Below are 896,747 nucleotides of genomic sequence, written 5' to 3' on the forward strand. Positions count from 1 at the left end.
CCATTTGTAACATTTTTGTCTGCATCTATTCTGCGATCCTGCACATCTCTTCTGCTCAATCTCCCCACACCCACCTTTCCACCTTCCTAACATGGATCCAATGCGGCAAGCACACATTTAAAATAATCTACCCCACCCGCACTCACACAAAAAGCCGCTAAAACGCTTTAAACACAACCTCCTGAGGTCCCACCCTGAAAGACCCTTTGCCGACACACTACTTCTCTCCGGTAAATGGATCCCTGAACACTGATATCATCTTCCACACCGCACGCAGAGCTCAATGGAGAAAAACCTTCCAGCCTTACTCAACGTCTCCACCATCAGGAAATCCGCTCATGGACTATCACTCTCCATCGCTCCATCCAAACGCTTCCCTGGCAGTACAGCCATTACTAGTTACAATAACGGGATTGTTCTAATTCAAAGCCACAGACAGGAACTGGAACTACTCGACAACCTGTTCCCCACTTTCAAAGAGCACCTCTCCAATCGGCGGCCCTCCCACACATACCCCAATCCAACTGAACCAGAACTCCTCACTTCCAACTAACGTCTCAGAACGACTCACCGCCTCTGACCCTCACAACGCGACTCTATGCCATCCCCAATTACGCCCCCAATCTTTCCACCCCGCCACTCCCTACACCCGCGCCGCAACTAGCTCCCCCCCCAGCCGTGTCCTCTCTCCCCCCCCTCCTGGCCCCCACTCCGCCCCTCAACACCCCCCACCCTACTCTTTGCACTCAAAACAACTCCTGTCATTTCCACCCCTCCCTCAAACATCTCCCTTCTCACTCCTGCCACTCCTAGCCCTCATCCTCACTCAACAGCGCACCCTCCAATCTCGGCACTCAACCCATTCCAGACCTACACCCCTCCCTCAACATCTCCCCCCCCCACCCCCACTCAAAGAAAATTCTGACATACACCCCCCCCCTCGACATCTCCCCCCCCCACTCCCTGCACTCCCGCCATTCCTAGCCTTCACTCCGCCCTCATCAGCGGCCCCCCGTATTCTCGGCACTCAACCCATGCCAGACATACACCCCACCCTCACATCTCCCCCCCCCGCCACTCCAAGCCTCCACTCTTCCCTCAACAGTTCACTCCCCACCCTTAGCCCCCCTCCACGTCCCCACTCCCCCCCTCAACATCTCCCCCCCAACTCACTCCCCATTACTACACTTGCCCCCCCCGCAACGACCAGTCTCCACTCGTCCCGCATTTGCCTCACCCCTCCTGTCGCTGATTACCCTTCCAATAACTCTAACCCCACTCCCAACGGCACGCTGGATACAATCATGACTACCCTCCTCCAAGTGAAAGAAGAAGCTCCACTCGCTCAAAGAGTTACTCCTCCCGCACACCGAGCACCCCCCTTCACGACCACTTCTCAACGAATGAACAACTCCCCCCCACATCCTAGGCACCCCTTACATGGGACTTCTATCCCCTCTCGCAATACCTCCAACAGGCCTAAGCGCACCATCAAGACACATCCTAACCGCCCTTACATTGGACCTCTATCCCCTCTCGCAATACCGCCAACCGCCCCCCAGCGGCGCAATCAAGACTCTCTCGGACCGCGACATACACACCCTACTCAGCACATATGTCCCGGCAACCCAAAACAGCTTAACCACCACGCACATGTCCATTTCTACGATTCTCTCCAACCCTAGTAGGCACCCCACGCATAGCAACAGAGGCTCTGTTCCCAACAACCTCACTAAAGTCCCTCTTGCTACGGAACCCTCCACCTCCCCTTGCAACCCAGACTCAAATGCACACTTCTCAACTGTAGATCGCCCAAAAACACGCGACTGAGGTCGCTGACCTCATCTTGTCTAGGAACCTTGACCTGGCCATACTAACTGAAAACATGGTTAACTGAAGCCTCCAATCCTATCATGGATATCCTAGCCCCCCCCCCCCCCCCCCAAACTACTGCATCTCTAGACTTGACAGGTCCAACAACAAGACAGGTGGCAGAATCGCCTGCATTTACAAGAACAACCTCTCTATTAACAAAGTCACCGCTCCTTCTCTTACCTCCTGTGAATACTTCTGCCTTGATGTCACCAGTGAGAACAAACCTGTAAGTTCACCATCATGTACCACCCCCGGGGGACAACCTCGTCTTCTCCCAACAACTCATGGACACAATATCAATCAACGCAGGACGGCAAAACACACAAAATTTACCTTGGTGACTACAATCTCCATTGGAATGACTGCGGTGACGCAGTAGTTAATAGCCTCAAAAGTTTCCTTACCGCTTCGGACCTCACTCAAATTTGCAACACCCCGACACATGACAAAGGCTCTATCCTCGACCTGGTCATTTCCAAAGAAGGCACCACTCAACTTGACTCAATACAACCTTGTGACTGGTCAGACCACCACATTATCACATTCCTCATCAAGGAAAAAGTAAAAACTCATCCCGGGTGCAATACGCCATGCCCAAAGTCTGGAAAAGAGACATGAGGAAGCTCAATCCAAACTCTCTACCCCCCAACAGCTGCAATCTCCTACTCCCCCCTACCGACGCTACTGACGTTCAGGACCTAACTGACCACTATCTCAACTCCATGGCCTCAATCAATGAGGCCGCCAAATGGCAACTGAAAAGAGTATCCACTAAGATATCCAACCCCTGGTACAACGGGAGTCTCAATGAAGAGAGACGGGCTATGCGAACGGCAGAGCGCACCTGGAGAGCAGTTCCCTCGACATTGCATCTCAAAATCTGAGGAAAAAGAGAAATGCATACTTCAGGAAAATAAAAACGCTCAAAGTCAGAGTTCTTCAGAATGCAGCTAGACCAAGCAAAAAACTGTCCAAGTAAATTGTTCGAGCTAATCCGATCTCAATCTAAGGAACAACCCCCAGCTGTCCGACATCATGAGCACTACTCCTTCCTGTGAAGATTTCTCAGCTTTCTTTAACAAAAAAAACTGACAATATAAGGAGCGACCTCCTCATTGATGCAAGCCTCTACTCAATACCCAACTGCTCAACACCAAATAAACTAAAAAAACAATGCGACATGGGCATCTTTTGACACCTACTCTGAAGAAGAAATTGGCAGAATACTCAGCACCCTAAAAACCATCCAATCACCTTACTGACCCTCTTCCTGCTAACGCCGTAAAAGACTTCATCCCTTTGCTACTCCCACTCTGGACTAAAATTATCAATAGCTCACTACACAAGGAACCATCCCGGACTCCCTCAAAGTTGGACAAGTTACACCTTTATTGAAGAAACCAACAGCCGACCCCACGGACCTAAACAACTACCGTCCGATTACCAACATTCCCACTCTCGCCAAACTTTTAGAAAAATGCGTCCAACTACAAATGACAAAGCACAAAGAACAGTTTGATCTCCTCAACCCACACCATCAGGCTTCCGAGCAGGGCACAGTACTGAAAACCGCGATGCCTCACATAATTGACGACGCCATCCAAATCTTAGATCAAAATAATACCTACCTCCTCATCCTTCTTGATCTCTCTTCAGCATTCGACACAGTGAAACATGAGAACTTACTCGAACTCCTTAAGACCAGAATGGGCTTCTCTGGGTCTGTGCTTCGTTGGTTCACTTCCTTTCTACACAACAGGTCTCAAAAAATTGAAGAGCAAAAACCTGATGTCTTCCCCAGTACCGGTATCGTTAGGTGTCCCGCAAGGTTCCTGCCTATCCCCTACTTTGTTTAACCTTATGGAACCTCTCACCACTCCGTTACAAGCATCCAATGTACACTTTCACATGTACGCTGATGACACGCAAATATATCTCAAGTTACAATCCCCCAAGACATCCTGAGTCTGAATTCAACGATCAGAAGCACCCAATCTTGGTTGGCCGACAACCACCTCAAACTCAATGCTATGAAGACTGAGTTCCTCCTAATCTCACCTCCCACGAAAATATCTTCCGCACAAACATGGCTTAAGCACCTAACAGCACTCAATGTCCAACCGACCATCGTGGACTCAGCAAAATCCCTAGGCATAACACTCGACACCAACCTCAACATGCAGCAGCATATCAGCAAGGCTACTAAGGGGGCGAACTTCCAAATAAATACCTTGAGGAAACTGAAACCCTTCCTCCCAGCAAAAGACTTCCAAACAGCAGTACAAGCTCTAGTCATCCCTCGCATAGACTACGGCAGCGTGGCCCTCTGTGGCCTCCCCCTAACGACAACTGCACCCCTCAGAGCGTCACTAAATGCGGCTGCAAGACTCATCACTGGATCAAAAAAGCATTCGCATATCTCCCCTGACTTCAAATCCTTGAACTGGCTGCCTCTTGAAGCCAGAATACAGCTGAAAATTGCCTGCATGACGCACAAGGCTATACACCTGAAATCACCCAGCTACCTCCCTCATAAGTTGACAATGTCAGGTGGGTCCAGAGCTACCAGGAGCACAAACAATCTTCTGTTGAAACCGCGAAGATTCCGGAAGGAAAAAACTTACAAACGCTCCTTCTCTGGAATGGCGCCCAGGATCTGGAACGCACTTCCTCCTGAAACGAGACTCATCTCTTCCTCCCTTCTTTTTAAGAAAGTCAAAAGTATCCTTATGGCTAAATACACTTGAACAATTAGTTTGATTTACATTGCGAACAGTATTATCAGTATTCTGTTATGATATAGCCTATATATTCCTATGTACGTGTGTCTGGACTTATATTAGTCTAAAGTGCTTAGATCCTTGCTCCCTCATATCAGTTTTTTTATCGATTTCGGTATTATTCACAGCGTTTTGATGGCCTACGCTCCAACTAGGCCGTGCTACCTCATACCTGTACTATACGTATTTTTTTTTTTTTTGCTATGTACATGAAGTTGATGATCTACCTCCCTACTATGCCCCCTTGTTCCCCTACCCTTCCACCTGCCTGTGTAAAGCGCTCTGTTATCTGCAAAGATCTTGTTCGCGCTATATAAAACTCTCAAAATAAATAAATAAATCAGAAGACCTTCGTGTTCAGACACTTGCGACTACACATCGACCATTAACCTCGCGTGTATTCTTGTATATATGAATGTTATTGCTCAAATGTTTCCTCTCAAACTATTATACAATTCCTTATGACCTTGTAGCATAACTGTATCTAGCAACTGGATGTACACTGATTATTTTTACGAAATTTGCATAGCATTTGTTCTATACGAAGTTTAAAGATATTTAAATGTAAAGCACTCTGCTACCCATACTTGGGATCATGTTCGCTTTATATAAAACGTCAAATATGAATCCAGAAATTTCTTCAAGCTGCTAAACTACTCCTGGTAAGTAATCATTTTGTTCTCTTCCAGGGGATACTCATCAATAGTCATAAGCACTGAATAGTCCCGCCCACGTGCGGGACCCCGGAGCAATAGCCAATAATATGCATATATCTACCTATATATATAAATATGCATAAAATAACCATATATAGATAATAATAATAAATAATGAGCTTATAAAGCGCACAGTAACTCCATCACGGCGTGTCCCCGCGCTGGTGGAGCTAATAGCACACCCAGACCTCATTCATAACCCCTGTCCCTACAAAATGTACAGAAGGGTTTTGAGCCTAGACCGAAACGCCGACTCACTGCTTTCCAGTCTCATAGCAGGAGGAAGTTTGTTCCATTGCTGAGCGGCTTGAAGCGAGAAAGATCGCCCGCCCATTCTGGCCTTCCTTACCCTCGGAACTGTCAGCAGCCCAATGCCCTCTGAACGTAGGGCCCTTGACGGCTCATACCGGCTGACTAAGTCCCGGAGATAAGCGGGAGACCTGCCCCAGACAATACGGTGAACGAACAGAAGGCATTTGAACAACACGCGTTTCCTCACTGGCAACCAGTGAAGGGCATCCAACGCCTTCTGCGAGTTTGCTCTCCTCGGTCTCCTAAGCACCAGTCTGGCGGCGGCATTCTGGATGACTTGCAGGCGACCTAAGCATCCCTCGGTGGACCCAAGGAACAGAATGTTCCCATAGTCCAACCGAGAGGTCACCAGCGCCTGCGTCATCGTCCTTCTAGCCTCTGGAGGTAACAGATCTAGTGTTTTATTAAGGGTCTTCAGTACCCCGAAACACTTACCCACAAGGCGCCATGTGGCCCTCAAAGGAGAGAGTGGGGTTAACCCATACTCCCAGGTTCTTAGCTTCCTCACAAGGTGTGGAGGTGGGACCCAGACATGGAGGCCACCACTCTGCCGACCAGCTGTCGGTCTTCCCCCCCACTACCAGAACCTCTGTTTTTGAACCGTTGAGCTTAAGGCAGTGGGAGTCCATCCAGCCAGCTAAGGCCTGCATACAGGCCTTAAAGTTGGAGGAAGCAGTGGCTGGATTCTGCGATAAAGAGATCAGCAGCTGGGTGTCGTCGGCATAGGATACCAATTCCACCCCAAATGCCTGAACCACTTTAGCCAGGGAGGCCATATACAGATTAAAAAGAGTGGGGCTCAAGGCTGAGCCCTGAGGCACTCCCTGGTCTAGTGGCATCTCTACAGATCGACAGGCCCCTTGTTGTACTTGGAAGCATCGTCCTGTCAAGAACGACTGCAGCCAGTACAAAGCGGCACCTCCGACCCCAGCCTCGCTAAGACACTGTAGCAAGATGGAATGAGCTACAGTGTCAAACGCTGCGCTGAGGTAGAGCATGATCAAGGCCATCGTGTGCCCTGCGTCCGCTCCAGCTCTTAGGGTCTCCGTGGCCCGTAATAGAGCTGTCTCTGTCGAGAAGCCTGCTCTGAATCCGGATTGGGAGGGATAAACTATTCCCTCTCTCCAGGTGCTCTGTAAGTTGAACATTGACCACCTTCTCAGCCACTTTCGCCAGGTAAGGCAATAGTGAAATGGGCCTTAGGTTCTCCAGGACTTCTATGCTTACACTTGGCTTTTTCTTAATAGGTAATACTATTGCCTTCTTCCACTCATCTGGAACCCGCTGGGAGGAGAAGGAAGTCTGTAGGACATGTCTTATGTGCGGTTCCAGACCTACCAGACCCTCTGAAATAACCCTTGGAGGGGCCGGATCATTAGGGGAACCAGACTTCACACTTTGACAGATCTTAATTAAACTCTCAGCTGAGGGGACCTCAAAAATTTGCAAGGAAGTGCTAGGATCCAAAGGCAATACAGTGGCTCTAAAGTCTTTGCCCCTCCCTGGCTGTTTCGAAAAGGAGGCATAAATGGACTTCACTTTGTTGGAAAAAAAGTCAGCTACTCTATCGCACTCTGCCATGGAATCACATGCAGGGGAGTTAGAGCTGGAGTTCAAGGATATCTCCTTGTAGATTTTAAACAGTTCCCGTGAGGAGCTCTCGGCTTCTTCAATACGAGACTGGTAATATTTAGCTTTCGCTCTTCGTACTGCATACTGATAGCTTCTATGTGCTATGCTATAGCTGCTTTTGCCCTGTTCACTCGGATTCCGTCTCCAGCTCCTTTCAAGTTTTTTACAATTTGATTTAATGTGCTGGAGTTCCTGTGTGAACCAAGGGGCAGTGCGTTGTCTACCCTCCTTGGCCTTGCCTTTACTCAAAGGAGCGAGCTCATCCAAGATGGTCGCCACAAGCTGATTAAATTCCTTATTGGCCAAGTCACTGTTAGTGGCCAGCGGTGGCCTCGCTCTCTGAACGGCCAGAACAAAAGCTTCTTGAGAATAAAGTCTCCATTTACGACGCGGGAAATTGCTAGGCCCAGACCTAGTAGACTTATGTAACTGATACGAGAGAAGGAATGGGACCAAAAAATGGTCAGACCAAGGGAGCTGTAGGGGAGTAAGTGGCTTTATCATATCCCAGCTGGCGAACAGAGGGTCCAAACAATGACCCCGCTCATGGGTAGCGGCCACACTTAACAAGTCAAGCTGCAGCTCTTTTAGGACTAATCGAACGTCTGCTGCCTCCTTCTGTAGAGGATCCTCCAAGTGTAAATTCAAATCCCCCAGCACCAGTACTTTACTGTGTTTAATAGCAGTCTGAGTAATCCCTTCCATTAAGCTACTTCGAAAATTTCCCAAGGACCCCGGAGGCCTATAGATTAAAATTACCGAGATAGATTCCTGCTGACTCAGTTTAATGTTGAATTCGCCAGCTTCGCTATTGTCAATTTTTACCGGTCTCAGGGCGCACTCATTGGGGTGCTTGACAATAATGGCAATACCCCCACCCCTTCCCTTTTCTCTGTCAAGTCTATGGAGGGTAAATCCTGGAGGGACTGCATTCAGTATATCAGGATCAGAGTGCTCACCCAGCCAAGTTTCCGTTAGGAATAGTAAGTTCAAATCCTCATCAAGTAGGAGATCCCACAGTTGGAGACAGTGTTTGCTTAAAGATCTGCAATTTAATAGCCCACCTTTTACTGTAACCCTGTCAGTCACTCACCAGCATAGTCCTACCTTTAAATGGGCAGTGTGGACACGGGCGTATGTCCAACACATCCATCGAGTGCCTACAGGCAGTGTGTAGGGGAGGACAGAGTTCCATCAGTCTGTTCCTAGTATAGGAATACGAATGGCCCTCGGGAGAGGCAAGGGTCGTAGCCCCTGGCCGCGGACGGGCGCAGACGGGCTTGGCTTTGGCGCGCATCCGGCGCGCCCGCTGTGCCAGCCCGCTGTGCCGTCTGGTCCCTACACACATTATATAGATGGGAGGAGGGTGGGAGGAAGGCGCGACTAGAGCGCTCCCCCTGCCTCACCCAAGATGGCGCCCACCGCCGCCGATAGCGGTTCCAAGGCGGCTGGGCAGAAGAGAAGAAACAGGTGGGTAGGGTGTCACTGTACCTGACTAAAAAACAATTCTCCTTAAGCTACACTAAAAGCCCCCCAAGTAAAATCGCACTCCAAGTGCTCCGCAAGAATCCGTTTTAAAAGCAGTTAGTGAATTCTAGAAAACGAGGTCAGGGTAAGCGATCAGCTCAAAGCCCTAGAATCCCCCTCTAGGGAGAGCTCAGATAGGCATCGGGCGCAGTTCTCCTTGTGCCTAAATACCCTGGGAGGGCGGGAGGAAGGCGTGACTAGAGCGCTCCCCCTGCCTCACCCAAGATGGCGCCCACCGCCATATGCATATACATATACAGCCCAAAATAACCATACTAGGCTCATAAAACTGCCATAATAGCCTGTAAAATCTTTACATTTGCTAAATAAAGACATATAAAACACATTATATGATAATGTAAAGAAGAAAACACTGCCCTAGGTTTTCTTTGAAACACAAAACCTTTATTTTCAAAGGTAAAAACAGGCAGTATCATAGAGGCAGCTTTAGCCTAGATGGGCTGCATTGTAACAACAGAAAAATCTGGCGCCGTGCCTTTAAGACCTCTGTGAGCCTCCAGGCTCCCATCATGCACCACAGGTGACAGTTAGGTTAGTTCTTTTTTCCGGCTCCTTATGTGAGGATCCTGGAGCATTGAGCTCGCCAGTTGGTGATATATTTTCACTTTCTTCTGGTATTTCTCTAATTTTTTCGTCTTTACTCGACGTCTTTAGTCATTATCTGACTAATCCAACAATTTTTTACTGTTTTTTGGCTATCACAATGCCGGCCTTATTTGCTAAGTGTCCGGCCTGTGGTAAAAAAATGGCTAAGACAGACCCTCATTCGGTCTGTGTAGTTTGTCTAACTTCTTCTCACAAGCCAGAACTTTGCTACCACTGCAGCAAGCTTTCAGGTAGAACTTTGAGAGAGAGAGAGAAGAGCAGGCTTCAGTCCCTGTATGACAGAGGAGAAACTGTGAGTGGAAGAGAAGATGTTCACTCCAAGAAGCCTTCTTCTCAGCGTAAGGACAAAGGGGAGAAGAGAAAACATCGGTCTCCTTCAACTTCGAGGGACAGATCTTCTTCCAAGGTACCTGTGTGCTCAAAATCGGCATCGAAATTACCGTCGCGGCATACGTCGACGTCGAAGCATCTGTCGACGTCGAAGCATCCCTCGCCGTCGAAGAATAATTCGCCGTCGAAGCAAGGTGAGAAGCGACATGCGCGTAGGCGGTCCCGGTCTGGCTCGCCTACGACTGCAAAAGGACGGGACTCGACGTCGTCTCATAGACGGTCGCCGTCGAGAGGCTCGAAACATCAGTCAAGGTCTCCGTCGAGAGGTGCCATGACGTCGCCGTCGAACCGGGCAGTAGAGGTTTCGACGTCTAAGAGCCCCAGTCATGCGACGTCGAGGCACACGACGCCGAGAAAATCGCTGTCGAAACGCCTGACGTCGCCGCCGAGGAGGTCGCCGCCGAGGAGGTCGCCGCCGAGGAGGTCGCCGCCGAGGAGATCGCCGCCGAGGAGGTCGCCGTTGGAAAAATCGACGTCGAAGAGGATGTCGTCGACGTCTCCTGCTGCAAAAAGGCCTAGAACGGTGTCCAAAGACCGATCTAAGGTTTCTGGGTCTTCTGGGAGGTCCTCTTCCTCACCTGAGTTGCGGATTGTACAAATCTCTCCAGAGCCTTCGAGAGCGCCTTCACCTACAGGGGCTAACATCTCGCCGCGATGGCTGGGTGAGCTCAGAGACTGGAAGATAAGAAAAATTAACCTTCCAAGGTCTCGTTCCAAGTCTCCGGTGTCTGCTAGATCAAGGTCACCTCTGGTACGGGTGGTACACTCTGCAATACGACGTGAGCGTACTCCACCGAGAGTCTCCATCGGAGAGGAGGTGAGCTTCACCATCTCCTAGGTCTTCTCGTCGTCACTCTTCCAGAAGACGCGATACTAGATCTTCGACAAGGTCTACAAATTCAAAGAGGGACTACTCTCCAACGCTGTCATCAACTCCTCCGAGTAGGATTTCACCAATTGATGACGTGATTACTTTTAATGAGGTTCTCTGTCGTGGTGCAGCGAAACTGCATATCGAGATGCCGGTCTCTACTGCTAAGACAACGGTCATTTTCGAGACCTTACATCAGAAGTTGTCATCAAGACCTTTACTTCCTCTGGTTCCGGGTCTGTTGGAATCTGCGGAGCACAAATTCTTAAACCTGGCATCCTTAGGAGCAGTTCCTTCACGGATTGCAAAGAAATATAAAGCACCGGACAATGATCCTTTATTTCTGAGGTCTGAGCCACAACCTGATTCAGTCATCGTCTCAGCGGCTCGTAAGAATAAGACAGGAGCGGCATCATCCTCTGTGCCCCCTGATAAGGACAGCAAAGCTATGGACTCAGTAGGAAAGAAAATGTGTGCCACTTCTGCTTCCTACATGAAGGTTGCCAGCGCCTCCGCTTTACTGGGTCGCTATGACTGTTCTCTTTGGGATTCCTTATCTCGCTTTACAGAAAAACTTCCAAAAGAAGACAAGCAGGATTTTCTGGAAATCCTTCATGAAGGTGGGCTAGTGGCTAACCAGGTGATTAGCGCAGCTGCAGATGCTTCCGACTTGTCTACACATGGCTATGCCCATGGACTCTGTGCAAGACGCTCAGCTTGGCTAAGGCTTACGGGTCTTAAGCCTGAAGCTCAACACCGAATTCTGAATTTGCCGTTCAATGGTAAATCGCTCTTTGGGTCTCATGCTGACGATGAGATGTCAAGTATGAAGATGGAGCTCGATACTGTGAGAGCTGTTGGTCTTGAAAAGAGAAAGGACAGCTTTAAGAAAAAATACCGTCCTTATGATCGGAGACAGAGCCAGCAGAGGGTTCAAACCCCTCAATGGTCATCACCGCAGAATCAGGGAAGATCTCAGTTCTCCCAGTGTCTTCCTGGTAGAGGAAGAGGGGGCATTTCCAGACAGTCTGCACCTGGAAACAAGCAGCAGCAACAAAAACAGTGAGTGCTTGCTTCCCCTGAGCCCGTTACCCACTCCGGTGGGGGGGAAGTGTTCGCTTTTGTCTGGACGAGTGGAAAAACATCACAAACGACAAATGGGTGCTGAATATTGTGCAAAATGGATATGCAATCAGGTTCAAGTCTCCTCCACCTTCCATTCCTCCTCAAAAGTCTGTGTTCCATCGACTTCATCTTTTGAAGCAGGAGGTGTCTGCATTAATCTTAAAGAAAGCCATCGAGGAGGTCCCGAGGGCACATCGTCGACAAGGCATTTACTCCCGATACTTTCTAGTTCCAAAGAAAGGTCCAAACAGTTCAGGCCCATACTAGATCTCAGGCGCCTCAATCAATTCATTCGGCGAGAAAAGTTCAGAATGCTGGCGTTACATCAAATAATTCCACTTCTGCATCAAAGGGACTGGATGTGCTCCATAGATCTTCAGGATGCTTATTTTCACATCCCCATCGCCCCAAAGCATCGGAAATTTCTAAGGTTTTGCATACAAACCAGTCATTACCAGTACGCAGTCTTGCCCTTCGGGCTAAAGTCAGCTCCTCGCACCTTCTCAAAGTGCATGGCAGTCGTAGCGGCTTTCCTAAGGAAGAGACACATTTTCGTCTATCCCTATCTAGACTATTGGCTGCTAAAGAGTGCGTCCCCGAGTCTGCTTCAACAACATCTCACGTTCTGCATACATCAGCTGCGGAGGCTGGGCCTGCACGTGAACTTCAAAAAGTCTATCCTCAACCCCACACAGAGGATACACTATCTGGGCGCACTTCTAGATTCAAAGGACGCAAAAGCGTATCCTTCAGAGGAGAGACTATCCTCTATTCTCCTCAAATGTCAAACCTTACTAAAGAATCCTCGACCAACGGCCAGACAGATCTCGTCTCTGCTAGGATCCATGGCGTCTTGCATTTTCCTCGTTCCGAACGCCAGACTGCACATGAGACCTCTGCAGCAGTCTCTGGAGGATCACTGGTCCCAGTTTTCAAACCGTTGGGAAGACAAACTGTCACTACCTCTGTCAGTGCGGATCTCCATTCGATGGTGGATGCAGCGGAGTCATCTGATAGTGGGAGTGCCTTTTCAAGAGGACATGCCCAGACGATCGCTGGTGACGGATGCGTCCCTGCAGGGATGGGGCGCCCATCTGGGGCCCCTTCAAGTTCAAGGAGTGTGGTCAGAGAAAGAAAGACTGTATCACATAAACATGTTGGAACTCAGAGCGGTTCATCTGGCTCTCAAGGCTTTCTTTCCAGCCCTCACGTCCGCCTCTGCTTGTTCAGACGTACAATACAACAACGATGTACTATCTGAACAAGCAGGGCGGAACGAGATCCAGACCTATGTCGCTGGAAGCGCAAGCAATCTGGAAGTGGCTTCTGGCTCGGGGTATGACCATTTCAGCTGTCCATCTGCCCGGTGTCCTCCATGTCCAAGCGGACGACCTAAGCAGACACTTCGCAGAAGCACACGACTGGGTCTTAAAAGACGAAGTGATAAGAGATGTCTTCCGGGCCTGGGGGTCACCAGAAATCGATCTCTTCGCGGATGCCGACAACGCAAAATGCCGCGTCTTCGCGTCCAGGTACCCACAACGAGGGTCCAAGGGGAATGCTCTATGGATAGACTGGTCAGAGAAATTACTCTACGCATTTCCACCGATTCCACTCATTCCCTTGGTGATCAAGAAACTGTACAAGTCGAAGACAGACATGATTCTAGTGGCTCCGGATTGGCCTCGCCAATGGTGGTACCCGGATCTCCTGCATCTATCCAAAGTGCCGCACAGGAGGCTTCCTTGTTGTCCGGATCTGCTGACGAGAGAGAACGGCAGGGTGTTCCATCCCAACCTGCCCTCCCTGAAGCTAGCAGTATGGTTCCTGAGTTCGTCCAGTATGGACATCTAGGCCTCTCGCAGGACTGCATGCACATTTTACGAGAGGCAAGGAGAGCTTCTACAAGAAAGACGTATGCTTTCAAGTGGAAGCGTTTTTTCATGTGGTGTGCTGCTGAAGGACATGACCCGATTCGAGGTCAGGAACAGGTACTGTTACCATACTTACTTTCTTTGGCCAAAGCAGGTTTACAGTATTCCTCTATTAAGGTCCATCTGGCAGCAATAACAGCATATCGAAAGTCCCCTACCCAGGGGTCTTTCTTTCAAATGCCAGTTGTGAAGGATTTCCTGGAGGGTCTCAGGAAAGTGTATCCTCCCGTGAGGGCTCCGTCACCTCCTTGGGAACTTAATGTGGTTTTGTCTAAATTGATGGGTCCTCCATTTGAACCTATACATAAGGCTTCCCTTCAACATCTGTCATGGAAGGTGTCCTTTCTTGTAGCTATCACTTCTGCGCGCAGGGTGAGCGAGATTCAGGCCTTTTGTGCTACAGAACCCTATCTTGTTTTCCATGCGAATAGAGTGGTGCTTCGGACTCATCCCAGATTCCTTCCTAAGATAGTCTCTGATTTTCACATTAACCAGTCAGTGACACTACCTACATTTTTTGCTAATCCGAGCTCTTCAGCTGAAAAAGCTCTGCACTCTTTGGATTTGAAAAGAGTTTTGAAGTTTTACCTTGATAAAACTAAAAGTGTTCGAAAGACTGATCATCTTTTTGTGAACTATGGTCCTCTAAATACGGGCTTGCCTGCATCCAAGAGGTCTATTTCTAGATGGATTGTGTCATGCATGTTATGTTATCAGTTGGCACGAAAACAGCTCCCGGGTAGACCGAGAGCGCACTCCACTAGAGGAAAGGCTGATACTATAGCAATGCTTCAAATGTTCCTGTTCATGAAATTTGTAAGGCGGCTACATGGCGTTCGGTTCACACCTTTTCTCGCCATTACTGCCTTGATTCTAATGCTCAAGCGGATGCCCAAGTTGGTCAGGCATCCCTGAGGAATTTGATTGGGTAATATCTATACGAGTGTACTGTTTAGAGTCTGGTATTCGTCCGCAGTTTATGGGATGGGCTTGCTACTCTATTCAGTGCTTATGACTATTGATGAGTATCCCCTGGAAGAGAAGGATTACTTACTTACCTGTAATCCTAGTTCTCTTCCAGGGGTATACTCATCAAAGTCCTAAGCACACCCACCCACCTCCCCGGACGAATACCAGAACTGTCTCTTTTACATGTTACCCATGCAGTTATCACACTGTTATACGCCGTCCAAAAGAACTGACCTAACTGTCACCTGTGGTGCATGATGGGAGCCTGGAGGCTCACAGAGGTCTTAAAGGCACGGCGCCAGATTTTTCTGTTACAATGCAGCCTATCTAGGCTAAAGCTGCCTTTATGATCCTGCCTGTTTTTACCTTTGAAAATAAAGGTTTTGTGTTTCAAAGAAAACCTAGGGCAGTGTTTTCTTCTTGACATTATCATATAATGTGTTTTATATGTCTTTATTTAGCAAATGTAAAGATTTTACAGGCTATTATGGCAGTTTTTGGAGCCTAGTATGGTTATTTTGGGCTGCATATGTATATGTATATGCATATTATCTATATATATATGGTTGTTTTATGCGTATTTATATGTATTTATATATATATGTAGATATATGCATATTATTGGCTATTGCTCCGGGGTCCCGCACGTGGGCGGGACTATTCAGTGCTTATGACTTTAAGTATACCCCTGGAAGAGAACTAGGATTACAGGTAAGTAACTAATCCTTTCCCCTTCACCCAGGCAAAACTGCACCTATGGATCTCCAATTACAGCTGCCACTAATAGGTCATGATGACCTGGGTTCAAATTCCAACTTCATCTCAGTATGCTTTGAATAGACAGATTTCACTGTACCACCAAGGGAAATCTGGTGGTACAGGGAATTCCGACGTCGGCTGCACCCTTTGCACGGACCCCCCCACCCAACAGCGAGTGGTCCAGTAAGGTGAAATCCGACATCAAAAGACACACCTGCATCCAGCCGCTGTGCACCCCGGAGAAGAGAACCCAAGGTGCACCTATGTCCCGAGCCCTCCAACTTACAGGCCCAGCTGTTGGTTCCTCCCAGAAGTCTTCCTGGTCCGAGCCTGCAGAAAAAATCTCAAACCAGCAACTTCCATTGAAAACAGGGCACCCAACGCCAAAACAGCGCCCTGCACCCAACCTCCAGCCTCCACTGCGAGAGCACCTAGTGTGCCAACTCGGATCCCCCTTTGCCCTGAGCCGAAAACCAGGAGCTTTGCTCCCACAACCTTGTGGCCTGCTCGACAGCAGCCTCCTACCGGAGTCCCTCTATCCCCCATTGGAAAGCATTGAGCCTCCGCACTCTGCACCCAGCCGCGCTAGTTCCACTGAGGGTCTGAGAGTGCATCCTCGTCCCTGGGGGAACCCTGGTTCTAACCCCATAATACCACTCGCACAAATAACTTTTTACTCTAATCCGATAGGATTGCATTTACTGCTTTTCTTGACAATTGTTCTATGTGAGGAAATTAAGCTTACATACAAACCAACTCCACACTTAACTCAAACTGCAAAATGGACTAAAAGGGATTTACTTTCCTTTTGTCTAGGAAATGTCTATCTTGGCATATTACTCTGATTAGCAAAAGTATTCTAAAAAGTATTCTAAAAAGTAATATAAAACGTAACATGCACAGTAATCTGTAAAGTAACTGAAAAGTAATTTTGAACTGTTTACTTTCCTGTAATTCAACCAACAGCACTTGAACCTGCATTTAACTGTAAATCATTGCATACGATTTTATTTTGCAAAGTATTATTTCACTTACCTGCACCAGGCCTGGCTTGGTTCTAGAAATAAAATAACTAAATAATATTTCATACAAATAAATTGGTCTGAGTTCAGTCTTTGAGTCTGACATCTTTTCTTGCCTGAGCATGTACAACAAATGCTTAACACCACCCTCTAAAAAAAGAAAAGCCTTACGGCTAGCCAATCCTACCATAAATAGAGTAAGGTGCTAACTACGTTTACCTCTGCCTACCTTTGGGGTGCCACTGGAAGCTGTGCACACTATACTTCATTTTGGTGTAGTATATCCAGAGTCCGCTTCCTACAACAACACATGGGCCTTTTACACCTGGTTGGTGAGAAACCAGTCTGAGAAGCCTCACTCCTGAATTCAACAGTACTAGAAGTGGTTTTCTAGGTGCTTGACTGCACACAAGACTGTCCTCTACCAGGTCACCTGGCTGAGTAAAGTTAATGCTCACACTGTCTGCTTCTATTACTCAACTCATTCCGACTTGAGTTGGACTTGGGTTTGACCTTTCAGCTTCCTCCCAGTACAGATTATTAAACTGCTTTGTTTGGGCGGTAAGTTGCGCTATATATGCTTAAAAGTAAGAATTGAAAAAAAAAATTCTTTTAATTTGCTTAGAGGTAGGTTGGCTAACGATCTGTTACTAGTCACAGTACACTTTCATGCATGTTTAACTACAAATATTCCACTTCGCAAACAAATTATCAATAGAACATCAAAATGTACAACAGGAATTATATCGGCTCTATTAATAAAAGGAGCAATAGAGGCAGTCCAAAATAGCATTAAGAAACAGGGGTATATTCATTATACTTCCTCATTCCCAAAAAAGATGGTACTTTACGACCAATTCACGACCTCAGACCACTGTATCATTGCACCCTATCAGAACACTTCTTTATAGTCACCTTCAGGAACTCGTACAGTTATTACAAAATAGATCCAAAGGATGCCTACTTCTATATACCCATCCATCCAGTGCACTGAAGATAGCTAAGGTTTCTGTTTCAGGGAAATAATTATCAATTCAAAGTTCTTCCCTTCGATGAATACGCTTGATGCGGTGGTAACTCCAAATGTCTAGCAGTAGTGGTAGTACATCTACGCAGACAAAACTTCCATGTATTTCTGTATCTAGATGATTGGTTGAGAAACCCAAACCTCCTCAGTTGCAAACAGCTTACACAACAAACCCTAACCCTACTGCCTCAGTTGGGGGTTCACCATTAAAATACAAAGTCACATCTACAGCCTGCTACAGTACAACCATATCTAGGAGACCTGCTTAACACAATTGGCATTGGCTTATCCAAAAACAGACAGAATAAACAACATTGTAACATGAATCCACCAATTCAGAACTGGGACTAAATCTCAGTCAAAATATTCATGCGATAGCATCTCGTATTTCCACAGTTTCACATGCCAGATTACACATGAGACCTCTCCAAGAATGTGTGTCACATCAATGGAAACTGTCACAGGGTCATCTTCAGGATCTACTGTTGGTAGACAGCTGCACACATCACACTCTGCTGCGTGGAATCCATTAAACTTAATCAAAAGGGCGGCTAGTTCAAGATCCAGTTCCCTAAATTCTGACGGCGAATGCTTCCGAAGGGGTTGTGGAGCTCAACTCCAAAACCTGACCATTCGGGGAATATAGGACTCCAAACACAAGGGTCTCCATATCAGTTACCTACAGCTGCAAGCTGTTCACCTAGCAGTGAAAGCATTTCTGCCTCCCCTACAACACAAAGTAGTCTTAATTCAAACAGACTGTGACACTATGTATAACACACAAAAACGGGAGTGCGCACTCTCTACATTCATCACGTTTAGCACAGAAAAGATGGAGTTTAGCACTACATCACCACATTCACCTCTGGCAGAACATGTTCCAGGAACAAGCAATCAAGTTGTGGACCTTCTAAGCAAGACACAGCAACAACTCCACGAATGGGAACTCTATCCCAAAGCCTTCCTACCATACTTTCAAAGATGGGGATTGCCACAAATGGATCGGTTAGCAACCCCAGAAAACGCAAAATGCTCAAAAATACAAAGTACCCACTCTACCAATCCAAGAGCAATGCTCTATCGATGAACTGGTCATAGATATTTGCATACCCTTTTCCTCCTCTCCCACTGCTTCCATTATTGGTCAGTAAGCCCAGACAAACATCTCTTACAATATTTGTAGCACCAACAACCTTTACAACTTTTTTTTTTTTACCACGTTGTGACTTTACCTTGCCTTTTTAAGCAACGTTTTTACATGTATGTTTTTACCACACATTTAAGGTAAGTTAGGGTGTGTGGAGTGTTTCTCCCCACAAATACATTGTTTTATATACATAAACAATATGGGATAATGGCATACGGTTTAAAAACATACAGGAATGCGAGGGAAAAACATGCGTGGTTAAGGCATGCAAAGTATTTCCCTATATTCCGTCTTACAACCACATGGGCTCTCCAGCCATAGTTTTCAACACTATTGGAGCTCTCCCTAGTCACACATGAGAAGTTTCACCTCAACCTGGACCTTCTCGCTCAGAGCAAAGGTATACTAAGACACCCCAATCACAAGGAGATGAATCTTGCGAAATGGTTCCAGAAGTCTTAGAATTTGGGTACCTAAGTTTACCACAGCAATGTATGGATCTTCCTAAAGAAGTTTGCAAACCTACAACAAGATAATATTATGCAACTAAAAGGAAAAGATTTGTTATATACTTCCAGCAACAAGTTAAACCCCTAAATGCACAAGTATAGACAGTACTTACTTATTACATTTGCAGATCACAGGGTTCGCTTATACTTTAATACAATTACACTTTGCAGCTATTGCTGCATATTTGCAGAATAGACAGCACTTATCCGTATTTAAAATATCTTTATTAAAGCTTGTATGGAAGGACTTGAGACAATCCTACATCCAAAGCTTCCACTTGCACCAGCATGGAACTTTAAAGCATTGTACTAGCAAGACTTATGGGGCCTCAGTTTCAGCCATTGCACTCTTGCCAATTGCAATACTTGTCTTGGAAGGTTGCCTTTTTAATTGTGATCACTTCACTTCGATGGGTCAGTCAGATTCAGGCATTAACCTTAGAAGAGCCGTTCTTCTAGCTTCATAGACACATGGTAATGCTTAGAACAAACGAAACCATCTTCCAAAGGTTGTTTCTAATTTTGATATTCATCCATAGAATTACCTGTCTTCTTTCCACAGCCTGACTGAGTTGCAGAAAGCATTTTACATACTTTAGGTGTTGAAAGAGCTTTAATGTATTATATTGACAGGACTAAAACCTTCAGAAAGACTAAATTATTGCTTTCACGCTTCCACATATAAGAAATGCAATTTCCAAATGTGGAATATTTATATGGATAGTGAAATGTATCCAAACTTGTTAGGCTAAAGATAAAATGCTTCTACCTGTTCCTCCTAAAGCACACTCGACTTGCAAAATAGGAGCTTTTATGGCATTTTAAGGGAACATTCCAATTGCTGATATTTGCAAGGCAGCAACATGGTCTACTCCACACACATTTACCAAACATTGTGTGGATGTATTTTCCAGTCAACATGAAAATGTTGGCCAAGCTGTACTAAAAACATTTTGAAACGACTGCAACCCCCATGGGATAACCGCTACCTAGGGAAAGGGACTGCTTCACAGTCCATGCACAACATGTGTATCTACAGCACACATGCCTCAAATGGATGACTTGCCCTGTAAGTATCTGTTCTTGGCATTTAGTGCTGTAGATTCAAATGCGCCTCCCTCAACAAACTCTGTGTAGGCTGCAGTTTATATATTGTACATCACATTACTCACATGGACATCACATTACTGATTCATTCTGCAACTTCATTCTCGCCTATCTGCGGAAAAACAATCTTGCAATGGAGTCGGTGACCATGCGCAGTATTACCAAGAGGATTCACACAGCCTCGTGACTCGAAGAAAACGTCTTGGAATAAAAACAATTTGTAATCATCCGAGCCCAACACTAGATGGTGGAAGTATGCACAGCATATGAAATATATTTAAAAGCACATTAGGCCTTGGTTTAAAACAAAAATGGTTGAGGTCTTACCCCATACTCTACTGCAGGAAAGGGTTTCTCAAATTTGCTAAAATCACTGCTATCAAGATTTTTCAGTCTTGTTATTTTAATGAAGGAATGCCAGAACTCTGCACTCAACTTTGAAAAGTTTTTCAGCTGCAGACAGTAGTACAGTTTACTATCTGCCATTTTTATCGGGAGACCAGTATCTTGGCCACAGTTTGATATCAAAGGGAGTGCTCCAGGTTGGGACATTTACAAAGCTATTGTTACATTGAAAAAAATGCTCCACTTCATGTAGGAAAGTGCCCCCTTTTTGAATAGTTTCCCCCAATCTTTTCCTAATATTGATGCACTTTGAGTGTGCCCTGGGTTCCTGCCAACCAGGTACCCAGGGCCTACGTTCTTTCCCTGAAACTGTACTTTGTACTCCCAAATTGGCATTTTACTGGCCACATGTAAGCCCCTTGTAAAAGGTACCAAGGGCTCTGTGACCAGGGAAGGCCTATGAGGGCTGCAGCACATATTGTGCCACCCTTCGAGGCCCTGTACCCTAACACATACATCCATTGCAGGCTGCATGTTTAAGTGCAGAGAAAAGTGAAGTCTATATGGCACACATCCCTGTGTGCCATGCCTACAGCCACTGCCATAGGTAAGCCACCCCTCTAGCAGGCTGCACTGTACCATTGGTGAGGGTACAGTGGCATGATCCCTGTACCCCTACAGTGCTTAAGTCTATTCTTGGGCACTCTAAGTGCAGTACAGCCATAACGAGTATATGTTCTGGGAGTTTGCCATTACAAACTCCACAGCTCCATAATGACTTTACTGAAATCTGGGAAGTTTGGTATCAAACTTCTCAGCACATTAAACCCTCACTGATGCCAGTGTGGAATTTAATGTAAAAATGTACTCCGAGGGCATCTTAGAGATGCACCCTGAAAAATGACTCCACTCTAGTTTCCTGGCTGAGTGGCTGCACGCCAGCTGCCACCACCAGACATGTTTCTGGACCCCTGGGTCAAGAGGCTGGTGCTCTCTGGGGTTCTATAACAAAGCACATCCTGGGTTGAGGTGCCAAGCCTCTTCTCCCAGGATGGGTAGGGTCCACGAAGTAGAAGGTTCATAAGCTTGTCTCCTTTGTTAGCTGACCCAGGCCTTTTGCTGCTCCAAGCAATTGGTCCCCACCTGTTCTGACCCCCACTTTGGGTGGGAGAATTGCCTGGAAAACTAAGATAGGAGAGGTGTGCCCACATTTGCTAACCCCACCCCTCAGAGGGGCGAGGCGAAGCACAACTCCATCCATGCTGTGTTGAAGATGGTGGGACCCAACCAGAGGAAGATGAGGACACCAACTGATTTGGCCCCAGCCCTACCGGCCTTTCCCGACCTCGACCTGCTCCAGCGAAATTCCGGTGTGTCCTGCAGCTCCCTAGGACCTGGAGGACCTGCCCTGCCTTCCCCAACCAGACTTTGTCTCCTGTGAGCACCAGATTTTCTCACCAACAGACTCCGGCCAATTCCACAAGTCAGCACCCGATGCCCATGGCCCAAGTTTGAGAGGCCCAACACCATAAGGTGGTCTCCCTGGCAATCCTGATTTGGGATCCTGTGATCCCTGACCTGCCTATAGTCCCAGACTATGCCTTCAGCCCTTTCTGGAGGAGCCCCTTGACCGGAGCCGGTAAGAATCTGACACCAAAATTCCCCTGCACCCAATGCCCCACGGGCATGGGTGGCCCAACCAATCCTCTCTCTGCATCCCAGCCGTCCCAACTTACCTCCAACCTGTGGTCGTACCCTAGAAGATCTTCGAGCCAAGCCTGCAGTGCTTGTTCAAACGGAGGAATCCCCTTTGAAAGTAACAGGGCACCCAATGCCAAAACAGCACCCTCTGCCCTAGTGCCGCTGTGGGTGTACCTTGGGTGCTAACTTCAAACCCTCCTATGCCCGGAGCTTAGCTCCTTCAACCTTGTGGCCTGCTCATGAGCAGCAACCAACCGGAGGCTGGGCGTCAGCACTCTGCACCCAGCCACCCTAGTGCCGCTGAGGGTGCTTTACGAGTGCATGCTTGAACCTGGGGGGACCCTTGTCCTAACCCCAGAAATTCAACCCTCATGACAGTTTACTTGCCTGTAAAACGATAACCCTATTCTGCCATAGGATTGCATTGACTCTTTTCCTCTGAAAAACTTTCATGTATGGAGGAACCTAAGGAACTGCTTTACTTAACTTTTAACTAGGAAATGTCCCAGTGTGAAATCTAGGCATATCACTCTGAGTAAGAAAAGTAAACTGAAAAGTAATCAAAAAAGTAATCCTTTAGTACTTGCAAAGTAACTGAAAGGTCATCTCAACAGATTCTAAATAATTGAACTATCTGTATACAAAACCAGTACAAACAATTGTATTGTTTTTGTGAAGGGTTTCACCTACCTGTACCAGGGCTAGCTTAGTTCTAGAAATATAATACAACTCTAATAGTTTTATACAAACAAATTGGTCAAAGTATAATCTTAAGTGTGTGAAATCATTTCTTGCCCGAGAGTAAAATAAATGGTTAGCACTACCCTCTGATAAAGCCTTAGTGCTCGCCCTCACACTACCACGAAAAGAGAGTAAGGTATATACTTGTTCGAGGCATATGGGCTGCAGATGGTACATTTATGAATAGATCGCCATCTGGTGTTGGGATCGGATGATTGCACTTGTTTTTCTCTTGGAGAAGTCTTTTGTCGTCACGAGACCGATGACTCCTTTGGGTGCTAGTGCGCATGGGCATCAGCTCCATCCTTAGATTGTTTTTTTCCGCCATCGGGTTCGGATGAGGATCGAAGCGCTCCGGATCGACTTCGAGAAAAAAGCGATATTTGGGCGCGTATTCCCTTTCCCGCGCCAGCAAGCGCCGACCCGGAAAAAGTGATAACCTTTAGTCATTTTTTTACTAAACTTTTTTGATCCTTTTGATCTGTTTTCGAGTTGAATGACTCCGATGGTGCTGGTAGGGTTGCCTGGGTTCAAACCTTGTGCCGACTGATGTCTGTTACCGACCCCCATCGCCGGTGCCTGTATTGCTTAGGGGCCGACCACGATAAGTCGTGCCCCGACTACCGGGCCTTGACGTCGAAAGCTAGGCGGAAGCGGTCCCGTGAGTGCCTCAAGCTCCGGCAGTCTACCTAACTACCCCTCCGCCAGTGGCGACTCCTAGGGTGTCGCCCCTGATGCCGTCCCAGGACGACGTTTTCCCCGATCCCACCCTCTTATCTGGTTCCGGCATCGGAACGGCGTCGATCGACGCCGCATTCGACGTCGAGAGAAGTGCAATAATTGTATGACCCGGCCCCATCCTTTGAACCGGAGTACCAGGAGATAGAGGGTGTGAGGCGTATTGGGAGGGGTCTGAGGACCCTCTGGCACGGGAGTGCCAGTCTTTTCAGGACTGGGCATGTGAGCTATGGGAGGCTAGTGGTTTGGACACTTCGCCCAACACTGGATTTGTCTCCCCTCCTACCGTGGCTGCTGAGGGGGCTGCCTACAGTGTGGTGTTGGCAAGGGCAGCCATGGCCATGGCTCTTGAGCTCCCCGTCGCGGCCGTGAGGACTAAACTCCTCACTGAGGTCCTCAAACCGCAGGCAAGCTCGGCTGAGCCTCTGCTGCCGTTCAATGAGGCCTTAACTGACGTTCTGTTGGGCACTTGGTCCAGGCCCGCTACAGGTGCTCCTGTAGATAGGAACGTGGCCAGACGACCGCCACACCCCCCCCCCCCCCCCCCCCGGCCCGGGCGACCCTTGCTTCCTGTCCACCCACCCCTGAGAGCCTGGTTATCCAGGCCTCTAACTCCCAGACCGCATTCCCGACGGCTCCACCTGATCGGGAATCCAAAAGGTACGAACAGTATGGCAAAAATATGTTCTCACTTAGTTTGGGGTTGCGGTCGGTCAACACCGTTTGCCTTTTGGGCCGTTATACCCACTCTCTGGGACATGGTCGCAGACGTGCTGCCACAATGCCCGGAGGAGGCCCAGGTTAAACTCGCCCAAGCCCTTGCGGAAGGGCGAGATGCGGCACGGTATTCCATTTGATGTGGGCTGGATATCACGCACTCGCTAGGCAGGGCGATTGCAACGACGGTGGCGGTTTGCCGCCACGCCTGGCTGAGGTCCGTCAACTTTTCGGCTGATGTCCAGACACCCTTATGGACATGCCGTTTGATGGCTGTCGCGTTTGATGGCCGTCGCCTCTTTGGCAACAAGGCAGAAAGTGCGCTTGAGCGCTTTAAGGACTCCAGGGCTACGGCCAAGTCCTTGGGCCTGTCGGCCCGTGCCAGCAGACTGCTGCCTTTCATGGCCAAGGAAGGGGCACCCCCACACGTCCTGCCAGCCACGGGCCGCAAACTAACATCCAGCGTGGTGGCGGACGTGGTAACCGCCTTGGCGGTAACAGGGGACAACGGCGAGGCCAGTCCACATCCACCCCCACAGCATCCGCCTCAAAGCCTTCCTAGTCAGAGCTATCAGGCCCATTTGACGCTAGTGGGGAGCAGGGTTCGCCATCACATCGGACAGGTTGGTGCTACAAATCGTCCGAAGGGGCTACTCCCTCCCCTTCGAGACGACCCCTCCAGCCATGCCACCGCGTGTCTGGGGATCGCTTGAGACTTCTGCAAGAGAAAGTTACGGCCCTCTTGGCCAAGGGGGCCATCGAGCGCGTTCCTGGGCCAGAAGTAGGGTGTAGTTGTTACTCCCACTACTTTCTGGTTCCCAAGAAGGGCAAAGGGGGCCTACGCCCTATCTTGGACCTGCAGAAAGTCAACGTCTTCCTCCGGAAGGAGAAGTTCAAGATGCTGACTTTGGCTCAGGTCTTAGCTACCCTAGACCCTGGAGACTGGATGGTAGCGTTGGACTTGAAGGACGCATATTTTCACATCCCAGTCCTGCCGACTCACCGGCGCTACCTGCGGTTCACGGTAGGCCTCGAGCCCTTTCAGTTTACCGTGCTCCCCTTTGGTCTTACCAGCGCCCCACAGGTGTTCACGAAAGTGATGGCGGTGGTCGCAGCTCATCTGCGTAGATTAGGGGTGTCGGTCTTCCCCTATCTAGACGACTGGTTGTTGAAGGTGGGCTCGCCTCAGTCGTCAGCCACCTCAGACTACGGCCGACCTCCTGCACCTGCTGGGGTTCTCCATCAATGTGCCGAAGTCACCTCTGTGTCCCTCTCAGAAGCTCCTCTTCATCGGAGCAGTTCTAGACTTGGCACAGTTTTGGGTTTATCCTCCCGAACAGCGGGTTCGGGATATTCAGGCTCTGATTCCGATCTTTCCGCCTTTATCCCGAGTCTCGGTCAGGTTGACGCTGGGGCTGATGGCCTCCTGCATCCTTCTGGCGCATCACGCCAGGTGGCGGATGCGGGCTCTGCAGTGGGACCTGAAGTTTCAGTGGGCCCAGCATCAGGGCAAGTTGCCCGACCACGTCTTGATCTCGGAGGGCACTGCAAGACCGTTGCAATGGTGGCTCATGGACCGTGATTGGGTCAGCAGCAGATCCCTCTCCCTACCCCAACCGGAGCACATAGTTATGACCGATGCGTCCCTCCTGGGCTGGGGGGGACACATGGGAGAGGCAGAGATCAGAGGCCTCTGGTCTCCAGCGGAGTCCCGGCTCCATATCAACCTTTTGGAGTTGCGGGCGATTCGGCTTGCACTGAAAGCATTCCTCTCCTCTGACGGGGGAATGCAGTGCAGGTGTTCACGGACGAGACCATCACCCTGTGGTACTCCAACAAATAGGGCGGGGTGGGGTCGTGGACCCTATGCCAGGAGACTTTGGTCCTCTGCCAATGGCTGGAACATCAGGCCGGGACCCTGGTGGTTCAACACCTGGCAGTTTCCCTGAACTCCAGGGCGGACAAACTAAGCCGTAGGTGCATAATGAATCACAAATGGCGTCTGAACTCTGACGTGGCGCAAGGCCTCTTTCAGCAGTGGGGAGAGCCTTGGTTAAATCTATTCGCCACAGAAGAGAACGCGCAATGTCATCAGTTCTGCACGTTGGAATTTCCAAGGCGGCACTCGCTCGGAGACGCTTTTCATCGCAAGTGGAGTTACGGTCTGTTGTACGCCTTTCTGCCTATACCGCTTCAGCCCAGAGTGCTGAAGATCAGGTGCGACCGGGCACAAGTCATCCTTGCGGCTCCGGACTGGGCACGAAGATCCTGTTATCCCGAGCTACTCAGCATGTCAGTTGATCCCCCGATTCATCTGCCACTTCAGGAGGACCTTCGGTCGCAGCAGCAGGGGACGGTCCTCCACCCGAACCTGTCCAGTCTCCACCTCCATGCGTGGAGATTGAGCGGCGACAGTTGAGACCATTTGACTTGCCTCCTGAAGTCTGCGATGTAATTCTGGCAGCCAGGCGTCCCTCCACAAAATCTGTATACGCCTGCAGGTGGAACAAATTTGTGGCATGGTGCACAGCAAAGGCTGTGGATCCACTCTCTGCCCCCCTTTCTGAGGTTCTCCTCTTTTTTCTTTCTCTTGGCCAGCAGGGCTCTGCTCTGAGCAATATCAAGGGCTACCTCTCTGCCATTACTGCCTTCTTAAGGCTACCTGACCAGCCCTCTTTGTTCAAGTCCCCGGTTGTAAATAGGTTCTTGAAGGGCATCACTCGTATGTTTTTCCCCCTGTTCCTGTCGTGATGCCTCAGCGGGACTTGAACCTTGTTCTGACTTATCTGATGTGCGCTCCCTTCGAGCCACTTCATAACTGTCCTCTTCGTCTTCTCACGCTTAAGACTGCATTCCTGGTTGCCATCACCTCTGCCAGGAGAGTGAGTGAGCTACAGGCCCTTTCTTCACAACCTCCTTTCCTTTCTGTCCATCTGGACAGGGTATATTTTAACTATTCTTATGAGGGTTAAATCAGTCCTATGAAGAAAGTTGAACTGCACAAAACTGAAGCTTGCTTTTTGTGACAGTTCGCTTGGATATGCCAGTACTTTGCTCTATTCAGAATTCAACACCTCCTTATTTCATCTACCTGCTGGTTTCTGAGATTGAGCAGGTTGGTGCTATTGCTGCTTGTAAGGCCCCTGTAACATCAAGGTCCCACTCCTAGTGCCCTTCCTCTTAGATGCTCAAAGTTGTGCATTTATTGTACACGAAGTGTGCCTCCAGTATCTCCCATAGTGTCCTCATGGTAGTCCTATAGGTTAGCATTTGTCATGTCAGATATCCAAATTCTTAATCTAGTTCTCCAGACAAAACATGCACTCAGTCCTTCAATAAGGGCTTAATGGTAAACATAATTATAGTGATAAGAGTTAGGTTAGAATGTCTCCTAAATTAAGGTTGGCTTTGTGTCCTCCCAAACATTTCTCTGTAGGACATAATGCCATAGGTTGGTTTCTGGTTTCAATATGGCTGTTGCAGTGGTTACTATATTAGCAGCTGTATGATAGTACATGCTATTTTAGGATGGTGTAACCTACATGTTTTTTCTTTAACTTGTTAAATAATTTGGTTTTGTTTGCTATGTTTGTGCCCTCTTCGTTGCATCAGAAGTATACTGTAGTAGTTCTTGTAGCAGAGGGGATGTTCACCCCCTCAAAATAAGTTGCGTGAGTGAAGTTTCCCTGATGCCATGTGTTTCTCCTTACAGTTTATGCAGGATGCCTCTGACGTAATGCAATTGCTACTCAAGACTCAAACGGACTTTAGTGATCTGGAAGATGACGATCCTCAAGTGAGTCCTAGGCATTGTTTTAATAATTTCCTGATATATTCCTTCCTACTCTTATTCATTGTTGAAATAACCCAATGTAATACATTGTAGTGAAAAAGCGAACTAAACTATGTTTTCCAGTTACAAATGCACAGTTCAAGAAATTAAGCTAAATGTGAACCATCAATTAAGCATTTGAACTAAATGTGTGCCAAAAGTGTCCAATTGGCTCCGCCTTACTTGCTGTACTTTGTTTAGGTCTTGCCTCTCAGACAGTGCAAGGTCTACCAGACAGCACAAACTGTCTGGTTGAAAAGACCTATTATGGGCTTAGCAAGAACTACAGGGTGCTTTAGGATGCCCGTTGTTTACCATTGGTTGGCTTTGTTTCTCCTTTTCTTGCTTCCTATTGGATGAATTTTCTTGTTCACCTGGTTTGTCCCTCCCCTCTAGCATAGCCTCATTACCGCCTTGTTGGTTTTGCTGCTTTTAGGGAACTAAATTTTGATTAAGTACTCCATGAGTGCATGTTTTACAACTCTCTCCTCATGTGCTTTCCTGCAAATTACCACAACTTTGCTCTGCAATGTTTCTCGTGTACTTTTCCACCCATCCCACTATGCTACCTCTTCTCTCCCTCTTGTGCTTCTTTGTCCTTTCCCTGTGTTGCCTCCCACCAAACCCTTGTTGCTCTCTTCATGACCTGCCTTTCTTCACACCTCACCAGATACTCCACTCTGTTGCAAGTCGTTTTAGATTCTGAATGGATTTTCCCGATTTATACCCTTATATAGGTACAATTTGCGTTGCCCTTATATAGGCATAGAAATCAAGCCCTTAGTTAAGCATAGCATATGCTACCCAAATACAGGTATGGCTACTTCTCTCCGTTCACCAAACGTCACAACGATTTCTTGAAAACCAGCTTAAGCCGTTAGGGACTTCCCCTTGCTTGAATATTGATTTCTCCAAGAACTCAGTTAGTTTTACAATGAACAACTATTCCCCAGGGGTTCATTCATGATGTTCATATGCCCGACTTTACGTCAAACATGGCATTCCTAAACACCTTCAAGGTATAAATATTCCTTCACTTGCTATGGCAAGGCACGGTGGTTTGGAGCAGTTTGACGACCTACTTGCCCGACGCAGCTCACTACAGCAAGTGCCGAAGGAAGCGGACTCTCCAGTTGACGCACTGATCAGGAAGCTGCCCCCCTCTGCTGAGAAATCTAGCTCCAGTGTTTGACTCCCCTTGCGCGGTGTTGAGAAATCGAGTCCCGAGACAGATACCAGACCTCCTTCATTCTAAGGTATGGAGCGGATTAGAACCTAGAGAAACCATTGGTAGATTCTTGGCAAAACTAAACCTATGCAAAAGACCATATATACTTCCTCCCTCGTACTAGACTTAGGTTGGGTACATTGGGGTAGGTGTATTTTAGAAGCACCAGTTGAATATTTTAGCCTGTGTTTTTATGTATGTATTTTTATATGGCTTAGAAACCATACAATGCTCTTACAGTATTATTTTATAATACTATTCTCGCTGTACGCATTATACTTTGCATTCTGTCTAACGATTGTAGCAGTTCACCTCTCTTGCATGAGTAAGAAGACTGTTCAATAAACCTTTTATTGAAAACGCCCATCTCACTATTTCTCTGCAACTCTGTAGAAACGAAGCATACACAATTGACTGAGTGAAATACTTATCTATCGTTTCCACTACTCTGAAGATGGTTATTCCAGTCCTAGGTAAACAAAGTTCTCATGTTTCTGCGGTTGTCGGAAACTAATACCTTCTTGTGAACTCGAGAAACTTTCTAGTGACCTCTGAGCTAGCTGGCACTCACTATTAAGTTTAGTATATTCGATAGAGACCTACTGACCGAAGTCATACGTCATATCTATAGGATATACTATTCCAATGCGCAGAGCCTATTGGGTTGAACGCATGAAAGGCCCTCCAAAACCATGCTGCAGTGTTGCGTCATTGTTTTTTTTGTTTTTTTGCTCAGCAGAGGCAAATTCCGCACAGCTTGGAACATTAGCAGTGCACAAGCGAACAATTTCTGCACTTCATTGATCAAGTTTTGTTACCTTGCACACGAGTTAAGCCTAATGACAGTCTAGCACCTTCAAATATGCTTTCACACTGTGGCTCACACCATAGTAACCAGTCCGGAGCTTAGTGTATGCAGTCTATATGACAGGCTCAACGTTAAAGCAGTGAGATTTTGCCTGTGCTGTTTTGCGATCAGGCATTACTGATGATCCAGTGCCTGCCAGTGTTCAGTGATTAAGGTAGTCTGACAACAATACTTGAAACTTACTATGAGCCCGCCCCCTGGGCACATGAAGATTTCTACTCCTGTTGCCCTTTATCAAACAGAGAGGAACTTGGTATTGAATAAAAGTTCCTAGAGCACTGAAAGCAAAGGTGTTGAAAGTAGGTAAACCAAGTGCCCCCCCCCCAACTTTGTAGTTCCTGATACAGATAATTTTTGCTACCTCCAAACCAGTAAAGGGATGACTGGTATGTGCACTATGTATTAATAGATGCGCTGCACTGGCAGTCTACATTTAATTTGATACAGACCAAGCAAATGTTGAGTCGTGAGGAGCATGATATTATCTTCCCTGCATAAAACTAGGGCAGAACATGAGCAACATAATTCTCAGTTCAGCGCAGTACCGTGGAACAGGGAACTTAAAAATTAAGCGATAACAAACCATCTGGTTGAATGGACCAAAGTGATATTTTTTTCTAAAGCCTTTTGTTATCCAAGCATTTGTTGGACAGTTTTTTAGTGGACTTTAGACAGCACATTGATGGTCACATCGCTGATTCCAAGCGACTGGCTGTAGCTTTGGATAATTGTTGCTACAAATTTGATGAAACAGGACAGACATTGGGCTATGCTATGTGGGGATACAATCTAAACAACCATAAAAAAATTAAGGAATTGTAGTTCCGAGGGCTCTTGATTGTTACAGAAACCCAAGAAAAAATGGGCCATTTCATCTGAGCCTCAAGTGAAATTGGAAGCAAGATAACCTATTATCTCAGCATTGTGATGGCTTCAAATCTTGCATGTTGAGCCACATTGCAGGACTTTTAGGACACTACTATTTTTAAATCCTCCTGTTAGATTTAATCGTCCACTGAGTAGCACCTTAATGTTTTAGTTGCTCTGGTGTTTATTGCTATGTTTGCAGGTCTGGAAAGTCTCTCGAACACTCCTCTTAACACAAACCAGCATCTCTACATTGACTTTGTAGAAGGCCTGAGGACAAAACAAGGATGGCCATTAATTAAGTGTACCAACCATTGAGATGGCAGATGTGTTTAGAATGCCAAATAGAGTTAAAGAGTTGTGTGTATGTGTGAGGAATAACTTGGTCAGGAATCCTCTTTTGGAGGAAAACCATAAGGTTTGTTTGGTGGCAGTGCTGACTCACTCTGCCTTTATGACATCGAGATACACCCAACATTGTTGTGTAGTTCCTAATAGGATCTGCACGTTCCGACAACAAACTAAGGGGTTGGTGTCCAGACTGATTCCAGACACCCGCTAAGGATATGTCTGCCTTCAGACCAGCTAGCCCCCTAACTATACCAAGGAGCAAATAGATTCTGGCTAATATCGAACATGACAACTCTTGATCCTTCAGGGATCGTGGAAATAGTACAGTACTTTTCACTCAGTCACTCGTGCTCACTTCGTCTCGGAGAGATACACAGAATAAACGATGGAGACGTTTTCAATATACATTTATTGAACCATGTACTGCGACAACCATTAGAAACAGATGTGTAAGATTGCAAGCACCAACAGAGTACGTAATTGTACCTAGCACATGTATGTGGGTATAAAGCCAAGAATCCCATAGGGACGAGCCTACCCTATTACCTGATGGGAGAGAACAAAGGACCCCGTCTTGACCTCGAGTTGGACACCCCGCAGGGGTTGTCGGACCACTACGAGCTGGAGCTTCTGAAGGCCAGTAACTCAGCATCTAGTGTCAGCTTGAAGCTTCTCCTCTAACTAGTGTTGTGTCTAAAGATCGCCTCTGGGTTCCTTACATAATCCTTATATAATCCATGTGTTGTAGGTATGATTATGAAAATTAACCTAGAACAATAACTGCGACTATGCAAAGTAGTTCTTTTGCCCTAGGAGGAAGATGACCATGACTTTTTACATAGAATATGTTCATGCTGTTAATATGTTGCGTGCATGGACTTTTCTAAGAATCCTCATGCATAATTAATAAGGCTGGTTTCCAAGAAACGAATCGACATTTATTCAGCACATAACTAGGTAAAAGGTCAGTGCTAGAACCGTTATGCATAGCAAGGTAGGATAAATGTAGGTAAAAGGTTGTGTAGCTACTAGGCCTAGATTGGGGTACATTGGGGAACATCATCTACAGATTGAGAATTGACTACTCTAGTAGATTGGAGTTTTGTCACTTTGTGGTTGATCAGATGTTATGTTTTGGAGCCATGCAGAGCTGTAGGAATCGCCTGGAGGTGCACACTAACAATGACACAGGATATTTTATGGTGTCCATGGCAGATTTGATCTTTAAGGGATACCAGCTAATGCATTGGATCTTCGAGGTATCATCTGCAAAAATCATCTTATTGGCAAGAAAATGACACCTCAGTGATTGTATTGATATCGTGTGTGGACAATGGTTTTTCCAGGACTGCTTGACATGGCCAGTTGGTAGACCGTGTAGAGTGAAGTTACAGCCAGCCTTTGTGCCACCGCTAGTGGCTAAAGACCTTTTGGGAAGGTTGAAACTTGACATTGGATTTCTTTCTTCCTTGTTAAAACACCACGTTTTTGTATTTTAGACATCTGACATGAGGGAGAAAGCCAGTAGTAACCCTATATCTGTTACTACTTACGGCTGATGTCTCCCCTTTTGAATTCATCCAGGCGCCAGAGTGGATCTGGAGAAATTTGATTGCAGTTCCCTCTGGAGTCAGCAGGTGGCTTTGTGCAGCTCCGCATCGGATCAGTCCTGTTCTGAATGGGACATTGGGGCGCTTATATATGTGCCTCTTCTGCATGTCGTCAGTTCATTTGTTTCCATGCCTTCCTACAAGGATTCAGAGCTCCATCAAATCCTGTCTGACCGTTTTCGGGTTCTCAAATCTCCTCCAGTGCACAAGGGACATTTCCCCTCCTAAAACCACAGGGTTTACTATGTAAAGCCTACAGCTGTCATGTGATGGACACCCACAATATCTCTTTGGTGCCTCAGCTCCAGGCACAACTCGTTATTTTGTAGACTTTGCATGAAGGTGAACAAAAAGGTCTTTCGCAACGTCCAGCCACACTTGGTGTCACACATGAGATGCGCAGAAACTTCCCAATCTCCTGCCGATAACGATATTGATGAGGGTAAGTGTACCCTTTGACGCCCTTTTTCTGGATCTGCAAGATTCCAGTGACCTATACACATCACCATACATTGGCATTCCTTCTCCTAACCAAACTATGGCAACAGAACTCTGCCTGCCTAACAGTGTTTGGTTGCCCTTTCGGGCTGCAAGATTTTCAGGTTTGAGGCATCACACAGACCCACTATCATCAGATGTACTGCTTTGGTATGTATTCCCGAAGGTGAAGAGTCTGTGATTAGAAGCATTTATCAGAACAACAAGTTACTTACTGTCGGTAACTCTTTAGTGGATTCTTAAGCCTGTAAATTCTTTATCACCTTCCCTCCTCGTTCAGTGGAATGGACTCTTTGGGCTTATTAACGGATCAGTTTGGATTCTTCTTAAAGATGGTGCAGTGTCTGACAGCTTGGACAGAATTCAAAGAAACTGACACCAGCGAGCAGGGGTTGCATGCATATGTATCTCCAATGTCCCTTCTGGGGCGAGATGAACACAGCACAGAGCCGCATGGCGCCACATACCTCTGTGTGGGGGCAATGCTAGTAAAGATTTCTAGATCCAGTCTGGCACATGAGGATATTTACAAAGTAAGTGCTCTGCCATTACAGCATCTACCAGAAAGAATCTTAAGACTGTAAGTAGCTTGTTCTTATATAGTGATCTAACAACTTCATAGTCTTCGTGCTATCTGCTTTTTGTAGTTGCTTAGATAAGTGCAGATGATTGTGGATAGTCACTTGTACATGGTTTCTAACCTTAGATATCCTACATGATTTCTGCGTGGGCGAGAATGTGCAAGATCCTAGGGAAAGAGTTTCAGCAATACCTCCCTGTTGTCATGGGACCCTTGATGAAGACTGCCTCCATTAAGCCTGAAGTTGCACTGCTCGACAGTAGGTGCCAGTAACCATTTAAAAAAAACATCGTTGGCTGATGATAGTCCCTTACTTTTTATGAATGTCTTTTTACCCTTCTAATGCCTCTCAACAGCACAAGACATGGAGAGCATGAGTGATGATGATGGCTGGGAATTTGTAAACCTTGGTGATCAGCAGAGCTTTGGCATAAAAACTGCAGGCCTTGAAGAAAAAGCAACTGCTTGCCAAATGTTGGTAGGTATTCAACTGTGACTTGGCAACTTAATCTAGAATTCTGAGTAAAGGAAGCTTAAAGAGGGGTTATAGTGTTACATTCAAATATTACAGCTAGATTTGTTTTCCTTATGGTTGTAATGTGCAACTTTTACAATGAATGCCTTAGTTTTCCATTGCGGACCAAGTATAAAGAAATGAAACAGTGAGAGCCTATAACTATAAACTTGGTGAAGGTTACTGCTCCAGAAAGTTAATGTCCGATTAAGTAACACCAGAATTTGAAGCTTTTCCTTCCTATTAGGCAATTGATAATAAGGAACACAATAGCATGGAATTGTATATGACTGCACACTGACTTAGTAATGTATGTTGGATTTGTTATGTTTTAACAATTCCCCTAAATTGTCAGTACAACTTCAGGTCACCTATGCTCTTTATTTTATACTTCATTTCATGGCATTGTGGAACGTAGGAAAACTGGTAAAATGACAGAATTGCTGTGTTAAACGAGTAAAGGTAATCTGTTGACCTCGTACGTGTTGATTTGTATTGGTAGATTGCCCCACATGGGGATGGCTAGTTTTGCATCTTTAGAAGTATAAAAAGACATATTTGAATTGAAATGTAGTTAGTCACAGCTCTGAAGTTGGTTGAGATTTATTGTTCATAATACCACACTTTAATGTGCAAAATTAGTCTGTTTGTGTATATCGTCACTTGAGTGTACCTCGAATGCTTTTCTCCTTGCTGCTTTGTATAAAGTGTATGTCTCTTGTTGCGCTTTAAAATTGAAGGGCAAAGGTTAAAACGAAATCCTTTTGTTTGCAGGTTTGTTACGCCAAGGAACTGAAAGAAGGTTTTGTGGAGTATACAGAGCAAGTTGTGAAGCTTATGGTGCCGCTCCTTAAATTTTACTTTCATGATGATATCCTTGTTCATGTTTACAATTTGTTTTCCTACAGCATTTGCCACTCTGCTTTCTTGAACTTCATGGTTCACTAAAGTCATGCAACATTAAGAAGGAATTGTTCTTTTGATTCTTTATTACAAAAGTGAATCCTGTGCCCATGTTATGCTGATTTAATCTAGCATGACACAGGCTACCATCTAAGTTGTACTGATTACGCACATTTTTACTTTTTACTACAGCTTAGTTACAGGGTAGTAATAGTTTGTGTACGCTACAGTGCACTTACTGAGGACTAGTGCTGTTTCTAATGGCCTTTGTAATTTGCCAGTAATTAATGAATTTTCTTTGCATATTGTTTAAGCATGTGAAGTTGAGACCATTTCACTATTTCCTTAACTAAACAAAAGTGTCCGTGTTGCTGCTGCAGAATCAATGCCCTTGCTCCTTGAATGTGCAAGAGTGCGTGGTCCGGAATACTTGACACAAATGTGGCATTTCATGTGTGATGCTCTTATCAAGGCTATTGGAACAGAGCCAGATTCAGACGTTCTCTCAGAAGTGATGCACTCTTTTGCGAAGGTGAGTTGCTTTCACAGTGCAATACTTTGGTAATTTTTCATTCATTGTTCTGAATTCAGTTGGGTTTTCTGGTATCTATCGCAGTGGAAAGCTTCATCCTTCTGGTTTTTGATATAACACGCCCATGGACCAACAACTGCAGACTAGAAAGTACAACAGATTACCTCCTGTATACCAGTGCTGTAAAAGAAGGCCACAAGAAAAAACATGCCACACTGACTTAATGTTCACAATTTCTTTGAGTTCTCAGTCAGATCATGCTATGAACGTTTAGTACTGTCAGTACATTTTTGCAGATTCCTCGCAACAATGGCTTAGTTTTAGACCCCCTCTCACCAAACCTGTGTAGCTTTAGACAATGTTGAGCCAGGGAGTAAGGTGGACTGTAACCCACGTACCTCTCACCCCCTACTGGGGTGGTGCATACTTGGTAACTTAGTATTGTACGATTACAGGCTTATATGTTTTTGGAAGTCCTGAAACCCCCTTCCTCCATGGATGAACACACACAAGAAATGCATTCTAAGTTAAAAAGTTGACAATGCCCTACTGTAGAGCAGATTTTGAATAAATGTAACAACAAACCATGATTAAAAAAATAGTAATACGAAACATGAGTAGACTGAGTTGCAACATATTAGATGGTGTTCATGTAATCAAATTGATAGAATCGGTCTGTATTGAAATACCTCTCTTCCTAGCCACTAGCTACGCTTACTTCAGCACCATAGTGCCCATATGAGTTTCCTAGACTGCCTTAAACACACACCTCTGAAACACTACCAGATATTTTCCTGTCTACTACTGTCCTTTGCCTTGAATTGAAGTTGTAATCTGGTTCTTATGGTGTTCTGTGAAAGCATATGTAACTGGTCGCACCAGTGTTTGAGCTTCATCTGGAATCCCTGCCGCATGTAGTAGACTCAAATTTCCTAGGAAAATCTGTAGGTGTTCCATCCTCTGGTATGCTTTGGCATCAGGCTTAAATGCTATTTTCAGCATTACGAAAAAGTAAGTCATGCCTTGTGATTTGGGACTCTTGCCTAGCCCCGTTATACATTGCTGATAACCCTTATGAGCTGTAGATGCATTATAAAAGCAGTACTTGGCAGCCACTGAAATACTTAACTAAAGCATGCAGAAATATGTACATAAATGAATCCTAGGAGAGAGACAGAAACAGGAAAATCACACCTTGTATGTGTCTGTGCATTTCAATATTTGAAAAAGCTAGGTAAAAGCCTTATGCTTAATTCAACAATGCCGAATAGTAAAAAAATCAAATGAATCCAGAAGTGACTAGAAAGCAAAACACAGACTTCAGACTATGAAACGGAGACCAGCAGTAGCTTCAGGTCTCTCTTCACATGACTTGCGGAGTTAATTTAATTCCCAAACCAATGGCATCTAATATGAAACTTCCAAGTCTGCAGCATCAAAGAAAACATCTGTAGGAAGCTGGGTTCTTGTTGCAGTACCCTCCACCCCACTTTTTACCTGGCATTTGATGCAATGTCTGAAGTGGAATGGGTTCCTGCTAACCTGGTCCTCAGTACCAGTGTTCTTTTTCTAAAAATGTACAATTATTGCGCCCCCCCTCAATTGGCAAAACCTTTAGCACCCTCTGTAAGCCTCCAGTAAGTGGTACCCTGGTCCCTAGGGTCTGAGGTATTAAAGAGGGTCCCTAAGGGCAGCAGCACGAATTGCACCTCCCTAAGGCAACCCCTTACTGTGGTAGCAAGCCTCAGCCAGGCCTACTAGTGCAAGGGATTTACCCTTCTCTGCTTAGTCCTTAGACCAATAATAAGAAGTTGGCACAGAAACTGGAATAGAAAAGACAGAGTTTATTAAACCTCATGAGGTGGAACTACATTCACACAACACCCTTCGGTAGAGTATGAGGTAGCACACTGTCTGGAAGGAGCTTGGTCCTTTTATACCTACACAGGGGCTGAAATGAAGGCGGTACAAGGCACAGAGTGTTGGTTTCAAATACATATAAGGTCATACAGAGAGTGTGCCAGCAACAAGTGGGAAGGGCTGACAGCTAATTCTGGTGGACACATCTTGACAGTTACAAGTTGGAGACAGCTGCATGCTCAACTGAGCATGTGCAAAGCAGAAGAGGATAAATATATCTTGTCTCTAGGCAGATTTCAAGAGCAGTTAACCGGAAGGTAGGACAGAGCACATGGCAAACAAAATGGCCGACAAATACAAAATGGATTCCGTAAAACTGACAAGATAGTCTCTAAATACAAGATGTCTTCTGCTAATGCTTAACCTAATCATTGCTAAATTACCACAGACGACCCTTCAGCATTTGCTGAAGACATTAGTCTATCTGGGGTAATCTAGATCTGCATCCTGTATATTAATGTTCATCATTTCAGTAACTTCACTATTAAACATTTGTTGTTCTTTTGCAATATTTCTTTTGGCCGGTGTACAAGCAGTGAGGCACATGGAACAAATCATGGGTCCCTGCCAATCAGGTTCCTAGGGCCTGTGTTATTTCCTAACCTGTACCATTGTTTCACAATTGACACAACTCTGACCTACCTGTAAGTCACTTGTAAGCGGTACCTGTGGTACCAAGGGTATGGTAGCCAGAGAATGCCCTCTGAGGGCTACAACATGCATTATGCCTCACTTGGAGACCCTCACCACAAACCTGCACCACTGCCATTGCAGCCTATGTGTTTTGGGGTGGCTAAAAGTGGAGTCGAAATGGCTCTCATGCCTGTGCAGCACTGCATAAGGTCGAAGGTAAGTTGCCCTTTAATCAGGGTGCACTATAGCTCATGTGAGGACCTATCGGCGTGAGCAGACAGGCTCCTATATCATCTGAGGCCATTCTTGGGTATTAAGTGCCCAGTAAAGCCATATTGAGCATGTGGTCTAGAAACTGGTCATTAAGAGTTTCCTAGCACCATGATGGCTTTACTGAATCCTCAGAATAATAAACCTGCATTGATTCCAGTGTCAAATTTATTACCCCCTGCATTCAAAGGTCCCTTCTAGAGGGGACCTCTGAACCACACCAACCACTGGTGGGTTCCTTACTGGTGAACACTAGCCTGCTACCACAAAACTGGTTTCTGGACCCCTGGGGTGGGAGCCTTCGCTCCCTGTGCCCAGAAACCAAGCCTTTCCTAGGTAGAGGTGTTCACACCCCTCCGGTCAGGAAGAGCATTCTGTGGCAGGGGAAGCTTCAAAGGCATTGCCACCTTTGCCAAGCGACCCCAAGCCTCTCCTGCTCGTACCCCTCCCTTCAACAGAAAGACAGGCGGGAAACTCAGGACAGCCCAGAAGGTGTGCCCACCTCTTCCAACCCTACCCCTCAGTTGGGTGAGCTGAGGCCCACTCATCAGTCCCCATCATCTTGCAGATGGCAGGCACCCTCCAGTCAGGGATAGTGAGTATGCCCCCTTCTCCACGTCGGGTGAGCAAACTAAGGGTGTAGTCACCCGGAGGTCAGCAGCTCATTGGGTACTACCTTGCTACCCCAGCAATGCCCCTAAATACAATATTTGGGGGGCTCCCCTGAACCCAGCTCAGCAGTCCACTACGACCTAAGAACACTGGCGAAGAAGACGCAGCAAACGAAGATCCAGGTGACCCCTGCTTTGGCCCAGCCCTACCGGTCTGCCTGCATCTTTGCGAAACCCCTGCAGCATGACGACTTCGAGCCTGAAGACCATCGACCTCCAAAAACCCTGAGAGGACTGATCCACTTTGGGGGAAAAAACTCCAGATGGAAGACAGCGGCTCTGTCTCCAAAAATAACTCCAAGTTTCTGCGGAACCGCAAAGTCTCACCTTCCAGACCTACCTCTGCACCACCCGACGCCCACAGTCGGAGTCCAGGAGACCCACCGGTGCAGAAGAGGTTCCCCGGTGGCCTCGAGAACCCCTTGACTGGTAAGGAGAAACCAGACTTCTAAAGACACCCCAGCATCCTATGCCCTGATGACCAGACCCAATTGTCGTCGTCGTCCCCCCCCCCCCCCCCCCCCCCCTCCACCCCCCAACATCAGCTGCCATCTCATCTTCCTCCTCTGAATGTTTGTTCCATCGAAGAGACATCCTGGTCTGAGCCTGAAACCAGAACCAATGATCTCCATAGGCTAACATTGGCCATCCGACACTGTGCGCACCCTGCACCCGGCTGCCTCTGTGCCGTTGGTGAAATGGTTTTGATGTTTCTTGGGTCCCCCTTTGTACTCCTCTTAACTCTTGAAGATTGTCCTCCAAGGCCACTTAACCTGCCAGTGAGCAACCTCCCACCAATGTGCCCATAGTCCCCATTGACCAGCATTGGCGCCTCTGCACCCCGCCGCCTAGTGCAGCTGGTGGTGCACCTTGAGTGCATAATCGAATTTTGATTCTACCCTTCAAAGGACGACACCAAAAGTAGTTTTATTTACCTGCAACTGCTAACTTTCTTTTAACTTTCACTGGTGCCAAGAGGATTGGGCCTGTGGTGGTCACTGGTGAATGGAGCTCAATTGTGCCTACTATCCTATAAATGTAACTGTTCTGCTGAGCATTTGATCCCTGACAGACTAATCAATCATGTGAATTTATAATGGTTGTGTTGGTGGATAGCTATTGTTGCAAGTATTCACTTTTTCACATTGTGGGGTCACCTGCAGTATCTTCGATATTGACCACTGTTGACTGTCTTATAGCATGTCTAGCACAATGTCTTCATTGAATTCAATCATTTCAATTCAGATTTGCACGAAAGTGCAAATAGATGTCAGAAATGACACAATTCCATTCGTCTTTAAAGACCTTTGCAGAATAGTATTAAGCTGCATATAAGCTAGTAAATTTAGAAATTGAATACTTTTACTGCCCCACAAAGGTAGCTGATGTCTTTTTAACCTTTGTATATTAGTGCATTGAAGTAATGGGACCTGGGTGCCTTAACAACGAACACTTCGAAGAACTTGGAGGTATCTTGAAAGCCAAGCTGGAAGAGCATTTCAAAAATCAAGAACTGAGGCAGGGTAAGTTCACATTTCAGTTTCTGAAATGTTGCATCAGGTTGTTGTAATTGTGTGGTTCGTAATAAAGTTGGGTACCATTTATGGTGCCTTTTGTACAAACCCCAAGGTAGAAGAATTTTATAGCGGAGGTTCCAGTCATTTTGTTTACTTTCACCTTGAGGACAAAGGAATAAGTTCTGCATGCACTTACAATGGAATCAATCACTAACTAACCAAGGCTTATTCATGTGTATATAAGCAATGTTATAGTGCAGCATAAGTAAAATTGTATTTTCATTTGGTCCGCCTATATTCTGCAGCATTGGATCTTAGTGTATCCTGGCGCCTAGGGCCACGTCTTCAGAGTTTGGATTCCTAACCATGAGTGCAAGGACTTAGTTTAGTGCACCATCATTGAGTAAGGAAGTCTAGGTTGCCCCAGTATTGGAACTTTCATAGATTCCCATGCTTTGTATCATTCCCCGTCGTCAGCCTGGGAGCCTCGGTAAATAGAAAATACCTTAGCAGTATGTAGAAAAGAGAAAGAAAGGCCTAGGCCTCATCTCATTTTGTAGCATATCTTCCTCTGTTTGTAAAGGAGACCAAAATTTTGCAACAACCAATCCGATTAGCCTCACCCCATAGAACCTTTATGAGAGAGCCTCAGCGCCTTAGATTGTCTACCGCAGGTTGTGCTAAGGGAGTCTCCACTGAGCTCTACTCAGATTTCTCTTCAACTTTTGGATTTCAACTGTATTCTCTTCAGGAAGCTGTTTCCCCCTTTTTTTCATCATCAGACAAGAAAACAAGCATTTACAATGCAATAGGTCTCGCAGCATTAAAGTTTGAGTTATTGGCATTGTGTATGACAATGCGTTGCATAGCATTTTTAGCAAACTTTGAATTGGTGAGCAGTGAGTGTGTGCAAGAGTATGCTGTTGCTCACAGCTGTTATTATTCACACTGCTCTGATGATGCACCTCACGCATGGGGCTGACGCAGTTATTATTCACACAGCTCTGATGATGCACCTCAGGCACGGGCTCACAGCTGTTATTCACACAGCTCTTATAGGGCTCACAGCTGTTATTCACACAGCTCTTATGATGCATCTCAGGCACAGGGCTGACGCAGTTATTATTCATGTAGGAAGGTAGATCCCTGACTATGGTTGCCCCCAACTTTTTTTGCCTGGTGTTTTGCTGGTTTTCTGACTTAGTTGACCTGGGGCCCTGCTATTCAGGACCCCAGGCCTACTGCTCTCTCTGTAAAATGGATTCCATGTACCTTAGGTACATACCTAATTGGATACTGAGTCACCTTATCAGTCCCTGTTCAGTGTACCTTAGGTACCCAGGGCATAGGTGTACCCAGGGCCTACCAGGGGCTGCAGCATGTATTATGCCACCCCTGGCTGGCCATCCAAATCTGACACAACTGGCTGCACGACAGCTGGGGCAAGGTGGTGTAATCACCCTTTGCTTTAGATATAGTATACCTATATCTAACCTAAATGGACACACAGATCTCCTATCAGTCACTCCTATGGCAGGCCTCGACAATCCTGAAGGCAGAGTGCGTGGAATCTTGTGAGATGGTGCTCTGGCATGAGCTGAGCCTGTCTGCGGCTTTCGGGATCTATCCCTTAGCCGTTTCCATGATATCGCATACCATATACTCTTAAGTGCATTATAATCCTCGCGGTTATATGCCAACTCTGGTATCGCTTTATCAAAACATGTCGAGGAAGGTGTCATACGAATTGGAATACTAACCCCTCGCCAATTCTGGCGACGGGGTTAGCATTCCACCCTTCTAGAGGGACACGACATGTATGTAACCTATAACCGCGGTTAAAGTCAGACAGAGCCTTAGCTCCACAAAATGGATGCTGCCACCGAGACACAAGTCTGCCCTCCTGCTGCTGGGAGTCCTCCCAGAGCAGGAGGCAAGGACAAAGGGTTTCCTGCCAGGGGCGGTGCCAGCACCGTCCCAGACAGGGTTTTGTGTATTCTAGGTAGGCAGGGCTTTAGAGGAAGGTGACTGCAAGTGGCACCCCGGTGCTCACTGTGCATAGGCCGGCTTGAACCAGTTCCAGGGGCACACCAGACCCTGAGCTGGGGAAAGCCCGCCAAAGGAGAGGGGTGTAACCACCCCCCTCCTAGTCCCACCCATAGGGCAGGACTTAGTCGCGTGCCAGCCCCCTTTTTCAGGATAAAGGTAGGAGCAGGCCCCCTTCCAAATTAGATCATCTTTGAATCCTGAAACTACTTTCCACGAAAGGAACTCAAGACTTCTTCCCAAGATTCTCCCTTGTGACTAAGGAGTAGTCACCCTGCAGCAGCAGGCACCAACCAAGCATCGCGGTTTGTTGCCAGTCTCTCCTCCGGATCAAGACTGCCCAGCTCGACGAGAACCGGCTTCCCTGGCACCTCTGACCTCTACCTACATCATCAGTCACGCTGAGATTCGTGGGTGTGACGAGACCTCGAGGGACCGGCCATCTTCAAGACTGCACGACGCTTGCCCAGCACGACTCCCGAGTGACCCTCGACTGAGTGCTTTGGGGTAAGAGAAGCCCCGACCCTGAGCAGCTCCAGCACCGAAGTTCAGCCCCCCTGCATCCACGAGATCGGCGTGGGGCCCTTCTGCTTTTTGCTGCTCACCGCGTTGTCCAGGTCACTTGCCCGTTGGCTAGTGACCCCCTCACGACGCTCCACGACAACTAACACTGCTGGTCTGGTTGCTCCAGACTAGCCCGTGCTCCCCTCCACCAGAGGAGCACCCTGGACCCTCCTGGTCCACTCAAGATGCCATTTTAGGTCCACCGCGTGGGCCTTGCATTTGCCAAGACTTGTTGCCCCAATCCTGGGTCCAGCGACGTCTACAGCAAGTACCTTCGTGGGACAGCTCGCACCTCCATCCTGGTCGCCGACAACGCCTCCTGGTCCGAGAGACTGCAGAGCCCAGCAGCGCCCACTCACCTGGCTGAGGTGACTTCGTCCGGTGCCATCCTGGTGCCCACCTAAATCACTGGCTAGTGATTCAGAACTTGGTCCCCTCTGCTTACAGGTTTCTTCTTCCCTGATCCAGGCTTGGATCTCCACGAACTTTCTTCACTGGCCGCCTGCCAGCAACTTCTTTCTTCAGGCTCCTGGCTCTTCAACGTGGGTTTCCGACGCAACTTCAGCCCTATGCAGCCGCAGCCCCTGGGCTAGGTGAACTGAGTACTCCGGTGCTCCAGCATAGTCCAACACCCTAAGTGTTCGGATCCACTCCCGTTTTCGACCCACCTAGTCGGGTTCGCCCGAGAACAGTAACTTTGCAACTGCTAGCCTCCATAGACTTTTTCCCGCCTTACGCGTGAGAGTTCCCACTCTGCACACGACGTCCACAGGCCTCCTGCATCTATCCCCAGTGTTTAGAATTGTAGGCCTAGCGATTCCTGAGTCTAGAAAAGTATTACTTACCTGCTAGCAAGTTCGCATTCCACTTACTGAGTATATGGTTTTTCATGCCCCTAGGGCATTTGTGTAAACTGTGCGACTTAAAGTATTTTCGTAAGAGTTTTGTTGTGTGCTTAGCTCCCTGACTCATAAAGAGTTCAGGGTAGTCTTGTTATAAATAAATATCTGTTTATTTTCATAACAACTTGTGTGGTGTCCTTTCACTTGGTGTTCAAGGGGTAATGTGATGGTAAAACAGCTGGCTTAACACGCCCTCTAGAGTCTTAACCTTAGACTGCTCGTATCCATGCTACTAGGATAGCTGGTCTATAAGGTTGACTTACAACCAATCATCAATAAGGGTTGTTTGGACTGATACATAGTGATCACTAGAATAGTGAGCACTGCATATCAGGCCAACTTCTCACAATTCACACAGCTCTGATGCACCTCAGCACGGGGTTCACAGCTGTTATTATTCACACAGCTCTGATGATGCACCTTGCGCATAGGGCTGACGCCGTTATCCAGTATTTGGGTGTCTTTCATAGATTCACATGCCTAAATCATTCCCCGTCGTCGAGACGGGAGCCTCCGGTATATAAAAAAGTAATGTCCTATACACATACATAGAAAAGAATAGGCCTAAGGATCTCACCTTAGTGACCTATCCACGTTCTTTTGTAGGAAGGACCAAACAGAGCAGGCCCAAGGGTCCCACCTTGGTGGCCTATCTGAGTCCTTTTGTAAAAAGGACCAAAATAAAGAAAACCAACCAATCAGCTACTACCTCCTTCTAGAACCTTCCTGTCAGGAGCCCAAGTCTCTCAGATTTTCTACCGCACGTTGTGCTAGGGAGTCTCCACCAGAGTTCTCCTCAGGAATCTACTTCTTTCTTCAAAAACGACTTTATTCAACTTCTATAATTATGTCTGATAGCCAGAAAAAAGGTCTCTTTAGGGCCTGTTCCTCCTGCAGCAAGAAAAGACTTCATGTAGAGGATAAACATGAAACTTGTTTATATTGTCTTTATCCTCAACATCAAGCCAAGGACTGCAAGATATGTAGGACCTTCTCGAACAAGACCCTCAAGGACTGAGAAGGACGCCTACTACTCTGGCTCAACAGACTCAAGACCAAGATCGATGACTTGGTGTCGGAAGGTGAGTGTTTCTGGAACTTTACATTTTTCCTTGAAGAGGCCAAGGGTTACCTCCCCTAGCCCCTCAGACACCCCTCCTACGAAGACTTCCAAAAAGTCCTCAGAGGGCAAGACCTCGGTGTCTGGCAAGGAACTTCCTGTCACCAGGAAGCAGCCGCTGGTCCCGACGACGACGACCGCGTCGATGGCTTATTCAGCGCAAAAAACTGTCTCGACGACTGCATCGTCGGCTACCTCCTCGACGACGAGGACGACACCTTCGTCGGCGAGTAGACCTACGCCGTCGACCATCCCGGTCACTCCATCGACGACGAAGATATTACCGTCGACGACGAGATCGTCGTCGAAGACATCAACGACGATGCCGTCGACGAAAACCACACCGTTGACGAAGCCTATCTCGTCGACGAGGAGCATACCGTCGACGACAGGAAAACCGTCGACGAAGGGTAAACCGTCGACGGTGGAGAAATTGCCGTCGGCGAAGACTAGTCCATCAGACTTGGTGCTTAAGTGTCAAACCACAGACGAGGAGCCGGAGGAGGAGGACCATGTAGAGCAATCGGTCCACACTCCAATCCAGACACAGGTTACACCAATGGTGTGTCTCCCAGCATCCATCGTCTCGGATCTCCAATTCCTAATAAAGGATTATAAAGAAAGGTTTCCGGAGAAACCCACTACACCTACACTTCCAGCTGCACAGGTGCCAGCTCCTTTGTCTCGCCATAAACCACCTCCACTGGTGCTTGTGAAAGTACAGGAGCCAATACAAGACATTCTCTCATCTGACGAAGAGGAGAGAGAACAGGAAGAGGGTGAAGTCCATGACGACGAGTCAGACCCGGATGCAGACCAGGACTATGTGGCACATTCTCCGGCCTCTCCAGAACCACAGTCTTCGGAATCACCACCCGCAGACATCGGTGGATTCCACAATCTCATAGAGTGGGCTGCCAAAAGATTCCATATGTCTATGGAAACGCAGGAGACTGAATGCTTCCTTTACGATTTCAAGGAGCCCACTAAGAAGTCGACAAGGTCAATCCCAATCATTGACTTTATCTGGAAACAAGGCAAACAGCTCATGCAAACACCAGCTTCTATACAAGTGGTAGTGCCCAGACTAGATAAAAAATACAAGGCAACATCATCGGCGCCAGCATGCCTCACAGGTCACCCCAAGGCAGATTCTGTAGTGACTCAAGCGGCACAGAAAAACTCGCGTAATCCAGCATCGCCTCTGTCGACGCCACCTGACAAGGAAGGCAGAAAACTGGATGCGGTTGGCAAACGCTTCTCTACTACATCGGCCATGACTGTGAAAGTGGCGAATTCAATTGCACTCCTGGGCCGCAATCGTCAATTCTGGGCAGACATTGCACCCTATCTTTCTAATCTGCCGGAAGATCTCAGAGAGGAGGCTCATTCGCTCCTCTTAGAAGGCCAAACATCTGCTTCCGAACTCATCGACTGCGCGATTGACGTCGCCATGACTGGTTTCCGGCAGCTGGCAGGTGCTGCCGTACTAAGACGACAGGGTTGGCTCAAGGCCACCTCCTTCCGCCAGGAAGTGCAAACAAGAATCCTCGATATGCCTTATGATGGCCAGCACCTCTTTGGTGAACAAATTGACGCGGCCCTCACCACTATTAAAAAGGACACGGACACTGCCAAGGCTCTTGGAACTCTGCAATTCCGGACCCAGTCCTTTCGTGGCAACAGAGGAAGAGGACAACCTTCATATAGGGGTTCCTACCAGAATAGGTCTTCCTATTCGTACTCCCAAAGCAAACCGCAATTCCAACAGCGGCAAAACCAACAGGGGCGCCAGGCTTCCTACGGCAAGTCGAACTACAGAGGAAAAAAACAAAAACGACCTGCTGGCAACCGCCAATGACTCGTTTCTATGGCCAGCCCATCCACCATTGCATTCTTTACAACTTGGAGAAAAACTCACATACTTCCTAAAAAATTGGCAAAAGATAACAACGGATCGGTGGGTACTCCAACTCATTCAATTTGGACATTCCCTAGAATTTGTCTCAATTCCCCCAACGACACCACCTTACAAACGATCCCACAGGCACCTACGGTTGCTTCTTCAGGAAATAGCTTCCATGTTAAAAAAGGGGGCGATAGAGAGAGTTCCACAGGCCCACAAGGGGAAAGGTTTCTACTCTCACTTCTTCCTAATCCACAAAAAAGGAAAAAAGTGGTGGCCAATCCTAGACCTCAGGGCACTCAACGTGTTCCTAAAGAAACAATCGTTCCGTATGGTAACTCTACAGGAAATCCTGGGTCTCCTGGAGGAAGGGGACTACATGACATCCTTAGACCTTCAGGACGCCTACTACCATATTCCTATCCTCAAAGGGCACAGGAAGTACCTCAGGTTTGCGGTAGCAGGACAACACTACCAATTTCGTGTCCTTCCATTCGGCCTCAAATCTGCCCCACGGATATTTACCAAATGCCTCTCCCCTGTGGCAGCCTTCCTCCGTCAACAGGGCCACCAGGTGTTCCCATTCCTGGACGACTGGCTGGTAAAAGCACCATCCGCGACCGCCGCAGCCTCATCCTCCAGCGCCTGTCTGGATATTTTCCACCGACTGGGCTTGACCGCGAGAAGTCGGCACTGGAACCCACCAAAGTCATCACATTCCTTGGAGCGACTCTGGACACGGAACGCGTCAGAGCTTTCCCCTCTCAGGAGAGAAAGGTCAAACTCATCTCCCTGGCCAAGTCAGTGGCTTCACGGAAGACTCTACCGGTCCGCACCTTCAAGTCCCTCCTCGGCATAATGTCTTCATGCATAATGCTCATTCCCCACTGCCGCCTCAAAATGCGCCCTCTCCAAGAGGAACTAACAAAGCAATGGACACAAGCTACGGGATCTTTCGAGGACCGCATACGCGTCACTCGAACCATGGTCGACCACTTACAGTGGTGGAGATCGCTCGATCATCTGTCACAGGGACTACCGTTCCTGCTCCCAGCAGAACCACACGTAATAACGGACGCATCCCTGGAAGGGTGGGGAGCGGTACTCCAAGAACTCCAGATCAACGGCAAGTGGATGACACAGGAAACCAAGCTCCATATCAATCTGCTGGAGTTAAGAGCGGTCTTCCTGGCTCTCCAAGCGTTCCTACCACGCATTCGAAACTCCCCAGTGCTCGTCAGGACAGACAACACCACGACGATGCACTACCTGAACAAACAGGGGGGGGACGCGATCGCTCTCGCTATCTCGAGAATCGCAAAGAGTCTGGAACTGGCTTCTGGAACATGGAATAACGTTGAAAGCGGAGTACGTCCCGGGCAAGGACAATGTCTTGGCGGACGCCCTGAGCAGAGAGAGGTCTCCTTCCCACGAATGGGAACTAGACACGGAGGTGCTGGAGCATATCTTCGCGGAGTGGAGAACCCCGCGAATAGACCTCTTTGCCACCAGAGAGAACGCCAAATGCCCAAGCTTCGCAAGCAGGCATCACCACTCAGGAACCCTCGGGAATGCATTTTCCATCGCATGGCGCAACGTATTTGCGTACGCCTTTCCGCCATTCCCACTGATACCCAGGGTTCTCAGGAAGATGAAGTCCGAGCCCTGCACTCTGATCCTAATTGCTCCATCCTGGCCGAGGCAGCACTGGTTCACGGAAGTTCATCGCCTCTCTGCCCGGCCCCCTCTTCGCCTGCAGCATTTTCCAGCCCTGCTCACGATGTCCCAGCCCTGCTCACGATGTCCCAAGGGCAGGTTCTCCACCCGAATCTGAGCTCTCTGAAGTTGTCAGCCTGGCTCCTGAATACCGCGAATTCAGCCACCTGAACATCCCGCAGGAGTGCAGAGACGTCCTTGCGAAAGCTAGAGCTGACAGCACTAATAAAACCTACTCACTAAAATGGAAGCGATTCTGTTCCTGGTGTGTGGCTAATGGCTTGCACCCCTTCCACACCACTCCACAGCAACTGCTGCCATACTTATTGCGGTAACTGCAAACACAACAATGATGGACAGAATGTGGATCAATGTCACACATTCACCCCAGTCCAAAGATCTGGGCCCAAATCCATCGTTTTTCCACTCCACACCACCCTGGGTTAGACAATGGCGATATGCAAATCAGCGCTGACCCTGTGCCCCATGGGAACAGTCCAGTCCGAACTACAAAAGCCATGTCCTTCCCAGAACGGAAACAAGCATCCGAGGACCGGCCCAGTTTCGAGGTAACACCTCTCTTTAGCCCGGCTAGCTTGATTCCAGTGGTGTGGAGTGCCTGGGACTCACGTCTGAGCATCCCCAGTACACTTAGAGCGGTAACTGCAAACACAACAATGATGGACAGAATGTGGATCAATGTCACACATTCACCCCAGTCCAAAGATCTGGGCCCAAATCCATTGTTTCATTGTCAAGTCCATGGACATTTTAGGACTCAAGACCCCGCCGAGCCGGGAATTGAACCCTGGTCCCTGGCTGACCTCTGCTTCCAGGTCTGCCTCCTCTAACCAGTGAGCCACACTTCACCTTGGTAGTTCGGACTGGACTGTTCCCATGAGGCACAGGGTCAGAGCTGATTTGCATATAGCCAGTGTCTAACCCAGGGTGGTGTGGAGTGCAAAAAAACGATGGATTTAGGCCCAGATCCTTGTACTGGGATGAATGTATGACATTGTTCTACATTCTGTCCATCAACTGTGTTTTTTGCAATTTCACCCCGAGTGGGCTGGGGATGCTCAGACGTGAGTCCCAGGCTCTCCACACCACTGGAGTCAAGCTATCCAGGCTGATGAAGGCTGATAGCCAGAAACCGGTCCTTGGATGCTTGATTCCGGTCTGGGAAAGACATGGCTTGGTAGTTCGGACTGGACTGTTCCCATGAGGCACAGGGTCAGAGCTGATTTGCATATAGCCAGTGTCTAACCCAGGGTGGTGTGGAGTGCAAAAAAACGATGGATTTAGGCCCAGATCCTTGTACTGGGATGAATGTATGACATTGTTCTACATTCTGTCCATCAACTGTGTTTTTTGCCATACTTATTGCATCTTGCGCAATCAGGCCTTGCACATGCATCCATCAAAGTGCATCTAGCGGCGATTTCCAGATTCACAAGGACTGCTACGGGCCCATCCCTGTGGGCGGACAGACTTATAAAACAATTCCTCAAAGGCCTATTCAGGTCCTTTCCACGACCAAGACCAATTCCTCCATCGTGGCACCTCAATGGGGTACTTCATCAGTTAATGAAGCATCCCTTCGAACCCATCCATAAGGCGGAGATCAAATTCCTCTCCTGGAAAACGGCCCTCCTCCTGGCGTTAACCTCTGCCAGAAGGGTCAGTGAGTTGCAGGCTCTCTCCATCCAAGATCCCTTTATGCAATTCAGGGAAGACCGTCATTCTGCGGACTAACCCTCGGTTCATTCCAAAAGTCCCCTCGGACTTCCACCTTAACGAACCAGTGGTGCTTAGATCATTCTTCCCAAATCCTACCACTGCAGCCGAGAGAACACTGCATTCGCTAGATCTGAAGAGATGTCTTAAATTCTACATCGACAAGACACAACACTTCCGAAAGTCATCCCAACTCTTTATTGCCTTTAGTAGACCACGGAAAGGCATGCCCCTGACAAAACAGAGTATTTCAAGGTGGATTTCTTCTGCGATCCCCTTTTGTCACGACCAGGCCGGGCGGCCTTTGGACTCACGAGTCAAAGCTCATTCGACAAGAGCCATGTCTGCGGCGCTGTTCGCTGGAGTGCCGGTATTGGACATCTGCAGAGCGGCGACCTAGAAGTCCCTGCACACCTTCACCAGGCAATACTGCCTGGATACTGAGCTGATGAAGGATGCAGCAGTGGGCCGAGCAGTGCTTCGCCATCTATTCCAGTGAGGTGAGCCTTCCTACATCCCTCCATCCTTTACTGGTATGCACATTCTTTTACTAATATTTACATGACCATGCATTTTGGTGGTTTGCAGTCGCGTGATATGTATTATCTACAGACTCATATCTGATGTTCCATCACAAATGTGCATAATGTATTGCTTGCTACTCTGATTCAGGCATGTGAATCTATGAAAGACACCCAAATACTGGATAAGAAATGCGTTACTTACCTGTAACTGCAGTTATCCAGTATTCGTGTCTTTCATAGATTCACATGCACCCTCCCGTCTCCCCTGGCAGGGCTCACCTATCTCTCAAACAAGTTTACGCCTAACTAGCTTGGTGCGTACGAAAATCTGAGAGACTTGGGCTCCTGACAGGAAGGTTCTAGAAGGAGGTAGTAGCTGATTGGTTGGTTTTCTTTATTTTGGTCCTTTTTACAAAAGGACTCCGATAGGCCACCAAGGTGGGACCCTTGGGCCTGCTCGGTTTGGTCCTTCCTACAAAAGGACGTGGATAGGTCACTAAGGTGAGATCCTTAGGCCTATTCTTTTCTATGTATGTCTATAGGACATTACTTTTTTATATACCGGAGGCTCCCGTCTCGACGACGGGGAATGATTCAGGCATGTGAATCTATGAAAGACACTAATACTGGATAACTGCAGTTACAGGTAAGTAACGCATTTCTTATTATTCACACAGCTCTGATGATGCACCTCATGCACGTGCTCACAGCTGTTATTATTCACACAGCTCTGATGCACATCAGCACGGGGTTCACAGCTGTTATTATTCACACAGCTCTGATGATGCACCTCACGCATGGGGCTGACGCAGTTATTATTCACACAGCTCTGATGATGCACCTCAGGCACTTGCTCACAGCTGCTATTATTCACACAGCTCTGATGATGCATCTCACGCACGGGGCTGACCGTTATTATTCACACAGCTCTGATGATGCACCTCAGCACGGGGCTGACGCAGTTATTATTCACACAGCTCTGATGATGCACCTCAGCACAGGGCTGCCGGCAGTTATTATTCACACAGCCCTGATGATGCACCTCAGGCACGGGGCTCACAGCTGTTGTTATTCACACAGCTCTTATGATGCACCTCAGGCACAGGGCTGACACAGTTATTATTCACACAGCTCTGATGATGCACCTCAGCACGGGGCTCACAGCTGTTATTCACACAGCTCTGATGATGCACCTCATGCACGGGGCTGACGCAATTATTATTCACACAGCTCTGATGATGCACCTCAAGCACGGGGCTGGAAGAGGTGTGGCGCCGCGGCCAGGGCGACTGACGCTGGAATCTGGGGATCACGGTTCGATCCCCGGCTCCGGCGGCAGATTAGCCCAGCACCATGTGACTCTGGGCAATAGCTCGCTTAATCTTCCCGACGGCCCCCCAGCGCCTAGAGACCCTAACGGGTGATTGTGCGCTTTACAAATGTGGACTTTACTTTAACTTTATTATTCACACAGCTCTGATCTTCACACAGCTCTGATCTTCACACAGCTCTGATCTTCACACATACAAATCAGATACAGCAATAGTCACAGTTATACAAAACAGACATAGCCTGGGAAGCAGCTGCATCCGTTTTCCTGTCAAACGGAACACAGGCACCGGGAGTACAAGCTTCACTCACACACAGACACAAGTGCAACCTACAGAGCTCCAGCGTACTCTTGCACCCCAAAACGGCTACAGCAAGGGCAAGAGAAATGCAATCTGCTCTCAAGCAAATGCAGCAAACAGTGACTACGCTGCAACAGTGCCTGGTTTCCGCACAGAAGGGGCAGAGCATGTGCAGCAGTGGCGCAAGCCCATGATAAATGATGATGAGGACAATTAGAATTGGAATTGGTTATCTCAAGTACTTAACCCCTTGAGGAACCCAGTTCAACAATTGATCGTGAAACTTTGTCCCTAACACACCAACAATGGAAAGAATCTGACAAGAACCCTAACACAAGACAGATTCCTTATGTTTCGACTTGTGGAATGTTGCAGGCTTTCAAGCGTTAAAAGGTGATTGCAAAAAATGTGACGTGATAGGGTCAGGTGTATAATTCGCTCAGAAAATAGGGTGCTTGGACCACCAGCCAGTTACTGGCTTTTATATAGCTCACAACTTGCGGGGTAAGCTCGGGGGTAAAATGCCAGAACATGCAGGCGGTTAACAATATATAGACTGCAACAAAGATAGACCTTCATGTTAAAGAAATAGCCACTAATAATGCAATTTATATTGGCGGACAAGAAACCTGATAGTCCCGGTACACAAGAGTTACCAAGAATAGCGCAGTAGTTCTAAATTGCACTTTCGTAATCCTCTCAGTGTTTAAATATATAAAAGATCACACCATACTGAAATGTTTTGAAAGAGATCACTTCATTCAGGCAGCAAACCTGGAGGCTTGATTGAGGAAGACAGCCAGAGCATTGTTAATCGATTACTTTACTGGTACACACAAAGTCTTAAAAGACCAAAATGGAGTACAAAGCCTTAATGCAAAATAAAAACCTGGAAAGAGGAACAGAAGGCGGTCTAAATGGCAAGACGTACTGCAATTATACATTTTAAAAAAAATTGACAGAGTGGGCAAACCACAGTCAATGGCCAATAAAAAAAGCATTTACAATGCAATATATCTTGCATTTCTTGGAGTTGGAGCTATTGGCATTGTAAATGACTGCCTTTTATTTATGTGTTTAAAAAAACCTGCAATAATAGAAGGAATTGTCATTTACAATACCAATAGGTCAAAGTTTCTAAAATGCGAGACCTATTGCATTGCAAATTCTTGTTTAAATTGTCTTTACCGTCCTGTTTCCAAACCGCAAACTCACACGACCCCCCCCAAAATATACCTCCACCCCCCCATCATGCCAGCTACGACTGGTTGTTTCCGATTCGAAGTATTACTTGCAAGGTGGAGTTGGTGCACCTCTAGGATACGGAGTATGGAACACCCAAGTGGGGGTGTAATGAACACGCTTGATTTAAATACACAATGCAATCTTTTTTACTGTGGGGGCATGAGGAGGGCGATGGTGCCCGTTTTTGAGCCAGTCACATTGGGTGGCTTTGATTTGTTTGACATTGTACTTGAGGAAGGATAGGTACATTTTAACCACTAACACAGCTATATTCATCTTTCCTTACATTGGCCTTTTGGGAGTGTCACTAATGTTTAACTGATTCGCCTTCATGATGGAAAAAAAAAGCCTGCGAGAAGCTGCAGGCGGATTGGTTTGGTTCAAGAGGCAACAGAGTTTTCCTCGGATCTCGGTTGGGGTCTGCAGCCTCAGAGCGAGGTAGAAGTGCTGCTGGGCAATGCATCGTCGTTGGTAAGCAGGCAGCGCCGGTAAGTAGCCGTCGTGGTGCCCACGAGCTCCATGCACAGGGCACTGCTGTGCGGGGGCTTTATTGTATAGTACCGTGACACCAGGGCTCTGAGGGCCGGCCTTGGCTGTGCAGGGGTCTGTCGTTCTGCGACAAATCTCCGTGCATCAACTGTTTCCCTTCTCCCCCAAGCACTCTCCCAGCTGACCACTTGAAGTGCAAGCAAAGAGAGGGAGAAGCGATACTTAAAACTGAAGCACACTGCTCTCCAATATACACACAAACTGTAAACAAACAAAAATCCATAGACAGAATACCGCCATACAGTGGTAAACGCCAGAATATTAAATGCACACAAAATGCTCACAGCGTTTGCAGACAAAAAACGCATTGACACAGAAACAGAAGTATACAAATAAAGAGAAAACAGTCACAAAAGGTATGCACATAAATACAAATATACACAGAATCGGTAACACTAACAAAGGAACATACACAGAAGAGACTAAAAAAATTAGGAAGAAGAAACATACACGTAAGTAAATAGAACATACATGATAATGCACACAAACCGGTTAAGAGTAGAAAAATACATAGACACATACAATCATGCAAACACATGGACAGCATACAGAGAATAAGACGGTATCCACGTAATCCCTTCCCTCTTGGGCACTAAAATAAACACGCATATCTCACCCGACACACATACAAGCCAGTTCTGTCGTTGGAGCACTGTAAGCAGGCGCCTCCATAATAACACAATGGAAAATCATCCACTGCGGTGTACAGCACAACCTCATAAGAGCGCCATGTGCCAGGAGCATTGTGTTGTGATGGCCGGGGCTGACTTGTCCCTGTGACAACCAAGAAAGATGGAGGACAAGACTTATTCCCTGCCCAAGCACCATCTTTTATAATGACGGCACCCGCGCTTAGACTTTGAACATCTTAAGCTAAAGTGCGGGTGTCGAGATTGCTGTAGAAGTAACGATTTTTTTATTTCTTTACTTTTAAAGCTATTGTGACACCCGCACTTTAGCTTAAGATGTTCAAAGTCTAAGCGCTGGTGCCCTCGTTGTTAAAGAAAAGTTAATAAATAAAAATAAAAAATGCACGGCTTTTGTTTCTTGAAATATCACCTGCTATGTCAAACCAGTAAGGGCTCCGCGAGGAGGCGTGGGGGACGGGGCTCGGATCTGGAGGCCGACCCCAGCGCGAGAGCTGTGAGGTCTAGAGTGGTGATAGGCCAGAGAGTAGGATTTGGGCGGAGCTGGGTTTGTAAGAGTACTCCCGGCCTGCTGCTTTGATAGGCCCTTGGCTTGTTGGCGTCGGCCCAGTGAGGCGGGTCTCCTCTCTGATGGGAAGGTCCTGCAGGCCCTGGTATAGTTAGGCGCGGCACCCAGAGCTCACACCGAGGCGCACCTTTATCGAAACACGCACCGCCACCAACCCGCGAGGAGAGGAGGCAGATCCCGTTAATACCCCGAGGCACCCAGTCCGACCTAGAGGTGAGGGCTTCCCGTGGCCGCTAGTGTCATTACCACGCTGCCTTGAGTGACAGGCCCGAGCCCGACGTCTTCCAGTATCCAGCGCTAGGCTGCCTGGCGGGGGGCATGCGCGTGTGTATGTGTGCGGGGGGGATGTCTCTGTATGTATGCGTGCGTGCATGGGCGCTAGTGTGTGTGCGCATGCGTGTGTGTTGGAGCTTCCCAGGAGACAGACGGCCACAGCGCGCGCTTTGGCGAGCACGTGGCCCGCTCCGATTGCCATGCACGTGGCTTTCTCGCGGCTAACGCCACAAGACCTAAAAAAAGGGAGGCGTTGGGTAAATAACCCTCATAACATGGCATTTTTTACCTGTATCCGGACCACAAGTTCTAGGTAAGATAAACATAAGGGTCCGTGAGGGCCGTCTTTTACCTGGTTCCAGAAGCTAAAATCTAGAACAGATCCAGTCTCTAGTATGATAGTGATGAGGCCTCGTCTGCTGTGTCTTCGTGAAGATCTGAGAAGGAATACAATCTCACCCGGTTTCTGGTGAGCAGCGCACTCAAAACGCCTTCAAAAGACCTTCCAGGCGCAGTCCAACTAAATCTCCTCACTGAGGTGTAAAGGAGAGGATGGGACTTACAAAGGAAATTCCTCAAAAAGCCTCTAAAAAAGACCTCCCGGGGGTATGACAAGCGCAGTCCACCTGAATCTCCTCACCGAGGTGTAAAGGAGAGGAAGGGACTATAACAGGAGAAACTGGTGTGAGGAAGTCTAGCTGAAACCTCCTCTCTTCCTCGACACCGTCGACTGTGGCACCGTCGACTGCACAGTCGACGACGATGCAGTGTAGACGACTATGGCAGTGTCGACGACAGCGTCGACTACCATGGCTGTGTCGACGACAGTCTACGACGATGGCGGTGTAGACGACACTGTCTAATGATGGCGGTGTAGACGACACTGTCTAATGATGGCGGTGTAGACGAACCTGTCTAATGATGGCGGTGTAGACGAACCTGTCTTATGATGGCGGTGTAGACGACACCGTCTATGATGGCGGTGTAGACGACACCGTCTATGATGGCGGTGTAGACGACACCGTCTATGATGGCGGTGTAGACGACACCGTCTATGATGGCGGTGTAGACGACGATGTCTACATCGTCTACGACAACAGTCAACGACAGCGTTGACGGATATATTTTTTTTAAAAACAAAAAACTTCAGTGGCATCAACATCTCAAAGGCAGGGAGAACAGCCTGTGACAGAAGGGCATGATGTATTTACAGTGACGGATGAATCTGATGAGGACCAGAATGAGGGACATATCCAAAATCCTGACGCAGAATGGGACGATTGTTATCCCAGATCCGGCTTCACCATCCCCGGACCTTGTGCATTCGCCTCCAGCGGACATAGGAGGCTTCCATAATCTTATGGAAAGAGCATATAAAAGATTTGGCCTTTCTGTTCCTGTGATACAATCAGACTGTTTCCTCTATGATTTTAAAGAACCTTTCAAGAAATCTATTTGTTCCATTCCCATAGTCGAGCATGTTTTGAATGAAGGCAAGAAGGTGATGCAGTCTCCAGCTACTGTAACTCTGGTTCTACCGCGTCTGGAGAAAAAATATATATATTTATATGGCACCGGAGGACAGTCTGGCCTGTCTTATTGGTCAACCTAGACCGGACTCTGTTATTTCTCAGGCGACCCTAAGAAAGTCAAGAAACCTGACGGCGTCCCTGACTGCACCGCCAGACAGAGAAGGCCGGCACAGGGACAATGTAGGCAAGAGGTTTTCCTCTGTCTAGCCTCCTTGTTAGAGCCTCGAACGCACTAGCAATTTTGGGACGATATGATCGCCAAATGTGGTGCGATCCGATCTTCATCTGAGATGATAGATTGTGCAATGGACATTGCTACAGCGGCTTTTCGCGCCTTGGCAGGTTCAGTGGTCCTGAGGCATCAAGGTTGGCTGAGATGTACCTGGTTTTGCCTGGAGGTGCAGAATACTATTCTGGATCTGCCTTTCGATGGAGATGTGCTGTTTGGCAAGCATATAGATGATGCTTTACAAGACATAGAAAAAAAGGTACCGAGACAGCAAGATCTTTGGGCACACTTTAATATTGAAAAGTACCTTTCCGGTGTGCAAGAGGAGAAGGTTTTTCTAAATATAGGAGAGGTTATCCACATCCCTACGCCTCCTATTCACAATCCTCTCAATCATTCAAGCCTCAGCACTCTCAAAAGCAAAATCAATCGGCGTCTTTCTCTTGCCATTCTTCAAGAGGTAGACAAGGACGTCAAGGGAGAGATACTTCTAAACGCCAATAGCGGCTTCCTGGCTCTGCCTACTGGTCCTTCACCCCTTGTAACACCGATGGGGGTGGGGCCGCAGGATTACACATTTTCTCGATTGCTGGAAGTTCATAACAGATCGGTGGGTCCTGAATAACGTTCAATTTGGCCATACACTAGAACTTCAAAACCTTCCACCTCCCGGAGCTCCTCGTGCCACAGAATCAAAACACCTGCTTCCCCGTCTCGAACTTTGTCAACTGCTCACCAAGGGAGCGATAGAACCAGTGCCTCTTTCTCAAAGAGGAAGAGGGTTCTATTCCATGTTTTTCCTCATCCACAAGACGGAAGAAAAGTGGCGCCCAATCTTTGATCTGAGGAAGCTCAAAACCGATCTCATAAAACTCTTTTCAAATGGTCTTTCGTCAAGACGCCTTGCATCTTACGTCTTCTAAATCCAGGGGACTCTGGATCTTCCAATCCACCCAGCTCACAGAAAATATTTACTCTTCACAGTAGCCAAGAGCCACTTTCAGTTCAAAGTACTGCCGTTCGAGCTCAGATCCGCTCTGCGGATATTCACAAGGGTGTTGGCCCTGGTAGCAGAATTCCTAAAGAAACAATCGCTGGAAGTTTTCCCTTACCTTGACGATTGGGTGATAAAAGCTCCGTCTTCTCAAACATCGACAAGGGCAGTCGAAAGTTACATCCAACTTTTCAATCGCCTGGGTCTGCATCTCAACAAGGAAAAATCGGTCTTTATTCCATCCAGGAGGGTCAAGTTCCTGGGCTCCATTCTGGATACAAGAAGCTGCAAGGGTTTTCCTTCAGAAGAAAGACCGAAAAAGCTAATCTTCTCTGCCAACCATTTACAAAAGAGACGATCCCTGTCAGTTCGTCTATACAAGTTTTTCCTAGGATCAATCTCATCTTGCATACCATTAGTTACGCATTGCAGGCTGCGAATGTGCCCCTTGCAAGAACAACTGAACATGCGAGAGCGCCAAGTGGAAGGTTCTTTTGAGGACAAGATAAAGGTCACTCCTCTCATGAGAAGCAGCAGGCTGGTGGCCTATCAAGGAGAACATCTCGAGAGGTCTCGCTTTCATAATGACTCCATCCCCTCTGATTTTAACCACAGATGCCTCTATGGAAGGGAGGGGCGCTGTCTTACAGAACCTCCAAGTGAGCAGTCACTGGGACGCAGAAGAGCTTTTTCTTCATATCAATCTTTTAGATCTCATAGCGATTTGCCTAGCCTTGCAGGCTTTCAGGCTTTAAGTTCAAGACTCAACCGTGCTAGTCAGGACGGACAACACAACGGCCATGCATTACATAACCAAGCAGGGAGGTACGAGGTCTCATCTGCTCTCGAAAGAAGCCCAGGGAATATGGGAATGGGCAACTCTCCACAATGTTGTTCTTTCAGCGGGACATCTACCAGGCACTCAACACAACAGCAGACACCATGAGTCATCTGAAATCGGCCTGTCACGAGTGGGAATTCGATCAAGACATTCTGGAGGAAGTGTTTCAGCGCTGAGGAACGCCAACAATAGACCAGTTTGCAACTCCAGAAAATGCCGACTATGCAAGCGGGGATCACCATCGAGGGTCGCTGGCGAATGCTCTTTCGATGTCTTGGTTGGCGCATTTGTTTACGCCTTTCCTCCAAATCCCCTAATCCCACGGCTTCTCAGGATAATAAAGATGGAACCTTGCAGGATGATCTTAATAGCACCAGCGTGGCCTCGCCAATTCTGGTTCACGCAACTTCTCCTGCTTTCTCAGGTTCCATCCATTTCACCTATGTCCCATTCCATCTCTATTAACAATGTCCCAGGGACAGGTGGTACATCCAGATCCTAGTTCTCGCCATTTGAAGGTCTGGCTCCTGAGCACAGAGTTCCACAGCTTAGATATCCCTCAGGAATGTAGGGAGATATTAACTCAAGCTCGCGTACCAAGTACAAACAGAACCTATCTGCTAAATAAAAGTGCTTCTGCCTGTAGTGTCATTGTGAACACATTCATCTATTCTCTTCAGCTCCTCATCAAATACTGCCTTACATTCTATGGCTGGGTAAATCAGGCTTTTTCTCATTCTTCCATCCAAGTACATCTGGCAGCTATTTCAAGATTCAGAAGAACAGCTTCTGGTCCTTATCTCTGGTGTACTAGAAATATCAAACCGTTCCTGAAAGGTCTTTTCAGGGTTTTTTCCTCCAGTGCGGTCACCACCTCCAGCTTGCAATCTCAATCTGATTCTTGCTCATCTCATGAGACCTTCGTTCGAGCCTATCCACAGGGTAGACTTAAAATTTTTGTCTTGGAAATTAGCTCACCTTTTAGCCCTCACTTCAGCTAGGAGAGTTGCAAACTCTATCCATTTTAGAACCTTTTCTACAGTTGAAAAAGGACAGGGTTTTTTTAAGGACCAATCCAAAATTTAGTCCAAAGTTCCCTTCGGATTTCCATTTGAACGAACCAGTGGTTCTAAAGTCATTCTTCCCTCGACCAACATCCCCTGCAGGAAGGTCTCTACATTCTTTAGATGTCCAGAGAAGTCTCAAATTATATCTTGAACGCACAAAGGATCAACTTTTTGTGGCTTTTAGTGCACCTCAAAAAGGTCTTCCTCTCTCAAAACAAGGAATCGCACGCTGGATTTCAAGTGCAATTCATTATTGCCATCAAGCGGCAGGAAAGTCGCTGGAGAGACCTGTACAAGCTCACTCCACAAGATCAGTTTCATCTTCGGCAGCCGGAGACTTTGTCCTCGATGCTGCAAGCCCCCCTTGGAACCAGGCCTGGATCTGGATCGGCGCCGGTTGACCTTATTACACCTTCCCCGGCGCTGCTTCCGACTGCACCACTACCGTGCCCGATGCCGGTCACCCCACCCCGCACCCTGCGTTGACCCCAGCCTCCTTCCGGATGTGGACACAGAGCCGGACCGACGGAGACCGGTGCTGGGTGGGGTTTTCATACCCCTGTTCACTCCTGGGGCTTCTTTGCAACCACAGTGGCACCCAGAGGAAGATGAGGAGGACAGGGAGTGATCAGGTGACCCTTTAACTGACCAGCCTGAGCAGAGCTGGAGAGAGTAACTGGGGGATGCCAGTGGTCTTGACACTTCACCTGGCTTTGGCATGTTGTCTCCTCCGACCGTGGCTACGGAGAAGGGAGTGCCATACGCTGTAGTGTTGTGTAGGGCGGCCGAGGCTCTCAACCTCTAGCTTCCTACGATGGCGGTCAGGACTTTACCTCCTGACTGAGGTGTTTCAACCAGCGGCGAGCTCTTCGGAGCCCCTGCTTCCGTTTAATGAGGCCCTCACTGACGTCCTTTTGGGCACGTGGTCCAAGCCCAACACGGGGGCTCAGTGGACAGGATGATCACCCAATGCCACCGCCCAGCTCTGGGCGACCCCACTTTACTTTCCCAACACCCCACCCCGGAGAGCTTGGTGGTCCAAGTCTCCACCTCCAAAATCGCCTTCCCTGCTGCTCCTCCGGAAAGAGAATCCAAGAAGCTTGACTATCTGGGCAAGAAAACGTTCTCTTCCGCCAGCTTAGGACTGCGGTCCGTAAAAACAGCATGTCTCTTGGGCCGTTATTTACACTCTGTGTGGGATATGGTTTTGCAAGTGCTGCCTTAGTGTCAGAAGGAGGCCCGGACAGTGCTCTCCCAGGCTGTAGCTGCTGGGAGAGATGCAGCCAAGTTAACAATCTGTTGTGGGCTGGACACCGCCGACTCTCTGGGCAGGACCATTTCAGCAGCGCTTAGACGCTACGCCTGGATGAGGTCCACTGGCTTTTCAGGGTATTTACAGAACACCTTGATGGACATTCTCTTTGATGACCGTCACCTTTTTGGCAACAAAGCATACCACACCCTAAAGCGCTTCAAAAACTCACGGGCTAGGCCCACGTCCTTGGGCCTCTCCTCACGGCCAGCACAGTCTGCTTTTCACCCCTTTTGTGGCTACGGAAGGGGGGCCCCGCTACGTCTCACCCAGGGCCTCAGGCCGCAGCAAGTTACTCAACCTTCACGCGGCCATGGACTTGAAAACAACCGGAGAGGGTCCGGAGGCCAGCGGGCAGGCCAGTCCCCCAACCCTCCCACCCCCCCCCCCTCTGCAGCAGCCTTCAAACCTTCCTAGTCCGACCTTTCAGCCCCATCAAATACCAGTGGGCTGCAGGATTTGCCATCACCTTCCCCACTGGCGCATCATCACTTTGGACAGGTGGGTTTTGCAAATAGTTCGGAGGGGCTAATTCCTCCCCTTCGAGACTGCCCCTCTAGCCATGCCACCACGATACCACCACATGTTGAAGGATCATCTGGCCCTTCTCCAACAGGAAGTTACGGCTCTCTTGGCCAAGGGAGCCGTTGAGCGTGTTCCTGTCCCAGAAGTATGTCATGGTTGTTACCCCCCACTACTTTCTGTTTCAAAAGGACAAGGGCCTGCGTCCTATCTTGGACCTCAGGGACGACAGTGGCATCCTCCTGAAGGAGAAGTTAAAGATGTTGACGCTTGCTCAGGTCTACTCTGACCACGATCCGCAAGACTGGATGGTAGCGTTGGACTTGCAGGGCGCTTATTTTCACATGCCCTTCCTGCCCCCCGACCGGCGTTACCTGTGGTTCATGGTAGGCCACGAGTACTTTCAGTTAACCGTGCTCATCTTTGGCCTTACCAGCAACCCTCGGGTGTTCACGGAAGTGATGACGGTGGTCGCAGCTCATCTGCGCAGATCAAGAGTTTGTCTTCCCCTATCTCGACGACTGGCTGTTAAAGGCGTGCTCGCCCCAGGCAGTCATCTCTCACCTCCAGACTACGGCTGACCTCCTGCATATGCTGGGGTTCTACATCAATGTGCCATAATCGCACCTGATTCCCTCTCAGAAGCTCCTCTTCATCGGAGCGGTTCTGGACACGACGCAGTTTCGAATCTATACTCACGAACAGGCAGTCCGGGATAATCTGGCTTTGCTTCAGATCCTTCAGCCTCTGTCCTGGGTTTCGGTCCGAATGACCCTGAGGCTGCTGGGCCTCATGCATCCTGCTGATCAATCATGCCAGGTGGCATATGCTGGCTCCGCAGTGGGACCTGAAGTTCCAGTGGGCGCAGCATCAGTTGAATCTGTCAGACTCTGCGTGACAAACGCAGTGGTGGCTCACAAACCAGGGTTGGGTCAATGGCAGATCCCTCTCCCTTCCCCAACTAAATCACACTGTGGTGATGGATGCCTCTCTTCTGGGATGGGGCAGCCACATGGGAGAGGCGGAGATCAGAGGTATCTGGTCTCCGGCGGAGTCCGATCTTCACATCAACCTTCTGGAGCTGCTGGCGATTCGTCTTGCTCTGAAGGCATTCCTTCCCTCTGTTTGGAGAAGAGTGGTGCAGGTGTTCATGGACAACACCACCGCCATGTGGTATTGCAACAGAGGGCGGGGTGGGGTCGTGGACCCTATGTCAGGAGGCACTTCGCCTCTGGGATGGCTGGAACAAGGCGTTTCCTTGGTGGTTCAACCCCTGGAAGGTTCTCTGAACGCCAGGGAGGACAAACTCAGCCGCAGGTGCTTGATGGATCACTAATGGCTTCTTCACTCGGAGGTGGTGCAAGGTCTCTTTCGACAGTGGGGAGAGCCTTGGTTTGATCTATTCGCCACCGAATAGAACTCGCAATGGCCGCAGTTCTGCACGTTGGAATTTCCAAGGCTTCACTCGCTCGGTGACGCTTTTCGTTGCGAGTGGAGTTGCGGTCTGTTGTACGCCTTTCCGCCCATACCACTTCTGCCCAGAGTGCTGAAGATCTGGCGCGACCGGGCTCAAGTTATTCTTGTGGCTCCAGATTGGACACGAAGAGTCTGGCATCACGGGCTGCTCAACATGGCCATCGATCCTCTGATCTGACTGCCTCTTCGGAGAATCTTCTGTCGCAGCAGCAGGGGACGGTACTTCACCCAAACCTGTCCATCTCCTTTCGTGGAGATTGAGCGGCGGCAGTTGATGTCTTTCGACCTGCCTCATGAAGTTTGTGACGTAATCTTGGGAGCTAGGCGTTCCTCCACAAAGATGGTGTACGCCTGCAGGTGGAACAAATTTGTGGCATGGTGCACAGCAAAGGCTGTGGATGCCCTTTCTGCCCCTCTTTCCGAAGTATTCTTGTTCCTTCTCCCTTTAGCCCAGCAGGGCTCAGCTCTGGGCACTATCAAGCGCTACCTTTCTGCCATCTCTGCTTTCCTTCGGCTGCCAGATCAGCCTTCCCTTTAAGTCCCCGGTAGTTAACCATTTCTTGAAAGGCTTAACACATCTTTTTCCTCCAATTCCATTCGTTATACCTCTGTGAGACTTGAATCTTGTACTCACTTATTTAATGTGCGCTCCCTTTGAGCCTCTTCATAACTGTCCTATACGCCTCTTAACTCTTAAGACTGCTTTCCTGGTAGCCATCACTTCCACTAGATGAGTGAGTGAGCTTCAGGCTCTTTGTTCCAAATCTCCTTGTCTGTTCATCTGGACAAGGTGGTTTTCAGGACCCGTCCATCCTTTCTTCCCAAGGTGGTCACTGCCTTCCACATCTGGCAAACCATTACTTTGCCCACCTTCTTTCTGCCTCCGCATCCTTCAAAGGAGGAAGAGAGGCTCCACCGTCTGGACTCAAAGCGTGCGCTCTCCTGCTATCTGGATTGCACAAAACCGTTCTGGGTGGATGATCAACTTTTGTTGGCTACGTGGGTGCAAAGAAGGGTCGGGCCGTACATAAACTCACCATTTCTCGATGGTTCGTGTTGTGTATTAAGGCTTGTTACACTTTGCCTAAAAAGGAGCCTCTGGTTGGGTGGCGGACTCACTCTACCAGGGCGACTGCAGCCACTACTGCCTTGGAAAGAGGAGCGCCTCTGAATGACATCTGTTGGGCGGCTACGTAGGCATTGCTTCACACGTTCACCAAACGCTACTGCCTGGACAGCCAATTCCGGAGAACTGCTTCTTTGGCCATTCTGTTCTCCAGGGCTTTTTGGTGTGACCTTGGTTTGCAGACCCACCGCCCGGGTTGGTATTGCTGGGGTATCTCTTCTAATTTAAGGAATCTATAACTAATGTCTTTCTTTCAGATGCACAAGTTCTCATCCAGGGGATACTCATCAATAGTCATAATCTATGAATAATCCCCGCCCATGTGCGGGATCACGGAGCATATAGAAAATACATATAAATAAAAAAAAAATATATATATATATATATATATATAATTTGCCACCAATACGTTCTTTAGAAGGTGCACACCTTGTCAGTCGGTGCCAGACAGCAGGGATCAACGTATCCCTACATAAAATCTTTTCACCAAGAATAAATATGTCTGCACACGTCCAGTTGCTTATATTAAAGGGCTTTATTCAAGAGACTAAAGGAGCCCCATTCACCTACGCGTTTCGACCGCAGGTCTTGTTCAGTGTTTACCACTGGTCCATTTTCACTTTCCATTATTTATAATCTCACTCCCAATCAGCTCATAATGAAGCATCTTGGGATATGTAGTTTAACAATTTTGACACAAATAAAACGTTCCTAATATGCAAAAACATTACTTATATCTTTCTGTAAATGATACCTTCTCATAATATTGTAAAGAAAAAGTGGTTAAATCATAGAAGGTTTACTGTAAATACACCAAATTTCAGTTCTAAACGGAAAATTGTTTTTCCAAAGACAACACCATGTTGCTTAGACCGATAGTGCACTATTTTACAAGCAATTAGTTAAATGTCACTCGAGTACATTTTCATTCTAGGCTAAGTGCCATAATGCACCTTCCTTTGATATTCCCACATTTCGTAAGTTAGTATAACGGGCTCAGTGCCCATTTTGGAGTTATGAGAAAGTTATAGTACAAAAAGATTATTAAATTAGAAGGGATATTTTTCATAAAGTTTCAAAGGTTCAATTCTGAATTTCTCATATCTATTTAGTGTTCCCAATTGTCCATTCAAAGTTACTAGAGATGAACATACATCTCATCGTCCATGTTCAATCCTCTCGGTGCCTTAGTTTGAAACCGTATGATTAGACGTGACTCTAATCTCCTCAATTGCAATTTCCGATTTCCACCTCTTTCATGTGGGAGTATTGTTGCTATCCCACTATATCGTATGTCTTTCCAGGTTTTTCCACTATGCATCGCCATATGCTTCGCTATGGCATACGACATGTCCCCATTTTGGATGGCTCGGATGTGCTCCAAGATTCTCTTGTGTAGTGGGCAGGTCGTCATCCCAATATAGTTCTTACCACAAGCACAAGTGAGAATATAAACTACATAAGTTGTCTTGCAGGTTATAGTTTGTTCTATATTGAATCTCTTTCCTTGTGGATCCATTAAGGATTTGAGGGATGAGCCTACTGTACATGCTTTACATACTAAGCATTTCGTGAAGCCTTTTTGTTGAGTAGTCAACCAGTCCTCTTTTCTTCATTTTAAAGTGACTATTCACTAATTTATCTTGCAATGATGGTGGTTTTCGAAAGGTTATTAAGGGATATTCACTCATTTGTTCACCGATGTCAGGATCTTTTCTGATGATATGCCAATATTTGTTCAGGATTTTTCTTACGTTCTGGCTTTCCTTGCTGTATGTCATAATCATTCTGATCGGTTCTGGTTTGGAATCAGTTTTCAAAATTCTTTTATCAATCAGAGTTTGTGTTCTACTAAGTTGTCTCGCTTTTAGTTCTCCCTTTTTGACGTCTGCATAGTTATATCCTCGTTTCATGAATCTTTTGGTTGTCTCCTTATATTTTTGGTTCATTTCGTCTGGATTTGAGCAGTTCCTCTTCATACGTACGAATTCCCCGTATGGTATACTCTTTTTTAAAATCGTGGGATGAAAGCTTTCACCATGCAGGACACTGTTGGTTGCAGTCTTCTTCCTATGCACAGTTGTTTCCAGTTGTCCATTTTCAATGTATACCCTTGTGTCTAGGAACACCACTTCTTTTTCGTTGATCACTGAAGTGAATTTTAGTCCCAGATCGTTGGTATTCAATTCGGTTAGATATTGGTTGAATTCGATTTCCGTGCCATTCCAGATTAGGAACAAATCGTCAATAAAACGTAGCCAGATTACTATTTTTGACGTGAAGAATTCATTTTCTTCTTTCCATGCTACTGTTTTTTCCCAATAACCCATTGCTAGGTTCGCGTAGCTGGGAGAAAATGCCACGCCCATGGCAGTCCCACATTTTTGGATGTAATACGTTTTATTAAAAAGAAAGACATTGTTGTTTAAACATAGTTCCGTCATTTCTTTTATCATTTGCCAATGTTGGAACTCTTCCAATGGTTTCTGTTTCAGGAAGTAGTCCATTGCAGTAAGTCCCATCTCATGTGATATTGATGTATATAAGAAGACTACATCGATGGTAGCCAGTTTGTATTCGTCTACCCAGGAAATATTCATCAGATTACGCAAGAAGTCTCCTGTATCTTTGAGATACGATGATAAAGTTGGGACAATTGGTGCCAAAAAAGAATCAACATAGATGGAAAGATTCTCATATAGTGAGCCACAGCTTGCAATTATGGGTCTGCCCGGTGTTTTTTTTAGAGTCTTGTGCACTTTTGGCAAAAAGTACATAGTGGGCATCACAGGGTCTTCGTTTGTTAAAAATTGCACTTCCTGATTTGTCAGGAGCCCCATATTTTCCCATTTTGTCAACTTCAGATTAAATGTAGTTATTAGCTCATTGATCGGATTTTTTCTCAATTTTTCATAGTTCTTATTGTCGGTTAGTTGACGCATGGCTTCTTGTATATAGTCTATTTTGTCCATTAGGACTATATTCCCGCCCTTGTCTGCAGGTTTTATTTCGAGTAATTCATCTTCCATCAAAAGTCGTAGGGCATTTCTTTCTGGTATTGACATATTTTCCTTTTTGCCATTATGTTTGATTTTTTTCATTTTTTCTATGTCTGCATTCACCAAATCAAAAAAAGTATCAATTTTGTTTCCTGGGTGTAACGTAGGACAAAATCTCGTTTGTTTCTTGAAATTGGTTTTGAGGCGTTGATTCGTTGCCTGCCCCATGTCAGATAATATTTGACTATCTGTAAAAGTTGATTCCTCAATTTCATTTGCTAGTTCGAAGGCTGTTCGCATTGCAGGGATTTCACTAATTGCAATGTGGGTTGCATTGCCAACATTCTCATTGGAAATGGAGGTGCCAATTGGTTGATTTTGTTTTTTGAAGTATTTGGCTAACTTCAATTTTCGGGTGTACTTGTAGAGATCGATTTTAGTCTCTACTGGATCATAATGTTTTTCCGGACAGAACGTTAGTCCTTTGTTCAATAAACTTTCCTCTGCTCTTGTTAGCACATGTTTTGAAAGGTTTATTATCAGGTACGGGTCTGGTTCTTCATTAAGTTGTGTTAATTTGTGGTTCTGTTTCGTAGGGTATATCCCTTTGTTTTTGCCAGAGCCTCTTCTGGTTTTCCGTCGTCTTGCTTCTTTTGGCTTTGTTGGCCTCTTCCCTTTTGTTTTGTAGTAGTTTGTTTCTGGCCTCTTCCTCTCCCTCTCCCTCGTCCCCTTCCTCTTCCTCTCGCTTGTTGTTGTTCTAGATAAACCATTTTTACCTCTTCTAAAAAAGGGGTCCTTGTTCCAGTTGTATCTTGATCCTCACTTTCACTCCAATCTGTGTCTGATTCACTTAGAGTGGTATTTACAATTTCAGTTTGAGGTTGCGATTTGAGTTGGAGTTTTATCTGTTCAAATTTCTTTGCAAAGGTTAAAATTCTGCCGCATGAGTAGTCTTGTTCATCTCTCCTATATTTCCGTTCTTTTCGGTCTTCTACTTCATTTTCATGCTTATCTAAATTAGTTTCCATATCTTTTCTTAGCTTCTTGGTTTCCTCTTCTTTACCCTGGGAGGTGATTAAGGATTCTATTTCAGATATTTTCTCATGTAGTTCTTCTATGTCAATTTCTGCATGTTTCACTATGATTCTTAGCATGTTGGCAGAGCATTGCATATTGTTGTTGCCCCATTCAACGAGCATTTCAGGGCGTGTATCTGGGTGGTTCGGGAGGGTGTATATTCTTAAGCCTCTTGGGACCATTTTACATTCCAGGTATTTCCTTAATGTTAAAATTTCCCAACTTTTAGAGATTTCTTTCTTGAGCAGCCTTTCAAGTTTCACAAATAATTGTTTCAATGTCATTGAATTCAGATTAGTTTCCTCTGATTCTTTATTGGTATTATCAGCGGTATTTTCTGCTTTTTTCCCTTTTTGAAATACTGTTTCTGCGCGTAGCGCACGTTTATTTGCTCTTTCTTCCATTGTGATTTTGCTCTTTATTAATCTCTTGCAATAGGAACGTTTGCTTGTGTCAACCAATTGGATTTCCTGTGTGGCTGGGGAAAGCTCGTTTTTTATATATTGGTTCCTGAACCCTTCAGCAATGGACAAAAGATATTTTACACAAGCGCAAAACGGCAGGTCTTTCAATCAGTGTCCTGCTCACTCTCTGAGATGTCTTGTGCTGTGTAATTTTTACCGCGGCTATGCAGCAAACATCCGTTTGATTGTAAAGTAAACGCAACGCGCTCTCACCTTCTGTCTGCTTCGTGAGGCGCAGCGTTTGACACAAATCCTTCGTTTCACTACGTGTGACGGATGGTTTCCTGCAATTCCTTCGGGGAAGTTAGTGTTCGTTTCAGTTCAAAACCCCAGGCTTGGCGAAGGGCGTCTTCACTGTTACAACTCGAAAAGCCGACCTGCTTTTCGATGCCGCTGTCAGATCCAGCGCCGTGCGTTGTCAATCACGTACCGCAAGCCTGGAGCCTCCGAGCCTCCGAGGGTAGCCGGGTGCCGCCTTCTATCTTTGAATTTGCCACCAATACGTTCTTTAGAAGGTGCACACTTTGTCAGTTGGTGCCAGACAGCAGGGATGAACGTATCCCTACATAAAATCTTTTCACCAAGAATAAATGTCTGCACACGTCCAGTTGCTTATATTAAAGGGCTTTATTCAAGAGACTCAAGGAGCCCCATTCACCTACGCGTTTCGACCGCAGGTCTTGTTCAGTGTTTACCACTGGTCCATTTTCACTTTCCATTATTTATAATCTCACTCCCACTCAGCTCATAATGAAGCATCTTGGGATATGTAGTTTAACAATTTTGACACAAATAAAACGTTCCTAATATGCAAAAACATTACTTATATCTTTCTGTAAATGATACCTTCTCATAATATTGTAAAGAAAAAGTGGTTAAATCATAGGTTTACTGTAAATACACCAAATTTCGGTTCTAAACGGAAAATTGTTTTTCCAAAGACAACACCATGTTGCTTAGACCGATAGTGCACTATTTTACAAGCAATTAGTTAAATAATGTCACTCGAGTACATTTTCATTCTAGGCTAAGTGCCATAATGCACCTTCCTTTGATATTCCCACATTTCGTAAGTTAGTATAGCGCCTCTGAATGACATCTGTTGGGCGGCTACGTAGGCATTGCTTCACACGTTCACCAAACGCTACTGCCTGGACAGCCAATTCCGGAGAACTGCTTCTTTGGCCATTCTGTTCTCCAGGGCTTTTTGGTGTGACCTTGGTTTGCAGACCCACCGCCCGGGTTGGTATTGCTGGGGTATCTCTTCTAATTTAAGGAATCTATAACTAATGTCTTTCTTTCAGATGCACAAGTTCTCATCCAGGGGATACTCATCAATAGTCATAATCTATGAATAATCCCCGCCCATGTGCGGGATCACGGAGCATATAGAAAATACATATAAATAAAAAAAAAAAAAAAATATATATATATATATATATATATATATATATATATATATATATATATATATATTCAAGTCCACAATACGTAGCATAAGGATGAGGATGTGGATCTGAGTAATTAATATAAATATATATATATATATATATATATATATATATATATATATAAACATATATAAAAACATATATTTGCAGCCTAAAACATTTCCTAACTGGCAAAATTGCCGCAAAATTACATAAATTAGCATACATACAGTAGTACTCTTCCAAACCCTGAGGGAAGTACGAAGACTGCGCTCACAGGATATGACTTCGCCGTCAGAGAGGCCACTCAGTAAGAACCTAAACATAAGTGACCTGGAAAACGCGACCACCCCAGCAAGCGCCCCATGTACAAGTCAAAGGTCAAGTAGGAACACACAAAGTAGCCACCACCCAATACCGAAAGGGAGTCCACGTAAAAGAGCGTCTTCCTTACACATCCCACACAATAGAGACATGGCTAATGGAACCGGAGGCACCAAAGAAAGGAACCTGAGAAAAGGAACGGAACCTACACATGAGGAAACAAAAGATGAGCATCGAACAGAGAGGAGGAACACTATGAATACAGGACCGCAGTCTCAAAAAGAAATTAATAGAATACAGACACAAATTGAAAACATGTCAAAAGACTTACAAATCACACTGAAAAGAGTGGAAAACATCCTGGAACTCACGGTAGATACACACTCCAAAGTTGAGCACATGCAAGAACTACTGCAGATGTCGAGCAGACAAAATAGACCAAAGAGAACCCTCAGGTACTTAACAGAAGAAGAAACAAGGTCAATACTGAATAGTTACGAACCCGAAGAACACAGTAGAGGGGAGATAATTAAAACTGTGCCGATTGATGCTAACAGAATATCCAAACAAAATGGAAGGAAACTAGACTTCAACAACCTGCAGCAAGTCCATATATCCACGAACCTGAGTGAACAGGAATCTAATAATGCAAGAAAACCAGTGAAATGCATGTTGCTCAACTGCAGGTCAGCTGTAAAGCACGCATCAGACGTTGCTGCTCTTATCATTAATCAGGAAATCGATATAGCTATCCTAACTGAAACCTGGCTCTCGGAATCATCATCACCATGCATAGACCTGTTAGTGCCCCCCCAGTATAACATAGTAAGACTGGACAGACCAATAAAGATTGGGGGAGGGATAGCCTGCATCCACCGATCTGATATAGAAATCAACCAAATTCAATCCGACCCTATGGAAGGCTTTGAATACCTAGGCCTTAATGTTCGATCTACAGGCATTCAAAGTTGCATCCTGCATGTCATCTATCATCCCCCAGGAAATAATGCTACCTTTATAGACCAGTTAATGGAGATTATCACGGAAAATTCTAACATCCACTCGAACAACATATTCCTAGGTGATTTTAACTTACACTGGAACGACAATAAGGACAAACTGATCAACACTCTGAAGGACTTCCTGACTGAGTTAAACCTTACCCAAGCATGCACACAACCAACACACTTGAAAGGAGGAATTCTTGATTGGATACTTTCAAGAAGCAATATCATACAGTTACAATCTGTTATGCCATGCGACTGGTCGGATCACCACGTCATAACCTTCCTAATGCCAACGCTGAAAAGGGGAAAGACTAAGCAGCCTACTAAACTCAAGAAGTGGACACGGGAGACTAAAGAGTCGAATATCGAACGATTAGTAGAAGAATGTGAGAAAGATCTCAAGTTACCAAAGGACATGCAGAACGTGAATGACCTAATAGACCACTTCAACACAACAGTCACAAACTTAGTTAACACCACTATGCCACTAAAGTTAAAAAGAGTGTCGGAAAAGGACAAAAACCCATGGTTTAATGAAGATCTGAACGAGGATAGACGGAAACTGAGAATGGCCGAAAGGATATGGAGACAAAACCCGGCAACTCCAGAGCTGAAATCATTAAGGAAAATAAGGAAGGAATACAACAAAAAGATCCTGAAGTCTAAAAAGGAATATATTAGATCAGAATTGGATAACGCCAAAAACAGACCAAGGAAACTATTCGAGGTCCTAAAGCAACAATCCAACAAATCGGCAAAATCAGCCCAAGAATCCACTAAAACCCTTCTGAGCTGTGAAGTATTCGCTAAGTTTTTCACCGACAAGGCCATCACATTGGACACAGAGCTCAAAGCTGAAGCGGACAATCTACTCATCCAACCACACAGTCTACACAATAACATTCAGACAAACGACCTTGAGGAAACTAAAAACAAAGCACACTGGGACACCTTCAAAACGTATGATCAGAATACCATCGCCAAAACACTAGAGGACATCAAACCAAATAACCACTTCAATGATCCACTCCCCACCAAATGTTTACAAAATATCAATCACGTCATCATCCCAATATGGACAAAAATAATAAATGCATCGCTATCGCAAGGGGTCCTTCCTGAATGCCTGAAAGCAGGCCAAGTGACACCGATCATCAAGAAACCAACAGCGGACCCAGCCGATCCGAATAACTTTCGCCCAGTCACCAATATTCCATTACTGGCCAAGTTAATCGAAAAATGCGTACAAAATCAACTAAGCCAACACATCACAAACTTCAGACTATTGGACAACTGCCAATCAGGATTCAGAACAGGACACAGCACGGAAACAGCGATCCTACATATCGCGGATGACGCCTTACAGGCCCTAGATCTTAATAGAACATGTCTACTGGTCCTTCTAGACTTATCATCAGCGTTTGACACGGTAAATCATGAGAAACTACTAGACAGGCTACACAAGAGGATGGGAATATCAGGTCTGGTACTGAAATGGTTTGAATCCTTCCTTCAGAACAGATCACAAAGATTCCTGGTCAACCAATCCTTATCCCCCTCTTGTCCAAACTCGATCGGGGTCCCTCAAGGATCTACCTTATCTCCCTCACTCTTTAACCTTTACGTTGAACCTCTGACAGAAATCCTCCAAGACGCAAACATATCCTATCACATGTACGCGGATGACACGCAGATCTACATCAAAGTAGCATCTCTAGAAGACATCAAGTTAATCAATGAAGCGTTAAGAAAGACAATGTATTGGTTAACCAGTAATCACCTGAAACTGAATGCTCAAAAAACTGAATTCCTATTAATTTCACCACCTAAGATCAATTCAGAGACGATAGAGTGGACCAAAATGATCACAGCACTAAACTGCACCCCTACGCTGGTGGACTCAGCCAAATCGTTAGGAGTCACCTTGGACAAGAATCTAAACATGAAAGCACACATCAAAATAATGGCAAAAAGTGCGCGCTTTCACTTGAACTACTTAAGGAAAATGAAACCGTTCATCTCATCGGCAGACCTCAAACTAGCAATTCAATCCTTAGTTATCTCAAGGATTGAATACGGATGTACAACCTTGGCAGGTCTACCAAAAATGTCCACGGCACCGCTAAAAGCATGCCTCAATGCAGCGGCAAGGCTCATCACCGGATCGAGGAAGTTCGACCATATTTCACCTCACCTAAAAGCGTTAAACTGGCTTCCATATGAAGCGAGAATCCAATTTAAAATGGCATGTATCACACACAAAGCACTCCACTACAAAACACCGAGTTACCTGGCCCAGAAGATTAAGATATCGGGAGGTTGCAGACCGGCCAGAAGTGCCAAGGAGCTGCTGTTGAGGCCACCCATATTCAGGAAAAAGAAAACCTATGACAGAGCGTTCTCTGGGGCAGCCCCCAGAGTATGGAACTCACTCCCTCCGAAGATCAGGAAAATCACTAACATTATTACATTCAAAAAGGAAGCTAAGAGCTTCCTAATGAACAAGTTCCTTACATAGTCAAGTACGGACCTCAACGTCACTGCATCGGAAAGGGCCCGCACGGAGCATCGAATGGAAACTAGAAACAATGTCCAGTAAGCAGTAACGACCCAGAGGCTAGAGCACAGAGAGAACTAGATGAAATTGCATAATCAAAGCCAAGACAGTATGGTCTACTCAGGAACTCAGCATTGAATCTAACAGGATATTGGAGAAAAGTTATAAACTTTTTGTCAACTTGGGGTCAGACACAGGTTGAAAATTTTAGCATTATGCTATCCTGGTGTTAGTACTAACCGCATCTACCTCATTTCAATATGATACGCCTAGTTATGTAAAGTATAAATAACTTACCATACTCCAGTAAGACAATGCTAGGTGAATTGTAGCAGTAGGTTACACCTAATGTATGGAACTATAACTACCTACCTTCATTCCCTTTAGGTAACGCTATGTGAATGGTTTGTCTAATCTACCTCATGTTTATGTATTCTGTATTTCTAATATACCTCCTGTTCATATATGTTGTGAAGCGCTCTGATACCCAAGGGTCACGTTCGCGCTATATAAAACTTTCTAAATAAAATAAAAAATAAAAAAAAAAACCCCTAAGGAAGAAAGAGCAGAAAACATTTGTATACAACAATGCTTTATTGCCATAGGAAAAACCTGTAATTGCAGGCATTTGCCAGTAGGCAGCAGTAGAGTATAAAGCAAACAAAGAAAAAACTGACACCTTGCCTTTAAGGCATTAGAGTAGGGGTACCGTGCCTTTAAGACCTGAAGGCAACCCCCTGCTCCCATGATGCACCACAGGTGACAGTTGGGTCAGTTCTTTTTTCCGGCTCCTTCTGTGAGGATCCTGGAGCTTGAGCTCTTCAGTTTTCAACTGAAATTGTGTTTTTGAGAGAATTTTCTCTTAGATTCCGACATTGTTTGAATAAATAAGGCTTCTGATTTATTTTTCTGTGGTAACCCACAAGAATTTCCTGTCAGAATGCCTGCTCTGTTTCGGAAATGTCCTTCTTGTGACAAAGATGGCTCTGACTGACCCACATTCTGTGTGTATTGTGTGCCTTCCATCTACACACATTCCTGATCAGTGCCATCACTGTAAAAAAATTTAAAAGTCGGACTCTTCGCGACAGGGAGAAGATTCGACTTCATGCCATGCAGGAGATGGACAAAAGTCACCAGGTGGGTGCTTCCACGGTCCCTAGATCTTCTCCTACAAGCAAGCACGGCCAAAAACTGCGTCATTCCACTTCTCCTGTTCCCAGAAAGGGGAATGAAGGTCGAAGAACTCCGTCGAGGTCGCCGTCGAAAAGGCCCAGATCATCTTCACGACGTCGAAGATCTCCGCCGCAGTCAAGTAAGTCGGCGTCGAGGCGCCATACTTCGGGCTCGAAGTCCATGGCTGCTACTACATCTAAGTCTCTGTCGATGTCTAGGCTTCCGTCGACGTCGAGACACTCTCCGCCGCCCCGGAGGGGATCGGCGTCGAGAGCTAGGACGGCATCTAGGTCGCCGCTGACTAGCGGGCCGCCGTTGAGAGGGACTGCCAGATCCCATCCTTCGACGTCAAGGAGGTCGACGCCGAGGCGACGCCAGGAAAGGTCGCCGTTGACGCAACGTCGAGGAAGGTCATCGTCGACACGACATCGAGAGTCGTCGTCGATACGACGTCATGGAGCATCTCCATCTGATCGACGTCGAGGGAGATAGACGTTGAAGTCTCCTGATCGACGTCGAGGTTCTCATTCGAGTCCTGCTCGACGTGATCGATCGCCATCGAGAGCATCAGGACACCGCTCTACGCCACTAGTCACCCAAACGTCTTCGACGTCGAGGCTTTCGCCGTCGAGGGATAAAGTGCCGGTGGTGGAGTCCCCTGGTTCTGAGACTTCAGGAGGCAAATCATCATCTCCTGGCTTGAACATCGTGCAGGTCTCTCCAGAATCTTCGCCCAGATCTGCGGGCAGGTCACGCAGCTTGGTTCTCAACATCCTCAAGGGGCTGTGTCTGGAGATCAGAGTAGTCCGGGCTCGGATTACTCCCGTACATATTCTCCGTCTAAGGCAAAAACTCCGGCCAGACCATCTAGATCTCCTCGGAGTCCCAGGATTTCACCCAGGCCAAGATCTCGAGCCAGATCACGTTCTCCAGTGCGGCCAAGATCTCCAATCCGGCCAAGACCGAGGTCTCCATCAAGACATCGCTCTAGGTCCAGGGACAGTCACAGCAGGAATCGTGACAGGTCCCATAAGAGGCGGCGTACAAGATCTTCCACAAGGTCGTCCTCGTCTAGGTTGTCTTACCGAGATTACTCTCCGACCTTCTCCTCTACACCTCCTTCCCGAGTCTCTCCAATTGATGACCTCTCGACTTTCTCCGATGTTCCGGGCAGGGGAGCAAAAAAGCTGAATATTACGCTGCACACTCCAGTGGTTCCCACTTCTGTGATTTTTTATACCCTCCGTCATCGCACAGCGCCCAGGCCTCTACTGCCCCTGGTCCCCGGCCTCCTAGAACCGGCTATGGCTACTTTCCTCACACCAGCAGTGGTGGGATCTGTTCCATCTCGGATAGCCAAGAGGTACAAGGCCCCTGCAGAGGATCCCTTGTTCCTCAGATCGGATCCTCCTGCGGATTCCATTATTGTGGCGGCTGCCATGAAGTCCCATGCAGGCTCTACTTCTTCAGTACCACCTGATAAAGATAGTAAACTTATGGACTCGTTTGGTAGGAAGGTATGCAACACCTCTTCTTCCTTTATGAAGGTGGCTAGCGCCTCTGCCTTGCTTGGAAGGTACGACAGGTCCCTTTGGGACTCCATGACTCGCTTTACAGACCAGCTCCCCAAGATTTTCTGGAGACTATACAGGAGGGAGGCCTTGTAGCCAATCAAGTTATTAGCGCCGCAGTGGATGCCTCTGACCTTGCGGCCCATGGCTATTCAAGTGGTATTTGTTCCCGTCGTTCGGCCTGGCTCCGCCTGACAGGGCTCAAGCCAGACGCCCAGAAGAAGATTTTGAATTTTCCCTTCAATGGGAAATCTCTGTTTGGTCCACACGCGGACGACGAAATGTCCAAAATGAAAGCAGAAATGGACACCGTCAAGGCTGTGGGATTAGAAAAGCGCAAGGAGTTCAAGAAACGCTTTCGCCAAGTAGACAGGAGGTCTTTCCAACAGAGGGTTCAAACCCCTCAGTGGCAATCTGTCTCAGCAGAAGACGCAGTTCCAGCAGCGTCGTCCTGGCAGAGGAAGAGGTGGCAATAACAGACAGCAGCCTCCTCAAAGCAACCTCCTAAGCCCTGAGCCATTGCTTCCTCCACGTCTGTTCGCCACTCCGGTGGGAGGGAGTGTTTCTCATCATCTGGCAGAGTGGGAATCCATTACAAAAGACAGATGGGTGCTGAATATTGTGCAGCATGGTTACTTGCTGAGGTTCAAATCTCCTCCTCCGCAAGTCCTCCTCCAATCGCGACATCTTCCACGTTACAAGAGTCAATTGCTACAAGACGAAGTCTCCGTCCTTCTAGAGAAGATGGCCATAGAGGAGGTCCCCTCAATTCACAAAAATCAAGGAGTGTACTCCCGCTATTTCTTGGTTCAAAAACGAGGAACTGTCAAAGAATACAGGCCCATTCTAGATCTTCGAAGCATCGGAAGTTTCTAGGGTTTCAGATCGGACGTCGTCACTACCAATATCGAGTGCTGCCGTTTGGCCTGAAATCTGCACCTCGGACATTCTCCAAGTGCATGGCGGTGGTGGCTGCTTTTCTCCGCAAAAGAAAGATCTTCGTCTATCCATATCTAGACGATTGGCTGTTGAAGAGCTCCACCCCGTCGCTGCTTCAGAACAATCTGTCGTTCTGCCTCAAACTGTTGGACTCGTTGGGTCTTCACGTCAATCTGAAAAAATCAGTTCTCAACCCTTCTCAGCGGATCCACTACCTGGGTGCTTCTCTGGACTCACTACAGGCAAGCGTGTGTCCTTCGGAGGAGAGGTTGTCATCTATGCTCCTGAAGGGTCGCCTTCTTCTGGACAATCAGGCCTCCACAGCCAGACAAGTGTCCTCTCTTCTGGGATCGATGGCTTCATGCATTTACATCGTGCCCAATGCTCGCCTTCACATGAGACCTCTACAACAAGCCCTCGAAGATCAGTGGTCTCAGATCGGATCAGTGGGAAGACCGGGTCTTGCTTCCTCAAGAAGCCAGGGACTCGATCAGATGGTGGTTGAAACGATCCAATCTCCTCCGAGGAGTGCCGTTCCATCGTCCTCCTCCATCTCAGTCAATTGTCACGGATGCCTCCCTTCAAGGCTGGGGTGCTCACATGGACCGACTCCAAGTTCAAGGCCTCTGGTCCGAGGTAGAGCAAGGCTACCATATCAACTTCCTGGAGCATCGAGCAGTTCATCTGGCTCTCAAGTCTCTTTATCCTTCTCTGCGCACCAACCACCTCCAGGTTCAGACGGACAACACGACAACTATGTTCTATCTGAACAAACAGGGAGGCACGAGGTCAAGAGTCGTGTCCCTGGAAGCACAAGCCATCTGGCATTGGCTCCTAGCAAGAGGCCTGTCCATAGTGGCAGTTCATCTACCAGGAATTCAAAACGTCCAAGCTAAACGAATTCATACGAAAAGAAAAGTTCCGTATGCTCGCCCTGCATCAGATCTTCCCACATCTTCATCAGGGAGACTGGATGTGTGCCATCGACTTGCAGGACGCCTACTTCCACATACCAGTGTCCGTCAAGGCAGAATCTTCGTAGAAGCGCACGATTGGGTGCTCAACGAGGAAGTGGCTCAAGAGGTTTTTCGGTGTTGGGGCGTACCGGACGTAGACCTGTTCGCAGACGCGGCCAATACAAAATGCCCCATCTTCACGTCCAGGTTCCCTCAACAGGGATCACTGGGGAACGGTCTTTTGATCAGCTGGTCGCAGACATTACTCTACGCTTTTCCTCCCCTGCCTCTGATCCCGGCGGTGATCCAGAAGTTCTACCGGACCAACACCAGAATGATCCTAATAGCACCAGAGTGGCCACGCCAGTGGTGGTACCCCGATCTTCAGATGTCAGAGGTTCCTCACCGGCGCCTTCCATGCCGTCCAGACTTGTTGACCAAAGACCAGGGGAAGGTGTTTCACCCCAACCTTCCTTCCCTTTGCTTGACGGCATGGCTCCTGAGGTCATCCAGTATGGACATTTAGACCTCCCAGCAGACTGCATGACTATTCTTAAAGAATCAAAACGACCCTCCACTAGTAAGTCCTACGCTTTCAAGTGGAAGAGGTTCTTCTTGTGGTGTCATGAGCACTCTCTTGATCCGGTACATGGCCAAGAGCAGGTGATTCTTCCATATCTATTGCATTTAGCGAGATCAGGCCTGAAATACCCCTCCATCAGGGTTCATTTAGCTGCAATCGCAGCATATAGGAAGTCTCCTAATCAGACATCTTTCTTCCTTATGCCTGTAGTTAAAGATTTCCTAGAAGGTCTGAAAAAAGTCTTCCCACCGGTGAGGTCCCCCTCCCCTCCCTGGGAGCTTAATATTGTCCTGACTAAGCTGATGAGTGCTCCTTTCGATCCTATACATAAGGCTTCTTTGCAGCACTTGACCTGGAAAGCTGCCTTTCTAGTGGCGATTACCTCTGCCCGTAGGGTCAGTGAAATCCAGGCCTTGTGTTGCAAGGAACCTTACACAGTTTTTCATGTCAACAGGGTGGTCTTAAGAACGCACCCAAGTTTCCTGCCTAAGGTAGTTTCAGACTTTCATATCAACCAGTCTATTACCTTACCTACTTTTTTTCCTAATCCTTCCACTCCCCCGGAGAGGTCATTACACTCTCTAGATCTCCGGAGGGTCCTGAAATTCTACTTGTCAAAAACCCTGCCTCTTAGAAAGTCTGACCGGCTTTTTGTTAATTATGGTAGTACTAATACTGGCCTGTCAGCTTCCAAAAGGTCAATTTCTCGCTGGATTGTCTCCTGTATAGCTTTAGCTTATCAACTAGCTAACAAGTCCTTGCAGGGTAAACCACATGCACATTCTACTAGAGGGAAAGCGTCCACTACAGCTCTCCTTCGTAATGTTCCTATTTCTGAAATTTGTAAAGCGGCAACTTGGCGGTCTGTCCATACCTTTACCCGCCATTATTGCCTGGACTCAGATACTCAGGCCGATGCCAGAGTAGGGCAGGCCTTGTTAAGGAACTTGTTTGCATAAGATGTATTTGCAATATATGTCTTAGTCATTCTGTGAAGTTTTTATACTTCTTGCTCGTCCGCGAGACTTTGGGTATGAGCTTGCTAATCTATTCATAGATTATGACTATTGATGAGTATCCCCTGGATGAGAAGGATTAGTTACTTACCTGTAATCCTAGTTCTTATCCAGGGGTATACTCCTCAAAGTCATAAGCTCCCGCCCACCTCCCCGGACGAGCAGAGTTACACAGTTATGAGATGTTTTTTATTGTGGATCTCCACAGGTGTTATGCACCTCCAAAAAGAACTGACCCAACTGTCACCTGTGGTGCATCATGGGAGCAGGGGGTTGCCTTCAGGTCTTAAAGGCACGGTACCCCTACTCTAATGCCTTAAAGGCAAGGTGTCAGTTTTTTCTTTGTTTGCTTTATACTCTACTGCAGCCTACTGGCAAATGCCTGCAATTACAGGTTTTTCCTATGGCAATAAAGCATTGTTGTATACAAATGTTTTCTGCTCTCTTTCTTCCTTAGGGTTTGGAAGAGTACTACTGTATGTATGCTAATTTATGTAATTTTGCGGCAATTTTGCCAGTTAGGAAATGTTTTAGGCTGCAAATATGTTTTTTTATATATATATATATATATATATATATATATATATATATATGTATATGTGTGTATATATATATATATATATGTATATGTGTATATATATGTGTATATATATGTGTATATATATATATATATGTATATGTATATGTATATATATATAATATGTATATATATATATATATATATATATATATATAAATATAATATGTATTTTCTATATGCTCCGGGATCCCGCACATGGGCGGGGATTATTCATAGCTTATGACTTTGAGTATACCCCTGGATGAGAACTAGGATTACAGCTAAGTAACTAATCCTTGCTTACCTTCGGTGACTATACATCTGTAAAAGCTTAGTTAGTTATAAATTCCTTACCGCCCCACCCATCCTCCCCTTTCTGAGAACTGATTTCTAGGGTTAAGGATATCCTTTCAGGGCCCTAGTTTTGTGCACCAATGGTCAGTGTCTTGCATGGCTCTGCGTTTCTGGTGCGGAAAGTCGTGTACAGAATTGACTCCCACATGCGAGGGTCTGTGTCTAAGTAGCTGCTGCAACGTCATCCCGGCGACCACGACGACTGACGCGGAGCCGACCGACACCACCTTCCGACGCGCAGTGGTACTGCTGACACTTTCCTGATCCAGCGTGACGCCTGGGGGTAAGGAATCTAGAACTGTTTCTTACAGATATATCGTTACCGAAGGTAAGTAACTTGTGCATCTAGTATATGGACTACTTTTAGTATACATTGCAAAATCTATTGGGAACTATCCAAAATTAGAGATGCAATTGGTCTAAACCAGAAGATGAAAATATGTGAACTCTGCCTACATGTTCATCCTTCATGTCTACTGAGAAACCTTGAAACATAGATATTGCGTAGTTTGTGGCAGACGTTTGTCGCTTGATGTTGTAATAAAACATTTAGATGAAATGGTACTTTCACAGTTTCTACAAAAGATAATGACATGCTGAATGTGGACCAAAGGCAGACAGGCAAACTTAACGATTTCAAAATGGAGTCTGCCTTGGGAGTTCACAACATTCGATTTAAGTGCTGTGCTTTGTTTCTAGTTGTCTGGTTGAGAATCTTCAGGTCATTAAATTTAATTTGTTAAAACCTCCAAACTGTAGGCCAACATCCGTATTGAGACGTTCTCACCATATAAGTACATGACCTAAGCTTTTCCTTTTAGAGACCTTTTTCAAATTAATTTCACTACTTGTCAAGTAAGGAAATAACTCGTTTCTGTCTGTTTTTGAGTGCAAAACCATAACTTATTAAAGTTCTTAGTTGAAATGTTTAGTGTAACTAAAGTTGGTATGTGTTAAGACTGGTAGAAGGCGAAGCCTATTTCTTTTTAATTTTTGTTCACACATTCTGTCTTGATTAGTCTGCTTAAACTGTAGTGTTTTGACAGGTGTTAATCACAAATGTGATAAACATCAAAGCCAAATGTATTCAAGATTTGAGAAGTAAGGCTATTTAAAAGGTCTATGCTATTTGTTCATTATTATAACTGTTGTCCGAGTCATGTAACATTTTAAAATACTTTAAGCAGTATTTGAATGGTACTAGCCTAGTGCTCTAGCAACTACAGTGCCCAACATCAGCCCAATTCTAGTTTGCTTGTCCACAGACCATGTGCAATAATGTGCTGTTAGGCCAACTCCTCTCCCCCAGGAATGCTAACGGCTAGGGCGCTCGACCTCTGACCTGGGGATCTGGGTTAGAGTCTCGGTAACGACGCCAAAACCTCCTGTGATTCTGGGCAAATCACTTAATCTCCCCGTGCCTAAAATGAAAGTGTGTCCTCATGTAACGTAACTGGTGCTATGTAAAGCGCTCTGATACCTGATTCGGTTCGGGTCTTGTTCGCGCTATATAAAACTCTGCAACAACAAAAAAAAAAATTCATCTGCTGTAAAAATTGCCTAGATTTCTAACTGGATCTGTAGTGCACGCCAACATAAAGGTTTCCAATCCTATAATAGTGAAGTTGTTGTAGGTTGCTGTAGTGGGATTGTACCCTCCTACAGAAGTGGTTCCTTTGGAACACTAAAGCTGTGAGATGACTGCTTCCTACACAGGGAGCTACTGGTGTGGGTTACATGTGCCCATACTGTTCCAGAGATTGCAACTGTTGAAGAATAACACTAAATGTCTAGTGCCCACTTACTTGTTGACTCCATTGGGTGCCCCTGCCACTGTAGAATCCAGATGTTGACAATTAAATCACATTGGAAGGGTTATAGAGTTTATGTACCTCTGGATGTTTAGAATTCATGCAGGCCCACTACATTTGCCCTGTTAAACATAGGACCTGGTTGGTTACTTAGCTGTCTCTTGTACTCCTTGGACTGTATTTACATGATATTGGTGACTGGTTTCACTATTCACTTTAAACATCATTGATTCATGGCATTTCCATAGATGCCATTAGGGTGAAGGAGGTTGGATTGCGGGTTGTTTTTTTCTACATTTTTTGGCGTGGTCCTCTTAAACTGATTTCCGTGCATGCTCTGGGGGGGGTGTGGTAAATAAATAAATAATACCCTATTTTTGAATGCATAAATGAATAACAGATAGCTCAATAAATAAGAGTCAAGATTCGAGGTAGTAGGAGTTTGCAGGTTTATTACAGCATAAAGGACAGGAACAGGACCACCTGCACAGGAATAGGATGGCAGCGCTGCCGGGGGCAGAATCGGGACAAGGAGGGTGACCCTTTAATAACAGTGCACGATCATATATACATAACGCAAACACATAGCATTACATTGCAATAGGCGTAGCAGTGGGTGGAGCAATAGGCGTGATGCGTAGCAGTCGCGAAAGATAAGGGTGAAAATGGGTGTAACAGGGCGTATACATAGACATGTGATGCAAACGTAACAGAATATGTCATGAATGGGGCGGAAACCATGGAGGGGGCTACCTGAGGAGCCGGGACCTCTAACCTGATGGTGCGCGCAAGCTGGCAATGACGTATTACTAGGAGAAGCTGGGGGCTTCGAACTCTGTGCTAGGAGCAGAGACTGAAGTCTGGAGAGTCAGGGCGACATGTACCTAAGCAGTATCTAGTATCTGATGTTTAGAGAACATGTTGATATGAACTAAGAGTCAGGAGGGGAGAGGCTAACGGACTCTAAGACTGGAGCATGCATTATTCTATATGTAGTGCGTGATGAAGAATATTAAATGACCATTAAATGCAGTATTTCTCTTACATGGAGACGTAAAGGCTAGACAATGACGGAAACTATTGATGCAGTTCAGTAGCTTTAGGAATGCAGAGAAGGAGGACTGAACTGATAACTGGAATCATAACATACTCTTGGCAGACTCAGAGGCAGAGCCAGGCTGAACCGGGCACTGCGAGGCAGGAAGTAAGTGAAGGGTCGAGGATACAGGTGGGGGCTGTATCGCTCCTCAGCGAGGCTTCAGGAGACAGGAGCTGAATCTGATGTCCAGGTCCTTTTGAGGCCTAGAAACGGGGACTTTACAATGGAATAACGTGCACACTGAGAAACGTGGCAACGTAACTTTACATAGGCCTGATATTCGTAGTATTCACGAGAACTGGAAACTGGCATACTAGAGATGGACACAACTGTCATTGCGTCATTAATCGAACATAGGGAATGCATATGCATATTCAATCATGCTCACATAACATATGATGGAGGACGCGTAGGGACACAGAACATGGCAAAATTTACTTTTCCACATTCCCTCCTTGTCACTACGTTTCCATCAGGAAACATCAATATTCATGATACCATCTATCATTTCATACAGTATCATTTGCTCGTCTCGAATTATCCTGGAACGGGATTTAGAACGGGGCTTGGGACTAGGAATACATGATGTAGCACAAATGCCGCAAATCGCAGGGCCACATTGTATACAGAGGCAGCAGCTGAATATGATCGCTACTGCAATACCTAGAAAGGACAAGACTTTCCATCCCCAAGCGGAAATTATATTCCAGAACCAACCGGACCATGTCCAGGTGCCTGGATCTTGGTGTAACAGATGGGCAATTTTATGGAGTCTGGTTATAGCTGAATAAACAGACGGCGTGTTATTTGGAATGAAAATGCAGCAACTAGATCCGATGACTCTACAGGCCCCGCCCCTATCGGCCAATATGACGTCAAGGACGAGACGATTCTGTAAAACGACAAATCTCATAGCAGATTGCTCTTCGGTTAAGTTACCTAGAGCAGAGGCAGTCTCATTGACTACAGCTTCAAGGGTTCTGGTTAACCTACGGATTAGCTTACTATTCTGGATAGGTCCTATAAAGAAGAAGAAACCTCTATTGAAATCTGTATACTGTTCTAGAGCAGTTTCAGTATAATCGACAATTGGGGACTCGATCTCCCTTCTATGTCTAATGTGTACTAGATGTGTGTTTCTATGATAATCAGGTGGGGCTAGGAAAACTGGTGGCAGTAGGAAGGCAATGTAACAGGTTCCCTCCCAATCGAGGGGCAGACGAACATATGCGGTCTGACCACAAATAAAATAAGAATGGCGTGAAGCTTTGAAAATAGATTTCCCACTGTCACTATACTTGACAATAGTAGTACAATCACTATGTCCTACATGTACGGAACCATTATTTCGGACACATAATTCGCCTTTGACTGGTAGTACTGAAATAGCAGGTAAGTCTGGAGTAGTATCAGATTGAACATTCAGGACCATTGTGAGAAGTTGGCCTGATGTGCAGTGTTCACTATTCTAGTGATCACTATATATCAGTCCAAACAACCCTTATTGATGATTGGTTGTAAGTCAACCTTATAGACCAGCTATCCTAGTAGCATGGATACGAGCAGTCTAAGGCTAAGACTCTAGAGGGCGTGTTAAGCCAGCTGTTTTACCATCACATTACCCCTTGAACACCCAGTGAAAGGACACCACACAAGTGTTATGAAAATAAACAGTGTATTTATTAGAATCACAACAACCCTGTACTCTTTATGAGGACAGGGTGCTAGGCACACAACAAAACTCTTACGAAAATACTTAAGTTAGCACGTTATACACAAATGCCCGAGGGGCACGAAAAACCATATACTTTAAAAGTGGAATGCGAATTACTAGCAGGTAAGTAACAGTTCTAATAGGCTTTGGAATCGCTAGGACTGGACTAGGGAATCGTTAGATTACTACTAGGAGGCCCAGGGGACTCGGGTGCAGAGTGTGCACTCTCACGCGGGATGCGGGACAAAGTCTATGGAGGCTAGTAAAGGCAAAGTTAGTGTTCACGGGCGAACCCGACCTGGTAGGAAGAAAACGACAGTGGATCCTGACCCTAGGATAGTGAGGCTATGCTGGGACACCGAAGTGCCGAAGTTACCTAGCCCAGGGGCTGCAGCTGCATAGGTCTGAAAAGACGTCGGGGATCTCGTTGCCGGACCAGGAGCCTGGAAGGAAGAAGTTGCTGGCAGGCGACCAGTGAAGAAAAGTTCGATGGATCCAAGCCTGGATCAAGGAAGAAGGAAACCTGAAAGCAGAGGGGACCAAGTTCTTGACTCACTAGCCAGTGATTAAGTGGGCACCAGGATGGCACCGGGCGAAGTCACCGCAGTCAGGTGAGTGGGCGCTGCTGGGCTCTGCAGTCTCTCGGACCAGGAGGCGTTGTCGGCGACCAGGATGGAGGTGCGAGCTGTCCCACGAAGGTTCTTGCTGTCGACGTCGCTGGACCCAGGATTGGGCAACAAGTCTTGGCAAATGCAAGGCCCACGCGGTGGACCTAAAATGGCGTCTTGGGCGGACCAGGAGGGTCCAGGGTACTTCTCCGATGGAGGGAAGCAAGGGCCAGTCTGGAGCAACCAGACCAGCAGCAGAAATGTCGTCGGGCGTCGTCAGGAAGGCCACAAGCCAGCGGGCTAGTAGCCAAACAACGCGGTGAGCAGTAAAAAGCAGAAGGGCCCCACGCAGATCGTGGAGATGCTGGGGGGCTGCTCTTCGGTGCTGGAGCTGCTCAGGGTGGGGGCTTCTCGGACCCCAAAGCACTCACCAGGAATTCACTCGGCGGGCTTGCTGGAAAGAAGTCGTGCAGTCTTGCAGATGGCCGGTCCCTTGAGGTCTCGTCGCACCCACGGTTCTCAGCTGGGCTGTAGAGGTGGGTAGAGGTCAGAGGTGCCAGGGAAGCCGGTTCTCGTCGAGCTGGGCAGTCGGATTCCGGAGGAAGGACTTGCAGCAGACCGCAGTGTTCTTTAGATGGTGCCTGCGGATGCAGGGTGACTACTCCTTAGTCACAAGGGAGAAATCTTAGGAAGAAGTCTTGAGTTCCTTTCGCAGAAAGTAGTTTCAGGATTCAAAGATGATCTGATTTGGAAGGGGGCCAGTCTCTACCTTTATCCTGTAAAAGGGGGCTGGCACGCGACTAAGTCCTGCCCTATGGGTGGGACTAGGAGGGGGGTGGTTACACCCACTTCCTTGGCGGGCTTTTCCCCAGCACAGGGTCTGGAGTGACCCTGGAACTGGTTCCAGCCAGCCTATGCACAGTGAGCACCGGGGTGCCACGTGCAGTCACCTTCCTCTAAAGCCCTGCCTACCTACAATACACAAAACCCTGTCTGGGACGGTGCTGGCACCGCCCCTGGCAGGAAACCCTTTGTCCTTATCTCCTGCTCTGGGAGGACTCCCAGCAGCAGGAGGGCAGACTTGTGTCTCGGTGGCAGCATCCATTTTGTGGATGCTAAGGCTCTGTCTGACTTTAACCGGGGTTAGGGGTTACATACATGTCGTGTCCCTCTAGAAGGGTGGAATGCTAACCCCGTCGCCAGAATTGGCGAGGGGTTAGTATTCCAATTCGTATGACACCTTACTCGACATGTTTTGATAAAGCGATACCAGAGTTGGCACATAACCGCGAGGATTATAATGCACTTAAGAGTATATGGTATGCGATATCATGGAAACGGCTAAGGGATGGATCCCGAAAGCCGCAGACAGGCTCAGCTCATGCCAGAGCACCATCTCACACGATTCCAAGCACTCTGCCTTCAGGATTGTTAAGGCCTGCCATAGGAGTGACTGATAGGAGATCTGTGTGTCCATTTTAGGGTTAGATATAGGTATACTATATCTAAAGCAAAGGGTGTTTACACCACCTTGCCCCAGCTGTCGTGCAGCCAGTTGTGTCAGTTTTAGTTAGTCAATCCAGGGGTGGCACAATACATGCTTCAGCCCCTGGGAGACTTCTGGGTGCACCTCAGCCCTGGGTACAGGGACTTGGAGAGGGCCCAGGGCCAATTCAGTACCTGAGTACAATTTGGATAGAGAGAACAGCTAGGCTGTGGGTCTGATTAGCAGGCCCACAGCCAGGGAAAGTCGTAAACCAGTGCAGCAAAAAGCAAAAATCTGGGTGATCATAGGATTGCAGACCCTACTCTCCTACATGACCCCCCCCCCCAAACTTTGGGACAATAAACTAACCTTGACCAGGTGAGTCTTCTTGCTCTAAGTGGAAATACCTGGAGAGCCCATCAGCATTGCTGTGATCAGTCCCAGGTCTATGCTCCACTGTAAAATCCATCCCCTGTAGGGAAATGGACCACCTAAGCAGTTTGGGGTTTTCACCCTTCATCTGATTTAGCCACAAGAGGGGCTTATGGTCTGTCTGAATGGTGAAGTGAGTGCCAAACAAGTAGGCCCTCAGCTTCTTCAGGGCCCAGACCACAGCAAAGGCCTCCCTCTCAATAGCTGACCAATTTTTCTCTCTGGGTGTCAACCTCCTACTAATGAAAGCAATAGGCTGATCATTACCATCAAAATTCAGTTGAGACAGAACAGCTCCCACACCCAACTCAGAAGCATCTGTTTGGACAATGAATGGCTTGGAGTAATCTGGACTCTTGAGGATAGGTGCTGTGCACATGGCCTGCTTTAGGTCATTGAATGCTTTCTGACAGCTTGCTGTCCACTGAACTTTCTTTGGCATCTTCTTGCTTGTCAGGTCATTAAGGGGGGTCACTATGGACCCATAATTTCTGACAAACTTCCTATAGTACCCAGTCAGGCCCAAGAAAGCTCGAACCTGAGTCTGGGTGATTGGAGGAGTCCAGTCCTTGATGGCCTGTATCTTACTCTCCAGTGGCTGAACCTGGCCTCCACCTACAAGGTGGCCCAGGTATACAACCTGTGACTGCCCTATCTGGCACTTTGTGGCCTTGATAGTGAGGCCTGCCTTTTGCAGGGCCTCTAACACTTTCCTCAGGTGGACCAGGTGATCCTCCCAGGTGGAGCTAAAGACAGCAATATCGTCAAGATAAGCTGCACAGAAGTCATCCAGCCCAGTGAGGACTTGATTCACCAACCTTTGGAAGGTGGCAGGTGCATTTTTCAGTCCAAAGGGCATTACCACAAATTGATAATGCCCTCCAGGGGTAGAAAATGCTGTCTTAGGTTTGGCTTCCTCAGCTAACCTGATTTGCCAATACCCAGCTGTCAAATCAAATGTGCTTAAGAAGTTGGCAGAAGCCAATCTATCTATAAGCTCATCTGCTCTTGGTATTGGGTGGGCATCAGTCTTAGTGACTGCATTGAGGCCTCTGTAGTCTACGCAAAACCTCATCTCTCTCTTACCACCCTGGGTGTGAGGCTTTGGCACTAGAACTACTGGGCTAGCCCAAGGGCTATCTGAGGGCTCAATGACTCCCAGCTCCAACATTTTCTGCACTTCAGTTTTGATGCAGTCTCTAACATGATCAGGCTGTCTGTAGATTTTACTCTTGACAGGCAGACTGTCTCCAGTGTCAACATCATGGGTACACCAATCAGTTTGGCTGGGTGTCAGAGAGAACATATGTCTGAAGGATTGCAAGACTTGCCTGCAATCCTGTTGCTGATGTTCAGTGAGGCTGCCACAAAAGACAACACCATCTACTGATCCATCATCAGGATTCTGAGTGAGCAGGTCTGGGAGAGGGTCACTCTCTTCCTCCTGTCCCTCATCTGTGGCCATGAGCAAGCTCATGTCCTTCCTGTCAACATATGCTTTGAGCCTGTTAACATGGAGCACTCTGAGAGGGCTCCTGGGAGTTCCAAGGTCCACCAAGTAGGTAACCTCTCCCTTTTGCTCAATGATGGTGTGGGGCCCAGACCATTTGTCTTTCAGAGCTGCTGGGGCCACTGGCTCCAGCACCCACACCTTCTGTCCTGGCTGGTACACAGTCAGTACAGCCTTTTGGTCATGCCAAGCTTTTTGAAGTTCCTGGCTGGCCTCAAGGTTTTTAGATGCCTTCTCCATATACTCAGCCATCCTGGAGCGGAGACCAAGTACATAGTCCACTATGTTGGTTGCAGGCTTTTTGAGAGGTCTCTCCCATCCTTCCTTCACCAAACACAGGGGTCCTCTTACAGGATGCCCATACAGAAGCTCAAAAGGGCTGTAGCCAACCCCCTTCTGTGGGACCTCTCTGTAAGCAAACAAGAGGCAGGGGATCAGGACATCCCATCTTCTCCTAAGAGTTTCAGGTAGTCCATGAATCATCCCTTTCAGGGTCCTGTTGAATCTCTCAACAAGCCCATTGCATTGTGGATGATAGGGTGTGGTGAACTTGTAGTTCACACCACACTCTTTCCACATGGCAGTCAGATATCCTGACATGAAGTTTGTACCTCTGTCAGAAACGACCTCCTTAGGGAAACCCACTCTGGAGAACACTCCAACTAGGGCTCTTGCCACTACAGGGGCTGTAGTGGTCCTAAGGGGAATAGCCTCAGGATACCTGGTGGCATGGTCCACCACCACCAGTATAAACTTGTGTCCTGATGCTGTCTGGGGTTCCATTGGACCAACAATGTCAATCCCCACTCTTTCAAAGGGAACCCCCACCACAGGTAGTGGTATGAGGGGGGCCTTTGTTGTGCCACCTGACTTACCACTGGCTTGGCAAGTGACACATGAGCGACAAAACTCCTTGGTATTCTCATTCATGTGGGGCCAGTGAAAGTGTGAGACAAGCCTGTCCCAAGTCTTTGTCTGACCTAAATGACCTGCAAGGGGAATCTCATGGGCCAAGGTGAGAAGGAAACCTCTCAGAGACAAGGGGATGACCAGCCTCCTGGTTGCACCAGGCTTGGGGTCTCTTGACTCAGAGTACAGGAGTCCATCTTCCCAGTATACCCTGTGGGCACCTGTGGCATTCCCTGCAGCCTCAGCAGCAGCCTGCTGTCTGAGGGGTTCAAGGGAAGGGCAGCTCAACTGTTCCTTCCCCAGGTCTGCTCTGGAGGGTCCCCCTGAGCCCAGAAACTCAACTTGATCAAGTTCAAGCTCTTTAGGCTCAGTTTCCCTCAGCTCTTCTAGATCAGCCTCCTCAGAGACCTGATCCTCAACCTGGGGCAAGGGGGAAGGCAAAGCCTTACCCTTACTGCTCTTCTTCTTGGGAGGTGTCTGGTCCATAATTTCAGGATCCAGCACCTGTTCAGTGGGGCATCTTCTGGCCTGTGACCTAGTCACAGCAAGCACATGTGCTGGCAAGCCTAACATCTCCATGTGAGTCCTCTGCTCCACTTCTGACCATTGTGATGACTCCAAATCATTGCCCAACAAACAATCAACTGGGAGGTCTGAACTGACTACAACTTTCTTTTGTCCCTTCACTCCACCCCAGGAGAAAGCCACAATTGCCACACTATGACTAGTAGTGACATTGCTGGCATTGGTCACCAGGAAATCAGTACCTGGCATGATCTGTCCAGGGTCCACAAAGTTAGGTGTCACCATGGTGACACTGGCACAAGTGTCCCTATAGGCCTGAGCCATTTTGCCATTAATCAAAGGTGTCTGCCTGTATTTGCCCAAAGTATTGGGACTTATTTCAGGGGACATATCCATATCCCCTGTACAGACAAGGACAGCCTGAGTGAGTGTGCCAACTAAGTTGTCAGACCCCTCAGTACCCAAGGTTAACCCAACTAATGCCTTGGGAGTGACACTACCACTACTGACTGTACTAGGGGGTGCAGTTGCTTTAGGAGCTGTAGTGGCAGGAGTTTGTCCTCCTCTTTTGGTGCACTCACTAAACCAGTGAGATTTACTTTTGCAGTACTGGCACCACCTTTTTGACTGGCCTTCTTGAGTCTTCTTCTTCTGGGAAGCCTGACCCCCACCCTCTTTGGTTTGTTGGGGACCTGGTGAAGACTTCTGGTCATTTTGCTCATTCTTAACATTACCCTTCTGGTCTGCTTTCTTCTGACCACCCTGGTTCTGGTTCTGGTTCTGCTTGATCCTTGTCCTGACCCATTTGTCTGCCTTCTTTCCCAATTCTTGGGGAGAGGTCAGATCTGAATCAACAAGGTGCTGGTGCAGCAACTGGTTCTGACAATTGTTCAAAATTTGTTCTCTCATCATTAGATTATACAATCCTGTGTAATCTGTAACCTTGCTACCCAGCAACCAGCCCTCCAAAGCCTTAGTGGCACAATCCACAAAATCAGACCAGTCCTGAGACTGAGTTTTCTGGGTGTCTCTGAACAGCAACCTGTACTGCTCAGTGGTTAAACCAAACCCATCAACCAGTGTATTCTTCAGGACCTGGTAATTGTTAGCATCCTCCACTCTTGTAGTGAGGAGCTTATCTCTACCTTTACCATCAAAGGAGAGCCACAGTATAGCTGCCCACTGACTCTGGGGAATGCCCTGCACAGTGCAGGCCCTCTCCAGAGCAGCCATCCATTTCTGGATATCATCCCCTTGCTTAAAGGGGGGCACTATTTTAGTCAGGTGTTTAGTATCTAAACCCTTCTCTCTATCTCTTGGGAGATTGCTGCCACCAGTGGGAGCTAGCCCACTCATCTGCTGCTCTCTTGCCAGGGCAAGCTTCTCTTTGGCCAGGGCAATTTCTTCCCTTTCAATCCTCAGTTCAGCTTGTCTCATCCTAGCCTCATGCTCCCTTCTCTGAGGGGAAGTAACTCTCCTCTGTGGAGGATTCCTTCTCCCCTGAGAAGAGGCATTAGAGTGCAGAGATCTATTGGAGTCCCTAGAAAGAGATCTATCTCTCCTAACTCCAAGGTTAGGCCCACTTCTGGTTAGTACTGGGGGTCCCCCAGATCCTAGCCCAAGTAAGTCTAAGTTGGTCCTAGTTAGCCTTCTGACTACCTCAATACCCTTGTCTACCTCATCCCCAGAGAGTACCTCCTGATCCTCCTCCTCAACTGCTGAATCAGTGTTGTGGAGATCTGGATCCCCAAAGGTTCCCTCTAAGGCTGGCATGTTCTCATGTAACTGAGAAAGCTTTCTGGCATCATATGTCTCTAAGAGACCTATCAGAAAGGGAGTGGTGGGGTTAGACCCCTGCTTCAGTTTCCTGGAGACACAGATTTGTCTCATCTCCTGAAAACTGAGAGCTGCATATCTTGAAGTGACCTGTGGAGGGTCAACACTGACCAGGGGAGTCTCAGTAGAGTCCCCCTGAGTCGACATGCTTTTCTAGTGAGGTGTAAGTGGTGCACTTACCTACACTATATGTTTGCCTACTGATCCCTTGCTAGAGTTGTAGTTTAGGGTGTGCTAGGCCCTAGGAGCTACAACAGCTGGTTCAGTAGAACTCAGAGTATTCTAAGCTAAGTTATATGTACCTTTAGTACTTATGTGATCTTTCACAAGATATTCTTAGGGCATGTGTGGTAAAACAACAGCAATCTCAAATCCCAACCGCTGCTCACCAATGTGAGAAGTTGGCCTGATGTGCAGTGTTCACTATTCTAGTGATCACTATATATCAGTCCAAACAACCCTTATTGATGATTGGTTGTAAGTCAACCTTATAGACCAGCTATCCTAGTAGCATGGATACGAGCAGTCTAAGGCTAAGACTCTAGAGGGCGTGTTAAGCCAGCTGTTTTACCATCACATTACCCCTTGAACACCCAGTGAAAGGACACCACACAAGTGTTATGAAAATAAACAGTGTATTTATTAGAATCACAACAACCCTGTACTCTTTATGAGGACAGGGTGCTAGGCACACAACAAAACTCTTACGAAAATACTTAAGTTAGCACGTTATACACAAATGCCCGAGGGGCACGAAAAACCATATACTTTAAAAGTGGAATGCGAATTACTAGCAGGTAAGTAACAGTTCTAATAGGCTTTGGAATCGCTAGGACTGGACTAGGGAATCGTTAGATTACTACTAGGAGGCCCAGGGGACTCGGGTGCAGAGTGTGCACTCTCACGCGGGATGCGGGACAAAGTCTATGGAGGCTAGTAAAGGCAAAGTTAGTGTTCACGGGCGAACCCGACCTGGTAGGAAGAAAACGACAGTGGATCCTGACCCTAGGATAGTGAGGCTATGCTGGGACACCGAAGTGCCGAAGTTACCTAGCCCAGGGGCTGCAGCTGCATAGGTCTGAAAAGACGTCTGGGATCTCGTTGCCGGACCAGGAGCCTGGAAGGAAGAAGTTGCTGGCAGGCGACCAGTGAAGAAAAGTTCGATGGATCCAAGCCTGGATCAAGGAAGAAGGAAACCTGAAAGCAGAGGGGACCAAGTTCTTGACTCACTAGCCAGTGATTAAGTGGGCACCAGGATGGCACCGGGCGAAGTCACCGCAGTCAGGTGAGTGGGCGCTGCTGGGCTCTGCAGTCTCTCGGACCAGGAGGCGTTGTCGGCGACCAGGATGGAGGTGCGAGCTGTCCCACGAAGGTTCTTGCTGTCGACGTCGCTGGACCCAGGATTGGGCAACAAGTCTTGGCAAATGCAAGGCCCACGCGGTGGACCTAAAATGGCGTCTTGGGCGGACCAGGAGGGTCCAGGGTACTTCTCCGATGGAGGGAAGCAAGGGCCAGTCTGGAGCAACCAGACCAGCAGCAGAAATGTCGTCGGGCGTCGTCAGGAAGGCCACAAGCCAGCGGGCTAGTAGCCAAACAACGCGGTGAGCAGTAAAAAGCAGAAGGGCCCCACGCAGATCGTGGAGATGCTGGGGGGCTGCTCTTCGGTGCTGGAGCTGCTCAGGGTGGGGGCTTCTCGGACCCCAAAGCACTCACCAGGAATTCACTCGGCGGGCTTGCTGGAAAGAAGTCGTGCAGTCTTGCAGATGGCCGGTCCCTTGAGGTCTCGTCGCACCCACGGTTCTCAGCTGGGCTGTAGAGGTGGGTAGAGGTCAGAGGTGCCAGGGAAGCCGGTTCTCGTCGAGCTGGGCAGTCGGATTCCGGAGGAAGGACTTGCAGCAGACCGCAGTGTTCTTTAGATGGTGCCTGCGGATGCAGGGTGACTACTCCTTAGTCACAAGGGAGAAATCTTAGGAAGAAGTCTTGAGTTCCTTTCGCAGAAAGTAGTTTCAGGATTCAAAGATGATCTGATTTGGAAGGGGGCCAGTCTCTACTTTTATCCTGTAAAAGGGGGCTGGCACGCGACTAAGTCCTGCCCTATGGGTGGGACTAGGAGGGGGGTGGTTACACCCACTTCCTTGGCGGGCTTTTCCCCAGCACAGGGTCTGGAGTGACCCTGGAACTGGTTCCAGCCAGCCTATGCACAGTGAGCACCGGGGTGCCACGTGCAGTCACCTTCCTCTAAAGCCCTGCCTACCTACAATACACAAAACCCTGTCTGGGACGGTGCTGGCACCGCCCCTGGCAGGAAACCCTTTGTCCTTATCTCCTGCTCTGGGAGGACTCCCAGCAGCAGGAGGGCAGACTTGTGTCTCGGTGGCAGCATCCATTTTGTGGATGCTAAGGCTCTGTCTGACTTTAACCGGGGTTAGGGGTTACATACATGTCGTGTCCCTCTAGAAGGGTGGAATGCTAACCCCGTCGCCAGAATTGGCGAGGGGTTAGTATTCCAATTCGTATGACACCTTACTCGACATGTTTTGATAAAGCGATACCAGAGTTGGCACATAACCGCGAGGATTATAATGCACTTAAGAGTATATGGTATGCGATATCATGGAAACGGCTAAGGGATGGATCCCGAAAGCCGCAGACAGGCTCAGCTCATGCCAGAGCACCATCTCACACGATTCCAAGCACTCTGCCTTCAGGATTGTTAAGGCCTGCCATAGGAGTGACTGATAGGAGATCTGTGTGTCCATTTTAGGGTTAGATATAGGTATACTATATCTAAAGCAAAGGGTGTTTACACCACCTTGCCCCAGCTGTCGTGCAGCCAGTTGTGTCCGTTTTAGTTAGTCAATCCAGGGGTGGCACAATACATGCTTCAGCCCCTGGGAGACTTCTGGGTGCACCTCAGCCCTGGGTACAGAGACTTGGAGAGGGCCCAGGGCCAATTCAGTACCTGAGTACAATTTGGATAGAGAGAACAGCTAGGCTGTGGGTCTGATTAGCAGGCCCACAGCCAGGGAAAGTCGTAAACCAGTGCAGCAAAAAGCAAAAATCTGGGTGATCATAGGATTGCAGACCCTACTCTCCTACAACCATGAAATTCGAAGAATAATTACCTAAATTGTACACTTCATTTTCTAGATCTAACCCTGTTCTGTGGGGAAGACCTTGCTTGTCTGGAAAACATATACTGTTAAGAAAAGACAGATCTGTTGAGGATGACGTTAACGTGGACCATGCTCCACACGAACCATTATGTGAAAAGGGATAAGGAAAGAGTGGCAGAACTCCCTTCGGTGTCTGGAAAGGGGGGAGTCGACCACATACCCAACAATTAGTGGCATTGCTGGTCTGGTGTGAATAATGTAACATGCGGATGAAAGAATTATTTCGCATAGCGAGGCGGTAAGAGTTCATGAGGAGGCAGATCACTAAACGTGTGTTCTACTGTAGCATTAGCAGACTTATTTACATGAGAAACTGAAAAATACAGATAAAATGCATAACTGGTGCAGGAAATCATAATACTGAGAAATAATACGAAACATAGAAAAACGATACATCGGATTGAGTTTTGACTAACTCTCTCACTATGGGGGTCTATTTTATACATGTCAGAAACAGTCTAACCGTTTCACCTAGGGGAGGACTTAGACAATCAAACTGGCTGACTTATTTTACTAGACCGGAGTTTCAACTTATACTCCTGTTGCGGTGTTTTCTCTAACGGGGAGGGTGCAGTATCATTGTTCTTTGCGGGACAGTCCTTAAAAATAGTACTTTGGCAATCCTTCAAATCCTGGGAAATGTTCTTTGAGACGGGTTTCAGTCCATAAAATCTCTTTATATGTGAAAGGTGCACCCAGCCTTTGCGACCCTCCAACTTCACGGCTGTACGGGTGGCGAGGAGGACCTGTCGGGGCTCCTTCCAGCGTGGCTCCAACGGACTTGAGCGGTCAAAATTGCGAACCAAGACCATGGATCCTGGAACGATTTCATGCGGTGCCACCTCGGTATTGTCTGGAAATGCGGCGGCAACCTGTGAACGACAAGAGTTGAGGGCAGACATCAAGGAAGCTAGGTAATCTGTCAGCATATTACTTGAAACATCGGTAATACTTCGGGGTCTGGGTGTACCCCACATGTTAGGGGGGCGGCCGAATACGACCTCATACGGGGACAGACCTGATCTGGAATGTGCGACCATGCACATGTAGAACAGAGCAACTGGCAGAGCTACTAGCCAGTCTACACCTTTCTCTTGACAAACTTTTGCGATACGGATTTTCAAAGTCTGGTTATGTCTCTCTACGAGACCGGCTGCTTCAGGATGGCGTACACAATGGAACTTCCACTGGTACCCTAACAAAAGGGAAACATGCTTCATTAACTCTGAGGAGAATGGCTGGCCGTTATCAGAATATACGACCCTAGGGAGTCCATAACGGGGGAAGAACTCACGAACCAACTGCTTGGCAGTGGTCGCGGCTGTGTAATCTGGGACTGGATATGCTTCTGTCCACCTGGACAAAGCGCATACAACTACAAGGACATACTTGAAACCTCGACATCGCTCCATCTGAATATAATCCATCTGGAGGACTTCAAAAGGGTGGTCAGGAGGTTGGAATCCCCCTTGTTCCACCGGGACACTTTTACCTGGATTAAACTGACAACATATCATACAGGTACGGACTTTCTGCTTGGCTGCAGCTCGTAAATGCTTGTTGAACCAAATATTCTGGATACTGTCTAACATAGCTTTTTCTCCTAAATGTGCTGGACTATGTGCGGTATTGATAATGACTTGAACCATAGAGTCGGGGAGAAACCAAGTGGCTTTTCCTTTCGTTAACCATCCTTGATCTGTCTGTACCCCTCCTTGTTCAGACCATTTCTTGATTTCATCGGGAGTAGCATGTAACTGGATATCTATGACATCTTGAGTAGGGTCTTTAACTGTCATACATGTAGTCGGATCTGGAGTGTGTGTCAGTGTCTTATTTACTGGAATGTCTGGTGTCTGAGCTGTAAGCTTGGCTGTGCGATCTGCTAGATCGTTACCCTGGGAAATAATGTCAGTAACTTTCGTGTGTGCTTTGCATTTCATGATAGCAATAGATGTCGGTAAGTGTATGGCATCTAACAGAGCCTGAATAAGGAGACCATGCTGAATCTTGGTTCCATGAGAAGTCATGAAACCTCTCTCCTGCCAGAGCTCTCCAAAGTCGTGTACAACTCCGAATGCGTAGCGTGAATCTGTGTAAACATTAACTTTCAGGTTCTTGGCGTGTATGCAGGCTTGTGTCAGAGCAACTAGCTCTGCTGCTTGAGCGGACAGGGTGTCAATACGGTGTGTTTCAATAACTTCGGTGTCGGTAGTCACTGCATACGCGGCGACTAGTTCTCCTGTACTTGTTCTCATACATGAACCATCCACATAAAGTGTCAGGTCTGGATCTGGAAATGGAATATCTGTCAAATCTTGTCTTGGCTTTGTCATGATGTTAACTATTTCCACACAATCGTGTGTGGCGGAATTCGAAGTAACTGACGGTAACAGTGTAGCAGGATTTAAAATATTGCAGCGTCTGATTTCTATGTGTGGCTGAAACAGTGTCAATTCATAACCTGTTAAACGTGCAATTGTCAAGTGCTGAGTCTGTGTTCGGTTTAAAAGAACTTCCACGGAGTGTGGAACCTGTACTGTCAGGGAGTGTCCTAATACTATGGAATCACTTTGTCTGATAGCTAGTGCTGTGGCTGCAACTGACTTGAGGCACGCAGGCAGAGCCTGGGCTACAGGATCTAATGTGCTCGAAAAATAAGCACATGGCTTGTATTGTCCTGCTTGATCTTGTGTGAGAACAGATAATGCTGTACCTTCACGTTCTGTGACGAAAAGTGTAAAAGGCTTACTGTAGTTCGGTGTAGCTAGAACTGGAGCTTGACATAGGGCTTTCTTTAACTCATTGAAACTGAGTGTATGTTCAGATGACCAAGGGAGGACAGTCGATACGGCTGTCTCCTGTGTCGTTAACTGTATCAGTGGCTTGGCTAGAAATGCATACTGAGGAATCCATTGTCTGCAATAAGAAGTAAGGCCGATAAAAGCACGTACCTCCTTCTGGGTCTTGGGCTGAGGAAGACTCGCTATTAACTGGATACGGTCAGGTGTCAACTGCCTACCCCTCTTGGACAGTAAGTGTCCTAAGTAGACCACTTGCTGGACACAGAATTGGAGCTTCGAAGGGGACACCTTGTGTCCCATCTCGGCTAGGAAATACAAGACTGTAAGGGATGCTCGCTCGCAAGCACGTTCAGAACGGGCTGTGATCAGTAGATCATCGACATACTGGAGCAGGGCAGTGTCAGTTGGCATGTGAATGTTGTCTAGTTGTCTCTTAAGTGCTTGACTGTAAATACTAGGACTTTCTGTGAAACCTTGAGGAGCTCGTGTGAACATATAGCTCCTTCCATTTAAACAAAATCCGAAAAGAAACTGGCTGTCTGGATGAATGGGGACACTGAAAAATGCATTCTTGAGGTCTATGACAGTAAAGAATGAAGCTTCGGAATCAATGGCTGTCAATAGGGAAGAGATGTCTGGGACAACTGGGTACTGGGGAATAATACATTTATTAAGCTCTCGGAGATCAATCACTAATCGATATACTGGGGGTGCATTTGGATCAGTACGTTTCATGACTGGAATGATCGGAGAATTGCATACATTGGAGTCAGTTTCTACAACCACTCCTTGAGCGATGAGCTCGTCAATAATTTTGGATAAGGCTGCTACAGCCTCAGGTGGCAATCTGTACTGTCTGATTCGTGGTAACACTACACCTGGCTTGAGAGTCACACGATGGGGTGTGATTTGCATAAAGCCAACATCAGTTGGACCTTGCGCCCATAGATGCTGCGGAACATTGGACAATCTGGGATCAAAATCTCGTAATACATAGTGACCCTTGAAGTCACGTAGGAACAATCGTATTCCCTCTGGGGAACAGCATATAACTGCACCTAATTCTTTCAGTGTTTTAATGCCTAACAGATTTTCTGGACATGACTTAGTAAGTAACAGATCAGTAGTGCGGGACAATGGACCTACTTCTAGAGTAACTGGCTTTGATATCTCATTTACGATAGGTTTTCCTGAAAATCCAAGGGAAACATTTCTTGAGCCTGAGAGCGGAGCCCCTGGAACTTCGGCGTGGCTAATTGTGGTCCTACTTGCCCCTGTATCAATCAAAAACTTTCTGTCTTTCCCTAATACTTGACTGTGAACATAGGGACCTTCTTGATCTACAGGTATCTCGATGAGAGGCAAGCCTACCTCCCTCTCTAGGCTATTTCATGAATATGACTGATACTCTGGATACTCGGACTGTGCATACTGGTACATCTGCTGTGTAACATGCTGTGTTGCAGCGATGGGCTGCGGAGCTGTAACTGTCTGTGGTGCATTCTGTGACTGAAGAATCTGTGAAACTTGTTCTTGTCTAGGCGGACGTGGTCTTTCTTTAGTCTTACCGGTAGCTATGTTGTGTTTCAGAACTGCACACTCGTTTATAAAATGACCTGGCTGTTTGCAATAATTGCAGTTTCCTTTAACGGGAGCTGCAGGATGACTGGCTTGATTTGGACCCCTCTTCTGACTGTCTTGAGGAACAGATTGTGCAACTAGTACTTTCATTTTCGTGTCTTTCATACGTTTTCTCTCGTGTTCTTGCTCTTCTCTACTTCTATTCTGGTGGTATTGGAGCATCTGTAACATCTGGGACGGGGTATTAGCTTGCCAGGTACTTTCAACTTTCAACACTCGATTTTTAATTGGTGGACTTGAATTCTCGACTAATTTAGTAACAAAAAGATGAGGGTATGACTCACTACTTGTCTTGAGGCCACTGTTGATGCTAAAACATTTCTCAAATCTGGAATAAAAATCACTAATGTCTTCGTCTTGTTTCTGTTTACAGGATGAGATTGCATCCCAGTCTTCCTTTCTAGTTGTCAATAATCTAGGTAAAACTTGTATTAATAATTCTGGTAATTCTTTACATTTCGCTCCAAGGCCGGTACCTGGTACTCGTGCCTTGTCTTCAGCTTCTAGAACTGCCCAATCGATCTTTTTCTCTCCCACCTCCCATTCTTTTTCCTTGAGCTTTTCATACACCCCTGCGGGCAACAGAACCTTTAACATTTTAATTATATCTGGATACGTGTATTCTCCCATACGGAGCATGTCTTTTAATTCTCTATGGAACCCTGCTGGATCTTTGTCATGACAGGGAATTAATTTTTTCATCTCTAGGAGTTCCATCTTTGTAATCGGAGTGTAAACAAACACTCGTTCTAGTTCGCCACCCGTTCCTCTAACTGGGTGGACTTCTCGTAACGGATTCTGTCTGTCCATGTAAAATGGTTTACTTTCTGGGGGTGAGACATGAACAAAATGCGGGTTCAGAAACGTTCTATATTTGTGACGCTGTTCTAGAATGACACTAATTAAATCGGTACCTAAACCTTTCCATTTATACTGGAGTAACTCATTCAGGACATCGTGTAACGGACCTGGATCAGAATGTTGACCCTCATACAATGTATTGAGGTGCTGGATCATATACATACCCGCCAGTCGTTGCTCGGCTGGGGGCATTTTCAGAAACATTTGTGCCACTATTTCGTCTGGAAAAGTGGTAGAATCAGTAATCCATCGGACTGCTGATCGGACTAGTTCTTGTTCATGCATGGTACTTAACTCGCTGTAACCGATTCGTGATTTCAGAATGTGATCGGTAGCTTGAAATACTTGTTCTAGAGAACCTTGTTCTGGTGCTGGATGATGAAAAATAGACTTGTGTTCTAGGCGTAAATGGCGATCTGGAAATCTAGATTTTCCTACATACGCTATTCTGTCGGGATTCTCGTCGTCTACCTCTTCAGTATCAGAGTTACTTTCTTTCTCGCTTACTTGTGCTGCTTTACGTTGTTCGTGTATCCTTATTATTTCTTTACGAATCTTCTTATACATACTTTCCATAGCACTGATGGTTCTGTGCTTACCCTCGGCTATATTATCACTCCACTTTGTCAGGGTTCTCATTTCGGCTTGATCTTTGGTCGGATAATCTTGTTCTCGTATTAGACAATTAATCAGAAACTTTAATAGCATGAGCTGGACTTCAGCTTTTCTTTGAGACATGACTTCGCCAATGCTTTCTGGATCATCCCCTGTACGGATGAAACGATATATTCTGTCTAGATCTTCTTTCATATTCGGTAGGGTGACTAAATACTCGGCCACCCTTCTTACACGTAATGAATATAAAACCATATTATCCTCTCCTGGGACTGGATCATAGCCGCATTCATTAAGGGCTTTTCTTATTTCTGCTACCGACTGATGTCTGGGCGTACGCTGTGACGCTTGTGCATGTAATTCGGCTGACGTTAAACGCTTGTGTGGCGGCGGGGTTTGAGGAGTACCTCCTCCTGCGGCCCCTAAACTAGAATCATCGACTGATGCTCTTCGTCCTGGCAGAGTGGGAAATGGAAATGCAGGCTGGATTTGTATGGCGGGCTGGACCGGGGGTACCGTAACAGGTACTCCGGTGTCTGGAGGAGCGGGAAGTGCCTGATTTACAGGGACTGGCGGAGCGCGAACAGGATTTGCATATTCTGGGACTGTGTCGTCCAAATAGGACGAAATGAAAATATCAGCTGCGGTCGGTTTGTGACGTAGCTTAGTCGGAACTAATGGTGGCGGAAAGTTACTGGATGCCTCCGGGGTCGCTTTTGGCAGGCCCTCGGCAAGAAGAGGATACATACCCTTAATAAGAGCATGCCTCTGTCTGTCTGACTGTTCGGTTTTAACTCGTTCACCTATCTCGATTAGTTCTTTTTCTTGTGCTCGTTCTGAGGATTCTCTACTTAATTCTGACTTTCTGATTTCTTTTTCGGTTCTTTTATGAGCTTCTTTGCGCCATAACTCGATGGCATCTTTCTGTGACTGTCTGGCTTTCTTTTTCCATAATGCTTCTTCTCTCATGATGCACTCGGCATCCCATGTACCCGATACGGGCCATCTATACTTTTCTTCTAACTGTTTGGTATAATCTACCCATAAATCTAGATATAATATGGCACTTATGCCATGCTTCTGATACATAAAATGACCTGGACTGTCCCTAGGCGGAACTGGAACTGCTTCTTCTAACAAACCCTTTCTAGTTTTTAACTGACGTAATCTCAAAGAGAGACATTGTAAACTTGAATCGGAACACAATACAATAGACGAGGAACAATAACAATTGGGAGAACAATTCAGGCATACCACGACATTGGAAATACATTGAACAACATCATAACATAACAGTTCGGACAGAATATTACCTGGAATACTGAGAACAGAAACACAAAAATTTCTCGAGAACGGAACAGACTAGAGTTACTGGATGCACTGCTGAAACAGTACGGAACATACCGGTCCCATAAAGGGACGCATCAAGACCCGTATCCACCTAGGTGAACACTTCGTTTGTGGGTCTGTGTACCACCAACCCACAGACCAGAGTCAATTTAGATTGATCCTGTCTAGATACTACCCCAGCGACGGTACTCACCGGGCAGCAAGAACGGAAGGCCTCGGATCGGACTGGACTGCTACGACGACGGACGACGAACTTCGGACTTCAGTTACGGGTGGACCTCCGGATACCTCGGACCTTGGACTCTCGGCTTGGGCTCTGGTCGGGACTCGCCGCGTTCCTCCACCGCCTCGTCTGGATGCTGGACCGCCTCCTCAGTCTCCTCCGTGGGCCTGAGGGATACTTGAAGCAGAAATATCTGCACGTGCACGGTATGGTTCCGTCACGGCTGCAGAGGGTCAGGGGGCCGGCGTGGCTTCACCGGCGCGTGGGGAAAGGGCAAGTCCCTGTTCGGGCGCCATTATGTGGTAAATAAATAAATAATACCCTATTTTTGAATGCATAAATGAATAACAGATAGCTCAATAAATAAGAGTCAAGATTCGAGGTAGTAGGAGTTTGCAGGTTTATTACAGCATAAAGGACAGGAACAGGACCACCTGCACAGGAATAGGATGGCAGCGCTGCCGGGGGCAGAATCGGGACAAGGAGGGTGACCCTTTAATAACAGTGCACGATCATATATACATAACGCAAACACATAGCATTACATTGCAATAGGCGTAGCAGTGGGTGGAGCAATAGGCGTGATGCGTAGCAGTCGCGAAAGATAAGGGTGAAAATGGGTGTAACAGGGCGTATACATAGACATGTGATGCAAACGTAACAGAATATGTCATGAATGGGGCGGAAACCATGGAGGGGGCTACCTGAGGAGCCGGGACCTCTAACCTGATGGTGCGCGCAAGCTGGCAATGACTTATTACTAGGAGAAGCTGGGGGCTTCGAACTCTGTGCTAGGAGCAGAGACTGAAGTCTGGAGAGTCAGGGCGACATGTACCTAAGCAGTATCTAGTATCTGATGTTTAGAGAACATGTTGATATGAACTAAGAGTCAGGAGGGGAGAGGCTAACGGACTCTAAGACTGGAGCATGCATTATTCTATATGTAGTGCGTGATGAAGAATATTAAATGACCATTAAATGCAGTATTTCTCTTACATGGAGACGTAAAGGCTAGACAATGACGGAAACTATTGATGCAGTTCAGTAGCTTTAGGAATGCAGAGAAGGAGGACTGAACTGATAACTGGAATCATAACATACTCTTGGCAGACTCAGAGGCAGAGCCAGGCTGAACCGGGCACTGCGAGGCAGGAAGTAAGTGAAGGGTCGAGGATACAGGTGGGGGCTGTATCGCTCCTCAGCGAGGCTTCAGGAGACAGGAGCTGAATCTGATGTCCAGGTCCTTTTGAGGCCTAGAAACGGGGACTTTACAATGGAATAACGTGCACACTGAGAAACGTGGCAACGTAACTTTACATAGGCCTGATATTCGTAGTATTCACGAGAACTGGAAACTGGCATACTAGAGATGGACACAACTGTCATTGCGTCATTAATCGAACATAGGGAATGCATATGCATATTCAATCATGCTCACATAACATATGATGGAGGACGCGTAGGGACACAGAACATGGCAAAATTTACTTTTCCACAGGGGAAGTCTTTGAAACATTTTTGCGTTTAATTTTTTTAATGGACTTTTTTTCTGTATGCCATTTACATCTTGTTTCACTGTTGGAATTCAAACTAAAGACCCAAATAAATGTTCTGTATCTTTACTAAAATATGGGTTTGGGGCATGTGGGCTGCTGAATTCATATCTTGGCATAGATCGCCGCCTAGTGTTGGGTCCGGATGTTTGCACCTTGTGGTCTTGGAAGAGTCTTCGAAGTATCACAAGATAGGTGACTACTCCCCTGGACTACAGTGAGCATGGGCATCTTCTCCTTCCTCAGATTGTTTTTCTCCGCCATTGGGTTCTGATGCACTTCGACAACTCCAACTTCGGGATCGAAGTTTTCCTAATTTCTAAGGACAAAAACCTCATTTCGACAACTCTTTCCATCCATCTTTGGTAGTCGACGGGGCTGTTGTGCCTTTTCGACACCACGTGGGCCTCCCGCCGATGAAAAGAACCCTGTTTAAAAGATGCACACAATGTCGATCCAAGTTTCCACATAGCGATAAGCATACAGTATGCAACAAGTGCCTGTCTCCGGAGCACAGCGAGGAAGATTGTCCAGCTTGTGCTCAGTTCCGGTCGAAGAAAACTATCCGAAGAGCTGCTCGACCGGAGATACAGCGACAGGCACCTGAACCGGAAAACATTTTCGACGACGAACATGAACTTCCAGAGGCAGCGGACTCCGGCCTAGAGCTAGTCACGGTAGAAGACCAGTCGGACTCCGATGAAGGCCTCCCACCGGGGCAAACTGTGAGTACTAAAGCCCCCTACCCTGCCTCCACCTCCAGACAAGACTCTGGTCAAAGCATCGTCAAGTGGCCTTAGCCACGACCGAAACAGCTTCAGAAGCCCTGCCTTCCGGCTCGGTTCCGAAGACCATTACCAAGCCTTCCGGTACCCCGGGACCGAGCAAGACTCTTCCCCAAAAGGCCGTAGGCTCAAAGACTGTTCCACAGCCTAAAACGGGCCCTGACAGTAAAAGTCATTGATCCGAAAAACACTGGCCAACCACGAAAGGTCGTCGATCCGAAAGACTGTCGACCAGAAAAAGGGCGTCGATCCAAAGAGAATGGTAGATCCAAAAAAGGGCGTTGATCCAAAAAAGGCCGTCAACCCAAAAAAAGTCATCTAGTCGAAAAAAGAAGTCGACCCAAAAAGGTCGTCGATCCGAACACTGCCTCCGACCCGAAAAAGGCCGTCCAACCGAAAAGGGCAGTCGAACCGAAGAAAGCAGTCAACCCGAAAAAACACATCGAGCCGAAAAAGGCTGTCGACCCGAAAAAGACCGTCTAACATAAGGTCGTCGAGTCCAACAAGGCCGTCGACCCGAAAACAGCTGTCGAGCCGACAAGAGACGCCTGGCCGAAAAAAGCTCAAGGCAAAAAGAAAAACAAGCAAGCGACCGATCCAAAAACATCGGCGCCCGAAGCCACGGACAGTGGAAGAACTTTTTTCATCCTGATCCAGTGAGCCCAGACCAAAATAGACTGCATATAGACCCTGATACATGACATTAACAGTCTACAATAAGAACAAGAGAAAACTGGACATGAGGCTCCTTCTCCTGTTCCCTCTAAGAAAAAGGATTTTGGGACATCCCCTTCTAGACCTTTTTACACCTCCTCCTTTCACTCCTGACATGCATTATGTTCCATATTCTCCTACACCTCCACATTATGATGAGGGAGAGGACATGGTTGAAGACCCTCATCAGGACTTCATAGACCCTGATGATCAGGGAACGCAAGATCACACATGGGACGATAAGAATGACCCTAATGACCCATATGATGCACAACCCATACCAGATCCCTCCACATATCCCACAAAGCCATCCCCTACTGACGACACGGTTGCTTTTAACCAGCTAGTTGACAGGGCAGCTCAGTATCCTGGTGTAAGCAGGCACACTGACCCGGTAGAGGAGGATTTCCTATTTAATACCTTCCCAACATCAGAGAAGAGTATACGCACACTCCCTATGCTAAAGGGAGTACTTAAGAACGCACCAGACATCTTTAAAGACCCAGCCAGAGCGCGTGTCCTCAATCCAAGAATTGAAAAGAAATATAAACCAGCCCCTACAGACCCCTCTTGTATCACGTCTCAGTTACCACTAGACTCTCTTGTTGTTTCGAACGCCAGAAAGAGGGCGAATTCTCAAACCGGTGATGCCCCCTCCCCCTCCTCCTGACAAGGAGTCAAAAATCTTAGAAGCCTCAGGAAAGAGAGTGGCCTCTCAGGCAGCAAATACCTGGAGAATAGCCAATACACAAGCTCTTTTAGCACGCTATGACAGAGCACACTATGATGAACTGGAGGGATTATTACAACACCTACCAGAACCTTATAAGGCAAAAGCTAATGACCTAATTCAAGAAGGAAAATTCATCACTAACTCATCTATAAAATGGGCCCTTGATGCAGCCGATAGGTCTGCCAACACTAGTGTGTTGCTACGCCGCCATGCCTGGCTACGCATCTCAGGTTTTAAAAATGAAGTACAGTCTACCATACTTAATCAACCCATTAACCAGGATTTCTTGTTCAGCCTAGCAGTTGGTACCATCTTAGAAAAGATGAAAAAAGATACCGACACTGCAAAGTCTATAGGTGCACTTCAATTCCAACAGTCATGGGGCTCCTTTCGCCGCTCATCCTTTCGAGGCTCAGGCAGAGGCAACACATCACAAGCCTCTTCATCATTTAAAACAAATACCCAAGGCACCTTTAATAAATGCTCCAACAGAGGAGGTTATAGAGGAAATAATAACAAAGGCAGAGGACGTGGTAATGGCACCAGAGCCTCCGCCACCAACAAACAGTGACTTGTTCACACTCCCTCCAGACCACTAAACACCAGTCTGAGGCAGAATAACACAATTCCTACCAGTCTGGAATGCCATTACCACAGACAGGTGGGTGAGACAAATTATCCAGTATGGTTACTGCCTGGAACTCACTTCTACTCCACCCAACATACCACCCAAACACCGTCCAATGTCAAAAGAACACATCACGCTGTTACAAGAAGTGCTGTCCATGCTAGAAAAGGGAGCCATAGAGCCAGTCCCTTTTCAACACCAGGGCACAGGGGTATACTCTCTATACTTCCTCATTCCCAAAAAAGACTGGTCCCTCAGACCTCTGAACCAATATATACTTTCAGAGCATTTCCATATGATCACTCTACAACAAGTACTCCCGCTACTCCAACAAGGCGACTTCTTCGCTACGTTAGCCCTCAAGGATGCATACTTTCACATACCTATACATACAGCTCCCTAGAAATACCTCAGGTTCACAATAGAGGGTCGCCACTACCAATTCAAAGTTCCTCCCTTCGCGGTAACTACAGCACAAAGGGATTTTACAAAATGCGTAGCAGTAGTAGCAGTATACCTCAGAAGGCAACACATCCATGTGTTCCCCTACCTGGACGATTGGCTCATAAAAGCTAACTCATACGTACAGTGTGCAAACCATACGTCTCCAACAATCCAGCTTCTACACAGTCTAGGATTCTCCATAAATTACCCAAAATCACATCTGCAACCCTCCCACATACAACAATATCTGGGAGCAACAATAGATACCTCAGTGGCGAAAGCATATCCAAATCTAGCCAGGGTATCGAACACCTTAGCTGCTATGGAACGTCCAGCTCCAGTGCTGGACGTTCCATTGCGTAGGTGCAGTTCGAACGTTCAACGGCCGACGGCAGCACTACAGAGGTAGTGGTGCCGTCGGCCGTTGGTCGTGCGCAGCACCTAAGGTGCTAACATAATAAATAATAATAATAATAAGTTTTATAGAGCGCCTGGTTACACTGAGGCCAGTGTGTCCCCGCGCTATGTTGTGGCTAGCACCAGTTAGTCAGATAAATCATCCCCTCCAGCTTCTCCCATACTAACCTCCTCACTCTCTAACCGGAGGGAAGAGGTAGGTTTTCAGTTGTTTCCGGAAAATGCGTTCCGAAGTTTCTGAACGCATTTCGGATGGGAGTCTATTCCAGTGTTGAGCAGCTTGTACTCGGAAGGAGCGCCCACCCATCCGAGCTCTTCTAAACCTAGGAACCTTCACCAGCCCTTTCCCGGAGGATCTCAACTCGGGCCCAGGGATATATGGGCTCAACAGTTCCAGAAGATAGGATGGCCCCTTCCCCTGCATGATGCGATGGCTGATCAGCAGGGTTTTATAGAGCACCCGTTCTTTAATCTCAAGCCAGTGGAGGGATTCCAGGGCTTTCTTAGATGAAGCTCTTTTGGGCAACTTCAAAATCATGCGGGCAGCCGCATTCTGTATACGCTGGAGCCTCGTGATGCATCTAATATTGGCTCCTAGGTACAAGACGTTCCCATAATCCAATCTCGAGGTAACAAGAGCATGGACCAGGGTCTTCCTGGCCGCAGTGGGGAGTAAATCAAGTGATTTCCGCATGTTTCTCAGAATACCGAAGCATTGACCTGTCACGCGAGTAGTATGTTGCTCAAAGGAAATTTTGCTATCCAACCAGATACCCAAATTCCTGACTTGTTTGCTGGGCGAAGGTAAAGGCCCCAGCACCTGCGGCCACCATGCCGATGTCCACACAGATGGTGCCCTTCCCACCACCAGCACCTCTGTCTTGCTGCCATTTAACTTCAAGCAGTTATTGGCCATCCATGCCAGTGTAGCTTGAAGACACATCGAGAAGTTATTGGCTGCTACCCAGTCTGACTGAGCAAGAGACACCACAAGTTGGGTGTCATCTGCATAGGTTACTACTTGCACCCCAAACCTTTCAGTAATCTCTGCTATAGGTGTTACATAGAGATTAAAAAGGGTGGGGCTCAAGCTAGACCCTTGGGGCACTCCCTGATTCAGCCTGACACCCTGACATATAGTCTCTCATTCAAAGATTTTAACCACGACACTCCCTGCCAGCTCGAGTGCTCATGCAGCTTATAGGCATGATGGCCTCCTGCATATTCATTGTCCCACATACCCGACTCCGAATGAGTCCATTGCAAGAATGCCTAGCACAACAGTGGAACCAAGCTCAAGGACAACTAAAAGACCTAGTGTTAGACAGTTACACTTACAACTCTCTGCAGTGGTGGAACCCACAAAACCTTTCCAAGGGGCGACTGTTCTAAGAGCCAGTTCCACAAGTAGTATTAACAGCGGATGCATCACTGACCGGTTGGGGAGCCCACCTCCTTCAATACACATTCCAAGTTCTCTGGACAGTCAAACAAAAGACATTGCATATAAACCACTTAGTTACTAGCAGTATTTCTAGCAATGAAAGCCTTCCAGAAATGCTTGTACAACAAGGCTGTTAATCCGGACGGACAACATGACAGCCATGTACTACATCCAAAAACAGAGGGACACACTCCCCAAAGCTGTCTCACCTAGCACAGAGCATATGTAAGTGGGCAATTCCCAAAAACATCTTTCTCCTGACAGAACACCTCCCAGGAATAGACAATCAGATCGCAGATCTACTAAGCCGACACAGCCAACAAATTCACGAATGGGAGATTCACCCTCAAGTTCTCAAACCATTCTTCCAAAAATGGGGACAATCAGAGATAGATCTGTTTGCCACAAAAGAAAACTCAAAATGCCAGTCCTTTGCCGCCCGGTTCCCACACCCGTTGTCACAAGGCAATGCGATATGGATGAAGTGGTCAGGCAGATTTGCGTACGCTTTTCCGCCGACCCCACTGATTCCTTTAGTGGCACGCATACTAAAACAGTCATTCACAATGATCCTGGTTGCTCTCACATGGGCAAGACCGCCATGGTACACAACTCTCCTAGAACTCTCAGTAGTCCCGCACCAAAGACCGCGCCTGTCGCCACAATTGCTTACACAGAACCATGGCGAAATCAGGGACCCAGATCCCAATCGGATGAACCTAGCTATCTGGCTCCTGAGGTCTTAGTTCGGATACCTTAACTTGCCTCCAGATTGCATGAATATTATCAAGGAAGCAAGGCACCACACTACTAGAGCATGCTACGCAGCTAAATGGAAAAGATTTGTAATCTATTGTAACAATAACCAAATCAACCCATTAGATGCCTCCATCCAAAACATAATCTGTTACTTGCTACATCTTCCAAGATGTAATCTAGCATACTCCTCCATAAGGCTACACCTTGCTGCTATAGCAGCATATCTTCAAAACAGGCAACACGTGTCCCTGTTCAGAATACCACCTATTAAAGCTTTTATGGAAGGACTTAAAAGAATTATCCCTCCAAAGCATCCACCTTTGCCAGTCCGGAACTTAAACATAGTACTAACCAGACTCATGGGGCCTCCTTTCGAACCACTCCACTCATGTGAACTACAATTCTTAACATGGAAAGTGGCATTTTTAATTGTCATTACCTACCTCAGGCGAGTCAGTGAGCTACAGGCACTAACCATTCAGGAACCCTTCATGCAAATACACCAAAATAAGGTGGTGCTTCGTACTACCCCTAAATTCATGCAAAGGTTATATCCACTTTCCACATCAATCCGTCCATAGAATTGCCAGTTTTCTTTCAAAACCCGCAGTCGGTAGCTGAAAGAGCCCTACGCACACCAGATGTCAAAAGAGCGCTGCTATATTACGTTGCCAGAACTAAATCATTCAGAAAAACAAAGCAACTTTTTGTTGCTTTTTCTCCACAACATTAGGGTAATCCCATTTCAAAGACCGGAATAGCCAGATGGATAGTTAAATGCATTCAAATATGTTATCAAAAGGCAAAGCGCACTTTAACAGTTCCCCCAAAAGCCCACTTGACGCGCAAAATGGGGGCATCCATGGCTTTCCTAGGAAATATTCCCCTAGAAGACATGTGTAGGGCGGCTACATGGTCAACCATACACACTTTCACGAAACACTACTGTGTTGACGTGCAAGCTAAGCAACAAGCTGCTGTAGGCCAAGCGGTTCTAAAAACTCTTTTTCAAACAACTGCAGCTGGTACAGGCGACCACCGCTAGAGGAGAAACTGCTATACAGTCTATGCTAAGATATGAATTCAGCAGCCCACATGCCTTGAACGGAAAATGCTACTTACCAGTATGCATCTGTTCTTGGCATGTAGGGCTGCTGACATTCATATCGCCCACCCTCCTCCCCAGTGCCTGTCACAGCTGCAGGGTTTCCTTCTTAACATACATTTACATGGTCATCTCTTACTTTTCTATACTCCATCTTTGCCACAATGGCAAAAAACAATCTGAGGATGAAGACGATGCCCATGCGCACTGTAGTCCAGGGGAGGAGTCACCTATCTCGTGATACTTCGAAGACTCTTCCAAGACAACAAGGTGCAATCATCCGGAACCAACACTAGGCGGCGATCTATGCTAAGATATGGATGTCGGCAGCCCTACATGCTAAGAACAGATGCATACTGGTAAGTAGCATTTTCCTTATTCTTTTTCATAAGAATCTTAAAATGCACTCCAATTTAGTTCACTAAATGCTGTACCTCTAACTCGAAGCCTTTCTCTTAATATAGTTAAGAGGCAAGATGAGGACTATGATGAGCAAGTTGAAGAGTCTCTTCAAGATGAGGTACGTCAACTCTTGGTGGCTGATAATAGCTTAGTCATGAGTACAAACTAGAAAAATTAAAGTGCGCTGAGGTCTATACGTTTAATCATGTATAATACTTAAATACTGTTCTATTCAATTGATCTGTGTTTTAGCTTGGAAAGAATTGAGTGATTTTACTTTGCATGATATGCAGAAGGCACCAACGTGGGAACAATGGATAATTCGCCTGCTGATGATTGCACCAGGACAGGAGCTTAGGTCAGAGGAGTACTTTATAATATTTTGGAGAGCTTAGTGAGTCAGACTGCCCCAATTTGAAGATGATATAGAGGTTAGTGTCCCAGTATCCATCAGGGTATGGTAAAGGTACATGGTTGTACTACAGAAATAGTGTTGGGCTATTGATGTGGAGGGTACTGCGTCTGAAAGAAACAGGTTAGTGTTAGATTCCTTACCTTAGAAAACCCCAGACGTCAGACTAGATCCGGAAAGTTTTGCGTAGCAATACCCCTGCGCGTCGGTAAGCGTCATCTGCGGCTCTGCGTCAGTCGTTGGCGCAGGGATGACGTAAGGTAATGAATCTAACACGAACTACTGTTTCTTACAGATATATCGTTACCGAAGGTAAGTAACTTGTGCATCAAGAACGCTATTTAGAACGACTTCTCTGGCAGCAAGGGTATCCCTCTCAGCCCTGTTTCTGTACACTGGTACACTTTGAGTTGTTTACAAGTTGGAGTAGATTGTTTGAGCCTGAACATGCAGATGTGCGCAGAGGGATGGGAAGAATTTATTTCTGCAATGTTCTTCATAATCACTGAATTGTGACTCCACCCTTCTTCTGGAACCAGGACAGCAGCAGGCACTGATTTGGTTTGTGTCATTGGTCTCTACTCCTTTTTAGAGCATCACTACTCAAACCATGTTTTCCCTGGTTTAGTGGGCAGTCGTGCATGAGTGTCCTTGGTGTGCAGTTGTGTTCATACTAGTGAGGGACCAGTGCTGCTTTAGCACACTATTATTGCTAGCAAAGGATGTATGGAGAGCAGTCCATTGAGATTACTCTTTAACCATTACATAATTTAGTTTTGTTCAACACAAATTCAGCATGGTTTCCTTCAGTGATCCGTGTTGGAATGAAAGTCCTATGCATGTCTCTGCGTAGCTTAGTTAGCCTTGGCTAAACCCCCAGGCCTTCCCGTCATATGAAGGCTAGTATGCAGAATTCCTATTTACATGTTTGGAACTTAATGGTTTAAGAATGGATACATGGACTGCTGCTATATGCTTTTGTTAGGACTCATTGTGTTGTCTGTACTTCAGAGTTCTGGGGTTTGCCCTGTTTTTAGGGTTCCTGGGCAGTCCAACGTTGTTGGAAAACGAGGCAGCATCTGTGAGGCCTGCACAAATAACATGACACATTTGTCCTTCACTGGGAACCAAACACCCTAGGGCAGCGCCTGACTCTCGGAGGGTAGCGTTGCAGAGCAGTCTGAGGCTTACTCAAGGGAGGTGGTGTGGGCTAGTAATCACCATTTGCAGGTGCGCAAAAATAACACTCAATAATTGATTGTCCAGTCTGTACTTAGCTTTATAAAAGTAAGAGTACATTTATTAAACACACACACCAGTCAATACTATACACCAATTTACAAATATACATAAGCTGTTGGAATTACTTTGTGACATTGCATAACCTCTCCACCCCTCCCGCAGGGGGGGTGGGGTCTAGTACCACCACTACCATGTATGCACATCATCTTGCCCCCAATGCAATTAGTTGAACCTATCCTGGAGCGAGGGCCCTGCACACTGGCACCATCCCAGTGGCGTCCCCCTCCCAATACCTCAACAAGCATTAAACAGGGATACACCTGCCTTGGTGACACATGACCCTGACCAAGCATCTCCTACTGACCCTAAAGTATACACCTCTACATCTTAAGGGCTAACAGTCTGGGGTTTTCACCTAAGTGCAGCAGCAAGACTACATGTTTACGCACACTTTAGAATGACAGTACTCAGCACATTTGGATATCATTAAAAATGCATTGCAATTACAGCCCCTAAAGGCATCACAGATGATCACAGGATTAAGTTGTAAATACCGTCAGACACCCTAGCAGGAGTGTCTAGCCACTTAAATCCACTTTGCTTGTGACATCACCTTACACCAGTACTTCACATTGAACATCAGTCCCTCTAAAAGAAATAACCATTAATAAATGCATTTCAGTGCAATTACGCCATTTCACCTCCAGGGGATGCCCTTCTCGAGGCATCTCCAACTCAGCCCTTCAATCTTTGATGCACTTCTCAATGAACCCCCAGCTGTAGAACAACAGTTCCAGCCTAGGAGGTGATGCAATCTTCGCTGAGAGTTGAGGGGCTATTCTTTTTAAATACTCAAACTTAGGGTGGGACTTGGATTTGTGCTGGGTGCGAGACAGCACCTTTTCACACTCAAGGGTGACCCCTCTCCTCTGGGGGCCACAAACGCCAAAAACAATCCATTCCTCATGCCTGGCAAGGCATCATGGGGCGCTTCAAGCTCCTGCCGCTTTCTGGGGCCTCGGTGGGGGGCCCGGTCCCACCTGGACCCCCGGATAAGGGTATGTGACGCGGGGAGCCCAAACCTGGCCGCTCCGCGCTTTGGTCGGGGGCCCGGTCCCACCCGGGCCCCTGGCTCCTCCTTCCTTGTCCGGGGTCCCGGCCCCGGTCCTACCCGGGACCCCCACAGGCTCTGCACGTTGGAGGGCAGTCCCCGGGACCTGACTCACCCCGGGGGCCTTTCCTGGACCAGCGGCGGATCCTCACGCGCTTCGCCGTCAGGGGGCCACAGGTCCAAAGTCTCTCACCTTCTGGGGGCCATATCTCAGCCCCTGGAGGTCCGATTTGCCCCATTTTCGCATCTTCTTGCTCCTGGCGGCGCCCCCAGCCACTGGGAGCACTCTCCTTCACTCTCCGGGTCGCCAAGAGGGTGCACTGTGCAGGGAGCGGTCTGCACTGGCTCTCTGCGCCAGCCTTTCTCCTGGCTCTCCTCCTGCGCCTCTCTTCTCCCTGCGCAGAGGCCCCTGCTTCTGTGCACCGGTTCTGGGCGCTTCTCCTGGTGCTGTTAGGGGCCTGGGTGACATTCAGGGGGGATCTCCTTCCAACTGCCCATTGACCGGCTCCAGCACCTTCCACCTCAGCAGACCACACCCCAGAGAGAGCTTCTCTTCCTGGGCAAGTACTTTTTAAAAGTTGAGTAGTGGGCTGGCAGGAAGTCCCTGTGTGTCCTATCAAACAGCGACACATCACTTCCCTGACCCTGCTCCCTCCTCCTTGTCCAGCCTCTGGGTTGTTCAAACATGGCATCGTCCAGTGTCTCTGGCCACATGGCCTCTGAAACCCAACTCCTTCCCCCCCCCCCCTCACTGCCTTCACATGAGGCAACCTGGTGCCTGGCACCCAGCGACAGCAGTTGATGGATTGGCTTTTAGCTCCACCTATTTTTTCTCCTTGGAGGGAAGATCTTCGCTCTGGGAGGAAAGGTCATTAATCTAACCTGCCATGGCCAGACCCCAGCCAGGGAATATGACATTTCTGGACGACCCAAAAGCAGTACAAATATGACTTTGGACTTAGCAGAATACTCATTTTCACATCTGCTACACTGTACATTAGTGCATGTCTGGAATCTGTAGGCTTTGTGGAAGTTATTTTAGCCATGGGCCCCACATCCCCATAGGGGAATAATGAAGTGAAAACTCAGTAAACCACATTGACTTTCCCTGGCATGTTCCTTCCCAGGGTATAAAGCCTATTCCATGTCACCACCCAATTCTGCAGAAGTCCTGACACACCATTCACTCTGTAGCTGCTCCTGGACTGCGCACGCTAGGAATCTCCCCTGCGCAGCTCCTACACGTGTGCGCATGCATGTACACCCGTGTCTGCATGTAACCAGCACGGTGTCCCATACTCCAGCTGCTGCGCAGCGGCTTAGTCAAGCCAGGCGGACACCAGTACAATCTCCATGCAGTCTCCTTCATTATGAGTTCACTGTGGCTGAGTCCCAGATTATGAGGCTCCCCCACAGTGAAAGCTCAACAATTAGGTGCTCAAAAAGCGAAAAATCCGGGCAGCCCATAGTGTCAGAACCACCTTCTAACAAAGGTTAAGAAGTTTTTTGGGGGGGTTTATTATGGTGGGCAGTACTTGAGGAGTTTCACTCAATGAAATTCCGCGGAGTTGCATAAAATCTCCAAGATTCCGTGAAGTTTGACAAACTGGCAGAATTAGGCACGTTGCGCTGATGGGCACTATGCGGTGCGTCAGAGGGTACTGCTTGTGGACTGGATTGCCTGCTGCTAGAGTAGATTTTCTACTGGAGCGGCAGCTTTCTCACTGCGAATACCCGATTTGGCGAAATCTACCCAGGTGCCCTTGTGGCAACTAAAAATCATGGTAGTGGACAGAGCTTGCTCCAACTTACTGTTGGCAAACCGTGTGTGAGAAAAAAAACTCTGCCACTCTGCGGTTGGTTGTATTTGGCCAGAATGCTCCCTAACGAGGAGTGACCAAAACTGTCTGCAAAGCAGAATTTGCCAACTGCTAGTTTTTTTTGGTAGTGGCGGCGAAAGTGAGTTGTCTACAATTGTCTTACTCAACTGAATGGCGAAGTGCTCCCTTACAACACTTCTCTCTCAGTATACCTAGGACAAGCAGCCAAGGTTTGCTTCATGAGCTGCGTTGAAGGCTAGTAACAATGAATCTGAAATACAGTGATAGATTCCTTGCCTTCTAGATTCCTTGCCTTCTAGATTCCTTGCCTTCAAGGGCGCTAGAGGGCGCACAGCGGAATGACTGCCTCCTGAGACAGCTCCTCCGGCCAGAGACGAACAACGGAAACAAATGGCATGAAAACAGTGCTAAACTTACCGAAAACGGCATGGAAATAAATCGGAAGGTGTAGAGAGCACGATGACACGAGCGGATTGCTAAAACGCGTAGTACCCCTCCAGAAAACGACTTTTGAATCCAGCGAGGCGGGTAAACAACTGCGGCTAAAATGGCGGCGCAGTGACAACCAGAAGAGGTGAGCGCTCTCGAGCTATCCACCAGCGTTGAGTTATGTTATGTTATAGTTATTTATTGTGCGCACAGCTGCTCCAGCAAAGGAGCGTCCTGGTGCCCGACAAGGTAAAACATAACACTACTAAAAACAAGAACAGAAAAGAACAACTAAAGGGCAAAACTAAAACAAGAAGGTTTTAATGGCTTTTCGAAACTGCATGAGATCCTCCAACAAACGAATCTCCCTGGGAGAGAGTTCCAGATAGCCGCGGTTTTCACACGAAAGGATCGGCCACCGGCACGACAAAGCTTAAACCGGGGGACCACAGCGAGGGCCTGGCCCAAGGATCGGAGAGAGCGTGTCGGGACATAAAAGGACAAAAGATTGGACAGAATCTGAGGGGCAGTGCCTTTCAGGATTTTAAAGGCCAAACATAGGACCTTAAAATGAATTCTCATCCTCACCGGTAACCAATGCAAGGAGCGAAGAACGTTGGAAACGGGACAGAATCTGGGCAAGCCGACTATCGCTCTAGCTGCGGCATTTTGGACACGCTGCAGGCGGGTGATTTCTGCCTGGTTGGCCCCCACCAGGAGGGAGCTGGCGTAATCAAGCCGGGAGATTACCGTAGCCTGAATCACCAGCTGCCTGGTCGGGGGCATCAAAAAATTTAAGAACAGGTCTTAAGCCCCGAAGAACGCCAAAACAGCAAGCCGCGGTTTTCTTGGTATGGCCAACAAAGTTAAGGCTAGAGTCCAGCCAGACTCCAAAGTTTCTTAGTTCCGAGACCGGCGTCGGAGATGGTCCCAGCTCCGAGGGCCACCACCTGTCCCCCCCAAAGCTCCGCTCTCTTACCGACAATCATAATTTCTGTCTTTGTTGCGTTAAGCTGGAGACAATTCGCCATCATCCAGTTGGCCACCGCCTTCCGTCCATTCTGAAACCTAGGGGCATCAAGCTCCGCATCCCCACTGAGAGTAACCGCCAGCTGAGTGTCATCGGCATACGAGCCCATAATCAGGCCTCACTGCCTTGCGACCTCAGCCAGCGGTCTCACGTAAAGGTTAAATAACGTGGGACTCAGCGAGGATCCCTGCGGAACCCCCATGGCCAGAGGCTGGAATTTGGACTGAAAGGGTGGGATGGCCACGCAGAAAGAACGATTGTCGAGAAAGGAGTTGAACTGTACAGCGCCAGAAGACCGCAGCGGGAGGTGGTAAGCGCAATGTGGAACCTTGGTTGTCAATGAGACTGGCGTGTGGAAGGCGCTATAATTACTAACGGCGCGAAACAGTCTGGGAAGCTACGTTCGGCAATGCACGTGGCGGACGGCTATGTACTATACATAATTGCCGTAGGACTATAGGGCACACAGCGCTGCTATATTGGTCAACACTAACTGTGAAATAGCGTGAGATGTACATGGCCAAATACTGACAACCGGATGTTGTGTAAATCGGCGCGAGGCCAAGCGGAGACAATATATAGCCTGGTAGCACAAGATGGCGGCGCCTGCAGGCTGGTGAAATGCGAAGCGAATAGAGTGCCTAAAAGATAATTAACTTCGTTCTGTAGAGGAATACCCAATAAGTGCGACGCTACGGGAGGTGATACGGCGCTTATTAAGTGAGTCCCAGCTGAGGAGAAGCGAATGCGAGGCAAACTGTAGCGCTGTAGGCAAGAACCCTCCAAAACGGTGCGAAAAAGACTACACCTACACTCAGCCTCTCTTGTAACGGCCACCATTACGGAGGTGATTCCCGCGCAAGGCGCATTCAGGCTACGAAATATACAAACGTGCGGAGCAACGAGGGGAGTGAAAAGAAACACCTCAGACGGCGCAACTGTTACATAGTGCATTGGGGAAACGCGGAGATCACTCGTGTGCTGCATAGCAGTAAAAACAGAATGCGATTCACGAAGGGAAGCGTCAGTGGCGTACTGCTGCCCTGGTGGGGAGCGATAGCAGTTGGGTGTGTGAAACAGTACTCAGCGCACCCTTTCGATAAGGCCAAGCACAGAAGATAAGGTGGCGGCTGGGATTATTGCTCAAAGAAAATGGGTAAACCAGAGAAGGTACAATCGAAACTACCATTTGACAATAAAAAAGCCACCAAAGGAGCCACAGCACCATCAGACGTGGATATGGAAGCGGACGCAGAGACACAAAACACTATGGAAACGACACTCCGGGCCATCCATAAAAGCTTACAGGACGTACATAGTAAGCTAGACTCCATCACGCAAAGAGTCGATAACATGGCTGCGAAGCTCGACCAACACGGAGAGCGGCTGGAAGAAGCAGAGACAAGATTATCAGCAGTGGAAGATGAATCACACGCAACAACGCAGAAATGCACAGAGATGGACAGAGTGCTAGAGGTCATTAAAAACAAGTCAGAGGAGTTGGAGGCGAGGTCCCGAAGAAATAATATACGTATAGCAGGGGTTCCAGAGTCTACCAACACAGGGAAGATGGAGACCTATGTGGAAGAACTGCTGAAATCGATCTTTGGAACCGACCAGCTGTCCACAGTGTTTATCATTGAACGAGCGCACAGAACACTTGCGCCAAAACCGAAGCCGGGTGCCCCTCCACGCCCAATCGTGGCACGTCTGCTCAATTACAGAGATCGAGACATAATACTGAAAATGGCAAGAGATTGAACACCAGGGTAAAAAGCTGCAAGTTTACCCGGACTTCACCATCAATGTACAGTTGGCACGAAAAGAATTTGCATCGGCAAAACAGAAACTGAGAGAAATGGGCATAACCTATGCGATGCTTTACCCAGCGAGGTTAAAAATCACCAGCGACGGTAAATCAGTGATATGTCAAACTCCTAAAGAAGCGAATGAATATATTAAAAGATTGGGGTAACGGAGAAGGGAACAAAGACGTCAGGAGCAAAATCAAGACTCGGATTGAACCACTGAAGTCAATAATACTCGAACTATAACCCCAAAAGATCTCAATATGATGTGTAGAAGGGAATGGGCGAACATACGTACTACATCATACAGATGGCAGAAGACAAACTCAAGGATGTAAAACTGGACCACAGATAGCAAACCGATAAGTTGAAAACTGATTAACTGACAATGTGTAAAGAAGATGGTGCAAGGAACTATTGGATTGTTGGCGGTTGGGTGAGATATAGTTAATGTCTGCGGGGCTAGAGCGGTGAAATGTTACACAGCGCACAGACTATGGCAGGAACGCTGGAGTAGCAAGATAACGTACATTGCCCGTTGCTGTGTAAGTGGTCACAAACGAACTGTGTGATGTTGGAATACTAAAACTAATTGTTTGAGAACTAAAGGTGGCTAACTGGGAGAACTCTATGATGGTGCTAGATAGACTGCGGTGTATCACACGAGAGGTATGTAGGCGGAAATACGTGGCACTACTGAGGTGTACACCCAAGAGTGGGGGTGAACACGAATAGTGTGAACTGTTGCACCTGCACTATGCACACCACTCTGGCCACATCCACTATGTTGAATGAAGTCGTGTGACCCGAGCGGTCCGTCCCCCCCCCCCCCATTATGGTACAATGTTAGTTTTCGTTACACTCAGGGTATGGCTTTGGCATGATTGGGGTGCTGAAGTAGGTGGGGGGGAGTTGGGGTAAGTTGGATTACAGAACTGTATTTGAGAAACCCTGCCAAACTCCATGGGAATCATACATTGCTCACTGCATTCTATGGGCTAAATACGTCAAAAACTATGATCAAGACTGTTCTTAACATCATGCAAATGCTAATATTACTGTTAAGATATAATGATGGGTAGGCATGTAGAAAGATTAAGATTATTGTCCTGGAATATACGTGGCTTGAACAACCCCAAAAAAAAATCAGACAAGTATTGGCATATTTAACACGATTACATATAGACATAGCATGTCTCCAAGAGACGCACTTAGACCCGCATGCACAAACACGCATTGGACATCGCTGGGCGGAAGCCTCATATAGGGCTACTTACTCTTCCTACTCTTGAGGAGTAACTATATTGATACGTCGAGGATTACAGTTCAAAATGGAACAAACACATACAGATAGTGAAGGGAGATATGTTATTGTCACGGGCATACTAAGGAGACATAGGATTACTCTTCTGAACATTTATGCTCCAAATAGACGACCCAAAGCTCTATACAACAATCTGGACGAGGTTATCCGACCATCCTGATGTACCGATGATATGGGGCGGAGACTTTAACATGGCACTGAATGAGGAAGTTGATAGATCCAAAAATTCAACGGAGACACACAAAAGGGCGTTATGCACACTACAAGACATAATGATAGATAGGCGGCTGGTGGATTTGTGGCGAACAAAAAATCCACACAAACAAGAGGCTACACACACTCTGTCTAGAATAGATTACTGGATTGGGTCACAGGAAGTGTTACAATGGATGGATATGAGAGAACACCTCCCAAGGACACTATCCAACCATAACCCGGTGCTGCTAACGATCCATCTGCCTGACTATGTACCTCTTCCTTTCAGCTGACGCTTTAATGGGAAAGCCCTACAAGACGAATGTTAGAGACACAATAAGTAATGCAATATTGGAATATTTTGAAATTAATAAGGTCACAACGAAAGACGCTGGACTACTGTGGGAGGCTTTCAAAGCCACAATCAGAGGGGTCTGTATTAGCACTAACGCGGGCATATTAAAAGACCTGAGACAGCAGTTGGAGAAAAAAGAAGCTGAAATCAGGAACTTAGAATTAGAATATACTGAGACGCAAGATCCAGCCATTCTGGGTGAAATTAGGCTCGAGCTATCAGAAAATCAAAAACAAGCAGAAACTGAGCTAACATACGTGCACAAACGACAGGTAGCAAGAAAGTACGGAGAAGCGGGGAGGCCAGGTGCGACACTAGCGGCTAAAATATGTGGGCAGAAACCACCACAAGTGGTAGAGGCAGTAAAGGATACTTACGGGGAGCGGAGACATGACACTAAAGGTATATTAGAAGCATTCCGACATACATTTGGTAAACTATACGAAGCCGACAAGACCGCCCCAGCGGACGAAATAGATAGTTACTGTGATACGATAGCACTGGCATGGTTATCGGATACACAGAGACAATACCTATCCCAACCAGTGACAGTAGAAGAGGTGACAGATAATAAAGACACTACCAAATGGCAAAGCGCCGGGTCCGGACGGATTCACCAGGGAATTTTATAAAGCGTTTGTGGATTTGCTAGCCCAACACATAGTAGCTATGCTAGGAGATGCACACGAGAAAGGTGTGCTACCGGCCTCCCGGAGAGAAGCAATGATTATAGCACTATTGAAGCCGGACAAGGACCCGGAGACATGTGACTCTTACCGACCGCTTTCTCTCATCAATGTTGACTCAAAAATACTGTCTAAAATATTAGCAACAAGACTGCAAGTTTTAATGACGAGGCTGATCCTTCCAGATCAAGCAGGGTTTATACCCACCAGATCGACATCCCACAACACAAGAACCCTGTTTGCATTGGCACACTACTTATCCCCGGAGACGAAAGCAGCGGCGGTACTGTTAGACGCTGCAAAGGCGTTTGACACTATTGCCTGGACATACCTGCACGCTATATTGAGGAGAATGGGTTTCCCACAAATGTTCCTGCAATGGCTAGCACTCCTCTATACCACACCTATAGCGAGAATTAGTCAACATATATGTCTCAGAACCAATAAGAATAGGAAGAGGCACACGACAGTGGTGCCCACTATCGCCCCTGTTGTTTGCCATAGCCATAGAACCGCTAGCATGTAAAATAAGACAGGAATATAAACACTCGGCACTGCAATTCCCCCAAAGACCGCTTCACATATCGCTTTATGCCGATGATGTGTTACTATGTCAGAGACCCAAAAGACAATTTAAATCCGCTGCTAAGGGAATTCGTTAAATTTGGTTATCATTCAGGACTAAACATTAACTGGACGAAATTCACGATTATACCCCTCACTGACAGCACTCTACCCTTCCATCTAGATTACCCCTTAGACTGGCAAACCGACCCAGTGCGGTACCTGGGGGTCTGGTTCCACAGAGACCCAGAAGAGGTGATTCGCATGAATTATGGCAGAGTAATAGACTGGAAAAGAAAATAGATCGATGGATACAATTGCCATGGTCTATGGCAGACCGAATAGCCATAGTAAAAATGGTGCTGCTACCAAAGCTGCTTTATCTCTTCAATAATATTCCAATAAAACCACCGAAACCAGTGTTCCAGGAGATAAGATCGATTACTTTGAAATTGATTTGGGCGGGTAAAACAGCTAGAATAAATCTCCACACACTAACATTGCCATACGCAAAAGGAGGATTTAAAGTCCCTGATTTTTTACTATATTACCTATGTGCGCAGGCACAATATGCGCATTACTGGTTTCACCCTACTCCCTACATCACACATGTAGCAGTGGAAGGTGACGACCTCCCTATACCACTGAATGCAGTACTATCGCACAGGCGACCAGCTTTACATAAAAAAGACATCAATACAGTGGATGCTACATCGGCAGCATGGCAGGTAATAGCGAAAAAAGTGGGTAAGCAACCGATATACACACCAGAAATGCCACTTCATTATCACTCTGCTCTTTCGGTCACACAAGAAGCAGTGGGTATGGACTTAAACAAGTGGGATTAGACACCATAGGAGATCTGTATCAGGAGGGGTCTGTTAAGAAATTAGAAGACCTGGACTATATACAAAATCAATCATCGCTATTTTAAATTTACGTACTATAGACTACAGCGTGCATTGAAAACACACTACCACACCTACCCTGCAGACACTGCAGTTAATCATCACATCAGCTAACCCCAAACATCTAGTATCTAGGCTGTACACCTCATTGCAGGCTGAAATAGGACACTGCAGACACAGCGATTTAAAAAAAAAAAAAAAAAAAAAAAAAAAATGGGATACGTGTCTGGAAACACCTCTATCGGAGGAAGAATGGTGTGCGGCTGGCACGATTACTGGTATACTACCACCGAATGGTAACCTAAAGCTTATACACATTAGATACTTACATCAGACATACCACACGCCCCAAAGACTACACAAATATGGGCTGCGTGAAGACTCGAGATGCCAAAGATGCGGGATGGTTGATGCATATTTCGTACACATGGCATGGTACTGTGGGGAGGTAGCTCGGTTTTGGCTAGAGGTGACGGAGATGCTGAGTAAGATGGTGGGAATTGCGATTCACTGCACTATGCGGACATGTCTTCTTAATATACTACAGAATGTTAAAGCGAGAAAACGTAAATTCTGTGTACTGGCACTACTGCTGGCTAAGCGACTTATAGCGATATGTTGGGGGGGGGGTAAGAAAACACCACGTACAAAGCAATGGATACGTGATACGATATATTGTAAGGACAATCTCAAACTGTATGAAGAAGAGTTACCACCACGGGCACGACCGAAGGACTACTGGCACTACTTAGTGGACTATCTATCAGGAGAAGATGAACAGTCAGAGTAAAAACCGACGTAATATGTGTTGGATGAGGCGTAATATGTCTGTAATGTAATATTCTAGTGGATGTGGAGTGTTGTAATGCAGTTCAGTTGTATGGAGCATGACTGCCAAAATGTTGGGCATGGTATGTCCTATCTTGTTTCTCGTGAAATACCAATAAATAAAAAATAAAAAAAAGATTCCTTGCCTTCAAGATTCCTTGCCTTCAAGATTCCTTGCCTTCAAGATTCCTTGCCTTCAAGATTCCTTGCCTTATAATTACCCCCAGTCATCAGACTGGATCCGGAGAATTTTTTCTTAGTAGTACCCCTGTGCATTGGTAGGTGGCATTGGTAGACTCCGTGTCCAGGGGCGGGATGACATTGTGGTGTCTACTTAGATGCCACCCCTGCGCGCCGACGTCCACTCTTTCTTTTTCTGCGCCAGCCTAGCGCACATCCGGAGAAAGCTACCTCTTAAGTCACTTTTTGACTAAACTTTTTGACGTTTTGTCTACTGCTTTGAGTCTACGACTCCTGGTGCGCGAGGACCATCCCACCACCAGACCGGGCTCAAGCCTTGCTGGGCCTGTCACTGGCTGACGTCTGTGATCTCTGGCACCTCATGCGCCTTGGTGTCTGGCACGTGACCGCAACCCGAAGTCGTGCTCAGACTGCCGGGTCATGAATATAGTCATTGCGGGAGCAGTCCTGAAAGCTCTTGTAGCCCCGGCGGTCAGCTCTGCAGCACTCCCGGTCTTGTTCGAGAGAAAGGTCTCGAGGCTGCTCGCATAGCCCGCACACCTCTTCGCACTCAGTTTTCGGGTAAGTTGAAGCACAAGAAGTCGAAAAAGAACCGGCGCTCTACGCCTTCTCCCTGTTTATCGGCTGTCAGTGCGGGACCGGTAGCGTCATCGCTCTAAGGCTCCGTCTCCGGTGCCTCCTTCAGAAACGACACCCCCCCCCCATTTCCGGGAGCCGGAGCGTCCCCTGCCCACCTTTGTAAGTTCTACAAGGCCCTTCACCTCCTTGAGCAGCCAGACTACCACGGCTCACCTTCAAACACGCGGAGCCAGTCGGGGGTCCTGGGCCTACGGTGGCGGTGCCAGAGGGCCCCCGCGGATCCAGGTCTGGATCCATACAGACACCGGTTGATCTTACCCGACCTTCCCCGGCGTCTATCCAGGCGGCGACTGTGAGAAAGTGCCATCTATCTTGCATGGTGAATTGCTTTGATTAGTGTGCCCTAGGCTCCTGCCAATCGGGTCCATGTCCTGTGTTCCTTCCCTAAAACTGTGTTGAAACTAAAACCCAATTGGTATCGCTGGCAATATGTCAGCCCCTGGTAAATGGTACCCAGGGCATTGTGACCAGAGAAGAACCTAACTGCTGCAGCACCTATTGTACCACCCTTAGGGGCCCTGTACCTTGACACTCACACCCTGCCTTTGCAGGCTGAGTGACTTGGTGCAGAAATAAAGTCGACCTGGCACACATCCCTGTGTGCCATGCCCACAAACCCACTGCCCTGGCATACCGCAGTCACCCCTCTAGCTGGGAGCACTATGCCAGTGGTGTGGGCACAGGTGCATGAGCCCTGTGCCCCTACAGTACCCAGGGCCATGCCTGGGTACTGTAAGTGCAGTGTTGCTATTAAAGAGTATATGGTGCTGGAAGGTCGTCATAACTAACTCCACAGCTCCATAATGGCTACAGTGAAAACTGACAAGTTTGATATCAGACTTCTTAGCACATTAAACCCACACTGATGCCAGTGTGGGATTTAATGTAAAATGCACTACAGAGGGCATCTTACAGATGCCCCCTGAAACCTAACTTACAATCCACGTCTTGTCTGAGAGGCTGCCTAGGCTGCCACACAGCAGACATGTTGCTGTACCCCTGGGTAGAGAGCTCCTCGCTCTCCTGGGCCTGCAACAATGCACATTCTGGGCGAGGTGCTAGGTCTCCTCCCCCAGGATGGGCAGGGGGAAGCTTCAAAGGCATATACCGCCTTTGTGAGCTTCTCCAGGCCACTTGCTGTACTCAGCAACTGGCCCCCACTGGTTCTGACCCCCACTCTGGCGGGAACACTGGCGGGAAACCCTACGTGAGGAAAGGGGGTGTGCCAGCCTGTGCCAACTCCACCCCTCAGGTGGGAGAGGCGAGGTGAAGCACAACTCCAGGCTCCGGCCATCTTGAGGATGGGGAGCCCTGCCCAGTCAGAGATAGGCTCCTGCCCCCCTCCCACAGGAGAGGAGCAGGATAGGGGGTGTACTCACCCCAGGACAGGAACCTATTGGTCCCTGCCCTTCCCCTACCTGTAACACCCCTAAATTTAGTATTTAGGGGCACCCTGAACCTTCCTTCCTCCGATCCCGATTTCAAAACAAGAAAAAAGACCAAGAAGAATACTTGCCGTGCCGCTGCTAAAAAGAGGACAACACAACTGACTTGGGCCCTAGAGGCCTGTTTATCCTTGAACCTGCTCATGCTAAATCCCGGCGTCTCCTGCGGACAGCAACCTCTAGAACCCCAGAGGACCTGCCTGCCTTGACCCCCTTAGAGATTAGGACTCCCATGAGCAGTGATTCTGCTCAAACAGCAACATGCCTGGTGCTATCCAGGAACCGCGAATCCAGCACACTCTGCACCCGCCGAGCCCGTCCTGTGCCCGAGTGGACAAAGACCCTGAGGACGTGTTCCCCCCCCCCCGGCAATTCTGACCTGGAATCCGGTGCCCAAGGACCCTCCTCGATGACCACGACGACGCCTGCAGCCTCAGAACCAGGGACCCCTCCAACCTCGACCAGCAGAGGGTAAGATTTCCCGATGTCAAAAGACACCCCTGAACCCGGTGCCCACCGGCCCCCTGTGCCCAACTCCGGGCCTACCTATCCTCCAAGATCCCAACTGACCCCTTGAAGTGTTCGTCGCTCCTGAAGATCATCCGTCCCCGAGCCTGCAGCCTTTGTCAACTTTCTAAGATCTCCATTGAATAACATTGAGTGCCTGACTGCTCAAAAGCACCCTGCACCCAGCGTGCCCCTGGCAGTTCAACCTTTGTCCTCATCTACTTCCCAATTTGCCCTAAGCAAGTGACCAGGAGCCCAGCTCCCACAGCCGCGTGACCTACTGCCAGCAGCCACCAACCTCAGGCAGCCTGCCTCTCATTGGATAACATTGGGCCGAACTACCCCTGCACCCGGCTGCCCCTGTGCCGCTGAGGGTGTAACAACTGTACCTACCTGACCCTGGGAGACTCCCGAGTCTATGCCCAGAACCTTAACTCTGCTAGTCAAGTACTTACCCGGAACTGATAACTCTTTCCTTTCATAGGATAACATTGACTGGTTTCACTTGAAAATTCTTCTAAGTGTGGAGTTCTGGAACTTTAAAATATTTATCTAAAATCAGCCGAAAAAAGAATTCCAATTTACTCACGTGGTATCAGGAGAGAACCCAGTGCTGCATCTTTTAGCCCAGCACTGTCCCTGAAAAGTAATGTTAACCGCTGCCACCAATGTAAAAGTTGCTCTGTATATGCTGGACCAAAGTAAGGTACAGTGTGCACAGATTCCACAGTCCCCCAGAGGTTAAAGGTAGATATAACCTTACTCTCTAGTAGTAGCTTGGTCGAGCAGTAAAGCAGTACCAGTTCTTGTGTGAGACCATTTGCGGACTGTGTACAACAAATGCTTTACACTGTCCTCTTGCTACCTTTTCATAGTACCTCACGTAAGACTTTATATGTGCCCCTTACAAGAATGCTTAGCACATCCGTGGAATCAGCTCAAGGTCAACTTACTGATCTGGTATTGGTGGACAGCCGCACATATCGCTCTTTAGTGGTGGAACATACAAAACCATTCCAGAGGGCAGCAATTCCTAGAGCCAGTTTCACAGATAGTCTTAACAGCAGACAAATCACTCACCGGCTAGGGAGCCCATCTCCTAAACCACACAATTCAGGGCATGTGGGCCACTCAACAAAAACTGCTTCACATCAATCACCAGCAATATTTCTAGCGTTAAAGTCCTTCCATGCACATCTCAACAAGATGGTCCGGGTCCGCACTGACAATATGCAAAACAACAGTTGATGGACAGAATGCAGAACAATGTCATACATTCACCCCAGTACAGAGATCTGGGCCTAAATCCATTGTTTTTTTGCACTCCACACCACCCCAGTTCAGACATGGCCATAGGCAAATCAGCCTTGACCCTGTGCCTCATGGGAACAGTCCAGCCCGAACTGCCAAGCCATGTCTTTCCTGGACCGGAATCAAGCATCCTAGGACCGGTTTCTAGCTATCCGCCGTCTTCAGACAGGATATCTTGACTCCAGTGGTGTGGAGACATGGCTTGGCAGTTCGGGCTGGACTGTTCAAGGTTCAAGGTGGTTCTTGGAACAAATCCTGAATTCCTTCCCAAAGTAATCTCTGCTTTCCATCTTAATCAATCTGTAGAGTTACCAGTGTTTTTCCAAAACCCACATTCCGTAGCAGAGAGCTCTTCACATGCTTGACGTCAAAATAGCTTTACTTTATTACAATGACAGGACTAAACCTTTTAGAAAGACAAACCAACTGTATGTAGCTTTCTCATCACCTCATAAAGGAAACCGCATCTCCAAAGCTGGCATTGCCAGGTGAATAGTCAAATGCATTCAAATATGCTACCAGAAGGCAAAATGCACATTAACAATTCCCCCTAGAGCGCACTCAACATGCAAACTAGGGGCTTCCATGGCATTCTTAGGGAACATTTCCCTAGAAGACATTTGTAAAGCAGCGACATGGTCTACTACACCTACCTTCACCAAACACTGTTGTGTAGACGTGTAGGCGAAGCAACAGTCTTCCGTAGGCCAGGCTGTTCAGACACTTTTCCAAACCACTGCAACAAATGCAGATGTCCACCGCTAAGGGAGCCACTTCAGTACAGTCTGTGCAAAATTATGAATTCTGCAGCTCATATGCCTCGAAAGGAAAATGCTACTTACCAGTATGCATCTGTTCTTGGCATGTAGAGCTGCAGAATATCATACGCCCACCCACTTCCCCGAAACCTGTACCTGTTCCAATGATATCTTAATTAGATACATTCACATGGACATCTTTTCTGTTTCTTACAAACTCCAAGGGCGCCAAGAAAGGTCAGGCAGTGCAAAAACAGACCATCTCTCGATGGGTCATCCTTTGCATTAAGATTTGTTATTCCTTGGCGAAAAAGGAGCCTCCTGGAGGATTCTGCACCATTTACACTAGGGTGACTGCAGCCACTACTACTTTGGGACGTGGAGTCCCCCTTCAGTGACAACTGCCAGGCAGCCACTTGGGCATCACTGCACATGTTCACTAAACATTACTGCCTGGATAGTTCAGTCCAGAGAGACTGCTTCTTTATCTGTTCAGTTCTCCAGGACTTTCTGGTGTGAACTTAGTTCACAGACCCACCTCTGGGGTCGGTATTGCTGGGTTATATATTCTAAGGTTAGGAAATCTATAACTAATAGTCTCTTTCAGATGAACAAGTTACTAACCTTCGGTAACTATATATCTGTAAGAGACACACAAGTTATTGATTCCTTACCGCCCCACCCATCCTCCCTGTTCTGCTAACTGACCTCTAGAGTAAGGGACTCCCTTTCAGGGCCCTAGTTTTGTGCACCAGTGGTCTGTGCCTTGCATGATTCTGCGTTTCTGGCGTGAAATGTTGTGTAAAAGAACTGACGTCAGCGCACAGGGGCAGTGTCTTAAGAAGATACTGTGACCTCATCCCGGCGATACCAATCATTCTGTCTTGATTAGTCTGCTTAAACTGTACTGTTTTGACAGGTGTTAATCACAAATGTGATAAACATCAAAGCCAAATGTATTCAAGATTTGAGAAGTAAGGCTATTTAAAAGGTCTATGCTATTTGTTCATTATTATAACTGTTGTCAGAGTGTCATGTAACATTTTAAAATACATTAAGCAGTATTTGAATGGTACTAGCCTAGTGCTCTAGCAACTACAGTGCCCAACATCAGCCCAATTCTAGTTTGCTTGTCCACAGACAATGTGCAATAATGTGCTGTTAGGCCAACTCCTCTCCCCCAGGAATGCTAACGGCTAGGGCGCTCGACCTCGGACCTGGGGATCTGGGTTAGAGTCTCGGTAACGACGCCAACACCTCCTGTGATTCTGGGCAAATCACTTAATCTCCCCATGCCTAAAATGAAAGTGTGTCCTCATGTAACGTAACTGGTGCTATGTAAAGTGCTCTGATACCTGATTCGGTTCGGGTCTAGTTCGCGCTATATAAAACTCTGCAACAACAAACCAATGACTAACAGTCGACAGACTCGCAGGGTTACTGCTGAGACCAAATTCTCTGGATCCAGTCTGACGCTTGGGATTAATTCTAAGGTAAGGAATCTATAACTAGTATGTCTCTTACAGATATATAGTTACCGAAGGTAAGTACCTTGTTCCTCTACATTAACCTCTGCCTTCCTTTGGGGATCCACTGGACTATGTGCACCTATTCCTTACTTTGGTATAGGATTTACAGAGCCAGCTTTCTACAAATGTTTGCTTCCAGGTCCTCGTGTAGATGCCACTTGATGTCTCTTATTTTTTTTCTCCATACTTCCTGTACCCAGTGCCTTGCTTTCGTGTTTATATAATTGTGCCTCTACTGATGTATGTTTCCTCCTGTTAATTGACTATTCATCATTGTTCAGTTGTGCCCATGTTATGGGCTGTATGTCACTCTACTTTCTGCAAAATCATAAATAAAATGTTTAAAAACAAGTGACTCCAAGTGACCGTATTACAATTATTCCAAACTTTTTAAGTTTCTAAGTGTCAAATTTGTTTAATTTGCCTATGCTTGGTCGCAGTTAAGAGAGATGTTTTGTTTTATTATACCTATACTGTATTTTATATATCCGAAACCCTCTGGATCTTTGTCGTTGTGGTGTCTAAAAATAGTCTATTTTTATAATTTGATGTCCGATTTCTTGAGCGTCTTGTTTTCTTCTTCAGTTGTTTTGGGGCTATTTAAATGCTTTACACTTGCTCCTGTGTGTATACTTGCTACTTAGAGCGACAGCTACCCGGGGCTGAACTAAAGGTTTGGCAAAAAAAAAACATACTAGTCTTTAAGGGGTTGGTAAGTGTATTACACAGTGAAGTTGCACAACCACACCATATAATTAACTCCCATTTCCTCGCAACATTAAGGTTTCACGTCTGATTGAAGGTAGCATAGGTATAACAGTTGGTGGACTGAATTGAATGGTGTTCTTTTTCTGCCTTATTACCACAGAATATCTAATATGCTTGCAGTGATCTGATTTTTCAATACTTCTTTTAACAGGATGATAGTGATGTGTATGTCCTCACCAAGGTCTCTGATGTTTTACACTCCTTGTTCAGCAGCTACAAAGAAAAAGTTCTCCCGTGGTTTGAACAGCTGCTTCCTTTGATAGTAAATTTAATTGTAAGTATGAAAACATTTTGATTGTCTATTCATTCAGTAACCTCAGTTTTGTTCTTCTCACTCAAAGATTTGTGGCCATATTAATTAAATGACACAGGGTCACAGTGGGTGTTCGCATCTGTTTTTACACTCCATTTGCACCTTTGTGATCTCCAGTGCAAGCTCCCTAATGTTGGAGGACATCGCCCCAAGCACATGCAGGAACTTTATCGCTGTTTAAGAACTAGTTCTCAGAAGGCAGATCCCTATAGGACACATAGGGAGTACTTTACAATTAGTATACTGACTGAAAAATCATTGTGGTCCCAGAAACCCTGTGGTCTATCTCTAGTCTGGCAACCTGTACCCCTGAGTGTCAGACTAGATCAGGAGTATTTTCTTCAGCAATTCCCTTATATTTTGGTAGGTGCCACTGGCAGTAGTTAAGATAGGTGACTTCTAGTCTCCAGCAGAAACCTGCCTCCACATAAACTTGTTGGAGTTGCAGGCAAATCATTTGTAATTGAAAGCGTTACTCCCCTCCATCAAGGGGGAGTCGGTGCAGGTTCTACTGTTCAGCATCATTACCATGTGATTTTTCAGCAAACTAGGCAGGATGGGGCAGTTGTGGGTTCTCTGCCAGGAGGCTATTCTTCTCCAAAAATTGTTAGTCATCAGAGCATTTCCCTGGTCATATAACATGTGACAAGATCTTTAAACTAGATGGACAAATTCTGTATACTTTGCCCAGCATATCACAATTGGCGGGCAACATTTGGAAGAACCGTGGGTTTATTTGGTTTTCGCCACCACCGAGGACGTGGTGATGTCTTAGCTTTTCTGAGTTGTCGTTTCCAAAGCTGTTCTTCCTGGGAGACTGATTTTGCTCGTATTGGAGCTCTGGACTCCTGAAGGCCTTCCTGCCCCTCCAAAATGTCATAAACAACCAGGCCCAAGTCATCCTAGTGGCCCCAGACTGGACGAACAAAGTGTGCCACTCAGACCTCCTGGGCATGAGCACCTGTCCTCCAAACCAGCTGCCTCTTTGGGACGGCCTCCTGTTGCAGCAGCAAGGCTGGGTTCTGCACCCGAGCCTGCACAACCTCTGCTAACATGCTTTGAGGTTGAGTGGCGATAGTGAATTGCTTTTGATCTCCAGTCTGAAGTAGTATTATCTTGGCGGCCAGGCAGCCCTCGCGTAAAACAATATGCGAAATGCTTGGAGTAGTTTGGTGTTTTTCCCAAATTTTCCATTCTTTGCAGGCACAGTTGTCTGACCTATTACTTTTTTTGTTAATCCTTAACCAAACATTGCCTTGCTGTGGCAGCAGTTAAAGGTTCTCCATCTCCGCTCTTTCAGCCTTTTTACGTTTACCCAATCAGCTGCCTTTATTCAACTCAGTTGTTGTGATGCATTTTTTGAAAGGGCTCACCCTTAAGTTACTTTCCACTTTTGTGATGCCTTAGAGGGATTTCAATCTGGTGCTCACTCTTCTAATGTGCACTTCATTTGAGTCAATGCTCATCTTAAAGACAGGCTTCCTCAACAATAACTTCAGCTCGTCTACTATAAGCACTGTCTATCCAGCAACCATAAATCACCACTTTCCTGGACAAGCTAGTGCTCCAGTATAAAGCGACATTTCTCCCAAAAAGTTCCTTTGTGGAAAGGTGATCTGCCTTTCCACAAAGGACAGTCCACTACTCTGCAAGTTTTCTTCTCCCCGCCTCGTCCATCCAAAAGGAGAAGAAACTACATTGCCTAGACCCAAAGAGGGCTCTGAGCTTTTTCATTAATCATTCCGTGGATCAGGTGGACGATGCAGTCAGTGAGGTTCTCTGTGCAGAAGAGTACCGTCTCTAGATAGATTGTCTGGAGACTTCTACATGCAGATTCCTCACTTTTTGAATATTTGCCAGGCATCAGACTGGATCTGGAAACGTCTCAGCAGTACCCCTGTGTTCTGGCAGGCTATGCGGCTCGCCACTGACTATTCCGCTCTGCAAATTATGTGCAGGGTGTGTATGTGTATGTATATGTGTATGTGTATGTATATGTGTGTCTGTGTGTATGGATGTATATTTATGTGTATGTATATTTGTGTGTGTGTGTGTATATATATGTATGTATGTATATATATATATATATATGTATATGTGTATATATATATGTATGTATGTATATATATATATATATGTATATGTGTATGTGTATATATATATATATATATATGAATCGCTGCTCACACAGATGTTGCTTTCTTTCCACACCATCAGACGCAGATACAGAGCTGCCTCTGACACTTGCCTAGATTTAAGATATTATTCACAGTGTGCCAGGGAAGTGTCTCTTCCCAAAACCTGTTTTAGGCCCTGTAAGAACTGTCACTAGCAAATACCTCACAGATCCATAATGAGTATGAAATCGGGCAAGGCCCCCGGCTCGGACGGCCTACCTGTAGATTTTTACAAGGCTTACATCCATATTTTAGCTCCTATTCTGCAACAAGTGTACTTTACCGCCTTTGAGGAAGGTACGTTACCATTTAGCATGCGAGAGGCCCTCATCACCTCCCTCTTGAAGCCAGGCAAACCCCCCGAACGCTGTGATTCGTATAGACCCCTCTCCCTACTAAATACAGACGTTAAGATATTGGCTAAAGTGTTGGCTACCCGCCTCAACCTCCTTATGGAGCGACTAGTCCTCCCGGACCAGGCAGGCTTTGTCCCGAACCGTGCTACATCTCATAACTTACGCACGCTACAGACAATCTTACAGGACATCACTCCCAAATGTGAAGCCGCGGTAGTTTTCTTAGATGCTACCAAAGCTTTTGACTCCCTGGAATGGGATTACCTGTTTGCATTGCTAGAACGTATGGGTACTCCTTACAGCTTTATAGCCTGGATTAAACTTCTCTATAATAAACCCCACGCGGCGGTCCTGCTGAACGGTTCTAGATCCGACAACTTCGAAATACAAAGAGGCACCCGGCAAGGATGCCCATTATCCCCGGTCCTCTTTGCGATTGCTATCGAACCCCTAGTCGCCATACTCCGACAACACCACAACCAACGCTCTTTGATTTACCCCGAAAGGCAGATACTCGTCTCGCTATACGCTGACGACATGACCCTGTATATACATATGCCGAGAGACAATCTGAACCCTCTCCTACGGGAGATCACTAAGTACGGAGCTATTGCCGGGGTCCAAATCAACTGGTCAAAATCAGCCTTATTCCCCCTTACGGATAGAACCACGCAGTTCCCTCTCGATTACCCCCTTGTGTGGGAGGGTGACGAGATTAAGTACCTGGGCATTACAATCACCAGGAACCGTGAGACCCTCATTAGGGCGAATTATGGCACCGTCCTGGACAAATTAACGGACACCATCACAAAGTGGATTCATCTCCCACTCTCCATGGCGGGGCGTATCTCCCTGATCAAAATGGTCATACTCCCCAAACTACTATACCTATTCACTAACATCCCCTACAGCCCTGGGTCGCATTTTTTCCGCTCCCTAGATTCCCAACTATCCAGATTGATCTGGGGCGGTAAACAGGCCAGGATAGCTCTTTCGACGCTGAAACTGCCCTATCATCACGGCGGATTCGAAGTCCCTAACTTCAGCCTCTACTTCGATTGTGCGCAGGCTCACTTCGCAGCCTACTGGCTCCGACCTCCGCCCTTCATGGCACACCTAGCTGTGGAAGATGGGTATATGAGGCCTGCTAGGCCATCGGGATATCTTTACACGGAACCCCGAGTAACCGAGCGCGATCCCACCACCGTGGATTGTACGGTTTTGGCCTGGCGTAGGATTGCGACCCGGGCGAACATTGCCTTTCTCTACTCCCCGCTTATGCCAATCGCACACGACCCCAGATTGAGTATCGCTTGCGAGGAACTAGGTCGCAAAATGCTTATCAAGCTGGCACTTCATAAGTGGGGTGATCTGTATATGGAAGGGAAATTCCGCTCCCCTGCCCACCTATTCGGAGATCAGACCCCCTCTATCATGGACACGTTCCTTTGCGCGCGACTGCGACACAGCGTCAAAGCAGTCACTCCCGACTTCCCGAACGAACCCGAAATTATACAGCCGTTGCATGCACTGTTCCAAACTGCAGCCCCGACACATGTTGTCTCTATGTTATATAAGTATGCGTACTCAGCCGCACCACCCCCTACCCTCCGAGCGCGCGCAGAATGGGATGGGGACCTGGATGTACCACTAACGGATGATCAGTGGGAATCGAGCTGCTCCCATACCAACTCAGTGACAGGCAATGCCCGCCTCAGGATACTGCATTTTAAATTCCTACACCGCCTCTATCACACTCCCGCTAAACTACACCGCTTTGGCTTACGCGAGGATGACAGATGCCTCCGCTGCAACCGCCCGGGTGCCCACTTCATGCACCTAGCGTGGACTTGTTCATCAGTCGCTTCCTACTGGGAGGAGGTGTTTGAAGCTATGTCGGACATTGTGGATACTGCAATCCCACCGTGTCCGCGAATAGCCCTGCTGGGGCTCACTCCCCCCGAGCTGAAGAACAATCGGAAGTTGTTTGCACTGGGGCTTCTCTTAGCGAAACGTCAGCTCGCCTGCAGATGGGGTCGCGGCCGCGCCCCCAAGTTTAAAACATGGCTAACCTCTATGTCCTCCTGGCAGGATCACTTACATAATTATGCAGAACTGTTACCACACACATCACGTCCTAAGGACCTCTGGGGCCCGTTCACAGCGTACCTACTCAGACACCAGACCGGAGCAGATCCAGAATCGGACCCACGCATGATGCCCGTACACACGACCAACAACGCAACACAACAAGAACGGCCTGATACAAGTTCATAAACAAGGCGCGTCTCTATTCGTAAGCCAACACACTAGCTGCACCCTCTAACCGTTGCTGTACCCTTACATGACTACCAGCCACAATGTAGGATAGCCGCACTCCGCTAATAAACACAGACCCTATTCGACACGTTCCTCCGCTTTTCGCTTATCACCCCCCCACTCATTAACCACTTCCCAGTCGCCATCTAACTGATAAGTGACACTTCATGTTGGACATCTTCACAAACCATGACACAAACCAAGTTAGAACCTCCCGCCTCCATTAATCTCGATTCCTCACCCAACAACAGCAGGCACTCACCTGCGTTAGTTTGAACATATGCTAGACATGCTACGCAGATACTCTAAGGGCTGATTGATACTCTTCGCCTTACACTGCGTATGGTGGGACTGCTGATGGATGGGAGGGCTTCACTGATCCCCGAGTTATTGTTCAGTTTTGTGAGTTATTTTTAAATTGTGACCTCATAGGCCTCCTGTTTACTCTATCTACGCTATTGCAATAGCAATGACCGTCAGTCCTACCTGCTTGTGATACGTGTACACGCGGCCGGCCCTGCTGGGTTGTAGGCGACATGCTGTGTTACCTACACTCTCCTTTGATAAAAATCTTTTGCTCGAATGTGATACTCTTTGAAAATGCTGCCGGCCTGTACGCTACAGGTTGTAGGCACACAAGCTGTGTACCACTCCTATTGACACAATAAAGGTCTTGGAAAAAAAAAAAAAAAAAATACCTCACAGATCCTCCCCAGATGTGCCTGTGAGGTCTGGAGTCAAGCCACAACTCTTTTGGCCTACTGAGACTGTGCATCAAATAACCTGAAGGCCATACAATACCGTGAGGCAAAACTCCACATCACCAAGCACTGGAAGACTTCGTTATGAGACCGGTTGAAAGTTCAGTCCTGTTCCAGATCTAGAAATCGCCGGAGTAGTTCCAGTGGTCGGTTTTCATCTCAAACAAAATCTTTGAGTAAGTCAACGAAAAAGCGCAATAAATCTAAGCTGAACCTTGCCCCCTTCCTGTCACACTCCCCAGAAGACTGGAGCAGCACCATACATCTCAATGTCATTATACTTCTGAAACTGTACCACAACTTATTCCAGCACTACTGTATTTTCTGGGACCGTCTGCCAATCCAAAGCAGATATTTCTGCGAGGGCATTGTGTGCCATCTTTCTTGCATGGTATGCCCCCACTTTTTGCTGAATTGCTGGTGTACTTTGACTGAGTGTGCCCTGGTCTCCGGCCAATCAGGTGCCCAGGGTCTGTGTTCCTTCCCTAAAACTGTATTGAAACTTAACCCAATTGGCATCTCTGGCCACATGTCAACCCCTGGTAAATGGTACCCTGGGTACCCAGGGCACTGTGACCAAAGGCCCCTAAGGGCTGTAGCACATATTGTGCCACCCTTAGAGGCCCTGTACCCTGACACCCACACTGCCTTTGCAGGCTGAGTGTCTTGGTGCAGGAGAAAACAGAGTCGACATAGCACACATCCCTGTGTGCCATGCCCACAACCCACTGCCCTGGCATACCTCAGTCGCCCCTCTAGCTGGGTGCCTATGCCAGTGGTGTGGGTACAGGTGCATGAGCCCTGTACCCCTACAGTACCCATGCCCATTACTGGGCACTGGAAGTGCAGTGCTGCCATTAAGAGTGTATGGTGCTGGGAGGTCGTCATCACGAACTCCACAGCACCATGATGGCTACACAAGACTGAGTAGTTTGGTATCAAACTTCTCAGCACATTAAACCCACACTGATGCCAGTGTGGGATTTAATATAAAATGCACGACAGAGGGCAACTTAGGGTTGCCCCCTGAAACTAACCCACAAACTGCGTCCTGACTGAGAGGCTGCTTAGGCTGCCACCCAGCAGACATGTTGCTGGACCCCTGGGTAGAGACCATCTGCTCTCGTGGGCCTGCAACATTGCACATCCTGGGGCGAGGTGCTAGGCCTCCCCCCCAGGATGGGCAGGGGAAGCTTCAAAGGCAGCCTTTGTGAGCTTCTCCAGGCCACTTGCTGTACTCAGCAACTGGCCCCCACCGGTTCTGACCCCCACTCTGGTGGGAAAACCAAAGTGAGGGAAGCGGGTATGCCAGCCTCTGCCAACCCAACCCCTCAGGTGGGGGAGGCGAGGTGAAGCACAACTCTTGGCTCTCGTCATCTGGAGGATGGGGAGCCCTACCCAATCGGAGACAGGCTCCTGCCCCCCTCTCTCCCACTGGAGAGTGGCAGGATAGGAGGTGTACTCACCCCAGTGAAGGGACCCATTGGTTCCTGACCTTCCCCTGCCTCTAAGGCCCCTAAATTTGCTATTTAAGGGCACCCTGAACCTTCCTTCCTCAGATCCAGATTCTGAAACTACAAAGAACAAGAAGAAAGAAGACCTGCTGTTCAGCTGCTCACAAGAGGACAACACCAACTGACTAGGCCCCAGCCCTACCGGCCTGTTGACCCTCAAGCCTGCTAAACCCCGGCGTCTCCTGTGGTCAGCAACCTCAAACCCCAGAGGACCGGACTGCTTTGCTCATCCAAAGACTGGGACTCCCACGAGCAGTAGTTATGCTCAAAGATCTACAACCCCTGGTGCCAGCCAGGAACCACGAATCCAGCACACTCTGCACCCGCCCGGCCCGTGCCTGAGTGGACTGACAATGAGGACGTCCCGTCCCCGTCCCCCCATTCCCCCCGGCCCACTGTGACCAAGAATCCAGCACCCAAGGACCCTCCTTGATGCTCCTATGACGCCGGCAGCCTCACAACCAGGGACCACTCCAACCGCGATCAGCAGAGGGTAAGATTTCCTGATGCCAAAAGACACCCCTGCACCCCACGTCACCCTGTGCCCAACTCTTGGGTGTCTGCCTAACCCACGGCTTCACAACTTACCTCTCGAAGTGGTGGTCGTACCCGAAGAATCTCCATCCCCGAGCTTGCAGCCTTTGTTCATCTTGAAGCTTTCTCATTGAAATCCATTGGGTGCCCGACGGCTCCAAAGCACCCTGCACCCTGCACCCAGCTGCCCGAGTGCCACTGGAAGTGCAGCAACTGACCTAGTCTACTTCCCCAATTGCCCTGAGCAAGTGACCAGCAGCCCTGCTTCTACAGCCGGGGGCCTGCCTACTAGCAGCCACCAACCAAAGGCCCCCCCTACCCAACATAGGCTAACATTGGGCCTACTCTCTCTGCACCCGGATGCCCCTGTGCCGCTGAGGGTGTAACAACTGTACCTACCTGAACCTAGGAGACCCCTGAGTCTAACCCCAGAACCTTAACTCTGCCAGTCGACTATTTACCTGAAAACCGATAACTTAAATTTTCTCCATAGGGTAACATTGACTTGTTTTCACTTGGAAATTCTTCGAAGTGTCGAGTTTTGAAACTATATTCACTAAAAAAATCACCCGACCAACGAAAACGAAATTACTCACCTGATACCAGGAGAGATCCCAATGCTGGATATTTGTGCCCAGCACTGACCCTAAAAAGTAATTGAAACCGTGATTTTCCAATAACCTGATTTTCTCCCATAGAAGAATTTCTGGCACGAATCAGACAATGTTATCCTAAGTGTCGATTTTTGAAACATACAAATATTCCTTAAAAATCACCTGTGTAACAAAAACGATTTCTTTCAACTGGAGATGCACCGGGGCTGAATCCAGGATCCAGCCCGCAGTAAGAAAAACATACGCAAAGTAATTGATATTGCATTTTACTTAAAATTCCCATTGAGCTCAATGTTATTATTGTGTTAAGTTTATGTTGCATATTGCAACAACTTTATCTATTGCATTTAAAAGTCTATTGCTCATTGGAAGTATTCAATTGCAACATCTCGTACTGAGAAGCTCACAAAGGCGGCATGCTTTTGAAGCTTCCCCCTGCCCATCCTGGGGGAGGAGACCTAGCACCTCGCCCATGATGTGCATTGTTGCAGGCCCAGGAGAGCGGGGGCTCTCCACCCAGGGGTCCAGCAACATGTCTGCTGTGTGGCAGCCTAGGCTGCCTCTCAGACAAGACATGGATTGTAGGTTAGGTTTCAGGGGGCATCTCTAAGATGCCCTCTGTAGTCCATTTTACATTAAATCCCACACTGGCATCAATGTGGGTTTAATGTGCTGAGGAGTTTGATATCAAACTTGTCAGTCTTCAGTGTAGCCATTATGGTGCCGTGGAGTTCGTAATGACAACGTCCCAGCACCATATACTCTTAATGGCATCACTGCACTTAGTGCCCAGGAATGGCCCTGGGTACTGTAGGGGCACAGGGCTCATTCACATGTGCCCACATCACTGGCATAGGGCACCTAGCTAGAGGGGTGGCTGATGTATGCCAGGGCAGTGGGTTTGTGGGCATGGTACACAGGGATGTGTGCCATGTCGACACTTTTTAGTTCTGCACCAGGACACTCAGCCTGCAGAACAAAGGGTGTGTGTGTGTGTGTGTGTGTGTGTCAGGGTACAGGGCCCCTAACGGTGGCACAATAAGTGCTGCAGCCCTTAGGTCTTCTCTGGTCCGAATGCCCTGGGTACCATTTGCCAGGGGCTGATATGTGGCCAGGGATGCCAGTTGGGTTTCGGCTTTAGTACAGTTTTTAGGGAAGGAACACAAGCCCTGGGTACCTGATTGGCAGGGACCCAGGGCACACCAAGGAAAAGTGCATCAGGTATCGGGCAAAAAGTGGGGGGGTTACTGCAACAGAAACCCACTTCCTTACATAACCCAATTGAGTCTCTGGCCACAGGTCAGCCCCTGGTGAATGGTATCACAGGTACCCAGGGCATTGTGACCATGGAAGACCTCTAAGGGCTGCAGCACTTATTGTGCCACCCTTAGAGGCCCTGTGACTTTACAACCACACCTCCTTTTGCGGCAACGTGTTTTGGTGGAGAACAAAGTAGTCGACATAGCACACATTCCTGTGTGCCATGCCTACAACCCACTGCCCTGGCATAATCAGTCACCCCTCTAGCTGGGTGCGCTATGCCAGTGGTGAGGGTACAGGTGCATGAGCCCTGTACCCCCAACAGTGTCTGTCCATTCTTAAGCATTGTAAGTGCAGTGCTGCCATTAAGAGTATATGGTGCTGGGAGCTTGTCATTACGAACTCACCAACACCATCATGGCTACACTGAAATCTGAGAAGTTTGCTATCAAACTTCTCAGCCCATTAAACCCACACTGATGCCAGTGTGGGATTTAATTTAAAATAATTGCTCACAGAGGGCATCTCAGAGATGCCCCCTGAAAAATGACCAGCTTCTGGTGGGTTCCCAGACTGATGCGCACCAGCCTGCCACCACGAGACATGTTTCTGGACCCCTGGGGTGTGTGCCTGCGCTCCCTGAGCCCAGAAACAAAGCCTTTCCTGGGCGGAGGTGTTCACACCTCCCCCCAGGCCAGGAAGAGCCATCTGTGGCTGGGGAACTTCAAAGGCCTGGCAGCCTTTGTAATGCGGCCCCCAGCCTCTCCTGCTATCCGGAGCAGGCCCCCTTCCTATCTCCCCTCCCTTTCGGCGGGAAGACAGGTGGGAAAATCTAGCCAGCCCAGGAGGTGTCCCCACCTCTGCCAACTCCACCCCTCAGGTGGGAAAGAAGAGGTAAAGCCCACTCCAGTGCTCGCCATTTTGCAGGCACTCCCCAATCAGGACTAGGGTTTGTGCTCACTCCCCCATGTGGGGTCAGCACACAAAGGGTGTATTCCCCCTAAGGTCAGTAGCCCATTGACTACTGACTCAGGACCCCTAAAACGCCCCCTAAATACAGTCTTTACTCCAGTATTGGAACTTTCATAGATTCCCATTGCTTGTATCATTCCCCATCGTCGGGATGAGAGTTCCCTGTAAATAAAAAATACCATAAAAATAGGTACAAAAAAAGAAAAAAAGACCTAAGCATCATCTCATATTGTAGCATATCCACCTTTTTGTAAGAGACCAAATGAACAACCAATCAGAACAGCCTCACCCAATAGAACTTTCCTGAGAGCCTCAGATTTTCGTATCGGTTGTGTAACAGTATACCAGAAGATGCTGGCTGATTTTGTGGCTGATTTTGACCACTTTTAAAAACTTTAATAATGACCTTTGAAATATGCACATCTCACAGATGAGTGGAGAAGCTTAGGATTTTAGGAACTTAAGAAGCTACAGTGTTGATGCTACCAGGATACACAAGATGTTCTTTAATTCTGTTAATTTGTCCTGATGAAGTCCATGGCTTATAGCCAGATGGACGAAACACGTGCTGGCAAGGTCTGTGGCTTGAACTTACTCTGTTAAGAAGATGGATATCATGGAAAGATTCCTTGCAAACTCTGAATAAAAGCAAGAAGAATATATCCAGGATTGAAATTTGGACTTTATTTTGTTGCTTTAATTTATATGCTGTTTGCTTGTGTAGCCAACTGTTTAACTATGCTTCATAACTTCGGCGTCATGGTGAATCCCACCTCTAACCATCCAGCCCACAACAATATCTAGGTGCTAAAATAGACACTTCAAAAGCTCTAGCATACCCCAAACCAGTCAGGAAAAGCAACATGCAAGCTTTAATATCAAAATTTCAGCCTCAACACTTATTACAAGCTCAAGTGTTCATGCTGTTGTTCGGAATGATAGCCTCTTGCATTCTCATGTCCCTTATACAAGACTCCAAATGCGTCCCTTACAGGAGTGTTTAGCACATCAGTGGAACCAGGCTCAAGGTCAGCTAACAGATCTGGTGTTGGTGGACGGGGGCACACATCGCTTTGCAGTGGTGGAACACACACAACCTTTCCAAAGAGTGGCTGTTCCTCGACCCGGTTCCACAGATGGTGCTAACAGACGCATTGCTCACCGGCTGGGGAGCTCATCTTCAAAATCATACCATTGAGGGTATCTGGACTCCTCTGCAAAAACAACTCCACATAAATTACCTGGAATTGTTGGCAATTTTTCTAGTGTTAAAATCCTTTCAACTCCATCTGGTAGGCAAAGCTGTCCTGGTCCGTACAAATAACATGACCGCAATGTACTACATACAAAAACAGGGGGGGTGGGGGACCACTCTGCAGCTTTCACACCTAGCTCAAAGCATATGGAGATGGGCCATTCCACAAAAGTTATATCTCCTTGCTAAACACCTCCCAGGAGTACACAATCAAATTGCAGGTCTGCTCAGTCGTCAAAGACAGCAGATCCACGAATGGGAATTCCATCCTCAATCTTCTTCCATTCTTTCGCATGTGGGGCCACCCGGAATAGGTCTGTTTGCCACACACCAAAACGCAAAATGCCCACACTTTGTGTCCAGGCACCACAAAGGCAATGCGCTATGGATGAACTGGTCAGGCAAATTTGTTTACACTTTTCCGCCTCTCCCACTCATTCCGTTAGTGGTTCGGAAACTCGAACAGCTTTCCCTCACAATGATCCTGGTAGCTCCAACATGGGCCTGGCAACCATGGTTCACAACCCTCTTGGGAGTATCAGTAGTTTGACATCAAGCGATATACGCCCACCTGCCTCCCTGCATTCCTCTATCTGTTCCAGTACTATCTTACTTAGATACATCACACATGGACAACTTCTATTTCTTACTTACTCCATCATTACCCTTCATAGCAAAAACAATCTGGTGATGGAGTCGATGCCCATGCACACTATTACCCTCGGGAGGAGTCACCTATTTTGTTACTTCAAAGACTTCTCCAAGACAAAAACAAAGTGCAAACACTGAGCCCCACCAGATGGCGATCTAGGCACAAGTATATGAATCTACACCTCTACATGCAAGGAACAGATGCATTCTAGTAAGTAGCATTTTCCATTTTTTATGCTTAATTTGTCATTTGGATGTCTTTTCAGGCCCCTTGAACAACCTGTTTTCCCCTTCAGCTGATAGCTTTCCATAACCTTCCCCAGAGCCCCCAGTCATTTCGGCTGTTTGACAGGAGAGGGTGGGGGATATACCTACACCCCCACCATCTCCTCTTGTCAAACAGCCGAAATGCATGGAGCCTCATGTGTAGGTTAAGGAAAGCTATCGACTGAAGGGGAAAAAAAGTTTTAGTAACAAGGATGGTGCACCAAAGATAAGTCCAGAATACTTCCAATTTGGTCAAACTTAAGTCCTTTATTTTTCAATTTATAAAAAGCCTCAGCCAATGTGTTTAGTTCCTTTCGGAATTTTTTCAGGGCTCAATCTCTAAAGGTTCCAACACAGCAATCAGAGGGATAGAATAATACAAATGTTTTTCTCACGGAGAACACACAGTTCGAGGCATGTGTGTCAGATTGGCACTCCGCAGGATCCGTATGTAGTAACAATGCTCCACCTCCGGACCTTCCGAACACCCTGAAGTATAGACACAGGGTGTTCAGACGATACGGTGAGGGAAAAACCCCAAAAGGGGAAAAAACCCAAAAGAATAAAGGGGAGAAGGAAGGGGGCAGCAGGGAAAAAGAAACTGGAAGACAAATATACAAAGGTTAATACATTCGTTAACCCTACGCTCATTACATTCTTACTAAACAACAACCATTAGATTCACCTGTAGATAAACGTGTGCCTACTCCATGCTGCTGTATCTTCACACTTCCTTCTATCCTGCACAATACAAGCAAACGTATAAGATTGTTGCAATAGACACCATCTGCCTGAATCCTCAGTTCTCACTAATAACATACCCCATAGTGATTAGAATGAAAGCTCTGATGAATGGGTTCCATCTGATTCAAAGAAGCACAACGGAAAGTGCTGCACAGTATATGTTTTGTGCCCAAACCAATATAAAGGTATTCCAGCTGTAGTTGTAACCACACTCCTCCTTCGTTAGGATATAGTAACTGATTTCTTTACCAAGAAAACACCTTAAGAGAAACCAAACACGGCATGGCGTAGTTCCCTCACTACAGCCATCCGCTTTGGTATTTATATTCCACTCCGAGCTGTAACGAGCTCCGTCACAGATTCATGACGGTAGTCAGAGGTCCTCATCCCCCCCTGCACTCCGCCACATGCCATGTCACAAAATGTAAATCCTTTCTCCCCACAGCGCTGAGTCACTTGTCACAATGCGTGTGTACAGGAAATGCCAAACCCAAATATAGGAAAACTAATCCTCGCAGCCGCGAGGCAAAACAAAGGCTCCCAAAACTTGCTTCAATCCGAGTTGAGGGAAAATGAAAACAAACGCGCTAGCCAGCGCGTTACCAAATACCGATCTCAGACTTCTCCGAACGCATGGAAACGCCAAAGTCACTGTCGGTAAACACGGGTCACAGAGGAGCAGCCGCTCCCGCCGCCAAACAGAATCTCGAGCAAGGATCGCCCGGCTCCGCCCAGAGATATTCTGCTTCCCGTCGGGGATCATGGGAAATGTAGTTTTTTACCCTAGGATGCTGGGAATTGTAGTCTGGCAGGCGCGGGCAGTCCTACGACCTGACAATGTGGGCTGCTAAATTCATATCTATTGCATAGATCGCCGCCTAGTGTTGGGTCCGGATGATTGCACATTGTTGTCCTGGAAGAGTCTTCGAAGTATCACGAGAAAGGTGGCTCCTCCCCTGGACTACAGTGCGCATGGGCATCGACTCCATCCCCAGATTGTTTTTTTCCGCCATTGGGTTCGGATGTGATTTCGACGTCTCCTGTTCGGAATCGATAAAACAATTTCTTTAAGGCCAAAAGGCCTTCTTTACTTCGTCGGTATTGTTCGCGTACGGTCTCGTGTGTACTCCAACTCTTCGAGTCGGATATCTGAGGAGTCGGGTGACTCTTCGGTCATCGAGGCCCTGTCGACGCAGCAAGACCCCGACGACGCTACGATGGAACGGAGCCCGTTCAAGTACTGCCCCGTGTGTGGCTCGAAGTACCCACACATCGACGTGCATCCGGTATGCAACAAGTGCCTGTCGCCGGACCACAACGAGGCCAACTGTATGGCCTGCTCAAGATTCAGGTCGAAGACGCTCAAGATTAGGCGCGTGGCGCGCCTCGAGGCCCAGCGATCGGCGCCGGCAGACATCTTTGGCGACCCCGAAGCAGACGAGCAAGAGCTTCAACTGCAGATCTCACCTACATCGGCGGAGGTCGAGGCCGACTACGGAGTACCCGTTGAGGACCTGGACCTAGACGGATACGTCGAGGAGGTAGGGGACGACGAAGAGGTTTATGGGGCCGTGGAAGATAGCTCGGAGGAAGAGCTATGCCCCGTACGTACAATTACTAAGGCTCAGGTCACGGGATCGCCACACGGCCTTACCCACGACCCTACTCCTCAGTCCTCGGCCCCGCCTCCTGGCCCGGCTACAGACATACCAGCGGAGCCTCCACTATACAAATCGAAACCGAAACCATCGGAATCGAAAACAACAAAGATGGCCGACAAACCATCGACATCGAAGACGTCGGGGTCTACATCGAAACCATCGTCTTCAGAGCCCTCGAAGCCGAAGAAGGCTGTCGAACAGGCTAAGGCACAGAAAGGGACCAAGGAGGCCGGCTCGAAGAAGGTCGTCGAGCCAGTGTCGACTACGGTGGTCGAGTCTAAGTCGAAGAAGACGGTCGACACACCTTCAGCCAAGACTGCCGCACCGACAGGCAAACGTACAGTCGAAGCAAAGTCATCGAGGGGCACCGAGCCAAAGTCTGGAGCCTCGACGCAGTCGGATAAATCTGATGCTCCAAAGTCTGCGACGTCGACGACTAAGGCCGGGACGGTCAAGCAGAGCGCAGCTGTCGAAGGTGCGTCCGCGCCTCCGCCACCCAAGGAAAAATCATCGACGCTCGGCTCTTCCCCTGCGGGTGGACAGAGGTCGTCGGTCGGATCGACGAAGCCGTCCGCTTCTTTTACCAAGCAAGTCTCGGACTCCCTGAAACGGTTGAGAGACAAGGCGTCGGAGCCGACCACACCTTCGGTACCGAGGACCAGTGTTCCACTGAAGAAGCCTTCCATGCCGATCCTCTATACGCTACCACCAAAGGTGGCGCCGAAGGCTTTTGCACCTCGTACGCCACTGAGGCAGACTCAGCTTAGCGGAGGCTTTGGTCGACCACCTTTGTCTGACGAACAAGGGGAGCATTTTATCGACGCCGACACGGGTAGATTAACGCTCTACAAAAGGAAAATTACGTCCAGCCTGTGGAATCATATGTAATACCTCTAAAGAAGAAACAGCCTGCACCAGACACGCCAGAACTTGTTGAACACATTCCACAACGGCCTAGGCGGAGTCCTACCCCTTCACCCACTTGCTCACATGGAGATGAGGATGAACAAGATCAGGGGTATAACTTCCCAGACAATACTGACCCTGATGCGCAGCAGGACTCATGGGGAAACTCTGGTGATCAGGGGGACCAGCAGGGGGTCGGTGACCCACAGATGTATGGGGTGAAAACTTCTCCAACTGAAGACTCTGCGGCGTTTAATGCTTTAATTGAAAGGGCGGCTGCAAACCATAAGGTGGAGATGCATGCCGACCCTGTGGAAGTTGACTTTTTGTTTGATACTTTCTCAGCATCAGAAAAGACTGTGAAAACACTTCCAATGCTTAAGGGGGTTCTCAAGCATGCCACGGACATTTTTAAGGAACCCACCAGAGCGAGGGTTGTGAACCCACGCATTGAAAAAAAGTACAGGCCGGCACCTGGGGACCCTACTTATATACGTGGCCAGTTGCCTCTAGACTCTTTGGTGGTCTCAAATGCCTGCAAAAGGGCCAATTCGCAGACGACGGGTGAAGCTCCTCCCCCGGACAAAGAGTCAAAAGTGCTGGAGGCAGGGGGCAAAAGGGTGTCTGCGCAGGCAGCCAACATATGGCGCATATCTAACACACAAGCCCTATTAGCCAGGTATGATAGGGCGCACTATGACACCTTAGAGCGGCTCTTACAACACCTTCCAGACCAGTTTAAAGAAGGAGCGGAGTTGCTGATACAAGAGGGCAAGCTCATTTCTAACGCTGCAATTAAATGTGCGCTAGACGTGGCAGATACAGCAGCGAGAGCAGTCAACACAAGTGTTATGTTAAGGCGTCAGGCATGGCTCCGCATCTCAGGGTTCAAGCCAGAAATACAGACAACTATCCTCAACCAGCCCGTCAATCCGGACAGACTGTTTGGGCCGGAGGTTGACACCACCCTCGAGGATCAAAAAAGATACTGAGACGGCTAAGTCCATGGGGGCGCTTCAGTCTCAGCAATTCAGAGGAAACACTTTTCGTCGCTCAAGTGCGCGGGGTACTACCAGAGGACACTTGGCACAGCAGTCACATTTCGGCAGAGGAGGCACCCAAGCCTCGTACCCGAAACAGAATAGAGGTGGTTACAGAGGCAACAGCGCCAAAGGCAGAGGCAGAGGCAACAATAGTTCCCGTTCCTCTGCTGCCAACAAACAGTGACTCTCTGTCCCTACCCCCCGACCATCCAACACCTGTCGGGGGGGAGACTCCAGCAGTTCCTGCCAGTCTGGACGTCCATCACCACAGACAGGTGGGTGAGGAAACTTATCCAGTTCGGTTATTGTTTGGAGTTAACGTCCACTCCACCCAACATACCCCCAAGACAACGACCTATGTCAGCAGAGCACTTGCACTTATTGCAGCACGAGGTTCTTGTAATGCTGCAAAAAGGCGCAATAGAGCTCGTGCCGGTGGAGGAAGAAGGCACAGGGGTTTATTCCCTGTACTTCTTAATCCCAAAGAAGGACGGCTCGCTCAGACCCATTCTGGACCTACGCCCCCTCAACCTGTACATACTCTCAGAACATTTCCACATGTTAACACTGCAGCAGGTTCTTCCATTGTTAAACCAGGGAGACTTCCTCGCAACCTTGGACCTCAAGGATGCTTACTTTCACATACCACTTCACCCATCCCACAGAAAATACCTCAGGTTCACCATACAAAACAGGCATTACCAGTTCAAGGTCCTACCCTTCGGAGTGACCACTGCCCCCAGGGTGTTCACAAAGTGTCTGGCGACTGTGGCGGCGCACCTCAGGAGACAAAACATACATGTCTACCCTTACCTAGACGACTGGCTCGTTCAAGCAAAGTCGGAACAGCAGTGCGCTGCAGACATGTCCCACACAATTCACCTCCTTCACAGTCTGGGGTTCTCACTGAACTATCCAAAGTCGCACCTTCAGCCAGCCCATGTGCGGCAGTATCTAGGCGCGACAATAAATACTTTGACTGCTACAGCTCAGCCGAACCAGGTGAGGATCGACAACATCCAGTCGCTCATCCAAAGGTTCAGACCGCAACACTCGCTTCCAGCACGAGTGTTTATGCAGTTGATAGGCATGATGGCCTCCTGCATCTTCATAGCCCCGCACGCAAGGTTGCATATGCGTCCGCTCCAAGAATGCTTGGCCCATCAGTGGACACAGGCTCAAGGACAATTGAAAGACCTAGTGTTGGTGACCGGTCGGGCATACAGCTCTCTGCATTGGTGGAATCCACACAACCTTTGCAAGGGCCGACCGTTCCAAGAGCCTGTGCCGCAGATCATCATGACAACGGACGCTTCTCTCCAGGGATGGGGAGCTCATGTGCTCCACTACACGGTGCAGGGACTATGGACGACACAGCAAAAGAAGATGCACATCAACTATCTGGAGTCGATGGCAATCTTCATGGCACTCAAGTCCTTCAAGGTACATCTGTGCAACAAAGTCGTGTTGATCCGGACGGACAACATGACTGCCATGTACTATATCCAGAAGCAGGGGGGTACGCACTCTCCACAGCTGTCTCATCTGGCTCAGAGCATGTGGAAGTGGGCCATTCAGAGGAACATTTTCCTCATGGCGGAACACCTCCCGGGCAAGGACAATCAGATGGCGGATCTGCTCAGCAGGTACAGCCATCAAATGCACGAGTGGGAGATACATCCATCAGTACTCCGCCCGTACTTCCAGCAGTGGGGTCATCCAGAGATAGACCTGTTTGCCACAAGGGAAAACGCAAAATGCCAAAGCTTTGCCGCCAGGTTCCCTCACCCACAATCGCAGGGCAATGCGATATGGATGAACTGGTCAGGCAGATTTGCGTACGCTTTTCCCCCAGCACCTCTAATACCGCTGGTGGCAAGAAAGCTAAAGCAACACTCGATGACACTCATCCTGGTTGCTCCAACGTGGGCACGCCAACCATGGTACACCACGTTTCTAGAACTCTCCGTGGTACCGCATCAAAGGCTGCACCTCACACCCAGACTTTTGACGCAGAACCATGGCGACATTCAGCATCCAGATCCGCACCAGCTCAATCTGGCGATCTGGCTCCTGAGGTTTTAGAATTTGGCTACCTTGACTTGCCTCCTGAATGCATGGACATCATCCGGGAGGCGGGGAGGCCCACTACCAGAGCTTGCTATGCAGCAAAATGGAAGCAGTTTGTCATTTACTGTACAGAACACAATATAAACCCGCTAGATGCATCCATTCCGAACATCATCTGCTATTTGTTACATCTTTACAAATGCAATCTAGCGTACGCTTCCATTAGGATACACTTATCCGCCATGGCGGCTTATCTTCAAAACAGGCAGCATCTCTCTGTTTTCAGAGTGCCTGCCATTAAAGCTTTCCTAGAAGGGCTGAAGCGGGTCATTCCTCCCAGGACCCCACCCGCTCCAGTATGGAATCTCAACGTGGTCCTCACTAGGTTGATGGGCCCGCCTTTTGAGCCTCTACATTCGTGTGAGGTTCAGTTCTTGACATGGAAAGTGGCTTTCCTCATTGCTATCACGTCTCTAAGACGTGTTAGTGAGCTACAAGCGCTCACAATACATGAGCCATTTATTCAAGTCCATTCAAACAGGGTAGTGCTCCGCACTAACCCCAAGTTCCTTCCAAAGGTGGTGTCACAGTTTCATGTCAATTAGACGATTGAACTGCCCGCATTCTTTCCAAACCCAGAAACAGTAGCGGAAACAATGCTCCACACGCTGGACGTTAAAAGGGCATTAATGTACTACATTGACAGAACACAACACTTTAGAAAGACACCGCAACTTTTCGTTGCCTTCTCAGCACCACACAAAGGCAACCCTATTTCCAAAGCTGGAATAGCCAGGTGGATCGTTAAATGTATTCAGATTTGTTATCAGAAAGCTAAACGCACTTTAACGGTCCCCCCCAGGGCGCACTCCACACGCAAGTTGGGGGCCTCCATGGCATTCCTAGGTAATATTCCTTTGGAAGATATTTGTAGAGCAGCCACGTGGGCTACACCACATACATTTACCAAACATTACTGTGTAGATGTGCACTCCAAACAGCAGGCAGCTGTAGGACAGGCTGTTCTCAAAACTCTTTTTCAGACTTCTGCAGCTGGCACGGGCGGCCGCCGCTAATGAGGGGACTGCTATGTATTCTATGCAATAGATATGAATTTAGCAGCCCACATGCCTCGAACTGAATATGCTACTTACCAGTATGCATCTGTTCTTGGCATGTAGGGCTGCTAACATTCATATCGCCCACCCTCCTCCCCGGCGCCTGTAGCAGCTGCAGATTACTTCTTGCATTTCATCACTAGCATGGACATCGCTCACACTGTTACACTCCATCTTCGCCACAATGGCTAAAAAACAATCTGGGGATGCAGTCGATGCCCATGCGCACTGTAGTCCAGGGGAGGAGCCACCTATCTCGTGATACTTCGAAGACTCTTCCAGGACAACAATGTGCAATCATCCGGACCCAACACTAGGCGGCGATCTATGCAATAGATATGAATGTTAGCAGCCCTACATGCCAAGACCAGATGCATACTGGTAAGTAGCATATTCATTCTTCGTGCTTTAGTAGGCACTTGAAGATATTAGGAGGTTTGCCTCATAATTCAAGCAATTCTCCTCTCAGAAACGTAGTCAGCCCAATATTCTATTTGTTCACAAATAATGGGCCATACATAGCTCACTATCAGATAAAGGATGAGTCACAACTTGGAATGACAGTCGTTCAGCTCAATGGTTAACCGGGCATATATAACCCCCAAACTACGTTCATTAGTCAGCCTGCCCTTCTACATTCGTCCTCCCTTGTATGTCGGGAACGGCACCCGAATGTCAGCGAGCTATCAAGTGAAGGTAAAAAAGTTGTCAAGGGAAAAAAGGGGTGTCAAGGGCCTGAGAAGACATCCAAAGGACAAAGTAAGCATATAAAAAGTATAGATGGGTGGGGGTAGAGAGGTAAAGTTCTGAACCATGTGCTCTTCACTGTAATAAGTCGTATTGCAATGGGCTATAAATTAATCAAAAGTCCTGACCTCAAAATAACAAACAGAACAATTTACTGTCTGCCATTCCTAGTTTAATTTGCAAATTTCTGAATATACAGAAAGCTAATAATTTATGCAATTCAAAAATCTCAAACTACAAATACATTCACACCACACACTATTGGAAAGTAATTGTTTTATCATTAAACATGCCTGATACGGCTAATACGGACTTGAAAGTAATCTTGTTCTGTTTCTTTCAGTGTTCTCACAGACCCTGGCCAGACAGACAGTGGGGATTGTGTATATTTGATGACATTATAGAGCACTGCAGTCCTGCCTCCTTCAAATATGTAGAATACTTCTTAAGACCGATGATGCAGTCTATCTGTGATAGTAGCCCAGAAGTCAGGCAAGCATCCGCATATGGCATCGGAGTCATGGCCCAGTTTGGTGGCGAAAACTACCGGCCTTTCTGCACAGGTAAGCATTTTTTTTTAAATATGCATTTAAGACATCAAGAAATCAGTTGTGCTAGGACAAACAGCCCATGGAACGATGTTAACTAAAATCTTTATATTTCATCATGTGGTGCTTTCAAATGGCACACCGCAAGAGAATCTTTCTCCTGCCACAAGAAACATGCTGTACACAAGTTTCTTCTGCTCTTGGTACGGTTTATGAATTGGAGTTTTTTGTTAAATGCCTGAGACCTGCACTCCTCAGGGTTTATAAAAGAGATCCTCACATGGTCCCACTACTGCCAAGAGACACTACATATCTGATAGACTTCCAGCCTTTCCATGCCAGCAAGCGCAGATCCGGGAAGAGCATGTACCCTTAGTCACTTGTATAAGATGGAGGACTTGTATGTGATTGTCAAGAAGTTATGTAGTTGTGTTGCAGAGTTGGGAGTATTAAGAGATGTATGTGTAGTAGACAACTGGGTGTAGGTAGTCCTCTCCGCTTCTTTAAGTAAAAGGTACTTGTGAATGAAGGAGGTAGGTAAACTGAATAGTTGACTAAGTGATGAGAAAGGTATGAAACTTGACTGAAAATAATTGATGTATCCAAATTAACCCCTTCTGAAGCCAAGTCCTCCAATAGAAAGGTTTGTTTTTGATGAGTAAACGTTTGTTATGCCAAATGATGGAATTAGTAATCTACAGTATTATAAGTAGGGGAGGAGGAAGATAAAAGTAGTTTAGATGTTAATTTGATTATGGGTGTGGATAATGCTTGTGGTTTACGTGAAAGAGGTATTCAGCGAAGGTAAAAGGGGACAGAAGGAGACATTCAATTGTAGTCCATGAAGGACAGTAGTCTGTGGGATCTCGTAACCAAAAGGAGGCCTGACGTAAAAGGAATGTCTTCTGATAAGCCGGAAAATTAACGCCGCATTCCGATTTGGACGTATTAACCTAAGAGACATTCGGGACTTCTTATTATTCCATAAAAAGGAAGAAAGAGCGGAGTTAATCTTCTTAAAAAATGTAGTGGGAATGGGAACCGGGATATTAGAAATAGTATATATAATTCTAGGCAATAGCATCATCTTCATGGTGTCGAGGCGACCCCACCAAGATGAATAAAGAGGATGCCATCTGGCGGTCAGATCCGAAATCTTTTGAATGCACTTATTCATGCAAAGTGATACTGTGTTTGAAATGGAAGAGGTATCATGTAAACCCAGATATTTAATGTGAGTAGAACTCAAAGTGAAATTGGAGGCACTGAAATCTGATTTAAAAGTGTATTTAGTTAAAGGTAAAATCTCACATTTGTCATTCAATTTATACCCTGAAATTTTGGAGTATTCACGTACCTCAGCTAGAAAGGTGGGGATTGAGTCATTTGGTTTGGATAGGAAGAGTAAGATATCGTCCGCGTATGCTGCAAGTTTGACGTGAGAGTGCAGTGAGTGAAAACCGTGTATGTTAGGATTCTGACGTAATTTAGAAAGAAAAGGTTCCAAAGCCAGATTAAAAAGGAAGGGGGATAAAGGACATCCTTGGTGTACACCTCTTCCCAAGTCAAACAAGATGGACGCTGCACTTCGTTCGACCCAGCCAAATAATCGAATGCTGGGTTCCCCGCCGGAAGTGACGTAACGGTGGCCTGGCTGCACTGTCTGTGAGTGAGGCCGATGTTGCTAAGGGAAACATTGGTTGTTTAAGCTAAAGGAGAAAGGAGTGTGGGGCAGGACTGGGCTGGAAGAAGGCCCATTCGGTCTAACAGGGGGACCCAATAAAACGAGCCCCGTCCTTTTCAGACTGAGGGGCGTGTTTTTTGTTGAGTGGCTGATTACGTTACGGTGCGAGAGAACGCAAAAAACACGCCCCGAAACTGGAAAAGGGAGTGACGCCCCTCTCCTCCAATGGCTGGCCAGCATTTACGAGGCCAGCCAATGGAGAAGAGGGGCGGGTTCAAGCCCCCGTACTAAGAATCATTAAATCTCTGACCGAGACTGCGCAAGCGCAGCCTACGGTCCTCGACCTAAAAATGGAGACACTAAGCCATTGGCGCAAACTGCCACATGAGGGTTAGAATAAAGAAGGGAAATTAAGGAGATAAATTTAGGTCCGAAACCAAACCATTTGAGGACATAAAACAAATACAGCCATTCAACTCTATCAAACGCCTTTTCAGCGTCCAAAGCAATCGCTACAAGAGAACGATTTAAAGGGGAGGTTTTAGATAGAATGTTAAAAAGGAGTCATGTGTTATCGGTTCTAAATCGCCCTTTAACAAACCCAGATTGTTCCTTGCCCAACAAGTCTGGTAAATAGGAGTCCAATCGAATCGCTAATGCTTTGGCAAACATTTTGTAATCAATATTAACCAAGGAGATGGGCCTGTAATTTTTTCAGTGCTTAGGGTCCTTTCCTTCTTTGGGTGTAAGGCATATGTGTGCTTCGGAGAAGGAGCCCTAATGCGGTGAAAGAGTCTAGAAGGGAATATAACTTTGGCAAGATAAGTTTAGAAAAATGGAGGTAAAATTCGACCGTGAAACCGTCTGGTCCAGGTGCCTTGTCCTTTTTGAGATGTTTGAGAGCTGTAAGTAGTTCATGCTGTGTTAAGTCCAACTGCAGGGGAGAAAGATCAAGAGGAAAATGTTGGTGTTTATGAATGCTGGAGAAAAAATTTGACCAGATTGGGTAGTGGGTTGAGTTTCAGAGGTATGTAGGGTTTTATCTAAGAGAGAAAATTCATTCAAAATACCAGCATCTTTATATTGCAAGTCAGAATTCGCATTGTAAACAGACTCCATATTCAACTTATTATGTTTAACTTTTAAATAATTAGCCAACATTTTTCCAGCTTTATTTTTACCCCCATAGAATTTCGCACTGGATTTTAACAAAAATAAAGAAGAGTCTTCGGTAGATTTTTTGTTGAATTGCATTTTGGCATTAATGAGGGCTGTTATGCAGTCTTTAGAATGGGAGGTGTAATAAGAGTGCTCCAATCTCTTTTCTGAAGAAGGTCCCCAGTGAACTTAGGGGAATTTTTAGTTTTTTTGCAACAAAGCCAATTACAAAGTCCCTTGCTGCCGCCATAAAGGCATCCCATAAGGTGGAAGGGGGCATGGAGTGGGTATGATTTATCTCAAAGAACTCATTGAAGAAGCTAGTAAAGGAATCTGTAAACTTTGAATCCAGAAGATGAATATTATTAAAACGCCATCTTTTAGGACCAGTAACTTTAGGTAAAATATCAATGTTTATTGAGACCGGGGCATGATCCTATAAAAGTACCATATGCAAGACTTCAAATGCGTCCATTACAGGAATGTCTAGCACATCAGTGGAATCGGGCTCAAGGACAACTTACAGATCTGGTGTTGGTGGACAGCCGCACACATTGCTCGCTGCAGTGGTGGAACACCAAAAACTTGTCCAAAGGGCGGCCGGTCCTCAAACCTTTTCCACAGATAGTACTTACAACAGACTCATCACTCGCAGGATGGGGAGCCCATCTCATCGGACATACAACTCTGGGCAAATGGACCAATCGACAAAAAGGGCTCCACATCAATCACCTGGAGCTACTAGCAATATCCCTAGCACTAAAATCTTTCCATGTACAAGACAAAGCTGTCTTGATCCGGACGGACAACATGACAGCCATGTACTACATATAAAAACAAGGAGGCACACATTCCACATTCTCTGCAGCTGTCCCAGCTTGCACAGAACATTTGGAGATGGGCCATCCCACAAAATATACATCTATTTGCCGAACATCTTCCAGGAGTTGATTTAAAGGCAACTTCTTCAGGGCATGGGTCAGTACCACCACTCTGGTTTTCTTTCACAATTGTGTGTATTCTGCTTGGATGCTTATTCTGAGCATACCGGTGACCTCCTTTCTCTTTTGTGTCACTATTGCGGATCTCTCCCATGCTACTGTTAGCCCGGGATATGCTGGTGCCGCGCGGCATTGGCCGGCAATGAAACATGTTGGCCCTCCATGATCTAAGGAGGCAGCAGAGTGTCCTTTTAATGTGAGCAAACCCACAGCACAGAATAAAGGTGGCTAGCTAGTGTTGGTTGTAGCTAGTTTTTAAGAAACATAGTGGTCCCTACATGAGAGGATCTTCTTTATGGGGTCAGTTTTCTAGTGCTCATAGTATCACTTTAGTACACGCAACTAGTAAATTCACTACTGGTTTTACTGCACACGTGCACTTCACCATTACATATTGTTTGGTTTTCTTTATGGTATGGATGTGCTGATGATGAGAACCTGAGTCCACTGGTGAGTACCAACCTGTTAGACTCCCATGGTGTTGTTTCCGTGACGCACTCCATACCTTTTCACACATTCTTTTGCACTATTGGTATTCACTTGCATTAATAGTATTTTAGACCGTTCACACGGGGTTGCACAACCTGGGAACAACATTTTTTACATAGAACACGGACCTATAGAGATATACAGTGTAGGACTCACTGCCCTAGCAGCACACAAAATTGTGGCAGCTATTGACCGATTTCAGGTCCATGTGTATTGGTTCTAGTTTTTAGGCCAGGTCTCCATTGTGTTTTGTTCCAGTAAGTGGGGGGTTGACCTGGTCTATATAAATACCCCTGGGGCTCCCTAGTGAATGTAGTCTTCAGACACCCCCGTCCTCCCCAGAGGTTAGGCAAGTGATGGTTTCATCGTCTCCGGAGACGGGTCGCCGCGTCGTGGCTTTTTCCCCAGCGTCGTCTAAGGCCGGCTCGTCGCCGCGACCGAAGTCTTCGCCGGAGGCGCCTCAGGAACCCCATTCCTCTGTCCCTTTTCCCCCTTTCCGGGCTTGGCCTTTCCTTCCTCTGGTGGGACTGGAGGACGGCCGCCTTAGCTTGCAGATGTCGCCCACAGAGGAGCTGCTTTCCCCACTGCGTATCACTACGGAGGCGGGTGCTGCCTTCGCTCGGGCTGTTTCCACCACTGCGGGTATCTTGGCATGGGCGATCCAGCTGCCCATTTCCGCACGGATCACCTTCTGGAGGTCCTCCATCAGGCTTCTGGTGGTCGGTTCGCTCCACACTTCTCTTTTGGGGGCTGCCCGCCACAGGGGACCCGGTGCCCCAACAACTTCTGTGTCACATGACCCTGTCTGTCTTTGCCTTCACCCTTCTACCAGGGTCACTCTTTTACAGACTGCCTTCCCCTCCCTGCCATCGGTGTTGTCTACCCGTCACTTGAGGCCCGCTGGTTAGATTCCTGGTTGCACAATATCTTCGCCTCCATCAGCGCGGCCTTGCTGGCCCTTAACGCTCTGTGTCTTGTCTAGGGCCACTTCTTGCTTGTGGGACTAGGCTGAGTTCCTTCTGTTTACTGTTTCTCGGGAGGGTGCCTGTGTTGATCTGCGTCACCATGTGTTGGATGGCTTTGAGCTGGCGTCATTCATTCTTCGCTCCGGTCTGGACATTTCGGAGGTGCTTGGTCGTACCATGGCTTCTTCTGTGGCCCTTCGCCAACATGCCTGGCTACGGGATAGTGTGTTCCCGGAGAACGTTGGGGAACGGCTGGTGGACCTTCCTTTTGATGGCACTCTTGCTCCACGCCCCTGCCGAGACTGCCATTCAGAGGTTTCTGGAGGGGCTTCGTCATCCTCCTCCTCCTCCTCATCCTCCTCCCCCTCAGTGACCGGTGAGCAATTCTGTTTTTTGGGAGGTGTTGTTCCATTCTGTTCTGGGGCCTTGTTGCGAGTAGCCCCGGTTGTGTGTATTCTGTGTGATTGTTGTGCCTTCCGGTCCTTTTGTTAGGTGTTTGGTGCTGTTGGCTGCTGGTCCTGCCCCTTTTGGATTGTGGTTTTAGCTGTTGGTAAGTCGTGTTGACCCTGAGATTAGGCCTTCTGTGTATTCTTTTTGGCTGATTGGCAAGCCGTCTGCGGTACCTCCGCAGGTCTTTTTTGTTTGTCCTCTACTGCGTAAACTTTTTCCTAAGAGGGTTCCCATGTCTTGGGACGTAACATGCCCTACGTGGCGTATTGGTAGCTATTATATAGCTCTGTCATGTGCTGGGAGGTGTGGTCGTCCTTCTGGACTCTTCTCTCTGTGGCGTCACAGTATGTTGCAGGTGCGATCCTCTTATTAATGGTTTTGGAGTGGCTTGCGTTGCGCCACGGTCTGTCCTTCTGGATCGCTGTGTCGCTGGCCTGCTGTCTGCGTTTTTGCTTTGTACCTCTGCCTGGTTCCACTTCTTTCGTGGGCCTGTGTGTGACGGCCCCTTCCGAGGGGTGTGTCTGGGCCCTTCTTGGGCCTCCTGGCCTCTAAGTTCGACTGGCGTCTGGCTTGTCCCGGGTCCACCGTTCCGTGTTGCTGGCTGTACATGCCAGTGCGGATATGTTCTTCTGCACCATTGTGCCTTTGGTCCCTTCTTCTCTAGTCTGCACTTATTTTGCTGAGTTGCCGTTCAGTCTTGTCTGTTACCTTCCGGCGCAGACGGGCTTGGATGCCCTCTTCACTGGGTGCATTCCCGGTTGGGGGGGGGGGGGTGCCTTGGTTCTACCTTTTCTCCTTGGAGTCTCTGGGTAGCTCTTCTTTTTGGTGCTCCTCTGCGTTGCCTATGCCTCTGGGACTTCTGGTGGAGATGCTTGGTACTTTGGTGGGGCTCGGGGTGCTCTGGCCTCCCTCACCTTGTCCTAGTTTCCTCCTGCTGGGGGAGGGCGGGCAGCCTCTTTGCTCATTTTCCCGCATCCCCTCTGGGACTGGTGGTCTTCTGGATGAGGGCGTTCTATTTTGCCTGGGGGGACAGGGCTCTGTTCCCTGTCCGGTTGACTCATCCCCTCAGACCCGCTTTCCCTTTGGGTATGGCCAGGTATCTATTCTACGTTTAGGAATCTGCAGCTAGTAGTCTCTATCAGATGTAGAAGTTATTTACCTTCTGTAATAATGTATCTGGTAGAGACTATTCTAGCCGCAGAGTCCTTCACGACCCACCCTTCCTCCCAGTTTCTGCGAGGACCCTCTGCTTGGGTTTCTTCAGTTGCCTCCCTTTGGGTACCTTGTCTTCTACGGGTATCCTCTCAGTTTTCTTCCGGTCAGGCTCCCTCCAGCTGATTTCTGTTCAGCGTGGGGGCCGACCTTGCTCTTTCCCTCTGTTGGAGTTTCTGATCCCCCACATGCTCTTCGTCTTGAGGCGAACAAAGCGATACAAAAGGGGATGATGGACGGAGCGTTTGAGCAAATCAAACACTCACCCCCAGTCAACTGATCTGGGTTTAATCCATCACCATTCTTTAGCCCACTCAGCCACCCCATTTCAGACATGGCTATATGCAAATCAGTCTGACCCTGGGCCTCATGGGAACAGTCCAGCCCGAACTGCCAAGCCATGTCTTCCATGGACCGGAAACAAGCTTCCGAGGACCGGTTTCTGGCATTCCAGCCGTCTTCAGCCCGGCTTGCTTGAATCCAGTGGCAAAGTGAGCAAGGGACTCGCGTCTGAGCACACCCTGCCACACTTATGGTAGACAAAAGCGGTGCATGGCTTGGCAATTCGGGCTGGACTGTTCCAATGAGGCACAGGGTCAGACTGATTTGCATATAGCCATGTCTGAACTGGGGTGGCAGAGTGGGCTAAAGAACGGTGATGGATCAAACCCAGATCTATTGACTGGGTGTGAGTGTCTGATTGGTTCTGATGCTCCGTCCATCACCACCCCCTTTTGTACCGCTTTTGGCCACCATAAGTGTGGCAGGGTATGCTCAGACGTGAGTCCCTTGCTCACTTTGCCACTGGATTCAAGCAAGCCGGGCTGAAGACGGCTGGAATGCCAGAAACCGGTCCTCGGAAGCTTGTTTCCGGTCCAGGGAAGGCATGGCTTGGTAATTCGGGCTGGACTGTTCCAATGAGGCACAGGGTCGGACTGATTTGCATATAGCCATGTCTGAACTGGGGTGGCAGAGTGGGCTAAAGAACGGTGATGGATCAAACCCAGATCTATTGACTGGGTGGGATTGTCTGATTGGTTCTGATGCTCCGTCCATCACCACCCCCTTTTGTACCGCTTTTGGCCACCATAAGTGTGGCAGGGTATGCTCAGACGTGAGTCCCTTGCTCACTTTGCCACTGGATTCAAGCAAGCCGGGCTGAAGACGGCTGGAATGCCAGAAACCAGTCCTCGGAAGCTTGTTTCCGGTCCAGGGAAGGCATGGCTTGGCAATTCGGGCTGGACTGTTCCAATGAGGCACAGGGTCAGACTGATTTGCATATAGCCATGTCTGAACTGGGGTGGCAGAGTGGGCTAAAGAACGGTGATAGATCAAACCCAGATCTATTGACTGGGTGGGAGTGTCTGATTGGTTCTGATGCTCCGTCCACAACCACCCCCTTTTGTACCGCTTTTGGCCACCATAAGTGTGGCAGGGTATGCTCAGACGTGAGTCCCTTGCTCACTTTGCCACTGGATTCAAGCAAGCCGGGCTGAAGACGGCTGGATTGCCAGAAACGGGTCCTCGGAAGCTTGTTTCCGGTCCAGAGAAGGCATGGCTTGGCAGTTCGGGCTGGACTGTTCCCATGAGGCACAGGGTCAGACTGATTTGCATATAGCCATGTCTGAACTGGGGTGGCAGAGTGGGCTAAAGAACGGTGATGGATCAAACCCAGATCTATTGACTGGGTGTGAGTGTCTGATTGGTTCTGATGCTCCGTCCATCACCATCCCCTTTTGTACCGCTTCGTCTTGAGGGGTTCTTTTACCTGCCTTGGCCTACTGTTCCCTTCAGATGGGACTGTGGTCCGCGGATAGGTTCCCTGTCCTTGACTCCTCCTTTCAGGAGGTATGCCCTTCTTTGACAGGGTGTCTGGGGTTGGTTTACTTTTGCTCCTCTGTCCCGGAGTTGTGACCCTTCCCCTTGTGGTTGTAGTTGTCTGCTTTCTTCATCTTTTTCTCTCCCTTTCTGTTGAGGTGATTTCACATGCTTGTGCCTTCAGGATGGCTCTAGCCTTGGATTGCAGGGTGTTTCCACTGAGTGGTGCTTTGCGCTTTCTTGCTATGGCCTTGCTGCTCTAGCCTCTGGTGCCTTACTGCCACCCAGTATTTTCACCTTGGCTTGCACGAGTTGTTCCTTAGTGTGGTGCTCTGCTCCTTTTCTGCTCTGGCCCACTGTTGTCTTCTGGTGCCTTGGGGCTGTCGAGAGGTGTGATTCGCCTTTTATTTCTCTCCATTTGTTCTCTTGCTTTCGCACACTGTTCCCATGCTCTCCTCAGTTTTGTTGTGATGACTCCGCGTTGTGGCGCGGAAAAGTTCTCCGAAGCAAACTGAGGTCAGCGCGCCGGGTGGGGCTTTTGTGACCTCGCTGACCTCACGCCCGCGGAGGACGTCGGGCAGAGTTGCGTGGCAGGGCCCGCGGCGCGCAGAGATGCTGGGCAAGTAAGTTTTCCGGGTCCAGTCTCACGCCTGGGGGATATTCTACGTTAAGGAATCTGTGGCTAGAGTAGTCTCTCCCAGATACATTGTTACCGAAGGTAAGCAACTTGTACGACAGGCACATTGTGTGCTGGTCACAAAAATGCTGCAAATTTTGCTATTTTTAGCCTCTGTTTTATGGGGGGGTTTTGGCCACAAAATGTTGCAAACCAGTCTGCGATATCAGGGGTAGGGCGTCTGCTTGTGTATACAGCTTTTGCTTTCTGCCCGTTAACAGCAAGGGTGTTCAGTTTCTCACTTGCTGCGTAAGATTTGGCCGCCAAAGAAGATCCTATGAATTTGAAGAAATGGTTTTGTCCTGGTTGTGCATACTAGAAATATTTTTGAATTAAAAAATGACCCTCCCGCTCTGGGATCCACTAACCTAGGAGGGAATTATTCACTGAAGTTATAAAGGGTGTAACATTCTTGCAGTACAGAACCAGGACTAAAGAGAGCAATTTATCCTTCAGTGTTTGCTAGTCCTAGATTAGGAGACCCACCTAGCTCTGGCTGTTGATTTTTGTAATCTGTTTAGTGATTGTAGACATTGCAGCCTGTCTATTAGTAATGTTGTGGGGGGGCAACTAAAGCGACAGTGTGTTGACATTGGTAGCATATCTGGCCTATTTTAGTGTTTAAAAGCTTATGGTCCGGCCTGCACTGTTTTTTCATTGCCTGTAAATATTTTCTTCTGTATGTTTGAAGTGTTTGTTATGCTGTCATTAGTAACGGTCTTATTTAACCAAACTGTCTATTTGCATATTCTACAGAGGCCCTTCCACAAATGGTTAGTGTGATACAGGCTCCAGATTCCAAAACCAAAGAAAATATCAATGCCACAGAGAACTGCATTTCAGCAGTTGGGAAGATAATGAAGTTTAGGCCTGAATGTGTAAATGTGGATGAAGTCCTTCCTCATTGGTTATCCTGGCTACCACTACAAGAAGACAAAGAAGAAGCAATTCACACCTTTAATTACTTGTGTGACTTGATTGAAAGGTAAGGTTCTTCCTTAAAACAATTCAGGGAAGTTTGGCATTGATAGATTTGAACTGCAAGATGTCAAGTGATTTGAAGTTTGAAGCTTAAGAGATCGTTCTTTACAGGATAGATTCAGGAGATTTTACTAAAATTCTCCATAGTCCATTTCTCTGTATGCTTAAATTACTACATCTGGAGCAATATCTACCAAAAGACATGCCACCCACTTCCCAGGACCCTGTCCAGAAACATCCTTGTGGTAGAGGTATGACTGCTTCAAGAGGAAGAGCCTCGCCATCTTATAAAGGTTTGGTTTTGTGTATGTTGACTCCTGCAACAACAAAGGTAGTTTATGTTCTGTTCTGCATTCCCTAATCTTGAGAACTAGAATGGAGGCTCTTGAGGTAGAGTAATGTCATTCTCCCCAATGATGTGAGAATCACCAAGGTGAACCAAACAGTGTTTGTGCTTTAGGATTTCTTTCCATTATAGGAGAGAGCCTGACCCAGGTAAAATAGTAAATTGAAGCTAGGAATGTGATCTCTTGAGGTGCTGAAGAGGACATGTATCCTTAAAATAGTCATCGGAGGTGCCTGCCTCTTAGTAGAAAATTGATCAACCCTTTTGACACTGCTGGTGTAATGAAACCTTTGCGCTCTTTCAAAGAGCAGCCTGGTGGAAGATGAATCTGAAAGACACGTTCGAATTAGATTCCTTACCTTAGAATATCCCCAGGCGTCAGTGATAGTGTGCATGGGCATTGCCTCCTTTGTTTGTTTTTTCCCGCCATCGGGTTTGGATGTGTATTGCTGCGCTCTGGTTCGAAGCCGTTCTTCGGGTTTCCCTCAGTGCCCAATCCACTCTACCCACGTCGGTATGATTTCAAACTCGTATCCCACTTCTCCGCATATTATATGAGTCGAGTAAAACGACTATTTTGATCGAAGATCTTCGGGAAGGCCATCCGGCCTAACCATGTCAGTTCACTTCGCAGTCGATGGAACGGACTCCATTCAAATTCCGCCCTAGGTGCCATGCCAAGTATTCGTGCACCGACTCACATGAAGTGTGCAACTTGTGCTTGTGTCTTGAGCACAACAAACAGGACTGCGATGCGTGCAGAGCATTCTGATCAAAGAAAACACGCTGGGGTTGTCGGGCTCTGTAGGAAAGTGTTACTGTTGCAGTAAACCCCGCCCCCGCCCCCTCCCACTTTTTGCCAGACTACTGATGCACTTGTACTTGATGTGCCCAGGGTCCCTGCCAATCATGTTCCCAGGGCCTGTGTTCTTTCCCCAAAAGTAACCCAATTGGCATCTCTGGCCACAGGCCAGTCCCTGGTAAATGGTACCACAGGTACCCATGGCACTGTGACCAGAGGAGGCCTCTTAGGGCTGCAGCACTTATTGTGCCACCCTTAGAGGTCCTGTACCACTAAACTCACACGCTGCCTTTGCAGGCTGCATGTTTTGGTGCAGAACAAAGTGAAGTCGACATGGCTGTGCCATGTCTACTACCCATTGCCCTGGCATAGATTAGTCACCCCTCTAGTTGGGTGCACTATACCAGTGGCGAGGGTACAGGTGCATGATCCCTGTACCCCAACAGTGTCTTAAGTTCATTCTTAAACATTGTAAGTGCAGTGCTGCCATTGAGTATATGGTGCTGGGAGTTTGTCATTACAAACTTCGCAGCACCATAATGGCTACACTGAAAACTGAGAAGTTTGGTATCAAACTTCTCAGCACATTAAACCCACACTGATACCAGTGTGGGATTTTATGCAAAATGAACACACAGGGCATCAGATGCCCCCTGAAAACTAACCCACCTCATGTCCCAGCTGAGTGGCTGCTTTCAGCTGCCACCACCAGGCATGTTTCTGGACCTCTGAGTCAAGCCTGCTGCTCTCTGGGGCCTGAAACAATGCACATCCTGGGACGAGGTGCCAAGCCGCCTCCCCCAGGATGGGCAGGGTTCACGAAGAAGCTTCGAAAGCGTGCCCCCTTTGTGAGCTTCCCCAGGCCACTTGCTGCTTTCAGCAACTGGTCCCCATTGGTTCTGACCTCCACTTTGGGCGGGAGAACCGGCGGGAAAAACAAGTGAGGAAGAGAAGTGTGCCCACCTCTGCCAACTCCACCCTTCAGGTGGGTGAGGTGAGGTGAAGCACAACTCAGTCCATGCCATCGTGAAGATGGAGGACTCAGCCAACCAGGGACAGGCACATGCCCCCCCCCCCTCCCACTGGAGGGTGGCATAATAGGGGGTGTACCTACCCCAGGGGAGGGACCCATTGGTCCCTGCCTTTTACCTACCTGTAACGCCCCTGAATCTTTTATTTAGGGGCACCTTTGAACCTTGCTTCCTCAGATCCAGAAACGACTACAAAGAAGATAAGGACCGAAGAACCGTGCAGAGCTTACAAGAGGATGACGCCCACTGACTTGGCCCCACAAAGCGGTACAAAAGGGGGTGGTGATGGACTGAGCATCTGACCCAATCAAACACTCGCACCCAGTCAACAGATCTGGGTTTGACCCATCACCGTTCTTTAGCCCACTCTGCCACCCCAGTTCAGACATGGCCATATGCTAATCAGTCTGACCCTGTGCCTCATGGGAACAGTCCAGCCCGAACTGCCAAGACATGCCTTCCCTGGACCGGAAACCAGCTTCCTAGGACCGGTTTCTGGCATTTCAGCCGTCTTCAGCCACGCTTGCTTGAATCCAGTGGCAAAGTGAGCAAGGGACTCACGTCTGAGCATACCCTGCCAACTTATGGCGAACAAAGCGGTACAAAAGGGGGTGGTGATGGACGGAGCATCTGAACCAATCAAACACTCACACCCAGTCAACAGATTGGGTTTGATCCATCACTGTTCTTTAGCCCACTCTGCCACCCCAGTTCACTGCTTTGGGCCCAGCCCTACCGGCCTCTCTCCCCTCAAACCTGCTCCTGTGAAATCCTGGTGTGTCCTGCAGCCAGCAACCTCAAAAAACCCCGGAAGACCTGTGCGTCTTCACTTCCAAAGAAGACTGCTTCTCATGTGAACACCAGATTTAACTGCAACCTCTGGCTCCTGTTGGACACCGCAAATCCAGCCCACTCTGCACCCGCCGTACCCGGCCCGAGTGGGGAAAAAAACAAGGTCTCCCTGGCGATTGTGACCCAAGCTCCAGAGATCCTAGAACCAGCCTCAAGACCCCAGCCAACGCCTGCAGCCTCAATCCAGAGGATCCCCTCTACCGCTACCAAGAGTGGGTAAGTCTTTCCGATGCCAAACGGCACCCCTGCACCCGATGCCCCACGGCCTTGTGTGTCCCAACCAATGGTGCCTAGCCAACCCAAGACATCCCAACGTACCCCTCGAAGTGGTGGTCACACCCAGAAGATCTTCGTCCCCGAGCCTGCAGTATTTCTTTTAACCGGAGTCTCTCCATAGCAAACAGGGCGGCCAACAATAAATCGGCGCACTGCACCCGCCCGCCCCAGTGCCGCTGAGGGTGCACCTTTTGTGCTGACCTGCAACCCCAGTTTCCCTGAGCTAGACCCTAGCCCTAGGAGCTTTGCTCCCACAGCCGTGTGGCCTGCTTGCTAGCAGCCACCAACCCGAGACCCCCTATCCTCCATAGGATAACATTGGTCCTCAACACACTGCACCCGGCTGCCCTAGTGCCACTGAAGGTGTAACAAGAGTGCATCACTGACCCGGAGGGACCCCTGGGTCTAACCCCTGAACCTTAACTCCCACAGTCGACAACTTACATTTGAACCGATAACCTGTTTTTCCTCCATAGGATAACATTGACAATTTTCTCCCAAACCGTATCCAAGTGTAGAGTTTTGAAATCTAAAAATATTCTTTAAAAATCACACAAATGACCAAAACGGATTTACTTATCTATTTGCGGTAAATGTCGCAGTGCTGAATCTAGTTATCCGTATTTTGAAAGAACAAGGTGCCAACCCCACCACTTTTCAAATGCTCGTCAATCTGAGCAAACAAATCGAACTGGATTCCAGATTTGTTCGGTATATTTTATGTTCGAGGCATGTGGGCTGCTAAATTCATATCTTAGCATTAGATCGCCGCCTAGTGTTGGGTCCGGATGATCGCACATTGTTGTCCTGGAAGAGTCTTCGAAGTATCCTGAGATGGGTGGCTCCTCCCCTGGACTACAGTGCGCATGGGCATCGGCTCCATCCCCAGATTGTTTTTTTCCGCCATTGGGTTCGGATGTGGTCTCGACGTCTTTCTGTCGAAACCGAGAAAAACTTACTTTTAGCGGCCTAAAGGCCTCGATTTTTTGCGTCGGTATTGTTTGCGCACGGTCTCGGGTCTTCCGTCTCTTGGAGCCGGAATAAGCGGAGTTTTCATTCGCTTTCTGGACTTTGAAGCCTTCTCATCGCAACACGACTGCAAAACTTTTCGGACATGGAGCGGAGCCCGTTTAAGTACTGCCCGCTTTGTGGGTCCAAGTACCCACACATCGATCTACACCCCGTCTGTAACAAATGCCTTTCGCCGGACCACCACGACGACGGCAAGTGCAAGGCATGTGCACAGTTCCGCTCGAAGAAGACTCTCAAGCTTCGGCGCGCGGTGCGCATGGAAGCTAGACAAGCGGCCCCGGATCCGGAGAACATCTTCGGAGACCAGGAGGAAGTGGACCAGGGTCACCATCTTCAAATCTCCCCACCCGAGACGGAGGTCGAGGCGGATCCGGGAGACGACGACGGAGTCGTGGGTCAAGGCCTTGAATACGTCGACGAGGTAGGGGACGACGAGGAGATTTATGGGGCCGCGGCAGATAGCTCGGGGGACGAGCTCTGCCCCGAAGGTTACGAAGATACCGACCGGGTCACGGGATCGCCTATCGGCCTTCCCCAAGACCCGTTGCCGCAAGCCACGGCCCCGCCTTCTGGCCCGGCCACGGACTTACTTGCCGAGCAGACTGTTTCGAAACCGAAACCATCGGGATCGACAACACCTAAGATGGCCGACCCGAAAACGAAACTGAAACTTAAGGACTCGAGTGTCCCTAAGATGGCCGCCGTACCGGCAAAAACGACTGTGCCCGCTACTCCATCGACTCCGTCGACCTCCGGTCCGCAAAAGTCGAAAAAGGCCGTCGATTCCGCCGCTGCAAAATCGAAATCGACGCCAGTGGAGGGGGCCTCTAAGAACGATGGTCGGCACGGATCGACGGCTGCGCCGCCGCCCAAGCACGCCAAAGCCAGCACCAAAGACGCTACGCAAGCGCACGGATCGAAGACTGCCACGTCGACGCCCCGGTCCCAGGAATCAGGGTCGGTGACGACGGGATCCGCGCCTAAAGCGCACAAGGCCCACAAAGACGTCGGATCCGAGGGAAAGATCAGAACATCCTCGACGGCGCCAAAACAAACTGTGAGTGAGACGTCCCCCATCGCCGAATCACTACAGCGGATCAGGGAGAAGGCCTCTGCTCCGTCGGCTCCGATACCATCGCCGCAGCCGCAAAAGGACAATCCAGCAAAACCTTCTGGGAAACTCCTCTTTATTTTGCCGCAGAAGGAGGCGCCGAAAGCCTTTTCCACCAAATCGGCGCCGAAACATGTGATTTCTTCACCGGCTGGCCCTCTTCCACGTCGGGTACTCGAATCTGAGGATGATTCAGAGCATTTCATCGACGCAGACACAGGAAAACTGACCCTCTATAAGAGAAAAATCACTTCGGAGTCAGTGGACTCATATGTCATCCCACTGAAGAAGAAGAGGGTGCCCCTTGACGCTTCAGGCCTCATGGAACCAATCCAGCCTCCTCCGAGACGGAGCCCTACTCCCTCCCCAGAACACTCTGCGGGTGAGGGGTATGATGAGGACGAGCAATACAATTTCCCTGTCAATTAACCTGATGCACAACAGGATTCCTATGACGACACTGGTGACCAAGGCACCCAAAGTGTGGGACAGGACCCGCAGCTCTTTAATGCACGTGCATCCCCAACTGAGGATTCAGCAGGTTTTCATGCACTACTCGAAAGGGCAGCAGCCAATCATGATGTGGACATGCATGCTGACCCGGTTGAGGAAGACTTCCTTTTCGACACATTTTCAGTCTCTGAAAGGACAGTAAAGACACTGCCTATGCTTAAAGGAGTCCTCAAGCATGCTGGGGACATATTTAAGGAGCCTACAAGAGCAAGAGTGGTCAATCCACGTATTGAAAAAAAGTACAGACCTGCACCTGCAGACCCCGCATACATTCGGGGACAGTTGCCACTGGACTCTCTTGTGGTCGCCAATGCCAGGAAACGTGCCAACTCCCAAACGACGGGTGAAGCTCCTCCCCCGGATAAGGAGTCTAAAGTGCTAGAGGCAGGGGGCAAAAGAGTAGCTGCGCAGGCATCAAACTTTTGGCGCATTGCCAATACACAGGCACTCTTAGCGCGTTACGATAGGGCGCACTACGACACCCTAGACCAGATTATACAACACCTGCCTCCACAGTTCCAAGAAGGCACTAAACTGCTCATTGAGGAAGGGAAGCTAATCTCAAACGCAGCCATCAAGTGTGCACTCGACGCAGCAGACACAGCTGCTAGAGCTATCAACACTAGCGTTATGCTGAGACGACGGGCGTGGCTACGCATCTCAGGGTTTAAACAGGATATTCAGACAACAATTCTTAATCAGCCAGTCAATCCTGATAGTCTGTTTGGTCCAGATGTTGACACCACCCTAGAGAAAATAAAAAAGGACACAGACTGCTAAGTCTATGGGGGCCCTACAGTCACAACAGTTTCGTGGCAGCAATTTTCGTCGCTCAGGTGCACGTGGAGTCACCAGAGGACAAATGGGTCAACAATCTCAGTTCTCAAAAGGTGGAGCACAATCCTCGTTCACGAAACAGAACAAGGGAGGTTACAGAAACAACAGCAACAGAGGTCGCGGCAGAGGAAACAACAGCTCCCGCTCCTCTACCCCAAGCAAACAGTGACTCTCTGTCGCTGCCCCCCGACCACTTAACACCTGTCGGGGGGAGACTGCAGCAGTTCCTGCCCGTCTGGAGAAACATCACCACAGACAGGTGGGTGCGACAACTAATCCAGTATGGTTATTGCCTAGAGTTGAAATCCACTCCACCCAACATCCCACCAAGGCAAAGGCCTATGTCCGCAGAGCACTTGCTCTTATTGCAGCAGGAAGTAGTGGTGATGCTGCAAAAAGGCGCAATCGAGCTCGTGCCGGTGGGAGAGGAAGGCACAGGGGTGTATTCCCTGTACTTCCTTATTCCGAAGAAGGACGGATCTCTCAGACCCATTCTAGATCTACGTCCCCTCAACCTGTATATACTATCAGAACATTTCCACATGCTTACACTCCAACAGATTCTTCCCTTGCTAAACCAAGGGGACTTCTTAGCAACCTTAGATCTCAAGGATGCTTATTTCCACATTCCACTACACCCGTCCCACAGGAAATACCTCAGGTTCACTATTCAAGGCAAGCATTACCAGTTCAAGGTCCTACCCTTCGGAGTCACCACAGCCCCAAGGGTGTTTACCAAGTGTCTGGCGACAGTAGCAGCGCACCTCAGGAGGCAGAACATCCATGTCTACCCCTACCTGGACGACTGGCTCGTGCAAGCCAAGTCGGAACAACAGTGCGCCGCGGACATGTCAACTACAATTCACCTTCTTCAGAATCTGGGTTTCTCGCTGAACTACCCAAAGTCGCATCTACAACCAGCACATGTCCGGCAGTTCCTAGGTGCGACAATCAACACCCTGACGGCCATGGCTCAGCCAAACCAAGTCAGGATAGACAGCATGCAGTCTCTGATCCAAAAGTTCAGACCACAACACTCTCTTCCAGCGAGAGTGTTCATGCAGTTGATGGGCATGATGGCCTCCTGCATCTTCATAGTCCCTCACGCACGGTTACATATGCGCCCGCTCCAGGAGTGCTTAGCGAATCAGTGGACACAGGCTCACGGGCAATTGACAGACCTAGTGTTGGTTACCAGTCGGGCATACGACTCTCTGCATTGGTGGACTCCACACAACCTTTGCAAGGGCCGACTGTTCCAAGAGCCTGTGCCGCAGATTACCCTGACAACTGACGCATCTCTCCAGGGATGGGGAGCTCATCTGCTCAATTACACAGTGCAGGGACTATGGACGACGCAGCAACAGAAGATGCACATCAACTATCTGGAACTGATGGCAATCTTCATGGCGATCAAGTCCTTCATTGTACATCTGTGCAACAAGGTCGTGTTGGTCCGGACGGACAACATGACTGCAATGTACTACATTCAAAAGCAGGGAGGCACCCACTCGCCACAGCTGTCTCATCTGGCTCAGAGCATGTGGAAGTGGGCCATTCAGAGGAACATTTTCCTCATGGCAGAACACCTCCCAGGGAAGGACAACCAGATGGCGGATCTGCTCAGCAGGTACAGCCATCAAATGCACGAGTGGGAGATACACCCATCTGTCCTCCGCCCGTACTTCCAGCAGTGGGGTCATCCGGAGATAGACCTGTTTGCCACAAAAGACAACGCAAAATGCCAACACTTTGCCGCCAGGTTTCCTCACCCACAGTCGCAGGGGAATGCGATATGGATGAACTGGTCAGGCAAATTTGCGTACGCTTTTCCGCCAGCCCCTCTAATACCGCTGGTCGCAAGAAAGCTAAGGCAGCACGCGATGACTCTCATCCTAGTTGCTCCAACGTGGGCACGCCAGGCTTGGTACACCACGTTCCTCGAACTCTCAGTGGTGCCGCATCAAAGACTGCACCTCACGCCCAGTCTTTTGACGCAGAACCATGGAGAAATTCAGCATCCAGATCCGCAACAGCTCAACCTGGCGATCTGGCTCCTGAAGTCCTAGAGTTTGGATACCTTAACCTACCTCCGGAATGCATGAACATCATCAAGGAGGCAAGGAAGCCAACTACCAGGGCATGCTATGCTGCAAAATGGAAGCGTTTCGTCATTTACTGTACAGCCAATGACATCAACCCGCTAGATGCATCTATCCCTAACATCATTTGCTATCTGTTGCATCTTTACAAGTGCAATCTAGCGTACACTTCCATTCGGATACATCTATCCGCCATAGCGGCTTATCTTCAAAACAGGCAGCATCTCTCTGTTTTCAGAGTGCCCGCCATTAAAGCCTTCCTTGAAGGTCTGAAACGAGTCATTCCCCCAAGAACACCGCCAGCTCCGGTGTGGAACCTCAATGTCGTTCTCACCAGACTGATGGGACCACCATTTGAGCCACTGCACTCGTGTGAACTCCAGTTCCTTACGTGGAAAGTGGCTTTCCTAGTAGCTATTACGTCTCTCAGGCGTGTCAGTGAGCTGCAAGCGCTCACAATCCAAGAGCCATTCATTCAGATTCATCCAAATAGGGTAGTGCTACGCACTAACCCCAAATTCCTTCCGAAGGTGGTGTCACAGTTTCATCTCAACCAAACTATTGACTTACCAGCATTCTTTCAAAACCCGCAAACGGTGGCAGAAAGAATGCTCCACACCTTAGATGTACGGAGGGCGTTGATGTACTACATAGACAGAACACAACCCTTTAGAAAGACAAAACAACTTTTTGTTGCCTTCGCACCACAACACAAAGGCAACCCTATTTCCAAAGCAGGAATAGCCAGATGGATTGTTAAGTGCATCCAGATATGTTATCAAAAGGCCAAGGGCACTTTAACAATACCCCCAAGGGCGCACTCCACACGCAAACTGGGGGCATCCATGGCTTTCCTAGGGAACATTCCTTTGGAGGATATTTGCAGAGCAGCCACGTGGGTTACACCACATACCTTTACGAAACACTACTGTGTTGATGTACATTCCAAGCAGCAAGCTGCTGTAGGACAGGCTGTTCTAAAAACACTTTTTCAGGTTTCTGCAGCTGGCACGGGCAACCGCCGCTGATGGAGGGACTGCTATGTATTCTATGCTAAGATATGAATTTAGCAGCCCACATGCCTCGAACTGAATATGCTACTTACCAGTATGCATCTGTTCTTGGCATGTAGGGCTGCTAACATTCATATCGCCCACCCTCCTCCCCGGTGCCTGTCGCAGCTGCAGATATACTATTGTATTTAGTCATTAGCATGGACATCCTTTACACTTTTCACTCCATCTTCTGCCACAATGGCGAAAAACAATCTGGGGATGGAGCCGATGCCCATGCGCACTGTAGTCCAGGGGAGGAGCCACCCATCTCAGGATACTTCGAAGACTCTTCCAGGACAACAATGTGCGATCATCCGGACCCAACACTAGGCGGCGATCTAATGCTAAGATATGAATGTTAGCAGCCCTACATGCCAAGAACAGATGCATACTGGTAAGTAGCATATTCATTATACCCTTTACTTAGAAATTTTAGACACTTAAACCAAAGTGATCCTATGTTTGAGAGACACTCAACATATAACAATACTAAAATCACATATACATAACTATATTATTTAAACAAACAAAAATGATATTGTACACCTTTTCTTATTGAACAAATAGCAAACAGTAAATCTTTGCACATATTCAAGAAGAACAATATTTCAATTCAGTGATAGAGACACGTTCAAAGAAGAAATCGAAGAACACAAAACAATTCGGAACATTAATTAAAGTCAGAATTCAATCCTGTATGTTTCATGTTTCTTTCTATTCTGCCGACGCGTTTCGAATCCGTGGACAAAGTACACGGAATCTCATCAGGGCTCAATCAATGGGGTTCTGTAAGGTGTATTAAAAAAAAGAGAAAGAGAGCACTGTCACCAACCGTCATTAAATACTGGGTGACCGTACCACCTACCCCTCTGTTACTCTCCTGTACCTGTTAGTCAATCAGGAGCAGTTTTCACGATGATCTTCCCACACCAACACTTTAGTGAGACAGAGTTATCTGCAAGATAACAGTAAACTCAGAATATGCAATCATAGTGTAATTAGTGTGGTGCATACATGGGATAGAATCTAGTTATCAAGCACGGAGTTAGAAAAGAAACGTAAAAAGTAACTTACCTGTAAATTACTGAAAAAGCCTATTCATTTCAATGTAGTGTATTCCTATTCATTTCACTGTAGTTTATTTGCTAAGTATTGCAACCTACTGCATCCCCTGTATATCAAATATAGTACAATTCCAATTGCATTTTCAAACTGTTCTACATTCAGCACTTATTACTATAAAGTATTTAATGCTTACCTGTGTCAGCCTTGCTTGGTTCTAACAATAAAGCAGTATATTTTTTTATACAAAAACAATTGGCCTAGAGGTCAGTTGGAGAGTGTGAATTCATTTGCTGACTGAGGGTGTACATCAAATGCTGAACTGTCCTCCAATACTGCCTTACTGCTTGACCACTCTACCACAAATAAAGAGTAAGGTTCTATCTAACTTTAACCTCTGCCTACCTCTGGGGTCACCTGGACTCAATACACACTATACTTCATTTTGGTGTAGTATAAATAGAGCCAGTTTCCTACAGGCTCAAATTTGCAAGATGCAAACTCTCTCTCGGGGACTTGGGCTTCAACTTCTGACAGGCGTCGCAGTCCTTTGAGTCGTGGTGCACGCCGAGGCACCCCATACAGATGAGGTGCGGGTCAGTGCCAGACATCTGATGCGCACAGGCTTCACAAACTTTAAAGCCGGAAGGCATTGCACACTGTTCCCACGACACCAAGGGTGACGGCCCAAAACCAGGCCAAGGAACTGCTGGTTTTCCAGGATCTGCGTCCGCAAAAGAAAACTGATGTAAGCGCGCCGGGAGGGGCATATATGGCTCCGCTGATGTCTTGTCCGTGGATGATGTCAAGGCGGAGCCGCACCCCTGGCGCGCAATGATGCTGCAGCGGAAAATTTTCCAGGTCCAGTCTGACGCCTGAGGATATTCTAAGGTTCGAGGCATGTGGGCTGCTGAATTCATATCTATAGCATAGATCGCCGCCTAGTGTTGGGTCCGGATGATTGCACATTGTTGTCCTGGAAGAGTCTTCGAAGTAGCACGAGATAGGGGGCTCCTCCCCTGGACTACAGTGCGCATGGGTATCGACTCCATCCCCAGATTGTTTTTTTCCGAACCGTATGCATATTTGATCACTCAAGTTCGGATTCAATAGAAACTTTCTTTTCGGCCCAAAGGCCTTTCCTATATCGTCGGTATTGTCTTGCGATCGGTGCCCAGCTCTGTTCCAGCTCAGTTCCCGAGTCAGACATCCAGAGGAGTCGCGTGGCTCTTCGGTGCTCGAGGCCCGGTCGACGCAACAAGCCTTATTCCACGAAACATCATGGAACGGAGCCCGTTCAAAAGGTGCCCTGTGTGCAACTCTAAGTATCCCCACATCGAAGTCCACCCCGTGTGCAACAAGTGCCTGTCGCCGGATCACGATGAAGCCAACTGTATGGCTTGTTCTCGTTTCCGCTCCAAGAAGACGATTCGACTTCGGCGCATGGCGCGCCAGGAGGCCCAGCAGACGGCACCTGACCCGGTGAACATTTTCGATACCGAGGGAGAAGAGGCAGACGAGCAGGACGATCGAGAGCCGATTTCCAATCCAGCGGCAGAGATCGACTCCAACTACGACGCAGACGTTGAAATGCTCGATGCAGAAGACATCGTTGACGAGGTAGGAGACGACGATGGGGCCACAGAAGATAGCTCAAGCGAGGAGCTATGCCCCGTTCGGACAATAGCTACGGCTCAGGTCGAGGGATCGCCACATGGCCTTATCCAAGATCTTGCACCAAGTTCCACAGTCTCGCCTCCGGGCCCGGCTACGGACACTTCTACGGAGCCGCCATTGGTCAAACCGAAAGAGAAAGCTTCGGTCTGGACAAAACCGAAAGTGATAGAGGCGCAGTCGAAACAAAAAGCGCTTGTCGCCTTGGTCGGCTCCACGTCTTCTGACCTGTCGGTGCATGCAAAGCCAAAGAAGGTTGTCGAGCCGGTGAAGTCGCTCAAGAGCGTCGAGCCGAAGACTGGGACACCGAAAGCACTTGTCAAGGTCGTCGACACGAAGACTTCGGCGCCGAGAGCCGTCGACACAGACAAAGGACTCTGAGCTACAAAAGTTGTCGATCCTGCGCGTCGGCCGGAAAAGGCCAAAAGTACTACGACCCTCGAGTCTGCACATGGTGGTGGCTCGAAGGCACCTGTCGAGTCGACGCAGCCGTCCGCATCCTTCACAAAGCAGGTGTCGGACTCATTGAAACGCATTAAGGACAAGGCTTCCGCTGTCGATCCGAAGGATACTTCCACGCCGAAGCCTGCCGCCAAACCGCAAAAGTCGACGGCGCCGATTCAGTTCACGCTGCCGCCGAAAGTGGCGCTGAAGGCGTTCGCGCCCAGGAAGGTCGTCGAGGCGTCCATGAAGGTGACCACGGGGCCGAAGCCTACCCCTGCAGTTGTAGGCACAAAGCATCGACAACCCCTGCTGGAGGAGCAGTCGGAACAATTTATCGACGCCGACACCGGTAAACTTTCCATTTACAAGCGAAAGATCACACCAGCACGGCCTATGGAGTCCTACACAATTCCTTTAAAGAAGAAGGATTCCACGGATTCCCCCATTCTTGTTGAACTAATAACTCCACGTGGTCAGGACACTGCCCCAATCTCGCCCACTTACTCAGATGTGGAGGCTGGGGAAGGTGACTATGATGAGTACAACTACCCTGCCGACACTGATCCCGAAGATCAACATGACACATGGGCAGATGCTGCGGACCCAGGGGATCCACAAACTGCCCCAGACACTCAAGTGTATACTGTCAAAACCTCACCTACTGAGGACTCTGCTGCATTTAATGCGCTTATTGAGAGGGCAGCCAAAAATCATGACGTCCAGCTCCATGCTGACCCTATTGATCATCATTGAAGTGGACTTTCTGTTTGACACCTTTTCCACCTCTGAAAAGACCGTAAAGACTCTGCCAATGTTGAAGGGTGTTTTGAAACATGCTGCAGACATTTTTAAAGAACCCACACGTGCCAGGGTTATAAACCCCAGAATTTAAAATAAGTACAAGCCGGCGCCTGGCGACCCTACCTACATCAAGGGCCAGTTGCCGTTGGACTCTCTAGTTTCTAATGCCCGGAAGAGGGCAAATTCACAAACTACTGGTGATGCTCCTTCCCCTGACAAGGAATCTAAAGTGCTAGAAGCATCAGGTAAGAGGGTAGCGGCTCAAGCGGCCAATATCTGGCGCATTTCTAACACTCAGGCACTCTTGGCCAGATATGATAGGGCACATTACGATACACTTGAAACCCTGTTACAACACTTGCCAGATGAATATAAGGAGGCAGCAGAGATGCTCATTCAAGAAGGGAAACTCATCTCAAATGCTTCTATTAAGTGTGCACTGGACGCAGCAGACACCGCGGCCAGGGCCATTAACACAAGTGTAATGTTGCGGCGTCAGGCCTGGCTCAGAATCTCCGGGTTCAAGCCGGAGATAAAAACCACCATCTTAAATCAGCCTGTAAACCCGGATCACTTATTTGGACCTGAGGTGGACACCACCCTGGAAAAAATCAAAAAAGACACCGAGACTGCAAAGTCTATGGGGGCTCTCCAGTCCCAGCAGTTCAGGGGTAGTTCTTTTCGTCGCTCAATCAATAGAGGTGTTTCCAGAGGCCAGCTGTCCCAGCAAACACAGTACACTAAGAGTGGCGCACAAACCTCATACAACAAAGTAGAGGTGGCTATCGCGGAAACCGCGCCAAAGGCAGAGGTCGTGGAAACACCAGCTCCCGATCCTCTGCCGCCAACAAACAGTGACTCCTTGTCACTGCCCCCAGACCATGCAACGCCGGTCGGGGGAGACTCCAACAGTTCCTGCCAGTCTGGAAATCCATCACCACAGACAGGTGGGTCAGAAAGCTTATCCAGTACGGTTATTGTCTGGAGTTAACATCCACTCCACCCAACCTACCCCCCAAACACCGTCCTATGTCCACAGAGCATTTGCACTTATTGCAGCAAGAGGTGCTCGTCATGCTGCAAAAAGGGGCAATCGAGCTCGTACCAGTGGAACAAAGAGGCACAGGAGTGTACTCCCTGTACTTCTTGATCCCAAAGAAAGACGGGTCCCTCCGACCCATACTGGACCTCAGGCCCCTAAACCAGTACATTCTCTCAGAACACTTTCATATGCTCACGCTGCAGCAGGTTCTTCCGTTGCTCAATCAAGGGGACTTCCTCGCAACATTAGATCTAAAAGATGCATATTTTCACATTCCACTACATCCGTCACACAGAAAATACCTCCGATTCACCATTCAGAATCCGCATTACCAATTCAAAGTCCTCCCTTTCGGAGTGACCACAGCGCCCAGGGTGTTCACGAAGTGCCTGGCAACAGTGGCTGCGCACCTCAGGAGACAAAACGTTCACGTCTACCCTTATCTGGATGACTGGTTGTCCAAGCAAAGTCGGCCCAGCAGTGCGCTACCAACATGTCCCACACCATTCACCTTCTTCACGATCTGGGATTCTCACTGAATTATCCAAAGTCACACCTTCAGCCAGCCCATGTGCGGCAGTATCTGGGCGCGACCATAGCTACTCTGGCGGCCACAGCGCAGCCAAATTCTGTGAGGATCAACAGCATTCAATTGCTAATCCAGAAATTCAGACCGCAACACTCGCTTCCAGCACGAGTGTTCATGCAGTTGATAGGCATGATGGCCTCCTGCATCTTCATGGTCCCACACGCGAGACTACATATGCATCCGCTCCAAGAGTGCTTGGCACGTCAGTGGAATCAGGCTCACGGACAGTTAAAAGACCTAGTGTTGGTGACCGGTCGTGCATACAACTCTCTGCATTGGTGGAATCCACACAACCTTTGCAAGGGCCGACCGTTCCAGGAGCCTGTCCCACAAATCATCCTAACGACGGACGCTTCTCTCCAGGGTTGGGGAGCTCATGTGCTCCACTACACAGTGCAGGGGCTATGGACGACGCAGCAGAGGAAGATGCACATCAACCACCTAGAGCTGATGGCAATCTTCATGGCAATGAAGGCTTTCAAAGTACATCTGTGCAACAAAGTCGTGTTGATCCAGACTGCCAACATGACAGCCATGTACTACATTCAGAAGCAAGGAGGTACACACTCTCCACAGTTGTCTCATCTAGCTCAGAGCATGTGGAAGTGGGCCATTCAGAGGAACATCTTCCTCATGGCGGAACACCTCCCATGCAAGGACAATCAGATGGCGGATCTGCTCAGCAGGTACAGCCACCAAATGCACGAGTGGGAGATACATCCATCAGTACTCCACCCGTACTTCCAGCAGTGGGGTCATCCAGAGATAGACCTGTTCGCCACATGGGAAAACGCCAAATGCCAAAACTTTGCCGCCAGGTTCCCGCACCCACAGTCGCAGGGCAATGCGATATGGATGAACTGGTCAGGCAAATTTGCGTACGCTTTTCCCCCAGCACCTCTAATACCGCTGGTGGCACGAAAGCTAAAGCAACACTCGATGACGCTCATCCTGGTTGCTCCAACGTGGGCACGCCAACCATGGTACACCACGTTTCTAGACCTTTCCGTGGTACCGCATCAAAGGCTGCACCTCACACCCAGACTTTTGACGCAGAGCCATGGCGACATTCAGCACCCAGATCCGCAACAGCTCAACCTGGGGATCTGGCTCCTGAGGTCTTAGAGTTTGGCTACCTGAACTTGCCTCCTGACTGCATGGATATCATACGGGAAGCAAGAAAGCCCACCACCAGAGCATGCTATGCAGCAAAATGGAAGCGGTTTGTCATTTATTGCGTAGACCACAACATAGACCCGCTTGGCGTGTCCACGCACAACATCATTTGTTATCTGTTACATCTTTACAAATGCAATCTGGCATATGCTTCTATTCGAATACATTTATCCGCCATAGCGGCTTATCTCCAAAACAGGCAGCATCTCCCCCTTTTCAGAGTGCCTGCCATTAAAGCTTTTCTAGAGGGGCTCAAACGAGTCATTCCTCCCAGGACCCCACCTGCTCCTGAATGGAATCCTTATGTGGTCCTCACCCGACTGATGGGTCCACCGTTTGAGCCTCTGCATTCTTTCGAAATTCAGTTCTTAACATGGAAAGTGGCTTTCCTGATAGCCATTACGTCACTGCGACGTGTTAGTGAGCTCCAGGCGCTCACTGTACAGGAGCCATTCATACAAATTCACTCCAACCGGGTGGTGCTGCACACTAACCCTAAATTTCTTCCAAAAGTGGTTTCACAGTTCCATGTCAATCAGACTATTGAACTGCCTGTGTTCTTCCAAAATCCAGAGACTGTGGCAGAAAGAATGCTCCACACTCTTGACGTCATAAGGGCTTTGATGTACTACATTGATAGGACCAAGGTTTTTGGAAGACGAAATCACTCTTTGTTGCCTTTTCCGCACAACACAAGGGCAACCCCATTTCCAAGGCAGGTATAGCCAGGTGGATCGTTAAGTGTATTCAAATTTGCTATCAAAAGGCTAAGCGCACTTTAACGATCCCCCCCCCCCCCCAAGAGCCCACTCCACCCGCAAGTTGGGGGCCTCCATGGCTTTCCTTGGAAATATCCCTTTAGAAGACATTTGTCGAGCAGCCACATGGTCTACCCCACACACATTTATCAAACACTACTGTGTAGATGTGCACTCCAAGCAGCTGTAGGGCAGGCTGTTCTAAAAACACTTTTTCAAACGTCTGCAGCTGGCACAGGCGGCCGCTGCTAATGGAGGGACTGCTATATATTCTATGCTATAGATATGAATTCAGCAGCCCACATGCCTCGAACTGAATATGCTACTTACCAGTATGCATCTGTTCTTGGCATGTAGGGCTGCTGACATTCATATCGCCCACCATCCTCCCCGGCGCCTGTAGCGGCTGCAGATTTTACACTTACTCTTAGCATGGACATCGCTCACACTGTTACACTCCATCTTCGCCACAATGGCTAAAAACAATCTGGGGATGGAGTCGATGCCCATGCACACTGTAGTCCAGGGGAGGAGCCACCTATCTCGTGATACTTCGAAGACTCTTCCAGGACAACGATGAGCAATCATCCGGACCCAACACTAGGCGGCGATCTATGCTATAGATATGAATGTCCGCAGCCCTACATGCCAAGAACAGATGCATACTGGTAAGTAGCATATTCATTGCACAATTTACGGTCAGGCCCTAGGGGCGAAGCGAACCATATACTAAGTGGCATAAGTACCACTTCACGAGAAAAGGAAAGGCCTAGAGAATCGCTGGGGCTACACTGTCTGACCCTTGGGTAAGGGGTAGGAGGCCTTCAGGCAGCGCGTTCCGTGTCTTTACACACACACACACGAGAGTCCATGTTAAGTCAATGGGAACTTAGAGTTTAGAAACAGAAGGATTTCGGACACTTCCGGTTTAGCTAGGAGAAAACAACTAAAAACCTAGACACTTGGATAGTCCATACCCTTGGGAGCACCAAAGTACTCGTGTTATCTCACCCACAGAAAGCGGGTGCATAGGTGTGAAGATGTGTCTGGTTTCGCCGTTGAAGCCTATGGAGACCTGGAGGAAAGATGCTGCAGGCGACCAGGAGGAAGATGTCAGGGTGGATCGAGGATGAAGAAGACCTGAAAGCAGAGGGGACAGAGTCTTGGTCACTAGCCAGTGACCGGGTGGAACCAGACGACGTCGTGGAGCAATCAGGTGCTGTCGTGAAGCTTGTCCCTTCAGCCACGCGGACCAGGAGGCGTCGAGGACGACCAGATGCTGGAGAGGAGCTGTCCCACGAAGGTTCTCGCAGATGGAGGGGTTGACTGCAGGATTGGAGTCAAGAAGCCCTGGCAAAGGCAACCCACGCAGTATTCAAAGAAGGCTTCTGATGCAGACCAGCCAGGTCTGAGGTGCCTCACCTTTGCAGGAAGGCAAGGGCCAGTCTGGAGCAACCAGACCAGCGAGTTGATTCAAAAGGATTGTCGTTACAGAGGCTACTAGCCAACGGGCCAGCAACCGGACAACGCGTCGAGCAGAACACAAGCAGAAGGGCCCCACGCAGAACTCGTGGAGGGCTGAACTTCGGTGCAGGTGGAGCTCGTATTCGGGGCTTCTCAATCCCCAGTGCACAGCTGCGAGGATACCTCAGGAGCTGCAGTTAGCAAGTCGTGGACTTTTCAAGATGTCCGGTCCCACGTGTCTCGTTGCCTCCACGGATCTCAGCTATGCTGCAGACGTGACGAGAGGGTCAGAGAGGTCTGGAAGTCTGGGTCTTGTCAGGCTCTGTGCTCTGATCCCGGCAGGAGCGTCGACAAAGCAAGCTGTTGATTCGCTGGATGGTGCCTGGTTGCCCAGGGTGGTCACTCCTTGGCCACAAGGGAGGTTCTTCAGTCTTCAGCTTCAGCAGAATGTCGAAGGTCCAGAGTTTCGTTTCAAGTTTCAGTTCAGGATCAAATCTAAAGTCCTGGGGCTCAGCTCCTACCTTTATACAACTAAAAGGGGCTGGATTACTTTATAGCTCCCTCCTATGGGTGGGACCAGGAAGGGGGGGTGGTTACACCCCCTTTCCTTTGTCCAGTTTCGCGCCAGAGCTGGGGCTGGAGTGCCCCAGCAACCGGTTTGAACTGGGGTATGCATGGAGCACCTAGTGTGCCCCAGGCAGTCTCATTCTTTTCAGCCCTCCCTGTCCCAATACACAGTCCTGTCTGGGGTGATGCTCGCACCTCTCCAGGCAGGAAACCTATTGTCCAAACCTATAAATTCTTACACTGGGAAGGAAACAAGCTACCGGGGACCGGTTTCTGGCATTTCAGCCGTCGTCGGCCCGGCTTGCTTGAATCCTGATGGTGCAATGAGCAAGGGACTCGCATCTGAGTATACCCTTCCACGCTTAGGGTGGACAAAATATTTAACAACAAGGGGTGGTGATGGACCGAGTTTCTGAATTAAGCAGAATACTCTCACCCAGTCAAGAGATCAGGGCTAGATCCAACACCGTTTTTTAGCTCACTGCACCATCCCAGTTCAGAACCTGGCTATATGCAAATTAGTCTGTTCCTGTCCCAGTGCATGATGGGAACAGGGCAAACAGCAATTCCTTACAGTGTCAACCGCTTCTCCCATAATAATGTCCATAGCTGATATGTTGGGCATCCAGCTGTGGCACAGTGGTAGCCCCGGTTTAATGGTGGGCATTATTAGCATAACAGATGCATTAATAGATGCATTAATATTGTTATGGTGAGCAAGCATGGCCTATGATTCCAATTCCTGGGCATTTGGAGCAGAATTTGTCCATCCCTGGCATTTTTACATGGCGGTACTCATTGAGAAAGAAAAGCTGATGTTTAGGGACTGTGTATTTTCTAACAATGAAAACTGATTTATTTTTAAAGAAAAAAAATTATGCTTTTTCTGAAAAGGTTTTTCTTTTGGAAAATTGAGTTTGATTGCTGGGAAGTGGAAAGTGGTTTCTTAGGGTGGTCATAGTGTAATGTTAATACATATCATCAGCATTTTACAGTGATAAAATATGCTAGTATCTGAAATGAAAGAGACACGTTAGTATTAGATTCCTTACCTTAGAATATCCCCAGGCGTCAGACTGGATCCGGAAACTTTTGCGTAGCAGTACCCTTGCACGTCGGTAGGCGTCGCCTGCGGCTCTGCGTCCGTCGTGGGCGCCGTGATGACGTCGTCTGAGTACTTACACGCCGCCTCCGCGTGCTGAGGTCAGTTCTTCTTTTTTCCGCGCCAGCAAGTGCAGATCTGGAAAAAGCAGTGACCCTTAGTCAATTTTTGACTAACGTTTTGGATCATTTTGATCATTTCTCGAAGTCTTACGACTCCGATCGGTGCCGTAGAGATGCCTGGCTTTAAACACTGCGAGGATTGCGACCGCGCGTTGTCGGTCACGGATCCTCACCACCTGTGTCTAACTTGTCTAGGCGTCGACCACGACGACAAGGCCTGCTCTGACTGCCGGGCCCTCTCTTCGAAAGCCAGGCGGGAGCGGTCCCGCAGGCGACTCTAACTCCGGCAGTCGGTCCCGCGCCGCGAGAGGTCTCGGTCCCACGGGAGGTCGAGGGACAGGTCGCGGGCTCGGAGCCATCATAGTTCCGAGAGTAGGCCGCACTCCTCCAGGTCGAAGTCGTCGTCAAGTAAGAAGTCCAAGAGGCGTCATCGCTCTTTGGACTCCCCCCCGACGCTCGCGCGATGCGGCCGGGGGTTCGGGTGACACCACCCACGCGGCTCAGTCGGAGTCGCGGGCGCCCGTCCAGCTCCACACCCTCCGGTCCTTGGGCAAGACTCGACGCCGGAGGAGATCGAGCACTTTCTCGTGGCCATGAGAACTCTCTCCTCCGCGGCGCCTTCGGGCCCAGCGGACCCGTCTGGGGCCTCTAGCGGGTCGGGGGCTTCGACGCCACCGACGCCTTCGGGCCCGGTGCCGGTGCCGCAGGGCCCCACAATCCCGACGCCGCGGGTGCCTTCGGGCCCGGCGCCGCAGGTTCCAGCGGTCCCGGTGCCGCCGGCGCCGCAGGGTCCAGCGGTCCCGGCGCCTTCGGGCCCGGCGCTGCGAGACCCCGCTAGACCTTCTTCGGGATCTGGGTCTTCGCCGGTGGACCTTACGACCTCCCCGGCGTTGGACCATCAGGTGTCGCCTCCGGCGGCGCCCCGATTCCTCCTTCGTTCCTGTTCCGACGTCTGGACTGCCCCAATGGGCGCCACTTCAGACGTCGTTTGGAGAGTTTCACTTCTATGAACAGGCCCCATTGATTGAGAACCCTGAGTATCAGGAGATGGGTGATGAAGGGGATTGGGAGGGGTCTGAGGACCCTCTGACCCGAGAGTGTCAGTCCCTTGAGGACTGGGCAGGAGACCTTGGGGAGGCCAGTGGCCTGGACACCTCTCCAGACACTGGTTTTGTCTCCCCTCCAACCGTGGCTTCGGAGGAGGGGGCAACCTACAGTGTGGTGTTTATGAGGGCTGCCAAGGCCTTCGGCCTTGAGCTCCCTGTCGCGGCCGTGAGGATTAACCTCCTCACTGAGGTCCTTAAACCGCAGTCAAGCTCGGCCGAGCCTCTGCTGCCCTTTAATGAGGCCTTGACCGGCGTTCTTCTGGGCACTTGGTCCAAGCCCGCTACGGGTTCGCCCGTAGATAGGAACGTGGCCAGACGCCACCGCCCAGCCACGGGCGACCCATGTTTCCTGTCCACCCATCCCACCCCCGAGAGCCTGGTCATCCAGGCCTCCAATTCCCAGACCGCATTCCCGTCGGCGGCGCCGGACAGGGAATCCAAGAGGTACGAGCAGTACAGTAAAAAGATCTTCTCGTCTCTTAGTCTGGGTCTCCGGTCTTCAAATACCGCATGCCTCTTGGGCCGCTACACCCACTCTCTGTGGGATACAGTTGCGGAAGTGCTGCCAGAGTGTCCGTTGGAGGTACGGGCCAAACTCGGCCAAGCCCTTGTGGAGGGCAGGGATGCAGCCAAATATTCTATCCGGTGTGGGCTGGATACCACCGACTCACTAGGTAGATAGATGGCAACGACGGTGGCGGTCAGACGCCACGCCTGGTTGAGGTCTGCCAACTTTTCGGCCGATGTCCAAAACACTCTGATGGACATGCCGTTTGATGGCCATCGTCTCTTTGGCGACAAGGCAGACCATGCGCTCGAGCGCTTTAAGGACTCCAGGGCTACGGCCAAGTCCTTGGGCCTCTCGGCCGCGCGCCAGCAATCGGCTGCCTTTCACTCCTTTCGTGGCCACGGAAGGGGTGTACCCACACGTGCTACCAGCCACGCTCCGCAAGGTAATACCCAACGCGGTGGCGGCCGTGGGAACCGCAGTCCCGGCGGTCGGGGACAACGGCGAGGTCAGTCCACACCTTCCCCCGCAGCATCCGCCTCAAAACCCTCCTAGTCCGTGTTTTCAGGCCCATGTGACGCCAGTGGGGGGCAGGGTTCGCCATCACCACCTCCACTGGCGCACTGTCACTTCGGACAGGTGGGTGCTGCAAATCGTCCGAAGGGGCTACTCCCTCCCCTTCGAGGCGACTTCTCCAGCCATGCCACCGCAGAACCACCGTGTATCGGGGGATCATTTGCGACTTCTGCAGGAGGAAGTTACGGCCCTCTTGGCCAAGGGGGCCATCGAGCGTGTTCCTGGGCCAGAAGTAGGGTGTGGTTGCTACTCCCACTACTTTCTGGTACCCAAGAAGGGCAAAGGGGGCCTACGCCCTATCTTGGACCTAAGGAACGTCAACGGCTTCCTCCGGAAGGAAAAGTTCAAAATGCTGACACTGGCTCAGGTCCTAGCTGCCCTGGACCCAGGAGACTGGATGGTAGCGTTGGACTTGCAGGACGCTTATTTCCACATCCCCGTCCTGCCGGCCCACCGGCGCTACCTGCGGTTCACGGTTGGCCACAAGCACTTTCAGTATACCGTGCTCCCCTTCGGCCTTACCAGCGCCCCACGGGTATTCACAAAGGTGATGGCGGTGGTCGCAGCTCATCTGCGCAGGTTAGGGGTTTCAGTCTTCCCCTACCTCGACGATTGGTTGTTAAAGGCGGGCTCGCCCCAGACAGTCGTCAGCCACCTCCAGACTACGGCAGATCTCCTGCACCGACTGGGGTTCTCCATCAATGTGCCGAAGTCACACCTGTGCCCCTCTCAGAAGCTCCTTTTCATCGGAGCGGTTCTCGACTCGGCGCGGTTTCGGGTTTATCCGCCCGAACAGCGGGTCCGGGATATTCAGGCTCTGAATCCCATCTTGCAGCCATTATCCCGGGTCTCGGTCAGGTTGACGCTGCGGCTTCGGGGGCTGATGGCCTCCTGCATCCTACTGGTGGATCACTCCAGGTGGAGGATGCGGGCTCTGCAGTGGGACCTAAAGTTTCAGTGGGCCCAGCATCAGGGCAACCTGTCCGACCACGTCCTGATCTCGGAGGGCACTGCGAGACAGCTGCGGTGGTGGCTCACGGACGCGATTGGGTCAGCGACAGATCCCTCTCCCTTCCCCACCTGGAGCACGTAGTTGTGACGGACGTGTCCCTCCAGGGCTGGGGAGGCCACATGGGGAGGTGGAGATCAAAGGCCTCTGGTCTCCGGCGGAGGCCCGGCTCCACATCAACCTGTTGGAGTTACGGGCGATTCGTCTATCACTGAAGGCATTCCTCCCCTCTGTCCGGGGCAGTGTAGTGCAGGTGTTCACGGACAACACCACCTCCATGTGGTACTGCAACAAACAGGGCGGGGTGGGGTCGTGAACCCTTTGCCAGGAGGCTCTGCGCCTCTGGCAATGGCTGGAACGCCAGGGCGTGACCCTGGTGGCTCAACACCTGGCAGGTTCTCTGAACGCCAGGGCGGATGAGCTCAGCTGTCGGTGCATGATGGATCACGAATGGCGTCTGAACTCGGACGTGGCGCAAGGACTCTTTCAGCAATGGGGAGAGCCTTGGTTAGATCTGTTCGCCACCGAAGTGAACGCGCAATGTCATCTGTTCTGCGCGTTGGAATTTCCAAGGCGGCACTCGCTCGGAGACGCTTTTCGCCGCGATTGGAGTTGCGGTCTGTTGTACGCCTTTCCGCCTATACCACTTCTGCCCAGAGTGCTGAAGAAGATCAAGTGCGACCGGGCCCAAGTCATCCTTGTGGCTCCTGACTGGGCACGAAGGTACTGGTATCCAGAGCTACTCAGTATGTCAGTCGATCCCCCGGTTCGTCTGCCTCTTCAGGAGGACCTTCTGTCGCAGCAGCAGGGGACGGTCCTCCGCCCGAACCTGTCCAGTCTCCACCTCCATGCTTGGAGATTGAGCGGCGACAGTTGAGGCCATTTGACTTGCCTCCTGAAGTCTGTAACGTCATTCTGGCAGTCAGGCGTCCCTCCACAAAGTCTGTATACGCCTGCAGGTGGACCAGATTTGTGGCATGGTGCACAGCAAAGGCTGTGGATCCTCTTGCTGCCCCTCTCTCTGAGGTTCTTCTCTTCCTTCTTTCTCTTGCCCAGCAGGGCTCTGCTCTGGGCACTATCAAGGGCTACCTTTCTGCCCTTTCAGCCTTTCTGAGGCTGCCTGATCAACCTTCTTTGTTCAAGTCCCCTATTGTAAATAGATTTCTAAAAGGCATCACACACCCATTCCCTCCTGTTCCGTTTGTGATGCCTCAGTGGGACTTGAACCTGGTTCTTACGTTTCTGATGTGCGCTCCTTTTGAGCCACTTCACAACTGTCCTCTCCGCCTTATAACTCTGAAGACTGCTTTCCTGGTTGCCATCACCTCTGCCAGGAGAGTGAGTGAGCTCCAGGCCCTTTCTTGTACTCCACCTTTCTTTTCTGTCCATCCGGACAAAGTGGTGTTACGTACTAAGCCATCTTTCCTGCCCAAGGTTGTCACGGCCTTCCACATCGGGCAGTCTATCACCTTGCCAGCCTTCTTCCTGCCACCGCATCCCTCTAAAGAGAAAGAGTGGCTCCACCGTCTGGACCCAAAACGTGCGCTCTCATTTTACTTGGATCGCACACGCCAGTTCCGGGTGGATGACCAACTCTTTGTTGGTTACGTGAGCGCTAAGAAGGGGAAAGCGGTGCACAAGAGGACCATCTCCCGGTGGATCATCTTGTGTATCCAGGCATGCTACTCCTTGGCTAGAAAGGAGCCCCCTTTTGCATTACGGGCTCATTCTACCCGCTCCACGGCGACTACAACTGCCCTGGGCCGGGGTGTGCCCTTACAGGATATCTGTCAGGCAGCTACGTGGGCATCGCTGCACACGTTTGCAAGACACTACTGCCTGGACAGCCAAGTCCGGAGGTATGGCTTCTTTGGCCCTTCTGTCCTCCAGGTCTTTCTGGTGTGATTATTGGTTCGCAGACCCACCACCGGGGTTGGTATTGCTGGGGTATCTATTCTAAGGTAAGGAATCTAATACTAACGTGTCTCTTTCAGATACACAAGCTACTACTTGTGTAACGATACATCTGTAAGAGACATTAGTTAGTATTAGATTCCTTACCGACCCACCCATCCTCCCCGTTCTGCGAACCGATATCTAGGGTTAGGGTTACCCCCTTTCAGGGCCCTAGTTTCAATGGCACCAGTGTTGGTTTTTAACTTGGCTCTGCGTTTCTGGCGTGGAAAAGCTGTGTCTAAGAACTGACGTCAGCACGCGGAGGCGGCGTCTAAGTACTCCGACGATGTCATCACGACGACGGACGCGGAGCCACAGACGACGCCTACCGACGCGCAAGGGTACTGCTACGCAAAAGTTTCCGGATCCAGTCTGACGCCTGGGGATATTCTAAGGTAAGGAATTCTAAGGTAAGGAATCTAATACTAACTAATGTCTCTTACAGATATATCGTTACACAAGTAGTAACTTGTGCAGCTCGGCATGACTTTACTGGAGCAGAATTAGCTCTCACTACAGAAAAGGTTGGAGACCCCTGACCTAGGCCCTGAGTACCTAGGGTACACTTCTATTGGGGCTGATAAGGTGAACCAATTCCCAATTGTGGATGTACCTAGTGTACATGGTGTGAATTTAGAGAGAGTGCATCTGGGCTGTGGGTCTGATTAGCAGGCCCACAGCCACATCTAAGTCGAAAACCAGTAAAGCAAAAAGTGGGGGTGGCCATAGGAAGCAGACCCTACTCTCCTACACTCATCCACACCGCTAAATACCAAATGTTGGAAAGTGGGTTATTGGTAGGGGCAAATGTAGGTCTGCCACTGGCAATAAAGCCACTAACACATGATAGGACCCATATAGGTCTTAGAAAATTATTCCTATGTTCAACCCTTGGTAACGTGGCTGCGAGCAGACAGGTTTAACTTCAAAGACAGGTATGTAAAGCATTTAAAAATCACCATTTCAGTAAGTAATTAAGACACAACACAAAATAAAAATCCCACACCAATTTAAAAAATAGGTAATATTTTTATCTTTTAAATGACACCAAAACGGAAAAAAATTCACTGAGGGAACCAGAGAGATGAATTGTTAAAGATTAGTCACTTTCTAATCCTTAGAAACCAACAGTGCCCCTTTTAGTCATTTTGTTTTCTCTGAAGGGGACACCTTTATAAATTGTTCTGAAGAATTTTCTCACCACTGTATGAAGAATTTTCTCACCACTGTAGTGGGCCGTCTTCTTCAGCAAGCGGGGTCCAGTTAGAAAACCTTCCTGGAGTTCTGCTTGTGGGTCCCAAAGTATCCAACACACAATCCAAGGTTCTGGAATCTCCAAGAGGGTCCTTGAAAGTGTGAAACTTCAATTCCGCAATCCACTTGAACAAAACCCTTACAAAGTCACTGGTGCTCCAGACTTTGAATTATTTGTGGGGCTGTCCAGGTGAGCTCTGTTAACCTGTAGCTTGCAGGGAATTCAACTCTTGAGTCCTTTGGCAGCAAGGTAATCCACAGTTTCACTTGGTGCAGTCTTCAGAGGCTTAGAGTTCCTTGCACAGCAAAATCTTTTCAGCAGGGCACTTCTTGCTTCATTCAGTTTCAAGCAGCAGATCTGGAGAGCTCTGCCCCTCTCAGATACTTATTCAAAATTCTCTGGGTCAAGCACCAGGTTACTGCTGACCAATGAGAGCAGGGCAACTCCTCATAGTTATGACCACATCCTGTAGAGTGTGGCATTAGTTTGTCCCAGAGTGCATCTTTCTTCCAAATCCATAATGGCTGATTTTCCAGCAAGGAGGTAAGAGCTGGCTTAACACACCCCCTGGGATGGCTTATTTCCATGGACTCTCCCCCTACCATCTGCACATACCTTCCTTAAGCCTAGCCCTGACTCTGGGTCAAGATTGTCCGAGTGAAACTGGAACCCAGGCCTCCCCTCTGCTTTTGAAGAGGATGGTTTACAACTCCATCCCCTGGCCTGGCATTCCTATAGATCTGCACACTGCCCTCCCAGCAGAGTGATTAACCCGAGGGGTTCCTTATCAACTCTTCAAAGCAGCCTGGCTAATACACTTAACTCTGACCAATCAGGGCAGACCACTGGAGGGCTGAATTTGGACTTACAAACAAGAAAGTCTTAACTTCTTGTATGTACACTTTAGGAGAAATTCAACAATATAATATTGTTGGGTTTACTACTACCATTCTGGGAAGTCTTTGAATGGTCCGGCTATTCCTCTCCTATCAAAATGTATTCATCAATAACTTCCTACCATGTTAACCTATGGGCCATGGGGATTGCAATAGGGAAAATTACTTGGGCCAATTTTCTTGCACCAGGGCTTATAAAAACCTATTTTATAAGTATTTCCCTAATTTCTACAGGACCCCCACCCCCGTGCAACTAGAGGAGACTTCAGGGGGTCTGAATCTGCAGAAACATTGCAGATCGTCCTTACTCAATTCTTCTAGCATCAAAGTCGAATTTGAGCAGTTCTTTAATACAATGTGGGGAGTGAAATGTAAAATGTCACTTTACCCAGGCATATAAACTCATTTTATAAGGGCTCTCCTTATAGATAACTGACCCCCTAACCCCTGGGATACCTAGGGGTTACCCTGGGGGTCCCTAATATGCAAAATCATGGTAGGTCTCATTGTTAAGGGCCCCTACCCCCAAAGTCGAATTTGGGCACAATCTAAGGTTTAAAAGCTGTCCTGGCCACCAGTGCTGCTTTTAAACTGACCTCAGGTTTCAGCACTGCACACATGCTAGTGCAGAAAATCTGCTGGCCTCTAAACTGCCATGCCCCAGGATACTGGAGACTTCTAGCTAGTCTCAATCCCCTGCCCTATTACATACTAGGGGCTTATGGGGTAGGTGTCTGCAGGTGTTATGCCAGGATACATTTGCCTCGTGATTATTAGTTGGATTTTCTGGCTAGTAAAATCTGGTCTGAAGTTCTTGCACCCAAGAGATCTGGGTGGGGATAGACTTAGCCGGTTATGGTATTGGCTGGGTGTAAGGATCTCACAACGAGGAATACTGCTCCATCCAGCTTATAATCTGAGCCAATGTCTGCCTTTTCCATCTTAAGACCCACCATCAAATCATATGTTTAGACATAGAAATTGAATGCTTTCCACTTGAAATTGTTGTAATGTGGGGATGTTACAGTGTGATTGAAAGGAGGGCTGGTCTCTTTATACTTGGCATTGTCTAATGTGTGTTTCCCATGTCTTGGTTTGGAGTGGCTCATGGCCAGTGAGCCCTGCGTGCAGTGATAACTACATTATACTTAACCTGCATGCACCCCAAAGCTTCTAACCCCAGTTAATTTGTGCAAGTGATTTATGTATACTATTGTAATTGTATTGTTTCGTAATGTGTCTATTGTGTGCTGTTTCCATTAGTAATCACCCAACAGTCCTGGGACCCAATAACTCCAATCTGCCCAAAATTCTAAGAATAATCTCCGATGGCTTTGTTAATGATTCACTGAAGAACGACGATGCGTGTGGCAAACGGCTAGCCAATGTAGTTCGCCAAGTACAGGTATGTACGTTTTGATTGCCTGCAGATGTAACGCCTGCTTTACAATTAGAATTTCGTTTTGTTTTAAACTGCTTTACTGTAGCTGTCTCTATAATGTAGTAACCTATTGTGAAATCCCAGTGAACCTTTTTAGTTGTTTTAACTAAAAAAGCTATTCATTTAAATTCCTGTTGTAGCCCACAGCACACCACCTTTAGCGTTATCATTGCCATCTTTTTATGTGCACTAGATGTGGCAAAAGCTAATTCTGTCCTTTTGTAGGGCTCACATACAAGACAACACTAGCTGTGTAGTTGTGAAAGACCAATTACGATTGCTTGGCTTTGTCACTATTGTGTGTTTGCTTCTTATGCAATGACTTTCCTTATCCATAGTGTTTCATGGCCTCTTGACCATCCTTTTGTTTAGTTGACTTGTATTTTTAAAGTGCTCATTTTTAGGGGACTATTTTTCTTTTCAGCACATCATGACCATGCAGGTGTTTTCTAGCTCTCTCCTTTGTGTACTGCTTCCCTCTTCCAAACACATCCTCCTTTGCACTGCTTTTTGTGTGCTTCTCTCTCGTGTTTCCCACTGCTCTTACGCTTCCCTTCATATGTAGCTTACCCCCTTCTTTCCACTCCTGCTTAGATTCAGGACTGTAAGCAGCTCTTAGTAGAGCAGTAAACTTTTTTGACAGTCTCCTGGAGTCCAATCCCCTCTACCTGAATTAATTGTGACCTTTTGATATCATTTAATCTGCAGGCAAGGTTCAGTAAGCAGAGCAACAGACTTTAGCACAGGGATTTATTTAGTAGTCTTATAGAATTCTAGCTTGCTGCATCATGGACATTACAGATTTCTGTGGATAGCCTACCTACTGAAACATTAAGGTTCGAGGTATGTGTGCTGTAGATAAATAAACATGCTTTGCTTAAGTCTGCCATCCAGTATTGGGCTCGTATGATTACAAGTTTTAAAAAAAAAAGAAATTTCTTTGTCACGAGGTTGTGTGGATCCTTCTGTAGGTGATACTACGCACTGGCATTGACTCCATTGTTCGTTTTTTTCTGCCGACTGATTTGGATGTAATCTCTTGCACGCTGGTTTTAGACTTTCAGGCTCCTTTTCAGTTCGCCAGTAGATGCTTCAATCACCATTTTTTCTCAATTATATAGTTACTCTAGTGTTCTGGAAAAAAAAAAGATGTGCGCGTGGAGTTAGTCAACTCTCTTCCACTGCCTATGTGCTACGCCCAACTTGGCCTCTTTAACTTCGACGGATTTTATCAGAGAATGAGCTGTTAATGGAACACACTGTTCTGTTTCTGTCCGAAGTGCCATAGCAAATACTCTCACATCTGAAAGAAACAGGTTAGTATTATATTCCTTACCTTAGAATATCCCCAGGCGTCAGACTGGATCCTGAAAATTTTGAGTAGCAGTACCCCTGCGCGTCGGTAGGCGGCGTCTGCGGCTCCGCGTCTGTCGTTGGTGCTGGGGTGACGTGGGAGTACTTAGACGCCGCCCTCGCGCGCTGACGTCAGTTCTTCTGTTTTCCACCCCAGCAAGCGCAGGTCTGGAGAAAGTGGTACCCTTTAGTCACTTTTTGACTAAGCTTTTTCGATCCTTTTGAATCCACTTCGAGTCGTACGACTCATCGGTGCTGGTCGGGATGCCCGGGTTCAAGCCCTGTGCCGACAGCAACCAACTGATGTCAGTTACCGACCCCCATCGCCGGTGCCTACATTGCCTGGGGCCCGACCACGATGTGAAGTCGTGCCCAGACTGCTGGGCCTTAACGTCGAAGGCTAGGCGGGAGCGGTCCCGTAAGTGCCTTGAGCTCCGGCAGTCAGCCCCGCGCCGCTCGAGGTCCCGGTCTGGAAGGAGGTCGAGGGACCGGTCGCGGAGCCAGAGTCATCACTGCTCGGCGAGTCGACACCACTCGTCGGGCTCCAAGTCCTCAGGTAAGAGGCACAAGAAGTGGAAGAGGCCGGGGGTTCAGTTGACACCGCCCACGCGGCTCCACCGGAGCCCCAGGCGTCATACCTGCTCCATACCCGCCGGTCCCTGGGCAGAACGCGACGCCGCCGGAGATCGACTCCTTCCTCCATGGCCATGAGGTCGCTCTCTCCTCCGTCGGGTTCCGTGGCGCCGTCGGGTGCTTCGGCCGTCCGCGACTTCGGTCCCGGCGCCGGAAGGCCCCACTGGATCCGGATCCGGGTCGCCGCTGGTTGACCTTACAACCCCGCCGGCGTCGTCCCCGCATGACACCGTCCCTGGTCCACTCCTCGGTCCGGATCCAGCGTCGGAACGAAGAGGAATTCTTCGAGGATCTGGGTCCATCCTTTATCCCTGAATTTCAGGACATGGACGACGAGGGAGATTGGGGGACTGGACACAGGAACTAGGGGAAGCCAGTGGCCTGGATACCTCCCCAGACACTGGTTTTGTCTCCCCCACCCCTACCGTTGCTACGGAGGAGGGGGCTGCTTATAGTGTGATGCTGATGAGGGCAGCCAAGGCCTTGGCTCTTCAGCTCCCCATCGCAACAGTGAGGTCTAACATCCTCACAGAGGTCCTTAAACGGCAGGTAAGCTCCCCAGAGCCTCTACTGTCGTTTAATGAGGCTCTCACAGACGTCCTGTTGGGCACTTGGTCCAGGCCCACTACATGTCCCCCTGTAGATAGGAACGTCGCTAGGCGCCACCGCCCAGCCCCGGGTGACGCTAGTTTCTTGTCCCATCCACCCCACCCCCGAGAGCCTGGTTATCCAGGCCTCTACCTCCCAATCCGCATTCCCGACGGCACCACCAAATCGGGAATCCGAAAGGTATGAACAGTTCGGAAAGATGTTCTCCTCCCTTAGTTTGGGATTGCGGTCGGTCAACACCGCGTGCCTCTTGGGCCGTTACACCCACTCTCAATGGGATACGGTTGCGGCCGTGCTGCCTGAGTGCCCGAGGGGAGCCCGGGCGAAACTCGCTCAAGCCCTTGCGGAGGGAAGGAACGCAGTGCGGTACTCTATCAGATGTGGACTGCATACCACGTACTCGCTAGAAGAGCGATTTCCACGTCTGGCGGTTCGCCGCCATGCCTGGCTGAGGTCCGCCAACTTTTCGGCCGATGTCCAAAACACCCATATGGACATGCCATTCGATGGCAGCCACCTCTTCGGTCGCAAGGCAGATCATGCGCTGGAACGCTTTAAGGACTCCAAGGCTACGGCCAAGTCCTTGGGCTGGTCGGCCCCGCGGCAGCAGTCTTCTGCCCAGCGCTCCTTTCGTGGCCACGAAAGGGGTGCTCCCACATGTCCTGCCAGCCACAGGGCCGCAGACTAACATTCAGCACGGCGGCGGACGTAGTTACCGTCGCGGCGGTAAGAGGGGACAACGGCGCGGCCAGTTCATATCCACCCCCGCAGCATCCACCTCAAAGCCTTCCTAGTCAGCTTTCAGGCCCATTTCTCGCCAGTTGGGGGCAGGTTTGCCATCACCACCTCCACTGATGCACCATCACGTAGGACAGGTGGGTGCTGCAAATCGTCCGAAGGGGCTACTCCCTCCTGTTCGAAGCGACCCCTCCAGCCATGCCACTGAAGTACCACCGCGTGTCGGGGGATCACTTGCAACTTCTGCAAGAGGAAGTTTCGGCCCTCTTGGCCAAGGGGGCCATCGAGCGCGTTCCTGGGCCAGAAGTAGGACGTGGTTGTTACTCCCACTACTTTCTGGTTCCCAAGAAGGGCAAAGAGGGCCTACGCCCTATCTTGGACCTCAGGAACGTCAACGGCTTCCTCCGGAAGATGCTGACTTTGGCTCAGATCTTAGCTGCCCTGGACCCGGGAGACTGGATGGTAGCGTTGGACTTGCAGGACGCATATTTTCACATCCCCGTCCTGTCGGCTCTACCTGCTGTTCACGGTAGGCCACGAGCACTTTCAGTTTACCGTGCTCTCCTTCGGCCTTACCAGCTCCCCACGGGTTTTTTACGGAAGTGATGGCGGTGGTCGCAGCTAATCTGCGCAGGTTAGGGGTTTCAGTCTTCCCCTACCTCGTCGACTGGTTGTTGAAGGCAGGCTCACCCCAGACAGTAGTCAGCCACCTCCAGACCCTGGCCGACCTCTTGCACCTGCTGGGTTCTCCATCAATGTGCCGAAGTCACAAAGGTGTCCCTCTCAGAAGCTCCCCGTCATCGGAGCGGTTCTACACTCGGCGCAGTTTCGGGTTTATCCTCCCGAACAGCGGGTTTGGGATATTCAGGCTCTGATTCCGATCTTTCAGCCTTTATCCTGAGTCACGGTCATGTTGACGCTGCGGCTTCTGGGGCTGATGGCCTCCTGCATCCTTCTGGTGCATCACGCCAGGTGGTGGATGCGGGCTCTACAGTGGGACCTAAAGTTTCAGTGGGCCCAGCATCAGGGCAACTTGTCCGACCATGTCTTGATCTCAGAGGGCACTGCAAGACAGTTGCAGTGGTGGCTCACGGACCGCGATTGGGTCAGCGGCAGATCCAGCTCCCTTCGCCAACCAGAGCACGTAGTTGTGACGGACGCGTCCCTCCAGGGCTGGGGGGGGGGGGGGGGGCCACATGGGAGAGGCGGCGATCAGAGGCATCTGGTCTCCAGCGGAGTCCCGGCTCCACATCAACCTTCTGGAGCGGCGGGCGATCCGGCTTGCACTGAAGGCATTCCTCCCCTCGGTCCGGGGGAGTGTAGTGCAGGTGTTCACGGACAACACCACCGCCATGTGGTACTGCAACAAACAGGGTAGGGTGGGGTCGTGGACCCTTTGCCAGGAGGCTCTGCGCCTCTGGCAGTGGCTGGAACATCAGGGCGTGACCCTGGTGGTTCAACACCTGGCAGGTTTCCTGAACGCCAGGGCGGATGAACTCGGCCGTCGGTGCATGATGAATCACGAATGGCGTCTGAACTCTGATGTGGCGCAAGGCCTCTTTCAGCAGTGGGGAAAGCCTTGGTTAGATCTACTCGCCACAGAAGAGAACGCGCAATGTCATCAGTTCTGCGCGTTGGGATTTCCAAGGCGGCACTCGCTCGGAGACTCTTTTCGTCGTGAGTGGAGTTGCGGTCTGTTGCACGCCTTTCCGCCTATACCACTTCTGCCCAGAGTGCTGAAGATCAGGCGCGACCGGGCCCAAGTCATCCTCGTGGCTCCGGACTGGGCACAAAGATACTGGTATCCCGAGCTACTCAGCATGTCAGTCGATCGCCCGAATCGTCTGCCTCTTCAGGAGGACCTTCTGTCGCAGCAGCAGGGGACGGTCCTCCACCTGAACCTGTCCAGTCTCCACTTACATGCGTGGAGATTGAGCGGTGGCAGTTGAGGCCATTTGACTTGCCTCCTGAAGTCTGTAATGTGATTCTGGCAGCCAGGCGTCCCTCCACAATCTAATACAAACTACTGTTTCTTACAGATATATCGTTACTGAACGTAAGTAACTTGTGCACCACCAACATTCCGTCTGCAACCTAGGCCTCTCGCCCAATCAAGAGGACACCTGTGAGGCCTGCAAATAATTTTGACCCAAAAAGACAGTTCGAGGTCGATGTGCCCATCAGCAAGTAATACATCGCAGACAAGCCGACAACTCATCGGACACCTTCTGTCAACAGGAGGAGGAAGAGGAGAGTTCTGCAGCACAAGAGGAATCCTTATCCAGCCACAAAACCGGTTCAGACATGGAACAAGTTTCAGCCAGGTTAAATTCTGCCCTAAAACATTGGACCACAAGTACAATTATCTCTGTTCCAAAGATCAAAAAGTAGTCTCCGTCCGAAAACTGCTCACGGTCCGCCACTGCAGAAAAGCCATGGTGTGCACGCACACACTTGAAGCCCCACCCTCGGACTCGGCACCAAAGGTTCTGCCTACAGCATGGGCCTCCACCTCCAAGTCTAATTCAACAGTAACTCGACGAACGTCCAGTTCAGTTCCAAAAGACAAGTGCTACCGTGCTTCGGTTCAGAGCACACCAAAACATTCTTCCACTCCGCAATGTTACACCTTGGGACTGAAAACTCCACCCGAACGGCTTGATCAAAGACAAAAGTTGCAAATTTAACTCAGAACTAAAAATAGAATTCTTCAGCCGGAAAGGCCTCAATCTTCTAAAAGACAGCTGGCTTTGGCTTTTGAAGAGGCTATAGACATTCCTATACTGCCTCTCAAAAAGAACAGTGCTAGTAGCCCTCAACACATGCCCATATCTACCTCACCCACACCACCCCCAGCAGCCACTCCACCTCCTGATTCACTACAAGATTCTGAAGCAGGCAACATGTGTGAGAGTGGTATAAAAGGGGGTGGTGGGGGTGGTGATGGACGGAGCATCTGAACCAATCAAACACTCACACCCAGTCAACAGATCTGGGTTTAATCCATCACCGTTCTTTAGCCCACTCTGCCACCCCAGTTCAGACATGGCCATATGCAAATCAGTCTGACCCTGTGCCTCATGGGAACAGTCCTGCCCGAACTGCCAAGCCATGCCTTCCCTGGACCGGAAACAAGCTACCGAGGACCGGTTTCTGGCATTTCATCCGTCTTCAGCCCGGCTTGCTTGAATCCAGTGGCAAAGTGAGCAAGGGACTCACGTCTGAGCATACCCTGCCAACTTATGGCAAACAAAGTGGTACAAAAGGGGGTGGTGATGGACAGAGCATATGAACCAATCAAACACTCACACCCAGTCAACAGATCTGGGTTTAATCCATCACCACCCCCTTTTGTACCGCTTTCTTCGCCATAAGTTGGCAGGGTATGCTCAGACGTGAGTCCCTTGCTCACCATGCCGGGCTGAAGACGGCTGAAATGCCAGGAATCGGTCCTCTGAAGCTTGTTTCTGGTCCAGGGAAGGTATGGCTTGGCAGTTCAGGCTGGACTGTTCCCATGAGGCACAGGGTCAGACTGATTTGCTTATGGCCATGTCTGAACTGGGGTGGCAGAGTGGGCTAAAGAACGGTGATGGATTAAACCCAGATCTGTTGACTGGGTGTGAGTGTTTGATTGGTTCAGATGCTCCGTCCATCACCACCTCCTTTTGTACCGAACATGTGCAAGTGCCTTTTTTTCTTGCATGGTATGCCCCCACTTTTTGCTGAATTGCTGATGTTGTTTGACTGAGTGTGCCCTGGGTTCCTGCTAATCAGGTACCCAGGGCCTATGTTCCTTCCCTAAAACTGCATTGAAGTCTAAAACCCAATTAGCATCTCTGGCCACAAGTCATCCCCTGGTAAATGGTACCCAGGGCACTGTGACCAGAGAAGGCCTCTAAGGGCTGCAGCACTTATTGTGCCACTCTTAGAGTTCTCTTCCAGGGGATCCTCATCAAAGTCATAGGCATTAGAATATTCCTGCCCATGCGCGGGACCCCGTAAACACAATAATATATGTGGCCCACATATATAAATATATTATATATAAATATATATATACAACTGCAGCCTTGTACATATCCGAGCTGAATCCTGCTGTAAGGACTACCCATCATACCATGATAAAAACATGCATTAGAAAAAGGGTAAAAACACCAATAAAACATGTACTGAACTGTTTTAATGCACAGCAAACCATAGGAAATCCTATACAGGACAAAACGTATACAGCTCCCAGGCTGCATTGCAAATCAGTCTAAAAAGACTGAAAAGCTAACTCATAGCAACATAGAAATAAACTGACACCGTGCCTTTAAGGCACTCGTGACCCCCAGCTTCCCATCATGCCTCAGGGGTGACAGTTGGGTCAGTTGTTCTTTCCGGCTCCTTCTGGGAGGATCCTGGCAACACAGCTCCACTTCTTTCTGATTTTCATCAGAAATTATCTTCACTTTTCACAACTTTTAAACCTTACTTCGACGTTTTCATCTTTTACAGTAAGGTTCTGTCTTTTTTGACAGTTTTTGGGCATTTTTTTTTTAAAGACCTTTATTAAATGTTTATACAGAGAAATAGTTACATATCAGGGCCTACAACCCATCGGGCCGGCCGCTACATGTGTATGTAATGTTCAAATAGTACCTCGCCATAGGGCCGGCAACCCCGGGGTCTGGCTGCTCATCATCACAGTTACACATATCTATCCCCTTTGGAATTGTGGTTTTCTGGTAGTCGGTCTCATCATTTTTTATTTTACACTTCGTTAACTGGCTCCTTTGAACATAACTCAACACTTGGTTCAAATTGTTATTTGCACTCAACTGTCAGCGCCCAACCCACCACCTCCCACAGCTTGCTGTCTTTATACAGTGTGCCATGATCACTAGTCCATCTCAATCGTGGCCGGTCAACACAATCCACCATGTGGCGTGCCAATCCTCCTCCCCCTTTACACATCCACCTCGTCCTCATCCGAACTCAAATCGTCGGTTTCAGGAAGGGGCTCACATAGGTCTCCTCTATACTTATTCCAACCTGACCGCACCTTGTTCCACTTACGCGGGCAAGTCCTGAGCACAGACCGCTCTTTCCTTAAACATCAATAAGTCCATGTTTCTACTCCACAAGGCCTTCGTAGGTACGTCGGGGGGCCCCCCCATTTTTGAGCAATGACTCTCTTCGCTACCATGATGGCTAATGTGGCCCATATGAGTCCATATCTATTCAGATCATTTGGTTCCCAAATGTTTAATAGGCATTTGCGCGGCTCAGGAATAAGGGAGACATGCAGTGTCTGGGAGATGGTACGCATCACCTGTCGCCAAAATTCTAGTATGCGGGGACATTCCCAAAGTGTATGGTATAGTGTACCTTCCTCTCCGCAGCCGCGAAGACAGAAGGGGTGTGTCGCTCTATGTATCTTGTGTAGCATGCACCGTGTATAATACATGCGGTGTAGGATTTTGAGTTGCACCAATCTGAACTTCGCTGATATACCCACTTCCTTTGGGGACGCTAGCGCTTCATTCCATTCAGAATCATCTATCTCTCCCACGTCTCCTTCCCATTTTTCACGTAGCGCTATTGTAGGGTCTGCCAGATTATTAATTAGTTTCTTATATGTAAGTGAGGTAGCTCCTTGCTGCATGAATTCGGTAAGCAACCTATCTTCCAGTGGCGATGAGTCCGGCACATCTGTGCCTGACGGTATCGCTTGCAGTAGCGCGTGTCGTACTTGGATGTACCTATAAGTTTCTTTCCGTCCCAGTCCATATTGTTGTTGTAGTTGTGCGAATGGAATGACTGTGTCTCCTCCCCACATGTCCCCCACCGTGGAAATACCGATGTTGTCCCACTGTGTAAATCCTTTACTGTGTCTCAGTTGTCCGAGGGCTTTTGTGTCCCAAAGCGGGGTGAACTTGGTAAGTTTCCCCTTCCACCCCAGTTTCGCCTGTGCGACATGCCACGAAGTGGTCGTGTGTTTCGTGGGTCCTAGCAGTCGTGTGATTTGGCGTTTGTTGTACAGTGGCGATAGCATACCTTCAGTCCCCAACTGTATCCAGTCAGCTCTATATGCTGGGTCCGTCCTTGAGACGTGTAACCACTGGTTCACTACTTTGAGTTGTGCCGCCCAGTAGTATAGGTGCACATCCGGTAAGGCAATGCCCCCTTCGTACCAGCTTCTCGTCAATTTATCATGTGCAATGCGCGCCGGGCCATTGCTCCACAGCAGACTGGACACCAACGCCCGTATCTGTTTAAAGTAGCGCAGCGGGACTAGGTATGGCATATTCTCTAGGGCGTATAAAAATCTTGGCAGGGCCATCATTTTATACAGCGCTGCGCGTCCAAGGAGGGTCAACGGCAGGGATGCCCAGTGTTTGACGTCCGTACGGAGACGTTCCAGAGGGGGCTTTAGATTTTTGTCAAAGAAGTCCAAGGCATTATCTGTGATATGGATACCCAGATATTTGAAGGAGTCAGACGTTGTCGCCAGAGGGCAGGACTGCGGGAGCACTGGTTCTGGGCCCTTCAGTACATAAATCACTGACTTTGCCCAATTCAGTGTGTAGCCAGACGTCTTCCAGTGTGAGTCGCATAACTTCAAGAGCGCCGGGATGCTGTTCTCGGGATCAGTTAAGTAGATGAGCATGTCATCGGCATATAGAGACACTCGATCCTCCCAACCCTCTGCCCACCCTATCCCCTTCAGTAACGGTGTTGTTCTAATAAGTATTGCCATCGGTTCTAGCACTAAGGCAAAAAGCAAGGGGCATAGGGGACAACCCTGTCGGGTTCCCCTTGCAAGCGGGAAAGTACCTGAGATGTGCCCATTGGCTATCACCTGAGCAACTGGTTTGGTGTAGAGTAACCTGACCCAGGAGATGTACTTAGGGCCGATGCCCATGCGGGCCAGGACAGCAAATAGATATTCCCACTCCACCAGATCGAACGCCATCTTGGCATCCAGTGATCGTATCACTGCTGGGCACGGGCAATCGCTCCATGTACCCGTCGGAGATTTAGGGCCGTGCTCCGATGGGGCATAAATCCCGATTGATCCGGGTGGATCAGGAGTTGTAAATGGTTTAACAGTCTTTTAGCCAAGAGCTTTGCTAGAATCTTCACTTCCACGTTAAGTAGGGATATGGGGCGATATGTGGAGCATTCAGCCGGAGGTTTTCCGGGTTTTGGTATGGCGACGATCGTCGCCGTACGTTGATCTAGTGGGAGTTCTGCCTGTGCTAAACTGTCTCGATACATATCCAGTAATGGCTGACTAAGGGTCTCCGCCATATTTTTGTACCACTCGACGGGTATACCGTTTGGACCTAGTGCTTTCCCAGAGCGGATCTCCTGGATTGCTCCTTGTATCTCTTCTCTCGTCAGATCCGCCTCAAGGTCTTGTACTGCCTCTGGCGGCAGCGTGGGGATCTCTACATCGCCGAGGGAGTTTATGGCTGCCTGTGCAGTGATTTCCTGTTCCGGGGTGTATACATTCTGGAAATGGTCCGCTAGAGTGTTAACCACGTCCTCTGGGTGCGTCTGTAGCTGCCCCTCCCGATTATACAAATGTTGTATGTCTCTATTACCATTTCTCCCCTTGTCTAGCCAAGCTAGCATTTTCCTTGCTTTGTCCCCAATATCATAGATCCTGTGGGTGGTGTTGGAGATGCTGTCCCTGACCTTCGACTCTAGGTGAGTTCGATAATGTCGTTGTCGTATGGTCAGGGCATGTGCCGTCTCTGCTGTGGGGTTGTTAGTGTGTCATGTTAGCCTCGTGGAGTGCAAGCGCCAGTTCAGTGAGTTCTTGGTGGTATGCTCGTTTATAGCCGGTCACTGACGTGATCGCGCGCCCCCGCAGGACCGTTTTGTAAGCCTCCCACAGAATCGACGGGGAGGACACCGACGTTGTGTTTTCTTCAAAGTAGTATTTGGTCGTTGTTTTGAGGTCTTTCTTGATGTGGGGTATCGTGAGATAATTAGGATACAGGGGATAGAGTCTCGCACGTTTCTTCTCTTTAGTAGTGAGCGTTAGTAGCACCGGAGAGTAGTCCGAAATTCCACGTGCCAGTATGTTTGTCGTCCACTTCCCTCATCCCCTCCCCCAGAAGCAGCAAATAGTCAATACGTGACAGACTGTTATGTACCTGGGAGTGGGATGTGTATTGCCTTGCCGTGGGATGGATGCTTCTCCATGCATCCCGCAGCCCCATTGCCTCCATGAAACCCGGGAGGGCAGCGGAACCCGAGGCCCGCACCCTAGTAGGGAGTGTGTCCAGTGTGGGGTCAATAACGGCATTAAGGTCCCCCCCCTATGATTGTATTTCCCGCTGGGAGACCTAAGAGGAAGTCACCCAGCGCAGGCAGTGTGATGGAGTGTAGCGCCGGCGGGACATACACAGACACCACATTCCATAGTTTACCTTCCCATTGCCCGTGTATCGCCGCAAAGCGGCCCTGATCATCCGTCTTATGTTGCAGCACTATAAAGGGGGAAGAGGTTTTCACTAGTATGCCCGTCCCTCGGGACCCCGCCGTGAACTCGGCATGCGCCACCATTTTATAGCCCCACCTGTCAAGAGCCCGGCATGCTGTCCCCGTGAGATGCGTTTCCTGCAAAAGTATTAGTGCGGGGCCTTGACGCTTGATTGCTTGCAGGACCAGCCCTCTCTTAATTTTGTCCCCCAGCCCCCTAACATTCCATGTAAGTATTCGAAGTGGGGGCACCGCCCTGGAGTTCGTTACCTCAGCAGTGATTGTTGTGTGAATTTGGTGGGTCATTCTGTGGCCGAAGGATCACGACAGGGTATGGCCCCAGGAGCGGTGACCTGCACCTTTCGCCGCCTGTGCAGCCGCGGTGAGTGGGCGCGACACGGTGTACCATAGTGTTGATTCTGAGCCAATTCGAACAAAACTAACTTCCCCCCCGCCTCCCCTACCTGAACTTGAGTGGTTGCATCGTCAGTTACAACATGCACTTTGCGTTTAACCAGTAAACAACCCCCCCATGCCTCCCCCCCTCCCTGCCTCTCTGCTTAACGGACCTCGAACTGCCCGCCCCCCCAACTCAGCAGAGTGCTTTACCCATCCCATGAACAATTACTTGCTTGCTGGGGTGAAGTGTCCCCCGGAGCAGACGGTTCCCCATCCCTCTCCGGTTTCCCCCGGGTCAGTGTCCAAGCCTGGCCCCTCCGACTGAGTCACATCAATGTTCATCTTGCAGTGTGCCGTGAGTACATTATTCCACTCCTTCCAGTGCGTTGAGGTCATCTAGCACGTGTGAATGCGTTGATCCATCTCTGCCCGAAGCATGTGATCTCGGTTGGCTGTCTCCCCGTTGGTTCTGGTTATTCCTTCGAGAACGGCGCGGCAGTCCCACTTGCCGCCACCCGTCAAGCCAGTCACGGGCCGATTCCGGCGTGTCAAAAAAACAAATCTTACTGTCCGCAACTACCCTCAGCCGTGCTGGAAACCGCATAGAGTAGGGCAATTCTTTGGCTCTCCGTTCCTTCTTGATTTCAAGGAAGGTCTTCCTCCGGCGTGCCACCTCGGCAGTGTAGTCTGGGACGAAGGCGAGCTTGGAGTTCTGAATCTGTATAGGAGCGGCCACTCTCGCCGCCTGCAGGATTGTATCCCTGGCGCGAAAATTAAATAGTCTTGCGAGTACCGGCCTTGGGGGAGCTCCCGGCTTAGGTTTTCCCCCTGGAACTCTGTGAGCCCTTTCCACAGAGAAAAATTGCGACAGTCCCTTCAGTTTGAGCTGTCTTGATCAGGTCCTCCACATAAAAGTCCATGGCTCTGGTGCCCTCCGATTCCGGAACCCCAAGGATTCTCACGTTGTTTCGCCTGGAGCGCCCTTCCTGATCGTCCAGCTTCTCCTTTAGCGCCTTATTCTCCGCTGACATACGCTCCATCGCTATTTGTAAGTCTGACACGTCTTCTACCAGGGATTTTGTGACCACCTCGACCTGCTTCACCTTTTCGTTCATCTTTTGAAAGTCGGCCCGTAGCAGAGCGACTTCTGTGGCTGTGGATCCCACCGTCGCCTGTACTTGCGCCAACGCCTTCATCACATCTTCAAGCGTTGCTTTCTTCGTTACTTCACTCTCCGGCGTTTTCCCGGTGGACGTGCGATGGTCCAGCTGTGAGTGGGCCTGTTTCTCAAAGGCGAACTTATCCAACTTGGATTGCGACGCGCCGCCTCTCGCGCCTCTACCCGCCATGCCGTCTTCGGGTGTGCCCGCCGGTTGCTTCCTTCTCGATATGTTTCCCGGAGGGTCCCACAATAGTGGACGTCAGGCCGTGCCTCGTGGTGACTCCCACTCGGCCTTTGCTTCACGCCGGGAAGTCTTGGCACTGCCCTGCGTCTCGAGCGGTCAATCTCGCCCCCTCCACCTTATCGTTACTCCGGCAGCCTTCTTCCGTTACCTTCAGCGTTGTTAAAGGCCGCTCCCTCAGGTTATATATTCAACACCGCCCTCCGCTCTAACCGAGTGTGGCTGTGGGCACTTATCATGCCCGGTCGCTCATGGCCTCATTAAAGTCAGTCGCACCCTTCTGCGCCGCTTCCTCTCCGTTGCCTTCCGCGCCTTTTTCTGTAGCCGGCGTAAGGTTGCCTTGCTGTGCCCCCGTAGCGGTGCAAAACGGACCTCTCCGGTCGATGCCTGAGGGGGCGGGGCTAGCGGTGACCACTGTCTGGGGTGTCCCGGAGTCCGAGAGCTACCGAGTAGAGCCCTCCCCGGAGCAGGTGTTATATCCTTTGCCTCTCTCGATGTGCTCTGCCCGGGGGCGCTGGTCTCAACATGTCCCAGCCAGACGCTCCGACCGCACGCCCCCGTCGGTTGCCGGTAGTTGTCAGAAGGCACACGGAGGGCTCCGGATCCAATTCTGCCGCTGTGCCTCGGGGTTGTCCAAGGATCATGAACTTCCGGTCCCCCTCCGCCGGATCACCTGCACTTCCGGACGGCCACCAGAAGCACTGGAGCCCGGGGATTCGAGCTTGATGTAGGCCCACCGCCCACAGAGTTCACCACTGCGCCTCCCGGCACCCGATTTTGATCAGGGTTTCGTCGGAAGGTACCCGCTCGGTCCTAGACCCAGGTTCCTCCGGTTGGTGGTTTCAAAAAGGCGGATTAATATGCGGATTGCTGTGGGGAAATCGCCTCACTCACGGAGCCTTACGACTACGCAACCGCCATGCTCGGCTGCAAGCCACGCCCCTTTTGGGCATTTTTAACACCTTAAAATGCCTTCTGTTTTTGACTGCTGCCCTTCTTGTGGTAAAAAGAAGGCCAAGACAGACTCACATGAGGTCTGTATTCTTTGTCTCCCTGAGGATCATGATCCAAAAACCTGTTCTCACTGCCAAACCCTGTCCAGGAGGACTCTGAAGGACAGAGAAAGGATTCACCTGTATGGCCTGGTAGATAAATCATCTAGAGGATGGTCGCCGGTGAGGAAGGTCTCCGAGGTCGAGAACTCCCTCTAGAAGCAAGACTTCGCGTCCTTCCACTTCTGCGTCTGGCTCGGCGCTGGAAAAAGATCTACCGGTGGGTCATTTATCCAAGAAAAGACCATCGACAACGGGCTCGCCGTCTAGGAGAAAGTCATTCAGGTACGTCGTCGACGTCGAAGATTCTTGAGCCTCCGCCGGCGACGATCGGCGTCTAGGAGCATCACCCCTCCGCTGTCAACCCGGCGACGATCGGCGTCTAGAAGCATCACCTCTCCGCCGTTGTTGACTCGACGTTAGACTTCGAGAGCAGGTTCACCTCCGTCGTCGCGGATTCCGCGATCGACGTAGAGGGCCAAGACCCCTCCGCTGTCGTCAACTAGGCGACGATCGGCGTCGAGACGACAACAATCTCATCCTCGACACCGATCGTTGTCGTCTCGACGGCGTTCGGCGTCGAGGGTGCAAAATACCCCTCAGCCGTAGTCTCGCAGACTTTCGACGTTGATTGGACGCTGCTCCGACGTTCGGCGTTGAGAGAGAGGAATCCTCCGTCGTCTGCTTCTCACCGCGGTTTGACGTCGGACTCTACAGCCTTCACATACTTCTCACAGGTCGACGTCGAGCAGACGAGAAATGCATACAGCGTCGTCCCTGACGCCAAGAAGGCAGACATGTGAGAGATCGACGTCTAGGAGGCGTGCTGGTTCGACGTCGAGAGACATACCGACGTCAAGACCTGCCTCAGTGAGGTCTGGAGAGGGATCGGTAGTCCTAGTGACTGAGTCAGCCTCACACCATTCGTCGTCTCACTCTTCCAGGCGGGCTTCCTCTGGATCAGCCTCACCGGAAGCTAGAGGCCACCACAAGTCCCCTCCCCGACAAAAGGAGGCACCTTCTGCTGTTCGGTTGTCCCCAAGATGGCAACTGCCCTTACACCGCTGGCAGGATTCTGGGGCAACGAGGAGAATGCAGGAGTATGCCAGCTCTGCTCACAGATCTCCTCTTCAAAGGCTGGTGGACTAGGTGGACAGACAGAGCCCTCCCAGGCAGGGGACCCACAAGAGGCCTTCTGAGGGACGGCTCTATAGATCACGTTCCCCAAGACGAGAGGAACGCGCATTCAGATCTCTGGAAAGGAGGCACTGTACTCACCGCAGTAGACCGCCATCTACTTCCTCTACACGGTCATCAAAGAGGGATTATTCCCCTACGCTCTCGGACAGCCCTATCTCCAGGGTCTCTCCGATAGATGACATTAATACCTATCATGAGGTTCTGCAGAGAGGTGCTCAAAAACTAAATATCGAGATGTCTGTTCCTCAAGTCACTACGACAGTGATTTTAGAGACTCTTCATCAGAAGTCTTCATCTCGACCATTGCTCCCTTTGGTTCCAGGGATCCTAGACCCTGTCATGGACACTTTCCTGTCTCCAGCAACCATCAAAGCGGTGCCAGCTCGCATCCAAAAGAAATACATGCCGGCTACCTCGGACCCGGTCTTTGTTAAGACTGATCCACCTGCAGACTCTATGATAATAGCTGCGGCACGAAAGACACATGCGGTCACGGCTACCTCTTCGGTTCCACCGGACAAGGACAGCAGATCCCAGGACTCATGGGTTCGTAAGGTCTGCAGCTCAGCGGCTTCTACCCTGAAGGTCTCCAGCGCAGCGGCGCTGTTAGGCCGGTACGACAGAGCTTTGTGGGATTCTTTGGAGCGTTTTAAGACCAAGCTACCAAAGGAAGATCAAAAGGACTTTGGCGAGATAGTGACTGAAGGATCTCTGGTGGCAAACCAGATGATTAGCACAGCGGCCGACGGCTCAGTGTTATCAGCGATTTCCTACGCGCATGGAATATGCGCCAGGAGATCATCATGGTTGAGATTGACAGGACTCAAACCGGATGCGAAGCACAGAATCTTGAACCTCCCTTTTTCCAGTTCCTCTCTCTTCGGCACACATGCAGATGAAGAGATGAGTAGAATGAAAACCGAGCTGGACACAGTCAAGGCGGTCAGTTTGGAGAAGGAGTTCAAGCGCCGGTACAGACCCAACCAGCTCAAGGGGCCTCAACCGAGGGTTCAAACCCATCAGTGGTCCCAAAATAAGACCCAGGGCAAGCCCCAGTATCAGGGGAGAAAGTCCAACAGAGGTAGAGGTGGTTACCAGCAGCAATCCGCGACCACAGCGAGAGCAGGAGGGAAGTCATGAACGATGGCTTCCTCTGGCACAGTTGTCCACTCCAGTGGGAGGAAGTGCATCACAACATCTGGCAGAGTGGTGCAGCATGACAAAAGATCGTTGGGTGCTGAATATACTGCGCAATGGATACGCACTACGTTTCCGTGCGCTCCCAAAGGACATAACCCCGAAAAAATCTCGACCTCACCAGCTACAGCTGCTTCGGAAGGAGGTGAAGGCTCTTCTTCAAAAACAAGCTATAGAAGAAGTTCCTCCCTCTCAAAGAGCAAGAGGGGTTTACTCCAGGTACTTTCTTGTCCCCAAAAAAGATCGGGAGCACAAGTGTCGTCCTATCCTAGACCTTAGTCTCCTGAACAAGGTCATAGTCAAAGAGAAGTTTCGCATGCTGGCCCGACACCAAATATGTCCGCATCTAAAAGGAGATTGGATGTGTTCGGTGGACCTCCAAGATGCTTACTTCCATATTCCGATTGCACAACGTCATAAGTCCTTCCCTTCGGGCTCAAGTCAGCTCCTCGAGTCTTCACCAAGTGCATGGCAGTGGTGGCAGCCTTCCTGCACAGAGAAGGTCTCTTCGTCTATCCCTATTTGGACGACTGGCTTCTGAAGGGACCATCCTCGCTGCAAGTGTGAAACAACTTCCAAGTCTGTCTGCAGAACTTACACAATCTCGGCCTCCATGTCAACATGGAGAAGTCGGTGCCACAACCCACCCAGTCCATCCATTACCTGGGCTTGGTTCTGGACACAAGCTTGGGAGGAGCGTTTCCTTCGGAGGAGAGACTTTCTTCGATGCAGCAGAAGTGCAGAGCTCTTCTCCAAGCACGCAATGAAACGGTCCGAGAGGTGGCATCCCTGCTGGGATCCATGGCGTCCTGCATTTTTCTCATCCCCAACGCCAGGCTGAGAATGCGCCCGTTACAACAAGCGTTGGAGGATCAGTGGGATCAATCAACAGGTCGCTGGGAAGATCGGATCACTCTCTCCCAGACCGCGAGAAACTCCATCAAATGGTGGACTCCGCTTCGGAATCTGTTGGTGGGAGTTCCTTTTCACCAGCCCATTCCGGTGCAGTCGGTGGTGACGGACGCCTCTCTGCAAGGCTGGGGGGCACACATGGGGTGCCTCAAGATACAAGGGCAGTGGTCAGTAAAAGCACAATCCTACCACATAAATATGCTAGAGCTACGAGCAGTCCACCTGGCTCTGAAAGCTTTTGTACCTGCAATCGTATCCAGCTCGGTCTTGGTCCAGACCGACAACACGACCACCATGTTCTATCTCAACAAACAGGGTAGTACACGGTCGCGCCCTCTCTCCCTGCAAGCCCAAGCAATTTGGCCCTGGCTGCTTGCCCGGAACCTTTCAGTGGTGGCGGTGCACCTTCCAGGGGAGCAAAACGTCAAGGCAGATGCACTCCGCAGGATTTTCGAAGATCAGCCATACTGGGTGCTAAACGACGAGGTGGTGGCAGACATTTTCCATTGTTAGGGTCGTCCAACAATAGATTTGTTCGCAGACGACGAAAACAAAAAATGCCGTACCTTCGCGTCCAGATTCCACCGTCCTGGGACAAGGGGGAATGCTCTTTTGATGGATTAGTCAGGGACATTTGCCTACGCCTTGCCCCCTCTGCCTCTGATCCCGAAGGTGGTGTCCAAGCTGATCAGATCTAACATGCAGATGATCCTGATAGCTTCGGACTGGCCACGACAGTGGTGTTACCCGAACCTTCTTCATCTTTCGGTACTTCCACACAGGAGACTGCCTTGCAGACCGGACCTGCTGTCCAAGATGGGCGGGAAGATTCTCCATCCCAACCTTCCCTCGCTGAACTTGACAGCATGGCTCCTGAGGTCCTGCAATACGGACATTTAAAACTGCCACCTGATTGCATGCTCATTTTAAAAGAGGCTAAGCGACCCTCTACAAGAGCGTCATATGCGTTTAAGTGGAAGAGGTTCTTTCTTTGGTGTAGAGAGCATCACCTTGACCCTACGAATGGGCAGGAGGAAGTTATTCTTCCTTACCTTCTTTATTTGGCAAGATTTGGGTTGAAGTATGAGTATCAGAGTCCATTTGTCAGCCATTACGGCGTATAGGAAGTCCCCTATCCAGCCCTCATTTTTTCAAATGCAAGTGGTAAAGGACTTCTTACAGGGGTTTAAGAAAGTTTATCCCCCTGTGCGAAACACTTCTCCTCCATGGTAATTAAACCTAGTGTTAGCCAAGTTGATGAGCCTGCCTTTTGAGCCAATCCACAGAGCTTCTTTGCAGCATCTGTCGTGGAAGGCTGCTTTTCTGGTAGCCATAACATCAGCGCGCAGAGTAAGTGAGATCCAAGCGCTGTGTACAAAAGAGCCTTACACTGTCTTCCACCACAACAGAGTAGTCTTGAGGGCACATCCGTCTTTCCTCCTGAAGGTGGTGTCTGATTTTCACATTACTCAGTCCATCTCCCTTCCATCTTTTTTCCCAAACCCTACTGCCCCGGCTGAGTGGTCGTTGGATTCCTTGGACCTCCAAAGGGTGCTTAAAGTTTACTTAGAGAGTACCAAGGGTATAAGGAAAACAGACCAGTTATTCATCAATTATGGTGCCATGAGAACAGGCTTCCCGGCAGCTAAGAGATCCATTTCTAGATGGATTGTATCCTGCATTAACTTAGCTTATCAGCTGGTGAAAAGGCCCTTACTGGTGTTGCCTAAAGCACATTACACTAGGGGGAAAGCGGCCACAGTGGCGTTCTTACATGATGTCCCCATGTCAGAGATTTGCAAGGCTGCAACCTGGAGATCGGTTCATACTTTTACAAGGCACTACTGCCTAGACTCCGATTCCAGGGCTGATACTCAAGTAGGCCAGGCCTCCTTGAGGAATCTGTTTGGATAGACATCTATCTGACCAAGCTTAGTTCTTCTAAGCTTCTTGGTTTTATTACTGTTTTTCTCCTTTGCCCGCAGGGAGATGAGGTGAGGTTCGCTATTCTATTCTATTCTAATGCTTATGACTATTGATGAGGATCCCCTGGAAGAGAAGTATTAGTTACTTACCTGTAATCCTAGTTCTCTTCCAGGGGTATCCTCATCAAAGTCATAAGCAACCCTCCCGCCTCTCCGGGCAAAGGACTTTTCCTTTTTGGAAGTATTGTTCATTCTTTGTGCCATGGCTTTTTTCAGTCTCCGCAAAGAACTTATCCAACTGTCACTCCTGAGGCATGATGGGAAGCTGGGGGTCATGAGTGCCTTAAAGGCACAGTATCGGTTTATTTCTTATGTTGCTGTGAGTTAGCTTTTCAGTCTTTTTAGACTGTGATTTGCAATGCAGCCTGGGAGCTGTATATGCTTTCAGTCCTGTATAGGATTTCCTATGGTTTGCTGTGCATTAAAACAGTTCAAAACCTGTTATATTGGTGTGTTTTCCTTATTCTAATGCATGTTTCTATCATGGTATGTTGGGAATTCCTTACAGCATGATTCAGCTGATATGTACAAGGTTGCAGTTGCTTGTGTGTGTGTGTGTGTGTGTGTATGTATGTATGTGTGTATATATATATATATATATATATATGTGTGTGTGTGTATATGTATGTGTATATGTATGTGTGTGTGTGTATGTATGTGTGTGTATGTATGTATATATGTATATATGTATGAATGGCATTTTGCTGGCTGAATTATATGCACGGAATAAAGCACTGAAAATACTGCACGTATCTGTGGTTTCGTTCCGATGTTGTTTGCCCATGAGGTAATGGAGCGTGATGGATGGCGTCTGTTGAGCATATATATATATATATATATCACATATATTATTGTTTCCAGGGTCCAGCGCATGGGCGGGAATAATCTAATGCTTATGACTTTGATGAGGATACCCCTGGAAGAGAACTAGGAGTTCGAGGCATGTGGGCTGCTAAATTCATATCTTAGCATTAGATCGCCGCCTAGTGTTGGGTCCGGATGATCGCACATTGTTGTCCTGGAAGAGTCTTCGAAGTATCCTGAGATAGGTGGCTCCTCCCCTGGACTACAGTGCGCATGGGCATCGGCTCCATCCCCAGATTGTTTTTTTCCGCCATTGGGTTCGGATGTGGTCTCGACGTCTTTGTCGAAACCGAGAAAAACGAACTTTTAGCGGCCAAAAGGCCTCGCTTTTTTTGCGTCGGTATTGTCTGCGCACGGTCTCGAGTCTTCCGTCTCTTGGAGCCGGAATAAGCGGAGTTTTCTTTCGCTCTTCGGACTTTGAGGCCTTCTCATCGCGACACGACTGCAAAACTTTTCTGAACATGGAGCGGAGCCCGTTTAAGTACTGCCCGCTCTGTGGGTCCAAGTACCCACACATCGATCTACACCCCGTCTGTAACAAATGCCTTTCGCCTGACCACGACGACGGCAAGTGCAAGGCCTGTGCACAGTTCCGGTCTAAGAAGACTCTCAAGCTTCGGCGCGCTGTGCGCATGGAAGCTAGACAAGCGGCCCCGGATCCGGAAAACATCTTCGGCGACCAAGAAGAAGAGGACCAGGGTCATCATCTTCAAATCTCCCCACCCGAGACGGAGGTCGAGGCGGATCCGGTAGACGACGACGGAGTCGTGGGTCAAGGCCTTGAATACGTCGACGAGGTAGGAGACGACGAAGAGATTTATGGGGCCGCGGCAGATAGCTCAGGGGACGAGCTCTGCCCCAAAGGTTACGAGGATACCGACCGGGTCACGGGATCGCCTGTAGGCCTTACCCAAGACCCAGTGCCGCAAGCCACAGCCCCGCCTTCTGGCCCGGCCACGGACTTACTTGCTGAGCACACTGTATCGAAACCGAAACCATCGGGATCGACTACATCTAAGATGGCCGACCCGAAACCGAAACTTAAGGACTCGAGTGTCCCTAAGATGGCTGCCGTACCGGCGAAAACGACTGTACCCGCTACTCCATCGACTCCGTCGACCTCCGGTCCGCAGAAGTCGAAGAAGTCCGTCGATTCGGCTGCTGCAAAATCTAAATCGACGCCAGAGGAGGGGTCCTCTAAGAAAGATGGTCGGCACGGGTCAACAGCTGCGCCGCCGTCCAAGCACGCCAAAGCCAGCTCCACGGAGGCTACGCAGGCGCACGGATCGAAGACTGGCACGTCTGCGCACCGGTCCCAGGAATCGGGGTCGGTGACAGCGGGATCCGCGTCCAAAGCGCACAAGGCCCACAAAGACGTCGGATCCGAGGGAAAGGTCAAGACATCCTCGTCGGCGCCAAAACCCACTGTGAGTGAGACGACCCCCATCGCCGAATCACTACAGAGAATCAGGGAGAAGGCCTCTGCTGCGTCGGCTCCGATATCATCGCCGCAGGCGCAAAAGGACAATCCAGCAAAGCCTTCCAGCAAACTTCTCTTTATTTTGCCGCCGAAAGAGGCGCCGAAAGCCTTTTCCACCAAATCGGCACCAAAGAAGACGGTTTCTTCAACGGCTGGCCCACTCCCACGTCGGGTACTCGAATCAGAGGATGATTCAGAGCATTTCATCGACGCTGACACAGGCAAATTGACCCTCTATAAGAGAAAAATCACTTCAGAAGCAGTGGACTCATATGTCATCCCACTGAAAAAGAAAAGGGTGCCCCTTGACGCTTCAGGCCTCATGGAACCAATCCAGCCTCCTCCGAGACGGAGCCCCACTCCCTCACCAGAACACTCTGCGGGTGAGGGGTATGAGGAGGACGAGCAATACAATTTCCCTATCAATGAACCAGATGCACAACCGGATTCATTTGATGACACTGGTGACCAGGGCACCCAAAGTGTGGGGCATGACCCGCAGCTTTTTAATGCACGTGCATCCCCAACAGAGGATTCAGCAGGGTTTCATGCACTAATTGAGAGGGCGGCAGCCAATCATGATGTGGACATGCATGCTGACCCGGTAGAGGAAGACTTCCTTTTCGACACATTTTCAGTCTCTGAAAGGACAGTAAAGACGCTGCCTATGCTTAAAGGAGTCCTCAAGCATGCTGGGGACATATTTAAGGAGCCTACCAGAGCACGAGTGGTCAATCCACGTATTGAAAAAAAGTACAGACCTGCACCTGCAGACCCCGCATACATTCGGGGACAGTTGCCACTGGACTCTCTTGTGGTCGCCAATGCCAGGAAACGTGCCAACTCCCAGACGACGGGTGAAGCTCCTCCCCCGGATAAGGAGTCCAAAGTGCTAGAGGCAGGGGGCAAAAGAGTAGCTGCACAGGCCGCGAACTTTTGGCGCATTGCCAATACACAAGCACTCTTAGCACGTTACGATAGGGCGCATTACGACACCCTAGACCAGATTATACAACACCTGCCTCCACAGTTCCAAGAAGCCACCAAACTGCTTATTGAGGAAGGGAAGCTAATCTCAAATGCAGCCATCAAGTGTGCACTTGACGCCGCAGACACAGCTGCTAGAGCTATCAACACTAGCGTTATGCTGAGACGACAGGCGTGGCTCCGCATCTCGGGGTTTAAACCGGATATTCAGACAACCATTCTTAATCAGCCAGTCAATCCTGATAGTCTGTTTGGTCCAGATGTTGACACCACCCTAGAAAAAATAAAAAAAGACACAGAAACTGCTAAGTCCATGGGGGCCCTACAGTCACAACAGTTTCGTGGCAGCAATTTTCGTCGCTCAGGTGCACGTGGAGTCACCAGAGGACAAATGGGTCAACAATCTCAGTTCTCAAGAGGTGGAGCACAATCCTCGTTCACAAAACAGAACAAGGGAGGTTACAGAAATAACAGCAACAGAGGTCGCGGCAGAGGAAACAACAGCTCCCGCTCCTCTGCCCCAAGCAAACAGTGACTCTCTGTCGCTGCCCCCCGACCACTTAACACCTGTCGGGGGCGACTGCAGCAGTTCCTGCCCGTCTGGAGAAACATCACCACAGACAGGTGGGTGCGACAACTAGTCCAGTATGGTTATTGCCTAGAGTTGAAATCCACTCCACCCAACATCCCGCCAAGGCAAAGGCCTATGTCCGCAGAGCACTTGCACTTATTGCAGCAGGAAGTAGTGGTGATGCTGCAAAAAGGTGCAATCGAGCTCGTGCCGGTGGGAGAGGAAGGCAAAGGGGTATATTCCCTGTACTTCCTCATTCCAAAGAAGGACGGATCTCTCAGACCCATTCTAGATCTACGTCCCCTCAACCTGTACATACTATCAGAACACTTCCATATGCTTACACTGCAACAGATTCTTCCCTTGCTAAACCAAGGGGACTTCTTAGCAACCTTAGATCTCAAGGATGCTTATTTCCACATTCCACTACACCCGTCCCACAGGAAATACCTCAGGTTCACTATTCAAGGCAAGCATTACCAGTTCAAGGTCCTACCCTTCGGAGTCACCACAGCCCCAAGGGTGTTTACCAAGTGTCTGGCGACAGTAGCAGCGCACCTCAGGAGGCAGAACATCCATGTCTACCCCTACCTAGACGACTGGCTCGTTCAAGCCAAGTCGGAACAACAGTGCGCCACGGACATGTCGACTACCATTCACCTCCTTCACAATCTAGGTTTCTCGCTGAACTACCCAAAGTCGCATCTAAAGCCGGCACATGTCCGGCAGTTCCTAGGTGCGACAATCAATACCCTGACGGCCATGGCTCAGCCAAACCAAGTCAGGATAGACAGCATGCAGTCTCTAATCCAGAAGTTCAGACCACAACACTCGCTTCCAGCGAGAGTGTTCATGCAGTTGATAGGCATGATGGCCTCCTGCATCTTCATAGTCCCTCACGCACGGTTACATATGCGCCCGCTCCAGGAGTGCTTAGCGAATCAGTGGACACAGGCTCAGGGGCAATTAACAGACCTAGTGTTGGTTACCAGTCGGGCATACGACTCTGCATTGGTGGACTCCACACAACCTTTGCAAGGGCCGACTGTTCCAAGAGCCAGTGCCGCAGATTATCCTGACAACGGACGCATCTCTCCAGGGATGGGGAGCTCATCTGCTCACTTACACAGTGCAGGGACTATGGACGACGCAGCAACAGAAGATGCACATCAACTATTTGGAACTGATGGCAATCTTCATGGCGATCAAGTCCTTCATTGTACATCTGTGCAACAAGGTAGTGTTAGTCCGAACGGACAACATGACTGCGATGTACTACATTCAAAAGCAGGGAGGCACCCACTCGCCACAGCTGTCTCATCTGGCTCAGAGCATGTGGAAGTGGGCCATTCAGAGGAACATTTTCCTCATGGCAGAACACCTCCCAGGAAAGGACAACCAGATGGCGGATCTGCTCAGCAGGTACAGCCATCAAATGCACGAGTGGGAGATACACCCATCTGTCCTCCACCCGTACTTCCAGCGGTGGGGTCATCCGGAGATAGACCTGTTTGCCACAAAAGAAAACGCAAAATGCCAACACTTTGCCGCCAGGTTCCCTCACCCACAGTCGCAGGGGAATGCGATATGGATGAACTGGTCAGGCAAATTTGCGTACGCTTTTCCGCCAGCCCCTCTGATACCGCTGGTCGCAAGAAAGCTAAGGCAGCACGCGATGACTCTCATCCTAGTTGCTCCAACGTGGGCGCGCCAGGCTTGGTACACCACGTTCCTCGAACTCTCAGTGGTGCCGCATCAAAGACTGCGCCTCACGCCCAGTCTTTTGACGCAGAACCATGGAGAAATTCAGCATCCAGATCCGCAACAGCTCAACCTGGCGATCTGTCTCCTGAAGTCCTAGAGTTTGGATACCTTAACCTACCTCCAGAATGCATGAACATCAAGGAGGCAAGGAAGCCAACTACCAGGGCATGCTATGCTGCAAAATGGAAGCGTTTCGTCATTTACTGTACAGCCAATGACATCAACCCGCTAGATGCATCTATCCCTAACATCATTTGCTATCTGTTGCATCTTTACAAGTGCAATCTAGCGTACACTTCCATTCGGATACATCTATCCGCCATAGCGGCTTATCTTCAAAACAGGCAGCATCTCTCTGTCTTCCGAGTGCCTGCCATTAAAGCTTTCCTTGAAGGTCTGAAACGAGTCATTCCCCCAAGAACACCGCCAGCTCCGGTGTGGAACCTCAATGTCGTTCTCACCAGACTGATGGGACCACCATTTGAGCCACTGCACTCGTGTGAACTCCAGTTCCTTACGTGGAAAGTAGCTTTCCTAATAGCTATTACGTCTCTGAGGCGTGTTAGTGAGCTGCAAGCGCTCACAATCCAAGAGCCATTCATTCAAATTCATCCAAATAGGGTAGTGCTACGCACTAACCCCAAATTCCTTCCGAAGGTGGTGTCACAGTTTCATCTCAACCAAACTATTGACTTACCGGCATTCTTTCAAAACCCACAAACGGTGGCGGAAAGAATGCTCCATACCTTAGATGTACGGAGGGCGTTGATGTACTACATAGACAGGACACAACCCTTTAGAAAAACAAAACAACTTTTTGTTGCCTTCGCACCACAACACAAAGGCAACCCTATTTCCAAAGCAGGAATAGCCAGATGGATTGTTAAGTGCATCCAGATATGTTATCAAAAGGCCAAGCGCACTTTAACAATACCCCCAAGGGCGCACTCCACACGCAAAATGGGGGCATCCATGGCTTTCCTAGGGAACATCCCTTTAGAGGATATTTGCAGAGCAGCCACGTGGGTTACACCACATACCTTTACAAAACACTACTGTGTTGATGTGCATTCCAAGCAGCAAGCTGCTGTAGGACAGGCTGTTCTCAAAACACTTTTTCAGGTTTCTGCAGCTGGCACGGGCAACCGCCGCTGATGGAGGGACTGCTATGTATTCTATGCTAAGATATGAATTTAGCAGCCCACATGCCTCGAACTGAATATGCTACTTACCAGTATGCATCTGTTCTTGGCATGTAGGGCTGCTAACATTCATATCGCCCGCCCTCCTCCCCGGTGCCTGTCGCAGCTGCAGATATACTATTGTATTTATTCATTAGCATGGACATCCTTTACACTTTTCACTCCATCTTCTGCCACAATGGCGAAAAACAATCTGGGGATGGAGCCGATGCCCATGCGCACTGTAGTCCAGGGGAGGAGCCACCTATCTCAGGATACTTCGAAGACTCTTCCAGGACAACAATGTGCGATCATCCGGACCCAACACTAGGCGGCGATCTAATGCTAAGATATGAATGTTAGCAGCCCTACATGCCAAGAACAGATGCATACTGGTAAGTAGCATATTCATTACAGGTAAGTAACTAATCCGTCCTGTACCCTGACACACACACTGCCTTTGTTCTACACCAAGACACACAGCCTGCAAAGTGAGGAGTCGACATGGCACACATCCCTGTGTGACATGCCCACAAACCACTGCCCTGGCATTAATCAGTCACCCCTCTAGCTGGGTGCCCTATGCCAATGTTGAGGGTACAGGTGCATGAGCCCTGTACCCCTATAGTGCCTATGTCCATTCCTGGGCACTGTAAGTGAAGTGCTTCCATTAAGGGTATATGGTCCTGGGAGTTTTTCCTTACGAACTCCACAGCACCATAATGGCTACACTGAAGAATGGGAAGTTTAGTATCAAACTTCTCGGCACATTAAATCCCACACTGGCATCAGTGTAGCTTTAATGTAACATGCACAACCGAGAGCATCTTAGAGATTTCCCCTGAAGCTCGACCAACTTCTAGTGACCTGACTGAATGACTGCATAGGCTGAAACCACCAGACATATTTCTGGACCCCTGGGTCGAGAGCTGCTGCTCTCAGGGGCTTGAAACAATGCACATCCTGGGAAGAGGTGCCAAGCCTCCTACCCCAGGATGGGCAGGGTTCACGAAGGAGACGCTTCAAAGGCATGCCACCTTTGTGAGCCTCCCCAGACCGTTTGCTGCTTTCAGCAACTGGTCCCCACTGGTTCTACCTCCCACTTTGGGCCGGGAGAACTGACAGGAAACACAATTGAGGTAAAGGGGTGTGCCCACCTCTGCCAACTCCACCCTTCAGGTGGGGAGGCGAGGTGAAGCACAACTGAGTTCCCGCCATCTTGAGGATGGGGGACCCAGCCAACCAGGGAAAGGATCCTGCCACCCTCCCACTGGAGGGTGACCCATTGGTCGCTGCTCTTACCTACCTGTAATGCCCCTAAATCCAGTATTTAGAGGGCACCCTGAACCTTGCTTCCTCAGATCCTGCCTGACAAGAAAAGGGCCGAACAGCCGTGCAGCCAGCTAACAAGAGGAAGACGCCCACTGACTTGGCCCCAGCCCTACCAGCCTGTCTCCCCTTGAACCTGCTCCTTTGAAATCCCGGTGTGTCCTGCAGCCAGCAACCTCGAAAAAACCAGTGGACGGGCCTGCCTTCACTTCCAAGACTGCTTCTCCCGTGAACACCGGATTTGTTCAAACTGCAGATTCTGGCTGTGGCCGGATACACCAATCCAGCCCACTCCTCACCCTCCGAACCCGGCCCCTGCTTGAGTGGAAAAACACAACAAGGAGATCCCCTGACCTGTCTCAAGCCTCCAGCCGCGCCTGCAGCCTAAATCTAGAACCCCCCCCCCCCCCGTGACCCAGAGCTGCTAAGATCTGACCCCAAAAGCCACCCTTGCAGCCGACACCCCACGGCATTTAGCTCCAGAAGTGGTGGTCGCACCCAGAAGCACTTTGTCTCCCTTCCTAGAGTGCTTTTGAAAACCAGAGGTTCTCCTTTAAAAACAGGGCACCCGACCTCAAAACAGCACCATGCACCCTGCCGCCCTAGTGCCACTGAGGGTGCACCTTTGGTGCGAATTATGTTCCCTATTTGCCCAGACCTAAACCCTAGGAGCTTTGCTCCCGCAGCCATGTTGCCTGCTTCCCAGCAGCCACCAACCAGAGGCCCCCTATCCTCCATAGAATGACATTGGGCCTCAACACACTGGCCGCCCTAGTGCCGCTGAGGGTGCAACAGTGCATCACTGACTCTGGGGGACCCCCGAGTCTAACCCCAGAAACTTAACTCCCACAGACGATTACATACCTGTGAACCGATTACCTGTTTTTCTTCCATAGGATAGCATTGACTATTTTCTTCCAAGTAGTGTGGAGTTTTGAAATCTGATAATATTCTTTACAAGTTGCACAAATAACAAAAATGTATTTACTCACCTGTTTTCAGGAAATGTCCCAGTGCTGAATCCTGGCGTACAGCACTGAGTTAGAAAAATAAAGAGAAAAGTAACTTACCTGCAATTTACTGAAAATGCCTATTCATTCCAATGTAATGTATTTGCTAAGTGTTGCAACCTACTGTATTCCCTGTGCATGAAACAAAGTACAATTTCCATTGCATTTTCAAACTATTCTACAATCAACGTATTCCTGTAAAGTACTTTATGCTTACCTGTGCCAGGCTTGCTTGGTTCTAAAATCAAACAGTATTTTTTTTAATTTATTTATTTACTGATTTTATACAGCGCATAGCTGCCCCAACAACGGGGCATCCCAGCGCTACCCAGGTAAACCTAGTTAAAGCAGAACCGAGAAAGGTAACGTAGTTAGAGTTAAACAAAAGTAATTGGCCTAGAGTTCAGTTCTTGTGTGTGAATTAATTTGCTGACTGTGTACATCAAATGTTCAACACTGTCCTCTGATACTGCCTTACTGCTCAACCACACTACCACAAATCGAGAGTAAGGTTCTCTCGAACGTTAACCTCTACCTACCTCTAGGGTCACTTGGACTCTATGCACACTATACCTCATTTTGTTGTAGTATATATAGAGCCAGTTTCCTTTAGGTGCTAAAAGGTTGGGCTGTACACAAATGGACCATCTCTAGGTGGGTCATTTTGTGCATTAAGGCTTACTATTCCTTGGCAAAGAAGGAGCCTTGAGTGGGGCTGCGCACCCATTCCACCAGGGCGATGACCGCTACTACTGCTTTGGTCCCCCACAATGACATCTGTTTGGCAGCTACGTGGGCATTTCTGCACACGTTCACAAGACACTACTGCCTGGTGAGCCAAGACCAGAGATGGCTTGTTTGGCTGTCTGTTATCCAGGACTTTCTGCTGTGGACTTGGTTCGGAGACCCACCTCCGGGGTTGGTATTGCTGGGGTATCTATTCTAAGGTAAGGAATCTATAACTAATCGTCTTTCAGATGAACAAGTTACTTACCTTCGGTAACATATATATGTAAGAGACCTAGATTAGTTATAGATTTCCTTACCGCCCCACCCATCCTCCACATTCTGCAAACCGACTTCTAGGGTCAGGGAATCCCTTTTAAGGCCCTAGTTCTGTGCACCAGTGTTCAGTGTCTTGCATAGGTCTGGGCTTCTAGCGTGGAATGTTGTGTAAAAGAACTGACTCGGCACCCGAGGGCGGCGTCTAAGTAGCTACCGCAACCTCATCCCGAAGACCACGATGCCGACGAACGCGGAGCTGACCGATGCCAACTTTTGACGTGCATGAGTACTACTGACAAATTCTCTGGATCCAGTCTGACACCTTGGGGTAATTCTTAGGTGAGGAATCTATAACTAATCTGTCTCTTACAGATATATCGTTACCAAAGGTAAGTAACTTGTTCTATGCCCATGTAGCAAAAATGACCAGTCTCCCACCACCGGCCAAGGACCATGTCCAATCAAACCGCCTGGGACTTCTTGGGAGCTCTAAGGTATAATAATGGGTCATAGGCCTAGAGGGATATAAGGTGTCCAGTGTGACGTAGCTCTATTCCCCAGTCTTTTTTAGCAAACTTAAAACTTTCCTCCTCAGTGTGTTAAGGGTTGTCACCCTCCAAGAGAGCAGCTTTTAAATCCTGTAGGGACTGTTGCAAGGAGATCTGAGACAGATCCCCATCACGTATACTTGTGGTGTCTGGGTCGGACCTCAACTCCAAGATCTGAGGAGAGCGCATCGATCAATCCCAAGGCCATCAGGGAGCCAAGCACAAAAAAGTATTGTCATGGCCGTTCCAGGTCTCATTTCCAGAGCGGCTTGCAGGGCTGCTGTTCTTCCGTGCGAAGTAGTCTGGTAAGCTCAAGAAGGCCCAACTGAGTAAGACGCCTTCCCCCATTCTCTTTACCCTGACAATGCTCAGACAGTGCCAACCCTCATGTTAGCGCTCTTTAAGTCAGCAGACTTTAGAACCAATTCTACAGCTGGTCTCTGCACAGGCTATATTTCAGGGCAGATCGCCATTTCAAAGAATTCTGTTTGGCTATACCTCCCTCTTGTGCGTCCTGAGCCCCCACACTGTTGAGAGGCCATTGTGTGGTACGACCAGTGGGTTTGCCCTCTGCACCAGCTGGACCTTCCGAGCTTATTCCAACGTTGCACTCTGTGCCTATGCTGACTTATGGCTCCAACTGTACTTGAAGGCTAACATCTCCTTCCGCAAAGTTGGTCCTGATTTATCCTCTCAAACGTTGCGTCTATGCTGGGCCGAATCGTCCACAAGGCAGGCTCCATTCCTTACATTCACTTTTTGGCATGGATTTGGATAACAACTGCGACAAGAATGGACAAATTCGCTGAACCCTATACAGAGACTTGCAAGAGGGCACTTCACCCTAGACCTATCTAAACTACACCTTATGCCCAGCCACAGAAGAATCTGCCTTGTATGCTATGCTCATGCATTGAGTGGCTAAAACCCTCGATTTCCAGCTTCCCACCATAGAGGTGAAAAAAAAAAATTCTGATAGATACATCTGCCTTGTGGATTCCTCACCTTGTGAATATCCCCCTTGAGTCAGCAACGTTCGGAATTTTTCTTCGTAGCACACCGGCGTGGACGACGTCATAGGAGCACGGCATCGCGCGCGACTCCGTCTGACATCACCAACTCCTTATTAGACCCACGTCGGCATGATGACTTCAATTCCCTTTTTTCCGCGTCATCGACGCTAACGATTTCTGGCATCTCCTGCGACACATAGTATCTTCTTTCTATTTCGTGTTACTATTTCTCGGTTGAGTGTTTCTTCTTCATCGAAGATGTTGTCGAGGAAGACAGGATTCAAACAGTGTGGGTCATGCGCTCGCATGATGTCGATCACCGATCCAAGTTGTTATCCAAATATTGTTACAGAAGTCCTCCAGCATGGTCAGACCACCTATGTACCCCTTATGTCCTTTAGTGAGGCCCTCCCAGATGTTATTCTTGGGGTCTGGGCCAAACCTTGCACTGGTCCTCAAGTCAACTGGCAGATTGCTCAGCACCATCGCTCTGCTCCTGGCAACTTTATTTACTGGCTTAGCACCCTTCTCTAGAGAGCTTTGTGGTGCAGACTTCTATTAGCTGGTCCTTACCTAATAACTTCCCAACCACTCCTTCCGATAAGGAATCTATACATGTGGAGACTTTTAGAAAGCATCTCTTTACCTCTGGCAGTTTGGCCTACCATTCTATTAACTCCTCCATCCTGTCCTCTCGCAGGCAATCCAAGCTGGTTGTGATGGGGCCAGAGTTTACTCTTCGTAGTGGCTCCGACATCACTGACACTATTGGGAACACCTTGGGCACCATTGTTGCCATTTGTCGCCATTTGTCACCATGCATGGCTAAGATGAACTGGGCTCTCGGGCGACATCTGACATTCCCTTTGATGTGACTTCTCTTTTTGGGGAATAGGCTCACTCAGCTCTTGAATGGTTAAAGAGATTAGGGCTACTGCTGGCTCTCTGGGTCTTCTTACTCTGCTTGCCAGGGCAAACAGATCTATTGTTCCTTTTGAGGCTTTGGCCAAGACATTCCCTACCGTCAGCCAATCCAGTGCCAACATCAGCAAGCCGCACAGTGCTCCAACTTGCAGGCCCACCCTTTAGTGTGTCTCTGAGGTACTGATTGTATCAGAGTTGGAAAGAGATTACATCATATTGGTGGGTCTTGCAAATTGTCAAAGGTGCGACCTTTCATTTCTTTCCAGTTGCACCTTCCGCCACCTACCCAACATCTGTCAAAGGACAATCTGTCCATTTTGCAGCAGGAAGTGCGAGCCCGTTTGTCAGACCTGTCAAGTCCAGAGCCAAAATGAAGCACATTGTCTGTGCCTTGCAGAATGCCAGAAGTACACGAACTGTCGGAAGAAGAGCGTGGAACTGCAAATGGTCTCGAGCAGTTCACTTGCGGAATTCTAAGATGGCTGCCAACTCGGTAGAGGAGTTGGCGGTCTAGTGTTGTTCCCTAAGTACAGGTGCAAGCCTCTAGGTGAAGCGCGCGAGCAAATTCTGCTGCGCACTTCACCAGAGCTCTTGGAGTATTCAGACGTTCTTGGTCCAGTCACTATAGTTAGTTTATGCGTCGCGTTTATTATTTTGTCGTCAGGATTTCTGATCCTTTCCTGTCAGTTGAAGAATTAGTTGCAGTTTGAAGAGATACTTCAGCTCCGCTCACCAGCAACAAAGAAGAAAAGAAGTCTCTTCGCTCCGGTTGGTCTATCAGATGTGGTGCTCTTGAGAAGACAAAGACACAGATAAGTCACCGAACGATTATCAATTGTATTCTAGGCAATAACGAACATATTGAGAATAGCGTAATTAATATTAGTAACGGCTTATTCAATACTTACCAGAGAGTAGGAATTGCAGCATTACTGAGAGAGCAAACATCTACGAGAGTTATATTCATCTAGAAAAGGTCATACGAGTACAATAAATTACAAGGCGTCAGAGCTCAAAAAAGGAGGTAGGCAAGCAATTGGAATATCGCATTTAGTTTTGCCAATAATAGACAAGAAATAGAAAGTAATTCCATTTACAATTATTTGCAGAAAATTCCTGAAGGGCTTGAGAGCAGAGGAAACAAAATACGAAGAGAGAAGAAGAGTAGCCAAACCCTAGATCAAATACGTAGGAGAGGAGACAGTCTCAGAAAGAGTAAGGTGAATTAGAAGCTAGGAAGTTTCTGACCTATGTTTTCAATGTATTTGCATTAGGACTTCTGCAGTTTAAGGAATAAGACAAACTAAAAGAAGTCAAGAAGAAGACGATCTGAAAGACACGTTAGTATTGGATTCCTTACCTTAGAATATCCCCAGGCGTCAGACTGGATCCGGAAATTTTTGCGTAGCAGTACCCTTGCGCGTCGGTAGGCGTCGTCTGCGGCTCCGCGTCCGTTGTCGGCGTCGTGGGCGCCGTGATGATGTCGTCGGAGTACTTAGACGCCGCCTCCGCGTGCTGACGTCCGTTCTTCTTTTTTCCGCGCCAGCAAGCGCAGATCTGAAAAAAACAGTAACCCTAGTAATTTTTGACTAACTTTTTTGATCGATTTTGATCATTTCTCGAAGTCTTTCGACTCAGATCGGTGCCGTAGGGATGCCCGGCTTTAAGCACTGCGAGGATTGTGACCGCCTGATGTCGGTCACGGATCCTCACCACCTGTGTTTAACTTGTCTAGGCGTCGATCACGACGACAAGACCTGATCCGACTGCCGGGCCCTCTCTTCGAAAGCCAGGCGGGAGCGGTCCCGCAGGCGACTCGAACTCCGGCAGTCGGTCCCGCGCCGCGAGAGGTCTCGGTCCCATGGGAGGTCGAGGGACAGGTCGCGGGCTCAGAGCCACCACAGCTCCGAGAGTAGGCCGCACTCCTCCGGGTCGAAGTCGTCATCAGGTAAGAAGCACAAGAAGTCCAAGCGGCGTCATCGCTCTGCGGACTCCCCCCGACGCTCGCGCGATGCGGCCGGGGGTTCGGGTGACACCACCCATGCGGCTCCGTCGAAGCCCCTCACCCTCCGGTCCCTGGGCTCAACGCGACGCCGGAGGAGGTCGAGCGCTTCCTCATGGCCATGAGGAGACTCTCTCCTCCGACGGGCTCCGTGGCGCCTTCGGGCCCAGCGGACCCGTCTGGGACCCCTAGCGGGTCTGGGTCGGCCGCCGACTCCTTCGGGCCCGGCGCCGCAGGTTCCCGTTATCCCGACGCCGAGGGGTTCAGTTGTTCCGGCGCCTTCGGGCCCGATGCCGCTGGACCTCCTTCGGGTTCTGGTTCGTCGCCGGTGGACCTTACGACCTCCCCGGCGTCGGACCCTCCGGTGTCGCCGCAGGACGCTGCTGGACCTCCTTCGGGTTCTGGTTCGTCACCGGTGGACCTTACGACCTCCCCGGCGTCGGACCCTCAGGTGTTGCCTCCGGCGCCGTCCTCGGGCGGCGCCGTCCCCGGTTCCACCTTCGTTCCTGTTCAGGCGCCGGGACGGCCCCGATGGGCGCCGCTCCAGACGTCGTTTGGAGAGTTTCACTTCTATGAACAGGCCCCATTGGTTGAGAACCCTGAGTTTCAGGAGATGGGTGATGAAGAGGACTGGGAGGGGTCTGAGGACCCTCTGACCAGAGAGTGTCAGTCTCATGAGGACTGGGCAGGAGACCTTGGGGAGGCCAGTGGTCTGGACACCTCTCCAGACACTGGTTTTTTCTCCCCTCCTACCGTGGCTTCGGAGGAGGGGGCAACCTACAGTGTGGTGCTGATGAGGGCTGCCAAGGCCTTGGGCCTTGAGCTCCCCGTCGCGGCCGTGAGGACTAATCTCCTCACTGAGGTCCTTAAACCGCAGTCAAGCTCGGCCGAGCCTCTGCTGCCCTTTAATGAGGCCTTGACCGACGTTCTTCTGGGCACTTATTCCAAGCCCGCTACGGGTTCGCCCCTAGATAGGAACGTGGCCAGGCCCGGGCGACCCATGTTTCCTGTCCACCCACCCCACCCCGAGAGCCTGGTCATCCAGGCCTCCAATTCCCAGACTGCGTTCCTGTCGGCCCCGCCGGACAGGGAATCCAAGAGGTATGAGCAGTATGGTAAAAAGATCTTCTCATCCCTTAGTCTGGGTCTGCGGTCTTCCAACACCGCGTGCCTCTTGGGCCGTTAAACTCACTCTCTGTGGGATACGGTCGCGGAAGTGCTGCCAGAGTGTCCGTTGGAGGTACGGGCCAAACTCGGTCAAGCCCTTGTGGAGGGCCGGGATGCAGCCAAATATTCCATCCGGTGTGGGCTGAATACCACTGACTCGCTAGGTAGAGCGATGGCAACGACGGTGGCGGGCAGACGCCACGCCTGGCTGAGGTCCCCCAACTTTTCGGCAGATGTCCAGAACACATTGATGGACATGCCGTTCGATGGCCGTCGCCTCTTTGGCGACGAAGCAGACCATGCGCTTGAGCGCTTTAAGGACTCCAGGGCTACGGCCAAGTCCTTGGGCCTCTCGGCCCCACGCCGGCAATCGGCTGCTTTTCACTCCTTTCGTGGCCACGGAAGGGGTGTACCCACACGTGCTGCCAGCCACGCTCCGCAGGGTAATACCCAATGCGGTGGCGGCCGTGGGAACCGCCATCCTGGCGGTAGGGGTCAACGGCGAGGTAAGTCCACACCTTCCCCCGCAGCATCCGCCTCAAAACCCTCCTAGTTTGTGCTTTCAGGCCCATGTGACGCCAGTGGGGGGCAGGGTACGCCATCACCACCTCCACTGGCGCACCGTCACTTCAGGACAGGTGGGTGCTGCAAATCGTCCGAAGGGGCTACTCCCTCCCCTTCGAGGCGACTCCTCCAGCCATGCCACCGCAGAACCACCGTGTATCGGGGGATCATTTGCGACTTCTGCAGGAGGAAGTTACGGCCCTCTTGGCCAAGGGGGCCATCGAGCGCGTTCCTGGGCCAGAAGTAGGGTGTGGTTGCTACTCCCACTACTTTCTGGTACCCGAGAAGGGCAAGGGGGTCTTACGCCCTATGTTGGACCTACGGAACGTCAACGGCTTCCTCCGGAAGGAGAAGTTCAAAATGCTGACACTGGCTCATGTCTTGGCTGCCCTGGACCCAGGAGACTGGATGGTAGCGTTGGACTTGCAGGACGCTTATTTCCACATCCCCGTCCTGCCGGCCCACCGGCGCTACCTGCGGTTCATGGTTGGCCACGAGCACTTTCAGTTTACCGTGCTCCCCTTCGGCCTTACCAGCGCCCCACGGGTGTTCACAAAGGTGATGGCGGTGGTCGCAGCTCATCTGCGCAGGTTGGGGGTTTCAGTCTTCCCCTACCTCGACGACTGGTTGTTGAAGGCGGGCTCGCCCCAGACAGTCGTCAGCCACCTCCAGACTACGGCAGACCTCCTGCACCAGCTGGGGTTCTCCATCAATGTGCCAAAGTCACACCTGTGCCCCTCTCGAAGGCTCCCCTTCATCGGAGCGGTTCTGGACTCGGCGCGGTTTCGGGTTTCTCCACCCGAGCAGCGGGTCCGGGATATTCAGGCTCTGATTCCCATCTTTCAGCCGTTATCCCGGGTCTCGGTCAGGTTGACGCTGCGGCTTCTGGGGCTGATGGCCTCCTGCATCCTTCTGGTGCATCACGCCAGGTGGCGAATGCGGGCTCTGCAGTGGGACCTGAAGTTTCAGTGGGCCCAGCATCAGGGCAACCTGTCTGACCACGTCCTGATCTCGGAGGGCACTGCGAGACAGCTGCGGTGGTGGCTCATGGACTGCGATTGGGTCAGCGGCAGATCCCTTTCCCTTCCCCAACCGGAGCACGTAGTTGTGACGGACGCGTCCCTCCAGGGCTGGGGAGGCCACATGGGAGAGGCGGAGATCAGAGGCCTCTGGTCTCCCGCGCAGGCCCGGCTCCACATCAACCTGTTGGAGCTACGGGCGAATCGTCTAGCACTGAAGGCATTCATTGCCAAAAGGCTCTGCTCCTCTGGCAATGGCAGGAACGCCAGGGCGTGACCCTGGTGGCTCAACACCTGGCAGGTTCTTTGAACGCCAGGGCGGACGAGCTCAGCCGTCGGTGCATGATGGATCACGAATGGCGTCTGAACTCGGATGTGGCGCAAGGCCTCTTTCAGCGATGGGGAGAGCCTTGGTTAGATCTATTCGCCACTGAAGAGAACGCGCAATGTCATCAGTTCTGCGCGTTGGAATTTCCAAGGCGGCACTCGCTCGGAGACGCTTTTCGTTGCGAGTGGAGTTGCGGTCTACTGTACGCCTTTCCGCCTATACCATTTCTGCCCAGAGTGCTGAAGAAGATCAAGCGCGACCGGGCCCAAGTCATCCTTGTGGCTCCGGACTGGGCACGAAGGTACAGGTATCCAGAGCTACTCAGGTCAGTCGATCCCCCGGTTCGTCTGCCTCTTCAGGAGGACCTTCTGTCGCAGCAGCAGGGGACGGTCCTCCACCCGAACCTGTCCAGTCTCCACCTCCATGCTTGGAGATTGAGCGGCGACAGTTGAGGCCATTTGACTTGCCTCCTGAAGTCTGTAACGTCATTCTGGCAGCCAGGCGTCCCTCCACAAAGTCGGTATACGCCTGCAGGTGGAACAGATTTGTGGCATGGTGCACAGCAAAGGCTGTGGATCCTCTTGCTGCCCCTCTCTCTGAGGTTCTTCTCTTCCTTCTTTCTCTTGCCCAGCAGGGCTCTGCTCTGGGCACTATCAAGGGCTACCTTTCTGCCCTTTCAGCCTTTCTGAGGCTGCCTGATCAACCTTCTTTGTTCAAGTCCCCTATTGTAAATAGATTTCTAAAGGGCATCACTCACACGTTTCCTCCTGCTCCGTTTGTGATGCCTCAGTGGGACTTGAACCTGGTTCTTGCGTTTCTGATGTGCGCTCCCTTTGAGCCACTTCACAACTGTCCTCTTCGCCTTCTGACCTTGAAGACTGCTTTCCTGGTTGCCATCACCTCTGCCAGGAGAGTGAGTGAGCTCCAGGCCCTTTCTTGTACTTCACCTTTCCTTTCTGTCCATCCGGACAAAGTGGTGCTGCGTACCAAGCCATCTTTCCTGCCCAAGGTTGTCTCGGCCTTCCACATCGGGCAGTCTATCACCTTGCCAACCTTCTTCCCGCCACCGCATCCCTCTAAAGAGGAAGAGCGGCTCCACCGTCTGGACCCAAAACGTGCGCTCTCATTTTACTTGGATCGCACACGCCAGTTCCGGGTGGATGACCAACTCTTTGTTGGTTACGTGGGCGCTAAGAAGGGAAAAGCGGTGCACAAGAGGACCATCTCCCGGTGGATCATCTTGTGTATCTAGGCATGCTACTCCTTGGCTAGAAAGGAGCCCCCTGTTGGATTACGGGCTCATTCCACCCGAGCCACGGCGACTACAACTGCCCTGGGCCGGGGTGTGCCCTTACAGGATATCTGTCAGGCAGCTACGTGGGCATCGCTGCACACGTTTGCAAGACACTACTGCCTGGACAGTCAAGTCCGGAGGGATGGCTTCTTTGGCCGTTCCGTCCTCCAGGACTTTGTGGTGTGATTATTGGTTCGCAGACCCACCACCGGGGTTGGTATTGCTGGGGGTATCTATTCTAAGGTAAGGAATCTAATACTAACGTGTCTCTTTCAGATACACAAGCTACTACTTGTGTAACGATACATCTGTAAGAGACATTAGTTAGTATTAGATTCCTTACCGACCCACCCATCCTCCCCGTTCTGCGAACCAATATCTAGGGTTAGGGTTGTCCCCTTTCAGGGCCCTAGTTTCAATGGCACCAGTGTTGGTTTTTTAACATGGCTCTGCGTTTCTGGCGCGGAAAAGCTGTGTCTAAGAACTGACGTCAGCACGCGGAGGCGGCGTCTAAGTACTCCGACGACGTCATCACGACGCCGACGACTGACGCGGAGCCGCAGACGACGCCTACTGATGCGCAAGGGTACTGCTACGCAAACATTTCCGGATCCAGTCTGACGCCTGGGGATATTCTAAGGTAAGGAATCTAATACTAACTAATGTCTCTTACAGATATATCGTTACACAAGTAGTAACTTGTGCATCAAGGGTAGCCTCTTCTTGTTGTTTGTTATTTTATCCAATTCCCCCTTCCCCCCGAGGAGTCTTGAGGGTCTTGTTGAATAGAATAACGGACTCTGAGTAACTTTAGGGTGGAGTTGGGAAAAAGGCTTCAGACTGTTCCGGTGCAATTCGTGGTCAAGCACTGTATCCTTTGAGCAATATATATATGTGGATATCAGAGGAACTGTATCCTTTGCTAGTTGTTCTGACACCGTTTGGCCAGGGCCCGAAGCAGGGTGTGTTCTTTCCTGCTACTTTCTGATCCCCAAGAAGAATGGAGGCCTTTGGACGATTCTAGACTTGGCCCTCTCCACTCATCTCTCCAGAAGGGGAAATTTCAAATGCTCATGCTAGGTAATGTCTTATCTACCCCCAACCTTGGAGACTGGATGGTGGTGTTGGACTGACAGGACTCAAATTTCCCTATCCCTGTGTGCTGTTCTATCTGCACTACCTGATGTTCACGGTGTGTAAGGAGCATGTTCGAGGCATGTGAACTGTAGATCACATGCGTATGCATAGATAGTCATCTAGTGTTGGGCCCGGATGTTTGCACTTTATTTTTCTTTGAAGAAGTCTTCCTAGTCACGAGGTAGGCGACTTCTCCTTTCATGGATAGTGCGCCTTGTCGTGGACTCCAACTTCAGATTGTTTTTTCCCGCAATTGGGTTCGGCTGTTACTCGCTGCACTCCGGTTCTACGCCGATCCTTCGGTTTCTCTCTGTGCGTAGAACACTCACTCTCAACTGTATTGTTACCAATCGCTTTCTCCATTCTTCGCGTATCATGTTTGTTGATAAAAACGCCATTTCAATCGGAGAGCTTGTGGTAGGCCCTGTGGCCTGGCCCCGGTTTAATCTCAGTCGATAGAACAGACTCCGATAAAGTTGGCGACGCTATCAGAGCCAAGGAGGAACAGGAACAAATCTCCCTATCCTACGACTGCTCTCACCAGGATGAAGACATCCCGCATGGACAACCCACTGTAAGACAGTCCCTCCCTCTCCCTGAATCCCGAGTCAAAAAGAAAAAGAAGCCTCCGGACCAACCCGCGCCCTCGTGCCCCGGTTGTCACCGAGACCGTGCTTCCGACGCCCCACCTTCTTGCTCGGGACCGAAACCTACCAAAAAGCCTTCTGGCACCGAAAAACCCCACACCAAGTCAGGTACAGAGCCAAAGGGTTTAGGGTTGAAGACCAAGTCCGGCTCCGAACCTCACCACTGCACCGAAAACCACCTCGGACCTGAAAATAACCCCGAAACCTTCCGCACCGAAACCTAGTGTTGGTGGACAGTCTGACTCATCTCTCTCTGCAATGGTGGAGCACCAAAAACCTTTCAAAGGGCTGACCGTTCCTAGAGCCGGTTCCACGGATAGTCTTGACAGCAGACTCATCGCTCTCCTGCTGGGGAGATCACCTACTGCATCACACCATGCAAGACAGATGGACACCGCAACAAAAGTTTCTTCACATCAACCACTTGGAGTTACTAGCTGTTTTTCTAGCCCTAAAAGCATTCCAAAAACCAGTATCAGGCAAAGCGGTCTTAGTCCGCACAGACAATATGAGAGCCATGTACTACATAAACAAACGAGGGGGAACACACTCTCTGCAACTGTTAGCACACCATATATGGAAATGGGCTATACCCCTAAAAATCTTCCTCCTAGCCCAACACGTTCCAGAGTACAGAACACCATGGCAGATCTGCTAAATCGACAACACAGCAGATCCACGAGTGGGAACTTCATCCACAAGTTCTTCAACCATTCTTTCAAATGTGGGGACAAGCTCAGATAGACCTCTTCGCCACCCACGAAAAAACGGAATGCCCAAACTTCGCCGCCAGATATCCACAGCCGCTGTCCAAAGGCAATGCGGTATGGGTGAACTGGTCCAGAAAATGTGCGTACGCGTTTCCCCCTCTCCCACTACTTCCGTTAGTGGTACGCAAGCTACAGCAACATTCCCGAACACTCATTTTAGTTGCCCCAACTTGGGCCAGACAACCGTGGTACACCACGCTGCTGCAACTACATGTTACCACACCAAAAACTAAGCCTATCTCCACGCCTCTTGACACAGAACCATGGAGAGATCAGACACCCGGACCCAGCTCAGCTCAACCTAGCGATCTGGCTCCTGAAGTCAGTTTGGTTACCTCAACCGTCCTCCAGAATGAATGAACGTTATTAAAGCAGCCAGACGTCCCACTACTGGAGCATGTTATGCAACTAAGTGGAAACGATTTGTAATATACTTTCAAAACCATGACATAAATCCTTTAGATGTCTATTCAACACATCCTAGGATACCTATTACACCTTCAAAAGTGTAATTTAGCTTACACGTCTATCAGACTACACCTTGCTGCCATTGCGGCATACTTACAAAATAGACAACATCTATCTCTGTTTAGAGTACCTGCTATAAAAGCTTTCATGGAAGGACTCAAAAGAATAATCCCTCCCAGAACGCCACCTTCACCAGTGTGGAACTTAAATATTGTTTTTACACGGTTAATGGGACCTCCCTTTGAACCGTTACACAAATATGAATTGTAATTCCTAACTTGGAAAGTAGCTTTCCTAGTAGCTATTACTTCTCTGAGTCAGTGAACTACAAGCATTTACCATTCAAGAACCCTTTTTGCAAATGCATCATAACAAAGTGGTTCTAAGCACTAATCCTAAATTCCTTCCAAAAGTCATTTCACCGTTCCATCTAAATCAATCTGAGCTGCCCGTATTTTTCGCGCAGCCACAGACAGTCCTAGAAAGAGCTCTACACACCTTAGACGTCAAAAGAGCATTACTGTACTACATCGAAAGGACACAAACTTTTCGTAGCACTAAATAACTTAGTGTCCTTTTCACCACCACATAAAGGCAACCCCATTTCAAAATCGGGGATAGCTAGGTGGATTGTTAAATGCATACAAATGTTACCAAAAAGCCAAACGTACGTTAACAATTCCTCCAAAAGCCCATTCTACAAGGAAAATAGGGGGTTCAATGGCATTCTTAGGGAACATTCCCCTAGATGATATATGCAAAGCAGCTACATGGTCTACACCGCACACATTCACAAAACATTATTGTGTAGATGTGCAAACTAAAAAGCCACTGTGGGCCAGGCTGTACTAAAAACTTGGTTTCAAACAACTGCAACAGATACTGGTGGTCTCAGCTAGTTGTGGGTACTGCTATACAATCTATGCACAGTGTGTAATCTTCAGTTCATATTCTTCGAACGGAAAATGCTACTTACCAGTATGCATCTGTTCTTTGCATGTAGAGCTGCAGAGTTACACACGCCCACCTGCCTCCCCGGCTACCTTTATCTGTTCCAGTATTATCTTAATTAGATACAAATCACATGGCCATCACTACTTCTTGTACAGCTCCATCACTTTCCTAATGGCGAAAAACAATCTGGGGATGGAGCCGATGCCCATGCGCAATATCATCCAAAGGAGGAGTCGCCTATCCCGTGACTTCCAAAGACTTTTCTACAACAAAACAAACTGCAAACATCCGGGCCCAACACTAGGTGGCCATCTATGCACAGTGTGTAACTCTGCAGCTCTACATGCCAAGAACAGATGCATATAGGTAAATAGTAATTACTTTGCAAAGAGGCAATAAACTTAGTGAACACAATAGATGCAATGGTTGCAGTGGGCAACACCATTCTAAACACAATTTAACATTGAGCTCCACAGGTTTTTCTACATAAATGCAGCTGATTACTTTATAGATTACTTTTGTAACTTCAGGATTGGATCCTAGATGCAGTCCTGGGGTCTAAGCTGAAAACAGTGTAGTTAGAACGTTTTAGTTATTGCAATGATTTTTAAAGAATATAAAGGTATTTTAAAAGTTGACACGTAGAAACTTTTCAGTGAAAAACCAGCAATGTTATCCAAAGGAAGGAAATTTAAAGCACAGGTATAGTAGGTTCTCGTTACTTTTGTAATCTAGTACCGGACTCCTAGGTTCAGCACTGGGGTCTCTACCCAAGACAGGTAAGTAATTACGTTTTAGCAGTTGTACGATTTTTAAGAAATATTTGTACTTTTCAAAAGTAGAAGAAATTTCATAGAAAAACAGTCAATGGTTTCCTATGGACAAAATTTAGATTACTAGTAACCACGGTTGTGATTACTTTTGCGGTTCAGTACTGGGCTAAAAGATACAGCACTGGCTTATCCTTGTCCTTGTCCTTGGGCTCTGGATTCCAGGTCAGAATCACTGGGGAGGACGTCCTCAGGGTCTTGATTCACTCCGGCACAGGCCAGGCAGGTGCAGAGTGTGCATGGTTCGCGGTTCCGGGCTGATGCCAGGGCTTGTTACTTGCTTTGAGCAGTACCACTGCTCGTGGGAGACTCAGGTAGTCAGTCACAAGGCAGTCAGGTCCTCCGGGGTTTTTGAGGTTGCTGACCACTGGAAACGCCGGGGTTTAGCAGGAGCAGGTTCGAGGGTCGACCGGCTGGTAGGGCTGGGGCCAAGTCAGTCGGTGTCTTCCTCTTTTTAGCAGCTGCTCGGCAGGTCTTTGTTTTCCTTGTTCTTTCTTGTTTCAGAATCTGGATCAGTGGAAAAAGGTTCAAGGTGCCCCTAAATACTAAATTTAGGGGTGTTACAGGTAGGGCAAGGGCAGGGACCAATGGGTCCCTGTCCCTGGGTGGGTACACCCCCTAGCCTGCTCCTCTCCCGTGGGAGGGGGTCAGGAGCCTAGATGTGATTGGGCAGGGCTCCCCATCTTCAAGATGGCCGGAGCCCGGGATCGTGCTTCACCTCTTCTCCCCCACCTGAGGGGTGGGGTTGGCACAGGCTGGCACACCCCCATTCATGATGTAGCTTTTTGGGGGTCAGGACTGATGGGGGCCAGTTGCTGGGTACAGCAAATGCTCTGGAGAAGCTCAGAGGCGGCAGGCCTTTGAAGCTTCCCCCTGCCCTCCTGGGGGAAAAGCCCTAGCACTTCACCCAGGATGGGCAATGTTGCAGGCCCAGGAGAGCGGGGGGCTCTCCACCCAGGGGTCCAGCAACATGGCTGCTGCGTGGCAGCCTTGGCAGCCTCTCAGTCCAGACGTGGATTGTGGTTACGTTTCAGGGGTCATCTCTAAGATGCCCTCTGTGGTGCATTTTTCATTAAATCCCACTCTGGCATCAGTGTGGATTTAATGTGCTGAGAAGTTTGATACCAAACTTGTCAGTCTTCAGTGTAGTCATTATGGTGTTGTGGAGTTCGTAATGTCGACCTCCCAGCACCATATACTCTTAAGGGCATCGCGGCACTTACAGTGCCCAGGAATGGCCCTGGGTACTGTAGGGGCACAGGGCTCATGCACATGTGCCCACACCACTGGCATAGGGCACCCAGCTAGAGGGGTGACTGTATGGCAGGGCAGTGGGTTTGTGGGCATGGCACACAGGGTTGTGTGCCATGTCGACTCTTTGTTTAGTTCTGTACTGGGTACCTAGAGTACCATTTACTAGGGGCTGACAGGTGGCCAGAGAGGCCAATCGGGTTTTAGTTTGAACACAGTTTTAGGTAAGGAACACAGGCCCTGGGTACCTGATTGGTAGGCACCCAGGGCACACCAAGGAAAAAGTGCATCAGGCATCGGGCAAAAAGTGGGGGGTACTGCAACAGAAACTCACTTTCTTACGACCACCTTTAGACTACTGCAAACCTCCTGTCCTCTTTGGAGTTCACTATAAATATGCTTTAGTAACCTGACTCCTTAGACTCTCCCCTTCATTTCTGCTATTCTTGACACAGTGCAGTTTTGCACCGACCCCCCTGGAGCGGAGAGTCAAAGAAATTGGGCAATGTTCCTGATGTTTCAGCCTATGCCCTTAATCTCTGTGAGGATGACTGCGGCATCTGAGACTGTTGGCCTCTAGCATCCTGTTGGTAAAGCATATCAGGTGGCAAATACAGGCACTGCAGTTGTTTCTCAAGTCCTAGTGGGCACAGCAGCAGAGAGATTCGTTTGCAGCACTATGGCAGCTTTCTGCACCCGATCCTGCTCAAACTACATCTCCATGCTTGGTGATTGAGCTGCAACAGTTGAGTCCCTTTGACCTTTACTCAAATTCACTGTCATCCCAGCAACAGGAGTATACAGATTTGGTTGAACGTTGGCTGCCAAGATAAGTTGTTGTTCGGGTGGGCGTATAAAGAGATTGACCCATTCCGTTCCAAGCTCTCTGAAGTTTTGTGGTTTGTGTCCTTAGCCCAGCAAAGAATTACTTTGGGCACTGTCAAAGGGTACCTTTCAGCTCTTTAATATATTTTCCCCATTCTCCGTATGTTCTGCCCAAATGGGAGTTAAATTTAGTCCTTCTACTTCTCATGTGTGCACCCTTTGATCCTCTACACCCCTGCTTCCTCAGACTCCTTACCTTCAAGACAATCTCTCTTGTCGCCATAACGTTAGCTTGGCAGGTAAGGGATTTACAGTCAGTTGGTCAACCCACCTTACACCACCTTTTACCCCGACAAGTTGGTTCTGTAGACTGTCTCCCCTTTCTTCTGATAGTTGAGATGCCCTTTCATGTCAATTAGAATATTTCTTTGCTTTTCTGGCATTCTTTGCTCCTACTCACTGCTCTGAGGAAGGGAGACTCCAGTGGCTCTCTGCTTCTATACTGATTGTACCAGAGAAAACTGAGTGGAAGATCCGCTCTTTATCAGATTCACTGGACCAAAGAAGGGCTGTGCAAAAAAGGGAGTCTCTTGCTGGATTGTACTCTGCAAAAAGATCTGCTACACAATAGCAACAAATAAGCCCTGACAGGGTTGTGAGCTTAGCCTACAAGAGCTACCACTATGTTGGCATGCAAGGTGCCAGTCTTGGACATTTTCCAAGCGGTTATGTGGGTTTCACACCATACATTCATGAAACAGTTGTTTGGATAACCAGGTACTTCAATGTGAGCATCTTGCCTCTTGGTTCCTGCAGACATTTCGGTTTGAGCCAGTTCACAGACCCACTACTTGGGAAGTACTACTTTGGTATTTTTTCAAAAGATGAAGTTTCTATCAGTAGACTGTTACTTCCCTTTGGTAACGCTCTTTCTGCCAAAGTATCTTTGGCATGCCTGACAATACTTCCTTCACGCCTCAAATAACTTTCACACAAAATAGATTTTGTATTTCAGCGTTCAGTGCTTAGCTGATTTACTCATTGAAGGTTGACGAGTTTGGGAGTGAAAGCTGTTCTTCCAAGCATGAATAATTTGTTTGTTTGGTCAGAAGTCTCTGTCTAAAGAACAGGATACTTACCTTCAGAAATGCTCTTTCTGGTAGACCCTCTAACCATAGATTCTTCACTCTCTCTCCCATCCTTCCTGTTCTGTGAACAGGACTAGTTTCCACCAAAAGGTCCCAATTTAGATTTCTGCACACTCGTCTCAACCTTTCTGATTAAAGCTTCTCAACTGTGGCCCCGGAGAAGTCTGAGCGCAACTAATGCCAGTATACATAGTTGGCACTGTAAAGACCCATGCACGTCACTTCTAACACAACAGTATCTGAAAGAAACAGGTTAGTGTTAGATTCCTTATCTTAGAATATCCCCAGGCGTCAGACTGGATCCGGAAAGTTTTCGTCAGCAGTACCCCTATGCGTCGGTAGGCGTCTGCGGCTCCGAGTCCGGCGTCGTGATCACCGGGATGACATCATCGGAGTACTTAGACGCCGCCCTCGGGTGCTGACGTCAGTTCTTCTTTTTTCCGCGCCAGCAAGTGCAGATCCGAGAAGAGCAGTACTCTAGTCATTTTTTAAGTAACTTTTTGTTCGAGGCATATGGGCTGCAGATGGTACATTTATGAATAGATCGCCATCTGGTGTTGGGCTCGGATGATTGCACTTTGTTTTTCTTCTGGAGAAGTCTTTGTCGTCATAGGTGACTCCTCCTCTCGGTGTTAGTGCGCATGGGCATCGGCTCCATCCTTAGATTGTTTTTTTTCCGCCATCGGGTTCGGATGAGGATCGAAGCGCTCCGGACCGACTTCAACAAAGAAGATTATAACCGGCGCGTATTCCTTTCCAAATCGACGGTATCGTTATCGAACGCGACTTCACTCCATACCGACGCGGTTCGAAGGACGACGACTACGAGAAAATCGGCGTAGTCCAGCCCGGGGTCCATGGAAAGGACTCCATTCAAAAAATGTCCAACGTGTGGTGCTAAGTTCCCACACAAGGACCTACACGAGGTGTGCAACCTCTGCTTGTCCCCTGAACACGAATCCAGGGACTGTGAGGCCTGTGCAGCGTTCTCGTCTAAATCGACGATTAGAAACCGTCGAGCCCGAAGACACGAGGTATCGAGAATGCAGTCACAGGCAATCCCGGAGCTGTTTGAGGACCAGCAACCAGAGAACGAGGAAGAAGAGGCCGACGAGGCGGGGTCTGAAGCGGACGAGTCCGACGTCGAGGAAATCGACGTCCAACAAACCGTGAGTGACGACGTCCCTTTACCAAAAAACAGACCCCGCACGGTGTCGACCCCGCCCTCGAGCCCGGTCAGACAACCGAAAAAAGTTTCCAACGCCCCGCCTTCGAGCCCGGCAACGAAACAGAAACCGAAACACTCGGTCCCCCATCATAGTGGTTCCGGTTCCGATAAACCGACCACATCGACACCGAAGCACCAGGTCAAGGAAAGCTCGAAGTCGAAGCAGTCCATGTCGACACCGAAGCACGCTTCGGCGCCGAAAACACCCTCGACACCGGGGACATCTTCGATACCGAAGAAATCGGATCCGAACAAGACTTCGGCACCGAAAATACAAATGGACATTCCAAAGAAAAAACACCTTTCGGAACCGAAAACTACGGTACCGACACAGGAACACGGAACGGATCCTAAACAAAAGACTTTGTTTATTGACCCAAAGACTGGCAAGGTAGCCACAGAACTACCTAAAAAGAGGAAACATGAACATTCGGACGACAAGACTCATCCGAAGAAGAGAACAATGGGGACGAATACAACTCCTCCCCCTTCTCCCAAACCTCACACACCATCTTCACCTCTTCCTCACAATAGGCCAGATATTCCTCCCACACGCCCATCTACACCTACAACAGATGGAGAGAGTGACACAGGGGAGGGGGGACACCCTGGGGATGATGAGGACACAATCCCAGAGGAGGCAGACCCATGGGAAGAGTATAATGTGGGATCAGGTAATGATACCGACCTTGAGTCATATCCCTCAAAACCTTCACCTCCTGATGACAATACTGGGTTTGCACAGCTCATTACTAGAGCAGCAACATTTCATAAGGTAGACCTACATACAGAACCTCAAGTACAGGATTTCTTATTAGAAACACTACCTACTGCACAAAGAACATCAGGAACACTACCAATGCTTAAGGGCCTTCTCAGTCATACATCAGAGATATTCATAGACCCAGTGAGGGCTAGGGTATTGAACCCAAGAATTGATAAAAAATATAGGGCAGCTCCAAAAGACCCAATATACATTAAGGGGCAAATTCCTCTAGACTCACTAGTGGTCACAAACGCTCGCAAGAGAGCAAACTCTTTATCTACAGGAGAAGCTCCACCTCCTGACAAAGAGTCTAAACTAATAGATGCCTCTGGCAAGAGAGTAGCATCTCAAGCGGCAAACAGTTGGCGCATAGCTAATACACAAGCACTACTTGCAAGGTATGACAGAGCGCATTATGATGAGTTAGAAACACTCATCAAACATCTCCCTAAAGAACATCAAAAGAGGGCAGATCAACTTATACAAGAAGGGAAGTTAATTACTAACACTTCAATAAAGTGCGCCCTAGACGCGGCAGAAACTGCGGCAAGGTCGACAAACACAAGCATCATGTTAAGGAGACATGCATGGCTCAGAGTATCAGGGTTCAAACAAGAGGTACAAACATCGTTACTGAACCAACCTTTTGATGGGAAAACACTTTTCGGCACAGGGACAGATGAGGCCCTAGAAAAGATGAAGGATACAGAAACGGCTAAATCAATGGGAGCATTGCAACAGCCGACACAAAGAGGTTCCTTTCGTAGATCCACCTATAGAGGAGGATCCAAAAATACAGGTACAAACCAACAGCAAACCTCTTTTACACCTACATCACCCAGAGGTAATTCTAGAGGTGGATACAGGGGTAACAACAACAAGGGTAGAGGTCGCGGAAACAACAACAACCGCAACTCTCCAACCCCAAAACAGTGACTTCATAGAGCTTCCCCCAGACCATATAACACCGGTAGGGGGACGCCTATCACAGTTCCTACCTGTCTGGGAAAACATCACATCAGACAAGTGGGTAAGACAAATTATCCAACATGGTCATTGCCTAGAACTCACAGCTACCCCACCAAACATCCCCCCCAAACAGCGTCCAATGAAACAAGATCACCTGACGCTATTAAAACAGGAAGTAATATCACTGCTAGAAAAGCATGCCATAGAGAAGGTTCCACAGCACCAACAGGGAACAGGAGTATACTCCCTATACTTCCTAATTCCAAAAAAGGACGGGTCTCTAAGGCCAATACTGGACCTAAGACCTCTCAACGCATACATAAATTCGGAACATTTCCACATGGTCACGCTCCAACAAGTACTTCCTTTACTGAAGAAAGGGGACTTTCTTTCTACACTGGATCTAAAAGACGCTTACTTTCACATCCCTATTCACAAAGCCCACAGGAAATACCTCAGGTTTGTGGTAGAAGGACAACATTATCAGTTCAAAGTCCTTCCATTTGGTGTCACAACGGCACCAAGAGTGTTCACAAAATGCCTGGCAGTGGTAGCAGCTCACCTAAGAAGACAACAAATTCATGTCTTCCCATACTTGGACGACTGGCTAATAAAAGCCAGGTCGCAAGAGGAGTGTCTGCAAAACACACAAAAGACAATTCAGCTACTACACCAGCTAGGGTTCACGGTGAACTACACAAAGTCACACCTACAACCAAACAAGGTTCAACAATATCTGGGGGCTACTATAGACACAGAAAAAGCCAAAGTGTACCCCAACCCAGTCAGGGTCCAAACAATGCTTACAATCATTCAGAGATTTCAGCCACAACACTCACTAACAGCAAGAGTGTTCATGCAGCTATTAGGCATGATGTCATCCTGCATACTGCTAATACCATATGCCAAACTACAAATGCGTCCGCTACAAGAATGCTTAGCGACACAGTGGAATCAGGCTCAAGGGCAGATTACGGATCTGGTGTTGGTAGACGACCGCACACACCGCTCTCTGAAGTGGTGGAACAGAACAAACATTACCAAGGGGCGGTCGTTCCTAGAGCCAATTCCACAGGTGACAATAACAGCAGACGCATCGCTCACCGGATGGGGAGCACATATGGACAAGTACACAGTACAAGGAAGGTGGAGTGTGCAGGAAAGAACACTGCACATCAACTATCTAGAATTACTGGCAGTGTTTCTAGCATTGAAAGCCTTCCAGATACATGTTATCAACAAAGCAGTCCTGATCAGAACAGACAACATGACAGCAATGTATTATATTCAAAAACAGGGGGGGACGCACTCTCTCCAATTATCCAGACTAGCACAGGAAATTTGGAGATGGGCCGTTCCTCAAAACATCTATCTGTTAGCCGAACACCTACCAGGAGTCCAAAACCAGATAGCAGACATCTTAAGCAGACAGTCGGAACAAATACACGAATGGGAACTGCACCAACAAATACTGCACCCATTCTTCCAAAGATGGGGACAACCAGAGATAGACCTATTTGCCACTCATCAGAACGCAAAATGCCAAAGCTTCGCGTCCAGGTACCCACATCACCTGTCGCAGGGCAATGCGTTATGGATAAATTGGTCCAACAAATTTGCATACGCTTTTCCCCCTCTCCCACTAATCCCATTAGTGGTCAGGAAACTGCAACAACATTCAATGACCATGATACTAGTAGCACCCGGAAACTGCAACAACATTCAATGACCATGATACTAGTAGCACCCACGTGGGCAAGACAGCCGTGGTTCACCACGCTCTTGCAACTCTCACAAGTGCCACATCAAAAGCTACGAATTCTACCCATGCACCTTACACAGAACCATGGAGAAATAATGCACCCAGATCCAACTCAATTGAACTTAGCGATCTGGCTCCTGAAATCCTAGAATTTGGGTACTTAGATCTCCCCCCAAATTGCATGGAGATAATTAAACAAGCGAGACGTCCAACCACCAGAGCATGCTATGCAGCTAAGTGGAAGAGGTTTGCTATACACTGTACTAATAACAATATCAACCCTCTGGACGTATCAACAAGGGAGATTATTTGCTACTTACTACACTTACAGCAATGTAATCTAGCGTACACATCTATCAGAGTACATCTAGCAGCTATAGCAGCATACCTACAAAACAGGCAGCGTATATCACTGTTCAGAGTACCAGCGATAAAAGCATTCATGGAAGGTCTTAAAAGAGTCATTCCACCAAGATTACCACCTTCCCCAGTCTGGAACCTCAACGTAGTACTCACCAGACTAATGGGGCCACCCTTCGAACCTATGCATAGGTGCGAAATACAATTCCTGACATGGAAGGTGGCCTTCCTTATAGCCATTACCTCACTCAGAAGAGTAAGTGAATTACAGGCATTGACAATACAAGAACCATTCCTACAGGTGCACCAGAATAAAGTGGTTCTTAGAACAAACCCAAAGTTCTTGCCTAAAGTAATTTCAGCATTCCACATCAATCAGCCAGTGGAATTACCAGTCTTCTTTCCAAAGCCACAGACGGTGGCAGAAAGGGCTCTACATACACTAGATGTTAAAAGAGCCATTTTGTACTACATAGAAAGAACACAAGACTTCAGGAAAACTAAACAACTATTTGTAGCATTTTCCCCAACACATAAGGGCAATCCTATCTCTAAAGCAGGCATCGCAAGATGGATTGTAAGATGTATACAAATATGTTACATTAAAGCAAAGAGAACATTAACTGTTCCTCCTAGAGCTCATTCTACACGAAAACTAGGAGCATCTATGGCATTCTTAGGGAACATTCCCCTAGATGACATATGTAGAGCAGCAACTTGGTCTACACCACATACATTCACAAAGCACTACTGTGTTGATGTACAGGCTGCACAACAAGCCAGAGTGGGCCAAGCTGTATTAAAAACTCTATTTCAAACAGTTGCGACAGACACTGGTGACCACCGCTAGGGAGGTAACTGCTTTACAATCTATTCATAAATGTACCATCTGCAGCCCATATGCCTCGAACGGAATATGCTACTTACCAGTATGCATCTGTTCTTGGCATAGAGGGCTGCAGAGTGGTACATGCCCTCCCTGCCTCCCCGGAAACCTGTGTCTGTCCCAACATTATCTTATTTAGATACATTTACATGGGCATATCTTTATGTACTATACTACACTACTCCATCTAACCCTACTATGGCAAAACAATCTAAGGATGGAGCCGATGCCCATGCGCACTAACACCGAGAGGAGGAGTCACCTATGACGACAAAGACTTCTCCAGAAGAAAAACAAAGTGCAATCATCCGAGCCCAACACCAGATGGCGATCTATTCATAAATGTACCACTCTGCAGCCCTCTATGCCAAGAACAGATTCATACTGGTAAGTAGCATATTCCTTATATCTCTTGATCACTTTTCGAGGCTACCTTCGACTCGCGGTGCCGTAGGGATGCCTAGTTTTAAACCTTGAGGCCTGTCACTGCCTGATGTTGGTGACCGACTCCCACCGTCAGTGCCTTTACTGCCTCGGGGCCGACCATGATGACAAGTCGTGCCCCGATTGCTGGGCCTTGACCTCGAAGGCTAGACAGGATGGGTCCCGTAAGCTACTCGAGATCCGGAAGTCTGCTCCGTGCCGCTCGAGGGACCGGTCGCTGAGCCGCAGTCATCGCCTCTCGTTGAGTCATCGCCTCTCGTTGAGTCACCACCACTCGTCTGGCTCCAAGTCCTCCGGTAAGTCGAGGCATTCGAAAAAGAAGTCGAAGAGGCGTCATCGCTCTTCCGACTCCCCCTGACGCTTCCGCGGCTGGGAGGTTCGGGCGACACCGCCCGCGTGGCTCCGGAGTCGCAAGCGCTGTGTCCACCTCCATACCAGCCGGTCCCTGGGCTGTACGCGACGCCAGAGGAGATGAGTGCTTTCCTCACGGCCATGAGGTCGCACTTCCCTCCGTCGTAACCTGCCGAGGCGCCTTCGGGCCCCACGGGTCCGACTGGGGGCCCTAGCGTCGACTCCGGTCCTGACGCTGCAGGGCCCCACAGGATCCAGGCCTGGATCCGGGTCGTCACCAGTCGAACTCAAGACTCCTCTGCTGGCGCCGACCTCGAGGGTGTTGTTTCCTGTGCTGTCTTCGGACGACGCCGGCCCCGGTTTCAGTCCGGGTGCGACAGAGCGGCGCCGCTCAGCGCAGTCTCCGATGCCGATGGGTGAGTGTAGGAGAGTAGGGTCTGCAATCCTATGATCACCCAGATTTTTGCTTTTTGCTGCACTGGTTTACGACTTTCCCTGGCTGTGGGCCTGCTAATCAGACCCACAGCCTAGCTGTTCTCTCTATCCAAATTGTACTGAATTGGCACTGGGCCCTCCAAGTCCCTGTACCCAGGGCTGAGGTGCACCCAGAAGTCTCCCAGGGGCTGAAGCATGTATTATGCCACCCCTGGGCTGGCTAACTAAACTGACACAACTGGCTGCACGACAGCTGGGGCAAGGTGGTGTACTCACCCTTTGCTTTAGATATAGTATACCTATATCTAACCCTAAAATGGACACACAGATCTCCTATCAGTCACTCCTATGGCAGGCCTTGACAATCCTGAAGGCAGAGTGCTTGGAATCGTGTGAGATAGTGCTCTGGCATGAGCTGAGCCTGTCTGCGGCTTTCGGGATCTATCCCTTAGCCGTTTGCATGATATCGCATACCATATACTCTTAAGTGCATTATAATCCTCGCGGTTATGTGCCAACTCTGGTATCGCTTTATCAAAACATGTCGAGTAAGGTGTCATACGAATTGGAATACTAACCCCTCGCCAATTCTGGCGACGGGGTTAGCATTCCACCCTTCTAGAGGGACACGACATGTATGTAACCCCTAACCCCGGTTAAAGTCAAACAGAGCCTCAGCTCCACAAAATGGATGCTGCCACCGAGACACAAGTCTGCCCTCCTGCTGCTGGAAGTCCTCCCAGAGCAGGAGATAAGGACAAAGGGTTTCCTGCCAGGGGCGGTGCCAGCACCGTCCCAGACAGGATTTTGTGTATTGTAGGTAGGCAGGGCTACAGAGGAAGGTTACTGCACGTGGCACCCCGGTGCTCACTGTGCATAGGCTGGCTCAAACCAGTTCCAGGGACACTCCAGACCCTGTGCTGGGGAAAAGCCCGCCAAGGAAGTGGGTGTAACCACCCCCCTCCTGGTCCCACCCATAGGGCAGGACTTAGTCGCGTGCCAGCCCCCTTTTCCAAGATAAAGGTAGAGACTGGCCCCCTTCCAAATCAGATCATCTTTGAATCCTGAAACTACTTTCTACGAAAGGAACTCAAGACTTCTTCCTAAGATTTCTCCATTGTGGCTAAGGAGTAGTCACCCTGCATCCGCAGGCACCATCTAAGAACACTGCGGTCTGCTGCAAGTCCTTCCTCCGGAATCCGACTGCCCAGCTCGACGAGAACCGGCTTCCCTGGCACCTCTGACCTCTACCCACCTCTACAGCCAAGCTGAGAACTGTGGGTGCGACGAGACCTCGAGGGACCGGCCATCTTCAAGACTGCACGACTTCTGCACAGCAAGCCCGCCGAGTAATTTCCTGGTGAGTGCTTTGGGGTCCGAGAAGCCCCGACCCTGAGCAGCTCCAGCACCGAAGTGCAGCCTCCCAGCATCTCCACGATCTGCGTGGGGCCCTTCTGCTTTTTGCTGCTCACCGCGTTGTTTGGCTACTAGCCCGCTGGCTTGTGGCCTTCCTGACGACGCCCGACGACATCACTGCTGCTGGTCTGGTTGCTCCAGACTGGCCCTTGCTCCCTTCCCGAAGAGGAGCACCCCGGACCCTCCTGGTCCACCCAAGACGCCATTTTGAGTCCACCGCGTGGGCTTGAATTAGCCAAGGCTTGTTGCCCAATCCTGGGTCACTTCGACGCCGACAGCTTCATCCATCGTGGGACAGCTCGCCCCTCCATCCTGGTCGCCGACAACGCCTCCTGGTCCGTGAGATCTGCAGAGCCAGCGTCGCCCACTCACCTAGTCGAGGTGACTACCATCCGGTGCCCTCCTGGTGCCCACTGACTACTGGCTAGTAGTCACGAACTTGGTCCCCTCTGCTTTCAGGTGTCATCCTTCTTCGATCCAGGCTTGGATCCATCGAACTTTCTTCACTGGTCGCCTGCCAGCAACTCCTTTCTTCCAGGCTCCTGGTCCGGCAACGAGGATTCCCGACGTCTTTTGAGACCTATGCAGCTGCAGCCCCTGGGCTAGGTAACTTCGGTGTCCCAGCATAGCCTCACTATCCAAGGGTCAGGATCCACTGTCGTTTTCTCCCTACCAGGTCGGGTTCGCCCGTGAACACTAACTTTAACTTTACTAGCTTCCATAGACTTTGTCCCGCATCCCGCGTGAGAGTGCACACTCTGCACCCGAGTCCCCTAGGTCTCCTAGAAGTAATCTAACGATTCTATAGTCAAGTCCTAGCGATTCCAAAGCCTATTAGTACTGTTACTTACCTGCTAGTAATTCGCATTCCACTTTTAGAGTATATGGTTTTTCGTGCCCCTCGGGCATTTGTAAATACTGTGCTAACTTAAGTATTTTCGTAAGAGTTTTGTTGTGTGCCTAGCACCCTGTCCTCATAAAGAGTACAGGGTTGTTGTGATTCTAATAAATACATTGTTTATTTTCATAACACTTCTGTGGTGTCCTTTCACTGGGTGTTCAAGGGGTAATGTGATGGTAAAACAGCTGGCTTAACACGCCCTCTAGAGTCTTAGCCTTAGACTGCTCGTATCCATGCTACTAGGATAGCTGGTCTATAAGGTTGACTTACAACCAATCATCAATAAGGGTTGTTTGGACTGATATATAGTGATCACTAGAATAGTGAGCACTGCACATCAGGCCAACTTCTCACAGTGAGCAATTCACCTACAACTGGCTCCATCATGTTTGCCTGTTTACAAGGAGATGGGCGACGAGGAGGACTGGGAGGGGTCTGAGGACCCTCTGGCACAGCAGTGCCAGTTGAGCCAGGACTGGGCAGAAGAGCTGGGTGAGGCCAGTGGTCTGGACACTTCGCCCGACACTGGTTTCGTCTCTCCTCCCTCCGTGGCTTCGGAGGAGGGGGCTACTTATAGCGTGGTGTTGGACAGGGCGGCCAAGGCCTTGGCTCTTGAGCTCCCTGTCGCGGCCGTGAGGACTAACCTCCTCACTGAGGTGCTCAAACCGCAGGCAAGCTCCTCTGAGTCTAGTGCCGTTTAACGAGGCCCTCACTGATGTTCTGATGGGCACCTGGTCCAAGCCCTCTATAGGCCTCCCTGTGGATCGGAACATGGCCAGACGCCACCGCCCGGCTCAGACGACCCCTGCTTTCTGTCCGTTCACCCACCCCCCGAGAGCCTGGTGATCCAGGCCTCTACGTCCCAGACCGCATTCCCGACCGCTCCTCCGGATCGGGAATCCAAAAGGTATGATCAGTTTGGAAAGAAACTGTTCTCCTCTGAGTTTGGGGCTGCGGTCTGTCAACACCGCCTGCCTTTTGGGCCGTTACACCCACTCTCTGTGGGATACGGTTGCGGACGTGCTGCCAGAGTCTCCGGAGGAGGCCCGGGCACGGCTCGCCCAAGCCCTGGCGGAGGGGCAGGATGCAGCACGATACTCAATTAGATGTGGACTTTACACCACAGACTCACTGGGCAGAGTGATTTCCACGACGGTGGCGATTAGTCGCCACACCTGGCTGAGGTCTGCCAACTTCTCGGGGGATGTCCAGGCTACGCTCCTGGACATGCCCTTCGATATCAGTCGCCTTTTTGGCGACAAAGCGGACAGTGCACTAGAGCGTTTTAAGAACTCCAGGGCTATGGCCAAATCCTTGGGCCTTGGCCAGCGCCAGCAAACTTCCGCTTTTTCGCTCCTTTCGTGGCTAAGAAAGGGGCACCCCCACACGTCCAGCCAGCCACAGAACCAGTCTTGTTGTGGTTACCGCCATGGCAGTCCCGGGGGACAACGGCAGGGTCAGTCCACATCTGCTCCCACAGCATCTGCCTCTAAGCCTTCCTAGTCCAGCATTTCAGGCCCATTCGACGCCAGTGGGGGGGCAGGGTTCGCCATCACCTCCTCCACTGGCGCACCATCATGTCGGACGGGTGGGTGCTGCAAATCGTCTGAAGGGGCTGCTCCCTCCCCTTCGAGGCCACCCCCTCCAGCCATGCCACCGCAGTACCACCGCATGTCGGGGAATCACTTGCAACTTCTGCAGGAGGAAGTTACGGCCCTCTTGGCCATGGGGGCCGTCAAGCGTGTTCCTTGGCCAGAAGTAGGGCATGGTTGCTATTCCCACTACTTTCTGGTACCCAAGCAGGGCAAAGGAGGCCTAGGCCCTATCTTGGACCTACGGAGAGTCAACGGCTTCCTCCGGAAGAAGTTAAAGTTGCTGACTTTGGCTCCGGTCCTAGCTGCCCTGGACCCGGGAAACTGGATAGTGGCGATGGACTTGCAGGACGCATATTTCCACAGCCCCGTCCTGCTGGCCCACCGGCGCTACCTGCGGTTCACTGTAGGCCACAAGCACTTTCAGTTTCCTGTGCTCCCCTTCGGCCTTACCAGCGCCCCTTGGGTGTTCACGAAAGTGATGGGGGTGTTCGCAGCTCATCTATGCAGATCAGGGGTTTCAGTCTTTCCCCTATCTCGCCGATTGGTTGTTGAAGGCAGGCTTGCCCCAAACAGTAGTCTCCCACCTCCAGACTATGGCCGACCTCCTGCACTCGCTGGGGTTCTCCATCATGCCGAAGTCCCACCTATGCCCCTCTCAGAAGCTCCTTTTCATCGGAGCGGTTCTTTACTCTGCGCAGTTTCGGGTTTATCCCCCCGAACAGCGGGTTCGGGATATTCAGGCGCAGATTCCGATCTTTCAGCCTTTATCTGGAGTTTCGGTTAGGTTGACGCTGAGGCTCTTGGGGCTGATGGCCTCCTGCATCCTTCTGGTGCATCACGCCAGGTGCCGGATGCAAGCTCTTCAGTGGGACCTGAAGTTTCAGTGGGCACAGCATCAGGGCAACCTGTCTGACCACGTCCTGATCTCAGAGGGCACTGCGAGTCAGTTGCAGTGGTGGCTCACGAACCGCGATTGGGTCAGCGGCAAATCCCTCTCCCTACCCCAACCGGAGCACGTAGTGGTGACAGATGCGTCCCTCCTGGGATGGGTGGGCCACATGGGAGAGGTGAAAATCAGAGGCCTCTGGCGGAGTCCCGGCTCCATATCAACCTTCTGGAGCTGCGGGCGATCCTGCTTGCACTGAAGGCATAACTTCCATCTGTCCAGGGATGTGCAGTGCAGGTGTTCAGACAACACCACCGCCATGTGGTACTGCAACAAACAAGGCAGGGTGGGGTTGTGGACCCTTGTCAGGCGGCTCTGCGCCTCTGGCAATTGCTGGAACACCAGGGCGTCACCCTGGTGGTTCAACACCTGGCAGGTTCTCTGAACGCCAGGGCGGACAAACTCTGCCGCCGGTGCATGATGGATCACAAATGGCGTCTGAACTCTGGCGTGGTGCAAGGTCTCTTTCAGCAGTGGGGAGAGCCTTGGTTAGATCTATTCACCACCGAAGAGAACGTGCAATGTCCTCAGTTCTGCGCGTTGGAATTTTCAAGGCGGCACTCGCTCAGCGACGCTTTTAATCACTAGTAGAGCTGCGGTCTGTTGTACGCCTTTCTGCCTATACCACTTCTGCCCAGAGTGCTGCTGAAGAGCTGGTGAGACCGGGCCCTAGTCATCCTTGTGGCTCCGGACTGGGCACGAAGATACTGATATCCTGAGCTACTCAGCATGAGTCGATCCCCGATTCTTCTGCCTCTTCAGGGGGACCTTCTGTTGCAGCAGCAGGGGATGGTCCTCCACCCGAACCTGTCCAGTCTCCACCTACATGCGTGAAGATTGAGTGGCGGCAGTTGAGGCCATTTGACTTTCCTCTGTGATGTGATTCTGGCAGCCAGGCGTCCCTCCACAAAAACGGTATACGCCTGCAGGTGGAACAAATTTGTGGCATGGTGCACAGCAAGGCTGTGGATCCACTCTCTGCCTCCCTTTCAGAGGTTCTCCTCTTCCTTCTTTCTCTTGCCCAGCAGGTCTCTCCTCTGGACACTATCAAGGGCTACCTCTCGGCCATTTCAGCCTTCTTAAGGCTTCCTGATCAGCCTTCTTTTTTCAAGTCCCCCGTTGTAAATAGATTCTTAAAAGGCACCACACACGTTTCCTCCTGTTCCCTACGTGATGCCTCAGTTGGACTTACTTGAGTCTGGTTCTAACCTATCTGATGTGCACTCCCTTTGAGCCACTTCATAACTGTCCTCTTCGTCTTTTGACTCTTAAAACTGCATTCCCGGTTGCCATCACCTCTGCCAGGAGAGAGTGAGCTTCAGGCTCCATCTTCTAAACCTCCTTTCCTCTGTCCATCTGGACAAGGTTGTTCTGAGGACTCGTCCTTCTTTCCTGCCGAAGTTGGTCACAGCCTTTCATATCTGGCAGTCCATCACCTTGCCCACCTTCTTTCCGCCTCCGCATCCCTCGAAAGAGGAAGAGCGGCTCCACCGTCTGGACCCAAAACGTGCGCTCTCCTATCTAGATCGCACACGCCAGTTCCTGTTGGGTGACCAGCTCTTTGTTAGTTACGTGGGCACTAAGAAGGGACAGGCGGTGCACAAGCGGACCATCTCTCGGTGGGTCGTCTTGTGCATTAAGGTTTGCTGCTCTTAGGCAAAAAAGGAGCCTCCTGTTGGGCTGGCGCGCCCATTCAACTCTGGCCACGGCAGCTACTACTGCCCTGGGTCCGGGAGTCCCCTTGCAGGACTTCTGTCAGGCAGCTACGTGGGCCTCGCTGCACACGTTTGCTAGGCATTACTGCCTGGACAGCCAAGTCCGGAGAGATGGCTTTTTTCGGACGTTCCGTTCTCCAGGACTTTCTGGTGTGATCTTGGTTCGCAGACCCGCCACCGGGGTTGGTATTGCTGGGGTATCTATTCTAAGGTAAGGAATCTAACACTAACCTTTTTCTTTCAGATGCACAAGTTACTTGCCTTTGGTAACGATATATCTGGAAGAAACAGTAGTTCGTGTTAGATTCCTTACTGCCCCACCCATCCTCCCCATCTGCGAACCGATATCTACGGTTAAGGACATCCCTTTCAGGGCCCTAGTTTCATGGGACCAGTGTCTGTTTCTGTCATGGCTCTGCGTTCCTGTCCAGGAAAGCTATGTACAGAACTGATGTCAGCGTGCGAGGGCGGCGCCTAACTACTCGGACGTCATCCCGGCGATCACGACGATGGACGCAGAGCCGCAGACAACGCCTACCGACGCGCAGGGGTACTGCTGACGAAAACTTTCCGGCTCCTGTCTGACGCCTGAGGATAGTCTAAGGTAAGGAATCGAACACTAGCTACTGTTTCTTACCAGGTAAGTAACTTGTGCATTGATGCAAAGCAGGTGATGCCAGCTGTTGGCACACTAGGGTACTGCTGAAGACTTTTGGGATCCAGTGTGATGCCTGGGCGAACATTCAAACGGTGAGCAATCTGCGGGTAGATGGTCTACCAGGAATAGTGTTACTAAAGGCAATTCATTTGTTCAGTACTTCTAGAATTGTGACTAATGGCCTTGGTGTGATATCAGAGGGTAAGTCTGGTGGCATGCTGTAGTGTTTTTTATTTTTACTAAGTTGTGTACACCCGAAAAAATACAGTGCGTGGCAGTTTCACAGCATTTGAATAGTTCTCATCAGCCTACAAAACTCAGATGTGAGGTAAGCATTTACACTAGGTCCTTGAGTTGCTCATATTTAACCACCAGGCTTCTGGGAGGTGGAATAACAATGTCTCTTGCAATGGTTCCCATAGTCTTTCTTGCTTTACCAGTTAATGGCATTCAATAGTAATTCACATCTTAGTAATAGAAAATAAAAAGTGAGGGTGTTTTAATTTGTTTTAAGGTGCGGTCAGAATGAAGTCTGATTTCCTTTTTTCTCAGCATTATTAGTGGCTTATTTCTTTTTTCAGCATCATGAAAGTCAAACTGATTTCAGTACTGTGTAGTTGACTTGCTCTAGGCTCAGTTTAACTAAATGTGCTGTACAAAATGATGTTTGGTTAGATGTTTATGAAGTCTTTTTCTTTCTACCCCTAGGGTTCTGGCGGATTGTGGACAGAATGCATATCACAACTGGATACAACACAGCTGAAGGCTTTACAAGACCTCCTGTGCATTGCATGAAGACCCTTAATATCAGTACAAGATATCTAAGATAACTAACTCAATAAATCATACCCCTCTCGTTTAGGTTTCTTTGTTTCTTTTTTGAGCAAAAGAATTGTAGTGTTTGTAGGCCATTCTTATACAGACCACAAGTTGTCAGTAGCAAGAAGCAAATGAATTTTAAAGACTCGTGTTTAGGACTAAAGTTCATTGCAAAGCTCTACAAACCGCGCAGAGTATTTTTTTAAAATAAGTAATTCCCAGTATGACCTAAATGAGGAAAGTGTGGAAATTATGTCATTTGGCAAAGCTAGAAGTTCCTAAGAAGTGATGTGCGTTGTAGCAGAAAATCATATTGGTACATCTGGTGTTAAATGCATTCAATGGAGTGTGGAAATAGACTTTCTACCCAGCAAAATATTAAATCTAAAGTGAAGTTAAGGAAATAAACATGAAGATTTCTTATTGATGTCACATTGAGTTCTTTTCTGCAAAGGGCTTGTGTAGTGACTCAATGTAGAAAGCAATTCAGCTTCCAGTCCTTGAATGTGAAGTGTCTTTGGCATGTCTGACTATATGTCCTTCACCCCTCAATAAATAACGTTGAATTACAAAATGAATTTTGAGTGAAAGTTATGTGCTTTTCTGATTTACTCATTTACGTTTGATGCTCACAATTAATGTTGGGAGTAGGAGTCCATCTTCCATGCAGGAAGAATTTATTAGCACCAAGATGTTAAATGAATTTTAAGTTTGGGGTCTTTGATTAATGTTGTCCACGTTCCCTTACAATGCATTAGCCGTATTTATCTTTACACCCATTTTTGTTTCAAACTTGTTCAGTTAGTTAAACACTTATTTTAGTGGCATCTACATTTAATCCTAAGGTCACACATCTAAGTGTGTAAATGCTGCATTGCAAAGGAGATTCAGGACTATGAACTGTTGAAATTTTCTTTGAATTGTATGAACATTCTCATTTACATAGTCCCAGAGATTTTCAAGCGTGCTGTGATCGGTCTGTACGTTTGAGGGTCCATTTTATAATTTCCAACACTCAGTTTTCAAATGCGAGGTATTTACATTCAGTGTTTGTTGGTAAACCTGTCCTGCTGGTGACCCACTGAAAATCTAGTCTGTAGCAACTTTCTTTCAAAAACCTCAACATTTTAATGTTCAGTAGCTTGCGCTCGAACTGATCAAGCAGTCAGGTTGTTCTTGTTTGCCACGGAAAACAATTCGCTTTAAAATGTTTTTAATGAACTGATTTGCAGTGTTATATGGAACAATTTTATGTAGACACTTTGCTCATCGAAATTTGATTGCTGGTTTAAGTTTACATTTTTTTATTTAACAAGTAGACTGTGTACAGCTCTTGAAGGATTTCATCCTTTTAATGTTTTATTGTCATTCAAAATAACAGCCATCTATCAAATTAAATTTTTTGTATTTAAAATAAATATTTTCACATGTCAAACTTTTAATTTATGATGGGCTTATTGTCTACCTTACTGTGAAAGTCCACTATTTTGTTTGCTTCCAAACTGTTTGAATAAGGGAAAGCCATGTAATATTTGGGCAAAAGGTTGCTCGGACTTAGTACTACCACCTTTGGACAGTAATGCTTACTCAAGATATGATGGAACTCTAACAGCACATTTCCTATTTTAGAATCCTCCCTTTGGCGTGAGACTATCAAATGTCCAAACGCCGAGAGTGTCGCGTGACTCCATATCGGCGACGTCCACCAGGTGTGATGTCAACTGAGTCTGTATAACCCCCTTGCCAATGCCAGTTCCTTTTGTCCTGTTCTTGCAACGCGGATCCAAATTGGTTAAGGGCAGTTCTCGGGCACATCTAGACAACTTGTCAAGAAAACTGCGCTTTTTCAAGCAATGTTGTCTAAGTTCAAACCCTGCAGAGCCTCTGATGGACAAATGTTGATCATGGATCTGCCTACTGTTTGGGGTGCCTCTGAGAACATCACACCTCCGAGGACTGTGGTTCCTGTCAGCGTATTCGACCGAAGGCATTGGTAGAGCGCCATTTGAAACTCTTGGCAGTGCGTTTTTCTGAAACCCACGACGTCTTCAATCCCCACCAAAGTCTAGGGACCGGTCTAGTAGTAGTTTGGAAAGGGGTCATCTTCGTCAAGAAAAGCTTCAAGAACCCAACAGTCAAAAGGTAAGTCTGATGCAGTCTCCCAACTGTTGGCTGAGTTGCATTTAAGAGTCTGCCAAGTGCCTCCCTAAATATGCTGGAACCGGGGCGACAGTAGCCCAAATGTAGGAATATTTTGGGCATCAGTCTTCCTCTGATGCGCCCTCTGCCTCCAAGGAGGTAGGAAATAACTTGACTGAATCTGACCTCTGTGACAGAGGGTCCTGACTCTGCTATCGGATTCAAGGCTGTGTTTGTGCACAGTCTTTCGGGATTTACACCTTCGGTGTCTGTTCAGATGTTTAAGTCGGCTGTGGCAGTCTGCTTCGACCCTTGTGCTTTAGTCCATTCAGCCAGTGCTGTCAGCACTGCTGATTGACGCCGATCTCATTCCTATTTCTGCCGCCAGACAGCGCTGGGTGTGGCGCTGACAGTTCTGTCTTCTTTGGACGACTCTTCAGCTGGCGTATTCAGCGCTTGTCTGTTTTTCCTACAGCAATACGAACTGAAGGAGAGAATATTGAGGTTCAAAACCCTTTGCATGCTGTCCGGTCTCCTGTGGAGGACAATTGGCTTACTGAACTGGGGAGAGTTTGTGAATTAAAGTCCTCTCCAGCTTCAGATTTACATTCTCCACCTGGTATGGCAATGAAGGAAAGTTCACCCTTGACTGTAATATTTAAGAGAGCAAACACAAGATGATAGATGGAGTGCTGAAACATTTTAACCACTCTTCCCCCAGTCACAGATCTGGGTTTAATCCATTGTTTTGCTCAATATGCCACACCAGTGCAGACCCAGCCATATGCAAATCACTCTTGGCCTTGTTCCTCATTCGAACAGTGCAGCCCGAACTGCCAGGCCAGGTCCTCCCTGGACTGGAAACAAACAACCTATTGACGGCAGCTATGGTGCTGGATTGCCAATTTCCCTCAGTGGAATTGTCCACGGAACCTTTGATGAATTTTCTTCATCAAGGCGAGACAGGAGTGAAGCCTGTGCGCTCATTTAATGTGTCTGTGTGACCTGCTACCAAAACGAAAGGGTGGGTGGTTCAAGCTGCTACAGCTTGCTCTGACCCTAATGCCCTTCCTTTGGTTCAATCAGGCAAAGAATCCAGATGTTTGTAAAGGTGTGTGAGGAATAAATGTTCGAGGCATGTGGGCTGCTGAATTCATATCTGTGCATAGATCGCCGCCTTGTGTTGGGTCTGGATGATTGCACTTTGTTGTCTTGGAAGAGTCTTTGAAGTATCACGAGATAGGTGACTCCTCCCCTAGACTACAGTGCGTATGGGCATCTTCTCCATCCTCAGATGGTTTTTTCCGCCATTGGGTTCGGCTGCTAACTCCAAAACTCCAACTTCTGAATCGAAAACAAAACTTTCTAAAGGCCAAAAGGCCTTCGACTTCGACGGTATTGTTCTCGCTCGGTGCCTCTCTACTCGATCCAGCTTTCCATCTCCCATCGGTCGTCGACGCGGGCCGTTGGGCCTTTTCGACACCACATGAGCCGACCGTCGATGGAAAGAAGCCCTTTAAAAAGGTGCCCACAATGCCACTCCAAGTTCCCACATACTGACAAACACTTAGTAGGCAACAAGTACCTTACTCCAGATCATAGGGAAGAAACCTGCCCGGCCTGCGCCCAGTTTCGGTCGAGGAAAACCATACGGATCCGACGGGCCGCTAGGCAAGAAATACAGCGACGGGCACCGGAACCGGACAACATCTTCGATGATTACCAGGAACTACCGGACGCTCAAGACTCTGACCTAGAGATCGTCACCGTCGAGGACTACTCGGACTCCGATGACGAGATCCCACCGGGGCAAATCGTGAGTACACTGCCCCCGACACCAATAAGCCAGTTACCGAAGGCTCCGGTCGAGGCATCGCCAAAAGGCCTTAGCCAAGATCATAAAGTTTCGCCAGCCCCGCCATCAGGCTCGGCTTCGAAACCTTCAGAAACCCCATGGGCCAGTAAGATCATGCCGAAGAAGGTTCCAGAGCCAAAAAAGGTCGTCGACCCGAAGGGCGTCGGACCAAAAAAGGCTGTACAGCCAAAGAGCGTCGAGCCAAAAAAGACTGTCGACCACAAGAAGGCCGCTCAGCCAAAAAACGTCGACCCCCAAAGAGGTAGTCGAACCAAACAGGGGCACGCAGCCTAAGGGTGCCGAACCGAAGGTCGCAGACCCGAATAAGCCTACCGGTCCAAAATCCATTGACCCGTCAAAGGTCGCCGACAAAAAGGGGTCCGTACCGAAGCCCGTAGCACGGCCGGAAAAACCTGTCGACCCAAAGGAAAGTGCTCCGAAGACACCAGTCGATCCGAAGAAGGTCGACTCGGAAAAGGACACTCATCCCAAAAAGCCTACGGAGCACAAAAAACGTGTCGACCCGAAAGCTCCAGTCGACCCCGAACAAGGGCCCGAGCTGAAAAAAAGCAAAAAAACAGTCGTCGAAAAAGAAAGTGTTACCGACCCAAAGAAGTCTAACACTCAACCCAGGACTGTAGAGGAAGAACTCTTCTACCCAGATCCATCAGGCGACCAAGCTAAAATATACATCAATCCAGACACTGGTAAAGTTACCATCCTGCACAGAAAAGAGGCCTTTGGACTCTGGCTCACATTCCCCTATTCCATTAAAGAAAAAGGACTTTGGGACTTCTCCCTCTAGACCCTTCATTCCTTTCCAGCCTATCATGCCTACTACACCCTTTAATCCTTACATTCCTTACTCTCCTTCTCACCACGGGGACAATGAGGGTAACATGGGGGATGAGCCACAACCTCAATATGATTTCCCACAAGATCCTCAACAGGAACCATGGGAGGAGCCAACAGACCCTTACAACACCCACTCCATCCCTGATGTACCCTCTTATCCTACTAAACCGTCACCTACAGATGACACCGTAGTCTTCAATCAACTCATAGACAGGGCAGCACAATTCCACAATGTAGATATGCATAATGACCCTGTTGAGGAAGAATTCTTTTTAGACACCTTCCCCACTTCAGAAAAAAGTGTTAGAACACCTCCCATGTTAAAAGGAGTTCTAAAACATGCACCTGACCTATCTAAGGATACTGCCAGGGTACGGGTAATCAACCCCAGAATAGAATAGAAAAGTATAGGGCAGCTCCTACAGACCCTACTTACATCAGAGGACAGTTACAACTAGACTCACTGGTAGTGGCTAATGCACGTAAAAGGGCCAACTCCCAAACAGGGGAAGCACCTCCCCCTGATAGTCAAAAATACTGGAGGCATCAGGCAAAAGGGTAGCAGCACAAGCCTCCAACTCATGGAGGATTGCTAATACACAAGCCTACTGGCTCGTTACGACAGGGCACATTATGATCAACTCGAAAGCCTAATGCAACACCTGCCTGAGCCCTTTAAAGCACAAGCTGATGACCTCATACAAGAGGGAAAATTTATAACATGCCTCCATCAAATGCGCGCTTGACGCAGCAGACACAGCAGCTAGGTCAATTAACACTAGCGTCTTACTACGCAGACATGCAAGGCTGCGTATTTCCGGTTTAAAGAATGAGGTGCAGTCCACCATTCTTAACCAACCTGTCAATCAAGATTTTCTATTTTGCCCTGCTGTCGCCACCATTTTGGATAAAATGAAAAAAGACACAGAAACCGCAAAATCAATGGGGGCATTGCAATTTCAGCAACACGGAGGCTCCTTTCGGTGCTCCTCATACAGGGCAACTACACGAGGAAACACCTCGCAAACATCTGCCACATACAAAAGGAACACACAAGGTTCCTTCAACAAGAACACAAACAGAGGAGGTTATTGGGGCAACAGTAATAAGGGAAGAGGACGTGGAGGCAATAACACCTGAGCCTCCACTGCCACAAAACAGTGACTTCATTACGCTGCCTCCAGACCACATAACACCATTCGGAGGCAGACTCCAACAGTTCCTACCTGTCTGGCACGCAATTACCACGGACAGGTGGGTAAGAGGAATTATCCAGTTTGGTTATTGCCTACACCACCAAACATATCACCCAGACATCGTCCTATGTCCACGGAACATATCACCCTACTCCAACAAGAGGTGGATGCATGCTGGAAAAGGGGGCCATAGATTAAGTCCCTTTCCACCAGCAAGGGACAGGAGTATACTCCCTATACTTCCTTATTCACAAGAAGGACGGCTCCCTCAGACCAATATTCGACCTCAGACCCCTAAATCAATATATACTATCGGAACACTTCCATATGATCGCACTACAGCAAGTGCTCCCGTTACTCCAACAAGGAGATTTCCTAGCAACACTGGACCTCAAGGATGCGTATTTTCACATACCCATCCATCCCACAGAAAATACCTCAGGTTAACAATAGAAGGTCAACACTACCAATTCAAGGTTTTGCCCTTCGGGGTTACCACGGCTCCAAGAGTGTTTACAAAATGCTTAGCGACAGTGGCAGCACATCTCAGAAGGCAACACATTCATGTGTACCCCTATCTGGACGATTGGCTAATACAAGCAAAATCGTACCAACAGTGCGCAGCACACACACATCTCAAACACTTCAGTTGCTACACAGTTGCTTCCATCAACTACCCAAAATCGCATTTGCAACCATCCCACGCACAGCAGTACCTGGGAGCCACTATAAATACCTCAGTGGCAAAAGCATATCCAAACTCAGCAAGGATAGCCAGCATGCAGATACTCATTAGCAAATTCCTGCCACAACACTCTCTGCCAGCTCGAATCTTTATGCAGGCCATAGGCATGATGGCCTCCTGCATTTTCATTGTCCCCCCTGCCAGACTCCAGATGCGCCCATTACAAGAATGCCTAACACGGCAATGGAACCAAGCTCGAGGACAACTAAAAGACCTAGTGTTGGTAGACAGTTGCACTTACAACTCTCTGCAGTGGTGGAACCCACAAAACCTTTCCATGGGGCGACTGTTCCAAGAGCCGGTTCCACAACTAGTACTAACGGCGGACGCATCACTGACAGGCTGGGGAGCTCATCTCCTTCAATACACAGTACAAGGGCTCTGGACAAACAAAAAAAGCTGCATATCAACCAACTAGAATTGCTAGCGATATTCCTTGCCCTGAAAGCATTTCAGAAGTACTTGTTCAGCAAGACTGTGTTGATCCGGACGGACAACATGACCGCAATGTACTATATCCAGAAACAGGGACGAACGCACTCTCCACAGCTGTCCCATCTGGCACAAAGCATATGGAAGCGGGCGATTCCCAAAAATATTTTTCTCCTAGCAGAACACCTTCCAGGGTAGGACAATCAGATTGCCGACCTGCTCAGCAGGCACAGCCAACAACTACACGAATGGGAGATTCACCCCCAAGTTCTCCAGCCATTCTTCGAAGAGTGAGGTCACCCAGAGCTAGACCTGTTTACCACAAAAGAAAACTCTAAATGCCAGTACTTTGCCGCCAGGTTCCCACATCCGTTGTCACAAGGCAATGCGATATGGATGAACTGGTCAGGCAGATTTGCGTACGCTTTTCCCCCAGCACCGCTGCGGCAACACTCACTCACGCTAATCCTAGTTGCTCCCACATGGGCGAGAAAACCGTGGTACACAACGTTCCTAGAACTTTCAGTAGTTCCTCATCAAAGACTGTGCCTTGCTCCCCATCTTCTAACTCAGAACCATGGGGAAATCAGACACCCAGATCCTAATCGGATGAACCTAGCGATCTGGCTCCTGAGGTCTTAAAGTTCAGATACCTTAACTTGCCCCCAGACTGCATGAACATCGTTAGGGAGGCAAGACGACCCACCACACAAGCGTGCTATGCAGCTAAATGGAAGAGATTTGTTATTTACTGTAACAATAACCAAATCAACCCATTTGACGCTTCCATACAAAACATTATATGTTACCTGCTGCATTTACAAAGATGTAACTTAGCATACTCTTCTATACGACTACACCTCGCTGCTATAGCAGCATACCTTCAAAACAGGCAACACCTTTCACTGTTTAGAGTACCAGCATTCAAAGCCTTCATGGAGGGTCTGAAAAGGGTGACACCTCCAAAACACCCCCCCCCCCCCCCCCAGTCTGGAATCTAAATATAGTACTTACCAGACTTATTGGCCCTCCTTTCAAACCTCTACACTCATGCGAACTACAATTCTTAACGTAGAAGGTTGCGTTCTTGGTTGCCATTACCTCACTCAGAAGAGTGAGCGAATTACAAGCATTAACAATCCAAGAACCTTTCATGCAAGTACATGCCAACCCGAAGTTCATGCCTAAGGTTGTATCGAATTTCCATATCAACCAATCAATAGAACTGCCAGTATTCTTTCAAAATCCACAGTCAGTATCTGAGAGCCCTACACACATTAGATGTGAAAAGAGCCCTACTTTATTACATAGACAGAACTAAATTATTTAGGAAGACAAAACAACTATTAGTTGCTTTTGCACCACAACACAAAGGAAATGCTATTTCAAAGTCAGGAATAGCCAGAAGGATAGTTAAATGCATTCAAATATGTTATCAAAAGGCAAAACGCACTTTAACCTTCCCCCCCAAGATCTACAAGGAAAATGGGGGCATCCATGGCTTTCCTAGGAAATATTCCTCTTGAAGACCTCTGTAAGGCAGCCACATGGACCCCCATACACACTTTCACAAAACACTACTGTGTAGACGTGCAAGCAAAACAGCAAGCTGGTGTAGGCCAGGCTGTCCTCAAAACTCTTTTTCAAACTGCTGCAGCTGGCACAGGTAGCCACGGCTAGAGGAGATACTGCTATATAGTCTCTGCACAGATATGAATTCAGCAGCCCACATGCCTCGAACGGAATATGCTACTTACCAGTATGCATCTGTTCTTGGCATGTAGGGCTGCTGACATTCATATCGCCCGCCCTCCTCCCCGGTGCCGGTCGCAGCTGCAGCATTATCTTTGGCATGGCCATCTCTTACTTTCCTATCTCCACCTCTGCCACAATGGCGAAAAACAATCTGAGGATGGAGAAGATGCCCATGCGCACTGTAGTATAGGGGAGGAGTCATCTATCTCGTGATACTTCGAAGACTCTTCCAAGACAACAAAGTGCAATCATCCGGACCCAACACTAGGCGGCGATCTATGCACAGATATGAATGTCAGCAGCCCTACATGCCAAGAACAGATGCATACTGGTAAGTAGCATAGGATATGCGCTACGTTTCCGTGCGCTTCCAAAGGACATTCCACCAAAGAAGTCTTGTCCTCATCAGTTACAGCTACATCGAAAAGAGGTGAGAGCTCTTCTCCAAAAACAGAAGAGGTTCCACCCTCTCAAAGAGGAAAAGGAGTTTACACCAGATATTTTCTTGTCCCCAAAAAAGATCAGGAGAGCAAGTTTCGACCAATCCTAGACCTTCGACTTTTGAACAAATTCATAATCAAGGAGAAGTTTCGCATGGTGGCCCTTCACCAAATATATCCACATCTACAAGTAGGGGATTGGATGTGTTCGCTGGACCTCCAAGATGCGTACTTCCACATTTCCATCGCAAAACTTAATCGGAAGTACCTGCGGTTTGTGGTCGGCCACAAGCATCAGTACAAGCTCCTGCCCTTTGGACTGAAGTCCGCTCCTCGAGTCTTCACCAAATGCATGGCAGTGGTGGCGGCTTTTCTTCACAGAAAAGGTCTCTTCGTCTATCCATACTTGGACGACTGGCTGCTGAAAGGTCCATCCCCACTGCAAGTGAGGCACGACTTTCAGTTTTGTCTGCAACAGCTGCACAACCTCTGGCTGCATGTCAACATGGAAAAGTCCGTGCATCAGCCCACCCAGTCCATCCACTACCTCGGCTCCGTTCTGGACACAAGCGTGGGAAGAGCATATCCTTTGGAGGAGAGACTGTCTTCCATGAGACAGAGGTGCAAGCTTCTGCTTCAGTATCCGACAGCCCAGCAGGTGGCATCCCTGCTAGGATCGATGGCGTCCTGCATCTTTCTTATTCCCAACGCCAGGCTGAGGATGCGTCCTTTGCAACAGTCTCTGGAGGATCAGTCGACAGGTCGCTGGGAGGATCAGATTTCTCTTTCTCAGGCGGCGAAATCCTCCCTTTCATGGTGGACTCAGCAGCGGAATCTGATGGTGGGAGTACCTTTTCACCAGCCATTACCAATACAATAGGTGGTGACAGACGCGTCTCTGCAAGGCTGGGGGGCACACATGGGACGGTGGTCGGAAAAAGAACAATCCTACCACATCAACATGCTGGAACTAAGAGCAATCCATATGGCTCTAAAAGCTTTCCTGCCTGCAATCGAATCAGATTCAGTCCTTGTCCAGACCGACAACACGACGACCATGTTCTACCTGAAAAAGCAAGGGTGGAACTCGGTCGCGTCCTCTCTCCCTGGAGTCACAGGCGATCTGGCACTGGCTGCTTGCCCGAAACCTCTTGGTGGTGGCGGTGTATATTCCAGGAGAGCTAAATGTCAAGGCACACACACTCGAGGTGGTGGCGGACCTTTTCCATCGTTGGGGTCGTCCGGAAATAGATCTATTCGCAGACTACGAAAACGCAAAATGCGTTCGCGTCCAGATTCCACCGTCCAGGGACAAGAGGGAATGCTCTTTTGATTGACTGGTCAGGGACATTTGCCTATGCCTTTCCTCCTCTGCCCCTGATCCCGAAGGTGGTGTCCAAGCTACTCTGATCCAGCATGACCATGATTCTGATAGCTCCAGACTGGCCATGGCAGTGGTGGTACCCGGACCTTCTACATCTGTCTGTACTTCCACACAGGAGACTACCTTGCAGGCCGGACCTGCTGACCAAGATGGGAGGGAGGATTCTTCATCCCAACCTTCCCTCACTGACCTTGAAAGCATGGCTCCTGAGGTCCTGCAATACGGACATTTAAATCTGCCTCCTGATTTTATGCATATTTTAAAAGAAGCGAAAAGACCCTCCACAAGAACGTCATGTGTTTAAGTGGAAGAGGTTTTTTCTTTGGTGTAAGGAACATCACTTTGATCTTACGAAGGGGCAGGAGGATGTCATTCTCCCTTACCTTCTGTATCTAGCAAGATCTGGTCTTAAGTATGCTTCTGTCAGGGTGCATTTATCTGCCACTACGGCGTGCAGGAAGTCGCCTAACCAGTCCTCCTTTTTCCAGATGCAAGTGGTCAAGGATTTCTTGCAGGGGTTAAAGAAAGTGTATCCCCCTGTCCGAAACCCTTCTCCTCCGTGGGAGTTTAACCTGGTGTTATCAAAGTTGATGGGCCCTCCTTTTGAGCTAATCCACTAAGCTTCCTTGCAGCATTTGTCTTGGAAGGCCGCTTTTCTGGTAGCGATTACATCCGCATGCAGAGTAAGCGAGATCCAAGCGCTGTGCACCAATGAGCCGTACACTGTTTTCCACCACAACAGAGAAGTGTTAAGGGCACATCCTCCTTTTCTCCCTAAGGTGGTGTCTGATTTTCACATCAATCAGTCCATTTCCCTGCCATCTTTCTTCCCTGATCCAGCGACTCCAGCTGAGCGGTCGCTTCATTCCTTCAAGAGGGTGCTTAAGTTCCACTTACAAAGTACCAAGCAAATAAGGAAATCAGATCAATTGTTTGTTAATTATGGTGTCCTGAGAACGTGCTTCCCAGCCGCTAAGAGATCCATTTCGAGCTGGATTGTTTCATGCATTACCTTAGCTTACCAACTGGCGAAAAGGCCCTTACCTTTACCCCCAAGGCTCATTCCACCAGGGGGAAAGCTGCCACTGTTGCTTTCTTGCATGACGTCACTGTCGGAAATTTGCAAGGCCGCAACCTGGAAATCAGTTCATACCTTTACGAGGCATTACTGCCTAGAATCTGATAGCAGGGTTGATTCTCAAGTAGGCCAAGCCCCCTTGAGGAATCTGTATGGATAGTTTTTTTGAGCTATCCTGGCTTAGTTTTTTCTAAGCTTACTGATCACGTTTCTGTGTTCTCCTTTGCCCGCAGGGAGATGAGGTGAGGCTCGCTATTCTATTCTAATGCTTATGACTATTGATGAGGATCCCCTGGAAGAGAAGGATTATTTACTCACCTGTAATCCTATTTCTCTTCCAGGGGTATCCGCATCAAAGTCATAAGCAACCCTTCCCCCCCCCCCCCACCCCCCCCCCCCCCCGGGCAAAGGACTATTTTAATTTGGAGATATTGTTAACCTCTAAGTTTCATGGTTTTTCAGTCTCCGCAAAGAACAACTGACCTAACTGTCACCCCTGAGGCATGATGGGAAGCTGGGGGTCAGGAGTGCCTTAAAGGCACGGTGTCAGTTTATTGCATGCAGCTACAGGTTAGCTTTTCAGTCTTTTTAGACTGTTTACAATGCAGCCTGGGAGCTTTCTATGCTTTCAGTGTTTTATGAGAATTTCTACTGCTTTCTGAGCATTAAAACAGTTTCTAAACAAACTGTGTGTTTCTCATGTTTCTAATGCATGTTATTCATGTATGGTGGAAATTCTTCACAGCATAATTCAGCTCTAGTGTTTATTGGGCTGCAATTGCTTATATATATATATATATATATATATATATATATATATATATATATATATATATATGTGGGGCACATATAATATAGTGTTTCCGGGGTCCTGTGCATGGGCGGGAATATTCTAATGCTTATGACTTTGAGGAGGATACCCCTGGTAGAGAACTAGGATTACAGGTAAGTAACTAATCTTTATGGACAACACCACCACCGTGTGTTATTGCAACAAACGGTTTGGTAGTGGCATGTACCCTGTGCCAGTAGGCCTTGTGCCTTTTGAAATAGCTAGCCCACCAAGAGATTTTCTTGGTCGTGAACCACCTGGTGGGATCTTTGAACTCCAGGTCAGACTAAATCAGCTGTTGATGCGGAAAGGCTCACAAATGGTGTCTGCATCCAAAGGTGGTGAAAGGTCTTTTGAGACTGGAGAGCTCATTGGCTCAATTTCCTCACTAAGAAGGTGCAATGTCTACACTTCTGCATGCTGGAGTTTCGAAGGCTGCTTTCTCACAGATGCATTCGGTCTCATCTGGGAACTCCTGTTTGTCTTCCTGCAGATACCACTGCTGCCCTCAGTTCTCAAGATCCAGGCCAACTGTGAATCTGGATTGGGCTGGGCTTAGAAGATGTGGTCCTGAGCATGAGATTACTTTTCCATTCAGGATGCCCCTTCTGGAGGACTCCTGTCACAGCAGTAGGGCCCGGTGCTACATCCACATTTGTGCCCCCTCAGCCTTTATGCATGGAGATCTAGCGGTGGCAGTTGCAGTTTTGATCTGCCTCCTGGTCTGTGATGTCATCCTGGCAGCCAGGTGTCCTCGCTGCTCAATTTGTAAAAAAGTGCCAGGGCCCTTCTTGAGAGGCTACTGCAGCCTGCACACCTCATTGCCCCTGCCAGCGCAGTCAATGACCGGACCCACGCAAGTACTAACCATCGCACTGCTACAAGTGTGACCATTCAAACTAACCTAGGTCACCCAAAGCTATAACAATGATGTGAGCAACAGATGTTTGTTTTTAATGTATATTGACTTATCAAACATTGTGCTTATCACGCAATTTGATAGTGCCACCATGTGGTGGACTGTCACTAGAGCCAATGTCAATGAAGTGCCATTGCCAAGCACTGGAAACCACCTGTTAAAATTAAGCATTGGGTGCCCTACTAACACTGTATGCGTGCTATTGGGATAAGTTTGTGGTTTAGTGTTCATTATGCCAAGTGGAGCCCTTTTTGCCTCTATCAGCTGTTTTGGTGGTTCTTATTCTTCGGCCTGGGAAGGCCCTGGCTTGGCACTATTACAGGTCACTTAGCCATCTTGGCTTTTCTTGGACTGCCCGGTCAATCCTCCCTGTTTGTTACTCATTTTGCAAAGGGCTGGTAACACTGGTTTCTGCCCGCTTCCTTAGTTTTACCCTAATGTGACCTTAATTTGGTTCTTACTTACCTAATTTGTTTCCCCTTTGATTCCCTGCATGGTTGCTCTCTATGGCTCTTGGCCATAAAAAAACGTTTTTCTTGTGGCCATCACATCAGCCAGGAGGATCAGTGAGCTCAAGACTTTCCTAGATTCATTTCTTCCCAAACAAAATGGTCTTCTGGACACATACCTCTTTCCTACTAAAGGTGGTCTCTGCCTTCCATGTCCAGATTGTCACGCTGCCAGCTTTACACTCCTCACCTCATCTTTCCAGGGAGGAAAGACCCCATTGGACGCTAAGAGACCTTTCTCCTTCTATATTGATGTCACAAAACACCATTGGGTGAATGATCAGTTTCATTGGGTTCACCAGAGGGAAGGGCGAGGCTGTGCAGAAATGAACCATCTCCAGATGGATAGTACTGTGCATATAAATCTGCTATGAGCCTGGTGTGCTTTTTCTGGTAGAGACGCCACCAATGCCGCACCAGCCCTTTTTTTGTGGCTCTGTTTTTGGTGTGGAAATTGTCACAAAGGGAACATGGCAGTGCACCGGGGTGGTACCTATACAGGCAACCCAACACTTCCAATGTGGGTGATGCAGAGCTGAGCTATGCCACCTATTGGCGTGCAGAGGTACTGCTCAACATTTTCCAGATCCAGTCTGACTCCTGTGGAATATTCGAAGGTGAGGAATCTGCAGTTAGTCTCTACTGGTAAAAGCATTATCGAAGGTAAGTGTCTTGTTCATCTGTGACTGATCCCCATCGGGTGTGCCTAGGTCGAGATATGACCTCAAGGCTTGTGGAGACTCCATGTTGATGAACCCAAAGGCCATCCGGGAGCCCAAGGCGAAACCACATCGCCAAGCATAAGAAGACTCCACAAGGCATAGTTTCAGGTCCTGCTACTCATCGAAAGTTCAGTCTGTCCTGTTCCCGGAACAGTCTGAACTGCTCCAGAGGCTGTTTTTCACATCTGAAAGAAACGGTTAGGTTTGAGGCATATGAGCTGCAGATCACATACTAGTGCATAGATCGCCATCTGGTGGTGGGCCCGGATGATTACACTTTATTTGTTGTCCTGGAAGAGTCTTTGTATGGTAAGGTGACTCCTCCTCTGGAGCATAGTGTGCATGTGCATCGACTCCATATGCAGATTGTATTTTTTTGCCATCGGGCTCTGATGTGTCGCTCCCGCTCGGTTTCGTTACTGATCTCTTTTCGACGTGCATTCCTTGGTCCCTACCGTCGGTATTGTTTTCGATCGCGACTTTTATATACGCGTGTCGAACAACCTTCACTTCTCGATTCCGGTGATCGTCGGGGGCCGTCTGGCCCAACTGCGCCATTTGGCCTTCGGCTCATGGAAAGAACACCCTTCAAGAAGTGCCCTCAGTGTGGACACAAATTCCCCCACACCGATCTACAGGAGGTGTGCAATCTGTGCTTGTCCCCAGAGCACAAAAGCCGAGATTGCCAGGCCTGTTCTTCGTCCGGTCAAAAAAGACAGACCGTCGAGCTCGAAGAGTCATGGCACAATCTTCTTCATCGGCACCAGACACCCTCGTCGTGGAGACTCCAGTCCAACCAGAGTCCAAAGAAGAACAGATTGAAGCAGTCATTTCCAAAGCAGAGGATTCAGCTTCCAGAGCTGACTAGCAGGCAGAAGATGACGATTCGCTTTCAGCTGGTCAATGGGTCGTAAGTACAGACATCGACCCTCTTTATACCCCCACACCGGATGAGGCTTCGGTTCCACCTCCACCTTCCGGCCCAGGTGCACACCTATCACAAACTTCTGATGCCCCGCCTTCAAGCCCGGCAGCGAAGACTTCCAAAAAGCCTCTAGGCGACTCTGGCTTGAGTCAGCTTCCAGTCAGTCCTGATAAACAGAAGGTTCTAAAACCGAAAGTGAAACCTGTACAAACTCCGGCACCAAAGCAAACTTCGGCAACCTAAAACTGTTGTCCTGAAACACGCTTTGGAACCAACAACTCCAGATACGAAAAAAATCTCAGATCTGAAGAAAAAACTCAAACCGAAGAAAGCTTCCGACCACAAGTCTTTGGAACCGAAAACACAATCTACTCCTAAGACTGTACTAAACATTGCTAAACCCAGCAAACCGCTCGATCGCACACATGGCAAGCCGGTTCCGAGAAAGGATTCTCCGATTAAGCTTTTCTGTCCCGATCCTAAGCAAAAGACTTCTTAATCACCCAAAGACTGGACATGTTATCACTTGACCTGCTAAAAGGAAACAAACCTCCTCTCCCACCTCCCAGTCCCTCTCAACAAACTTGCTCAAACTTCTCCCATAAGAGTACCCTCACCACTTCCAGAAGTGCCAGACCCTTACATTTCCCCCATACACTCACCACTCATCCCACACAGCCCCGCACCAGCAGATAACGATGAGGATGATAATTCGGGGGGAGGGGGGGGAGACAGAATATGAACAACCCTTAGATGATCCAGATGATATTGCTGACCATCAAATGGTTCTTGGGAAGACTACAATGCACCAGATGCCCCAGATCTACCCCAAGATGAATCATACCCTTCTAGGCCATCTCCTCCAGATGACACCATAGGGTTCACACAACTTATTCACAGAGCAGCAGCCTTTCATGGGGTTGACCTCCATACTGATCCAGTGGATGAAGACTTCCTTATGGACACATTATTACCCTCTCATAAGACCACAACCATCTTACCAATACTTTAAAGATCCCGTCAGGGCCACGGTAAATAATCCCAGGTTGGAGAAAAGGTACAAAGCTGCTCCAACTGACCCAGCCGATATCAAGGGCCAACTACCATTAGACTCTTAAGTGGGCTCTAACGCACGGAAAAGAGCTAAGTCTGAGACAACAGGGGACGCTTCACCCCCTGATAGCCCAAACTCTTAGATGCTTCAGGCAAACGTATAACATCTAGAGCAGCCAACGTCTGGAGAATCGCCAACACCCAAGCTCTGTTGACAAGATAAGATAGGGCTCACTACGATTAACTTGAAACCCTTATACAGCATCTATCAGAACAATACAAGACCAGGGCTAATGATTTCATACAGAAAGGGAAGATCATTACTAACTGTAGGAGAGTAGGGTCTGCTTCCTATGGTCACCCCCACTTTTTGCTTTACTGGTTTTCGACTTCAATGTGGCTGTGGGCCTGCTAATCAGACCCACAGCCCAGATGCACTCTCTCTAAATTCACACTAGGTACATCCACAATTGGGAATTGGTTCACCTTATAAGCCCCTGTAGAAGTGTACCCTAGGTACTCGGGGCATAGGTGTAACCAAGGCCTACCAGGGGCTGCAGCATGTATTATGCCACCCCTGGCTGGCCACTCAAACTGACACAACTGGCTGATCACTCAGCTGGGACAAGGTCGTGTAATCACCCCTTGCTTAGGTATAGTATCTGAAAGAGACACGTTAGTATTAGATTCCTTACCTTAGAATATCCCCAGGCGTCAGACTGGATCCGGAAATTTTTGCGTAGCAGTACCCTTGCGCGTCGGTAGGTGTCGTCTGCGGCTCCGCGTCCGTCGTCTGCGTCGTGGGCGCCGTGATGACGTCGGAGTACTTAGACGCCGCCTCCGCGTGCTGACGTCAGTTCTTCTTTTTTCCGCGCCAGCAAGCGCAGATCTGGAAAAAGCAGTAACCCTAGTCAATTTTTGACTAACTTTTTTGATCACTTTTTGATTGTTCTCGAAGTCTCTCGACTCCGAACGGTGCCGTAGGGATGCCCGGGTTCAAGCCCTGTGATGATTACGACCGCCTGATGTCGGTCACGGATCCTCACCGCGTCTGTTTATCTTGTTTGGGTGTCGACCACGACGACAAGGCCTGCTCCGACTGCCGGGCCCTCTCTTCGAAAGCCAGGCGGGAGCGGTCCCGCAGGCGTCTCGAACTCCGGCAGTCGGTCCCGCGCCGTGAGAGGTCCCGATCCCATGGGAGGTCGAGGGACAGGTCGCGGGCTCGGAGCCACCACAGTTCCGAGGGTAGGCTGCACTCCTCCGGGTCGAAGTCGTCGTCAGGTAACAGGCACAAGAAGTCCAAGAGGCGTCATCGCTCTGCGGACTCCCCCCCCCGACGCTCGCGCGATGCGGCCGGGGGTTCGGGTGACACCACCCACGCGGCTCGGGCGCCGCGTGCAGCTCCGGCGCCGCGTGCAGCTCCACACCCTCCAGTCCCTGGGCTGAACGCGTCGCAGGAGGAGATCTAGCGCTTCCTCATGGCCATGAGGAAACTCTCTCCTCCGGCGGGCTCCGTGGCGCCTTCGGGCCCAGCGGACCCGTCTGGGACCCCTAGCGGGTCGGCGGTTCCGGCCCCGACGCCGCCGACGCCTTCGGGCCCGGCGCCGCAGGTCCCTACTATCCCGACGCCGCCGGCGCCTTCGGGCCCGGCGCCGAGGGGTTCAGTTGGCCCGGCGCCGCAGGACGCCGCTGGACCCCCTTCGGGATCTGGTTCATCGCCGGTGGATCTTACGACCTCCCCGGCGTCGGACCCGCAGGTGTCGCCTCCCGCTCTGTCCTCGGGCGGCGCCGTCCCCGGTTCCACCTTCGTTCCTGTTCTGCCGTCGGGACGGCCCCGGTGGGCGCCGCTCCAGACGTCGTTTGGTGAATTTCACTTTTATGAACAGGCCCCATTAGTTGAGAACCCTGAGTTTCAGGAGATGGGTGATGAAGAGGACTGGGAGGGGTCTGAGGACCCTCTGACCAGGGAGTGTCAGTCTCATGAGGACTGGACAGGAGACCATGGGGAGGCCAGTGGCCTGGACACCTCTCCAGACACTGGTTTTGTCTCCCCTCCTACCGTGGCTTCGGAGGAGGGGTCAACCTATAGTGTGGTGCTGATGAGGGCTGCCAAGGCCTGGGGCCTTGAGCTCCCTGTCGCGGCCGTGAGGACTAACCCTCCTCACTGAGGTCCTTAAACCGCAGTCCAGCTCGGCCGAGCCACTGCTGCCCTTTAATGAGGCCTTGACCGACGTTCTTCTGGGCACTTGGTCCAAGCCCGCTACGGGTTCGCCCGTAGATAGGAACGTGGCCAGACGCCACCGCCCAGCCCCGGGCGACCCATGTTTCCTGTCCTCCCACCCTACCCCCGAGAGCCTGGTCATCCAGGCCTCCAATTCCCAGACCGCTTTCCCGTCGGCCCCGCCGGACAGGGAATCCAAGAGGGTATGACCAGTATGGGAAGAAGATCTTCTCATCCCTTAGTCTAGGCCTGCGGTCTTCCAACACCGCCTGCCTCTTGGGACGTTACACCCACTCTGTGTTGGATAAGGTCGCGGAAGTGCTGCCAGAGTGTCCGTTGGAGGTATGGGCCAAACTCTGCCAAGCCCTTGTGGAGGGCCGGGATGCAGCCAAGTATTCCATCAGGTGTGGGCTGGATACCACCGACTCGCTAGGTAGAGCGATGGCAACGACGGTGGCGGTCAGACGCCATGCCTGGCTGAGGTCCGCCAACTTCTCGGCAGATGTCCAGAGCACACTCATGGACATGCCGTTCGATGGCCGTCGCCTCTTTGGCGACAAGGCAGACCATGCGCTTGAGCGCTTTAAGGACTCCAGGGCTACGGCCAAGTCCTTGGGCCTCTCGGGTCAGCGCCAGCAATCGGCTGCCTTTCACTCCTTTCGTGGCCACGGAAGTGGTGCGCCCACACGCGCCGCCAGCCACGCTCCGCAGGGCACTACCCAACGCGGTGGCGGCCGTGGGAACCGCCGTCCGGGCGGTCAGGGGCAGCGGCGAGGTCAGTCCACACCTTCCCCCGCAGCATCCGCCTCAAAACCCTCCTAGTCCGTGCTTTCAGGCCCATGTGACGCCAGTGGGGGGCAGGGTTCGCCATCACCACCTCCACTGGCGCACTGTCACATCAGACAGGTGGGTGCTGCAAATCGTCCGAAGGGGCTACTCCCTCCCCTTCGAGGCGACTCCTCCAGCCATGCCACCGCAGAACCATTGTGTATCGGGGGATCATTTGCGACTTCTGCAGGAGGAAGTTACGGCCCTCTTGGCCAAGGGGGCCATCGAGCGCGTTCCTGGGCCAGAAGTAGGGTGTGGTTGCTACTCCCACTACTTTCTGGTACCCAAGAAGGGCAAAGGGGGCCTACGCCCTATCTGGGACCTAAGGAACGTCAACGGCTTCCTCCGGAAGGAGAAGTTCAAGATGCTGACACTGGCTCAGGTCCTGGCTGCCCTGGACCCAGGAGACTGGATGGTAGCGTTGGACTTGCAGGACGCTTACTTTCATATCCCCGTCCTGCCCACCGGCGCTACCTGCGGTTCATGGTTGGCCACGAGCACTTTCAATTTACCGTGCTCCCCTTCGACCTTACCAGCGCCCCACGGGTGTTCACAAAGGTGATGGCGGTGGTCGCAGCTCATCTGCGCAGGTTAGGGGTTTCAGTCTTCCCCTACCTCGACGACTGGTTGTTGAAGGTGGGCTCGCCCCAGACAGTCGTCAGCCACCTCCAGACGACGGCAGACCTCCTGCACCAGCTGGGGTTCTCCATCAATGTGCCGAAGTCACACCTGTGCCCCTCTCAGAAGCTCCTCTTCATCGGAGCGGTTCTGGACTCGGCGCGGTTTCGGGTTTATCCACCCGAACAGCGGGTCTGGGATATTCAGGCTCTGATTCCCATCTTTCAGCCGTTATCCCGGGTTTCGGTCAGGTTGGCGCTGCGGCTTCTGTGGCTGATGGCCTCCTGCATCCTACTGGTGCATCACGCCAGGTGGCGAATGCGGGCTCTGCAGTGGGACCTGAAGTTTCAGTGGGCCCAGCATCAGGGCAACCTGTCCGACCACGTCCTGATCTCGGAGGGCACTGCGAGACAGCTGCAGTGGTGGCTTACGGACCGCGATTGAGTCAGCGGGAGATCCCTCTCCCTTCCCCAACCGGAGCACGTAGTTGTGACAGACGCGTCCCTCCAGGGCTGGGGAGGCCACATGGGAGAGGCGGAGATCAGAGGCCTCTGGTCTCCGGCAGAGACCCGGCTCCACATCAACCTGTTGGAGCTCAGGGCGATTCGTCTAGCACTGAAGGCATTCCTCCCCTCTGTCCGGGGGAGTGTAGTGCAGGTGTTCACGGACAACACCACCGCCATGTGGTACTGCAACAAACAAGGCGGGGTGGGGTCGTGGATCCTTTGTCAAGAGGCTCTTCGCCTTTGGCAATGGCTGGAACGCCAGGGCGTGACCCTGGTGGCTCAACAACTGGCAGGTTCTCTGAACGCCAGGGCGGACGAGCTCAGCCGTCGGTGCATGATGGATCACGAATGGCGTCTGAACTCGGACGTGGCGCAAGGCCTCTTTCAGCGATGTGGATAGCCTTGGTTAGATCTATTCGCCACCGACGAGAACGCGCAATGTCATCAGTTCTGCGCGTTGGAATTTCCAAGGCGGCACTCGCTCGGAGATGCTTTTCGTCGCGAGTGGAGTTGCGGTCTGTTGTACGCCTTTCCACCTATACCACTTCTGCCCAGAGTGCTGAAGAAGATCAAGCGCGACCGGGCCCAAGTCATCCTTGTGGCTCCGGACTGGGCGAGAAGGTACTGGTATCCAGAGCTACTCAGTATGTCAGTCGATCCCCCGGTACGTCTGCCTCTTCAGGAGGACCTTCTGTCGCAGCAGCAGGGGACGGTCCTCCACCCGAACCTGTCCAGTCTCCACCTCCATGCTTGGAGATTGAGTGGCGACAGTTGAGGCCATTTGACTTGCCTCCTGAAGTTTGTAACATCATTCTGGCTGCCAGGCGTCCCTCCACAAAGTCGGTATACGCCTGCAGGTGGAACAGATTTGTGGCATGGTGCACAGCAAAGGCTGTGGATCCCCTCAATGCCCCTCTTTCTGAGGTCCTTCTCTTCCTTCTTTCTCTTGCTCAGCAGGGCTCTGCTCTGGGCACTATCAAGGGCTACCTTTCGGCCTTTCTCAGGCTTCCTGATCAACCTTCTTTGTTAAAGTCCCCTATTGTTAATAGATTTCTTAAGGGCATCACACACACGTTTCCCCCTGTTCCGTTTGTGATGCCTCAGTGGGACTTGAACCTGGTTCTTACATTTCTGATGTGCGCTCCCTTTGAGCCACTTCACAACTGCCCTCTTCGCCTTCTGACTTTGAAGACTGCTTTCCTGGTTGCCATCACCTCTGCCAGGAGAGTGAGTGAGCTCCAGGGCCTTTCTTGTACTCCACCTTTCCTTTCTGTCCATCCGGACAAAGTGGTGCTGCGTACCAAACCTTCTTTCCTGCCCAAGGTTGTCACGGCCTTCCACATCGGGCAGTCTATCACCTTGCCAACCTTCTTCCCGCCACCGCATCCCTCTAAAGAGGAAGAGCGGCTCCACCGTCTGGACCCAAAACGTGCGCTCTCATTCTTCTTTGATCGCACACGCCAGTTCCGGGTGGATGACCAACTCTTTGTTGGTTACGTGGGCGCGAAGAAGGGGAAAGCGGTGCACAAGGGGACCATCTCCCGGTGGATCATCCTGTGTATCCAGGCATGCTACTCCTTGGATAGGAAGGAGCCTCCTGCTGGATTGCGGGCTCATTCTACCCGAGCGACGGCGGCTACCACTGCCCTGGGCAGGGGTGTGCCCTTACAAGACATCTGTCAGGCAGCTACGTGGGCATCGCTGCACACGTTTGCAAGACACTACTGCCTGGATAGCCAAGTCCGGAGGGATGGCTTTTTTGGCCGTTCTGTCCTCGAGGACTTTCTGGTGTGATTATTGGTTTGCAGACCCACCACCGGGGTTGGTATTGCTGGGGTATCTATTCTAAGGTAAGGAATCTAATACTAACGTGTCTCTTTCAGATGCACAAGTTACTACTTGTGTAACGATATATCTGTAAGAGACATTAGTTAGTATTAGATTCCTTACCGACCCACCCATCCTCCCCGTGCTGCGAACCAATATCTAGGGTTAGGGTTATCCCCTTTCAGGGCCCTAGTTTCAATGGCACCAGTGTTGGTTTTTAACATGGCTCTGCGTTTCTGGCGCGGAAAAGCTGTGTCTAAGAACTGACGTCAGCACGCGGAGGCGGCGTCTAAGTACTCCGACGACGTCATCACGGCGCCGACCATGGACGCGGAGCCGCAGACGACGCCTACCGACGCGCAAGGGTACTGCTACGCAAAAATTTCCGGATCCAGTCTGACGCCTGGGGATATTCTAAGGAAAGGAATCTAATACCAACTAATGTCTCTTACAGATATATCGTTACACAAGTAGAAACTTGTGCGTTACTAAATCTACCCTTCTATATAGACACACAGTAACCTATGAGTCACTACTATGGCAGGCCTTAACAATCCTGGAGGCAGCCTTGGTTATGTGTGAGATGGTGCTCTAGCATGAGCTGAGGCTGTCTGCAGCTTGCGGAACCATGTCCTTAAGGCTGGTCTATGATATCGCCATACCATATACTCTTCAGTGCATTATAATCCTCGCGGTTTAATGTTAACTTTGGTTTTGCTTTATCTAAACATGTCGTGTAAGGTGTCATATGCTTTGGAATACTACCCCCTCGTCAATTCTGGCGACGGGGGTAGCATTCCACCCTTCTAGAGGGAGAAGACATGTTGCTGACTATCCCGGTTAAAGTTAACCAGAGCCCCAGCGTCACAAAATGGACGCTGCTGCCACAGACACAAGTCTGACCTCCTGCTGCTGGGAGTCCTTCCAGACACGGAGATTTGGACAATAGGTTTCCTGGCTGGGGAGGTGCGAGCACAACCCCAGACAGGACTTTGTGTATTGGGACAGGGAGGGCTGAATAGAATGAGACACTGCCTGGGGCACACTAGGTGCTCCATGCTTAGTCCAGTTCAAACCGGTGCTGGGGCACTCCAGTCCCAGCTCTGGCGCAAAACTGGACAAAGGAAAGGGGGGTGTAACCACCCCCCTTCCTGGTCCCACCCATAGGAGGGAGCTATAAAGTAATCCAGCCCCTTTTAGTTGTATAAAGGTAGGAGCTGAGCCCCAGGACTTTAGATTTGATCCTGAATTGAAACTTGAAACGAAACTCTGGACCTTCGACGTTCTGCTGAAGCTGAAGACTGAAGAATCTCCCTTGTGGCCAAGGAGTGACCACCCTGTGCAACCAGGCACCATCCAGCAAATCAACGGCTTGCTTTGTCGACTCTCCCGCCGGGACCCGAGCACAGAACCGGACAAGACCCAGAATTCCAGACCTCTCTGACCCTCTCTTCACGTCTGCAGCATAGCTGAGATCCGTGGAGGCGACGAGACACGTGGGACTGGGCATCTTGAAAAGTCCACGACTTGATAACTGTGCAGCTCCTGAGGTATCCTCGAAGCTGTGCACTGGGGATTGAGAAGCCCCGAATCCGAGCGCCACCTGCACCGAAGATCAGCCCTCCACACTCCACGAGTTCTGCGTGGCGCCCTCCTGCTTGTGTTCTGCTCGACGCGTTGTCCGGTTGCTGGCCCGTTGGCTAGTAGCCTCTGTGACGACAATCCTTTTGAATCACCTCGCTGGTCTGGTTGCTCCAGACTGCCCTTGCCTCCCTGCAAAGGTGAGGCACCTCAGACCTTGCTCGTCTGCATCAGAAGCCTTCTTTCAATCCTGCGTGGGTTGACTTTGCCAAGGCTTGTTGACTCCAATCCGGCAGTCGACCCCTCCATTTGCAAGAACCTTCGTGGGACAGCTCCTCTCCAGCATCTGGTCGTCCTCGACGCTTCCTGGTCCGCGTGGCTGAAGAGATAAGCTTCACGACAGTACCTGATTGCTCCTCGACGTCACCTGGTTCCACCCGGTCACTGGCTAGTGACCCAGACTCTGTCCCCTCTGCTTTCAGGTCTTCTTCATCCTCGATACACCCAGACATCTTCCTCCTGGTCGCCTGCAGCCTCTTTCTTCACAGGCTCCATAGACTTCAACGGCAAAACCCGACACATCTTCACACCTATGCACCCGCTTCCTGTGGGTGAGGTAACGCGAGTACTCCGTTGCTCCCAAGGATATTGACTATCCAAGTGTCTAGGTTTTTTGTTGTTTCCTTCTAGCTAGACCGGAAGTGTCCTAAATCCTTCTTTTTCTAAACTGAGTTCCCATTGACTTGACTTTCGCATGTGTGTAAAGACACTGCACGCGCAGCCTGTGGGCCTCCTACTCCTAACCTAAGGGTCGGATAGTGTAGCCCCAGCGATTCTCTAGGCCCTAGGCCTTTCCTTTTCTCCAGTCGTGGTTCTTATACCACTTCCTTAGTATATGGTTTTATGCGCCCCTAGGGCCTAACTGTAAATTGTGCTATTTAAAGTATTTCTAAGAGTAACTTGTTATGTACTTTTGCCTCTGACCTCATAAAGAGTTCAGAGGAGTGTGTTAGTAAATAAATACATATATATTTTATATATCCTGAGTGGTGACCTTTCATTTGATATTCAAGGGGTTACATATGGTAAAACGGCTGGCTTTACACGCCCTCAAGAGTCTTTTAGCCTAAGACCGTTCTGTCCACGCTACCATTAGGATAGCTGGTCTATAAGGTTGACTTACAACCATCACCATAAGGGTTGTTTGGACTGGTGCAAGGTGTTGAACATAATATACCAGGCCAACTTCTCACACTAACACTTCCATTTGTTGCTTTCTAGATGCTGCTGACACAGCCTCAAGGGTAATAAATACTGGCATACTTTTATGCAGGCAGGCCTGGCTGCGTATTTCGGGTTTCAAACCAGAAGTACAACCCAGTATTCTCAATCAACCCTTTGACCAATAACATCGGTTTGGTCCCACGGTGGATGGCTCTCTCTAGAAAATGAAAAAGGACACTGACGCTGCAAAATCCATGGGAGCTTTACAAACTCGAACTCTCAGAACATCCTTTCGTCGCTCCTCGTACAGGGGCGCCTCAACAACTTTTCCTACCAATAATGCCTCCTTCTTACAAAACTCCCACCCAATCCTCGCCCAATAGAGGTTATTACAGAGGAGGATACAGAGGCAACAATGCTAAAGGCAGAGGTAACACCCGTACCGCCTCCGCCCCAAGCAGTGACTTACCTCCCCTCCCCCAGACCATTCCACTCCTTGCGGGGGGGGGGGGGGAGATATTACAACAGTTCCTACCTGTCGAACTCCATCACAACAGACAGGTGGGTGAGACAAATAATTCAGTCTGGTTATTGCCCGGAGCTCGCTGCCACTCCTCCAACAATACCACCCAGACAGCGTCCCATGAGCATCTCACACTCCTAAAACAGGAGGTTGTCGCTCTACTGCACAAACATGCAATAGAACCAGTTCCACTGCACCATCAAAACACAGGGGTTTACTCCCTATATTTACTTATTCCCAAAAAGGACGGCTCCCTCAGACCTATACTAGACCTGAGACCCCTAAATCTCTACATACAATCGGACCACTTCCATATGGTCACATTACAGCAGGTCCTTCCTCTGTTAAAACAAGGCGATTTCCTTGCTTCCCTAGATCTCAAGGACACCTACTTTCACATTCCCATTCACCAAGCTCACAGAAAGTACCTTCGGTTTGTAGTGGACAGTCCTCATTACCAATTCAAAGTCCTCCCCTTCGGAGTCACTACAGCACCCTGAACCTTCACAAAGTGTCTCATGGTAGTAGCAGCGCACTTGAGAAGGGAAAACATCCATGTCTTCCCATATCTGGACGACTGGCTAATAAAAGCCAAGTCATACCAGCAATGCGTCCAGCACACACTCACGACCATTCACCTCTTACACAAACTCTGTTTCACTATAAACAAAACAAAGTTGCATCTCCAACCATCCCGGTCTAGATGCCACAATAGATACCTCCAAATGACTTGCATCCCTCAATCCAGTAAGAATACAAATCATGTAAGCTCTTATATAAAAATTTCAACTGCAACACTCCCTACCAGCTCGAGTGTTCATGCAACTAATTGGAATGATGGCATCTTGCATTTTTGTGGTACCGCACTCAAAACTCCAGATGCACCCCTTGCAAGAGTACTTTGTAAGCCAGTGGAACCAGGCTCAGGGTCAATTAACAGATCTGGTGGTGGTCGACGGCTGAACACATCGCTCTCTGCTGTGGTGGAACACCAAAAACCTTTCCAAAGGATGGCCGTACCTCGAGCCAGTTCCACAGGTAGTACTAACCACAGACTCATCCCTCAACAGCTGGGGAGCTCATTTGTCAGAGCACACAGTACTGGGCAGGTAGACACCACAACAGAAGCTACTCAACATAAACCATCTGAAGTTGCTAGCCATTTTTCTAGCTCTAAAACCATTCAAAAATTACACATCAGGCAAGGCTGTCTTAGTCTGCACAGACAATATGACAGCCATGTACTACATTCAAAAACAAGGAGGAACACACTCCTTACAGCTCTCCCAGCGGGCGCAGAGCATATGGAGGTGGGCCATTCCTCAAAATATCTACCTACTAGCAGAACATCTGCCAGGAGTTCAAAATCAGGTTGCAGATCTGTTGAGTCGTCAGACAACAGATTCACAAGTGGGAACTTCATCCGCAAGTTCTTCAACCTTCCTTTTAACAATGTGGACAGCCACAAATCGATCTGTTCACCACACACCTAAACTCCAAATGCCCAAGCTTCTCCACCAGGTATCCACGCCCTTTGTCCCAAGGCAATGCAATATGAATGAGTTGGTCAGGCAGATTTGCGTAAGCTTTTCCGCCTCTCCCACTCATTCCGTTGGTGATGCGCAAGCTGCAGCAACACTCCCTCACACTGATTCTCATTGCACCAACATGGGCAAGGCAACCATGGTACACCACACTAGTGGAACTCTCCGTGGTACCACATCAAAAACTGCAACTCTCACCACACCTGCTAAAACAGCACCATGGAGAGATCATGCATCCGGACCTCATGCAGCTCAACATAGCGATTTGGCTCCTAAGGTCTTAAAATTTGGATATCTCAACCTCCCACCTGATTGCATGACCGTTATCAAAGAAGCTAGACATCCCATCACTAGAGCTTACTAAGTAGCTAAATGGAAAAGATTGGTTATATATTGCACCACTAACATCAACCAACTAGATGTTGCCATCCAGAACATCATATGCTACTTGCTGCAGTTCCACAAATGCAGTTTAGCATACTCCTCAATCAAGTTACATCTTGCTGCTATAGCAGCTTACCTTCAAAACAGACAGCATCTATCATTATTCAAATTTCCTGCCATCAAAGCCTTCATGGTAGGTCTCAAAAGAATAATTCCTCCTAGGGTACCATCCTCCCCTGTATGGAACCTGAACATTGTTCTCACCAGGCTCATGTGTCTTCCATTTGAACCTTTGCATAAGTGTGAATTACAATTTCTTTCATGGAAAGTTGATTTTCTTGTGGCTATTACTTCACTCAGAAGTGAGATCCAGGCACTAACCATTCAAGAACTATTCTTGCAATTCAATCACAATAAAGTGGTTCTAAGAACGAATCCAAAATTCCTTCCAAAAGTCATTTCGCCATTCCATCTCAATCAGTCTGAGTTTCCAGTATTCTTCTCCCAACCTCCAACAGTTGCTGAAAGAGCTCTACATACATTAATGTTAAGTGCTCTTCTCTGCTATATTGATAGGAGAAAGCCATTTCATAAAACAAAGCAGCTTTTTGTGTCCTTTTCTCCTCCACACAAAGGTAATCCCATTTCAAAAACTGGGATTGCAATGTGGATTGTTAAATGCATTCAAGTTTGCTGCCAAAAAGCATAACTCACCCTATCCATTCCCCCTAGAGCTCTTTCCACCCATAAACTAGGGGCATCTATGGCATATTTAGGCAACATTCCCTTAGATGATATCTGCAAAGCAGCTACATGGTCTACACCGCACACATTCACAAAGCACTACTGTGTAGATGTGCAAGCAAAACAACAAGCTAATGTGGGCCAGGCTGTACTCCAAACACTATTTCAAACCACTGCAATGGATACTGATACTCGCTGCTAAGGGAGAGAACTGCTATGCAATCAATGCACTAGTGTGTGATCTGCAGCCCATATGCCTCGAACGGAAAATGGTACTTACCAGTATGCATCTGTTCTTAGCATGTAGGGCTGCAGATTCGCACACGCCCACCCGCCTCCCCGGCTACCTATATCTGTTCCAGTAAGATCTTAAATACACTGTACATGGACATATTGCTGTTCTCACACAACTCCATCATTTCCCTTGATGGTGAAAAACAATCTGAAAATGGAGTCGATGCCCATGCGCACTATGCTCCAGAGGAGTCATTTACCATACAAAGACTCTTCCAGGACAGCAACAAAGTGTAATCATCCGGGCCCACCACCAGATGGCGATCTATGCACTAGTGTGTGAATCTGCAGCCCTATATGCCAAAAACAGATGCATACTGGTAATTAGCATTTTCCTTATAGATTCCTTACCTTAGAATTACCCCCAGGCGTCAGACTAGTTCCCAAAAAGTTATTCGTCAGCAGTACCCCTGCACATCGGAAGGTGGAGTTGGTTGATTCTGCATTCAGCATCTTGGTTGCCAGGATGATGTTGTGGTAGCTACATAGACGCTGACGTCGCGCATTGACATCAATTTTCTTTTTCCGCGCCAGCAAGCACAGATCCTGAGAGAGCGGTACCGGATAGAGCAGTACCCCCAGGTGCTTTTTGACTGACTTTTATCTTGACTTTGGTCGACAGTTTTTTTTAGTACGACTCCTGGTGCACAAGGGATGCCTGGCTTCACGGCTTGCAGTTCCTCTAGCTATGTCAGTGACGGATCCGCGCCACCTGTGCTTCTTCTGCCTGTAGCTCTCACTGCCGGACCATAAATCTTAAGTCTTTAAGTGAGGAGTCCCACAAGCTTCTCGAGGCCCAGCAGTCTGCTCCCCGCCATTCTAGGTCCCGGTTGTGTGGGAGGTCGAGGGACCAGTCTCAGAGCCACCACCATTCTTTGTCCAAGTCTTTAAACTCGGCGTTGGGTAAGTCTAATCACAAGACATCGTTGAAGAAGCATAGTCACTCTTTGACTTCTCCCTATTCGTCGGCTGACGCGACTAGGGATGTGGGTGGTGCCCCTCCTGCGGCTCCACGTGCGTAGTCCGAAGGGTCGGCTCCAGGTCCCCACCCCCCTCTTTCTGGGACCTGGAGCGAGCCCAGCTGTGAGAAGTTGGCCTGATGTGCAGTGCTCACTATTCTAGTGATCACTATATATCAGTCCAAACAACCCTTATTGATGATTGGTTGTAAGTCAACCTTATAGACCAGCTATCCTAGTAGCATGGATACGAGCAGTCTAAGGCTAAGACTCTAGAGGGCGTGTTAAGCCAGCTGTTTTACCATCACATTACCCCTTGAACACCCAGTGAAAGGACACCACACAAGTTGTTATGAAAATAAACAGTGTATTTATTTATAACAAGACTACCCTGGCTCTTTATGAGACAGGGAGCTAAGCACACAACAAAACTCTTACGAAAATACTTAAGTTAGCACGTTATACACAAATGCCCGAGGGGCACGAAAAACCATATACTTTAAAAGTGGAATGCGAATTACTAGCAGGTAAGTAACAGTTCTACTAGGCTTTGGAATCGCTAGGACTGGACTAGGGAATCGTTAGATTACTACTAGGAGACCCAGGGGACTCGGGTGCAGAGTGTGCACTCTCACGCGGGATGCGGGACAAAGTCTATGGAGGCTAGTAAAGGCAAAGTTAGTGTTCACGGGCGAACCCGACCTGGTAGGGAGAAAACGACAGTGGATCCTGACCCTTGGATAGTGAGGCTATGCTGGGACACCGGAGTGCCGAAGTTACCTAGCCCAGGGGCTGCAGCTGCATAGGTCTGAAAAGACGTCGGGGATCTCGTTGCCGGACCAGGAGCCTGGAAGGAAGAAGTTGCTGGCAGGCGACCAGTGAAGAAAAGTTCGATGGATCCAAGCCTGGATCAAGGAAGAAGAAAACCTGAAAGCAGAGGGGACCAAGTTCTTGAATCACTAGCCAGTGATTAAGTGGGCACCAGGATGGCACCGGGCGAAGTCACCGCAGTCAGGTGAGTGGGCACTGCTGGGCTCTGCAGTCTCTCGGACCAGGAGGCGTTGTCGGCGACCAGGATGGAGGTGCGAGCTGTCCCACGAAGGTTGAAGTCGTCGGCGTCGAAGTTACCCAGGAGTGGGCAACAAGCCTTGGCTAATTCAAGCCCACGCGGTGGACTCAAAATGGCGTCTTGAGTGGACCAGGAGGGTCCAGGGTGCTCCTCTTCTGGAAGGGAGCAAGGGCCAGTCTGGAGCAACCAGACCAGCAGCAGAAATGTCGTCGGGCGTCGTCAGGAAGGCCACAAGCCAACGGGCTAGTAGCCAAACAACGCGGTGAGCAGCAAAAAGCAGAAGGGCCCCACGCAGATCGTGGAGATGCTGGGGGGCTGCTCTTCGGTGCTGGAGCTGCTCAGGGTGGGGGCTTCTCGGACCCCAAAGCACTCACCAGGAATTCACTCGGCGGGCTTGCTGGAAAGAAGTCGTGCAGTCTTGCAGATGGCCGGTCCCTCGAGGTCTCGTCACACCCACGAATCTCAGCGTGACTGATGATGCAGGTAGAGGTCAGAGGTGCCAGGGAAGCCGGTTCTCGTCGAGCTGGGCAGTCTTGATCCGGAGGAGAGACTTGCAGCAGACCGCAGTGTTCTTAGATGGTGCCTGCGGATGCAGGGTGACTACTCCTTAGTCACAAGGGAGAAATCTTAGGAAGAAGTCTTGAGTTCCTTTCGTGGAAAGTAGTTTCAGGATTCAAAGATGATCTGATTTGGAAGGGGGCCAGTCTCTACCTTTATCCTGTAAAAAGGGGCTGGCACGCGACTAAGTCCTGCCCTATGGGTGGGACTAGGAGGGGGGTGGTTACACCCACTTCCTTGGCGGGCTTTTCCCCAGCACAGGGTCTGGAGTGACCCTGGAACTGGTTCCAGCCAGCCTATGCACAGTGAGCACCGGGGTGCCACGTGCAGTCACCTTCCTCTAAAGCCCTGCCTACCTACAATACACAAAACCCTGTCTGGGACGGTGCTGGCACCGCCCCTGGCAGGAAACCCTTTGTCCTTATCTCCTGCTCTGGGAGGACTCCCAGCAGCAGGAGGGCAGACTTGTGTCTCGGTGGCAGCATCCATTTTGTGGATGCTAAGGCTCTGTCTGACTTTTAACCGGGTTATAGGTTACAGGCATGTCGTGTCCCTCTAGAAGGGTGGAATGCTAACCCCGTCGCCAGAATTGGCGAGGGGTTAGTATTCCAATTCGTATGACACCTTACTCGACATGTTTTGATAAAGCGATACCAGAGTTGGCACATAACCGCGAGGATTATAATGCACTTAAGAGTATATGGTATGCGATATCATGGAAACGGCTAAGGGATGGATCCCGAAAGCCGCAGACAGGCTCAGCTCATGCTAGAGCACCACCTCACACGATTCCAAGCACTCTGCCTTCAGGATTGTTAAGGCCTGCTATAGGAGTGACTGATAGGAGATCTGTGTGTCCATTTTTAGGGTTAGATATAGGTATACTATATCTAAAGCAAAGGGTGAGTACACCACCTTGCCCCAGCTGTCGTGCAGCCAGTTGTGTCAGTTTTAGTTAGTCAATCCAGGGGTGGCATAATACATGCTTCAGCCCCTGGGAGACTTCTGGGTGCACCTCAGCCCTGGGTACAGGGACTTGGAGAGGGCCCAGTGCCAATTCAGTACCTGAGTACAATTTGGATAGAGAGAACAGCTAGGCTGTGGGTCTGATTAGCAGGCCCACAGCCAGGGAAAGTCGTAAACCAGTGCAGCAAAAAGCAAAAATCTGGGTGATCATAGGATTGCAGACCCTACTCTCCTACACCAGCTTTGTCAGTTTTACAAAGCGATTCATGCCATCTTTGGGCAGCCAGACTCCGCCGGTGCGCATTTGGGCCCCGCAGACTCGGCTGGGGCCCTGGGCTTTCGACGCCGCCGCTTCAGCCTCTGCACCACAGGGTCCCCTTGGATCCAGATCTGGATTGGTGCCGGTTGACCTTGTTACGCCTCCCCCGACTCTGATTCCACCGGCACCATGTCTGCAGTCGGCTGTGTCTCCAGACGACGTCGACCCCGGCCTCCATCTCGAGGTAGACACTGAGCCGCACCCGGTGCCGACTGCTACTTTTGTGCCCCTGTTCTACCCTGGCACTTTGGGACCGGATTGGCCGCCTGAGGAGGACTGGGAGGGGTCTGACCAATTAGTTTATGAACCAGACTGGAGAGAGGAACTGGGGGAAGCCAGTGGTCTGGATACCTCACCACACCTTGGCTTGTTGTCTCTTCCTACTGTGGCTACAGAGGAGGGAGCGTCGTACGCAGTGGCATTGCATAGGGCGACCGAGGCTCTCAACCTCTAGCTACCTACATTGGCAGTCAGGGCTAACCTGACAGGTGCTTCAACCGGCGGCGAGCTCTTTGGAGCCCCTGCTGCCGTCTAATGAAGCCCTGACGGACATCCTTTTAGATACCTGGTCCAGGCCCAACACAGGGGCTCCTGTGGACAGGATGATTGCTCAACACCACTGCCAGGCCCCGGGCGACCCCACTTTCCTCTCCTAACACCTCGCCCCTAAGAGCTTGGTGGTCAAAGCCGCTACCTCCAAGAGCGCATTCCCTACCGCTCCACCGGACAGAGAATCCAAAAAGCTGGATCATCTTGGGAACATGTTTTTCTTCCTCCAGCTGGGGACTGCGGTGGGAAAACACCGCATTTCTGTTGGGCCGTTACACCCACTCAGTATGGGACCACGGTTGCACAAGTGGTGCCTCAGTTCCCTGAGGAGGCCCGGGCCGTATTGTCTCAGATGGTTGCTGAAGGGAGAGACGCAGCAAAGTTTGCCATCCGCTGTGGGCTGGATACTGCCGACTCACTAGGCAGGAAGATTTCCACGTCGGTAGCCCATCGACGTTACACCTGGTTGAGGTCGACTGGTTTTTCCAGGGAAGTCTTATCCACTCTTATGGACATGCCCTTTGATGGCCCTGCCTTTTCGGCGACCTGGTAGACAACCCGTTGGAGCGCTTTAAGGACACTTGGGCTACGACCAGGTCCTTGGGCCTCTCTACCATCCGCCCTGAACAGTCTGCCTTATGACCCTTTCGTGGCCTCAGAAGGGATGCCCCGCCACGTCCTGCTAAGAGCCACAGGCCAGCGCAAGCTGTTCAGCCACTACGCACCCGGGGATGTTTGAACCAGCGCCGTGGTTCTGGAGGCCAGCGGGCAGGCCAGTCTACCACAGCCCTCTCGGCAGCAGCCTCCAAACCCTCTTAGTCCGACCTTTCAGGGCCATCCAATGCCAATGGGCGGCAGGATTCGCCATCTCCTCCCCCACTGGTGCACCATCATGTTGGACAGGTGGGTTTTGCAGATAGTCCGAAGGGGCTACTCCCTCCGCCCCCCACCCCCCTCGATACTACCCCTCCATCCATGCCACATCAGTTCCATCGCATATCGGAGGAACATCTGGCCCTTCTCCAACAGGAAGTTTCGGCACTCTTGGCTAAGGGAGCCATCTAGCGCGTTTCTGTCCCAGAAGTAGCTCATGGTTGCTATTCCCACTACTTTCTGGTGCCCAAGAAGGACAAAGGCCTGCGTCCTATTTTGGATCTCAGGAACGTCAAACTCTCCTTTGTAAGGAGCAGTTCAAAATGTTGACGCTCGCTCAGGTCTTTTCTGCTCTCGACCCTGGAGACTGGATGGTAGCGTTGGACTTGCAGGAAGCTTACTTTCACATCACATCCCGTTCAGTCAGCCCACCGGTGTTACCTGCGGTTCACAGTAGGCCACGAGCACTTTCAGTTTATCGTGCTCCCCTTTGGCCTTACCAGCGCCTCTCGTGTGTTCACGAAAGGGATGGCGGTGGTCGTAGCTCATCTACGCAGATCAAGGGTTCCAGCCTTCCCCTATCTTGACGACCCGCTGTTGAAGGCGGGCTCGCCCAGGCTGTCTCCTCCCACCTACAGACTACGGCTGACCTCCTGCATACGCTGGGGTTCTGTAGTAGGGGATCTCTGTGTATAGTCATAATCTAGTGAATAGTCCCGCCCATGTGCGTGGACCCCGGAGCAATCAAAAATAATCTTACAGTGTCAAAAAATGCAGAAATGCATAGACACTTAAGAGAGAATTTAAAGACCGATAATGCAGCCTAAAAAGGCTACACTGTCCAGTACTTCAACTAGAAATTCCACCATAAAAACCACAAAACAGCAAAGCCTGTACAGATTTCCCTTGCTTTACCAGCAAAATCCCTCAGGAATGATAGAGAGAAGAACCTGGACAGACAAGCCCCATAGGCTGCCATTATGTGGCTTAAATAGGATACTGTGCCTTTAAGGAACCTTCCAGAACCTTCTCCCAGTATCCCAGAATGCATAGCAGGTCCAACTTAGTTTCAGTTCTTTTTTCCGGCTCCTGCAAGCAGGACCCTGGAGCATTGAGCTCTCCCTTTTCAAGGGTTTTGTTGGTGTTTTTCACTAAATTCGATTTTTGTACTTTTAAAGTACTTTGGTGACTTTCTTCTTGGGTTTCTGCACTCTTTTGTTGTCCATAATGCCAGCATTATTTGACAAGTGCCCGGAGTGCTCCAGGAAGAAGGCCAAGTCAGACCCCCATGAGGTCTGTATCCTCTGCCTTCCCTCTTCCCACATCCCTGAGGATTGTGTGATATGTAGAGGCTTCTCTGGCAGGACCCTGAAGGACAGGAGGAAGATCAGACTTCAGGGACTTGAAGAAAGAAGATTGAAGGCTCAAGGTGGGTCTGGAGGGGCTTCTGCTGCCCATGCTGAGGCCTCTGGGGGGCTCCCCAGGGGCAGGAAGTCCAGCTCACGTCCGAGATCTCCGTCTGGGTCAGTTGCTATGACCACGACGTCGAGAGGAAGGTCCACGGCCAGTTCCCGGTCTCCCCAGGGCTCTGGGTTGAGCAAACGTCGCCCGACGACGTCGAGGGACGTTTTCAGGCCGCCGTCGAAGCCGGTGTCGGTTTCCTCGTCGTTGACGTCGGCGTCGAGTGGACGACATCGGAGGTCCCGGCGTCGGCGCTCGCCGTCGAGGCGACACCGCCGTTCGCCGTCGAAGACATCGTCGTCGAGGGGATCCTCGGCGTCACGGTCGCCGTCGAGACGGGAGAGGTCTCCGGCGCCGAAGAAGTCGACGTCGAGGCGATCAAAGAGATCGACGTCGAGGCGATCAAAGAGATCGACGTCGAGACAATCTAAGAGATCGACGTCGAGACAATCTAAGAGGTCGGCGTCGAGACGATCTAAGCGGTCGACGTCGAGACGAACGAAGAGGTCGAGGTCGCCGTCGAGGCGCCATTGCCCGTCGTCGAGATTTCGAGGTTCATCCATCTGGTCGGGGTCGACGTCGAGGCATAGACACCGATCGACGTCGAGGAGTGTGAAACGGTCGACGCCGAAGGGCCGATCGACGTTGAAGGAACCACGGTCGACGTCTGGACATCGTTCTTCGGCGTCAGGAGGTCGTAAGGACAGGCCCAGGACTGTGGGGGGCTCCCCACAGTCAGGACGGGATGATGGCTCGCCGGGAACGGCGTATTCCGAGGTGTATACCCCGAAGAAGCCTACTGTTCCTCCTCCTCTGCCTCCTTTACCTAGGGGTCCACCTCCGAGGGCTCCGACCCCTCCTCCATTGCCGGCTCCGCAGGCCCCGGTTCCGGTTACTCCTCCTCCCCCGGTTCCACCGAGGTCGGTGTCGATGCCCAAGTACCTGACGCCTCCGAAGAAGACTCCTAAGTCGAAGGTTCTTCCGAAGCCTAGGGCGTCCGAACCACGGAGGCCGACGGAGCGTCCCAGACCCAAGAGATCGAGGTCTCGCTCGGGGACAAGAGACAGATCTAGGAGCGGACGCGGATCTTCCTCGAGATCCAGGCATCGCCATAGGAGACATAGGTCCAGGTCCCGTTCTGCCTCCGGGACCCGTTCCTACTCACCTACGTTGTCAGATTCACCGGAGACTAGGGTGTCCCCGATAGATGACATTGGCACGTTCCAGGAGGTTCTCCTGCATGGGGCGGCGAAGTTGGGGATCAAGGTTACAGCTCCTACGCCTTCGACTTGTGATCTTTGAGACATTGCATAAGAAACACCTGTCTCGCCCCCTACTGCCTTTGGTGCCAGGACTCCTTGAGCCGGCTGAACAGCTCTTCCTTACGCCGGCGGTGGTGAAGTCTGCACCTTCCAGGCTCGTCTAGAAATACAGAGCTCCTGAGTCGGACCCGGCTTTCTTGAGAAAGGACCCGGCACCGGATTCGGTGATTGTGACGGCGGCTCGGAAGCTGCATGCCACCTCCCCTGCATCCACCGTGCCCCCGGATAAGGAGAGCCGCTGGATTGACTCTGCTGGACGGAAGGCATGTGGGACGTCCTCCACAACGATGAAGGCCTCCAGTGACTCGGCTTTGTTGGGTCGATACGACCGGGCACTGTGGGACTCCATGGAACAGTTTGCGGACCTCGTTCCGCGCGACCGCAGAGAGGACTTCATGGAGATCGTCCAGGAAGGGATGCTGGTCTCTAACCAGGCCATCAGCGCCGCGGCAGATATCTCCCTGCTGGCCGCGCATGGATACTGCCACGGTATTAACCAGAGACGCCATGCTTGGCTCCGGTTGACGTCGCTTAAGCCTGAAGCGCAACAACGTGTGGCGAATCTGCCGTTTTCCGGAGACCCTCTCTTCGGGAAACACGCGGATGATGAAATGGCCAGGATGAAGGCCGAGGCTGAGACCCTGATGGCGGTGGGCTTGGAGAAGCCCAAGGAGAAGAAACCCTACCGCCAGTTCCAACGGCGGTTCGGGTTGCAGGGTCGAGGAAGGGGACAGTCTTCTGGGCAACATCAGCAGCAGCCACAACAGCAGCAATACAGAAGACCCTTCCAGAAACGCCAGGGGGGTAGAGGTAGACAGCAGTCCTCTACCGCGACCAAGGGCCCGGCCGGGTCTTGACCCTGAGCGGTTACTTCCCCTTCGTCCGTTACCCGCTCCGGTGGGTGGAAGCGTTCAATTTTTTCTGGCAGAGTGGAGAAAAATTACTCAGGACAAGTGGGTGCTGAATATTGTTTGTAATGGATACAGTCTTTGGTTCATCAGCCCGCCTCCATCGATCCCTCCGGTCAGCTCGCGGTACCAACTGCGCGAGCTCCAGGCGGAGGCAGACATCCTGCTAAGGAAAAGGCCGATAGAAGACGTACCTCTGTCTCAAAGAGGAAGAGGTCTTTACTCTCGGTTCTTTCTGGTCCGCAAGAAGGACAAGAACGAGTTCAGGCCCATTCTGGACTTGCGACAGGCAAACAAGTGGATTCACAGAGAAAAGTTTCGCATGCTGTCGTTGCATCAGATCTATCCTCAGCTGCAACGAGGAGATTGGATGTGTGCCATAGATCTACAGGACGCATACTTCCATGTGCCAATTGCATGCAAACACAGGAAGTTTCTGCGCTTTCAAGTCGGCACCAATCACTATCCGTACACGGTGCTTCCCTTCGGGCTGAAGTCTGCTCCCAGGACATTCTCGAAATGCATGGCAGTGGTAGCGGCACACCTGAGGAAGAACAAGGTGTTTGTCTATCCGTACCTGGACGATTGGTTGATCAAGGCCTCCTCCTTCTCGGAAGCTCAAGCACACTTCCAGAAGACGTGCGTTCTCTTGAACAAGCTGGGGTTGCACATCAACATGTCCAAGTCTGTCCCGACTCCGGTCCAGTGCATCCAGTACTTGGGAGCCTCCATCGATACGCTGTCAGCAAGCGTGTCTCCTTCGGAAGAGCGACGTTTATCACTCCTTCGGAAGGCTCAGGCTCATGTCCACTCCATCCACGACAGTGAGGACGGTGTCTTCTCTGCTGGGATCGATGGCCTCTTGTATCTTCCTGACGCCACATGCGCGGCTGCACATGAGACCGCTGCAGGAGTGCTTGGAGGATCAGTGGGACCAGAGGAGAGGATCTTGGGACGACAAGATACGGCTGTCTCTACATGCTCTTCAGTCTCTGAAGTGGTGGTGCTCGAAGGAGAATCTCCTCAGAGGGGTTCCCTTCCACAAGGACATTCCCACACAGACTATCGTGACGGATGCGTCTCTCCAAGGCTGGGGAGCGCACTCCGGAGACCTGCAGATTCAAGGGACGTGGTCCCCGACGGAGTCCACGTACCACATCAATTTCCTGGAACTCAGAGGTGTCCACTTGGCGCTGAAGGCTTTTCACCCGTCCTTTCAGACCAACTCCCTGCTTGTTCAGACGGACAACACGACGACGATGTATTACCTCAACAAGCAGGGGGGCTCGAGGTCGCGCACTCTGTCGCAGGAGGCGCAGGCGATCTGGCACTGGCTTCTGGCTCGAGGACTGTCGATAACAGCCACCCATCTGCCAGGTGTGCAGAATGTTCAGGCAGACGAACTGAGCAGACTGATTCAGGAAAACCACGAATGGGTCATAAACGACGAAGTACTAGGAGAAGTCTTCGCAAGGTGGGGGACTCCAGACGTAGATCTGTTCGCCACCGCCGAAAACAGCAAATGCCGAGACTTCGCCTCCAGGTACTACCAACCAGGGACGCTGGGGAACGCGTTATGGATCAACTGGTCGAACAGCTTTCTGTACGCTTTTCCACCCATTCCCCTGATTCCGACGGTTCTCATCAAGCTGTCCCAGTCCAGGGCGCGGATGATACTGATTGCCCCGGAATGGCCCAGACAGTGGTGGTTCACGGACCTGCTTCACCGGTCTCTCCTTCCTCACATGAAGCTGCCGTGCAGGCCGGACCTTCTCACGAAGTTCGGGGGGCGGATGGTGCACCCCAACCTCTCGTCTTTGAGTTTGGCGGCATGGCTCCTGAAATAGTGCAATATGGCCATCTGAATCTCCCTGAGGATTGTATGGACATACTGAAGGAGGCTAAGCGACCTTCCACTAGGACTTCTTATGCTTACAAGTGGAAGAGGTTTTGCATCTGGTGCAAGTCTAAGAACTATGACCCTACTACATGCAAGGAGGATGTCATCCTACCATATCTGCTGTATCTGGCGCAGTCGGGCCTTAATGTCCATTCCATTAAGGTTCATCTGGCTGCTTTGACTGCCTACAGGAAATGCCCTTCACAGACTTCCTTCTTCCAGATCCCTGTGATCAAAGATTTTCTGGAAGGCTTGAAGAAAGTATTCCCTCCTGTCAGGCTTCCTTCGCCTTCGTGGGACTTGAATGTGGTGCTGTCCAGATTGATGAAGGAGCCTTTTGAACCCATTCATAAGGCTTCGTTGCAGCACCTGTCCTGGAAGGCGGCGTTCCTCGTGGCCATTACATCGGCCCGCAGGGTGAGTGAAATTCAGGCGTTGTGTTGCCAAGAACCTTATACTGTATTTCATGCTGCTAAGGTTGTTATGCGTACTCACCCTAAGTTTCTTCCCAAGGTTGTTTCTGATTTTCATATCAATCAGACTATCACTTTACCTACGTTCTTTCAGAACCCTTCATCTCCAGCGGAAAGATCTTTGCATTCCCTGGATGTTAGGAGGGTGCTGACATTTTATCTGGATAAAACCAAAGATATTCGTAGGTCAGACCAATTGTTTATCAACTATGGATTGGTCAGGACAGGTCTTGCTACCTCTAAACAGTCCATCTCTAGGTGGATTGTGTCCTGCATACAATTGTGTTACTGCAAAGCTAATAAGACCTTAGGGGGCAAACCTAAGGCTCATTCCACCAGGGGCAAGGCTGCCACGACAGCGTTGCTCCGTAATGTTCCCATTGCAGAAATCTGCAAGGCGGCCACTTGGAAGTCGGTCCATACCTTTGCTAAGCATTACTGCCTGGACACTGATGCCAGGGCAGACGCTCAGGTTGGGCAGGCTTCGCTGCGGAATCTGTTCGCACAATAGTGGTGTAATTTTTTATTCTCCACCGCCGCTTGGTGTGGGGATGGGCTTGCCATTCTATTCACTAGATTATGACTATACACAGAGATCCCCTACTACAGAAGGAGTAGTTTCTGTCCTGTAACTCCAGTTCTGTAGTAGGGGTATCTCTGTTCTAGTCATAAGCGCCCTCCCGCCTCCCCGGTGGAGACTCATTTATGTACGTAATGCTACAGGTCTGGCGTTTTTACGCCTTCAAAAATAACTGAAACTAAGTTGGACCTGCTATGCATTCTGGGATACTGGGAGAAGGTTCTGGAAGGTTCCTTAAAGGCACAGTATCCTATTTAAGCCACATAATGGCAGCCTATGGGGCTTGTCTGTCCAGGTTCTTCTCTCTATCATTCCTGAGGGATTTTGCTGGTAAAGCAAGGGAAATCTGTACAGGCTTTGCTGTTTTGTGGTTTTTATGGTGGAATTTCTAGTTGAAGTACTGGACAGTGTAGCCTTTTTAGGCTGCATTATCTGTCTTTAAATTCTCTCTTAAGTGTCTATGCATTTCTGCATTTTTTGACACTGTAAGAGATTATTTTTGATTGCTCCGGGGTCCACGCACATGGGCGGGACTATTCACTAGATTATGACTATAACAGAGATACCCCTACTACAGAACTGGAGTTACAGGACAGAAACTACTCCTTCTCAATCAACGTGCCGAAGGTACACCTGACCCCCTCTCAGAAGCTCCTCTTCATCAGAACGGTTCTGGACACAACGCAATTTCAGGTTTATCCTCCCGAACAGAGAGTCTGAGATACTTTGGCTATGATTCCGATCTTTCAGCCTCTATCCTGGGTTTCGGTCAGGATGACCCTCAGGCTGCTGGGTCTGATGGCCTCCTGCATCCTGCTGGTGGACCATGCCAGATGGCATATGCGGGCCCTGCAGTGGGACCTGAAGTTCCAGTGGGCGCAACATCAGGAGAATCTGTAAGATTGCGTCCAGATCTCGGAGGGCACTGCACACCATATGCAGTGGTGGCTAACAAACCAGGATTGGGTCGACAGCAGATCCCTCTCCCTCAACCAGGGTTCACAGTGGTGACCGATGTATCACTTCTGGGATGGGGTGGCCACATGGGGTAGGCGGACATAAGAGGCCTCTGGTCCTTCTGGAGCTTCAGGCGATTCATCTTGCACTCAAAGCATTCCTTCCCTCTCTCAGGGGAAGAGTAGTGCAGGTGTTCACAGACAACACCACTGCCATGTGGAACTGCAACAAACAAGGCGGGTGGACCCTATGTCAGGAGGCCCTCCGCCTCTGGTCATGGCTGGAACATCAGGACATATCCCTAGTGGTTCAACACCTGGCAGGTTCCCTGCTCACCAGAGCAGACCAACACAGCTGCAGGTGTGTGATGGATCACAAATGTAGTCTTCACTCGTAGGTGGTGTAATTTCTGTCTCAGAAGTGGTGGGAGCCTTGGTTAGATGTATTCTCCACCGAAGAGAATACGCAATGTCAGCAGTTCTGCGTGATGGAATTTCCAAGGCGGAACTCGCTGGGTGACGCTTTTCGACACAAGTGGAGTTGCGGTCTTCTAGACGCCTTTCCGCCTATACCACTTCTGCCCAGAGTGCTGAAGATCAAGCGCGACCAGGCCCAAGTCATTCTTGTGGCTCCAGATTGAGCACAAAGAATCTGGTATCCCGATCTGCTCAACATGGCCATTGATCCTCCGAGCAAAGTTCCTCTGCAGGAGGATTTGTCGCAGCAGCAGGGGACGGTCCTTCACCCGAACCTGTCCAGCCTTCGCCTCCTTGTGTGGAGATTGAGCGGCGGCAGTTGACATTATTCGACCTGCCTCCCGAAGTCTGACATGTTCTCTTGGCAGCCAGGCGTTCTCCTCTAAGACGGTATACGCCTACAGATGGAACAAATTTGTGGCATGGTGCACAGCAAAGGCTGTGGATCATCTTTTCGCCCCTCTTTCTGAGGTTCTTTTGTTTCTCCTTTCTTTGGCCCAGGGGGGCTCTGCTCTGGGCACTCTAAAAGGCTACCTCTCGACCATTACAGCCTTCCTTAGGCTTCCTGATCAGCCTTCTCTTTTCAAGTCCCCTGTTGTAAATAGATTCCTTAAGGGCATTACTCATTTTTTTCCTCCTGTTCCCTTCGTAATGCCCCAATGGGGACTTGAACTTGGTTCTTACCTATCCTATGTGCGCTCCCTTTGAGCCGCTACACAACTGTCCTCTCAGGCTTCTCACTTTGAAAACTGCCTTTCTGGTGGCCATCACCTCTGCACGCAGGGTGAGTGAGCTACAAGCTCTTGCTTCCCAGCCTCCCTTTCTGGCTGTCCATTCGGACAAGGGCGTCCTCAGAACTAGACCTTCCTTTCTTCCCAAGGTGGTTACTTTTTTCCACATTGGCCAAACCATCACTTTGCCAACCTTCTTTCTGCCTCCTTCAAAAGAAGAAGAGACTTCTCCGTCTAGATCCAAAACATGCGCTATCCTTCTACTTGGATCACACAAAGGAATTCCGGTTGGACAACCATCTTTGTTGTTTATGTGGGCGCTAAGAAAGGTTGGGCCGTGCACTAATGGACCATCTCCAGGTGGGTTGTTCTGTGCATCAAAGCTTGCTATTCTTTGGCAAAGAATGTGCCTCCAGTGGGACTGCTTGCCTATTCCACCATCGTGACGGTAGCCACCACTGCTTTGGGATGAGGAGTCCCCCTGAATGACATCTCAGGCAGCTACGTGCGCATCGCTGTACACATGCACCAAACAATACTGCCTGGACATCCATATCTGGAGAGACGGCTTCTTTGGCGATTCTATGCTCCAGTACTTTTTGGTGTTAACTTGGTTCGCCGACTCCCCTCCGTGGTTGGTATTGCTGGGGTATCTATTCTAAGGTAAGGTAACTATAACTGTTTCTTTCAGATGAGCAAGTTACTTACCTTCGGTAACGATATATCAGTAAGAAACATAGTTTAGTTATAGTTTCCTTAAAGCCCCACCCATCCTCCCCGTCTGCAAACTGACTTCTAGGGTTAAGGACTTCCTTTCAGGGCCTTAGTTTTGTGCACCAGTAGTCAGTGTCTTGCATGGCTCTGCGCTTCTGACGTGGAGTCGTGTACAGAACTGACGTCCTCGCGCCAGGGCAGAGTCTATGTAGCTATCGTGACATCATCCCAAAGACCACAACAAACGCAAAGTTGTCTGACGCGCAGGGATACTGCTGACGGAACAAGTTCTGGATCCAGTCTATCGTCTGGGGTAATTCTAAGGTATGGAATCTATAGCTAACCTATGTTTCTTACAGATTTATCGTTACTGAAGGTAAGTAACTTGTTCTGCACTTCAAGTCCTCGGGTAAGCATCCAAAAAAGCAAGAAGTTGAAGCGGAGTTCCTCTCCCTCGCACCACTCATTTGCCTGAACAGCAGCGTCGCCCGTCTCGATCTTTCGAAGTCATTCAACTTTGGAGCTGATTCCACAGCTGGTTCTGGCCCAACCAGGGCTTCCAGGGTCTTCAGCCATGTGTAAGATTGAAGAGTTCTGTGCAGTAATGCTTCGGCTCTTTGGATCCCTGCCAACTCCCCATGGTGCACCTTCAGGTCCTAAAGAGCTGAGAGGCCTTCCACTTGGTATGCTGCCAGTAGCTTCAGCCTCCGCACCAGTGGACCCTCCACTCTTAACTTGCCATTGGCTCTTGTTGATGCTTTGCTAACGGTGCCACAACCCACACCCGCCCTGTCAATGCAGACTTCACCACCTGAAGAAGTCACTCTATATAACCTTTCAGATGCCAGTCTGACCTATGCAGTCTCACCCAAATCCAGCAAGGGGCTTTTCCCCCAGCTTGACTTACCAGCAGCCTAGACAACATTCCCTTTTAGGGTCTCAATCTAATGATTGATCCGGGTGATGAAGTCTCTCAGCCCTACAAAGATGACAATTGATATGAGAACGTCTAAAAGACTAGTGGCCTCTATCTCCCGGAAGATTTTTTCTTCCACTGGAAGAGTGTTTCGAATGATGGGGATGCTGAGGGTGGCTGAAGAACTTGACCTGCAGCTCCCCACCTTTGAGGTTAAAACAAATGTCTTAAAAGAGGGCCTCCCTTTGGGTCAAACTTCTTCCAAGACCCTTCTTTCCTCTAACGAGGTACTGACTGATACCTATTAGGGGCATAGGCTGAACTTTGCCCTCTCAGTCAATAGAGAAATTGCCAGGCTTCATCGCCCCGTTCCAGGAGACAAACTTTTATTTTGCAGTACTCCTCACTGGAAAGTCTAGAGGTGCAAGCTTCCACCAGCTTCTGTAATCCCAGCACAATTCATACCACTCCCTTTGATGGGGAATCTAAGCGATTGGAAATGATTGGCAAACAATTCTTTTATTCTACCAGCTTGACCCTCCACTCTGTTCCCCACCTGTTTGTTGGTATGTCTGTGAAAATAGGGTGTGTTATATTGTGTGGTGTTGAGACCTACTCCTGTAATAATCTATCAAGGCTTTTTGTCAAACCTTTGCTCAAACCGGGTGTGAGAAGCTGGCTTGGTATATGGTGTACACTTATGTAAGTGGGCATCTCGCACCAATCCAGACAACCCTTATAGTGATTTTAGTGATCTTAGACAACCTTAGAAAGCTCTCTAAGTGGTAGCTGTGGAGAGCAGCCTTCAGGTTTAATCTTGAAGGAGTGTATAGCACCATGTTTTACCAGAATATTCTAAAATAGTGGTATGCAAACCACAACTTGAGGTTAGACTATACCCAGAAGACGTAGAATTGCGGGGGACCGAAGGCACAACTCTAGGTAACCAGGAGGCCGGGTGCAGAATGTGAACATGACCGCGCATCAGTGCAAGTCAATGGGTAAGTCGCAGTTCCAATTTTAAAGAATGACCCTTCCCAGTGGAACCTGAAGAAACCCAGTGGAAGACCAAGGGTTGGAGAGCCATCCCACCCGTGGATACCCTAGAAACAGGATACCTACACCAGGGAAACCTGGTGCATAGGTTTGAAGTGGTGTCGGAAACCGCTGTTGAACCTAATGGAGGACTTCAGAAAGATGTTGCTGCTGGAGAAGGTGAAAGTGTCCAGTGGAACCCAAAGGTGGATTCAAGATGGGAAGTACCTGTAAGCAGGGGGGGCAGTCTATGCCACTCAGGAGTGACCAGGAGGAACGGACGACGAATGCCCACGATGTCGAGTGCTGCAGGAGAGATGACCGTGACCTAGAAGCTGCAGCTGTGAGGACCAGCTGATGCTGTGGAAATCCAGGAGCTGTTCACAAGCTGTTTGATGTCGAGAGTTGGGTTGGTGTCTGTCAGGCGCCACTAACAAGCGTTGGCAACTGCAAATGTGGAAAGCGAAGATAATGCAGTGTCTGGACCAGCAAGGTTTAGGTGACTCTCCACAAGCAGTGGAGTCAGGACAGGCCCTGAATAATCTGGGGAGCCCAAGGAATTCAAAGATAACCCCCAAAATGACCCACAGGATGGAGGCACTGGAGTCGTGAGAGGACCTCGAGCAGCTCACCAAAGATGCAGGCCTATGGTGCAAGTGATGCGGTGAGAGCAAAGATCTTGGTCACTAGATGCTTGAGGTTGGGGCTACTTGGAGCCCGTAAATCTTGGTGGAAGGAAGCAAACAAGCCTTTGCAAGTCAACACAGTGCACAGGGGTTTGGCTCCTGCGGCTCCGCCAAGGGATACTGGCCTCAAACTTGGTGAGAGGACAGGGCAGGCATCGAGGGATGTGAAGAAACACCACCCGTGTTGCTGAGCCTTTTGGAGCGAGGGAGGCCAGGATCAGTAGACCGGTCAGCTTAGTTGCGGTGCCTGCATATGCTGGGAAGTGTCTTCACGTCAAGGGAGATTCCTCCAGGTTTCTTGGATACCCACAGGCCTTGGAAGGTTCCTTTATGGTGCTCAGCCACAGATGATGCCGCAAACTCGAAGGGAGACAAATTAGAGCCCAAACAAAGTACATCGAAGTCCAGAGTGCCCAGACGGTAGAAGTGATGTCTGATCTGAATCTTGTCCCACGATGAACCTAGGGGACCCTGCCCCCCCAGGTAAGCCCTTAAGTACCGTAAGGAAAGGGTTGGGACTAATCAGGAGAGCGTCCTAGGGAAGTGTCTGGACAGGGGGGAGGTTACTCATGTCCTTTGTCCAGTTTCGCGCCAGAGCAGGAGCCAATGGCTCCCAAGACTGGTTTGAAATGGATTATGCACGGAGGGGACCAAAAGTGCTCGAAACCGGTCCTAGGATGCTTGTTTCCAGTCCAGGGAGGACCTGGCTTGGCAGTTCGGGCTGGAATGTTCCCATGGGGCACAGGGTCAAGACTGATTTGCATATGGCTGGGTTTAAACTGGAATGGCATGGTGAGCAATAAAACGATGGATATAGGCCCAGATCTCTGTACTGGGGTGAATGTATGACATTGTTCTGCATTCTGTCCAACTGTTTTTTGCACTGGGTACCTTAGAACCATATACTAGGCGCTTATAAAGGTACCCCAGTATCCAATCTTGGATGTACCTAAGTACAACAGTTTAAGGGAGAAAGCAGATAGGCTTTGGTCCTGATTAGCAGGATTCCAGTCATACTCTTCAATAACAGCTTAGCACCAGGCATAACGTGGGGGTAACCATTCAGAACTATCCTAACTTCCTAGATAGTTGTAATGTGATCTTAATTTGACATCCCTAAAGTTCTCTTACAATTTTTACCCTGGACTCTACTGGTGTCAATGCCAATTGACTCCTTGTGTACTAAAGGACTGTGGTGAATAAACAAGTCTTCCTATTATTATGAGCCTCGTTTTGTGGCAGGACTAACTATCACACCATTCCTGTTATAAGTACTGGAAAAGATGCAGTTTGGGCCATACTTTCTATCATGGATTTGTTTGCTATATTTGGAACCAAAGCCAGGGTGAGGGTTAATAGAACAGCCCTGAATGTTTCCAATTGGACGACAAGCCAAGGCTGTCCCCAATGTATTCATCATTGAGCCATTGGCAGAATGGATTTGAAAGAATCCCTAAATAAGAAGGTGGGTTTGAGATGCTAACTCTCATGATAGTCTTGCTCTGGGTGAACGGTAAACTATTGTACGTAGCCAATTCAGAGAACATTTTAACTAGCTTGAATGCATATTTGATACATCTGAAAGATTTACGAGGCTTGCCATAAATTTGAGAGAAAATACTACTTTTCTCCATGGGGCATGAAATGCCAAGTGAATTGACCGCCCTACTCTGTAGAGGGGAATATAAGCATTTCAGGCATGTGAATTTCGAATGATGAAAAAACATACAACACATGACAACCTTGACCCGCTCTAAACCAACTTGGCAATGACACATCTCTCAGGGTCAGGCTTCCACTGTTAATCAAGTACAAGTTTATTTAGACTATGGTCCCCAAACGTTTTAAAACCACCAATAAAATTTACTAAAAATCACAATTCATTATTTGAGCTCATAAAACTTCATAAAATACGTTCCGCATACCTTTTGACATTTCTTGTCCCATAGACCACACAGAGCTATAGATAAGCGAATCTGATAGACTACTAGCCGCAAATTCCTTCACATAGAATCATCCCCAGGCGTGAGACTGGATCGGGGAACTTTTAGCCAAAGCATCCCTGCGTGCCGGCGGCGGGGCCACATCAGGCGACTCCGCCCAGGCGTCGTCGGTGCACGTGATGTCAGAGAGGTCACATAAGCCCCAACCCGGCGCGCCTACATCAGTTTTTTCCTTTTCCACGCGCAATGCGGATCCGATCTTGCTGCGGGCCTGTTTGGGGGCCCTTTTTTCTTCACCAAGCGTCTTCTGTCTGGTGGAACAGTGTGCAAATGCCTTCAGGCTTCAAAACTTGCACGTCATGTGCGCGTCTTATGTCGGCGACGGACCCTCATCTCATTTGTATGTGATGTTTGGGGGAGGATCACAGCACCACTGATTGTGAGGAGTGTCAACAGTTGACGCCGAAGTTGTGGCGGAAGCGCCGCATGAAACTTCTATCGGCGCGTCTCTCCAGGTCGATCTCCTCCCCTCGCTCAGCTTTGGCAGACTGCTTCAGATACGCCTGTGGTTGTCGTCCCTGTCCTTCTCCGATGTTGCTCCCCGGTGGGTACAGTTTGTCCCCGGGGGCTGGTGTTGGTGTTCGGCCTTCCGGGGGCATGGACTCTCCGCGGATGATTCGGCCCCGCGTGTTGTCCTCCTATCCACCATTTCCCGATGAGGGGCCGTCGAGAGTCCAGATGGAGACATACGCTGCGGCTTTGCATGCCTCGCTGGCGTCTCCTCCTTCCCTTCCTGGGGTGACGGTGGATCCCTCGCCTCGGCCGGGGCCCTCCGCGGCGCCGCCTCCGGCTGGTTTGGATCCAGGCTTGGAGAATGTGGTGCTGTTGGGGTGCCGCCCCTCTGGGGGTCCCTCCTTCGTGCCACGGCGCCTCTGCCTCGCCGCAAACTCGTGCGAGAGTCCCTGTGGTGTCGGGGGAGGTCGCCAGGGCAAGGGTCGCATCCCTGAGCCCTGCTCTGCCCTCTGGGCATGCGAAGGCCTCGTCCAAGGCTGAGCTGACGGTGTCTAGGCGCCAGTGTCTGCTTTGGGCAGCGCCACAAGGATCAGTTACCTCTTCTCCTCCCGCTCTGGGCCGAGGTGGGGTTGGGACTCATCGTCCCCCTCCGAGCCTTTCTCGTTCCTCCCCGCAGGCGGCTGCCTTGTCTGAGGGTCAGTGGGAGGTTGAGTATTCTCTGGCGCCACCACATGGGTCACCGGACCACCTCCGAAACATTCTTGGCCGAGGCTGGCGGAGAACTTCGGGTCACTCCCGCGGTCCCTCTCGTCCCTCCACACAGGCGGCTGCCTCGGCGGAGGGCGAGTCGGTGCCGTTCCGGCGCCGCCCTTTGGCCACTTCGGCTCCGGCCCCACTCCGTCTTAGTCTACAGCCGTCACCCATGGAGGAGCTGATTTCTTCTCCGCAGGGCCCTACGGAGGCGAGTGCGGCCTTCATGCACGCGGTGTCCACAGCTGTGGGCATTCTGCGCATGGGGGACCCGATTGCTCATTTTCCGGCGGACCATCTCTTGGAGGTTCTCCACCAGGGTTGTGGGAGGGAGATCTTACACCCCTTTGAGGGTTCGCTCCTTTCTTCCCTGGAGGGAGCTTGGAGGCGTCCAGCCTCGAGAGATCCGGTGCCTCAACACCTTCTGCACAGTCACCTTCCAGCGCCACGTGACCCAGCGTGCCTCTCCCTCCACCCCTCTGCTGCCAGTCCACTCTTGAGGACCGCTTTTCCCTCCCTGCTGCCACTGTTGACTCCGCTGTCCCGGGAGGCCCGCTGGTTCGACTCTTGGGTCGCAGCATGTTCGTCTCAACCAGTGCTGCCCTGCAGGCCCTTAACACCTTGTGTGTATTGGTGAGGGCCTCCTCTTGTTTGTGGGACTCAGCTGAGTCTCTGGGATCCGCGGCTTCCCAGGAGACTGTTCGGGTGGACTTACGACATCATGCTTTGGATGGCCGGGAGCTGGCGGCGTTTATTCTCTGCTCCACTCTGGACATCTCGGAGGTGTTGGGCCGGGCCATGGCTTCCTCAGTCGCCCTCCTTCGCCATGCTTGGCTTCGGGACGGCGTGTCCCCTGAGAATATTCGGGAGCGGCTCATTGATCATCCGTTTGATGGCAGTTTGTTGTACCATGCCCCGGCTGATTCTGCCATCCAGAGGTTCCTGGCGGGGCTCCGTCCTCCTCGGCCTATTACTCCGCCTCCTCCTTATTCTCCTCCTCTTCCTTCCCCTCCTCAGTGACTGCTGAGTTGAGCTGGCTTTGGGATTTTTGGATGCCCTGGCTGTAGATAGTGTTTACTGGCCATTGAGTCCTCCTTGCTGGGACTTTGGCATTGTTGGCTGCTGGACGGCCCTTGTTGCCTGTGTGTGTGTTTTTGCTGGAATAGTACACAGATTTGGCCCTGAGATTAGGCCTTCTGTTTTTCTTTGGGCTGATGTCCAGCCTTCCGTCAGGCTGTTTTTCCCCGTAACGCTTGCTTTCTCCTCAAGTTCTTCCAAAGAGGGTTCCAGTGTTTTGGGACTTAGCGTACCCTATGTGGGGTAGTGGTAGCTGTTATATAGTTATGATCTGTTGGGGAGTGCTGGTTGCCTTCGGGTGCCTGTCCTCCTTGGCTTTTCTGTATGTTGCTATTGCTTCTTGAAGTTGTGTGCACGGCCCTTGTAGTAGTAGGCCCGACCATTTCCTCTCCTTCCTGCTCTTGTGTTGAGAGCTGGGAAGCTTCAGTGTCCTTCATGCTTCTGGCGGCTTATGGTTATAGCTATTGTTCTGGCTGGCCTGTTGCCTTCCCTGTGGGTGGGCTCACCTCTTTCCTTGGTTTCCTTGGACCCTCTGGGCTTCTTCTTGTTCCTCTGCCTGTCCTGCCATAGGGTGGAAGCTCTGTAGCCCTGGGGGTGGAGTGGGGTGCTTCGGCCTCTCCGGCCTTGCCCTAGGTCTCTCTGTTGTGAGTGTGTGGGCCTCCACTCTTCCTTCTTCCTCCTACATCCCTTCTGAGGCTGCTGACGTTTGACTTGTGGGGGTCCTCTTGCCTGGTAGGGACGAGGTTACCTCCCTGGTCCTCTGTGGGCCTTATGTTCTGTCCAGTCTGGTGGGGTCCTTTCTCAGACCCTCCTTCCCCGTGGGTATTGCTAGGGTATCTATTCTACGTGAAGGAATCTGCGGCTAGTAGTCCCTATCAGATGTACGATTTACTTACCTTCGGTAACGATGTATCTGGTAGAGACTATTCTAGCCGCAGATTCCTTCACGGCCCGCCCTTCCTCCCCGTTCTGCGAGGACACCTGGGCTGGTTCTTGGTACTCACCTCCCTGTGGGGGGCCATGTCCTCTGTGAATACCTTCTTTTGCTCTTGGCGGTGGCTCCGTCTGGTTGCTGTTCTTCCCTCCTCTTGGTTCTGGGAAGGTAGGGTTCTGGTGCTCCTATGCCCCGCTGTTCTGGCGGCTCCAGGTCGGGGAGGTTTGCCTCCAATATCTCCCTTCCCTCCCTTCCTCTTGCTGCTATGGGCCTAGCCCCTCTACCTCCTCTGAGTTTGGGCCCTCTGGTCGTGCCTTACCCTTGTTTCTTGGGGGCTGGATGCCCTCTAGTCTGGGGTGGCTGAAGGTTGGTTGTTCCTGCCTGTTACGACTGTCTCCCCTTCCTTGTTTCGGGGTGTGATTGTAGGCCTGCTACATGTGTCATGCCTTTACGCAGGTTTCCTGTGTCCGTAGGTTAGGTGGGGGGTTGCTATCTAGGTATTGGCTGGGTGGCCGCTCAGGGCTCTGCTCTGTTCGTCTCTCTTTCTCTGCCCTTGGACACTGTGGTGTTGCACTGTTCTTATGGGGTTCCATTTTGTATACTCTTTCACACACTGTTCCCATGCTCCCACAGTTTTTTGTTTGGTGGTTCCACGTTCTGGTGCGGAAAAGTTCTCCGAAGAAAACCGACATAGGCGTGCCGGGGTGGAGCTTATGTGACCTCGCTGATGTCACATGCACGTACGACTCCTGGGCGGAGTCTCGTGATGTCGCCCCGCCCCTGGCGTGCAGGTATGCTATGGCAAAAATTTTCCTGATCCAGTCTCACGCCTGGGGATAATTCTATGTGAAGGAATCTTCGGCTAGAATAGTCTCTACCAGATACATTGTTACCGAAGGTAAGTAACTCATACATCAGTTCAGAATGCTATTGAGGGTTTCTTTAACTTTTTGAATATACTTCCCCAAGGCACACACCATGTCTAAATTACTCATTTCTGTTAAGAGGTTTACTGCTTGGGCCCTATTGTTAATATCCTAATTCTTAAAAATTGGACCTAGAAACTTTCCGTATATCTAAAAAATTCCAACAGTCCAGTAATAGATGTAGGGTATTGCATTTTGTTCCCAAATTGCATGTACATTGTACCATACTATCAATCTTACATCTTTTTACTCCATCATTCACATAACATGCGTTTACCCCAATCCTTAGCCTTAGCAGTTCTCAGCAGCTAGGCAGCCTATCAATATAGGGGTAGTGTTGTTCGTTTTGCCACGCTAGCGCCATGAACTGTACAGATTTTTTCCTTAAAAGGTAGTCTTGGTCCTGAGCTCGAGACATTTCTTTACCCAGGGCCCGAGTTCTCTTTTGTCGATCTTAATTTGGAGTGTCTTGGGGCACAGTGTAATCTTCATAGTGTAGCATGCTTTAGTGATGATAGTTTGTGTCCTTTTTGCCCACATTAACTCACTCTTTGCAATCTCATTTCTGCACCATTGTGAAATTTTTCTTCCCCCATACCCAGTCGCTGCCAGAAAAGCAAAAGGGCCATACAAGCCGTTATACCCCATGAGGTTATTCCCAATTCTAATCTTATCGCCTGAATCATAGACGATTTGGGCATAGAAAATACATTTTTCAGAGTGTTTCCTTCCTCTGAGACCCATCCGTTATTACCATTCAGATAAAGCACTTCTGTGCCATACAAAAATTGGGGTGGTATCATTGCTGAGTACTCTTTTAGGACTGGTCTATCGGACATATTGCCATATGCACAGTTGAATCTTTAGTCCCCTGACCGATGCTAGGGCCCTCAGTTTTAGTGCGTCGCAATGAGTATGCCATCACAATCTTCTCTCAAATCACATCCCTAGGTACCTATATTCAGCAACCGTTTCCAACTCTTCGGTGCCCAGGACCCAAGAAAACCAGATTCTCTTTTGCCCGAAGCATAAAATCTTAGTCTTATCCATATTGACCACAAGTTTTTTACTATGACGATATTCATTAAACCTGTTTAGTTTTCTTTGAAAGCCAAACTCCGTTTGGTCCATAATTACTAGATCGTCCGCGTAAAGTAGACGAGATGTTTCCCGTCTTGTTTTGGGATTGCCCCGCTCACATTGAGTCTGCAATAAACAGGGAAAATGACATGGGGGCCAATAAGCATCCCTGCCTCAACCCATTGCCAGTCTGAATTTTCTGAAACAAGCTTCCATCTCCATTTAAGATGATCTGGGCCCAGTTGTAGGAGTGAAGCGTTGGATCAGCCCTAGCAAATCCCTTGGTATGTTATATACAGCCAGAGTCTCCCACAGCTGCTCCCAGTCTACCAGATCAAATGCTGCATGGAAGTCCACGAAGCAGCAGAACAAACTTCCCCTCTGCTCTATCGACTGCCGTGCTATAGAACAGAGCGCAAAGCCATGATCTACAGTTGAATGACCCTCTTTGAACCCCCCCTGTTCTGGGGTCACAATTCGATTTACCTCTGCCCAGTCCTTTAGAATTCCTCCGATTACTTTAGCGAAGACCTTTTCCTCCTATTGCAAGGAGATTTATTAATCTATAATTCTTGGGCATTTAAATCTCCTTTTTTATGGATAGGTCTTATGATGGCCCCTCTCTAATTTTTTGGCACAATGCCTGTCTTAAGTATCCCCTGGAACATTTTTGCAAAAATCTTTGCCCACCAGTCATGCCTTGTTTTTATAATCACTGCCGGCATATTATCTGGGCGTGCTGCCCGAGTTAGATTTAAGCCAGATATTATTTTCCTTATAGAGGAGGGGGTAAAATGTTCCTTTATCTCCTCCCTCACACTAATCCATAAAGTTGTACATACTTTCTCTGCCAATGGCCAATTGCCACAAATTTCCCCCAAGTAATCCACCCAGTTATCTTCGGGGACCAGGCAGTGCAGGGATCCTGATGTTTTATCGGAGCTTTCTTGGACCAATTTCCAGAATCCTTTCACATCATTGGACTCAATTACAGCTAGCATATTTGCCCAGCATTTATCTTTATAGGTTCTTTTTTTATTCTTATTAATCATTCTGTAATTTATCCTTAATTTCTGATGGGTAAGTGAAAGCTCTGCGTTGTATCTTACTCTAAGTCTTCTTTCCATTTGTCTAATACGTTTTTTTGCTTGACGACATACCTCAACGAACCATGGGCTATCTATATTAAGGGATCTAATATTACTGGCTGTCCCAGGTTTATTAAGTTTCATTTGTACCCTTGGGCATTCCACTAGTTGTTTTATTGTTGTTTCATACCAGGCATCATCATATGTTCTAAAACTAGGGTCTGCTGAACAGCACTTAATTTTAAAATGTTCTCAGATATACGGGTTGTTAACCTCTTTTGGTAATCCATCTGTACCTGGAGTATCGTCTCTCTCCGATTGCCCCTTTCTACAAAAAGTTCAAGCTTCAAGGAGTAGTGATCACTTCCTTCCACCTTCATCTCTTCAAAATATTTAATTAGGTCAAAGGTCCATGCATGTGTAAATGCGAAATCTATAGAGCAGGGTTGCTGACCTATCTTAAATGTACGCTTGGCTGGCCGGTCAGCATCCATTCAGCCGTTTACACATAACAGGCTCATAGAGCCTAACATTTGCCCAAAAGCCAGGTCCTGGGTTGAGATTTCTCCCCTGGGAAATATTGCAGCCTCTATATAAGCGCTCAACAATTCCTTGGACCAAGGGTCTATTCTGCGGGGGTCTAATTTGTGATTAAAATCTTCCAGCATCAGGAGCACATCCTTCTGGTAGGTATCGCATACATTCATCATATCCTCTTTTAAAGTTCCCAGTTAACACTCTTTTCCCTTCTGTATATACAAATCTGATAGAGACTACTAGCTGCAGATTCCTTAACGTAGAATTATCCCCAGCCGTGAGACTGGATACGGAATTGTTTTGCCACAGCATCCCTGCGAGCCAGGGGGCGGCACCACGTGACTCCGCCCTAACGCTGTCCGCTGACGTGACGTCAGCAAGGTCACAAGTCCCACACCGGCGCGCTGACAACAGTTTCCTTCTTTTCAGCGTGCAATGCGGATCCGGAGTGATTTCCCTTGAACTGTTATCAGCCCTGTTAATGCCTTTGCGTTGGGAACAGTGTGCAATGCCTTCGTGTTTCAAGACGTGTGCTTCTTGTACGCGTCAGATGTCGGCGACGGACCCTCACCCTATTTGTATGTGGTGTTTGGGCGAGCACCTTGATTCTACAGACTGCGAAGCTTGTCAGCATCTCAAGCCGAAGTCCCGCGGGAGTGCCGGATAAAATTCCTTTCGGTCCGCTTGTACAGATCGGTCTTGTCACCGCGTTCATCCCCTACCTTGGAAGGGTCCAGAAACTGCTGATTCCGGCTGTGGCATCGTCCTTCACCGAGGCCCCACGGGCGTCGCTTGCCCCGGTAAGTCTTGCAGCTTGCCACTGAGGCCCTGTCCTCATTCTGCAGAGGGAGCGGGTTCCTCTCGGGACATGCGCCCTCGCCACCCTATCCGCCATTTCCTGGCATTGGGGCGACAAGGGCCCAAATGAAGGCCTACGCTACTGCTCTCCAGGCTTCTTTGGGGCCCCCCTCCTCTTCCTGAGACGTCCGTGGATCCTTCACCATGCGCGGGGCCTTCCGTGGACTCGCCGGCAACTTCTCCCCCAGCGCCGACGCGTTCGGCTTCAGGTTTTAGAGGTGTGGTGTCGTCGAGGTGCGGCCCTACGGGGTTCCCCTCTTCAACCCACTGCATCCCTGCCTCACCGCAAAACCCTGTAGGGTTCCCTGTGGTGTCACAGGAGCTCGCCGGGACTCACGGCTCGTCCCGAGTCCCCCTCGGTCCTCTGGGCAGGTGGCTTTCTTACCAGAGGCCGAGCCGATGCCTTTCCGGCAGCAACGTTTTTTCTCACCGGCCCTGGCGGCGCCGTGGGTGGAGGCCAGGACCCAGGGTGCCTCCCCAATTCACTCTCTGTTCTCTACGCAGGCGGCTGCCTCGTCAGAGGTCGAACCGGCGCCTTTTCGGCACTGTTCATTGGCCACTTCGGCTCCGACCCCACCCCTTTCTCCTATGAGGGACGTGGTGGTGGAGGTCGACTCTGCACCCCTGGTGGACTCTTCGGCACCGGTCGAGGACACACCGGTGCCCAGGGCGGACTCCCTGGTGCCATCCCGGCGTCGGATCGTTTACTCTTCTCCGGATGTCCCTTCTTCTCCAGAAGATTGTCATCTCCTTGTCTCTTCTTCTCCGGAGACTGGATGCCGCATCGTTGCCTTTTCCCCCGCGGCTTCCAGAGCGGGTTCTATGCCGTCTCCGCGTCCACAGCCCCGGGACATGCTCTTCCGCACCTTGCAGTTGATTGCCCCGCAGGATTCTCCTCCTTCTCTGGAGACCCCTCAGGCCCCTCACTCGTCCATGGGTCCGCCATCCTACAGGGGTTGGCCGTTTCTTCCTCAAGCAGGGCACGAGGATGGGCGGCTTAGTTTGCAGCCTTCACCCAGGGAGGAGTTGCTCTCCCCCCCCACGTCGCCTTACGGAGGTGAGTGGAGCCTTTGCCGGGCCAGCTACACGGCCACCGGCATCTTCCAAATGGGCAACCCTGTCGCTCCACTCCCAACGGACCACTTGTTGGAGGTTCTCCACTAGGGCTCTGGTGTGTGGGGAGCCGCTACTTCCATTTGAAGCTTCGCTCCACAACTCTCTTCTGGGGGCGCCCTGCTACGGGGGATCCGGTGCCTCAGCCGCCCCTCCACTGCCACCGTCCTGCTCTGCATGATCCAGTCTGCCTTTTTTCCCCACCCTTCTGCCCAGGGCCCTGTCCTGCAAACTGCTTTCCCTTCCTTGCCTTCAGAGTTGCTCCCTCCGTCACGGGAGGCCCGGTCGTTTGGACTCTTGGGGGCGCAACATTTTTGCTTTCACTAGCGCTGCTCTGCACGCTCTCAACTTACTTGGTGGGTTGGCCAGGGCTACCTCTGACCTATGGGATTCCGTGGAGTCCATTCTGTCTCGCACCTCCCACACAGGTGTCCACGGTGTTCTGCGGCACCATGTGCTGGATGGTCGGGAGTTAGCTGCATTTATTCTCCGTTCTGCCTTGGATGTCTCGGATTCTCTCGCCCGCGCTATGGTGAGTTCTGTGGCCCTGCACCGGCATGCTTGGTTGCGGGATAGCATCTTTCCCGAGAATATTTGTGAACTTCTTTTTGACCTGCCCTTTGATGGGATTCTTTTATTTAACACCCACGTGGACTCTGCTATTCAGCGACTCCTTGCGGAGCTCAGTCCTCCTCCCCCTCCGTAAGCTTCGACTTGTTGGCCCTCAAGTGTCTTATGGGAGGCGTTTATCCCACCTTTCTCTTTGGGCCTAGCGGTTGGCCTCTCTGTGGCTGGGAATGCCTTCAGGGTCCTTAAGTTGGCCCCTCTGTGATTTTGGCTGCTGGTACAGCCCTTCAGTTTTTGTAGTGTTTTTTGGCTGCTAGTGAAGAAACATGGGTCCTCGGGTTGGACCATCTGTGTATTTTTTATTTGGCCGATTGGTAAGCAGTCTGTGGTGATGCCCACAGGTCTTTTATGTTCTTGACTTCTGCTGTGGGTTTCCCGAAGAGGTGTTCCCCCTAGGTGGGGTACTTGATGGCTATATTATAGCTCTGTCTTAAGCTGGGCGAGTGTGGATTCCTTCTCGGGTTCCTCGTGTTTCCTGGCATCACTGAATGCCGCTTGGTGTGGTCTTTTTTCTTAAGCCATCGTGCAGCTTGCGCTGCTCCATGTTCTGTCCTGCTCAGTATTCAATGGTGTTTCTATCCTTCTTCTACAGGGCTTGCCTGTTGTACGTTTTGCCCTTTGGTTCTGCGGGATATCTGCTTCTGTACATTTTGCCTTCCCTCTTCAGCCTATGGATTGCTAGACTGACTTTTGTCATGCCTTCTACGGCATCGTGTCTTGGTGCTTCCACCTTATTATCCGATGTTTCGGCCTGATCCTCTACCTTGTGTTCCAGGGGGGCTAGGATTTTCCTGGTGTTTTCCTGTGTTCTGGTTGATGGCTTTAGGTCTGTACTACATTTTTCTCCTCGTTTTCATTTGGCCGGTCCCCTTTCTCTTTGTGGGCCGGGTTGTGTCACTGGGTACGGTCCTTCTCTCGGGAGCTTGTTCTGGGGCTCCCTTGCCTTTGTCCTAGTCTTGCTCTCGGCTTGTTCTGGGCACATTACTTCATAGTATGTACAAGCTGCCTGCTGCGCACGCACGGTCGATATAGTCCACCTCTGTGGCCTCTGCTAACCCGTGTGCTCCAGTCCCTTGCTCTGCTGGAGCTTGCGCGACTGTGTCTTCCTTCTCATGTATGTGCTTCTCGGCTGTGGGGCGGTTCCTGCCTTGTTTCCTGCCTCAGGCTGCTGCCTGTTCATCTATCTCCTTCTCTATGCGTGTTCTCCTGAGGCGGGTTCTGCTCCGTCTCCACCTCCTTTCCTTGGAATATGCGCGTGGTTCTTTTCTTCCTTGGTACTCTCTTGCTGCCGTCTGTCCCTCCCGGTTCTCTGGCGGATGCACTTTGCCCCTCGGGTAGGCTTATGGTATCCTGGCCTTCCCTTCTCCTTGTTCTTATTAACTTCTGCTTGGTGGGGCCTGGGCCCTCCTTCCTGTCCCCATGACACATCCCCTGTTGGGGCCCTGTGTTCTTCCAAGCTGGTGAGGTTCTCTCGCAGACCCTCCTCCCCTCTGGGTATGGTTAGGGCATCTATTCTACGTTAAGGAATCTGCGGCTTTTAGTCTCTATCAGATGTACAAGTTACTTACCTTCGGTAACTATGTATCTGGTAGAGATGATTCTAGCCGCAGATTCCTTCACGGCCCGCCCTTCCTCCCTGTTCTGCGAGGACCTTCAGCTTGGTCTTCTGCACTCTCCTCCCTCCGGGTGGCTTTGTCTTCTGCAAGTGTCCTCTTTCACTTCCTACCTGGCGGGATGCTTCGTTCTGTTTATTTGTTCCACCCCTTCCTTTATGGTACTTGGACGGTAGGTTTACGTGTACTTCTGTATCCCTACACCCTGGTTATTCCAGTGTGGGGCCTACTCATAATCTTCTCCCTTTTTCATTGCATGGGTTTCTGACTCCTCTTCAGTCTGGGTTGGGGTCTCTTGGTTGATGCTGGACGGGGACCCCTCTTCCTCCTCTGGGCCCCTCTCGTTCCTCCACGCAAGTGGCTGCTTTGTCAGAGGGAGAGTCGGAGGTTGAATCGGCCCTGGCGCCGCCGCATGGATCGGCGGGCCACCTCCGTCACATTCTGGGCCGAGGCTGGCGGAGGGCTTCGTGTCACTCCTCTGGTCCCCCTCATTCCTCCACGCAGGCGGCTGCCTCATTGGAGTTGGGGACTCCGCACCAGTCAATGTACTTGGGTTGTAGTAGGGATGTGCTAGATAGCTGTTGATTTTTAGTTTGAATGGGCATTATTATGACTACATTGACATCAGCCAGAGTTACATACTTGGGATGGGTAAAGATCTTAAAATCGTTACCTTCAATGTTAGGGGTTTGAATAACCCGGTGAAGAGGGGAGCTGTCTTGTCCCTCTTGGATAGTGTTGAGGGTGAAATGTGTATCTTGCAGGAGACCCATCTCCTCTCTAAAGATACACCACTGATGCATGACCGGTGCTTCCCTCAACAGTTTTGGTCTGCTGACTCATCTAAGCGGAATGGGGTAGCTATTTTATTTGGGGCCCGTATTTCTGGCAAGGTTTTAGCAACTGTTGCAGAAATAAAGGGGAGCTTATTGACGATTAGAATACTTTGGGGGGAACACTCCCCTTACTGTAGCGTCACTTTATGCTCCGAACACTTGGCAAGAGCCCTTCCTCCTCTCCGCTCTTGCGGAAGTCCTTACCTCTCCAGATGCAGCGCATTTAGTGGGGTGGGGGGCTTGAATCTTGTTATGGACTCTGCACTCGATAGATCTGGGCAGCGCATGCACCAAGCGGGGGCACTTTCCGCTAGGAGTATTGAATGGCTGAGGGACAATGGGTTAATTGATGTATGGCGCACTCACCACCCTGGGGAATGGGACTATACGTATTACTCTGCAGCAGACAAACCCTATGCGCGACTGGACCATTTTCTTTCATCGGCCTCCCCATTTCCTCACCTCCATACTACTACGATAGAACCTCGCTCTCTCTCTTATTATTATTATTATTATTATTATTATTATTATTATATTTAAATTTGTATGGCGCAACAGCTACCCGGAGGTTTCCCGGCGCCTATGGACACATGCTAAGAAAAGGAGTAGCCAATGGAGCTTACTGATTAAATAACCATGTCTTGATGCCTTTCCGAAATCTGACATAGTTATGCTCATGGCGGAGTGAGAGTGGTAATGAATTCCACAATGCAGGGCCCAATTGAGCAAAAGAACGACCACCCATCTGAGCCAGTTTGAACCTAGGGGTCATGAATTCGGCCTGCTTGGACGAGTGTAGATGACGAGTGGGAATGTGTTGTTTAACCAAAGCACTAAGATAGCTAGGTGCCGTCCCGGCATTGATTCTGTGCATGAAGCAGAGTGCTTTGAATTTAGATTGATTTTCGATTTTTAGCCAGTGTAAGTCGCGAAGGGACCTGGTGATGGGGGTCATTCTCTGCAGCGCCTCAAGCAGGTAATAAATGATTATCTAGTGATTAACTATGTGGGCTCCGCATCCCTGTCTTCTGTCTGGGAAACACTAAAATTAGTGGCCACAGGGGACCTTCATAGCCATCTCGGCAGCTCATAATAATCTCCGCAAGGAGAAGCGTGGGGCGTTAAAAAAAGAGGTCCTGGAGCTTGAGTCAATTCATAAACGCAAGGGGGCTCCAAGGTTTTGGAGGGAATTGGAAAAGCACCATTGCATGCTTAACCACTTGGAAGCTCATCATATTCTGCTGCTGCGCTGGGATTTACAAAAACCCATTATTCATGACGAGCTGGGCTCGTCATGAGCGTGCTGGGAGGCTACTGCATGACGAGCCCAGCTCGTCATGAGCGTCGAAGGGGTTAAACACCTAGATCTTGAGCGGGCTGAATATGCCCTTTTTAAGACTTCGGCAATGGTCCCTGGCAGCGAGACAAATAATTGAAAATAAATATAGACTCAGTCAGTTCTATATTATAGAAGACATGCCCAGCCGGGCAGAGGTCCTCAAAATTTATATTTAAATCAAGGTTTTACAAAACACAATAACACCTTCAACAATTCACGTGCGTGGGGCACAAGCCTGTACCCAACCACAACAATACACAAACAACAACATACATAAAGGGCTTGTAAGGCAAAATCAACAGACTCTGAAAAATTCAAGTTTAGACAGAGAATTTCCTATAGGTACCATTACACAATTTTTGTAGCAAATTATTTCACAAGTATATGGTACACAGTGGGTCGACGACGTTTCGGACCCCTTGCTAAATGATGGGGTCCATCATCAGGACAAAACAATGGTTGCCTTTTTAGTTTAAAAGCCTCTTTTGCCGGAGAGGTAAGGGAGCTGGAGCTCAAATAGACGCGGGATTACTACAGGTATAATTAGCAATCCGCTACAACCGGATTATCAATGATACAGTTTATATACTATTCGAGGGTCCAGAGCAATTGAATGGAGCGCGCAGACAAGGAGTTTTGAGCGGAACCAATTATGGAGGCATTATCCGCTTGGTTGGTTCATCAGTGAATCCAGGACGCTAAATCGAGGGTCCAGAGGCAGGCGAAGAGTGTTGTCTTGCATCCGCATATACCTTGTGCACCGGATGATACCGGAAGCGCCGCGTCGCGCTGGGATCCTGGAACCAGGGGGGCCGGGTCAGTCGGCAACCACGATTTCCTGGTTGCCGACTGACCCGGCCCCCCTGGTTCCAGGATCCCAGCGCGACGCGGCGCTTCCGGTATCATCCGGTGCACAAGGTATATGCGGATGCAAGACAATACTCTTCGCCTGCCTCTGGACCCTCGATTTAGCGTCCTGGATTCACTGATGAACCAACCAAGCGGATAATGCCTCCATAATTGGTTCCGCTCAAAACTCCTTGTCTGCGCGCTCCATTCAATTGCTCTGGACCCTCGAATAGTATATAAACTGTATCATTGATAATCCGGTTGTAGCGGATTGCTAATTATACCTGTAGTAATCCCGCGTCTATTTGAGCTCCAGCTCCCTTACCTCTCCGGCAAAAGAGGCTTTTAAACTAAAAAGGCAACCATTGTTTTGTCCTGATGATGGACCCCATCATTTAGCAAGGGGTCCGAAACGTCGTCGACCCACTGTGTACCATATACTTGTGAAATAATTTGCTACAAAAATTGTGTAATGGTACCTATAGGAAATTCTCTGTCTAAACTTGAATTTTTCAGAGTCTGTTGATTTTGCCTTACAAGCCCTTTATGTATGTTGTTGTTTGTGTATTGTTGTGGTTGGGTACAGGCTTGTGCCCCACGCACGTGAATTGTTGAAGGTGTTATTGTGTTTTGTAAAACCTTGATTTAAATATAAATTTTGAGGACCTCTGCCCGGCTGGGCATGTCTTCTATAATATAGAACTGACTGAGTCTATATTTATTTTCAATTATTTGTCTCGCTGCCAGGGACCATTGTTGTTTCCATATAACTAAGCTCCCCGAGGTCCCTCGCTGATACTAATTGGGGTCCCCTTGTTGTTTAAAAATAGCTTTTTAAGACTTCATCATAAGTTCTTCCTTAGTAGCGACAAGTGTGGCTGGATGTTGGCACATCGACTGAGTGCAAACACAGACCTCGCACATACAGTCCATTCGTGACCACAGGGGGGGAGCAGGCTTCGGATGCTCACATTTTGGAGGCCTTCCTTTCATTTTATAGCGCTCTATACTCTGAACAGGACCCCCCAGCGCTAGACCCGAGTGACTATTTAAGCAGCTGCGGGTTCACGCCTCTCCCTGAGGCCTCAGCTGAGGGACTTGATAGGGCTATTGGAATTGAGGAGGTGATCTCGGCGATTTCTAAGCTGAAGGTGGCGAAATCCCCAGGGCCCAATGGATTTTCGGCTTCCTTTTATAAGGCCTTCTGTGCGGAGCTGGCTCCTTTTTTAGAAAAATTGTTCAACTCTTTTTTTAGAGACGGGTAGGGTGACCCCCTCCATGTCAGAGGTGGCAATCACGGTCATTCTGAAGCCTGGCAAGGATGCGCTGGAGTGTGGTTCATATAGACCCATCCCTCTTCTTAATGTTGACGCGAAAAATTGTGCTGGTATATTGGTGGCTCGACTTAGCCCCCTCATGCCCAATCTCATAGAGCCCGATCAATCTGGTTTCATCCCTTCTCAGCAGGGGGGCGTTAATACTAAACGACTCCTCCACCTCCTTGATAGTACCCAACAAACAAAGAGTCAGGCCTTCTTGTTAGCGATTGATGCTGTGAAGGTGTTTGACAGAGTGGGGTGGGCCTTCCTCTTTGAAACCTTGCGTCGCTTCAGGTTTCGAGAGAATTTTATCAGTTGGAATTGTTGCATATATTAGGCTCCCACAGCCTTTGTGAGAGTCAATGGCACTAGGTCCCACTCATTTCCAATTGCTAGGGGACCCGGCAGGGGTGCCCCTTATCCCCATTTTCATGTACGCTCTATATGGAGCCTTTGCCTCAGCGGATTAAGGCAGACAATCGTATAGTAGGGATGAAATTCGGCGCAGACATATATAAAATTAGCCTTTACGCAGATCGTGTGATTCTCTCTCTTAAGAAGCCGCAAACCACCCTGCCGGCATTGTTGGAAGAGCTCACTTCTTTTGGCGCTATGTCAGGCTTTACGGTCAATCTGGCTAAGTCGGTTATCTTAAATCTTGGAATCCACCCTGACAACATAAGGGCGATGCAATTACAATTTCCATTTCTTTGGACGCTCCAGGATATACTATATTTTGGTATCCGGCTGGCTCCTACTATTGCCCGCACGATCACGCTTAATTTTACGAGGATGCTGGAGCAGACGACCACAGCGCTGAACGCTTGGTCTCGCCTGTGCCTAGCGTGGTTTGGTCGGATAGCAGCGGTAAAAATTACCATTCTACCGCGAATTCTCTTTTTATTTTAATTGCTTCCCGTATCTCCTTCACCTCACGCGATCCAGCAATTGCAGGTTCTCATCAATAAGTTTATATGGAGTGGGAAGAAGCCGCGCCTTTCACTTGCTCAGATGGCAGGTTCGAAAGCCCAGGTTGGAGTGGGCTCACCCTTGATTAGGGGCTACTATCAAGCTTCCTGCCTCCGCTACATAGTGGAGTGGAACAGGTCGATGTCTAGCAAGTACTGGAACTTTATGGTCCAGTCGGTTGCAGGAAGTAATATTTGGAAGGAACTATGATTACCCCGCAAACACAGGGCTTGGGGCCTTTACTCATTGCCGGTCACAGAGCTAACACTTCGGACCTGGGACAAAGTGGCGCTTAAGAGGGGCTGGACCTCTTTCCTCTCGCCAATGACGCCCATCGTCGATAACCCAGATTTCCCACCGTGTCAAGGCTCGGCGATCTTTCACCCATGGCGTGAAGCCGGTTATAAAAGAGTCGGATCCCTCTTTGACTCGGAGGGGCTGATCCCGTTTGCGCAGCTTCGACAAGATTATGGCCTTTTATCTACTGACAAATTCCCCCTATCGGCAGCTGTCTCACTGGGTTACGATGCCTTCTAACAATCCCCACATGTCCAGGCCTCTCGCCACATTTGAAAGATGGTTGGTCCGTAAAACGGATGACCTTTGCCTCATCTCTGAATTGTATACTATGATAACGTCAGACCCGACCCCAAAATGCAAAAATGCGCAGGTGGTGTGGGAGACGGAATTGGGTAGGCCACTCTCATTCAAGGAGTGGGAACGCATCTTACACCGCACTCTCCATACAGCGCACAATACAGCGGGGGTGGAATCTGTTTTTAAGCTTTTTTCCTACTGGTATTACACACCTGCCAGCATCCAGAGTTGGGATAAGAGTAAGACAGACCTCTGTTGGAGGGATTGTAGGATGTTGGGTACCTTAGCATACTTACTGTAGCATTGCCCTAAATTGCAGCGCTACTGGTCTGAGGTTCTTGATAACATAGACCCGGTTTTCGGCATTACACTGCCCAGAACTCCAGAGTATACACTTCTTGGTCTTTCACATCCTAAAGTTTTCCAATTAAAGTCCTTACGGGGTAGGCAGATTGCTCTCACACTATTGGCTGCTAGGCAGGTTATACTAGCTATGTGGGGTACAACCGCAGAACCTGAATTGTTGACCTGGATACATCGATTATGGCACCTGTTAGCAATGGAGCGTATGTCTATGAGAGTGGTGGGAGTAGGTAAAGACTTGGCTAAACTGTGGGCGCCCTTTTTAGGTCTCGCCTGTCGATGCGCATGCGCATCGAGCTTGCGAGACTATGGGGGCTTAACCACTCTTTAACTAACTTGCAAGGAATCGTGGCGATTCCTTGCAGTGCCCGTGACTTTTAAGCTCAATGCGCATGCGCATTGAGCTTAAAAGCGCGTGCACATGCCCCCAGCCGCCTGCCTTGCCCACTCTCTCTCACAGCCTCCCCCAGCTCCGCCCCCTCACTTCTTGATTGCACGGCCGCTAGGCCGTGCCTCCCCTACTCTCCTCCCCCCTCCTCCTCCTACTCTCCTCCCCCTCCTCCTCCTACTCTCCTCCCCTGCCTGCCGTCTCGCACCTCTCCCCGCTCCGCCCCCTCCCCTGACCCAGGGAGAAAGACACTAGCACGAGATGAGCGAACCCTAAGATACGCGCCTGCTACGGCCATCTTGTTATGATTGAAGCAACTGTATTTTAAGAGGTACTCGCTGGAGTTGTTGCACGCTCTTCCTAACCTCACCGTCTACAGAATGCACAGAATAGGGTCAACAAAACAAACTGCTAATTGCAAAAGGGGGGGTGGGTCTCGTGGATACATTGTTATAATGGTTCGACACGGTATTTTCAATCAACATCATAAAATTATCAAAAATAATAATAAGAGACAAATAAATCAAGATTAATTGGTTGTTTTGCCGCTTTATTTAAACACACGGCCGCTAGGCCGTGCCTCCCCTACTCTCCTCCCCCCTCCTCCTCCTACTCTCCTCCCCCTCCTCCTCCTACTCTCCTCCCCTGCCTGCCGTGTCGCACCTCTCCCCGCTCCGCCCCCTCCCCTGACCCAGGGAGAAAGACACTAGCGCGAGATGAGCGAACCCTAAGACACGCGCCTGCTACGGCCATCTTGTTATGATTGAAGCAACTGTATTTTAAGAGGTACTCGCTGGAGTTGTTGCACGCTCTTCCTAACCTCACCGTCTACAGAATGCACAAAATAGGGTCAACAAAACAAACTGCTAATTGCAAAAGGGGGGGTGGGTCTCGTGGATACATTGTTATAATGGTTCGACACGGTATTTTCAATCAACATCATAAAATTATCAAAAATAATAATAAGAGACAAATAAATCAAGATTAATTGGTTGTTTTGCCGCTTTATTTAAACACCTGCTCTCGGTTCTCCACAAAGAGCTTCTGCCGAGAACTTGCCTTTCTTCGTGGAACTGTAAACAACCGAAACGCGGTCGAGTTTGGCAAATCAGTGTAGGCAGTCCATTTTTTCAGCCTATCAAGTTTCAGCCCTGGGCGACACTTGGCTCACGTGCAATAAAGAGTGAAACGCTCGTGGGCGTGAGCCGGAAATCTCCAAAAGGGACACCAAAATAGGCTATGAGCATTGTTTTCTTTTAAATGCCGAAGGATTGTTATGGTGCTTGTACCATTGGTTTCAAATAAAGAGCGTAAAGTCCCAGCTCTTCACTGACACACTGTGTGCTCTTGGATTAATTCGTCTAATCTCTGACACACCTCAACCAAACAGAAATAACTATTTAGTATTAGGATATTTCCCTTTAAAAGAGATTTACTACTTTGGAAATCCAAGCTATTAAAGCGATAACAGAAAACACTAGAGCTTGTAAGATGAGTCACTTCTAGTCTAATTATTGCTCTTCATATCTGCCAGAGGACCCTTGCACGAGCAATTCCATGCACATGCCTGCCTCCTATGCGGTACTGCCGGGAGCTAACTGTCCTGCAGATCAAGGGGACACACTGTGCCATCGTGCAAGGTATTAAAAACACAGCAAATAAGCCTTTATTTCCAAAGAAATTCCATTCGGGATGACATTAAAGGTTGCGTAAACATCCTAGAAAAAAATGATAGTCCCACAGGTGCACTGCCTTTAAAGCCGAAATACTGCCATACACATAAACCAAACCTGAATTAACTTAATTCAAATTGTTATTTTTATTACACCATGTGATTCCAAGCCACTTGAGAGCGCCACTATAAACTGATTATTTAATTGTTGATAAGAACTGCCGAAATATAATTCATTCCTAATTCTAAATTCAATCCCCATTCCCCAATGCATTTCGGATGAAAATCCACCATCAGGGGGTTTGCTTTATTTTTTTAATCCAAATTGCAATAAACATGCTGAAAACTAAGAATAAGAAACGTATGCACGTAAAAATAAAATTGCGCGTTTGCCAACAGTTAACACGCTTTCAATGCCACCACAACCACCACCCCATCCACCACCACCACCACATCCACCATCACCTCCACATCCACCATGACATCCACCGCCACATCCACCACCACATTCACCACCACATTCACCACATCCACCACCATCACATCCACCACCGTCACATGCACCACCACCACCACATCCACCACCACTTCCACCACCACCGCATCCACCACCACCACTACATCCACCATCACAACCACCACCCCATCCACCACCACCACCGAATCCACCACCACCACCGCATCCACCACCACATCCACCGCATCCACCACCGCATCCACCACCACATCCACCATCACCACCACATCCACCACCACCACATTCACCATCACCTCCACCACCACCACCACATCCACCATGACATCCACCACCACCACCGCATCCACCACCACCGCATCCACCACCACCACTACATCCACCACCACATCCAATACAACCACCACCCCATCCACCACTACCACCACCACCGCATCCACCACCACCTCCACATCCACCGCATCCACCACCACATCCACCACCACCACATCCACCATCACCTCCACATCCACCATGACATCCACCACCACCACCGCATCCACCACCACTGCATCCACCACCACCGCATCCACCACCACCGCATCCACCACCACCACACCCACCACCACTACATCCACCACCACATCCACTACCACCACCACCACCACCCCACCACCACCACCACATCCACCACCACATCCACCACCACCATATCCCCCAGATCCACCACCACCACATCTATATGTGTGTGGCTCTGTGTGTGTTTAGGTGCAAATGCAATGTTCTTGGATTTTCGTCACAATAAAATACACTGAACATAATCTTCACAAAAGTTAATTACAAACATTTAAGCTATTGCCATTATAAATTACAATAACTTTTATTTAAGTATTAATTATTTACAAAATTAAAAGCCATTGTTATTTGTAATATCAATACATCTAAGTCACGTAAATACAACACACATTGCATTACAAATGCTATAGGTGTCACATTTGCGAAAGTTAAAACTATTGACATTGTAACTGACAAAGCTATTAATTTAGCTACTTTCAAAACCAACACATAAATAAAAAAAGTGTCATTTACAATACCAATAGCTCAAACTTTCCTAATGCGAGACCTATTGCATTTCCAATGCTTGTTGGACTTGCTGACGAGAGACATGAGGGAATTTACTTGCCCCAAGTATTTGCAAATTCTTCAACCAATACCATTGGACCAGGAGTCAGCGGCCCAGTCTTAGGCAGCATAATCTGTATGGCATCTCTTGTCATTTTGACAGTAAACTGTATTTTTGTAAGAAAACAACGGCTGGTGTGGAGAGGGTGGGCTTGGGTGGCGTGGGAGGGCTTTTGTGTTTTTCTTCTGTACTGTTTTTAGGTGATGTTATTCCTTATGTTTGAAAATCCGGAAGCTGTGATATGTTTCAGAAACAGCCCTGCTCAATACGCGGCCTGCCTCTGGGTTGTTGGCTTTGCACGCTGTGTAATTTACTATATGATCGCTCTGCCGGCGTGATGATGTAGGCAGGAAGCTGTGTCTACTAACTATATCTTCTGATAATAAAAACAATTGATTCACAAACGATCCACCTTCAATTAGTTTATGGGCATTACAGGACAGTGATAAAATGGTTAACATTTTGTGCTACTAAAAACTCTAACTTCCAGTGGCTTTAATTGTACCCCTTTATCAGGGTCTAGGGGTTTAGGACTTAAATTCGGGCAACTTAGAATGATAATCATGCGGTACCATGGCAAAATTAAATGAAGGTTGGAGTTTCTTAAACTGACCTACTATATCCATATCCAACTTCTGTCAATCGTATTCTCATCAGAGGACCATTCGAAAAGGAGGGGGGGGGTGGAGAATTTGAACATTTTGCACATTTTGAATATTCTTCCCAGTTTCTAAAAAAACGTTCATCCTCTAAGTTCATCCCTGGCCACCAAAATTGGTCTCTCACTAAACTCTTCAAGGCCGACATTCTCATGTGTTCTTGGTGACTAGCCGTGAGGATACAGACATGTACTCCTACACATTGTGGAGAAGTGTGGCTCAGGGGTTAGAGGCAGCAGACCCGGAAGCTGAGATCGGTCCTGGACCAGGGTTCAATTCCCTGCCTCGGCGGGTCTTGGGCTAAAAAATTCCACGGACTCGATAATTCTCGCTCCGGTGCCTCCTCGACTCACGGGTTCACACTCTGCGACTCTGGGCAATAGCTTGCTTAATCTCCACAACGGCCCCTCGCGGCGGGATGCCTGACTTTCACCTTGTGGATACCCTGCTATCTCACAGGGGAATACCAGGAAGGGTTCCCTAAGCAAGCACCGGGACACCCACTGCGGGTAGCTGTGCGCTATATAAGCTCAACTACATTTACATTTACATTTACATACTGATATGGAAGACTAATCCTTCCACCACACAGTTCCACCCCATAAAACCTCTCTCACACTCCATTACAGCATGTAAACGTGAAAGGCAATCTGCTGTAATATTCATCTTTCTTGCAACGTAAACTACATCGAAAGTGTATTCTTGCACCTTAGAACACAGATGTGCAACCCTTGCAGTGGCCGACACGCCATCTCCCGCGGACTCTATACATACAAGAGACTTCTGGTCAATTTGCAATATGAACCAGCTGCCATAAATAAAATGTCTGAAATAATTAATGACCCACCCACAAGCCAGCAGTTTCCTCTCAATCACTAAATAGCGTCTTTCTATTTCATTTAGGGTCGTGGAAGCATAAGCTGCGGTTTCAGGTCCAGTGCCTGATTTGATCTAGTGGTTTCCGGTGCTCGGCATCGGCACTTTATTGTCAGCACTGGAGCTTGTGACAGTCTGCCACAAGGTGGTGCTGTTCGACTAATTTGCCTGTGCCAAATGCGGAGTATAGACTCTATTTTTATTGAAATCCCCTCATTCAGAAAAACACTAGATCAATCCTTCTCCTAGAATGCTCCTAAGAGTTCGAATGTTGTCCCCTCTGCCCCCCCCCCTCCTGCCCCTTTCCGAACAGTGGCACAATATCTCCTTATTACTGTAGTCCTTGTCAGGAAATTCAACAAATCTGCACAAGTTGCAGAAGTTTATTCTTAGAGGCTGTTCTTTATATGCACCTTTTGTGTCCCAGGGATTGTTCTTGCTGCAAGGATTATGTGATTCAGCTGACTCTGTGTTCGTGTCAGATGTATGACTACAGGTTGAAAAAGTCATTCAAACTAATTGGGTTGTGAGAAAGTTGATAATTGACCTAGTGACCTTTGTGGTATATGGGAAACCAACAGGCCCGGCTTTAGCGCTGGTGGCGCCTGGTAAACAATGTTTGTTGGTGCCCCCAGTAAATGACCTCCTTGTCCTCAGATTCCCTCACTACCACCTTTTAACTGTGCCCCTCAAGTCTCCATAACTACTCTTTCTCTCATGCATTTCTTTTGTTTTATAGCACCACTCATACCAGTGTAAGGTGTTGGAGTACTTTACATCAAATACACATTACACAGAAATGAATCATAAGTGTGTAAATCAGTGTATAGGAAATGTTACATCAGACACAGGACTATAGGATGTAGGAGTCATAAGTCATCCTTACTGGTAGACAGTATAGTTTAAGAGTTTTTGGTCTGGAGAAGCACAAACTCAGAATTTAAAGCATAACTTCATGGTTAGGGGTTGGCTTTACAAATAAGAATTGAGCCCTTTTTGCAAAATTAGGATAATGAAAGACTGGGGGAAAATCATAATGCTCTAACTTATACCTTGCAGTTTGTATGCCGATCTTTGATGACCGTTCTTAGCTCACTCTTCTATATTAGGACTTAAACGTAGAATTTGCAAGGAACAAAAGGGGCTCTCTGACAGAAGCAATAACTCGCTGACCTATTTACATTGTACGCACTTTGTGATCTGCATGGTACTTTGCAGCAGGCATTGTAACCTCCTGCACTACTTTATGATGAGTCAAAACTTCCAGTACACAAAACTCCAATTTCTCTGCAGCAGGTCCATCAATCACCACAGTTATCTTGACATTTTTATGGTTGCCTTAAAAGTGCTGGAGGCAAGGAACGCAGCAGCAGCTTTTAACACCCTATTGTACTGGAAAACACTATGCACTCCCCCCTTCCCATCAAGTCAGCGCCCCGGGCGGTGGCACCGATTGCACTGACCTAGAGCCGTCCCAGGAAGCCAAGAACACACTTTGTTGAGCTACCGCTGGCCAGAGATGCACCTTGTGATTTTGCTGTTACAGCAGTTGACACTCCGAACAGACATACAAGCTACAGTACAAATAGAAAATTGTAAAACATCACAGGCCAGATGTACGAAACTTTCGGGTCGTTTGCGATCTGAAAAAAAAAAATTCAAATGTTCAAAGCCCTATTTACGATTCGGTAAGCAAAACATTTGCAGTTACTACCAACTTCAAGTTGGTGGTAACCCATTCGCAAACGGGAAGCGGTCCCTAAGGGTCCCCTTCCATTTGCAGTGTGGGCACCAACATTTTTTAATAGCAGGCAGTGGTCCCACGGACCACAGCCTACTCTTAAAAAATTAAAAGGAAACTTTTAATTTTTCTTTTTTACATGCATCGCATTTTCCTTTAAGGAAAATGGGCTGCGTTTCAAACTAAAAAAACTGCTTTATTTAAATAGAAAAACAACAGTTGATGGACAGAATGCAGAACAATGTCATACATTCACCCCAGTAGAGAGAGATCTGGGCCTAAATCCATCTTTTTTTTGCTCACCATGCCATTCCAGTTTGAACCCAGCCAGATGCAAATCAGTCTTGACCCTGTGCCCCATGGGAACAGTCCAGCCCGAACTGCCAAGCCAGGACCTCCCTGGACTGGAAACAAGCCTCCTTTGACTGGTTTCGGCGTTTCACCCATCTTCAGCCAGGATAGCTTGATTCCAGTGGCATGGAGAGCATGGGACCCACGTCTGGGCATACCTGTCCCACTCGGGGTGACAAATGCAAAAGCAACAGTTGATGGACAGCTTGCAGAACAATGTCATACATTCACCCCAGTACAGAGATCTGGGCCGAAATCCACCGTTTTTCACCCTTAGTGGGATGGATATGCCCAGACGTGGGTCCCTTGCTCACTGCCACTGGGTTCAAGCTAGCCTGGCTGAAGAAGGGTGACATACCCTGAAAACGGTCCCAGGATGCTTGTTTCCGGTCCAGGGAGGACCTGGCCTGGCGGTTCGGTCTTGACTGTTCCCATGAGGCACAAGTTCAAGACTGATTTGCATATGGCCGGGTCCGAACTGGGGTGACGTAGTGGGCAAAAGAATGATGGATTTAACCCAGCTCTTTTGACTGGGGGAGTATGTTTGCATTGTCAGCATTCCGTCCATCATTTGTTTGCTGTAACACTTTTTGCCCTAAGTGGGATGGGTACTCCCAGACATGGGTCCCTTGCTCATTGTGCCACTGGATTCAAGCTAACCTGGCTGAAGAAGGGTGAAATACCCTGATAACGGTCCCAGGATGCTTGTTTCCGGTCCAGGGAGGACCTGGCCTGGCAGTTCGGTCTGGACTGTTCCCATGAGGCAGGGGGTCAAGACTGAATTGCATTTGGCCGGGTCCATACTGGGGTGGCGTAGTTGGCAAAAGAACAATGGATTTAACCCAGATCTTTTGACTGGGGAAGAATGTTTGCATTGTCAGCATTTCGTCCCTCATTTGTTTGCAGTAACATTATTTAAATAGAAGTCACAGACATGGTGGTCTGCTGACCCCAACAGGCCACCATCCCTGTGAGTGCCAGCCATTTCTAATGGGTCGCAAATTGCGACCTACCTCACGAATAATATTGAGGCAGGTCCCTTGCGACGCATTGGGAATCACAAACAGTGTAAAACACACTGTTGTACATAGCTGTTTGCGATTTCCTAATAGCGAATCCCAAAAATGTGCTATTAGGAAACCGCAAATGGAAGTCTATGTACATCTAGCCCCACGTATTGCCTTATTGCCTTCACAGATGCTAGAGTCTTTGCACATGCTGGAGTCTATATTCTCATTCGATTCCATGTGGATCCGTAAAGTGATAGGCAATCTCTTCATACCTGATTTGAAGTTTGCCTGGATATCCCACTGAGGCATTTGAATATGACAAGAGAACTGGGAATAAAAGGAACAATCTGCACTACTATTGAAGTACCGTGCGTTATATAAGAACAGAAGGTGCTAGGTCCAGACACGTGATCCCCACACGGGCCTTAAGGAGGATAGACAAACTATCACCCAGTAAAACTGATTTTTGAGATTGGACAGCACCCTTCAAGAGTTATGCACCATTACAAAACAGTTGTTAAGAAAAAACATATAGATAAACAGAGTATTGGTTTTCCCAAACGTACACAAAATACACACAATCTTGTGACTTTGATTTTCTTTCTTTTATTCAGTTTTTATTCTTTCTTTGCTTTTTTTGATAGTTGCGAATAGCCGACGCGTTACGTATAGACAAAGGACTGACTGTTGCTAGGATTTGTAACCCTGTTTATGACCTTCAAATTAATAATAGAAATTCCCCGGAAAACCTGACCGGTACATATGTGAAAAACGAAATCAGAAAGATTGTTTTAAGCCCTGAAGAAGTCCGGCAACGGACGAAACGCGTCGGCTATTCGCAACTATCAAAAAAAGCAAAGAAAGAATAAAAACTGAATAAAAGAAAGAAAATCAAAGTCACAAGATTGTGTGTATTTTGTGTACGTTTGGGAAAACCAATACTCTGTTTATCTATATGTTTTTTCTTAACAACTGTTTTGTAATGGTGCATAACTCTTGAAGGGTGCTGTCCAATCTCAAAAAACACTGAGGCATTTGCCCTGCTGCCAGCAGTTATCTTTTTTATAGGCTGCATCTAACGCCGCCTCTTTTTTTGGTGGTTACGCTGAGGACAGTAAACACCAACATCTTGTTGTCTCGAGATTGTACGTATCTCTTTTTGGAGACTGCATGGACAACAACCTCACATTGAATTAGCAATCCCAGTTTATGTATAATAGTTCTGGATCCAGACGTTTCCCCTCAATCAGTGAGGATTACAAAATCAATTTCCTGATGTCTTGAGATTAGGGCAGAGGAAGCACACCAAGGATCTTCAGTTTCGTAGTTCGGCCTGCATCATCAAGCACATCCATTTGACACTACGCTTGGATCACTGATGGGACAGTGCACTCTCTGAATGCTCTCTGCAGCAGGAAGGTCTCGTCTTGTTTCGCCTCTCTTCCCTCCAACTTTGTTTGTTGCTTCTCAAGCCCATCCACTTTGGCCTTTGTTTGCACCATCCTGCCCTTCAATCCTCCAAGCTTTTTTCTATTTAGGATTCTTCCCTCTCACATTTTTGGTTGTGGCTGCCTATTCCAGCAGCACATCACATAGCAGAGATTCCCCTTGGGTCAGGCTGGCAATACCATGGTCTTCTGTTTCACACTTTTCCTTATGGCATTGGAATGCGGTGGTCCTCTGTAAGTTAAAGAAGTTTCATCTCCTTGGGTTGCATACTGGAGTACTGACTCTGAGCAGATGGGGTGCAGCAATCAGAGGCTCCCAGTGAGTGACTTCACAGACTGCAAGTATCTTAGGCATTCCAGCTACCCCAGTCCGCGGTCACACAACCGGGTTCTCTTGTGAAGACACTCTTCCCTTTCACAGCTCTGCACCTGAGAGCTCTGTTACTCCCTTATTTTGCATCGCCATCATACAGGCCAACAACACATTTTGAATTTCAACAGCTGGCGGGTCTGCAGAGGTCCTGGTGTGCAGGTGAAATGTGTATACACTTTTTAGGCTAAATAACTGCTGATTGTGAGTTTATCGAGGGTGTTAAGTCAGTGATACATAGTTTGACCAATTTTGAAGTTAGGACTTTTAGCTTCAAGATTTCATTAAAATATACGGTTTTCTTAAGCAAATTTTGCTTGTAGCTCAGCAAATTTTGTGAGGCTGAGGAACCTGTGACACCAAGGGCTACTATACGTTTATCGGCCCAGCAGGCCCAGAAGATGGATTGCCCTTCCATTCTGATTTGGGTATTGTACCAGATGGATGAGAGAGAGAGTTACATTGGGACATCCTATTTAGGAGATCCTTGTCTAATAGCAATAAAGTGTTTTTGGTATCTGCAAATGTATCTCCTGAGTGTGGTGACTTTGTGTTTGGTTGTGAGGAGAAGGATAGTTGGAGGGGATTGGCGAGAGACTGCTCAATTAATACCCATGGAGACGTCCAATGTGTCATATCGTTGAACCAGTATGTGCCTTGTCTGATTAGGACAGATTGATATATATAGAAATCAGCAAGACTCAGCTGTCTTTGTTCATTTTTTTGGTTTTAATTTTTAGAAATGAACTCTATGGATGGTTGGATACCTTAAATTTTAAAGTAATTTTAATGTCTGTATTTGAGTTGCATTCATAAATGCTTCTTAATTGGCGCTTCCCCCATGTCCCAATCCATTGGAGTGAAAATGCTTCTTATGAACTCGTAGCTGTACCGTTGAATATATAGCGTAAGGATGCTCAGAAATTATCAATGAAATTATGGATTGACTGGAAATATACCTTTTTAGATTAGTTTGAGAAGCCGCAAGTAAATATACAGTATTTTACTTTTTGTAAACATTGTTATGGTTTTAATTAACTGAAACAATAACATTTGACTTGACTAGTTTTAATTTATTAAAGGATATTCTGGCTGAATCCGACCATATGAATTTTTTGTCTCTCGATCTAGCATTACAAAATAATTCACTAAATAGTCTAATCTGTAGTTTGGGAGATATTCATTTGATTGTGGAAGTTAACATCATATTTAGAGTCTCTACTCTGCCCCACCAGGTAATGAATTTGGAGGACCACGAGACCAGTAGGTGTTTGATTTTTGTTGTTTTTTATTTCATGTTTTATTGAGTTTTACAAATATAGACAACTAGAGCAATAAAGATTGACGTCATACAGTATAAAGCGAACCATTACGATTCGCAGTTATGCAATGGTACCTCAGTAATATACAGTGTTATTCACCTTGCATATTTCATGTTAAAAAGAATTTGATGTGAGTGTCGTCATGCACCAGGGTATTCAGTCTAAATTCTGTCATTGTGTCGCTAACTTGGGGGAAAATAGGGACTCGGATAGGTGTTTGATTTTAGGTAGAGCGATAGTCTCATGGTGCCTCCCAGATTCTTTGAGATTATTGTTGAACCGGATATTTAAATATTTATTATGCTTTAGTCGCCATTTTCGATCATCAAGGCCCTCTATGCATGTAGAGTTGCATAGATTATTTTGGGGGTGTACTTCTGGTTTGTCAAATTTCTTTGAGTATCCAGAGACTTTAGCATATGCCTGGATAGTACCTAAGAGCTCTGTGATAGCAATATCAGCATCACAGGTAGGCACTAGCACATCATCAACATAAGTGGCTGCTTTCTAAGTGTTTGGCCCAAATGTTATGCCATGAATTCTTTGATTGTTCCTGCTGAGTAGTAAAATGGTTCTCTTATAAGTAAGAATGGGAGATCTTATAAGTGCGGCCCTATTGGGTGCCTTGACCCACATGGAAGAAGTCTGACAGGAGGTCATTTACTCTGACTCAAAGGGGATGGTGTGGCATACAGGACAAGGACCATTCAGATAAAGGAGTCACCCAATGGATGTTCTTGTAGCACTTAACTCACAAAAGACCAAGACACCTTGTCAAAGGCATTTTCTTCGTCCAGCACCACAACTGCAGTCGAGGTCACAAAATGTGTTTTGCTTTTTCTATGTGTGAGAAAGTGGCTCTATATATACTGGCCAATAATGAATGAAGTACAGTGTGTATAGAGTCCACAAACCCCAAAGGTATAACAGAGGTTAAAGTCAGGACTGACCCTACTCTCAAAAGTGGTAACTTGGTCTAGCAGTAAGGCAGTACCAGTGAGCAGTGCAAAGCATTTGTTGTACACACTCAGTCAGCAAAGGATTTCACACACTCAAAGACTGAACTCCAGGCCAATGGTTTTTATATCCAAAGATATAGTTGTTTTATTTTTAGAACCAACAGGCATAAAAATATACTTTGCTAGATATGAGAACTCTCATGTAATTACTTTGCAAGGAAGCAATATAGTTGGTGAACACAATAGGTACAGGAGTTGCTGAAGGCAACTCAAGTCTAGACACACTTTAGCATTGAGCTCAATGGATTGTTACCATAAAAGTAAAGTTGATTACAGTACAGATTACTTTAGTAGTTCCAGGACTAGATCCTAGATTCAGTCCTGGGGTCTAAACTGAAACCAGATTAGCAAAAACGGTTTAGTTACTGTGAATATAAAGCTGTTTTAAAAGTTCACACTTAGACACTTTCCAATGACAATCTGGCAATGTTATTCAATGGGAGAAAATTCAGGTTGCAGGTAAAGTATGATCGTGTTACTTTTGTAATCCAGTACTGGGCTTCTAGGGCCAGCTCTGGGGTCTGAACTTAAAACAGGTAGGTAATTGCGTTTCAGTATTTCGTATGATTTTTAAAGAATATTTCAAGTTTTCAAAAGTAGGCACTTAAAAGAAATACCATAGAAATGCCATAGAAAAGCAGACAATGGGTTCCTATGGAGAAAATACAGATTACTAGTAAACCCGGTAAGGATTACTTTTGCGGTTCAGTACTGGGCTGCAAGGTGCAGTACTGGCTTCTCGCCTGCTTGCAGGTGAGTACGTCGGAATTCGGACTTCGGTTGATTTTATATGACTATTTGCAGTTTTCAAAACTTCACACTTGAAAATTTTTCGAGTCAAAATGGGTCAATGTTATCCAATGGCAGGTAAGTGGGTTAACGGTTTCCAGGTGAGTACTTGGCTGGTGAAGTTAAGGTTCCGGGTAAAGACTCAGGGGTCCCCCAGGGTCAGGTAAGTACAGTCGATTCCGCCCCAGCAGCACAGGGTGCAGAGGTAGGTAGACCCAATGATATCCAATGAGGGAAAGGGGGCCTTCGGTTGGTGGCTGCTGGCTAGCGGGCCACGCGGCTGTGGGAGCTGGGCTCCTGGTCACTTGGTCAGAGCAAGGGGGAAAGTAGGATAGGACAAAGGTGGCACAGCCAGCGGCACTCGGGCAGCTGGGTGCAGGGTGCTCTTGAGCCGGCGGGCGCTCAATGTTATCCAAAGGGAAAGGTAAAAAATTAACAACGGCTGCAGGCTCGGGGACAGAGACTCTCCAGGGGCAACCAGCACTTCGAGAGGTAAGTTGGGATCTTGGAGCACAGGTAGGTACCCCAAAGGGAGGCACAGGGGGCTGTAGGGCGCCGGGGTGTCTTTGGGTGTCGGAAAAGCTTACCCTCGGCTGGTCGCGGTTGGGGTGGCCCATGGTTCTGAGTGTGCAGGCGTCGGCTGGTTCGTCGAGGAGGATCTTTAGGCACTCAACTTCGGGTCCCAGTTGCCGAGGGGATGTACTCATGGTCTTGGTTCGGTTGGCCCCGGCCCGGGCTCGGCGGGTGCAGAGTGGGCTGGTCCGGAGCTTCCTGCTTGGCACCAGGTGGGTTGTTGCAGCTGAGCCTCTGCTGATGGGAGTCCCAGTCTTTAAGAGGGTCAAGGCAGGCAGGTCCTCTGGGTGTCCCAAGGTTGCTGTCCGCAGGAGTCGCCGGGATTAGGCAGGAGCAGGTTCCAGGATCGACAGGGCGGTAGGGCTGGGGCCAAGTCAGTTGTTGAGGTCCTGTTGTTAGCAGCTGCACGGCGGGTCTTCTTTTTCTTGATCTTCTTTCTTCTTTTCGTGTCTGGATCTGAGGAAGGAAGGTTCAGGGAGCCCCTAAATACTGAATTTAGGGGCGTTACAGGTAGGGCAAGGACAGGGACCAATGGGTCCCTGTCCTGGGGTGAGTACACCCCCCAGCCTGCTCCTCTCCTGTGGGAGGGGGGCAAGAGCCTAGCTGGGATTGGGCAGGGCTCCCCATCTACAAGATGGCCGGAGCCCGGGGTCATGCTTCGCCTCGTCTCCCCCACCTGAGGGGTGGCGTTGGCACAGGCTGGCACACCCCCCTTCCTGACGTAGTTTTTCCCGCCAGAGTGGGGGTTAGAACTGGTGGGGGCAAGTTGCTGGGTACAGCAAATGGTCTGGAGAAGCTCACAGAAGTGGCATGCCTTTGAAGCTTCCCCCTGTTCATCCTGGGGGAGGAGACCTATCACCTCGCCCAGGATGTGCATTGTTGCAGGCCCAGGGAGCGGGGGGGCTCTCCACCCAGGGGTCCAGCAGCCAGAGTGGGGGTTAGAACTGGTGGGGGCAAGTTGCTGGGTACAGCAAATGGTCTGGAGAAGCTCACAGAAGTGGCATGCCTTTGAAGCTTCCCCCTGTTCATCCTGGGGGAGGAGACCTATCACCTCGCCCAGGATGTGCATTGTTGCAGGCCCAGGGAGCGGGGGGGCTCTCCACCCAGGGGTCCAGCAACATGTCTGCTGTGTGGCAGCCTCTGCAGCCACTCAGCCCAGACATGGATTGTAGGTTAGGGTTTCAGAGGGCATCTCTAAGATGCCCTCTGGTGTATTTTACATTAAATCTCACACTGGCATCAGTGCGGGTTTAATGTGCTGAGAAGTTTGCTACCAAACTTGTCAGTCTTCAGTGTAGCCATTATGGTACCATTTACTAGGGGCTGACAGGTGGCCAGAGATGCCAATTGGGTTTTTAGTTTCAGCACAGTTTTAGGGAAGGAACACAGGCCCTGGGTACCTGGTTGACAGGAGCCCAGGGCACACTCAGTCAAAGCACATCAGCAGTTCAGAAACAAGTGGGGGCATACCAAGGCAAGAAAGATGGCACTTTCTCACACAATGTCACAAAGAAGAGGCAGGCGATGCCAGTTATGAATCTGTCCTTCATGAACTCTGTTTGTAAGGGATGGATACTTTTTACAGTATTTGGTCCAAGCTAATAGCTAAGGGTTTGTATAAGGTTTACAGTCCATATTAGTAAGTGAGATTGGTCTGTAGTTTTTCGTGAGGAGTGGGTCCTAAATCTTTCCGATCTCTCCCATCAGTGAAAAGTGTGAAAGTTTTTCCACAGGTTTAATCAGTACCTTTTAAAATGTAAAGATTGTTCCTGAGAAGCAGTTGGGTCTGGGTGCTTTTCCTGATTTAAGTGAGTCAGTGATTTTTATAACTTCGGGCTCAGTTTGTTTTTATTTAGGCGCAATCTTTCTTCTTCACTCACTTGTGTCCAGTTTACACCAACTACAAATGTCCTACAGTCTCCTGGACTATTGGTGAGTTTGGATTGTATATCTCAGAATAGTAAGCATGGAATATTGATAATATTTCTTTTTCATTTTTTTGTGGACACTTTCTTCTCCAGTCATTACTGAAATAATACTTTTACTCTTTTTGTATTTGCAACTAGTATTTTACCTGCCTTGTTGCTCCGACAAATATTTTTTGTTTTTGTTTTATTACTGGAGCTAAGGATTTTGTTGTATTCATACCATCATTTTTTGATGTCCTCTTGTAGTGAGGAGACTTTTGTGTAATGCATGAGATTTTCTTAGTTTTAGATGTTGATTTCTACATCTCGTAGCTCATTTAGTCCCAAAGTACTTGTGTGCATGTAATCGAGTCCTCATTTCCTCTCATAACTCTATTAAACAAGTCATGATAGACTTGTTTAATAGAGTTGATAAAGATAGGATCATTTAGTAGTTCTTTGTTTAGTGTCCATGATTTCTTTGAGATATGTGTTGGCAATGCCTAGTGTTGTATTGTTATACACCCCTGGTCTGAAAAGATTATGGGTTATTTTGTTGGGACGTAAATTACTTGAAAGAGTGGGCCAAATGCTGTTATATAATACATTCTGGATAAGCTATGGTGGGTGCAGACTAGAATGTGAAATATTTTCCTGTTAGTTTAAAAAGTGTCCAAAAGTATTTAAGATTATGAGGAGAAGGGATCCTGCATCCGTCTCTGTTTATCTAAATTGACTTTTGGAGGGTTTATCTTGCATCCCATTCATAGAAATGTTAATGCCACCACCCAACATAAAGTATGAGCCATCAGGGAGATGCATTTTTGTTTGTTAACCGAGATCCAAAATGTTGGGTGATCTACTAATGGTGCATAGATATTGATTACATATGGATCTGTTGTATATCTTTGTCATCGTGTTATAAGCCACCTACCTTTGAAGTCAAACTCGGAAGAGAGTACATTTCATATTTATGTTTTTCGAGATAACAGTAATTTTAGAGGCAGGACTGCAGGTAAATTCTTCCATCCAATTAGTTCTTATCAGTACAGTCTCAGTCATTTCAATGTTGTTTTCCTCCAATATGTTGATATTGCCTTTGAGTCTAGCACAGTAATCAAGTATTTCATTTCTCCTGACTGGGTGACTGAGGCCTTTAGTGTTGAGTGGAAGGATTTTAAAATCAGCTATTCTGCAGTAAATACTGGTGGGCCTATCTGGGACTAGAATTATGTTTTGTACAACCAATAACATTGTTGAGCGATGGGTTAGACGTGGTTAAAGGTAGTAGCTGGTGTATATAATTTTGCAAGGCATGTCGAGTAGAATAGATGAATAAAGATTGTAGTAGAACAAAGCAGAGAAGAGAAGACAGTGAGGATAAGTAAAAATCACCGATCCCGCCCAAGATCGCAACCATCCCCACACTCCCCCCGCCCGCATCTCTCCAGTATGAGGAAGCAGAAGAATTGGAGGCTTTAGGAATCGGTCATCTCTAGTATCTCCTCTCTTATAATTGTAACAAGGGGAATACACCTTTGAAGCCAAACATTAACCATAAAAAAAGTAGTAACTGAAATTGTCGGTTGAGCACGGTCAGTCCAGAATAAGAAATAATGCCAGGGCAAGGTTATTTTACCTAAAAAATGTATGTCTTACCTGGTAACTAACATAAAGTCAAATGTTAGAATTTGGATATAATGCTTTGTTTATATTTCCAGTAAAATGGACAAGAGGTATCATCTAGTTGAGCTATCTTGCATTTCAGGTTGTATGTCCAATCGAGTACTTAATAATAAATATAGTAAAACACACAAATATATTATTTGGCAGGTTCAATAACTATCATATTATACTCCGTGTTGCTTGCATGTTGTCTGACTTGAGTTATGGACAGTTTCTAATTAATGTTGAGGCTACACCATGGGGAGTTCAATGGCCAGCTTTGCTTCAATGTTGTTTGTTATATAGATCTCTAGCTTAGCTGGTTCCATGAAGATGTATGATTTCCTTTTTCTCGCGATTTTAAATCTGGATGGTCCCATGAAAGAGCAAGGGATGTTATTTTCTTTTAGTTTGTTCCTTGGAACAAGTAGCCTTGTTAATTCATTATAGTATCCCTGGAGTTGTACTGCAAGATGTTTATTCTTGCACCTTCTCAAATGACATTTTGTACTTTCCTCATGTGAGCTAGAATTGTCTCAACATGATGCTATCTTGGTGGTTTCATCATTACTCTAGAGGGTATGGCTGTGTTTAGTTTCTGAGTTGTAATCTTATGTGCTTTTTCTATCTTAAAGTATTTTTCAAATGTAATTCATAATGTTCGTGGGATCCAGGCCTATTAGACTCCTGCACAGAAATTGGTGTTGTCTTCAGCCCTCTCCAGTAGTCTGGATTTGCATAAGTTCTCTTTCCTGATCCTCTAGACTGAAAAGTTCTCTTTGAAGTGATAGTGTTTGGTCTGCAGATGATTCAGACTGTTTTTCTAAAATGTTATTTTAGTATTAGTCCTTTGGTTGGCTGATTCTTGATTTTGTATGGGAGACTGAGCTTGGGAATTCCCTGAAATCTTCTTGAATACCAGTAATATATATTTGCATCAGTCACTGTTAATCTAAGTAAACACAATGAGATGATGGACGGAGCACTGAAACTTTTCAGACACTCACCCCCAGTCACAAATCTGGATTGAATCTATCATCGTTAATTAGGTCACTCGCCACCCCAGTTCAGACCCAGCCATGTGCAAATCAGTCTTGACCCTGTTCCTTATGGGAACAGTCCAGCCCGAACTGTCAAGCCAGGTCTGCCCTGGCCCGGCAACAAGCATCCTGGGACTGGTTTCTGGCTAACACCTCATCAGCCAGGCTAGCTTGAATCCAGTGGCAAAGTGAGCAAGGGACCCAAGTCTGGGCATACCCTGCTAACTTAGGGCGAACAAAGCAAACATAAGGAGTTGATCAGTGACTGGAGATGAGTGTCTGAAAAGTTTTAGCGCTCCGTCCATCCTCTCCTTGTGTTTTCTTTGTTTGCCCTAAGTTGGCAGGGTATACCCAAATGTGGGTCCTTTACTCACTTTGCCCCTGGATTCAAGCTAGCCTGGCTGAGGAGGGGTGTTACTCTGAAACTGGTCCCAGGATGCTTGTTTCCAGTCCACGGAAGGCCTGGCATAGCAGTTCGGGTTGGGCTGTTCCCGTGACGCACAGGGTCAAGAATGATTTGCATATGGCTGGGTCTGAACTGGCATGGCAAAGTGAGCTAAAGAACGATGGTGGATTCAACCCAGATCTTTCTTCAATACCCTTTCACCTTCTGCGTCCAACGCTCTTTTTCACAAAAATCCTAACAGGTCCCACCCCTGCTCTTAAATGTTATTCAAGCTGGGAGTGTGATCGTTCAGTGGTCTTTATTTGAATTCCACTGTAATAATCAATGCATAATTTGAGTAGTGCAGAGAGCTAAGAGGCACGTTGAAACCAAGCACCCATCTTTCCAGGCGCTGGCCATGCAATTGTAACTGTATCTATGGTTTGTTTCCTTTTGCCAAATGTGCTTTGGTATTTTATATGAATTTGCTCCTGAAACTAGTAACTTATTATTATATGAAGCACACTCCTGCACTATGGGTGTAGAATGCTCTGTAGAAAGCAGCCAATAACTAAAATAACGATTTGTTACAGGGATTAACCAGTTTCCCTTGAGTTCCTGAGGCAGGGAGAACAGGCTTAACATATATTCTTAAAAGTGGAATACTGAAATAGCGTACTGACAATACACCTCTATAAAATTGAATTAACTTTGGTCTTATGGAAAGGTTAGGGTTACTGAATTATGTTGTTTTGACATATTATTGGCAAATGGTGTGCTATACAAGTGCTTAATAACAATAACAAATTATATGTCATAAATGTAACCCTTTCAAACTTACGTAAGCCATTTTTCCCATTTGTGAGTTCTTACCAAAAAACAGATGTACCCAAACCATAATATGACACGTACATATGTTTAAGTTGGATCAAGCACATCTTTCCTGTTAAATTTGCTGTAATGTTGTGCAGAAGTTTTTGCTATGCGTCCGAGCAAAAATCTTTCCAATACATGGAATTTTCAAATGCAAATGTTAATAATTTTCCCATATACATATGCCCCTCTTGACGAATCTTCATGAAATTTGCCACAACAATTCAAAAGTTACCAAATAAGTTTTTTTTAATGGTTTATGCTGAGCTCAATGGTCAAACTGGGCCAGTGCTATTAGGCTTACAAAACACTTTTCATATATGTATCCTTTTATGAATTTTTGTTCAATTGCACAGTGTTCTAATGCCCTTGGGTCATGTTCGCACTCATAAAAATGGAAACTAAATACATTTGTAAATTAAACTCCATGATAAATCCATAATCCACTATCAATAGTGTAGCATGTGCAGTGGCACCAGGGTACATGATGTTTATTGCACCCAATTAAAGCTGTTTTACTACCAAGGGATGTCTGTAGGAAAGAGCCCCTTTTTGCATGTTTGCCCCCCACTTTGTGCCTGATGTCTAATGCACTTTGACTGAATGTACACTGGGCCCCTGCTAATCAGGTTCCCAGTGACCATGTTCTTCTCTTAAACTGTACCTTTGTTCCCACTATTGGCGCACCTCTGGCCCTTATATAAGTCCCTTGTAAATGGTACCACTGGTACCAAGGGCCTTGTGACCAGAGAAGGTCTCTAAGAGCTGCAGCATGTATTGTGCCACCCTCAGAGACCCCGCCTCCAAACACATACACGCTGCCATTGCAGATTGTGTGTTTTGGTGCAGACAACCCCTAAAAGGCAACATGGCACACATCATTGTGTATAAACTGACAAGGGCTTTTATAATCTAGGGCCAGCATACATGCCCTGTGTGCCTTGCCCACAAACACTGCCTGTGGCATATGTAAGTCACCCCTCTAGCAGGCCTCACAGCCCTAAGGCTGTGTGAACTATACCACATGTGGGGACATAGCTGCATGAACAATATGTCCCTACAGTGTCTAAGTCCATTCTTAGACATTGTAAGTACAGTAAAGCCATATTGAGTACATGTGCTGCGAGTTTGTCGTTAGGAACTCCACAGCTCCATGATGGCTTTACTGAATGCATAATAAACCAACACTGATGACAGTGCTGGATTTATTACAAAATGCACTCGGAGGGCATCTTAGAGATGCCCACCTGAAAAACTGACAACTCCCTTGTATCCTGCTCACTGGTCTTCCACACTCAGACATGTTTCTTACTTCCCTGAGGTGGGAGCCCTTGTGGCTCAGGAACAAAGCCTGCTTGAGGTGGAGGTGCTTCTCAATTACCCCAAACAGGAACATCATTTAGAGCGGTGAGCCTCAAAGGCTTCCTGCCCTTTGCTATATTATACAGGGCCTCTCCAGCCAGTGAAGATGCGCGCCCCCTTGACCAAGACCCACTTTTGTCTGCAAGGTCGGCAGGAAAATTAGTAGTCAGGAGAGGTGTGTCCCCTCTTAGCCAGAACCACGCCAAAGGTGCACCAAGCTGAAATGACTCCCTCCTTAGAAAATCCTTCATGTTGGTTAGAAGGATTTTAGTTAATAGGATCAATCAATCAGAGTACTTGTAAAGCGCACTACTTTACCCGTGAGGGTCTCAAGGCGCTGAGGGGAGGGGGTGCCGCTACTGCTCGAAGACCCAGGTCTTGAGGAATCTTCTGAAGGCGAGTAGGTCTTGGGTCTGCCGTAGGATGATGGAATGCCCCCTCCCCAGAGGGAGGGGACATATTAAGGGCATAGTCACCCTAAAGGCAAGTAGCCCATTGACTACTACCTGCCAGGACCAGTAATGCCTCTAAATTCATTATTTAGGGTCACCCCTGAACCGTGATCCTCCGATTCCTGCAACCTACGAAGAAGACGCAGTGCAGCAAAGCCTGAAGATGATGACTGACCAGCTTCGTATTCAGCTGGAACCGCGATCTCTGCCCACTCTGCACCTGACACCCACGGCCCGAGTCTGAGTGGCTCACCTGTCCAGAGAAGTCTCCCCAGCGATCCTGACCCTGACACCATCGATGGCAGACCTCTCCTGGAATCCATGAAGACGTCTGCAGCCGTATGACTGCGACCAGCTCTGGTAAAGACAATCCAACACCCAAGGACACACCTCCATCCTCAGCCTCCTGACTTTGGGGAACCAAGCCAACAGTGCCCAGGCATCCACTGACACGATCTACTTACCTGCCCAGCGGTTGGTCACCTTCATCCAGCCTCATGGTCCGAGCCTGCAGCGTCTTTGTGTGACCGAAATTCCCATTCACTTGCATTTGGCACCTATTGCTGATTTGCACCCTGCCGGCCCTGTGCCGCTGGAGGTGCATGGATGGTGCTGCCTGATGGCCCCCCATGCTTGCTTTAACCCCCGGGGGCCTGTGCCCTGAAACTGTGGGTATTTATCTGCAACCAGCAGCACTTGTGGGTGCTCCCAGTCTCCATTGACTCACAATAGGCCCAGTGACCTCTACACTGGGCCGCCTCAGTGCTGCTGGTGGTGCGATACCTACCTTGATCTGACCCTTGCACAGGGCTTGTCCGAACCCCCAAAGACTGGAAGAGTAAGTTGAGTACTTACCCGTTAATGTACATAACTGTTTTCCTCCTGTAGGATTGCATTGCCTTTCTTGCTATTTGCACTGTCTACCTTTCACTTTGCTAGGTTACTGCTTTTGTTAGTTGACGCCACAAAAGTATTTTCTGTATCACCGTAACTTACTTTACTGCCTTTACAAATACATTTTCACTGTACCTGAAAAGTATTGCTATTCTAAAACTAGTACTTACCTGCAACTAAGTTTCTCTTGGTTTCAAAAACAAAAGTAAGAAAGTAATATTTTAAAACAAAAACAATTGCTCTTGGATTCAGTATTTGAGTGTGTGGAATCATTTCTTGCCTGAGTGTGTACAACAGATACTTAACACATCCCTCCGATAAGCCTGACTGCTCAACCACACGACCGCAAAAGAGAATAAGGTATTATCTACTTTAACCTCTGTAAACCATCTGGGGATCCAGTGGACTCTGTGCACATTTACCCTAATTTGGTATAGTAAATACAGAGCCAGCCTCCTGCAATGGGTCCCCCATTTTCCTTGCTTTCAATTTAGGGCCCTTGGCACATTGCTACTCCAATCCACTGCATACAACTTTGGAATTAAAAAAAAAAAATATATATATATATATATATATTCCCCAAGATTCCTCGAACTCAAGGACGCCACTCCGCAGGTGAGTTGTTTGACAAAACTTTATTTTAGGAAGCTGTACATCACGCCTGCATTTTCAAAAGTCCCCGACGCGTTTCGAAGCCTCCCGCTTCTTCCTCATGGGGCAACAAAAGGCACATCACGGATTCAACTGCATCCTATCATTTAACCACTGCGCATGCACTCTCCAGTGAGTTGCATGCTGGTGAATGCAGTTCGCTATATCCCACAATTGGGGTCCGTTATAATGTCCTTCCAATTTTCCTGTTGCTTCAACTTTGCATTTTACAGCCCTCCAGTGGGCTCCAGGCGCAATGCTGAGCCTCCTTCCCTGACTAACTCGCGCTGCTAACCGGGTTGAAAAGTGCATCCCAGCAGCCCCGTTACCATACTTCCAACGGGCGGTGCATCCTTCACGGCTGAGGCTGCCGCTTGTTATCTTCCCCAAGATTCCTCGAACTCAAGGACGCCACTCCGCAGGTGAGTTGTTTGACAAAACTTTATTTTAGGAAGCTGTACATCACGCCTGCATTTTCAAAAGTCCCCGACGTGTTTCGAAGCCTCCCGCTTCTTCCTCATGGGGCAACAAAAGGCACATCACGGATTCAACTGCATCCTATCATTTAACCACTGCGCATGCACTCTCCAGTGAGTTGCATGCTGGTGAATGCAGTTCGCTATATCCCACATATATATATATTAATACATCAAGAGAAAGTAAGGATAGACGGTCAATGATTGTATTGGCTACTAACGCTTCGGGAATTTCCCATGGCAGCTCGGCAAGGTCAGAAAGAAGCCGCATCCCTCCGTAAACCGCCGCCTCCTGCGAGAGGATAATAGATCAGCCGGGTTAGCGGCAGAGTTTCAGTATAGGGGTGGATGGGGGAGGTGTGGGTCACACACATAGCAAGCTCAACAATATAGACAAAATCAGGACTTCTGCCTTTTAACATTGATACGCCTGAAGAGAAAATGTGCTCGCAAAATATATTCCACTGCTAGCCCTGCCGCTTGAACACCGCCTCTCCGGAGGAGGTGTGGTATGCTAACTAAGGAGGCCGGATCGCTGCTGAATAATACGACAGGGCGGATCGAAAGGCAGTCCCGCTGAATGGAGCGGGCGGCGCCACTGGCTGCGGGAGAGCAGGCTCTGAGGAGGCGGCGGCAGCTCAGCCCGGAGGCCCCGACGCTGCCCCCTTCCGCCGCTCCATGCGAGGGATATCACACTCCGCGACTCGTGAGGAGAGCTGCGCCGGGACTGAGGCGAGGGCTCGAGGCCGCCGAGCGACGCGCGGGACCCGCCGGGGAGGCTGGAGGGCGCCGCTCCGGAGGGTGAGGAGGACGAGGCGGAACAATGTGGCGGGGGAGGGGGGAGGGATGCGCGGCCGCACTGGAGCCTCAGACACCGGGAGGGCAGGCGCGTGGCCCCGTCCGGGTGCCAGGCGGGCAGAGTGGGCACAGGTGGGCACTTCAGAGGGCACCAGACTCCCGCATACGTCGTGTCGCCGCAGGACCACAGTGCGGCGCGTCCTTCACTGCAGTGTGCTCTTCATGACAGGAATCCAGGCGCATAGTTGTGACAAGGGGGGTGCACACTTCCAAGCCATATCTCATCATTCCCTGGCTGTGAATGTAGCGCCGGGGGGTCTAGGTGTGTGAGTGAAAATGATGCGTAATGTTTAGTCTGGTTCTTTTGTAAAGCGCCCTAATCCCATTGGCTAGGTTGGCGCTATAAAAGTGTACACAAAAACAGTGACTGTTAATGTGGTAGGTTTCATTGGGTGAATTTCGTGGAGCCTGAGATTTTTCGGCATATAATAATCAGCTGTCGTGAGCACAAAATCCCAGTTACAGCGCCAAGAGCCCGTGGAAAGGGCAGGGGTGTACTTTACTTTTACAGTCTTATGATATATGTGGGACTGTCTATTGGTGCACGTTAGTTGTAGATTGTGTTTTTTTAACAAGTCGAGCATACTCGCTTTTCTTGGTGAGCACATCTGTTCAGTGTCCCAAAATACATCCTGTGCAACTGGGTGGGACAGAACCCACTTGAAACCGTTAAAGTGTAATTTACACCAGAGTGGGAAAACTGGCCAGACTGCGACTTCTAGGTTTAACTGTTACTCAGCCCCCAACCTGCCAGGAGAACTGAGACCCTTGAATGCGAAGCCCCCCTTTCTAGTGTCATTCACACACTTTTAGTCCAAAAAAAAGTCACATCAATCAACTGTTATTTTACTACTTGTTTCCCTAACTAGCTCTTCCATCTAGGACAACTATTGCGATTTATATAGCGCACGTATCACCCGAAGGCATCAAGGCGCTTGCCTTGGGAACCCGTCCTGGTATTCCCCTGTGAGATAACCCCAGCAGGGTATCCACAAGGTGAAAGCCAGGCATCCCGCCGCGAGGGGCCATAGTGGAGATTAACAAGTCAAAGGGCAAATAAATACAATGGCCAGATGTCGGCATGTACGTTATACAGGGGAGACATAACTGGGTCCACTGTTGATGGCGCTATATTTACCATTGGTGACATGACAGGGTAGCTATTTTCTCAGCTGCGTGTTTTACATAAGCCCTGCGGTGGTATGTGCCATATGAGGTGGAGGGGGGCTTGGAGAGCGGGGATGAAAGCTATTTTGTAAAGCAGAAGGTGATTACGATGAATATATAGTTATTTAGTTACACTATGCTTCTACAAAGACAATGAAGTCGATTGACCACGCCCTTCTCTCAGATTCTGAAAAACTCGTGTTTTGGAATTTAATAATGTGTCCCTATGAACGGTTAACTGAGTTTTTTGATCGCATACCGAGGCATGAATAGTTCTGTTGTGCTGTGACAGCGCCTCGTGTCAGGTTTGTACACTAGGTGGCGCTTGTCATATTTGTGAAATTAAGGCTTTGTTTCTTGGAAGTTTTTGGTCATTCTCAGAGGGCTGCGGGGGTCTGTAAAACCCTTGGATGTTTTTGGTTTTATTTAATTTAAGGGGCAAAGACACGTTTGGAATGCTGCTGTGCAAGATGTACTTTTGTAATTTGTAGTCCTTCTACCAGATGTGCTGTGCTTAGTTTCGAATTTTGAATTTCTTAAATGAAAGGCTCTTGGTTACATCAGATGGGTGGGTAAGGATGTGTCAGTTTGAAGGTGCATCATTACGATTAGTGATCACACACAAAATATATGCTGCAAATTTAGGAATAACTCGGACGCTGACAAATGGGAAGAGGGTAATTAATATGTTATGGGTGACAATGGAGCAGGTATTTGCAAAGCGCAAACGTAACCAAAAGTAAGGTGAGCGCTATTTAGGGTCTGAGGTAAGGATACAGTCAATGAGTAATTGGAGATGAAGCAGGTTTGTGAAAGTGGAGGTGGTCTATCGGTCACTTCGTTAGGTGTAGTGTTCTTTAAATATGTGTCTGCGGCACGTTCCCAAAATGGGTAAGGGTTGGGGAAAATGTAAATCTGACAGTAAGCAATGTTTTCTGTTTACATGAAATGTGCTTTTAGGGCACATTTAAAGAGTTCAAGGTAGGGGTATCCACGGAGGGTTGTTACTGGGAAGACCACTGAACCTCAATGAGACGGAAGGGCATGGGGAACGGTCTGTAGGTTGGCAGAGCAAAAGCTGGTGCAAGACGAGCCCGGGGATGTCATAGAGGAGCTTCCATGTTGAGTTTTGCAGACTGATAGGAGTTTATTTACACCAGCCCTTTTCTAGGCTGAGAACCATCCGCCTTGGTATCTATGTAGAAAGGTGAGAGACAGTGGAGTTTCAGGAGGCCTACTGACTACATTACTGACTTTGTTAAGGGGGAGAGTGGTACTGGTAGAGTCTAACTAATACGTTACAAAAGATCCACTTGCCCATAACTAGTGCATTTATAAATTGTGCAGCAATTTGGAACAGGAAGGGCTGGCGAAGCTCTTTTAATAGTCAGTCCTTGGTACCAGGTGGAGATGATGGGCTCCATCTTCATGGAGTAATTGAACAGCACACAGTCATTCACAAATGATGAGGGAATATGAGCATCTGTGGAGAGACAGGAAAGTACTATCATCTACTTCGAGTTGGAAGATGCACCAAAGGAAGAGAGGAGGTCATCGTAGACGAGCGCCCAGGAGGGATCCCTAGGGAACACCTTCTGAGAGTCTGGCGGACAGTGAGAAGGAGCAGCACCAAGAGGCTGAGGCTGTGTGGTTGAAGTTGTGAGCAGTGTATCTTTTCAGTGTAGAGCCCATTGCATCTGTGGAGGTGAAAATCGTGAGCATAGTGTGGTGATAAACAGTGTGGAAAGCTGGTGAGATGTCCCTGAAGATGGTTATGGAAGAGTGGTGGTTGTGGTGGATTGAAGGAAGAAAGTTGGATAGGTGAGTGAGGGCCAACTCTTATATAGACATGACTGTTTTAGGATGGAGAAATTCCTGGCCCACCTTAAGGTCACATGGTAAAGTAGATTCTCGTGTCGCGTTGAGGAGCAAGGCAAGGCGACATGAGCGTTCAGGTTAACACACGAGGAACACCAAAGCCTCAAGTGTCTTCTAAACCCCTACTTCCATCTTACTTTCCAGCACCATACACATTTTTCACAGCATAAAAGATCCCCCATGGCTTGTGGCCCTCTTCAGCAAATCATTGCAGACAGACAGGCCTGTGGTTTTATATTCACCTACCAAACAATTTACTTCTCCTGACCTGGCACTTCAGTGTATATCCTCCACCACCACCACCATCCCAGATATTTCCAGGTCGTTTTGAAAAGTCCTGCTTGAGGCTGCAATACAAGGGGAAATATAGAATATTTTTGGACCTCGTTTTGTGGAGTGTGTATGGGTGTCTTCATCATTCGCTGCTCCACCCCTGCATGTACTGGTGCATACATGCAGATCAGTATGGAGCAGTAATGACACATTCCCTAATTTAATGTAATGCATCCCTAAGCTTTATTCCTCTGAACCATCTCAACCCCTCCCCCCACGCTATCTATCCTGTTGATGATTCTTTGAGGGGTGATTTGTGCACCTTGAACCCTTAGAAAAAGACCTACCACCATTCATTCAATCAATCATTCAAGGGGTGATAAAGCGCAACTACTCACCCATGAGGGTCTCAAGGCCCTGGGGGGAGGTGGGGAGCAGATCCGTTTAAGTGCTGGGGTCATTGGAAGAGCCAGGTCTTGAGTTCCTTCCTGAACTGGGGTAGCGTGATAGATAGTCTGAGGTGGAGGGGTAGGGTGTTCCAGGTCTTGATAGCGAGGAAGGAGTATGACTTTCCTCCAATTCTGGTCTTGCGGATCCATGGGACAGTGGCTAGGGTGAGCTAGGTAAAGCAGAGGTGTCTTTTGGGTGCGTGGAAGGAGTCGTCAGCTGTTCGGGTGTGGAGGGCCGTGCAAGCATGGGTGAGGAGTTTGAAGGTTATTCTTCTGTCTGCCGGGAGCCGGTGGAGTTCGCAGAGGTGTTGAGTGATGTGGCTGTGCTGGGGGAGGTTGTGGACCAGTCTGGCTGCGGCATTCTGAATATTCTGGAGCTTGCAGAGGTTTTTCTGGGTTAATTGGAGGGCTCCTCACCTTGAAGCCAGGCCCTGAGTGAGCTCCCTACATTATCTTATATTATTGTGTAAGCTCACGTTTTTCTTCCAAGCATATACTGATAACTGTAACTGATGTAACAATGTTCTGATGCAATGTCTTATCTCATGTAAAGCGCCCAGATACCTCCGGGTCTAGCCAGCGCTATATAAAACTTTTTCAAATAAACAAAATAGGTGTGCATCCTTTAGAAGATGACCACAGTTTGGGAATTGTTCCGGTACTTCCTGTGGGGGGGGACGACACACTGTTGGCGTTAGATACCTCTTGCACCCGTTGTCGGAGATTTCGCAGGGTCTGCGACCCCCAGATTTTTGGGATATCCCCATTGAGATGCATGTAGTTATTTTAAAAATCTGGCATGGATCCCGGTTTGGAGACCGAGTGGCCTGAGAAGTAGTTTTGCTGGCACCCTTCCCCCACCGCCTGACTGGAAGCAGTTCGAGTAGCCGGCGGCCTGTCTCGCGGGGGAGGGGCGGTCGTCCTACCTGCTCATGCTCCAGGCAGCAGACGGGCGGGCACTTGTTCGCCCCTCCAAAGACAGGTCACTGAGAGCTGAATGCACCCGGCCTTTCACTCCGCCAGGCTTGTGATCACAGAGCCGGGCCTCCCACATTCCTGACCCCAGACGGTCTTGCAGGGCATGCACGCGCTTTCCTGGTAATTACTCCTCTCTTCCGCGGCTTTGCTACACAGCTGTGCATGCTGTATATGTGTGCATTTAACACTGATTTAAGGCGGCTGCTTAATAATGGAGCTTTAGCAATCAGACTGAGAATGGGATTTTTTTGGGGGCCACGTACTGTAACAAGTTTGTGTCGTCATCGGTGTCAGTCAACTCGTTTCCAGCATTTTTTTGCAGTAGGGAACCAATTTTATTTCCTTACATTTTGATTATGATCTTTTTGTTTCCCGTATAACTTTATCTCTTCCCTTTCACTCGTTCTGTCTAAGCCCCCTGTTTTCTTCTGCCGTTCTATTTTAGATGTCTCTTCCGTGTCTTTTTATTTCCCACTTTTTTTTCCTCCCCCCCTTTATTCTCTTTCTTTGTCTCCTTCATTCTCTCCTCCCTTTCCTTTCCACACATCGCATTCTCATGGAATACCCTGGCCTCCTCTCCCTCGGGCACATTCCTCTCCTGTTAATGGCGAAAGAGAGGGCTGCTGTCGGTGTGTTTTATGTGCATCGAGTGCTTTCAGGCAGGTAGTCGGAATCCTCGCCTCTGCAGTCTGTCGTGATTATGTTGTTAGGACAAGTGCTTTGCATACATACTCCGTCAAATCGATGCCAGTGTCAGCAGTGGCCCACTTTGTGGAGATTTGTCGCACGTTCTCTCTTCACAAAACGTTAAGCGTCCTATTCTCCACGTGTCTCTTAGTGTAAAAAAAAAAGATTTTATACAACGCCAAGTTGCCCCCAGGGCTTTACAAGAGAACCTGACTGGGCTACAAATTGGGCCTCTTTGATAGGCGCGGGGAGATTAAGTGATGAGTTAAATCACAGGGCATGAGCCAAGGGTGGGATTCAAACCGGATTGCCCAGTTCCAAGGTCGGCAGCTCTAGCCGCTAGGCCTCCTCTTCTCTCCTACTTGTATTATATTCTCTGCTGTGTATTGTATTGTATTGTAATTGCATTTATATAGCGCTTACTACCTCTGACGAGGCGTCGAAGCGCTTTTTCGGCGGGTTGTACGCTACTCCGGGACCCATAGAGGATTAGTGTTGAATTAGTATAGTGAAACGTGCAAGTACATTTTATGTGGTGGATAGGTTAGTCAGTTATTTGGATATGAAATGATAGTAGAAGGATAGAGGAGGACAAAGGTTTGTATTTATATAGCGCTTGTTGAAGCACGCTATTCCGGAAGCCTATAAAGGATTAGTGGTGAATTAATATGGTGAAATATGAGGTAATTTCAGTGGTGGATATTAGTCTGTTACTTGGAGTGAGAAGGATAGCAGAGGGATAAAAGGGGAAGAAAGATTAACATTCATATAGCACTTGTTACCCCTGATGGGTGTTGAAGCACTTTTCTGGCGAGTAGCACACCACTCCGGAAATGAGCCAAGATTGAGCATGGCCTACTTAATGAATTCAGGACTTCTGCAAGAGTAAGTCATAGCAAACTCTATGTGACTCGAGAGTAAAGTATTTCGTTTATTTTGGTTTATTTCATTTGTGTCATGTGTTCACCATGGCACAAAGAAACTGGCAGAACTTAACTTAAAACATTAAACTGCTGGAAAAGATTTTCCCCTTCTTTGGAGCTAATAAGATTGTCCGGATGAAATCACCGAGCATGCATCATGTGGCTGCCCCATGTCTGTTGCGCATGCATCAAGCCAACAAATAGTGTGTAGCCCATTGTGAAATGTTCAAAGGGGTAAGAAGGCAGAATGGTGGATACAGAGAATGTGGTCCATTGCACCATGATAAAAGGAGCAAAGTATCTCGATGACTAGTCGTCCTTCCGGTTATCTGAAGCTAGACCTTTGCAGAAGAGGTGGACTTCAGGCTGTGACGTGGTGGGCTTTTCTATATTTAGTAGGGCTTCACATAAAGTTTGAACCTAGTGCCCATGTAAGGAAACTGAGACATGGTCTGCATTCACTAATGAAGGGAGGACGGTGAGTGCATGTAAACACAGAAGGGATTGGTAACACAGGCATGGGGAGATGACCTATGAAGTCTATAGTGGCAATCTTAGTTTTCCCTGTAAGATACTACATCTTCCAGGCGTAGGCTGACCTGCTCCGACACATCTGAACCCCTAGTAGACAATTTTGTGCATCAGCCAGACACACAAGAATCTGAGGGTGGGTGGTTGGGGGGGGAAGGTGAGGGGGGGAGCAGAAGAGAGATATATTAAATGACTACCATCACCAGTTCCATGTAACCCACCTTCTTGGGCTAGAACATACTTTGAGATACCCACCACCTGGTCTACCTTGTACTCTTATGTACACTACAAAGACAACTCTCTCTTTCTCTTTCTCTCTCTTTCTCTCTCTCTCTTCCTCTTTCTCTTCCTCTTTCTCTTTCTCTTTCTCTCCTCTCTCTTTCTCTCTCCTCTCTCTTTCTCTCCTCTCTCTCTTTCTCTCCTCTCTCTCTTTCTCTCCTCTCTCTCTTTCTCTCCTCTCTCTCTTTCTCTCCTCTCTCTCTTTCTCTCCTCTCTCTCTCTTTCTCTCCTCTCTCTCTCTTTCTCTCCTCTCTCTCTTTCTCTCCTCTCTCTCTCTTTCTCTCCTCTCTCTCTCTTTCTCTCCTCTCTCTCTTTCTCTCCTCTCTCTCTTTCTCTCCTCTCTCTCTCTTTCTCTCCTCTCTCTCTCTTTCTCTCCTCTCTCTTTCTCTCCTCTCTCTCTCTCTCTCTTTCTCTCTCTCTCTTTCTCTCTCTCTCTTTCTCTCTCTCTCTCTCTCCTCTCTCTCTCTCTCTCTCTTTTCTCTCTCTCTCTTTCTCTCCTCTCTCTCTCTTTCTCTCCTCTCTCTTTCTCTCCTCTCTCTCTCTCTCTCTCTCTCTCTCTTTCTCTCTCTCTCTCTCTCTTTCTCTCTTTCTCTCTCTCCCTCTCTCTTTCTCTCTGTCTCCTCTCGATCTCTTTCTCTGTCTCCTCTCTATCTCTTTCTCTTTCTCTCTCCTCTCTATCTCTTTCTCTCTCTCCTCTCTCTCTCTCTCTCTCTCTCGTCGTGGGTGAGTACACTGAGTTACAAGGCATCCACACTAATGTAGAGTGCAGATTGAAAGGCCTGCCAACAACATGACAACATGACAACATGACTCGTGTCATGGCCTGGACTTGAGGACATGTTAGAGAGAGCACCACTTTGGATGAACCCCATTTCCAGCAGAGTTGAGCACTCTGCTGGTGAGAAACTTGCTAACAAAATCTTGCAGACCCCCTACCAGGGACCTCCGGATATGAGTGTCCTGGGCAGGAAACATACAGGGCACCTTGGAAAATACTGAAAAAGTAGCAGTGCAGCACAGGGAGACTATGCCAGGGGCTCGTGACCGTACAACCTGGGAGATATGGCCTCTTGAGAGTTTAAGACAGGTGTCATTTGAGAAATACCACATCCTTCTAATAAGTGTATTAAAAAACGATTTTTAGAACGCTAAATATTCCAAGGTGCATACCGGATATGGTAATTCTGCCTAAGCTAGGCATATGTGCATTGAATGACTGGCATGTTTATGTAGCACTGGAATCTGTGGGCCTTTGTTCGACTACCAGCCTAAAGTACAGATTGAAGAATAACCTAGCTGTTCTGCTTCCACTTACAGCTGGCGCAGAGCCAACATACAATAATAAAAAAAATTGTGTTATACTAGGTGACTATTTAGAGTTAAGCATGTCTAAAACCCATTCCCGAAAATAAAATATTTCTGCAAGCAAATGCTATGTTTTAAATGACTACCGTTTTAAAAGTTTGATTGATCTCTGATCACGTTGTTTGCAATTTTGTTTTACATGTTTTACTTTTGGCGGTGCAGTGACGTCTCTTCTGCCAATAGTATGACCGCTAAAACCTGATTTCTTAATTTAATGCAACTAAACACTTAGGCTCTTGGGGGGTGGAGGCTATTTTAAAATTGATTGTAAACTTAGTTTATCTGTGCTTTCTTTTGGTCTTTATCTACTCTAAGCTATTGCCCCCCCCCCCTAAAAAGCATTGCCTCGGCTAGATATATCTGGAAGCAGTGTTATAGTATGTGTAGTTGTGGTGTGACCTAGAAGACGAGTGTTCTCAGGTGCCCGAGCTCTACTTTAAATTACCCGAGTCCTGAAGTGATACCTGGAAGACCAGTAAGCTTTCCTGTGCGCATGTGTTATTCATCTGTGAGCCATTTTCAATTCTGATTTGATTACGGTATACGTTCTTTAAGGATAGCACAGTTTCGATGCCCGGTAATGGGAGTTTTAATGTTTGTAGTGACGTGCCAATGACTACTGGCTAAAGTGCGTTAAAAATATGAAATAGTTTGATACCGCCTGGCAATATTCTTTCAAGATCTCTGCTTTGTTCCCAGGGTACTTACTAAACCCCACCTTCTCTTACGCTTTAATCTCCTCTGAAATTGGTTGCACCTTTAATCCAAATTTTAATGAGTTTCATGTTTTTAACTATTATCGTAAGCAAAGTCGAATTAGTTGAAGGCTAAGCAAAAATGTAGAGCCAGCGTATGATGTGGAGCGTGCGGGTAGTCCCTATGCAACAACAAAAGCCTATGTTGAACCTGCTGCATAAAGGTGTTTGATATATTGAGGATTTCACTATAGAAAAAGCTTTTGTGAGTGACTTGGTATAGCACATGCAATTAAGTACACATTACCTGTTCATCTTCTAGGTAAGTACACAATCATTCCATGAGGTGATCACTTCACATGGCTACACCATTGTTTAGAGAGTGCATGCTGACCATGCAGATCTGTGTAAGTACCAGATGCAGTATCTCTGGTTGCTGTGGATGTACTTTCAACTAGGTACAAAATACATATGAACTTATTAAGGTGTTTTATAATATTCTACATACAAGTGCTGGAGTGAGTCTGAATAATTCAGTTTTCTGGGGGTTTCTTCAGTGTGTGTGTGGGTGAATTTGATTAGACCTCAGGGTAAGGCTGAGGGTATGCCCTTGTCTAGAACCTTGTACTGTCTGAATTCCTGTGCTCTATGTTCATCCGCCTGAATGACTGTGACTGGATTGTGTTACACGCCGATAAGCTGAGTTTTGTGGCTTGGGTGTTGCCTGATACTAGGTTTTGCAACTTTTTGTTGCTTTTTCACAGAAGGCTTTGTGCATATTGCAGAGAACCTTGACTTTGGTCCTGGCTTCGACTGGTAGCCAGTGGAGTGCTATTGAAGGACCCTTGATATTGCCTCTCGCACATAGATTGAGGCATCTTCTGGCTGCCTGGATTTGTAGCCTGACAAAAGGCCATTTTAGAGAGGTTTTTGTAAATATGCCCAGTTGGGACAAAAAGGAGGTCTGGTCCATTCCACCCACAGGTCGGTTTTTGAGTAGTTGGGAGTATTTGAGTTGTAGAAAACACTGGTAATAAATCCCCTTTACTGCTGCCTTTAATTGTGGAACGAACAACTGTTCTGAGCCTGAATATATTATTATAATGATATATTTTGGATATTGACATTTGCAGCAGACTAAGATACATGTGTCTTACAGGGCTGGTGCATTAAGGTTATTTTTCCAGAAGAAACAGTGTTGGACAATCAATCCCAACTTCTGAATGTGTGGCATTTTTTTCATCCAGTGATCTATGTTGTGCTTGATCTGCCTTAGTCCCGCAGGTTGACCTACCAACAGGTTTATATACATGCAAAAAACTTTGATACTAAAAGAATGCAAAACAACTCTGGCTAGTAAATTTAAGAAAGTTCATATGTGGGATCACATGCTATCATACAACTATTCAGTTGACCGATAAAGTGTGTCATGGCGCATTGCCAGTTGAGAGAGAAAAAAAATCTTGCAGAAGTATGTAACTCAATCTGCTGATGCAGGTGTGCACATATTGATCATTCTTTCAGCGAGTCACTAAGTTGTTTTAAAGTTAACATGGATTCTGGAATAAATACTTGTTTGCAGTGGTATAATTTTCTGAAAGACATGAGCAGGTGAAGACATATTACAGGAACCGTGACAAACCACTTGGTTGGCTCCTGCCAGAAAAAATGGTTAAAAGACTTAAGTTTGGATCTAATGGATAGCCTGCGCGCACTAAGGGGTATGTACTAATAATGATCTAGCCGTTATAGGGTCTTCGTTGCTTGGTGCAGATGAAGGAAGTATTGTCAACGCCTGTTCAGTTTTGCTCTCGCCAGATTTTACTTTTGGCTGTCTTTTTTTTGGGACTGTACACCTTGAACAGGGCATTCATAGAGTGTTAGCCCCTCATTAAATGTGAGATGTGTGAAAAATGTACTTCGATTAGATGCTTTTCAAGTTCAAGACATTCGATTTGGATAACAAAGAAGCCTCTGATAGAAATGAGGACTTACATTTGCTAGCCCACTTTTTTTTAGGTCGAGGCTGGGCAGCGCATGCACTGCTCCGCGATCCATGCTGTGTGAGTTAGGGATGTGAAGCCCAGCCCACTTTCTGCCCATATTTTTCATTGGCTTGTGTCGTTGTCCTTTGTAAATGCTGACTTCTGATTCCTTAATCGCCTTGTTAGTCCCTCCTTAGTACCGCCTTGTCTTAATTTGAAACCTCCCATGGCGACTGGCCCTTTTACTTCTGTTGCGACACGTTATGTTTGAATTTGGCTGTAAGCACTATTTTCTTTAATGGGTTTTGCCCTACTGCAGGCACGACGTGCTTTCCTTACATTCAGTGCACTATGCGCGCTTTCACTTTCAAAGCTGCTGTTCCAGGGAAGAGGAGAAAACTAAAGTACTGATTTAACTGGCCTACTCTGTAAAGTGGCGCTATTGTGTTTGCGTGTGACTGAAAATAATCTGGTCAATTTGCAGCCACTATGTTTTGCTTTATTTATTTCCCCATATTTCGAACCGTTTTGTTTTCTTCTTTGATTTACCCCTTCCGTCCGGAGACTGCAGTTTGGAACAAAAATGCCAGAGAAAGATGACTTTTTAACAAAATTATTTCTTTCTTTTTTGAATCCATTTCACAGGGAAACAAATGAAGGGAGGAAAGCGAAGGTAAGTACCGCTTGCTGAAGTCACAGGTTTTCTTCAGCAAGCTTGAACAAGGGAGGACATACATGGGGATCCACGGACCACCTCACCCTGTCCCCTTCGCCCAAGCCAACCCCATCTCCCCTACCTTTGCAATGCAAGTGGCTGCCGACTCCATAACCAATGCGCCCCACTTCGACCGCCTCCCCACCCCGCCCCCCTTTTCAAGTGCTGCCTCATTCGGGTACTCCTTCACTTCTCCCTACCCCACAGCTGCTGGCTTATGGACTTTAACTGCTTTGGACGCCCAGGAAATTTAAGGTAACCAGCAGTTCACAAACCTAGCTCCTTCCTGGTCACGCATACCTCCTCACTAGTGCCCAGCAACTTTACCCGCCAACGACCCCACTGATGCAGATGCTTTTGCGGAAGAGAAAAGTGCGGAAGAGAAAAACTAGGCTAAGAACTCTGAAAGGGGATGATAACTTCCCCACATTCCAGCCATAATATTTATACAGTACCCCCAGCCATTCCTTATTACCTTCTTCCGGAGGGTGGGGGGGATTGTTTTTAGGTTGAGCCTAGTGGTAGCGCACATGCGCTACTCGCTCTACGAGGCAGGCTGTATTAGGGTATGCACTAGCAGGCCCGCCCACTGTCCGCCCATATTTGTCATTGGCTTTGTGTCATTGTCTTTCATAAAGGCTGGCTTCCGATTCATTCCTTGTCTCCATTTGTTACCGCCTATAAGGACTGGACCTTTTACTTGGATTGATACACGGTCGGCTTTATCTAGTGGGTGAGCACTATTTTGATAATGGACACTGATGGAGACAATGGCGGCGCCTTTGTTTAGTATAAGCATGCTGAGCACGGCGCCCGCTTTAGAGACACAGTGTATCTATTTATTTACTGTTAATTTTATACGGAGCGTGCGCCCGCTTCAGGAACACCGTGCTCTGTTCCATTTTTTTATTTTTTTACTTTAATACCGAGTGCGGCGCCCACTTTAGGGACAGCGCACTCTTTCTTATTTAATTTCTTTTTACTTTAACATTAAGCGCGTCGCCCTCTTCACAGATACTGCTCTCGGCAATGGAATAGGTGTTGCTTTTGCGAAGGCTTGAGCTGTTGGTATTGTAAATGACAGTGCCTTTTAATTTTTTATAAAAGGCATTGCCATTTACAGTGCCAATGGCTCGAAGACTCGTGATTGCGAGACCTATTGCATTGTAAATGCTCGTTTTTCCTCCCCGTCTGCCCCTCCAAGCACACCTTATCCATTCTGATCACACCCCACTTGAACACAGCATCCTTTATGTCTGCCGCCTCCCTTAATTGCAGTTGCCTGGCCAAGTCTCCATGTAGGCCCCGAGGTGCTACCTGCTTTGTAACGCAAACGGTTCGGTAGTTGTGAAAACACACAAGGACCCCCCCCGTGGAGAAGTGTGGCTCAATGGTTAGAGCGGCAGACCCTGATGCAGAGGTCTAGCCCGGGACCAGGGTTCAATTCCCCGCCTCGGCGGGTCTTGGGCTCAAAATTCCACGGACCTGATAATTCTCGCCTCGGTGCCTATTCTAATCATGGAGTCCCACTCTGCAACTCTGGGCAATAGCTTGCTTAATCTCCACAACGGCCCCCACAACGCTAAGGATGCCTGGCCTACACCTTGGGGGTGCCCAGGAGTGGACACCTCACAGGGAAAGCCAGGATGGGTTCCACAGCGGTATTCGTACAAGCGCCTTGAGACCCTTGCGGGTGAGTAGTGCGCTATACAAGTATCAATTTACATTTTTTTTTTTTTTACTTTGCAAAGTCTCTTTTCTCAAGCTCACTGCGTACAACCACCCACCCCATCGCAACGTTCCACATTGCAACAACTGTGCCAATCCACTCCTGCCTCATGTCCCCTCCAACCCAAGGCCTTACTGCTCCCTTAGACCTCCCTGCCTCCTCACCTTACACAATGCTGCAGCAACACCTATCTAAATGGAATTCCCAGGAGAAAGAGGGCCCCTTGTCAGGTGCCCGCTAAATACCTTCTACTTCAAGGCCGAATTCCTATTCCTAAATTTACGACTGGGCTGGTCTAGCATTTATGTTATGTTATGTTAGGGATTACTTGTATAGCGCCTATCACCGCCGGTCTCTAAGCGCTTACCAGAAAGAACATAACACACTAATGACCCTAGAACCTCAGTTGTTTCACCTCCTATGATGTCATGAAGGCCTTTCTGAAAAGATAAGTTTTTAGTTTCTTTCTGAAAGGTAGAAGCTGCGATTCCTCTTTCAAGGTAGGTGGAAGCTCGTTCCACAGTTGTGGAAGGAGCACAGACAAGGCCCTGCCTCCTTTGGTCTTTAATTTGAACCTAGGTTGAGACAGGTTGGAGGATGTTCCTGAGCGCAATAGCCTCCCGGGAATATACCTCTTTAGACGTTGCTTAATGTACTCTGGGGCTTTCCCAAAGAGTGCCTTATGGGCCACACAGAGACATTTGAACTGCACTCGGAATTTCACTGGGAGCCAGTGCAGCTTCTGAAGCAGTGGGGTTACATGCGAGTTTCTAGGCAAAGAATGGATCAGCCTGGCCGCATCGTTTTGAATTACCTGCAGCTTCCTCAGCAGCTTCTGTGATAGGCCTAGGTATAAGGCATTGCCATAATCAAGTCTCGAAATGACTGTGGCGGATACGATCGATTGCAGGGTGGAGGCAGATAAGATGGGAACTAGCTTTCGCAATTGCCTCAACACACCAACGCAGGATCCTACCACAGCAGAAACTTGAGGGGCCATTGAGAGGTCTGCATCGATCCTTAACCCCAAGCTTTTTACCACAGAGCCAGGAGACGGAGTGGTTCCTAGCTCGGGGGGCCAGTACAAGTCACTCCAGGGATCCTCTTTGTTGCTAATCACCAGCACTTCCGTCTTGTCAGCATTCACTTTCAACAGATTGTTAGTCATCCAGTTGACTGTGAATGAGAGCAGATTCCTCACTGATTCCTGGGCCTCTTTGGTGTTGTCCAACCGGACTAAGAGCTGAGTATCATCTGCGTAATTAAAAATTTCACAGTTCATATGCATAAGCTCCTCCACCAGTGGTTGTAGATAGATATTAAAAAGCAGGGGGGATAACGCCGACCCCTGGGGCACTCCCCAGGTCACGTCACGAATCTCAGACAGTTGGTCTCCTAGCTGCACTCTCTGGGTTCGACCAGACAGGAAGGATTCTAGCCACTTGAGCACCTGGCCTGTGATCCCCAATTTTGTGACACGGTCCAGCAAGATGGTATGGCTGACCGTGTCGAAAGCCGCCGATAAGTCTAATAGAATCAAGGCACAGGGCTGTTTGTTATCTGCCCTGACTCTCAACTCATCGGCGACCGAGGCCATGACTAATTCTGTGCTATGTTGGGGCCGGAACCCAGCCTGCCTGGTATGAAGGAGATGGTTTTCTTCCAGATGGCTGGCTAGAGTGCTGAGAACGTGTTTTTCTAAGATCTTGCTTAGAAAAGGCAACTGCGAAATGGGCCTATAATTTTTTAAGGCTGTCGTGTCTGTTCCTGCTTTCTTCAGAAGTGGGGAGACCCTGGCTTCTTTCATCTGAATCGGCAGATAGCCTGAATTAAGTGAGTTATTCAGTAGACTCAGTACCTGGGGCTGAATGCCTGGCAGAGCCATTTTAAAGGTTTTGGGGGGGCATGGGTCTATGCTAGAGCCAGATTTGGTTTGACCGACCAGTTGCGCTAAGCACTTGTCGTTAATGGGAGGGAAGCTATCCAAAGTCATGGATGGCACCTGAACACTCTGGCTAGGCAGCATGGTTGTGACTGGCCGTGCATTGATGTCAGTGATGATGTCCTGTACCTTCTGGAGGAAGAAGGATTGAAAGGAGTCACCGTCAGGTTGGTCACCCACTGAAATTTTCCCTTCACGTTGTGTGAGTTCCCTTAGAATGGTAAATGTCTCTCGCTGTATGTTAGTAGCCTCCCTAATTCTTCCCTCATAGAAAGCAGCCTTTCTTTCCAAGATTGCATTGTAAATGCCAATAGCTTACAACTCTTGCAAATGCGAGACCTTTGGCATTGCAAATATATATATATTTTTTTATTGTTGAAGGCCCCATGACGCACTTTTACGTGCATGAAGGCCGCGCCCCTTTCTTTAGAAGAGCCGTGTCTAAGGTGTGCGGCCCCTATTAAAGTGAAACCGAGGCATGGGGGCTTTTACCCCCCAAAAAAGCATTTGTTTGACACGCACCTTTTGTTAGACAGCTTACTTTAAAGAAAGGATCGCGGCCTTCATGCATGTGAAAGTGCAGCATGGGGGCTGTAACAACAAAAACATATTTGCAATGCCATAGGTCTCGCATTTGCGAGAATTTAAGCTGTTTCCATTTACAATGCCAATAGCTCAAACTCTCGTAAATGCGAGACCTATTGCATTGCAAATGCTTCTTCTAGAAAGAAAATTAATGCTTCTTCTAGAAAGAAAATTAAGAAAAATATTTGTTGTTTAGAGGATTACCCGCAGGCCCATTGTTTGAAGATCACTCATTTAACCCCTGGATTGGGCAGAGCCACATTAGCATGGACAGCTACAAATCTGAAGCTAGACTTGGTTTCAGTGCTGGCATCCTCGGTGCACTTGTATATTAGCTTCAGTCCGCTCATTAGGCTGCAATTACACCGATGGGAAGCTAAGATGAAACAGTTTTTTTTGGTCTAGGGTTTGGTAGCATAACTGCCAAACAGGCCTATATATTTTTAGAGGGGACTTCTGTTCTACCCCTTTCAGCTGTTGACTTTTTTTCAATCAGCCTCTTTTAGCCGTTGGCTTTGGACATTGTCAATCATGTCTTGGCTCAGCCCAGTAATAGTATTCAACTCTGACTTAATGATATTGGCAATTTATGTGTTCCCTTTCACCTCCACTCAAGTGCTTGCATTGAATTGCATGATGGACAACTTTGCACTTATAACCCTCTCTGAGCGTGATTTAGAGTTTGAGGGATAGGGTAAGCCACCACAAATCCAGTGGAATAACCTGTGATGCAAACCCTTGGTCCGCCGTCTTTATTTGAACGAGGGCGGACCACACATTTTATGTCAATTAACCCCCCTTTGACTTTGGGGTAGGAATTATTCCTCAGATGGCCTGACAGAGTAGGGGCTCGTCGGAGGAAGGGCTTTAAAAAAAATGCTTTACACCATCCACCCTAAATGAGGCTAATGTGTACAACCTCCCCCTTTCATTACTGCCAAGAAAAAACTGACGGTAAGGGACAGGAAAAAGCATCATAATGTGTGTGTCTCTCCCTCGCCCTCTTTCTTTCACGCTTTCAATTTTTTTCACTCTTTCTATTTTTCACATTCTTTTTTACTCTTTCTTTTTTCACCTTCTCTTTTTTCACTTTCTCTTTTTTCTCTCTTCTCTCTCAATCTCAATTTTTCTCTTTCTTTCTCTTTTTTTCTTATTTCTCTCTCTCTCTCTCTCTCTCTCTCTCTCTCTCTCTCTCTCTCTCTCTCTCTCTCTCTCTCTCTTTCTCTCTCTCTCTCTCTTTTCTCTCTCTCTCTTTTCTCTCACACACATAGTTCTCAGGGTATGGGGTCATTAGTTTTTTTTGTTTCTCAAAAACAAACTCCCACATTAGGAGTATGTTTTTGAAGAACAAAGAAAAGTTTTAAAAGTTTGACGGCCAGCTGTCATGGCTGATGGTATCGTTTGTCAGACTTCTCCTACATTGACAGGAATCGCCTTGATGGCGGTTCCTGTCAATGTGCCGAGTTGTCTACAAGCCGGTCGTAAACTATAAATTTAGCAGGCAAAGGTCCCTCGGGACAATGGAGGTATTGTCCTTCGCAATCCCAACGAGTAAACTCCGTCTGCCAAACTCTAAATCCGCTCGTGTCTGCTTCTGATGCCTCCCTCATTGTCTCTCACTCTAATGTGCCAATGCTGCATGAGTTAGACATTAATCCCAGACCTTTTGGCGTTGCCAATGCTAGTTATTTTTGTGTTTTTTTGGAAACCATTTGTATTTCTTTTTATTGCAATCATTACAATAAAGTGCTCGACTGGGATACATAAAACAAACAGTCTGATTCTTGCCCCTCCTCCCCTCACAGTAGCCATTGTTGGCCTAAGGTTGAGCCATATGTTCGTTTCAGCCCCAATGCTACTCAATTTAAGAAGTTACCTGCATTGGTTACTTGTGAATTAGATCAAATGTATTTTGTTTGACCTGCAGCAGTTTGTGGATAGATATGATCCAAGGATATCTTTCCCTAAACAAATCACTCTTTGTGCATTAATTTAGGACCAGGATGGATGTATCCGTTGAAAGTTCTGAAAATCAGTTTTCATGTATTAGGGAAAAGGAGTTGAACCTTGGCCTGGAATAAGCTGCCTACAATTACCCAACAATGAGCAGGCTACTTTATGCGTAGATGGGAGGACAATTAAGCCCCTACACTAGACCTCCTTAATATTTTCTTTGCTCATTTCTGTTTATTCATTTTTTCTAAGGGGTACAAGAATGTCATAAGTGGTAGCCTCAGCGTTTAGATCTATCTACATGGGAAAGCGTAGTGGCCCTTATGATTTAACATAGCTGAATAAACACATATGAAATTAACAGAATCTGATGTACATTGGCACAGCATTGCCAGTGTATAGTGCTGAGAGGTATCATTCCCCTGAACCAAAAGTAAGGACGTGAACTATTGTAGGAAACCAAGTGGTAGGGGAAGTGGGAAGTTCTTGCCCTCGTGTCTCTGATTAAGTCCCTCAACATGATGACTGAGAATGAAGGAGAAGAGGGAATGTTAGGTAGGAAGAGTTGTTTGGGGTAGTCCAACTTTAATCAAAGGCCTGTAGGACATGTAGGCGAGGAGGTGGCAAAAAGCAAAGGAGTTAAAATCTGGTTGTGTAGTTGAGGAGAGGGCGCCAGATAGTGCTAAACTTCAGTGAATGCTAGTTAGTGGGAGATGTGTTACATGCCACAATCTGTTGAACTATAGTGCTATTGGGAGGGTGAGGGGAGGGAGGCGCGTTTGCTTTTTTCTGCCAAAAAAGGGTGACCAGTTGTTAAGCCGATTTTGTCATATAGCTGAGGGTTGTCCCGTGAGGGCGTCTTACCTGCTGAATAGGTTGTAGGCCTGAGATTTGTATGACCGGGTCTGGTGGAATGGGATGGTAGAGGTAACCCTTAGGGCCAGATGTACGACACATTTTACTAGAGGGACGTTTGCGACTGCTTAAATGTATTTTTCTATGTACCAACCCTATTTTGCGAGTCGGTGACCTATTACCAAGTTGCAAAATAGCGTTTGCGAGCCCCTATTAGGAAGGGCCGTGTAAAGGGCATCCGTTCCTAATAGCGAGTCGCACTGGTATGTATGAATGTTTTATGACCGGGAATGCGGTTGCAAAACATTTGCAGATTACCACCAATTTCAATTGGTGGGTGGTAAGCCATTCGTGAACAGGAAGTGGTCCCCAAGGGACCCATTCCCCTTTGTGAATGGGGATGTCAACATATTTTCAGAGCAGGCAGTTGTCCCATAGACCACTGGCCACTGTAAAAAAAAAAAAAAAAAAAAAAAGAAGAAACTACTTTTTATTTTCATTTCTGAAATGCATTCTGTTTTTCCTTTTAAAGAAAACTGCATTTAAAAAAAAAAAAAAAAAAAACTTTTTATTTAAAAAGCAGTCACAGACATGGTGGTCTGCTGACCCCAGCAGGCCACCATTCGTGTGAGTGCAAGCCATTCTCAATGGGTCGAAAGTTGCGACCTGCCTCGTGAATATTAATGAGGCTGGTCCTTGCGACCCATTTAGGAATCACAAACAGTGTCTGAGATACAGTTGTACATCAGGTTTGCAACTCGCAAATTGCGTTTTGAAAAAAATTGCAATTTGCGAGTCGCAAACCGTGACGGTCATACACGTGGCCCTTAATGTGTTATGGTATATTGATTTGTATAGCACACTAATCACCTGAGTGGGTATCAAAGTGCTTGGGCAGGTGTGTGGTCCCCAAGGTGCTTATACGAAGAGCCAGGTTTTCAGCTTCTTGCGGAACTCAAGATGTTAGGAGGAGGCCCTGATGTGTAGGAAGGTTGTTCCAGGTCTTGGGCGCAATGTAGGAGGATGACCGACATCCAGTTTTGCTTTTGCGGATGTTGGGAATGTGTGACAGTGAGGCAGAGGATGGGTTTTTGGTGGGTTGAATGGAAGTGGATGGAGCTGTTCAGGTATTCTGGTCCTTTGTTCTGTAGTGCTTTATATTTGTGTGTGAGAAGTTTAAATTGACTGCACTTGTGAATGGGGAGCCATTGAAGCTTCTTGAGGTGCAATGTGATGCGAGTGTGGCGTGGGAGATCGAATATGAGTCTTGCAGTGGTGTCCTGAATGGTCTGAAGTCTGTGTCTGTGTAGGAGTTGTTTGTAGATTCTGGTGTAGAGGGTATTACCATAGTACAGCCTGCTGTCGATGAGTGCTTGCATGACAGTGTTCTGAGGCAACCATTTGAAGATCTTTTGTAGCATGCATAGAATTTTTAGATGTAGGAAGCGCACAGTCTCTTCACTTGGGCCATCATGTTCAGCTTATCATCTAGGGTGATCCCTAGATTTCTAGCGTGATTTGTGGGAATTGGTCCTAGCTCCGACGACCACCACGTGGAGTCCCATGAGGAGGGCTTGTTGCTGAAGACCAGTACTTCCGTCTTCTCCTATTTGGGATTCAGGTTCGCATCCAGTCTGCTACCATGGTCATGCAGTTAGTGAAGTTGGTTCTAGTGGCATTTTTCTTGTCCATCAGGGAGAGGATGAGTTGGTTGTCATCAGCGTAGGAGATGTTGGTGATGTCTTGTGATGATGTTGGAGAGTGGATTCATGTATATGTTAAAAAGGATGGAGTTGAGGTATGATCCCTATGGGACTCCACTTATCAATTTATTGGTCTCTGGTGTGAAGGGTGTCAACCTGACCCTTTGGGTTTTTCCTGTGAGAAATGAAAAGATCCCTATAAGAGCGGATCCTTGTATGCCAATCTTATGGAATGTTCTGTTGAGGGTGTTATGGGAGACAGTGTCAAAGACCACAGTGAGATCGAGCAGGATGAGAGTCTCTATTTCTCCTTGTTCCACGATGATTCAAATGTCGTCAATGGCCGCAATGAGTGCTGTTTTGGTCCTGTGATTCTTTCTGAATCCAGATTGAGTGTTGTCTAGAAGATGGTGAAGTTCGAGGGCGTTTATGAGTTGCTTGTTAATGGCCTTCTCAATCACTTTGGCTGGATAGAGGAGTAAGGAGATAGGTCAGAAGTTGCTCAGTTGATTTGGGTCAACTGTGGGCTTCTTGAGGAGTGGTTGATTTCTGCAAGTTTCTATTCATCTGGGAAAGTAGTGGATGTGATGGGTGATGCTGATTGGTAATGTTCTCAGCTTGTACATGTAGTGGGGTCATCAGTCTGTTGGGTGCTCCAGATTGGATGGTCCATGTGATTGCTGCAGTGTCGTTTCTGGTCAGGGTGGTACATTTGGTCAGGTGGCCATCTTGGTTGGTGGTGGATAGGTTAGCAACAAGTTATCTGGGGTTGGGTTGGTGTGCGAAGTTGCTGTAGATTGTTTGCAGTCTTGCTGTCGAAGAAGTTGGATAGGTTGTGGCAGAGTTGTTGGGAGGCAGCGATGTTGTTGACAGAGGCTGAATGCAAGTTGAAATCCTTAACGATCGAGAAGATCTCCTTACAGCTGTTGGAGTTTCCTTAAATGCAGTCTGCTAGTGCTTGATACTTTGTGTCTCCAATTTGCTGGTGCTAGCGTCGTAATGCAGTCTTGTAGTTAGTTGTGTTAGTGGCGTCGTGACTGGTTCTTCATTTTCTTTTTTAACTGTTTACAGTGTTGTTTTGTGTCTCAGAGATCTTCTGTGTATCAGCTGGCCTGCTTGTTTGATCTACTATGCTTGTTGGGTTTGATGGGTGCGAGTGAGTCCATGCAGTTCTTGATCCAGTTGTTGATGTCCTTGTCAAGATTGTCTGTGGGTCTAGGTTCATCTGAACTGATGGCGCTGAGCCAGTTTGCTTCTGTGATTGTGCCTCAGCTGCAGCTTGAAAAGCTGAACTTGATAGGTGTGTTGACTTGAGGTGTGTTGATTTGGAAGTGGATGATGGAGTAGTCGGTCAATGAGAGTGGTGTGTTGAAGTTGTATTTGATGCTGTCGCTTGTAGTGAAGATGGGGTCCAGTGTGTGTTCTACTGTGTCTGTTGGTTCTGGGATGAGCTGCATGAGTCCGATGTTGCTCAAGCTTTGGAGTAGTAGTATAGAGCAGGGGTCATTTCGATCCTCCAGGTGAAAGTTGAGGTCACTGAGAAGAATGTAGGCTCTGCAGTCGATACTGAGCGGAGCAATGAAGTTGGTTGTACCCCAGGATTTCTTTCCAGAATGTCTGGATCCTTATGCAGGACCACCAGATGTGTAGAAAATCACCCTCTGCCTGGGTGCAGCATCAGTATATGGGGGAGGCAGAAGGAAACATGTTGTTGAGCTGCAATGGCGTTAGATACCATTGGTACATTATCTTGTATGTGTTTTCTCTGTGTGGCATGCTTGTGTGGGTTTTGGGTAAGACTCTCTCTAGTCCCCCCCCCCCCCCCCCATTGTTTGATTGTTATGGGGCTGCCCAATGCAATTTACCAGCGAGCTTGATATGGGTGAGTCGTGTCTGATATTGCAGTGCTGAAGAGACAAATATGTGTTGGAGATCAGGCCTTTTATACCCTGATATGATCAGATCATTGTCTCGAAAGGCATGAGGGAGAAGCAGCCACAGCATTAGAGGGGTGTAGGGCCCAATGGCGTAATTGCAAATATAGGATGGGAGGATTCAGATGTTGAAATTCATTTTTGTAATGTTCAAATGACTTAATGGAGCCCCTTGTAAAGAGATCGCTTAGTGTCCTACATTCACTACACTCCCACTCGTGGAGCAAGGTTGGGGCGAGTGCAGGGGTGAATTCAGGGTTCCGAGTGATGGGGAGGGAAAGGTGGTAAGACCTTGCACAGCGATTTGGTCCCAGATTTCAAGTACTGTCTTGGTGGGCATGGCTAAATATGGGCTTTTAGGGTGAAGGTGCAGCAGGAGCCAAGCCAGGTCCATGTCGAGCCATGGTTTCTGCCTCTCCCTGACCACCCATTCCGAGAGCTACGTAAGTGTGCAGCTCTATAATAAGCCAGCAAGTTTAGGCATGCCAAACCTCCTTTGACCCTTAGTTACATTAAGAGTGTTGCTGAAATACATGGACTCCTGCAGCCCTATATGAAGGATAGCAGTCTATTTTGAAGTGAGAAGATGTCACAGTGTTGATGAGCGTGGGGGGCGACTTAAATAGGTTTAGGAGCCTTGGGAAGGCGTTCATCTTTACAACATTAGTGCATCCTGTTCAGAAAGGTAAAGAGGCTTCCATCTTCTGACATCTCCTAGGATCTGTCGGCCATATTTTGTTCTTTTGGCTTTAGTCCGGCCTTCAAGTTTGGGGTTGATGTTAAGACCGAAGTAACAGATGTGTGGGGGCCCAGTGAAATGGAGCTAGTGCCTGTAAGATAGGAACGTCTCCGGAAGGGATTGTCAGAATGAGTATGTGCGGTATCGTTAAATATTGATTTTGATACTCAAGACTTATTCAGATTCCTCCAAGACTGCTACTAAGGTGCGTAGTGATTCAGAAGGGATGGTAAGATTAAGGAGTAGGTCGTCTGGGCAGCGGCTGATTTTGTGAGATCTGCCACAGAAGGTGAACCTGCTAACTAGGACAGATTGCTGAATTTTAATAGCGAGAGGCCCCACCACTAGGGCAAAAAACAGGGGAGATAGAGGGCAGCCATGTCTAGTTCCCCATGCTGGTGTGACTGGTTGCCTTGGCCTCCTGTTAACTCTAATAACTGCTGTTGGATGGAATATACCACCATCATTCAGCCTTTCATCTTTTAGCCAAGATACATTTTCTCCAGTTCCCCATGATGGTGTGACTGGTTGCCTTGTCCTCCTGTTAACTCTAATAACTGCTGTTGGATGGAATATACCACCATCATTCAGTCTTTCATCTTTTAGCCAAGATACATTTTCTCCAGGAATGCCTCCAGGAAGGCCTAGCTTACTTGGTCCAATGCCTTTTTGGCATCTAGTGAAAGTATCATCGCTGGGATGTTCTGTTTGTGAACTTTATCCACTAGGAGGTCCAGTCGCCTGATGTTTGGCTTTGGCGCTGTCTCATAAATCCGACTTGGTTGGGATTGACCCTTTTGGGGAGCAGAGGATCTAATCTTAGGGCCAGTATTTAAGTGTATAGCTTGGCGTCTGTATTTAAGATGGCTACGGGCCAGAAAAACACATTCTGTCGTAGGCTTGCCCAGTTTTCGAATGATTCCAATGTCAGCCTCATATATCGTGGGAGCAAGGCTGGAGTGGAAGGTGAAAGAGTTCAAGCGCCCTAAGAGGTGGGTTTGAAAGAGTCTTGTAAAAGGAGTATAGAAGATGATTCGGCCCCTGGGCTTTACGCAGAGGCATGGATTGAGGGCAAATTCGAGCTCAGTAAGGTCCATGAATGTTTCCAGTATTTCCCTATGGTGGCCATTTGAGTGTCTTTGAAGGGACCTCAGGAGGCCAAAGCAGATGCTCGACACCTTCTTAGCTTGAGAGACCATTGTCCAGTCTTTGTCTAGGATGACGCTAAGGCTTTTTTACTTAGGACTTGGGAGGGGCATGCTCCCCCCAAGTACGGGAGCCAGAGGAATGGTCCCAGAGTGCCGGATTATTTGCAGTCACCATTATGACTTGTCCCCGTTTAACTTGAGGTAGCCAGAGGCCATCCAGTTAATTACCCGATCTAGGCAGAAGTTAAGTCTGTCGAAGATTGCGAGAGTATTGGGTGACAGCGAGACAACAATCTGGTTGTCGTCCACATAGGAGACCATTGTGAATCCCAGATCACAAATGATGTCTGATAACGGCCAAACATACACCTTAAACAGTGTAGGGTTCAACGAAGAGCCTTGCGGCACTCAGACTGGCGGAGCATGGCACTGTTGCACTATAGCAACATGAAACGATTAAAGGCAGACCTTTATGCTTAGACTGTGTTTGCTTTGGAAAGTGTCATTTGTTTTCTATTATATTTTTTGTTTCACCTGTTTCTAGTCCGGGTTTTCATCTGTTGGACTTTAATTGGTCTATTGAATCCAGATGTAACAAGCATTGGCCAGGACAGTATGTTTGTTTTCGACAGTGGTCCATTTTCTTTTTTTTATTACAAACATGAGCCACAAAAAATTAAAGCTGCCTAAGCATGGTGGCAATATGCTCGCAATTTAAAAGTTTGAATAAAAGGCACATAAAGTATCATTTTAACAGAACAGTACGGGTGATTCCTACCAGGCAGAAGTATTTTAAACAACCCTTTTTAATTCCAACCGGCATCACAGGAAAATGTGAATCTTATTGGCGCAAACAGGAAGTAGTTTAGGCTTTGAAATACTGCAGCACGAAGACATAGTTTTTAACACACAAGGGTAACTGAAACAATATGCAGAATGGAAAGAAAAGGTAACGGCAAAGTAAAGTATTGGCCAACCAGCCCAGGTACTGAAGTGCACTTGTTTTTAGTGGAGGTACAAATGAACAGGCAAAATAGCATCACTAACAGTGCAAGAGAGCAAATAACAGAAGTGGGTTCACCCATCGTCACATAGTGTATGCTGTGCCGGACGGAAGAAAAATTTAACAACGGTTGAGCAGACAAGTGAATGAAGACGATTTACCTTAGACAAGCCTATCTATGTATGTATTTTATATTTATGATGTTTTATTATTACATGAGGGTGGTGAGGCAACTAAAGCTGTTGCTAAGCTAGACCTAACTCAAAGGCCATAAGATACACCCATGTAGTCTCTTCATTAGTCCCTCTCCAGGGCATGAGACCCCTTTCACCCCTTTTTAGGTGTCACCTACCAGACAGGCTAGTTGTCTGGTTGGGAAAGACCTGACGTGGGCTTATCAAGAACTTACAGTGACCTATAGCCCACATATAGCTTACCATTGGTTGGCTTTATTGTCACTCGCATATGTGTGCTTCTTATTTGATGGCCTTCCTTGTTCATCCTCTTTTTGTTCTTCCCCTGACTTCTTTACCATCTCTCTGATTGTCTGACTTTCCTCTGCTCAATTATTAGGGGACTTTTGTCTTTTTGGTTACACACTGCATGAGAGTGCATGTGTTTTCCAGCTGTCTCTCTTGTGTGCTTCTCTTGCCCATGCACTCTGTCTTGCTCTCTCTTGCCCATGTGCTTCTGCCCTGCACTCTGTGTTGCGCTGTACCGCATATGCTTCTCCAATTGCCCCTACGTTTTTCTCTCTGCTGTAATTATCCTCCCACCCTCCATGTTGCCCCATCCTCGTCTACTGCTTTGGCATTCCTACCCCACTTGCCTTTATTTTTACTCTATCCCCCATCCACTCCCCCAAACAACTCCTCCTTTGCCCCCACCAACACACACTGTCTTAATTATTTATGATCCATGTGCAATTAGTAAATAAAAAAAGATCCTCACTTAATTTCTTCGGTGTGCACATGTGTGGCAACACACATGTGCATAAGTCATCACGCATATGCTTGTACCTACAAAATAATTCTGCCACAGGCAACTGTGTCATAGCGTCTCGTTCTTTTTTCTTTTTCTTCCACTTCTGGCCATGCTACACAGCATCTACAAGAAATTTTCTTTGCCAATGCTGTAGTATCGTCAACGGCATGAACAAAACCAATAGTAGACCCCAAAGTCTAGACCAATTGGTTTTGCCAATGCTTGTTTAAAACTGAATGTTGTTTAGATGTTTCACCTTATGGTTGAAAACCTTAGCCTTCAGTAGCAATAATCTCAGGGTTTCTCTTTGTATTTGGTTTGGGGGTCCAATCAGCAAATATTTGCCCACTGAACTGCTCCAATCAAAAATCTTGTTTACCCAGTCGCTGTTTTAGTTTACTTCAAGATTGCAAACTCCTTTGCAGTATTGTTCAGCAAGTTCACGTAGCCAGTCGAATGGTTAGGGATTGGCCATCTGCCCACTATTGACCTTTAGCATGCTTGCAACACGGATTGGGGAAAACACGACACTAATAGTTAAAAGGTGTGAATGATTTGCCTGCCACAGATATGGGGCTTAAGGTAAAAGACATGAGGACACCGTGCCATCTTCACACAGGTTCGCTGAGGTCATCCGCGAAACTAATGAAAAATACCAGTCGGTCCAAGCTGTGGATTAATAATAAAAACGGGCTATATTTTATCAAATTCTCAGACTGCAGGGTTGTTTGAGGCATCTGACACGTTAACAGGATTCGATTGGTCTGGGATGATAAAGCGTTATAAAAAATGAAAAAAATTAACTGAAGGGGCCTTGAATTTGAGCAAGAAAACCAAAAAGGGATCTGATTTCTAATCGTTATCGTTTCTCTATGGAGAAAAAAAATGCCGCTCACCATACCTGATGAATAGGGTTTGAGTGGGAAATAACGTGCCTTGATTGTGTTGGTTTGTAAACGTTTTACGAGATATAGAGTTTTGTCATGTTAAGCAGTCAAAGACAGTCTAGTTAATTTGATGGCAGACACCACAAGGCACCTTAAAGCATTGATATAACTTTGGAACCCGCTTAGAACCACGACCCAGCTGAAGCACAATAGTAACACATGTTCTTGGCTCTGGTTTATTTTATGTACCTCCACAAGTATAAAAGTCTGAGATTGCTTTGCGAGGACCTGGAAGGAGTCTCCATACTTTTGCATAAATACCCTCCTAGTTTTCAAGGTAGCTGAGCTCTTTCATCAGCCAGATTTGAGGGGCGTGATCTCATGATCGGGTCTTTTGGTAATCAGCTATGTGAATTGTAGGTATTGCTGGAGGAGACTTAAATGTAGACCATAATGCTTCATTGATATTCAAAATCTTTTAATCCTTTGAATCCTGCAACTTCTGTGGCCTGGTCAAAGGATACTAAAATGCACACATTGCAACATTCAGTTCTTCTTAAGAGAGAGGTTTGGTGACAAAGTCTGGGGAATTTCATTTCCCTTTTATCTTCTATTGAAGCGGAGGAAGGTTTAAGCAGAAGAAAAACAGAGCAGAGTCTTCCTTCTAGGTCAGGAGTGTTGGTGTGCCTGAAGACTTGCCCTTATGATTGCCTTGTTCTCCTATAGTCATTGCTGCCTCTTCTTCCAGTATGGATGTGACCTCCCTTGCATAGATGAAGTCACTCTTCCCTTACTAGAAGTTGATAACCATCATCTTGGTTTGCTTGAAGCCATCTTGTGGTTAGCATAAAGATGGATCCATGACCCCCGCAGGGAGGACCCATCCGTCTCTTTATGCCTTTAAGCTTATCACCTGCTGTCTTTAGAGTGAAGGGGTGTAATGCTGCTGGTTGAAGCTCTCTGATTTTTGCAATGCATGAAAGTGAGCAGGGATGTGGTGACTTGGAAGGTGCCTTTCTCATTGCAACAGCATATTAGCCGAGGGACCCTTTGCCTTTAAGATGGCTGTTCTGTGGCTGTATTTTGTGGTGTTGCCAAGTCAGTAGGAGAATTCAGCTGTGTGTTGGGCGAAGCTTCGAAGAAGGGCCTAAAAGGTTTATTTTAAGCTTCAGCCTTGCAGGTGGGAACTGTTGAGAGAACACATACATCATTAATAATCCCCCCCCTGTACTTCCTAACTTGTCTTCTTGAGTTTAGACTGCAATTTTTTCAGACTTTATTATTGCAATTGTTTATGTATTGGGTAGCGTTGATTTTAGGCAGTTTCAGGTAACTCGGTGTAATCCATAGCAGGGCCACTGCTCTTTACTCCCGCCTAGAGTGCTACTGAGCTTCTTCACAGTGCTAGAGGAGGATGTCCACAATTACAGGCACTGACACTGGAATTCCGGGTTGCAGTGCCTTCCCAATAGTGAGGGATTCCTTTAAGGAGCAGGGTCTGCTGAGACGAGCTTCATAGGTGCTCGGGTGCCAGTGTGCCACTTCTTAAATAGGCTGTAAACATGGGTATTGTGTTGGTAGAACACAGCATATCTCCCAAAACCGAAAAAAGCAAGAACAACGGGACCTAGGATGACCAAAGATCATGTCTCCATATTGACATGTGAAGTCACGTAGTCTTTGGCCTTTCATCACTTGCACAGTCTTTGAAAATACTATGCCATCAGGTCTCCAGACAATCCATGTGGGTTTCCATTCTGCTGTCACTGCTTATGCAGTCTGTAACTTCTCTTGGGGTTAGACATGGCTGATTAGTTTCCATGCCCTCGAGTGATGCCTGGCTGATCTCCTGATTGGTGTGTTCTCCGCTGTCCATGCCTGTGATGAGGCTTGCGTTTTCCTGTTTGCTAAGATTTCTTCATTTAAACTTCTTCACCGGAGATATGTTTGTTGGTGGCATTTCCTTGCATTGCCATCACCATGGCACCTTTTCTCTCTGTTAGTGTGACGCGTCATACTTCGATAGACATCTTGAACGTACCTCAAGGATGTCGATTCTTTGCCACTACTCAAGTAACCGGTTAATGTACCTCGATGATGAGACCTACACTTGGCTCTTCCCTTTCCATTCTTATTTCTCTTTTCACCCAACCACTGCATGTTTAGCCTATAAGGTGCTGATTGATGTCCCATGGTTTGGAATAATATCTCATGTTGGCCAACCCATCAAAAAGGGAGGCGTTTCCCTTGCATATGACATTGTATATTGTTCTGAATGGGGACCTGAATGCTGCTCGAAAGAGGTTGTCGATATGAGGCTGTAGACATGTAGAAAGCAGGTGCATGTTTTTGTAATAGGAGTGTTCTTATTGTCTGTTAAGAGGTGGCTTAATCTAGTGTTGGATCTGTGTGTCTCTCCTCTTGTGTGCAAGAGGAAATTGGTCGTTGGATTTAGATGATGGTGTTGGAGGAGAGAACTGTTGAGAGGAGCAACTGAGCTGAGACTACTCTGAGTCTGTTCCACTTCTGATGGTAGATCTACACTATGACTCTCTGTATTTTAAAGATTAAGGTCTCCTCTGTGGTTATCGGGGGAAGAGGCAGGCATGCCACTTTTGCTAGGAAGTGGAGGATGGAGTGTGTAAGAGGGAGCTACAGGTCACAGCGGTGGGGCCGGTTTGGGGGGGGGGGGATTTCGAGGTACGATGCTGAGGGAAAATCAAATAATTCCCGCTCTGCATCGTCTGTCGGAATCCGTCCCCACTGCTGTTACCTGCACGGACCGCAGCTGTCTAGTGCTTCAGGTGACTTAAAGCATTTTTTTTTTATCTCCGGGGTCATCGGGAAGACTGACTGGGGCTGAATCAAATGGTGATGGTTGAGTTGTGACAGCAGAATGTGCAATCTTTCCATGTCCGAACAGTAGCATAGTTCTTTACTCTGGCCATGCAATCTCCACAGGGCTTATAGAAGCATGATTGGAAAATCTTACAGAAGTAGTGGAGAAGGGTAAGGCTAGTGCAGCTATAATAAAAAATATTCGACTCACTGAGAAACATTTGTCTGGTTCTTCACCTGATTGAGGTTGTTAAGTAGATATTAGAATATTGGAATGAGGAGCACTCCATTGAATATAATGGAGTGTTACAAGCTTCTAACGGGCCGGTAAAGGCCCGCAGAGCAACATTCCAATGTTGCTTTTGTTCACAGCTGTTGCTGTGAACAAAGGCCTCTCGGACCTCGAGGGAATTTAAATCCCCTTGGGCTCCGAGACGCCTTTGTTTAATTTGTTAGAACATTCTGCCCTCTAGCCTTATAGCCCTTCTTAGCTGGGCTATACCAGCTATTAAAGTCCCGCTCCCTTGTTAAAGGCTCCCGTCCTTTGGCACGGCCCTTTAATGATGGAGCGGGCCTTTAATAGCTGGTATAGCCCGCTACGGCGGGCTATAAGGCTATTTTAAAGGCTCGCTCCCTTGTTAAAGGTGTGGGTCTTCCACGCTGGAGCAGACCTTTAATGGCTGGTGTAGCCCACTACCCCTGGCTATAAAGCTATATTACAACATTGGAATTTTGGGGGAGCCATTGAAAACCCTGTGGCAGTACTTCAGCATTCTAAAATGTGTCTTTTTGTTTCTCATTGTTTAAGAACATTTTCCCCGCAGTTGGTTGAATATTCTAATAGCCTAAAAGCCCTTTGCCTGTGGCTATACCAGTTTTAAAAGGCAGTCTCCAGAATTATAGGCCCACCCTTGCAGATTGGGACTATAGATTGCGCATAGCGTCTTTAACATCCAGTGTAGCCACCAGCAGCGGTTCTGTAATGCTACAGTAGTCTGATACTTTCTTCCAACCGTGCATTCTTTCTTTAGTGCTTTCTTTTTCATTTATATTCTTTTTGCTGTTGCTTTATTCACAGCTCTCTATCTTTTTATTACTCTCTTCTTAAACTATGTTTCCTTTGGTTTAGAGTTACTTTTCTTATACATTCGTAATCAACAGGTAGGAAGGAGGATTTCTGGTCCATTCAGTTTCCCAGTCTCAGTAATCAAATAATCATGTGGGAGAATGGACACTTGTAACTATATAACCATAAGTTAGCTTGAATCACCCTCATAAACGCTATGTTAATTGTTCGGTGTATATCTTTTTTCCGCCCCACATACGCGTTAAGGCATTATTATTGGGTGTCCAAATTTGTGCTGTATGCCAGCCTCAACCCGAGGCAACCTCTGGTTTAGATAGTAGTGTCCAGAAACAGAGGGGCACCCCCAAAGAAAAAGAGGTAAAGGGAGTTGTGTCTAAAAACAAAATTCCACCACAAAAGTGGACACTACTATCTAAACCAGAGGCTGCCTCGGGTTGAGGCTGGCATACAGCACAAATTTGGACACCCAATGATAATGCCTTAACGCGTATGTGGGGCGGAAAAAAAGATATACACCGCACAATTAACATAGCGTTTAGGAGGGTGATTCAAGCTAACTTATGGTTATATAGTTACAAGTGTCCATTCTCCCACATGATTATTTGATTACTTTTCTTATAAACTGGCCAGTTGCACATTTATTTGTTGTGAAGGTATTTCGGTCTTGCATTAGCCAATGCCTTCTTATTTCACTAATATTTATATATGTCTACTTTCACAACCATGCCAACATTTCGAAGCAGGAAAGAGGGAGATAATGAATAAAACGGGGTAATTCATTTTCCCAATTGACTAACATTGGAACCGAGGAAATTAAATTTTAGACGTGGGGGGTGGCTAAAATAAAGCCATTGAGGGTTTTAAAAATCACTCTAGTCTTCCACCTGAATTGGATCATTTGGTATGGATGCTTTCAGGGTCTTTCAGCTAGCCCTCTTCATCTATTAGTCTGCTGTGGTATCGTGGTCGGACTGGAACAGGAATATGCCTGGGCACCGAAATAAAAATGCCCCCAATTAGTGAACCACAAAGAAGTGGCCCATGTTTGCAAATTGAGATGTTTTGAACTTGTAAAGACACGCTGTAAGAGTGTTTTTCAAGGTATGGAAGACTGCATGGATTAGCTTGCTACAGGCATTTCTTATTTTACTATCCGAAAAATCAGCCGTAAATATGAGCCAAACTGACTATAAACCGGCCCCACACTAACCTTTCAGCACAGCCCGTCAGGCACTGCCAATTACCCTATAGGCCTGTCTGACTCCTATGTTGTTCACATTTCCTCAGGCAACAAGGGGGTTGTGTCAGCCCACTTCAGCCATTGGCTAACTTAATTGTGACTGACAGTAGTCTGCTCATTTACACACAAAGTCCTTTTAGCGTTAGTAACTATCATGGAATGTGTGCTTTTTTAGATTAAAAACAATGTTTATGCTTTTAGCTAATGTTTTATATCACTGAGGGCCTGCCCCCCCCCCAAAAAAAAAATCCCCCCAAAAACCAAACTATAACTTTTACGAAAACCATAACAAAACAAGCTACACCCCGAGACCCATTGCCAAAGCTTGTGTTTTGGTTCCCTGGGAATGTCTGTGAAGAGCAGCCGTGGCGCAGAAGGAGTTAAGAGGGAAGCTAATCCTTGCAGAGAGGGGGAGGGGGGTGCAGGGGGCGTGTCCATGAGATGACCTCAGAGGAATGGCAGCCAGGGACCGGGCACCTCACAGGGCTGTAGTGCATGTGCAGCTCAGAATGAGCGCCGGAGAGGAGTCCAGCGCCCCGGCATCCGTAGACTAGACTCTGAGGTGGGGTTATCATCCTCGGCGGGAGAATGGCGCCACAACAAGAGGGTTGTACCCAGCCGTTCTCGTAGGCTTTCGTGTGGGGGGTCACGAATTTCCTTTTTGAAACACTGCATCCTTGTCTACGATTCCGATCACTCTTCATCGAAGCCTTTCCAGCAAGCAGAACGGTAGGCGCCTTCCTTTTACACTGCGGTAGTCCAGTGCTGTGAATGAATGAATGAATGAATGTATGTAGGCAGCCGGGGCTGTACCATTTTCTGTATGGGGATGCTGGAATCACGGGTTTAAGCCTCGAAATGTAAACCAGCACCTGCTTTCATGTTCTGCGGGGCAGCCGTTAGGCTTGCCACATTTCTCCGGGAAAATGATCAGTCATTTGTTAATGTTTTGAGATCATGAAAGGACCAAGAGCAGGTACCTAATTAAAAAAAAAAGTGAAAACTATTCTATGTGCTTTACGGACATAGCTAGTGTGCACGGCTTTTCATTAATCATTTAGGATGACTTAAAAAGCTCAAAATACTTTTGCATTGATTTCTTCTTGTATTTGATGGTTCACGTTTATATTTCGAAAAGGACAAATTATAACTTTATTATTTTTAACCGGCCAAACATAAAAGTAATGTCCAAGTCGTTAAAATATTGGCCAGGTGGCCACCATATCTTGGGGTTTTGTAGCACAACGCAATCACAGCTGCACCAGGTTGTCGTTTTTAGCCATTTTAATGCCGAAATGGCAACGTAACTTTGTTCACAGGTGTGGGATTTCAGTTTATTTTGGGACAGATATATATTTGTTAACAGCAAGGGGTCTGTTCCCAGTCAGAGGTTTCACTAAAAGCAACGATGGTAGGTGGCTTACATCCAGTGAGCGTGGCCTTAGAAGAGTCTTGTTTTTTGTGTGAGTCACATAAGAACATCTCTGTAATAAGTTATTCTAGCCCCAGGCTACATCCGCTTAAAATTTAATTTGCAGTCCTAGCTGAAAAAACAAATGTATTTGTTCAGAATGAACGCTTATATACATGCAAAATGTTCTATTTAGTGTATGTCCTATTACAACAGCGATTGTTTCAATTGTGCTCAATGTTTGATGTGTATAGTGCTACTAGGCAGGATAAAACGTAGACATTTACTGTTCGACTGCTAATAATATAAGCTGTTGTGTATTTGTCATTGTAAACCCCACTGAAACAATTTTTTTTTGTAACTATAGTTTTTATTGGCATTTTTCATCAAAGGGAACATCTTGTACCACAGTACAGTTATGCTCATCAGTCCCATAATACAACATAATCTATGATAGTCATGCCTTTTATGCAACAATTTCTTCATACCCACCCCCCAACGACCCTCCCCACCCCTGTCAGTGCGCCCCGTTCAACTCGTACAAATGCAACAACCATGAGTACCCTCCTTCGAACAATGTGCTCCATCGTATCCAATAGTATTAGGGGGGCAACGTCTGTGTACGCCCACCAGTCCTGCGCTAAGAAACAGTCTGCTACAAAAGCGGGCTACCCATCCAGTCCCCAGCTCTACAGCACTTCCTCCTCTTCATCACTCGAACTATCCACCGGCCCCTGCAGCTCTGTCACCAACGCCTCACATGCCCTAGCCACCTCCATTGCCTTGTCGTTATCTAGATGCCTGGCCTGTTGCAGCCGGAGCGAGCTCTCAGCACGCGCCCTGCGCAGGAAGCCCGCCTTCCATCGCGCATAACTGGGGCCTCGGCACGAATCCCAATGTAAGGTGAGTTCTCGTTTGGCCAGAATTAAGCCCAAATCACAAAACTTACTAGTGACTTTCGTCCGGGGGGTGTGCGGACCCCAGAGCAACAAGCAAGCGCCCATGTGTACCTCTATCCGCCGATCCGTGACAACGTTCGAACAAGCTACCACCGCGATCCAATAGTCCGCCAGCGTTGCGCATGACCAGAACATGTGGGTGAAGTCAGCCCCGTCCGTACCGTATCTTGGGCAGAGGGACGTGACTCCCCCAAAGTATTGTGAAATCTTGACCGGCGTCAGATACGCTCTGTGAAGCGTGAAAACCTGGACCAATTGGAACCTGGCGTTCCACGTGCCCTTCCAGGCGCGCCGAACCAGTTGAGGCCACGTTGTCTCAGGGATTGGCCTCCCAAGATCCAGCTCCCATCTGCAACGCAGCCCGTCCAAAGGCAACATGGCCTCTGTCGAAAGCCTCTGGTAGAGACAAGTAACGGCTTTGAAAGTGCCAGCCGCCATGCCCACATACTGGCAACCCAGAGAGGTCGGCGGCTCGGCGAGACCCCCCACTCCAGTGCTTCTGGATACTGGCCACCAAGGCGGCGTGTAATAAGTAATCTCCCCGCGGGAGACCATAAGCGTCGAGTAGCTCCTGAAAGGTCAGCAGCGCCCCATCTCGATACAGGTCTCCAAGCATGTGCAACCCAAGGTCCTCCCAGGTGGCCAGCGCCGACCAATCCCCACTGTGTGGGAGGGCCGTGCACATCCCCAAAGGAATCTCCGGGGCATATGGGCGAGAGGTGCCCGCGCGCCTGTGACTCCGGAGCCAACAGAGGCGAATAGTGCGCTCCTCGAGGGTGAGGCGGCCCAGTTCGAGCTTCTGGCCCAGTACTATGAAAGAGATGACGTGTCTCGGAAATAACCTGCCCTGCGGCCCCTCCGGACCGCGAAATTCACGGGATACTGCTTGGGTAAGCATTGGAGTTGCGCCGCCAGATAGTACCACTCAAAATCCGGGACCGCCAACCCCCCATCAGCTCTGGGACGCATCAAAGTTGTTAGAGGGACCAGACGCCTGCCTGACCCCATATAAATCCCGTAGTCAAGGATCGAAGTTTGCGAAAGATCGACGCCGGCACCCACACTGGCAGGGTGCGAAACAAGTACAATAGACGAGGAAGAGCAATCCTCTTCAGCAACGCCACCCGACCTGCTACTGATAGCGGCAGAGCTCGCCAGAACCCCATGGAACCCTATAGATTCCTGATTGCTCTGTTGATGTTGCCTTCCAGCAGATCTAGGTGAGTGTGATAAATCAGAGTGCCCAGATAGGGGAGGCAACGGTGCTCCCAGCGAAGGTTCCCCTCCATCCGGGAATCACAGTCCCTCGGCGCCACCGGGAAGAGGCACGATTTCCCCCAATTGACCCGCAGCCCCGAGAGACCGCCAAAACGAAGGAGGAGGCGCTTGGCCCCACGAAGGAAGCCAGAGGTATCTGCCAAAAACATCAACAGATCATCCGCATACAGAGAGATGTAGTGAGTCTCCCCTCAGTGCCAGGCCCTCATAGGTCAGCCCCATCCGAGCATGAGCCGCTAGCGGCTCAAAGGCCAGCGCGAATAGCAATGGGGACAGAGAACAGCCCTGGCGCGTCCCCCGGCCAACCGGATATGCCGCCGATATCGTAGCTCCCGTCTTCACTCTAGCTGTAGCCACATTGTAGAGCAAAGCCGTCCACTTCACGAATCGCTCTCCCAACCCAAACACCTCTAAGACCCGGAACATGTACGGCCACTCCACACTGTCGAAGGCTTTTTCGATATCAATCGAAAGCACTGCGGCCTCCGGGAGCCCCCCGATATCGCCCCCCCCCATGACCCGCAGTAAGCGGCGCACACCGGTGGCCGTGGTGCGTTGGGGAATGAAGCCCGCCTGATCCGGGTGGACCAAAGTGCACATATGGGCAAGCAGACGCGTTGCAAGAACCCTGCTCAGGATTTTATAATCCGTCGTGAGCATAGACAGGGGTCGGTAGGACAGGCAAGAGCCCGCGTCCCCCCCCCTCCCCCGCTTTAAGAGGGGAATAACCCCACTGAAACAATAAGGCCTTTTGTGAGTTTGGAATTAGGACTCATTTCATACAAGTTTCTTGTTGCAGTTTGTGTGTTACCGCAGAACTCCATGAATGGGTTGCCGATGCACTCAATGTATTAGTATTTAGACAGTTAAGTAACACAGTAACAACAGTTCAGCACAACAAAAATGACAGAAGTATTTCGACAAAGCTCCAATGAAGGGTAAATCGAGGAGTCTTTAATTAAGTATACAGCCAGCCGACACGTGTTTCATCGCACTTGCGATTCCTCAGGGCTGAAACAAACAGATAAGTCACAATAGAGCATGTGCCTCAATATGTATATAGTTTACAGATAAGACCTTGGTATATGGTCTTTGTACAAACTTTAAAAGCTTCCTACTGCAGTGAACATACAGTGATTCACCTCGCACCTAATATGTGCCACCACAACACGTTCGTGTCGACAGTGTGTCCAATACCGATATTTCAAATGGCTGTGCTTGTAACTGGTGAGATCGTGATGACATAAGGTGAGGGAATCTGATTGTCGTTCCTGAGAAAACTGATGTACAGCGTATGTGACTGTTGCAGCGGAAAAAGTATACTATCCGTGTGCGACACATTCATACTACATGCATAGTGAATAGTGCACAGTGATGGAAACTGTGACTGAATGCACAGACGAACGCATACCTAGATGGCTGTGTCAACGTCAGAAGGTCTGTATAGTCAAATAACCAGTTCAAAAACACAACAAGGAGAAAAGGAAAAAAGAACCTCATCACTAAATATCATGAATTCAATCATGGGACAGGAAGGCATAACAGTGGTAAGGCTGTAGATAAAGTAAAATGGAGGCTCACCGCTCAGCTGGTGATAATTCCAACCCAGCCGGGCTCCTGACCGATGGTGCTCGGGATGAGTATATGCGATGAGAGCTAAAATTCTTGCGTCTGTAACTGGACCAAAACGGACGAGTTACTATTAAGTGGGATTTTAATTATCCCAATTTGTTCAAATAGACGTTTCACATATGGATCATGTCTCCTCAAAATGTATGCATGGTATGTTGATCAAGATATACAACGTAATAGACCGTTCACAATCATAATTTACTCATGGACACTTCTGTGTCAGAAGTTATAGGCCTGATGTGACAATGCCTCAATTCTCCCTCCCAAACAGAATTGAGTATTTAAAAGAAGGACTTACATGTCTGTGGTGAGACCGTATCACCCCAGATCGGAGGTCATCAAATATGATCTATATTGTAATCCAGTTATGTAGAAACCATCGAACAGGGTATAGTTCTGAAAAAGTTATTAGGGGCTCCGATGAAAACATATTCTATTTGTACCAATTGTCACAGTATCTCATATAAGGTGAGTGTTAGCACGAGCTTACCGATTTAGTGGTGCCAATCCGATTTGTAATGTCGGTTACGGCTCGAAAAGGACGAAAAGACCCCAAGCTGAAATAACAGCAATACACGAGTCAAGCGCATAATCTTATTAAACAGAAACAGTTCTTGCTACGAAATATCAATCACAGTATCTGTGTCAGTCTATTCTTACCCGTGTAAGGCAAAGAGGCGGCGTACAGCGTATCCTGACCTCCGAGCGGGTGTTCCTGTTTGGACACGTGACCCGCGTTACTGCTAACGTTATATACGTCACGCCGGTGCATCTTGGAAAGCTAGACTGTTTGTGTTAAAAACGATCGCGTCCATGTTGGGTTCCATGTTGGGCCCAGAAATTATCGTATCGAGTGTTTGCGTACAGAGTAATCAAAATATCATCGGTATTCTATTTGTGCCAGTGTGTATACATGATAGGATAACGAATCCTGTTACATGCATATCAAAATAGTGTTGCTCGTAAGAAAGGAGACGACGGACAAACTCGGCGAACCTCCATGACCGGGTTGTGAGCCCTGTGAATGGACATAATCGCAATCCCGGTGTACATCCCAATCATACGTGGAACTAAATTACAATTCATTCATCAATTACAAGTTCACAATAAAAAATTGTATGTCTTTTTAAACACAACAGTTAGTGTCCACAATATTATTGTTTGTAAAACATAAACAGTATAGTTGAGTACAGGAAAGTTTTCAAAGCATGAGGAATGCACTTATTTTGCCATAGATTATGTGAATAGTTGACAATAATAGATCTGCATTTAGTGCATATGGTGCGACTTTTTATAAATTAACATTGGTAATATACAAAGTAGCATGATTCAATCTCCCAGGAAATACTGCATTTCCTGGTCATAATTGAGTCCTTGTTCCACAGATTTCAAGCGCATAATCCAAGTTGCCTCAGTGCGCCTAAGTCTCAATTCCCGGTTACCCCCTCTGATGGCCTGGGGGACTGTTTCGACCCCAAAGAATTTAACAGTTTTGTTAGTCTTGTCTTTCTGGCATAAAGCTACGTGTAACGCCACAGGATACTTGGGATCACAGTTCAGTATTGCCCTTATGTGTTCCATCATTCTATCTTTGAGTTGCCTGATCGTGCTTCCCACGTAAAATTTGCCACATTCACATTCTATAATGTAAACCACAAACTTGGTTGTACAATTGATGTTGCTCTTAATAATGTATGTAACACCATCAGGACCAGTAAATTTAGTTGTACCATGTTTTGCCCATTTGCACATGCTGCAGAATCCACATTTGTAAAAACCAAGACTATGTTGTGTCATCCAATTAGTACGTGTTGTGTCCCGAGGTACAGTGGGACTCAATTTACTCCGAAGTGTGTTACCTCTTCTAAAGGAAATTTGAGGTCTGTCTGTAATGTGATCCGTTAAAGCTTTCTCTGATTTCAATAAACTCCAATGTTTAGTGAGACTCCTTCGTAATACCTCATGGAGTGAATTGAAGTCAGTCACCAATCTGATTAGTTCTTTACTTGTCGTAGTGGAATTATTAGTGGTAGTCAGAGTGTGTGATCTCTTGACTTTTCTGACTCTTTTTTCAGCTTTCTCAATTGTCTTAGTTGAGTAGCCTCTTGTGTAAAATCTATCCTTCATGCTTGTCAAACATTTCCCGAACTCGCAGTCCTCACTACAGTTCCTTCTCGCCCTTAAAAATTCGCCATAGGGTATGGCGTTTATTTGATGTGAGGGGTGTGAGCTTGAGGCATGCAAGATTGCATTGCATGCTGTGGACTTTCTGAAAAGTCTACTATGTAAGCGGTTAGAGGATATGTAAAACTCAATGTCCAGAAATTCAATTTTTGTCCTGCTCCAATTCATAGTGAATCGGATCTCCCAACTATTCTCATTGAGATGTCTGAAGAAATCATTTAAAAGCTCTTCTGAGCCTGACCAAATTAGGATGCAGTCATCAATATACCGACCCCAAAATATAATGGAGTCGATATATTGAGCACCCTTTTTGCCCCAAATTAAGTCGGCTTCCAATGCTCCCATGAAAAGGTTAGCAAACGAGGGTGATATCTTAGAGCCAATGGCCACTCCCTGTATCTGGCGAAACCAGTTTTTGTCAAATAGAAAATAGTTGTTCTTCAGAACCAGTTCAGTCATTGTGGACAACATTACCGTATGTTGCCAAAGCGTGGCTGGTCTATTGTGAAGAAATTTGTTCATAGCCTGTATACCCAGATCTATATTGATGCTGGTGTATAGTGACACCACGTCCATTGTTACAAGCAGAGAACCCTCTTGCCACTGGATATCTGCTAATGTGCTCAAGATATGTTTGGTGTCCTGTATGTAGGAAGGTAGGTTTCTGACAAGGGGACCCAAAAAGAGATCCACGTATTCAGCTATTTTTTCGGTAGGTCCCCCTATGCCGGAAACAATTGGTCTCCCTGGTGGAAAAGGGAGCTCTTTGTGTATTTTTGGAAGAGTGTACAGCCATGGATATGTAGGTTTAAACACTTTGAGGTATAGGTACTCCTCCTCGTTTAGTAACCCTAACTGTTTCCAAGTCGATAGATGTGAGTTTATTTTTAGTGTTAAGGGACCAATGGGGTTATACGTGAGGCGTTCGTAACAGGATTCATCTTGTAGTTGTTGTAGAATTTCTTGTTCATAATCTACACGGTCCATTATCACAACGTTGCCCCCCTTATCAGCCTCTCTGATGGTGATTGTGTTGTCATTCATAAGTGTGGTGAGTGCACGTCTCTCCCCATTGGTAAGGTTGTCTTTGTATTTGAACATCCTGTCCTTATGTAGACGATTCAGATTGTCTAGGTCCTCTACCACACGTTTGTAAAAATTATCTATGGCATTGCCACCAGGTAGTGTGGGAATCCATTTGGATTTAGATTTTAACCCACTGACAATGCTGAAGTCGGATTCTATGTCCAACTCCTCTAGTAATCTGTCCATGTCTAGAGGAGAATCCTCCATATCAGTCAATGACAAAAGAAGGTGAGTTGTATGCACATCTTTTATTGACAGTGAATCAGTAGTGGTTTGCACAGATGTATTTTTCATCCCTCTATCCCTTTTCTCCAACCCAAAGAAATGCTTTTTGAGTTTCAGGTTCCTAACAAATCTGAAGAGATCAACCTTTAATTTGCAGATGTCTCCCGTGGCGTATGGGTTAAAGTTCAAACCCTTACTTAACAGGGAGATCATGTCTGGAGTAAGGTGTAGTTTAGAGAGATTAATCACCTGAACATCCCTAGTGTCTACACTGTCTAGTTCCTGTTGGCTCCTGATCTCAACTTTCTTCTGTAATCCTCTGAACTTGCTTCCCCTGCCCCTCCTGGTTTTGGATCTGATTGGTTTCTTACTGGCACGTATCTGTTGCCTTTTCTTATCCGTAAAACCTCTTGGAAAAAAAGCTGGCATACCCTGTCTCTCTGCATTGTCCGAATCACCCCCGGTAGTGCCAGCAGAGTTTAAAGAGGCATTGCTTGATGATAAGGAGGCAGGTTCTGAGCTTACTGTGTTCTTGTTGGCAGGTTTAGAGCTACTAGGGATCAGAGAGTCATACTTTTTGTCAAAAGTAAAAATTCTGCCACGAGTATAGTCCAACTCATCCCTTCTTAATTGCCTGGCTTTCCTGTTTTTAATATCCGACTGGTGTTTTAATAAGATTTCATCCAAAATTGTATAATTCTTAATAGTAGGTTCAGGCATATTTAGATCTTTGATTTCCTGTTCTAGGGCTGCAATCTCTGCTTGCAGTTTGGTGACCTTGCGTTCAGCGCTAACAATCAGTATCTCCATAAGAGTAATGGAGTTATTAGTAAGAGATTCTTCCCACTTCACCATGAGGTCAGCATCTAGGTCATCGTAGGTGGGAAATATCTGTCCTCTTAAACCTCTGGGAATGCGTTTTAATCTCAAATACTGCTTTAATGTAACCCCATCCCACCATTTTGAATTTTCCAATTTCTTCAATCTCTCCAGTTTGAGAAATTTATCTTTTAAACCCTCTATGCGAGGGGGGGATTAGTGCTAGTGGAAGCAGATTGGGTGGACATCCCTTTCGCTAAATTTTCAAACAGCTCTTCTGCCACCCACGTGTCGGCTGGCTGTATACTTCATTAAAGACTCCTCGATTTACCCTTCATTGGAGCTTTGTCTAAATACTTCTGTCATTTTTGTTGTGCTGAACTGTTGTTACTGTGTTACTTAACTGTCTAAATACTAATACATTGAGTGCATCGGCAACCCATTCATTTAGATAAGTAGTAGTTGTTTCTACTCAATTGAGTGGTTTAACCGCATGCGTGCGGGCGGAATTCCGCCCGTACGCTGGGTTTTGCGGAATCGCACTTTACGTGACGAGCTGGGCTCGTCATGAGCGTGCGAGGAGGCTACGCCATGACGAGCCCAGCTCGTCATGAGCGTCGAAGGGGTTAAGGTTTGTCCACTCGCCGACTTGCACCTAGAACAAAAGTGTTTGAAAACTCATGTGTGTATGAACAGGCAGTGCACCCAGAGCTTATACTGATCAAAAGCCTTCAGAATCTATATCTTACCGCAGAACTCCCTTTCAGGGCTTCCCATTGTAAATTAAATTGTAACTTGTGTGTATTTTTGTCCTCCTCGAGTGACCATGACAATACAAAATGTCAAGTCCATGTCAACTTAAGCACGCCTGGTCACGACAGTGTGCCCATTTTTTGACTTGCTGATGCACAATTGTTAATAATTTCATATTTTTGTGGGGTCCAGGTCGGTTTCAGCTAAGAGAATCGGTCAATTGCGTTTAGGAACCCTAAATTGCAAATGAGTCTGTCAAGAGAAATCGTTTTGGTTTTCGTTTCACTTGGGGCAGCTCACTGAATAATATAATCCTCAATTAATTTGGATCTGCAGTGGTAATCACAGTAAGAAAGGTGTGAATTGCATACAAGTTTTGAGTACGTTCATTAAAGGCCTGCTTTAGCGTTTGTTGAGGTGAGCCTCCACCACAAACAAGAAGAATATCTTGTCCACCATTTTACATGTGTCAAGTTTATCGTGCGAACGGGGTATATATGTCACTTTTGTGACTTTGTAACCTGTCAATCAAACTCTAAATAAGGGTCTAAGTTTTATTTTTACATTCTATCTCTGGGAGGAAATTACTGAGGTCGAAGGTGACAGCATACTATTATGTCTTGGGGAAGTCACATGAATTGTGCTGTTTTACTTTCATCCACTAGCGGCATCTCCGAGTGTTGAATGGTTTCTTCCTGTGGCATAAGTGTATGAGCCAGCACATTAAATAAAGCTAGTTGGTTGAAATGTGCTGGATGGGTCTCTTCAGTTGTCAATCTCCATTTTCTTGATCAAACCGATTGCCTCGTCAGAGCTCCGTTTCAGGGCCTGTTATTTTTGGGAATATCTTGAGTGTCAGCCAGTACTGAGAGCAAGTGAACTAGTAATCACTCGAATAGCAGTGTAGAGAGTATGACTGTCGAGCCGCAGGAGGGAAGTAAAGATGCCCTAAGAGGGTTGGAATGTCTTGTCTACGTAATGAGTTTGGCAATATGGGACATGTTTGACTTTATATGTAAAGTTCATGGTGGGCAGTTTGAGCCCATCATTCCTGCCTTGGGATGCATAATCACCTGGGCCTAGATAAAGACTAAGTAGGTGCTAAAAGTAGTTCCTGGACTTCAGATTACTAGCAGGAGCTACCACCATTACACAAAGAGACCAGTCACTTGCACAAGAAGGGAAACCAGCTATGCATTTTCTGTATTATCTCTTACACAAAAAGTCTTACACATTTGACTTCTGAATCCCTCCTAGATGGATCTTCAAGTTTCCATGTGAAATGATGTGATAAACAAATTTGAGAACTAGCTGTATTTTGTATCTGCTTGTTAATACCACCTCATGTTGAGAAGCTAGAATAAACCTTGAAAGTAGGGAAACTGTTTGTATTTTTTTACATTATTTTACACGCTTGTTTAGTTTCTTACAAAAGAAAATCGGCCAACTGATATATTTTTATTCTTGGAGATCCGAATAAGAAATTCTAATATTTTAAAATGTAGATATTTTACAGGAGCTTATTAGCAATCATTTATTTCTTCAATCAAGCAAATATTGGAGGCTTGTGCTCTTCTCTGGACCACCTGCTCACCACCCCTTTCCCTACACTGTTCTGAACGCTGATGATTTTGCTTCCTAGTTCCCTTCCATAATTTACTTGAATTGTCCCTCATTACTTCAGTGCTTATTTCATCACCTGCCTCTTTTGTTGATCTTAACTTGTAATCCTCTGCATTAGATTCCTTGTGCCCTGTCACTGATGGATAAATCCCTACTTTCTTTCTTCTACTAATCTCACAAATTCTCTGTGACCATCCTCTTTCTGCTACTGGATGGGACTGTGCATCAGGTTATTAACCATTCTTTTCAGAAACTCCCCTCTAATGGTATCTTCTCTGAGTTATTATTGTTGCTTTACTGAAAAGATAAAAAAAAATATATATATATACATACACACACATATTTCCTTTATTTCGGTCAAATAAAATCGTAAAAGGTACAATGTAAACATTTAAAATAGTAATGTACTAAAACATACAATTTCAATGTGCAACACTATTTCTAGGTAAAACTTTGTTGTGAGGGATGATGATGAGATATATATATATATATATATATATATATATATTCATAATCATATTCACTGGAAAAGCCAGAGGGTAAAGATCTAGTTAGGTGAATTTGTCAGTGACAAAATTTAGTGTTTTGAACTAAAAAGAAAATATAGATATCCACCAGTTACTTACTTCCTCGCAATGCACTGCTAATGACCTCGCATATGCCATCACTCATGACATGTTCTATGACATCATCCAATGAGTGTGCCAGTTTGCCTTTCAGTTTACCTAGTGGAGGCTAAGTACCATGTTACTTTTCTATGTACTTTTGTACAGCTTGTGCTCAACTAATCGGTGCAAGTGTTTACAAAGTGCATGTGCTCCTAATGCACCATAACTGTGCACTGGGCACGTTATAAGTGTTTGTATTCAAAGTAACTCTGTGTGCAAGTGACAGTTGACTTGTATTCCTTATGCTCCACACAACCTTTTTGTTCTGCAGAAAATGTTTCCAATAAGATAAAGATTCTACATAGTAGATACTAACTTTTGTAAGCAGCATTAAGTTATTAGAAAGAATTGTGTCTGCATGATCATTTATAATTAACCTAGAAGAGCGTGTGCACCAGGTGCTAACCTATGCAATTGTGCTTGTTTGGCTTCAGAAGATTGGTTATCTGTAAAGTTTTCACCACAGCATAAAAGGTGCAGGTGGAATGATCTTTATCAGCTTCAGATCTTGGTTATTTTGAGCAGATTGTGGCTTTGTTTTCTTTTACCACATTTGCATAGAATGTACACTGTTCTTAGTAGCTTATTTTGAAAGTTTCAGTGTTTGCAAACCGTGTGGTATAGAATGAACTCTCTCCATAGAGTAAACAATGTTTACAGTACTCAATTCTCTACTGATGCCAATGTCCCTTCTTACTGTAGGTTCGGTGTGTGTCAGGAGTTATAGTAGGGCATTTGTTTTGGAATAGGCATTCATTATTTTGTCTTTCTCTGAGCAGATTGAACACTGTACTCAATGAGGGTTTCCCATATATCTGTGGTTGATAATGTGGACTATGCTACCTGTAAAGTGTATGCTATAGGGCCCGTGTTGCACATAATGCTTTTTTCCAAAACACAAGGGATTTGTTTCTGTGTTCGTAGTAATGATGCCTGATTCTTTCCTGGACTATTTTGTACTAACTGTTAGACCTCTAATGCCATAGAAATATGTACTACAATATGCTGGAAAACGAAGCTTGGGTGATGTTATCGATATCATTTGAGGTGTCATCAGTAATGTCATGAATTATGCCCTATTGTGTTCCTTTTACTTCTCACCCACATCTGGGTGAGAAGTAAAAGGAACACACTTTTTGCATTTGATTGTAAGCCTCCAGCCTCTATCTCCTAAAAACAAAAGTTGACCATTATTCAGTAATCCTTATGGATAAAAGCTGTTTTTTTTAAATTTTTGCACACTCTTTTTAAACTGGAGAGTACAACAACCTGTTGAGTTATTGTGCCTGATGGCACAGACCTTTGGCCGCAGTTCTCATAGCAAACAACAGACTTTTTAGAACGGCTGGAGAGGGAGCTTGCACTTTGTTTCAACATTTTTCACCCAGAGCTACACTGGAACACTCTTTATTGCCCCTCACTTGTGTGTCCTCTCGTGCAGCCTTGATTCCAGAGTTGAGTAACTTCCAATACCTAGTGCTGTTGAACGCCATTGAGGATCGTAATATCACAGTAAAAGTTGAGCCATGTTTGGCAGCTCTTGAATTTGCAGATTACCCAGGCCTCCTATCCTGGAAGTATGTGTCAAACGTCGGCTCCTAACTGCAGAGCTTCCCGAAAGGTGGGCTCTTCTTTAACCTGACAGAAGACATTCCAACTAGAAACAAGCATTTGCAATGCAATAGGTCTCGCATTACTGAAAGTTTGAGCTATTGGTTTTGCAAGTAATAAAGCCACGCCAATAGCTCAAACTTTCAGTAATGCGAGACCTATTGCATTGCAAATGCTTGTAATATGCCGGCATGAATGGATAATCTAACTCTGTAATGCCGATCTTTTTTAAATCAAAAGTATTTCAACTGATGATGAAAACAAATAATGCACCTCCTGGTATGGTTTTTGGACAGAAAAATATAACCAGCTTTATGTTGAGCCCCAAGAGTGTTGTAAAGTACGGAATCAAACGGGAAGTTAGTCAGTAGTTAAAGTGTAACAGAACTAGGACTAAAACTGTGCAAATCCATAGCATCATTTTAAACGTTGCAGGCATGTAATATTTAATTGGGGGTGGTGGCCCGAGGTGAATGACGGCAGGCAGCCGTGGGTCTCCCACCCTGGTATTCCTCCGCGATGGCGGTGGACTCCTACCATACACTTTAGACCCTGCACTTTCTTTGCCAATTTAAGGACCGTCTTATGCTCTCATCGGCGCCAAAGGTAGGAGAATTACAATGGAAACCGAGTCGGTGAAGGGCTGGCATAAGCTGACGTGACATTAGACAGCCGATAAAAGCGCAAGAGGAGTGAAAGTTAGTTTCAAAATTCAAGACCGAAACCCACCAAGCTCCCTCCCTGTGCTCCGGGACTGAGGCATACAAGAAACGAAACCTGCAGACAGTTCATGACTCGTACACGTTGTGCTGTACCAAGGGGTTCCATGGGCCCTCATAAAAGTGGCAGCCCCCCCCGCCGACCAATCTTCCGGTTAGTAAAAGGTGGCCATGACAATAGTGCAGTGGGTAACTCAAAATGAGCCCCCCCCTGCAGAATGTGACGAGGGGCCCCTGAGACTCACATATATTATAAATCAGATATTCATTGGCCATGATGGGCTGAACGGGGTCACCTTCAAGGGCTGGGGGTCCCCTGATGGGATGGGCCTCTGCACTGCAGGGGCCTGCTTTACATCCATGTAATTGTGTTGCTGGGGGGCCCTAGCACCCTAGAGGCCTCCCCCACACCCCTGCTGCCTTAATAAACGCTACAGTCGCCTGTGTTTCGAATGCTTTTTAGAAGAAGCCTTTTTAAAGCGGTTTGAATTGCCCCCTTCCCATATCAAGCTTAGGGACTAATTGTACTTCAAGAGAACCCCATGGGGGGGGGGGGTGTGTGTCAGCCTCCTGTGTTTCTGGTTGTTTCCCCTGGTCCTTGGTTCCAGGCCTGCCCTCCTCGTAACCTCAGTATGGTGTAAGGGCGCCGAGTGGATAAACATGAGCCCGCTGGCTTGTTTCGAGGTTGGTGGCAGCAGCACAGCACAGTGTGATCTTCGACCAATGGACCGCACCGCTTACGGCTGGGACCAGCTGCCAATGCCGGGCAAACGAGGAGATATGGAGATTCGTTTCTTCTCGCCTGGTTCTGTTCTTCAGCCCTGGCAGGACTGGTTGTTTTTATATTTCCATTTCACGCTAGCCCTCCTGGACGCTGGAACCGTCCTAGGCCCAATGCTCTGCGTTTCATCACTCCATACTTGGTAAACAAGTCTGATGGCACGCGGCCCTGGTACCCTTCGGCGGCCTTCAAGTGGGCAGCAAAGGGCAGGACGTAGAGAAAGACTTTAGGGGAAGAGAGCAAGGGAGAGTCGATGGCAAGACGGAAGAGAGAAATTGGGGCGAATCGGGTTGAAAGACGAAAGAAACTAAAAAGGAATTGCACGAAGAAGTGAAGGGAGGGAAAAAGAAACCGCAACGTGGCAGGAAAGGTGCAAGCTGCATATGAAAGAGAGGAAGATAAAAGACTGGGCTGGTGGATGGATGGCTGAAGGAAGGCATGAGAAATGTAAGGAATCATGGTAAAATTAGAGGAAGGAGGGTAAGATAATACAGCAAGGAAGAAAAAGGGATAATAGGGGGTATGGGGATAAATTAGAAGGACGCAGCAAGGTTTTTTTGTTTTGCTGCAGTTTCACATCGCGCGAACTCGACCCGAAGGCATTGGAGCACTTTAAATTAGCACCATTTACATTACACAAGAACACATTCATTTGTGAAAAACGGACGGAGATTAAGTGATTTGCCCAGAATCACAGGTTGTTGAGCAGCGTCGAGCCTCACACCTGGTTCCCCGATGTCTGCAACTCTGGCCGTTACGCCCCATCGTCTTCCGGTGTCACAGTTACCCAGGAGTGGCAGCTGCTTCCCTCGGTAGGTACCTACTCAATTGCTTCGCTGTAAAATGGATCCCAAAAAAAAAGCCCGCGAGTGGTGCGCGTGCCACAGCGAACCGTGGTTTCAATTATCACGTCTGTGTCTGGGCATGATAATTAAAACCACATGGCCTATTGGTGTTTATTACGTGCAGCAAGCGCGTAATAGACACCAATAGGCCGTGGGCGGAGCAACGCGCCCACCTTTGGCCTATTGCATGCCGTTTTACTAAAAAACACGCACACAAAGGCTAATGGCGGGACACAACAGGAAAAGCACTTGCACAAGCGTGTGCTTTTCCCAGGTCACTCTCCTAAACCCCGTTTTTGCCTACTAAATGTCTCGCGCTACGCACTGCACCGTTAGGCGCGAGACCTCAAAAAATACCTGTTGCGGTGAGGAGAGGGCACATTCTCTCCCACTGGAGGGCCGTTTGCAGTTGACCGTTTCACTTCGCTTTCTCAATCTGGACTGATGGTTGGTAGAGAGGAGGGTGCTCTTGTTGGTTGAGTTGGTGGCATGGAGCTTGTGTTTGATATCCATGGTTTGTATGTCTTGCCCGGTAGGTGTAAAACTCCCAAAGGATGGTATGTGTTGGTGGGGCGTTGTTTCTTTTTGGTTCTGATTAAGTTTCTCCTCAAGGAGAGTAGACTCTGAGTATTGGGTGATGGAAGAAACCCCTGTTGCAAATGCTAAGAATGAAAATGTAGTTGAGTCAGAGGCTGGTGCAGTTTTTTTTATTTGTTATTATTAGTTCATACCAGAGAGGCGAATTTACAACTAAGGTCTGGAGATGCTCATGGAAGGCTTGCAGTAATTTTAGATCTGCTGCTTGGGTTCCTCAGGATACTTCTTCTTGGGTTGTTGAACCTGGAAGGTGCCTTGTGTGTCTGTAGATGTTCAGAACTTGGGGAAGGTGTGTAGTGAAGGATAAGAGAGGACATGGCTATCCTCTTTCTTTTTCTTGTGGTAGACCTGCATTTCATGAAATGTTTTCATTTGGAAAAGTAAAAGTATGTGCTAAAATGCTACTTGGATGGTTGTGTGTGCTATATGTGGGATAAAGTTATCACAACCATTTAATCAGGATATGAGTTAAACAAATTTATAAAGGTATAAGAATGTAGGATGTTAGATGATGGGATGTACGACGTTACAACGCGTACTTTTACAACGCGGTACTGTTACCACGCAACTTTTACAACGCAAGTCTTTACAACGACTTGCGTTGGGGGGGGGGGGGGCGCTGGATAGTAAATATTTTAATTTACTATTCCAACTCCAGTCCCCGTGGATAGTAGGGAAGGAGTTGGATAGTAAATTAAACTATTTACTATCCTGGAGCGCCCCCCAGCGCAAGTCGTTGTAACGACTTGCGTTGTAAAAGTTGAGTGGTAACAGTACCGTGTTGTAAAACCTTCGTTGTAAAGGTTGTTCCCCTAGATGATGGTACTCCAACATGACTTGGCGTAAGCTGATTACGTTATAGTATCCCTTGAATAGTGTGCTATCCCACGTTTTTAGGCCATTCAAACACATAACCTGTCCCCAACCCTGACATACCACTGGTACTGTGCTCCCTATGCCCCAGATTTATAGCAGACATCTGGCTTCCCATCGCCAGCATTTCGAAGCCTGTCTAAGGCACTGCCACACCTCTTTTCCAACCCAAAAGGCATATTTGATATTAGATATTGAGCCTCGTGCCCAGAGCCCTAAAGAATGTGTAGTTTGATCCAGAGTAGAGGGTACTTTTCTTGTGCAGTCCTGTGCGTGAATTGAGTTGACGTGTTATCCAGGTAACTGTGCACTTTTGGGAACCGAGACTCACCCTCTTGGTGAAACGACTTGTCTCTCAGGAGTATCATATGGCAGGTTTAGAGTGTACTGCTTCCTGGTGTAAATATGTGAAAGGTAATACGTGGTTGTTAGTCAGTGATTCGTAATGGTAAACCTACAGTATTAGCTTTGATTCTGTTATGTGGTTCTTCAATGTGTAAATGGAGTGTTTGCTTATTCCTCTGTATGTGTGTGTATGGATGCATGTATATATGTGTATGTGTGTGTGTATGTATGTATGTGTATATATATATATGTGTGTGTGTGTGTATGTATATATGTGTGATGTGATGAATGTTTAAGAGTGAATTCATGAAGCAATTCATGAGATGGAAAGCCTGTAGAGCTAGCAAAGTACATCAAAATAATGGGAACTGTGATCCTGAGGGCAATGGCGTCAGGTCAAACGCATAACTGAAAAGAACAAGATATTTTATAATCATTGTACTTTCACCTAGCGTTAACTGCATATAAAATAATAAAACATACACCTTAAAGAAGAACCATAGGCAAATTAAACTAATCCTCACCATGCTGGAGACCCCTTCCTTTTCTTTCAACTTGAGATTGCTCAGGGTCGTCGTTAACCGAGCAGGAACTGTAGTTCTTTATCAAAAAGTATGGGAACTTTTTGAATAAAATTAAAAAAGCTTGGGGACACTCTCAATAAACCCCATTGTCTTCATTAAACTTAAGTGTAGGACATAAACGTGGCAATATAATATAGACTTGGAAATTGCTCAAAGACCCCTTTGAGTCCCGTGAACAAGTACCACAGACTCGAACAAAGCGCCCAGATTCCTTCTGGTTGTTTCTCAAGACCATTCACGTGTTGCTTTGTGGAAAGGGGAAAGTATTGTGACGCGAATAACAATATGGTCTGTGAGGCCCATTTGACTGTGCACAACAGTACAGTTATGAGTTAAATATTCTCAGACAGTTTAATTCACGAGCCTCAGTGCTCAAGGCCTCTATGTTGAAAAATAAACTCGGTACAAAAAAATAACATGAAATGATAGGCTTGGTAGAATTCTGAGAAATAAAGTTACAAGTGCAAGCTATTTTTAAGACGCTGGTGCCGCGGTTGCACACACTTAAGTGCCACGTTTGAGGAGATGAAAGGCTCGGGTGTGCTCGCTTCAAATCACTTTGCTCTTGGAGTGGCCCTTGTTAGAGGGTTTTCTGGCTGCATCTGGGAAACAATAACAGTCAGTTTGCATCGGGCCCCGCAGATTGTGGCCGGATTTCCAGCATAATGAAACGACGGTCATTCACTTACCAAGTGTGTAATTGTTTTCTATTGAACTGTCCATTTTCTACTATTAAATGGAGCGCAATGTAGAAAATGTATCGATTATGTGCCTGGAGAAGGCCTGATAACTCCCTGCCTGTCCTCGGTCCTCTTTGGCTAATTGACGGTTTCCGGTTTCGCTTGCGATCAATAGACGCGTCCTTTATAGCACACAAACACCACTTCATCTCGGCAGCTTTGGCAAATAACACCGTGTGCTTACCCCTTTGTTGTGGCAATAAAACCGAGATAATGTGCTATTACTGCTGGAATGTAGGCCAGAAAATGCACTTGCGTTTTCCAGATGCTGTGTTTGTATACCCTGTTTGAAGAGGTCAAATAATCAGCAGACGTCTTCTGACTGAAAGCAGTCTTGACAGAATATATTAGTTGCTGACCAAATAAATCCTAGACATAAATTGGGTGGGGATGGTAGTTTTGGTTAAGAACATTTTATGGGCGTTAAAAAAATTTAAAAAAGATTTTTTAATGAAAGGTTCGCAGTTGCGATGTATCCCTGCTATAACGTTTATGGTAGTGATTTATTCTGTGAAATGGTGATTTAGTTTACAAGTGCACGAGATGACTTAACCCCATGCATTACATTCTTCACCCTCGGTCCCTTCTTAGCGGAGTCTCCATATTTTCTGCCGCTCCATAAATACTGGGTAAGTCCGTCCGGTCCTTATACGTAGGCCCCAGGAATTATGTGATTTTGAGACGGAAACGTTCTGCTTTAATTGTCAGTAAGTGAGCAAAAAACTTTATTCAATCTATCTATCGGTGTTCTTGTAAAGCGCAACAACTTACCCGTAAGGCTCTCAAGGCGCTGGAGGGCGGGGTCTGCCGTTCAATCAAAGAGCAAGGCCTTGAGGTCCTTCCTGAATTGAGGCAGAGATGGATAATGCCTGAGATGCAGAGGTAGGGAGTTCCAGGTCTTTACAGCGTGGTAGGAGAATGATTTTCCTTTATTTCGGCTATAAGCCATAAAAGTACATAAAGCAAAAACACCAGGAAAATTATGTAATGTGAAATGTGCAATATAATAAACATTAAGACAACGGATACCTCCTTTGTACTAAACATTCTCCAGCAATGGTGTATTTTAAGCAGTGAATCAAGAAGTACCAGGCCGCTACCCTGACTGGTAGTCTTCATTTACAGAATTTCACAACCAGTCCTATAACTTCACATCAAGCTGTACATAAGTTAATACACAATAACATAAGTTGACCAGCAACTACAGATTAAAATATATAAATAGTGTAAAAGAGATTCCTGCATTAAATAAGTATTACAATCCTATTCTGTAGCAGTAATTGCAGTTACCGTTTTAAAGATCGCCACTGTAAAAATGTTCATGAGTAATGCTCATCTTGTGCCTTACGCTCCAGAAATCAAGAGGGGGCAAAAATCATTAACCTACTTGTCGGATCTCAAAATCCTAAAAGCTTCTTTGTACTCCCAAGATCCGACAAAGCGTAATAATCCAACTCCTCCTATAGGTCACATAGGTTGGGCAAAAGAACATTATATGCTCAGTAGTTTCTTTTGTGTCACTACAGGCCAGGCACTGCAGCTCATTGGCCCATGGTGTACCAACTTGGCAGTAAAGGCCTGGAGAGGCAGGGCTCCATACCGGAATTGCGAATAGTGTCACCTAGCTAACAGAGGTTCTTTTTCATCCAAAAAGTCCTCCTGTTTACAGGAGTCCTTAACTGTAAGAAAGGCATTTAAGGATCCATGCCTCAACTGACTGAGTATGGGAATATCTCTAGATTGCCAATATGCTTTTATGATAAATGATTTGGACATAGCCTCAGCCTGTTCCAGTGTACTCCATAAACCACGAAGGCCAATTTCTATCCGTGTACCCTTCAAATGCTTTAACCATGGGATTTTTGAAGAGCCCACTTGAGACACAATTTCCTCTAGCTCTTGATGATGGGCAGATAGCTCTGGGGTAGTCCAGATCCTCCTTCAGTAAAGTAGGGGGCGCAGTGCCAGTCTGACTGGGTTGACTCTAATCCCAAAGTCCTGCTTAAGTGGAAGCCGAGGATTGCTTAAAGGTACACCCACCAACTGGCGTATAAAGCACATTTTATTTCTCACCATTTCTGCACCATAAGCAGCTGTCCCCAAGGCCTTTAGGTTATAAATCTGTATGGCTGGCAGGATGGGCCGATACTCTGAGCTGTGTGATAATTTTATAATACCGCCTGCTACGTGCTCCAAATGTAATCGTCGCTGCATTATGTAAGCATGCTACCCCAGTTGCTCAATCACTGTGAAGCCTAAATACACAAATGTACGCACACTTTCCAGTGAGGCCCCTGCTAATGTAAGATGAGTCCTGGTCGCAAGCCCAGGATTCAATACCATGTACTTAGCTTTGGTCGCGTTAATCTCCAATCCCCTCATTTGGCAACAACATTCGTCCAAGAGCCTCTGGAGCCTCATTGGGTATTTGGAGAGTAGTAAAGTATCATCAGCAAACATGAGGACAGGAACCTTCTTGTTTGCTAATCTGGGTGTGTGATTATTGCACTGGTTCAGGAATTTGACTAGGCCAAGGGGCCAACAAGCACCCATGTCTGACTCCTCTGGTTACGGGGCAGGGATCAGTTAACTCACCTGCGCTACCATGCCTAACCTCTGCATAGTTGTTAATATGCAGACTAACTATGATATCTAGCAAATAACTGGGCACCCATCTCAGAAAGGACCTGCCAAAGCATTGATCATGGTATCAAATCAATAGCGAAGCACATGTCCACAAACACGACGTAAAGTCGTCCCCCTCCTAATGTGACTGTGTTCCAATACAATATTTGTAAACTGAGCACTTGATCAATTGTACTTGTGGACTTTCTAAAGCCCACCTGGATGAGTGTCAAAATCTCATTGGCAGTTATCTATTCTTGTAGTCTACCCTGGATTATTTTACCAAAAAGCTTTTGTGCAATTGTACTTGTGGACTTTCTAAAGCCCGCCTGGATGGGTGTCAAAATCTCATTGGCAGTTATCTATTCTTGTAGTCTACCCTGGATTATTTTACTAAAAAGCTTTTGTGTACTATCTATAGGACTTATTTGCCAATCGTTTGCAAGCAGTCGTGAGCCCTTTTTAAAAAATGGGGATTATTTTGGCCCTGCCCAAGTGTGAGGAATAGGTACCCCTTCCAAATGGCTGTGAATCGCATTGGAAAGTAAGCACTCCAGAGGTTTGTCTCACTCAAGAATAGGTCGCCAGGGATTTTGTCTAACATGGGGCTTTATTGGGTACTATCCTCCTTATTGCCACATTTATTTCCATCACTGTAATATCCTGGGGGCCTCTTCTTGTACATAAGTGGTGGACCCTGAAGAGACCATCTTAGTGCTTTTGGCCACCTCACCTTGATCACTATGTGGCAGATAGATCTCCCCAAAACCCAGCAGTCTTCCCGTGTCTTCCCGTGTTATCTTGCTGATCTCACATCTGCGTGTATAAAATGGAAAAGTGTTCCAGCCAATCTCTAGCTGCAGTTTTATTTTTGTTGTACATTATTCCTACCTCTGTTTTCATTATTTCCTTACCTCATTGTATTCCAGAATGTATGTGGCTTTAATGAACCAAGGTGTGTTCCCTGTTTTATGCTTTTTCACCATACCCTTCTTTTTGTTACTAGTAGGTATTTTCTTTTCTAATGGCATATAATTCTTTTGTTTTCAACGAGAGAAGATGTGTTGTACATTATTCCTACCTCTGTTTTCAATATTTCCTTACCTCATTGTATTCCAGAATGTATGTGGCTCTGAACTCTTCCTGGGATTCTAGGTTGAGTCAGTTTGTGCCTGGCCAGCTCCTTATGAAGATGTCTTGCTGTTTAACTGCACAATAAACCTGTTCCACTGTGCTGGAGTCTCTAAGGCATTTACTACAATTTTCTATGGTGTTGAGCCCATCCCTGCTACCCGTTGCTGCCAAGTTCCAGAGGATCGATGGTCCTTCAATTTGGCAGCTTCTAAGAGGGCCTGCCAGATTCCCAGCTTCTGTTCCACCTTGGCTCTGGATAGTAAGACTGTCTGGTGACCTGAATCCTCGGTCTGTTACTCTGTCTGATGGCGAGGATCAGAGCAGACTTGGATTCCCTTCATGCTTTATTAAACCAGTATTGAGGGCGCTTCCTCTCAACAAAGTTCCCAGTTTCAACTAGGAAAAAACTCCTCTGATTCATGTAAATCTCAGTGTGGGTCTCCGTTATCGTTTCAAGTAACTCAGGAGTATTTCCCGCACAAACCAGTGGTATCATGATGCCCTCCATGCCGGTGGCAACCATCCTATAAACCTCACTGATAGACTCCTGGGAATGTATTCATGTGATCTATTTGACTCTTAGTTTTCTACTAGTGTCTCTGTCTTCTATAAAAGTGCTCCCCTAGGGTGTTATGCTGGCAACTAATAGAGAAATTTAGCTTGAAAGCGGGGCATTATGGTCACTGTCCGAATGAGATAAGACTACCATATCAACGAAAAATGGCCACATTTTGACGTCCAACATTATATAATCGATTTGGCTGGTGTGGTTCACCCTATTGAACAAGCTTTAACCCCTTCCATGCTGATGACGGCCCAGCCGACATGCATCACGGTGGGCGTGTGCTGATGACGCTGGGGGCCGTCATGAACCCGCCCACTCATTAAAACGGCCGCACAGGCGCAGAATCGCGCCCGCGTCCAAGGGGTTAATTATGCATCTGCTGTGTATGCCACACAATCCATCGTTTTCTGCATAATCTGCAGATTCCAACCCAAAAAATGTTGTTTCTAGCTCAGACAGATTAACAGTTCGTAGCCACACATGTTGCCGGGCGCAGTGGAAGGCATGTTTTGATTTGAAAGAAGTCGTGTGCTTCCACAAAAAAAAGTACTTTCCCTCCACACAGCTGTGATCATTTTGTTTATTTATTCAGCTTCCTGCGCTTGAACTTTCAGGGGTAGTAGACACGTGACACTGTAATGCTATTAAAATGTCTGAGATAACTAAATAATTGATGTTGTTTTTCGCTGACCGCAGCACAGGTGGAAGTAGGCCAGTGATTAACCCACATGGATTTTTAGGCCTGCTTGGCAGGGCAACTGTCTCTACACCTTTTAACCTGCACCAGTATTATTCTACAATTCTTGGCTTCCTCACATATCTGTTCCCATGCTATTTACTTTTAATGCTTCACATTAAGATACCACATTCCTTTAAGTCCAGGCCTATTGGCGTTGCCAGTCCTTGTTAAATACATCTTGAAGTAAAAGTAGGATATACTTTTTGAAGTTTGAAGACTATTTCATTGTCGTGCAGAACCGTTTCACCTTAGCACACCCAATTATATAAGTGCACTGAGAAATATTTTTCCTAAGTGACAGATTTCAAACATGAATTTAGAAATATTCATTCTTACCCCTCACCTTGACAAAATGCCAATAGTGAGGCAAGTCAGTTGTGCGCACTCTTTGGGCGGCCTGGTTTCTTATTTTACATAAACTACATTATAGTTTAGTAAACCAACATACAGTAGAAGGTTTTGTACAGCGCCCATGCTGAAGTCATGCATTTCGAGGTCCTCTTATATGGGATAATGAAGGAAAGGGAGGGAAAGGGAAATATAACATTTGCCTAGGTTCACACAATTTGGTAAAGTGTTGAAGTTGTGATAAATCCCAGGTTTTCGGATTTCACTTTGTGCGATTCAGCCACTAGATGTATGTGGTCTGCTACCCCAAAACGCCCCGACCGCCCCCCTGCTGGCATTAATGTGGCCATCAGTCACGACACAGACCAAACTGTTTGTGAGTACCCATGCTGGAGCCGGTGACTAGCGCCTTCTGTTGGTGGCATGTGAGTAGCTGGAGTCCTCCATAGCTCATCCCTTTGGATTTACAGATTGAGTAGCCTGACTTGTTTGGAATTGGGTTACCTAGGGTCTTTGGTGCCTTCAGGGGAGTTTTGGTAGCTTACACTTAAGTATTAAATATTTCGAGTGTCTGTGTTTCACTCTGGGAGAGAGGGGCAGAATGAGTGCAGAAATTGGAGTGAAGCTAAGGGAAAGAAATCTACCTGCTTGTCTCCCCTCTCTCACTGGCTTTCCATAGCCCACTGGCTTTCCTGCCTCGACCTGCAAAATCTTTGAATGAGCTTACAGTTTGAGTGTGAACTAACTGGATGCAAGCTGGTGATCTCTGAGCCAGTCATCACTTTAAACGAAGGCTTAGTGGGGAGGCGGAATGGTCAGTGATATCCCAGCTGAAGAGTTGTAGTGTCCTAGTTAACCAGGGAGGCCCAGCGCCAGGCTGCTTTTTCCATCCCAAACATTACAAGTCTTCTGCAACATAGGTTTGTTACCATGATGCTCCATCATTATAGGATGGCATGTATCCTTTTACTGAGGTTTCAGTCAACAAATTGATGCATTCTGATAAGTGACTGATCCGTTAACTGATTTGCAGAATCCAGTCCCAAACCGGATACATGGTGTCCTCATATCATGGAAGGATACGGCCGCCCGAAATAGAGAGCGAGCCCTTGCTTAAGCTAGCAAGAAGGGTCTACATTTGATAAACATTAAAGCGCGAACTACTCACCCTTACGGGTCTCAAGGCGCTGGGGGCTGTTGTGGAAATTAAGTGAGCTATTGCCCAGAGTCTCATGGTGCTGGGCCGCCGCCGGGGATCGAACCGTGAACCTTGTGCTCCAAAGTCAGCTGCCCTGGCCTCTGCACCACACCTATCCACATTGCATCACATCCTCCCAGTGGGACAAGAGCTGAACGAAGGCCATCTCCTGCCCTCCTCATCATGGCCCCTTCTGTGGCAGGAAGCTAATCCTAAATAGAGGGGCGTGTCCTCTGCCCTGCCCAGGAGTGGTGGATGAGTTGGGTTTTACTTTTTGGCATCCCTGCCCTGGCCTTTTGGAACAAAGGACAAACAACCTTTGGTGCAAGACCACCTCCTGCCAATCGTTTAAACATATGCTGGTCTTGTGGCTGGTGAAGGGGCTCCCAGGGGCTGTGGAGCCTCCCTGCCATCAGGCTTTGACCTGGAAGCTGAGTGGGCACAAAAGGCGTCTTGCTGTGGCATCTTATGAAATGCCCTGTTGACAAAGGCCCTCTTGTGTGTTTCAGTGGGGTCTCTAGCCCACCCTTGAGGGTTGCAGCAGTTCCAGTTGGAGAGTGGGGAGAGCAGGTGCCAGCTGTCCCCTCCACTTCTGCTTCCTGGGGCGCTCACCTGGCCATTGCTGGAAATGGAAACCTTTACTCTGAAATCCCATGGACTTGGTTTAAGAGGTGACAGTAGAAAGGGGGGTGAGATCATGAGGGTTGAAATCTGACAGACAACTTATACTTTTATTTTTTTGTTTACTCTAATACCAAAGAATTTGGCAACAAAGACAAATGTGATCATAGGTTCTAGATTACTTTATTGGTCGCAAGTAAACTACATTTTAAAACCTCTTACGGGATTATGGAACCTGCTGTATAGATATTTGTGTCCCAGCGAGCTAGTGGGTATAATTGCAGTAAGAGAAGTATGGTCGCTAATGCTCTTGTCGGAGAGATCTAAGTGCATTTTAATCATAGGTTTGCCTTATAAAATAGCAGATGGGGTTAGTGTGCCTACTACAAAGTACAGCATGTAGGTCACAGATTTGTATTTTATGTCGATAGCTCAGTGGGTTACTAGTTTTGTTGCAGAGATCCTTGTGTTGCCTGCAGATAACATGAAACAGTTATTACTAATGATAGCTTTAAGAGTTATGAACTGCCACCAAATACCTTCATGCAAGTAAAAGCTCATGACTCTGCTGTTTATTTTCTTAATATTTATTTATTAGTTTTTTTTAAAAGGGTTATTTATTAAAAGTGCTATCTTCTAACCCTAGGCGAAGTACTACGCTACGCTCGCTTAGTTTGCACTACTTTGCACTACGCGATTTGCACGTAGCACAATGCAAACACGCGTAGAGTAGCGGTCATTTTGCACTTGCTCGCGGTCCTCAACGTCAAGTTGGCGACTGCGCAAAATAACATCCTGGCGAGACTTTTTTCCTTGCAACATCAAGTTGCCGATCAAGAGTGTGGAAAATAAACCTCCCGGCGAGATGCTCAACGCGGGTAGGTCATGTTTCTCATTGCGAGTGGTCGCGTATGCTCGCGACCGCTCGTGATGAGAAACAACCAGCCCACGTTGAGAAAGCTGCCGCTCGAGTAGAAATCTACTCGAGCGGCAGAAAACGACCACTTGCACTGTGCAAGATGCAGATTGCACAGTGCGGACAAACAACCAGCACTGTGCAATCGGTGCGAACAGCATTTAGCACAGTGCACTACGCAGTTCACGTAGCGACACATAGCTCGTGAAGTGCGCTTTGCGTAGCTACGTCTAGCGCTACGACGTGACCTACGCCCAGGGTTACTATCTACATGGTTATGGGTATAAATACCTTTATAGACTGGTGTATCTGATGTGCTTAGAGTGCATGTGTATTCTTTCATACAAAGTTTGGAAAGTAGTTTTAAAATGCCTCCAAATCATAGTTTATCTCTTAAGCACTTATGAGTGACAAGCTGAGTTTCTTAAATTGTACTGGATTAAAAGTGCTGCGCTCCAGCTAGCTCCTATACAGTATGGGACTCCAACAAAAAGAATGTTGTTGGCCATTTAAGTGAGGCATTTGTGTTGGGATCAGTTGGAACTGACAATACGAGGCTGCCCTCGCCCCCTACAAGTCCGGCTACATTTCCAAGACCTGGACCCTCTGTTGTGCAATAATATCTGCGGAGCTTGGATAGGACGAGTTACTTCAGCCCTGGCCGCTTATTAATGGCCTCCCTAAACATGTGGAAGGCCTGCAGAGTGCTGAGAAGCAAGATGGGTATGTGGTCAGGAATGTATACAGCCGATGTCACCCTTTCTACAAATACAGCCTTAAGGTAAGGGCCCTCAAGGCCTGTATGGACTGTATCAACTGGGCCATTAAGGAGTAAGTGGTACTCCAGCTGCTATGAGGCACCCATTAAAGATCGATGTTCTTACATAACAGAGGAACATATACTGCTAATAACAAGCATTTGTAATTCGATAGGTCTCGCATTTACGAGAGTTTGAGCTATTGCCATTGTAAATGACAATGCTTTTTATTTGAGTTGTTTTTAAAACAGGTAAAAAAAGCATTGTCATTTACACAATGCCAATAGCTTAAACTCTTGTAAATGCGAGACCTATTGCAAATGCGTTGGTGCTATAAAATATTTTTAAAAATCATTACGTGAGAGCGTATCCTGCCTGCAACAGCAGGCAGGCCAAAGCTATTTGAGAAAATAGTGCTCGGAGGCTGTAATTAAAGCCTACAGAGTAACAACACACGTAACCGGGGGTGTCACCATGGGAGGTTACAAAATGAGACGATGTGGTACTAAGGAGGGACTACTAAGCCTATTGACCAATGAACAGCCACAGTTTACAGTAGACAATAACAAAAGCCAATGAAAAATATGGGCGGAGAGTGGGCAGAACCTCAAGTACCTACCTGAATACAGCATGCCTCGCAGAGCAGCACATGTGCTGCCCAGGCTCGACCTAAAAATGGTGGTTTTTAAAATGTCAGTTCACCCATATCACCGTTCTTATGCAGGAACTAGATGTGCCGCACTCATAGGAGCTACAGCATGCAATAAATTTGATCAAGGTTGTGCCATATTAATTCATGCACAGAATATATAAATGACTTCATTTAAATTCGTTTGTGTATACATTTAGTTTACGGATAGCATGACAATGTGACCTGGAGTAATGGATTTACTGGTCCAGTAGTCTTTCAATACCGTTTTGCAGTCAATTTACTAATTGCAGCACTCTTTCTGTTGACAATACTGTGTTCTATTGAAAGAGGTAAACAGTTACCATCTCAAAAGCTGGGCATATTAAAAATGAACATTATCACGGAGGGACGTCATGCTTTTCCAAGGCTGTAATGCTGCCAAAATGGGCACTATTTTCAGACTGATCACACATGCTATTCTCCTTTTCAAGGACGAATTCATTTGAAATGTGTCTTTTAAGTTATGCAAAATCAGCTGCATCGTTTATTTTTCTCCCTGTTGATTTATTTGGCATCATATTTTTTCCATTTCAGACTTGACAGTTGTGCCTGTGACATCCATTGGCAGTCAACGTGTTCTTCGTCGTTTACTCACTTGCATTAATGAGTTCTTTGCACTTTAGTTACAATATTGAATTTACATTTATTTGCAGGTGCTTTTGACGATATGACATGCTTTGTGGGTGGATCATATTCTTGGACCAATATGTTACTCAACAATAATGCGTACAATGAGGTTCACGAGCACAGGATAAGAGAAGAAGCCAGTATGTGACGAATGAGGTTAGGCAAGACTCAGTATGGCGGTTTGAGTAATTGTTTTTTCTCACAGTCATGTTGGGAAGTGTTCAAATCTAAAAGGGTCTAACCAAGATGCAGGGCCAATCATCGTCCAACGATATCCCCAGTGATGGTTTACATCTATTTGGCACCTGCCTTTGACAACTTTAGACACATGCTGGTGTGAGGTCAGTCGTACGCTGATCCCATGCAAGTTAGCATGAGTGGGGGAAACTCACTGTGAGATTCTGATCCCTAGCAGCAGTACCTTGAAGGTAGCCAGGAGGCAGCAGACCGGTTTGAGGAGCAGTTGGAGTGATCTTAAGAGCACATAGAGAAGGTCTGCCAGACTCTGGGCTGGACTGAAAGTCTCAGAGTGTCTGTGTGGGCCTGCTGTAGAAAGGTCTGTGAGGGTCCGCTAAGCTTTTACTAAGGGAATTTGAGAGCCAACTAAAATCTTCTGCCCGTTAGGTATGGGTCTCTTGAGGTCTTTCAAGGATCTCTTATCTCTCTGGCCTTCTGTGGATCTCTCTGAGCCTTCTGTGGACTTCTCAGGGCCTTCTATTGATATCTTGGGGCCATCCATGAATATTTTGGGGCTTCTGAGGGCTAAGAGGGTGACCTAATACTGATTTGAGGGGAGGTTGAGTTTGTGGAAAGGCTGAGGATCAGTCAGGGAGGTTTGTGAGTGGGGTCTTAAGGTCAGTTCAGAGTGGCTGAGAGCTGTGGGAAGGTCAGAGTACCTGCAGAGCAGTTCTGATGGTCACTTTGTGTTCCCCCGATGGCTGTTTGATGGCTATCTAAGGTGCCTTAGGATTGGTGGTTGTTCTTTGAGTGTGACTGATGGTTGGCTGAAATCTTCTTGTCATCTCATACGACTGACTGTGAGTCTATTGAGGGTGAAATGAGTCCGACTGGGGTGGATGACGGCTGGTAAGGGGCTCTGAGAACCATCAGGCTCTCCGTGGTGGCAGACTGCAGTCCTACTAAACGGCTGCCAGAGTGTAAATGAGTCTAGTAGGTCCCTAATCCACTTTAGTATGCTATTGTGGACAGAAGGACCCCAGACATGGCACCTGTTTGCACCAGGTATACACTGCTGTGTAGAAGGGTCCAGCTGCAAGCCTGTTTTTCAAACAGACCAACTTGTTCTGAAAAGGTTGTAATGTAACTGCAGTTTTCTTCGAGTTCAAACTGATGATTATCTTTATTCAAATCAAGGTGAGAGAAAACCTTTGTAGCATTTAATTGTTATCATATCAGCAATGTGTGGACCTGGATGTCGATCTCGTTCAATTGCCAAAACAAACTCTCTGATATGGAGTCTGGGTTCTGTATCACCGGGTCAGAAGGAATCAAAGGCCTGCCATCCATGCAACGGCCTATCTACAAGAATTACTCCACACACCCTAAACATGTCTGAGCTCACAAAGCATGCATAGGAGAGAATAGCCATTGACTATTTTGGTCCACTCGACAATGGACTTCAACTGATGGTGATGGTGGATGAATACTTGCGATTTCCTTTAATTGTGGATCTCTGTTCCACCACTCGGGACAGAGTCATTGAGAGACTGGATGGCATCTTTGAGGCATGGGATGTTCCAGCCATACTAAAATCTGACTAGGCCTACCTTTTAATACTCGGGAGTTCAGACTTCTAAGAGCATCTGAATATAAGCGTCAAAAGAACACTTATCTGTGGCGACAGGCCAACTGACTCATTGAAGGTTTTATGAGCACACCAAACAAAGTTGTGCAGTGTGCTACCCTTGAAGTTCAATTTACAAACTGTGTTAAACTCTACATTGAAAGCCTACCATTTAACATTGGTGAAAGTCCAGCGACATTGATGTTCGGAAGAGCAATGACAACCAGATACCTCAGTGGACAAATTCGAGAGAAAGAGATGAGAATGCTACTCGTACGAGGGACTTGATTCAGAAACAAAATATAAAGACATATGCTGACTGAAGAGGACATGCAAAAAACATTGTCTTTCATAGAGAAGGCCAAGTGCTCTCATGCCAGATGCGGAAATGAAAATCTAATGCTCCCTTTGATGCAGAACCTTTTCAAGTGATGTCGACCAAAAGACACATGGTGACTGCCCGGTAAGTCAATTACCAGAGACTCTTCTCCCTTTCGGCATTTGATTAACCGTTCACCAGATCTCCATGGTGAAGGAGAGACTCATTCTGAAGCAGCAGTGACTGCTTTTGCCTTTTCACCATCACAGCAGATCTTGCATCATGATGATGGCAGGTCTCAACTTCACACAACCTGTTCAGGTAGAACTATTACAGTGCCACATGGATTATTTGAAGAGATTTAAATGTATATATGTGGCTATATTTTGTAAAATTGGTTAGTTTTAGTTCAGCAGAGGGGGAGATGAAGTGTTTTGAGCCTTAACAGCAATGGAACCCTTTTGGCTCCTGATGAACTCTGGAGAGCTATGACTTAATGGATAGAGTGTATTGCAGTGAAGGTTACTTTAGAATGTTCAGTTCGTGGTTACATGCAGAGGAATAAAGGCGCGTGATGCCAAGATCTGTGTGTGGCGTAGTCATTAACGGGTACTTTGGCTGGGAAGATGCTATACCTGCCTGCATATACAGGTGCGGTAAGGAGGCCCTCACAGTTCTATTCGGCCACAAAACAGGATTTCAGCTGCCTATGTTATACCTGTTGCCTGTGCTATGAGTTTGTATCTATGCGGTAATCGTGTTTTGTCCTTGTCCTTGATTTCAAAGGTAGACAACAGTACTGCTGGTCGTGCTTTACTGCGCCTTACTGTAATATGCCTGTTACTGTAATATGCCTGTTCTTTGTGAGTGAAGCATGTGCAGCAGCCACTGCCTGTGCTGGAAACCCTGTTCGGCACACATCATTCCTAATACATCATGGGCAGTTTGGGAGCATGCATCAGTGAATAAAATGTTTGGTTTTGCCAAACACTCCTAAATTCGAAAGCGCTATGGTGGTAGTGTTCACCAACTACCATTAAACACTTTACCGGTTTACATCGCATTACTTTAGTTTTACTCAAAGAGGAGGAGAGCGGGCTAGCATAAAAACATTTGAAGGAGACTGACGTACATCTTTTTTTTCTTTCTTTTTTTTTGAGATCCTTAAAATCCTTGCATATTTTTCAATAGCTTCTGCTGAACAGTTTTTCACCAAGCTTGGCAGGTAGACAGAGCATTTAGCCAAAGAGACACTTATGGGCTTGGTGTAAATCTGTTCAATAATTGAGTTGGAAAAGAAATTAATCATTATGATAATTCACTTATTTTATTATTTGGCCAAGATGACTTCTGATTTGCAAATTCTGAGTTGGTTCACAAAACAAATGTCATATGTTTGGTTGAAGTGGAATTAATGTTTTCTCTCTTTACCCAAGAGATTTGTAAGTTGCCACCATACCCCAAGAAAACTTTCAGGAGGTGGTCACCTAATCCTATAGAAACAGTATTTTGGCTTACTAGGCTGAGCTCATAAGAGTGGGGCTAAGGAGTCCTTATGCATACCTATAGAGCCATCAGGTAAAAAATAAACATTGGCAAAGTCAAGAGGACTCCTCTTTGGGACCTGTTGGCTTTGCCAGTTGCTTGTGGCTGTGCTGTACAGTGTAGGGACACTGTCCAGCGTGAGTAACACGGTGAAGAAGATAAGCACACGAACGAGAGAGAGCTGCAGCTAGTGTGAGGAGTAGCACATGAGGCAGACAGCTGAAAAACCCATGCGCTCTCTTGGAGTGCTTAAGCAAAAAGAAAATTAGTTCCCAAGAAGTGAGCAGTGGCATGACTTTAGTAAAAGGCTATACTCCTGGGGAGGAGTAGGCACAATATGCACCAGGAAAGCCATTGAATGAGAAGAAATCAGATGTGAGTGACAATAATGCCAAACAATGATAAGGATTCAGCAGGCTTTAAGCCCACTATAAGACCTTTGTAAGCTGACAATAGGTCTTTTCCCACCAGACAGCATATGCTGTTGGGTAGGGTTGACCTAATGAGCATTGGTAAAGCAGGTAGGTCGCATATTAGAGTGAGACACATGGGAGGGAACCATCGTGAGCATACAGAGAAAAGGCTATAGTTTTAAACTAGTTCCTCATGTAGTTCAGTCCAACCACACGGGTTGAGGTGGAAGGATGTACCCAACCACCCAAATAGCTCGAAGTGTAAGATGAACACTTTACTGAGCACATGTAAGATGTGATTGACAGTCTCAATTCGCTGGCAAAAAGAGACTGATCAAAAAAGGCCAGTGGTTGAAAGGGAGGAATGAAAGCCCACTCTATGTATATTGTTAGCAATAGGTCTGATAGACAGTTGGACTGCAATATTCCAGACCACAATACGTTTGGTAGCTGTTATTGGGGTGGCAATGAAGGGTGTAGGGAAGTGCATATGCCACGTTTGCGTGCATTGGTAGGTTCATGCTAATGGCGATGGTGCAAGGCACTTCACTTGTTCATTGTTACCTATGGCTATAGGCATGTTCTGTCAGAGTCCACCAAACACACACACACACGGACCGACAGTTTGTTAGCATACTAGGTTTCCGTTCATGGAGAGGGATGGCAAGACTGATTCCCATTCATCCTTCCTCCAGTGTCTGAACGAAGCACATGTGGATCTCCGTGTCTTATCTTGATCGTTGAGCTAATCACCAGTCTGAATAGTAATCGTGTTCTGCCTGTTGGTCTGTTACAAGCACTGGTGGTACACTCCATAGCATCTTCTTGGGAGAACCAGCAGATAACCCTATGCTAATTCTCTAGTGCAGCTGCAATTTTATTTTTAAGGCGCAGACCATATATTTGAGTATTTCTGGCAGGATCTGTTGTTGTCCTTGGTAATGTCTACTGCAATTAGAGATTTATGTATAAAGGACAAAGTTTGTGATTGTGAGGAGATCTAAAGTAGCCCCAAAAGAATTCTGGATCAAAGCTGATCATATTGAGACGGTCCCAACTTTCGAAAGCCTGAAGATGAGATTGAACCAAACATGAATATGGAATGTCCAGGGAGTTAAATTGCAGATGCTCCAAACCACCAGACCACCAGAGGCCTCCTACCTCATACGCAGCAATTTGGAGCGGTTCTTCTTTGATCAGTTCTTAACGGCTAGGCAACGAAGAGTGATGGATCACTTTATAGCAAAGGGTTATAGGATGGTATGTGGAATGTTGTAGTGCCTAAGTCAGTTGGTGGATAAGCTGAGCTGGTCCTGGTGGGGCTCTCTCCTATGTAACTAGTTGCCACTCAATAAACCTACATGGAAAACTACTTGGATCCGACTACCTTCATTTTGCTACAAGGATAATGGCTTAAACATCTTAAGTTGGAAGGAAAATGACACAATAAATATATTAGTGAGGCAAGAGAGAGCTGTATACATTTTACTTCGCATCAGTATAACCGTAGAGCATTTCCAAGATAAATTTGCAGTCAACAGTAATTCAATATGTAGAGAGACCAGCAGTACAATAGTATGGTGCTCAAGTTACCTACACTCTTAATAAGTAGCTGTTGTGGGAAACAGGATAAAGTGAGGGTGTGGACGGTACATAAACAAGTCATCACCCTCAGTTGATAGGAATGTAACATAATGTTTTCAGTTGTCACTGAAACAACCTGAAATTTCAGATGAAAGGAACATAGTTGTGGATTGTGATGCTATGCGATTGTCTAGTGAGTAATGACCCCCTTTACATCGTACCTTCTGAGAGCCAGTCCGTCACCTGGCTTATCTCACCCGTATTCCAAGAGTGTGGAAGAGCATGACTGCACTCAGCATTCTGCGATGAGCCATTTCCAGTTGATTCAAGTGCCAGGCATTCTAGCCGTAATCTCCTACGGTCCAGTTTCCAGGACCATCATCCAGTGGAGCCTTCCCTCTCTAATGCGACTTAATTTAATCACTGTGGCATTTCACCATCACCATCCCCTCCTCTTTCTACTCCCCTATGCTGAACACCCTACTCCTCCAAAACATATATGTTCTACTCCATGACACCAGAGCACCACGCTCCCCATTAGGTTCGCTTTTTTTCCAGCCGGCAGCTCGCCTGACCCCACCAGCTTGAAACGTCAGCGTTCACTTATGCACAAGCATGCATCTGCATCCCAGCTCTCCGCAGACATGGTGGCATGAAACCAGGCACTGAACATGTGGGTTATAGTCTCCTTCCCACAGCCAAGGCACTAATCAGTGCACAAGTAATGGTAAAAAATAAGTCTTTCAGGGGCCCTTGTATGCATTCTGTTCCACTGATAAAGTAGTAAACATTAACAGGCAAACCCTTTTCAATCCCTCTAGACAGACTACAAGCTCCTTTTATTGGCGCCAGGCTGGTTGGCAGGCGATATGCAAGTAAAAGGCCTGTTTAGAATACTGACCCTGGTATTCAAACTCCCTTTACCTTAATGAAACGCTTTACCGCCACATCCCTTAAAGTAACTTGCCATCTACCAATCGCATACTGCCTGGCTCTGTGACTGCCCCAAATCCACATTGTCCATCTGGACCCGATGGACTCCCTCCATCCACTAATCCTTCCTTTATCCCTCACCGGTACTGATAGCCTTCTAGCAGTTGCCTCTCTCTGGGTGTTTTAGATCGCTCTATAAAAGGATCTCCTTTGAGATGATCAACCGTTGCTGAACTCCAGTCAAAGTCCCTAAACCACAGAGACCTCCCCATGCTTTACTCTAGCAGGTCAGTGCACATAATCTACTGTGCGTCCCATTTCTTCGTGTAGACTTTTCACTCACTTATCAGTACTCACTTTGTTATGAGTACTTCCTGTACCCCGAGAACGAACCAACCCAAGCAGTGTTCTCATGTACGATGACCAGCGTTTCTGGAAGAAATTATGTTGTTGCCGTGAAATAAACACCAGAACCAATAAGAGGCAGTAGGAGAGGGTCTAGTGTTTAAATACCAGGGGTACCGCAGTGAAGGCGCTTTGCAATCCCATGATTGTTTTTTTAAGGCAAAGCACCATAGCTGCAATCTGCCTCACAGTCGGGCTCACAGCCGTACCCAAAGAATACCTCTCTGTAATCTCAGTGCCTTTTCTACGGCTGCACAGCTTTTTTTGAGCTTATCTTCGCACGTTGTCAAATATATGGCCAAAGTCTACCTGTCTGAGGGCCATGTTTTATGGCGGCGCACACGTGCACTGTGATGGAGTACTCATCCTCCATTGAAAAAGCTAACCAAGGATGTGAATGAATATGCTTAACCTTGACACCAACAAAACCAAACCGCCTCATTCCAACAGAAGGCATTTGTTTCTTTGCTCTCTTTTTTCTTGTTTTTCATTTGCCTGCTGCCAGCTCCGCTCCTCCCCATCTTTCAGTACATGTGTTAAACAAATTTATCTCTGTATTGTTATGATTCTTTTACATGGGCCGGTACCTGCAAAATGCTGTCGGGCCACACGCTTCCTTTTTTATGTGTCATGCATACTTATTTGTTTATTTCTTTTCTTTACATTTTAATTTTACTGTAATAAAATGGCATTCCACCATGTTAGAATGGTAATTTAGTCATGGGCGCATTGTTAGCCATTTTGTAATGGGTTTTGTGTAATACCAGACCCTTTTCAAAAGAACCAATGTTTGTGCGCAAGCATCTTGACCCATGTCATGCATACAATCGGCAAAAATCTTTGCCAAAGCCTGTAGCTTAGCCGAAACCTTATTCTAGTGCTACATTTTTGCTATTTTTCCCAAGCTTTCGTAAAGCCAATTGGATCATTCTTTAATGTGGCAAACAATATTTTCTTAGGCAAAGCGCGTAAACAACATTTGTGTGAATGCCGGTATTAATGTGCTCTGGCCCATTAAAGTCTGATCTGTTGGTTTTACCAATGCCTGTTTCTCAGCAGCAGCGAAATGAAAAGTGTTCCTCTGGTATTCTTTGTTATGCTCTGTTATTTTTAATCTCACATACTAGTTACCATCCAGTGTGGCTATCCACTTGAGTATATCAGTCATACGCAATCTACTTGTTTTCCTCGCATCATATAAGTGAAACCACAAAGCCAATGGGATTAAGAAAAGTCACTGTATTTTATTTCTTATAGTTAAAACAATGTTCTTTTAAAAACAGCTAGTCTCATTAGGAATTGCAAAAAATAGTTTTCTTTTATATCTCTTTCCCCATGAGTAACAGATTATTAATACAATGCCTAATGCTCATATTCTCAGCAGCACCATCATCACCGGAATTCATCCCATCGCGTCGGTAGTCGCCTCTCAAATTCCAGCTGCACGTCAGAATGTCCTGTGTTCTCCCCTCCCATCAGGCTGAGATTCAGATAAATAAACAAGGAAGCACAAACTGTCCTCCACTCTGTTTGAAAATACATTTCCCAAGGTGAATATGAATTTGCTCACAGCTGCATTTTCCAAAAAGATAAGGCCATTAAACAACGAGAATTTCTCCTAATTTAAAGTCGCCTATGGACTTGTCAAAAGGCAGCATGCCCTTACCATTGCGGTATTATTAGAATAAAGTAGCCATAATCAGCACATGCGAAGCATATGGTATGGAAACACTTTCTACATAGGCACAAACAAGGTCACCCTTCCAATCACAGACCCTACGCTTTGCGGATAAGCGCCTCAGAGCCCCACATGGGGTAGGTAGTAAGCGCTATATAGTAAATATTACAGCACAGTACAATTTAATGAACCACCTCGGAATTCTGTGCACATGTGAAGCGTTCGTCTCGCGGCCTTCTGATTTGCATGGCGCAGGGCTCTGGTGTGGTTTATTCCCATCATTGTTGTATTTGTAATATGGCGATATTTCTATCGTTATGGTACAGTACTGTACTGCATGTACCCATGTTGGTGGATCTGACTGTTTACTCAAGTTGGGGCGGTCCCAGTTTGCACAGGCTTTGTTCTCTGGTAAGAGCAAATGTTGATAGCTTGTGGTAAAATATTTGCATTCGACAGGGTCATGTTGATTAAAGATTAAACGACGCGCTGTTCGTTTGACCTGTTTGCGTTTTGAACGAATTGGTGAAGGAGGCACCCATTGGGGGTCGCCCCGCCTCAACTCTCGGTGCCTGCCAGTGTCGGGGCATTCACTGTAATTTGCACCTCATTCAGGCCGCACTCAGTCGCGATATGCTCCAGTGCCGTGATATATTTGCCCAGCTGGGCTCCATCATGGCTTCCTCTTGGCGTGCCGCTGATGAGTGAATCCTTCAGGGTGTGAAGTGCAGCTGCGCGGCGAGGCAAATGCCAGAAGGTTCCATGTAAACACAGGTCACGTGTTCGACAGAAGAAGAAAGCAAAGTCACATTCGAAAGCTTTGCGTCTTGGTAGACATGTGATCAAAGCGTTTCCAAAAGTGAAGGTTTTGCCAGATTAGTACTTAGTGTGTGTTTTTTTCTTCTTCAAGTTGGCAAAGGTGTAATTGGTCCAAAGTAAAAACTTGAAGTAATATCTAACCAATTAGCAGATCAACAGAAAAAATGGATTACAACTTGAGTATTCGCAAACTTTTACATTCATACATTTGAAATAACATGAGAATATTTTTTAAATAAAGTGATTATTTTAGAAATATATAATCACGTATACAGTTGCGCAGAGTGTAATATGCAAATTATTTATCACCATTGTTCGGTGTTGGGAGGACTCAAATCAAGACGAGAGGGAGTGAAAAGGAGTTGACATGGGTCACCCCTACATCCCAGGTGCAATTAATTAATCAAAACCACGAAGGCGACCCTACTGAAGTGCATATATACGATTCTAGCTCCAGACACAAGCGCAACCTATGACTCTTTAATGAAACACCCACCAGGTGTTATTTAAGGACTCACACCCTCTGTCAGAGGCATGCTTCTTCATAGAGTCCTCGTGCGTGGACCAGTTGTCACTGCATGGATCTACCTTGTTAAACAAGAGAACTCTTAGGTTTCATTGGAGGCACCCTAAGGTTAAATATACTGAAGAAGTCTTTATTATTTTTGATATAAAGCTGCAAAGATTCATAACGGATCCCTACTCTTCTGTGGGATTGTCTCACGCGTCAGTGGATCAACATGTTTCATCCACCTCATTGGCCAAGTCTTTTGGCTTTCATCAGGACCTTCTTAATTGGATCTTAGTTCTTAGCCTATGTGCCCTTATTTTGTTATTGTGTTGTACAATCATCCTTTGTGGAAATAAACAATAATACCATGCCAACAAGTCATACGGGCAGATACAGATATACAACCACACAATATGTATTCTATGTTGAGGTATCTGTAGATTGAGAGAGACCGGTTGACACACATAATTCCTAACTATTGTTTCTGTTGCTGTGTCAAAACGTGAACGCTGCACACCTTGACGATTAAATCGTGATCAGTGTTAATCAAACCTCATGATCAACAAAGTGTGAGATTAAAATTAAAAACGTGCCAAAGATTAAAAACGGTCACTCAAATCTGTAATTGTGGGCAAAGAACATATATCTCAGTGAGTGATTCAGGCAAGCTGTTTTGGTGTGATCACATTGTGCCAACGTGCCACCCTTATTCTCCAGACGAAACAGGGCCCCTCTTATTGGAATGGCTACTACGGAATTGCTCACTACGAACAAGAAAAGCCCCGCTGCATTGATCTTGCTAGACCTCTCAGCAGCATTCGACACGGTGAACCACGCGCTACTGGTAAACCGTGTTTGACAGCTGGGAGGATCCATGGAGAGAGTCCTCAAGTGGATTATCTCCTTCCTGGAGGATCGATCCCAAAAAGTTTGACGGGGTGACTGTACATCTAGGTATGGCGCTCTGCCTTGTGGGGTGCAGCAGGGTTCGGCACTATCACCACTGCTTTTTAATATCTACCTTCAGCCACTGGTAGAAGCACTGGCAAAATTGGATTGTCAGCTGTTTAATTACGCCGATGACACCCAGCTAATTGTGGGCATAGACAACTCTGTCCAGGCGCAGTTAAATGTAAAGAACATCCTCCGGTTTACTATGAACTGGATGACCCTCAATTCGCTCAGGGTAAACCCAGATAAGACTGAGGTAACCCAAGGTCCAGTCTTTTCTCACCACAAGAGCTCGGCTATACTCTATTATAGGTGCCAGTTGTGAAAAGCCTGGACATTAGGTTCAACACCAAGCTAACAATGAGCAATCAGGTAGCTGCGGTTGTGGAGAGCTGTGCAAATCTGATAAGACAACTTAGGAAACTGGTTCCTCTGCTGTCTTTTTCCACCATGCATACCATTGTGTCCGCGCTCATCTTTTCCCGTCTAGATTTTGGCAACGCAGTCTACATTGCGCTCCCTGAGATACTCCTGGGGAAACTTCAGGTGACACTAAATGATGCGGCAAGATTGATTTTTAAGATGCCAAGAAGAACTAGCGCCGGTCTGGTTTAAGGGCCTGTGTATTGCACACAACACCCAGTATGGAGCAGCTTTCAGTTATATAAAGGATCACCGGAAGCCGTACACTCCAAGACGTTGTCTTCGCTCATCCGGGAGAAATCTGTTGACTTGTCCACGTTTTAACAGAGCTACGCTAGGAAGGCGTCCTTTCTCTGCGGTAAATCCCCAGATCTGGAATAAGCTACCGGAGAACCTACGCGGCCAATCCTTGTTACTTCCTTTTAGGAAGAAGTTGAAGATATTCCTGTTTATTGAGGCATTTGGATAAGCTTCTCACCTTTGTCTGATCAGCTGGCATAGGCCCCGGATCCCCCAGCATGCTCCACACCCGCCTCCCCACCGAAACAAGCACTTGGGAACTGGTGGGTTTAAAAAGGCCATGTTTAATTACACTTCATAAACATGACATGTAAATCGTTTATACATTTCTCAAATTATGAGCAACATCCCTCCTTTATTATCAACTCTTCTTCATCAACTTTATTATACGTTTCAGCTTGCATTTATTTTGCTCATAACTTCTTGCTTCCCCCAGCACCAAGGGGCCTTCAGGTTCGCATCCCCCAAGTAAAGATGCCCGCGCCAGGTGCAACCCACCTGCGCCCCCCGAGCGATGGGCCCCAGCCCTCGGGTCCTTGTCCGCCATTTCCAGGGCCCCACCTCTCATCCACCACGCTGCTAGGAGGCTCGTACCTGACGCCCTTGCCTCCCCAGATTGTGGTCTCCATCCCCCTGCGGAGAGCTTACCCTCTCTCCCCTCAGTGCTGGCGTAGGGAGTGCGCAAGGCGGACTCCACTCCATTTTTCCAGTCTATCAGTGTTCAAATGTCTCTTTTCCGCCACAAGGGAGACTAGGGCCCTCAGGTCCGTCGCCCTTCCCCCCTGCCGCCAAGTTCAGCACAAATGACCAAATGCCTTGAATCCAAGCATCCATACCAATGTCCGACAAATGCACCCCATCCTGGTGAAACATTTCAGATCCCAAGATCATCCTGTGCGGGAGATGTAGCAAGCGGCCCTTTCCTGAGCACATCTTTGCCAATTCTCCGTTGAGACGCCTCACAGACACATTCACCGGGTACGGCCGGATCCCATTGCCCCACCATCGTCGCGGGATCATGCATGACCATGCTATCCTGGCATGGGGGAAGGTTCGCCCCAGCCAAGCAAATTCCGTAAGTAGTGCCTCCTTGACTGCGAGGCGGCCCCTGTCGACCATGTCGTTGCCGCCCAAGTGGATGATGACCAATGCGGGAGACTGCCTCTCGCGCCCCTTGATGTCTTCCACCAGCCGCCGCAGGTGCCGGATCCGCATTCCTCCCACACCATGCCACAAAAACTCCGTCCCTTCCAGCCCAGGTGGCTTCCGCACTCGCCGCTGCCGCAGTCGCACCGCTGCCCGTCGAACGAACGAGTGTCCCAATACCCACACCACCTTCCCTGGCATACTAGTAATCGGAGAGGAAATAGAAAAGTCAGACATGGGCATGGCAATACACGACGTCATAGCAATTCGGGCCTCACATATTGTTTAAAGCAGTCGGACGACCAACGGCCCACCTTCTTCACAGCCTTGGAAGAAAACCCTGCCCCTGCCGCCAATGTGGCAGCGCCTATCCTGAATGAATGGGACGAATAACCAGAATCCCCGAGGCCCAGGTCACCCAGAGCCACCCGAAGTACAGCCTTGAATTGGTATTGCGAGACACACTCACCCCCCTCATGAATGAACAAGGCCTGACTCTTCTCCCCAGGGCGGATGGCCAGGTATGCCTGCATACAGGCTACCGGGCACACAGGCGCATCTGGCGCTGGGCACAACTGGATCCAGGCCCCTTTTCCCATCTGGTCGGTCTTAGACTTTCTGAGGAATACCTCCATGGTCCCTGCTCTAAAAATGAGATCCCTGAACTGCAGCCCCCCATTATGATCATTGCGGGAGGACCCCACGATCTCCCCCAGACGAAACGCCCCATAAAAGGCTAACGAGAAGACTGCAGAGAATAAAGCGCTCTCAAAGGCAGAAGTGCACCGTCTAGGGAGGGCGTCTAGCATACTCTTCAAAGTCCCCACATCCAAGGGCCGTCTACTGTCTCGCTTAGGGCCTTCCCTCCTAGCCCACCCAGTTAATGCTCTCTTGACTACATAAGACATCCCTGGATCATACAAGCCCGCCAATCTGGCAAAGAATCCCACAGCAGTGACGTGTGTTCTGGCATAAGAGAGTGACCTGCCCTGATCACTGATGTGCTGAAGGAAGTGAAACATAGCTTGATCAGAATGCCAACATGAGAAACCCGCCTCTTGTACCAATGTCCTGTAATACAAAAAACTCTGCTGATACGTTCTCCGAGTGCGGTCACTCAATGAGGCACCTACCAGCCCCGCTAAAGCGGGGCTCCAATCCTCCACAGTGATGGTGGGAACACCGTCCTCTGATCCTCCGCTCCAGGATGGAACCTCCGAAATTCCTGCAGCTTAGAACGAGACAAAGCATCAGCAGCATGATTGTCGACCCCTGGAATGTGTGCTGCCTTAAACATCAAATTCAACCTCAAACATGCCAACACTAACTGTTTCAACAATCTCAGCACATTCTTACACGTGGCCCCCTGTCGGTTAATGGCTTCAACCACAGACATGTTGTCTGACCAAAATATCACTGATCTGTTCCTGAAGTGCTCTGCCCAGACGGACACCGCCACCAGTATGGGAAACAACTCCAAAAAGGCTACATTCCTTGTCAAACCTGATTTGTGCCACTCTTCCGGCCACTCCGCCCCGCACCACTTAGGCCCGAGGATAGCCCCAAAGCCGACGCTGCCTGCAGCATCTGTGAATAATCCCAACTCTGAGTTGGACACCGGGACGGACGGCCATACAACCGTGCCATTGAAATTCGCTAAGAAATCTCGCCACACCCTCAAATCTCGTTTCACCTCAGCCCGCTGGCGCACTCTGTGGTGCTTCTGAGTTAGGCCCACCATCGCCCTGGCAATAGATCTAGAAAAGGGACGACCCATGGGGATGATCCTGAGGGCGAAGTTTAGCTGCCCCACCACGACCTGGAGCTGGTGTAGAGTCACCTTTGTACAAGCCAAGGCCGCGTCAATGGCCTGGGAAAAAGCCTTCACTTTGTCGTGTGGTAATCTGCATTCCCCCGCCACCGTGTCAATCTCAATTCCCAGGAAAGTCATGCATGTATCGGGGCCCACTGTCTTGCCCGGCGCCAACGGAATATTAAATTCCCTGAACAAGGCCACCAGTTGGTCCAACGCCTGGTTACAAGCTGTTGAGGCGGCCGGTCCCATGACCATGAAGTCATCCAAATAATGCACGACATCCCTGCACCCTGTCTTATGCGAAAACAACCATTGGAGCATGCAACTAAACGTCTCGAAATACTTGCAGGAGACAGCGCAACCCATGGGCATACACTTATCATAGTAAAATTGTTGGTTCAGTTGGAATCCCAACAGGTGATAATCATCCGGGTGAACAGGCAACAGGCGAAAAGCGGATTCTATGTCTGTCTTGGCCATGATGGCGCCAGGCCCTAGTGACCTCACTTTATTCAAAGCTACGTCAAAAGACGAGTAAGACACTGAACACAAGGCTGGGTCGATAGCATCGTTCACAGACTCTCCCTTGGGGGCGGATAAGTTATGGATCATCCTGAATTGCCCCGGTTCCTTCTTCGGTACTACCCCCAGAGGTGAGCAGACAAAGCCCGGGAGTGGGGGGGCCTCAAACGGGCCCGCTACACGCCCCACACTAAGCTCCTTCCTTACCTTCAACTCAACCACCGCAGGCATCGCCCTTGCAGATAAAAGGTTATTGCAAAACCTAACCGGGGGGACCCCAAGCGCTGGAATGCGAAACCCCTCTGAAAACCCTGAGTACAAGAGTTTGGCTGCTGACCGGTCTGGATACTGATTCAGCCAAAAAACCAGTTTCCCAATGTCTACAGGGGTGGGCAGCTTATGGCTGAGAGGGCTTAACCTCTTTGCCCCCCCCTCCCCGTTCCTTGGATTTTTTAATGCACTTGAATTCGGGATGTGAGGGGTGCCCGCAAAAGGAGCATGCGTGCTTGAACTTGCACTTGTCCGCCGGCCAGGTGCACACCTTCCTATTAAATTGCCAACATGTCCCCCGCTTCTCCCCAGGTCCCCCCTGGGATGTCCGAAAGGGCTGTCTATTGTTTTGCGACCCACATGCCTTGGCATTCACACTTTCTAACCATACATTGACCTCCACCTGGTCCCAACCCATGTCAGGGTCCTGCACTTTTTCCCACCTGAAATCCCTATCATAATCCAGCCAGGCTGTCCCCCCATGCGTCGTGCACGCCTTCAAAATCCTATGCATATAGTACACCAGCGGCCCCGCCAACTCTGGCTTCTTCTCAATAACTACTGTTATAAACACCTGGAAACCAAAGAGCCAATTTGTGATAGATTCTTCCACCCTAGGTCTCCTATCCTTAGAGGAGTTATCCTTACCCTCCTTGTCCTTACTCTCCACTTCCATTCTCTTGGGCCTAATCAATGCAAATATATCCACGAATTCACCCTTCCAAATTTTTTCCCGCATTTCGGGAGATACGTGCGTGGCTAGGCGGCCTGGTTTAGACAAGACATATCCCTGGCCACCACCCTCCATCGCCCCCCCGCCGGGCTCCAGGCCCTTCATATCAGGCTTACCTCCTGAAGTACTAGGGGCGCAAGCAGGGGCCGCCACCACCGAGGGTGCAGCAGGGGCGTTCAAAGACTGCGCCCTAGCCAACAGCGCCAATTGTTCCTTGATCTCGCCCAGGGGGCCCTCATCCCTATTCCCAAGGGCCCAAGGCGTGACTGCCGGTGCCAAGGTCGGTGCTACGGCTACTGGCGGAGGAGGGGGCGCTGAACCCGGAGCTCGGGTGAGAGCCTTCAGGGCAGTTAAAATTTCCCCCAAAGCGCTACTAGTCCCAGTGCCCCTGGATTGGGGCGGGGCGGAAGGGCTTACCACCACAGGCGGGGGCACTGCCACCTTCTCAGGAAGCCCCGGGGCAGATCCTAACGCCGCTATTGCCCCCAAGATTTCTTTCAAGATGCCATCTGTAGGCTCAGAGGCCGGGGGTATCGCCGGAGCACCTGGTGCCGTTGGAGGAACCACTGGCGCTTGTGGCGCAGGTAGAGGGACCCCTGGCGCTTGTGGTGCAGGCGAAGGAGTTATAGGCGCTTGTGGCGCAGAAAAAGGAATTACTGGAGCTTGAGGTGCAGACAAAGGAGTTACTGGCGCTTGAGGCGCAGGCAGAGGAGCTACCGGTGCCTGCGGCGCCAATGTGGGGGCAATCGTCACCACCGGTTCTAAAGGAACCCTCGGAGGGGGGGGCGCCCCCGAGCCCCCACCGCTCCCTTTCTTTTTCTGCACGCGTTTGCCCCTAGGCTTCTGTGCTCTCGGTTTCTTGGGCAGGGGAGGGAACGCTGCCTTGGGCGGGACCCCCTGCCTGCGTGGGCGCTCAACAATGTTCGGGGGCTCCCCCTCCGGGTCGGAAGGGAGCCCATCGGCCTCTCCTTCGCTGCTCTCATCGTCCCTGTTAAACTTTTGTAGGAGCAAGGCCAGTAACTGCGCAATCTCAGGATCTTTGTCCTTGCGCTTATGACTCTGCCCCCTGGACGCCATGGTATCGCTTTTTACCGCCAACTACAGCTCCGGTTCACGCTACCCCTCTCCCTCGCCCCTCGCCTACCCCGCCGCCAGGCAACGGCGCCGGAGCTCTGCTGCCCCTCTCTAAGGCAGCTGCAGGCGAGCGCGGGCCCGCACCACGCTCTCTGCTCCCAACACCTTACAAAGGAGGTAGCAGGAGGAAGCGACAACCAGTCCCGGACCCGCGCCCGCCCCCAGCCTCGGCTAACCCCGGCACCTCACCTGGCGACCTGGTCGGCGCTCTCTCCTCCGCCGCCCGTCGAGATTCGTCAGCACTCCGTCTTCGTCTGTCTTCGAGGGTCAGACTATGGGGCGGGGAAGCTACTGGGCCACCTAAGTTTTCTAAGATTCTAAGATTAAAGCTAGTTGACTAACGGACAGGGAGTGGGCGAGCAGGTCCGGCGCAGGCGGGGAAAGAGGCCGAGTTGCCCGTGACCCAGACCTAAATAGGTCATGGCCTCTGCCCCACGCCCCCACCGGACGTGCGTCACCCCCCCCCCCCCCCCCTGACCCGGAAGTCCTCCCCAGGCTGGCTGCCCATAGGGCAGCCTCCTGGGACCTAAGGCCAATAGCGGCGCGGTGTGGGCCGGGGGGCCGGGCCCTAAAGGCGGGCTCGTCTAGCCTCGCCCTTGGTATTGGGGGGTATCTGGGTTCCGGGTCAATGTGTTGGCGCTTAGAGACCGTTGGTGATTTGGTGCTTTATAAATAAATATTACCAATGGTTCATTTTTTTTTTTTTTTTAAGCACAATGAGGAAGTGGGAGAAAGGGTGATTCCTGTTGTCATACTGGGGTTTATAAAATACGAGGAAAGAAGAATTAAAACCTGTTCCTGGCAAAAAGGAGGGAAACGCAAGAATGTCAAGAAGTGCCACTCATGTCAACATTGTCATGATAGACCACCAGGCATCTATACCTAGAGGAGAGGTGTTGCGCAGTGGCTAGAGAGGCTGACTCAGGAGCTCGGGCTCCTGTTTTGATCCCCTGAACCGGCCACAGCTCAGCACCATTTGACTCTGGGCAATAGCTCATTTAATCTCCCCGACGGCCCCCAGCGCCTTGAGACCCTTAGGGGTGATTAGTTCGCGCATTACAAATGCCAGATATATTTATTTATTATTTACCTAAATGTTCTCACGACCACTTTGCATCTTACTTTGCTTGTGGTATCCTTTCTAATTTAACAGGTCATTTTAATATTCCGTGTCACACGGCTGCTGATATGATGATGTGGTCATGACCTATGCATGTGGGTTTGCATTGGAATTTCCGATCGCTTTTTAGTTCGGGTACCTTTTGTGTACGTTTCATGTTTGGTAGTTCTGGGTTAATTTTGACATTGTCTCAGATCACTTTAAGGTGTGGCTGCTTTTTGCACTTGATTATAAATTCTTTGTTCTGACAATGTCACCTCCAGTTGTAGTCTACATAAGTATAAAAATATCTTAGTATCAGTATAAATGTTCTTTGTGTCTGGAACACTTCTAAATGTGGAGGTTAACATTAATACGTAGCTCAAAGTAAATAATGTGAAATTCCTTTGGGAACTGGCCATAATAGTCTTATTTCTTCCCAAAATATATTTTCTGATAATTAGAAGGGTAAATCATTCTGCATTATGTAGTGTGCAGAAGTAATAACATTACTGTTTCTTGCGGGAAGGTGGGATGTGGAAGCAAATTTGTCAGAGGTATTTTGCCTATATTAAGCTATAGGGATTTCGTAATTTAATTCATCTGTGTGGGTACCTAATCAATTGTTCCAGCTGTTCTTTTTCATAAAGAACCTTTTCAGCTTTTAGATCAAGCTGTTCAATGCCTACCCATCATAGGTCAATTATAGTGTGTGAGTGTCCTTTAGTAATGAAATGATTGTTCATTTTGTTTATGCTTCTGTTCCATCTCAAATTGCTGCATTGATCACAGATACGCGCATCTTTACTTTATGAATGGTCATATCAATATAGCTGAGATCGCACAGGCATGTGATTGCGTACACTACTTGTTTCGAGTGACTGTGTGCTTGTTTAGTTTCCATGGTATCCTCATCCTCATTTCCAGAGTTTGCATTGGTCCTGTAAGACTACACAAGCTACATTTGCCTCGGGGATAATTTCCCACTATTTTTGGCAAATTCCATGAGATAGTTAGTTGAACCTAGGCTTGTGAGTAAGTCTTTCTTTACATAGTTGGAGGCTACATTATAGATGGCCACACTTACGATGCAGAGTTTAATAGTTTTCTGTGTTGTCTCCAGTAGAGATTCTCTATTTTAATTTCTGAGTCTTTAGATCTTTCAATAACTCTTTCTGGATATCCCCTTGCTCTGCTCTTAATTATCTGTCAGTGAGTCAGATTGCCTCTTAAAGTCCCCACTTTACTGCGGCTTCTCCTTAACCACAAGAATTATCCATATGGGAGATTCGCCAGGGGATTTTGGGTAAAAACGACCATATTTTAGGAGATTGGTTTTTTTTCTTGAAGAATTTATTGCAGTGTAGGGTTGGAGCCATGACACATGAGACGTGAAACCTCAAGTGTGTCTGCATGCCCCTACCCTTCCAAATGATGGTAATAAATAGCATCAGACGTTCTGGGCATCTGTATACCATGGCCTTTTTTCATGTTTTAGGTGTATGTGTTCTTAATACAGGTGTTGAAAAGCAGAACACAAGAGGTTGAATTTGGCCTTTAAGATAAAATCACATTGTTGAGGGCTTCTGAAAATTAGTGCAGCTGGCTCGTGACCATCTTTGGAACATGCTGTGTGTGAGGCCTTAACCAATAGAGTAGTCAGGAAAATAAAATAACCCCCCTTTGAGCCCTATAAGGGTTAAAGACGGTAATCTCAAAGGTTCCTATGAAAGCCATTGAAATATTGTTCATCCAAGGATAATTTCTGAAAAGTGGTGCAAAATAATGCATGTTTCAGCATGATTTAAAGGATTTTGGAAAAACAAAAACTGTATTTACCTGCCTTGATATCTTTCTTTCATTCTTACCTTCTTTTTTTTTTTTACTTTTTCATACTGGCTTTAGTTTTATCCATCTTTCCTGCCTTCTATTCTGTTTACTTTCTCCCATTCTCCTCCATTACACTTTCCATCTCTTTCAGTATGTCTGTCCTTCTTTCGTCCCATCTGTTTTTGTCCTTTATGCTCCTACTTTATTTTTGTTTCTTTTTTCCACCCTTATATCAGTTCATTAATTATTTCTTGTTGCGCCCTTTCTTTTTATTATCCTCTTCACCTTCCTTCTCCCTTTCGAACTATCCGTCTTTTTGTATACACTCTACCGTAGAATGGCTCACGTTAAGCCCTAGATATGTGCTCCTTTCTTCCCCGATGATGATCATCGGGGAGGAAAGGAGCACACATCTAGGTGCAACTACGGGAGACTCACCTCGGGGCATGTTTGACTACAGGGGTCTTCCATTTTTCCTCCTCCCACGGGGCATATAGGTTCTTGTCCTAGGGCTTAACGTGAGCCATTCTACGGTGGAGTGTGATATAGGTCACCCCACAAAGTGGTAACTTCTCACCACAAGGTTAGTAAGAGCGGACCCCCCTTGCTTTAGGTCCTATTGAATACCATGGACCCAATTGGGCCAGAAGGCAGAAACATGTCTACCATATTCACCACGGTGAGGGGACAATAATTTCCCTATTTCACCGTTCACTTCGCTTATATTACCACATAGCTGCTGTTCATATTAATATTTAATTTGGTAACTATAATGTTTTTTTAAATCTCACTCACTCGTCACAGGCCCCCACTTAGTTTAGAAGTGCATCCCTGTCGTCGGGTGTATGCCTGCCCTCTACCAAACCGAGTTTCTAGAGGGTGAGTACTGCCGATGATGAAGCATGACACCTGGTAGTGTGTAAGGCTAGTCCTTCACTTTTTGTGAGAAGTTCACTCCGTATTTAATCTTTGAGCACCTTGGTCACTATACTGGGAGTGGCCCCTTTTTGTGTTGAACAAAACTTTTCCAGGACAGACAGCCCCCCACACCCCAAAGTTACAGAGACGTTCTAGTTAGGCTCAGGTTTCACTCGTATGAAACCAGAGAAATTCAGCAGTTCTAGTTAGCTGAGCTTATTATAACTCTCACCCCACAATGCACTGCTTATGACCTCACATATAACATCACTCATGACATCATCCAGTGTTTTAAAAATGTTTGAGTGTTAAATATATATGACGAATCTGTGGGTGTATCAGTGCCTGTTTGGATGTTTCAGTGGGTGCGTGTCTAAGTGAAAATATGGGTGAGGGACCAGGTTGTGTGAATGTCTGTATCAGTCTGTCATTTGGTGTCTAAGTGGCTGTATTGGTTGGTTAGTGGGTACATGAGTGGCTGTATGGGTTGGTTAGTGGGTACATGAGTGGCTGTATGGGGATTGGTTGTCTGAGCACCTGTATGGGTGTAGGAGTGTCTATCTGTGTGGGTGGGTGAGGGTGTGTGTGACTGCTTGCATGGATGCGTGAGTGGGTGAGTCAGTGGCTGTATGGGTTAGTGAGGGTATCTGTGAGGGGCTGTATTGGTGACTGAGTGTATGTATGGCGGTGTCGGTGAGTGAATGGATGTTTCAGTGGTATATGTGAGTAACTGCAAATGTGAAAGGCGCAGTATAGGTGAGTTTTGGAGTATATGAGTGACTGCATGAGTGATTTGTGAGTGGGTGTATGGGTAAGTGTGTGCTTGTGTCAGTATAAGTGAGTGAGTATTTGTTAGTATCTGTATGAATAAGTGAGGGTGTGTGTATACCTTTGTAGGTGAGTAAGTGGGTGTTTGATGAACTATGTGTGACTGAGTGTATGAGCGGCTGTATGGGTGTATGAGTGGAAATATCAGTGGCTGTATTAGTGAGTGAGTTGGTGTAGGGGTGACTGAGTGGATGTGTGTGTAGACCTATGAATCTGTGAGTGGGTGTGTGAGTGCTGGTATGGGTGTGTCAATGGTTTTTAGAATGGCAGTGTGGAAGTTGGAGTTGGTGTGTGAAAGGTTATATTGTGATGTGACCATGTGGATGCCATCAGTGATGTCATTTGAGATGCCTCCGTGATATCACTGACCATGTCATGAGTGATGTAAAATGGGAGGTCATAAACAGTGCATTGCGGGAGCGCGAGTTACAATTAGCTCAGCTAACTATAACTGCCGAATTACTCTGGTTTTGTACGAGTGAAAGCTGAGCCAAACTAGAACGTCTCTGTAAACTTTTTTTTTTCTCAATGAATTTCTAAGGTTTTTTAAATGCTGATTCCTAACTATAATGTCCCTGTAACCGTTTTTTTCAATGAATTTTAAAGGTTTTTTAAGTAGTAGTCTTGTTTGCAGAGTGGTGGAGAAAGCGGGCTGGGCCTTCGACCAGCTCTCAGGAATCCCGCTGTAGAGGACTTACAGGCGGTACCAGGAGGGCTTCTTGGTCCCCAAGGACCCTCAGGAGTAAAGTCGACTTGATCCACCAACCTGTAGTGCATCACGAGCCGCATTTGCAGAGTGGTGTAAAAAGGGGGGGCGCGGCCTCCGAAGACTCCTTAGCAATCCCACTGTGTGGAACTTATTCGAGATAACAGGAGGTAGTTGGGGCCCCCAAGAAAGTCTTTGGGGGCCAACTACCCCTCCTATTACCTCCAGTAATTCCCATACAGCAGGATTGCGGAGACCTTATAGCAGGCCACGTCCCCTTTCTCCACTACTCTGGAAACGTGCCTCTTGGTGCACTATTAGTTGGGGGATGAAGTCCCCTTTGCATGAGGGTCCTTGGGGGCCAACTAGCCCTCCTGTTCCCTCAAGTAAGACCCTCACAGGTAGATTGTTAAGCGGTTGTCAGAGGCCATGCCCCCTTTCTCCACCACTGTGCAAACTCGCTTCCTGGTGCACTACTTGTTGGCGGAAAAAGTCCGCTTTAGGCCTGAGTCCCTCAGGAGACAAGTGGACCTCACCCCCCCCCCTACCAGCCGTGCACTGAGAGGCAACGGACCCCCTTAATTATTGTATTTGTGCCCCGTGGGAGTGGCAAGTTCTGGGGCAGGCCTCAGGGCCTCCCCTGCTTTTGATTTTTTTTTTTTAAGTATGTGCTCCGGGAGGTGGAGGTCCAAGAGGCGGGGGACCCCCCACATATTTTGAATTAGTCCTGGGTAGATAGCGGTCCCCTGGCTGCTGGGCCTGCCCGCAGTCATAATTAAAAATGCCTTGGGGAGGTGATGGTCCCCGGGGCTTTGAGCCCTAAGAGGGTTGGGACCCGTATACCCCCTCCTATATTTAGGATATGCCCACGGGACCTGGCCCACCCGGGCGGTATTCCAAAGCAAGCACGGGAGCCTGCTCTTCTTTTCTAAATTATTTTGCTGTGGATTTTAAGATCACCTGCAAGTCTGCGTCGACATTTTAAAAAAAATGATTTTTATCCTTGCAGGATCCCTGAGGGACCCCCTTCCCCCATATGGGGGGGGGGGGCGGGGTCAGGGTATTCCTACCCCGTCCCCTCTTCTTTATTTTAACTTTTTTTCTGAGACTCTGGTTCAAGCTGAGTCCCTAGATGGCTGCCAAGACTGGTTGAAGTGTTGACAGCCAATCAAATTTTAGTAGGATCCACAAGTCCACTGCTACGGCAGCTATAAATTTGCCAGATAAGCTGTTTCGAAGTACTCACAATTTTCACAGATGAGGGATTTGAGACATTGGGGCATGATCTGATTCATTTTGGCGAACATATTTGGTCAAGTAGGGAAGCAAGCTTTAGAATACCATGGTTCCGAAGAAAAGGCAAAGACTAGAGCACCGTTGCGATAAAACTTTTGGCAAAACAAGGCGCTTGCCAATCATAATAACTTTTTTATGCAGTACTTCATACCTCACGTATGCTGTTTCTAAGCTCTGTAAATAAGCGGTATAGCAATTGCTGAATTTAAATGGATTCTATTTACTGACCTTGTGAGAAATGAGGACCGAGTTCATCTCAGTAGGATTCAAAGGCGCACTTTAATATCCCATGCATCTGATGTCAACTCACTGAGCCATCTTGCTAAATGCGTATATAATACTGACATGCTTAGGAACCAGTCGCATTTGGGAGTTTCTCCTGGTGAAGGCTAGTTGAAGTGAAGCCTTCAGTCTGACTTTTAGTGCTTGGAATATATTCGATGGCCATTGGTTTACTTAAATGCTATCGCAGATTTTTATAAATACTGAGTATGCATTCATTTGTTTAAGGTCCTCTCACAATTGCTGATTATTACAGAGTCGTCTTGTGGTGTAGACCTTTTCAGGGTGAGCTGAAACAGTACAGGCAAACTACCAAATCTCTGTAGGATTGAAAGCTCCAGGAAGGAAATTCCAGAGTTAGGTTAAACAAAACCAGAGTTGAATATTAAAAGGTTGGGTTGTGTGTCAAATTAGGTATGCTGACTTCATCTACACCCCAGGGTAAGAATGCACATGTATTGTTTTTACTTCAGTGGGGAACGCATATAAATCATAACGTTGAAGAAAAATGAACCATTGTTTTCGAGCCTCGGCCAAACGTGCTGTCGAAGATGCCTGAGCTTGTTTGTGAGGAGATGCAATGAGTGAGTTCACAAGGCAATATGGTTAACTATTGGAGAATGGCTGAAGATTGGTGTTCAGTCAAGCTGTTGTAGCTTCAGGCCTCTGAATTAACAACAGAGTAAGAAAGTAGGACATTTTCCAAAAGAAGTACATTTTTTTAAATCACCCATTCTGAACTTTGTTGTGCAAAAGCTAGGGAATCAGGCCATCCATGCATGTGATGGAAATGCCTTGATGAAAACGTTTCTGTTTCTGTTTGGATTATCATCTACACAGATATACTGTATAAATAAAGATAATAAGTGAAATGTTTCGCACCGGCCATTTGCCCTTGGCCATGACCAGTTCACCTTTGGTCACTGACTTTGGACAGCAGCTTAATGGTCCTGGTTTATGACCTTGGACATGGGGCTTAGCAACAGTTTGGTCTGTAATATTATATGACTGCCTAGTCCGAAACGCTTTGAGTAAGAGGCATGTGGGATATTCCCTAAACTTCACAGCATGGCCAGGAGCGACCGTCTTTGGGAAGCCACCCTTGTTCAGTGGCCTTTGACATAAATGGGATTCCAAGACATGGTATGTCGATGAATTGGACTAACTAGAGTTGTTCCACCGTTGGCCTTTAATGTTTGTTGGCCCACATAACCTAGTTACAACAAATTATAATTGCCCCTCCCATACTCCCCTCCTTATCATCTGTAAGGGAGTGGACTCCCTTGGCTGTCTTGTTGCTGGTTGATGCAGCCTCTTTCAGAATATTTCTGCTCCAGCTAGGAGATGCATCTGGCCTTCTGGGTAATGAGGATCAGTACCGTCAATCGCTGCATTTCATGAACAGCCCATGGCCAAAATAAAGAACCTCCTGGGGACTGCGGAAGGCAGCAACACCATTTAAAACCTTTTTGACTGTCCTATTTTATGGTATATTTTTCACTTGATAATTTTGTATTGTATTATAGTATTTGTAAAGCACTTTGGCCCCTATGTGGCGTTCCGAAGCACTTGTCCACGAAGGTAGCATGCTACACCATGCAAGTGTGTGGCTGAGCGAGTATTAGCTTTGCTGTGAGCATACATCATAAGTGTTTCCATATCTTGCGTGATCACCACAGAGGTGCAGTTATTGTCTTAGGGCACGCATTGCTTAGCTGTGCGATTGAGGAATTGTGAGAGATAAATGTGAATGTTATGTGTTATGTTTACAGCTCTAATTAGCTCTGCAGGCCCCTTCATTGTGTTGATAGTTTATCTTTTGTATTCTCAAATCGATTTCCTATGCTTGTTGTGGCAGGAGGAAAGCCGCTTTGTGATCATATAGATCTGTAAGAGGTAACGGGGTGGGGGGTTCAGAAAACAGCCCAGATAGACTGATTATTCCTCCTTTCTATCACTGCCATTATATAATGTCAAAGTTTTCAATGGATGGGATGTGTTTTTGTTATGTATGTGGACGGTCACAGTAGGTGATATTTGAGACCTGCAGGGTGAACTGTCCTTCATTGGCCATCAATGTGCAGCAGATATCTTTGGTATCAGCAGGCCTGTTTGGTTAGTATCAATCGGTTATGTACGCATGCTTGTGTAGCCTTTATCTGTGCCATCCAGTTGCCAGCAAGGTTCTTCAAGTCCTTTCACACATTATATGCCTTTCCGGTTGACTAGGAGGAATCCATTATTGAATTGGTATATGGTGTGAAAAGGCTTATCAAGTTGTGAGGGGGTAGGCCGCCATGCACACTTGATTAACTGTTCTCCACCTTATAATTATAGGTAGAAGGCAGGGTAGATATAGTTTAACATGTCCGTGAAGTGTGGGGGTGGGGAGGGTGGCTATAGGTAGAGTCCCATATGTAATTTGGCAAGCTGTGGATGTTAAGGTCCAGGGTGACAATGGGTACTTCTAATGTTGATTGGAAAGGCGCACTTATTATATTCCATCTGTAGGTCATGGTCATTGTGAGCTTTTGTTGGGTTTGGTTCCCCAATTTGGGTTCAGTGTCTGTCCTCTCGTTATGGTGTGCTGCAATTTGGGTTCTGTGAAAACCAATTTATTACTAGAGCGTGAGTTTAGTTTTTAAAAGTAGTAATCGTTTTCCTCAGAGCAAGTTGCACAGTAAGGGGCAGTGGAAGGCTAGACTTGTGATGCGAAGTGCTCTATATAAATCGCATGGACCTGGTTATTTACTGTTCCTCAGAACATATAAAGATTCCCCCGTGGTCAATACATACTTTCTTATGTGGTAAGACTCATCAGATTAATCAGTTAGTCTTCTTATTAATATAGGTACAACGCAGTTAGTATTTTGAGCCTGTTGATAATAATGGTATATCTCACTGTATTTTAAAATTGACTGAATTAGAACTAATAGCTATGAATTGGATGTACATGTAAGAAATGATCTAAAAAAAGGGAAAAAATATTTTTGATATACTACAGAAAAAGAAAAAAAAAGAAAATATATAAAATGAAAATACTGTGTTGTACCTATATTAATAAGAAGACTAACTGATTAATCTGATGAGTCTTACCACATAAGAAAGTATGTATTGACCACAGGGGAATCTTTATATGTTCTGTTGATATTGTCCTCTCTTTTCCCTGGTCAAAGAATAGAGGGGGTCCCATTCTTTACGCGACTATTTACTGTTCCTCTACACTGGTGCATTTAGGCCCATGCTTTACAAAGGCAACCAGGTCTGAAGAACCAGTGACAGCTTATATCAATTCATCCAGACCGCATACTGACCATACGGGACGCGACCTGTAACCCATACATAAGGGCAGAGTTGGGTGGAAACATTGCTTGTGTAATGTAGACTGTGAGAAGTTGGCCTGGTAGGGGATGTTTCCAATTCTGGAACCACCTACTACCTGACCAAACAATCCCTTATGGTGTCTGGTTGTAAGTCAACCTTATTAGACAAGCTATCCTAGGGGTAGCATGGACTAAGCAGCCTAAAGGCTTAACTTAAGAGGTCGTGTTAAGCGAGCTGTTTTACCACATACAATCCTGTAATACCAAATGAAAGGACACCACACAAGTATATATTATAAAAATATATGTGTTTATTACTAAAAACAATCCCCAGTATTCTTTATGAATAAAGGGGCACAAGCGTTAAATCAAAAGCACTGTTTAAACATACAAGTTGCACAATTATGGATGAGGGCGGGTGGCCACTCAAACCATATACTAAACAAGTGGTATAAGAAAGGCCACTCGAACAGTGGTTAGGCCTAGGGCCTAGGGAATCGCTGGGAGCAGTCAGGACAAGCAATGCTGAAGTCGGGAATGGCCCTCGGGATTCGGGAGATGTGCGGAAAGCGCACGCATGCACCAATGTTAACCAATGGTGCGTAAAAGTCATAGAGTTAAAGTTTAAGGACACTTCCGCTGAACCTAGAGGAACAAAACTTAACACACAGACCCTAGAGGTGTGCACCAGTGTGGGAACACCGGCGGAGCAAAGTTACCTCACCCACAGGAAGTGGGTGCCCAGGGTCGAAGTGGCGTCGGGTTTGGACACGCAGGCTCTTGGTGCTTGAAGCTGAAAGGGCTGCAGGCGGGTTAAAGATGAAGTGTCCGGTGGAGTCCAAGGGTGGACTCAAGTTGTAGAGTACCTGAAAGCAGAGGGGACAGAGTCTGGGTCACTCAGCAGTGACCAGGGTGGAACCAGGACGGAACCAGGCAATGTCGGGCGCAATCAGGTGGTCGTCGAGGAGCTTCTCTCCGCTGTCACGTGGGCTCTGGGGAATCTGCGACGTCCAGGAGCAGGTCACGATCTGTCCCACGCAGGCTCTCACCGTCGGTGCAGTCGGCTTCAGGTTTGGAGCAAACAAGCCTTGGCAAGAGCAATCCACGCGGGATCGGAAGATTGCTTCTCACTCGGACCAGGAAGGTCAGAGTCGGGGCTCCTTTTCAGGGGAGCTGGTGTGGATCTGGAGCAACCAGATTCACGAGTCTTCTTAGGTAGTTCGTCGGCACAGGGACCACTAGCCAGCTGGCAAGTGACCGGGCCAACGCGTTGAGCCAAATAGAGCCAAAGGGCCCCACGCAGCACTCGTCGAGTGTGGAGGGCTGAACTTCGGCTCAGGAGCAGCTCAGGGTGGGGGCTTCTCAAACCCCGGTGCACAGCTTCGAGGGTCACTCGTGGGCTGCACGGTCAGCGTCTCGTGGTCAATTCAAGATGGCGTGCCCCACGCTTCCGGTCGCCTCCACGGGTCTCAGCTCTGCAGGGACTGTGGATCGGGCTGTTGGAAGGCAGGCAAGCTTGATCTCGTCGATCTCAGTCGCTCGAGTTCCGGCGGGAACTGCAACTAAGTAGACGTCAAGGGCTGGATGGTGCCTGCTGCTGCAGGGTGGTCACTCCTTGACCACAAGGGAGATTCTTCGGGCTTCCACGATGAGATGGAGGGCGAAGGGTCCAGAATTGCGTTTCAAATGTTTCTTCCAGAAAATCTGATGTGCATTGGCACTGCTCCCACTCTTATTCCAATCTGGGGGGCGTGATTACCTGCTAGGTCCCTCCCTATGGGTGGGACCCAGGAAGGGGGTGGATACACCCCTTTCCTTTGATCCAGGCCGCCCTGGCACGAGGGCTGGAGTGCCCCAGAACCGGTTTGGCCGGATTATGCAAGGGGCAGCCTTGTGCGCCCCAGGCAGTGTCTGGTTTCTTTCAAACCTCCCTGCTACAATCCACTATCTCCTGTCTGGAGGGTGGTGACACCCTCCTGTGACAGGAAACCCTTTGTCCAGGCCCCATCTGCTGAGTTTCGGTCAACTGCAGGGGTCCAGACATTTGTCTGTGGCAGAGGCATCCATTTTGTGGATCTTAAGGTCTTTGGAGAAATTAACCGCATTTAGTAAAGGAACATGTCTTACCCCTCTAGAGGGGTGGAATGCCATCCCCGTCGCCAGAACTGGCGAGGGGATGGTATTCCAAATCGTATGACACCTTACACGACATGTTTTGATAAAGCCAAACCAAAGTTGCTATATAACCGCGAGGATTATAAGGCACTTAAGAGTATATGGTATGGCATTATCCTGAAACAGCTTAGGGAGTTGTTCCCGACAGCTGCAGACAGGCTCAGCTCATGCTAGAGCTCCATCTCACATGAAACCACGCACTCTGCCTCCAGGATTGATGAGGCCTTCCATAGGAGTGGCTCACAGGTTAATATGTGTCCAGATATAGGTTTAGATATAGGTATACTACATCTAAGCAAGGGGTGATTATACCACCTTACCCCAGCTGAGTGATCAGCCAGTTGTGTCAATTTAAGAACCAGCCAGGGGTGGCAAAAGATATGCTGCAGCCCCTGGTAGGCCTTGGTGGCCCCTATGCCCTGGGCACCTATAGTGCATTATACAGGGGCTGACAAGGGGTCCATTTCCAATTGGGGTATGTACCTAGGGTACATGGAATCCATTTTACAGAGAGAGCAGATGGCCTGGGGCCCTGATTAGCAGGGAACCAGGTCAACTAAGTCAAAAAACCAGCTAAACACAGGCAAAAAATCTGGGGTAACCATAGTCAGGTAGCCACCTTCCTACATAGACCATCTGGTGTTGAAAATTGGAATGAAGTCCTAACTTGTGATTTCTGGGAGGAACAGGTGGTGTGGAGCCTGGTTCTACTTTCCCAGTGTCCCTCCTCTTTCGAGAGCTTGCTTGATGGCATGCGGTGCAAGGACGATGGTAGATTGACACATTTTGTGTCAGTCATGAGGAGTGTGACCTATAAAAGGAATAGTTTGTCCCTGATGTCCATTGTGCAGCAGTTGTGGCAGAATAGTTTAATATTTGGCTTCCATGTGTTTTCTCAGTTACATAATTGCCTTTAAACTTTTCAGGTTGTGACCTCTTGTGCTGAACTAACTAAAAAGAAGTTGCAGCAGAGGTGCAATGCATGAACTTTAGGATTCACAGAGATCCCTGCTTCAGAAGGCAAGTGTTGCAATGTGCTGTCCATGTCCGAATGAAAAGAAGGGATTATGCAGTTGGTGAGACTGTTGGTATAGCCCCGCCGTTCCCTTCGTAAATAGACCAGGGCTTTTATCTGGTAAGGGAGTACAGAGATGTCTTCTTCCGTAAGAGAGGGCAGCTCCTTGTGAGCCAAGGAAAGTGTTGATAGGGTGATAGCTCAAAGCTTATGGATTTCAGTAGGATGCCTCTGCTTTCTGAACCCCACATTCGCTAAGGGTTTTCACCTTGATCTTTGGATCCATTAAATGATTGATGTTTTGAAGAATGCCTGTCTTTTTAGAAGAGGGAACCTGTACTCCAGGTTCCCCACTGTTGCAGGCGTAGACGCACTAGCATCCGGCATGCTGATCATCTGTAGTATGTGTACTTCCACCTGTTGTATCATTCTCGTCACTAATTCTTTTACTCCTTTAATTCTCCAGCCACAGTAAGAAAAGGGCTTTGCCAAAATGGGGGAATCTGAGCCAACACCCGGCTCGCGACTAGGAGTACAGGAGAGCGGAGGAATAAGCACGTTGGAACATGGACAGAAGCCACCCACGTCTCCTCCCGGGAGACTCATTCCTTTCAAGGTCCTGATGCTGGATGACACCCAGGAGATCATCGAAGTTCCAGTAAGTTTGGATAGTTCCATTCTCTGTATAGCACTTGTTTTTAATGGCAACTGTTTGAATGTCTGTGCCTGGTCTGAGTCGTAATGAGGCCTGTTCTCCTGGCGGTACATGGTAAGTAAGCAAGCAAGAGGTCTGGGCGCCAAGCACTCTGTGATAGCTATACTTTGTAAACCAGGAAATTACTACTTTTGTACCGCTTTTTAAAAATAAATGAAGTGGGCATGGAAATGACTATGACTTGATTTACATTTTGGAAGCTACCTAACAACAAAAAGAAAAGGCAAATCATCTGTAATATATATATATGTCTCCATGGGCTTTATGTGAAAATGAAGAAACCCAAACCTATTGGAACACATTTTTTTTGATTGTCAGACATGCTCCCTTTTTTTAGGAGGAGACCTAATGAACACCCTTCTCATTACAGCCCCTCTTACCTGATGGTCACATCTTGTCCATCTCCCTCTCAAAAAAGTATGTGGTTAATGCGAGAGCCTGGCTTGCGAAGAGCGGCCTCGCTGCTTGAGTTAAGGTTTTCATATGCATTTTTTGAGGCAATGGATTTCTTGGTTATGTGGTAGAGAGTTTCACATAATGCTTTGTGCATGGTCCTCTTGTATGTCCTTTCTGAAGTGAAATTGTGGTTGCAGGCTTGCATGTTTTCCACCTTCTGTTAGTCTTTTTGTGGTACCTGCTTAAAACTTGATTGCAGCCTCTTGTATTGGGGGGGCTGGAGGAGGGCATGGTTGCTCTCCAAACCGCCTTCTCATGCAAGGGAAGGGCCACTCTCACCAGCTGCTGGTGCCTCTGTGTACTGCTTGCTGACCACAAAGGGCACCCATTGGGCAGGTACCAAGGACAGTTTGAAATAAACAAACACATGCCTTGCTGTAAAGGAGCTCTTCCTGCCAGTCTCATATGATGCACAAATGAAGGGATTTAGCCGGGTACTTGTGGTGTTTTTGGTAGGGATAATCGTGTCCCAACATTTTATCAAGAGGACCAGTACAATGCCATGTTTTCAGGATGTCAACATGAGATAAATTCACGTTATCAAACTGCAATCAGTATGTATTTAAGGGTGATCCCGGAAATCCGGTTTGCGTCCCGCCTCGTTCACAGCATATCAAGTTTTTTATTGGTTTCTGTTGATATGAAATCCCTCCCATCTGCTGGATGGATTCAGTGGGTTTGCACATTTGGTTATTGCGACGGTTGTTTGCTTTGCACAGCTGTACATTTTTGTGCGCCAGGCCTTATGTCCTGCATAATGGGCCGCTCATTCAGAAGTACATTTTTTTTCTTGTTTGGGACGAGGTCCTGCCGTGCCTGTGGTCAGTGACACCTTAAGGATTTTGGGGTCCCTGGACCAAGCATATTTTGGGGGCCCCTGTTCAGAGCAACTTTGAATTTATGATTCACTTCCAGCTCTTTCATTCCCTCTTTTTCCAAGTCACTGACAGTGCACAGGCACACTCGTACAAATTCTAAACATATTTAAATCTCATATACAGGGATAGTGATGTGTTTTCAATACTGTAACAAAGCAGCAGCTGACTGATATTACTGCAAATAATCTCTGTGACACCTTCCCATTTCTCATATGTGAGGTCCTGTTTTGGTTTAAAATAAACTTTTTTTTATGGATGTTGTATGAAACAAACACAAGATTTCTCTGCAAATGTCTGTAATAGACTCTCACACATCTCCCACATTAAATATAAATGAAAGGAAAACGGTATTTAAAACAATACGTTTAAGAATCATTAAAGGCCATCCGGGCAAGACTCTTTGCACACCCGAGCTGGCTCTTAGGGGGCCCCTTGAATGTCTGGGGCCCTGGGCCAGAGCCCACTTTGCCCATGCTTTGAAACGTCTCTGCCTGTGGTGTTTGTTTTATATATGTTTTTGTTACCTTTGACAGGCCAGGCATGCTGCACGTCCCCTGGTGTTTTGGAGTTTGTTACATGTAGTTTTTAGGTCGAGGTACTATCCGGTTCGTCAGAACCGGAAGTAGCGAGATCTTATGTTTCTTAGAGGGGCTCTTAATCCCGCCTCTAATTTTGGCTCTCTCCCATTGGCTGGCTTCCTAAATGGAGGCCAGCCATTGCAGGAGAGAGCCGTCACTCCAAATAGGCTCCGTCCTTTTCGGATTTGGAGGTGTGTTCGGCGTTCTTCTTTCCACTTTTTAGCCACGCCCACCGAACACGCCCCCAAATACGAAAAAAAGACGGAGCTTGCCTCCGTGTTATTAGGCTGCTCTTTCCTCGACCCCCCCTCTCCTGCGCATGCGCAGTGTCCCTGCCACCTCACTGGCTGGCTCAGCGGTGCGCTTGATTTGTGCCCTAGCGCAGGGAGCGGTTTATTTTTCACGAGGGCTTTGGGAGCGCTTAATTTATCTTTACCGCCGGTGCCCACCCGGCATTGCCAGGTGAAATTGTCCCCGTTGCCGCCCGGCCACGACCAGGAAGTCAGGCAGGCCGGGGGCGGGACTGCTGGACATCCCATGACATCATCCCCCGGGCCGCGCTCTGATTGGCTGCCGGCCCGGGACAGGAAAGAGGAAGTCGGGAGCTGCCTGCCGGGGCTCCCATGCCTCTCGTCTAAAATTATCTCCGTTTCAATGTTAGTCTCTATACGATTTTAAACGTTCGTTTTGTTCTTACCTCGTTCCTGTTTCTAAATGTTGACATGTACCGTCGCCCCAGCACTGCGAATGCTAGTGCCTCGAGGAATAGATCAGCTAACAGTCGGTTCTGAGGAGCTACCTAGGTCATAGTGGACTAGGTCTGGGATGTTGGTGCTAATGCTCCGGGTACGAATGAGATTATTATACTGGGAAACCGTTTTCTTGGTGTTTGTGAATATCAATGATGGGGGTAGACGTGGTTGCAGTCAAATATAGCGCGAATCTGGTCCAGTGCATTTACAAGAGCATCGGATTGCATTCCACGATTATTTTGTATGCACTGGGAGAATTAGACTATTAGCGCACGATGAGCCGGTGTACGACTCACACCTGGTTCCCCAGTTCCAAAGTCGGCAGCTCTGACCATTAGGCCACATAACGAGTCCTAGTGTCGCTGAGTGTGAAATGCTAAACTAATACTGGAAGTGGTGTCTGCGCTTAATGCGATTACTACTGGTACAGATGCCTTTGATTCAATCAATGCTGGGTTCTCGTTTACAGACTACAGTGCTCTATACCGGCACTGGCATGTTAGGACAGATGCCGCGATAATGCGAGTACCAGTACTATCCTAGGGCACTGGGCTGCAGTTCTGAGGTATTAATGTGGCTTTTGGAGTATCGCCTATTGCACGAGAGCGTTGATAGTGGGGTTAAGATGAAGCAGTCAGCACAGGTGTTGAGTACTAGTAAAAAGACAGTGGTAGTGTGTATATAGAACTGCACTTAGCTTAAACACAGGAGTTAGGGCAGATTAACGCTTGCGCTGTAACGTCTCTAGGTACTGGTCATTACTACACTTTTCTAGCAGCGTGTAGTGTACGGCTGTTTTCTGTTAATAGTCTCCTTGGTTCCGGTCCACCTCTCACTCATTTTCATTTTCGACATCTGAAGTAGGCACTCCAACTTCAGTGGCATTTAAGTGTATCGGACCTTTTGTCCCCACTTGCAACCAAGTCACTGCTGTTAGTGATGTACGTGAAAACAGATGTCCCACTGTAGGCTGTTGTACGTAACGTTGTATTAAAAACTGTCCACAGCCTCACCCTGATGACCTCAGAGCGTGGGCGTTCACATTTGCATCAGGTGATGCGCAATCGTGTTGGCTCGTGAGGGCGCAGCAGTTCAAAACATTAAGAAGGAGGACTTGTGAGAAGCAAGGGGAAGTTCTGGCCGCTGGGGAGGGTTGTAACAGCTCCGGCGATGAAAGGAGAAACTTGACGACAAGGTGAGAAGGGCTAGGGAAGGAGTGAGGGGTGTGTACGGGGCGGGAGAGGGGATCCAGAGTCCGCTAAAGCGCCAACGTCGTGCAGAGAGGGAGACGAGGCGCAGGCACTCGTTCACTGCACTCTGCATTTTCTGGTCAGCAGGAGTGAAAGAGGGTTACTATAACAAGAGGGGCAGGGACGGAGTGTGGCTCGCAGGGAGCGGACACAAGCGCGCTCTCACCAGAGACATCTGTGTGTCCCCAGCAGGGTCCGTGCGCTCCTGCATCTGACCGCTCTCCCGACCTCCGGACACCAGTGTGCATCGCGCCACCGTACTCTACAGGGGCAGCATTTCCGCACAGGCCGGCCCTGGGAAATTAAACTCAGTGAGTAGGCGCATTATCTGGGGTGATCAGCTCCAATAGTAAACCCAGCCTCCACTTCAAGGCGCTAGGAACTGGGCAGTGCTGTAGTAGCCTTCACAACCACAAGCTCCGGCGCACCACAGCTAGACGGTCCCTCCTCGTCACTCTGTCACCCTGTTGTCACTGTCCCATCTTTCCTGTCCGCTTTGTCCATTCATCACAGGCAGTTCCCTTAAGTGCCAGGGTCTCTTGTGGCAATGTGTGCTTTTCGGAACCAAATCATATTTTGTTTTTAGCCAATGTGTTTTAGATGGGCGAGGTCCAGCATCTTCCCCCAACAAAAACGTTTTGCAAAAACAAAAGCAAACAAAACCAGCACCAACAAAGCTAATAGTCTGACAGCTAATTTCAGCCCCATTGACTTTGCCAATGCTTGTTTCCATCATGGACTCTTAAGCCTTTCCTTTGATCCTGGTTCTCTCCATACCTTGTTCTCTTTCTCATACTTGTCTTTCCATCACAGAAACTATGCCTGCCCACTTTCTGTGACCCTCAGAGCTCCGCCCAAAGGAGGGCCGTTTAAAGTCAGTCAGGAATTTTTTTAAAAAAATCAACAATCCACATGCAACAGTTTTCCTAAAATACATTTCGGAAACCGAGTTTCAATCCGGTGTTGGACAACTTCTCATTTAAAAACACACTAATTTAAATGTACTTCACACTGTGGGCTAGATAACTGTACAGGAAGAATTCTTAAGAAGTGCTACTTAATCTATCTTGCATATTTGCGTACATCAGCGAATATATGTATTTGTGCACGTTGCTGTAATAGCGCATCATCCAGGATGTGCACGAATTCAATAGTTTTTCACACAAGTGCAGGAACAAATTATGCCAAAGCTTGTTGCTCGTGGCCATTGTAATCGTTCAACGTTGAATATATATATTTTAGCAGCACTTGGGAAAATGAATTGATATGTTAGAAACCTTTGTTCTTTATTTTTTATTTATTTAATGTGATTTTATATAGCCCGAACATTACCCGAAGGTGTCAGCGCTTTACATAAGAACCAGTTGCAACACATAAGGATTTAGGATTACATGCATTACATAAAAGATACAAACAGAAAAAAATGCAAATGTACAAGATGTAAAGTCACTCAAGGAAGAGATAAGAATGGATATACTCTAAGAGTCAAATAAGAATGGTAGAGAGTACAAAGGTCTGCTGCATACACTAGTGATTAGAGTTATCTCTATATACATAGATATACACATAGTAGATTTTCTCAGGTCAAGACCCAAAACAAGCATTTTACAATGCAATGGTCTCTGCATTATTAAAGGTAGAGCTATTGCCATTGCTCATGACAATTGTTTTCATCTTTTTTTTAAACATAAATACATGGTATTGTCATTTACAATGGCAATAGGTGAGCATTAGAGAGTAGCAGAGCGTATTCGCAGACAGAGAGCCGCGCACACACCCACACAGAGCCGCGCACACACCCACACACAGACAGAGCCACGCACACACCCACACACAGACAGAGCCACGCACACACCCACACAGACAGAGCCACGCACACACACACACACAGACAGAGCCACGCACACACGGAGCCGTTTGTGTGTGTGTGCGTGGCTCTGTGTCCGGGAATACTCTACTACTGTCTAATGCTCACCTATTGCCATTGTAAATGACAATACCATTTATTTATGTTTTAAAGAAAAAGAAATTGAAAAAAAATGTCATGAGCAATGCCAATAGCTCTACCTTTAATAATGCCGAGACCATTGCATTGTAAATGCTTGTTTCCTTTGGGAGTTGTCTACGCTTATTCTTTGAATCGGCTGAAGCTAACACGTAGGCGTTTTACCTGAAAAAAACGCATTTTCCAGAAACTAGTGACGATTTTGAAGAGAAATACAGCTATAAAACACCAAGGGGGCGCGTGTTGAATAGATTAACACTGTGTATATGTATTGTTATGGTACACAGTACATAATATGCTGCAGTTTATTTATGCAGGGCAGGGGGCGAACATAAATTCACTCTGCAGGTCCCAGAGAACCGCTTATTCTGAACCTAACCACCTGATGCGCTGAAGTGAAAGGATATGTTGTGTGTGGGGCAGAGGCTGCTTTTCCGGCAGCAAACCTGCTTGGCGCTTTTGTTGGCTTTTTCCTTTGTCCTCTTTGCAGCCAGACCAGTTAGTCGAGGTATTTTATTTCAGCATTCATCGTGGATAAAAGAAACCCGCAGGCCTCTGCCAGATTAGGAGCGGGTTATGAGCTTTGCGTTGGTTCTGCAGCCTATAATATGCCGTTGTTTTGCTTTGGATCTGACCTTCTTGGCCTGGAGTTGTGCGCCTGACAGAGAGAATGCAAGAGGGCTTTGCGCCTCCTCTGCCCGCAGCAATCTACTCTGCAGTTTTTTAGGTCTCGTCTTCCAATACACTTTGTTAACTTAACTCTTTCGATGCGGATGACGGAACCGCTCCGTCATCAGCTGCGGTGGCGCTGTGCTGATGACGGAGCGGTTCCATCATGGCCCGGCCACCGCGCCTGCGTGGCTCGGATTCCGCGCCTGCGCTGGGCGTACTATTGAGCGGGCGGGGCCATGACGGAACTGCTCCGTCATTAGCACAGCCCAACCGCGGCTGGTGACGGAGCGGTTCCATCACCAGCATGCGCCCGCCGTACGGCCACCCCACCCCCTTAGCGCTGCGGCGGAATAGCCGCCGCAGCGATGTAGTTAAAGGGGGGTAGCATTGGTTGGCTTCATTGTCACTCTTATTTCAGCACTTGTTATTGGTTACCAAGCGCTGGTTTAATTTCCTTTGTGTGTTTGTCTCTCCTGTGGTACATGGCCAAAGTTCTGCTTTTTTTCCCACCGAGTGTCCTTCCGGCTGCCCCTCTATTTTTCCCTAGTGTAGGAAGTACTCCATAATACTGCAGCTGTTCACACTGTGTCTATTTCCAACTTGCTTCCTCTTGTGCTTCAGACATGCCTCGCAGATGCAGAAAAAGTTTATTTTCATGTCTTTCTGTGTTGTCTTTGCACCCTCCCTCTTTAAGTGTAACCTTTGATTCCCCCTCCCCCCGCTCCTTCGTGTGGCATTTGACCCCTCTCTCCATACGTGTCCTTTTTACTGTTTCAAAGATACTACACCATAGTTTAGAAAGTTTATTTTCAGTGTGTGTAGCACTTACACTAATGGTATGCGTGGTAAAAACCGCGTTGTAGAGGAATGCGTGGTAAAAGTATGCGTTGTAACGTCATACATCATTCGTGGTAAAAGTATGCGTTGTAACGTCATACATCCTTTGTTCGGTATGTAACGTTTACAACAAAATTTTTACAACGCACTACCATTACAACGCAGGTATTACCACGCATACCATTACAACGCATTGCGCTGGGGGACGCTCTAGGATAGGGAATAAGTTAAATTTTCTATCCAACACCTTCCCTAGTGTCCACGGGGACTGGAGTTGGAATAGAAAATTATACTTACCACTATCCAGCACCTCTAAGCGCTATGCGTTGTAATGGTATGCGTGGGAAAAACCGCGTTGTAAAGGTATGCGTGGTAAAAGTATGCGTTGTAACGTCATACATCCCATTTGTTCTCTTAGTTGTATTGAAGGCATGTTATTTTTTTGTATTGCCCTCCCTCCCACTACACAATGACAGGCCATACCATGCAATACAATGGCAAGCCATACAATTCTATACTATATAATGACCGAATAGACCATACCATACCATACCATACCGTACCATACAATAATATACAATGCACTGCAGCTGCACTGTTGTACAGCTGGCTAAAAAAATATTAATAGGCGAAACCTATTGTTTTTGCCACTATTTGTTTTTTAAAGAGATCACTGTTGTGGTAAAATCTTTATAGAGCAGATCTAATATTTCTTTTATTAAGTTTGTTTAATGAATAAAAAAATATAACAGTGTGGTAAAATTGACTGTCCTTTGAGGCTTTCTGAAAATCAATATTCCAGCATTGACAGTTGAATTATGTATGCTTAAACTGAACGCATTGGCCTGTTCAGCTCCCGTGTTCATGCCCTGGAATGAGTGCTTGTGTTTTTAAAGCATATGGCAAAATCGCCTTCAAAAGTTGCAGATTTACTCTTTTACGAGCAAAATGTTCATCGGCTGCTCGCTGAATTTTGGTGCTATGTTACATTGTATTGTATTGTAATTTCATTTATATAGCACTTACTGCCCCTGACGAGGCGTTGAAGCGCTTTTTCTGCGAGTATAAACATGAAAGCACACTTGGTTACATTTTGCAGCAGGGCAGTATGGGAGACAACAGCCCTGGTGCCACAAAATGCAAAACTGAAATATTAATTGCTGTCGTTATTTTCCTGTCACCCCTAAAAGCGTCTCTGGCTTTACTCTGCCTTCCTTCTCAGCTGGAGGCAGTAGTGATGCTTCTTCATACTGCGCCCTGGCCCTTGCAAACAGGATTTAATTGTACCGAACAGAAAATCCGGTTATGAGAAAACATCACCTGTTTTTTTAAGTTAAATTTAAAACTATACAATTGTTGGAAAAGGTGGCGTAGATTCTGGCTTTATTGGGCACCTGGCGTTGTGTGTAATTGTAGTATGTTTGGAGCACAAAAATTCAAGTCTCTGCTTGAAAATGCAATACAGCGAGGAAAGTACTAGTTAACAAAAAAAGAAAGAAAAGCATAAGAGAATAAGTTTGAAAGTGCTGATTTTAGCACTTAAACTGTGCCACAAATCTTTTTGCTCTCATTTTCACTCTGAATTTTAGCTTTATGCAGAAGAAGACTCAAACGTTTTGCACAACAGGTTTTCCAGACTTTCCTGTTGCATAATGCACACCCTTGCAATGTTGTAATGTTGTGGCTGTCTGCCACGTTACCTTTTTGCTTTTCTTGGAGCTAAATATAATACACCTTAGCACAGCGTTTCTTTATTCCTGGGCCTTCCTGAGATCCAAAAAATAACATTGGCCTAATAAAATAAAAATTGCCAAATTAGTCTGGCTTTGTCTGTGCTTGTTTTGCTGTGGTTTTATTAAACATTGTTGTGGGAGCAGCCAGGTCCTCGGCAATATTAAAAAATAAACATTGGTAAGGAGCCAAAAATAAAGTTTTGGTCTAAGGCACATGTTGGCACAATAATCTCTGGAAATGAAGGGCAGTACTTTGTTTGTGGATGTGCACTTTCTGAATGAGCTGTATGCCATCGCTCGTAGTGAAAATAGCCAATGACTGAGGAGGGTGGACCCATTGTCCCATGCGGGGTGCAATAGGGTATGGAAGAAAAATGTAAATGACACAATAATAGGCCAATAGACGAAGCCGGCTAGATGAAAACCCCTGTATGTAAGTATATTATGCAAATAAAAGCAAAAGGTCTTCGCCAACGCCAGACCTAAAAATGTGCACATTAGTCTTGCCAGCACACTCATCTTGAAGCAGAAGAGTTATGAAATAAAATGAGCTTTTTTCCAAAAGCCGCGGTGGCTAAATTCAACAGTTTATACAACTCTTTTCAGCACTTACTCAACTTGAGGCAGACTATGCGTCCAAGATCTATTAAATAAAATGCGCACTTGTTAAAAGAAGTTGTGGTACACGCACTCCAACAGACTGAAATCCTTGAAACAAATTAGAAAACCTTTTATAAATGTCACTCCTGATTTCACATCATTTTTGCTAAATAAAAAGTACCTTTATCATTGGGCTTCTATGGCCTCCTGGCCCTTCTGTGGACTACCCTATCTGAGAAATGAGTACAGACAGGAGAGGAGAACAGGAGGCCAGTTTAGGAACCTACCATAGTTTTGGGCGGCAAGAATCTATCCGGGATATTCAACATCTGCAAGACATGATGAACTCGTAGCATACTTTGCTTTAAAAAAATACCCTCTCACACTCTGAAATGTCTGAAGCTCTGCAAAGATCATTACAGAGGTCCAGGGAGGTTTCCTAGAAATACATCTAAAAAGTGTCCGAGCTTTTTCGGCGAGTAGCACGCTACTTCGGAACCCAAGAAGGATTAGTGTTGAATTAGTATAGTGAAACATGAAAGTAATTTGAGTGGTTGGTAGGTTAGTCAGTTATGTAATGTAAGTATGTATTTAGCTCCAGTCCAAAACTGAATTAATATCCCACCTCTAGTATGTATGGGTCATAAATATGTAGGCACCAAACATTTTTATTTTCTTCATAGTCCATTGAGAATTTTCACTGTGTCTAGCTGTTCTGGGCAGTGTATGTACATTTACCACAAGAATCACTGCGTCAGGCAGAATAATTTGGAAGAAGGCGTTATTCCCCTTGTTCCAAATGATTGTTCCCCGTAGCCGCTGTGCTGCTTCTTGTCCCTCACGTAGGCCCTCTATGAAAGTACGGTGGGGGTGATGGGAACCGGGCCGACCCCGGCAGGGCAACGCCGCTCTCCCGCCAAGCCTGGTTCCGGTGGCGGAAGCTGGGCCGGGGGAATCCGCGCCCTGGACTCAAAGGAGCGCATTGAGGCCCGGAGTGCCGCGGCGAACCCTTCAGTGTTTGTACACCCCCAGTGAGCAGACGCAGGAAAGCTGGCCCGGTTTGTTTTCTCTCCACCGAGCCGCACAAAGCGGCCACAGTGCTGAAGGGTCATTAGTGCGCCGCTCACCCGCGGCCTTTGTGGTCCGACCTGGCCTCTTCCCCCTCACCGTTCAAGAAGTGAATCCCGGCCCAGGATGTGTGAATCGCGCCTTGTTCTGAAAGGCAGTCAGGCTTTGAACGCGCCATTACAGAGTGTGCCAGCAGTCGGTTTCCCGCCAGTTTATATATTTTGCTTCGTAGTAGCTAGCACTTCCTCACAATTCTTAATGTTCGAGACACAGTCCTTGCTTTCTGTTGGTTTTACGTTTCTCTGGTCATATTTGTTCACGCTTTTGTATAGAATTTTTTCCTTTTACTTGAAAATGTCTAAATTTGCCTCATGAGTTTTTATATTATGCACTTATTGTCTACTGTAAGTGTTCTTCGGTCTGTTGCAAACTCACTAATTGTAGTGATGGGCACGATAAATGTTTATTTGTCGCTATTGAAACAAAAAATAAAATATGCAACATATAAACAATTTAGCAAGGCGGACGTGCTTACATGGACGCTTTAACATATTGGAAGGTTCAGTGAATCAAACTGATACACCATAGCCATAGGTGAAGAACGATGGTTGTAGACGTCCGGAGAGACTCTTGCAGTTGTTTTTGTAGGGCAATTTTATAATGTATTCCAGTGAAACTGCATGGTATGTTTGTTCTCTTTTGCTGAGAATGCATTTTGTTAGACATATTTCCTTATAGTGTAGAGAAAGGTGTTAATTTTTCTCTCAGATAGGTGTGAATTTATAAATTACATGTTTGTGTGGGCGGGTGAAATATGCACCTGAAGCAGTCATCAGAGCGATTTGCCACAGCTACTGAATCGAACAGCTTCGGTGAGAAAGCCGCACTTACTGTACCTGCAGCCGAGAGAAGCCTACTGTAGAATTAAGCGCTGTTGGTTTGTATTGCTGGGGTTTCTGAGTATAACCTTGGGTAGAAAAGCCCGTGGGGAGGCACTGAATGACCATTGATGCATCCTAGCAACAATCTGAGCTGCAAAACCGACGCAAAATCAGTAAAACAGAATGCCGACTTGGCCAATCCCATTTTCTAACCTAAGGGGGTTGGGTAGGACATATCGTCAAATGAAGAATGTGTTTGCAGATAGTAGGTGTTGGGATGGGAATGTCCCTAGAGGGTGAATGGGCGTGCATTCCTGTTATGCTTTATACAGCTGCAGGTGAATCTGGTAACCTGGCTTTCTTTTGGCCGAGTACACGTGCAAGCCTTCATGCCTACAGAGGTCTTGGCTCGAGTTGACTACGAGAACCAGAGCGTGGCGCTTGTGTCATGGAGGGATGCCAAAAGCATACTCTGTAGTTGACACAAGGTCATATCCTCGAAGTTTCTGGGACATATTTAGGGAGCAGTGGTGGGAGCATTTAGTTTTGAATCCACAGTGTTTGGTCCAGCCTTTTCATCTGTTCCAAGCAGGGCTCAAGTCGGGGTACCACGCGGGTGGACGGCATCCCCCCACTTATTTTACTGGGGGGACGCCGTCCCTCCTGCCAAACAGCTGGACTTCACTCTTTGGCTTTTCTGGGACGACGAGCGCTGCACCTTTCGTGTCGTCACTTCCTGTCGTGACGTCACTTTCAGTGACAGCGTCCACCCACTTCTTTTTTTAGGACTTGTGCCCTGGTTCCAAGTGAGAGCTCGTAGGCTGCAGGCTTGCTTGTGTAATGTTCTGCTTGTGAGTCTTACCCAGACCCTGTGCCGACGTCCCTGCGTGTATGGCAAGTGCGTTTTGTGTGTCTGGTGCCTAGAAGCGGGACTCTAGGCATATATGTGCATGCTGTAGCCAGTGGAGTCCATTTCAGATTACTCCTGGTTTGGGCATCGCACAAGAGCAAAGTTGTGATACAGCCTTCCCAGACAGTGGGAAGCTATTGCCCGCATACCTCGGCTGAAGGGTGCATCCTTAGTGACACAGACACACGCATGGAGGTATGCTCACAGAGTTGCCTTTCTTTAAAAAGTTTATGCCACTTGTTTAGAAGGGGGTTGCGGAATAATACTTCTTGAGCCCTGCCAATTGGTTGCTGGTCGGAGAATGGGGTGAGTTGGCAGATTCAGGAAGCCAAGAATGGAACCAACACTCGTCAAGAATACAGTTGGAATGTAATCTTGTCTTTTAAAAGCAATTAAATAAGCACTGGCAATGCAAGTGTGTCTTGTTTGACTTGACTGTAAAACTTACAAGAGGTGTACGGTGGTGCCATTATTACAGGTTTTCCAGATTGTGCCACTTTACCTATGACATCATGGGATCAGTCACAATATATACATCTGCGATATACCTTGGGTTGGTATTATGGATCTCAATACTTTGCAACAGATAGATAAAGCCGTCTGTAGCCTTACGTTAGAAACATTTGGTTATCTAGTAGCGAGGCAAGTTGAGTTACCATTATTTATTATAGCACTTTTCAGAAGTAGACTTTGGTAAATAAAAAATGCTGAGGTTTATTATTCCAGTAGACACTTTTGCTTGCTGAGCCCACAAGGTTCCTTCCTAATGGGTTTTATTGTAACTTGGAAGCAGATATTTCTTTTCATAGCATTGCATTTTGCAACTGTACACAGTAAATGTTACAGTCACATTTTTAAGGACATCTGGAACAGTGGGGAACATTTTATTTCTGAGTTTTGTTGTCCTGCGCTTGAAAGTTCTGCTCTGCTTGAAAGTTTGATTGAAATGATCATTGTCTTACTGCAAGCACGCGCGCATTACAATTGACGTGCCACTAATATTTGTCGGCTTAGGGTTGGGAGGGGAGTGAAGGCCTAATGCAGAATTCAGCACATGAGATTGTCGCGACTCAGTTTAGCTTTTACCATGCGAAGCAAAAGAGGTTAACTAGCCCATTCTTGTTTGTTCAACACTTTTTGTGGCCAGTCAGATGCTTGGATGTGTAGGGAAAGAGGACCTTCATCTGAGTAGTAAGACAAAGATACTTCTCTATTCAGATCCGTCTCCATTCAGCCAAAAGTCTGCTCCATTTTAATTCATGATGATGCTGGAATGATTTTTCGTTGTTTTCAGTCCGGAATAGGACTAGTAGGGCTGCGGAAGAACCTTAAGCCAGCGTGCCCTCCGATTGTCCTGCAAAAAAAGAAAAAAGCGCTTTCTTACCTTAACCACGTACCTAACCTTAACCACAGCTTGCTTTTCAATAGCAGGCTGGGTACTAGTCTTCCTTGCAGTTAAACCACACAATTCAGTTAATTAAGAGATTAAAATAAAGGCTTTCTAGACATAACTGTGAAGAAAAACAAGAATGTATTAAGCCTAAATTAGATGCATTAGAATTGCTGTTACGAGGACATAGAAATGGACACCGCATTCTTTATAATCGGAGTGAAACATGGCAGTGAAAGAATGTGTCATGAGAAGGTGCAGTGCGGATCCTGCCCAAACAGCAACTGTGTTAGTTTTTGATTTTTCTATGATCTGAAGGAGTTGAGCTTATGTGTAGCTATCTGTACCATGTGTTAAGAGGGTTAATAAAAACGTGTACCTCCTCTGCCATAAATTAAACATTAGCTTTGATCAGAGAACTAGATTAAATATCTTTTTGCGAGCCTGATGCTCTCATGTATTTCACACATGATAATATCTTGGCTTGAAAGTAGGGCAAAGGTTTGAATAGAATCCACAGAGAACTCCCTGTCTCCCATTACTGTCTTGTGTTAGACATCTTGGCTATTCCGAACAAAACTAAAAAACCTACCAAGGAACTGCACAGAAATAGGTTTCCAAATGGAAACCTATTCTCTTACCAGTCCCTTTGTGGGATAATGGTGTAGAGAGGTAGTTTTATTGGTTAGATCTCTTTTAAATGGATACCCAGTTGTTCCTACAAAGGACCAGGCAATCTTCGACAGTGGGAGTCGGGCACATAAAGATTCTGATCCAGATAGATGCCACCCAGGACTTAAATGGTACATCTCGTGTTGCATCTTGAACAATAATTTGTAAGAGCAGAAAAAGGTGCGATGGAGGGTCTTGTGCTGAGGCCCATTGGTTCACCCAGCCTAGCCTAGGTGTCCAGTTCCTGTAGAGTCTACCTAGCAAAGGGATAACAAGAGGATCTCTAATTACTGTGGTTAGGCCCATATGGACAGCACTTATTACTCACATTGAGAAATGTACCCTTATTCATACAGACAATGAGGCGGGACAAAGTGATCACGTAAGTCAAGCCAACCTTCCAGGTAGATTCGAGCAAATATGAAGAGTGGAATAGGGGTAGATAGACTTCTTGCATACAGGTTCTCTTTTTGCTCTGTGTTTTGATGTTCATGTTTGGGATTTGAATTCCTTTCTTCGGTGCTTTTCCATGAACTGATGAAATGTTGACTGACTGGTTTTACCCGTTTGCATCGACAAACACAGTCACTGTGTAAGAATATCAGGTACCTAAATACAGTTGTTCAGGATTGGGGAAAGTTGCAAGGGCGGGTTTGATAGAAGAAAACATGTGGGATCCCAAGAATAAGTAGTATATGGAGTCAGTGAATTACTCAAGAAAGCACCCAGGATATTGTGATTTTAATTACATTTTATTTAGAAACAATCTAAAAATCGGCACTTTGTGAAAATCCTGCGATTTTAACAAAGTTGCCTGCAATATTATATATACATATATATTTTTTTTTAATGAGGCTGAGTCTCTTTTTATTGGCTATGTGCTGCACTGGACCATAAAAGGAGGGTAAACAGGCTAATCTTAAACTCACCCCCCTGCCACCACTCCCTCACACCTGGTCCTGAAATCTCCTCCCTTAATATTTTCTAAATACTCCCTTAATTTCTCTCAGCCCATCTCCGGTGTCGCAACAAGTATTAATTTTAGTCTAAGTGTCCAGAGCTCTTAGTCTCTGTCTGCAGGTCATTCCGCTATATTTATGGGTGAGGTACAAAACAACTAGACCCCAAAGCTTCCCCTAAATACAATCCTCGCCTTGAGCACCATATTCTAGCTTCTCGTGACTCAACAATGACCACAACCTCTGTAGCCAGAGATCCACTGTCGGGACCTGTTCCTTTCCTCATTAGGACTGTATTAAGTGTTTGACTGCTAGCAAGAGGTGGGAGACTGCACCACAGCAGACTGACCACTGGACATTGCTCGATCTCGCTACTCATGGTCTGCACAATCTCCTATAGTACTTAGGACCAAAAGCCAGTCCGCTTTGGGCACCACCATGGAATATTCAGTGCCCTTCCCTCCATCGGATGTCTGACTCAGCCTGATCTAGTGCATGCAACCTAGTATGTGTTAATTACCATCTAAAGAGAATCTTGTGTAGCTTCTCTCTCCTCTGGGCATATCTGGGGAAATTCTTCACTCTATAAAATCTGCTCCAATGATACAACCGGCTCATTTTCTCATTGATGTTGGAATGTTTTTTTGCTGGGCCTTTAGGGGCTGGTAGAGTTTAGCAACCATATGAGTCGATCAAATAGAACGAGCTCTCCACCTCCCCTGCACCCCTCCCACGCTTACTTTAATCTTTATCTTCCAATAATGCACTTGTAGATATTAGAATCGTTCCATCTCAGGAGTGCAAAGTCCCTTTAATGACGTCCGAAGGTTTAATCAACCTTTTGCCACAGGGTTTTTGCAGTTTGAAGCTGCCACCCTCTTTCCATACTTTGAATTTTGCCCTCTCTAATCCTAGGGTTAAGTTAGAAATCCCAAACAGCAGAATGAATGGAAATGAGAAGGTGGTGTGTGGTTTCACCATGCTACATGGAAATCGTGCCTGGAGTAAATCCGGTGCTACATTCATGCAGTGGTTATGGGAAATGGTTCAATTTGTATAACGTTTTTTAGATAATGTATGAATGTACAAGTCCTGCCTATGCAAGGGTTTTATTTAGGTTGCCTTGCATACATGATATTTATGGGTTTACTTTTTCTAATTTTTAAAACTTATCGGGGTATATAAATATGATCACTTTTCTTGTCCTTTTATTGTTATGCATAATTATTTTACCGATTATGCCAAACTGTTGTTGTGGTCTTAAAGTAGTAATGTTCATGATTTCTGGCTGCCAGCGCGATTTTATCAAAAGGAGGCTATATCTTTCTAGTTTGTAATGCCTTTATGTGGATTTGGCTACTCTTTGTTCTGAGGTTGCAGCAATGATGTGAAAATTATCTCTAGATGAGGTAGTGCTTAGCTTTTGTGTCCGAGTATCCCAAACTGTAAATCTTTTCTTCGCTGTCAACAGTGGCTTGTTTCTATTGTTTAGGATGAAAGCGTGCACCCTGGTGATAGCTGGGGTGGTCTGTGGGTTTTGAAAGTTGCAGGTCTCCCTTTCTAAAGTCCTTTATGCTGATCAGTATAGGAAGATGGTGATTGGTCCAAATGTATTAATCTCGAAAGGACCTGTTAACTGTCTGACAGCCTCGATAATGTTATGAAGGATAATGATTTGTTGGGAAGATGGACGACGCGTCCAGCCTACAGGCCTGTTAGTGAACTTTAGTTCAGAAGAAAGCCTTTTCCATCAGTAATTGTGACCAACTTCTGAAAGTTCTTGAATAAGTCCTGCCCACCACAGAAAAAACATTTTGAATGTTACCTTTCATGCCTACATAGGTTCACTGACCCACAGAGTGAGGGATTTTCCCATGGTCCCTCGGTTCTTCAGATGGTAGGACCTGAGCTTTTGATTACCTGAATCCAAACCCAGTTTTATTAAGTCTTTCTAGTGTGTTCCATTTATCACTTCCTATTTTCTGGTGGTCATGTTTTTCTTTTTGTGGCTTTTGTTTCTCACATTCATGTATTTTTGTTTTCTAACAGGTTTACTCTTGAATGGTCAGGATTTGTTTTTTTTTCACTGTCTTTGACGCAGGCAAGTGGATTTTACCAAAATTCTGTCCTGTTGTTTCTCGACCCGCAGAACCATTTCAGGCATGATGGTGGCTTGCAATAAAATGCCTCTATGACTGCTCCACACCTCATGCATTAGGGGGAAATCAATCCATGCAAGAAGATTAAGATAATCTTTGGTACCTGGAGACCTGGCTTCTAATCTTGACTCTGGTATCTTTTCGCTAAACATGGCTGATTTTCCCTCTGCTGGATTGTACTCATCAGGTAGCACTACTCTTCTTAGCGTTTGCACGCCTCAGGGCAGCTATCTGCGCTCTATAAAACTCCTTTTCATTTCATTCATTTCATCTGTTCAATCAAATATTGTGTGCTTCTTCACAAATCACTTCATCCGCCTATATTTGAGCCTAGAGCCCTAGTCATGCTGCCAGATGTACCCATCCAAAATTGTAGAATCATTAAGATAAAGATGTAATCAAAAAATAGGAAAGTTGAATTTCCTCATTGACTTCTATTGGTGTGAAGGAAATTTTAAGTTGAAGAAAGCTTACATTTTTTTGTATTTTTTTTCTTTGCTTGAAATCAGGAGTCTTCTGCCTAAACCAGGAAGGTTTCCAAGTCTTTTCCACTTTACACTGCCCACTTCCAACCCCCTTTTGTCAAAAAGCATCATTATCAAGACCGGTATGTACATACACAGAGTAGGTCAGGGTCCTTGAGAGGGAAAAGAGTGCAACGATCCTAATTATTAGTGTTGGTGCCAAACATTCATCAACACAAGACTTAAAGTAACACAAATGCACCTAGCCTCGCCATTGTGAGCAAGTTTAGGTACACACAGCTCTATTTAATCCCGGCGCCTTAAAGGGATGCTCGGAGGTGATGTAAACACTGATCCCCTTGCTGCTTCAAGCTATAAATACCGCGGCTTAGAAAGATTATTCTTGGAAACTTTCTGCAAAGGGAGCAATGCCTGATGGCAAAGTGGCTTTGAGCTTCAGCCTTTCATCTCTGACCGAGATCTGTCTGCCTTTGATCGAGAAATTCAAGTTTAAATGACATTGCCTTCAGATTTTCGTTTTGTTTTGTGCTTTTTGCTGGAAATTTGCACCCCGACACCATTATATGCTGACTATCTTATTTATTAAAGAGGAACAGGAAAATGTCTAGTTTCTAGGTTGACCTCATAGGCGGCAAACCCGTGGCTGATTTTCAGGCTAACCCACACCACGTGAATTGCTTCCTTGTATTATCATGGGGTGTCTCTGTCTTTCTGGCCCACTTTACAGTGTTTGTGTTATGCTCCTTTCATTCATTAGCCAGTACATTGACAGGTTTGGAATTCGGAATTTGAAAGTGAACATTTCAAATTAGTAAAAGAGGAAGAACGTAAAAAATTAGAAAAACATCAAATATTCAGTGTAAAAGGGCGAATTGTGACTGACTTGTCGGGTAATGCTAACACAGTTATTGCTCTTGACTGCATTTATTCCAATTAATTTTGCCAAAGTTGATGTGTGACGGTTATTTGTTTAGCGTAGGTTTCAAAATGTGACATTCCGAATAATGTGTTCTAGCTTACAGGAAAAAAACAGTTATGATGAAGGAGGCATGAATGGAAGGGACAGGGGACCCCCCTGGTATTTTTCAAAGACTGTCTCTTTTGAGTGTCATTTTGCTGCATGTTTTTGTGAATATTTTATGGCAAGGCCGTGCCAAATTAGCCATTTATCGCTATTTCCAGCCTTGGAAGATTCCTTTGGGACTGGATTACAGTCTTTGCATTTGCTGAACATGCACAGCCGCTTTGTCTGGCACATGTGTTGAATATTGTTTTCTATTTTCACATGCTTGGCTGTGCGTACATTCATCTAGGGGGGGCAATACAAATAAATGCGTTCTGGTTGGGTATTCACACTTTCGGGCATGTCCCATCTTTGCACAGACATTTTCCAATTAAAGAAGGTGGAACATTTAAAATAAATGCATAAAAGGAAATATCGATTAAGCTGGTTTAGTTGGGGGCTTGAATCGCCCAATAAAGTGCAGATGCTGTAGAGTTAGCGCAACTGGGTAGCAGCTTTAGCAGTTTGCAACAGTGATGGAAAGTGCCTTGGTACCGGCTAATAATAATGATGGCTGGCGGACTAGCACATTTCTAACAGATGTAAGAAGACACATTTGTGGAGGAAGATGTCTTTTTAGGTTTCTGTCCCCCAGACTGTTTTGAGGTTGGCACACCATCAACCACATACTGAATGAAAAAAAAAAATACATTTGAGACACCCTTGGCATCTCCACAAAGACCACTTGCTTTCGGCCCACCACAAGCAAAACGTAGTGAAGAAAACATGAACTGGTTGGTACTGGTTCTCTCAGCTAAAGAAAGGGAAACACTTTCTCCCAGAAAAATGACTTTAGAATAGCCTTGCATTCTCACATCTGGATGATGGCAATACCCTGCTGCCTCCCAGGCTCCTATTGCCCCCACAGACTCCTATTGCCCCCACAGACTCCTATTGCCCCCACAGACTCCTACTGCCCACCCCACCCCAGATTCCTACTGCACACAGACTCTTACTGCCCCCATAAAAGGCCTTCTAAAAGCCCCAGCAATCCTCATGAAGGACATTTAGTGACGTCACCACCCACTGATGGAACCCTACAGGCTCTTTTTGCCCATCTGCACAGCTTCCATGACCAGCAGCATTATCTCAAAGAATCACAGCCATTACACTGGTATATCTGACTGACCCGCTCACAAATCACTGACCCTGTCTGTACACGTGCTGCAGGGTACTGTTGGACTGCAGATGAAGGGGTGCAATGGAGAGCAAGCATTGGTAAAGCCAATAGGTCTCGCCCTGGGACCTATTGTCTTCGCCAAGGATTTCAACCATGCTGTACAGCTTCCAAGATGTTGTTCAATATGGCTGAAAAAAGCTCATTTTGGTGACCTGCGCACCAAGCATGTGCCTGCTTACAAAGTAACGCGACTGCTTTTTTCTTTTTTGTTTACTGATTTTTTGGTGAACAAAAAGGAAAAAATAAAGGAGCAAGTGGGGAGAAGCAAAATGAGGGGGTAGAATACATGGGCTTGGGAAGCAGCAAGAGAGCAAAAGAAGCAACACAAGGGATGGAGTGGAAGCAACACGGGTGGGGACCTGAGTGGAGGAAGCAACATGGAGAGAGCAGGGAGAGAAGCAATGCAGAGAGAGTAACTCGGTGTGGCGGAAGCAAATGGATGAGGGAGGGCAATGTGGAGCAGAGGCCGAGAAAAACAAATGGGTGAGATAGCAGCGTTGAGGTGGATAAGCACACATGGACGGCCACACGAAGATGGCGTAGCACACGGGTAGAGAATGAGCGAGACGAGGGTGGTGGTGGCGGGAGGGTGAGAAGTACATAAGAGAGACCACTGGAAAACACATTCACTATCATGGAGTGCATAAACAAAAAGAACAAGCATTTACAATGCAACGGTCTCGGCATTGCAAAAGTTAGAGCTATTAGCATTGTTAATGAACGCGAGTTTAAGGTCTTGACATTGCAAATGACAAGGTCTTTTATTTATGTTTTAAAAACAGAAACATAAATAAAAGTCATTGTCATTTACAATGCCAATAGCTCAAAGTCGCGTAATGTGTATGGCTAACTACAGTAGCCTCCTGACGAGTGCCCTTTCACTTAATTTTTTACAAATGAAAGCCCTGGCAGTTTTTTTTTATACAAATTAAGCACGGGTGGAGTCCGTGTCTGTGCATGGGAGTGGTGGTGTCCGTGTGTGCATGGCAGTGGTGGTGTCTGTGTGTGTATGGCAGTGGTGGTGTCCGTGTGTGTACGGCAGTGGTGGTGTCTGTGTGTGCATGGCAGTGGTGGTATCCGTGTGTGTATGCCAGTGGTGGTATCCGTGTGTGTATGGCAGTGATGGTGTCCGTGTGTGCATGGCAGTGGTGGTGTCCGTGTGTACATGGGAGTGGTGGTGTCCGTGTGTGCATGGCAGTGGTGGTGTCCGTGTGTGCATGGCAGTGGTGGTGTCTGTGTGTGCATGGCAGTGGTGGTGTCCGTGTGTGCATGGCAGTGGTGGTGTCCGTGTGTGCATGGCAGTGGTGGTGTCCGTGTGTGCATGGGAGTGGTGGTGTCCGTGTGTGCATGGGAGTGGTGGTGTCTGTGTGTGCATGGCAGTGGTGCTTACGCTGAAGCATTAGTGTACATGTTCACCTCCAGTTATCACTTTCTTGTGTATGTTACATGCTCCTCGATCATCTGTGCTGACTGCCGAGGAGCTGCAAAAGAGTTACACGCACTCAAAAACGTGCTTTTAAGCTGCTGGACTGCACCGTTATATACCTTCCTTTTGTTGGGTCGGATGTTATGAACTCTGGGATTGCCTGCTCCCAGAATAATTGATCAAACCAGAAGACGTGAAGGAAGCCGCTGCATCTCCTAAGATTATTTCTCGTGGAAGCACTTACTTTAGACGGCAGGAAAAAAAACCCAAAAAAAAAAACCCATGGCTGATTATCAGCGCCGCGCGCCTCTCTGCAGACTCCCCCTGCATTCCACAGAGGCGCGCGACGCGATCCGGCCTGCCATGCATGCCGTGGAGACAAGACCTGGCCGCGCGCACAACGTTATCCTATGGAAAAACGCTGCGCGCGGCCAGGTCTTGTCTCCCTTCATTGGCCGAGACCGTTGCATTGTAAATGCTTGTTTTTTATTTCAGCGGAAGAATGTATCTCTTTTCTTCAGCATCGGCCTGCTTACTGTCTGGGGTGCCACCTTGCTGGGTGCCCGCTTGTACTGGATGGGCAACAAGCCACCAAGCTTCTCAAACTCTGACAACCCAGTTGCAGACGCGGACAGCCTTCTCGCGCGTATGCTGACTTTCCTGCACTTGCCAGGGAAGAATCTGTGGTTGTTGCTTTGTCCAGACACCCTCAGCTTCGATTGGTCCATGGATGCAGTGCCTCTCCTCAGAACACTCGGTGACTTGAGGAACCTTCACACTGTGGCCTTCTATGCTGGACTCCTCCTCCTCGTCTACATGAGCCTGAAGAGATCCGGTCCAGAGACAGCATGCAATGGGAAAGCCTTCACAAATGGCAAGCAGCATACTAATGGGCACAGCTGCCACTCAGACCTGGAGCAGAAGAGCCAGGAGCTCAAACTAAGCTTTGTTGCAAATGTAGAAAATGGCACAAAAAACCATGTGACCCACAGACCACAGCTTCCCTCATCGGAGCATATTGTTGTTTTTTTCCTTGTCCTAGTTAATAGTCCCTTTTGTACCCGCCACAAACCTATTTTTCTACGTCGGCTTTGTGATAGCAGAGCGTGTGCTATATATTCCCAGTATGGGGTTCTGCCTTCTTATCACTGTGGTTATTTGAGCCCTCTACGTTAAAGCCCAGAAGCACTTTCTCAAGCACTTCATTTTGTACGCCACAGCTGCTTTAATTTTTTTCTATGGGCTGAAGACTGTTGTCCGCAATGGTGACTGGCAGAATGAAGAAATGCTGTACCGGTCAGGAATAAAAGTGAATCCAGCTAAAGGTAAAATCAAGCTTTATAAACATTCTCAATGTTTATTCTTCATATGCATGCACTGCTGACGTAATACGAACGCAGGCCAGAACTCCGTGTGTAGTTTTTATGAAAAATGCTTGGTCCTAATGGCTACAGTTTCCTTCATTTACCCGATTAATAAGAGTCTACCGCTTAACACAGCCTCCATTGCTTGAATATGCAGTATTTGTAGAGGTGCTTAGGACCTGGGTGGTCACCAGGACTGCCGCCACTGCCCTCCCAGCTCTTGCATTTCACCAAGAAGCAGCCACCAGTGTGTATTCTATTGTAGAAAAACTCTGATTACTTGATAAGAATTCTTTTCATGAGCGACTGACTTGCCCTGAACGTGAATGCTGGTTTAGCAGGGGGTTGGAGTGACGGCTTTTTATATATTTACATAAAAAGTCACAATTTGATTTTGCTAATTGGGGAGGGACAGCTGGCTTAAGCATCTCCTAAGATTATTTCTCGAGGAAGCACTTACTTTAGACAGCAGGAAAAAAAAACACAAAAAAAAACCATGGCTGATTATCAGCGCCGCGCGCCTCTCTGCAGACTCCCCCTGCATTCCACAGAGGCGCGCGACGCGATCCGGCCTGCCATGCATGCCGTGGAGACAAGACCTGGCCGCGCGCACAACGTTATCCTATGGAAAAACGCTGCACGCGGCCATGTCTGGTCTCCCTTCGGCGTCTCAGACTGCTGAGACGCCGACAATAGTTCTCGGCGAGAACGCGCTTGCGCGTTATAGCCGAGCCCTAAAAATGAGTGTCAGAACACAGGGCTCGACGAATCCACTTGCCCGCTCGCATTTGCGAGTGAGAATGGATGAGGAGAGGCTATTTTTAGGTCCTACTCGCCCTTTCTGGCGAGTAGGAAGTCAAACTAACTTTTGTCCTTTGTCTTTGAAAACAGAGCAAAAGTGACAAGATAACATGATTTAAAAGCATTTTTATTGCTCACAAAGGGAATGAGCAATAAAGATGCCTTTAAATCTTGTTATCTTGTCACTTTTGCTCCGTTTTCAGAGACGGAGGTCAAGTGGGTTGTAGTCAGGTCGAGGGGATTTTCCATGGTACCAGACCTGCAGGACTAGTACCATTTTTCGGATTTGTCGAGCCCTGAAACAGTGATTAGCTGGAAGCTACAAGTACAGCATTCCTTCTCCAGGAGAGGGACAAACGTACAAAGAGGAAATAAAGCCCAAACAAGCTAACCAATAAGAAGCAAGCAAATGAGTGACATTGAATGAAACCAATGGTAAGCAATGGGTGGACTCTAGTCCACTGTAAGCTGGCAATAAGTCTCACAACTGACAACTAAACACCCAAGTAACTAGAAAGACAGAACAGCATGCATCTGATGACCCTAACCTTCTTCAGTTTAGGAGAGAGCCGAAGACCCATCGCTTGAAATAGCACAATATAATGACAGTGTGAAGATGCCACATTCCCATTCAGAACCCAGCATCCCTGCCTAGATTCACTCGCTGGTGGTAGCTCTGCCTTCGACTCTCTAAAGCGCTCCCGTGCCATTCAGCTCGTTTTGTGCTATGCAAATACTACTTACATATACATATGCATGATGTGTGTGCAGCTGTAGGATAATAAAGGTCCTGCTTACAATACCAGGCCCTGAAATTCTTGATTGTTTTGAGTTTCTCTCAGAATCATCTTGAAAGCTGTTATATTTGGAGAAATGAGCTGTAAAATGAGTAGGTTGCCCTCTAAAAAAAATGGGAATAAGTCCATTCAATCTAGAAAATACATAACTATTACAATATTTTTAGTGTTGCTTTTAGCTCCAAGCTACAGACTCAGAAATTCAAGTTTTGGAAAATTGATCTGAGAGAGTTTTAAAGGATTATAGCTTCTTATTCTGGGAAAGCTCGTACATAAACTGACCTCCTAGTTTGCTCTTGTCAATTTTACAAGTTTCTGGAGGATTTAGGGTTAGTTCAGTGAAATGTGTTAACAATTTTTACCTGAGAGGTTTCAAGACAAGATGATATTCAAATCCTGATAGACTTGGGCTTTTGCAAAACATGGGGTTGCCTCTTAGTTGGTTTTTTATTTCTTCGGTTTCACTGAGGGTCTGACTTCTCTGTTTAGCCAGATCCACCCTTTCTGCGTGAACTACTTCTACCCATTTAGCCAGACTCTCCCTCAATCCCTTCTAGACAGTTTCCTTTCTATCCCTCGTTCTTTTAACACTGCCCACACGTGCAATAAATGTATTTCATACTGTAGATCTTTTAGATCTGCGAAACCACTGAATATCTGTATCATGGTATTACAGCGCTGATGTGAGTTACTGCTCTAAACACACATGGTGATATAATTAACAAGCAGTTCCTTTTAAGAGCTGTTATTTCTTTGTCCACTACATGCCTCCTGCAAAGTCAACATCTCATAAAGTCCTTGGCATGCAGGGGAGAGTACTGCTTTTGTAGACAGATGCAGAGGGCCTTTATTGTTTTTCTTACCCTTTTTAACATCATGCTGCAGTAGTACCATTGGAAATAAAGGATGCTAAAGGGAGTTGTTTCTCAATTCAACCCTATTAAAGTGGGGCTAAATGGTTGTGCTTGAAAAAAAAAAGATGTACGATTACTAAATGGTGGAGCAGTGATGAAAATCTTTGTTATTCTAGTTTGCCTAATAAGTTTCCCACCGTGGTGAGTAGCATCTGTATATTTACTGGGTAGTGCCTGACTTACAAATGGGGCTGATTAACAGTCAACCTGTCCACACTCAGGCCTCTTCATTAAATACTGAACTTGCCATCTGTTTATATAGTCCTAACTCGATCTAGCTGGGTTTTGTGGCATAGCAGTGATGGATCATTGTAATTCGAAAATCTGTTTGAGCAGTCTTTTAGCCTGATGGAAGTCTGTGTGCACGGGGTGGATGGATTAAATAACCCTGGCAGGTCTTGGCTGTCAATCGTGAAGTTTCTGATTGTGACTCTAAATATATGTCAGATGAGCCGCTCAGGCTCTTTTCTAATTTTTTTATTTTTTAGACCCGTTGGAAGGCTTCAGAATGAAAAATTCCTTGGATCAATCACTAAATAATGCAATCATGTTTTATCTCTCTTCCTGCTTCGCATGCTGTAGTGTACACCAATCACCGTCCTACATGAACTGCACTTACGAATGTGTGCAATACAGACAGCTCTCATCTTAATGGAAAACCGAGAATCAAAAGAAAGCAAATAGCTCAATGGGAGGCAAAAAAAGATGCAAGGTAGCCAGCTGCCAGAAGGACAACATCCAAGAATTATCTGACTTTTCCCCTGTAGTTTATGCATTTTTAGGTAAGAAGTTACAATCTATGGATGCTTTCCTACTAGTGCTCCGGACAGCAGCCCGCTTGATCTTCGGCAAGCAATGAGTTTACCTCATTCCCATTGATACCAGATGCATGTTCAAATTCGCACTTCTACTCTGCAAAATTCCCCACATTCTACTCCTCACCACCTGACTGAGAAGCTGACAATTTGCAGACATCAGAATTTCCTGTGTAGCATTAATTTGATGTCACATACTCTATTCTTCCCAGGAGCTGCTCCTAGAATATGGAACTCTTCACACAGAAGCACTACCTCACTACTTCAAGTGGCCAATCCGTGCTTCTTGCCGGTCTTTGTTTCTCCTATGTGTGAGATACCTCTCTTCTGTCCCTATGTCCAGCTGGTTCTTCTCAGTCTAACCGCTAGACAGGGGTTCCATGTTTATATACCAGTAAGTCGGAAACACTCCCATTTTCTCTTCGGCGTGGTATGGTTACAACAGGACATGTCTCAACGGAGGTCTGTGGCTAAGTGAACCTGAACTCTACGAATACGCGATGGTTACAGAAGTGTATAATGATACCAGGGTAACAGTCTTCAAATTATGAACTATCAAATATGTTACCTTGACTTTCCCTAACCTGAAACCGTATTTGTTTAGCCGCTTGTTGATTCTATTCCCAACTGGGTAAAATCTCATGGCTGAACGTAAAGAGTACCGAGCTAGAAAGTAAACTTTTGCCCTCGCCATTTTAATTTTCTTTGGGTGAAAAGTTTGTTGACCCTAGTACACTAGGAGTTTACGTAAACTCTGAAGGTGATATATGTGCGTGACTTTTTTGTTCGTCTTTGTTATAATTCCTACTGTACATTGTTCTGATGCCTGTTGGAGCTGCCGGCAGTATCCAGAATTAGATGTACTTTGCCAGGTCATACTTTCCGAGTGGTACATGATCTTTGCACACTGCCCTAGATTTTAGCAGCAGCCAGAGCAGATCCGTGCCTTCAAGGATCGTTGGGGGTCTGAGCAGCCAGACCAATCTGAATGCCGGAAACCAGTGCAGATCTCTGCAAAGTGCCATCGCTTTTTGCCTTTTTGAAGGTATCTGAAATCAATCTATCAACATTATTCCACATAATCTAAAGTCCTGTAATCGTTGTTTGTTGGTCAGGATCAAACACGGGGATGTTAGCAAATTTTGTGCAAGGAGAAATAGACCTCTGCAGTAATTTGGAAATTGACCAAGAGAGGTGTGGTTCTTTCCAAGAAACATTCACCCGTGCATACTCCATGAACCAGCCATCTACACAAGAAATATATTTTTCGCACAAGAGGCCTTCATTAAAGCCAGCCTGCATTTACTGGCTGCAATTCAAATTAACTTCTTTAAGGAAGGACATAAAAATGTGCTCCTGTGTCACAGCATTGCTGCATAATGACTAGCATTTGTGATGCCGTGAAGCTAAGTACTGTGTTTTTGTTGACATTCGGTGAAGGAGCAAGTAGAGGTATGTAGATGCGGAGAACAGCGTTTACAACGCAACTTTTACCACGCAGTATCTTTACCACGCAACTTTTACAACGCAAGTCGTTACAACGACTTGCGCTGGGGGGCGCTGTAGGATAGGGAATAGTTTAATTTACTATCCAAAACCTTCCCTACTATCCACGGGGACTGGAGTTGGAATAGTAAATTAAACTATTCACAGCCGGCCAAACCATCATGCACACTTAAGTGCTGACCACTCCTCCCCTTGCTGGCTGTGATGACAACCAAGCCCCGCACCGCCCCGTAAACCTGCTGGACAACGGAAGAATAATATAACGTATCCACATGAACGTGCTAGCTGTATGGTGTAGTGTCAGTTACACCCACCCGCACTCAAGACTCATTCTCAAAAGTGGAGGGAGCACATTACTGGGGGGGTTGTGACAAGGATCAGAAGCAACTCTCAGTCTGTCACTAGGTGATCATGCGAGGCGTTACATATGCTCCCTGTTAGGTGTGGATGAATGGTTATCCCGACATTCGGAGCACCTGGTATCATACGAAGGACGTGGAGAGGAATGTTCTTGCACAAGAAGAAATGTTCACCGCCCCTCTGGCTTTTAGGGGGATAATGACGCTTGGAATCAGAACAGAAGTAGGAATGCTCTGGATACCCCATTTGTAGGTAGAGGGCATTGCAAGTTAAATTCATCAGTCCCTCAACTGTTCTTTGTTTTGGCTTACATCCTTTTCTGGCAAAATCATTAAGCGTTGGCGTAGCCAAGTAGAAACCACTCCTACCCAGAAAGTGTCATAAGCATTAAACATTCTAGGCAATGTGTTGCTGCCTTTGGATCAGTAAATCACCATCCAAGCCACCTGGAAGCGCAACTGGCACATTTACTCTTCTGACGGGTCATTCAAGGGTAGACGTTTCAAAGATGCAGGTGCTCCTGAGTCTTTTGTATTTTTTGTGGCTATACAAGTGGTGATATGGAGGGCGTTCTTCAAGTAAGTACCCTAATTTCTTACATTGTTGATGTGAGGCTCGGGCAAAGGAAGGGTAGCAGTAACTAAGCTATATGCCCCCTGCAGAAGGCGGGCGGGTCCCCCCCAGTTATGAGCTCCGTTACGCTGCAGCGCAACTGCAGTGGCCGATACACTGGTTAAATGTCCGGATCCAGAAGATGGAATGGAAAGGTGAAAGGGGCACACCATATTGGGTTGGCTATTGGGGGCAAATCTAAATGTGTCAGTAGATAACATGCTCATGAAGGTGGCCCAATGGTACTGGAATACCTACGTCAAGAGAAACCAGGTTGAGCGATCTCAAAGCATGGTGGGAACCTCGCCTGGGGCTCAAGCTACCTGATGACAAGTGGGTGAGGTGTGTCATCAGAGTGAAATTGATCTCCAGAAAGGCTAGATGTAGTATACCGATTTTAATTACTTGCACCACCCTTACTTGACCCCTAAGCAGATTGGGCGCATATTTCCTGGAGCTTCAGATGTCTGCCCCAGATGTGCAGAGTGGGGCAGATGTCTACCACATGGTATGGCAGATACCCTGTGGTGTTTCAGTTCTGAGAGGGTGTTTTGGGATGTGACGGGGAGGCTGGTGCCAAGGGACCCACTGAACTGTGTTTTGGATTTGATGTTACGCACAAAGAAAATCAAATGTGTAAATTTGTAGACCTAGCTATAGTGTTGGCGAAACCGCGTATTCCCATGCAGTAGAGATCTCCCTCTGCTCAGGCAATGTCGAAGTGCCTGCGGGATTTGAAAGAGTGGATTCATGCAGAGATAAATATGCTATCTGAGGCTCATGCAGACAGGCGAGAATATATACAGTACCAGAAATGGGTGAATACTCAAATGCCAGAAACGATAAATGATGAACAACCTCCTTGTACTGCATCATATGAGCAATGCTGATGTGGGTGGGTGGTGGTGGGGGGGGGGGGGGTGCTGTCCCCGGTGATGATATGGAAGTCCTGCATGCGTGTCCATGCATTGAACTATGACTGGCAGCTGCCACTCGAGTACTAGAAGAAAGTAGTCGAGTTGCTAAAGGATACATGACTGTCATGGCTCACATGCACTGTGTAAAAGAAAAGGCATTGAACTGGCCTTGTTGGTTATGGTTATTATCTTCGAATATATTTATATTTTTGTTTAAAACATATTTTTACTATAGCGAAGATAGTAAAAAGGCACAAGGCAATCAATCATCAACCCTGTTGATAAGTAAACGGTAGGAACAAGCAGTCCCAATGTCAATACACAGCCATGTATGGCCCACATCCCGGAGGCTGGGCGGCGCAGGAGTAAAGCATGTATGTTAGTAGGGAAAAGTGCATTTGTGCTCCAAGTATTATTAAAAACTTATCAGCGTCTTCGCCAGTTTTCTTATGTTGCACTTCTTTAATACATAACAGTTTAACAATAACGAAGTACCCCATGAATGGCATTTCTAGTGCTGATCCGAATAAAGTAGGAGATTCGTGTGAGGGCCAGCTAGGTCGCAGACATTACAATGCAGTTTGGACTTATGGGAATCGCAGCTAAATACAGGCATAACTATCAAGGAATATCGGCGTGACCACAAGGGACCCCTACACTGCCTCCAAACACCCCACACCAGTCCCCCTCCCCTCACAGCCAGACTCCAAGGACGCAGAAGAAAACAACTCAGCGCTGGTGGCGTCCGAATCATCCTCCTCCAGCCCCTCCATGCACATTGTCCTCCAGGCGAGCAAGTCATCCTGGAGCTTCTCATCTTTGCGAGTGCGTTGCATGTGTGTCTCCTCCGCTAAGGCCCATTCCTTTGCGTCCCTCAACCAGTGAGAAATCTCAGGCGCCCTCTGACCCATCCAAGTAATAGCCACCCGTCTCCTCGCCAGAACCAGTAAGAGTTGCAGAAATTTATAAGATAGACCTTTCTTTTTTGGCTTAGGCACTAACGCCAGCAGACAGTGGAGTGGGTCCAGAAGAAGCATAAGGTGTGTGGCTCGGGCAATGTACACTACCACCCTTCGCCAGAAATCTTGAACCAAAGGACATTCCCACGCCAAATGTAGGAAACCCGCTCTCTCCACCCCACATCTAGGGCAATTATGACGTCTATCTGTCAATATACGATGAAGGGAGACAGGTGTCATGTAGGTGCGGTGGACAAAATTAAAGTGTATACGTTTAAAACGCGCATTGCAGGAGACCTTGCGAGTCAACAGTCCAAACCGCCTTCGCTGGGCAGGTTCCAGCTCCATCCCCAGATCCGCCTCCCAAGCCACCCAGGCCGGTGCTAACGGGGGGGGGGGTCGAGTCTCTGCGCATGGCAGAGTAAAGGAGGGAGATCAGGCGCTTACCTCTCCCACAGAATATAATGATGTCAAGGGTGTTAGTGAGCGGGGGCGCCCCTGGGAATTGGGGCCATGTCGTCCTGACCACCTCTCGAAGACCTCCGTAGTGTAGGTATTGGCCCTCGCCTAGGTCAAAGGACTCCACGGCACCCTCAAATTCGAATATTTTTTTTTAATGTTTTATTGAAATATCGCCAAGTGGCCTGAGAGGTTACGAGAAACGATTGTTTCGCTGACTAGATAGAAGCACCGTGGGCACTGGCTCGTTCTGTAAAGGCTTATCTGACATCGTTTTGCCATTAATTGTTACTGATACATTTTTCAAAACGAATAAAGGACTGCCGTGGGGAAAAATGATGGGTCATTCAAGAAGTGTAGTATATGAGATTGCCACCTAGTATAAGTGAACCCAAATTGCTAAAAAAAAACTTAGCTGCATGCATAGAGTTTGCAAAGCAGAAGATCCATTTCTGGGTGAGCTGTAATACTTTAAATCAAATGGTGAATGCAAATCTCTTTTTTTGGCTCCACACCTAACAGGGAGCATATGTAACGCTTTGCATGATCACCAAGTGACAGACTGAGAGTTGCTTCTGATCCTTTCAGAAATCTAATGCTTAAAGACTAAGTAAGACACAATCTAAATATTGGAGCAGGCTAACATGGAGTGCTGTTAATGGACTGATGTTTTTCACTGATTAAATAAGAGCCAGAACTTGTCTTCTGTTTTGCATAATCCTTGCATTTCTAATCGGTTTTGTTTTCATCACTTGGAAGCAGGTATATAGGAAGAAATCCTTGTTGCGGCCCGACCTGACCTTTGACCCCTCTACCCACACCTGTGCCCTGGGTTGGTTGTGGATCGCTTTGGTAGCACCAGTACAGTGGAACTGTTGTGGTGAAAACAGCCCTAAGACAAAGTAGATGAATTTTGTGAACATGTTCTCTCCTTTTCAGCTAATTTCTTCTTTTTCGTGGGAAAATCTCAAAACTAGCACTAAACGTATATTCAGATACTGACTTACGTGCAGTGCAGGTATCTGAAAAGTTTTAGTTGACCATACCAACAAAAATCTATTTTATTGGACAACCAGCATTGGCAAAGCCAATACATCCGGCATTGAGTGCCAACCTTTTGGCTTTTTCAGTGAATGTTTTGTTTTCTCATGGTTTTGTAAGACTTTGTCCAGCTGCTGCTCCATCGGCAATATAGTAATTAAGTGTGAAGTTCAGTAGTGGCTGAAGGGGGCGGTCCATTTGCCCCATGTTGTCTGTTGTAGTGGAAGAAAAATGTGACTGACACAGCAACAGACCAATTGATGAAGAGGGCTGTCTGAAAGCCCTTATATTTATTATGTAACAAAAATATTTTTGATCAAATCTATAGGTCTTTGCTAACGCTAGGATTTTTTTTTTGTTTAAGTGTTCCTCCTGAACGAGACTGTCCTGTGATACCTGTTCTCTATTTTCACTGTTACTCTTGGAGGATAGACATTTGCTGCCACCTTGAAGCCAGCATTTCATGCCGCTCTTTAGGTGAATGATTTTCTTGAGAATGCAAAGGTGTTAAACAGTGATGTGTACATTCCATATCAGCTTCCGTACGATATTCCAGTACTACATAAGAATATAGTGAGGTGTACATTGATATGTTAAACAAAAACACAATTGCGTACACTGGATCATATCAGAGAGCTAATTGTCTTTCAGTATTTCTGTTCAAACATTACTTTGGCTCGTGAACTTGTCTTACTACATTTCGAAAAGTGTGTCTCAATCACACACGGTATGCTCCATGTCTGGCCAGAGCTATGTCTTTGAATGCGTAGTCTACGTTAATATGTTAGGCAGTTAACATAAAGACCCAAAATGCACTAGTGCCTGATTGGGCAAAACTAGGGGTCTGCGAAATTTACGTAATTTGCTTTGGTGTAGTGACACAAATTTTTGGAGAAATTATGAAAAAGACAAGCTTTTTTGTCATAATTTGTGCCCAAAATGCGTCCTTGCTTCAATTTTTGCTACAAGAATTAATTTCTCACCCAAAAAACAGCAGTAAAAACGTAATTGCCACGACCAACAGCCGAGCACGTTCTAGTTGTTCATATTCCACCTGTGCTATATTTTTACCCTGAACGGTGCTATAATTACGGAACTAGCATAATCGCATAATTTTGTGATTTTTGCATAGCAAGCTTAATGTAAAATTCTTTAAATTATGCAAACTAAGCTGGTGTGATTTTTAACTTTTGCCTGGGGCTAGGCAAAACCGAAGCAAACCGATCTTTAAAAAAAAAAAAAAAAAAAAAAAAACTTAGGTGGTAAGATGCTAAGATTAAAATAAAATGGGTGATTTTGGGTCATGTTATCCAACGGGAGAGGATCTCGGGTTCTATATTGTCCTTCTAGCCTCAGTCCTGTCACTAGGACTCTGGTTAAATTCTCCATTTAACGGTACAAATGTACCAGGCAGAATGGTAAAATGTATCAATACTTCTGCGCTGTGTCCTAGATTTGTAAGTGCAAGTGCTCTTCAGCCAAAGCTGCTAAGAAGCTGGTGTAACAAATTACAAAAATACCTAGGATAAAAGGGAAACATTTCCATATTCCTTTTGGGCTGGAGGATTCTATAAGCCGCATATTGTACCTGCGGGGAGATCTCTTCCCTCCCTATGCAAGGGAGGTTGGGCCTGCAGTGAAAGCCAGTCTGTCTTTCACTGATGCTCTTCCCAGGGCAACGAGGGTTGGAGCCTAGACTGGCAACAGGACATTCACTGTAATGGGGTGCTCTGTCCCTGCCTATGGCCCTGGCCCACTCTGTTAAAGGTGCTCGTGACCCAGACCAGGGAGGTGCCGTCTAAAGCTAATACAGACCCTGATGAGGTATCCATCAGGCCTCCCAAACCCATCTCTAAATTTTACATTTTCAATCTCCATTTTGACATTATGAGCGTGGCTCACTTTAAACCAGGATAAGCCATCCGTGTGCTTGAAACCGGTTTTGCTCAAACATTTTGCTAAGAACAAACAAATAGCAATTGCAGTGTCTCCAGACAGATGTTGGCTTCAATTATTTTTCGTAATTTCTAAGTATCAAAACCAAATGTTCATTATAGGTTTATGAATCTGCGTTAATTGTGAACAGTCAACTAGAAGAGATGTCCTCAGTAATTGGTAGTATTGTCGTATGTCTAATCATTTCAGCCGACACAGGTTTCATCGCATCCTTCCTGCTTTTTGAAGGCTGAAATGTAAAAAGGCCGCCTCTTACTGTCTCTTTTACATATATTACACCCAACGAATCTTTACACATTCTTTCTAGTTGTAAATACTTTCACATAGCTGTCCTCCTGGCTTGGTGCATAGGCCGAGGTTCTGCCTCATTTCTCCATTGCCTTCCGGAGCAGTGTCACCCCGAGGCAGACCACCATGTAGCGCTTTGTCTCTTGTCCGGGACCCTTGTTCGGTCTAGAATATCTATATTTTCCAAGCATTTGTTTTGTCAGGATGAGGACATCATTGGTTTCCATCCTGAATTAGAAAGAAAGAATCCTTAAATCATCTAGCTGGCGAAATTTAGCAGTGTACATTTGTAACCAGCATTGCAGAATAACAGGCAACCAGCTGCAGTTCCTTGGGTGCTAGACACTTTGTAGCAAGCCCCAGGGCATCTTTTGTAAACCTAACCCCGTTGCATTGTGATTGGTGTAGAGCCTCAGTGGCCTTCTAACGAGGCCTTTTCCCAGCCACATTCAAAGCTGCTAATATGTGAACTTATGTAGAGTAGAAACCATCATGTCCGCTTTCCCCCATGATGTACTTCGCAGTCTGCCAGCGATTTATCTTGAAGGGATCGACCCAGCTTTTGCTCCCTGATTTCTGGTCTTTGAAGCACTGTTCTCTGGCACCGGACAATGGTAAACTTACCAATACTGTGTGAGAGAAAAGTTGGAAATCCAGAGCTCCCAAGATCCCAGATTCCATGCATGAATAGCTCATCCAGTCCTAGTTTTTCCTTTGTGTTCTCCACTTGTAATTCTGAATTTATGCGATTGTTAACAGGACTTCAAGTACCAGAATGCAAAGGGTAAGTCCTGGAATGATTGGGCTACCCACGTATGGATCTGAGTTAATCTCTTAGAACCGCTTGCTCATTGCAGGTTTACTTCTCATACATGTGTATTTCCTTAGGCAAATGCCTCCCTTCCAGGCACTTGCTTCAGTTGTTTTCCCTTTCCTTTCTCATTTAAACATTACATGATGGATCTTAAGTTTGTTTCATTTGTACACTCCACTAAGAGGCCTCACACTTGCCATACGCTCCCAAGGAAGGTGCACACCCTTTGTGCAGCTTTAATGAGAGCTGAAGTAAATCTGTTTCTGACCAAGATGGTGGGCTTGGCATGCCGTTCTTGGTCTCCAGGCGGTAGTTCCCACGTCAGTTCCCTGGATATAAAAGTTTGGCATAAGAATGAAGGGAATGTGGTATTATGCAGCTGTGATGGTGGTTGTGCAGCTGCAGTGCTGCGGTCCAGCCTTGTTTTTGTTCCAGTTATTCAAGGTCAGGCAATTTCTTGAAGGAGTCAGCAGTCCTGGTCTGATCTCAACCCCTTCATTACCCTCCTTCGTTCAGAGAAATGGCGCTCAATCTCCATCAGACGCACTTCAAACCCATCAAAGAGTGTAAATGCTAAAGGCGGAAGTCTATCCTCCGGATCAGCGGCTAATTCTCTTGGAGTGTGGCCTTTTCTTGGGATAGTCCAGTACAGTCCAGAAGGGCCTGCCCGTGCCCATACATTCAGGATATTTTCTTGAGGCACTTTTACGTACTGTCATTCCAGTGTTGGCTGCTGCCTTGATCCTTACTAAATTAATGTCATGTGGTCGATGTGTCAATTACTGTAAGTCTTGGTGTACGCTCAAAGCTTTTCTTTGGGGTTTTCTCCAGCAGGGCAAGTCACAGTGAACGGAGAGCTCCCATAATCTACATACAACCTCCACCAGCAGCCCACATCAGACACAACCCATTGCACCATTGGACGCTTGGAACGTTTCCAAACCTTTGCCACTGTGGCACCATAACCATAAGTAAATATCAAACGTCCAGAAGAAAAGCGTTACTCAACCCCCTGAGGATAGCGGCGCAAGGAATCACGCACAATGAGCAAAGAAGCCTCAAAACTAAAGCTGAGCAATGGACATCCGTTCACCCCAGACGCATAGAACAAACATCAAAGTCCTTTGGTGCACAGGCTCTGCTCTAATACTCCACGAAGAACCATACCATGATGTATCCGCTCATTAGCCAGTATAATCCATTGCTACACAATACAGTAGTCTCTTCACAGCCGCCATCTGTCCATCACTAAGCAGTATGAAACACACCAAATCTAGTGTCGTCCGACCACAACGAGTGCATGAAAACCATACATTGTGCCCAGAGGATGAGAGCACTAGGTATACATATGTTATGTTATGTTATATAGTCTTATATAGCGCACAGCTGCTCCAGCAAAGGAGCGTCCCGGTGCTAGCAACTAAAAGGTACCGAAACACAACAACCTACTACAACATACTGTAGTAGAGCACTATACAACTGCACATAGCCTAACATTATATATAGGCTGCTCATTTAAATGGTCAGTGGTTGTCCTGAGGCCACCAAAGAGAATTTGCAAACTCCTTTCTGGTTTGAAATCTCTTGAACGATGTCTGTATGATGGGCCATGGCATAAGTACATTGGCACGTTAAATGCTGGTTTTCTACCACCCATAGCTATGTAAATGGAATGCATGTTTGTGTGTTCTAATAGTGGTGTAGAAACGTGTGCACTATCATCTACTTGTGATGTGCATTCGATCTGGGTACCTCCAAGTCCCTCCCCACTAAATGTTTCCTGATGACCAGAGCTCTGTATTAGGATTTGCAGGTGGAGAATGAAGGTATAGTACTTCTTGATCTGGTGACACATCATACATGTGTTCATTCTCCATGAACATACAGCGGAACATATTTGTGCAGTAGAAAATGTTCTTTTTAGAGTTCAAGAAGAAATTAGGCCATGGCAACCTGCAATCCAGACTTCTCAAGCTCTTTTCAGTGACTGAGAGAGTAATATTAAACTAACGAGAGCAAAGAATTACAATGCATACCTGGCTGGCCTTCGGTGTAATCAAACTTATCCGATCACTCATGCACATACTCCAAACCTCATTTGTGCAGTTTGTCCTGTACCGTCCCTTCCTCATGGGTCCAAAACGCCTTTTTAATAGGGCACATTTATGTCCCTGTCTTGTGTGTGCAGGAAGCTTGCATAGCAGTTGGACATTCTATACCTCTCCTCTACGTTTAACTGAGTTAATGTGAATATAGATGTGTGGAAGCGCCCGCTGCAGCTACTATGGTCAAGTTTTTGGTGAGTGGTAGTTAGGGAAGTGTAGGGAGAGGCAGGATTGAAGCGTGCACTGCTGCTAAGCTGAACCTGGTATTTGTGTCATTTAAGCTTGATGGAGCATTTTACTATACACAAGCCCAAACTATTTAATTTGTCGCTTCTCATTTTCTATCTCAGGAATAACACTTTTTAGTCATAAGGGAGCCATTGTTGCCTCAAGGTTAAAATTCTAAGTTTCTGTAAAACTCAAACCGCAAAATAAATTTTATTTGTTTTCCTCCTCCGCGGGTAGTGGTGCAGCTTTCATTACCGTTCCTGCTTTGTACACTTTCTCCAGATAGATAGTTACAATAGGTTAAAATAAACTTTGACGTCTGATTTTGTACAGGCAAGCCATGCTTCTAAACATGGACAATAAACATTGATGTGGAATGTTTGGTGAAAAGTATTTCAGTGCAACGTCCTCCCACCCCTCGTTTATTAGTGACTAATATAGTTTACTTTAACAGGTCTCAAAATATAAGAATTCAAGGACCGCCTCTGTCTGAAAAATCTAAGTTTTGGATCAAAGCCTGCTGGTTTTTTTTTTTTGTGGTTTGGGGGTGGGACGCGAGTGTTGGGTTCTTAACAGTATTCTGTGAAATGTATTGAAATATTTTGGCAGTAAATACTCTTGGATACTTGTCGACTAACAAAAGCAGGATATGGTGCTATTTAATGGACACATCAAGTTAAACTGGCCAAAATTGATTATTACATGACATATACACACAACTCCTATTGATCTGTCACACCCTTAGGACAACATCATCATTTATGTCCCTGCAGAGTGTCTCTTCGGAGCATAATGATGGGGTCAAATATAAGTTAGTTTCAGAGCAACCCGCCATATGACCCACTCCAGACATTGATAAATTAAGGACTCTAAGTCTGTGGGACCATTGGGGAAACTTGATGTGGCAATAGTCGTGAGGTTTTGAAGCGTTGTGAACCAATGCATCTTTGTGGTTTATTGGATGGACAAGCAGATATTTATAGCCACATGGCAATATAACCTCCCTTTGCAGTGAGTAGTGAAAGAGATGCCCGTTTAATAAACTGATCCTGGCTTGTTCTATCAACCGTATTGCTACACTGAGAACTTATCTTGACATTTTGGCATTTGTGTCTTCAATTGACATATGTATCCTATGTGCTGGTATCTTCCAAACCATCTTCCAAGAAGCATTGTCTAAACCTGGACAATTGTTGGTAAAAATAGTAAAATGTAAGGTTTAATGCTGTGTCGATTATAGATTCCATGGGAAACTCACAGGATCTCCACTACATTTCACTGGCGTATTGGGCAGTAAAAACGAGGGACAGAAGGTGCAGGCTTTCTCCTGGAAGAAATATTTTCTCAACCATAGGGTCACAACCATTGGATTACGTTTGTGGTCTCCTTGTGCCTAGAAGTCCAAGGAAAACCGATTTTGCACTTTCAGCACATGATCTGTTTAATTATGCCATCAGTACACCAAAAAATTGGGGTGACCACACAAAAAGGGGCATTATCTCAGAACACTTGTGTCATATATTTAGCATATATTTAAAGATATTTCGTTTTTAACCAGATCTGCTCAATTGATTTTCATCAAACTAACTTCTGGGCGAAGAAAGCGGTAATGAATTTATCAGCTCTCTTTGCTGTTGGGTAAGCTTTAAAGTCCTATGGAATTACAACTTCTGTCATAACCAGTCTGCTTGACACAAAACATATTAGGATCAATATTGTCTTTTGGGGGGGGGGGTGGATTAGTGGGAGTAAGGTTTCTTGTACATTCATCGAACAAGGATAACGTTTTTGTTCTCATCTCACCCTTCACCACACAATCTCTGTGAAATCTGATGTGTATTTGGGAAATCCGGTGTATGCAGCCCACATATAGCCACAGGTTTAGTGGTAGAGAGTTTCAATTACCCTTGACCACTAAGCGATAGCAACATCGCTGCAAAAAAACTTCGATGACGTTTTTAAGACAATGGAGGATTTCTGTCCTCCATGGAGGTACGGTGGGGGTTGGCCACCTTCATCATTGCTCTCAAGAAACCTTAAGATATTTCGCTCATTTTCGCCTTTTACCTTTTCTTGTTGAGTTGACTTGACTGCATATAATTCGTTTTCTCTCTCATGTGCCAAGTGTGGAGAGGCCTCGAGCCTGTTGCTCAGCAAAAAATGTTTAATGTATTTCAGGAAAAAATGAATGTTTTCGAGAAGTGTCGTACCTCATGTTTGTGCAGATGCTTGGTGTGGTGCTGTATTCTACTGACGGTAGAGCATTCTTATGACACTTTTTTTTAGGGCAGCTTTGGAATAACGGCGTATGGATTTCTTACCAGGTGCGCACAGTTGTATATTATTTACCCAGTTACTGGAACTGGGAATATTTTAGCTTTGTACTTTAATTTCTCACTGAGTGCGTTTTTCCGACTGACTCTTCTGTTTCAGTCTAGACTTTAACCCCTAGACTCCTGCCATGCACGACCTGCTCACACCTCATGTCTGTGTTCATTCTGTTGCGGCTCTTTAACCGCCTTTGTTCATCTCGCCCTTAACATGTTCATGTGTGTAGTGTTGTGTCTTTTCTCTTCGCTCAGGACGTTGTGTTAGGGTGACCAGAATTTTAAAGCCAAAACCCGGTACATTTCACAAAAATAGAAGAAGGACTACAATTTTACTTCAAGCGATGAGAGCGCTCCTCAGCAGAGAATTACAGAACAGGCAGTAAGAACATACATAAAATGCAATTTTTAAGCCCAGTAGCTTGCCTGGCAATTAAATTGCATTCTTGAAACAACTGCTAACTATACCTGCTTTGTAAAACATAAAAAACACCTCTCACCGTTTTCAGTCGACCCTCTCCAAAAACGGGGACATGAGCTAAATTTCGTAAAATATGCTGCGACAGCTGGTTAAAAACAGGGTCCGTCCTGGCAAAACGGAGACGCCTGGTCACCCTACGTTGTGTGTGTGGAGGGGGTGGGGCAGACTGCTGCGTAATCATGCATCCCACTCAGTAAGCCACCATACTTAATTAAATACATTCCAGGCCCTGAATAGAGCCTCGTCGGCAGGTGCACAAAATTAAGCCGTTCATGCCTCAGTGTCGGTTTCCATCAATACTCGGCTTGCGTAGACGTCACGAGGTCACGCTGGGATGAATGCTGACCTCTCAGCCATCATTGGCGGGCTCGGGGGAATGCAAAGGAATGGATGAATATTTGCTTTAATGACATATGCTGTGTTGCCAGCACTTGCATAGCGCCTTGACTATCAGCATGGCACTACTGCGCTTTCTTGATCTGGGTGCCATTTTCACATTGTTCGGGGATTTCCTTTGATTGGTTGAGTTTAGTATGTTATGCTAAATTAGCCGTGCGGACATTGTTCTGAATAGCGTGTCTGTTTTCGGAAAGGCACATTATAAGCGCCTGTGCTGGGTCTGGTGGCTCAGTGAGCTAATGTATCCACATCACGCTTAAAAGTTAGAATCCTGGCACGGCTACTCTGCCTTTCACCCTCGTGAGGTCAATAAAATGAATACCATTTAGTTAGGAAAAAATCGATATGCTATTCTGTGCCAAGATGCCCCGGGCGGCGAATGTGCCCTTCGCGAATGCAGATAAGAAAATCAATGCAAAGCACTCATTTGTGGGGATTGGGACTTCATTTTCCTCTTGAGACTTAATTCAGAGCAAGAGAGCAAGGCAGAAAAGGAGAAGAAACAGGAAGCAAAGAAGTGGGATGCAAAGGATAAAAGCGAGGATGAAAAAGAACCTGAAAGACAGAGAAAGAAACGGGAAACGTAAGGAGGTGGAAAAGGAGGCATTACATGGAATTAGGACTAGCCTTGGCAGTTGGCAATCTAGGATTTTTGCTGCACTCTCAAAGGGCCCCTAACAAAAAACCTGGGGCCCTTGCACTTAGTTTATATTCAAATTAAGAATTGCCTGCACAGAAGCTCAGAGCGGCAGGATGGACCGTGCCAACTCACGGGCGAGTTACAGAAAGGGACTCTGCTGCTAGTCTTAAAGCTGAAACCAAAGCAACTAATTATTTTTCTCTATTGTGATGGACATTTTCACTTTGAGAATCCAGAAGTTAAGGTTGAGATTCTGGTGCAGATAACCAGTGCGGCTGCTGCAAAGTCCTCAGTTTATGGGTAGAGATGTGTCCTGGTGGCTGGAGTTGCTGGGTTTGGAACCTAGGGACCTAGGTTCGAAACGGTGCCTCCACGCTTGACTCGACATTGTGTGACTCTAGGCAAACCATTTATACTCCCTGTGCATAAGAATACAAGTTTGAGATGGTATATAACGGTGCATTGGTCTTCCAACTAGGCCTAGGCGGTGAACTCCGCTCTGTTCGCTGAGTTTTCTGCACTGTGCGAAGCTCACAGGGTGCAGAAAACCCCGCTCTGTGTAGCGCAGCAGAGTTTTTTTTCTGCTCGCGCTCGCCAACGGTAAGACAGCGAGCGCAAGTTGCTGCTCGGGTAGAATTTATACCTGAGCGCCAGTAAGATCAGCAGAAATGGCAGTTCGTGCTGCACTCCCGCTCACGGAACTCCTGAGTTTTTTGTCACTTCGCGGAGTTCTGCGTAACTCTGCAAACTCCAGCCAGGCCTACTTCCAACACCCCACTTAAGTTGCAGCGCTCCATTGTGTTTTTTTTTGCGGTTTTACATAGCGCTAACTCGAACCAAAAGTATTGGAGCGCTTTACACGATCACCAGTTACGCTACACATCCTGTGATTTGCCCAGAATCACAAGATGTTGAGCCGGGGCCAAGATTTGAACCCGGTTCGCCAGCTCCAAAGTCGGTAGCTCTTCCTAGGTTTTTGCTATATAAATACTAACACATGCATACAAGCAAGTCTGATTCAGAGCATTTGGCTGAACCATGCAAAACATGGGAGACCAGAGCACGGCTGTCAAATGTGAAATATTAGTTTCTGGTAGCAGCCCGATTACAATAAAAAGGACCAGAAATCTTTTTAGCTGTGTTTACACTAATCTGTGGCAATTAGATGGCGACAATTCTAACAACTGGAGCTATGTATTTTCTTTGCAGAAAGTTGTCCAGAAGGCAGTCATTAGTCTGGAATTGCGTCATTTCCGTTTGCATGGCGTGGGTGAGAAAACATCATTTTGGGTTGGTGGTGGTAAAATGGAGCAGCCCCCTCGTTGCAATACATTGGGTGACACATGTAAAAGTGTGCTGGGTTCAGTTTGATGTGTACAATAGGTGTACTGTGAGAGAAGTGTCATCATTAGGTTAGTAGTTTGTAGCTGGAGGCATTGTGTTTTAAAGTTTCATTATAGTGTACACCGAATGTACAGTTAATGTAGTTCATTCATTTTATACCACAAGTAGGGCACTTTTTCGCCACTTCTGTGCTCTTTGTGCACAATACCGGCATTGCATTCTACAAGTACTTACGACGGAAGCAGCATTAAGTGGATAGCAAGTGCAGTGCGGGCCGTCAACACTGTGAGCTTGAGTGCAGGACACAGGCTGGTTATTGAGGATGTAGCTCATGACACATGACTGTCTGACGAGGGATGCTTTCAAGTTGGTCCCTCAAAAGGCAGTGTTTCTTTAGGTTTTTGGACCGTGATATTGGGAGTAGAGGCCCGGCAACTGGCTCTTTCATTCGTGTATTGTTTGATGTTTTGGGTGGTTGCCTTCAACTCTGGTTTCTAGGAGGCGGGCGAGCCTACGTACGCAGAGAGGCCTTTGTGTCTTGGAGTCCTGCATTCAGTCCCCAGGACTATGACTTTGATCCTCTGTTCCATTGGGAGTCACTGTAATGAGTTTCGTTTGGGTTTGAAGTTGCCTCGCTTGGTGCCACATGCTATGGACCGATGTGTGGAATCGTTAACACAGAAGTGACTACACAACCCAGGGTGGTGACCCAATCCAGCGGAAATTCTACTGACTGGGAAATAGCCTCACGAATAAAGAGCGTGATCCCGAAAGTTAATTAGATTTATTCTTCTGTAAGTCAGGAACAGCATGTTAGCTATACCAGGCCTGGTGCTGGTTTTCCTACTTCTTTGTTCACTCTTACTATAGTGTACCAGTTTCTCTGCATCGTCTGGGACTACATATTATTGTGATCTGTGAATTGGTATTTCAGGATTGGCGTGGGTGGTTCCTGGTGGCATGGAGGTGATCATCCACTCGATCACGATGAGTAGCGGACGATGGTCTGCCGAAGCAACAAGCAAAGCAAAACAAGCGTTGGCAAACTAGGTTACCAGGGATTTTTAGGATGCGCCGATCTTTCTTACACTAGAATGGGGAGCTAGGATATATTTATAACCTGGATCCTGCATCACACCCTAATGGTGGTATAGATTGCCTGATCATGGAAACAGTAATTGGGGACAAAAAACACGTTCGACCTTTAGAACCGATAAAGTTTTGCAGAATTTGAAGGAAACGTGTTTTAATTATTTCCTCCGCGGAGGTTTTAATGGCCATATAAGCATACGGGTATTTCAGATTAGGATTATGTGATCTCATTTAGGATGATCTGTCCATGGCTTCAGAGCCAATGATCATCGAGCCCCTGTCAACAAAGGTATTGCAAAGCACAGGGCTGATCCTCTGCCTCAAAGCCGAACCACAGTGTCCTAGCTGGCACGGGGAATCTTCAACGCTTATCCTGGATTTGAGTGATGGAAAAATGTATAGAGCAGAAAGAGCGAATCCCTCTGCATTTGAGACTAGTGCGCCGCGGACAGCATACTCCGTGGTACCTGACTTCTGGACTCCTGCATAGCAGCTTGCTAACCTCCTTGGTATGTCCATTCTGGGCCATGATGGGCAGGGCAACGCTGCAAATGTTTTTAGACAAACTTTTAGACTGTCACACAAGAACTTATCATTATTTTACATTGTACCACAGTGTGCATATATTTTAATATAGTGTTTTGCCAACTACTCTAAAGCTACTCATGGCGTCCGAGACATTGTTCAGTGTTCAATCAGAATCTGCCTTTGTACGGGTGCCCTCTGTGTTACCTGTTGATTTCGGGTAGGCTAGTAAACACATTTCTAAAGCTGTGAACAGGTGTTTATCCACCATGTTTTTGTGTTGTGCTTTAGGCGAAAGGTAGACGGAATTTGATTACAGCCATCTGATAGTTATGGGACTTGGTAAAGCTTTCAGCACGGAGACACCACCCACGTGCACTTATTTGGAAGGTTCCCAAAGCGAAGATTCTAGTGAAAAATAGAAACTAGTTTTATCTAGGACACTGCAAGGTTGAATGTGTGTTCTGAATAATTTAAAGCAGCTATGTCCAATTTAGGCCAGACATGCCGGATCTATGTCAGATTTTAATATTAACCACTATGTATGGGTTGTATTTCCTTCCTTTGTATATAAAGGCACTTTATGTGGATATCCAGATTGCCTTGCATGGATCTGCCCTTCATGCTCCTTTGTTGGACACCACTGGTCCAAAGTCTAGACACTTGATTGGCGTTTCCCTTTAATGACTATTTTTTCGCAGATAGTTACACTTTAAATTGCTATGTAGATAGCAGAGCATGCACACAGTGTAATAGAAGTGGACAAGTCACTGAGGGCTGTGGCCCGGCTCAAGACAGATGCCAGCCTCTGGCTCAGCTCAAGGCCCTCTTTTACCCTTTACCCCCCAAACAAGTCAAGTTTTTTGTGGCTTCTGTCTACCACCCACGATCTACCCTCCGGTGCCAATAATTAATGAGAAAGCATTAACATTTGATGTAAAACAGGAGAGAGAAAGAGGTACCCCTCTAGTGGCTGAATTGCACTATGTGAAACCTGAATATTTTGGCTCAGTCTCGCAGGTGGGGGACTGCATCGAGACCAGTCATATCACAATCAAAACAGACAATATCCTTGCTACATCATGCAGCTGATCTTCAAAAATGACCGTACCCTCACTACCATTCTAGTGTTAAATAATATAAACCATTGGTGGTCAGTATTTATTGCACATCATAAACCCAGCATAGCAATAAGGAACAATGTCTTATAATGTTTTACATGTGCAGCATTGTGGTAGATGGTTTGGAAACAACTAATACATGATAATCTCCGACCACATTCTCAAATTTCTCAAAAGAAGTCGGAGTCGTGAATGACCACTCCTCAAGTCCCTTGTGGCATCGGCATCGCCTAGTTCAGTTGACTTGGGCATGGGGGGAAAAAACGTGTCCCTCCAAAAGTTTTCCTTTACAAGGCAAAGCCACCTTGCTCCTGCAAGATAGAGGGACTTTGGGCCAGCATGAAAGCTGGTACCCCAAGAGCAGAGGTGCCAGAGCCATCCTACTAAAGGGATCCCCCTGGCACACAGTGAAAGATGGGCCTCTGTAACCAGACCATGCATTGGTCCCATGGCTTAGCCACCATCCCCCCAACATCCTCTGGGATGTGTAATTGAGTATCCTGTAAGACTGTGGACAATCGCGGAGGTGAATATCCCCAGGCCTTCATTGGAGACCGTAGTACCCCTGCAGCTGGTTGAGCCAACAGATTACTACCAATGCCATCTTGAATTTGCCTGCATTTTATGTTACTGATGCCAAGGTAACCCACCTGTTTTGTGGTCAAACCCGACTGACCAGGACTCTGACCACGCTCCGTTGCTTAGTGTTGTAAGAAATGTTGTATTGCGAAAGCCACCAAGTTTTCCACAAACAACTTGTTGCCCCGGGCTGACAGATGCGTTAATCATTCTGATATTTAAATGCTTAACCGATTAATTGAGGCCTTTTGGAGGACTAGTTTTCAAACCCCCGCGGAGTAATGTGAGACCATGCGAAGACAGAGCACGGACATCTAGGCAACCAAGAGATTTCAACCATTAATTTCGCCCAGGGTCACTAAATCATTACCACTGATGTGGAGTATGAGGAGCACCAGAGGCTGTAGCCCCCTGCATGTAACCCCATCAACTATTAGGTGTAGACCGTCCAAATGGAGACCACCCTCTACCGACTTAGTAGGACTGAGCACCCACTTCTGCTGCCTGCTAAACCAACTCTGTTGGTAAGCAAAACTTTGGCTGTCGTACAAAGGAGTGACAGATGATCCACACACTGGCTGTCCCCATGTCCCCGAATGCAAAAACTGACAGGAGATAAAATGTGTTGCATTACTTCACAAGTCACAGTGAGTCGATAGTACCTTCATCGTGTTGAGATGTACCTTCATCATGTTGAGGTACACATATTACTTGTATCACAAGGTACCAGTACCTATAACCAGTGTTGCTACCAGAAAACCCCTGCCTTCCAAAGAATCTTCTCTCCAGGTACATGACCTGCTGTTAAACTTGGTGTGCCCCAAGTTTTTACCATGCTGTCATTTTTTTTAGCCTGCCTCGTTTGCTCGAACAATTTTTGGTCCTTCTGTGACGTAAATATCTGCTGCCGCTGCATTGCAGACCACCAGTTTGGTGATGCCACTTAGCAGAAAGATTTCCGTGCTCTTAGTGTTTACTTCACCACCTTCCTGTGCTACATGCGTGTTGGACCCACGTCCTCTTACTCAGTCGGAGCCCCAATCAAACATGGTCATGATAGCTGCCATCCTTTGGAGCTCTTTCTTGATTCAAAGTATCTTGATTTAACTTTTTCTGGCCTAATAAGGGTACATCATCAATTGGCGTGAGCGAGGCCTCTTTGCAGCAATACCCCTTGAACCTTGAGAAGTAATAGAAACATATTTTCTAGATCATAAAACCCTGAAACTCCATACAATTCAATTCGCCTTTAAGTAGACACCACTGGACCTCTGAACCCTTTCCCTTCAGACTGCGAGTCTCAAACCTTAGCAATTAGGCCACAAATGCATCAGTGACAAGATCATTCAGACAGATGTGTGTGCTGGGGTTCGTTGCATCAGAAACATTTTCCTATAAACACAGTAACTATTGTCATATGTAAGAAGTATTGTCCCAATGCAGAACCTGTGTTGTCACCCTAATGAAAACTAGTTTCTAATGCATCACGGGTGGCAATAAGGCACAATTGGCACTTTTTTAAACTGCCTGACGTCCATCCAGGTGACCCTGTTTGCCCCCAGGCAACCAATGGTTGCCATTCGCGGGCAGGCCCCTAAAAAGGTCAAACACGCTATTCCAATCCGTCCCACACCTGTAACCGGGGTGGTCAAGCCTCCTCGTATGTCCCAATTGTGTGCTTCTAGGCAAATATTGAATTTCAGTGTGCCTCATTTTTCTTCATTATTGCACGAGAGCATGTTCTAAAACGTCCATTCAGGACGTCTGGTGTTCAAAGACCTCTCCTGTTCGGTTTAATTTATTTTCGTGTTGCATATACATATGATTGAAATACCTGACTGTTTTTCGTTCTCTCCTTTTTGGTCGGTTCTTCTTCAAATGTATCATTTGATATTTTTAGGGCTCGGACTCCTCCCCCTGGGGGAGGAGTTTCGAGATCCTAATGTTATAAGAAACAAGCATTGGAAATGCAATAGGTCTCGCAGCATTAGAGTTAGTGCTTTTAGAATTGTTTATGGGTTTTTTTTTTAAATCTTTAGCATTTTTGTTTCCTGTAGGCAATGCTAAAGAATTACAAAGAAAAAAAGCCATAAACAAATCTAAAAGCTCTAACTCAAATGCTCCGAGACCTATTGCACTGTGTGAGGGTGAGGGGTTGAGGGTGAGTGAGGGTGAGGGTGAGTGAGGGTGAGTGAGAGTGAGGGTGAGTGAGGGTGAGGGTGGGTGAGGGTGGGTGAGGGTGAGTGAGGGTGAGTGAGTGAGGGTGAGTGAGGGGTTGAGGGTGAGTGAGAGTGAGGGTGAGTGAGGGTGAGTGAGAGTGAGGGTGAGTGAGGGTGAGTGAGGGTGAGGGTGAGTGAGGGTGAGTGTGAGTTAGGGCAATGCAATAGGTCTCGCATTAGGAAAGTTTGAGCTATTGGTCTTGTAAATGACAATTTTTTTATTTATGTGTTGTTTTTGAAAATAGCTAAATTATTAGCTTTGTCATTTACAATGCCAATAGTTATAACTTTCGCAAATGTGACACCTATAGAATTTGTAATGCAACATGTTTTGTATTTACGTGACTTAGATGTATTGATATTACAAATAACGATGGCTTTTAATTTTTTTAATAATTAATACTTAAATAAAAGTCATTGTAATTTATAATGGCAATAGCTTAAACTTTTGTAAATAACATTTGTGAAGATTATGTTCAGTGTATTTTATTGTGACGAAAATCCAAGAACATATGTCAAATATTAACTTTTTTTGTTACATTTGTAATAAAGCTTGAAACATTGAGATAACATATTTGAACCAGTTGTTGTTGAATGGTTGAACAGATTGATGCTGTGGTGGAGCTCAGTGATGTTGTGGTGCCACAGAGTGATGCTGTGTTGGTGCTGAGTGATGCTGTATGCTATGCTATGTTTTGTTTTGCTATCCTATGTTTTGTTTTGTTATGCTATGCTATGCTGTTTTGTTATTCTATGCTATGTTTTGTTATGCTATGCTATGTTTTGCTATGCTATGCTATGTTATGCTATGCTATGTTTTGTTATGCAATGCTATGCTTTGTTATGCTATGCTATGTTTTGCTCTGCTATGCTTTGTTATGCTATGCTATGCTTTGTTGTGTTTTATTATGCTATGCTTTGTTTTGCTATGCTATGTTTTGTTATGCTATGCTATGTTTTGTTGTGTTGGTATGCTATGCTGTGTTTTGCTATGCTATTATGTTTTGTTATGTTTTGTTCAGCCATGCTATGTTTTGTTTTGTTCAGCTATGCTGTTTTGTTGTGTTTTGTTATGCTATGTTTTGTTATGTTATGCTATGTTTTGTTATGCTATGCTTTGTTATGAGATGTTTTGTTATGCTATGCTTTGTTATGCTCTGCTTTGTTTTGGTATGCTATGCTTTGTTATGCTATGCTTTGTTATGCTATGTTTTGTTATGCTATGTTTTGGTATGCTATTCTAAGCTTTGTTTTGTTATGCTATGCTGTGTTTTGTTATGCTATGCTATGTTTTGTTATGTATGCTATGGTTTGTTGTGTTTTTCTATGTTTTGTTTTGCTATGTTTTGTTATGCTATGCTTTGTTATGGTATGCTTTGTTATGCTATGCTTTGTTGTGTTTTGCTATGTTTTGTTTTGCTATGCTATGCTTTGTTATACTATTCTATGTTTTGTTTTGCTATGCTTTGTTTTGTTATGCTATGTTTTGTTATGCTATGGTATGTTGTGTTGTGTTTTGTTATGCTATGCTTTGTTATGCTATGCTATGTTTTCCTATCATATGCTTTGTTTTGTTATGCTATGCTATGTTTTGTTATGCTATGCTGGTGAGGGTGAGTGAGGGTGGGTGAGTGAGGGTGGGTGAGTGAGGGTGGGTGAGGGTGGGTGGGTGAGTGAGTGAGGGTGAGTGTTAGAGCAAGGGTGAGGGTGAAAGGGTTGTGAGTTTGTGTATCCTATGCTTTTTTTGCTATACCATGCTATGTTTTGTTATGCTATGCTGATGAGGGTGTATGAGGGTGAGTGAGTGAGGGTGAGAGGGTGAGTGAGGGTGTGTGAGGGTGTATGAGGGTGAGTGAGTGAGGGTGAGAGGGGGTGTGAGGGTGAGGGCGCCATGGGGCCAAACGGGGAACGCTGTGATTTGCAAACCTAGACCTAATAGCAAATGTTCACATTAAGTATACATTGAGTGGCAGACAACATCCATCGTACTCTAAGCCTTGCTAGTTTGCTTGGCAGCCTCTAGCAGATACATCTAAACACTTGTAGTAGGGAGGCTCAGCTCTTCCCTCCCCACAGTCACCGTGTGTGGGCAGGCGAGCCATTCCAGGTGCTCTTCAAACAGCTATAACATTGCTATCGTCTTCAATGAGCACGATTACTCAATGTCCTCACAGAACAACAAAGCCCCTAACAGGAAAGGTCTACACCACGGAAGAAATAAGTAATATTGCCTTAAGTAAAACAAAAACTAGCCATTGACTAGCAGTAGGAAATGCGAAGGAATCCGGCGCGTGACTTCTATGTGCAGTGTTTGCTAACAGAGCACGGCAGAGGCAGGGGCAAGCGAAAACTCCATTCCCTATTCTAAAACAAGTTTTCGTGTCAGGAAAAATAAACCGAGAACACAATGCGTTCTTCCCCGTGGAGGAGTTAAAATATTTCACTGCACCACTTGGAGTTACATACGCATTATATAGATCCATGTATGCACTTACCGGTCTCAGAGGAGCCTCTCTCAAACGTGAATGCAAAGAACGCTGGGAGAAGCAGTGTGAGAACAGTGGGCCCTTACATGAAAAAAAATTTGCAAACATTTCTTTTTAAAAAATTTACACCTTTAATTAACAAAATATGGGTTTAGGAAAATAAAAAGTCAAGAAAAGGCGGGTTTAGTATAATAGGGCTGCCTTAAGACGAACGTCACGGATGCATTGTTTGTGTCCATTAGTACGTGGCTCAGAATGGGCCCAGAGAGCTGCTCTGTGTGTACTCTCCCATCTGATCTTCATTAACTGTGGTAAACACTGTAGTGAGGTCAACCCTTCCCCTACCCACACAAAACGAGGCACTACAAGCTGCAGAGCCTGCAGCCTGTCCTTGGCATGTTTCAGAGAGAGACATACATGACGCCAGGAGAACCAGCACGGAGTGGCATTGGGCCCCAAACCTGAAGAGCTCCAAATATTCCCACGCTATCTTACTCTCTTGAAGGGGAACAAATGGCAGAAAGAGGGCCCTGGGGCCCCGCACAACAGGAAGCACACAATCCAGGCATCGGGCACCTTCTGGGGATATGTAAATGGATTATGCAAAGGCACGGGATGACTTCCTCTCAAACGGGCAATTGATTAGCACGTCCACTCTAATCTGCAGCACCGAGGCCAGTCCCAAACACAGCGCAGCGGCGGCTGCATTTCAGACAAACATCATTATTTTTAATGCGCACACTGGTAAAAACTGCATGGGACAAAGTGAACAGCAGAAAGAGCATCAGATGAGAAAACCTGCCCGCAAACTAAAACTATGCCGTGCACTTTTAGCCAACGCACTTAAAATGCATGAAGGCAACTCTTCTGAAACAAGCTGGAGGAGCGGCGGCAGTTCAGCCGAACTACATAAAATGTGCTTCTGTCATACCAGAGAGTGCTCGGAGTCTAAACAGGCCGGGGCAGGAATTCCTGGAGTCAAATAATTTGAATGTTTACAGCGTGACAGAAAAGAGCTGCATGCGCCATTGTTGACTGGCCGCCGTGTTAAAAGTGAAAGCGGGTGCCGCGCTGAAACCTAAGCGGCGCCCGGGATAGGGAGGGGGCGGGCGCCCTTGTTGACTGCTATTAATGTAAAAGGGTGCATTTTCGTAGGTCTGCGCGTAATTTAAATTAAAAAAATAACCAACAGGCAAGCATAGGGTCAGATTGACAACATGCAATATTATCAAGTGTCAGAAAGACAGCTATTTCAAAGAAAACAAGCTCTCGGCATTGCGTGGCGGGAGGGGGCGGGGGGGAACGTCGAGGGCAGGCAGGATGACTCAGGGGAGGGGGCGGAGCGGGGCAGAGCGGCATGTGGGTGTGAAGAAGCCGGGCCTTTGAAGTGAAGCTAAGCTTCACTTCAAAGGTGTCGGAGGAATGCGGGCGGCTGTGCACGCGCTTTTAAGCTCAATGCACATGCGCATTGAGCTTAAAAGTCACGGGCACTGCAAGGAATCGCCACGATTCCTTGCAAGTTAGATAAAGAGTCGATGAGCCCCTATAGTCTCGCTTGCTCGATGCGCATGCGCATCGACAGGCGAGACCTAAAAAAAGAAGAAGAAGAAGAAGGGCCTTGGTGAGAGGAATTCCACACATTCCTTTGCGTTTTCTGGCATCTGGTCAGTGATTCGTCTTCCCTGTGCTGTGTATGTAGTAGCCTTGAAGTGATAGGCTGTAAGTAATGTACGCGTGCCCGATGTGGCATTTTGTGTGCGAGAACGAGCATGGCAGAGTGATTAATCTTAATTACGAGCTGTCAGAGTGCCCGTGTAATGCAAGCCAGATGATGCGAACGCGTTCACAGCGGTGAGCGCGTTCAATGTTAAATGACGAGAGGCAGCAGGCGAGGCTCACAGAAGATGACTCATACATGCTCGTCCACACTGTAGTTCTTGTTTTACAATACGATCGCTTTCGCGATCGGTTGAAGTGCCACTTGTTTTTTAATAGAACGAACCTTTCCGAAGAAGGGACAGACCGCAATAGTGCATTACGAGGGTGAGTGATGATTACGAAGAGAATTTGGATTTGTGGGAGTCACTTGGAATAATGCAACATCGTGTTTGTCACAAAAAAAAAACACTTGCACGTCTTAGCACTGCACTCTTAAGCATTCATTGGTACGTTTAGTATATCAAGTGACACCGGTTAAAATGTCCAGTGGAGGTACCCTTTGTAGACTCGCATCTGTTTGTCATAGCGCGATTATCCCAAGAATGGAGCGATGCGGGGAAGTTAGCGAGTGAAGGTGGTTACCTCCTTCTTACAGTGTAATTCATACTGCGCAGCACTTCGGATATAGCCTCAGCCAAGACCCAACAAATCAGGCATATAAATATTGATGGGTCCTCAGTGATCCGGGGGGTGGCTCAGGACCGATGTATGCCCCATATAGGTAGGAGGCTGGGCGCAGAGATAGGCAGTCAAACGTTTTCCTCTCCAGCTTGATCTAGCATCCGCAGCAATCTTACCCAGCTACAGATAGATGTCAGCGCGGCCGGTGGTGGCCTAACATCCAGACTCTCTCCCAACAGCGCCGCCGAGCCAGACGCTACATGCCCCTTGTGGTGTCAGTCGTGTGGAGAGGGCAATTATGTGTAGAGGGCTGTTATGTGCTGTGTGCTGTTGAGTGCTGTGTGCTGTTGAGTGCTGTGTGCTGTTGAGTGCAGAGTGCTGTGTGCTGTTGAGTGCTGTGTGCTGTTGAGTGCTGTGTGCTGTTGAGTGCTGTGTGCTGCTGAGGGCAGAGTGCTGCTGAGGGCAGAGTGCTGCTGAGGGCAGAGTGCTGCTGAGGGCATAGGGCAGTTGAGTGCTGTTGAGTGCTGAGTGCAGTTGAGTGCAGAGTGATGTGTGCTGTTGATAGTGTGTGCTGTGTGCTGGTGAGTGCTGTGTGCTGGTGAGTGCTGTGTGATGTTGAGGGCAGACTGCTGTTGGGGGCAGAGTGCTGTTGGGGGCAGAGTGATGTTGGGGGCAGAGTGCTGTTGGGGGCAGAGTGCTGTTGGGGGCAGAGTGCTGTTGGGGGCAGAGTGTTGTTGGGGGCAGAGTGTTGTTGGGGGCAGAGTGTTGTTGGGGGCAGAGTGTTGTTGGGGGCAGAGTGTTGTTGGGGGCAGAGTGCAGTTGGGGGCAGAGTGCAGTTGGGGGCAGAGTGCAGTTGGGGGCAGAGTGCAGTTGGGGGCAGAGTGCAGTTGGGGGCAGAGTGCAGTTGGGGGCAGAGTGCAGTTGGGGGCAGAGTGCAGTTGGGGGCAGAGTGCAGTTGGGGGCAGAGTGCAGTTGGGGGCAGAGTGCAGTTGGGGGCAGAGTGCAGTTGGGGGTTGAGTGCAGAGTGCTGTTGAGTGCTGTGGAGTGCTGTGTGCTGTTGAGGGCTGTGTGCTGTTGAGGGCTGTGTGCTGTTGAGGGCTGTGTGCTGTTGAGGGCTGTGTGCTGTTGAGTGCTGTGTGCTGTTGAGTGTTATGTGCTGGGTGCTGATGATTGCTGTGTGCTGTTGAGGGCAGAGTGCTGTGTGCTGTTGAGTGCTGTGTGCTGTTGAGTGCTGTGTGCTGTTGAGTGCTGTGTGCTGTTGAGTGCTGTGTGCTGTTGAGTGCTGTGTGCTGTTGAGTGCTGTGTGCTGTTGAGTGCTGTGTGCTGTTGAGTGCTGTGTGCTGTTGAGTGCTGTTATGTGCTGGGTGCTGATGAGTGCTGTGTGCTGTTGAGGGCAGAGTGCTGATGAGTGCTGTGTGCTGTTGAGGGCAGAGTGCTGTTGAGGGCAGAGTGCTGTTGAGGGCAGAGTGCTGTTGAGGGCAGAGTGCTGTTGAGGGCAGAGTGCTGTTGAGGGCAGAGTGCTGTTGAGGGCAGAGTGCTGTTAAGTGCTGTTGAGGGCAGAGTGCTGTTAAGTGCTGTTGAGGGCAGAGGGCTGTTAAGTGCTGTTGAGGGCAGAGGGCTGTTAAGTGCTGTTGAGGGCAGAGGGCTGTTAAGTGCTGTTGCGGACAGAGGGCTGTTGCGGACAGAGGGCTGTTGCGGACAGAGGGCTGTTGCGGACAGAGGGCTGTTGCGGACAGAGGGCTGTTGCGGACAGAGGGCTGTTGCGGACAGAGGGCTGTTGCGGACAGAGGGCTGTTGCGGACAGAGGGCTGTTGCGGACAGAGGGCTGTTGCGGACAGAGGGCTGTTGCGGACAGAGGGCTGTTGCGGACAGAGGGCTGTTGCGGACAGAGGGCTGTTGTGGACAGAGTGCTGTTGAGGGCAGAGTGCTGTTGAGTGCAGTGCTGTGTGTTGTTGAGGGCAGAGTGCTGCTGAGGGCAGAGTGCTGTGTGCTTTTGAGGGCAGAGTGCTGTGTGCTTTTGAGGGCAGAGTGCTGTGTGCTTTTGAGGGCAGAGTGTTGTGTGCTGTTGAGGGCAGAGTGCTGTGTACTGTTGAGGGCAGAGTGCTGTTGAGGGCAGAGTGCTGTTGAGGGCAGAGTGCTGTTGAGGGCAGAGTGCTGTTGAGGGCAGAGTGCTGTTGAGGGCAGAGTGCTGTTGAGGGCAGAGTGCTGTTGAGGGCAGAGTGCTGTTGAGGGCAGAGTGCTGTTGAGGGCAGAGTGCTGTTGGGGGCAGAGTGCTGTTGGGGGCAGAGTGCTGTTGGGGGCAGAGTGCTGTTGGGGGCAGATTGCTGTTGGGGGCAGATTGCTGTTGGGGGCAGATTGCTGTTGGGGGCAGATTGCTGTTGGGGGCAGATTGCTGTTGGGGGCAGATTGCTGTTGGGGGCAGATTGCTGTTGGGGGCAGATTGCTGTTGGGGGCAGATTGCTGTTGGGGGCAGATTGCTGTTGGGGGCAGAGTGCTGTTGGGGGCAGAGTGCTGTTGGGGGCAGAGTGCTGTTGGGGGCAGAGTGCTGTTGGGGGCAGAGTGCTGTTGGGGGCAGAGTGCTGTTGGGGGCAGAGTGCTGTTGGGGGCAGAGTGCTGTTGGGGGCAGAGTGCTGTTGGGGGCAGAGTGCTGTTGGGGGCAGAGTGCTGTTGAGTGCTGTGTGCTGTTTGAGTGCTGTGTGCTGTTTGAGTGCTGTTATGTGCTGGGTGCTGATGAGTGCTGTGTGCAGTTGAGGGCAGAGTGCTGTAGAGTGCTGTTGAGTGCAGAGTGCTGTTGAGTGCAGAGTGCTGTTGAGTGCAGAGTGCTGTTGAGTGCAGAGTGCTGTTGAGTGCAGAGTGCTGTTGAGTGCAGAGTGCTGTTGAGTGCAGAGTGCTGTTGAGTGCAGAGTGCTGTTGAGTGCAGAGTGCTGTTGAGTGCAGAGTGCTGTTGAGTGCAGAGTGCTGTTGAGTGCAGAGTGCTGTTGAGTGCAGAGTGCTGTTGAGTGCAGAGTGCTGTTGAGTGCAGAATGCTGTTGAGTGCAGAATGCTGCTGAGTGCAGAGTGCAGAATGCTGCTGAGTGCAGAGTGCAGAATGCTGCTGAGTGCAGAGTGCAGAATGCTGCTGAGTGCAGAGTGCAGAATGCTGCTGAGTGCAGAGTGCAGAATGCTGCTGAGTGCAGAGTGCAGAATGCTGCTGAGTGCAGAGTGCAGAATGCTGCTGAGTGCAGAGTGCAGAATGCTGCTGAGTGCAGAGTGCAGAATGCTGCTGAGGGCAGAGTGCTGTTAAGTGCTGTTGAGGGCAGAGTGCTGTTAAGTGCTGTTGAGGGCAGAGTGCTGTTAAGTGCTGTTGAGGGCAGAGTGCTGTTAAGTGCTGTTGAGGGCAGAGGGCTGTTAAGTGCTGTTGAGGGCAGAGGGCTGTTAAGTGCTGTTGAGGGCAGAGGGCTGTTGCGGACAGAGGGCTGTTGCGGACAGAGGGCTGTTGCGGACAGAGGGCTGTTGCGGACAGAGGGCTGTTGCGGACAGAGGGCTGTTGCGGACAGAGGGCTGTTGCGGACAGAGGGCTGTTGCGGACAGAGGGCTGTTGCGGACAGAGGGCTGTTGCGGACAGAGGGCTGTTGCGGACAGAGGGCTGTTGCGGACAGAGGGCTGTTGCGGACAGAGGGCTGTTGCGGACAGAGGGCTGTTGCGGACAGAGGGCTGTTGCGGACAGAGGGCTGTTGCGGACAGAGTGCTGTTGAGTGCAGTGCTGTGTGTTGTTGAGGGCAGAGTGCTGCTGAGGGCAGAGTGCTGTGTGCTTTTGAGGGCAGAGTGCTGTGTGCTTTTGAGGGCAGAGTGCTGTGTGCTTTTGAGGGCAGAGTGTTGTGTGCTGTTGAGGGCAGAGTGCTGTGTACTGTTGAGGGCAGAGTGCTGTTGAGGGCAGAGTGCTGTTGAGGGCAGAGTGCTGTTGAGGGCAGAGTGCTGTTGAGGGCAGAGTGCTGTTGAGGGCAGAGTGCTGTTGAGGGCAGAGTGCTGTTGAGGGCAGAGTGCTGTTGAGGGCAGAGTGCTGTTGAGGGCAGAGTGCTGTTGAGTGTGTGACTATGTGACAGTGTGTGACTATGCAGGGTGACATTGGGAGTGTGCGGGTGAGCAGTGTGTGAATGTTACGGGGCAGTGTGTGAGTGTGCAGAAAACACCACACACACATACACCACACACACATAATGCACACACAAACCACACACCTCAGTCTCTCAACACCACACACTTGTCACCACTCAACACAACACACTCACCACCACACTCACTCCCCAGGCTCACCCCCACAGACTCACCAGCACACACTCACCAGCACACAGAAAACAACACACACAACAACACACCCCCAGCCGTCAATGAATGCTTTCACCATGCACAAACACCAACAGCCATCATCCATCTGTGCACGCTTTTACCAAGCACACACCCACCAGCCGTCAGTGCACCCTTCCACCAGGCACACACACCTCCAGCCGGCAGTGCACTTTTCCACCAAGCAATCGCAGTATGGTACACTTTACTTTTATACATATTCATATAAAGCACAGCATGCCACCATTGGTAAAATTACAATTCAACCAACATACTTCCACTACACACCACATGCACACACTCCATAACACATGGCAAAAAGACATTGGCATTTACAATGCCATTAGCTCAAACTCAAATAAATCCGAGCCCGATTGCATTTCTAATGCTTGTTTTTTCTTCGTATGACATGTATATGCTGAACATATCCTGTATATATTTCCAATGTCGAAAAAAAATGATCTGGGTCACATATCCAGTCAGCATAACAACTAACTTCTTAGTTCACTAATGTCACTGTCGCCAGGACAAAGTTCCTGAGTGTTTCGAACTTCATGTTAAAGTGTAACCTTTTTGATTAATGCTTCTCAGAGCTTGTGATATAATATAACGTGATGCGCTTCCTCGTGTAAACGGAATACGTTTCTGAGTTTGGAAGAGACTTTAAAAGATGTTTAAATGGTGTTCGTTGCACGATTTATATGCCGGGGATGTTCATGCCTCGGCTCGTGTACGGGCTGTAGATACTGGCGTGATTGGATGTGGAGTGAGGGCCAGAGCTGCCGACCTTGGAGCTGTGGAACCAGTTTCGAGACTCCGGATTGGCTCAACATCCTGTGATTATGGGCAAAAATGACTGTGTAAGATAAACTGGTGCTAACGTAAAGCGCTCCAATAATTTCGGGTCGAGTTTGCGCTATATAAAACTGCCCCCCAAACAATCGTCTCGTTTGGCTCGGGTCGCCCTGCTTATTTGTTGGCTCGCCCACCTCTACAATCCTTTGTTTTGGACTTGGACGAGGCACCCGATGTGGAAGGACGGGCTGGTTGTGCAGGTCAGCAGCGAAACCTCTCAGTTCTAGTTAAACACATATAGCCGGCTCATGATAAACACATTTTCACAGCGGTTCCCGCGCCACACGCGGCCACTTTTATGGCGAGCGTTCCCTGCTGGCCGACCCGGCTATTACCAGCACTCACGGCGGCTTCTGTGTGGAAACCAAAGCGCACGCTGTGCGGAGTGGAGCACGGCCCGCGATAAAACGAGATAAACAGACGTGGTTTTCACGTCCTGCTTTGTGCATTTCTCGCTCTAATCCGAGCCAATTGCCACTACACCAGCACTTCCCTCCGATACATCTGCAGCTCCACTTTTCACTCGCTTACATTTCCTGCAGCCCCACATCTGGGCGGCACAGATGTTTTCATTTATGGTACGAAGGGGTATTTATTCACTAGGCAACCAGCGTACTGAAAATAAATTAACTCCGGAGGACACCCAGGGATTTCTTTCTAGGTTCCAGGCATGCGCGAAAAGCACAAATGCAGACAGTGAGACATGTCATATCATTTCACTTTTATAATTTTGTGTCCTTGTCTCTTCAGCCGCATGCGTCATAAGCTCGAAATATGTTATCATTATTTAACATGTTACTCTGCTTCTTTTTCCCTTGGAGTGTCCTCATTTGAGTTTACTACCTTTTTGCTGATCAACTAAAAGAGAACGCCACTATCTCGTGTTAAAGTACACAAAACTGCACAGTTGCATAACCAACAATGCCAACTTTCTGTATTGTGATAATTTCTGTTATTTGTATTTTTTTTCCAATCCGTTATTCCTTTAGACGTAACTCAGGGAGAAATGGTAGAGGATGAGTGTAAATGCGTGCTACTTGCCGAAAAGCGCTTCAATACCTCATACGGGGTACCAAGCGCTATATAAATGCAAACACTTCCCTCTTCTCTCCCTCCACTATACTTTTCAATCCAAATAACAGACTAACATGTCCACCGCTCAAATAAAATATCTTATTTCTTATACTAATTCACTACGAATCGTTTTTGGGTTCCAGAGTAGTGTGCTACTAGCTGAAAAAGCACTTCAAGGCCTCGTCAGGGGTAGTAAGCACTAAATAAATGCAATTACAACACAAGCTCAATCTCATGTACAAATCTCACAGCATTGAACCTCCAGCTTCCCGTAGAACAGTGGAGCTAAACATCACCGAATACAAGCACTCTGTTTATTCTGCTTCCCCTCTTGATGATTGGAAGTTGTTTTCAAGACAAATCAAAGGGGCCTGTAACTTGCAATCTTAGCTTTGTTAGATAAATCTTCTTTTTTCCCAGAAAAAGTTATATACTGGCATGTGTAGGGCTCTCCCACGACCTTCCATGCCCCGATTTCCCGGGCACTGGAGGCATGTGCCAATTAAATATATAAATCTTGTTTTCTCTTGTAAGGAAATTGCTCCATTGTGGCTCGAAATTTAATGACCTTGCAATGGCGGGAATATGTTTGTCCTTCATAAGCAAGCGCATTAATGAACCTCGAACCACCACCTGGGTGGCTTATATACTATCATATTGAGTGTTACTACCACGTGACCACAAATTTGGAGCCTTAACATTGTTTTCATAGGGATACTTCCATAAGATGATCCTTTTTAAGTCTGAGGTTAGCCAACACATTTTGATTTTATAAAATTATATATATATATATACATATATATACACATTTATACACACACACATACATAGTGCTTGTTTTTTTATATATATTTTTATTAATTATAACACAAGAGGAGAAATGTACATATCGGGCATCATTTAGAGGAGCAAATTATAGCGGTGAACGGGCAAATGGTTTGAGGAAATACACAACAATTATAGGCATCTGAAAGTCAACAATACAAGCACAGAGCTGGAGCAAAACAGTACGGTACAGATCGCCTTAAGCAAACATCGTCCGAGCCCGCCGCCCATGATACAGGATATGAAAATCGAACACTCGACACCCGGATATGGGGAACAGAGCAACTCAGGATAATACGCCACATCTCTTGTGAAGAGGGGAAAAGGGAAAAAGAAGGGCCATAGAACAAAATAAAGGAAAAATAACCCCCCACAACCCACCACCCTGCACCCCTGCAAATGGCTACGGCCTAACCCCACTAGCAGCGTGCCTGTCGCCCACTAAACTAACCCCAAGGAAGGGAAAAGATGGAGGAGGAAATGTCATACAATACAATACGAGCTCCCGGACTCCCCTCCCCCCCGTCAAAAGCAGACAGCCCCTACCGTCATACAAAGCGAATTGAAGCAAACTAATAAGCAAACAGATAGGGAAGTCACAAAAAGAGAGAAGATCTTCCCGCCCAACTCCCGGAGCAACAGAAGCAGCAAATCCCTTCTCAAACATAGCCAGTACATCGAACCCAAACAATCAGACTCCCATCTGGCCCATACGATCACGGACACCACCCAGCAGAGCCAAAAGGAAGTCATTGTACCGAACTCAGACAGTCAAATTCAGCCCTGGCCATTACGATCCATCGCACAAACCCCATCCAGTAGGACCACCATAGTAGCAAAAGAGTCAAAACGTTGTAGAAAAAGGGGGAGACCAATACAGCCAGAAAGGGTAAAAAATGTAAAGTCTCGAAGTCCACCAGATATACGAAAGTCAGTCCAAAAAGTATTGAAAGAAGTCTCCAGAAGTATAAGAAGAAATGGGTCCTGCGCGGGCGAAGACTCTGTCGATCGTTCTAGTTGTTCAGGGGCTCCAGTAACATACCGCTGTGCTTGTGCATAGACAAATGGCACCAGGTCTTGATTCCGTTCGGGGTCCTACTCTCGAGTTGGGTAAAGCTTCGCGGGGGTCGCCGTATGTTGCAGGTCTGACACAGGGCCGGAGTCCGGTCTCAAACACACAGTCTCGATCCTTACGGTCAATTTGTGAAAAATGGCTTCCATTTGCGAGTGAAGAGCCCCGATGGCGGCCATTACGGTCCCCAGCGATGGCCCATACTTCATCTGATCCATCTCCGCTTGCACGATAACAGAGCAGGTCCGTAACCCCGGAGGCCGGCTACTCCGGGGAACAAGAAGGAGCGGGATGGACGAAAGCGACGGGCGACTTGTAAACTTGGCGATCTTTACACCGCCGCCGCGAGCGGGGCCCCACCCGCGGACCCCGAGGGGCGCAACAGGGTCCCCGGGACCAGGCCCCCCACCCACAGCCGCAAACACTTCTCGTCGCCGTCTGTCTAGTATTCGCCGGGACCAGAGACCACCACCAGGATCGAAGAATAAGTTTCACTCCAATGAGACCGGACTCCGACAGGTACCCGCGGCCGATTGTTGTTCAACTGAAACCCAGCTGGGCCAGTACTCGAGGCCCCGGCTCAGACGCTGGGATAGGCCGAAAATGAAAGACGGTGTAACTTCGTCAATCAAGGCAATAAAAACTCCGGGATTGCCCCCCTGGGCTCAGCAACGATTCAGACACACGGGAGTCGGGCGGGAGGTCAGGATTAATTACAGAATAGGTCCGCCAGCGACGGAGGTCGACGGAGCCGGGAGCTTATGCGGCCATCTTGGTTGCTAGCGTAGCTCCTCCTCCCATGGTGCTTGTTTTAAATGTATTTTTGTAAGCCACCCTTATCCTATTTCCAAACTAATAAACTCACACAGTTAACTTCTTTATATTACCTTTAACGATGTAATGTCCCAGATTAGTAGCGGTGGTGATGTAGTATCCCTCGATGCAGTAGGGATAAACTAATTTGAGGTTGCTAGATGGACGGAAGTATAGGGTTTAGGAAGGATCATTCACTCTATGCCAGTGATGTATTCTAATGTTTGTTCGCTTACCCAGGAACTAGGATACATACTGTCCCACTGGAGATAGATGCTCCCCACGAAGTTTTTCTCTATAGTTCAGCAGGTGGTATTTAGGTGGGTTTGAGGTCTGGCGGGACTTGCTTTTATGATTAACTCTGCACCACAAAAACTCCCTACTGTCAAATTTCCTTTGTCCGTTTATCCAAAGTAGGACACAGGGATACAGGCGAGGAGCTAGTTTTGTTACTTTCAACTCGCTTATCACGTGATCAGCGGGGAACTGTGAAGGTACATTCAAAATGCAAATTAACTACTTTGCCATGATTTCTGCCAGTAACATGCAGCAGACCGAGCTCCAGCCGTAAACTTTGCTTTAGCCAAGCTTAGGGTGAAGGCTAACCGCGCTATGGTGAGCGAGGTCTTTCATCTTCAGATGCTCCATCTGTGGGCATCAAAAACTATGACATTTTGAGGCATTTACTTTACTTCCCACCCAGATAGTTTATGAAATAAGTTTTAAAAATCTGTCTCCGACTTCTCTCAGGTGTGATGTTTCTCTCCAGAGCTACCCTCTGCCCAATCTAGCTAGTTCCTGTTTATGTAAAGAATGAATCCTGGACATGGCACTGATTAAACTGTTAAAATACTTTTTATTTAATGTCCTGGTTACTGGCAGAACGATACATGGGACTTTCCTGAGGACAAGCAGGATGTTGACTGGCGAATCCCCCACTCTTGTTAATGATTGTGCGGAATCAGCAAAGCATACGTTGGGTTACCAGACCTGTTAATTAGTTACACAGAGTCCTGTGTTATTTTCTGAAGACTGCAGATACTAAGAGTTAATGACTTGTAGCATAGCATACTTGTGCCATCCTGATTGCTGGCTCTAAGAAAAAGCAGTGAATGCCTTTTTGTTGTACATTATTAGTATTAATAATGAAGATATTAAGGAAGCAAAATCCACAATAATCCCATTGTTCACCGTCCTCTTTAAGTAAGAATACGACTTTATTCTTTTTTTTGTGATATACCCTTGTCAAATCTCTGGTCAGGAGATTAACGCATCGCAGAAGAGCTTTTAGAAAGGTGTGCATGCTCCTCTGCATGGTTTTCTCACTAAAGTTTGCACCCCAAGAAACCTTTCTTTTTGGTCTAGTTTTGCACGTTCACTCAGCCTTTCATCCATCTGAGGTCGATAAATTAGTCTATCAAACAAGGAGGGACTGTAGGGCTTTTTTGAGAAGCAAGGTCCAGCATACATGCCCCAATGTACCTTGGGAAGAAAGGTTATGCAGTTCCTCTAATTGAGCAAAGGAGAGAGATATGAGTCAGTCAGCACCCCAGTATGTGCTATTTCATAAGAGGAAAGGAATTCCTCTTGTCGGAACTAGGTTCCTCACACATCCAGCCAGCTAGGTGTTATGCTGCATCATATGGGCCTGCTCCTCCTCGGGTCGGCGCTGCAATACCTGATGGGCACCTATATAGGGGCTCTTTAGCGGAGATCTTTTGTTCCTTGCCGTGTGGTGCAGTGGGAGTAATGGGTCTATTAAAGTGTAGATGGGTGGGGAGTGATTAAAACAAGTTGGATAGTCCAAAGTTGCTCTGCTCTATGGGTCAACATGTTTCATGCCAATGGGTCAGGAGGATCCGGTTTGGACTAACCACATTCAGTGGTTGGTGTGTAACCTACCTACCATGTCTCTAAACTAAGAGTAGAGTATCTCTGAGCGACCTAAGAGAAGGATACAGACCTAAAAAACGCAACTGTATCAATCAATCATAGTCCCATCTCTCTTTCTCAATGTTCACACACACAGATGACCATCCAACAGTGCACAGTTGATCATCCGGTGGTATCAAGATGTGGCAGTGACACCAGGTGAGTGAATGGTGACTGGCCGTAGGTATGTGTGCCATAACCCATCAGAAGTGCCGAGTGTTAAAATAAGAGTTGATTCCACGTACTTAAAATCAGGAGACTGAACTATACATGAGGCTAATTCTCTCTTTACAAACAATGAATGGGTGAGTAGCGGTCAGTATTCACTCACCTATTCGAAACCAAAGTATTGCATCTATCGGTTGCCGGCAGGATGTCTGGACTACTACATTAGTAATATTAATTGCCAGTGCTCCTATGATGTTCCACATACACGCAAACAACACCGGGGATCTTAGGGATGCTCAGCTACCGCCCTCCTATGATTCCACACTGTTGCCTCACAGCCTTACCATATTGTATTTTTTAGGGCTTGATAATGTACTAGTCCAGACATCCTGCCGGCAACTGATAGATGCAATACTTTGGTTTCTAATAGGTGAGTGAATACTGACCGCTACTTTAGAGACGTGGTAGGTAGGTTACACACCAACCACTGAGTGTAGAAAGTCCAAACCACAAGGTCCTGATGAATTGCCACGGATCCTCCTGACCCATTGGCATGAAACATGTTGACCCATGGAGCAGAGCGTAGTTGAACTGAAACATTAAGTTCAGATAACTGCCACTTTTTTAATCAGGTGGATAGCCAGTCTGAATAAAAGTATCTTTGGACTATCCAGCTTGTTTTAATCACTCCCCACCCATCTACACTTTAATAGACCCCGTACTCCCACTGCACCACACGACAAGGAACAAAACCTCTCCGCTAAAGAGCCCCTATATGGGTGCCCCTCTGGTATTGCAGCGCCGACCCGACGAGTAGCAGGCCCATATGATGAAGCATGACATCTAGCTGGCTGGGTGTGTGAGGACCCTAGTTCCGATAAGAGGAACTCCTTTCCTCTTATGAAATCGCACATGCTGGGGTGCTGACTGACTCATATCTCCCTCCTTTGCATAATTAGAGGAACTGCATACCCTTTCTTCCTACTGTCGATAAATTAGTACCACTGAATTAGGTAACAATAAACATTGGTTATTCTGCACCAAGATACCCTTATGGGTCTATGTGCACTTTAAAAATACACGTGTTATGTCTTGCCATCTTGCTTGTATTACGCCTTCCTTGCATGTGATTTATTGGTGTAACATTTTATTTCTATAGTGCTCTTTACAAGAATAGTAACTACATTGCAACCTACGCAATACTGGTAGAAATGAGAACAATATGGAAACTTTCTAGGAAGCTCTGGGTTGAGGGCGTGGGGTAGTTTCTGGAAATTAAGGAAGTTGGTATGTGCTGTATGTGGGTGGTTGGATACAGATTATATGCATGTGTTCTCAACATTTTCCTGACGGACAAGAGATTTGGTTGTGTTTGTGGTGCCTTCTCGGAGAGTTCCAAAGACTGGTTTGTGCATGAGTGAAGGATGATATGATGACAAATATTTTATATTTGAACTTTTCCAGCAGAAGAGTGTATTTGCTTCTTAGGCTTCGATGTCCCCCTGAAGTGCAATGGGTATGCCCAGGCGTGGGACCCGTGACTACTGGAACCAAGTTGGACCCAACTAATTAGACCAAAACCAGTCTTGAGTTGCTTGTTGTAACCTTTTGGTACAAGAACGGACAGAGCCAAGGCAAGTATATGGGCAAGGGGTTTATTCAAGTTACAAGAGTTCAACAAGTCTCTCCAGGAAACACAAAAATAAAGGGTAGATAGCAGCTCCTCTGGAATAATCCTGGGGCTTCGGTTTCTCTTTATCTCCTCCCTGGATTCCGACGTCCGTTGTCCAGCTCATCCACCGAAAAGCACAAAAGAAACAAACGTGGCTGTTAGAGCACAGCACTTATAAACAGTTGAATTTGGGTTGGGAAGTGAGGGAGTACGTTTCGTGTATTTACAGATACCACCACCAAGGCTCAAGAGACCCGAGCGTGCAGTGCATCAGATACCTCCTACGGACCACCCGACTCCTTCCTACCCGGTCCCTCCCCGCTTGAAACTGAGCAGGTTATGCAAGCGGTTACGCACCTGTGGTAGCCACGCGTCCTGCGCGTGGCTGGGCGGTAGGCGGTGTCGTTGGCCTCCTGGCTTCCCCAGCTCCTTTCCTCGCGGTTGTCCTCGCTCGGGGTTGAACTCCGGTTCCTCTTGAGTACTCGGGACCTCCGACCTTCTTCTCGACGCAGCCTCTGGAATACCGACTTCCTCTCGCTCTGCAACATCCGCGTTCTCCTCTGCATCGCTTCCGTCCGTAGCTGTAGCCGTCCTCCACACCAGCGCGCCGGCGTCTTCCTGATCCGCCCTTCTATGTTGCGAAGTCGCCTCTGATTGGAGCACCGGGGCCCCCGTCACAGAGGCGGGGCAGGCCGCCTCATAGGCGAGGCATGAATTAAAGGGGCCAGCCCAGTCCTGCATTGAAGAGGAAAAGTCCGTTACAGGACTGCAGTCTCCGACCCTCTGACAAACCTCCCCCCCTAGCTTTTCCCGGTCGGGGGAAAGAGGGTAGCGTGAGAAGTAATCTGCATTGGAGTGCTCAGTGCCCTTTCTATGGCTCACATCGAAATTGTAGGGTTGCAGAGAGAGGAACCATCGCATTATACGATCGTTCCGTCCTTTGTTCTGGTATAGCCATGTCAAGGGGGCATGGTCAGTGATCAACGTGAAGCGACGGCCCTCCAGATAATAGCGGAGTTTCTCGATGCTCCACTTCACGGCCAGACACTCCTTCTCTATCATAGGATACACTGTTTCTCGGGGGAACAGTTTCCTACTCAGATACAGGATGGGCCTCTCCCGGCCCTCCTCATCTGGCTGAGACAATACGGCGCCTAAACCAACCCCTGAGGCGTCCGTTTGTAAACAGAAAGGCTTGGTAAAGTCTGGGGTTGCCAATACTGGGGCTGAAGAGAGAACATCCTTTAGGAGTTGGAAAGCAGTTGTGGCTTGAGGAGAAGGATTTTTGAACTGCACCGAAGTGGCTGTTTTCTTTAACATATCCGTTAGGGGGGCTGATAGTGAGGCAAAACGAGGAATGAAGCGGCGGTAGTACCCGACCAATCCAAGAAACGCCCGTAGATCCCTCCGGGTCGTAGGAAATGTTTGTGTCTGTATTGCTCTGACCTTTTCCTCCTGGGGGTATAGTTGACCACTTCCCAGGACATACCCCAAATACTTGACACGGGTGAATGCGATCCTTGATTTTTTTGAATTTATGTGTAACCCTGCTTTCTCCAAGGCACCTAGTATGAGTTCGACGTGATGTAAATGGGTATCCCAGTCTGGGCTGTGTATGACTATATCATCTAGATATGCCGCAGCAAACTGGGTATAGGGAGCCAATACGGTGTCCATAAGTCTTTGAAAAGTTGCTGGTGCTCCGTGTAACCCGAAGGGTAACACAGTGAAGTGGAACAACCCGTCTGGTGTTATGAAGGCTGTTTTTTCCTGGACTTGAGGGGACAAAGGCACTTGCCAGTAGCCCTTGGTGAGGTCAATAGTTGTTATGTACTGGGCCTCACCAAGGCGCTCGATCATCTCATCAACCCTTGGCAGTGGGTAACCATCTTGTTTTGACACCCTGTTGACCCCGCGGAAGTCAATACAAAAGCGAGTGCTTCCATCGGGTTTTGGCACCAACACCACGGGGGACGACCAATTGCTTTTGGAAGGCACTATTATCCCTGCTTCGAGCATTTTCTTCACTTCCGATTGTAACAAGAGCCTTCTAGCCTCCGGTACCCGATAAGGTCTTTGTTTGACAACGACCCCAGCCTGGGTGGGTATATGATGTACAGCCATTGTTGTTCTGCCGGGTTGATCGGAGAATATGGAAGAATGTTTGAACATCTCATCCACGATCTCCTTCTTTTGTGTCTCTGATAGGTCTGGGTTTATCACGGCTTGATCTATGGTATGTGGAGCGGACACGGCTAGAGACACAGCTGCAGAGGGTCCGGGTGGTGGACCTAACCATTTCTTCAATATGTTAATATGATAGATTTGAGTCCGAGAAGGGGTTAACTGCAGTGCGTATGTGGTTCTCCCTATCTTTCTTACTATAGGGTAAGGTCCTTGCCACTCTTTGCGTAGCTTATGGGTGGACGTGGGAAGAAGAACGAGAGCCCAATCCCCAATGTCTAGTTCTCTCCATTTCTTCCCTTTATCGTAAAAGAATTTTTGTTTCGCCTGTGCCTTTTCTAAGGTGTCGTAGGACAAGGTCCTTAGTTTGTGCAGCCTGTTCTTCAGTTGTTGGGCATAGTCCATCAATTCTTGTGCATCCTGTGCCCCCTCTTTTTCCCAACTGTCTTTTGTTATTTCTAGTAGGGTACGGGGTTTCCTCCCGAACAACAGTTCAAAAGGGGAGGCCCCAGGCTACTCTGGTGTTGGCTCCTCAATACGAAGAGGGCAAGGGGGAGCAGTTGATCCCACTGTTTTCCGTCCCCGGATAGAAGTTTCTTTAAGGTGGTTTTAATCAGGCCGTTGTAGCGTTCAACCAACCCGTCTGTTTGTGGGTGGTAAACGGGCGTGCGCAGGTGTTTCAACTGTAACATAGCGCAGACCTGTTTCATAAGTCGGGAGACGAAAGGAGTTCCCTGGTCGGTGATAAGGTCTTTAGGAAACCCCATTCTGGAAAACAGTTCTATCAGTTTTTGGGAAATGGCGCTTGTGGTGGCAGCGCGTAAGGGAAATGCCTCAGGATAACGAGTGGCATAGTCTACCACTACCATCACGTACTGGTATCCCCTATGTGATTTGGGCAGGGGTCCTATAATGTCAACACCTATCCTTTCAAAAGGCTTCCCGACAATTGGAAGGGGAACAAGGGGCACCCTGGGAGGAATGTAAGGGTTGCGTTTCTGGCATATTTGACACTCCTGGCAGTATTTCTTAACTTGAGCGTACACCCCAGGCCAATAGAAGTGTTGCACAATGGACTCAGTTGTTTTTTCGGTCCCGGAGTGACCTGCTAATAGGTGAGCATGAGCGTAGAACATAACTTGCTCACGAAACTCTGCTGGTACAAGCAACTGAGGAGTAGCTGTATTGCTGCCTACCCTGTACAAAAGTCCGTTCTGTTTCAGAAAACAGGGGTACGTGGTACCTTGCCCCAGCGCTTCTTGGGCGCTTTGCCAGGCCGAGGATAAGGAGGCATCATTTAATTGGGCTGCCCGGAAATTGGAGTCATTTGCCCAGGGTTCTGTGGTCAGTAGTCCGGGAACGACCTTGGTGGACTTATTCTTCGCCAATGCCTCTTCCATCAAAGTGGGGAAGCATTTATTGTCGGTCCCTATTATCAAAGCTTCGGGTAATTCAGGAAGAACCCCAACCTCACACTGTAGTCGAGTGCCCCTCTCTGTTAGGATGGTGACCCTGGCGAGGGGATACGTGCGTACGTCACCATGTACGCATTTTATCCTGACGTTCCGGTTCAAGAGGAGGGAAGAGCTGGTCAATGCACTTTATTTTACTACAGAATGGCGACAACCTGAATCTAACAAGGCCCTAATAGGGCGGTCATCAAGGCGAACACTTACGTAGTAGGCCGGTCCGGTTTCCTGAGCATAGAGTATGGCACGAGGCGCATATCACACCTCCATTGGCTCTTCTTCTTTCTCTTTTCGTTTTCTACACAGTCTTGCGATGTGCCCCCACTCTCCGCATTCGTAGCATTGGGGTCCTGACATAGCAGGGGGTTCAGGTCGTAATGGTCTGGGCTTCAAAAGAAGAGGTTGGGGATCAGGAAAGATCTTGACTGGTTTCTTTTCGGTTTTTGTGAAGACTTTATTGGTGGCGGGTTTCTCGTTTTCCTTAATTGTTGGACGGATTTGTGCTCTGGCATACGAATTGGCCATCTCTATGGCATGTTCCAGGGTCAAACCAGCGTGTTGCCTGAGCCATCTCTGTGTACCATAGGGCAGCGCTTCTAGGAACTGCTCTAAATATATCTTGTTCATTACCTCATCCAGGTTGCCATCTTGTGGTTTCAACCAGCGGTCTGCAGCTTCTTTCATTTTATAAAAGAGCGTTTTGGGGGTGTCATTGGCTAGTCCTCTCTCTTGTCTAAACCTTATTCTGTGGCTTTCATCATCGACCCCAAGTCTATCCAAGACTATTTGCTTCACATGGCCGTATGCAGCCGTGCCATCCTTATTAGCGAGCTGATAAGCTGCCTGAGCCTCACCAGTTAACAGGGGTGCTAAGTAGAAAGGCCACCTTTCCCCTGGCCAGGCACTAGCACGGGCCGCCCTCTCGAAGTTAAAAAAAAAGAGACCGGATCGTCTCCTGCTACATATTTTTGTAGGGGAACTACTGCCCCTGGGGGTGCGGCTGCTCTTTTCTCTCCTAGCAGTGTGAGGAGCTGATTCTGTCCTTCTGTGAGCTTGGTGATGTGGTCCGCTTGTTGTTGCATAGCGGCTGTAAACGCGGCCCTGTCATTGTCTGCTCGTTCACTTGACTGTCCTACAGCCCATTCAAGCTTGGCCTGCCCCTCCGACATTTTGGTGATTATGGCCTCCATCTGTGCAGATGAATAACTCCTGGCTGGCTCGCCACTTGTAACCTTTTGGTACAAGAACGGACAGAGCCAAGGCAAGTATATGGGCAAGGGGTTTATTCAAGTTACAAGAGTTCAACAAGTCTCTCCAGGAAACACAAAAATAAAGGGTAGATAGCAGCTCCTCTGGAATAATCCTGGGGCTTCGGTTTCTCTTTATCTCCTCCCTGGATTCCGACGTCCGTTGTCCAGCTCACCCACCGAAAAGCACAAAAGAAACAAACGTGGCTGTTAGAGCACAGCACTTATAAACAGTTGAATTGGGGTTGGGAAGTGAGGGAGTACGTTTCGTGTATTTACAGATACCACCACCAAGGCTCAAGAGACCCGAGCGTGCAGTGCATCAGATACCTCCTACGGACCACCCGACTCCTTCCTACCCGGTCCCTCCCCGCTTGAAACTGAGCAGGTTACGCAAGCGGTTACGCACCTGTGGTAGCCATGCGTCCTCCTGCGCGTGGCTGGGCGGTAGGCGGTGTCGTTGGCCTCCTGGCTTCCCCAGCTCCTTTCCTCGCGGTTGTCCTCGCTCGGGGTTGAACTCCGGTTCCTCTTGAGTACTCGGGACCTCCGACCTTCTTCTCGACGCAGCCTCTGGAATACCGACTTCCTCTCGCTCTGCAACATCCGCGTTCTCCTCTGCATCGCTTCCGTCCGTAGCTGTAGCCGTCCTCCACACCAGCGCGCCGGCGTCTTCCTGATCCGCCCTTCTATGTTGCGTAGTCGCCTCTGATTGGAGCACCGGGGCCCCCGTCACAGAGGCGGGGCAGGCCGCCTCATAGGCGAGGCATGAATTAAAGGGGCCAGCCCAGTCCTGCATTGAAGAGGAAAAGTCCGTTACAGGACTGCAGTCTCCGACCCTCTGACACTTGTGTTCCGATTCAGAGAGGACCTGGCTTGGTAGTTTGACGTGTATTGTTCCTATTGGAGCTGAGCCAAGGCTGAACTGCACTTGGTGGGGTCTAAACTCATGTGACATGGTGGGCCAAAGAACACTTGATTGGGATGCGGCCCGAGTAATTTTCAGGGGCTGAGATTAATTCAAGCATTTCATTTAACTATTTTTATATTCATTGTGACACCCTAAGTGTGAGGAGTATGTCCAGACTTGGGTTCCGAGCTCAATGTACCACTAAAATCAAGCTCCACCTGACTGAAGAGGCCTAAATAGGTCAAAATCAGTCTTAGGTTAATTATGTTCTGGTTCAGAGCGAATCTGGCTCTGCAGTTCGGGCTGGACAGTTGGAGCAAGACTGAGTTTGATATGCATATGACTGGATCTAATCTGTGGTGGCATGGTGTGTAAAAAATGATGGACTGGGAGGCGGCTCGGGTAATTACCAGTGGCTGAAATTAATTCAGGCATTCCATCCTTCACTTTCTTTGTTTTGTATTCTTTGTGTCTCACCGAAATGGTCAGAAGGTTGGAAAGTTAAATTGGGTTACCTATATGAAGATCCTTGTATTTAAGGCACCCAAGTTTAAATGTTTGAGAGCCAGGGCAGATATTCCAGAGCCTCTGATATGTGATCAAATGTCCTCTTCTCGGATATGAAGCAGGCTGTGACATGAAGGCCAGTTGCGTTTGGACTCAGCGATGATCGGAGGACTCCAGGTGGGATGACCATTACGTCGTTGTGTGGTCTGTGCATGGGCAGCACTTGTCAAGGTATTCAGGGGTCATAAGAGGTTTGATTTTTCTTTAATGAAGAAAGACGTTGATGGAATGAATTGTTATTTATCTGTGGTGGTAGCGTTAATGTGTTAAGACCTGGGAAAATCAAGGAGGAAGATGGTGGGGGAGAGATGTTTATGAGATTAGGTCCAGTGAGTACAGTGGGATCCAACGTGTTCTTGATGCTACTCATGTACGTTTCTTGCATATAATACATACCAGCCATAGTCATTTGGAACTGAGTGAGTATTTCATTTATCCTCAAACACATCTTATTATGAACATAATAATATCACTGGACACCTAACATAAACGAATCTAGGGGAATATTCTAAATGTAGCAAATGTGGATGTTGGGTGATTTTCTACAATGACACCTGGTGACCAATAAAATCATCACCTCGCGCTTCGGCTAATTAATGCACATTAAATATCTGCCCACCCTACTGCCAAACACACATGGTACCTTCGGGTCACTTGACCCACGTGGCGGATTATATAACTTTCTAGATGCTCCTTCTAAAAACAGATTATGGCTTTGTTTTAGATTTCTAGCCCTCACAAAGTCTGCTGTGACTATAACAGCCAGAGACGAAACACGTGTTGGCAAAGGGCGTATGTGAGAAAAAGAAAGTAAAGAACTGTTGAAACCACAACCTCAAATTTTGTATTTCTGTGTGCCCGGAGAACTTTGTTGTTGATCTTGGAAGTGATGAGGCTGTGAGGATGAAATAACAATTTTTCAGATTCAATATAGGGTTGAGTAAATTAAGAGCAAAACCATTTCTTTTCTTTAACCCCTTCACCACGGCGCAAATTTCACCGTGGCGCAGGTGATTAGGGGGTGAGCACGGCGCTGCGGTGCTCATGACGGAACCACGCTGTCATGAGTCACTAGCGACGTGTGCTCATGACGGCGTGGTTCTGTCACTGCCCTGCCCGCTTATTAATTTGCCTGCACAGGCGGGGAATTAATACCGCCTGGGCAGAGCAGCAGCCGCATGACGGAACCACGCTTTCTCCAGTATTAGGGGTGTCTTTCATAGATTCACATGCCTGAATCATTCCCCGTCGTCGGAGTGGGAGTCCCACGGTACATAAAAAAGCAATAGTATGCTAAAACATATATAGCAAATACCAATTATACCAAACCAGGAAGTAAAGTAGCCCCAGCTACAGTAGAAAAAACTTCCACATTAGTGACTATCCCTGTCATTTTGTATAGCCCAAACTGCAGCCAATCAGGCGACGGCACCCACCAGAAAGCTCTCCCCAGAGGCTCAGGCTGTCAGATTTTTTACCGCACGTCGTGTGAAGGGAGTCTCCCTGAGCTCTGCTCAGTTTTCTTCATTTACTTCATTTATATAAAATTTTGTGATGTCTTCTTACATGAAGTCTATTTGTTGACCCTGTGTCACTTGTGGAAAGCTGCGACTGTTTCCGGTTATCTTCACGATTATATGGATCATTTTCTCTGCCTGTCGCTGACATGGTAGGAGGAGAAGGGGATGTTCTTGGGATTTGGCTACCCCCCCTTCTGATGTGGGAGAATTTTCTTTATTTATATGGCGCCTTTATGTTGAGTGATGTTTTTGGCTTTTCTTCACCAGCTGTGGTTGCTTCAAAAGTAAAGGGTCTTTGACCTAATCTGAGTCTGCCTCCCACATCTACGCCCACGAGATCTACTCTCGGGCGTTTAGACTCGTTCTGCGCACTTTTCTTCCAAGAACGTGCCAGCTGGTTGACAAGAAGCTCTCTGTATTCTACGACAACAATCTCTGCCGTCACTGGTGATCTACGGTGTCACAGGGCTACAGGATCCTGTTGGCAGTGCCCTCTTATGCACTGGTTGTAAGTCGCAGGGAGCTGCGCAACCGTCAAAGAGCTTCGTCGACAATCAGCCTCATTACTGAGTGCAATTTTGCCTCGTCGATGGTGAGCCTCGTCGACGACGAGTTTAGCCTCGTGGACGACAAGCCTCGTCGACAGTGATGGTGGCATCGTCGACGGCGGGCCTCGTCGACGACGGGCCTCGTTGACGGTGCAGGGTGTCCCTCGTCGACGCTGAAGAGGAGTCGTCGACGGTGAGGAGCCTCGTCGACGGTGAGGTGCCTCGTCGACGGTGAGGAGCCTCGTCGACGGTGAGTAGCCTCGTCGACGGTGGGGTGCCTCGTCGATTGTGAGTAGCCTCGTCGACGGTGAGTAGCCTCGTCGACGGTGAGTAGCCTCGTCGACGGTGAGTAGCCTCGTCGACGGTGGGGTGCCTCGTCGACGGTGAAGAGTCTCGTCGACGGTGGGGTGTCTCGTCGACGGTGGGGTGTCTCGTCGACGGTGAAGAGTCTCGTCGACGTTCGAGAGCCTATTCAGCTGAAATAGTCAACGGAAACCTTTGGCGACGGTTGGCTCAATACCAGTGGCCACTGACAGTGGCCCTTCTGACATGTGGTCCATCGGCAGTTGGCCATTGGCACCCAGCATCTCTTGGCTGTCAACAGTGGGCCTATAAACAGTGCAGTTGGGGCCATTAACAGTGGGCACATCGGCAGTTGGCCCGCAGGCTTTAGGTCCGTACACAGTTGGCCCATTGACGACAGAAAAGCTTAGTCAATAGCAGGCTCGTCGACGACATTCTAAGTCGACAAAATACTCTGTTCAGCAAACATCCTCAGTAGGTGAGTTTTACTGTTGAATGTTGGCCAAGTTAAGGATCAGTTTTGTAGACAACAAGTAGTACGTCTACGGAGGTTTGTACACTGACAGCGTCAGCGGTCACATCCATAGTAGTTTAAGTCTGCTACAGTTTTCCAAAGCGGACACTGAGGGTCACGTTTTAGGTTGACCTCTCTGATGCTGTGCCCAGTCCATGGTTCGGTTCGTCGACGCTTGATTCAGTTGGGTTTATGTACAGTGTTCCTTTATCCTACGTATTAGTCGTAGCCTCCTTTCAGCAAGATCCTCCGGATGGAGTGATGTCTTTTTACTCGACGCCATATTTTCTTGGAATGGCTTAGGACTTAACCAGACTTTTAGCCTTGGTTTCTTTGGGATACCATGTCCTATCCTTTGACGAGATCTTGCATGAATCTTTATTATTCTATCCTCCGGCGGATTTTGACGGATTTACCCTCCTCATGAAAGGAACGGTGACGCGCTTTCGTCGAGCCCTTGCCACCAGTATAGAGGCGGAAGGTTTTTCTCTTTTAATTTTAGATTGGCAGAGATTTTGAGCTCTGCTTAAGCCAAAGATCAGCGCTGGTGGCTCTCTGGCAATCTTTTAGCTCTCTGGACACGATCAATTTTGACATAGGGGCACAGAATGTGCGTATCCATGAATACCCCTAAAACTGACGCTTCTAGAAATAGATTGGAAGGAGATCATCATCAACAAGACACCGTGCAGTGCATATTGCATCTCCAAGTTTTGCAGTTTTGTGTTGCGAAGTTAGGATTGGAAGAACCCTTGGTTCCTCGCCCACAAGTTCAGACTGAGATAATAGCCGTACCTTTTTATAGATGTTACTTCTGGGCCATCATATTGGCCAGACAATACTGTGCCTTCGATTCTCTACAGTACGGGGTTCAGCCCTTTCGTGGTGCCCGAGGACAATTTTCATTTTATTCCAAGAAGTTCCACCCAGTATCTGGTATACAACTGTATTATTCAATTCTAAATCGTATTCAGGAAGTCGTTTTTCCAGGAAACTACGACTTACTTTAGAGCCCATCCTTAGTCCATTCCAAGTAGGATAAGGGTGGACTATCTCTGCGATATAATTTGGTCACGATGCCATTTATCTGTGAGGAATTCTAATTGTGATGCCAAAGGGGCATGCTCTTGAGTTTGGCTACTTCTTTTCTGCTACGCCTTCATAGTGACCGCATTCACCTCATCTACGTGAGTCATTCACAAATTGACTTATGGATACATCAGGGACCGTCGGAGTGGTTCTGAATCTCATAAAGAGTTAGTTTTTTTCCTCTCAGTTCCTCGTCAACTAGCTGGTCAGAAATGTAGCACCGGATTGTTGTCATCTCTGCGCAAAATTTGTCAAATGTTATACCTCAAAAAGCTTTTTCAAATGTTACTGCCAGAGGACCTGACAAGTGCACTCGACCTCCAGAATGTCAAGGTTCAGGTGCCAATCCTTCCACAGCACGAAAGTGGCTGCTCTTTCCTCTAAGTTATAATCATTTTCTATCACAGGCCTATCTTTTTAGGACTCTCGGTCCAATCCACGTGATTCTTATCTAGATTCTGGCAGCCTATCTGTGTCTGCAATACATACGCATTCATCAATTCTGAGACAAGTTTATTTAAGAAGGATCACTCTTCTTAATAAACAATCCAGTACATCCAGACTTTGCAGTCACTGTTTCAATGCCTGGTTTTTATCAATATATCATGTCAAGTCCTAATTATTCCTAGTTACGACACAGGATTTTCTAGGAACAACAATCAATGCAAATCCAGCAAGGGTGTTTTGTCTCTTGCAAATGAGAAGCCTGCAGCTCTTCTTGCTGTTTCTTTTACGTACATTACAGCCTATTTCATTAATTCTCGAAATTTCAACTGGCCATGACCTCCACCTGCATCCTGTTGGTGTCCTTCTGCACAGGATAAAGCTGCTAAAGCAACTGCATAAGCAGTGGTTTCAAGTCTTTGATTCATCTGAAGATCTCATTACAATCACTCCTCGATGCGAGAGGTTTTTTCTTGGGTGAATCCAAGACAGAAATTTGTACACAAGGTGTGTTTTTTCCTTCAAAGAGTATTAAATTGCACAATCACCATAGACGCATCCCTCGGGAATTGGGGAGCACTCTTTTAGCGGCTGAAGGTCTACGGGAAATGCAGCCCTCATATAAGGGGCTTGCTACATCATTCTGCTGAGCGAAGAGCCATATTCCTTGCCCTCCAATTTTGTTGCGCAATAATTTCAAGGAAACAACTGTACTGTGGCGCATAGACAATACAACTGGTAGGCACTATGTCACTAAACACAAAGGGCTAGATCAGCTTTGTTGCCTCAGGAAGCCTGTGATCTATGGGCATGAGCGATACAGCGCACACTCAACTTTCTGGCGATTGCATGTTCCTGGTACAAGACACAGTCTGGCAGACACTCTCAGCAGGACGACAATTTTCCACTCTCGAGTGAGTTTTCTTCTACGGACGGTGGATTCAAATTTCGGCAGAGGGGTGCATCCAGATCCGGTCTTTTCGCGACCAAGAGGAACAGCACATACTGGTTCTTTTCAAGTTGGCATCCCCACAAGGATTTACAGGGAAATGCGTTTGTCGTCCAACTGATCTCAATCTGCTTCCATTTTCCACCGATACCTTTGGGTCTCAAAGTTCTGCGGAAGAACAAGATAAAGTGGTGTCGAGGGTTCCTCTTTACCCCTGATGGCTTCGCCAAGACTGGTTTACTGAGTTCTATTTTTTCCAGTCGGAGTCAGATCAATTCAGTCGTGTCCACCTCCGGATCTATTTTTCTTCCAGAGCGGCCAGGTTTCTCACCCGGATCAGCCATCTTTGAGGTCAGCGGCCTGCCCTTGTTTACCTTTGGTTCGCCCATCTAAACATCCCTGCGGTTTGCAAAGAAGTGTTAGCCATAACCGGGACAAGGTCTCAAATGGAAATGTTTTTTTTGCGGTATCTGATATTGTTCGGCTGTACTTCATCCTTTTACTAGGATTGCCTCATGCAACTCTACTAGTTTTTTACTGGCAGCAGCTCCAGATGCCGACGAGATGGGACCACATCTTTTTATTCTTCAAAAAATATAAATCAATCCTTCAAAGGAATTTTTAGAATGTTTTTTCTACGCCAGTTCGTCTTTTACCATCGAGACATCTCAATGTGGTAATAGCGCAATTCTTGTGCTATCCTTTGAACCTATCCTCAGTGATGATCTAAGATGACTTAGAAAGGTGTCATTTTCTTTTTTTTTTTAAAATTTTTTTTATTGGCTTTGACATTCCTCTATTAGAGTCAGTTAGGTTCAGATCTTATCGATTCTTTAGCCTTTTCATACAGTTCACTATAACTCTGTGGTGGTTCGAGTTACTCCGAAATTCATACTTACAGTGCCTCCGGAATTTCTCCGGGTTGAGCCGGTAAATTTAAAGGCATCTTTTCCTCCACCACTATCAACAAAGGGGTTTTTACATACACTTGATAGTAGGGGAGGTTTCAAATGCTATTTACAAGGGATAGTTCGATTTCGCAGATCCGATCAATTAATTATTAATTAGGGTACGATTAGTTAAAACCCAACAGGATTTTGGCGAACAGTTGCATTATGGATCTTTGCTCCGATCGATTTTTTGCCATGCACAAGTTGGACAGCTTTGCTAGCAGCCCCTAGAGCTCACTCTACCAGGGCAATGTTTTCCTCAACTGCTCTGTTTGCTGGAGTTCTTCTCCAGCACATCGGCAGAGCGGCAACCTAGGTTAGTAGGCATACTTTCACCAATCACTACTGTTGGTTGCAGCCAGTGAGACCGATGTTTCCATGTGTCAAGCAGTTCTATGTAATCTTTTCTACTAAGGTGAGCCTCTGTTCCCACCTCCTTTTTTCCTGCAGTCAGACGCTTCTGATACCGTTTTCAGTGTGAACATTCTGCACTAGATGCATTTTATCATGCTTCGGGCTATGTTAATGCATTTTATATATATTTCATGATAATGTGCACAGTTTGACAAACTGGGTTACTATGGCGTCTGCCTAGCAAGGATATTTACTGCTATCTACTCTGATTCAGGCATGTGAATCTATGAAAGACACCCCTAATACTGGAGAAGAACAATAGTTACTTACCTGTAATCTGTGGTTCTCCAGTATTGGTGTCTTTCATAGATTCACATGCACCCGCCCACCTCCCCTTCAGAGGCTCTTAGGATACATTGGTTTACTATCACTCCGTGCGAGAAAATCTGACAGCCTGAGCCTCTGGGGAGAGCTTTCTGGTGGGTGCTGTCGCCTGATTGGCTGCAGTTTGGGCTATACAAAATGACAGGGATAGTCACTAATGTGGAAGTTTTTTCTACTGTAGCTGGGGCTACTTTACTTCCTGATTTGGTATAATTGGTATTTGCTATATATGTTTTAGCATACTATTGCTTTTTTATGTACCGTGGGACTCCCACTCCGACGACGGGGAATGATTCAGGCATGTGAATCTATGAAAGACACCAATACTGGAGAACCACAGATTACAGGTAAGTAACTATTGTTCGTCATGAGCACACGCCGCCCGTGACTGCGTGGTTCCGTCATAAGCACGCAACGGGTTAAAGAATATATAGTTCCTATCCCAAACAAATGCACAAAATAGTTATATTTCATTGTATGCAAAAGCTCAGTCTTTGCTACTTGGAGTGGTTGGTTTGAGCAAACGTTGGAACTTAGATGTATTTAGTTTTGAGTGTGTTTTGTTGTGCATTTAACTAGATGGCCTTAAGCAGCATGTTGGCTTTTTGTTCTCTAGAAAGAAGGGAAGTCTAGCGCTGTGGCAGGCTGACAGGACATCTTAATGTCAGGTTTAGGTAGCACAGCAAGAAATTTCTAAAAGTACCCCATGTGTGCTTCAGATGTTTGTGCCAGAATCTGTATTTGCAATTCTCTTTGTGGAGTTCTTAGTAGACACCCAACTCTGGGCCTGGTGCTTAATTGGTTTAAAAAAAGAGTTCAGAAGTGCACTTATTTTCCTAGGAGCTGCCCTGGCTGAATACCATCTTGTGCCTCTTTCTACCTCTACCCTTCACTTCTGTCTGCTTATTTTATATCCTTGCTGTCTCTCTTTATCACCTTTTCTGCCTTTTCCTCTCTTGCTCTGGGACCTTTTCAGTGTTTAACAAAAAGCTGAAAACCCACTGACCGATCGTTGTTCTTTTAATAAAGCGATTTTCTATCACCCTGAGCCTGGAAACCTTGGCAGATTGGAGTACGACAAACCCATGAAAAATGGCTTAAGTCTTCTGGTTTCTGAGCATTATCCAAAGAGAAATAAATTGTGTGATAGCTTGGAGAGATGAACAGATCCGTTAGCGATGCCTCTGCAGCTCTGTGGAGACTCAAATTCATGAGCTCCTTCTTGCAAGGAGTTCTGGGCACTAAATCATGCACTCTCCAGACCCCGGAGCAGCCGTGGCCTCTGACCGACATAATTAATCTTAAAATCCTCCTCCAACAAAAAAATGTAAGTGTCTAAGAATCCATTCTTTTGAGGTCCGGGCGTGGGGTCTGTCTTCTATATCTATGCATTTTCTGTATTCTTAATACCAAGTAATGAAAGCGGCTAGATTTTTGCACCATATAAGTCTAGATGGTTTACAGAACGCGTGCCCCTTGCATCTGTTCCCTGTGGAGCGTGCATCATTCCAGGAATCCGACCCAGAGCTGGAGGCTCCTGCCGCATTCCTGTGCTTTTGTAGCCTGGTTCATCCAATTGTTGCCTTCTGAAATATTTAACTCCAGTTTGTCCAAAATGCATTCAATATTTATACAGTGCCTATTTATTCCTTTAAATTTTACTTTCCAGTTGGGCCAGTAACATTTTCGTTTTGGGAGGAGGTATGTTTTTGATCATTAAAATGGCACTCCTGCAGAGGCCACATTCCCACAGAGGATATCGCATTCACAGTGTATCCTTCCTGCTACGTGGGAGATGGGTGTAGGTCGGGGCATTTTTCAAAATCATCCAATTTTCTTTTGTATATTTAGAAAGCTTGTTTTCCATCCGTGAGCTTGCAAACATGAATGGTTTTAAAAATACAAGCCTTGACTGAGCCAATAGACTCTTTGATAGATATTGTATGCCATGTTTTTCTCTGCTAGGCGCACAACATATAGACTGTTCACACACTTTCTGTAGTGTGCTTCGTTCTGGGCAGGTCCACTTTACTTCTATCCTCGTGTTCGTGCAGTCAGATGTAAACAGTAATTGTATTTTCATTTATATAGCCTTAACACCCCTGATGAGGAGTTGAAGCACTTTTCGGTGAGTAGCACGCTATTACGGAACCCAAAAATTACGAATGGTGAATTAGTATAGGGAAATATGAAATGAATTTGAGCGGTGGACATGTTAATTTATTTGGTTTGAAAAGAATTGTGGAGGGATAGAAGAGAGAAGGATTTGCATTTATATAGCGCTTGCAACCCCTGATTAAGTGTTACAGTGCTCTTCGGGAGCAGCACGCTACTCCGGAACACCCCCCCCCCCAAAAAAAGATAGCTCAATTATGTGTGAAGGTTGTTTTATTATATACTCACCACTGTTCGAAAATGAATAAAATTCTGTTGTAGGGTTGTATCTAAGAGACAAGCTTTAGTCTCTAATAATAATGTATACAATACTGATGCGGTTTAAGTTGGCTTGCCAGCAAGACTGATGTCCCCAGAAAGGTGCTGCAAAGTCAGTTGTGCTGGAGTATCTTAGACTCTTGTTGAATTGTACCATCCACCTTGTAGGTACTGCACTATTTGTATCGGGTCTGCGGTGTAGGCAGACTCATGCTAAATTGTGCGCCATTTGTATTAAGCGTAATGTAGGTGAGCAGATGGCAGTAACCACTGCTGTATTAGGTGCTTAGAAGTAGAGTGACCGAGAGGGCAATAAACACTCCACTAACTCTGTCACACTCTTAGTACAGAGGCACACACGAAGGCCCTAGTACATAATGAAGCATAGAGGTGCACCCTCTTTCTGTGTCTCCTGTGCACTTTGACTTTCGTTCTACAGAATATGCCTCAGACACTTCCATGGCCCTTTCTGTAGTGTGGATCACAAAGGAGGGATTCTAAGGGGGCATGCCTTCCTGTGCATTGGGCATGATCTCATGCAAATGAGAGAAAAAATTTGGTCTTGCGACTGCACTGTATTTCAGACACGGACGAAAGGGCAAACAAGCAGTCAGGAAGCGCACTGATAGTATGGCATAGGTGAGGTGGGTCACCCTTACCTCAATGGCACCACTAAAGACAATGGCGGGGATAGTAGAGTTGCATGCCCCCCCCCCCCCCTTTGCTGGCAAGGTGGTGACTGACCCCTTCCACCTGCAGGGAAAACGTGCCACCTCCTTTAAGAGCTGTCAGACTCTTTACTTTGTTTGCAACTGCGCCTGTGCTGGGACACCACATGTATTTGCCGGCATAATCTGGTGTTCTCCCCGGGTCTGGGATGACTATACCAACTGAAGACTACACCGTTGTGTAGACTGGGACAGTGCACCTTCTCTGTAATTCTGAACTGGCCATTTAAAAATGAACTATTTTGTGTGCCTATTTAAGTCAGGTATGCAAAAAATGTGGTACTACTTGTGTACTAGGGTAGGACAAGCAAGATGTTTTTGGCAAAGTGCTTTATGTCCTCAACACCCTCCCGTACTGTGAACATAACAAGATTATGTAGATTACACCTCTGCGTGCCTAATGCTGCCTTTTGTGATTAATGTAGCTTTATCAAGTTCAAAGCCGTTAGGCGTTCCCGACCTGTCTGATACTTGCATATGGAAAAGATGGGTCATTTGGAACCTAAAGATAGATAAACATATTCATAGGTCAGGGTTTATGTCTGTATCTAAAATAAAACTGTAAATTAGGAGAGGTGATAAGTGAGATGTTAAAAGGCTGCCGCTAATCGAGCTGCATTTGTAAGTAGGTCTTCTTATATTGGGAGTGTTCTATTCCTGCTTCCGTCTTTAATTGCAATGAATACTTTAATACCCAGGCATGAAGTCCTCGTCAAGCTGTTTAAATAACTCCACCTGTCTCCCCACCTCTTCCTCACTGCATCCTTAACCAGTGGCCTGGCCAGTGTGCCCTGGGCCTTAGTGCAAGAAAGGACTATGGAAAACTGCAATAATCATTGTTCTATGGTCCCCTCAGGCCTATATTTGAACTGTGACATACAACCGTTATCAGGGTTCAGTGGGCCTTTCAGGCCTCTGGGAACTGGTGCCACTGCACCTGCTGTACCAATGGGAAGCTAAGTACCTGCCCTTAACAGTGTCGATTCCAGCCCTACTGGAGAACCGAAAGAGCCAAGTAGTGATCTGGCCATACCTGCAGGCCTGCTGCCGCCTCTTCCACTGAAGGGATGGGATTTAAATCGCATGAAAGCAGCATGCAGGGAAACGACCATTTTCCAAGGCAAAGTAAACCAACAACACCTTATCCTTTCCAAACTGAATCCGTTTACATCCAAGGCCTAAAAAATGGTTCATCGTCATTCTTTGCTTATCAGATGGGTAAAACAGATCCATCAAACCGTTCTCAGACGGGTAAACAGATTTATCAAACAATACACTGTACCACGTACATTTTTTATGATTCTGTGTACAAATTAAAACTAACATGCATATAGAACGGGGAGTCTTTGCCATAATAACCATTTTCTCTACCCATACTTCTAACACATCTTATTCAAACAAGCATAAGAAATGCAATAGGTCTCGCATTTTTTTGAGTTAGAGCTATTGGCATAGCTTAACAGCTACCAGACAGAAATTGCCACTTTGCAGGGTCTTTTATTCACTACCATGATTCCCAATATTAAGGCACTATCAGAGCTAGTGAAGTCTGGAGACCTTGCTGTGTCTCTGGATGAACTTAAAATAATTAATGAATCCACTATCATAAAGCTCCAGGAGACATTGTGGTCATCATGCACTAAGGCCCGTGGAAGGACGCCAAGGCGTTCTTAGTTTAATGAAGACTGTTGTGCGGCCAAAAAGGTATTAATAGAGGCCATAAAAGCACAGAGCAACATTACAGTGAAAGCAGCTAGATATGACTATAAAACTACCATTGCAGCTGCTAAACTCTCATGGGAAACTGATCAGTGGGACAGTCTGAAATCCGCCCTGGATTCTAATGATATGAAATCTTTCTGGAGCAGCATTGTGGCTACGGGTAGTAACACAGGCTACGCGGCACTCGAGCCAAATATTGTGGCTGACTGTGGGAGAGACCACTTCCTAGCCCTCTACGCCTCACTAGATGATAGAGAGGGAGGCCAGACCTTAGCTACCCTGATTCCACTGGGACCTGGGACAGATACTCCCGAGATAACCTTGACTGAGGTCTACAAAGCTCTAAACGAAATCATACCTGGTAAGGCAGCCAGACTGGATAAGATCCCAGGGGATCTTTATCGGGCCGAACCCAAGATCTGGGCCCCATATCTCTGGGTGATCTTTAATGCCACCTTGCAGGGAATGGTGCTACCTGCAACGTGGCTTGGCGCCGAGATCATTCCAATGTATAAGAAGGGATCACCCTAGTTACCGGCTAATTATAGACCGATCAGTTTGATCATGGTCTTGCAGAAAATATTTGCCAGGATCCTCTTGAACCGGTTGCAAACCTGGCTCGAAGAACAAATAATTCTGACCCCCCCTGCAGGCTGGTTTCAGGGAGAAAACGTCCACAATAGACCAGATATTCAGGCTCCAACTTCTCTATTGGAAAACAGTTGAACTAGAGGGGTAGCCTGTTTCTGGTCTTTGTTGATTTGAAGAGTGCTTTTGATTTGGTACCGAGAGATGCACTATGGTGAGTTTTTAGTGAGTTGGGACTTACCTCTTAAATATACTGAGCAGATTACATAATGGGAATTATGCCCAAATCAGTTTTGGAAAAAATGGGGAATTAACGCTACCCATCCCTGTCAATAGGGGTGTCAGGCAGGGATGTGTGCTTGCTCCTACCCTGTTCTGCATTTACATCAACTGTTTGATAGATGCTTTGAGATCATGTAAAGACACAGATGCTCCGAAAATCGCCCAAAAGCATTTCCCTGCTATGATGTTTGCAGACGACAATCTCCTCCTCTCCAAGTCGCCGGTGGGCATCCAAATAATTCTAGATGGGTTTTGCAAGTTTCGTAGTAGTAGGGGATTAGAGATTAACATCAATAAAACTTAATTTATGATCGTAAACCCCAGCAAATCTACACGCCCAAACACACATATGAATTCCTTGGGACCAGGTCTCTGTATTTGACTATTTGGGCCTAATCCTTACTGAAAATATGACATGGGGGGGCCCAGATTAAGAAATCCAACCTCAAATTGACACAAACCACAGGCGGCCTGGCTAAGTTTTTTAGAAAGACTTTTCACAAGCCAGTTAGCCCGGTTATGGAGATCTATAAAAGCCAGGCAAGGAGCGCTATATGTGGTTGAACTCTGTGGGCACTCTAATCAGAGGTCCTTAGCCATTACAGAGAATAATTTCCTTAGACAATTGCTTGTATAGGTATCCCTCTGAGCTCCACAAAACAATAGTAATGCAAACTTTCGCGAATTATTATAAGGAATAGTTCAAATCAAGTGCAGTAGTAATGTCTTTTTTGATGGAAGATATATTCGTTGAAGAAAGATGATCCACAAATTCAATGTAACGAAAATCCAATGTCTTTTAATAGAAGATTCTTCAGATATAATATTCACACGGCCACAGCCAACACGTTTTTCGTCAGATGCTAGTTAATGCATCGCTTGACTTCATCGTGGCTCGAGATACACGAGAAAGCACGTTTTTGAACAGGACAGGTACATGTACTCGTGTATCCTGTATTTTGGATGAACTTTCACCTAGCAAAACGAGTAGAGTATAAGAAGAGTGTGAAATGAGCCCTGATGAAGTCAAGCGATGCATTAACTAGCATCTGACGAAACACGTGTTGGCTGTGGCCATGTGAATATTATATCTGAAGAATATTCTATTAAAAGACATTGGATTTTCGTTACATTGAATTTGTGGATCATCTTTCTTCAACGAATATATCTTCCATCAAAAAGACATTACTTCTGCACTTGATTTGAACTATTCCTTATAATAATTCGCGAAAGTTTGCATTACTATTGTTTTGTGGAGCTCAGAGGGATACCTATTCAAGTTTTGACGACCTCTGGATTTATTCCGGGTTTTCCAGGGACTGCATGGTAACCTATCCCTTTCTCTCTTAGAGTTCACTGTGACTATCATTTTCTTGGTACATTTTCAACCACAGCTGTGCGCCTGACCTTCGGCCTGGTCGCCAACCCTTCTAGAGTACAATTGCTTGTGCTACCGATAAGTTCCCCCTTGGTTCCATTGCGTATGGACCTAGGGGTTAGATCCATTGCTGAGGTAATTGCCTGCAGGCCACTACTCTTCTGGCGGCTCCTTTGGGCAACACCGGAACTATCTCAGTACAGACTAGAGCTTTCGGAAATCCTGAAACTCCCTGGCTCAGGGAAACTGCCATGGCTTCTATTTGTCAGGGAGAGCCTCTATGAAATAGGCCTAAAACAATTATGGGATAATCCCAACACAGCCTGTTCGAGCAAATCACGAAAGTCTCTAATTACTAGCTACTGGGGCAGATTATTCGCAAAACTTCATGCAGAACCCGCACAAGGCACCCTTACTTCATCTTCCTGGAAGTAAAAGACACCTGCAGGCTGGAGGCATGTCTCGATGATATCAGCCCGGTACTAGGAAGGAAACTATATGTGCAGTTTCTCCGTGGCTGCCTCCCTCTGTGGGCTTTCACGGGCAAATGGTCGGGTGGAAGTACAAGAGGGTGCCCAGCATGCAATTTGTGTGACGAGACCGAAGTCCATGTCTTCTTTTTTTTGCCCTGGCTATCAAACAGCAAGACGTAGATGGCTGCTTCAGCTGTGCAAAAACCTGGGCACTACACACTGCAGGGAAGCATTTAGAATCTTTAAATACGATACAGATTCTTATATAGTCTTTGCAGTTTCACGTTTTTTAAGCTCCATGTGGTGGGTCAGGAGAAATTTCCTCAAGATGCAAGATCATGGATATGATTGTGCCTGATTTTATTGTCATTTCTTAATCTAATAATGTATTATTTTTGATGAATTGTTTTTATTCTTTTTAAATTTGTATCTGCTTGTATATACTTGTGGCTGTTCTTTCATGGTGAAATACCGAAATAAAGAAATATTGGAATTTGGACAAAAAGGTGTTTTTTGCAAAGCATACCACCAATCTTACTCAGTCAGCAGTGTTGACTCCTTAAACACAGCAGTAGCCCTTGCTGAAAGCGGGAAGCTGACTGCAGTCTTAGGCTTTCACTTAGATGAGATGTATTTGTTGTTGTTGTTGTTATTATTATTTTGCATGTATCAATTAAATTAGCCAGGCAAAAGGGAGAAAAACAAACTGCAGGACCAGGGTTACCTTTATTGCATTTCTTTTTTCATTTTTAGTCCCTTATCTCCAGACACTGGTTGATGATGGAAAAAGTTTCTCATGCACGGGTTTAGAGCAGTTTATTTCTCTTTTAAATCATGTGCCTTCCTACATGATTTTCCTGGCTGCCAATGGTAGCCAAATAAATCCACCTAGGGTTTGGGCTTATAATATTGATAGAGAAAAGTAGTGCTCGACGCGGTACGTTCTGAACCCCAGTATGTGTGTTTATGCTCCTTGCAGATGGACTAATTTTAAATTTAAGGAAAGTTGCTATTACCTTTCAACCTGCTTGTTTTATTCAAAACCAAGTATCTAAAATTCTATCTGGATGAAACGAAAACGTGTGTACTTGGAACCAAGAAGCCAGCAGGCTCTTAAGTTGATAAGTATTTCTCCTATAACAAAATAGTGCTGGATAATCAGCAATGTAAATGTTTTCTTAATCTTGCCCAGAGCAAAATGGCTGTCACTTGTGATGAGGATAATTCTAACAGCACAATCCTTCCCTGCCTTCCATCCACCCACACTCACGACTCTTGCTTGCGGAATGGTTCTCAGAGCACCACAGTCCTTCCACTTCTAAGTACCCTGTTATGAAACATCACTCTGCAGGTAATGGGCAGTGATTCATGTTCAGAAAGGCATTCTTCAGGAGAACATTCAGGAAGCAGTGACGTTCCACCTGGTGAGTCACTGATTGAACCGTTGGTGCGTTGAGACTAGGGTGATTAGGCTTCTTGCAAGTATCCCAAAATCTATAAGACAAGTAGGCCCAGACATACCATGCACCTGCCCAGCCAACTGTTGACCCTCTGCTGCTCTACCAAACGCCTCCCTGCTTGTTGCTTACCTTAACCAAGCACTATACAGCGGCTTCAAGGAGATATTCCAGTGAGGGACAAAACTCCAAAAGAATTCACGAGATACTTCAATGCAGGAACATGAACTGGTTGTTCATCAGGGGACCGCGTCCAGGACACCTGTTCTTTATTTGTTAAAGTTTAATACCCAGGGGTGCTTATCTTTCAGTTTAGCCTAATGCCACATAAATTAGAGCAGTGTGCTCCTGTGTTGTCTTTTTCCTGCTGCTGAGTTCTAAAATAAATACCACTGCATAGGAGGGGTTCTGAAGAAAGCGGCTGTACATAGAGAAAGGGCCATATGAGGGCAGACGGGAAAGGTTACTTTACACAGTGACTGTTTATGCTACCTCATCATGTTGTCTTTTTATACAACTAGCTTCTTCGCCCCGCCCCCCCTCCCCTTTCAGGTCAAAGCCTACCAGACGGTGCAGCTGTCTGGTTGCGAAAAGACTTCTTGTGGGCATTCTGAAAGTTTCCCTGAGAATGCATTCCTCCCACCGCTTACCATTGGTTTGTGGTTTGTAACTCACATTTTCTGACTTTATATTTGGTAGCTTTATTTTAGGCCATCCAGCATGTGTTCGTCGGCCCCGCGGAGCAAAGCTTGTTTACCAGCGTTCTTTGTATTCTTCCACGAATCCTGACTTGGCCTTTAACTTTTATTCTGATTTTGTCACATTTGCTGTGCGTTCAAAGACAGGAATCCGATGCGAGGTTCTGTCTCGCCATGGAGCTTGGCGATTACATTTCTTTCTTTCTCTGACTTCAAAGGGAGAGGATTTATGTGAAAGTCTTTCCTGGTACTGGGAAAGAAAAGGTTTTTTTCTAGCACATAACATTTAAATGAACTTGGCAAATATTTCAGAATATATCAGAATTGGGAAAGAACAAATGAAGCATTTTTTTAAATAATTTGGAAGTGTGGTGAAAACAGATATTTTAATACAGTCAAAACAAACCTTATTTCACTGTATGCCCTTCCGCTTTATGCCCTTCCGCTTTATGCCCTTCCGCTTTACGCCCTTCCGCTTTACGCCCTTCCGCTTTACGCCCCTTCTGCTTTACGCCCCTTCCGCTTTACGCCCCTTCCGCTTTACACCCCTTCCGCTTTACGCCCCTTCCGCTTTACGCCCCTTCCGCTTTACGCCCCTTCCGCTTTACGCCCCTTCCGCTTTACGCCCCTTCCGCTTTACGCCCCTTCCGCTTTACGCCCCTCCGCTTTACGCCCCTCCGCTTTACGCCCTTCCGCTTTACGCCCTTCCGCTTTACGCCCTTCCGCTTTACGCCCTTCCGCTTTACGCCCCTTCCGCTTTACGGCCCTTCTGCTTTACGGCCCTTCTGCTTTACGCCCTTCTTACGGCCCTTCTGCTTTACGCCCTTCCGCTTTACGCCCTTCCGCTTTACGCCCTTCCGCTTTACGCCCTTCCGCTTTACGCCCTTCCGCTTTACGCCCTTCCGCTTTACGCCCCTCCACTCCAATCTATGCCCCTCCACTCCACTCCCCTCCACCCCACTCTATGCCCCTCCACCCCACTCTATGCCCCTCCACCCCACTCTATGCCCCTCCACCCCACTCTATGCCCCTCCACCCCACTCTATGCCCCTCCACCCCACTCTATGCCCCTCCACCCCACTCTATGCCCCTCCACCCCACTCTATGCCCCTCCACCCCACTCTATGCCCCTCCACCCCACTCTATGCCCCGCCACCCCACTCTATGCCCCGCCACCCCACTCTATGCCCCGCCACCCCACTCTATGCCCCGCCACCCCACTCTATGCCCCGCCACCCCACTCTATGCCCCTCCACCCCACTCTATGCCCCTCCACCCCACTCTATGCCCCTCCACCCCACTCTATGCCCCGCCACCCCACTCTATGCCCCGCCACCCCACTCTATGCCCCGCCACCCCACTCTATGCCCCGCCACCCCACTCTATGCCCCTCCACCCCACTCTATGCCCCTCCACCCCACTCTATGCCCCTCCACCCCACTCTATGCCCCTCCACCCCACTCTATGCCCCTCCACCCCACTCTATGCCCCTCCACCCCACTCTATGCCCCTCCACCCCACTCTATGCCCCTCCACCCCACTCTATGCCCCTCCACCCCACTCTATGCCCCTCCACCCCACTCTATGCCCCGCCACCCCACTCTATGCCCCGCCACCCCACTCTATGCCCCGCCACCCCACTCTATGCCCCGCCACCCCACTCTATGCCCCGCCACCCCACTCTATGCCCCGCCACCCCACTCTATGCCCCTCCACCCCACTCTATGCCCCGCCACCCCACTCTATGCCCCGCCACCCCACTCTATGCCCCGCCACCCCACTCTATGCCCCGCCACCCCACTCTATGCCCCTCCACCCCACTCTATGCCCCTCCACCCCACTCTATGCCCCTCCACCCCACTCTATGCCCCTCCACCCCACTCTATGCCCCTCCACCCCACTCTATGCCCCTCCACCCCACTCTATGCCCCTCCACCCCACTCTATGCCCCTCCACCCCACTCTATGCCCCTCCACCCCACTCTATGCCCCTCCACCCCACTCTATGCCCCTCCACCCCACTCTATGCCCCGCCACCCCACTCTATGCCCCGCCACCCCACTCTATGCCCCGCCACCCCACTCTATGCCCCGCCACCCCACTCTATGCCCCGCCACCCCACTCTATGCCCCGCCACCCCACTCTATGCCCCGCCACCCCACTCTATGCCCCGCCACCCCACTCTATGCCCCGCCACCCCACTCTATGCCCCGCCACCCCACTCTATGCCCCTCCACCCCACTCTATGCCCCTCCACCCCACTCTATGCCCCTCCACCCCACTCCAGTTCAAAACACTCTACTCCACTCTTCACTACTCCGCTCCATGTCGCTCTCCTCTACAGCACTAACTTTAAAGCCTAGCTGCATAGCAGCCTCGCTGTTGTACAACATAGCTAAAACACATTGGCAAAGCCAGTAGTGCTTGCATAGGCAAGATGTATTGGCTTTGGGCAAGATGTATTGGCTTTGCCAATGACTATTGCTTTTCTGTAGCTTGCTGTGCATTTTGTTTTATATAGTGCGAACATAAACTGCCCTTGGAGGGCATGACATTTTTTTAGCAATTTTGTAAACACAGTGTATATAGAAGTAGATGTTTTTAAAAATAAAGTCCCTAATCCCTCTAAAGATCTGCAGAAGTGTAAAAATAATTTTGATATTGTATCATGTTGTGCTCGGATTGCAGTTCCGGTAATGCGTTCGTGTTCTTTGACCAGGGTGGATCATCACATCACCGTTGGTGTGTTGTACGAATCAGAATATTGAATTTAGAATCAACTGAGGAGCTAGTGAATTACACTAAACTTATCTGGAGCCTGAAACGGCCAATAAGCAAGCAAGGCTACAAATTGTGGATACCGCGCAGAAACGCCTAACCTGATAAGGATATCTGTGCAAGAAGTGTGTTTTGGAAGATTACTCATCAACCTGCAAGGACGTGGTATAAAGTTTTCCACGTCAGCCCTGATGAAGCCCTTAGGGGTGAAAAGCGTTGGCTGTGTGGATCAAGAATAAAAGAAGAATTTTCCATCGAGACAAGTCTCCTTATCAATCTGTGTGATTTGTGTGCATATTATATGCTATTTACTAAGTGCCTCTTTGAGCGATTGTATTGTACCGGTAATGCATTGTACTACTAGTCATTATGTTTCCGCATCTGAATGCGCAGCCAGGGACGACACACTTTGAAGCTTTCCAAAATACGCTTCGGCAAAGACAAAAAGTTTCACTTTTAAAATTCAAGCTATTGACTTTCCTAATTCTTGTTTATATTGAACTGAACTGTTGCAAAATCGCTGCCAAAGCATTACAGTGCTTGGCCAGCCATCCTGGAATGGGCTTTCTAGTAAAGAAAAAACAGTCCAAGATGGCTACTGATGGGTGCACAACTGCTGTGATGCAAACATCTACATGCATCGTGGGACACCAGCAGTTATTTTAACCCGTTCGGTGCTGATGACGGCTCCCGGCCGTCATGAGTTACGGTGGGCGTGGTGCTGATGACGGCCGGAAGCCGTCATGACCACGCCCGCGATCGGAATGTGCCGCACAGGCGCAGAATTCCGGCCGCAGCCAGACGGGTTAATTTACTATTCTGGCATTGCTGATAGCCATTTTCGAATAGTTAATGAAACATTATATATAGTGTGTATGAAAATCGAAACAAGTGGCCTTGCAGCAGTATGCAACTGCCAGGCTCTCACGTAAGCACAAACTGAAAAGAAAGATAGATTAGTGAAGCAGGTTGTCAGTAGTGTTGGGAAGCACTGGAAGAACGGGGGAGTAGTAGTGGGTGGTAGTGAGTGGGAATGTGGGGGGGGGAGAAAGTGATGCACTCACATGAAGTGCTGAAACCCAACTAAAAATATTCGTCCCCTCACTTCAACAGTGGAAGGTTGCAAGTCCTCCATCTTAAAACACAGTGAAGCAGAATTGCTCCTGGGGCCGGACAGATATAAGAAAAGGGAAGAAAGGCGTAGAATATGGATCAATCGAGATAGGCAAAAAAAACATGCAATCCTAACCAGGATAGAGAGAATCACTCTCTATTGTATTGTGGCTAGTAGGTACTAGAGTACTAACATATAAAGATGTATGTAGGTGAGACCTGAAAAGGCAAAACCTTGCCGAGGTCCTTTAAGTATGCACTTCACGTATTTAAAAATAATACCACAAAATAAAAATGGTTTTGTGAGTGAAAATAGATGGTGTTTTTGGAGCCTCTACCAGCACCAGTACTTTGATGAAATGGAATACCTCTTTTTGCACCTACTTTGTTTACAGTATTCCTCGAAGATGGCCGACACTGACTGCTAAACCCTGATGTGCTCTTGTGATGCGTGATGACATGAACGGACACCCACACGCACCACACACGTATTCTGTCTATCCCCACCAGATAGAACACTCACGCACACCACAGACACTTTCTCTCCTGATAGAACATATATTCCATACCAATATTACACTCTTATCATTAAATGAGGTAACAGTAAAGGCTGTTATTTAGCGCTCTTGTAAACAGGAGTGTTGTAGGAAGCTCTATATAGAAAGCAAAATGTTTGTTTGAAATTATTTCAAAATGTGCAACTCCTAAATTAAACTTGTATCTTACTGGAGTGTCTATTTCCTGTTGGAAAACCCCTACTAAGTAATGGCAACAATAACCTATCCACTACTCAAATCCAATTGTGGCTGAGGGAGGCCTTAGTTTGGGAAGTCTGGCGCACTGCTCCTTTCATTAAAACCTTGTCACAACTTATGCGACTTTGACACTGTTTGGAATGCAGGGAAGAACATAATTTGAATTTCAGCACGTGTTCTCAGGCTGGCGATGGAATTTGTGCACCGTACTTAATTGGCGTGCCTGCATTCATGGCTGCACTGTTTGTGCAGTTGCCAGACGGGTTCTAGTTTTGCATTAACCATCCACTGCTGCTGAGGCAGTACCACAGTTGTAAAATTCGTGACATTTTAAACAAAGGCAAGGTGAGTAAAACTAGTAGCACATAAGGCCCACTGGCTGGCCTACCTTTGACTGATTTCAGCCAGGGTGGTGATTTTCTTTCAGAGGCCCTCTGCTTGAACCACCAGCCTACTCTTACCAGCATGGGTCACTTTAAGATTTAGAACACCGGCAAAAACAAACGGGAACTGTTAAATGCAGCTTTAGTAGGTAAATGAACAGCCCACGCATGTTATTTATTCATTGAATGGTTGCGTTTGTAGGTTTTTTTTTTCGTGAAAAATGCTGTAGTGCAAAAAACATAATTAGAAGGGCAGCTGTATTGGACACGCTGTGGCTATGGACACTTAATTAATCCATCTCTGCCCATTGCAGATGTGTGGTGCTGGTATTTAAGTTGTGCTGCACACACCTGGTTGGGGGCTAATAAAGCACATTCTACAACAATAGGGCAGCGCGCTGGACGGGGCCATCAGCAGGCCACGCTGGAGTGGGGGGGGGGTAGTCCTCTCACACGACGGGGACACTCTTCCACGCGGCCTCCGTCTCGAATGCCTGCATTCAGAAGAGCGCATGGCTGCGAGAAATGGCGGGTGAGGGCCGCTAGGCTCGCTCCCAAAACATGAATGGAAAAAAAGGCCGGCTTTGTGCATTCTTGCACCGTGGGACATGCCTCCCCGTTGGAGATGAGCCAAGCCCGCCGTCGTTAAAATATGGAACATAAACAGTGGCGCGCTGTGTGGGTAGCAGCTTTACAGAGTCCGCTCCGAGGCGGCTCTCCGGGGAGGCCTTTAATGGGGCTGTCTCGGTTTTGCCCAATCACTAAATTGAAGCAGCACGTTCGTGGCTTTAGCTGCAAGCAAGCACTCTCGTTCGCGGTCTCCCCGCGCTTGTAAATGGTACAGTCTGCTTTAGCCTGATGACTGAACATGTTGCGTAGCACCTGACCGGAAAGCGTCGAGAGATTGCATCAATTGTACTCTGACCTTTGCTTTACCCGACCAATAAAAACAAGCATTGGCATTGGCAATAGGTCTCGCCTTTGGGCCCTTATAAGCGTTTAGCCGGAGGCCGGAGCTATTGGCGTTGCAAATGTCTTTAAGCTAGTTTTAGAGCACTGTGACTGCTGTGCAGCACGTTGAAAAGTTATAATAAAAAGTGTTCTAAGCATTTTTGTTACCTTATGTATAACCAAGAAGACATTATGTACAGCTGAACGACCCAATAAAAAAAATTGTCTTACTGTTCTTGTGTCTTTGCAATGCTGGCAACTTCTGCCTGCTTGTTTGTTTGATATAGCTTTTTTCCTTATTGGGGCATAAGCAACGGGTGGGTGGAGTTTGGGAAACTACCTGAATTACAACACGAGGAGTGGAGTTATACTAGGGAAAAATCAACAGTTGCCAGATTCCGAGGGGGGGACTGAGATGATGCTGAGGTGGTGGTGTGCTGGTGCGGAGATTATGCTCAGGTGCTGCTGAATGATACTGAGATTGCGCTGAGTGATGCTGAGATGGTGCTGCTGCACTGGTGCTAACTCAGTGTTGAATTGTTGCTGAGGTGGGGATGCGTTGGTGCTGAGGTGGGGCTGCGCTGGTGCGGAGGTGGTGCTGCTCTGAGGCTGAGTTGGTGCTGCACTAGTGGTGCACTGATGAGGTGCTGCTGTGCTGATGCTGAGGTGGTGGTGATGCACTCCTGCAGAGGTAGTGCTGCGCTGGTAGTGAGGTGGTGCTGCGCTGGGGCTCACTGATGCTGCGGTGGTGAGGTGCTGCTGAGTCACACTGACTGGTGCTGAAGGGGTGCTGAGGTGGTGTTGCAGGATACATTGTTAAGTAACCTCACAATGCATGCATTGTTTGGAGAGCATGTGGAGGCATCCCTGGATATTAGTTTTATTTCACCAACGATTGAAGCCTAAAAGAAAGCATCAAAAGTTGAATGTGTGCAACTTAAAGCTGCTTCCATTTTCATAAAACAGAGCAATAGCAGTGCTTACCTCTTTAATCATAACCAAATAATCATGCTGTCAAAAGCACAAGAAAATAGGTTTGCGGTTTTCTTAAACTGCACTTCCTTTAAGTAAGTATTTTATTTAATGTTTGGACATTTTAGCTAATGAAACCAAAAATGTTATTTGATAAAAAAACAACATAGCCTCTGGCTGAAAAAGCACTTTTGAAACCATAGACATTGGAAAACAGGATAAGGATATGATTTACAGCCCTCAGCTGAGCGCGTTCGGAAAGTTAGAAAAGCCCAGGCAAAAGAAAAAGTAGTTCGCCAAGCCTGTCTTATATGGCCCATTGTGAAGTGATCTATGTAACCGGGCCAGTCTCCAGGGTGTCACCAGAACAGCAAAGAGAGGGGCAAATGTACACTATTCACCAACTAAAACAAAGGAATTTTGATGGTCACACGTAAGAATGAATCGAAATGGATAGGTGTGCTGAAAGCCCATACAGTAGAAACAGCATGTCTCGAGAGACAGCGTATGCGCTTTCTGGGGCGGGACCTAAAACACATTGGTGAAATTTTGAGTTTTTATAGTGATGGCTCACCTAAATTTTAGTTTTTGCAGGGGTTTGTCATTGCAGATGTGAAGTTTTCTTGCAAAGGTTATTTAATGTGGCCATGTCCCCAAAAGAGAGGATGAAGTGTTCATTGTAACTTTAAAGTTAATATGCACAAATACTTGCATGTGTTTTTTTCGGTGTGAAACATGTGTGAGAAACTCCAGACGCTCAGAAGTGGACCATGTTTTTCCACACTGATGTCTAATGTACTTATAATATAGTATATACGTATTCTTGTATTTGTACTTAATATTTGTTCGTGAAAAAGTAATACAAATATATTAAAAAGGAAATCATAAGCCCCATGTTCCCTTTTAAATTCTCACCTTATATTTTTCAGTTATCTATTACTGTGTTTTTAGGATCACTGGGGGTGCAACAGCATTTCTTCACTTGAGGATGCTGTCAGATCTGTATATATTTTTTAATGTTGTACGGTAACCGATACTTGAATAAAACCATTGCTTGACAGTATATGCAATTCAGCAGCATTTTTAGAGATTATAATGGTTTCATCACTAGGATACCTCAGTGGGCTGATGAGCTAATCACATAATTGACGACTCGGCCTTTGTATGTCTTGAGGATGATAAAATAGTGTTAAGTATGGAGAAGGGTGGAGCTCTTGAACTGTCAACTGGAGAGCCCAAAATGATGCTTCTAATCCATGCATCCCCCTTCCCCAAATCGAGAAATCCCATACAAATCACTTTATTTGTCGAAACGTGGAGTTCATATCATATCATCTTTATTTTGATACAACTGTACCATAAAAGTTACATAAAAAAATAATCATGCGAGGGATTATTGCATCATTGCAAATATAAATAATTACAGTTCGACCATTAACCCCTTTAGAGCTTGTAAACAAACCTCCCCAGTGCTGCGCTGTCCATTATCCAGTGCTGAACTGGACGTCCAACGGTCGTGCGCAGCACTGGGGAGGTAGTGGCCGTGACGACCGTTGGCCGACGGCAGCAATTAAGGGGTTAATCATGTGGGGGAGGAATCAATCATATTGTAAAAAGAACCATCCATAAATAATTTAAAAAAGGCATCCATTAAGGTATAAAATCATTCTGGCATGAAATAATTATTTCCACAATACTGATGCACCAGTAATTCTAAGTGCAAGTGTGCCCCTACACTCCGTCTCCTTCCTTAATATTCCAGTGCATCGTATCGATTTACAAATGACTTCTATCTCAATGACCGTTCTCTAATAAATCCTATAATTTCACGCCGGCTTTAGTTCTAAGGAAGTTCACTGCTAGCAGAAACCTGCTAATACCAAAGACAATGACCTGGCGCAAGTCTGTTTGTAAAATTCTTTCTGCTTCTCTGCACAACCGCACGCCTATATTTGTACAAAGTGGTTTAATTCATCTTTTTCTTGGGATCATGTAGGCTGGACAAAAAAACAGAACATGTGCAATATCTTCCCTAACTTTTCCAGAGCAGAGAAACGTGGAGCTCTTAGGTTGAGGATAAACGGAACTGAATGCCTTATAAATAACCGAGGAATTACATTTTTGTGCTAGTATCATCTTTATACTAAAGTGCTTGGAAACAGTTATATATATATGCTATGATGTAGGTTAACAGTTTTATTTTTGTATTATTTCTTAAGATGTTTCATTGTTATTTAGCATTTGTTTGACACGTTTTTTGCTTACAAAGTAAACTGTGCACCATCAGTGGTATTCTGCATGGTTAAACCACAAACACCGTTGCAGCCGCTCTTGTTGTGATCTGTTTTAATATAACCGTGTTCCAAAGGTCAAAAATTCTTAAATTTCCCTAGAAGTCCAATGCGTTATACAAAGGAAATGAGATAAGAACGGGAAACCTATTTCCAGCGAGACTCTAGAAAGGGCAAATTCAATTGCGGTTTGTTGCATATGGTAACTTCTTCACCTGTCTGCTGAGGCTGGTATCTGCTATCAAAGTTGGCCGCTTTTCCTGCCTATCTTCTGTCTTTAACCTAGGCTGCCTGGAAGAAAGGGAAAGCTTTTTTCCCAGCTGTTTATTTTTAGGCTGCCCAGTATCTTGCTTATCTTCCTCTTGGGTGCAAGATCTAGAGAGGTCAGCACAGATCTGTGCCAGATCAGAGCGGGAGCTTTTCTCATCTGTCACAGAGAGCAGTGGTTTTGCAGTGGAGGATCTAATCTCCAAATGAAGCTTCCTTCCCTGGAGGAATGCCCCAGGAGGCTGTGTTTGCTTGCAAGCTTGTATAGTGAGGGTAAACGTTGCATGATACATACAGAACAAAGACTTGTCTTTTTGATTAAAACGCAGTGGTCTTTTAAGTGGATAGTCCTTCCTAAATTCTCTGCTCTTTCATAGTCATTGGACTGGATTAAGAAATATATCTGCTACCCTATTGTGGAGTACCCATGCTTAGATATTTTATGGTTTGTATTGCACGTTATCTGTGTGCCTCCCTGTGTTCACGCAGGTCACTCCTGGTTAGGGTGTTTAGTATTTGGCAGTCGCTGCTGTGATCGGTTTTCTTTTCCGAGCCGTAACCACATTTATTGAGATATGTAAATATCACAACCGCAAGCACAGTGATTAATTTTAGGTATTCATAAGTCTGAGTCACGAAAATGAAAAACTTGCCCAACTCGTCTGGTGACTGGAGGCAAACAAGCAAGTGTATATAATTTTAAACTGGCTATCTATTATCAGGCCAGAGAGGAAGTGGTGGGAAGGATCCTTGCTTCTGCAGTGCAAGGTCTCCACCCTGATCTGCACTTCGATCGACTGATGGCTCAAGCCTAGCCATGCCTTGTACTGTTGTGTTGAGTAGTAATTATCCCTTTTATTTTCTGAGATATCAGTTGCAAAGTCTCTGAAAGGTGAAAACAAATTGTAATTCATGTTTGAAACTTTGTTGGTGGTATGTGTGCTAGTTGTACCATTACTGCTTCTCAGTTTTCAAGTGGCAGTATCTGAAATGATACATGCTTGGGAGAAGATATGTAACCCCATTTACCTTATTCAGGATAACCTCTCTGTGCACACCAGTGGCATAATAGAAGGGAAAGATGTTTTGCCACACCACTTTGGGCTCTCTTGACTCTGTTCTCTATGCAAATTATCTTTGCCATCACTTTTCAAACACTGGGGGTTTCACTGACCCCAATGCAGAAAATGTGTTCATTGTTGCAGAAAAGCATGCTTTGTGACCTCTGAGGAGTGGTTACATGATTTTTAATAAATATATTCGAAGTTAGGCTAAGGCCTGGACATCTTGTGGTGGAGAAGCTAGGACTAGACTCTATTTCTTGTTGTTACTTTTCTGCGCTCTTTAGCTGCTTTTCCAGCACCTCCTCCTTGGAGGTTCATGCCTTCTTCAGCCTGCTTCTTCTAATTTGCGACTTTCCTCTTGTTTTCTTCCTCGGTCTCAATCAACACAGTGGACTCCATGTTCCTTTACCTAAATTAGTAAATATTTTCTTCAAGGATTTAGAGGGTATGATTAGCATTCATGTTATGGTTGTGCATGTTTAGGAGGTGAAGGTTTGGATATGTGTGGTGTTTTTGGGCAAAGGGTTAGATCTTGTGGTTGTCAGGTAAATGCGATTGAATATTAGAAGTGGATTTTGGGCTGTTGAAGTGTGTTTTGGTGTAGTTCGTGCTTGTATGCTGACTAAAAGCGATACAGGTTTTTGCTAGTGTTTTATTTAATTTATTGTCTGTAAGTTGGAATATTGAATTGAGGCCTTAATTAAAAAAACAGTTAATTTAATGCCCAGTTTACCAAACCCTAAGGTCTTTCATTTCCTACAAGATTGTGAAAGGTATTTTTAGGCTCAGTACAAAGCTGGCTTTAAGGTGCTAACAACATTAGGTTCAAGTTGTTGTTTTTGCAACATGAGTTCTTGTTGCAGTGGAACTAACCCAAATGAAAATATTTACCAATAAGGGCTTCAGAGGAGCTACTGGCAAGAGCATGATAAAGGTTTTAAGTGATGAACCATAACCAGTAGAATAGTAATCCGCGCCGAAAACATGGTACTTCATTGGTACCGCCAACATCTATGAACGCCAGTGCAACAAAAAACCTGCATTATGGTTGGCTTTAGTAAGTGGTGCAGAGTTTACACTTTTTATGGTAAGCATATGCTGGAAAAAATACCTCTCCCTAAAAGTAGTAGGCATATGCTTACAATAAAAACAAACATTGGCAAAGCCTATAGATTTAGTCTATGCCAGATCTATTGCCTTTGTCTGTTTTTTTAAAAATGTTGCACAGTGGTGCGAGCTGCTGTGCTACATAGCTTGACGTAAGGAAAAAATTGATATCATCTATCAGTGCTTTTTTATTTTCCCCAGTATTTAATATGCAGTTTATATTCTTGAACAAATGCCCATTGCTGTTACCAGCATGTCAAAGAGTAGCTAGCTGGAACACGGAGCATGGAGAGGCTGTGGCGTTATGGCCAGAGTTGCTGACTGTGCAGCTGGGGAACAAGGTTCGAGTGTCTGTGCTGGCTCAGTATCCTCTGATTCTGGGCAAATCACTCCCAGTGCCTGTAAAAATGTATGTGCCCTTGTGTATGTAACTGGTGCTCGTGTAAAGCGCTTCCAGTCCTCCTGGTCGACTTTGCGCTATATAAAACAAACTATGCGGGGTGAGGAAGAGGCATGCAGTGATGGGAGTGAGGTGTGGGAAGGAAAGGCCAGGAATTAATGGGGAAGGGGCATGCAGCAACGTAATTGAGGTGGTGGTGGAGATGGGCGAGCAACGAACCGAATGCGAACGCTGGAAAGGTACTGTTGGTTTTGAATTACTATGAACTGAAGATATGGTTTAAACACAAGGCTGGATAAAGAAAGGAAGGAAAAAGCATTGGGAAAGTATTAGCCCATCTGTCCTGGCACCGACATGCACTTATTTTTAGGCAGATGTCCTTGTAAAGAGGCAAAATACTGTCAAACTCAATGCAGGAGGGCCAATAGGTGAATTGAGGCGACCTATAGTCCAAAACTCTATTCTGTGGCATGCTTAAGCAAAATGTGAGTGACAGTTGAACAGACTAATGCATGAAGAGGTCTTACTCAGACAAAATAAAAAAAAAATATATGTACACACACACTCACACTCTCTTACTTTTATTATTTATGGATTTTATGTGTTACATGAAGCCGGGGAAATGGCTAAAGCTGTCTGTTTGCCAGATCTAACAGAAACAGGCCTCTCTTACCAATTAAAGAAATTTAAAAAATGATGGGTGGAATGCTTGAATTATTCTCAGCCACTGGCAAATATTCGGGCTGCATCCCAGTCCATCGTTTTTCTTTTGCCCACCTTGCCAGCACAGACTGGAACTAGCCATATACAAACAAACCTTGGTCCTGCTTAAGTAGGAATATTCCACCAAGGGATCTAAACTTGAAATGTCCTTAGATTGCATGCAAATAATGGAGTTGGGTGGCAGTGCCCACTCCTTGAAGTGAAGGCTCGTGCTGGCGAGGGCGTTGCTATGCCCTTTTTGTTGGACACATCCATATAAAGCATTTCAGATTTTGCAAACGGAAGTTAGTGCGGTGAGAATGTGGATTTGTAGCCTACTCGTGGGAATGACCGCCTCCTATTTTACCTATTTATTGCTGTGCAGTGGTGGGAACCAATTACATGGAATGCTCTGTCGAGCCTGTGCTTTGCGTTTTCCTTAACCTAATATTATAGGAGAATTGCTAGGTTCTTTCAAGCCCATCTCCCTGGGTAATAAATGACAGCCTGTGGTGGTAGTCATTTCCACCAAAGTCATCTGCTGTCTGCAGCCGTTTCTTCAAGTGGGTTTTCGTCAGGTGGTAAATAGCTCCGATATAGCTTCTGATATCTAAAAATGTATTGTTAGAGCTAAAATGACATTTTAAAAAAATAGTGCATTTGTTTTGAACGTTTGTCACTGGCTTTCAAATATCACGAGTAATTGTGCATCTAGAACAAAATCCACAAATCCTTGTGCAGTATTTTCAATTTAAACATTGTATGTCAGTCCATAGCTTTCATTCAGCCAACTACGGCGTGATTCGCAAGCAATGACCCTGTGTAAATAAGGCTTCCGAATGGAAATAGTCAGTTTATGCAAAACTGACCGGTGAGGCGAAAAGCCAGTTTTAGATGCCTTGGCTTGTTTAGAATTTAAATTCGTAGTGAAGAGTTTGCGATCAGTTGCGTTTGCAAGCCACTAGTCCCAATGCACAAACATTTTATGAATCGAAAAATACATACAACTAAAAAAAAAAAAATACAAACAAATCATTGAAGAAAATTACTTTAAGGGACAGTATGGGTGAAATATAAATTATCAACTTAAAGCAACTAAAGTTGACTAGTTATAGTCATCTGCACCGCTGAAACCTCCCCCCATGAAAGGTTTATAACTGTTACTGATGTTCTTTCATTGCCATCTGTCTCTCTCATACAAATATATCTCCTAATGGTAGCCGCCAGTAGGTATAGTTTGGATATATATATCCATACACTGTCCTGTATACTGAATTTTGACTTTGTTTTATTGAGGGCATTTATATAGCATGAATCTTGTCCCAAGGTGCGGCGCTCACATTATTTCTAGATAAAAGATGGCCAACGCACAGAAAGAAAGTGGTAAATCAGTTGGCTCCTACATACACTACAGGAGTAATTGATTTGTACTGTTGCTTTACACTTTGTCAAGTGGTTTCTATTGCTGTCACTTCCATTCTGACAGTGGTTTGGACTGACAGTCAAATTAAGCTATGCATTTAAATTCGTATAAATAGTAGTTGTGATTGGCTGTGGGCGGTTTGACAAGCCGTAAGTCATCAGGTTTTTAGAAAGAAAGGGTTGTGTGTGACCTGCTGGCCACATGACTCGCATGCCATATGGTGGCCCCTGTGACCAGTGCAAGTACTTTCAACTTGATGGCTTGCAACAATTGACCTCTAGGAAATAGGGGCCCTTTAGTCCATATGGAGTGGGAGGGGGAACTTCTGATTGAATAGGAGGAGGGGGTTTATTGTTTTCTGGAAAAACGAACTAGCAAGATAGAAGCGAACACTGTCCATAAATCAAGTTAGTTTAAACTCCCAGCACCTTTTTTCCTGACGTCATAACATTAATTTTTCTTTAGAATTCCCTTGGAATCAGCTGGCTAATCTATAGGCTGCCGACGCACATTTGATACCAGTTTCTTTCGTAGCACCCGTTTTATAGCCCTATTAAGTCTCTCGAAGTGGTGGATTTTCTATGCTGAAGGTTAAGTAGTTTAACCTAATCCAGAATCAACTAACCGGTGCTCTTGCAGGGGACCGGCGAGCATCTGGGGCTGTCAGCATGCATTACCGTGAGTCTAGCAGCCGCCATTACTCACTCTCGGGAGACTACGGAAGCCCGAGAGAGTCACGCTAGAAAAGCAGGATTGCTGCTCGAGGTCAAATGTTTGCGTGTACCGCTGCGTAAATACTGAAGCCGGGGCTGTGAGGGCATGTGTGATTAGTATTAGACTCAATATGAGAGCGGCAGACCTGCTTAACATTCAGCCATAGGTGGAAAACACTGCTTCGCATAAATGTTTTGTGTACTCTTGTCGCTTAATGAACCTTCCCTTGAGCTTTCCACGAAGCCTGCAGTATTTGACCAAGCCTGCAGGGACGGATGAACCCCGCCGCCAACACCCTGCGTGATCCTCTCCAGAGAGTGCTCCCCTGCCTCCGGTTTATGATGGCAAGCTTGGTAGATTTTTGACCGTGCACGCTTTCACCAGTCACACACCACCAGCCGGCAGTGCACAATTTCTACAGGCACACACACCACCAGCCACCAGTACACACATCAATTGTTAACGCATCCACAATTAAGTATTGTAGCAATCACAGTATTGCACACTTTACATTTAAACATAGTCATCTAAAGCCCAGCATGCCACCATTGCTACAATTCCAATCCAACCCACATAATTCCACTAAACTCCACATGCATACATTCCATAACACATGGCGAAAAGACATTGCCATTTACAATGCCATTTGCTCCAACTCAAATAAATCAGAGACCTAGTGCATTTCCAATGCTTGTTTTATTTACCGAGATTGAAACCCAGGGCAGGGTGGTTAGATGTCGAGGGGCGCACCTTGTGCACCCTCCTTACTTAGCACAACGTCTAGCGGGAGCGATAAACATTCTAGTGGCAAGGGAGACCATTTAAATGTGCCCACCAGGGAGAGTTGACTACCTGCGCCTCCCACATTTTAAATTGGTCTGCCAGTCCCCTGCAGATGCGTCCTTCGTCCATCCATGTGGCACATGCTGGCACACATGTAGCTCTTACCACTTTGGAAAGGGGATGTGTGTGGTGCATGAGGCCATAGCCAAACTGGAATCCATGTTATATTGCCAACATCCCAGTGATATGTAAGATGGAGGGCTAGAGGGTGGGTGCCCAGATAATAGATGTAGTAAATCACATACCTCTGCCATGACATTTCAAGAATCCATTGTAATAAGTCCATGGTGTGGATACGCGACAGATGGCCACTTTGAAGCTTAGGGAGTTTACCCTGCCCTTACATGGCCTATTGTAAACTGAAAGGGCTTCCCTTACAGGTGTTTTTTTTTTTTTGAGTTTTATATAGCGCAAACTAGACCCGAAGTATTGGGTATCAGAGCGCTTTACCAGTTTCGTTACAAATGGGCACAGTCATATTTGTTAGGCACAGGGAGATTAAGTGATTTGCCCAGAATCACAGGATGTCGAGCGTTGTTGCAAAGACTCGAACCCGGTTCCCCAACTTTCGAGGTCGAACACTTTAGCAAGGCTACATCCTCTCCCAAGGTTAGCAGGTAGTTATGCCTTCCTTTAATGCCCCATGGCAGGCGATTCACAGCTCCACCCCACCGTCCTGCTAGCACCTCCCAACTGTAATCTTGACTGGACCAGTCTAAGTGGCCAGAACTGCCCAGAACCGGTCTCAATACTGACTGTTGAAATGCACAGCTGCTGTCTGCAATTTTGGTATAAAGATGGGACAGCAACTTACAGTCAGGGAGGCAAGATTTCTCGACCACAGTCTCTCTACACCTCTGGCAAATGAAGTCTCTGCGCTCCACGGTTGGGGTATTTGCCACCAACTTTCCTTACCAGATTTGTAATCAGAAATCTGCAACTTTTGAGCAAGGGAGCAAAAAGAGTCTGTAGCTGCTTTGAGGGAGAGAGGCGGCCAATTGCTCAGGAGGGGCATTGGAGGTGCCTTTACACAAGGACATGCAGCTTAGATGGAACTGTAAAGGAGGCTAGATGGGATGAGCAGACAGCGTCCACTGCAGCTCCTGGGAAGGGCTCGCACTATTTTGTGAGGGTAAGGCCCGGGAATACCAAAGTATCCTTGGAGTGTGACCTGAGCTTTGTACCGCCACGGTCAGAGAGTACAAAGGAACTCGATTCTACCCAAGTTCTCTTGTAAAGCCAAGCACCAGCAATTATCAGAGCTCTAGAAGAAGCTTGCCTGCAATCTGCGGCTCCCCAGAGCGTTGAAGGCAATCCTTTATCCACAACGATGTCACTGCTACACCCAAAGGTGAGCACCTAGCTTGTTTGGGTCGTGGGTTTTCTGAATAAATCCGAAGAAGAATCCAACCTGCAAACGTTTAACCTCTTAGTCTGGTGCCAGTGCCGCCTCTGCCTACCTGATTTGTTGTAGATGTGGCTTGTGTGAAAGTCAGCTGGGATGGGGCAGACACTGCCTTTGATGCTGTGTGTTGTGCATCAAAGGCCAGACAAGTAATTCATAGAGGCTTTTTGGGGCTTTTGCACAATTGGTAAGTACAGAGGCTTACTCCGGTGAATTGGCTCACCCTGTTTCCACTTTAAATATTGAACTTTTTTGAAGAACACTCAGTGTAATTTCCTACCTTCTGACCGATTATGTACCGTATAACACTGCAAATGATTTAGTAAAGTTCTTCTTTTTCCAAGACTAAGCACTGTCTGGACATTGAAATTATTAACTTGTTTTGGTTACTTTGTTGAGTTAGGAGTCTGCACCCCCACACCACCTTCCGGGGTAAGCCTTAAACTGCTCAACTTCGCTACTATGATGGTCAATGCTAAAAGGATGTACTTAGTGCTCAGTTTTGGCTTAATGGTCTGTTTAAGCTTGGGACACAAGTGATGAAAATCTCTGATTGTCCCAAGTCTCCCAGTAAACCGTATCTGCACAGGGACTTCTTAGAAGGCCAAACACTCACAGAATCACACGTCACAAAAGACCTATTTTAAGATTTGTCTTTAGGAAACTTGAAACAACATTGGTGCTCGTGAAATAATTGTCCTATTCTTGAATGTGGGGCAAGTTCGTATACGGTTTCAAGTTCCTCTGACTGACCAACCACACTTTCAAGCTAATCAATCAGAAAAATATATCGAACTCCAGGATTTTGAACAATTGCATGTTCAATTCAGTAGATTTTGTACTTATTTATGTGCTCAGCAGTGTATTGACAACAGGCACTGCAGACCAGGTATAATAAGCAAAGGGAAGAAGCAGCAAAGGAAAGCTATTTGACTGGTACTACCACATTACACAGCAAGTAGGACTGGAGCAGGGGGTGTCTGTCATCCTAGTCTGTTACATGGAGTATGGTCTCGTGATGAGGTTTATCTACTTGTGAGGGATCTTCCACTTTTGAGGGTGAGTTTTTAGGGCATTTTGGATTTTATTTAGGGAGGTGGTTGCTTGTAGTTCCAACGTGATTGATGTTTCAGGGAAGGCGAGCTTTGTGAGTTAATAATCCTAAATTGTGGCTCGGTGCAGGGCGGTGTTGAGCCCTGGTTTGTAGATGGTAGTTTTTCACTGTTTTAAGGCAAGTGAAGGATGTGTACGGCCTTGGATTGCTAGTGCAAAGACATTGTAGTGGGCTCTATCAAGGCCTGCATGGATTTTGAAAGTTAGAAAAGAGTGCCTGTAGCATGGTTTCAGGCTTTCTGTGGGGCATGAGTGACTAGTGGCAGTCCAGACAGGAGGCTGGCTGATGCAGTGGTTTCATTTGTGAAGTGCATGCACAATTGTTGATCAATCTTAGCTTAGTGGAATTTGAGTTGGAAATTGATTGGGTAAGTAAGTTGTAAGGCCGAACTTGCATTTTCTGTTTAAAACAGAAAAAAAGTCTTATTAATTTATCTAGTGAAAGTAATTGCATTGTTGACATGATTTTCAGCATAAAGTAAAGGCCTGTTTTTTTATCAAAACTATTGTAGATACTTTTTCGACACGCCTAGCAAAGGCCATGCTGTTAGCTAAATGTATTTAGCACCTCCAATGTCTTAACCATATTACATGTACTCTGTTGTTCTAGTATGTAGGAATTGGGTGTAAGTGGTGTTCTGGTCACAAGTGCTTTGAATTCGTGATTGTTGTCTTGTGCTGCAAACATGACAGTATATTCCGATATGCCCAGTGGTAGTTATCCTGCATGGTGCAGTGGTTACGTGTTGTATGTCAGTACTTTTAATGAACCTCTTGTCCTACTTTATCTTACTAGCTGGAGAGAAAATGCAGAAGTGCTACCGGTATCATTTTCTAATTCCCAAAATCTTGGAGCTCCTACTTCAGACATAAGAATTGGAGACTTGCTGCCCCTCTCAGGACTCTCTACGACCTCCCTGCACTATCAGTCCATGGCCCCGCCTCCACTGACCTTGCTTAATAATTTGCAGATGACATACAATCAGTTTCTTAAAGCCACTGCATATCAATATGAGAGCACTTATTGTAAGAGAATTATACCATAGTGGAAATTGGCCATGATCTTAAAACACAGTGCGAACTCGAATGGGATTCAGGGTTGAAAATAAGTGTTTGATATTGAAAACACTTTAAATGTTTATATGTAATCTATGGACCCACGTGTTGTGACACTCACCTATGCACTGGGAACCCTTGGTGAAGTGTAAAGACATGGTCGAGTGAGTTGATGACAGATCAAGCACCTTGGCGCACTGCCAGCTCTGGTCCCACTGCACTCTTCAACTTTCTCCTTTGTTCATGTTGTTTCCATCACCAGTGCAAATTCCTTGTTCGACAGTATTGTCGCTCCTGCTTGCTCAATTATACAGAATTCAAAATTTCGGAAAATTAAAAGCCTAGTGGAACGTAGACTGTTACACACACATTTTGATCTAATGTTGGCAGCGTTTCTTACGATTTCATTTTGTAGTAAAGCTTAGCTAAGTGTGAAATTTCTGGAAGAATACATCTTATGTTTTCCTCGTTTGCCTGACGAGCCACCGTACCAACCTATCCTCAATATACACTATAACGTGCAAGCAGTGTACTAAGTGTTATTCAAACCAATTAGCCGATAATTGATGTAATTTGTGTAATCCATTAAACTCCCTGTACTTTCATTTCTTAGAATGATCAAAGTGTAGAGTTGTAACCTTCTTTGCTGTTGCTGTAAAACACCCACCTGCTGTACCGAATCTCTTAAACCTTTGTAGCAGATGCGTAAGTAACCAAGTACTTCCTGAAAATCAAATATTTTGCAAGAGGTTTCTAAAAGTTGTAGGCTGTAAATACCCACCATATGTGACGAGTGACAATGTGGCGGCTTGTTGCCAGGCCTGCTTTGTGGCCGGACAACAGGGCCTTGACTGTCCCTAGTCTGGATTTGGGCTCTTCTGCAGACATCTACCTTCCCTTTTCTTCTTCCTGCCACATAGCAGGCCCTTTGCCTATATTAGCGATGTGGTTAACCACACTGGACGTGAAATCTAGGCAAACATTATTCATCTTGCCACATAGTGATTGCAAATCTGCTAACTCAACATGGTCCCGCCTTGTGATAGGATGGCGGCTCTCTTCACGTGGTCACCGGAGGAGAGCTGATGTCTCCATGTAGTAGATGAAAAAGTGAGCTAGGGATACCTACATACAGTGAGGGTTTCCAGTGTGTGTGTGGCAGCTCTACACAGCTGGACGAGCACTAGGGGATTTGCAACCTCCCCAGGATCTGGGCGTCAGCTAGAGTTGTCAACTTTCCCTGAAAAAACTACTGGACATATGTTATAATGTTTTAGGATTCCACAAAGACCGGGACATGATACTTAAATAGAACTCTATATAAAATCGCCTGTCCTCGTTTTTAATGTGGCTTTCTGTCTTTGTTCCTTTTAATTATCATTCAAGGACCATTAAGGCTGGTACCTATGTGGCATTTACTGTTTGAAAAATGAACTAATAAGGGGGGGGAAACAAGCTTTTGGCAATTTCGCGAATTTGTTACAGGTTGGGATGTTTTGTGATGGTATTAATTCATTCTTTTTTCATTTGTACTCATGGTAACACCGTCTGGGCAAATATTTCACCTCAGTACCAGTTTAACTACTAAATATAGCACTAAGCAACAGAAAGATGACCCGTCAACCTTTGCACAGGGCCTTCCACTGCGCTGCATCACATGAACACTACGGTTTTAGTGTCTTTTGATCTGTTTGCGCTAGAAACCATATTCTTTGGTTAAAATCTACAGATTTTGCAGCGGATAAAGGATTATATGGCAAATGCGGAAACTCCAGAATTATGTGGAAAATGCTTCTGTCCCATAATCTCATAGTTCCAGTGGCCCTGCTAGTGGGGTATGTATGCATGCAGAAAGATTATTTGGACTGGATCATTTTGTTATGTGCAACCAAATAATGCTGAATGTTACAAACCGCCATGGTCTGCTAGATTAGTGGTGAACAGAGAAGCGATGGCACGTGGTGATTACTGGCACCATGATCATGCCAGGCTGATGGTGCATTGATTGCTTTTTTCCCCAATCAGGTGACATTATCTCCCAAGAGCCCGAGTCTCCCTTTCAGGCTTCGGGGGATTTGTTCTGGGATAAATACACTCCTAATTGGCCTCTGATCTTCCATCAACCAACCAAGCACTCCGTTTTTGTCTGAATTCGACACAGCTTAGAAAATGACTGGCATCTGTGTTTAATAAAACGTAATTGCACATCAGACTTGAATCGAAAAGAGCATTTAAGATGGTGAGTTAATTACAGGAAGGTTTACATTGTAGGGCCGTTCACAGATGCAGGCATTGGACATGGAACTAAACCGATGCAGAATATAATTATATTTTACTTCCCTCTTGTGTGCCTTTCTCCTCCTCATGTTAGATTGAGATATTTGGCGTTACTGTAGGCGAACCCTGCCGGGGCTGTTGTAAATATAATTTCTTGCTGCCAGATTCGGAAGAGGAGAGAGATGTGAGTTGGGAGAGGAGACATATGTATAACATCTTTTGGTTCTTTTATTGGACAAAGAGCAGGGAACCATCAAATACTGGGAAAATGCAGATTTCATATCCGTATGACAGCCCCTAAACCACTCTGCAGAGCTTTAACATTTTGAGGGCTGCTAGGATAGGATTATGCTGCATGGAGGACTAAATTATGCAACTGGGTTATTAAAGTTACGTGGCAAAAAAATGAATAAAGCTGTACTTTCTCTTGCAATATTATTCATTTGAGCTGGAAACACATTTTTGGAACATCTGCAAATTACGTAGCAAATGTGTTGAATACATAATTATGTGGTAAACGACGCAGCCACAGAATTACACAAATCTGCTGCCCCTCGCCATTGTTTATTAACAAAGTATTCATAAAAGGCCAGCAAACCTAACATTATAATCAGGGCCCATTGTTAGTTGCACGTTAAAGAGGACCACCTTTTCAAGGTAAGATCTTCCAAAATAAATATGTAATATAAAAAATAAATAACGAGTAATGTGTAGTATGGTCCTATATTGCCATTGCTGATTTCTGGGGACATTTGCTAACCACTCTGTCATCATCCTTGTATAGTGTCACCGTATACCCTCGTACAGTGTCACCATATACCCTCAGTAGAAATAATGCCTTTGGTTATAACACTCGTGTGTTTGCAAACAAACCCTCTCAAATTCACATAATAAACCAGTGTTAATGATGGTTATGAATTAACACTGAAAAAACTCTTACATTCTCAGGGTACGGCTAGCCCCAGTCCATAACGCATACAACAGCCGTGCAAACCACAACTCGGACACGCAATGCTAGAAGAGCTCACTTGGAAACATTTTTTTAATTCTAATAACCCAAAATACTGAACGGATTTGCACCAAACCAAGCGAAGGCACTCCCTTCAGTAAAGTTTTACTTTCATGCAAAGTTTTTCTATAGCAAGGAGCTAATATTGCCATGGGAGTTAAAATGGCAAACGTATCTTTTTTGACCCACCCATTGACGCATATGCATAAACTTGGCCTGCCAAACACAAATCTGATCAACCTCTTTTAATGGAAAAATTTGTGCAGATTCATAAAACTTCCCCAGAGTTATAAAACATTTAAAAAAAATGTTTTTCAAAGGAAACTCTGACCTAACCAGTGGTGGCCCTTTCTTTAAGCAAGCCGTTGAGTACTGCAAGCACTCTGCGCTTCGTTTGCGGCAAGTAAGCACAATTGTAGTTGTTCATGCGGATGCGAGTCTGCATGGTTGAGGCTGGCATGAGAATATTCAAGTGTTTTCAGATTATTCTGGAGTGGGATCCTGTGAAGATGTTCCCGAGGGTAGACTTGAGGTGCTGCAGCTTCAGTCCTCCACCCTGTAACGCATTAGCACATGCACAGTGACCTGTAACGTAAAGTGGTGGCTCAAGGTAGCAACTTGGGACAGAAACAGGAGACAAGTCATCGCTAGACTGGTTTTGAGCTACCAGCAATCAAACTTACCAGGACTGTCCTGGCCCCACCTTATCTCTGCACTGCATGATACTGATGAATAATAATAATAATAATAATAATAATAATAATAATAATAATACTCCACATTTGTAAAGCGCACAATCACCCGTAAGGGTCTCTAGGCGCTGGGGGCCGTCGGGAAGATTAAGCAAGCTATTGCCCAGAGTCACATGGTGCTGGGCTAACCTGCCGCCGGAGCCGGGGATCGAACCCTGATCCCCAGATTCCAGCGTCAGTCGCCCTGGCCGCGGCGCCACACCTCTCCCAGAGAGAAGCGACTGATAACCCATATCCACTGTCATCCTGTTTGGCAGTAAGTGGACAGTGTATCACCACTCCAGGGTTACTGACCTGGTGAGTCAGAAGGGCACTGCTCGGACGTTGCTTCATCAGCTTGGGGTGGGCCATGCCTCAGACCTTACTCGAAGCGAGGTGTTTATTGTGATTTTGCACCCCTTTTGCTCAGTGCCTCTTGTTTTATGCTTTGTAGACCTCCAGCATCTCCTGTTGCCCAGGAAAAGCATAACGGATTTACTAATCATCGTGACCTTCTGGTCAGCACTCCTATGTGCTTGGGTTTGTTTCATTTGATAATGATCGTCATCATCCTTCTGGAAAGCAGAAAGGCCAGTCCCTCATACCAACTCTGATTCATGTCACTTTCCACACTTCTTACTGTTCTTACTCCTAGGAGTAGGGAAGAAATGTCTTCTCAAGAAGCATTTGGGAGGGTCGGGGTTCTCCAGTCTCACATGCAAACTATTAGACATCAAGGTGGTGTAGTACTTCATTTTTAGGCAAAAGCGAGGACTTAAAGATCCAGACGTGCGTGTGAGATGGCATGTTTTCACATAAGGCAGACCTACCTGTGTCTCCATTGCTTTGCTATCATTACCTGAAACCTGACCACAATATCCTGCAAGGCCCATTTTACATCAGCAAAGCAGACAGTTAATAAGAACCGCCTATATTGTTATGTCTTAACCTACCAGATGTGTATACTTCCTGGACCAGATACCACAAGGGGGAGGCACATGTGCATACGTTTATGGATTATAATAATGCTGTGCAACCAATTGAGTGCTCTCCCATTCACAGCCAAAGCTTTGAGAGGCTTATTTCTTCATGAGCATGTGAGTAGGTGGGAGAAATAAGGTTCAGTTGATAGGTTTCAGCCTTGTTTGCATCCTTTGACACTTTCAAGCCATCCACCCTTCCCCCAACAACAAAGATCGTCTTCTGTCCAAGCCAGAAGGCTTTGGTTCAAGGAGAGGACTTATCCCTTTTACATCGAATACTTTGACAGCACTGCAGACACAATGGTTTCACATGTCTGTCTCGCTCGGCATAATTGCCCCATGTTCTCACTATGACCTGCCCTGGGCATCCACGGCAGTCGCATCCCTTGTTCTCCTCCAACCTCAACAAGAGCTCTTTGAGAGTGAACAGTGTCTCCCACGCCTCGTTTGTCGGGGTGCCCCAGGGCTCGGTGCTAGACGTCTCATGCGGTCACTGTAGACACTCGCTCATCTGCCACAGCCGTCTCTTCAGGGGACACTCAGGCCTACCACGACTAGCCTAGACGTGCCCTGGCTGTTTGTGATGTTTCTAAGCCCTCCTCTTCTGCTTCAGGGCACGCTTGAGATTCCATTCTCTCGAAGAATGATGTGGTTTCACTTTCAAGTGAAGAATAGTTGTCGAAGTATTACATTGGATAGATTTCCTGACATGCATTTTTGTGTGAAGCATGTTTCCAGTGTATTCCAGCACAAAGAAAAAAATCTATAGGTATTCTGTGCGCAATCAAAAAGAGAAGTACATTTATTGATGTTGCCTGGCTGCACTGAGAATTAATTAGCATAATATGATTGTCACAGGGAGCGATGTACACAACATTTGACATTAATGGCGAGAAGGGGCAACAATGAAATGATCAAAGCAAGTGTAAAATACCGTCAAAGACGTCACGAAAGTAAACTTACTGCTTACAAAAATAGTGGAGAAACCCTTGAGAAACACAACCTGAGTATTTGGGCCTGGGCAAGGGTGCTGCTGATCAGGGACGTAACTACCACTGGTGCAGCAGGTGCAGTGGCACCAGGGTTCAGAGCCCTGAGGAGTTAACCCAACCCAGATAATTGCTGTATTTTACTATCCGAACAGCAGCCAAAGGGGGGTGGTTTGCCTGTCTTGTATCAGGGCGTGCGGCATCCTCGCTACACTACTGCCGCTGAGTCCCCGCCTGGCCTCTGGTGCACGTCAGTGCACGTGCTTCACGTCAGTGCACGTGATTCACGTCAGTGCACGTATGTATTGCGATTTATATAGCGCACGTATCACCCGAAGGCATCAAGGCGCTTGCCTTGGGAACCCGTCCTGGTATTCCCCTGTGAGATAACCCCAGCAGGGTATCCACAAGGTGAAAGCCAGGCATCCCGCCGCGAGGGGCCGTTGTGGAGATTAAGCAAGCTATTGCCCAGAGTGTGAACCCGTGAGTCGAGTAGGCACCGGAACGAGAATTATCGAGTCCGTAGAATTTTTGAGTCCAAGACCCGCCGAGGAGGGGAATTGAACCCTGGTCCAGAACCGATCTCAGCTTCCGGGTCTGCCGCCTCTAACCCCTGAGCCACACTTCTCCACTGATTCACTCATGGCAGTTGTTATTGAAGGGCGCCAAAGTTCATGTTTAAAAACAAAACATTTTCTCAGCTGACTATGTAGAGGCATAATGTGACATTTTAAAGTGAAACAAAGCATTCAGAAGTAACACGTGACCCAGGGCATTGCTGGAGCCACGTGTGAGGCCGAGTCTCTCTCACCGGAAGCGGACTGGCTGCAGGAGGCCGCAACAGAGCCCGACAGACGTGCATATTTCCACTCCCCCGCCAACCTCGGCCGAGTTGCGCTATCACACTCTCAAGTAGTTCAGTTCAGCCAACTCGAGCCCCTTGTCCTGAGCGACCACTCTGATTGGTTGTAATGTTGGCGCGTACAGCCACGGAGTAATGAGCACTTCCCGCAGCCAACATGCTGCATCCACAGTTTAATTGCCACTGTTTGTCAAGGGTTCTTTGTGTGTTACAATTACTTTCTCGGTGTGACAGCTGGTTCTGAGCCCAATTTACGTTATTCTCACGCGCGATGCGTTAGACTTGCTCCCTGCAACATTATTTCATACTGCTCGTGGTCATACCTACCATGCAGAACCATTGACCCTCGAAAAAGGGGTAGGGGAGCCTTTTGGTTCGAGGTACTGATGGGAAACGGGAGCCGAGGGGCAGCCAGCCGAGCAAATCGCAAACTTTAATCTGCGCCCTAAACTAGCATACACACCTCCGGCTTTGAATAGTGGTGACCTATGACCCGGCAGCATTGCAGTGGACTGGCTCGGATCATTTTAAGGAAGGTTTTGTTTGTGGTGATGCGAACTTCTCTGTTCTCGTCGCTTGAAAGACACTTGCTCGTTTTATGTTATTATAACAGTACTGGCGGTACTGTAATCCCCCCCTTTGTGTTTCTTGGAGTACACACAGATTATTTCGGTGCATCACTGATGTGTAGCTAAACTGCGGAGCTAGAGGCCACACCGCTTAATGCTGCCACAATCACGTGCTCTCTGGATTTCAGTCTCTGATCATTAACGGCTGTTCATTAGACAAAGGCACCGCTGCGAGCTCTTGAAAGCACCAACGAGGAGGGAGATTGAAAGAAACATCATGGCGGTTCCTACCCCCGTCCACATGCAGTGGAGGGATGGGATTCTTTTTAAAAATATATATATTTATATTCGAGAAGAACACAGAGAAATATAGCATTTGTGAAAAGTAGGCAGGGAAATCGTTAGGCTGTAGATCAGGTATTTACAAATAAAAAGGGGCACTGCTCGGAGTTGCTGGTTGAAATAAAAACATTCTAAGGCTTGCCTGTTCATTGTATGAATAGACTCGGAGTTGGCGCTGCACTCTGAATAGCTATTGATACCAAGTCTATACATTTTGCATGGATTGGGTGCTAGCTTTACCTAGAGGAGTATATCTCGCTTCTCACTAATGCTCCTGCCTATTTAATATATAATTCCACCATCTATGGAGTGCCTGCATTGCAGTGCATGAGGGACTATTTTACATCTCAAAAGTTCTCTGATATAATGCAGAAAACGTTTTTTTATGTCTCCTCTGAGAAACGTTGTCAATTGCAAGATATTAAGTTTTCATGCAAAGTGCTTAGAGCCCACCCATTGCTTAGCTTCATTGTCACTCTCAATCCCATGCTTCTCTTTGTTTGTCGTGTGTCAGATTAATTTCCTCTTCATTTGTTTGTCCCTTTCCTGGAGCATGGCCCAATTAATTCTTCCTTGAGGCTCCCAGTGTCCTTACAGTGCTCGCACGTTTTTTGAGGTCGTTTTTTTTCTTTTACTGATCGCACTCCAAAATAGTGCATGCATTTGTAGGCTATCGCTCCCTCACCCCCTGTGTGGAGGTGTTACTTGCACCTGCCCATGTCCCTCTCATCCTTTTCCCCCATTCCATTGTTGCTTGCCCCATTCTTCCCACATTCCATTATGGCTTACCCTGACCCTCTCACCACCTCACTCATTCCATTGTTTTTGCTTGCCCTGTCCCGCCCACCCCCTCCCGCATTTAGTCCTTCGTTGCCCCATAAATATTACCCACTCCTGCATTCCGTTGTTGCCCACCAAGTCCCCTACCACCCCCTCCTACATTGCAGTGTTGCTTGCCCCATACCTACCACCCCCTCCTACATTGCAGTGTTGCTTGCCCCATACCTACCACCCCCTCCAGCATTCCGATGTTGTTTGCCCATGCCCCTCCAGCATTCTGTTGTTGCTCGGCCCTTCCCTCCCACCCCCCCAATATTGCTTTCCCCGTCCCTCCCACCCCATCTGCATTCCGTTTTTGCTCGCCCTGTCCCTCCCACCCTCTCCTGCATTCCGTTATTGCTTGTCTCATCTCTCCCACTCACATCCGCTCCTGCATTGTGTTGCTTTCCCCGCCAGCAAAAAAATAATATGAGTTTGGAAGCATTTATTTTCTTTCAGCCATGCTGCACAGCAGCTGCACTGCCTTATCTTACAACTAAAATGCATTGAAAAAACCAAAAGCACTACCATAGGCGATATGTATTGGCTTTGCCAATGCTTGTTTCCGCTGCAGCTGGATTTGTAAAATGTTTTTGTCAGGACTGAAAATATAATGCAGTCTAGACCTATTGGGTTTGCCGTGCCTTGTTATGCAGGCCCCTATTTCTGCCAGGCTGAGTTATATATTGCACAGGCATGCACTGACCTAATGCACGAGATTAGTTTAAATAGCGAGGCAGACATGTGTCTCTCGTGCTTTTGGACATCCGTCACCAGTCTTGCATGGTTAATCCGTAACGTCTTTGCTGATGACTTATTTAAATAGTAAAATCTTTAGCGAATGAAAACTTTTCCCTAGTTGCTGCCTCTTCGGGACCCCACATCTCTGTGTGAAAGGAACCGTTTTGTACAGCATGCTCTGCAGACTAAATACCCAGCATAAGGTAATTGCAGTAAAAGTAGAATAAGAACTGTGAGTAAAGAAGGGGTTTCAGGAATGTTCTGAAGCTGACTACATTATTTTCACAATTTACAGTTATATTAGCGTAAAACTGAAAGCTGCTCTGGTACTATCCCCATTGATTCTTTTTTTTATGAAGATAGATCCAGCATGGGCGCATATCAATAATGCAAGTCACATGCTATGATATTGTGTTACCTGTATTAGTACAGCACACTTGTATCATTTGTATTGTTCAATATTACTTTCAGACTCTGGGTACCCTTTGTGGTTCTGGAATTATTCTTGACCAAAGTCAAGGTGATCGGCTGTTGTGTAGAACGTGTGGTGCATTTTGGAATTCCTTATGTTTATGGATGTGTGTTCCCAATGACTTTTTTATAGAATTTTATTCCCTTTGGGTGCACGGTTGTCCATTACTCGGAATGAGGAGGGTGTTATTTTAAGAGTTATAAATACGCCAATCATCTGGCTGCGAAGTAATGTGCATATATGGTCGGAGGTGTGTTGAAGATAATTTGTTCTATATGTAGTTTGCTGCGAAGATCTCCTGTTGACATGCACTATGGCCCCAATTACAAGTTGCTTTGCATTAACGGAGCAGAAACTCTGCACCTATAAACACTGGTACTGTGCGCTAACATCCTGCCAGTACAAGTTAAACCCTATGGAATAGAGACTAACTATGTAGACACATTTGATCTGGGTGAAATACCACACAGTGTTCCCTTTTCCATGCGGCTTGACACTCCTTCCATTTACCATGAGCTGTGAGCAGGTGGTATGTGGGAGCAGGTGTTTGAGAGGTAGAAGTGATGGGGAGTGGGTGGTGGGGGACAAAGGAGAAAGGGGGCTGGTGGGGGAGATTGTATGCTCCATTTTGTTCCGTAAGAGGGGGTCGGGTACGTGCTGAGGCTGATTCTCAATGTGATTTTGCCAGCCAGATTTTCTGGCTGGTAAATTCTGTCCAGCGTTCCTGCACTAAGGTAAATAAGGTAATCTTGTTGAGAAACACCAGACAATTTGATCAGGTGGAGCAGTATCCCGTTTTGAGGATAAGTCCTTGCCTGACTCCTAATCAGCCCTATATGTCTTTGGTTTTTTGTAGCGCCATGATGGTCTGTGGATTGTTTCTCGTGTTCCGTCAATGTAAGGTCAAGTGTAACTATATCTGGATGGGGCTGAATAAAATGCAGGGGGGAGCTATGTTGGAAGTTTGGCGATAGCGGGCTCTTAAGTGTATCAGAACAATGTTGAATGCATATTTGATATGCTTTATTATGTATCGGTTTGAGTACTGTGTGGTATATTCTGCTATTGGAAGCACTCTGACGGGCACTTTTAAGCACGTTGGTATCATGTTGAACGTATATAGGATGTTCTCTTTAATAAAACCTAATGGATATTGAAATATCCTATGCGAAGTATTACAAAACAGTGCAAGTCTTACATCCACTAGTTTAGATAGCAGACTTTTGATCCTGGAAAACCATAGGATGAAATTATGCTACCAATCGTTTCACATGAGAAAGGGAGAGATGAAACACAGCTTTTGTGCTGTACATTCAATATCATCTCGTAATGGTGCCCATGCCTTAAGTCTGAATCGATTACCAGATCTGCTGAAACTGCATTATTTCAGTCCGTAATATTGTCACTGGCAGTAACATGGGTTTCAACACTTAGCTAAACCCAGAATGGGTAGAGGAGGAAGCTGAGATCTTTGAGGGTGCAGAAGAGCACACTTGGATAGAAGGGGACTTGGGGAATCCTTGAGATGAGGGCCAAGGATAAAGGTTGAATAGACTTGTGTGAATAGCATCAAAGCCACGAACCTCAAATTCATCTTCCATCATCAAGATCCACATCCAAGGCTTGCATCAGCTTGCAACGCCTCGATCCTCACAGGCAAATCCACACATCCCTCAGCTCTTTACCAACCGCCAAACCAAGACGACAAGAGACAATCTTTCCCTCGGGTGACACAAAATTTACAGTCTATGGTAGAAGATAGTTGACTTGTCCGTTGCCATCCACAATATTCAAGTTACACCCTTGGGTAACAAGTTTATATTTCAGGTGGAGTGGAATTTACAATCTCATACCTCTGCAAGCAGAGTTATCTCTCAGGCCCCAAGTAGAAGAGCTATAGTTTGGGTTACACGTTCACACATCACTCTGAAACCCTAAATTTTAGTGCTATCCCTTAATTTACACAGTCAGTCAGATACCCAATTTGTTGTGGCGTAACAAGCATTGGCATTGCAAACCTATTTGTCAAGAGAGGCAAAGAACTTAAAGGATCAACTTTCATGAAAGGAGAGCTACATATCCTGTTTCACAGATCGTGCATATACTGTTGTCGTACAGCAACGATGCATCTGATCTGTTGGTCCTTAGCTATTAGGCAGGAGAGTTACATCTACAGGTTTGGAGATAATACACAAGGCGGTCTCCACTTAGTGATTCTTCAAGTGATGTGGAATGTAACAATTTTCTGGGGGGAAATATCCCCTGTGGCTGTATCAAATGTGCAGGGTTGTGCCATGCATGGCAGAGTTATCACTCCGCTATCTTAATCTATACAATGAAGGCTGAATAGACACCATAGCTATCCCACAGGCTTAGACCACAGACCGCATGGCCCTGAATGACCAGCGGCAAGGGAGTGGCAGAGGAAAGGATTGGCGCACTGCTGCAGGATTGAAGCCCAATAAGACCTGTGAGAGAACATCATAAAAAGATATATGGGCAGTGAGAGGACACAGCACAGTAGTCTAGGCCTGTAGTGCCTTGGAGCTAGAGGAGTAAATGGCACCAGCACATGGCACAGACAGGAAGACATTGGGATTTGGAGGAGACAAGGCACAAGGAACTTTGAGTAACCTATGTTTATGTACTCCGTTCATTGATGCTCAGTGTGCTCATGAAAGTGATGATGGTATCGCCTAACATCTTTTCATACTAATAGGTGGCATGCAATTACGTCACCTCCTTTTCACTTTCAGTTTTGAAGTGTTTTCCTGTGGGGTTCCTCAAGGGTCGGACCTTAGTCTGACTTTAATGTTTGTGGCTCTTCTGGCTGCCCCGATGAATTTTAAAACTCTACTTTTAATACTGGATTTTAGTGTTCGCTGTGGGAGGATACTAGGATTAGCATAGTAAACTCCTCATATGCACCCCTAGCCCTCAGAGCCCAGGTTTAGTGTGGCCTAAGACCTTTACCATCTTGAAAATACTCAAAGTGGGTTGGGTTGGCCTGGGAACTTATACCTCATTAGTTAGTGCATGCCCAGGATTTATTCCCACAGCCTAGCTTGTGCCAGGCATAAATATGGCACTTACGGGGCACCCATTTCAGAACACTCCTGGACCTGAGAAAGAACAGAAGAAGACTGGACATGCTGTCTGTGACCTTAGAGGAGCACTGAAGGACTGGGCCTACTCTCTCTTGTAGACTCTAAGGGTCTTAAGTCTGACCTTGTGTTAAAGCTACAGGGACACAACAAGCTTCAAAAGGCAAATTACTGCAACTGCCACACTGACCAATGGCAGCTGGACCTGGAATGGAATCTGCAGGGGCCTCTGCCTGATAACCTGCCAGTCTCTAAGTGCTGCCCTGAGGTCTTGGGAAGACTCTAGTGGATTGGGACCTAAAGGACTAAAGTCAGAAGGTAAAATCTTTGACCAGGGCGGACCTGGTTTGTGTATCAGACCCATGCTCCATCGCAGTGAGCCTCAAATTGCACCCAGGTCCCGGTCTACGGCAACCATTGACTTTCAGTGGCACTTTGTGCTTAGTGTTTTAGTACTACATAAAATACACATTCCCTCTAGTTAAGCCTGACTGCTCTGTGCCATAGCTACCATTGATGTGAACTCAGGTTATTTTAATGACTTTGAGGGTTCACCCTGATGAGGGTTCACCGTGACATGGGTTGTGATTATTTCTGGAGGTTTCTTATACCTGGCATTCCAGCATTCTACCAAAACACAACATTCAGCAAAACAATTTTTGGACTGAAAGCTTCATATGTCAAGAGATCTAAAAACCCTTCTCGAGTCTTCGCTGTCAGTATTCTAAGCCTCGTGAGCCCTTCTTCACCTTTTCCATAGAGGCTGATTTTGCAGCTGATCTCTTACTATTCAGCACCTTCTCAAAACCTACCAGGCCAAGTAATGTTTCCTGTTAATAGAGGGGAAAAATGTGTTCACATGATCAGACTATCTGGGAGTATCTGCTGCTAAACGGATAAGCGTAATTTGCACGATTTGTGCCGCTTTTACACGGAGAGGGTTGTGCTTCCTTGCTACACTCACTGGCAAATTGCAATGTGGGGCTTAGATGAGCTTTTTTTTCAGAGCTCATTTTGACATTAGTTTAAGAAGGAGGTATCTTCCAAGGAACGAGGGTGTCGAAAAGAAGTCCATGGCCTGGTCTAGATCAGAATGTGCTACCCCTTTCCTGGCTGATGAAGAGGGATGTGTCACCATAGGTAGGTGCTTGTTAGCCATCTGGGAAGAGACAGGTTCCAGCAGAGCCAGGGTGGCTAGATGTACCAGAGCAGTGGCCTCCAACCCTTTTCTGTATTAAGAGTTACTCATGTCCTGAGCTACTCTTACTACTTTGTAATAGTGAGCATATCAGTCAAGGTTACATTAGTGGCCGCCTCGCCTCATGCAAGATTTCCAACAGTGATCACCTTACTGCCTTAGACAAAGTTACCACCAGTAATATATAAAGGCTTTGCCAGTTTGTAATGTTCCTAGATGGGAAACATAACAGCCATGGCTGTAATGACCCTGGTACCAAGGTAAAATATAAACGAGTCTCCCCAATGCCGCATGATTTAAAACTCCAATATTCGCTTTAAATATACAAGTTTTCTATCAACCATTTTTCACCGAACATCAGCCTAGGAGTTCTGAAAATACACATATTTTGATCTTGAAGACCTGATTTTCTATTATGGTATACATGTTACTTTAACCCTGTAACAGCTTCTAATTTAATAGGCTGGGCTTCACATAGGAGAGCTATGTAAAGGCAGCTGTAGAGCTAACAGTAGCTCACAAACTACTCATTTGAGAAGCCTGCACTAGAGACATCCGAATTTTCCCTAGGACAGAAACCAGTTTGCACTGCTATTGTTTAATCTCGTGCAACCCCAGGTGACCCTTCAGACAAGCAGACCAGTGGCGCAACTCCATTAGCCATACCCACACATGCAGGACTACCTAAATACTGCCATGTTGTAATTTTCTGGTATCCTTCTGTGCTTCCCTAGTACTGAATACATTCCAAGCCTGCAAAGTTGCCAATGTTTCCCCGAGAACCCTTCCCCAATTCCGTTGTAGAGGATCTGTTGCATCTGCCGGAGACAACACATGTCACATTTCTTGCACTATAGGGCTACAATGGTGCAGATTCTCCTTCGGCATTAGCACTTTCTACACAAATTCGGTGGATTTTCCATTACTACTTAATTGTAAATTAAGTCCACGCTGCACAAGGATCCTTTTCTAGCAACATCTCTGCTGTATGGTAGCCATCTTGTATAGTACCACTTTTTTCCAGTTTTGTGGTGTTTTTAATGTTTGCACGTTTTCTTGACACTAAATAAAGTTAGTTTTCAAACTAAATCTTCCCACCTCTTTGATAAGTTTAGCCTACAGAGACAGTTCACTAAAGACGGCTTAGTTTTAGTTCCTACTCCACCCAAAAATACATTTAGAGGAGCTCTCGCAGAAGCCCAGTGAATGCTGCTTTAGGGCTGCGCCTTTATCACTGTCTGGCAGCTACCCTATCTCCAAGTTGATTTGTTTGATTCTGGTGTCACAGCTTGACAGCTAGGACCACTGTGCCAATGTCACTCTAAAAGAGGCAGTTGTTTAAAGATACCAATGTATTTTGGTGATGGACAATATATTAGCAGACATAAATCCATCTCATTTCATGGTGGAAAGGATCCAGCAATTCATTAAAAAGAGCAGCCAACTTTTCCTTTCAAGGAAGGAAACTCCCTCTTTTTGGCCGACGATTTTGCTAATTTAATCCCTTTTAAAAACGTCTTCACTGAGGCGCGTGTCAATCGGAGATTACATCATCTCCCTCTTTCCTTCCAAATTGCTGAAGCGCCAGGTTCATGGCAGCATTTTTTGGCCCAAACATGCTGCTTTTTTTGTAATTTGCATAGTTTACTGCAGTGATGGGGCTCTCCACTTCAATCAAAAAGTGTTTTTCCAAAACGGAACCGTTTATTAGTATGACACTGTTCGCCTCGGCTGCTGTGGTGTGGTAGCATACAGTTGTCACCAGTCCTTGCTGGCCTGTATTGTTATGAAGGGTACAGACCGCACCGGTTTACAGTACAGATTGACTCTTGCTGATGGTGTACACTTGGTCCAACTAGGAGGACCAAGAAATCTGCCCAGGGCGTTCCCCTGCACTGCTGGTGGCCTTCTTCTTCACCACTCATTCTCTCTTATCCCTTCCCTCATGCACTAGCATCTTTTTTCACCCTCACTGCGCATATATTTATTTCATTCTTTAAGTCTTCCCCTCACATATTTTTCCATTAATGCTCCTGTACTATCTTCACGCCGTATCTTCCCTCCCTCGTCCTTTTATTCCCCTCCACAATTCCTTGTTATCCTCTGTTCTCCATCCTTTTCATGTTATGCTCTCTCCTTTACCCTCTTAACTTCCCTCACATTTCTATTCCTTGTTTTTTTTTACCCCGACTCTCGTCTTCTTAATCCTTCCCTCGCCCTTTCTCCTTCCTTCCTTCCTGCAGTCTCTTCTCCCCCTACAATCTCTTATATCTCTTCCTACCCTGTACCTTCCTTCCACGTCACTTCCTGTAGTTCCCATCTATTTAACTCCCTTCCATCTCCTCCCTAACCTTCTTTACGCACTGTGCTGGTCTCTCTCCTCTCACGTGGCAGTGCCTCAGTGGGAGTCGGACTCGGAGGGCAGTCCCTCGGTGGGGCGGCAGGGGGGTTCATTCATGTGCCCTCTGTGGATGGTGTGGTTTGCTGGGTGACGCTCGCTGCGGCGAGTCTCGCGGGAGCGTGTTGGCGGCTCGTGCAACCTGCCCTAGCCTATCACAAGGCCGCGTGAGGTGATTATTCCGTCAGAGTGCCGCTCCCGCCTCGCGACCCTAATCTGCCTCAGCGCAACCGCGAGTCTCAGACAGGTGTGCGGCTCTATTTAGTGCAGCAGGTGCAACGCCGCCAGGGTCTGGGACGCGAGGGCATTCAGTCCCCCCCACCCCTTTCACCCACCCCCCAGTTATAACTTATATCTGTCTTTCATTACTGAACCGAATGGTGCGGGGCATTTCCTTGCTTGCCATAGAGCCTGTGGTATCCCTGCTGCGTCACTTGTTTCTGACGGCAGCTGGACAGGGGATTGATCTTGTGCACTTCCTTACGACATGTTTGGGCGTGTGTCAGATTGCTTGTGGTGCAGGGTAGTGACACATTGGGCCCTTATGTAGTGTGTTGGATTCCTGACTTGGATTAAGTATGTGTGTGTGTTTGTGTGTTTGTATTAATGTTGAAATCCTAATATTCTCCCCCACTCCTGTGCTTAGTGTGACGTACACCATTCTTCTACTTCAGCTGTACCACTGCCTTGAAAAAGGCTCACGGGGTTGCTATTGTTTTCCTGCTTTTTCAGCCCAAGTGTCTGTCTCCAAGCCGGTTTCACGCAGAGTTTTTTTCTTGTCTCAACTTCTAAGTTTCTTTCCTGGCACGAATCCACATGCGCGTCTTTTGTTTACTGGATGAGGCTTTGTTTAGACTGCCAGGCATTTCTGCTGACCGGTTTGTTTAAACTTGTGTTTAATTCGTGGACATTGGCTGATGTCACAGTGTGTGACTTTTTGCTGAGGGAAGGACATTAAGAGACCAAATTCACTTTGCAACCTTATTGCCATCTCTTGAAGTGAGACGGGAGTTGGGAGGGATGAAAGTAGGATATCTTTTAGCCAAAAATGACTGGTGGAGAATTACTTACATTTTGTGCACTTTTATGCGCCACTGCCATCTTGGTTGCGTTTGTGCAGGAAAATTGTGTTGAGTATTTTAAGCACAAGTTCAGGAAGAACATGTGTTCTGTAGTGGAACTGATCATCACCTCTAAGGCTCCACCTTCCATATTTTTGGAAGCAAAATGTATTTTAAAGTAAGTAGAGATCTAATAAAAGTACTCTACATTTGCAGCCCCTGATTGATATTTCCATGAAGCTATACGCATACTTAATCCAACAACAACAGTTCACGTTAGTCATCTCCTGGCATTCATGTGCACCACATGGCTCTAAGCCATCTAGTTGGCTGAGCATTAGTCAGTGGTGCATTCAGATCAAAGTTACACTCTCACCACACCTTACAACAACAGCACACATTACACACAACCTCTGGCATCATCACACTTACACCGTTTCTCCATCTGTATGGTTGGCTAAGCCTTTACCTCCTCAGCAGAACATCAGTTCATGTTGGACTGACATATTTTCACCAATCTACATGTCAACAATCCTGGAGAATTTGAAGGAAACTTAAACATTACCCAACCACATAAGCACAAACTCTACCAAAACCACTCCATGGAATGAGATGCCTAAAAACATAGCAAACACATGAATACTCCAGCAGGACGATACATCAGTGTCCTTTGGCGCACACACTGTCTGTGTTATGCATTAGTCCATGTTCATTAGTCGTTAGCAGTCCTTGGATCTGCACCTTGCTGGCCACTATCCAGGGTAACTCGCCCATAAGGAACCTTCAACAAAACCAAGTATAACACCAAGACACCATTTTGGTGCCAACCAGCGAGAATCTAACCCAGTCATAGGTCCCACTTTTGTAAAAGAGAAACCGGTAACCCTAATTATAGCAGCGTGCTCCAGTATATGGCCCCTATAAGTTGATGTTGAGGGGCAAACTGCTTGGCTCTTTGTATTGCATTTGCTGATAAATGTTATGTATTTTTGACTTCTGCTAAAGGAATACGGCAGACCAGCTAGTATTTTAGATGGAATGATGCTTCAGAGTTTTTTGTTGGCTTGATTCTAGCAAAACTGTCAGTTTCTCCTTCATTTGCTTTTGATAGTCCCTCGGATGCAGTGCATTGTGTTGGGATAGGGTTCCTAAGATGCTGTGTGATGGGTAAATGTCCCTAGGTTGCAGTGTGATAGGTTCATACCCTTAGGACGCTATGGACTGTGGTGTGTGAGTACCATCAGGATTCAGTGTGTGTTTTTATGTTCCAAAGGTGGTATGTAGTGTGGGGTGTTAATGTTGCAGGAACACAGTCAGATAAACTATTGTCCTCCAAGAAGTGCGGTAGGCATCACCTTTCAGGTGCTGTCGTGTGGTAGGATCGTGTCCACAGCATACAGTGCAGTTTGGCATGTTAAAGTCCAGTGGATGCAGTGCATTGGTTTGGGTTAGTAACCCCCAGGGTACAACACAATGTGGAGGGCCAGTAGTTAGTAAACCTAAAATGTGCTGAAGTGCAGCGGTGAACACCTGAAGAACGTAAACCAGTCACAATCCCAGGCAGGTCGACCTACGTTCTCTTGAGTCAAACCAGAAAAACCTATAAAAATTGCTGCATTGGTAGCATTCCTAGAATTACTTCATGATGTGGTGGGATGTAGCGCCTAGGATGCAATACATTGGTTTTGGATTCTCTCCTCAGGCTGGAGTGCTGTGTGGTGGATTCATAATACCTAGGCTGCTGTGCAGCATGTGTGGAAGTACCCCCAGGATAACCTGTGGTGGTTGGTGCTCCTTGATTGTGCAGTGTAGCGGATAAAGGTCCTGAGGCTGCAGTTTAGTAATTTGGGTTTGTTTTTCTTGGCTTACATGCTGTGTGGTGTGATAGTAATCCCAGAATGCAGTGCAATGTGGTGGTGACAGTCCCTAGGGTGCATTTCAGTGCATTAGGTTAGTGCCCCCTGAGTGAAGCGTGTTGTTGCTTTGATGCATTGTAGTATGGTAGGTTGATGTCTCTAAATTACACAGTAGAGGATTAGTGACCTTAGAATACTGTGCAGCTTTATGGATTATTGACTTTAAGATGAAGCAATGTGTGTCCTTATTTGAAGTCCATTGATATCATGGTGGCTAAACAGCCAGTCAGTTTTCTTCTCGTCCTGAGGAATCTCCACAATGTCAGACTGGCCTGAATCGATCCAGTATGTAAATATCAACAGACATTTCTGCAGCACCCTGAACGCACTGTCCTCGTCTCACTGTTTTTAAATAGCCAAATGAATAGCTGTATTTGAATATCACCAGATTTCACTATAAAGCAAACCAAATCCTACCAATTTATAGGTTGGTAACTCTAGCACAGAAAGTGATTTCAGTTTAGGTAGCTCCAGAGGTGTGTGCAAACCAAACTTTTCAGGTTTGAATCTCCATTGGCTTCAGTGTTTCACCCAACCATGATAAATTAAATAAGTACCAGTGACCTGGATAAGCGTTTGGGTATTTTGGCGGTGCATTAGTGTGGTTTATAATTTTTTTTTTTTTTTTTTTTTTTACTGTGGTAGTTCACAGGATTATGGAAGATTGCAAAGCATGTTGAGTGGTTTAGAAGCGGTTGTAATTCCACACAACCACAACTTTTTGTCAGTCACTAAAGGAAACTCTTTTCTAAGCATTGCCTGCAAATGTGTTCATCAATTGAAGTTTATAATTTCGACAAACGCATATAAATTTGTGTTTGAGCCCTCTATTCTTCTTTGATCCGAGGCATTGCCAATGCTTCTTAGGCCATGGAGGCCTTTCTGTTTCACGAGAGAGAGCTCAAATACCCTTCGAACAGTGATGGTCACAACTGCCTATATAGTTTGTATTCAAAACGGTATGTAAAGTGCTGCGTGTTCCCTTTCAGTTACTTCCGGGCACTGAAAGAGAAGAAAAATACAGATGCCGGAATTAGAGTTCAGTCAGTTAGGATGATCGACTGTGTCTGATATGTTTCGTTTACAACCCCTGTTCTGTGCTGTGTTAGAATTCAAATCTGAATAGATTAGACAAAAATTCTAGATTGCATGCACTGTTCTTTAAGGTAAAGGTTTGAGCCCCTTATTACATGCAACCCAGATTCTTATCATAATTGTAGTGTTGATTAACAGTGTGAAAAAACCAAAACAAACGTGTACACAAAAACTTAGTCCACAGTAAGGCTAGTAGATCCATTTCATATGTATTTGTCTTTTATTCAATTTCTTCATCCGGAAGTATAAGCTTAGCCAACGTGTTTCACCCTAACAAAGGCTTCCTCAGGGCAGCCTTATCCATCCACTAACTAATGTCTGCCACACTGGATAAGCAAAATTGCAATACACAGTCAAGAACCCAGGATACAACGCAAACAAAGGTAGTTACTTGTAGCAATGTGTATGTATAAACTTCAGTCTGTATGCTATGCTCCGCCCAAAAATCATAACCACCGTGAGTTCGGAGACACGTAGGTCCAAAGCCTAATGGTCAGTCCTTCCAGTCGTGTTCAGTGCAAGCATCATGAGTCCTTCACCATCCAAAATCCCAAGTCTGAATAGACGAACCACCTAGATTTCATGAACTCTTCTTTTAAGTAAAGGTTTTATAGCCCCTTATTACATGTAACCTATATTCCGATCATCATGATTGCAGTGTAGATTATCCAGTGATTGTGTGCATTTGGAGCAGTTAAGAGGTAAACACTGCTCAGGTAAACATGAGTTTTTCCCACCTGAACTAGTTGTCTGTGACTCAGAAGAATCATTATTTTTTTGTTCATTTTGTGCCTATGAATCTTCTTTACCAAGAACTTTTATTAGTGCAACCTTGATTAAATAATTATTCAACCAATGTTAGTTTGACCTGTATTTCATACAGTCAATAGAAGTCTTTGTGTGCCATATTTCTAACTCTTTCTGTCCACTCTTCTGATAAAAGCAGACATATATTACTCAATTTTGGGAGCCTTTATGAAAGATTGCTCGAAAATGCTGACAACGGTCTGCAAGCAGTTCCTCAAAAGGAAGTTGAAGTAGACCAGCAAATTGATGATATCTTACATTTTCTGGGAGACGTGTGATCTTTAGTTGTGTCGTTTTGCAGATGTAAATCTCATGGGCTTTTCGGCACTCCAGGGGAAAAATTGTGTAATTTACGTAATTGCAGTTTGTTTAGAATTGTACTTACTTGCTGAGATTCTGTGAGCAAAAAAGAGGTAGTATTTTTTCAGGCATCAAAACCACCAACTAGGATAATAATATCTTCAGAAATTACATCATAAGAGGCCTATCGTGTAATCTCAGAAACCCACGTGACGGTGGAGCTAAATCAGAATTGAACACAGCACTCCAAGGCATGACAGTCACGTTCAGGGAAGTGAGGCTGTGCTTCAGGGTGTTGGGCTCCCTTCCAGTGGATGAGAATGAGCTCCAGTTGTGTGAAGCTCACTCTCAATAATGAGGTTATGTTTGTGGCTCCAAATGAATGAGTGAGGCTCTCTCCCCAAGGTATGAGACTTGCATTCAGAGAATCAGAATACACTCCTTGGTCAGACTCACAATTTGTGACACTCTGTGTATGGTGAGATTTGATTTTCATGGACTGGAACTGAAACCAAACAAGTGACACTGCCCCCCAAAGTGAAAGACTCATAAATAATGTCTGGAAGTCTACTGAGGAGACCAGGCGTCGCTGTATAAACCCTTCAAGCAGCCGAAGGCCTATTCCCGCCAGGCACCTTTAGTGAAACTGCCACAATGTGTGAGGGTCACTGACCATGAGGGATACATTTCCCCAAGGTGGGGCGATGCCATAACCAGAGCATGAGTTTGTCTGTATCTGCGGCAGAGGTGGGCATGTGGGCGTCCGTAGGTGTGAACATAGCAGACTGACTTTGTCGTCACCTGTTGCACAGTTGCCAAGGATTCCAAGAGTTAATCTTTAAGAGACCATGTGCTTTTCAGTGATAGAAAAGAGACATGGGTGTGTGTGTTCCGGGTCAGGAGATGGCTGAGAGGTGTATTGTGGGAGAGACCGAGGTTTACATTTGGGAACAAAGCATTATTCAAGCAAAGGAATTTTTTTTCTCAAAATTTGCAAAAATCCCAACATAGACTACAAGTACCACCACCCCCTTGGGTAGCTCTGGAGTGTTTGGGCATCATAGCATAGCTGGGTTAGGCAAGAAGACAACTTCAGTTACTCCTACTTCTAGAACCGCGTGTGGCAGTGTCCTGCACAAGGTGGTGGTATCTGGACTACGGAAGGGCCAGTACCTTCTCGAAGGTGCATGATCAGTTTTCCCTCCCCTCCCTGCCCTTTATAGTGTAAAAGGTATTTATTTTCACTTTCCCTAGACCCGTTCAGAAATGAACCCTGGCTGCTTGTTCTAGACATTGCTAATATTTATTTCACTGCAGAAGGAGTAGTTAGGTGTTGAGGTCTACTCTGTCTTCATGGAAAGCTGTAGGATTGCAGGAACAAATTTATCGGAAGCAGTCTTGCTGAAAAAGTAGTAACTTACAACACAAATTGGTAGAGTTCGCAGGTACGATTAAGACACAAATCAGGTTTTCCTGATAAAATGCACTGGGAAAAAATCAGGTTGTACAGGGTGAAGATTCTTCAACTTCAGCTTATGCCCTCTGTGAACAGTTGTTTGTAATGGTGGCTTTTATCCAAAGATTTTCAGCTCTTGGTGATGTATTATTGCTTTTAATGGACAGGCATTTAAGTGACCGACCCTTGCCAGGTGAGACTTAAATGTACCTCTATCAAAGTAGAACTACTAGGGTTACATCTTCTTTCAAATTCATAATGGTTGCCTCTTCTTCACAAGATGGTTTACCAGTTCCAATACTTACTATACTTTCACTTGGATGAAATATCAAAGGTTTGAGAAATATCCAACCTAAAATTCCATCCTTGGGTTGCTAGGAGTTTTTTTAAAGTCTTTTTGTATTAGTAATTAAGCATCAGTACACTAAAACCCCGTATTAAAACCTGAATTACTTTTCAGTCGAGAACCAGTTGAGAAATTGTATGTTCATGTGTTTATTTACATAGCATTAACATGTTACAGACACACACTGTGACGAAGATCAAACATCACTTAAATGGAGGGGGGTGGATAAAAGTCTGCTTAGTTAAATAAAGGCTGATGTAGAAGAGTGCACCCACACAAGTGGAAAAAGAAATCAGTAGCTGCAAGGAATAACACTTTTTTAACGAGACCTGCATCAATGTTCCTCTTGGAGAAAAACTTTTGGGATGGATCCCTTGTTCGGAGTGAAATGATTTCTCTAGTCGCAGTGCAGCTTAGTAGAAAATGCACCGAGACAAATGTATGCTTTCTGATTTTGTCACCTTACACTAAGGCTAATTTGCCCAGTTTTAGTGGGTCTGATGTGGAATCCTGTCTTGCAAGTTTTCTGTTACGACATTTCAAAAGGCGTGATTACTATACCATAAGGTCATACATTTTATGGCACTGTTGAGTTGTTTATCTTTTGGATGTTATCCATATTAGTCTGTTAGTTATTTTGTACATTTGCATTTCCGTACAATATAGTTGCTTCCCATGGAAGTTGCTATTTGGGTCTACCCTATTGTAAAGATTTCAGCTGTAGACCTGGTCCAGGCTTTATTGGACCAAGGGATTCATGCTACACTCTTTCCATGCAACATTCTGTGTATTCTTGTAAATTTATGAAGTCACAGCTGTGCTCCAGTTGAAACATGGCCTTGCATCTCCTAACATGATCATTGTGAAAAAGGATACAGGTGCTTCATTCCTGCTCTTCTTACCTGTGGATAAATGTTTGTCATTTTCTGCTTTCTAGTCTACTTACAAAGTCAAGAGGTGGTTCAATCAATCAATAAATCACGGCATTTGTAGAGCGCGCTACTCACCCGGGAGGGTCTCAAGGCGCTGGGGGAGGGGTATGATTACTGTCCGAACAGCCAGGTCTTGAGCTGCTTCCTGAAGGAGAGATGGTCTTGGGTTCGCCGGAGGTGGGTGGGGAGGGAGTTCCAAGTCTTGGCTGCCAGGTAGGAGAAGGATCTTCCTCTGGCGGTGGCTCTGCGAATGCGAGGTACGGTGGCGAGGGCGAGGCTGGTCGAACGCAGCTGGCGGGTGGGCGTGTAGAAGGTCATGCGGTCGTTGAGGTACTTGGGGCCCAGGTCGTGGTGAGCCTTGTGTGCGTGGGTTAGGAGTCTGAACGTGATTCTCTCGTTGACGGGGAGCCAGTGCAGGTCTCTCAGGTGTCCGGTGATGTGGCTGTGACGAGGGATGTCCAGGATGAGTCGTGCGGAGGCGTTTTGGATGCGTTGGAGTCTTTTTTGAAGTTTGGCTGTGGTTCCGGCGTAGAGGGTGTTCCAGTAGTCCAGTCGGCTGGTGACGAGTGCCTGGGTGATGGTTAACACTTCTTGCCATACTCCGATTAGCCCTAGCATATATTAGTTGGGATTAAAAAACGTAAGCGCAACATTCTGTGTATTCTTGTAAATTTATGAAGTCCAAGCTGTGCTCCAGTTGAAACATGGCCTTGCATCTCCTAACATGATCATTGTGAAAAAGCATACAGGTGCTTCATTCCTACTCTTCTTACCTGTGGATAAATTTTGTCATTTTCTGTTTTCTAGTCTACTTACAAAGTCAAGAGGTGGTTAACACTTCTTGCCATACTCCGATTAGCCCTTGCATATATTAGTTGGGATTAAAAAACGTAAGTGCAGAGAAATTGGCTTTAACCATGATTCCAGTCATTTTTTTTGTGCTAACAAAATGTTACACATACAGATTTGGATCACGTGTAGTCCAGCATTTGAGAATGCATTTCTTCATAACTATTGAGCATTTGAAAGTGCTTTTTTAAAAGGCCTTAGTGTATATGTAAGAGTCTAGATTTGTAATCAAAGTTATCCTTTCCCAGAACTCAGTGAAATTAGATGTAGTCTTTCATTATATTGCTTTGAAATCACACTGCCGCTGTTCAGTAATTGTGTCGTTGAAGAGAGCACACTGCTGAGTGTGCCCACGCATACTATTCATTCATTGCTTTATGTATTCTTGTTTAGTAGTCTCCTGTGAAAATGTAAGAGGATTTTCAAAATTAAAATTCATAAAACATGAAGAGAGGTATTAAAAATGTAGTGTGTGTGCATGTTTTAGTTTGGAACTGTCTTTTGAGTTCTATGCATATTTGTTTGAACACTGCCCTTGGGAAGCAGCATGTGCTGTGGCGGGGTTTTTCTCAGCTTGCAAGACGTGTTCCCCTGAGTTGACCTGAGATTCAAATACTTGTTGTTGATCTGCATTTGCAGAGACAGAGACCAGCTAAGAGAGTAGGAAAAGAACAGCTCCAGCATGTGGAACCAGAATCCTTCAAAATGGTAGTCATTGTGCATGTCTATCCATAAAAATAAAGTGTCGCTTAATAAAATTGAAGTACTGCAACATTTTATGACCATAGGAAAAATTGTCTGCCTACCCTCAAAAAAACGAAAGTGTTGCCAGTCTTCAGCCTAAAAAAGTAGTCCATATCAATGCACTCCGAAGACATGGGCATTGCCTCACAGTTCAAAGACAAATCCCTGATATGTGACACAGAGATGTCCACAATAGATCCAGGGAATACTGACTCACCATGGATCAAAATTCAACCTTTTACTCCTCACCTAGACCATACTTCAAATATTGTGCATCTCCAAATCCTTCTTGACCGGTCTCCACTCACCTAGATCAGACTCCATAGCGCAGACTTCCAAACATGTCCTAACCAACTAACCTTCAGGAAAGTCTCTGCTTTCCTTCAGACCTCCCAGCACGTACGCATTCTGTGAGCCCTGTTTGCCGAGTCCATGTCTGGCCAAGTGTAGTCGTGTGATAATATAACATAGTATGAAAAAAGCAGTGGAAAAAGTGTAAATATTCTTGACCAAAACTTCCCGCTTAAGACCGAAATCTGAATCTAAACTCAATGCTGTGTCATAGTTAGTGTGAGATCGACACAATCTCTTCTCTTGCCTAATTTGCTGTATTTGAAATGGAAATGTGAAAGTGCTTGTACGCGCTATAACAGAGTACCTGTTTGGAACTGTGACGTGCCACTACTCTTCCATTAAAAGTATTGAAATCCTGTTAAGACGTAGTCTGGAAAGAACCAGATGCTTCTGTTGGCTGATTTTGTCCACAGACCTCAGGGTCAGCGGGGGCTTTCGATGCCCAGTAACATTTCGGTTACCTTCCTGGACAATTTGCATCACATTGCAGCAGTAACTTGAGTCCCCATCCGGTTGCAGTATAGGGCAAGGCTATATTCACAAAAGTAAAGAATAACTCTTATGAAAACAAACCCTGTTTTGCTATGGTGATAAGTGAGGCTTGGCTACATATTCCCTGTGATTCTGCAGCTTTTTGTACAGCATTAAGCAAGGTAGTGCACAACACGTTACAGGGTGTAGTTGTCCATCATGGGGCATGCAGGACCCACATCATCTCTTGAAGTGAAGGGTTTTCATTTGTTTGTAAGTATAGTTCTTTAGTCTTGTCACACAATGGATTGTTGTCATCGTCTCTCTTCAATTCTAGAATGTTTACAGCTTTGCCTAAAGATTACACACATTTGGAAAGGCGGTCTGTTGTAGTTAACCTACAAGTATTCAAAGCACAAATAATCCTACATTGCACACATGACTTAACGGTTTCTTAAAATAACAGGAAATGCAGGTACTCCCCCTTTCAGACTAGAAGTGGAGGCAGTGGGTACCTGGCAGTACCTGCCCTTTAAAAAAAAATCCGCTAACATAAAACATAGCTGTTTGTTTGTTGGCTTTCTTTTTCTGCAGATTGGTTATCAACTAAATTCCAAACTTGTTCTTAAATATCTGATCTTTATTTAATTATATAGCTTTGGATTCAACGTTGCCTTGGGTAAAATGAAACCGACCTCGACAAACTAATAAACAAGTTAATGAGAAACTCAAGGTGCTTTTTCGTCCCCCAGTTTGTTTTTATTGGGTATTCAATTGTTGTCTGGTTGAACATTTACTGAGTTGGCTCATTGTGTAGTCTCTTTGCTGTGCAGATTTGCCATGGCTGTGACACGGTGCTGTGGTGGCTGAAAGCTGCGATCAGCAGGCTCTGTGGTACTACGGATTTGTTAACGTTATTTCTTGGTCATCTCACCCTCGGAGCCCTATTCTATTAAAACATAATTTCTACTTGGATCCATTCAATGTAATGTCTGAGTAGTTTTCTTAAAATGTGTCATTTCTAGATAGTTTCTTCTATAGCTTAGCATTCTGCTAGCCCGAAAAAGTGTTCTGATCTGTGGCACTATGTTATGCATTTCTGATTCGTATGTAGAATGCAGCTAGTCACATGAGCAGATCTGTGCTTTACAGGCACTGGAAAGTAAGTACTTAATAACACTGCAGAAAATTATATTCATACTCATTGCTATTAATGTTTTGCATCTGTGGAATATGTAGATGGAGCAGGTGTGTTTAAGGAAAGGGTAAGGTGATAGGTTTTTAGGCCAAGTGATGTGGAGAACAGGTAAGACTACAGTGACTTCCTAATTGTTGGAATATTGAGCCTGGATGACTTTAATGGGTAGTTAATGCATATGTCCTTGATGTAAAGCATGTGAAGGATTTCATTAGATTTTACAGTTTATTTTGCCCTATAAAATGTTAGCATGATCTAGAATTTACATCAGATGTCCCAGAATTCTGCATCCATGGTCATGTGTTCTCTGAGCTCAGAAGAGAGGCCAATGTGAACAGCTTTGTAAATAAAGCAGCCAATCTTGAGAATTACTTTGGTCTTGGGAGTGGGGGGCCAGTTTGTCAATCATAATACGTGTAATATGGTCAGATTTCTTTGAATCTGTGGGACTGAACGTTGTTAATAAAAATAAATAAAAAGTCGTGTTCAGGTGTATTAGAAAAGAAACGATGGCATCTCACAGCTTCATAGTATCTGCAAATAAACAGTGAGTCCTTAAGATGTGACGTGAGGCACCAGAGTGGGATAGATATTTGATGGAGAAAGATTATTATACCATTCTTAACTGGTGGAGGGGTGCCTTTGAGCTTAGTTGAAGGTATTCTGATTTGATTGATTTAGCTTGAGTAAGAAGTTGTTTGTTCATATTTCCACCATGCAGGTAACCAGGAAACTGTGTCCTGGAACTGACCCATGATGATCACAGCAAGGTGTCAGAAGGATCAGCCACACTCTTGTGAAATCGAGTTTCAGCTGCATATTTTTGTATGGCCGCACTGCCTTCCTGTCCTTCAGCATCCTTCAGCTCATAATAATAATCCTGTATTTGTAAAGCACACAGCTACCCGTAGGTTTCCCGGCGCTGTGGGCCATCGGGAAGATTAAGCAAGCTATTGCCCAGAGTCACATGGTGTTGGGCAGACCCCTGCCGCCGGTGCCGGGGATCGAACCGTGATCCCCAGCGTCCGGCGTCAGTCGCCCTGGCCGCTGCACCACACCTCTTCCCCAGCTCATTGTAGATATTTGCAAGGGATGGGGGGGAGGAGGGATAGGACTGAACCTTGAAGTACTCCGCATGAAATAGGAAGAGTGGGGCCTGGAGGACGCGGTCTAAAACAAATTATCTGCTGAACAGCAAGGAAGGGAAACATTTCTGTATTGTGCTGATGAAGCCAGTCTTGCAGGCAGTATAGTATGATGGGCCTGTGGATCAACAGTGTCCGAGGCTGTTGAGAGGTGTAGCTGCATCAGGAGGTAGTTGTGAAAATATATCCAGCAGCTATGGATGTGCCATCTCTGTACTGCATCTCGCCTTGAAGTACAATTGATACGCGTCAAGATTGTTGGATTTTGGATAGGCGTTTGTGTGGTTCCGGGCAGTAGGACACACTGCAAATGCCCTTGTGATGCAAGAAACGGTGGTAAGCCATGTAACTTTGCTGGCATTCTGTTCTTTAATGAGTCATGGGATAGTTTGGGGGCAAACGGGTACACCATTAGTGTTCTACAAACCTGGTAAAGGAACTGCCTCAAAAGAGTTTGAGGGATGAACTTTACACTATACCACCAACATTTTAAGGCTTCTTCTCGTGCCTTGAACTCAGTTGTGTTTAAAGGTCCCAGAGATGTCTCTTCCACACCTCTGGGTTAGTTTCCTGCAACTCCCACGAGTAGCAGGTCTGAAACCTGTGGGCCACACACAGAGGATTACTTGGATTTGGAAATTGCTAAGCTTTGAGTGGAGTTCAGTCCAGCATCCAAATGCCCACCTTCTCCCTCCAATGGCTTACAATTGTAGCCCTTAGTTATTGTTTCTGCTCTTGAAATTATGGTGGCTCTGGTGTATTGTGTTCCTCCACCCTGGCACACTGGTGGTCACCCCTAGCAGCATAGACGCCCTGGCACATTGTTGTCCCCTTAATATTATGATAAACCTAGAATAACAGTTGGCACCACTTGGCGTAATGGTGGTCATCCCTTGGCATAATCATTGTCCTGGCTGACATATAATGGTTACCTCTGGCATAATAGTAGTTACAGGTTTGTTTTGGTCATTATTGTTCTAATTTGTGCACATGGCATAATGGCATCTACCTTGGCATAATGGTAGCACCCCTGTCATAAATGATGGCCGTGGAAGATTGTTCCCACTCCTGGCTTATTGTTAGATGTGAACAAAACAAAATAAGTGATGGTTTGAATGCTTAATTAATCTTGGCCACTGGTAATTACTAGGAACCTCATCGAAGCCCATATTTTCTTGCTTACCATACCACCTCATACCAGAGCCAGCCACATGCTTATCCGCATTGGTACTGCTCCAGTCAGAACAGTCCAGCTTGAATTACCAGTCTAAGTGAACGTGGCACAAGCAACCCCAGAATAATACAGCCCTATTTGGGCATCTTCAGTAGGGCTCTGTTAGCTCTGGTACATTGTTGTGAGACCATGCCTAATTGTGCCCATGACAGGCATAAACTGTCTGTGTCCGTCTAGTAGTGGGCACTTTTGACATGTAATTATTCTACATGGGTGTGTGAAACAGAGTGTTTTGGAGTGGCAATAATATATTGGTGTTCTTTATGACAGTGACAAGCTGCTATTTGCAGATCAAACTTGTTTTTTAATGCTAAAAATTTGGTTTTTGCTATTTGGTTACAAAGGGTTATTTACAGACCATGACAAAGTTTCAAACAAGAGAAGAGTTTATTTACCCTAAATGATGATGTTTTCTGGGAGGAATTATTTTTAAAGCAAAGCAAGTCAGTCTTAAGTAAAAAATTATTTTCAGGAAAATAAAACCTTGTATTTGTTGCCAAAACCTGTTTATTTTACGAAACCAGCAAGCCGAGGTTTGTGAAAAAATAACTGCACTTCCATGGTATGTTTAACGCTGATCGAGAAGTAATAATGACTACAGAACTCATTACATTTATAGAATGGGTGATCACTTTACTGTTATTGCATTAGCAGGTTAATCGTCTATGTGTAGTACGTTATCATTACTGCTGTCTGAGCCTTTGGGATTAGTGTAACCTGAGGGATGTCTGTTCCCTACACTTGCAGGATGTCCTCAATCTAAACTCTAGTTTAGTGCTGTCCAACATAGGCCCAAGAGGGGCAAATCCATGCCAGAAATTCAGGATACCCAGGTGATAAATTAACATCCAACTGAAAATCATTGCCTTAATTGATATTGTGAAAATCAGGCATACGTCTTCCTGAACTTGCGTTGAACAACACTGTTTCTTCCTGTGCCTGAACCAGTGAGATCTTTCGAACCTTAGGGATATTTCTGCTGTCTGGGCCTGAGATTAAGGTCTGTGTAACATTTTATTTTTGGATTGAGAATCTACTTGGAATGGGCAGGATGAGAAACTGAAAGCCTGTGACAAGTAGAAGCGAATGAAGATCCGATCTACAGCGAGAAAAAGATATTGGACTATGTCAAATTACATGCCTTGAATATTTGAGCTGCCTTTAAAACAGTAATTTAACCAATTTTGGTCAGTTCTGTTGAAAAATGCATTGTTATGCAATCATGTTTTAAACGTACCCCAACAACCAGGCAGAAGCTCAGACTTTTTTAAATATGTCTTGTACTTTACTCCGTCTTGTTTCTCCTAGTTCTTGCCCTTGCAGAGAATATTTTTTTTTAGAAATCTTTTTATTAAAGAAACAAACAATAATACAATAAGAACAGCAACACTAAAAGGAAGAGCAGTTGTCAAAATGAGCATATCACATAAACTAGACATACTGTACATGTGATCAATAAACTGAAAAGAAACAATATAGATAATGGTACAGGCACATAGTGACATTAAATCATTCAAGAGTCTCTTTATCAACATTGAATGGGGAATCATCATCAAAGGGGGTGCACAAAAACCCTCTGCTTTCGTTCCAGGGGCCCCATATTTTAGTCCATTTGCCTGGGCATCCCCTGCTCTCATATACCACCCTTTCAGCCTGCATGCACCAGTCCATGTCCTCCGCCCAGTCCTTATGTCGGGGCTCAACTCCCCCCTTCCACGTTATGGCTATATTGCGTTTTGCTATGGTACAGCCCAAAGATTAAATATGTCTTGTAAAGCTCATGTCACTTATGTCCGTTTAGCTGAAAATTATGCAGTAAAATGCCAAGATTTTATGTTCCGTTTTTTATAAATGTGTGTGGTGGTTGTAAATGGGGGGGGGGGGGGGGGGGCAGCAAGTCTGAAGTACCTCGAATTCCCCGGAGAGAAATTTGGCTTTCTTCCTTTGCTAGCTTACTGACATTTGGGGTGGCCGTTACCAGCAATGGCTCCTTCGCTAAGGCAGTGCAAAAAGGTAAAATATAATGATAATAACACAATGTTATAATTTTATTTTTCCGTACTGAGGCAATTTTGTTTACCGGGCGGGTCAGGGCTTGGCCGCCGTTACAGCCAGCAGGTGGAAAAGTGGTTGGTGCACTAAAGTGCACATGATGGTTTTGCCGGCCAAGCAGACATGCCCAGTTAGCATTTGAGAACATGCAGAGGCTCCCACTCCCTGCCTGAGCGCTGTACCAGGCCGCTCAGACCATTCATGATACTGCTGTCTTGCTGGTGACCGCAGTACCGTGATGGACTTAGGGTAGTCTCTGGGAGCCTGTGTGCGTCCGTGCGTCGACAGAAGAGGACGCAGGAGAGGCGTCAGCCAGGTTGGTGACATTTTTTCCCTACCTCCTCACCCAGGCTCACCCATACCCTTCTGTGGCGGCCGCCACTGGCTATTACTCCTTTCCTCTTTCAAAGTTCACCCTCCGCCATAGTTGGAATTCCTCACTGCACTAGCAAGTTTGTAGTTGCATGCCCATATTACAGATATGCTACTGCTGAGCAAATACTGGGAAAAGGGCAGAAGTCACTGCGGAGCCGAAGACCCAGAGTTCAGTGCCCTTGAGTTGGCCATGGGAACCATCAGGGACGACTCCGCTTCCCCTGTTAAGTCTGTTGAAATTCAGCTTTCCTTCCTCCCTCGCTTTGCCTTTGAGAGAAGATTAGTTGATTGTTTGGAGGGGGTGGTCGCTTTCTAAAATATATAGGAGACCGCATGTGAAATGGGTGTATACACATTGCCAACAGCGTTAAAAAAAGAAATATATTTATGTAGGCTGAGCCAGGGTTGCAACCTTCTCAGAGAAAAATACCAGGCATTTGTTTATGCTTTCAGATTCTGAAAGGGCCATGAGCTGGTACTTGAATAAGATTGTGTGTCAAATTCTCCGTGTTCTTCATTTAGCACAGCAGTTCTTCTCCATTTTGATTTGATAATCCTTTAGGAATAGTTTAGACAATTCTGAAGTACGTTTGAGTAATGTATTCTTCTTTTTGCTGCTGTAATTTTACCATAAAAGCTGAAAAATGGCTATTGTTGCTAATATTCCCATTTCTTTTCCTGACCTTAATTTAGAAATACAAGCTGTGCCAGCCAGTAAAGTACTTGCTAGGAAGCTAACCCAAGCTTGTTCAGATTTGGCGGCCTCTTTTTGCTGGATTTTCAAGGAAATAGGAAACTAAAAATTCGTTGAATGGCACCATTTAAAAATAGTGTTAAGTAGATTGTGCTCTATGCGAACGCTTTGAAAAAAGGTTAAATATGGTCAACTTACTTACGTCTAGGGGTGTGTGAAATTTCGAAATTCCATGAAAATACTGCGAAATGACACTCCGCATAGGATTTCATTGTATTTTGTGTAACTTTTTTAGGTCTCGCCTGTCGATGCGCATGCGCATCGAGCTTGCGAGCCTATTGCGGCTTAAACAACTTTTAACTAAGCAGCAAGGAATCGTGGCGATTCCTTGCAGTGCCCGTGACTTTTAAGCTCAATGCGCATGTGCATTGAGCTTAAAAGCGCGTGCACAGCCGCAATCACCGTCAGCCGCATTCCTCCGACACCTTTTGAAGTGAAGCTTAGCTTCACTTCAAAGGCCCGGCTTCTTAACACCCACATGCCGCTCTCCCCGCTCCGCCCCCTCCCCTGCCCGCCTTGTGCATTTCTCCTACACCCCCTCCCCACAGCAATGCCCTCCGTCTGTTGTACAATCCACATGCCGCTCTCCCCGCTCCGCCCCCTCCCCGGAGTCATCCTGCCTGCCCAGACTTCTCCTCCCCCCTAATTACATCCCGCTTTCACTTGAAAGGGACCGCCAATGCTTGTTCACATAATGATGGATTGGTCGCATTTTCCCTATAACCTGCAGATTTTTAACAAAAAACGTTGTTTTTATCTCAAACGGATTATAAGTTTTAAATTAATAGTTTAATTAATTTACTATTCTACAAAACGTGGTGCATAATTTAGTAAGCGGTGTCACATAATTTGGCCCCTCTGTCGGATGATATAAGTGGTTTCACTTCGCTAAATGCTCGTTTCTGACTTGGCTATTTTCCACTGATCACCAATTCATGGCCCAAGCTTGGTCGGCTTAGTTTGCAATACTTCCAGAGTAAGTTATTGAGTGCTATGAAATTGGATAATAGTAACGCACGTGTAATTGGAAACGGCATTAGTGTGGTATCCAGCTCCACATAAAACCATCTCACTATGCACAGGCTTTTCATAAACTCCGTTCAAAATTGAATGGCATGGCATTTATGCGGCCTAACGCTGCCTGTGGTTCTAGGGGGTCCCCAGTGGGTTGCCTACGTGGGTCTGCGCTCAGTCAAGCCCATACAAAGTTGTCTATACATTGTGGGACCTAGGATGTCTAACCATCGTGGTTTTGTTGCATAACCTTTCTGTACTTTACCTTTTAAATAAATTATAGGGCTTCTTTTTTTTTTTTCTTTTACATACCAGTGTTTAGTCACCGAACCCATATTGAGCACATACGGTCCTTTTTGAATTCCAGTGTTAACGTTTTAAAATTTTCAAAATGAACTCCTCGGTCATGTATACTCGCGTCGTACTTGTGTATTAAATAATAGATTTGCTTGATGTTGTTATTGTATTTAGGCAACGTTACAAAGGTGGTAAACACGCATCGCAAATGTTCCTATAATAATGTCCTTCTCAACGAATGATAATACTGGATTCTGACAAAGATGATGTCATGAATTTAAACATGTAAGCATACCATTAAACAGTACTGGCATAAACGCAGTTATATTTATTTAAAGCAGTCGACGTGTAGCAGATGGCCAACGTACATTTTGGGTTCCATTTCCTTCATGAGTAGACATCCGTTTGGTGCACAGTATGTACCATGAGATTGGTGGGTCTGTTTTTTTTTTTTTACTTGGGTGTCTGTTATTTCTGCAATGTATTGACGTCACATTTTGTTATGTAAATTGTCGTTACGGCAGATGAACTAGCCCCAGTATGATCACGGTTGTACATGTTTTCTTTTCAGCTCATGGTATGATTGCTGCATGGGGCGTTTTGTGAATTATTGATGAACGGATCCGTTTTCAGAACGTGTTTTGTTACAGTATTTGTAGCTCAAATGGGTTTCCTACCGATATTTGGATTAAAAGCGGTTTAATGTTAATTACTGGTATGCGAGAGCAGGAATAAACGCTTTATTCCTTTGTGTGCTTTCGTGATTTGGTTGTTTATAAGTACTTTTCTTAAACGTGCCTCACAATTTCACGTTTGCTGTTACCAGCCTGTTTTAATTAATAGGCCGTCTTGGAGGTGGATCATTCAATGTTGAAAATAGGTCTCGCAGTAGGAAAGTTGGAGCTATTGGTTTTGTAAATGACAAAGCCCTTTATGTTTTTAAAATGAAAACAAAAATAAAAGGCATTGTTATTTGCAATTGTAATAGCTACAACTTTCCTACTGCGAGACCTATTGGCAACGCCAGTGCTTGTTTACCTGAGTGTTGGCCTTGTATACATTTTTTAAAAATAACGTTTTGTGAGGTACCAGCAAGATACTGCTTTGAGCAGTAAAAGTCTGTTATCTCAGACTTTTTTTTGTGTGCGAGTTGTGCGTTTGCTTAAAAAAAGTTGCGTGAAATTGCGTAATGTGAATTTTCCTACATGCAAAATTTAGGAGTTTTGCCAGCATAAATAAAATATTTCCCTCTGCTGCTTATTTCAAGAAAACGAAAAATTAAAAGATCGGACTCGTGTCCTCCGATGAAAGCGTAGTGTGGCAGCATTTGTGAGTCTTGGGTCATGCCCTTATTTAAAAAAAAGCCCCATTGTGACTGGCCTAGACATTCTCAACAAATAACCTAAAATGTCTCAAACACAGATACAGGTCGGTTTGAGGGGAGGCAACATTAATCCCTCCCATAACTTTATCATTAGCACGTTTGTAACATGTTTCTGTTTGAATCAAGGCTTTAAGGCGCTGTTGCTGCTTTTGTCCCTCCATGCCATAGCACTCCCAACAATCAAGTTAATGCGGAAGTGAATTACTTACACAGTAGGATACCTGAGGGTTTTAGTTTGAAATACTGGAGCTCATCCCAGATTCAAGGAGGGCAGTTCTTTTTAGCAGCGTTTGCGATGATTTAGTACGTTTTGAAGTCACAAACCTGCTGGTTGAGTTGTACATCACATTGCTAGTGTAGGCTTTGAAAATGCTCAGTCGTTCTTCAAATGGATGGTGCTTTAGGAATCTGACACAAGGTAGGGTGACACGATTTTGAGAAAAAAAAGCCAGGCACAGCCCACCAACCTAGAGGTTGGACTGCAATTTTGCATAGACAGAGGGACACAGAATGACTTAATTGACAATGCTCACCGACTTGGAAAATGCAGATATTGAGACCCAAAGGCCAGCTAAATGCAATATCTACATACAGTGTCATAGCGTTAAATATATTTCTTTCTGTGATGGGCAGCTTATAAGGCTTTGAGGGACAGCTGACTGAAGGGAGGTCTGTCCCCCGGGGGTATTGGGGAAAATCAGGCGCAGTCTAGACGACTGAGCTTGTTGGGCTTCATCCTTTAAAGAATGTAGCCTCAGTGATATATATTGCGCCATTTTGGGCAGCCACTTACCATTTTATTGGTAGGTACACACCATGGCAGCCCTTGTAGAGCAGCAATTTTCTATAATTGTAGCACTTGAAGGCAGAGTGGTAAGTTAGCCCAGCGTTCTTGCAGACGAGTGTTTGCCCAAATTTTACCTTACTGCGTATCCGGGTGTTCAACATGCAGGACGAAAAGGGTACGCTTTAATCTACTGGTGGTCTGGAATTTGGTCGCGCAGTCTACGTGGGTGGTAAGAAGTTGCACATTCCAGATGCATGTGATGTTAGAGCCTGACATCAGCTTGTGGTCCCATCTTGCTCTGCAGAGCTCAAGAGTGTCCTTCATTGCTTATTATTTGTACGCAATTCAGTTTGGTCAGCGGTCTTGTTTGCTCCGTTACATTTATAAAATGTAATGTTTTGTGTTCTCGATGTTTCTGGAGAGGATGGATCACAATTGTATACAAATTGAAGGCCACTTCCTTATGCCGAACGGAGGTGTTGCTTATATTTTGAATGTAGAATTGTTTTCTGCGCAAAGCATATTACAGCGTATTAATTTGGTTTAGAGCAAGAATTACGTACCGTGTAATGTTTTTTATTTTACTATTAGGTTGTGAGTTTTTTTTTCATTTTTATTTCTTTATTGGGTTTTCTCCAAATCGGCAGTGCATTTCCAAAACAACATGTTTACATTTCGTCCACCTCATCCGAGGTGGAGAACAGCACTGTAAGAATATACATCAACGATAGTAACTAAATTTGCCACCGTTGAGAATTCCCTCCCCCCCCTCCTCTTAACATTATCTTTGGTTAGATTTCTTTTTGTTTGTTCCATACATAATCATACCCAACTGTAAGAAACCCCCCACTCCTCCCATCCCCACTTCCCTTCCCAACACCCCCCCCCCCGCCCTGCCTTCCCCCCTCCACCGGGTCTATGTAACTCAAGGTCCATGTATCTTAGTAATCATGCGGGGTCACCTTGCGTCTCCCTCTCTTGTCCTGGGGCCCTCTCCTCTACGGAGGACGTCTCAATCGCGCTGTCTATAGTGACTGGGGAGGCCTGTCCCCCTATCTCCTGCATCATTGCTCCCCATGCCATTAACACCTCGGGCAGCTTGGGATCCCTCCTGGTGCTCCTTATGTGCCCCTCCTCCCCCAGGGCCCATTCTCGTAAATATTAGGTTGTGAGTTGTAACTTTCTTTGTCTTACCACAGTGACTGTACCGTCTCTTAACAGAAAGGTGTATATAAATTCGCCATTAGGGAGACAAATCAAACATTTCCCTTGCTTTCCTATAAGGCAGACTTCATGGCAAAGCTTTTATTATTTAGCACTTAGAATTAGTTTGAAAGTTCTTGCACTAACCGCAAGGCTAGGAAGCAGACCCCATGCTGGTCTGTTTATCGCTCTGTACTTAAAATCATTTTCAGGTCCTCTTCTGCTTTACTGAGCAGTCCATATAACAAATGTTCATTGATTCTTACCTGCCTCATAACCAGTTTTGGATATTGATTAGATTAGGGCTTAGTTTGAATGGATTGACTAACTATAATTGTTTGCCTTCTCTATTGGTTCCTAAATTTATTAAACCTTAATGGTTTGCATCTTGAAATTACATCTTGTGTATGGATTATGAAGTGTGGATTTTCTTGTGTGAATTTCCAACGTGGGTTCCTCTGGGTATTATTGTAATTTGTGTTTAGAGCCACCACCCTCGAAGACTCACACATAGCCCTGATCCAAAAGTCAACCCATTTGATGGTGAAAAGCGCCGATAGAGACAGGCTGCTCACATGGAAATACTAATCTCCATATTCACATATTGTGGCGTGCAACTCTTCTACTGTTGCCAAAGGACTGTTACCAGTTAACTGTCAACTTAATGACTAAAATTACTCTGCACGGGCACCATTTCTCAGATCTCCACTTGTCAGTGATTTATAGATTTAATACATTGTTTAACCTCATGACTGTGGCCTCTTTGCAGTTTCAATTGCAGACACATTTTGCCTCATTATTTTGTGTGCATCTGGGGTCTGTATGAAACATAAGGTTTAGGACTAGCAGTAAATAGGAAGTGTGGGGTAGAGAAAGAAAGACGCATGAGGTAAGTCAATACTAAGACGCCTTTATATGTGGCAACCCCGGCAGTCAGCAGCAGGTTCCTAAGAAAATGTTTGGGCACCGGAACTTATATATTTCCCAAGTTAAGCCTTCCATAGTACTTTAAATGTTTTAGGCCATAATGAAGACATACATTTAAAAGTTGGTAGTGGATCACTGCTGGCAGTCACCCTTATGTACCAGAGGTCCTTACAACCACTGCACTTGTTCCACCTCAGCCTCCTTCCTCCCTCTAGTGTTTGCTCATTTAACAAGGTGGATGTAGCTTGATCAGTTTCTAAGTGATCATGCCAGTATGGCAGAATGAATACCAGGCTTGGCATAATAACAGCTCTCATTAGTAAAACATCATCATCATCTGATAAACGTAACGACCCTCTCCATCACTCCAAAAAGTGAAGAAAGATCCCCGGAAGGGAACGTGTTGGGGTATAAAAAGGGTAGAGTATTTTTTTGGGCTTGTGAGTCTTTTTATTAACAGAGGAAAACAGGAGAACAGTTTGTAAGTAGAGTTGTGTTTCAGTTATTGCAATTCATAACAATACCATACTTTTCGTACCAAATTTTATATAGTTTACCGAGACCTGCCTTTCCTTGCTCTTGCAGAATGATATACACTTAATATAAACCTTCTTTCGGGTTAAAAACTGATAACAGTTCTAGTGTGGTGCATTTGCATCAGTGGCACTTTGTAGAGTAACCTGCTTTCTTTGCCTCCTACAGCACCGAGCGGCGGGCAAGGTTCTTTTGGATGCTGTTTGTGACCATCTGAACTTGGTTGAAGGAGATTATTTTGGGCTTGAATTCCTGGATCACAGAAAGATCATGGTAAGTAAATAGACAATTTCAAATATACGTGCATCATCGGTTCTGGCTTTAATAACCCCGTTTATCTGTTTTGCATTTTTTGTGTAGGTCTTGTAAAAAATCTCTTTACACACCGGGTCCAGTGTCTGTAAGGTTTATTGCTAAAAGAATTAATAGTTTGAGGATCGCAGTGAGACAACTAACCCTCCCCCTCCTCCCAAGCATCTATGAAGACAAACTTTAATTGATATCCTAACTTACACAGTTTCTAGTAGTGGTCGCCACGTGATACAGTTCTAACAAAGAATGCATGCAAGTGCCTAGCTCGAGTAACAGAAATGTAAGCAGTTTTTCTCTGAGCAATCTCCTTTATTTCGTGCCTCGATAGCCGGAACGCAAGGAGCCTCAATCTCATAGGCTCTTCCTGGGGCAGTGTTAGCCTGAGCAAGAAAACATGGCCGAAGCTGGTTGCAGGTACACTAATGCAGGCAAAGGCATGGAAAGTTGTTTACATGGAATCCCTTAATTTAGGGTATGTAAGAGATAAAAAAAAAGTGCAACATTTACATGGATATCGATTTTCCAAAACGTAATAGCAAGCAAAAGTGACATCATGCACTCTTTGACACCAGCGGCATCATAGGGGTGACTCTTCATCGTATATAAATAAGGGCACGGACATTATGCAGCCCTAGAGGACCTAATTATGTGCTAAGGTTGCCATTATTATGTTGCAAGTAAAGGCAAATTAAGCAGCAGAATGCAGCGCAGTCTGTGACAGTATTATTTTGCTGTTTTGTCATTTTAATTCATTATTAGTATTTGAGCAAAAGTGTCACCTCATTAGTGCCATTTAAACATTGACATTCTGCAATTAGCAGCTGGCACATCACCAGTTAAACTGTGCAGAAGTTCAGTCACTGCACAGCACCACATAGTACTTTTATTCAGTCAAATTGATCATTTGGTAATGAGCAATGTTTTTGTTGAAATCTGCTAATTGTGCAGCAGAGGCTGGATTATGTGCAAATGCAGTAAATTCATACTTTTGCATAAAATTCAATTTCAGAATCGAATAATTATAGTTCTTAAGTTAGAGTGATGTCCAGGACAGGGACAGCGGATGGGTTATAACGACCAGGGTTGAAGTTCCTATACTTTTGACTTTCGTGCATCCCCACTCCGTCAGAAAGATACCAACTTAATTTTTAGCCCATAATTGCAAATTCCATCACATTTATTGAGTGATTGTTTTAAAATTTTAAATTTTGCATTTTGATTTGTTTGTTTGTGTGTATATATTATTTATCTTTGAACCTCTGAGTAGGCGAATCCTACGTTAAGAACCACTGACCTAGGGTGTTAAAGGACATGGGCAGACTGCACCAGAATGCCAGCCGAAACCAGAAATAAACTTTGTATTAGCCCTTAGTTGAGAGCGCCCCTGTCCCCAAAAGGGTGACCAGATATTATATCACACTGACACTGCCCTTGAGATGTGATCTGGTCATAATCACTGAGGGTGCGTGCCTACTTCCCCCATTTTCTTCTCCCACTTCCACCTTTTCCACTTCTCTCTACTTCTTTGCCTCTCATGTTTGCCCTCTCTTCCCCTTTCTCTCCCTATTCTCTCTCCTTTCCCCCTCTCTTGTTCCCCTGCCCCCCCCCCCCTACACTCCCCCGGCTTGTGGCTGTGAGTATGGACTCCCTGTTTGCTTTTTCTCCATTAGTTTCTTTTTGTCATGTTCTATTTTTCTGGCCCCTCTAATCCCGCTGACCATTTTGTGTACAGATGCGGACCTGCGTAACCTCCTCGATATTGCCATTCCTTGTCCTTCAAGGGCCCCTGCCTCGTGGGAAAACACACACATGCTATGTACCTAGCGCTCTGCTTCATCTTGCACTGTGTTTTCGTACAGTATTACTGTTTCACATATGGTATCTTATGATCCCCATCCCCCTTCCCCAAACACTGTTTTGATCTTCCAATAAAGAATTGTGAAACAAACATGTCATATAGTTATTGCTTACCTATATATCGTGTTAAGTTAGCATGAGCTTATTAAATGTTTAAATGCCATTTTACCTTTTGCTGCTTCTGTACACGACATATAATTGTTGTTTTAGCTTTCAGCCTAGAAGAGCGTTGTGATTTACATGAGAATAATATGTTGTTGCTCTGATATCAACTTTGCTTTGTAAACTATGTCTGTACAGTGAGTGCTGAAGCCTTCAAGGATAACTCCACACAGTGTTGTTGTGAGGTCTGATCTTCGCACCTTGCTAGACATAACAACGCAGCTGCTGCCAAAATCTGGCTTTAGGCGCGTTTTATATTGCTTTGCGTAGAGCACACGAAAAACACACTTGATGGTGCTTCGCATGCAGAGAGCTGGTGGAAGATGATGTGATCCTCTGCCACTGAGATCTTGAGGTATGGGCTCGCCCTGCTAAAACCCAAAGAGACCTTCTTAGTGTTAATATAATATGCTAGATAGGGAGGGTGAGAATTAGGTGGTGTTAACCCTTATTCATTTCAACATTTTAGCATGTTGTCACCTTTTGCCTTTTATGGACTAGTAACTATGCTGATAACTTTGCTTCTTATAATATGTTTGCTTGTATTATCTAAGATACTGCGTTTGAGAACACTGCATTAGTAAATAAATATTTCAAATATGCACGCGTCCTCCTTTACTCCACGTTCTGGTTTGAAATGATTATATAATGAAAGAGTGTTCATGTGTTCCACGTGACCTGAGGTATTCTAAGTTCATGTTCTGGTATGTCTAAACATTGGGAGTTTGTAATGACCAATGAGACACTGTAGCTAGCTTGGTAAGGGGATTTTGGGTACTGAGGTAAGTTTTGGCACACCCTAATTCACTGAGGTTCCAGGTCTCTATGCACAGTTCTGTAGGAGAACAGGATCCCTGCTACAGTATTACTGTTTCACATATGGTATCTTATGATCCCCATCCCCCCTTCCCCAAACACTGTTTTGATCTTCCAATAAAGAATTGTGAAACAAACAAAAAACGTAGTATTGTCCTAGTTTAAATTTTAATGTGTGGAATGTACTTTTGTTACTTGCTTGATGCACTCTCCATCCTAAAAATGTTTTATAACTTCTTTACGTTTTTAACATGACACCAATTTGTTTATCAGTCTTAGTTTATCAGCTGTATGCACTGCTTTCTTTGGGTTAGGTGAAATTATCAACATTCTCATGCATGGCCGCCATTTTGACAATGCAGTGCGTAAAGTAAGCATGCCATAGTAATCAGTATCAATATTACACCTATGGAGAAAGGTCCAAGACACAACACTACTAATATGATAATGGGAGGGACTGCAAGCACATCGATCCTTTGACCTTAAGGCACGCTTGGCCAGACAGGTCACCAGAAACGCATGATGTGCCATTTCTTAATTATAATATGGTAAGAATTGATTGCATGTTGTTGCTTACGGAGAAAAATCTTTGACTTCATGTGTGATTTTAAAATTGAATTAGATATTTATTGCCACTAAGTAAGGCTAAAATAAGTAGCACATAGTAACTATAAGTTCTAGCATGCTACAAAATAGTATTTCTGGTCCCAAACGTGAATAACACATCCCTGTTACCTAACTCTAAATATTGCGCTAATAATTACTTTCTGTCACTCTTCCGCAATATCATTATCGATATGGACTCTAAAAAATCTGCCATGTACACACCAACCCACGCTTTTACCACAATCTTCAACTCACTATTAATGAACTTTATATCCACTCCGGTTTGTGAAATATCTACTGCTGGCATCATAGACCTCCCTTCCCTCAATTGACCTACTCCTAGTCCTCAATCTGGTTGGTTGTGCATTTAATGCAGTCTCTTCCCTCCTCCAGCACCACCGGGAAGACAAATCAATTAAACCACAAATAGCGGCGATGGACCAGCATTAGTATTTCAGTCAGCCATAAAATATAACCTCATAAAAAAAATCCCAAAATTCACATAATGATAGTAGAAACTAACCACATGCAAATCCAAACCTTTTTCGTTTTTCTATAAACCACCTCAAACCACATGATTTCAGAAATAATTTCCTTAGCCTCCTATAAGCAACATGGCTTTTATACACTCCCCAACTAGGCCACTTGAGCCTTAACACACGTGGTCTATTCTTCATGATATTTGCACAGAATGCAAATCACGCACTAAAAGGCAAATACTTCCACACATCACAAACCTCGCTGTAACAGGCAGTAGCCTCGTTTAACTGACGTCAGCATGCCCACTGCATAAACAAGTCTCTACCTTGTAGGCATGTCACTGCCATATTCAGTGCATGTTTTAGTCTTCACAATAGGGCACCTGCTTTGATAATACAACTAAACCACCAAAGGAAAGATCTAACAGCTAAATGCTTCAAACCAATAATATTCCACATTCTCCTAAGAAAGATCCGTGACCTCTAAACTGAGATATACCGAACAAACACTCCCCTGCCTGCATTTAAAGACCGGTCAAACAAAATGAATGCTTCATCCCTTGCCTTAAAAACGTCAAAGACCTCCCCCAAAAGAAGTTCTAGATATTAAATGCAGCTATGCAAAGCCTATTTATATGGATCCACTTGCGTTGTATTGGCACATTGTAGCAATGCACGGTTTTGATAAGTAGTTCAAGAATGAAAAGCCTTACAGTACTCATATTACCATGTAAAATTAGAATTGACCTGTTTTTTCTGTTGATTTTTAGGTCTGGCTTGACCTTTTGAAACCTGTTTTGAAGCAAGTTCGAAGTGAGTATGTCATGAAAAGATGAAAGAAGATTGTAGCGCTATGGCAATGGAATCATTCAATTTAAATATGTTCCTTTTCTTTCAGTCTTTTTGTATAAACCTGTTTTTCTCTTTAGAAACATTCAATGTAGGCTACAGCTTGTCAGCAGTTTAAAATTAATTGTGTCTATCTTAGAAGGAAATCCCTTCTGAAGAGAAATCTCCTCTGGCAGGTCTTTATTTGGCAAGCCGGTAACTTGATGGAAGCAGTTAGTTCACAGGCTGGATACCCTTCCCTGCGTCTGTAGTGAAGCAGTCACATTAGATATAGATATCGAAAGTTGGGCCTTTCAAAAGTTGACTGAAGATTCAAAGATAAATGGTGAGGAAGACCAAATTAGCTGACAGATATTCTTCCTGTACACTCTATTATTCCAATTCTGATTGGTAGAATCTTGGAATTTAAAAGAAGATTTTTTTTGGACGAAATGGAAGATATCTTTATTCGGCTTATCTTAACTAAAAAATTTACACTGCCCCTCTCAGTGAAAAATAAATAGCAGTTTGCTTTAAAATAGTGTGTATGCCTGCACTGTCCGCTTAGGAGTAAGTGTTCAGACTCGTACAGCACTTTTCTGCAAGTGTTTTATTTGTATCCTGCATAACCTATATCCTCAGTTAAGGTGGTGTTCCACAGACCAATATTTTGAAATATGCTCTTCAGAAAAGAACACATACACTGATAATAATAATTACTATTATCAGTACTCAACGGTTCCTAACCGTTTGATGTCTGTGGACCCACACTTAATCATTACTGTAATCGGGGGCACCTCCACCGATTCATTACTGGAATTCGGGGACCCCCCACTGAGTCATTACTGGGAGGCGGGGACACCGTTTTAAGCAATTTTGACTATATGAATCTCAAAACTATACACACAAATACAGAAATTATAAAATAGTTTGTTTAATTCAGAAACAAATATGAAAATCATATTTTTTTTAATGGAGAGGTTGGGACTTTTCTAAATTCAACGGAGTCCTCTCATTGTCCCTACTTTATTCTGTTTGATGAATTTGCACTGCTCCCACGAATCAATAAAAGAACACCAACTTAATGTTTAGCCTCCAATTTCAAATTCTTTCACATGTATAGAACGTTAAAAAAAATTCAATTTTCGCTTCTTTTTTATACACACTTTATTAATTTATTAATATTATTTAATGCAGTCGTGGACCCCCTGAGTAGGCATTGCAAACCCCTAGGGGTCCCCGAACCATAGGTTAAGAACCACTGCTCTAAGTGAATTGAATTCTTTACAATGCCCCATTCATTTCTGAAATTCAGGTGTCATTTCTATGATTTTGAATTCATGTGACTAATGATAATAATATGGTAAAGATCAACAAATTTGGGTGGGGAGATTGAAGCAGCTCGGGAGGGTTCACTCTGCTTCCAATCGTAAGTACCACGTATCAAAAAAAGTGATCCACAATGTCTACATATCAGAGGTCCAGAGAGGAATATCTCCAAGATTTTCAACCACTTATTCACCCCCAACAGTTTGTATTCTCTCCGGAATGGTACACACAAGGAGAAACGCAACAGACCGATGAAAGCTCCAGACCCATGTGGGCCATACAGGGCTGAAATATGTTGACTGAATCACCAGATGTGTAGAATCAGTAATTCGTCCTTACTACATCATCTAGCTTTTTAACCTTATTCCTTTCCTCAGTTTTTTTCCAAATAAATATTTTTATTAGGATAGGAGATCATTTTAAAACCACATCCCACAACTGTCTCTACTCAGACAGTTCTTTGTCTGGTAGGAGGATTACTTCACTTTCAGAATGGGACACTGAAGTGAAAAAGACCCTATGATGATATTAACCACGATATCACCTCAACGAAGATCACATACACTGTTGGGAGTGAATACTTGGATAAGGGTCTGGAGATAATCCTCTCTGGACCCCTGGTTTGTAGACATTGTGCTTCACATTTTTTGATAAGTAGTAATAATCATAATAGTTATTCCTATTATCAGTATAATAGGTGAATGGACTTCCGTATAATGTCCCATTCTTTGCTGAATTTCGTGTTTCATTGGATTTCTCTGACTTTGAGTTGATGTAACCTTGCTTTCCATTAGTTTATCCAAGTTGGAAAGTATTGTGATACAAAGGCCTCAATTTTTAACATTAATGCGATGAGTTGGATTTAGGCAGCTACAATCCATTGTGGTGCTGACAGGTACTGAGACTCGTACCCGTGACTTCCAAGAATCATGGATTAAAGAAGCTAAGTTGTCCCTTCATTTAGATAGGAACATGTAAACATTGCCTGTGTGAAACTGAAAGACTACAGGTACGGAAAAGCATATATTGCATGAGGAGACTGGTCCTCGTGTATTCTCCGACTTACGGAGTTGTAGTGATAGCAAAGAGTCTTTTCCATGTGTTACTCCCCATCCCTGCATCTCCCTCCCTCTACATCTGAGTTCTGTAGGAACTAAAGTAAACATACTCTAATTTGTTGACCAAGGCAATGGTGTTTGAACTCTGTGCTCAAGGAAATAGAGGGTGTGACCTGTAAGGCCTGAGCTATGGTAAAACATCCGGAAGCATGTCCTCTTCTAGGATGACAAAAACCTGCATCCACTGTTCTATTAAGAAACCAGTGTCTGTGCCTTCGGCGCCACAGATTTAATTCAACAGGGCCAGAACAACCAGCACTAATACAGCTAGCAGGGAATCTTTGGTAAAGATAATGGGATTGATAAGTCAAGTCAAGTAAAAATGTATATAGCGCACTACATACCCATTGGGTCTCAAGGCGCTTGAGGGAGGGGGGGAGGTTTACTTATCGAATATCCATGTTTTAAGTTGTTTTCTGAAGGCTAGGTGGTTTTGAGTAAGGCGGAGGTGGATGGGAAGGGAATTCCAGGTCTTAGCCGCTAAGTAGGAGAAGGATCTTCCTCCCATGGTGGCTTTGTGGATGCGCGGAACAGCGGCGAGGGCTTGGTTGGACGAAGCAGCTGGCGGGTGGGGGTGTAAAAGGAAAGGCGCGTGTTGAGACAATCCGGTCCAAGTTCGTATAGGGCTTTGTGTGCGTGGGTGAGGAGGCGGAACGTTATTCTCTTGTTGACGGGGAGCCAGTGAAGGTCTTTCAGGTGAGCGGAAATGTGGTCTGTGCGGGGGATGTCTAGTATGAGTCTGGCTGACGCATTTTGGATGCGTTGAAGTTTTTTCTGTAGTTTTGCGGTGGAACCAGCGTAAAGGGTGTTTCCGTAGTCCAGGCGGCTTGTAACCAGTGCGTGGGTGACTGTTTTTCTTGTTTCGGTGGGGATCCAGTGAAATGTTTTTTTGAGCATGCGTAGGATGTTGAAGCATGAAGATGAGACGGCGTTGACTTGTCTGGTCATCGAGAGTGTGAAGTCCAGGATGATGCCCAGGTTCCGTGCGTGGTCCGTCGGTATGGGGGCTTTTCCTAGGGCCGTCGGCCACCAAGAGTCGTCCCAGGCGGAAGGGGATGAGCCTAAGATGAGGACTTCTGTTTTGTCCGAGTTCAGTTTCAGACGGCTGTGCTTCATCCACTCGGCTACTTCTTTCATCCCTTCGTGTAGGTTGGTTTTGGCGGTGGTTGGGTCTTTGGTGAGTGAGAGGATCAGCTGAGTGTCATCAGCGTAGGAGATGATGTTGAGGTTGTGTTGACGTGCGATGGTTGCGAGGGGGCTCATGTAGACGTTGAAGAGGGTGGGGCTGAGTGATGATCCTTGCGGGACGCCGCAGATGACTTCGGTGGCCTCTGACTTAAAAGGGGGGAGGCGGACTCTCTGAGTTCTTCCAGCGAGGAACGAAATGATCCAGTCCAGTGCTTTTCCTTGAATTCCGATGTTTCTGAGGCGTTGTATTAGGGTGCTATGGCAGACTGTGTCGAAGGCTGCGGAGAGGTCAAGGAGGATAAGGGCGACTGTGTCTCCGTTGTCTAGTAGTGTTCGAATGTCGTCTGTTGCTGCGACGAGGGCGGTTTCGGTGTTGTGTTTGGCTCGGAAGCCAGACTGTGAGGAGTCGAGTGATTTGTTAGTTTCGAGGAAGGTGGCGAGCTGATTGTTAATGGCTTTCTCAATGACTTTGGCAGGGAATGGGAGGAGCGAGATGGGGCGGTAGTTTTTGAGTTCGGTGGGGTCAGCTGTGGGTTTCTTCAGAAGGGCGCTGAGTTCGGCGTGTTTCCAGCTATCTGGGAATGTGGTGGAGTTAAGGGAGGAGTTGATGACATCTCGGAGATGGGGTGCGATAATGGAGTCTGCTTTATTGAAGATGTGATGGGGACATGGGTCTGTAGGGGATCCTGAGTGGATGGAGTTCATCAGGCGAATCGTCTCTTCTGTGGTGATTGGGTTCCATTCGAGAAGGATATTCGGGGGGGTAACCGTTCGGAGGTGAGTGGGGTGGATTGGTTTACAGGTGTGTTGTCAAAGCTGTTATGGATGTCGGCGATTTTGTCGTGAAAGAATGAAGCAAGGGAGTCGCAGAGGACTTGTGAGGGGGTGATGTCGTTAGAGCTGGCGGTGGGGTTGGTGAATTCTTTGATGATGTTGAAAAGTTCCTTGCTGTTGTGGGCGTTGTTGTCTAGTCGGTCTTTGAGTGCTGTTTTCTTGGCTGTCCGGATTAATTGGTGGTGTTTGCGGGTGGCGTTTTTGAAGGCGGCTTGGGTGATAGTATTTGGGTCTGTTTTCCAAGTTTTCTCAAGGGAACGACAGAGCTTCTTGGATTTCTTAAGGTCATCGTTGAACCAGGGGGCGTTCTTGCTGCCTTGCTTGGTTTGATGTTTTTTCAAGGGTGCTAATTTGTCGGCGGTTTGGGTTAGCCATTGTGTGAGGTTGATGGCGGCTTGGTTAGGGTTCGCTGAATAGGCAGGGGGTTTTTGAAGAAGCGATGTTGAGATCTGGTCGATGGTGATTTTGTTCCAGTTTCTTCGCAGAGTTGGTTGAGGGTGGTTGTGGGTCGAGGTCTTATTGTAAATAAAGTGGATGCAGCTGTGGTCCGTCCAGTGGAGGGGTGTGGTATGAGTGAAGGAGATATGCTTGCTGGAAGTGAAGATAGGGTCGAGTGTGTGTCCTGCATAGTGTGTGGGGGTGTTAACAAGTTGTTTGAGTCCGAGATTGGCGAGATTGTCCAGAAGGGTGGTGGTGTTGCTGTCGTTGCTCTTTTCCAGATGGAAATTGAGGTCTCCCAGTAGAATGTATTTTTCTGAAGGGAGGGCGAGTGGGGTGATGAAGTCAGTGATGTCTTTGCTGAATTTTGTACGGGGTCCTGGTGGCCTGTAGAGGAGGGTGCCCCTAAGTGTTGTCTTGGGGTCGGTGTGGATCTGGAAGTGGAGGTGTTCGGCGATAGCGAGGTTGTCATCTGAGCTCGTTGAGATGCGGATGGTGTTCTTGTGGACGATGGCGATGCCTCCTCCTGTTTGGATGGGGCGGTCCTTACGGATGATCTTGTAGCCGTCCGGGATGGCTATGGTGATGTCTGGAGCTGAAGAGGCATTCATCCAGGTTTCTGTTAGGAAGGCGATGTCCGGAGAAATGGTGTCGAGTAGATTCCAAAGGTCGATGGCGTGTTTGTGAACCGAGCGGGTGTTGAGAAGGATGCATTTTAGGTGGTTGGTGTTGGTTCTCTGTTTGGTGTTTGTGGATTTGGTTTGGGACTTGACGCAGGTAAATTTGCAGGATTCGCAGGTGAAGGGTCCATGGGTGTGTCCTGGTGCTGCTTGGACGCAGTTAGTGAGTCGGCCGGGGGTGAGTGCAAGGAGGGAGGAGGCGTCGTATGTAATGCGGGAAGGATGGGTGATGCGGGGACCAGGGGGTCTGGCTCTGGGCGCGGTCCAGGCGCGGACGGGCGTAGACGGGCTTACCTTTGGCGCGCCTTCGGCGCGGCCGCAGCGCGTGATACTACTCACCAGAGCGAATACATACGTACGAGAAGTCTAAAAACAGGGATTGCTGGAGACGGTCAGGAGGTTGACTAATCTTCACATGCTTGGACCTGTCCCAAACTGAAAAGATATTGAGAGGGGCTATTAGAGGGCATAGCTTATTACTGGGTTTAACTGATCCATTAACATACCCAGTCAATCAGTAATAGTTTTAATTCGGTTTGTTGAACCATAAAAGTGCACAGTACAAGTAGTACAGTACATAGTAGGCAATTTAATATAAAAATCTGTATGGGTGAAAAGGGTACTCCCTAAGAATGCTTTCAGGTCTAGAGGAGGGAGTGGCAAATCATCAAAAAGAAAGGGGGGAACCTCTATTCAAACCTATATTTCGTTACACATGAGCATAAAAGTTTCATCTAGATTACATACAGGATGCTACAAGAAACAAGAGGTCATTCACTTAATCTTGGTATTTGTATTTTATTTTTTTTCCATTTATTTTCTATCTTTTTAATCAAACTTTTGTTTTTTCTCATTTTTTAGTGATTATTTTATCAAAGTTACAATACAGTGACATGGTAACATATGTACAAATCAATTTAAAATGCAAGGTTAAATCGTGTCTTGGCAGAAACCCCTAAACAATGCATATACGGTTACTTTCACTCCTCTCAACATCCATGCATACTCAATCTTTCATACTAATTTTCCTGACATTCCTAACACAACGAACGACAATAAACAAAAGTGGTAAACAAAAATGGTGTCCTCTGGTGGACTCCTCAAGATATTACTACAACCCGTGGTATTTAAATCTTCCTTTATTAAAGGTTAATAGTCGTTAGTGATCCTTTCCTTTCTTTTTCCAGGGTTTGATTTGCTATTTGTATGAGGGTCTCTGGTGCGTACGGCCTACGTACGTTTCGGTGATGTCATTACTTTGCTTCACCTTCTTCAGGACATGAAACTGGACAACGTTCGTTGTGTTAGGAAGTCAGGAAAATTAGTATGAAAGATTGAGTATGCATGGATGTTGAGAGGAGTGAAAGTAACCGTATATGCATTGTTTAGGGGTTTCTGCCAAGACACGATTTAACCTTGCATTTTAAATTGATTTGTACATATGTTACCATGTCATTGTATTGTAACTTTGATAAAATAATCACTAAAAAATGAGAAAAAACAAAAGTTTGATGAAAAAGATAGAAAATAAATGAAAGAAATAAAATACAAATACCAAGATTAAGTGAATGACCTCTTGTTTCTTGTAGCATCCTGTATGTAATCTAGATGAAACTTTAATGCTCATGTGTAAAGAAATATAGGTTTGAATAGAGGTTCCCCCCTTTCTTTTTGATATGAAAATCTGTATACACCATAAAACATCCTTTGGCATTGAGGCACCTTCCTGCTAACAAAAAAAATAAATTTGCAAAAACCTCAGAAAATGCCCTAAAATGTTGCGAAGAAAGGGTCTGTTGTGCCATATACAGCGTCTGAGCAAATGGCATTTTTTGAGTGCCTTAGACCAGATTTTTTTTCAAAAACAGATTTTATTGGCATTTCAGAGAGAGATTGCAGACACATCCACAGCACTCCAAACACTGGAGAAGTTGTAAGCAAATAATCTCGAATCACAGTTGCAGCAATCAGCACAAAAGGCAGGATAAAATAGTGACTTTAACTACCCGGGTCCCTCCCTCCAATCCCATAACTACCCCCCACCCGGTTCCCACCCCCGCCCCGTTCACGATGGTCACCAGGATCTAAACAAAGTAATCTACACAGTGATATTAATGCGCTCCCACTCCCGTCCCGGAACTTATGGCAGTTGATCCGCCGTTGTATCTTGCTGCTGCGGTGGTGGCTCTAACCACAACCCCCTGTATTCTGCCCACCTCCTCCAGATTTTATAGTGTTTTCTGGGGCAGCCACGGGCCTCAAACACCGGGCGTTCCAGACCCATGCAGTAGTCCATACCCCTTTTCCAGACCTCAATCGGGGGAGCCCCAGGGTTTTTCCAGGCGCGGGCCACATCCCGCTTGGCAACCGTAAGGCCCAGGAGCAAGAGATGTCTCTTATAGATATTTCCGCCCACTTGCTCCAAGACATGCAGAAGACCCAACTGCGACGTACGCGGGAGCTGCCAGCCCAGAACCTCATCCAAGCAGTCCCAAATACGCTTCCAGTATCGTACCATCACCCCACAGGTCCACACAGTATGCAGGAACGTACCCATTTCCCTACCACACCTCAGACAGTCGGGGGAGGCAATCAAACCAGCCCGCCACAGCCGCGCTCTCGTGTAGTAAGCCCTGTGCAGGTATTTAAGTTGGATAAAACGCAGCCGCACAGCGACAGCCGCCTCCCGCGGAGCCGCAAGAGCCTCCCTCCATCCTTCCTCATCTATTTCACCAACGTCTCTCTCCCATTTGGACCGTAGGCCATCCAGGGAGGGCGCACAGTGAGTGACTAGGGATTGGTATACGCATGAATTTTTTTTTCCCTTTAATTCTCCCATGAACAATTTAGCCTCTATGGGACTGAATTCTGGCAGGGAGTCCAACCCCTCTAGGGCGGGGGAGATAGCATGGCGGAACTGTAGGTACTTGAAAAACTGGGTACTCGGCATATCGTACTCATCCCTCAACTCCTGGAAGGATTTAAGGGTCGTGCCCCTCATAACATGCCCCAACGCCGAGATCCCTATCAAGTCCCAACCGCGACACCCCGGCAGGGTCGACAAAGCCGGGAGGCGGCCATTCCGCCACAATGGGGTCTCTCCCGTCAGCTTATTCCACCACCCCATGCGGCCAAGTGCCTGACGCCAGACCCGAAAGACAGTCTGTGTAACCACCGGGAGCTTCTGTCTTTTCCCGGCCGCATATAGTAGCGTGTGCGAGGTATCGGATTCCATGAGATATCGTTCCAGAGCGTATGCCGGATCGCCCTGATCTCCATACCACCATTCGTTGAGTATCACGAGATGGGACGCCTGATAGTAGGAGAGGATGTCCGAAGACGCCAGGCCACCGCAGTATGTAGAGAGGAAACCGGTGCGAAGTGCCACACGCACCGCCCCTCCAGCCCAGAGGAAACGGCCCAGTGCCGAATCGACTTGGCGGAACCATTGTGGCAAGATAGGATAAGGATGATTCTGCAGTTGGTAGAGCAGGCGAAGAAGAGCGACCATCTTGAAGATGGCCGACCGGCCATACAGATTCAGGGGCATGCGGGACCACGTCTTCATGTCCGATCTGACTCTGTCCCAAACCGGAACAACATTACGCTCCCATGAGACTCCAGGCACGTCAGTTAAAAACACCCCCAGGTACTTAAGGCCTCCCGTCGCCTGCTGTAGAGCTGACGCCCAGGCACCAAGGACCACCCCGCTGCCCAGGGTCCACAAGACAGACTTCCTCACATTGAGGTTCAGCCCCGATACCTCTCCAAACACTCTCATTATCTCCAGCACTCTGGGGCCTGACCTGTCGAGGTCCGTAAGAAAGAACAGGACATCGTCCGCGTAGAGCGCGATGCGGTCAGATGACCCAGCCTCCCATTCAAACCCCTTCAACTGTGCATCCATTCGCACCCACGCCGCAAGGGGTTCCATTGCGAGGGCGAACAAGTATGGCGAGAGCGGGCATCCCTGTCGGGTGCCTCGCCCGATGGGAAAGGTGTCTGAAATCGCACCCGCCACCCGCACCGACGCTGTCAGGCCGGTATACAACAGCCGCACATACGATAGGAATCGAGGGCCGAGATTCAAACGAGGTAGGAGTGCCCGCAGGTATGTCCAGCTCAGCGAGTCAAAGGCCCTATCGATGTCGGCCAATAGGAGCGCCGCCTGGGAGCCGGTGGCCTTCATCATCTCCAGAGCCACTTGGGCCCGCCTAATGTTATGTCTAGTGGCCCTGTGTGGCATAAAGCCAGCCTGGTCCGGGTGGACTAGAGCGGTAATAAGAGGCAGGAGGCGATTGGCCAGCGCCTTCGCCAGTATTTTCGCTTCAATGTTTAGGAGAGAGATAGGGCGGTATGAGTCGTGCCTATCCGGCGGCCTCCCTGGCTTACAGAACACTACTATCTCGGCATTCCTCCAATCCGACGGCAGCTGACCACGTTCCCCAGCGGCATCCAATGCCTTCTTGAAATGGGGCCCTAACTGGAGGTGAAATTTTCGTATAAACTCACACGGGAAGCCGTTCGGCCCAGGGGCCTTCCCAGCATTCAGCTCGGCCAGCGCCTTGCCCAGTTCCTCCGCGGACAAAGGAAGCTCCAGGCCCTCACGTTCCTCATCGGAGAGCCCCCGCGGCGGGAGATCCGCCAGGAATTTGTCTACAGCCTCCGCAGGAAGGGAGTCTCTGGGGGCGTATTGCGCCTCATAGTAGCGTGCAAAGCTAGCCGCTATGGTCCCTGGATCAGTCATGGGGGCCCCCGCCTCATCTTTCAGCGTCGGCAGCGTCTGAGTGTGGAACGCGTTCTGGCACAACCGGTACAGCATAGAGCTAGACTTGTCCCCCCCATTGGTATATTCTACTCTGTGTTGCAAGCCATATATGGCGCGACTCCTCAAGCAGTAAGGAAGCGGATTCAGTCTGTGCCTGCAGGACCTTAGACCAGATTTTAATCATTTTAAAATGCAGATAATATTAATTGATAAAAGTAACAAGATTTGTAAAAGAAGCAAAAACCTTTTCCGTGCAGATTTGCATGATGCTTTACTTTATGTACTATATCATAGGAACAGGGAGGCAGTGATGGGAACCGTGTACCCTGGGTGGGTAATGCTGCCAGAAAATGTATGGTATTACGGCAGAATCTGGTCAGCAGAAATGTATGCTGCTCATGTGAAATTATTTGCAGGTACGGTACAGGAAATAATTTGACATGAGAGGGTTCTTGCAAGTCCTCTACCACCCCTACTGCCTTATTTGCTATACGGGTAACATGAGCATGTTGATAAATGAGCTATTTTACGTTGGTTGCTGCTCTGGCAGTGAAGGTGTCTGGCGTAAAGAAATATGCTGGGATGCCAACGTTTTAAAGGTGTCTCTAGCATACTTATGCCATGCTATATCTGAGGCGCTATCCAGGGCTAAACAGTCGCCAGCACTAGTCTACAGGAACAGGCTTCTGGGTTCTTCCAGACTCTAAGCCACAGTAACAGAGGCTGAAGTTTGATGTGGTCTTCTATGAATCGCAGGTTGACTTATTTATGACAAAACATTGTAGGGGCCTACGGGTGGACTGCACAAAGCCTCCTCAAACATTAGATTTCTGCAGTTTGGAAGCCATTACTGTTAGTAACACCAGCATCAAATGAGGCAATAGATAAACTCTTGCTCGAAAAATACTGAGTAATTCTTTTACAGGTTTGTACCCCAGCCTTTTGAGAATCTATTAACAGCATCAATAGACCTTTAAAATTATAAGACCCTGATACTCAGTAGAAATTTCCAATTAAAATCAACATCCACTGACACACCTATATATGTAAAGTGGATGACTTTTGTGATCTCTGAGCCAACTAGCAAAAATGTCTTCTTTTTAGTTAATTTCGGGCCATATTTCATCACAAAAGATGTTGTCCTATTCGTCCTAAGGCCCCAATAAGTCATGCAGTTATTAAAAGCATGCAGCAGAGATTGTAGCCCATTGGCTGTTCTCACTATGAGGACCACATCGACAAGTAGTACAGGAATTCGACACAGATAGAGTGGTGGGGTGGGTGAAGAGGGGTGGGTGGAGCACGCAGCTGGGGTTTAATAATTTTAAAAAAAAAGACTTACCTGGTGCTGCCAGCCAACCTTTGATCCTCTGCATCCAGTAGCTGGTCCCTGCAGTCCCTGGGACAGCATCGTGGACTCCCCATTCAATCCCTGCTCTGAAGCATGAGAACAGCATTTGGTTGGCCTGAGCTGGCTGGATTAACGCTTGCTCAGACACAGGGAGTCTGTGCTGTTTCTACAACCCGGCTGTGCAATACCGGAGAAACCTAAGTGTGCATGTTAGTTTGGCCGGCCTAAGACGGTCAGCTAAACTGACAAACGCACTTAAAAGTGCACCTACCCCTCCACCTCCCATGGCCCGGTCCTGCCACTCCCTACACACGGTGGCTCAGCCAGTATCTGAAAAATAAAACAATAACAAAACGTTCTTATTTTTCAGCTGCTGGCTCTGAGCCAGTGTGGCGACCCTCCTCAGCCCTTGCGGAGGAGCCGCCGCCGAGTCAGGGACATGACGCAAATCAATTTTTGGTAAATCTTTCCCTGTACTACACAGAACGTGTATGTGTAGTCTACTGCATGACATTATAAAAAAAAGAATTGTTTTTGGAATCCTAGTTGTATATTAACCAACCTCTTTGCTCAGTAATGGCTTTAATTATGTGGTATTATGAGTCCCTCCCTACTGCAAGAGACATAGGCTCTTAACATTTCTTAATTGTGGCTACATAACTTATAGTATTGAGGACACTAATTGACCTTTGGGTCGTTCCTTGTTGAGGTAACCACAAGAATTAGTACTGAACATAGCTGTAAAGCTGGATCTTTAAAAAGAGTAGCCCAGATGTATAGCGTCTGGTTGAAAATTTTCCTTCAGGCTTTGAAATACATGTATTTAATATGACTAAACGCAAACCATTAGCTGAAAAGAACTGCTCACGTTACTGCTCACGTTATGCTCTTTTGTTTCATTAATTCATACTGATGCTTATGGAAGCTACAGATACCGTGAGCATCCCCATATTGTCTTGGCTGGTAACTTTGTCAGGTTGAGCCATTACCTATCATGGATAAAAAGCTTTCTGCAAGAGGCTAAATGTTGAGATATTCTGAAAAGGACCCTTGGTACATTTTTCTTTCATGTTCCGTTTTAAAAAGTATTGATGTAACGTTGGGCTAGGGCTTGTGTGCATATAACAGAAGGACAGAGTCTGATGAACCACCAGCTCCAACTTGCCGTTGTAGGGGACAATCGTGATCTACCCATGTTGATCCTAAAACTGTTTGTCCAGTTGCTTCCATTATTAAGGGCCTTATTTAATATTACTTCTGGAGAAGCTTGTTTAGTTTCTATTCAGATCAAAATTGTCGAAGTTGTAAATAGTTTCAAACAAAACCAAACTATATATGACATTTTGGAAATACTTAACTTTTCTTATGGTTTGCTAAAGACTGTCTTCTTAAGAGCCTGATATATATAGTAAGACTCCAGAGTGGCTGACTAATAACTGTAACGTTGACAGATTGAGTAACTCATCCTAATGACCGAGCATTCTGGCGAATAGTGAGTCACAGAACTAGTGATTTAACTGTTTGCCCTTTCTGAGTAGATTAATCCTTATCCCTCTTTTCTAATCCTTGGGATGTGGCGGAGAAGAGCACAAAAAGACTCATATTTTGCTATCTTCCCTGAATCTGAAGGGATGGCCATGTGCAGATTTATTGCTTTGAGATGAACTACTTCTGGCTCTAAAAGCCCCAAAATGGACAAGGCACGAAACAAAGATAAACTTTATTATTCTTTCTATCTAGCTAGTGTTAATGTTTAGGGCCTCTGTTTTCTACTCCTAATCCCTGTATTGTCTGTGGAAAAGCCAACGGCCTCATGACTAAAAGCTCAGCTTGAACCAATTTTTTAAATAAATAGAATTAAAAAATAAATAAATGTAGAAAGTTTCTCTCTCTCCCCTTGAAAATTCTATACATCCAGACATTCTGCTTGATGGCTCCCAGAAACTGTTTGTCAAGATAGTTCTAAATAAAAATAATAACTGGCGTACTGATAATGCCTTTCTTTCATACTACCAAGCTGGTTACCACAAGCAAATTAGCACACCCGACCATACATTTAGACAAAATGTTCTTATTCAAATATTACATCTACATTAGAAGAGTCTTGCTTCATTTAATGTTCAGTGACCTAATATCTGCATTTGATAGTGTAAAACACTGGTGTATTCTGGAGAAACTGGATACGCTGCCTAAATGTCTTTTACCGGTAAGCATCATCCATGATATCACCTTCGCAAGAGACAGATAGCAACAGAAAGGCAAAATCTCTTAGGTTTTCCAGTATTAAGCTGGGTCTATCAAAAATGTATCCATCCTGTCCATTTCTGTTCAGTCTTGAATGGGACTGATTACCTACCTTTCTAATACAGTTGATGACTTCCACACTGGCCAAAACCACTGTTTGAACACTGCTTCTTGTAGCTGACGCAGCCCTTGTCTCTAAAGCTCCTTGGTGACTATCTCACCTTCTTAACAGGTTTGCCTTTTTGTTGAGATCATGGCCTTTTTTTTATTATTAATGAGCTGAAACTAAATATATGGTATATACTGTTCCAGTAAAATATTTAACCTCATATCTATGTAGAAGAAGTACAAAGCTGCTTCTATTAGATATCTAGGACATTTCTTCAGTGATGTTTGGAAGTGCAAGGACCCAATGCAAAAATGACTTCATTGTGATTCATCACACCAGCACTATAAAAATATTATCTTATAAACTATCCAGCCAAAATGTTCTCAGCTATATTAAAACGGTCAGTAATCTGAGAAAGTACGAATCTGATGCAATAGGATAAGAGATTGGTTAATCTTTTGTTGACTAATCAGGTTTCTGCAGAGCACTACCTTTCTAGAAAGCCAATAGATAATAGATGCAGATGCCTTTTTACTCCAACTTGGCCTAGACATTATGTAAAGGGTGAGGAAGTGAAAGAGATAATCCCTGATTTTGATGTGTTTCATGTAGGTATGAGTACACTCATTACTTTCTATAGAAGAATCACCATGCAGGGCGCACTTGTGAACTCTACATTGATTGGGCTTCGTGAGTAGATTGAGATAGAAAACAGAATCTTACGGATGATCCTCCATTGCTTCGTTTTGTCTTTAAGTAAAACACCTGGAATTCCGTGTGATTACTACACCGCTCATTTCACTTTTGTCTTTCCTGTTTTAGGACCAAAGCATGTTGTGATAAGATTTGTGGTTAAATTCTTTCCACCTGACCATACTCAGCTGCAAGAGGAATTAACAAGGTTAGTGATCACCTTATTTGTTAAATTCAGCCAAACGTTTGCTGTGATTTCTTTATAGTGCTGATACAGATCCTTTAAAATTGCATATCTTCGCTGGGTAATGATTTGTGAAGGTCTTTGAACTAGATATTAATAATTCAACCGTGGTAAACTGGTAGATTACTGATAAATGCTGATCCTCCAATACCTGAAAGTTAAAATGCTTTAATCAATTAATGTCTTGTGCGGCAGTCTCAGATATTGAATATAGATAGAGGGTGGAATGGAATATTGACTAATGTATTCTGCAAACCTTTGTCCTACTATTTAGGGTTATTGACAACTGAGAGAAGGAAATCTATTTGTGAGCGTTTTTTGGGCCACTAATGAATTACTGCTCTGTGATGGAAACGGTGTATGAGAAATGTTTAAACTGGCATCTCAACTAGATCTATTTTTAGGCACTCTCTCTTACGTGCAAGCAGTTTTTGATACGAGCACCTCGCTGAATTAAGAGATGAATGTTATTAATCTAGACGGTAATAGAGAATATGAATTCGCAATGGAAATGTTTATGCAAGCAGTTTTAAGAACCTGAGATCGCTGACCTGAAATTACCCTTAATTCAATTAACATTTCTTGGCGTGCACCTTGTGAATCTTCTGACTGAATTGAGCATTTCTGGAACTTAGCACTCTTAAAATGAATTGCGTCATCCTGTCTTAAATCTATATTTGCCACTCTGTGTCCTCGAGTAAACTATCTTTGTCCGTACTTCTCCCTTAATTAAACCACAGTGTACGTGATTTGATTCTGTTTTTATGGACTACGCCACATAGTGCCCCGGATAAGCTCTCATTGCCTTCTTCACATTAGAGTTTGTTTTCCTAAACAAAATGAACTTTGAGTGTTTTACGTTCTCAAACGAATGATTAGAGCACTTCGTCTGGTGGACTGGCCTCCTGTAATGGGTGCTTTTGTTATGTTATGCTATTACATTATATGTTTGTGATGTACACACTGAACACATTTATTGGTTGGTTTCAGAAGTAATAACGACAACAATTACCTTGGTGGTATTTATTAGGATTGCTAATGGTGACATGTCATTATGATTTTATTTTAGTATTCAGTATTTTACATGGTTTATTTTCATTCATTAGTAAATTTACTTCAAATTGTTGTTTGGATGATAACCCTAGCATTTGCTTTATTTTGCTGTGGCCTGGTGCAACGAGAAGGTGGATGAAGATGCAACACCACCTTCCTCTGTGCCACTTGTTCATGTCTAGCTTTGTGTCTGTTTCAGCGCCTCTAAAAGTGGTAGGACTGCTGGTGTACATGCTCAGTATCTTTGCCCCCTCTATACATCAGCATAATAATTACACCCATTGTAATCCGCCTCTGCTATTGTGGATTATGAACAATACAGCACAATCTTTATTGGGGTCCAGTATATTCATACCGATCTGATTGGAGAAGCCTCTGTAGGTTGATCCGGAAATCTGTGTCCTTCTGTCCAAGACTGCAGCCAATATTGATCCTCACAAGTCCAAGAAATGTACTAATGTTACATTGGAAGTTCTTGAACTTTTAGTTGATGGATTCACATAGCCCGTTTGGCCTATACCTTCCCAATCTTGACATTCAAAGTGGTGGTGTGTTCTCAACCACAGCTGCGTACATGGGATACTGGCTCATAGGGCATAGGTGAGATTTAAATATGGCCACAAGTCTAAGCAGGACTCAGATGCTTTAAAAAGTGCATGACCACGGTTTCATCTTAGGTCAAATAGTTTATAAAGCAGGTTTTTCCTTTTCTGGGCATTTGTCTCACAAATATCTTTTCCAGAAATCAAGCTTACAGTGGTGGTGATGCCATGTAGGGAGTGTAAAATTAGTTTACCCTGATGAAAAAGGACATGCTACAGCTCACTGTCTGAAAAGACTCATTTATACTACCTGCAATGGCCCCCTTTTAACCTTATCCTCTCTGTGTCCCCACTAAAATGGTATCACATGCTGCATAACAAATAAAAGGCAGCAACACATAGATTAGGAAAGTTTGGGTGTTTACCTGCATACCGAAAACTGTCTTTCTTAAAGGTGGGCATCCGGCGCTACTGAGGAATATGTTTAAATTCAATTCAACACGTAGTGCACACAATCTACATATTTGGTAAGGAATGTCGTAGAGAAAGCTTAAAGAAATACAATACAGTGAAGTAAACTAGTTGAGGAAGTAGGAGTGAAGCACGTGGGCCTTTCTTATTCCTGTAACATAAAATATTTAACTACTTCTGTAAATACCTACTTAAATAGCTGTGCACACACTCCTTCATACAGATCATTCTGTATATCTTTTAAAATTGAAGAATCTTCCAAGCAGACCCCGCAAGTGCAATTTTTATTACTTGTTAAAGTTCCTTTAATAGTGAAGATGATGAGACACAGTTTCATTCAAGTACCATACATTTACAGTTGCAGCATCCGAATACTAAATCTTGATAGAAATGACCACATTATAGTCTTACCATATTGCCTGCCAATATGCGAGGGGTCAATTTTAAACTAAAATGCAGCCAGTAGTATTGAAAGTGTTGTGACACCAAAAAGTAAGTATTCAATGTTTTAAGATGAGATCAGCTAAAATTGTTCCCTGCTACCTTACAATGGGCCGCATAACTCCGAGTTGTTGAAATGATGAAACACACATGCGTAGGAGCAACTTGGTCTCTCTTGTTCTTTTTTTTTTTTTTTTAATTATTTTATTTTTAGTTAAATGACTTTAAACACAATCTGGTCGTTGTTTTCTCATAAGGGTTCTAGGTTTGGCCCAGGGATTTGTAATGAAACTTTGCTCTAACCCTGTTAACCAATGTCTTCTAAAACTGTACAGTTGTGGTCACTGAGATTTATGCATTCCTTTGCAGCCTCTCTCTTCAGTTTCATTCAATGCCTTCACGCTAGGCTTCGTCTCATTCCTAACATATATCTTACTTGAATAGTCTTTACCCTTTTCCATTGAGGTACAAATGAGAATTGTTTGAAAAGAACTAAACCTCAAATAAAGTCTTAACATCTTTTTTGTGGTCTTTTTTTGGGTCTCGCTGGTAATGCATCCGAAGGATGCATGTGTCCAGCTGGAGACGTATAGTTATCAGTCTGGGGGAAAGGAGGGACAAGAAAGTGGTACGCGCTTTTTTCCTGGATTTGTGTGCGCGAACGCGCACGTTCCGTCCTGCGCCGCGCCGTGCACTTCCCTCCCATACTCCCAGCAAGTCAGCCTAACGCGCATGCATGCACACACACACACACGCGCGCACACGCACTTACACTTACACAGACACGCAGGCACCCAGACAGGCAACCCCCTCCTCCTCCCCCACAGTCACACACGCATACACACAGACTCCAAGACACATACACGCACGCTCACACACATACACAGCCCGCCGCGCGCGCGCACACACATGCCCCCCCGCCCTCGCAGGCCAGCAACAAAGCGAAGCCCCACTCACCGGCTTCCTTGGTGCAGCGGCTCTCACCGGCAGCAAGACTCTTCCTCCCTTCTTCGGCACCGGGGCGCAGGGTAGGCTCCTGCCTGCTCCGGTGCTCCAAACAATCGCGGCTCTTCCGTGGGAGGCGGGGTAGGCTCCCGCCCTCCTACTTCCTGTTTCCGGTTGTCCCGCCCGGCCTGCCTGACTTCCTGGTCGCAGGCCGGCAGCGCGAGCTCTGGACGGACCTTTCCAGAGATGCAACCAGAAAGGAGTTTTAAGGTTTTAGAAGGAGTTTTTGTACCTCGGCTCCAGAGCGATGCGCAGGTTCCCAGTGAAACTAAGGTATTAATAAAAGATAGACGATGTTTGTTCTCTGATACTGAAAACACAAGGAACGTGTTCAAATCCTTTATATGAGAAATGCAAGTTGGATAATCCTTCTTGGTTAATGAGGACTCCTCGACCCAGGAATAAAGTTATTGATGTTTTTAACAGCTCTCGAGGCAGTTAGATCTTACTTCGGAAAGTGTTAAAAGCAAAAGACAATGAGATTTCAGTCATGAAACTTGAAAAGTGGTACAAAACAGTGGACCTGTTCAACACATTAACGAAATGTCGCACACACCACTTACACAGCTGAGTTTCAGGTTTTGGTCAACTTTGGAGCGGGGTGTTCCTTTTGTTAAAGAAGTATGCCATGGCAAGTTTAGGCAAAAGAAATGTTTTAGAGCTGAATTTGAGATCTCTCTATAACGGCAATGTGATTTCTATGGTTCCTTTTCTTTAAAGCCCCAAAACAATATTCTTTAGAAAAATGTTTTATGCTCTCGTGGAAGAACATAAAAAATAACTGCTGCACATATTTTGGTATTATATTTAGGAAAAATGTGTCATGTTTATAAAAATAAGACTTATTTTTCAGATTTTGTTTTTGTTAAATATATAACTTATCTCAGAAGCATTTCTTGTATTAAATTATTCGCCACTCCGCGAATGGCATTTATAACCCAGTTGCAGTTCTCCAGTAGAGTTCACCCTGAATGTTGTGGTTGGCAAAATGGAAGCCCTCGGGGATCTCCGTGCCTCTAAGTTGGAGGGTGCTTAAGCACTGACAAAAGGATGCCACTAGGTACAAGGACTTGAAGGGAAGGTAGGAATAAAAGAGGGGGAGACTGGATGAAGTTGTGGGTTTTAGGGGGTAAACCAAGCATGGAGAAAGCTTGGTTATACAAAAAAGAATAGGGAAAGTCTGCAGGGTGCGTGTCTCCTGTGAAGATGTGGGTGTGCACACATTTTGCATGGTGACTGGGAAGATGAGCCAGTATATGTTGAGTACATTCAAGTTAAAAGAATCAGTTAAAAAAGTTTCTCTATATACAGCTGGCTGGGAGGTACTAGTGTCCTGTGCATACCAAGTGAAAAGCGAACATCAGACGAAGTACGTGTAAATAGGACTAGACCCCACATAATTCAAAAACAGCTTGGGAAAAAAAGTGGCTGTGCAGCTTGAAAATTGCATAAATATAAATACACCAGCTTCATAAAGTGCTCTTATAAAGTAACGTGGAGCCAGGATAGCCTGAGGGTGTGCTATGAATCCTCTCCCTGGCTAGCAGCCTGACCTCTGGAGCAGGAGCCGAGTTTTTGTTATCTAATTACCACTGAGCCATGCTCCACACATTGTCTAGCCTGCTTATTTTTTGTTCAAATCTAATAAAGTATTTCATAAAATGACACTTCAGTGTGAGGTCATCCGGTTGTACACAGGCTATGACGGCTTGCCTACATATACAAATCACATTGATTTTTAATGTGCTTTTAAGAAGATGAGTCCGATCAATGACCATTTCAGGACAGATGCATTTAATGTGGTCAAGGTCTTCCTTGCTTTAGCCTCTATAACCAGTATGCTGCCAAGCTGGTTTTTCCACTAAAGTAGGAAGGGAACCCAGGCGGCACTGTAGCTGCTTTAATTTTAGTAGTAGCGGGTATGTGTCCGGTTGTGCCGCCCGGCCTGCCTGACTTCCCGGTCGCAGGCCGGCGGCGCGAGCTCTGGACGGACTGCAGCATGCGAAGATTTCCCTGCCCTCGCAGTTGTTGTAAGGTAAGAGAAAACTGCAACGAATGCTTAACTTGGCTCCCTAATGCTTCTAAGCACTGTTCTGTTTTTGTGAAATACATTGTCTGGAAGGACGTGGTCTTTCCTCACAGAATCAATCTGTGCAACCATTCAACAACAACTGGTTCAAATATACGCTATCAATGTTTCAAGCTTTATTGCAAATGTCACAAAAAGATGTTAATATTTCACTTCTGTTCTTGGATTTTCGTCACAATAAAATACACTGAACATAATTTCACAAAAGTTCTTTAGAAAAGTTTAAGCTATTGCCATTATAAATTACAATAACTTTTATTTAAGTATTAGTTATTTAAAAAAATTAAACGCCATTGTTATTTGTAATATCAATACATCTAAGTCATGTAAATACAAAACATATTGCATTACAAATGCTATAGGTATCACATTTGCGAAAGTTATAACTATTGGCATTGTAAATGACAAAGCTATTAATTTAGCTATTTAAAAAAAAAACATAAATAAAAACTTTGCCATTTACAATACCAATAGCTCAAACTTTCCTAATGCGAGACCTATTGCATTGCAAATGCTTGTTCTCTGTAGCTTTAGGAAATGACAACCATGTGTGTCATGTTTAAGTGACTGGTGCAGCGTGGTTGCGTTTTTCGTGAATTGGTCCATACACATACACACATCTCTATGGGACCGCTACCTACTTCAACATTTTTGTGGCAGTTGCTTTTATCAAACAGATGTGTTTTTTAGGTATCTGCGTGGCATCCACTTTTGTCTCAACAATGTGTTTATTTAATTGTAAATCTGTTTATTGGGTCTTCAAAAGCAAAAAGAAGACACACTAATGCAGTAAGAGTAAGAATGAAGCATGACAATGAGCAAATCACATTAGCTAGGTAATGGCCGTGTATCATTGAGGTAATACGTCCGTTATCGACAATGAATCTTCTGCTCATTTTCCAGCACACATCACATGTTACAGGCATACACGTCCCCTTTGTGGTCCTAGTATCTGGTCATGTGCCACACCCAGAGTCCACTCCATAATACAGATAGTGTTGCCATTATCTACAGATATCAAAATTATCTGTGACTAGCCTTTCATACTATACACTTTCTTCGTGGTGGGAGGAGGAGTAGAATTCAGTCCAAACTTTATTGGGGACAGTCCCTAGTTTCCAATCCTAAATATGCCAAAGATGGGGTCTGTTGTCTGCATATCTTGCAAATTTGCCCAAGATAGCCTTTGCCATTTCGGGGGCCAAAGCGTCTGAGACATTCATATGCAATAGTCCAGATAAGCATGCCTTCCTCAGTAAATCACTTCCGGGACAAATACCAAATTCCATCGAATGTAGGCCTTGGCAAACATACCTTTCAACAGTAAGAGAGCCAGGTCAGTGAATTTACACAGTAACTTACTTTTTTCAGGACAGTCAAAAGAGAACAAATAGAGTGGATTCAGAAGAATCAGGTTTCGTCTGCTTCATTGGCACAGGATTTTTTCAATGACCCTTTCCCAGAAGCACTAGATAACAGGACTCCCTCCCCCCCAAAATTGACAAAATCTGCTTAGTCTGCCCTACATCCTTGACAACAAACTGCGTGTTCTGCAAATGTGGGACCATGTTAAATAAGTATAGTGTAAACACTGAAATTTTCTCATTTTGATCCGTGGGTTCTGGGATACCTTTACTCTGTGGCCTGCCACTATTTCCCACTTGTTGCTCCAAGCATCCTTAACTAATGCTTCCCTCACACTTCCCAATGAGGCCCCGCTATTTCCCTCTAGGTCCTTATATAACATTGTTACTGCCTTCATGCTGATCCACAAGGTGATAAGTTTTTATAACTATACATTTCTGTGTCCTGTGTTACATATCAGCCCTGCCGAGTAGGTTGAGGCCATTTTAAAAAATGGCGTACGGGATGGTCTAAGACCCCGTTTAATTGTTAGATGTTGTAGGTGCACCCGAACAAATCACTGGCTCGTGAAGCCCCGGCCCCTGACCATATCTTCTTTTTAGCGTATTATGCCACTTACTCGATTTGGAGAGGCACCAAACGGGAATTCTGTGAGGATCGGCCACAGCAGTGCTGCTCTCCCTCCAGCAATTCTCTAGCAGTGGTATGCCACTCCCACCAGATTACGAAGGGATTGAATGCAATAGACGTGTCCCAAGAGTGCTGGCTAAAGGACACCGGCCCGCCCTCCCACTTCTGAATCTCCTTCTCACACCAGCGTTGTACTTGTATATATGGTAGTTCTATAGCACAAACCTAGCCATAGTATTGCTATGCCATCCAGCCACATATTGCAACAGTGTAGCTAAGTAATATTCTTCAAACTCCAGGATTCAAATAGCTGTAGTTGGAGCCTATTAAGTACTACTCTCCTACTACTGTCATTCCAAGTAAGGCCTGACAGCAAGAGGTGAAGAACGGCTAGGTGAGAGAAACTGGGAAATTTAAGAAATCGTATAGCAGTCATGGTATTATTACTATCCTTATTATAAAGAGGAGTAGTCCCTTCCAGAAAGTCACAGACTTGTGGAGCACAATCAGAGACCTGTATAAATACCCAGTCACAAGGTCTGCCCTGGAGTGGAGCACCTACAATGCCAGATTCCTAATGTATTAAAGGCCTGCCTAGCTGGTCCAGCGAAAGTCTGTCAGTTTCAGTGGTCTTTTTTGTTACGGGGACCCATACGGTTTTCCCCAGTTGACTCACTGTCTGAGGAAGGAGACCAAAGCTATCTGCCATCTTCATCTCTTGGGTGAAATCCGCCACAGGATCCTTGATATAAAGCAGCACCTTACCTTGTCTGTACGAGGAGCAATAACGTGTTGAACTTCCTGCCATAGTTAAACTTGACAGACCCGCTATTTGTAAGTAACAATTGTGCGGTTCCATTGCTGTTGTAAATAACAAAGTCAACAGTGGTCTGCCTTGCCTATTGCCACACTCGATTTTCCACTGGATGTGATCACCTGACCAAGACAGATTTTTCCCACCAAGCGCTTATACGTTTTTTCCGGAAGGAAAAAACTTATAAGCGCTCCTTCTCAGGAATGGCACCCAGGATCTGGAACTCACTCCCTCCTGATACCAGGCTCATCTCCTCCGCTACACTGTTTAAGAAAGAAGTAAAAGCTATCCTCATGGCTAAATACACTTGAACTATTGTTCTGGACTCATTTAAGTCGCTGCACCGATCTTTATTACTTGTCGTCCCCTTTGTTCATTTGTTTTACTTGTATTACCTACTTACATTATCTTCTATGCTCCCACGTATTTGTACTACTAGCATTACTGACGTATCTGTTTGACTATGCTCCCTCATGTTCCCCCTTTCTATGTAAAGCGCTCTGATATCTGCAAAGATCTTGTTCGCGCTATATAAAACTTTCAAAATAAAATAAATAAATGTTTGCATACATGAGCAGCATCCATCTGGTCCCATCTGGACCAAAATAGATGGCCTTCAAGGCCTTCTCCATCTTTTTTTATAAATAATTCTTTTTATTAAACATCATCAACATAACACATCACATCGACACATGAGCAGGAGACAATACAACTTCCAAGCTTCCGACTTGGGTCACAGAGAATCAAATCACAATGAACAATATATGACCATTAGGGGTTAACAAGAGTCTCTTCTTCATTCAGGGATGCAGGTGGAGTGCAGATATTTCCTCTATAGGAGTTCCAAGTCCTCCGCACCTTGTTCCATTTCTTGGGACATCCTCTGGCTACATAGACTGACTTTTCACGGAACATGCACCAGTCTAAATCTTCCTTCCATTTTCCAATTTTGTGCTATGTTCCTTTTAGCAATCATTACTGCCAGAGTTGCTCATTGCTTAGTGCAGAGGTCTTCAAACATTTGGATGCCGAGACCCCCCCCCCCCCGCCCCTGTCAACATTTTGAGGTGTAAGGACCCCCTCCTGACAAAAATGTCTAAACCTGTAGGCAGGGCTACTGGAATTATGAGGCAGGTGAGGGCCAAATTACGTGACAGGCCTGATTAAATTGTGTGGAAAGAAAATGTAAATGATGTTATGTGATGCCACGTATTTTGGGATACCATTGCTTCATTATTTTGAAATAAAAAAATTTACACACAGTAACACTGAGGAAAGATTTCACCCCATCAGTACCTGTTTATAACCAAATACAGCAATTAACATCAGAAAAAATTCCAATCAACCTTTGTTAAGGGGCCTTCCACTCCACAGGAATACATGTTGCCACATTAGACGCTCACCTGGGCCTGGCCGGGAGAAGCAGGGGTCCCTTAAAACCCTGGCGGTTTTGTGCTGTTAGGCTGTTTACCCATGCAGTTTTCCTCTGACTCCCTCCCTTCCATCCCTCTCTCCTTTCCCATCCCCGAATCCCTCTCTCACTTTGCAGGCCATTTTCTTTCACCCCTTTTTACAACTTCTGAACTCTCCCCATTCAACCTCTCACTTCACCTTTAATCACCTCTTGCCATTCTGTCTTTTTACTGCCCTCATCTCTTAACAGTTTCTCATATTTATCTCATGGTCTATCCATTCAAATTTTCGTCTATTTGTACTTTACACCTCTCCAGTCCCCCCATTCATATTTCACATCTCCCCTTTGTTCTAACAGATGCCCTCACCTTTAGCTCACACTCACTTCTTGCGTGTCCACACTTCTCTTCGGCAATTTACATTTCTCCTCATCCTTGACCTCTTCAATCAAATACTCTCACTCCCTGGCTGTACTCTCTCATCCTCTCCTCACCAAGCATACGGGTCGGATCTGTATGCTCCTCTCAGCCTGTGCCACTCTGCTAATTGTAGACCCTAATTCAAGAAGGCATGAGTTGTCTGTCTCGCTGTTTTGGTGCAGGCTGTGCAGTTATGGGACTTGCACCCTCCTTTGCTTCGCTCCACCAAGAATCTATTATCCTTTAGAAAGATATAAAAACCTTTCTCTATGCTCTGTAGGGTTACCCCATTTGGCTGGTTCTCCTTCTCCTTGTTTCTCATTTGCCTTCAAGCAGCAGATGGTTATTAACCCCAGGACATCTTTTGGTAACAGTTGCGCACTACAAATGTAAATAATAATAATCTGCAGAAGCAGGGTTGGGGCTAACACTCCCAGCCAGGGCTGGCCCTAACACTGGTTGCACATGGTGCAACAGTCTTTTTGGTGCCCTGTCTCCGTTTCCTTCTTCTCCATGAATTCCCTCACTACCACTCACCAACAATGCACCTCATCTCTCTATAGTACCTTTCTGACAAACATTTCATTTTTTTATAGCGCTACTCATGTTTACTCACACTCATTTCTGTGATCTGCATGGTACATATTCTTTGTAGCAGGCACATTAACCCTTGGCACTGTGTGGGTGACAAGAGTGCCCGTGTGAGTGCACGGTTAGCGATGCAACAGTGTGAGAGTAGGGTGAGAGGAGTGACTGCAGGGTGAGTGAGGTGGCCATGCGAATTTGGGTGCGAATGCAAGTTCAGAATAGGACGAATGAATGTATGATTACTGCTGGGCTTGTTTGAGTGAGTTTCATGTTCAGCAGTGAGGTGACAGGTGAGTGAAGTGTCACATGAGTGCAGGATGAGTAGCGTGCTTGTGTGACTGTAGGGTGAACAGCGCAAGTGCATTGTGAGTGCAGAGTGTTCACTGTGAGTGCTGGGTGAGCAGTGAATGGTGTGAGTGCATGGTGATCAGTGTGAGTGCATTGTGATCGCTGTGAGTGCAGGGTGAGAATGAAAGTGAAGGGCGAGAATGAGAAGTGAGTGTTCTGAATGAAGGGTGCATTCCCAGACACTTGAAGTAACTCAGCATGTTATTGATGGCTGCGTAGGGTTTAAGATCTAAGTTAAACTATTGCGATTATGGCATTAATCAGGGATCGAGGGAGGAGGAAATAAATAATGTGCTGATCCTGCAACAAACTTCCAGTCCTATGGTTAGAGTAGCCAACAGATTATTTTGATGGCCCAGTCGGTACAAAAATAAGCAGTCACCTAAGCTGTATTTTAAGCACTTATCTTTACATACTTCGAACAGCAAATATAAATAATAAGCACTTCTCATTGTGTTCCTGGGCTGCCTCAATGATCCATGACTGATAATTAAAGAGAACACAGACAGAAAAGTCACATAATGAATAAATACATACTTTTTTAAATCTAAAAGTCTATTTAGTGTCAAGAGGAGGTCTCTGCAGGCTCTTTAAACAGCACATGCAGGCATTTTTCTTTTGGCAACCCTACTTTATATTCCTTTTCATTAAATGAATTCTCACACTACAGCAGTAAATGTAAAATACAAATGTAAGGAATAGGCAGAGTGGGGACCCAGGGGGTATTGGAACCAGGAAAAACACTAAGCCTCTGTAACCAGTTTAAAAAGGCATGTAAATATGTAAATGGTCTTTAAAGATCTGTGAAAAATTTGGATGGGCAGCTCGAGTTGCACTGCAGCAGCCCGGACTGAGACATATGACGGGGGAAGAGGGGGGCTGAAGCCCTTGGGCCTGGGCAGAAGTGTGACTGGGAATGCGCGACCCCCTTTGTATCGCTCCATGGCCCCCCTGGGGGTCACGCCCCACAGTGTGAAGACCTCTGGCTTAGTGTAAGAGGTAAGGTCCGTCGGTTCCCAAATGTTTAGGAGGCACTTACATGCCTCCGGCTGTAAGTCTATTATGAGTACTTCACGAAGAGTGTGATGTAAGGCATGCCAGTAGGTTTGTATGTGTTCACATTCCCATATAATGTGGATAAAAGTGCCAACCTCCCCACACCTGCGTCTGCACTCCCACCATCTGACCTGCCCATACGGACCAACCTCGGCCCAGTGATGTAGATCCTATGTAAAATTTTAAGTTGTACTAAAGGTAACCTGGCCTGTACCGCCACCTCCCGCGGGGAGGAGACCGCCTCTCGCTAGTCTTCTTCATCCAGTTCTAGGCCGTCCCTCATCCATTTCTCTCTGAGGTACTGAAGTGGGTCTTCCATATTATTAATTAGTTTTTTGTAGATCAGGGAGATGGTTTTATCAGTCGGGAAAGTGGCCATCGAGTATTCTAGCTTCCAAGGGGGAGGCGTCTGGGAGGGGGGACTTATTAGTGAGGTACACATGGAGGGCCTGGCGAACTTGGAGATACCTACAATGTTCAGTGTCGGTCAGGCTATATTGCGGTTGAAGGGAGGCAAAGGAAAGGATTTCATCTTAGACCCAGAGGTCTTTAATCTGGGAAATTCCAATAAGGTCCCATTTAAGCCCTTCTCCATCTTGAACAATTTGACAGAAGAGTTCAGCTGCGCAATCGGCATCATATGGAATAGGCACCTACGTTTTTAAGATGTGTTGCAGCCCAGAACAAAGCTATCCATTCTGGCCAATATGACAAATATGTTGATTCTGATGCCATGCGTGGCAGAATAGTCCATTTTAATCTTTTTGGGTAGAAATGGGATCAGTTGACCTTAATACCTCCATTCTCAGTGGTGGCTCTACTATGTTTCTATATATTCAAGATAATAGAACCCTAAAAGAGAAGAGTCCAATGTTTAATAAAATTGTTTGCGCTATATAAAACTTTATAAATAAATATATTGTAAAATAATAACACAAACCTATAGTTGTTCAGTTTACTCCAAAATCCTACCTGCTCTTCTTTCCATGGCAATATTTAATAGTTAATATGGACAAAAGTCATTTCTACTGGCTGTTTTCTGACAGTTATTGGAGGTTTTCAGTGGATTATGAGTGTGGGATTAAAGATCATCACTGGTGCCCATTTTTCAAAGTATTGTATGATTCAATATGTTGCAAAACAGGGGAGGCTGTGAAGCATTCTACCTTGCAAGTGCAACTCAATGTAAAATTGATGCAAGCTATTCCAATATCAATTTACCGACAGTGGCTCTGTGTTCCTGCTTGTGGCAAATTAGGAATAAAATCATACCCTTCCTATGACATAGGGCATTGATAGATTAAACAAAGATAAATGATGTACCAACTGTCTTCTCTTCTTCCTCAAAACTGTTGTAAATTGATGTTACTACAAAATGTAATTCTGGTACTCAAGCTATTTTTAGGCATCTTTTGAGTAGCATAGCAAATATTGTAATGCGATTCACCATCAGAATACTTGTGAGGAGAGAAAGCAAAGAAACTGCATGTCTAATATCGGCTACAGAGTGTCCACATAGCTCCAATTTATTGTGGTCACACCCAGTAGCTCACCTAAACCCCAAACGGTCAATACAAGTTTTGCAGAGGAAAATGAGAAATAGCATCGAGGTCCCTCGTTCTACCCCTCAACAACCCGCCCACCCCCTTCGCCCACTGAGTTAATCTCGAGTGGAAAGGAGTGTTCAGAGTCAGACAAACCTGTAGGAAAATCTCCCATTCAGATGGTGTTCATAGAACCCCACCGCGCACCCCTGAAACCAGTCCACATGCACAACTATCTGGATTTCACTCCATGAATATTTCTTATGTACTATTCAAACACATTACACATGACAAACTTCATGACCACTCGTGGAAAACTCCACAGAAGAATGTGCATGGGTGTATGCAACCTCATAAGATAATGTCGATAGAATCTCAGGACCGAACCCCCTCTTCTTATAAAGGGCTTCAAATCATGGGGATACCCAGAAACGGGCCCCAGTGGGATGGGCACAAAGCAAAATCATCCTGCCCATGTTAGACCCCAGATTACCCATCCTCATGTCACTTAAGGCTCTACCTATAGCTAATTGGTCCATGCAAAGTTGCACCAGTTCTTTCTTTTAGTTCTGCATATTACTCCTAATGACGATTGACCTATGTCTAGGCCATTGTGCCCTTGAAAGCATAACTCGGTCTTGATTGCATCTGCCTTTAGTTCTGCCTCTTGCATTCGCATGTCTTAATGAACTGCTACTCTGTGCATGTCCTCAGGCCCCTGGTAGACATCTATGTAACTGTGTCTCTCAGGGGTCTTTCTCTCTAACACAGGGGCCACAACTCGGCAAAGAAACAACTGAATTATTTCTGCAAGACCAGTGTCCTCATCAACTCCTGCATCTTAACTTTATCGACCTATGCAAGTTTTCTAAAGCTTTCACTACCACCTCCAGATGAAAAACAGAAGTCAGTTGTGTGATCCTAGAATCCAGAATCAATCCTTCATCCATAACATCCAGTTTGATATGTATTTTCTGCATGGATCCCCTCAGGGGATGTTTGGCTCTCTACAAACCTAAGTTCTTGATCTCTTCAGCAGGGCAGCTGAGGGGGGTGCACCGCTGGAAATAATACTTTGCCAGAGTTATGTTTCAGTGAAGGGCCACAAGTCACTCGTCAACATAGACATTAGGCAATGGGGTCAGTAGGAAATACATGGAAGAGTATTGAAGACCGTCTCCTAATACTGGAAATGTAAATGCACAGGTGCCGCCACACTCCTGGTCTGTGGGTGCTGCCCCCCAGAAGTCACACCTCTTGTTCAGTGGGGCTGGGACAGAGTAGCCCTTATTGGGAGAGCGCCCCCTGTTGGCATCTGTTAGATCCTTGGCTTTGACAACTGCAGCATTGCCTTCTGTACTGCCAGTACAACAACCGGATTTAGATCCCATCTGCTGTCGCCCCCAAGTCAACTGCCCTATGAGTCGTGCACACTCCCAGTACTGTTGGTTTTCGGTGCTGAACAGCTAAAGATGAGCACCACCATCTTGTCCTTGTCTCGTTTGGGGCATGTGGCGGCCTCTCTCAGACATCTGGTCACTTAGTACACACCCTTGAGCAGCACTCTTGTGACAGCTGGTGTGCTCCACTGTCAGCCTATCTTTTAAACATCTTCTTTACAATTATCCTTCTCTTAGCCTCATCCCTTGCTTATTCCCCTTCCATCATATTTTTCTCCTTCCGTCATGGCTTCTTTATTTCAGTTCTTCTCAGTCCTCCATTACCTGTACTTCATCTGGTTCTTTCGTTTCACTCATTCCTTTTCTCATTTTCCTCACGTAGGTTCTGACTTCTATTTTGCTTTCCTACCAGTCTCCCTTTTAATTCTTTATATTTACGTTTCTTCTAGTAGTATTCATTTTTCCTTCTCCTTTTTTAAAATAAAATGTTCTTCTTTAAACTTTTTCTCCTGTGTTTGATACTGCCTAGTAAGTCTTCTTTCCTTGCTGTCATCTTTCCTTATGTCAATGGCTTATTCCAGTTTTTCACCTTCGGTGTATTCTTGCTGTCTCCTGTTTCTCATACTATGGCTAGCCTATCTGAAAAAGTCAAATCTGCCCAAAGGAACATAACACTTTTTTTGCACTGTGTGCAAAAAACGTAAGTGCAAAACTCTACTGCTGTGATGTATGATCAGATGGTTGCTAAGTCCGAGCTTGCTGCAAAAGAAGCTTGAAGTCTGGTCTAAAGGCAGCTTTTGCTGTTAAGCCTTATATAATAACAAAAAATCATAAATACTACAGTGAACGGCTTTAGGGCCAGCTCTCTTCACTGATTAGTCTGTTGAGCTGGTATTCTTCTACCCATCACAGGACAGTGGGCCAGCCCATTGTAGCCATTGGTTTACTTGCACAAATGATGGCATATTGCCTGGTCACATGTGCACATCTGCCAAAAATGGACACTTCGGTGTCAAGGCTAGTGCCTCAATTCTTTACTCTGCCTATGCTGTTTTCGATCCATTTTGCTCTCTTATTAGTATATTTAGTAATCGTTTTGTGTTTAAAGTTTGTCTTTAAATTACAATAATTCAAAACCAGTAGTACTTTTTCTTTGCACTAAAAACGTTTCTTCTCCTTATAACTGAGGACCTTACTTGCAGTATATAAATTGCTTTAAAAAAATAGGCTTAACTAAAGTCAATAGTTAAGCCTTTGGCAAGCTTGTGGTTATTATTTTTTATGATTAATTGCAAGCACATCCCGCAAATAAAAACACAAAAAGGTAATTAAACCATGCCGCTATTTAAACCTGGAAGCAATATACATGCAATAAAAAGTTAAAGAAAAAAACATAACGATTGTCTATCGAAACAGAACAGTACAGTTGCTGCCTAGCAAGCAGTTGAACTTAGAAAAGGCATAAAACCCCTCTTGATGTAATGCATAACCACGGGAAAATATGATTGTTTTAAGAGTTTAATTTGTGTTATCCAATTTCATGGTTGATAAAAGACGTTTCAAAAGTACCAGGGCACAGTTTTTTTTACTTCCCTTCAGACTAATGCAGGACAAAAAAAGTTAAGATTAAATCCTGTAAGTGAACATTATTTTATTTTGTTCTTTGAACTAGTGATTTTTTTTGGCATGATTTGTGCTCCGTTACTGCTAATTCACTAAACCCACTAAAGTCTCAACAACCGAGGAACATAGTTGGCTAAGTGGATGGTACAGCAAGTACATGGGCTTAGCATACAAAGAAAAACACTTACAATTTTAAGCATGCACTGGCAAAGCTAGTAGGTATATATATATATATATATATATGTATATGTATATATGTATATAAAATCAATAACTAAAAGCAAAAATATTTGTTTGGCCTCAAAAAGCACACACCACTCAAATTACTTTCATATTTCACTATACTAATTTAACACTAATCCTTTATGGGTTCTGGAGTAGCGTCCTACTCGCCGAAAAACCGCTTTGACGCCTCATCAGGGGTAGTAAGCGTTATATAAATGCAATTACAATACAATAATTTGCTGTATTACTTCCTGGCACTTTGTGTGTAGATATGGTTTTGTGAAAGAACACAATGCTGTCACTCACAGGGAAGTTATTCAGTAACCAAAGTAGACTGACCCACTGCTCCATGAAATGGGGGTTGAAGTAAATACTGAATGACACAACAGACACATGGATGAAAAGAGCTGTCGGGCTGAAAATATTTTGTGTATATTTATTTATTTCTTAGCTAACACCAGACCTAAAAAGGAAAGATTGTTTTGTTCAGCCAGATTAATTTTCTCATACTGCTCCGCATGTGATCCTTCAGTCCTCTTCCAGACATCTCAACACAATAACTTCCTGGTGCAGCACCTGTGTCAGTGTTGGATATTGTTCACACTTTCTTTGCTCATTCTTACTTTTGCTGTCCACTCTTTTGTTAATCACCTTCTCCAAAGTTCAGACTCTTATCGACAACTGACCCTACTGCCCTTCTAAGTGGCTTCACTATAAGATCTGCATAAGGGCCATTGCAGCTCTCTGGCTGTTTCTATCGGGCAGGAAGGTGCGAAATAGCCAGACCAGCTTGAGAGCAAAATGCCGCTTAATTAGGACAAGTATGCAGACTTTGAACTTTTTATTTACAAATACATTAATCAAAACCCCACCTCACTAATACAATAAAAAAATCCTGACCCCCTCACCCTTAAAACTCCACCCATCAATAAACAGTCCCCTATCCATAGTCCACACAATCATTCCTCGTCATGCCCTTTCTTTCTATTTGCTGTCCTTCACACTCAATCCAACCATCGCTCCCCTGTATTCCATCTGCCATGCCTACCCTGCAAGGCCCCCAACCCTTCTGGCCTGTCTTGAGCTGCTCTTCTGCCACCTTAAAAATCCCTGACAGGGCGTTTTTCCTGTCCCCCTTCCCCCTTCACTCTTCTTTTATTATTAGGTTTCAAAACACTGCATAGATTGTCACCACAGCCTCAAAAACGTCATTTGAGAAAGGCAATTCCGCATAGACGGGCTGTTGCCATATCAGCCTTTAGTACCAACCTTTTCTGGCAAACTCTCTGGTTGACCTCTCTTTGAGAGCCAACAATTATAGTTCATTCCAAATAAGTGAGATGAACCCCATCTTGCCTAAAAAAGTATAAATCCATCTTTCTTAATATCTGTATGCTCTATCCAACCTACTCCCTGTGCCTTGCATCTCTCTATTCACTGTCCTCCTGGGGGTTTCATCCACTGAATATTTAAATGCACCATGCCAGACCCTTCTAGGAACCAAAGCCGTCCAGATAATGTGAGTACCTGACCATGATTTCCCAATCTGATCCAAATCATTTTCCATTTTTCAGCTGTCCCAGACTCTTACTCTTGTACCAAATCATTCTCTCATAAGTGCACAATCAAAACATCTGGAAACAGTCTCACTGAAATCAAATCCAACAAACAAGGTAGTAACTGACTCTACTTCATACCACCCGGACTCCACTAATCAATATGGACATTATCAAAACAAAACCCCAAATTCTTTCCACACGGCCTCCTCTCTGCGTGTTTAGCTGCCCGCTTTAGGAATGAATGCCCCATAATACAAAAGGAAAATGCCACCATGAACGCCCCCCCCACACAACCTGCAATGAAAACAAAAATGTTAGACAATAGTATAACTCATCCAGATTCCTAATGTATCTTAAACACAGTCTGATGACCATCTGCCCAGTCTCCTGACTACCCGCAGTGAGAAACCCAGCCTGGCAGCTTAACATGCTGCACCAATCCTAAAGGAATGTGTGTCTCCCCCCCCCCCCCCAATGTTTACATAATCTTTCTCATTACCATCAAAACTTTTCCAACCAAAGAACAACCAAGTCATATACAGTTTGAACAATGCAACTTGCCCCAGTATTGGAACTTTCATAGATTCCCATGCTTTGTATCATTCCCCGTCGTCGGAATGGGAGCCTCGGTAGTATAAAAACCATAGAAACAAAAGAGAAACTTAGGCCTAGGCCTCATCTCATTTTGTATCCTATCGCCCTCTTTTTGTAAAAAGAGACCAAACTTTTGCCAGGACCAATCAGAGCAGCCTCACCCTCTGGAACCTTCCTGAGAGAGCTCAGAGCCTCAGATTTTTCTACCGCACGTTGTGCTAGGGAGTCTCCACTGAGCTCTGCTCAGCTTTTCATTCTACTTCTGGATTTCTTCAAGTTTCTACTGGATCAACATGTCTGACAAGGAGAAGAAGGCCTTGTTCAGGGCCTGTGCCTCTTGTGGTAAAAAACGTCTTTTTGTGGAGGATAAGCATGACAATTGTATTTACTGCTTATATCCTGACCACAAGGCCACAGAGTGCAAGATCTGCAGAACCTTCTCCAACAAGACTCTTCGGGACAGGGAAGGTCGTCTGTTAACCTGGCTTCAAAAAATGAAGACTCGCAAGGAGGTGCTGTCTTCGGAGGAGGAAGATTCCACGTCTTGTGCTTCCTCTCACAGATCGAGGAAGAGGGGTAGGTCTCCTCCAGGATCTTCTACATCTCAGCCCTCCCTTCAGGCCCCTCACAAGATCTCTGATAGGTCTGAGAGGGCTGGTCCCCTTCAATCTCCTCACGGAAGTGTAAAGGAGAGGCAGGGACAGGCTGCTGGAGTGAGTGCAGCTTTAAAGGACATGAAGGAGGTTCCTCTGTCTCCCCCTCCGTCCAAAAAGGCCAAATCTAGTGACAAACACTCTTCAGTCACTTCAGGACCTGGGCCGGAAAAGAAACAGCGCCCGTCGACTACGAAAACACCAGGTACGTCGTCGACCGTTTCTTCAGTTAAAGTTCCCGCCGTTTCTGTGGCTCCGTCGACGGGCTCGTCGACGGTAGCGCCCTCCACGATGACTTCGTCGTCATTCAAGGTCCCCAGTTCGTCGGCGCTAACATCTTCCATGTCGACGACGGCAAGCAAGGTACTGTCGACGGCAGTGGTGTCGACGAGAACTACGTCGACGACGACGACCACCTCGACGTCGACGACGATGTTGATGACGACGAGTTCGTCTACGAAGCCGTCGACGGTGGTTCTGTCGACGACGAGACCGGCGTCGACGAAAGCAATGGTACCGTCGACCATTCCGTTGACATCTTCGTCGACGACTGCTACACCGTCGACGACGGCATAGTCGACGGGACCGTCGACGGGGCAAAAGATGCCTTTTTCGACGCAGAAGATGAAGATTACACCGGAGATGACTTCTCCGCGACGGGTCTCTTCGCATCTTCCTACTATGCTTCTAGACGATGAATCTGAGGAGGATGAAGTTGAAGTTGAGGACGATGATTATGGTCCTGCCTATAGTCCCTCTGACTTGAACGTCAAGATGCAGGAGACCGACACGAAGGAGTGTTACGAACATGCGGGTGGCCAGCAGTCGTATCCATATGTTCGGGAAGAGAGACATGCTCCGAGTTTGGGCCAGGGCATGGTAGCCATGCCCTCTTCGCTCATATCTGACCTGCAGCTGATGCTGCAGGATTATCGGAAAAGGTTTCCGTCAGAACCTTCTGGACAGTCTGCAGTTCCTACACAGTCACAAGTGCAGCAGGCTATTAGTCTTCCAGTGGCACACCCCTCGCCACCACCGGTTGCACCTGCGGTCCGAGTCCCCACTCCGGATCCCGCACCCTTTCATGATGTCCAACAGGATACCTCTTCGGATGAGGAGGCGATACAGGTGGATCCCTTGGTTGATCCGTTGCAAGACCCGGATTTGGATCAAGGAGACAGTGGGCCACAAGATCCGGACGCTGCTGGTCGTGACACGTCCATCTCCCCTCCTGTGGATATAGGGGGTTTTCATCACCTGATGGAAAGGGCAGCTAAAAGATTTGGATTGCCGATTTCGAGAGAAGAATCGGAATGTTTCCTTTATGACTTTAAGGAACAACACCGGAGATCGGTCAAGTCTATTCCCATCATTGAACATGTATGGGAGGAAGGGATGAAAATTATGCAAAATCCGGCCACGGTGATTCCAGTCCTCCCGCGGCTGGAAAAGAAGTATAAGGCTCCGGACGGCAGTCCTGCTTGCCTTCTTGGTCAGCCGAAGCCTGATTCAGTCATCTCTCAGGCGGCTCAAAGCAAGTCCAAGAACCCGTCCACACCTTTGACCACACCACCGGATAAGGACGGTCGACGCCTAGATAACGTGGGGAAGCGGTTTTCCTCAATGGCCAGCTTGCTTGTTAGAGCGTCAAATGCTCTTGCCATCCTCGGCCGATACGACCGACAGATGTGGTGCGACATGGAACCCTTCGTGGAGCAGTTACCAGAACCCACAAAGGAGGAAGCCAAGAAGGTGCTTATAGAGGGGGAAAAGTCTTCTGCTGAGGTTATAGACTGTGCAATGGACATTGCTTCCACGGCATTTCGAGCCTTGGCTGGCTCGGCAGTACTACGACGCCAGGGCTGGTTGAGAGCCACCTGGTTTCGCCAGGAGGTCCAGAATAGGATCCTGGATCTACCATTCGATGGGGACATGCTGTTTGGCAAGCACGTGGACGATGTTCTGCAGAATATCAAAAAGGACACGGACACTGCAAAGGCCTTAGGGTCCCTCACCTACTGGAAAGTACCCTTTAGGGGCGCACGAGGCAGAGGATTTACATCATACAGAGGGAACCAACAGAGATATTCCTCTCAGCCTTCTCAGTCCTATAAGCCCCAGTACTCCAATCAGCGCCAGGGACAATCGGCGTCTTTCTCTCGCCATCAGCCGCGGGGCCATCAGACCCGGCAGGGACGTGACAACACCAAGCGTCAATAGCGGCTTTCCGGCTCTACCTACTGTTCCTTCCCTCCCAGTCACATCAGTGGGGGGCAGGATTTCTCTGTGTCTGGAGAACTGGAGATCAATAACATCGGACCAATGGGTCCTCAAAATTGTAGAGAGTGGCCATGTGTTGGAGTTCCAAGACCTTCCTCCGACAAGAGCTCCGGGCACCATCCGCACGGGACATTTGGGACAACTCCACCTCGAAGCCCATCAACTGTTCCTCAAGGGAGCGATAGAACCGGTGCCTCTGTCCCAGAGGGGCCGGGGTTTCTATTCAAGGTTCTTCCTCGTGCGGAAGACCATAGACACTTGGCGCCCCATCCTAGACCTGCGGGAGCTCAACACCTATCTCGTCAAGCTCTCCTTCAGGATGGTCACTCTCCAGGAAATTCTTCCTCTCTTGAATCCAGGCGACTACTTGGCGTCGCTGGATTTAGAAGACGCGTATTTCCATATTCCCATACATCCAGCTCACAGACAATACCTACGCTTCACAGTGGGAAAGAGCCATTTTCAATTCAAGGTGCTTCCGTTCGGCCTTCGGTCGGCACCAAGAGTGTTCACCAAGGTGTTGGCGCCGGTTGCAGCCTTTCTTCGGAAACAATCTTTAGAAATTTTTCCTTACTTAGACGACTGGCTCGTCAAGGCACCATCTTTCGAGGAAACTTCTCATGCAGTGGCAACTTGCATCCATTTGTTCCGTTGCCTGGGCCTTCAGCTGAACGAACGCAAGTCAGTCCTGCTGCCCTCCAGAACGGCCAGATTCCTGGGATCCGTGTTGGACACCACGCAATGTACAGCTCGTCCCTCGGAGGAACGACAACAAAAGTTGATGATTTCGGCTCGACTACTCTGCCGCAAACAATTCCTGTCTGTCCGCCAATACAAATCCCTTCTCGGGTCGATGTCAATGGTATGTCATCCTGCATACCATTGGTACCACATTGCAGGCTGCGAATGCGTCCTCTGCAGGAGGAGCTAGACCAGCAATGGCGCCAGGCAGAGGGGTCATTAAACGACAAGGTGGTGGTGACAGCAGCGATGAGACAGGCGAGCAAATGGTGGCTTCTAAAAAGCAATATCGCCCAGGGTCTGTCATTCAGGAGTTCACCTTCACCCATGGTACTGACCACAGACGCGTCACTGGAGGGCTGGGGTGCAGTTCTCCGAGAGCTTCAAGTCAGTGGCCACTGGAGTCCAGGACAGCGCCAGTGCCATATCAATTTCCTGGAACTGACGGCCATTCGGTTGGCCTTGCAAGCTTTTCTGCCCAGAGTTCGCAACCATTCAGTGCTGGTCCGGACGGACAATACGACGGCCATGCACTACGTCAACAAACAAGGAGGCACCAAATCGCTGACTCTGTCCGCAGAAGCTCAGCGGATTTGGGATTTTGCGATTCTGAACAACATCACTCTGAAAGCCGAACACCTGGCGGGAACTCTCAATGTCAAGGCGGATGCCTTGAGTCGACAGACGGAGGTGACTCACGAGTGGGAGTTGAATCAAACCATTCTGGACAGGGTGTTCTCAGTCTGGGGAACACCAACCATCGACCTCTTTGCTTCACCGGAGAACGCCAAATGCCGGTTCTACGCAAGCAAAGTTCACCATCAGGGGTCCCTGGGGAACGCTCTTTCGATGGCTTGGTACAGCGCATTCTTTTACGCTTTTCCTCCAATTCCCCTCATTCCTCGAGTCCTCAGGAAATTGAAGGCGGAGCCCTGCAAGATGATTCTAATTGCTCCAGCATGGCCCAGACAATTCTGGTACACCGAGCTTCTGAGGCTCTCCCGAGCTCCTCCGATTCACTTCCAACCCATTCCGTCCCTGTTGTCCAGGAATCAGGGGCAGGTTTACCATCCGGATCCGACATCACTCCACTTGACAGCGTGGCTCCTGAACACAGAGAGTTCAGTCATCTAATGCTCTCTCAGGAATGCCGGGAGGTCCTGGCTCATGCCCGAGCACCAAGTACCAATAAGACTTACAAGGCGAAATGGAAAAGATTCTGCCTGTGGTGTCAACGTCAAGGTCTCCATCCTTACACTTCCCAACCCCATCAATTGTTGCCATATTTACTATCTCTGGCTAAGTCGGGGTTGGCACATTCATCTGTAAAGGTACATCTGACGGCCATATCGAGGTATCGACGCAATTCTTCGGGTCCGTCCTTATGGTCCTCTAGGGTTGTCAAACAATTCTTGAAGGGATTATTCCGGATGTATCCTCCAGTTCGTCCTCCTCCACCAGTGTGGCAGCTCAACCTGGTCTTGGCGCAACTCATGAAGGCTCCGTTTGAGCCTGTGCACAAAGCAGACTTAAAGTTCTTGTCTTGGAAGCTGGCCCTCCTGGTGGCTCTCACATCAGCGAGACGAGTGAGTGAGCTTCAAGCACTCTCCATAGTGCATCCATTTTTGCAATTTAAAAAGGAGGTTCTTATCCTTCGGACCAATCCAAAATTTATACCGAAGGTACCATCGGAGTTTCACTTAAATGAACCCTTGATTCTGAAATCTTTCTTTCCGCACCCTTCTACGCCTGCGGAACGCACGCTCCATTCTTTGGACGTTCAGAGATGCTTAAAGTTCTACTTGGAGCGCACACGTCCTTTTCGGAAGACGACTCAGTTGTTTGTGTCCTACAGTGCACCACGAAAGGGATTGCCTTTGGCAAAGAGTGGCATTTCCCGCTGGATCTCCAGTGCGATTCAGTTCTGTCATCAGGAAGCTGGCAAGCCACTGGATGGCAGAGTCAGGGCACATTCCACGAGATCAGTGGCATCATCAGTGGCTCTCTTTTCAGGAGTGGCCATTAAGGACATATGCAGGGCAGCAACGTGGAGCAGTACTCATAGCTTCACGAAACACTACTGCCTGGGGTCTGCAGGACGAGACGACGCGGCTGTTGGTCAAGCAGTCCTGCGGAATCTTTTTCATTGAGAGGTGAGCTTTCCCTACGATCCCTCCAGCCTGGTGAGCACATTTTGTTTGTTTTGCTATGCTTTATGTATTGCTTATATGGTTATGTGATGCCATGTACGTACAAAATGTGTTCTTCGTAATTTACTGCTAGCTAGTCTGATACAAAGCATGGGAATCTATGAAAGTTCCAATACTGGGGCAAGAAAACAAGTTACTTACCTGTAACTTTGGTTCCCCAGTATTGGTAACTTTCATAGATTCCCATGCGCCCGCCAGCCTCCCCGGGGAAAGCTCAGCCTGGTTACAGAGTTAGTGGCGGTTTGCACAACGGCTACGAAAATCTGAGGCTCTGAGCTCTCTCAGGAAGGTTCCAGAGGGTGAGGCTGCTCTGATTGGTCCTGGCAAAAGTTTGGTCTCTTTTTACAAAAAGAGGGTGATAGGATACAAAATGAGATGAGGCCTAGGCCTAAGTTTCTCTTTTGTTTCTATGGTTTTTATACTACCGAGGCTCCCATTCCGACGACGGGGAATGATACAAAGCATGGGAATCTATGAAAGTTACCAATACTGGGGAACCAAAGTTACAGGTAAGTAACTTGTTTTCTTTGCAAAAATACTTCCCATGTGTGCCTATTGCATGCTTGTGCTCACACCATTTGGATCTTTCTACCTATTCCAGTACCCTCAGAATGCCATCTCCCAATCCTCTTGTGGTACCTGGGTCTTCTGCACATCCCCTCCGGGCCCTAAACCACTGAATCTCTGTCACTGCGAGCGAGACAAAGTGTCTGCAATGTTGTTGTTCGCACCTGGCACATGCTTGGCTCTACATATAATGTTATGCATCAAGCAGCCCAACATGAACATCTGCAATAGCCTCAACAACCGTTTGTCTTTTACTTTTTGGCGATTCACCATGTCCACCGCTGTCCTGTTGTCCACATGAAAAGTCATTGTCTTATCCGCCAAGTTCTTACCCCAGACAGCAAGAGCCACCAGTAGGGGGAAGAACTTGAAGAATGCAATGCTCCTCTCTTCTTCTTTCAATTATAATGGCCACCTCTCAGCACACCAGCTACCTTCCCAGAATACGCCAACACCCTCTGATCCTGCAGCATCTGAGTAAATCTGTTCCTTTCAATAATAATCCACATTGAAACACCTTTAAAACCTTTCAAAAACATCAACCATACCTACAAGTCCGCTCTCAAATCTGCTGAAAGCCTCACTCTATGATGCAGCAATTTGGCACCAGCCATTGGAAAACCAATGCTGCGACAAAATGTCCTACCAGCTCTCACCACTCAACATGCAAAATTGAGATGTCTTACAATTGCTGTAGTTGCTGCCGTTGCAGTCTGTTTGTCGTTCCAGCCTGTTCTCGTGCTAATACTTACAAGGGATCTTGGGCCAAAAGCCTTGATTGAAGCTCCAACATGCCCCTGGGTTTGTGCTCTGACCTCTGCCCCACCTTCTCACCCTCCTGGGATGGGCCCACCCCCTTAAAGGGCTGATACTGCACTACCAAACCACTGGAGGTATGCATGGTTGGAGGGGGTATTTTGTTATTTATCCATTGCACGCATAATTCATTGTCAACCTCTCCCCCAGGCTTGTCTGGCAAACACCCGAAATTCCATATGAACTTTCCTAATGGTATCCATGTACTTGGAAGATTGATCTTGATCTTTCAGGGAATTATTTACAGTGGATGCTAGTATAAGTAAAAAAGGCTGACGTCCACGTGTCAATCGTTGTAGGTACCCGTGCGGGGTCTCCTTGCTAGTTCCCACGCTTCCTCCCTGGATCCCTCTTTTGACTGCAACTCTCTGTGAAGTAATTTCTAAACACAAACACTCATCCCTCCATACCCCCCCCGCCCCCGAAAATTGTCACATTAGATAAATGCACCCCCGGCTGCATGGATACCCCTATATACGGTTATGTCTTTAAACCTTCAATTTTGCTATTCTCCCCCAATTGTTTCTCTTTGTCTTTCTTAGTGTCCCTCGCATCAACCTTTGTGGTGCTCTTTTCTTTACCTTCATCCATATTTTGTTTATCTCTTTTAAACAAAACCTCTGGTCCCCCTTACCGTTAACTCACTGGAATCCGTACCAACCCATTTTTTTCTTCTGTAGATGTCCCCACTCCTATATCTACTAAAGCTGTAACCTTTTCTTTTCTACTCCACTACTCAGCTACTCCTCTACTGGTTCTCACCTGGTTTTATTCTGAGCCTTTCAGGCGCCTATCTTCTAAGCTTGCCTCTCCCTTTAGACTACTTTCAGCGTTGGTCCTGCACCGCCTTTGACACGGTTCCCAACCCTTCCTGTAATACAGTACTGGTGCGAGATATTAGAAATCCCCCTTCCCTTTTTTCCCCATCTTATCCTATCAGTCTTCTTGCCAATGATGAATCTCCCCCTCTTTCAGAGTCTCTTCTTCCCCATCATAGTCCAGCTCACATTCCATCTCTCTCTCTTAACCTCATAACACCTCACATTTGGCCTCTCCCCATCCCTAACACCCCCATCCAAACATCTCCCATCAATCTTTGACACTCCAAGGATATTTGATGATGCTGTGGATCCATTCCTCGTTGCAAGGTTGGTTGCCTGGAACCTCTCCCTCACTTCGGGCTGGTTGACCAAGGTCGTCTGTAACCTGGCAGGTTTGTGATCACTGCATCTGCTGCTTCCCTGCAGTGTTCTCCCACTGCATGTCTCCCAAACCTGTAAGATCTTTGGTCCTGGGCCCTGGACTACCTACACTAACCTCCTTTTGGCCACTATCCTCCTGATGCCCCACCCATACCCATCTTCCTTGATGTTCACATTCTTTGGGGAAAAATTGGTTATTCTGCTAGCCCTGTAACTGATCCTGCTGACTGATCAAAATATGCTTTTTTATGCCCATTTCCCTGTCCATAGTCATACTCAGGCAAATTGTCAACCTTGTGTTCTGTTGCTGACTTGCTACTCACACCTACTTTAATATCCTTAAAGTATCCTGCTTGCGTCTCTCTGTATGCTTTGGACCTGCACTTGCCTGCTGCGATTTGTCGGATGGCCCCCCCACTCCTCCGACTGTTTAAGTGCTTCTATAGTTTTGGTACCCATTTGAGCTCGAGTGCTTGCGCTGCTCGACATGCGTGAGCACTCTGCTGCCCCCTGTCATGCACCTGCAGCTACTCCACTACTCACAGGCAGTGCAGATGCTGCGTGCGCCTTTGCTGTGACAAGACTAGCCTCCTTGCACGGCCACATGGTAGTAGCGGCTCATGTCCCCTATGGGCCCCTCATGTGTGCCATAGCCTTTTCCCGCCATTAGAGCAGCTTCTCCGCACACTGCAGTAAGAGCACTCGTATCCCCCAACGGTTCGCTGCTATCTCCTACTTTAGCAGCCAAAACTGCTTCCACCACACCTCATGCCTTGATATTTGCCTTTGGTTGGGGAACATGATAACACAGGTGCAGTGACACTGCTCGCAGCCTACCTTTTTGGTCATGCAAAACCCATCCATTCCTGAGAAAGGACCCCTGGATTTATGAGGCCCTCTCGCCTCAAATTGCATAAAACATATATATATATATATATATATATCTATAATACACATTTATAAAGCGCATGGTTACACTCAACCAGTGTGTCCCCGCGCTGTGGTGCAAAACTGCCTTGAGCACTACACCCTATCCTAACCAGGCGTGACTATCCAGAGGGGAAGAGATAATTTTTTAAATTTTTCCTGAAGGTGCCTTCCGAACCCTCCAACTGGAGGCTCAAGGGGAGCTTGTTCCATAGCTGTGCAGCCACAAAGCGAAAGGAACGGCCACCCATCCTTGCTCTCTTAATGGCAGGAACACACTCCAGGCCCAAGCCTCCCTCGCAGCTTTTACCTTATCTGTCATACTCCCTGCTTTATTATCTAATAACCACTCGCCAACTGAGACTGGCCAAATTGAAGCAAAAACTGAAGGACACAAACCTAAGCAGCCGACCTCCAGGACCACGTCGACTGACTCTGCCACTCCCAAGGGGACAAGGGACACTAACTATCACTAGACCCCACCCCTGAGCCTAAACTAACCAGTGGGGTTTCCTGGTGGCTTGGACCGCGCCACCTGCCCGCAGAACCCCAGGGGTGGACATCCTATAGCACGTGTTTTGCTGCCACCACGGGACCCCCATTGCCCCATCTCTGCTTCACATAATCTGCTTTCGCATCTTGTCGCATTAAAAATCTCATGGCTCCGCTGTGGATTCACTGTCTCCATCCTCATGTAGGGCTACACACTCAGTCTGCAGTTTCTTTAGTTTGTGCTTTCTACAGTATCAACCTGGGTTGCTATTCTTGTGTTCCACATCCTCCCAAAGAGACCTAGTTTCTGAGTGATTGTTGCCCTTGAACCTTTGGGCCGGGGGTTCTGCCGCAAGCTTCTTCCAGAGTTCTTAAAGATGATTAACTGAGCCTTCTCCAGGCATGGCTGTTGTCACACTAGTGATGTCCATCATCACCATTACTGCTGCTGTTTGAGGCATGGATCTGGTAGACTGGTGTTACTTGAGATGTCTGCTGTCTAAACCGGTGACCTCAGGAGTAGGCTTGCTGTCCAAGGCTCTGAGCTCTGTCTAAAGTGAGGCATAGCTCTGCTCTTCATGTCCCAAGATTCCTCTTTGGAATGCAATGAGTCATCGACCTTTATTGGGCTAGACTCCCCTGAACGGTTGACTGCCTGAATTGAATGATGGGCCCGAGAAATGTGGCGAGCTTAAAGGCCACAGGTTCGAAGCTAGGCAAGGCCAACTCAGCCGTCCACCCTCCACATGTCTGTAAACAACGTGCCACAAATTGGTAACACGAACAGCAGCGCTTAGAAATATCAGAAGTGCGGTATGAAGCAATGCATGAAAAAAGAAGTTATTAACAGGGTAGTTTAGTTTGCAGCCTGAGACTGTAATCATTAGCTGTTTAGTTTAGTACCACACACTTGAAGCGGGAGTGAGATGGAAGCTCTGTCCCCTCCTCCCTCCCATGCACACCCCTCCCTGCTCTCCCAGCGTGTCATAGCTTTCCAGGAAGCAGCGGTATTTGACTTGTGAGCGTCAGGGGACGCGACTCATTCACTGTGAACGAGCCGGCTCCTTGTGCCAGTTTCTCTCTGAATTGGTGACTGCTTCTGCAGCGTCAGCAGGAGCTCTTGCTTTCTGTTTCCCCGTTGACTGGCAACAAAGCACATTTCAGCTTTCCCTTGAGAAAATCGTTTCTGAATGAAAGAGCAAAAGCCTGCGCTGCGTTAATGGACGCTACCGCCGGGCCTCATCAGCTGCAGTGGAGGCGGGTCGGTAAGACGGTTGTCTCAAGGATGTCCTCGGAGAAGGACAGGCCGGGCCTCACTTCTCCGTATGCAGTATTGCAGTGCGATTAATTCACCCTCCTGTAAATCTGTTCACGCACGTGATAGCTCCCCGTTCAGCCCCCCGCCCCCCCCCGTGCATTTACTGCCATATACGAGTTTTTAGGGAGGAAGGAGATATAACTCGCTAAATCGCACCGAAAACTCGTATTTTTTCCTTTGTTCAGACCCAGAGTAAATATATATTGGTTATTTATTTATTTATTTATTTTGAAAGTTTTATATAGCGCGGACAAGATCCTTGCGGATATCAGAGCGCTTTACACAGAAGGAGTACATGAGGGAGCATAGTCAGACGGGTAAATCAGATGAGCAAACAGTACAATCAAGTAAATCATGCATAGGGTGCAATATGAGCTAACGATCGGTGCATTATAAACAAGTAGAAGTATAATACTGCAGTAAAAGGCAGACACTCGGTAATTGACTACCATTTTGAAGGATTCTGGTCCCACATGCTGGAGCTGTTCTTTGCCTACTCTCTTAGCTGGTCTCCGTCTCTGCAAATGCAGATCAACAACAGGTATTTGAATCTCAGGTCAACTCAGGGGACAACGTCTTGCAAGCTGAGAAAAACCCCGCCACAGCACATGCTGCTTCCCAAGGGCAGTGTTCAAACAAATATGTGTAGAACTCAAAAGACAGTTCCAAACTAAAACATGAACACACACTACATTTTTAATACCTCTCTTCATGTTTTATTAATTTTAATTTTGAAAATCCTCTTACATTTTCACAGGAGACTACTAAACAAGAATACATAAAGCAATGAATAGTATGCGTGGGCACACTCAGCAGTGTGCTCTCTTCAACGACACAATTACTGAACAGTGGCAGTGTGATTTCAAAGCAATATAATGAAAGACTACATCTAATTTCACTGAGTTCTGGGAAAGGATAACTTTGATTACAAATCTAGATTCTCACATATACTCTAAGGCCTATTAAAAAAGCACATTCACATGCTCAATAGTTATGAAGAAATGTATTGTAACGAAAGATGATGTGTAGTCTGGGTCTTGTAGATACTCAAGTATATTTATTCTTAAGTTACAGGAAGATGGTAAGTTCATTAAGTGCCTCATAAGTTGTAGTAAATGCTCCAGTAATTGCCCCACCAGGAGCAGCCTCCTGGCTGCTCAGCCATCCAGATCAACTGACACTCCACTCCTTCAAATTCACTCCAACATTCTGCATGACCTCATCACAAGTTGAGCATGTAGGCAGAGAACTATTGAAAGGAGAGTGCAGCAGGTAAAAGGAAGATTACAACACATCTCCCTCATCATAATATAAAAGAACATACAGAAAGTGTGAAGCTGTTAGATACACGTTAAAACACAAAGTGAAACAGTAAAATGAAAAAGTACACCACCTCCGATTGCTGTGAAAATTATAACAAACAATTGTAAGGAAGTAGTGTAGTAGAACAACAATTAAGAGTGGTAGAAAATGCATGAAATAAAACATATCTCATTCTACCAACGCTATGAAGTATAACATACTATACATCTTACCCCTTTACTCAAAATGCATGAAGATGGTAAAGCACTCATGGTAAAACACTCATGGTAAAACACTTATATGGCAGAAAGAGGATGTACAACAAAAATTATAATACACCCAGCTCTCTGATAAAATAAGGAAATACAAAGAATGTAAGTCAAAAAGATATAATCAAAAACTACAAACTGCGTTTCCAAAACACACCACACGGTGTACCTAAAACGCCACATGAGAGGTCCAACACCCATAAAATTTTTTGGGGTAACAGTAAAACCAAAACTGTTAAATTATGAGTACTTAGAACTCAAGGCAAACGTAACATGGGTTACCCTAAGACAAAGCAAACATGCCATGCCAATTGCAAATGCAAAACAACAACCCAAAAGTACATCAAAACAAAAACAGCGAGCCACACCAACCCAAAGGCAACCCATCCTGGGCACTCCTTCACCCGAAGGACACTCCTTCACCCGAAGGACAACAAAATAAGGGAAAAACAATCCCAAGATAGACAAAAATTTTGAGAATTTCAACACCCAAAGGAAAACAAAAATAATGAAAATCGCCATGCCCATGGCAAACATCTGGTAGGTTTCTTTAGACCTAAAGCAAACCGATTTCGGGAAACTAAATCCAAGGAAAACAAAAACTTACGCCAAACTAAGTTTAGGAAAACTTTTAACTTATGACACACACGTACAACTGTATAAGGGAACACTACACCAGAGTCAAAATAAACACCACGTACACTCACCAACACCACACCAGAAAACAAGAGACAAAAACTATAAATGACCAGCAAAATAAGAATGTCTCATGCTCCGTTGAGTTGTCTCAGGTAATGAATGTTGTAAATACGAGAAGATTCGCGACGTCCTCCGCAAAACAACACAATTCCGACAAAACACACCTCATGGTTACAAACAAACCAACCACAGTAACATGCCCCCAATACAAAGTTGTGAATATGCAGATGTAAAACAAGGTAATTCTAACATAACAAACTAAAACAATAAACGTGGTCACCGTTGTCTAGGTAGATGAGCGATACCTCACCCGAAAGTCCAGTCAATAATCATTCATCCATAGTCCAAAAGTTGCAGGTAACATCCAGCGTAAGTAGAGAATTGCGCCATCAACACGAGAACTCCATTAATGGTTGAAGGTAGAATCACCATGAAATTCTCATTTGCGCATGTAAATCCAGATTTGCGCATGTAAAACCAGGTTTGCCACAGCTAAAATAAAGTTAGTCTTCACGTAATGAGATGTTGGCAAAAGTAAGCATCACTCCCCTGCGATGTATCTGCGCAACAAACTTGGAGGTGAAACGTCGTGAAACTCAGGATAACAAAGGGATTCATCCCAATGTCTCAAAATGGCCGCCACAGCGTCGTTCGGCGTCGCTTTCTAAAGAAAATAGACCTCACATGGATGCTGAACCAGACGCTGTCATAGGGGTCAAAGGAGACTTCCACCAATACCACGGAGGATTCCAACGACGTCATCAAACCAAAACACGCAGGCGAACTGGAAGGAGCTCCAGAGACCAACTGTCACTGGTGAGTCCACGAAGAAAATTGAACCGCCAATGGCAGCAAACGCGCAGGAATTAAACAGTGAGTAGAAGTAAGGAAAAGTCTTTCATGTGCGCAGAGAGTCCATTTGTTAAATAGATGTCACGAGTTGCAGTTCGCGCTACATGTTGTACACACTTTGTTTTTCCAGCTTTGACAATGCGCTCCAGAGCCCAAACACTTCATAACATGAGCGCTACGTGTTGAAAACTTGCTACCAGTTGAACGCCTTAAAATATACAAACATTATTGCGCTGCTCTAAACCGTGGCACTGCGTGTTATCATTAAACTGCTGCGTGTTATATGGTGAGTCAACTGGGACAGAAAGAGACGCTAGCTCGAAGTTAAAAGTCTCTTGAGGTCTCTCTTCAGCCAAAAGTAATTTGCAGATCATCAGCTGAGTGTAATTACCAAATCGGTAACATAAGCTGCAGTTTAACTCTTTTTTTTTTTTTTTCCATAAAAAACGATATTGTGCTTTCACTGTCTGTTACACAAAAACAGCTTTCCTCACATTAATGAAGATCAGGGTTTGCAGGCTGTCCTTACACACAGGGAACAGTCACCTCGGTCCAGTAAATTTATTGAGCTAAATCACACGTTTGTGGAAAGTTAACACTCACCCAAGTACAACAAGCACTGGCACATCCACGTTGGGGCCGACCGGTCTTTGGTCACTGGTGGGGCATGTGGACAGCCAGTTTGCTTCTCTTACGTGCGCTTCTTCTTTTTCTAATGCTTCTTCAGTTTCAGCTTCTTCTTTGTTTGTGTTTCTTCAGTTTCATATGTACAAGCCCATTCAATGTATAGGTTCTCCAACTCGTCGCCAGTATTGTAATGAAAGATGATGCGTAGTCTGGGTCTTGTAGATACTCAAGTATATTTATTCTTAAGTTACAGGAAGATGGTAAGTTCATTAAGTGCCTCATAAGTTGTAGTAAATGCTCCAGTAATTGCCCCACCAGGAGCAGCCTCCTGGCTGCTCAGCCATCCAGATCAACTGACACTCCACTCCTTCAAATTCACTCCAACATTCTGCATGACCTCATCACAAGTTGAGCATGTAGGCAGAGAACTATTGAAAGGAGAGTGCAGCAGGTAAAAGGAAGATTACAACAAAATGCATTCTCAAATGCTGGACTACACGTGATCCAAATCTGTATGTGTAACATTTTGTAAGTACAAACAAAATGACTGGAATCATGGTTACAGCCAGGGCCGGTCCTAGCCATGGGCGGTATGGGCAGCTGCCCAGGGCCTCGCGCTCAGGGGGGCCCCGCCGCCGGCCCCGCAGTTGCGGGAATAATAAATTATGATGGCCTGGGGAAAAGCGCTGCGCAGTGGTGAGCACAGCACAGTGCATTCTTCCGTCCGTCTAATAATATCGAGAGTGTGTGTGTTTCTCAGGGGGCCCCCGCCGCCGGCCCCAGATGTGACGTCACATGAAAATTAGAGGGGCCTCGCATCTTCCATTTCGCCCAGGGCCCCACAATTCCTAAGACCGGCCCTGGTTACAGCCAATTTCTCTGCACTTGCGTTTTTTTATTCCAACTGACGTGTGCAAGGGCTAATTGGAGTATGGCAACAAGTGTTAACCACCACTTAACTTTGGAAGTAGACTAGCAAGCGGCAAATGACAATAGTTATCCACAGGTAAGAGCAGGAACGAAGCACCTGTATGCTTTTTCACAATGATCGTGTCTTTCCAAGTGTTAGGAGATGCAAGGCCATGTTTCAACTGGAGCACAGCTTTGACTTCATAAATTTACAAGAATACACTGAATCTTGCATGGAAAGTCTGTAGCATGAATCCCTTTGTCCAATAAACCCTGGACCAGGTCTACAGCTGAAATCTTTACAACAGGGTAGACCCAAATAGCAACTTCCATGGGAAGCAACATTAATGTACGGAAATGCAAATGTACAATCTAACTAACAGACTAATATGGATAACAGCCAAAAGATAAATAACAACTCAACAGTGCCATAAAATGTATGACCTTATGGTATAGTAATCACGCCTTTTGAAATGTCCTAACAAGAAACATTCAAGACAGGCCCATTAAAAGCCTGTCCATTAAAGCAATACTACATCACCAAGAGCTGAAATCTTTGAATAAAAGCCACCAGTACAAACAACTGTTCACAGAGGGCATAAGCTTAAGTTGAAGAATCTGCACCCTGTACAACCTGATTTTTGCCCAGTGCATTTTATCAGGAAAACCTGATGTTTGTCTTAATCGTACCTGCGAACTCTACCAACTTGTGTTGTAAGTTACTACTTTTTCAGCAAGACTGCTTCCGATAAATTTGATCCTGCAATCCTACAGCTTTCCATGAAGACAGAGTAGACCTCAACACCTAACTACTCCTTCTGCAGTGAAATAAATATTAGCAATGTCTAGAACAAGCAGCCAGGGTTCATTTCTGAACGGGTCTAGGGAAAGTGAAAATAAATACCTTTTACACTATAAAGGGCAGGGAAGGGAGGGAAAACTGATCATGCACCTTCGAGAAGGTACTGGCTCTTCGAAGTCCAGATACCACCACCTTGTGCAGGACACTGCCACACACGGTTCTAGAAGCAGGAGTAGCTGAAGTTGTCTTCTTGCCTAACCCAGCCATGCTATGATGCCCAAACACTCCAGAGCTACCCAAGGGGGTGGTGGTACTTGTAGTCTATGTTGGGATTTTTGCAAATTTTGAAAAAAAAATTCCTTTGCTTGAATAATGCTTTGTTCCCAAATGTAAACCTCGGTCTCTCCCACAATACACCTCTCAGCCATCTCCTGACCCAGAACATACACACACATGTCTTTTCTATCACTGAAAAGCACATGGTCTCTTAAAGATTAACTCTTGGAATCCTTGGCAACTGTGCAACAGGTGACGACAAAGTCAGTCTGCTATGTTCACACCTACGGACGCCCACATGCCCACCTCTGCCTCAGATACAGACAAACTCATGCTCTGGTTATGGCATCGCCCCACCTTGGGGAAATGTATCCCTCATGGTCAGTGACCCTCACACATTGTGGCAGTTTCACTAAAGGTGCCTGGCGGGAATATGCCTTCGGCTGCTTGAAGGGTTTATACAGCGACGCCTGGTCTCCTCAGTAGACTTCCAGACATTATTTATGAGTCTTTCACTTTGGGGGGCAGTGTCACTTGTTTGGTTTCAGTTCCAGTCCATGAAAATCAAATCTCACCATACACAGAGTGTCACAAATTGTGAGTCTGACCAAGGAGTGTATTCTGATTCTCTGAATGCAAGTCTCATACCTTGGGGAGAGAGCCTCACTCATTCATTTGGAGCCACAAACATAACCTCATTTATTGAGAGTGAGCTTCACACAACTGGAGCTCATTCTCATCCACTGGAAGGGAGCCCAACACCCTGAAGCACAGCCTCACTTCCCTGAACGTGACTGTCATGCCTTGGAGTGCTGTGTTCAATTCTGATTTAGCTCCACCGTCACGTGGGTTTCTGAGATTACACGATAGGCCTCTTATGATGTAATTTCTGAAGATATTATTATCCTAGTTGGTGGTTTTGATGCCTGAAAAAATACTACCTCTTTTTTGCTCACAGAATCTCAGCAAGTAAGTACAATTCTAAACAAACTGCAATTACGTAAATTACACAATTTTTCCCCTGGAGTGCTGAAAAGCCCATGAGATTTACATCTGCAAAACGACACAACTAAAGATCACACGTCTCCCAGAAAATGTAAGATATCATCAATTTGCTGGTCTACTTCAACTTCCTTTTGAGGAACTGCTTGCAGACCGTTGTCAGCATTTTCGAGCAATCTTTCATAAAGGCTCCCAAAATTGAGTAATATATGTCTGCTAATATCAGAAGAGTGGACAGAAAGAGTTAGAAATATGGCACACAAAGACTTCTATTGACTGTATGAAATACAGGTCAAACTAACATTGGTTGAATAATTATTTAATCAAGGTTGCACTAATAAAAGTTCTTGGTAAAGAAGATTCATAGGCACAAAATGAACAAAAAAATAGTGATTCTTCTGAGTCACAGACAACTAGTTCAGGTGGGAAAAACTCATGTTTACCTGAGCAGTGTTTACCTCTTAACTGCTCTAAATGCACACAACCACTGGATAATCTACAATGCAATCATGATGATCAGAATATAGGTTACATGTAATAAGGGGCTAAAACCTTTACTCAAAAGAAGAGTTCATGAAATCTAGGTGGTTCGTCTATTCGGACTTGGGATTTGATTTTGGATGGTGAAGGACTCATGATGCTTGCGCTGAACACGACTGGAAGGACTGACCATTAGGCTTTGGACCTACGTGTCTCCGAACTCAGGGTGGTTATGATTTTTGGGCAGAGCATGGCATACAGACTGAAGTTTATACGTACACATTGCTACAAGTAACTACCTTTGTTTGCGTTGTATCCTGGGTTCTTGACTTGTGCATTGCAATTTTGCTTATCCAGTGTGGCAGACATTAGTTAGTGGATAAAGCTGCCCTGAGGAAGCCTTTGTTAGGGTGAAACACGTTGGCTAAGCTTATACTTCCAGATGAAGAAATTGAATAAAAGACAAATACATATGAAATGGATCTACTAGTCTTACTGTGGACTAAGTTTTTGTATACACGTTTGTTTTGTTTTTTTCACACTGTTAATCAACACTTCAATTATGATAATAAATATCTGGGTTGCATGTAATAAGGGGCGCCTCAAACCTTTACCTTAAAGAACAGTGCATGCAATCTAGAATTTGTGTCTACTCTATTCAGATTTGATTCCTAACACAGCACAGAACAGGGGTTGTAAATGAAACATATCAGACACAGTCGATCATCCTAACTGACTGAACTCTAATTCCAGCATCTGTATTTTTCTTCTCTTTCAGTGCCCTGAAGTAACTGAAAGGGAACACGCAGCACTTTACATAACATTTTGAATACAAACTATATAGGCAGTTGTAACCATCACTGTTCGAAGGGTATTTGAACTCTCTCTCGTGAAACAGAAAGGCCTCCATGGCCTAAGAAGCATTGGCAATGCCTCGGATCAAACAAGAATAGAGGGCTCAAACACAAATTTAGATGCGTTTGTCGAAATTATAAACTTCGATTGATGAACACATTTGCAGGCAATGCTTGGAAAAGAGTTTCCTTTAGTGACAGACAAAAAGTTGTGGTTGTGTGGAATTACAACCGCTTCTAAACCACTCAACATGCTTTGCAATCTTCCATAATCCTGTGAACTACCTCAGTGGAAAAAAAAAAACCACACTAATGCACCGCCAAAATACCCAAAAGCTTATCCATGTCACTTTATTTATTTAATTTATCATGGTCGGGTGAAACACTGAAGCCAATGGAGATTCAAACCTGTAAAGTTTGGTTTGCACACACCTCTGGAGCTACCTAAACTGAAATCACTTTCTGTGCTAGAGTTACCAACCTATAATTTGGTAGGATTTGGTTTGCTTTATAGTTAAATCTGGTGATATTCAAATACAGCTATTCATTTGGCTATTTAAAAACAGTGAGACAATGACAGTGCGTTCAGGGTGCTGCAGAAATGTATGTTGATATTTACATACTGGCTCGATTCAGGCCAGTCTGACACTGTGGAGATTCCTCAGGACGAGAAGAAAACGGACTGGCTGTTTAGCCACCATGATATCAATGGACTTCAAATAAGGACACACATTGCTTTATCTTAAAGTCACTAATCCATAAAGCTGCACAGTATTCTAAGGTCACTAATCCTCTACTGTGTAATTTAGAGACATCAACCTACCATACTACAATGCATCAAAGCAACAACACGCTTCACCCAGGGGGCACTAACCTAATGCACTGAAATGCACCCTAGGGACTGTAACCACCACATTGCACTGCAGTCTGGGATTACTATCACACCACACAGCACTCAAGCCAAGAAAAACAAACCTTAATTACTAAACTTCAGCCTCAGGACCTTTATCCGCTACACTGCACAACCAAGGAGCACCAACCACCACAGGTCATCCTAGGGGTACTTACACGCATGCTGCACAGCAGCCTAGGTATTATGAATCCACCACACAGCACTCCAGCCTGAGGAAAGAATCCAAAACCAATGTATTGCATCCTAGGGGCTACATCCCACCACATCATGAAGTAATTCTAGGAATGCTACCAATTCAGCCACTTTTATAGGTTTTTCTGGTTTGACTAAAGAGAACGTAGGTCGACCTGCCTGGGATTGCGACTGGTTTACGTTCTTTCAGGTGTTCATCGCAGCACTTCAGCACATTTTAGGTTTACTAACTACTGGCCCTCCACATTGTGTTGCACCATGGGGGTTACTAACCCAAACCAGTGCACTGCATCCACTGGACTTTAACATGCCAAACTGCACTGTATGCTGTGGACACGATCCTACCACACGACACAGCACCTGAAAAGTGTTGCCTACCGCACTTCTTGGAGGACAATAGTTTATCTGACTGTGTTCCTGCAACATTAACACCCCACACTACATAACACCCTTGGAACATAAAAACACACACTGAATCCTGATGGTACTCACACACCACAGTCCATAGCGTCCTAAGGGTATGAACCTATCACACTGCAACCTAGGGACATTTACCCATCACACAGCATCTTAGGAACACTATCCCAACACAATGCACTGCATCCTAGGGACTATCAAAAGCAAATGAAGGAGAAACTGCCAATTTTGCTAGAATCAAGGCAACAAAAAACTCTGAAGCATCATTCCATCTGAAATACTGTTCTGCCGTATTCCTTTAGCAGAAGTCAAAAATACATTACATTCACCAGCAAATACGATAAAAAGAGCCAAGCAGTTTGCCCCTCAACATCAATGTATAGGGGCCATATATTGGAGCACACAGCTATAAACAGGGTTACAGGCTTCTCTTTTACAAAAGTGGGACCTATGACTGTGTTAAGTTACATGCATTTGTACATGCATCGCCAACACTAGTACGGTCTTGAAGATTTTTTTGAAACTGGGGACTTTAAGTTTATGGGATTCTCGCTGGTTGGCACCAAAATGGTGTCTTGGTGTTATACTTGGCTTTGTTTCAGGTTCCTTATAGGTGAGTTAACCTGGGTAGTGGCCAGTAAGGTGCAGATCCAAGGACTGCTAACGACTAATGACCATGGACTAATGGATTACACAGACAGTGTGAGCGCCAAAGGACACTGCTGTATCGTCCTGCTGGAGTATTCATGTGGTTGCTATGTTTTTAGGCTTCTCACTCAATTGAGTGGTTTTGGTACCGTTTGTGCTGATGTGGATGTGTAATGTTTAAGCTTGTTCAAATTCTCCAGGATTGTTGACATGTAGATTGGTGAAAAGGTGAAAATATGTCAGTCCAACATGAACTGATGTTCTGCTGAGGAGGTAAAGGCTAAGCCAACTATACAGATGGAGAAACTGTGTAAGTGTGATGGTGCAAGAGGTTGCGCCTAATGTGTGCTGTTGGTGTAAGGTGTGGTGAGAGTGTAACTTTGATCTGAATGCCTCACTTGACTAAGGCTCAGCCTACTAGATGGCTTAGAGCCATGTGGTACACATGAATGCCAGGAGATGACTAACATGAACTGTTGTCAGATTAAGTATGCGTATAGCTTAATGTAAATATCCATCAGGGGCTGCAAATGTACAGTACTTTTATTAGATCTCTACTTACTTTAAAATACATTTTGCTTCCAACAATATGGAAGGTGAAGCCTTAGAGGTGATGATCAGTTCCACTACAGCAAACATGTTCTTCCTGAACTTGTTCTTCAAATACTCAACACAATTTTCCTTCACAAACGCAACCAAGATGGCAGTGTTGCATAAAAGTGCACAAAATGTAAGTAATTTTCCACCAGCCATTTTTGGCTAGAAGATATCCCCCTGGCTGTTTTTCATCCCTCCCAACTCCAGTCTCACTTCAAGAGATGGCAATAAGGTTGCAAAGTGAATTTGGTCTCTTAATGTCCTTCCCTCAGAAAAAAGTCACACACTGTGACATACCACTGGAACCTTTGATAGGACATAAGGCAGAAGTGCAGTAATTTGCACTTCCCAGCATGGAATTCATTCGCAAATATCCTTTCGGGGCTTATGTTGAGAAAAATAATAAGTACATTCATCTTTATTATAACTCATTAAAACTATTAGAAAAATCATTAATTAAAAATGTTACACAATGACAATCTTCGTTGTACGCTGAAACTAAAACAAAGTTAGTTTGTCACTGAATTAAATTAGTATTTTAACGTAATTAAAACAATTAATCCAGTAATCATAAAAACACAAGAATACAAACGCTCAAAAATGAAGTGTACCTGTTGTGATAAGACGGTGGCTGCAGGTATTAAAATATGCATAGTCAAAAGGTACCTAGGTCTGTCGTAATTTTTGAAGAAAAATTTTTTTTTGTCCTTAAGTCTTACTAAGCAATGCCTCTGTATTTCTTACTAATTAGTTGATGGTAATTATACTGACCCTTTTTTTAAAGCATTGGAAGCCAATTAACACACACTTCTTTGCATTTCGTTAAGACATGGTTATGTAAATAAGAATGACTGACCTCAAACTAACAATCATGAAGCAGGTGATGTGCTAGAAACATCTAGACCGGTCAGAGATGCTACTACTGGATACGTCATGACAGTGCAAATTAAAGAACAATATTCACTCCAATATTCCCAACCGCCCAAAACCCATCTGTGCTGTTTAGAATTATATTTACCAGAAGTTGATCGCATCTCTGCAGTTTCTAATGGTGGAAAGTGGGAAATGTGATCAGAGCAGTCTTTTCCTGTCTGACCGTAGACTTCTCCCTGAACAAACAGCATGAATGAAACAGTTATTCGTATAATGGCTTAGACTGCATTTGTTGCTGTGTGATACAGAAGACTTCCAGCTATGTCTAAGCCCCTAGATGGGTGCCGAAGAAAACTCCTAGTCCTAATCTTTTGTCTAATGAGGCGATTCAAGGCTTCAATAGGCAGGGTTGCTTGACTGAGATGGAGTATGAATCGACAACCCACTAAGCCAGTTTTTTTATATTTAAGAAATCTAGCTCTCAGAAATCTAGCTCTCTAGATTTCTTGATCGACTGCAGTCAATGTTTAAGCTTTGTTAGATGTTGCAGCGATTCAGCCAAATCCAGTTCCGTAAGAACTATGTTTCAATATTGTACCCAGGGATTTGCGCTTTTCCTTGGTCATTGGAGACAATTGCACATAGGCAGTGTTTTTAAAGTGCAGGGTTCTGCAATATTAAGGCAGAGCTTTTCAGAAGATTCCATTTAAACCAGGCCATCCTTAGTAAGTCAAAATTGCAACCGAATTTGGTATTGGCTTTAACTCCTGAAAGAATACAAAAAATAAATTGTATATGCAGATCACAAAATTACTTCAAGGTGTGAATGTGTTTAAATGGAAAGACCTCTAGACCAGGTGTCTCCAAATTTTTCTATAATGAGAGCTACTTATGATAAACGAAAATCTTCCCAAGCTACCAATAAATGTTAATATTGACCACATCTTTCAACATTACAACAGGGTACACCCATTGCAATAGTGACTAACCCGGATTATATGCCGGGTTATTAACTGTCAGGAAATGCTATATAAGCATGAATTGTCATCACACGACTAACAAAACAAACCCACAGCAGCAAGTACCCTATGATACAAAGGACATCCAACCCATCATGAATTATATTCATATATTGGCTTTAAACATGTTTAAGAATCAGTCATTTATTGTTTAAACTCCAACAGATCAGTTTATGAATGTGAGCATGTTCTTCTATCAGACACACATTTCCATATTGGGAAGAAAAAAACGCCAGTTCTCAAAAGAAAAACTTCCTTCAATATGCTCAAGTTTTTGCCTTAATGTCCAGGCATTGCCGTCTTATGCCATGGACATGGAGCATAATGGCAAGATTGCCTATAACAAGCCAATAAAGCTATTTTGCGCCAAGGTGGCCACTATTCCAGGGTTGCTGAAATATGGCATTCAGACCAGATTATTCCAGAGGGCTACCATTATGCCTAATATGGCCATGGTTAGGTCATTGATACTTACAATATGCCAATGATTAAACAAATACACTCCTAAATATGCTAAATATTACCATTATTATACTGTAGTTCCATACTGTAGTAACGTCACTTTGACACTCTCTGTCATATATATATATATATATATATGTGACATTAACTACAGTATGGAACTGCAGAAGCCTAATCAAAAGTGTAGCTCTTGCATAATAATGGTATAATAATTATATCCCAATGTACAGTTCAGCATTCACCCGAGCCACTCCTGACGGCGGGCAGCACAGCAAGGACGCCACTCCCGATTATACCAACGCAATCCAGTATGCGAAGTAATAAACTCACTGGTGCCGTGGCCCTATGCAAGAAGACGTTTAATAAAGCAAACCGAAGTCCCTACGCGTTTCGGAGTTTCACGCACTCCCATGACAAGGAGTGAGTGAAACTCCGAAACACGTAGGGACTTCTGTTTGCTTTATTAAACGTCTTCTTGCATAGCGGCCACGGCACCAGTGAGTTTTATTACTTCGCATACTGGATTATGTTGGTGTGTGTATATATATATATATATATATATATATATATATATATATATATATATATATATATATCCTAGACTGAGAGCATTTGTGATACAATGTTCATAGGTTGACATACTGTGTTTGTGTTAATGTGTGACCATGCCCTTGATTGGGCTGCCTGCCACTCCAAGGGTCTGGAGAGGATGAGTGCTGTATTCTTTAGTGAGTGCAGATCCTCTGTATAATGTAGTGAGTGAGGCTGCACTTTTGAGAGCCACTTCAAGGGAGACTGTGAGCTCCCAATAGCTCCTGAGCTGCTTGTTGGAGACTCCGGCTCTAAACCATATGTTAAAGATGGATGCAGCTCGGTCCTTATGACTTTTAAGATGAGATCAATGTTGGGCTTACAGGTTTTAAATATAATACTGTTAGAGCTTAGATTAAAAAAGTACTTTTGTTTTTCAATATGGCAAGCTGTTAGCAAAGAGATCCTGAGTCAGTGAACTGAACACCCAGATAATTATAAGTCGAAGAATAAGAGCTTGCCAACTTACCCATAAACCTGTTATCTCTTTATCCTCATTTTACGCCACAAATCATGTTAATGTTGTCATATTGGACCTAAACTTATTAACTGTGTTTTGCTGATGAATGCCACTTAACTAGCAAAGAAGAACAACGTGGGTTCATCATAAAATAAAAGTCATCCCCATAGTGAAGTATTTGAATGTCCTTCTTGCCTATGCACAGGGTTGGAGGTTTGGGCGCAGCTTTCTCTATTTGGAAAGCTCTACTAAGACCTGCGGTATAAAGACTGAACAGCAAGACATTGTTACTCATACCCAGCTTGACTCTGAATCAGGTGTCTGTTTATAATAGCTAAAAGTAATTGACCTGGGACACCCTATATGCGTAGATTTCTCCAAAGGAGATCGCGATACACCAATGGGCATAAAAGTATGCCTTCTGAACAAGTTTTGCCTTATATATAAGGTACAACTATGCTATCAGTGGTATCACATGGGCTTCTGAAGTCCATCTGATATAAAGGTTGACCTACCTTTCAGAAACCGATGCCTCCTGCTCATTTAATAAAAACCTGGTGTATACCTTTGCATCCACATCCAGTAAAGCTAGTAATCAGTAATTTGATGGGTTAGAGTAGCCTACTATTATTTATATGAGCGATGTAATATTGAACCCTTGCAGCACTCGGGAATCCAAGTTGTATCAAAGCAGGAGCGAAACAAAGGTGTTAACCAGACTTACCAAAGGGAGAGATGTATTTTAAGTAGCGGGAATACTATTTGGCCCCTGGGGTCATTTGCTGTCGTAGTCTTATTCAAGCTTTCCTTCACCACCATAGGAGAAACAGCTGATCAAAGGATACTGTTTAATGGCTGTTGCTAACACACAAAGCTAGATTGTACACCTCGGCATCTATTATTGGTGGCGCGTACAATTCTGTTATATGTAACCCATGTAGCTGAAACCACTGTGAGGCCGCTAAGAGAACTGAAGTGCCGTCAGAAATTATGCAGTTATTTAGAATCTTTGTGTCTTTTCTCGAGCCAAATTAGTCTTTCATATACGTTTCTAAAAGTGATCTCATTAATAGCTGCACTGCTGGAATAGTACCATTGTCATGTTCTTTGATGTTATCTTAAAATTTGTTGCATGCCCACGTTTAGTTTTGAGGGCATAAAGTTGACGGTTGGACCATTATAATGTGGCCTAAGTACGTAATGTTTCCATTACATTTCATCAAGCATACTCTCAAGGAGGCTATTGCATTTTCTAAAAATAAGTCAATTGGATCTCTTATAACAAAAAAAAACGTGATCTACATGCAAAGCATAATTGCCAGTTCTTTAAACTTTTGGCCACTTATGAAGATCACTCGATGCTTTGTTGACTTTCTACGCCCATGCCTTCGCCACATGCATGACCGAATTCCTGGAGTGGGCAGGCACACTCAAAAGCGAATTACCATGTGAAAACAGTCACTTTCCACCCTTGCTACTCAGTCTAGAACAGTGAATGTCCCTTTTGAAGATGTGTGGGTATTAGAAAGTGTATTAGACATCCGACAACCTTTGATGCCTGTCAAAATGAAGAAGCCATATAAAGTGTCCATAAGCTGTTTTTGAGGTATGCAGCACATTGCCTTTGTACAATAAAGTTAATCCATTGTATATTATCCTAATACTTTTGATAATTTATTAGATTTAAATTTGTCACCTAAGATTCATTATGTACGCCTATTTCTAGATGTTATGTAATTGAATTTGATCTGAAGGTATTTACTATGTTTACTATGTCTTGCTTATAACCATCAGGAACATTTCAATAAATGTTCACTAATAATTTGTGGGTAGCACCTATACCTCTGGCTAATCAATAATGAATATACATTGCATGTGTTGCTTACAAGGAGGAATGAGGTGGCCTTAAACAGCATGTAAAAGAATCTACTGATCAGGTGGGTAATAAAATTGATATCATTCTAACCCCTGAAGAACTCTTCGATTCTCCCTTGTCTGATCATGCTTTGATTATTTATGAGTTAAGTGTCAACTCCTTCAAATCTATTAGAAAGTCTATTACTATACAATATTTCCATGGAAAAGATTAATGTTTTTTCCCTTGAAGCCACACTTAGACATTTTAAATTTTTTATCCTGCAATAGATTTGGCGAGGATAGAAACCTTCTAACAAACTCTTTTCTTCATAACTAAACAAAGTAGCTCCTCCCGCTACAACAACCCCAACCCCGCTGAAAAGGTGGTACTTTGATTTAATAAAGAAGAAACGCTTTTAGACAGAGGCAAAAATGCAGAATGCTTATAGAGGGCCAAATACAATGAACTGTCTTATTTGCCAAAGTTTTAGTTATTAAGGTATGTTCAAGTGGAGAACAGTGTCGCCGTTGAAGTTCCTATTTATTTTAATAGCGTGCCCATGCCAGATGTTCAAGATGTAGAAAACTTAATATAAATTAACATACAATTAATCTAACAGGAACTAATTTACTTAGCCAAAGGATTTCCTGGAAATTGGGCTTGGTCTGACCTTCCTTTAACGATTTTGGATATCACTGGTTTATAAAAAGTTTCAAAGTATGGTGGTTACCTGAACATCTCACTGTTTGGATGTGCGTGCTTTGGAAATCATGCCGGATTATCTGATCACTCAATCTGGCTTTTAAATTCCACACCACGTTCATCACTGAGATGGTTTGCTATAATGATATTTATGACCTGTGAACCATGCCGCGACCTAGATTAATAGGACTACAGAAGCACTGGGCGAAGCTAGGCCTGCCCACCCATTAAATGCTTTTTTACTGCAGGGAAGAAGGTTTATTTCTGATTCATAGTCAAAGCTCGGTGTTTAGGTGTGTTTTCTTTCAACATCGCTGTTGAGCTATACCTTCTTATTGCTTTCAAAGTCTTAATGCCCGGTTCATGGTCTATGCCTTCTCTTCAGAACTGAAGAAAGTGTATGTCGCACAGGGTTGCAGGCCTGGGCCTCACAACATCAACCACTACGGGACAGCTTCACTGATTTTAGCCGTGGCCTCCCGACCATGAGGGGGGTCGTACAGACATGACAATAGACCTGATTCGGGCAGGAGACTCCCGGGTCTGAAGCCAAAAATGGCTTTATTTTGTCTGTCTCCTTCATGAAATATGCTTCCATAAAAGTAAATGGAGGAAATTCGTTCTCCCAATTCTTTTTTTTTTTTTTTTTTAATCTCCCACTTTCCTCTTCTAAAATATTGGCATGTATGGTCGTACATTACAACACCGGCTCCAAGTAGCGTCAGAGGCTCCGTTGTTGGCCTCTCTCTAGTAGCAGTAATCACATCTTGTTTTACTCTCCATCACTGGCATTACCAAACACACACAATATTTGAAGGAAGCCAGCCTTTACAATTCCTTCTGCATACTAAGAGGCAGGCGCAACCACCAGTTCTTCCATCAACCATCTTGTGTTCTTAAGCAAACTACTTGTTTAGGAAGGGGGTACATTTTTGTAAAACGCAGACAAGCAGACTCTTAAAGCACCTAAGCCCAAATTAGTGTTTCATTGTTCTCTTGCAGTGTGCTTGCACTAAGTCATTCTTTCTTTCTTTGCAGGTACTTATTTGCTTTGCAGGTAAAGCAGGACCTGGTACAAGGGAAGCTTACCTGTAATGATACCAGCGCTGCCCTGCTAATCTCCCATATTGTGCAATGTAAGTATACCGTTTAAAGAATGAAAATGCACGTCTTTCCATAAGCTATAAGTGTTAGAGTGCCCTAAAATTATTACAGTTCCAAAGCACAGCATTAAATGTGAATCGTTAAAAAATTGCCCCGCCACAGACTTAGTCTACTAGTTAAAATAACTTATGAGGTACTTTGTTTTGCACTGCATATGCAATATTGATTATTAGTGTATTGCAAACATCTCGTTATATACTCCTGTATGTTTGTTGGGATGTACAGAATCCTGTTTATTTCACTTCTCACTGCATGTGTAAACTAAGCACACATTTAAGGACACAGGTGTGACTTAAAAAATAGTTAATCTAACTTCTGTGTTTCCCTGTGCAGTGGATTTTCACTTGTTGCGAAATTCTGAAAGGTTTCCGCGAGTGCTCGAGGGAAGGTGATTTCTTTTGACTGGTTTTGAAATCCTATGGCGAATCATTCCATTTTAGCATTAGCTAATATACTCATATAGATTCGTTCATTTAAAAAACCCATTGCAAGTGCAAATGTTTTTCTTTATTTTTGGCTGTGGAGAAATCCCAGCTGCTACACTGCCATCCTATTTTTATGCTGGTTGGATTTAGTAGGAAGTGGTTCTTCTGATCCTGACTGTGTTTACGCCTACCCTTAAGAAGAGTAATTCTCCTTCATTTGCCCAGGTGCCAGTGGTATCCTGAGGAGTTTGTGAATATCCACAAAAAGGCACATTTGTGGATGTGCTAAAGCCTTCAGATAATTCCTGCCTTGGAATGTTCTCTTCCGGTTACTGGCAGTGGATTTACGCATACAAAAATCTTTGTTCGAGGAAATAGCTTTATATGTCTAAAACCAACTTTTATGAATTTTAACCCCTTCGACGCTCATGACGAGCTGGGCTCGTCATGGCGTAGCCTCCTCGCACGCTCATGACGAGCCCAGCTTGTCACGTAACATGCGATTTTTAAAAACCCAGCGTACGGGCGGAATTCCGCCCGCACGCATGCGGTTAAAAGCTTTTACATGTTTAGAAAAAACTATCTGAACTAAACTAAATGCAAATAGCTTTGGAATTGGGTTCCACAGTCTCCGAAAGTTGCACCCTTGCGTTGACATTCAAACGTGATGTTATCAGTAGTGGTAAAGGTGGGAACTTGAGGTAGGATTGCACCTTAACATTTCGAACTTCAAGACTTTCTTTTTTGTATTAGAAATGTTACTTGACCTGTAGTATTAGAGCAGTTTCATGTGTTTTTTCACAGTCATAGTTTCACTTTAAATACACCGCATCATTTTCTAATATCTAATATATAATTATTAGTAGATCAAAACCAAGACGTATGTTAATTTTTAATGGCTTTCTTTGCATTGGTTTCATATTCTCCTTTTAAAATAACAATTTATAGCCTACAGTGTCCGCATGAGTGGAGGTCTTATCTCCAAAAGCCTGTTCCTTAAGCTCTGTAACACACTACCGCTCTTCTTTGGTTCTTCGACAGTGCACCCCGATCTTTCAGGAGATTGCCAATCCATTGCTTTTCGTCATACCATGTTATGTTATGTTATCCGTATTTATAGAGCGCACAGATGCCCCAGCAAAGGGGCGTCCTGGCGCAGATAGAACAGAAAACAGGACAAAGTAATACCAAGGGAAGCAAACACAACAACACTAGGAATCCAATGGAAAAAGAAAGGTTTTTACAGCTCTCCTAAAAGCCAAGAGACTGTCAATCGCACGGATATGAATGGGGAGAGAGTTCCATAGCCTGGCAGCAAGCACACGAAAGGAGCGGCCGCCGGATCTGGACCTCTTGAAGCGTGGAACTGTAGCCAAATGAAGGCTTGAAGACCTCAAAGAGCGAGTGGGTATATAAGGAGAGATGAGATGCTCCAGGATCTGAGGAGAAGAATGTTTAAGGATTTTGAACGAGAGGCAGAGAGACTTAAACTTGATTCTCTGAGCCACAGGGAGCCAGTGGAGCTTCTGAATAGTTTTTTGGGCTGAACAGAATCTAGGTAAGCCTACTAAAGCCTTAGCGGCAGCGTTCTGAACGCGTTGGAGTCTGAAAAGTTCAGCCTGATTAGCTCCAAGCAAAAGAGAGCTTGCGTAGTCAAGCCTGGACACAATCGTGGCTTGTACAATAAGCTGTCTGGTAGGAGCATCAAAAAATGTAAAAGTAGATCTGAGTTTGCGAAGAGTGCCAAAACAGTTAGCGGCCACTTTTTTAGTGTGAGTAGCAAAATTAAGTTGAGCCAGACCCCTAGGTTTTTAACCTCGGTGACAGGAGTGGGGGTCGGACCGAGCTCAGATGGCCACCATTTATCACCCCAGAGATGACTCTGCTTTCCGACAATGAGCACCTCGGTTTTATTGGCGTTCAATTGAAGGTAGTTGTCTGTCATCCAGCGGGCCACTGAGGAGAATCCCTCACGGAACTTGGCAGCCTCAAGGTCAGAGGCCCCACTTATTGCAACCGCCAGCTGCGTGTCGTCAGCGTAGGATACCATAGTGAGGTTCCAACGTTTAGCGACAGCAGCCAGCGGCTGCACGTAGAGATTGAATAAAGTGGGGCTGAGAGCCGAGCCCTGCGGAACTCCCTGGTCAATGGAATAAGGTCTAGATTCAAAAGGTGGAGTGGTTACCTTGAAGGTACGACCAGATAGAAAAGATCGAAACCATTCAAGTGCCACATTGTCGACACCTCCCTCGACCAAACGCTGTAATAAAACAGCGTGGGAGACCGTGTCAAACGCGGCACTGAGATCAAGAAGCACCAGTGCCGCAGTGTGACCAGAATCTACCAAAGTCCGAAGATGTTGAACCATAGAGAGTAGCGCAGTCTCGGTACTATGACCGGGCCGAAACCCATTCTGCGAAGGATCTAATATATTCGCAGAGTGAAGATGATTAGATAAGATGGTATTAACATGGGCCTCGGCCAGTTTAGCAGCCCAGGGAAGGAGGGAGATGGGACGGTAGTTCTCCAATTTCAGAGGATCAAGGGCAGGTTTTTTTAAGATGGGAATAACCTGAGCCTGTTTCCAGATAGCCGGGACAGTACCTGAAGACAGTGATAGATTGACAAGGTCTCGTAGCGGAGGAAGACAGAAAGAAGCAGACTCTCTAAATTGAGTAGGTCGTAATGGATCCATGGGGGGAGCCTGTTTTAATTTTCACTACAAGTTTGTTAAATTCCTCCATTGTGAGTTCTGGGAGATGAGTCAGGAACATAGTAGTTTTAGAAACAAATTCCTGATTCTCAGATGACACAGTAGTGCCAGAAAAAAAGCGATAGATGTCCTTCACCTTTTTTACAAAAAAAGCGGCCAAGTCCTCACAGTGGGAAAGGGAACAGATCTCAGCAGCTGGGGCTCTACTAGCTGTAAGATCCTTAAGCACCTTAAATATGAGTTTAGTCGCATTGGTACTGGTGCTGAATTCAAGAGAGAAGTAGGCAGCGCGGGCCTTACAGATCGCTTTGTGATACTTCTTAATCCTAGCAAGATACAAAGTTTTCTTTTCAAGCTGATAAGACTTGCGCCAAACTCTTTCAGCTTGTTTGCAGGATTTTTTTAGAAGCCGAAGCGAATCATCATACCAGGGGCTAGATTCGGTACGGCGGTGTTTACTCTCAGAAATAGGAATCAGCCTATCTAAGGCTTTATTAAGCCAATTACAAAAGAGAGCGTAGCCAGATTCCACATCTGTGAAGGGACCCAGAGGGTGAAGACTAAGGAGCTGATGAAAATCGGCCAGTTTCAACTTTTTCCAGGGACGTCTGAGAGTAACAGGAGTGGGGGTTCCAAGGGGAAAAGTATGAAGCGCAAGATGTACCTCAATTAAGTGGTGGTCAGTCCAGGCCATAGGCCTCGGGGGCAGTACTTTAGCCGTAGTTAAGTTAGTGAAGAAAGGGTCCAAAATATGACCACCCACATGAGTGTGGTGATTAACTAGCTGGAATAGCTGGAGAGCCTCCAAATTTGCAAGAGTAGTGCTGACCGCCGGGGAGCAAGGAGAATCAAAATGGAGATTTAAATCACCTACCACACTAAAATTGGCGGTTTTTAAAGCCAATGCGCCAACTACATCAGGAAGGGCTGCCCTGAAGGCAGCATCCGAACCCGGAGGCCGGTAAATAAGTAAGCCGGAAAAAGTAAAGTGGTGGCTAACGGAAACAGAGAAGTGGGCGCATTCACAGCCAGCTATGTCCGTAGCCTTCCATATACATGGGTAGCAAGATTTAACAGCAGCCGCAATGCCACCACCTCTCGAGTTATGATTGAGGGAAAATATCGAATACTCAGAGGGGAGCGCCAGATTAACTGCCACCAAGGCCTCCTCATGTAACCATGTTTCTGACATGAAAAGAATGTCAGGAGTCTCCTCCGTAAGAAAATTGTAAATGTCCAAATGGTGCTTAACCAGTGATCTAACATTGAGATGGCATACCTTAAGGTCATAGAGACCCTGAGATTTCTCCTGAGGGGACCCCGTAGTCTCTGGAGGTCCTAAGGGAACTGTCTTGTGGGCGAGAATAGGGGTCGAGGATGTAAGATGAAAAACACAACCAGGACACTGAAAAGGGCCACAAAGAGGATGTAGAGGAGCATGGGAACAAGGCAAGGTACTGTAGCGAAAATGGAGTAACTCAGCTCTGGAATACATTCTTACCGAATGAAAAAGAGTAGGATACACAAGGCCAGGCTATAGAGCCCTGCCCTAGCACCTCCTTAGCGCTGACGAGCAGGACTCTAGCACGACTCAGGCGCAGTGAAGGCGCGACCGCTGCGCGTCACCGCTGCGCGCAAGAGGGCATGTTTAAGTAGGGCGGGCGTGAGACAGCCGCACCACTAGAGTGCTCACAGGCGCCTCCAGAACGGCACAACCACACCCAAGATGGCGGCGCTAGCAAAACAAATAGCCCACAGACCCGGCCCCGCTAAGCAGCGGTGTTACAGCTATTATGGTGCAGGTAAGGGGCGAGAAGACCCTAGTAAAATCAGGGGTTAAAAAAGTAAGTTCAACACAAATACGAAAACGGGCAATTTAAAAAGCGCGTAGGGCAATCCGCAGAGTAGCGTTGCAGCGTGCGAGTCCTTCAGCACACTAGTGCTCGGGAATCATGTCCTAGCTGACCCCCTAGAGGACTGGACTTAAGTAGGGCGGGCGTGAGACAGCCGCACCACTAGAGCGCTCGACAGGCGCCTCCAGAACGGCACAACCACACCCAAGATGGCGGCGCTAGCAAAACAAATAGAGAGCCCACAGACCCGGACCCGCTAAGCAGCGGTGTTACAGCTATTATGGTGCAGGTAAGGGGCGAGAAGACCCTAGTAAAATCAGGGGTTAAAAAAGTAAGTTCAACACAAACGCACCATGGAAAACATTCTTTTTATGTTCTGTGCATGGACTTTTATCAGACTCCTAATAGTTGTTTTAAACACCTTTCAGCTTGTGAATTGAGATACGTACTAGCCGTCGTTACCTACAAAAAAAGTTTCCATTCTTAGATATAGTTTTTTCTGATTATATTTTTTTCTGATTTCATCAGCGTGTACCTTGAAAGAGTTGTTTGCAGATATTGGCAATTTGATCCGCAATAGTTTATGGCCTATCCGATACTACCAGTGTGTGAACTGAAAAGCACTTAGGACCTATTTCAATCAATTCAATTATTCGAGCAGTGCTCTTATACCCAAACAAAGACTTATCCTTGTGTAAGGCAGGTGAGCCTATAATAAAAGGAGTAGTTCCCTCACTTCCCAATTAAGCTGTTGCACAGCCCAAGATCTTCCAGGGCCAAACTGGAATGTAAAGATATCATTTGGATCCTTATCCATCTGTCCATCATGTACAATAAGATCCATAACCAAATGTGCACGCTAGGAATAACTACTCTGGTGCAGATTCAGCGATCTGCAAATAAAAACTAAGGCCACCTATCTCCTTGTTTAATAGGTTGTGATGCCCACTCCTAAACATGTGTCTTGTGTCTAAACGTTCCTTTTGCTGTAGCTAATATGCAATCCGCTTTTTCCATCCTCCTCTTTCGTTTTACTTCCTCACTCTGACACTTTTTCCTTTGGGCGTTCTCTCACCAGATTCCTTCCATTTGATCGTGAAGAAATATCAACGTTTCTCATGTAAGATGTACTTCAGAAATGTCAGCAACTTTAACTACGGAAGATATCCTATAACTTTAATTGTTCTAGATAAAAAGTTGGACCAAAGAGATAAAAACACTTGTATTTGAACTTGTGTATGTTGAGAAACTCTACCATTGGCCAAAGGTAGGTCATCTTCTGAGGGTAGATGATGCAATATCTTGCTATGTGTAGAGAGTTTGCACTCGCTAAGAAATTAAGTTGCCCTGCTGCTTTAAGTATCTTCTGTTTAATTTGCAGTATCGACATTCTTGGTAACATCTATATTCCCAGCCCTGTATTTCCCACTTGAAGGGTCCAGTCGTATGTACTCTTGCCATTTGTTTTCTTTGCAAATCAAGATCTGTTACCAGCTGAACAAAATTCTGCATAACCTGTCTTCCTAGGTCAAAACTTTGTGTCCTCCTCTATCAAATATCAAGTGCATACGTTGTCTGTCCATGGCCGAATTGTCAGGTGTTCACATGTGTCAAGGACCACCAAATTAGGGCTTTCTGAGAACATTCTTTACTCTGCTTGATAAAATCACTGAGATCTTGTGCATCCTACTTGTTTTCATCCACTCTTTGGCCTATGGAATCAATCTTACTTTGCAACTTCCTCACTGTATTCTTAATTACTTTCATGACTGTCTGAAGTTCCCATGTTACCTTGTGCTCTATGTCAGTCTTGAGAAATAGCAGTCAGGTCATCCTCGGTAATCGGATTCAGCGTGTTGTGGATGTCCCTGTTTGCAACTCTATTCTACTCATGTCCGTACAGTAGTTACTGTCTTTATTCTTTAAGAGATGATGGATTTTGGTGGCCTCTTGACTCTGACTCCATGGGTCTGCTGTGACTAATATATATTTTTGTCTCCGTTGCTTTCCTCTTCCCTGGCATGCATGTTGTTATCTCATAGGCCCCTTTGACAAAGCAGTACATAGCTTTCTGCAGTACCCCGAGCTGAGCTCAAACCGATCACCCCGTGGTCCTTTGCAGCCGCTGATTTAGGACTTCAGGGGCTCTTTAACCATTCACCTCATGTCGATTCTGTGCACCCAGGGATTTCACAGTCCCTTACAGTCATTGCACTGTTCACCTTCAACATCTTTATAATACTGAGCTTGCCAGTATCAAACTGTCCCTTACGAAGTGATCACTGGTACAGAAAACCTTGGCACATTTCCATTCAAAGACTATTTCCAGGGCACACTTGTCTTGGGCAGGGATGGCACAGATCTGACTCTTATTCTAGTGCCATTTTATGAAAGCAGAATCATTTGCATTTCGGCTTCACTGGACCTCATATGGGGCTCAATCAATCAATCAATCAGAGTACTTGTAAAGCGCGCTACTGCTCGAAGAGCCAGGTCTTGAGGAGTCTTCTGAAGGCGAGTAGGTCTTGGGTCTGCTGTATGTGGGAAGGGAAGGGTGTTCCAGGTCTTGGCGGCGAGGTAGGAGAAGGATCTGCCGCCGGCGGTTGTTCGTTGGCTGCGAGGGCCAGCGGCGAGGGCGAGGCTGGCGGAGTGGAGCTGGTGGGTGGGGATGTAGAAGCTGAGTCTGCTGTTCAGGTAGGCTGGTCTGGCGTTGTGGAGTGCTTTGTGTGCGTGGGTGAGGAGCTTGAAGGTGATCCTCTTGTCGACGGGCAGCCAGTGTAGGTCTCTCAGGTGGGGGGGTGATGTGGCTGCGGCGGGGGACGTTAACGATCAGTCGGGACGGAGACGTTTTAGATGCGTTGTAGGTGTTTGGCTGGGATTCCTGCGTAGATTGCGTTGCCGTAGTCCAGTCTTGTGCTGACGAGGGCCTGTGTGATCAGAGCCGTTGCAGCATAATTTCAAAGAAAAATAATGCATGTTCCTTTAAACTATGACTCTGCTAACTCACTGTGACATGTCTCATCTTACGGCACCATCATCTTCTCCCCTGTGGCTCTGAGGCAGCTCCAGCCATTGACATCACACATACATCCCACCCCATCCAGAGAAGGAGCTTATCAAAGCTTTTGTACGTCCTCCGAAAACACTCCCTCACAGATTCAAGCCCCACACCAAGGGAGTCTTTTGCTTCTCACATTGTTTACCATCAGAGTCACAGATAAGAAAGCTAGAGTGCTGTTACATAGTCCAGTTCTTCAGTGAGTGTTTGAAGTACATGATAATGTTCGTTGAGCTGGCTAAGATGCTTCCATTCTAGGGGAGGCTTGGACGATAAGGCATTCAGGTCTTCCGTGAGGTCCGGTGTGTGGCTACAGGCTAATGTGCTTTAGTTAGCGAAAGAGGCGTGGAAGAAGCCCCCATTATCTCCAGTGGTCCTCCAGTTGCCTTGTGTTAGGGAAGCTTGCACTGCATTCTACCCATGCTGTACATGTGGTGTGTATTGGCGAAGATTGGTAAACAAACGTTTTTACCAATCTTCACCAATACACTCCACAGGTACTGGCTTTTAATAGTGATATATATATATATATATATATTTTAAATAACACTATTAAAAGCCAGAATCAAGGCTTTGTTGGCTTATTTTATTAGGCTGATGACCCAAAATAAAGAAAAGTTTGGTGTGGCATTAAAAAGCGAATTTGCACCCAATGGCAAAATATTACTAATTGTTTTGTATTACAAGTAAGTATACCTTCCAGGAAGCATTTTCCAGCAAACTGATTTTGCCACAGTAATCTAAAAGCTGTGTTGTTACTTTTATTTCTCATTGACACAGCTGAGATTGGCGATTTTGATGAAGCCGTAGAGCGCGAACACTTAGCAAAGAACAAGTATATTCCTCAACATGAAGCACTGGAAGACAAAATCATGGAATTTCATCGTCACCATGTGTAAGTCTCTGTTTCAAGTCACCCTCTTCTGCCTTGCTGTATACTCTGTCCTCGTTCCTTTGTTCCCATAAAGTCTTTGCATTAAAGAGATACAAGTAATTCAATATCAGATTTTATTTTAAATCTCCGATACCACCGCACTGAGGATACCATTGCGTAAGGGGCACTTATTCTTTATTTGATTGTGTTTATACTAAACCAGAAGGAATAATAAATACTGTGCCAAGCTAACAACAAAGCAATGCTTGGAGCAACAATGCATTCTTCCTTGGTAGTTTTGGATGATGGTCTTTTGTGGTCAGTTACGGGCTGTTAGTAGGTAATGTTGTATGCAAGCAGCTAGATATTGGAGGAAACAGTAATTCTTCTGAACTGTGCAGATGTTTAGGAGGACCAAACTGGGGCACGGACCATTAGGAGTAAAAATTGTTGAGTAAATTTAGAGATAGACATGTTTTCAGGTACGCAGGGAACACTATTTTCAGTACTCTGCCTGCTATGTGTCTTGCTTACAGTACTGCACAGCCTCTTTGGGCTGGCAAAGAAGATTCTGCAAGAGGCCATTAGAGCAATGCTGAATAAGATGTAGCACCAGTGCAGGAGGTATTGTTGGCGGCCTCTGCTGAGTGTGTGTCATCTCGGTCATTCTGTCAAAGTACTGCCTCCACCTCTGCTGAAGGTGCTGACATTGGTGGCTCAAAGTATTTGTCTCGAGTCCACTGCAGCTCGCCCAGCCCTCCGCTCCCGCCACTGCTGCTGAATGCCACTGGCAGCAGTACCTACCTGCTAAAAAGTATATTATTTAGTTAAATGCTCTGTTGATGAATTCTGCTAAAAAACAATAGACTCACAGCGCTGCCATGATGTGGATCTATACATAGCTTTGAGAAGCACCGGCACAAATTAAGCACTGCCGATCACCAATGATCAAGAGCATGAGTGTGTTAAAAATATCTAAAGTATATGTTTAAAACCCTTTTGAGTGCACTATTGTGCACGCATTTGTAAGCCTGAATTAGTGGTGGGCACGGCAGAGTCTGCTCAAACATTTATAAACATTTCTCTCACATTGTCTCTTCTATGCTATCAGCTTGGCATTCTTTGAGCACAGCTATAACCAACGTTTGCCATTGAGTATAAACAATCACAGGCCTCTATTCCAGGCCTTTTAGTGTCTTTTTGACTGGAGCCTCAACTGCATGAAGGTATTATTATTCTATAGCCTGCATCTGACGAAAACATTTTTCTAATTTTGTCATCTGCCAAATGATTTGCCTAGATGACTTCCACCTTGCGAAAGGTTCACCCGTGACAACTTAATTCATGGAATCATAATGCTGTTTGCTTTTATCTAACCTGAAGTCCAACCAAAGGTGCAGTGACTGTAATATTGTGAGTAGTGTGGAGATTGGACGAGACATGCCGTGACGTGATCCGCGGCTGTGAAAACTATGACCTCCCTTCCCAACTGAGTGATCCACTCGAGAGAGTGACCCAGACTTTCATCTGAGAGTATTACCAATCTTTCCAGGTCCCAAGCAGTTTCCTTCAGTCTTGTAGCTGATCAAGCAGACACCAACATTCAATTAAACTGTGACCCACAAAAAAAGAAAACCTTCATCTCCACGGTACATATGCGAACAAACAATCTCGACAAAATAAATGAAATGCTGCAAAACCCACCAAAATGCTTATCCTGCTTGGTAGAAGCATTTGCCTTTTTTTTATTCTTAAAGAATTGAGTCTGTTCTCTCCTATATTCCATTGTCAACAAAAAAGTCCTTATGTTTTCAGGAGTTCTGAAATCTGGCTACTTTTACTTTAGTCTAGGTGAGTGTGGCGCCTCCATCCAATTTCTACTGAAGTATGTCTGTATGCACTTTGTGTGTTGCTTGAATAAATGTGGTACTTGCACACCCAAAGCAGTTTTGGAACCAGTCTAGAGAAAGGAGCTCGCTGACGAGGTACTAAACCGTACTTGGTGATTTTAAACTGTGAAGTGAGCTCCAGCCAGCCAGCCAGCAAAGGCTTATTCATTGACTGTGCTTCTATCAGTAGCTGGTACTGTGAAAGCATTTCTTTGATGATCTGAAGGTTTGTCTGATTAAAGATGCACCTTATAGAACACTTTGAAGGTCAAAGTTGGCCAATGCACAAACTTTAGGTAAGCCCAATGATGGACATTACACATGCTTATCTATTTTCATTAGAACATATTTTCTGCATCTAAAAGCACCCCACTTTTTACATTCTGTTAAACTTGTTGATACATCCACACGGTGGCTAATATGTTTTGCAATTTTCTTTCCCAAGGGGCCAGACACCAGCAGAGTCAGATTTCCAGTTATTGGAAATTGCCCGTCGGTTGGAAATGTATGGCATCCGATTGCACCCGGCAAAGGATCGAGAGGGGACAAAGATCAATCTGGCGGTCGCCCACACCGGCATCCTGGTGTTCCAGGTCAGGAATATGGCGTGCGCCCTGCATCGCTGCAGCCATGTTTGTTTTGATCTTTTTAAGGAAGCTCTGTATCCCTCACAGTATAATTAGACCCATCCTTGTAAATTGCTGATCCCATCTACGAGACAGTTCTGACCATATTTTGGGAAGCTGGCGCCATACCGATGAGTGTAAATTCTGGGTAACGTTTTCAACTAGTGAGATTCCACTGTAAAACCGAGGTGTAGTATCACTCTGTCCTTCGACGAGCATCAAATAGGCATCAAATGGAGGTGGGGGGATGGGCAAAAAGGGGTTTATGAGTTGCATAAAATGGAATGAGAGAACTTAGCTGGATTTTGACCATGCAAGAAGAATTAAATTGGGGTGCACAGGAAGGAATATTTGCTTTAAACATACAAACTTTCTCTATCTCTTTTTTTAATCTCGATGAAGACTCTCCTAAATGCCACCCCCTTAGCATTGGGAATTCCTCAATCTTATAGCACTCACAATTATTCCATTTCAACACAATGAGGACAGAGGACCCTGGCACAGTGTCCCTTTGACACCTTGCTCCTCATTTTCTCATTGTGACTGACCCAGTATGTTTTTCGTGTGCCAGAGACATGTCATTATGATACCTGATGTTGCTGTGTGTTTGAAGTGACAGTACCCATGGTTCTGGTTTGTGTGTATCTATGCGCCGTAGCCAGTAAGGTTGTAGGGTGTTGCACAGAGATCGTAGACTGTAAATGCAGCTGTAGTGTATTATTGTGCAACTCGTGCAATATATTCCATGCGCAAGCAGCACGTCTGCTTCTCGGGTACCTTTTGTTAACAACATGTACCATGTTCTTGTTCTAATGAGGCCCTTGGTGGCAGACAGAATGTTATGTTATGTTAAGTAATTTTTATATAGCGCCGGTTCACCATCAGGTCTCTTCACGCTTCTAGGGGGGAGTTTTACAACAAACAGTGCATATGAGCTGATGTGAGCGAGTTATTTCATGGTCAGTGCCTCCAAAAACAAGATGGTCGTGAGTTTTTTCCTAAAAGGAAGGAGGGCTGGTTCCCTGCGCAGGGATTCGGGTAAGTTGTTCCAGAGCTGTGGTATCACGGTGGAAAAGGCTCTGCCCCCTTTAAGTTTGGAGTGGAAGCGTGGGGTGACCAGACGACAGGCTACAGAAGAGCGGAAAGTCCGGGCAGGGATGTAATTTGTCAGACGGTCCTTGATGTAGGACGGGGCTTGACCATAAATGGCCTTGTGGGCAATGCAGAGACCCTTGAAAACTGCTCGCTGCCTAATAGGGAGCCAGTGTAGTTTCGCGAGCAGTGGAGAAGCGTGGGCCCGTCTTGGTAAATCAACGATAAGGCGTGCCGCATCGTTCTGCACAACCTGCAGTCTTCTCGTCATTTTCCAAGGAAGTCCAATATAAAGGGCGTTCCCATAATCCAATCTGGACATTATTGTAGCAGATACAATTGCATGTAGAGAAGCTGTAGAGAGGAGGGGAACACGTTTCCGTAAGCACCTCATAAGCCCTGTACAGGTACCAACCACTGCAGACACTTGGTTATTCATTGACAGTTCAGCATCGATTTTAATTCCCAAATTTTTTACCACTGGGACTGGGGTAGGGGCGACTCACAGCTCTCGTGGCCAAAACAGAACACACCATGGGCTATTGGTATGTGGGACAACCAGAATTTTCGTCTTATCTGGATTTATTTTGAGTGAGTTGTCCGTCATCCAGCTCACTGTAAAACGTAATACCTCTTGTATGTGTTCCTGAGCTAGGGTGGAGTTGTTAATCCGTACAAGGAGCTGGGTGTCGTCTGCGTAATTGAAGACCTGGCAGTCCAGTTGGGCCAGATTCTCCACCAGCGGTTGTAGGTATAAATTGAAGAGCAAAGGGGACAACGGCGAGCCCTGCGGAGCACCACAAGTCAGGGATTCAGAGGTCGACACCTGAGCACCTAGCTAAACCCTCTGGGTCCGGTTGGACAGGAATGATTTAAGCCATTGATAGGCGGGTCCCTCTATGCCCACGCTGGCGGGGCATAAAGGGACAAGAGTGTTTTATGGCTGACTGTATCTAATGCCGCTGACAGATCTAATAATATCAGGGCACTCGATACTTTCTTGTCAGCCATGACCCTCAGCTCATCCAGATAGCATCACCAGCTCCGTACTGTTATGAGCTCTAAAGCCAGCCTGTCTGGAGTGTAGCAGTCTATGCTCCTCAAAGAATGTCGAAAGTGTTTTAAGGACATGCTGTTCAAGTACCTTAGCTAGATATGGGAGCTGGGAAATTGGCCTGTAATTTTTAAAGATGGAGTGTGAGAAGTTGGCCTGATGTGCAGTGCTCACTATTCTAGTGATCACTATATATCAGTCCAAACAACCCTTATTGATGATTGGTTGTAAGTCAACCTTATAGACCAGCTATCCTAGTAGCATGGATACGAGCAGTCTAAGGCTAAGACTCTAGAGGGCGTGTTAAGCCAGCTGTTTTACCATCACATTACCCCTTGAACACCCAGTGAAAGGACACCACACAAGTGTTATGAAAATAAACAGTGTATTTATTAGAATCACAACAACCCTGTACTCTTTATGAGGACAGGGTGCTAGGCACACAACAAAACTCTTACGAAAATACTTAAGTTAGCACGTTATACACAAATGCCCGAGGGGCACGAAAAACCATATATTCTAAAAGTGGAATGCGAAATTACTAGCAGGTAAGTACAGTACTAATAGGCTTTGGAATCGCTAGGACTGGACTAGGGAATCGTTAGATTACTACTAGGAGGCCCAGGGGACTCGGGTGCAGAGTGTGCACTCTCACGCGGGATGCGGGACAAAGTCTATGGAGGCTAGTAAAGGCAAAGTTAGTGTTCACGGGCGAACCCGACCTGGTGGGAAGAAAACGACAGTGGATCCTGACCCTAGGATAGTGAGGCTATGCTGGGACACCGAAGTGCCGAAGTTACCTAGCCCAGGGGCTGCAGCTGCATAGGTCTGAAAAGACGTCGGGGATCTCGTTGCCGGACCAGGAGCCTGGAAGGAAGAAGTTGCTGGCAGGCGACCAGTGAAGGAAAGTTCGTTGGATCCAAGCCTGGATCGAGGAAGAAGAAACCTGAAAGCAGAGGGGACCAAGTTCTTGAATCACTAGCCAGTGATTAAGTGGGCACCAGGATGGCACCGGGCGAAGTCACCGCAGTCAGGTGAGTGGGCGCTGCTGGGCTCTGCAGTCTCTCGGACCAGGAGGCGTTGTCGGCGACCAGGATGGAGGTGCGAGCTGTCCCACGAAGGTTCTTGCTGTCGACGTCGCTGGACCCAGGATTGGGCAACAAGTCTTGGCAAATGCAAGGCCCACGCGGTGGACCTAAAATGGCGTCTTGGGCGGACCAGGAGGGTCCAGGGTACTGCTCCGATGGAGGGAAGCAAGGGCCAGTCTGGAGCAACCAGACCAGCAGCAGAAATGTCGTCGGGCGTCGTCAGGAAGGCCACAAGCCAGCGGGCTAGTAGCCAAACAACGCGGTGAGCAGTAAAAAGCAGAAGGGCCCCACGCAGATCGTGGAGATGCTGGGGGGCTGCTCTTCGGTGCTGGAGCTGCTCAGGGTGGGGGCTTCTCGGACCCCAAAGCACTCACCAGGAATTCACTCGGCGGGCTTGTTGTTCAGAAGTCGTGCAGTCTTGAAGATGGCCGGTCCCTCGAGGTCTCGTCACACCCACGAATCTCAGCGTGACTGATGATGTAGGTAGAGGTCAGAGGTGCCAGGGAAGCCGGTTCTCGTCGAGCTGGGCAGTCGGATTCCGGAGGAAGGACTTGCAGCAGACCGCAGTGTTCTGTAGATGGTGCCTGCGGATGCAGGGTGACTACTCCTTAGTCACAAGGGAGAAATCTTAGGAAGAAGTCTTGAGTTCCTTTCGTGGAAAGTAGTTTCAGGATTCAAAGATGATCTGATTTGGAAGGGGGCCAGTCTCTACCTTTATCCTGTAAAAAGGGGCTGGCACGCGACTAAGTCCTGCCCTATGGGTGGGACTAGGAGGGGGGTGGTTACACCCACTTCCTTGGCGGGCTTTTCCCCAGCACAGGGTCTGGAGTGACCCTGGAACTGGTTCCAGCCAGCCTATGCACAGTGAGCACCGGGGTGCCACGTGCAGTCACCTTCCTCTAAAGCCCTGCCTACCTACAATACACAAAACCCTGTCTGGGACGGTGCTGGCACCGCCCCTGGCAGGAAACCCTTTGTCCTTATCTCCTGCTCTGGGAGGACTCCCAGCAGCAGGAGGGCAGACTTGTGTCTCGGTGGCAGCATCCATTTTGTGGATGCTAAGGCTCTGTCTGACTTTTAACCGGGTTATAGGTTACATGCATGTCGTGTCCCTCTAGAAGGGTGGAATGCTAACCCCGTCGCCAGAATTGGCGAGGGGTTAGTATTCCAATTCGTATGACACCTTACTCGACATGTTTTGATAAAGCGATACCAGAGTTGGCACATAACCGCGAGGATTATAATGCACTTAAGAGTATATGGTATGCGATATCATGGAAACGGCTAAGGGATGGGTCCCGAAAGCCGCAGACAGGCTCAGCTCATGCCAGAGCACCATCTCACACGATTCCAAGCACTCTGCCTTCAGGATTGTTAAGGCCTGCCATAGGAGTGACTGATAGGAGATCTGTGTGTCCATTTTAGGGTTAGATATAGGTATACTATATCTAAAGCAAAGGGTGAGTACACCACCTTGCCCCAGCTGTCGTGCAGCCAGTTGTGTCAGTTTTAGTTAGTCAATCCAGGGGTGGCACAATACATGCTTCAGCCCCTGGGAGACTTCTGGGTGCACCTCAGCCCTGGGTACAGGGACTTGGAGAGGGCCCAGTGCCAATTCAGTACCTGAGTACAATTTGGATAGAGAGAACAGCTAGGCTGTGGGTCTGATTAGCAGGCCCACAGCCAGGGAAAGTCGTAAACCAGTGCAGCAAAAAGCAAAAATCTGGGTGATCATAGGATTGCAGACCCTACTCTCCTACATGGAGGCATCCACTCCTGGCTTTTTAAGTAAGGGAGTAACTCTAGCCTCTTTCAATGCGGGAGGTAGAGAGCCTGTTTCCAGGGAGGCATTTAGTAGCTTAAGAATATGGCCTCCTAGGCTAGAGGCAGCCAGTTGAAAGATTCTCGGAATGGCGGGCGAGGATTCCAGTGGACTTGGTCAGATCACTCTGGGATCCGAGCCAGCTGGTCACGGGGCGAGTTCTGCGATAAAAAAAGCAACAAACCTACCTTCTCTTTCTGGATATTTCCTGCAACATTTTGTTGACGAGTAATCTTCCTTCCCCGGTCTGGGCTGCTCCTATCCTTCCCCCTTGAAGACACCATTGTAAAGACGAGTGGGTGTGTCTGTATTGACTTCACATCCACTCTATGTTGTACCAAGCTAGGTCCAGCTGCTCACCCTGTGGCCTGAAAGAAGTTAACCCTTCAGCAAAGACTCTGGCCATGGGCAAGGTCAAAGGTGCACACCTTGGACAAAGATATGAGGGTCAGTTGTGTGAAGACTAGCTGCCATATCATTGATTCAAGAGGACTTCTTTGGCTTATCCTGTGTTCACCCTTTTTTGAAACGACTCTACACAGAGTGTAGTGGTAGGGAGCATGTCCCATAAAAAAGGATACCCATTTTGATTATGCAAACCATATAAGAGAAGGAGATAGACTTCCTGGGTTGTGGAGGCTCTGCCTTCCTGTGCACCATTGCTCGAGTCCAGCGGCCAGTGCGTACCATGAAGAGTTCTAAAGTACTGAGACTGCCGAGACTGGAAGCTTGCGACTGCTGCCCAGATTGATTAGCAGGCCCTAGGAACAACATCAATCAGAGCAGGAAGCCCAATGTTCTTCATCACTACGCCTCAGGGCAACTGTGAGCAAATGCGACCACTGCTGTGTCGCTGCCTCGTTGCCCATACCAACAAGTTGTGCTGGCCACCCGGCATGAAGCCCTGTGTGCTTATGTCTAACATTGCAGCATCTGATTGTCCCTACACTAGTGTCACTAACCCACCCTGGGGGCCCAGATGCCTCTTTGCCCGCTGATCCCATTTTCATTACTCTTCAGAGCAGTAAACACTGATTTCCGCGGACTGTGGTAAAAGAAAAAGGAGGCTGCTACTTGTACGAACGATGCCGGACAGCACTGCCCCTCTCAGTGCAGCACCATGAGAGGCAATGAACATGCACCATGTGCAATACTGAACAATACATTTGACTGTACAACTTTGCTATCTTAAAATCAACAACCAACACTGTGGTTTGCCTGTTGCATTACCCCTTTGCATGTGTGTCCCTGTGGTCAGTGGGCCCGGGTAATGTGACAATGAAAACTTGTTGCAAAGTAACTGTGAAAGGGGAGAGGTGTGGCGCCGCGGCCAGGGCGACTGACGCTGGAATCTGGGGACCACGGTTCGATCCCCGGCTCCGGCGGCAGGTTAGCCCAGCACCATGTGACTCTGGGCAATAGCTCGCTTAATCTTCCCGACGGCCCCCAGCGCCTAGAGACCCTTACGGGTGATTGTGCGCTTTACAAATGTGGACTTTACTTTATGCTTACCATTCGTGTGAATGTATATTAAGCCATACAGAAGATACTAAGCGTGTTTCCTTACGGTATCCACGTTTTATTGCCTAGGAGGTTCAATTCAGTGAGCTCACAGTACTATTTGGCTTCTGTGAGCATAAGTATTGCCCTTAGGAGAACTGACCTGATCCGCACAAAAAAAAGAAAATAAGAATTTTAATACAAAAGGGCAGTGAGCTTTCTGCAAGACAGCGAGCGTACTTAAGAAGTTGGGGCCAGATTTCTCCAACTCCCTGTACTTGAATGAAGTCTGTTTCTTAAAAAAACCTGATAACTTGCAATGCATGAGGAGGGTTTGTAGTAAGGAACTATCCTTTCTAGGCCTGTTAACAAAGTAGGTAACTGAAGTGTTCGAGGCATATGGGCTGCAGATGGTACATTTATGAATAGATCGCCATCTGGTGTTGGGCTCGGATGATTGCACTTGTTTTTCTTCTGGAGAAGTCTTTGTCGTCATAGATGACTCCTCCTCTTGGTGTTAGTGCGCATGGGCATCGGCTCCATCCTTAGATTGTTTTTTTCCGCCATCGGGTTCGGATGAGGATCGAGGCGCTCCGGACCGACTTCAATAAAGAAGGTTATATTCGGCGCGTAACCCTTTCCAATTCGACGGTATTGTTATCGAACGCGACTCCAATTCCATCTCGACGCGTTTCGAAGAACGACGACTACGAGAAGACCAGCTCGACGTAGTCCAGCCCGGAGTCCATGGAAAGGACTCCATTCAAAAAATGTCCAACGTGTGGTGCTAAGTTCCCACACAAGGACCTGCACGAAGTGTGCAACCTCTGCTTGTCCCCTGAACACGAATCCAGGGACTGTGAGGCCTGTGCAGCATTTTCTTCAAAATCGACGATTAGAAACCGTCGAGCCCGAAGACACGAGGTATCGAGAATGCAGTCACAAGCAATCCCGGAGCTGTTCGAGGACCAGCACCCAGAAGAGGAGGAAGAAGAGGCCGACGAGGCGGGGTCTGAAGCGGACGAGTCCGACGTCGAGGAAATCGACGTCCAACAAACCGTGAGTGACGACGTCCCTTTACCAAAGAACAGACCCCGCACGGTGTCGACCCCGCCCTCGAGCCCGGTCAGACAACCGAAAAAAGTTTCCGACGCCCCGCCTTCGGGCCCGGCAACGAAACCGAAACCGAAACACTCGGTCTCCCATCATGGTGGTTCCGATAAACGACCCACATCGACACCGAAGCTCCATGTCAAAGAAAGCTCGAAGTCGAAACAGTCCATGTCGACACCGAAACACGTTTCGACGTCGAAAACATCCTCGACACCGGGGACATCATCGACACCGAAGACATCGGATCCGAATAAAATCTCGGTGCCGAAAACACAAATGGACAGTCAGAAGAAAAAACACCTTTCGGACCCGAAAACTGCGGTACCGACACAGGAATATAAAACAGATCCTAAACAAAAGACTCTGTTTATTGATCCACAAACTGGCAAGGTAGTCACAGAACTACCTAAAAAGAGGAAGAATGAACAGTCGGACGACAGGACTCATCCGAAGAAGAGAACAATGGGGACAAATACAACTCCTCCCCATTCTCCAAAACCTAGAGACACACCCTCTTCTCCTCTTCCTCACAATAGGCCAAATATTCCTCCCACACGACCATCTACACCTACAACAGATGTAGAAAGTGACACAGGGGAGGGAGAACATCCTGGGGATGATGAAGACACAATCCCAGAGGAGGCAGACCCATGGGAAGAGTACAATGTAGGGTCAGATAACGATAACGACCCTGAACTGTATCCTTCAAAACCTTCACCTCCTGATGATAATACTGGTTTTGCGCAACTCATTAATAGAGCAGCAAAATACCACAAGGTAGAACTACATGCAGAACCGCAAATAGAGGATTTCTTATTAGAAACACTACCTACTACACAAAGAACATCAGGAACACTACCAATGCTTAAGGGCCTTCTCACTCACACATCAGAAATATTCAAAGACCCGGTGAGGGCTAGGGTACTGAACCCAAGGATTGATAAGAAATATAGAGCAGCTCCAAAAGACCCAATATTCATTAAAGGGCAAATTCCTCTAGACTCACTAGTAGTCACAAACGCTCGTAAGAGAGCAAACTCTTTATCTACAGGAGAAGCTCCACCTCCTGACAAAGAGTCTAAGCTAATAGATGCCTCTGGTAAGAGGGTAGCATCTCAAGCGGCAAACAGCTGGCGCATAGCTAATACACAAGCACTACTTGCAAGGTATGACAGAGCACATTATGATGAGTTAGAAAAGCTCATCACACATCTCCCTAACGAACATCAAAAGAGAGCAGATCAACTCATACAGGAAGGGAAGTTAATTACTAACACTTCAATCAAGTGCGCCCTAGACGCGGCAGACACTGCAGCAAGATCTATAAACACAAGCATCATGTTAAGGAGACATGCATGGCTCAGGGTTTCAGGGTTCAAACAAGAGGTACAAACATCATTACTGAACCAACCTTTTGATGAGAAAACACTTTTCGGCACAGGGACAGATGAGGCCTTAGAAAAGATGAAAAAGGATACGGAAACGGCTAAATCAATGGGAGCATTGCAACAGCCGACACAAAGAGGTTCCTTTCGTAGGTCCACCTATAGAGGAGGATCCAAAAATACAGGTACAAGCCAGCAACAAACCTCTTTTACACCTATATCACCCAGAGGTAATTCTAGAGGTAGTTACAGAGGTAACAACAACAAAGGTAGAGGTCGCGGAAACAACAACAACCGCAACTCTCCAACCCCAAAGCAGTGACTTCATACAGCTCCCCCCAGACCATATAACACCGGTCGGGGGACGCCTATCACAGTTCCTACCTGTCTGGGAAAACATCACATCAGACAGGTGGGTGAGACAAATTATCCAACATGGTTATTGCCTGGAACTCACATCTACCCCACCAAACATCCCCCCCAAACAGCGTCCAATGAAACAAGATCACCTGACACTGTTAAAACAAGAAGTACTATCCCTACTAGAAAAGCATGCCATAGAGAAGGTTCCACAGCACCAACAAGGAACAGGAGTATACTCCCTATACTTCCTAATTCCCAAAAAGGACGGGTCTCTAAGGCCAATACTGGACCTGAGACCTCTCAACGCATACATAAATTCGGAACATTTCCACATGGTCACGCTCCAACAAGTACTTCCTTTACTGAAGAAAGGGGACTTTCTTTCTACACTGGATCTAAAAGACGCTTACTTTCATATCCCGATTCACAAAGCCCACAGGAAATACCTCAGGTTTGTGGTAGAAGGACAACATTATCAGTTCAAAGTCCTTCCATTTGGTGTCACAACGGCACCAAGGGTGTTCACAAAATGCCTGGCAGTAGTGGCAGCTCACCTAAGAAGACAACAAATTCATGTCTTCCCATACTTGGACGACTGGCTAATAAAAGCCAAGTCACAAGAGGAATGTCTTCAAAACACACAAAAGACAATTCAGCTACTACACCAGCTAGGGTTCACAGTGAACTACACAAAGTCACACCTACAACCAAGCAGGGTTCAACAATATCTGGGGGCTACTATAGACACAGAAAAAGCCAAAGTATACCCCAATCCAGTCAGAATCCAAACTATGATTACAATCATTCAAAGATTCCAGCCACAACACTCACTACCAGCAAGAGTGTTCATGCAGCTATTAGGGATGATGTCATCCTGCATACTGCTAATACCATATGCCAAACTACAAATGCGTCCGCTACAAGAATGCTTAGCGACACAGTGGAATCAGGCTCAAGGACAGATTACAGATCTGGTGTTGGTAGACGACCGCACACACCGCTCTCTGAAGTGGTGGAACACAACAAACATTGCCAAGGGGCGGTCGTTCCTAGAACCAATTCCACAGGTGACAATAACAGCGGACGCATCGCTCACAGGATGGGGAGCACATATGGAGAAATACACAGTACAAGGAAGGTGGAGTGTGCAGGAAAAAAGACTGCACATCAATCATCTAGAACTACTAGCAGTGTTTCTAGCATTGAAAGCCTTCCAAATACATGTTGCCAACAAAGCAGTCCTGATCAGAACAGACAACATGACAGCAATGTATTATATTCAAAAACAGGGGGGGACGCACTCTCTCCAACTATCCAGACTAGCACAGGAAATCTGGAGATGGGCCATTCCTCAAAACATCTATCTGTTAGCCGAACACCTACCAGGAGTCCAAAACCAGATAGCAGACATCTTAAGCAGACAGTCGGAACAAATACACGAATGGGAACTGCACCAACAAATACTGCAGCCATTCTTCCAAAGATGGGGACAGCCAGAGATAGACCTCTTTGCCACGCATCAGAACGCAAAATGCCAAAGCTTCGCGTCCAGGTACCCACACCACCTGTCGCAGGGCAATGCGTTATGGATAAATTGGTCCAACAAATTTGCATACGCTTTTCCCCCTCTCCCACTAATCCCATTAGTGGTCAGGAAGCTGCAACAACACTCAATGACCATGATACTAGTAGCACCCACGTGGGCAAGACAACCGTGGTTCACCACGCTCCTGCAACTCTCACAAGTGCCACATCAAAAGCTAAGAATTCTACCCATGCACCTTACACAGAACCATGGAGAAATAATGCACCCAGATCCCACACAACTAAACCTAGCGATCTGGCTCCTGAAATCCTAGAATTTGGGTACTTAGATCTACCACCAAATTGCATGGAGATAATTAAACAAGCGAGACGTCCCACCACCAGAGCATGCTATGCAGCTAAGTGGAAGAGGTTTGCTATACACTGTACTACTAATAATATCAACCCTCTGGACGTATCAACAAGGGAGATTATTTGCTACTTACTACACTTACAGCAATGTAATCTCGCGTACACATCTATCAGAGTACATTTAGCAGCTATAGCAGCGTACCTACAAAACAGGCAGCATATATCACTGTTCAGAGTGCCAGCGATAAAAGCCTTCATGGAAGGACTTAAAAGAGTCATTCCACCAAGATTACCACCGTCCCCGGTCTGGAACCTCAACGTAGTACTCACCAGACTAATGGGACCACCTTTCGAACCTATGCATAGGTGCGAGATACAATTCCTTACATGGAAGGTGGCTTTCCTTATAGCCATTACCTCACTCAGGAGAGTAAGTGAATTACAGGCATTGACAATACAAGAACCATTCCTACAGTTGCACCAGAATAAAGTGGTTCTTAGAACAAACCCAAAGTTCTTGCCTAAAGTAATTTCAGCATTTCACATCAACCAGCCAGTGGAGCTACCAGTCTTTTTTCCAAAGCCACAGACGGTAGCAGAGAGGGCTCTACATACACTAGATGTCAAAAGAGCCATTTTGTACTACATAGAAAGGACACAAAACTTCAGGAAAACTAAACAACTATTTGTAGCATTTTCCCCAACACATAAGGGCAATCCTATCTCTAAAGCAGGCATCGCTAGATGGATTGTAAGATGTATACAGATATGTTACATTAAAGCAAAGAGAACATTAACTGTTCCTCCTAGAGCTCATTCTACACGAAAGCTAGGAGCATCTATGGCATTCTTAGGGAACATTCCCCTAGATGACATATGTAGAGCAGCAACTTGGTCTACACCACATACATTCACAAAGCACTACTGTGTTGATGTACAGGCTACACAACAAGCCAGAGTGGGCCAAGCTGTATTAAAAACTCTATTTCAAACAGTTGCGACAGACACTGGTGACCACCGCTAGGGAGGTAACTGCTGTACAATCTATTCATAAATGTACCATCTGCAGCCCATATGCCTCGAACGGAATATGCTACTTACCAGTATGCATCTGTTCTTGGCATAGAGGGCTGCAGAGTGGTACATGCCCTCCCTGCCTCCCCGGAAACCTGTGTCTGTCCCAACATTATCTTATTTAGATACATTTACATGGGCATATCTTTATGTATTATACTACACTACTCCATCTAACCCTACTATGGCAAAACAATCTAAGGATGGAGCCGATGCCCATGCGCACTAACACCAAGAGGAGGAGTCATCTATGACGACAAAGACTTCTCCAGAAGAAAAACAAGTGCAATCATCCGAGCCCAACACCAGATGGGGATCTATTCATAAATGTACCACTCTGCAGCCCTCTATGCCAAGAACAGATGCATACTGGTAAGTAGCATATTCCTTGTTTTTCTAATGACTATTAAATAACCCAGTTAATCCACTGACCTGTCTAAATATAATTGATAAGTCTTTCACTTTTTGTTTAGAAGGAAAAACACAATATTCTTGTCTGTCTTTGAGGAATACACTTTTGCCCCACATTTCCCATTGTTGTTGTCTAATGAGGCGCTACATTGTCATTTTAACTGAATTATGTTATTTCTTATAAGGCAGTCTCCACATCAGTGAGACACAATTTTGTTTGGGTTTCAGTGATGAACAAATTATTTAACGCTTTGCTGCTCATGGTGAAATAAAACATGCTCGCTTTCCTTATATGTTTGTAATTTACATAGTGGCAGAATCCACAGACCCTTTTTTGTTCTCAAGGCTTTGTGGGAATTTGCGCATAAATTAAATGGCATGCTTCATTCCACTGGAATGTATCATCCTATTTTTGTCTGAGGTTCAGCTGTTCCTAGCTGTCAATACCTGCTGTAATCTTGTGTGTGTGTGTGTGTGTGTGTGTGTGTGTGTGTGTGTGTGTGTGTGTATGGTTCAATACGAAAAAATGCTTCAAATACTTACATCCATGGCGTGAAATGTGGTGGATACACCATGGACAGATAAGCGTTTATATAGTCTTATTCTCATTTTAGGCATGACATTAGCCAAGACCATTTGATTTTAGTGTGTGTGCGCATGTATACATGCATGATGTATGTATGTATAAATATATATACGTTTGAATATGTGTGTGTGTATATATATGTATGTATAACACACACACATTCACATACACATGTATAGGGGCTTTCAGCCATCCCTCTTCCATTTGGCAGTTGTTGGCATTCATAATTCTTTTCCACCCACTACTGCATGAACCAGTGAGTCAGCCAACTTTGACCATTGTCTAACGTCACTGAGTAAGGACATTGGGCTCATTCCCAAGGAGGCCATCTGAACACAAAGTATTTACCTTAAGTGCCATAACAATTTTTTCAGCTTTTTCAAATATTTGGTTTTAAATATTGGTGAGGGCCCGCCATCTCTGGTAAAAAGTTTTAAAATACAAACCATGGTAAAACAAAATAAGCATTGGCGAAGCCAAAATGCTGGCAGCCAATCCCAGGCCTATTGGATTTGCCAGTGCTTGGTTCCATTTAAAAGTGATATATACTAGCAAACTCAAACAGCACTAATTTGCTTTCTGTCCTTCTGATAGTTGTGAACTATTTCTAAAGCTTTAATATTGTTTGTAAATGGATGTGTTGGGGCTTTTCAGTATTAACCAAAGTCTTATTCTTCTCCAACGAAGAGTTGAGAATTTGAGACCACACTTGAGGTCTTCTCTCCGGGTCGTGGGGCTGTTAGTGGTTACTGGACAGTGTCCGTGTTGAGTGTTGCCGTTTACCACAGGTGTTGCAGTGCCTAGGGATTGTGCACCAGTTTGACTACCAAGTTACACTTTGTGTGCTTAGTTCTTCAACTGGTTCTGCATGAAGCATTCCAATGTTTCTCCAGCAGGTGGTGGTAGGTTTGGAAGGAAAGGTATAACTATATAAGAATTGCTTCAAAACAAACGACTCTTAATTACACATCAAGAATGCAGAGCTGTTAAAATTAAGATCAACAAACAATCCAGAATGTTTTAAAGCTCTTTGGGGACACAATTCGATTCCACACAGTTACATGGACCTTGCACAGTTGGGTGTTAAAACTAAAATAAAATAGGGGTTTGTTTAAAATGTTATTGAGAATGTGGAGGATTATGAGTTCCTGGCTGTCTGTGAAAAACTGCAGGTCTTGGTTCTCTCACTCTTGAAGTTTTTTCCCCAGCAGGTAAATGTTCCAGACAGAATGCTCAATAATGTTTAAAAAGTATGACTGAGGGTTTGAGACCATTTGACCAAACAAATGTAAACTGTTTCTAAAAAAACATTTTTCAAACACCCAAAAGCTCATCATCCAAAAGTAATCTGGGATTCCAGACTCAATGAAAAATGCTGGTCTTAGCATGCTAAATAACTGGCCTCAAGGTCACAGTTCCAGTTAACTTGGCCACCTGGTGATCAGTTCAAGCGAAGGTTAGTTGCAGATACAACTAGTCATCCAGTTAGGTGTTCTATAGTGCAGCGCGAGCTGGTGATGCTAGTAGACCTAGTTAGTACCTACACTAGTTCTACCCACAGCATCAAACTTTAAAGACCTGTATCTCGTAAAGGGCAGGTCATGGTCATAATCTTCAAGTGATTATTAGCTCATTAAACCTGGGGCATCGACCACACCTTTCGGTGCTCGTTTGCAATTGGTAAAATATAATGTAGTCCTGGGGGGGGTACTACAGTTACTTAAAACATCTATATCGAACTGTAAAGAGTATAGAAATAGCTTGACAAAATCCCGATTCTGAGATCAATTAATCAATTTCTAAAGTGCATGGCCACTCTAAGAGTTTCATATCGAGATCCATAAAGACGGGACAAAGAAAACGTAGAACAGACAGGTATTAAGCAATTTTCGAAACTGCAACAACGAAGAATAGCTACGAATTTTCCTGGTACGCAAGTTCCACAATTGACTTCCCAGAGCCGAAAAAGACAGAAAAGAAGAGTCCAGAGCTCTAGCCCAGAGCTCCCAGTGGTGGGGATCCCTGTCACGGATCTATCCCTGATATCACCCATCTACGCCGAGGAAAACAAGTAACTGGATTATCTACAAGTAACAGGTTGTAACACAAGTAACTGGATCTCAAAACAGTATTTGATTTACTGAATGTTACCTGCAGTTCTGGCGGCTGGACCCCTGCAGATCTCGTTGGAGCATCGACGGAGCCCTGGGTGGCGGCTGGAGCACTGGAGCATCGACGGAGCACTGGAGCAACGACGGAGCCCTGGGCGGCGACTGGACCCCTGCGGATCCCACTGGAGCATTGTCGGAGCCCTGGGCGGCGGCTGGACCCCTGCGGATCTCGCTGGAGCATCGAAGGAGCCCTGGGCGGCGGCTGAACCCCTGCGGCTCTCATTGGAGCATCGACTGTGCCCTGGTCGGTGGAGGCAAGCCTGTTATGGTGGCTGGCGAGGCTGTCCTCCGTGCGACCTGCGGGGCTTTCTGAGAGCGCCGGTAGTCTGCCCATCAGGGCTGCAGCCTCTGCCGTGCAGCCCGGGATCTGCCCCTTGATCGGCAGGAGAGCACAACGCGGAGGCTTGACGCCCGTAGCCCTCTGTGGGACACTAGCGCCTGTGTTGGTTGCCGCAACCGGGGCGGCGGCGGTGTACCGAGGGTGTCTGGTCTGCCTGGGACCGCTGCCGCGGGCGCGGACACCCTGCATGTGGTCTGAGTGGGGTGACTCGGATCAAAAGACTGGTGCCCGTTGCGGGTGTGCCTGCATTCGTCCACTGCCTCGGTCTCCCTCATCATGCTGGCCGACCCCGTTCTAGGCACGGCGGGGGTCTGCGGAGGCGTCCTTGTCCTTGCACGCATCGCCTGTGCGCCCTCGCCCAGCCTGTAGACTCGGACTGGGCGCAGCGCTCGGGACCTGACACGAGAGGGTCATAGGGGAACACTGGCGTCCTAACGAGGTGACTTGGTGTCCTTCCCCACCGCCCCCCCACCACCCCCTCGATAACCTCATTGGAGAGACGGGGCAGGAGCTGAGCCGAACGAAAGATAGGAGAACGAGTGTGGATCTGCACAGCGCAGGCATTGTGGACGGCCCAAACTGCCCCCCCCCCCCACCCCCTCCTTGGAGTCTCTCATGGTTCCTGGAAACTACAGTTTTTCCCGCATCTACCGGTTGAAGCCCTGAGTCTGCCTTATGTCCTACGTGATAAACTGAACTGCCTTAATACAGCCCTGAAGGTATTTGCACGCATTCTTTTATTTGTTTCTCTCAATATGCCGGCTCTACTGTCTCTGCCCTGAAGCATACATATTTAGTCTGCTTGCAAACTACCCTCGTAGCATAGCGGTCCTCCCACCCCTCACTCTCCACTACATATAAAATGGCGGGGGCCATATAACAGGAGCCATAAATCGCCCCCACTGCCTAGCAGATGACCACGAGGCTACATACCAACGTGGTCACAGGTCACCAAAAACAGAGATAAGTCTCCCTCCACGTCTCCGAGCGGCACAGAGTCTACTCTCTCTCCTCCCCACCAATGAACACAGATGATGGACTAACTCGACATGCCCCAGAGTAGAGAGGGAAACTGTCTCTCTAAGGCACAACTACAACAGAGAAAGGACTACCACCCCTGTCCCCCATATGTTATCCCGGTGGCCATCTTTGACTAGTCATCCACTGGGGCGGCCATCTTAGACTAGACATCCCCATCCACTGCTCATACCTAAGACCACTTAGGCTTACAGCCCCTCAACCTCGCAAACTCACCCACGTTTCACCCCCCCCTCCTCTGCCTATGCCTCTTCCATCATGGAACGCACAGGCGAGCACACATACAAAATCAACTACCCACCAGGGCTCTCCAAAAAAAACGCCAAACACTACAAACACAACTTCCTGAAGGCACACCCTGAAACACCGTGTGTGGACACCTACTTCTCACAGGTCAATGGAGCCACGAGCACCGATATCATCTTCCACACTCTGCGTAGAGCACAGTGAAGGAAAGCGCTCCTCTCCATTCTCACTAGCTCCACCACCAGTAAAACCGCTCACGGCCTGACGCTCTCTATCACGCCTTCCCAAGTCTTCCCAGGCAGAGCCACCATCACCATCTACAACAACGGGATCATTCTATTCCAAGCCACTGATAGGAATCTCGACCGACTCGATCACCTGTTCCCTACCTTCCTAGAACACATCACCAAAGGACGGTCCCCCACCTCACACACACCAGGATGCACCACAACCCCCAACTCCATTCCCCAATATAACCCACCCTGCCCAACTCAACAGCGGAATAACACACACCCCTCGCATACCCCCAATGCTATAGTTAGCCAAACACCCAACGTAATCCCCCCATACCCCTCTCACATTGACGAAGATCGTCCCCCTTCACACATTCCACTTACCCCCACCCCTCCTCCCACCCATCCCACACCTCCTACGAGTCTCACTGAACGCACAACCGCCCGGAACATATCCCCCCACCCCCATGGCAGATCTCCCTCCCACCCTATCTCCCCCCCCACTCTCACGCCCCACTTCTCCACCCTCTCAAACAGACATACAGAACATACCGTAACATCCTCCCCTCTCTCCCCCCCCACACTCAGCCCCCAATACCTTCCTATCTCCCCTATTGTCTTCAGTCTTCACTCTCCCTTCAACTCACCGGCATCGCCTCCCACCGACATCTCCGCCCCTCCGTCCCAGCCTACCCTGACCTCACCCACACTCCTCGCCCACATTATCTCCCAGCCTTCGACTGCCACCCCACCCACTACTACCGCAGAACACTCCTCTAATGACTGCATACCACCCCCCCCCCCCCCCCCGTCACCAGCTCGCTCTCCAGCTCCCTAGTCAACAACGCCACGGCCCTCATCTCCAACGCTAGCCCCAACCCACCGCTGGACCTGATCTTAACAACCCTCCTACAAGTCAAAGACGAGCTCCAGACCATCAAAGAATTTCTCCTCATACACCCCAGACAACCCCGATTTACAACCAACACCTCCGTATCCAACAAACGCCACACCTTCCTCACAGGCCCTCGCACTCAGCACGCTCCAGGGGTGAGACGGCTGGGCGCATACTCTCCACGTTGGCCCACTATCCCCGACCGCAACAACATACACCGCCCTCATCGCGCCCATAACTCCCTGTCGGATCATGACTTAGACACCCTCCTCCGCTCATTTGGCCCTGGCCCGGTAAAGCACACAGCGTCCACACAATGCCCCATACCCACAATTCTCACAAATCCCATTAGGCACCCAACCCTAAGCAGCAGAAGCTCCGTCCCCAACAATCTCAGAAAAATACCCCTCGCTCTAGAACACCCGACCGCCCTTCTCACCCCCAAACTCAAATGCATCCTACTCAACTTCAGATCGGCCCAAAGGCACTCCTCCAACATTGCAGATCTCGTCACATCAATGGATCTTGACCTAGCAATTTTGACTGAAACTTGGCTAACTGATGCCTCTACACCTATTATGGACATACTAGTACCCCCCAATTACCACATCATTAGACTCGACAGGACCGGCAAGACGGGCGGGTGAATCGCATGCATATTCAGGAGCAGCCTCTCTGTTGCTAAAGTCTCTTCCCCCTCCCTCACGTCTTGTGAACTCTTCTGTCTTGATATCTCCAGCGAGGGCAAACCAGTATGTGCTCTACATCTCATCTATCACCCACCTAGGGATAACCTCATCTTCACCCAACAACTCATGGACACGATCTCATCCAACGCTGGTCGGCAGATCACACAAATCTACCTGGGTGACTTCAATCTCCACTGGAACGATCAGAAAGACGCAGTGGTGAATAGTCTCATAAATTTCCTTAGCGCGCTTGACCTCACCCAAATATGCAACAGCCCTACACATGACAAAGGCTCCATACTTGATCTCATCATCGCCAACGAAGCCTCTACCCAACTAGGGGCAATCCAACCTTGTGATTGGTCAGACCACCACATTATCACCTTCTTCATTAAGGAAAAAATCAAACCAACCACGGCTCAACCCACCAAATCTACGATCTGGAAAAGGGACATGAAGAATCTGAACCCCAACTCCCTGCCTCCCCACCTCTCCAATCGCCTCCTTCCCCCTCCTGACGCCTCTGATGTTCAATCACTGACTGACCACTACCTCGACGCTATGAACTCAATAATTAATGAAGCCGCCCCACTGCAACTAAAGAGAGTCTCCACTAAGATCTCGAACCCTTGGTATGACGGCAGACTCAATGAAGACAGGCGTGCTATGCGAATGGCAGAGCGCACATGGAGATCTGACCCCTCATCACGGCATCGCAAAACGCTTAAGTACAAGAGAAATGCCTACTTTAGGAAAATCAAGCGTGCAAAAGCTGACTTCTTCAGCCTTCAGTTGGACCAAGCAAAAAACAGACCAAGAAAACTGTTCGAACTAGTCAAAACTCAAACGAAGACGCAACCCTTACTATCAAACGACACAACAAACGACATCCCACACTGTGAAGACTTTCTGCCTTCTTTAAGCTAAAGACCGACAACATAAGGTGTGACCTCCTTAATGATGTAAGTCGATACCCGAGCCACATCAAAAGACCCGACACCCAACCTAAAAATAACGCATCTTGGTCGTCATTCGACACCTACTCTGAAGAAGCAATACACAAGCTGCTCGGCACCTTGAAACCCTCTAATCACCTCACAGACCCCCTACCTGCTAATGCTGTAAGAGACTTCACCCCCGTACTCCTCCCACTCTGCACTAAAATCATTAACAGCTCCCTTCAGCAAGGTCTCATCCCAGACTCCCTCAAGGTGGGGCAAGTCACGCCTATACTCAAGAAACCTACAGCTGACCCGTCTGACCTGAACAATTACCGCCCTATCACCAATATCCCCACCCTGGCCAAACTGCTGGAAAAATGTGTGCAACTCCAACTAACAAAGCATATTGACCGATTCGAACTCCTCGACCCTCATCAATCAGGCTTCCGAGCGAAACACAGCACAGAAACGGCCATGACACACATAATTGATGACGCCCTCCAAATCCTTGATCGCAACGACTCCGGTCTCCTCATCCTCCTGGACCTCTCCTCAGCATTTGACACGGTCAAACATGAGAACCTATTGGAGCTCCTAAATACCAGAATGGGCTTATCAGGGACTGTGCTCAAATGGTTCACTTCCTTCCTTCACAACCGGTCTCAGAAGTTCAAGATCAACAATGTGCTGTCCTCACCTGTGCCAGTAGATTTAGGCGTCCCACAAGGATCTTCCCTCTCACCCACGCTGTTCAACCTCATCATGGAACCACTTGCTTCCTTGCTCCAAGCTTCCAATGTACACTTCCATATGTATGCCGATGACACTCAACTTTACCTAAAGGTACAATCCCCGGAAGATATCAAACTTCTGAACTACACACTCCGAAACACCCAATCGTGGTTGGCCGACAATCACCTCAAACTAAATGCGCTGAAAACTGAGTTCCTACTGATATCACCCCCTGCGAAAACTAAACTGAAAACTACCACCACCCAAATCTGGCTCAATCACCTAACAGCATTCAATGTCCAACCCACCATCGTGGACTCTGCGAAATCCTTAGGCATCACACTTGACGCAAAGCTCAATATGCAACAGCACATTAGCAAAGCAACGAAAGGAGCCAACTTTCAAATCAACACTATGAGGAAACTCAAACCCTTCCTCCCAGCCAAGGACTTCCAAACTGCTGTACAAGCCCTAGTCATCCCCCGCATAGACTATGGAATTGTGGCTCTCAGCGGACTCCCTCTAACAACAACCGCACCCCTAAGAGCCTCCTTGAATGCTGCCGCGAGACTCATTACTGGCTCAAGGAAACACTCTCACATAACTCCTGACTTGAAATCCCTGAAATGGCTTCCCTTTGAAGCCAGAATGCAGCTGAAAATTGCCGTTATGACACACGCGGCCATACACCTCAAGGCACCCATCTACCTCACTCAAAAGTTGTCTATATCAGGAGGCTCGAGATCCAATGGATTTCTAAGTAAGTGATATAGATATCCTTTTAGCCTGAGCCCTCCTGATTCCTTCTGCAGCTGGATCAAAGACTCTGCACCATTTTATATTATTGTCTATTTTAAGTGTTTATTGGTACCTGCTGATCTACATTGTAGCTGGATCAAAGACTCTGCACCGCCTTATATTGTTATATTTATAACAGCACATGACTGCTATTCTAGCATGCTAGCGTTTACTATACTGTACCCAATTATTGTTTATTCACCCTCCTGTTGCCCACTCCTGTTGCCCCCTGTGAAGCGCTCTGATATCTGTAAAGATCTTGTTCGCGCTATATAAAACTTTGAATAAATAAATAAATAGTCCAGTGGGACACTAGTAGCAGACCTCGCTGAATTCATATGGTTGCACACAAAAACAGCTCTCTTATTCTCTAGTGCACTGCAGCTCAAATCTTCTCAGCACAACTCAGCAGGAGAAACCTTAAAATGACCTTGTGGGTGGGGGCGGGGACGAGAATCAAAGTGATGATAGATGCATGTAAGGGCTTAACAACGTTCAACCAGATATTCTTCCCAGCTAATTTTGCAGAGCTTCTCCAGAAGTCCAGTCAAATACAAGGAATAGATTGTGTAGTTTAATCTTGTATCCAATTTCAGGGACGCTGGAGGGATGCCATGGCATTCAAAATCCATAACCCTCTCCCACCAGTGGTAGGTAGTTCATCTTCCCAAACATTTCCACAGAGGAGGATGTGTGCAGGCACCAACTGGTCAGAGTAAAGTGTATTCCAAGGAAGATGTAGATCTCTTGAGTGGGGTTTCTGTGATTTTCAGGCAGCTCCTAATGCAGGTCAAAAATTGAGGTCCCAGATGATTGTAAGAATGTGCAACAGTGGGCAAGCTTATTTCCAAGGTGGTCAGCCGGCCGAGCTGCCAAGAAGTAAACCCATAATAATCAGGCTTTTATTCTCTAGCAGGACTCAGACTGGAGCTGAATGCAGTTAACCTGTACCCCCAGAAAGGTTACAGGACTCTGCAAAGAGCGGCTACTTGGATAATGTCACTGCTACAAAGGTCAAAGAGTTGAATCTCCATGTGCTGCAAACTCCATGACATACGGAAAGGCACTAAAACGCTTCAACATGCACATGACGGTGTCCCCATGCAAGGGATAGTGAAGGAATACAATTAGGGAGATGCATAGGCTTTTCATGCAGAGTGCTGGTTAAGTCCTTTATCAGTTGCACATCTCACAGGCATGCACCCTGCTAAACAATCAGATGCCACCAATTAGTCTCACCATAGTATGGTGAGCTGGCAGTAGTAGTAGGACCCACTACGGGTGGTGAAGTAGCGTCCGCGTCTTGTTCTCTGCTGGTGAAGCAACAGAAAAATGGGTGGTCCAGTGGTCTGTCCAGCTCACAGGTGTTGTGGAAAGTAGCATAGTACGCCAGAAAGCCATACAAATGGAAGGATCCACTGTTGTCTGCTTAGTGGAAGGACTTTGGTCTCTACACCATTAATACCCATTATTTACTTTGTACATTAAGGTGTTACCACCTCACACTGTAAAGCTAACCTGAGAGTTTAGGTATAGGATGTTACGTTGGATCTTTTTTTTGGAGGTATGTGTGGGAGTTGAAAGCAGTAAAAAACATTGGAGCTTATGAATTGTAGCTGCATATGTGAGTTTATTTCATAACTTGGATTTAAAACAATGTAGGTTCACGAGGAGTCAAATATGTGTCAAATTACGACTGCTGTTTTCAATTTGGCTTTAGAATGTTATTTTTGCAGTTGGCGGTTTGATCTTTTTGTGAGTTAAGCTTTTTGGCCGGCCAATATACATGCTGTTGCTGTCATCTGTTTTCCCTCAATTTTTCTACCTCTTTCATTCCCTTAGTAACTTTCTCGGTTTCTTTTGGAGTCTTAATGAATGTCCTATTGCCCGGTTCGGGTCTTTTGTTTTAACTGTGGTTTCGCGTTTAATTTGGAGACAAATTATTTTCCTATTGTTTTGCTCTTGTTTTGGGACGAGTGGTTTGCCATGGATTTTGTGGTGGTTGTTTTTATGCCAACCAACATTTCGATTACTCTTATGGCTCGACCCAGGTGGCATATGTCCAGTATTTAGTTCTTGAGACAGCGCTTAATTTGTGAAAGAATGAGAGCAGGGTCCAAAGCTCTGGTCAGACATCCGCAACCGGTTTCTCCTTTTGTGCATGTTTTTCTTTTTTCTCTTCCTCCTTCCATCCTTCTTTGTATGTTTTCACCCTCTCTTTCTGTTGGTAAGTATCTGGTGAGCAAAAATAAGAGCAGTTCCTAAAAAATGAATACCGGTGGGAAGTACTGGATTGAGAGGTAATTTTTGAGTGTGCCGGAGTCATTTTATCCATTGCATGAGGATTGCCTGAGATTTTTATTTAGAAATTTAAGACCTTAGAATATGTACGAAAACAGACCTCCTCGATGGCTCCACGTAGCCAAGTATTGAATGAATGTGCGGGATTCTGGTATGGGTGTTGATGGCTTGTAAGTTGTTTATCGGGTGTTGTTGCTGATGCTTCAGTTTAAAATGTTTGTCCAAACTATCTTGATTTTATGAGAGGTGGGGGTAGAAATTTACGAATTATAGTTCCAAATTGATCTGTTGGAGGAGATACTATCTAAGTGTGGTTTGTGTAACACGTTTTCTCAGGATTTTAAATGGTTGGTTAGTGGAGTTATAAGCTGTTGGAATCTTGGCTGTGAAGTAGCATCTTTTGACCCCGAAAGAATTTTAGGATGATTTTACTTGCATTGTCTCACTTTAATAGGGTGAAATCCAATCCAATCCCTAAACAGAGAAGCATCTTTTGTTGTAGGTATGCGTCATAATATAGATGGGGAATCTGTAGGGTGGCCAAATGTCACTTTACAGTATTTGTAAGCATTACTGCTACAATCACTCATCTGACAGTATCCTCAAATTTAGTAAAACGTTTAATTAAAAAAGTGTTTATCTGCAGTCTGATTCACAGTGGGGTATTTTCCACTGCAACTGGTTTTGTTTTCTCCTAATAGCGAGGTTCTAGGGGTAGAGAATAGGGTAGGGCACATATATTAGAGAGACCTCTATTCAGACTCTATTTCTGTTGGTTTACAGTCCCTATCTGCTAAAACAGCCATCACTTACCCAATACAGCATTGACCAATGGTGCTTCTACTGGGTGACTAATCGTCTAGACACGAAGGTCGATGTACAGGACAAGCATGAGTGGGCAGAGCCATGTAGACTATGGTTTATCCAAGGGTCATACACTCTTCTCGCAGTTAGAGAACCAGTTTTTGGTCCTTACCCCCTTTGTGCACTGTTTCCAAAGGTAATAGGTAGGAGGAGCTATATGCTCTTGTATGACTATCACCGCTGGGTAACTTGCCCTCATGTATTTCTTTCTTCCTCATGTAATCACGCAGTACTACATACTCCTCATCCTGTAGATTATTTCTGCTTTAATGATGCAGATTTAAACAAATACATTCCTGAAAAGAGTCACAGCCAGTAACATGATGTTTCCCTCCTTAGGGTCACACAAAGATCAATGCCTTCAACTGGGCAAAGGTACGGAAGTTGAGTTTCAAGAGGAAGCGCTTTCTGATAAAGCTGCGCCCCGATGCTAACGTAAGTACTTCATTTATTTATCTATCATTTATTTATTATCAAATTTTATATAGCCAGGTAGCATACTGAGATCCTGTTAACTGATGTAAAACATTGATTTCTTCCCTAAATTAGTTCATATGTTGTCATTTGTGTAAACAAAATGCCCTCTGTGGTACTTGGACAATGCACTCTTCTATTTTGGGAAGTATAGACGTCAAGGCTTAGTGTTGATTGTAAATATAATTATCTGGTTTCTCTTCCCAATAGAAGTTTCTCCATTTGGTCTGATAAACTAGGAAAGGTTTGAGACTTTATAAGACTGAAAAATATTTGGTCTCCATTTGTTTAGTTAGGCCCGTTCTCTTGAAACTGCCCCTCCATCCTGATGCCCAGTGGGATACAAGGCTTTCCCCTCTGCCCCAATCACCCCGCACAGAGGGGCTCAAAACTTTGACAAGATGGATGACTGATGTTTCTTAAGCCACTTCTAGCGTATTGCCAATGGGCTTCATAAAACTTACTTTTCTTAAAAGTGATAACTAAATGACATTTCCAAATCTAAAATGTTAACCATGCTAATGTGAAAAAAAGAAAATTCTGAGGATGCTTCGAACCGCAAACCTTGGGAATATCCCCAGGCTCCAGTCTGGGTCGAGCAAACCCGGTAAGTGGCGTCATGCAACTCTGTTCGGCTACTGAAGTGATGAGCAGAGCTGCATATAAATGCAAGGTACATTTTAGCCCCAAAAATGGCAGGGTTCAAACCTTGTAGAGACTGTTGCAAACATATGTTTGTGTGAGATCCCCACGAGGTGGGCCTCTGGTGGTTAGGTTTGCTGCACAACTCCACAACCTATGACAACTGGGCCCAGGTCAACACAAAGGCCCTCCAAGAATGCCAACTAAAGCTCTACGTTGCAAAGCCCCAGAAAAGCTCCATGCCAGCCCCACCTCCAGATTGAAGTTAAGAGTGTGGACCCACTTCTGAAGTTCCCACGGCAGATCTTTGCTGTCAAAATTCATTGGGTAAGTCAAAGAAGAAACACAAACAGTCAGCGCGGAACTCTGCCCCTTCCTGCCACTCATTCTCCATTGAAGGTGCAATGGCATCACCATGCCTCCATTTCTTGCTTACTTTCCACTGAGGAGCTCATTCCATCTTTGGTGATGATGCGCTCCGAGTGCCTGGGTCCTTCCATGGTGTTGCAGCAAGTTCAGAGCCTTTAGAGAGGCCATGCTGTGCATTTCTGGCGCATTTTGGGCCCCAAAGATCAGCAGGGGCCTCCAATCGTGTTACCGCTGGTGAGTTTGCACGCTGTGCTGTCACCTTTGAACCCACTTTGGGTACTATATCGGCATCAGTGCCAGCTTAAGGCCCAACAGGAAATCTTCGCCTACCCCTCGTATATCAACTCCAGCACCGATGGCAACGGAAGAGAAATCACAACCCACTGTGGCATCAGACTCTTGCCGCCTACATCTCGACTTCTACCAAGGCCGCTTCCAGACTTTGACGTGGCACAACTAAAACTGAATCCGTCAAACTCCGACACTAATCCACTGCCATGCAGGCATGCACAAACACTAGTTAATCTTTTTGGCTTGAACTCCGACCAGAGCTAGCCATATGCAGACAACAGTTTTGGGATTGGGAAGAGTTTAGCACATTTTTTGATGAAGACAGTTGGTACTTGGACTTACAGAATGCCGATAGGCATTGGCCCTTCAGGGCAAGCAACGGAAGAAAGTATTTTTCTCCACTGTGATGAAGAGACCTGCTGATGTCCTTGATAATCACCTCCCTTCTGTGGAGGCAAAAACAAATGTACGGTACTGACACAAGTCCGGCAGCCTGTCCAGGCACCAACAGAACCTCTTTTTCTTTTTGATGAGGCCTTCCCTGACAGTCTTTTCTGTGCTTGGGGTAAACCATGCTCTGGCCCCAGGCAACCAACAAGTGACCTGTATTTCTTAATTCAGTATCCAACCCCTAAAAGCTTGGCTGGTGCATCTCACCTCCAGGAGAGTGAGCTGTAACTCCTTCCCAACCACTCCTGACAGGGAGTCAAAACGTGTGAATATGTTTGACAAGAGAATGTTCTCCTCTGCCAATCTTTCTTTGAAATCTGTTCATGCAAGCTGTTTTATTAGGGTGCTACACCCAACCAGTTTGTGACATATTACCTGTGGTCCCTGACGAATTATGTGCTTCTTTAGCCCAAAATATTCAAGATTGTCAGGATACAGCCAAATTAGTCATCCACTCAGGCCTAGACACCACAGATTGTCTAGGTAGGGCTATGGGAACAAGTTTGCTGCTCAGACATGGCACAAGGATGGAGGCCCACAGGCTTCTCTGGGGACATCCAGGCATCCTTAATGGGACACGCCTTTCGACCGCTTGTTTGTTGAAAAGGCAGATTCTGCCCTGGAGGAATGCCAAGTGCTCTTTGGGCCTTTCAGCTCCACTCTGGCAATTTCCACAACATTTCCACCCTATTAGGGAATACACCCATCTCTAGACATATAGACAGTGTCAGGCTCCACTGCCCTCACAACAGGCCTCCCAGTCCTTTTGTGGTCAGGCTGTGGGCTCACCAGACAGCAACTTGGCCATCCAGGGCAGCATACTCTCCAGTCCTCTGCCCATCTGGCAGCAACCTCGAAACCCCTTTACTGCACCCTTAGCAGCACATGGCCATCCGATAGGAGGCAGACCAGCCATTCATTTTGTCTGACAAATGTGTCCTGCAGAATGTCTGGAGAGGCTATGCAGGGCTATTCCCTTTCAAACCACCTCACCTGCCATCTACACAAGAACACCTTTCAGAATACCACCTGTCCATCTTATGATGGAGTTCAGGCTTTGTTTAGCCAAAGGAGCCATAGAGTATATGTACTGGCTTTAGAAGTATGGATGGGGGTTTATTTCTGCTACTTCCTCCAGCTGAATAAGGACAGAGACCTTCGTCCTATCCTGCAACTTTGCCCTTTTAACACCTTCCAGCGCATTGAAAAATTCAAGATGCTCACCCTGGCCAGGGTTCGCTTTGCCATGGATAACGAAAACTGAATCTTAGCGTGGGCCTTCAGGATGTTTATTTTCACATCCCCATCCTGCAGACCCAGAGGCACTACGTACAGTTCATGGGGGGCCACAAGCACTTTCATTTTGTTGTCCACCTTTTCTGGTTCGCCAGTACCCTTATGGTGTTCAGAAAGGTGATGGTTGTTGTTGGATACCAGTCCTCTCCTGCCTCGATGACTGGCTATTGAAGGCATACTTGCAAGCCTTCAATAGCCAGTCACAGACCACCTCCAGTTGACCGGTAACTTCCTGACATCATTGTGATACTCAGTCAACCTGCCAAAGTCATCAAAGCCATCCGGGATACTGTGCGCTTTTGAGCCTTTTCTTTGGACCAGCGAGTCCAGGACATAAGCGCTATGATCCTGATCTTTCAGCCTCTGTCCTGGGTCTCGGTGATTATGGCTCTGAAGCTTCTTGGCCTTCTAACCTCATGCATCCTGCTCGCCGACCATGCCAGCTGGGGCCTGAAGTCTCGCTGACCTGAGCACCAGTGAAATCTGTCTGATTCCATCCCGATGTCAGAGGAGACTGTGAAAGATCTGCAGTGGTGTCTGTTTGACAGCAATTAAACAAGTGGCAGACCCTCTCCTTGTCGCACCCAGAGTTGACGTGACTGATGTGTCACTGCTAGGTCCGGGATGTCATTGCAGACAGGTGGCGATCACAGGCATCGCGTCCCTGGCTGAAACCCACCTCCTCACAAACTTGCAGGAGTTTTGGCATATTCGCTTGATGACAAAGGTCTTCTTACCAGCCACAAAGGTGGGCTGGAGCAGGTTCTGGTACAGGACAACACAGCTGCCATGTAGTACTTCAACAAGTAGGGAGGTTTGGGTTTATGGGTCCAGTGCCAGGAGGCTCAATATCTGTGGAACTGGCGGAATCAACAATGCATATCCTTGATGGTATACCACCTGGCAGGATCTTTAAATGCCAGGATGGACAAATCCAGCTGACGACACCTGGCAGCTAGCAAATGGCAGTTACACCCGGAGGTGACGCATGTTGTATTCCAAAAATGGGGTGAACCCTGGCTCTATCCTTTTGCCACCACTTAAAACTCTCAATGTCCAAGCTTTTGTGTTCTGGAGTTCTCAAGAAGGCTGTCCCTTGGAGACACATTCCACATGGAGTGGAGCAATGGACTCCGGTTTGCCTTTCCACCGCTGCCACTCTTGCTCTGAGTCCTGAAAAAGATCAGGAACTTCCAGACCCGAGTGTTCCTTGTGGATCTGGATTGGGCTAGTAGAGCGTTGTATCTGGAACTTCTGGGCATGCGCATCTGTCCTCCGATCAGTGTACCTATCTGTGAGGCCTTTCTGTCGCAGCAGCAGAGCATGGTCTTGCACCTGGGCCAGGGCACCCTGAACCTTCATGCATGGAGATTGAGCAGTGACAGTTAAACTCCTTTTACTCCCTTCCGAAGTCGTTGAAGTTATCCTAGCAGCCAGGTGCCTTCCATGAAATCTGTGCTTGCTGGGCGCTAGATTATGTTTGTGACTTGGTGCGGTACCTGTCAGACTGACTAATTACAAGCTGAACTGTCAAATGTATTGTTCTTTTGTCTTTGGCCCTGCAAGGCCATGCTATGTGCACTGTTAAAGGTTATTTGCCTGTCCTTTCATCCTTTTTACGTTTACCGGACCAGCCATCCTTGCTTAAATCACTAGTTGTGATTTGTTTCCTTAAAGGTTTGCACCATATGTTTCTGCCTGAACCCTTTATGATGCCAAAGCGATGCATAAATCTGGTTCTCACATTTTACATATGCACCCCTTTTGAACCAATGCACAGTTGTCCATTCCACCTCCTCGCCTTAAAAACATTTTTTTGTTATTGTGATAGTATCCGCAAGCCGGGTGAGTGATCTCCAGGCCCTCCAGGCCAGTTTTCTTATGGCACCTTTTTTTCTGGAAAAACTAGTGCCAAGAACTCGAGCAACCTTCCTGCCGAAGATGATGATGCTTTTTCACATTGGACAAGCCATCATTCTTCCAATATTGGTTGCTCCACCCCATCCCTCGAAAGAGGAAGAGAGACTCCGTCGCTTGGACCCCAAAAGAGCATTGATCTTTTACTTCAATCGTACCAGTGCATCGTAGTGAATGTTCAGCTCTTTGTAGGGATCTTAGCAGAGCATTGAGTGGACGATCAGCTCTTTGTGGGTTCTCTGGGGCAAAGAAGACCAAGATGGTATAGAAACGGACCGTCTCATCCTCATTGAATGAATAATCAGCTCTTTGCACTTATTTTCACCAGAAAACCCCACAAAGGGTTGCAGAAACGGTCCATCTCACAAAGGATAGTCCTTTGTTTTAGGACCTGCTGCGCACTGGCTATGAAGCAGCCTCTGGAGGGTCTGAAGGCTTGTTCCACGAGAGCACAAGCTGCTACCACTGCTTTGGCTTGGAGTGTGTGTCCTGGATATCTGCCAAACAGCTACATAGGTATCCGTGCATACACTCATGAAGCATTTTTACCTTGACAGTCTGGTCCGCCGGGAAGGGCATTTTACCCATTTGGTCCTGTAGGACATGTTAGACTGAGCCACAGACCCAATACCTTGGGAGGTACTACTTTGGTCTCTATTCATAAGGTGAGAAATCTGTGTTCGGAGGAAGAAAGTGAAATGTGAAAAAACATGGTGAGTCGGGTGAAATGTAAAAAAGGTAGGATGATTTATACATATGCATGTGTCAAGGTGCTACAGCAGCCCATCATGATAATTTACAAACGTGCATGCATCATCCACATGCGCATGCCTATGGCATAATGCAGCCGCCATTTTGATTTAAACAACAAAAAATGAATAAAATGTGCGCAAAAGCACCTGTTGAGTGAAGAGCGTCCACCACCCCCTCAAAAATATGTAAAAAAGGATGTGATGGGGGGGGCACAATGGAGGAGCGGGTGTAGAGTGGGAAGAAGGTAACGCCATAGAGCAGTGGGAGAGTCAATGGAGGAGCAGGGTGTTAAAAGTATTTGAAAGCAGGAGTGAAGCAATGGTCTAGCTGTGGGGGGCCTTTCTGAGCCACACAGAGAATGTGGGAGATTTAAGGTGGGGAAGCAGCACACAAGGGAGAGAGCAGGAAAATACATACACTCCTATAGAGTGCTGAAAAAAAGGAAACAAGTAGTTCCCTAAATACAAGCGGAGGGAGGACGCAAGTCAATCGATCGCAACAAGTAATGAAGAAAGTTTTCACTGGGTGGGTATATTGCACTGTATTAAAGACCAGAGATAATTCACATCAGGTAGCTGAATCAGTGTGTAGGCTAGACCTAAAAAGGAAGCTGGTCTAGCAGTGCAGGCTAAAACATTTCCAGCCTTGCAGTCTCTGTAAGACCGCACAATGAACCATTGTTCCTTAATGATCAGATAACCACTAATTGTTTTTGCTCTCCATGTCATCAGTCAGTGTACTAAGTATGTATTATAAAAGGTCTGTATTTGTCAAGTATATACATCCGGTGCCTAAAAGACTGCATACATATGGACCAGTCCCTCGCTTCATGGAATGTAGTATTGCCGTAGCAATATACGAAACAAATGCTTTCTTTTTGCAATCTTCTTATGAATTGATTGACGTTCCTACTGAATGGAAATGAATTGCCACATGATTATGAACAGCCGGGTTTGAGGTGATACTTTTCTGATATGTTTTGTAATGCTCAGTCTGGTCTCTTTTGCTATTCTGCACTCTCTAGTATTCTCTTCTCCTTGAATGTTTGTTACCTTGGGGCGATTAAAGAAAATGCAAATGCTTCTCATTACTGCAGCGGAAGCAGCTTTGCTCTTGATGTGGAGTGCGGCACACACAAATCCCTGTTGCTCTCTAATCCTCTCTCCTTACAGAGTTCTTTCCAGGACACTTTGGAGTTCATGATGGCTAGCCGTGATTTTTGCAAGTCGTTCTGGAAAATATGTGTAGAGCATCACGCCTTTTTCAGACTCTTCGAGGAACCCAAACCGAAGCCGAAGCCAGTTCTTTTCAGCAGAGGATCCTCTTTTAGGTTCAGGTAATGTAACACGCTGTCACGTTCTCACTGTCTAGTTTTGCCTGCTAAAGTCTCTTGCAGCTTGCTTTTTTCGGTGCCTTACACAAATGTCTGTACTTTAGGATCAGTCTGTAATCACTAGCCTGCAGAAGACCCATAAATCAGTTAATACAAAGCAGTGGTTAGTACTTCAAAAGGATAATGCTGAAACATGCTCAGAGCCTCTCAACAAGCCTGAATGGTAATATAGTGCTCCCAGCTCTTATGTTTGACATCTTCTCTGGTGAGCGGGCTGTTGTTTTTTCTCCCTTGCATTTGTTAACTTTGAGCAACCAACCAGTGTCAAGAAGAAGTGTTCTTTTAGGAGTATTGCTGTAGTTGTAGCATCCACACTTTTTAATGCCCGGAGATTGCCCGACCCCATCCTCCAGCTCTAGCATCTTGGCAAAAAGTTTCGGGGTGACACTGCAAGCAGGGCCAAGTCCAACAGCTGGTCAGTTCTATTACTGCCAGTACAAGTGACCAGGGAAGCTATTGAAAACGTTCTGGACACTGTCGAAAATGAGTTCCCCAGATACATGATGGCTTCACTGAAAATAGGGATGTTTGGTACAAATATTACTTATTAGTAAACTCACACGGATGCCATTGTCGGATTTACCAATACATGCATCCAGGGGTCACCTTGGAGTTGACCCCTGAAAACCTACCTGCCTCAGGTGTACTTGGTGACTGGTTTCTGCCAGCCTGCAACCCTAGACGCTGGTCTGACCTCCTAGGTTGAGAGACATTTGATCTCAGGAGACCCAGAACAAAAGCGTTGACTGGGAAGAGGGTGTAACACCACCTCCCATAAGATGACAGCTGATTAGCCTCCTTGGGCCGTTAAGCTTCAAAACCCCCTTGGCACCTGGACAGACAGGAAAATTAGCTAATAAGGTAGGCATTCCACCTCCAGGCTAGTACCACCCCTAAGGTGGGCTACTGTGAGGTGGACTTGATTTTTTCAAAGTAGCCACCTTTGTAATGGCATACTTAAGAATTCTGGGACATGGTTATGCCCACTACCCACACAAAGTAATCGTATAGGGGGCCTAGTGACCCAGAGGGTCAGTAGCCCTTTGGCTACTACCCTACCTTCCCCTAACACCTGTAAATTCTGTATTTGGGGAGCCCTGGCACCAGAGAAGCAGAACCTGATGACCTAAGAAGAGAGAGAACACCAAAAAGCTGCAAAGGCAGAGAGTAGAGAAGAAGCAGATGACCTGGTTCTAGCCCCGCCAGCCTGTCTTCACCCCTTGTCGAAAACTGTGCCAAAGTTGGCTCGTCTTGCAGCTGTTGACTCCAGAAACCTGGGAGGACTGCCTGCCTTCAAAAAAGGCTCAAGAACTCCCCTGAACAGCGGACTTGTTCTGAAGAAACTCATAATGAGAAGACTCTGAGGCCTCCGGAACTGCCAAAACCTGACACCCGGTGTGCGGAAGCACCCGTTGACTTTTACCAAATGTGTTGGTTCTGCACTGCTCTCACTATATACTGGATGTATGTAGTGAACCAGCTGAGTGAAGTTCTGGGATGGGAGGTCCTGTTCACTCCTCTGCTCTTCATCTTTTGGGTCCTGGAGTGTTTAGGAGGCTCTTCGGCTGACAAAACATTTCTGGGTACGGCAACCATGGTGGCCAAACGTGACATAGCCAAATGGAAAGACCCTGTCCCCAACCCCCACGGTGTCACGCTGGCATAGGGGACTTGATTGGCGTGCTACGCAGGAAAAACCTATATATGAAGCGAAAGGGTGTCAGGCCCAAAATGGTTGAGTATGGGGCATATGGTTGGGCCCCGTGGGCTAACGGCAGTTCGTGCTGGTTACTACTGTCTCTGTGGATCCGGCCTCCTCTGTCAGACTTTAATGCAAGTGCGGCTGTTAACTATCTTCAGTTAATAATTGAGAATTATACTGTAAGCTAATGTGCTATGAACTATTGTGTCATTGTTTCAAAACCCAATCAAGTTGATTATCAACAAAAAAAAGACACCCGTAGTCTCAACTGCACCCATCGCCTCCGGCCCGAGTTTAAGTGGACCACCAGTGTCAACAAGGTCCCCCAACCCTCCAGAGCTAGAGGCCATCATGGTGTCACCCCTCCTGGACTTGCCGACATCGCCTGCTGCCTCCGCACACAGGCCACGTCAACCGCGACTACTCCGGTAAGGTAAAACCCAATGCCTAAGGACACCCATGCACCTGTCGCCCCTGGGCCTTTGAGAAGAGGACCAAATATGTCAGCCACCAACCCCCCCCCCATCCCTGAGCAGCGCAAGGCGTGACCCCACTTGCTGGTTCTGCCCGAATAGCCCCCTGGCCAGATCCTGCAGCCTCTTTCCGCAGGCACTGGTCTCAATTGAAATACATTGGGCTCCCGATGCGGTTTTGCACCCTGCACCAGGCTTCCCCCGTACCGCTAATGGTGTACTGTTGGTGCTGCCTTGGTCCTGGCCCACCACTCACCATAACTCCTGGTGTTTGGTCTTGTAAGTTGCTGTACTATTCCTGTTTGTAGAACATGTTCTTCCTTCCATGGGATAACATTGCAGAACTCAGAAATTGCAGTGCCCACTTCTTTTAATTGAAAATAATTTATATTTAAAAACATTCTTACCTGAACGATTTTTCTCTGATGCCTAAACATATATAAAAATACTTGCTATTTTTATAAATTGGTGTTGATCTCCTTCTTGAGTCGTGCTGTCATTTATTAATCATTGCTTGTATTTGCACATTTCTGTACTCTTCTGTGTTAAGCCGAAGGCTGCGCGACCACACTACACCCTAATTTTGTTTAAATCTGCTTTTATTAGATTTTTAGAAGGGTTACATCTGTATGAAAGACAACATACATCATATAAAGCCAACCATATTTAGAACCTTCTATCAATACCAAATAGACATTACGGATGAGCAGGGAGTGTTCGAATATGTATGCTGGTGACCTTATTGTCTCAGTTGTATATTAAACCTCAACAGGTGGGTCATATCAGCGAAGATAAAAGCCACTGTACATTAGTAATGTGGTTCCAATGGTGCATTGTACTGAGTTTTTACAGGTCATTCATCTCAGGCAACTGCACAGATATTATAGATAAAACAAACAATAACTCGAAAACCAGCAACAGCAGCTTAGTCCGACTTCTTGTTGTACGCTCCTCACTTAGTCCCCCCCATACCACACTACACCCTAATAGAGCACTTTGGGATTGCATAGCAAGCCCCTGTCCACTCAAAAGGGAACCCCGGGACTCTTTACATGGTATATAAGGTTCTTGATATATCAAATAAAGAGTCAGCTTCCTACACCCAGTTTTTGAAAGTATTGTCATGTAATCCAACAATTTAAATGTACTACACTACGAAATACGCTCTCAATCTAAACTGCAGCCTGTACTACCCTCTCACAGTTTGGGATTACGAAATACTCTGAATCTAAGCTGCAGTCTGAACTACCCCCCCGCGTAGCCCATATACAGAATGTCAGAATTCTGCCACTGTTTTTGATGCATGTAGTTTCAGGTGCTCTCTCTCAAGCACATTCGACACTTGTGGTCACGAGTTATTGATTTTTGTTTTGCCTTTTTTTCTTTTTACCTATATATTCCAGTGGCCGAACTCAGAAGCAGGTTCTCGATTACGTGAAAGAGGGTGGACACAAAAAAGTACAGTTTGAACGGTGAGGAGAATGAAATACTGGAGTTTTATTCAAACTTGACAAATCAGCGAAAATATTTTTGCATTTTGAATAAATTGTTATGAATTAAGCTAGTTTGGCAGTCGACAAACAAGTGCATTAAGAATTGCAGGAAGGGTGTGTGAATTGGAGCATACAAAACCTTAAGCCAAATTCGTACTTCTAATACTGCATATTCTCTTTATTCACAAGAACATTATAAATGCAAATTAGAGGACTGTTTTGTCTTTAATGGATTAGTGTGATCTGGTAGCCAGCATGCTTAGGTTGGTTAAAAGCCGTCAGAGGGCTTCTCACGGATGTTTATTTTTTATTCATTGCCATTAAATTCTTGTTGCAACTACTGTAACAGCAAAGAGAAAAGCATTAACTGTCCGTGCACAGCTTGTTGTCCGTTTTGTTTAATTAGCATTTGTCTCCTGCCAAAAGGCCCTTTTAACTCGCCGTGGTTCCGGACTTGGGAGAAGGGTCGTGTTTTGTATTCTACCGTTCTGCTCCTAACATCTTAATGTGATTTTTCCTAGGAAACACAGTAAAATCTGCTCGATCAGGAGTTTAGCCGCACAGCCTTCAGACCAGCCTTCAGAGGTGCCAAAACAAGTTAGTAACTGTATTTAAATTCTCTTTTATACACTAGAGGCAGCTCTGCTCGCCGGGCATTGCAAACGCTCAAGGCCAGTGGTAAATTAAGCAAGTTTATATTTTAAAAACTGCATGACATGGCAGTAGCAACATTGACTGGTTGGTGTTGTGGCATTCTATTTTTCTTGTTGCATAATCTGTCCAAGTCCACCTGAGCGCACATCCTTATCACAACACAAAGAACACTGGTTGTAAAGATGCATAGGAAATCAGAGATCAGATGGAGATTATACAAAAAAATAAAGGAAAGGCCTTGGTTGTGCAAACAGACTAGGTGCTCAGTTTGTTAAAAAGAAGTTAATCATGAAAAAAAGAAATGCAGCTAATTAATAGTATGACAAGAGTTTAAAGAAAAAAAAGACATTGTTAGAATGACTGTAAAATGTTAGCAATGATGCTAGAAATTGAGCGTGCTGTTTTGAATGGTAAAACAATGCTAAAGTGGGAACTTAAGCTGTATGTAGTTTTCTGCTTTCTGTAGCACTATACCAAAAGTACTCTATGCGTTAGAACCACAAGAAAAACAAAACAAGAGAATTACTTCAATACTTGCCACCGACCCTGTTAGGAAATTGGCTTGATCTGACAGAATGTGCTTCAAGACGCTTTATACTTGAGTCCTTTACCAGGTCTTAGCTCCTTACCTTTTTTTTTAGGGCAGGATTGTTACCTTAACACACTAGAAAAACCTATCACTGGTCTGACTTTCTGTTCAAACTGGTCATCTTTATTCTGCCAGAAAGATATGCAAGACAAAGTGCTAAATTCAGTAAGAATTATGAACCCAATACAATGGAAGACAATTGTGGTAAAGTATTTTTACTTACCTCCCTTAATATACCAGTCAGAGAGCTGTCCCTCGGTACCACAGATAGAACCTTAGTCTGCCCATTGGTAAATGGACAATTACCTATACGGGGGTGAAAGCTGTAAGTAGGCGGGGGCATTCTGATGCAATTAATGAGTTCTTTACTGTACCAGACTGTCCTGTAGTTGGGTGCAATAAAGTGAAGAGTGTGGGTTTATAAGCAGGTTGTTATAATTTGGTGTGAAAATGAAGACTACAGAAACAATGTCCATGTAAAAATAAAGACCTTAAAAAAATGAAAAAAAGATTCCCAAATGCAACAAAAATCACTTTTGTCCAAGGATCAGACTTGGTTACTTTTACTGTTCAAGCTCTAGCACTAAAATATTTTGTGACACCCCTTACGTGTTGACATGTTTGCAAGTCTTCATTTGTGGTCTATATTTTCACTGGTTAGTGTTTGAAGGTACAAGCTCCAGCTCCTTTCACGGCGGGCTGACTGTCTTCTATACAGTCTAACTCTCTACTAATGGCATTTTCACACAACAGCCAGAAAAGAATAGTCTCTCCTGACTTACCTGGCCATATGCATCTTTTGTACAAAATGCCAACTGCACATGAGACTCGTACAGAAATGTTTGGAAGACCAACAGCTTCAGAGGACATGGGTCTGAAATAAAACGCTATCTGTGGCCAGCACAACTCTGCTGTCACCTTCATGGTAGTTTCTGAATAAAAGATGTGTGTTAAACAATGTTTTTGCAAGGGCTGTCCCACATGTTGGTTAACAGTCAGTCATAGATGTATTCAACCTAGAAGAAATATTTAACATGCCTTTACTCCACATTTATATTTACAGCATTTCTTTAAACAGTGCAGGTTCCTTTAGAAAATTCAGTCAAGGACATTTCTTTTAGTTCCCATGCTTAAGTAGTGCAGAGCAAAGAGGATCCTCATTTCTGCCTACTGGCCCCTTAAGAAATGGTATCCAGATGTGATCCCGCTTTCCATCCGACCACACAAGGCTTCTATTCCTCGCATGTGGTTGGATGGAAAGACCTTTCCAAGATCTTCAATAGAGCCAACATCCCCAGCCGACCATCACTGAACTTTGCTCTTGTGTACCTTCTATATGGCCTTTTCCAGCTCCCCCAAGCCAATTGCAACCCATATTTCTTCACCACATTTAAATGTTCTTAAGTTGATTAGAAACCTTCTCTACAGTGTCTGGTAGTGTCCAAATATTTAAAATCTGATGATCACAATTGGCCTAATTATCCAACTTCTCATCTGTAGATCCATGTAGATCCAAATTATTAGAAGCCTTTCAGATTCCCAGCTCCATGTGTCCTTTGTGTTCTACCTTGAGGGTTAGACTTTGATATTTCCTCTCAGGAAAGCCTTCAAATAAGGCCTCCAGCCATAGGGTAGGAAGCCTTTTGACGAACCAAACAGTCATTTTAAGAATTTTGTGCATGTGCTTTCTTTAAGTATTGTGATATTTCTGTCTCCCTCAAAAAGTAAGTGTTCAATATTTATCTTCCTCTTGTTTCTACGTCAAACAAAACGTTCACTAGTGAATGACACAAAGGTGCCTGTTACCAATCTGATGAGCTTAAGATGCATTAATGAAATTATTCCATACTAATATTGTGTCTGTGCTTGATGAGTTGTTGTATAAGAATCAATAGTTTCACTCTGGAAGTTCAGTTCTTGATAAATATTTGTAAAACCTTTGGTCTGAGTTTGAGTTTAAGTTCTTAATGTCCCTGATTTGGTACTCTAATTCCTAACCTAATCATGTACAAAATCAAATTTCCACCTGCTACTATTTTGGGGGAAATGCGCTAAAAGTTGTAAAGCGACCAGAGCAGTTCTTGTATTGTGCATGAGTAGAGGCAATCTCTAACCTCATGGGCCAAGAATTTAAGAAAAATAATTAACCTATGATGTAAAGCAGGAGAGGGTAAGAGAGGGTAAGAGATGGCCACCTACTGGATGAATGGCACAATGTGGATCCAGAAACCTGGGATCAATTCCAGTTTCTCCTTTTGACCTAAATGTGTGATCCTAGGCAAATACTCTAATTCCTAACCTAATCATGTACAAAATCAAATTTCCACCTGCTACTATTTTGGGGGAAATGCGCTAAAAGTTGTAAAGCGACCAGAGCAGTTCTTGTATTGTGCATGAGTAGAGGCAATCTCTAACCTCATGGGCCAAGAATTTAAGAAAAATAATTAACCTATGATGTAAAGCAGGAGAGGGTAAGAGATGGCCACCTACTGGATGAATGGCACAATGTGGATCCAGAAACCTGGGATCAATTCCAGTTTCTCCTTTTGACCTAAATGTGTGATCCTAGGCAAATATCTCCCGTTTAATTTAAGAGGAAATGTTGCTTCATTTATCATAAAAAATCAAGGCCCCATATAGGGTGCACATGACAACTGACTTGTCTCTTAGTTCACCAGAGGTTCAGGGAGGTGGGATTGGGGTGGAGCATGAATGTTTCTCCGTTCAAGTTTAAAAACTAAAAACTATAACTTTTAATAAATGTTTCTCGGTGTAGTGATATAATCTGACATTTACTAAGGTGAAACACTTTTGCATATTAAAGAACCTCACTTATTTTAATTTTAAAAAGACTTCATCATATTTTCAAATTAATTTTGTTCCACAAATTACATGGCAAACACTTTCATGGATCAGCTGGTGCACAGGCTCCAGAGCCGGCAGCACAGATCCTTGACTGTGCCTTGGCTCAGTTCACCCCCGGTCACTTTGTTGGCTCACCCTCCTCTTTGTGTGATTACAGTACATATCAATAACTTATACTTCTTAAAGCAAACATTGGTGCTCAAAAAATGCATTCTTGATTGGCTCAATAATATTGACCTTCACTTTTAGTCTTTTTTTCATCAAATGCTTTTCTCACCAACACATGTTATAGCGAAGAAAGCTCCCTGTATCGTTTGGGAAAAGCTGTGCACTGTTCCTTTTCTTCTGGCTGCTTTTATGTTTTTAATTGAGTGAACTCCGCCATCTGTGGCTCCACTGGAGGTTATCTAGATATGTGTCTGAGCTTTTCATGAACTGTCAATCCGCGGGTGGCCATTGATGTCACTTATCACTGTTTCTGAGGTAATTGGCAGGAATTCTTTCCTTTTTCTTTCATGTTTGCGTACTTTCTTGATTTCTCTTTCCTTCTTTTTCTTGGCTTTTTCAGTTTTGTACTTCTTTCCCCGTTTCTTCCTTTTTGCCTGCATTCTTTCTATTATTCTCTCCCTCCCTGTTTTCTTTCCTTCCTTCCTTCTTGTCTGCCTTCCTTTCTTTTTTGCCTGCATTCCTTACTTCCTAACTTCCTTCATTCGCCTTCTCAAAGGCTAGGATAGTAGCCAATGCAAGACTGATGGCTTTTTTAGTTCGGTGTTATCCAAGATCTTTTCATGTTACTAAAAGGTTGCATATTATAGTTACTTATAGAGGTTCTCAGCCAAAATTAATCCATTAGTCTGCGATTGTGTCATTCGCATTTTTCTTCCACCTACTCCAGCATGCATCAATTGGAAATGTTAGCCCACTTCAGCCATTGACTGATTTCACTGTGAGTTACAGCATGTTGCCCTTTCACAAGGGGCACATCCACACACAAGGTAGTTCCCTTCAGTGGCGGGTGTATTATGGTAGTTTGTACTTTTTGGAGACCAGAAAAACACTTGCCGTTAGACATTGTTTTTCCCCAAAAGATTTCATTTTGTCAATGCTTGTTCTACATAGCGGATAGCCTTGTATCATTTTCTGTACACAGTCATTCAGCTGCAGGACCATCAACTGTTTGGTTGATAAAATAGAGCAATACTCCATGGTCATTGAGCCAGTCTGGCCTCTTTGCCCTCGAGCGACTACATCAATCCAGCCAGAATGCAGCAGAGCATTATTAACTACTCTGCAGGTCAAGTCATGCATTATTTAAGGATTTCAAGAATACTACTCCCCATTTTCATATGTCTTATTGCTAATAATGTAACCAGATTTGTTTAAAAAATAAATACAAATATATATGTGTATGTATAGATAGTTATACATATTTATCACTAAAAAAAGAAAGGTGACAGGGACGTTATATTATAGTGAAAGTCTAATTTAAAATATACCCTTTTAAATGAATAAAACCACTGGAATTCACCAATTATACTTACCTCAAGTAACTATAACTCGTGCTCTTAGGTACCTAAAATTCACGCCCCCACCTTGTACAGTGTTGTCGTCCGTAATGGCAATTCAGATGTTGCAGTAATATTATAAGTGATGTCACAGAAGATGTCATGAGTGATGTACTATATGGGGAATTGGTAGCGCTTGGCGAGGATGGGAGTAATATTTACCTTGTAGTTTAGTTTATAGCTACCTTAGAGCCCGAGTTATAGTTACTTGAAATAACAGTAACTGTTGAATTTCAGTGGTTTTGTTTGTTTAAAATGGAATGTTGCAAGTGACATTTTTACCTAACTATAATGTCCCTTTACCCTTTATTTTTTTCTCGGTGAATTTCTAATGTTTTTTTTTAATGCAAATTATGATAATATGATGCCTAACTATAACGTCACTTTAACCTTTGGTGTTTTCAAAGAATTTGTAGCCCTAAAATAACTAGAACTTGTGCCCTCACCACCCACTGCTAATTTCCTCACATATTACATCACTCGTGACATGTTCTATGGCATGATTGATAACATCACTGCAACATCAAAAATAACATCATTGATGACAACTCTGTGCATCATGGCTTAGGCGTCTGCTATAGTTACCCTAGAGCATGAGTTATAGTTACTGGACTTAACTATAACTGTTGAATTTGTTTCCCCCCTCCCCCCCCCTTTTTTTAGTTTAAAACGTTACTTTGTCACTGGCATTTTTCACCTAACTATAATGTCACTATATATATATGTGTGTATATATATATAAATATATATTTTTTTTTTTTTCACTGAAAAAGCCAAAGGTTACAGGGACGTTCTAGTTAGGTTCAGATTTTGCACACTAAACCATAAAAATTCAGCAGTTATATTTATCGCAAGTAACTGTTGCATTGTATTGTAATTACATATATATATATATATAGTGCTCACTACCCTTGAAGAGGCATTGAAGCGCTTTTTCATCGAGTAACTCGCTTCTCCAGAACCCATAAAGGATTAGTGGTTAATTAGTATAGAGAAATATTAAGTAAATTGAGTGATGGATATGTTAGTCTGTTATTTGGATTGAGAAGGATAGTGGAGGGATAGAAGAGGGGAAAGGTTTTGCATTTATATAGTGCTTGCTACCTCTGATGAGGTGTTTACGTGCTTTTCGGTGAGTAGCACGCTACTCCAGAATTCAAACAGAATTTGTGGGAATTTGTATAGGGAAATATGCAATTAATGTAAGTGGTGGACATGTTAGTCAGTTATTTGGATTGGAAAGGAATAGTGGAGGGATAAAAGAGGGAACGGTCTACAAATCTTTCGCTGTGAGAAAATCCATGATGTCATAGAAGATGTCATTAATGAAGTAATATGTAGGGTAATTGGCAGTGCATGGCAATGGCGTGAGTTCTAGTCACTCTGGGCATGACTTATTGTTACTTTATATTAACTATAATTATAACCGCTGAATTTCTTTGGTTTTATCTGTGTAAAATCTGAACCTAACTATAACACCCCTCTAACCTTTGGTTTGTTCAGGGAATTTCTAAGGTTTTTTTAGATTTGATTTCCTAACTATAACGTCACTGTAACCTTTGTTTTTTTCCCACTGAATTTGTAAAAACATTTTTTGATATCTCCTAACTATAATGTCCCTTTAACCTTTAGTTTTTTGGTGACTTTCACCATTTTCTTTTACTATAAATTGTACTACGATTTGAACTGTAGGTTAAATGTACTAATATACATTTTCACAAGTCTATAAATACATTTTATCCACACATTTATTGTGTATAGTTTAAAACTAAAAATGTAAAAATGAAGGTAAGGCAACTTGTGTCGTCTTTCTATAAAGGCAATGCACCATGTCTTTTCAAATTTTATTTTATGGATCTGCGGATCCGTTGCGAACCCTTGGACAAAAAAGGGGTCTGCCGATTGTATTGTACACATTAACTACTAAAACAAAACACATTTAATACAAACATATGCTATTGCAATTTCCATAAGTATATAACTGCCTGTGAGTGGGCTTGTGAGTGGCTGTGCTAGTGGTTATATGGGTTTGTGAGTGGCTATGTTGGTGTGCAAGCGGTGTGCGTGTGTTAATAGGTATGCTAGAAGATGGGTGTTGGAATGCTTTTGTGGGTCTGTGAGTGGTTGAATGGGTCTGTGAGTGTGTGTGAGTGGCTTTGTGGGTCTGAGTGGGTGTATGAGTGATTTTGGGGGTCTACTCTCACAGACGGTGTCCAATTGTTAAGGGTAGCTTAAAGAAACAGGCAGCACAGCCACGTCAGGTACTGCAAACCACATTTATTAGATCATTTTCTCCTCCATAGTACCAACAGTGCAAGTCTGGTGACGTGTTTCGGCTGGAGCCTTCGACTGCCCATTGCCTCAAGTACATCTTCAAGGATACTCTTCTCTCAACACCGCCAACCACCAATAAGTTAAATTTCCCAATATAGACCTATAGCCCGCTGCCAAGGGCTATAAGTTAAAGTCCCTGGACCCAAATTATAGGCCCGAGCCGCAGGCATAGCCTTAGGCAGAAGGACAGTACGGCAATTAAAGCATTCCACCCACTAAATTAAACAAAGCCAATATAAGCCTTAAGCGTGTGCTGTTTGCGTGGAAAAGGCTTTTGCCTGTGCGGCCTCACTTCCTGGCTCATTTCAGGCACATACCCCACCGCCGTTTTGCCTAGCTAGTCTTTGGGAATTGACAGCGCCTATATTAGGCGAATGCTTGCACAAATGCACAGCAGGCGTGCCGATGGTGCTCCAAGGGCAAGCCTGTCTGTGTCCATCCACACCTGGACGCTGGCAGGTGCCAGAACTCCTGGCCTTTTCTCCCGCAAACATATACGAAGGAGCAACTTTTGATGCTGAACACAATTTGTAAGAACAACTCCAGCAACATACTGAAGTTGGAGATTGATATTCCATGTCTAGATTGCAAATATTGCCATTTTGAATACAAAAACGACCTAGTACCCCTATCAGTCACACCAGCAAACCTACATGCTCTGCCCCTCCCCGAGCTAGAGCACGTGTAAATTCAGAAGGTGCGGATAAATTGTCATGTGTCCTGATAAATGCCCATTTACTCATTAAATATAGTTAGGAGTTCAATAAATTCTTGGGCAACCACTCTCCTGACATAGTGTTCATTACTGAAACATGGGCGGATCCGGACTGTGGCCCTGACCTTGTAGTCGTAGTACCCAAGGGATTCACCTAATTCAGACTAGACTGCAAAGAAAAAGGTGGGGGTGGGATTGCAGTTATTTTCCGCAATCACTTAAAAATGTCTTTTAAGGAGGCATCTCAATTAGACTTTGAAACTCTCATTTTTAAATGCAACATTAGTAATAAGGAAAAGTTCATTGGTCTACTTATTTATCGACCAACAGGCCCAAAAATTAAATTCCTACTCCCACTCAATGAATTTATGGAGTGCTGCTGCAGTATCCCAATTTTACCATCCTAGGTGATTTTAATTGTCCCCTGGATGAACCAAATAATTAAAAAACCAACCAATTGATTGACAGTTTACATTATTACTCATATAGCAGGCCATACACTAGATGGCATTTTTCCTAACAACAAAGAGTTAAAGGTTAAATCTATTATATCACTAAAATGGACAGATCACAAAGCCATAGTTTGTGCATTAAAAACCTCAACCAAAGTAACATTAATCAATATTGCCTAACAATCCATTAAAGTTAGAGCCTGGAAAACATTAATACTACTAAATTTAAGGACACTGGCCGAGTCTCAGCCGATTCCAGCTAAGGATATTAGTGCAGCCTCCTCTAATTATAAAGAGTGGATTAACACAGCAGTGTCTTTAACAGTCAACAAATGTTTTAAACATACAGAAACAAACCTACTGCCCCTGGTTCTCAGCTGACCGTAAACTTTTTAAACAAAAATGCAGGCGTCAAAAACGTGTGTGGAGATAAAACTACTATGAGGCTGAAAGAACCAAATACAACTAATACACATTGGAATACAAAAGTTTGATTTTAAGCAATCTATCAACATTCTTCATGGAGAAAATTAACCTGTCCAAGAACTCCGCTAAGGAACTATTCAAAACGGTTAAAACACTCTCCAGTCAAACACTTTGATGCCCAACCAAACTATGTGTAACAAAATAGCGACCTTCCAAGAACAGGTACAGGAAATATACTGTAAATTCAACCCCAGTCAGAACACAAAATCGGTGGGAAATAGTTTGGATAGTGTACAGATTATATATGGCACTTTTCAGGAGTTCCCTCTGTTGAATGAGGAACAAGTCACGATGCTTATTGACTCCAAGAAGTCAGGTTCCCTTTTAAATCCCTGTCTACCAATAAATCCTACAGTCAGTAACCAATACAATCCCAATTCTTCTGACTAAAAGTTGAAATACAATCATTCAAGTAGGAATCTTCCCAACTGATTGGAAGAAAGCCTCCATTCTTCCCGTGATGAGAAAGCCCTCACTTGACCCCAAAGAGGTTAAAAATTATTGACCCATTTTCCGGCTTCCCTTTACAGCTAACATAAAACACCTCAACTCTCATCCTTTTTGGACGAGAATGAGATCTTAGATGATGCGCAGTATGGTTTTAGGAAAAACCACAGTACTGAGTCAGCGCTGGTTGCGGCATCTGAAGAAATCAGAATGATTATGGACAGTGGAGGGAAAGATTCTGTTGGATCCTTCTGTCGCTTCTGATACCATATTCCACTCATTGCCCAGCGAACGGCGGGAAAGTTTGGGCCTCGGAGGGTGCATCTTTCACTCTATCATGTGGTATTCCTCAGGAATCTTCCTTGAGCCCATCCCTTTTTAATATAAATGTGGCACCACTGGCTAAATTGATTAGTTCCTTTGGCTTTTCTACTTTCTCTCATGCAACAATATGCAAATTATAGTGTCAGGGGTACTAACAGAGTTTTCCAAACATTTCAGTAAGTGTATCCGTCAGGTAATAGGCCGGATGGAAGACAATTGTCTAAAGCTAAACTCTTAGAAGACTGAGGCCATCTTTTTTTAGGGAAAGGAAACAATGTTTTGGAATCCTACTTAGTGGCCTCAAGAGCTGGGCCTACTTACCCAGTAAGTCACTAAGGTCAGAAATCTGGGGGTGATTTTTGAGAGAAAGCTCACGTTTTCAGATCAGATTAATCAAATTACATCATCCTGTTTCTACCTTTTAAGAACAATGATAAAGATTCTTCCATTCATCCCTTTCGATCTACAGAAAACAGTAATCACTGCATTAGTTCTCTCTCGGATTGACTATTGTAACGCCCTTTAAAACTGCATACAAAAAGGCAGATGAATAAATTACAAATATTTCAAAATGCAGCAACTCGCATTCTCATGAAGAATCCATTATATGCATCAGCCTCTCAAACTATCGAGATGATACATTGGCTTTCGGTTCGGAAAAGAGTAGCCTTTAAGGCACTCTGCTTAGCACATAAAGCCCTTCACGGTTCTGAGCCACACTATCTGAGAAAGATATTCTGCTGGTATATCCCCAAAAGACTCCTTGTTTTGACTCCACTAAATCGATGGCTGTTTCTAAAATCAGAAAAGCATCTTGGGGAGGTAGAAGTCTTTTTGATGCCACCATTAAATTGTGGACCAAGTTGTCTTTGCACCTCAAAACCCAACCTACTCTCGTGCAGTTCAGGAAACAATTTACAACCTGCCATTTTATCACAGGCTCTGCCCTATAATATCTCTTCCTGGTCATCTATACAGGCTTGTTTTACCTAAATCTCTTCTGATGCTAGCACCAAACCCCCCTTGGGCAATCACGTGCATTACAAACTATTCAAAACAAATATCAATATTGTCTTCAATGGAGATCTCAACATTACAATGTTCTAAGGAGTGATGAAGACTTTTCTGACAGGTATGCTTTTGAATGCTCTCTCAGCAACTGTACAATTTTTAGATGTGGTTTGCAGAGCAGCAAATCTGTCAGAAGGCACTCTTTTGGATGAGACTGAATGAAAAATGGGCTTAGTTGCTTATAAATATGTACAACCATGCATTTCACTTCTTGCTGCTTGCCACTAATATGTGGCAAGTGATGTAGTTGTGTTTCTCTTTTGCCAGTAATATTATGTCACATACTGTACTTAGTGCTCTACTTGGGACACAGCTTTCAATATAATGCTCACATCCTGCTCTGAACCTGCATAACCAAATTCTCCTTAAAAACATGGTGGAAAATCTTCTGAATCCTAGAAAGGACAACTCCAAAATGATTTTACACCTTAAGCAACAGGATGGGTTAACAAATCAAGTGGACTGAATGCATACTTCGTTTTTTCCCCGGTATTTCTGAATCACTTTATCCACGTCAGGTATTTATCCTGCAAATACAAGGTGTTACTCCTAGTAGTCTGTCACACTTAAAGAACATTATACCACCTATGCATATTGCGATCAGTTTGTGAAATGAAGAGTTTCCGACACCTGGAATCTTTTCAGTCTGTTGAAAAAAGACCTCTTTGGGACAAGAAAGTCGATTTGAGAGGTGCCTTCACAAGTTAAAACATATAGCAACAAAAGGGACATTTGTTGTCATACATTTCTGGCAATGTTTTTGTTTTTAATGACTGTTTTAGATTTCTCTCAGTACAGTTGAAGTTTGCAACTGGAAGATATTCTTTGCCACTTTTTCTGCAACAAATCACCTTGCACATTACCACCTTTTCAGTGTGTGAAAGCTTGACGGAATTACTTCATACTACCGCAGGAATTGTGTGTTCTTGAGAAGGGTGGGATTATTGGGCAGGGAATTTGGGGATTTTTGTTACCAAATTACACCCTTTGTCACATTAAGCTCTAGACCCTTCTGTGAATTTAGCTGTGAAATTTGTGGCCACTCCCCATTACATGCCAAGGGTTGTAGTCTCTTACTCGGATTCAGTTAAGCCCGGTGGACTAACCTTAGTAATAGTTTGTGACAGGAAAGACCAATGCTGGCAGCTAAGTGATGTTGTCGTTAAAATTGTAGTTACATAACGCCATCCTGCCACACTGTGCGTGCTAGCGTTCTTAAAGATCAAAAAGCAATGTATGTTGCTATAGACAACCCCGCAATTAATACATTTACTACCATAGATTTAAAAACATTTATAAATGTACATATGTTAGGCCCACATTTACTGTTTTCAGTTTTGTAGCTGTAGCTTGTTCTTTTGTTCTATTTACTGTCTTACTATTGTGCTATTTCCCCTTTTGTTTTCTAGAGTTCTAGCTACACTTACGGCGAGAGCATTGAAACGGCAGTGATTTCGAGCTCATACCAGGAAAAAGAACTCATAATATCAACAGATGAACCTGGACAGTGCAAAAGTCCAGCACAAAAGAAAAGTCCAAAGGGAGGCAAAAGGATCGATGATACCGAAATTATAACCCTGGATGAACAGGAGGAAGCTGCCAAGGACAGGATACAGCAGACCAAATCTCAGTCACAGCAACCAAGCACAGGTCCAGCATCCAGGGCTGCTTGTGGTAGCAGCACTTCAATTCCTTACATTGACTGCAGTGATGTAGATAGCGAGTATGACCTTCGCAGGGTTCACTTATCCCGGTCACGGTCACAAACAAATGACAACTATGAGTGTGAAATGCCCAGTAGTCTTTATATTCGCCATCAAGACGAATATCATAAACAGAGTAGGTGTAGGGACTCCCCCTCTACTGCAAAGGCTCCGTCTAACATTATTGAGGAGTATATTGATGATGACCTTGCTAATATGTCTTTTTACACTGGTGGAAGTCCCAAAATGCCAAGGCACAGTTCTCTGATAGATGACATGTTTAATGGTCCGGACAGTCGTAGCCCATTGGCCACTCCTTTGCCTCCCAGTAGCAAAGGCTCAAGCCCCATAACATGCAGCAGGACAGGGTCAAAGGGCTATATTTCTGAGAATGGCCATGGCATCCGGGAGAGACATATGGTGGAAAATGGCCCCACTTATCATTGCCATGTTTATGACCGGTCTTCACCTATTTTGCAGAGACCACAGTTTCAAAAACTACAGAATGTTCGCAACAGGTCAGAAACAGACCCTTTTATACTAAGCCAAGGGGCGTCAACTCCACTTCATGCACCTAGGCCTGAAAATAATTGCAAAGGCAGGTTAGCCAAAATGGTTTCATTAGAGGGAAAGGTGATGTCAAATGGTGTGTCTTCACCTGGACAGACACGACACAGTCCTATCATGCAGTCCCTTTATACACGTGGGATGATGGATCACATGGGATCTGTTCAGATGGTGGATGGCTCCACCAGCAGTGGGACAGACTCGAGTGATTCTGAGCCTGAAATGGCAAGCCCTTTCAGTCATCCACTAGTGTTCGGGAATCCTGTTGTGTTAAACTCCTCCCAGATGCCGAGGAATAAGTATTCCTTTGGTAGCCTTCATCTTGAGGAAGATGCTGAAGAGGAGGATGCATCTGTGTGCCTCAGTGACGAGGATGGTGCAAATGTATTCAGCTGCTAGGATCTCGTCCATAGGCCCAGTTGATGCTGATAAGTATGGGAGTTCCTGGTCTGAGTACATTTGCCTCGCGTGGATTAGCCAATGTTGACCTGGTGTGCAGTTGAGATCTTCTCAAAAGAAATGCTCGGGGAAAGTGATTTCTGATATTAAGAAATCAAAATAGCCTCTTACTCACCAGGTTTCTCTGAATTACACGTAAGGGTTAGGATGCCTAAAATCCTTCAGAACCTCTTGTATCCGGGAGCAGCAGAATGCAATTTCTGTGTATTTAAATTGCACTCTGTTTACATTTAGGACAATGTATGGAGTAAAGCTTTTAGATGCAGACAGTTTTGTTGTAGGTTGGTAAATTAACTCCTTTAGCTTACTGGATCATGTCATTTGAGATTTCAAGGGTAGAATTTGACGTTGTACTAAAGTGAATTAGGTTAATGCAATGTCAAGAATGAGCTGAGGTTTTATCTATTTAGGTCTATGTAGAATAGTCACTGAAAACAAAATATGCTTGTCAAAAGTATCATGGTTTTTCCACCAGTTTTCTCTAAGAGAAGCTTTCCTTTTCAGTGCCTGGTGAAGTGTTTGAAATGAGTGCAAGTCTGTGTGGCGCCAGGGGGAAAAATCTTAATTTACTAGTAACTAGTAAAAGTTTGATGTTCTTTTTTGTAGTTCAGAAAGTTTTTTCTTCTCCTAATTCTACCCCTAATATGTATTTACTGGCCCTTTGGGTGTTTGTATGGAAAAGTAAGTAGTTTGCCAAGTGCATCTATAGTACTCTAGAGTATGAAAAACCTAAATACAATCTGGTCAGCAAAAAAAGCATAGTGAGCTATTCATTTTAAAAAGTAAATGCTTCCCTCATAGAACCTATATTGGCTCATGCACAAAAGATTCAGAGCATGACCCTGGTTACACTCACAGTAGCACCAGGGAGTGTATCCTGGAGTCTGATCAGTAAACCATATTGAAAAATAGAATGATTTTTGGGATGGCGGCCTTTTCATGTATATCACCAATATACAAGTTACTGAGTATTGAAGTAGTTGGTTCATGCAACAGTTATTCTGGCTCTTAGCTAAATTAATGGCTAGAGCAACTTACTGCTGCTGTATATGGAAGGTTCCTCCTGGTATTGTAACGTGTTTGCGCTCTTACATATGTCTGTCTATTCCCTACTGCACTTTATAGATATAATGTGAACGTTTTATGTGTTTAGTATTTTAAATTGTTTTAGATAAGATGACTTGCAGATCTGCTCTCTGTAGTTGACACCTATTATCACTACATTTCGAAGATTGTAACTTTTTTGTAATATAGTTTCTAGAAATGAAGTGGCATCTTTTTTAATGCCTGGTTTTAATAAAGCACATTAGGTAGATATTTCCGAATGTATCTATTTGGAATATATCTGTAGGTTTTAAATGTCCTTATCAGCATGTTAGCATCAGTATTGATGTACATTTGGTCTTATTTTCTGAGCTTAGCAGAGTCTTGGAATTAAGTAACAGCACTTGATGTGTACATAATCTTGCTACTGCAACTGGTTTGAATTTCTGAATCTGAACCACATACATTTAAAGTTCAAGAAAAAGTGTATTGTGGCATGCTGACTGTACAGTTAATTTTTTTATTTTTGATCCACAGATTTGTCACATTATTGCCTTCTTTTAAATGCCAATTAAATGAAAATATACATTAGGATTTAACTCCAGTGTTCGACTATGACGTGTAGCTTAGTGGGACAGTACATTCGATTATCTTCTGATCAGGCGTGAGTTGTTCCGTACTGACAGCATAGTATGGTTCATTCTCCCTCTTCAATGTAGTTATGCAGTCTGAATTGCAGATCCCTTCCAGGCTGACTACCATTATTAATATGCAATGCATTTCACCTATGTAGGTTGAATGTCATTGTATTGTGTTCCATTAGTGGAAAATAGTATAATCCATAATCAATTCACAGCATACAGTTACAAAATCTAGTTGTTTCTTTGGAGGTTACTGTACCAGTATTACTTGACTGTTACAGGCAGATTATAGATTAAGCAGAAAAGACATACTGAAAAGGTGTTTGTCGATAAATTGCTTGTAAGTAACCAAATCTCATACATATTTGGGGTGTGAGTAACTTAATGCTCATTGTCATCAAAGTAAACCTATTGGTGCTACCTAAAGTTTCAAAGAATGTCCTGCTAATACAACTTTTGAAATAGAATATATTTTTGTAGAGGATTACTTTTTTATGACTTGTTTAAAAAAATCTGTACTCAATACTAATGATACATTACTAGAATTACAGTGCTGCTACCCATTGAGCACAGAATTTCAAAACAATTCCAAGGGACGTGTACATGCATAGCTGTTGTAAAATGAGAACTTGACCGGAGCAGAATCTAAAACATTTTTAGTAGTGATTAGCTGCCAATCTTTCCATGCCCATGTCTGTGCAGTGAAGATTATTAATCTTTGCAGCAACTCTGTTGAACTGACAGTCTTAGTAATGCTGGGCCTGACTGTTTTGCACAATCCATTGGATTTGCACATAAAACCTCACCATTCTCATCCGTGTTTGGGCTGACAGTTTAACAAATGTTAATCTTTAAAATTCTGACCTTCCTTCCTACACAATTAGTTAATGTAGATGTTTATCACCAGAAAATGTTCTGCATAATAATTACCTCCCTTTTAAGTGTCGGGGTTTAATAATTTTTTTTCTTTTTTGAAATTACATTCGCTACATAACATTTAAACAAAACACAAGTGGTATCCACTCTTGCAATAAGGAAAACCGAGCACATGATTTAGTCAAATAGTTTCGCCTTATTTAAAAGTTGTGGAAATGTATCTAGCAGAAAAAGAGCTGGGGTTATTTGTTAAAAATTTGACAAAAACCTTTTAAAAACTTGTATTTGTTAAAAAGATATATATTTTTTTCATTTTCTTTTTTATAGCCAAGTCTGGCTTTAAAAAAATATTTTAAGTAAGTTTTAACTATGTTAACTTGCTAAAACACTTAAGGGTTATGCCATTGCAATGCTCTCCTGATGCGTATAGTGCAAAACAAGATGCCATATGCTTACAAATTTCCACAACATATCATTTAACATTTTGGTCATCTATTTCATACCCAGATTGTCCCACAGTTTCTGATGGCATTCCAGCAAAATTGCTGGATTAGTGTTGTTCCTTACAGCAGTCATTCAAGCATTCTCTCCTTAAATCAGTGGCAAGATCATGGTTTAAACATTAGGTATCATCCTATAAAAGGTTTGGTTTCCCAGATGTAGGAGACTTTGCCAGGTTTATGGGATATTGTGTATAAAGCATTTATTTGACACCCACAATGTCTCTCCAAAACATCTTTATTTTGCAGCATTTCAGCCAATTGTAAATTAAGTCCCTCTTGCTCTTTGAGCTTCCCCCGCGATTCTAATCTATATTGGCAAACAGTGGCTTTGGGTTATAACACTAGACATGGATACGCTTGTAGTGAACTTTACAGTTCTGGACATTCTGTGTAATTATAGTTAAATCTCACTGTAATGCCGCCTCAATAACTCTTCTGGTATGGGGCTATGAAGTATTTTCTCTTATCTCTTCATTTATTCATATGTCTTAGATTTTTGTGTGTATATTAATTTTCTGTATATATTTGAAATGTGTCCTGGTGACTCAAAACAGGTCATCACATTTTCAAAAAGTAACGAGTTCTCTTTTGGCCGCTCCCCTGTTATTTATTTTTATCAACCGGTGTCCTGTTTGGGCATAGTATGTTTGTTTCCTCTGAACAAAATTTGCTTTTGCAGTGGTTAAAACATTTTAAACCAACTTTTTGGGAGATCATGTCTTGTATAGTTAGATAGTTGCTCTTTGGCCACTGGTTGAAAGGGCCTTTATGCCATCCAGACAAGAAATCCAAATGGAATAGTAATCAAATCCGGGGTCATGAGACAGTTAATTCCTATTACATTCCATTTTTTACAAGAGGGCCCTCCCAAGATCACACATCTAATGATATCATGGACCGGTTTCCCTTGCACGAGCCCCGATAGTTCCTGGTCATACTAGTTGTGGTAGAATGAGCTCCCATCTCCTAACATAAGTTTGGTAAAGGTCTTTGCATCCATATTAATTACCACAATGAGTCTGAGAGATGCATATTGTGTAGGGTCATCCCGGATGAAAATGCAAATGTAATATCTGCTTCTGCCATCCCGTCTGAGGCTTTCCCTTCAAAGAGGACAGTAAGATATAACAAGATAAATGGACCCACCATTACCTTCGCACAAGCTTTGTAGCAGCTCTTTTCAAAGCCTTCAAAGCCATTGGGATATTGGTTATAAGAGGGTTGACAGTTTTGAATACTACTTTTTTTGATTATCGATTTGTTTAGAGCCTCAGCCACATTGTTTCCCTATTCCTACAAAGTCAGTTAAGCTCTATTAGGAGCCGTAGTGCAATCTCTTAGGTGACAACATGCAGCTTGTAATTTACTTGAATAAGCCTCATTCTGCATGTGAGGGAGTGTCTCCTGGCCATCCAACAATGGATGTGCCACGTCTTCAACTTGACACCAATACAAATGATCTATTGATTGATTGGGAATACTGTGGATCGATGGAATGACTGTCTTTGGTCAGCCCATGAGAGGTGTGCCCACTACCCTGGAACGGAGAGTGAAATCTTGGTGGGAGTCCTAGACTGGAAACTTTCTCTGAATGTGCAGATCGACCCCAGGGATCCAGTTGTCTTCCATATGATTTCAGCCAATATACACTCAAGGATATATTATTGCAACAGCTTGTGGATAGGTGTGCCAGCATATGCCACAGCCAAACTGCAGCAAATGGAAAACTTAGCAGAAATGTAACCATGACTCCAGCCCCCATCGTAGCCTGCACTGGTTGGCAGTCAAACGGGGTGATATTTAGATGCTTTTGCCCAGTGCGCAGGTTCCTTTCATCATGCTGCTTTCTTTGTGCTCCAGATAGGGGCCCAGGCTGTTCTTCCCTTTTTTCCAGTAGTTTCATATCCAATATTATGTTGCATCCGCAGTAGAAGTGGTGTTCTAGTTCTTCACATTCTAGGAGATGGAAATCCCAAATGCAAATGTCCTGCAATGTAAATGTGTTTGTCATCCAACTTCTTGGCCACTGTTAAATTTTGATAAGGATGCATGTGTGAATTAATTTTACATTACTGGTCCGCCAGATCACTTTTCTAGATGTTATAATGGTCATGTTTTTAAGAAATATGTCCCTGTTGTTGAATACGGATGTATTTTTGGGGTGTTTGAGCCACTCTGTTGGCTTATTTCATTTTAACCAATGGCACTTACTCCACATTTATAAAAGAGAATGATATCAAGATGAAAGTATCACTATCCTTTGCCTTGACTCTTTCCTCCAGCTCCTGGGTCAAAGATTCTCCCTCAGAGTGGTTTCCAGACTCTTCTTGCTTTTTACACTATTCGCATGGCTTATTCCTCTAGTTTCTCCATCCTGTCATTTAGGCAATCATGAGTGCCCCAGATATCATTCAGTTTGTAGTCAATCCGACTGATCCTAAGTCACCTCTTTTGCAAATGTTCTCAGGTTGCTCTGCCCTGCATCATTTAGCCTTTAATTTCTGCCCACAGCTTCTCTTTGTGTCAATGCGACCATCTTGTTCCCCGTAGCAGTGCCACCGACATTTGACAAATTACATTTTTTATTTAATTTCCACTTATTTTGTATAACACTTCATTTTATTAAATGCAATTTAAAAAACAGGTTTATTGGGCAACATAATGTGACAAAAAGATTTCCATTCCCCCAAAAAGAAATTTAATAAAGAATCTTAACTGTTTGAAAAGTTAATTAGGTTTTTCAAAATATTAAGAAATGCGAATTGAAACTGTTTAAAAATTATATAGCCCTTCAAAAAAGAGGTGCAGCAACCTTTTCCAATTTCTTGCACCCAACAGTTACTTGACTAATACTTTCATGCTGACAGGATTTTCCTCACCGCTTGAAGGATTTTTGTGCTTAAAGGATACACCTCACTTGGAAAACATCAGTGCTACTTATCTCCACAAATTTGTCTCTGGTCAACTCAAACTCTCAGCCCAGCGGTCGCCAATTAAAACTTACCTCATACAACCAGCTAGCTGTCCTCTTTGATAAATGCTTGGAGCAGGAACCCCTTGTTCTCCTATTTCTTTAACACTAAATGCTTGAGTGTAAGGGGCTATATTTGCTTCTGTAGCCTGCTAGTTACAAGCACAACAGGTAATAAGTCGGTAGTGGATTGCAGTGCTCCCATTTGTATTGACAAGACTAGCATTTGCCTCAATTTAACTGATTCTCCCTAAGTTAAGGGCTTATCATGCACCTCGTCATACTGTGTTAGCTAGCTTCTGATATCATGTTACCTGTTCCGTCCACATAAAGCTTCTGCTTAATAAAGCAGACTCCTTTTTTTAAATAAATTTGCCAGATTTGAGACATAAAACCCTCATTCCAAATCTGGGTAGTAAACTACTTTTCGTACAATGAGCTGCTAGCATTTCATTCACTTGGTATTTCACTACAGAATAACCATTTTTTGTACATTTTACTTATTTTTAAGGCTCTTATTTTATTTGTGATTTATTTTTATACGAATTTGAATTGTGTTCTCAGGACGCATGCAACAGTGTGCCTTAGCACAGTATTGCATGTATCTTGCTTTCTGCCATTGAATAGGATGCAGAGAAAGACTAAAGCTTTCTTCATGTATCAGAACCCTTTGGATTTCACTATATAATTCTATTCTCCAGTCCCTTTTTCGGTGTTGATGTGAGCAGGCTGGGAGCCCTGGGGAGTGAGCGCTGACAAAATAATCTGAACAATGGATACTACAGAAAAGAAAGCAATTTTCTCTGACGCATCCATTCTTCAGACGATTTTGCCTGCACTCTTACGGAACACCTATTGGGTATGCCAATTAGATTTCTAGTAACTGGAACATTCATGTTAATACTTCTGTCAGAGAGTGAGTCAGACACCTCCACTGGTTGTTTGTTGCATCAACCATTCATAGACAAATAAGGCCATTCTATGTTACTCCCGGGGCATTGACATGACCTTAGAATCAGGGTAAATATGCTGATAAATGTCTTGTTACTGATCAAGCCATGGTCATTGGTAAATATGAGCACAAGGGTCTTCCCAAGCCATCGTCCCTTACTGTATTAATCTCGGTACTCACCTGCCTGGTTAAATATGTAATTTGGAGAGACCATTTACCCTATGTCATGGTTGTGTAAAAAAGTAATGTCATGTTCCTCGATGTGTAAATCTGGACCATCACCATTCACTCCCACATTTGACTACAAGTGTAGCCTTTTGGGTGGTTTGTAACTCGTTGACTTTAACCATGGGGCTCCACTCTACATTGTCCTCCTAAAGAACGAATATTGCAGAAGCCATTGCTCTATCATTAACCAAATGAACAATAACTTGAAACTGATGTAACAGTGTGTGCAGACTGTGTTGGTCTTTTTAGATGACCATCTCATTGCAAGCCAAGCATACAGGTAACTAAAGAGATTTAAGAAGTGCTAAAAGTACAAGTAGTAAGAAAACTGATGTATCTGTTGTCTGCCGGTGTAGTACAATGGCTAAACAATGTACAGTGGGGTTCTTTATCTGATCATCAGTACCGAATTCTTGCCTCTTTAGATATTTTTGCTTTGGCCTGACTCTTCCCTAGATCCATTACATGGCCTGTTTATTGAATGGCTACCTAGTAAGTGCATGTTTGAACAGTGGAAAGCCACAGACATGACTGTGCTGCTTGGCGTTTTTTGTTATCTACTTTACTCTGTACCCCCTCCTGTACCTCAGAGCAATAAATTATCTTCCACCAGTTAGTGATACTGTGGTGTTCTCAAGGTATAGTCATAAATCTCTAAACATACTTGTGCTGCTCATTGTATCATTGCAGAAAATTCTTAATAGTCCAGTTCTATAGGACCTGTTGTTGGCGATGCCACTGTGTGTTTTGAATCACCAGTGTGGCACACTTTGTTTTTCATGTCCTTTTAGCTTGCTAACCTGCTAACCGTCCTCTAAGCTTTTCTAGTTTCAGAAAGGTTACCTATTTAACCTTAAATGGGTTTAAATGTCAACTTCCATATGTTACACTCAGACCACATCCTGGTTCAGAAAGTTGATGAAAGCTAATGTGGCAAACCTGCATTTGGGTAACTTGGGCTAATCACGCCCACACTCTTATTTGATGTAAAGCATGAAACGTTATCCTCTTAACGAAGCAACGCATCAAGTCAGTACTCCAAATGTATGTATTCTGTAAGAGACCTGGAGCATATAGTTAAATCCATTTATAACATCTTGACCACCATGCATGATTATCTTGTGATTCATATCCAAACTGGAAGTTGCTGAATTGGTTAAAAGCTCTTTTGGTGTTTGTGGGTGTGTTACTTGTATTCTTGTAGCTTTAGGGCTACAGGTCGAGGGCAGTATCATAAATTGCATCTATTGCTACCGAGCAACTCCAGATTATGTTGTTTACAGATGTTTTAGCAAGCCTGTCATGACTCCACAATGATGATTCACATTCATTTAAGCAACTCTTTGCAGCTCACAGCATTGCAGTTAGATTTTATAATGCAAGAATATTTTCGTTTTTTTTTTTTGCTTGGCGGTTATTCATTTCCCAGTGATTGTTGATTTATCAATAGCTTTGCAGTATGCATAGGCTTTGGTGATTCCCTCGCATCAGCGATGCTTCACCCTATGCTAACTATAATTAGTTTGACTGTAGTTGATTTACCCGGACAGTTTCTTTTGCGGTGTATTATTTCACAAGGAGGAATGCCTGGGTCCTATATGACACTGTATGGGCTCCCAGTACAGTCGTACCCAGATAAACCGATTTGAGGTTGTTTTGATGGCTCCAGGTGGTACTTGTTTTCCTTTCTGCACTAATTAGGGTGGTTTTATTTTTAATCCAACAAATGGTGTTACTTGTACATAAGTATGTTAACACAACCATGGATGAGTGGCACCGAGAGAGCCATTCCATTTCATAGGCTGCATGTCTAATGCACCATCATCAAAGCAGTTGACGCTTTGTGTGCCACTATTTGTGAAGCAGTCAGAGGTACGTCTCTTTGTGGTTGAATGTCAGGTCGGAGGCAGGCTGTGTTTGCAATCTGCACTTATATTGCTATGGAGGCACACATTAGTTTCAACCTAACCCTCTGTGATGGTGACTTAGCACGTTAACACACCCCGCGCATGATTGGCAGTGCATCATTAATCCATCTTCTGCTTAATTTAATTTTTCCTGCAATAAGACATTTAAAAAAAATATTTTCCCTTTTTATGAATCCTAAAAGTACTTGGGACTTCATTCTCATTTTTGTCATTTGTTGAACAAGGTGCTAAAGGGAAGCTTTTTTGTCTCATCATATGCACTGCTTTGTCAGCATGCACCTCTTCAGGTGAACGGGAGGGGGTTTGCTTCATAGTGTTTTTGTTATACTTTCAGCATGTTGTGTATCTTACTGCTCTTCACATTATCTGGAACACTGTCCGAATGTTGTTCTACTCTGGAAAACTGTTCTTATGTGTACTTTGTATGGTTGGAACTTCTCCATGCAGTGATCCTGTTGTCCACAGAACTCAATCACGCCTTCTTGGAGATTATTGTATTCCCTGTGGCTGAACGTGATCATGGTAAAGCTGCACTGCATTAGAAAAGCAAAATTAATGCACGCTTGCAAGCGACTAGCCATGTGGAAAAAGGGCAGTGTTGGTGGGCTGTTCATTTCCACTCACAAATTATATTTTATTGGTATTTGCATGGGATGTCTTATGAAGAATATCCTCAATGCGTCCATCATAAAAAGTAATCTTGAGCTAGGTGGACAATTTTTAGATTTCCAGTGCCAGGTACCACTGCCACAACAAGCATCTGTTTTGTGGTAGTCTGTGAATCTGGATAAACAATCAATTGTTCAAAAGTACTTCCCTATTCAACATTCTAGAATTCCCTGTAATTGGCCCACAATAGCTGCCATATCTTTTCAACAAGGTTGCTGCATTCCTGGAGATTCCATTTGGACAGTAATTGTGTCACTATCCTACATTGGGTTAAGCTGCACAGTACACTCATGCCACATGAGCAGTGTTAATCAAGCTAGATATAGAAAATAACAAATAATGTGTTGCTGGTAGGATTTGTATAGTCAGTTTCCACTGATTGATGGAGTTTGAAAAAGGAATTCACGGTTATAACATAGCTGCCCACTGTTTGTTTGTAAACATATATATGATTCAGGCACCCTGGTGGAGGCTAGTGGCAACATTTACTGTCCCTTTTCTTATTGACATGTCTGCAAATGATTTGTTCATAAAAAGCATGGACGTGTGCCAACAGACAGGGTCTCACCGCTGAAATGGAAACGAGCTGGTTGAATATATGAGCATGCATATCTAAACGTGGGTAACGGTGTGTGCATGGTATTCATACTCTGTAACCTTGTTTGAGGGCTTTTACATGTTCTAACTATTATCTTGCTGTAAACCTGTTCCTGGTTTCAACTGTTCTGTCTAACCTCTGGCTGAAGCTTGTGGTAACTGTTCAGACTCTGTGGGCTCGATGCACTTGCATGATATGAAGCCTCAACCCCCCCAAATTTACCCGCACCCTGAACTCTTCCCGTTTCCTCCCTCACCCCAGAGTCTCTTTTTTTGTATCAAATGTTTTTGTACATTTAATTACATTAAATCATCTGTACATACCAGCTCTGATATTCACGCAAAAGCCTGAGTAGCCTTGATTTTACATGATAGTCATCATGTAGTACAGGATCATGTTGAGCAATACAAGTATCTTTGCGACTTAACCCAATCAATACAAATGCAATTTGATCTGGATGTATGTGTGTACTTAACTTTAAATACTGCACAGTCATAATGTCTTATGCCTGGAACTCTGGCTCCCTGATCAGCAATCACCGCAAAACATTTTTTTTTTTTGCAATTTGGGAGAAAATTGGCATTGGTAATCTGAACCTGTCCTTTGAGCAGATCGTATTGCCTAGTTACCCTAATGGAACTTATCTGTTGCAGTATGTTTAACCTTCCTGGTTTACTCAACAGCCTTATGAAGTTTACCTGATGGTTTGGGGGGTATATGCGTCATAAAGGTGTGCCCTGCGTAATCATTGTAAATTGTCACGTGTTGGATTCAGTTACAGTTTGCTTTGTTTTTTCCTATTGCAACCGCCTTCTTTATTGTTCCGTAGAGTTATTGACTGTTAATTTTTGTCAGCTGGTCCCTTGATAGAAGACATAGCTTCAAACTTTGTCTCCTATTAAACCTAGTTGAGCTCTAAAGTGGCCAGTGTAATCGGGCCTAGGAAGCTTTTTGCTTGCGTGCTAAGTAACTAGTACATCATGGTGTAGCCAAGGAAGAGGAGAACATGTATACCACCTCCAGTTAATTAAATTATGCTTGAGGGTGAAACCCACTGGAAAATAGAACCCTCTAATATCTCTGAGCATATGTCCTTTAGATGTGGTCTAGTCACTAAATATGCCCCTTATGCCCCTTTGTTTTAAAATATATTGCACTATCAATGCTTAACCATATCAGAACAGAGAGGAAAGTTGACTTTGTCTTGTTTTATAGAAGTGCTCTTCTGTTTGGTTGATATGTTACTTTGTGCGGGCTGTGAGCAATAATTTTAAGGGATCAGTTTTCATAAATATGTTATTGAAGGCATTTCACTTTTCAGATCAATTGCTGTTTTTAATCACCTAGCACCTTGTTTGATATATATATACATATATATATATATATATATATATATATATATATATATATATATATATATATATAATTACTCCTTTTTTTCGATAGGAGATGCAGAGAACGTCTGCTATTTTGTTTGATTTTAATATCAAGCAACCCCATTCCTTGTTCAGTACAATGTCTTCCTCAGAAAAGCTCAACATTCCTCACTACTTGGAAAAAGTTCCAGGGTATGTCAGATGGGGCTATTTAGTTAACTAAGTGACTTATTGCCATTCACCAGTGGCTAATTACCACCAGACTAAAGTTTTGATAAACTGAGCTAGATCTTTTTGGAAATCCACCCACACTTGGTGTTATGACCGTGCAAACCAAGTACAGTTCAAGGGTGCATGGCTCAGTTACTTATCGCATATTACATTTGTAGGAAATAGCAGAATCAACAGTCAGTTTTACTGGCCCAATCTCTAAATGCACCAGAAAGTTGCAATAAATATAGTTGACCATGTGCGTCTGTGGTGACTTATTAAAATATATTTTCCAAACCTCTGTCTAGCAAGGCATGCATGAGGCAATATTTAGACCAACATGCTTTTGCTTCTGTTACCACTATACGTTAGAAATATATCACTGAGCAGTTATAGTCTAGCTCTACAAATTATTTTTGCCTTTTTGACCAAGGGATCTTGAAGGATTCTATTTAATTGTACACATCTGAATTCTTACCAACCAATTTTCAAATGTACATAAGATAGTCACTTCTAACATCTTGGCTAGTAGTGATTGTACTCTGGTGCATATACATTTTTATCTCAGAAATGTTTGTACATACATATATTTATTGATAATAACCACACTAGTCAGTGATAAATATGTTCCATAAGGGTAATTACGGTTCGATCTGAGTGAAGCTTATGTGTAACTGAGTGTACTTGTGATCAATTTCAAGGAAGACATTTATCAGTGTCTCCATGACACAACTGCGCTCACGATTTCATACCAATAATAAGACGTCTCTTCTGAGATAAGTGGAACAGGTGATTTTGCTTGTTTAAATAGTGTTTTGTGAGATCAGGATGTCACAGATACCAGTGACATAATCTATAACAGATTTCCAGGTCATGCAATAACATTTCCACCTGAGAGTATATCTTGTGTGTAACAGTTCCTACCAGAGTGATAAAACATTGTTTGAGGCACTTTAATTGACTTTAGTTACTATAGTCTGACATTCCATTGTAAAGATTTTGATGGTACTACCTACTTCTTGCTTTGGGACAGATCTTTGCTTCACCTTTTGAACTGCTCATTATGTAAATCTGACATCTGTGATCTTTAACAGATACATTCCATTTACAGTTAACCGTGCCAGAATGTCTAGTATTCTTGAAAAAATGTTCGAGATGATCAAAAATTGTTGTCCTTTGTAAAGTGTAGTGTAGAATTTGTAAGCCTTCACTTATTGTATTAATGTGTTTAACTGTTTCTATATTCCGAGTTATAAATATTTTGACATTTTGTTTTTCACGTGTAATAGCGTCAATAAAATTGACTCATTTCCATCATATGTTATCGAGCATTGATTTAGTTGGATTAAATATTTCAAGTCATTGGATACGATTTCTAATTCTTAGTGTTGTTTTGAATCTTTATGTGCTTTCTTAGTTTGGTTTTTTCTCATGCTGCTATGTCTTGATAGATTTAGATGGATGGTAGCCCTACATTTGTCTCTTCTGTTGCAGTCACATTTCATGCTTTTGACTCATGGTCATTCACTCGCCAAAATTCCCAAAGAAAACTTTTCTTCATGAGAGAAAAGGCAGTATGGCTCAGCAGTGGGCAATTCTTTATTGAAGACAGATAGTTTGTCTTCATGGTATTGACCCAAGATGACATGGTTACTTCCACTGGTTTGCCAGCAAAATGACACAATAACTGAAAGTCAGTCACCCCTGTCTTTTCTAGTGTTCCAAACGTTAAGCAAAGTAATTTGACAACTACATTTTTAAATCAAACAATTGGTTATAAGATTTTAGACCAATTGTATGCAAATTTACTCTGTATGGTCATTTTTTGTTTAATATACTGTTTCAACTTTTTTTTTTTTAATTTCCTGCGGTGTGTTGACAGGTAAAATCACTTCATACTTTTTTGCATACCTAAATCTCTGGAAGAAGATACTCGCTATTCTAGTAAACTTCTTTAATTGAGATTTCTTCACGGTAGTGAAGGTCTCCTTGGAACCTACCAAGTCTCAAAATTATGCACAGTATTTTACTTATGGCTTTGAGGTCTTTTCCCCACTACTGTGTGAGCATCTGTTTGTGCATAGAGAGTATATTGAAATGGAGTTTGACACTTCAGTGGGTTATAACAGCCTTCTGCTGTGTGGCCTTTAAGCTGATCTACTTATTTGTGTAGAAGTAATGCTAGGATTTCTATCCCAAACCATCAAACGAACACGGAATAACACTAAAGGTATACTTTTGTCAATCTTTGTGTAGAATCAGAGAATTGTTTTATGCTTCTGTTGTATGAGCTGTGTAGTAGTGTATGTCTGTGTAGTGGCAAACCTTTTTGTAGATTCCTAGTGATTTGTATTTTGGATAGTTCTAACACCTATGAAAGAGTTGCTTCACACTTGAGTTACCTTGCTAGACAAAGCCAGAAAACGTAGCATAGCTTGTTACTCGTGCGCTTCAGCGACACTATCTTCAATATAATTGAAATTTTCAAGAAAAGAATTTAAAGATGTGCCATCATACTTAGCTTTAGAAATATAAGGGTTTGTGACCCAAACCAGTATTGACAATTGTTTCCTAACCCTGTATTCTCTTGTTAAACAGGCTCCGTAACAGACAGTCCTCAACTCTCAGAACTGTCAATTAATTCTCAAGGAATCCAACTGGGGTTGACCTCCTCAACGTCTCCAAACATGAGCCCTGATGCCAAGCCATCCTCTCCGCTTTTAAGCCCGCTTCTGAATGACCCATCCTGCATCAGGACTGATGATGAAGAAGAAGTCAGAAGAAAGGTACTACGATTTCCTTTTGGTGTTGCCCATTTCTAATGTGACATGTCTGATCATTAAAATCTAGAACTATGGTATCCTTTGTGTACTTGTTTGCAGTACAATGCTGAGCTAGTAAAAGAGCATGGAAATTTTATTTTAAAAGGCCAATTCAAACCTATCACTAAATTTAATGAGTGGGAAAATATATGCCTAGCGTGCTTTGTTTGTAACATACATTTTCCCTTTTGAAATCCTGCTGCTGTTTGACTAAATAGGAGTGTAGTCCTGCTCACTATTTACTTGGACTCAAATATATTTAGTGACTGTGTGGTACTTTCTGAACCATTATTTTTGTCATTTTTCACAGATGTTCGACAGTACCAGAACCAGTGGTGCTTATATTTCAAATTGCCGATTTTCTTATATTTGACCGCATTCCTATTAAAGCAGTTGACCATCATAGGCCCAGGGTGGCCAGATTCTGGTTAGGATTTTAGGCATAACCTCTCTTCCTTTAAGATGTACATTTTGTTTATTTCCCTTGTCTGCAAATCTGGCCTCGAGCTGGACATCCTTGATGTACGTTGGACATCCCTGCTTTACAACTTAGACACCCTTAGTTGCAAAACGCCATTGTTCAAGAGCTTGTTTTCACTGTGAGGACGCAAAAGTATATCCAGTTATAATGTGGGAGCATCAATACAGAACACAGCGCTTGTATGTCTCACCTAACAGACAGCACACACTGTTTGCCTGCCAAAGACCTTTTGTGGTCATCCCAAAAAATTACAGTGGGCTTACAGCCTGCCTTTGCTTACAATTGGCTATCGTTAATGTTGCTCTCACTTTCTCGCTTCTTTTTCGATTTATTGCCTTCCTCTGTTTTGACCTTCCCCTGGAACATAGCCTTCTTACCATCCTTTTGAGTAGCTTACTTTTATCCTTCAGCTGCTCACTTTTAGAGAACTACTTTATCCCTATTTTTGCCTAGGCACTCCATGAAAGTGTATATGTTTTCCAGCTCTCTTTCTTCTATACTTCCACCTCCCAAACACCTGGCCCAATGCTTCACATTGTAATTGCTTTCGTATGCTTCTACCCCCATCCAGCTCGTCCACACCCTCAATTTGTGTTGCTTTCTCCCCTACCCTTGTGTTGCTCTATTCCTTGTGGGCTATTTGTTCCCCTCTTTCGACAACCAGGTTTATTTTTATTCATTCACCCCCCTCCCCCATGGCCACATCCCATTGCTTCCTTCTTCCCGCTCCCCCATCTCCTGCTTCATTCCACCTGTGGTCCTTTTATTTTATTTTGTTCTTGTTGGAAAGCATGGCCACACATTGTTGCTGGCCCTTCCGCTTACAAAAAAACCCGTTTTTTGCTACTCCGATTTCATTTTATTTTATTTGCTGATCCATCTTAGTGTGATGAACTAAAACAAATGGTGTCTGCGTCATTTTGTAGGTGTGTGCATGAGTTGTGACACATGTCCAGGTATATATCATCACATGTGTTTATGAAATGATGCCTCTGCCAGCAGTTTCATGATTGTGCCTTTTATTTTGCTATTTTTAATGATGCTGCACAGCATCAGCACAAAAACTTAGTTTAGATTTAAGATTAAGTCCAACTATGCTTTACAGACCCTCAGGACTCCCTGAAAAATTGTGTTCAACTACACAGCTGCAGTCTTGGTGAAGGAAGCCAATCTGAGGACTATGACGAGAAAGACTGGGCTTTAGTAATGAAGATTAATGGTTCTTATCAGGTCACTATGACCTTGTCTGTTCTCTTTAACACATGGCCTGTATGACAAATTGCCCATTCTTGAAAACAACATCAAGGCTGTGTGGGTTTTTGGCAGCTGTTACTGCCTCACCAGCCCCTCTCGGGTCATTGGAAATAAAGGATTATCTGCTAATTCTAAACTTGGGACATGCAATTATGCAATGCTTGCCTTTCTGCTGGACTCACACACAGCTCGATGTTTGATATGTAAGGTGTATTTGCTGATGGAGTCTAAGAAGCGGAATGGAGTGTCCAGCTTGTAGAGTGGCGTCTGTCTGATACCCTACAACCAACAGATGAGGAGCAAAGCTTTCAGGTTTCAGCAAAAACATGGTAAAGTGACATTACGCCAGGTGCTGTGTTATTGAGGCTCTAGCCCGCAGTACTTGCCCACCACTCAACCATAGTGAAGGAAATCATGATGACCTTGGCTGTGGCACTTGAGAATAAAAATGCATGCTGTACATGCAGACCACCATTGCCAACTCTACTGGGGTAAAGGCCTGATGCTTGGAATTGTAGAAGGGTTTTGTACTGTAAAAGACCTGGCTGGGTATTCTCTAAGATGACCGAAAATGTGAAGCACTATTTTGTGATCAACCCTGTATCGCCAAAAGCAGGCCTCGACATGCATCTGAAGCCAACAGGATTTGGCCCAAAAATATGCCACTTTCCTCACAACACAAAATCCAACAAATGGTCCACAAGCTGACACATTGACTGTCTTGATTGTCTTGGAAGTGGGGCAAGATGGACACCCCAGTGGTGCCAACAGTTCCTATGAGGAGATTGGCAGACCAAAGGAAAAAAACAACCTTTCCCCAAAAACGAATATAGCCTTTGAGTTTCAATATTGACCTATCCTTAACAAGAAATGAAATAAGGAAGCCAGTCAGCTTATACCGAGGTGTCCAGTGGCACTATAGGAGAAACAAAAAAACCTATAGAACTGCCTGCAAGGTTAAAAAAAAAAAACAACCAGAAATGCCCCTGTATCAGTGGAATGACAGATCACGTACTTCATAAGGAACATTTTTGATAATGATATCTACTACTGGCATCAAGAGTGAATGTGCTGCTTAATCGTATTTCTTAAAATAAATGCATCATAGCACAGACAGCACATCAAACACAACCTTTCCATTAGCATGTCACGAAGAAAAAGATTATCCATAACTTTGCATGTGGTGCTTCAGCACACCAAACCACTGAACTTAATTATGGTCCTGAAATTTAAAGATCAAGATGGCTATAATTTCTGACTATGCACACCCAAGTGCATAGTAACCACGAGATCCTCTAAAGAAATAGGCAAGGCTCTTAAGAATCAGCACTCCTTAGTAGACAAGGTAGAGCAAAGCAAGCACCTTCCTGGGACAGAAACCCAGAGATTGGGTCAGCAGCCATATTCCTGTAGAGCAGAGGCTAATTCCTTCCCTACACACCTGCCAAGAAAAGGCATGAAAACCTTATAAAAAAACATACTCCTTCCAATGCCTTCCTTAATTATGCCTGTTAGAAAACAAACATAGATGCTGATAACCAGAGAAGCCCTTGCTCCACTTCAGAGGGCAAAGGTATGATGCTAGCCGAGGCAGAACATGACTCCGTAAGAGTTTAGAAACACATTTGAGTTGATTTCGTTAATGTAAGCCATGTACATTTACTCAGTTTTGAATGAAAGGATAACAAATTGCCTAGTTTAGACTTGGTTAATGACATGGACTGTTCCGACACAGCAAACCATGGAGTATAAAAGGGCGAGAAACACCGGAATGGAATAATCTCGAATATAACATTTATAAGTGATACAGTCAAACATTAAGAAATACTATTAACACTAGGTTAGCCTGGATCCATTCTGCAGTGCAGAGGATCGATCTACAGCATCTACCACAGATGTGACAGCATCTGGCTCTATATGGTGCAATCTGGCCCATTGGAGTCAGTTCTCGTTTCTCTTTGCCTCATCGAGGCAGGTCTGATGATCTCTGTATGGTCAATAGAAATTATGGACAAATAGAGGAAGACATTTTGAAGGTTGATAAACGTATTTCCTCATAATACAGAATGCAAATGCCCTTGACGAATCGCCTCGCCAAAGAAGGACATTCCATACCCTTCAGGCCCACCTTCATAAGAAACCTGTACTCTTACATTTCTGGTACAGAAAATTGCAAGCTGCTGAAAAAAAGTTCAACATCTTAATTGGAATACTGCAGCTCTCCTGAGTGTCTCTGTTACCATTGTTGCCCATAAAGAAGCACTCCAGAGGGATTTCAAACAAGCACTCTTGAAGTCAGTTCAGGCTATCTGGCCGAAACCCCTTTCAGAGCTGGCAGTCTACAGACAAACTGCATGGCACTGAATGCCTATGCCTTTGACCCAAAATTGTTTGTCAACATACCCAGAAGCCTAGCAGGTCTTCATGTTGCCAGCAATTCAGTATGGAAAGGAAGGCGCACAATCCAGCAGGGTCATATTTTGTTTGTTTCATATCGGTCTGCTTCCTTCGATGTCTTCCCTAATCCTACCCAGTCTTGTTTCACACTTAAAAGAAACATTGATAATGTTCTTGAGGTGATTCCGATCCAACTACAGTAATGCAAGCATGTGATTGTGTGGAGATACAAGACTGTATGAAGATATCAAATTGCAAAACCACTGTTGCAGGTATATAACTTTGTGTTTGCCACACAATATTTGTCAGAAAGCCACAGCCCTACAACTCAATACCACTCCTCTAAGAACACATTCTATTTCATTTGGTTGTAAGGAGAACTTGCTAAACAAATATAAGAAATATAAAAAAAGAAAAAAATCAGATTGCATGTAGTATGCAGATTACTGCAATACAGCATGACTTTTGTCCTTGAATAGCCTCGGATTGAAAGAAAGCAGCCTGAACCTTGTTTGTGTTTGTCTTAAAAGGAACCTCAGCCTTATAAAAGTAGATCGGCACTTTTCCCTCTTCTGTATTTCAGAGATTCCCTACTAACAAAGCTTACTTCATTGCGAAGGAGGTGTCAACAACAGAACGAACGTACCTGAAAGATCTTGAAGTGATCACATCGGTAAGTTTGAATTTTGACTGCACAATTTTAATACTTTTTCACAATCCTGCCAATTTTAGATGACAATTTTTTTTTTATTGTATTTTCAGATACAATCGTACTAAAGAGAGACTGGCATTACTGTCTTATATACCTAAACCAAAGCCCTTTCAACCCTCCAACCCCAAACATTAACCCCTTCAGTGCTCATGACGGAACGGTTCCGTCATGAGCGTCGGTTGGCCTGTGCTCATGACGGAACCGTTCCGTCATGGGTCCATAGGTTCTTTAGAACCTTCAGCACCGCAGCGGAATTCGCTGAAGGGGTTAAGGGCCTGATTACCAACATGGTAGGTTTAAAGTCTGACCGCTGTATTATGATGACGACGGTTGGAGTTTAAACCGACTGGGAGGTCCACTGCACTCAAGGAGCCCGTCGACCAGTCCGACAGTGCTCATAATCCCTTAAGGATGGCGTTTCCGCCGTCGGGATTATGATGTCAGTTTCCGACAGCCAATCCATGTCGGCCTTTCCGACATGGATTGGCTGTCGGAAACTGACTTTAGAGGCCCCTAGCAGGGCCCCTTTCCCCCTGGGCCCTCCGTATTTGGGCCTGGGGGGCACTAAACATCCCTGCATGTGTGGCAGGCCACACGGTGCAGAGATGTTTACAAACTTCCATTTTTGAATGGGAGCTTATGCTGAAGGCGGTTTCGGCCCACCGCGCAAGCTTCCGTTGAAAAACGGAAGTTTGCGACCGCACCTTGTGTGGTCGCATCCTAATGGGGTTGTCAGAACTGCTGACCTATAATTTGGCGGTTCTTTCCACGAAATGGTGTCTGTCAAATGCAACTCCGACCAACACAGAATTAGGTCCTTTATGCCTGTTTCCCTAAATTATATTCCTTGGCCTTTCCATAAGAATTCCCCTTAGTTCCTGGAACTCCTGAAAGTTTTTTTATTGATCTTTTTGTTACCACTAGTTTATGCTAATTGGCTTTGATGTCCGCTTTTTCTTTGTTGTTTGTTTCTATTCGTTTTCCTGCAGACAAGCACCACTAGAGTCACAATACCCCCTCCAAAAGGTTAAATTTATTCTGAAAACATCCACTTTCCCCTGCTTGCATGTAGAACATTCATGTAATCATTTAGCAGATGTCTTTTCTTCTTTAATCGTAAAAGTTATTATTGACCTATGGGAATATCAGGTTTATGTTCAATCAAGTAGTGAAAATAATTTTTACTAGCTGTTAAATAAATATGTCTTAGTCTGTTAAGTTCAATGTTTTCTTCTTTTTGTACGTTATACATTTTTGTTGTCCATGAGATGTCGATGAAGGGGGTAAAAGCACGGTGGGAGGACAGGATTTGATCATCAGTCGATAAGATGAGGCAGTAAGACCCTAATAAGATTCTCAGTCTCAGGAGTAATAGCATTCAATCATATATTGCCTTTCAGAATGTAGGTATATTTTTGTCTGGAATATTTTATCTCTGAGTGGTGCTTTATGCTGATTCCTTTGAAAACCTCATGTTTTTCACTTTGGTGAATAATTATTCTAACGTTCTATAAAGCATGTAAGAAAACTATTAGACCAGCTGCTCTGAATTTTATGAACTCACATTGTAGACACGGTCTAGTGAAAACCACTACTAGCACTTTTCAAAAACGTTAATGACTGTTACCCTTATCAGGCAGGCTTGGAGTCCAGTTGGTTAAGAATTCAGGGCATCAAAACACGTAGTTGCTCCCCTAATTTGTCATTTTATTGAGCTACTAATAAATTATAGTGTAACCTGGAATGACACAATTTTAATTCCTACTTGGATCGTCATGGTTACTGACCCACAAAGAAGTGCTTGACCATTGTGAAACATCTCCAATAGTAATCTGTTAGAAATTTTTAACAAGTTAGAGCTTTATGATTACAAGAGACACTAGCCGATTATGAGCTCTTTTGCAGCCCCACCATTCACGCGGACATCTTTTCTGTGATGAGGAGAGGACCCACTGGTGAGACATGCCAGTACGAATGGCTGATCGTCTGTCGTCCTCTTAAGTCAGTATTTGTGGTCTCAGAGCTGGCAGCCTGTTCCATTTTAATGTGACTGTCTAGTTTGATAGAAATTCTTGTGGTATAGCATAGGAACTACAGCTTTAATCAGTGGTTGTGGATGTATGCAAGAGAGAATATATTGTAGCCCCTTATGAAAGTATTGCTCTCATTCCTTCTTGAGTTGCAGAGTTCTTCATGGGAAACAATAGTTTCCTTGTAGGGAAAAAAAAGTATCCCTGCAGTCATGCAAAGTCATTTTCACATGTGCATCTATATTCACATGCTGTGTATTGTCCTGCTATGTAGTGGTTGGGTCCAAAAGTATCTGTAGTAGTCCTTTTTTTCATACTGTGCTTCGACATTGGTGTAGTCTTGTGACTCACTATGGCATCCATTGCAAGCTCACAGTGCCCTCGTACATGATTTCCACCTTGGGTTCTTTTTTGTTTTTGTTTTGCTTATTTATTTATTTTTACACCATTAGGTTTTGAGTTGTACTTGTGGGCCTTGTTGGGAACAGAAGACTTAAAAAAATCAACTTCTTTGTGGATCCTGGTGACACCTGGCACTGCTAGAACAGGTTTTTGCTTGTTAAACTTAGATTGATTCGTAGAATGTGTCCCCTTGGAGCCTCCTTGATGCCATTTTAGATTTTGAGCACCCTCGTAAATTCTGTTCCGAACTGCAACCACTAGCTTGCCATGAACAACAACCAGGATCAAATCTGAGACTGTTTTCCACAAGCGGCACCTCTTCAAAAGAAAGTGGTCAAGGTAGACAAACTTATTTATTTGTATTTCAAAGAGCACAACAAACCATGTATTTTCTGCAAACAGGATCATTGCAACAATCTTCCCTGAAAAAAAAGGTTTTGATGAAGAAGCAAAGGTAGAGTCCAAGCCTCGTGAGACTCAACAGTGACTAATAAATGACTCTTCAAATCTGCCCTCACAGCATCCACATCAGTGTGTAAATAAAAATAAAGTCTAATGTGGTTTTATGCAAAAATAGATAGCCAGCATGCACCAAAACAATGTACAGCTAGTACCTTTTCAACAATCCATAACTTCTGCCCTCAATTAGTTGGAGCATACAATGCTAAAATCCATTAGTTTAGAAAACATTTTTATACATGTTTTTTCTTGTTGCCAGTGAATGTGAATGGTAACATGTGATTGATACGGTTACTAAATAAAGCTAAATAATGAGCGGGTGTCGGAATCTTCTTACGAGAAAGAACAGGTTAAGTCCTTGAAGATAAGAGACAGACAACACAAACTCCGACTCTACTATTTTCTAAAAATGCCACTTTGTGGTGCTAGTCCTTAGACCAAGGCCACGCTTAACACACCGATTAAGTGCAATTGCACAACACCATGGCTTGTGCATATTGAAAATACTTAGCATAAATGCTAGGCTTAATGTGGTCTGCAATTTAATATAAAAACAACATTGCAGTACAGTAATAAAATGTATATGCACTGGTTTAAGGTACTCATTGGCATTTTTATGTTTGTAATAAAAGTGTAACTGTAAGGGCACAGAATCAAGTGATTTTGCTTTCTCAAGTGGGAGGCAGAATAAAACATTTCCACCAACAGTGGAAATAAAGAACAGGCAAATGGGTAGGAAATTTGATCAAACGGGAATACCGTATTCGAATTTGTAAATAAATCCCCAACAATAAAGTAAAAATCTCAAAAATACAAACCTTAACAGCTAAAGGTCTTACAACAAGGGATACAAGAACTACTCTTGAAAGACGAAACATCATGACAAAAAAGGCATACAACAATATATTCCATATATTTTCTCATTCCCAAAAAGGGTTGGACTCGGAGGACAATATTGAACCTCTGTTTGAACACAAATTTCCAAATAATACCCTTCAAGGGATGATTCATCTAATAAAAGTTAAATATTTCCTTACAACAATAGGTCTCAAAGATGGGTACGTTCACACTCTGATGTATCTGGTACACAGTACCAAAGATTTTTAATGAAGGGGATACATTACTAGTTCAAGGTCCAGCCCTTCGGTATCACAGTCAGTTTAAAGAAATTCTCACCAACACCAGAGAAAATAAAAACTTTTATGGGGGCCACATTGGATAATTCTGTGTGCATGGTGTTACAGTCTTATGTTATTATACATACATCTATTTACAACGTTATGTTATTATTATATTCACCTATTTACAACGTGTCCACCTTGGTATGTTCCAGCCACCCCCATGGTGACAGCGCACTTAGTAGCTTCCTGTGAAGCTGCTCTTAGAATGTTCATGTGAGGTGATTGTTATTGCTGGAGAGCGGAGCAGTGAATAAAGGCAGTTTATCATCAGACGCTTCAGATTCTATCTTTTAACACATGGCCAAAGCGATAATTAGTAGAATAAGTGGATTTCAGAATGTGATTCTCCTTTACCGGACATCTCAATATTTGACACCGAAGAATCGGATTAAATGGTTGCGGATGATGGCCTGGTGTTTCCAATTGATTCTAAATTCGCAATTGTTTGAGACCAGTTCATGAGTGAATAAACAATCAATGGTTGCAAACCCTGGGATAATCTACTGGTTGTCACAAACTTCATATAAAATGAGTTTCTCTGTTAGTACGTAGAAAGCATGACAAGGGGAAGTTAATTCCACTTACAAGTACCCCGGGTCATCATGGGTCACCATGACAAAACATGCATTGCAACAGGGATGGGTGCAGTCAGAATTTCAGATGCTGTTGTTCTGATACAGATGCTGTAAAGCACGTACATTGCTTGGAGCTAAAAACAGATTATATAATTAACGCAGGGCACATGGAAGAGGCTGATTGCACAAAACATAGCATACCACGTGCCAGATGTGGAAACATTTGAAGCAGGCAGCCTAAGTAGGCAAGTGGGTAAAGCCATCGATTTGTTCTCAACACACAAAACTCTAAATGCATAGCTTCAAATCCAGAAGACACACAGATGATGGACGGAATGCAGAGAAAATCAAACATTCACCCCCAGTCAAGAAATCCGGGTTAAATCCATTGTTCTTTTGCTCACTGTGCCACCCCAGTTTGGATCCAGCCATATGCAAATCAGTCTTGACCCTGTTCTTCATGCTTACATTCCAGTCCGAACTGCAAAGCCAGGTCGTCCCAGGACCGGAAACAAGCAGCTTGGGACCGGTTTCATGGCATCACCCTTCATCAGCCAGGCTAGCTTGAGTCCAGTGACACACTGAGCCTGAGACCCACGTCTGGGCATACTCGGCACACTTAAAACGAGAAAGCCAAAGACACACAGATGAAATACAGAATGCAGAGCAAATCAAACATTTTCGCTACCACCTACAATAAGTGAAAAATGCACCATAGATAAGTTGGTACTGGGCATTTGCGTACTTATTCCCTCCGATAACATTTATTCTGACCTTGATAATCAAATTCAGGCCTTCAAAGGTTGTACTATTATTATTAACACCCAGGTAGCCATGACCACTCTGATATTTTCTCCTCTTGGAGATGCCTCACCAATACTACATCACCTTAACAATACACAAGGATCTACTCCCATTACATAGGGTAAACATGTATGAACCAGAACCCTAGACTCTACAGCTGCGAGCCTTGCTCCTGAAATGGTTGTTTAAACACTTATAAATTACCATAGAAATGCACGATTATCATCAAGTAAGCAAGAAAACCTTCCAAAAGATGTTTGAGGCGAAATGATACACATATTTTATTTACATTACACTTTATTTACAATAAGACCTCGATCCACAACCACCCTCAACCAACTCTGCGAAGAAATTGGAACAAAATCACCATCGACCAGATCTCAACATCACTTCTTCAAAAACCCCCTGCCCATTCAACGAACCCCAACAAAGCCGCCATCAACCTCACACAATGGTTAACACAAACCGCCGACAAATTAGCACCCTTGAAAAAACATCAAATCAAGCAAGGAAGCAAGAACGCCCCCTGGTTCAACGTTGAACTTAAGATATCCAAGAAGCTCTGTCGTTCCCTCGAGAAAACTTGGAAAGCAGACCCAAACACTATCACCCAAGCCGCCTTCAAAAACGCCACCCGCAAACACCACCAACTTATCCGGACAGCCAAGAAATCAGCACTCAAAGACCGACTAGACAACAATGCCCACAACAGCAAGGAACTTTTCAACATCATCAAAGAATTCACCAACCCCACCGCCAGCTCTAACGACATCACCCCCTCTCAAGTACTCTGCGACTCCCTTGCCTCATTCTTTCATGACAAAATCGCCGACATCCATAACAGCTTCGACAACCAACCTGTAAACCAGTCCACCCCAATCACCCCCGAACCGTCACCTCCTCCGAATATCCTTCTCGAATGGAACCCAATAACCACAGAAGAGACCGTTCGCCTGATGAACTCCACCCACTCAGGATCCCCTACAGACCCATGTCCCCATCACATCTTCAACAAAGCAGACACCATTATCGCACCCCATCTCCGAGATGTCATCAACTGCTCCCTTAAATCCGCCACATTCCCTGAAAGCTGGAAACACGCCGAACTCAGCGCCCTTCTTAAGAAACCCACAGCTGACCCCACCGAACTCAAAAACTACCGTCCCATCTCGCTCCTCCCATTCCCTGCCAAAGTCATCAAGAAAGCCATCAACAATCAGCTCGCCGCCTTCCTTGAAACGAACAAATCACTCGACTCCTCACAGTCTGGCTTCCGAGCCAAACACAGCACCGAGACCGCCCTCATCGCAGCAACAGATGACATTCGAACACTACTGGACAACGGAGACACAGTCGCCCTTATCCTCCTTGACCTCTCCGCAGCCTTCGACACAGTCTGCCATAGCACCCTGATACAACGCCTCAGAAACATCGGAATTCAAGGAAAAGCATTGGACTGGATCATTTCGTTCCTCGCTGGAAGAACTCAGAAAGTCCGCCTCCCCCCTTTTAAGTCAGAGGCCACCGAAGTCATCTGCGGCGTCCCGCAAGGATCATCTCTCAGCCCCACCCTCTTCAACGTCTACATGAGCCCCCTCGCAACGATCGCACGTCAACACAACCTCAATATCATCTCCTACGCTGATGACACTCAGCTGATCCTCTCACTCACCGAAGACCCAACAACCGCCAAAACTAACCTACAAGAAGGGATGAACGAAGTAGCCGAGTGGATGAAGCACAGCCGTCTGAAACTGAACTCGGACAAAACGGAAGTCCTCATCTTAGGCTCATCCCCTTCCGCCTGGGACGACTCTTGGTGGCCAATGGCCCTAGGAAAAGCCCCCATACCGACGGACCATGCGCGGAACCTGGGCATCATCCTGGACTCCTCACTCTCGATGACTAGACAAGCCAACGCCGTCTCATCTTCATGCTTCAACATCCTACGCATGCTCAAAAAAACATTTCACTGGATCCCCACCGAAACAAGAAAAACGGTCACCCACGCACTTGTCACAAGCCGTCTGGACTACGGAAACACCCTTTACGCCGGTACCACCGCGAAACTACAGAAAAAACTCCAACGCATCCAAAATGCTTCAGCCAGACTCATACTAGACATCCCCCGCACAGACCACATCTCCGCTCACCTGAAAAACCTTCACTGGCTCCCCGTCAACAAAAGAATAACGTTCCGTCTCCTCACCCACGCACACAAAGCCCTATACAAACTTGGACCTGATTGTCTCAACACGCGTCTTTCCTTTTACACCCCCACCCGCGAGCTGCGTTCGTCCAACCAAGCCCTCGCTGCTGTTCCGCGCATCCACAAAGCCACCATGGGAGGAAGATCCTTCTCCTACTTAGCAGCCAAGACCTGGAATTCCCTTCCCATCCACCTCCGCCTTACTCAGGATCACCTAGCCTTCAGAAAACAACATAAAACATGGATATTCGATAAGTAAACCTCCCCCCCCTCCTCAAGCGCCTTGAGACCCCATGGGTATGTAGTGCGCTATATAAATTCTGACTTGACTTGACTTGATATTGCAACTGGTGGACAAAAATACCTACTGGCAAACAACCAGCGGAATGGTAAATATATCTTACATAACATATTTGTTAGAGATGGACTCTTTTACGCCTTTATAGCAGTCCATATCTTTCCCACTGCAGTGTATACTAAAGGGTATACAACGGTAACCACGCATTTTTTACAACGCGGTACCGTTACCACGCTACTTTTACCACGCAAGTCGATACAACGACTTGCGCTGGGGGGCGCTCCAGGATAGTAAATAGATTAATTTACTATCCAACTCCTTTCCCTAGAGTCCACAGGGACTGGAGTTGGAATAGTAAATTAAAAAATTTACTATCCAGCGCCCCTCCACGCAAGTTGTTGTAACGACTTGCGTGGTAAAAGTAGCGTTGTAACGGTACGCGTTGTAAAAGTACGCGTGGTACCGTCATATATCCATACTAAAGTGGTTCTTAAACAAGCATTTGCAATGCAATAGGTCTCTTATTTACCAAATTCTCTTAAATGCGAGACATATTGCATTGTAAATGCTTGTTTGTAAAAGCGCCCATGCGGTGCTTTCACTTAAATGTCGTCAGTGCCCCTTTCCTTAGACGAGGCGTGTCTGAAGAAAGGGACACAACCACCATTAAAGTAAAAGCTCGGTATGGGGTGATTTTACAAAAAAAGGCATTTGTTTATCAAGTTGACAATCAAATGTTTTTATTGTAAATACGCCTCGTCTAAGGAAAGGGGTGCGGCTAACATTAAAGTGAAAGTGCGGCATGGGGCGGTTTAAATACAAATGAATGAATAGTAACCGCCACTGTATGAGCGTGGCATGCCGCGCTATGAAAAAAAAAATTAAAGCATTGCGAGAGAGCATGTTGCAGGCAGGAGAAAAACATTTAAAGAAATAGTGCTTGGAGGTTGTAATTAAAGGCTACAGAGTACCAACACATGTAACGGGGGGTATCCTCATAGGACGTTATAAAATGAGACCAGGCAGTACCAAGGAGGTACTACTTAGCCTATTGACCAATGAGAAGCCACAGTACCCTAAGGACAATAACACAAGCCAGTTAAATATACTGGCGGAGAGGGGGCGGAGCTTCAAGTCCATACCTGATTACAGCATGCCTCACAGAGCAGCGCATGCACTGCCCAGGCCCCACCTAAAAAAACAGATCTTTACCGCACCAACCATTTGAAGATTCCTGCAAGGCACTAAAGACTATACCCTCCACATGGTGTGCCAGCACCTCCATGGTGCTTTAAGGTACTTAAATTGGCAGGATTCATGAATCCGTTCTTGGAGCCTATAAACAATGCAAGTCTAAAACATTTAATGTTAAAAACTGCTTTTTAAATTGCAGTAACCTCGTTAAGGAGCGTTAGTGAATGACTGGGTTTAAGAGTTGAAAAACCTTACCTAAATGTCCTTAAGGAGAAGGTGGTCACAAATGCAAATCTATCATTCATACCAAAGAAAGTCTACCTTCATTTATTTATTTTATTTTATTTTGAAAGTTTTATATAGCGCGAACAAGATCTTTGCAGATAACAGAGCGCTTTACAGAGGCAGGTGTAATCATCAACAAGATCATCACGTTCCATTACATAACAAAAGTATTAAGTATAGTACAGGTATGAGGTAGCCAGGCATAGTGGGAGCGTATGATAACAAAGACGCTGTGATTATACAGAGATGGATAGAAAAAAGAATAAGAAAAAGGATCTAAGCATTTCATACTAATATAGGTCATATCATCATCATCAAGATCATCACGCTCCAGTACATAGCAAAGAATTACGTATAGTACAGGTATGAGGTAGCCAGGCATAGTGGGAGCGTATGACAACAAAAACGCTGTGATTATACAAAGATGGAGAAAAAAGGATCTAAGCATTTCAGACTAATATAGGTCACAACACACGTGCAAAGGAATATAAGGCTATATCATAATAAAATGCTGGAGTACTGTTCGCAGTGTAAGTCAAACGCATTGTTCAAGTGTATTTAGCCATAAGGATACTTTTGACTTCTTTCTTAAAAAGAAGGGAGGAGGAGATGAGCCTCGTTTCAGGAGGGAGTGCGTTCCAGATCCTGGGCGCCATTCCAAAGAAGGAGCGTTTGTAAGTTTTTTCCTTCCGGAATCTTCGCGGTTTCAGCAGAAGATTGTTTGAGCTCCTGGTAGTTCTGGACCCCCCGGAGATTGTCAACTTCTGAGTGAGGTAGCTGGGTGATTTCAGGTGTATAGCCTTGTGCGTCATGCAGGCAATTTTAATTCTTTCGAAATTCTACAAGTGCAGCAGATGCAACAAAAAGAGCAGTAATTTATTACACTCAAAGAAAGGTAATCAAGTTTTCGTGGCACATGTCCCTTTAGCGCGTGGACCAGCATTCACTAAAGGTATTGGTGCAAGGTGTTTGTGCAAACAATTCAATTATACTACCACCTGGCAAACAATAAAAATCACATTCATCTTAAAAGATCATGCGCCAAGAAGGAAGATAACTACATTCGTCTTCCAGAGAAATGTGTTAAGAGACATTTGTAACGCAGCAGCGTTTTCAAATAAGAATACTTTCACTAAACCTTATTGTGTAGACATTAACGCAAAAAAGGAAACCATAGTAGGTCAAGTGATTTTAAAATGTTTTTAAAAACTTCATCAACCCCTTCCCCACAGTGGTAAATATCACTCCATAATCTAGCAGCTTGGGTAGCTAGAAGAGGTTTCATGACGCAAAACATACCAGTTACTAATCTGTAGGTATGTTTGTGCAGCTTGAGGCTCTACTATGTTCAGATGCCACCCTCTCTCCTGCCTGGTGATGGAGGAAGTAAAAGAAAAAATATCTAAGATGGAAGTCGCGTAGAGGGGCATTGTGGGGTTATGGTCAATGTTGTAGTGAATCATACGACTCCGCCTACGTTAACGCCTTATTAGGCAGAAAAAAAATACTACAACACTTCTGCACCCAATCAGTAGATGGCGATATTGTGCAAAGCTTGTGTATTTAGACGCTGCAAAACAATACTTTTAGGAAAGTAACTGATATCTTGCACATTATGTACAGTTACAGATGCAAAACTGTCTTTGCATACACACAGTTTGGAAATCACATAACATTATCAGGAATACTTCTGGAACCCACAACTGTTACATTTGAACATATATATGCTTAGAAACCTTTGTGAATATCAAATAATTAGAGCTGTCCCGTGAAGGAAAAATATTTTTAAAATATGCATGAATTAACTTTAAATAACATTATTATTTTGGAGAGAGACAAGCAGGGTCAATGCATACTTAATCCCAACCTTTTTCCCTCTTTGCATTTCTTAAATAGGTTATGTTCCTTTCAGTAAATCGTTTGGTTAATTTTTAAATCACCATGTTACCACTAATAATTTCCGTTTCCTTTCAGTGGTTTCAGAGCACAGTGAGCAAAGATGATTCCATGCCAGATACGCTGGAAAATCTCATATTCTCAAGTTTTGATCCCTTATACAAGTTTCACTCAAGTTTTCTGAAGGAAATCGAGCAAAGGCTGGCCTTGTGGTAAGGCTGTTATATTTCACTTTCTAACTGTGGTTTCCTTTCTGTTTACTTAAGTATAATGACAGGGATGGCCATAATTATAGATTTAAAATAACTCCAGTTTTGCGGTTTTACATTACCTCCAGATTTTAGTTTTAAAGAGAGTTACCAATGGTTCAAATCCTCAGAAAAATAAATTGTGAACATTCTATGATGCTGTTGGCTAAAGTTTAAATATGCTTATGTATCTGCTCCATATTCATTGTTATTAATTTAAAAAGTGTGATTCAGGCGATAGGGAGGGGTATATTTATACAGTATTGATGAAGCTTTAGGCACTTATTTCGTATGTCAGAAAGATATTGCATCGTGTTGTAGAATTTACATAGTGTTTCAGAACACCTGGCAAGGCTGCAAAGCACTCCATTTGCCTTCTGGTTCCTGGGCGACCATTTGGAGTGCATGATAAATAAGGTATTGGTTGCGTTTTGGCCTGTGTGAGAAATGTTCGGTGAGATGCATGCGGGTTATAGACGTGTTCTGACGTGGAGTGTGAACTAATCAATCAGTGTGGTGACGAGTGTAAGGTAGACACTTAAGCAAATGCAGGTACATACTAATTTTTTAAGCAGTGGTCTGTGTCATAACTGTTAAATGACTATTGCATGAGGATAGAGGATATGTGATGTCATTCCAGGAGGGTCTGAAGACCAATCCCCTTCTTAAGGAGCTACCTACATGTATTTTACATTTGGTGTTATGTAGCACTCCTTCTCACATTAGTACCACTTCACAGTGCTAATGGGGTTTAGTACATTCTTGTCCAGGTTTAGAGGACTCTGTCCCAGTCAGGAGTTTTGTTTGGTTTTTAAGCTGTGGTGCATTTGTTTAAAATATTTGTGTTTTTAATAATTGATTATTTTGTGGGTTATGAAGGTTGGTGGTTACTGGCGGCTGTTTTAATACATATTCTAGGCACTGTCTGGGTTGTTTGACTCGCCAACTGCCCAGCATGATGTTAATCAAGTGGGCTGACTGTTGGCGAGCCATGATAACAATGTACTGGTTTATGCCAACTGTGTTGGTGAAAAGATATACTGTATTATAATTGTAACATGTTCAATTGTTGGTTAGCATGTTGAGTAGAGAGCTACCCAACCATCCTTCAGCTCTCTTGCTGCATGATGCTGTAGAAAGTCATGTGGGTGTTATTTTGAAAGCTATCTTGCTGTCTTCTCAAAGACCCTTCCATCTGCCATTCCTGTTTATCCAGCCTGCCATTTTCTAGTTGGCCACCGAGTCCAACCTCCGCGGGCAGCCTTCTATCAATGGTTCCTGCAATTTCCTATCCTAGACGGTTCACCATGTGGAAGTATGCATACACCACAAAAACAGCCTACTTTCTCCAAAATACTGCCCAAACTCCTTCTGGAAGACCGCTAGTGTTCAGTGCAACCTGCAATCTTCCCCAGTGCTGGAGCGTGTAGGCTCCCGAGCAGCTCATCACTTTCAAAGCATGTGGATGTAACTAAGTAAGGTTTGTGGAACTTTAATTAAGCGTCCCAGACATAGGTACCATAGTTCCACCTCCTGGTCCAATTCATAGCACCGCACCTACATGAATGGCAGTGTGTCAGTGTTTGCTTCTGACATTCAGTAGCATCTCTGTAGTCATGGTTGAGTTGACTGGTCCTCAGGAAATATAATTTGTTGGATCATTAACAACTTGTTAGCCGTTCGACAAACTGCAGGATATTTGTCTGTGCTCTTTTTCTGGGGCATCTTCTCCTTCATTCTATTTTTGCCTAAGATTGCTTAAGGGTTTCAACAGTTATTTAGGAAAGCCACTTTAGGAGGTGTGTTTTTCCTCTGTTCCAAAATACTGTACAACTGTATACCAAACCTGCCATGAAGACATAGGCTGTGTTAATAAAAGTGTGTGTGTACACGCACACACACACACACTTACTTTCATTAAAACCAGGCCTGAAAGGGACCTGCATCACACACACACACACACACGCATGACACACACACACACACACATGACACCCACACACACACACACACACTTTTTTTCTGCCCATTTCATATAGATATGTATAGATATATATATACCAACTGCCTTCTATATGTCAGCAGGACTAATCCAGCCCTAAAGCAATTGAATGCTGTCCGTCATGAATTAATAGTACACCTATTCTTGAGGAAAGTGCCTGTTACTTGCCCTCGGAACCAGTGCGGTAGAGTTGGATTCATTGAAGTAAGAAGAGAGGCTTCCAATTTGTTTAATATCAGTGACGGTGGTAGCTTGACTGATGATTTTACTCCGAAGGAGAGCCTGAATTATATTAAATAAATAGGAGGCTTCTCATCTTACTTCAAGGAATCCAACTCTACCGCACTGGTTCGAAGGGCAGTTAACAGACACGTGCCTCAAGAATAGATATATCTCTATTACTTTGTGACTGACCGCCTTCAGTTGCTTTAAGGGCTGGATTAATTCCGCTGCTGTATAGAATTCTGTTGGCCTTCATGTTTTAATTAATGTACTCTACAGTCCTGACACTGGAAGAATGTTTCAGGTTGCTCCCTTTCCAAGGAGGGTATCCAGTCCTGATGAAGACCCGCATTTGAGGCATAGATTGACGCCCCCACCTCAACCCCCCACAACCTGCCTCATCAAAACGTCGACATTCCTATGCAGCCTGGATTACGAATTGTTTTTACAAAGGGGCAATTATGAGTGACCTGATTGCCTCTGTATTGATGTGACTGTACTTACACTGGATAATATGTATACGTATATGTAATTGGTCTATTTCCTTTCCTTTTTTCATCTAAAATACTTTACACACAAGAGCTTCTTTCCTGAGCACCCCCTCACTTATTTCTTTGGAGCAACCATTTGTGTATATATAATGTATCTATATTCAGTGTTATTCTAAATACATAAATATGTATACATTTAAATGCATCTTCGTTGGGTGTGGAGATAAGCTTATAGCAGTGCTATAACCTCTCCCTGTGAGCAGAAACAGTACGGACTCCCAACTTTGAGTTGCATGGATGGGTTATGAAAAATCATCAGGATACGTTAATTTATTACTAACTTATCCGTTTAGTGGAATTCACCAAGTGGACCACTGTTGTTCTGCATTACTAATTACTCAGGTCCTTCGGTTTTTCTTGGGCTACCCCATTGTTATGTAATGGTGGGCAAGATGGTGGCAGTGTACACAGCTACCCTTGGAGCATAGCCAATTCAGTCTCTCTCCGATCTTGACACAATAGCACTGTTGGAGGAGATAAAGGACCTCCCTAAATACCTCCTGTACTGTTCTGGGACACAGCGGAAGATGTGTTTGAAGGCAACACCAGCTCCAGTGCCAACATCCATTGTGTTTGATGCCCTTGCCACAGCTTCCAAGGGAGTTAACACCAACATCCTATTTAGATGCCATGCCTGGCTCCTTATCTCTAGGTTAAAATCCGAGGTGCAGCAGTATCTCATCAAACTCCCGTTTGACAGAGAGCCCCTTTTTGGACCACAGGTTGATGAAATGCTGAAAAAGATTTTAAAAAATACTGAGACAGACAAATCCATGGGTCTTCTCCAGGCTGCAGCATGTAGGAGCTCCTTTCAGAGGCAGGTGATGGCCATCTTGCATTACAATTATCCCCCCTAGCAAGGCTGCACGTGAGCCCCCTTCAAGACTGTCTGGCAGTCAAATGGTCATAAGTAGAGGGTCAGTGCGAAGAAATAATGTTGATTCAAGCCAAGGCACACTGTTTTCTGCACTGGTGGTTAACCACCAACCTACTGCAAGGCAGGTCTTTCTCAGACCCAGTTCCGCATGTAACCTTTATCATGGACGCATCTCTTATGGTTTGGGTCTCACGTCTCACTATACACAGTCCAGGAAAATGGCCATTTAAATATTAGGACTGCCACATCAATTAGTTGTAGCTACTAGCCATTCAGTTAGCGCTCATAGCCTTTCTGCAACTCATTTGTGGCATGAAAGTCCTGATCAGAACGGACAACATAACAGCCATGTATTACATCCCAAAACAGAGCGGCACACACTCCCCTTGGCTCTTTCACCTAGTACAGACCATCTGGCACTAGGAGCTCCGCTACAACATTCACTCACTAGCGGAGCACGTACTAGGGTCAGCCAACAACTTAGCGGACCTGCTCAGCAGAACGCCTCAAAGTCTACGAGTGGGAACTCCACTTCCATCATAGATATTTTCAACAAAGGTGCACTCCATGGATATACCTATTTGGCACCCCAGAAAACACAAAATATCAAATCATTGCTGCCAATATCCATACCCCCAGTCCATGGGCAATGCACTACGGATGAACTGGTTAGAGATATTTACCTACACTTTTCCACCTCTCCCACTGCTTCCATTTGTGGTTAGGAAGCGCAGCCAAACCGCTCTGTCTCATCTTAGTGGCTTCAACATGGGCCAGACAGATTTGGTTTTCCACTCTTTTGGAGCTAATAATCAGTTCCCAATTAATTCTTCCCCTATGGCCTGATAGTCTCACATAGAGAGAATGCCAGATCAAGCATCCAAATCCAGGACAGCTCAATCTTGCAATTTGGCACCTGAAGTCCTAGAATCTGGTACCTCTATCTCCCTCAAGAATGTATGCCCATCTTGAGGAGGCACAGTGGGCCACAAGACTCGCCTGCTATGCAGCCATATGGAAGAAGTTTGTCTGTCTCTGCATTTAAAAAATATGATCCGTTAAACCATATATAGTGCAGGAGGGGTTGTGGCCTACCTTTGCACCTGCTGAAGTTAAGCTGGCTTACAAATCGATTTGCCTCCACTTAACAGCAGTTGCCGGTTACATGCAGAAAAGACCACACATGCTTTTGTTCAGTATATCAGTGTTTAAGTATGTTTATGGAGGGACTCTAAAGGGTTATACCTCCCTCCCCAAGTACTTCCTGATCCAGTCTGAAACCTCAACATAGTCCTTACCAGACTTATGGGGCCTCTATTTGAACCTATGCACTCATGCCCACTGCAGTTGCTTTCCTGGAAGGTGGCTTTCCTTGTGGCTGTCACCTTGCTTAGGCGCATCAGCGAGCGGCAAGCCCTTACCATTCAGGGGCCTTTCCTACAGATCCTCAAAGATGGGGTTGTTCTTAGAACCAACCAACCATACATGCTTCCTAAGGTAGTCTTTCCTTTCCATCTTAACCAAACTATAGATTTTCCAGTCTTCTCACAGCTGGATTCTGTGGCAGAAAAGGCACAGCACACGTTAAATGTTAAGAGGTGTTGGGAAGTGCCCCCTTTTGACATGGTTGCCCCCACTTTTTGCCTGGTACATGATGTGATTTCGACTGAAAGTGCACTGGGTTCCTGCTAGCAGGGTCCCCAGTGCCAGAGGTTTTCCCTGAACTGTGCAATTGTTCCCCCAATTATCAGAACCTTTAGCACCCTATGTAAGTTCTAGTAAATGGTACCCTGGTGCGTAGGGCCTGTGGTACTAACGAGGGTCCCTAAGGGCTGCATCATGCATGATTATGCCCCTCCAAGGGACCCCTCACCAAGCAAATGCAAGACTGCCATTGCAGGCTACGTGTCATGATGCAGACAAGTGAAAACACAACATGGCACACATCCCTGTGTGCCATGTCCTCTACCGCTGCATATGATATTTGTAAGTCACCACTACAGCAAGCCTGACAGCCCTAAGGCAGGGTGCTTAATATTATATGTGAGGACATATCTGCATGAGCAGATATGCCCCTGTACTGGTCAGTTCTATGCTACCAGTGCAAATGGCCATGGAAGCCTTCTTAAACCATGTGCTGGACACTGGTGAAAACAAGCCCCCTAGCAACATGATGGCTTCACTGAAAATAGGGATGTTTGGTACCAAACATCTCATCTTGATAAACCCACACTGATGCCGGTATTGGATTTATCAAAACATGCACTTAGAGGCGTCCCTAAAAACCTACCAGCCTCTGGTGTGCTTGCTGACAAGATTCTGTCAGCCTGCCACCCGAGACAAGTTTCTGACCTCTAAGGGTGAGAGCTTTTTGCTCTCAGGAGGTCAGGAACAAAAGCCTGTCAGGGAAGAGGGTGTAACACCCCCTCCCACAGAACGACCAGCTGATTAGCCACCTTGGGCTGGCGAGCTTTAAAGGAGCCGCTGCCTTTGGAATGCAAACCTGGCTCCCCTCACAGAAAATCAGCTAGTCAGTTAGGCGTGTTACCTCCAGGCTAGTACCACCCCTAAAGTGGGCTAGCTGAGGGGGTGTACACAAATTTTCAGAGATGGACATCTTTGTGATGACAATAAAGTTTCACAAAAAACAATTCAAAACAAAAATTGTCAATGTCGAAAAGGATGCACCAAACACCAGACCAATTGGCTTTGCCACTGCTTGCATTGGTTTATTGTAAATCTGGGGAGTATTTTTTGAGAGATTACAAAAAAAAGGTAATCCGTGTTTGAAACAGGTAATTTAGGTTAACGATGAAATGTAAAATGCACTATTTGGCCCTGTTTTATAAAATGAACCTTGGAGGGAATAAACCCTGGCTTCCCGATGGGCAGATTTGGTTGACCTGCATGCTCACAGGGTAAATTTGAGGTAGGTATTTACACCACCGCTCTAATAGTTCACCAGCAAATTACAAACTATAGTTAAAGTAAGAAAGACGGTCCGGTGTCCATGTGACAAAATGTTTTTTAATGATGATTATGAATTGAACTGTAGTTAATAATGAAAATGAGGTGGTTGAGGAGGAGAGCGGCGGTGAATACGTTGAGACAACAAGACCAACAGAATGCAAAGCAGTAAACATGGAAAATGTTATCACTGCACTCAATAAGTATGTATCTTTGCCCACGTGGACTGGCCTTTCCTTGGGTGTCATTATCATCATAGGCATAAATGTAGGCCCTCCCTTTGAGAGTCTTTGAGAATCCGATTCGGCTGGAAACAGGAATTCCGGCAAAATGAAATTCCGAGCTGCATGGTAATTCCATACCCTCCGGTTTTTCTTGGGACATGTGTTTCTAGGACGTGGCAGACTGAAAAGTGTCTGTCTGTCTGTCTGTCTGTCTGTCCCCTCCCCCCTTATTCCCCTTTCCTATAGGTCAAACATGCAATAGAGCAAGGGGAGAGGGGTTGGCCTAACGGCTAAGGCGCTCGACCTCAGACCTGGGGAACTCGGTTCGAGTCTCGGTAACGACGCCAAAAACCCCCTGTGATTCTGGGCAAATCACTTAATCTCCCCGTGCCTAAAATGAATGTGTGTCCGTCCGTAACTGGTGCTATGTAAAGCGCTCTGATAACTGATTCGGTTCGGTTCTAGTTCGCGCTATATAAAACAATGCAAAAAAAAAAAAAGATTGTTTCTGTGGGGTAATTTCCCCTGCCTTTCTTTATGAAGATCTGTGTAATCAAACATATGCTTGCAGATTAGTCTGGGAAAGACATTAAGTAGGGAGAGCGAAACTTTGAAAATATTAACTGCTTCAGGCGGTCCCAGTAACTCCCAGCCAGTGACGCATGCGTAGAACCGGTGGAGGCGTCCATTTTAGAGTGACAACAATATAAGCATTGAACTCTTGTCTCGACCTATTGAGTAAATGGAAACAATTTCTCACAGTGCATGGAAAGGTTAAGACCTTGTTATGCCCTCTTTGACTCCTTCGTTTCCTCTGAATAGATCGCACGCTATCCTTAGCCATAACTCTATTTTAGCTCAAGGGAGGAAGAAAAAAAAAAGACGAAAATTCCTTGGCTGAAAAGTAGCACATTCCTGTCAGTCACAGGGGAATGGGGGCCCCTTCTGCATCCCTACAGAGAACTGTTTGCTATTCCTATTTGTTAACTTTGTGTATTGATTAGAAACCAGAAATAACAATTGAAATGTATGTACAAATGCAAGATTCGAACACTTCTATGCTCATTTCATGGGTGTATAGTGGGGGCAAAAAAATGAGTTGTTGAAAACTGTAAAACTAATAATAATGCATTTTTGAATTATGAATGTATTTGACTTCCACATGCTGTACCTTATTCCATCATCGAGTGGCAGGGCTTGAAAAAGCAGCCTCATAAAATCAAAGGAAATGTATGCATGTAGGGATAGCCAGTATGACTCTTGATGACGATGAACCGGAGCCTACAATCCCCCACTATTCGTCCGCCACCTTCGGAGTGAGGCACTTTAAATTACTGTTGCTGGTATTGCCAAATGTAGTGGCATTCAGTTTATTAACCATTGAAGCATGAAAGGATAAAACATGATCCTCTACATGTCTGCTGGGTCTGGTGGCTTAGTGGACAAATGCATCTACTGTAGGGGCCTGTGTTCGACCTCATGGTCACAGGTTCAAATCCCAGCTGGTCCACTCATCCTTTTATCCATCTGAGGTTAATAAAATTAGGACCATTGAGTTGGGTAACATTAAACATCTGTTATTTAGTGCCAAGAGGCCTACGGGTGAACGTGCGCTTTACAAATACACGTTATGTTGTGTTGTAGCAGGTCACAGCTGCGAGTGCTCAACTCACTGACCCATAGTATCATTAACCCCTTCCCTGCTGCCGTCGGCCATTGGCCGTTGCAAGCACTACCTTCGTAGTGCTGCGCACGTCCAACGGCCGACGCGGCCCCGTCCGCGCAAGAGAACGCCCGAACCTCCGCGGTTAACGGGTTGAATAGCAATGATGTACAGTATAGCCTTTGATGTTAAAACTGTCTCCTGAAAACTTTTTCAGAAAGTATTGCACTGATTACTGATAGAGGCCTCACCCGAAAGGTCTTTATCACTTCCGGGGAGCAGGGGTGGTAAAAGTGTGAGTTTGTGTCTGGCACGTGGTTCTTCGACCTTGGGTATTCCTGAAATTCGTCACAACAGTCCTTGGTTGATTAGGGAAGGACTAGAGACCAGTTGCATCCCTCCTTCCCATTACAATTTACTGAGTCCTCAGCAAGTATGATGTATGAGGGGCTCAGCCAATGAGTAGAGGTCTGGAGAGCCAACAAATTAACAGGGAAAGCCAAGCCAAGGGTCCGGCTCGGATATTAGAGCCTGTGCACGAGCTGAGCCCTGAAAACAACAAAAATAATAGTCTCTTCAAGGTTCACAGAAGTGTATTTCTTTAACATGTGGAGGCTTTGACATTAATAGGTCACATTGTAGCACAGAACTTAAAACTGATAGCTTTTAAATAAGAACCATTAGTGAACTAAGAGGCAAGACAATTGTCATGTACCCTGTACGTGGCCCAGATTATTATACATTATAGTCTATTAAATCAGACACACGTTTTTTTCTAGAACTGGTTTTCTGAACTCAAATGTTTGAAAGTGCTTTCATATGCGATAATGAAAACAAAGAGTTTTAGTGAAATAAACTATTTTCTAAGATCACAGGGGAAACCCTGATTTAACCGGGTTTTCTGGTTTCACTTTATACAAATCAGCCCATAAATTTGTATCCATTTGCCTTTCGATAGGATAAAGCCTGGTTTATATTTCTCTAAGCGTTTTTCTACTGTTTTTATATATAGCGAACTCGACCCAAAGGTATTGGAGTGCTTTACATGTGCTCCAGGTTACATTAATATTATTATTTTGGGTTTTATATAGCGCTAGCTAGACCCGAAGGTATCAGAGCACTTTACATGTTGTGTGAGAACGTTTACATGAGGGGATTCATAAGAGTCATAGTTGAACAATACAGCATTAAGTGGTTAGAAAGTCACACAAGTATAACACAAGTATGCGTTGAGGAATGGCATTGTGTACAGAATAAGAGACTGAAAGAGTTGTCCATCTTGAACGGAGCAATCAAAGAGGGAAACATAGAACAGCTTGTGCACGTTTTGAAATAGTTGTTGAGGAGTAGAAATATAAGATCCTGTGGACATCGCTTGTTAAAAACAGCAAGAATACAACAGACCGACATCTTCGTAGCATGCATCAAGCGCATCCTGGCAGGGACTGTGTTACAGAAGGTCACTATTCATTGTTTATAGGCATGGTAAGATTAAGTGATTTGCCCAGAATCCCTGGATGTTGAGCTGACACCGAGACTCGAACCTGGTACCCTAGGTCCAAATTCGGTAGTTCTGACTAGAACAACACACCCAGGAAGGGAGGCATGCAGCACCCACATGAAAGCTCGGCTCGTTATGGACTTGAGGTTCCAACAGGACAACAAGCTGAGCCAGGCTTCCGGCTCGAGCCTTCAGTGGCCCGCCCACCTCTACCATTGTGGTTGGTCGCGCTGCCAGCAGAACCTGCCAGTCAAGCAAATCTGGTCTGGGGTGGTTGACAGCCGAGGTTCTTGTGGATGTGGAGGAAGGGAGTGTGAGAAGTTGGCCTGATGTGCAGTGTTCACTATTCTAGTGATCACTATATATCAGTCCAAACAACCCTTATTGATGATTGGTTGTAAGTCAACCTTATAGACCAGCTATCTTAGTAGCATGGATACGAGCAGTCTAAGGCTAAGACTCTAGAGGGCGTGTTAAGCCAGCTGTTTTACCATCACATTACCCCTTGAACACCCAGTGAAAGGACACCACACAAGTGTTATGAAAATAAACAGTGTATTTATTAGAATCACAACAACCCTGTACTCTTTATGAGGACAGGGTGCTAGGCACACAACAAAACTCTTACGAAAATACTTAAGTTAGCACAGTATATACAAATGCCCGAGGGGCACGAAAAACCATATACTTTAAAAGTGGAATGCGAAATTACTAGCAGGTAAGTACAGTACTAATAGGCTTTGGAATCGCTAGGACTTGACTAGGGAATCGTTAGATTACTTCTAGGAGGCCCAGGGGACTCGGGTGCAGTGTGCACTCTCACGCGGGATGCGGGACAAAGTCTATGGTAGCTAGTAACGCTAAAGTTAGTGTTCACGGGCGAACCCGACCTGGTAGGGAGAAAACGACAGTGGATCCTGACCCTTGGATAGTGAGGCTATGCTGGGGCACCGAAATGCCGAAGTTACCTAGCCCAGGGGCTGCAGCTGCATAGGTCTCAAAAGACGTCGGGAATCCTCGTTGCCGGACCAGGAGCCTGGAAGAAAGATGCTGGCAGGCGACCAGTGAAGATTGTTCAAAGTGATCCAAGCCTGGATCTGGAAGATGGATGACACCTGAAAGCAGAGGGGACCAAGTTAGTGACTACTAGCCAGTAGTCAGTGGGCACCAGGAGGGCACCGGATGGTAGTCACCTCGACTAGGTGAGTGGGCGACGCTGTGCTCTGCAGATCTCACGGACCAGGAGGCGTTGTCGGCGACCAGGATGGAGAGGTGAGCTGTCCCACGATGGATGAAGCTGTCGGCGTCGAAGAACCCAGGATTGGGCAACAAAGCCTTGGCTAATTCAAGCCCACGCGGTGGACTCAAAATGGCGTCTGGAGTGGACCAGGAGGGTCCGGGGTGCTCCTCTTCGGGAAGGGAGCAAGGGCCAGTCTGGAGCAACCAGACTAGCAGCAGTGATGTCGTCGGGCGTCGTTCAGAAGGCCACAAGCCAGCGGGCTAGTAGCCAAACAACGCGGTGAGCAGCAAAAAGCAGAAGGGCCCCACGCCGATCGTGGAGATGCTGGGGGGCTGCTCTTCGGTGCTGGAGCTGCTCAGGGTTGGGGCTTCTCGGACCCCAAAGCACTCACTAGGAAATTACTCGGCGGGCTTGCTGTGCAGAAGTCGTGCAGTCTTGGCAATAGTCGGTCCCTTGGGGTCTCGTCGCACTCACGGTTCTCAGCTTGGCTGTAGAGGTGAGTAGAGGTCGGAGGTGCCAGGGAAGCCGGGTCTTGTCGAGCTGGGCAGTCGGATTCCGGAGGAAGGACTTACAGCAGACCGCAGTGTTCTTGCGATGGTGCCTGCGGATGCAGGGTGACTACTCCTTAGCCACAAGGGAGAATCTTGAAGAAGGAAATCTTGAAGTCCTTTCGTAGAAAGTCGTGTCTTGATTCCAAAGATGATCTAATTTGGAAGGGGGCCTGCTCCTACCTTTATCTGGGAAAAGGGGGCTGGCACGCGACTAAGTCCTGCCCTATGGGTGGGACCAGGAGGGGGGTGGTTACACCCCTCTCCTTTGGCGGGCTTTCTCCAGCCCAGGGTCTGGTGTGCCCCTGGAACTGGTTCAAGCCGGCCTATACACAGTGAGCACCGGGGTGCCACTTGCAGTCACCTTCCTCTAAAGCCCTGCCTACCTAGAATACACAAAACCCTGTCTGGGACGGTGCTGGCACCGCCCCTGGCAGGAAACCCTTTGTCCTTGCCTCCTGCTCTGGGAGGACTCCCAGCAGCAGGAGGGCAGACTTGTGTCTCGGTGGCAGCATCCATTTTGTGGATGCTAAGGCTCTGTCTGACTTTAACCGGGGTTACAGGTTACATACATGTCGTGTCCCTCTAGAAGGGTGGAATGCTAACCCCGTCGCCAGAATTGGCGAGGGGTTAGTATTCCAATTCGTATGACACCTTACTCGACATGTTTTGATAAAGCGATACCAGAGTTGGCATATAACCGCGAGGATTATAATGCACTTAAGAGTATATGGTATGCGATATCATGGAAACTGCTAAGGGATGGATCCCGAAAGCCGCAGACAGGCTCAGCTCATGCCAGAGCACTATCTCACACGATTCCAAGCACTCTGCCTCCAGGATTGTTAAGGCCTGCCATAGGAGTGACTGATAGGAGATCTGTGTGTCCATTGTAGGGTTAGATATAGGTATACTATATCTAAAGCAAAGGGTGATTACACCACCTTGCCCCAGCTGTCAAGCAGCCAGTTGTGTCAGATTTGGATGGCCAGCCAGGGGTGGCATAATACATGCTGCAGCCCCTGGTAGGCCCTGTGTACACCTATGTCCTGGGTACCTAAGGTACACTGTACAGGGACTGATAAGGTGACTCAGTATCCAATTAGATATGTACCTAAGGTACATGGAATCCATTTTACAGAGAGAGTAGTAGGCCTGGGGCCCTGAATAGCAGGGTCCCAGGTCAACTAAGTCAGAAAACCAGCAAAACACCAGGCAAAAAGTTGGGGGCAACCATAGTCGGGGATCTACCTTCCTACATAACCCCCCCCCCCCCAAACGAAAGGAGATAAGGCTATCCTTGCCAGGTAAGCCTATATTGCCTGAGTGGCCATATAAGTAAGTACCAGCACTGGCATGGTTACCCCCTATCTCATGGTCCACTAAGCAATCCCTCACCCTAAGGGCGTCTGAGGGTCTCCACCATAGGGAATCTCTACCTGTGGTGTGTTTTGGCAAAGTAAAAGGCTGGTGCTGAAATGGAGTACTGAAGTGAGGCTCCACTAATTTTGGGCTCAGCTTCCTCCAATCATTATCCACCATAGAGGCCTTTCTTTCCAAGACTGAGTTGTTTTGGGCTCTCAGGGTCAACCTCTGGCTACCTACAGCTGGAGGTTGGGTCCCTCTGTTTGGCTTACTGGAGGGACAGGTCAGGTCTGGGGCCCTCAGGTCCCAAGTTTGGCTGTGCCCAACAGTGTCCATCTGGGGGAGGTCCCTAACTAATTTTAAGGGGGATCCCTCAGGAGTGTGTTTTATTTTCACTTGGCTAGGTCTGCTAGCTTCAGTGCCCTTAATCTGCTGATTGGGGAATTCTTTTGGACAGGGGGCCCTTTGGGGTCCAACACTGGCCTCCCTGACCTCTACAGCCCTGGGCTGACTGAGGCAGGGTAGAGAGGGGAAGGTTACCTGCTCCAGACTGGGTCCCACCTTGGAAGGGTCCACTGACATCAGGGGTTCTGCCAGGCTAGGCCTGACTACCTCTGGGGCAGTTTCTTCGCAAGGGGTCAGATCAGTTCCCTGAGGAGGCTGATCCTTTCCTAAAGTCTGGTGGGAGGGAGATTTCTCTTCCTCCTCAATGCTCTCTGTCTGAGTGGAGTGATCCATAGTTTCAGGCTTCACAACACTGTCATCTGTCTGAGTTTGAGCTGTGGCCATCACAACTCTCCCAACCTTTTCAGGAGGGGGCTCAGTTTGGGTGTGGGCTGTGACCATCACAGCCTTTACAACCTGTTCTGGGAAGGAAGTAGTCTGAGATTGGGCTGTGACTGGCACAGCCCTCCTGACCTGTTCAGGGAGGACATCTTGGACTGGGGCTGTGGCTACCACTGCTCCACTAACCTTACCATGGAAGTTTACCATTTTAGAATGGGTTTCTTGCTCTACTTCAGCCCAGGCTGAGAGCTCTAAATCATTCCCCAGTAGGCAATCTACAGGCAAGTTTGGTGACACTGCCACTCTCTTGTGGCCAGTGACACCTCCCCAGTTGAGATTGACCACTGCCATGGGATGATCTCTCTGTACTCCATCAATATTGGTCACCTGGTATGTGGCACCAGGTAAAAGTTGCCTTGAGGGGACTAGACTCTCAGTCACCATAGTGATGCTAGCCCCTGTATCTCTATAGGCCTCAACTTTTATACCATTGATGAGGGGCTCCTGTCTGTACTTGCCCAAAGTGTTGGGACAAGTTGTGAAGTTGGCAAACCCCATGCCAGTCTCACAGACAAGAGTATCTAAGTTTGGGGACCTGGTTAGGCCAGAGTCCCCAGGAACTCCCAAAGTAAACGCACCCAAATTCTTGGGGGCACTCCCACCACCTGGGGGATTACTACTAGTAGTAACAGGAGGTTTGGGAATGTTACTTGGGGGTATGTTCTCCTTATTGTTATTCTCTGGGCAACTGCTGTCAGTTTTCAAATGACCCACCTGTTTACAGGGATAACAATAAGGTTTCTTCTGGACATTGGAAGGATTCTGGGACCCACCCCCCTCAGAGGATTTTTGGGGCCCTGGTGTGGTTTGATCTGAAGATTTATTCCCACCCTTCTCTTGAGGCTTGGTTGATTCCTTTTTCTGGTCACCACCTTGGTTCTTAGGCCTAATCCTGGTTCTGACCCATTTGTCTGCCCTCTTACCCAATTCTTGTGGAGAGGTCAGATCAGAGTCTACCAGGTGCTGGTGTAATAACTGGTTCTGACAATTATTTAAGACTTGCTCTCTCATAATAAGATTATACAATCCTGTGAAGTCAGTAACCTTGCTACCCAGTAGCCAGCCTTCCAAAGCCTTAGTGGCACAATCAACAAAGTCAGACCAGTCCTGAGACTGAGTTTTCTGGGTGTCTCTGAACAGCAACCTGTACTGCTCAGTGGTTAAGCCAAACCCATCAACGAGTGCATTTTTCAGGACCTGGTAATTGTTAGCATCCTCAACTCTAGTAGTGAGGAGCTTATCTCTACCTTTGCCATCAAAGGAGAGCCACAGTATAGCTGCCCACTGACTCTGGGGAATGCACTGCACAGTGCAGGCCCTCTCCAAAGCAGCCATCCATTTCTGGATGTCATCCCCTTGCTTAAAGGGGGGGCACTATCTTTGTCAGGTGTTTAGTATCTAAACCCTTCTCTCTATCTCTTGGGAGATTGCTGCCACCAGTGAGAGCTAACCCACTCATCTGCTGCTCTCTAGCAAAGGCAAGCTTCTCTTTGGCCAGGGCAAGTTCTTCCCTTTCAATCCTCAGAGTAGCCTGTCTCATCCTAGCTTCATGCTCTATTCTCTGGGGGGACGTCAATCTCCTCTGGGGAGAGTTCCTTCTCCTCTGAGAAGAGGCATTAGAGTGCAGAGATCTATTGGAGTCCCTAGAAAGAGATCTATCTCTCCTAACTCCAAGGTTAGGCCTACTTAGGGTCAGTACTGGGGGTCCCCCAGATCCTAGCCCAAGCAAGTCTAAGTTGGCCCTAGTTAGCCTTCTGACTACCTCAAGACCTTTGTCTACCTCGTCCCCAGAGAGTTCCTCTTGATCCTCCTCCTCAACTGCTTTGGCAGTGTTGGGGAGGTCTGGATCCCCAGAGGTACCCTCTAAGGCTGGCATATTCCCATCTAGCTGAGAAATCTTTCTCGCATCATAAGTCTCTAAGAGACCTATTAAAAAGGGAATGGTGGGGTTAGACCCCTGTTTCAGTTTCCTGGAGGTACACACTTGTCTCATCTCCTGAAAACTGAGAGCTGCATATCTTGATTTGACCTGTGGAGGGTCAACATCCACAAGGGGAGTCTCAGTAGATTCTCCTTGGGTAGACATGCTTTTCTAGTGAGGTGTAAGTGGTGCACTTACCTACACTACATGTTTGCCTACTGATCCCTTGCTAGAGTTGTAGTTTAGGGTGTGCTAGGCCCTAGGAGCTACAACAGCTGGTTCAGTAGAACTCAGAGTATTCTAAGCTAAGTTATATGTACCTTAGTACTTATGTGATCTTTCACAAGATATTCTTAGGATATGTGTGGTAAAACAACAGCAAGCTCAAATCCCAACCGCTGCTCACCAATGTGAGAAGTTGGCCTGATGTGCAGTGTTCACTATTCTAGTGATCACTATATATCAGTCCAAACAACCCTTATTGATGATTGGTTGTAAGTCAACCTTATAGACCAGCTATCCTAGTAGCATGGATACGAGCAGTCTAAGGCTAAGACTCTAGAGGGCGTGTTAAGCCAGCTGTTTTACCATCACATTACCCCTTGAACACCCAGTGAAAGGACACCACACAAGTGTTATGAAAATAAACAGTGTATTTATTAGAATCACAACAACCCTGTACTCTTTATGAGGACAGGGTGCTAGGCACACAACAAAACTCTTACGAAAATACTTAAGTTAGCACAGTATATACAAATGCCCGAGGGGCACGAAAAACCATATACTTTAAAAGTGGAATGCGAAATTACTAGCAGGTAAGTACAGTACTAATAGGCTTTGGAATCGCTAGGACTTGACTAGGGAATCGTTAGATTACTTCTAGGAGGCCCAGGGGATTCGGGTGCAGAGTGTGCACTCTCACGCGGGATGCGGGACAAAGTCTATGGTAGCTAGTAACGCTAAAGTTAGTGTTCACGGGCGAACCCGACCTGGTAGGGAGAAAACGACAGTGGATCCTGACCCTTGGATAGTGAGGCTATGCTGGGGCACCGAAATGCCGAAGTTACCTAGCCCAGGGGCTGCAGCTGCATAGGTCTCAAAAGACGTCGGGAATCCTCGTTGCCGGACCAGGAGCCTGGAAGAAAGATGCTGGCAGGCGACCAGTGAAGATTGTTCAAAGTGATCCAAGCCTGGATCTGGAAGATGGATGACACCTGAAAGCAGAGGGGACCAAGTTCGTGACTACTAGCCAGTAGTCAGTGGGCACCAGGAGGGCACCGGATGGTAGTCACCTCGACTAGGTGAGTGGGCGACGCTGTGCTCTGCAGATCTCACGGACCAGGAGGTGTTGTCGGCGACCAGGATGGAGAGGCGAGCTGTCCCACGATGGATGAAGCTGTCGGCGTCGAAGAACCCAGGATTGGGCAACAAAGCCTTGGCTAATTCAAGCCCACGCGGTGGACTCAAAATGGCGTCTGGAGTGGACCAGGAGGGTCCGGGGTGCTCCTCTTCGGGAAGGGAGCAAGGGCCAGTCTGGAGCAACCAGACTAGCAGCAGTGATGTCGTCGGGCGTCGTTCAGAAGGCCACAAGCCAGCAGGCTAGTAGCCAAACAACGCGGTGAGCAGCAAAAAGCAGAAGGGCCCCACGCCGATCGTGGAGATGCTGGGGGGCTGCTCTTCGGTGCTGGAGCTGCTCAGGGTTGGGGCTTCTCGGACCCCAAAGCACTCACCAGGAAATTACTCGGCGGGCTTGCTGTGCAGAAGTCGTGCAGTCTTGGCAATAGTCGGTCCCTTGAGGTCTCGTCGCACTCACGGTTCTCAGCTTGGCTGTAGAGGTGAGTAGAGGTCGGAGGTGCCAGGGAAGCCGGGTCTTGTCGAGCTGGGCAGTCGGATTCCGGAGGAAGGACTTACAGCAGACCGCAGTGTTCTTACGATGGTGCCTGCGGATGCAGGGTGACTACTCCTTAGCCACAAGGGAGAATCTTGAAGAAGGAAATCTTGAAGTCCTTCCGTAGAAAGTCGTGTCTTGATTCCAAAGATGATCTAATTTGGAAGGGGGCCTGCTCCTACCTTTATCTGGGAAAAGGGGGCTGGCACGCGACTAAGTCCTGCCCTATGGGTGGGACCAGGAGGGGGGTGGTTACACCCCTCTCCTTTGGCGGGCTTTCTCCAGCCCAGGGTCTGGTGTGCCCCTGGAACTGGTTCAAGCCGGCCTATGCACAGTGAGCACTGGGGTGCCACTTGCAGTCACCTTCCTCTAAAGCCCTGCCTACCTAGAATACACAAAGCCCTGTCTGGGACGGTGCTGGCACCGCCCCTGGCAGGAAACCCTTTGTCCTTGCCTCCTGCTCTGGGAGGACTCCCAGCAGCAGGAGGGCAGACTTGTGTCTCGGTGGCAGCATCCATTTTGTGGATGCTAAGGCTCTGTCTGACTTTAACCGGGGTTACAGGTTACATACATGTCGTGTCCCTCTAGAAGGGTGGAATGCTAACCCCGTCGCCAGAATTGGCGAGGGGTTAGTATTCCAATTCGTATGACACCTTACTCGACATGTTTTGATAAAGCGATACCAGAGTTGGCATATAACCGCGAGGATTATAATGCACTTAAGAGTATATGGTATGCGATATCATGGAAACGGCTAAGGGATGGATCCCGAAAGCCGCAGACAGGCTCAGCTCATGCCAGAGCACTATCTCACACGATTCCAAGCACTCTGCCTCCAGGATTGTTAAGGCCTGCCATAGGAGTGACTGATAGGAGATCTGTGTGTCCATTTTAGGGTTAGATATAGGTATACTATATCTAAAGCAAAGGGTGATTACACCACCTTGCCCCAGCTGTCAAGCAGCCAATTGTGTCAGATTTGGATGGCCAGCCAGGGGTGGCATAATACATGCTGCAGCCCCTGGTAGGCCCTGTGTACACCTATGCCCTGGGTACCTAAGGTACACTGTACAGGGACTGATAAGGTGACTCAGTATCCAATTAGATATGTACCTAAGGTACATGGAATCCATTTTACAGAGAGAGTAGTAGGCCTGGGGCCCTGAATAGCAGGGTCCCAGGTCAACTAAGTCAGAAAACCAGCAAAACACCAGGCAAAAAGTTGGGGGCAACCATAGTCAGGGATCTACCTTCCTACAGGGAGACGTCCACTATAGTGTTCAGCAGACAGATGATGGAACACCACGAGTTACAAAGCAGCAGTCCTTGTTTCACTCGTTGGCCCCAGGAGCCTATTTATTTGTTTAATAACTTTTGGATGGTGTAGTTTTGGCCCTTAATAGGTCTGCAGAGCCTCAAATACTGACAGTGCTTGAAATAAAAAAAATAGAAGTCCAAGAAAAAAAAAAAAAAATTTCCAGTACTCTCCAGTTAGAAGTATTAAGTCGCCCTTGAGAAGTGCAGGTACTCTCCCTTTCAAAATAAGAAAAGTGCCAGTACTCAGTACCGGCCCATTTAAAGCACTGGGTACTGATGAAAACATGTTTATCAGATCGATACAATTTACAGAAACAAGAAAATATGTAATTCAAAGCAGGCTTAACGTGGTCTTATAGAGATTTCTGTCAGTTAAGCATCTTAGAATTGTCTAACCTCAATACTGGATACATGTGTTTCCAACAACGACATACATGCTTGTTGTTATGATTTGCGGCGTCTCTGTTCCTTACACTTTTTTGAGAGATTTGTGATTCAATCGGGAATCTGTCCTTAAAACAGTTCATGCACGTGAACATGTAGCTGCAAAGTGCCCCATTTTGCCCCCTTGACTATGGAAGAAATCATTATAAATAGCGGCTTGACCTCACGGAAAGGTGCTTTGTTGCTTTTCCAGCTCACAGTTCACATTCAAGGCAGGTTTTCACGCCCTACCTCCTGTTCACAGCTGCCTCTGTTTTTCAGCAGGTGGCTAATGTAATGCCTTGTACGTAACACAGGCGTGTAGAGGTAACGTGTTTAGTTCACTGATGCCAGGACTATGGTGTGAAGCGCTGTATGAATGAAATAGGTATACATTACACTTAGGGTGACCAGATTCTCAAAACAAAAAACGGGGACAGGTCATTGACATAGAAGTAGGACTACGGTTTGCAGTAACCATCGACATAAATGTAGGATTATTTGACAGCTGTCATAGACCTAGAAAAAGGACTACAATGACAGCTCCCTCCACAGATCGAGATGAAGCATTACAGACAACAAATCTGAGGTCTTTTATTGGCACCCCTCTCCTTTACACAGCAGCATTAGTACTTCTTATTACATTTACACTTTTAAGGACTATAGCATATATTTGCCAAAAATCAATAAAACATCACATGCTAGCAAATGCCAGTGCAAAGAGAGATTGCACGCGCATGTTCAACAGGAACAATGAAAAACAGGGACATTTCTGTGTTTACCTGGGACACTGTTTGAAAACGGGGACATTTGAGTCACTTGGAGAAAAGTGTCGGGACACGGGGACACTTCTCCAAAAACGGGGACCGTCCTGGGAAAACGGGGACGTCTGGTCACCCTAATTACACTGATCACGTTTCCTTACTCTGGTCTCAGCCAACAGCTGACCGAAGGATTGGTTTCTACAACTCCCCCAACTCTTGGGGCTTAATGATGGCGAGCTGGCGGGGATCGTGGGGGGTGGGAGGGTTGCTTCTGCTTTGCACTGGTAACGCTTGGGTATTGGCAGAGCTATAAACACACGAGAGAAATCGTTATCGGTTTTTTCCCGAGGTGCTTTCGCCATCTAGTGGCTGAAACGGGAGTTTGCTTCCAATATTTAGGCCCAGTAGAAGCTAATGAGGGCAGGCGCCACTTCATTCGTTGTAGAGGGACATATAACGCGGTCTGCCCAGTGGCGTAACGAAACTTGAGCCCCCCCCCCCAACCCTGCAAATGATATAGAGGGGGGCACGCTCCTGACCTAGGACCCCTCCCCCCCCCCCCCCCCCCCCCCCCAGCCGCATACCTGTGAATCCAGGGGCGTAATGCAGGTTCATGCAAGGGGACAGGCAGAGTAACAAGAAACCAGGTTTCTTGCAGGGTGCCTGCTTGCATGATAGAAATGGAAATGTGCGCAAATGGTCAATTTGTAAATGTAAAGGGTGCTTGGAAGCCAGTATTGGCTTTAATTGATGGAATCACTTAAAGCTTCTTCATGGCAGATTTATTCTTTTTAATTGGTAGTGTAAGAGGTACCAGCTGAGCTGTGAAGTGCTTGCTTTAAGGGACAGTTATTACAAAAAAAGTGCCCTACGTACAGTCTGGGTATTACCAAAATGTATATTTTGAAAGCACCATTTCATCTTAAACTTTTTTGCACATTTTGTAGCAGTTTATCTTACACTGTGTGTAATGCTAGTTTAAAATAATGACGTATTCGCAGTGCTTTCCGTCACAGGCTGGGACCTCATAGCCTTAAAAATACACATCACTCTTCTCCACTGTACCAACCAAGATAAAATGTTATGGTTCTCTGGTTACACACACACTTACAGACCTCTGCAGTGTTGCAACTAATGGAAGTTTCATATAGTACGATAGTGCATTTCCCACTGAATAACTTAACTTGTATTAATTTATAATTTAAGCTGCACATTATTTTAAACCCTTCCATGCTGATGACGGCACCCAGCCGTCATCGGGGCTCGTGTGCTGATGACGGCTGGGGGCCGTCATAAACCCGCCCACTCGCGATTCTGCCCACAGGCGCAGAATCGCGGCCGCATGGAAGGGGTTAAATGTAGTTACCTGAAGGTGAAAGGCCACAAAAACGTCCAGTATATTTTGTTGTTTTTTAGCAGCTCATTTGACCACACTCACTGACCCAACCCCCATTGCATGCAGCATCAGAGTTCCCATACTGTTTATATAGCACTTCGACTGCTGTGTCGAAGCCACTGCTGCACCGTTCAGTGCTGGAAAGTTATATAAAGCGTCTACAGGTATTTCAGTGGCGACCAGAGCCATTTTCCATGTACACAAACAAGGCCTACATGCTGCTGTTTAAGACTGGACTGGATCTTAGGTGGTGACCCTGTGTTCATAATCAGTGCTTTAAATGGGAAAAAATAAGTGCAGGTACTCTTAAAATGAGCCATGAGTGTAACAAGTGGGCGGGGCTAGGGGCGGGTCTAAGGACAAGACATATAAGACACTTCTACTATGTGGCCGAATACTTATATATTCTTGATTGCGCATTCACAGAAACAAGCAGCAATGCTCACACAAAGCATTCCAAGAATGTCCTTTTAAATACCTCCCTAGTGTCTGCATTCTCTCCCTCTTTCACTAGCTTTTCTCTCACACACACAAACATGCGCACACAAGCAGGCAAACACCCAGATAGAAGCAGACAGACACTCACACAAAAAACTCAGTTGGGATAAAGGCCATTTTACACCCCTTATCTCTGGCGGCTTTCTTAATTGCTACTATTGGTGCAGTCAGCGGGATGCCTGGATTCGAGTGTGTGCACAAATGCACACCATGGTGTGAATGTGATTGACAGCGTAGGGCCTGAATGGCCCCTGCTCTGTCAAACACAGCGTGGTGGTGAACACTGGACATTATGCAGATGAGCCCTGCTGAATTGTTTAGAGGTGGCTGAGCTTGGGCTAGAGGCTCTTTGGCTGTCAGACAGCCTCGTTCGTGCGCGTGAGCCAAAGCAACAATGTGTCTACCTTTGTTGAGTACTCTCCTTGGCAGCAGACAAGTGCCGGTACTCAGAGCGGTAAAAATGAGAAGTGCTGGTACTCAGTACCGGCCCATTTAAAGTACTGTTCATAATATGATATAGCTCATGGACAGTCCCATCAGTCTCTCATTCTGGAAACTCATAAGTTGAGAACAAAATGTTCAGCAGGCTTCACCCTTTCTCCTTGTATAAGCGTTGGTATTTAATCTCCCAGTGTATGTAAACGGATTATATCCGGTTTGCCTTCCAGATGCCTCATATGGGAATCCTTTATGGGCAGGAGAAAGATCTCTCACTGCCCTGCCTTTCCGTTGGATTAGGTCAGTCACCCTCTGTGTGCAATTAATTTGCCCCTTTTCCAACAGACGCGGATTCAGTAACTGTTCTGTGCTGTGTTTTCTTAGCTCCAACCTGCCTCCCTCATTTCCGTAATTTGAAATATTCAGTCCCTCACATTGACACAATAAGTGGTTCTATTGTATCATGGCCAAGAAGGGCTTCAAATCGGATGGACTCACAAAAAGAAAGGATGACATAGGAGGTCAGACCTTCCTCTTTAATTAGTTTACACTATTCGTTTATCAGTTTTAAAGTACTTCACAAATTCAACACTTGGGTGAAAAAGAATAACAACGTTCGGTTACCAGTGACCACATAATTCGCTTGGTAGTCTCCAGTTATTGAAATAATGGAAACTGCATTGAATTTCACGACCTATGACCATTAAAGGTGCCAAAGCCATATTGGTACTATGTAAATCCCAAAACAATAATATAAAAATATAAATATTTGTAGGGAAAGAACACCCAGTTTGATGAATCTGAACAGATTGTTTTTCTGTCCAAGCCTGAGCACACATTGCGTTTTGAATTTTTAATAAACCATACCCTTAAAGAATGAAGTGGCCATTAGGTGGTGTGGCAGCTTGGGGTGTGAAATACGGGTACACAGAGGTATGTAAAAATCTTAATTTCGTCAACTCGTGTTTGCCAAAACAAAGAAAGTTTAAACCAAGCCAGCACAAAATATGATACCTCTTTCTCAGTACTTCCAGCTGCAAACAAGAAACAACACTCGCAAACATGCAACTAAATATATACAAAAAGCACCACAATACCCAAGAGCCAGCCAACTGTGAGGGAACACTCGAGATCAGGGTATGAGGGAACCTGGGCCTGGTGTATCAAATAATTTCACCCCTTCACTGTGTATGGGGAATGCGTTGACACGTAAGGGCAAAATTCAGATCATAGCACACCCATATGCACCAAACAAACAAAGCAGATAATATGGTTCCAAGCCTTTAATGTGATCAATACAAATACACTTTAGAAAAGAAATGGGGCTGTACATCATTCCATCATTTTCCTTTCCCATCACTTTAGTGAACACTTGTGTGATTGGCAATGTAGGGCTCAATTGTAGTAATTGGGAATTTAGTCTATATAAACAAGGTGCATGAGCACGTCTGATTCTTCAATTAGCGGACTCTTCAAGATTCCCATTTAACGCCAGGCAAGATTTGGCAGCCTCCATTTTGAATTCTCAGCAATAGAGGATTTTGAGTTGCCAGGCTGCTTAATCTCTCTCAAGAATGGTTCCATTGGCACCACTAACAAAAACAAAAGGACACAGAACACCCTTGTTGATGCTGTGTCATCTGTGCCTCATATTTCCCTTATTCTTTGGAGCACAGTGTTAAAACTATGACACAGGATTCTGTGCTGAGCATAAGACGTTTGTAGTGTGGTTTGCTGATTTTTTTTGACAGGCCTTTAAATCATCATGGTTGATGAAAACTTTCCACATCACCCTTGGGCTGCCTGGAGGACCTTTAGACTTTGTCAATGCTTGGTTTAGTTTGCCATAGTTTTGTTGTTGTAGGCCTGACAATCCCTAGCCAGTGCTTAATTTTTTTTAACAAAGCAAAAATATATTTTTGGGGCTCAAAAAGCACACATTGCCAAACAATAAAGGAAAACTAACGGTTCTTCAAAGAAACAGGGTTTTTTATCTTTTCAGGGAATACTTGCGCTCTGCTATGTTACTGACTGCCTGTCTGGCTGCTCTTGTTCCAGGCCGTGGTGCTATAGGGGAGGGGAGACCCTCTTAACCCCTCCAGAAGGTGTTGGTTCACAACACTTGAACAATAAAAGACCAATTCCTACGCACACACTCCATTAAATTCAAACACTCAATTGTGTAAGTATCAGTTCAAACAGTATAGTCATAAGGAATGATGTCCACTTCTTCTTGTGAGAGCAATATTTTCTTTTTATTGCTCAAGGTATACCACGCCAGCCGACACGTGTTTCATCAGAGTACAAGTCACTCTGATATTCTTCAGGGCTTTCTTGTTATAGTGGCGTGTATTGTAGTTCCACTTGACCGGTGATAATTCCAACCCGGTAAGGGTATCTTTTCTGTGTAGTGGAAGTATATCTCGTCTCCTGCAACTTCTTCAAGCAAAAACAATGTTACTCGTTTTCTAGGCGCCGTATATTAGCGCAAGATAGGAACAGGAACCCTCCTTGTTTGAAAACAAGTTAATGCTGCTATTATGGCCGTTTTCTGTTTCTGCAATCTCTAAGGTAGTTATACCGATAAATGCGTGCAAATGTTCGAATTATTCCAGGACCTCCTATAAAGGAAAACTACTTAGTGTGAGGATGTGCTCCTTGTGAACAGGCAGCATTCTAACACTAGCAACACAAAAGTGCACCGCTGGGTCTAAAATGAAAATGGAGTGCGGGGGGGCCCCTTTTAAAGGATGGATTCCCTCATCCACCCGTAGGTGGCATGCTTCATCATTGGATCACCTCCTTGCACTGCATACCTAGTCGCAGTGTGGGCTACAACACCCTCACTGAGAGGGAGGAGCTCAGGGGTGTTTTGTGATATGGCCAAGAGGTATTCTAAAGCCTTGAGATGAGCCAGGCGTGGAGGAAGTGAAAAGGTGGGGTGAAAGTGGGTTAAAACGAACTCCCTGGTATGTCAAATCAGACTTTGAAGGGACATCAAGAGGTCAGGATTAAAAGAAATGGGCTATGGCTGGAGAATTCAACATGTCATAGACGCTTGCTGGTCCAACACTCACAATGATGTTAGCCAATGGCTGAAGTAGGCTAACCTAATCCCTCATGCTGTATTTTGTAACAGACCAGTGGATGAGGAGGGCTGTCTGAAATCCCCTGTGTAAATAAGTATATTATATAATTTTACTAAAATCAAAAGGCTTTCGCTAAAGCCAGACCTCAAAAACACATTTCTTTTGCAACATTGGATATGTTGGATGTGATAGAGAAAGTTTGAATGGTGCTGACCTTTGTCACCATGGCAGAGAATCTGCAGAAGCCACATTGCTGCGTGTATTACACTTGCTCGCACAAGTGAAATAGAGCGTCTTAAGGCGCTACCAAAAATAGAGAAGTGGAAGTCCTCTCCTTATGGCTACATCCGAAGGTGGTGTTAAAACCTTCCTGGAAGCCTGAATGAGCATCACAGACCTCTCCGGTGGTAGGGAGGACACAAGCAGGGGTAGGCCTCAGACTGTATCTCAATTATACATCACTTTGCTCAATGCCATTTTGTCTTTTAGTTCGACCTGAACGTTCAGTCTTGTTTGTTGCTTGGAGGATCAGTTAAATCATTTAGTATTCTAACATGCTCATCACTAGAGCAGTCCACCTCGAAGCTGGAGAACCAGGTTCGAGTTTCTGCAGGGACGCTCAACATCCTGTGATTCTGGGCAAACACTAAGGGCCAGATGTAGGTAATCCAGATTTACTGATTCTAAAATACCGAATTTTACCGATTCGGTATTTTAGAATCGGTAAATGGGATGTCAGTATTCATTCTGTAAGTATTACCGAAACAGTAAGTAAAAGGGGGAACACATTGAAGGGTGGCAGGGTGTCACTTTGACACTCTCTTGCAACCCTGAATTGTGTATGGGTGCACATGTGGCACACATACATGCCCTAAAGGCATGTATGTCTGCCACATGGCACTGTAATAATTTGCAAAAAATTGCTTCTTTTGGGGTTTTCGATATTTACCACCAACTTGTAGTTGGTGGTAAATAACGAATCCTAAAATGGGAAAAGCACTCATTTGAGTGCTCCCTACATTAAGGATTCGGTAATTTACCTAATCGGTATTTAAGAATTCAGTAATTTACCGATTCCTTAAATTACCGATTCGGTAAATTACAGAATCCTTAAATTAGGCCCCCTACATCTGAAAAGCCTAATACCAGTCGGTAACGGCCGAAATTCGGTAATCTCGGCCGTTACCGACTGGTATTAGGCTTCCTACATCTGGCCCTAAATCTCCCTGTGCCTAACCAAATGAATGTGTCTGTCTGTAACACACCTGGAGCTCATGTAAAGTGCTCTGTTACCTCCGGGGCGAGATTGCGCTATTAAAAAAAAAAAACCTCCAACTCTTGAAGGATTTCTTATCATTTTTCACATTTCTCTTCTTGTCACATGCTACTGTGTCTGACAAGATAGAACGGGTGGATGCACTAGTGACTGACATATAGGCTAATGTGATGGTGGGGGGGTTATTTCTGTCAGTGTACAAGTTCCCACGACCTCCATCTCCTGAGCCAATAACAGTATATTATCTTCCTTTCTCTTCCAATGTTCTAGTCTGCTGTCAGGTTGTCCTTGCATTTGTTATTTTAAGAAATTCTAGCATGCCCGTTTTTCCTTTTGTTTATTTTTTAGAAATACTTTTTTGTTTAGACTATCTGTGCCGTTTACAATTCAAACACTGAGGTATTCATAGGCTGTGATATCTGGAATGCAAAAGACAGGGACTACTGAGAAAAGTAATGATGTCCTGGTTTGAGGGATAAAGCAGCATACTAAAGCTTGGGGAGTTGTACTGAAAAGCAGTAAACATGAACAATAAATTACAGAAATTGGGCTTTCAGAAACAAACCAGTGTGGTGATGTACAATCATTTGTGCCCCGCTAATAAGGGAAACTTGTAGTGTCATTTCATTATTTAAAATCCACTGCCCAGAAGGACCTGGCCACCCTCACTTTACCAGATTAAAAATTAGAAGTCGGGGCTGGATAGGGAGTTATTAAAGTATCTGGTCAATACCAATACCATGAGGTTTAGAAATACCACGGGTCCTATTCACAAACCTATTTTTCTCTGTAAATATATGTTTATGGGAGAAAACCACTTCATTTACAGTGTTCCCAGCAGGCATAAATGGATTTACTACAGAATATTTCCTCACCTCAAGTGCAGTGAAATCTGCAGTCCTAAATCCCAGTCAAGTATTGGGAAGGGGCCTGCCAAGGCATTGTTTATCTTGCAAGTTCGGGATCGTCCACAAATATGTACATTTATGGGCATTCCCAAACTCTGATTTGACCCTTTTCCCCACTGGAAATGATTGTTTGGCTGCTCCCTTCCAGGACTGAAGAAGGATCGGAGCACACCCAGATTTCTGGGGGTATATAAGAACTTTCTCATCTCATTGGTATTTTCAACCATCATGTCTTCAAGTGCCTGCATTCTTCCCTCCAGACATCCAGTTTTCAATTCCACTGCCAATACTAAGGCCCCCTCAACAGGGAGTCCCTATTTTGAACGAAAGTTAATACAGTGCAAATTTTCTCCACCAGTTCTGTTTTCAGGTCCAAGATGGAGTTCAAAAACAGACATTTGCCCCTCCGGAGGTCCTCACCATCGTTAATGGACCTTGTCTCCATTGTCCTGTTTTTGGATACAGCCTTGCGTGTGTTAAACAAATACTTTTTGCTTTTTTCTTCACTTCTATGCACACCTCTGCCAACGAACACCACCCTCAACTGATGCGAAAGCTTCATGTGGATGGGATGCCACATGTTTATGCTTAACCTGGCAGGTCCCAATAGGGATATAGATATTCAGCCTTCTCCGGTTTACACTTATCCTGGAAGAATCATAATGGAATTTTTAAAGAACCTTGGGTAATATCACTATTCAGCCTCCTCTTCTTCTGTGTGGCTTACACTTGCCCACAAGGAAACACTAAGACATCTCTAAACCCTGATGAAGTACCTTGTCTGGACGAAACGTGTTGACTGAGCTGCAGTTTAATGTTGTGAGGAGTAAAGAAAATCTTTTTTGGGAATATCATATCATGGCTCCTGCGTTAAATTGGATCTATAAGAAGAGTGCATATGTTTGAACAATCTGGATTAATATGTGGTTAAGTGAACTTTCAGTAAAAACACTGTGCTTCCTAAGCACTCGCTTTTGTATATTGTTTACCACCCTCAACTGTTCCTGATTCCACTGGTATCTGACAGGATGTCCCTACCCTGGGTAGATCATCCAGACCACAGAACGCCACTACTCTAAAGGTGTCGGTCTCAATCAGCACTGATGGCGGCACTCTTCTTTGGCTGCTTTGTCCTCCGGAATGATGTCACCTCTTGGACACGGCCGGTAGCAACACTTTAGGTCTCAGTTTCTGCCTCCCTGGTGCCACTCTAGTAACATTGCTACTCCTGCTGCCCATAACCCCTCACACCTCGGGCAGGCCATCATGGGGGTTTGCCACAACTGACGCTCCTCTCTCCATGCTCAGCAGCACAGCCTCCTGATCAGACTCTGGGGGTTCTGAGATGGCCGCCTGGGTTCCAGCAGGAATCACAGTTGAAATGTAACCCCTGTAGGTGACTTTTCACTCACCTCTTTTCCTCAACCCTGGGGCATCATAACATACCGTATATTGGTAAAGTGCACTTTCACCCAAGTGTATCTTGGTGCTGAATAATAGATATTTATTGTTACACAACTCAATGGTACTCATTCTATTGACCTCAGAAGGATGAAAGGCTGAGTGAGCCCGCCGGTATTTGAACATGTGACCATGAGGTCGAACACAGGCTCCTACAGTGGACTCATTTGTCCACTAAGCCACCAATCCCCCCCCCCCCCCCAACCGCTCAACTCTGGAGCTGCAACTGGCAGAAAAGATGAGGACTTATTTGGGAGCACCAAGCATCAGCAGCCCTCTTGGGAACTGGCCTCCCCCTACCACCTTTGAAAATTTGAGTATGCTTGATCTGCCGAAATTTGATATGGGAACGTTGTGGAGGGCATAGGTCGATGTGGTATTATTGCATTACTTGAAATTCTAATCCCGGTTCAGAGTCCTGTTTACACACAATCGAAATGTACCCCCCACCTCTTAATCAGGTCTTAATTATCATGAATAATTGTCTACAGAGATTGGCAGCGAGGGCCCTGGAAGGTAGGGGTGTAAGCCACATGTGGACATTACAGATGTTTCAAGCTGTGTGCGAGCAATAGGCATGGACTTGATGAATGACGAACTCCGGAAAGCCTTTGCAAATACAGTGCAGAAGCTAACCCTCTGTTGTCCTTCGTCCACAACGGGGCTAACTTATGACTGTTTTTTTTCTGCACACAAATTGTTTTGCTGTGTTACAGAAGTGGACCATAATCACATGAGATACTGTGTTTTCAGTGAAGTGCTGTTCTTTATTTGGGTGAACCATTCTTCTGTCTTTCTCCACAGACCGAAGTTCACGAAGTTTAGTTTCCTCGAAATCTAGTTTGTCTTGTAACTCACTTCCTTGTGTGCCTACTCTCATTCCCTCCTCCTGGGGGATTTAGTGGACTTCACTGTGTCCTTATTCTTCATACTGAGCCACCAAACGATGTCTATGCACTTTTATTTCTTAATTCAGATATTTGTTTCCTCATTCCGCAGCCACTTCGAGCATTACTCGTTTTCCAGTTCTCTCTTATGAGTGTCACATCTACTATGACATAGTGGAATTATTTCATCTTGGCTATGAATGAGAACAACACTAAAATACGCCCTAAGTGGCCAAGGGTATGCCCAGATGTGGGTCTCTTTCTCGCCGTCCCTCTGCATTCTAGCTAGTCTAACTAATGAGGGGGTGATACTCCAAAACCCGGCCCAATGCTTTTTTCTGGTCCAGGGAGGACCTGCCCTGGCAGTCTGGGCTGTTCCCATGAATGGGGAGTAGGGTCAAGACTGATTTGCATATGGCTGGGTCCAAACTGGGGTGGCATGGTGAGCAAAAGAACAATGGATTTAACCTTGATCTCTTGACTGGGAGGTGAGTGTTTGAAAAGTTTCAGCACTCCGTCCATCATGTTGTGTTTGCTATGAGTGAGAGCCCCTTATGGCTCCTGGAGGCCATGATATATGTTCTGCATTTCTTTTACCTGCATCTTTGACCCTGCTGAATAGCATTTACTGCCCACAGCTAAATGTTTGAAAATCCAATGCTTTGACTTTGACTCTGTTCTAGATGACCTAAAATCTGTCGAATTTTGATGCAATTTAACGTTGGACAAATTGTCAAACTTTTTGAGTTTCTGTGGCTATAGTTGTAGGTAGTTCAACGCCAACACTTGTCTCCCAGTCAAACGTTTGGTAACATTACTTTGTTGAGAAGGCAGATTTAGGTGTTTGGCTGGTTCGGTTTTCATTATTTAGCGGTGTGCTGTATCACTGTTGTTAAATAGTCACTCTTTTGCCTTGTTCACCCTCATTTATTGCTGACTGATACTGGTGGTAACTGACTCTGACTGTACCATGGGCTTTGCTAAGCAGGCCCAGGGGCAGTGCTCTGTTTAAAAAGGTACATGTAATAGGGTACATTTAAAATTGGCAATGACAGACCCTATACGTCCTTAGTTTAGGGCTAGCGGGTGCAAACTGCCTATAAGTCTCTGGTATATAAAAGGGCATGGAGGTTTAGGTTCAAACTACCTCTAAGTCCTGCCTTGCAGCCTTGCTTTAAAAGTAAATTCTCATAATTCATATTGACAGTCCATATAAGTCCCTAGTATATAATAGTGCTAGAGGGTTCAAACTACCTGTAAGTCCCTAGTATATAATAGGGCATGGACGTTTAGAGACCCAGCAGATTTACTGCACTTGCATGTGTGCACTGCTGAGTGCCTGCTGTTATTTTAAAGACAGCCTAGCTTTGCAGACTGTCTTTAAACGTGAATGGTGTGTAAATTCGACTTTGGTGGTATGGGCACTTAAACATTGATAATCTAGCTTTTGTTTACATATTAGGCACCCCCAAGGTCTCCCCTAGGTGTCCAAGGGGTGGGGGTGGGGGGGGTTCATGTAACTATAAGCAGGGATCTTATAAAAGATGTTTTATATGCCCTGGTGAATGAAAGAGTGCCCATTTAATTTTTCCCCATTGTAGATACTTAGCTCCATAGACTAACATATCAGTATTTTACTTAGATACAATTATTGCTAGGAAAGTAGTGAAATATCATTCAAGGACTTAAAAGATTGGTATTGATAAAGTCAGCAACTTGCAACTGTTGAATGTATCATAATTAGTACAGAAGAGAAGTTCTAGAACTTTCTCTTCTGTAAGCCAAAATCCAGCCGTCTAGTGGTCTCTGCTGATTGGTCCGCCTTAACAGTCTTAGTCAGGCTGCTTTGATTAGCTGGTAAGTGGCCTGTCCGTAGCAGAGGCAATCTGTTGGAGAGAGCTCTGAAGCTGAGGGGGCTGGGTAAATCAAACTGAGCTCAAAGAGATAGTAGATCAGTAAGGAATGGCAGGTGTAGCAAACCCTCCACCAACCCCACCCCCGGCATCACGTGTCCCAGCCGGATGGCAGGCTTAGGACAAGGATTTGCAGAGGTAATGGGAGGAGAGCTAATGGAAATGAGCCACACTGTGGGTTGGTTTATCTAGTTCTTATTCCTCTGGAGAGAAGTCATCCATGTTGGATTTTGGAAGTGCAGTGCTTTGTGGGATAAGAAGAGGCCACACTTTAGAGGCAATTGTCCTGCTTTTGGGTGACATCCTGCATCTCATTGGACAGTGTTGCCCCCCCCCCCCCCTGCTTGTTGCCTCAGAACACTTAAGAAATATGTGAGAGCTGCCTAGTCTTCAAGGAGAAGGAGGACTGCCCTTCTGGAGCTGGATCTGCACCCAAAGGCCTGCACCCTGGGTAACTGCACCTGCTGCACAACCTGGTACTACAGCCTTGGGGTTGTGCCTTCCTTCAAGAAGGATTAAGGAGTGTACTCCTTGCAAGCAACAGGTTAACAGAGCCCATCTGCATCATCTCCACCAAGAGCCGTCATCCTGGAGTGCGTCCAGTGAATTTTTAAGGATTTGGCCAGGTGCATTGTGGGGGCTGACTTGGTTTGTGGGCCCTGTCCAGTCTTTAGAGTTTCATTGAGATACTTGGCAGGCCCTGCAAACCAAAAAAAACTATACAGCTCAGAACTTGTGTCCAAGTTGAAAGGCTGTGATTTCCAGTTTACCTATGTTCAGATATTCCTGTTTCTAAGCCCCACTGTATGTTGCTTGTTCATCTTCCCTTTGGTAGTTTATTTGCTTATGAATTATTTGAAATTGTTCTAATCGATTGTGCTTCTTATAGGGAAGGACGATCCAATGCCCACATTAAAGGAGATTACCAAAGAATCGGTGATGTCATGCTGAAGAACATTCAAAGCATGAAGGTAGGTGAGATGGTCTGAGAAGTGTACATTTTGCTATGGTTAAAGGGCGAGCTGCCTTGGGAACTGTTTTCTCCCCCATTGGTATCCCATGGAGCATTGAGTAGTGCAATTCTCCTTCCTTACCACCTCTGAGTTTTAATCATTTTCCTGAGGTGGAGCATCGATTGTAACTAGTAGGCAGGAAGGCTTAAATCAGCATACGACCCAAAAACTGATCTTGCTAGATAAAGGCGTTGACAACCATGCATCGTTTTAGTGGATAACAGCCTGAAGGACTGAGTGTTACAAGTTAACGTAAATGTATATATAATTGTCAGTGGAGGGAGATGCAAGGCAGATGAACAATTTTTTTACCACCAGACATGGGACAGGATTTTGAAGAGATTTGGCATTCAGTGTTTTTGTTAAGATTGACATAATTTGTAATTGTTTAATATTTTAATTTGTAGTAATAAATAACTGTTCTAGCAAGATTCATAGCAGTGTTTTTGTATACTCTCATGTGTCAGGCCGAGTAAAGCGCTTCATAGTATGTTTAAGTCCTTAAAGCCCATTCTTGGCTAGCCATGTGGCTGGTACTTCTTTAAAAGTTTAAAAAGCAGGTACCAGCCTGGCGAGTCCTGCACCACCGTACCATCTGAAGTGAGTTGCAGCAATGACGTGCAGCTGGATTTGAACCAAATGACTGGACCAGCCGTCTCTCGTCCTTTCTTTGTATGCGAACAGCCCAAACCCAGATTTGCAGGTCCCAGGCAAGCCTCTTAAATTCATGCCGCAGTATAAAAAAGACAAATCCTTTAAAGTCCTCACTTACTACTTGGCAACTTTTTTTTTTATATACCTTAACATGTTCTTTATAGAAGATAGGCGAGTTTCGAGGACCTTTCTGGCATGGAGCCAATCATTTTTAACCAATAACATTCAACAGCTTTGATTAGGCATGCAGCAATCCTATTCGGGTTAAGACGCTGAATGCTTCTGGAATACTTTTTCTCTTGACCTTGTTGTTCAACCTGGATACGCGTCCTTTGCCCGGGTCACTCCTTGTGATCACTTACACTTTCAGAATTATGCTGAAGGACACATAGCTCATACCTGACGTGATGGTATATCTGGTTCCTGTCAAAGAATTTATGGACTATATATATATATATAGATATATAGATATAGATATATAGATATAGATTATATATATATATATATATATATATATATATATATATATATATATCTTCATGATGTACAACATCCTCTTTCTGAACATAAAACATATACTTTTGGTTACCTTCGATCTAGCAGCATCATTTTGTTCACAAGGCCATGTTTCATGGGTCATGACCTTTTCCTTGTTTAGAGTTTCATTGTCTGGATGCCTGTGTGACCTGGAGTTCTCTTGCATATCTCAGGTGAACTCTTTAGTAAAGGAAATCCTATTTCAGATGAAAATGTTAAGAAAGGTATTCCCACTGCTCCAAAGCAATTACCAGGCAGAGTTAATTAGTTCACTGGTCCGGTCACCCTTTAGACTATAAAGATCCAGAACATGTGATAGCCCAAAATGCAGATCCAAAAACTGGTGAGAATTGCATTTTATTGTTCTTACCACCCTGACGAGGCTGTAAAGCCACACTGAAATGTGTGCCTCAAACATAACAAATGAGGCCCATAGCACATGCTTTAAATTCAATCAACTGACTTATGTGGACTCAGTTCAAATCCTGGTTTAAAAATAATAAGGCCCCCATGGCAGGGCTCTAGCTGCATAAATTTGCCCCTCAACACACCCAACTAGGAGCTTGAGATGAGAAGTATCCTTGTGGTCTGTCACACCAGTTTGAAACAGCAGAATGAGGTGGAAGGACTCCAAAGAAACAGAACAATCTACTGGAATAACCTTGAAGACCCTCCACGCTCACTGACTGAAAGGTGTATGTGTGCACTCTTTGTATAGTACAGACCTAGCCGAAAGGAACTTCGGAGACCTTACTCTGGCTGCAAGGACCATGCACTTAAAGATTACTAGACCCCTTCAGCCAACTGTACCAACCTATCGTGTGGCTTATCACAATGTTTAACATTTCCATCAAGACCACCACCAAAAAGAGGGTCATAGACCGTGCTACCAGATTGGGGCTTTTTTTCCCAAGGTAAACCCCTGGGTGATCCTTCAAATTTTTGTGCCACCGAGTTCAGTCATTGACTTTTATGCCTTCGTACCGAAGCATTTACAGGAGCTTGTATTTACTTTCATGTGACCTGTTAGCAATTATGCAAAAATCCCTCATAGGAAAATTAAATGCCTCTTGTACAATAAAAGGGGAAACAGGAAATCCCTACTGGAAAAAACCTTAGCACTCACTTTTGATTCCCAACCTTTCTCACACCTGCTTCCTCATCCACATTGTCTGGCACTCTTCTTCCAGTTTTTGAGGTTCAAAGAAGTTGAGCATTGAGCATTGAAAGCCGATGGAGAATCCCTGCCTCCGCCTGTTTGAACAATGGCCTTTGTCTGGTTGATTACAGTCAGATGCCATTTTGCAGTCCAAGTATTTCAGCAGTGGTGGTGTGGGCAAAAAAATGTAAATAAATTCATAAAAAAACAGAATGGGTCAAAGAATGAGGAAGAGCAGCAGTAGTTGAGTAGAAAGAGGAACATTACGCTCTGAGCAGTGACACAATACAAAGCTGACTGGTAGGTCCGATTTGTCATATGATGTCAGAAGCTCTATATTTGTATTACAAGCCTTTGTACTTTAGTTTTAGCTCTTTCTAACAATTGATTATGGGCTGTTTGTGATAGTACAACCCTCTTGATAAAGACCGAATGTGCACAGGGTTTTGATAGTCTCAGTTCAACTTCATTTTGAGGTTTTGACGAAGTTGAATAAAACTGCTTATGGTCTTAGAAATGTTTAGAGGTATAAAGTTATGCACAAATACGTGAATACAATTTATAATTGGGTCATTAGCAATGGATTCCAAGTCTTTCTGGAATCATTAGTTTTTTTAACCTTTTTTCCCGTTGTTTAATTTTACGCTGCTGGAACCGCTGTCTGAGTTAGGATAGTTTAATTTCCTGCAGAGGTACATACTATGGTATGGCTACAAAGATGATATAGGTTTGTGAAATACCTTAAAATCAGGCATTGACTGAGTCCAGCAGAGGTTCTGTGCTCAGTCATATTTCTTTCCTTCTTTACATTTGTCCGCTCTTTCCGTGCAGCAATTGACGGTTCACCTACAGAAGCACAACGAGGTTATTGTGGAGCTGGAAAGCGGGATTCGCAATTCTCGCAAGCTGGAGACTCTTTGCCGAGACTTTGAGTTGCAGAAGGTCTGCTACCTACCTCTTAACACCTTCTTCCTGCGCCCGCTTCACCGATTAATGCACTACAAGCAGATTATGGAGCGGCTCTGCAAGCACTATTCGCCCAACCATGTCGACTTCAGGGACTCCAGAGGTAAGAGAAAGCAGGCGAACAGATGCCGCAAGGAAACAATGCACAATGGCAGGATCTTATTGATTTGTTTTATTTATCTCTTCCTGGGAGATATATTGTCTTTCATAATTGAAACCAAGTAGTTAAACATTGCTTGTTCGTCTTGGATGGACTAATAGTATGCATCTTTTTTGGGGGGGCAAAGCTGTTCTTAGAGTAATTGATTCAAACCCAACATGCTGTACATAGGTTGTGCTGTACTTGAAACTAATTTCTGAAGAAGGCAACTGTAGAAAGCAGTGCACCTTGAATACAGTAGTAGAATTAATGTGCAATGGAATTAGTTCCTAGTATTAGGTGTAAAATAAATCCTAAATATCCAATTTTTGCAGTGCATCAATTGGGACGCTTTGGCTCGACAGCACTAACTATTCAGTAAATGTGAAGCTAACAGTACTATAGCATTTCTGGCTCTTGTGCTTCAGTTCTGATCAGCTAAAAAAGGAGGACAAGAGTGCGGTGATTCTAGATTATGAACAGACTACTAGGGGGTTCATGCAAAGTTTTTCTATGTATCAAGTGCCCCCCCTTGCTTCTCAGATGTGGAAATAAAGTCCCAAGTTAGGTATCTTGCAAACTACCTGCTAAGCCTTCAACTAGATTGACCTAAAATGCCTAGATTTCGAGCAGTCGCTTCAAAGCAGAGTGGAAAAAAAACACTCTGGATAAAACTTCAGGATTTCCTTCTGTAGGATCTAATTGTCTGGATCATAGGCACTCTAATAAGTAGTTCAAAATGACTAAAATTGTATATCCTTGCTTGCTGGAATCCTGTGTAGAGAGAGTAATTAAGATCATGACTAAACTTCTTTATTTAACTTTACATTTAACCAAGCATAATCATATGCAAACAACGTTGTGCAGTACATTAAGGCATATCTTACACACATAATTACTTTATGATACTTATTATAGTACATTTAGATAAATAGACTGCTTTAGATATAATACACTGCCTTCAAAACTATATAAGCAATTTGTGTATAACGTTACCAATAATCTCCTAAATTGTATCTAATGGAAAACAAATGTATACAACGTTCAACATCTAAACAAATAAATACAAAAAATATTGAATTTTCAAAATCTCTACTTTGTATATTTGTTTAAAGGAAATTGGTACGGATTCCTTTCAGGGCATAAATGCAATCTTTCCCAAAATGTTATTTGATGTGACTCCAGTACAAGAAATGTTACCATGATTCCAGTTACAGCAAAATAGACAAAGTCCCAGATTTAGAAAAATTCACTATACAATTTTACAGGAAAATACGGGAAATGTTAGTTGCCTTGCTGATCAAAGGACATGCAGAAATGATACAAAATGGTAATACACCAAATTCAATATGCTCTGTTCTGAAAGTTTTAATTGCAAAGATAGGTGGGGATATTAATGATGTCGAAAAACTATGGACACTTTTCCCTTAATAATACAGGCTTCAAAGTTCTAACATGATTGCATAATTAGGATAGGAAAATATTACTTGAACTGATAAACCACTCAGAAGTGTGCTTTGGTTTGATGATCTTATTGTAATTGCAGCAATGAATCGCTAAATGATGTTACGAAACGAAATCCTGATTGTTGGCCTGATCTTAACCTTTAAATATCAGAATCAGCATATTGCCTCATAGCTTCAAGTAAAAAGACCCAGGTTTTAGAGGGGACCAACGCGTGGCTGTTAGATGATTTATCTAGGAATAGATCCAAGACAATATTGAAGTCCCCTGCTAGGATAGTTGGTTCCGGAAACTCTAGTAGATGAGAAAAGATAGTTTTAAGAGAAGAAGGGTCATCTTGGTTAGGACCATAATACCCGACAATAGTAGTCTGCGCCCCCAAAATGTTGACATTCACAATGACCCATCTGCCACCTGGGTCAACCAATTGTGATAGGAGCCGGGCCTTTGCTGTTTTCTTAAAAAGGATCACAACCCTCCTAATATTCACAGTCTGAGTTGGACTAACTATGAAATCAATCCATCTATTCTTCCCGGCAAGTGCGATCATCTCTGGTTCTAATAAATGGGTCTCCTGGAGGACAATAACCTGCGCACTGGAATCTCGCAATATTGTAAAATCTTATGTCTTCTAGGTCTAGTACGCAGGCCATTGACGTTCCAGGAGAGAATCTGTAGTCTAGTCATAACCAAAGTAGCCTCCACTCCATTGTACCGAATTTTGGCTAAGAATCCCCATCAGCCTATTCAGTCCAGACAAATTAGAAACAGAAGTCATTCTGAAAAAAAGAAGATTGCTATGAGGAGAATGAGGAATTTAAAAAAAACACAATCCCCTGCAACACCCACTCCTGTTCCCCGTGCCCTTGCCTACCCAACCCCCCCGCCCCCCCCACTGGGGAACCCTTGCCCCAATTATCCGGACGAAGTCCAGAGAATTGCACCCCAAGGACTCCCGCTAACCCACACTCCCAAAAGTGAAAACAAAAAAGAAAATAGGAAATATGAAAAAGAATGCTAACTTTTCATTCCATTTGAAAGTCAGAAATAACTGGATACCAATTTCATAAGCACTATTTATCCTCTGGCTCTAAGAGACCGTGAATGAGGGAAAAGAGAAAAAAGAAAAGAAAAAACTGTTTAAGGTAATAACCCTTAATATCTACGAATCACAACCCTTGACTGGACAAAGAGCTACATTCACTCAGGGCATCAACAGAATTTTAGAGCTGCACTATGGACTAGAATCTACCCCAACGAACCTTCATCACTACAAATATCTGCATCAGTCTAGGATCAATTTTATATTGGTTAGTCACTCATTGAAAGTTATAGTCAAGAACATCTCGTATCTCCCCTCTCATTTATCTGATTATTCTGCAGTCTGGCTGGAAGTGGAGGGCACAGTTCCTAGTTTTCCTAGGTCATGGTCCTTTGATCGCTCACTACTTTTGGAGGACGAAGTGATCTCATCTTTGATTTTGGAGACAGAATGGTTCATGAAAGTGAACATAGCTTCTGCCTCAATAGCGTGCATATGGGATACCTATAAAGCTTTTCTACATGGCCAAATTACCAGCAGGGCTAGTTACAGGAAAAAAAAGATACAGAGAGGAGGTTTCAACTATTGAGGCTGGAATAAAAGGGTTGCAATCGGAATTAGATCGCTCCAATGGTACCTCCCCATGAACATCTCAAGAGCTACAAAACAAGTTGATGAGTTTGAAAGGACAGCTGGAAACAGTTTTAAATACACGGTTATTTCGCAGGTGGGAGGCGAGTAAAATTGCTCATTTTGAGCATGGCGAAGGGGCAGGCAAGCTCCTCGCCGGGAAAACAAAGTCCGATCAAGCTAGAAACTATATTGGATCAATCACGCAAGGTAACCTAACGTTCACATCAGATGAAGATATACGTAGGGTTTTTCAGTCTTTCTTTCAAGACATATATAATGAGGATAAATGTATTGACCATTCTAGTATTGAGATCTGGCTGAATGAGGTCGTATTGCCTTCCTTAACCACAGAACAACAACGTTATCTCAACCAGCCCATTACACAGGAAGAGGTCAATAAAGCTATTGTGAGCTGTAAAAAGGGGAAGGCGGCAGGTCCTGATGGCCTTCCCTCGGAAATTTATAGAATCCTAGGCAAGGAAATTGTTCCTATTTTGACCGCTCTTTTCAATCAGATACTTCAGGAGGGGGTAGCCCCTCCAGCCTCGTGGGACAATGCATCTATACCTCTGATTTTAAAACCTGGCAAAGCTGCATCTAGTTGTGGGTCCTACAGGCCAATATCTATCCTGAATGCTGATTATAAAATCTTCGCTTCTGTTATGGCCCCAAGACTGGGGCGAGTAGCTGGAGACATCTTGCATCAGGATCAGAGGGGCTTTGTTAGGGTCGACAGCTTTCAGACTTAACGTACGACTTGATCGGTGCTATCGATATTGCATCTACTCAATCTCTCCCACTGGGAGTACTGGCTCTTGATGCTACCAAGGCCTTCGACAGGATAAATTGGTTATACCTGTCGGGGGTCCTGGGTAAGTTCAAGATCGGGGAAAGTTTTGCCAAGCTGTTGGGTTGATATATCAGAATCCTTCCGCAAGCCTTCTGGTGAACGGTACTTTTTCTGACCCCTTTAAGATTACAAGGAGTACTCGTCAGGGCTGCCCTCTATCCCCTCTCCTATTCGACTTGTATATCGAGCCCTTCACCCAAAGGTTGAGGAATGATTTTAACATCAAGCAGTTTAGGTATGGAAGTTGGAGAGGAAGGTAGCCGTGTATGCAGATGACATTCTGTTTTTTTCTTCTGACCTGCATACAGATCTTCCATCGGTTGTCAATTTAGCCCTGGAATTCGGAGAGGTTTCCGGTATGAAATAAATGCCTCCAAAACCGATATTACGGCTTGGAATATGGGTGAGATTCAGCAAGGGCTGCAGCTTAGCTCTAAAATGAGATATCTTGGAATCAGCATCCGTTAAGGGTGTAAGGAAGATTGTTGAAACCAATTTCTCAGATGTGACGAGGGAGTGCCGAAATCTTATGCGAGTATGGGCTCAAATACCCATGTCTATTTTAGGAAGGGTGAATTTAGTCAAAATGTCAATTTTGCCTAAAATTACGTTTCTTTTCAATACCATTTCCCTTTACTTTGAGAACGCTTCTTTAGTTAAGCTGCAGAGTGACAATTCATTTTTTTTGGGCCTATCACTCGCGTAGGATCGCCTGGAAAAAACTAAGGTGGCGGAGGGAAAAGGGAGGCCTAGCTGCTCCAGATCTCCAGATGTACGCCTGGGCTTTCCAACTCTCTCATTCTCGCATGCTATTGAAAATGCCTACTAACACTGGGGCCGGCGGCATGTTCTTGGCTATGCTTAGAGGTGCTAGGTTACCAGAGGGGGGATTTCTGTTTAAATTTGGCGATCCTAAATTCTACAAAAAAATTCAGCTAAAGGTTTTACAGGGATTAGCTAAAACATGGGCTAAGTTGAGATGCTCAGTAGCGCTAGGATATTTTTCTAGCATGGCCCCTTTGTGGAATACGCCAGGAGACCCGGGATGGCTTAAAGATAGGCTGGTCCTACCCCGGAGAGAAGCTGGGATTGAGGTCTGGGGAGATCTGTTTGTGGAAGAACTTTAGTTTCATGGGAGTCTCTTAGAGTCAGAGTGGGTATAGGCCTCTCCAAGTTTAAATACTCACAGATTGACAGTTGGGCCCAGTCACAGAAATCTACCCAGAGCAAATACCAAATTGGAGGGGGTAACTATTTGGAACATCAGCTTGTTAACAAAGTTCCAGGAAGGAAGGACGTTTCTTTTTGGTATCAAGCTATATTGGAAGAGGTAGATGGCGAATTTGAACTGGCCAACAATCTCTGGGGCAGTTCCCTTCTGGATCATGACAGTGAACATCTGTGGATAAACTCCTGTAAGACTCTGTGGGAGGTAGTTAAACCAGCATGGCTCCGAAGGAATCGCCTGTTTACTATTCACAGGGCCTATTTTTCACCCCAGAGACTATCAAGAATCTCAAAGGGTCCCCGGTGTGCTGCATGAGGTGTGGGACGAAAGCTGCCTCTTGACATTCACATGTTTTTTGAATGCCCTGCCCTCTCCTTTTTTTTGGGACTCCATTGGTAAAACACTGCCAATATCCCTTGGGTGCCCTATCACTATCAATCTACCACTGATTATTTTCGGCTAGGTGGAGGGTGTGATGGGCCCCGCTAAACAACTTCTTTTTTATGCCATCCTGTTGGCCAGAAGAGAAATTTGTAAAAAATGGACGGAACCCTTACCTCCCTCTTTCTCGGATTGGCAGTCATCGGTGTTAAAAGTCTCTAGCTTAGATCTTATTAGAACAGGCAGCCAAAACAAGCGAGCCTTCTGGAATCTTTTGAAATGGGGGACGACCCAGAGTTAGTGGCGGCATGTTTTTCCCCCCCTGAAATTGTCCTATGATTATGCTGCCCTGCTACTCTGTAGACACTCCCGGCGCCATCAGGCTGCGCCCCTGTGGTAGTGTATTGTTGAGTGCGACAAGGCTTGGTAAGCCCGGTAAAGAGGCACCCTGGAATGCTCCATATAGGCTCTCGAGTATCCTTTTACACTGGTAGGCAAGGGCCCCCACTTTCATATGCCTACATATCCAGTACGCTGAGTCAGTGTGCGGATGCCTTTAGGGTAGATTGGAGCAAGTTGGGTAGAGAATGAGGACAAAAATAAATAAATAATAGAGTGTACTCGAGTGGTGACATACCCACGACCACCATCATTTTTGATTGGGGAAAAAACATTTGATATTGTTATCTGGCGTGTTTTCTCACAACTTTTATTTAACAGGTACCATCATTTTTTGCTGACACTCATGCACATTTCTTAGCTTATCAGATGCAATTGACCTGGTTTATGTTGCAAAGAGGTCGAGACTTTCCCCTATCTTCTGTCCCCATTGACATAGCAGTTGAACTATTAATATCTGAGGTAAGAGGTGCCCCAGTCATTGAAGACATCACTCACTAAATGATGAGTATAAACTCTCACACATGCAGATGACATGCGTCTGTTGTTTTCTAATTCAGAATCATCAATGTCTCCTGTATTACAGGCTATTGCAGCTTATTGGGGCTTAAAATGGATTTACAAGTCGATGTAAAAATTTTGATTTAACATTACTTCGGATACATGCTAATATATAATCGTAGTGATACGTCTGCAGGGGCTGTGGCAAAGCAAGTGGTGAAATTGTCACATTAGAGGGGCTCCCCACACCCTCTCTATAATTGCCCAAAATCCTGACCACATCCTCATGAAATTTTCAAGTGCTTGCGATGGTGGCTAAAATAAAGCGATGCAAAGGTGAATGGCATAGCTTCTGCTGGATAGAGACTCCCCGAAAAATGTTTTTGCGCCTTGGCGAAAGACAAGCCTACTTCTTGTAAGTTGATGGCATCGGGAGGCAGATCCGAGAGGTAAAAAGCCTCTCAAGCCCACTTGCGGGAAAGGGGCAGAGGCCCGGAGTGTGACTGAGGAGCAGCAGAAGTGGATGTTGCGACTGGGGCTGGCTGCCAATGCCGTCTGCCAGAGGAGAAAGAAATAAGGCAGCTGACGGTGAGAGGAGACAAGAAGGCTAGAACAAAGAAAAAAATGGCAGCAGGAGGTCAGCATATTCTGCATGCTACAGTCGGTAGTGCTGCTTAGCACTACCAATGCGCTTATGAAAGGAGGGCATAGACTACAGTGTTGGGGCAGACCGCGGTTCTTTGAACTCTGTGGTCCCCCCTAGAATCTAGAAAGGCAGAGGTTAGTGAAAGGCATCAGGTCCCGGCAGATGCTGGCGGAACAGGTGAGAACGAAGTAGGGAGCAGAACCTCACAATGTGGTATTGCCGCCATCTAAAGAATATGCCTGTCACCTAGGATCTTCTAACCTGAAATGAAGCCTGAACTAACTGGCATACATCCTGTAGAGTTATATTTTGCAGTTAGTGGGGGCTGCAAATTGATGATCGTAACATAGATGGATGAAAGGGAACCACCCCTGCAAATTTGATTCTGGTTTACATGTAGAGTTGGATTAAGATGACCAACTGAGTTGGGGAGAGGGAAGTAGTAGGGAAGAGCGTTACAGAGCCATTTACAGGACATGAAGAATATGTTGAAGTAAAAAAGGAAAGTTCTATTATTTAGTGGACTGCACATCAAGATACTTATAAGAAGTGGCTGAGAAGTGGCTGTCCAGATTGGGGAAATACAGGAAGGGAACCGGTTCTCGTTTTAGATGAAATATACTCTTAGTGGCTGGCCCACTGATGGAAGTCCAAGCCAAGTGGATATTAGGGCACCATAAATAATATATTGCACTTTGCAGGTGTTAGGTCGTCCCGAGGCATGAAAATGCTGAAGAAGGGAAGTGCAATTAATATTGTAACATCTGCAGCCTGAGGACAACCCAAAAAAGCCCAGGGTACTCTCATATTTGAAAGAATCAGGGCGCGAATTGCATTGCTGCAAGAGAGTCATTTAACTGAATGCAAAGTGGGGAAGCTACGCAAAAGATGGAGAGGACGGACATGCTCCGTAGTGTACTCAGAATATGCTAAAGGAAGGACGAAAGGGTGGCATTGGAAGCTCCACTTCACACAAACCTGGAAGAGATAGATACAGAGGGGGAGGATGTGTTTGATTCCTGGACTCATGAATGGAGCAGAAATGTCTTGTCCATGGATGTGCATTGAACACTGATGATTAGCAATGAATTAAAAAGATTAAAGCTGTGATACCTTGTATAAATGTAAAGACCGAGTTACGCCTAGAAGGATCAAGGCTTTGAAAATGCAGAGGAGCAGCTTTAGACTGTTGGACATTGGAGAGTTTATTGCTCTCCCACAAAAAGCATCTTTGTTACTCATCTACTCAGAATACGTACAGCATGTTAGATTATATATTAGTCATGTGTGGGCATCAGTCCAGGTAAGGGAAATGCCTAATATAGTAGCTTCTGTCCGACCATTCTCAGTATCCTTGTTCCTTGATGATCTATATTTATTGTTCAGTTAAGAATGGTAATTTTATATTATATATACTTGTATTCACAATAGTGTGGTAGTAGATGTGCCCAGTTAGGATGGCGGGCGGATCGCCCCCGCCGGGCCGGCGGTAGCCAACGCTGGCTCGGCGGGGGCGATCCGCCCGCCATCCATACCCAAAAGACGCCATATTAGGATGGCTAGGGGGTCCGTGACGGACGGAAATACCTGCTGCCGCTTTTCTGCCGGTCGAGTCGTTGACCGGGCAGAAAACATGCATAATATGGTGGCGGTGTCTGCTAGACACCGCCATCCATATTATGATGATGGCGACAATTATCCTTTCCATGGCGGTGATGCCACCATGGAAAGGCATGCGTATTTTTGTGTTGGGGCCCTTTGCGGGCCCTTGGGGTATTGGGGGGCGGGGGGGTTTCACTTGGGGGGTACCCATGGTACACCTCGACATTTGCAGGCACAAGGTGGCAGGCGCGGTGCCTGTTACGTTGTGCATGCAAATGCACAACATGCAGTTTTTACATTGCAGCGGGTGCTGCTTGCAGCACCTTCCGCCGCAATGTAAAATATGTGGGATGTGCCCGCCAGTGTGGCGGGCGCATCATAATCTGCACAGCGGGGCTGCCTCATCCCTGGCGGGCGGCCCCGCATACCGTTACAATGGCTGACGGCCTTTGTCCGCCCGCCATCGTAATGGTGCCCTTCGTTTGGCAAAACAATATTTAAACTCAGTACTGTGATAGTACACCCTGAATCACTGCTTGGAATGTTTTAAATGTTTTAAATGAAGGATACTGAATATACGACTATGGATAGATTACTGCAGAGCAATTTTTGTATCAGTTAGTCATTCTTCATAATGTCTAGATTGACATTGTTGCAATTCATTGCATGAACCCAGTTTACAAATTGAAAATAACTTTGTGATTACTGAAGGATGCGTCATGCTGCATTCCCGACAAGGGCTTTAGCTGTCATTCTAATATTACCTTGTGGCATCTGCTGACTGTGGCAGTCCATACCTTTTCCCAGAGCCGTCTTAACAGCATTATAGGCCCCTGGGCAAAGCAGTACACTGGGCCCTGCCTACACAACCACTCACAGGAATAAAAATGTTTTAACGGAAAATTTGTGTTAAATTCTGGTCTGCACGGTGTCCCTATTCTGGTGGGGCCCCCGGGCAACTGCCCAGCTTGCCCATGCATTACTACGGCACTGCCTTTTCCAAGACAGGGATCAACTATTCACAGGTCAGTGTGGCTTAGGGTAAACCACATCCACTCTGTGGCCAGAGGTGGCCGTTCTCAGCATAGTAGCTGATCCCTTTGAAACCACTGGCTGCATTCTGACACAGACCCAGTAATGGTGGTGCAGACCTCTGTCTGGGGATGGTCAATGGTCTGCACAGCCCCCACTCACATGCTGAACATTGTTCATGTGGATGAATGCGCGTCTCTTATGCATGGTGCCCCCGCGGCATCGTTAGGGAACACAGCTTTATGCAAGTGCCCTTGTTGGCAGCAAAGCAATGCTTTGTGACTACAGTGTTGCACCGGGACCTACAAACTTTGTTAGCCTGTTTTGATCTAGCTTGCTCCCAACCTACCCCTCTTTTGATCTAGCTTTCTCCCAACCCTCCCTTCATACCCCTCAGATAATGTGGTTGTTAATGATAAATGAGGGTACTTTATCAATGATATAGCAGATAAATGCCACATGGTGCGCATTATAAGGCTACCGAAGACACTGAGTTCTGAGGTGACACAGTGCAATGAGGTCGAGGCCCGAATTCCTTTGTAAGATGTTGAACCTCAGAGGTGATTTACAATATCCAGACAGCATTAAATAGCTGGTATTGTATTCCTTCTAATTTATGGACACACCTTCAGCTTCCTCTAAAATTCTGTTACGTTTGGCACTGTGCTTCATATTCTAATGAAAGATTTAGCATGGCTGCATATATGAAATGTAAATGTGGAATTTTACTGTGAAAGAAATATGATTTTCTGGTATTTGAATTTGATTTACAGCTCTTTTGAATGTGACTTCAACAGAGTGCATGGTAATATGCACATAGATTCTTGCTTTTAAAGTGAACCCTTGCATGGCAAATCTGAAAATATTGCCAGAAGTGTCTTGCAGTGTAATGACTAGTAAAAGTGTTCAGAAGAATGGATTGAAAGGCGATCGCATAATTCATTGAAACACTTGTAATCTGAAACGGTTTGCTGGCTCTGGCAGAGGCACTTTGATGTCAAAAGTAGACTATCTCAAACATAAAAATAGGATTTTATACAGTTGGCACAGTCTTTCATAAAGTAGATCATGAATAAAATACCAGCCGCAGTACATTATAATGATGTGAGTCTATCAAGAGATATGTATGGAATGAGATAAAGGAATAAGGTCAAAGACAGAGTTACTTCATAAAGTCACACAACTCCAAGGTGACTTGCAACATCTTCATAAGTATAGGAAAGGGCGGGTTGTTTTATTCCATATAATTGATTTACTCGTAATCCCACCCCCTGTTAACTTTTTACTTTTACAACTACATTCTATATATATATTTGCTTGCTACAAGTCACTTAAAGAAGGGACTCTTCAGAATCTTTGCTTTCCTCTGATGAGTTCCTGCAATGCAGTAATTACACATCGGGATATGACTGCCAATTTCATAGGGGAATAATGTTAGGAAATAAGGGAACTGGAAGTCTAGTTCTCTCTTTGATTGCTTTAGAGTGATTACGGCATTTTCTTATTATAGGTGACTAGTGATGTCACAACTGGACTGAAATATAGAAATTAGGTACAGGTTTTATAGTTAGTAGATGTTTTTATGTATTTATTAAAGAATATTTGTGCTGACAAGATGAATCAGTGCCAAACAGTGTAAACAAAATGCACTTACCACAAAAGAAGAGCATGTGTTACCCTTCTGCATATCAAATTGTTCATTGTTAAACCCACTTGCAATATCTTTGCATGAAACAACATTCCCCGAAGCCACGGGCAGTTTGGTTTATTTGAACCCTGCGTCTCTCCTGTCCGCTGTTTAAGCCTGTTTAACTTCTAGCGATAACATGTAAACTGTGGCGTTTTCTCTGCTGCGCGTGCGCGCTGTTAACGATTTCTCTCCCCACCCACCGTCTCATGGACTGTCAGTTTGTTTTAAATACCATCGCCTGCGCTCCATCAGAGAAAGCAAATCCATACAACGTGGTGATTGCTTTTGAAAGAGAACAAGCTCACCACGACTGACTTTTGGAGGGGGTTAAACAAGAAGTTATAAATCATAGCACGGCGCTCTGCTGCCACCTACTGCTGGAAAGCAGATTTTCAAGGAAATAGTCAACTGGTTTGATAGCAGAGCAACATGTTGCCTGTACCTTATAAATAAATTAACAAGTAGAGAGGGGCTTTGTTCGGCTCGTTCTTCATGTTGATTTCCTTAACTACAGCATTTGTTAGGACAGAAGGTGTGTTTTTACACTTAATCCTAGAGTTTATGCTGCATATAGTAGTCTTGAATTGGTATGGCGATACGTCAGTGATGCCACCGGTCAGCTGCCATGGGTCGGATCATTTAATATCAAAAGTTATGGCAGAGTCAATAGCCTTGACTTATTTATTGTGAAAAGCATATGTTAAAGTCAGTTGGTTTTTAAAAGGGAACTCTTTACACAGTGTCGTAATGCCTTTACTTGGGTATGTGATTGCATGGAATCTCACAGATTACCAAAGTAGGCAAGGATTTGGTGCTGTGCACCCACTCTGATTAACCCTTTTGATGCAAGAATTACACTGTGAGAATTCCCATTAGGCCCATTAAGGAGAGAAGGTGTTTGTTTTGCTCTAATTTTGTACATATTTGTAACTCTATGACGGTATGCAAACGGCTGCCTTTTGGGAAAACCACTGTTTCATACAGTAGATCTGAGGTGTTTATGATGACACGCCACTGACAGGCTGTAGTCCTGATTGGTTCATTGGGAGACGTTATGTCCGATACGTTTAAGAAAGCTGATCACAAAATCAGTTGACCTAACTTATGTTTTTGTGAAACATACATATAAAAATCAGCAGGTATTTAGGGGGGGATTGGTATTATACTGTGGTAAAACCTCTACACTGCTATTTCGTTATATGTAATTTCACAGATTACCATTAGAAGTAAGGGTTTGGTGTGGGTCACTCTCTGTCAAACTCGTGGTAGAAGATTTGCAGTGTGAGAAACTTTGTTAGACCTGCTGAGGGTAGGTTGCATATTGTTTTGCCAGCTGTAATGCTTTAAATATTTTTAATTTGACACATTTGCCTTATTTTTGCTTTGTGGCAAAGCTTATGCTAAATACAGTAGGCCACGTTGGTTATGGTGACAAGCCAATGATAAAATGTGCATTTGCGGATCCTTGTTAGACCAATTGGAAGGGGTTGCATATTGTTTTCTGAACTGGACATTTATGTGATTGTAATTGTAGGTTAAGCTTTTACTAACGTACTTTTTACCTCGGGTCTGGCAGCTTTAGCTATTTCCAAGTCTCTTGTAATCAAATAAATGAATATACATACATAGAGGAACTTTGTATCAGCCTACTTTAGCCACTAGTTTGTTTCAGTGTTATTCACATTCTGTTTCTGCCCATACCAGCATATAGCATAGTGGGTGCGATTCAGTACATTGCTGCAGAGCTACACGTTTACTGCTCATTTCTTGTGTGGTGTACCGCTTCCCACTTGGCTACTAATTCTAAAGTGGGTGGCCATCTTGAAGGGTATTGTCCAAAGTGTTTTCCCTTCCAAGATGACTATCGGATTTAGTAGCAATCTGTCCGTCATCTTGGTTTAGTACAGCCATTAACCACTATACACAATAAATACCCTCCAAGATTGGCTCTCGCTCCTATATTTAATTTTTGTATTTCTTCTTAATTGAAGGCACATGCCAGCTGAGTTTATACAGTAGCAGTTTTCTTTTTTCTATGATTTCTTCTTTAGATTTACATTGAATACGCTTCTTTAGTTTGTGTATGTGATTTATTGTGAATGGGTGACGGCGTGAATGGAAAGATGCACCACCGAGTGAATGAATAGCTATATTGTGTGTGTGTGTGTGTGTGTGTGTGTGTATATGTGTTTTTCTCTCCAAAAGAGCCATTTTCAGTTGTAAGTCGTCCTATTGGCATTGCAATAGCTGGTTTAGGTCTGGTTTGACAGCTCAGCAGTCAGTTTGTTTTCATGATGTAATCTCCTGAGGCCTCTGTACTTGTGACTGGAGAGCCACAGCGACATCAGCTGCTTTTGTGAGCCAGGCCCCTTAGGAGTCATCTGCAAGACAGCCATGTAGACTCCGCATCATGCTTTAAGTAATCATGATTAAACCCTACGAATGTCGGCTCACGAGATAAAGCTTTGTTTGTAAAGCTCTGTTTAACTTCCTTGGTTTGGCCATGATTCCTAAAGATGAACCCTGTCCTGTGGAAAATACGTTTCTAGTATTGTCACAAGTGTGAAAGAAGAAGGTTGTGCAACAGGAAGTATAGACTACATGTTCTCCCTAGTATCTTTCCCTGCTTCTCACAGACAACTTACCAACAATCCCACTTTATTTGATGGAGATAAAGACCGATCTGTGGAACTGTGACTGCCTAATGCAGTGGAGCATGCACCTACCTAGCTCTCTAAACCTAAGCTGTTGCTGTGCAAGCTATGGTCTGATACCACACATTGCAACTGTTGCTGTGCAAGCAATGGTCTGATACCACACTTTGCAACTGTTGCTGTGCAAGCTATAGTCACATGCCACACTCTGCAACTGTTGCTGTGCAAGCAATGGTCTGATACCACACATTGCAACTGTTGCTGTGCAAGCAATGGTCTGATACCACACTTTGCAACTGTTGCTGTGCAAGCTATAGTCACATGCCACACTCTGCAACTGTTGCTGTGCAAGCAATGGTCTGATACCACACTTTGCAACTGTTGCTGTGCAAGCTATAGTCACATGCCACACTCTGCAACTGTTGCTGTGCAAGCAATGGTCTGATACTACGCTTTGCAACTGTTGCTGTGAAAGCTATAGTCACATGCCACACTCTGCAAATCTTGTTCTGCAACTGTTGCTTTGCAAGCAGTGGTCTTATACCACACTTTGCAACTGTTGCTGTGCAAGCTATAGTCACATGCCACACTCTGCAACTGTTGCTGTGCAAGCAATGGTCTGATACTACGCTTTGCAACTGTTGCTGTGAAAGCTATAGTCACATGCCACACTCTGCAAATCTTGTTCTGCAACTGTTGCTGTGCAAGCTATGGTCTGATACCACACTCTGTAACTGTTGCTGTGCAAGCTTTGGTCCCATTAACACACTCTGCACCTCTTGCTGTGTAACATAGTCCGATACTGCACTCTGCAACTCAGACCATATGAATCTGAGAACGATGGAAGTTCTAACACCAATACCAACGCCACTTCGCTACATTGAGTAATTTGCAATTATTGCACAAAGAATTGCATTTGTTTGTGGATGAATGTCTCTTTATTGCTTATACAAAAATATATTTTATCATTTGTTTTCAAATGATGAGTGGTATGCAGGAGTAGTTTTGATTTGTTTTTAAATGCTGAATGGTGTACAGAACTGGTCTTAATGAAAGACAAATGAGAAATTTAAATGAAGCATAACAACTCCTCTTATTTCAGTACTGCTTGGCAAGCATTCTGATGCCCGTAAGGCCTGATTTGCCTTTACAATCAATTAAATAGTAGATCTTTTTGTTCACGAAAATAGGCTGAATGTTTGTGAGGGAGAGAAAACGGAACCATGAAAGCCGCAATCTAAGAGACTGCGATTACCATGCATATTGGCATTTAAGTGCAGTGTATTATCATGCGTCTACTATACATTTGGGCCCACTTCAGCCCCATGATTGAAAGAGGGGGTCCTGGTAAAAGAGTGCAAAAGTAAAGGGAGATAAAATATTGGCACAGGGAGGGTGTGCCCGTGTCAGATGTTCAAGGGCAGATGTAGTCTCTTTTATGGCCTGGAGGGAACTAGATATTCTGAGTGCCCAGGCACACGAAGCTATATCAAAACAATTTATAAATAGGGCAATAAATCAAAGGGTGACATAATGGTACTTAAATCCCAACAAGCATTCATATTCTCCACAGAAGGGCAAAAGTGGCAGATTTCACCCTGCATTCTGGGGAAAAAACACAGTAAATGTGTTCTTTCTGAGGTTTCTTACACCAGAAACTGAACACCAAGTCTGATGCCTGTCCTCTGGTAGTTCCATTCTCGTCCCCTCTTTATTTAAATCTTTTTATGGCATGAATTAAAAAAAAGGTGCATGTCCATATAATTAAACGTGTTAGTTATCCAGGAGTATTCTTCCAGGAAGCATCAGTCTCTTTCTAATCTGCAATATTACCCAATATCCTTTAGAATATACGTCTGTTCTCTTTGCATTTCGCCCTCCGGTTGAGTCCAGAACCTAGAGAGGTTTGGAAAGGGTGTTCAAGAGAGGGGCGAGGCAGGAGGGAAACATTTAGTTTTGAGTAAGACCTCTTGAACAACTACAAATACAAAAATTTCTCATTGTTAAAATGTTTGATTGATTGAAAAATACTTCATTTAGACATTCAAGTCCATTAAAGTTAGTTCTGTTGGAGTTGGTGGTGAGAGATGTCCATGTCACCAAATGTTAAAAAACATGATGAGCCTCAATGTGCGAGCACATGTAAAATGCAGTTAACTTTTACCTTCGACATCAATATCATGGCTTAATTTCGATGTAAAAGATTTTTAAACAATGTAGCAGTTTTGGTGTAGACTTTTTAGGGCAAAAATAAAAAGTATTTAATTATATCTAGCTGCGTGTCTAGGATAAAAGACAGGTCAGTCAAGACTTGAGATTATGGCAGATATACAGAATAGTAAAGTGTCCGACTTAAGAAGTTAGTGTTAGAAGTGAACCAATGTAGAGTGGCTAAAATTGGAGTAAAGTGCTATGGTCTTAAAAAATAAAGTGCTAAGCCTAGTGCAAACCTGACAATAGGAGTGTGCATTTCAGAAGTGAGTTTACTGAAAACAAGTTAGTGATTAAACCTTAAACTAACTCTAAACTTTGTATTGCTGAAGCGACAGGATAAGTGAGGTTTTGTCAAGAATAGTGAGTGACTGACAATAGTCTAAAAGCCGACCATATGCGAATGACAACCTTCACCTAGCAGCCTGACCACTTTGTACATACATGGACCTTAGGTCTGCACGTAATATCAACACAGGGAAACAATAATCTGTTCTGATGAGAGACAAGGACAGGAACACAAACTGCATCAAACTGCTTCTTACTTGCTTAGGGAACATGAGACTAAAGGTTATGCTTTTTGATCTTCAGGTAATGTCCACACGAAGAAAGGCTAGATATCTGAGCGAGTGGAGGATAGGGCTTAGTCCTTAATGTACTCTGTTCAGGTATTTTATAAGACTAGCTATTACTTGCAGATGGGCTTCATTCAGGAGAAATGTAACCGCTGCCTGGATCAACCATGTCCCTTGGTTGACAAGGAAACCTTCTGCATTATTCGATTAAAGAGGGACAGGTACAAAGAAGATGTGACTGCATCTCCTGGATTGAGACGCATAAACGGCACTTATTGGTGGCAGATTGAATCACCCAGGGAGGCAGATGATCTAATGATGACAAGCTTCCCATGCGTAGCTGACAGAAGTTCATTTTGTAAAACGCCTAGAATGATTCAGTGATGTGCTCTTGATACCCTCTTTGGTCAGAACTGTCGATGGCAAGGTCGGCATGCTTTCTTCTCATAAGACTCAGGCGATCAGTCATGAAAGAGGATATCTAAACCTCTGTGTTTAGAGCTGCTTTGAACTGTTGGTGAGGCAAGTGTAGGTTCCACAAAGTGGCAGTGCCTTTTAGCTCCAAGGCTTCTGTAAATGCTTCTGACCAAAGATTGTGAGGCATAAGGCTACTTGCGAATGCTACTTCCAGCCAGATTTTATTTTTTAGAGAAGCTTATTTAGCTGCTCGTGCTGAGTCTGTATACTTCGAAAAGTTAGCTTTCTGTTTGAGATGTTGATCGTTCAGTGTGAATTCCAACCTAATCTGGGCTGGTGAGATGTTGAATTGAAGTTTAAACAAGAACCTGAAGATTCTGCTTTGTGCTTTGTTCAGAAAGGCACGTAGTTTCCCACGAAATGCCTCTGTACCAAATGCCAACTTTGGTATAAGTGTGGCATTAACCCCTTCGGGGCGGATGACGAGCTGAGCTCGTCATGAGCGTAACGTGCCCTACGCTGATGACGAGCTGAGCTCGTTATGTAACGCGGTAATTTCGAAAACGCAGCGCGCAGCGGGAAAACTGCTAGCGCGCATGCGGTTAATTATTTTCGGCAATGGTTCCAGAGTGGACTGTTTTGTGGTCTTAAATATGGGTTGAAAAGCAAATTGTAGCAAAGCAGATTTTAGTTTTAATGAGTTAAGATGTGTTTGGTGGCTTCCTCTATCATCCAAACAACATCCGAGATAATTATATTTATTTGATTTGATCAACTGACGGTTATTTAGAAATCAAGCACCAGATTTTTTTCTTTTTTCCGCAGAATATTACGATTTTTGTTTTTCCTAAGTTTATTGTTAATCCTTTTGAAGTACTGTGTTTATCTAGCGAATTAATTAATCTTTGTAGTTCCGTCGCCTTTTGGCTTAGGACTACATCGTCTGCATACAGAAGTGTACTTCTAGATTGATTCACCAATTTTGAAACATGCCTGACAACCAAATCCAGGGCTGGTACCAGGTCACACATGAACATATTAAAAAGAGCTGGGGGTAATACACACTGTTGTTTGACGCCTTGTTCGGTTTTTCTCTTGATAGGAGCTGCTGTTCTGTTTCCCAGTTTACTCTGTCCCATGTGTCAGTTGTTACAATTAAGTATACACCTTTCCTCACACACTCCAACTCGTCCATGCAAAAAGCTTGCTTGCCTGCATACCGATGGTATAAGTCCTGGATTGCATTGCTCCAGAAGTAAAACAGACCTTTCCCACCTCTCTTTCTTGAAATCCACTATGCTTTCAGTCAGGAGAGCATCGCACCCTTTAACTTTCTGCTGCTTAATCCTCATACTTAGCCTCCGGGAGCATTCGCCACCTTGTCACCCTTTTCTATACTCACTTAGTGAATCTTTCACTCTGCTTCCTTGCTGTTGACAGAGACTTCTTGGTTTTCATAACTTGCATTGGGACCCTCTACTGTTTGCTGTTCTTTTTGTCTGATGCAGTGTTTATAGAGGCGTAGTGGAGGGTTCTTTAGGGCTGCTGTTCTACGATTCTTGGGAGAATGTGGCCACACTTTCCATCAAGTTAGGCAGGGGTTCTTAACCCTTTGAGTTCTATCATCCCCACTGAAAGAGTACTCGAAGCTGGAGACCCACGCCCAAAATCATTCTAGGATTTGAAACGCAAAATAATATACAAAAATACATAAAAGTGTACAATAAAACTACACAAATTATGGAAAAAATATTTGATTCACAAACAACTGAATGTACAGAATGTGACATTTTAATTTTTAAAGGGAAGGTTGGAGCCTTTCAATGTTTGTTTTTGTTTTTTTAAGACAAAGTGGTATAATTGTTGAGTTTTGTTTTCTTATGCAAACATACTTTATTAATCTGCTAATATTATTGCATTCTAAACAGACGTGGACCGCCTGATTAGACGTTGAGGACAGCAGATTAAGTAACGCTACATTAGGGCACAAGACTCCGAGACGGTTCTTTGCCCTCTAGTATAATGAGGGCTCTCTTGCATTTGTGCTTCTGCCTATGCGCAGTCAGTATCCAGTTATGGTGGTGGTGGAGGAGGAGTTGGAGGAGCCGGGCAAGTCACTGCGCTAATGAACATTTGCAGATTATTCAGTATGGCTGCCATCATAGCCAACCTCTGTTGCCTGTGGGGCTCAATTCAGAGATTAGAGTTCTCCTCAAAGGTAGGCTCAGCTTCTGGCCTTCACCCTGAAGGTTCCCTGAAGAGCCTATGCACCTAGAACGATTATTCCTGTTATTACGCTGCGACTTTGGTCCAGCCTAGGCCCCTTCCACAACCGTTCATCCTACAGCTCCTCGCAGCTTCTCAAGTGCTGCAGCAATCGGTTCAACAGCTGCGTGGGCGGTGGCAGAGATGTAGCATTCACCATCTTAAGCTAATCAAACCTGAGTGCAATATCTTTTGCCTTGGAGGTAAAGCATGCCCTATTCTGGTACAAGCAGCCCATATGTTATTTTCTTGCGGCTGTGTTTGTGATAGTCACCTTGTTATTCGAGCCAGGTTAGCTCTGCATTGGCAAGGCTTGTAAAAGTAAAAAGCTGCAGCTCAGGCTGACATTTTCTGTGCTGTCTAAAGAGCATTCATCAGGAAACGAAAATCGTATTATTTTTAATCATGATTTTTCTTCTACCTTGCATGATTTTTTTTTAACACACTTTATTATCGACTGTAGTTTGGCATGAGCAGATACAGAACAGTTAGGGGTACATACAGTCTTTTTCAATGTCTCTCCCCCCCTCCCGTATCGATCAAATGCGAGGAAAATCCCAATATTCGTACATGAAGAATACAGTACAGCCTCTGTCTATAACCGCATATTACAATCGCCCACCATCCGATCAGTGCAGGATCATGCTATATACAATCCGATTCTTAGGATATTCACGTGCATCGTTTTACAATAAACAAACCTATTAAACATACCCGTCCTAACCTCGCCCCTCCACCCCTTTCTGGTCAGTCCCCCCCGAACATATACTGCCCGTGGGTTCTTCGGGCATCACCGAAATTACAGAGTGCCAAAGGCTTAAAGAGCTCAAATGTGTCTTTAAGAAAGGGTCATACACCACACGGTGTCTGAGGACTAATGTGTCCCATTGGGACCTAGCCATTACAGTTGGGGAGAGATCCATTGCTTCTAGGGTAATCAACATAGCTTCCCACTCCAGTGATATAGGATGTTTACGCAAACCCCTTTCCTCTTCTCTTCGGAGGGCTGCCCCTTCCGCTCCACCCCACAACAACAAATCGGCCTGCCAAGTCAGTACTGTGGGGGATCTAGGGGATTCCCACTTCATAGTTATGACCCTAATAGCCAAAACGTATGCCAAGTCTAAGAATTTTAATCCGACTTAGTTTCCCGGAGCGGCGCCGTAGTCCCAGTAAGCAAGATAAGGCCTCAGTAGGGTCTGCCATCTGTGTCAATGTGGTGAGGGTGCGGCAGACCTCACTCCAGTAGTCTCGTAATCTAGGGCAGGACCAAAACATATGGATAAAGTTAGCTTCATCCTCCCCGCAGCGAGGGCAGCGATGAGAGGAATCCGGGAACATAAGATGTATTCTCTTGGGGGTTAAGTATGCTCTATGTAGTACCATCGTTTGGATACATTTACACCTAACGTTGCGTGATACTCTTCTGGGGTATTCCAGTATAGACTGCCATGCTCTATCTGCTATTTCTGTGTCAGTATCAGCGGCCCAGGGTGTCCGTAGGGTAGTAAGCGGGATCGCCGCATGCGTCCTAATCCCCGTATACAGCCAGCGGACCAAATGTCCCCCCGGCCCCATGTAATATAGTAGGTGTAGCAATTCATGTTGTGTGGGTTCAGTTCATTGCGGCACCCAGGTAGTCCTAATATAATGTGTTACCGTGGCGTGCAGCAGGTATAAGCGTAGTGGAGCGACCGTGAACTGTATGAATGAGTCATGATCCAAGAGCACGTCATCCCCGAAAAAGGAGCCTACACCCTCCATCCCACTGTCTGTCCAGTCTTGGAGTCTATTTCGAGTGAGTCTGCCCTGTGGTGTGGGGATGCCTAGAAAGGGGATGTTTGCCGCGTATGGTGGGACCGCTGAAGTATAAGAAAGGGCCTTTCTCCAACAAGTTAGAGCGCATTTTAACAGGGGGGGGGACAGTCCGGGGAGATCCTGGCTTTAGGCAGCAGTAGGGAGTGAAGTTCGCCTCGGCTAAGTTTTTCAGGCGTAAAGCCAATCTCGTGTAACCTTGCATGATTTTGTTACATGAAGGTATACTTTGCGTGTGAAAAAAAAAAGCACCCGTTGTACCAATGGGAGGAAGGTTTGAGCAGAAAATGTCTCTTCACAAGACATTTTCTTCACAGACACTTCTCTTTACACAAATTTGCTTGACTCAAAATCCTGAGAAATTCTGCGCAATTCAAAATCAGGAATTTCACAAATCCTCTAGCCAAATTTACATTTTGCACCAGCCTACTCTCCCTTATTCTACTTTTAAATCCATTATGAAAAATGCATATTGCCAAGTACCTGGCAGTACATCATGAGAGGGCTTAAGAGTTGGAATTTCCATGGATAAGCTTGAAACTGTGAATTCAACCAGGAAAGATAGTTACTGTTCAAAAATAGCAACCTGCAAAAAAGAACAAGGAATTTCCATTTTCTTATAATGACTTCTAGCTGCAGACACCTCACCTTTTGAATGTTCCCTAGGCCTCAGGCTGGATCTGAAAAATGTTTTTGTAATACCTCAGCATGTGGGAAGGTGGCGCTGTGCAGTTCCGGAAGTGACGTGCAGGGCATATAAAGGTGCCACTCCTGAGCGCTGACGTCAATTCCTTTCTTTTCGCACCTCTAGATGTGGATCCGGAGCCTCTCTCGTCTCTCATAGACTGCTTTTTGTCCGATCATTTTTTGGCAAATTTTCAACAGTGTGCAAGGTATGTCTCTCCTTAAGACGATAAGATCTATACTGTTGCAAACTAACGTCTGTGACCGATCCTCACCAGGTTTGCCTGTGTTGTTTTGGGTTCAGCCACAACTCCAAGACCTATGGAGACTCAACCCGAAGGCGGCCCGGGAATGTGAGGTGAAACTCTATTCCACCAAGCACAAGAAGACACAATGTCGCGACCACTCCAAGTCAAAAGCTTGTTCCTGGTCCCGTTCCTGCAGCCGCTCTTGAAGCTCGTCTTTGTCACTCTCCAAATACTCAGGTAGGCAAAGGAAACATAAGAAGTGTAGTCCCACTCCTTCATGTCATTCTCACTCCCCTGATAAAGTGTGTGGGCTGCGCCACGGCCCCGCTCCTGAAGTCGGCTGACTTCAGAGCTGGTTCTGGCACAACCTGAGTTTTCGGGGTCTTCAGCCACATCACGCCAAATTGAAGAGCTTTGCTCATCTATTCTTTGGCTCTTCGGATATCTACAGACTCTCTCTTGCGCCTTTGGGCCCCATGGAACTGAGAGGTCTACCACCTGGATTAGCACCAGTGGGGATCATCCTCTGCACTGGCTGGACCCTCGGAGGTGTTTCCACCCTCTGCTCCAGTACAGACTCGGTCTCCAGTGCCCATACCCAATCCAGGCCTAGGAACATTGATGCCAATGCTGTCTTCGCTGCCCGAAGAGGCTGCCTCAGTTGTCCTTTCTGACATCGACCCGACGCCGGCCGGATTTTGAACATCATCCCAACTGAATCCTACCAAGGTTTCTGCACTTGCCTTACCACCAAGCAGGCAACACTCTTTACATACTCTTTTTGGAACAGACTCTTGACAGCGATCTTGATCAGGATGATGAGTTCACTCAGCCCAATGCTAATGACATCTGGTATGAGGACTTGCAAGACGCTAGCAGATTGGACACCTTCCCCGAGTCAGCCCTTTTCTTCCCTCCTGGCCTGCCACGGATGAATCTGTGTCGCACGCCATGGTAGTGCGCAAGAGAGTCGAAGTCCTTGACATTCAGTTCCCTACAATGAAGGTGAAAACCAACATTCTGACAGTAAGTCCTGCCACCTGAACAGACTGTTTCTGAGCCTCGCCTACCGTGTAATGAGGCCTTGACTGATCGTCTACTAAGAGCCTGGGCTTAGCCTTGTACCAGCCATCAGGCTAATCACAAATTGCCAGACACCATCCCCCTGCACCAGGCAATTCGACCTTCTTGTCGCAGCACCCTCCTCCCGAGAGCTTTGTGGTGCAGGCGTCCACAAGCAAGACCAACCCCAGCTATTTTCGTACCACTCACCCTTATCACAGGCCATTCAGGATGGTCGTGATGCATCAAGTTCATAATTAATTTTGTCTTGGACACACCAACTCTGTCAGACGGGATGTGGGTACAAGTGTTATTTGTCACTTCTCGTGGCTACATTCATCTGGGTTCTTGAGCAGTGTCTACTCCTCCCTGATAGACATGTCATTCAATGGGCTTTGCCTGTTTTGGAGCAAAGCTGATTCTGCTCTTGAATGCTTCAAGGAGAGTAGGCTACTGCTCACTCACGGATTCTTTTTACCCAGCCTCACCGGCCACACTTTCAGCGTTCCTATTGTGGTTTCAGATGAGGTGTTCCTTACTGCCAGCCTGTTCCTCCTCACCAGGGCAGCCGACAGTTTAGCGGGAGCGGCCATGGGGACCACTGTGGCCACTCAGTCCTCCAGCAGCTCCCCCTCCAAGCTTCTTTAGTGTACCTTTACAGGATCATAACCACCCAGTGGGAGACAAAATCCAGAGATTCTATCCGGGTTGGCAGATCACATTCGACGTGTGTACTGCAAATTGTCCAAAAGGTTATACCCTACCCCTCCTTTCTAACCCACCACACACCCCATGGTCACCCCAGCAATTGACCATCTTCTTTTTGTGTGAGGAAGCTCTTTTGGCCACTGAGGGTGTAGAGAGGGAGCTTGTGCCAGAAGTAAGGAGTTGTTGCTATTCCCTCTACTTTGTCTTGGCCAAGTAGGACAGTGGTCTTCAGCCTATCCTAGATCTTCGTCCTCTCAATTCCTTCCTCCAAAGGGAGACTTCAAAATAATCACCCTGGTCCAGGGCTTGTCTGCTTCCAACCCTGGAGTCTGAATGGTGGCATTGGGTCTGGAAGGCGCCTATTTCTTGCCAGCCCATCGGTGCTACTTGTGTTGGGTGAGGAGCATTTTCAGTTCACTGTGCACCCCATTGGTCTCGCCAGTGCCCTTCAGGTGTTTATGAAAGTGATGGCAGTGGTGACAGCACACCTTCAGAGGTTAAGGGTTCCACTCTTCGCCTTCCTCAATGGCTGGCTGTTGAAGACAGGCTTGCCCTAGCCAGTCGTCAACCACCTTCACACTAAAGCGAATCACTTGTCATCCTGGTGGTTCACTATCATAGTGCTGAAGTCACACCTGATTCCTTTTCAGATGCATCCCTTCATCCGACCCATTCTGGACACACTTCAGTTTCATGCTGTTCCCCCAGGAAAGAAAGTCCAGCGCATTCAGGCTAGGATTCAGATCTTTCAGTCTTGGTTCTTGATTTCAGTGAGGGCGACTCTGAGGCTGCTGGGACTGATGGCCTTCTGTAGCCTGTGGTCAAGCACACCAACTAGCATAGCAAGGCTCAGAAGTCTTAGTGGGCTCAGCATCAAGGGAGAACCTCTCTGACCATGTTCAGATTTCAGAGTAGACTGCAAAGGATCTGCAGTGGTGGTTGCTGAACCGCAATTGGGTCAGCTGCTGACCCCTTTCTCTTCCCCACTCAAAACTGACTGTAATGACCAATGCATCGCTTATGGGATGGTGCAACCATCTGTGAGAGGTGGAGATCAGAGTCTCTGCTCCATATCATCTTTCTGAAGTGGAGTCATCCGCTCAACACTTGTAGCCTTCGAGCTGTCCATAAAGGAGAGGCTAATGCAGGTAATATGGCCAATGGCACTGCCATTGTGCATAGCAACAAACAGAACCGGGTGAGGTCACGGACCCTGTCCCAGGATGCAGTTCACCTCTGGAAATGGCTTGACCATCAAAGAATCTTCCTGGTGGTGAACCACTTGGCAGCATAGTTAAATGCTAGGGTGGATGAGCTCAGCTGAGTGGCAGTTACACCCGGAGGTGGCGAAGTTCTCTTCCGCCACCACTGAGAACGCACAATGTCAGCACTTCTGCGTGTTGGAGTTTCCAAGGCGTCTCTCGCTCAGAGACGCATTCCGCCTCTAGTGGAATTCTGGACTCCTGTATGCCTTTCCGCCAATGCAACTCTTGCAACAAGTTCTCAAGAAGATCAGGGCACACCAGGCCTAAGTCACCCTAGTGGCTCCAAATTGCTCACAGAGAGTTTGGTATCCAAAACTACTGGGCTTGAACATATTTCTTCTATCAAGCTGCCCTTCTAGAGGACTTGTTATCCAGTATTGGGGTATCTTTCATAGATTCACATGCCTAAATCATTCCCCGTCGTCGAGGCGGGAGTCCCACGGTAAAAATATATACAATAGCAGTGCCTAAAAATTTCTTGTAGTAGGCTGGAAAAGCCTAAAGGCCTAACTAGGCCTCAAAACTTAGCAGCCTATCTACATCATTATGTAAAAAGACCTGAAATAGTAGCCTCAGCCAATCAGCTGTCCTCACCCTCTAAAACCTTCCTAGCCCAGGCAGTTCTCCTCAGATTTTCACCGCACTTCGTGTGTAAGGGAGTCTCCCTGAGTGCCTACTCAGTTCTTTAGCTTTTTTGGCTTTTTCCTCAGAAAAATGTCTGAAAAGAAAGCTCTTTTCAAGGCTTGTGGTACCTGCTTTAAGAAGAGAGTCCATGTGGATGACCAGCACTCTGACTGCATTTATTGTCTGCACCCCTCACATGTTGTGAAGGACTGTAGAATTTGCCGTACCTTCCCTCAAAAAACAATCAGGGATAGAGAGGCAAGGGTTCTTTTGTGGTTGAAGTCTTCTTCCACTGATGATGAGGACAAGGCCTCTACCTCCAGCAAGAGAGCCAGATCCAAGGAAAGCTCTTCTCCTGAGAGAAAGAAGAAACTAAAATCCTCTCAGAGAGCTTCAGAACCCTCAAAGAGTGCATCTTCTCCTCGGACGACAACTGTGAGTACAGCCCAGACAAAAACTGTTTCTCTGGTGTCTACTCCTACTACTACGTTGACTTCTACTTCTACAACTACTTCTACGGTCACCACTTCATCTATTACTTCACCTCTGATGTCTGTGAAAATATTGTCATCATCTGTGAAGACTTCGACGAAGAAAACTGTCCCGTCGTCGACGTCTCCGTCGACGACGGCTCCATCTACCAAGTCATCGTCGTCGACGAAGGTCTCGTCGACGAAGACACCGACGACGCTCTCGTCGACAAAGGACGCGTCGACCAAGACACCGTCGACGGCCTCGTCGACGAAGGACTCGTCGACGAAGACTCCATCGACGGCCTCGTCAAAGAAGGACTCGACGTCGAAAGCACCATCGAAGGACTCGTCGACGAAGGACTCGTCGACGAAGGACTCGTCGACGAAGGACTCGTCGACGAAGACACCATCGTCAGCCTCGTCGACGAAGGACTCGTCGACGAAGACACCATCGACGGCCTCGTCGACGAAGGACTCGTCGACGAAGACCCCGTCGACGGCGAAATCATTAGTTCTATCAGCGTCGACGGTTCCGTCGACGGACATTCCAATTACAATGGCTTCGTCGTCCTCGACGACAGCAGTGGCAGCTGCTCATCATTTACCCAGTGCTGCCCCTACGAAAATTCAGTATACACATTTTCAAATGAAAACGTATCAGCGAGATTATTCCCATATTTCTCCACTCTTACCATCACATCTATTGGAGACATATGTGGAGGATGAGTCAGATAATGGTGAAGAGGATGAGGGTCCTTTTGGGGTTGCCCGTCACCCGTCACAATTGAATATTAAATGTCAGGAGGATGATGATGAGGATGATGACTATGGCCATTATGGGCAGGAGGATTTCTCGACACCATATCAATCACCCCATGCCAGACCTCAACAATCTGAGAATACTGCTCAATTGCCATCCACTTTAATTCAGGATTTACAAGCAATGTTGGCCGACTATCGCCAGAGGTTTCCTCCGACACCAATTGCACCTGTAGTGCCAGTAACTCCAGTTAACTTGCCAAGGCCTCCGTCGCCGCGAGCATCATTGTCTCCAAGACAGGATGCTGGTCCTGCACCTCAGCATGACACGGATTCTTCTTCTCATGAGGACGAGGATGGCAGAGAAGAGGGCGAATTGCCAGATACTACACCTGTAGATCCATGGGAGGATTATGTCATTCCCATGCCTTCACCGCCTGCACCCCGCCCTTCAGATTCTCCACCTGAGGATATCGGCGGCTTTCATAACATTATGCAACGTGCAGCAAATAGATTTGAGTTGACTGTCACAGTGGAACAATCTGACTGTTTTTTGCATGTCTTTAAAGAGGGATATCGCAGAGTGACCAGAGCTATCCCCATTATTGAATACATATGGAAGGAAGGCCTCAACATTATGAAAACGCCTGCTTCCATTCCTGCAGTCCTTCCACGCATAGAGAAAAAGTATCGAGCACCATCGTATACTCCATCTTGCATAATAGGTCACGCTCGGCCAGACTCTGTCATATCCCAGGCTGCACAACAGAAATCCAAGAATCCTTCTGTTCCCATTGCTACTCCACCTGACAAGGAGGGTAGGAGGCTGGATGCCATTGGCAAGAAGTTTTCTGCAAATGCAGCGGCCTCCATTAAAGCTGCTAATTCGTTAGCTATCCTGGCCCGTTACGATAGGCAGATGTGGTCCGATCTGTCTGAATACCTCGAATTGATCCCTGAAGATCAGCAACCAGAGGTGCGCAGGATTGTACTGGAGGGAGAAAGGGCGGCATCGGAGATCATTGATTGCGCCCTGGATATTTCGAACACCAACTTCAGACAATTGGCAGGAGCAGCAGTACTTAGGCGTCAAGGTTGGCTCCGGGCAACTACTTTCAGGCCTGAGGTCCAAACAAAAATCTTGGACATGGCATATGATGGAGAATCACTTTTTGGAAAGCACATTGATGACGCTTTACTGGCAATAAAGACAGACACAGAAACAGCTAAATCCCTTGGTACCCTACAATACAAGAGGGGATCCTTTAGGGGAGCAAGAGGCTGTGGTTATTCCTCTAGGGGGAACTATTCCAATCAGCAAAACCGCCAATACCAATCTCAATACAAGCAGCCATACTATCAAGGCTCTTACAGACAGCCTGCCTCTGGATCTTTCTCTCGTCAGGGAGGGAACAACGCTCAAACAATCAAGGGCGCGATTCCAACAAGCGCCAATGAGCTTTGCCGGACGTCAGCCGTTCATTCTCCCCTTCCCGTGGGGGCCAAAATTTCCGCCTTTTACCAACAATGGCGGACAATAACCTCAGATCAGTGGGTCCTAGATCTTGTCAAGATCGGCCATACTCTGGAATTTATACAGAAGCCACCAACAACGCCGCCCAGGGGTCCCCCTCCCCCCTCGTCTTCACTTACTCTTCAAAGAAGCCTTAAAGATGCTCCACAAGAATGCGATAGAACGAGTTCCTCTTTCTCAGAAAGGGAAAGGATTTTATTCTCGTTTTTTACTCGTAGAGAAAACTTCAGAGGAATGGCGTCCAATACTAGATCTGCGCAAACTAAACAAATATCTAAAGAAACAGAGTTTTCGCATGGTAACGTTGACGGACATTCTGAATTGTCTCAACAAAGGGGACTTTATGGCTTCTCTGGATCTGCAAGACGCCTACTTCCACATCCCTATTCACCCAAAACACTGCAAATAACTAAGGTTTCAGGTGGCTGGCGTCCACTTTCAGTACAAGGTTCTTCCATTTGGCCTCAAATCGGCCCCCAGAATCTTCACCAAATGTTTGGCCCCAGTGGCAGCAATGTTGAGGTCCCAGGGAATACAAGTTTTCCCTTACCTCGACGACTGGCTGTTAAAAGGACCATCGAGGGGCTCCGCAAAGGAAGCGGTCAGGAGTTCCCTATCCCTTTTTTCGAATCTGGGTCTGACTCTCAATGCAAACAAATCTCAGCTTCAACCTCGTCAGCAGTTGGCCCTTCTGGGAGCGGTCTTGAACACTTGCCAGTGCAAGGCGTTCTTGACTCAGGAACGGCAGAACAAACTGCTGAAACTGGCAAAACAAATATTTGCAAGAAGGTCACTTTCAGTTCGGACATTTGCTTCCCTTCTAGGGATGTGCTCCTCTCCCATCACCCTCATCCTTATGGCGAGACTCAGAATGAGACCATTGCAGGAGGAGTTACTTCGTCAGTGGAGGCAGGTCGACGGATCGTTAGACGACCGCATCAAAGTAACTGCCAAAATGAAACAAGCCCTTCTTTGGTGGTCAAAGGCGCCAAATTTGTCACCAGGCCTCACCTTTCTGCAAGACATTCCAGAGTTCACCCGGACTACAGACGCCTCCATGGAAGGTAGGGGAGGTCACCTCCAGGACCTTCAGATCCAGGGACGATGGCCTCGTCGGTACCGACAGAAACACATCACCGGCTAGAGCTGAGGGCCATTTTTCTTTCCCTGCAAGCCTTCCTTCCCAGGATTGCAAATTCGTCAGTGCTGGTGCGTACAGACAATACCACCAGCATGTACTATATCAACAAACAGGGAGGAACAACATCTCTCACCCTGTCACTGGAGGCTCAGGAGATGTGGGAATGGGCTATACGCCACGGCATATCCCTCAGAGCAGAACATGTGCAAGGAGTCCAGAACTCTCTAGCCGACAACCTCAGCAGAGCTTTCACGGGCTGTCACGAATGGGAGCTCAAACAACATCAAGTAGAAAGGATCTTTCGGATTTGGGGAACACCGGCGCTGGATTTGTTCGCCACGCAGCAGAACAGCAAATGCCGGTTTTATGCCAGCAGGTTTCCTCAACAGGGGTCAAGGGGAAATGCCCTTTTGATGAGATGGTCCGGAATATTTGCGTATGCTTATCCTCCGATTCCGCTCATTCCAAGAGTACTGCAGAAGATGAAGAGGGAGCATTGCACTCTCATCCTCATTGCTCCCCGTTGGCCAAGACAGTTTTGGTTCCAGGAACTTCTTCTGCTCTCTCAGCAGCCTCCACTTCGTCTCAAACCGACAGTGTCCATGTTGACGAGAGAGGGAGGCCAGGTCCAACATCCGGATCCTCAATCGCTGCACTTGCATGCTTGGCTCCTGACTTCCTAGAGTTCAAGGATCTTAATATCTCCTCAGACTGCAGGGCGATCTTATCACAGGCCCGTGTGCAAAGTACCATCAAAACATATCGTCTTAAGTGGAAACGATTTTGCGTATGGTGTGGAGAACATAATATCCATCCACTTCAAGCTCCTCCAGAAGACATTCTTCCATATCTGCTGTCTTTAGCCAGGGCTGGACTCGTTTTTTCGTCCATTAAAGTGCACCTGGCGGCGATATCCAGGTTCAGTAAGAGTTCAAACAAACCATCCTTATGCTCATCGTCTTTGGTCAAGCAATTCCTTAAGGGGCTATTTCGAGCTTTTCCACCAGTTCGTCCTCCTCCCCCGGAGTGGGATCTTAATATTGTTCTGTCTCAACTTCTAAAAAGGCCTTTTGAACCTATTCACAAAGCAGAGCTAAAGTTTTTAACTTGGAAAGTGGCTATCTTACTGGCTCTCACTTCAGCCCGCAGAGTCAGTGAGATACAGGCCTTCACTATTGCCCAGCCTTTCTTGCAATTCTCTAAAGACTTTGTGACGCTTAGAACTAACCCAAGATTCATTCCAAAAGTACCAACTCAGTTCCATATCAATCAACCGGTGAAACTCAAAACTTTTTTTCCGGATCCTAAAACTTCAGTGGAGAAGGTTTTACATTCTCTGGATGTGAAACGGTGCCTGAAGTTTTATCTTCAAAAAACAAAGGACATCCGCAAATCCAATCAACTTTTTGTTGCTTATGGTCAAGCCACCTTGGGGCAAGCTGTAACGAAAGCAACTATAGCTAGATGGTTGTCTTCTACGATTATTTTCTGTCATGACAAAGCCAACAAACCTTTAACAAGAAAGGTTAAAGCGCATTCTACCAGAACAATGTCAACGGCCCTGTTCGCTGGAGTGACGCTGGAGAACATTTGCCGAGCTGCTACGTGGAAAAGTGTGCACACTTTTACCAAACATTACTGTCTGCAGTCGGCAGTTCATGATGATACAGCAGTTGGAGATGCGGTTCTGCAGCATCTTCTGCAATAAGGTTAGACTTTTTACAGTCTTTTATTCTTCATTTGCCTGTTTAAAACATATCTTTGCATTATCATGTTTTTGCATTATCAAATACTGTCATATGTCTAATGTACTTATGAAGGTTTAGATGCATATGTTGTGTTAATAAGTTTGTGCTCTATTACCTTCCTGGTTGTGTAGGGATGTATATGGTTTATTTTGTCTCCCACCTTCCTCTAACGACAGACATGATGTCACTGCTTGCTACTCTGATTCAGGCATGTGAATCTATGAAAGATACCCCAATACTGGATAAGAAAACAAGTTACTTACCTGTAACTACGGTTATCCAGTATTGGTATCTTTCATAGATTCACATGCACCCACCCTCCTCCCCGGCAGGGCAGTTCTGTTTTATGGATACTCATTCTCACTTGTGCTGGGAAAATCTGAGGAGAACTGCCTGGGCTAGGAAGGTTCTAGAGTGTGAGGACAGCTGATTGGCTGAGGCTACTATTTCAGGTCTTTTTACATAATGATGTAGATAGGCTGCTAAGTTTTGAGGCCTAGTTAGGCCTTTAGGCTTTTCCAGCCTACTACAAGAAATTTTTAGGCACTGCTATTGTATATATTTTTACCGTGGGACTCCCGCCTCGACGACGGGGAATGATTCAGGCATGTGAATCTATGAAAAATACCAATACTGGATAACCGTAGTTACAGGTAAGTAACTTGTTTTCTTCTGACAGCAACAGGGCAGGATTCTGCACCCAGGCCTTCTCAATCTCCACCTTCATGCATTGAGATTAAGCAGCAATAGCTGAACACGTTTGACTTTCCCCAGAAGATGATTAATGTCAACTTGGCAGCTAGGCGTCCCTCCACGAAAATTGTATATGTGTGAACAGCAAGAGGTGGAAAAGGTCTTCGCAGTTCAGTGAGTTATGGACTAAGCACAAATGATACTAATTAAAAAAACTATGGAAAGAAAAACTCAGTATGAAAAAGATCTTTAGACCTTTTAGTCTGGATAAAGTTGTGGTTTGGTGTGGCACTCGCCAGGTTGAACCCCTCCAGGCCAAACAGTTTGATGTTTTATGTCTCTAGCCTGGCGAGGCCTTGCTCCCGACAGTTCAAGGTTATCCTTCGGCCCTCTCGAGCTTCTTATGGTTGCCTGATCGACCATCCTTGTTTAAATCACCCATTGTGATGTGATTCCTGAAATTGCTTTAGCACATTTCCCCTTTGTCATGCCTCAATGAACCTCAATCTGTATGTACTTAATGTGTTTGAGCTGCTCCACAGCTGTCCTTTGTGGCTTCTAGCCATCAATACTGTGTTGCTGATTGCCTTCACCTCTGCACAGCATGTGAGTGAGCTTCCGGCTCTGTGTGTTCACCATCCACCATACACTACCTTCTGTGTGTTCATCCTCCTTACACCATCTTGCCTTATATGCTGGTTCTGTGAAATAGTCGACATTCTACCGAAAGTTGTGACCCTGTTCTACGTCAAACCATCACCCGTCCAACGTTTTATGGTCTGCCTCACCCCTCTAAGGAGAAGAAAAGAATCCCATTGGTTGAACCCCAAAAAGTGTGCTCAGTTTCTACATTGATCGTACCAAAGACCACTGGGTGGACAGTCAATTCTTTGTAGGTTTCGGTGGAGGGTTAAAGGGCAGGGCTATGCAGATGTGTACCATCTCGTGCTATGCATTAGGATCTGCTATGCATTCATGAAGAAGCAGCTTCCAGAAAGGTTGCGCACCCACTCCACCAGGGCCAAAGCTGCTACCTATGTGTTTGCATGCGGAGTCCCTGGCCTAGGCATATGCCAGACAGCTACATGGGATTCCCTCCATATGTTCACAAAGCACTATTGTATGGACAGTCAAGTTCGCCGAGATAGTATTCTGCGGACTTGGTCCAGCTGAACTTTTTGGTTTGAGTCCATTCACAGACCCACTGCCAAATAGGTACTGCTTTGGTATACACTCAAAAAATGAGGAATCTGTGGCTAGAAGTCTCTATCAGAAGAACAAGTTTCTTACATCCTGTAATGCTTTCGATTATTCTCCCATCTTTTTACTATAAATTGTATTTGGAACATAAATGTCTCCAAATAAGGGTTTACTGACATCACAGTAACACACAGGGATAATTATTTTCAGAGTGTAGTAAAAATTAAATACTCATGACCGCAGAGGATTACAATTCTCGTCTTTAGCAGAGACTTGTCATTAACGGCCTTGTTTAAAGTCGTTAGAAAAGGTCGCCTATTACGTTCGCTGTCACAGGACATTTGATGAACAGCAGGAGGTGGAAAAGGGCCTGGCAGTTCAGTGAGTCATGAACGATTAAGCACAAATTATATTAATTTTGAAAAAGGTGGGAAGTAAAACTGTTCTGACGCATAAACACACACTCCTATACAATTACCTGAGAGAGGCTGTATTTTTTTTAATACACATGAAATGTAGAAAATGAAAGACCTTCCTTTTAAAAATTGTTCACTTGGTGCCAAGAGTTGGAAAACTGAACCCCTTATTAGCCAAACTGTACCGTGTATTGTCCACACCGCAGACCACTGGCTAACTTGCACACTCCAACGACAATTAAGACAACAGAGTCTATATATAAATAGCATTTTACTTGTGGGTAAACCAGTTTCCCCCATTTTGCCTCTCCTGTGGTACAGAATAAGGCAAATAGGTTTGCCTCCGTCCAGACTCCATGTAAATAGATTTTTGCACCAAGGAAGAAATGAAGGACACTAATTGTGTAATCACTTGAAACAAATGTATTCTTATAAATGAGTTTAAATGAGTGTTAGAGATGTTGACATAAAAATACACACCCATGAATAATACTTTAGAAAAAAGTAAGCAAATTAATTTAGAACTTCTTTTATGCTAGTGTGATATAAAAAAAATCGAATCAGATTGTCCTGAAAGTTGACTCCATATTTTAACACGATCAGATGTGCAGCATTTAAGTGTGACTTATAACAATTTTTTATAAAACTTGAGCCTGTGTATTTTTTCCACCTATCGATTTGCAAACTCAGTTACATGGTGGAAAATCCATGTATGCCATTATGCAATGCTGCAGATACAGTTTGATACATTTCCTATTACACAAGCAGCAAAAATAGTGCACATGGCAATATATTGTTCAAACATTCTACATTCAAGTTATCTCAGTAAGCTCTTGGTCAGTGACGCACCTTTCTGAACCACTATCTTCAATTTTTAAACAAATTCTTGCGCCTCCTGCATATTCAGCTCGTCTCTGGCAAATCATTGCATCACATTTACATTGAGCCACTCTTTACAGAACTACGTCAACCATCGTTAGTTGAAAAGGGGTGGAGTTTTTCACAAAACCCTTTTGGTGGGCAATCAATTTCCACCATGCGGCACTTCTTAATTTTAAACCTCAGAGCGGGTCAGGTTCTGCCTTTACTGCCTTTTCTCGCTTTTCTGAGAATGGTAATTGCTTTTATTCTAATATCGCTATTGCATTCTTTTAACCTTGGCAAACTCTTTTTTTTTTTTTTACTTTTTTTAATCATTTTTATTATAATAGAACAGTCATACAGGGGTATTACAGCACGTGTTCCATACAAGGTCATGAATAGCACATATCAAAAGGCAATACAGCTGCAAGAAGTCAGGCAGGTATCGGAGTTCAGGATAAGAACAACTAACCTTCGCAAACTCTGTAAGAATGTGTTGTTTTTACGCGACTGAGCAGCAATGTGCATTTCTGAAAATAAAATCTAAATAAAGTTATGACATTTGCTTATACACGAAAAAATAGCATACGGCCGGAATGGGGAGGTCCTTAACCTTATCAGAATGTGGGATCCAGACCTGACAAACTTGAATGACGCCTATCTTGCCCAACAAGGCTAAGAGGCCTAGGCTTGCTGGACAGCGAGTAGTTGTTACATGTTAATGAGGTCCCATGCATGACTGAAGGGCGGATTGTGGGGGGGGGGGGGGGGGTGTTTTTTTATATCCGCACAGACTAGGTGTGAGTATGCCGTGGGTGAATGAAAAGGAAGGTTACCATACTTTCCAGGTGGGTATACCCAACTCAGGTTTTTGTAACAAGTCCAATAAATAATATTGGAACTTAAAAATAAGGTTGCAAAAATTAAATAAAACCTGTTTTCCTTTCCTGGTCTCCAGGTTGTACTACATTCAACTTATATCCTGGTACCAGTATACCTTCAAGCCCCAAGCTCAGGAGCCAAAAAAACACCAAGATCTATGCAAATAACTTCTATTGTATTTTTTTTGTGTCTGTTTCTGTTAGCTGCTCTGGCTGAAATTTCTGAACTAGTAGCCCAGCTGCACGGGACGATGATCAAGATGGAGAATTTTCAGAAGCTGCAGGAACTCAAGAAAGACCTGATAGGCATCGACAACCTTGTTATCCCAGGACGGGTGAGTGGTAGTATGCAATGCACTGAAAAACATGTGGTACAAATATGCTGATGTGTTCGCTTGAAATGTAACTCCTGCTTGGTGTCTTTCTGGTGATCATCAACTAGCAAGTTCCTAATTAATTACCAGCCACTTTTACTGCTCCTGTTGTACCCTCTTCCCCATCTTTCCTATTGTGGTGGATGCCACGTCTACACCAGGAAGTCCAAAAAGAAATGTGACGTGACAGCCTTACCCATCCAGACTGTGCCGCCACTCCAAGCATATCCTGTGCATCATAGAAGGCTGAATAGACCAGTGTTGGTGGGTGGCTATCGTTAGGATAGGGATGTGGAAGTACAGGACTAACCGCAATGACGGTTACCGTTAAATAATTCCTTTTTTGCCTGCCTCAACCCAGTCACTGCTTTTGACGCTTACCAGACAGCTACCACTGTAGTAAAACACCAGTAAGCCACTAATGCTGCAACACCGTGTGATCACACTTATACCAAATGAAGAGCACACACAAGGGAAAACAGAATGGAAGACACTGTAATCAAAGATGGTACATTTGTCTGGGTGCTGTGGGCCTAATGCAGCATAGAAAATGGGCCTCTGACCTCCTCTGGGGACAAAGACTCCCATAAGGAGTAGCAGCGGCCCATCACACCGCTGGGCACTAATGCAGTAGCACCTACTGCTCTAGTGATAATTATGCCCCTGGCCAAAGTTCACTCCACCCATATTCAGCCTCACAAACCAGAATGATAGACTGAGTACGGGGAGGCCTTGGTATAGGCCCTACTAATCTCTGTAAGAGAATTATCCCTGGCGGGAAATGTAACAGAAATCTACATGTCCTGTGAGACAATAAACTTGTCCCACTTATTCCCAAATCAATTTTGTGTGCGGTCACAGAAACATTAATATATTTTTGTTTGAATAAAACCGACCAACAATATCAATGATTTGTAAAAATGTTACATTATAACTTGATTTTATTGCTGAGAAAAATGATATTCTCCTTAATTACTGAGACACAACAATAAATTAACTTGAATGACTGAGTTCAGGTCCAGTAGTTTGGATACACTGGTCCAGAAAGCAAGCGGCAGCTCATTTGCACATCCATCCGTGTTGGTTGTATGTGGAAATATCTGCTACAGAAGCATCACGCTGCCAAAATACCGAGGACCAAAATCTAAAGTCTGGAGTTGAGTGTAGTAAATCAGTACATACCAATTACCTTCTCAATATTTTGCTCCTCAGTATTTTGTTTACAATATTCTGGTAGTACGATCTTCTGAAGTGAGTAGAAGGTGTGGAGTATCTCAATGTTGCAGTAAGAATTCTGTGCATGTTGGGGAGGTGCTGTCTGTCACGAGACGCCTGACCTGTTTCCATCCCTGTTGGTTCTTTGCCCCTCATCTTGCCTTACTGACATACTCACTGCACATACACATAACCCAACTGCAATGACACACACTCTCAGAACAGACAAACACACCTACTGCATTCTTAAACCCATTGTACAGACACACAACTACAGTACCGGTGTACACAGCCCTGCATAGACTGATACATCACTTACTGTAGAGATACCCAACCCCATGCAGGCACACATCCTTGAAGACATACTCCTACCCTGCCCCACACTCAGACCAAAGCACCCCACTCTAGATAGACCCATGCACTCCCTATTGACAGACACAACCCCACCCTCCCAGAGTAGACCGAGACAAACTCTTGTGCAGACACACCCCCTCTGTGCAGACACACCCCCTCTGTGCAGACACACCCCCTCTGTGCAGACACACCCCCTCTGTGCAGACACACCCCCTCTGTGCAGACACACCCCCTCTGTGCAGACACACCCCCTCTGTGCAGACACACCCCCTCTGTGCAGACACCCCCCCTCTGTGCAGACACCCCCCCCTCTGTGCAGACACCCCCCCTCTGTGCAGACACACACCCCTCTGTGCAGACACACACCCACTTCAGGCATCCATACAGCACAGATACACATATACATGTCTTGCAAACTTGCAGAGACACACCTACACCATGCACAGACACAGAACTCCTGTAGACAGACAGCCCGTCCACTGTAAATTGACACGGAAAGAGTCATTCCAAGCACAGAAATACTTCCTACACATAAACATGCTTGCTCCCTCTGCAGAGACTCGCATGCCCTTCAAACACAGTAGCAATTACCTGCTCCAAGTTTACCCTCATGCAAGTCAACTTCACTTACACTTCCCAAACTGTAGAGATTGTTGCCTGGATTTAGGGGATGACCTGTCGCAGTTGCACAAAGTGCTGTTGCAAGGGTGGGCTGGCCTAGCGGAATGTGGATGAAGATATTGGAATGAAGGAAGGGTCAGTCATAGTCTCTCTCTGCTAGTGGTGGACTGACCAATAACTCAAATCAGCTATTGCGGGGTGGAGCAGGCTGCACCAAAGGTTTTGGACCAGTGCTCTGCTGGCTGATGATTGGCCCTTTGCTAGTGGGCGGGTTTGCGGCTATCCGCGTTCACGTTCCTCCCTTTTAGCATCTCTAAAAATAAAACAAATGTGCTTCTAAAGCTGCATTGAGCAATGCATTTTCTGTGATTCAGCTCCTCTCCCATATACCATGTAAACAAACACTGCCCTGTCACAGGCATCTCTGCCCACTTCCTACAGAAAGCGTGCTATGCTGCAGGGAACATCTTTCCTGCCTATTCCTGATGTGTTGCAGTCTGCTCTGGCCAGTTCCTGAGGATATTTTATACCAAAGTTCTCAGAGAGGACTGTGCTAATAGAAAAGCCACAAAGCTTACTGACAGGCTGTTACCTTTGATGTACTTGGCCGTCTGAGCAAAGTAATGTATGCATTAGGCAGTGCTTAACAGGGAAGGTTTGCATAACATGTGCCTAACTTATGCATGATTTTAGTAGAGATAGTACCCGCAATGAAATCCACGGATTTCCAAAAAGACTGGAAGAAGCCACTTATTTTCTATTCCAAGGAGGGACATTCTGCAAATGTATAAGAAATATACATGTACATTGCTGCAGGAGAATGGTTTCAAGGAAGTTTTGGATTTTGTGGCTGATGTGCCCAGCGTAGGTCCATGAGGGCAGGTCAAAATCCATGGCTAGACTTTCAGATTCCTCACTGGCTATCCAAATGAATTCCAATGAGATTAAATGTATATTTGTTTATTTTGTGTGATAATCCTGTAACTCTACCGTGGGTTTGGCCCTCCTTGGCCATCCCTACCCTCTTTAGCTGTTTACGGCTCTCTGTTCTTTTACATGTGATGCTCTACAATTCCCATGCCCACCAAGCACAGAATAGATGGCGTTCATCAACATGACTGAAGTTTGAGATTGCTTGCTTTAACTTTTAGAAAGACTGCGTTTCTAACGCTGCCACTCATGTCAAGGAGCGGAGCCTGGCTCCAGCAGACAGGGCCTCAATCCCCTCTGTGCCACCTTCAGTGCTGTTGTGAGGAGATGGTACAGTGAGGAAGCCTTCAAGGTGCTATGAGCAACACTGAAAGTCTTGGAATATGCACAGATCATAGTACAGGACCAAAGAGAGAACTGTCTTCATGATGAAATTATATGCAAAGGTTTTAATAAAGAATAACAACACACACAAAAAAAGAAACTTTATATGCACAACATATTTTGGCACACACTCCAAATAGTAAGCTTGGGCATGTTTGATCACCGAGTTGCAGAAATGTCGGGATGTTTTCCAGAACCATTGTTCTAAATAGCTTGTTTTTCACAGAAAGAGTGACAAATGCAGTGAACCCCTGGCAGCGTACACCAGTTTAAACAGTTGCACGATCATTGGCAGAGCAACAGAAATTAAAGTTTTAAAGTAGCGGGTCAAAACGTTCTGACAGTAAACAAACGTTGTTGTCCCGACTGACCATTAAAGGCTTTAGTCGGTCTCCAGCAAGTTTATGCCCTTCCACTCAGTGTGTGAGCATTATTAGCTCTCTAAAGGGCATAGCATGTATTTCCAAAGGAGTTATTTTTTGTACTTTAGCGTCTCCCTCTCATTTATCTCGAAAACAAAAGTGTGCCCCTGCCAGACACTCTAATACATCGTGAATAAATGATCCTGGCCTATTAAGGCCCGGAATTCGTTCAACCTCATGCAGTGGGCGAAGATAACATGAGAGCCAGGGCCAGAAGGGTTTGATGAAATGTTCCTCGACTTGCACGTTTTCCCATGCCAAGCCATCTTGATTGGCTGAGGTCGAAAGTGTTGCAACTTTGTCCATGTTTACTTTGATTTAATGTCTAGGTGTCCGTCTGACAAAATAGACATGGAATCTTCTTGCCTCTGACAGACATCACCATGTCTCGGGTATCTAGTGATATGAATTCCCCACCCCTGAAGAGAACTACAAACCCCAATGGGCTGGCCTGGGTAGCCGAAGGAAATGGGATACCTGTCGAAGAACAGGCAAGACCTGTTGTTGAGGTTATTCCCCAACGGAGGCCGCACTGTGGCTTATTTATCCTGATCTGTCATGCCAATAAAATTTCAATTGGTCATCGGATGGCCCTTACCCCTTAGATGTGCCCAAAGAAAGCACGAGAGCTCTCAACCTTCATTGTATGCCATGCCTGTTCCTCCCCAGAATTGACACTGGTTACGCAGAGACAAACGCGTCCTTAGGGCACATGGCATTTCAGCATGGAGTAGCATCATGTCGGATAAAGCAATCAAGGAGGGCTTCCAGCACAGAAGGGGACATAGCTCTACCAGTACTGCTTGTCCATATCACTACCAAGGCGGCCATTTTCATTGTCAAACCACTTGGTCCTCCACCTCAAAGGACTTAGATGATCCTCCACTTCTCTGAGGACAAATGGGATATTGTATCGAGGAGACAGCAGCCCAGGGCCTGACTGGCCGTAGCGGGCACCGGGCGTTTACCCGGTGGGCCGCCAGGGTGGGGGCCGGTTTTGGACCAGTGGGGGGCTAATCAGCCCCCTGTAACAAAAGCGCTAGTGGTGACGGTGAGACTGGAGTGGTGTTTTCCACTAGCCCCCCCTTCACTCTCCCCCGGGGGCAGGACCATCTTTTTGCCAGGGCCGCTCTCAGTACCCAGTCTGGCCTGCAGCAGCCTTATCAAATGACTTGACTAGTAAAAACTGTAAAGTAAATTTCTGCCAGCAACCCCTACAAAGCGATCCCAAGGCCCCCTCAGAAGGCATTCGAAGCTGTCCAAAATGGAAAACCGTACAACAGCATACTTCAGGAACAGAAGAACAGCCTAATATCAATGGAGAGATTTCCTAAGAACCCACACCACTCTTAATAAAAAAGCTCAATGTCAAGAATGAGGTTGAAGAGTAGAAGGGCACCAGAATTGTAGTTCACCAAGGGCAAGGGAAGCCGGCAACCCCATCTACCCAATCTTCTCCCTCACATTTTCCAAAGAGACAAGGTGCCTACAAGACATTTGTGGCTGAAAGGGACTACCAAGAAGATGGTACCTCCCAGAAGCCCCAGAGATTTGGATTGAGACCTTCCTTGTCAGCGCACTTAACTTAGAGCTGTTACACGTGGTCTGGCTGAACAGCAGGCAGGGCAGGTTTTGATCATTAAAACCCCCCGCAAGGAGCACTCGCTGTAGCTGTTCTTGCAAACGGGCACGGACTCCTCAGCGCCTGGAATCAGCCGTTTGCAAGAGGCCACTCTCCAGGACGAATGAAGATGAATCAAAAGAGTATGTGTAGGAAGCTCGCCTGTGGGATTTGAATACTTGTGTCATAATATTGCCCTACATCATGCTGTTGCTGGGGCCTGCCTATCCCCCATGAGCTTGCAAAATGTTGGCATTGGCTACAGTGGTCTTTTTCTCAAAGTTGCTTATCCTTACACTTTAGCTCTAGATTGACGACCCATAGTAAAAGCTCTAACAGTGAAGATGCACAGTTAAATGTGGCTAATCCTTGCAGGAATTTAGGTTTGCATCCGAGTGACCTATATACATTACAATTACTACTCATGATCCTATGCTGCACTGCTTTGTTTAAGCAAATGTTCAATGGCACTACCTCCCCAGAGCATACAGGCATGTCTATATGCAACCAGAAAATGGTGCAACATTAGTCATTCGTCCTCATATTCCACAATTCTTGTTCTATTAGTAACATGTTCGACTCAAATATTTATGTGGCTTTGTTCAGGATGTATGCCTGCCTTTCCAAATGAAATAGGCAAACCCCTGATCTATACTGTGGCCCTTTCTTCATCATTTCCAGTGCAATTCTGCCTTTGGCCAGTATCTCAGGGAGCCCAACTAGCTTGGGATGGGTTTGTAGTTCCAAACCTCTTATCAGAAGTAATCTCCTTTATTACCTGGTATCAGAAATCCACAATGACCAACCAGCCACCTCCACCCAAATAACCAAAGTCTACATCCATGCAGAGAGAATTGAGACATTTAGGCGAGAGAATTGAGCCATTTTTCTCTTCTCTCATTTTTCTCTTCTCTCTCTCGCTCTTCTTTTAAGGTACTTATATTGCCCATGCCTCCCCTTTTATTCTCCTCTTAAAACCTTCTGGTGTTTTTCTATAGTGTGATCCATCCATTTAGTTACTTTTGTTCCCGTAAATATCGGATATGTCCACACACTGGCCAAAAAATGCACTTATAACTGTACTGATATTCTTGTGCGCCTTTGCTCAGGGAGGTGGGAAGCAAAAAGGGACTGTCTACTGTTTCAATTCAGGTTCCCATTTTATTTTCAAGAAAATAACAGCACTTGGTAAATATTAGTGTTAGCTCAAAATGCGATTGGGTTTTCTTTACCAAGTGTCTGCACATTCTGTTCAACCCTGCTTGTACTGGGCACTTTGACACCTGCCTTTTCTCTTGCTTTCTTTCAAGGAGTTCATTAGGCTAGGCAGCCTCAGCAAGCTCTCTGGGAAAGGCTTACAACAGCGCATGTTTTTCCTGGTAAGTGGGGGGAACTGTTTGTACTGTGACTAATTGGGTGTCTTATTGAGGCTGACATTCAGACTCCGAGCATGCATAAAGGACATGAGTGTGAAAGATGTGCAGTCAAAAGCTCCTGTGACATTAAATGACATTTATAACTGCTTGCAGAATATTGCTGGGCACTTGGCCTCGAAACTTCATTGATTGCTATGACAGTTTTGAATGTGTTCCTTTGAAATGTCTGCTATAGTTTTACATTAATAATAGTTTCAGTCATGATAATGTCTGGGGTTGTGAAATTCATTTAATCTGCTTTTATGTAATTACGTGAAATTTCAGAAAAATTACGCAAAGTGCAGAACTAGCATTTAGTGTTATATAGTAGCGTGAAACGTGTTATGTTTTTTTAGGGCATAAAGATACATTTTGTGCTTTAAAATGTTCAAAATACACAAGTGCTGCAAACAGCTGCGCAGGTTCTGGTCTTTCATGTTGTTCCTGTGCACTTACACAAATCTTTCTCTGTGAAAGGCCATTAATTACGCAATATGGTGTAAAAGCATTATTTCTGGGATTGTGTGTAACAAGCATAACTCGAAGTTACGCCAGATTACGCCCGCCTAACAGAAGTTTCGCCCGGGCCTAGTATTCTCGCACAGCGAGGTGTGTCAATCAATCAACAGTACTTAGTTGATCTTGAAGTATGAAAGTCTTAGTTGACCTTGCCCTATTTCACATTTTTGACCTCCTGCTTGCAGACTCTTTTCCAGAGCATATGCTTAAATCCGCACATCTATCTGAACCAGTGCTTAATTTGAGCTGGTGGTTTCCGGCACCGGCCCTTAATTGGCAACACCAGCACTTATGACGGATTGCCATATGGTGACGCTGTTTGTCTAAATTAGAGATGAACACAACAACACTTCTTTATTAATTCAATATACATTAGAAATTACTAACACCTGCTGCAGAAGACACTCATAGCTTTGGGGACCAGGAATAATCTGAATTTTCACAGTTGTAGGGTGTGGTTGTTAGACATTGTGTTGGTTATGGCATTGGCAGTGCTGACAGGGACAGTGGGTCGTGCAAGCTGCAGTGGCCTCCTGATGAGGGCCTGGCACTTACTTTCTTACAAATTAAGCACTGATCGCAGCAGCTACTATACGCTATCACATTTTTTATTCGTGTTTAACTCCGTAGACGCCATTGCACTGTAGTGTGCATCAAAAAAGCTACCCTTAAACAGTCTGCATCTGTAATACACATGCCAATGTAGCCAGATATCTGATGTAGTAAAACTTTGACACTTTCATTGATGAGCAGTTGAATTTAAGTTTTGATTGACAGCACACTGCTGACCGAATGCCGCAGTTGATGTAACAGCATATCATGCAATCGATTAAAATCAGTTCATAGGAGTATTTTGTGATAACCAATCCCAGATTTAGGAGCATCAAAATGTCACACACGGGCTGTGTCAAAGAGAAGGTCCACCTCTTTCGTACTCAGATAATCACAGTGTGAAAAGCTTTGAGATGTTGCTTCAAGTTCTACATTGGTCACATTTTCTGACTTGAAGGTACCTGTTGCAGTCGTATTTTGAGAACGGATCCATAAACAACAGTTGATGGACAGAATGCAGAACAATGTCATACATTCACCCCAGTACAGAGATCTGGGCCTAAATCCATCCAACTACCCCGAGTGGGATGGGTATGCTCAGACGTGAGTCCCATGCTCTCCACACCACTGGAGTCGAGCTATCCTGGCTGAAGACGACTGATAGCCAGAAACCGGTCCCCGGAAGTTTGTTTCCGGTCCAGGGAAGGCATGGCTTGGCAGTTCGGTCTGGACTGTTCCCATGAGGCACAGGGTCAAGGCTGAGTTGCAGATGGCCATGTCTGAACTGGGGTGGTGTGGAGTGCAAAAAAACGATGGATTTAGGCCCAGATCTCTGTACTGGGGTGAATGTATGACATTGTTCTTCATTCTGTCCATCAACTGTTGTTTTGTATTTTGAGAACGGACCTCAGCATGGGAAATCTAAAAATACACCCTTTTCATTCTTTTCGTAGTCTCAAAACCCAGATGCTTTTTTCCAGTCAACAATTAGGTAATGATCCTTGTGCTGCGTTTTACTTTTCAACCGCCTCCAAGGCTAGGTAGGCACTTTTTCAGCACATTTGATTTTTCCCCAAACTACTTTCAAATTGACATTCTGGTCAGTAAGAGCTCACATTCTTGATTGGGTGAAGTCTGTGCCAGCAACTGAGGCTCACAATACCTTTTTTCCCGGTGCATGGTAATGAAATAGACCATGCCAGTTGCTATCAGTTTTTGATAGTTGACTGTATTCTGGGAAATTGACTGCAGTTGATGAGTAATACATTCATAAATATACTTTATTTGGATTGACTCACCTGGATTCTTGCAAACTCGATATCCTCCAGGTTGCAAATGTATCCGCTGCTCTAAGTGCACACCAAGTTTACAAATATTGCCTTGTACAGGTTCTGTCACAGTGCTGGTGCAAATGTAATAAATTGCCAGCACAGATCTGCAAATCACAGTGCTTTATTTGGGAAATTCTTCAAGGGGAGGATACCCATGCTGTTCCAAAGATGAGCTGTCAGTATCCCAAACTGCTACCCATTCTGCTCCTATCCCTATGGATCAGATTGTCAAAGGAGATCCACCCTCTGGTCGACATCTCAGTTTTGTGTACATTCCAACTTCTGATGTTATCACAAAGCCGTCGGGTAAACTAGAATGTCACTAAACAAAGTTGTGCTGTCCATGTTATTTCTTGGTCAAATCCATTTTTAGAACTCTTTAGATGGGCCATCTCTGGAACAATTTAATCCTGATTAGGAGTATCCTCCCTTTACTCTCTCACACTAGGTCCAGCCATTCCTACTGGGATGGTGGAGAGCTAGGTTTCTGTGAGAAGGAATTCAGTTTCTGTGAGGAAAAAGATGTTTATCACGTTGTTTGAGCTTGACCCCACCAAGACGGCACCATCGCTGTGGTCTGCTTACCAATTAGCTCAGATACCTTAACAAACATCCCTAGAACAAGCAACAGGCCACATCTGCCCTAAGGTCTCCTAAGTCTTATAAAGCAATATCCAGAACCTCTTTGTATTAGACAGTTTGGTGCTTTGTGCATTTTCCTGCATCACGAGTTTAGGTTATTGACCCTCCTCTCGTCTGTGCTCTTCCAAACAGGAGGCTAAGACATATGGGACATATGATAGGAGTTTCCTAGTGCATTGGCCTGATGGTGCAACAGCAGATGCTGTGGCTTTCCTTTTCAGCTGTGATATCCATTTGTTGGATGGCATGTCAAGTCTATGGAGTTTGTCCCTTGGTAACCTAGAGAGGAATTCCAATTTGTAGAGCACAAGGAAAGAAACTCTGCTATAAATGGCTGTGGTTATAGTTTGATGTGCCATATGCAGTGGATATGGCTGCCATCTGTGTCCTTTTTAAGACACTTTTTGAATTGTGTGAGCCAACCTTTTATAGAAACAAAGGAGGGAAGAAAAAACATGTTATGTTGCATCTGTGCATCAGCACTTACATAGTCGTCAATCGTCGGTATTTCATAAACAAAACCATAATAATGTTGTATTACAATGGGGGTCCCATCAATCAATCAATCAGTAAAGATTTGCAAAGCACGCTAATCACTCAACAGGGTATCCAGACGCTTGCCGTTCCTAGAGGCTCATTCGAACAGCCAGGTCTTGATAGAAAAGCAAGGAGAAAGGAGTGAAAAGGAAGAGAAGGCACTCAAAAACAGCGGACAAAGCAAGGAGAAAGCAGTGGAAATGAGAGGAAGGCAAGGAGAAGTTCTCAACAAACAGGGGAAAAGCCAGGAGAAAGCAGCGAAAACAAGAGAAGGCAAGGAGAAGGCACTTGAATGGAGGAGAAATCAAGGATAAAGTAAAACCAAGGAAAAAGGAGAAGGCGCAAAAACGAGGGAAAAAATAAGGAGATAGTGAAAATAATGGAAAAGCAAGGAGGAGGTTCTCAAAAAATGGGAATAAGGGAGTGAGAATCGAGGAAAAGCCATGAGAAGGCCTCAAAAAACTGGAAAAGCAGGTGAAAACAGTGAAAACAAGGGAAGGCAAGGAGAAGGCACACAAACTGGAGAAAAAGCAAGGAGAAAGCAGTGAAAACGATGGAAAAAGGAGTAGGAGGATCTCTAAAAATGGGGGGAGGCAGGAGAAAGCAGTGAAAAACGAGGAGAAAGCAAGAAGAAGGCACTCAAAAAATAGGGGAAAAAAGCAAAAAGAGAGGAGCAAGAGCGATGCAGCAGCACAGGAATAGCTGGCTCCCATAAGTACAAGTAAAACATATAAAGAACTATGTACTAATAAATCTCTGATTGTGTTGCATATCAACACCCCTTCCACGGCTGTCCTCCATTCGGTGAGCCTAGATTGGGTGTGGAAGTATTGTAATAAATTCAGCAGCTGGTGTCCTTGCTCATGGTGGATAGTCAACATGAAGATAAAGTAATTCTTTTAGAAAGAGCATCCAGTCTGTTAAATCTTTGTTTTGCCCTGTGCTAATTTCTGATAGATATTCTACCTGCAAATTCCTCACCTTCTAGCCTAGGCACCAGCCTGGATATAAAAACGTTTCCAGTAGCTTTTCTGTGCCGGTAGGTGGCACTTGCTCAGTGTCAGCACCGGAAACACATTGGCAACACTGGGCCCATACAGCACCCATTTCAGCACCCCTACAACAGTTCCCTTTCTTTCCATGCATGCAAGGCTGATCTGGAGCTCGAAAACAAAGAGATAGCTGGAACCTAACAGTGTCCCATTTTATGCCCAGACCACAAAGTTGATCCAGAGAAATAACATTGTTATACCAAAGAACGTGAGAGAAAGAGAAGATACAGAGTCTGAGGAAAAAGTACCCATCAGCCCACTCATAAGTGGAATCTCGTCATCTGGGTATGTTTGTGTTGGAGAATGGTGTCCTCTAGGCTCCTCCTCAAGAAAAAATTCTGAGGTTGCCTAATGTCGGACCCAATGATCAAACATTCAACCAACAGATGGCAGTATATGAGCGGGAGGGGCTAGAAGTTGCAGTGCTCAAAAGAAGAAAAAAGAAGGAAAATGATCCACGTGATTTAAAAATACCTACGTTGATGTCATAAGAAGCTTTATTGGGTCTTACCATCAAAGTGGTATGGTTAAAAAGCAGTATAAAGATAGCATGCAAGGAATTGCTACCCACCATATGTTATTCGGTCAACATGTTTCAGCCTTAGAAACGGCTTTCGTCAGGACCTATGAGGTGCTACTGCAACACTTACTTTCAGTGATGTGATATGTGATCTACACCCGCTTTCCAAATGAAGAAAAAATTTTGAAATTTTTTTTTGGGGTGTATCTTCTCCTGTATATACAATGTGGGAAACAAAAACAAAACAGGATTACAAGTATACAATTTTGTGTATCCCTTATCTCTGTAATGTATCCATATTCACTTAATTGTTTGTCAACCTCACCTCACCTGGCAACTGCTCAGGGTAGAAGGAGGCCACGCACTGGAAATAAACATATGAATCTAAGGTTAACTCCAGAGGCAGTCAAAGAGGGGTTTAAAAACATCTTTACTGGTGATACAAAAGGGCAAAATGGCAGGCGCAGATTTGCAGTGCATCAGGATGAAAAACGCCTTGCTGGAAAAACTGACTTTGCTGGCCTGAGCTGTCTGTATGGTAAAGACCCCTCTTTGACTGCCTCTGGAGTTAACCTTAGATTCATATGTTTATTTCCAGTGCGTGGCCTCCTTCTACCCTGAGCAGTTGCCAGGTGAGGTGAGGTTCTCTCTCCCTGCAATTAGGGTGAGTGACAAACAATTAAGTGAATATGGATACATTACAGAGATAAGGGATACACAAAATTGTATACTTGTAATCCTGTTTTGTTTTTGTTTCCCACATTGTATATACAGGAGAAGATACACCAAAAAAAAAATTTTCAAAAAATTTTCTTCATTTGGAAAGCGGGTGTAGATCACATATCACATCACTGAAAGTAAGTGTTGCAGTAGCACCTCATAGGTCCTGACGAAAGCCGTTTCTAAGGCTGAAACATGTTGACCGAATAACATATGGTGGGTAGCAATTCCTTGCATGCTATCTTTATACTGCTTTTTAACCATACCACTTTGATGGTCAGACCCAATAAAGCTTCTTATGACATCAACGTAGGTATTTTTAAATCACGTGGATCATTTTCCTTCTTTTTCTTCTTTTGAGCACTGCAACTTCTAGCCCCTCCCGCTCATATACTGCCATCTGTTGGTTGAATGTTTGATCATTGGGTCCGACATTAGGCAACTTCGGAATTTTTTCTTGAGGAGGAGCCTAGAGGACACCATTCTCCAACACAAACATACCCAGATGACGAGATTCCACTTATGAGTGGGCTGATGGGTACTTTTTCCTCAGACTCTGTATCTTCTCTTTCTCTCACGTTCTTTGGTATAACAATGTTATTTCTCTGGATCAACTTTGTGGTCTGGGCATAAAATGGGACACTGTTAGGTTCCAGCTATCTCTTTGTTTTCAGACTTGTAGTACCTCTCGTGTGTTTTACTGTTGAGTTGGGGGACTAGGTACTAGTTGGTCTATAAAAATATTTCCCCTCGGACCCTCCACCACCTTTTTGGTTTTTTGTCTGATCTGGAGCTCGCCCTTCGAAGATTTCCTTGCACAGCAAATTCAAAGATTGTTAGTGCAGTGCTAGGATTTATCTTCCAAAGCTCTCTAGGTTCTAAGCCTGTAAAGAATGTAAGGGTCAAATGTCCATTACACACAGGCATGTTTTTTATCTGTGGTGTTTGAGGTCTGACCGGGGCACGAAGCCGTATCAATATTGCCTTGAAATGAACCCCAGAGCCATCAAGGAGAGGAAGGTGAAGTTATTCATGTCCAAAGCCCAGGACAATCGTAGAGGCAGGTCTACATTTCACTCTCATGCAAGGTCACCGGACTCCCCTGCTTCCAGATCCTCCAAGGAAAAGGGCTCAGTTACAGTTTATTGACAGTTTGATATCATGCCTAACAAGGCAATACATACAATTCATGTACATACATTATAGAGGGGAACACAAATAGTTCTTAAAAGCTTATACTTTTAAAATACAAAATTTTGATCTGAGGCCTCAGGGACATAACAGGCTTTCAACAACCTTACATCTGCACCTGGACTCTGCCATCTGCGAGCCTACCCTACAAAGTGATGCCACTTCACTCCTGAACCCTTGGATGTGGGCTTAAGGTGCTCTGCCAGCCTCTGTGGATCCAGCAGAGCCGACTTGTCCTCTACTGCGTGGCGATAACCCGAGCAAAACTGACATATCGCCGCTGCTACGTGGATTGGACACGTTGCAAAGACCCGCAACGCAGCTTTCTGGAATCGTTGCATCAGTCCGACTGTGCGATGAATCCTTGGCGCATGTTCTTGCATCCCTCATTGACGGCAGCCTCAATGACGACACCCGACCTCGCGTAGGAGCCTTTCAGATCTTTGGAAGCAGCACATCACCTGACGGCAACTTTGCATTGCAAGCCCCGTCAACTGCATTCTCGATGACGACACAGGCCTTCTCAGAACCAACGACTCTGTTCAGCTGCGCAATGCATCTTTGAGGCAGATCAACGCAACACCCCACCAACCAGGACCTAAGGTACTGTGTCAGCAGGCCTAACGGGGGCCCTGTAGCTGGCCCATGCTCCGTCCTAGATAGCCTAAACTTGTTATTTTGCCCCAGTCCAGCGCAACCATATATCCACAGTTTCTTGGGCTAGCGCTTCTTGGCGCTATTTTTACCTAAAACTTTCAAATTGAATATCTACGGTTCTACTAAATAGATTTTTGTCCTTTTGGTCTTTTTTTTTTTTTTTTTTTTTTTAGGTTAAAGTTCAGTTTTTCCAACGAGGTGTGGGATCCTTTTTGTCTGGTGTTTTCATAGTTTTACTGTTTGAAGTGTTGCACATATACTTTGCACATTCCTTCCGGGTTAAGCCTGACTGCTGAATGCCAAGATACCAGGGAGTTGAGCACAGGTTAATTTGGGGTTGATTGGCCCTTACCTTTACAGGGATTGGTGTTGCTGCTTGACCAAGGTTCCACCCCAGCCAGCCAACAACCCAATTCCCTACACTTTGTATCTTCGTTCACTGGAAGGTATCCAGGTGAGTTTCGCATCCATCGTTGTACCCAGATTCCAAATTTGGTATCTTGGGTTAGAAGGTGCCCCAATCTCATGTGGTACGTTATTTACCACAAGCTAGTATCTCAGTTTTTTTTTAGGTAATAAGTTTGCATTCAAAGGTCTGTAGCTAAAATGCATTGGCCTGTGGTACAGCAATATTACTTTAATGAGTATTAAAGTTTCAGTATAATTGGGATTTCTTCCATGTAGTTGTAACGGTTGAATTTGAATGAGGAGATCGTGGTCTGAGATATAGGGTAAAGGAGAAGAGGGCATTGTTGGATTCTTGAGGGATTCGTGTGTTCAAGGGAAAAGGGTCAAAAGAGGGAAAAACAGATTGAAAGACTGTTAGTAAAGCATCAGTTTAGTGGAGGACGGTGCCTTGAATCACTATTGATTGTCGATTTCACCAGTAGATAGAGGGTTGCGGGACTCTACATAGTGTTGAGGCTTAGATTCAGCAGCTGAGCCACTGTGAGTTTAGCTTAAGGTCTTTCTTTATATTCTCCTCAAAGTATTTTGCGAGGTCTTTGGGTTTGAAGATGAAGTGACTATCGAAGGAGTCACCTAGTTCTTATGTGCATCAAGCATTTTTGGGTCAGGGATTTAGGGTCGTCTGTGCAAAGAAAAGGGAATAGCGATTTCCAAACTGTGATTTCATCCAAATCGCTATTTGGAAATTTTTGTTCCTTATGTATGAAACTTTATACTTCATACTCGCGATTCCTAGTGGATCGCAAATCGAACTACCTCATGAATATTAATGAGGTCGTTTGCAGTTTGCGCCCATTAGAAATCGTAGCCATCACATCAAATGTGGCCTTCTGAGGTCAGCAGACCACCATGTCTGTGATTGCCTTTGAATAAAGGTTTATTTTTTTGTTGAAATGCAACCTGTTTTCCTGTAAGGAAAACAGGATGCATTTCAACAATAAAAAAATGTTTTCCCAACATTCGCAAAGGGGAAGGACGCCTTCCGATTTGCGAATGCATTACAACCAACTTTGAGTTGGTGGTAAAGTGTGAATGTTTTGCGATCGCTATTCGGTCACAAAACATTTGTACGTACCAATGCAATTTGGTATTTGGCAAACGCCCTAAACACGTCCCTCCCATTTGCCGAATCACAAAACCCAAATTGTGGGCTGGGTGACTGGAAAAATGATTTTTGCAATATACAAACAGGCCGATTCTACGATTTGGCCCATTTGCGGCTGGAAAAATGCTTTCTACATTTAGCCCCAAGTGATTGTCTTCTTAAGTTCCTTGGTTGTACATGTTGCTTCATAAATCTGCCTAGTGTAGCGGAGATTTTTCGCATTCCTGACTGCAACTTTGTAGTTTCTAGAATGCCTTTCCAACATTGGGGTTGCTTGTCTTTTTACAGTGTCTTTTCAGTTCTATTTTGTTTGATTTGAAGGATTTCTTTGGCGCCATCTAGGCAACTTTCCCACGACCAGTGCTTAATTTGAGCCAGTGGTTACATGTGGAGCCCATGTAACTCACTTTTTGGGACCATCTGACGTCCCCCGAGCAAGAGAAAGAAAAACACAAAAGGGGAAAAGAAAGAAGGCGACCAATAGAAAAAAAACAGTTGCAAAGGGAGAAATAAGGGATAAAAAACCCTGTGAGAATGAGATAGAGGCACAGAGTGGTGGTTGTGAATGAAAGAGGCAAAAGGTGGAATCAAGACTGCACAGCCCTGGTGTTCAGCACTCACGATATTCTTAATGCCGGGTGCTCCCCGTCTGTAAGCTTTTATTTATACTTGAGCAATGCCTTATGATTTATTTTCCTACTGCCTTCACCACTAGAAAGACACATTGCAATGAACATGTGTGCTTTTTCTCTTCAGTTTAATGATGTGTTGCTGTACACAAGCAGAGGGCTTACGGCCTCCAACCAGTTTAAAGTGCACGGACAGCTTCCCCTCTACAGCATGTCGGTAAGTAACCGTGTTATCTTTTTTCATGGCCTACAGTGGAGCGGGTCTTTTATGCATCTCATCCTCAACACGCATCTTAAATTTTATTATCCATGCTATTGCTATGTTCTTTTGTAAGGTTTGCATTTTGCATTGGTGCCATCTTTGGTATGGACGGATGTCGTAAAGACCAGGTACAAGCCATTCACACTTTGTACTTGTTGTCCTTGTGGCACTCGCTAAGGATATGACAACATAAGGGCAGTAGTGGACTTCTGAAGCCGTTTTGGTTCATAGCATACATGCTTAATGTATGCATACATAATATATTTCTAAGTGTCCCGGTGTTCAATCTCAGTATGGATAAAATCAAGGAATGCAGTTTGCAGGAATTCAGTTCTGACTGTGCACTAAACTGGGGATTTGTTTTTGACCACAGTAAAGGGTCTACAATAAGAAGTTAAACCCTTCCTTTGATATGAACTGTGCATCACTTTAAGTTTATTTAACAACATCTTTTTATGAGGGTTAATCCTCTGCATTGCGAATGCAGCATGTGATCAAGAATATATAATTGATACAGAATTAAAATGTTAACCACCTACAATTGAACTGGGTCCCTTAAAGGCTCCTAGGGACACCAATGAAAAATTCTTGTGTACCCACTCAGGGTCCTGGGTGGATGGGCAACCTCCGTTATAGAACATGAGCGATCCAAATTGGTGTGTTGTGTATGGGCCCCTTGTGCTCTGCCTCATTCCCTGCAGCGCCTCCACCTTGCACGGCCTGGGTGTGGTTGTCTACCTCCTGTCTCATCAACATTATGCCTGCTAATTGCCGGCTGGGGATGCCCCAGGATGCATACCCAGTTGCCTCTAAAAAACACTACTGCCTCCCACTATGTAGACATTACTAAAATCAATGGTAGCAACGCATTGCTGCCGCACTCACCAGTGCCGCTCTAGAGCGTCACATGCGGTAGTCAATGCATTTTTGCTACTTTGTTGCCACTGATGTGTGCAGGGACGTAACTTTGAAAGGAGGGGTGTTTGGGGCGTTAGCACCCCCTAATAAATGTATTTTCTGGTAAATAGTTGGGTACAGGTGATTTCAGTCGGGTAGGTGTCTGTTGCACCAGTAATTTTTACGTAAACAAAACAAGCATTGGCATAGCCAATAGGTCTCGCCTTGGGGACCTAATAAGTGTTAAGCCATGCAACGGTTGATGTTGTTGCACCAAGGATATTGTGCTGCATAACTAAATACTTATAAGGTCCCAAAGGCGAGACCTATTGGCTATACCAATGCTTGTTCCTTTATTCTCACAACTAAGAGCACCTTCACATGTTTTTCTTTAGGATGTATGTAATACCAAACCCTCTTGTGTTTGATTTAATAGACTTTAATGCTCCTCTGGGTATAAGAATCTAGGCCACATAAAGATGCATTACAAATGAGTTATCTCTAAGTATGATATTGGTGGCGGGGGAAGGAATATTTTTAATTCTTGTTTAAAAATATCCCTCATAAAAATATCTCTTTGATGTAATACGGCAAAACACTAATGCGTGTTAAGGAAGTACACTATTTTGCATTTTGAAGAGACGTTAATATATTTTTACACAATGTTTCTTGCATGATTTACATGCCAATATGTTCAAGGCTTGGGTCGTGCACGGACTCTTAAAGTGACACCAGACCTTCGGGCTATCTCTGGTTCGCCACTCACTGTTGATTTGCTGGCTCGCTCACGTCTAGTGCAGCAGGCGCCGAACACTCAGTGGCACGTTTCATAAGGTGCAGGGTGTGCTGTTGACAGTGTGCACAACACACTCAGGAGTAACGGCTCACAGGCGAAAGGATCACTTAGGTGGAACGGTTTCAAAATATTAAGTGCTGAAGATCAACGTGTGCTTCTGTCACTCAGTAGTAGACACTGGTCATAGGGTGCAGAGAGAACCCATATCGAAAACTGTTTGCACGAATTAACCCCAGGGCATTCACAAAGTGTGAAGTAGGCAAATTACAGGGAGGTGGGTACATCACTCAGTTAGATCCAGAGGGGGCAAGGAAGAAGTGATCACTTAGTTTTATTTATTAATTTATTATAGCGCTTTTGTCCAAAGCGCTGCACGTAATTTAAAAGCACTAGCAATCAATAACTGGCTACACAATTGTCCAATTCCAATGCATGAAAATTCAGTGATGTTTTGAACGGAGCAAAGTTATTTGTCCTCTTGATATGGACCTTAAGCAGAACAAACAAACAAAAACAGAAAGAAGCAAAAAGGGTTTGAAAAACGTAGAAGATGAAACTTCAAGCAGGGGTATAAAAAAACGATAGAACATAAGTGGAGTAAGTTAACATATTTAAAAACAAGGCACAACACGTGAAATCTAAACTGAAGAAGGGGGCAGGGGCTGGAGCTTGACCAGGAAGGGCTAGGGTGAGACAGGCAGGGGAGCGTGAGTAGAGAAATGTCAACAAGCGCGCGCGGCCACACTAATTGGAAACAGATGGCCGCTGCTCGCTGGATGCGACCACAAGCACAAGTGTTTGAAAAATGCAGACCGATTCCAAAAGGTCATCTCCTAGAGCAGCGCTGCGCTAGGCTCGACCTAAAAAGGACACACACACACACACACACACACACTCCCTCCCGCTCTGCTTTGAAAGTCTTCAAAATCGTGGTTATTTTTAAAAAATGTGTGTTTTCTCTCTCGATACTCCTACTAATCTGCATTCTTCTCCCATAACATTGCCCCTTAGGACCCTCTCATGCACCCTGCTTGTCCTATAATATATTTTAACATTATATGCCAGCCTTATTGTTGAAAAATCTGAAGCCCCCCCCCACCGGCTACGCCTCTGAATGTGTGCAGTGCTAAAGCAGCACAGAATGTAATCAGAATAGCCTTCTGCATGTCCTTACGTTATCCTGGATTATGGCTTACATGGTGCAATAGACGAGCAAGACAGGATTTTGTGGTTTTGTTTATGCTAATCTAACAATGTAGCATCTGTTTCTCGGAACATCAGGATAGCAAACAATCTCTTGACAGACCCAAAAATTAAAAAGACATCAGCTTTGCAATTGTCCATGTTTCCTGTTTTCTTACTTTAACTAGCTTCTTTATTTGCTTGGTAAAAGAGGTGTGTGGGCAGGTCTTGCACGCGTTTTTCAGCGCAGCATCCATGTATGCTAGCTTGCATTCCTTGTGAGCTTCTGCTACTTGCCACTGGTCCAATGGACCGGGAAGAAGGTGAGAGGTGACCAGCGCTGTATTGAGCTGTAAACATGTTCATGGTAAAGATCTTTTAAACACTTCCTGGTTCATGCCTTTTTGAAGACCACGCATTGTCTTCCGTTACCTGTACACGAATGTCATCAGGAACTCCTTTGTGTACCAGCCACTGGTAGAAATGGACTATAAAATTCAGTTTTAGTCCAGTATCCAGTCTGTGCGGCTTCCATCTTAGAAGAGGTAACATCTGACTGAGAACTCATATAAACACACACCGTTGTAGCACATCATGTCATGATGATGCAAGATCACAAACTTTCAACAAGTAAATTACAACATCCAATCAAATCCAATACCTATTGATGGACCTGCCAGAAAGACAATCTAACCCATTTTAGCTGTTCCAACAGTTTTATTAATTCTGTTTAAAGACTGTTTTTTTCACTGAAGACGCATTTTTAATAAATGGCACAATTTTTGTGAACCACTCTTCTGTGCTGGATGTTGGTTGTGCTACAGTAGGCTGCCTTCATATATACATTCTGTGCAACCGTGTTTGGCACCATTGAGTAATCTCGTAAGAAGAGTAAGCATATGTTATAGTGAGCACAGACTACCTTTTTATATTTTCTACAAAAAAATTGTGACTAGTTATTTCAAACAAAGCTGTAAAGAAGTGCTCTGTGTATGTCCGGTCAGTAACTCAATGTAAAAGCAAATTCCCTGAAAGAGGAATGGGTATAACTTGTGCCATGATGGACTACAAAGAGAAACATACAAAATGGTCTTTAGCACTTGTGCTCCATTACTTGCCTCCATAACTACCACCTTAGTGCTCGGATCTGGAAGGTGTAATAGCATCCAGCCCCTTACAGAGATGAATACTAGAATTCTAGACAACCGTACGTAGCGTTCAAAGTTGATAGTGAGCATTGATTGTAGGCAGTATTTGTAATCCAATGTAGTAGGATCAAAACCCCATATGTTTTTTAAAGTGATGGTTTTTCCTAATTCTACATTAGTTGTTTTTATTTTTGCTATATTTTAATCTGTGGTTGTGTTTACTTTGCCACACAGAATTGCATTTAATTAGTGGTTACCTACCAAGATGTTGTTTGTCTTGGTGAGGAGGTATACCTTGTGTTTCAGGTGACTGACTTTTACTGTGATCTACTGAATTTTACTCTTATTCAGTACATTGTGATGTTGACTGAATGTCTTCAGGGTTTTTGTAAACTATCCTGACAGGTTAACCATTGGAGTCCTTGTGTATCACTAACTACTTAATTTTATGTTTTTTAGGTGGAAGAGAGTGAAGAGGAGTGGGCTGTTCCACATTGTTTCACACTTCGGGGTCATCGCCAGGCTGTTGTTGTTGCTGCAAGGTACCTTTGTCGGTTAATTCTCAACCAGTATGCCAGCACTGACCATTGTCGAAAAGAAATCATAATTTTGTACAGGTGCCATTTTGAGTCACTTTTGGCCCTTTACATTTTGTCGTAGCTCCCACGATGAGATGGTGAAGTGGATGGAGGACATACAGATGGCAATAGATCTGGCAGACAAAAGCAGCGGGCCAGTACCAGAACTACTAGCTAGCAGCCCACCTGACAGCAGTAAGTGCCCCCTGTGTGTGTTTGTGAACCCTAAACAAGGCTTCTTTCAGGAAGAGCATCAGGAACTCGAACCCTTCACATGTGCATGTAGGATTGAAATATAATCAATTTGCCCTGCTTGGTCCCATTGAGGCTCCTGCTGCATGGCCCTGCTGTTGAAGGTTTGATTCGGCTGCACGTGAAGCTCGGCTGCAATAGACAGGCAGACATGCATGATGGTTTTCAAGGTTTGACTTATTTCTGTTTTGTTGATCATAACTGTCATACAGCTGGTTTAATGTCAGCAAAGAAAAGATTTTGTTCAGCTTCTATCTTTGGTGATGAACGTGCATGTTTTTGAACAAGCGATAAATGCAGCATTTATATTTTTTATTCCAAGCCAAAATAGTTCTGTGGTTCAGCTCAGCTTTTAATTGTGAGTCTTCACCAATTATCAATAGCTGTTCGGTCTTCTACAAGGCCTGCTGGTTCATGGTGATGTTAATAACCAGTTCTTCACAGTTTTCTATCTAAGCATTCCATATAAGAGAGATGTTTATCACCGTACAGCATTTCCTCTTGTTTCTTTGTACAAAGTGTGTTCTGTGTGTTCAAGGTGGTCCAGATCTATCTTAGGCATGTCGGTTTATGGACTAGCATGAACTCTTTTGAGTGACTAGTGCCAGAGGGTTGCATTTCTCTGTCAGTTAGCAATCGAAATCTGCCCATGGTGTAGAAGTACATATCAGAACAGAATTTTCATAAAACAGATAGGCAAAAAAAATGTTGCTTCTCAAAATTGACTTGCTTTATTTTGTCTTAATTAGTCTCTGCTCTTATTTTTTTAGTGGTCAGCTGTGACTGTGAAATAAATCAGTTTATGATTAGTGCTAGCCAAGTCTTAATTCACTCCTATTTCTAATAAATGTATTAACTACAAACATTTGAGTGATATGATAAATGGGATTTGTAGAGCGCACGTTCACCTGTGGTTTCTTGGCGCTGAGTGCATCTAATTGAAAGTGCATTGAAAATGTGTGAATCGTTTAATAGATAGGTTTTCTCTGAAGCACCATGTATGACCCTGGGGCTTTAATTTGGGTTTAGAAAATAGCCTTGGTCGATTCCTCTCTTCTCATTTATTTTGGGGTGAAAAATTAGATAACATTCAAGATTGCATTTCTGTTGGTTGTCATTTCTGTCCTGGGGTTAGGGAGAATCCTGAATTCTGTCATTAACTTTAATATTGTGTCAGAATTGACAATGCTACAGATTGTCTTATTCAGGATTTCTACTTCATTCCAGTGTCTAGTTTGGTATTCCTATGACAGTATTCAAAGTGACAGGACGCTGTATGAAGACCGTGTCTACACCTTGCTTATTGCATTGTTTTTATAGCCACAAATGTTATCTTGTCTGAGTTTAATTTAATGTAACCATAATTCAAGTAGACTCATCCACTGCTAAGGTTTGTTCCGTAGCTCCTGTCTGTTAGTGGAACAACCTTCCGGGATATCTGTCTGAGCTCCCAAATTATGATTAAACACACACACAGATCCTCATTTCGATGTCGATCGGAGTTGCCTCCGACCGACACTCGGAACACCTGATTAGGATGTGATCGCAATAGTGCAGTCAGAAACTTCCATTTCTCTATGGGAGCTTGTGCAGCAGGTGTAATGAGAAATTGGAAGTTTGTGAACAGCTGTGCACCGTGTGGCAGGCATCGTGCATGGATGTTGAGGATGGCATCGTAGGTGCCCCCAGGCCCATATGAGGAGGGCCTGGGGGGGTAGAGGGCCCTGCTAGGAGCCCCGGAAATTAGTTTCCAACAGCCAATCCATGTTGGAAAAGTTGACATGGATTGGCTGCCAGAAAGTGACATCGTAATCCCGATGGTGGAGACGAGCCTGGCTCTGCCGTCATTGAAGGGTCACTTTCCTTAATGCGCTTGACCTCACCCAAATATGCAACAGCCCAACACATGATAAAGGTTCGATACTCGATCTCATCATAGCCAAAGAGGACTCTACCCAACTGGGGGCAATCCAACCTTGTGATTGGTCAGATCACCACATCATCACCTTCTTTATCAATGAAAAAGTCAAACCCTTCCCGGCTCAACCCACCAAATCCAAGATCTGGAAAAGGGACATGAAGAATCTTAACCCTAACTCCCTACCTCCCCACACCTACAGGCTCCTCCTTCCCCCTGCTGGCGTCTCTGATGTTCAATCACTGACCGACCTCTACCTCGACTCTATGACCTCAATAATCAACGAAGCCGCCCCACTGCAACTAAAGAGAGTCTCCACCAAGAGCTCGAACCCTTGGTATGACGGCAGACTCAACGAAGACAGGCGTGCTATGCGATCGGCAGAACGCACTTGGAGAGCTGACCCCTCATCACTACATCGCAAAAAGCTTAAGAACAAGAGAAATGCCTATTTTAGGAAAATCAAGCGTGCGAAATCTGACTTCTTTAGCCTCCAGCTTGACCAAGTGAAAAGCCGACCAAGAAAATTGTTCGAACTAGTCAAAAGTCAAACAAAGCCGCAACCCTTACAATCAAACAACCCAATAAGCGATATCCCACACAGTGAAGACTTTTCCGCCTTCTTCAAGCTAAAGACCGACAACATAAGAACTGATCTCCTCATTGATGTAAGCCAAAACCCTGGTCACATCAGAATGTCTAACACTCAGCCTAAAAACAGCGCATCATGGGCTTCCTTCGACACCTACTCTGAAGAAGCAATACACAGACTGCTCGGTACCTTGAAGCCCTCTAATCACCTCACAGACCCCCTACCTGCTAACGCTGTAAAAGACTTCACCACCATGCTCCTCCCACTCTGGACTAAAATCATTAACAGTTCCCTTCAACAAGGTCTCATCCCTGACTCACTCAAGGTGGGGCAAGTCACGCCCATACTCAAGAAACCTACAGCTAACCCGTCTGACCTAAACAATTACCATCCCATCACAAACATCCCCACCTTGGCCAAACTGCTGGAAAAATGTGTACAACTCCAACTAACAAAACACATTGACAAGTTTGATCTCCTCAACCCTCATCAATCAGGCTTCCGAGCGAAACACAGCACGGAAACGGCCATGACTCACATAATTGATGACGCCCTCCAAATTCTTGATCGCAATGATTCATGCCTCCTCATCCTTCTCGACCTTTCATCAGCTTTTGGCACGGTCAAACATGAGAACCTCCTGGAGCTGCTAAACACTAGAATGGGTTTATCCAGGACTGTTCTCAAATGGTTCACTTCCTTCCTACATAACCGGTCTCAGAAGTTCAAGATCAACAATGTGTTGTCCTCGCCCGTGCCAGTAGACTTAGGCGTTCCACAAGGATCCTCCCTTTCACCCACACTGTTCAACCTCATCATGGAACCACTTGCCACCTTGCTCCAAGCATCCAATGTATACTTCCATATGTATGCCGATGACACTCCACTCTACCTAAAGGTACAATCCCTGGATGATATCAAACTCCTGAACTACACTCTTATAAAGACCCAATCATGGTTGGCCGACAATCACCTCAAACTAAATGCTCTGAAAACTGAGTTCCTTCTGATATCACCCCCTGCGAAAACTACCACCACCCAAATTTGGCTCAACCACCTAACAGCACTCAATGTCCGGCCCACCATCGTGGATTCCGCGAAATCCTTAGGTATCACACTTGACGCAAAGCTCAACATGCAACAGCACATTAGCAAAGCAACGAAAGGAGCTAATTTCCAAATCAACACATTGAGGAAACTGAAACCCTTCCTCCCAGCCAAAGACTTCCAAAATGCAGTACAAGCCCTCGTCATCCCCCGCATAGACTATGGAATTGTGACCCTCAGTGGTCTCCCTCTAGCAACAACTGCACCCCTAAGAGCCTCCTTGAACGCTGCCGCGAGACTCATTACTGGCTCAAGAAAACACTCTCATATATCCCCTGACTTGAAATCCCTGAAATGGCTGCCCTTTGAAGCCAGAATACAACTGAAAATTGCTGTTATGACACACTCGGCCGTACACCACAAGGCACCTAACTACCTCACTCAAAAGTTGACTATATCAGGAGGTTCGAGATCCAATAGAAGTACAAAAAATCTACTCTTGAAACCTCGCAGATTCCGGAAGGAAAAAACATACAAACGCTCCTTCTCAGGAATAATTTACAACAAGGGGTGGTGATGGACAGAGTCTCTGAATTAAGCAGAGTACTCTCACCCAGTCAAGAGATCAGGGCTAGATCCAACACCGTTTTTTAGCTCATTGCACCATCCCAGTTTCAGAACCTGGCTGTATGCAAATTAGTCTGTCCCTGGCCCAGTGCATCATGGGAACAGGGCAGACCAGACTACAAAAGCCAATTCTTACACTGGGAGGCTCAGGAATGGCACCGTGGATCTGGAACGCACTCCCTCCCGAAACCAGGCTTATCTCTTCCACGGCCTTCTTTAAGAAACAGGTGAAAGCCATCCTCATGGCTAAGTTCACCTGAACTTTATTGTTTGTTGATCAGAGACTTCGCACCGCTTTGGTATCATTGGCTACATGTTTGTCTAATGTCAAATAATGTCATATTATTCCTGATTTAGATCAGTTTATTCTTCTTGTTTGCCATAATTCTATGATGGTTAGTCGATCCTTTTATGCTACTCACTCACTACCTATTATTAGACTATTCATGTTAGCCTGCTGAATCTCGATGTCCCTTCCCCTTGCTCCCTGTAACTTTTAGATACTGTCATAAGCCATCCCTTTAGCCTAAGTTCTCCTGATTTCTATCGTAGTTGTATGAAAGACTCAGTATCGTCTTATATTATCGCTTAACTGATTGTTTATTGATATTTTATCAGCACATGACTGCTATCCGATCATGCTACTGAATTTTATACTGCACCCAATATTATGTTGCGTCACCCTCCTGCTATCCTCACCCCTTGTTTCTGTGAAGCGCTCTGATATCTGTAAAGATCTTGTTCGCGCTATATAATACTCTGAATAAAGGGATTACTATTCCGCTTCTGTTCCGAAGGGCTCACAGAGTCCCTCTTTGTGGTTTTATCCCTCTTACCACCATAATCAAAATACGGTGTTTTGAGGGAAAGCTCAGGATGTCATGCGGAGAGCCTCCGACCGCTGGTTGGAGGCTTTCGATCCGATATCCAAATTGGGCCCTTAATGTTTTTCTAGCTTTGCCTTTAAAAAGTTTGAATTGGAGGCGATTGCAGGATGTTAAAAGGAAAACATGAAAAAAAGATAAAAACTGTGAAAACATTGGCTCACACTGAAACATATAAAACAATTAAAACAAAAAATGAAAATTTGCACTACTATCTTTGTAAATCTATGGAAACATTAGAAACAGTTGACCAGTGAAAAATGAAATTGTTTCCCAATTGCCATCAGCAATCTGGGCATAAAAACATATTTCACCAAAAGTTTTTAAATCTAATTCCTGGCAACAGTAGTCACACTTTTTCATGGAAAATGCAAAATTACATCTTCGTGATAGTTTAAATAAAATCTGACTGTATTCAATTATAAACAAAACATTTCTGGAGATTTAGAAAAATAGAGAATATTGGATGAATACAGATATATTGCATTTTGACATCTAGATACATCTAATGTAGTTTAAGGCAAGAAAATGGCAGCAACTTATTCACGGGTATGACATCATGTTTTTGCTTGTTTTGTGACTGTGATGTACAAAAACGACAAGATCTCAAAGTACCAATGTCTGTTTTTTATTTTGGGTGTCCTTTTCCACAGCAGTTGTAGGACTCATGATTGTTCTTGAAAGAGATTTAGTAGAGACAATTCAGAGGCAAATAATTTATTAACCGAAAGCCTGGGACATCGAAACGTGAGCCCCTGAGAAATAATATCTAGATGGTTTGGGGAGCAAATGTTACTGAATATCTGTGTCATTATTAAATCGCAAATAATTTTCTTGTGAATTTAACAATATTGTTGTGTTTTATTCTGCCTGGGTCAGAAGCAGCTTTTATCACCTCTTCTCGCAAAGACGTCCAGATTTAAGAATCATTGTTCTCGAACAAAGATTTTGGTCTGATAAAGGTGGTAGCATCAGGACACTAATTGTGAAATTATTGTATTTTACTGGCTGACCATCATCTTATCATGCGTGTTTCCAATACTGAGAAAAAGATCAAAAAAGAGATGCTTTTTCCCTGATTAGAGTCTCCGGACGAAACAACGATAGACCAGGAATCTGAGGACGACTTGAGTGCATCGCGGAGTTCACTGGAGCGACAGTCCCCTCACCGTGGCAACACTACAGTGCATGTTTGCTGGCACAGAAACACCAGTGTGTCAATGATCGACTTTAGTATTGCTGTGGAGGTAGCTGCCTCAGTCGCACAACACACACATACCTGCTTCTCAAGAGAGAGACCATATGTCTTTGATGGTTTGAATTCGCTCTTAGAGTACTATTTGATTATTAAAAATGTGGCATATACCATTTACATTTTTATTAACTTTGAAATTGCCACAAAGCAAACAGATATAAAGGTTATTTACCTTATATGATACAGGGATGTTTCTGTAATATTTGATACAAGTAACATACCACTAGCGCCAATATGTGCATTGAATTGGAGTAGTTCTAAATCATGCTAGTTGGCAAATTTGTTACTTTACATAATTCTTTCATATACTACACAATTATTACTTTTTTATTTTTGCAGCATGCTTTATGCCACAAGCGGCCGTAGAGTGCCAATGGAGGCACAGCTTTCACCATCAAAAATATTGTCTCTTGACATAGGAGTATGCAGTCATATGTGGTTATCCTTTTTCGTTGACTTAATTCACTTTCTTTACCGCAGGCCTCCTCTGCTTGGGGTCTCCTAGCTTTCCATCTTGTCTGCCTATTTCTCTCTCTTTTCCAAATCACGTATTAAAATAACTACAACAGGTTGGTAAACCAAGTAGAAAATCAAGGAGCTAACCCAGTTTTGTGTGGAATATTAAGACATTTGTCCTTGGTTTAGATCACTGTTGTGTACATGAAACTACTCATAAACTGATCATACTTGCGGTTTAGACAAAAGGTTTGGAACCATATCACTGGTTTGCCATATTGATATTGGAGTGACCTCTGGGATTTGAAAATTGGTTTAGCTCCTCCTCTAAGGTGTCTCTTGAAGGTGTGCATCAGTGGAGAGTGCCTCTAGGTTGCGTAGTGCTGAAGTCTCCTCTCCTCTTAGCGTTCTTCTTGGAGCATGGCACATGGATAAAAATGCATTATAATTTTTCCTATGGGCAGTTTATTCAAGCTGAGATTATAGTTTTTTTAATCAAGAAAATATATTTGATTTTCTTATAAAATGTCACTTTCTGAAAGATATATTAACCGGGCCACTTCCTTATTCTACTCTTAAGGTCATGAACAAACACTCCACTTAAAGTCTTAAGAGTTGGAGATTGTCATAAATATGGTTACAAGTGTCATGGTAATCGTCTCAAGCACATCCTGTGAATTTGAAAATGTAGTGAGATTTTTTTTATTCAGGAACCCCAGAATTCTTACAGGTTTCCTACTGCAGTGAGAAGTAAGTTTCACAGAACTGACTTCATGCATGCATAGACTGATAGTGCGCACCCTGGATACAGAGTCCCAAGCAAGCCAAGAGAATTGCAAAATGCCCCCCCCCCCCCCCAAAAAAAAGAGTTAAACATAGGCGTTATGTAGTTATAATTACCTTTTGAAGAAAAATGTGTGGTATTTGTTAATTCCATAACTAATCACTATTTAAAATGTATGCTGTGATTCGTTATGAAAATGACCTCTGTTATCCATTGAGCCCCCACCCCAAAATGAAACTAAATGTTGGATTGGGCACAAGAAGACCATTTCTCGATTTTATTTAACCTCATGTGAAATAGGCATGAACATCCTTATATTTACTTTTTCCTATACCGTCTGTATATGTTTTCCACTTTTTAGTTATTCCCAAAATGTAATCTTCTTTCCCTTCTGAAGTATTCCGTTCCAGTGTCTCATAACTCTTCCCGTTCTCTTATGGGAGTTTCCTTTTCAACTTAGGGCAGAATTCTGGAATAAAATGTCTGAAGATACATATCAAAGGCATGCACCAGTGACTGCATGGGTTTATGGATATTTTGGTGGCTCACAAGACCCCATTGGCGTGCCATATCCATCTGATCTGGGTATCGCCGGTGGAATTTCCCAATAGACCTTTCTCCTCAGAATTAATTTTTTTTCCCGGGTGATGCAACAACCTCTCCTTGTACCCCCATTTGATAACAGGATGAAAAGTGTATGTCCTTACCTCCACCCACGAAAATACGCTTATTCTTTTTATAAAAAAAATGTGTGTACAGTTTGTAAAAAAACATAACAATACATATTTAAAGACCGTTATGAAGCTTAGTTTGTGGGCAAAATCCCATGCAATCATCAAGTAATCTATCAATATCACCATCGCAGACAAGGGTTACTTCATACATTTGAAACTCTTGTAATCCCGGCACAAGGGTAGCCTTCAGATACAATTGAACATCTACATATTGGGTAAAACTGACACCTTCCACTGGTCCCATCCCTTCTCGAATTTATGTGGGTAGCTTCGCCCTTCATATACATGTTTTGGTGTCCGTACACCAGACTATAGCTTTTGTTCTATATTTCGTATGGTGGCTGACCAATATAATTGTGCTATTTAACGTCTGGCCACCACCATGCCCACCTTGCACAATATTTATATTTAGTACTGTCCTAATCTCGATATTCCTTGGCTGCAAAGTTACTGAATTGGAGGCAGTGACAATATCGCAGTAGTGTTCAGGCATCCCATCACCTCAGTGATGGGATGCCTGACAGCCCCATATTGTGTTCATAAATGTACCCACCTGATCACAACCTCTGAGGCATTCCTGGTTATGTGCAAGCCCGGTGTTCATCATCAGTTCTCTTCTATTATATACTCTATGGACTATGTCCCATTGCATTAACCAAAACCCTTCCTTGATCGCTATGTCTCTAGTGCCCTGCAGTGCCCTTTGTCCAATTTTCATCTGTTAAATTCTCAATATACTGTTCCCATGCTTCTTTCATTCCTTACATTGCATCTGGTAAACTAGCTATTGTTTACCTATTTCAGCAACTATTCTATTTTCTAGTGTGTTACAGGAAACTCATTTTTGTCTCTTATAGAAGTTGCTTTGTGGACGTTTTCAAGAATGTGAACACCAAGAAATGTATAAGCTTGTGGCTGTACACAAACATTTTGTTAAGCAAAAGCTCAAAGCTACACTTCAATAGACAATCTGCAAAATGTTAGAATTTTGCATAGGCCTGAAGCTTATTTATGGGCAGAAATGGCCACTGACCCGATCAAGGATGCCATCTCTCTCTGCTTCTGCCTGCGAATCAGTTGTGCACAGGCAGATTCCTCGTATGTTAGCCCAACAACTTTGTGAATTCAATTCTTGGTCCAAATCTCTCATTTTCCTTCATTACCAGGATTTTAATTTCCTCTTTTGTTAATTTCTCCTCATCTTTTTCTTGATAGTTGTGTTCCTTCTCTCACTCCGTCTCCTTTCACCATTTTTAAAGATATTTTATTCTGTAGCCTTCTTTTTAGGTCTCGCCTAGGTAGCGCTTGCGCTGTCTCTTCGAGACATTCTGTATTCAGGAATGGATTTGAAGCTCCACCTATTTTCCACCCATCTTTTCAATTGACTCCTGTTACTGTCCATTCTAAATGGTTGCTTCATTTCGGTCTTTGAGCATTATTTTCTTAAAACGCAGTCCTGCCTCCGGGCGCCATGCTGTAAGTTTCAGCAGGTCGCCCGCTTTTATATTTTTGTATTAAGTAATGCCGGCTGCATGCGATTGCGTCTCGCCCATCTTTCAACTTTGCAGTGCGGGACAGGCGGCGTGCCGCGCTGTTCACCAAAAGCTTACAATATTGAAAAAATAGACTTTGGCTACCCACTCCTTTGTTATCTTCGGCACGGCTCGCCAAAGTCTATTTTTTCAATATTGCAAGCTTTTAGTAAGCAGCGCAAAACAGGCGGCTTGCTACTCTGCTTACAATATTGAAAATATAGACTTTGGCAGTCCGCGCCAAAGAAAACAAACACGCGGCTCGCCAAAGTCTATTTTTTCAATAAATATAAAGCAATGACAGTGTGGCCCATAAAACGTCGCACTAGTGTAAAATTATGTTGCAGTATGTTTTATCTAAGCTCACCTTTTTTTTGACCCCCTTGCACTGCAGTCACCAAACAATCAAATACCAACAAACATGAATGAAAAGGAGCATGCAATTATGTACTTACTTTGGTTCAGTTCACCATATTACAAAGAAAAAAAAAATGTAAGATTTTTTTTTCATGCGATTCTATATCCACATTCGTTTGTTGTTAATGTTCAATCAAATTCCTCTGGAGTCTTGTAAATCAGATTTAACCCACTTTATTGAAGTTTGCTCATCATCGCAATGCGGCCCAGCCAACGCATTCCGTCTATACTGACTTCATCAGGGCTCGATGAAGGGGTTCTCCGGGCACACACAAGTCAAGAGTTGAGGTCGTGGTTTTAACAGTTTTTTATTGGGTTTCCATTACTCCAAATTTGCCCTTGCGCTTAAATGTTGCCAACACACGTTTTGTCTGTTGTTGTTATAGTCACAGATGACATTCTCAGGGCTACTTCCATATATATGTGGCTGGTGTTTGTTTAGAATTCAGTGGTTCCAAGAATGTATAATCTGCATCTGTAGTCTTGAGTCTTCCGTTCACTTGTGTGAAGTATGGGACTATATTATATCAAGTGATCTGTTGGCGAGCAAATTCCTGTAGTGTAATTGGGCGTCTTGGCATTCTGCAGAATCGACAGATCACTATATATAATATAATACATAGAGTCCCATACTCCATACAAGTAAACGGGGTGACTCAGTGGGACCTCTTTTGACCACAAGTGGTACTACACCCTGCAACATAGGCCAGGTAAAAAAACATTTGCTATTTATAATGCCAATAACTCCAACAAATGTGAGACCTTTTGCATTTGTATCTCATGTTGTCGACTTAGTCTACTTATTCCTGGTCTCTCAAGATGTTGATTTAGCTCAATAGTTTTTCTTTTGCTTCATCTGATGGATTTGTCTCCTTTCTCTTTGTATCTTAGTCCTTCGCAGGTTTTTGATTTTGGCTGTTTATTTCTATTGTATCCTCATTATCTCGACTGGTATGTTTGCCGCATTTATCGAGTGTAGCTCACATTCTGTGCATTCTTGTGCATGCATCCTTTGATTGGTTTATCAATTCCGTAAACTTTCTGTTCGCCACTGCTTTTTAGCATTTTCTTCTTGAATGCCAATTGCTTCTCTGCCACTAATCCCGATGGTTTGTGGCATTCTTTTTCCCTCACAGACTCTGTCTGGTTTACACTTACTTTCTTTTCCAATCTATTTGGTTGACTCCCTGTTCACTTTCTTTCCGGAGCTGCATCTCCCCAACATTTTCTGTCTGGTTGGAAAAGAGTTCAGTTTCAGTCCCAGCCAGGGTACTCTGATGCACATATCCCCACTCATACCAACGGGGTGTAAAAATAATTGGATAAAAACAGGCCAGTAAGGAACATCTAAAATAAGCACGTGAAATGCACCTTTTATTCCATCATGCAAACTCAAATTACTTAACTTGTCATTTCAAAATTTGCTGAAATACTTTAAGCACACGGAGCTGGAAACTTTGATGTAAATGTGCATACAGAAAAACTTTACCACAGAGTCCTGAATAGTATTTATTTGTGTTGGGTGTGTGTAAGCCAGATGAATGAGGCAAGCGACAAATGTATTGCCACGACTCGTACACTACAAGTCATTTTTCCATCCGTAATTTAAGGTGCCATGGTTGTGTCCTAAGAGATGTTTTCCTCTTTTAATCTTTTTTATTTTAATGAGCCAGCATAAGTATCTCAAAAATACAAGTAAACAAAAAAAACAACAAACCGTTGTTAAATTCATAGCCTAGAACTCATAAGTTCACAAACGTTAATCAAATAGAACAGGGAGCGAAAAAATATGATATTAGGAAAAGAAAGAATAGGAGCCTTAAAGAAGGTCCAGAATACAGGACCTTTTTTTTTTACATATTTTGTAAGAGATGTTTTCATGGCGAAAGGTTGTGCTAAATTCTTAGATAACTCTAGCTGGAGTAAATGGTACCATAAGTCACTCTAGTGCTTTTTTGTCAATGTACTATCTGAATGCTCTCATTTCAATGAACTTAAATCTTCCCTTCGATGCTGCTGTGTATATAACAAGGCACCTAGAGGCACCTTCCAAAGAGGCATAACCTTCTTTTAGTGTTCTAGTTCCTGCAGATAGGCTGATGTCATTGTGCTCTCATCACTCTGTGTATGTGTGTAGCTTTCACTCCACCACTGCAGTTTATTCTCTGTTTCTTGTGTCTTTCCTCCCTTTTCTGTTTTTTGTGTGGTAGAAGATTCTCTCACTGTCAGTGACTGTGCGTCGCTGCCTGCTGGACTGATCAGTTGTCAGCGACCTGTTACCATTTCACATGTCTGCTGGTACCGAATGCAGAGCCTGTCCTTTCATGATATCACCAAGAGTTATGAGGTAAATCAATGTATGCCTGCAGCTTATCTCAACTTCACCAGGCTCCAGAAGAACTTGTAAACTAACCCACGCATCTCCAAGATGGACGCATCGAAGGAAATGTTGACGGAGGTTACAAAAAAGGGGAAATCAATTTTAGATTTATTCTTGAAAAAAAAATTATCCAGAGCTGTGTCGTGCCTGGGGCGAGTGTTGTGCCACTTTGCGGGTGTGAGTGCTTCGGGCTGGACTGTTCCCTTTGGAGCAGGGTCAAGACTGATTTGCATATGGCTGGGTCCGAACTGAGGTACCATGACTTTCAAAATAAGGATGGACTGGGATGCGGCCCCGAATAATTACCAGTGGCAGAGATTTATTCAAGTATTCCACCCATCACTTTTTTGTGTACTTCATTGCATTTATTACATCATGCCCTTAACTGTCCAAGTTGGCAGTGCCGGGTAAACTGAATATTCAGTGGGTGCTGGTATACTTGCTTTTTATGTCCGCAGCCGTTCATTGCATTTTTCAACTGTTGCCAGGAGCGATCACCAGTGCATTGAAAAAGGGCAATGTTAATTGGATACGCATGCGCCATTCTTTTTTTTTCTCAATTAGCGTCATAGTACTCCGTGTCTAGTAGCGCCTCAGCTTCTGAAGTGCCAGTTTCCACATACAGCAAAACGGGGCCCAGCTTCCGCCTTGCCCCTTCCACCCATTGCCACTCAATGTCTGTTGTGGCTGTTAAATGTAAGCATAGAATACATTGTGCTGTCTGTGGACTCATGCACAGCAAGCAGTACAGATGTCATAGCCTGTGTAGGCAGGAGTGTGCCAATGAGTGTGTCTCCGCCTACCATATGGTATCCAAGTGCATGACAAGCAGTACTCTCGGGGATAACATGCAGCACACATGTACATTAAATAATGCCCGTTGCGTACAATACATACCCCGAACAATCCCCTAGTGCATTTTTGGAAGGATACTTGGGCCAAAGGGCACTTCCCAATGTAGGACACTAATGTGAACCACATACCTGTTCATTTACAACCATTCTACCACTGAGTAAATTATATTCACATAATAACAAAGAAGTCTGAAAATGTTAAAAATCAGTTGTTGTTACTGCACATTGCCATTGCTACTTTCTTCTTTACAAGTGTCCAACATTCAACTTTTGCCAAGACAAAAAAAAACACTGGCTCAGAGAAGGAAGAAATATTCAGTATATTTCATCTCATGCTTGTGCCTCTTTAAGGTATTTTTCTCCACTGGCCCGAAGCAAAAATGTGGAGCTTGACGAGGCGCATCACATATAACTGTTCTGCTGGTAAAACCAAAAACCGACTCCACTTCCATTCTATGTACAGAAAGGCGGATTTGTTTTAGCAGTTGATTCAGCTGCCAGTGGATTTAGGTACTAATCGGGCAACGTTGTTTTTATTCTCCTCATTCCAGCCCGAAGGAGATCACCATTCCATCAAAACCTTGCATGCACTTAATCTTGCTTTATTCATTTGGATTGCAACATCCTGCATGCGTTGGCTGTTTTTGCTCTTTCAGAGCAGAGACCTTTAACAAGATCTGTGCTCTTTGCCAAACCCTTTCTTAAAGGTCTGGCTTTTCCCTCTTTGGGTTGAGGGCCAGGTCATTTGTCATGTGCAACGTTTATTTATTGCACACCCAGCCAAGTCATTTTCAGGCCAGTGTGTGATTGCTCAGTTCTATACATGCTCAATAAATTAAAAATTGTAGATGAAGTGACCTGGTCATTTCAGTAGGACATTGACTCCTGAATGTGCCTCCTCACAGCACATACCTCACAGCAGTGACTATACCCACAGCTGTCTGGTGAAATCTAAGTCTGAAGTTCGTCCTTTGTAGAGTCCACTTAGGCAGAAGGCCAATCTCGTGATTGATCCATCAAATCTTATTTAGTAGAGCAGTGCACTACAGCAACACTCGGTTGTAGTGTAGTGCCTATATTCCTAATAGGCTCTGTGCATTGGAATATTATACACTATAGATTTGACATAGGACTGAGGTCAGTATGTCTCTATCGAGTATATTAAACTTAATTGTGTGTGCCAACTAGCTCAGAGGTCACTAGAAACTTTCTTGAATGAACAAGAAGGGATTAGTGTCTGACAACCGCATAAACATGACCACTTTGTTTCCCTTAGAGTCGGAACAATATCTTCAGAGTCGTGGAAACAGTAGATAACTATTTCACTTAGTCAATCGTGCATGCTTCGTTTCTACAGAGTTGCACAGAAAATAGACAGACATTTCTATAAAAAGGGTTTATTGAACAGTCTTCTTTCTCATGCAAGAGATATGAACTGCTACAATCGTTAGATAGAATGCGAAGTATAAGGGGGGAAAGCCTTTACAACGCGGGTATTACCATGCGCCACCATTACAACGTTGCTATTACAACGCAAGTCGTAACAACAACGACGGGAATAGTTTAATTTTCTATTCAAACACCTTCCCTACTGTAACGTGGGATGGAGTTGGAATAGAAAATTAAACTATTCCACTATCCAGCGCTTACAGCGCAAGTCGTTGGAACGACTTGCGTTGTAAAAACAGCGTTGTAATGGCAAGTGTGGTAAAAGCCTGCGTTGTAAAGCCATACAACCGAAGTATAATGCGTACAGCGTAAACAGTAATGTAAAATAATACTGTAATAGCTTTGTCTGTTGCTGTGACATATATAAAAATACATACATAAATAACACAGGCTAAAATACTCAACTGGTGCTTCTAAAATACGCCTACCCCAGTGTACCTAACCTAGGTCTAGTACGAGGGAAGAAGTAGGTGCTGTCTTAGCTATAGTTTAGTTTTGCCAAGAATTGCCAAAGGTTTTGCTAGGTTCTAATCCGCTCCATACCTTAGAATGAGAGAGGTTTGTATCTCTTTCCCGGGACTCGATTTCCCAACACCCCGCAAGGAGAGTCAGAAACACTGGAGCTGAATTCTTGGCAGGAGGATGACAGCTTCTGGTCAGTGCGTCAGCTGGGGAGTTGGCTTTCTTCGGTACTTGCTGTGGCGAGCTGCGGCATGCAAGTAGGTAGTTGAACTGCACCGAACCACACCGTGCTTTGCCATAGCAAGTGAAGGTATATTTATACCTTGAAGGTGTTTAGGAATGCCAGTATTGACGTAAGAGTCGGGCATATGAACGTAATAAAGGAACCTCTAAGGAATAGATGTTCATGCATAACAAATGAGTTCTTGGAGAAATCAATATCCAGGCACGGGGAAGTCCCTAAAGCTTAAGAGTCTGGTTTTCCACAAAATCGTTGTGATGTAGATGAACGGATGCAAGTAGCCATGCCTATATTTGGGTAGCATGGGCTATGCCTAAATAAGGACTGGATTTCTAGGCCTATATAAAGGCAACGTGAATTATACCAATATAAGGGCATGAATCGGGAAATTCATACGGAATCTAAATCGATACACAACACTGTCTAGTAAAACAGTTCCATAGAGCCAAATGATATTCTCCTGACCGCTACCACCAATGACACTGCTCCTAACAGTTCACCTCTTTTTAAGACTCTTCATTTTCATACTCAGTAGACCTGAAACCCCTTTCCGTGTTGCACAGTTGTGCAAATCTAACCTTGGTGATGGCTAACATTGCTCCTGAAAGTTTTGAGGCGCATTCATGAAGTTACAGTCTTCACGGTGAACGATCAGTGTTGGCACACAGATAAATCAAGCCGATGCCTGCCGAAATTGTTCTAAAATGACCTGATAAGAACCAAAGTGAATTACAACCTCTCCTTCTCATGATATGAGCACTTTCGAAATTTAAAGCCTGGTTGACAACTTGGCAGGTATTTCTATGTGGCTTCCAGTTTCCTTCACTTTGAAACTGTACAATGTGCCCTGAGAAAGTTACGGACAGATGTGTGGCAATGACGCCAATGTACATGAACTCAGGAGAATGATGGTACATTCGATAAACCATGGCCGTAGGTGAACAATGGCGCATTGAGTGAACAGTGGGCTTACAAGAAAGATGGAGTATGACGAAGAACTGTAAAGCACATCCTTGGACTTGATTTGACCTCCCTCCTTTGAAATAAAAGGGGAAACGACTTATAATTTGTGACCCCTTCGCCATGTTGGACATGGCAAAGAGAAGTGTGCGTGCATATGTGGTGTGAATGTGTTTCAAAGGGGTGGGGGAAATTTAACAGCTCTAGTTTGTTTTCCAAAGAACTGATACCAACGCTCTTACTGCAGCGTTAGTTTTTTTTCCTCAAGGCCCCCTAATTTAATCAGCGAAAGCCTCAGTCACACAGTGATCTCTAAGCCTGATCCTATTAGGCTGTGACTTTTCCCTTTTTCATCAATGAAACTTAGATTATTTACTCTGAAACTCACTAAATTGTTGTTTCATTGATAAGATATATGGGGAGATTGAGTCCTTGCCTGGGATGTGTAGCCATTTTAAAAATGTTCTTTCCTGCATGTTCCCCTCAACAGTTGGAAGATCTTGTATGTTCCTTATCTTCTCCAGCTCCACGGATATTAGTGTTCCTGTTCGTAGGTGAAATAGGAAATTTATTTCGAAATTCCTTAGCGGCATGTCGTATTCTCTACGAACAAGGTAACGTGCACTAAGTGACAACAGGTTGCCACCAATTTTATCTGGTACAGACAGAGTGAAGACGCACTGGCACATACCTAATCAGCATCTTTATGAAGATAGCAATATCCTCATGTAATTGGCATCCACTGAAAATGTAAGACCAGTAGGATTCTCATTGAAGATTAATAACTTAAAAGCAAAAAGCAATTAAATCTGACAGAAAGGTTACTGGATCTCAAAGGTATCAGCAGACCGTTGTATTCGTGAAGGTGGGAGATGAGGGAAGCTTCTTTATAAAGATGAGGTTGGGGCTGTCTGCTCACTGGGACGGCATAAGGTGAAGGGCTTTCTTGGCTTCAGGTGGAAACCAAGGATACCGCCAAAGCTCTTTTGCTGAGGCGTGTCCTCTTTCCACCTGTTGTGTATGCTGTGTGGTACATCAGTGAGGATTTTGACACAACTTTATTTTCTCTCGTTTACAGAACCAGTTATCAGGGAACTTGTTGAGAAAGTTTAAAAACAGTAATGGTTGGCAGAAGCTCTGGGTGGTTTTTACCAACTTCTGCCTGTATTTCTACAAGTCTCACCAGGTAAGAGCTTAAAAGTTGATTTATTAGCAGCCGTATTGAAACTGACTGGTATGTAGGATGCTATTGTTTGTGGTACAACAAGCTATTATCTCCAAATATAGAATATCATTATACTCCTTTACAAATTGCTCTAATTTACATTTGAACAGGACATTCGGTTTCACTGTATAGAGAGCAGTGGCATAAAACACTCGCAGAACCACCGACTTAGCATAGTCAGCAGCAGTCCCAGACACCCATCGCTTTGCCCCTCACTCAAAGGAAGGCAACTCTTCTAGCTTTCATCTCGTACTCAAAGCAGACACCCCAAATGCCAGCTTTCATCACTTATAAGACAGGCAGCAGCAGTGTAAATTTCCCCCAGCGAGAAAGCAAGCAGCGTTGTACCAGTGTTACTCTACACACTAGCACAGCATACTGCATTCATGGGCAGGAGCACTGCAAGCTTCCATCCCGCGTATGGGCAAGCACAGTAACCATGCCTGAGCAATGACGACAATTCCCTTTGTGTCATGTCACTCTTAATAAAAGGGACACTAAATGGGTAGTGCCTAGGCTAGTGCTAAGTTTGCCCATGGTCTAATTCATCACTTTGGCTTCCCCATGGATCTGTGTTGCCCATTTTTTTAATGGCAGGGTTTTGACAATGCAGCTATCAAATCCTCTTATTCCTAACATTATAAATAGAGGGGGGGTTTGGATCTGCCCGTTCGCCCATTGGCTTTTATCAGCCAGCCTCTTCCTGCCATTCCCTTGAGCTTTGGCTTTCTTTGGCCAGTCACTTTCAGCGATTGGCTTGTGACTTTGTCAATCACATATTGACCCAGCCTTTGGAATAGTCATCTCTCACTTAATGCGATTGGCTGCTTGAGTGTATGCTTCTCCCCACCTTACTCTCACAAGATTTTGCCATTCTTAACTGCTTGTAAGATTTTTAGGTGTGAATGAGAGTAATTCTCTTCATGGTTCTTAATGAAATAAAAACAATGTAATCACATTTTTCTTGGTCCACCTCTGTTCCCAATTCTTGTCGTTTTTATCTTTTCCTTATAGGACAATCATCCATTAGCCAGCCTGCCTTTGCTTGGTTATTCCCTCACCATTCCCTCAGAATCTGAAAATATTCACAAGGACTATGTCTTCAAGCTGCATTTCAAATCTCATGTGTACTTCTTTCGGGCTGAAAGTGAATATACATTTGAAAGGTACGTTAACACAAGACCTTTTAACATTGCAGCATAACGTACTAATGCATGTTGTCAAGTATTTGCACATGGAGATTTAACTGACAAGGATGTGTCAGTGTTTTTTTTTTGTTTTGTTTTTTGAGTCTGTAGCAATTTACTATAATTTTCTAGATGAGACACCCGTGAGGCCTGTTCCAGCCGGAGTCTCATGTTGGCACATTTGCATTCATTATTAGCAGCATGATGCCTTGTGGGCGCTGTGATGCGTTAGAGGTAGATAGCATGTTTCCTCATACCTCCTATTGCATTTTAGAATAATGTGCTTTAACCTCTAATGGAAGCCCTAAAATAAACGTATGGTTTTAGATGCTGACCCAGTACTTCGCCACACTCTTCTGAAGCTTTCAAGTTAAAATTGGATTAATATAGTGATGCTCTTTGGTGTGAAAAGTTTCAATAAATGTAAATTTGAACGTAAGTAGTTATTACCTTACAAATAATTCGGTGGTGTGTAAGTAAATCTCTTATGCAGGCTTTGATTGCAAATGTCCATCCCTGAAAATCAGAAATAGCTTTAAAGAATTTCTTCATGACCAAGCTCCTGAGGTGATATGCGACCCTGGAGTAATTTACATAAAGCATTTAATGTATACTGTTAGTGTCTGCCTATTTAATTTGGTTGTATTGTTTGTTGCAGCACATCAACTTTACCACGCCATAATGTTATGTGAAGAAGTATAGAGGCTTCCGAATTAAGGCCCTTTGGCAGCCATTTTGGCTTGAGGTCAGAGTGTATTTGTGGGTGGGGGTGAGCGGGCAAACAGCCAGTTGTGTAAAATATTAAGACACTTGAGGAAATAACCCATCGTTCACCTCTGGTTGTTATGATTCTGCACACCTTTCCAGCTTCATCCATTGCTTATGGACAATCTGTGTCCACCATCAATCTGAGGAGAGACTAGGACATTACCAGTATCCCACACACTGCAGCCCTCTTCGTGTATTATCTTTTGTTATGGGGTGGCTCCTCCATAAGAGCGGAGGAGCATCGCCCCACTTAAATGCCCCCCAAGCCCCAGAGATGAAAAATAAAATGGTAATTCATTACAATTTTGTCCTGAACAGTGTGTCATGACAGGGTGGAACCTCCTGAATTGTAGCAGGGAGGAGTGATTGGCAAAGGCCTGCTTGTGCACTAGTTTAAAATGCGCATGTCTCTTTGGCTGGACGTCTTGCGACGGCCAGCCAGATATGCGCCCTTTAAACCTCTCTCAACCCAGCTGCCTTAGACAGGTGGTTGAGAGCAAGTACAGGCCTCCAGTGCACTGGGGAGCACCGAGAAGGCTGCTCCCTCCAATCAGGACGCTGCTCTCGTATGAGCAGCGCCAGGATCGGTCACAAGAGTTTGCTGGTGCCTGATGTGCAGTCAACAGAAGAAGAGGTCCGGGGCCAGGAGCACCTATAAGGTTAGTGTTTTTATTTTTTTTTATTAATGATTAATGATGCCAGCTGCCACTGCTTTGGTTTCTTATGTAAGGCACTGAGCAGCGAAAAGAAGATTTGCATCCGACTTTCTACTAAAAGAGGACAGACTAAGTAGCCTCGGAAAACGGTCCAATAACCATTGCTAGCTTCAAAACATTTGATTACCTAGATATAATGGCCCGATTCACAAAGATTTTGCTATCCGTAGATGTGAATTCCTCCTGTAGTACTCCTGGCTTACTCTCAAATTGTAGTAGTAAGTCAGGAGCACTCCTGTCTTACACCAAGCTTATTCCTGGTATTCGCTTATTCCTGGTATTCGCTTATTCCTGGAATTCGCTTATTCCTGGAATGCACTTTGTGAATTGACTTCTATATATTCTTCCGTATGTATAAGTACTGCACATCCACTCCACAGTTCTAATTAGACTGAGGGTTGCAGTTCTCAGCTTATGTTTAGTCTGCATTAGTAACACATCCCAACAAAGTTATTGGTTGTGTAAATGCCATATATTTAATTTTGTAGTATTTAATAAATATATAAATAGGACTGTCCAAGTTCTCATTTTTTAGGGTTCAAAAACTTCAAACTCCCTTGTGTGGTGCTGGGAGCGCTTAATAAAACGCTGAGAGCGAGTCCATGTCCTCCTCAGTTTAAAGTGCATTGTTCAGTGTGAACAATACAGTACTCTCTGCAGGCTCTCTGTACTCATTTCCCTTCTTTGCTTGGCAGGCGGGCGCATAATTCAGCTTCCAGCTCAGAATATGAAAAGGATGAACCCAATGAATGCACCTTTGACTGTAGATACTGTGAGAATGTCATGCAATTACATTTCCATTAAAGACAGCCTAGTCTATCATGAACCCTCTTTACTTGCAGTGCCATTTTATTTTACACGCAAAATGACAGTCCCTCCAGTAATGAATGTGTCACATTCTTAAGAGCAAACTTTAGAGCAGTGAACCTATTATCAGAGTATGCTCCTGAAACGTGCATTTAAATCTACGAATTACTTTGTGCTTGAGAGAAATGTATTTTACTGCAACGCAGGGTTTGGGGCTGGCCGCGAGTCGTACAATGAGCAGAGCTGCTTGGGTGTAACCTGTCTTGTGTAAATGCACTCAGACTACAATGCTTTTTTTTTAAATCTCTTGTTGAGATTATTACACAAACTGGAAACCTAATGAATTATAATTATTTGATAACCTGATTTGGCCTTAAAGCTCCGTCTTTTGGTCTTAAACTAAAAAATGTCAGGCACCTCTTCATCCTTAGGCACATTAGACCTGGCTATGACCCTTTAACACGCCCTACTGAGTTACTGTCATTTCCAGTGAATTAAGAACAAGGATATGTATAGTTCAGTTTCCCTCAAATCGACTCTTTTCCTTTGTTGAAGTGGAAGTGGGACTCAACTGATTAATCAACATCTGTGAATATATTTGCTTCCAAAACATTCACAGTAGCAGCTATTACGCTCCTCCAGTATCTGCGGGCCGTAGCACCCCGCCACTGAGAAGACGACACCGCATTCCAAACCACCAACCTGACATGCCACTGGCCCATTTGTCTACCTGCACCAGTCTTCAGCTTACCTTTCAGTCCAAGCTACACAACCTCGGTGACATGATGGCCACAAGTCACTCTCCCCCGCAACTCCTTAACTGAAAACTCTAGCATTGGGGTGCTTCATGACATTCAAATATGTCCTGATGCTCGGCTTCGGCCCCTGCCGTGGCTGTTTCCTATGCAGGACATCCTGAAGCCCAGTTCTTGTAGGATGACTACAGGTGTTTAAGTTTGTATGGCAAGCAAAGGCCATGCACCCGGTTGCAAGATTTAGGGCTCTCAGTTTCAGAACCACTTGTCTGACAACCAGGGCGCTCCCTTACCTGGGCCATCCTGCACTTTCAGCAGCGGTCTGCAAAGCACCAGCATGGAGTCACTCCTGTCGCTAAGGTTGTGGTCAAATAGTGACGCAGGAGAACCACCTCATCCTGCATGGAGCACGTCTGACAATACAGGCACAAACTACTCCGGTGTGAAGATAAAGGTATTCCCAAGAGAGCAGTCCTGAACGGGGCAGGTAAGAGGTTGGCGGTGCGGGGGGATTTTCAGATGACGGAATAAGGGAATAAAACACTTGCCTTGGTAAGTGGTTTTATTTCCCCCAATACGTCGTCTGTCGACTACCCCACCCCACCGCTTTTACCTGCACCGGGCCATGACTCTGAGAGGCGTAGGTGGCCTTATAGTTTCTGTGGTGTAGGAAGGTGGCTACCTGACTATGGTTACCCCAGATTTTTTGCCTGTGTTTAGCTGGTTTTTTGACTTAGTTGACCTGGTTCCCTGCTAATCAGGGCCCCAGGCCATCTGCTCTCTCTGTAAAATGGATTCCATGTACCCTAGGTACATACCACAATTGGAAATGGACTCCTTGTCAGCCCCTGTATAATGCACTATAGGTGCCCAGGGCATAGGGGCCACCAAGGCCTACCAGGGGCTGCAGCATATCTTTTGCCACCCCTGGCTGGTTCTTAAATTGACATAACTGGCTGATCACTCAGCTGGGGTAAGGTGGTGTAATCACCCCTTACTTAGGTATAGTATACCTATATCTAAACCTATATCTGGACACATATAAACCTGTGAGCCACTCCTATGGAAGGCCTCATCAATCCTGGAGGCAGAGTGCGTGGTTTAATGTGAGATGGAGCTCTAGCATGAGCTGAGCCTGTCTGCAGCTGTCGGGAACAACTCCCTAAGCTGTTTCAGGATAATGCCATACCATATACTCTTAAGTGCATTATATTCCTCGCGGTTATATAGCAACTCTGGTTTGGCTTTATCAAAACATGTCGTGTAAGGTGTCATACGATTTGGAATACTATCCCCTCGCCAGTTCTGGCGACGGGGATAGCATTCCACCCCTCTAGAGGGGTAAGACATGTTACTTTACTTTAATGCGGTTAACTTCTAAAAGGGCCTTAGATCCACAAAATGGATGCCTCTGCCACAGACAAGAGTCTGACCCCCTGAAGCTGACCGAAACTCAGCCAAATGGGGCCTGGACAAAGGGTTTCCTGTCGCAGGAGGGTGTTACCACCCTCCAGACAGGAGATAGTGGATTGTAGCAGGGAGGTCTGAAAGAAACCAGACACTGCCTGGGGCGCACAAGGCTGCCCCTTGCATAATCCGGCCAAACCGGTTCTGGGGCACTCCAGCCCTCGTGCCAGGGCGGCCTGGATCAAAGGAAAGGGGTGTATCCACCCCCTTCCTGGTTCCCACCCATAGGGGGGGACCTAGCAGGTAATCACGCCCCCCAGATTCGAATAAGAGTGGGAGCAGTGCCAATGCACTTCAGATTATCCTGAAGAAACATAAGAAACGAAATTCTGGACCCTTCGACATCCTACTCGACGTAGAAGCCCGAAGAATCTCCCTTGTGGTCAAGGAGTGACCACCCTGTGTAAACAGGCACCATCCAGCTATCGACGTCTACTTTGTTGCAGTTCCCGCCGGAACTCGAGCGACAGAGATCGACGAGATCAAGCCTGCCTGCTTTCCAACAGCCCGATCCACAGTCCCTGCAGAGCTGAGACCCGTGGAGGCGACCGGAAGCGTGGGGCACGCCATCTTGAATTGACCACGAGACGCTGACCGTGCAGCCCACGAGTGACCCTCGAAGCTGTACACCGGGGTTTGAGAAGCCCCCACCCTGAGCCACACTTGCACCGAAGTTCAGCCCTCCACACTCGACGAGTGCTGCGTGGGGCCCTTCTGCTTCTTTTGGCTCAACGCGTTGGCCCGGTCACTCGCCAGCCGGCTAGTGGCCCCTGTGCCGACGAAAACTTGAAATCGACTTGTGAATCTGGTTGCTCCAGATCTGCCCCAGCTCCCCTGAAAAGGAGCCCCCACTCTGACCCTCCTGGTTCGAGTGAGAAGCAATCTCCCGGTTCCGCGTGGATTGCTTTTGCCAAGTGTTGTTTGCTCCAATCTTGAAGCCGACAGCGCCGACGGCGAGAGCCTGCGTGGGACAGATCGTGACCTGCTCCTGGACGTCGTAGATGCCCCAGAGCCCACGTGACAGCGGAGAGAAGCACCTCGACAGCGACCTGATTGCGCCCGACATTGCCTGGTTCCGTCCTGGTTCCACCCTGGTCACTGCTGAGTGACCCAGACTCTGTCCCCTCTGCTTTCAGGTACTTTTCGACTCGAGTCCACCCTTGGACTCCACCGGACACTTTTCTTTCACCCCGCCTGCAGCCCTTTCAGCTTCAAGCACCAAGAGCCTGCGTGACGAAACCCGACTCAACTTCGACCCTGTGCACCCGCTTCCTGTGGGTGAGGTAACTTTGCTCCGCCGGTGTTCCCACACTGGTACACATCTCTAGGGTCTGTGTCTTAAGTTTTGTTCCTCTAGGTTCAGCGGAAGTGTCCTTAAACTTTAACTTTGTAACTTTTACGCACCACTGGTTAACATTGGCGCATGCGTGCGCTTTCCGCACTGCTCCCGAATCCCGTGGGCCTCTCCCGACTTCAGCACTGCTTGTCCTGACTGCTCCCAGCGATTCCCTAGGCCCTAGGCCTAACCACTGTTCGATTGGTATCTCTTATACCACTTGTTTAGTATATGGTTTGAGTGGCCACCCGCCCTCATCCATAATTGTGCAACTTGTATGTTTAAACTGTGCTTTTGATTTAACGCTTGTGCCCCTTTATTCATAAAGAATACTGGGGATTGTTTTTAGTAATAAACACATATATTTTTATAATATATACTTGTGTGGTGTCCTTTCATTTGATATTACAGGATTGTATGTGGTAAAACAGCTCGCTTAACACGACCTCTTAAGTTAAGCCTTTAGGCTGCTTAGTCCATGCTACCCCTAGGATAGCTTGTCTAACAAGGTTGACTTACAACCTGACACCATAAGGGATTGTTTGGTCTGATAATAGGTGGTTCCAGAATTGGAAACATCACCTATCAGGCCAACTTCTCACATTGGTGAGCAGCGGTGCGGATTTGAGCTTGCTGTTGTTTTACCATTGCAATCTTTTATCAAATTGAAAGATCACATCAAGTACCTCTAGGTACATATAAATCAAAAGCTTAGCATATTAAGTTCTACTGAACTTAGTAGTTGTAGATTAAAGGGATTAGCACACCCTGACTACAACTCACTAGCAAGGTACAGTAGGGAAACACTTAGTGTAGGTAGGTGCATCACTTACACCACACTAGAGTCATGTCTGACACAGGAGTAGCCTCAGGGTCTACCCCTGTGACAGTTGACCTTACCAAGGCAACTTCCAGCTATGACAAATTAACCCGAAAGGATTTGATTGCCTTGTGCATCTCAAGAGGGTTAAAAAGGGGCAGAAGTCCCACCTGTCCTATCCTGATAGCCATTCTAGAACAGGATGACGTAGAGAAGGCGAATGAAGTACCCTTAGAATCAGGAGATGGAGTGAACCCCCTGTAGCTGATACCCCTCAGGAGGAAGAAGGAGAGGAGGGGGATGAGGACTCAGATGTAGAGGACCCAGAGAATCAGGATCAGAGGGCTAGCCAGGTCCAAGTTGCCAGGCTTAACCAGGCCAACTTAGACCTACTGGGAAATGGAGAGGGCCAGCACCTCCCCAGATCCAACCATGTCATTCTCCCAGGCAACAGAAGAGTGAGATCTCCCTCAGGGGACTCTCATATTTCTAGTGCCTCAAGAGAATCTCAGAGAGGCATGACTGCTTCTCAAAAGCTAGAGCATAGGGCCAGAATGAGGGCTGTCAAACTCCAAATAGAGAGGGAGGAGGTAGCCTTGGCTCAAGCTTGACTTGCCTTGGCAAGAGAGCAAAAATTGTGTGGCTTAGATGCCACTGGTGGCGGCAATATTCCTAAAGAGAAACCCAGGTCCTATGATAGTAGAAACCTGACAAAGATTGTGCCCCCCTACAAGGAAGGGGATGACATCCACAAGTGGATAACTGCTCTTGAGAGAGCCTGCATGGTACAGCAGGTTCCTGAGGAACAGTGGGCAGCAATCTTATGGTACTCCTTTTCAGAGAAAGGGAGAGATAAGCTCCTCACTGTTAGACATGAGGATGCAAACAATTACAAAGTCCTGAAGAGTGTTCTGATAGATGGGTTTGGCTTAACCACTGAACAGTACAGGTTGAAGTTCAGAGACACCCAGAAGACACAGACTCAGGACTGGACTGATTTTGTTGATTGTGCAACTAAGGCTCTGGAGGGTTGGCTACATGGCAGCAAAGTACATGACTTTACAGGATTGTATAATTTGATTATGAGGGAGCAGATCCTAAGTAATTGTCAGAACCAGCTCTTACACCAGCACCTGGTGGACTCTGATCTGACCTCTCCCCAAGAATTGGGAAAGAAGGCAGACAAGTGGGTCAGAACCAGGATTAGGCCTAAGAATCAGGACAGTAACCAGAAGAAGGAGTCTACCAAGCCTCAAGATAATGGTGGGGATAAAAATAAAGAAAAGACTTCCCCAGGGCCCCAAAACTCCAAGAATGGGGGTGGGTCCCAAGACACTTCTTCAACTGAGAAAAAGCCTTATTGTTATGCCTGTAAACAGGTTGGGCATTACAAAACAGACAACTGTTGTCCCAAGAATAACAATAAAGAGAATATACCTCCAAAGCCAGCTCCACCACCTCCTGTTACTGTCAGCAGTAATCCCCCAGGAAGTGGGAGCACACCCAGGAATCTGGGTGGGTTTACTTTTGGAGCTCAGGTGAACCCTGGCCTATCCAGGTCCCCATCACCCAATGATTTTGTTTATGAGACTGGCATGGGGTTTGCCAACTTCTCTGATTGCCCAAATACCTTGAGCAAGTATAGACAAGAGCCCATCATCAATGGTTTGAAAGTTGAAGCTTTTAGAGACACAGGGGCTAGCATCACCATGGTGGCTGATGGTATAGTCCCCTCTAAGCAACTTTTACCTGGTGCCACATACCAGGTAACAAACATTGATGGCATCAAAACAAATCATCCCATGGCAGTAGTAAGTCTCAGCTGGGGAGGTGTCATTGGCCCAAAGAGAGTGGCAGTGTCATCAAACTTGCCTGTAGACTGCCTACTTGGTAATGATTTGGAAATCTCAGCCTGGGCTGAGGTTGAACAGGAAATCCATTCTAGAATGGTAAATTCCAATGGAAAGGTTAGTGGGGCTGTAATGGCTACAGCCCCAATCCAAGATGTCCTTCCTGAAAAGGTTGGTAGGGCTGAGAAACTCTCTGCCCCATCTTTAGCAAAAGTTCTTCCTGAACAGAATAGCAAAGCTGTTATTATAACAGCAGAAACCCAAACTGAGTCTCCTCCAGAAAAGGTTGGTGGGGCTGTGATGGCCACAGCCCCAACTCAAACTGATATGTGCGTTGTGAAGCCTGAAATGATGGATAACTCCACACAAACTGAGAGCATGGAGGAGGAAGAGAAATCTCCCCCTCACCAGACTTTAGGACAGGATCAGCCTCCTCAGGGAACTGATCTTACCCCTGATGAAGGAACTGCCCCAGAGGTTGTTAGGCCTGGCCTGACAGAGCCTCTGATGGCGGTGGACCCTTCTCAGGTGGGACCCAGTCTGGAGCAGGTAACCTGCCCCTCTCTCCCTTGCCTTAGCCAGCCCAGGGCTGCAGAGGACAAGAAGGACAGTGAGACCCAGAGGGCCCCCTGTCAAATAAAGCACCCCCATCAACAGATTAGGGGCACCAAAACTAGTAGCCCTAGTGAGGTGAAAACTTTAAAAACTCCTGAGGGAGCCCCCTTAAAAACAGTTAGGGACCTCCCACAGAACGAGTCTGTTGGGCACAGCCAAACCTGGGACCCAAAGGGCCCAAACCTGAACTGTCCCCCCAGCAAGCCAAACAGAGGGACCCAGCCTCCAGCTTTAGGTAGCCAGAGGTTGACCCTGAGAGCACAGTGCAACTCAGTTAAAGAAAGAAAGGCACACATGGTGGAAGATAATTGGAGGAAGCTGAGCCCTAAATTAGTAGAGCCTCACTTCAGTACTCCATATCCAAACCAGCCTTTAACTTTGCATAAACACACCCAAGGTAGTGATTCCCTATGGTGGAGACCCTCTAATACCCCAAGGGTGAGGGACTGCTTAGTGGACCATGAGACAGGGGGTACCCATGCTAGTGCAGGTACTTCCTTATATGGCCACTCAGGCAATATAGGCTTACCTGGCCAAGGATAGCCTTATCTCCTTTCGTTTGGGGGGGGTTGTGTAGGAAGGTGGCTACCTGACTATGGTTACCCCAGATTTTTTGCCTGTGTTTAGCTGGTTTTTTGACTTAGTTGACCTGGTTCCCTGCTAATCAGGGCTCCAGGCCATCTGCTCTCTCTGTAAAATGGATTCCATGTACCCTAGGTACATACCACAATTGGAAATGGACTCCTTGTCAGCCCCTGTATAATGCACTATAGGTGCCCAGGGCATAGGGGCCACCAAGGCCTACCAGGGGCTGCAGCATATCTTTTGCCACCCCTGGCTGGTTCTTAAATTGACACAACTGGCTGATCACTCAGCTGGGGTAAGGTGGTGTAATCACCCCTTACTTAGGTATAGTATACCTATATCTAAACCTATATCTGGACACATATAAACCTGTGAGCCACTCCTATGGAAGGCCTCATCAATCCTGGAGGCAGAGTGCGTGGTTTAATGTGAGATGGAGCTCTAGCATGAGCTGAGCCTGTCTGCAGCTGTCGGGAACAACTCCCTAAGCTGTTTCAGGATAATGCCATACCATATACTCTTAAGTGCATTATAATCCTCGCGGTTATATAGCAACTCTGGTTTGGCTTTATCAAAACATGTCGTGTAAGGTGTCATACGATTTGGAATACTATCCCTTCGCCAGTTCTGGCGACGGGGATAGCATTCCACCCCTCTAGAGGGGTAAGACATGTTACTTTACTTTAATGCGGTTAATTTCTAAAAGGGCCTTAGATCCACAAAATGGATGCCTCTGCCACAGACAAGAGTCTGACCCCCTGAAGCTGACCGAAACTCAGCCAAATGGGGCCTGGACAAAGGGTTTCCTGTCGCAGGAGGGTGTTACCACCCTCCAGACAGGAGATAGTGGATTGTAGCAGGGAGGTCTGAAAGAAACCAGACACTGCCTGGGGCGCACAAGGCTGCCCCTTGCATAATCCGGCCAAACCGGTTCTGGGGCACTCCAGCCCTCGTGCCAGGGCGGCCTGGATCAAAGGAAAGGGGTGTATCCACCCCCTTCCTGGTTCCCACCCATAGGGGGGGACCTAGCAGGTAATCACGCCCCCCAGATTCGAATAAGAGTGGGAGCAGTGCCAATGCACTTCAGATTATCCTGAAGAAACATAAGAAACGAAATTCTGGACCCTTCGACCTCCTACTCGACGTAGAAGCCCGAAGAATCTCCCTTGTGGTCAAGGAGTGACCACCCTGTGTAAACAGGCACCATCCAGCTATCGACGTCTACTTTGTTGCAGTTCCCGCCGGAACTCGAGCGACAGAGATCGACGAGATCAAGCCTGCCTGCTTTCCAACAGCCCGATCCACAGTCCCTGCAGAGCTGAGACCCGTGGAGGCGACCGGAAGCGTGGGGCACGCCATCTTGAATTGACCACGAGACGCTGACCGTGCAGCCCACGAGTGACCCTCGAAGCTGTACACCGGGGTTTCAGAATCCCCCACCCTGAGCCACACTTGCACCGAAGTTCAGCCCTCCACACTCGACGAGTGCTGCGTGGGGCCCTTCTGCTTCTTTTGGCTCAACGCGTTGGCCCGGTCACTCGCCAGCCGGCTAGTGGCCCCTGTGCCGACGAAAACTTGAAATCGACTTGTGAATCTGGTTGCTCCAGATCTGCCCCAGCTCCCCTGAAAAGGAGCCCCCACTCTGACCCTCCTGATTCGAGTGAGAAGCAATCTCCCGGTTCCGCGTGGATTGCTTTTGCCAAGTGTTGTTTGCTCCAATCTTGAAGCCGACAGCGCCGACGGCGAGAGCCTGTGTGGGACAGATCGTGACCTGCTCCTGGACGTCGTAGATGCCCCAGAGCCCACGTAACAGCGGAGAGAAGCACCTCGACAGCGACCTGATTGCGCCCGACATTGCCTGGTTCCGTCCTGGTTCCACCCTGGTCACTGCTGAGTGACCCAGACTCTGTCCCCTCTGCTTTCAGGTACTTTTCGACTCGAGTCCACCCTTGGACTCCACCGGACACTTTTCTTTCACCCCGCCTGCAGCCCTTTCAGCTTCAAGCACCAAGAGCCTGCGTGACGAAACCCGACTCAACTTCGACCCTGTGCACCCGCTTCCTGTGGGTGAGGTAACTTTGCTCCGCCGGTGTTCCCACACTGGTACACATCTCTAGGGTCTGTGTCTTAAGTTTTGTTCCTCTAGGTTCAGCAGAAGTGTCCTTAAACTTTAACTTTGTAACTTTTACGCACCATTGGTTAACATTGGTGCATGCGTGCGCTTTCCGCACTGCTCCCGAATCCCGTGGGCCTCTCCCGACTTCAGCACTGCTTGTCCTGACTGCTCCCAGCGATTCCCTAGGCCCTAGGCCTAACCACTGTTCGATTGGTATCTCTTATACCACTTGTTTAGTATATGGTTTGAGTGGCCACCCGCCCTCATCCATAATTGTGCAACTTGTATGTTTAAACTGTGCTTTTGATTTAACGCTTGTGCCCCTTTATTCATAAAGAATACTGGGGATTGTTTTTAGTAATAAACACATATATTTTTATAATATATACTTGTGTGGTGTCCTTTCATTTGATATTACAGGATTGTATGTGGTAAAACAGCTCGCTTAACACGACCTCTTAAGTTAAGCCTTTAGGCTGCTTAGTCCATGCTACCCCTAGGATAGCTTGTCTAACAAGGTTGACTTACAACCTGACACCATAAGGGATTGTTTGGTCTGATAATAGGTGGTTCCAGAATTGGAAACATCACCTATCAGGCCAACTTCTCACATGTGGTAAAGGGCGTGTGGTGGAGGATCTGAGTAGAAATCTCGCCTTGAATGCGTCTGCAGGGTTCGAAGTCTGGTGAGATATTTTTGCTCATCTCACTGTCATGCTCGCACATTTTTGGTATACAGTTTCGATGGTTAGTGGTCTGCCCCTTTCTTCTGGACTGATCATGGAAGTGCTTATAAGACTAATCACCTGCCCAGCTAGTCACTAGCTCATAAACTGATTTAAATGGAGTGAGTCTTCTAGCAGGAAATTGATCACCACCGCCTGTTTTCCTCAATCTCTTTCACTTGATCGAGGAAAGAGTTTAGTCTCCTAAAGTGATTCTCTCAAAGTAAAGGGCTGAATCTCACCCTTCATAAATTTCAGAATTTAGAGCTTACCTTCCAACCATATGGACCTATCGGATAACAACTTTGCTGCCCTTCAAGGAGCTAGGAGGAACTTAACGTGGTCACGCTAAAAAAGCAGATGATCATCCTTCCTGTTGCGCCCAAATATTATCTTCCCCTGGTGATATTAAAGCATTAATTGCCCCTTGCAGTAATTAGCATCAGTTGCCTGAGGCATTGCAGGGATGGTGAGCATTCATTTCAGAAGGCAGTAAGGAGTCTGAATGAGCATCCGTGCCCTTAGGCACTAAAGAGCCCCAGTGTTCCAAGGCAGTAATGAAGGTCAATGTTTCCAGGCAGTAGTAAGGCTTAAGAGGCCCAGGCACCCACGAGCACCAGCGGTCACAAGGCATTAAAGCATCAGTGGCCCAATGAAGTAATGGACATCAGCGTGCATAAACACCAGTGATTCGAAGTGTTGTCCTACGACACTTTAGTAGTTGTGGTGTAGTTCTGGATTTTTCACTTTAAAAAAAAGGAAATTCAGTTGGTGTTCGTACACACACTGGAAGAAAGATAGAAAAAAAGCTTTATTTTTCTGTTATTTATATTTTTTATTTGAGGGGGTTTGTAAAGTGCTGTAGGATGCCTAGATGGACAGGGGAGGCTGTCTGTGAGGGTGGAGGACATTGACCTGCTATGAAGAAGCTGCACACTCAGCAAACACTGTCATTGCCTGTTAAAGGGAACTGAAGGGGGGGAGGGGGGGGCAGTGACGTGCTCCATCAAACTTTGGGGCAGCCACCGTCAGAAGATGCTGATGGAGGTCCCTCGTGCTGTAGAGATTGGAGAAGAAAAGAGCGGGTTGTGGCCCCTACTTGGTCCTTGAAATAACACAGAGGTGGAGCTAGCTCCTGGGCTGAGATCTCCTGTGCGCTGCACTGATTGGAAGGTGACCCTGTCATTCACAATTGCACTGCTGTGGAAAGGAGCATCAGTGGAGCATACAGCGGGGTCGCCATGGGTGCACCACAAAAATCTTTGAAAAAATGAAAGTGTCAAACCCACACAATGCAATCAAATAATGAAATATGCAGTTCTACCGGCCCCAATGGAGTTGACGCACAAACAGCGCCACTAGAACCAATGGGTGCAGATCTCATTAAGGCAGAGACAGAGTCTCCGCAGGTCCTAGACAATAAATTTAATACCATGGCAGTAAATATGACTTTACTAAGAGCGTCAGGGACCATGATACACTGGACAATCCCCTGGAGATAGAACTACTAGACACACCAAGAAACAGGGCATTGAGAGGACACCTGCCCTAACAGTGCTAGAACTGGTAAGGACTGATGGGGCCCTAAGCATGGAATGAGGAGCATGGTCAAATATACACACCAAGAAACAGGGCATCCAGATGACACATGGCCTAACAGTGCGAGTAGTGGTGAATTCTGATTGAACTTTGAGCATGGAATTAGAAGCATGGTCGAATATACCAGCAGTTTGTTGGCTTTGAAACCAATGAGCTTGATCGCTAGATAGAACGCACTTATGTGATGATTCCACCCGATGTTTTTTTTTTCTCCAATTTTCCAAATACAGAAACTGAGAGCAATGGAGCACGCGTATGTGATAATGAGCCCCATTGGTCTTGTTAAGGGTCCCCCCCCACCGGTTCACTAGCATAATGCTGCTGGATGCCGTACCAGCCCCAGAGTAACTGCATTGAATGTGTGGTGCTGGCTGAAGCCCCAAGCGATTGTGTCCCACACTAGATTTGAGAGGTTTTTTTTCTGTTACCGTTGTTATTATTGTTCTTTTACAAGTTTACACTGGGTGGTGGCAGGCAGGAGCGGCTCCTCTGTGAGAGCAGAGAAGCGTCGCCTTACTAAAACAATGCCCTAGAGCAGCTGAAAAATAGCAGGGTAATAAAGTTTATTTATTGCCATTTTATTTTTCAGCAACTGCGTCACTCCATCCCGACACTAAGTTCAGGACATGGTGGGGCAATTGCTGCTGAGTGGCAGCATGGAGCTGTGCACTTATGTTTAAAGTGCGCATGTCCCTTTGGCCGGCCGTCTTGCGATGGCCAGTCAGACGTGCATTTTAAACTTCCTTAACCCCTTCCACGCTGATGACGGAACCGCTCCGTCATCAGCCGCGGTAGCGCTGTGCTGATGACGGAGCGGTTCCGTCATGGCCCGCTCGACGCGCCTGCACGGCGCTCATTTCGCGCCTGCGCGGCGCGTTCTATTGAGCGGGCGGGGCCATGACGGAACCGCTCCGTCATGAGCACAGCTCAACCGAGGCTGGTGACGGAGCGGTTCCGTCACCAGCATGGGCACGCCGCGCGGCCCCCCGCCCCTTTAGCGCTGCGGCGGAATAGCCACCGCAGCGAAGGTGTTAACATAGCTGTCTTAGAAAGCTGGGTTAGAGAGAGCACAGACCTCCAGCGCTCATAAGGGCACTGAGAGAGGCCACTCCCTCCAATCCTGACGCTTCTCGCATGCTGTTTAACAGTGGGATTGCTCCACAGATCAATATTCTGCAAGATTGATTTGATTATTACGGTCTTAGTATGGGGCAGAGGCTAACCCAGAATTCAACTCACTGCTCCGAAGCTGCCATATGAACATGGTGAGTTATCCCTTCCAGACTGGGTGCTACTACCTGATGGCTCCTGATGCAATGTATAGATGGGGCTCCAGCCGAGAGAACACATTATTCGAAGGGTGCTATCCAGAGTCCTGACTGCACATTGCACACATGGTCATGAATCATGAGAACAGGGAGACTCCCTATTTGATATTGATGATGTCTCAAATGCGGGACCACATGTGTGCAATAAATATTAAAGTGACCCCTTTTACGGTGGATGCTGAAATATACTCAAGGTGGACAACCCATACTGTGTATTTATAAAGCACTGCTGCTGGATTGGGTAGCTTACCTGCTGAACATCAAGGAGAAATGGCAGCAGGACACTGCCTCTGCATTCACTGATATTGGATCAGACAAGATACTACAATTCTTCAAGACTGTCTGGCAATGCATGGATTTGTCGCTTTCAGATTAAAATGTTACACAGTCCGTATTGCCCCCTTAAGTATACAGCAAAAGATATATCCCACCAGGTCGTGAGACTGCCTGCGCTGCCACCAGGGGCGCATATTTTCTGCATATGGTGTGGGCTTGCTTGGTAGTCGGGGACTACTGGAGGCAGGTGGTTGCTGCCTTTACAGAGGTAACGCAGAGAGCTGTACCCTGTTCTTTAACACACTGTATATACTTGACTTACATCCTAGGCAGAAGAAAATTCAGTTATAAATTTGTAGCCCTTTGGTTATTGCCGGCAAAGCAGCGCTAACGATACATTGACTGCAACTGCAAGGCCCCTGCCAAGATTTGTTGAAGAGAGATCCATAAGAATAGCTACGTCAGTGGCTACTTTTATGAAGCTGGTAAGGAGAGATGAGATTTGCCATATTATTTGCAAGAATGGCGTGGAATAATAAATAGTGTTTTGGGAGCTAATAATGACCTAGACACAACACAGAAAACTAGAATTTTTCTCTTTACCCTGCAAAGACTCCTGTTGAAGCTGACAACAATGTACAGTTGCTTGCACAAAATGGCACCTATAAATGCTATTTAACCCCTTCGACGCTCATGACGAGCTCAGCTCGTCATGAGGTACACCTCTCGTACGCTCATGACGAGCTGAGCTCGTCATGAACCGCGGGTTTTTTAAAACTTCAGCGCACAGCGGGAAAATGCGCCGCAGCGATGCGGTTAAGATGTCTGCCCTGTCCCATCCTGTGGTTATGTTATGGGAAAGAAAAGATCAATACACGAACCAGAGGCATTCGCTTGGGTGTGGCCAGTCGTGGGTTCCGTGCTTACTTTGTCCCTGGAACCAAGCTATACCCGACTGGTGAGCCCTAATAAGGGCGAAACCAGACTTGGATTGCTTGTGTTGCGGTTCAGGGAGATCTTGGCCTGGCAGTTCGGGCTGGGCTGTTGCTATTGTGGCTGGGTCAAGACTGACTTGTATATGGCTGGGGCCAAACTTAGATGGGCAAATTAATGATTTTTTGAATGCTACCCCGAGTGATTGTCAGTGCAAGCATTCCTCCCATCACCTTTTGTGTGTTTGCTAAATCTGTATGTGTCAGGAATGTGTATTTGAAATGCTGAATCTCTTACAAAGCTAATTCTGCAATCCAATTAAATATATATATATATATATATATATATATATATCAATTTGCATTCAAAATAATACTTCCCATTGGGTATAAAGAAAAACGGCACATTCTACGTTGTTGTAGAAGAGATTTCCAATACCAGTCTGGATAGTGCTAAACGATATATTGGCGAAATGTGGTGATCATTATTTCAAAGGTTAACGTTTATGTTTTTCTGATTGTGCGCATTACAGGGCTGACAATTTCGTAATTAACAACAAATAGACTACTCCCATAACACAATTGCTGGCATATGAGTAAATACTTACTGGCCTAGGCAAGAATGGCCATTAAAATAAGAGAATAACTTAAAATCATATGGTAGCCTGCGTTCTATTTAAGAAAAAACTCGGTAGCAAACTCCTATTCCTTGGCTGATGAGAAGATACATTTTTCAGTTAAGATGCACATTTTTTTGGCAACTAATTCTCTGTAGACTTGTCTTGTCTACATTTCGAGAATATTGCGTTTTCTCCCAAGAACCACAAATCACTGAAAGGAATTTAGGACATGATGTACAAAGGATTTTAGAGTCCGCAAACCCTCTGATTCAGTAAATGTGAGGGTTTGGTAACACAAAAACTCTTTTTTAAATGTACTGAACCCATTTAACAATTTGCAAAAGGTCTTCAAAATCGTTAAATAGGAGTAGGAAACAATAAGGAAATATTATTTGGAAGACGTATTTCAAGGGGTTCCTGACAAATACCGATCCCTCAAGATATGTATTAATGTTTTGTCACCGTAATCCTGTTTCAAAACATTAATATTTTACCACCAAATCAAAGGAGGTGGGACCCATTCGCAAATGGGAAGGGTTTCCCAAACCAACACTTCCCCTTTTGTAAATGGCGTTTAAAAAAAAAAGTGGACGACTGCCTAATCTTAAAACAAAAACGTATTGACAAATTTTTATTTTCTTTTTTTGAAATGCATCCCATTTTCCTTTTCAGAATACGGGCTGCATTTACGAAGAAAAAGGATTGCTTTATTTTCAAGCAATCACAAACATGGTGGTCTTCTGATCCCCGAAGGGCACCGTGCCTGCTGCGATTGTAGCGGGTCACAATTTGAAACCTCCCTCATTAGTATTTGTGAGGCTGGTTGAATTGTGGCCCACTACGATTCTGTATTTTATGAACCGACCTATTGATATATAGGTTGGTTTGCAAAATAAAGATACGGTCAGTAAAAGTCGATGTGTAAATTGCAAACCCATTTACCTAATGCATTCTTCGTACATGAGGCTTTTAGTCTTTTATTATCCATTATAGATTGCTCTACCACTCTTTCTGGGGTTTACACCATGCTTTATAGAATTCAAATTAATAAATAGATAAATGAAATGACTTTTGTTGCTTTATGTTTGCCTTTCTAGGTCTCGCCTGTCGATGCGCATGCGCATCGAGCTTGCGAGACTATTGCGGCTTAAACAACCTTTAACTAACAAGCAAGGAATCGTGGCGATTCCTTGCAGTGCCCGTGACTTTTAAGCTCAATGCGCATGTGCATTGAGCTTAAAAGCGCGTGCACATCAGTTCCCTCAGCCGCAATCGCCGTCTGTTCCCTCAGCCGCATTCCTCCGACACCTTTTGAAGTGAAGCTTAGCTTCACTTCAAAGGCCCCGGCTTCTTCACACCCACATGCCGCTCTCCCCGCTCCGCCCCCTCCCACGTCTTCACACGTCTCACGGCCGGCAGGCCGTCTCGTATTTCTCCTCCCTCCCTCGCCTCCCTCCCTCAGCACGGGTACAGTCGGGACCACTCTGTGCGCTTGCTTTTGGATTTCGCAGCACTTTCCCAGTTGCCTTATTAGCCACCCGGGGTGTCACCAAAGTGCCTTGATTAATGCCGTGGCAGTGGAGAGGGGTGCCCCTGCTCTCACAAAGTGAATCACATTTTTCAACTTCTCGCCCCAATAGTTCCGCTCCCCAGCCTCTCTCCTGCCCGTCACTTTCCACCCTCGTTGCACTAAAAGCGAAAGTAAGTAAAAGCGCCTCGTTTAACAAAGCCCTTTACTTCCTGACCAAGAGAATGCCCGAAAATACAGGTATTTCAATGCAGGCTAGTCATGTCTTGCTCCCAGCACACAGTGTGCTCCTAAACATACATCTCTTCTTTGCTGCTCCTAAGTGTCTATCAGCGTCTATACCCTATGTCTTTGCACCCCTCCCTCCCCTGCACACCATCCCACACGGTCCCCAACTACCCCCAAAACATTTTAACCTCAGTCTGCCACACTTCCTCTCTCTCTGAGCCTGTCTCTTCTGCTATCCCAGAACTCGCGAACAGGCTCCTCTCCCCATGAGTCTTTACCACTGCCCTCCCTACTTGAGGCCCTCAGTTCATCTCTTCCTCTCCTCCTGCAAAACTTTCAGGTGAGTTGTATCTCCCCCTGCCATTTGCTCTGGTCCCTCCCACCTGTCCATCAACCTTCCGGTGCCCTGGTGCTGCAGTCATAGCTAACTCTTGCATCGGCTCTTGCTGGCTATCGGCTTATTGCTAAATTAGCCTCCTCTTTCTTCATTCAACCCTCAATTCCGTCATGAAGTGGACCTGTTTCACCCTCACACAATCTGCCCTCTCTTGCCCTCGGTGCCTTTCAGTTACTCTCAATGTCCCAGTCATTTAACTCCTTAACACATACGTAAAAATAATTGCCATTTATAACGCCAATAGCGCCAACAAATACAGACCTACGACATAAGTAAAACACATTGACCTTTACATGCACAGCCACTGAAAATGAATTTGCATTATTTCTGCAAGTGTTTTTTTTATGCCGTTAGGAAATATTTATTTATATTTACGTTTCCAGGCCGTAGTTGGGTATAAGTTCCAGGAACCGAGCAGATACTAACTTTTAGTATTAACTTTCGATAAAGTACATCTGCTGCTTTGAAGTTTTTTTTTTTTTTTTTTTTTACCTGAGTCCAGTATTTTTTTTAAGCTTTCTGGTCGTGTCTCATATCCTGAAGAATACCACATTTTTCCAGTTGGTAATTTTTATTTAATGCGGTGTGATGGGAAGAATCATTTGTTTCTTTAATGAGTAAAGAGTGCCAGACCCATTTAAAGAAGTTATTGCCGAGTTGATATATTAATCAATTGGCTGTGAGCCTACAAAAACATGACATCCACCGCATCCACCACCACCGCATCCACCACCACCACCACACCCACCACCACTACATCCACCACCACATCCACTACAACCACCACCGCATCCACTACAACCACCACCGCATCCACCACATCCACCGCATCCACCACCACATCCACCGCATCCACCACCACATCCACCGCATCCACCACCACATCCACCACATCCACCATCACATCCACCACCACCACCACATCCACCCTCACCTCCACATCCACCATGACATCCACCGCCACATCCACCACCACATCCACCACCGCCACATCCACCACCACCACATCCACCACCACTTCCACCGCATCCACCACCACCGCATCCACCACCACCACATCCACCACCACTTCCACCACCACCGCATCCACCACCACTACATCCACCACCACATCCACCACAACCACCACCCCATCCACCACCACCACCGCATCCACCACCACCACCGCATCCACCATCACCACATCCACCACCACATCCACCACCACCGCATCCACCACCACATCCACCATCACCTCCACATCCACCATGACATCCACCGCCACATCCACCACCACCACATCCACCACCACCACATCCAACACCACCGCATCCACCACCACACCCACCACCACTACATCCACCACCACATCCACCCCATCCACCACCACATCCACCACCACATCCACCACCACATCCACCATCACCTCCACCACCATCACGTCCACCACCGCCAAATCCACCACCACTTCCACCACCACCACCGCATCCACCACCACCACCGCATCCACCACCACCACCCCCACCACCACTACATCCACCACCACATCCACCACAACCACCATCCCATCCACCACCACAGCATCCACCACCACCACCGCATCCACCACCACATCCACCACCACCGCATCCACCATCACATACACCACTACCACCACATCCACCATCACCACCACATCCACCGCATCCACCACCACCGCATCCACCACCACCGCATCCACCACCACACCCACCACCACTACATCCACCATCACATCCACCACATCCACCATCACCTCCACATCCACCATGACATCCACCACCACCACATCCACCACCACCGCATCCACCACATCCACCACCACCCCCACCACCACTACATCCACCACCACATCCACTACAACCACCACCCCATCCATCACCGCATCCACCACATCCACCGCATCCACCACATCCACCGCATCCACCACATCCACCGCATCCACCACATCCACCGTATCCACCACCACATCCACCACCACATCAACCATCACCACCACATCCACCATCACATCCACCACCACCACCACATCCACCACCACATCCACCATCACCTCCACATCCACCATGACATCCACCGCCACATCCACCACCACATCCACCACCGCCACATCCACCACCACTTCCATCCACCACATCCACCACCACTTCCACCACTACATCCACCACGACATCCACCACAACCACCACCCCATCCACCACCGCATCCACCACCACCACCGCATCCACCACCACCGCATCCACCACCACCGCATCCACCACCACATCCACCACCACATCCACCATCACCACCACATCGACATCCACCACCACATCCACCACCACCACATCCAACACCACCGCATCCACCACCACCACCGCATCCACCACCACCACCGCATCCACCACCACCACCGCATCCACCACCACCACCGCATCCACCACCACCACCACACCCACCACCACATCCACCACACCCACCACCACATCCACCACCACCACCACCACCCCATCCACCACCACCACCACATCCACCATCACCTCCACATCCACCATCACCTCCACATCCACCGCCACATCCACCACCACATCCACCACATCCACCACCATCACATCCACCACCGCCACATCCACCACCACCACCGCATCCACCACCACCACCGCATCCACCACCACCACTACATCCACCACCACATCCATCACCCCATCCACCACCACCACCGCATCCACCACCACATCCACCGCATCCACCACCACCGCATCCACCACCACATCCACCATCACCACCACATCCACCATCACATCCACCACCACCACCACATCCACCATCACCTCCACCACCACTACCACCACCACATCCACCATCACCTCCACCACCACTACCACCACCACATCCACCATCACCTCCACATCCACCATGACATCCACCACCACCGCACCTACCACCACTACATCTACCACCACATCCACTACAACCACCACCCCATCCACCACCACCACATCCGCCGTATCCACCACCGCCACCACATCCGCCATCACCACCACATCCACCATCACATCCACCATCACATCTACCACCACCACCACATCCACCACCACATCCACCATCACCACATCCACCACCACTTCCACCACCACCGCATCCACCACCACCACATCCACCACCACATCCACCACCACCGCATCCACCACCACTACATCCACCGCATCCACCACCACATCCACCACCACATCCACCGCATCCACCACTTCCACCGCATCCACCACTTCCACCGCATCCACCACCACCGCATCCACCACCACCGCATCCACCACCACCGCATCCACCGCCACCACATCCACCGCCACCACATCCACCACCGCATCCACCACCACATCCACCACCGCATCCACCACCGCATCCACCACCTCATCCACCACCGCATCCACCACCACCACATCCACCATACCCAACACCATCACTTCCACCACCACATCCACCACCACCGCATCCACCACCACCACATCCACCACCGCATCCACCACCACTACATCCACCGCATCCACCACCACATCCACCACCACATCCACCGCATCCACCACTTCCACCGCATCCACCACTTCCACCGCATCCACCACCACCGCATCCACCACCACCACATCCACCGCCACCACATCCACCACCGCATCCACCACCGCATCCACCACCACATCCACCACCGCATCCACCACCTCATCCACCACCGCATCCACCACCACCACATCCACCATACCCAACACCATCACTTCCACCACCACATCCACAACCACCGCATCCACCACCACCACATCCACCACCACCACATCCACCACATCACCACCACATCCACCACATCACCACCACATCCACCACATCACCACCACATCCACCACCTCCACCACCCCCACATCCACCAACACATCCACCCCCACATCCACCACCATCACCACCACATCCACCATCACCACCACCACCACCATCACCATCACCACCACATCCACCACCACCATATCCCCCAGATCCACTCACCCTCAACACCTCACCCTCAACCCCTCACCCTCACTCACCCTCACTCACCCTCACTCACCCTCACTCACCCTCACCCTCACTCACCCTCAACCCCTCACCCTCACTCACCCTCACAACACATATTGTGTTACAATAGGTGTCACATTTGCGAAAGATAAAACTATCTAGAGATGTAGCATAACGACCAGAGCTGCCATATAAGTCACGTAAATACAAAACATGTTGCATTCCAAATGCTATAGGTGTCACTCATCCATTTGCAAAACGAAAAATGTCAAACTCTTCTATTGCGAGACCTATTGCATTTTCAATGCTTGTTGAAAATTCACGACATCATACCTAAAACGTTCCAAGTGCACCAAAACATCTGTGGTGTTTGGTTTTCAAATTACCTCCTGCAGCAACAGTATTTCTGGTAACTAATATGTTATTAAATGTTTCCCACAGTTGGCAAAACCAGGATAAATTCCGATTTTTGCAGATTTTCTAAGAAAATATATTAACGCCTCTTGTTTTTTTCTTCACAGATGGATGGAGGTGATCCGAAGTGCGACGAGCCCAGCTCTGCGCGGCCCACTCCCAAGTCACAAGGAGTCTCGCGTGTACTGAGGCCTCCTCGTGAGCCAAATCCGAACTTTTCCAGCTGCTTTTTCTAGGGGAAATTTGGTGTCATTCCTTTCCTATAATTGATGTTTATACAATCTAGAAGTACAGTAGTTCCAATTAAAAATAATGAACAAGCTGCTTTTGCAGCAACTTGTAAGGGTTCATTAAAAACAACATTGCTCCCCTCTTGAACTTTTTGAGCGACACCCTTCTTGTCTAAAATATTCACTCCTGTTTGTTTCGCTGGCAGCAGGAAGTGAGTCCTGTTGTGTCTGTTTTGTCCTTCTTTTGTGCCATTGAACTGGAGCTCGTGCCAAAACTAAAGAATTAACCTCCTGCGGAGTGCCAAATGAAATGGCATGAAATGCCCCTTCAAGGATTGTTCCTTAAAACATGGTACCAGCACACGTGCTGTTTAGCCGTCGGAACGAAGTCTGTGCGGTTTATTTTTATAATTGTTAAATGTGATCTTGTAATGGCAATCTGTAAACTGCAGTTGTTTTTTTTATCAAAATAGGCCTTTTCCATGAAATCCATTTTACATTGTGTAGTCCTTTTAATGAAGTTTGAAAAAATAACTTATTACTTGTATATATCTGTGCATCACTTGTGGAGTTACTGTTCATTGTGTACAAAAAAAAGTTGTTTACAACAATTCAGGCTTCTAACCTTTTTCCACCGTCAGTGAAATTTTGTTAAAACACAGCATTCAGTTATTCATTTTTCCCACATTTTCTTTTCTGTGTTCACAACCTGAAAGTTTATTTGCAAGATGAAAAAAGCTGTGCAATAGTAGCGAGCGATAGAAATGTAGTGTGAATGTCGTGCAAGGTAGGAAGGATCATAGGTATGTTATTGGCTGTGGCTATTTAGCCAACTGCCAGGTAAATAGTGAAGCTTCTCTGCTAATTAGCGAACCTCAGAAAGGCTGTGATTTTTAATGGCTGAATGAATAGGCTGTTCCTATGGTTTATTCTCGGACTTAGTTTGTCCCTTATTATGGCCTTTAACAACCATTTATCATGCATGGAAAATGGCTGGATCAAAGTGGACTTTGAAGGACTTACAAAAAATGGTTTAGACTTTTCTGTTTTCTTTTAGGTGTAGTAGGGCAGGTATCAACACCGCCCCTTTCCTGACAATGTTTTTGTTTATTTAAAAAAAAAATGCATTTGTAAATGGCACCTTAGCTGCTTTTCCTCCATTTTCTTTTAAAGTGTTTTTTAATGTGTCCCTTATCTGTTGGAATTCAGCTGATCGCCTGTTTTCATCTCACATTGTTAGTGTGATTTTTGTTTTTTATATGTCATTTTCATGCAATATTTCATTAACATGACTCAGTTTCTATAAACTACACCAGGTACTACACCTGAAATACAATTACATGATCGTCTTGCTATTAAAATATTTTGAATGTTTTTAATTATTCATCAGATTCAGTCATCATTTCCAAAATATGATTGCAGTGGATATGCAAACTACAGTGTGACTGAGGCTGTGGTTTTGTGCTTCCTGCTGTTCTGGGGTGTTGGTGTAGATAGCCTGTTTCAGAATACTATAAGTTGTTCTTATTGTTTGTTGTTGTCCTTGGAATTGAGATAGATTCACACTGTCACTTTGAAATTGTTGCATATGATGCTTAGTTTGTGGAAGAAGTTCAGTTTTTAGGGCTCGCCTGAGCCAAAGGGCTTGCGCATTGCTCCGGCGAGATTATAGTAAGCGGTCCGAAAAGTCTACCAAAGCGGCGAATTAGACACAGTTCATGTGAGACAGGCGCGTGCACAACGCCAGCCTCGTCACACACCACCTTTTGTCTGTGCCTCGGCATCAGACTTCAAAGGCTGCCGCTCCCCCGCCCCCACATCAGAATTTAAAGGAATGCGCTCCCGCTACCCTGCCACAGCAATGCCGAGAGCTTGTTTTGCTTGCTACTCCTTGCCCTCTGGTCTCCGCCTGCTCTCCCGTGTGCTTGCATCTTCCTTCCTTGGCCCTGGGTGTTTTCCGTGTTCTCCCATTCAGTGCATTCTCGACCCCGTACTTAATTGCTGTCCAAGCCCCAGCCCTCGCTGCCTCTATCATTATACACTCTCCCTGTGTTTACCTGTTTCACCTTGCTTTTTCCAGGCTCCATCATTCTGTGCTTTGATAAACTGAACGCGCTTTGTAGCACTCAACCCTGCGTGTTCTCCCTGCTCCTGTTTGTCCGTTCCTAATGTGACCATATATGACGTCAATGACCTTATTCGTTATATCCTGTCCACTTTTGGTTCCCATTTCATTTCCCCCTGTCACAACCATTCCCTGTCCTGCTTACCCTCGCCCTGCTTTCCTTGTCCCTGCTTACCCTCGCCCTGCTTTCCTTGTCCCTGCTTACCCTCGCCCTGCTTTCCTTGTCCCTGCTTATGTGCCCTGTTCTTTTAATCCACTGCTCCAACTCCCAGCTTGCTTGTTTTGTCCCAACTTGTTTGCCATGACGCTGCCTACTTTGCCTGTTCCAGATTTCTCACTCCTGCTTGCTTTCCTGCTTGAATACCATGTCCCATATTCCACTCCCTACTTTCTTTCTGTGACCCTCTGTCCCTGCTTGCTTCTCCGGTCGCTGCTCGTCTTCCCCGCGTGCCTTCTCTTGCTCAGATTCCTTGCCCTGCCCCTGTGCCTGTTTTCTCCCCCTGCCCACATTCGTGCCCTGCCTCTGCCTGCTTTCTCTGAGCTTCCTCTGTTCTTGCGTGCTTCTCCTGTCGATGCTTTCTTTCCCTGCATGCTTACGCTGCTCCAAATTTCCCTGCGTTCTTTCTGTGAGTCTATCCTAGCCATACTTTCATGCCCCCTCTTTGCTTGGCCTGTCCCTGCTGGGGTGTTCTTTCCCTGAACACCCCTACCAGCCTGCCCTGTCCCTGCCTGCATGCCTCTGCCTGCCCTGTCCCAGACTCCTTGCTCTGTCTCTGCTTGCTTTTTCTGACACTTCTCCGTCCCTGCTTGCATCCCTTGCCACTGCTTGCTTGCCCCGAATTCTGTGCCCTGTCCCTGCTTGCTTTTCTGACCTTTCTCTGTCGTTGATTGATTTTTGTGTGCCTACCCTGTCCCTCCCTACTTTCGCTGACTCATTGTTTTAGTTTGCAACGCTCATTACTTAATAGAGTGTTCCTCTATAAACGCTTTCAAAGAGAGTGGCGAGCACATTTGACTGCACGTCTATGGCACGATTACACAACATTCATTTGGCACAACATTCATTTGGCTTTTAGTGGGGATAGCGGTTCTTTCTTGCACGACTTTGTGTTTGCGAGGATGGTGGCCTCTGGCTGCAGCCTTTCGCCCCTCCCTTTGCCCAACAAGGATGGCCGTGAAGGGGAGCAATTGACAAGGCCTCATTCCCCTCCAAGAATCAACGCTTGTGACCCTTGGCGCCAGATGGAAGCCACATCTGTTTCAATGTTGACACAACTGGTCATTAATTAAAGAGTCTGGCCAAACCACATGATGATACGAGAGGTACATTTCCCACTTCCCCTGCTCGTTATTAAACACTAATATACACTGGTAACCGAAAGATACTTTCAATATGTTTCTTCGGATGGATTTTTATTTATCCATCATATTCCTGGAGGATTCTAAGCTCATGAGCTACTAAGGCAACAAACAATCCTTCGGAGCTGCTGGCATCCGTGTTGAAAGACTTTATGGGCACTTCAAAGCGGCGCGCTGGTTCTGCTTTCACCCACTGCTCTCCCTCCCCCCTCCATTTCAATCAATCACGGGCTCCAGCAACACACCCACTCACAAACACACGCACTCACAAACACACACACTCGCAAACACACGCACTCGCAAACACACACACTCGCAAAGATACGCACTCGCAAAGACACGCACTCGCAAAGACACGCACTCACAAAGACACGCACTCACAAAGACACGCACTCACAAACACACCCACTCACAAACACACCCACTCACAAACACACGCACTCACAAACCGGGTAGCACTTTGATGTCCCACTTGTTTGACAGCTTCTTTGGAAGAGACTGATGATAATGCATGGCGAAGATGTGGTGTCATGGCAGAGCTAAATATACAAACAATATCCGGGCAACCTCCTCATCAGCAGTACATCAGCAAAGCTTCTCCCATTTAACATCGGAGCACTACATTCTCACAGAAAGAACTGGTCTTGTGGTCTTTCTGAAACTCTAAAGGTGGTTGTAAACCCACAGGCTTTGCCTGAGCTCACGTGCACACATTTCCACATTTATTGCAGAGCTTATACGATGAAGGCTGCAGGTTGGGATGCTCCTTTCAGCAAGGCTTTAAGTGGGATGAACTGAGGGGGGTCTCTCAAAGTGGCGTGGTCAATGTAATTAGGGTTGTGGCTTAAAAAAAACTGGCCTTACATATATCTATCGCCCTCACTCTATCGCCCTCACTCTATCGCCCTCACTCTATCGCCCTCACTCTATCGCCCTCACTCGATCTATCTATCGCCCTCACTCGATCTATCTATCGCCCTCACTCGATCAATCTATCGCCCTCACTCGATCTATCTATCGCCCTCACTCGATCTATCGCCCTCACTCTATCTATCGCCCTCACTCTATCTATCGGCCTCACTCTATCTATCGGCCTCACTCTATTTATCTATCTATCGGCCTCACTCTATTTATCTATCGCCCTCACTCTATCTATCGCCCTCACTCTATCTATCGCCCTCACTCTATCTATCGCCCTCACTCTATCTATCGCCCTCACTCTATCTATCGCCCTCACTCTATCTATCGCCCTCACTCTATCTATCGCCCTCACTCTATCTATCGCCCTCACTCTATCTATCGCCCTCACTCACTCTATTTATCTATCGCCCTCACTCTATTTATCTATCGCCCTCACTCTATTTATCTATCTATCGGCCTCACTCTATTTATCTATCTATCGGCCTCACTCTATTTATCTATCTATCGGCCTCACTCTATTTATCTATCTATCGGCCTCACTCTATTTATCTATCTATCGGCCTCACTCTATTTATCTATCTATCGGCCTCACTCTATTTATCTATCGCCCTCACTCTATCTATCGCCCTCACTCTATCGCCCTCACTCTATCTATCTATCGCCCTCACTCACTCTATCTATCTATCGCCCTCACTCACTCTATTTATCTATCGCCCTCACTCTATTTATCTATCTATCGGCCTCACTCTATTTATCTATCTATCGGCCTCACTCTATTTATCTATCTATCGGCCTCACTCTATTTATCTATCGCCCTCACTCTGTTTATCTATCTATTGCACCACCACAGCATCACTCAGGGGCACCACAGCATCACTATGCGCTACCACAGCATCACCGAACGCTACCACAACATCACTCAGCGCCACCACAGCATCAATCTGTGCAACCATTCAACAACAACTGGTTCAAATATGTTCTCTCAATGTTTCAAGCTTTATTACAAATGTCACAAAAAGATGTTAATATTTCACTTCTGTTCTTGGATTTTCGTCACAATAAAATACACTGAACATAATCTTCACAAAAGTTTAAGCTATTGCCATTATAAATTATAGTAACTTTTATTTAAGTATTATTTATTTAAAAAAATTAAGCCATTGTTATTTGTAATATCAATACATCTAAGTCACGTAAATACAAAACATGTTGCATTTCAAATGCTATAGGTGTCACATTTGCAAAAGTTAAAAGTATTGGCATTGTAAATGACAAAGCAATTAATTTAGCTATTTTCAAAACCAACACATAAATAAAAAATTTGTCATTTACAATACCAATAACTCAAACTTTCCTAATGCGAGACCTATTGCATTGCAAATGCTTGTTTGTGTTGCAGCAGTGTTACTTTGGAAACGGAATGAGGAGGATTGCATAGCAATTTATTGCAATCAATCTAATTATGCACATTTAGTTAATTAATTTAACAGTGACAGTTACTTTCCTGGCCTTGTGATAAATTACTCAAAATCTAATCCTATAATCTAGTGTAGAACCATTAAACCGCTTAAACTATGATTTTATCCTAGAAACAAATTGATTTATTTTCAACGTCTCTTCCAATCAACTCCATCATGAGCACGGCTCAGTGGTGTCATGCACTCACCTGGTCGAAACCGTGGAAATGACACTGGAGCAAATCAATGCTGGACCTCCTATCCCTCCAGAGGACAGCAAATGCCTAGGAATCAAATACCTCAGAACACACACTGTCCTCAATGGAGGGAGGTTGGGATAAAATAAGAAAAGAGAGACTTGCAGTATTGGCTCTGCTCTGAGACTGTGTGACACTACTTAACAGGATTTGTCACTTCTGAGACCTTCTATGTTAGCGAGGCAGATGTGCCCGGGACCAGAAACTCTGTTTTTGCAGTGGCACAATGCACTAAAAATAACAAGAGGGGGCAGTTACCATCAGTACACTAACAAGTTACTGCATGCAATGTACATGCATTAAATTCAGTGACACAACCTTATAGGTTTCATCATCAGCTCAGCACGAGAGCAGAATAAGCAAAATA

The 896,747-nt window shown here is 46.1% G+C and overlaps 2 protein-coding genes across 5 annotated transcripts in view; both read left to right on the forward strand.

The window, feature by feature from the left end:
- IPO5 (importin 5) overlaps positions 1 to 258,475 on the forward strand; it is a 446,703-nt gene extending 188,228 nt beyond the window's left edge. The window contains exons 15-26 of the mRNA XM_078657510.1: positions 28,284 to 28,367; positions 34,532 to 34,664; positions 34,762 to 34,883; positions 35,694 to 35,790; positions 36,182 to 36,354; positions 41,260 to 41,371; positions 114,551 to 114,606; positions 134,531 to 134,653; positions 156,005 to 156,224; positions 166,419 to 166,647; positions 195,971 to 196,112; positions 258,328 to 258,475. Of these exons, the coding sequence (XP_078513636.1) occupies positions 28,284 to 28,367; positions 34,532 to 34,664; positions 34,762 to 34,883; positions 35,694 to 35,790; positions 36,182 to 36,354; positions 41,260 to 41,371; positions 114,551 to 114,606; positions 134,531 to 134,653; positions 156,005 to 156,224; positions 166,419 to 166,647; positions 195,971 to 196,112; positions 258,328 to 258,414 (1,578 nt within the window). The 3' untranslated portion in view covers positions 258,415 to 258,475. The remainder of the gene's footprint in view (positions 1 to 28,283; positions 28,368 to 34,531; positions 34,665 to 34,761; positions 34,884 to 35,693; positions 35,791 to 36,181; positions 36,355 to 41,259; positions 41,372 to 114,550; positions 114,607 to 134,530; positions 134,654 to 156,004; positions 156,225 to 166,418; positions 166,648 to 195,970; positions 196,113 to 258,327) is intronic.
- Positions 258,476 to 348,459: 89,984 nt separating this feature from the next.
- Positions 348,460 to 891,645, forward strand: FARP1 (FERM, ARH/RhoGEF and pleckstrin domain protein 1). Of its 4 annotated transcripts, none has more exons than XM_078657512.1 (27): positions 348,460 to 348,715; positions 442,524 to 442,715; positions 591,371 to 591,475; positions 596,205 to 596,247; positions 611,144 to 611,222; positions 659,486 to 659,583; positions 668,441 to 668,555; positions 670,869 to 671,016; positions 696,021 to 696,116; positions 703,046 to 703,209; positions 706,845 to 706,913; positions 707,456 to 707,531; positions 719,846 to 720,086; positions 735,760 to 735,947; positions 740,669 to 740,788; positions 752,239 to 752,372; positions 785,483 to 785,564; positions 788,788 to 789,025; positions 824,968 to 825,098; positions 831,995 to 832,063; positions 842,150 to 842,239; positions 846,767 to 846,849; positions 846,968 to 847,080; positions 853,289 to 853,452; positions 864,808 to 864,915; positions 865,969 to 866,120; positions 890,139 to 891,645. In XM_078657512.1, exons 2-27 carry the CDS (start codon positions 442,551 to 442,553, stop codon positions 890,218 to 890,220), a joined length of 3,153 nt encoding a protein of 1,050 aa, XP_078513638.1. In that variant the 5' UTR covers positions 348,460 to 348,715; positions 442,524 to 442,550; the 3' UTR covers positions 890,221 to 891,645. The 4 variants fall into 4 exon arrangements, with proteins under 4 accessions (XP_078513638.1, XP_078513640.1, XP_078513641.1 ...); XM_078657514.1 differs by having other exon boundaries at positions 348,485 to 348,715; positions 740,699 to 740,788; XM_078657515.1 differs by lacking the exon at positions 348,460 to 348,715 and adding an exon at positions 381,777 to 382,053 and having other exon boundaries at positions 740,699 to 740,788.
- Positions 891,646 to 896,747: the final 5,102 nt, after the last annotated feature.

This window comes from Lissotriton helveticus, chromosome 8 (genome assembly GCF_964261635.1).
Source record: "Lissotriton helveticus chromosome 8, aLisHel1.1, whole genome shotgun sequence".
NCBI lineage: Eukaryota > Metazoa > Chordata > Amphibia > Caudata > Salamandridae > Lissotriton > Lissotriton helveticus.

What these genes read in the sequence shown, in the direction of transcription:
- FARP1 (XM_078657512.1), top strand. Translation starts at nt 442,551, where the DNA reads ATGGGGGAATCTGAGCCAACACCCGGCTCGCGACTAGGAGTACAGGAG. An exon ending in AGGAGATCATCGAAGTTCCA is followed by an intron (nt 442,716 to 591,370) that starts GTAAGTTTGGAT and finishes TGCCTCCTACAG; the next exon opens with CACCGAGCGGCGGGCAAGGT. An exon ending in AGTGAATATACATTTGAAAG is followed by an intron (nt 866,121 to 890,138) that starts GTACGTTAACAC and finishes TTTTCTTCACAG; the next exon opens with ATGGATGGAGGTGATCCGAA.